Below are 1,094,351 nucleotides of genomic sequence, written 5' to 3' on the forward strand. Positions count from 1 at the left end.
AAGTAAACAATTACCAGATAGTGAATATAGAGATGCTGTATATAGATATAGATATGGCCGCCATTAAATTATAGTAGGAAACTATTTTGAGTTTGATAAAGTTAAGAAAAGCACATGAAATCATATTTTGTGTATATCTTGTTTTATGGCCATTCATGGTTTTGTTTGTTTTGTTTTGTTTCATTAACATAGCAAAATACAATCTTCCTATTAAACAATAATTATCAGATGGCAGACAATTCTTTTTATTGGTTTACATTGGCAGGTCACAGTCTAAAAGCACAACCACATCAGGCAGAAATTGCACATAGACCATCCTGGATTTTGAAGACTTCAATCTTTATGCTTCTACCAGAAATGCTCCTTTTAAAACCGGGGATGATAAGCTATATTATATTAAATGTTAGTGGATATTTTTTATTAGTTTAGCTAAAGAAAATGACTGAAACTGTAGTGGTTTTTCTTGTTGTTTTGTTTTCAGTGTCACTTTTGAAGTCTGTATTTGATGTTCTTAAACACACTTTGAAGGGTAAGTTTCTAGTAAAATCATTTCATGAAAGTTTAATCACCCTCACAGTGTGAACTAGGTGAGTTTCATTTAATGGAATACTGCATATTTATCTGTTCCTTGACATTTCTAAATTTGATGTATGTATTTTTAATTCTTACTTCTGGCTGAAAAATTATGGCAAGTTAGTGGGTAGTGGTAATTAATGTAATACTGCGACATCATACATTCATAATGTCATGATTCTTATAAGGAACTGTTTTAGATAGGACTGGCCTATAAATATGCAGTTGTATTATCTGTAGAAGGCATATCCATGTCTTCAAAAACCAGACTAGTCTTAAGAAATGACTCTTTATTTGAGACAGTTACCATTACTTCATTAAAAAATGACAAAACAGCAATAAACATTTTAGCTCTTTAATGAGCAAAGATCAGATCTCTTAGCATTGGAATAATATTTGTTATCCAGATTATCTTTATTTCACTCAGTGACCAGTAATATGGCCAAGAAGTACAAAGTAATTTTCCATCAAGTAGTATACAATTTTTTTTGTGTGTGTAATAAGCTTTCATTCTTGAAAAAGAGTAACTGAAAAGAAATGTTTCTGTTACTGCAGTTAGTTTGTCAGAGAGAGTTCTTTGCATTATCTTACAAACTATCAAAATTGCTAGTAATTTGAAAAAATGTAAAAAAAAATCACATAACTTTAGTCTAATAGAAATATAGTACAGGTAAGAGAAAGTATTTATCAGGGATGTGCTCTTAAGTCCATCTCATTTTTTTATATAAATGTACATCTGATTACATATACAAACATTTTGAAAGGACTGTGATATACCGTTTCTGAAAAACAACAGGGGAATGAAGAGTTTCTTGTGATTTTAGAACATTCATTTAAAATCACACAAACAAATGTAAGATTCAGGTTTACAAATTTCCATTTGTTGGCTCTCTCCATCCTTATGGACCCTTTCTATCTACATTTGCACTCTATAGAGATCTCATCCAGTGAATTCACTTGAATGGCAAGGATAATGTATAGCAAAAAGGGAAACAACTTTACATTAAAATATTAGCAGTAAACTTTGTCACATGCACCATGAGTTAAAACAATAACAGAGCTGTAATCAGAGTGGTAATGTTGGGGCATCTTTATACTGCAAAATATCCTTGCAATGAAATCTTTGGACACACTTTATCTTACCAATATGAACTAAATATTTTGTAACTAAACCACAGCAAATTATAAATCCTTCATCAAAGAGGTTCCATTAAGGTTATAGTTCTATAAATTATTTAGGTGGAAACAAAAGAGAACATTAAAAACACAGAAAGATATTTTTCCCTCTGGGATTCACTGAGCGAGTGTTCACCACTATATACCTAGAATACCATCAAATACCTTTAAGAACTACTGTAATTCCTTCTATTACTGAAGCTACTGTGAATTATTTTACTGTAATTACTTTTGCCCCTTTAAAAAAATCTTCTTTAGGTTGTGCCAATTGATGGAGGAAGCTTCTATTAAAAACTCCAATGGGATGAGAAGAATTTTAATTACGGCTTAATCAGCAGCACAGCCACCAAGCATATAAATTATCATGCACATCGTGCTAAAAATATCCAGTTTCCTTTATTCCCACAACTTTTATACTGACAGCACTTATGTGATAATGTTGTACCTGCCAGGCTTTAAAACTTCTTTGTTTGACTGGCAGATTTCAGCATGAGCCCCTTACTAAGGCCTTAACAGCATTGGTGCTTTGTGTACTTATCCAAATATGTAAATATGGACTACACAATAAAACAGTTCAAAATAAAAATTGGTGAAAATTATCTGACATTCCATTAGTGTGTCCCTTGTGCATATTTATAGATTTTTTTTTTAATGTCAGTCAAAGTTCTTTTCTGTTTATGTTGCACATGCCTAATTCCATTTTCTAACTTAAATCTTCAAAAAATTAATAGTTGAATGTGAATGAAAAAGTATCATTCAGGACAATTGCTTCAAGCAATTGCAAAGGTTTTTTTTTAAGTTCATTTGTATATATGTACAATTCATTTTTTTTCAAAACCCCAAAAGTTCTTGATATGTATATTCACATAATATTCCTCCATATTTAAATAGTAAGATTCTTGTAGGTTGAAAGCCAAGTAATCTTCAGTAATGTCACCTACTGTAATCCATCGAAAAAAAATAAAGTTTGTTTCATCTTGTCTGGCTATACCCTGGTTGTTGAATGTGAATGGGGGTGGGGATGGGGGTGGGGCAGAGTATTATTCTGTCCTCCAGTAAAGGTATTGAATGTGTGTAGGGGCTGAATCCCTGGTATAGTGTTGGGAATCATTGTAATGGTGTTGGGTGTCATTAAGGGAATATCATCAGGAGACCTTCTCATAGCTAGTGTGTAGTCTGGGGGACAGGCGGTCCGAAGAACCACCTCATGTGGATGGATGGACTCACATTCATGATCCAAGTCAGTGTGCTTCATTTGGAGGGACATTATCTCCTCTTCTTGTGCATGGGCAAGATCATTGGTAGTAGTACGCTGTGGGCTACATCTCCTATGAACATCATGTCTCCTCTTGTCCTTTTTGTAGTACAATGCTGCAAAGGCCAGAATGTTTAGGAATAGCAAAGATGCTCCAACTGCAATAGTAACACTCAACTCTGTGGAATAGTCCCTTTGATCCACTGAAAATGGACTTGGTTGTTGTTTGGGATCATCTTGTTTGGCTGTAGGAAAGGCTGAAGTAACAGGTACAGAATTTTTCCTTGTTGGTCTGAAAGTAATATCAGTTGATGGCACTTTAGTTGTGGTCGAGGTATACTGTGAAATGTCGTTAAGATTGTGCAGATGAGGTACCAGTTCCAGCCACAGGTTCACTTTATTGGCCCTGTAATGTTCCTTCACTCGTGGTTTTAATCCAATGTGAAGATACAGTTGGTCTTTTTGAGAATATCTGGTCCATGCTACTTCCTCAAAACGATTGGGTTTAGTATGAATGAATTTTGTATCTTGTGGGACTGGTTGATTTGGGTCACTAGAATTAAAAAAAAAGCTGAGATGTAAAGTCTGCATTTCAAAAGCAATTATAAAATTAAGATTTGATACTGCATTTTAACATTTATTTGGGGGAAGGGCAGTGAATGGAATTGCAGGCCTAATAGCAGTTAGAGCCAACACAATGCAAGTGGACACTGCAAGCTTCCCCAGTGCCCTTCGTACCTGAACCCCCATCAGCATCTAGCAACCCAGTCCTTTTCTCTCAAGGAAAAATTGTCAACAGTATTATACTTTGGTACTAGCGATGTAGATTAATGCCTACTCGAGACTAGGATGAGGGGTCAGAAACCTTATTTTTATTTATAACTTAAATCTCAGCCTCTGAATTCAGGTCTGCAGAGGTGAAAGGGCAGTGTGTTAACTCAGTATAGCACACATCCACTGAAAGCCCATCGGAGTGCGGAGAAGTGATACAAGGTCAGTCCTTGGTATCTCTCAAGTGCTAGTCCATGTATCTTACTTTCATAAAAGCCTATTCATTTGAATAAGTGGACATCATTTTAAGACTCAACCTTCCATGTGCTGTGATGTTGGTGGCATTTTGCGTTCTTTATAATCAAAATACCACCACTACTGGAGTACAGTCAAATATTGTGGTTTGTTAAATGATGATCCGTTTTTAATGATGGGCACTTTATAACTGCTATACGTGATCTCAGTATGTTCCTTATTCACTGTAATACATGTTACAATTTCTTACACAGTGGTCAGATTAAAAAAATTGAGAGTTCCAACAGATTTCCCTATTTTAAATACAGAGAATCTCACTCAAAGCATCAGAATCTTACAAAGCAGAATGAACTTTTTAAGGCCAACTACAGTACTATGAGAAAGCTAAATATTAGATTGAAAAAGATAAAAATATCAGGGAAGCTGCCTTTTGCAGCCCTTTTTTATGTACGAAGTATTTATCACACTGTTATGTATAAAATAGTCACATGGACAGTTTCCCCATGTGTTAACAGAATGTACAATTTTTAATTGAACTGAGAGATATTAAAAACATATAACTCTCAACCTAATCCTGCAACCCTTATTCATGTAAATACTCCTTCCTGGCCCAAGTATTTCCTACAGAAGTCCATAGGAAAGGATTGCTGGATCAAGTCCTTAATTTATATATGAGATTACTCTCTATCTAGTACTCACCCAGTTTTTGCAAAGTTTGTCCAATATGTCATCACTACTGCGCTTAACATGACATCATTTTTGGAGAAATTACAGGGAAATAATTCAGTAGGACCAATCATAGGGATTCCCAGAACATAAGGAACCTCATCTCCATGGGCTGCATCTGCCCAAGCAGGTACCTGATCTGTTTGGCAATGATGGTAGAAGGCATAGAAGTATGTAGGCGATCCAAAATTCGAGTGAAGATCTGCTGTAGCCACTGCTGGTGCAACCCACTGGTGATCAGTAAACAAAGCTAGCAGTGTTTTCCTTCTTGTCTCTGGATTGTGTCGGTCTGCCCAGTCAGTATACATAAATTTAATAGTTTCTCTCAATATATCTTTGCCTTCAGGGTATCCATATAAGTTATCGACAAAATTGGAAACAGCAAAGTCAAAATCACTAGCTGATATGCCATCTTCGCTATCAACTATATTTTCAACAAATTTTAAACCTTCTCCTTGGTTAACTCCCAACATTATGTCATAGTTGAGGAATTCTCCTTGTTCCATCAATATCTGAGGATCATCTGGTATCACATCACCATCAATTACTGGTCCAAAGGCTATGTGGTATCGTGCTGGTTGAATGTCCTGGTCCACAAGTTCTCTATAAGGCTTCTTCTGTAGACACTCTACCAATTCTACAGTGTCTGACATGTTACAACCAACTTTTGTAGCCAACATCCTGGCATATTTTGCAGGTTGGAAACTAACTGCCCAGCTGGAGAGAGCTGTTCCACTTTGAGCTATTGCTCTTTGAAAAAGTCCTGTGGGGGAAAAATATTTAGAAAGTACTGAGGTGACCTTTATAAGCATGTGGTTGTTTAATGTTTAGATTAGGTATGTGGGAAAATAGGAAATCTTTTACCATTATTAAAAAAATTACTAATAAATAAATGCAGTACAGAAGGTAAAATCTGCTTGTTGCTGTATCCACATCTAACGTGTACAAGAAAATGCACATGTATATATAAATCCTAGACCAATAGATAAATAAAACTCATGCAAATGCCAATTTATAGCAACTGAGGATCTGGCCCTATGTAACTCAGGAAGCTGAAAGAGTGGGAGAAATTGTCTGATGCCATATCTTGTTCAAGATAACACTGTTTGCTTTGAAAAACTCATAATACTAAAATTATTTTATTAGGTTGGAGGAAAAGCCAGTCATGCCCTGCAATTGACTGATTTCTTAGATATTGTTCTAGTCATCAGCACTTGCATGTGTACGACCATGTTTTAAATGGAAAACTGAATAGGACCTAATATACTGTTTTTATAGACTCTGTTTAGGATTGAACTTGGCTTGAGATGTACAGGGCTTCTCAATTGGGTATTATAACAAATTGTATATTCTGAAGCCATACAAAATACTGGGCAGCATTCCTAACTCATTTATCTAAGAGTCAAGATCCTTTCTTGTAAAAGATCCTATTTTAATTAAGGTTTATGGTGATCACATTTAAATAAAAAAAGGAAAATGATAAAATTCAGGTACACTGAATATCCTAAGTTTCAGAGTAGCAGCCGTGTTAGTCTGTACCCGCAAAAAGAACAGGCGTACTTGTGGCACCTTAGAGACTAACAAATTTATTAGAGCATAAGCTTTCGTGGACTACAGCCCACTTCTTCGGATGTCCACGAAAGCTTATGCTCGAATAAATTTGTTAGTCTCTAAGGTGCCACAAGTACTCCTGTTCTTTTTGTGAATATCCTAAAATATTGCTTTGTGACTTAGACATTTAAACATAAACTCAGGTATTCATTTATGAGAGATGGGGTGGATGGGGGAGATTCTGCTGTCACTTATACTTGTGTACACCTGAAGTAACTCCACCGACATCAGTGCAATTTCTCTGGATTACTCTGGTGTTACTGAGAGTAGAATCTGGACCAAAAGCTCTGCTCACAAATATACGAAGCCGGCGGCTTAAGATCAGCATTTTAATTTAATTTTAAATGCAGCTTCTTAAACATTTTGAAAACCTTGTTTACTTTACATACAACAGTAGTTTAGTTAGATTATATATAGACTTGTAGAGAGAGACCTTCTAAAAAATGTTAAAAAATGTATTACTGGTACGCGAAACCTTAAATTAAAGTGAATAAATGAAGACTCGGCACACCACTTCTGAAAGGTTGCCGACCCCTGCTCTACTCCATACTCCTAGCAAATCATAATTTAGTCCATATTAGGCAATATATTTTACCCTTCTTGCTAATGAGTTTTAAAGTATTAAAACTTTTTTCTGCATCACCACAGAAGTCCTGCAACTGAAGGACAACAAAACAATTTGTAATTATGCAGTCTCTTTGTACAGTCTATTGGAAAATATTTTGTAATCTGACCTATATTTATTTCATAGCTAACTATAAGTTATGCAAAATGCCCTTTGACATATACACATTACACTAACATAAAGCATATTTGGCCAAAATTTGCTTTTATTTACACCAGTACAAATCTGGAGTAATTCTAGTGACATCAGTAGATTTGCAACAGGGTAACTGAAGGTAACTTCTGAAGGCAACATCTGACCCTCTATCATTGATTTACGCAAATAAAATACCTTTGGGGCACACCCTGCTGATCAGCCAGTACCAGGGCCAGCTCTAGGATTTTTGCCACCCAAAGCAAAAACAATTTTGGCCACCCCCCTCCCCGTTTTTTAATTACCCCACCCCCAGCCCCGCCTCAACTCCGCCCCTTCCCCAAATCTAGGGTTACCATATTTTGAGTGTCCAAAAAGAAGACACTCCACGGGGCCCCGGCCCCGCCCACGCCCCCCCACCCCAACTCCACCCCTTCCCCAAAGTCCCCACCCCAACTCCGCCCCCTCCCCTGCTTCCCACGAACATTTGATTTGCGGGAAGCCTGAAGCAGGTAAGGGGGGTGGGCGAGGAGGCGCGGCCCAGTCTGTCCCCGCCGGCGTCTCCAACCTGGGTCAGCTCGGGCCCTGGGGTGCCGGCCCTGGGCCAGCCCACGGCCCAGCACCGCCAGCCCGGCCCCCGGCCCAGCACCGCCGGCCCCTGGCTCAGCACCGCCGGCCCGGCCCCGGCCCAGCACCGCCGGCCCCGGCCCCCGGCTCAGCTAGGGTTACTATACGTCCTCTTTTTCCCGGACATGTCTGGCTTTTCGGCACTCAAACCCCCATCCGGGGGGAATTGCCAAAAAGCCGAACATGTCCGGGAAAATGCCGGCCAGGCACTTCCCCTCTCGCGGCGGCTCTGCTCCTCCCGACTCTTCGGCTCTGTTTAAGAGCCGAGCTGCCCGAGCGCTATGTTCTTCAGGCAGTCCCCTTGCCTCCGGACCCCAGCCGCCGGCCGGGCACTTCCCCGCCCGGGCTCCGGCGGCGCAGGGTCCGGAGGCACGGGGGCTGCCCAAAGCCGGTAGTGCTGGGGCAGCTCGGCTCTTAAACAGAGTCAGGGGAGGAGCAGAGCCTCCGGCCGCGGCGGCTCTGCTCCTCCCCGACTTCAGCTCTGTTTAAGAGCCGAGCGCTACGGGCTTTGGGCAGCCCCCGTGCCTCCGGACCCTGCGCCGCCGGAGCCCGGGAGGGGAAGTGCCCGGCCGGGGGCGCAGGGTCCGGAGGCAAGGGGGCTGCCCGAAGCCCAAGCGCTACAGGCTTCACGGTTTGCCGGGCAGCCTCCAGACCCTGCGCCCCCGGCTGGGCGCTTCCCCTCCCGGGCTCCAGCTGCGCTGGGGAAGCGCCGGCCGGGGGTGCAGGGTCTGGGGGCTGGCCGGCAAACCGTGAAGCCGGTAGCGCTCGGGTAGCCCTTTCCGCGTGGCTGGGAGTGGGAGGGAGGAGGGGGCAGAGTTAGGGCGGGAAAGGGGCAGAGTTGGGGCGGGGTTGGGGGTGGGGAAATGGGCGGGGCCAGGGCCCGTGGAGGGTCCTCTTTTTTAATTTGTTAGATATGGTAACCCTGGCCCCGGCCCCGGCCCCCGGCCCAGCACCGCTGGCCTTTGGCCCCGCACCCCCGGCTCAGCACGCCGGCCCCTGGCCCCGCACCCCCGGCTCAGCACCGCCGGCCCCTGGCCCCGCACCCCCGGCTCAGCACCGCCGGCCCGGCCCCGGCCCCTGGCCCAGCACTGCCGGCCCGGCCCCGGCCCAGCACTGCCGGCCCGGCCCAGCACCGCTGGCCCCGCATGTCCCGATTTTCCCGGACATGTCCGGCTTTTGGGGATTTCCCCCCAGACCGGGATTTGAAGCCCCAAAAGCCGGACATGTCCGGGAAAATCCGGACGTATGGTAACCCTACCCAAATCCCCAGCTCTGCCTCCTCCCCCCAGGCTCTCAAGCCTAGGAGGGAGGGAGGGGGAGAAGCGGCGCGGGAAACGGCTGTTTCCCGCGCCACGGCTGCTCGGGATCTCCCCCTCCCTCCCAGGTTTGAGAGCCTGGGAGGGAGGGGGAGACCCCGAGCGGCCGCGGCGCGCGAAACAGCTGATTCACGCGCCGATGCTCCCCCTCCCTCCCAGGCTTGAGAGCCTGGGAGGGAGGGCTTGTCGCGGTGCGCAAATCAGCTGTTTCGCGCACCGTGGCGAGCTAGGGTGGCCGGGGCACATTTTTACGGGCGGCATTCTGGCGCTGGCCATGCCGCCCCTAAAAATGTGCCGCCCCAAGCACCAGCTTGTTTTGCTGGTGCCTAGAGCCGGCCCTGGCCAGTACCTCCAGGGAACAGGAGTTGCACCTGCTTGACTCATCTCAGAATTTGGCTCTTTAAAAATACAAATTATGGCCTTCAACTTGCAACATAATATGCGGATGGACTCAGGCACTGCACAGAGCCTGAGTCAGGGCCTACCTGAATCACACTGCAGGATCAGGACCATAATCAAATGCTAGTTAAAATTAATTGCTTCATGAAAACATTTTTTAAAAAGATCTTGTTGGAGTTTTAAAATCCTTGAAGATAATAACAGGACCAATTCCTGAGGTCCTTACTCAGTCTCTACTCTGCCCTTACTCAGGCAAAACTTTCATTGTAGTAGAATCTGGACGTGGACTGAAATATGTGGCTGAAGAGCATCTCTAGATCCACGAGATGAGTCATAACTGAGTTTTGCCTGAGTAAGAGCTGAGTAAGAACAAAGCAGAACCTCAGAATTAAAGGCATAGAATATATAACATTTATAGGGCCCAGGTATTCAGTTGATGTAAATCAGCTTGAAGTCAATGGATCTACAGCGATTTATACTAGCTGAGGATCTGGCCAGTAGAATATATACAGCATAATACCAAATTGGAATTTTCACTTGGATGTAATTCTTAATGCAACGTAGCTTTACTTTATGTGCATACTGTGTAAATATCTTTTTTTAATGGTTTAGAATTATTTTCTATATCAATGAAAGAAAGAGTCAGTTACATGGTAAGAAAATGCTGATATAAACACGATAGCTTGTTAAATGGCACATAAAAGGCCAGATTACGTTAAAAGTCGTCATGTCGTCTAGCCATAAAGTACAATTCAGTTACTTTAAAGAAATACTTCTGTTGAACCATGTTAGTGAATAATGGATGACAGCGAGAAAAGTAATTTTCATACTGTAACTGATTTCTGCCAGCAACAATGTACAGTAAAGGAAGTGAACTAGATTTCTATCAGGAAATATTCACACTCATGGCTCAAGGGGCTGTAGGCTGATATTAAAATGACATTAATGCATAATGGGCCATATTTTGCTATCGTTTGTATGTCAAGGTCCTACTGAGGTAAATAATAATTTGCATTTATTTGTCCACAGATTTCAAAGTACTTTACGAGATGGATAAGCACTACGGTTCCCATTTTGCATATGGGGTAGCCGAAGCAAATTATTTAAGATCTCCATCTTTCAATGTGCTGAGTGTCTCCTGACCCCTGCAGAATGCTCTGTTCAGTGGGGGATGAGAGCACTCAAGTACGCACTCAGCATATAGTAAATGGGCTTGTGCTTTTGACAAAATTTTATAGTGTTACAACATGACTGTGTAGAGTTAGCTGACAAGATGCAGATCATGACTAACTGGTCATTGCAGATAAAAGCATATAGTGTTCAGCATTACATCAGCTACTTGTAATTAAACCAAAGGTTCAGACATTGGCAGAGAATGGAAACCAGGTTTCCTGACTCTTAGCCCCATCCTCAATCCACTATGCCACAGATGACCCACACTGTGAATACTGCAGAAAAACCGATGGCATGATATGACCCAGAGATTACACATGGTTATGGGCACTATGCTTAGGCTAAGTTCTGACTAGTAAATCACTGGCTTAATATGCCATTTTACAAAACATGTCACAGGTTAACATGCAAAAGATCTATATAATTGAGAGTGTCAAATTTATACATGGATTCTACACTTCTATTTCAAGGTATTTCAAGTATTAAAGTGGTCTTTGGCTGGAAATGGTTAAACATTTTTTTTAAATAAGAATAAATAAAAATAATAATGATTTTAAATCATTTTAAAAATAATTTTTAAAATTAAGCCCACCAGCCTAGGAATCTATTTTCCATGATAATATTGTTTACATAATAAAGAATTGGCCTGATTCTTCTCCCATTTAGAATCATAGAATACCAGGGTTGGCAAGGACCTCAGGAGGTCATCTAGTCCAACCCTCTGCTCCAACCAGGACCAATCCCCAGACAGATTTTTGCCCCACATCCCTAAATGGCCCCCTTAAGGACTGAACTCACAACCCTGGATTTAGCAGGCCAATGCTCAAACCACTGAGCTATCCCTCCCCCCTTCCTCCCAGCACAGTAAGGCCAGATCCAAAAGCTCACTGAGATTTAGTGGGATTCTTTCCATTGACTTCAATAGGCTTTGGATCAGGTGCTCAATCAGAAGTAAATTCTACTGATGTCAGTGGAGTTACTCCAGTATGAGTGTACAATCAGGCCCTACAGGGAGTTCACCAATGTAAATCAGAGGAAAATCAGGCCTTATGTGTCTCTCCAGACTCCATCAACAAGGGTTTTCTGTCATCTGCCTGCTAAGTCTAAACAATATAGCATACATATATGTGAAACGGATACTGACAGGATGGAGGAAGAAAAACAATGTGATCAAAAAGCAATGGCGGTGCAAATGAGAAAAAAAGTGTGTGGAATTCTGATGCCAAAATGGAAGGAAAAAAGGTTTTTTGGCCTCAAACAACATGTTTGTAATTTCCTGCTGTCTGCCTTAACTTAACTAGAGAAAAGGTGTTAAGTTATGCAATAGAAAAAACATATAGGGGCAAAAAAAAAAATTAATTTGTGACCTGGATGCTTTGACAATTTTGGTTCATGCATGCAAAACATTCAAACATTCTTTTCTCAGAAGACAGCAAGTGAAATTCATGCAGTTTCAGACAAAAGATTTCTGAACTAGGCACTTTTTTCCTTCCCACTAGATAATACTGTTAAGCATTTCAGCCATTAGCTTGAAAACAGGAACCATGTCGTTTTATTTTTCTTTAAATCCTGCTCCTCATGAGAAACTAAACATGCCTTTGATGACTGATTGAATATAGTCGACCTCATCGACTGTGAGCATCTCTGACTGGTTTTCCAAAGAGGACACCCTTAGGTAAGAAAGAAAAGAGACAAAAATGATGTGCTGTGCATGTGCTGTTCAGAAGTCTGTTGCAAAAGTGTTTCTACAAAGCTCCACAGGAAACAGAAAGAAAGCCACCCCAAATTTAAACGTGCACAGAAGAGTTGAGGGGAAGGCAGCTATTACAGCCTTTAAAAAGCCAGATTATTATTGAGTTGAACTCAGCAGTCCATAGAAACAGAGAGAGAAATACAGAGCATCACAGAGTACTAATGGTGGTGGCATGCAGACACCAAAATTGTCAATATTTGCAACCTGCATAATACCTTTGGTTGAATTGCTCCAACGGTTACCTTCAGAATAATGGGATAAAGTCAACAGATTGACGCATGAACCGCCTGCACCGGATCCAAAAACAGTTATTCTTAATGGGTCACCACCAAAGAACCCAATATTTTCACTAGTCCATCGCAAAGCCTGGATTAGATCAAGGAGGCCATAGTTTCCTTTTGCTGCTTGATCCCCAGTACTCAAGAAACCTGCAAATGTAAAGGAAAAAGAGAAAAGGTTTAGCATGGGCTCCTCAGATTATGCTTGTTGCACTGTTATCTTTTCAGTAATGCTTCAAATGTAAATGGAGCTAAGTACTATGGAAATACATACTTTTTAATATCCACTTGGCAATAATTTACAAGTAACTCATCCTTGCTACAGTAAATCCTTTGCTGTTCATTGTAATATTAACCATGATAAATGAATGTGAGAATTGTGTAGGTACAATACAGGATAATATGCTCATTGCAGTACAAGACTGGGAATAAGTCAGTAAGGACCTATGGCTTTTAAATATAATAAATTGAGAATAAAATCTTTGGGGAAGGGACCATGTTTTCGGTATGTGAGCAGTGCCTTTCTAATTGTGGGCACTATTGGAATGCAACTAATGAAAAATAATAACACATGTGTGTGAACAGAACACCACAAAATTTGTAAGGCCAAATGTTCAGCTTGCAAACGTGTGTGTTAAAAGGATTGTGTCTGCAAAACTCGGCACATGCCTTTTTATGTAAGCATAGGAGTCAGCTGGGCACCCAGCTACCCAATTTGCATATGCAGATGTGGGGTTGGTGCATGCCAGAGGGGTGGCTGCTCAATTTTGCAATCCATTGATTGTGGTGTAGGTACTCCCTGTATTACCACATTGCCTCCTTTCCCCCTCTTTTCTCTCCCATTCGCTTTACTCCCCAAAAGATTCAATTTATGTCACAGGACAGGCTGAGCTGTACAACCTGAGTGATTCTCCTACTCCCTGAGCTCCAACCCACATCCATTAACCTGGGTTAACTGAGTCTGCATTAAAGGATACACGAGGCAATTTGAGCTGCTCTAGTAACCCCTTAGCATTAAATAGATAGGAGCTTAGATGTAAACCAGGGAGCACATAACTTGTTTCCTCATAGTCAGATTGGGAATTGTATCAGGTGGAGAAATGAGTGCTTTTCCTGTAGTCAGTACAGGAACTTTGTTTTTTTGTTTATTAAAGACTTGTTATCATTAGGCAGCTGACTCTCAAAGCTGAACAATAAACACATCAGAGAAAAGCCCCTCTTGGTTTTTATCTTGGACCCCATGGGTCCCGTTGGCCTCCTGTATAAAGTCTTTTGAGCAAAGGTTTAAATAATATCAGCATTTTAAGGAAAACCAAAAGCCTCCACTTGTGTATGAAACTGATTTCACGCACACAAAATGGACACCGTAACAGCCTTTCAATGAGTGCCCTGTAGAGAAGTACCACCATTAAAACAATTATCTCCACAGGAACTAAATATTAGCAGTTCCTCTGTTCTACTTAAAGTTACACTAATTTAACTCTCCTTTGATGCAGAGATCACCACGCTAAACAAAAAAGTTTACAGTAGTTTTCCAGAAGAAAGCATACAACAATTCTCTTACAAACCTATTCACTCACACTATCACATCAACCGCAATACTTGCAGCTCTTAAGACTTAAATTCAGAATAATAACTGTGTATGATATTGATGGGGAAGGAAGAAAAAAGATTCCTTATTTATAACAGCTAGTTACTATGTCCTTTAAAAAAAAATATCCCTTTTGCTACCCAAAATACCAGGGCATAAACAGGGAGAAGCTGAATTTACAGACTCAATTGCATAGAGAGAGAGAGAGATGACCATTTACTCTAGAAGTCAACAGGACAGCGACTGCAGAAATACAGAACACAACATGTAGTAAGAGCTAACAGAGGAGCTTTATTGTAATTGATGCACCTTTCCAGTGAGAAATGGATACAAATTCAAGAGAAGGAAGGCTTCAGAATATTTCTTCTCTTAATGCATAGCAACATTAAGGCCATGATTTCAAGCTTTGTGATAAAGGACTTGATTCCACCCCCACTGAAGTCAATTAAAAGACTCCAACTGACTTCAATGGCAGTGGAACAGGTCCAGAGTTAGGCACCTAAATACAGGTGTTCTGATGTACAGAGGGGCTGAGCACATTGAAGTAAATTTGAGCTGGTATGTCCAGCCTCTCTGAAAAACAGGTCACTTTTTTTTTATAATGTGCCAAATTTTAGGCACCCAGGTGTGAACTCTTAATCCTGAAGGGTGTGACAAGATATCTGATTCAGAGTTGTACAATCACTTGGCTTCTACTGAACAAGAACTCAGATACATTTTGACCAAAATATTGATATTCATCTGCAGCCAAATAACATTTGCCCAGCATGGGTTGGGGGAGGAGATGACAAGATAAGAAGGCCCCATTCTACCTTTTGGACATTCAGCTACTGCTCCTCTTCTCTTTATGCTCAATGCCCTATTGGCAGCCTTTCCCTTTCAACAGGCCCTTCCCCCCCCTCCATTCTTTCACTTCTATTCCTCTCTCACTCACCTTCCCAATATCAAATCCCCTCCTTCTCAGGAGGAAAGTCATAAACTGTAGCTCTTGCAATCTGCATGTGAATAACACACTGGCCAGTAGTCCTCTGTGCACTCTATCCACAGAAGATGTGAATCTGTTACAGCCCCCAGCTACAGAATACGCTTCTTGACTCAAGCTGGCAAGCTTCATGCTTTTAGCTCTACTGCTCCCCATTTCAATCCCCTGTGTTGGCTCGGGGCGGCTACAGAATTTGTATCATCCCTTACTCTGCTCTTTAAAAGTTTCATTTTGATACTATCAACAAACTTTGTTTAAGAGAGACAGATATGACTCTGAGCTTGCAGATGTAGATCTTCACCCGCTAGACCAATAGTAAAAGCAGAAGCACAATCAGATTAAATTATATAATCTTTCGAGAGGACAGCAGTCCATTATTTTTTATTACTATTATTTTTAGACTGCAAAACAAGCAAAACTTTTATTTAAAACAAGTAACACTGTTCAGACTAGATTTCATTACACAAAATGGGAAACAACATTTAATTCTTATTGGAGTGGGTGAAATTTTCAGACGGCTCTTGATGATCAAATGGAGATGTGCTATTTGCTCCGCCTTTTTCATATCGTGGGATGACAACAGCAAGTTACGTATAATAGGAAAAGAAGTACTAGACTAAATTCTGCACACAGTTACGCCACAGTAAATCTGGAGTCACTCCAATGACTTAAAGACTGGTGACTGAAGGCAGACTTTGGTTCACTGTACCTAACTGATATGTTCTGTTTTGTCAGATTATGCCTAATCACTGTTACTAGTTTGTATTACTAAAATTCTGCAGTAACAAACAAATATTTGTAATACACATGACTATTGTTTATTGCTCTAGTCTTTAGTGTTCAGTCAAATGCTCTCACATTCATTCTAACAGACCTTCCCAAACTGTAAACTGCATGGAAAGCTAATTGGCCTTGCTGCAGAGAGATCTGAGCTATGCTACATTTGTTTGTTTTAGGTCAGTGCTGAGCTTTATTGCCCAGGGAGGGAACAGGCTAGTGGTATAAAGTGCAAAGCCAGCAGTTCTCCAGTGTTAAGACCTAATATACCACATCTAATTGGCATATTTTGTTCAGTGTAGTTATATCCGTGTAGATTCCTATTCTCAGATTTTTTTTTTTTTATTAAAGCTAATGTTAAAAAAGTATATAATACATAGGTTGAGAAAAGAGTGTCTGTACATCGGGGCATAGTGCTTAGATTATCCATAAATACAAAGTTTGTTTTTAATAGTCATATATCTTCTGTCTGTGTGTTCCACTCTATGCATCTGAAGAAGTGGGCTGTAGTCCACGAAAGCTTATGCTGAAATAAATTTGTTAGTCTCTAAGGTGCCACAAGTACTCCTGTTCTTTTTGCGGATACAGACTAACACGGCTGCTACTTTGAAACATGATACAGGTAGTACATAATCAGCAATAACCCAAATTTAGGTGAATAAATTTAACAATACAGTTTAGATATTAGAATCTGAATACTTGGGTACATCAGTCATGAAAAGTTGTACAAAGATTTGGTTGTGGAAAGCAAAATATATCAATGAGTGGAGATTGTCCCTCAGTAATGTGCATTTAGGGTAGGTTGTCCATTTAGAAGACACAATCCATGAGGAAAGTATTTCAATTACATTCCTGACTGCGCTTCTCATCAGCACTCCAGCTCATCCCTCCTGGTATTGCCAATGTCCGGTGATGTGTTCTATGTAGATGAACCTTGACCACCTGATGGTGTCTGACACCATGAGTTGCTGCATCAGCCAAGCATAGCGTTGACCAATTCCGCATTCTCTCAACACTCGCTCGTTACTGGGGTCCCATGCACCCAAGGCTCCGACAATCGGCGCATGTGTCTGAATCTGGTATCCCTTAGCTCTCAAGGTTTCAGCCAGAGGGGCGTATTTCTCCTCCTTTCGAGCTCGGTCATTGTGGAGGGCTGGGGTCCTGTTCTCGAAGGGCACTGTGACGTCTACCATGATGAACTTCTTCCGGTCCTTGTTGGCGATGACGATGTCCAGTCCCAGTTGCCTGTTGGTTCCCGGGATGGTGGAGTTCAAGGACATGTTACAGATGGGTGTAATCTGCCCCTCTGAGAGTGCACGGGCCTCTCCAGTGGTTCTGGTTCACTTTTGTGTGGACTACCATAAGCTAAATGGTGTAACTCACCCAGAAAACTATCCAATGCCACGCACAGATGAGCTATTGGAGAAACTGGGACGTGCCCAGTTCATCTCCACCTTAGACTTAACTAAGGGGTACTGGCAAGTGCCCCTAGGTGACCCAGCCAAGGAAAGGTCAGCCTTCATCACCCATGTAGGGCTATATGAATTTAATATGCTCCCTTTTGGACTGTGAAATGCTCCTGCCACCTTTTAGAGACTGGTAGATAACCTTCTGGCTGGATTTAGGGAATTTGCAGTTGCCTACCTCGACAATGTGGCTATATTCTCAGATTCATGGGCAGAATACCTGGAACACTTCCAAGCTATCTTCCAGTGCATAAGGGAGGCAGGATTAACAGTTAAGGCCAAAAAGGGTAATGTACCTTGGACACCAGGTGGGTCAAGGTACTATCAACCCCCTACAGGCTAAGGTAAATGCTATCAAAATTGGCCTATCCATAAGTCAAAGAAACAGGTCCAATCCTTGGGTTTGGCCAGGTATTACTGACGATTTGTACCACACTACAGCCAAATTGCCACCCCACTGACAGACCTAACCAGGAAAAAACCGCCAAATGCAGTTCAATGGACTGAGAAAGCCTTTCTGAAACCTTCCCTATGGGTGGCAGGATGGCTCTGACCAGGCAATCTTGGATGGAGTTGTTTCGCAGCTGCCAGGCTCTGGAATGGGGCTTCCGGCTACACCGGACGTGGGGCAGTGTCTCGTTGGTATAGCTGCACTTCCTACATCGCTTGTCCTGATTCCCGGGGCAGACGGCTCCATTCAGCGGAAAGCAGTTGAGCTGGGCCTTGTGGATGAACCTCCTGTCAGCAAATGGGGTGAAGCTGCCCCTGGGAGGAAGTGGTTGCTGGCGTCACCTTGAACACTACCCTCCCTCCCACTGGCCCTTGTCTGGCTTCCGCTTCAGGTTTTCTACATGCTGGCAGTGGAAGACATCCTTCAGGGTCCGCTCCAGCATGGCTCTAGCTTTACACTTTAAATCAACCGGCATTCCATATTATGAAAACCATCATGCTTAGAACATTCAGCTGCATAACTCAGCAGAACACTGCCAGGTGCCAAGAAAGGGCAAAAATAATCTAGGATACTTTAGATGCTCATGGAGAGGCCCCGGGAGGGAGAAATAATTAATATTAATTTATTATTGTTTTGTGTTATAACTCATTACAATTCTGTGCATGTGTGCAGGAAGGAATGGGTGCTGGTGTCATGACCTGACATCTTTCCACCTCCCCAATAGCATAGGAGCCAAACTGAACTGGCGACTGAGACTACATGCAAAGTCCCCACACACCAGAGAAGTTTTGGTCCCTGCAAATAATTTTCTTTAGGAATACTGAGGCATGGTGTAAATGAAGATGGTAGAAAAGAAAGGCTCATAAAGGTTTGAAACTAGCTGTGCTTTCTTTGTAACCTGTGTGGAGCCTAAACACAGGAAGATATGGGAGATACCAGTGGCTTTAAGGAAATATAATTCCCGTGTTTAAGGAAATTATAGAGTTCTGTGGCTGAGCATGCCAGGAAGTTGCGCCCAGCCCCTCTTTTGACTGGATTATAGACAGTTAATGAGCTGTCAGTCTAGAACAGGCAACACATGGAGTATAAGAATGACTGGCATAGGCTATGGGGATCAAAGGCAAACTGGCTGAAGGCCTTTCTTGAACGCCAGAAACTTTGGGATAAGAAAACAGTTATGGTCAGTGTCTACGCTGGATTCCAATGAATGAGTTTTCCCTCTCTTTTCCTGAACATGCTTCACTCTTTGTGGTCCCATACAGGTTCTGATGTTGAACAGACCAGCAGTAGTGGTTCAGAAAGATTTTGCTGTGCCCAAGTGATCCCAGACCATTTGCCAGCAAAATGGAGGGTTGGTTCACATTGGAGGTAGGATGATTCTGATGGGGGAGGCAGGGTGGTTTGAGGGGCTAAACCACCAGCTTGTGGAACCCCATATCCTCTTCTGTATTTCCTGTGCAGCAAAATGGGAGGCAGCTAAATCACTGTCCGTAAGAGCAAGTGATGAGCTGCAGAAGACCAATATGGTGGTTAAGAGCAGAGGCAAACCTCTGGTGCTATGAGAATTCACACCAAGCCCTGAACCTCATTCTAAAATACAAAAATCCTGGAAAAAATAAAGCAGAACTCATTTCCTAGAGTTAAAGAATCCTTTGCAAAAAGACTCTCACACAGAGAGCAGAAGAGGAAATATCTATTGTCCTCTACAAGGGCAGAGATTTGGAGAATGCATGTTTGGTTCAGCTAGAGAGGAGAGCTTTCCATTTAAAAAAAGAAAAAGAAAAATGGAAGAATCAGTATTATACTAATAATTTTGCCTCCATTCAATTAGATTCGACAAATTATGACTTATGTCCCAAGCACTAGATCCAATGGAGAAGAAATATCTTGTACCTCCTCAGTAAGAATCACATTGGCTGACTTCCACGTCTACACAAGACGGATAGATATTGATGTTGACTTTCATGACATGAAACATTTCTACCTCATTTTTCAGAACCATAAGATGCCTGTTAATATCACCAGCTGTTCATGCATTTTTGTTTGTGTGCACCATTAGTAGCATGGCTCAGAAGCATGCAAACTGTGAGGAAGTCAGAGAAATGACTGATAAGACAGAGGGGGGCATTTTTTAATTTTAGTGAAGAATGGCTCAAAGTGATTAAACCCATCTCTTTCTATGGCTCCACACACAGCACCTGCTCTCTAGAAACACTTTAAAACAACACAGAATGGGGCAAATTCAGTCCTGTGGTGTGAGTGGATGAAATTCATATTTGCATCAATTTACGATGTATACCAAGGAAGAGTCTGTCTTAATACGTTTTTATTTAAAGTTTTTCATCCTCTGTATCCCAGAAAGCAATAAGATAGATACCATTAGTTCAGTGCCTTTCCCAGGTTTTTGCCCTAGGGAGAACTTGAACTGTCACTAGCTGGGTGAGTTCAGGACAAAAGGCTTACTGTTTAATCTCCTTGAACTATCCACCATTAGCACAGTGCCTGTGCAGGCAAATATCTAATCTATCAATCTGTCCGTGGTATTTCTACGATGCTGATCTCTACAATATCTAAGTATCAAGTACAGAAATGTAGAGTCCTAGGGTTCTCCATAGTGAACTCTGCTTTTCATCTCCTATACTTGTCAGCTTTTGTAGACTTTGAAAATAAAGAATCCATTCAATAACACACTTTAAAAAAAAACAGTGGAAGGCTTCTGCAGAAAGGTGAGTTTTGCTTTATACTCTGAAAGTGGTCAGCTTTGGGCGCATTCTGAATCCCTTAGGTACACTGTTCCATAAATAGTACCTCCCACTAAGAACGCCCCTGCCTTCAGCATCAAGAGCCCTGTGCAATATCAGCCGGAGCAATCACTGTGGTGGATTCTGGAGGGAGTATCTATGCTCGGATCTGTTGACTCCAATGGAGTTACCACCAAGGGCCTTTTGTGCTTAGGAGGGAGGTTCATTAAACTTGGGCAGCCTCCTCCGAGTTGCAGAGCAGCTAGACAAATGGGCACAGCTAAGCACCAAGCCCTGGGATTTGCATAACACACTTTTCCCCATAGATTGATGGTGACTTAGACCTACTGCTCAAACACATAGTTTTACATAGGGGATGGGCAGATTCTAGGGATCACCATACTGCTCTGCCACTGGGCTTCCCCCCCTCCCCACCACTTTCATTGGTTGGCTGATGATAGTGTTGATTTGTTTTGGTTTTGGTTTGTGTTTGTTTATTTGTTAAATGCTGCAATGATTGGCCAGCTTTTTTCCCTCACCCACTGGGGGGGAGAGGGGGGGAGGTTGCTTAAAATGTGTTTTGCCCTTTCTGCTCTTGTTTTTACAAGAGATTTTTAACGTGGTTGGGGAGGAGGAGTAAGATAATAAAAGAGTCACAGAAGTTGAAAGGTGCTGTATAAGTGCAAAGAATTAGAGTGCATTATTCTAAACTTTGACTTGTTTTGAACATTCCCATTAACACTATGGGGTGGGGAGTGACAAGCCTTCCAAGAATCTGGGCGAGAAGATGCAGGTCCCTTCTGACCTTAAAGTCTATGAGTCTATGAGTCTATGTCCCATTTCATTTTCTACTTGCACGCCTCTTGGCAGGGAATCAAGATTGGCAAGACTCTCCCCTCTGAAGATTTCCAAGCACACATTATAAATCCAATATACCTGAACAACCGATCTAACAATGACAATGAATGGTTAAAAAAAGTCTTACTTGACAGCAGTAAGAGGTATACAAGGTAGACATAGTGCTACAAAAATATAACAGAAGACACTTTATAAAAACAGTTGCCCACCCTGCTTAGGTTGTTTAAAGGAATTACACTTTGGCCTTGTGACTTTCAATTCACCCCAGCCATTTGTGTATGTGTTATAATCAGATGTGCCTTGTCATGTTATTGCTTATATAGCTCCATAAAGTTAAATGTTATGCTTTTATTTACTGAAAGTAAATATTAACTGCAGATGTGCAGAAACATCATATGTGGGGGGGAGGGGAAAGGTAGATCTGCACCTCAAATTACCTTCTGCACACCCTGCAGGTATCAAGTTGTTCAGTGAAAAGATTTTTGGCTTTGATACCTCTTATCAGTATTTAATACTAATTACAAACTACAAATATGTGTGTGTTGCCCTTTAAAGTGTAGTTATCGAGTTGGAAGTATGTGTGAAATAACTAAAATGTATGTACTGTGATTAAATTTAAATAACACATTTGTTTTTATTGTGGGCATCTATCTTGAATTCACACCAACTAACCCTCTGCATTTATTAGGTGAGCTGCAGTGCTGTGAACATTACCATATATGTGATATTCATGAAATAGAGAATATGGTACCTCACTTTGCTGACACCGCCACATATTTTAGAACAGGCAGAATATCCTTAATATTAGTAGCATATTTTACTAATGGAGAAGGGATAAAGCAGCTAGAAAACTAGGAATCACAATATTGAAAAAGTAGAAAGAGGGCATAAAACATAAAATGAATTTAAAAAGTCTTCCTCCACAATCAGGTGTCTGCAACACATATCAGGTTCCAGATCTTATAAACAAGGCTTCTGAAAATGTTGCTCCAACTTATGTCTTGCATCAAATGCACAAAAGACAGTGTGATTGTAATACAAGTGTAGAGTCTTCCTAGTTCTGTAGATTCATGCTAAATACGTACAGATTACAAGCAGGTGAATGATTTAAGAACTGCAGGATTTTATTTTAGTTCTGTGAGATGTGCCAAAAACAGACTAAATCATTATATGTTTTAGTATTAATAAGCAGATTCATTCTTTATTGACTGTCAAAGATGGAATGGACACTGACAGTGCTTACACTTACATAGCAGGCTGCATCTTGAAGGATCACATAAGCAGCTCTAGAGATACATTTTGGATTTGTAAGTTAGGGTTACCATACGTCCGGTTTTTCCCGGACATGTCCGGCTTTTTGGTAATCAAACCCCCGTCCGGGGGGAATTGCCAAAAAGCCGAACATGTCCGGGAAAATGCCGGCCGGGCACTTCCCCTCCCGCAGCTGCTCTGCTCCTCCCCTGACTCTTCAGCTCTGTTTAAGAGCCGAGCTGCCCGAGCGCTATGGGCTTCAGACAGCCCCCTTGCCTCCGGACCCCAGCCGCCAGCCGGGCACTTCTCCTTCTGGGCTCCGGCGGCGCAGGGTCCGGAGGCATGGGGGCTGCCCGAAGCCGGTAGCGCTCGGGCAGCTCGGCTCTTAAACAGAGCCGAAGAGTCAGGGGAGGAGCAGAGCCTCCGGCCGCAGCGGCTGTGCTCCTCCCCTGATTCTTCGGCTCTGTTTAAGAGCCGAGCGCTACGGGCTTCGGGCAGCCCCCATGCCTCCGGACCCTGTGCCGCCGGAGCCCGGGAGGGGAAGTGCCCGGCCGGGGGCGCAGGGTCTGGGGGCTGCCCGGCAAACCGTGAAGCCGGTAGTGCTCAGGCAGCCCTTTTCGCGTGGCTGGGAGTGGGAGGGAGGAGGGGGCGGGGTTGGGGCGGGGAAGGGGCGGGGTTGGGGCGGGGCTGGGGGTGGGGAAATGGGCGGGGCCAGGGCCCCGTGGAGGGTCCTCTTTTTTTATTTGTTAAATATGGTAACCCTATGTAATTAGAAAATGAGATTAATAAATCAGTATGGAGACCTGGATCGCCATTGTACCTGGGCAAACTGCAGGACACATGACAATTCTATTACATTTCTTGCTGTTTGCAAAATATCAATGAACAGATATGGCTTCTATGTAGCTGTTCAGCAAACCATGTATGTGAACATATTTCAATCTCTGAATTGTACGCAAACATTCACCTTGAATATGTATTTTAATTATTCATTGTGTGTCAGTTAAGTCATATGGTATTGTTTATGCTCTGCAATTTAATGACTGAAATGTTATAAACTGGGGGCAAGCATCTTTCAGACAAATAGGCTATGACCTTGTTTGTAGCTGATTAGAAGATTTGGCACAAAGGTCAGCCATTACCCAACAGTCATTGTAATAAAAATCTCTCCCTATAAAAGTTCATGGAAAGGTGAATAGAAAGGGGTGTGAACATGGCTGACTTGAAAAATGTTTTGGACTCCAAAAAGATATCCTAGTATTCACACAGAGCTTTACTCAACCTGTAAATACACCTGTACCTCGATATAACGCTGTCCTCGGGAGCCAAAAAATCTTACCAAGTTATAGGTGAAACCATGTTATATCGAACTTGATTTGATCCGCCGGAGCGCGCAGCTTTCCCCCCCCCCCGGAGCGCTGCTTTACCACGTTATATCTGAATTTGTGTTATATCGGGTGGCGTTATATCAGGGTAGAGGTGTACTAGGAAACAGTTCAGCTATTTTATCTACATCATTTCAGTTTTGCTTTTGGAAGAACAGTATTGAAAAGTTAAGCTTATGAACAATAAGCCATATTGTGAGCAATGCAAAGCAACTGCACTAACTCATTAACTTACTGGACCCTAACGTACTGCAGCTGGGAGGTACGATTTCTTAACAAGTCCAATAGTCAGCACGACTGCACCAGTAGTTGGCCTCAGGAAATCCCCATTCCTGCTGCCAAAACAACAATTTGCAGAATGTAATCAGCTAATTGCAAAAGGTCCACATTCTAAATATAGGCAGTGACAAGAAAACCTTACCCTTTCGGCTCAGCCTAGCATTCTGAAAGTACTCATGGAGAAAAGCATGGCATTGAATTAATTCTCATCTGTGTTTTTACAAATTATAAGATGAGTAACGTTGGTGGGATAGGCCGGGGTCACAAAAATGCTACAGCTGTGGGGGTCTTTGAAACAACAAAAAGAAATTCCGCCTCCTTTGGGTTTTATTCCTCATTTTCTTTTAGTGTCACAAAGCCCAAGCTACTGGAGTCCTTTAAAACAAAGAAACTATCCCTCTTTTGGATCTTAGGCTTGGTCTACACTGAAAAGTTATATTGGCATATCTACCTTGGTCAGGGTTATGAATAAAACCCTACTCCTGACTGAAACAGCTACGCCAACAAAACCCCCAGTGTAGATGCAGCTATGTCAATGGAAGAGTGCTCTACAGTAAATAAAACAATAACAACGCTCTCATAACCCAATGTCTCTGAAAACCTTAATAAAACCAATAGTTTCTATGAGACAACATGGCCCAAAGCAAATCCTAATAGCAGGGTAATGTATACAATACAAAAAAAATCAATCATATAGCAATCCTTTGGAACACAGACCATCCCTAAACTAAACACAGCCCCAACCAAGTCCCTAAAGATAAACCACTAACTCACAAACATAATGGGTGAGATTTGTAGTGCTAGCCTAACTCTTCTCCCATAAAGTTAATGGGGAGTTTTACTTTCAGTGGGAGCAGAGTTAAGCCAATGCTCTTAGGACATTTGAAAATCCCACCTGAAATATTTTCAGGGTGCTATATTTTGTCCCTTGTCTATTTAGTGGGAGAAAACAGTTTCCTTGAAGGAGGCTTTGCCTCTTTTTCTTTCATAATTATATCATGGTTGCCCCACTATTCCAATCCTATCAATCTCAAATACCAAGATGTGGTGTTAAGCAGTACACAGAACATCGAATCAAATGCCTACCCCTTGCAGCATCAGAATCAATTTTCAATGGCAAAAATGGAATTATGGCATATTATGTATTGACAGAATTATACATGAAGGACTGGAACCTTCAGACCTTACTGGATATTATTGGGCAGCACAACTATGAGCCATGATAGCTTGGTGTAATGGAGAATATCAGTAAACAATGGATAGACATGGAGTCAAAAGCCTTCTCAACTCTATAAGGTCAAGAATCTTTATAATAAGAGAGCCAAGATCTGCTGAAAAAGTCTCCCTTCCCATCCAGCTGTTTCTTTTACCTTAAAAATCAGTGACAAAATGAGGTTCATATTCTATAATCTGATCCATGTGGAAAGACCCCTTAAAAATATTGGGAATTTAAATCAGTTTTGAGAAGAGACCAGAAAATAACGCAAATTTTTGCACTTGCCAAGAATTTTTATTTTTATGAAATTTCAGCTTTTGCAGAGAAAATTTTCCCAAATGAAAAATGGTAGGTTGACAGAGCTCTATGGTTAGAAGATGCTGTGGATGATGGGATTTTAGGCCGAATTTTTCAGCGTAAGGTGCCTAAAGAGAGGCACTTAAATTCGTATTTAGGCAGCCTTATTCAACCCCAGCTCCCACTGACTGTAAATTGAAAATGTTAACTTTATTTTATTGTGAAATGGGACAGTTAATTACACATGCGACTGTTTAGAATGTGCATTGATCCAGTTTAGATTTGCTTAGTAATGTCTTTAAATTGAAAACTTCTGCTGATCTCTGCAGGGCTGCAGAACAGTTTCTTCCCACGTTAAGCCATGAAATAATCTTGGATTTGTAGTGGCTGATCTGGCTGTGTGTTAATATGGATTTTGGTTAGTATTAATACTTCCGGAAACTTTTGAAAATGCATATGGATCGATAAGATGGTGAAATGGAGATTGACACTTTTGATGGTCATTCTTATAACAATGGTTTAAAAATATGATGAACAAGCCACTTTCAGGTTCTTTGATACAATAGTAACTCAACACTGGGGGGCTCTGTGATGAGGATCCAATGTTAGTATATAACCTTATAAGTCAGATTTGAAAAAAAGGGAGGTCAGGAATCTGCCTGCAAAAATGTGTGTGCAATTACTGTAATAGCATGCACAAATGTATTTAGATACCTAAATAGCCATTGGAATGTGCAATCATCCAATGGAGGTCAGAAATTCAGTTGCTAATGTGAACCTCAGAGTTTGCTTTTTGAAAACGTTGACATACTCATACTGTATTACCATGAGTTAAATAATCAAGTTAAAAATAAAGACATAAGCATCTCTTTTTAAAAATTAGGTCAGGTTAAATTATCCTATATGTGACGTTGCATCCCAAAATGCTTCATAGAAATATAATTATGAGTGTAAATATGACATAACTGTAATATGTTTTATGCTAGATATGCCATGTAACATATCTTTGCAAAGGTCATGATCTACTGAATATATTTGTATGCATTTATAATTTTTATATTTGAAGTTATGAATATTGGCTATGTATTTGTTTGATTCTAAGTAGCCTCAGTAAAACATTTGGTCAGCTTCTTGAGAAAGGACTATTTTCAGTAAGTGCCCAATCAAGAAACACTTAACTGACAATGGACTTTGGGAGACGCCAATCCACATCTGAGCTTTCCTGGGAATGTTCAAACTAACGTGTAAACAATAGCGTTGGCCTGCAAAAAGCTGAATCATTCATAGACATGTGACTTGCCCAGGTGGCTACTGACTCCATCTTGTTGCTGTGATTTTGCACAGGAGAACAAAGGGGTTTCTGCCCACAAGAGAAAGAATATAAAAGGCCCTGGAAACCTCTCCATTTTGACTTCAGCTGGCTCAGAAGATAGCCTCTCCACCGCAAAGAGATGCCTGAAAGAAACTGGAACAAAGGACAGTAACTACAGGGGTGTGCGAGTGACTGCTGGACCCAGATTAGGAAGGAGTCTAGTCTGTGAAAGATGCTTATTGGAACATCTCTGAGGGTGAGATTTACCTGCATTTAGTTTCCTACTGTATAAGGCTTTGACTTGCGTGTTTTTGTTTTATTTTGCTTGGTAATTTACTTTGTTCTGTCTGTTATTACTTGGAACCACTTAAATCCTACTTTTTAGATTTAATAAAATCACTTTTTACTTATTAATTAACCCAGAGCAAGTAATTAATACCTGGGGGAGCAAACAGCTGTGCATATCTCTCTATCTGTGTTATAGAGGGCGAACAATTTATGAGTTTACCCTGTATAAGCTGTATACAGAGTAAAACGGATTTATTTGGCATTTGGATCCCATTGGGAACTGGGTGTCTGGGTGCTGGAGACAGGAACACTTAAGCCATTTTCAGTTAAGTCTGCAGCTTGTGGGGTACATGGTTCAGACCTGGGTCTGTGTTTGTAGCAGGCTAGTGTGTCTGGCTCAACAAGACAGGGTACTGAAGTCCCAAGCTGCCAGGGAGAACGGGCTCAGAGGTAGTCTCAGCATATCAGGTGGCTGTCCCAAGGGGGTTTCTGTGACCCAACCTGTCACACTATATCTTATTCTTTGAGATCAGTCATTCATTCTGAGACATACTTGTTGAAACACACTTGAGTAAACACTCTTTTTTTTTTTGTTTTTTTTGCTTAACATCCCTACAGAACGCATAGCAATTATTTTACTGCTATGGCAACAATTTACCTCACTCCTTAGAGGGACTGCATAGTTGACCGACCTTATGACCTTCCTGTGGTCTGGCTAATGTGCTATGGTACCAAGACATAGCAAAATGAGAGAGAAAGAGAGATGGCAAGAAAGCACTCTGTCACTTTAAAACAACTCAACAGCAAATTTGTCTTTTATCAAAAATATTGCCAGTTGGCAACAGATCAATTTATAGTTATTTTAGCTTTCTTTTAAGAAGAACGGGCATCAATTTTCATAAAGTAGGTGAGTAGATAAAGCATCAATTCAATTTCAGCCCTGAATTTTAAAGAAAAAATGAGGCTAGCTGACGCAGATACCAGCCCTTATCACACAAATCCACCACAAAGAAAGCAGGTTAGCACTATTGGCCTTTGTGTTCATGAGGACAGAGCTACTATATCTATTCTTATTCAAACAAAGGGATATATCCCCCTGGTCAGGAAACTATCTAATCTATGGACCTACCTACTTATCTAGATTGTTATACTGCATCCATCACTATACTAACTGTGCACCAGGAATGGTCACAAGGACTGACAATTTACCAATACTTGAGGCATCATCTCGAACTCTTTGGTCTTCAGTTTTCAGTTAGGGTTACCATATTTAAGGTTTTAAAAAAGAGGACACTCCACGGGGGCCTGGCCCCGCCCCTTCCCCACCCCAACTCCGCCCCTTCCCCCCAAATTCCCGGCCCAACTCCGCCCTTTCTCCACCCCGGCCCAGCCCCTTCCCCAAAGCTCCGCCCCAACTCCGCCCCATCCCCTAAGCCCCCCGCATTCCCCCTCCTCCCTCCCAGCCATGCGAAACAGCTGCCCGAGCGCAACTGGCTTCACGGTTTGCCGGGCAGCCCCCAGACCTCCAGACCTGCTGCGCCCCCGCCCGGGCGCTTCCCCAGCGCAGCCGGAGCCCGGGAGGGGAAGCGTCCGGCTGGGGGCGCAGCGGGTCTGGAGGTCTGGGGGCTGCCCAGCAAACCGTGAAGCTGGTAGCGCTCGGGCAGCTCGGCTCTTCAGCTACACAGAGCTGAGGTATCTGGGGGGAGCAGCAGCAGCCGCAGCGGGGAATCCGCCTGCAGCTCGCAGCCTGCCGGAGCCGCTCAGGTAAGCAGGGGACTGGGGCAGGGATGCCGGCATTTTCCCGGACATGTTCGGCTTTTTGGCAATTCCCCCCGGACGGGGATTTGAGGACCAAAAAGCTGGACATGTCTGGGAAAATCCAGACGTATGGTAACCCTACTTTTCAGTACTTTAGTTGTGATCATTGGTAGCCAAAAATATCAAGTAATTAAGAAGTTACTGCGCCACATCACATTCTTGCTTTTTCCTACCAAACATCCTGGTCTGTCATGACTGAAGCTTTACTGTCTGCAGCTTCTGTATTTACCATTGGCTAATGTAAGATGTAATAGCTATTCAAAATGATTTCCCCCCACTGCAATCCACATTTTATGAATTAAAGGCTGGAAGTTGTATAGTAAAATTTGAAAGGGGTTGGTCCTGAATGCAGCTTTTTGTAATAAAAATAACAGAGGCTGTAAATGCCACTTTAGAAAAAAATGACTGCTATTAAACTATTCTTCACAAACAGAATCCCAAGAGATTAAGCTACCGCTGTCTGCACATCTGTTAAGCAAAACAGTAGCATGAAAAGGTTATACATTAAAATACAAGTAGTATGTATAAACCCCGCATTTTGCTCAAGAACATAATTATAAAACACCTGATCACACACAGATCTTCTCTCTAATTTTGGAGCAACAATTTAAATAAATACAAGATGTCAAACATTAGTCCCCAGTTTGGGGGAGGGGAAGGCTTCATTCAGTTCCACACAAGTTAATCGAGGCTAGAATCATTCCAGCAACATCTATGGTAATTTCACATTGATGCACTTCAATTAAGGAATAATAAGAGTGCAAGTAATTTATACTCATAGATTAGATGTCGTTCGTGAAAAAATTACCGATCGACTCAAAGAAGGCCTCTGGAATACTAGCAGAGCAAAGTAGTGGGAGTCTCAATTTTGGGGCCCCCTCTCTGACTGAACCCAGCATCTTGATCCTATTCAAAAACATGGTCATAACAGCCACACTGACATTTTAAATCATAAGAAATGCTTATTTTACAAACCACCTGTCGATTTTCTGACTTCATTCAAATGGCACTAACAGAGCTTTATTAACCAGTGACAGCAAAGAACCTTGAGCTCATTTTTCTAGTTTCTTAAAGGTTTCAAACATTTATTAATTTCATTCAATTGCTGACACAAGGATGTCTTTTTGCCATTATTATTTTTCAATTAAAGTATTCTGTGAAAAAGTTTAAAGTATATCCTGCTGATGAGACCCTGGTGTCACCTAAGTGCATATAGGTAACTAACGTCCCATTTTGCTAATGGATAAAACCATACACTACTGAGTGGAGACTAGAGCCCTAATAAATGTTTTCTAAAACAATGAGATAATTTCCCTTAACATCAGGAGAAGTCTTTTATTTTTATACTGTTTCTGACACTTCCACTGCCCAGGTGAGTCCTGGGGTAGATTTATTGATTTGTAGCCATCTTCCCTTGTGTATTTCACTCTTCCTATTAGTGTCAAGGGCACTGCCAATCCTGCTATGTTTTGATACCACTTGGCTGTTTGGTGGATGGGTCAGAGTCTCAGCTGGTGTGAATCAAAGTACCTTTAGTGGAGTAATGAAGTCACACCAATTTACACCAGAAGAGGAACTCCATATGTTTCTGACCTCTGTGAACAGCTAAAGTTCATGTGTGCTGCAGTTGCAAGTGATGTTCATAATCATTGTAGCAACTGTAGTTGTGGTGACAATTCATAAAATAAATTATATTTAATGAGTGGCAGAGCAAAATTGATGCTTAAAGACAACTGTTAGTCCATGTGATGACCAGAGGCTGCAGTACATGCTGGATGCAGACTTTCGAAAAGAAATGCATGTATATACTTGAACTAACACACAAGTACTGAAACTGTCCTTTTTTTCTGGACAGATCTGTCCACATAAAAGTTTTATGCTCCTGTGACACATAAAATGAAAGTGACGGAGGGAAGTGTTCAGTGTTGTGTTGTAAAGCTGAAATGTGGATTTTGCCTTCAGTGCCAGTATATTAGTTCAGAAGTTGCTCTGTTTTGTAAACTCAGATTGCTCAGTGCTGACTGATCAGAGAGCACTATTGATTCGGAAAAGCATCAGATAATATGCCTAGCCTGCCCCTCCCTCTTTCCACCAGAAGAACAAAGAGGCAGATAAAGCACTAAAGGGAGGAAATTCAAAATGTAATAAACAAAAAATATAATTTTTTTTTGTAAGTCAATGGTTCATGGATTCTTCAGGTATTTTAGAAACCAACACTACATATAAAACCTACCCTGCGATTATATTTGAGATAACACTTATGGCAAAAACATAATTGCCTGATCTTTGAGTAGGAAGACTAAGTTTTTTACATTCTTCCGTTGTTCACAACCAAACTAAATGAGACATCTTAAAGCTAAAAAACACCCATCATCAGCAGAAGCTACATTGTAACCATTCTACTGACACCAAAAAGAATAAGAAAGGGAGGTCACGGGAAGAAAATTCTCAGCACAGAACAAACACTGAATTTACATAAAATTGCCAACTATAACAAAAAGCTGTCAGACGAGGACAAGAATGTCAATTTATTTTGTTAAGTTACTGAGAAATCTTATGGCAAAGAGTAACCTCTCTCCTCCCCACTCCCCACTAGATCCCGGCCTTTGATCTAGAAGTATTCTAGTGAAACTCTTGTATCTTGTGCCTTTGGGAGGACATATCTAGTAGGCTCCACAGGGGTCAGCCTGTGTCTGGTACTATTCCACATTTTAATTAATGACTTGGATAATGGAATGGAGAGTACACTTATAAAATTTGCAGATGATACTAAGCTGGGTGGGACTGCAAGCACTTTAGTGGACAGGATGAGAATTCACAAGGACCTTGACAAATTGGAGAATTGGTCTGAAATCAATAAGATGAAATACAATAAAGTCAAGTGCAAAGTACTACACATAGGAAGGAAAAATTAAATACACAACTACAAAATGAGGGGTGGTAGTACTGCTGAAAAAGATCCCGGGGTTACAGTGGATCACCAATGGAATGTGAGTCAACAATGCGATGCTAATATCATTCTGGCATATATGAACAGGAGTGTCATATGTAGGATAGGAGTACTTGTGGCACCTTAGAGACTAACAAAGAGACTGTTCTTCTTTTTGCGGATACAGACTAACACGGCTGCTACTCTGAAATATGTAGGATATGGCAGGTCATTTTCCTGCTCTCCTCATCCCTAATTAGGCCTCAGCTGGAGCCAAGTGTCTAGTTCTGGGTGCCACACTTCAGGAATAATGGGAGAAATTGGAGAGAGTCCAGAGAACTACAAAAACCTCACCTATGAGGAAAAAATTGGGCATGTTTAGTCCTGAGAAAAGAAGACTGAGGGGGGGACCACATATATTAAGGGCTGTTATAAAGAGGATGGTGATCAACTGTTCCCCATATCCACTGAAGGCAGGACAAGAAGTAATTGGCTTAATCTGTAGCAAGCAAGATTTAGGTCAGATATTCAGTAAAACTTTCTATCAGTTAGGATAGTTAAGCACTGGATTAAGCTTTCAAAGGAAGTTATGGAATCGCCATAATTGGAGATTTTTAAGAACTGGTTAGACAAAAACTCTCAGCAATGGTCTAAGCAGGATGGTCCTGTGTCAACACAGGAGGCTGGATTAGATGACCTCTCAAGGTCCCTTCCAGCCCTTCATTTTTATTATTCTGTTTTACTCTAAAATGGATTCGGATTGACAATAGTCACACAGCACATAAAATAGTGCCAATATATTTTTAACACTGTTAACCAAACACCACAGACTCTAGTGGAACTTTCCCAGCCTCAGGTGAGTTAGTCTGAAATTTAATCTGTGCTAATTTCCCTAAACAGATGGTACATTAATTAAACAGTACAGAACCATTTTACACTCTCTTTCTGAATTTGGTCCCATTAGAAATTACTTATGTTAGTTACTTAGGACCTAATTCTGCCACACTTACTCATGATGAATAACTTGAAATTAAATGACACTATGTGTTTAGTAAAATCCTATGAGTAAAGGTGGCAGAATTAGGTCCCTAGGTAGAAATCTTATCCATAATGTATTACAATAAATGTCATAATTTACCCAAAGAGACGACACAATGGTATCTGTTTATTTCGGTTATTTATCATTTTAAAATGTGTTTATATAGTAGCCATTAAAAAGTCAGTAAGTACAGTTACCGTGAGGTGGAGTTTAAGGCCAGTACACACATGAATGATCCTCATTCATGCATATAATTTAACTGAAGTCAGTGGGTGTATATGTGGGAATAAGGAACACTCAGATGAGAGCAAGGGATGCCCACACCGAAGCCCTGGAAACGATAACAGATTAGTATTGTTGTTATTTTCACTTTGGAAGTACCTAGGAACCCCAATCATGGATCAGGGCCTTGTTTTGCTAAGTGTGGTACAGACAAGTAGCCCCAGAGAGCTTCAATCTGCAATGTAGATAGGATGCAACTGGCAGACAAAATGGATAAATGGGTGAGTTGTGAGGATGAAATGACAATAAAACAAACAGCTTAGCAGTAAAGCAGAAGTCATAGCTTGTCACTTGCCTAATAAATGAGACCAACATTGCGTCTCCTTTGGTACAACGGCCAGTACCGGATGCTTCAGAGCAAGATGTGAGAAACCCTGCAGTAGGCAGTTAGAGGATAACCTGTTCTTATGGGGTTACTGTACCTCCCTGTGCATAGTTTCTCACCTCCCCCTCTTGCAGCGTGTTGTCCAATGTCTCTTCCTAGTGGATAGGCAATCTTCAGTTAAAGTCTGTTCCTTTTCGACATTAAGCAGTCTCCCTGCCCTGTTTACCTGTGGTGCTTAGCTGGTCTCCATCATGATAGTTTCTCAGCACCTTACAATCTTTAATGTATTTATCCTCACAACACCCCTTGTGAAGTACGGCAGTGCTATTTCCCCCATTTTACACATGGGGACTGAATCACAGAAAAACAAGTGACTTGCCCAAGGTCACACAGAAAGTCTGTGGTGGAGCAGAGAATTGAACCTTGATCTCCCTACCAATGGACCATCTTTCATCCCCAGGCTCAGAAGTCTTTTTCCTCCTGGCACAGGCATCAGATTGTCCCTCCGAGTGACACAGCATTGGTGTTGGGGAGTCCAGTCCTTCTCTCAACTCCAGAGTCTGACATGGCCTTTTAAGCAGTAAAGATGTGCTAGCAAATCCCTCTGAGTCTCAGCTACTGGGCATTCATCTTTGAAATTCTAGTTTGGACACTTTTTCAACGTACTGTACAAAGTAAGTACTGTGCCAACTGATGAGACAAATTGAGTGTAAATATACCTGGCTCAGTGGCACCCTCAAAATGACATTTTTTCTCATCAGTAATTACCATCAGGCTTCAAGCAGCATTCTGAAAAAAATACCAATTGTACAAACAAAAGAACATCTGCTATATTGCAATGATATTCACTGGGGTAAGCTTTCTGTCCCTGACCCCTTCTGCCGACTTCAAGGATCGCTTCAGCTTACAAAGGCATCTCTAACACTGCAGTATGGAATCATATCCCACGTCTGGCAAGGTAGCACATGCAGGGAAATCCCAGCTCTTTTCATAAGAGGATCAATGTGATACAATGGTTTGATTAATCTTTGTATGATAACTCAGCCTCTAATGGAAGAAAGATGTGCCTGGCTTTATATTTGCACTCCACAGTATAGAACATCATTTGACACTTAAAAGTTACTTATTTTTAACTCATGAGAGAGCTGGTGAACAAAGAGAAATGCACAGTTCACCTCTTTTAGCTTTTTAGATTTCAGAACCTCTGAAACCAGTAACGGGGAGGCAGTACATAGACAATCAAAAGGGGAACAGATAGTCAGTGATTAACAACATAATGAGGTCTGCATTTATATACTGTAGCATCTTTCAATTAGAAAGAAAATAAATATATGATGTGCCCTGCACCGCATGCTCAACTCCAACCAACCAAGTTCAAAAACTCAATATGAATGGTGAAAAGCTGCCTCAAATTTTAAGTAACAATATTTTGCTGATCCTTATGCAAAAGTTATATAGAATTTCACAGACAATTTTAATATTCCTGTAGGTTTTCAGAGTCATTCTCAAGACTGATTAGAGAATGATATATTTTTCTCTAGAAGAGATAACTTATGCACCCCAAAATTACAGTTCATAGACCTTAGAGTTCAAAAGGTGGCAAATTCTGGGGCTTAATTACAGATGTTTGTGGAAACTTAATGCTGAAGATTCTGACTTTCGAAAGTTTAGGTCTTTCAAACAATAACAATGTAATGAATTACTCTTTCTTTAATGAGAATAGACCATATTTCTGCTCTCAGTTACTGTAGCAATCCTTAAATAAGTTTATCCAACATGCATATAGACATTTCTATGGTTTGGGCTTGATTTGTCTCTCCTTTGCAACTTAGATATATATTTTACCTTTCCCGAAGTTGGTGTAAAATGCTGTCAAACCAGCATGGTAACATTTAGAAATTCACTTTCACACAGGTAAATGGCAAAACAAGATGCATGGCAGTGGAGAATCAAGTGATATATATTTTTTTTGGTGGTGTCTTCTATGCTTGGTGAGAACTCAATTATCTTAAATCTGGCACTGTGTGCACTGACCGACAAATCTGTACTTTCATCTACTCTAAAACATACAATATTCATGAATACAGTGAATCTACAAAATCGGTTTCCTAACGAAATGTTCACTCCCTCTCTGCATGAAACAAATGGAAAAGTTGTCACTTATATAAAACATATTATTTCCTGAACTGTAGCTTTTGACTGGATACCTATATCTTACATGACAGTTCTCTGATATGAAGATGAATATTCATTAAACTGTGCCCCCTATAATCCAATTTTTGCATTTTTATTTTGGCTTTAATTTAGTGGATGGTAAAATAGTCCTTTTAATTAAACAACTGGCACACAACACCTGGCCTTTATGTTGCATGGTACTTAAAAGCAGAGAGTAGGTTATAAAAAACATGACGCATCAGAGTGTTCTCATTGCTGAACTCAACAAAGGTTTCCCAAAGTGCTTGGCATATAATTTTCATAACAGCACCCCAGAGCGGTAATGTTAGGGCAAGATTTATACACGATATAAACATTACATCCACGACCAATATTATTTCTGTGATATCTTAAATAAATACCTACTGTAAGTCACTTATTGGTAACTTTCAGGAATCAGTCTTAAAAATTGTAATATCTGATGACCTGATTTTCTCTTTCCTTGTTCCTCTCCCCAATTCTTTGTCAAGGGTATATATAAGATGAAATATGCAAACAAGGTAAATAATATCAATATCATATACCAAAAGGTCTATGGTAAAAGAATGTTAGGGATGTGCAGTCAAGCACTCAAAAGTTAGGAAATGCCAGAATTATGGTTGCCAGTGAAACTTCAGTTTGGCCCCTTTGTGAGTATCATTATGATACAGTCTTTATTCTCATGATCACAAAATATTTTTTCAGCAGAACCCCTCTATGTAAAGCGGTCAGCTTGACATCAGCACTGGGTATAATGACTGGCGACATAAACCATAACAAGGTCTGTACCTCGGTTTCTTTCATGCAGCCAGGTATATTGGCCAATTTACTGAAACCTCTTCAAGTACTAATCACTCACTGCCCATTATTTGCAGTATCACTTTGAGCTCTACATTGCTTGGCAGTTTCAGGATTTGAGACTCTTATCCTTACATTTTCAAATTATGTGGAATTTTAGTCATGCAGCTTCTACTGACTTTAATGGGAGTCCTAGAACAAAAGCACTGTTTAGTGCTTGGAAAATAAAGGGATCAGTTTAATTAATTTTACATTTAGTTGAACAAATGTATTTTCAATGCTGGCAAAGACTGGGCAGGTTTTCTGGATTTCAGAATCTTAGTCTTGGCAGCTGCTGCCTGGTATATATAAAAGTTTCAGTGAAGATACGCCAGTATTAAAACTGGAGTAAGACAATGGTGAATCAGACCCCATAATGATTATTACATCAAACTCTTACTATAACACATTAGAAAATAAAAACATAGGAACGGCCATACTGGGTCAGACCAAAAGTCCATCTAACCCAGTATCCTGTTTTCCAACAGTGCCCAATGCCAGGTGCCTCAGAGGGAATGAATAGAACAGATGATCATCAAGTGATCCATCCCTTGTCACCCATTCCCAGTTTCTGGCAAATAGAGGCTAGGGACACCATCCCTGCCCATCCTGGCTAATAGCCATTGATGGACCTGTCCTCCATGAACTTATCTAGTTCTTTTTTGAACCCTGTTATAGTCTTGGCTTTCACAACATCCTCTGGCAAAGAGTTCCACAGACTGACTGTGCATTGTGTGAAAAAATACTTCCTTTTGTTTGGATTAAACCTGCTGCCTATTAATTTTATTTGATGACCCAGAGTTCTTGCATTATGAGAAGGAGTAAATAACACTTCCTTATTAAATTTCTCCACACCAGTCATGATTTTACAGACAATCATATCCCCTCTTGGTTGTCTCTTTTCCAAGCTGAAAAGTCCCAGTCTTATTAATCTCTCCTCAAATGGCAACCGTTACATACCCCTAATCATTTTTGTTGCCCTTTTCTGAACCTTTTTCAATTCCAATTCCAATATTATTTTTTCTGTCTTATTACCTTTATTAGGGTTACCATATTAAAACATTTAAAAAAGAGGACACTCCATGGGGCCCGCCCCGGCCCCGCCCCTTCCCCGGCCCCGCCCCAACTCCGCCCCCATTCCAACCTCTTCCCCAAAGTCCCTGCCCCAACTCCGCCCCCTCCCCTGAGCGCCCCCACATTCCCCCTCCTCCTCCCTCCCAGCCACGCGAAACAGCTGCCCGAGCGCTACCGGCTTCACGGTTTGCCGGGCAGCACCCAGACCTCCAGACCCTGCGCCCCCGGCCGGGCACTTCCCCTCCAGGGCTCTGGTTGCGCTGGGGAAGCGCCCGGCCGGGGGCGCAGGGCCTGGAGGTCTGGGGTCTGCCCGGCAAACCATGAAGCCGGTAGCGCTCGGCAGCTCGGCTCTTTAGCTACACAGAGCTGAGGTGTCTGGGGGGGAGCAGCAGCAGCCGCTGCCACCGGAGCTGCTCTAAGGTAAGCAGGGGACAGGGATGCCGGCAAAGTATTTTCCCGGACATGTTCGGCTTTTTGGCAATTCCCCCTGGACGGGGATTTGAGGACCAAAAAGCCGGACATGTCCGGGAAAATCTGGACGTATGGTAACCCTATATTACCTATCCCTTTCTTAATGATTCCCAGCATTCTGTTCGATTTTTGACTTCTGCACATTGAGTGGATGTTTTCAGAGAACTATCCACAATGACTCCAAGATCACTTTCTTGAGTGGTAATAGGTAATTTAGATCCCATCATTTTATATCTATAGTTGAGATTATGTTTTCCAATATGCTTTACTTTGCATTTATCAACATTGAATTTAATCTGCCATTTTGTTGCCCAGTCACCCAGTTTTGAGAGATCCCTTCGTAGGTCTTTGCAGTTTGCCTGGGACTTAACTATCTTGAGAAGCTTTGTATCATCTGCAAATTTTGCCACCTCACTGTTTACTCCTTGAATAGGACTGGTCCCCAGTACAGACTCCTGGGGGACATCACTATTTACCTCTCTCCAGTCTAAAAACTGACCATTTATTCCTACCCTTTGTTTCCAATCTTTTAATGAGACTCCAGTCTATGAGAGGACTTTCCCTCTTATTTCATGACAGCTTACTTTGCTTAAGAGCCTTGGGTAAGGGACCTTGTCAAAGGCTTTCTGAAAATCTAAGTACACTATATCCACTATATTCCACCTTGTCCACATGCTTGTTGATCCCCTCAAAGAATTCTCGTGGATTAGTGAGGCATGATTTCCCTTTATAAAAACCATGATGACTCTTCCCCAATAAATTATGTTCATCTATGTGACTGACAATTTTGATCTTTACTATAGTTTCAACCAGTTTGCCTGGTATGAAGTCAGGTTTACCGCCCTGTAATTGCCAGGGTCTCCTCTGGAGCTCTATTTAAAAATTGACATCACATTAGCTACCTCTGGTCATTTGATACAGAAACTGATCTAAACGATAGCTTACAGACTACAGTTCTGCAATTTCACATTTGAGTTCCTTCAGAACTCTTGCGTGAATAGCATCTGGTCCTTGTGACTTATTACTGTTTAGTTTATCAATTTGTTCCAAAACCTCCTCTAATGACACCTTAATCTGGGACAGTTCCTCAGATTTGTCACCTAAAAAGAATGGCTCAGGTTTGGGAATCTCCCTCACATCCTCAGCTGTGAAGACCGATGCAAAGAATTGATTTAGTTTCTCTGCAATGGCCTTATTGTCCTTGAGTACTCCTTTAGCATCTCGATTGTCCAGGGGCCCCATTAGTTGTTTAGCAGGCTTCCTGCTTCTGATGTACTTAAATTTTTTTTTGCTATTACTTTGAGTCTTTGCCTAGCTCTTCAAATTATTTTTTGGCTTTCATAATTATATTTTTACACTTCATTTGCCAGAGTTTATGCTCATTTCTATTTTCCTCACTAGGATTTAACTTCCACTTTTTAAAGGATGCCTTTTTGCCTCCCACTGCTTCTTTTTCTTTGTTGTTTAGACACGGTGGCACTTTTTTTGTTCTCTTACTATGTTTTTTAATTTGGGGTATACAAAAATATTGTATGTCTACATTATGTATGTATACGCACATCTGAAAGAATGGATAATCAAGTACGATAGTAAACTTACTATTCCCAAGAGCTATATAGCGTAGAAGAGTTCCTCTATTAGGAATGAAGCATACAGTATATTTAAAAGGTGGCCAAGACTTCAAGTCTAAGCCTCATCAGTCACTCATTCATATTAGTTTACTGATACAGGCTTTGCAATGCTCTCCAAGGGCAGACAGTTGCCCTCAAAGGGACTAATCCCGAGTCCACTGCCTTCAACGAAGAGACTCACATTGACTTCAGTAGGCCCTCATGTCCAAAAGATTTGCTATGCAGTACACTATGTGTCATATTAACTCATAATCTTGAAATTCAGTATCTATAAAACAACACTGACTTGGGAAGAAACTAGAGAGTGGACATTTTTATAAAGAATGGTGAGCTCAGAAGCCCGGAGCATCTGAAGAAGTGGTTTTTTACCCACAGAAGCTTATGCCCAAATAAATCTGTTAGTCTTTAAGGTGCCACCGCACTCCTCGTTGTTTTTACATATACATATACATATACATACAGTATTTTTGTGAGATGTATGTGTGTACTTCATAATTATAGAATTGCATAGAAAAATGTTGAAACACTTGTTGGATATACTTTTTAGCAATGGAAGTGTTTGTAACCACAAGAGGACACGCCCCTCCAGAACCTAGAATAAAATTCAGATGTGACATGTTGGATTACAGAAACCCCCTTGGGAACGGCCAACTGATGTGCCGAGACTATTTCTGCACCTGCTTTCCTGCCCGAGCAGCTTGGGACTCCAGCACCCTGTTTTGTTGAGTCAGACACGCCAGTCTGCCCCAACACAGACCCAGGGTCTGAACCACGTGCCCCAAAGCTTCAGACTTAACTGAAAGCAGCTTAAGAAGTGTTTTTGTCTTTAACACTCAGATGCTCAACTCCCAATGGGGTCCAAGCCCCAAATAAATCCGTTTTACCCTGTATAAGCTTTATAAATTGTTCGCCCTCTATAACACTGATAGAGAGATATGCACAGCTGTTTGCCCTCCCCCCCCCCCCGGTATTAAAACATACTCTGGGTTAATTAATAAGTAAAACATGATTTTATTAAACACAAAAAGTAGGATTTAAGTGGTTCCACGTAATGACAGACAGAACAAAGTGAATTACTAAGTAAAATAAAATAAAACACGCAAGTCTAAGCCTAATACAGTAATAAAATGGAATACAGATAAAACCTCACCCTTAGAGATGTTTCAATAAGTTTCTTTCACAGACTGGATGCCTTCCTTTCCCCGCTACAGCCCTTGGTCTAGCTCAGGGGATAGCTAGGAGATTTCTCATGACTGCAGCCTTCTTTGTTCTGTTCCACCCCCTTATATGGCTTTGGCAGAAGGCAGGAATCTTTTGTCCCCCCCACAAATGGAAAAGCACCAGGTTTAAGATGGATTTCAGTACCAGGTGACATGGTCACATTTCCTGTGAGACTCCAAGCCTTCATTCCTCCCAGCCTGACTCACAGGAAGGCCTGCCTGCAAACAGAGCCATCCACAGTCAATTGTCCTGGCTGATGGGAACCATCAAGATTCCAAACCACCATTAATGGCCCACACTTTGCATAATTACAATAGGCCCTCATAATTACAATAGGCCCTTTATATTTCTAGTTTCAGATACAAGAGTAATTCATTTATACAAATAGGATGACCACACTCAGTAGATTATAAGCTTTGTAATAATACCTTACAAGAGACCTTTTGCATGAAGCATATTTTAGTTACGTTATATTTACACTCATCAATCATATAGAGTACAACATCACACTAGGATTCCTGAGCCCCAGTACTCCTCTGCTCGAAAGAAACAGCAGTGAAACCAACTGGTAAAGTGTGTGTCTCATTCCTCTTCTAATGGCTGGTCCACACAGAGGATAACAACCTACAACTGCTACTAGTTACCCTGCTAATTCAATGTGCTATGGGTCTAAAGATTCTTGGACTAATGGCCCATGTGGGGGTCAGTATGATGGCCAAAGTAGTATGTGATCATGTAACTGAAGAATATCATAATATATGCTCTGATGGGAGTCATATTTACAAGCAACCTTAATTCTGGCATTTTCTACCTCTGAGTGCTTCACCTTGCAAAATGAATGTTCTTCTAACATAATTTTTGTATGTAATATACATACATCGCTCATATTTATAATCTAATAATATACCTTAATCTTTTGTACACACACACACACAATTAAGGTTGAAGCCGTGCAAAAAGATGTGCTGGCATGGACTCCTGTATCTGTTAGCGGTTAATACAGGATTGGGACTTTAATTTTTATTTTACTGCATGATGCTGAAAAATAATACTTTTAAGTCAGAAAAAGAAAACCAGGAAACTGAACACTAGAGCATCTCATGCTGTTTACTGCTGCAGCAGCAAAAGCTTCCATATATATTTTAAAACAAAACCCTGAAGTTATTTATTGCAAAGGGATTGATTGCTTGAGGAAAATGTTCATTATAAAATAATAAACAAATCGGTTTATAGCCCACCTATTGCATTTGTTTACTTCATTAAATAGTACAAAGGGGGAGAGGGAGAAGTGATTAATTCATCAATATAGTGGTCAACTTCATGCATTATCAAATTACTAATGGGGTGTGTGTGCAAACTTCTCACCTCTAGAATATTTTGTATTCAAAACATTTTGTTTCCCAGAAGCTAAAGTAAAAATGAAAACTATACAGTCTTTGTACCCACTGCAGGTATCTACCAGGTTTTAAATATAATAAATGCACTCTGGCAAAGTTAATGTACCATAATATCAAGCAGACCCCTGTATCACTTTGATACATATATCTGGTAAAGCTTAATTGAAAATAAGAGTAATTTATGCTAAAGGAATAATCATGCATAGCAAACCCACCCTCTTTTCAGGAAGGTATTTTAAGATGCAAAAACATGACTCCCATTTCCCATTTGTTTTCATTGCCTGTATTATTTATCCAGGATGGCCTGGTTTTAGGCCCTGCTGTTAGTCAATTTTATTGCTTGAGTGAGATACAAAAAAATCAAGTGACTCATGCAAGGTCATACAGTGAATCTGTGCCTTGGTCCAAACCAGAGCTCAAAAGCATCCTGACACCTTGTCCTCTGCCTTAACTACTTGATCATCCTGCCTCCCATTTTATGCCGATCAGCTGTGAGAAAAAATCAGTCTTGTAAATTTTGTTTGTAGTCATTAAGAACTGGTGAAGAGCTACTGAGAGGGATCAGATGGCTCTTGTGATTGGAATGCAGGGCAAACAGCACTTCACTCTGGCTTGTAAAACAAACTTAAGGGGTTGCCTGCCGTCCCCATCATTTTCACAATAGTACTTCTCTTTCAAGTGACAAAACAGTGCAGATGCCAAGATTGTAAAAAGTATTATATGGTTCTGCCTGCTGTCTTTTCAAGGTAAGTTGGCAAGGCAAAGGGCTACAGACAGAAAAATGGAGTAATAAAGTTTAAGTAGTGGGCAATAATATTCATCTGCAGTGCTGCAATGCCAATTAAGATTTTGAACAAATTCCCTGCAGTTCTAATTTGATTTTCTTGTGTTGTGTACAACCTTTAAGGGCCCTAGACTGATAAATCCTAGTTTTGCTTCCCATTTATTCTACATGAGTGACTGTATATAATGGACTGATCTTTAAAAGCATACAAATATGTATAGCGCTGTGGAGCAGTTGCAGTATTCTTTAGAGACCACTGGTATATTACTTTGGGGAAAAAAAAGCCAATAAATGAATACGCCACAGCACAGCACTAATTGCTAAGTATAATAAGATGTACATAAAAATAGTAGGAATACAGAAGGCTAACTGTGGCCTTAAACGTAGTTTATATGAAATATTCCTAGACCTCACATAGCTCTAAACTTAAAAAAAACAAAACACAAAGAAAAAAGTGCACAAAAACACCATAAAGCAGAATTTGAAAAACTGACTTTCCAGGTGAGTAGAAAACTTTAGTATGTGAATGCCATCAGCTTCTGCAGGAGCTAAGCTTTCTTTTGATTTTCTAATCCTTATGACTGTGAAGAAAACTGTCCAAAACCAAACCAAGGTACCCTACTTTGTTCCTGAGTCTGCAGGCAGACAACTTAAGTGCTTCTGCTGCTGCTTACAGAAAAGAGACAGTAAATGGATTCAGAAAGATAGAGGGGGAAGTACAAGAAAATAATGAAACAGTATTTTTCAGCATAATAGGCAGTAGTCTCAGTGCACCAGCTGCCTAACCATTAACATGTTTTTGTAGGTATCACAGGAGTAGTTTTGCAGATGTTTACAAGGAGCCTTTGCTAAGTGCAAGGGGCAACATGGGAGAAAGCATGCAAGTGCTTGTTTGAAAATGTAACAAGTGGGTGATGGAGGATGGCACCAGAAGCTGATCAAAGGGAGGAGCTGACATCTCAATAATGAATGAGATGCTAGGCTGTGAAGGTCCTTGAAAGAGAAGACATGCAGCTTATGTTAGATATGACAGAGAAGGGGAACCAGTGGAGGGATGCAAAGAGAGGGTCAAAATGACAGGCTATGAGGATGATCTTTACAGCAGCATTCTGAATGGATATGAGTGGGGCAAGATTGTGTTTGTCAAGGCCAGAGAAAAGGATGTTGCAGTAATTGAGACACAACATGCTGAGAGCCTGGACAAGAGTTTTAGCTGTGTGAATGGAAAGGAAAGGCCATATCTTACAGTTGTTATGTAGAAAGACTTAGACGTAACTTGGATGAGAGGACCTAGAGAGATGCCCAGTACAAGATCACGTCCAGGAAACAAGCCTGAATGACAGACAGGTTAGTGGTGTTGTCCACAGTGATCAAGAAAGGAGGTAGCAGGGAGGGCTATGGGTGTCGGGGAGAGTAAAAGCTGCATTTTAGTTACATGGAGTTTGAACTGATGGCTAGATATCTGCAAGATCTCAGACAGGCTGAGATTTGATTTGGAAGAAAGGAGACAGATGAGGCGCAGACATACTAAACCCGTGAAAAAATGCAGAAACGGGGCTTGGCTTAATTGGCTTGTGAGTTGCTTGTTGGCTAGTTTTTGGCTTGTAGTTTGTAGGTTGTTTGGCTTGTAGCTTGCTTTAGCTTGGTTTTTTTTTTATCAGTTCTTGGCAAGCAGGGGCTGGGGGCAAGCAGGGGGAAGGGGGGAGAGAGTCAGGGGTGCACAGTGGGCCTACCACAGTCCCAAACTGCACACCAGGGGGATCTAGTCACATAGAGTGTTGGGGTTCTTAGGGATTGGTTTGTTTTGGCCTTGTTTTGAAATGGGATTAGCTTGATTTTTGGTTTATTGTGAAAGTCGGGGAGCTTATTTACCACGTGAAAGTTGGGAATGGTGGTGAGGAGTAGAGAGGTAGATCTGTAAATTGTCAGCATAGAGATGATAGAAGAATTTCTGTTTGCATGTGAGATTACCCAGAGATAAAGTACCGTAGAGGGAGAAGAAAACAGGACCCAGGGTAGAGCCCTGAGTAGCCTCCACAGAAAGTCCAAGGGAGAATGAGGAGGACTCTCCGAAGGACACCCTGAAAATATGTTTAGAGAAGAAGGAACAGAACCAGGAGAGGACAGAGTCACAGAAGATATGTGATAGTGATGATACTTTTTATTTATATAGCATCTCTTATTGGAAGACTTCTAAGTATTTTACAAACATTCATTCTTAAAGCTTCATATACCAAGTGAAACAGACAGAGTAATGTTATTCTCATTTTACAGAGGAAAACATTGAGGCACAGGGCACTTAAGTGATTTGTTCAAGATAACACTAATAGTGGATGATGCCAGGAATGGAACCCAGTTCCTTGATCTAACCACTAAAGTACACTCCCTTCTCTGCAACAGAGTTAAATTATTTAATTTCCTGGGGCAATATTTCTTTCATGTTTTTCATCTTCACAAGTCCTTTTATTAACTCTCCATTAGAACTCTGTTTCCAACGGCACCTGCTATATTAGTGGGTATATTGCATGTCTACCAGTGGAGATTGTGGGTATACTGATCAACGGGAGTAATATTTTGTGTGTAGAAATTTCAAATTGATAGTTGCATTGTGCTCATACTTCACAAGAACGGCCATACTGGGTCAGACCAATGGTCCACCTAGCCCAGTGTCCTGTCTCTGACAGTTACCAGTATCAGAGCTTCAGGGGAAGTGTACAGAACAAGACAGTTGGAGTGATCCACCACTGGCTTCCTCTCCTGGCTTCTGGCAATCAGAGGTTTAGGGTCACCCCACACATGGGGTTATACCCCTGACCATCTTGGCTAATAGCCATTGATGGACTTATCCTCCATGTTCTCATCTAGTTCTTTTTTGAACCCAATTATACTTTTCACCATCACAACATCCCATGGCAATGAGTTCCACAGATTAATCGTGCATTGTGTGACAAAGTACTTCCTCTTGTACTTCCTGCTGCCTATTAATTTCCTTCCATCTTCACTGGTTAGGGTGACCAGATGTCCCAATTTTATAGGGACAGTCTTGATATTCGGGGATTTGTCTTATACAGGTGCTATTACCCTCCCCTCATCCCGATTTTTCACACTTGCTATCTGGTCACCCTATCTATGAATGATTGGGAAGAAGGGTTATATAGCATGTTAATTAAATTAACTGATAATACTGAACAGGGAGGTGTTGTGAACACCAGTGACAACACAGGAGCAATAAATATGGAAGCAGAGAGATCAGAAACATGGGCAGAAAAAGATTTAGCTTTGAAAAATGCAAGCTGTTAAATGTTGGGAGGGGGAGGGAAGAATTTAAAAAATTAATATCCCAGATATTCAATGTGTAAGAGAAGCCTGTAATAGTAAAGGTAAAAGACACTTTTGAGTAATTGTGGACAGGACGTCCAGCATGAGTTTGCAAAGTAGTAAGGCAGCCAAAAAAATGTTGGGCCTCATTTGCACAGGCATAAAATTCTGGAGCAGAAAAGTGAGAGCTCTCATTATACAACTCCAGACTGACAGCACCTGAAACGCTGGGTGCCTCATTACCAGAAATATAATGAGTAGACAAACTGAAGGAAGTTCACAAAAAGAAGGGAAAACGGTCAGGCAGGCTGGAGGTGAGTGACTTTGGAAAAGATTAAAATAGTATATAAAGTAAGGTAAGTACAGAATGGTCCAAAAAAATGTCCCCTCCATTCCCTAAGACATCATTACAGTCTATGAATTATTTAGGTGCTACGCAGGGTTATCACTACAATGAAAATAAGAAAAGGAAAGGAAAGGAAAAAGTCAGATTGAATACCAAGAAACACATTTCTTGGCAGCAAGATCTGTTAAGAGTGTGCAAAAGTCTCTCAAGGGATGTGGTGGAAGCCCCATTGCTTGGTACTTTTAAAATTAGCATGGAGAAAGCACTAGAAAATTCTTCATTGGCAAGGGAATGAACAAATAGATCTTTTCCATGTCTAATTTTTATAGCTATATGGTGCTATAGCCATGCTGATACCATGATTGATAAATGATCCTTACAGAATTTTACCATTACTGTGTTCTTGCTTTCCAGTAATGAGAAGACTTCCCTTAGAAGGGCAGCATATGAGAGACACTGTCTGCTTTATAAATTCTATCCTTGAAGCAGGCCAGCTGCCAATTATTACTGAAGGTTAGAGAACCTGAATGTTAGTACACTGTGTGCTTCTGATCCTGTCTCTCTCTTTCTCTCTCTCTCTCTCTCTCTCTCTCTCTCTCTCTCTGAAACAAGGCATTCTTAAAAAGAATGTTGATACAATCTAAATTAGGGCTTAAAAATCAGGGCCTGTCCTCATTGGAGGATTTTGCATTTTATGCTTGTGACCTGCCACCTAGAAAAAGACCCATTCCAACTTACTTCTCTTTATATTCAGAGGCAGTGAAAAAGACTTAACCAATTGTGTGACAGAATCAATTTGCCAAATTTTATTCTGATGACTAGCTCTAGTTTTTCCCTATAGACTTTTGAAATGAGTATGAGAGAAGCTCTAAAGCTTTCCTGTAGTTACAAAATCATTAGAGAAGGGACCAGTCAGGGGTAAGATGGCCTCTGTCCTTTTAGAAAGCAAACAAATATGACAAAGAGCATCAGTTTAAAAGTCACTGTTTGAACTGACTGATTTCCCTTTTCCTTAAGCTTTGATGCATTATGTATCATGGCAGCATTTTTTGGAGACAGGGGAAGCATCTGTGCTGTTTACCGATTAAAATTTGGCACACGTTCCCATATGTAGGCATTTGGAATTAAAAAGAAATCAGCAGAGAATGTCTCTAACACTTTTTTTAATGGTGAGATCCAATCAGACAAAGATGAAAACTCCAATCTATTTTGATTTTCATGTTTCTGATGCTTAGGAAAAATACATGTAATTCTAAGACAATTAACTAATTTTAATGTCAATTAAAGTACTTTAAAAAGAATGCTATTCAGGCCCCAGTCTCCATATTCATCCATCTTTTGCAGCCACAAGCACACTGCTGATGCACCTACATGCATGCAAGTATTTGTATGTGAGCCTGCAAAGTTCTATGCAGGCTTGCAAGTTCAAATTCTAGCAACGGTGTGCACATAGTTGTTAGTACTTCTAAAAAAGTGCAAGTCTGCTTGTAATTTTCCACACGAACAAGGGGAAGATGGGAAAGAAGCATGGCTGAAAGTTCAGTCCTCCATGTACAAAAGTTAAAAATGCCATAACCATAACAAATGTAGGTTGAGTTTTTATTACATAGGGCAAGCAGGGTAGTGAAATGGTTTAATGCACTAGCTGTTCATCTCTGGACTCCTGGATTCACCTCTGTGAAATAAGTTTGGCAGGCTGCACCTACTTTGAAAAGCCCTTTGACTCCACACCTACAGACCTGCACAATTCAGAGCAGATGGCAGCTGTTTTTCCTGGCAAATCCCAAGTCAGTAAGGACATGGAGTTTCAGATCAGAAGTTAGGTGCATTTTGGAGTTGCCTCCAGTTCTCAATGAAGTCGCTGGGAATTGGATTGGGCCCTCATATGGTGAGTTGGCAAAGCTCTATATGTGCCTCTAGATAAAGGCTATCACTCTCTTTTGCATGCATATAAGATGATCATAGATTTAAAGCAAAAAATAAGAGCATTTTAAAAGAATTTAAGCCCAAATCTTTAAGTCCTTTATTTTAAATTAACAAGAGTTTAGCCTGTGTGAGGACAGAGTAAAGCTGAAGGCCAGCTTGTGCCATTTAGGTGCAGTCCTGCGTTTAGAGTGGCATGGAGCTGCATGACCCCAGGAGAAGCATGAGCTGGCATTCAGAATGCCTCCTGCGGCTCCCAGACATGCAGAAACAACATGGCTGCTATTGCACCCTTTCAAGGGCTGCACTTCATTGCCAGCTCTGCCAACTGGTACAAGGGGGACAGCCCTGTGGCCCAGAACCTTCTCTGACCCTTCTGAACAGCAGGCACCGCAAGGGTAGTAAGGAAAGAGCAAGCGATGTGCACCCCAGAAAGCAGTGGCTGCAATTCTGACTTATGTAACAGTAGGGTTACCAGATAGCAACTGTGAAAAAACGGGACGGGGGTGAGAGGTAATAGGTGCCTATGTAAGAAAATGTCCCAAAAAACGGGACTGTCCCTTTAAAAATGGGACGGATGGTCACCTTATGTAACAGTCAGGCATAACCTAGCCCTCAGTATTTGTTCCATAGGCCCCAATTCAACAAGGCACTTGAGCATTGAACTTAACGGGACTACTGAGGTGCTCAAAAGTTAGACATGTGTTTAAGTGCTTTCCAGAATGAGGGTCTTTAGGCTGAATGTGATTAAATAATTTTCAGTCTGAGGCAAAGTTCATTTTGTTTTCCTTACATAAAGTTTGATTAAATACATCTCCAAATGTGATTTTTAGGAGTGGCAGAGCTAATTTATGAAACGGGGTAGCACAATTCAAGTCATTCTAAACATCTCCGTTTTCATTTTGAAAAATTATAATCAAATAAGCCTGAGATCCAACTAATGGATTTGATGATAGACACAAAGCAAATTGCTCAAGTGCTATGTTTTGAATCTCAAGGCTCTTCTCAAAGGAAAATGCAGAGAGTTTCTACTGCTAAGATTTTAAGGAAGTATCTCTTGGGGCTATTTTAATTTTTTTGCACTCTGATCATAGGCCACTTCCTTACCAAAAATAACTCAAAAGGCTACCAATGGCTCTGGCATTTAAACAAAACCATGATACATAAATCATGCTGGAGTGTGATTTCTGAACAGTAAGACATTTTAGCAGAATCAGGCATGGTAATATGAATAATTTTCAAAATACTATTCCTGCCGGCCCTTTCCAAGCTAGCACATTTAAATTCTTCCTTAATGAACCTCTGCAGGCTAGGAAATGATGTCCGAAGGCAGATAATCCAAATGGATTTGCAGGAACCATCTGAAATAAATCTGTTTGAAGTTTAGTTAATCTGTTTTAATAGTTCACCAGCCAGCAAATTCAAGACTTGGGAAGCTGGAGACAGACAAAACACTGAGCTCTATTACAGATGAAATGCGGTAAACATTAGAAACTAAGGCCTCTTATTAACCAGAAATAGGCTTTCCATGGGTTTCAGGTGTGGAAATGCCATACAGCTTCTACAACTCAGCATCCGGAGAGCTGAATCTTGATTTGAGAGATTAAATTATCCTCTTACCAGAGGCACAGTGTACTGTTTTGGGGCCTTCTGCCTCAATTTGCATGACAATCAGCTTCCCTTTGTTGGCCTTATATATTAATCAACAACTCAGTTGAACTCCACTGACTACATAAGGGAGTCATCTGACATCCAGGCTGAAGGAGAGTTTTTTGTGGCTGGTTGGCAGCAAGCCAGCTGCCAAGCAGTCAGATAGTTCCATAAAGGTGTCTCCCAGTGGGGTTAGAGACAGTTAATCCAGTCTCTGGGTAGATTAATTGCTAGCCTTTAAAAAATTGTTTTGTGGATGCCCTGGACTGCTCTTTGTCCTTTTCCCCCCCATTTTGAAGCATCTAAAAATCAAAGTTTATCCATTCTGTCTTACAAATTATATTGCACGTCTGTAAAGCTCCAAGCACACCTGTGGCATCAGGCAAATAAGTAATAATAATAGCATCTGAACATTCCAAGGATCCAAATTGATGTAAATGGAAGTTTTCATTTTTGTCAAGAGAAGTTCCTTTTATCCCTTCATTTTCTTGTCTCAATAAGACTTTAGTGAGAACACTTAGAAATCTCTGGTGAGGGATTCCAAGTACAGACTTTAGAGTGGATGCACCCAATTATTGGAAGGTCAAAGATATCACCTGACATAATTCAAGGTTGTGTTCTAATTAGACATTTCTCTCTGTGTCACAACCCAGCTGCTCCTGTCTGGACCTCAATCCAGGGTGAGACAAGTTATTTACATTAAGTGCCAATGTTGACACAAGAACAAATGGATATAAACTGGCCACCATGTTTCAAATTAGACGAAAGTTTCTAACCATCAGAGGAGCGAAGTTCTGGAACACCGTTCTCAGGGGAGCCATGGGGGCAGAAAACCTAACTGGCTTGGTGAGTTTATGGAGAGGATGGTATGATGAGATTGCCTACATGGCATGTGGCCCATCTGCAACTGCTAGTAGCCAATATCCTCAATGCCAAGAGATGAGATACTAGATGGGGAGGGCTCTGAGTTACTACCATAGGCACTGACTCTGTGGGTGCTCCAGAGCTGGGGGAGGGGGAGGAGTGGGGATGGGGCACGCTGAGGGCTGGAGCACCCACAGAAAAGAATTAGCAGATGCTTAGCACCCTCTGGCAGCCAGCTCCCCCTCCCCCCCCAGCACCTCCTGCCCACGGGTGGCCCTGCTGATTAACTCCTCCCCTTCCCTCCTAGTGCCTCCTGCCCACTGCAATCAACTGTTTTGCGGCATGCAGGAGGCTGTGAGAGGAAGGGGGAGGAGCAGGGATGGGGCACTTTGAGGGGAGGGGGCGAAACTGGGTAGGAAGAGGCAGGGCGGGGACGGAGCGGGAGTGGGAAGAGGTGGGATGGGGTGGGGGCTTGGGAGAACGGGTAGGGTGGGGGCAGGGCCTGGGGCAGAGCAGGGGGTTGAGCACCTGGGTTATCACAGCAAATTCTTTCCCAGGTATCTGGCTGGTGGGTCTTGCCCACATGCTCAGGGTCCAACTGATCGCCATATTTGGGGTTGGGAAGGAATTTTCCTCCAGGTTAGATTGGCAGAGACCCTGGGCTTTTTTCGCCTTCCTCTGCAGCGTGGGGCTTGAGTCACTTGCAAGTTTAGACTAGTGTAAATGGTGGATTATCTGTAACTTGAGGTTTTTAAATCTTGATTTGAGGACTTCAGTAACTCACCCAGAGGTTGTGGGTCTATTACAGGAGTGGGTGGGTGAAGTTCAGTGGCCTACAATGTACAGGAGGTCAGACTACATGATCACGTTGGTCCCTTTTGGCCTCAAAGCCTCTGAGTCTATAAGAACATAAGAATGGCCATACTGGGACAGCTCAATGGTTCCCCTAGCCCAGTATTCTGTCTTCCGACAGTGGCCAATGCCAGATGCTTCAGGTGAAATGAACAGAACAGGGTACTTATCATGGGATCTATCCCCTGGTGTCCAGTCCCAGAATTTGTCAATCAGAGACTTAAGGACATCCAGATCATGGGGTTGCATGTCTGACCTTCTTGGTTAGTAGTCATCGATGAATCTATCCTCCATCAGGAGGGAGGAGGCAAATTGGTGTCTAAATTTATTAAAGAGTTTAAGAGAGATTAGCCAGTAGGATGAAGGACCTCACCAAGGCTGGAGCCAGGGAGACTAGACAGTGGGAGAGAGGAGATGGAGAAACTCTGGAAAAAAGTTGAACTGCTCAACATATTTTACTGGAAAATTTTCCCAGCAAAAAATGCAATTTCATCAAAAATGAAATGTTTTACAGGAAAATGTCACTTGACATTTTTTTTTTCAAATTTGACTGGAAATTTTGAAACTAAACAGAAATTTTCATTTCATTAAGGGTTTTGAACTTTCCCTCTTCTTGCACCAGGGAGTGAAAAAGAATGAATAATCTCCAAGTTTTTTCCCCACTTTTTTCTTTTCCCACTCTAACTTTTCAAAATATCTACAACTTTGTTAAAAGTTACAGAGTGGCAAAAGGAAAATGAAACACTAACAAGGAGGGAAAAGTGGGTGGAAAAAAGCCTACTATTATTTATTCTTTCACACTTTGCCACAGATGCCGATTTTCATTTTTCTGGGTGGGTGCTTCATCCCCTCTGTGCACTGAGGCCCTGCCCCTCCTCGGCCTCCTCCCCCAGTGCCCCGCCCTCACTCTACCTTTCTGCCCCCTTCCCCCAGCACCTCCCACTCGCCGCTGAACAGCTGTGGCTGGTGGGTGCTGAGAAGTCACTATTTTTTTTCCGTGGGTGCCTATGCACTTTGCGACAAAAAAGATAAAAGGGAGAGAGAAGAGGGGGGGAGACTCAAAATGTAAAAAATTCATAAACAAAATCTGTTTTCCAGAACTGAATTGAAAATTTCAATTAGAATCAAATCAAAAAGAAAACTTGGAATCAAAACAAAATGAAAATTTCACTTTGTCTTTTCTGAATGTTTCTAGCAAAAATGTCAAAACATTTCAAACAAAAAATTTCAAACGGAAATTTCTCATTCCATTTTTTTTTCTGGAATAAAATAGTTTATTTTTTTTTACCATTTCTAGCTATGGACATATGTCAGGAGGGAGTGGCTGATGGAGCAGAGTGGGGCTTGGTTGTAGATTGACAGAGACTGGGCAGCAGCCACAGTAATAGGGAATGAGTGGAGAACATGATTCTGGGTTAAGGATGAATGCCTAGAAGAAGCAACAAATGGGGTCAGTAACGGTGGTAGAAGGGAGGTATCTAAGGAAAAGAGAGAGATGGATGGCTTCTGTTAGTATTTGTAGTTGCAATTCATTAATTAGGCAGTGTTGAACAGGGAATGGGATTGGAGACCAGGGCCGGCTCCAGGCACCAGCTGAGCAAGCTGGTGCTTGGGGCGGCAGATTGTTGGAGGCGGCATTCTGCCCAATCCTAGGGCGGCACGGCCGCACTTTTTTTTTTTTGGTTCTTGTTCCGCTCCGGCCGCCCTGTAGGGGGCGGCGGCGTGGAGAACCAGAGCGCCCTGCAGGGCAGTCCTCTTCCTTCCCTCCCCGCCGACCGGAGCGGAGCCCTCGCAGCAGGAGGCGGCACAGCAGGAGGGGCCACGTGGCAGCGCCCCTGCTGTAGCCCTGGCCGCCCCCTTCTCTCTCTCTCCCGCCTGCTCCCTCCCCCTCTCCCGCCCCCCGCCAGCCGGTCCCCCTGCACCCGCGCTCCAGCCGCGCCGCAGGTGTTTTTTTGTTTTTTTTTTGCTTGGGGCGGCCAAAAGCCAGAGCTGGCCCTGTTGGAGACTTGAATTTTATTCCTGGCTCTGCCACTGTCCTATTGGGTCAGCTTGGGCAAGTCATTTTGTGGCTCTGTGCCTCAGTTTCCCTATCTGTAAAATGAGGATAATGATACCCTCTGTTGTGAAGTGTTTTGACGTCTATAGGTGAACAATGCGATAAGTGCTAAATGTTATTTATTTCTTTTATTGTCTGTAAAGCACTTTGAGATGCTTACACGAAAGGTGCTGCATAAGCAGCACAGAGTTTTAGTTTGGGATTTTTTGAGGGAAAGAGAAGATGGCTTTGAAAATGACGGTGAGAGGTGAGAATATGAACAGCAAGTCAACTTGCACAGCTATCAATTTACACATTATTTTGTTATATATAAAACCCCTGTCTATTGCCAGGGCTGCAAACGAAGGCCTACAGTAATAAAACACCTGATAGCTATATAATCATTCATTACTGCACTCCTCACAAATGACTCATTACTTCTCAAACTTATTTATCTGAGGCTGGATTTTCATTTTTCATCACTGTGCTAACCAAAACATAAAAACGGCTTCTGTTTCACTGTTACCTTCTCTGCCTGTAAATCAGCGGCACTCATACAACATACAACTCTACAACATTCCTTCGCTACTCAGAAGAAGACACACAGCCACCTCTGACAGCACATAGATGATGTTTTGAAAAGAATTACTACATAATAATAGTTCTGAAGCATCTGGCATACTATTGTTAGGGTATGTGCAATATTTAATAACGTCCCAATCTGTCAATTATTACTTGTATTAAACAAAACAAATACATTAATTAAAAATCACAGCCTTTTAAATGTGTTTTGGAGATTAACAGGATGCAAACGGCCACCTTTTTCATCATGACAACTGAAGTCACAGCAGGGAAAAGTTTGAAAACTTCAGCAGTAGAGACTAACCTTTTAGGCATAGGTTGATACCTATTGATTCTTATTAAAAGGAGCACAAACCCCTTTTAAAAGGCACATTCTGTGCATACAATGAGTGTGACAGGGAGGTAGCTGTAGTAAAAAACAAGGTTGATTTTGCCATGTTTTGAGTTTGGTTTGCTTTTGCAAAACCAAGTATGAAAGAAGAGGCAGTTCAGATCTGGGATTCATTTTAAGTGAAACACTTATATTTAGGATGGGTAAGGAAGAAAAAAGATCAGATCTGGGCCCGTGCTGATGTCCCATTGAACTGCTAGAGTGGCACAAAGGGACCTGAAAGCTTCCACAAAGGGGACCTAAGGATGACCCTGTGGTTGATGAAATGCCACTGTAGCCAGAAGTATATTAGCCCACCTCAGTCCATCCCCCTAGCGGTAGGAGACATGCTGAAACCACGGTTGGAGCACACTGCACTCTGAGGATCCTTGTCATCATAATGTAGGGTTACCATTCGTCCGGATTTACCCGGACATGTCCTCCTTTTTGTGTTAAAAATAGTGTCGGGGGGGGGAATTTGTAAATCACTCAAAATGTCCGGGATTTCCCCCCCAGGCAGAGCAGAGCCAGCGGCTGGGAGGGCTGCAGGAAAGTCAGACGCTCACATGGGCAGAGCCCTTCCCCCTGCAGCTTGCCGGGACTCCGGAGCAGCTGTAGAGCTCCTCCTCCCCGCCCCCCCTCCCTGCATTCTGAGCCGGCCGGGCCGTTTGCATTGCCTCGGCAGCTCCTCCTCCCCTGCAGCCCAGCGCCCCGCTCCTGCAGCACTGTGCAGGGGCAGGGACCGGGTTGTGTGTTGCGCTGGGGAGCGCAGCCACGTGTCCGGCTCCGCACAGAGCCCAACACCCTGTTCTGAGCGGCAGGGTAAGGGGGCCAGGGGGCAGGAGAAGGGGCAGGGAGATTTTGGAGGGGGCAGTCAAGAGACGGGGGGGGCTTTTGGGGGGGGAATGGAGAAGGTTTTGGGCAGTCAGGATACAGGTAGGGGGTAGGGTCCTGGGGGGCAGTTTGGGGGGGGTCTTAGGAGGGGGCAGTCAGGGGACAAGGAACAGGGAGGCTTAGGTAGGGGGTGGGGTTCTGGAGGGCAGTTAGGAGCAGGGGTCCCAGGAGGGGGCAGTCAGGGGACAAGGAGCGGGGGGGGGTGTTTGGGAGTTCTGGGGGGGGGCTGTCAGGGGGCAGGGGTGGGGAGAGGGATCGGAGCAGTCAGGGGACAGGGAGCAGAGGGGTTTAGATGGGTCGGTAGTTCTGGGGGGGGCTGTCAGGGGACAAGGAGTGGGGGAGAGGGTTGGGAGTCCCAGGGGTCTGTCTGGGGGTGGGGGTGTGGATAAGGGTTGGGGCAATCAGGGTACAGGTAGGAGTAGGCTCCTAGGGGGCCAGTTAGGATGTGGGGAGGGTCTCAGGAGGGGGCAGTCAGGGGACAAGAGGCAGGGAGGCTTAGGTAGGAGGTGGTGTCCTGGGAGGCAGTTAGGGGCAGGGGTCCCAGGAGGGGGCAGTCAGGGGACAAGGAATGGGGGAGGGTTGGGGATTCTCAGGGGGGCGGGAAGTGGGAGGGGCAGGGGCGGGGCTAGGGCAGTACGGGGGCGGGGCTCCTCCCATCCTCTTTTTTGCTTGCTGAAATATGGTAACCCTATCATAATGTCCCTTAGGAGAGCGGTTAACTTATGACTCAGGTTTTGATTTTGCACCAAAGTTGGGCTTGGGTTAGAAGTTTCACACAAGTTCCTGGTTCATATACAGTGGTGACCATTAAAAAGTCAGTATTTGCCAACAATTAACAGCAGCATTTGAAGGTAATTCACAAGAGTTGGACACAGAATAACTTTCTTCAAGTTTTCTTGAAGAAAAAAAACCCAGACAAAAAACCCAAAGCCAATCTAGTGTCTCATTAAAGAAATGTAAATAGGCTATGTGGATAATTTTGTTCATCTGAGTTAGTTCAGACCTTGCTGTAATCTAAATAACCTGATTTAGCTGTGAAAGATGGAAATGAGGGAGCAGAATATAAAAGAGAAAGCATTATAAGAAGGTTTTATTCTAATTCTGATTCAACAGCAACTGTGGCAGCTCTTGGTATTTTTGGAAAAGCTGTGGATAGCTAATCTTAGAATTGAAGAATGGCAGTTACGCTTCTTTTAGGAAGAAAATAACAGGAGAATGGAATATTGAATCAAGTGAACAGGCACATCTTCATGAATAAACCTGGCAAGACAAAGACATCTAGATCAAGGATCTGGGAAAATTTAACTTCTTCTCAATACTGGGCACCTATTTTGTCCATTTATTCAAAAAGTCAATTAAAAATATACTGTACAAGAATTGCTTGCCAAAAGGGCTATATTGACCGCACTAGAGAATGAATCCCCCCTTTCATAGAATGGTTACTACATGGGCCAGGGGCGCCATCACTGTTTCTCTTTGACCTGAGATGAGCAATATTTAAAGAAATGCACAGATTCACAAAGTCTGCAGTTGACATTTTTCAGGTGACATATGAGTCAGGAAAGAAAGTGCATCTTTACTTAGCAGGATATTTAAAGGCCATACCCATTGTCCTTCAAACTCTTCACACAAAAGAGATCCATGTACAAACAACTTCTACTACAGTGCTGGGGGAGAGGGACTTTCAAACTTCTTGGGAAAATGCCATGTAAAAGCCTCTGCAGACTGTGTCAGCCAAGATTCAAAATTGTGGTGTTGGGGATGATGCAGACTGGTATATGACAAGAATATGTATATGCGAAAAGCAGAAGAAATGGTGTGAGCAGGGACAAAATTGAGTGCAACTGCACAAGAAAGATCAGGCAGGTCCCACTTATGGTATGTGGCAGATAGTCAAAAGCTAAAATGTTTCAAATTTAGATGCCTAAGTTAGGTGACTAAATCTGTAATTAGATCCCAAAATAAAAACGGCCTGATTTTCAGAGATGATGAGAATTCACAAATTTCACAGATTTGAGCGCGCTCAGATACCTTGGGGATGGGCGAGGCACAAGAACCAGAACAGAATTAAAAAAAAAAAAAAGATACAAGCAGTCGGTGTTCAGATCCTTTTAAAATCAGGCCACTTAGTTAGATGTTTAAATATGGATTGAGCGGTCTAACTTGAGACACCCCCATTTGACAATAATGGCCCCCCCCCCCCCCCCGACTCACCTCAGCAGGCGGTCTGCAAAGCAGGCAGCAGCGCTGGGAGTCCTGGAATTCCAGCAGCAGGGAAGGAGAAGCAGTAGCTGTAGGGTGGGGGGAGAAGGAGCTCAGCTGGCAGCCTGCCATCCTGCTACTTCTTCCCTCCCCGGGCTGCAGGGATACGGAGGGTGCCTCTGCCTCCTCACTGCTGGGCATCCCCGCTAGAGGTGTCCCAAGAAATCTGTGTGTGGAGGGTTGCCGTGCGAACCTTTCATTTGAGTGTGTTTAATGTACCCCTCCAAAAACGGTTAAATTTAAATGCCTTTGCACGCCTCTGGGTCTTGTCCACATGGCAAGTTTAAGTCACATCGTAGAGCTATTTCCCCCCTTTTTGAAAAACAATACAATTCAGTTTTTTTTTAATAAGCAAGTTTCTTGGTATTTAAACAATTAGAGGTCTACGTCCTTCAGTAATTTAACGGTAAAATTGAGTTAAAATACCATTATCGGCGGTGTCACACCTTTTTTTTTTCCACCCAGACTCTATTCCAAATATTATGTTCTCATTTACTGAACCCCCTGGATTATTAAAGTCACCTAGTTGCAAATTGGCTTGCCTCCCAAACTAATAGCGTGGAGACTCTCTTTCTAAAACAAATGTAATATTAAAATGCAGACAAGTGACCTAAAAATGGCCCTCGAGGGCAGGCCTGCAATTTCCTGAATCACATTTTCCTTATTCCCTCATTTGTTAAGTTTCGCAACATCAATTTTTATATTGTTGCTATTTTATTCTGTCCAAATGGTTACTGAATACTAATGAACTGTCTCTCTTTGACAAATGAGTTATTGTTTGATATATTACATTAGGGATGTAGAGAATAAACTACTTACGGACACTAGATATTTGTATAAAATAAATGTACATAATACTACACTATTAGTGTAATAAGCTCCCTTATCTAGAAATAAATAGGGGTTGTAATAAATATAGGTTTTGGCACTTTTACTACTGTATTATGAACCTTCGGAAATAAGCTTTCTGGAAGTTAAAAGGAAAATGGTTACCTTGCCTTACACATACCTTTGAATGTTGATGTTTTAGCCAACACTAGTTATTTCAGACAACCTTATCTATATTGCAACTACAATAGTGTTGGGGAACCCAATTACATCAAGGTACCCTCCACGGTGGCTACAAAATGGTCTCACTCTGTAGTGCAAAGCTGAATGAATTTTTTCAGCTGAATAGTAAATTCACCAAAAAATGCAGCTTAGGGATGACCAAAATTATTCAGAAATTTGGGTAGGATGTGGGGAAAAGATTTGGCCAAATAAAAATGAGGACTTTTTTTTCGAAAATGTTGAAACTAACTGTTTCTAAACGAAATTTCAATTCATTTAAAAATGTTACTTCAAAACAGTTTCATTTTGAAAAATGTTTCCAAATGATGTTTGACACATTTCATTCCACACAACAAAATTTATTTTTTTCATTTCAGTGACAAACACCCCGCCCTCCAAAATTCAATTTTGATTCAATGCAAAACTATTTAAAAACAATCAGTTTGACCACCAACCCGAAAACATCAATTATTCACTCAGCTCCAATGTAGAGACATTAACCATGGGCGGGATCATCTCATTCCCACATGACTGTTCTACACAGCCGTGAATAGTCCTATTGACTCACATAAGTAAGGGTTTTGCAAGCTTGGTCTCTCTTATGCTAGAGACTTGACCACAGAGTGACTATTTTGTTGATCAGTGCCTGAGTTCCATGAAGAAGAAAGATCTTTATAAAAGAATAAATAAAAAGTGGAACTAATGTATTCCAAAGCATGCATTAACAAGCAGAGCTTACTGGCAAATGACAGGCATGTAATAAATGATAAATTGGATACAACGGTCAGCATGATAGCTCTTCGTAGAATCATTAGGCAAGAATCTTGCAATCTATTCTGATTAGTTTTCAATTACATTTTTACACTTGCACACAGTGAACTACCTCCCATGAGAAAATATGGGAAACTCCATATTCAACTCTAGAGTAGACTAGCTGCTGGCATTATAAACCCTGTGTCATGTAATGCTGCTGAGAGCCACTGTGGCTAATGTGCTGGTGGCCACTCTATACTAGCACTCTCTCCGTTGCTACCACTGATGCTAGTGCCAACTCTGGGACATTTCAAAAGGAAAAGAGTCAAAGGTAGATACCCCACCCCTTTGCGCATCTACTCAGGCCCAAAGTATGTAAAGAAATTCATTGGTAGACACCATTTTCAGACAATTGCTTTCACAGACTTTAATCATGCAGGCCTCACTAAGCTTTGACTACATGATCATTTTACCAAGTACAGTGTTTTATCTATTTCTGGAAGTTATTCTTTTTACTTGGAACTCCAATAGCACTTCATATTTATCTCCGTTAATTAGAGCTGAAAAAGTTTCAATTGCAGGATCTTCCCCATTCATAATCTATCTTTTCTAGGATGTATTCTTCCCATAAACATTTATTTCTCATCTTCTAATCCTTCACTGTGCGGTGAATTTTCTATTGACTATTTGGGGGTGTCCGTTTTGGACTACGAGCATGGTAGAAGAGAAAAGCAGGGACAGAGAAAAAATAGTGCAAATATTTTGAAAAGAATGGCTTAAAAAGACTGCAGTTTTCAACACTGGTGGTCCAAAGCACTACACTTTAAAATAGTGCTATTACAGCAGTGTTTTGGCTCATTATGTTTATAAAGCTGGTACTGAATAAAACAGAATAAAATATAACAGCAACAAATAAATAAAATCAACATGCCAAGCATGATGAAATGCAATATCTTGAAGTAAAATGAGCTGGAACTGGAATTCTTCTTTAGCATTAATAATGATTTTAGAGATATACAGAATACTCAGAATATGAAATATTGAGAGTTTTCCATCATCTGCCTACCATTGAACAACTCTATCATTTTAATATCAATTACCAAGCAGGCATGCCTGAAGCACATTGTTTCTTGTCAGCCATTGTTCTGATGATGTAATACATCAACTGAGCAAAGGGTCTCTGATGATGTATTATTACAGTATATCATCAGACTGACACTGTGCTTTGTAACACATGATTATTATGACACGTAAGAGGACAGCCTGGCTGTGTGAGTCCTGGAGACAAACCTATTTTGTAAGCTTAGTAATAAATATTTTGCCAAGGGGCATAGGCTGGGTAAGTCCAACATTTCAAGGGATACCATGACTCCAGGAAGTGTTTCACTGCAGAAAGAAATTGTCCATTCAGAAGACCATTACATTTAAATACTCGATCACGCAGAGTGTGGGCTACAGGAAGGGGTGAAAGTAACTTAAAGGAATATCAGTATGCCGGAGTCCTGAGGGGGGGCGTGGCCGCATCTGGAAGAGGCGTGGCCTCAATCGGAAGAGGCGGGGCCTTTCAAGATTTAAAGGCCCTGGAGTTCCAGCTGTGGCTGGGAGCCCCAGGGCCTTTAAATCACCCCGGAGTTACCAGCTGCAGAGGCGGCTGGAAGCCCTGGGGCTCAGGGGCAAATTAAAGGGCCCGGGGCTCCGGCCGCTGCGGAGCTCTGGGCCCTTTAAATCACTGCGGGAGTCCTGCCGCCGTTACCCCGGGGTGGCAGGGCTCAGGCCAGGGTTCTTCTACCATGCTTGTAGTCCGTACCAGACCAGCTTACTTTCACCTCTGGCTACAGGGGAAAACAAATAAGAAGAGGCTGTGCTCTGGGACTGCTTCCCAGGGAGTGTAGGCTGTACAAGGTGGTTGGCCAGACAGAAAGCAACTGGAAAGAAAGGTTGGGAAGGAAAAAAAAAAAGGAGTAAAATCTAGGGAAGTGGGAGCCAAAGTTGTTGGTGGTGGTGGTGGTGGCGGGCGGGGGGGGGGGGGGGGGGGGGGGCTGGGAAAGGCATAGATGGGGTGCCACTCTGTAGACATGGAAGGAAAACATTGTCAAAGTTTTTATGTGACCCCATCACTATTGCTTCTCAGCAATACACTTGGGGCTGCCACCACAAGGCAGGCTAGTTCACAAGGCGGAAAAAACAGAGTAATATAGACTATGCAGAAATGTTAAAAATATTGGTGATAACGAAAATGTTCAAACATAGAATACTATTGGTGATTTTGAAAATTACCATATTGTGATGACACAGAATGAGGACTGCAACTTCATGTGAGAGGAAAAAAAGCAGGAGCACATAAACTCTTAAAAAGCAAAATTCCTGTCCACACATAATCATTCTTTAGTAATTAGACCTGAGGGAGCTGACATGCACAAAACATGAGGTAAGTGGAATATTTTCTAAATAGTTTTGGAGGTGGGCCTGAGCCAAAACCGCAGATCTGAACTCCCCAGACTTGGAAACAGGTCTGAATTTGATCCAAAGTAGCAGATACTAACTCTCTGAAAGTTTTCTGAGTCCCTCTAGTTTGCCTTTCACAAAGGACAACAGGGAAGTTTGGTATAGCCCAAAAGATTTGAGAGATACAGAAAGATTTGGATGGCAATGGAATTCTTTGTCAACAAAAATATTCCTAGCTTTGTGACCTTTGTTATGCTTGCAAAATTTTGAGCAGCATGTAGTCCCCTTACTCCTGTATATGGGAGTTCTGAGTTGTCCTGAAAGATCCTTTGACACTTGGATATTAAGCTTCCCTGCACCTGGGAATGCAAAGCAGATCAAAGGAACTCACTGAAAACTTTTAAAGCCAGAACTTCAGAGTTGAAGAGAGGGTGCCTGAATTCCAGTCTCTCTCAACCAGGCCTTCACATATCTTGGCTCCTCTCTTCTGCATGTGGGGCCCAATGAGCTATTCATCCGATTCAGCTGTTATTTCAGAGCTTTCAACCTCAACCCTACACAGCCTCAGAATCTAGATTTGGACCTTTATTTGTAGCTATTATTCACCACAAATATTTTTTTAAAGCAAATATTAATGAGAACAGGTTCAAGTTCTTCTTAGCAAACTATTCACAAGAGCAGGGCTAACAAAGCACCTGTCAGATTTTTATGAGTGCAAGGCTTTGTAGAAAATGAAACTTATTTCATAATGCAATTGGACAGTCTGCTAGAGAGTAGAGTTGCCAGGTGTCTGGTTTTCAACCGGAACACCTGGTCAAAAAGGGACCCTGGTAGTGGTGCTGACCGGGCCATTAAAAGGCCGGTCAGCAGCGCAGTGGGGCTAAGGCAGACTGCCTGCCTGCCGTGGCTCTGCGCAGCTCCCAGAAGCAGCGGCATGTCCCAGCCAGGGGGCTCCACATGCTGCCCCCACCTGAAGCACTGGCTCTGCATCTCCCATTGGCTGGGAACCATGGCCAATGGGAGTTGCGGGGTCGGCCCCTGTGGACGGGGCAGCGCATGCCATGCAGAGCTGCCTTGCCGCACCTCTGCATAGGAGCCGGAGCGGGGACATGCCACTGCTTCTGGGAGCTGCTTGAGGTAAGCGCCACCCAGAGCCTGCACCCCACACCCCCTTCCCCACCGCTGAGCCCCCTCCCACCCTCTGAACACCTCGATCCCACCTGGAGCCACCTCCTGCAACCCAAACCCCTCAGCCCCAGTCCAGAGCCCGTAACCCCTCCCACACCCTAATCCCCTGCCTCAGACCAGAGCCCCCTCCCATACTCCGAACCCCTTGGTTCCACCCTCCAGCCCAGAGCCCCCTCCTGTACCCGAAAGAAACTCCTCATCCCTGACCCCACCTCAGAGCCTTTTTTTTTTTTGCATGGTTCAGGTATGGCCACTATTTTCAGAATTTTGCACTACATTGTTCTTAATTTGCATAATTAGCACAATTCATATCCCCCCAGATTACCATCCATCATCTGTACAACCACAAGAATTGTATCCAGTCTCTTACGTAATCTACTGGTGAACAAAAATGTCTGTAACCCACACACCTTCTGGGTGTGGTGCTCTGTCTCATCTAGTGGCACCGAGACCACTTAGAGAGAGAGAACTAAAGCTGTAGAGCAGACTCATTAATCTAAGGGTACGTCTTCACTACCCGCCGGATCGGCGGGTAGCAATCCATCTATCGGGGATCGATTTATCGCGTCTCGTCTAGACGCGATAAATCGATCCCCAAACGCGCTCCCTGTCGACTCCGGAACTCCACCAGAGTGAGAGGCGGAAGCGGAGTCAACGGGGGAGCTGCAGCCATTGATCCTGCGCTGTGAGGATGGGAGGTAAGTCGATCTAAGATATGTTGACTTCAGCGATGCTATTCTCGTAGCTGAAGTTGCATATCTTAGATTGATCCCACCCCCCCCAGTGTAGACCAGCCCTAAGAGCCATATGGCTTTTAGCTCATGCAATAAAGAGAGGCTCATACATTTAGTTCCAGAGGTCCCAGGTTCAATCCCGCCTGCTGACAACCGGGGTCTGTCGGCATTACAAGTGAGGGCTCATCTGGGATTTCAAGTGGGAAATGTCTGAAGCTCAGGACACGCTTCCTCAGCTAGGGGAAGTATGTAATCCACACACTTTCTGGGTGTGGTGTTCTGTCCCATCTAGACCACTTAGAGAGAGAGATTAATGAGTCTTCTCTACAGCTTTAACTAAGAGCCAACTGGCTTTTAGCTCATGCAGTAGAGACTCTTGCATTTAGCTCCAGAGATCCCAGGTTTGATCCTGGCCGCCGATAACCGGGGTCTGTCGGCATTACACATCATTACAGCATAAATCTGATATTGTGATTGTCTATGTTATCACTGCAAAGCGTCTACATGGTACACAGTGTTAAACCTGCAGATGAGTCTGTGCTTATTAGGCAACCATCAAACCTGAGACCACCCAAAGTATCCCAAATGTAATGAGCACAGTTCTACTCTACCTTTATGACCCTATATGCAATTCCAATAAGCAGATGAGATAAAAGGTCGGTATCGAGTGGTGGGTTAAGATAGGTTTCTTTGTAGAATAAATACTTTGCATACAATCAACTTTGAGTCATATTCTGCCATCCTTACTCATGTTCTGCTGTACTTTAGTCCACAAAATTTACCTTAGTTGGGCTACTTGCAGAGTAAGATAACTCTCAACCAGAAGAAGGGTAGCAGAATATGGACTTTATGTTAGGAAAACTGTACGGTGACATGATTAAACACTAAAAAGCCAGGAAATGCCACAGCTACAATTGCAAGTGTTTTAGAATGGAAACATTTATGCAGCCCTAATTTTAAAGGTGGTTTTTAGCTTCCCTTAAAATTTACAAATATGGATAACAGAAGGTTTTAAATAACTTTTCTTAATCAAACTGGGATTTTTTTGTTTGTTTTTGATTTTTTGCCCAGGTTGATCTGAATTTGAGGCCTACGTTTAAAAAGTGGCTTTATACTCGCCTGGTGGTTATTTGTGCTAATTTTAAGTACTACAGTAGAACCTCAGAGTTACAGACACCAGAGTTATGAACTGACCAGTCAATCACACACCCCATTTGGAAACCAAAGTACACAATCAGGCAGCTACACACACACACACATACACACACAAAGCAAATACAGTATAATGCTGGGTTAAATGTAAACTACTAAAAAAAAAAAAGGAAAGTTTAAAAAAAGATTTGACAAGGTAAAGATACTGTTTCTGTTCTTGTTTCATTTAAATTAAGATGGTTAAAAGCAGCATTTTTCTTCTGCCTAGTAAAGTCTCAAAGCTGTATTAAGTCAAAGTTCAGCTGTAAACTTTTGAAAGAACAACCATAATGTTTTGTTCAGAGTTACGAACATTTCAGCATTACCAACAACCTCCATTCCCGAAGGGTTCATAACTCTGATGGTCTACTGTATGTAAATCACACAGATGTAACAGTGAATCTTCCTTATATTGCCTTATGAAAAGTTTGCAAGCATACTTGCATTATATATTGCTTACAAATGCCTCGATGTCCTCCTGACAAACGATCTGTGGCAAATCGCTGTAATCATCTCTAGCAGCAGTGCAGCTTAAGATTCAGACCATCAAATACTCTACCTCAAAGGCTAACATCTAGCCTCAAAATTCCAAATATTGCAGCCTAATAAAAATTTAAACAGTCTGAGATCCTCTCCTGGGATCAGCTGTCAAACATCTCTTGAAAGGAAGAGGCAAACAGCCTCCACCCTAGAGTATGAATGCCTTTGTCTTTGAAAAAAAAGAAAAAGACACAGCAAGGGGTGTTTTTTTCACTGAAAAATATATTCAAGATATCCTTTTTGATATTAAAATGATAGATTTTTGATCTTTTCTCAAAAACTATGGCAGGGATAGTCATTCCAAACATTAGGATCCTGTTTATAAAGAAAAAAACAACAACCCATCGTTATTTTTTTCTACTGTTTTTTTTAATATCCACTGTTTTTGTTGATCTTTCCATTTGTGTTGCACAGAAAACCTTCCATTGATGTCTGCTCTAAACCTAATCTGTCCTGCTAAGTAGCCATGTTTCGCAAAGCCCTGCCTGCCCCCAAGAAAGAACAAAGTTCATTTTAGTTCAGTGGCATTTCAGATTTTTGTTTTCTTCTAATCAAACCTCATCACAGATATTTCATTCATGTTTTGGGTAAATCTTCTTGTCAGAGGATGCTTGGGAGGCTAAATCCCCAACAATCTCCTGTGGGAGGAGAACATTTATAGAATTAGAATATGCACAGTTTAGGCATCATTTGGTCCTTCTAAACCATGAATGAAGGACTCCTCCCCCACACCTATCACTCCCCCAAATTCTACAACTTTAATTATGATTTTCTGTGTTATTTCCACATCAGCACTCTCTTTTAAAGAATATTTTAACATAATGCTAATAATGTAGGTCCAAGTAATGCCAAATAAATCTACCTACTTTATTAAGCCTGTTAAAATTATTTTGAAAGTGAAATAAATTAAATGCAGTGTTGCTCTTTTAGTATCTGGAAGAGACATACAGCTGGACTGGGTTTAATGAGAATTTATGAGAAACATACTAAAACCTCAGCTCTAAGCATTCCCAAATCTCAAAGAGGTGCACTAAAACTTTCAAATGCCAACATATTGATCAATTAAGATCACATTTAGTGGTAAAATTATTGACTAATGCTCATCTGAAGTTTCAAACCAAAGGGAAAGATACAGGGTTTCAAATGCACTAGAAAGAGTCCATGACCCAGATAGAAAGTAATATCTAGGAATAATCAATAATTTTTACCAAAGTTTGCAAACATTATTTCTTTTCAGTATTAGGGGTAAAAGACAGTCATGTTGCTGCACTTTCAGATCCTTTCATTACACAGTCATGCAGTCAGTGAATTCCTTCAATTCCCTCCCACAATGATGAGATTAGAAGGGACATTAAAAACTAAAGTCTACTCTACACAAACATTAAAGATCTCAGAGTATGTTCATAACAGTAGGGTTTACACTGTATTTGAAGCCAAAACTGTACATTTTTGCAGCATGTTGTGTACCAGAGCTCTGGCCCAATGCACACTGAAATTAGGGGAAATACTCACATAAATTCCAAGGCAATTGGATCAGGACCCAGGTAGTTCCTGTCCTCCACCCCAAACTTGGCAGTTACATTTAAGTGTTGCTGTATGTGTAGATCAGGGATTGGCAACCTTTGGCACGTGGCTCGCCAGGGTAAGCACTCTGGCGGGCCGGGCCAGTTTGTTTACCTGCTGCGTCTGCATATTTGGCCGATCGCGGCTCACACTGGCTGAGGTTTGCCGCTCCAGGCCAATGGGAGTGGCGGGAAGTGGCGGCCAGCACATCCCTCGGCCCACGCCACTTCCCACAGTCCCCATTGGCCTGGGACGGCGAACCACGGCCACCGGGAGCTGCGATTGGCCAAACCTGCAGATGCGGCAGGTAAACAAACGGCCCGGCCCACCAGGGTGCTTACCCTGGCGAGCCGCGTGCAAAAGGTTGCTGATCCCTGGTGTAGATGGTTGAAAATTAATGTAGGATCCTTTGGAATGAAATGTCCTATTGTGACAAAGTTCCTCCTCTATCTTGGTGGGTCCTGCGCTTATTGGGGGATTTTCTTGCCTCAGAGATTCACCATGTGGGTTGGGGAACAGCCCAGAGACCTTCCCCTCTGGAAGAACCCACAGTCCAGGTCAATTGGGAGGTTTAGGGGGAACCTGGGCCCGCCCTCTACTCCGGGTTCCAGCCCAGGGCCCTGTGGACTGCAGCTGTCTATAGTGTCTCCTGTAACTGCTGCATGACAGCTACAACTCCCTGGGCTACTTTCCCATGGCCTCCTCCAAACACCTTCCTTATTCTCACCACAGGACCTTCCTCCTGGTGTCTGATAACGTTTGTGCTCCTCAGTCCTCCAGCAGCACACCCTCTCACTCTCAGCTCCTTGCGCCTCTTGCTCCCAGCTCCTCACACTCGCACCACAAACTGAAGTGAGCTCCTTTTAAAACCCAGGTGCCCTGATTAGCCTGCCTTAATTGATTCTAGCAGCTTCTTCTTAATTGGATCCAGGTGTCCTAATTAGCCTGCCTGCCTTAACTGGTTCTAGCAGGTTCCTGATTACTCTAGTGCTTTGGTCACTCAGGGAACAGAAAACTACTCATCCAGTGACCATTTGCCCTCTACCAGACTCCTGTACCCCACTAGTCTGGGTCTGTCACATATCCCGCCCCCCTGCTCAACGCCAAGGGGTTGGGCAGCTTGGGACGCCAGACAATGCACACGTGACCAGCCATCAGCGTTGCCATGACGGCTCCCTGTTCTGTGTTGCACACGGAACTGAAAAGGTTGGAGGGATAAGAACCATCTGGTCACTCTTGTGTTCTTCTCCTTGTTCCGCTGCACCCATTGAAGAGGGGCATGGTCGGTCACGAGGACAAATCTGCGCCTGAGCAGGTAGTAGCACAATGTTTCCATGGCCCATTTTACAGCGAGGCATTCTCTCTCCACCACTGCAGATTTTTGTTCCCTTGGAAGGAGTTTCCGACTGAGGTATAGAATTGGGTGTTCCTCCTCCCCGACCATCTGTGATAGAACGGCCCCCAATCCTACTTCCGATGCATCCGTCTGCAGGATAAACTCCTTGGTGAAATCAGGGGCTATCAGTACGGGGTTACTGCAGAGGGCAGTCCGTAGGTCTGTGAATGCTTCCTCTGCTGCATCAGACCATCTCACCAGATCAGGTCCACGGGCTTTCACTAGGTCTGTCAAGGGGCTTGCCCTTGTGGCAAAGTGGGAGATAAATCATCAGTAATACCCCACCACACCTAGGAACGCCCGGACTTGTTTCTTGCGACTTGGTCGGGGCCAATTTTGGATGGCCTCTAACTTGTTCACTTGGGGTTTTACCAGACCTTTTCCCACAATGTAGCCAAGATATTTGGCCTCTGTAAACCCTACAGTGCACTTGGCAGGCTTTGCTGTAAGGCCAGCTCGCCAGAAGGTATCGAGGACTGCCTCCACCTTTTCCAGGTGGGTTTCCCAGTCTGGGGTATGAATGACCACATCGTCCAAGTAGGCAGCAGTATAACTGTTATGCAAGTGTAATAGCTTGTCCATGAGGCGCTGGAAGGTAGCTGGGGCCCCATGTAGTCCAAAAGGGAGGACAGTATATTGAAAAAGACCCTCTGGTGTTGAGAACGCAGTCTTTTCCTTTGCGTCTTCTGCAAGGGGAATCTGCCAGTACCCCTTTGTCAAGTCTAGGGTAGTCAAGTACCAAGCATTACACAGACGGTCCACTAGCTCATCTATGCGAGGTATTGGGTACGCGTCGAACTGGGATACTTCGTTTAGTCGCCGGAAGTCGTTGCAAAATCTTGTGGTGCCATCAGGTTTGGGCACCAGCACAATTGGGCTGGACCACTGACTGTGGGATTCTTCGATGATCCCCAACTCCAGCATTTTTTTTACTTCTGCTTTTATTTCCTCCCTTTTTGCCGCTGGCACCTGATAGGGCCTCATTGTTACTCTGGCCCCAGGGTTCGTGACGATGTGGTGATATGTCTCGGTTGTTCGACCCGGTTTTGTTGAGAACACATCTTGGTTCCGGAAGATCATCTCAGACACCTCATTCTTCTGGTCTGGTATTAAATTGGGAGACACTCTCACCTGTTTGGAAGGCTTGTTTTCCTGGGTTAGGTCTTTTTGGACCGTTGTGCATGCCTCTTGTGCATGCCAGGGTTTCAGAAGGTTAACGTGATAAATCTGTTCTTGTTTAATGCGTCCTGGCTGCCGCACCTTGTAGGTTACTTTCCCCACATGTTCAACCACCTCATAGGGCCCCTGCCATTGGGCCAGAAGCTTGCTTTCTGCCGTGGGTACCAACACCATAACCCGATCCCCTGGTTGGAACTGTCGCACTTTTGCCTGGCGATTGTAATGGGTTCACTGGGCCTCCTGTGCCTTCTCCAAATGTTCCCATACAATAGGGGTAACCCGGGCTATCCGGTCTCGCATCTGCATTACATACATTATATTTCTCCCTTCATTGGGTTCCTCTTCCCAGATCTCTTTGGTGATATCTAGTATGCCACAGGGGTGACGCCCGTATAATAACTCGAAGGGGGAAAACCCAGTTAAGGCCTGAGGTACCTCCCGGATAGCGAACATAAGGTAGGGTAGTAGGGTGTCCCAATCCTTCCCATCCCGACTTACCACCTTCCTTATCATAGCCTTGAGGGTTCGGTTAAACCTTTCTACCAACCCATCAGTCTGCAGATGGTAGACCGAAGTTCTCAGGGTATGTATATGGAGCAGCGTACAGAGGTCCTTCATTAGCTTCGACATAAATGGGGTTCCTTGGTCGGTTAATATCTCCTTCAGTAGCCCCATTTGGGCAAAGATCCCCATCAGCTCTTTGGCTATAGTTTTAGAGACCGTGTTCCACAGGGGAACGGCTTCTGGGTAGTGAGTAGCATAGTCCAAAACAACAAGTATATATTGGTGGTCCTGAGCCGTCTTCTCCAGGGGTCCCACTAGGTCCATGGCTATTCGCTCGAAAGGGACCTCTATGATGGGAAGGGGTACTAAAGGTGCCCTCAAGTGGGGACGGGGACTGTGCAGCTGACACTCCGGGCAGGAGGCACAGTACCTCCGCACTTCATGTACTCCGGGCAAGAAGAACTGTCGTAGGACTCGTGCCAGGGTCTTCTCTACCCCCAAATGCCCCCCAAAAAGATGACTATGAGCAAGACTTAATACAGCGTTCTGGTGTTTTTGAGGTACTAGGATCTGCTGTACCTTCTGCCCCTGTACTGGTGCAACCCGGTATAAGAGATCCTTCTTCATTATGAAGTAGGGTCCTGGTCCCTGGGTTTTTCCTTCCACGGGGACCCCATCTATTTCAGTCACCTCTTGAAGACGACACCCTGTACAATAATCTTAAGTGGCATCTGTGTGGAAATCTATTTTCTGACTCAGGCACAGTGTTGAGGCAGTTGGGCTTCCAACAGCTAAAGAGTCATCCAGAGTCCAGTTGCTGGTTTAAAAAGAAAAATATCCAAAATTTGTAATCATGGGTGTGCTATTGACAGTGATCCACATGCGCCAACAGTCACTGCCTCTAATGCATGGAGATGCAGAAGACAAGGTAGGAAAATTATATCATCATGAGCTCAGATGACAGCAGTAATATCTCCTGTAGCTAAAATGTAATATTTGGGTGACTTTATCTAAAGAATTGTTATTAGCGACACGGTGTGCATAGCACTTTATAGACACAGATCTGCTGGCACTAGCAATAATTGCTGTCATGACACAGAAAAATGTGGTCAAAGAAAGACCATCTCAAGAGATATAGTGTACTGTGTCCTTTACATATTAAAGCATTCTGGATGTTAATCTGACAAAAAAAATTATTTTGAGGATCATAAAAAGATTAAATATGTGTCTGGAAAAATGAACACAATGTACTTTTTTAGAGCCAAAGAAGAAAGACTTTCTCCAAAACTTACCATCCCCACTAGAAGTTCCCCCTCCTCCCCCGCCCCGATATAACAAATATTTGAAGAAAAGAGATGGGCCGTGTGCTGTCCCTTAAAGGTTAGGCTTTTCCAGTGGAAGTGAATCCTAGAGTCTAAGGCCTCCAATAAAAATGAATGGGCATCAGCCCCTTGAAGTTTCTAACTAGGGTTTGTTAGGACAAACACTGCACATGATCTCAACTGCTGAGGTGGCATATGGAAAGGAAGATGGTCTCTCAAACAGGATTCCAGCAGTGCAATTGCATGTAGCATAGCAACAGAACAGTTTAGGTTTACTTGTTGATTCCCTGTTCTGTTCATTCCCTCTGGGGCACCTGGCATTGGCTGCTGTCGGAAGACAGGATACTGGGCTAGATGGACCTTTGGTCTGACCCAGTATGGCCGTTCTTATGTTCTTAGGTTGTAAGTGACTTAAAGGCATAGCCCTGCATCACAGATGTGTAGGACAAACTCTGGCTGATCAGACAGAATTCCTCCTGGGCTCCCAAGGAGGAGTGCCTGCTGCAGTGGAGTTCCCCCACACTCCCTCGATGCAGCATGCACTCCCTACTGTGCCCAGCTCACTCCATGGGCAGTGAGCCCTTACTCCAACCTCTGCCCCCTTGAATAGCCTTGCATGGAGCAATTGCTCCTCATCCCAGCCATGTGACAGCCCCTTGTACAGGGGTGTGATGGGGGAAGCTGAAAGGCTTCTTGTGCCCTGTCCTTCTACTGATCTACTCATGCAGCCAACCCCAGCCACAGTCTGTCCCTACATGTTGCCCACAGCTCTGCAGCACTGCAGTATGTCAACACTATTTAACTTTTGCCTCAATTACGAATGGGCAATTTGATACAAACTTGTTTTATTTTTCAGTTGAGGTTACTCACAGCAAGGCCTAATTTCATATGCATTTAGGATGTAAATTGCAGTAATAATCTGTGATATATAAAGTTTTCTAGGATAATTGTGTATATATTTGCCAGAGGGAGGTAAGGAATGCACCAGAGGACAGACTAATTCTGTGGTTCCAAAGCTAGCCACTACTAAATTGACTGATGTATACAGGGGAAACTTTTGCTAAAGGTTTGAAATTAGCGTCTATAAAAATCATATTGGATTTCTTTTATACATTGAAAGCTGAAATGATTACTGCCAAATACTAACTCTCTCTGAGTAGTGGAGGCCTGCCATTTATGGGTTATTACTCACTTTCACCCATTTCTGAAGGTAGTGGCAGAAGATGAGACACAAATTGTGCAGCCTTTCATTACATAAGGACGCTGTGTCTTTTTTTTTTTTTAATATAACCTGCCACAATCTAAAAGAATATATCATACTAATGAATGATACTTTTCCAAAAGCACTTTGCATTTTTGTAGAACAGAGGACAATTGCTAGAAAGGGAAAAAAATCCCTTCTCTACTAGCTGGATTGATAAATAGTGTGGTTTTCTTCCACCAAACCTGTGTTATCGCCACTCCATTAAATAATAAAGTATTTGTTCTTCTTAGTAATTTGAGGTATATCATTCAAAAATCCTCAAGGGAATGTCACATTTTTTGGATACAATCATTCTACTGCTAAATCTCTCATGAGCTGTGGTTGACTGGAGTATGACTATTTATTATGCTACTGTGATACAAAGGAAGGGTTGGGAAGAATTCCAATGCTATAACGCTTGCCTCAATATCTAGTATGTGACTTATGGCATATCTCAGTGCTAGATTAATGAAAAACAGAAAAATTGTAGTTATCTTTAAGTTAAAGTCACAAGTTACCTTTGAAGTTGCAACATATACTTCGCACTGAATATATCAGATTGTTAAAAATCTGCAATTAAGGTACCGTATTTTCCGGCGTATAAGACGACTGGGCGTATAAGACGACCCCCAACTTTTCCAGTTAAAATATAGAGTTTGGGATATACTCGCCGTATAAGACTACCCCTCTTCCAACGCACACCAAATAAAAATTAAAAAAACATCAGATTTGATTTCAATATGGTAATTTTAATTCAAATGCTTATGACATGCAGGTACTTAGCAGGAAAACTGTCACTTATAAACATAAGGCTGTTTGTCATCAAACATGTAAACATAAAACAGTGCAAGTGGATTAAACTTTTCCTAATTCACTCTAAAGCTGAAAGGAAGGATAAGACAATAAACCCATGGGAGCTGCCATGCTGTTTGTTTTCTAAGCTGTCAACCAAACTGGAACTGATGATGATAGGAGGAAGATAAAAAACAATAGAGAGAGAGCAAGTGCCGGGCAAGTCCCTGGCGAGTTAGCAACGCCCATCATAACTGCAAGCTACGGTATTTTTACAGGTTTTGCTGGCGTGACAGTTTCCCTTTAAAAGCCTTCAAAATCCTCCTGTTCGTCATCTGATATCATAAGTACATCAATGACATCTTGTGATACATTTGTAAGGCAGTCATCGTATGGATCGAATTCCGTATCAGATGGTGTGGTCTCAGCTTCGGCTTCCTCTTCATCTTGCCACAAGTAGTCGTCCTCCATACCATCTAATGAATTTGATATGCCACACTTCTTGAAAGACTTGATTACTGTTTCTGCATCAATATCATTCCAGGCTTTTATGACAAACTTGCACAAAACATCCAACTGTGGAGCACGCATGTTTCCTCCTTTTGTGAATGACTTTTCGCCGCTAACCATCCATTCACTCCACTGTTCTCGAATGCGATCTTTAAATGGCTTGTTTAGGCACACATCCAGTGGCTGTACCAACGATGTCAATCCTGCAGGAATAACTGCCACATCTGTGTTTAGTCTTGCAAGCCTTTGCTTGGTGCTGGGAGTTAAATGAGCCCTGAACATATCCCACACCAGTAAACTACATTTTTGAATAAGTCCACCTGGTCGCCTGCTCCATACATTATCAAGCCATAGCTTTACCCCTTCTTCATCCATCCAGCCTTTTTCATTCACATGTACAAAACAACCAACAGGGAACTTGAGTTTCGGCATTGTTTTTCTTTTAAAAATAATCATTGGTCTCAGTTTGGCGCCATCAGCTGTGCATCCTAGTACCACTGTAAAACTGGACTTCTCATGTCCTGTTGTTTTAATTAAAATTGTTTTTTCACCTTTTTGATGAACAGTTTTATTTCCAACCATATCAAAATTAATTGGAGTTTCATCCATATTTCCAATACTACTTAACGCATAGCCATGTTTAGTGCGCTGTTGTATTACGTATCGATGGAAACTATTTACTTTGCTATCAAGATCTTCAGGTAATTTTTGGGCAATTTTCGTCTTTTGCCTCAGTACCATATTATGCCTTCCCATGAATCTAGTACACCAGGATACAGTGGCCTTAAATCTGTTGCTGTGATCTGGGTTAGATTTGGCCCACTGAAGTGCAAACAAACGTATTTTATTTCGTGTCACTACATAACCGTTTTGGCGATGCTCATTCACCATGTCTGCTACATGTTTTTCGAGTTCTGGCCAATGTGGGGTGCCTCTTCTTAATGCACACTTACCCCTTGGCATACTCTTTAATGCTTTTTCATTTGCTTTCCAGTCCCGAACCATCTTTTCTGTTACTCCATATTGTCTTGCAGCAGCGCAGTTATTATGTTCCATGGCAAAGTTTACAACTTTAAGTTTGAAACTGGCTTCATATTTCTTTCTTCTTGCTGGTGGAGCCATGATGGGGTTTTGACAGTTGGAAATTTGTATACTGTACTGTATGTACTGGTGCTATACTGTATGAACAGGTACAGATACTGGTGCTGTACTGTATGTGGTACCCAGTATACAACAGCGATGTACCTTACCGGCGATTGGCTGGTTGTTGTATACAAAGCCTGCTTGGATTGGTCAGCTCTCCCTGCCTGCCCAGCCCTCCCTGTCTCCAAGACTATCAGAGCGGTAGCGCAAACACGCCTCTTTCACCCGTCTAGCCCGCCCTTGTATCCTATTACCTCCTTCTCTGCCTCTCAGATCTCGCACATGCGTGCCTGTGCCACTTCACTGCAGTCCTCAGGAGCGAGATCTGAGAGGCAGAGAAGGAGGTAATAGGATACAAGGGCGACGGGTGAAAGAGGCGTGTTTGCGCTACCGCGTGTTTTTCTGGGCACAGCGCCGCTCTCTCTCTTTTTTCCATACCCCGGGCGTCCTGGACGCCTGCAGCTTGCTCCGCCCTTGCTGCTTTCATACGGTCGCCGCATACGGCGGGGATGCGGCCGCGGCCGTTTTTGAGCTCCCCCCACCATATGCGGTGACCGTAGATTCTCCAGTCCGGCTTGGAAGTTTCAGCACCCGCCCTATAAGACGACACCCGGTGTATAAGACGACCCCCGACTTTTGAGAAGATTTTCCTGGGTTACAAGGTAGTCTTATATGCCAGAAAATACAGTATGTTTAGCACGATATCTTACATGGAAACATTTATTTAACAGTTTGTAGGAACTATGAAGATTTGAACACATGGAAAATATTTATAACATAATCTACCTTTATATCATTTCTCACTTGTATATTTAAGGCCCCAATCCTGAAAAGCACTTAAATGTCTTTCATTTCAAGTTCAGAGCTTTGCTAGCCCAGAGCCTAAATATTTAGTATTATTTTAGTTGCATCATTCCTTGTTATACATAAGTGTCATCTTTAGATTAGCTAAAAAAACCTTAATTTGAGAATAACCGGATTTTTCTATTAATTTTTTTTTAACATGGGGTCAAAGCAAAGTTTAGGAGTTCATGTCCATAACTCCACACCTCTGTCTGCCTCATTGTTCATTGAAACTGTATAAGTTTTCTCTTTCTTCATCTCCATAATTAATCAAATTCATTGGCATCACTATAGGCAAATTCTTCCCCACCTTACTCCAGCTAAACTACCTTCCAAGTCAACTGGCGTTATATCTTAGTAGGTTAAATTCCAAAGCTGCTATGAATACCAGTTAAATAATGTTATTAGCTTAATCTCATTATTTTTATTTATTTACAGCGTAGGTAACATTTAGAGCCCAAATCAGCAAACTAAAGCCCATGTTCTTCTGGGACCCCCTCAGTGGGGCTCTCAAAGGATGTGCGGAGCTGCCGGCATAGAGAAGTTTGCAGGATTGAAGTTTATGGTTTTCAATGAGTTCTAAATCATTATGAAAGCATAGGAAAAAATGTACCTATACTTCTCTCTCGTCTTGTACCTCAGGTTAGGAAAACTCGTTTATTTTCACTTGCGAATGTCTTGAAGAATGTAACAAGGCCACCTATAAATGGCCTGAAAAATAATCTGATGTGTCAAGTGATTTCCCCCATCCCACCCATAATTTTCTTAATAGCAAAATCATTGTAGCATTGCTTCAATGGAAAAAGTAAAGCATTTTGTTAGGAGCACTAGAAAAAACAAACAAGTGATGCATAACCCATCACATAAAAACGAACAAACAAAACGCTTCAGTAATGTTGACTATTTTCTCCCCTCACTCACGTCAATGATATAAGTAGGTCTGCATGAACATAACTGAGGCCAGAATTTGACCTATTAAGGTTAAGCCTCTCACTTCCAGATGCTGGGACTGGACAACAAGAGGTGGAGCACTAGATGCTTGCCCAGTTCTAATCATTTCCTTTCAAGTATCTGGCATCAGCCATTGTCAGAAGACAGGATACTGGGCTAGATAGACCATTGGTCTGACCCAGTATGGCCGTTCTTATGGTTAACTTATCTTGTCTGGATATTTTTGCACAAATTTCAACATCATAGATAATTAATTCTAGTTTCTGAATGCTGGATAACACCACATTTCAGAAATTAGGAGGGGAAAAAGTGAACCTCTTGTCAATATCATACTGAGTAATTCAATAGTACTGGAAAATCCCTAGGGTAGTGAGGAATAAACAATTCATGAAGAGCTGATAAATTACATTTCAGCTTCTGTTTATTGCAAAACTAGATAATGATCAAATATTTACCTCTATTGAATAAAGATGGTCTATTGGTCTTAGAATGCAGAGCAATCCCTAAGAGCTTTTATTCCATATTTATTCCTTACGAATAAGGTTAGGGTTTTTAAGTAATCACAGACACAACAAACAGATGAGAGGATACCAGACAAGGTCAAAGAGGAAATCTGGTGGCTTGAAGCAAAATGGGTTTGTCCTTAATTCTTTCACAGTTTTGATAAAAAGAGAACTTGACTGATAGCCAGGGAATGGAAAGTTTTTTAAAGACCCATTTTTTAGATTTCGATTACACTACAAAAGCACAATTCAAAATATCTTCAGGGAAGGAGAGGACTATTTAGAAGTATTCTTACACTAGATGGCTACTGAGTGAAGCAGTGTAGTAGTCTAGGAGACTTCTAAGACCACAGTTCAATCGAAAGCCCTTAACTAAAAGGGTTTAACTTGCTGGAGTCAGTCCCTAGAACAAAGCAGTTCTGATAGCAAAGCCACCAAACATAATTCAGCATGACACTCCTGGTACTAATATACAAGGCCCTAATGACTTGGCTGTTTCAGAGACCATCTCACTACCCACAACAGCTGCACCCCCAAGAATGATAGTGCCAGGTGCTGCAGGCTTTTGGCTGTGAAAAATTCCTTCTAGGGAAGAAAGGACTGAGCCCAACCCCGCAGCACTCAAATAAAAATGCAAAATCCACCTATTTGCTAAAGCATTCCTGTCAGTCATATCTTCTTCCAGAATGCCACAACTTGTTAGGGATGAGAAAACATAAAAAAGGGAGAAAAAATTAAGGAGAAAGGTGAGATGGAGAAAAAAATAATTTTGGCCCCTTTGAGAATTGCAGAGATAAGATCAGCCTAATTATTTCTGTTGTAATTCACAGGTTTTAAGGCCAGAAGGGAGTATTATAAGGGCGGGCAAACTTTTTGGCCTGAGGGCCACATCGGGTTTTGTAAATTGTATGGAGGGCCGGTTAGGGGGTGGTCTAGCAGTGCAATTGCATGTCGCATAGCAACAAAACAGTTTAGGTTTACTTGTTGATTGTCTGTTCTGTTCATTCCCTCTGGGGCACCTGGCATTGGCCACTGTTGGAAGACAGGATACTGGGCTAGATGGACCTTTGGGCGGAGTGGAGCTGGGGGTGGGACCGGAGCTGGGCAGGGGGGTGGAGCAGTGGGTGGAGTGGAGCTGTGTCTGAGGCTGGGCAGGAGGGGGGAGGGGCAGAGCAGGGCTGCCGCACGTTCCTCCCTGAGCCCCTAGGGGAACATGCCCCACAGTTTGGGGACCACTGCCTTGGGGGTTAAAGACTTGTACTGTGAAAAGGTGGGGACTCAAATGTTTTCTGAATCAGAACTAGTGGTCAGAAATACCTGTATTGGTGAAAGAAGAGTTGGGAAGACAGCGCTAGAATCGGATACCCTTGTTTATGCTGAGCAGAACCTTCTTCCATGAATGATCTCACTGCAATGCTTTATCAACCCAACTCTCTAGTAATCCTGACTAGTAATTCTGATTTAGAAAACATTTAAGAATGCACAACTCCCACACCACTGCTTTACCACTAGATCTCCTTCCACAGCCAAAGCAAGCACAGACAAGGGATTTCCTTCTTAACCCAATAGAATCCTCCAGGCTAGAATATTAATATATATATATAAATATATATATATATGGAAAGAAAGGTCATCATTCTTAATGACCCCATTGATGAACATACTATGCCCCGATGAAGCTTTGGAAATAGACAAATTGCTTTTAAAGGGCACAGCTATTAAGAGATCACATCAGTTCACTGAATGAGTTTTGAAATACTTTTTAAAGATTAATTTTGAATGTATTTATTTTTTATTAATAGGCACTAGCATTCCATTTTGGCAGGACAGGCTTTTCAGATCTGTAAAGGTTTTCAAACATGAAAATCACCTGCTGTGTTTATATTACTTACTAATTTCTTTTCATCTCACATACTTGACTATGATGGGACCTACTAACCCCACACTGGGCTTCAATGGGTTAATGAGAGCCTGGGGGTGCAATCAGCCTCACAGCACTACACCTGCAGACAGAGTCAAACCTGGAGGGAGGAGTTAAAAGGGATGCTGAACCTGCCTCAGTGAGGCTCTGCCCAGGCAGGAGAGCAGATCTCTGGCTCTCATGCAGTGAAAAAAGCCTGGCTGGAGTCAGGGAGCTGTGGTGGACTGCTGGCAGATGTACCTTCCTTCGGGAGGCTGTCTATAACAGGGATCCCAAGGCAGATGGGAAGGAGTGACGGGGGGAGTCCATCCAGGATTCTGAGCACTGGCAGGGCCTGCAGGGGGCAGGAAGATTCCAGCAGAGTCAGGAACTGCCCTGCTGGAGGAGTAGAGAAAACTCTCCTGCAGCAGAATCAGCTGGGTGGCTGAAAGTGCTGAGACACCCTGCAGCGAGCCTGGGGAAGAAAGCAGGGCTAATAAACTGGGAGCCCATGACAGGGAAAGGTATGAAGTGGTTCAGGGATGCAGCAAGGGGTCTGAAGTCAGGTCTGGAGTATGTATTCACGGGTTCTTGGGCCAGACTCCACTGGAAACGGAGGGCCTGGGTTCCCCCACCAGCTCACCGAAAGGGTGGAGCAGAACCACCCCCCCACCCCAAGAAGGAAAAGAACTATTGACTTCCCCAATACCAGGAATAAGGACTAGTGAGTCTGGACTCATACCTAAGGTCCAATGTGAAATTGATGGGCTATTATTTGTTGGACAATTGGTACCCCAGAAGTGATGGGACTACATGTGATCTGACAGAAGACGGAGTTGCGAAAAGCAGCAGACCCGCTACAGGGTCAGACTGGCTGTCAGTGGGGTGCGCTAAGGGAGAAGAGCCTGCTATGCCACACCCAGCCACTAGGGGGGCATGCAGCTGATGAATCACATCCTTACATTGACAACTGTACCTGATAAGAGTTTCACAAATCAGATGCCTGTCATCATCACCTACCATAGTTAAATTGCACTGTGAACTATGAAGCAAACTGTTCTGTAAACTGCAAAGAATTAAAAGTAACCCGGCCATCTTGCAAAACATGCCAATTTTGCCTTGGATAGATTCCAACAGGTCCCTTGTTATTTATTTAATTAACTTCCTTTTACTTACTATACCCCAGGAATACCTGGAATACTGCAGATATTGAGGTAAAGTTATTTAAGGACTTGTCAAAGGTATTGGTTTCCAATTGCTTTATGAATTACTGGTATTTCACACAACTCTTGTAGACTATCAGCAGACAGTTGCATCATCACAGTGTGCTGTTTCCAGCAGCTGCTTCAGGCATCCAGGCTCCGTAGAATCAGGTGGAAACAAGAAGGTGCCAGCCCAGCTGTCTACGCACAGCGCTGCTGCTGCTGTTGAAAGAGGAGAGGAAAGGGAACCTGCCCTTTAGGGATACAGCCACAAGGGGGAGAGAAATATGTAGTGGAGCAGGAAAGAATGAAAGGCATCTGGGCAGCATGTCCAAATAAAATGACATCTGGGCATTACATCCAGGGAAACAAAAGAGAAGGGAATCGTGCAGAGGGAGACTGCAACTAGACAGCAGTGAAGCATCTGAACATGTGCAGTGGAAGAGGACAAGAAATGGGCCATAAGCCAGACAAAACATTTGCAGAACAACCTAGGGGAGGGAGAGGAACAGAACAGATGGGAGAGAGAGAGAGAGAGAGAGAGATGAGATGAGATGAAGAGCAAAAGCTGAAGTGTGGTTAACTGTTTTCAAAAAGGCCAAAACACTTATTACATTAAAGTACATAGACAATAACAACTAGTTCTTATATGGTGCTTTTCACCTGTAGATCTTATAGTGCATTACAACGGAGGCAGGTATTATCTCCATTTTACAGATGGGGAACCAGGGGATTTACAGGGGGAAATGACTTGTCTAAGGTAGCAGAGTTGGGATTAGAACACAGGTTTTCTGAAGATGAATCAATGTTATATCCACTGGGTGACACCACTTCCCAGGTACTGGCCTAATATGACCCTTTCCAGGTCAGCAATTGCTGTACGTGCTACAAAGATGCTATGTGGCTGGAAATGGGAGGGGATATGGCTTGTATGATCACATATAGCAAGGCAGAGGATCAGAAGATCATATTGGTTTTAAACATGTGGAGCACAATCCACACTATGAAAATGTCTGAGACGCCCAAAGTAAGTCAATTAGCAAGTTTTTCAAGGGTGACCATTCTCAAATGAGACTTACTTCCAGACAAATTTAATGGCCTTGACTATTTAATTAATTCTCTCTTTCATCCCAAAAGCATCTTGGCAGACATGGGCAGCGGTACAGCATTGTCACTCATACCTTTGTTCCTCCATTGAGCCCAGCCTGGTCCTACCCCCACATATGATGTCCTGCCATCTAGTCAGTGACCGGCCTCTAGGTGGACTGCATTATTTTCTTTGGCATCCTATCAACTGTGTATCTGCGGCAGTGTCCCCACCATCATAATTTTTTTTAATTACAGCCAATCCTGTACCCTGATTTCATATCCTACTCTCCTTCTAACTTCATTTGTCTTAAAATCATTCCACTTTACATCTGTCCTCTTTCAAAGAACTCTCATCCCTACCGGCTTCAGGCTTCTGAAGTCTTTTACTTCATGCAGCTTCCAGACAATAGAGTAATACTATTTGTACACTGGTTTGCTACATTTTCACTTTGACGGCACATGTAATGCCAAGCCAAATAATTAGAGAATAAAAATTATGATGAAAGTAATTGTCAACAGATTAAGTCCAGTTTTAGAGGCTATAGTACACGAGAAAGAATGTGGCTTCAGACCAGGCCGAAGTTGCATTGATCAGATATTCATGATCACAGAGGTGATGGGGATTAAAGATATTTACTGTTTTCATAGACTTTACAAAGGCATTTGATTCAGTTTGGTGGGAAGAATTATGGAAAGCAGCAACAATCAAAGGAAATTCCAGCTAACATAACTGCAATTATAAAAGCTACGTATGAAGACTCCTGCCATTAAGAATTGGTGGAAAATTAAGCAACTGGTTCAAGTCAAATTTGGTTTAAGACAAGGGGGCATGGAATCACTTTAGCTTATCATGTTCTTAAAACTCTACATTAAGACCATTAGATGAGTTGGAAGGCATGATATTGGATGATATATAGTTAAGCTCATTAGTTTAGGCAGATGCTGTCGTATAACTGGCAGACATGTTTGAATTAATGATATTTTTCTTTACCTTGGAAAATTTGTGTAGTTGACTTGGACTTACAATAAATGCTAAGAAGACAAAGTGATTGTACTTTAGAAAAGGGACAATAAATAAAGTTTTGAAATGCAGCAGTGGTGAAGTTGTAGAACAAGTAGAATCTACGTGTACCTATTAAATTTGATCAAGGATGAGATTAAAAGATATGCCTAAACCACAAGTGCTGCACAGAAAATTACAGACAGATAAAAAAAACACATTAACTAGCATTTAATAATAGCCAAAAGAATCAGACACACATTTTCCAAAAGTACAAGCATCTTCACTTAGCACCAAGTTTCGGACCTTGAAGAAGACAATTAGTGTTTCACCAGACTCATGTTAGCGAAAGTGTAAGTAATCATGGCTTTGCATTGAACGAAGTAGAGAACTTTTCAGACAGAATGTCTCGTATTGCTAAAATAAGTGTTAGGGACATTAAGAAACCTCAGTTATGTGGGATGATAAGAACTGGAACTGATATAATGACATTTAGGGAAATTATGTGGACTGTCTTAGAATTTGAATAGAACATTAAATTGCCCTTTCATAATGAAAATGAATAACCAAATATTTAAGACACATTAAGCTGTGTAAAACTATTTAAAGCAGCAACAGTGTATCCAGAAGTGACTCAGGTTGTGCTGACCATTATTCAAAGAATTGTTTGCGGATCACATCTCTCCCTGAGATATCCCCGGGTTACTTATTTCCTTGCTCTATTAAAGACTGCTAAAAATGAAAAAGTTAAGGTCAGAGACTGATGAGCGGAGGAGTTGGTGTGCTGCTCAGAGGTGAAGAGAAATTTTCTTTGATTTTTATTCTGTGCTTCCAGTTTTAATTTGATTTGATAGCCTGCTGCCCTATGACTTGCAGTGAGTGTTTTCTCCATGAAGAAGTCACATCTGAAAATTAAAGGAAAAATCAAAGTTTCTGTATATTGAGCTTCACAGCCTCCCTGACTATGCAGCATTGCCATCTTGCCCAGCTGCTGAGGCGCAGACTCCTGCAGCAATCTTTATCCAGGAGAGCTTTTCTAGGAGCTTTTTTCAATATCTCTATTCAAATACCAACCAAGTACAAGCATCAGCGATCACAGGAAGAACAAATAAGAGACCGTGGGCACGGAACTATCAAACATGTTGTGTGGACGTAAACCGAAAACCGCTTGAATTCCACTGAAGTTAAAATGCAGATGTTCACACGCAAAAACATAAGAGAATATTTCATAAACACTATGTAGTTGCAGACTATTACTAAGAGATGCATCAAGACACCCCAACACGCATAACATTTACAGGGTGGAAGGCCTTAGTGTGTGTTAAATCATATGACTAAACTACCTCTCTAATCTGCTGTAAGGGCTCACCGACCAACAACCCTTCTAAACAAACAAGCGAACATCCCCTACCCTCTGTGCCAGGAATTAAAGTACAGCACTGGCACCTCAGAAACGCTGAGCATAACCTATAGCATAACCTATAGCCTCCGCATCCTCTTATTCTACTGCCCAGTGTATGTAGCAACCTGCCATTAAACTGCAACGATCACCTGCCACACTACTAATTCTGTTACAGATAGAAAACAGCAGGTAAGCCATATATACTGAATTATCCCACCTCCAAATCTACTCCCATGACAAAAACTGTATGTCCATGCTTGGATTCCCCATTTTTACCAATGCAGGATGGTCAATGACCTTATCAGCCAGGCAGGCGGGTGCTGAAATATTTTTACCATGTCCATGTACTCTTTATAAACTCTTCTTTTGTCACCACAGTTAATCCCCACTTTAGCTTATCAAGTTCCCACACTTAGCAGCTAATGGCCATTAGGAATTGTAGGAGATCCCACAGGCTATCCTCCAATCTGAACCCTAGGCTGCTCCTAAAAAAGGCTCCCTAGGTGGAAGGCTGCATTGCATTCTTGATAAACAAGTCATGGAAATCTCCAGCTCCTGGAATCTGGAGGAGCAGAGAAGATCCTGTTGTGGACAAAGCCATTACACTCCAACTTCATTTAAAGGTTTATTGCTTGTTATGAAATTGAATGAGAGTTGAATGTAGTTATAACAGTGTTAGAGGATCTCTCCCCCTAAATTTACATAGGGATGGAAAAGGCATTGTGTTTGTTGATCTTTAGGGGTCTATTTCTGCCAGTCTTACAATAGAACTAATTGCAGAATAAGTCCCTATGTTACCAGATGGTCAAAACAGGGATAGGACTCTGAATGTGAAGAGGAAACCTTTTGTTCTGCTAAAAACCTGAGGCTGATTCCAGTGTGGGGAAAGGAAGGAAACTGAGTGCTGTAAAATACCAATGGAGACCAATTCTGCTGTCATACCAATTTGATCTTGGTGTAACTCCATGATGTAACTCAGTGGTGCTCATGAGGTCCAACACTAGTCAGATGTATGTGTGACAGTTTCCGGGGTGCCCAGGACAGGGAGTCAGCTTGTTACCCGTTGCCTGTAGTGGCTGGCTGTTAGCACCCAAACCCTAACACCAGGTCAGGCACTAAGGCACTCTCTGCCATGCCATCTCATGCCATGTCAGCCCTGTCTTTGCCTTGCAGGTTAACAAGAAGTGCACCCCAGTCCATTAGTCCTCTTGAAGCATTCCCCTGTGACATCCAGCTCCTAATTCACCAAAATCCTAGATCCTCTGTTGCCAAAGAAACAGTTTACCCCAATTTATCAGTGTTAACTTAAATCACTGCTCCTGTATAACACACAGCACTTGTGAGCACTTATAATAAAACAGAAAGTTTATTTAAGACTAGAGATTCCACTAGATCTAAGAGAGATGGAAACAAATGATTACAATATAAAACAAAAATCACAACATTTGAACTAGGCCCCATGTGTATTTTCCTATCTAATAAAGTAGGTTGTCCCCCAAAGTTCAGTCTGTTGCAGAGCTGGCTGGCCTCCCAGGAACAAGGTCTTTCTCCACCCTCTCATATACTGAATCAGTCTTTTGTCTTGATTCACAGACAGGGATATCCCCTGTCTGTTAGGCTTTGTCTACACTAGCACTTTTGTTGGCAAAACATTTGTCGATCGGGTGTGAAAAAAACACCCTGACTGACATAAGTTTCACAGACAAAAGCACAAGTGTGGATAGCACTATGTTGCAGGGAGAGCATCTCCCGCCAACATAGCTACCACTGCTTGTTAGGGGTGGTTTAATTATGCTGCTGGTAGCGCTCTCTCCTGCCGGCATAGAGCGGCTGTGCTGCTGTAAGGTCCATAGTGTAGACATAGCCTTAATGTTCCTTTTTACCTCCAAGTGGTTTCGATTGATTGCAGTTATCTTTGATGGCTTTCCTGAAGAAGAGCTCTGTGTAGCTTGAAAGCTTGTCTCTTTCCCAAACAGAAGTTGATCCAATAAAAGATATTTCCTCACCCACGTTGTCTCTCTAATATCCCGGGACCAACATAGCTACAACACTACGAACAATAGGATTGTCCATTGACTGTTCTGGGGTCAGGCAAATATAGACAATTGAAGAATACATTGCATAATTGGCTAGCAAGGGAGGGTGACAACTCCCTCCCACTTGAATGGGTAATCACTGAGACATAGGATTCTCTGGTGAATAAGGCCATGTCTACACTACCACTTATGTGGGCAAAACTTATATCATTCAGGGGTGTGAAAAAACACCCTCCTCGGCAACGTAAGTTTAACCGGCATAAGTGGTAGTGTGCATGGTGCTACCTCAGCGGGAGAGCTCTCTCCCGTCGGCCTAGAGCAGCTACATAAGAGATCTGTAAGATTTGAATCAGTACAGCTATGCCACTGTAAGTTCTCTAGTGTAGACATAATCTAACTTTTACTCCAAGACCATAAGTGCATAATTTTCAATATAGTTACATTATTCCTAAAATATTACCCATACACGCACCTTGTAATGATTATGAGTATTGATAAGTTACAAGCTTTCCACAGAGACCTCCAATCATGGACCAATATCATGAAAGTGGTGTACTGGGTGTGGAGAGTTTGTCAGGTCTGAGACAAGAATTGTTGGTTAAGAACAGTGAACCCTTTTGCCATTTGGCACCAATGTGCCTCTGTTCCACAGTACAGCAATCTATAAATGATATCAAATATAATAAGCCTTCTTTCATTTCTCTATGTGTTAAATTAGAGAGGATTCAGAGAATAGCCATGAGAACCATTAAAAGCTTAGAAAAACATGTCTTATAATAATAGATTCAGGGAGCTCAATCTGTTTACCTTACCAAAGAAGGTTAAGGGGTGGCTTGATTACAGTCTATAAGTATTTACATGGGGAACTGATATTTTAGAATGGGCAGAGAAAGGTATAACATGACTCAAGTTAGGCAAATTTAGACTGGAAATAAGGGATATATTTTTAAATAGCGAGGGTATTAACCAATGGAACAATTTACCAAGGGCTGCAGTGGATTTTCCATTATTGACAATTTTTAAACCAAGATTTGATGTTTTTACCAAAGATCTGCTCCAGGAATTATTTGAGGGAAGTGTATGGCCTTTGTAATACAGACTAGTCTTTCTGGTCTTGGAATCTATGAAAATGTTGATGTAACCAAACTATATAAGCTTTTCTCACTAAAATTGAATACTATACCATGTGTAGATTGTAAGGTTCGTAATGTCACACCTAGTAGTTCCCTTCAGTGTGTATGTGCTTAATTTTGTTATTTATGTTGTAGCCCATCGGGCTGGCCTGCTTGCTTGCTTTATTATATCCTTTCTTATGGGTTACTTGTTTGTTTTATTATAACAGATAATAGATGTATAGATTTCTACTAAAGCATTCTGGCAGTAACGCAAGGAACCTACAGGCCACATCCTATATGATGAGCTAAAGCAAGTTAGCCTATTTATGTTTGTGACCTTTAACACAGATAGGTAATGATGAGCTGAGGCAGATTAGCACACACATGTTTGTGTCCTTTGGCATAGATAAGTGGCTGACCAACTGCCCTCTATAAACGTAAATTTATAAACTTAACAGGTACACCACAAAGAACCTGAAAATAACAACCACCGAACTGGTTCAGGCCAGAAATAATACATGTGAGAATGAGCTAATTGTCATTAATACGTATGAATGTGCCAGCCTATAGAGTAAGCATACCCTGATATTATGTGGGTGACAAAATTAAGTTTAGATGTGGAGGGTGGGCGCATAGTGCTCAGGCGCCATAAAAGGGGGGAAACCACCATGTTTGTTTAGTTAATTTTAGGCAGATTTTAAGTTTTAGGCAGGTTTTAAGTTAGTTTCCCTTAGGTCTATCTACAGCTTTCTAGCTCTTTAGCTTAAGTTCTCCATCTTCCACTCAAGGATTGAGGAAACTGGATCATTGGACTCTTTTGGCATGCCAGAGGCGAGGCTGGTCCTTTGTCTCTTACCCCGAGGCTATCAAGGAAGGGTGTGAGTATATTAATCTAGGAAGTTTTAGAGTAAATAATATCACATATACCTCTAGAACAATATTATTTCCTTTTTAATTCTGCTTGATTACTTTTTCATTCGATTACTGTTCCATTTATCTCAACAAAAGTATTCAAGGCTGTATTTTTTTTTTTGCTCTCAGCATGGGTGTTCTTGTCATATGTCCTGAGAGTCCTTGCAAAACTCAGTGTAGTCTGATTCTGGGACAAGAACCTTATCTTATCAGATTAATTGGCGAGCCTCTAACCCAGAGGTGGGCAAACTACGGCCCGTGGGCCACATCCAGCCCGCGGGACCCTCCTGCCCGAGGCTACCCCCCGTCCCCTCCCTGGCTGTTTCCCCTCCCCCGAAGCCTCTGCTTGCCCCGCCGCCGGCACAGTGCTCTGGGAGGTGGGGCTGTGAGCTCCTGGGGCAGCGCAGCTGCAAAGCCACGGCCTGACCCGGTGCTCTGTGCTGCGCGGTGGCGTGGCTGGCTCCAGCCGGGCGACGCGGTTGCCTGTCCTTGGAAACCCGATGCGGCCCTCAGGCCAAAAAGTTTGCCCACCTCTGTTCTAAGCCACATTATGTAAACAGTAATATGAATCCCCTAAAATCAGGCAACACTGTGACTGTATATATAAACCATTTACTATACACCGTTGTTTTCCCTATATGGAATTTTGATTTATCTGTTGTAATACACATCTGCACCTGCACTTTTGCTGAAAACAGGGTAAATGTGTACACACAAGCGAGATAAGCTACTGGAGAATAAAATCAATGACATCTTCCACTGCTGTCCTTCAAAGCAATACATACAATAGGCTGTATTAAGTAAACTGCCAAATGCAAGTATTGCTTAATTGATTCTCATCATATCATGAAACACGGTTTTGATTACCTCTGCCCCAGTGCATTTAGATTCCTTTCTATGCAAAAATTTCTGCAGGCCATTTCTGTGTGAATGGGCAGTTTTTCATGTGGAAAGAAAGCTGAGCCTCTGTCTTATTGAATAAAATGGGCTCATTTCATGATTCATTATGCTTCTTTTTGTCCTCATGTATAAGCCAAGTCCTCTGTTCCACAGCAGGAACGGATGCACAATGGGGGTGGTGCACAGCCATAAAATGAATGCTGCAAATTCTTACACACTAAAAGGTACTTAAAAAAAAAAAAAGAACATTTTGCAAAAGGTGCTGTCTTCATTTTAGATCTAATTTTTCGTTCTACACAGACGTATTTTTCTTTGTACTTAAACAAAATGACAGATGTTCATAAAAATGACATTAAGGATTGCTTTTGGCACGTCTGTCCTATGTTCTCATTTATTACTGTTCTGTAATAGAGTGATGTTATTCTTATGAAATAGGGATTCTAAAAATTGCCAGGTGTTTGATGTGTGATTATTCCCTCTATATGCAAAACAGTGCGTTTCCATATGCATTAGTGACTTCCATATTTAGTGGAAGTGCCAAGTATTCTGGCTCTACTCAATAAAGCATGTAAGTTTGAGGTTAAACACATGCTTATGTGCTTTGCTGGATGGGAAAAGAGTGTTCAGCTTGTAGAACTGAGACTTTAAGGAAAAGGGAACTGGGATTTGAAGGTCCTGTTCTTGACTCTTTCACTGAATAGCTTTGCATCCTTGGGCAAATTACTTAGGCCAAAATTTGGGTTGAGAAAAGTTAACGATCTAAAGCCATATTTAGTAAAGGTGGTCGGAAAACAGATTTTTTGTTCTGCAGGAAATTCTGATATTTTCAAATTTATTTTGATTCTGAATCAGAATGAAAAGTCACAACTTCTATATTTCTGACAGATTCAAAATGTCAAATTCTTTTCAGAAACATCAAAAATTTTCATTTTGATAATACATTATATAACAAAATATGTAAATATAATAAATATTTCAATATGTCTATACAAAATGGCTCAAACCTGAGTGAAGTCTAGGTATGTGCACTGAACATCACTAGTAACCAGGCTGTGGGAGGCATTCGTCGAAGAAATCTTCATAAACCTAACTTAACCTTTTAAAAAATGATTTTTCCCCTCCCATCTGTGAAATTCTGTCAGTACTTCCTGTTTCACCAAAGGCATCCCACAATGCATCATTCTTTCCCCATACTAACACCATGGATTGCGGATGAAGGAAAAAAGTAATTATAAGAAGTAGGTTAAAAATGTATTTCTGAAGGCCCTCTACAGACTGGTTACATAAGGACATTCAGAAGTAAAATCTGGGCTTAACTGAGCTTTCAGTTTTTGTGTCAGTTCACCTTTCACATCAAGGAGGAAATTATTAGCAACTGAAGTAGCTGGCTGCCAAGAAAGAAGAACTCATATACAACCACCCCCAAGCAGCATGATATAATAAACTCTGATGCACAACCACAAGTGTCTGTCAGTTGCCGATTTTCTGCTCTTCAAGAAAGGGTTAACAAAATATCAGGAAGATAGCTTTTAAGCAATACATTAATTAAATTGCAGTAGGCAGCATTGCTGAGTCTGCCCCATGTAAAATATTTCTAAAATAGTATATCTTGGCAATGTATGAACATAGGACGAATGATCCAGATTGGATTACAAAAAGCTTGATCAGAAAGCCCTAATCCACAGTATTTTTAGTCACACGAAACCTGGAAAACCACAAACCTATAATTCAGCAGAAAGAAGCCCCAAACATATCTGTGGTGCAGGTGAGAACTGCAGTAGCCCCAAAGGTACATAACTGGTCCACATGTGTCCCCTCACCCCTGTGTTGCATTCCTCCAACAAATCAGGACCTACAGACCACAGCTGTCAGCCATGTAATTATATCTGGGCCTTTGCTCTTTTCCCTTAGTCTTAGTGATGGGTCTCAGCTGCAAAAATTGGAATCCACAGTTTAACTTACCCGAAGTTCAGGAGTGTTTTGTGACAGGGATTTATCTCAGGCCAAATTTCTACTCAATATAATTTAGGGTCCAGTGCTGCTCTCATTGAGGTCAATGGAAGTTTTGTCATTTAATTAAATAGCACTGGGCCATTAGGAATGGTTTCTACATTTTCTCTGGCATCTTTTATTTTATCCTCCATACCATATGGTACCTTTTCTGAAGATGCCAGTTCAGTTAAATCGTTGAACTACTCCTTCTCCACCATCTAAAGATTTCTGTTGTTGCTATTAAGCTAAGCAACACGCATTTGGCTTTTGTTCATTAATGCCTGGTAATACTGAGTAATCTGACAGGTTACATAGAGTTGAAGAAACGAAAGCATTCTCTTATAATTTTAGGGTTGTCAACCTGTCAAGGGTAACTATTGAAATGTTGTCCTTGTCTCTATTTTATGAGCATTAATGATCATCCATATCAAGAAAGACACAGTACAGCTGAGTTACATTGCTTTGGGAGGTCTATCCCTATACGATTTAAGAACAGTCACTGTGAAAATTGAAGGGCAAATTTAGCACACAATGGTCATGGGGATACTACAAATTGTGTTTCCTCTGTTCTCTGAAGAGGTTATTATGGAATGAGATTGAGGAAATGTCATCAGAGAGGTTAAAAAAAAGAATCTTCTCCCTCTAGATTGAAAACAATTTAAGATCAAAGGAACCTATTAGCTTTTCGTTATTCCATCACAAAGAGTTTTTTTTTCCCTTCCACTTTTTTACATCCTTTAGAGCACATGCTCATCACAATTTCAGAACTGTGGGCACCAACTTTTGAGGGAAAAAATATATTTTTCATTAATGCAGTCACTAATGTTGGGTGAAACAGTGGTATTGATTCTTGAACCAGCTCAAACGTATGGTTCAAGGATTTATATGATTTTATACATTTGGATGCAAGCAGTTCTTGCAGCTGGGAAATTAGCAAAACACAGTGGAACACTCTCTTCTTGGCCTCTCACTGTTCCACCAACTCACCATTGCTATCTGTGGGAGAGAGGGTTGGTAACCATATCCAACCTGCTGCTTCTTGGGTCCCTTCCAGTCCTACGATTCTATGATTCATAGGTCTTCAATGAACACACCCCTATTTTGTGGGCCACTGTCCCTCCCCCAAACCTCCAATGTCTTTTGGGCACATCAGGACCCTCCATCTCTTGCTACAGCAACTCTGATCTAAGCCAAAGCAGCTGACAGTGTCACATCTCACATCCTCAGAGATTCCCGAGCAATTACACAATAGCATTCTCCCCCTGCCCCAGGAATAACTTTTGTATCATGTGATAGCTGAACACCTGACCTTTCCCTAACTAATATGCTACCATGGTTCTCCAAGGGGCATTACTTGCCCTTGAAGCCTGTGGGAGAGGCAGAGTTTCCTGTTTTAGGTGCCTTATGGGGGTGTCAGGCCACCTTCTGACTCTCAGAACATCTCAGGGATTTGCAGGGAAAACGGATGCTGACCTTACTTTGCACCTCCCTTTACTCCACACACAGAAATTGCAAAGGGAAGCCAGCTGGAGTCTGCCTGAAGATGAAGGCAGTAGGAGGTAAGAAGAAGCCACTGGATCCCTCTGAAGACTGCAGTTTACTGGGCTTGCTGGGGTGCGGGATGTTGACTTGAGGTATGAATGTATTAAACCTGAACCATCCATCTAACTAGCAGTGATTGGCTCTCTGACAACCTCTTGGTCACAAAACTGCAGAGTTCATTGCACAAATACCATGACATGCTTTGCATGGATCTGTCTTCCACCCAGGTGCCAGCCTGCCCTTTCTGAGACCAATTAGAAAAGGTATATAAGAACTTGCAAGCAAGACCTTGAGCAAGAAAAAATAAGAAATGGGGCACATACGCCCACTACACCTTCCAAAATGTCCTGAACCTGATTCTGTACTGTGATCCTCAGTGGGTGCAGCACAGTAGACGCAGCCCAGGAGGCTGGCATGGGACAAAGGTGGTTTTATACCAGTTATGCACCTCCAACACTCAAGGCTGCTTCGGAAACTGGTGCTGCCCCTGGAGGCTGCTCTTATTCACAGCAACCTTACTCATGTTGTTTATCAAATACAGAATACTCAGAGTGCTCTGTGCTACAGCCACTTCCCCTCCTGCCCCCAACATGCCACTATCCTGGCTTATAGAGAGGGCTACATACTCCAGCCAATGCTCCTATTCAGCAAAGGAATTCCCTAAGGGGGATACATCAGGATGATGAATTCTGGCCGTGTTTCTCCCCTAAGATCAGCATCATCAAGAAAAACTCGACGGAATTGCTGCACCCCAGAGACTCTTTCCCCCCAGCAATGTCATTATGTCATCCATTCCCAACCCCTGTTCCTTAGTCCTACTATCTCACTTCATCCAATTCCGCAGCCTCTGACCAGCTGACATGTCAAATAACTCTAGGAGAGACTTCAACTGTTATTTCAGAAGGAAAAATGCTGGATTTATGTTCTCATAGCTTCTCCAGAAATATCCTCATTTAAGTTCCTTTTCATCTAGTTCCCCTATTAATCATTGAAAAGCGTTCAGGGTCAATCAAGTTATTTTACAAGTTGATTGATGCTGGAGTCTGCTCTAGTGACTAACTAGGGAGCTATAGTTTAACCATATCCTAGTATTGAGGTAGGAATCCAAGTTGTGAGTCCTCAAAGGGTTGCAAAGCTCATGTAACATATATTATGTGACATATATGTTATATATATAGGGGACACCTTAGCAGAGAACTTCAGGATAGTCTATAAAGGTCAGACAAAACCCTGGTGGGCTGGGCGGTTCTTCATAGAAGTGTGTTTATACGGCTAGATTCTGCCCTCTCTGAGACCTTTTCCAGATCTTACTAGGAGGTTTTGTTATTACAAGGTGTGCCTACGAGAATGTCAACTTGTCATATTATTGATGATTTCTTAGGGCTAAATTGTGCCTGTAGACTCAGCATTGGTGCATATGCTGCACCATCCCATCTTAGGCATTGTGCCTAAGATACACATGTCTGGAGCATATTTCCCTCCCTGCGTCCCCCTGAGCCTTGTGGTCAGGAGTCAGTAATTTGCTGCTGGTCTATACCATTAGCAAACCACACACACACACACACACACACACACCCCACCGCTCACCATCAGTGTGCTGGTTCATCTGTGTTGATCGACACACTGGGTGTGGAGACCAGGCTCCATCCATTCATCATGCCTCCTCAACAACCTGCTCCCTGGGAGAGCAAGCAGGTGGGTAACTCCTGCAGGAATGTAAAAGCAACTTATTCCCCTGTGCAGTCATACCATCCAGTCACAATCTAGCCCTTACTCAACGGTTACACTGATTTCTATGTGCTACTGCATTCTACAGTGAATGAAACAGAGAAAACTAGACAGGCATACTGAAGTGGGTCACATTTTACAGAGAGTAGGTAGCCCACTGCATTTTTGCACATAATTTCCAGTTACAGTGTCTGAGGGCAATCTGTGTCCATTTGAAAATTTCAGAGTAAATTGTTTTCTGGACAAAGCGGTGACAGCCACGCATTTTACTTCGGACATCAGGACAAAGGCTTAGAACTTTGGGCAGAGGAGAAGGTCATTTAGCCCTCAGCCTGAATTCCTATGTACACCTCTACCCCGATATAACGCGACCCGATATAACATGAATTTGGATATAATGCGGTAAAGCAGCGCTCCAGGCGGGGCGGGGCTGCGTGCTCCGGTGGATCAAAGCAAGTTTGATATAATGCAGTTTCACCTATAATGCGGTAAGATTTTTTGGCTCCCAAGGACAGTGTTATATCGGGGTAGAGGTGTATGTTCAATCTCCCAAACATTGTGACTATACCATATTAGGAAAGTATACAAATTGTAAGAGAACCTACTGGTGTGTTGACCTTGATTCTCTCAATTTTACTTGCTATGCAACACATTGGTAGGGGAAAGCTAATGCAATTGACATCAAAGAAATCCTTCGCAGTACAATGGATTGGCATATATCCAAACTTTTAATCTACCATGTGACTGACAGGACTTTAGTCCCCCAGAAGAAAGAGATTATAACACAGCTTTCTGTTTCTCCAAAGTTATCAGTGGTCTCATTCAGACTGTACCAATCTAATTCCTAATTCAAAGTGAGTCCTTTGGGACGTAGTGCTTGTCCACCTCCCACTTGGTAGAGAAAAATATATCCCTGTGCTCTCTTATGCTGAAACTGTTGGCACATGGTAGTGCCAGATGATACTGATTTCATAAAAATAATTAGTCTGATTTAATATTCATTCACATGCACAAAGCTAAGTGAAAAGTTTAGAGCCAAGAACAATGTCCTGTCCAGAGCTCACCTATGCAGAACTAGCCTGTGCTCTGTAACTGCAGCTGAAAATGTTAGGAATACCATTACAGTTGCATCTATGTGGTACACCTACTAAGAGCTCGACTGCATGCTCGGGCCTTGATTTAGCAAAGTATTTAAGCATGTGCTTACTTCATGTGAGTAGTTCCACTGAAATCAAAACTTTAAACCACCTTATAGGATGAAGCCCCTAATGTACTTACACATTTTCCTAGTGCAGACTGCCGTAATGTTTCACTGAAACACGCACAGCACAATCTTCCAAAATATGCCCGTTATGGTCCAGATCCTGCAAAGACTGCTCATGTTTAACTCCATGACTTTGAGTAGTCCCATTCACTTAAAAAGGATTACTTATACATCGCAAGTGAAGCACATGCATAAGTCTTTGCAAGATTGAGGCTTCAAAGTTTTATTCTATATGGAAACCTCAGCAGCTATTAATTTTTCAGGTGGGCTTTTACTCTGTTTATCCAGAAAAATAACCTTAGACAATCGATAAGAGCATTGAAGGTGTGAACACACCATACACCTCATGGAAATATGAATTGTAAAACCAAGTAGGGACTGTTTTCACTATTACACACAGGTAGCATGTGTCCTTTTTTCATTTGTATTCTGGTAGTGCCTCAGGACCCATAAAGAGGCACTCACCTCTTGAGCACCTCCAAACAGCAGGGTGTGGTACCACAGTCCTTTTCTCACCCCTAGCACCTCCTGCACGTTGACAGCTGACCATGGCAGGTCTTCAATGGTTTGACCTTCCAGCCAAGTCCCAAAATCCCACCAAACCCCTTCCAGGTTATTAAAGAGTCCAATAAATAAAGTCCGTTTGCCCTATCCTAGGTCTTCAGCCCTGGCTCTGGGCCCTTTAAATTTGGGAGCCTTTGTTTGGGTTCCCAAATAAGGCCTGTCCCTTTCTTGGGGTTTATGATGCTTTACCAGTGGCCAGTAGGGAAACCTGGGCCTATGCTGTATTCTTGGTTCCAACCAAGGGACCCTATACACAACGAAAACATACTGCAGTCCTTCTCTGCTACTTCCCTGAGCATCTTCCTACCAGGGCCTCTCTCTCCAGCCCTATCTCAGGGCCAACATCCTCAGGTTCTTCTCCTTTGCAACCCCACCTATGTAAGTTCAGCCAGCCATAAACTCTGCCTAATTGTCAGACTCCTTTGGCCGGAGAGGAGCACTCTTCTTCATTCCTCTGGAGCCAGCCAGGAACTGAACATAAGGCCAGGGCCCTGTTTGGCTGTTGCTAGCCCCTCTAGCTCTTGAAGGACGAGGTCTCTGTGGTTCCCAAAATGGCTGCTCTGGAGAGTCTTCTCTAGGCAAGCTTGAACAAACTACCTTTGCTGCTCTCTTCCTCTCAGCTCTTTGCTTCTTGGGTTTGGATGTGGTAGAACCCTGGGGCACCCAGCAGGGAGCTGCAAAAGCTGAATAGTCCCAATCGCAGACCCCCACTGAAATCGGAGCCACATTATGCTAGGCAAACCCTGTCTCAAAAAATCTTACAATCTAAACAGATAAAGGGTGAGAAGGGAGGTACAGAGAGGTGAAGTGACTTATCAAGGTCACAATGCAGATTAGTGAGAGCGCTTAGAACCCAAGTCTCCAGTCTGGTCTCTTAACCATTAGACCAATGAAAATAACAACATTAAATGAAACAAATCCCTTAAAAACCTACATTAATATCGTGTTCTGAATACACAGTGGAACATAAACAATTCAGGGAAAAACAGATTAAAATTCTCACAGTGACTTCGGGTACGTGTGTGTGTTTTAATACATAACCTTAATGTGTCATCAATTTATTTTGGGAATGTAATATAGTTTCTAATTCTGTAAAGCACTCCAAAGCTTGCAAAAGGTGATATACAAATCAATACATGATCATGTTTATTCTATTCATATTTCAAGCAGGAAAAAAGAGTGGCCTTAAATCTACTTGTGCATGCAAGAAAATACTGTGTCTTTAAAAATTGATTGGAAATAAATAAAAATTGTAGTACCAGATGCACGTCTTATATTCCCAGAGCAGGCTTTGAATTGTAATAAATTATTGGAAATAGAGGCTTCACATCTAGCAAATTAACTCAAAACCCCCTCAAAGGCCAATACCATTTATGCTGTGCACCGCAGTGCCAAAGATAAACCATTCATTAAGGCTACATGCTTAAGGGAACATTAGCACGTGCAATAATAAAGCAGGCTGGGTCTATTGGAAAGAAAAGAAAAGGTCCTTTTTAGTGGTCCTTAGCCTGTTAGTGGTATACTGCTTTTGTATATTGTTTTGACTACAGATAGGATACAATATTTTCAATTAAAATGTAGTCTGCATGACACAGTTTAAAAGACTGGGGAAAATGTTTTATTTGAATTCAAATCCAAGGTCAGCAAATCTCAACAGAATGGTGATGGAAACTTGCCAATCCCCATGAATGCTTCATATGTATCACAGCACTAATAACATTGCCTTGCAATGGACATTACCTAAAGAGAATGTTAATTTTTCCATACATAATGCATCCAGTCAAGATTTTCTCCCAGTATGCTGCATCATATCTGATGTTCTGTACAATATATTCTGTACGGTACAATATGTATTCTAATAAGTCTAGTAGGGTGTGATTTATGATGTCGTATGCAAATTGGTCAACATCCCCAAGATGCTTCTTTTCAAATCCTGGTAAACTTTTTAAAAGCATTTCTCTTAGATCAAGATAAAACTTAACTGAATAAGTCCTCCAAGGAAAATGTGTAAAACTCTATATCTGAAAAGCATAGAACTTGAACTTGGACATTTACTTAATTTAAAATTCAAGGGGAAACCAATGCAATATGTAAGTCTCACAATTTACAGAGAACAAGAACAAGGGTTTAAATTTTCCTTTTTTGTGACAGATTGTAATTGTTTCTGTGACACAGCCCTAGTTTAAATTTAGGGCTAGAATGCATGCAGCATCAGATAAACAAGCACGAAGCAACCACAGTTAAATATTTATAGTATTACCAGGATTCCTGGACTTGTTTGTATTCTGCTATAAAACTGGGGATTATATGCAAATGAAAAAGAGAAAAAAAATTACAAGCATTTTACTCCAGTTAGTGAGAGTTTTTAAGTTGCCATTCATCGCTGGATATTTTTAATTACTTAGAATCTTTCACCCTAAATGGGTAGAACATATGCTTGGTGTTATTTACAAGCAATGCTTCCCAGAACTCATCAGTAGTTCTGAGAATTTGAAAGCGGGGCTTGCTAATGAATACTGGACTTAATGATATAACATTTTAAAGAAACCAAAGTGGAAAGGGAAACACAGAGTATTAGCATGTACAAGATACTCAGGTTCCAAGAACTTTCATAAACAAAAAAAACAGCACTATAGCCTTGATCCAAAAGGCACTCAGATCAGTGAAAAAATTCCCTATGATTTCCATGGGCTTTGGATCAGACGCTATATTTTCAGCTTCCTTTTTACACACTGCTGGAGTATACAGGTTGGTATTTATAGCAGCTCATCTAAAAATAAAAAAGAGAGGTAGGAGAGCCTCTGGCAACTAGAAGAAGTACCTCTATTAAAACAGCACCCACTACAGGTAATGTTCTGCTGGTATTTCTATTACAAACTCCAATTTCCAATCACTTGGCTATCGAACCAGCTCTTGACTAACATGTGGCCACAGCGGTTCTCAACCGGGGGTCCGCGGCCAAGCCCTTTCAGGGGATCCGCAGGGTCCCCCGGCTGAAGCCGGGTGCACCAACGCCCCCTCCGGGCAACAGCAACAGAGCTGAAGCACTGAGCCCCAGTGCCATGGCGGGACAGCAGCCAGGAGTTGTGAGCCCCAGTGGGACAGCAGCTGGGAACTGCGAGCCCGGAGCCTTGGCGGGGCTGCAGCCGGGAGCTGTGGGGTTGCAACCCCGAGACCTGTTCTAAATCCCCCAACCCCGGTGCTGAAGCCTCATGCCCTGGTGCCGCTGTGGGGCTGAAGTCTCAAGCCCTGGTACTGCGGGGTGGGGGTGGAGGGTGTAGCCGCTGGGAGACGCTGCCAGAGGTCCTGAGCCCCGATGCTGCTACGGGGCTGAAGCCGCGGTGCCACGGGCTGAAGCTGGGAGCTGTGGCTGAAACCCAGAGCCCACTCGCCCCTGCAGGGCTAAAGCTAGCCAGGGACTGAAGCCCCGCCCACCAGTGGGCTGAAGCTCAAGCCCCAGCTTCCTGTGAAGAAGGTGGGGGCTTGGACTTCCGGGTCAGCCCCTGGGGTGGGGGTTACCCAGCCTACCAGGTGAGCCTTAAGGCCTTCTGGCCCAGCTCTGGCTCTGCCCCCAGAGACTTTGCATGCGAGGGCTCACTCCTTGGTTTCTGCCCTTGGCCCAGTGAGTTTGACGCCAGCCTTGCAAGTTAGCTAGCTCCTTTTACTGGTTGTAGAGGAGCTAGTTCAAAAGGAGCAGGACATGTTCCACAGCACAGGGAGAAAAACTGTAAGCGTAAACAATAAATATCAGATATGGATAAATTTTTAATTCGACCATCAGCTTCAATACAACAAAATCCAGACAGAGACGATACCAAACAAATTAACCACATGTTGTGTTTGGATCAGATCAGCCCAATGATCACTGACACAGTTATGTTAACCAAAGGCTTTGGGCCTACTAACTTTTCTTCCACACTTCCTTCAACAAGTTCAACCACCATAATGGCTGAAGAACATCAAGGAGGTGATGCGAGTAAGAAACATAAAGCCACAATTAACCTCACAAAATTTAAGAAATATGAAGACAGCTATTTGAATTTTTGTTTTATTTGTTCTAGAAGTTGAGATATATCTCAACCGCAGTGTGTAATTTCTGCACAAGTATTGTCCAATGAATGTTTGAAACCCTCCAAATTACAGAGGCATTTAATTATAAAACATGACATCTAATAGGGTTACCATATTTTGTGCCTCCAAATGGAGGACACTCCACGGGCCCCGGCCCCGCCCCCCAGCCCCGCCCACGCCCCAACTCCGCCCCTTCCCCAAAGTCTCCGCCCCCTCCCCTGCTTCCCGCGAATATTTAATTCGCGGGAAGCCTGTAGCAGGTAAGGGGGAGGGGTGTGGGGGGGAGGAGGAGGTGCGGCCCAGGCTGGCCCCCCCGGCGGCTCCAGCCTGGGTCGGCTCGGGCCCTAGGGTGCCGGCCCCGGCCCCCGGCCGACCACCCCCGGCCCGCCCAGCACTGCCGGCCCCCGGCGGCCCGGCGCACCCCCCGGCTCCCGGCCCCGCGGACCCCCCGGCCCCCGGCCCAGCGGACCCCCCCGGCTCCCGGCCCAGCGGACCCCGCCGCCCAGCGGACCTCCCGGCCCCGCGGACCCCGCCGCCCGGCCCCGCGGGCCCGGCCCGGCTCCCGGCCCCGCGGGCCCAGCGGACCTCCCGGCCCAGCGGACCCCCCGGCTCCCGGCCCAGCGGACCTCCCGGCCCCGCGGGCCCGGACCGGCTCCCGGCCCCGCGGACCCCCCGGCCCCGCGGACCCCCCGGCCCCGCGGCCCAGCGGACCCCCCGGCTCCCGGCCCCGCGGGCCCGGACTGGCTCCTGGCCCCGCGGCCCAGCGGACCCTCCGGCCCAGCGGACCCCCCGGCTCCCGGCCCAGCGGACCCCCCGGCTCCCGGCTCCTGGTGCCCAGCGGACCCCCCGGCCCGGCACCGGCTCCCGGCCCCGCGGCCCAGCGGACCCCCCCGGCCCCGCGGACCCCCCCGGCTTCCGGCCCAGCGGACCCCCCAGCCCCGCGGCCCCCCCGGCTCCCGGCCCCGCGGCCCAGCGGACCCCCTGGTTCCCGGCCCCGCGACCCCGCCCGGCCCCGCACCGGCCCCGGCCAAAGAGGCCCCGGCCGAGCCCTCCCGATTTTCCCGGACATGCCCGGCTTTTGGGGATTTCCCCCCGGACGGGGATTTGAGCCCCCAAAAGCCGGACATGTCCGGGAAAATCCGGACGTATGGTAACCCTAACATCTAACAGAATAAGCACCGTTCATTTTTTGAGCAAAAGGCCAAGGAACAACTTGGTACTAAAGCAGCAATGAAATCTACAACTACAGCAGACAAAAAGCTTTTAAGGTCATCCTACAGAGTGGCGCAGAAAATTGCAAAAACAAAAAAATCAGATATGATTGCTGAGATTCTGATAATGCCATGTGTTATTGAAATAACAGAGGAAGTTTTTGGAAAGGAGAAGGCCAAGGTACTGACAAAAATACTGATGTCAAATGACACTGTCAGATGACGGATCATTTCTATGTCAGAAGACATAGTTTCTCAGTGATCAGCTGCGTGACAATGATTTTCCTATACAACTAGATGAATCCACAGACATTTCAAAAATGTCCCATTTACTTGCCTATGTTCGGTATGTGTGAAATAAGGAAATAAAGGAAGACTTTTTGTTTTGCAAAGAGCTCAAGACAGCAACAAAGTCTGACGACATTTTCAAACTGTTAGATGATTTTATGACTTCAGCAGAAATCAGCTGGACTAATTGCACTGGGGTCTGCACTGATGGAGCCACAGCAATGACCGGAAAACATTCTGGTGTTGTGCAAAAAATAAAAGCCGCTGCACCTTGCGCTATTTGGACACCCTGCTTTTTACACCGAGAAGCGCTTGCTGCAAAAGAGATTGAACCAGGTCCTCACAGTGTTTTGAATACCACAGTAATGCCTGTTAATTTTATTAAATCCAGAGCAACAAACTCCAGGTGTTTTGCTGCACTTTGTGAGGAAGTAGGTGCAGAGCACCTTTCCTTGCTCATGCATACAGAGGTGAGATGGCTATCTTGAGGCAGAATGCATGCCCATATATTTAATCTCAAGGAAGAATTATGTACTTTCTTGGTTGATAAGAAAACTGAATTTGCCAAAGTGCTGAAAGATGTGTGGCTGGAAAAACTGGGTTACTTTGCAGACATATTCTGTGAAATGAATAAGCTGAATAAAGCTATGCAAGGTGGGAACACTAATTTTATTGCCCAGTGTGAAAGACTTGAGGCGTTCAAAAGAAAACCACAACTCTGGAAAGTTTGTGTCTGGGGGGGCACTACTGATATGTTTGAGCTCTTACATTCTTTCATTCAGGAACAAAACATAGACTTTGACATAATTAAACCTCAGCTAGCAGCGGATCTGTCTGGTCTGCTTAACAAATTTAATGCCTATTTCCCCAAACTCACAACAGAACAAGCTGCTACACACATGTGGACTACAAACCCCGTCAGTGAGAACATTGACGCTAAACTTCCATCCGATGTTCCATCAAAACTGTTAGAAGAGCTCATTGACATTTTGTCAGACAGCTCCCTCAGAACCAGGTTCAAAGAAATGCCGCTGGAGACATTTTGGTGTGAGTGTTCCAATGAATACAACACTGCTTCTTCTGCAGAGCTGAAAATTTTGATCCCCTTTAGTACCGTCTACTTGTGTGAAGCTGGATTTTCAGCCATCACATCAATGAAAACAAATTATTGAACCAAGATGACCATGACATGTGACATCTCTTCAGCGATATCCCCACGTCTTGACAGAATTGTTGATCAGCACCAACAACAAGTTTCATACTGAGTAAATAAAAAATAATATTCAGTTTATTTTTGTGCCTATATTGACCTTTTATATATATTTTATGTGTGTGTGTGTTTCACTGTATAACAATCCATTTAATACAGCTTTTAATCTCTGGGACATGCAGAAAAAAAATCGTTGTTGCACAGGTGGGCCTTGGAGTTTTTGTAGCATTGTCAGGGTGGCCTGAGAACCCCTGGCCTACAAGATTTCAGCCCAGGTGTTTAAACTGGCTTAGCTATTTTAAGTCATGGGAGTGCACAAAAAAATAATTTTGTTAGGTAAGGAAGCTATTGTATATTTTAGTAATGGTTTCACATTTCACATTATTAAGTAAGCTGAGTTACTGTGCATGCACAGCAGTTACAGTGTCTCCTTGCATGGAGCAGTCTCATATGGATATATTCCATGAATTAAAGTACTGCAGATTACGTCTTCTGCCAATGCATTATAACAATTTAAAAGAAGCCATTCTAGTCCATTGTGTCAGCAAACCACATTCTGAATCATTACCAAGTAGGTGTAGACATCATTGAACAGAACCACTCCGAAAAGGTCTTGTACCTAGTCCATCACAAGTAATCTAGGGGATTTGCAAGCAGTTTGGGACCATTTTTGAATTCTTTCATACAATAATGGGTACCAATCTGATTCCGACCCAGAAACTCAGAGTTAAAGGTAAGGTGAAAATCCATCCCTAATCAGTGTGGACAGCTGATTCAATTCAGATGATTGTGGATGACTGTAGATAAAGTACCATATCTGGCAAAATAATGGGCCAGATCTTGAGCTGGTGTAAATAAGTGTAGCTCTACTGATTTCCATGGAGCAATGCCAATCTACACCAGCTGAAAATTTGGCTCAATGTATCTAGGCATCATGGGATAACTTAAGGATGACATGTTGGTCTTGACACTAACACTTAAGTATTCAAAATGTTTCACGGGCATTTACCTGTGTGATTCCCATTGACTTCAGTGACTAATGGGAACTGTGTTGCTAAATCCTTATACGATGCTTTGAAACAAACATCTGGCTCTTTCACGGCCTTCAATCCAATCCAAAGGATGGGATTTTCAATAACAGTCAGGATTGGCCTAACTGCTCCTACTGAAGTCAAATGTTACTCGAACGTGATTTTGGCACTATATTAGTAAAAATGTTTGACCCTAAATTCATTCTGAGCTAGTAGAAAAGCGGACTATAATACAGAGCCTTTGGGTATGATTCTTCTTTAGCATACCCTTGTTTGACAGCAGTGGAATGTTATTAACTTCATTTAGCTACTTCTGTTTTATACCAATGTAAATGTGAACAGAATCAGGTTCTCTAGGTAGAAATATACCAGCAAATGTTATTGTTAGAATTTTCTTTATTCTAAATTTGACATATTTTATATCCATGTAATAAATCAATGGTACATTAAAGCCTAAAATGAAAAGCAAACTTTTAGTCTATTTCTGTTCTGGCCTTAATCTCATTGATAGTCCATGGAACATAGGTTGCTAAATCGCTTTTGAAAATGAGATTTACGGCATGTCTATACTGCCCTGCAGTTTGGATTATGGGGGTGTGAATAGCAGTGTGCACGAAAGTGCTGTGCTGTAACTTCCATGTGTGGACACTGCAGGCATGAACTAAAAAGTTCCATGTTTGAATTATGCAAACTAGGAACCTTTTAGTTCACGCCCACAGCCTCCACATGGGGGAGTTACAGCACAGGACTTTGATGAACATAAAAACGGCCATACTGGGTCAGACCAAAGGTCCATCTAGCCCAGTATCCTGTCTTCCAACAGTGGCCAATGCAAGGTGCCCCATAGTGAATGAACAGAACAGGTAATCATCAAGTGATCCATCCCCTGTCACCCTTCCTTGGATGTCTTTTTTCCAAGCTGAAAAGTCCCAATCTTATTAATCTCTCCTCATACGGAAGCTGTTCTATACCCCTAATCATTTTTGTTGCCCTTTTCTGGACCTTTTCCAATTCCAATATATCTTTTTTGAGACAGGATGACCACATCTTCACACAGTATTCAAGATGTGGGCCTACCATGGATTTATATAGAGGAAATATGATATTTTCTGTCTTATTATCTGTCCCTTTCTTAATGATTCCCAACATTCTGTTTGCTTTTTTGATTGCCGCTGCACATTGAATGGATGTTTTCAGAGAACTATTCACAATGATGCCAAGATCTCTCTCTTGAGTAGTAACAGCTAGTTTAGACCCCATCATTTTCTATGTATAGTTGGGGTTATGTTTTCCAATGTGCATTACTTTGCATTTACCAACATTAAATTTCATCTGCCATTTTATTGCCCAGTCACCCAGTTTTGTGAGATCCCTTTGAAGCTCTTGGCAGTTTGCTTTGGACTTAACTACCTTGAGTAGTTTTGAAAACTGACCATTTATTCCTACCCTTTTATCTCCTATCTTTTAATCACTTACCGATCCACGAGAGGATCTTCCCTCTTATCCTGTGACAGCTTACTTTGCTTAAGAGCCTTGGTGAGGAACCTTATCAAAAACTTTCTGAAAATCTAAGTACACTATATCAATTGGATCCCCCTTCTGCACATGCTTGTTGATCTCAAAGAATTCTAGTAGATTGGTGAGGCATGATTTCCCTTTACAAAAACGATGTTGACTCTTTCCCAACAAATTATGTTCATCTATGTGTCTGACAATTCCGTTCTTTACTATAGTTTCAATCAATTTGCCCGATATGAAGTCAGGATTACTGGCCTCTAATTGCTGGAATCACCTCTGGAGCCCCTTTTAAAAATTGGCATCACATTAGCTATCCTCCAATCATTTGGTACAGAAGCTGATTTAAATGATAGGTCACAAACTACAGTTAGTAGTTCTGCAATTTCACATTTGAGTTCCTTCAGAACTCTTGGGTGAATACCATCTGGTTCTGGTGACTTATTATTGCTTAATTTATTAATTTGTTCCAAAACCTCCTCTAATGACACCTCAATCTGCAACAGTTGCTCAGATTTATCACCTAAAAAGAATGGCTCAGGTTTGGGAATCTCCCTCACATCCTCAGCTGTGAAGACTGCTGCAAAGAATTGATTTAATTTCTCTGCAATGGCCTTACTGTCCTTGAGTCTCCTTTAGTACCTCGATCATCCAGTGGTCCCACTAGTTGGATAGCAGGCTTCCTGCTTCTGATGTACTTAAAATTTTTTTTGCTATTGCTTTTGGAGTCTTTGGTGCGCATTGCTATTCACACCCCCATTAGTCCAAACTTAGACTCCAAAGTCACTTAGGTGCTTTTGAAAATGTTTGCCCAGACTTTATATATTTATATAAGTGATCTAAATAAAAGATGAGAGCATTGGCTATATTTAAATACCTAAAGTAATCTAGTGATTTAGTATGCATTTCTTGCAAAGCACTGGTGCAGTTCCTCTGACACAGCAATCAACTCTCCTGACCAGCATGCTGAGTAGACCGCGATGCTAAGAAATGTCACTGAAATGCCAACGTGTACAGAAGGATATATAAAGCTATATGTGCACAAACCTACAATGATTTCTACATTTTAATGTGTCAGATTTCAGACAGACTGTCAAAATCAGTGTTCCACTTGAAAGAGATTTATATAGCCTCATCAACACCACCACATTGGAGCACCTATCCAAGAGACCACTCTCCCTCCGTGCTTTAGTGCCAAAGCTGAGAACAGCAAAGATACTCAAACTGCAGCCTGATTGGTACAAATGAGAGAGGGCTACTGTCACGGTGTTCTCCATGACTTCAGAATTCACTCACCTGCTGGTCTGAAAGAGCTGAATCTGATATCTTCGGGTCATCTTGCAAAGCCTTCTTTTTTTTTTTTTAAGTTTTTAAGATACCTGTTCCACTTTATTTTAAATCATACTGCTGCATTTAAGGTATTACTTACACAATATTATAAGTTATGTCAAAGATGCCTATTGCATATACATGGGTGTATTTTATTTATTTTTGTTTGCATTTTTATATATCTACATTCAGAAAGCTGTATGGAACTTCAGACTCGTGGCGCCCACTAGGAGTAAGATGCATCACATTTTGAAAATATCCTGTATTATTTGTTCATACCATTGTGAATCATAAATAAATATAGAAATAACACCTACCTGTTCTATAGTGTTTTTATCAGTAGATCTCAAAGTGCTTTATGATGGAGGTTGGTATAATTATCCCCACTTCACAGTGAGCGACAGGGAGGTGAAGTGATTTGCTCAAGGTCATCCAGCAAGCCAGTGGCAAAGCCAAAAATAGAATCCAGGTCTCTCCTGAGTCCCAGTGCAATGCTCTATCCAGTAAGTGACACAGTTTTACTAGATTGAGTAAATGCCACTGAAAGTGCAAAATACAGGCCCTCAGAGAATATATCAGATCTCAGATTAATGCTGAACCTAATGTTTGTGTAAAAAAAAAAAAAACAAACAACCCAGACTTCCACCTATGATTTTGCCTTACGTGAGTCAATTGCAATTTGTAACAAAATTGCAGGCAAAAGAAGCAGGGTAAGTAGAGGAGACGAAAAGACTGTCTTGAAGGAACGATGACCTATATTTCCATCCTCATAGCTAACCTTTGAACCTAAAGAATGTTTATACAGGAGCAAATAGTCCAGCCTGAAGGGAACTCACACTATGAACTTTAACCTCTTTGAATGCAGTCTGGTAAAACTAGAGCCATAATGGAAGGTAACTGAAAAGAATACATATGGTCAGAGCAGCAGGGATTTTGAGATGAGGAACAGCTAGTGCAGAGGTGGGCAACTATGGCCCAAGGGCCACATTGCCAGCCACCGGTGCTCCAGGCAGCACGGTAAGGGGGCAGGGAGAAGGGGGGTTGGATAGAGGGCAGGGGAGTTCGGGGTGGTGGTCAGGGGGTGGGGGGGTGGATAGGAGTCGGGGTGGTCGGGGGGAAACAGGGGGTTGAATGGGGCCAGGGGTCCCGGGGGGGCAGTCAAGAAGGAAGGGGGGTTGGATGGGATGGCAGGGGGCAGGAAGAAGGGGTGGTTGGATGGGGCAGGGGTCCCGGGGGGCGTCAGGAATGAGAGGAGGGGTTGGATGGGGGTGGCAGGAGTCCAGGGGCGGTCAGGGGACAGGGAAGAGGTGGGTTGGATGGGACAGGAATCCTGGGGGGGGCAGATAGGAGGTGGGGGCCGGGCCACGACTCTCTCCCCTAACCGGCCCTCCATACAATTTATGAAACCCGATGCATCCCTCACGCCAAAAAGTTTGCCCGCCCCTGAGCTAGTGGAACCCTAGATGCACCAAGTAAGATACAGCATCCAGTGGAAATGAATTTAATTACAAATCAAGGAGAACCCATAGTAAAAGAAAGCCAATCAAGTAAACATAATATCTGAAGCTGCTAAAAATACAGTATTAACATGTTTCCACAGATTTACCTGGCCTACATTTTATAGCCAAAAAATTACGATCTAATAGTAGGAATCCTATAAGCCATTGAAAGCCTAGGAATGGAAGGAATTAACAGAAAACAAGCAGTTGATTCATATGTGTAGCAACACCAAGGACATAACCACTTACTATATATTTATATTAAAGAGCTCTAATATCTTCTGTATATCACATCTATATTGATTGCACAGAACATTATACAATATTTTGCATTTCATTTGTAACAGGCCTGAAATCAAGCAAGTCAATAGAGGGCATTCAGGATACTGTATGCACAAAACTTGGTGGCTACCACATATCTATTTCCATAAGGAGACACAAGCTGAACCCAAAGGATTTTCCCTTTGATCTTACAATATCATGGGGATCTGGGATTGATAACCACTGAGGGTGAGCAGCCCCAAAAGCAATCAACATGGGGTGTACTGAAACCACTCAATGCTCCATGATCAGAGAAGCTTTGCAGCGAATCCAGTCTGCTCTTGTGAAAGTCAATGTCAAAACTCCAAGTCACTTCAATGAGAGTAGGCTTGGGCTCAGACAAGAGAGGGACTTCTGTGTCTAGAATTACACCTCTCCTGAAAAGACAAACCATGCAATGTGAAGGGGCTTCTAAACATTTACATCATTACCAGGAGAGAACGAGCAAAACATATGGGGGTCTCACTGCAAAAGCTGTCATTGCTAGTGTAACCCACACATCTCCTGGGTGTGATGTTCTGTCCCATCTAGTGGCACTGAGACCACTTAGAGCGAGATTAATGAGTCTGCTCTACAGCCTGAACTAACAGCCAGTTGACTTTTAGCTCATGCAGTAGAGCAGGGGTTCCCAACGCGGTGCCCGCAGGCACCATGGCACCTGCCGGGGCGTCTAAGTGCGCCCGCGTACTGGCCGGTGGACGAACATCTGCCGAAATGCCGCCGAATTTCGGTGGCAACACCTCTGGATGACACCACTTGTCAGCGGCATTTCGGCGGATGCTTGTCCACCGCCACGGTCCTCCGTGGCTCGTCGTCTGGCATCCGCCAGACGAAAAAGGTTGGGGACCACTGCAGTAGAGGCTCACGCACTAAGCTCCCAAGGTGCTAGGTTTGATCCCGCTTACACCAGGTTTAGTACAAAAATGCTTTAATGTCAAGCAGAAATCTTGAGCCCAGGAACCCTTCTCTCACGCAGCCTCAATACTGTAATTAGAAACTAGTTAGTAGTAAATTGAGCTTTATTGTAAACATTTGCTATATCTATATCAATCTATTTATACACATATAGGAAACTGTCAAATCTCCAGAGATGAAAACTTAACATCTGAGCCAATGGAATGATTTTGTATACTGCTGAACTCCAGAGACTGTGGGTTGATTCTTAGTGTTACATCAGAAGCATTAAAATTACCATCAGGTCTGGATGAGATCACCACATGTTCACTAAATTAGGCAGATTAGTTGCCCCCTGAGGGCAGGAAGGAAAAAATCAGAAGAAGAATTGGAGCGACCTTGTGCCACTAAATGAACTGGCACTCACCCAGGACTCTAGTGCTATTAGGAAACATGAAGTGTCATAGATACCAGTGGTTAATGTACTGGGCAATAGTGAAAGATTAGCTCAGATCAGACATGAAGAAGGATGGCGGAAGTATGTGGGTGAGTTAAAAAAGTGTACAGTCACTAAGCATCACACTAAGCAAGCAGTAAGATATACATTTGTTTTCTATCAACAGTGGGACATTTATTGAAAATATACTCTGCGATATGAAGCTAGCAAGCAAGCAAGCCAGTCTATTTTATTTATCTGAATAAATGAAATGATCTGATAAGGAATATTGGTAGGTGAAGAGATCAGTAAGTGAAACGCTTATTCTAATCAACGTTTTAAGAATATTTGCATTTGCAAAGCCTAATGTAAGAAATTCATTAAAATTCATCTGTTCAAGTGTTGTAAGCAATCCATACATATGTGTTTGAAAATAGTCATACTAAGGGCCCAGCTCTTACAAACGCCTACTCACGTGAGTAGTCTGTACTCACACAAGTAGTTCCATTACCATTTATGGGACTTCTCACATGAGTAAAGATTGTTCATGCTAGTAAGTGTCTTATGGACAAGACCTAAAAAATGTATTTGATTCAAACTGCATTTCTCCTTGTCTTTTTAAACAGCGGATACATTGGGGGAAGGAATCATGCTAGACAGAAGCACCCTTTTATCAGGATATTGGTTCACAGGCAGATATTAAAAATAATCTTTCAAAGATGTAGGAGTAATTGCTTTTTCAGTGCTCTTTACTGTCAATCAAAGCTCTTATGCAAGAGGACTGTTTCCATGTCCAATCCTAGCAATAAAATAGGGCTTTTTGTTTTTCCAAAGAAGAAAACCTTAATTGTGAGCAGAAACTTTTCTTCAGAAAGCTCAACATTACTCATTGCACCTAAACTTCTAATGCAAATAACCCCAAATGTAAAAAAATGAGCAATAATACAAACAACTACAAATGGCGGTAAAATTTACAGACATCCAAGGTCCAGGTTTATTTTATAACTGCCATATCAGATTTTATTTCTGGAGAGAAGCTTCATTGATAAAGAGGTTTAATTGTCTACCAACATGCCTTATGGTGCAATTGCTTCATTTACTTCAAGCCTGAATCTTATTACTACTTCAATTCTCCAGGCTCCCCTCCATCTTGTGGCTGGTGCTTAATTAGTTCAGCCCTGGCAATGCAAGCAAATACAGAGCATTTTCTTTCTATCTCTGTCTATCCCTCTCCTCCTGACAAATCTAATAGACTATTGATTTTCCATCCTCAAAGAGATCAGGCTCCACTTTCACTGTTCAATCATGATATTAGCTGTCCATTAACTTGAATTCCCTGGCCTGACAGCTTGTTGACACCTCCAAGGCTTTCCAATCAGCCAATCAACACCCAGATAACAACTGCAATTATGTATCTCTTTGAGAACCTCAGACAAGGTTTTATTCTTATCCCTCCCCTCTTTTCCTCCTTCAGAAGTTTCTATTCTGATCTTCATTTTTCTTATTTAGCATTTGAATAAGGCTTTCATTTCTTAACTACTGTACTTGAAAGGAGATTATATGTGTGATTGAAAGGATGATTGTGTTATCCACAGGCAAAGCCATAATTTTATGAAAAGCTATTTCTACACCTTTTCTGCACCTGTACTGTTTTGAAAATAAGCTGACACTAAAAACATTTGGGACTTGTCAAAGCAAATAAATTCATCACATTTTGGAAAGTTCCTCATTAATTTCAGCTGTGCAATTTTTCTGCCATGTCAAAAATCACAGGGTTGATTATTCCATTTTTTTTGTATGTAATTGAGATAATTGCAGAAGGAAAAGAACAGTGATAACTTTAGTTTTTTTTCCTTTCACTTCTTAGTCAATCCACTGCAAATAAAGGACAAGCACTGACTTTATGGGTGTCATTCTCCAAAATAAGAATAGGTTAATTTGCATTAATTGGATTACCTATGAGGATATATGTTCTGTATGTTTTTAAATAGATAAGAAAGTCCCTTTTTTGGCCGACAAAAGTCACAGGGCTGTAGTAATAATCATCACCACTCTGCAGGAGTCTTCAAGTATTTCTGTTCTGCTTTTAAGTAACATGTAATGACCACTGTATGAACGGATTTAGTTGTTATGCATGGCCATACAATTTGTAGCACCTCATTTATGTGAACACTTAAAAAAACCCCATAAGCTCTGAAACAAAAGGCGTATGAAAAAGTCACTGCATTCTCCCAGGCAATCTGTGGACATGCAGTTAAAAAGTTAATTTTTTTTTAGCTATAGGAGTTCACATAAACAATAAGCTTTCTTTCGTTTTCTCTCCTTGTTTCACAATGAAACAAGACTCATCATATTGTATTATTCTAAGCCGTCTGCTTGTGAGATTTTTTGAAGGGAATGGGGGCACTTTAGTGCCACACTACATTTGGCTCAGATGTTCTTCAAATGAAATTATAGCAGATATCTAATTCCAAATAAATGTAGCCTTTCATTACCTGATAGATTCCATGACATGACATTCTTTCTGCATGCACTGTGCCATGTAGTGATGCAACTGATATTTTAAGTGATATCGTCCCTCAATGTTAAAATACATATTTTTATGCAGATACAAACTGCGATTCTTCATAGGAAAAAATTCCACTTGTATTATGTTTTAGTTTCTATGAATTGGTAGTATTAGAGGTATCATTTTTTTGGTAGACTGATCTTATTTTGTGTAAATTCCATTTTAAACTAAGGACACTGTAGGTTTGTTGTTTGTTACAGCTACTAATATTGTAAATTAGAATATTAAAAGTCTTCTTAACATGTACAGTTTTTTCTCCATATCAGCAGACCAGTTTTAAGTAGGACTAAGGGAGCCTGATTAGTGCAAGTTTTCCTTACGCTGGGCCTTAGAATCTGCCCGGTGTTTGCAAATTAGTGCCCAATCCGCATCCCCTGCAAAAGCGAGAATGAATGCAGAAGTGGTCTCACTGTGCTCAATTCAGCTATGGAATAAAGGGAAACAACTTCCACTGACTTCAATATGAGTTATGCTGGTTTATTCATGGGAAGAATTTAGCCCTTTAAACTTATAGAGCATATCCTTATAACTAATTATATTGAAATGGACTTGTATAATATATTAAACATTGCATGTAGCTGTCACTTTTCCAAGGGTAACTGCATTTGTATTTTCCCCTTTGTGGCTCCTCAAAGGCTTCCAGCTCCCAGCCATCTCCTCTCCTGGGTAGAGACTCGTGTCTCACTCCCTTCTGACTGGCAGTCTCCCTGAACTTTACTCTGTTATCCCCAGCAAGCCAGTTTGCCTATTTAGGTGCTTTGCTTTCTCTCCAGGGGCTACGACCAACATATTGCCAGCAGTTAAAAGTTACGCCACAGCCCCTTCTAAGCAAGCACATTTATTCTTAAGGTAAAAGCAAAGCATAGAAACACAATACAAAACTTACATGCATGCTAAAAAGATTACTAGTGGTCACTCCCAATTCCAAGACCGGGCTATGTTAGGTGTCAGTCCTTCAAACCGCATAACTAGGTTTTCCCTGCAGTTACAAGTTCACATCAGTCTTTAGATCAATAACCAAAATGAAGGCCCCAAGTCAGTTTAAGATCATGCTATTTAGCCCAATGTTTCTTTGTCTGCTGGTCTCTGGAGAATCCAGCTTGAACCAGAATATGCAAGCCTCCCGACCAGGTGTATCTCTCTAAAGTTATAACCTGAGTGATTTGCCTTAATCATCCCCTAATGTTTTCATCACTTCCTGGAGGAGCTTTGGTAACCCTCCCCCCTGGGAGTGCATACAATCCCCGTCCTACATTGATACATAAACCACTCAGACATTTAATACAATATGGTGTCCCAAAGATATTGTAGGAAGTTGCCCTAATCATCACAGTAGTATTGTTGGAATTCTACAACAAAGAAAATGTTTGATCATTTCCTATATAGGTGCTGCTTCATTTGGAAGGGAACTAGAGTTTTAGAGCACTTTCATTCATTAATGATAGTGCTGACAGGTATGAAATATGGTATCTTCCCCCACTGAACATGTTCAAAAAACTTCTTTCAGAGAGCTGTTGAGGGAGGTTTCTGTACTGAATGTCTCATGCAATTCTTATGTAACTTTTCTACAGATGCATTAGGTCAGCCAACCCAACAGCCTCCATACTGGCTGATTATTCCCCTTAGTGCAGAAAATGTGTTTGATCAATCCATATGTAATTCTTTGTTGCATGAAGGGGGCAGCCAGCCAGCACATAGCGCATCCACGTAAGAGGTTTCATGCTTCGGTTGAAGAACTGCAGAGGAATTACAACTCAGCTAATAAGGTGGACTATGGCTCTAAGGAAGAAATCAGATGAAAATGCTAGTGATCAGTCATGGACGGAAAGGAGAGAGCTATGTGCCCACAAGATACAGCATTAATCACCAACGTCAATCCCGAACTAAAGATGCATATTATTATTTTATCTGCAGCCACCATTTCAAAATAATGGTGTATTTTAAAACTCAAATAGGTTTTGATCTCAAAACCATTGGCAATTTAGGAGCTTATTTTGCAAACACTCACCCCTATGTGTAACCTTCCTCATTCCTTCCTTCCCCTGCCAGCCCAGCTGCCTCTTTCTAACTGAACTCCCTTTCCTCCCTAGACATCTCCCCACACCAAGATGTCTCTGTCTGTCTGTCTCTCTCTTTCTTCTAGGAACTCTAAAGTGTCACTGTTACTTACAAGGCTGAATTGGGAGCTATAAACCAACGATCAGATAGATCTAGTTCAATCAGAAGAATCCCAATGGTTTATTAGGCAGTGCTGAGGGCTGCATTTGGGCTGCTTCGAACTGAACTTCTCTGAACTGGGAGCTGGTTAAGACTCTAAATTCATCCTGTTAAAATAGATGTATTAGTTTCAAGTTTCCAACCACCTGCAAGAAGAGAGGGAGTAGTGGAGAAGCTTGGAGAAATGGGCCGACAGGGGGAGTGTTATATCAGGCTTTGGCTTCCCTTCTTGCTTAAGATTTACTAATTTAAAAATAATAATACTTGGCTCTTATATAGCATTTTTCATAAGCAGATCTCAAAATGCTTTACAAAGGTTGTCACTAGCATTATCCCCATTTGACAGATGGGGAAACAGACACAGAGAAGGGAAGTGACTTGCCCCAGGTCACCCAGCAAGCCTGTGATAGAGACCCAGGTCCCCTGAGTCTCAGTTCAGTGTTCTATATACTAGAAAATAGGTAGAGAGATAACTACGATTATGACAAAATCTTCTTCCATCCCCCATCAGGTTACTTCCCAAATCCTTAAATATAACAGGCTCAGGGAATTGTATTTCTTTTCTGGTGAGGAGGTCCTAATTTTGCATGGCTGTGACATCTAGAAGGCCCAACTAGTCAATTAAATTGTGGCTTTTGATCATCAGTGTCTAATCCTTTCTTGGTAAGCCGCTGAGCTGGTACTCTGGTCCGAGGGCACCATATGATCTGTTGGGTTTTGTTTCACTTTTTGACATTTCTCAGAAGGTTTTTTGGGGTGGGGGGTGGGGAGGAGGTACATAAAGGATAGTTAGAGGAGTTATTTTGCAATAATGATCTGAGTATGCAACTGAAAACCAGGTATACCTGCATTCTTAGCCCAACACTGCCATTTAGTCATTGTCTGACTTGGACAAATCAAATAAGGACACATTTTGCTCTCACTTTTATTTACATCCTTCCAACTCCATTGAAACAGTAGGGATATGTGTGTGTGAGTAGAGTTTGCCCTTTAATCACAGTGCATCATAGTTTCTTCATCTGATTAGAAGTAGGTAATTTTACTTACTTCACAGGAGTCTTGCAGAGACTGGCTCATGAATATACGTAAATGTCAAGTATTGTTGGTATTATTTTGCCCACAAACATATCTAACATACTGTAGTTTTACATTCATCCACATAAGTAAAAAAGCCATGATATTGATATCCTAGTACTGTGCAAAAATTTGGCCCCAGTGTCCATTGTTACAGGAGTAAAGAATATATTTATGCAGATCCTGATTCTACAACCTTTATTCAGGTTGAGTAGGGCTTACTTACTCAAGTAGGCCCATCCCAGTCAACAAGACCACTTGAATGAGTAAATACCATCACATGAGTAAAGATTTAAGAACTGAGCCCAAGGAGAAGTCTTTACTAAAAGAAGCAAAAGTGTAGTTAATGTTCTGTTCTCATTAAGCCATTCAAAAATACAGGGAGGGACCTTTCTGCATAATACATTCCATTTCTAAATACTTTGCACATGGCTCTTTTTCATCTGCTGAATTTACCCGTGGGGAAAAATTGCTGGATATCTTCTAATAAAAATTGCATCTCTTATCTGCAGTCTCTCTATCTCTTTCAACTGCAAGCTTTTTCCATCTACTCCCTTTGGAACTACTTCTTTAGACCTCTAATTAGTTGGTATAGCCTTGACCACTCATGGCCAGACTTAGTTTATTATTCTTAACTCTAAGACATCCACATATGCACTTGATCCATTACCTACAAAACACCTTCATAACTTTTCCTGAGAATATGCTTCAGTAATTTCAAGATTAATTTGTCTTTTGTGTCATGCTCTGTTCCAGCTGCTCTTAAACCTGCTATCATTGTATCTTTGCTAAAGAAGCCAATGTCATCCCTTGATGAACCTGCAAATTATTGTCCTATAACTCACCTTCCCTTCTTTTCAAAAGTATTAGGAAAATATGGAACCTAGAAACTAGCTGGCTAACTCTCATTTATTTGTAACAGGCTATTTCCCACATCTCAATGCACATTTCTGAATTAACATCGCTACAGGTTACAATCAGAACTTGGTGATGTGACTTACCTACTGAATATTTCATGTGCTTTTGACACTATTTATCATGATATTTTAATGAATTGCTTTCAGTATTATGGCATTAGCTCTAAGACTAGCCAATAGGTCTATCCTTACTTACTGAATGTATTCAGATAGGTGTTTTTTTATATTAAAAAAGGTAGAAAATATCCTTTGAATTCTAGTATAGTCCAAGGCTGAGAGCTTGGGACCACTTCTTAATGTCTACTTGCTACCCTTGGGCAGCATTACTGTGTAGAGCACTTAGATATGAATTTTCATCTCTATGCAGATAAGTCTGATTTATGGCAGTAGTAATGATATCGCTCAGTGATTCCTATTTTTCAAAATTGCTTTCAGGCTATGTAAAATTGGATAAGCAATAATTTTCTTTGAGTCCCAATGACAGCAAAATTCAGTCTAGTATTCTAACATCACCTATTCTTTTACAAAAAGACAGTCAGGGTCAGATTTACTAAAGAACTCAGCTCCTCTTGAGGCACAAAAATAAATGGGCAGATTTTGCAAAAAGAGCTCAATACGTTGAAAATCTTCCCATGAGTGTCACAATGGGATATACAGGGTGCTGATCATTCTTGCCAGTCTCACTGTTATATGGATGTCAAAAAGGAAACTGAGCTCTTTTGAAAATCTTTTCCTCTCTATTTCGCTCAGTACTTGAGAATTTGGCTCTGATAATGTAATGAGCTTGTAGCCACAGACAAGCACACACCATGGGTCTTTGGGTGATGAAGGTGGGACCATCATCACCAAAATCCACAAGCTCCTTCTACTAATACTATCTGAGCTAAAGGAGTAAATGTTAGTTAGGAGTAAAACAATAGATTGTCATCCTTGATGCATGCCAGCTTCTGGAAGGAGACAATCACACAAATCATGTCCCAAATTTGGTTTTTCAATAGGCCCTTATTTCCCAAAAATTCACTTATTTTTAATTAGTGAATTCAATCTTGGATTGATTGTTTTTCATGTATGTGTTTATTTATTTTAATAAAGAATTACATGATTGAGGTTGTATACGTTGCACAAACTGTATCTCCTATACACTACAATCTTGTTTTATGCAATCCTCAGTTACCCAAAGCCCCATTTTCTATAACAGGATCACATTCCCCACCTGCACCTCTATTAATTACACTGAAAGTGCCTTAATGGTTTCAAATTTTCTCTTATACTCAGATAAATAATGTACTAGACTAGACTACACAATTCTCCTAAGGTTCAGATCACCTTTCCTGTGGCAAAACCAATGGCAGATGACTTAGGCAGCAAGGAGAGGACAACAACATGAGGTTCCCTTCATGGAATTTTCCTTGTATAGTCCCTTCTTGTGGGAGCAGCTGAAAGGGGGATTCCCAACTCCATAGGTTTCACATACATATAGGAATAGAGACGGGAGCCCACTTTGGTGCAGCTGCAAGGGGTGGCTGTCGCTGTTCCACTGGTCTTCCTCTCATTTGACATTCTGGATTCTGCAAGACAAGTGTTGTCACTGGGTCACCCTGTTCAGCAGCCGCCAGAAAGAGGAAGGGAGTGTAGCTCAGAGCTCTATTACCTCTGGCCTGGATTTCTGCACAAAAATGTGGGAGCAGGGGATGGTGCTGCAGTCAGCAGCTCCTCTTTTCTACTGCCACTGGCCCCCAGAATCCATGAAGCAGCCACACGGGGAGGGGGTGGGAGAATTGGTACTGCAAAGGTGTCACTTCCAAACTTTCATGCCGAAAGTGAGAGATCTGTATGTGGGCCCCTCCATGTGCAGCTCTTCTGATGTAGTCCTATTTCATTCACTCCTTTGCTTATTACCCAGTGTTCACCATGTCCATTCCAGCGTGATATGCATTTCAGGGGCTTTCAGTCCCTTGCTCCAGAGAAACATCAGTCACTCTAGCATAGGTGCTGGAACTAAGGATGCTGCCACACCCCCTGGCTTGAAGTGGTTTCCATGATATAGAGGGTTTACAGTTTGGTTCAATGGCTTTCAGCACTGTCCCCTCCTCCCCCCAATGCAAATTGTTTCAGCACCCCTGCACTCCAGTTAATCCTTTTCTTGTGAGCTCTACTTATACAGAGCATGGGTTTTTAGAATATACATTTTATTGGCGATAATATAGTTGAATATACATCTCTGTATTTTTTCTTTGATTTCATGTTGTAACTGATGTACCCTCTTCTGAATACAAGACTTACCATTGTTGGCAGTATGCTGTTCCACTAATGAAAATTCAGTACTGTAGAAAATCTTTTCATTCAGAACCTCTAGTGTGACAACCAGGTTATCATGCTTCTCACAGGAAAATGTAAATCGTCCCTCATATTGGAGAAGGGTTTTCTTGGACAAGAGGAAGGAATTATTGCAACTGCCTGGATCATTCCCAGGACTGATAACTGTTACAAATTTTGCAGTTATTTGATGGCTTAATTTAGGTACTTATATGACCCCTATTACTGTAGTGTCTGAGCATCTCACTATATTTAACATATTTATCTTCACAAAACACTTGTGTGATAAGGAAGTACCCTACTAACCTACTATCCCCATTATACAGATAGGAAAATGAGGCACAGAGAGGCTAAATGACTTGCTTTATATCACACAGGAAGTCTGTGATGTAACAAGGACTTGAATGCAGGTCTCCCAAGTCGTGTGCTAGTGCCTTAATCACTGGACCATCCTTCATCTCTGGCCACTGGGAAATTAATCAGTGGTTTTATTCTAGTTCCTGCTAAGCAGGAAATAAATCACCAACATTATCACCTTTATTGGCAGTCTCAGTAGGAAAGCCTAATAAGTGAAATGTTATGGAGATAACTCATGCCCAGAACTGGCCCCTTCAGCTCAAGATTAAAAAAACATTCTTAGGAAAATGTAGGGAAGCTTGTAGTATTGCTAAGCATGATGCCTTATTTCACTGTTAAACGGGGCACGTTTTTTTCCTAGTACTAAATTCTCTTTGAGGAAGTTAAGTAAGGGATGTAGAATGTTTTGTGATTGTTTTCATGGAAGATGCTATCAAAATTAATGGATCAAATTCATTTTAACAGAATGAGCGGATTTGCAATAGAGCATTAAATATTTTTTCAAGGACTAACAAAGGTATAAAACAATTGATAAAATTAGTTGCTTTATAAAAGAGCCAGATGAGGTATGAGGAAAAAAAAATTAAAATAACATTTCATTGAAATAGAAAATGTAAGAGTGATTTAAGATAATGTTTACCAGCCAGCATTTTGGTTGGGTAATAGGACGAGTTTATGTATTACAATAACACTGGTCTACAATTTTTGAGAAGTCGTCTGCTTCAGAGATAAAACGTGCTATTTATTATGTATTTTGATGTGCTGAATTCAAATATGACAATTAAAACAACTGATTGGCTACTGTTTCTAAGATATTTAAGTTTTTACATTTTATGTCTATGTATATTGTGTAGATAGTAGAGTTTTAATCATAAATTCTAAACCTAGGTCTTTTCATGTGTTTATGGTTGCTTTACATGATAATATTTCACCTGTCCTGTTTATGTAACACTTTAAAAATCAGCAAAAGGGTTATATAAATAAAATTTATTATGAAACAAAAGGCAAAAAACTATTATGTACATAGTTTAGTCCTATTCAGTGTCTACTCGGCGCTTCTTGGCTTGTCTCTTGTATTCATTAAATGGAGCATCTCTTGTCACTGTCTAGACATAGTCTGCAAGCATTGATGGGCTCCATTTGCCCTGATAGCGTTTCTCCATTGTTGCAATGTCCTGATGAAATCGCTCGCCTTGCTCCTCGCTCACTGCTCCGCAGTTCGGTGGAAAAAATCTAGATGAGAGTGCAAAAAATGTATCTTTAGCGACATGTTGCAACCAAAGCTTTCGTATGCCTTGAGGAGGTTTTCCACCAACAACCTGTAGTTGTCTGCCTTGTTGTTTCCGAGAAAATTTATTGCCACTAACTGGAAGGCTTTCCATGCTGTCTTTTCCTTGCCACACAGTGCATGGTCAAATGCATCATCTCGAAGAAGTTCACGAATCTGAGGACCAACAAAGACACCTTCCTTTATCTTAGCTTCACTTAACCTTGGAAATTTTCCACGGAGGTACTTGAAAGCTGCTTGTGTTTTGTCAATGGCCTTGACAAAGTTCTTCATCAGACCCAGCTTGATGTGTAAGGGTGGTAACAAAATCTTCCTTGATTCAACAAGTGGTGGATGCTGAACACTTTTCCTCCCAGGCTCCAATGACTGTCGGAGTAGCCAATCTTTCTTGATGTAGTGGGAATCTCTTGCACGACTATCCCATTCACAGAGAAAACAGCAGTACTTTGTGTATCCAGTCTGCAGACCAAGCAAGAGAGCAACAACCTTCAAATCGCCACAAAGCTGCCACTGATGTTGGTCATAGTTTATGCACCTCAAAAGTTGTTTCATGTTGTTATAGGTTTCCTTCATATGGACTGCATGACCAACTGGAATTGATGGCAAAACATTGCCATTATGCAGTAAAACAGCTTTAAGACTCGTCTTCGATGAATCAATGAACAGTCTCCATTCATCTGGACCGTGAATGATGTTCAGGGCTGCCATCACACCATTGATGTTGTTGCAGGCTACAAGATCACCTTCCATGAAGAAGAATGGGACAAGATCCTTTTGACGGTCACGGAACATGGAAACCCTAACATCACCAGGCGATTCCACTGCTGTAGTCTGGAGCCCAAAAGCTCTGCCTTACTCTTGGGTAGTTCCAAATCCCTGACAAGGTCATTCAGTTCACCTTGTGTTATGAGGTGTGGTTCAGAGGAGGAGGATGGGAGAAAATGTGGGTCCTGTGACATTGATGGTTCAGGACCAGAAGTTTCATCCTCTTCCTCTTCCCTGTCTGACTCAAGTGAGAATGATTCTGGTGCATCAGGAACCGGCAGTCCTTCTCCGTGGGGTACTGGGCGTATAGCTGATGGAATGTTTGGATAAAGCACAGTCCACTTTTTCTTCTTTGACACACCTTTCCCAACTGGAGGCACCATGCAGAAGTAACAATTGCTGGTATGATCTGTTGGCTCTCTCCAAATCATTGGCACTGCAAAAGGCATAGATTTCCTTTTCCTGTTCAACCACTGGCGAAGATTTGTTGCACAAGTGTTGCAGCATATGTGTGGGGCCCACCTCTTGTCCTGATCTCCAATTTTGCAGCCAAAATAAAGGTGATAGGCTTTCTTAACCATAGTGGTTATACTGCGCTTTTGTGATGCAAAAGTCACTTCACCACAAACATAGCAGAAGTTATCTGCACTGTTCACACAAGTACAAGGCATCTCTGCTCACTTTGGCTAAACAGAAATGTGTCCCTTTGCAAAATCAAACACTGACAAATAAGAGAGCACGACACTGTATGATTTCTAGAGCTGATATAGGGCAATTTGTTCAGCAGAGTGATGTAAGCTTCGTTATGATTGCATCATCCATGACTTCTAGGAATAACATGATGCAATTCATATCATGTATGACGCAATACCAGCTTCAGATTGCATCATTCATTGTTTTGCCTAAAAAGCAAGTACTGTCCAAACCCAGTCGTAGATTTATTCATAGATCCAGTCAAAGATGTATTTTAGTCATTTCTGGTTTAAATTGAGATCCCTTCCCTTTATAACTCACTTATCTCCGCCATTCCCAAGTCAAGGGTCGTATATACTGATCCAATAGCATATCTTGAAAACTAGAGCCAATCAACAATTTTAAGCATCATTTTTGTTCTCAGTGACCCGGAATTAGTAAAGTTTGACTACATTTTTTTTGAAGCATTTTGGCTGTAGAGCAGTGTAATTGGTGTGATTAGTCCTGATAAATAGATTAGGTAGGTGATCTGAAATCCTAGTCAAAGGTAGCTATCTGATGCGTGTTTGGGCTGCATCAGAGGGCTAGAAAATGGTGAAAATCACATTTTCCATAAAGTTTCTATATTAGGCTTTTCAATATGAACTGAAGGAAAAGCTCCAGAAAACTTTGTATGAAATCTTCATATTAGTGGACTGGAAAATGGGTTTTCTTTACTGGGAATACTGAAAGATCTATCTCTAGCCTAAGATCAGCATCAACCATTTGAGTAGGAAATCCCTCAAGAGAATGATTTTGCAAGTTGTAAACCAGCTATAATGTGCGTATAGAATTGTATTAGAAATGGTTAAGAAATATTATGTCTTCATATCCACCTCTTTGCCACGGCAGGATTGTTCCCAATAGTATAGCTTGAAAGGTTTGTCCAGTTTAGTTGTAAATAATTCAATCAATGAAGCTTCTACCACTAACCAGGTTATGCCATAGCATAAAAGAAACATACAAATGTAAGCTGGAAGGGACCTTCAGGGCTTATTTAGTCTATCCCCCCACACTGAGGAAGGATTAAGTAGATCTAGAACATCCCTGACAGCCGTTTGTCTACCCTGTTCTTAAAAATCTCCAGTGACAGGGATTCCACCATCTCCCTATGGAATCGGTTCCAGTGTTTAATTAGCCTTGTAGTTAGAAAGTTTTTCCTAATATCGAAACTAAATCTCCAAAGCTGCAAACTAAGCAAATTACTTCTTGTCCTATCCTTGCTGGACATGGTGAACAATTGATCACCATCCTCTTTATAAGCACATTTTACATATTTGAAGACATGTCCTTGCCTCTCTCCCACTCCCAGTCTTCTCTTCTCAAGATTAAACATGCTCAAATCTTTCAACCTTTCCTCAAAGGTCCCAATATTCAGCCTAAATTTCCTTTGCTAAGTTACAGCCTATTATGGCTAGCTATACACACTTGGGTCACTCTAAATCCTCTCTCTATTTGGTGCTTGCAGTCTTTTAGTAGTTTAAGACAGGTATGTTATCCCCTTACATATATTTAGGGCCTAATTCTTCTTTCCCTCAGAATAGTATCACTCAGAGGTAACTGCAATGAGGTCAACAGAGTTATGCTGTTGTAAAACAGGTATAAGTGAGAGAAATATCAGGCCCATCGTTTGGATTATGTTAATAGAAAAGCCTATTTATTCTCAGATGGGAGTCAAACTACATAGTCTCCTTCCAAACAATTCCCCTCAGTGAAGGAGCACCTCAATGATTACTGTATGTCTCACTTTTATGTTCCTACAAGCTGTACATTCAGTATCAGAAAATCACTTTCCTTTACTATGATTCTAACCAAACCTGAAAGGTTTTGTGCACACAGAATGTATTTGCCAAGTTAGACATGGAAACGGATGCAGAAAGCAAGTGATCTACAGAAACATGAATCCTACTATTGAATTCCTTCTAGATCTAATTCTATAAATAAATAAAATTTAATTCTATTCATTAAATAAAATCTAATTCAGACCATTTACACGTTAAGAGGCAGATCATCAGCTGATATAAACTGACATAGCTGAAATAATCTGAGGATCTGACCACATACATTTATAAAGAGAAGGTCATTTCTTCAATACTTTCCTTTAAAAGTCAGAGAAACCCCCTGAAGAAATTAAATGCACATAAAATGATGTGGATGCAATTTGAGGGTTGGACAAATTAAATTAAAATAATTCAGAAAAGGCCAAAGTTAAGATTCATAAAGCAACAATTAGTTGTCTATTCTGTACAGTGTATATTGCTTATACTTTGCATTTAATAGCATAAAACTTATGGCTTGATTGTTTCTTTAATGCACAGTCCTGTGCTGATTGCAGAGCAGTGGTGCACTGCCCCAATCATTCTGTAAGAGTGGCCTTTGAAAATGCTACTTGCCCAAGGTAAGAAATATTTGAATGATAGATGAGTAAAATATAATTCATCTTTTCATTATCGTCAAACATCATGGTAGATTTTTCGCTGGAAAATTTATGTGTCACTTGAAAAAGAATCACATGCCTTAAACTATATTTTAACATTTCATCACATTAAACTACACTGGTCCGACATAAAATAAGGCTGACATTATAATCGGCACAATTCCTCACAACGGAGGAAGACAAAGATTTCATTATATTCTGCTTAAAATACAGAAATAGCATTTTGTTTAAATGACAGAGAATGTCTTGGAGACAAAAACCTTAGAAGTACCTCTGAAGAAGCATTTGGAAAAAACATTCCAAGTAAATGTTTTTAAAGACAGGTTATTTATTTATTACACGAGATTCAACTTTTTGCATTATTGCCTAATGAATGATTGTCATGCTCCTCTTTTTGAAACTGAACGCATTTATATTAAAAATATAGAAAGCCCCGTATACACTGAGGTTCGATCTATTGATTTTGTCAGTAATAGCAGCTTTTTCATTTCCCCCCTTGTAATAGAAGGCATTACTTGCATTCAGAATGGATTCTCAGCCTTTATTAATCTCAGTGCAAAGCCTGTCCTGGGCTTTCAAAGCTACTGATTTTTTTTTTTTTTAAAGAGACAGTATTCCTTTTCTATGGCCTGTTCAAATCTCTCATAAAAGGAAGCTTCAAATTACAGGACAATTTAACCAACACTTAGTGATCAGTGATGTGTTTAAAGTTCCTGCATTAAAAGTCTTAAAAGGCTTGAGAATGAATTATATTTTTTTCAGTACACAAAGAGGTGTTTCTTTGCAGTCTTACATTCATCCCATTAACATCAAAATAAAGCTGTGTGATAGATATTTAGGGTGAGATTCTCACCACTCTTGCCTGGATGAGCTAGACAGAGAGGGCACAAGGAACAGGCTCCCTATACTCCTATACTTCCACAGGGAACAGTCATCTTGGTAGCTGTATTCCAGGGTGGAGATAATAATAAATAATAATAATAATTAATGGAGATATCCCATCTCCTAAAACTGGAAGGGACCTTGAAAGGTCATCGAGTCCAGCCCCCTGCCTTCACTAGCAGGACCATGTACTGATTTTGCCCCAGATTCCCCAAGTGGCCCCCTCAAGGATTGAACTCACAACTCTGGGTTTAGCAGGCCAATGCTCAAACCACTGAGCTATCCCTCCCTCCTCCCCGTCACCTAGGCCTGTCCTAGATCAAATAGGTGAGGAGCGTCTTTGGCCCCCCCCCCACATATATACCCGCGAGTGCATGGCTGACAACATTCTAGGAGGTTTGAGGAAAATGTAGTTCTCAAAGTCTGGAGGTCCCACAAGATTCTACAATGGTCCAGAACATGATAAATGAATCCACATATAGAATACCTGAAACATTTTACTTCAAACATTCTATTTTCCCTTTTGTCCCTAACAACAGAACCAGCACCCTGAGCCTGACACCTCCCAAGCCTGGCACTCTAGGTGGTTGTCTGGGTCGCCTGTCCCTAAATCCGGCCCTGCCTGGCCCTACTGAAGTCAATAGGCATTTTACCATTAATTTAAATGGAGTCTGCTTTTCACCCCATGAGTGCAAGGTAGGGAGTGTCTATGCCATGAGAAGTGTTAGACATCCCAAAGAGCTCCATTCCATTCCCAGGGGCTGGCACTGGGGGAAGTGCAGGTGGACCTTTTTAAGGTACAGTAGTTGGTTGTATTTTGTGTGCATGTATTCTCTGAAAACAGAATGCCAGGGGTGTGGTATCCCTTTGCACCTCACCTTGACAGAGCTGAGATTTCAATAACTGCAATCTGGTCCTTTGGATGAAAGAGTATTTTATTATAAGCACACATAGTAGTAACCTTTTTTACTCATTCATATTTTGCACTAATAATTCCCCATACTCCGATATTAATTGGTGGTAATCATTTATAGCATTGTCCAGTGGTTACAGCTGGGAACTGGGAATCAGGCGATCAGGGTTCAACCACCACCTCAGGCACTGATTCACTGTTATTTAGCCTCCCTGTGTGAAACCTCTGTAAAGCGCTTTGCATGAAAGACGCTGTGAAGATATTAACAAGGGGTAGAAATGATAATATTTTATCAAAATACAACATTTTTATATAACATGTGATTCTTAGATTCAAAGCCCTTAATTATCATACAGAATGGCAAGAACACTGAAAACTAAAGCATGTGTTTCATTGCTTTTGTGGCAATTTTTGATAGTTCGAGTTACTTAAATTTGGCAGATCTAAACGTTTTTATTTCCTGCTGTCTTCGGAGCACAAGAAATGATAAAAGCATTTTGTACCCTCTTGTAAGACAGCAAAATTTATCGAGAAACTCAACAGCTTTGTAGCTTTAAATTCTGATAGCTCTGCTAGGGTTATCATCTTGTTCTTACTGTTCTGGATATAAAACCACTCTACGGAAACAAGGACTTATTGCTGAAACTCCCCGAATCCTTGTAAAACCTTAATAGTGTGTTGACTGAAAGTTAACACCAACACTCAACAAGATTTTACTTGGCATTTTTAGATTAATTACGTTTTACCGGAAACAAAACTTTAGCACCAATGCTAGAGGAGATTCAAACCTTTTAAGAAATACACATCAAGTAAAGTAAAAAAAAATGATATTAAATCAAGAACAGCTCTGGCTCTTGATTTACAAGTAGAACTTAAACTGATAAGCATTTATAAGAAGATTTGTATTTTCTCAGGGTTGATTGGGAAGTTTCTAACTATGAAGGTAATTTCAAAATGAAATCACAAGGATCTGCATTTAAAGCAGGTACATGGAAAGTTGCTATTGTGTCTTGATGGAAAGCTGGCTAATGCAAAGGACTCCGTAGGACAAATTGACAAGGCCTCATTACACTTTGCCAATCATTTAAAACCTCTCTTATACAAGCTAGCAATATAATATTAAGCAGGGAACTTCCACATCACTGAGTTTAGTTGCCATTATTTTGGATGTGTATAATGCTGACAGAGCCAGTATATATATATAGGAATACATTTTAGTTAGTTCTCATCTCTTTACTGCATAGAAATTGCACTGCTTTCTTTATCTACCTTTAATGCTGATGTGCAGCAGATCATTATACACAATTTATTACAGGCATGGTATTTTTATAGATTTTATCTAGAATGCTATATAAATATCTAAAACATTGCTGCAGTTCATGGCCTAGTGTCATGTTTGCACATTTTGCAAGTATTAGGAGATAACACCAAATAGGCTAAAAAATATATGAATGTCAAAATGCCAGTAAAAAGAAATGCACAAGACTGTAGACTTCCTTAAGTGCTACTGACAATTCAGACCCCAGGAAAGAATAGTCCTGCAGGCTGGAATTTTGAAAGGATCAAGAGGAAGCTAGATGCTGTTTGAAAGAAAATGTACTTTTTGCCTGATTAACGATCTGTGAAGATAAATGGAGTTTTGTTTGCATGTGAACTGCAAGGAGCAGACTTTAAACAAAGTTGTTCAGTGGACTTTAAGGATATTGTATCTTTCTGTTAAAAGAGGGTTATAAATGAAAAAGGAGCCCTTACAGCTCTGTAGCATATAGATTAAGGGCCTAATCATTTATGATCTTTGGTCATTTAACATGCAGAACTGCTACTGAAGTCAATGAGAAGTTTATGTGCAAAAGGATTTCAAGACTGGATAAATTCTGGATAGATTTGACAATCCAAGTGGTTGAAGTATAGTACAATGCATTAAAATCCATGCATGACTGAATTACAGGAGGAGGCTAGTTCAACTGCATTCTAAGATGTTAGAAAGAGTAAGATTAGGGGGGAAATTTAGTGCCTTGTCACCAGTAGCATATGTCAGCAGATACTGATGGGATGACATTCTAATATTTTTATTTAGGCCATGATAATTCTTTTAATGCTATTTGATGACTTTGACTAGTGAAGAGAAATAAGAGTTTTCTGTCTTTTATGCTGTAGTTTTCATATATCTTTTGCTTCCAATAGCATAATTACTGAGAAAATTGTACTTGTGTTGTCATTGTATTGACAGTGTCAGGGATGCTGGAACAATTTGTATAGTGGCGGTGCTCAGAGCCATTGAACCAAACTATAAATCCTGTAAATGATGGAAACCACTTCAAGCCGGGGGTCCTGCTGCACCCCCAGGACCACTAGTTCCAGCTCCTATGGACAGTGCTCAACAACTACATAATACGCACGATTTGGAATTGCAACGTTTTGTAGTTCAGTACTTGTTTTGTAACTTCATGAACTCCCACACTGCAGCTTTACATTTCTGTGGCTCATGGTGCAAAGTAGAGGAAGCAATGAATCAGTTCTAATAAAAATGCATAATCCTAGCATTAATGTGCTCTTTATACATGTTGATAAAGAACTCAGTAAAAAATCATTTCTCCACTTATCTTCCTGAATCTTGTTATCTCTGTGTGATTAACTGCATAACAAACATAAGGGAAGACATTTCATAAATTCAAAGCACACTGGGTCAGCTTGTCTGAGCAAGCTCTTCACAAGATTCCAGTGAAAGTTGGTAGCTTTATGAAAATAAAGCTTGACTGCAATGCCTTCTATAAACATTAATGCCCAGTTGTTGGTATTGCATCATGTTAGAGCATTGTTCTTTATACTATGTTTAAGATGATGACCATTTCTCATTACAGTCTCACAATTCCCACAAACTTCAAGGTTGTTTCTTGAGTGTATCAATGGGGGAGAGCTGGGTATAAAAGAACATTTAATACATTAACTAATAGTATTTATATGCATAGTGCAATGGAAGCACATAGTGTTTTACTACATACATGGATTCCATGACCCTAGAAACTTCAAATCTAAGTTGAAATGAGAGCAAACCGAAGAAGAGAGCTACCATAGAAAGTTTAGGAGAAGGGATGGACGAGGAAGAGGACAACATAATGATAGGCTCATCTGAGAGGTTAATGCTTTCTAGGCACACACAACAAAGGTGTTTCCCCTCCCCTCATCTATTATTTTATTCCTTTTAAAATTTATAATTTTGTATACAGCATAAGCCATGATGGCTTTGCTATATTAAAATTGTTCTGAAATTGCCTACAATGTGCCTTTGACTACGACACACACTCTTGTGTTATATCTATATACGGTAGAAAATTAAAGACACAGTAATTTATTTCAGTATATCACAATTTATTACAACGCATTGCAATGCCTAGACAACATATATAGAGCCAGATCCTCGGCTGGTGTAAAATAGAATAGATCTATTATAGTCAATGCGGTTAGGCCGAGCTGCTAGACCACTGCAGCTAGACCAGGTGAGATTCTGGACCATAAACGCTTGTGTGCTTAACCGGCATATAAAGTGCGGCTAAAAAGGTCCTTATAGCACCTTCTTTAGATGGCATTTTCTGCTTTATTCATTAAGGAAAATTACATATTGGTAATTGTGCTTGCCCTAGATGATTTATAATTCCACTTACCAGAATCCTTCATGTACCAAGCAGGATCCAGCACTTGTCACCTACCAGGATTTAAATCACAGGAGATATACAAAAAATCAGGTTCCACCCCCTTTCTCTAATTATTTTAAAAGCAAACAAACAACAAAGGAGATTTGTAAGTTTTTACGGCACAGCAAGAATTATGTAAGAAAGGAAGAAAGTTGGTTGGAGGAAGAGGAAGCATTGTGACACACAATTACCAGAGTGTACTATCCCCTCATTTATAGTCCTCCTTTTCTCCCATTCTAGAAATTCTATATAGCAATTGGACATGGTGAGCAGTGTGAACAAAACCAAGGTGGCTTTACTTAAAGTGGTAACTTGTAGAAATATGTGACCAAGGTCAACATTGGAGGAGGATAGATTTAGCCAATAAGGAGTAATAAAGAGGGAGGAAGGGCCAGCAGAACAACCTTACATATATATAACTGTCATCAGCTACCTAAAAAGGATGGCAATAACTCTAGCAGAGAATCTGAGAATAGACATGAAGAAGGATGTCTGTTTTGACGGTGTAGCGTATTAATACAGTCATTCTATCTAGCAATCCCATCTTTAGAAACTCTTCTGCTGTTGTTTTGACCTTGGAAATACATGACAAAAATAGATTCTTAGACTTCCACAAAGGCTTTGTCTACGCTAAATAAAATTTGATAGCTCTCTTTACTGCTAAACTATCAAGTTCCTGAGTCACAGAAAACACAGGATGATTTATATGAAACTTCAAATTTTAGGGATAAAAATCCAGAGATAAGCTGAGAAAACAACTTTGTCTGTAAACAGGCAGATAAGGAGAATGAGCAGATAACAACTGAACTTAACTCCTCCCTTGCTCCTAGCAGAGGGATAATCAGCTAAAAAACAGGACTTTTCAAAAGCAAATAAGAAATACTGATCTCCGAGTGGCTCAAATGGAGATCCACACAGCACTTAAAATACACATCAGTGGTGGAGACAAAAGCCATTTTTTTCTACTGGATTCTGTGTAGAAGAAATTGTATCTGTTTGCTAAGATTGCTGAGCCCAAGACCCTTATTGAGCTCAAGAAAGACATGGGTGAAATCTTTTTGAGAGCAACTAGCAAGAAAAAGTGCTGCAAACAGAGAGTAAGTGACCTAGATGGAAGGTGAAGAAAACCTCCCTCACACTCGTTTACTCTCCAAAACATCAGAGTGATGCAGAAAGGGTTGCTAAACACAACGGGACAGTATGAGGTGATCTAAACACAGCAGAAGACTCCAATATGTGCTTAACAGGAGGGTCTGTCAGATCCAGAAAATAAGGACCTACGGTTGATAGGGATGGTTTCAGACTGATCCAAACAGATCTTTTGTAATATTCCTGAAAACTCCTAAATACATGTATGCACAGAATTTACCCAAACTCCTTCTCATAGAACTATAGGAATGTTCTTAGGGCTCATAGTCTAGGCCAGTGGTTCTCAAACTTTTTTTTTTGCGGACCACTTGAAAATTGCAGAGGGTCTCGGCGGACCACTTAATGATCTTTCCAAATGTTGTTTGTATCGTTAGCTAACTATTGTAAAGTGCTTTGGATAAAAGCGCTATATTCTACAAATATGTTCTACAAATAAAAGCACACAACTCATATTTTAATATCAGTAGGCTTACCTTTGTAATGCAATGGATGTGCCCTCTCCCCCGTGCTGTGGCAGCCTCCGAGCTTGGGCTGGAAAGGCGAGGAGTCTCTCCCCGGCAGCCACAGCCCTGGAGCTGGGGAAAGTCGCCTCCTTCTCTGACTGCCGCAGCCCTGCACATCCCAAATTCCTCCCACCCCACCTTCTCTCCCCACTGCCCCTTCCCACCTACCCCCTATTCCCCCCAAGGCCACCACCTCACCTTACATGTGCGCCTTCTCCAGGGTCCAGTCACCTAATTAGTGGAGCCATGTCTGCATGGCTCCACTAATTAGGTGGGTGGCCATTCATTCTCTTGTGTGTGGCCACCCGGGCGCAAACTTTAGAGGTAACTATCCGCGGACCACCTGAATGGAGCTCGCGGACCACCGCTGGTCCACGGACCACAGTTTGAGAACCTCTGGTTTAGGCAGTTAATACAAATACCTTAATACAAAACTGAAGTGACTTTGCCACGGTTTAGAAGCAAACCATTCTGCTGTGGGTGTCCCATAGCTGTGGTAAATCTGAAGGTACACCTCCTCCGACCTAGGGACTAGAGACTGCCAACTGAGCAAGTTTACCTGATTATTGTATTCACTCCTGAAATCCTTTGAAGGAAATGAGCTGGGCTTCTACCCAAGGAGTATTGTCTGGAAGTTACTAACTATTCTGCAACCATCTGGCCCGAACTTCAGCGGTGGTGAGCATCCTATTTTTCAAAAGAAGTCACTGGCTTCTCATACCATTGAGAATCAGATCTGTTGCTATAAGTACAAAAATACTGGATAGAGCCAAATTCTCTAGAACAGTACTCTGCTGTGCTTTGCAGGTGTTGACAGTAGATCTAGAAGGGAAGGTAGCAAGAGAGGAGTGTAAAATGTACCGCTTAATGATTGTTGAGAGTAAGCAGTGCCGCTGAACTGAAGGTCAAAGACAAGAAATGCTTTTACAAACTATGCCCTTTTCCCAGAAAGCTAGTAACCCTTGTGGGAGAAGCATGTTCATTAATGTTCCTTTTCTTCTAGAAAACCAAGCTCGGGATTGTGTTTCTCTCTCTTTTTCCTCTACTGGGGAAAAAAATGTTAGCAGGAAAATGCAGAGCTCAAAACAGGAATGGGGCTGCCGCCATTTTTCTAGGATGAAGGTTGGTGGGATTCTGTCAAGGCTGTCCACTGAGGTCAATGGAACTATACTAATTTATACCAAGTCAGGGTCTGGCCCAGCATCTGAATGGTGAGCCAGGTCTCAGAGCATAGGCCTCTAGCAAATCCAGTGTGAGTAGTTAAGCAACTCTATTGACCACTATGACATAAGCCAGTTAAAATGGATGTAAAGAAATTTGACACTGTTTAAGTGGCACAAAGCAGCCATGGTGAACCAGTGAATCTGGCCAAGAAGCAGGAGAGGACAGAGTAGTATCTTTATGGGCCTGATTCTGATCTCACTTACACTGGGCACGCCATTGAAGTCAATGGAGTTTATCCTGGTATAATAAGACCTCATATATCCAGGAGAAGAGGCTAAAAAGATGGTGAGAAAAAGAATGCAGCTTATACATAGGTGTGTGTGTATTCATATACAGTGGCACCTACTCAGGTACGCACTCTATTCCCCTCCCCCACCCCTAAGCTGGTATTACATATAATGTATGGAAGGTGGGATGGTAAACATTATGCATTTACAGTTAACACAAAAGGGAATATAAATCCACTATCATTCAGCGCTAACCATTACAGCTCAGTTATACCTCTATCTGTAACTCAGCCATGTGGGGAAGCAGAGTGTGCACTGCATGGCAGGCCTTGCTGCAGTTCTAAAGGATGCTGTAATAAATGAAAGGGTGGGGGGTAGCTCCCTTTTATGGATAGACAGCCAGCCAGCTAGTTATAAATCCTTCTTGGTAGTTGTTCTCTACTTGCTTTACCTGTAAAGGGTTAAAAAGTCTCCCTGCATAGGTAAAAGGAAGGGAGTGGGCACCTGACCAAAAGGGCCAATGGGAAGGCTAGAACTTTTTTAAATGGGGGGGGCGGGGGGGAGAGAACTTGCTTTTTGTCTGTCTGTTTGTTCTCCCGGAGCTCAGGGACAGGGCTGGAACTATGCTGTAAAAAGTCTAAGCCAGGTGTGAAAATAATCAGATCATACCTAGAAACTACGCATTTGAAACCCCAGATATGTAAGTAGATCAGGAAATGTCTAGGAAGACACAATTAGGTTTATCTCATTTCTTTATGGCTTGTGAACTCCTCTGTACTAACCCCAGGTGCTTTTGTTTTGCTTGTAACCGTTAAGCTGGACCTCAAAAGAGCTATCCTGATGCTTAATCCTTGTAATGTTTTTTTTTTTTAAACCTAGCAAAAAGCCTAAGTTACAAATATATTTTCTTTCTTTTTGTTTTTAGTAAAATTTACCTTTTTTTAATAACAGGATTGGATTTTTATGTCCTAAGAGGTTTGTGCACACGTTTAATTAGCTGGCGGCAACAGCTAATTTCCTTTGTTTTCTTTCTCAGCTCTTCCCGGAGGGTAAGGATGTGTGTGAAAGGGCTTGAGTGTACCCCCAAAGGAAGGAATTCCCAAGTGTGCCTTCCTGGGTTCCAAAAGGGTTTTTTGCACTTGGGTGGTGGCAGCAAGGTCAGAGAAAAGCTGTAACCTTGGGAGCTTAATACAAGCCTGGAGGGACCAGTATTAATTTTTAGAATCCTTGCGGGCCCCCACTTTCTGCACTCGAAGTGCCAGAGTGGGGAATCAGCCTTGACAGATGCAGCAAGCACTTTCTCCAGTGCAGACACCCTGGGGCCTTTGCGCCACTCATATCTCAGTTCCAGACACAACTTCCCTGGAATGATGCTTGCTTGCCCCAAACTCTTGCTCCACACCAGAGTGGAGGGAGGCAGATTACACCTGCACCTCCATCACTGGATTGGGGACAAAGAAGCATGTAGTACAGGTGCAGGCGTAATTTAGATCTATACCTGAATGGGAGAACTTATCCTATCCATACTGGGCCCAGTCCAACTCCCACTGAGATTGTATCAGGCCTCGTATGATGTGAAAATGCTCTCAGTTTTCTCATTATCTTATATAAAGAAGTCCTTTCCCTCCTTCCCCCATGAAAGAGACTAACTGTTTTCTTGTAAAAGAACAAGGTATTGAAGACAAATACAATGGCAGTTTCCTTCCTACATTATTTTCAGCCATAAAAAGCTGGCAGCCTAGTTTTAGAGTATCCTTCCCTCAGCATTACCAAAATGAGAAAAAAATTCAAGGAGATCACTCTCAGTGGAGAGAAACTTTCTACAAAAGACCTAGTCTCCCTAGTGATGAGAATGTCTGCAAAGGAATTCTCTCAATAATGCAAACCTACAAACCCTCCAATGATTCACAATTTCAAGGAAGCGAAAAAGCAAAAGGTGCACAGAGCACAGTATGTTTTCCTTTCGGGCCATTTAGAAAATAAGTTTGGCTGATTAATGGGAGTGGTTAATAGCATAAAAAACATAACTAACTTTGTAAAAGTTTATTTGTAGTAATCACAGGTGTTTATTAAAATCATAAATTCCGTTAGTGAGAAGCAAGTTCTGAGAATAAGGCCCCAAAAAGCCTTTACATACAATAAAAGATCAAAGAGAAAGATCCCTCTAAACCAGCAGGTCTGACCTTAAGCTATATTTTAGTCTTTCATCAAGTGACACGTTTTGAAATGGCTGTTTTTGACAAGTGCTGAAGTATCTGAATCACTCCATTTCCACCATTTAAAATAATAGTGGGGTTTGAGAGAACATTAGGAGATGGAAGGCTCAGGGGAAAAAAAGCTGTCTGAATCATAGGTACAAACAAGGTAATCATAGGTGACAGGTACAAGCAATTTATTGTCTGTTTGCTTTGCCACAACTATGAGCAAAATTCATTCCTGAAAATAAAGTCACTGGAGTTGCATGAGGAATGAATTTCGGTGCAACATGTCAAAATATTAAATGTTGACTTCCTCCCATCATCTAGCATTTACAAACCTGGTATTTCTGAGTTACTTGTTTTGAAGACTGCATGTAATATTGCTAATTGCAGTACAAAAACTCCTGACTGAGCAATGCCTGGTTAAGAGACATTTAGTAGATCTACCTTGATATTTTTCAAATACTACAAATGTTTATTATAGCTCACAGAGTGTAAATCTGGAGCACCTGCATAAACCAGGTAGGCCAATGTGTTGACAGTAGAACTAGAAAGGAAGGTAGCAAGATAGGAGTGAATGAATGAATTGGCAGAGATAGGAGCCTTAGAATGGGATTCACAAAAGCCAGCATATTAGCGGCTCTCCGCTTAAACAAGCGGATGGGAGATGCCAAGCTGACGGATGTGTGCTAAGCCCCACCCCTCTCTTGGAGATCGGCGACTAAACCAGGCTTCAGGGAGGCACCTCCCTCTGCTTGGGTTTCTCAGCTGCAAATCCTCTCATTGTTAAGCGCCTACACTGTTTTAGAAAGAAGCTGGTGGGCGAAAGGAGGAAGACGATGAAAACTTCCTTCATAACTTTTACCCAGTGATCAGGGTTCTTACCTGGGATGTGGGAGATCCCCAGGTGAGGCCCCCCCTCAACCTGAGGGGGAGAAGGGATATGAACTGGGATCTGCCACCTCAGGTGAGTGTCCTAACCACCAGTTGGTTGTGCTATGTATTAAATAATGAAAGAATCATTGGGCCAAAGAGAGAGTACTCAACCATGAGAATGACTCTATAGTTGGTACTTAGAAAACTCACCTGGGAGGTGGAAGACCCCTTTTAACTATCTCAGGTGGAGGAGAGACTTGAACCAGGGGCCTCCCACATCCCAGGGGAGTACTCTAACCACTGCGCTAAAAGATATTACAGAGGTGGGCTTCCACACTCACCTCTCTACCTTCTCCATTTGTTTTGTGTATAGGAGGCCAGTCCAGTTGGTGATGCGGGAGCACATGTACTAGATTGGGTCCCACAGTGAGTTAGGTGGACAAAAGCTTATCTTCATTGTGGGGTTAGGCATCCGGATGCCTGGTGTAGGGCTATGCACATGCGCAGAGGCAGAAACACAGGTGCCCAGGGGCACTTATAGTGCAAGAACTGAGGTGCTGAGCAAGTTTAGGCATCTACAGAGTTTGGTGGGAGCAGAGTGGGGGTTTTGTGAATCCCAGTGGGGCCTGACTCTGGGATTTAGGGCACCTAGAGTGGCAGTTAGGCACCTATGTCCTTTTGTGAATCTAGCTTCTGGCAAATAAGGCATAGGACTGGGAACAGTGAGCTGCTGGTTTTATTCCTGGTTTTGCCATAAACTTTACATGATGTTGGGCTAGTTGCTTAGCATAAATTTTTACAATCTGGATGCCTTAAAGCTAGATACTGTGATAAAGTTCCTCCTCTACCTTGGTGGGTCCTGTGCTTATTGGCAGATTTGTTCACTTCACAGATTCACCCTGTGGGTCAGGAAACAGTCCAGAGACCTTCCTCTCTGGTAGAAGCTATAGTCCAGGTCAATTCTTCCTGTGTTTGATCAGGAGTTGGGAGGTATGGGGGGAACCCGGGCCCACCCTCTACTCCGGGTTCGAGTCCAGGGCCCTGTGGACTGCAGCTGTTTAGAGTGCCTCCTGGCACAGTTGCATGACACCTACAACTCCCTGGGCTACTTCCCCATGGCCTCCTCCCAACACCTTCTTTGTCCTCACCACCGGACCTTCCTCCTGATGTCTGATAACGCTTGTACTTCTCAGTCCTCCAGCAGTATGCCTACTCATTCTCAGCTTCTTGCACACCTCTTGCTCCCAGTTCCTCACACACACTTCCTCTCCTCTGGCTCTTCCTGACTTGACTGGAGTGAGCCCTTTTATAGCCTCAGAGGGGCCTTAATTAGAGTCAGGTGTTTAACTGCCTCACCTGACTCTTAGCAGGTTAATTGGAGTCAGGTGGTCTATTAGCCTGGAGCAGCCCCTGCTCTGGGTCACTCAGGGAACAGAAAACTACTTATCCAGTCGCCAGTATATCTCCTTTCTGCTACTCTGCTGTTCCCAACTGGTCTGGGTCTATCACAATACTTAAATCCATATTCTGGCAAGTAAATCCAATTCACATTTGCTTCAACGGGAATTGTGTTTTCAGCACTTTTGAAAATTAGCTACTTATTTATTTGCCTAAATATATATTTAAGGATGGAATCCTAACTCCATTGAAGTTAGTGGCAAAACTCCCATTGACTTTAATGGGGCTAGGATTTCACTCTAAATGTCTACACAATAGGCACTCAAGTGTTAAAAATGTTGTTCCTCAACCCTGGGCTTCAGTTCCTCCATCTGCATAATAAGGATATTAATAATTACCTACCTACTGGAGTGTCAGGAGGCTTAATTCATTCATATTCATAAAGTTCTTTGAGATCTGCAGAGTTAAAGCTCAATAGAAGAATTAAATGGTATTATTTTCCAGCAACCATCTTTGATCCCTGTTTGTACCTGCTTAGGAAGTTTCATTTTTTGTTTGTTTTTTAAAGTGACTGTATTCCTTTGAATGGTACCAGACTGATAACTCTGAAGACTTATATTTCTAGAGAAGAGGTGTAGCACTGGAAGCTTAACTGGAAGTTTCTTCTTACCACCTATGTGCCTCAAGCATAAAGTGGTGAGACCACCAGACTTGTTCAGCCCTTGATCTCTCTGAGACAACCAATAAAGGAATCAACTGTGCAGATGTGGACAACTGTTTTGGGACCACCACAACATTTCATGAAGCTCTCAGAATTACTTTGGTCTCTACCAAATTGGGCTGTATTTGCATCAGTGATTTAGAGTTGAAAAGCTCTATCTCCCAGCTGAAATCAACCATCATCACCCACTTGCTCAGTTAAAGGAAATGCATGTTTTAATCAGGATGCCAGTTTTTCTCTCTGATCTCCTGGTGTCTAGACTGATTAATGGTCTGTTTTCTAGGCAATTTGCTACTTAAAAGTTTCATCTGCTTATTCAGAGTTTTCTGAAGGCTGCTGTTGTCAATTCCAGCAGGGTTTCTTACAGTTGGAGGTCATTGTGCCAACATATTTGCACGCCTTGCATGACATTTTGTCATATACTGTTGAATAATTGGTTATATGTATGTGAACAGCTGTATACGCCTTTGTTTATAAGACTTCAAAAAAAGCCTGTGTTGCCTTCTTGAGATCTGCCAGTCAAGGGAAGATGAGAGTAAAATTTATATGAATGTGCCTCAAGCACTGAAAATTAGCTTCTTTTATTTCTGAGCAGATTCTCTGATATCTTGAGGCATGGCTCCTTTGTGTGGTTATTGTAGAAGTTTGAGTGACAAAGATAGATGTACTGCTGCTGGACCAGCATCTGGGTTGCATTTTTATTTTCTAAAGTAATTTTAATATTGCATCACTTTGCACATAAACTTATTTCTTCAGATTAATTGGCTGTTTCCCTGAACATTTGAAATATTTTAATTTTGACTTTAGGGGCTCAATCCTTCATGTGCTCAGCACTCCTATCCCAATCATGCAAAGCACTTAAGAACATTTTACGCATTAAAGCACTTAAGCTTAATTTTACGCATTAAAAATTAGTGGGACTACTCGCTCAAAGTTCAGCACATACATGCTTTCTTGGTTTGGGACCAGAGTGCTAAACAGCCTGTAAGATTGGGGGGATTGGGCTGCTAGTCTTTTCCATGTAATAAATACGTAGCAATGTACAGAGCCTGTTCCTTTTCTACTGCCAACACTCACCCTCATGCATGTGCACATACACACTATGATAAAAGCACTAATGAAAATGAATGGAACACTCTTCTCTGAAAGCATACTTTATGGATTTCAATTTTCCTTTGTTACAGAGATCCTACAAAATAGTCTTCAATTTCTGTATGTTTAGTTTCCTACACAGATTATATATCCCGCATAGTCGTACGCCATTTGTTATTATTATAGTATGAATTATTTGTATTACAGTATCACTTAGAGGCCCCCGTCAGAGTCTAATATACCAGGCACTATTCAGACAGACAGTAAAGAGACGGCCATTTCCCCAAACGGCTTGCAACCTTGGTTACTATCAAGACACGAGGGGTGGATGAAACAAACAGATGGGTGAGGAAGGGACAAAAATGTAATGACAAAGTAACAAAAATGTTAGCAATCTTTTCCATAGACTAGATGTGTGCATAAAGTAGCTTTAAGATCTGATCTGATCCTGCAAACTGTAGGCAAAAGTCTTACTTGAGACAAAGATTTCGCTGCTTAAGGACTGCAGAATCAGTCCTTACAGGGCACCGGCAGGTAATTTGAATAAACAAATATTATTGTTATTTATTTATATTATAATAGTGCCTAATAGTGCCTAAGAGCCCTAAGCATGAAGCAGGGCCCCACTGTGCTAGGTGCTGTACAAACACAAAGCAAAAAAGATATTCCCTCCCCATAAGGGCTTACAGTTTAAGTCTAATAAAACAAGAGATAATAGATAGAAACAGACAGATAGGAGAATGCAAGGAAACAGTGTGACAATATTGGTCAATATGATAAGCAGTGGTTTTTCCACCAGCGGCTTAACTTTTGTCAGGTTTTTGTAGGAATTACAACAATGGTTTGTTTTAAGAAGGGTGACATGTTCAAAGCCATGAACTAGGAGAATCATAGAATATCAGGGCTGGAAGGGACCTCAGGAGGTCATCTAGTCCAACCCCCTGCTCAAAGCAGGACCAATCCCCATACAGATTTTTGTCCCAGATCCCTAAATGGCCCCCTCAAGGATTGAACTCACAACCCTGGGTTTAGCAGGCCAATGCGCAAACCACTGAGCTATCCCTCCCCCCCCTTGATCTTTGTAGTTGTGTTCTGAATGAACTGGATCTGAGTAGGACAAGATTGTATTTGCCAAGGTCAGAGAACAGGATGTTGCAATAATCAAGATGTGAGATGATGACAGCAGAGTTTTAGCTGTATGGATGGAAAGGAAAAGCTATATCTTAGAGATGTTATAGGTAAAGAATCTGCAAGATTTAGATGGCCGGATGTGATAACCTAGATAGAGGACATCAAGGTTATGGGCCTGACAGGAAAAATAGTGGTGTTGTCCACCATGATCATGAAAGGATATGGAGAAGTGCTTTTGGGGAAAATTAAGAGCTCTACTTTAGCCACAATGAAGTTGAGCTGACAGCTAGACATCCACATGGAGTTGTCAGAGAGACAGGTCAAGAGTTTAGTTTGGACACAAGGAGACAAATCCAGAATAGAGAGGTAGATCTGTAAGTCACCAGCATAGAGATGGTAACTCAATCTGTATTTGTGGATATGATTACCCAAAGATAAACAGTAGAGGAATAAGAGAAAGGACCAAGGAAGGAGCCCTGTGGAACCCCCACTGCAAGTTAGAGGTGGGAGGAAGTGGATCTGCCAAATGACATGCTGAAGGAGTGATTAGACAGCTAGGAGGAGAACCAGTAGAGGTCAGAGTCACAGAAGCCAAAGGAGGACAAGATTTCCGCAAGAAGAGCATGACTGACTGTATCAAAGGTGTCTGACAGGTCCAGGAAGATGAGGATGGGGAGATACAGGTGAGCAACCGTTTTCATGTTCTCTCCACAGGTACTAATGCGGAGAGTGGACTAGATGATACATCTGATAGAAGGGAGCAGAAGGAGACTCCACTGATTGGAAGGCATGAGATGCACTGTCCTAGGGATGGGGGCTCCATGACCACCACTCCCAAGAGAAGGAGGCAGGTGGTGGTGGTCAGGGACTCCCTCCTCAGGGGGACTGAGTCGTCTATCTGCCGCCCCAACCGAGAAAACCGAGAGGTCTGCTGCTTGCCAGGAGCTAGGATTCACGATGTGACAGAGAGACTTCCGAGACTCATCAAACCCTCGGATCGCTACCCCTTCCTGCTTCTCCATGTGGGCACCAATGATACTGCCAAGAATGACCTTGAGTGGATCTCTGCAGACTACGTGGCTCTGGGAAGGATAAAGGAGTTTGAGGCGCAAGTGGTGTTCTCGTCCATCCTCCCTGTGCAGGGAAAAGGCCTGGGTCGAGACCGTCGAATTATGGACGTCAACGAATGGCTACGCAGGTGGTGTCGGAGAGAAGGCTTTGGATTCTTCGACCATGGGATGGTGTTCCAAGAAGGAGGAGTGCTAGGCAGAGATGGGCTCCACCTAACGAAGAGAGGGAAGAGCATCTTTTGCAAGCAGGCTGGCTAACCTAGTGAGGAGGGCTTTAAACTAGGTTCACTGGGGGAAGGAGATGAAAGCCCTGAGGTAAGTGGGGAAATGGGATACCGGGAGGAAGCATGAGCAGGAGAGTGCGAGGGGGAGGACTTCTGTCTCAGACTGAGAAAGCGAGACGATCAGCGAGTTATCTTAAGTGCCTATACACAAATGCAAGAAGTCTGGGAAACAAGCAGGGAGAACTGAAAGCCCTGGCACAGTCAAGGAACTATGATGTGATTGGAGTAACAGAGACTTGGTGGGATAACTCACATGACTGGAGTACTGTCATGGATGGATATAAACTGTTCAGGAAGGACAGGCAGGGCAGAAAAGGTGGGGGAGTTGCGTTGTATGTAAGAGAGGAGTATGACTGCTCAGAGCTCCGGTATGAAACTGCAGAAAAACCTGAGAGTCTCTGGATTAAGTTTAGAAGTGTGAGCAACAAGGGTGATGTCATGGTGGGAGTCTGCTATAGACCACCAGACGAGGGGGATGAGGTGGACGAGGCTTTCTTCCGGCAACTAGCAGAAGTTACTAGATCGCAGGCCCTGGTTCTCATGGGAGACGTTAATCACCCTGATATCTGCTGGAAGAGCAATACAGCGGTGCACAGACAATCCAGGAAGTTTTTTGAAAGTGTAGGGGACAATTTCCTGGTGCAAGTGCTGGAGGAACCAACTAGGGGCAGAGCTCTTCCAGACCTGCTGCTCACAAACTGGGAAGAATTAGTAGGGGAAGCAAAAGTGGATGGGAACCTGGGAGGCAGTGACCATGAGATGATCGAGTTCAGGATCCTGACCTGAACTCCAAGGAAGAAAGGAGAGCAGCAGAATACGGACCCTGGATTTCAGGAAAGCAGACTTTGACTCCCTCAGGGAACTGATGGACAGGATCCCCTGGGAGAACAACATGAGGGGGAAAGGAGTCCAGGAGAGCTGGCTGTATTTTAAAGAATTCTTATTGAGGTTGCAGGAAAAAAACATCCCGATGTGTAGAAAGAATAGTAAATATTGCAGGAGACCAGCTTGGCTTAACAGTGAAATCCTTGCTGATCTTAAACGCAAAAAAGAAGCTTACAGGAAGTGGAAGATTGGACAAATTACCAGGGAGGAGTATAAAAATATTGCTCAGGCATGCAGGAGTGAAATCAGGCAGGCCAAATCACACTTGGAGTTGCAGCTAGCAAGAGATGTTAAGAGTAACAAGAAGGGTTTCTTCAGGTATGTTAGCAACAAGAAGAAAGTCAAAGAAAGTGTGGGCCCCTTACTGAATGTGGGAGGCAACCTAGTGACAGAGGATGTGGAAAAAGCTAATGTACTCAATGCTTTTTTTCCCTCTGTCTTCACGAACAAGGTCAGCTCCCAGACTGCTGCACTGGGCTGCACAGTATGGGGAGGAGGTGACCAGCTCTATGTGGAGAAAGAAGTGGTTCAGGACTATTTAGAAAAGCTAGATGAGCACAAATCCATGGGGCCGGATGCGCTGCATCCGAGGGTGTTAAAGGAGTTGGCGGATGTGACTGCAGAGCCATTGGCCGTTATCTTTGAAAACTCATGGGGATTGGGGGAGGTCCCGGATGACTGGAAAAAGGCTAATGTAGTGCCCATCTTTAAAAAAGGGAAGAAGGAGGATCTGGGGAACTACAGGCCAGTCAGCCTCACCTCAGTCCCTGGAAAAATCATGGAGCAGGTCCTCAAGGAATCAATTCTGAAGCACTTAGAGGAGAAGAAAGTGATCAGAAACAGTCAGCATGGATTCACCAAGGGCAAGTCATGCCTGACTAACCTAATTGCCTTCTATGATGAGATAACTGGGTCTGTAGATGAGGGGAAAGCAGTGGACGTGTTATTCCTTGACCTTAGCAAAGCTTTTGATACAGTCTCCCACAGTATTCTTGCCGGCAAGTTAAAGAAGTATGGGCTGGATGAATGGACTGCAAGGTGGATAGAAAGCTGGCTAGATCGTCGGGCTCGATGGGTAGTGATCAATGGCTCCATGTCTAGTTGGCAGCCGATTTCAAGCAGAGTGCCCTAAGGGTCGGTCCTGGGGCTGGTTTTGTTCAATATCTTCATTAATGATCTGGAGGATGGCGTAGACTGCACTCTCAGCAAGCTTCCAGATGACACTAAACTGGGAGGAGTGGTAGATACGCTGGAGGGTAGGAATAGGATACAGAGGGACCTAGACAAATTAGAGGATTGGGCCAAAAGAAACCTGATGAGGTTCAACAAGGACAAGTGCAGAGTCCTGCACTTAGGATGGAAGAATCCCATTCACTGTTACAGACTAGGGACCGAATGGCTAGGAAGCAGTTCTGCAGAAAAGGACCTAGGGGTTACAGTGGACGAGAAGCTGGATATGAGTCAACAGTGTGCCCTTGTTGCCAAGAAGGCTAACAGCATTTTGGGCTGTATAAGTAGGGGCACTGCCAGCAGACTGAGGGACGTGATCGTTCCCCTTTATTCGACATTGGTGAGGCCTCATCTGGAGTACTGTGTCCAGTTTGGGGCCCCACACTACAAGAAGGATGTGTAAAAATTGGAAAGACTCCAGCGGAGGGCAACAAAAATGATTAGGGGGCTGGAACACCTGTTTTATGAGGAGAGGCTGAGGGAACTGGGTTTGTTTAGTCTGCAGAAGAGAAGAATAGGGGGGATTTGATAGCTGCTTTCAACTACCTTAAAGACGATTCCAAAGAGGATGGATCTAGACTGTTCTCAGTGGTACCAGATGACAGAACAAGGAGTAATGGTCTCAAGTTGCAGTGGGGGAGGTTTAGGTTGGATATAAGGAGAGCTTTTTCACTAGGAGGATGGTGAAGCACTGGAATGGGTTACCTAGGGAGGTGGTGGAATCTCCTTCCTTAGAGGTTTTTAAGGTCAGGCTTGACAAAGCCCTGGCTGGGATGATTTAGTTGGGAATTGGTCCTGCTTTGAGCAGGGGGTTGGACTAGATGACCTCCTGAGGTCCCTTCCAACCCTGATATTCTATGATTCTATGATTCTGAGCGTTGGCTAAGAAGAGATTATTAGCGACTTTGGTGAGAGCGATTTCAGTGGAGAGCAAGGTGTTGAAACCGGATTGGAGAGAGTCTAGCATGGAATTGGAGACCAGAAACTCCAGACAAGGATTGTAAACAGTGCGTTCAATGATTTTAGAGAAGAGACAGTAGTTGGAGAGACAAATGAAGTCCATGGTGAGTATTTTTAAGATGGGAGAGATTAAAGCATGCTAGTATTGTAAGGGAAAAAGCCAGATGAGAGTGTTGCTTGCATTGAGATAGTACAAGAATGAAAATAAAATCTCCTTCCCATCCTCTTCCATTTGAAAAACACCAGTTCTCTCCCCGCGGCGTTTTAAGCCTCCGAAACACAACCTAGCTCTGGTGTGTTTATTTGTTTGCACACCTCCATCAATCAACCAGGACGACAGCAGTAATGTGCTTAGCTCTGGGAATCGTGTTTTGTTAGTTAACTGCTGCTGCACAGCCAGCAAGGGAAATAAGTACAAAAATGATTTTTCTATGTAGGTACTACTAAAATAATGTGGTTTCTCACCAGTGGAACTGACGATTGTTTCAGAAAATTATGTTTAAAATCTGTAAGACACTTCCTCTCCATAATAGATTCAGAGATTTCAAGGCCAGAAGGGACCATTGGGATCACCTAGCCTGACCTCCTGTATAACACAGGCCATAGAACTTCCCTAAATTAACTCCTAGAGTATATCTTTTAGAAAAACAGCCAATCTTGATTTTAAAATTGTCAGTGATGGAGAATCCACCACGATCCTTGGTAAACGGTTCCAATGGTTAATTACTCTCACGATTAAAAATTCATGTTTTATTTCTAGTCTGAATTTGTCTAGCTTCAACTTCCAGTCATTGGATCCTGTTGGACCTTTCTCTGCTAGACTGAGAACCCATTATTAAATATTTGTTCCCCAGGTAGATACCTACAGACTGTAATCAAGTCACCCCATAACAGGAACTTGAAGGAAGGCCACACTTTGGGCCTAAACTCCTTGACACAGTACGCTTTTGAAATGCATTTACACTACCTAACTTGCTTAACATCATTTCACTGTTTTTAGACCTAATTCCTTTTCTAGCATCTACAAAACAAAACAAGTGTTGCATCAAATATCCTGGCTCAATGTTGATAAATTACAAAACATCAAAATAAATTGGATAGCTAATAAAAAATAAAAAAATCCAGTTTTAATTGGTCTAGTAATCACGAGCTAATTGAGTAGTGCAGAGTGGGCAGAGGTATGAAGAATGGCATGTTGGCATTTGGTGCCATTAGTACTTTAGATGCCAGTGCACCCACAGTATTTATAATACAACAATGTGACTGTATGTTGCAGAAAATTATAATTCCACCTAGTTTAAGTTAATTTAATAATACAGATAATGTAGGAATCTGGCAGAATTTGGCATTCTACGTACAACATGAATGTGATAAAAATGATAAGCACCTAAGAAATATTATAGATTGAGTCTCTCATCATATTAAAACCAGCAGGAGTTATACTTGGTTCGGAAAGAGGAAATAGGATGAGGCCCAAATGAATGTTTCTGGTCTGACCAATCTGATAAGTGGCCTGATGGTCCCACTGAATGGGACCATTGGACTTCTATAGCAATGGGAGAATACATTAAAAACCCACTTCCTTCCCACAAATAGAGGGATACATATTAAATAATAGACTGGTTAGGTACTTTTCTAATCATGGTACCAACTGCTATGGACCCAATCTGGCTGCCACTATGGAAAAATTCCCATAGGCTGAAATTGGAGTAGGATCAAGCCACATTAGCAACAGCCTGGTCCTTGTTATTTCTGAAAGTAGAGGTTTGGAAGTATAATACTTAGATACTGTTAAAGTGCCGACAATGCTAAATCACTGGGACTTTGACACCATTCCCATTAGATGTCCCTGGCAAAGGTGCTGGTACATTAGGAATAATAGTAATAAAATTCAATATTTTGGGTTGACATTCCCAAGGTAGTGGATTTTGGAGGAGTGGGTTGGATGGAGGCCATAATGAGCAAGCACAAGCGCTGCTGTCTTGTTAGCCCAGGCTTGCAGGAAATGGTCTCCTGTCAAACAACAGAAACAGCAAAAGTGTAAACTCTGAGCTTCCTCAAAAGGCCCCTGAATTCATTTCATTTTAGATTGGGTCCCCTGACTCCTCCCCTCCCCTATTAACTTGTGAACGTCAAAACCAAAAAAGGACCATTGAAATGCAAATATTGTTAAGCAACCAAAGAAACTGGATTATTAAAAGCTACATTAACACAATGGTAACATTGCAGAGGATGCCAAAGTTAAGATCCCAACAGCAACCCAGCCATTTTGTAATACAGATGTAATCTTTAGTTCATCGGTCATCATAAAAAGAATACTAAAATACAGATTTTAAAAGAAAAACGGGATTAGAAAATAATATTTATATTATTCCAGCACCTGGGATCCCCAGTCATGGATTAGAATCCCATTGTGTCAGGCGCTGTGAAAACATAGAACCAAAAAGACTGTTCCTATTTGGCATAACCAAATAAACATTGGCTTTAATGGCCTTATGCCAATTTAAAGCCACTGTGAGTTAGGCCCCTTAACTTTGTTTTTTAATGTCAGAAAAAGGTCATGTAAATGTTAATAGTATTTTCTCCATTTAATGGAAACAAAAATGAAACTTCTTTCTCACATGGTTGTATGTAACCAAAGATTTCTAAATGAAAGTCAGTGGGATTCATGTGGATTTACATCAGTGCAACTCAGAACAGAATCTGCCCAGTAATTTTCTGTATTAATCAGTAAGAGTGTGATTTAAACAGGAACCCCTTATTATGGTAAAGAATAATTATTATTTGATCGTCTGTTCTATTGTTTTTGGAGTCTATCTATTCCCATGTAGTAAGGGAAGTTAAAGACTATAAAGGTACTGTTTCTTTGTTCTGCAAACAATAAAAGTACATCTGATTTCACAATAGGGAAAAGTGTGGATTTATATGCCACATTTTGTAAAACAAAGCTACTGTAAATCTCTTCTCTAACTCAAAATGCAAGGAAATCAATGCTGGATGCTCTAATTACTGAACCAAAGCCTGCTAAATATTGAACAGAATCAAAAGTTTCTGCTTTCTAACCATTTGTATAATCACTTATTATGAAGCCCTAAAATATCTGTTGCTAAGTGTTTTTTATCTGCACTGATATTCATGAGTTAGATGGAAGATGAAACAGTCACTGCTACCATTTTAATTTTTCAATTTTGGGGTGATGGGGTGAGGGATAACCAACTACAGACAGATTTTATCCGTTCTAAACCACTCCCAGCATGATCTAATTATTTACACATTTTTATTGTGGAAGGGCTATTTGTGGCAACCCACCTTATTTTTCATACCATCCTGCCACCTCCAGCAATGAAACAATTACATACTTAATAATACAGATGGCATACCGAATGCTGCAGCAACAGAACTTATGATTTAATGCCACAAATACTGTAACTGATTTTCATTAGCACGAAATGCATAACATAAAAGTTAGTTTAAAAGGTAGCTTGTAAGTGTAAGTGAATGTAACCTACAACCTATATGGATCAGGGGTGTGCAGGTCATATTTTCCAATATGAACAAGTTATTGGGCTGTGATGTCAGGACAAATACACCTTGCCCCCAGCAAAGACCAATGTAAAGTGTGATTCCACTCTGAAAAATATTTATATGCCTTCTTACTCAACGGATCTGCTCCTTGTGAATATTCAGAGTCATATCCGCTGACTTTAGTGATAAAAATAAGCAGGGCTGGCCTTAGGGAAAATGGCACCCTGGACCAACTTGTATTTTGATACCTCTGTCTCCCCATCCATCCCCTCATCGCCCCTGGACCCCACTGCCTCCCCTGGCCCCCTACCCATCCCCTCAGGATACCCATCCATCCCACTAGGCTTCCCACCTTTCCCCACTGCCCCCAGGCCTCACTGCCTCCCCCTCCCTCCATTGCCCTGAGCTTCCTTCCGTGGCCTCGCACCCCATTCCTTGCCTCTTGACCACGGCGCCCCCTGACCACAGTGCCCTGGGTGGTCACCCATATCGCCCACCCATAAGGTCAGCCATGAAAATAAGTTTACACTGTTTTTTGTTTCCGTTAGTCCTGCTGAGCTAAGACAGAAGGAGCTGAATTGTGCTCCTTCTTGTGTATCATCAACAGAATTATTTACCCGTTTCCAATCAGTTACATGCACCTATGCATTGGTGGCCCAGTCATCACTGAGGGCCTTAATTTGGCCTACACAACTATTATTACTGGTAATGGTTTGTGAGAAAGACAAGACCAGGGTGAGTTTGCAAGCCTTGCAATTAGAAATAAGACTCCATATTTTTACTTATAAACTGAGTTCATTTGTTATGGAAATGATAGGGAAACAATGAACATAAAGCCATATCAAGCCTATTTTACAGTCCCTTTCCAGAACATATCTTTGGCCTTCATCCAAAGCCCAACGTTGAAATTATGTGAGTCTTTCCATTGAACTTCAATTGCCTATGGTCATGTAAGAATAGCAATGTAGTGGAACTAGTATTATAAAGACGCTGCAGTACACTTTAGGTAATTTGATCCTACAGCATACCCAGGGAACATGTAAAAGTGGGCCCAAGATTCAAAGTTAGGCTCTAAACTTCCCTAAAACATGAGAGGAAGGTTATATGGCTGTTCAGAGCTGGGGTTTGGATTCAGCAGATTATAGAATCAAGAATTATGGATCCAGATGGATCTAAATTCCCCAAAATTGGGTGGGTTTGGATTTGGGGAGGTGTTGGGTGTTTCCGGCCTTCAGCATTTCTAGTAAATATCACATTCACTATGCTGCCAATGAAAGTAAAGGTCCAGAATCTTCCTGCAATCCTTTCTTGAGTCATGTCTTTTCTATTAAAATGCTACTCACAGACTAAGGCTGGGTCTACACTACCCGCCTGAATCGGCGGGTAGAAATCGACCTCTCGGGGATCGATTTATCGCGTCCCGTTGGGACGCGACAATCGATCCACGAATCGACGCTCTTACTCCACCAGTGGAGGTGGGAGTAAGCGCCGTCGACGGGAAGCCACAGAGGTCGATTTTGCCGCCGTCCCTACAGCGGGGTAAGTCGGCTGCGATACGTCGAATTCAGCTACGCTACTCGCGTAGCTGAATTTGCGTATCTTAAATCGACCCCCCCCCTGTAGTGTAGATGTAGCCTAAGCAACTACTCGGTGTTAAGGGTGGTAGAATCTGGCCCCAAATAGTTATTGAAGCTTTCTCTGAAAATCATATTAGTTTTTTTTATCACAAATTGTACAGATGCTTTATTTTCTAGAACAAAACTGACCTGCTGCTCAAGTTTGAAAATGTAACTGGGGGGCAGGGGGGAGGGAAGAGAAAAGAAAATGAGAAAACATGTAACTGCTTAGCTGAGAATGTTGAAACAAAGCATGGTCAGAAATGAAATAATGTGACAGGTAATTTGCAGGGATCTGATGTAAGTTGACTGGATGCCAAATAACTTGTTTTAGTCATGGTAAATTTTTTCCCAGATACTTTTAGTACCTTTTTTTCAAACTGCCTTTAATTGCCACATTGTATTAGCTACCCAGATCGCTGGATTTACATTAAAAAGGGATAAAGACAGAAACTTGCTTTTTCATGTTTGAAGGGTAGTTCATTTAGGAATAATATGCCTGATCCAGTATCTCTGAAATGCACAGTAGGATTGGGTCCGATGTGCTTAGCAGTGAAGTTGGTATCAGCTCTTGGGCTTTACCCTTTATTCAATATAATAGTAATTCTGCCACTGGATATTTAATTAATAGGAGATTTTAGGAAATACCAACACTCACTGAAGACAATGGAAAGACTCCAATGGACTTCAAAGGATGATGGATTATGATTAGAGGCTATTGGCTTTTAGTTCTCAAATATACAGGTGCTGAATTCTACGTTTAACACAACAAATATATCCAGAATGACCACACCAAGTCTCAGTTTTAACTCTATGTGTGAACTGTGACTGAAACATAATTTAGCAAGTCTCAGAGAAGTGGGAGGTACAACTTTTCATATATTTTACCTAACCCTAATGTTTCTAAAGGCATGACAATTGTTGGAACTTCGAATTACTCTTTTATTTTATTTGATAATGTAAAATAGATTAAATTTAAATTGAAAGTAGATTAGCGTGGAAGAAAGTCATTTGGTTTGCTAAATGTTGCTGTATCTAAGGCCCATTTTATACTCTTACAACTGCAGGAGCCAGGGATATGGAAAAGGGGCTGGTGAGGTCCTCTGTGGGCGCTGAAGGCTACTTTCCCCATTCATATGTGAAACTGGGAGGTCACACCCACTGTCTCTTCTGTGAAGACTTTACCCTTGAAACAAAGGGTAAAATTTCAAGGAAATCACCTGGCTCCACCATCCCTTTCCTGTGGGTATCTTCATAAAAGTGTATAATTTGGTTCTTAAATTTCTGCCCAAGTACAATATAATCTGTTCACCTAAATCTACCAACCCATAACTGTGTACTTTAGCAACCCCAATTATTTACTCAAACAGCTTTAATTAGAGACCATTATTTTCATGCGAGTTAACTTCCCACATTGTCTGAGCGACTGCTCAGGAGTTACTGATGAGCCATATACCTCTTCCCTACAATTCTGTTTGTCTTGTGCCTTTCTATCTACAATGCATTAACTAGTTCCAGTGGCTTTACTAAGAGTGTAATGACTTTTCCTGTACTCTAGTAAAAATATATCCCCACAAATCAAGAAGAAGCAGACTCCGACTAAGTGGCTCAGAAGATTTACATTCTACTGCTAACCCAGTTATTACTCTGCTGAAAACCCCATAGCATCAATATAATGAATCCCTCAACCTTTGCCGCTAGCACAATTTTTCTTTCCAACCTCATTGGCTCCCAACTTTCTGCTTGACCTTTTACAATCTGTGTGCGGCAGAACTTCATTACAACCTTTTAATGATGCACAAATGGCACACAACACCAAGGTCACAGCAGATCCCAAGTGAGAACTTCTCAAATACCACAGACTAGATAGTGAGACTTCAGTTAAAGAGATAGAGTAACCCAGTGGAGAAATAAAACCTTAGGATTTAGTTAGGATCCCAAGGGTTGGTAGCACAAAAAAGTGACAATGTCATAAACTGAATATCTGCTTCTGAGAAAATGTTTTAAGGGAAAAAATGCATTTGTCATGCTATCAGCAGCTAAATGAATGATATGGGTCATTTGGGGAACTATCTGAATGTCAAAAGGATAACAGTTTTTAGCTTAGAAAGATTCAGATCAAAGTCCATATGAATGGGCGTGGAGAGGGTGTTAGCAGTAAAATCATTTGCAACATCTGCATAAGCATCTCAGAGTCCTTTTTACTAGTAGGCAAATGGGAATCAAGTGACCTGGGTTCTATTCCTGATTACCACCGGCTTTTTTTTTTTTTACCTTGGGCAAAAAGTAAAACCTATGTGTCACAGTTTCTCCGGCTGTACAATGGCGATAATTATAATTAACTATTTGCATAAAGTGTGGTCAGAGAGTGCTATACTAACACAAAGCTTCTCTGTCTATACACATATACACACTCTGCACAGACACTAGTGAGTAGTACACTATTCTGTTTTGATGAATATGAGACAGTGCTGATAGAATATCTCAAGTTAGTGATACCCTCCATAGAGTATGATGCCACAAATAAATAGCTCATGCTCACAGTATGTAGTACAATGTAATTAGTGCCACACTAATGATTGTAGTCATTTACAAATATAGCAGATAACAGGTAACAATTCTAAAATAATAGTTTGTTTCAGATGCAGCATTTGATTTCTCTGATTCATTATGACCTATGGCATTTCCTTTCCATATGTATTGAATGTATGTACCGTGCATATATGCAAAGCGATGATAAATGTACATTATGTCCTGATTCTCCTTTTACTTACACTGGGGAAATCAGGAATAACTCTACTGAAGCCAATGCAGTTAGACAAGTACATAACCAATCTCAGAGAGAATTAGGCACAAACACACGCATACATTTTTCTTATAACACTGGAGATACAGTGAGCTACTATTTAAATTGAGTGCCAGGACTGCGTTCTAGCGCCCCTACATCTACTCCCAGAGCGCCTACTGATTCATCTCATTGTGACCTTGACCAAATCATTTAATACCACAGTGCTTCCATTTATCCATTTCTAAAGCCGACATCAAAACACTTACCTACTTCCCAAGGGGTAGTGTGAAGATTGATAAATACTTATACAGAACGCTGAAATTGTTGGATATACAGTGCAAAGTATTATATATTGTTATTTTCCCCTAAAACATTATTATGAAAAAAGGAAACAATTTGAGGCAAACACCATGTCTCACATTTCCACAATTTTGTTGTCAGCAGGCAGTGCTTAGAGTTCAGCAACTGCAAAATAAGAGAAGATCTTTATTAATGACAACTGAAAGCTGCTGCCTCTGGAACAAAGATTATGGGGGGCCAAAATTTACCCTCAGTTACACTGATGTAACAGTCAATGGAGTCGCTGCAATTGAGTCACTCTGGATTTACACCAATGTAAACAAGAGCAGAATTTGGCCCTATTACATAAAACAGTTTGTACAAATACATGAGCCCAGAATTGTGCCTATTGTAAATTCATTAAAAATGGGTAGATGATGCCCTAAGCCAGGGATGGGAGGTACATAAGCTGCACCACCTGCAAAGTAGTCCCAAGAAGCATTGTGTCTCAGAGACATCCCACTGAAACACAATGCCTTCCCTGATCCCCCTTTTCCTCCAGAATGAAGTAGAATCTAGTTAACTTTGTGTTTCATTATTTTACAAAGCTGATCTATTGTGTGGTAAATAGAAATTGATGTAGGAGTGTGAATTATTAACAAGGAAACAACTGAGTCAATAAATCTCTGACATCACTAGATTTGCTATTGGCAGTTCAGGGCCTTTGTTCTGATCTCACAGTTCTGCAAATCAGGAGTAACCCCACTGAAGTCGCTGGAGTGACACTAGCGTAGCTGAGCCAGTGTGATGTGGAGAAGTAAACTGCATCCAATAAAGGACTGCAGTAACTTACTTCCTCCCTGAAACAAATGGGATGCAGTAAAGGAAATGCGGCTCTGAGTCTCCGGTCCATCCTAGGGCTCCTGCTGGAGTGGGCTTCAGTCCTTGCTCTGGCAGAACTACTATTTCAATGGGTGTTTTGATGGCAGACTGCAGGATCAGGGCCAATGCCTGTTAAGTGCTTTGGGTTGGAAGACATTATATCAATCTGAGATACTACTGTTTTTTAGTCCTCACATGAGGGAGAGCTACTTTACCCTCACTTCCAAGTATAGGGCACTGGTGAAGTTTCAGGTCACTTCTGCCATCAGTTAGAGTCCTGAACATAGACTAACAGTTTGCAAGAATGTTCTCACGGTTTGGGACAAAAAATCTTTAGTACGAATGGTATGCAATTATTAGGGAATAAATAGAAGGCTAAAACTTCAGTTGTAACATGCATATACTCAAGGCCGGCTCCAGGCACCAGCTTACCAAGCAGGTGCTTGGGGCGGCCACTTTGGAGAGGGGCGGCATGTCCAGCTGTTCGGTGGCAATTCGGCGGACGGTCCCTCACTCCTGCTCGGAGCGAAGGACCTCCCGCCGAATTGCCGCCGCAGCTCACGATTGCGGCTTTTTTGTTTGTTTGTTTGTTTGGCTGCTTGGGGTGGCCAAAACCCTGGAGCCGGCCCTGCATATACTGGGATGGAAATCTAACCCATATGAATATGCTCTGCTACTGGACCTTTCATTACTAGTCACTACAATCAACCCATACTACTACCTTTATAGGGCTGCAACACAATGGTGTGGAAAGCCAGAGAATGGAAGCATTAATTTGTAATATCTGCATTATGTCTTTATGCCTGATTGCAAAATACTTGCCTTCAGCATGTATGTCTTCTTGTTTCAAACCGTTTCTATTTTTCTTGCATTGATAGTAACCAATAAAAGATAAATCTCTCTCACCATTTATATTTCAGTTCTTCTATGTCCCTTTTCAAATAGCTCAATTAATACAGGACAGCATTGTATTCCAAAATCTTTCCTCTTTTTGGGTGGTTCTCCATTCAACATTTCATTCATAGTTTATATTAAAATTACATTTTTAAATAGTTGAGACAGCTTTAACAAATGATGAATAGATGTTATAAATGTGAGTTGTATGCATTATAGATGGTTGTAAGCACATCAGTAGAAGCTTTTATAGTTATAAGCCATAGTTTTAAGTGACCTATTGAGTTGCTGAATTCCATAATAATCTAGAACAATGGATTAACCATGTATTATAACATCTATTAATAATTTATTAACTTTTTTATAAATGTAACCTAGATACAGCAGATGATCAAGAGTTCAGTGCCTATTGACAAGCAGAAATGTTTAGTAACCTGATACACCAGTAGTTCAGTTTGGGGAGCAGCAGGAAGAGAAGAGGCAGGGGAAAATCAAGATCAATTTCACCAGCTGGTTAAAATACCTTTATTCCTGGGCCAAATTCTGAAGCTCTCACTAAATTCTTACTCCGGCAAAACTCTCTCTGATGCTTCAATTGTAGTTTCACCTGAGCAAGGAATGAGCAGAGCATTAGCATGGACCTTGGCATTTGGTCTGATTGTATTTGGAAATTGTGAAAGGGCCAAACATCATCCCCAGTGTGTGGCACCAGCAGTACATGAATTATGTTCTAGGTAGCAGCAACAGGAGTGGATTTTACTAGTTAGTTTTCAGAGGCTGTATTAGGAAATCAATACACATCACTAGAGAAACCTGGGATACTTCTTTGGAAGTCTTTACCAGCCTCCCTGACATCACATATCCAGGGCTTCCTCAAGATTTCCTGTTAGAGAATCATTACAGCTATAGCTGCTGAAGAGTATCAGGGTTCTGTTTTCACTTGGGGGATTACAGCCATAATCTGCATACTTTAGGTTAGGCTAGTTCTCAAGCTGTCACTTGCCACCGAATGCATTATATCCCTCCATGATGCTCTGCCCCGAGCCAAATCTGGTGAATTATGGAGCAGGACACTTGTGAGGGACAGATGTCTGTTGACACCATCTGTCCATCATGTCTTCTGGGGGGTCTTTTCCATACTGCTGTCATGGATGATTTTCAGGATGATTCACACAGGGAAGTTGGTAGGCATTTGGAACAGATGACCGTATGACCTTGGAGAACGTTGGGCAACCATCTGAGAGAGGACCTGGTTAGTTAGAAAATCAATCTCTTTGTTCATCTTGAATTGTACCACTTGTACAATAGTTGGGAGATGCTTCATCAGAATGGTATCCGACTTCCTTTCGGTCTTGATAGTGAGGGGCCACGTTTCATCCCATAGGTCAGAATACTGACCACCAAAGTATTATATATCCTCAGGTTGGTCTCTCTAATTATCAGTGTGTTTGGTTTGCACAAGACATTCTCTTGATGAGGCACCCCATTACTGATGACACTTTTGCAGTGTCGGCTTCAAATTCTTTCTTGATGCTGCCCGTGTGATCGTCAACAGAACTGAGGTAGGTGAAACCACCGGCAATCTCGATTGGCTGGTCACCCACTAAGATGTTAGAGCCTGCAGCACATTCAAAATAGTCAATTAGAAGAATTTTAGTTTTATCTCAATCAATTTTCAGGCTGACATTTGCCACAGAGCTTTCCAGGACTTTAAGTGCCATAACTAGCTCACCCATTGATTCAACAAATAGTGCTGTATTGTCAGCAAAATCGATGTCAGTGAGGTTCTTATCAAGACATATACCTAAAATGCATTTACTTAGTGTCTGGTCAAGCATGTAGTCTACGACAGCATTAAAGAGTTTTTGGGAGGCAAGGTATCCTTGTTGAATGTCCAACCTAATTTGGAATAAGGTTGTTCTTTTCTCATTTACAAGACTGCATCTTGAGGAATCATAGAACTTTAGGAATAGAAGGGACTGCAAAGGTCATCTAGTCTAACCTCCTGCCATGATGCAGGATTTGTTGTGTCTAAACCATCCAAGACAGATGACTATTCAGCCTCTTCCTGAAAACCTTCAGTGAAGGAAATTCCACGACTTCCCTAGGCAGTTTGTTATATGGTCCTACTGTTTTTACAGTTAGGAAGCTTTTCCTGAGATTTAATCTAAATCTGCTCTGCTGTAGTTTGAACCCATTGCCTGCCTTCTATAACAAGAGAGAAAAAAATTCTCCATCTTTTTTATGGCAGCCTTTCAAGTATTTGAAGACTGCTATCATGTCTCCCCTTAATCTCATCTTTTCCAAACTAAACATCCTTCAGTCTTTGCTCATATTGCTTGTTTCCATCCCCTTGGTAATCTTTGTCACTTGCTTCTGGATCCTTTCCAGTGTCTTTACATCTTTTCTATTCAGCGGTAACCAAAATGGGATACAGCACTCCAGTTGAGGCCTAAACAACACTGAGTAGATCAGTACTATCACCTCCTATGACTTGCATGCTATGCCTCTGCTAATGTCACCCAAAATTTTATTTGCTTTTTTTGCAACAGCATTGCGTTGCTAACTCATGTTGAGGTTGTGATCCACCACAACTCCCAGATCCTTCTCAGCAGTACTGCTGCCAAGCCAGTTATCCCCCATTGTGTATTTGTGCATTAGTTTTTTCTTTCCTAAGTGTATCACCTTACATTTGTCTTTGTTGAATTTCTTTTTGTTGTCGATAGCCCAGTTCTTCAGTTATCAAGATACCTTTAAATTTTAGCTCTATCCTCCAAAGTGTTTGCAATCCCCCTTTTATGTGTGTCATCTACAAATTTGATCAGTATGCTCTCTATTCCTACATCCAGGTCATTAATAAAGATGTTAAACAACATCAGACCCAGAACAGTTCCCTGTGGAACCCACTTGAGACCTCCTTCCACTCTAACATCATTCCTTTAATAGTTAGTCTTAGTTTGTGGTTTAAGCAATTATATATCCACTTAATGGTAGTTCTATCAAGCCTGCATTTCTCCAGCTTCCTTATGAGAATGTCATGTGGGACAGTGTCAAAAGCCTTGCTAAAATTCAGGTATATTATGTCCATTGCATTGTCCCCATCCACCAATCCAGTTACCTTGTCAAAGAAGGAAATCCAGCTGCTTTAGCATGATTTGTCCTTAGTAAATCCATGCTGGCTGCTAGCGATCACCCCTTCATCCTCCAGGTATTTGCAAATTCAATGTTTTATATGTTGTTCTAGTAGCTTCCCAGGTATATGGTCTATAGTTTCCTGGCTCCTCCTTTCCTCCCTTTTTAAAGACGGGAACTATGTTAGCCCTTCTCCATTCTTTCAGGACCTCTCCTGCCATCCACGAGTTTGCAAATATTATTGCCAGTGGCTCTGAGATTACTTCAGCACCCTAGGGTGAACAGTATCAGGCCCTGCTGATTTTCATTCACTCACATTAGTCAGAAGATCTCTGACGTATTCTGTACTTATCCCGATCTGCCTCCCTTCCCCTTTATTATCTATGATAACTTTGTTGGTCATCCAGTCACGTTATATTTTGTTTGAAGACTGAAGCGAAGTAGGCATTGAGCAGCTCCGCCTTCTTATCTTCCAGCTCACCTTCTCCATTGAGCAGCAGACCCACACCATCCTTGATATTTCTTCTTTGTCTAACTTATTTGTAGAACCCTTCTTGTTATCTCTAACATTTCTTGTAACTCATTCCTTGCCTTGTCTTGTCTTTCCTGGTTTTGTCCCTGCATGCTTGTGCTATTCCTATGTATACTTTCTTAGTAACATGCCCCTCCTTCCATTTCCTGTATGTATCCCTTTTGGTTTTAAGATAACTAAAAAGCTCCTTGTGCAGCCACATTAGTCTCCTGTAGCTCGTCTTATCTTTCCTCTGCATTGGAATAGCTTGATGTTGAGTTTCTACTATTACATCTTTTAGGAACTGCCAGCCCCTTTTCTTCCTAGTTAGTCTCTCCATGGGACCTTGCCTACTATTTCTCTGAGTTGGCTGAAGTTTACCTTTTTGAAATCCAGTGTCCTTGTTTTGCTGTTCTCATCATATTGCAGTCATCATATAGGAGATGGAACATTCTATAGAGCTTGTCATGAAGTCATGCAAGTTTCAAGATCAACCAAAGCGATTTCTTGTCAACATAGTCAAACATGTCTTTGATATCCACAAATGCAATGGGAATGGGGTGCTAGAATTCTTGTGCCTTCTCAATGAGCTGGGGCACTGTGAAGATTTCCTCAGTCGTGCCTCAGGTCAACAAGACAGAAAGCAAAAACTTTCTCCAGGATGGATAGAAAAGAAATGCCACGACAGTTACAACAGTGTCAGTTGCTGCCTTTATGTTTTACATTTATTATGTAAAATAATGCCTTTTTGCCAGTCAGATTGGACTGACTCTGTTCTCTGCATATGTGACCTAAAATAGTAGGAGGTTTTCCATGCTCTGCATACAGCACTGACAGCCAGCTGCCTCTTTACTGCTAAATTATTTAAACTTTTTCATTTTCTTTTCCTTATCAGAAAAGGGGAATTTCTCTTCCCATGCCTGGTGTTTAAAATATGCTTATTAGACCCCACATCTGTGCAACCCTGCTTGACAAACCAGTTTGATACTCCTTTTACAGAATATAGCACAGGCAGTGCGTGCATAGCTCAGAAGAGAGCCTGAACCAATCAACCCTTCTAAATTTTGCTGTGATAAAAAATACCTAAGTTATGACTTACTTCTCTTCTGCTCTAATTACTATTTAAGACCAATTTAAATCCAATTAAGTTCTTGGAGGCTCTCTTTTAGTCATTAATAGGCTCTAAATTACAAAAATATAAGATGCCATGGAACATCAATCTACAGTCACAATACTTTCGGTACAGTTGTCATGAAATTATAGAAGGATAACAAAATGATTGGACATAATTATGCAGGAGGAAAATAGGACCCATCTCAAAATGTCAATCAGCAAGTAATTAATCTTAATATATGAAAATGGAAAAAACGTGTGGTCTAAAAGTCTTGTTATAAAAAACAAACCACGCACTTCCTAGAGGAACTGAAGGATTCCAAGATAAACTGGAAGCCCCTTTATTATTAATTTGATCAATTTCATGTTTACCATAGTATATAACAAGGTTGCTAGATTTATTAAAAAGGAGAACAGCTTTCTTAAATCTACAGTATAGCATTTGTATTTGCCAATGGTGCACTCACAAATAATTTAGCTGATTGGGAAAGGTACAATAAGGATCTCCTAACTTATCTTCAAACAGCGTCTATAATATTTAGATGCATTTGTAAAGCACTTATCAGAGTAACTAAGTGTTACAATCTATCCTGAAGGATGATCCCTCACTCTCACAGACCTTGGGAGACAGGCCAGCCCTCGCTTACGGACAGCCCCCCAACCTGAGGCAAATACTCACCAGCAACTACACACCACACAACAAAAACACTAACCCAGGAACCAATCCCTGCAATAAACCCCGTTGTCAACTCTGTCCACATATCTATTCAAGGGACACCATCATAGGATCTAACCACATTAGCCACAACATCAGGGGCTCGTTCACCTGCACATCTACCAATGTGATATATGCCATCATGTGCCAGCAATACCCCTCTGACATGTACATTGGCCAAACTGGACAGTCTCTACGCCAGGGGTCGGCAACGTTCGGCACGCGGCTCGCCAGGGTAAGCACCCTGGCAGGCCGGGCCAGTTTATTTACCTCCTGACGCGGCGGGTTCGGCCGATTGCGGCCCCCACTGGCCGCGGTTCGCCGTCCCGGGCCAATGGGGGCGGCGAAAAGCGGTGCGGGCGAGCTATGTGCTGGCTGCGGCTTCCTGCCACCCCCATTGGCCCGGGACGGCGAACCGCAGCGAGTGGGGGCCGCAATCGGCCGAACCTGCCGCGTCAGCAGGTAAATAAACTGGCCCGGCCCACCAGGGTGCTTACCCTGACGAGCCGCGTGCCAAACGTTGCCAACCCCTGCTCTACACAAAAGAATAAATGGACACATCAAGAATTATAACGTTCAAAAACCAATCTTCCTGGATACTCAATAACAGACTTAAAAGTGGCAATTCTTCAACAAAAAATTCTTCAAAAACAGACTCCAATGAGAAACTGCAGAACTAGAATTAATTTGCAAACTGGACACCATCAAATTAGGCCTGAATAAAGACTGGGAGTGGATGGGTCACTACAAAAAATTTCCCTGTGGTGATACTCACAGCTTCTTGGCAACTGTTTGAAATGGGCCACCTTGATTGCATTGGCCTCATTAGCACTACAAAAGTGATTTTCCCTCCCTTGGTATTCACCCCTCCTTGTCAACTGTTGAGAATAGGCCACTTCCACCTTAATTGAATTGGCTCATTAGCACTGACTCCCCACTTGGTAAGGCAACTTCCATCTTTTCATGTGCTGTGTATTTATACCTGCCTACTGTATTTTCCACTCCATGCATCTGATGAAGTGGGTTTTAGCCCATGAAAGCTTACGCCCAAATAAATTTGTTAGTCTCTAAGGTCAGGGCCGGCTCTAGGATTTTTGCCGCCCAAAGCAAAAACAATTTTGGCCGCCCCTCCGCCCCCGTTCTTTAATTACCCCACCCCGGCCCCGCCTCAACTCCGCCCCTTCCCCAAATCCCCAGCCCTGCCTCCTCCCCCCAGGCTCTCAAGCCTAGGAGGGAGGGAGGGACGGGGAGGGAGAGGGAGCAGCGCCGCCCACGCTGCGGCCGCTCGGGATCTCCCCCTCCCTCCCAGGTTTGAGAGCCTGGGAGGGAAGGGGAGACTCCGAGTGGCCGCGGCGCGCGAAACAGCTGATTCGCGCGCCGCTGCTCCCCCTCCCTCCCAAACTTGAGAGCCTGGGAGGGAGGGCGAGTAGCGGCGCGTGAATCAGCTGTTTCGCGCGCCCTGGGAGCAGCAGCGGAGGTGAGCTAGGGCGGCCGGGGCACATTTTTAGGGGCCACATTCTGGCGCCGGCCATGCCGCCCCTAAAAATGTGCCACCCCAAGCACCAGCTTGTTTTGCTGGTGCCTAGAACCGGCCCTGTCTAAGGTGGCACAAGGACTCCTCGTTATTTTTGCTGATACAGACTAACATGGCTACCACTCTGATAAGTGTTAGATGCAGATTAAAACTCAGTGAAAGCTGCTATGTGGCATCCAGTGCTCAATACTGCTCTTGGTATAATAGGGACCCCTATTTTTAGCACAATGTCAGTCCACTACTCCACTCTAGATTTACTTTTGGTTTAATACTTCTGGGTGTGACCAGTTCTGATTGTGATTCCCTGAGGGATACTATGACAAAGAGGTGCAATTTACAGATTGACCTGAAGATAAGAACGTTCCTCCTGATCTTCTTTAAGGTGGTTTTCTGGGACCTTAGTTCTGCTGCTGAGAAGATAATACTTGCCACTATGAGTCTGTGCCTGGATTCAGATAATAAACATAGCTAAGGGTAATCCTGCAAGGTGCTGTGCACCCTCAAATCCCATAGTAAGCAGTGGGACTTGAGGGTAAGCAGCATTGCACAGGAAGTGCTCTGCATTTTGCAGGTTTCAGCTCTACAGGCCTGATTTTACTCTTACTGAATTCAATAGCAAACTTCCTCTTCAACTGAATGGGAACAACTTAGGATCCTATGACAGGAAAGTCACCCCCTAAAATTGGTGGTAAGATTTCTACACTTATATAATTCAAAATTCAGATAATCTATTTGGACTTATTATATAGAAATTTTCCTGTCAAGGGTAGCTAGCATAGGTTGCACTTCAGCAGAGTACTTAAGCATATGTAAATCAGAGCCCTATATACTAATGCACAAACTAGCAGCTTGCACTGTGTATGATACAAAGTAGAAAACGAATAATACTTTTGCTCTCTACATTGTACATCAATTAACAGTGACTATCATTACTGTTCAAACCCGATACAATCATATTATGGGCAAATACAATTTAATTGGCCTTAACAGTTTGATTTTCTGAAATTATTGTATCTAACATGCAACATAACCCTTCAACAGCTTCATTATATTAAAGACTGGTGGCTCAGTCCTATAAGCTCTCATCATGCCTAATTCACATTGAAGTCAGTAGAAGTCCCACACAAAGAGGATTTGATCCCAAGGATACAGTCATTGATTTTTTTAAACCAGAATTCTCCTTAATTACTACATGCTGACAGAATTTCAATCCTCTTGCTGAACATGGTGTAAGTATTTGTAGGTCTGTATCTATACCAGCTAATATGAACAAACAGTTTCTCAAATGTGTCTCATTTCTACAAGGCTCCTGTTTGAAAATTCACTACAGCAATATGCTTTAGAAGATTCATCATATCATATTTACAACAGGAAGAAATTGCTTTGAAAAGTCTTAGACAAGCAGCATGTATTTCTTATCAAGGTGATAAGAGCGACAATAACCTTCTGTCTCTTAGTTTCTGTTTTAGTCCCTTCTAGACAGGGCAATGAGAAGTTGGTTGTAAGCATCCTATTACTATATCTACTTAGCTAACATTATTTTCGTTTGTGCTGGACAGGCTTCTGCTGGGGCAAAGCCGTTCGGAACTGTATAGATAATATATACTGATGCAGCCAAAATTGAGACTTTAATTAGAAGACCACAGAGTCTGAATTTCACTGTCAAATATGCAGAAATAAAAAAAAAGTCAGTACATTGTTTGTTATTACTCTTACATTGGCTTAGTGTCGAAAATGTATTACCTGCTTTCCAAACACAGAAAAAAACCATAACCCCATCCCAAAAAGCACACAAACTCAAAGACAAAGACAGCTAAAAGGTGGCAGAAAGGGTGCAAAAAGTGATGGGGTGATGTCGGGCAAAGATGTTTTAATTACAATGTTCGGGTTTTTTGAGTTGAATAAACAAACTTTACTTCCTGCAACATCCCACCACATATTCAGAAATCTCCTCTTTCTCCCACACCAATCTCCAGTTTAAATTCCAGTATTCTTACTTCTATCCCTCCCAATAATCCCACTCCTTCCATTCATACAGGTTACAAAACTCACTTACAATTTAACAGATTAGATGTAGAATTATCAGTGCAAGCTATCCATAGATAGCCACTCACCATTCTCCAGCAGTGACGCATATTATAGTGCCCTGTGTTCTTTAATAAAATCACTAGAAAATGTTGGCAAAACGAACAACAGAGAGATTGACTCTGCAATCGTTACTCACATTGAGTAGCATCTTATTTCTCAACCAGTGCTGTTGATTTCACTAGGACTACCCCTTGTATAAGGCATTGTTCATCATGTGTAAGGGAGACAGAATTTAGATCACAGTACATATTTGATTCCACAATCCCCAACTGGTAATTAATTTAGTGTCATTTCTTTTTCCATATAGTAATATTTCAGCCCTGATTTTTGTGTTAACATCAATACCACAAGTACAACACTGAGCCGTGTTTTTCAATATTCATTCCTCTGTTTTGAAGATGCTTGTTATCACATTGATCTTCAATTCATTGTTTTCCAAACTTTCTGCTTACTTATTCTACATTATAAATTCCTATTGAGATCCAGTTAGCTGAAGAACTCACAGAAAGGATTCTGTTAACCCTCTAATGAAGTCCTCAGACAGGGATGCTAATATTGCGAGGAACAAAAGTAAACATTGCTTTATGCTTCAAAAGTGACCCTGTATACTGAAAAATCTGTACCTTACCTTGTTATAAATTCATGTGTTGGGTAAATTAGCACAATGCCCAAAAGACAAGAAGAAAAAAGGCTTAAATGACATTCGTACTTCACATTTCCCACCAGTTGTTTTATAGGAAGAATAGTAACATCTCAATAAGCGAATGCTGCTGCAAGTAAAAGAAGAAATTAAAATCTCACGGTAGATCTGCTTAGGATCCTTCAAGCCGCAAGCACAGATTATACTAAAAGAATAAGACATTCCAGTGACAGGAAGAGACTACTTCTCAGACATAGGGGAGATGGAAAGCTCTAAGTGTCTACAGCTACTTCTGCATAGCACCTCTTCCTGTCATGTTGTTCTCTGCTCAAACGCCACGTTGACAGGTTCTCTTCCTTAACTGTAAATTTCAATTGCTTTGTGTATTCGCTTTTCAAGAATGCATATAAATCTTATTAATGCTCATGGGAGTTCTGCACATACCATAAAAGGATAAATTCCTTTTCTCCCACATGTTATTGTTCTACTTCATAGTTCCATATAATCTCAGACCACTTCTTATTCCTAGTTTCATAGCACCCTTTCCCATTTTTCTAGTGTAGTAGATTCAAACATCTCTGCCACTTTGCTGACTTGAAATATTGGTGTTCCTCTTTCCCTTAATCATTTAATGTAATCGGAGTTCTTAACTTTCAAAGCATATCTACCTCCTTAGCTCCATAATGCGTCCTCCCACCCCTCACTCCATTTAGTGCCCTTGATTTCATCCATTGTTTCTGCCTGACCCTTTAAGCAATGTATTACCCTTCCAGCCATTCTCCTTTAATATTATTGTGCCATTACTCCAGTATTGTGATGCCTATCTCATTTTATACTATACTTTGCTTTCATTTCTCTGTGTAATGTGACCCATTACAATATATGACCTATAATCAATAGCTGTATTAAGCAGTAAAGCAAGGGACTAAGAGATGGACTACTGGACACTGTTCCTGGCTCTTCGACTAATAGGGTGACCAGATAGCAAATGTAAAAAATCATGACGGGGTTGGGGAGTAATAGGTGCCTATATAGTAAACCCCCCAAATATTGGGACTGTCCCTGTAAAATCGAGACATCTGGTCACCCTATCCACTGACTTGCTCTGTGACCAGAGGCAAGTCATCTTTGACTCACTTTACTCACCTGTAATACAGTGATAATGACACATACCTTACAGTAGAGCTGTGAGGCTTTTTACAATGATTCTAAATAAGAGCAAATTATTATTGTTATGATTATTCTTAAATAATTAGAGTGTTTATATTGCACAATGTTTAAAAGAGATACCTCAAAACGGATACATTTTTAGATTAAAAAACCCCAAACCCTGTACCTAGTAGATGGGTACGTTGTTATGCTCATCAAAACACATTAGATTTGATAGTAAACTGTATTGTAATAAAATGCAAAATGGTATAGATTATTTCTACTTTTAACACCTTTCAGTACTTTAATACCAAAAGCATAAAAAGAGTGCTGTATGTATTGGCCAGAAGGGACTCTTAATACAATTGTGTAAAGTATCAGAGGAGTAGCCGTGTTAGTCTGGATCTGTAAAAAGCGACAAAGAGTCCTGTGGCACCTTATAGACTAACAGAAGTATTGGAGCATAAGCTTTCGTGGGTGAATACCCACTTCGTCAGACGCATGTGGTGGAAATTCCCAGAGGCAGCCTCTGGAAATTTCTGCTGTCTCTGGAAATTTCCACCACATGCGTCTGACGAAGTGGGTATTCACCCACAAAAGCTTATGCTCCACTACTTCTGTTAGTCTATAAGGTGCCACAGGACTCTTTGTCGCTTCATACAATTGGTTAGCATGAATTTAATCTAAAATGATCCTGAATACAGAATACACCCATGATAAATCTGATTGATAATGTTTTTTTTTTTTAGTTTTTATTCTTTAATTTATTTATACCATGCTATTAGTTGAATAACAAACATTTAGGGCCTAATTTTCAGAGGTGCTGAGCCTCGAGAACACCATCTGCAATGAATGGGAGTATCTAGTGCTCAACAAATGTACATATTAGCCTTTTCGACCACCTACAGGCACCATGAAAACCACTCAACACATTTTTATTACTACTTAAGCAGATATTGCCTCTTTTCTCTAAATATTGAATTCCAGTTTTCAAAGTGTCTGCTTCTAAAAGGGTTTTTGTTTGTTGGTTTGTTTTTGTTAATCAATTGGAGATCGGGATTTTATATTGTGAGAGCAAGCCAATCTTATAATACTGTCACAGCACAACGACAACCGTTGAAAGTTTTCTATTACAATTCCCTTACTTCTAGTAATTAGTAACTAGTGTTTTGCATTATACTATTATTTAAATTCAGTTGCTCAACAGACTCCTGCATTATTAAACCTTTTGCTCTCGGGGACTCTGTTTCAATTTCTGGTGCTGCTGGTAGAATCAGCACAATGTTGTCTAATGTCAAGTGGCAATTTTCTCAAGTTCAGTCACGCTGGCAACGATCAGTCTCTTTATTGATAGCAAGTTCAGTTGCTGTAAGGAAGGGAGAAAAATGGTTAGGAATAAATTCCTCCTGGCCTTCATCACAGGAAGATATAGTGGGTGCTAGTTTGCTTAGTTCCATACTTAAATATTTATGTTTCATGGCAAAAGGAAAAGAACATAAAAAGAGGATGACTGCCTATATCACTATAGAACACACTGGAATTTAGGCCACCTTTGGGCATAGGGAGACTACCTAGAGAGTCCCATTCAAAAGTTCCAATAGTGTTTGGGCGCACCATACTCATTCACTGCCAGGCAAGCAAGGGACAATAAATCTTGCAGTCAGTTGGGAAATTCCTGACACAACCATGCAAAGGATTCTGGGACATGCTTAGGACAACAGGTGGCCAAATCCCATATTCACCTACACCAGAGTTTACCAAAGGTATTTAGAATTGAGAGGTCATAAATAAGGGTTCTATAAAATGAACAGCTTTAAACGTTGATCCACCTACCTACCCTCAATTGAATAGCTTGTGAAATGAGTCAGTATTATTTCATTCTATGGTCTATAGTCATGGACACAGATGTACCAGACAGAAGAATTAACATGACAATGGGTTGGGAGGGCTCCTCTATTCTTCACATATGTCACTGTGATGCTAATAATAGAACAATGGTGAGCCTACTGCTGCTCCACAAGTGAGGCACTGAACGCACAAGGAAAACAAATATTGTTATTGCCAAGGGTTAATTTACTTCTCTAAGAGCAGACATTGAATGGAAAGGAAGCCGACTCTACAAAACTAGAGTATTATACTCATGTTATATTATTTATATAATTATAAATTATTGTATCTCATTTTCCCACTATAGAAGCCAGCAAGGTGAGGAGTTGATTTCTTATTTTCAGTTGAAATAAGTACTGGCCCAAATTCATCATGTTATGTCTCACATATATAACATATATGTAACATACATATCATATGTTATATATATGAAATCATATAGATTATATATGATATATATATATATCATATGTTATATATGTGTATCATATAACATATATATCATATGTTACATCATGTTATTTCTCATTATTTAATCTAATCTCGTTTAGAAAAATTATTTAATAATATCATATGTCTGTCATCAGAGTAGTTCAGTTATGGGGGAAGATTTGAGCACCACATAAAACTTGTGCCAGGTTTTCAAAAGCTCATCAAACGATGACAGGTATCTCCTGACATTTGTGTGCACAGATCAGGTATAAAAACCTGAACAGAAGAGACTGTTACAAGAACCTAAATAGAAGTTATAAGTGTGTAAGCCAGGGTCATTCAAAAATGCACACATCCTTTTTCACCTGTCCTTTTGAAAATGTGTCCCTAATGTCTTACCTGAAATGAAGTACAAACATGAATAGATCTGGTATTATTTTACAATAAAAGAAAAACAAAGGGACTGCTTAGATACTTTCTTCATAAGGGTCTGAACTTAAGATGCTTATTGGAGTGAGCAACTGCAAGTGTACAGCATAACTAATTACAGGGAATTACAGGGAAGTGCAGGGAAGATAAACTATAGATAGTTATGAAAATAATAGTGGACCACCATCAAACATCTCCAGAGGCTACCAAGATATTAGTACCAGCTCTCAAGCTACCACTAATTTTCATATCCCGTTCACGTACTAAATGAAGGGAAAATGGTAGCAAAGGTTCGCCTTGTTTCCATATATAAAGGTGGCTCGAGGCCTTTGTCTTCATTTTAAGAATCACTTGCACAACAATTGCTAAGAAAATTTTGTCCACATCACAAGATTACCACTAGAACTGGCATCCTTGAACAGGTCAAGGATTAAATTTCACAGAAACTGAGCCACTCTCGCCAAAGAGGTGATTCTTCCAGGCCAAGGCAATGGATGATGCTTGCCCTGGGACTGTTGTCCTTCTTCTGTAGATACGGAAAAGATTTCCGTTTCCAAGGCTGTCAGTCCGACTTCTTTCATAAGCACTAAATTCACCCACAGAACATATAGAACCAAAACCAAATCAAGAAAATTTCAAAGAGGTAGAACAGTAAAATTAAACTAGACCATGACTTTCCCCTTCTCCCTTAAGCTCTGGCTTCAGGCAATATATTTTTCATTCTGAAATGCAAAAAAGTAAATGGGTCTGAAATGCTGGAGTGTTATTCTCAATCTGTTTCTGTTTGACGAGATGCATGTGGCTATTTCAAATGCGTCTCTCTATGACTTAACATTTTGTTCTTATTGGTTAAAGCCATGAAAATCAGACTGAATTATGCTGACTGGGGCAGACACAGGCATGACTGAAAAAAATCACAGGGGAAAGTTGGAAGAGTTAAACTGTAAATCCAGCACTCTCAGTGAATAAAATTAAATGCAATATGTTGGAAGTGACTTCCTTAGAAGGTCAAGTGTCTACATGAAGTCTCAGGGATCATCATTTAGATGTTATCGTTATAACTGCTACAGTATTGTTATAGCAGATGGTATAATGACTCTTAAAATGATTACTTACCCCAAAGGTAGCTGTACTAAAGTGATGGGTGAAGTAATCCCTATACATATAAATTCACTAATTCTGCATTGCGCCATGATTATTATCACTTTATATAAGTTCCTTGTGCAAAGAAATTGATGGCAATAGTATTAGTTGAATTTTGTGAGGGCTGTGAGAGATGATTCTATTTGTATCGGGAATTGATAGAACATGATTAGGACAAGGTCTACAGGGGGATAGCATGTTTTCTTTCTCAGCCTCAAATCTAACAGACAAGGAGACGATGCTCTCAGCAGAATGTAACAACACAACTCGTATAACAAGAGCCATAAAGTTAAAGTATTCCCTGACCTGGGACCTTCTGCACAACTTAAAAGAAAATTTGTTTTACCCAGTGAAAAAGCCTTTCTGCAGACAAAAAGGTAATAACATTGATGCTCTTTCCCTGTCAAACTAAAGATTTGTGATGGTAAAATGGAATAAGCTTTCTGAGATGAGTATGCGTATGCCACAAAGGAAGGATTAGAGCATACCTAGGTGGAGGAGACCTGGAACAGAATAAAGCAGAGCTCTGATTCCAGCACTGTGTCATGGTAAACTTAAATCTGCTTGGCTTAATTCTGCTCTTACGTATATGCATGCAGTTTCCACGAAAGTCAGAGTGACTGAGGTAGCATTATTTTTTTGTTGTGGCCTCTTACACTTCAGCAGCCAGATTCTCAGCTATTGTAAATCAGTGTAGCTCCATTTGATTTCATAGAGCTTCAACAATTCATATCATCTTGACCGGTATAGCTGGCCCATAATCTACTTTTGGACATTTTCTTAAGATTTATTAATTACATACTTTATGAATACAATGTTTTCTATTGTTATTATACGTTTATAGCAAGATGCTCAGATATTTTGGTAATGGGCATGACTATAAATCCTGAAGACAAGTATCACAAAAGACTGACCAGCAGGCAATTGCAATGCATTGAACATTTATTTAGCTTTATTTTTCAATTGCAGGCATGGAGACAGGCAGCTATCGTAGTGGTTAAGGGTCCCCATGCAACTGAAAGATAGTTGTGTTCCCAGCTTCACGGTTATATGTTAAGGGAGAGATCCTCTGGTGTGTCCCACATGCACTAAAGAAGAACTGGAATGGAGCAAAGGTGGACACTTCTATGCTCCCTTGAGTCTGGGGCCAATGGAGAAAGGTCTGGCCCCTGGCATAAATTACAAGAGCTGTTAATGTAACTTATTCCCAGATGCCCACAGCTCCAAAGGGCCTTTTTGATACCTGAGAATCACCCAGAATTAAAACACTGCAGCCATATATTCTATCCCTTCAGCCTGGCTCATTGAATTGGGAGCTGGGATGGTATAGGAGATGCTATGACAGCTCTACGCCATCGGAGGAGTCCATCCACACATAGAGCTGGTTTGCTGGGTTTCTGACTGCTTTGCTCTACTGGCACGGAGCCAGGATCTGGCCTTAAGCTTTCAAAGCCTATGGAGTTACTCCTGATTTTCACTGGTGTCGGTCAAGGCAGTTGGCAGGCTCAGATTCTCTAGAGCCCTAAGAAAATTATGTGGCATTTACCCTAAACTAAAATTATTTGTTTCATTGGGAAAATACATCTTCCTGTCTGTATGATCTGTGAAGTAGATCTTATTGGCAAGGATGTCAATGGAAATGTGAACAGGTTCAGTTAGTTGTTAGCAGCAGACAAACTTAGCATTGTTATCCTTGCTTGGAACCTTACAGCAAAATCTAAAAATGCAGCAGCTGTCATTTACCAGCATCTCCAATACCCTTCTATCTTAGAGAAGATGAATACAGAAATCTCTGGGGGTCAATACATAAACTGCAGTATCAACAGGAAAAAGTGAAGCAGAACTCATAAAACACATTAGTAGGTCTACTACAGACTTAGAGTGAGATTGATTCAGGAAAAAATCCTGTCCAGAACTTACTGGACTGCTGCTGGCAAGGAGCAGAAACTGTTAATATAACTTATTCCCAGATGCCCACAGCTCCAAAGGGCCTTTTTGATACCTGAGAATCACCCAGAATTGAAACACTGCAGCCGTATATTCTATCCCTTCAGCCTGGCTCATTGACTTGGGAGCTGGGATGGTATAGGAGATGTGCAAGAGTGATAACTTGGTGGAATTGTGGATGAGCTTTTGGTGATTTAAAAGTATATATGTTCTGGCACTGTACCACCATCGTATGCTGCAAAAAGGATGGAGTAAGTAGAAGCCCCAGTCTAATCTGCCGCATGCAGCTTTCACCATTTTATTTCATTATTTTCTAAAGCAAACTTGTGTGAACAGGGATGTGACACATGTAAAAAATAATTAAATAAACTTTACCCTATTTTTTTCTAATAAGTAGGCTCTGCGGTTTCCTCTTCCTTTAGCTCCTGCCCAGCACATAGGCTAAGGGTATGTCTGTACTACAATGTCTACACTCACTTGGCCTCAGAGCCCAGGCTTCAGCCTGAGCTTGAACGTCTACACTGTCATTTTATAGCCCCCGCAGCCTGAGCCTGACGCGCCTGAGTTAGCTGACCCAGGCCAGCTGCGACCACTCTGCAAGTCTTTTATTGCAGTGTAGACGTACCCTAAGGGTAAATCTACAGTGTTTGCTAAACCTGGGCTCTGACTCAGGTTTGAGCTCCCATCCACACACTAATCAGTCTGACTCAGGTCAGCAAGCACTCAGGACCAAGGTCCTAGGACCCTGCTAGAGGGGTGGGTCCTGCTGTGACTTGGGTCCAAGCCCTGTCATTTTGCAGTGTGGACGCAGCTGAAGCTATGGTCCCAAGTCAGAAGGTCGCGTAGTGCAGCATGCAGCTGTGAGACCTGGGTCCAGCAACTGTAAATGAAGATTTACAATGCAGTGTGGATGCCCAAACATGGGCATGGAAACACTGGGTCCACAAGCCCAGGTCTGATGGCCCCAGGTAGACATACCCCAAGGGTGGTAGCAGCTGGGCTGGGTCTGCTTAGGCTTTCCTTGGACAGATGGCAGAGCCTCCTTAGTTTTCCCAATCAATCATAGCTCAGCTTTGTGTCAGGCTATACCAAATGTTTCTCTAGGATTAAGGAACCCTTTTATTGGCCAAGAGGGAGGGCGCAGTCCATTCTTACACTGAGCGCGCTCTACTCTTGCTGCAGCAAGGTTTTCCCTTGTGCTGGGTTTAGAACAAGCTGTCAATCCTTATCCTCAGGAGCTTGTATTAGCATTGGCTTTGTATTATTATTCTGACTAACCCTTGTGTTCTCTCTTCTGTTCAAGTCAAACCACAGTTGCATGTTTCCACATGTTGCAGTATGTTATGGTGGCAACTTGGCAGGGGATGTAGTTGTGGCAGAGGAATAAACTTATTTGGCTGATTGGTCAAGGATAGTAAAATAGGGAGTGGAACATATCTTTCAGAATTGCAGGATTCACTGTGTAACTGGGAGAGAGAGATCCACTGGCAGAGACTACCTCTGGTCTGTCACAGTGGCAGTCCACGGAGGAGGAGCGCAGCTGCTACATTCCCCTGCACTATGCACTGTGCATTCGCCCTGAAGCTGGACCAGCTCCACTGTCCATGGCACACTAGAGCCTGCTAATGTCAACATTGGTGCTGGCATACACTTGGCCTCCTGTAAGTTCAAAGAGTACCATCATACCCAGCACCTGTATACAACAGACTACTCATTAAGCCATTCCTATATGTTCATTCTCATGCATTATAAGGCACAATTAAACCTTAAGTTATTTGTCCAGGGTTGCTCAATGAATTAGTGGCACAGACAGAAATAGTGCTCAGAGTCCTGAGTCACTGCCTCCTACTCTATGTTAGAAACTTTTCCTGGTATAGCAATGTCAGATATGGGTGTGATTGTTTTGGTGACATTTTTATACCATCAAAAGCCCAAATGTAGACGCAGCCATACCAGCATAAAAGTACTTTGTCGACACAGTGTATTTTGTTTGCCAAACGACCCCATCAAAACCACTTTTTAGTACATTAGAGAAAACAGAAAAGAGGGTTTTGCTGGTATAGCTAAACTAGCACAGCTTTTAAGTTTAGACTAGGCCCGCATGCTAGGCCATGCTCCCTCCTTCAAAAAAAAGGTTAATTTTGGATAATGTAAGAACAGACTGAAATTATCTCCAAAACCCCAGCCAAACTAGCTTGCCCATATTTCGTTTTAACCCCTCCTCTCAGACCCTTTTTTTCCCTCTCTCTCTCTCAAAACGTGCCTATTCCAAACTCTAGGTGCCCTGCAGCAGTCAATTCCACTCAGCATATAACAGCCAATCTTTAAGGACAATTTGGGTCACTTGTAGCCTGAGGGAGCTCTTAAGTTGCAGTGGCCACATCTAATATTTGGAGGTGTTTTTTTGTTTTTGTTTTTAAAAATGTGGGTGCACATTTCTATGTATTTGGCAGCCTTCCCTCCCACCATCCCCTTACATTTAAATGGGCACTTTGTGAAACCCCACCATTCAGAGAAGTGGGATGGGGTAAGTGGGAAAACGTTACCATAATTAACAAGGTTTTCTTGTTTTTACTTATGCAACCAAAAGCACATGGCCTACTCAATATATTAAGTATACAGAAAATAAGTCATTTGTATGGGTAGCAGTTAGGGTAGGTTGTATTGTATTGAGAGAGAGAGAGAGAGAGAGAGAGAGAGAGAGTCCCTTTCCTAGAAGAACAAAACATACATGATACAGAGTTGAACCGAAAGGAATCAAAGTTCTACCTCACTGAAGTATGGTTTGAGACAACACATTTTAAACTTCCATTTGTCATGGCCCTAGCTTTGCATGATGGGTGTGGCAGTAAAATGCTTGTATGGTTTGGTGTACACCAGCTCACCATGCTGTCATTTCATTCGCAGAAGTCCCGTCTTCCAGAAACAGTGCTTCTGGAAATGACATTGTACAGCCAATTAGCATTACCAGTCATGTAACACTGTTCCCAGAAACAGCAACCTTCAACAGTAATACTTCCAGGAATGATACATGGCAATGTTTACATAGGCAGGTACAAAAATAGCAATAAGAATTTACTATATGTGATGTTAGAGATATCTACCTTAAAAAATTTGGGTACTTTCTCCAGGCCTACCATTGATTATATGGATACAGTCTTTGAAGGACTGGGCCATTATACAACATGAATCACACTTAATTTTCTCTTTTCTCCTCTAATGTACTAAATAAAAATAGGGCCAAGCAAGCTCTGTGATTGATCTGACAGTTTTCTTTGATCTATTGGCATGGATTTGCAGCTGCAGTATTTAAGAGTGGAGCCCTGCAATCCTTAAGTGTAAGGATTGCTGGGTTGGGCCCTAAGGAACAGATTTTCAAAAGGATTTAGTTCTTACTGAGATTTTCAAATGCACCTAACCAGGGTTAGTGCCTAACTCCCAATGACTTCAATGGGAGTAAGATGCCTAACCTGCTTAGGTGCTTTTGAAAATGCTGTTAAGCGCTTATCTCTGGCTCCAATTTTTAAAGGTATTTAGGTGTTGCCTTAGGAGTCTAAGTCTCATTTTCAAAAGTGACTTAGGCAAATTAATGGGAGTCAGGCACCTAAATACTTTTAAAAATCTGGGCCTAGGAGGCTGTCAATGGGACTTAAGCTCCTAAATTACTAAGGATGGGATCCACAGAGGGACTTAGTCATTGCAATGCTGAGAGCAACAGCACGTAACCTTTAGGCACCTAGAATATCATAGAAACAACACTGTGATCCACAAAGTGAAGTTGGAGGTCTAGGTCTATGATGAATAGGGAGATATAGGTGCCTAAGAACATGATCCACAAAAGCCAGCATGCTAGGCAGGGAGTAGCCTAACTTAGCCAATGGGAGAGTTCAACTAAAGGGATGTATGCTAAGCCCCATCCCCCTCATGGAGATAGGTGCCTAAGTCTTCTAAATGCTTAGAGGCCGCCTACCGGATTGGGCCCCACACATGACTTAGAAGGCTGAATGATTCGTGGCTTAGGCGGGAGATAAGCCTGCAGAAGCCTAGAGGGAAGCAGCAGTGTGCATGCTTAGACGCAGAAATACAGGTGCCTAGAGAACTTTTACTGCAAAATCTTAAGTGCACCTGCAGGTTTGGTGGGGGTTTAGTGCATTGCAGTGGAACCAACACAGGGAATTAGGCCGCTAAGTACTTTTGTGGATCCCATCCTAAGGGTATGTCTACACTGCAATCAGACACTGGCAGCTGGCCTGGGTCAGCTGACTCGGGCTCGTGGGCTAAGGGGCTATTTAATTGCAGTGCAGACATTTGGGCTCAGGCTGGAGCCCCAGTTTTGGGACCCTACATCCAGCCCAAACTCAAATGTCTACACTGCAATTAAACAGCCCCTTAGCCTGAGCCCAGCAAGCACGAGTCAGCTGACCCAGGCCAGCTGCAGGTGTTTAACCTCAGCGAAAAACATACACTAAGTTGCTTTTCAGAATGAAACTTTAGGCTCTTAAGTCAGTTAGACGTTGCCATGTTGAGTGGAGCAATGCCAAAATATCTTTAAGAATATGGGCCTGAATCTTTAGATGCCTAAATACCTTTGAAAATCTGGCCCTACGTTTTCAATTATTAAAATTCTTGCATGGTCTTCCAATGATTTTTCATCATTTTAATTGACTATTACTTCAGAATGGCATGAAATTATATTCCATTTCCAACTAGCCACTTACAAACCCATTTTATTAATTAGGTTGTCGCAATAGTTTTTTCTCCTTTACCTACCCTATGTTCAAGATATATTCATCTAACTGGAATGGAATATTTAAACAGCAATGGATTTGATTTGACCACTGAAGATTAAGGTGAAAGCTAGTATATGATAGCACATTCACAGTCCCTTAAAACCATCAGAAGCATTCAAATTAGCATTTGCATTAGAGCACAGCATGGATATTAATATAAAATTAATCCTTTACAAATTTATATGGACTCCCTCAAACTGATACAGAAATAGATTCCCTTACAAAAGAACATTTAATTACATCCTTTGAAAGAACAATACTCCTTGAACTAGACAGCCACATTGAAATAATTAATTGGAATTACAGTATTGCCAATGCGGTTTTGAAGAGTTGTTAAAAATCACATTTTATAAAACAGCCACAATAAAGGGACACCACATGGACTTTTTATAATTTATCAACTCTAAATGAGAACACAAAGTTTGTTTACTGTACATCAGTGAATGTCTTTTATAGCAATTACTGTTAATACCTTCTCCAAAATCAAATCAAGTTTTGTGGCAATCTTGCTATTAAAATACTCTTTTTTTGGTATAAATATAAAACTATCTAATTTTTGTTTCCTCCAGCATTTCTTGCACTGGGAATCAATTAACAATGAAGTTAATTGCAAGTTATAAAATTGCTACTTGAATCAAATTACACGTAATGGCTTTGTAATTTGGATAAATGATTGACTGAAATGAGTAACCTCAAATTTACATTACATAGGATCTGAAATTAAATTTGAATCGGGTTCCTAAAAATGAAAGGAGATGTCATTAACTCTTTTGATACCTGTGATAATTTAAATGGCTATGGGCCAGAGGAATGTCATGACGGCCACTTGTAAAGTGCACATTCTAGTTTTCCTGAGGGGAAAGAGAAGTAATTTAGGAAGATTTGCTTATTTTGAGCCACCTTTTGCTATCTGTCCAATGCTACCATTCAGAACTCAAAGGGCATCGGTGCCTTGCTTATTAACCATATTCAGAAGAAAAAAATAAAGTAGGCTATAAGGCTTTTATTTTTCCATCCAGCAAACAACTGACGAGGTTACCTGATTAGACCTCTGTTGATTTTTAACATTAATGATTACAAAGACTAAAAAGCTTTTGGAATTCAAGATTATATTGGGGAGAAATTATTACATCCAAAAGTCCTATCTAATGTTGGAGTTAATGAAATGTCTCTTTAATGCAGGATGGAGTTTTTATTTTTATTTGGGGTATTTTTATTTTTATTTTTAATCAATATGGTTTATAGATTGCTGGGAATAGAGTCTGGATGACATAAGAAATGCTAGTGATTTCTATTGGCTGAAGCAGAGAACTTGGAACTAGTGTTTCTGTGTTTTATTCCTGCCTCTGCTACTGGCTGGCTGACTTTAAGAAAGTAACTCATCTTTTGCTGCCTCAGTTTACTCATTTGTTGAATGGGAATTATCACACTTATCTCATAGAAATGTTGTAATCAATTGATCAATCTTCTGTCAAAGGCACCATGGCTCTAATTCGGCAAATCACTGAAGAAAGTGCTTAATTTTAAGAATGTGCTTAAATCGCACTGATGTCAATCAGAAGTAAGCACATGCTTACATGCTTTACTAAAGAGAGATGGACTTCATGATAGATGTATGTATTTTGCTGAACTGGGGCTTGTAAGTGTGAAGGATTGGTATTGCTAAATAGCCATTAGGGAAGTTTGATGTCTGTGTTTACAGTTATGTGATTTTTCCCATCAGAGTCTATTTATTTCCTTTCAACCCTCTAAAGCTATATGCAGATATTTAATTCAGAGAAATAACATGTATTGTGATTTGCTGTTTTCTTGTTAGGACTTGTTCGTTAGAATTATTCTTATTAATACTGCTCTCTTTTTCTTCCTTTGTAAGCTGTCTCCCAAGGGTGTTTTGAGGATTAATGTTTGCAGAGAACTTTGAAAATGTAAAGGGCTGAATAAATGCTAAGTAGTATTTAACAGCATTTTAAAATACTGTTTTTTGAGTCAAATTCTATCTTCTATTCAAGATGACCTACACGATTTAGATATTGAGATGTGGAAGGTACTGCATTAGAAAACTAATGAAACACCAGACAACTATGGAGAAACTATCTGAAGGACTAATTATAAAGGTGAAATTGCTCTCTGATTTTTAAGCTTATTTTGAATAAGTTGAGTAATATTCTCAAAACTGACTCAAATAATTGACTACCCCTTCAAAACTGAAAATTAATGTAGTATTTCCCCATTATAAGGCTGTCTATCAAAATGATATTGCACAGTGACAACCCCAGCTCCCCCTGAGATGTTAAAGACACATTGCTGTTACATGTCAGGTTAGGGCAATACATCTGTCAGACAGAAGAATGATAACGGTCTCACAGAATGGTAGATTTGGACCTGCATCAGGTACAATGGCACATAGAGGCAATTCAGCAAAACCAGAGGGTGGACAGACAAGCAGTTTTTGTCTTGAGCTTGTCACAACGTTGATCAGCAAAATCAGAGTGAAAAGAATGCATAATAAGGTGGTTCTAGTCCCTACATATGTGGCCATTGTTTGGGGGAAGTTGGCACAGTGTCAGTCTGCACCTGTTCTCAATGCCTGGGATATTGTACTGTAAAATCAGCCAATTACAATATCCAGAACATAGAATTAGTTTAATAACTGGTGATGATTGTGTGTAATATCCTTTGTTTGTACATTACCCATAAGATGGTGAATACTAACTACTGCTAGCACACTGCAAATTATGAGTGTTGGGCGCATCTTTACAATAGCGTTTATTAGATTACAGTACATTTGCATGGTTTGTCCTAGGGAATTAAAGCACAGTATTTTCATACTATGGTTCAGAAATGACAATGGCAATAGAATGAGGTTAATAACTAATGGAAACAATTTGCCAAAGAGATGATCACACAGTTAAAACCAGAAAGAACATTTGGGCCTACCCTTCAAAAGAAGTAATCCCTGAGGCGTATTTGTATTTACTCTGCTTGAATATATTTAGCAGGAATTATGGGCCAAATTCAGAGGTGATGAATGGAGGTGTAAATTACACACCAGCAAATGGGTAACAGGCGGGGTAAATTGGCATAAGGAGGAAAAAAAACCAACTTACACCCTCTTATTTCTGAAATGGGCATTGGCATGGAATGTAAAACCATGATGACCTTCTCGCATACAATTAAGACTATGTTAAACTTATACTTTAAATCATACTTTATGCACCTCTCTATTTGGAAAATAACTGGTATATCAGTGATTTTTCAGCATAGACCATAGTTTCATGGGCATACTGACCAAAGACTTTCATTATATATATATGTTATTTACACCAAGATTTAAATTACAAAAGTGTTGCCGCTCAGTTGAAGGCAAGCCATAAAGGGAAAACAACAAAAAATCAAATGCTAAAAGAGAAGTACTGCCATAATAAACTGTATAGGGGTAAATATATAAGAATAACCTCAGTTTTTAAGGCAATGGATTTTTGACATTCTTAAACTAAATCTATGGACATTTTTGATCAAAAACTTGTATTCATTCTAATCAGAGAGTGATAATGTGAAACTCTTACATTTATTTAATCCTGCAAATGATGGAACCAATGTGCCTATCAAGTGGGCTATTCACACATAAATTGCATTTAATGGTTTCCTGTTAATATGCTCTATTTGTACAATGAAAATCCAGCAATGTTATAGCATTGTTCCTCTCCTGCCATCAAGCTGAGCAATAATTGAGTCAGTCAAGAAAGTATGTTTTGACCTTGAAGTTTTACATTTACATTATTCTACCACATAATCAAAACATACTATAGAATCTCCTGTAATTGTCTTTTTAAAAATGTGGAAATCAATTATGATTCTAACATTTTAATATTTTGGACCTGATCCTGTTTCCACTGGAATCAACGGTGATTTGCATAATGGGCTATTGATACAAAATGAAATGTGTTACTGAGAAGAAAGTACAATAAATCATCAATACACTCATCAGTAGAAAACGACATATTTATGAAACTCAAGCTTAGTTCACATATTTGATTTTTTTAATTGCATGTTTCACCAATCATAAACCATTTAACTAAAACAATTCAGAAGTTATTTAAAATCTGTCAGAAGAGAATTTTTAACTATATTTTAGTACACAGAGCATATCAGTTCAGAAGAGAAATGTACTGTACAGTAATAGGCAGTATTACTGATATATGCCATAACACATTTTTTCCTGCAGTCTTTCAATAAGTTGATTCTATTTAAAATGGGTTTATGCTCTTGCATTTGTATGCTCTAAATACCAGAAGAACAACTATTTAGTACCCTGTAAAAATAAGTCCTATTCGTTTTCAAAGCTTTTGAGCTTTATGCTATATATAGTATATGCTGCAGATATATCATATATTATTGATTATAATATAGCACCAGCGTACGACGCACTGCATAGACCACCATAAAGTCAAGGTCGAGCCAAGATTTTCAGATGCTATGAATGATTGATTCCCTGAAGTTTTGAATTCTCAACTTTAGACATTTTAAAGAGGCCTGCATTTCAGAAAACACTGAGCACCAATCCTCCAAATGTCAGGCACCTAAAGTTGTTGCGTGTCAAAAACTGAGATGTATAAAATCACCCGTCAGCTAGTTACTTTAGAAAAATCTAGGCCAATGTCCCTACCACAACTATATTACCATGGAAAGAGCCAAGTAACATTTGAAATTAGATGATACTAAATATTACTGAGGCAAGTACTTCCTAATAGTCTCTATCTAGTGTTTCTTACTCAGGGAAAACTCCCACTGAGTAAGTGAACCATTACCTTTTACTGCTACTGTAGAAATAACATCCTACACAACAGTTATGTCAGATATAAGGTTTTAGTAGGCCTGAGAAAAGAAAGTCATAACTTCACCAACTACGTCATAACCTCCCTGGAATTCAGCATATATAGTACTACTGTCCTTCAATTCAAGGGAAAAAAAAGTCTGCTCACTTTAGCCATGGGTGACACTAGGCAAAACATTCATTAGAAATGCAAGGAATTTGAATTTTAGTAGATCCTAATTGAGGTGTTTAATTTTTAATTGCTAAACTGACATGCTAGTTCTTGATTTCATGTTTGAGATTAGCATAAGAGTCTTTTCATGTAATTTAAGATTTAATCAAGCAGCATGTACTTAACAACCGACTTTCCACTGCAATCTCCAGTATTTCAAGCAACCTCAGTCTACTCTCAGTTTTGCCAGTGTTAATACCTAGAAACTTTATGGACTTCAAAAGGAAATAATCTGGATTTATTTTGGTGCAACCGAAAGCAGAATTTGGCACCACATATAAAGCTAAAATAATTTCCAATTTGATTTATCATTAGAAAAATGATTCTCCAAAAAAGTGCAATACATGTATTATAGAGTCTGATCAGTTCATTCAATTTGCTTTATAAAAATAAATTGCTTAAAAGTGAATAAATATTCACCTACCTAAATTTGCTTTTGATTTTATGAATTCAGTATTAGGGGCCCAATTCTGCCACCCTCGCTCATGTGACTACTCATTGACTCAAAAGGGACAACACATGTATATAAAGCCTGCAGGATCTGGCCCTAAGTCATTAACAGAAAAATTGTGACTGGTGCATGTCTAAACTAAAACTTGACATTACTGAACTGAATAAGGGTCAACAAAGTGATGTCACATGGGAAAACTGACAAGTTTGTGACTCCATCTACTGACCAAATGCTACAATAGCAATCCTAGAAAAATAAAACAAACTCCACAAAACGCAGTTAAAAGCAACATTTAACTTACAGGGTACTAAACTAATGTCTCTACAATGCAGGTCAGGTCATGAACCATGTAACCAGAGTTAATTTGGACTTCATGCTAGAGATCTAAGGATTAACTGGGATGGAATTATAATTTCCACAGCACATACACATACATTATGTTACTATAAAATATAGAGGGTAATTAGAACATTGTTTTATTTCGTTTTTTTTTAGATCTGGTTGAATATCATCAAAAGGGTGACTGTAATAATTTTGTTTGACCAATATGAATTTGATCTTTAAGGCAGTATTATACTGCTGTAACAGCTCACACAAAAATCCCATCCATGATTAATAAAATGCTATTTTTACTCTGTATACAGGTCGCTCATTATAACAATGTTAACATATTCCCAAGGACACCAAAAACTAATGAAAATGGCTGCAGGGTGTCCTCTGCTTATTTACATATTTTAAACAAGAACCAGGAGAAAAAAAATAAATTACATTGAAGAATCATTTATCTATGGGGATTGGACAGCCTCTTGTCCTATTGAATTATATAATCATTAATTTAATTGCTTCACTTTTGTAACATCCACATAAAAAATTAAGACCCCGTCCAGTGAAGGAAAGTAAGATAAATAACTAAGCACAAATTTGTCTATACCAAATATACTGTAATTTAATAAGTATGCTGCCTCTTTACAAATCATCTTAAGAAAAAGGAAATGACAGTCCCTCTTTATGAAGCACTGGTGTAATTGCATCTAGAATAATACATTCAGTTCCAGCTACCTCACTACCAGGAAGAGGTTGATAGATTGGAAAGAAACAGAGAAGAGTAAGAGAAGTAATTATGAATTTGGAGAGAATGACTTATGAAGAAAGATTAGAAGAAATTCTATGTATAGCTTGGCCAAATGATGACTAAGTGGGGACATGACTGCCATGTACAAGAGTATGAAGAATATAAACACCAATGAGGTGTAAGGGAACATTACCAAGATTAATGGGTTGAATAAAGCAAAGGAAAGTTTAATAGTAAAACATAATAATACTTTGCACTTATATACAATCCTGAAGTCTTAACATTCCACTTCTTGTGCACGGGACTCCTTGGGCATACCTATTGAATTCTATTGAACACCACCAATCTTCCTGTTAAAAAGAAAACACACAGTTCCTTCCAGGACAAAGATTTTTAAGATTCCAGCAGCATAGCACTTTTTGAAGGATCTCAAAACAATTTACAAACTTTATGTTATTTTTTTTTATAAGTGGGAAAATAATAGGCACAGAAAAGTGAAGTAATTTGCCTCTGTGGTAATACAATGAGTCATTGAGAGAGACTAAAACAGAACTTTGGCTTCCAGTTTTTTGGCCTAACCACAAGTTCGCTATTCTTCCTTGAACAGGATGAGCAGCAGCAAAAGTTTCCTCAGACTCTGGGAAGTATGTACACCCTTATCCAGAGTCATCATAAAGCATCGTGTACGTATACAGCACTATACAAAAGGTTCAGTACACTAAATTAATCAGACCTTGCTCCAAGGTGCTTATTCACTAAAGGCAAAACAGGTACAGAATAGTTGACGAATAGTGGCTGTGGATGCTTGAGGCATCACTAACAATTGTACTGTAGGAAATAGCTTTATAGTGACAGAAAGACTTCAGCTAACACATTTTTTCCTCTCTAATTTCTACCAGCAAAACCCTGTCTTTACTATTTGGAACTGAAGACAGAGGTCAGGGTCACCCAAGGAAAAAGCCATTTTGCTGGTAGAGGGCAGGATATTTCAGAGGGGGGGAAAAAAGAGTAGTGTGTGCACCAGCTAGCAACTACTGCACATTACAACATACATGGGGGGCAGGAGGGCTCCATGTACATGGAAGGTTGACCCTGTCCTCAAGCAAAACAAAACCACCACCAAGGTGCACTGCCTAGGCTAGCAGCCAATGCCGTAATCTAGCCCTCTCTCCAGCTCAAATTATACTTTATTTTATACTCAAACATTAGGGGTATGTCTACATTACCCGCCGGATCGATTTATCGCATGTAGTGTAGACGGGATAAATCGATCCCCGATCACTCTCCCGTCAACTGCTGAACTCCAGCGCGGCGAGAGGCAGAAGCAAAGTCGACGGGGGAGCGGCGGCCGTCGATCCCGCGCCACCAGGACGCAAAGTAAGTGATTATTAATCGATCTAAGATACGTCAACTTCAGCTATGCTATTCTCGTAGCTGAAGTTGCGTATCTTAGATTGATTTCCCCTCCCCACCCTCCCAGTGTAGACCAGGCTTCAGTTGCAATCCTGATCTGCTACTGTATATATGAGAGATTCCTTCCTCCCACATGGGCACAGAAATATACCAGATGGCAGAGTTTAACCCTATGATTTTCAACTGTATGAAATATATTTGTAGTCTCTGGGCCAAATTCTCCCTCAGCTATACCCATAACTGTCTTCAGTGGGATGTCACAGATGTAACTGAAGGCAAAAATTGGCCTATGATTTGATTTCTAAATAAAAGAAGAATTTGGGAAGGGATGGGTTTAGCAGTGCTAGATTAATGAATGCAAATATTCTCTCCCTGTTAGTTATTTTTCCTCAGAACTTTTATGCCAATCCAGATTCTTGATATGTAGTTCCTACTAGGAGATTGTGACAATATTTTGAGACATTTTGGTGATGTCATCCCTTGTATATAAGGGATTGGTCAGTAAAACAGAGCACACAACTTTGAGACATTGAATTTAGCATGAAACTTAGCATGATTTAGTTGGGGTTCGTCCTGCTTTGAGCAGGAAGTTGGACTAGATGCCCTCCTGAGGTCTCTTCCAACTCTAATCTTCTATGAGTCTATGAAACTTGCTATTTGTAAAAGTCTGGAACTCTTTAGAAGACAATGAATATCTTGAAGGGTGGGGTCAGAATGGTCTTGAAGAAAGAAAATTAACAGGAAAGGAAGATTTTATCTTCTCTCTCTTGAATCTTCTCTAGGCCAGCCCAGATGCTTGGGGTCTCTCAAAGCAATGTACTGTTACACAGTGGAGTGGGATTAGGATCCCATGGCTGCCTGAAATACCCTTTTACCAAATGAAACATCAGCTGATGTCTAACCAGTTATGGAAGTTCCTCAGCTGGAGAAATTTACACAGGCTGAGGATCTGGCCTGCAGTGTTTAGGCAACATGAACAATAGAGAACAGGCAATCCAGGTGGCTGCCTCACATATCTACAGTAGGAATGCATATACTTTCCCAGTTTGTGACACAGCTAACTTCTAATGTAGCATTTAAGACATTCTTGCTTTCACTCAAGCATTTTTGAACACTCCATGGCATTTTACTTCTCTTTTGTCTCCCCTTTCTAGGGCTTTTGTGCAGGATAAATAGCCTACGTGAGGCCTTCACCTTGTAGGTCTTTTTAAGAGATTCAACAGAGCTTTTGCAAGTCTTAGACAGTAACACCTAGTTCTCTAATGGCTTTACTGGGCAGAAGGACAGCAGTGTAATAACCCTGATTCAGATGAAAGCATGTTGTTACCTTCAACCTGAAGTATAGTATTATTCTCAGCATGATTTATTTTGGTGAAAGAATTCAGTTTGGTTCTTTACAGGACAGCATTCACAGCTCTTCTAGTTGAGCAGAGCACAAAAAGGAACCAGATGCTGAGCAACACCAGCTTAAGGAATAGCCTCTTCCTCCTTAAAGTTCAATGGAGGATAACTAAATGAAATTAGTACAAGAGTTAAGACCCGAGGAAGCATGATTGGTCCAACAGCTTCTGCTTATTAACCTCTCTACCAAATCTAGGTATATCTGAGTTAAGTCCCCTGGTGAAGTATTCCTGTGTCCCCTGAAGGCTGATTGACAATGAATTTACATTACAGGTGTTAGTGCTTATTCTGATGTCCAGGTCATTTGGAAGGAATTTTAGTACATCAGCTATGGCACTATATGTTAGATCAATAGTTCATCTATTACATCAGTATGAAAAAAATGTTCTGCAACTCCTAACTTCCTGGATTCTCTCTCTTGTACAAAAGGCGAAGAGCCTACAGATTATCAGTGCCTTATGTGGTGCAGAGACAAGGTGGGTGAGGTAGTATCTCTTAGTGGACCAACTTCTGTTGGTGACAGAGACAAGCGTTCAAGCCACATAGAGCTCTTCTTCAGGTCTGAGAAAGGTACTCCCAGCATCACAGCAGGCACAGCAACATATAGCTAGAAATTTTCCTAGGACCCCTAGGCTTCCTAGGACTCAGAAGCCTACTGCATTTTCTTTACTCAGACCCTTCCGATCAACTGATGTTACACCCACTCGAGTCAAAAATAACTAAGCTACGGGCACCACTAAGCCTCTCTGCAGAGGATGACATCACCACTAAGTCTTGTAATGTCTCCATCTGCTGGCAGGGAGGAACTATAATCAAACATCTGGACTGGCACAGAAATTAACAAGAGAAATAACGTTTTCCTGGCACTAAGGGTACCTCACAACCCATGAAATAATAATAGGGCAGCTATTTAAATAATTATAGAATATACATTAATATACACTCTAACTTGGTAATGTAATGCTTTCTCAGAGCTCAGTGTGCATTAAATAGTCCTCATAGTAAGTATTACATAATTATGAAAATCGTTGTATTCTTACAGCCCTAGATAAATATTATTAGTCCCTACAAATAAAATAATATGTTCTAGCAGGAAATAGTATGGTCTATAGTACACTTTAGAATATACAAATCACAATATATTCAAATGCTTCTGCAAACAACTACTGATATCACAGGATACTATGGGGAATCAATCCTTCAACCCTTTAGACTTTTTTCTCATTTATGCAGTCTCAGGTAATTCACTTCATTGACCTGTTTCCAGGTGGGGGCTACTGGAAACAAAACATGATAAATAATAATGATATAATAGATTTATTTAAAAACTGGATTCTGAATTATCCTTAAACACCATGAAATGATTATGTAATCTTATGGCAAAACTTAAAGAAGGACTAAATGCTATTGAAGTCACCAAGGTTCCACGGATATGACAGAGAACAGAATTTGGGTTAAAGACTGGAAATATATTTCAGATAGATCAGGACAATGGAACTACTCACATGTGTATGGGTCATATGCAGAAACAAGCAAATGCTATTAAAGAATTCACAATGCATTATGAGCCTAACACTGTATTCATTTTGCACCTAAAAACACTCTGGAAGAAAGTATACCTTAACAGTACATAGGGCTTCTTTAAAGAAATTATTTGTAATGATACTCAATGAGAAAATACACTTACAAGGATTCAGACATAAATAACACCAGCAGACAAAAGCAAACTACATTATTTGCCAAACATCAATATACAAAATATCATTGACTTGTTTCTTTGCTAAACAAAATTAATAAAATTGGTATAGTATGAAATATTCATGAATATGCATTACTATACAAACACATTTTGCACCACCACAGCTATGAGATGTTTACTAATTCCATTTTAAATCAAAATGACATTACCTCAAGAAGGCGCATATTGCTATAACTACCATTAAGTGAGGATTAATTAAGTTGCCAATACTGTAAACAGCTACCATGATACCAGTGGCATCATCTAATCTTGAAACCAGATAAAATGTTAGAAATGTAATTTCTTTAAGAGCAGAAATGTTTTATCTTCGTATTATTTTTGTGTAAAAGTGTTGCAGATGAAAACAAAATTAACTTGATTAAGTTGTCAAATGTCTCAGTCAATGGGTTTTTTCCCAGATACATTTCACTGTAAGCTCTCAGTGTAAAGAGGACCATGATGAAGAATGAACAGAGCAACAAGATTGAGCTAGAAACATGGAAGTGAGAGACTAGAACTATCTGATTTTGTCATCCCATTCATATTGCTGCTGTTAAAACTAAACAGTCTATGCATTCTGGACCAGACGGGCGCCCTTCATTGGGGCACAAGTGGGGCATTAACTTCAGCTGGCTGGGCCCCTGCAAAGGCAACAGGGATAATGACACTCCTTGAGTTCGGGGGGCCAAATGCTGGGGTGTCTTCGTGAATCGAAGCGAGTTTAAATGGAGGTAACTTGCACTGTCTTCTGGTCTATACGGGGGACAAATTCTGTTCTCAGTTATATTGGAGTAACTCAGTTAACTTTGATGACACTATTTATGTAAGAGAGGATTACTTAAATGAGAGAGGCTGCAGGATCACACTCTAAAGTTGGTCAAAGCTAATTTTGATAAATAAAATTAGGTTTCAGTCCTACAAACCCTTTCTCTTGTGAGTAATCCATTCCCAAACAGTCCTTTTGACTTCAATTGGGCACCTTGAATGAATGAGGAGTTGCAGGAATGGACTTTATCTATTCCCCTTCAACTTTAAGTATGCTTTTTATATATGCAATGATCTATATCTTTTTTCAGCCAATTTCCAGCAGAGTTTTCAGCCATAATAATGGTAAATATGTAGTGATAATGTCCTCCCTTTTCATTTCTTATTTTATTTTTAAGATCCCGTCTCTGACATCAATTTTAATTCTCTCTTTTTCCTCCAAACTAGAGCTGGTCGGGAATTTTTCTAGAAAACTTTCCTCGGGTCCAGGATGGAATTTCTGGTCAAAACACAGGAACAACACACCCCAGAATAGCAAATTCTCCAGCTGTTAGGGTAGTCCAATTTTTGCTCCAAATCAGGCAGAGCAAGGACTTGAACCTAGGTTTCTCACATCCCAGGTAAGTGCCTTAACTAATGCACTAGTGGGTATTCTGGGGTGGGAGTTGTGACAGATATGGCAATTGGCTGCATATCCTCGAAAAACCTTCTTGAATTAAGTTTAAGTATCTTTGGGGTCAATTGTATTAAATGCAAAGTGTATGTATTATTGTTGGCTGGGATTCCATGTAACGGGTAGATATAATGTGAAGCCTGGGAGTCGAAAGGACTATATTGAAAATGTGCCATTCAAGAATGGATTTTTGGGGCAATAAATAAATGAAGTTAAGTGGATTTCCTGGGGAAAACCTTGGGAAAGGTTAATGCAAATTCCCCACCTCTGGTAATGCAAAATCCCAGCCTTTTGAAGCTACGTTCTGAAAAGAGGGCGATTACCTGCTGATTATCTTTGCCTGGAGACTGGAGATCAAAGGCCCAAGCTGTATAAAGAAACAGTTGAACTGTCCAGCCTGGGTTCTGAATCTGAGATAGTTATGAACTTGTAACCATAGAGAAAACCCAGTTGTGGGTTTGGAAGGACTGATATCTACCAGAGCCCAAGGTTGAGGCTGGGCTTCACTTCTGGTAAGCATTTTAGCATGCTTGTAGGTTCTTTTATTGTTTTTAATATGTTTTCTCTGCAACACTGTTACCTTATGAATACATGTGCTTGCTTAGAAAGAGCTGTGTGGTAACTTAAAACTGCGGAAAATATACTGGGTATACGCTTTGGAGAGAATGCAAAGAGCAGACACTGGCCTATTTAGGCAGTCTGGATTGCTGGGGATATCAGAAAAAAACTTAGTCAGGAGGGAGAGGGGTGCGAGCCTCTACCCAAGAGAGGTGATGGCAGGGAGCCAGAGTCTAAAAGTGGGTGCACTTGATGGACTACAGAGGGGGAACACAGGTGCAGTTGTCCCTGAAAAATTTAGAGAGGTCTGAATTTAGTCCCAAAGAGGAATGTGAAAAATTATCGAAATCTCAAAAATTTCCCTGCAACAGGAACATTTGCCAGACAAATTCCACTCCAAACATTTTTAAGATAGGATACTTTATTATTTTGGAGATACTGTACTAAAGATTCTGAGCATGTCTGGTACCCCTGGACTGGTGTGGGATGGGGGGAGGGTTTCTGGGGGGAAAAGGTATGTCCCTCCCCAAAGCTGAGTCTGCAAGGCTACCTGCCCTCAGACATTAGCTGTTAGTTGTATATCTTAATAAAGTTGTAGTGGATTTTTTCCACTCTCCCCTAAATTAGTATCTATGATTTTATTCTGTTGTGTCTAAGGTAAAGTAGTTTTTTTTTTGTAGCCAGGGGACTGCAAGCTCATCCCCAATATAATTATTCTTGATAAGAATTTGCATTGATAATGTACACACATTAGGACAATTTATTAATGTAATGTAATAAGCCATATAAAATTAATGTTTTATAGACTAAGTGAAAAAGCACACATAAATTTTGATCTTCTGACATAAAATAACTTCCTAAGGAATAGTTTATTTTATTTGTTAATCACCAATGTGTTTAACGTGTCATCCTAATCTAGCTGAGACAAAAAAAATACCCTGCAATAAATCTTTCATTTAAAATACATCCATAATTTCACATTTGTACCCTTCTGAGATTTTGTTAATCCTCTACGCACAATAAGATTTTTATTAACTCTAATCATTCCTTGATAACACTTTTGATTATTACCCTAAGGCGACATTATAGATTCTAAGTTGTTTTTCCACAGTTGTAATTACCATATGTTTTCATTAATCTGATTCAGTTAGCTCACTGTTTGCTTAGTGATCTTAGTGTCAATCAATTATTCTGCTCGCCCATGCATCAATCCCATTAGGATGGGTGTAGGACTCGGAAAGCGTAGTTTTTAATTTTGAGGATTAGTCATAAAATAAACTGATTGAGACACCATCAGTAGATGAATGACTTCTTTTTCAAATATTACACAATACCATTTCTATATTTTCAAAGTGCTGCTCCGCATATCATTTAGTCACTCAAAACCCATTAAAGTCACTGGGAATTGTGTGGTTAAATCCCTAGCAATTCTTTCAAAATGTACATCAAAGCAAATGGACAAGTGCTTAAAAAAATCAATGCAAACTGACATTTCCTTTTAAACATGTTTTGAACTTGTCACTGTGGTTAAGGGAGAAATTGACCTCAAGCAGCTACCATACTTGATGCTGTTTCCTAGCAACAGTTTCTCAAGAGAACTTTGTAAAGAATTTCAAATGCACTTTATAGCTTAATAATTCAGTACCTTGCACCCAATTAAAATTGATCTGCATCTATTTTCTATATTTTGAAATCATCATTATATTTAATCCAAAGATTTATCAGCACTTCTACATTTAATACTTCTACATTTAATAAAAATATGCTTCAAATTTTTACAGTAAAAAATTCTGCTTCACTCAATATAATAAAAATATAGCAAAAACGATTATACTTTATACGAACCTCTTTCAGACTTTGTATTTAAAAAACAATTCTAATATCTTTGATGGTCTTTAAGGAAAAGGGGGAAAACCTGTATTTAACATATGATTGTACAAACTAAATTGTAGCTGTCATGGTATAACAAACAAACTCTTTATATCTAACTCACTTTAAAGAATGTCTATATCTCATTTTGATATAAATATATTTTAGCAGCAGTACAAAAACTGGGAAATATTAATCCCTGTGTTGACAACAAATTGAAGCATAGTCCAATGACAAATCTTTACCTTATCTTTGTTAACAGTATTCAGCTGAAAACGGAGTGATGCAAAAAAAAAAAAAAAAGATTTTTTAGTTATTGTGCAGTGTCAGATATATGGTTGTGGAGTATGACTGCATAATTCATGTCTCCTGCTGTAATAATTTACCCATAGTGCCTATTTTTGTACACAGAATGCAAAGTGCACCATCTGGCTGTAAAATAGATCCTACACGTTATTCACTTAACAAATTTCATTACAGCTCATCTACTGCAAGAGCATCAAATACATTAAAGCAGGTACTGGTACATTTTTAAAGGAGTCTGGGAATCATGCCTACTCTAACTGCTTGCATGATAAACATATTCAAATGTCACTTGCCCAAACAGTGATGTTGGGAAATAAATTAAAGTAACCAAATATTAGAAAAGAAAAGAAAAGAAAAGAAAAGAAAAGAAAAGAAAAGAAACTTGAAACTGTATATTCCTTATCTTTGGCAGTTCAGCTCGAACGGAAAGGTTCTGGAATTATGAACTTTTCATGGGATAACCACTCATTCAGATATCAAAAAGCTATTCTAGTGATAGGAACTTTCTTTTGCTCAATAGTATGCCACTCATGAGGCAACTGACTGCAACACCTGAGAGATAACTTATATCCATTGCAAGCTCCTTGGAGACTGCTTTTTTGTTCTGCGTTTGTACAATTCACAGTGGGGTTCTGGACCTTGACTGGGCCTCCTAGACACTACCATAATACAAATAGATAACAAGCTGCACCTTCATTCTATATCTAACTCAACCAGGAAAAATGAAAAGGGCAGATTGGTAGTCCTTGCCAAAGGCAATCCAACTTTATTGGCCTCAGGGCGGTGCAAAGGCCACTGGACTAGAAATAGGCTGCTTCAGACCACTGAATCCACTGAACAAAAAGTAATGCCACAGTGTCTATTTTACACTTCTACACCTCCATGTGAGAAGACACCATTATGTATGAGGTTGTCAAGGGCTAGTCATAGGGGCAATGGAACCACTACGCCTAGGCAGAGGGCTATTTTAGTGTTCAAATTAAGACAGCAGAGAGCTCCCTGCTTCCCAGCCCTGTGATTGTTACTCTTCGTACAGCCTCCCAGGTGTATGTGCACTTTTGGCAGCTGATATGAATTTAAATATTGCTACTCTGGATGAACATGAGGCTATCTTTAGGTGCCACTAAAATTACATTGACTTCCTAGGATACTGTTTTGCAAGCTATCCAAGTACTTATGGCAAAAAATAAGTTTTATTCACCCTGGATAGCTCAACTAGAAACTAAAGATCATGACCTGAATACATACTCAAAAGCGTACCAAGAAATGACCCAGGCCCTACAAACTGAGTTTGCTAGCACCAAACCACCTCCAGCAATTTTCATTTAAAAAAAATAACAAGATTTCTCACGAGAATGACAAACGCACTAACATTTTGTGTGAGAGTTTGGCCAAGGCCACCAAGGGAATGTCTCCCTCAGAAACACTGAGGGATATTTTGGAAATTGTATTATAAACTAAATGTACATTTTTCTGGCATTCTACATATGCACTCTTAACTCCTTCTAGGCACCCAGCTGTCAGGGAAGCTCCTGATTTGCGTTTAGTGGATGAACAACTATTTTCTTTTACAGTCTTAAGCCTATCCTCCTCCAGTGCTTCTAATTCAGAAATTTAGGAACAGGGCTGTATCACCGTAATGAAGTATATCAAATATTGTTGGCCATTGTGAACACATATATTCTTACTACTACAAAAATTGGCATAAACTCTGAATTCTGTTTAAGACAGATTTTAAGGAGAGAGAAAGGGCAAGAGAAACACCAAGAGAAAGAGAGACCTCTGTTTTTCATTCTTCAAAAATCATGGATTCATTTCTAGCCTCCTTCCAAAATGGCAAAAGTTTTGTGATACTATATTTTAGGCAGCTCTTTAAAAAGAATTTAAAATATTGTAGGTCAGACTGCTGAATAAAAAACACATTATGTTTTCCTTTTTGCAGGTTCAGTGGGAATCCTTATGCTAGCCAGAGATTCCAAAATTAGTGGTAAGAATCTGTGACTATATGTAAAGTATTGTATCCTGTTCATTTAAATGTTGAGCCTTTATTTTACATACACTGTATGCAATAAACTCTATAACCCTTACAGATATCTCTACATTATCTATATAGATATCTCTACATCTAACAGAGATATGATGAAAGTTTCTTGGAAATTAATAATCCTGAATTGAGAGCAGATATTGCGAAGACCAAGGGCCAGATTCCAATCTTACACTAGCATAAATCCAGAGTGATGGCTTGAAATCTGTAAAGTTATTTGGATTTACACTGCTGAAACTGAGATCAGAATCTGGCCCATCTATATCTGAAAAACAATGTTACATTAATTGCTTCCTAATTTATCACTGATGTTGGTGTATACCACGGGTCGGCACCGTTTGGCACGCGGCTCGCCAGGGTAAGTACCCTGGCGGGCCAGGCCAGTTTATTTACCTGCTGACACGGCAGGTTCGGCCGATCGCGGCCCCCACTCGCCGTGGTTCACTGTCCCGGGCCAATGGGGGTGGCAGGAAGCGGCGCGGGAGAGGGATGTGCTGGCCACGGCTTCCCACCGCCCCCATTGGCCCGGGACGGCAAACCGCGGCCAGTGGGAGCCGTGATCAGCCGAACCTGCCGCAGCAGCAGGTAAATAAACTGGCCCGGCCCGCCAGGGTGCTTACCCTGGCGAGCCGCATGCCAAACGTTGCCGACCCCTGGTGTATACTTTTCTAAAGCATCCTTTCACCATAGCATCCAAATATAAAACATGGTTGGAAGAGTTCTGCCTCAGATGACTTATCCACAGATACCTTTGTTACGCATAGATGCAGTGTCACATTCATGTATAACAGACTTTCCTATCATTCAAATATGTTATCTATTGATGTGTCATCATACTTGTTCATAACATTTTTGATTGGCAGCTTAGAATATGGACTTTAAGCAGAAAATATTTGAAACAGAGCTGATTTAATGTTAGACTACATATCAAATAAATAATGTGCACTAATGTAACCCAAACTAAGTTTAACTTGGTGAAAAAGCACTCAGGCTCCATTATCAAGGCCAAGTCTCTCCCCATGATTCAGGATGGTGGGTCCTAAACCTAGCAGAGTGACTGCGGTTCTACTGCTTGGAAAGCAGGCTACAGAGAGACCAGACTAGGGTGACCAGACAGCAAGTGTGAAAAATCGGGACAGGTGGTGTGTGTGTGTGTGGGGGTAATAGAAACCTATATAAGAAAAAGACCCAAAAATCGGGACTGTCCCTATAAAATCGGGACATCTGGTCACCCTAGACCAGACAAGGACGATTCCTCATACGTCACTGAGCTACACCTTGTAGAGTCTCTGCAGCAGTGTGGAGAGAGGTTAAAGGGCACGGACATTAGTCTATCAACAAGCCAAAACCCTTGCATGTGGCAGCAGCAACTTTACAGCAGATAATTTCAGCCCACTGGGAAAATTATCTGCTGTGAAGTTGCTTTGCTGCTCTGGAGGAAGATATCTATTCCCTTAACCCAGGTCCCTGTGCAAGAAAAGACCTATTGCTAGAGATTTGTGTAGGAACCAGAATTAGGCCCTTGATAGAATTATCTCTTCGTATTACACAGTTATTTATTATTCTTACTGCTTGGCATAAGGTACTGAACCAATACTATTTCAGATGTCAATAACATTTATTTCCAACTTTACCAGTATTGGTGAAAATTGATGTTTTCCAAGACAAACTACAGCTTGGACAATAAAAAATGCACCTGTTAATAATTAGTAACTAAGTTACTTCTTCCTGTATGTCTTACTTCCCCTCTACAGGATGATTACCATTGTAACACCATACCACTGACAAGAAGTTTGGAAATGCCTTGGGTCTAAGTAAAATACTACCAACAACCCATAGGTTAATTAATGAGTGAAATACAATGCTTTGCACTTGCAACTACAGTCTGGTCTGGGAGGCTGTTATGACTTCTTAAACTAAATGAATCTTTCCTATAGTGTTAGCCTTCATCATCCGTTAAGCCTTAAATTTGCAAAGCCTACTCTCACGCTTGTTTCTCTCATTTGATAAATGAATGCATAGTTATTGCCAAGCTTGTTTATACGATTAACAATTTAATTGCAACACAGTGGAAAATATTAAAATCCAGGTTCTTGTTAGTATTATTTTAAAACCAAAATGTATTTCAAATGATCTGAAATACAATTTACATTGCAAAGAATAAACATTTCTATAGCAGTTTTTCATAGTTCTGCATTAGCCAGCCTCCCTCTTTACATTCCTGACTTCTACATAGGGCATAAGTACACTTATAATTACAATTTCTATACATGCAAATGACAGTTATGCCTCAATATTTGTCAATGGAAACACTAGAGAATCCTAAGTGGAGCATGGCAAATCCAAAATCATTAGTAAACCTCTCTATCAACATCTGACATACAGTATCATATTGAATAGGTTAAATGTTTGTCTTTAGTGATTTTGTGCATTAGCTTAAAAAGTCTCTGATAAAGCCAGAATATTAGTGATGGATTTGACTGTGGTTTGCTCTTGCCTGTTTATCTGAGATGAATTTTTGGTAATAATCTGACTGTGAAACAAAATTCCCCAATATAAAACAAGCTTAATTAGAAATTAAATCCAAACAAGCCATTTACTAAATCAAAGAGTAAAACAATCTCCTTTGACTTTAAGACAAATCCTACTGGCTTGTCGTCTACAGAACTGAACCCATTTATATGTTGGGATATGCAGGTTACATTTGTTAACCTTACATGTGTTCGTCATCACAAACATTAGCACAGAACGGAAGTATATGCTAGCAACCTTTGCACTTATAACCGTAGTTTAAAACCATGTGAAACATGACAGAAAACAGAGGTAAAAATCAAAGTTCACGGTGGCTATTGTATTTTTTTTAGACAGCTAAAGCTTTCTTGCATTGGGCTATGCTTGGGGAAAGATTCAGCCTAATAAATTCCTTAAGATATGCCTATAACATAATTCATACCAGGTGTCATCTACTGTTTCAAGCTACCATATATAACTGTATAGAATGGTTTACCAGAAATTCAGACTCCGCTTAAACAGTCCCCTTCTAAGTTCCCCAGACTTTGAGATCCTTATGTAAAATGTGTGTCAGGAGTTATGTGATTTAGCATGGGATAATGCAAGGTAAAAGTTCTCTGATAGCTACACAGACATACCCACTGGGCCCAAAAATGTGTCATGCCTTATATTAATTTTTTAACCACTTTGAAATCTTAAATTAAACAATAATTTGTTCTCTCCTCCTCCTTCAGGTCTGGCATCTTACTAGCTAAACAACTCCACTTTTCCAAGTTAATTGAATCCCACACCCACGATCTGAGATGTCTTTTCAACGTCTTTGATTCAGTCTCTCTGCACAGGATCTTACTGATTTCTTCCAAGAGAAAACTGACAAAATCAACTTGACCTTTGCCCTCCTCTCAGTTTGCCTTCCCTTCCTATCTATAACAAACACTCTTCTCCTTCTCCCCATCACAAACACAGAAGTTTATTTACTCTTCTTCTCTAATACTTACACTTATCCCATCCCAATCCATCTCCTGATCTCCCTCATGCCAAATGTCTTCCCCTTCCTTACTCTTCTTCGTGTGGATGTCTCCCGGTCAACTCAAGTTTAACATCGCTAAAACAGAGATCTTTCCTCCAAAGCCTCCACACCATCTTCTTTCTCAAAATATGTGGAGAGCATTACCATCATGCCTGTCACTCAGGACCATAACCTGAGCATCATCTTTGTCTCAGACCTCTCTCTCACACTCAGAATACATCTAATCTTTTCCAATAGCATCCATAACATTTTCCGTAACATCTCTAAAATACAGCCTTTTCCATCCATCCACACAGCTAAATCTCTCATCATCATCTCAGTACCAGGTGCTTCAGAGGGAATGAACAGAACAGGCAATTATCAAGTGATCCATCCCCTGTTGTCCACTTACAGCTTCTGGCAGGGCTTCAGTGGCTAAGGACACCCACAGTCTGGGGCTGCATCCCTAACCATCTTGGCTAATAGCCACTGTTAGGTAAATTCACGGAAGATAGGTCTAATTCTTTTTTGAACCCAGTTATACTTTTGGTCTTCACAACATCCTCTGGCAATGAGTTCCACAGGTTGAATGTATGTTATATGAAGAAGTACCTCCTTTTGTTTCTTTTAAATATGCTGCCTATTAATTTCATTGGATGACCCCTCTACCAAATCTCCCATTAGTTGTCTCTTTTCCAAGCTGAAAAGTCTGTCTTTTTAATCTCTTCTCATATGGAAGCTGTTCTAAATCCTTAAACATTTGTATTGCCCTTCTCTGTATCTTTTCCAATTTGAATATATATTTTTTAAGATGGGGCGCTCAGAACAGTATTCAAGGTGTGGGCATACCTTGAATTAATATTGTGGCATTATATTTTCTGTCTTAGTATCTATCCCTTTCCTAACGGTTCCAACATTGTTAGCTTTTTTGACTGCCACTGCACATTGAGTGGATGTTTTCAGAGCACATTCCACAATGCCTCCAAGATCTCTTTCTTGAGTGGTAACAACTAATTTAGACTCCATCATTTTATAGGTATAGTTGGAATTATGTTTTCCCAATGTGCATTACCTTGTATTTATCCACATTGAATTTCATCTGCCATTTTGTTGCCCAGTCACCCAGTTTTGTGATATCCCTTTGTAACTCCTCACAAGTCACTTTGCATCCCTCCATTGGCTTCCCCTTCTCTATCACATTAATCACTTGTCTTCACTTTCAACACCTTTCATACCCTATCCCCATGCTACCAATCACCTCTCATTCACAATCAAAATGTCAACCCCCACCTTCAATTGGTCCATGATGCCAGCCTCCATTGCCCGCCCATTTGTTAAATTTGCAAACAAGCAACTTTGTGCTTTCTCCTAGGCTGCCCCTCAAGCTTGGAAGGAATTCCCCATAAGCATCCACACAGTTAATCCATTATCCTCCTTCAAAACCCTCCTCAAAACTCTTCTTTGCCATGATGCCTACAAAACACTTGTCAATGGTTAAGCTGCTGGTATGCACAGACCATTGCATATCATGCTGACCAATATTGTCTCATTTTTAACTTGTACTGCCCAGTTTGTCTTTATCCATCTATTTTCTCCTGTTTTTTAATATTTAGACTGTAAGCTCTTTGGGGCAGGGACTGTCTTTTCAGTCTGCTTGTACAGCATCTAGCACAATGAAGGCCTGGTCCTTGACTAGAGCTCCCAGGTGCTATGTTAATACAAAACATAATATAAATAAATAATTATAAGAACAACTTTTCAGTTTAATAAAAATGTTATTTTCTATCACTTCTGTTTCTATCATTTGTTCAGGGTAAGAGATCTTTATTGTACCTCATAATCTACGGATATCATACATGATCTTTGTGAAATCATGGAATCACAGAAATGCAGGGATGGAAGGGACCTCAAGAGGATATCCATTCCAGCCCCTGCACTGAGGCAGGGCCAAGTAAATCAAGACCATCCATGAACATTTTCCTTAAACATTTTAAGTTGTAGTTAAAAGGATATATAATATTTTCCCCTCATCAACATGCTTTTTAGCAATTTTAGTGATGAAAAGTGGGCTTTCTTGGAAAAAGGTTTTCCTAGGGAGAGCTCACTCTCTCCAGCTACAGCAGAGAGGTCTTTTTACAAGTCCAAGATATCTCTGAGGAATATGAGTGTTTTGTTAAATGAAAGGAGGAATAGTTTCTTGACAGTGCAAATGGAAGGAAATCTGTGACTTCAACCTGATATTGCAAGAGCAGAGAATATCAGTACCTCCAAGGCAAAGATGAATACATCTGTAATCACCAGAGATAACTAAGCTTATTAAATAAACAGAAGACAACTAGCTGGGCCAGTGGTTTTCTGCATCTACAATTCCTAAGGGCCAAATTCAGAAGTGAGAGACTAACATATAATACTTAAAGTTAATAAGACAAACTAATACTTGGGTTTGAAGTCTCAACACCCAAGAAACTGTACATCTATGACAGCACTGTAAATACACATACATTAGGAACTAGAATCCTCAAAATTGACTTTTATTTAATGTATTACACATCTCTGTATATATCTACAAAATGATAGATACAGAGAAAAGTGCTACATATATTAGTTTATTTATTATTATGTAGATTCATACATTAAATTAACGCTGTGTTCTTTTGATGCTCCCATTTGAGAAAGTTATGTTTTGGCATTTCTCCCATTAAAAATTATATGGTTCAAATATGTTCATTTACTAAATTGTATCCAGGGAGTGACTTCTTCAGCCAGACCAATTATCATAATCTCCTCAAAAGTCATCTATATTCTTATTTTTACAAATGATAATTAGTGGCAGAACTAGAAGTGATGAAGCCTAAAGCTTCCTTAGTGCTCCACTCAGTAAAGATGTGAATTCAGCAAGTCTTACTGCTGCCACCTTACCAACAAGCAGTGTGTAACTTTATGCAAAATGCCTCTAACTTTCTGTAAAGAACGGGAAGGAGTTCTGCACTCGTTTACAGCACAGAGTAGAATTTGTATCAGTGATATTAATCTACGGGCATCAATCCAGCCACAGAGCCTTCTCAGCCAACATAACTGGGGCAGTTCCAAAGAACAAGGTGAGAGCTGGGTGTCAGGGGGGTGCTATGCTGAAGGTACTCACTTCCAGCACAATGCAGAACTCAGCTTTTCAGGATCACCTTTTGCTGCAGCACATAGAGGTGGATTACAGATCGAGTGGAAGTGGCCTGCTTGAGGGGAAGGCCCAGTGGATCTGCTCCTGCTGCAGAAATGTGTCCTCCTTTCCACAAGGGGCTGTGTGTGCACTTGAAAATACTAGTGTAGCATCACCTAGTTGTTCGTCTCAAGCAAAACTGAAAAGCTTTTCAGGTTGGTCACCATGAATGGAATCTTAGGCTAGGATTTTCAAAAGCAAGGGCAATTCAGGTACCCAACTCACATGGACTTTCAATGGCAGCTGGTTGCCAAGCTATCTTGGGCCCCTCTGAAAGGCACAATCTTATTTGTCCATTTATATTATGCCATCTTCTATTTTAATCAAATTAGCTGGGGGCTAATTCTTAGAACAGACTGGAGTTTGGAAAACTATGCTAGAAATATTTACAGTTTCTATTAGAAAGACACTATCTTTAGCCCTTGCTCATGTGAAAAGTCCCATTAACGTTAATGTAAGGACTACTTGCATGAGTAAGGCTGTAGGAGTACACTCTGTAACAGGATGCATTCCACTGCTGCCTTCTATCCACACAGAAACTGCTCAGATTCCACCCGTTAAACTGCACAGCTTGGATACCTATTTCAGATCCCTCCACCAACATCTTTACAGTTCCCTGAAACAATAGTATTTATGGTGTCTCTTGTACTTCCAGTGCTCAAGAGGAGAAGAGATCTCTCTTCCTTGAGATCTCTCCAAGTTTGGGCTCAGTCAGCCCTGCTCCTCTTCTCTTCACTTCCTTCCTCTGCCCATATTATCAGTCTTGAACTGTTGGGCTAATTGGCTCTTTAGCTCACCTATCCTGTCAGCCTGATTAGCTAATAACATTTCATTCCCCAATCAGACCTCAAAGGGGAAACTAATAAGTGCCAGAGTGAGCAGAGTGCTGGCTCAGTGTTGACTCCCAGCATGCTGTCACAGACCCATATATATTAATAATATAATTATAATTATATTATTTGCATTGCAGTAGCACTCAAAAGTCCTAATAAGGATCAGTGCCTTCTGGTGGTAGTCATTGTGCAAACACATTAGAAGATATGGACTCTTCCTCTCCCAACCTACATTTTGCTCTTAGATATGCATCTGCAACTCCCAAAGACCTCGATGAGAGCATGCATGTCTGTTTCAAACACAGTTTGGCCCTTAGTTCATAAATGTTTGCAAACAATGGGGTATTAGTTTATAAGGAAAGTAAATTTTCTGCCCATGAAAAGTTTGAACTTTGCTCTTTTATGAAGGCCTCTCTATCTATGCAGCATTTTGAACCAAGAACTTTATTTGCTTGTCACTTTTTGCAAAATGATATGTATTAATGTTTTAAAGCACACAGTAATCATGCCTCAACTTGAATACAAGTGGCATAGAAATAGGGGAAATATTATGTGCTTCTAATGGTTTTCTGTTTCACTTTTAGGACATGACGGTGTATCTTCTCATATCATGTGAATCGGCATGTATGCAAAAACAAAATCAAAATACAGAAGTCAAATTGTTTCACTTTTTTCCCCCTCATGTAAGGCAAACCAAAATTACAGAATTATTTGTACCTTTCATTAGCTCATATTTAATAGCCACTTGGGTCAAACATCATTTCACATCTCTGTAAATGAAAATCTCCCCATAAATGGATGGCTAACATCCTTCAACAGCAGGAGGTAGGATTTTTTAGAGCCTTTTCTTCAATGGCATACTGAACCAGGTAACTGATGCAGCAACGCAAGATATTATTAATGCTATTGCCTCCACTAATTCCAGATTTATTATGCACTCCTTTAAAATCCAATGTGGAAATTTCAGATATTTTGTGTCCCATTACCCCAGTGTTGTGCTTCACTTTTCTGGTGTGGAAATGTGTGGCCATTTAAATGACACTTCTGAAATAGTTTTACCAACATTTAAAAAAATCATGACATGTCTGAAACATGCCATGAAAGGATCAATTTTCAACAATGGAGCATACTAAATTTAGAATGTTAACCAAGGAGCAGTATTTGAACAGAATGGATTTGTTCCTTTTTAAGATTAGGGCCAAGTGAAGGGGCTTACTATTGTTTTAAAATATCTCAAACATTGTCATCAGTGGAGTAAGACTCAGATACATCAAGGTGTATAAGGCCCCCTCGAAGTCGATGGCAATACTCATGTGCTTAACGTTAAACATTTCTATGAATGTTTCACATGTTCAAATCCAAGCATGTGATAACAACAACAAAAAATTCCGTATGAGTATTTCTCCCATCTCTGGTTAAGCAGATATTTATGTGCACTGTTTAGAGAGTACTTCTAACATCAGACAGTTGCTGTGCTATGAGAAACAAAAGTGCCGGCAACAAAAACTGCCAGTAGCAATTTAAGATTAATCTTTCAAAATTATATTCAATTCACAATTTGGATTGTTGATTCTTTCCTGCCCTAAGAACTTGCAAGGGTTGTCCTTACACTTTTGAAATCAAAGATTTATAATGGAAAAGGCTAAGATTGGAGTCACTTTGAGCTTGCTTCAAGCCAGTTTTTCTTTGGGGTAAAATCATTATAAAAATACGAATGCAGGGAATATGTATTTTTTGATGGATTATCTAAATGAGTCAGAACACTAACTGCATGTACAAATTAAAAATAGATATTTACTATGATATGGAATATCACTGAATAGTGCATTACCACTGGACAAATATTTTACGCATTTGTTTCTGAATAGTAAAAGCAACAACAAATCCTTATTATGAAAAGTATAGATATTATACCATCAAGTGTAAAGGTATTGTACTAAACTCTATATTACTGGAAAATTTCAGTCAGAACTGTTCAGCTGAGGATTGTTTTGTTAAACAATTTTGGTGACCTTTCCCTTGAACAGCTCTCACACCCCTATGTTTTGGAGCAGGGACTTGAAATTTGGCAGAGAAGTGGCCTTTGTATTGGTGATGTGCCTTTTGCTGTCCCTGTGAAAACACACCCAAATTTGGTCAAGTTATATGCCTTTGAAAAAAATCACAGTTTGTACAGGCTTGATAGCAACTTCTTAGATTTTAGCCGCTGCATTCCACAAAGATTCCATCCATACTGAGCAGAATTTTCCTTGCAATTACAGGCCTGGACTATTGAGGGCCATGCAGGTATGGGCATTGTGACTGGCTGCACAAGGAGACTGGGACTGAGAACCAGTGGAACTAAGGGAGAGAGGAGAGGGGGAGAAGAGACAGATTTGAGAAGGAACCAGTCTGTGATACTGAGATTGCATGAAGAACCCAGGGTTGAGAATAGGGCCTTGGAGCTAGTGGGGGAGAACATAGGATGTGGAGTCCAGGGAGGAGAGAACAGGGACTGGAAAGTGACACATGAGATTTAGAAAAATAATTAGAAGGGCCAAATCTCACAACTCTTTCCCTCAAGAAAATAAGGCCCCCACTCCTGTAAAGATTTGTACTCATGCTCAACTTCATGCAGTTAGTAGTCATTGGGACTACTCACAATGTGCAATGTCAAGCAGATAGATGAGTCTCTTCTAGGATTGAGGGATAAGAGTTTGCAGAATGGGGCCTTTTGTACTTTTTTGTCAAGTTTTGTCTAATTAGTTGCATTTCTTGTCATTCCATTTAAAAACAAAACAACATACTCATTACTAACAACTACAAGAGTTAATAATTTTGTTTCTGTTGGTAGGTACATAAATACCTTCAGCAGCTATTAAATACTAAATATTAAGTAAGTTGAAATGAAAAGTTTATCCTCAACCCTAAAGTGGTTCTTGGACATGTAACACCTCCAGCTATATGCTTAATAAAAGCTTTGTCTTGCTCTGTAATGGTATTTCAGAAATGTGACTTTTAAAGGACAGGACCTGGGAATGATGAAATATAGAACAGCAGTGACAACTGAGTTTACAGTTGAGGGCTTACCTCCACTACAGGAGTAAGTCGACCTAAGTTACTCTACTCCAGATACGTGAATAACGTAGCTGGAGTTGACGTAGCTTAGGTAGACTTACCCCGATGTCTTCACAGCACTGAGTTGACGGGTGACGCTCTCTGGTTGACTTCCCTTACTCTTCTCGTCGAACTAGAGTACCGGGGTCAACCGGAGAGGGCTGGGTCTTCACTAGATCTGCTAAATCGATCCCTGCTGCATCGATTGCAGCGGTGTCAATCTCTCCGTAGTAGAGACCAGCCCTAAGTCAAGAGAGGTCTAGGGAGGAAATAACCATCCTTACCGCTGGCATAAAAATACTCTTCTAGTAGGAACTAATCAAATTCCTTGAAACAGGTTAAGCTCATCGCTAGTTTACAGGGGCTTCATCTTGGAGAGCAAAAGCATTCACAACCTAAAAGGTAACTCATATCAAATGCCTTCCAAAGATGAAAGATAAAAATGTAAGTGAGTTCAGCAGGATTATTGACTAGGCATTTAACTGAGATAAGCAAATATTGCATTAAGGCTGACACTCTTTAACTTACTATAATGTGTCTTAAATTTTTGGGCCCAGATGCTGTGCTGATTCATCCTCTGACCAACCATTATCTTTAATGGCATTGCAAAGAGTTTAAATGAACTCAGAATTTGCCCATACACACACTTTCCCCCAAGAATGTGCAAAACCTGGACAATTTTAAAGATGCTTTTGCAATTTAGTTTTTTTTTTTAATTGTCCAATGGGCCAAATAATGCTCTCAGTTGCACCTGTGCAAATCAGGAATTGCTCCACCTTTATTTCTGTGAAGTGAAATAAGAATCAGGCTGTTTGTAGTCCCCTCTTGAAAATGTTATTACTCTTCCATTTGGCAAATACTATCACTACATTTTGAACAAAGCTTGAAACTAATCGTTTTGCTTAAATCGTTATTTGTGCACCAGCATCACCAATTATCAGCACATTTCTGGGATGAGGTTAAGTTATTTAGGGCTTAGCCTTGAGATGCCAAGCAGAGCCGGCCTTAGGGAAAAGGTACCTTGGGTGAACCTGTATTTTGGCACCACTGGCCCCCTCTGCCTCGCTAGGTTCCCCATCCATCTCCCCGGCCCCTGCTGCCTCCCCGGGCTCCCCACCCATCCCCCCCAGCCTCTGCTGCCTCCCCGGGCTTCCCATCATCCCTGAGCCCTGTTGCCTCGCCCACCCCTGCATTGCCCCAAGGTCCCTTCTGTGGCCTCGCACCCCAGGACCGCCCCTTGCCTCTTGACCATGGCACCCCCGACCACAGCACCCTGGGCAATCACCCACATCGCCCACCCGTAAGGCCTGCCCTTGTGCAGTGCCCTGATATCAGGGGCATCTTGTGTCTTGCAGGAGGCAATGAGCTGTTGTAGAAAGAGTCCTTAGTTTGTACTTTCTCCATGGACTCTCTAGGATCTGTCTAGGACCCAATCATTAGCTACTCTTTTTTTTTTATTTCCAAAGTGTTAAATGTCAAAATAACATATTTAAATTCAAATCAGACCAGAATACAACACTCTAAGCATTAAATAGCTTGACAGTAACCATTGTCATTTTGTTTATCTTTGACTTTCATGGCTTTTGTCTGTTTGTTCTTCATCTACATCAGCAATTCAGTTTTTGTGAGTTTAATTTGGCATAAGGGTGCGAAAGTCGAATTTAGTCTGCCTCCCTCAGCTAAATTATTATGTTCTAGACTGCAATTCATGGAGGGGGCACTGAATGATCTAACCTGTCAATCAGAGACATTTAGAGATGCTTGATACTAATTAAGCATATCAGCTATGATGCCAGACTTCAGTAAGACAAAGGACTCCATCAATTTGATAAGACTCTGCTAAGCAAGGTTTAAAATTAATTCATAATTTCTTTTTATGTTTGTCATGTTTTGTGAAAATGAACTGCCATTCAATATTTCATAAGCTGTGTGCAAGCAGCAGAGGCTTAATTTCAGGCAGTGTTCTGACAGGCCTGGGTAGTTTTGAGAACAAATGATTACCCACAGCGATCAAGCTTCAGATAATTGGAGCAGCACACTGAACTATCCAGCATGCAAATATTAATGGACAGCCACAAAGTCTCTTTGAATCTGCATAATCTAAGGATTTCTAACTCCGCTTTACTGTTTGACATTTGGGATACGTCATTATTTTCAGTACAAACAACTTAGAAATTCTGTCCAAAGGAGCCACCATTAAAGTCCTTTCCCTCTTTCTATAATTAATTAAATCTCATGCAATTGTGGAGCAGTGAACTTAAAAGGCAACATTTTTGCAATTTATATTTCTCAAAACATTTTCCATAATAATATATATATATATTTTTGTCTTTTAGGAAACCATAGTGCAAGAAACAGGAATGACAGCTGTGTAATCCTCAGAGCACGTGACATGAGAGGTATGATTCCCAGTTTCCATTTCTCACTCCAACACTGGGTAAGTTACCATGGCCAAAATTCTTAAAGCTTCTATTCAATTTATTTTCAGAGGTGCTAATCACCACCAATTTCAAATGAAGAGAATAGATGCTGTGCATGCACAACACTTCTGGAAATCAGGCCATTGGGTTTTAAGCAGACACTCAGAAATTGAGGCTCCCTAAATTAGTGGGCACTTGAATATTTATACCAACATATCTAATTCTGTTTACATACCCCAGACGGGTGATGTGAGGCATGATTAATTATTGTTTGTAAAGCATCGTTGAGATCCTAGGATGAATGGATCAGTCCCACTCCAAAGCATTACTATTACTACCAATAATAATCCAAAACCTGCTGTGAAGATTTACAGTTAGCTTCCATGCCTATTATACTTCTAAGTAACCAATCTGTAAGGGTAGGTTAATTAATCACACTGAAAACCTGTAGGAGAACTGTCTTTAATATTAAAATCTAAAATTAAAATTTAGATTTCAGTTGAAGCAACCAAGTTCGTTGCTTTAAACATCTCTCTCTCTCTCTCTCTCACATACACACACACGCATACACACAGCATTAATAATGTCAAGGTGACAATGGACATATTTTATTATTTTTAGGCAGAAAATTGAAGGTATGGAAATCTTTCACTTTCCTTTGTAATATCTTGTTTAATAAAGGGGGATTGGAATAATCTTTTTTCAACTTTAACATCATAATAGAGAAAGAAAAGTGGTTTCTGGGATCTAATGTTGAAAAATATTTTCCTGCTGGCTGAAAACAATTATGTCTCTTGACAACCCTAGCACTGTACCACACAAAGGAAAAAGCTTTCAGTATCCTCTCGTTAAGATCATCATGAACCCTGGTTATTGATTACTTCCTGCAGTACCTACAAACATCAATGTGTTTTCATGCTATTCAGAAAAAAAATTGTTTGTAAGCAACCATAAGTGATTAGTAATCAATGAATGATATTAGCCAACAAGATAAATGCAATAGGACATCACATAAACATTCATGCTAAGGGCTGCCTCTGTTTCATTCCCCATCCAATTCAAAGTTGATTCTTTTCAGTTTAAGACAGGTAGGGAAAAAAAACAAACCCCTGTAGAAAACCAATGCATCTTGTTGAGTTGAGCACAATTCATTTCTGATCACTAATATTAGATTCAGATTAGACTTTCCTACTGAAATCTTTATATGTTTCTTTGACCAAATTTTTGTTCAATATGAACAAAATTCAACACTACATAGCTTCCTCTTACCCCGGCTTCTGCTTTATATGTAAACTGCTGTTACTTATATGCTGTTTTTCAAATGTACCAAATAATTTCACAGCCGTGGTGTGTAACTACACACTTTTGAATTACTTTGAAAAATGGCAACGATGGAATTAAAAGGGAGCTACTGTTACACTCAATACAATATGCTGTCCTTTCTGTTCTTCAGAATGCTGATGTTGCCCTATTTGGCAATATCAAAATGCCACCCACCTGCCTCAATGGGTGGCGGAACTTGATAGGGCAGTAAATAAGTGGGACAGCTCTAGCACCAAGGGAGGGAGACATTCGCTGAGGGTCACCAGGTAGCTCTTCGCCACTCCCTTGGAGTCTCTGGTACCCATTGGCCAGTTGGAGTGGGGAGAGAGGAGGGGAGGGATACTGAATGGTCCACATCCCCCAGCTCTAGGATTTAACCTGGAATATGGACCATGTGGATCCTCTTTCAGCTCTGTTTCAACATCTGGTATAAACAGCTAGTATAAAAATCATAGAAGATTAGGGTTGGAAGAGACCTCAGGAGGTCATCTAGTCCAACTCCTTGCTCAAAGCAGGACCAACCCCAACTAAACCATCCCAGCCAGGGCTTTGTCAAGCCGGGCCTTAAAAACTTCTAAGGATGGGGATTTTACCACCTCCCTTGGTAACCCATTCCAATGCTTCACCAGCCTCCTAGTGAAATAGTGTTTCCTAATATCCAACCTAAACCTCCCCCACTGCAACTTGAAACCACTGCTTCTTGTTCTGTTATCTGCCACCACTGAGAGCAGCCGAGCCCTATCCTCTTTGGAACACCCCCTTCAGGTAGTTGAGGCTGCTATCAAATCCCCCCTCACTCTTCTCTTCTGCAGACTAAATAAGCCCAGTTTTCTCAGCATCTCCTCCTGCCCCAGCCCCCTAGTCATTTTCGTTGCCCTCCGCTGGACTCTCTCCAATTTTTCCACATCCTTTCTGTAGTGGATTTACAGATTTGATGGCATTGTGATATTGATTTTGGAAGAATAAATATTCTCTGGCAGTACGTCTAGAAATTAGTGCAGTGGGGACAGCCTGGCCCAAAGCCCATTCTCAAAGCAAACCAGTTCTCTCTCTCTCTCTCTGTCAGACCTCCCCACACACCTTTTTTAAAAACCTCAATCCCTTCTCTTTAGTATGTCTGTTTCTCACTTGGTTTTTCCTCACTTTAATATAAATTGGCCATCACCAGTCAGACTGAGTCAGAAGAGACTATACAATAATTTATTTCAAATCTAAGTAAAACTTTAATATCTAAATAATATTATGGACGGCATCCATCTGGTTTGAAATCAAGACCAGAAGCTATAGAAGAACACTAGTCTGACTTTCCATAGTGTTACCTGCCGTTACTGCGGAGTTCTCACTGTGATGGATGCACAGATATGTTTTATTCCTGGTCCCTGACCATCTGACTGCAGCTTACATCTTGCAAACCTTATTTCTCTCAAACTCAATCCAGATCCTGCAGTAGCAAAGTTGCCAAGTGGTTAAGGTGAGGGTTTTACAGTTATATCTGTGGACAAAAATACTGCTTTGAAATCAGAGACCAGGTTGAGGCCCTTTTACAAATCACGCCCCCAAGCTGTATGTCACATAGGTACGGGGTTATGGTATCAGTGCTTCTTAAGCTCTATCTTGTATTTGTTAAGGCACTCAAGTGGTCCATTATTATTGATTATGATTTAGGCCCAGACTGTGGCAATTAGCCACTGGCCTATATTGGGGTGGTGTGGATGTGTCCTGCACCATAGGTGGCTCCATGAGGTGATAAACAAGGTATAAAATCCTAGTTGGCAGAGAAACCATACTCACTCCAACTCCCCAGTATGCAGGGCAGGAGTGAGCAGGCAGTATCATTTCTAAGGATGGTGTACCAGGCTTGCCTTTCCTCACTCAGAAAACTGTGAAGATGGTGCAGGGGACATGAGAGAGCAAGGCCATGGCGTGACCTCCTAAAAATGGATTACCGTCCTCCCACAATCACAGGGAGTGAAATTTTCCTATTTCTTGCCTAGGAAGCACAGAAATAATGGGCGTCCTTGCTGTGCACTCACTCATGGTATGTCTACACCACAAAGAAAAACTCGCAGCAGGCCAGTACCAGCTGATGCGGGCTCTCAGGGCTCAGGCTGCGGGGCTGTTTCATTGCTGTGTAGACTTCCGGGCTCAGACTAGAACCGGAGCTCTGGGATCCTCCCATTCCACAGGGTCCTAGAACCTGGGCTCCAGCCTGAGCCCCATAGTCTACACAGTAATGAAATATCCCTGCAACCCAAGCCCTATGAGCCACAGTTGGCTAGCAAGGGCCAACCCTGGGTTTTTCTTTGCTGTGTAGACTTACCCTCAAAGGCCAGGGGCATTCTGGCCCTTACGAAGCATGACTCCATTACTTTGTATGGTCATTGTTAAATCAACTGAAAATGTACTATTTTGGTGGTAGTCACTGGTGGCCTTTGGACAACAGCCATTTCAATATAGTATTCCCCATCTCTTCCTAAGTCTAAACCTGTACTAAGGGCTGCCACAAGGACCAGTTTATACCCCCTCCCAGGTCCCCTGTGTACCTTGATTGATTTTAATAGAGGAAAACCTGACCTTTCCCTAAAGGTCAATAAAAGCATCCTTCACATGACAAGCCTAAATCCCATTTACTTGGGACTTAGGATCCTGTCACTTAGGTGCTTTTGAATATTCTGCCCTGCATTGTTATCTGTATTATTGTATACATATTAAATAGGGCAAATAAAATCCTTTTCTTACATTAACTACTATTTGGTTACGTAAATTCCTTTTTATGAGTTCCTGACTTTAAAGTTTTGCAAGTGCATTACTAGAAGAAACTAATAGTTCTTTGAGCTGGGCACAATATATTTCTCCTTTTAATAGACAGTTTAGTGTAGAGGATCTGGTTAATAACTTCAAATAATAAAATATCCCAGGAAATAGAAGTCTATCTCATTGTATTTGTTTGTGCGAGACCTCAGCTTAAATCCTCATACTTCTAACTTTTCCAACTAGCATGACTTACTCCAACTAACTATATAACCTTATTCCGAGTTACCAAGCACTGCAGCTAAGTAGTTTGGGCTAAAGCAATAGCCTTAGTGATACAATCTGGTAATATCAGATCAATAAAACTACAGCACTTCAAAATCCATTTCATTATTCTACTGACTGCATAACAGATGATGGTGGTAATATAATGCTGAAACAAGAGTACCAATTTCACTGATATAATGGCATTGAGAAGAGGGAAGTGTCTCTCTCAAGGCTGTAACATTATTACAGGAATGGCACAACAGAACTCAGCACCTACCTTGAAGGCCTGCAAGAATGATAGATGCAATACACTAATTCCTGATGGCTAAAGAATGTTATTGCACCGTAAAGGTCATTTCTTCAGTTCTGTGGTATATCTTCAGCTGAGAATTGCAATTTAGAAACTTTAGTAACCATGCTTCAACATGCTACAAGGAAAAATATCATCGAGTTGATAACTTAAGTCTATTTATCTGCTTACATGTACTATTCCATTTTACTATGGTGCTTCTTTGCATACAAAAATTGATAACTTTAAATCTTCAAATCAGTCTTTCTTTAAAAAAAGGGGGGGGACTGGTTAGTATCTGAACTGGTTTATTCTACAGATCCAAGTGTTATGATTTTTCAACAAAGGACTTAGTAATGCAACCCCCCATTTTGAAGCATAAACAGGTAGGTAAGCACTCATTTACTGGAGCTGTGCATCCGAATGCTCTAATGTGCACAAATATGCATAGCTCTGTGTGCATGTGTGTTGTGTTTGTAATTTCATGGGTCCGTCAACTGTGCTCTCCTTTTAAAATCTGGCATATAGTGTACAGCCCTAAGAGGCTACATGCATTGGTTAGGAAAGGGTGAAGTAAGTCTTCTGTGCATGTTCACTAGTATCAGTCACGTCCACAGAACAGTAGGGTCAGACATCAAAGGCAGTTAGAGAAACATTTTAAACAGCAGGTGAAACAGAAATTAAAAATCCAATTTAATTACTGTTTAGATAAGGTTCTCTAATAATTACTCTAAACCCTTGTGCAAAAAGTTGCTCTGTTCCACTCAGAAGTGACTGCATTATGGCAATAGGTGAAATAATCATATATATACACACACAGAGTCTAATTATCTTCTCAGTAACACTACCATAATTCCACTAAATTCAATGGAGCTACTCCGGATTTATACAGGTGTCAGAAAAGTACCAGGCCCACAGTGTAAAAAGCTCATTGGCATCCCTTCTGGATGAGAGATGCTGTGTGAATATGAAGTATTTATTTCTAATTTTAAACACAAGCCTTCAAATTCCCTTACTGTTCTGGCAATTATCGTAAAAAATGACATAGGAGCAGATGTTTTAAGTTAATTGTTTTAAGTACATAAGTCCTTTTTGCAATGTATTTTATTAAAAATAAAATTGTTTTGCCTCATAACATTAATTAAATGTACCTTAAAGCTTTTTAGCCAATACTACTCTAAATAATTCAGAAAAATTCTATTTTATACACAAATATTTATTTACTGAGTTATTCACATATCCTGTTTGCTTCAGAACATAAGCAGTATTGATACATGCCATATATATATATATGTTGTCAGGATCATGTCTTACATTTTATATATATATATATATATTTATAAATATTTATATATATATATAAAATGTAAGACATGATCCTGACAACAGAGGTTGATGGACTCCATTTCATTGGTCCTTTCCATCCACACTTTCTATGATCTATGATCCTAACATGGCATTACTGATCTTCATGCACAGGTATGGCACTCTGTACCTCAAAGCAGGACCCTGGAACCCCCATATTTTTCATATATGGTTATGATATTTCATACAAAACATGCCATGTAAGATATCATAGGAAAGGTCACTATTTGCTGAAACCCATTGTTCTGTCAAAATATATATATTGTTAATGTGTATGAAGTTATGAAATTTTGCTGTGTGGTTGTTACTGAATATGTTGTAAGTTTGAGGGTCGTCTGCTGCCAGTGACACCAAAGGAGGTGACCCACTCCCAGGAGGGTGTTAAATGACCATTAATCAGCAGGGGAGTTGTAAAAAACGGGATTTACAATGCTGTAAGAGAGCAGCGAAAGCATCACACAATGGGGAATTGCTCAACCCAGTGACTCAGCAAAGCCCACCAGGACATGTCTGGGCTAGTGTTTTCCAGGGACATGGACTGAGGATATAAAATAGGAGACGGTGGCATTGTGCTTTTACCTTTCTCTTCCCGCACCTATGCTGGAAGCAACAAGAATGCTGGGAAAACAAAGATTTGAACTGAGGAGACTGGTCCCAGGCTTAACGGGGAAGCCTGTGGATTAAGAACTGTAACCTACCTGCAACATCCATTGGAGAGAGGAAAAACTGCTTAATCCAAATACTGTCTAGTCCAGGGATCAGCAACCTTTGGCACACAGCTCATCAGGGAAATCCGCTGGTGGGCCGTGACGGTTTGTTTACCTGCAGCATCCGCGGGTTCAGCCGATCGCTGCTCCCACTGGCCGTGGTTCACCATCCCAGGCCAATGCGGGAAGAGGTGGCCCAGCCCGCACCACTTCCCGCAGCCCCCATTGGCCTGGGACGGCGAATTGCAGCCAGTGGGAGCTGCGATCGGCCGAACCTGTGGACACTGCAGGTAAACAAATCATCCCGGCCTACCAGTAGCTTTCCCTGACGGGCTGCGTGCCAAAGATTGCCGATCCCTGGTCTAGTCCAATAAGGTTCAGGACTTAGACTGGATGCTTATCGTTTATTTTCTTTGGTAACTATCTGACCTTATATGCCTACCACTTAAAAAAAAATCTATCTTTCTGTAGTTAATAAATCTATTTTATATTTTACGTAAAACAATATGTTTGGTTGAAGTGCTTTAGAAATCTCAGCTCAGGTTATAAAGGCTAGCGTGTGTCCTCTCTACACCGAGGGAGGGGCGGACTGGGTAATGAACTTATGCTAGTCAGACTTCTGACCAGGGCAAGATGGTACAGTTCTGGGGTGCAAGGCTGGGGGCCTGGAGGGAATTGGCTGGTGCCTTTCTCTGTGTGATTTGTGAGTGGCTCAGGGAGCATTCACGCAATTTAGCTGGGCATGGGGCTCCACATGCTGTTGCACTAAGTGATAACAGCGCTTGGAGGGGTTTGTTGCTTGTCACTAGCAAAGCATTGTGAGAGACAGCCCAGGTTGGAGAGTTAAGGGGGCACAGTGGTACCCAGTTCCAGGTTGTACCCCAGGGATCCCATCACAACATAAAATTGGACAAATTGGAGAAAGTCCAGGGAAGAGCAATAAAAATGATTAAAGGTCTAGAAAACATGATCTATGAGGGAAGGTTGAAAAAAATTGGTTTGTTTAGTCTGGAGAAGACTGGGGGATATGATAACAGTTTTCAAGTACATACAAAGTTGTTACAAGGAGGAGGGAGACAAATTGTTCTCCTTACCCTCTGAAGATAGGACAAGAAGCAATGGGCTTAAATTGCAGCAAGAGTAGTTTAGGTTGGACATTAGGAAAAACTTCCTAACTGTTAGGATATTTAAGCACTGGAATAAATTGCCTAGGGAGGTTGTGGAATCTCCATCATTGCAGATTTTTAAGAGCAGGTTAGATAAACACCTGTCAGGGATGGTCTAGATAATATTTTTCCTACCATGAGTGCTGGGGACTGGACTAGATGACCTCTCAAGGTCCCTTCCCTTCCAGTCCTACAATTCTATGAGTCTATGAAATATGATACAGACAAAAAAGGATAGGTTTAATGTGGCAAGCAGCAATTTTAGTCAAGTAATCTCAAAAGAGTGGTGGGAGGGGTGCGAAACAGCCTGTCCACACACGCCTTCCTTTACCTTGTGTGGGTGAGAAAGTTACGGGCAAGAGTTATTCAGTCTATGTGAAACTTAAGAGACCGCCCCCACTCCAAACCAATCTGGGGTGGTGCCAGTAGCTTTTTATGCCCCATGTGCAGGTTTATCCAGGAGCTGCTCAGCCACTTACTACATTTATCTGCAGTAGACTCTGCCTACGAGTTGTGACAAAGATGGGGTAGGGTTTTTTCTCTTAGAATTTGTTTTTAATTTTTCCTAACTAACTAGCCTGAACTCTAGGCTCACATGGAGAAGGTAAGAAATCCAACACCCATGAGCTAATCTCTGGTAAGAAAATCCCTTCCTGGCCTCTAAAAAGGCAATTGGCTAGGCCCTGAGTGTACTCAGAGACACAGCCAGACAACTACATGCAGTAAGTACTGCATAGATGGGTGGAGCTCTCTGGGGGACAAATGGTTGCTTGCTCACAAGAAAGGCCTTTTATCCCCAGAGGTCAACCAGCTCCCATGACCCCCACTTCATACTGGCCAATCTTGGCCTTACTGAGAGAGGCATGGCCTCCCTACTCCTCTCCATGAATGCATCCCACACTCTTCATGTTAACGAAGAGGACAGGAAAAGGGGGAGTCACCCTCCTGACTAGCTGGGGGAAGGGAAAAAGTGCACGCATCTCTCCCCACCACCACTCAACCCCAAGTAGCCTCTTCTGATTTGATATGTTTAGTGCACACTGTGGAGATAGAAGGGGTATATTAAGCAAATGATATTTGAACAATCTGGCTTATAACACACTGCCTGTGGCTGCAGAGTTTTAGTCAATATTATATACAACAAGTCGTTCAGCAAATCTACTTTTCATTTGAATGAGTGGCAATCACCCTTTTTATGTACTGTGACCTCCTATTCAGTCACCAATATTGCCATCCCCAAGCATTCAAAGCAAAACAAATCAAAATAAGGCCCCAAAAAGTCATGAGATAGAGTTTAAAAATCATGCAATTAAAAAAAAGGGTACTTTTAATTGCCTTCCAGTTTCTGAGCCTTTAGGTTGTACTCAGATGTCATTTTCAAACTTTTGTCCACCATCATGAGATCTAGAAACTTACTTTATTTTTAAAAAATGGAAGCTGAGATCGCTCCAGGAGCCAGGGCTTTAAGAATACCACCAAATATCATGAGACTCTCAGTAAAATCATGACAGTTGGCATCAGGCTCACAACAGGTTCTCCTCAGATGCAGTTTGTTTCTTTGCATTGGGTTTCAAAGCTCTTTAAGGGAACCACCACGTGATTTGGCACAAATAGGTTTGAAGATGCTTCCAGCATCTGAAGAGAAAATGGTTTTCAGGGTCTGAGCTAATCTGCTGCAGGAGGAAACTACAAAAAGGGAATCAGTGGAGGTTTGCAACCCCACCAACAACTGCTGGCAACACCTCTGAGGACCATATTACAGTAGGTGGCATTAGCTATTCTGTATGAAGAGCCTATGTCTAAAAGTCAGTGTTAAAGATTATAAAATGGAATTATTGGTTCTCTTGCAACAATGTCATTGATCAGAGGTGTTCACTAATTTCTTTGGGCTGAGAACAGTACAATCTCAGTACATGCTCTACCTCACCAGCTACCTACAATTGTAGTTATATTTTGTTTTCTCTTTGCTGCACCTTAATTGTAAGGTATCTGTTTGCCAGTCTCCTGAAGGTCAGGGCTCTGAGGCAATTAAAAGAGGTTACTCATCTGTACAGTATCTGGAGTTCTTTAAGATGGGTCCATTCTTGATTAGAGATTTTCATCAGTAGTGTCCATGGGTGCATGCCTGTGCCCTATAAATCCTTGTGCTCCAATGTGAGGGGATATAGGGAGGGGCAGACATGCTGCCATTTCAGTTCCTTGTCAACCATAAAGCCCAGAAGCAAGACTCTGCAGCAGAGCGGACAGAGGGTGGGTGGTGGAGCACCCACAGGGACAAAATGTCTCAAAGAATTCCAGTTACTGTACAGGTAAGTAACTGCTCCTTCTTCTAGTTACTGTCCCCATGATGCTCCACCTCAGGAGACTTCCAAGCAGAACCTCAATGTGGAGGGGATGCTCATAGGATCGGAATCTGGTCAGTACCAGAGATCCTGGGCAGTGATGAACAGGAATATTGAGTGGTACCGAGACACAGTATGTAGGTACAGTCCGTGTGTTCTTTGTGACCGAGGTCTGAGGAGGATGTTACTGGAGCATGGGTTGAAGATAGCTTCTTAGAGGACACCGTGTTTTTGGAGTTCTCCAGTTCTGATGCAGATGATTATGTCATTTGAGGCAGCTTGCCAAAAGGCTTCTCAATGCAGGGTATGCCAGAAATCTTTTCAATGGGTATCAGCATCTTGGAACTGGGGCTAGCAGAAACCTTGCAGTATCCATATTAGGACACGAGGTCTCCTGGTTCTTTGGCCTCAGAACTGACTTTCCCATTCTGTTGGAATCTCTCTCCAAGGAGTAGGGTGTCCTCCTTTTTGAACACTTCAAGACTTCCAAAGTTGCCCCATGGTCTCTGGTTACTGAATCATAGAATCATAGAATATCAGGGTTGGAAGGGACCTCAAGAGGTCATCTAGTCCAACCCCCTGCTCAAAGCAGGACCAATTCCCAACTAAATCATCCCAGCCAGGGCTTTGTCAAGCCAGGCCTTAAAAACCTCCAAGGAAGAAGACTCCACCACCTCCCTAGGTAACGCATTCCAGTGTTTCACCACCCTCCTAGTGAAATAGTTTTTCCTAATATCCAACCTGGACCTCCCCCACTGCAACTTGAGACCATTGCTCCTTGTTCTGTCATCTGCCACCACTGAGAACAGCCGAGCTCCATCCTCTTTGGAACCCCCCTTCAGGTAGTTGAAGGCTGCTATCAAATCCCCCCTCATTCTTCTCTTCTGGAGACTAAACAATCCCAGTTCCCTCAGCCTCTCCTCATAAGTCATGTGCTCCAGACCTGAGTCTGAGATCACTGGAGAATTCTGAGCAGCTGAGATGGATATACAGTGGGGATAAATCGGACCCCACGGGTCTCAAGTACATTTCCTCAGGAGGAGCTTCAGTCTGTCTTCCCTCATCTTCTGAGATCGCACAGCAGACCTTGCACTTAGATGGGAATTGGGACTCTCCAAGGCAACAAAGGTAGCTGGAATGCCTGTTGCTGAGCAAGAAAGATCTGTGGCAGGTCTGGCAGGGTTTGAAAACCTTGGGTCTTTGGCATAACCTGAGTATGGAGGCTGCAGATAACAGAAGCTGAAGGTGAAGGAGGCCCTGGCCACAAAGAAAGAGATTGAGGGAACCACTGGAAAAGCATAAGCCTGTGCTAAACAAAGAAATAAAGAAGTCAAAGAATAAAGAAATTCAGCCGTGTAGCTAACAGCAGACATAGCAATGCCCAGTCTCTAGCCGCAGGCGGTTGAGAAGGAACTGGAGAAGCTGTGTAGAGCGCAGGAGCAGACCAGCAAACACTGCTAATGAAAATCTCCTATCAAGAGTTCCTGCGTGAATATCATGAGGTGTAGCACCATTAGGGATAATAATTAGAAGAAAATCATTAAAGATCTTATGGGTGAGACGTTCAAATTTCTCATTCTGATGGAGACTGTGGGCAAGATCCTCAGCTCATGAAAATCAGCATAGCTCCATTGGAATCAATTATATTTATGTTTAATACACCCATATTATTTATTCTACCCTTGTTCTCTTGAATCTAGACTATAAATCATTTAGGTTGAAAGTACATGTTTTGCTCCTTGTGTGGGAGAACCTATCAGTCTCTGACTGACCAGGGATATTTTAAGAATAAGTAGAGAATAATATGAAAATTGACAAAAAAAATTAAGCAACACAAAATGTTTGACAACATAATATAGCAATGAATGATACAAGAGGATGTGACTGGACATAAATGTCCAAATAGCCCAAAATTCTGTTAAATCTCATCTTGAAATAATCTGGCTTCACTAACCATGGGATAAAGCATTTCAAACTTATTAACCCTACAATCCCCTTATTTCATATTTTAGGATAAAAGTCAAGCTATCACTTTATCTCCTTTATTTTGTTTCTCTCTTACAATCCTGTTTTCTTCACTCATAGGAAACAGCTTTTCACCTGCTTTTATTCCATTACTTAAGTACTTAAATTTCATTTTTGGTGAAGCCGTGTTAATGAATATTTATGAGTAAGCCCTGTAGTGTTCATTGAATGTGTAAACTTCCCTTCACAGCAGGCTGCAGATTTACATTTTGCTTTTTATTACTAAAATATTAGCCATACAAATAGATGTCACTTAGAAAATAAGAAAATAACAGTTCTTCCTGTAACTTTTAGCACATTTATCTGAGTAAATTCATGCACCATATTAGTCCCTGCCCTGGGAGGAATATCCAGTTTACATTTTTGATATGTGATACACCTCTACCCCGATATAACGCCGTCCTCGGGAGACAAAAACTCTCACCGTGTTATAGGTGAGACCGCGTTATATCGAATTTGCTTTGGCCCTCCCTGTTCCTTGTTCCCTTACTGCCCCCTTCAGAGACCCCCGTCCCTAATCACCCCCAGGAGCTCACCCCCTACCCAAACCCCCTGCTCCCTGTCCCCTATCGACACCCCCTGACCCGTGACAGGCACTCACCAGCAGCGGCGGGAAGTGGAGCAACCCAGCCCCAGCCCACTCCACTCTGCCACCTCCCAGCCGCAGCACTCTGCTTCCCGCCGCCGGTGAGTGCGGGGAGGTTGGGAAAAGGACCCCCCTCCTGCACTCACCTGCAGTGGGAAGTGGAGAGATGCGGCCCCAGCCCGCTCCACTCTGCCAGCTCCCAGCCGCGGTGCTCCGTTTCCCACCGCAGGTGAGTGTGGGGAGGTTGGGGAAAGGACCCCCCTCCTGCACTCACCTGCAGTGGGAAGTGGAGAGATGCAGCCCCAGCCCGCTCCACTCTGCCAGCTCCCAGCCGCGGTGCTCCGCTTCCCACCGCAGGTGAGTGCGGGGAGGTTGGGGAAAGGATGGCCCCTGTACTCACCTGAGGCAGGAAGCAGAGTGCCGCAGCTGGGAGGTGGCAGAGTGGAGCGGGCTGGGGCCGGGCTGCTTCGCTTCTGCTGCTGCCGGTGAGTGCGGGGGAGGGGGGAATCCCTTCCCCCAAACCCCCTCCCCCAAGCGACATGGCTGGGGGTGGGGTGAGGGAAGCGGAACGGGCTGCTCCCGGCCCCCCGCTAATCCCCAGGGCCACTCTGCGACTGCGGGGCCCCCAAAAGTGTCCCCCCACAGCTCCTGCCTCCCAGACCCGGGGGGGGGGGGAAAGGGGGAGCCCCTGACCGCCCCCGGGACCCTCTGCTCCTTATCCAACCCCTTGGCCCCGACCTGGCCCGGCATCCTTAACATGCTGCTCAGAGCAGCGTGTCAGAGCTTTACCGCCTTGTATGCAAACCCATGTTATATCGGGTCACGTTATATCGGGGTAGAGGTGTATTTAATTGTAAGTCTCTCAGTAGCCAGGGTTTGAAACATGTGCAGCCTCTGAACTGGATCCCACAAACACGTACTTGTGTGAGTAGTCTCACTGAAGGCAATGGGTCCATTCAGGTGAATAAAATTACTCACATGCATAAGCATTTGTAGGATCAAGTCCTTTGCCACTACTATAAACAATCTATTAAACAATGACATTAATTTAGGGACTGATTCTATCTTCAAACAAACACTCATTAGGACTGTTAATCATAATGATGGTTACACATGTGCATCAAGGAAAGAATAAGCCGTACAAAGTCAATTCGTAGATTCCTTCCCCAACAAATATCTGGGGAGCCCCAAACTGTTCTCAGTTGACCATTCATTACATTATTCCACTGTAGTCATTAAAAAAAATAAAATTAGATACTATATTCACACTAATCTAAAGATAATTCCAATTACAAATGTGTAGACAAAGCTGACAACTCTTTATTTTCTTTAAGGATTTTAGGCAATACTGTGCAGTAATTTATAGAGGGGAAACAGCTATCCATTAATGCAAAAAAAAAAAAATACCCCAAGCATTTAGCACAAGCTTCTATGTGCCAAATTTTTTAAAGTATGTAGACATTGTTCCTCTCAGCACTGTAGCACCTAACTGACTTAGGAGCCCCAGTTTCATTTTTAAAAGTGACTTAGGCGCCTAAGCCCCACTGACTTTCAATAAGACTTAGGTTCCTAAGGTCCATATCCTCAAAGGTACTCAGGCATCTAACTCCCATACTGATTTCAGAGTTGCAGTGCCTAAATACCTTTACAAATCTGGGCCTTACTTCCTTGTAATCAATTACAATTAAAGATGGGCCTGAACCAGCACTATAGATAACTCGTTAAAAAGAGCTTCTCAAAAAATGGGGATTTTTTCCCCCACATTTTTCTGTGATTCCCACCCCCTCTCCAATTTTTTGCAGAACTGTCATTGCATTGGAAATTTTCTGACCAGCTCTACCCTTGAGCTTTAGGAAAATTCAAATCTGGGTCTGCACTTCTGAGGTTACAAATTTGCTTTCTGCTGAGATGCTTTCCAATCCACTAAATTACACTATTACTCTTTTCTAGATGGATTTATATAATTCTTATGGACAAGGCAAGAGTAAATTTTAACAAGGGCTAATTCTGTACTGAGTTTAATCCTCCCTCTAGTCTGATTTCCATTTATTTGTAAATTGTGCAAATGTGAACATAGTTAATCAGAAAACTGAAAAGTTCAACCCTCCTCCCCCGGTTTGACTTCTTCAAACAACTTGAAGGTGCCAAAGAAGGCTTTATCTTCTGCATCTGGCAAGTTCCTTATGTAATTAGAAAAACTGTCATTATTCATCACTGAAAAGGAACTCATTTATGTAACATTAAGCATGTCTAACTTCTTTAGCTATTTTACCTCAATGAACAGTCATTGTAGAAAATTCAAGTATAATCCACCTATGCCTTCGTGTGTGAGTTCCTCTGTGTCCCTTGTCCCATCTCAGAAGAGAATGTTTTGACACCACCAGTAAACGGCTCAGAGAAAATACTGAAACTAATGATATCAAAAAGTGCATCAAGTACAAACGCATTGATAGTCTGTGTTGATGATAGTTTTATCATCTGTTTCCTTTGAGTAAAAGCAGTTCTCAGGCCCTGTCAACTGCTTTAGGTAGTCCTTTTATATAGGAATGCTGTGGAAGATGTTGCATATATTAAATTATTTTAAAAAGCCCATGTGTGTTAAACCATATCATTAAGCAATCGCTTTGTAAGGAATTGGTTGCATTACTGCCTATTTGTCATACTCTTGGGGTGCAGCACAATAGATGCAGCAGTTAACACACATGATGTGTTAAGTAGAAGGTTCAAAAATAAAGGAAAAAATGCATGGATAGATTCAAAACCAATTGAACATTTCCATTATGGCAGTTTTAAAAGCATTTCTGATTCAGACATTACCACATAATCTGACTTTTAAATTGCAATCAAGGTGCAATTTGGATGGATTCATAGTCTGAAAGAGCTTTGCTTAACTCTTGTTAACTCAGACTTTTTTTGTTCCCTTCCCAGGATCAGCAGGAAAGAACAAAAAAGTTACTCTCCATTTTGAACAAAGCAGTTAGCAAAAATGCTGTTTTGTACTATTCAGAAGAAATTGTGTGACTACTAGCACAAGGCTGCTTGCTAAAGCCAACATTTGGAGATTGCTAGCCAAGTAATTTCCCTAAAAACTGTTCTTCAAAAAGCACCCTCAAGTTTGTTATACATATTTTATTGAGCAGCTGTATATTTTAATTGTGACAGCAATAACTATAAAACTATAAACCTAAAACACAGACTGCTTCCCTATCCCTAGCTCCTATATGGTGCTGGGAACTTCTATGTTGATTTACTCTCCTCAACCAAGAGATCACACTGTGCTAGGTCCATGTGCCACCCTGAATCCTACTTTGTCCTTTCAGAGACACCAGATGTCTGCGCTTGGCATACCTGTCACAAGCTTCATACCTCTGGGGAAATGTGTCAGTGGGTGAGAGAGCTAATAAATCACAGAACCTTCCACCTGTAGCTCACCAGCTTAAATCCAGAGTAGCTCAGTAGGAATTAAAAGTTGTGCCTATCTAATGGACGTTTGGAGGCTCCTATATAAGATAACTGTGGTAGATCTTCACACCACAACACACCACATACTTGTCACATGATTTACCCTCAAACTCAGAGAGGCCTAGAACTGTTTGGGCCATGCAGACTGAATTATCCTTGACACTCCTGCAGTACACACTGCCTGCACATCAAGGCTGAGGCATGACAGCAGGTTAAAGTGTATTAGAAGCTTGCCTTGCCAATAAACAAGGACTTCATTCAGCAGGGTTTTCGGGCCAATGCCCTTAATCTACCCAATGATTTTAAACCAAAGTTCATGGTTATATGCAAATTATATGTAAATTAACTAAATAATTGGCATAAACATCCCACATGGCACGGAAGTTGTCAGGTGTGTCATTTATTATGGGTTCCTTAGAACCAGAATCAGATTGAATATATAACTGTCCTGTTATGACTAAATAACACTGTGTCTATCTTAGAATATGAGTGGGATAGACAATTGTAAATGGGTAAACAAACAGTTAATATGCTTTGAAAATTTAAAGCAATACATAAAAAACCCACCTTCTCACCCTTTTACGTGGACCACCTATGCGTGCTTGTCTATATTATTAACGTAACCATAGTTATGTATCACCCCATTTTCTTCCTGCTATTTTTTATACTCTTGCATCTAATCTAAAGTGAGGCCCTGATATATTTTAAAACACTTACTAACGTGATTAACTTTAAGCACGTGAGTAGTTTCATGGAAGTCAACAGAATACTCACATGAATAAAATTAAGCACGTGAATAAGTGTGTGCAGGATTGAGATCTTAGATTGTAAACTTTTAAAAGCAGAGATCTAGTTTTCCTATTTTCACTATAATGTGCCCAGCATACTAATGCATGCTGTAAGCAATAATAAGTACTAAGAATTATTATAAAACCACGTTGCTCCTGACATGGGCCCTGACTCAGCAAGGTGCTTAAGCATGTGTCTAGCTTTTGAGTTCAATGAGATTGCTCCTGTGCTGAAATTACAGCACGTGCTTAAACAGCTTGCTGAATCAAGGCCATGATGCAGCATACCAGGTCCACAGGGACAAAGCTATATAAAAATCAGTCAGAGGTTTAGCTGGATTCTAAGGTAGATTCTCTAGACATTATAATTAGAAAGAGATATAATTAAATCCCCCAATGATAAAAAAGCACCCCCAGAGATTAATATAATTTTACCACATTGTCATCAGGCAGATGATGTTATTGTTATGTTAGTGTTTCTTTTAAACTTATGCTAGAACAAAGTGTGCAATGCTAAAAGATTTTCAATGGACCATTATATCAAAGGGTCTTCATAGGAATTCTGGAGACAAATACATAAGGAGGACTTGAACATATAGTACCTTCCCTGTCCTGTTTCTCATCTTTGAAATTCAGACAACTGATTCATGTGCTTTGAACAAAGCCTTTTTTTTTTTTTTAACAAATCTACTCCACCTGGAGATATATAGCTGACACCATTTCAACAACCTACTTGGGACAGATGTGCAAAATATTCAACTCCATATTACAACCTAAATTGCACTTTGTCTTGTATCAAATTTGTAATGTTTTTAGTTTGTGAATCTTCTGCAAACATGGCCAGTTTCATGTCCGCTGTTCACCTCCACTGAAAATACATCAAAGTTCGGTGGGGGTTTTCCCCTTCATCTGTTTGTCAGAAAAAAAAATTGATTCATGTATGTTTATTAGATATGTAAATAAGTTTTTTTATACCATCTCTCCCTCCCTCTTTCTAAACCACAAAAGGAACACTTCAATGATGACCACCTTTGAACTTCTGCTTCAAATTTCACATGCACAGGCTTTCATGCAAAAGTGGCTTTTTGTGAAAAATGGTCATGCCCCCAAAAATTTGTGCAAAAGCTAAATTTCAAAAATGAAAAATTGTCTGAAATTAGATAAAGATTTTTTCCCCATAAAATGCCATCAAAAAGTACCCTTTTCAAACAGATCTACTTTTTTGAAATTAACATTTGGTAGGGAAATCATGTAGGTCTTGCAATGAACATATATACAATATTGCAGAACCACAAGCTTGCTCCTATGGCTAAGAAGCTGAAATATTGAGCAGGTTGGTTCAGTACTCCAGATTCATAAGTTTCCCCTATATGACCCATAAAAACTTCCTGTATCTTCATTAGTTTAAAAAAAATTCATTCAGAGAGAAAAAAAATTTAAAAAGAGTTTCATGGAAAAGGGTATCACCATTAAAAACACTAACAGTCATTAGAGGAAACTTTTGGACAAACAGATACAGGGCACATTGTGTCTTGAATCCACATACGTGGATATACCTAGGCAATGATTATTATTTAACACTTGTTTATGGTGCCATACTTGTGAATGCCAATGGTTCAAAAGTGAGGGAATTAAGGCAAATCATTTTGGGTTTGAGAAGGGGTACAGCAGATTGATAATGAAGCCAAAAGTCAAACAATTTATTGTAAATGAAAAATATGGGGGCCAGATGGGACATTTACTCATGTCAACAGGATTAGAATTCAGAATGATCTTGATAAACTGGAGAATTGGTCTGAAATCAACAAGATTAAATTGAATAAAGACAAGTGAAAAGTACTACACTTCATAAAATCAAATACATAACTACAACACAGGGAATAAATGGCTAGGCAGTAATACTGCTGAAAAGGATCTAGATATTATAGTGGCTCAAACTGAATACGAGTCAATAATGTGAAGCAGTTGCGAAAAAAGCAAATATCATTCTGCATGCATTAGAGGAGTGTTCTATGTAAAACACAAAATTGTTCCACTCTACTCATCACTGGTGAGGCCAACTGGCATACTGGGCACCATGCTTTAAGAAAGATGTGGAAAAATTGGAGAGAATCTAGAAGAAAGCAACAAAAATGGGTATGTTTAGTCTTGAGAAAAGAAGACTGAGGGGGAAACTTTGCCATTTTCAAATATGTTAAGGGCTGTTAAATAGAGGACAGTGGTCAACTGTTCTCCATGACCACTGAAGTTAGGATAAGTAATCGGCTTAATCTGCAGCATGGAAGATTTAGGTTAGATATTATGAAAAACGTTGTAACTATAAGGATAGTTAAGCATGAAATAGGCTTTTAAGGAAGGTTGTGGAATCCCCATCATTGGAGGTTTTTAAGAACAGGTTAGACAAGTATTTGTCAGAGATGGTTTAGGTATACTTGGTCCTGCCTTAGTATGAGGGATGGACTAGCTGACCTCTCAAGAATCCTTCCAGCCCCTACTTTTCTATGATTTTATGCTGAGTAGCTCATTACTCCACACGTAATCCCACTGTAGTCAATAGGGCTATGTAATACAATAAGGTGATAGTCAATGTAAGCATGGTAGAATCCAGCACATGACAAGTGAAGCTGAATATTTGCATCAAGCAATGGTTTTTGGTATTGTAGGAAAACAACTTTATATAAATTTGGAAGTATAAGGGAAAATGCAGCGAAGGCTAATAATATCATTTTCATTGCTTAATCAGGATCATTGTAACACATGTTAAACCTAATCCAAGAGAGAGAAAAGTTAATTTTAAACACTTGCTGTCAGCAAGTCTGTAATAAGCATCTTGTTGAGATAACGCAAAAATCCTTCTTCAGAACACCACCCTCTAGACACTTGATTTAATGGATTATGCTATTAAGCCCAGTTACTAAACATCTATCTTCCAGCCTACAATTTCTCTCTCACAATATGCATACACTATTTGTGTTGTACAAAGGCGTATTCCCTCTTGTGACAGCTCCCCCTTAAATACCTTGAAGTCCTCTTCTTGTGAAATTCACTATACCTCTTAGATGAAAATGTGTCCGAGGAGCTGTATACAATGCGAACAACTCTGCTGGTGTTCCTCGTTCCTTGTTAAAAACTGGAGCAGAATTGTGTTTCCCCTTTAGGCAATGCCTTAAAAAACTTTAGGCCATACGTTCCTGAATTATTTATCATACATTACTATGCAAACAAGGATTAAATAATTCTCTTTGAGCTTCTTATGGTAAACACAGCAGCTAGAGGCATATTTCCTGGGTGATATCTACATTTTCCCCATCCTTCCTGGCAAACAAGTTGTGTTTTGCTGGAGATGCAGGGCCTGATTTTCCCTTCACCCATAATTGTCTGAATAAGAAGTAACTCCACAGAAGTTGATGGAGCAACATCAGTGTAAAACTGGGGTCAGTGACTGGCGAATCAGGCTTCCTATTTGTATTTCAAATGCATTTGATTAACGAGAATTGGCCAAAAATAGTACAGACTTATTTTATCTCCCACGCCCCAAATCATCTGGTATTGCTTTTTAAATAGCTAGTTGGTTTGTCAAGACTGAAAATTAAATAAAAATTCTAACAATTTCATCACGATTCTGCCTTCATCTTTTAAAAAAAGCAAACTATGCAATCAAATGTAGCCAAAACGGGGGGAGGGAGGGAGGGAAATCTTACAAGTTTTCATAAAGATAGGAATCCCTTATGGATGTATATTTTTAACCAATGTTCTTTATCTATATAATTAAACTGATGTTGTGCAGGCATTATCTCAATTTTAAAAAGAAATCCAACTGCAGAAAATGTGGATTTGCATTGTAATTAAACAAAAGAAGAAGAAAAAAGTAGTATCTGAATAGGTTGCTGAGCATGAAACAATACCTGGACACAGAAGAGCTAAAAACATTCACTGATGATGAACAATACTTAGTTTAGTCTACCTTTATCACTTTACCCTACTAGTAAAGCTGACTGTAAAATTGGAATCACAAATTGCTGAAGTGAACTCCCTGAAAGGACAGAAATTGCTCTTTTGGATTCCTCAAGCTTAAACATATTTGGACATTCTCAATTTTTACAGCTTCTTAGCATGACAAAGCAAAATTGGCCTCCATGATGGCTGACTACTATGCAAGAGCAGCTTAGTAGAAGGACGTAAATACGTTTTCTATGGAAAATACTGAACATGGATAATCTTTGTAATCGTGATCTATTGTATACTGTATACTGACTGAGAGGTCTGGATAATAAGGTAATATATATTAACTTGGCCTATTTAGGGACTGATAATTGATCTCTATGGGAGCTTTGTCAACTGTCACAGGATCAAGTCTTAAATAATATGAGAAGCTAACATTGAGGGGTCGGGTGCCATATAAAGATGGATGATGTAGATGGACATTTTGAGGTATTAGTTCCAAGCTTTTCAAAACATATGTAAATTGCAACAGCCTCAACATGATTCAAACATTGTTGTTAAAAGAGGTATTCCAAAATTCCAGAGGGGAAAGATGAATACCTGGGACAGTACTCAAAGAAAAAATAGAACAATCTCTTGGTTTACTATGTCTAAAAACCCAAACCTTTTACCAGAAACAGCTATTTCTGTGGGAGTTTCTCTCAGGTAAGGGCTGCAAGATTTTACCATTTAAGTAGCAACAGGGGGAGAAACAATCAAAGATTTTTAAAATCCAAGTCCAGACTCCAGACTCTACCCTTTGATATCTATGTTCAATTCCATTGAAGTCAGTGACTAAATTCAGCCCTGGAGTAACCAGATGCAATTCCATTAACTTCCTAGAGCTATGACCACTTAGAGTTTGGGCCTGGGTACCAGAGTATACATAAATGAAAGATTAACTTTACTTTTTTTTTTGTTTTTTTTGCTGTAACATTAAAAGAACTTTAGAAGCAACATTTGTTTTCTCTCTCTCGGAAAGTGAGAATTTCTAAAAATCTTTGTTTTTTCCCATTGATCTCTAAGCTAAGCACCTCTCAGGGACGAGCTAGAAATCAAAATACAAACATACAATGAAACAATGTTCATGCAAATTATTTTCTTTAGCCATATTTTAATTACTAGACAGAAGCACAGTCCTTAAGGCTTGCTTATTCCCTGTGCTTTCCACACTTCATACCTTTTTATTACACCTGTCAGCCTTGACTAAGAAGCTGCTTAAGAAGATGAACACTGTTGTTGACCCTTTTCTCTTAACCTCATCCCCTTCCCCCACAAAAAACAAACACACAAACAAAAAAAGAAAGTAGTACATTTTTAGGTGCTGGGCCAATGATGACAAAAATGTGGTTTGGTACCAAGTATGTAGAATCAGTGACCTCATCAATGTAGTTGACATTCCTACTGAGTAAACAGTGAAACACATTTTTAAAGTGTGAATAACTAAGAGGGCTTTGTAGGAAAAAAATAGAGGGGTTCCTTTTACTAGAATAGAAATAAATGCTGACAAGACAAAGAGATGCTTTCATGGCTTCTGATACACTATTATTATGCCTTTTCAACAAGTATCAATGCTCAGCCTTCCCTTTCACTGGTAAACAGTGGAACCTTTGCTGAACTGATAGTCAGAACCAGTCAACAGAAACTGCCTCGGGTCACATGATCTCCAAGCACTGTTGTTGCCATAGCAACTGCACTATGATAAATTAGCCTGTCTCTGCTAAGCATTCTGTTTGCCTAGATGTCTTAGAAGGTGCACTTTTTTTTTTAATTTAAGCTCTATTTTCCAATTGCAAACTAATACCTGATTGAACTCCTTTGGTGGGCTTTCTGACATTCAGCGTCTTGCAGCACAAAGTCATCAGCAGATTATTCCTGACTTTTGGGATGGGATAAATACTCTCAGCTATTTAATTAAGAATTGCCAACATGTCTGGAGGGCTGTTCTATATTTTAACGGATTTTGTGCATTCTGATGAGGCTTGGTTCCTTGTTTTAGAAGCTATTCCAGCAGAGGTTAATATGGGTTTATTTCAGGTCTACTTACTTTCATATTGGTTGATAATTGAGATAAACTGCTAGACTTAACAAACCTAGACGAAAAAAAAGCTGGCTATAAAAGCAGTGGAGCTTGTAATGGCCTAAACATTTATTTATTGTAAATTAATACATTTTATTATACTTTTTAAAGATAACGGTCATACTATTGCTACAATTTGCTTGACTTCCATCTTTTGTTTTCAGAGATGTAACCCAAATTGTGGAAATTTAGGAATTCCTTATTTTCCGATGCTATGATGAGGTAATAAGATGCAATGGGGCATGTGGCTATTATTATGCACTAAACCATAGACACAATGGATTCTCCCTTTGTGATTTTAATTGCAATATATTAAGTTACTACATAGGGCTATGACTTCCGACATAAAAGAAACCCCTGTTGAATGTATTCCATCCATAATGTAATTTGTATTGTACATGACAATGCTCATTAGGGACCTGATCCTGCAATGTGCTGAATGCCCTCAACTCCCACTGACTTCACTGAGATTCTAGGGCATTCAGCACTTTCCATAACCAGGGCCGGTAAGCCAAGCATCAAGGGATCCACCTGGAGATTGCTAAGGATTTAATGAAGCTGTAAGTAAAGGTGTAGGAAAGCAAGCAATATTTTTATAGCCATGAATGCGCACAATAAACATAAGTTCTATCTAGCTTCCCATCTGTTAAAACTATAGGAAGACAGTAACCAGATTCAGTAACCTAATCCAGACACCCAAAGTAGGGTTTGTTTGCAGAAATCCACGTAAACCACAAAAAAAATCCACAATGTTAATATCCAGCAAACTTTGGACGGAATCCAGTCCTCGATCCTGGTGGTGATTAGCAGAGAGACTGAAGTTTTATTATACTTATCTATTTGCCAATACACAAATGCTATAAGTCACCCTCATTGGGACGTCCTGTAGTATGTAACAGAAAATTATATCCCAGCTATACGATGGTAAATTCTCTATAAATTCTTTAATTTTTAAAGTAAATTCTATAGAACCCTACTAAATACAGGGTATGGAGCTATTGTGTAAGGGCGTGCTGAATTTTGAGCAAAAAAAAAAAAAATCCTAAAGGATCTCTCTCATCCTTTCTATAGCTCAGACCTCCCATGGGTGCTAACAGGAACTAGACATGCATCAAAGAGGGAATAGAGCTAAATGTTGAGCGTCTCTTTTGATTAGAATATGTTAATAAAATGTAACTTGACATTTATGCAATGGTGGCTAAGAACAGTATTCTATCTATTGAGACATTTCTAGGAACAGATCCTGCCAGGCATCCTTACTTAAGTAATCCTTTCTGATGTGAGCAGTCTCATTGCAGTAAACAGGACTACTTGTGGGTCAAATTCACTCCTGTGCTGCAGGCCACCAAAAGGCCTGTGCATCATTTATATCCTATTTTGAAGGCTTAAGCAGAGCTTTAGGGCACAGGCAAAAGGGTGACTTTCACTGTGTGTTTGTAAGAATTACAGAACAGGGTTCATAAACTGCCCATCACCATGGTCTTGAGGTGCCATGAGCATTCAAGGATATAGTACAAGAGACTGTAAAGTAAAGTAAAGAAATAATCGTATAGTATTTAGGAGTTATGTTCCAAATATAACAAATATTAAATGTGCAATGTTTAATAGAAGACTGGCTAATATAAATAAGTTAGTTGTTACAATACATTCTGATTTAAATTATATGTAGAAGTATTTTTACATTATGTTAATCAGGCACAAAGTGTGTGTTTGAATGCAATGAGATTCTTATTGATTCTGTAATCAATACATATTTTGATTTTGAGACTGATTATCCACCACAACCCCCAAATCTTTTTCAGGAGTCACTGCTTCCTGGGATAAAGTTGCCCATCTTGGCAACTTTATTCCTAAGTGTATATATTTACAGTTAGTCAACTTAAAACACCTATTATTTGCTTGCAGACAGCTTACAAAGCTATCCAGATTGCTCTGATTCAGTGACGTATCCTCTTCATTTGTTGCCACTCCCTCATTTATTGTGTCATTTGCAAACTTTATTAGTGATGATTTTATGTTTTCTTTCAGATCTTTAATAAAAATATTAAATAGCATAGGGCTAAGAACAGATCCCTGTGGGACCATTAGAAACACACGCTGTTTACAATTACATAGTTAATTATATAATTTTAGTTTTTTTAATCAAAATATCTTGCGAAAGCAGTCAAATTAGGGTGGCTGGGTGCCCAGTTTTCAAACAGAAAGTCTGGTTGAAAAGGGGACCTGACAGTGTCCAGAAAGTCTGGTTACTGTGAGTGGGGGAGGTGGGGATATGCTGGGTCATCACCACGTCAGCCCCTACTCAGCCAGGACCACCTCTTACCTTCATCGGGTGGTTGCAGATCCCAGCCCCAGCTCCTGACCCAGGTGGGGGGCAGGAGGGGGAAAGTAGTGAGTGACGGAGGGCAGAGGAGTGGACGGGGGTGGGGCCTCAAGGGAAGAGGCGGGGCAGCGGAGGTTCCGGCACTCCTGCTGGAGTGTCCGGTTTTTAAATATTACCAAGTTGGCAACCCTAAGTCAAATGCCTTACAGAAGTCTAATATTACATCAACACTATTACCTTTATCAACCAAACTTGTACAGACACTCCCGACTTACGCAAGCGTTCCGTTCCGGAACGCCTTGCGTAACTCTTTGCGTAAGTCAGAAACGTATACCAACCATTACACACACACACACAAAAAAAAACCCATCTATTTCTAGCTTATGGAACTTTTTCTGTAAGTGGGGATTTTTCTGCAAGTTGGGTTTGCGTAACCCGGAGGAGGGGGGCATCTGTAATAATAAAAAATATCAAGTTATTTGGCAGGATCTATTTTCTATAACCTCCCATTGATTGGCATTAGTTACATTACTTTACTTTAATTGTTTATTAACCCTTCTATTATGTTGCCCAGGGTCGATGTCAGATTGCCATCCCTATAATTACAGGGTCATCCCATTTATCCTTTTTAAATATTGGCACAACATTCGTTTTCTTCCAGTCTTCTGGAACTTCCCCAGTGCTCCAAGATTTTTTGAAAATCAACTTTAATGGTCCAGCAAGTTCCTCAGCCAGCTGTTTTAAAACTCTTGGATACGAGTTATCAGGACCTACTGATTTAAAATAGTCTAACTTTAGTAGCTGTTGATACACTACTGAAATGAAAAGAGTGCTATAACATATGACTGCATCGTCTGTCTCACCAAAATTGAAGTCACTGCCAAGTTTCATTTCCAGAATGAAATGATCAAACTAACTTGTTTTGAATACAAAGTTCTCAGAAATCCTCCCATAGGCGCTTGAGCTTTGTACATCACAAGAGGACTCCTGTATGGTTGTATTTCTTTGCAGAGAACTCTGCACAAAAAGATTATCATGAGAATATCTTGTACCTTGAGCATGCATGCACGGGTTTTTTTTTTTAACCAGCTATGACAGTGAAAGGAAGAGTTCAAATCAAATGGGTTAAAAAAAATCCCATCCCTTACTTAGATCAAATATGCAACATTAAAATGTACATATATGTCAGGAAACAGGAATAAATAGCTTTAACCAGTCACAGAAACAAGAATCTTAAACAGCAGAGGACTATAATTCTAGACTCTGAGTACAAATTGTATTCACCCTCAACCATACTATTTACACAAATATGTATGCATGTATGTGTATACACACACAGATACACACTCAGGGGCAGGGGTTCTTTCCTGCTTAATTGCCCGTAAAGTATCACACACATCTATGACACTATATAAATAATACATACCCACAGTAGGCTGTACAAAAGCTAGAAGCGCACATGCTGGCTGACAAGGGAAGGATTGGGTTGATGCTTCTGTGGGTGAACTAGTCTCTTGGAACTGGAGTAGCCTCCTTTACTGTGAAGGACAGGATGCTTGTGGAACCTACACACGCCAGCAGCTGCAAAGGCTGTTTTGGGCTAGATAGAATCCCACGAGAGCAAGACATTAGAAAAAGTACTCCACACATTTTTTTTTTTGCCAGAAAATCTGTTGCTTTTGCACAATCACCACTCAATAATCAGGTTTAAACGTCATATAACTGACAAGCTGTTGAGTAAAAATTCCAGCCAGGCAATTCAGCGGTATCTAACTTTACTTAAAAAAAAAAAACCCACACAACATAGAGTGATTCTGGAGAAAAACTAGTGTCTACATCACTCAACTTTATTTTCAAATGAAGGTTTTGTCTACACTGGTGCTTGTAGCCACTGGTGTAGACACACTGATGTAGCTCCACCCGTGAAAATCTCAAGTCTAGACATGGTGTAAACTGGCACTGGAACTGTGCATCTATCCCATTTTGTAACATGGTTTGAAGGTTCTACACTAGGGAGTGCAGAATAAAAGGCACTAAGAAAGATCTCTTAGGAGACCTTTGTGTTTTGAATTGGGTGTTCCAAATTGCAGAAATAATTATAAATTACTACAGAATTACAACTGTATAATCAAGGCTTGTTTTACTGCAACTCCTGAAGAATAAGGTACTACTTGGTGCAAGTATGGGTGGCAGAATCAGACTCTTGGAGACATAGGCTGGTTTCATTTAAACTTCATCTAATCGACAAGCTTAATTTTAATGGACATTTAAATGGCTCAATTTTAAAGGATTTGGATACCCAATTTCCATTAAGTGGCTTGATAGTGCTGAATTCTTTCAGGCCTTAAATCTTCAAATCAGGAACAATTTCTACAGTTTAAGAAGAGTCATTATTGAAAGCAGCACCCATTGTTGTCAGAACAAGGTGAAAGAGGCTTTTTTAAAGTTTTAGAGGTTGTGAAGTTCTTTGTTTTTACAAAAAGGAGTACTTGTGGCACCTTAGAGACTAACAAATTTATTAGAGCATAAGCTTTCGTGGACTACAGCCCACTTAACTTTAGACAGCACATTAAGGTGCTGAACAAGGGGCTTTTATAAATGTAAATCCGATTGCTTGGAGCGACTTAGTCAAATAGATGCAAGGATATCATGCCATTCTACTTGTATCAATTCAAAATTTAAGTGGTATTTATGCCATAGACATAAATCTATTGCCACACCTGTGATATGAAGTCCCTGAAGCTTATACAGGTCAGTAAACATCAATGCCCTGGTGGGAAATATTCATTATATATCATTCATCGCGATACTGATTTCCACCTTTTTCATTCACTAGTGGGTATTAATGTGATAATATGATTACTCTATTAAATAATGTTAGCCAATTCCCTTCCTAGGTAACAATGGTCTAAAAAAGCTAAACTCATCTCTCTCTCTTACACAGAGCATAGTGAGAGCAACATTCATATTATATATAGTACACATATTCCAGGAAGCCGGAGGAATCATTTGGGATGGCCCAAAGAGGTGTAGAATGAGAAGAATTTAAAGGAACACTGTCAACTCAATTTTTTATACAATGCATAATTAACATTCTTGTCTCATGAAAAGGATGCCTGTATTTGCTTTCTTAAATTTTGCTCTAAAATTATTTTTTTTTGGCAGATCAGCCTCTCCGTTTGATGATGATACAAAGACCAGCCTACAAATACAAATGTGCATGTAGCCCAAGTAGGTGTTTATGTCTGGGTGCTGCTTACTGCAAAAGCAAATGCAGCTGCTTCTGCGAAAACCATGGAGGTTACGCCACTCAAAAATCCTGTGTGAGAGAGGCCTCATGGAAGATCCTGAGTCTGGAGAGAGATTTAAAAAAAAAAAAATTCCTTGTGCCTGGGGTTTCCTCAGAAATATCCTGTGTATCATACCCTCCATGTATGGTTTAACACGAAGGAGAATGTAGAGACATGAACCCTCATCTAACTAGATTTGTGTACAGAGGGGAAATTCCCATAAGGCTCATTATTCCTTGCGAAGAATCCCTCATTGCTGACTGGGGCAGCATTATGATATCTTACACTGGTTTTCTGGACCATTTAATTGAAATCTTGTTAAAGGTACAGCCAATTTTTTTAACTTGTGAGTGAAAGTTGCTATCTAAGCTTTACTGTAGAGTGGCGGCGGCTGGGAGCCTGTTGCAGCTCCTTAATCCCCAGGACTCTGGCAGAAGTTAGGGAAGCAGGAGGCCTGCTCTAACTTCTGCCACTGGCATAAGATCTACAATGCCATTTATGCCATTGGAGAATCAGATGTAGTGGAGCTCTGCTCCACCAAGCTATGCCACCTTGCTGCCAGATACAAACTCTCTCTCCTCTTATGCTGGGGTGGGAGGGGCAAAGGACACAGATGTTAGGGAACTCTATGTGCTAATTAGGGTGACCAGATGTCCCGATTTTATAGGGACAGTCCCAATTTTGGGTCTTTTTTTTTAATATAGGCTCCTATTAACCCCCACCCCCTGTCCCAATTTTTCACATTTGCTGTCTGGTCACCCTAGTGCTAATTCCAGCTGTTTTAAAGCTACTTAATGACACTTAGGCAGTGCAAACTGACCTTAGCACAATGGAGACTCTGCCCATAGTGACTTCAAAAAGGTTGCATGGGAAGACTTTGGCCCACGTGTGAGACTTAGGGTAACTAAGAGCATTTCAACAAACACCAGTTTCGATAATGTTATATAATATCCCGAGTGTCTATTGTTCAAACTAGATTGCCCTGCCTAATGCAAATGTCTGCAATGGTGTCCTCGGCATCACACTGCTGTGGGAACTTTCATGTACTTGGTGTGGTTTTGTCTCCAAGTCAGATCATTTTGGAAAATGGCAGTAAGCATTGGAACACTGCCCCACTTCCAACTCTGCCCTCATTTCCCTCCCTGACCCTCTCATTCTTCTGGCTCCTCCCTTCTTCTCACCTTAGTGCTCTTTTCATTGCCTTCTCCCACTCTCAGCGCTGAACCTTTACTGTTGAGGCCCCATATGCTTGGAAAAGCTTCCCTATACACTTACCCACCATGCCCCTACTCGCCTCTCAGTCAAATCCCTTGTTATAACCCAGGTCTTCCAGAAATCTTTTCCAGCATCTCGAAAACATATAATCAATCTTACCTGAATTATTGCTCTGATTCTTGTCTTCTCTAACGCAGGACTGATCTGTGACCTCTACTGTGCACCCAGACTATAGAGTAAGAACTAACCTTATGTCCTTTAGTGGGCTATCCATACTTTGGGTCCAGGTATATGGGGCACACAGGGCAATGCACCCTTCCTGAACCAGGTGGGCAGCAAGTGAGTAAGGATCAGAAACGGGTGGAGCTCTGCTCACCGCCAGCATAATCAACAGGATTATTTGCAAACCAGAGAACTATCCAAGATGAGTCATGATGACAGAATCTGGCCTGTTGTGAATAAGCAGCCATGATATACGCTCAGCAGGTGAATATTAGGGAAAAAGCTAGTTGTTTGAGCAGGGGACTGGATTATAAGCACAGCTCTGTCATTCGTCTCCTGTGTTACTTTGGGCAAGTTACACAGGTCAGTTTTTAAAAGTGTACACACTCTTACATAAAACATCCAATACACTTAAGCAAAATAGAGTTGTGCACATACAAAGGCATGTGTGCACATATCATTTGTGGGTGAAATTCACCCCTGAGCAGAAGATCCACTCAAAGCCTCTATAGTACTTAAGTCCTACTTAAACCCTCAAAATAGTAACTTGTGCACTTGACTTTTAGTCCTCTCTGTGCTTCACTTTATCCATGTGAACACTGGAAATAATAATGTCACATGACTCCACAAGATGGTGGTGGTTTGTTTGTTAAGGAAACTTCTTGTGGCCCTTGGATGAAAGGAGATCAATAAGTACATAGTACTGTCATCTTATCACTAATGACTGCTACAAAGCCTAAAATGAAATTTACACTGAAAAACCATGAACAGTTCTATCCAAGTTAAAAAGGAAGGTAATTCACTCATCACAAAGAAATCACATCATCGCATTATCAAAATTTTCTTGCTGCCCTTTCTCTTTGTGCTGCTTGTTACCTCTGGAATTTTTTCCAGTGAAGAGGAAAAATCCCAAACCAAGAACATCCAAAATCAAGCACCGCTACTTTGCTTGCCAAACAATGCACACACACACACACACATACACACACACACACACACACGCGCACCCTGTAAATCTAACCAAAAAGAAGTTTAATTATATTAGACATATCTGAATCAAACAGCTTTCTCAGCTGTTACAAGTGCCTCCTATAACTGCTACTTTTGGCAGCACCACTACTACCCAGGTCTCTGCCAGATGTTGTTTATCTTTTTTTTTTAAATCATCTCATCTGCCAGTACCTATGGTAGTAGCCTCTGAGACTCAAGAGAAGCTCCCATTGTAAGATATACAGCCTAGTGTTAAAATGGACTGTATTTAAAAATAAAATTAAAAAGGAAAATGTGACAGTACCCTTTAATTTTTGGCAGGCAGAAGGAAAAAAATCTCTAAAGAAATTGGTTGAAAGTGGCTAGTTACAATTCATACTCATACCATTGGGTTTTATAATGCAAAGCAACAATCTCTGGGGATGCATGAGCTGACCTCCAAAGCCTCTTTTCTCCTCTCTTTGTCAACAGCTCCTACAAAGAGGCTGGCTACACCTGGCTGGAGACTGCAGTTATGCAGAAAGCAAGGTCAGAAAGGCAACATGGCTGCTAAAATAGGTTGACACCCCTGCCAGCAGCATGCCATGCGTTGCTTCCAATTACCACCTTGTCATACGGCATGCAGGCAAAGCACTTGCTGATATGCTGCCTGTTAAATTATACACTCTTATTACTGCCATTGTCTTGGAAAGGGAGAGGGATATTTTAATTCTTTATTCCATTAACTCTGAACAGTTGTGGCTTTAGCTCAGTAATAACTTTCTGTTGCATAAATGAAATTATCAGACAACTACAGACATAAGTAATTTGGGCTTCAGAGGGTGTTTTCCCCTTTCCCTTTTTATCACAACATTAATTTTAAATTAAAACATATGCATAGGAGGTATAGATATCTAAATGTGATGTACACACACACACACACACACACACACAGAGAGAGAATTTAGTCCTTTTAGAACCTTCTGTGAAATAAAACAAAGACATTTCACCATTCATCACTTTGTAAAATATAAACCACTAATATTACTGTAATAGCAACAGTAATATTTATATAGTACTTTATTACAGACCAGCCAAGAATGGAGTCCCATTGGGCTAGGCACTGTACAAACACAGATGGTCTCTGCTCTGAAGAGCTTTCAATCTCATCAGTCAAGACAGGGGGAGGAAGGTGGTATAACACACAAGCAGAGGATCAGAAGACTTCAATCATTTTACAAAAGTGTTATCATTGGAACTGGAGAGGTAAAGTGATATGCTCAAGATCACACTGCAAGTTAGTGTTAGAGCTAGGAATTGCAGTCCAGAGCTCTATTTACTGGACCATGCTGCCTGCTAGATGTAGTAATCGATTCATCTTAAATGGTTGCCCGATAATATAGTCTTTGTGAAAAAGTTACCCCATTTTTAAGCCTTGATAATGGACTGTATGCTTTATTGTTTGTTCTTTAAATGCAGTTTAAACCAGTATATTTTTACATTGCGCTGGTCATCAGAAAGTTGCCCTATAAAATCTCTGGAATGGGTTTTTTAAATGGCCTCACTGTGCAGCCTAGTTCTTAGGGTGCCAGCCTGGCACTTGAGACACCCAAGCTCAATTCCCTGTTCTGCCACAGACTTCCAGCATGAAGTCTTCGTCTGTTTGTGCCTCAGCGCTCATCTGTTAAGTGGAGGTAAAGTAATTCCCTACCTCACAGAGGTATTCTAAGGGTATATATATGAAACGACTGTGAGGTGCTCATATACTAAGTTAACATGGGCCATGTATGTCCCTTAGATAGATAGCTCTCATTGTTCTCTACAGGAGCCGCAGATGCCAAACTCTTCTGAAGGTCTGGCCTCAGTTATGGGCATCCTCCTGCCCATTGCTCAAAATAATGCTTCTGGAAGACAGGACTCCTGTGACTGCTGTTAAAGTGTTGCCTAACATCAGTCTACATCTTTGAAAAGAACACTTTCAGCGATGGTACTTCCGGGAAAGACATGCAACAGGTAAAACCCTGAGATTGGAGGCATCACCCTAAACCACCTGCAGAGTGGGAGGATGTGATTCAACTCATCTTTACAAACAACGACAAATTGTCTAGCTCGCAAAACCCAGAAACCTTTGCTTTGTGCACATGGACATGCATGCAGGGTACACCTGATTCAGCAAAGCACTTGCGCACAAGTTTAACTTGAATTCAAGGGTAATTCAAGACAGTATCATCATTGTTAACATTCATTTCCTGAATCCTTTTATTCACACTCCAATAAATGGTGAATACAGAGGGAAATGTAGATATACCTACACACACAGTGCCATGCCACACTCACAGTGATGGTCCCCTTCCGTTCGGTGTCCTCTCCAATGCGAGGCATTACAAAGCCACTATTTTACAGAGAAGATCTTTTGATTCATTCCTCCAATCTAGTGTTGCTACGAATGAGGCTATTCAAATAAATAAAATATAAAGTAATTTAAGAACCATTCTGCGGAGGGAAGGCTATATCTATTTCTGAGATTTTATATGTAGTATAAAAAAAATCACTATCTTAACATTTTTATTTTTTAAATTAAAAAAATCTCCTACCCACTGCTCCTGCTCCCACTGTGTGTCAATGTTACTGTTCAGAGTGCAAGTCCAGATTGCAGGAGGGAAAATGCTGTATAGCATATGGAGGGGAGCGAGAATTTTGGTTTTAGAATAAAAATTCTGTTATCATCTGGGAGCTTGATCTTTAGCCGAATGTTTTAACTTTCAGAGAACAAAACCTGCTTGCAACTCATAGAATCATAGAATCAGACTTTAAGGTCAGAAGGGACCATTATGATCATCTAGTCTGACCTCCTGCACAATGCAGGCCACAGAATCTCACCCACCCACTCCTGTATCAAACCTGTGTCTGAGCCATTGAAGTCCTCAAATCATGGTTTAAAGACTTCAAGATGCAGAGAATCTTCCAGCAAATGACCCATGCCCCACGCTGCAGAGGAAGGCGAAAAACCCCAGGGCCTCTGCCAATCTGCCCTGGAGGAGAATTCCTTCCCGACCCCAAATATGGCGATCAGCTAAACCCTGAGCATGTGGGCAAGACTCACCAGCCAGGCACCCAGGAAAGAATTCTCTGTAGTAACTCAGATCCCACCCCATCTAACATCCCATCACAGGCCATTGGGCATATTTACTGCTAATAGTCAAAGATCAATTAATTGCCAGAATTAGGCTATCACATCATATCATCCCCTCCATAGACTTATCAAGCTTAGTCTTGAAGCCAGATATGTCTTTTGCCCCCATTACTCCCCTTGGAAGGCTGTTCCAGAACTTCACTCCTCTGATAGTTAGAAACCTTCGTCTAATTTCAAGTCTAAACTTCCTGATGGTCAGTTTATATCCATTTGTTCTTGTGTCCAACTCATCTACTTCCCTTATACTGTGAAATCCTGGTTTATCTGAAGTCAATGTGAAAACACCCTTGACTTGAGTGGGGCCAAATTTTATCCATAGTGTTTGTCAATGGTGTGAATATTACAAAGTAGTTGTGTCAGACTGATTTTTTTAAACAAGTAAGGTGTGTACATTTGATAACCATATGTACAAATAAACGGCTGCATAGGCAGAATACCCCTAATGGTACATTCAACTATGGCAACTGCACGAGCAAATTACAAACCAATCTGCATAGGTGTTTTGCTCATGCTATTGTATGCCTGACTTATTTAAGTGCCAGGCTCTTTCAGATGAAATTTTAAACTATTTGCCCTTTCCTTTAATCATTTAAAAGATACAACTATTTTTATATTGTTATTTAGTTTCTTCCTCCCTCATTTTTACCTCACACTAATTAAAAGATTCTTTGAAGCAAAGGCTTGCCTCCTTGAAGTCTGTCATTAAACTAGCTGAAATTGCTGCTTTCATTATGACACTTAATTGTGATGTTGTATGTCAAGATCAATTAGAGTTTTCCTGCTGGCTCAGTTGGTAAGGCCATGTTATGCCATATGGAAGGCTGAAGTTTGGAAGCAATTTTGGGGCATTAGATCTTTGTGCCAATGAAGGCTAGGACAGCTGCAAACGGAGTCTCAGCTCCAGAGACTGCACAGTGCAGACTGTATCATTCCTTGACGTCCCCTTGTGGATGATATCATGAATGGTATTAAGAACCTCTCTGCTTGTGCCTCTCCTCTTAGACACAAGGTTAATTACATAACCGGAAGATGCTTTCTGTTAATGAACTAATAACTGTACCCAGAGGACAAGCGTAAATTATTGCATTTATTCCCGGGAACCTCTATGTCAGAATTATGTAGACAAACTGGAAGGGGCTCAGAAAAGTCAATCAAATGATCAGGGGAGGGAAAGAAAGATAAAAAACAAAACATTTACAGCTTGACTGTGCAACAACCCAGGGTGAGAACTCTCTACACACATCAGAACGATGTGAATAGGTACTATCCATTTATTAGTAGTAGTGGTAATACAAACATATAATAAAGAGGAGAGAAATTATTTCACATGGTAAAAGAGGATGCAAGGAAGAATTATGGGGTGAAATTAAAAAAAAAGGGTTGTTGCAGAGAGCAGTATCATGCTGGAATAGCCCTACAAAATGTACTTAAAGGGAATAATCCTGCATTGGCCCCCAGGGAAGTATCTAGATAGCCATTTATCACTAACTAATATGAATCTATGACCAAAGAATAGAAATAACATTGAATAGAACAGTTTCATTGCAAGGACTACAGACTGGTATTCTTAAAATCTTAATACACCTCTACCCTGATATAACGCGACCCGATATAACACGAATTCAGATATAACCCGGTAAAGCAGCGCTCCGGGGGGAGCGGGGGCTGCGCGCTCCAGCGGATCAAAGCAAGTTCGATATAATGCTGTTTCACCTATAATGCGGTAAGATTTTTTGGCTCCCGAGGACAGTGTTATATCGGGGTAGAGGTGTACTACAGTTTAAGATATGCAAGAGATCTTTGTAATTCACTGGGCCCAGCATGTTTTCCAGTATACGAGTGAAATCTTGCCTTTAAGTGATAGACACACATGGGCAAAAAGTAGAGCAGAGTAGTGGTAAGTGTGTGTTTATAGGCATCAACCCTTTCAGCTGGGCAGAATGTCTCAGCGCAGGCTGGAGAGGCAAGAGAGAATGGGCTTTCAGGGCACTTTGCTGCTCCTGTGAAAAGAAACAGGACACCTGACCAGAATGGGCTGCAGCATAATTATGATTATGATATGATAGGGTCTGACATGTATAGTTTTTTGCAAAGGAAAATCATCTCTCACTAATCTCTTAGAATTCTTTGAATGTGTCAATAAAGTAGAGGATTAAGGAAAACCAGTTGACAATTTATTTAGTCCTCCAAAAGACCTTGGATAAGGTCTCTCACAAGAGATTACTTGGTCTTTTATTTATATGGAGATATCTACCTATTGCATAAAACTGGAAGGGAACTTGAAAGGCCATTGAGTCCAGTCCCCGGCCTTCACAGCAGGACCAAGTATGGTCCCTGACAGATTTTTGCCCCAGATCCCTAAATGGCTCCCCTCAAGGATTGAACTCACAACCCTGGGTTTAGTAAGCCAATGCTCAAACCACTGAGCTATCCCCCCCCAAGAAGCTAAGTGGTCATGGGTGAGAAGCCAAGTATCTTCATGGATTAAAAAAACCCACTAAACCCCTCTTTTTGTCCTATGACTGCAGAGGTGTTAACAGACCATTTTACTTCAAGTCATGAATGCAGCAGCAGCAGCAGCAAGTTGTTATGAGTAACCAAGATCAAATTTGTGGGTTAAAGTGTAAATCCAGGTCTGGATTGTCTATCTTGAATCTTAATTTGACGTATATGCTGCACAGTGCCTCTTTAAAAGCCCCCTGTCATTTTGGCTGCTAATAGAGCAGACAAGAGGTATTTCCCAGGAGACAGGGATTTGGGGAGCCCATGGAATTTTGGCATTTGGCCAGGAGGCAACTAGGGAGCAAAACTTGAAAACAAAGAAGTTGGGTGGCAAATACCAGCATGTTATTCTCTTCCCATTAACCCTCTCCTTCAAATAACTTTTCAAAGTTGTAAAGGATTTTGCCTTACCTCTGCTACAACAGCCCAGTGGTATGTCTGTCAGTCACAGTGTGGCTGTGTCCTCCTCTCCAGAGGCAGCAAGTCCTGCGGGTTAACTGGGAGGCACTGCTTGGAGAAATGTCGGATTCAGCACTATGAAAGACAGGCAGCCTGACAGGCCAAAGCTTCAGGGGAAATGGCATTAGAAAAAAGCTAATAGCAACGGGTCTGTTGTAAACCAACTGTTGTATTGAAGTTTTCTGCAGGGTGGTAAGGCACATAGTGTATGAGAGGAGGCATATACCTTCATGTGCCTCTCACAGTAAGTACCACGGAGGGGTAGCTTTAATCTGGAGGGAAGGTAAACAACTCAGAAGTGAACGCTGCCTAACATCAGATTGATGCATGCTCTAATTTGCTGGATCTTCACATGTCGTGATATAAAAATGCCTGCCTGATTAAAGCTATGCTAAGAAAAGGTTCTTTAATAATACCAGAAAAAACATAGGAATAATTTGAAAACAATACGTTGTGAAGTGGAAACTGAAAATTAACTGCTCAACAATACTTAATCAAAGGGTATTCATCAGGTACCCAGACCTCCCTGCAACAACCATGAGCTTTAACTGTCAACCGTATGAGCAGTCTCAATACGGAGTCCAAGAACTGAAGCCATAATCCAGCTAAGGGAACTACTCACAAGCTTAAATTAGGTATAGACTGAAATGCCTTGCTGGACTGGGGCCACAGGATGTCATCTTCCAAAGTCAAGTCCATCTAATTTAGGAGTGAGTTCAAAGCACCATGAAAATGACAAGAAAAGATCTGGAGTGAAATCCTGACCCCACTGAAGTCAAATCCCATTGACTTCAATGGATTTCACCCCAATGAATAGCTCAAAGTGCATTTGTAGTACAGTACATAGCTTCACAATACAAATGTATATGCATGTGGCGACAAGATAAACAGGTGAATTGGTAGAGTGGTCATGTAAAATAGAAGAAAAGCACTCTGGTTCTCTTTTAAGGAATAAAGCCATACTTAAACTGACATTTCAAAGCAGTGGAGATCATTGTGTTTCAAAGGATAAGCTCAATAACTCGCAGCATGCTCGCTTCAGTCTGGCGCATTATGAGGTCATACTTTGAAATGGAGCAATCCCCTCTACTTTTTGTGCATCAGTTCTAACGCTGTGTTATGTATTTCCACTTTGAAAGTGAACAGTCCTGGCAGTGGTGACTTTTAGTAGCCAGCACTTCAAAATAAACGCAACAAAAATTTAACATTTGTAGAAGCCTTGAAATGTCCAAAGAGTGCTCAATTTCAAGCCCTGCACATGTCAAACAAAAATAGAATACAAGAAATCAAAGACTATTGGAGGCTGAGCAGGAAACAACAACAGGGGTACAAGAAGCCAGAGGCAAGAAACATTGATGGCACGAGCAAGGAGAATGCACAAGCATGGCCCAGAGCTGTTGCACTGAGCAGCAGCAAGTTAAGGGAGAACACAACAAAAGACAGATACAATACTGTTTCTTTAATGAGCATGCAATCCTGCATGGAGCCTTTCTGCTCTGGGCAGTTTGGAGACAGCTATGGCTAAGGCTTTCCTACACTGGGTTGAAAAGGAAGAGAATCCGCTGCCAGGTGCTGGCAGTCTCACTGCAGTCAGGGAAAACCAAAGTAAGTGAGAAAATAAGCACTCAATTTAGGATGGTAATTTTTGCCAGATACTCTTTGAGTTAAAATAATGAGGAGTCCTTGTGGCACCTTAGAGACTAACAAATTTATTTGGGCATAAGCTTTCGTGAGCTAAAACCCACTTCATCAGATGCATGGAGTGGAAAATACAGTAGGAAGATATATATCATACACACAGTACATGAAAAGATGGGAGTTGCCTTACCAAGTGGGGGGCCAGTTCTAATGAGACAATTCAATTAAAGTGGACTATTATCAACAGGAGGAAAAATCACTTTTGTAGTGGTAATCAGGGTGGCCCATTTCAAACAGTTGACAAGAAGGTGTGAGTAACAGTAGGGGGGAATTAGCATGGGGAAATTAGTTTTTAGTTTTTGTAGTTACCAATCCACTCCCAGTCTTTATTCAGGCCTAATTTGATGGTGTCCAGTTTGCAAATTAATCCCAGTTCTGCAGTTTCTCATTGGAGTCTGATTTTGAAGTTTTTGTTGTTGAAGAATTGCCACTTTTAAGTCTGTTATTGAGCATCCAGGGAGGTTGAAGTGTTCTCCGACTGGTTTTTGAATGTTATAATTCTTGACGTCTGATTTGTGTTCATTTATTCTTTTGCGTAGAGACTGTCCGGTTTGGCCAATGTACATGGCAGAGGGGCATTGCTGGCACATAATGGCATATACACATTGGTAGATGTGCAGGTGAACAAGCCCCTGATGGTGTAGCTGACATGGTTAGGTCCTATGACGGTGTCCCTTGAATAGATATGTGGACAGAGTTGGCAACGGGGTTTGTTGCAGGGAGAGGTTCCTGGGTTAGTGTTTTTATTGTGTGGTGTGTAGTTGCTGGTGAGTATTTGCTTCAGGTTGGAGGGGCTGTCTGTAAGTGAGGACTGGCCTGTCTCCCAAGGTCTGTGAGAGTGAGGAATCATCCTTCAGGATAGGTTGTAGATCCTTGATGATGCGCTGGAGAGGTTTTAGTTGGAGGCTGAAGGTGAAGGTGAGTGGCATTCTGTTACTTTCTTTGTTGGGCCTGTCCTGTAGTGCGTGACTTATGGGGACCCTTCTGGCTCTGTCAATCTGTTTCTTCACTGTAGTTTTAAGAACACGTGATAGAGATCCTGTAGGTATTTGTCTCTGTCTGAGGGATTGGAGCAATCCCTCTTAACTCTTTGGGTTAGAGTTTCTTAGGTTTTCCATGCCCATTGGCTGGGGCTTGGTCTGGGAGTCTCCTAGCTCCATTACCTCCCTGGACCACGAAGATGTGGAGATGCATGTGTGATTAAGCTAGTCAGTTTCCTAGGGATCCCTTCCGGATCTAATACCTATCTGTCCTGAGAGATAGGAAAGAAGCTTTCCCCTCAGAAACTCTAATCCACTATCTTTCTTTTTAATATATTAGCCCTTTTGAGCACAGATGGGAATCCCCTCCTTCTAGCTAGCTGGCTGAAGAGCTTCCCTGTTTCCCCTTGAAGGAAGTTATTGCCTCACTTATTGTGGGATGTGTACACCTCATAGCCCTGCACATGTCAAACATAATTGAGGGGTCCAGGGTGACAGGCAATGGGGGGTGGAGAGACAATGGGAAAAAGAAAGAGATGGGCAACCAGATTAAAGATGGGAAGAACTGGCAGAATGAAGTAAAGAGGAAGGGAGCAAGGGAAGAAAAGAAAGAATCTGCTGGAAGCAAAAGAATTGTCCAAGACATCAGGAAATACAGAAGTGAAAGGAGGAAGCCACAAACTTGAAACAAATTTAAAAAACAAAGAGGAAGTAAAAGGAAAACCAGAGGAAAGAATGCCTTATTTCTCAGTACAAAAATGATACTTGCTTGAATCTATATTTAAGTAATATGAGATCAGGAGACCATATCTGTTTGAAATTTAAACTCCAACCTCTTTCCTTAGCATTCCTGCATCTCAAACACCTGTGCAATCCAGAAGGAATTCCTTAATCTGATCTTGTTTTACAAAATAATCACTTTGATTTCTCAACACTTTCCCCTCTTTACTAATATTATCACGTCCATCAGCTGTTATCTCAATCTCTAAATCCACAGTTTCTCACATCTCATGCCTTGAATCTAACCTTTCAAAACGCCTTATCCTCTACAGAGCCAATTGTGCAGAACTGCTTTTTAGTAATATCCACTGAGTTCTTCCTAAGCAGTACTAGCATTATTTGCACAGAGACATCCATGCCTTCTGAATGTATGAAAACAAAGGCAGACAGGATCTCTCTGATCAGCGCAAGCTTGGGAGTGACATGCTGTCAATTTAGCACGCACAGAGGGTTTTCTTTTGGCATTATAGTATTTCTCTGTTATCCTAAAAGAGTAACTAGAGACATCAAATTGCAAAAAGTAGGAGCCGCAGCAGCATGACACTAACAGCTGCCATCTTCACCTGCTCAAGTGACCCTGACACTAATTCATTTAGTTAATTAGTTTTTAAAGACCCCCATGTGTTCCCTTTTGTTAAAAAGAAAGTTGGTCCTTTGTTTGACTCTCTTCACATTAAATCAGAACCTTCTGGAGGACCTGCTAAGCTAATAAAAGAACAGAGTATTTTCATTTTTCCATAATGGACAGCCTATTTAAATTAAGCACTCAATTAAGAAAAATATTTCCTTTCATTTTACTGTGGACTTGGGGAGGTGAAAAATTGATGGCAATTGACTCTACTCAGTCACCACAGAACTAAATAGACACACAGCTGCAGACATAATGCTAATGGGAAGGGGGTAGGTTTAGCAGATAAAATAAAAAAAGAACAAGTTAAAAATCACTTAGAAAAGTTAGATGCCTGCAAGTCACCAGGGCCTGATGAAATGCATCCTAGAATACTCAAGGAGCTAATAGAGGAGGTATCTGAGCCTCTAGCTATTATCTTTGGAAAATCATGGGAGACAGGAGAGATTCCAGAAGACTGGAAAAGGGCAAATATAGTGCCCATCTATAAAAAGGGAAATAAAAACAACCCAGGAAACTACAGACCAGTTAGTTTAACTTCTGTGCCAGGGAAGATAATGGAGCAAGTAATTAAGGAAATCATCTGTGAACACTTGGAAGGTGGTAAGGTGATAGGGAACAGCCAGCATGGATTTGTGAAGAACAAATCATGTCAAACCAATCTGATAGCTTTCTTTGATAGGATAACGAGCCTTGTGGATAAGGGTGAAGCTGTGGATGTGGTATACCTAGACTTTAGTAAGGCATTTGATACAGTCTCGCATGATATTCTTATTGATAAACTAGGCAAATACAATTTAGATGGGGCTACTATAAGGTGGGTGCATAACTGGCTGGATAACCGTACTCAGAGAGTTGTTATTAATGGTTCCCAATCCTGCTGGAAAGGCATAATGAGTGGGGTACCGCAGGGGTCTGTTTTGGGACCGGTGCTGTTCAATATCTTCATCAGCGACTTAGATATTGGCATAGAAAGTACGCTTATTAAGTTTGCGGATGATACCAAACTGGGAGGGATTGCAACTGCTTTGGAGGACAGGGTCATAATTCAAAATGATCTGGACAAATTGGAGAAATGGGCTGAGGTAAACAGGATGAAGTTTAACAAAGACAAATGCAAAGTGCTCCACTTAGGAAGGAAAAATCAGTTTCACACATACAGAATGGGAAGAGACTGTCTAGGAAGGAGTACGGTAGAAAGGGATCTAGGGGTTATAGTGGACCACAAGCTAAATATGAGTCAATAGTGTGATGCTGTTGCAAAAAAAGCAAACATGATTCTGGGATGTATTAACAGGTATGTTGTGAGCAAGACACGAGAAGTCATTCTTCCGCTCTACTCTGCTCTGGTTAGGCCTCAGCTGGAGTATTGTGTCCAGTTCTGGGCACCGCATTTTAAAAAAGATGTGGAGAAATTGGAAAGGGTCCAGAGAAGAGCAACAAGAATGATTAAAGGTCTTGAGAACATGACCTATGAAGGAAGGCTGAAAAAATTGGGTTTGTTTAGTTTGGAAAAGAGAAGACTGAGAGGGGACATGATAGCAGTTTTCAGGTATTTAAAAGGGTGTCATAAGGAGGAGGGAGAAAACTTGTTCACCTTAGCCTCTAAGGATAGAACCAGAAGCAATGGGTTTAAACTGCAGCAAGGGAGGTCTAGGTTGGACATTAGGAAAAAGTTCCTAACTGTCAGGGTGGTTAAACACTGGAATAAATTGCCTAGGGAGGTTGTGGAATCTCCATCTCTTGAGATATTTAAGAGTAGGTTAGATAAATGTCTATCAGGGATGGTCTAGATGGTATTTGGTCCTGCCATGCGGGCAGGGGACTGGACTCGATGACCTCTCGAGGTCCCTTCCAGTCCTAGAATCTATGAATCTATGAATCTATAATGATGGTCTAACACTTGCTTTGGTCCTATAGCTTTGATCAGGAATCTGACCGGCAAGAAATAAATAAAAAAAACCCAAAATCATCCCCCAAGGAATGGTTACACTCTTTATCTGGAAGTCTCCATTTCTGAATGTGAAAGAATGCTACGGGGAGGACCTTGAATCTTGTAGTGCTTTCCACATATGTCAGAAATCACTGTAGAGGTATTCCACAAAGTTAATTCCTTTCCCATACAAACTCCTTCCATTAGCAAAATGTGATTTCCATAATCATTGGATTAATAATGTGGTGTCCTCCTAAATCTTTCCAGACATTTGGAGCAGTACACATATACACACCAATGTACAGAAGCATAATACAAAAATATATGTTTTGTGGTTTCAGAATCTGAGAGCAAAATCCTGCCCTAACACTTTGAATTAGAAAAATTTTAACACCACCTGAAACTTCAAAACATATGTCTCCATTATACTTCTGTACATATAGATACGTAAAGATATTGTATATGGTATTTAAAAACCACAGATATGCCTGGATTATGGCACAAGGAGTGAATTAACCCTGGTACTGGAAATAATTTGGAAAAAAAAATTAAGGAAATATCTTATATAATACACATGGGCATGTGAAGCCATGATAATTTTTTCATATACTTTATGTATCATTTTGACAGCTGATACACGGTTTGTTAAATATGGGAGTTATTCCTGTTTAAACATGTAAAACATAACAAAATATTTATTTGAAACAACAGAGTGAATTGGAATCACTGATATCATCTTCAACTATGAGGGTAGAAATTATATTGTGATAATGTATACAGAAAGTAAAGACAAAATTATAAAAAGGGAATAGTGCTGGAATTCACATTATGGGCCAGCTCCTCAGCTGGGGTGTGACAGCATAGCACCTATTGACCTCCCCAGGGTCTAGCCTTATTTTTGTAAGATATTGTTATATATTGTATGATGTAATATTGCTAAGAATAGTACTAAATGTATGATAAAAGTATTCTTTAAATATTAACACAGAAAGCAGGTAGAAGACCTTCTATTTGTTTGCTACAATTCAACATATACTGCATTAAAAGATCAAAGCCCTTGAAGGAAGCTGCAGGGCTTTCAGTGGGACAAGAATGTCTTGGCATATGCCTGCAGCTACATCAGATAACCCCAAATGTTTGGGAGTACAACACAGAGGGTCATCTCTGGTTGGCCTCAGGAAACTTTGCGGCCATAGAAATAATTTATTCAAGGTCAAAGAATACTTCCCCCCGCATCAGGAATGGAACAGATAGAATAGAGAAGGCTATCAAAGCATTCTAAATCCATGTGTTTTTATAGTCACCCAGTGTTTTATCAAGCAATAGTAGGACTTTCCTTTAGACCGGGGTTCGGCAACCTTTCAGAAGTGGTGTGCTGAGTCTTCATTTATTCACTCTCATTTAAGGTTTCAAGTGCCAGTAATTCATTTTAACGTTTTTAGAAGGTATTTTTCTATGTCTATAATATATAACTAAACTATTGTTGTATGTAAAGTAAATAAGGTTTTTAAAATGTTTAAGAAGCTTTATTTAAAATTCAATTAAAATGCAGAGCCCCCCGGACCGGTGGCCAGGACCCAGGCAGCATGAGTGCCACTGAAAATCAGCTCCCATGCTGCCTTTGGCACAAGTGCCGTGGGTTGCCTACCCCTGCTTTAGAGGAAGCCTATCATATACAAATGGCTTTACAGCCTGTGTAAGGACTAGACGAACCACATACTTTTTATCTAAACACATTTGTCTATGTAAATTATTCCAAAAGCTCCATGCAAATCCAAATGTGGCGCTCTATAAAAGGATCTATCCTGCAAAATATAGGTTGACTTCTTAGATCCCAAAACAGGGATTTGAATGTGTCAGATTTCTGGAAATACTTACAACAAAGTGCAAACATTCAAAAATCCCTGGATACTTTTTCCTAAGAAGGTTTCCCAGTTGCAAATTGACAGATTTAAGAGAAAATCAGATGTAAACATCATCACACATCTAATCTGTATAAATTTTTATTGCAAATCAACTAAGCCTAGTTGAAGCCCCTAGCCTTCCAGGTGCAGCATGCCAGGAAAGAACATGTTCACATTCAGTTGAGAAAGCCTAAATCCCTTTACAAGCTTCAGTGAATATTGTGCCAAATTGCAATTACTAAACATTGAAGCAATCCAATGAATGCACTGGACACTATTTCAGCTACATCAGCTGATTCTAACTTATGCTGAAAGGTGCAAATGTGCAGCTGGAAAATGGAAGTTTCGAGTGGCAATTTATAAATTTTGGGATACAATAAGTGTTGTAAAACAGACAATAGGACTGGATTTATAGCTTACTCTGGACCTCTGCATATCAAATTACCCCAAGTAGTACCTGGTGCTTCCTCTGAAAATGTGGATTTACATATAATTAATAAACGCTAAAAGTCATATTCAGATACTGGAAGAATTACACAAATCATTGTCTTTCCAAATGGACATTATCTTTATCCAGCTCAGCAGCATGTGGGTAGCTATCTCACTAGCTTCACGACAAGGTGATCTGTTTTAAGGAAATATGAGTTCCTTATATCGCTTATTCAGGTAGAGATTGAGTACAGCCATAAATAAATACAAAAACAAAGTTTACTTATTAAAGGAATTTTGGGAAGAAAATTATAAATCTAATGTGTGTCAGTTTTATGTTCTTTGGTTTGTTCTTTTTTCGTTTCCTACATGTTTAACTTTATAGATATAGAAAATAAACACACACACACACACTCATGTATGCACAAGATATTGACTGGAAGGAATTAGCTAAGTGAATTTAAAATGATGCTTTTGTTACAAATATTAAGTAATAAATATGTACTGTATAAGGGAAAAGGAAGAACTCGATGGGCAATCATTTTAAAAGCAAAAATACATTAAGTAAGAACATACCCCAGTGAAAAAAGATTTAAAAAAATGTATTTGTTAACTAATGTAAATTAATCCAAAGATTAGTCTCCTAGAATAAGTCTGATTTTTAAGAAGTCTTGCAATATGAACTGAAGCGCATCAGATTTGTGCTTTGATGAACTGTCATGGGGAGTGAATTCCAAATTGTGTGCGTTATAGGAATCCAGCCTGGAAGTAATGGAACTATTGGTGACTGCAATAAGGACTGATTACATTCCTTTTGTACAATGGGCAAAGACATCACTGTGCTGCTGTCGTAGTAAGGGATCCAATAGGATCCTTGAGACAGCCTGTCATATTGGAAAGGGACAGTACCAACTGCCTGATACTAACAACAATGATGCAGTCACTGGACTCCACCATTCCTCTAGATGAACACACTGAGCAACCAATATTATATCATGTCTGGATTCAATCCAAACAGTTCACTCCCAGCCATGTCCGAATCTTGTTTAGGGCACTCAGAAAGCATAAATGTGGGTTTGATGAAGAGATGGAGCTGAGCATCGGATGCATACAGGTGACATTGGAGCATGCTTCACCGAAGGGGAAAAAGGGGAAAATCCATTAAAATATTAGCATTAAAATGACATGGATCACTGAGTAGTTTTATGATGTTGGTTGATTAACAGTGGATAGGTTATTATATTATTTGTATTGCAATGGTACTTAGAGGCCCCACTGTGCTAGGCACGCCACAAACCCTCTTGTTCTGAGGGGCTTACAGTATAAATAGGCAAGGGATGGAAAACAGAGGCATGGAGGGGGAGGGGACGTAAGGGACTTGCCTAAAGTAAGTTAGTACATAGCTGGGATGAGAACAAAACAGCTCCTTGGTAGAGCTGCGATTAGAACCCAAAGCTTCCTGCATGCCAATCCAGTTCTGTAGGCACTGGACCCCACCTTCATGCTGTCTCTGTGAAAATACATTTCTTATTAGTCTGATAAATAAACTTTAGAAGCAGGTTATCTGAAAGGTCCTGACCCAACACCCACTGAAGTCAGTGCGAGTCTTTCAGACTTGCCTGGGCTGTGGGAAACAAAGGTTCAGTTCCCCGCTCCACTGAGTTAACAGTTTGTTTGAGTACTTTGAGCTAGTCCCATTTCAAAGAGGACTAGGTCAAAGTGCTCTAACGAACTGTTCTCGTGTGGCAATAGGGTGCTCATGCACAGTTAATCCACAGCAGGTTAGTGCAGGGTAGATTCACACCCCAGCTTGCTGCAAACGAGGCAAGTCCTTAGTTTCTCAGTTTCCAGTCTACAGAAAAAAAAAAGGTGGATAGTACTTTTATCCTTTCCTCACGGGGTGATTTGGGGATAAACAGATTAAAGGTGATTGGGGACATACAAGTACCTTAGATAACCCAGGCCCAAAGTGCTGTTCCACTCTGAAAAGAAGCTGTGTAAAAACATCACCCTCTGACATGAGGGTTGTTCCCTATATCTAATGAGATTAACAGCCGCTTACTCTAGTCACAAGAGCAAATATTTTGTTACATTTTATTCCTGATGACATGGCAGAGACAACACAGCTCTGGGACAGAGAGCTGGATTCTATTTTGCTCACACACGACAGGATTGCCTACTAAGTTCTGACTACAAAATCTCTATTGTTGCATACTGAACTGCATGACCCATACATAAACCACAAAGAAGCCACCTCAGTTTAGAGACTGCAGGCTGAATTTACAGGACTGACAATTGGAAAACCAGAGTAGATTTGATATGGAGTCACTGAGGCAAAAACAAGTTGGAACCCCATAATGCTATTTTTACACACACAGTGTCTACACAGACACTGCGTCACCCTACCTACATCAACCTAAGTGCTACGTCTCTCGCGGAGGTGGAGTTATTAGGTTGGGGTAGTGGGTGACTTACATCAGCGGGAGCACCATTGTAGTAGAGTATCAGAGGGGTAGCCATGTTAGACTAGATCTGTAAAAAAGCAACAAAGAGTCCTGTGGCACCTTATAGACTAACAAATGTATTGGAGCCTAAGCTTTCGTGGGATGTGTATTCACTCATGAAAGCTTATGCTCCAATACATTTGTTAGTCTATAAGGTGCCACAGGACTCTTTGTTGCTCATTGTAGTATAGAAACTTACAGATAGGTCGACTTAAACTGCCTTACAACGACCTAACTCTGTAGTGTAAACCAAGTAGGGTGACCAGACAGCAAGTGTGAAAAATCGGGACAGGGGGTGGGGGTAATAGGATCCTATATAAGAAAAAGACCCCAAAATCGGGACTGTCCCTATAAAATCGGGACATCTGGTCACCCTAAAACCAAGCCACAGTCACGTTTCAAAACTAGAACAACTTAAAGTAGAAATAGAACCAATGCAGATTCATGCCATGGGTACTAGAATTTATAGATTTTTTAAGCAAACTTTTTATACTTTTCTACTTAATTTTAAAAGATGAAATTCCTAGTCCATTTTCATCAGGCAGTTATAGCTTTCTCTAAAACTATAAATAACCGTTCCATGGGTTGCAAGGACAATACTGTGGTATGTGGGATACTCTAGAAGTTCAATGGAGGAGGAACTTCTTTTGTGTCTTGTACAACACTGAGCACAAAAGTGATACTTAAAACAATAATACAAATTATGGACCTGATCCTGCAAATGGTTACACATTAGTGAGTCAATGAGACTGCTCATGTGAAAGTTATGCACATGTTTAAGTGTATAATAATAACCAACACACAATGGCAACAACATCTGGGAAAAACCATGGGCACAATTACTGAGAGTTACACTTCTGTATTTGAGGGTAGAGATTGGTGTTGATATGTGAGATAGCTCTGCAATTCTGCATGACATATGGCAGAATTATCAACATTTCTCTCCACAATTTAGCAGAAGTCCCTGCCTTAAGTTTTAACTTCACTTGCAGCTAGTTTCTGACACTAATTCAATTACAGTGGTTAAATGCCTTCATAATGTTGGTCTAATTAAATCAGGCAAAATTATGAAAACATAGTATTACTCATCAAATGAGAGCTTGGGTTTGTTTGCTCCATGCCGCCATAGCTCAGTTCATGTTGTCACAAGTGATTGATAACTGCTCTTTGTATTCACTTTATTTTCTTTATCGTTTCTCATCAGTTATCAGCAGGTTTAATTGCTGTAGAGTTATACAAAATAAATGAACTGCAACTAAAAAGAAAACAAATTCTACAATGTAGTGTTACATATTTGAAATTCATCACTATGTGTGTTAAAAGTTGAAATCTCCACTCAATAAAAAATATTATAGGGGTATGAAAAATGACATTAGAGCACAGAGCAAATAATGTCTCAGTTCATGTTCTCTAATCCTGCAATGTGCCTGTAATGGCTACAGCTACATTCCGCAATTCAGCAAGCCAAGCTGTAACTTTCTTTTTTTATATGAACTAATTGTAGAACATACATTGTTAAACTGTTGCCCACAGAAGCTATACATTTCCAGAAACAGTTAAAGAATGATTTTTGTAAGGGCAATGGCTTTGCATGGAGATTTTATATATATATATATATACACACACACACACGCACGTACACAAACAAATGTATACACAAATGTATACACATACATGTGTGATCTATTGAACATTTGCAATTCTTTTTAGGTAAAGAACAGGAAATAGTCCAATATTTAGATTCAGGTGATAATCATAATCCTACAATTTGGCTGTTATTTAGACTAATGATTAATAAGTAACATTCATTCAACCTCTGCATTCTTGCCCAGATACTTCTTCTATCAAGCAGTGCTCACAGCTGACCTCATCTAAAAGAAAGGGGACAACCAAAGATGTTGTCCAATGAAACTTCTATCTTATTTCATCTTTATTATTATTTGTATTACAATAGTTACTGTTGGTTCCAGTTTAGATAGAGCCCCATTATGCTAGACATTGCACAAATACATAGTAATACCTCATGATTTCCCCCTCAAAAATGCTTGCCTATTGCCCTGGTGGCAAGCTTGAGGTACTGCAGATATTTGTCAGACTGCTGAATCCTTGTAGTCTGTTTACAGACTGAAAGGCCTTGGGTACTAGAAAAGGACAATTTTATTTTTACCTGCAAATTTGTGTTTTCATAGCACAAAGGGAAGCCATCAGCCTGGAGAATCAATTCCTTTGTTAATTATGTTGTTACTATGCTGTAGGATGTCCTAGGCTTTGGAAGATACCGTGTTTAGCATTTTATGCACTTTTATGGGTTGTACAGGGAAATCAGCTAGGTCCCAGAAAGTATCTAGTCAGCTACCTCTATGTACATTAGGGAGAGTGACTACCTGGTAGTCTTATCCCAGACTACAACGGGAAGACAAAGGTATAGGTAAGAACAAAACTGTCGTATTTTTAGAGAAACTAAACACCCACAGTTCCCATTGACACCTGAAAACTGGGCCTAAGATTAGGGTTACCATACGTCCGGATTTTCCCGGACATGTCCGGCTTTTGGGGGCTCAAATCCCCGTCCGGGGGGAAATCCCCAAAAGCCGGGCATGTCCGGGAAAATCGGGAGGGAGGGAGGGCTCGGCCGGGGCCTCTTTGTCTGGGGTCGGCGGTGCGGGCCGGGGCCGGTGCGGGGGCATGGTGCCGGGCCGGGAGCCGGGCCGGGCGCGCGGTGCCGGGCCGGGGGCCAGGCCGGGCCAGGGACGCAGTGCCGGGCCGGGCTGGGCGCGGGGCCGGGCGGGGAGCCGGGGGCACGGTGCCGGGGCCCGGGCCCGCGGGGCTGGGAGCCGGGCCGGGGTCGGGGAGACGGGCCCACAGGGCCGGGAGCCGGGGTCGGAGAGCCGGGCCGGGGTCGGGGAGCCGAGCCCGCGGGGCCGGGAGCCGGGGTCGGGGAGCCGGGCCGGGGTTGGGGTCGGGGAGCCGGGAGCTGGGCCGGGGAGCCGGGCCGGGGTCGGGGAGCCGGGAGCCGGGCCCACGGGGCCGGGAGCCGGTCCGGGGTCGCGGGGTCGCCGGGCCGGGAGCCGGGGCCGGCACCCCAGGGCCCGAGCCGACCCAGGCTGTAGCCGCCGGGGGGCCAGCCTGGGCCGCGCCTCCTCCCCCCACATCCCCCTTACCTGCTTCAGGCTTCCCGCGAATCAAATGTTCGCGGGAAGCAGGGGAGGGGGCGGAGACTTTGGGGAGGGGGCGGAGTTGGGGCAGGGGCGTGGGCGGGGCTGGGGGCGGGGCCGGGGCCCCGTGGAGTGTCCTCCATTTGGAGGCACAAAATATGGTAACCCTACCTAAGATGTTTCAAGCTGGGCACCCAAAATCAGAGGACACTTTTGAAAATTTTGGTCTAAGTGATTTGCCCAACGTTGCAGAGCAAGTGCATGGCAAAGCTGGAAACAAAGCTTAGAAATCTTGACTCACAGCCTCCTTCTCTAATCTAGAACAGTTTGCTCTATCCGTCAGTAATACTGCTCTGACTGTAGTAAACAGATAGATCCAAGACCGCTCAGCTAGACATCTGAAGAGTCAGAACAGTTACTGTATACTGGATATGTTCTGTAACTGGTGCAAAAGGTGCTATTAGATGAAGTGGTGAACTGACAGCCCTGATAAATCAATCACTACAAGTGTGCTATCACTCTAAGAGCTTCCAAACGTTCAGAAGTTAAATGCTTAGAGTCATGGGTTTTCTCCTCTTAGACTTAGCGTAACAGTTTGAGTAAAAATTGTCTTATGATAGGAAAGGATTACGCCTAAGGAAAAGAAATTTATCATCCATGATGCAAATAGATTAAAGACAATGGACGATCACATTCTAATTATAAAAGTGACAGTAAATGAAAATCTACTAAGTAAATTGCCAATATATACATCTATTTGCTGTCATAGCAATGAACTGCAACAAATTTATAACACATTGCTTATATCTCATTTCCACAATTGACACAAATGTGATTTTTTTCCTGTCACTTTACCCTACTAAGAGCAAAGGACATGTAATTCTTTACCAATACTGAAGTGCAAGATGACTACATGAACATGGAACGTAGCAGTCTATCATAGTTCTCCAACATCTCTCATTACAAGGGACATCAAATTGACCTCTGCCCTATACTAACCTACCATTCTTATTTCTATTACTGTCAATTATTTACATCAGAAATATGGCATAATAGAACTGAGTTGTAGGCAACACTGTTTATGCTGAAGACTAATCTCACATGGCTTAAAGCTTCATGCATGATCTTTTTCCCATGTTTTTCCTTTTGGGTCTTTTCCATTACACTGTGTCCCATATTTAGCCTGATGGTGTGCAATCTACAGATTATCATACAGACAACACGACTACTTTATTTAAACAAAACACAAGGCCGCAGGCTTTCTAGTTTCAAACAAATCACAATTAAGAAAGAAGTTTGGGGTTAGGGTGAGCCTTCCATGAGTCCTCTCAATTCCCTTCCAAAACCAGCTGAACATATCATAAAATCTAGGAGAGTGGAAAATGGCTTTGTGCTCCAAAGAAAGCTATTTCCAAAGTCAGCTGACGGGTGCATTGAGTCATTCAGCTCTGAAGTAGAGTACTCTCTTACTCAAATGTTAGAGCCCCTTGTCTCTGTGGTTATGACTATCTCAGTCCCAAAACTCAGATCCACTGCAGGGCAGTGTATTGTGCTGCCCGTAGACCCTTCTGAACTTAATGTGAAAACTGTAGAGCACAATATTTTGAAATGCAGTGGATTAAAGATTTGCCTAACTTTCACATAACTCTTGAGTTATTGGCCACCTCTTGAGTAGTGCAGTGAGCACGACACAATATTAGAGGACACATTTTATATAAATCATACCCTTGGTTAAAAAAACCAACAACTTTGTTTCTCACCAAATGCAGAAAAATTCTACCTTCAATGGCACCAAATTGTAATGCTTCCTAGAGAAAAATGATCAGAAACAAATGTACAAAAAGAAAGTTCATAGTTTATTGGTGGTTGTATGAAATACTGCTGATCTCAATACTTTTCCCATTGTCCAAGTGTCCATCATAACTAGCATTTTTGTTGGCAACCTCAGTGGAGAAGCCAAAGACTGAGTACGCTGGAGAGACTGAATGTTATTCTACGCATGGAGAAGGTCCCTCAAAATACCCTCTTAATGCTTTTAGCAGAGGAGGACTTTAACACGACAGCAGAGGAATGAGAGAAGCCCAGCCACGCCTGGAACAGGAGAGTCCGTAGGCAATGCTGGAAGAGAACCAGCACACAGATTCTTTTGGGTTCTCAGCTCCAGGATGCCAGGACAGGGAAGAAATGAGGCAGATTCTGAGCCCAGGCTATGCAGCACCCGGAGGGAAGGTAGGAGCTCTGTGGGGGGTGCACAGTGGCAGACGGGGTCTCTGTCCCGCAGTGGAGTTTGCAACCCGGTTCCCCAACCTGTAAGTGCATCCTTCTGGAGGAGCAGGAGCTGTGCTGGGGAATGGGGAAAAGGCAGTGGGGGTGGGGTTGTTGATGCAGCTTGCTTGCTGCAGGGGATTCAAGCCAGGGAGGCTGAGAAGACTAAGTAGAGTGCTGTTCCCTTCCCCTGCTCCCTGCTTGCAGGACATGGGGCTGAGGAACAAGGGAGGCTTCTGCTGCTACTGCTGCAGAAGCATCCTGTTCTCTGGGACCCATTGCCAGGCCCAGCCAAGTTACTGCTGCCCTCCCTCATCATCCTACTTGTGGAGGGGGGGGGCAAGGGACACATCTGACTGCTGCTACTGATGATAGGGTAGGGGGCTCATACAGTACCTGCTCCTGGAGCCATTCAGCTGGAACCCATCAAGATACTGGGTTCCCTCCATCACCACTCTCGGCTCATAGGGGAGGGTACCAGGGCCCATACGTTGGTAGAGTCACTGCAGGGACAGAATTAGGCTTTTCTTCCCCCCTTGCTTGGGATGGGGCAGGGGGGTAAGACCATGGCTGCCAGAGTACAGCATCTGGGGGTCTGGGACAGCTGTGACTTTACAACTGCCCTCCCTCTGCAGTACACAGGGGTTAGTGCTGCTGGGAGGAAGGAGGGGCACAGCATAGGAGTGGCCAGAGGCTGTAGAAAGGATGTCCCCACTTCTGCCCTTGAGGGTCCCAATACAGCCCTCGTGGATGTAGTAAGAGTGGTGGCCTCAGAGTTTGGAGCAGATGGAAGGCAATGATGCTGAGGAGGGGAGCTGGAGGGGAGACCCTCTCCCATCCTGGATTGAGGAGCAGACTAGAACTGGGAGATCTTGGCAGCCAGGCAGAAGAAGCTGAGACCATTCACCTTATGGCTGGCAGAGAGATTCTGTGAGCTCACCCCATTTGCCAACAGAGACACAAAGTGATGCCCAGTCAGCTGTGGAATATTAGCTTCTGATAGCTGTAAGACTAGTCGAGAATGCAGGTGCCCCAAGGAGGTTGAGGGACTAAAAGCCCCGCCTTACTGAGTTCACAGAATTTAGAGCTTGGGAAAGGATTCGAGTGTCTGTGGCCCATCCCTCAGTATTAGATGGTAAGACATGCAGTGTTGATTGTGCACCAGGAGTTAGCTCCCTCCAATATATTGGGTTGACTAGCTGGCTTGTCCTTTTGGTGGAAGTAGCAAATTTTCTACACCCATGTAGGGATTTCATAGTGCAGAAGCTCTTGGAGGTGACAGGCACAGGAAATATGACAGGAACCCCATAGCCACAGAAATGATTATGGAATTATTAAATGCTCTGCCCAGGATATGCACTTGTGGGATGGAGGCCATTTTATTTAAGGAAGCATTCATTGTAGCCTTCTGTAGTGCTTTCAGGATAAGTGAACTGATGCCTCTAAGGAGCCAGGAACAAGTCTATGTAGGCAGTTGAATTATGGGGTGCACTGTTGTCACCCAGTGCAGTGTAAGGTACTCTAAAGCAGACCAGATTTGGAAAGGGGCCTCAGTGGTGTTAAGTGAATATGCAGAGGAATGCCCGTGCCCCATAGGGGGATTCAAAGCTCTCCTAGCCATAGGGAACCAGGAGCTGGGACCACTCTTTATACCCAGGGATAGCAGTTTCCTGACAAGATACCAGTTCTCTGCAGTATTGAAAAAAGCTTTGGCATACTACAGTCAGAAACCCAGTTAACTTTGGTACACATTAGTTCAGGATTGGGGCAGCAGCATTGGCAGCATCAGAGGGTTTTCACTCACACACGGTCCAGGCAATTGGCCACTAGAAATGGACAGGTTGCTGGGACTGGCAATAAGTGTGATTAACCCTGTCTGTTTCTGATTGCAGGAAATATTCAAAGCTTACTATATGTTTGGATTTGTGGGCAACCTACAGGGCACTGGGCCTACAAAGAGGTGGCCAGGTCAGCAGCTAGATCACTGCTGGGCTTCAAGGGTGAAGTTGTATGCATTCAGAGGTTCAGCAGGAGTTCAGCAGAAGAGGCATGCTATGAGTATCTCTTCCCCATACAGCTGTTAACTCAACAGAAGTAAATTCACATGCACAAATATCAGAGATAAAGAAAACATTCTCTCTAACAATGAATACATATTAGAGGACATACTTGTCTATTTCCGCAATACAATCTAAAGTTTAGATTAGTCACAAGAAGCCATTTTAAATCATACATAAACTATTCCTAAGATAGTGTTAGGGTAAGAATCAAGCCAAGCAGAGGGTAAAATTTTTCAGAGATAGTGTCCTAGCTAAGATATCTACAATTACACGCGTGACCTATTCTATACAATTTACTCCTCATGATGAATAAAGAGCCTCATATAAAAATTTCATTTGGACTCAATACTTAAAGGTTTAAAATTGACATTCAAAAGGAAATGAAATCCAATAATGTGTGGGTTGAGGATTACTGTGGGACTCAAGCAGGAAGACACCTTTGGAAATTAAAGTTGTGTGTTTATGGTAGGATAACCAGTGATAAAAACCACAACCCATTTTAATAAACAGCGGTGGTGAGCAAGAAAGCCTAATACATTGAATACCTATCTAAATGACACTATTTGAACAAAATTAATCAAATCTAAGGAATGATAGAGGCGCAGTTTTTTGTAACAACTAATTATTAAATAGAGGGCTGCTGTCCAGTTAAAGGACCCAGATTAGAAAGTGACAAATCCTTCTCCCCTTATGATTTGTGGATGGATTCTGGGAAAAAAGAGAAGTACCAAAGAGCTAATCTTACTCTACTTATGCAGCTTTAAGATTACAATTCTAAAATATAAACCAATCCACAATGTAACATCTTTCTATTTTAGAACAGAGAAAAAAAAATATATAGGCCCTTCAAATGTAGGGAATGTGCAATCGAACAAAATAAATATTAAGAATCATAGTTATAATTAATGGCAATACTTTTGTTTTTCTGTAATGATTTTCATCTTATACTTACTGTGTTGTAGCTCTTCTATCTGGTGATCTCAAAGCATGTTACAAAAATTAATGAATGTAATTTCTCAATGTGTGCGTGTGATAGGTAAATAAGTAATATTACCCCATTCTACAGAGCAATCAAGATATCACAACCAGCCTGTAGAGAAGTTCAGCAATGGAAGCCTAGTCTTATTCCCAGTGCTTATTATAGCGATTATTCTTCCTCCCATGCTGTGATGGTAAGTAGGGGTCATATCCTGGAAGGTACTGAGCATCTTGGAGGTATGTGCATCTTTGAACATACTCTCTAGGGGGGCACTTACCACACTTCAGAAATATACCTCTAGAAAAATCAAAGGAAGAGGATGAGATCTCAGAGACTAAATTTTTTACAAGGGGAAGTACTAACTTTCTACATAGGAAAAAATCTCTATATTCAAGAAGAGTTTCATTGAATATACAGTTGAATTGCATTTTAGTAATTGTTACTTTAATGAAGGGAAGATGAAAAAATGAAAAATCTTGGGGACTCAAAGGGATTACCAAATTTTAGTATGCTCCAGTAAAACACACTACATTAAAGGCACATTAAAAATAATGAAATGTTCTCTATTTACAAGTCACCTTCACACACATTTATTTTGCATTTTTACTGCATTCTAAAATGCTACACTTCTGTGCATCCTTTCTGCTTTCAAAAGTGGCTGATTCCTACTGATAACCAAGAAAGGAGAACACCACCACTTTCCACAGCGATCAATATATTAAATAAACTTGCCACAGTTCTTCAGTTTGTTCCTATGATGAGTACTATGTATTCATATTATAGCACAATATACAGAGTGATGGAAGGGATGGTGGTGGAGATTAATAAAGTCCACCAGTAATTTCCCCTAGAAATGTGTTTGGTGCAATTTTTATCATTATAAAGTCAAAAAAATGTGGTCTTCAGAAGTATTTGTATGAGCCAACAAAAAAAAGTTATATATCGCATGCACCGCTCAGCGCTGTCTTCAGGGGGTAAACAATGCCAGAGGCAAAATAAAATCCACGAAGTTCATTCTCTCTCTCTCTCTCACATGCATTATATATTATATATATACACACACACACACGGTTTTGATTTTTTTTAAAGCAAAGAGCCAGCACACAAACATTCACATACAAGGCATATCTGATGCTGGGTCTCAAGAAAGTGAAGATGCCTCCCATGCATTCCATGTTATGTCTATTCCAAACATCCAGACAAAGAGGATGGGAGAGTGGAAAGGCATCCACTGAGGAGAAAATGAGTGATTTTACACCAGCCAACTCTTCAAAACACACCTTCCAAGGTCCTACTCTACATGCTTAACTCTCACTGAATCAATGAGCGTTTTGCTTGAGGAACAATTGGAGACCCAGCTCCTGATACATAACTGTGCATGCATCAATTTATATGCATGACAGCTGCAATTATCCCTTGAAAGACTCTGATCTATAAAGCTCTGTATGACTTGGGTCTTCTCTGCCTTATGCTCCATATCTTGCGAGGAGCTCAACACAGGCTTTAGAGGGTGCAGAGCTCTGATTGTGCAGAACTCATTGTGGGACTGGGGCCTTAGACTAATCTTTTTGTTGCAGAGACTTTGGGTGAAATTCTGGTCCCATTGACTTCAATGGGGCCAGAACACCACCCCACGTTGATTTTTTTAAATGTATAAAGCACAAAGTCATATTGCTATAAATATTTTTAATGTGATAAAATTGTAATAATACCTATCTGGCTTCCTCTCCTTTGCCTCACACTGGAAAGTATCATCAAGTGCGGCCACTTGCTAAAAGTGTCTATATAGTCTAGGTTTGCACACTGGTGACTGTATGTTAATTTGTAATTTTTTTTACATTTGGCATGTAGGTACCTAATGTCAACATAGGAACTTTTTACAAATTAAAAATAAGTTTCTCTATGAGATGAGACAATTAGACAGACTACAATACAACATCTCTTCTTCCCTGTTAAAAGACTACTGAGTTCTATCTTCAACCTGTGACGAACTACAGCTCATCTTCATCTTTATATTTAATTTGAACCATCTATGGATTATATTGAGAGTACATGCTCAGTATGACTTACTGAAGTTTGGCTTTAATTTCCACATTTTAATTCCTCCCCCCAACCAAAAAATAAACCACTGATTGTCCAAAACTAGAAGTCTTCTTTTCTGATAGGCAAGCAACATTTGCAGAAAATCTGAAGGTATATAGACTGTCTTATAGTAAATAATGCAAAAATACTCCTGACCCAGTTACATTTATATAAGAGTCTAATTAACATCCATACAGGAGCCTTGTTGAAAGTAGAAATAGCAGTGGATAAATAACCTATTAACTATCTCTTTTTAATTCAAAATACTCCCCTCCCCCAAGAGGCTGTCTACTTTTATTTTATTTTTTCTTTCCATTTTTATTTAATTTTCAGAATTTAAAAGGAAACAATTTATAGATCTCAAAAATCCTGTGTGGCATGCAGAATGCTGGAAAGAGGAAAGAAGAACCAGAAATACTTAATGAAAATTACGGGCCAAATCTTGATCCCACTTAAGTCGATGGCAAAACTTTCATTTAATTCAATGGGACAAGGATTTGGACATATTTTAAGAAGAAAAAATTCAAGGACTTTCTAGCAACCATTCTAACTTGTGTTCACACAAATTCACTTATTCCACCGTGCTCTTCCCCAAAGTTTAGCACTGCTTCTGATTTCCATTTCCTTTATACACATCCTTTTAGCAACTTTGACAGCTCTCATTATCACTTGCACTTGATTTAGCCAGACTCATTGATTACTAGATTTTAAGGCCAGAAGAGACCATAATGATCATCTAGTCTGACCTTCCGAAGAACAAAGTCCTCACCAGTTTAAATTTCTCAGCACTATCCCATTAATGTGCACTAATTATGATCTGAAGGAACATATCTATAGCTGATAAATGCACGACCAGTATCTAAACCACAGATCAGTGACTTGCCAATTGAGAGTGCAAACAGAGGTGCTAGATACAATATTGATCTTTGTACTGTTGACACCTCTCCACTGGCAACTGGTATGAAATAAATGTCCCATGTCTCACAAATGACTGGAATCTCAGACTTTTGGTTACTTTTTACCTAGGGCCAAATTCTGAGGTCTCTACTCTAACCCAATTCCCATATATTTCTAATGGAATTTTCACATGAGTGAAGACCAAGGAAGACACTGTAACCCACACCTTCATAGCCCATGGACATGCAGCAGTATTCCAAAACTAAAATAAAGAAGTCCCAGCCACTTCTCCCCTATGTCAGAGCCAAGAATTTGTGAAAAACTGTTCTAACTTTTATTAACAGAAGCAGCTGTCTCAAAGAATCCCCAATTTGTCAAGTACAAATCAGTAGTATTAAAAGAAAGAGGGCACATCAAGCATTCAGCTCTCTTGAGAAAACTGGGTTGACGTAGCTGGTATCCTGACATTTGGATTCTGCTGGAACCTACACATCTATTTTAGATTAAAACTAAACATAAATTACACTCTAAAAAAAGCAGGGAAATATCTTTAAGACTTCCCCACCACCACCATCACCACTTCATTTGTATCCTTTCATGGACGTCAGGATCTTAGATACCTGCATTGCTGTAAACACTCATCATCCCACCAGATCACTATTTTATGCTAGTGCTTTGTAGTGGTTAGAGCAGCAGATTGGTACTCAGCAGTCCTGAATCTGATTTCCAGTGATTGACTGTGGGACATTTGGAAAGTCCTTTATCCTTTGTAACCCACCTAAAATATCAATCTACTACCTGCTTAACAGGGAAATTGTGAGGCTTAAATTATGGTTATATAAAGGGATATGATCCTTAAATCAAAGGTACAATATGAGTGCCAAGTGTTATTGTATATATGCTTGAAATAATTGTTATGTATTTATTAATTTTTAAATACTAAAAGAGATCATGAAGGAAAGTGAGACTAGATCTTCCAGATGTGCACTACTTAGTCATTCACATGTGCCCAATAGTAAAATGATTCGCTTTCACTAAGGATGGTCACATGACATAATTGCACATTTGTATTTATAAATAGTATTTTTGCAACAAAGGCACGATTGTAACATTGTAGCATCACTGAATGGATGTTGTATTTAAGGCTGAGAAAAGCATTTCATACACATTAATCACTACATAGAAAATCCATTTCCATGTTTAGAGAAATCACCATATTCTTCTTTTACCCACCATTGAATGAAAAAAAGCTGATCTGAAATCAGTTCTGTTATTCCATTTACAGAAACCTGCTCTAGACACACGTTACATGAAGGAAAAACAAACACCTAATTTTTTGTGCGTTTAAGATAGAATCTCCATTGACAAAATCATCAGTGCTTGCAGAAATTCACCCATTTTGGACTTGTTAGTGTTCTCAACATCTGTAATTCTGCGTAACGGTCAGCTGGTTCACTTAAGGGCTTGATCCTGTATTCACTACACACCCCAAACTCCCGTTGAGCAGGTTGGTTTGGAGAGAGTATGAGATGCAGAATTGGGCCATGAGTCCATCATTGTGTATCAATAAAACTCTCTTCTGAATCTCTATTCAAAACTAAGTTGTTTAGTATTTGAGTCTCTTATACACTTAGGCCCTGATGCTGCAAACAGTTGGGCACATGCTTACCTTTACGCTTGTGAGCATTTCAGTTGAAGCCCCCAGGATGACTATTATGAAAAAAGTTATGCACACACATTGTTTTCAAGATAAAGGCCTTAACCATTACCTTACGTTAAATGAGAATTACTTCAACTTCGAGGCATTTAGGAGATCATTTTGAAACGCAATGTTTCAGTGCCAAACTATATCCAAATACAGCGATTTGTGCTTGAGGAAATATTTGATAAGTCTGAATTTTTCCTCCCAGTTTGTTGACTCTGTTCATCAGGGGATTTAAAGCCAAACATGGTATTGCAGCTTCAGAGTCTCATACATTAAAGGAAAATACACAGTTGATCAGTTTGTAAACAAATATTGAGCAATTATCACATTTTTTTTGAAGCTGTGGTTTTTATTACTTTCCCACGCAGCTTGAAATCAAGAATGGCTTCTTCAAAACAAAACAAAAAAAGTTACTTCAATTTAAAAAAAATAACTCTCCATAAAGAGGGAAACACTGCATTTGTTTCTTTATATAGTTAGATGAAGAGTATTTTGTTTAGGAAATTAAACTTTCATCACCACAAGATACAGAAAAGGAAATTGACAGACTAGCTACAGATTTGTTGCAAGCCTAATCCAAAGTCCATTGAAACCAGTGTCTTTCCAATCTTAAAGAAGCAGATAAGCAAGTCAGATAGCAATGTAAAAAAAAAAAAAAATAGAAAGCTAAAACAAAATACACCAACCAAGGGAAATAGAAACTGCAGATGGTTTCATAGTGGAGATTATAATAGACCATTTTCTGATGAAAGGATCTGTGATGGGGCCTTCACCCCACACTGACAGAGAAGGGGTTAATAGAGCCCTAGGGAGACTGTGCAGGAAGCAGCCAATAGGAGAGGGGCTGCAAGGAGCAGCCAATCAGGGCCGAGCAAACCCATATAAAGAGCTGCAGGGCAGTGTAGATTAGATCACTGCCTGGAGCTCAAGGAGTGAAGACAGTGTCTCTAGCAGGCTGAGACCTGCAGCACCTTGGACAGAGAAACTGCTGGTAGGGACTGCGGGAGCAAGAGGGTTCCGAGCTGGCTGCTGAGACTGGGTAGTTGCATGCCTGAGGAAGGGCAAAGAAGGTGCTGGGGCCAGGGGGAAATGCCCCAGGGAAACATAGCAGCGAGCGGAATTTGAGGCACAGCAAGAGGCTGCAATCCGGAGTAGTCGGTGGGCCTGGGACCCCCTGCCCACTGGAGAAGTGGCTAGACTATAGATGGAGATACTTACCCCCAGAAAGGGGAAAACATGGATGGTGACATGGCCAGAGGGCCAAGACATGAAGAGGACGCTGCAGGTCCTGAACTGAGGCGGGTCAGCAGGTGAAGAAGATGATGAGCAAGCCAATGCAAAGAGAGGGTGTGCCGGCCAAAAGAGCTAATCCCCGAGGTGGCCAGCAGGAGGTGCCACTCTGGTGAGTGAACCCCATGACGGGCTCAACAAGTGGCATGTATTACAGGTTATTACATGTATCATCTCCAAGTAGCAAAGGAAGCCCTTGCATTGATGACATCAGCAGTAACCTCCTGTAGGGGGGTGGTTACCCGCTCCTGGCCTGAAAGGGGTTAAAAGCTAGCCCTTGGAGAGGGCTGGGGCTGAGAGCCTTAGACTGGGCTGCTTGAGAGGCAGGCTCAGCTGGGGCCACGCCCCAATCAGGGCCCAGCTGGCCCTATAAAGGCTTGAGCCAGGAGGTCAAGCAGACAGTCTCTCTCTGCGTTCAGAGAGAGAAGGTCCTGGCTGCAGGGAGCTTAACTAAGTGCCTAGAGTGGAGCAGGACTGGGGAAAGGCCAAGGGAGCCAGGGAGCTCAGGCCTAGGAAAGCCCCAGGCTGCAGCCTGGTAAGGCCTATTCGGTACTGGGTTCAGGGGGCAGCCCATGGGTAGGCAGAGGCAGCAGGTCCGAACCCCTTTGCCTGTGATGAGTGGCTGATACTGCAGTCTGCCCCAGTGAACGGGGGCTAGATGGAGACTGGGCAGTAGCCAAGACTGAGGCGAAGTGGGGATAGTGGGTGGGGGTTCCCCTGGGAGGGGGAAACCCAGAACTGTGGGGGTACTGCCAGGGGGCAGCACCCAGGGAAAGGGGCACCGGGATCTTGGGAGGGACACGGGGGCCAGCAGTGGCGGCAAGAAGAGGCCTGAAGAGGGCACTCCACGGCTGACGAAGCTAATTCCCGAGGACAACCAGCAGGAGGCGCTGCAGGGGTGAGTCCGCACTGTTACACCACCATATTACTTTCTAGGCATGTTGGGATGGGTGTACAAGTTGTGATGGAGCAGTAAAATAAGACAGAAAAAGGCTGTAAAAGTACCCCAAGGCTTGTGTGATGGGGCATATTAACCCTGCACTGACAGGGGCAGGGCTTGGGAGGCTGTGTATGCTAGAATAGCCTCACCCCACTGCCCCATCAATCATGCATGGCAGGGAGGGGGGCTTTAAAAGGAGGAAGCTGCAGTACACAAGGGGGGGAGCCCTGAAAAGGGAGTGACTAGAGTAGGAGGAACCTAGAAACGTTCCAGCTCTGTGAAGAGTCCAGCAAACCCCAGGGATAAGCTCAATAGAGAAGGTCTGACGTGGCTACCCAGTCATAAGGACTCCAGCAAAGCTGCTACTCAGGCACACATGAAATCAGGTGGTAACTCAGATCTTTCCCCCCTTGTTATTGACCCCAGAAGGGGCTTGGTTTGTGTTGGCCTGAACTTTTCCTTTTCCTTCACCCAGAAGTACCATAAGCAGGCCCTCTGAGTCACAGCCACTACCAGGACTAAGAGGCTGTGGCCTGTACCAAGTCAACCCCATGATGGAAACTGGATGTGGCAAGGAGTCCCAGAGACTCTTTTTACAGTTTAAAATAGGAAATTTTGGAGAATTTATGAAATTTGGTGTAAGATAAGTTACTTGATTTGAAGCCAGCTGTAACTGGAAACGTGGACATGGACACTACTGCTGGGTGAGCCACAGCTACCAAATAAGAACAATTTCTGCATTAGACTGCATGGTAAAAAAGGTATAGCTATTTATCAGAAATTTATTAGGCAATATCCTGAATTAAGAGATTGCCCCAAAGAAATTCCAAATGTATTCAATACATTCAGCTCTGCCTTTACTGGAAGCCCATCCATTTTGTCAGCACCTCGAGAGGTGGCTTAAGATTAGCTTTATTGTATTTGTATGGTAATAAAACGAGCTCACCTTTCATATTCGGTTTAAAGCCAGAATATCGCCTTTGTATTTGAATCCTATGAGAACTCTTATTTTGCAATGACTGTGTTATCAAAAAGTGACTACCAAGAAAAACGGCTTCCTCTTTAAAGTATTTCTAGAAGGAACCTTTCTTCCACTGCACTTATACTGCCAGCGACAGTGACTCCACTTTTTAACTCCGCTTTGCCGAGGTTTGTGTCCCATAGGGAACTATTTTCTTCTTCAATATATTTGACATGTTCAGCTGTTAGTGCTCATTATGGTCATTATGAGCTATTACTGCTCATTATGCTGTTAGGCAGATGACACCCAGATTTACTGTGCTAATAGCGATGGGGGGGAGGGGGGGGGAACACTTTTTTTTTCTTTTTTTAAACACAGATACCTGAGTCATCAGAAAGTGAAGCAGCAACAGCTAAGAGATGGGAGGAAGAAAAACTTATTGAAAGGAATACTACGCCCTGGTCTACACTACAGGGTTAGGTCAAATTTAGCTGTGTTAGGTCAATTTTATAATGAATGCGTCTACACAAGCAACCCCGTTCCGTCGACTTAAAGGGCTCTCAAAATCAACTTCTGTACTCCTTCCCAGCAAAGGGAGTAGCGCTAAAATCGACTTTGCTGGGTTGAATTTGGGACAGTGCGGACGCAAATTGACATTATTGGCCTCTGGGAGCTATCCCAGAGTGCTCCAATGTGACTGCTCTGGACAGCACTTTCAACTCCGATGCACTAGCCAGGTACACAGGAAAAGCCCCGGGAACTTTTGATTTTCATTTCCTGTTTGGTCAGCGTGGCGAGCTCAGCAGCACAGGTGACCATGCAGTCCCCCCCGAATTGCAAACATGCGCCATCATGAGTGAACGGGAGACACTGGATCTGATTGGTGTATGGGGAGAAGAATCTGTGCAGGCAGAACTCTGATCAAAAAGAAGAAATGCTAATATATATGCCAAAATTGCACAGGGCATGATGGACAGAGGCTACAACAGGGACACACAGCAGTGCCGCGTGAAAGTCAAGGAGCTCAGGCAAGCCTACCAAAAGACAAAGGAGGCAAACGGTCGCTCTGGGTCAGAGCCCCATACATGCCGCTTCTATGATCAGATGCATGGCATTCTAGGAGGGGAGTCTTCTGCATGAGGGGAGTCTCACGCAACACGGAGAAGGATTTTGTGGAGGAGGAGGAGGAGGAGGAGAATGTGCAGCAGGCAAGCGGTGAATCTGTTCTCCCCAGCAGCCAGGACCTTTTCATCACCTTGGAGCCAATACCCTCCCACAGCAGGATCCCTGACCCTGAGGGGGAGAAGGCCCCTCTGGTGAGTGCACATTTGTAATTACAGTACAAGGTTTAAAAGCAATAGTGTTTTACGTTTGATTTGCCTTGAAAACTTGGGATGCATTTGCGGCCAGTACAGCTACTGGAAAAGTCTGTTAATGTGTCTGGGGATGGAGCAGAAATCCTCCAAGGACATCTCCATGAAGCTCTCCTGGAGGTACTCTGAAAGCCTTTGCAGAAGGTTTCTGGGGAGGGCTGCCTTATTTCGTCCTCCACAGTAGGACACTTTACCACACCAAGCCAGTAGCAAGTAGTCTGGAATCATTGCAGCACAAAGCATGGGAGCGAATGGTCCTGGGTTTTGGTCGCATTCAAGCAACATTCATCTATATCTTTCTGTGTTAGCCTCAGAAGAGTGATATCATTCATGGTCACCTGGTTGAAATAGGGGAATTTTTGTAAGGTAACAGTAAAAAGACAACGTTTATGCTGGGCTGTTTGCGCTTGGCTAAAAGGGATCATCCCTGAAAATAGCCACACAGTGGGGGGGAAGGGTGAAGGGATCATCCCAAATAGCCACGTGGAGGGGTGGGGAAGGTGTGTATTGCACATCCACCCAAAAACCACAGCCCCTCCTTTTAAATGGCAAACACAACCAGCATTGCTTGCCATGGGAAAGGAGGGTGTTGCAGTTTGAAAACATTCCCACATGTTATCAAGGTGTTAAAAGCCAAACCCGGGTACCCTTTGGCTTACCATGGCTGCCTGGAAACCGAATTCTGTTGCCCAGCTGTGTGTGATGTGTCCCCATACTGGCAGGCGCTCAATATAAAAGGCAAAATGCAACCTAAAGCATATGTGCTGTCTGCTGTGAATTGCTTGATTCATTGTGAAAGAGTCTCTCCTTTGTTCTCAGAAATGTATCATCCTAAATTTTACTCTCCCTTTTTATCCCCCCATAGGTGAAAATGTTTCTATGCTCCCCCTAACCTTTCCATCCCTGAGGTTATCGCAGATTAGAAGGTGAAAAAAAACGCACTAGCGATGACACATTTTCCGAGCTCATGCAGTCCTCCCGTACTGATAGGGCACAGATGAATTCATGGAGGCATTCAGTGGCAGAGTCCAGGAAAGCATTAAGTGAGTGCGATGAGAAGAGGCAGGATGCAATGCTGAGGCTAATGGGGGAGCAAACGGACATGCTCAGGCGTCGGGTGGAGCTGCAGGAAAGCCAACAAGAGCACAGACCGCCGCTGCATCCACTGTACAACTGCCTGCCCTCCTCCCCAAGTTCCATATCCTCCTCATCCAGACACCCAAGAATGTGGGGGAGGGGAGGCTCCGGGCACCCAGCCACTGCACTCCAGAGGATGGCCCAAGCAACAGAAGGCTGTCATTTGAACACTTTTGATATGTAGTGTGGCTACAATAAGTAATGTGGCCTTGTCCTTCCCTCCTCCCCCACCCCACCCTGCCCCACCCGGGATACCTTATCAGTTATCTCCTTTTTTAATTAAGAAAGAATGCATGGTTTCAAAACAATAGTGACTTTATTTCCTTTGCCAGCTGTGATCAAAGTGGGAAGAGTGGTTGGCTTACAGGGAGTTAAAATCAACAAAGGGGGCGGGTTTGCATCAAAGAGAAACACACACAACTGTCACACCGTAGCCTGGCCAGTGATGAAACTGGTTTTCAAAGCCTCTCTGATGCACAGCGTGCCTACCTGTGCTCTTCTAATCGCCCTGGTCTCTGCCTGTTCAAAACTGACAGCCAGACGATTTGCCTCAGCCTCCCACCCCACCATAAACGTCTCCCCCTTACTCTTACAGATATTATGGAGCACACCGCAAGCAGTAAAAACAATGGGAATATTGGTTGTGTTGAGGTCTAACCTAGTCAGCAAACAGCGCAAGCGAGCTTTTAAACGTCCAAAGGCACATTCTACCACCATTCTGCACTTGCTCAGCCTATAGTTGAACTGCTCCTTACTATTGTCCAGGCTGCCTGTGTATGGCTTCATGAGCCATGGGAGCAAGGGGTAGGCTGGGTCTCCAAGGATAACTATTGGCATTTCAACATCCCCAACAGTAATTTTGTGGTATGGGAAGTAAGTCCCTTCTTGCAGCTGCTCAAACAGCCCGGAGTTCCTAAAGATGCGAGCGTCATGCACCTTTCCTGGCCATCCCACATTGATGTCAGTGAAACATCCCTTGTGATCCAGCAGTGCTTTCAGCACTATTTGAGAAGTACCCCTTGTTGTTTATGTACTGGTTGGCAAGGTGATCCGGTGCCAAGATAGGGATATGTGTTCCATCTATTGTCCCACCACAGTTAGGGAAACCCATTGCAGCAAAGAAGTGAGGTTTTTACTCACGAAAGCTTATGCCCAAATAAATCTGTTAGTCTTTAAGGTGCCACCAGACTCCTTGTTGTTTTTGTAGATACAGACTAACACGGCTACCCCCGATACTTGACACCATTGCAGCAAAGCACATTTCCCAGAGTCACTACCCTTGACAGCAGAACGACAGTGATTGTATTGGCTACTTGAATCACAGTAGTCCCCACAGTAGATTTGCCCACTCCAAATTGATTCCCGACTGACCGGTAGCAGTCAGGTGTTGCAAGTTTCCACAGGCCTATCGCCACTCGCTTCTCAACAGTCAGGGCAGCTCTCATCTTGGTATTCCCATGCTTCAGGGTGGGGGAAAGCAACTCACAGAGTTCCAGGAACGTGGCCTTACGCATGCAAAAGTTTCGCAGCCACTGGGAATCATCCCATACCTGCAACACTATGTGGTCCCACCAGTCTGTGCTTGTTTGCCGGGCCCAGAATCGGCATTCCACTGTATCAACCAGCCCCACTGCTGCCATGATGTCCCAACTGCCACAGCCCGTGCTTTCAGGAACATCTGTGTCCATGTCCTCATCACAATTGTCCTTGTGCTGCCGTCTCTTAGCCAGGTTCTGCACATACTTCAGTATAATGCGCGAGGTGTTTACAATGCTCGCAACAGCAGCGGTGAGCTGAGTGGGCTCCATGCTTGCTGTGCTATGGCATCTGCACGGGTAACTCAGGCAAAAAGGCACGATATGATTGTCTGTAGTTGCTTTCACAGAGGAAGGGATGGAGGGGAGACTGACGACGTACCCAAAACCACCCGCGACAATGTTTTTTCCCCATCAGGCATTGGGAGCTTAACCCATAATTCAATGGGCAGCGGAGACTGCAGAAACTGTGGGATAGCTTCCCACAGCACACCGCTCCGTGAGTCGATGCTAGCCACGGTAGTGAGGACACACTCCGCTGACTTAATGCACTTAGTGGGGAAATACACAATCGATTGTATAAAATCGATTTCTAAAAATCGACTTCTATAAAATCAACCTAATTTTGTAATGTAGACATACCCTACCTTTGTAAATCCAAAGCAGTATTATTAAATCTGATTGATAGGAAACTAGAAACAGCACATCATCACAGTACATAGCACTGCTATGTTTCTCTCCTTTTTTTCTATCAAATACTAACTTTATAAACTATAGCAACTAACTACCAGGAAAATAATTAAGTCTGAGTGGAACAGAAGATGAGCTCAGATATTCCCATTTTTCTATTTTCCTCAATCCCGTCCCTTGTGTGATGACATATTTCACTTTGGCAGCTTGGCTTAATGGTACAATTTCAGATCGCCTAGGGCACTACAATTTAAGTACTACCCAAACCAAATATTGAAATATTATTGGCATAGGCAATTTCTGAAACAACATGGAGAACTATATAGCTACAAGCCTGTCTGGTAATTATACCAGTTACAATCTTGCTTTGCACCCTTTTTCTGCCACTGTATAAAAAAAAACAGAAACAAACTCATTTACCAACTTGTCCAGGGATAATTTAGACAGGTATTGTTGGGTTTAGTTTTCTTTTTGCATTTGATTTCTATTTTAAAACCATTTACCAGCCAGAAACAGCAAAGAACATCTATCACATATAAATCTGAACCATAGTGACTAACGTATTTAAGGGTATAGCTACACAGCAAGGAAAAACCCGTGGCTCGCCCGTGTCAGTCGACTTTGATTCACGGGGCTTGGGCTGCCGGGTTGCTATTTCTGGGCTCAGATCTGCAGAGTGAGAGGGTCCCAGAGCTTGGGCTTCAGCCCAAGCATGGAAGTCTACACAGCAATGAAACAGTTACACAGCCCAAGCCTGAGTTGACTGGAATGGGCCAGCCAGAGGCCTTCTTTGCTGTAGACATACCCTTAGTTGGTTAAATAACCCAAGCCAACTTAATTATTTTTTCTAACACACTTCACTGATTTTTTAACTAGTTAGATAAGTCATCAAGTAGGGGAAAAAAAGACTATGATACAGATAGATATTTGATTTGGTTTCACTGGGAATTAAGTTTTCTAGTCTATGACAGCAGATTAAAAATAACATCTTGAAAAAACGATGAATTATAATATTACCTCTTGAAAGAGCTCTCTCTTAGAAGACTACATTCAATGTAAAGATACAGCACATTCTGGCTTTCAGTTCAACAGAAGTCTTTTACTAACTTTCTGCATGTCACACAACTCAACACAGCACTCAAGTTCCTTGACACAAAATCCTAGAATAGAATCTCTGGGGGTGCACTGTACTGCAATTGCTTTAAGTATTATGCACTCACTAGTGTAAAATGGCTAGTATAAGCCAAAGAGAATCAGGGGAAAGAGAACACCACTGCTGCCTGCCACTTCAGTGTAGAACAAGAAAGAAGCAAGTAATATCTTTTCCCCTCATGGTTTCTTACAGTAATAGCTGTTCACAGGAGTGAAGCAGGACCAAGTGTTCATATTCACTGGCTGAGAGACAGAAAAATGCAATCAAGATGAAAATACACAAAAACACTTTATATTTACCCTCTTCTTGCACTCTAAATAACCACACATTTGGACTGCCTATGCATGCAGTATATGGATTCTCAGAGTCCCAAAATATGTGTTTTGCCTTCACCTCTGCAAAAACCAAACAGTAAATCAGTAATGAGTTGGAAGAATGAGCAAACAGATGGATTGCACCTTCCCACCAAAGCACAACCAAAGGCTCAAATATCTGCCCACACTGATCTGACTGCAGGATTAGGGTGGTGGTCCTTACTCATGACTCCCATTGAAGCCATTAGAAATTTTGACTGAGTAAAAGCAACAAGACTGGATCATCCATCACGCACTAACTTGATTATTGTCAATCTAAATATAGAGTTTAAAATGAAACCACCATATGGAGAGACTGGGCCAGAAAAGGGATTCAAGGAGAAAATTAATGAATGTGCAATGACATTTGTCCATGCTAAGAGTTTTAACTGATACAACCCATTTTCATATTTCTAGGATTGTCTCAGATTCGATGAGACACCAGTTTTAAAGGATACTGCAGATTTCTTTTCAGTCAAATAAAACCAGTACAGTTTATCATAATGTTATGGTGCAATGTGCCAACTCAACCTCATGACTTATCAAATTTGTCCTACTAGCCAAATGTTCAAAAGGTGGCAACACATTTTCTAGAGAAAAAAAATCAGGGAAATGAAGATACAGATCCTTCAACTCCTGGCAGACAAACGATAGAATTCTGATAGAAACGTGAGCTGGTTTAAACCCAAGGTTGATATCATAATGATGGGAGCAATGTACAATTTTATATAAATATAAATAATATATCTTCTGACTCTTCACTTCAGGAATCCTTTTAAGATTTCTCTTGCTGCTGATCAAACACTCCTTGATAGCTAACTGTATAGGAAAAATTAGATTAATAGATTCTAAGACTAGAAAGGGTCATTGTGATCATCTAGCCTGACTTCCTGTATAAACACAGGCCACAGGATTTCTATGAATTAACTTAACTTCTATTTGAACAAGAGCACCTCTTTCAGAAAATGATCCAATACTTATTTAGAAATTTCCAGTGATGGTGAATCCCTACAACATTTGGTAAGTTATTCCAATGGTTGTAAACTCCCACTGTAAAAAACTTGGCTCATTATTTCTAGTCTGAATTTGTCTGTCTTCAACTTTCAGCCATTTTTTTTATAGATAGACTGAAGAGCCCTTTATCAAAGTTTTGTTCCCCATGTAGGTACTTACAGATTGTAATCAAGTCATCCCTTAACCTTCTCTTTGTTAAGATAAACAGACTAAACTCCATTTCTACAAACATATTTTCTAGTTTTTAATCCATTTAAGAGGTGCCATATTGATTTTATATTGTTCCAGCTTCTTAATCAAAATTTAATGTGATAGCAAGTCAAATGCCTTACCGAAATCTAAGTATATTATGTTAACACTATTACCTTTATCAACCATTCAAAAAAAAGATACTAAGTTAGTTTGACAGTTTCTATTTTCCATAAATCCATGCTGATTGGCATTAATTGTATTACCCTCCTTTAACCCTTGATTAATTGAGTCCCATATCAGCCATTCATTATTTTGCCCAGGATCAATATCAGGCTGGCAGGTCTCTAATTACTTCAGTTGTCCCTTTTACCCTTTTAAAATACTGACAGTTTTCTTCCAGTCTTCTGGGACTTTATCAGCATCCCAAGAGGTACTGAAAATCATCATTAACGGGCTCTTGCTCCTCGGCCAGTTCTTTTAAAACTTTGGGATGCAATTTATCCAGACCTTCTGATTTAAAAATGTCTAACTGTAGTAGCTGGTGTTTAACATCCTCCTGAGTTACTATTGGAATGGCAGGTGTTTTGTCATCATCATATGATATGACTACAGAATTTGTCTTTTTCTCAAATACAGAAAGAATAAATATTTATTGAAGACTTCTTCCTTTTCTGCATTAATTCTGTGACCAATTCTGCTTTATCTGTCAATATGATATAGAAATATACATGTTTCCGCTCAATGCCTTCATCAAGGTCAAAATCTTTTTTTCCCCATTAAATATATTGCCAGACTCCATGAAATATAGTGACATGTTACATCATAATAAGAATTTAGGGCTTAATTCTACAACATTAAAGTTAATGGGTATTTTTCCATTTACTTGGATAAGTATAGAATCAAGCTCATAATTAGAAGACACTGGCAAATTTTAAAAAGTGACTTACATATTAACAGCTGTATGCACTATGTGATATTCCTAGAAGTATATAAAACCATAATATATTCAGGGGTAGATCTGGTGCAAATAGTTTTTTAATTAAGGAATAATATTTTGTTCCAATTGATTTACACAGTGGGTAAAGATGAATTAAATAAATTTAAAATTCAATTTTTCTTATAAAAATAAACCTATTAAAAATAAAATGTGAAATGATAAGCTATTTTAAGGCATAAACTTACATAAATCAATCAAAATCCTTTTACATTAACTAAAAGTAATATTCAATCAATACATGTTTTCTATAAAAGTTTTTAAAGAAAGCGAAACTACTGAACTAGTGGAAGTTACCGATTAAGCACTTATAACCAAAGAGTTTGTTGAAGAGCTAAACCAGCTTTTGACAGCAGTAGCTTCCTCCGCAGATGCAGAGAGAATATTTTCTTCATTTCATTTCTGTTCAATGATTAATTCATTCAAAACTGAGAAACTGATTGGGAATTGAAAAAACAGAAACTTATTTTCCTCTTCCAATCTATGAATTAAAGTGAGGTGTGAGAGGATGATATCTACTAGTTCTACAATCTTGAATGTCATGGTGACCAGTAACAAACAGTTCAATCCATTAATTATAGATAACACTGCCTTTGTTTAATAAATCAGATAGTTTTAAATGCAAAACATGTGTTGATAAACTTATGTTTTTTTCTTATATTTTCTGCACATTTAAAATGGTATTTATTAGTTAAATAGAACTATTATAAAAATCTGTTTTATGTATTTTTAATTGACTTCCAATTTCCATCCAAATGCAGCTTGGCACAAATTACAAATACAAAATTTAATAATCTAATAAATAAGAAATGTGGCAATAACAATAACTAATCGAATAATGGGAAAATTAAGAATTTGAATAAATGTATATTAAGCCATATAATTGCTTAAATAAGTGTGTATAGATGTAGTGTATCTGCCTCGCTAGCAAAAAGTAGTACCAAATTCAGTGTAAAGACCATATTTAGTTGCAAATGAACATTTTAATGTTACCAAACTACAAGAACCAACCTTTCTTTAGCTTCATTAACTACAAAGTAAAAATGCAAAATGAGATTAAAATTGATTATTTTAAACCAAGGTTTCCTGCTTGCTGATTTAAATCATGATTAAAATCAGTTATTTAAATTATTTGGGTTTAAATCCATCCCCTCATTTCCCACCTGTCTCGGGGGGGGGGGGGGGGGAGGGAGTTAACAGGTGTCTTCTTACTCCTAAGTACCCGGACCCAAAGTCTGCATAGCCCATGTAGGGGCGCAAGAGGGTTTTTTACTCACTTGTGTGGGTACAAAGTCTTAACATGGCCAATAGTGAAGTTAATTATGGTTGAGAAGAATCACTGAAATTAATCAATTTAATCAGAACAAGAAATTTCTTCAGGACAAGGGATGGGAAATAAGGGAGGGGAGGACAAGAAAAAGAAAGTTATGACAAAGGAATTTATTGGAACACGATGAGTGTAATTTTAGCAATGGGAATTAATATGGACTTTTATAATCATGTAGTCTGCAAATTAATTCTAGTTACAAAAATATTTTCATGATCAGAAAATCTTTTTTGCTGTCATCTTGTTGTATAGTATTTTATATCAATTCACATCTTAGATTTGTATGCTTTTAATGATTGAAGAGGCTTGAACAAAATACTGAAATAAACATTATGCAAAGTACTGTCTCTTTAAATTAGGCACAGTAATCAAACTTGAGATTTTTCTGAACCTGTACTTTGACTTTGATGAAGGCTTTGATCTGAAAGATGTATGTTCTCCTTTTCTTCCCACCGGTATTTTGCTACCAACCAGTGCTTTTTTTAATGGCACAAAATAATGAATTTAGAATTTTATAGTGCACTGAACCACTGATTGTCTCCTGACTACCAGTGCTGACCCAGGTGGACTCTTAATGGTCTAAAGATCAAAGTGCAGTATACCCATCAATTCATATTACAGCCTTAGTTTATTACTCTCTTAACCTTTCATTTGTACCTGGTGTACTTTAAACGGCATCAAAAATATATAACAAAAATGGTACAGAAAATCCTATTTCAATCAGAAATTTTTATTGCTGTACTTACAATAGTATTAACAGCATCTTGCCTGTCTTAAAGCTTCCTTCCACTATTAAAACTACTAATGCATTCTTTTTGCAAAATGAGCAGTTTAATAGACTGAACAAATTTGGGGAAAAGACCACTTCAGTTTGTTCATTTGATCCTTCTTGTCAACATCTCACTTAAAGCAAGTGTATAATCACTGGTGGAAACACTTTACAGAATAATGCAGAGTTTATTACCAAAGTGGTTTTCCCCCTCTCTATTCTTTTTAATCTTGTATTATTTTATAGAGAACAAAAGACAGATTTATGAAGAAAAAGCAATGAAAGGTCCCAGACGCATGTAAACAGTCTCTCTTGGGGGAAAACAAAACAAAGCTATTTATCAGTTGTCATCTCAGAGAGCAATACCCAAAGATGTCTTTAAAACAACCTTCTAGACTCTGCAAGTTGTTACGCATGAGACATTTAACCTGCTTTTTGTGGCTACATTATCTCAAAATGTTGTACTATTTACACTTACTTAGAAGGAACTATTAAAAGGACCTTCAATCCACTTTACACCCGTCAATTGCAGAATGCTATTAACGGTAATTGGCAATTTACATTTTTTCCTCAAATGCTGCATTAAGTTCCATGTTCAACTTGCACCAGGTATGTTGGCAAGGTTTTAGAATTTCACTAATGTATTAAAGTGATGTATGCATCCATAGCATAGGTAGCTTTTAGTTAAGAAGCTTGTGTTCACCAAAATTAATTTTTGTAGTATGTGCCAGGAGATATGAAAAATGCATGGTCAGGAGAGGCACGGCGTTGTGCAAAAGGAAAGTTCAGGTGAGTGGGAGGAAGTGGAAGCTGCGCATGATGAAAACAAGGAAAAAAACTGAGATGCAATATCAGTCTGTATTGGTAGGTTTAACATAGGCAATTGGCAAATAACTCAAGCAGACCCAGATTTCACTGGCACAAGTGCAGATTGTGACTTGTCCTTCTGAGGGTGTGGACATGAGGGAGAAAGGAGAATGCAAATTGCCTCCAGCCCCCTGGAACTCTCCTGAATTCAGCAGTCTGTGGACATAAGCCACTCCCCAGAGCTGGCAGGGGAGGGGACAGACCAATTCTGTCTCCTCCCCTACACCAACTAGCAGAGCAGGTTGACTCCCAAGTGATGGTGGAGTGGGGATGTTCCCTTTCCATACCTGGAAGCTTGGGGAAGGATGGTGCCTCTTTTCATTCATGAGATTTCATTTCTATGGGAATCACCACGATAGTATCTCTCATACCTTAATGAATTTTATCCTTACTACACCGCTGTCAGGTAGAAAAATATTATCCCCAATTCATGGAGGTGAAAGCTTAGGTCCACACAGATTTATCTACTAAAGTAAAAAAAAAAAAAAACACCACAGGAAGTGTGCGGCATCCTATTAACTAAACTTCCCCCTTGAAAAAAGTGCAGCAGTCTACTCCAATTTCCATTCTACAATCTGTCTTTGCCATATTACAGCCTCCCAATGCTATTGGTTGTGGATATTTGGTGGCAGTTCGTTTGGTGCGCTAGTTATGAATAATGGCAATAACGGATGATTAACCTTAAAACATTTCCCCAAAACGACTCGTTGTACCAGATCTTCTCAGAATTCACCTCTGCCAGTTTTTGTGTAGAGAGACTTAAAAAAAAAAAAAAAAGCTGTGAACAGAAGAAGTCTGGCTGACATGGATGAATGTCAGACAGAGATCAAACACTTCCTATTAAACATTTATGAAAAGAAACCAAACAAAAAACTATATGGAAGTTTCTGTAGACCTCTGAAGTTAACACTGTAATTTTATACAGAAAGACTGACTATGCAGAGGGGGGAAAGGCAGGAATTTATAACCCATTTTAAACCCATTTCAGAATGCCGACTTAAATACAGAATCATGACCAACACCTCCATAATATTTTTTTTTTGTAAATAATACTACAAATGTTGAATCTAGGGAATACTGCGAATAGTGAGTAACTTTATCAGTCTTGGGAACCCTGGATATAAACAAGTAACATCTTGTTACTGAAACTGAACTTTTAAAGCATAACTGCTCTCCACACAGTGGGTGAAATACTAGAGCAAAGGGTGGATTGCTAGCACAGTCCTTATCTTTCTTTTTCCATTAAAAAGACAAATTATGGAATAGTAAACAGTTTCCAGTTGAAGTTTTTATCACAAACCTAATAAGAAGCTAATGAGTAAGACATCAACCTGTGTGAGAGCCACTATGAACAATGACAGCTAGGCAGACGGCAGGTAAAATGGGTACACAACTCCAAAGGGGGTACAAGCTCAAGAAACATTCTAAGAAGTGGTTTAAAATACAAATAAACGTGGAGAGGAAAGTCCATAGTCTTTTTTTCTATATAACTTTCCTTTTTTCATCCACCATAAAGTCTTCATAGTTAAGGGTTATAGAAAGTAAAAGAGGGTGTTTTTGTAAAGGCATATAATAAAGTTCCTTATTATAATAGCATTAAGACACTCCTGGGTGTAATTTACAGGATCATTAGTATGGTTTTTTAGTAGTTGAAAGTACACAGCCTTTGGCCTCATGCCTCACAACACACATGAGGCACACATTCATGGCTCCATAAAGGATGCCCTATTGTGTCCTATTGCCTTAATAAAGCTTCAATGCTGAGCTGTTTTCAATTGTGCTGTGATATTTCAGTTTATTAGTACCAACGCCAGAGGATTTTAGGCCTGCTCCATGCTGATCACTGGCAATGGGTGGAAGCCATGGATGCAGATTGTCAGGAATCAGGGCCTACAGCGGAGCAGACTCCGGGCAACATAACAAGCGCAGATGGCCTGTCACAGGTTGCCTGATTGGTTGAAAGAGTCAGCATCTGAATCTTAACTTACACAAGGTTTGTTGATAAGCAGTTCAATGGCTGCTCAAAGCATTTGCCCATGGCTGCAATAGTTTCTGAGCCAGCTTGTTCTCAGCCCTGCTCCTGCCTTGGCTCACTCTAGGTAACCTGAGTCCTGCCCTTGGCTCCAATTCCTAACTTCAGATTTTGGCTCTGACCCTTGGCTCCGATTCCAGACTACCCTGACTCCTGCTCCAACCACAAGGACCAACTGCCCACACCCTGGTCACTGACCCAGATAAACCATTTGTCTGCAAGTACTGTCCGAAACAAGCATTTCAGAAACGGAGGTTAAAACCTGTCCACTGTCCATGGCTAAAGACAATGGGATGATTTGTATAAGTGCTCACCAGTGTGTGCAAGGGGAGCACAATCTAAATAAGGAGAATAGTAAATTGCTTAGGAATGTGTCTGGCTTTCATTTTTTATTGAAAGGATTGGACTGTACATGGCATTCTGCCTATCCAAGTATTTCCCACCTCTAGCACTTTCACAGCTGCACTTCAACTTAGGACCCTTCTCCTGTATATTTGCAGAAATGCAAAATCTCTTCCTGTAAATACTTGTGAAAGGTGTGTGAAAAGATTGAAGAAATTCTGTCTAATGAATATGGAAAGACTTCAGAAAGTCAAACTTCCCATAGATGAAACATACAGCAGGAAAAACGATTTTCAGTATGAGTGGAACTTCTGCATATGAAGTGAATCATTCAGAACAAGACTGCTTGCTCACCAATTTTTTTTTAATTTTCTCTCTCAGATCCCTGACACATAGACAATCAAAAACTACTTCAGTCTGCAAGTACAAATTCCAGTGACTCAGCAAGCATGCTTGCTTCTCATTCTGAGCAATACTAAACTCTTGGGAAAAGTCTGAAACATGAGGAAGACCTACCAAATTCATTTGCATGAGAAATTATTGTTAATATACATTGCACTTGCCATAATGCCTTGCAGCAAAGGCAACCGTTTAATCAAACCTCACAATACCGCTGTAAGGTAGCAATTATTTTCCTCCACATCCTTGAAGGAGAATGCAGCATCCTAGCATGGTACTGTATGTTGGTCTTATTGGTGCACTCAGACCAACACCAAACAGCAGAATCCTGTGTTTTACTGCTGAGCTTTAAAATGCAGTGTTGGGCCCAATAGCTACTTGTTCCCACAGTGTTGTGCCCACAGCCTTTGCCTTCTGGTTTGCCCTTTAAAGAGCACTGAGCACATAGTGGGCACTATCATAAATAATAATAAGTGGGGTAAGTTAGGACTAAAGTTAACTGGGAATTATGAATTAAGGTTTCTTTTTTATGCTTAGCTTTAAAGAAAGAAAAGAAAAAGAGTTCCTATATGATCTTGTCTAAAAATGTATTTAGTTTGCTAATATGTACAGCACAAGAGATGTTTACGATGCTCCAAAGGCGGTGATATATTTACATAATAAGCACTGCTTTAAAGACAATTTTCATAACACATTACGGGGATTTTTTAAAAATGCATATCATTTACCCTTTAGGCTACAATAGCTCCTTTGGTGCTCTAACATGTCTATCATGTAATTATGCATTCAGGGACATTTTTCACCAAAAAGTATTATTTACATGACAGGATTTTGAAGGGTGCAAGTTAAGAAACTGCCATCTCAGAATCTGCAGTCTTCTGTTTATTCTCAGTTGGAGTGTAATGCAAATTGCTACATTATACTGTACAACTTTCTATGCTGGCCCACTAAAACATATATTTACACAGGGACCACGCATCAAATCAGAGAAATAATTTAGGGCCCTCTTTTGCCCATATTGCTGTCAAGAGAGTTTTGCATCCTGAAATCTTGTAAATCTACTGTGCATAGGGCTCTTTGGAGGCATTAAAGGTATTGCTACAAGCTATAATATAGAGCTGCTGTTAGATACAGAAATATATTATGAAGTATTGTGGCAAGGAAGTATCATCAGTCTGTAGGACGGAGCTGCTACTTATATATACTAGCAGCTCTACATGTGCAAAACATAGAATTTAGTCATTTTTATACAGTTAGAAATTATCATGCACAATGGCAGCAGAGTTTAGAATGGTAATGCCCACAGACCATCAATTATCATGTTGTTACTGAATGCAACTATAGTATGTAGGAGTAATTTCAATTAAGCCTTAGAAAACCAGACACTCCATTTCTATACTGTATAATTATATATTGGGCCTTATTCTCATCCCACACTGGTGTAAATCAGAAGTCAGTCGAGATAAACCAGTGAAAGAACAGTGTAAGTGGAGAGCCAGGCCCACTTAGACTGCAAAGGCAGCTCACAGGTACTGGCCTAGATCTTGGGCTGTACTGCACTTACATAATGCCATTCTGCAATGACCACACAGCCAGCATAGCCAGACGCTGGAAGATTATGCCAATGTAGAGAGGTCCTATAGTGGTGTACAGACAGCATAAGAGATCTTAATTTACCTCCATCCCTCTGCCTAGGGAAAGTGGATGTGACTGTGGTTGTATAGGTTACTTGGGAACATTGGCAACGAACATAAGTTAGAAGGGTTTAGGCTGCAGTCCCTTGTAGACTTGGGGACCAGCCTGGCCTCATTGAACCCACCTTTACATCACAGCTGCCTCCCCCACCCCCAACAATGCCACCATGGATCTGGGTCATGATGGTTGCCTGATTTAGTTGGTGTTGGTCCTGCTTTGAGCAGGGGGTTGGGACTAGATGACCGCCTGAGGTCTCTTCCAACCCAAATCTTCTATGATAATACAATTTATTCTCCACAAAAGATCAAACAATGGTGAAAAAAGTAGTTTTCTCTGACACTGTATTGATGAGCATGATTGTTACTAGATGCAGCTAGATGAGTATTGCAAGTTAACTAAATGTGCAGAGGTTGGGCAAAAGTTACGGTTTCAGGAGTCAAAGACCTTGTTTTGTGTCTGCTCTGTGGCAAGCAGAATGCCTGTTTATTTTTACCCTCAGTGCACGCTTCCTCCTGCATATTTTGCAGACAAAATTATCAAGCTGAACTTTAATAAACTCCCAAAGATACATTTGGTTTCTGGCAAAACTGAGATACATTTATTTCATGATTAAATATTGATCAAGAGAATTTCTTACCAAAAAGTAATTTCTCTCTACAGGAGTGACAAAAACTGCTTTCGTGCCCAAATGAGTAACTTTAAAGGTATGTTGTTTTTCCAGTTTTAACAAAAGAGAGAGTCCAATGACAAATGTTGTGGAAAAGATACTATTTAAAATGTCCTTGTACTAGGCTAGAGCTCTAGTGTCACCATGCCCTAAAAACAGAAAAGCAAGAGTTATCATCTATCTAAACAGATGGATAATGTCAATTTGGTGTGCCAGAAAAAGCACAGATAGAAAAGAAACGGTTCATTTTATATGTGCACTGTATATTCAGGGTGCCCATTTCATAAATATCTTGCATGCTGTGCGCTGCAGTTGACCCATTAAACATACCAAGTCAATAACCTATTGTTTACTATATGTCCATTTTGTCATTTTGATGGTACAGATTGAAGCATGGCAATCTTCTCTTCTCTCTCCGCTTCACTGCATACATGATTCTTTTGAGCTAATACCACCTCACAAAAAGCCACTTAAATGTCATGAATTACAGCAGGTCTGAGATCAGAATGCTAATCCTATTAACTGACCTAGGAAATTAGGACATTGTAAATCTAGGTGAGTAGTGGTTGAGCTTCATATGATCTGGGTTATCCTAAGGTCACTTGTTACATTAAAAAAAGAGGTGACTCAAATGCTTGCAGAATTGTAAGCAAGTCTAATCAGGGTATGATAAATGCATTGATATAGGAAATAGATGAATGCTGTCAGAAGTCCTTGATATTTTTCTAAACATTTACCACTACTATCTAGGAGAATTAAACGACTTTGCATGCTTCAGGTGATCCTGACAGCACTGATGCTCCAAGGGTGAGGGGATCAAGTAGGGCAACCTGGACTTATTACATAATGTGTAGCATAATGTAACCCCACAAAGCTGTTAAAGTGCCACAAAGTAACTACTAGGTATTGGGAAAAATTTAGAAGCCTCAATATGCAGTTGTTAAGGCCCCCAAAAGGGGTTGTGAGTTGCATTTCCTCTATGTTTTCTTACATTCAGGAAGATTAAATGAATGATCTTCTACTGCAGCATTTTGATTTTGCTATTAATTTCCCCTCTTTACTTTCACTTTAATGTACTTTTAATTAGGCAATAATATATAATCTTCAATTCATTTATCATCTTTACTCAAATGGGGAGTGTGGGGGAAGCACAGAAGGCAGCTCACCAGAGAGCCAGTGGTGGCACAGCAGAAAGAGACTAAATAAAATGCCATCTCTTGACAGTACCTTTAAAGGTTCATAAAAAGATAATGGATGTGCCTGTCACTCTGATGCTAATGATTAACATTTTCTGAAGTTTTACTAGATATTAAACTATGAACTATAAAAGAATTCCACTGTATGACAAATAGAGGAAAAAACTCTGATTATAAAAAAAACCAAAGTTATGTCTGTTTGATGTCTAACTATTGAGTCTGCTTATGCAACTCTCACTCATACTAAGTAGCACTTGTTGCCATGAGAAGTTCCACTGATTATTCATAGACTCAGAGTATAAGGCCAGAAGGGACAATTAGATCATCTAGTCTGACCTCCTGTACGTCACAGGCCATTAATTTTCACCCAGTTACTGCTGTATTGAGCCACTAACTTGTATTTGACCAAAGCCTAACTTGTATTTTGACTCAGGTTCAAGGGATTATTTGCATGAGTAAGAAGATAAAAACCAGGGTTAACATCATTCTGAAGAACTTGTGGCACCTTAGAGACTAACGAATTTAACACGGCTGCCACTCTGAAACCTATCATTCCAGAGCTCACTGGCACATCCTGGGGATGTGATGCACGCACACTTCAAACGTCAGTACAAGCCCTGGTTTTGTCAACAGTGGAGTATCGTGCACCAGTTTGGTGCAACGGCACCCACACTCATCTTTGTTGACGCTGAAATCAATGCCACATTCAGGACTGTTAGTGGCTCTCTCAAATCAATGCCAATACTGTGCCTCCCAGTTTGGTGGGCATCATGCCAGACAACATCAGACACGACACTGCTGTGGTCTGGGAATACAATAAGATCCTGGCCACTCCGAACCTGCTGATACACCAAGATCTCAACTCACTGCTACTCTCCTGACTCAAATCCAGGAAGCTTCTCTGGATCCATGTATCAATACTACAGGCTAATGGACAGGACTCCAGAACTCGCTCTGGCTTGAATCGTGGGCTGCTTGCGACGTCCCAAACAAAGACCTGATTAAAGAGCCAATGAAAGAAGTCCCAGGATTCTGCCTTCCCTGTAGGTAGTGGACTACACTCAACCGCATTCGGACAATGCACAGAAGGTGTGGATATTTCCTACACAAACTGGAGTGGGGGAGGTCAAAGACTCACCAGGTTGTGACTGTGGTGAGGTACAAACCATGTGACATCACAGACAACTGCTGCATTCAGGAGGGGGAACCACCTAGCTAGCCCAGAAGCATTAGAATGGCTTTCAAGTTTTAAGATTCAGTTATAATCCCAACCCAATGCTTTTTGAATGCCATACAAAAGAAGAAGCTTATGGGTTGCAAGAGTGCACTATTGCTACAATATTTGCTACATTTTTATAAATGATTAAGTGACTTAAGAGCCAGATTTTCAAAAGGCATCAAGCAGGATTTTCTAAGCAGGTTAGGCAATCACTTGGACTTAGGCACCTACCATGCTTAAATGTTTTTTAAAACCCCATTACCTGACGATTGTTATCTTTAGGCATCTAAATACCTTGAGGATCTGGTCCTTAGGCACTTAATTCCTATTGAGAATTAGGTGCTTAAATATTATGGAAGATGTGGACCTAAGTCACTTTTTCAAAAACAGCACTACGTTAAAGCACACTAGAGAATATTTAGTGTTCACCAACAGGGCTACACAGATCAGTTAACATGGAACACCTTAGCGCATTTTACAGATTTACACCCGCATAGTGTGCATTATCCCACACTGTACACAGGTCCTAAATCAGTTACATGCTTTTGAAAATGCTACCTAGTATGTTCTACTTTGTATATGTTTTTGAAGAAAAAAATTCAGTACAGAAGAAATTATTCTAACCACTATATCCAAATACAAAGGAGAGTAGGTCACACCTACAAAAATTAGTAATTACCCAAACAAATTGTCATCGACAGCTTTGTGAGTTAGATTAACATTGAGAAAATTCAGGTCCTATTTGAAAATATTGAGAAAAACCAGGTATCTGTGAAATCAAATTCTATTTAGAGGGGAAAACACTTTCAGTTAATTAAACGGATGGTGATACTGAATCTGGAAGTTATTTTAAAGCTGTTCAAAATACATTTTAAATATTATATATTGTAAGCTTAGTGATCAACATTGTAACCCTTAATTCAAATGGATAGCCCTTAATTATGCAAGTCATTTCTCTGGGGAAATTCTGGGTCTATTGAAGCCAATGGGCATGTACTCATGTGGGCCACAGTGAGGAAATAGCACATAGCTCTCTAAACAATAAACTACTGCCGTTTTTCTTTAAAACATACACCATTTGGTGTAGAAGCAATAATGATTTGGCAAAGCTAATACATTTTCCAAATGAGAATAAGAATGCAATTTACACCCATTTTATTAGAACATTTGCCACAAAAGTAGGCCTAAAGGCTTTCATTTTCATCAATGGAAGTAGCTTTTTGCTCAAAAACATTGTATTTTGGTTATTGCTGCATATTCCTACTTGAACAGACTGCTGAAAAGTCAAGGGCTAGATTGCAAACTTTTTACTTACACTGCTAAGTAGTTACTCATGCAAATAGACCCACTGAACCCTATGGGACAACTTGCACAAGTAACTCCTCACCAATAGGAGTAAGAGGTTTACAGTCTGGTGCTCAATCATTGTTTCAAATGAATAAGAACCAGACTCTGCCACGTGCGCACACACACACACACACACACACACACACACACACACACACACACACACCCCGACTAGCACCTTCTTAAATAGTCCCACTGATTTTAATGGGACTATTTGGGGAATAAAATGCTAAACAACATGAGTTAGGATGTCAGAATCTGAACCTAAATCTTTTAAAAAGTGAATTCTAATAGCATGAAGCACTTTCAACATGCGTCTGTATAGACAGTGCTCTATTTTGCCATCTCGAGTGCAGGAAACATGACTCACATTCTTATCTATTCGGTACTGATAAAGACCAAAATGGTGGGATCTACTGTGTAACCATTGTATTTAGCAGGTTGCATTTATTTCATACTTTTTAAGTTGCTGGATGCTCATCTACCATACAGAAACAGATTGGAAACTCAAAGCATAACCAATCTGCAAAGCCAGGCGGAACATTACATCTTCACAATATAGTCTTAGCCACGCAGTATAACTCCTTGAGTATAGCTGAAGGGGTACGAATTTTAAAAGATCACCTATTCAGTGCTAAAATATATTTTCAAACACAAGGAACCATGACAAGATGGGAAAAAAACACAGCACCGTACAGTCAACAAGAACTTTATAAAGAAACAATGGGCCATTCAGAGATTAAATAAAAATAAAGTGCTCCTTGGAATTGAAATACTCAGTCAAACCTTATTAACACCCTAACATTCTATATTTGCTGAGTAACCATACAGAAAATTAAGATTTCTAAGAGTTGCTTCTCATTTTAGCAAGCGTAAAAAGACTGGGAAAGGGAATTATAGACTGACTTTCACTGCGAGTGTAAAAATGAAGATTCTCTGCTTGCCTTCTTATCAATATTTGTTTTATATTATTAATTATTAATATACAAGCCTTTTCAAGGTTCCATATGGAAACAATAATACAGTTCAAGCATATACAATTAAGAACTATTAACAAAAACCTTTACTATTAACAGCAGTTCAATTTACCAAAGTATTTGGCAGTATTGTAGTCCCAGTTCTAATTATAGGGAATACCAGAAATAACAGTATGGTAGATGTTGATTCTTTAAGGACACTCACTGGAAAAAAGAAGCCTTTTAAACAAACCTCCAAAACAGAATTGCTACATTCGTCCACCAGCTAGGATTACAAAGTCCTAAAGTGAAATCCCAGCCTCAGAGGTCAATGGCAAAATTCACATTGACATCAACATGACCAGGATTTCACCTCTGGTATATAGAATCTGGACTGGGTCCAATAATACTGCTAACTGTATGTCAGAGGTAAAATGGGAACAAAACACAATATTGGGACGAGAGTGTGAAATACTTTAACAGCAAATACCCAGCTTTAAAACTATTTATCAAGGATACATAGCATTACCATGACATATAGGATAGAAACACGTGACATTTCTCTCTCTCTCTCTCTCTCTCTCTCTAAATTATAGCTATCCAGCAAAATGAGAGAATTCTGTAAACCATTCTGGGATACAGTTTGTTTCAAAGACACTGTACAGTACAAAATAAAGATGTATTGTATTTTATCATTCCCACGTTACCATGCATGAAAAAACATGCCACACAGATTAAGAAATACTTTGGTAACTACAAAGACAGATGAGAGATTGGATTGGAGACCTGCAGAGAGAATAAGTATTTCTCAACTAATGCAAACCGTGACTCACCTGAAGTGTCACCTATTAAGAATGTACATATAGGAATGAAATTGCAGAAAGAGGAAAACTGGTTTAACTAATTAGTTGGCATTTCCATTATAACACGGAATGTCCTAGCTAGTTGACTGACACAATAAAACAATTCCCAGAAATATGAACTTCTGGAAATTGGAATATGAGGAAATGAAAGAATATGCAGGTAATTCAAGCTAGACAGACACCAAGAGATAGTGGATATTTAAATTCAGCCCATCTACATACTATAGCGAAGGGGACCATATAAGTATATAAATAGGTACCACAACCACACTGACAGTAAAACACATCCTAAATGTTCATTGCTTCTGCTAACAATGAGTGGATTTTTCTTAATTACTTGTAACTTATTTGCAGGCATTTACAATTTCTGTCTAAATAGCTACCATGAAAAATATTTTAAACAGTCCACAATACATTTAATATCAGAGATGCCATGGATACAGTGTTGAAGATTTGGATTCCACTGAACACAAGGGGGTAAGGTTAACCCATAGGCATTTCACCACACTCTACCCCACACACAGAAACTGTAGCAGAAAACAGAAAGGGTGATTGGAGTACCTGTGATTAAAGGTTTAACCATTTTAATGTAAAATTAGCTGAATATACCACAGAGGAAGGTAAGTGTTTTTAACCTGATTATCAAAGTCAATATCTTGCTAAATATTTAAAAGATTACTGTACAATTACAGAATTTAAGCATACCTACATCTGCTTTCTCAGCAGGGAAAACTGCTATTAGTTATTGCAATATAACCAGGAGGATCTCATTTATCAGCGTATTTCTCTCTGTGTGGGTGTATATACATTGTAGTCTCTCACTCTTAGGAGATCTGATATTTGTTTGTAGTGCCAGTGCAGCAAGATGGAATATTCAAAACTAGAAATCAGAAGTTTCCTGTTCTTACTTTGATCATTACAAATATTTGCTTCAGGCCATTAGAAGAACTGTTTAGCTGTTTCGATGGCAAACTTCTCATTGGCTTGTATAGGAAGAACAAAATGGGAAATTTAAATGAGGCCCATCACTAGCTCCAGAGAAAGGTTCTCATGAATCATCCTTACATCCCCCAAGGCAGTTTAGAGATGAGGTGGAATAAAGACTGTCTGAACTATTTTTCCTTTGAATCCCATTAGGATCCTGGGAGGTAAAAAGAGTCCAAGAGCTGTAAAAATAAACTAATGCCGCAGAAGAAAGATGATCGTGCAATAGGCATAGGCAAACTCTCTCTCTTTTGCTGGCACTGCCAAGGAAGACAGATGGTAAAGCAACCTGATGCAAATCACAAAGTATTGGCCCTTTCTAAATATTTCTTTTCAAACAGAAGGACATGAAAAATAACACTGCAAGTATTTAAGTCATTTCAATGTGTTTTTGTAAGAGCCAAGGAGGACTTTTTAACCCATTCTAATCACAAAAAACAGAGGCTCTTTATTTTCATGTTTCTTTTTTTAAATGAAGAAAAAATAAATAACATGCCACTAGTTCACTTATTATATGAAGGTATTTGAGATATACAGCTAAAGTTTTAAATTAACTGACCTCAAAATTTAACTTGTCTGCATTTTGCCCTTTTGCAAGTTGTATTTATTATAAAGAAGACATAAAACCTTCCTAGCACTTACCACTGGGCTCTCCCTTGAGAGTCTCAGAAGTTCAAGGATATCAGACTTTTCACTTACCATCCCTCACTGGAAGAGGCAGATTGCACAGGACATGCATTTAAACAGAATATAAAGGCCAGAAAAGATATAAATGATCTATTTCCATTCAATGGTCCCCAAGCTTCCAAAGCAAACAGCTCTTCTTTCCCTCTTGTCATTAAAGAAAAATTGTAATGGGCTTTTATTCTGGAGACAGGTTCCAGACAAAGGTAAAACTGGGCCAGGAACTTCATCAGGTTTCTGGTTTGTTTTAAATCTCCCTCTTCATTTTCATCATCTTCTCTTTACTCAATACATTTCAAGTTCAACTGACTACTAACATTTGAGTCAGGCCAGTGACAGTGTAAGCAGCTTTATTGTCTCAAGCTACGTTCAGTGCAGCTTCACAAATTCTCAGAACACATGGGATTCCCTACCCCACTGCAGACCTGCAAATTCCTTCCCCATTAGAAGAGATGATGGCTAGAACTCCATGTAGTTTCACCATCCTCCCATGAAAAAGCTATGGGAGAGCAATGTGGCCTCTAGTAAGTTCATCTGCAGCGGTCTATTATTGTTGGCTCCATAGTAATCCACACCCAGATCTGAACAGCAACATTCCCCTACCACTAGTGCAGAGTGAGCACTGGAAAGAGACCACCAAATTATTAGAAACTGTTACAAGGTCATAATGCCTAAAACTAATCTACAGCATCTATCAGAAAAGTTTACAATACATTTGTGACTTCTTCTGATACACAATTGCAGAAAGTCGTATGTAGGAGGTATAGTATGATCCTGAGAGTAATGTAGTGCTGTTTCCTCAAAGCTTGCTGAACAATCAAAAATAGATTGCTCGGTATAAACTTCAATCAGTTAGGAATGAGAAATAAGATTTAAGTTAGATGTGTATTCAAGAACTAGCAATTACCGGAATATCAGATGTGCATTATCCCTGCCATGTGTTTCACAAAAAGCAGTAATTCAAAAGAGCTGGACTTGACCAAGAGCGCGACACTCAGAGAAGGTACTGAATAAATAATAAACTGAAAAAGTAAAATTAAGCTGCTTGAGTTTACTATTGTTAAGAAAAGAAATAAGCTATTTAAATAAGTTAAAGGGATCAACAGCAATATTACCAACTCACAAACAATTCAAAAACCATCTTTAGATTGCCCTAAAATGCAGGTGGCTCAACCTGGGGATTGCAAAACGGTGTTGCGGGTTATAACACCTTTGCCCTTCCCATATTGCTAAATAGGAGGAGACCCTAGCTCAATCCTGGATAGATAGGAGGGTGTCTCAGTATGGAAAAATGTCGAGAACCACTGCCCACAAAACTTTATGTCATGTACTTGTAAAAACATACCAGTGGATCAAATTCTGCCCTGAGACTTCCCTCTCTTTCCTTCCTTCCTTCCTTCCTCCCTCCCTCTCCCACACCCCACCAACATAGCTTAATATGTTTATCAGTTTTTAAGTGTTTACATAGCTAAGCTCTGTCAGTGAGGGAGACAGTGAAAATGAGAAACAAGGAGTGAAATCCTGTGGACGGCAAAGACTAATATTTTGCAGGACAATTGTTTAATGCTGAATAATATTCTTAAACAGCATCAATCGAAGTTGATATCTATTGCATTTATACCAAAAGACCTGTGTTGGGGAATTAAACACTTATTGTATAATAGTACCTGCAGCGATGTTAAAGGAAGAAAAAAGTAATGATGCAAGGCAGAGGAGAAAACTGCATACTGTATAAGTTCTTTTTAATTGCTGACTTGTTGCTGTAGTGGATACATAGTGAAGTATTACAGTCATTTTATATGCAAGCAAATGGTATGTTTATTGTATTAAGGGAAGACTGTCAACCTGAAATTTAGTCAGTTTTTGAAAGCTGACTTGAAAGGAGAGCCATTTTAAGTATTACTGCAGTCAGTTCTCTTTTCAGTTTTAGTGGTTTTACCGATACAGTTTACAATTAAAAAGAAAGAAGTACTTCTTTCTTCATTGTTGTTGTCCGAAAGACCACACAAACCAGAGGGAGAACCAAGGAATATGCAAGTTTAGTAAGATGTTACTAGCCCAGCTACTAGAGGGATCAATGTTGAAATCTCAGGCTAAAATAGAATCATGCAAAGTAGTTCATTTTTTGGTACAAAAAATAAGATTTCCAGCATTGCTGTTACAAGTACAGTTTGGAACTAGTAAATAAGTAACAATGCAATCAGACAAGGAGCATTTATATCACTTGATAGCCTAGCCCAGTGGACTGGTACTGCAGATACATCAGCGATAACTGCACTAAAATAAATTAGAAAAAGGAAAGTCCATTAAGTGAAAGCTGATACAATATATTGACAATGAACGTGAATCCCAAATTATTGTACCAACAAGTCAGTGTGTGACTACATTGAAATAAAAGCAAACAAGATAACATGTCGCATTGCCAAAAGAATTGCGGACAAATTAAAGCCAGGATTGGACACTAAATAAAGAGCTAGATAAGCTTTAAATAGTAATGTTCACTTTACATGTGAAAGTGACTGGGTGCAATGTAAAACAGTTAAAATTATGCCAAGTTTCAAGAATCGAAGTTAGACAACATCAAAACCAAAGGCAGGCAAGAATAGCGAGAAAGTCAAATTCATTGTCTTCCAATTCCCCAGTTTTTAACAAAAAAGGTAATCGACAGATGGCAGTTACCCAGGACAGCCGGTAAGAATTAATGAATTCATGAAAAGACTAGATGCATACTAAACACAAATGAAATGGGGACTGAGTAAATAATATGACCCTGGAATGGAAAACAAAAGCAACATGCTCAATAACTCCCATTAGCCTTTTCCTACTGCTAACATACTAAGAATAAAGTTCACTGGCCTTGTTAACTAAACAACAGATTATTTATCACATTATTTAGCTGCTGTTTATCAAACCATTTGGGATATTATATATAGTGTCATGATTCTTTCTTAAAATGTCTGGTACACTATTGCAATATCAGTCTATATAATATCCTAGAATCCAATTCACATCATGGGTTTCAAAACACAAAATATCAGCAGAAAAGAATGGAAAAAACAAGTTATTTTGTTGTCTCAAGGTGGCAGCTCTGTCACAAGCTTGCCTATACTGAATGGGTGGCAAAATGTTACTTTAAGAAATACTTATGAATAGATAGTTTGGAGTCAACCTCACAACTCTTTCTTATTTAAACCACCAATGTAAGCATACATCATTCATTTAAGTCAAAACAGTAGGAGTCTACTCTCCATTCTGACTTTCTTATTCTGTCTAGAAAATGTTGGATGTACTTAACTAGACCGACACTTCCCACTTTAAAACCAAAGGAATCCAGCTACATCAAGAAAGCACAATGTCATTATAAAAATGCCAGTTTAGTATCCCAAAATCTCTTGCTTCTTCAGAGGACAAAAAGCCATGGTGATCAACGGAACATAAGCATTATTTCTAATCTTTTCCCTTCACAAACAAAAAGTCCCCATTTCTGAATTAGCACTTGAATACTATAAATTCATTTTCCCTATGCAGTATGTACATCTAATCAACATAATGTTCATAAATGACAGAAAGAGGCAACATGAACTCAGCAAATCTGAACATCTGCATTATATTTTTATATCATTAAATTGGAAGCAGAATTCCAGGTTATCCAGCATATAAAGGCAGAAATTTTGTTTTGGAACTACAGAATAACAAGTCTTGTTTTGGAAAAAGGCTTTTAAAAACAAAGACAAAAGCAGTTTTCTGAAAATATTCTCATGAATAATATGAAGTGCAATGCAGATAGCAGGGATTAATTGAAATCCAAAAGCTTCTTACCAAGTACCCCAAGGCGATAGTTGACTGTGATGACTATCACATTGCCATAACTTGCCAGAACACTGCCATCATATAAATTTCCAGTGCCTTCCATGTAGGACCCTCCATGAATATACACCATCACTGGCTTAGGTCCCCCACTGTCCCGAATGTCTGGAAAAAAATATTGAGAAACATTTTATCCCAAGAAAGTGGCAAAAAAGATACATGCAATAATGTTTCTTAGTGAGGTTATTTTTCTTTTTCAGCATGTGTCTCTCAAGCAACATATATTAATTACTGGGCTGGGAGAGGGCACAAGTGTTTGTTTCCACACTTCATGCTTTGAACAGACTAATAAGCCAAGAAATGTATGAACACATATAATTTGGTCATTGAGTTTGTTTAAACAGGTGGAATTTTCAACACCACTCATTTGGCCTAATTCTGCCCCCATGGAAGTTGATGGTAAACTGACATAAGTAGGAGCAGAGTTAAGCCAAGAATGAACTATTCTGAAAATCCCATCTACAGGTTTGGGCATATACTAACACACGTATTGTGTTATTAAGATGAATTGGATCTGGCCCCATGTCTAAGTAGGCGAAGTCATATATTCTTTGCTGGCTTCTAACAAGGTAAGAGAACTAACTTGTAAAAGGAGTTGCGAACATGCCTGAAGTTTAGAGTGTCAGAATTATTCTGCTGCTGCTGGGGAAAACAGTTTGCGTGCTTTAGACCTCAAATCAATACTACGTTGTGCCAGATGGATAAGGATAAGAGGATATTTACTTTTTTACATAATTGAGAAAAAGTATAGATTGGCCAAGATTTTCAAACAGAGTTGTATGAAATTAGTTTCCTAAATCCATACCTGAGTATCTGAATAAGTGGCCTAATTTTCAAAAGTACTGAATTGGCATGGAACTTCAGGCATCTCTTTTTGAAAATCTTAGCTTTTTTGTTTCAGAAGACACTTTTCAAATCTTGCCAATTTCCAAATGGTAATTTCTTTGGTTTTATAATCAAATTTTCCTTTGAAAAGGAAGGAGGTGAGAAGAGAAAGAAAGAAAATAAAAAGCTTTCCTCTTATTTGCTTTCGTAGGTGATGATGGGGAAAGTCACTGCCTACACACAACTATTAGAGAGACATGGTGAGGTATCTTGTACTGGACCAACTTCTGTTGGTGAGAGATGAGTTTTCAAGCCACACAGAACTCTCTCACCAACAGAAGTCAGTCCAATAGAAGATATTACCTCATCCACCTCCTCTCTCTAATATTCTGGGACCTACACAGCCACAACTATACTGCATATACACCACTATGACCGTGTGGGGGAAATACTGAAATTGACTATATAGAACATGCTGCATATGCACAAAGTAAATAAATTGGGGAAACGGGGAAAATTTTGTAACTCCCCGAACTTTCATTTACTAATATTAGATGGAACCTATAACAATAACAAGCCAAAATCAGAATGAAGTGTGATTTGTAAATTGATGTGTCCACTTAAGTAAAAATGTGGATCTCTGAAGTAGTCTCATTTTTTTTTCCTCCATGGTCCATTGTGGGGGAAGTCCATCTGACAAATTCAGCATTAAACATTCATTATGAAGTCACACTACTGGCTATTGTACTAATAGCTATTGGCTATTATGAAGCCATACTACTTCAGCTACTTGTTGAATTACAAATTTCATTTTAAAGATTCTTCTTAGTGGGTCCAATAGTTATGCTGGGCTTCTGTGGAGGATTTTTTAATAAATGCCAAATTTGCCCCTTAACTGTTTAAACTTGATTAACTATCATTTTCTCAGAAATGGAAGATATAAAGTGATGGAAAGGTTTAAAATTAAATTGTTATTGATACATGTTTGGATTAATGATATTTTGATTTCATCTGCTACCAGTTCAACATTTTCCATTGCCAAAGACAGCACACAATGCTGCATTCTAACATGTCTCCAAAGAGATTATGAAAATTAGCAGACTGAAGAGGATGTTTAAAATACCAGAGTAAGGAAGAGGGAGTTCTCTCAACATCCTGGCGTAAAATTTGCTTTCACTATGAAAGATAGCCATGTTCATTACAACAATATTCACGTTTTCTCCCGTCCATGCTCCGTTTAATATCAGTGTGGAAAAGGCTATCTTAGATTTATGAGTTATTCCTTTTATTTTGGGCACACTCAATGAAGCAGTCTTCAATAAAACTCTTCATACTTCTATCTTGAATCATATCCCAAGTATGGCAAGGACAATGATGAGATCAGGCTGTTCAAACACAGGAGCTCCTTCATCTGACAAAGGCCAACACAGATGTTTTTGTTTTTATAAGGACAGCTACTGTATAATTTTTGTGTTGTTTTGAAAAAAAGAGTCAGAGTGCTCAAACTCCAGCGATGGGCTCTTCTATACTGCAAGTTCTAGAATAATCACTTATTTCAAAACCATTATGATGCTTAGAGGTGGCCTGCCCTTCATGAAATAACCTGCCCTTCACTCAAGCACACAATAAATACTTTCCAATGTGCCACTCTCAGAGTTTAAAGTGAAGAGAGCACATATCTTTTTCTGTCCAATGGAATTACATGCTCAGGTTTCAAATTCAAGTAGAGCAAAGTCCTTTCAAATTCATTAAAGCATTTATTTCCAATAGCTGTTTACACACAGCTCTTGCTTCCAATTTTTCTAGCATGGATACAACTAAGAAAGCAATGATTAATTATTAATCTGAAATCACTAAATGACTGTTCACAGCAGAAACTGTACACTGTTAATTTTATACTTGGAAGTAACACAGGGGGAGATTGTTTCAAGTTCTTCTTTAATTAAAATTACATGGAATTAGAAGGCACCAACTGTGAACAGTAATGAAATCTTGGTAGTACTGTTCTGTTTATGTGAAAAATAATATTGGGGTATTTAGAGAAGAATGGGTGGATTTTATCGGAAACACATGATGAACTATACATTCATGTGCAAAGCAAAGTTCAAGGTATAAAGAAAGGATTCTTTGATAAATTCAGCCTACATTATGCCTTTCTCTGATTTCCCTGTAAATATTATGCTTGAAAAGGTTAAGAACAGGCAAGCACTGCAAATTATTCTCCATTTATCTATATGCCACATCATATAAGACTAGATGCAATATAAATTTTCTACATGCTGCTTTGTCAAAGATCTCAACCTTGACTTAAGGGTAACCACTTCTAGAAACTAAAGGTGGTGGTTCTGTGAGTCTCACTCTCGGAAAGGGAAGTTTAACAGTGAACAAGACCGATCCACACTTTTATCAAGCTCACCTGAGAGCAAACTCAAGATCCTCAGATGAAATACATACCAAGGCTCTAATCCTATATCAGGAGACAAATAAGTTAATGGGACTCTGCACATGTGCGCTAGCAGATTCTAATGCAGGATCAGGTCCTTACTATGAAATGTAATTTAAAACAGACTAGAGATTGTTCAATTTTGAGATCCAATATTGCATTTCATGTGAAGTCAGTGGGAATTTTGCCTGAACAGGATTGCAGTACTTTATCCACATCTGGGTGTATTTGATAGGTGTAAACATTCGGGATAGAGAGGAGTTGTTTATTAACTAGAAGTTAATAATTTAACTGGTATGAAATTCAGAAAGCAGAAATGTAGGCTGTAGGAAGAATCACTATCTAACGAATTACATTAGACCTTGAAATATGTGGCCAAGGAACTGGTGTAAGCTCCATTGTTTGACACCTTTAAAAATTAGAGTGGACAAAGTAGTAAAAATATTGTGCAAGAATAAGTCTGTATTGGTATGAAAAAGGATTAAAGGTGGGATTTTCAAAAGTTTTGGATTGGAGTTAGGTGCCCAACTCCCACTGAAATCAAATAGGACTTGGGCACTTAACTCCCTTAGCTACTTTTGAAAATCCCATCTAAATGACCTGACAGGTGTTTTCCATCTCTAACCTCTGAGCCAATATCAGCCCATTGTGCCAGAGTATTGCAGTGTGCTCAGTAAACTGCATGACATTAGAATATCTTCAATTTAATACATTGCAATGTCTAGACAGCGGTCCAAATTCTACATTCAGGTATACCTTTGCAGATTTCGTGAAATCAGAATTTAATTCTGAGTGAATCAGGGAACAGGTTTATCCATAGCGTATTCTGTTGAAGTCACCCGTGGTGGACTTGGCCACTAAGGGCCTGTTCCTAATCCTTTCTCATGCTGAGTAGTAGTTACTCATGCAAGTAGTCTCAGTGTGAATAAGGCCTGCAGAATCAGGTCACAAGTTTAGTATTTCTACCAAGAGTTTGGAGTTTCTGACAAGAAGTGTGGAAATTTTCAAAAGAAATGTATATGGGACATCTCTATTCAAAATCCTCCCTGACTCCAGGCATCTCACTCCCTTCATTTATTCATACCTGTGTTTTGCCTTGATACCGTGATTTATTTGGTCTTAAATTGCCAACTGATAATGTCTAAGTAGATGCGTAGTGGGTACATCTGATATTTATCTTATTTATATGGCCTATGTAAATACATGCTCTTATTATTTCTTCTTAATGTTTGTTACAACCACTTGTTATCTCTGCTGTTAATTAGATTAAATCATTCAGGGAAGAGGCTGTCTTATTCTGTGTTCCTAGAGTGCACAATGGAGCATCAATCCTGAATGGGGATTTTGGGCACAACAGTAATGCATAAAGAATAAATAACTAATTTCAGAAATAAATGTCATAAAGTTTCATTTGTTCCAGGGTCCTTTTAAAAGTCTCACTTTGACATTATAGAGATATGTGACATTTTTATTTACCATCTCAGGTCCATTTGGGTTTGAACATGTTATTGTTGAAAACTGTTAAGAAGATTTTACAAACAAACTAGCTGTTCAGGAATCCATGTACTTCGTACTTAGCAAGATTCTACATATGTACTGTTTTAGCTATTCCAAAATAATTTTCTAACAAATTTTGCATAACGAGAACATGGCACCAGTCAATGAAACTATTTTCACAGTTTAAAACCTCCTTTGAAGCCATTTTACTTTGAGTTCAAATCCATGAGACACTAAATACATCTATAGTTATTTTAATAGTGTAAGCCAGTGTCACTGAAAATCTTATTATGCAAACTTCCATTAAAAATCATCACATCTTTTAGACGTGTTGTCAAATTGAATGCCTGACAGCTTGTGATCATTAAAGAATCTATTGCACTTTTCTTAAGAATGCGAATGTTTAATCCTAACCTTCTGACAAAATTCCAACCCTCTAATTACATTCAGCCTATCTAAATACCCCCTCAAATTTCAGTTGAATGTAGTATTCTTCTTCAGCTCCTATCTTAAGCTTTTGGGTCATTTTGCTGTATACTCTTGTTAAGCCACTGGCTACATTTCACCTGAGAGGTAGCTGTATTTAAGTGATGGACGAAGTGATCCCTATATAGTAATTGCTGAATTTGCAAAGTGCTTTGAGATCCTTTTTGTATGAAAGGCACTGTATAAATGTAAGAGATGCAAAGTAGTATGAAATGCAAGAGTTGTAATTCTGATAGGCCTTTAATATGTAAGCAGCAATATAAGGTTCTAATTAGAGAAGGACTCCGCACCCAAGTCAGTAGTAACTTATAAACTACTGAAAGATGAAAGTTAGTACTGCAAAAACTGACAGACCCTTCACCATACTACCAATGGTTGGTAGGGATATAATTATAATGGAACCCAATAGAGCTGCTTACATTAAGAGTCTGTCAGAATTTTTACTACCTATATTTTGAAGTGTTAGCAACACCATTGTAAAAATTCAATGTAGATTGAACAGAAGCTCTCAGTCAGAGGGGGGAAATATTAACTGAAAAATTTAACATGCAAATAATTTTTTTACTCTCAAATGTTGATGCTCATGGAATGAGAAACTAATATGCCTAGGTGACAGTGTGAGCAGGCACTGTGCTGTCTGTGTATATCAGTCAAAGACTCTCCATCCTAAATTGCAACATTTATGCTTTTCCAGCCTGGCTGGGACTGTAATTATGCTGAAGCATGTGGTTGTTTTGTGATATAAACAAATGTATACTACTATATACTGTTCTCTAAAGTCAAATGGTTTGAGATAAAGCTACCCAAGAGAACGCCTTTCTTCTTGTGCTACCATGGCAATAGAGATCTGCTGAGAGGGTTGAGTTAGCTGTCCCTAGCTTACTTTTAAAACATTGAGGCTGGTAGAGGGCTCTTCACCAGAAAAAATACACAGTCCTGGAATTCACTTCCCTTCTTGGTACAATAGAGCTTCAGTCTGTTGACTTTCAGAACATGATGCAATGTCTATCTCTTCCCCCAGACTTTGGAGAAAGTGGTGGAGAAGGGCTAGCCTTAGAGTCCTGGATTCCATTCCCTGCTCTCCCATAAACTTCCTGTGTCACCTCGGGCAAATCACTTAGCTTCTCCGTGCCTCAGTTCCCCATCTGTAAAATGGGTGAGACCCTTTCCTACCAGGAAGTTTGTGAGGATAAACACATTAAAGATTTTGAGCTGCTCTGATACCATGGTGATGAAGTGAGACAGAAAGATAGGGGAGCTACACAGTGCATAGGATTTCTGATGGACGAGGGGAGTCCATTGGTGACTGAGTTTTCATATGTTTGTACAGCCTAGTACTCTGAGCCACAATTCTAGCTGAGGATTTTACTAATAATTATTTTAATGTATATGTACCAAAAGTGCCTAATGGATAGGTACTTTTTAATATAAATCCAGATTAAACTAAATTAATTTTATGAACTAAACAAAAAATAGTAGGCAACTAGGATGAAAATATTCAAATCCTTTACTTTTTTAACCCAAACCAGGTTTCCAGATCTGGGAAGCTAGTTTATTCACTGCCTGAGCAACTCTTAGTTTAATGTTGTGTCTACACTAGATATTTCTTACCCATTTGTCAGTAAAGGTGCGGATTCACTAATGCTACATGCATCACAGGTGTTTTTACCACAGCTCAGTGGTAACACAAGTGTAGCTACCTTGTTCAAAAACAGGCAAGAAAACGTCCAAGTGTAGACAAGGCAAAACGTTTAGTACAGCTCTTGTGAGACAGATGCTGGCCTGTTAAGACATATAAAGATTATACAGTTGCAAGAATGCAAACAAAATGGGAAAGCAAAGAAGTTTACATAACTTCTGACTTTGCACACATTTTACACTCATAGGACTTGAAAACACCTTCATTTTTTAAACAGCAAATTTGCAGATCATTAGCCTGTAATGTGCACTAGTGCCTTTGGGTCTTCTGAAAACAAAAATGAAAAATGATCTCATTAAGGCTGGCCTAATGGTTGTAGCACATACAGAAGACCCAAGTTTGATTACTGATCCCAGTCTCCTTTGTCCCTGGGCTGGCAACGATTGAGAATGCTGATGCTGTAGTAGTAACACGTAGTACATGGGACTGGGGATTATTTAATACTGTTTTATATTGAAATCTGCTGCTAATTAAAGTGAGAGACTGACTCCATAGGGAGTACTGTGTGGTCCCTTAAGCCAGGTGGCTATGATCCAGGCTCTTGGTAAGGGCTCATTGAGCCTCTAAAGAAACATAGGCAAGGTCCTGTGCTCTTTGCAACACATTATTCTTAAATTATGTGACAGGGACCATACAATTATGCAACACAGCCCTCCTTGCCATGGCCAGCCCAATCTGAATAGGGTTTTTTGTGTGTAACTTATTTATTTTTATATTTGTTTTTGCTACCCCTAAATGTTCAGTCCTCTGCAGATGTTTGCACTGACCACAAGTAACTGTATTGCAGAATTTGTCAAGGGAAACCTGAGGATAAGGTTGGCACATGGTTTGATATATTGACATCTTGGGTGGCTTTTTTGGAGGGTGTGGGGAAGAGGAGGCAGTTCTTTTGTTTTATTTGCTTACCCACCCTGCCCCAAGTAAATTTAATTTGAGGTTTGCGGGGGGGGGGGGGGTCAATCCTGCCTGTGCAACTTAGACCACAGGACCCTGGAGCTGGAAAGTCCAGCCTGAGGAGATGAGGTCACAGCAGTGCAAGTTGTCTGCTACCTCAGAGTTATCTGGCTGTGGAAGCCCAGTACCAAAGCATGTAGGAAATGCACCAATTCAGCACTTCTCCTGTGTATTCTCCATAGTGACTGTGGCTCACCAATGGAATATATAGTTGACCTGTCCCTTTTGAAATCTTTGAGGAAGGTGGAGGGGTAAACAGTGTCTGTCCTTACCTCAGGATGAATCCCCCAGATCCATCTGCTCCCACTAGCACAGAACAGGGGAGTACAATTTTCATCCCTGATGCCAGAGGGACTGAAATCCCAGTCCCATAAACTAAAATAATTAGTTATAGTTGTAATTAATTTTCCCCTTTCAGTTCAACTTTACACCCTTACAATCTTTGGCTCCTCTCCTCAGACTGCCAATACTGGTGGTTGTATGGACAACATGTCCTCCAAAAATGGATGAGACCATGAAATTCATTTAACATAAGCTACTGAACTTCCATTTGATAGTCACTGCTCTGTCACTACCACTCTGAGCTGAATTTAACCACCTGTCTGAATATTCTGCTTTTAAATGTATCTCACTAGAGATTTAACTGTAAATTCTAAAATTCAAGCAACTATTGGAAAAGGATACACCACTCACATATTGACCATCTTGGGGTCAAAAAACTCTCAGTCCTGAATGGGAGTTGGGTAACAGAACACGCCAATGGCACACAGACCGGAATGGGGATGGGCAACAACTTTATCATTAAATGTATAGAAGGGTGTTGGAATAGGAGCTGCCAGTCGAATACTAGTGGCAAAATCTTGCAATACAGGTAAATGTGTGCCAGTAGTCAGAACTACTGGGATTTAGTTGCAATCTTTGCCCCTGCTAATATTTTTAATATCAAAATGTATTGTTACAGGATTAACATAAGTGAATAAAATCAGATCACGTGAATCTAAGCAAGTCAGGTGATACAATACTCATTTTTCACATCTCTACACAGAAGCTATTTGAAGAAAAATATGAGCATCCGTTAATAGATGGTACTCCTTTTTCTTTAGTGTTAATGAAAAGGAAAGTGGTAGAGCTCTGTAGTTACAGTTATTCTATCTTTCATGCAATGGTACTTGACCAAAAAGCAGATAAGAGAGGGATGAGGCAACAACATTGGCAATTTCTAAACAGCACCTCAATTTTCTCTTTGAAAATAAACAAAATAGATGAGATCTGGAACTATAAAACTTAACAGAAATGGGCTACATTGCTTGAGAGAAATAGGCCTAGTTACCAGTGCTTGCATGTTGTTAGTTTCTAATATGAAAAAAAGTCTTAGACTTATATGATTAATGTTTATAATTCATAAACAAAAGTAATGTGTTCAACATGTTCATACTATCTATTTGTAATAGTGTTTGTTAATGTGTTCAATAACATCAGCCCAGACAACTGTAGATCTTCGTAATAGTAAAAACATAATGGACCGCATCAAATTGGTGAAGATCTGCTCAACTCCACTGAATTCAATGGAATGAGGCCAATATACAGTAGCTGAAAATCTGGCTACAATTTAAGTGCCAGGCGTCTTGTCCGAGTGAGATTAGGTATCTGAGCTTACATTTCTTGACATGATAATGCAGAAGGGAAGGGTTTTTGTGCTTTTGTACTGAAAATTCAGTTGCTTGAGAGACACTTTGTAAGAGCTTTCTAACATTTTCTCTTTATAAACACAATATTTTCTATGTTTATCAAACTGAGATCAGTTGGTGAAAGAAATATCTTTGTATTTGGTGAAATATATAAATACAGAGGGTTAGAAAACATGCAAAAAGGTGTACAGAGAGACTTAAAAAAAGTGTTAGTTCAAATAGTATGGACAAAATTCAGTCAAAAGGTGGGATGAAACATATCAAAAGTCCATTTCAAAAAAACAAAAACACTCATCTTTAAATATTGTTACTCGTTTGCATAAAAATGTAAAACTTAACAACATTCTTTCTTTTAAAAGAATTAAAAAAATATAAATATATATATATAAACAACAAGCAAGAAGACAAAACACATCAAAAATGGGAATAAAAAAAAATCTTCAAAAGACAAGAAGTTAAAAAAAGAGGGGAGAAAAAGATTTTCAGGGATCCTTGTCATGCAAATCAGTTTGGCGGCAAAAAAAAAAATACCTTCATCTTCAGCACCGTCATTATCACCTAAATCATCTGTCTGTTTCTTTGTAAGGGGACCTAGGATTGAGAATGGAGAAAATGGAGGGAAAAAAAAAGACAATTCAAGAATATACAAGACTGAGGAAAAAAATAGTCAATATTAAATTCCCAAGGATGTTTCAAGAAAAACATTTGGGGGGGAAGTTCAACTAACACATTTTTGTTCTGTTTTTTAAACTTTATAGCAAAATCTCTCCTCTAGGGTATGGCTATTAGAAACATCTAGCATGAGAGGCAAATAGTGCCTGATACTTTACATAAAAAAAAAAAATCAAGAATTAAAGGAAATGTTTACTAAAAGCATACCCACCACAAACATATATTTATCGCCTTCGTTTCTAAATTTGAAGAAGAAATGGTGACCATAACAACCTAAAACCAAATTAGCTCTCATATTTAATGAAATAATGTTGCTGATAAATATCTTGACAATTGGTGAAGAGAAAATTTTCTGTGAAAAGTAAAATCAAAGTTCTGAGTCCAACCATCTTAGCTCCTCCTTAAAAACGACAAGCATGGGTTTGGCTTTTTTTTTTGGACTCATTTATTATATTCCAATTTAAATACAGCTGTGGACTGAAAATTCCCTATAACCTTTCTTTGACCACCTGCTGATATATTTATTAAAAAATATGAAAGTCCCAAAGTGGGCTTTAGAAACAACGGGTGAAATCTTGGCCTTACTTAAGTCAATGGGAGCTACGTTTTCCATTGACTTCAGTGGGACTAAGATGTCACACAATCTATACAAAAGTAACATTTAAAACACAGGCTATTCAAGTCTCAGCATAGGCAGGGCAACTAACATCTTACAATCAAAACTAAGAATAATGGAATTAAGGTTTAATAATTCCCTTCCATATTCCATGCCAACACAAGTACCATTAACATGTAAGGAGATTCATCATTTTTTGCAACAGAAAAAAAATTGCCCTTCTCTCTTAGCAAGTAATAAAAAATACAGCAGAAGAAGAGTCAAAGGCCATAATGAAAATATTTCCATATATCATGTATTCCACATAGTTATGCACAAACACAAGACAGTTGGAACTCAGTATTATCTTTCCTTTTTTCAGAGCTATCCAATTTCCATGACATTCTGTAATTTGCATGCAAAAAAAGCAATCAGTACAAACACAGGACTCAAGTTAAAAAACGCAGCCATGCACATAGTAGAAAACAAGAACTTTCTCATGCATAAAACAGACAAAAAAGAAGAACAAAGATGAAAGGTGTGTGTCGATATCTATAGTACATGTAGGCAAGAGGCACGCATTAACTTTAAGCACATTGAACAATGAAGTAGTGTTAAAACATTTGTATTTTTAAAAGCTCCCATCTACTTCTGTTATGTTATAGGATATTAGTAATCCAACATTAAGCCTGCAATCTGTGCAAAGAACGCTATAATTCTGATTAGTGCACTTAAAAACAAAAAATCTGAAAATGTTGTTTGTATTGCACCAGGTGCATGTGTTTGACAAACATAAATAATCCATGATGTACCATGAAATTTTAGTTGTGAATTTAGAAACCAGACCATATACACCTCTACCCCGATATAACGCTGTCCTCGGGAGCCAAAAAAATCTTACTGCATTATAGGTGAAACTGCATTATATCGAACTTGCTTTGATCCACTGGAGTGTTCCGCCCCCTCCCCTCCCGGCACGCTGCTTTACCACGTTATATCCGAATTCACGTTATATCGGGTCGCGTTATATCGGGGTAGAGGTGTAGTTGAAAACCACAGTTGAATACCTTAATTACTGCATCGGTCAGGAGAATAGTTTCAAGCTCATTCTAAATACAGAACACTGGAATTATACATCATAAATTCAACAAGAGAATTTTACAATTACACCTGCAAACAATCATTCTGTTTAATTCAGAACCTTGGTGAATGCAATAGCTTCTGCTAATGGAAATCCTCAATATAATCGCTACAAATTATGATATCTACATAATGTGACCCTATCTAAATGCAGGTAGCACCCTACTGATTTGCTGCTATCATTCTCACACCATAGCTACTATACTCCCCAAAAAGGACAAAACCACTAAGTATAGCAAGGAAACTAGAAAATCATTCACTTAAAGGTATATTTTCATTACAGCATACAGGGAAGAATCAACTATTACCAATTCTAAGAGATATGCATATAGTAACCAGTAATGGCATGTTACAGTTAAAAATATGTATTCTTTTTAAGGGTTTCTTGACAACTATTATGTTAAAAGGAGTGATCCACAGGCAAACCTAGAGACATCTGAAAAGACAAATGTCTCATGTATTTCTGTAAATAAATTGTGTAGAGGGAAAGTTCTCTTTCTCGGACTGAAAACATTTAATTGCAAATAGAAAGATGACTAGTCCCTTATTATAAGGGATGTCCCTCATATGGCACATTGTGTTTCATATCTGTCTAAAAATCAATATAATCCCATATCTTAACAGCAGTCATACAGAGAATCAAACACTGTTATATAAAGGTATGATCTTGTGCTGCAAAATGATTCACAGTACAAGTGAAACATGCCCCTTACAAATAAGCTTAGCCTCTATTTTTCATCAAATTGCCTTTTTGTTTCTTTGAAACATAGGTGGTCACTTTGCTGGTCAGCTTCCTACATGGCCATATTCAATACACACAGTTCCCAGTAACAGCGGGAAACACACTGTTAATGGAATCAAATGATCCGGAACATACTTCAGGCTAGCATAGTTTAACATGGTTTGTCTTCTCAGTGTAGTCTGGAATCCCAGATTTACATTTAGGTTCTATCAAGTCTAAAATAAGAGGCTCAACTAATCTCCTCTCCTGGTGGGGAGAATTCATTCCTGATGAAGGCAGGTAGCAATACCATTGCCCTCCCTCCCCTAGATAGTCTTCCAAGATAAATAGTAGGTGTGATTTCTAGCATAACCTGGCCCATTCCTGCAAACCTTATTGGCTGCAGCATCCACTTTGGCAATGGCCACCTCAGAGCAACAAATGCCTACCTCTTTCAATATACTTTCTGCCACGGGAGATCTACTCCTGAAGCCACTGATGTGGTTGAAACCTAGGTCATCGTATCACAGTGTAGAGAGGCCTCTGTAACTATCAGTAATTACCTACTTCTCAGATGTATTCATGTTTGTAAATGCTCTGTAGTCCTTGGATGAAAGGTCTGTTTAAGTACTATTGCTCATGTGGCTGTCTGAACCATTAAACTCCAAAAGAAAGGCATTGTAACCTTGAGATCTTAAAGAAACGGTGGCAATTTTTTGTTTGGCTATTTATGTTAGGTACTTATATGGCCCCCTTAACCATAGTACCTGAGGCTAGACAATAGGAAGCCAAACTTCTGAAACTACCAGAGCAATGGTAGAGGTTTTAGACTTGGCTTTCCTTTGCTTCAGCAGTGCTTCTCAGTTCCAATATAGTAAATAATGCCGACTGTTTCCTTATTCTCAGGAATAATAGACTCCACTGATTAATACTGTTCCTGTGTCTGCCTACTAGGTTAAGTTAATAAGAAAAGGGCTCAAACCTGCAGCCCTTACACAGGAAAAACTCCCACTGAAGTCAATGTGAGTTCAACTCAGGCAGTAAGAAAATAAATCCTTATGGGAAAATCCTACAGAATGTAACAGACAAGAATATCCCTTCAATAAAAAATGTAAACAAGCTCTGGAAATGTATAGCAGGGACAGAATTCTCAGTTAGGTTCAAATAAATATTTATAGAAAGTTTATGTTTATGCATCTATACTTTGCCTACAATAATTTCTATGGCCATTTATTCACTATTAGATTCTATAGGTTTTTTCCGTTGGGGAAACAATTGGTTTGGATTTTATATTTTGTGCAGGTGCTAAAAGCTAATTAAACAGAATTCACTAAATGGTAGCAAGACAGGGAAGACAGAGCAGCATAAAATAAAGCTTGTTAACTTTCCAGAATTACTTCTTATGGCACCAGACTACTACATTTATAAGTGGCTTTAGATCTACTTTTTCATTCCGTTGTTCCACTTTTGCCTCTTAGTATCCTTGATGAATACTCACTAGTTCCGCTTATTTTTTCACTCATTCCATCTAACACTTGTGCATCTATTAAGAAAAAAAATCCTTTTATTATGTTTATAAACTAGCCTTCAAACAGAAAGAGCAGCTCACTGGTCTGGACCAAGTTGTAACTATCATTTCTGCTTCTTTTTAATGCCATAAATATCAACTATTGGCACACTAAGCAGGTATCTTAAATTATGAAAAAAGAGAGACTGAAACCTCTAAAATGCTGATGCAGGGTGATTTATTTGATCACGAAACTCTATAGGGTTTGAGTCTCCCATTGTAGCATACACAACTCATTAATATTAATGGAAAAGTAGACCCTATGTCAATTGAAAAGGGAGAGAAAGTGATTATTGCATTTTATGTGTCATCAAGACAATGAACAGTCTTATTGCAAAAACATAAGGAACGCTGTGTGTAAGGAGAACTCCTAATGAACTCTGAACTCATTTAATTCCAGAATAGTGGTTTTTACATTACTGAAAACTCAGTAATTCAGATTCTTCACTCTGACTAATCCAACTGATGCTAAAGAAGGATACAATGCATTTTTAACATCTCTATAACTGACCACTCTATGCTTACAGTGGAGTGTCCTTTTTAAATAGAATAAAAAAATCAGCATTTCTGTGCGGATAACTGAAGAATAATTATGTGCTTCAAAATAATTAAAATCCAACCATATTAACACTACCTTTTACCATTCCCTTTGATGCAGAACTAATGTACTCTCAAATATATTAAAGATGATTCTAAATTCTCTTTATGGTCTTGTTTCAGGAGAAATTATCCATGGCCTTTTGTGTCATGCATGCATTTGAAAGGCATGAAAGTTGTGGATGTTATTAGCTTTTGACCTGGCAACCCTAATCATCAAAAATTCATAATACACATAATCACCCCTTCATTAAAAAAAAAGAAGCACCAACTCCTCACCAGGACTCAATGTAGCTACAAGCTGTGGATCTAGTCAAAATGTTCTATTGTCACAATAATAAGGAGGGGAAAGAAGGGTCTTTTACCCTGGACTTAAGTAGCGTCCAGGGATCAGGTAATCACTACTGATGATTCTTTGAGTGCCTGCATTTAGATGAATGTCGTTCCTGGCTTAGATTGTCTGTCCCATAACTGGAAACTGGTGAAGGTGGTTTTAACAATGGAACAACATGGGTACTGCCAAGATTCATTAAATGGGTTGCTACATTTTGGAATTCTGGTTCAACATTAATTGTTCCATACCTGTTATAATATTATTATATATTTACCTTTAATTTAGGTGAGCTTCTATCCATCTACCACTATGCCTTCATCATTAGTATAGAAGTTTTGGTTGGACATTTAAAGATCTGCGAAATAAAATTTTATTTGTTCATTTTAGACGTTTGGGGCTATAAAATAATATCTGAGGTTTTGCTAGATCAGATGTCATTTTCAAACATTAGGTGACATGGACTCCAACTAGAGTAAATTCAGATTATTTTTTCAAAATAACATTGGTACTTTTCCAGTGTATAATGATTTTTTTAAATTTAATTTTGGGATAGTCTCAACCTCCTAAGACCTTTACGCTCCATTATACTCATTGCTTGCAATTCTAAAAATCAGACATCTGACATATTGTTTCAGGTGTATATGTTTACATATTGATACAAGTCTTTATGACAGTTGCCTGTATAAATGTTATGACAAATTGGAAAGTTCCAGTATGATGGTCATTTACTGAATGGTGGTATAACATAATTTTAGTCATTAAAAAAAAACAGCTAGGGGGAGAAACAGAACCAGAATTTCTTTGGGAGGAGATTTTCAGAGGCCCAAATGACCCTAACTTGGAGCTAGGCTCCTAACTGCTGCCCACACTGTAACTGGAGAGTCTGACTGCAGCATGCATAGGCATACCCAAGCTAGCGTGGGTGCTAACAGCAGTGAAGCTCTGGCAGCATGGGCTTCAGTGTGGGCTGTACAAACCCACCCAAGACCTCAGCTACTTATTATTGGTACCACTGCTATTAGTACCTGCACTTGTACGGCTTGGTTTTGCCAGCTGGTGACCTCTTTCTTCATTCTGACTTGTACAATTATAGGTTATTGTAATTACTTTAAGAAAAAACAACAACATTATATGGCACTTATTACTGCCTTCAAAACCCAGCATGACTCTCCCTACTTGTCAACTCTTGTCTCATTCTAGGTCCCCCGCCCCATATTCACTCCTACTCCAACGATGTGAGCTTCAAATGCCCATTCATCAGCTTCTTGTACAATCATTTCTGTGCGGTCTTCCATGCTGCCCCTTGAAAAAGATGAAGAAGCTTCCTGAACTTATCCATAAAGTTCCCACCCGCTACACACACAAATAACTGCTGAAGACTCACCTCTGAGAAACTTACTGACCTCGGTGCACTTGAGGAGTAAACAGATTATATTTTACATGTCCTATTTATTCATATTTGCTAACTTAACTGTATAAGTGTTGCTCCTCCAGTCTGTTTTCTTTTCTCTTTAGACTGCAGGCACTTTTCTGTACGTACCACAGAAATAAAATAAATAATAAAACACAAATCGACAAAACTGTTAAGATCCACACTTCCTGCTTTCTTCAAGCCCTTCACCTCTCTTTTCATCGATACAACCTGACCCTGCTTAAAAGCCTATTTCCAAATGTACTGTCCAGAAGAGGGCTTCAGATATAAATGAGGCATGATAAGGAACTGGGTTCCATTTCTGACCACCACAATTGCTATTGGTCCATATGATTGTGTGCACTTCAACTGTTCATTAAAAAAAATGAAACAGAAAAGATTATTGCATCATTAGTCTCTATAGGGGCTAAGTTTCTTTGTCTTTGTTTCCACAGAACCTAATTCTCCCCTAATGAACCTTACAGAACCTATTTTCAGCTAGGCTAAGGCTTTTGTGATGACTTTGTGAGCAATTACTGTAGTTACACCTGCCAGTGAACTACAGGTACAAAAAAAAAAATAGGCATAAAATTGATTTACCAATTGCACCCACAACAAGGAAGCCACTTTCTGTGAAAGCTTCCCTGTTTAATTGCATACTCTTCAATCACCAAGCAGGTGATCATGGCACTGCTTACCTATCCCCCACTATATTTCTTCACACCAACATGCTGCTGAGTAGTTAGGACAGGATACCTAATCCTGCAACCTTGACTTTCATGAATAGTCACGCTTGAGTCAATGGGTTAGATCCTGATCTCTGTTTTACCAGTATAAGTAAATTCTAGATGGGTGTAAACGACATCAGAAATGGGTACAGTGGTGCTACTCATCTGAATACATTTTGCAAGAGCAGGTGCACTGACAGTATGCAATTTTATTTTATTTTGCTTATGACATTGCCGTGAATATTTTGTATGGAGCCAACTATAAATCCTTATATGATCGTAATGAAAGTATATATCAGGCATTGTGGCCATCTAAGACTTTCCTTTACATAGCAGGCAGCCATTTAAAAAAAACACTTTTATCCTAGCAAATAATTAAGCTTATGCAGAATAGCTTAGCAAGCAATCTCCTCATTAGTGAGACATACAGAAGACCATTCTATTTAGGGGTGGCAAATATTCTATTCCCAGCACAGTGCAGCAGCCAAATGTGTCACTTGGGGTGCTGTGGCTGGAACACATTGGTGTTCTCTCACAACAGCCAACAAGTCTAGTACTTTTAGAACACAAGGTTTAAATTAATGGGCCATGCACTGCATTTAAATAAAGGCCCAAACACTTGGGCATGCGAGTCCCATGGATTTTGCTGGGACTATTTATGCCATTAAAGTTCCTCATGTGTTTAAGCACCTGCAGGATCAGTCTCTATCATCAGAAACACCTAATAAAAATTCCAGGGATTGTGATAGCACTTACAAAATGTGTCAAAAGATCCAATTATATCTTATCTTTGTAGTCATGATCACTGCTTTCTGGTAATAAGTTAGAAAACTATCAATCCTTTTTATATTCTAGATACTAATGTTCATAAAATGGACCGGAGGGATGAAGAAAAAAATCTGATAGTCTGGCAATCAATCTTTCTGGCTCACTTGAGTACTGGAAATCACACATACCTATTGTAGCTTCTTAGCCACATTGGCTTCCATCACATATACCAGATGCCAATGCAAAAGGAAAAAATAGCAAGGTAATAAAAACCATTAGGGCTAGAGTCTATGAGCTTGGTTCACTCCCAGTGGCATAGGGGGATGGAATAGGCACTTCGGATAAGGCAGCAGTATAAATAGAGCTGTCCCTCCCATATGCAGGGGCGGCTCCAGGCACCAGTACACCATGCGCATGTCTGGGGCGGGCAAGCCACGGGGGGGTGGCCTGCCGGTCGCCGTGAGGGTGGCAGTCAGGGTGCCTTCGACTGCATGCCTGCAGGAGGTCCTCCGGTCCCACAGTTTCGGCAGCGGGTACGCCGAAGGCGCAGGACCAGCGAACCTCCCGCATGCATGCCGCTGAAAGCCGCCTGACTGCCGTGCTTGGGGCAGCAAAATACCCTATGGTATTCCATTGGGAGGAAGGGAGAGCAGCTTTAAATTACATCGGGGTTACAAAGGAAATTATGGAGAAAAAAAAATGATGGCTGGATAAGGCTAAAACACAAAACCTCAATGCCAGAAAATCTAAGGTTGAGGATGGAATGCCAGTCTCTGAACTAGAATTTTTATTTCATAGATTTCCCATCACAACCAAATGACCATTATTTATACTATTTTTAGACATTCTATAAAGTAAATGTCAGTGATACAATAAGATATAGTCATTGTTTCGACAATAGTTGGCTTTACAGCATTTACCAATCACAATCCCACTCCACTTGGTTATATCTTTAATCCATGCAGCTTTTAACATTTAACTTGCATTAATAATTCACTTTGTTTTACAAATATTCATATTCCAGCTATGACACACATTCTTCCACAGCTGCTCTGCCAGCTGAATTGAAAGTGCATGAAACAATTTTCTGTGTTCATGAGTAATGACTAGGGCCTAGATCCTGCAAAGATTTATACACATATGTAACTTGAAGCATCTTAATAGAATCAATGAAGTCAACAGGCTAAATCTTCAGTTAATATAAAATTGGTGTAGCTCCACTGATTTTGATGGAGCTGTACCAATTTGCATTCTGAAGATTTGGATCAACAAGTCAACTCATGTGCTTAAAGTTTAGCACACACACAAGTGTTGGCACGATTGGGCCTTGAATTGAAGGGTCAAATTTATGCCAGACAAAACCCCCTGGAGTTACACCAGGGATGAATATGGTCCATTACTAGACTTTTAATCAGTGGCAAATAGTATTGAAGGTGCCCAACTAGCACATACTAGATGTGAAATAACTCAAAATTGTCTACAGTACAAATATATTCTTCTTTATTCTATTTGGAATCTAGATGGAATCCTAAACTCTTGTTATAAATCTCAGTGAAGTTGCTCAAGAATTATAAGAAGGATATGAACTCTCTTTATTCTATAAGCTTCCAAAAGATCTTATTCAGCTCATGTGGTCAAATTGCAAGTTTGGAGTTCAAAGGTCCACAATTCAAATCCCAGCAGAAGAAATTGGCCACACTGTCATCTATCAATATTAAAATACTTTCACTTTTTTCAGAGGTCTCCAACATTAATGCTGCAATGGCTGATTTAAGTGTGTGAAGCTTTCACAGCATAAGAATGTACAAAGGGATACTGTTGCTACTGAGGAAGCTACACTTCTGACACCAGGTCATGAAGTCACCACCAATCTTAAACTATGTTGCCAGATGATACCCACCGCTACCATCTGCCCAGAATACCTAAATAAATGTAGTACAACCAGTTTAAAAATTGACATGCAAGGCCTAATTTTTACTATACTGGGGAAAATCATGAAGTGCAATCAAGCCTGGAAGGCCCAGGATTTAGCACAAAACTACGAGTTTGTCAAGTCAGTGTGACATTACTAATCATGGACCCAACTATACTTCCTTCAAAAGAATCAACTTTAGTTAAGGCAGTACACCAGTCCTATAGGCCTGGACTATGAAGAGAGATCCATATGCACAACGATAATCTCTTGGGACCAGATTCTGGTGCCCTTCTTCATGTTGGATACCACTATAGTCCACAAGTAGCTCCATTAATTATAGTGGTTGTTACAGTGGCTATGTAGTTGATCTGTGGCACAGCTGGGAATAGAACCAGGCCCTAGATACTGGAGTTAACCGCTGCCAATGAAAAGTAGCCATGTAGAAGTAACTGTGCATTACAGAACAAATCAAATTAATCTATAATATTTTCACAAAGTAACCATGAATTATAATTAAGCATGAAACATTATTAGGCATAAATTAAGTTCTGCCCAGATCCACCACTTAGACCACATCCTTCCAGACTTGTGTTGTCCACTATAACCTGTGTACTATTTATAATGCATGACCTCTGAGAATTTAAGGGCTGATGTAATCAAATAATGACAGCCAAACCCTCATTATCTAACTAACTATCTCTGGGGGCATCCAAAATCATTGAATAACCAGGGCTTTTGCAGTAGCTGTAAAGGAAGGCTGAGGGTGTTGCTTGGGTGGCTTCTTTGCCTGGCCCACCACAGGAACATACAATAGATGGGTGGGCCAGGAGTTTAAAGGGAACCATCTGCTAACCAGGTTTCCCATTCCCTCGCATCAACCCCAGTTGAACAGCTTTCCTGCAGTGGCATGCGTAGCTCAAAGAGCATGGGAGCTGCCTTGCCCTCTGCTACTCTGTCCCATTCCTCTCTCATGCAGGCTCTGTCGCACAGACAAAAAGTAGGGAACAACAGCCCTGGAAAGCTTTGTTGATATTTTAACTATTGCCACATAGCACTGGCAGACAGAATCCAAATACATCTTTAAAATTCACCCAGCACAGCACTTCAAAAGCCAGTGCTGTACTGGGAATATATCGATATTGTTGGAGGGCACGCAGCTTGTTGTTAAGGGAGGAAAGCTCTAACCTTTAGGGAGAAAGGCACTCCTTCACTTCTCTCCTCAGCTAGTGGCTCTCAACCTTTCTAGATGACTGTACCCCTTTCGGGAGTCTGATTTGTCTTGTATACCCCGAAGTTTCACCTCATTTAAAAACTACCTGATTACAAAAGCAGACATAAAAACACAAACGTGTCACAGCACACTGAAAAACTGCTTACTTTCTCATTTTTACCATATAATTAATTGGAATTGGAATATAAATATTTCAGCGTATACTATATAAAGCAGTATAAACAAGCCATTGTCTGTATGAAATTTTAATTTGTACTCACTTCACCAGTGCTTTTTAGGTAGTCTTGTAAAACTAGGCAAATATCTAGATGAGTTGCTGTACCCCCGGAAGACCGCTGCATACCCCGCAGTTGACAACCACTGCCCCCCAGTTGACAACCCCCAGTTGACAAACCCATGTACCCTCCCAGTTGACAACCACTGCTCTAAACCTCTCCCAGGACAGCAGATTTGGGAATTATTGGGTGCAAAGAAACTTGTGTGGAACCCCTGTGCCAGAGTGAATTTCACCTTGAATGACTCTAGTTTGTTTCGGTTAGGCACCATACACCATGGTGTGTGCATATATTTATGCACCTGTACACACATGGACATACAACCACACCTTACATATTGATTGTTTTCCTAAATAGTGAGCTTTTCAAGGTAGAAGCTGTGTTTACCTGTCCATGTGGATAGTATCTAGCACACCGCGAGTGCTACCAAAAGAGAAATGACAAATGCTGAAAATAAAATAAAAACTCATACTAACAACCTCTTGTTCAGTGCTGCACCATTCACACAGTTTGTTGCATTATAAAATAATAAAACTTCAACATAAACGTTTCTCCATAGTTCAAAGGATTTAAGGGCATCCTTACAATACTCTTTAATTGGGACTTTATCTACTAGCTAAATTAAACATAATTATAATTGCCCTCATTTCCACATCTTTTGACAGATTCAAAGTGCATAGCTCTCAAGAACAGTGGTGGGAAAGTTCAGAGGGCAACACATATTTCAAAGGCTATCTAAAGAAGTATGAGACATGGGGAGTTGTACCAATCTTCTTATACGTATATATAGACTTTTTAGAAGAGCAAAGTTTTTAGGCAGAAAAATTCAAAACATCTTGGCACTGGAGTGACATTGAACAAGAATAGTACAAGCAGTGTTTGAAGATTAGAAGGATCAAATACATGTCATAAAAGAGTCATTTGCATTCTGACATGTTTTCAACATTAGCGTAGCTCTTGTTTTGAAACTACCATTCACTTGTTCTGCATGTTATATTAAGCATTCCCATATGGATACATAAAGCTCTTATACTGAATGAAGCATGAAAAGAAATCAGCACAGCATTTCTAATGCAGCGGAACTAAAAGACAAGTACAGAGTCTGAGGCCATGCATTTAGACAGCTGCAGTGGACTCCTACACAGGAACAGAAGGTTCAAAACAGATGTAAACGGAAGCCTTCTTCACCCACTTACTATTTAATAGCTGACTATTACAATACTGAAGTTAGCGAATAGGAAATGGCCAATAAAAATAGATAGACTCACAAAATGTCACGTCTGGGTATACAGAATAGTTTTTGAAAAGTACATCAAGTTTAAGAGCAAAATGTCAACATGGCACTTGCTTCCACTCTCACAGTACTCATTAAGGAGAGAGTTGACAGGTTGGGGACAACATAACATGTCTAATTCTTATCTAGTGACAATGCCAACACTCTGTGGAGAAAGGCAGACACAATGCGTGCCAGATACAAATGTAAGGTTTCCCAGCATTTGACAGAATGTTTTCTCATTTCAAGATTTCCACCCCCCAGAACATCTACTTATTTTTAGTATACTGTATGGACATAATTAGCAAAATTACTACACTGGGATTTTTAAAAACAGGTAATAGATTTTATATTGAGTGTTTTACAGTAAAAAAAAGTATTTTGTTCATAAGGCACGTGTGTAGAGCTCTTACATAAAGGTTTAAGAACCACCTTGACAGATACTGAAAACAGCAGCTGTGTTTTGATGCAGAAAAAAAATTTGATCCCAAACTGAATTTCTTAAAACTCTGGGCCTCAAAAGGTAAAAAGTTAAAAATATTAACTGTGAAAAAATATTAAATCATTTGATCTTCTGAAAAGGAGAAGGATCTAAGGTAAGGCAATTCTTTCAATAATTTTTAGTCTGTTTACTGGATCACTAGAGTCAATACAGGATAAGAGGCTGTGAGCCGTCAAAAGGTCTATTGCTTTCATACTGCATTGACCTCCCCTCTACCCTATTGGTTCTCCTCCTCCCTCTATTGTAATAAAATACAAAAATATTTTTTACAAGAGTTTTTCTCTTCTTTGCCTACATTGTATAATTTTTAAAAGAATTTAAGCAGTTCAAAACGCTAGACATTGGCATTTCATTATTTTGTGAATATCAGAGCACAAAACCTTCTTAAATGACAGAATCCCTTTGATATCAGATCTGTCACATTTTTTCCAATTCAACTCTATGGGGCACACTTTCCTTTCATCCCCACGGAAAGAAGACAGGGGAACTATCATGAAATCAACAACTGTATTTCATATTTGGATAAAGAACATTGGACTGAATGTTAGTGTCTAATCTGGATTTAATTTTAAGGGTGGGAGGAATTGTAGAGCCACTGAAATAATCTGGGCACGCTTTCTCGTTCATGTGTTTGCTAATTTCTTTTTTTATTTTGCAGTGAACTCAATGCTAGTGAAATATGCTCAAGAAAACCCTCCTGCAGATTGAAGTATTTTTTGTTTATGGACAGCATGGACAGCAGTACTGTAAACTGTTCATTTACATATTAGAGAAGAATAATTCCTTTCATTGGAGGAACTACTGAGTGAAAATCTATGGCTTGTCTTAAGATCATGGTCAGGCTAGATGATCACAATGGTCCCTTCTGACCTTAAAAACAAGTCTATACGTGTCCTTGAAAATCTCTCTCATCCCTGAACAGCAGGAACCACTGAAGGGGTGAGGGCAGAGCAGTCAACCTGCTGATTCAGTCCTCAACCCAAGTGGTGAGACTGCTAACAAAGAAGCAGGGCTTTGGAGCGGAGCCCGGAGCTGAAGCTGGAGCGCGGAGCAGTGGAGCTGCAGATTTTTGCCTGGAGCTGTAGCGGAGCCAGAGCACAGCTCCAAAGCCCTGCAAAGAAGCCAGTTAAGACGATAATGGTCAGTCAACTACTAACTGGGCCAAAAACTACTCATTTCACACAAGCCACTAACAGCTTGTTTGAATCTACTGAGCTGTGCTGGATTTGAACTGATGACCTTGAGATGACAGGTTCCATAGCCCACCATTAATCCTTGTACCATCCAGTCACCCTGGAGATGGTTTCAATATACTAGATAAATATCCTATGGATTCACTTCTAGATCAAAATTCTGCCTTGGCACAAGCACTGATATCAATGGGAACTGCACCCATTTGAATGGGAATTGCAGCACTGCGATTTGTTCCCAACCTCCTGATCTGAACAAAACCCTTGTGATCTCATGCACTCCTAGTAAGGTGCATTCTATCCTCTTAATATGGCAAACAAAGCTTATAAAACCTCTGGGAATTATAGTGCTTTACATTGTGAAAAAAACAAAACAAAAAAAGACAAGCATCACTATGTAAATTGACTCCTGAACAACTTAAAACAGGACAAGGTGTTTTGGAAATGATCTTTGCTAAAATATATACTTTTGCACAGTCAGTTTCACAAGTACTACATCCACTGTAAAAGACAAAAAATGCTTATAATCAAGCACGCAACAATGATGCACTAGCAATGATGCACTACAATTTGAACTGACGAGACTTCCTCCCAGCTGCAGTTGCATTACATTTTGGCATTTACAGACTACTCTGCAAATTAAGCATATGCTAATCAAATACCAACTATCTACAAACAGAACAGGAAAAAATAATCTTCTACTTGAGACAATAGTCTGTAAAGGATATTTTTCAACTTCTCTGTTGGGACTTTATTTTGAAGCTGGTCCCACTGGGACAAATCAGATCTTTTTCTGACACATAAAGGCAATGTAAGCAAACACTGAGCTGTCTTGTTTACGAATTGGCCAAAGGTTTCTTCCATGTATCTTCTTGATAAGGAAAACAATATTAACACAACATGAGGTAAAAGAATTACATTTTTGTAATAATGATACACATAAAATTATTAAGCACATCATTAATAATCATCTGTCTTGGCAAACAGTCCCTGGGGTAACACCGGAATATCTTCTGTTTAGTACATAAACCTACAGCCAAGCCTCTAAAAAACATGCAGCATGTATTCCCTATTTCCCTGCTCCAGAGCCCACTAAAGTCAATGGGAAGACTGACCTTGACTTTAATGGGCTTTGGATCAGACCCTAAAATCTTAAAAGGTATAATTAATAATCCAATTCTATCTTATTGGACAGAGCAAACTCCTTTGGCAAACACCGTAATTATGGATATTTGTACATGTAACTGGCCTTCATGGCTCAGGCATCTTTTATATATTACTGATAGTAAACAATATTTTAAATCTTAAAATACCAAATTGTAGCTTAAAGTAGGGAAAGTGTGAGTTATTCACACTACCTAGTCCCTGTGTGGATGCAAAGGATTGGGGAGGTCAAACTGGATCCTTCCAGCTCACAAACCCATAGGCTGAGTACAATTTCAATACTTGCTTTCCCTTAAATAAAGGAGTGAGCAAGGCTAACACCCTAATCGTACTAGTCATCCCCAAAGTAGATGGGAAAGACTGAGTAGGAGGAGAGGCCATGATCCTTTCATTTCTCTGAAGTTCAATGCCTTTTGGATCTCATACTTCGTATGAATCTACGTGACCCAGTTTAAGTACTTTCTAGTTGTTATGGAACAAAGATTTTGGAAAGGAATTTTGACTTGGCAAGAGAGAAAATAAAACTTTTGGGCAGAAGATATTTACTAAGCTTCAAGATCTGTCTAAAACTGACTTGGGTCCAGTTATTAATAAAATAAATGATGACTGTGGTGGATGGGATCAGCTACATTTCTCACTTGGGGCAAAATAAATATCATCAAGCAGAATACTTTCCCACGACTATTTTAGGCTGTTAGGGTTGTGCCAGCAGAGATTTCACTTTACTACATTAAGAAGATTAATGCAATTCTTCAGGAGTACTTGTGAAGTAATAATAAAAAAAATCAAGAACAGAACTACAGGAATGACTCTCCTCTCACACGGTTTATTCACCCTTCCAAGTCCACTGACGTGAACGAAGTTACTTCTGATTTACATCAGCATGAGAAAAGCAACAGAGGGTCCTGTGGCACCTTTAAGACTAACAGAAGTATTGGTACATAAGCTTCATCTATATTGTGAGTGCATTAAATACCATACCTGCTCCTGTACTAACTAAATTAAAACGAATTTTTTTAATCATTAGCCCTGCAGAGCCAGCACTGTGATGAGGTGGATTCTATTCTTGCTCTTGCATTAACAAGATGATTAACTAAATTCTAAATGTAGAATCTCTTATTTTTCCCCAGGGTGGAAAAGCCCCTGTTGACTTCAGTTGGTGCTGGCCCTTAGTTATTTAGCTGAAGCTATAAAGGCTCAATGCTATTAAATCTAAAAATTGTAAATTTAATCCCCAGTGATGATCAGAATAACAATCTTCATGTTAGTTCTGTAATGTAAATGGAGGGGGGAGGTTTTAGAAATGTGAATAAAGGTGGCTTCTCTATTATTGGCTAAACTAAGAGTTACAAGTTAGAAGAATTCACCCTTCTTTTGGAAGCTAAGATTTGCTATCCATTTGTTCAACACGTTCAACATAGAAAGACTGCCTGGGAAGAAAAAATGGTCATTTGGAAGCAAAAAGATGAAGAGGTCCCATTATTGATGATGACCCTATCACTGTGGAGTTAGGGCTCAGTGAATTAAATCAATGAGACAAATATTTCAAAAGAATGTTGTTGTTGTTTGTTTGTTTTTGTTTTCTGGTGAAATTTAGTTTTGTATAAGCCATGATGGTGTCAGGGTCACTTTGCTGAGAGAGAACAAAGACATCTAATTCATCTGCTGATTATAACATGTTGATAGATTTGAGTTATTGTAGAAGTTATTGGGAAGTTGTTGTAGAAAGGGAATTGTTATTTTAGATTTCAAAATATTATAGAAACAATCAGGCTTCCACTCACACAAGGGGCAGATGGACTGCTTCATTATTAGAAGACATTTATTGCTCTATGTTCCAGTGCATTTAATCAGAGCCAGTTACAGTAGTACCCTTGATTGATGCTTTGATTATATTAGTGGGAAAATGGAGCAAGCAGAATTTTCTTAATGAGTATAATCTACATAAGTCTTTAAAATACAGAAAAATGGAGGTTAGCCATGGTTTGGATAAACATCCAAAAATTTACATGCTAATCTGGAGTCCATCCTGTGTTTATGATTCCCTCTCTATAATCCTATAGGAGTCCTCTGGATTGCCTTTCCTTCCTGAAAACTTTCCAATAGGTCCCCAGGCTCTTTCTTCCCTAGTCATAGTATACCAGATAGCGCAATAGCAACTTTTCAGCCCAACAAACATCAGATACAGAACTAGGGCCTATTTGATAACCTCTGACCCTCCAATAGAATAGACACTCACATCTCACAAGATGGTTTTAAGGGCCAGCAGTTCTCGCAGTCCTTCTGTGGGGCCCCAATTGCTACTGAATTGCAGTGCTTTTGCCCAGAGTGCATTGAGCATCACCGATGGCCAAGGCCAACCAGAGAGATTATGGGGGCACCTGGTTTCCACAGAAGGATTTTCAAAGTTAGGGATAAGGAGCTGTGACTGGAAGATCATGGGTTCATGAATAGGGGAGAAGGACTGTTGAAAAACTGTAGAGAAGAATGGAACTGCAGCTTTTGGAAGTCGGGGCGAGGAGGACAGGAGGAAAAAAAATGTGTGGTCCCAATCTGAACCTGAAAAAAGTTTCAGTTTTATCTGAATACGCTCATATGTTCAGGCTGATTTTTATTTCTTCCAAAACAGCTCATCCCATCCCCAGTAATTGCTCATACCACACAGTCTACTCCAGTAATTCACCACCATGCTGACTTTGACACTATCTCAACTCATTTTGGCTACTTTGAAACTTCACTGGTTGAAGTCTTTTAATCGTAGATCAAAAAGTGCAAGTGAAGAGTGCAATGGAGACTATCCCACAGTTTGCAGCTATTCTTTAGAATACAATCCTCTCTTGGGCTCCATTTCCCTTTCCAAGCCTAAAAGCAAAATCTAACTCAGACTCTAAGTAAATGGATGCATTTACCTGGGATGTGAGTTATTACTAAGACCACAGGCTAAATAAAATAAAATGTAACCTTCTTGAGAGTGAGTGGAGTTAAAAGCCACATTCATACACTTAGAGTTTGCAGACGATACCAAGCTGGGAGGGGTTGCAAGTACTTTGGAGGATAGGCTTAAAATTCAAAATGATCTGGACAAACTGGAGAAATGACCCAAAGTAAATAGGATGAAATTCACCAAGGACAAATGCAAAGTACTCCATTTAGGAAGGAACAATCAGTTGCACACATACAAAATGGGAAATGACTGCCTAGGAAGGAGTACTGCAGAAAGGGATCTGGGGGTCATAATGGACCACAAGCTAAATATGAGTCAACAGTGTAACGCTGTTGCAAAAAAAGCAAACATCCTTCTGGGATGTATTAGCAGGAGTGTTGTAAGCAAGACACGAGAAATACATTTTCTGCTCTACTCTACGCTGATTAGGCCTCAACTGGCGTATTCTGTCCAGTTCTGGGTGCCACATTTCAGGAAGGATGTGGACAAATTGGAGAGAGTTCAGAGAAAAGCGACAAAAATGATTAAAGGCCTAGAAAACATGACCTATGAGGAAAGATTGAAAAAAATGGGTTTGTTTAGTCTGGAAAAGAGAAGGCAGAGGGGACATGATAACAGTTTTCCAGTATGTAAAAGGTTGTTACAAGGAGGAGGAAGAAAAATTGTTTTTCTTAACCTCTGAGATTAGGAAAAGAAGCAATAGGCTTAAATTGCAGCAACGAAGGTTCAGGTTGGACATTAGGGAAAAACTTCCTAACTGTCAGGGTAGTTAAGTACTGGAATAAATTGCCTAGGGAGGTTGTGGAATCTCCATCATTGGAGATTTTTAAGAACAGGTTAGACAAACACCTGTCAGGAATGGTCTAGATAATCCTTTGTCCTACCACAAGTGCAGGGTTCTGGATTAGATGGCCTTTCGAGGTCCCTTCCTGTTCTATGATTTCTATGATTGCAGATAGGCAAGTAGGCAGTGAGTTAAGTGTCAGAACCTCTATATTATTTCACTGGAAGCAGAAGTTTGGGAAGCAAATGGGGTAGTTAGTTGTCAGTTCATTCTTAATTCTTGTATGGAGTTCAACTTCCATACTGACACGATGCACTAGTTTTATATCCCATCCTTAAAGAGAACATACAGTATGGCATTATGGCTGCACAATCAAGCTAATACTTTGTATCCAAAATTAGTGCATGTGTTACTGAGAGCAGAGATGGGGGTTTCAAAAATGTACGCTATATGCAAACTTCACTGAACTTTCAAAGTCTTCAAGCTGGTTTCACTTGCCATATTAACTGAAACTGCAGAGCCTGATTTGGGTTTCAAGCTTCAAAGGCCCATAAGATCTTTTCCCCATATTCAGAGACATGCGTACACACTAACACAAAGTGTATCTATTATAGGATATCATTATTTGTATGCTGTACGATACATATAGATCTGACACAAATTACCTCATAATTGTGAAGGGGAGATGGCACTATACCATGAACTAAGAACAAACAGCCAAATTTATAATAGCCAGTCTCTCTTTTGTGCCCACAATTTCCACTGAGATTTTGTGTGTTACAATGACTTGCTCATCATGATAGCTTTTTACTTCAAAACCACTACCAAGACCTGGTGTTGTCAATAAAGCCCTGCGTGGATTAAAAAATGTATATCCACAAATGTGGATATCCGCGGATATCCACAGAGCTGCAGGGCTCTACCGGGAACTGCAGCGGTGAAAGTCGCTACTGTGTGCAAACAGCTCACACGCTCCCAGACAGGAGTCCCTTCCACGCAGCGGTCTGCGTCTCATTGGCATTTCCCACCATTTTGTTTCTTGGTAGTCTTCCAGAGTAGTATTTGGGTTGAGAAATTTTTAGAGGCAAAGTTCTAAGTTGCTGATGCCCATAATTTTAGTTCAACATGCAATTGCTAAGATTTATTGCCTGAAAAATAAGGAGCCCAGGTCCCGGGCTAGTTAAAAAAATTATCCAAATGTGTCATTTTAACTTTGAATTTTAATTTTCTTTTAAAGAAAAGTATATATTCCATGGACCGCAGCTGTTTGGTAAGTACAGATTTCATATGCATATAGTACTAATTTGGAAAATGAATACTATTTGCTTGATGAGTCACAATGAATGCCTGCTGGTAAACATATATTAAAGTTCATTTCTAGAGCTCAGTCCTGCAAAGCCTTTTTTCATGGGACTCATTCTTATTCATGTCAATAGTCCCACTAAAGAACTATTCCCATCATTACAGGCCCTTACACTAATCTAACACTGAACTCCTGTGAATAAGACCGCTGTGCATGGAACAAGAGTATAATGCAGCTCAGAGTATAAATTAATAGAGATATCCCATCTCCTAGAACTGGGAGGTCATCGAGTCCAGCCCCCTGCCTTCACTAGCAGGACCAAGTACTGAATTTGCCCCAGATCCCTAAGTGGCCCCCTCAAGAATTGAACTCACAACCCTGGGTTTAGCAGGCCAATGCTCAAGGAACTGAGCTATCCCTATGGTGAGGCATAACTTAAGACATACCTGGCCAGACTGTGACTACATAGTTGGTTGAAAATCCAGGATATGAGAGAGAGAGAGAGATGATAGGATTGTCATACTGGGTCAACCAATTTGCACCTCCAATTTGATATTCAAGCACACATTTCTCATTGTGGCAGAGGACTTGTTTTGATGATCCACTCTCTGAGCCAAATGGAGTCAGACTGCTTTTGGAAGACTCCAAAGAAGATATGTAGAAGTGACAGACTACTCCACCGATGGTGTGGCACGGCATTATAATAGTCTTTTCCTCTTGGCTATCAAATATGTGGCCCATAACTGCTTCCCCCTCTGCTTAACACTGTTAGAACACCATGATATACTTCAAGCTTGTGACATATGAAAGAGGAGGGAAGAGTGATAGTGCCCGTGGCAGAAGTCTCACGCTGAGTCTGACTGCCTGCAGTATAAAGACTTTAAAATTACTCCCTGTGGGTATGCATGAGCTCAAAAAAGGTTTCTTTGACTTTCACCATAGCCCCTCCCACTCAGTGAAACTATGCCAGGGAGCGAACTTCCATTTAATCCACACTTTCTCCATTTGGTTACATACTATAGTACTTCCCATTGTAAGGAGTTTTCATGCTGATTTGGGAATAAGATTGTCAGATTCAGATTCAACTATATCTGCCTCCCTGGAAGCAGAGCTGTAACTGAGGTGGATAAACCCAGCATTCCCTGCTTGAGTTACTGCCAGTGTTGATCAGTGAGTTTCTGGAAGGACTGGGTGAGCTTTTAACCTCCTGCAACCTGAAATCCAGAGGCAAGATACTGGGTCTGCTATTAGAGGAGAACATCAATGCTTCCTTTAGGGTGGACAAGGTACCTTAAAGTAGTGAACCTAAAGTTAGGCCTTTGCTCAGGACAAAAAAAATTGCTTTTGATAGGGCAAATCTTGCCTGAACTCTCACATAGGAAAATCTTATCAAGAGATTGTAGAGAACCAATCCCAGTAGTATCTAGACTCTTCAGATTTCCTAGTCCACAGTGTGATGAGAGTAAACAAAAGGAAACTTTGTGGGCCAACAACCTCTCTATCTGAAGCAGTTCTCCCCAACAATTATCACTGTGCAATGCCAGAAACACAACATTCTAAGCTCAAATGTGCAAACAGGCCAATTGAAAACATTAACTTATACTAATCAGATGAAATCTCATTGGGTGACTAATATTGTTAGAGAATGGAAAAAGAAAGCAGCTGAGATTTTAATTACAGACTAGCCTCAGTTCCTAGAAATGCATTACACAGAACACTCCATACTAAGCATTAACAATTACCTTGTATTTTTCTTGTCATGCATGTTTAGCTGAAAGGCTCCCCATAGTCAGTTAATATGGCTTGAAGTTCTCCCTCTTACAAAAAGAAGGAGGTGGTAATCAATTATAAAATTCCAGGCAATATCCTTGCCTAATGCCACATCATACTATATCAATGAGTTTTATAATATGCTACATGATGTTACCTTGCCTAAGGAATATATTAGGCTACCATTAAAAAATGTCAAGACCCATAGAAGAGTGATTGAAGAATTTAAACCCTTGTCTGAACAAGTTTTCTGCTCTCTTATAACCATAAATTGGGGAAATGTTTAAAATAGAAAATTAAAAATGTTAAACATTTTTCTTATGATAGATCAGCCATCTGTGAGATATTTAAAAATCTGTTTAGCCTTCTCAATGTTTTAGTTTTATTAATCTGTAAACATTAAGAAGATAAATAAGAGTTATCAAAACTGGATGATTCTATCACAGATGAGAAAAATGGCTTCTATAAGCTTCTCTCATGGCAAAGATATGAATTGTAATTAAATGGAAATCATCCCTTGTTCTACAAATTTAGGATTGAATTCAGTACTAAGGCCGCAATCCAGCAAAGCACTTACGCATCTGTATAACTTTAAGCATATGAGTAGTCACTGAGTGTAATAGAACTCTCTGCATGTGACATTAGTGACCTGGATGTACTGCAAAAGGCATCTGTTTTATAAGGTTTGGGGATAAGAATGAGGAGCGTGCTTCCTAGAATGAAAGGGTTGGAAAGAATTTTTTGTAGGCAGCTAGCTGAGTTCTTGTTTGAAATTCTTACTTTAATGCTGCTGGGATTTTGCTGTATTGCTAGTTGTGTTTGGGCACTTTGAGCCATGCATAGGTGTCTTTTTTTTTTAAACTCTAAATAAATTAAGTAAATAAATAAATGCTCATGTCCTTAAAGTTAGGTATGTACTTAAGTACTTTGCTGGATCAGACACTAAGAAAAATTGTAGCAGTAAAATGCTAGACAACTTAGAAACTTTCCATAACAGCTAGCTGAACTTCTTGTGCTATATGAATACTTGTGAACCGCTAATTCATCACACCTTCCTTTTTTAATGGTATTAAAAGTATATAATTTTTTTCAATACTTAAAACTAACAAATTTGAAAAATGTACATGTTAATATTTTCCTTGTTGTATGAGAAGAAAAACACCATTGCAATTCATATGAAAAAAACCCAAGCCTCCAAATCTTAATGGTTAAGGAGTAAGTAAATTAGTCAAAAGCTTAATTAGTATCTGTGTAAGGGAAACTGGAGTCATGCCAATAACATTTGAAATCTGTTCTCTTCTACTTTTAATGACTGAAGAGAACATTAAGATGACTAATAAAAATGTGCTATTGATTTTGTTTCCTTACAGGTCAATAGTAATGATTGATATATTCATCGAGGAGAAATATAGAACTGTATGAGGTTACACTTATACGTTGTGTAGTCAAATTTAAAAACAAGTGAAACACAGTTATTGGAATAGAGCCTCTAAATTTAGGGCTACCATATGTCCGGATTTCCCCGGACATGTCCAGCTTTTTGATCTATAAATAGCCGCCGGGGGGAGGGGGGGATTTCTAAAAATCTAAAAATGTCTGGGATTTCCCCCCAGTTGGCTATTTATAGATCGAAAAGCGGCGCCGCTCAGCAGCCAAAGCCCCTTCTCGGCTCCCCCAATTCCCTGCAGCCTTAGCACACCCCCGGCCCCGCAGCTGTCTTCCCCCTCCTCCCCTCCCCTGAACACACCGCCCACCTGCTCCTCCCCCTCCCCTGCTTCCCGCCAACCAGATCTTCGCGGGAAGTCTGAAAAGAAGCAGGGGCAGGCGGGCAGCAGCAGGTAAGCTGGGGCGGGGGGGACACGAGGAGGAGGGCTCTGGGGATGTGCGGCGCGGCCTAGTCCAGCCCTGGCTGAGCAGCTCTGGCCCGATCCGGGCCCGACCCGGCTCGGGCCCCGGGGCACCGGCCCCAGTTCTGGCTGAGCGCGCCGGCCCGGCCCAGGCCCCAGTTCTGGCCGAGCGCGCCGGCCCGGCCCCAGTGGCTCCGGTTCCGGCCGAGCATGCTGGCCCTGACCCCAGCGGCTCCGGCCCGGCTCGGGCCCCAGGGCGGCCGGCCCGGCCCCAAGCCCCACGACTCCGGCCGGAGCGCAGCCCGATTCCTGGGCTCTTCTTAAAGCCGGCCCTGGTCAGGGGACCGGGCGGGGGGTTGGATGGATCGGGAGTTGGGGGGGGCTGTCAGGGGGCAGAGGTGTGGAGAGTGGTTGAGACAGTCAGGGACAGGGAGTGGGGGGGTAGATGGGTCAGGGGTTCTGGGGGGCTGTCAAGGGGGCAGAGATGTGGAGAGGGGTCAAGGCAAGCAGGGAGCAGAGGGGGTTGGATGGGTCGGGAGTTCTGGGGGTCCTGTCAGTGGACGGGGGTGTGAATATGGGGTGGGGATGTGGATAAGGGTCGGGGCAGTCAGGGGACGTTTAGGGTTCTAGGGGGGCAGTTAGGGTGGGGGGTTCTCAGGAGGGGGCAGTCAGGGGACAAAGAGCGGGGGGGGTTGGGGGTTCTGAGGGGGGCAGTCAGGGGGTGGGAAGTGGGAGGGAGTGGATGGGGTGGGGCAGGGCAGGAGCGGGGCTAGAGCGGGGCTCCTCCCCCCCATGTCCTCTTTTTTGATTGTGCAAATATGGTAACCCTACTAAATTATAATATGGCTTCTACATTACAGCCTCACTATTCATTCTGTCTTGTTTTTTAAAGCTAAAGACCTGAATTAACTAATTGTAATAAGCCAGTTATATGTAGTCCCCGAATATAATTGCCTGCAAATATGGTGTCAAGTATCAGAGGGGTAGCTGTGTTAGTCTGGATCTGTAAAAGCAGCAAAGAGTCCTGTGGCACCTTATAGACTAACAGACGCATTGGAGCATGAGCTTTCGTGGGTGAATACCCACTTGGTCGGATGCATGTCATGCATATATGGCATTCACTAACAATGAAATTCACCCCTCTACAGAAGGCCACTATAAGACCTATGCACCAAAGTTCCACTACACCCTACTTTGTCAGTTTATTATGGGTAAGAATGCATAGGGGTACATTTCAGTTTTTCTGTAAACAGAAGCTTTTATCAAGACAGGACACATACTCAGCCCAATGGCCAAATTCTGCCATTAAAATATTCAGTGCACAGAAAATTATATGGATTTTTGAGTTATTTTTAAAAGATACAATGACTTTGGGGAATTGTGTGTGTCTTGTTTTTGAAAGAATAAGGGGATGGGAAGAATTTTAGATTTTGTTTTCATTTTGCTTTTGGTGATGAAGGGCAGGAGAAAGGATTAAGGGATGGTTCAGTGGGGTGGTATTCTTGGGGAGTGGGCAGAGAAGCAGATGGTTTAGGAGGCCTGTAGGACTGAGTGTGTTGGTTTATCATTTACCTAGGCCGAGGTTAGAGATCTGCATTATAAATAATGAATTGTGGATTGACTTCTCATTGATTGGTCTCACTGACAGGAGGCTGTGTATGGTTAACATTAGACCATCCCTGTCTCTGTTGAAAGTAAGGGGAAGGTGATTATGTCCCTTTGGAGAAGTTGTTTTAGGGTGTGAGGAAGACCCCCGCCGCGGGGCTGATACACCCTGTCACAACCCCACCAAGGTGAGAGAGAAACGGGAGAGAATAACCCATTCCTTATCTTAATAGGGGATTTGGAAAAAGCCTGAGAGCCTAACTTGCAGGTGGGTTGTTATTCTCTGCTCCCCTTTTCTCTTACGGGATTGGTAGAAGAATATTGATATAGATAAATATTGCAGACTGCCATGGAAGTTCTTTTTCTTGCATCCTCTTTTGGGTGTATCCCAATGGAAATTTGTTATTGAGAAAATAAGTACAGTACTATGTCAAGTACATAGAATGATAAGACCTTTCCTATTCAGGTACATGTTGACTCCATGCTGTTCACAGTTAAGAAATTGCTTTGGAATCCTTTTTGTACTTGAAAGCTAGAACAAAGCACATTGTTTTCAGGGACATCACAACATATGTAAGGTTTAAAGCATGGGTTAAATCATGACCATTTGTCTTTTTGTTCATGCAAATCTATGGGACTTGAAACCTTATCACACATTGGCCAATGTAGATTTTTGTAAAAGGTCAGGGCAGCAAATCATGTAAATTATAGTGCTCTTCTGCCACACAGGCAACAACAAAAATTCTACATTTACATGAGCAGATCCCATTAACACATAAATATTGTGTTAACACATGATAAACGTTGCCACTTTTCCTTGCACCTGTTATTGCAAAGAATACGGATTTTTTTTAAAAAAAGATCTTCATTCAAACTCTCATTTATAAAGAAAACCTCTTAAAAAAACAAATGCACTTCACTAATCATGCTTCAGTAGGTTATAAATTGAAACTAACACTGCAGATAAAATCAAGTTATTCTCAAGAAGCCTGTATTTAAAGGCCAAAACCATCTTCTTCCTGAGCAAATTTGAAAATGTGATACATACAGTGATTTGATTTATAGAGATATCAGTCTCTCAAGTAACATTTGTTAGGCTAAGGAGTGTAACATTAGTGGGCACTCTTCTGGCCCTTTTAAGCCACTACTGAGATAAAATCTAGAGTACTGTGTGCATCTCTGGTTGTCACGTTATAGCAAGCATATTACAGACACTGAAAATATGCAACAGATGGCAACTAAAATGAGTCAGGGTTTGTGGGTATAAGTTATGATGCAAATGTGCTAAAATTAATTTCTATGCTTTAGAAAACAGGAGACTCGAGAGATATTTGATAAAGACTGGAAAATAAATAGATTTATGTCCATGAACTGTTTGAGAAAGAAACTAATTCAAAACTACGCAAACATGGACTGAAGTTAGCAAGGAAAATGAAGGACCTAATCCATAAATAATTCATAAATGTAACCACTATCCCTAGGAGCTGATTAAAAATAATACCTTGTCATGGTTACAAACAAAAGTTTTGTACATGTTAACGGCTGAGCTGTAGAAAAGGGAACATACACGCTTCAGACACTGCCTAGATTTTGAGGTTGTGATTAGTCATTCTTCATAGGGTTATATGTACTTGAGGTCTTCTCAGATTTACACTGGAGCCAATTAATGAGAGTTTCAAAAGCACAAAGAGGAGTAAAGCACCCAACTCCCATCAGTTTTAGACTTTCAAATTTCTTACAGTCTTAAGCTTTATTAGCTCTTTCTACAATATTCATAACCAAAGTACCTGAGAACTTCACATCGACTAATGCAGTGTTTCCCAAACTTGGGACGCAGCTTGTTTAGGGAAAGCCCCTGGCGAGCCGGGCCGGTTTGTTCACCTGTTGCATCCGCAGGTCTGGCTGATTGCGGCTCCCACTGGCCGCGGTTCACTGCTCCAGGCCAATGGGAGCTGCTGGAAGCGGCGGCCAGTACATCCCTCAACCCGCGCCACTTCCAGCAGCTCCCATTGGCCTGGAGCAGCAAACCGCGGCCAGTGGGAGCTGCGATCGGCCACAGGGCCCGCGCTGCTTCCAGCAGCTCCCATTGGTCTGGAGCAGCAAACCGCGGCCAGTGGGAGCCACGATCGGCCAGACCTGCGGACGCGGCAGGTAAACAAACCGGCACGGCCCGCCAGGGGCTTTCCCTAAACAAGTGGCATCCCAGGTTTGGGAAACACTGAACTAATGGATTTATGCTCACAACACACCTGAGAAGTATGACCATTCTCAATTTGCAGAGGCAGAAACTGAGGTTAAGTGGCTTGCACAAGGTCACACAAGAAGTCTGTGGCAGAATCATTTCCTTTAACCACATGTCCATCTTGCCTTTCATGGTCATCTCCCTTTCTTCCCCCGCCCCCCCCCCCAAAGTCTACACAAACTTTGAGCGCAGAAGCAAGTGGGATAAATCTTCTGCACCAATGGGTTGATTTGTTAACGGGGGTTTCAGAGCCTTAAACAAGAACCAGTTTGTGGTGTTTATTTCTAAGCTATTTTGCTAGTAGCTAGGGAGACCAGAGCTTTTAATGAGCACTTATTTCCAGTAAAAACTGCTCTCTCTTCCTTATCTCCTCAGCAACTGGATACCATTCAATTATTTGACAATATATTGTTCCTTAATCCTCTAGTTGCTAAGCCATTTCCCCCTACACCAAGCGTGGAACTTATTCTGCTTTGTTTACCATTTGCACTGAACTTGGACACTTTAGAGTAAAATACTTCCCTCTATATTTGTTGGTTACCGTGGTAAAACCTTAACATGGAAATGCAATTTGTGCCTTCAAAAGCAATGACATTTCTTGCCTCCATGGTTCGATTTCAGATCTCAGTCTCAGACTCTGAGACCCCCAGTACAAAAGGAGTGCAACATAATGTGACCATTATTACTAATGGAGGTGGAGATCCCTTATCTTTTTTCCTGCTGTTAATTCCTTTCTTGATGTGCTTGGCTCTGTTTCTGCTATTCCTTTCACAACAGCAGAAATACTGAAGAGCTGCTTTTTTTGGTAAGAACTGGAAATTGTTAAAACTCTCGGAAAATGCGTACATCCAAAACGCTACTCATGCTGTTTCATCTCCCTTCATAATCCACTATTATCTTCTCCCACTTGGTTTAGTCATATCTATTCATCACTAGGCTACAGTAATCTTGCTCCTTATGAATAAAATAATGATTCCATGGTGAACTTATATACGCTATAGATGAAATACACTGGTGGGCAATGGGCCAGGACAAAGACTGTAAACTGGCACTCAACTTTTTCTCATCCCTGGTGCCCCCTGCAGCCTTCTGGCTGACCTTGGTGGGTCTTCAGAGGTTTGGCCCTCTAGCCAAGTCACAAAGTCCAAATGAACCCTTTCTGGGGTATTAAAGAGTCCAACAAACAGTCTATTTGCTTGTACTGGCTCTGGGCCCTTTAAATTCAGCCCGTCATTTGGGCTTCCAAACAAACCTTGTCTTCTCCTTAGGGCTAAGGCTAGGTTTGTCCCTCCTTCTCAGGGTTTATGCCACTTTTACCTGTGACTGGAAGGAGAACCTGGGCCTGCCCGCTATTGCATATTCCAACCCAGAGACTATATATATAGTAGCCAGGTACCGCTTACTCCAATCTGTCACTGTTATTTCCCTGGGCCTCTTCCAACCAGGCCCGTTATCTCCAGCCCTATCTCAGGCCCAACATCCTCAGGTTATTCTCTCTCTGCAACCCCAGCTATCCAAGTTCGGCCAGCCATAAACACTAATTTTCAGGCTCCTTTGGCCAGAGAGGAACTCCCATCCTCATTCCTCTGGTCCCAGGCAGGAACTGAACTGTTAAGGCCATGCAGCCCCTTTTATCTGGGGCAACCAGGCCCAGATTGGCTGTTGGTAGCCTCTCTAGCCCTTTGAGGATCAGATCTCTGTGGTTTCCAAAATGACTGCTCTAAGAGTCTTCTCTAGGCAAGCCTGGAGGACCCAGCATCACTGTTCTTTTCTTCTCAGATTGCTGCTTCTTGGGGTGGGGTGTAGTTGTACTGTGGAGTCCCCCCACAGAGAGCCGCAAAGGCTGCATACACACCATCACAGTATCCCTAATATCTTTCTTAAGCCTTATTCTGAGGGCGTAAGTGGAACGTAAGGTGGGCACAGGCCTAGTGCTCCTTACCTGCACAAGGGTGAATTAAACTGCATGTGAATCTTCTGTCTTCTCATTTTTGCCCTTGACATGGCAGCTATATTTTAATGTATTTTTATTATGTTTTAGATCTTTTAACTAATGACATAATACATCACTGTCCTTATGTCTCGGCTTGCAGTTTCTTGGTCTTTTGATTAAGATCAAGGGTAGAATGAGTTTAAAATCTGTTATGTCTTCCATTGGGGACAATATCCTCTACATGCGGCAGACTTGTACATGTGGCAAACTCTGTCTCATTGGTCTTTTCCATCTCTCATTTTTAAGAGCCTACAGAGACATAGTTCTGCTAGAAACTATATCTTAAGCTTAATATGTCAGATACACTGAGGCTAAAGTACATTTGTAGAAAACAAAACTCAAGCCAACAGGGTTAAGCCTGCTCTCTTGGATGACAAAGAACATTCAGAATACTTAAGTGTTGCTAGTGATCTAGTAGCTAGGACTTATGTCTTGCATTCAGATCTTGCCTTCTGTCACCTGTTTCAGCCTTGTCAGATTCCTGTGTTAGTGTTCTCACTCTTTTTGGCAAGGCCTGACAGATGAAAGCTTTAGCTCCTCCTAACAAGAGGCGGAAGATAAGACTACGTATGCTTTACATAGCTTGCTAATCAATAGATGGGGCAGTATCCTGAGAGTCACCATGTGCTGGCACAGTGCGGGGAAACAACAAGGTGATACCTTCAGCTCCCCATGGCACCTAGATAGAGTGTACGAGGTGAAAATGAGTTTATCCCCATTCTTACCATTAGACATTTTAAGGATGAGGACTTTGATTTCACTGCTATTACAGGGCCAATCAAGTGTCCACTGGAGCCAATTAAAAGATACTCATTGACTTCAAATGACAGCCAGGGTGAAGCAAAATCTAGTACATGATGGATGTACTGGACTGAAGTTCATTTTTAAAGTACTCCATCTGGCAGGAGCTTGGAGAAAATGCTATTCTCCAAGATCCTATCATTCCCAGTTCCGCTCCATTCCCTCTGCCACCTTCCAACCCCAGCTAGTCATCCTTTTATTTCCACTGAAATTTTTTCCAGAGTCTTTCCTCTGCTGTCCTTGTAAAAATCTTTGATTCTTATAGTCTTTTTTCAACATTTCAACCTCATTTCCTTTCTATGGTAAGTAAGTTTGTTTCCTCTGAGCTGCCTAACCATCCTTCCAATACAACTCTCCTCACTTGTTCGCAATCTGAATACTGTGCTGGCCACAGCAGAATCTGCTCTTCTCTGTGATCAATTATCTTTTATTGCCAAGCCAGTCATCGTTTCTCTCTCATTTTTTTAGATCTTGATACCACATTGATCCAAATACACCTCCTCACCAAATTAGACAGTTTCCTCATGCTTTTGGTTCTGTTTTATCCTAGTGGGCTTCGTTTGTTGTCCATGTCCCTTTCAGAGTCCTCAGGGAACCGCTTCAGTTCCTCCACGCATCCTATTTTATTCCTTCAAGGCCCTTCCAAACACTGTAATTCTGGCATAGCAAGAGTGGATGGGAGGCAACACTATTGGCATCATTCCCAGCAAGGCAAAGTACAGAGAGATAAGCACAGGAATCAAAATATTGGGAATTAAATCCAGGTCTTTATTATAGCACTCCAGAGCAATAATACTTTATCCTGATTATTGAACCTTACGTTTCCATTCTTTGTTATGGTTAGTGAACCATCTTCAAACACAGGATCCCTATGGGAATCCTGAAGTTGAATGCCCAGTTCCCATTTTTCTAAACTTCTCCTTGATTTTTTAAGCTCCGATTTTGAAGGTGACCTGCAATGTATTTTTGAAAAACTTGGGCATTTGTTCTTTTTTGGATCTTTATGATGATGTATAAAGACAGACTGAAGTATTGTATGTGTGTGTGGGGAGGAGATGGGGGGGCTGTTTCCTTTTGTTTAAGAGACAAGTGGGGCCCATCTTGTTTTTAACCTTAGAAATATCACAAATGTCACCTCTGTTGTTCTGGGGGGGTCTCAGAGCTTTATTGTGTGTTTTAACACCTTTATTGAAGGGGAGGTGGCTTTGAGTCTTTAACAAAATGTCCGCAATATTCATTAATTACTCACTGAATTAAATGTATCTTATCTAAATAAAACAGGCTAACTAAAAATCCCTTCCCCTCTCAACTGCTCAACTACCACTCTGTTTGGCCAGATCCTCAGTTGGTGTAAATCAGTTTCAAGGGAGCTATGCTGACTTACACCAGCTGAAGAACAGGCCCTCCTGACTTGTTATTTCATCATTTCTTTAGTTACCCAGTCAGCACAAGGCTTGTCTTCACGGCAAAGTTAACTCAGACTCTTATTTAAGTGGTGCCCCGTCACACATAAAAAACTTTACCCGAGTGTGGTGGCAAGAATTCAATGGCAATGAGAACTTCCCATCTGCACTGGGAAGTTTAGATGACACATATACAAGGGAACAGAAGAGAGACATTGCAACTTTTATATAATGAGAAAATACCTATGCATTTAATATTTTGGCTCACAGGGATATAAACTTTGTATTGTTGACAATAGTGGCATGATATCCAGGGTCAAGCCATTAATCTAATTTAGGAAACGTTTTCTCTCTCCTTCTGGTATTAAATAACTGAGCACGTTGACTTTTATAAACGACAACAGTACACAGTTCTAAGTAAGGTGCCAAGGAAAAGGAAGCAAAAGTAAATAAAATATATATTTGTATGAAATGTCTAACGTATTTAAAATACAAAACATCCCCATCTAACACACTTCCAGTGTCAAAAAACAAACTGAGTGATAAGCTAAAACAACAATTAAGTTAGGGTTACCATACGTCCGGATTTCCCCGGACATGTCCTCCTTTTGTGTGCTAAAAATAGCGTCCGGGGGGAATTTGTAAAGCACTCACAATGTCCGGGATTAGCAGAGAGTGGCTGGGAGGGCTGCAGGGAAGTCCCGGGCTGGACTCAGGAGCAGCTGTAGAGGAGCCAGATCCGCCCTGCATTCTGAGCCAGCAGCTCCCTTGCAGCCCAGTCCAGCAGCACTGTGCAGGGCCAGACCGGGTTTTGTTGTGCAGGGCCAGACCGGGTTTTGTTGTGCAGGGGAGCTCAGCCACGTGTCCGGCTCGGCTGCACAGAGCCCAACACTCTGTTCTGAGCAGCAGGGTAAGGAGGTCAGGGGGCAGGAAGGTTCTGGAGGTGGAGGTCAAGAAACGGGGGGGGCTTTTTGGGGGGAGTGGAGAAAGTTTTGGGCAGTCAGGGTACAGGTAGGGGGTAGGGTCCTGGGGGGCAGTTGGGGGGGGGTCTTAGGAGGGGGCAGTTAGGGGACAAGGAGCGGGGGGGGGTAGGGGGCTGGGAGTTCTGGGGGGGAGCTGTCAGGGGGCAGGAGTGGAGAGAGGGATCGGAGCAGTCAGGGGACAGGGAGCAGAGGGGTTTAGATGGGTTGGGAGTTCTGGGGGGGGCTGTCAGGGGGCAGGAGTGCGGAGAGGGATCGGAGCAGTCAGGGGACAGGGAGCAGAGGGGTTTAGATGGGTTGGGAGTTCTGGGGGGGGCTGTCAGGGGGCAGGAGTGCGGAGAGGGATCGGAGCAGTCAGGGGACAGGGAGCAGAGGGGTTTAGATGGGTTGGGAGTTCTGGGGGGGAGCTGTCAGTGGGTGGGGAGTGGTTGGATGGGGCGTGGGAGTCCCAGGGGTCTGTCTGGGGGTGGGGGTGGGGATAAAGGTTGGGGCAGTCAGGGGACAAGAGGCAGGGAGGCTTAGATAGTCCTGGGGGGCAGTTAGGGGCAGGGGTCCCAGGAGGGGGTAGTCAGGGGACAAGGAACGGGGGGAGGGTTGGGAGGTCAGGGGGGGCGGGAAGTGGGAGGGGCAGGGGCGGGGCTAGGGCGGGGCTCCTCCCGTCCTCTTTTTTGCTCGCTGAAATATGGTAACCCTAATTAAGTCAAAAACCAGAAGTTGCTTAAAATCATACGCTACCAGAAACCTTAACTGCACCAAAGGACTAAGAAACTCTCAAGACTAAGAAAAACATTAACGCAACACCATACATATTAAAGGAACCCTTGAGACAATGTGTACACACTGAGCAAGGCTCAAGGAAATTTACATTTCAAAATTGCCATCACGAAGGAAAGTAAACATGTTTTAATTCCACCATAGGCATGCGTGGTGCTGTACCAACACATATGAAGACTGGGTCCCTGCCTAAGGGAATTGTGAGACTCATGCCTATGACTTGGTAACAATTATTCAAGCCTTTGTGATACCTTGGCTGGACTATGCAACTCTCGGGACCTGGGTTTAAACACTTCTAACATTTAAAAAGCTTCAGTTAGTCCAGAATACAGCAGCTTTGCTTCCTTAGTAATATTACCCTTCTGCTCTGCTCACTAGACTGGCTCCCACAGACGACAGGGTCAAATTTAAGGTTGCGGTTACTCTGCAAGGCCCTCCATGGAATTGGCCCAAGATATCTCCAAGAGTGCCTCTCTTCACAATAACAACTTCCCATGAGAGTTCCCTAGGAACTCTGAAACTGTCAACCTCAAGGATGGAACTAATGATAGTAAGAGAGAGGGCTGGGCTCCCTCAGCAGAGGACCTGGGCTTTGGAATTTGCCACTTAAGATGATTAGAATGACTGCAAATCTCACAGCTTTCTGAAGGAAGAGTCAACCTCGCTTCTTTGATTTAGATTTCACAAAGCTGCAGCTAATGGAATGGGAAAAAGAACACAGAGGAGGGAAAAGAAATAAAGGAAAGAAGAAAGAGAGGAGGAAGGGAAAAGAAAAGAAGGAAATACAGTTAAAAATAAAAACCACATAATCCCACCTGCCTCGGGGGAAGTAAATTAGATAACGGGGTCTATTGTAGTTGTTGTTATCTCTTAGAAGGCACTCAGATTCTACTGTGTGGGGTACTGTTATAAGAACCGAACTAAACAGAAATATAAAGAATATGACAGAAGGTTACATGCATTTGAATACAAATCAAATCTATCAATTTCTAATACAAATTAGTAGAGCTGGCTGGAAAATGTTCGTTGAAGCAAAGCTCTGACAAAAAAAGTGAACGTTTTATGGAAGGGTTGAGGGTTGCACCCCATACAGGTTCTGCAGTTCATAGAATGGAACTCCATCTCCCTCTCTTTGGCAGTGGGACCAGAGGAGAGGCAAGCAGCTTGGAAACTTAAAGCTAGCCTTGTGTATAGATTAAAGAGCTATACAGGGAGAGGTTTATGTATCAGTGATATACAATAGATAAAATAATAAAAAGGAACCATTAAGGGGTTCTGACCGAAGCCCACAAAAACAGGTCAGTTTAGAGTGAGCATTTCACTCCATCTTTACGGGCCATTAGTAAGGCCTGCAGGATTTTCTCCAGGTCCATTTCCAATTAATAAAGATCTATTAGTGGATAAAACACAGGTCTGGGATTCTGGAAACCTGGTTCTAGTCTTGTCTGTCACTGGCCAGCTGGGTGACCTTGGGCAAGTCACTTCCCCTCTGTGTGCCTCAGTTTCCCCATCAATAAAATTGGGATAATTTTACTGACCTTCTTTGTAAAGAATTTTGAGATCTATAGACAAAAAGTGCTATTTAATGGCTAGGTATTATTATTAGTTATAAAACCAAAAGCTATTATCCATATTATGGCCAAACGGTTTGCAAACTTTCATTCTTAATATGAAACAGTGAAGCACCAAGCTAAACCAACACCAACCAAAATTGATGTTTTGCTCATGCCTTAAACAACAAAAACCACACTCCAATGGACTTCAATCGCTCCAGGGATCAGAACTTGCATGTCAGCATTGCGCCTGAAGCACTTTTCATGAGTTGCACACCATTGGAAATGTGGGCATTACGTAAATGCAGAAAAAAAAATTAACCAAGATATAACCCTTCCCCCCCACCACCATAATATCAGTATGGTACTTGCAAATTCAACAGGTAAAGCAAGGCAGAAAGTGCCTCAACTCATAATTGGCAAAGGGACAAATGAGTTATGACAGTCATCCCTTTATGTGTGTAGGATAAACATATAAGCTGATATTATTCTTTTCCTATCCTATTTCTAATAAATCCATGTGGAAATGTTTAGTGTCAGGAACATATTTAGTCAGATTACAGTCAACTGTTTCATTTTGAAAGGAGATGAGCCATACTGGTTTAAAAAATAATAATCTAGGTATAAATATAAATGGGGCAACCTACCTCCATGAGAGATGAGTTGGCAGTTTAATGCCTGTGCACCACCCCAGCCAGCTGGCATATGTGGTCTCCACATCTCAACTGACCCTTCAGCAACAACTTCTCCTTGCCCCTGGGACCTCTGACTTTTGACTCTGCCAGCAGTTTATTTCTGACTGTACAACAGGAACATGATCAGGATATTTCAGTATGTAGTGTTGTTGTAGCTTTGTTGGTCCCAGGATATTAGAGACACAACATGAGTGAGCTAGTATCTTTTACCGGACCAACTTCTGTCGGTGAGAAAGACAAGCTTTCAAGTTTACACAAAGCTCTTGTTCAGGTCAAGAAGAGCTCTGTGTAAGCTTCAAACCATGATATTTCACCTCATTTTCCCAGTATCTTTAAAAACAATGTTTAAAAGAACATTGTAAACTTAAACGTCACACTTCTGCCTGATTTTTATTAACCAATTGTTACAAGTAACACCTAAGGGTTAATATAATTAAAAGAGATTAAAATAATCTCCTTTTTTCATCCATTTTATGTATGATAAGCACAGCACTCTGTTTATAGTCAGTTTCACTCTTTCCTTTGTATAGTCAGATTCTCCTACTGTTTGTGTGGGATTTTCACACAGGAATGGATGAAAGAAAGACATTTAGAGTCAGATTCTGCCACCCTGACTTGCCCCCTGCATTATTCTGCAGTTTGTCCCATGGAAACCAATGAAACAATGTATACAGAAAGGTACAACTCAATCAGAGTGAGGTTGGCTGAATCTGGCCATGACAAAAAATAGAGAGGGGAATCAACTGACAGAATAAAAGAGGCAAAGTATTCAAGTAATAATTCATTGTACTTTTTGGGTGTGGAATATCTGGGGTTGGTCATGTCTATTTGGTTTTAGTTTTAGGATAAGTACTGAATGCAATGAGCAGCTAACTTTTTATCATTTTAGTAAAATAAAATCTTGAACCTTAGCCCTTAAAATTAAACTTTATCTAAATCTGATAAAGGGGAAAAAAGAGTTTCAAATCTTGAGGCCACCACCTCCACGCTACGTTTCTGCATACTCTGGGGCTTGATCTGCCCCAGACTTTATTGTGTGTCATCTGCACTGCAACTGAAAGCAGAAATGAGATGAAGTCCACAAAGCAATTGATAGTATTTTAACATTCAACTTTCGACCTGCATTTGGATTAATAGCTTTGTATTCCATGCACAATGTTACTTCATACACAGTACACTGTAAAATGTACTTAACATGGAATGAACTTATAAAACACTCTCTTGCTAAACAATTAGTATCACCTAGTTTATTCTGATAAATTTGAATGACATCATCATTATATAACAAGCATGAAGAGTGTCCTTGTTACATAAGCAGGACATTGTTACTTCATCCCAGATCCATTTTTAAAAATCATAGCAGCATGAAAATACATTGGTTTTCTTTTACTGTATAATGTTTTAATTCCGTACAAGGGTATGTTTGCATACTGTATATTTCCTTTCCTTGCTATTTAAATAATGAGACTATATGCTACCTTTTATTCTTCATGTATTTTTAGCCACCCTTTTTCTCGAGAAAGGCAAAATTTTCAGAAGTTTATGTTTGGTGAAAAAACAACAAAACAAAATCAAAGGAATAATCACTTCTGATTGAACAAAATGTTTACTTTGACCCTAAATGATTTTTTTTTGGCCACCAAGCCAAAAGAATTAGTTATTCACTCAGCTCTACTAAGGACCATCACAAAACTCACCACCTTCCACTCCAAGGGAAAGATGCATGCCTTCAGCCTGCCTTTCCTAACATAGGGCATGTCTACACTTAACTCTGGAGCGATCGATCCGGCAGGGGTCGATTTATCGCATCTAGTGAAGACGCGATAAATCGACCGCTGAGCGCTCTCCCGTCGATTCTGCTACTCCACTGGAGCAAGAGACGCAGGCAGAGTCGACGGGGAGTGTCAGCTGTTGACTTACCGCAGTGAAGACACCACGGTGAGTAGAAATAAGTACATCAACTTCAGCTACGTTATTCATGTAGCTGAAGTTGCGTAACTTAGATCGATCCCCCCCTCCCCCAGTGTAAACCAGGACATAGTCATAGAAATGTAAGGCTGGAAGGGAGCTCGATAGGTCACCTAGTCCAGTCCCCTGCACTGAGGCAGGAGTAAGTATTATCTAGAAAATAACACATAGAAAATGTATAAGTTAAAAAACCCACCAAGGAACCCCTTACTTAAGCAAAACACTACACACACAATTCTCCCCCTGGGGAGAAGATCCGAGAAAAAACAAACCACATGTGACTGACTTTAGTCAGATCACTTAATGCAGTCCTGGAAGGCAAATACTACTGTGAAGAGAGTGGTATAAGAATCTATATTGAATAGAATAGACTGAGTGGCACTTCGAAAAAGTGGCTTTAAGCACATACGTGACTACAAGTTAGGAACAATCCACTTAAAATTCGGACTTACATATACCACTGATTTTACCATTGTTTCTGTAAAGATGGCAGAGTTCACTGCTTCCTTTTCAGCTGAACCCATTACCTTAGGGGATTCTGTGTTGAGCTGCTGAATACAGCGGTAATGTTACATGAACTCTCCTGCACAGCCTGAATTATCACAGAGGCAAGCGGAATCCTAAACACACGCGGAGGTGTTCCTGAACAGACACAACTCTGATACAGTAGGTGACTCCACAAAACAAGTGCAGATAGTGAGATGGAGTGAGCTTATCAATCCAGTGGTGGGAAACCAGAGTCTGAGAAGTCTGTTAAAGCACTTGATAATGTCTTCCCAACTCTCCTGTATATTCTGAATTATTAGGGGTCTCATAACTGCACAAGAGAAAAAACATTTGGAGTCAGGCGGTCACTCCAGCCTTAAGTCACTCTGTTTTGCCTAGGTGTTGCAACACATCTAATCTCAATTACCCGCCTGCCTCAGAACTCTGAGTGTTCTTCGATATCGTGACAGAAGCAGTACCAATATAGCTGGCTGCATTGATCATGGAGTGGCACCTTCAACACCACAAACTTCAACCTTTCCACAAACTAAATATAGCAGAACCTCCGAGTTACAAACAGGGCTGCCCAGAGGATTCAGGGGGCCTGGGGCAAAGCGGGGGAGCAGACATAAAAAAAAGGTGCCACCCGCTGCGGCACTTGTACTCACTGGGCCGGCGCTCCGAGTCTGAGGAGGCGGCGGGTCCTTCACTCACTCCGCATCTTCGGCAGCACTGAAGGACCCGCCGCCGAAATGCCACCGAAGACCCGGAGTGACTGAAGCCCGCTGCCAAAGTAATTTAAATGACACAAGCACAGAAACAGTTTCCTTACCTTGTCAAAAAAAAATTTAAACTTTCCCCTTTTTTTTAGTAGTTTACATTTAACACAATACACTCTAATTGCTTTTTACTTGTTGTTTTTTGGTTTCTATTGCTGCCTGATTGTGGACTTCCGGTTCCAAATGAACTGTTAGCAAAAGTTGACTTTTTAGTGGTTACTACTCTATATACATGTTGCTAAACGTAGGATAGCATAAGATACTGGCATAGTCATTCAAACAAGTGTCCTGTAGATTGTGCATGTGCACCAATACCTCAGATAAATACAACTCTAAATAACTTGCCTGATGGGAAGGGTCCTTTAAATATCCCTGTACCACCTATCTCCAAGCAATAAATCTCTCTGCCTCAATTCAGTGCATTGGGGGACAGGTAGCTTTGAGACAGCTATAGGAGCATTTGTGGTGAAGATGGGAGCATGGAGAGATTTATAGAGCCTTCACTGCTGGGACAAGCAGCCTAGAGAGATTTATAGGAGGCTTCCCAGTGACGACAGGCAACATGGAGAGATTTATCAACACCGCCCCAATAGATGAGGTACAGCCACTACAACTGCACTTAGTCAATCTGCTAAGGGGTGACATGCCCTAGTCTACATTGCTAATTCATGATGACAAGCTTTTGAATAAATAGGATACTGCTGCTGCTAACTGCAACCTGGATATTTGCAGGTAATGGTGAAGTTGGATTTAAGGTACCTGTAAAAGGAACTGGGTTACTGGTATGAACCATTCTTTCTATGTTAAAATAAAACAATGATTCCTGAGAAGAATTTCCCAGGAGTTCAGCGCTAAAGTGAAGTGCCCTTGAAGCATGTCTGAAGTGAATAATGTGCAGGGGGACAGACACTGGTAAAAAGAACTTTAAAGAGGAAGAGGAGAAAGAGGAACATTTATTGAAACTATATGCAAAATCCAGAATCTTGCAGAGTCAAAAATATTTTCCGTTCCAGAGGTAAGTCTCTGAGCCAGAGATAACAGTTATTCCTGGAAGGGATGGTTAAAAGTAATCAGAGAAGGGTCTAACAATACTAAAGAAAAGGAAACTTCAATCATCACTTCTTCCACTCAAACCCTGCCTTGCAGCGGTTAGATTGGTTTACTTGGTTTTTTACATGAAAGTTTGCAATAATCAAAGGTCGTAAGTTTAAATCCATACTGCTCTTAGCTCATGGCTAAACCAAGATGAAGGTAAATGAGCACTAATGCTTGACTGTTTATGTCAATCATTATTCCAGTTGAAATGAAAGAACCTATAACACGGGTTAACTGAGAAACTGGAACTACGGCTTTCCTCAATACAAACGTGGAGGGATACAAATAGGACGGTGCTGCTCTCAGGATGTCTGTGCACCAATACCAGGGTGTTTTCCTGTCTCTGAAATATGCATTTCTCTTTGCCAGCCACAGACAGGATTTGTCAACCCTTTAGATATATGGCAAAGCCCATTTTTACTCGCAAACATAGGGCCTGATGAAAAGCCCATTGAAGTCAATGAGAGTCTTTCCATCAACTTCAAATGGACTTAGGATCATGCTTTTAGAGACGTTGGATGTCATTACTGGAGGGGCTGGAGACTGAAGAATGATCTGGTAGGACCTCATAAAATGGTTGGGTAGAGGGTCTTTTGGTTTTCTTTTGTGGGAATGTCTGTATAGTGACATTTTTGTCATGGGAAATTTAAATGAAAATATTATATAGATACAATTTTAATCATGAGTTTCAACTTTGACAGATATTTAGAGCTGTGCATATGTGCCTATAAAGTAAAACAAAAGTCAAACAGGATTTCTGCTTCCAGTGTACAAATATACTGACACTTGTGTAAATATTCTTAGCTACATGCAGTATGCTTCGTTGTCATTGAACATATAGTGGGAGAGCTAACTATTTAATCAAGGTCAGGTATATATAATTAACTGATGAATATATTTAATTGAAGTCCACATATGAAAACTAAAACAAATTTAACAAGACTACTACTAATCCACTAGGACATCATGACAAACAGTAACAGTTCTACAAAAGAAACATAACATGACAAGAAAAACTGTAACATTTGTCACGAGTGGTTAAACAAGTCAGTTCATATTTTGTTTGTTTGACCTATCCATGTTAGGTATTGTGATTTAAAATATTAATAAGGCTATAAAACATTAATGAGAAAAATAAAATAAATTTATACCTCAGAAGATAACAGTCAGCTTTCTAATGCTGAAGTAAGAGTTTATTATTTGCAAAGGGGTCATTTTGCTAAAGCTTTGCATGAGAAAAGCACTCTCAAAATTCACTAACTATACAGATACACTTAAACCAATCCTTCATGAGGTATAATGGGACAGCTGACGTGCCAGAGGATGCAATCTAACTGCTTTGATCCTGCAATTGGCTGTGTGAAAGGACCTTTGTGCGTACATACAACCCCATTGTAAGAATAGGGCCTACAGCTTTAGTATTGGTGTATAAAGCCTTTCCTAATCTTGGTTTAAGTACTTGAGCATTTGCCTCTCATCCTGTGTACCTTCTTGGGAGTGAAAGTAGGGACTGCTCCAAGTCCGTAGGTTCCATCAGAATCAGGTGTGTCTTTCTCTGTCAAAGGTCCTTGATTATAGAACCTCCTTCCTAGAGAAGGTCCATCAGAATCCTTTACTGATTACTTTAGGAATGCTGAAAACCCCTTGTATTTCATTTGTTCCTAATAACCGAGACTGATATTTCCAAACCAGTGTAGGGAATTTAGCAACACAGCTTCCATTAATTTTATAATAGTATCAGTTTTAAAATTAATGGAAGATATTGTTAGTAAATTTTAATCTTTTATTATTCTTTTTATATCAAACTCTCGATTTCTTGACCAGACATCACAGAATCTTTTCTTTTGTAGCCAAAGGTGCTGGCTAAACTCTACTGCTAAAGATGGTTTTGTTTTGGAAAAATGAATGCCTTTGTCTTAGAAGTCCTGTACTTCATTATACACTCTGAACTTTAGCTGACCCTATTGTGTTATCATTAAGCTGAATTTTAGCTGCACCTTAGCATGCTATTAAATAATGGATTGTGCATCCTTTGTACGCTGAAATCCAAACATGCAACAATTGTGGCTAAATCCCCTGTTTAAAAAACTCAATCGGAATTATTTGGAATTCCTCCCTTTGTTTCTGACTCTCCCAGTCCTTTGCTTGCCCCAGTCCCTTATCCAGTTGGGAGCTAATCTCCTTGGACAGGGTGGGTTTTTAGAAGCTGCCTGTTTCTGTTCTGTATTGTGACCGGACGTATTATCTTTAGTAATTATTTGAAATCTATCTTTTGCAGTCTGGTGCTTTGATGTTCACAATACGTGCTCTATTAAATTAAATAATTATACACAGTGAATAAATATGTGGGGACCTTGTCTCACGAAACATACTGCAGGGAACAATCTTGTATTGGCAGACTAGGTAACTTTGTAGGTCTTTTTCATTTCTAACCTCTCTGATTCTACAGTATTTGTACTAGTATTTGAATATAAAGGTTAGCTGGACATTGACTTCTTCTGAAGTCAATATTCGGGGCCATACAATGCCCTTGGCTCACATTTACACATCACATTGACATCAAAAGGGATCCCCCATACAGGGTGAGGGCAGAACACATATAGCCCTTGGAATGCAGAAGGTGGCCACTTGCATAGGGAAGTGAATGTCCTTTGGAAAGCTGCAGTAACACCTCAACAGAATTATAACTAGGTGAAATTAAAGGCTTAGCCAATGCCATGTGGCTCTAGGATGGACTCTGGAAGCATCATTTACTGAGCACTAATTTTTCCTATTTGTTTTCCCTTCTTTCTACCTCTTTTTTTCCCCTCAGCCTTCTCTTTTTTTCCTTTTCCTTTTCTATTTTGTATTAATACCTTTTTCCCTTCCTTTTCTCTCTCTCTTTCCTCTCCCACTATATTTTCCTTTTCCCACGTCTCCTTTTCTGTCTCTCCCTTTACCCCCATGCTTTTTTGCTACTTTCACTCCACCTGTGCGCCTTCCATTTTCTTTCTTCTCCTCTCTCCTGTTTTCTTCTTCATCCCTCCTTTCTTCCTAAATCATTATTTTTATTTCCTGTGGTTCTCAGTCAATTTAATCTGACTAATCAGTTTTAAGGTATGCAGCAGTACACAAGTTGCACAGTGCTAAGTTGGCAGTCTGAAAACAAACTCACTCCAGCTCCTCTCAGCATCTGCAGTCAGTGACAAGGAATTGGCAGCACAGCTATGTTAAGAGTCTGACCACATCAACCTTCTGACTTGTGTGGACAGCTTGAAGGATTGAGCCCCCTATTTTGTGCTACAGAAGAGCAGGGGTTTAGCGACCTCTGGTTTTGCTTCAGCGCACTCTGAAACAAAAGGCAATGAAAACTTCAGCCCAATCCTAAAGTCTCAGACTCCACATTATTTTCATTGGCCTTAGCAGTCGTTATGAGGCTACTGTGTTATCAATCTATTTCACTCAGTTTCCACAGCAGTCCTCACACTCAGTTTCTTAGACCACTCTTGCGGAGAAGGTACTCCATAGCCCCCTGCTTTGTCATATGTTGGCTGCCCCCCCCCCACCTTTATTTGAGACAGATGGCTTATTCTGGAGTCACTAACTTCTTCACTAATAGAGAAGACAGCATTTCCTCATGCCAGACCTCTGAACGTCAAGCCACAGTTTTCAAATTGAGCCTACATTATCGGGATGGGAGAAAAAGAGTAACTCCGTTGTTTTCCTTGACATCATGGGCTATTAACACTTCTCTAGGTCAACAATTTTCTATATTCATCTGCTATCAGCCATAAAATATATGAAATCCTCAATCCATGTCTGTTTACTGGTACAAGTCAGGAACAATTGAACTTACGGGGTGCCAAGAAGCCAAAATGCAGTAACAAATATGATTCTCTGTATTAATCAATCAATTGGAAAGCCCTGTTGAGATCCTTGGATGAAAAGTGTTAGATTAGTGCTAACAGTTACTGTAAGAAAAAGTTGTTTGCTGAGTGCTAGTTTTGCAACACATAGTCTTTTGCTGACAGGCCAAGGTTTCTTCAGTGATCTATAAAAATCACTTCTTGCCAAAAAGCCTCATTTCTTTCTATATTATCGAAAGGTTTCTGATTTATTTTTCCTATAGCTCTGCCCACTCTAGGCCATGACATTTAATTATGGATTCTCAGGAAACCTTTCCCTCCGTGTCAGAAATACCTTTTCCACAAGGACTCTGACAAAATGACAGCAGGTCCCCATGGGTCTGACTGTCTACTATTAAATCCTGAATTAACGTAAGCAAACCCTGTCAGCTGTCAGGATAAACAATTCCACCTCCCTTTTCTTCCCCTCCTTCCCTATAGGAAAGCTACTACCCTGGCATCTCACAAAGGGCTGGGTCTCTTGGTAGCCTTCTGTCATCAAGTTGATCTGGATCAACAATTTTCTATGCATTCTTTTGATGTTCTGCAAAATAATATAGTTTCCACTTGACAAGCTAGTTACTGCCTGATGTTCTGCAGCAGCACTAAGAAAGCTACTTAAAGCCAGTCATAATTAAAAACACGAAAGAAAATGGTTTGACTTCAGCCATAAGTGAGGTCACCAAGGAAAACCTCATAAGTGACTCATCCTACTATATATAGCTTCTACAGCACTTTTAAAACCAGTTGATTGGGTTTACCTTGTTGACCCCTTCAATACATAAACACAGCAAGATGCATTAGACACATCAGCATGTCAAAAAACAACTGAATTCCTTGCCTTGATCATACTCAATGACTCTAAAAAAAAAAAAAAAAAAAGTACTGTAAATACACACAACTCTCTGGAAACTTACACCGAGATTCTTTCATAGAAAACATTCTGCCTCAAAACAGCTTCTTTGAATGTACACTTGGTATTTTTTGTGCATGTTGTGGCATTGGCACAATAATCTGAGAGCCCCATTGTATGTAGTGACAGTGTCATCCTGCTCCTGTCTCTTTTCTAGTCCCAAACGGCTTGGAAACCGTACTCTGGTGCAATTTACAATCTTCTCCCCACCTCCCTTATAAACTTGTGCAGCTCTGTATTTACAATAGCATACACTCCTTAGCTCACTCAGCCAAGGAGGGGGGAAGATACCTCCTGTGTCCCTCCAGAAGCTCTCTCCTGGCTCCAACTCTCAAAAACCTACCAGTCAGTCAGTGTCTGTCGCTCTCTTCCCCTCTGAACACGTCCTGCCGGTGCCTTTCTACTTTCTGGGCTAATGGGTTAATTAGCATTGTCGTGCCCCCCAGCCTGTCCCCATTCTATCAATTAGACCCAGCTTTGGCCCTCAGGTTTACTCCAGGGCACTTTAATTGGTGACCCATTGATCAGAGTACTGGTACAGATGCTGTTGCCAATACTCTATCACAGATGTCTATATGAAATTCCAAATGTTAAGTTGGCATTAGGAGGAGCCATACAATTTCTCCCTCATTTGGGTAGGACTAATTTTGATTAGGAGTGTTTTTGCCTTCCTATGATAACATTAATAAAACAAGTTAAATATATTTGTAAATGTTTTTGAAAAGTTAAAAATGCAAAGAAGGGTTTTTTTATGTAGAATAATGAGAACATCAATTCATGACAGATGTGAAGGATCCATGGTAATTGTCTATTCTTACACTGCTCAGTAAATGCAGGGCCAAGTAAATTAAAGGGACCCAGTAACTAGGGAAATAAGTGATTTAAGTGCTCATTGTTGCAACTATAAAGATATATATTCTGTCTGTTCTTTGATATATCTAATCTCTTTCTGTTTTAGGTATTTGAAAAGCATCCATCCCCATAGTATCGAAATGCTAGTTTTGACAATTTTATTTTCCAGATTTGGTTCAAAATCACTGAACCCATACAGCAAAGCCAACATTTAAAACAAAATTGGCATAGCCTCACTGTTTGTGAGATTTCATGGGAACTAGAAGACCTAGCACATGAGAAACTGTCAGAAACAGCTTGTTATAAAACAAAAACAAAGCCACAAAGCTCAGTTTTGAAAAATTCATGCCTATCTAGGGACACCAATATTTTTATTCCAAGGTCTCCGGAAACAGATGCCTGCCCCTCAAAGCAGTTTTGGATTAAATCTGTAAGTTTGCCCTTGTTCAAACTGAAACTAGCCACTTTTCAGTTGGTTTTGTGTTTTACTGTAAAACTGATTTATTCACAAGCACTAATACTAATCTACTGCTAGTATTCTAGTTGATTAGCTGATGAGATTTTTAATTGTTAAACAAGCCACAAAATTTTAATGTTACATAATTATCTCTGTTGACTTTTCTGTTATTGTTTGTCTTGTCAACAAAGCTGGAGAATGTTAATAAGAATATTTGTGAATCGAAAACGCCTCCGAAACCTAATTCACTTCTAAGTTTGAATAATTTATCTTACTTGTATTTATTTCATTTATACACACACAAGCTTTGAAATGTGACTACACAGAAACTCTGCTGCAACCGTAACTACTGGACAACACATATAAATAGCCTGGCAAATTAAATGCAGCTGATTTTTTAAAATCATCAATAAAACATGCTGTGGCACTTCTGTATCATGTACTCAAATTTTATAGCACACTCCAATTTACATGTTGTCATCATTAGTGTTAATATTTACATGCTCCAATCACACTAAACTAGCAGGTCCTTAATTTCTGTGGTGTTTCAGGAGTTGCTCTAATTTCTGCCTCTCCATTTGTAGCTGGCATTGGTTCCCTTTTAGCTACTGAACACTGCACCTGGAATTCCAGGGGAGGGGGCAAAATCTGCACCTCTCACGTGCTGTTGATATTTATTAAATACTGTAGCTTCACTAAACTCTCCTTTCTACTTAGAGGAATATAACATTCAATTAGCAAGAAAATGTGTGCATGCTTGTAACAATCTAGCAAAACTAAACAGACAGATGGCAAAATGAAAGCAATACATTGTTGAAATGGAAGTATAAGAAAATTAAGCGTCTGTATGGATCATCCATTTGGACTAATATAATCTTGTAAGGCATTCAGATACTATGGTGATGAGTGTGGTACAAGTAGCTAAAAAAGAAAGATTTTATTTATTTCAATTTATTTCTAGTGTAACTATCCTATGCACTGCATCCTACAGCTATTACAAAGCTTCTTCGGTGGTACTCAAGAATGTTACCATATATACTCATTCATTAGCCCGTTCGTTGATAAGACGACCCCCCCCAAAATGGATAGGTAAAAATAGCAAAAACTGTATGACCCTTTCATAAGCCAACCCTATACTTCAGGGGTTGGCAAACTTTGGCTCCTGGCCCGTCAGGGTAAGCCGCTGGCGGGTCGGGACAGTTTATTTACTTGGAGCATCTGCAGGCATGGAGCTCCTCAGCTCGCCACTTCCGCAGCTCCCATTGGCTGGGAAGAGCGAACTGTGGCCACAGAGAGCTGAGGGGCTCCATGTCTGCAGATGCTCCAGGTAAACAAAATGACAATGTATTAGATATTCAATTCAATGGTTCCACAGAGTTTAAAATCATCAAATTTTGGTGTAGACCTGATTATAAGCCGACCCCCGGTCTTCGATGCTTCACTTTTTTACCAAAAATATTTGGCTTATGAACAAGTATATATAGTAGTTTATTTTTATAGTACAATGCCACTAAAACCTTTATATACTATCACCAATACCCACCCCTACCTCAGGATTTCCCAATCCACCTTTTTTAATTTCCACAGATTCCAGGTCCAGAAAGGACCATTGTGGTCATCTAATCTATCTGTATAACACAGGCCGTAGAAGCTCCCCTACATGACTCCTAGATCATATCTTGTACAAAGATAGCCAATCTTGATTTTAAAATTGCCAGCGATGGAGCATCCACTGTAATCTTTGGTAAATTGTTCCAATGGTTAGTTACTCTCACTGTTAAAAATGTATGTCTTATATCCAGTCTGAATTTGTCTAGCTTCAACTTCCAGCCATTGGATCATGTTATACCTTTCTGCTAGACTGAAGAGCCCATTATTAAACATTTGTTCCCCATGTAAGTACTTATAGACTGTGATCAAGTAACCTCTTAACCGTCTCTTGGTTAAACTAAGTGTACAGCTCTTTGAGTATCACTATCAGGCATGTTTTCTAATCCCTTAATCATTCTCGTGGCTCACCTCTGAACCCTCTCCAATTTACCATGATCCTTGAATTGTGGACAGCAGATCTGGACACATTATTCCAGCAATGGTCACACTAGTGCCAAACACAGAGGTAAAATATTCTCTCTATTCCAACTCAAGATTCCCATTTATGCATCCAAGGATCACATTAGCACTCTTGGCCACAGAGGCACACTTGGAGCTCATGTTCAGCTGATTATCCACCATGATTGCCAATCTTCTTCAGAGTCACGGCTTCCCAAGGTAAAGTTCCCCATCCTTTAAGCATGACCTAAATTCTTTGTTCCTACAGGTATATATTTACAATTAGCCATATTTGCCCTTTTAAGTCTGGCTTTTAGGCCCCTATGGAGCACTTTGATCCACAGAGGTAGATCCTTCTGCCCATGCATCGTCCAATTGAAATGAATGGGGGTCAGCACATGGGGATCTGATTGCAGGATTAGGGGTATGGTTGGAATGCTCTTTGTGATATGGACTGTCTTTATCTCTTGTAGTGTGCAATGCAAAGCACATTGCTGGTGCTAAACAAGTAACGACAACAAAATTAATAATAGCAATTATAGTAAATTAATTTAGACAGTAGAACAGAACAGATAATGTGAGAAATAAAGATTTATGGTAGAAGGAAATGCGAGCTATCATTCTGTTTGCCACTGTGCAGGCAACACGATTGATCTCCAGGGTGAAGCTGCCACTGTCAAAAAGCAGCTTCTGTCAACCAGCTTATCTAGGGGCTTTGTTGCCTGCCAGCCAACCCAGGCACAGGCTTTGCAGAAATCCATTCAGTTATTTTACCAACAGCAAGTGCCAAAGTAGGAAAGGAGAATCCAGAACAAAATGAGGGGTTCTGAACCAGAAAGTAAGGAACCAACAACAGACTTTGATGCCTAGAGATTGCTAACCAAAGATTACAACAGAAAGACCCTAAATAATTTTGTAAGCAACTGAGGGGAGTTCTGTTTCACATACATTTACAGTTTATGCACCAATTGCTGCCTCAATTCTGAATCTCCAGATTCAGTCTACACTGAAACTGTCACAATGGGACTTCTGTATTCTAGATAAGTTTAAGCAGATGGGATTGTATCATTTGTTTAAACTAGAAAGTTAGAACAGGATTCACTGAAACCTGCTTTTGAGCTTATTGTACTATGGATTTTGATTTTTAATTGATTGAAAATACTAAGAACATACTGAAAATGGGATAACTGTAGTGCATCTTCTCCCCCATAGAGTAGGAATTTGTAACATCTTATTTTGATAAGATAATAAAAATTGTTAAATATTAAAAAAACAGTTCAAGATTTCTACAACATGGAAGTAAGGCACATAGTGAGGCATCAAATACTTTCCATCGGTTTCAGTGATGGATTTTGATTCAGTAGCATTCTAAATTGCACAAGTGTGAATGACTACATTAGGTGTAGGGCAGGAGAGAATCAGACCCAAGGTCATTCAGCCCTACCCCATCTCCAACTGGAGAGTTAGCAAGTGCCATGAAAGGAGGCAGAGTTACTATAATGAAGTTGTCAGCCAGGGTAGGGATGGGTCCTCATCTAAGGCCTGGTCTACACTCCGGAGGTAAGTGTAGACATGCCCAAACTGAAGAACCCTCTTCCCCCTCGAATGATCTGAGTGAGGAGAGGCAGAGATGCAAAGGGAAATACCACAGGAACCCAGTTTGTCTCCACAACTACAAAATTTTAGTAGACTACAAGGATTCTAAGGACACCATGCCATGGAAATGTCATGGGATAGGGTTTGGGTCATTGTTCTTAGAACTTAGTATGTTAACTAATGCAGTTACAGAATACTTAGGCCTGGAAGGATTAGATTTTTATTAGTAAATGTCAGTTAATGTTGATTTCACTGTACACACAAGAACTAACAAAAATATTTCCATCAATAATAATTGAAAGTTACAGATAGGCAAAGTAAGAAAAAATGCTGCTTGAGAACATATTAAAGGCTCACCTTAACGTGGACAAAACATGCTGTGATGCCAGCATTAGTGGAGGTGGTTTAAGGATAATTACTTTGTATAATTTGACATGTGTTGTTGACAATTTGTGTTTCAATGGTTTATAAAGCTTTAATTTTTTTAATCTAAGTTATTGTCTGAACCCCCCTATAATTTATTACAACTTGGAAAATGTAAATAAATAAAAATCTAAAAAAAGCTTAAAAATAAAAATCTAACTCTGTCAAGCCTAAGAATACTCCAGCCTAGAGAGGTCTGTGTGTATCCATCCCTAGCTGAGCAGTTACCATTTAGCAGCCACAGGGAAAATATACACATTTGCTTAAAGAGTTAATTCATTCTCTTCATGACTGAAAATCATCTCTAAGGCTGCTCTTCATTTAGAAACAAAACTGCCAGTAACACTCAGAATTAAACAAAAACTAAGAATTCCATGTTACTGTACCTTGAAATGAGTTTATGCCCTGTGCCTTGCCAAGAAGTGGCAAACTTCAGAAAATATATATATACCCATCCTTTGCCATTCCCAAGAATCCTCCATAAGAAATTTTAAGAAGTTACATAAGAGTCAGCGCTTAATAATTCGTAAAAGGAGCTTAATGCATCAGAGCTGCCCATCTGATTCAAAGCAACATTTTCTTTCTTTTCCCTTTCCCTCCCATTTTTTTTTAGGGAAAAGAGATAGAAAGAGTCATAAAGAGAGAGAGAGAGAGAGAGAGAGAGAGAGAGAGAGTAAAAGCCAGCTTTTTTCTTCAGCTCAGAGGTCTTGTACGTTCGACAACTGGTCACACCACCATTTAGTTAGGTAAAATAAAACCAAACAAACCACAATTTGCCTCACAATGCTACTACTTTTAAAATTCTGTCACCCATTTCCTCTTATAAATCTATATTAAAAATCATCTATCCACAGCACTTATAGGCATGGCCTCAAAGAATAACTGCAAGAAGCATCTTAGGCCTACATTGACTGTGTATCCTAGGCAACCAAGTAATGGCTAAAGCACTGCAGTGTTTGTTTAAAACGTGATGTGGAAAGTAATCAGAGGGGCTTCATTTCTGAGGAAATTCCTTTTCAATGTAAGTGTCTCACTGTATTATAAGTGGCGCTGTTTCCCCCACGACAGTTTAGTTGTCTTGCCATTTCTATTATGAATCCCTATTTTCCTAGGTTTGTAACTTGGCTGTAAAAATTTGTTCCTGGCAAAAAATGTGGCATGCAAAGGTCTGGCTCCATCAACTTTGTTGTTGTTGTTGACAAACTAACTAAATAAAATGTCTTGCGCTTTTTAAGTAAAAAAAAAAGTGCAAAAATAAATAAATAGATGTCTGCCCACAAAAAAAAAAAAAAAGAAAAAGAAATTAGATCACAAAAATGTAGTTTGACAAACTGCTAGTCCACTGTTTGACTTCTTTTTCAATTCTGAAGGATATGAAAGTATAATGAATGATTAATGCTCTGGTAAAGCAGTAGTCCCTTTTCTAATAAATTTAATCAGTATTTTTTTAGGCTGCGCTCTAAAGGGATCACCAAAATAATATGGGCCAAATTCTACTCTTAGTTATGCCAGAGAGAATTTGGCTCTGTATGTTTAGAAAACATTATATGTACTTAAAGAGCATTTGGTCTGTTTATGGTGTCTCTGTGAGGACTCTGGTTCCAGATTTACAGAGCTATGTGCCTAATGGGATTTACAAATGCTCCAATGCAAGTTAGGTGCCTAATTCCCATTGAAAGTCAATAGACGTTAGGTGCCTAACTCACTAACCCACATTTGAGCTGGGAGGTGCAATTCACAGCTTGCTAAACATACCCATGTGTCAAGATTCTGACTAGGGGAGTCGGAACCAAGGATCAGAGCAGGGTCAAACCTGAAGCTGAGTAGCACAGGAGTTCATAATCAAGTTCCAGGCCAGGATCAATAACAAGAATCAGAGTCCGAGTCAGCCAAGGTCAAAGCCAGGAGTTCAAGAACTGAGAACAGGCATGGTCATGGAAGCTACTGCAGAAAATCCACAGTGTTACCTAGGTTCTTTCTGGGATGCCCCTGGGGTTTATATAGAACAGGGATTCAATCAGGAGCCACGAGGCAGTTCCAAAAAGGACTTATGGGTCATGGCTGTTAACCAACTGACCGTGAGCTGCAATGCTGTAAAAGGTGAGACCTATTAACTTAAATTCTTTGAAGAACAAGGTGACCAAAACCAGTTTAACTAAATACTGATAATATTTCCTTTGTTTAATAAATCAGTTATTTTTAAATGCAAAATATGAGTTGATAAGAAAAAAAGTAAATGTATGTATCCAGCCCATTTAAGATAATGTTACTTAACCAACTAAAAACAATTTTGAAATGCTGTTTTTGTGCATTTTACTTGCATTCCAATGTCTATCCAAATGCAGCTTGGCATAAATCACAAATAAAAAAAATCTAATAAATAAAAAGTATCATTTATTATTTTCTAACATAATAAAAAAGTAAAAATTAAGAATATGAACCAGTGTATAGTAAGCCACGTAACTGCTAAAATAAATGTGTATAGATATAATGTATCTGCCTGGTTAGCAAAAAGTACTACCAAATTATACCAATCAATAAGAATCAACCTTTCTCTAGGAAAAATAACTAAACATACAAATGCAAAACAAGAAAAAAATGGATTATTTAAATTAAGGTTTCCTGCCTGCTGATTAAAATTGGTGATTTAAAATCTATCCACCCTGCTGCCAGGCCACTACCATCTTGTCATTCAAATCTCTCCGTAATATTATTTATCTCAATTTCTAATATTTATTTTAAATAATACTTTGCCAAGGATCTAGACACCTTTGCCGTCAATTAAACATAGAATCACAATTCAAAGACCTCAACCAGGAACTGCTTCTCACACAAAAAAAAACCCCAAAAAAGTACTGGTTTAGAGACGGAATCAATACATAGTCAATATCCACTTACCACAATATCAGCCCTTATTATGCCTTTCCTCTTAAAACCATGGTAAATACACAGGCTTTACAGCATGCCACGGAGGTCAGTGAAGAAAAAAATTAATGGAGATATCTTATTTCCTAGAACTGAAAGGGACCTTGAAAGGTCATTGAGTCCAGCCCCCTGCCTTCACTAGCAGGACCAAGTACTGATTTTGCCCCAGATCCCCAAGTGGCCCCCTCAAGGATTGAACTCACAACCCTGGGTTTAGCAGGCCAATGCTCAAACCACTGAGCTATCCCTCCCCCGGGGGATGAGGAGGAGCAATTTGCAAAAGTTAAGGACCCCTCCTAGAAAATGCCCTGTTAGTAACTTTAGTAACCTGTTATCCCTTTTGATAATACTGAGTAGCTCTAGCTTGAGCATCTCTGCCTAGTCAAAGAGACCTTAGGCATTTAAGGGTGGTCTTGACACAACCTTCTCTATACTCCTATTCAAGAATGAAAAATTGGATAACTGTTGTCTGATATCTTAACTGTCAGCATCAAATGGTGATTTCATACGCAAAAGCTATAAAACAGGATCTTCAGGTAATATGGTCAATTTTATCTGCAAAACAAATAGACATTTCTCTATGGTTGATTTCCCCCACCCTCCCAAAATGCCCAAACACCATATTTCCAGATCTAGGCAATGTTCCAGCCTGCTCGGCCATCATAAAGTCATTATAAAATAGACATCAAAGAATCACAGCTGTAGCCACCTGGATATTAGAATAAGGGGTTTTGATACTGACAACAAAAGTCATCTAAGCAGCTTTTTGATCCAGCACAACACACTGCAATCTCTCTCTCTCTCTCTCTCTCTCTCTCAAACACACATGCACATACAAATCAAGACTAAGTTCTTCTGCAATGCTCACAAGAAGTCGGTCAACGTTCACAACTGCTATATTAAAAATAAAAACGGAGGCCAGTTTCTCTGCTTCTCCAAGATTATGATAAGCACAGCAGAGAAAGGGGGCTGTCAGGGAGCTGGTTAAATCTCTGAAATTCTCAAGGCAGACCTGGGCAGCCTTAGGGTTGCTCTAATTTGTACCACCTGGCTTGCATCCCTACAGGGCAGTAGCTTGCTGAGAACAAATGGAATGCAACATGTTCTGGCCGTGGCCCCTCCCTGTCCCACCACACTCCAACATGCCCCCTGTGCTGGGGCCAAAGAGAGCAGTACAAGTGCTAACTATGTTGGCTATGCACCGGATGAGATCTCCTCCACAACAGGGAAATTCTCAACTGGTCAGATCTGGATGCTTTGCAGTGAGTGTCACAAAGAGGCTGAAACATAATCAAGAATTTGGGCTCAAAACATTTTACTGAACCATTAAGATGTGCACTTCCCTAAACTGAATCTCAACAAGGTCATATTGCTCTAATCCTTGTCCTTCTTTGGCAGCTTTTGTTTCTTCATTTGGCGTGTAACATCTAAAATTTGGGATGTCGACCTATTGGGGTAGAGACCATATATGTGTTTCTGCAAAGCAGTTTTTGTGCACCTAAAAAAAAATTATAAAAGGAAGCTCATAATTTTTTAAATATTAGCCATCACCCTTCATTTAGATAAACACTAAAACTGAAACACTAAATGACAAAAGCAAGAAAATTCAGAGATAAAGCTAACTTACTCCATCATTGTGCATTTATCTTTTGACAAACTGGCTTGAATTAAGAAATACTCTTTATTTAATCCCTTCTTGTCTCAGTTTGTGTCACAACAGTAATGTTGTTTCAGAATTGTTTTTTATTTAATTAGGAAAAGATGTAAAAAACCACAACGCCACAGAATACAGAACAAGGAAAAGAGCTTTAAAATTGTTATTCCTTTAAGAAGGCAGTCTAGTAATAAAGCTGTTTAAATTATGCATGGAGTGCTATATTCTCCCAAAGACACACATTTATTATCTCCTGAGACTCTGTGTATTAGATATTAGATTGGCCATGTGAAGATTCTGTTATAAGATTTCAGTGTAAAAAATGCTTCGGGAGATGGTAACAGCTCTATACAGTAACAGTTAGCAGTGGATATTAGTCATCTACATAACCTCAGTGTTAACATTTAAATTAGGTTCATAAAAGTTGTTTTTTAAAATCTATCCCATGGAAAGCAATTACCCTGACCACCTCAAAGAATGGAACAGTCCCTGCACTTTTTGGACAATGTGCTGAGTGCCCTCAATTTCCACTGGCTGCAATGGACATAGAGAGAGAAAGTTAAACACTGCGCGATCTGGTCCTTATTTTCCAACAAACTCTACTGCAACCAGTTCTTTTCCTGAATTATTTTCACTACCTTTAATTATTGCATAGAATCAAACAAGCAATGTATGCTATTGGGTCATACTGCAACCCATGCTTAGTGCATGGAACTCCCATTCATGCTAACTGGAGTACTGAGCCAAGGCTGCAGTTAGAATGCGGTCCATAGCTTTCCATTTCTAAATCTCCTCTTCACCGGGGGCATATATTCAGACTATTTTAATTTGTTTTGTTTTCCTGTAATTCTTCAAGAAGATAGGAGGCAACTCTGAAAATGAAAAGCCAGACTCTGACAGGCCCTTAGGGTAGTGTGGAAGTGGGGACAAAGAGACAGTCAGAACCGCAGGGGTTCATATCACTCCAAAGGCAGCAGGAAGGAGTGAAGACCGTCATACACGGGAGTATGCTACAAGGAGATGTAGCAGGGCATAATGCTCCCACTAGGGCAAGGCAGTACCCATATAAGTGGCTAACACAGCCTGAAATAATGAATATACCATGAAGACATGATATGGGAACCCTCTTTTCATTAGGGCATTTTGTATCTTAAGAATACTATATAATACATAACAATGGGGAAACCAGTTGGAAAAATTAAGAATCATAAGGACACACTGAAGCAAAGAAACCCTAAATCTCCTGGAGGTTCACATAAGTACATCTCTATGCATCTGATCTGAGGACTCTTCTACCCCAGCCCTTCCACCTCCCAAAAGAGCTCAAACCTTTGGTGATATCTCAGGAAGTCCATACTGAGGTCTAAATCCATGTAGCGGTCTGTGCTTTATTTGTGGCAGCCTTCCAATCCTGTGTGCTGTGGTATTTCTCCAGAGTCACAGGCATATAATGTAAACTGGGCACTACGGAGCCAGAGGAAGCCCAGCTCTTGCAAGTTGTGAAGGCAAACCTGCTCCACCTGAGACCATCAGAGCTGCAGAGACCCTGATATGGATTTGTCAAAGCTGAAGCTGAGCAAAGCTAAGGGGGCTTTTGGACAGGGAGAGGTAAGATGCAAGGATGGAGAAGAAAAAGGTATGTTGAGAGAAGAGGATTTACTGAGCCCATGCTGGGGTTGAGCCAGAATGCTGATTTTATTAAAGAGAGTGAGAAAAGGAGAGGCAGAACTCTCATTGACTGCAATGGGGTCAGCATTCCATCCAAGAAGTGCAAGGCCAGGGATCGGAGCAGGGAGATTTCTGCTTAGACAAAATTCACATCTGTGTCACAGCGCTCAAAACAGTAGAAAAATACTCTTGTTCTTCATGTGGAGGAAGCCTGAATTAATTATATTAATAGCATTTTACTTACATTGTACATGTGAAATGTTAAGAATAAAGGATTCACAGCACAAGCATATGAAAGCTGTTACAATATCTAAACTGGAAAGATTCACAGCAAATAATGGAAGCCAAAAGATCATTATGAGGAATACAAATTTGGAGAGAAAAAAAAAACCATAGTTGTTACTGGAACAAGATAGATTCAAACTGAAAAGACTATAAGCTGGCAAGTGTTAGTTGGACAATACTGATGTGACTAAGGTACATATTAAAAAGATGAGGGTAAGAGTGTCATTACAGATAGATTACAGTACATATAAAGGAAAACCTGAAATGGTATTCCTTGAAATCCATGAGTTTTGAGCACGCAAGGAATCCAGCATCAGGTAATAAGGCTAGCAAGACGGGCAGGGAAGATATGTGATATTGAGGGGGAGAGCTTATTTTAATTTATAATGTAACTGGAATAGATAAAGTTTGTACCATACAAATGATATGCAAGTGCACAGTTCATTTGTTCAAGAGCACAAGGAAAACTAACCAAGTATCTCTGATACTTATAAGAAAGGAAAATCAACTTCTTTTAATAAAAGAGACAAGGTGGATGAGGTAATATCTTTTGTTATTGAAAGAAACAAGTTTCTGAGCATATACAGAGCTTTTCTTCAACCAGAGCCAGTTCTAGCCCACTGGGGGCCCTAAGCAGGAATATTCCTCCCCCTGACATACAACACATAATAAAAAGCAAATGGGTGGCCCCTTGAGCTGCTTGGGGCCCTCAGCAACTGCATAGTCTGATTAAGCTCTGTCTCCAGCTATACTATTTTAAAACACATTGAATCCCAATATAAATGGCAAGATTTTGAAACTATCCTGAAGTTGCCCACATAAATTATGCACATTTACAGTTTTGCTGAGGCTATTTTTGAACATTTAGTCCTCATAAAAAAGTCACTGCTAACAAACCCCTGCAAATATTTTAGTTCCTCCTGACTTTAATGTAGTCGGACATTTTTCCTACTTTTATGATCTCAGAATGAATGGATTATACAGAGTATGCAGGTATAAAATATGTTTTTTTAAGAAACAACAAGGTAATTAAAACATTCATTCAATTTTAATTAGCCCACTTATAGCTGTAAGAAATCTGGTTTGTCCATGTGTGCATTTAAAAAATGTTTTTATATTAATGTACATCTGTCATAAACAGTATAAATCAGGATTGTAGAACATATTTGCATTTTTTCCCCACTACCACAGTAAAAAACGGGAAGGACAGAATTATTAGTGCATTTCAAACAGTGTGCATATTGCTTTAGAATTTAGCCTGGTTGCCTGTTTTCACACCTACACAACTTATGTTCCTAGCTAGTGCAATTTAAAGATTAAATATGGACCCTGGATGTCAGCTTCCAAAAAAAAAATCTTATTAAGAAATTGTGTACAGATTTGCACTTGTTATTTCAGAATACAATAGTAAATGTAAGGTTTTAGCTTCCTCAGAAACTGAAACAAAATGAGGGTATTTTTCTCATAAATTCAAATCTCAAGTCCCAATCCTGCTACTGCTAGTGTAAATTTTTATTCCCACAAGGACTCCCGTGAAGGAGTTGAGAGTCTTTATACGGCTATACTGACACAGGAGATGTCACTACAATTCTAAATTCACACCTACAGATGCAAAAGGCTATCCACAAAAACTGGAGCCATGATGACCATTGCATATAAACAAACCAAGAGAACCTGACACAATCAGGCAGCATCCTGAATGGTGAGAGCAGTAGCCTATTTCATTTGCTTATGCCTTCTTACTATGTTCATTGCCTAGATACTATGCTAACTGGCTGGCACTGAATGAGCTGGGGCTCTAAAAGGGGTTCAAGATCCACCTCCTATTTCTGCCTGGTTGTCCTCCAGATCAAGGGACTTGTAGTCCAGGGAACGTCGAGTTGTAAGTCTCAGAGCAAGGACTCCTGGGAGAAGTAGCAGCATAAAGCCAAGGCATTTTTCTCAGTGTGGAGTGAGAACTAAAGAAAATAACAGCCTGATGGATAGCTTCTCCACTGAGGGTGTTATTGGGATCTAGATAAAGGCTGCGGTGAAGGGAGGGAGGAGTGAGAGGGAGCCAAAAATAAAGTCTGAGGAAGGGCCAGAAAAGGATGCCTAGAAGGAAGGCAGGCAAGAAAACCAGCCAGTCCAACAGTTCAGGAAGAAGCCCAAGTGAGAGCCAGGGTCTAAGAGACTGATCAACAGGGAAAAGGGGGCATGGCCATGATTTGGTCATGAGAGGTAAGCAATCCCCTTACACTGGCAAGTTACCCAAGATAAAATAGAGAGATTATAATTTTGCAGGGTTGCTGTAGTCATGTTGGTCCCAAGATATGAGAGAGACAATGTGGGTGAGGTAATATCTTTGATTGGAGCAACTTCTGTTGGTGGAAGAGACAAGGTTTCAAGCTACACAGCGTGACTGAAGAAGAGCTCTATGTAGCTCGAAAGCTTGTCTCATCCACCAACTGAAACTGGTCCAATAAAAGATATCACCTCATCCATCTTGTCTCTCAGATGTATTGTGTTAAATCTATTCACAGCCAAATTTGGGCCTAGGCAAGCAAGTTGGTGCTGAATGACATCCATTGCTGGAACAGCCAACTAGAACTGTGGGCCCTTAGCACTTCAAACGATCTGGCCATGTATAGGAAGGCTCAGTGGTACAGGCTATTCAAGAGGAACTTGGCCACACAAGTGCAGTCTGATATTTGCTGTGACTGTCGTTGGAAAATAGTGTTGCCTAATGTGTTATTCCAAGTGAATAGAGAGGCTGAGTTGCTTATATGTGACTGCTGTAGACTGTGGACTCTATTTTTTAAATGAGATGCATATCTCCCTGAGTAAATGGAGCATAGACAGTACTTATGCTCCTCTGATTTGACTGTGTTTTGCAACAGCTTCTGAGCAGCGTGCTTATGAATTAAGCACCAGCCTTCCCCAAATGGGAGAAGAAAGATTCTTAAATGAGGCGGACTCACTTTACAGTCAGCTTATGCTGACTAGTCATAGAATCAGATAGCATGGCCAAAAAAAAGACCATGTGCTTGGCTGGGATCTGCTCATGGCAGGACAACAGATGGTTGAAGCTAAACCTGAGCAAGAGGGAGGTTGTGCTGGTTAGCAGAGGGAAACACTGTGAGGAGTTTGCAGCCATCCAGTGCAGTCCCCTTTGGTTGAAGATATACACCTACTGTGGATCAATTCACTCTGCAGTTTAGAAATGTGCCTGGATTCTTTGCTGATGCTTATGAGATCTGCTTTCAGAGCAAAGCTAACATATTCAGTCATTCCAGTTGTCAAGACCCCATCCCATCTACAATCTAGTCTCAGTCATACATGCCTTCATCTCTTTCCAACAGGGCTACAGCAATACAACATCCCTACGCATGAAGTCATAAGCCTTTGGACACTCCAATTAGTATATAATATAGCACCATGTCTTCTCAGCAACACCACCTGTCCTCCACTCTCTAGATTGGCTTCCCATAGAATAATGAGTCAAATCCAAGGTCTTTTTCTCATTTTCAAGGCACTCAATGATACGGGTCCAGGATATCTAAAAGATCATCAGGAGGGCCAAAATAAGGGCAGTTGTTAACAATTCCATTCCTCAGGCACAATCAAGGCCGGTGCAAGGAAGTTTCACACCCTAGGCAAAACTTCCACCTTGCGCCCCCCCCCCCAGCTAACCCCGCCCTCCCGCGGCAGCTAACCCAGCCCCCCATCTGGGGAGCCCGCCGCCACCTCCCCGCAGCAGCTACCCCCCCTGCAGCTAATCCCGCCCGGGGAGACCCCCCCCCCCGCAGAAGCTAACCCCGCCTCGGGAGCCCGCCCCAGCTCACCTTGGCTCCGCTTCCTCCGCTGAGCACACCGGCGCCACTCTAATTCTCCTCCCCTCGCAGGCTTGTGGCACCTATTGGAGGAGACTTAGAGCAGGGGCTGTGTATTCAGCAGAGGAGGCAGAGTGGAGGTGATCTGGGGCGGGGAGCGGTTCCCGTGTGCCCCCCCCCCCTCCGCCCCCCCGTCCCAGCTCACCTCACCTCCACTCCACCTCCTCGCCTGAGCGGGTTTTTAGGTGCCCCCAACCATTAGGCACCCTAGGCGGCCGCCTAGTTTGCCTAAATGGTTGCACCGGCCCTGCGCACAATGGAGCTATCTGTGGAAGGATAACACTTATCTGTCCGGGAGACAGAGCTTTCTCTGGGGCTGATGCAAAGCTGTGAATTCTCACAGGGTCTAAGAAGTCCCTCCAACATCATTACTTTTAGTTCCAAGTGCAAGGTGAACTTGTTTGAGCATCCCATCAGTAACAAATACAGCACAGCAGACCAAATTAATTTATTTTTCGTTATTTTAAAAAACTCCCAACCCTCACATAATTTTCCATTGGGGAGAATAGGGACAAAGAATCACACATGACAAATGCTAGTCGCATTGCTTAATGTGCTCCTGGAAGCCATTCAGAGACTATTGTGCTGAGGGAAGCATAAAAAACCTGAATGGACGAGAATAGAATTGGGACATCTAATTTGAACCCCAGAATTTTGCTGTTATAGTTCATGACATAAATTCCTAAGAACATTATCTAACGGAAATGTGCACTTGCACAGAACAAACAGTATTTCAATAATGTTAACTATTTTAAAAGTTTGTATCCGTTTTCCTGCTGTACTTCTGCAGTACACGCATTCTTACAGATCTATGATTAAAAAGAAAAATTCCTGGTGTTTGCAAAAACACACACCATCTTTTTTTTTTCCTACTGCTAAAGCAAACAGAAAGCTTGTTTGTTTCTACGGAAAGGAGGTAAGGGGACTACAGCTGTTCTAGGCAATAAATATATTTTTTATTTCCTGTTCTCTGTTACCATTTACAGTGGTTGATATTAATTTTAAACTCTCCTTGCATTTTGTAGGCAATAAAAAGGGCAATAAAACTTTTTTGCAAAATATGCAGTTCTAATTCTTGGTTTTTAAACCACAGCTACGTGCTTTCTCTCCTTTCATGTAAAAATAGGAGCACTCAAATTTCCATAAATGCAGAACTAGTGTGATTGGAGAATACTGCTCCTTTCAGTTATGCTCCTAAAATGGTTAGAAAGCAGACAGCAAGAGAAAGTGCAAGAAATGTAGTAGGACAAGACCATTGCACATAGCCTAGGGGTATTTGAGCCTATATCTATGCAAATAGTGCATCAAATAAACAGAGAGCCAACACAGTGGAGTGGAAAACAAAGACCTTTACTGGCTTCCATTTTTCCACAGGTGACAAATACAGGCAAATTCAATGAAAAATTATTTTCATAAATACTCATCTTTATAGGCAATCTGTCATTGATATAGAGGAGAAACATCAACAGGCATTATCACTCTGCGTTTTATAAAAAAGAAAGGCAAGTTTGTGTAGAGGAAAGGAAAGAAACACAAGGGAGAAATAGGGAAATGGAAAGGGGGACATGCAAATGGGAGAAGGGAAGATGAAGAGCGGCGGAGCCACAGGGAATGAAGGATCAGATGAAAAAGAACAAGATGGGGATGAAAGAATAATAAATGGAGTGAAAGAAAGGAGATTATGATAAATATCTGAGGTTTCCTTGAAACCAGATTGAATCTGGAACCTGTCCCAGGAATGGGAAGAAGCAAGAAACCTTTAACTTTGCCTTCTGACCTCATGCCAACCGCAATTACAGCCCATGAGTTCCCGCAAGCACACTCCACCACTGAGTTCTTGGTTACTAGCTACTTTTTTAAGTATGCTGGCACATCCCCATATTCACCACTGTGATATGATTATGGTATGTTTTGTACAAAGTATGGCTTGTGAGGTATCATTTTAAAAGTCTTGATCTGTTGAACATTAATATCCTATTGGATTGTATGGGCTATCATTGTATGTGAAGTTATGAAGGGTTGTTATATGTGTTGCTGAAATATGTTATGAGGTTGGGAACACCCACAACCAGCCTTTCAGTTACAACAAAGGAGTAGCCAGCAATAGTCAGATGGCAATAATGGCTCAACACACAATCCACTATCCCAGACACTTCTCGAAGAAGTCATGTACACCAAGAGGGGGGCAGAGTAACCTACGTCACAGCAAAGATCTTTCGAGCAAGCTGGAAGAAAGTATAAAAAAAGAGACAATGACATCATCACTTGTCCTTGCTCCTCTCGCTCCCCCTCCATCCCCCCGCAAAAAAAACTCAACACAAGGAAGAACATCTGGAGGACTGTAGCGGGGTGGTCACCCGCTCCTGGCCTGAAAGGGGGAAGCAGCCTCACCTGGGGGCCACGCCCCAATCAGGGTCCAGCTGGCCCTGTAAAGGCCAGGGAAGCCAGGAGCTGAGACAGTCTCTCTCTGGCTGTAGAGGGAGACGGGCCTGGCTGCAGGAAGCTTGAGACAGGGTACCTGAGTGGTGCAGGGCTGGGGAAAGACACAGGAGCTGAGGAGCTCCAGCCTGGAAAGCCCCAGGCTGCGGCCTAGCAAAAGGCAAATAGGTACTGGGGGTTGCAGAGGGCAGCCCAGGGGTAGGCAAAGGCAGCAGGTCCAAACCCAACCTTGCCGATGATGAGTGGCTTATACTGCAGTCTGCCCTAGGGAGCGGGGGCTAGTTGGTGACTGACAGTGGCCTTATTCTGAGGCGAGGTGGGGTTAGTGGGTGGGGGTTCCCCTGGGTGGGGAGACCCAGAGTGTGGGGATACTGCCAGGGGGGCAGCAACCTGGAGAAAGGGGCACCGGGGTCCTGGGAGGGACCCGGGGGCAAGTGGTAAGGCGGATCACCGGCCTGCAGAGGACGCTCCAGAGCTGGGATGGGCTAATTCCCATGGACGACCAGCAGGAGGTGCTGTGGGGTGAGTCTGCACCCTTACAAGGACAAAGACTTTGAACTGGGGAAGTTTGGTCCCTGGCTGGAAGGTAATCCCAGCCTGTGTATTAAGGAACTGTAACCTGCTTGTGCCATCTGTCAGAATAAGAAAAGCTCTTTGATTCAACACTTGCTCATACAACGTTTAGGATTTAGAATGTGTGTTTCTATTTTTATTTCTTAAGGTAACTATCGCTGACCTTTATGCCTACCACTTATAATCACTTAAAGTCTATCTTTCTGTACTTAATAACTTATTTTAATGTTTTATCCTTACCAGTGAGTTTTCTAAAGTGTTTGGGAAATCTCAGCTTAGGTTCCAAAGGCTGGTGCATGTACAAAAAGTGGCAAACTAAGTAATGAACCTATATTGGTCAGGCTTCTGACCAGTGCAATTCTGGGATGCAAGACTGGTGTTCTGGGAGGAAATGGCTGGCGCCTCTCTATTTATGGTTCATGAGTGGCTGGGAGATCTTTCATGTAACACAGTTGGGTGTGTCGCTGCCTGTGGATGTCTGTGTAAGTGCAGTGCATCAGAGTATGAGAGGCAACCCAGGTTGGTGGGTTTGGAGGGTTCAGTAGGCCCTCAGTCCAAGGTTCACCATGGGGACCCCGACACAATGTCTATTTGACAAATGCTCTTTTTTCCTCATTCTTCTGTGCATAATTTCATTCTGAAATGCACCATGTAAAATAAGCTTCTGGGAAACCCTTAGCACCACAGAGCTTTCAAAAACCTACACTTCTCCCTGGTTTTTATTCCTCATTTTCTTACAAATCACTTTACATGGGGGTTGTGGAAGCCTTGTCTTTCCCATAGTTATACTGCTTACTGCCTCCTTTGCTTACAAATTGGTTTCCCCCAGTTGATTTTTCCCATGGCCTCAGACAAGTGGTAATACTGACTCTGGCAAAGACTGCACATTCAGTCTCAAACTATCCATTTCCTACTGGCTTTCAATGCACAGCATCAGCTGTGTCAGGCAGCAATGTGTTTGCCATCCCATTGGTGTACAAAGTGCTTTGTTTACAGCTGATCTAGTGAAAGGATTAGAGGAACCAACTCAGCATGATCCACTTGGGTGCTCAGTCATATAGACTCAGCTGTCTGAACTGTATCTCTGCTAGTCCATGCCTCCCTGGACCATACTGAGCAGAAGATACAACTCCTCTGGGCATGGAAATAAATTAGAGAAAATTAGGGATTATAAAAGTGCTTCCTCTAGTGCTAGCCCCTCTGCTGGAAATGGTAAAAAAAAAAAATTGATTTCATGTCTTTTTTGTTGCTGCTGACATTTTCCTTTTTATTAGAAGTCTTTTATCAGCCTATACAAAAATCAAATTAGCACTTCAGCCTAGATTATGTTAAATTCGGTTAATGAGTAAAATTCACCAAAGGTGTTTTGTAACGGTAAGAATTACTGCGGCATCACAAAACAGAATGATGTTGCTTAAATTTACTTCAGTTGGGATAAAAAGCAACAGAGGGTCCTGTAGCACCTTTAAGACTAACAGAAGTATTGGGAGCATAAGCTTCGTGGGTAAGAACCTCACTTCTTCAGATGCAAGTGAGGTTCTTACCACGAAAGCTTATGCTCCCAATACTTCTGTTAGTCTTAAAGGTGCCACAGGACCCTCTGTTGCTTTTTACAGATTCAGACTAACACGGCTACTCCTCTGATACTTCAGTTGGGGTAGTTTTTGTTTAATCACCTTCACTTCACAAGAATGTAGTGGAGGAATGGGACTGAGGAGTGGTTAAAGCCATCTGCTCATCAGAAGTTATTTAATAAAAAGTAACTTGCAGAGGTAGCTGGAGGGGAAATCAAACATTAGAGATGAATTCAGGCTCTGCAATCGAAGCTGCAGTTTCATTGATTAACGTCTGTAAAAATAAATTGCTGGACTGTGGACTTTTTCATTTACTGCCTTCACCATATTTCAGTTGCTATGATATCCTCCTAAAGACATGTGGCAATGACTCATCTTGGAGTTGCAGCCAGTCACAGGACTATAGAAGTGAAAAATCCTAATTAAAAAGTACGATTAACAAATAACCTAAACTGAATTATTCTGCCCCTTTATTGCAAGCTTCTCTCTTGGATAATGATATACCTTGGCTCCTAGCAACACTAGAATTCTTACTCTCGCTCACTAAAATAACAGTTCTCCTGTCCCCTGGGCCAGCCAGGGCTGGATACTCTGCAATATATATGGGAAAAAGGAAAAAAAGACACAGGGGAGAGGAAGCATCCTGCATCCCACCTCTGTTTTAGAAGTGGCATTGATGGCCTCCAACCAAAGTGGTGGAAGGCTCAGGGCTGAGACATGAGGATATTAGGGGAGGGAGATTTAAAGCAGGGCTGCCATCTAAAAAGTTATTATTAAGTAAGAAGGGCATTGATTCACTCATCAGATCTACTACTCCATCTGTGTATTCAGCGTCCTACATGCTGACTTTACAGACAAAAAAGGGCCAGATTTTTCAACAGTAATTGTTTGTGCTTGGTTTTTCCAGGTGCTGAAGACCCCCAGATTCCTCTGACTTTAGACTGGACACAGTAAACTTCAGTAGAAGCTATGAGTAAAGCTAAGATTTTGTCATGGATATTTCGAGTAAAAGTCACGGACAGATCACGGGCAAAAAAGAAAAATTCATGGAAGTTGTGACCTGTCCGTGACTTTTACTAAAAATATCTGTGATAAAATGGGGATCTGCAGGTACCCATAACACCTGAAGCTGGCAGCTGTGCAGGGGCTAGGTGCCTGCAGAAGCTGAGGGCTGCGGGGTACCCTGCCACCTGGAGCTCCAGGCATCCCCTGCTGCACCTGGGGGTATCCCTGCTGCCCTCAGCTCTGGGGGCCTGCAGTGGCCGGGAGTTCAGGGTTTCCCTGCCGCCTGCAGTGGCCAGGAGCTGTGGGGGTTCCCCCACCACCCATGGCGGCCGGAAGCTCGAGGGTTCCCAGTGACCTGCAGTGGCCGGGAGCTCCGGGGGCCACCAGAGGCAGTGGGGGTACCCCACAGCTCCTTGCCCCTGCTGGCGGTAGAGACCCCTGCAGCTCCCAACCACTGCAGGCTGAAGTCACGGAGGTTACTAGTTACAGATTCCATGACTTCCGCAACCTCCATGACTAAACTGTAGCCTTAACTATGAGTCCTCAGCACATCTGAAAACAAGGCCCGAAGTGCCTTAAGTCAGACACCCAAAAACAGAGAGAGACTAAATTGGTGAATACTTACTGAAAACGTGGCTGCATATTTCTACTGCTTTTTACTTCCCCAGGTAGTGAGAATCTATGCCCAGGTAGTGAGAATCTATGTCATCTTGTACAAATCAACATATTTGTTTACTAAACTCTAATTGGTTATACCTGTGTTAGTACACCAAAGGCAATGGGCTGATCAGCTGTCACCATGGGCATAATTTGAAGATAACAGAGAAGCTCAGGTCTGAGTCATGGCATAGTTTAGCCTCCCGGAAGGTTGTTTGTGGTGATGATGTGAGACAAGGAAGGGGCCCAGTTTGCCTCAGATCCATCACTAGTTTTGAAAGGCATTTAGAAAAAAACTTCTTTACTTGTGAACTGAGTACTGGAAATCATTGTAAGCACTAAACTCGAAACCCCACAAAGCCACTTTTATGGAGTCACTTTCCCGTTCAAACCACACTTTCTAGTAAGGAGAGCAGGTGTATCTGGAGAACATACATGCATACACAAAATCCTTTCCTACATAGGAACGCCAAGATTGCAAAAAGAAGTACGAGTGGTTCTTGGCTGTAATTTTGGCCCCAATTCACAAGGTCCTTAAGCACATGCCTAACTTTCAGCCCCTGGCTGATGTTTATTTAATTGCATCTACTCTCAACCCAAACTCTTTATAGTAAAATATTTTCTAATTATCTTAGGTATTCATAATGTAACCAGAACAATAGTATCTAGGAACTGCTGGTAATATACAATTTACTTTTTAAAACCTAAATGTCATTCATAGTAAGAATTTACCATGTTCAGGCATCAGTATTCCAAAGGGAACCATATCCTATGCCATCTCAAAAAAATGTTTTTAAGGGAAATTTACTATAAAACATAATTTAACACAGTAAATTATTTACACCATATTTCCCTTATATTTGTACATGTTACTTTCAGCTGTTCTGTATAAAAAGTTGCTTAGCAGATTGCTGTAGAATCAGCTGCTATTTAAAAGAAACATCAAAACCAATGTGGTTTTGGCAATTAAATAAAATATAGCTGCTTAGTCACAGCACAGATACTTCCAGGTTTCAAATTAGAAGCTGTAAATGTTGCACGTGGAGAACAGTGCATGAGCATATATTTATACCCCAATTATTCTTTTATGGCCCTCTCCCCTCTATTTCTTTTCAAATCACACACATAGACATGCCTCCGAAAAATATGAACCATTTAAAGCATTTGAAATTTTGTTTAATGTTAATCTAGTGTAATATTTACTAACTAAAATTCTAGGAAGCTGTTGCGGAAAATCAAACACAAATTGGATACATTGCTGTTACTTGGTACTATGTGAAGGCACAAAGAATCAAACTGGGGACAGTGAAAGGAAGTGAAACAAGGTACTTCCAGACGGGGTGGATTAAGGCAGCGGTTAAGAACATAAGAACAGCCATACTGGGTCAGACCAAAGGTCCATATAGCCCAGTATCCTGTCTTCCGACAGTGGCCAATGCCAGGTGCCCCAGAGGGAATGAACAGAACAGGTAATCATCAAGTGATCCATCCCCTGTCGCCCATTCCCAGCTTCTGGCAAACAGAGGCTAGGGACACCTTCCCTGCCCATCCTGGCTAATAGCCATTGATTCTCAAACTTAAGCAATCCAAGGACCCATTTTGATTTAAAATATTTCAGTTACCCCCAACCTTCCCTGCTCAGCCCTTGCCCAGTCCCATTTCCCAAGGCCCTGCCTCTGCCCCTTCTCCGAAGCCCCGCCCCCCACTCACTCCATCCTCCTTCCCTCCATCGCTCGCTTTCCCCCACCGTCACTCACTTTCACCAGGTTGGGGCAGGGGGTTGGGGTGTAGGAGGGGGTGCAGGCTCTGGGAGGGAATTTGCGTGGGGGGTGCAAGCTCTACATTGGGTCAGGAGGTTGGAGTGCAGGAGGGGGTGAGATGTGAGGGCTCTGATAGGGAGTTTGGGTGTGGGTTCAGACTCTGGGCTGGGGGAGGGGGTTGGGGCGTGGACTCTGGCCGGGTGGCACTTACCTCGGGCGACTCCCAAAAGTGACCGCCATATCTCTCTAGTAGTGGCTCCAAGGCAGAAAGGCCAGGGGGTCTCCGCACGCTGCCTCTGCACGCAGGTACCGCCCCACAGCTCCCATTGGCCACAGTTCCCAGCCAATGGGAGCTGTGGAGTCGGCACTTGAGGTGGGGGCAGCACACAGAGACCTCCTGGGCCCCCCCCAGGGGCTGCAGGGACATGCCGGTGGCTTTCAGTAGTGGCACGGAGGTAGAGCAGACAGGGAGCCTGCCTTAGCCCCTCTGTGCCACCACACTTTTAGCACCTAAAATCTCTGGTTTGGCTTCAGTAGCCTCCCAGAGATAGAGGGAGGGGGAAGAGTTGAGGGACTGCAGACCCCAATTTGAGAAACGCTGGATTAATGCATAGGCCCTTTAGACACATGCTTAGAGCCTTGGTTACAGGACTTTGGTGCTGAGATCAGAATCTGAGCTCTAAAAAAATCAAAATAAACAAACAAAAACACGGTTTCCAACCTTCTGTAACGGTTGTTCTATGAGATGCGTTGCACATGTCTATTCTAAAGTAGGTTATGTGCTCGCCCTGAGCACCACCGCCAGAAAGTTTTTCCCTCAGTGGTAGCCATTGAGTCAGCTCTGGTGCCCCCTGGAGTCACGCCCTCATAATGCTGGTATATAGGATCCCACTGCCCCCTCAGTTCCTTCTTGCCAGATAACTCCGACAGAGGGATGGGCGGAGGGAGGGGTTGGAAATGGACATGAGCAACACATCTCAAGGAATAGTTACAGAAGGTCAGTAACCATTTTTCTTCTTTGAGTACTTGCTTTCCATTCCAATGTAGGTGATGCAGGTGGAGGGTTCCAAGTTCATTGGCACGCTGACTGTAACACCACTTTGACCGAAACCTGTATCATCTCTCGATTGCTGGGTGATGGCATAATGAGATGCAGAAGTGTGGACTGATGTTGCCACATGTTGACGCTCCTGAATCGGAATTTGTGTCACAAATGCTGCCAATGATGCTTGAGCTCTTGTAGAATGGACTGTCAGTGGAGGAGCCGGGACCTTCGCTAGGCCATAGCATGTGCGGATACAGGAAGTGATCCATGATAAAATTCTCTGGGCCAAGACTGGATGGCTCTTCATTCTGTCTGGAATGACTACAAAAAGCTGAGTGGATTTCGAAAGGGTTTAGTGGTTACTATGGAATTGCGAGACCACCTTTGACAGGAAGGCCGGGTGTGGCCTTAGCTGAACCTTGTGTATGAAGAAGACTGTATGGTGGTTCTGAAATATGAGTTCAGATCTCCGAGACCCTTCTGGCATGACAGATAGAGTAGAGATTACATTGCCAGTGGTTCAAATGGGGGTCTTGCTAGCCTTGCCAGCACCAAGCTGAGGTCTCAGGGAGTGAGTGGCTGGCATACTGGGAGGCATAGCTGCTCCAACCCTTAAGAAAACAACCACAGATTGAGTGTGAGAAGACTGACCAGCCATTCACCGGGTGAAAAGCTGAGATTGCAGTTAGATGGACCCTAATGGATGATACTGTTAGGCCTTGCTGTTTCAAGCGGAGTATCCATCCGAAGAAGTGGGCTGTAGTCCACGAAAGCTTATGCTCTAATAAATTTGTTAGTCTCTAAGGTGCCACAAGTACTCCTGTTCTTCTTCAAGCGGAGTAGGTAATCTAGGATAAAAGGAAGTGTTGACTAAGTAGGCAAAACACCTTTTTGTGCTGACCAGATCAAGAATATCTTCCACTTTGCCAGGTACGTGGCTCTAGAGGATGATTTCCTGCTCCCTAAAAGCACCTTACAAACAGGCCCAGAGCATGCCAGTTCTGTGGGGTTCAGCCATGGAGTTTCCACTCCATGAGCTGAAGAGACTTGAGGTTCGGATGACATAGATGGCTGTGGTCCTGAGAGATCAGGTCTGAAAATGGGGGTAGGCTGATTGGTGAGGCCAAGACTGGAGAGGTCTGAGACGTAGCCTCGCGTGTTGCACCACACAGGTGCATGATGCCATATGCCCCAGGCACTTTAAGCTGTGGTGATGGGGTGATTCCTCAGGCTCTCCTAGGAATATCAGAAGGAGGTTGAGCTAACAGACATCTGGAACTGTTCCCAATCCCAAGTAGGCAACTACATGTAGGAAAGGCCTTGTTGGGGTAAAGGACTATGTGGGAAGAGAGAACACTAGCTCAGATAAGTATACTTTTGTACACTTAACCTGAACTGCAAATATTTTCAGGTTCTCCCATCACTAGCTTTTATACTGAGTCTCAAAGAGGGAGCGTGGGTGAAAATACAGTCTCCCAAAATGTGCCTTGAGCTCTATCATTAAGACAGACCAGGCAGACCTTTGGTTCTTAAGGTTCTATCAAAAATGCCTCTAACTAAGAAACTGCTTGGAATTCAATTTACCTACAGAAGGAGGAAGAGGGTCTGAATTGATCTTCCTGGAATTTGAACCTGAACTTCTAGGGTGCGTAAGTTCTCACAACAGAAAGCTTAGACCTGTAAGATATTCCTTATGACAATGTTTGTGAACAGCAATCAAAAATTAACTACAATTTTCTACTAAGGTTATTTAGAAATCTTTTCTTAGGACTAGATGTGCCACTAATATAAATTCTCAGAACTCCAGTGAAGTCAATACAGTGACACCAATTTACAGCATCTCAAAATGTGAGCATTAGTATTTAACTCAATGGGTGAAATCCTGATCTCAGTAAAGTTTTGTCAATGGGTGTGATTTTGTTTTCACTCACCCCATTATAAATCAGAAGAAACACCATTTGATTGACACTGATGTAAAAAGTGGTGTAAGAGAGAATCAAGCCCAAAGACACTTCAGAACATCTTTTGTAATAAGAAATGCTATATTGTTATGAACAGCTTTAACTATCTATGTATAACGTTCATTATAACAGTTTGTTATAGCAGCATCTGTTAAGAATTTATTAATACAATTTTAACGTGCTTTTCAATAAGCTGAAGAACAGAGCTGCATCTATTAATCATGAATCACATATTAATGAATAATTTATAAATGGAACCTTTATTTAAAGCATTACCAATTAACTCAACAATCGCTGCATTCACAATTAAACCGGTCACCTCAAAACTCTCAAACCCAAAGGAACAATGCTGTACCTTTATGAAGATTTCAAATATTAATACAGGGAAGAAGGAAACAAAAGTGAAATCTTCACACTGACTTCGATATTCATTAGAACCACTGACAGATTCTTCAGAAAAAGCCATTTTGAATTATTTAACATAAAACATATGTGCTTCTATTTCACAGACCACAGCTTTTTAGAGACAATTATAAATGAATACTGCAAAATAAAAACAGGTACTATGTATCCTTAAAATATCAGAACTGAAGAGTGGTTGAGTTGTACCTTAATCACCATGGAGATCATATCCTTCAGCTCAGCATTTCTGCAACTATCTCATTCTGCAGGTCAGTTAGTTAGGAATAGTTTTTTTTCATAAGACATGTCCTCTCCCAACCTCTCATTTTTATAACAAACAATTCACTATTCTTCAAAGCATTTCAGAATCCTGTCCCCCCTACTCACCTAAGTGAGGTGTTAACTTAGAAACCTATGTGGGACCATTTAAACGTCAACAATGATAAACACAAGTAACTGCATTTATTTCTATTTTTTAATAAAAAGAGAAAAAATAAAATTACTATATTAACGCAAGATTAAAGTTGCACAGTTAATATCATACAGGGTTAAATATAATGGTGACATAAGTAGTGGTGTAAGTTTTGGTAACCTGGCAAAATTGACAGAAGGGTAGCCGTGTTAGTCTGTATCCACAAAAACAACAAGGAGTCCAGTGGCACCTGTAAATTATGTCACTGTATTGACTTCACTGGAGTTATGAGAATCTACATTAGTGGAACATCTAGTCCTAAGAAAAGATTTCTTAATAACCTTAGTAGTATCTATTAGTCTTTAAGGTGCCACCGGACTCCTCGTTTTTTTTTGTTTTTTTTTTTTTGGCAAAATTGAGTGCAACTTTCAGGAAGGCAGAAAAAGCAATCAACACATCCCCCCTTAAAGCCTCATGTGGTTCCTTTTCCTTCTACAACCCTGGCCTTCCAGCATCTCAGCATGGAAGCTAAGCTAACACAGACTTCCTGATGTGTAAGATGCAGTTGTGATATTTAGCTAATTGAAAAGCATGCTTTAAAATGCATTGGTATATTCTGAATAAATTGGTTTATAACAAGACATTATTCACATCATCCCTAAATTTGGCCCCAAACAGAAGGCAATCATTAATATTCCAATAGCAGCATTAACTTGGCCAGATTGCACATAGAGCACTATTTTCCATTTCTGTTTTTCTAAATTAAAATGTTTAATATATTGCTGTGAATATCATAAAAGCTATACCAGATATGTAATGCAGCTGGTTAGCATTGATGTTGCAAGCTCATATTTTGCAATTTCTGACTTCTTATGATTTCAACTTGCACTGATGTACAGTAGTTTTTTGCATTATGTATTTACACACATGTGAATAGTGTTATGTATCTATATAGATAGATATCACACATAAATTTGGACAAAGATGGCGGGATGCCAGAGGAAAAGAGGAATGTATTAGTGGCATATATTATTGTTCATGCAGCAGTGAACTGAAATTTTAAAAGCTAGCTGGAATGCCCACGGCAATAGCACTGAAAAGAAAAATAAACTTCTTCTTGAGAGCTATAGAAGATACAGAAGACAGAGTAAAGAATGCACCTACATCATATTATAATATCAGTTCACTTTAAAAGAAAGATATAAACAAAATGTCAGTGAAGGTACAGGTTACTAATAGAAAAATCTCAATATCTGTCCTAGTGGATCAATGACCTTCCACCACTATGGGGACTGTACTTAGAGCTATAGAGTTTAAGGCGAAAGGGGACTGCTACATCATATAGTCTGATCTCCGGTATATCATAGGCCACCACCACCACCTAGCACCCGCGCACTAAAACCAACAACAGAAATGAGACCAAAGTGAATGAGACCCACAGCAGACTAGGCTATTATGTGCCACAAGCAGACAAAAGGAGGGAGTATAAACCACCAGTGCTTGAAGCCCCTGCAATTGCAGGGAAGTGATTAAGTGAAACATTACCAAATAATCCTGGCAAGTGACCTACACCCACACCCTACAGAAGGTGGCAATAAAAACTCCCACAGTCACTACCAATCTGATCTGGGGAAAATTCCTTCCTGATTTGGCAATCAGTTAGACCCTGAGCATGTGAGCAAGAATCAGCCAGCTAAGCACCTGAGAGGGAGAATGAGTTGTGTCCCATCTCCAGTCATGGTCATCCCTGATACTTCAGAAGGAGAAACAAATCTTCCAGAATATTTTGGGGACAGGGCTCACTTTCTGACCCCTGGCTGTCTGAAACCCTGAAGCATGAGCTTTAGAAACATAAGATATAAACAGGACATGAGCCCCACAACTTATTGAGCTCTGTTCCTCCCATATCATAAGTAACCCCATCATAAAATTGCATGCAAATTGGTCCAGCTCTCTTAAAACTAATTAAGTTGTTTGCCCCCATACCATCTATTGGGAGGCTGTTCCGGAACCTCACCCTTCTGATGGTTAGAAACCTTCTTCTAATTTCCAGTCTGAATTTGTTCATGGGCAGTTTATGCCCATTTGTTCTTGTGCCAACATTGTCCTTTAGATTAAATAGCTCTTCTCCCTCCCTGGTAATTACCCGCAATGTATTTACAGAACGCAATCATATCCCCTCTCCGCTGTCTTTTTGCAAGACTAACCAAGCCAATCTCTTCCCTTCTCCTCTCATAAGATAGGCCTTCCATTACCCTAATCATCCTAGTAGTTCTTCTCTGTTCAAGAAAGATGAATTCAAACTAGAACATGGGTGATTAGAATTGTACACAGTATTCCAAATGAGGTCTTAGCAGTTCCTTGTACAATGCTATTAATACTACTTTATTGCCACTGAAAATGCCTCACCGAATACATCCTAGGATCACATTTGCCTTTTTCAAGCCACAACACATTGGTGGCTCACAGTCATCCTGTGATCGACCCAGACACCAATGTCTCTCTCCTCGTCTGTCGCTTCCAACTGATAAGCCCCCAGCTTGTAGCAGAAATTCATAATATTAGACCCTAAGTGCATGACACTGCACTTCCTACTATTTAATTTCATTCCATTTCTGTCACTCAAGTCTTTAAGTCTTCCAGATCTTCCTGTATAATATTCTGTTCCTTCTTCTGTATTGACCTTACCTCCCAGCTTTGTATCATCAGCAAATTTCATTAGCACAGTTGTACTTTTTGTACCAAGGTCATTAACAAAAATTTTGAATAAGATTGATCACAAGACCAATCTTTGAGGAACCCCACTAGTAACCACTCTCCAGTCCAATAATTCACCTTCAACACAACCCATTGCCTTCTCCCCTTTAGCCAATTCCTTATCCACCTTACAAAGCTTGTACTGATCTGTCTCCCCTGATTTAATTAATAATTTCCCATATGGCACTGTGTCAAATACTTTACTGAAGTCCAAACATATTAAATCTACTACACTTTCCTTGTGTAAAAAAATGAGTTATTTTCTCAGAGAAGGAAATCAGGTTGGTCTGGTGTGAACTGCCTTTGGTAAATGCCGCATTACATTCCCTTTATCATTTGCCTCCATGCATTTAATTATTCTTTCATTCAAAATTTGCTCAAAAACATTTCCTACTACGGAGGTCAGACTAACAGATCTGTAACTGCCTGGGTCACTTTTTTCCTCCTTTCTTAAATACAGACACAACATAAGCTATCCATTCATACATATGGTACTACCCCCGAATAGATAGATTTATTAACAATCCTTGCTAGTGGATTAGTGATCTCATGTGCCAGTTCTTTCAGTATTCTGGGATGGAAAATATCTGGTTCTCCTGATCTGAGTGCATTAAACTCTTTATGTTTTTCTTCCATCTGAGATTTGGTAAATTCTATTTCTAAACACTCATTTCCTTATGCACACGTTCCATATGATCATCATTACTGAAAACTGAGGCAAAGTATACATTCAATTTTTGGACCATACCTAGATTATTTTTAACCTCCTTCCCATCCACACAGCATAATAGCCCAACCTCATTCTTCCTTATTCTCTTTTATTTATATAACTAAAACACCTCTTATTATGTATTTTAATTTCTTTGTTAAGAGTTAAAATCAACCTGACTTTTAGCAGGTCTCACTTTTTTCTTACACTTTCTAACCTCCACGATGTACCTTTCTTCGCTGATTAACCCTTTTTGGATTCCAGTAGACTCTCTGCTTACTCCTAATAGCCCTTCAGAGGTGGCTCCAGACCCAGCTGGATGAATAACCTTTCTCTACATTTTTTCCCCAGTGTGTTGGGATGCAAATTTCCGATAGTTTTTGTATCATTGATTTGAAGAAATTTCAAGCCTCAGCCACGTTTAAGTCCTTGAGCTCTTCAGTCTAGCTGACTTTTTTAATTAATTCCCTAAAATGTCCCCAAATCTGCCCTTTTGAAATCAAAAACTGTAGGCATCATTTTTATAAACCAAACAAAAAGTTACAGTGAACTGTTAGGAGACACTTTAAGATAAAATTTTAAAATGAGAGGTAAGAACCTGGAAGATTACTTATATCCTCCCCCCCAAAAAATACCATTAACACTGCTTCAATGAAGTTTCCTTCAGTGGCTAGCCAACAGCAGAGCTGAGCACTGCAGTGGACATTTCAGTTCCCTGCGGTGTAACAACTATTTTAAGCAGCCTTAAGCCTTCATCTACATGAGACAATGCCTCAGTGGTACCTCATGGGCATTCCAAAACTCTCCATGAAATGTTGGCACTGCAAGCACATTTGTGTAACTTTATTGCCAGTGCTGCAAATCATAACTCATAACTGATACGCCGATTATCCATCTGAATTTTTAAAATTATTTTTCACAGTAAAACACCTAGGAAAAATCTCTAATAAAAAGTTAAAAACTCCTCGTCTGATTCATTAAACCAACAAGTAAATTATCAGATGCTGGGACCTTAAATAAAAACTTTTTTCCTTGTCTCTTTAGTCACACAACACATGATAGGAGCCAAACAAATGAACTAAGCTGAACCCTTACCAAACAAACTAAAGTTAGTAACATGCTGGAGGCTAACATCATGTCCTCTGTCTACATCAACATGCAGCTGATAGATGTGCTAAACTGATGACAGATGAAAACACAAAATCTCACTCTCATTCTTGATTCCGTTTACCAAACAAACTAGGTATTCAGTTCACATCAGTGTAATTTGCACTGGCAGCAGCGGTGCTACATTTAGTTCACACAGGAGGACGCAAGAGATCATGATGGAGGAGCCCTTCAGCAAAGGGCTTTGTTTCTAGTGTCTCATTTGGGTGCTAAGCGGGGATGCTGACATTTTTTAAATGGCACTGGACACAGCAATAGAAAATACATAGAGAAGAATCCTGTATTAAGAAGTGGAATAAGAGTTAGGGGGGTGAAGTACAAAATGGCCTAACAGGTCTTTTCCATTGCTAACGTCTATGACACAGAATTCCCCAGGGAGTACTATTACCAGGTATTACAATATGGTATATGAGATCCTGGGGCTAGCATGCCTTATTTATTTCACTGAATGTCATGGGTAAATAAACTGATTAAAACACAATAAAAACTATGAGCTTCCACTAGAAAATAATTATTTGCAAACTCACTTTAGCCAAAATATGCATAAGAATTGAAGTTACACTGATATAAATAGGCAGTCTCTCCATAACAAATATATAAATCAAGCCATTAATTGATTAGTGTTATGGCAGTCTAATGTTTCAGAAATACATCCTACAAACATTGCAGTATCAGGCCTGAAATCCAAGCAACTGCCATGCAAAGATGAATATATATGGTAGCAGATCTAGATGACAGTTGCACAAGTGAGTCCTTAGGATGCTAAAAAATTTCATTTCTCAGGTAATTTTTAATATAAACAGCTTCTGAATGCAAGTAGGTTTATCTGTCGCTGTTAATTAAACCTGTACTTTGTCAACATATGATAATCCATTTATTATAGTAAAAGCCATTACATTTCAAACCACTCACAAATTACAAACCATAATTGCTAGGATTATTTTATTTCCAAGTGCAGGCAGCAAAGCCATCTTAAGATTCAACAATGGTGAGATAATTCTGGAATGTAACCATAGCTCTATCTCACAGTCCATTGGCTTTAGTGTTGGCAGCAGACAAGCTGTAATTTTGCAGTTCCTAATTAGGTTTAGCCATTAATTTAACTATTCTATCATATTGGTGAGACAGTATAACACTATTTTTTTGTTTGTTTGCTTGTTTTCACTCCCTTCTTAATGATAAATGCTATAAAGCACAGGAAACACAGCAGGTTACTAGAACTTCTCACCTATAGCCCTGGTGCTTTAAAGTTCCTCATCACCCTAGTGCCTAAACGAGGCTAGTGGAGCCAGCTGCCAAGGTCTGGATTATCCCTAAATGCATCCATCAGCAAACGGTAATTTTCACAGGGAAATATTTCCTTCAGGTAATCAAACAAAAAATCCTGCATAGTTCTTGCTAAATACGTCTCTCCTTTCCTTGAGAAGAAAATGCATTTAAAATAAGATTAATTCTTAATTGGGATGTTGAGTTCTATGCATTTTAAAATCAATAACATCACCCGGTAATATAGAGTTTAAGCTTAAAAATTCTCAAAGGATTTGTCTACCCATGAGACAGGAAAAAAAATACAGTGTCAAGTAATTTCCTGTTTTTAAAACATTCCAGCAACAGAGGGCACTGGCAGTTAATGGAGTGTGTGCAGACATAGCAGTACTGTTCCAGACATCTTGGCAACCAGCAGGGACTCAAAAAAATTATCCACTTCCATTCCAGTACAAAGAAAAATGCTGCTCATGCTAACTTTTCTGTCATTGCGTTGTTTTTCTTTAATGGACCTAAATATCTCATTCTAAACACATGTCAAGGTACGTCAATCAACAAGTGAGACTTGGAACCTATACAAAACAAAGCTGAGATCTCCACCTTTGAATCTACAGGCAACAGATCTGTTAAATGTCGCTGACACACAGTCCCTTGCTGTTGTATAAACACTACACTTACACTAATTCTTGAATGCACGGTACTTACAGAAGTGTGATGAGCGTTTCTCTAGAGACTTCAAGACAAAACAAATGACCCTTGTTATAGAAAAACAAATCTTTCATCCATGTAAGCAGCTAGCAGAAGATTACTCAATGCCTACTTATAGTAACCTTCCATTAAACTGAGTGAAATATCAAGGGCAAAAGATGACATAGTCACTGAAAATTATGTAGGGTTGTGTTTTGTATCTCTCCTTAGCACTTTTCATTTTCTATTTTCAACAACACAAAGTTTCCTGCCAAACATTAAAACACATGCACCAACAAAACATCTTCTATTTTAGAACCTAAGTCCTGCAAACTCACCTTTTGCACTAGATAATTATTGAAATTTACTCTTAAGGAACTACAGTTCCTACATCTGCTACTGCTGTTCAAAGAAAAAAAGGAAAAGGAAAAAAGGAATAAGACAATAACACAATGTGTGTGATTTTAGGAAAAGCACCATTCACTGCTGCTAATTGCTTTCAGGATCTGAATTGGTAAAACCACAAGATGTTCAACAAAAGACTCTATGCAGGTAGGACCATAAAACCTAATTATTTCTCTCAAAGCAGACCATTCCATGTAAAATAAAAGAAAGCTATGAGCAATAAAGACCATGCCATTAACAATTAGTCTTCTGCACACACGATTAGACTCTCAGAGATAAAGAAGACTCTAAATTTAATGACGTATCCTGGCTGGGTTCAATATTCTCTGCTAATTATGCTGAAAGACCTTGTGCTACTTAAAAGTACTTAGACTGCAAAATATGACACCATCTCCATAGATTCACTGTTAGCACTTAACATTTAACATTGGGCATTAAAATACATGTGAATTAATATTGGCATTTAGGGTTTTTTCCTATATTTATAAAAAAGTATAATTCTGAGAGGTTTCAGGATAGCATTTTGTCAGCTGTTTCCTAATGAGAATCCTCGCAAACATGGGCTGTGTACATATGCTGCCCTAAATTAAACTTTAGCAAAGCATGCGACCAAGTGAACTTTGGAAGACAGAATCAGATGAAATAAGGGGATGAATTGGCTATTTGACAAAGACAAGCTCTTAGCAGTAAACAAAGAAAACAAACGGAATTGAAGAGAGAAAAATATATCTGCAGACATACTTCTTTCTGATCTAACCTTCTGTTGCAACATACATTTAACTCCTGTTACCACTATGGGAGTAACAACTGTACAATGGCTATAGAACAGACTCTTTAGTTCCAAAAAGATGTACATATAACTCATTTAAAAATGCTCACCTAATGAACAGCACAGAAAAACTCAGAAAAATCTGTCCTGTCCAACTTACAATAATAAAAATGTTTAGCACATATACAGCATTTAGAGTTGTGCAGACAAAAAGAGTATATACTGGGTACTATAAATTTTTCTGACATAAAAATATGTTTTATACTGCTAAATATCTGAATATTTTTAATTTATTCAGTTGTAGTCACATATCTTTGGAACAATGTTTACAGTTTGGGGTATATATATGCACACACACATCTGGCGTCTTTCCTATTAGAAAAATGGAAGTGAGGAAGGTCGGGCAGTTCATATGTCTATAGATGTAAAGCAATGTAAAGAAATTGCTTTGGAGATAAATAAATATTTTAAATGTTGGTTATCTAAAATAAAATTACAAAGAACATCTGATTGCATACTTCAGGGCATAAATTATTCAAGGTCAGTTTGACAGCTCTCAATGGTACAGTACTGCCATGTTAGGTACATTAAGGAGAGTTATGCCATTATATGAAGCATCCGGCATTGGCCACCGCTGAAGATGGGAGAATGTACTAGAGAGGTCCTTGGTCTGTTTTCAAAAACTGAGCACCCTGAGTTCTGTGCTTTTTTGAAAAATCTGGCTATAAAAGTGTCACGATGTTGGGTGCTGAGTGGTTTTTAAAATCTGGCTCTTCATGCATAGATCATTGTCCATGAACATGTCTCATGTAACTGCTTTTGAGTGCCTTTGAGTCTAATCTACTTTATATTTCCATGGAGACCAATATTTCTGATTGTGCTTTTTTCTGAAAAGTAGGATTAAAAATGGTTTATTTCGTAAACCACATGCAATGATAGTATATTTCAATGTCCAGGTTGTACTAAATTTCACACAACACAGACATTCTAAAATGCACTGAACTTTTGCATAAAGCAAGGCAGTAATAGTAGATAGTTTGGAATGACAGACATGAGCCTCAGAATTCCATTCTCAGTCATTCCAGTGAGGACAATGAGAAAAATTCTGGTCCCATTTACGCTGGTGTAAATCTAGAATAACACAATTAATCCGATGTATGCCAATAGGCATATATGGGTTTAAAAGCATATAGAAATTTGGCCCGACATCCTGATCCTGATCTTACTTAAATAGGTACACTGGTGTAATTCCAATGACTTGTTAAGCGTCTCTCCTGATTTACATTGGTATGAGATAACAATCAGGCCTCCAGTTTCTAGTGTACAACAAATTTAAGATTACATTGACTATATTTAATGTTAGTCTGATTCTTCAGGCTCAGTAAGCTTGGTCTTCTGTGACCTACATTTCTGAGCCAATACTTTTATTTCCAGGTGTCAATAGGGACCAAATGTCCTGTTTTTTCAGGTGTTACTCTGAAAGGACTCCCCTACTTTTCCAGGGATGATTTTCAGCACACAGTTACAAAATGCACGAGTGCTCAAATAAGGTGATGAAAAACTCCCTTCAAACATTATGGTCCAGATGATCAGCTGGTATAAATCAATTTAGCTCCATTTTAGTTAATGAAGCTATGCTTTCTATATTCTGAGTGGACACCACAGAAAGCAAACACTTTATGTGAATATCCTCTCCTGGTGAAGAAAACCTTTGACTTGCAGATCTTATTGTAGACTGCAGCTCAGAATGCCATGTCATCAGTTCTGTTTTTAAAAAAATTACATGATGAAAAGCAAGATGAGAAAGATAAATGAATCTTCATTCCAAAGATAACAAATACCATTAATTACTAGTAACACATCCACTCTGTGCACCTTTTTAAAGGCTCATATTTGTGTTCTGTTGCTACATGGACAAGCTGGCACTGCTAACGTACTAACAATAACTTACTGATTCATCCTTCCCTTACAACCATGTAAATCAGGAGTAGCCCCAGTGTAGTCAATTGAGTCACACTCGTGTAAATGGGAGAAAAATCAGGTCCAATGTCTTCAAGGGTTCATTTACTATGAAAGCTGGAGGAAATGCTTACTAAATACTCCTAGATAAGTAACTTTCTTGTATTCGTTTTTCTTTCTTTTTCTTGGGCCTTTGGATTTTGTTCCAGGACATTTGGACTTTTTCCATGTCTTCCTTTGTTTTATTTAAACATAAGAAAACTCTTCATAGCTGTATGTAGCAAAAGCAGCCTTCATTATTGCTTTGATAGTTATATGACAGTGTGCATTTAATTTAGAATTTGTTTAGTATTCCATGTAAGTGGTTACTGTTAGGACGTGGAACAACAGTAAAGAAGTACAACCTGGGTACAAAACCTGGTCTCATGACATTAACCATTACAAGTTGGGTAGACACCATTAATCAGTAAAACATGGGTAAAAGATATGGGTGCACCATTACCCACTACAAGACAAGACCTATATTGAACATGATTTCATCACTATTTATGAAATATCAGAGGGGTAGCCGTGTTAGTCTGAATCTGTAAAAAGCAACAGAGGGTCCTGTGGCACCTTTAAGACTAACAGAAGTATTGGGAGCATACTGAAGAAGTGAGGTTCTTACCCACGAAAGCTTATGCTCCCAATACTTCTGTTAGTCTTAAAGGTGCCACAGGACCCTCTGTTGCATTTATGAAATAGTCATTAGCTAACTTTTACCTTCTCCACCAAAGAGATTTAAACCCACCAGAATATTAAGCTCTACATGTTAGTGCCATGTAAAATCCTGACATTTCATATCACAAGGTCTCATGATGACATTTTCTTTGGTTATAAAAATGCATGGATCATATGTCCACTGGTTTCGCTGGGAATGAATCCAAAATCTCAAAGTGAAACTCAGATTAGACCTATCACATATTACCTTGTTTTACACTGAACTCACAGAGAATGCTGAATTTTATAGGTTTGCTATATGAAACTATAAACCAGGCTGGATTCGCTAAAAAACAACCCTGGTTTATTGAGAAAAAAGGAACATGAACTGAATTTCTAGTTTTATTGCTAAGAATACTTTATTAGTTCTGATTGTTAGACAACTTTACCAACAAACTGAACCAAATTTTACCCTCATTTACACCGTGCAATACCCCAAACTCAGTGGGGTTGAAGGGACATAACTGAAAGCAGAATTCGGGCCACTGTAGACAAACAGCTTTGATTGCTAAGTGGAACGTCCTTGTTGAAGTTTGAATTAGATACATTTAGATTAAAATATCTAGCACAGAAATGTCTGAAACAGCAGGAGTTGTACACCAACGCCTTCACGCAATTCCAAAAATGAACTATTTGGTCACAACACATTGTACCATATGGGACAATATGGCACAGTGCTATTCAATAAGTCATTTCTACCAATACAGTGATTAAATGTAGCACTCTTCCTTCCGTCACATCTCATACTGACACACTGAAACATTTTTTTTAAATTCTAAGAGGAAAGGTTGTCATGGTTCACAAGCTTCTCTGCACCCTTCCTGGACCCTGGTGTCCAAATTGTTTTCATTCAGTTCAGCACATCTCTAGTGTATAATTTGTTTTATTCAGTGGAATTTCATGTCAGGTCTTGTCACATCAGTACCGGAATGGCTCACTGCTTTAAAGAGATACAGAACGGTATACAGTGAGGGGGAGAAATGTCAGAACACCAGTCAACTCAAGCTCAACGTAAAGAGAAACATTCATATGGAAAAACTACCTGTGAGCATCACAAGAATTCATACTTCAATAAATATATAAATTATTTTTATATCTGAACCATGAAAACATCCAGCAAGAATTCTTTACATAAAAAAGGCTTATGTATTATACACACACCTTATATGGCTGCAGCGTAGAAACATACGGTCTCAACCATTCTCACTCATATTTAATGCACAATGATGTGCATGGTGTGGTTTCATGTTGAGATTTTCCCTTGCTTTCAGTACTGCATGAGAAAGACTGAAGATGATATGATAAAATGTATGACGTGGCTATGGAATTTATCTTTGACCATTTCATTTGCATTCTGCCCACTCAGACTTCTAACATTCCACAACTTGGAGGAGTATTTAAATTACCACCATTTGAAAAATAAAACAATCCACTAAAGAAGTACTTTCTGATTCTCCCAAAATTACAGTGGCTCAATTCCTATATAGTGGACAATTTTAAGTCTTGAAACAATGACAGCAAACCAGTCCAATATCTTACAGACCATCAAGGCTACAAATAGGAGTTTTATACCACTGGATAGACACTAATCCACTTTTCATAAGGTTTTTGTTTCTAGCCCAGTCACAGAGGTTACCACTGGAAAGTCATCACTGACAAACAGTTACCACACACCGCTATCTGAAATTGCCACATTTTCTCCCAATACTTAGGAGATACTGTGATAACTTTATGTGATAACTATGCAGTAATGTCTTCCAAATGTTGATTTTCTCAATGGCCTTTACTTTAGATCATAAAGATATCTGACTTTATTATATGTGGCATTTTAGGTAATTTTAGATATGTCTAAAATGTGTTCATGGTAGTTCTACCAAAGGGATATAAAATGCAGTGTCAAATTTTTAAAAACACTATAAAACACTCCTAAAATAAAACATGTGGCACATTCTGAACGCAGGATGATGTGGTGTGGTATGAAGTTTTACCAACACTTGTTTGGGATGAACCGAGTAACTCACATGACTTCGTCACTCATGAGTAATGCGTTCATCTTAATCTCATGAGCATAAAACCTTTATTGTATAAGACTACAACTGTCACACACACACACACACACACCCCCGAAGGGTGAAGTGTTTTTTGTGACCCTGAAGTTCATAAAACTGCAGGAAACAATGAACTATATCGCAGATCTTCCTTCCTGTAATGCAGAATTTCAAAGTGAATATCAGTACTTCACACAGGGTCTGCAGCAGGTTGTATTTATTAACTGTCTCCAAAATGTGTTTATGTGACAGGACGATGTAAATTGTTTACAATTATCAAGAGTTAATGTGTAGCAGTAATACGAGTTACCATGAACTTAGGCCAGCATTGTTTCCAATGTATTTACACAGTAATTATTGGCTATATGTTATTACTGGCTGCAGCACAGGAGGGGATATGCAAAGATGGCTGTGTGTGACCTTTTGCCCCCAACCCCAGGAATGCCAGGAACCAGGAAGGTTGCTCTGCTAGCTGTACATAGCCCCAATGGACCATTCTGCCCCCTGGGAATTGCCTCAGCCATATCCACTTTTCCAAAGCCATGCCTCTTGTACTTGGGATCAGGAGATGGGGTAGTGTAGCAGCTGCCAGGGGATTCTCTTAGGCTGGGGTAATCCTCAAGGTTTTTTTTAACCCAGTGTTATGCCTACTTTACAACACTTTAGCAGTGCAAACAGCTGCACTAGGGCCAAGGATCTGGCTCTATTGATTTGGTTCAGTCTCTGAAATACCCTAATAGTCTCTAAATCTTTTTTCAGAAGAATCTGGATGTATAGGGAGTATATAATGGGGGGGAGGGACCTATAGACACCATCATACCTGTTTTTGTGAGTTTTCATACAAATGCATGGACACGCTGGAGTAATCCAACCAAAATTAAAGTGTTCCTCACTGGTTCATAAGAATGATTTAACTTGCTTATGTGTTTTTATTTAGATTCAGATCCACTGAGGAAGTGGTTTGCTATTGCAAAACTAGTGCATTGAGCAACTAAAAATACACAGCTCACAACCCATGAATCATGTAAACTATATACTAATAACTCTTCCCCTGAGGTGTACTGTCAGTCATAAGGTCAAAAGATAAATGTCCAGCAATGAAGTAAAGCAATTATTACAATGTAACATACATGCCCCCAAAATACTGTTTGAGGTTTTTAATAAAGTAAGTTTCACAAACTGTTCTCACTGGAGGGGATCTGAGATGGTCTCAACAACTCCATATTCTTTTAACAAAGCACATATGGAAGACAATCAAATCACTGATTTTCTCTAGCTCATCTTATTCCATTTTATTAACAACACTGTCCAAAAAGGTTGAGGTGACTTGACCGTGTTTTGTGAGTACCTATACAGCAAGGTATCCGATATTAGTGGGCTCTTTATTACAGCAGACTAAGACCTAACAAAATCCAATGCCTGGAAATTAAAGCTATAAAAACTCAAGCAGGAAATAAGGTGCAAAGTGCAGGTAAATAGCCAATGGAATGTATTACTAAGGGATGTGGTGGAGTCTCTGTCACTTAGTCTTCAAATCAAGGTTGTGTGTATTTTTAAAAGATGTGCTCTAGTTCAATCACAGATCATTGGACTCAAAATTGGATTTCGTTATGTAGGAGGTCAGACGAGAGTGTGATAATACTTCCTTTGGGTCTTAAAAATTGTGAATCTAGTTTAGATTTAAATCCATAGTTCAGACCTTGTGTTTTGGCTGAGGCCCATTTACAGTCTTGAACCTCACTCTACTTTTATACTCTCACTTCTTGTTTGTGCAGTTCCCTTAGCTGCACTTCTAAAAGTGCAGAATAAATAAGTAATACTTGGTTTGAAAAATATATATATATTACACACACACACACACTGGAAAAAGACTTTTGAAAAGTACTATGCCATGCTGTAAGTTAAATATATCTGTACAGCTACATCATGGTCAATTAGATAAAAAGCATGTTCTCAATAATTTAGCAGTGAAAAAGTTAATGGGATATGTGAATTCAAGCACAGACTATGAGTTTATGATAAATCTTAGCTATCATTTAAGAGACAGAATACGACACTGTCAGCAGTGTTCAAGGAGCACACTGTGTACCTTGGGATGGGGTAGGGTACAAAGATGGCTTGATGCTGGCCCTGCTATGCAACGCAAGAGGGTGGCCCCTTGAAGAACATTAGAACAGCCTTAAGTCTGCTATAGTAAGCATTGTCTGTCATTACAACAACTGTGGACCACCCAGGGCATAGGAGCCCACAGCCACACCCTCTACGCCAGCTCCACAAGTAGGGGTGAGTTAGTAGTCAATACACCAGCACTATGTTTCTGAGGGAACTGTCTATGATGAGGTGATCTTCCCATAGCTCTAGGGACTCTGTGTCCCTGGAATAGCAGGAAGTGACTGAAACACAGCCGAGGATCAGAGTTCTAGTACAAAATATGACCAAAGAAATATTATATGCTGAGGCAATTAGTGAATTTTTTTTCCGATTGAAAATGTGAATTTAGAGTTTTCCACTAGATATTGTTCACAATCAAAGATCAGATTGCAGGAAATTACATCATCTGTCGAATGGATACTAATAGGGCAGAATGGAATGTGATGCATGGTCAGATTTTAGAGGTGTTGTAAAGGCAGAAACAGCAGGACTTGGCAAGTCTGGCTGTGGGAAAGGAGAGAGAGGAGACAAAAATGACACTGCGCTTGAAATTAGCATGCGATAAATGTGCAGTTCATGATGGAAGGCAGTGGCCGTGGTGTTGTGATATAACCTTCCACTGGCTGATACAGTCAATGACCTTGAAAAAGTCACCAGTACTAGAAGTCTGGAGCTGCAAATACAGCATGCTAATAATGGGGGGTAGAGAGCAGAGTTGATGGTAACAAATTCTGTCTTATAAGTGATATTCCTTTTTTAAAATATTCAGGAATGTTCTGGCAAATTAGAGGATATTATATCCTGTGCTTTTAATGCAGGAATCGATTTTAAAACGGTCATACTCTCTTTTAAAGTTTTGTTCGGATCAATCTTGTGCTGCACAAATTGAGCCACGTGTGGGCATACAAATTTCTGAATGAAATGAATACCACTTCATCCAAAATATGACAAAATCATTTGGCACCTGTTAGAAATCAAAAGAAAAGGCTTGTTCTCTCCCTCCATTCCCAGGCATCTGAATATGTTCTGTTCTTGGCCACTATCCCAACTAAGGGCATACGCCAAGGGAACTTTAAGCTCTGCGACTCAGTAACAACAGGGCAGAATTGTCCCAGATTTACATTTCCCTAACTCCCGCTGCAGCTGTGTGATGCAGCAATCCCACTGTGGACAAAGTGGCTGGGAAATGGGATGGAATCCTGCATCCTCTCTCTTAGAAGAATGAGAGCATTACCACGCTGACAGCCCCAGGTTAAAAAGCATCCTACTGGCAGTCTCTTTTGAACTCAGGTAGCAACACAGACCCCTGCAGCTCCCCCACTGAGACAGCTTCCTCTTTCCATTTTACTGTTATAATTGTTAAAAATCATATTTTGCTCTCCGTTTTCATAAAATGTAAGTAAGCTGAACTTATAAGGTTTACCAGAACTGGGAATATGCCACAGTCACGCATTTAAAATGACAGCCAGTGTGTCAACACAGTTTACTAATTTAGCCACGTTCTATCCTTGTATCTCCATAGGGTTCCTTTGGCTGCCTGCTATAATTTGTAATAGTCAAGTGTGCTTCACTTTGTCTACATCTATGGTCACATTAACTGCTACTTATTTTAATTGATTTTCAATTGAGATCATCGGATACCCGATAATTATCTGTTATTGTGCGCATACTCTAAGCTATTAAACTACCCCGTGCTAAGAAGATGGCCCCTTTGATAATGTAATAATGATGGCGTACATGACTGTTAAATCTGTTGGCACGACATCGTATGATATATTATTCAGACACCAACACAATTTGGTATGTGACATTAAGCCTCCATTGATATGTATTATTCTACAGTTTCTCACCATTTAATATAAAACTTATCTTCATAAAATAAAATCCTGTCTATAGTATGGTAGGGTGATAGACCTAATGGAAAAAGACTGCTTTTACTGTATACTGTTAATATATTGTTTCATTATTCATTTTTATAGGTACCTCATGATAATTAGACAACAGCGACAGAAAGTTTTATGAAGCTTTTTCTTTATATTCCAAGTTAGCCTCTCATTTTCCTGTGCCAAAAAAATACTGAAACAGCACAGAACTCTGTTTGTCACAGCTGACTGCAATAAATCCACTTTACATTTCAAATTCAAATCACTGCACTTTAGTTAAGTAATGAAAAATCACTAAATATTTAGTGCAAAAGAACAAGATCCATTATCACAATTTCTAAGATCTACCCTTTAGTGTATGTCATGTGACCAACAGGGGGTTAAACATTAAGGAAATGAAGAAATGTTGAATCCTTTGGACATCTTAAGCATATTTTCTTTCTGTCTAAGTCTTTAAAGCCTAGCTTCTGGAGAGAGCTAATGGCCTGTGAGCAAATTAGTGCACTGAACATTTTTTACATCATATTACCCTAGGGAGACCTTAGGCCTACTCAATTCAGCAAATGAAAGCTATATTAAATGTATTCTGACCACTGGCTGTCAAATTTATACTTGTCAAAGTTGCCTTAAATATTTAAAATTATAGGCAATATTTTGCACCTGATGATACTGATACAAAACTTGCCTCTACCTAATGTTGTCTGTTTTAGTGAAATACAAGACATGGCAAGAATATCCATCAATTATCTCTGAGGTCAGGAAAACAAATGAGTCTTTTTAATGCTTTTGATTAAACAAACTTGATTTTGTTATGGAAAAATAAAGCCTTTGTTCTCAGTGCACAAGTTATCGTACCCCCAGTGCTCTGCCACCTGATTATCCCAGGTTCTCAGCCCAACTCCAGTTCCCATCAGGTGGGCTAGCTGGTGAAGAATTAGTGGGATCTGGTCACCCTATTGTGTTGCTTTTGATTGAGAGAGTCAGGGAGCCGAGCCCCGGCTGACACAGTCAGTGCTCCCTCACGCTAAAGGCAGGTGGTATCAAGTTGTCTCACAATCCTGGGTACGCTTTGGGAAATGTCAGAATGGGTTTGTTCAATCTCCTTGGCCATTCAATGCTTGGCCTTTCCACAGAGGCTACCAACAAAGATGTCATGGTGATGGCAGCTTTTGCACTAATGCGGATCACTGCCCATTCCAATGAGAACAGGACAGGGTCAACCAAGTTTGTTTCACAGCCTATCAAACAGCCATGAAATGGTAACTAACTTTTGGCCGCTCCTGACCTGGGCTGGATTCAACATGTGAACATGGAGCATCAGGTGAGATATTTCCACTAGAGACAGGGAAGTGTTAGTACCATTATACAAGTCACTGGTGAGACCTTATCTGGAATACTGGGTGCAATTCATGTTTAAGAAAGATTAGTTCAACTGGAACAGGTGTAGAGAATGGCTACTAAGATGATCCGAGGAATAGAAAACCTACCTTACATGAGGAGACTCAAAAAAACTGGCTTGTTTATCGTACCCAAAAGAAGGCTGAAGGGAGATATGATTGCTCTCTATAAATACATCAGAGGGATAAATACCAGGGAGGGAGAGGAGTTATTTAAGGTAAGCGCCAATGTGCACACAAGAACAAATGGACATAAACTGGCCATCAACAAGTTTAGGCTTGAAATTAGGCGAAGGATTCTAATGTTCAAAGGAGTGGAACAGCCTTCCAAGGGGAGCAATGGGGGCAAAAATCCTAACTGGCTTCAAGACTGAGCTTGATAAATGTATGGAGGGGATAGTATGATGAGACTGCCTACAATGGCATGTAGCTGATCTGAGACTTTTAGCAGCAAATATCTCCAACAGCTGGTGATGGGACACTAGGTAGGGATGGCTCTGAGTTACTACAGAGCATTCTTTCCCTGGTGTCTGGCTGGTGGATCTTGCCTACATGCTCAGGCTCTAACTGACCTCCATATTTGGTGTCGAGAGGGGATTTCCCCCAGAGTCACACTGGCAGAGACGCTGGGTTGTTGTTGTTTTTTTGCCTTCCTCTGCAGCATGGAGCACAGGTCACTTGCAGGTTTAAATTAGTGTAAATGGTTGATGGTCTGTAACTTTAAGTCTTTAAGCCATGATTTGAGGACTTCAGTAACTAAGGATGAGGTTAGGGGTCTACTAAGGAGTGGGTGGGTGAGGTACAGTGGCCTGGAATGTGCAGGAGGTCAGATTAGATCATGATGGTCCGTTCTGACCTTAAAGTCTATGAGTCTATGAGCTGATATTCAGATATGACTCAAATAATGATGAATTAAAGGAGGGTAACATAATGCCAACCTGGGTTTATGGAAAATAGATCCTGTTAAACTAACTTGATACAAACTTGTCATGTCATCAAAAAAGATACAGGTAATAATGTTGATTTAATACACTTGGATTTCTGTAAGGTGTTTGACTTGGTATCATGTGACATTTTGATTAAAAATCTAGAACAATATACATTTAACATTACAGACATTAAATGGATTAAAAGCTGTCTAACTGAGGGGTTTCAAAATGTAATTATAAACAGGGAATCGTCATCAAATGGCTGTGTTTCTAGGGGGTTCCCGCAGGGATCAGTTCTTAGCCCTACACTAGTTAACGTTTGTATTAAAGACCTGGAAGAAAACACAAATTCATCACTGATAAAGTACACAGATGACACAAAAATTAGAGGAGTGTCAAGCACTGAAGAGGGCAGGTCACTGATACAGAATGATCTGGATTGCTTGAAAAGCTGGGCGCAAGCAAACACTATGCATTTTAAGATGGCTAAATGTAAATGTCTATATCCATGTGGAAGCAGAATGTAGGCCATATCTACACAATGGGGGGCTGTATCCTGAGAAGTGACTCTGAAAAAGATTTGGGCATCACGGTGACTAATCAGCTGAACATGAGCTCCCAGTATAATGTTGGGGCCAAAAGGACTAATGCAATCCTTGACACATAAACGGGAATCTTTAGGAATAGAGAGGTCACTTTACCTCTGTATTTGACACTGCTGTGACCACTACTGGAATACTATGTCCATTCTGGTGTCCCAATTTAAGAATAATGTTGGTAAATTGGAGAGAGCTCAGAGAAGAGCCAAGAATGATTAAAGGATCTTATACCTTACAGTAATAAACTCAAGGAGCTCAATTTATTTACCTTAACACAGAGAAGGTTAAGAGGTGACTTGGTAACAGTCTATAAGTAACCAAGTGGGGAACAAATATTTGATAATGGGCTCTTCAATGAAGCAGAGAAAGGTTTAACATGATCCAAAGGCTGGAAGTTGAAGCTAGATAAACTCGGACTGGAAATAAGACATACATTTTTAATGCTGAAAGTAATTAACCACTGGAACAATTTAGCATTTTTAAAAGCAAGATTGGATGTTTCTCTAAAAGATCTGCTCTAGGTATGGGCGGTGCCTGAACCGCCGGTTGCAGGAGGCTAGCCCCCAGACCCACCCATTCTGCTCGAGGCCCTGTGCCTTCCATGCCCACTGCCAGAGCCCAGAGCCCGTCCCCCACACTCACTGCAGCTATTGGCCCTCGCCCAGCCCTGGAGCAATGGGAGGGTGGGCAGCGCAGCTGCAGCCTCACAGCCCCAGAGCGCCAGGAGGGCAGGCAGTGCAGCCCCAGCCTCCTCAGCCCTGGAGCACCGGGAGAGCAAGTGGCATGGCTGCAGCCCCCGCCCCCAGCTCCAGAGCGATGACAGAGTGGGTGGTGTGGCCACAGCCCTCTCCCCCCCACACACACACACAGCCCCTGAGCTATGGAGAGCATGTGGCATGGCCACAGGCCCCCCAGACATGGAGCACTGGAAGGGCAGGTGGCACAGCCCAAGCTGGGGCCACCCCAAAGGGGGACTGGACACTGGAGCCACGCCAAACAGGAAGAAGGAGGGGCTATGGGGGCAGAGCATGGGCGGGGCTGTGCCTGGCTGTTTGGGGAGGCACAGACTCCCCCAGCCTATGATACCCGCCACCCATGGCTCTAGGAATTATTTTGGGGAAGTTCTTTGGCCTGTAATATACAGGAGGTCAGATTAGATGATCACAATGGTCCCTTCTGGCCTTGGACCCTATGAACCCAGATGCAAAAATCCGTAGCCCACTGCCAAATCCCCCGAGTGATTCATTCTTCCTGGAAAAAAAGTATTTACTTAAAATGATGGATAAAGGCTGAGGCATAGAACTGTATTATTTAGAATGACACCAAGGTAACAGCACCACAAATGCATTCCTGCTTTTAGAAAATAGTTTGTTGTATAGGAAAGTGAGGACAGCTAAGTGTCAATTATTATCCATCAAGACATCAATCTTTTCCCATTCTCTTTTCAAATCTTGAATACCAACCATAAAGACTCTGTGTTACCTTGCCAGTAGCAAAAATCTTGTGTTTTCATCTAGTTTCCTAGCATATTAAAAATGGTCTTCACCATATAATATATCTTTTGCTGATCTCTGTTATCTTTAAAAAGTGCTATGCTTCAACTGCCAAGCTAAGCACTTTGGAAGGGCATATGGCAAAGAGGATTGCTCATCATTACTGAACTTGAAAATAAAGATTAGAATTTAAATTGATATTTCGAGCTTTCCTTGGGCAGATAGTAGTTTGTTGTGCAATGGCAACAATTTGGGACACTGGCAGAACTTCACTACTTCATAGTTCAACAAAATGTGTGAGCTTTACAATGCACAGTTAAGCCATCTCTATACATAAAAGTTGTACCGCTTTAATTGGACCAACACAGTTAAAGCAGTACAACCCACTAGTGGAGATGCAGTTATATCAGTATAGGGACTGCTTCTTGGGGTACGTCTACACTACCCACCGGATTGGCGGGTAGTGATAAATCTATTGGGGATCGATTTATCACGTCTTGTCTAGACGCAATAAATCAATCCCCAAATGCACTCCCCGTCGACTCCGGAACTCCACCGCTGCAAGAGCCGGAAGCAGAGTCGACTTTGGAGCGGCGGCCGTCGATCCTGCGCCGCGAGGACGCGAAATAAGTCAATCTAAGTCGATCTAAGATACGTCGACTTCAGCTACGCTATTCTCGCAGCTGAAGTTGCGTATCTTAGATTGATCCCCCCCAGTGTAGACCAGGCCTTGTAGGCCGTATACAGATATAGCTTTATCCAAACTAGGGGTTATACAGATTTAACTATTTCAGGAGAAAAATCACATCCCTAGTTTAAATAGTTGAGTCAGTATACAAATTTTGTGTAGACCAGTCCTAATTCTACTGCTTTCTAAAAAAGGATTATGCAACCATAACACTTAGCAATTATGGGACATTTTCATCTTCCTAGTGCTTTACAAATCCTCCTAATGTCCCATACAGTAGTCAAGTAACTATTAGCACCTTATTTTATGGTATCAACATTGCAGCAGAAGAAGTCAGTGTCAGAGCTGAGATTAGAACTCAGGAATTATAGGTTTCCACTCCTAGGCTCAGGTCACTAGACCATACGTTATGCATCCGAAGAAGTGGGCTGTAGTCCACGAAAGCTTATGCTCTAATAAATTTGTTAGTCTCTAAGGTGCCACAAGTACTCCTGTTCTTTTTGCGGATACAGACTAACACGGCTGCTACTCTGAAAATAGACCATACGTTGTAATTCCTTTATGGAATTACAGAGAGATTAGATGACCTCCCCCCCACACCAATTTTAGGCCTTCCCTTAGCAAGTAAATTGAAGTCAATGCAAGTAGAAGCAGAAGTAAAATGATTCTGCAATTATGCTGATCCAATGAATACACAGAAAATCCAGAGCAGCAACCACTGTTCTAGACTAGAAGGGAGCTTGTGGCAGGAGAAGTGAATTTCCCCCATTTCCCGGCAGGATCAGGAACAGAAGTCAAGAATCCATGTCCCCTATTCTAACTTCTCTTTCCTATCAATACTTTTGAGTGCAGTGCATCACACTGATGAGCATATTATGAGAACCTGACGAGAAGAACCATTGAGAAAGAGAGCTCCACACCAAGAGCAACAGCTAAACCACCCACTTCACAGCCCTACACTCTACTGGTTTGCTGCTTGTGATGCCATTTGAGCTATTATAATTTCACTGTGTTTAAAAAAATGGAACATGCTCCTTTCTCCCTCCTGTTATATTACAAAATGCCACACAGCAGAGGCTCACCTTAAATCCTTTATCTTCATGCTAAGGTCTTCTGACATTTTAAATATCAACCATAATGATTAACATCTCTCCTTTATGCCAGAAGCTAAAAACTGCCAGGCTGCCAGACACGGCGACACCTTTAAACACTCACACACTTCAGCAGTTACTAATTTTCCAACCCAGTACCTGGATATGACATTTTGACAAGTTTGCAAAGGATTTACTGAACTGTTTATTAGCTCAATATATAAAAAGTACACCTTTTGCAATGGCTTTTTATTCAAAAATAACTTTTTAAATATATTTTATTTGTGACACTTGACTCCTTCCATTTCCATGTTCCAAAGGACTTAGGCAGTAAGGCAAATCTTACTAATATCTTCTAATTAATTACACTCACACTATTTTGGACAGAAAATGCTAGTGTCTATCCAGAGTCCATTACTGTACCTTAAAGTAACATACCAGTCTCAGGGAATGGGAAAGTTTAATAATAGAGACAGGTTTCAGAGTGGTAGCCGTGTTAGTCTGTATCAGCAAAAGCTCCTCTTTGTTTTTTAATAATGGAATGATTATTGGAGTGATCCAAAGCAGTTGTATTGGATGTCATTCAATGACCTTTGTGAAATAGGAGGGTGGTCTTTGGCCACTTCTTAATTGATGGGGGTCCACATCACAAAAGCCACCCCCACAATTAGCCATCTTGTTGGCAATCTTAGTAAATATGTCAAGAAATGGAGATGGAATAGACACTAGATTTGGAATACACTGAGGAACACTGCGAGGGCACTGTGGAACGTTCACATTACCTCTGCAGATCTGTGTTTAAAGGAATGGGAAGTTGTCAGATCAGCACCATTCATCAGCACAAAACTTAACTTTTAAAAACACCCTCTGATTCAGTTACCTTACTGCCTAGATGAGAAAAAAATATTATTACTCAAGCTTTTTGAGGCTCAGTTTGGAATTGACATAAACACAGTAACAACCTATTGCAATAGGCCTGGCACAAACACATAGGGAGAGACAGTCTGAAGAGCTTACAATATAAATATAAAAAGAGTAGGAGAAACTGAGCCAAACTTACTTGCTCACGGTCACACAGCAGATCAGTAGCATAGCAAGGAACAGAATCCAGGATTGCAAACTCTCAGTCCAGTAGCCTAGCCATTGGATCATACTGCCTCATTCTGAGCAGCAATTCTAACCTGCATACTCTATGACACATTTTGTAATAGTATAAAGCTCCAAGGGCCAAATTCTGTCTTGGATGTGTCCAGGTGTATCCCATTGACTTCACAGGTAGCCAGTTGCATGCACCTCACAACAGAATTAGGCCCTCACACTTTCAAAAAGGTGAGATTGAATCTAATCCATCTGCATATGGCTAACCCAATACTGTAGGTGTTACATCTTGTTATTTTCAGGAGATAATGCAATGCTATTCATATAATGCCACAGATCAAAGAAGATGGATATTACAAGCTTTCCTCATTGGAAAAAGAAAATCAGTCCTCATAAAGTAGAAATAGTCATTTACATCTGAATCACAGAGAGTAGGTCTTGGAAAATCAGTCATAATGAAAAGATGCTGATCAAAGTAGACATTTTTAGATGGTATATTGCCTACCTTTTCTGAACTTTATGAAAAGAAGTGAATTATTATGCAGTGTATAATTCATATATATTATGCCTTTTATCAGTGATCTTTTTGTACTATAATTTTTTTTTTATTTTTAGAGATGAATAAAGCTGGAATGGTTTGTATCCAGTTCCCATTTTATCTGAACTCTCAAAATCTGGGCAAGAGTGGAGTTTGACAGATAAACTGCTGTGGTTTTAGCCCATTTCAAATTTATACCAAATATATTCATTTATTGCAGTTTGTATCTTCAGTTTATTAAAATTTTTAAAAATCCTAAACTGGAAAAAATTCTCTTATTTTGCCTGATATCCCGTAAGCTGTATACTAGTCAGTTTTTGGCATTCTAGTAAAAGTTATTAATATGTAGAGATGATGCATGTGTCATATATATGATTTGAAACCCAACGCTTTTAGAAATTGTGCTGCAGTTATGCACATAATGATCTATATATTATGTAATGACAACTTTGCACATTGACTTATGTTTTATGTTTTGCTTAAGAATTGTTTAAAAAGCTGTAATTTTTATTTTTTAAACAGCAGATCTGACCTCTAAATGCAACTGCAATTTTACTTAGGATACGTTTACCTCACGTAAATGCAGCGTTTATTTTAAATATGTTGCAGAAGCACTGGTGGGTTTAAATCCTTGGGATACCTATGAAACAACTATTCATCCAAGGAGAACTGGTATAATTTTTAAAGTGCAAGGCTATCATCAGGAGAATCCCTTTTATGCCATGACTGATCTGTTAAGAATGTTCCTGATGTTAGACAGAAGATCCATTGTGGACTAAAACTATCAAACTCTGATTAAATGGAAACATTCCGTTCCTAACCTGAATCCATTTCCTTAAAAAAAAAAAAAAAAAAGAATACTGTGTGTTGTGCTAATGAAGTTCTTTAGTCTGTACCTGTTCTCTTTCACTTTGTACCCTGGCATTTTTAATCCAATGTATTGATTTTTATATGAAGGTAACTATACACATCAAAGATATGTGGTGTTTTTATCATAACAGATCCACTTACTTTTCAAAAATACATAAGGCAGTTTTAGAGGTCTGTTACTATTGCAAACAACAGAAGAAAACTGAGGGGTACATCATTACCTCAGTGCACAGGATTTTAAACATGTTATGTGTTAAAAAAGAAGAAATTGTTGCTTTAGTTGTCCCAAACCCTTCTCCAACACCATTATCACTGTAGAGTTGGATTATATCATTTTGAGTTATGCTCCAGAGTACCATCTGCTGTTTTATCTTTACACTGCAACTCTTGTCAGTGGGAGCCAACCATTTCAAGAAGCCTTAAAATGATGGGTTTTCTGCTTATCATTGTATTGAGCCAGATAGGAAAGAAATCACTGAACATTACTTTTAAACGGTTGCCTTAATCTAGATAAGATGACACTTGGAATCTTTCCAGTCCATTTTTTGGACATAGTGAATACATGCATAGAGCATGTTGTACCTCATGGTGTACAGAACAAGAGATGACTTCATTCAATCTGGTCCCAATTTTACCTTTTTTAAAATGTACATTATTTAAACATCTCAAAAGATGAATAATGAAACCAAGATCCTCAAAAACACCTGTCCCAGACATCTAACCCATGTAACTTCAAGCTAGTTTTTGCAGTGTCTCTTACTCAGTTCAGATCTTTGCTGCCTATTTTGAAGGTCTGTCCACACAGTCAGGCTCTGGCAGGCTGAATGGCACACAGTAATGTCCTGGTGCTGACAGAGAGGAGAAACAGCTGTTCTGCTTTTTCCCCAAATGAGCAGGTAAATGCTTTGGCTCTACTCATCCTGTAGTAAGCAGCAACAGAGGGTCCTGTGGCACCTTTGAGACTAACAGAAGTACTGGGAGCATAAGCTTTCGTGGGTAAGAACCTCACTTCTTGCATCTGAAGAAGTGAGGTTCTTACCCACGAAAGCTTATACTCCCAGTACTTCTGTTAGTCTCAAAGGTGCCACAGGACCCTCTGTTGCTTTTTACAGATTCAGACTAACACGGCTACCCCTCTGATACTGATCCTGTAGTGTTACTATTGCTTTCAAATTGAAATTGTTCTGACAATGAGGATCAACTATGAAGTAATTACTTCATTTTGACAAATCAGAATTACATTTAGACAAATGGCATTGGGCCCGAGCCTCCTCTCTTTCCTCCTCACACACCAAGTCAGTGGGAATTTTTCCAGTTTGAAGGAAGCAGGATCACGTCCTTTCTGGGCCAGATTGTGACCTTCTTACATTGGTGAGGAGTTACTTACCGGAGCAGTCTTGTTGACTCTAATTACTGACAGGAGTAACTTCCTCATCAATGTGAGTAAAGGGTTCAGAATTTGGCACTAAGGAAGCAAGAGAGTCAGGACAGAAAGTTTCAAAGGGGGCCTGATTGCCCCTCCCATAGGAAGCACACAAGAAGCAGCTGCGGTGAGGGAAGACATCTCCTTGAAGTTTCACTTGTGATTTTCCCCAGATGGTTGCACTGGGGGCAGCACCTGCCCTGCACAGAATGAACATCAGGGTTTGTCCCCAGATTTTACATCTCAGCAGACCCTTGGGAGGCCTTGTCCATCTACACTGTAGATTCTACAGGGCGGTTCAGTATCCCAGTATCAGCTCCAAAAACTTCCCCATCCCTGGCATCATGATTCTGTGGGTTACAGGATGAGGGGTATATTTTTCAAAAGCACCTATATGATTTACATTCTCAAGTCCCATTTTCAAAAGCAACTTAGATACTTGGGAGCTTAAGTCTCATCAAAAGTCTCCTAAGTGCCTAAGTCACTTTTGAAAATGGAATTTGGACTCCTAAGTCAGTTAGGTGTCGCAATGCTGACTGTAGCAACATCTAAATATCTTTTCAGATCTGGACCTAAATGCCTAATGATGCAGACAGGCACCTAGAAGGATATTCAAAAGCAAAGAAGTTAGGTGCCTAGGTGACTTTCAAAATCACACTAGGCACCTAAATGCCTTTGAAAATCTGACCCCAAGTCACTTTTGAAAATGGGACTTAGGTGGTTTTGAACATTTTGTCAATACTCTTTGGGCTGTTGGGTTTTCTTTTTCTTTTTGGGGGGTGGTTGGTGGGGGGGAACTAGTGCATAACGATCACCTTTCAGGGTACAAGCCACCCTGCTGCCTCACGGGACACTGTGAGAGACAATGAATACAAGCTTTCTTAAGTTACATTAAACAACAGTGTAGGGCCCTTAAAAGGAAACCCCAGTTATCCATTAGGGTAGATATTGCGTGCGTGCGTGTATGAGAGCGAGCGCACACACATGTTCTCCCCATATAACAGAGCTCCTTCGGTTTTATTCACATTTTTGTGTGCTTTGAACTTAATGTGGCTTCACAGTCTCATCACATTTATGTCTAAAGTGAAAGACAGTTCAGTTTCCCAGTGATAGATTATTATATACTTGTAATCTAAAGAGCAGAGAAGGGGAATGATTGTTGAATTTAACACACAGAAAGCCCGGGGAAAAATAGTGCAAGAACTCAGTTAAATACTGACAGCCTTGTGCCTTCAGCAATCAACCTTCAGTAATTCTAATTAACAGGAAGCTGCTCACACTTGATTAGCAGGGACCCAACAATCATTATATATTTACGGCATTTATTGTGCCCCTTTTCCCCAAAAACTTGGCTGTACAGAAATTATGCATTAAGTTAGTCTTATAACTAAACACTGGCACCATACTATAGGGAGAGGGCTATAATATGGGTATAGTTTCATTCACTATACATTTTCCAATTTTCCAACTCATACAGATATGTAATTATTGTGATAAAATGTCTCATCAGAGGCACATTCAAATGAAAACGAATTTTCTAAGAAAGGTTACATATAAATGAATCTCCAAGAATGGCCAATGAAATACGTACTAGGAAAGTGATTATTTCAAGAAGTAAAGAATTACATGGAGTGGTTGATAAGTGTTTGAGTTAAATTTGTATTTTCCAAATCCAGCTGGAATGTGAATGTACATCTGGTTATTTCTACTTTATTTTTTCATATCTTACAGCAGCTTTCAAGGGGAAATGGGAAGAAGTCCTTGCCTAAAGTCTCACGTACACAATGCCAGATGTTTTCATATTTGTTCAACACACCTATCGTAAGACAGACGTGTGCTGTTCAGACACTGCTCTGGAGAGTTCGCCTTGGGCAACAGCATTTCAAGATATAGTTTAGATCGGAGTCCCCAACGTGGTGTCCGTGGGCATCCTGGCACCCACCGGGGCGTCTAAGTGCACCCGTGTATTGGCCGGCGGACGAGCATCCGCTGAAATGCTGCCAACAAGCAGCAGCATCCAGCGGCGTCACCACCAAAATGCCGCAGATTTTCGGCAGCATTACCTCTGGATGACGCTGCTTGTCAGCAGCATTTTGGCAGCGACGCCTATTGACATTGCCGCTTGTCGGCAGCATTTTGGCGGATGCTCATCCGCCGCCACAGTCCTCCGTGGCTCGTCGTCTGGCGCCCGCCAGACGAAAAAGGTTGGGGACCACTGGTTTAGATGGCTGGTCCTGAGAGCTGTAATAACAGTGATGACAGCTATATTAATGCATGCCACCACACTATATCAACCACGTGGCATCTTTAGTAAACACTCTTCAATATCATAGTAAAGGGACAATTTTGAGTCTTATTTAGCCCAAAATCCTTTTGGTCCTGTTTCACAAATGCAGATTCCTTTAATTCATATTTATATATCTAGGTACATCTACAGCTTCCAATAACAGTGAATCTGAGCACCTAATGGAAAGTCCATTTCATACAAGTGCCTCCTATAGGCTCTTTGGTTTGAGAGAGAGTAACCTCCCATTTCTTAGTATTTTCCTGTCTGGTTTTGACAAGCTTGTGAACAATATACCCCCTGCCATCTGTGAAGTACATAAGGTCTACCTCAACTGCTCTCAAAATATACTCTAGCATTACAACTAAAAAAGTAATATTTTTCTAACCTTTGTAATTCTATTTACAGAGTTATATGGCTTTTCCACAGGTTTAAAAGCAAAAGCAGAACAGTGCTTTTTCTGTAGAGAGTCACCCACCCCAAGTATTTCTGCTCTGTAAGGTCACAATGTGACTGAGACGGACACAGTCTGATAAGTGGCTTCTTATACATGTATAATATCTGGGACAAGTGTTTTGTGAGTGTCAGTTGGCCTTACTGAGTGACACACTATATACTGAAAAACCGCTTTGCATTTTTCTAGGTGCCTTTGCAGTAAAGAAAGGAGAAAGGCCCATTTACCTGGGTGCCTGATGTAGTGGTACATTATTCACCTGCTATAGCTGTCACAGTATTGTACAGGCGTCTCAAAAATGGTTAAAATTTTCCTTTTATTTTATAAAAACACATACTTCATTTTCTACCTCTCTCTCCTGGGGACAGAAGCTCTGTGCAGACGGACTGAATGTAGGAAAATAAGAGTCCATTTTTTTATAATTAAAGAAAATAAGTTACCACAATGTTCCATTAACCATCACAAGAAGCTTAAGGCACTATGAGCCTGTCTCGGAGTCAATAATATATACTTTATTCTGTTTTTTTTTTAAGTGGTAGAAAGCAAGGAAACAACATAAAAAGAAGCCACTCACTCTCCTCTATCACCTATGATTTAGTGCTTATGTGACATTGAAAACAACACCCCCACTGAGAACTGAGTCATTTTGAATCCATTTGACACGTGTGTGGGTAATAGCCATCAAACTATTGTGGTCTCCCTTATCTGCTCAAAAACACATATATCAGCCATCAAACAGACTGAAGTCCATAGCTGTTTATTGCTGCACTGTACCCTTCTAACTGCTGAGTGATGTTGGTTGTACTTAGTTGCTCATTAAATGACATATACATGATTATTAGAGTGACAAGGTGGGTGAGGTAATATCTTTTATTGGACCAACTTTGGGTCATGTAGTGGTGGGTACTGGTGTCATGGTTCGTCCCAGAGGTGGTATTCTGTGGGTTGTGGAGTAGTTGCATGTGATTTCTTTTTGAGGTAGTCCCTTCTGGAGTATGTCAGGCGCAGTAAGTAGTCCCTCTGTTTCTCCGAAGTCTGCCTGCAGAGCTGCTCAACATATTTGGAGTTGTATGTAGTGGTCTCTACGTTGATCTCTACATAAAGATCAACGCAGTGCTGAAAGCTCTTGCAGAGCAGGGCATTGACACAAACTACATTAAACTACTAAAGAAGCAATCTCTGACTGCACTATGAATATAACTCAGTTCAACACTGCCCTTTGCATCCCAGTCAAAAAGGATGTGAAGTAAGGTGACACGCTTTCACCGAAACTCTTACAGCCTAATGGTGATGAGACAGATGAACTAGAACGGTGGAATCAGTGTCAACGGTGAGCAGTTAGACCACCTCATATTTGTGGACGATATTGTGTTGATTGCTGAAAACTCTATCAAACTACAGAAAATGCTGCAAGAACGCGACAAAAAGCAGCCAAGTCGGACTGAAAATGAACCACTCTAAAACGAAATTTATGTGGTCTGATGCCTTGCCAAAAGCCCAAATAATAGTCAAGGAAGAACAAATAGAAGTTGAGCAATACATCTATTTGGGCCAAGAAATTAAAATGCAACACAATCAGGAAGGCGAATTCTCGCGAAGAAAGAAAGCTGGTTGGCACGCATTTAGTTCTATCAAGGATTTCCTTCAAGGAAAAAAAATCACGGCAACACACACCAACCTCTTCAACTCAACAGTACTGCCAGCAATGTTGTATGGCAGCAAAACATGGGTGCTGATGACAACAGAGGAGCAACAACTGTCTGTCAAGTGATGGGAAGATTTTAACGTGAAAAGGGACTGCTTCACATGGAGAAGGAAGGCCAGGACAAGAGAAGAATGGAAGGTATGTTGTGATCAGCACAATCTATGTGAGAGCTGAAGGACCGATTGATCAAGGTGATGTAGTGGTCAGAAAGTTATAGATGCTGAGACCTTGTTTCTTTCATTTGCTCAGGAAGTAGATATCACAGTTAAGTTTTGCTTCCCTTTTCTTCGTGTTGTGGAGTTTCCACTTCAGATGGCAAAACTGAATATTTTCCATTGTTCTATGCAGTGTTGTTGTATCTGTGTCAGTTCCAGGATATTAGAGAGACAAGGCTACAACAAGATTGCATACAACAATGGAAGATATCAAACTTTGCCAAATAGAAGTTGGCCCAATATCCCACTAATATCCCTGGGACTGACAAAGCTACAACAACACTGCATGCACATGGTTAACTGTTTTGACATGTCACTGGTATATCTAAAGGAGATTTAGTTAGATATTAGGAAAAGATTCTTAACTATAATGTTAGTTAAATACTAGCATAGGTTTCGAAGGGAGGTTGCAGAATCCTCATCACTGGAGTCTTTTAAGAACAGGTTAGACAAACTCCTGTCAGGGATGGTCTAGGTGTACTTGGCCCAGCCTCAGTGCAGGGGGCTGAACTAGATGACCTCTCAAGGTCCCTTCCAGCCCCACATTTCTATGGTATACAAAGTTGATGGGGCAAAGTCAAGGAGGTTGTCATTTTGCCATTATGAAGAGCAGACATGTCAGTAGCAGGAGAAATGACTGAAGGCCATAGCCCTACTGAACTAGAAAAAAATTAAACCTAGCTGGGTCTGTCTGAAAACCTCATAAGAAACACATCAAAGGCCAGTTTTTTTAGGGAAAAAATCCAGATCTTGAACCTGTTTCTTCCAATAAACAATAACTTTCCCAATTTGTTTTGGGATAAATACATTTTCCATGCCATACCAAAACAAAAGTGCCAGCTCCTAAAGTGCTACATATAACAATTGGGCTTTTCCCCATACTAGATAGATAAAGCTCATTTTGCTTACAGCAGTAATAATTCAATTAAACAGAGATGGCCTTAAGAGTTTTCCTCTCGAGTGTGTATCCCTGTAATACACAGCTGCACATGGATATCATCAGTACCCTTGCTCAGGCTTTTCACAGAGAAAGGTTTCTACCTCAGAAGGGAAATAAACAATATCAGCAGGGTCTAGAGTGGCCCTGTAAATGGCACCTGCATTTAATTTCTGCATAGTCTCTAAAGCATTTTTTGGTTCCTCTCTCTAACTTGTTACAGTCAGTTACAGAAACTTGAAGAGTATATTTGGTTCCCTTGTTACTTTCACCTACTGCATGCTTGAAATGCCAAATTATAAGAAGGTATTTGGAAAGCCAATGTATTGACAAACATACTATATCCCTATACAGACTGACACCTAGTACTAAAACCCACTCTGGTTTTGTTTCTTTCTTACGCGGTTCTACACATGAAGACTCCCTGCTGCCTTTTGTAATGTATATGAAGGGAGTGCTTTCTGCTTGAGGCTGGCGTATTACTGACAAAAGGGGATGTTGTACTGATAAGGGATTGGCTCAGACCCACTAAGGTGTGGAGTTATTCATTCCGCTCAAGTGGTAGAAGTCTATGCTGCATGACTCCATCTGGGCCTATTTCTAGGACTCCCCCTGAGGGCAGGAATTCCACAGCATGGATGGAGGGCCATGAAAACATGAACGCAGCTTCAGGATCTATAAAAATGGAAATGAGGACAACCCAGGGAATTACAGACCAGTCACCTTAACTTCTGTACCCGGAAAGATAATCGAGCAAATAATTAAGCAATCAATTTGCAAATATCTAGAAGATAATAAGGTGATAAGTAACAGCATAGATTTGTCAAAAAAAAAATATCATGTAAAACCAGCCTGATAGCTTTCTTTGACAGCTTGTGGCTGGGGGGAAGTGGTAGACGTGGTATATTTTGACTTCAGTAAAGCTTTTCATACTGTCTAACATGACCTCATAAACAAATTAGGGAAATGTAACCTAGATGGAGCTACTATAAGGTGGGTGCAAAATTGGTTGGAAAACCATTCCCAGAGAGTAGTTATCAGTGGTTCACAGTCATGCTGGAAGGGCATAACGAGTGGGGTCCCACAGGGATCAGTTCTGGGTCTGGTTCTGTTCAGTATCTTCATCAATGATTTACATAATAGCATAGAGCAGAGGTGGGAAAACTACAGCCCATGGGCCACATCTGCCCCGCGGGACCATCCTGCTCGGCCCCTGAGCTCCCGGCCAGGAGGCTAGCCCCTCCCCTGCTGTCCCCCCTCCCCCGCAGCCTCAGCACTCGGGCAGCTCAGCACCGGTGCACCGCCCTGCGGGGGGGAGGGGCTTCACTGCAGGGGCAGGGGAGCAGGCGGGAGGTGCAGGAGCGCTGTAAACGTGGCCGGAGGACTCAGGAGGAGCACCAGGCCGCCGCGCAGCCAGCCGGAGAGAAGCGGCACTTTGAAGGGGAAACTGCCGCTTCTCTCCGGCTGCGTGGCTGCCCCTGCTCCTGAGCCCTCCACCCATGTTCGCAGGGCCACATTCTGAAAGGTGTTTGGGGGATGGTGGTGTTGGATGGGGGGAGGTTTCAGGGGGGCGGTTAGGGACAGGGGGTCGGGTCCTGGGTGGAGGTTAGGGGTGGGGATCCCGACAGGGGGCTGTCAGGGGACAAGGAGCGGGGAGGGTGGAGTTGGATGGGTCGGGGATTCTGAGGGGGGCAGTCGGGGGGCTGGAAGTGGGAGGGGGTGGATAGGGGGCGGGGGCCAGGCTGTTTGGGGAGGCACAGCCTTCCCTACCCGGCCCTCCATACCATTTTGCAACCCCCCATGTGGCCCTCGGGCCAAAAAGTTTGCCCACCCCTGGCATAGAGCGTACACTTATCAAGTTTTTGGATAATACGAAGCTGGGAGGGGTTGCAAGTGCTTTGGAGGATATGATTAAAATTCAAAATGATCTGACAAACTGGAGAACTGGTCTGAAGTAAATAGGATGAAATTCAACAAGGACAAATGCAAAGTACTCCATTTACGAAGGAACAATCAGTTGCACACATACAAAATGGGATATGACTGCCTAGGAAGAAGTAGTGCAGAAATGGGTCTGGGGGCATAGTGGACCACAAGCTAGATCTGTGTCAACAGTGTGATACTGTTGCAAAAAAAGCAAACACTCTTCTGAGATGTATTAGCAGGAATCTTGTAAGCAAGATACGAGAAGTAATTCTTCCGCTCTACTCTGCGCTGATTACTCCTCAGCTGAAGTATGGTGTCCAGTTCTGGGCCCCACATATCAGGAAGGATGTGAACAAATTGGAGAAAATCCAGAGAAGAGCAACAAAAATGATTAAAGGTCTAAAAAACATGACCTATGAGGGAAGATTGAAAAAATTGGGTTTGTTTAGTCTGGAAAAGAGAAGACTGAGAGGACATGATAACAGTTTTCAAGTATGTAAAAGGTTGTTACAAGGAGGAGGGAGAAAAATGGTTTTGCTTAACCTCTGAGGATAGGACAAGAAGCAATGGGGTTAAACTGCAACAAGGGAGGTTTAGGTTGGACATTAGGAAAAACTTCCTAACTGTCAGGGTGGTTAAACACTGGAATAAATTGCCTAGTGAGGTTGTGGAATCTCCATAATTGGAGATTTTTAGGAGCAGGTTAGACAAAAACCTGTCAGGAATGGTCTAGATAATACTTAGTACTGCCATGAGTGGAGGGGACTAGACTAGATGACATCTCAAGGTCCCTTCCAGTTCTATGATACATTAATTATTTTTTTGAGATTCTCTGTGTGTCTCGATGGGGATAATGCACATTCCCCTTTTCCCTCCCACTCCATCCCGAATGGCAGTTCCCTGGATCCACTGAGGCCCATTTATGCATTCCGGGATGGTGGGCATTGTGCTGCTGAAATGACCGAGTCTACCTTTCATGCAGAAGGAAAGATGTAATACTGCCATCGCCTGTGATTTTAGCATAAATCTCACAATATTTGGTGTTTTCCTTAAAAACCCACCTCCTGGAGTCAAGTGATTACATGAGAATCTCAGCTTTCCTTTGTGATTGTAATGAATTACAAGAACCCAATTATTATTTTTTAAAACCTCATGAATTTGAGGGCCTAACTAAATTTTTTTTACCTCGTGTAATTGGGAATAGTGGATATCTGTTTCGATTTAATAAACAATAAAAGCCACTTACATTAAGCTCTCTGTACCCTGACACATAATATTATAACAAAACCCCAGCAGCATTCAAATAATATGTGCAGAAGACCCCACTATGTTCTCTGGCATTTCTATTGAACATAAACACCAACTTACTGTATTAGCTATGATGCTAGATAGAGTTTGCTACTTTTATTTTGAGGGAACTATAATGCTTTAAACCAGACTAAAGCTTACTGTGGAAGATAAAGAAAATAATAATTATATTGTTACTTTCCTTAATCCAGTGCTAATGCAGTCTTTAAGGAAAAGTAAATGTGAATTTTCCAGTTTGAAATTACAGAATCAAAATTAACACAATGTACTATTCAGCAGCTAACCTGCATAAATTGAAAAGGATTTCATTCACCAGAAGGAAAGTTGGTCTAAGTTTTAGCATTGGATTATACCTTTTGAAGGAAGATAGTGACGAAATGATTTCTAAGGTCAACATAGGACTATTCCTCAAAAGGAGAGAAAATTAAATGAGATGTTACTAATACATACCCACAAGCATGATCATGGAATAAATGACTATTTCTAATATAATGTTGAGATCTAGTCAATAAACCCTAGAATACACGCACTTATTTAGCAACAGTGAACTTCTTACCAACACTCTGCTAACTCTCCTAGCTCTGCCAAGACTACTTCTAAGATACAGTCCTGTCACTTCTTTCCCCACTATCATTAAAAAAAAAAAAAAATCCCCACTGAATTATTTTAATTTCTGCCTCCCCACCAAATCGAGATCAGATAAAAGCACAAATTGAAAATTACACATGCTGAATTCAATCACGCCATCGGGGTTTAGAAAGGAATCAGGTATCCCACTGGAGAGCAGATATTCCCCTCCTTTCTAATGTTATAACTCTAATTTCTAGCCCTAGGAATTGACAAAATATCAGCTCATAAAACTGCAACATTTGATATATAGAATCTCTGCTTAGGAAAATGTGTACTGTTTTAGGAATGAACTGGTTGACATCTACTGCAGCCCTGAGATTTCAAAGACACATGTGAAATCAGGCATTGAAAGGAGTCTATGAAATGTCTTCTGAACAGGATAAGGGCTCTGATTAAACTCTATTAAATCAACAATTATCTTCCTTCTGTTCCCAGGGGGAATATTATATATGGACACATATAACATGTAACCCACACTCCATAGGTGTTTCTGGGAATTTCTGACTATGGTTTCTATGTGGTTCATCATTTCATAATATAATATTAATATACAAAAAACTTCTTTGTGAAATAGTTATGGTTTTCAATCCCAGCTTTTACCTGGTCCAGATTTAGGGGGGGAAGAAACAAAATAGCAAACAAACAGTACTTTATCTGTAGGATACTTTGAGTTATTTAGAACTTTATCAGTAAGTAATGGAGCACTGGTGGGGAAAAAAGTCAGCTTCTCCTCAGCGTATTCCCAAAACACTCCTCTAGTTTTCTAGGCAGCCATGTAATGTTTCAAAGTGATGTATGAAAACACTTTTTCCTCACACAATGGTCCTAGCAGAAAGAGCACACACCTGCTTCTCACATAAATACCCTTCTCAGGGGGAAAAGAGTGTGAGATGGCCTCTTACAAAATGAGACTAGGGCTTTTTACATAGATTTTTTGCACATCCGTTTAAAACAAAATGTAGAATCTAGATCAGAAAATTGTATTTACATTCAGATGATTTTGGTCTCGATTCACACAGGATGTGCAGGGGCATGCAATTTATACCTCCCTGTGCCAACTAATCCCCTTACATTCCCAGGGGCTGTCTTATGGGTGGTGATACTGCCACTTTCCCGCCCTTGGCACTTTTGCTGTGGAAGGGCAAATGTGATATCCACTGGGGACCCATAGGAATTCCACCAGTGGGGCTTCTGCATGGATGAATCCTTGGTTAATTACTGTCACCCACTTTTTGGCCTATGTTGCACCCTAAAAATCCTCTCATGGGCAGCTGTGATCACTTTCTAGTACTGCAACATCCCCCTCTCAGTGGACTTTCCACCTCAAGGCCCCTGTGCATGAGTCTCTACTGATGGAAGTCAAGAGAAACTGGAGCTGAAGCCACACCAGACCTTTGTGTTGCAATTATTTCCCTGTAAAAGAGCTGCCTGTTCTCTTATGGGTCCGTCCTGTCGAATTTAACAGGGATAAAAACAAATTGCTTGTTCCCTTATGAAAGGGCCCTACAGATATTTAATAGTATCTTCCAGAATCTATTGTGAAAACTCCACAGGATTTAATAGTAAATGGAAGTCCTTCTGAAAGTTTTGTTTTAAATTATTCTACTTCTGATTCTATTGCAGCAATATAATTCTCTATTAAATTCTATGGTGAAATCCTGACTCCCTTGAAGGCAAAGGAAGTTTTGCCACTGACTTCACTGGAACCAAGATTTCAACCTATGGGTTTTATGAATTCTCATATTCTATATGACTTTTCCCTAACATACAGGAGACATTTTCTGATTCTATGTGAATGCACAGTCTCTAGTTCATTCTCACAATGTCTTCCTGTTAGATTTTTCCACCTGGTCATCAGATTTATGGGACCTATAGGGACTATATGCCTATATTACATATGCGAAATTATATTAAAAGACTGTAAAGTTAAAAAGTGAAAGACTTAGAAGTTAGGAAGCACCAGAATTAAGTTTGCCTGTGCAACCTTAATTCATCCCCCTTGTGCATATGCCTTATGATACAGTGCTTAATTACATGATCATATATTATCACAGACCTGCTCAAAGTAGAGCGTCTCAACAAAATGGTCATAAGAATTTTCCCTAATCTTATTCTTAAAAATGGTTGAACTGTTTTTGCTGAAATTTTCTAAACAAAGTTTTGTTTGAAACAGATATCCATCACAGAAAACTTCAGCCTGAAGGTTGGCAAAAGTATAAGCAGCTGAAAACAGGGTCTTATAATGGAAAATGTTAAGCAACCTTAACTATCAACATCATTATCTGCATCGCTCATAATAGTCCTATGAGGAAATCCATGTAACCTGACAAGAATATGAGCAAATCTTAAAGCACGTAGTGCTGAGATCCCATCAAATGTCACCATGTAGGGAGAGTCAGGCCAGGTCAGTATTTAGATAGGAATTTTCCAAAAGAAAACATAGATGCTGCAGAAAGAGATACCAGTGAATCAGTAGATGGCATTCTAACCTCTGAGCCAGTTCTGAACAAATGCCACAGCAACAGAAGGCCCTGTGGTTCTCATTGTTCGGATGAGATATAAACCAAAACCCTTGCCCACTTGTGCTTATTAAACAACCCACAGAACTCTTCACAAGCTGTAAGCCCCAATTTCCAAGCCAATTACACTGCCCACCTAAATTCCTATTGCAGTTTGAAATTGATATGGTATGTGTCATCTCTCCACGCTCTAAAATTCCATAATGTTTGCTGGGCCTTATTAAGCATCTGTCACAATTCATTCCAGAGAAAGCCGCTTTTCAGCGGTAGGTGAAGCGATCCCTGTATATCTGTTTGCAAAGCACTTTGGGATTAAAGGTGTTGCCTAAAAACGAGTTATTTTTAAAGAGCCACATGCAGCATATGTTACACACAATACATTTGCATTTGTTATGTACCATGAATTATTCATCATTTATTCTGAAGTGTAAATATTTATAGTTACTGTTCAAAGAAGCACACTGCCTTCTGTTGTAGCCTTTAACTTGACATTATAGCATTTTGCTACCTATAGTTGAGCTTCTGTCAAGTTTTCCCTTTTAAAATTATACTTTTCTGTGGTATTTAACTTTTGGCAAAATTTCTCTGCCATGATTTCAAGTAGACATTCTCAGCCAAAAGGAATCCCCCAAAGGCTGCATCATTTTAATGATAACCTGCAGACAATACATATAAAAGGTGTGTGTCCTTTTCTGATTCTTTATTATATATTAAAAAGAGCTGAAAAGATCTTTTAAAAATATTTTACTTTCTTTTACAAAACAAAGGGTTTCACTTCCTAGCTTTTTGCATTAGAAATTTGGACTTGAAGAAGTCTATGAAAAAATGGAGAATTAGAATGTTTATGATATCCAGAGATACCAAGGAAGTCAAGTCTGATTATTGAGAGGGGAAGTGATTTTTAGACCATCTAAAACTCCTCTTTGTTTACAACTATTTAACATTTGGAAGAAAAGTTATCTTTCATAAGGGCTGATTACCACTGTCCCTTTAATTAAAGAAAATGTCCCAAAACACATAGTTGATGCAACCAAGAAATCCCCTTCCCCCAGAGAAAGCAAACAAAACAAAACAAAACACCACAGATTTGACAATCCAGCTATTTCTAAGGCAAAAAACTAGCAGAAAAATATTTTAAAAAAAACCTTTCAGGCCCTCTTTATATATCATAAAGAAACAGAAAGGTCATCTTTATTAGCAGTAGTATTACTGTCTTTAAACAACATATATGAAATTATAAAAATAAAGTGATAGCAGCAATGACTGATACTGTTTCACATTTTCAATACACAGAAGTGTGTTTATAGCAACATATACATTTGTCTGATAGGAACTGTGGGTAGCAACTGTTACAGTTAATGGTGGAATTCTAGCTTCCATTTTCCCCATCTTATACTCACACCCATCAGCTGCTCATAGTTTTCTCTAAATGAACTGCATTGGAGCTCACTTTTTCTATGTTTAGTCTCACATACTCCCTATCTCTCTTTGCCTTCCTCTCTTAAACCTCAATCCTACCAGCTCCTTCACCTGGGAGAAGCCTTACAATCACATAAAGCCGCATTAAAATTCATGAGGCCCAACCATAGCAAAGGTCTGCATACATGGTGAAGCTTTCAGGCTCTGACCCTTACATGATCCGCTCACTCATGGCAGGCAGAAAGGGAAGTGCTGGAGCCTGTTGCAGAACTGGTCTCCTCCCCAGTCCTTTCAGTGGAATCTGGGATTCCATCTCCCAAGTCCAAGGGGATGAGAGGGCACCTGCAGGTTTAGCAAGCCCTGGCTCAATGAGATTGGTCACCTCCACTCTCTTGCTAGCAGGAGCATGGGGCTGACCCTGTGAAGAACCTGGGAAAGAGAGACATTTGCAGAGCCACTTGCTACTGCAGGCAAAAATCTGTTTGGTGCCCTCTGCCCATGTCTGTACAAATTACATGCAGCAGAAACTACCTGCTCTCCATTTGGCTAGGGTCTACTGTCCCCTTACCTGGTCTGAAACAACATTCCCATCTGCCCTCTCCCTTGCCCAGCTCAGACATGTTACACTTATGCAGTACAGCTGGGAGAAGTTTTTCAGATTAATAACTTATTCGCAAAAAAAATGCCATTTTGGCTGACCCACAACTATTTATGAATTGAAACAAATTTTCTGAATAGTTTCATCCAAAAAAAATTTTTGGAAGGACTTAGATGCTATTCATAAAAGAGTTAGAGGAAGTGGTACATGTTTGCTTTTTAACCCAACAGTTAGAGCACTTGCCTGGAACATGGGAAATCCAGGTTCAATTTCCCTTCCCTGCCTCTTATGGAGAAGAGATATGAACTTGGGTCTTTCTCCTTTGACGGGAGCACCCTAACCACTGGGCGGTGGGATATTCTGGAGTGGGAAGGGTGCAAGTGTCTTTTAATCTCGCCTGTTGAAGCGGTTCCCCTTTTTATAAATAATTAAATTGCCACTGGAGCAAAGACTGAATCTGGGTCTTCCACATCCTTGGTTACATCCACAAGGGTGCAGAGTCATATCTCACTCTCATTTCATGGCCTGATGACTATTCATTGTCATTCAGAGACACAATTTATGGTCATTCAGAAGACTTAAATCTACAGTATAACGTATTGCTTTACATGTTATGACTGACAAACATGTTAGTAGAAGTTTGAATCTGTAGAAATAAGTTCCTCACTTTTGAATGCCTGAATTCTCCTCCTCGGTGTTGCATTGGCACCCTTTGTGCATTGCTATTTATTTACATAGGTCTTCTGAATTTAAATATTTAAAAAAAAATTAGGGCTGTCGATTAGTCGCAGTTAACTCATGCGATTAACTCAAAAAAATTAATTGCTGCTTTAATTGCACTGCTAAATAGAATGCCAATTGAAATTTATTAAATATTTTGGAGGCTTTTCTACATTTTCAAATATATCGATTTCAATTACAACACTGAATACAAAGTGTACAGTGCTCACTTCATATTATTGTTTTTGTTACAAATATTTTCACTGTGAAAATGATAACGAAAAGAAATTGTATTTTTCAATTCACCTCATAAAATACTATAATACAATCTCTTTATCGTGAAAGTGCAACTTACAAATATATATACACGTTTTTGTTATGTAATTTCACTCAAAAACAAAACAATGTAAAACTTTAGAGCCTACAAGTCCACTCTGTTCTACTCCTTGTTCACCCAATCACTAAGGGCAGGTCTTCACTACGGGGGGGGGGGGGTTGATTTAAGATACGCAAATTCAGCTATGCGAATAGCGTAGCTGAATTCGATGTATCAGAGCCGACTTACCCCGCTGTGAGGACGGCGGCAAAATTGACCTCCACGGCTCCCCGTTGACAGCGCTTACTCCTACCTCCGCTGGTGGAGTAAGCGCATCGATTCGGGGATTGATTGTCGTGTCCCGACGAGACGCGATAATTCGATTCCCGAGAGATCGATTTCTACCCGCCGATTCAGGCGGGTAGTGTAGACCTAGCCTCAGACAAACAAGTTTGTTTACATTTATGGGAGATAATGCTGCCGGCTTCTTATTTACAATGTCACCTGAAAGTGAGAACAGGCATTCGTATGGCACTTTTGTAGCTGGCATTGCAAGGTATTTACCTGTCAGATATGCTAAAGTCGTATGCCTCTTCATGCTTTGACTACCACTCTAGAGGACATGCTTCCATGCTGATGACATTCGTTAAAAATTAATGCGTTAATTACATATGTGACTGAACTCCTTGCGGGAGAATAGTATGTCTCCTGCTCTGTTTTACCCGCATTCTGCCATATATTTCACATTATAGCAGTCTCGGATGATGACTCAGCACATGTTCATTTTAAGAACACTTTCGCTGCAGATTTTACAAAACGCAAAGAAGGTACCAATGTGAGATTTCTAAAGATAGCTACAGCACTCGACCAAAAGTTTAAGAATCTGAAGTACCTTCCAAAATTGAGAGGGACGAGGTGTGGAGCATGCTTTCAGAAGTCTTCAAAGAGCAACAGTTCGATGTGGAATCTGTAGTTTCCACCTACTACAGAACCCGAACCACCAAAAAAGCAAATTTCTGCTGGTGGCATCTAACTCAGATGATGAAAGTAAACATGTGTCAATCTGCACTGCTTTGGATCGTTATCGAACAGAACCCCTCATTAGCATGGACACGTCCTCTGGAATGGTGGTTGAAGCATGAAGGGACATATGAATCTTTAACGCACCTGGTACATAAATATCTTGCAACGCCAGCTACAACAGTGCCATGTGAATACCTGTTCTCACTTTCAGGTGACATTGTAAACAAGAAGTGGGCAGCATTATCTCCTGCAAATGTAAACAAACTTCTTTGTTTTACATTGTTTGTTTTTGAGTGCAGTTATTTTTGTACATAATTCTACATTTAAAAATTCAACTTTCATGATAAAGGGATTGTATTACAGTACTTATAGGAGGTGAATTGAAAAATACTATTTCTTTTGCTTTTATAGCACAAATATTTGTAATAAAAAATAAATAGAAAGTGAGCACTGTACACTTTGTGCTCTATGTTGTCATTTAAATCAATATATTTGAAAATTTAGCAATCATCCAAAATATTTAAATAAATGGTATGCTATTATTGTTTAACAGTGCAAATAATTGCACAATTAATCACAATTAATTTTTTTAAATCACTTGGCAGCCCCTATATACTGAATATCACCCATACTGCTAGAAGTGAGAGGACTTTTAACATCTGATTTAATTTTCATAGTTTATCCTGTCTTTTTACTTTATGCATTTCTCTCAGGTTGGATATTGAAAACAGACAAAATCAGTTCACTTTGCTTATTCTATTCAATTTCAACCTAGGTACAAAGTAATTCATGGGATCGCAAACTTTTTTAGGTTTAAATTACCTAATTTCTGTGAGTCTGTCTCACACAATCATTTAAAATTTAGTACTTTTCACCTGAATACAATTTAACTAACACCATTTAACATGACCTATTTCTTCCTGCTAAAAGAAAAATCACACTGAAATTCATAAACCCACTGAGGCACTCAGACTGGAGAGCAGAATTTGGCCCTTTCTGTGTAAGTTTCGTAGTGATGGTGATGAATCTCTGTAAAGTAAAAACCAACACCAACTCTAGTTCAAAAAAAAAAAATCACAAAAAAAAAAAAAAAAAACACTGATTGAAAAATCCTTACCAACAGGAGAAAGAAATGGAGAAATTCTGCCCACTGATGCAGTTAGAGTATTTACTGGAGGTTCTTAACCATTCTAAGCCCTGACTGGCTTTCAGTGCATAAACCAAGTTTTCTCACAGGAAATAAGTATATTTTCACTCTTCCCTGGGAAGAAGGGTGAGATCACATCAGCAATCTGGGTTACATCAGACTGACAGCATGATAAGGTCAGTTAGGGATCCGGTTTTGGTAATTCAGATCCAGGCTTTCTTTATAATAAAAAGGGAGCAATATTATGAGTCACTAAAATATAGCTGGATAACAGAGCAATATATGTTGTTGCTTACCATGATTGTAAATGTGGATATAATCATCTATGCTTGTGGAAACACAGATGGAATTAGGGCAGCTTTTGCTGTATTCTACACAAAATGTTCCTATTTAAAAAGATTTTTGCGTCTATAAGCCTGAAAAATAAATCATAATAGTGTTGTTTCATTTGTAGCCAGAACTGAAATAATGGCTCCAAAGAAGGCATAAAATTCATCTTAATGGCTCTTCTTTGAAGGAAGGATGGACCCAAGTCACAAAGTTTGGATCCAGTTTGGCCGGAAACCTCAGCAGGAGCTGCGGGGGCAGTGCCTGCGGGCATGGGCAGCACACACTGTGCAGAGCCATCTGGCCACGCCTCCACCTAGGGGTCGGACATGTCTCTGAGACCAGCGCAGAGCCAGGGCAGGCAGGGAGCCTGCCTTAGCCCTGCTGCGCTGCCAGCCGGGAGCCGCCAGAGGTAAGCGCTGCCCAGCTGTAGTCTGCACCCCGAACCCGCTATCCCAGGTCGCAACCCCCTCCCATACCATAATTACCTCACAGAGCCCGCACCCCAACCCCCTGCCCTAAGTCAGAACCCCCTCCTGCACCCAAACTCCTGCCCCAGTCCTTAGCTCCCTCCTGCACTCCAAACCCCTCAGCCCCAGTCCGGAGTCCCCTCCTGTACCCTGAACCCCTCATTTCTAGCCCCACCCCAGAGCCCACACCCGCAGCTGGAGCCCTCACCCCCTCCCACCTTGCAACCTCCTGTCCCGGCCCAGTAAAACTGAGTGAGGGTGGGAGAGAGCGAGTGACAGAGGGAGTGGGGCTGGAGGGAGTGAGGGGCAATGTCTCAGAGAAAGGGCGGAGCAGGGGGCAGGCCTCAGGGCAGGGGTTGGGGCAAAGGTGTTTGGTTTTGGTGCAATTAGAAAGTTGCCAACCCTAGACACACATCTAAATTCCAACAAAGTTCAAGGAGATCCAGATCTGCTGTTTGGGCCCATCTATCATTTGAAAGTTAGGTACCAGGAACAGTAGTTCTCCATAGTCATGGAAATAAACTCTGCTATGTAGCTAAAAATTGCTTTTCCAGTCAGCACTTAGACTAAATCGAGGAAGCTTCAAACCCAGAGGCAGCAAACAAACAATGAACATTTGCCACATAGGCAGGGCCGGCTCTGGCTTTTTTGCCGCCCAAGGCAAAAAAGCCTCCCGCCGCCCCCCCGGCCAGAGTGCCAGGAGGAGGGCGGAGAGCCCGTCCCGGGCTCCGCTCTCCCCGGCGGCCAGAGCGCCACCGGGGAGGGCGGCCAGAGCACTGGGGGGAGGGCGGAGTGCCCGACGCGGCTCCGCTCTCCCCAGCGGCCAGAGCCGGAGCGCCGCACCGCCCCCCTCCAGGTGCCGCCCCAAGCACAAGCTTGGTGGGCTGGTGCCTGGAGCCGGCCCTGCACATAGGACTGTCTTCCATCACTCCAGTCCGAGCTGCAAAAATACACAATAAAAAGGAGGCGAATTCAAGTGCTCTGCACATGCTGATTTTATATCATAACAATCTTCTGTAGTGTGACCATGATACAGACAATGCAGTTTGCTTCCTAGCATTGGTATAGTTAAGGCAGTGAACACGCTTCAAATGTGAATCTCTTTGTCTAGTGTGTGTGTGTGTGTGAGAGAGAGAGAGAGAGGAATTTCACTGATTTAAAAAAAATATTTTAACAGTGCAACACTCTACAGGTGAAACATGAAAAGCATAACCAAGCTAATGCTGTCATAAAAGCAATTAGCAATCTTGCAGCTGTAATAAATGACAGAATCCCTGGGGCACAGTTTCTGTGGCAGGGGAATTCCCCACTCTAGTCTAATGTTATGTTGTTTAAAGCTATTTTGTTAGAAGTGAAAGCATGGTTTATTCCCACAAGAACAGTGATTATGTATTTGTTCATTTCTGTATATTTTGCATGATCTTTTTGTACACAGATTAGCCATCATGCTTCATGCATGTATATTAAAACAATCCCTTTTAAAGTTAATAAAATTAGACTAAATTAACAGGACTACAATAATATAGTGCCAACAATATTTTGGGCAATGCCTCTAGCCATCTCCATTCAATAGTGGAACATAAAGGAGCAAACAAAAAAATTGTGTTACTCAGATAAGGGGCCATAAAGTGGGTATATTTACATTATACATTAGTACACTCATTTTAAGGTCCCTTTATACTACCGAAGTGTTGTAAAGGTGACTTAGGGTATGTCCACACCAACACAAGGAGTTTTTCTGTTGATGTAGGAACACCACCAGCTCAATGAACGTTAGGTACAGAAGCACTTTTTCGTCAACATAGCTCCATGTAGACTAGGGTTTTGTTGGCATGGCTATGTCAATCAAGAGTGTGGGTTTTTCATATGCCAGACTGATGCCGTTATGCCAACATAACTTTTAAGTGTAGACCAGGCCTTAGGGTATGTCTATACTTACCTCCGGGTTCGGCGGTAAACAATCGATCTTCTGATCGCGTCTTGTCTAGATGCGATAAATCGATCCCGGAAGTGCTTGCCGTCGACACCGGTACTCCTGCGCCGTGAAAGGAGTACGCGGAGTCGACGGGGGAGCCTGCCTGCCGCGTGTGGACCCGCGGTAAGTACCTTGTAGTTCGAACTAAGATACTTCGACTTCAGCTACGTTATTCACGTAGCTGAAGTTGCGTATCTTAGTTCAAAATGGGGGGTTCGTGTGGACCAGCCCTTAGTGTCAATGAGAATCAGCTCTGTAAAATCTACTGTATGTGGGCCTATCCTGATCCAGGAAAGCGTATAAGCACATGTATAATTTTAAGCATGTGTGTAATCCCACACTGAAGACAAAGGGCCTACTCAACTGCTTTAAGTTAGGCACAAGCTTAAGTGCTTTTCTAGATGGGGGGCTAAAGTGGGAGTAGGAAGCCCTCTAGGTGTGTAGCCATAGTACTTTATTTCTAACATAATTACCTGAATTTCGCTACAGAAGAAACAATGTAAAAACACCTGGCCAGAAATAAGTTAGAGAAGCTATTTGTCCTGAGCTGAATAAACGTGAAACATTATCTGACTTAGACACATTGGGCTCTCTTGGCAGAAATGTATTCTGTTTTATGTATTGTCTCAATTTACTTTTTCATTTGGCTAATTATTCTATCATACATTCAATATTCATTTAATTTGAGCGATTCCCATAGTAACCACTGTATATCCTGGTATATGTATAGTACCATACGATGCACAGAATAGCATTGGAAAAAAATCACTGGCAAGTATTGTCAGCGTTTGTAGATTTTTGTAGTGCTTTATGCAAAGTCCAGCATATTTCCCTCTGGGTACTCCATGCTATTTATAAAAAAATTTCTCGCTCGCCCTTGTCCTTTCATGCTTCTAAAATTAAGATCATATAGATAGGATAAATGGTTTTTTTTAAAATGTGTATGGGTGCGTGCAAAGGACAGCCTACTCAGTAGTGTATCTGAGCTAGCATTTTGCTTTGCACCATCATCATATTGACTGTGGGAATGAAGGAAAAATAGCAGTTACTATAACTGCACTGAAGAACGCCCCGTGCTAGAGGCTAAACATGTTATCAATCCTTGCAAATGGGCCATTTTCAATAGCTACATTTGACCTCTGAAAATATGTATCAACCAGCAAATCACATGCTGGGAATCCATGGGATAGAGTGGCCCCTCCTGGAGGGCAATACCTTGCTGGCTCCAAAGTAAAACCAGCATTTCTCTCTGTCCCCCGTTGAGCTAAATGTTTATGCTTGGTGAGCCGAAAGTGCACTACTAGGAGCAGGCCCTTGAGTGGTAAACACACAAATCAGGTCATGCCTTTTGCTTTTCTTGCAATCTCGCTGCATTATTTGTTATTCGTCTCTACTGATGCCTCTGCCTTCTCTTGCTCATCTCTCTCTTGTGCGACCATCTATGGCTGGAATACCTTCCTTCTTTCGTCTGCCAAGCATGCTCCCTCTCCCCTCCTTCCAACCCTGTCTTCAAACAATTGTTGTTCTCCCTATCAAAAATTGCCACCTCCTTTTCCAGAACTAGAGGTTCTATATATTCATTTCTGTTTCTCTGTTCATCTTTTTTATGTTACAGGTTCTCCAGGGCAGGGAACAGGTCTAGGTTTGCACAAAGCCATGTACATTTGCAGCACTCTGTGAATGTTGGATAATAATACCTGCATACATAACTGCAGCTACCCTTTCATTTCCTGTGTTTGGGGTAGGGCACTGGCTAGCACTCAATAAAAATTGGGGCAGAAAATACTCTAAGCAATTGAGGAGTATCTGAGTCTCTCTCCTATATGGGGTAACCAGTACTGCCAACTCTTATGATTTTTGAGTGACGGGATTTCAGAGGGTACTGGAGCTCATCTAGCAATGATGAAAGAAGCTCCAGCCCCCTTACAAAGCTCAGCCCTACTGGAAGCTGGCAGAGTCTCTCCTCACAGCAGGGGAAAGGGAGGCAGGAGCAATGGACCCAGCATGGCTTTGATCCCTTCTCCCCTCCTGAGAGAAATACATACAGGTATCTGCTTCTCCCCCTGCAGCACCCAGTCTGGGAACAGGCATGGGCCCCTGGAGCTGCTATCCCAGCACAGGAAGGGGGACAGGGAACCCCGCTGCAGCCTGGGTAAGGGGGGGGGGAATGCCCCTGGAGGAGAAAATGTGAGGCTGGGGGGAGGGAGTGGCTGAAATTGGGGGGACCGCTAGGATCAGGGAAGGGGAGAAGCCCTGAGGGCTGCAGGAGAGAAAATTAGTTAAAATAAATCAATTGTTTTTTGGTTTTAGGACACTTAATTATGAGATTTTTTTAAAAATAATTTATTGTAATTCCTGGACAATATACCCATTTATGTAGTTATCAGACTTATACAAAGAAAGAAGAATGATTTAAAATTATTTTTGAAATACTTTGAAAGTGACTGAATTTATTTATTTCAAAATAGTATTTGGGGATTATAAATATAATTACTGCACAGAAATACAGAAAGCTCTGAAAGGTGGTTGATATTGTAAAGATATTTTTGCAGGTAAGTATCTTTGCAGCTCACATAAATCTGTATTGCAAAATAATTGGAAAACTTGATACATGTGAGCGCTTTGTGTTTCTTGGATGTTCATTTTCCAGCTCCATTTTATAGGACTTGTACAGTATATTTCTAAATGTGTGAATTAGCCTGTTCCATCATATTTTAACTTTATCACACTATAGAGCTCTCCACTGAGTACTTAGTTATAGTTGTGTACAAGAACTTAACATAAATACTCCCTCTTTTCCCCACCAGCTTGGATACCTTCCCTCCACCTCATCTCTCCAGTTTCAAAAGGATTCTTTTGAGGGGACATCCATTCTAACAATGAGATATCCTGAACAGAAGCATTACAAGTATATTGAAATGAGTCTCTTGCTACCTTTTAGGACTAGCCCAAATAAATCAAAGACTTAATCATTGTGCATCTTCTCCTTTCTAATTCTCCTTAAATACATGTGTGTACTTCCAGCATATGCCACGTCTCAAGTTGAGCAGCTAGGGGAAAGCATGTGTGCATTAAAGGTTGATTTTTAAACCTGAAAGTATCACACACACACACACACACACACACACACAGAGCCAGGAAAGTAGAGTGGAATTAAAAAGTCAAAAGACAGACTAAAAACATGGTTTTGTGATGTTTCCCAAGTCTCAGGATCCGTGGGGCCAATCTAACGATTTTTGAGGATCTGACTCATCATCTACTGAGGTTGGCAATACTGGGTAACTGACTGACCAATACCTCCATTTAGGAAGCAGCACTAAACAACCTAGGAATTTAAAACAAGCAGCGTTTCGTCAACTACACAAGCCAGAAAGGCAGCTTAACAGCATCAGAAGCAGCATGGTCCAATGGACTGAACGTGGGACACAGAACAAGGACAGTTTGCATGCTGATCCCAGTTTTGGCAGTGATACTACTCCTCCTCTACCCATGCTTTTGGAGAAGTCAGCCATTCTCAGTTGGTTTCCCCATCTTCAATACAAAGATGGTAATTTCCCAGGGTGGTGGTGGTGATAATGCTGCAGAAGCAGTAACCATTTGTAGAAAGAGAGAGAACTGGGAAGTATCACCTGGAAAAAAAAAGGAATAGGGTTGACAGCAAGTGGATGAAAGTATGGGACCAAAAGGAACAGAGATTACATAAGAAAGGGAGAAAGGCGAAAGAGACTAGGTATTATGAGCACAGGCGTGGAGGACAGTGCAATGTTATGAACATGAAAGAGAATGAATTAGAGGACACAAGAATATAATAAAGGAGAAATAACTGATAGAAATGAGAAAAGCAAAGGAAAATATTTTGTAGATGGACAGATGGGAGAGGAAGGATGGTCCAGTGACTAGGGTACTAGCCCCTAACATGGAGTTCAATTTTCTGCTCTGCCATACACTTCCTGCGTGACCTTGGGCAGTGACTTTACTTAACCACTCCCTGCCTTGGTTTCCCCATCTGTAAACTGGGCATAACAGCACTTCCCTACCTTATAAGGGCAATGTAAGTTGCTCAGAAACTATAGCGATAGATAGATACATGGAAACAGAAAAATGCAATAAATAAATAAAAGGAGGAAGAAGCAGGAAAAGAGAGAAAACATGTACAGTAAGTAAGTTATTTATGGACTTTTTTATTGTACTTTCCTGGCAGACATCCTGGATGTCTGTATATTTAGAGGAAGGGGTTGGATGGCTATTTTAAGCACTCATATTATACTACTGTTATATATTGGCTACTCTGGATTCCATAGTTAAACAACTGGAGCCAAAACAGAGAGTAAATAGCTTATACACACACACACACGCAGCACCTGGAGGCCTACCAGTCCACAGACCAGCAGCTCACTGAAGAATGGCCTCTTGAAATAAATGCTTATATATTGGGAACTGTCCACAGATCCATGCACAAGCAGGTGAGCTCCTAGTCTCCTGCAATACAGCAGACTGGGGATAGCCCAAAGATTCCCCTCCCCCTTTAATATAAAGTGAGTCAGTTAAATTTAAAAGAGAAGGGCACAAACTCATATCACTTGAGATACTGGAAACCCTGAAGCTAGTCGTGGGTTTAGTGGTATGATTAGGGCTGATAGGAGTCCACTGAGTTTGTGAGCCCCAAAATACTACAACAAGCTTACTCCATAGGGATATCACAGTGAGATACCAATGCTTGTGGACTAATTCTTTTCCTCTCACCTCCATGTGGATCACTGCATTCATACGAAGTATTGGCAATGTGAACCACGAGAATCTTGCTTTCTGGGGCAATTTTCAAAAGCTTCTGCAAAATTTAATAAGTTACCGATCCCCTACCCAGCCCTAAATGTGTATCCATTACTTGATTTGGGTATGGAGTTGTGGGATTCAGTGGGTGAAATCCTGGACCTACTCACGTCAATAGGAGTTTTGTCATTAGGTTCAAGGGACCCAGGAGTTCATCCAGTATTTGTAAATGGGTATAGATACATCTTAGGGCCAAATTTTCAGCCCAACTTTAACAAGGCCTCCATTTTTGTACCTTTAAAATAAATGTGGTTGCAGTTCTGACACTCAGGTCACGTAAATAGCTTTGAACCATAGAATCACAGAATATTAGGGTTGGTAGAGACCTCAGGAGGTCATCTAGTCTAATCCCCTGCTCAAAGCAGGACCAACACCAACTAAATCATCCCAGCCAAGGCTTTGTCAAGCTGGGCCTTAAAAACCTCTAAGGATGGAGATTCCACCACCTCCCTAGGTAACCCATTCCAGTGCTTCACCACACTCCTAGTGAAATTGGATATTAGGAAAAACTAACTAGACCTCCCTCACTGCAACTTGAGACCATTGCTTCTTGTTCTGTCATCTGCCACCACTGAGAACAGCCGAGCTCCATCCTCTTTGGAACCCCCCTTCAGGTAGTTGAAGGCTGCTATCAAATCCCCCCTCACTCTTTGTACCCTATTTAGGAATGCAATCCAGTACCTAGACATCTAAATGATAGTAACTGCACCCACAATTATTTGCACAAAATTGAGGCCTGTGTCTAGTCCTGAACATTTAATCAGACAAAATATCATAAGAGCAAAGTAAAAAAATCATACGTAAGGGCAGTAATGTACTTGATTTTACTTCAATAAAGACTCTGGAAACTAGATCTTTTTTCATAATAAAGACCCAATGACTGGCTTCTGAACAGGACACAGCAGGACACTCAGAGACACTGATTAGCTTTTATATGCCTAGGACTATTTAGTTAGATATTTGTTCCCTTTCAATGTTTTTTGTTGTTGACTTTTGCTTTTCCCTTTTTGAATCTTATTGGGCAAAATCTGAACTATTCTTCTAGTATTTTAAAACTAAATAATTTTATTTGTGAATTGTTGAAACATTAAGAGCCTTAATACGTCACTTGCTGATTATGTTAAAGTGGCTCTCGAGGCTTGGTTCTGATCTCACTTACACCTGTTTAAATCAAAAGTAAATGCACCAAAGTCTCAGAGTGACACTGACGAAAAGCTGGTCAGTGAGGGGAGAATGAGCCCCAGACACTACAATTATTCCACAGCTATTTCTGTTACCATCCTTGTATTCAACATTAATATTACTGGACCATGCCTTTGCAAGTTTTTTGCATTAACTTGCAAGATTAGTGATAATGTTGCAGCTTTTTCTGCTCTAAATATTAACAAAAAACGGCTAGGGAAAATACTTTGCGATATCCTATAGCTCCAACTGCTATCACAATATTGTTAGAGTGACTCTCTCCACTGATTGATTTACATTTATAACTCCTCATCCAAGAGCTTCCTTCCTACATTAAACATGCTAATGATTTTCTATGCAAAATTTAACAACCTAATGGGCTGAACAAGTCAAACGAAAATACGTTAATTGTTACCTTTGATGTATATTATTCTGCCCACTTCCCTCATGCAAACAGTGTATAAGCATTAACTCTAGCACCTAATAAAACACATATAAAGAAAAGCTACTCAGGTTGTCACTTGGAATAACGTTGTACTCTGTAGAAAACATTACTTTAAGGCAAAATACTGGCACATGAACAGCTACCGTATATACAACCATTTTCAAGGGAAAACTGTAAAAGAACAAACAGTGGAATCAGCTCAGATTTGTTTACCTGAAGAAGCTATAGTAGGTTGATAATACCATACTTTGCTTGTTTTTATTACATAAGAAAGAATCATGCAACATAATACTGGAGGTATATTACCTAGAGATGAAATGGATGTTTGGAAAGTAGAAGGCTTTTTCCTCTAAATATCCAAAAAAAGAGTTGGAATCAGATTTGCCCAAAGACAGTACTGAGATAACATAACATAAAAACTGCCATATTGGGTAAAACCCAATAGTTCGTCTAGCCCATTATCCAGTCTCTGATAGTGACCAGTTCCAGAGCTTCCGGGGGGAGTGTACAGAGCAAGGCAGTTGTAGTGATCCACCCCTTTCATCCCCTCCCAGCTTCCAGCAGGCTTATGGTCAACCGAGCATGGGGTTGCATCCCTGACCGTCCTAGCTAATAGCTATAGGGGGACCTATCCTCCATGAACTTATCTAGCTCTTGTTTGAACACAGTTACAATTTTGGACATCACAACATCCCATGGCAATGAATTCCACAGGATAATTATGCATTGTGTGAAAAAATACTTCCTCTTGTTTGTATTAAACCTGGTGCCTATTAATGTCACTAGGTGATCCCTGGTTTTTGTATTGTAGGAAGGGTTAAATCAGTAATAGGTAAATATAATTGAGAACTGGCCTTGAGAGGATTGGAATTATCATTGCCTGGCTGGCTGGCTGGCTCTTTTTGGTCATGTTGCCCACTTTGAAGACAAAGTCTTTGTGCATCAAGGTCTGAAGATCAGACTGTAGGTCAACAGGGGATACTGCCTAGCCATGGACTGGCGGTGGTCACACAGTCAGATAAATCAACCTGGCTGCACCAGATCAGCAATAATCCTGTGGAGTTTGTAAACACCTGGAATAAAGCCATAGAGTGTGGTCATGGACACTTGGTGCTACAGACCTCTGCTGTCTAAGCGAATTCTTGTCATGAATGACGCTTCTTTATTCACTTTCTCCACATCACTCATGATTTTATAGACCTCTGTCATATTGCCCTTTAGTCTAATCTTTTCAGGCTCTCCTCATATGGAAGCTATTCCATACCCTTGCTCATCTTTGTTGCTTTTCTCTGAACCTTTTCCAGTTCCACTATATCCTTCTGGACATAACATTCAAGATGTGGTTGCATCAGGAATTTATACAATGGCATTATGATATTTTCTGTCTCTTTCCTAATAGTTCCTAACATTGTGTTAGCCTTTTTGACTGCTTCTGCACACGGAGCTGAAGTTTTCAGAGAACCATACATGGTGACTTTCTTGAATGGTAACAGCTAATTTAGAGAGTGTGTGTGTGTGTGTTTCTTCCAATGTGCATTATTTTGAATTTATCAATGCTGAATTTCCTTTGTCATTTTGTTGCCCACTCACACACTTTTGTGAGATCCCTGTAACTCTTTGCTGTCAGCTTTGGACTATGGACTTAATACAAAATTATTCAAGATAGTTATCTGCAAACGTTGCCACTACACTGTTCACTCCTTTTTCCTGGTCATCAATGAATATGCTGAACAGCACATGTCCCAGTACAGATCCTTGGGGGAATCCTGCTGTTTCTCTCTCTTCCCTTAACAAAAGCTTTGTTGACTTCCTCCAATAAATTGTGTTTATCTGTGTGTCTGATAATTCTGTTCTTTACTAGAGTTTCTACCAATTTGCCTGGTAATTAAGTTAGGCTCACCCACATATAATTGCCAGAATTGTCTCAGGAGCCCTTTTTGAAAAATCAGCATTACGTTAGCTACCTTCCAGTCATCTTGTACAGAGGTTAGTTTCAGTGATAGTTACATACGACAGTTAGTAGTTCTGCAGTTTCATATTTGAGTTCCTTCAGAACTCTTGGGTGAATACCTTCTGATTATCGTGAGTTATTATTGTTTAATTTAGCAATTTGCTCTAAAACCTATTCTGTTGACACATTAGTATGGGGCAATACTTCAAATGTGTTGCCCGGAAAGGATAGCTCTGATGTGAATCTCTCTCCCACATCCTCTGCACTGAAGACTGACACAAAGAATTCATTTAGCTTCTCTGCAATAGCCTTGGTTTCCTTGAGCACCTTCAACACACTGGTCATCTAGTGTTCCATTGTTTTAATCAACTCTTCATTCCATGTGCACGTTCATTTTGAGTACATAGAATTGTGTTCTATCCTGTGATCAATATCATACAGAGTAATTTTACTAAAGAAATTAGTATAAATGGTCTCGGTCCTCCAGGACAACTCTGAAATTGAGGCACACTGTCACTACAATTTTAGCCCAGTTAACAAAAATCAATAAAGTATGAATAATTATTTTAAAATAAATACTTGTGATTTGGGGCTATTTTCTATTGCTTAGTCTTTCTAAAGGCTGTGCTTATTATTCTTCGAATAATCTAATCTAATCGATCCATTCCTGCATTTATACAGTGCTAACCACTGTATTATTTGATTAGCAGAACAGATCTATACCTTATCCACAAATGTAATAACTGGATCTATACTTGAAATCTAGTCATGCGAGTTTACTGAAAGCAAAGAACCAGATGCTGCTTAACCGTATGGTGCAAAGTGTAGCAAAGGAGAGGAAAAAAGGCAGGAAAGGCTAATAATAATCGGAAAGGGAGCATTGGCTTTGTGTCAAACTTCTCCTTCCATTTAAAGGCCATATAGAAGGACTACACGAGATTAGAAAAGATGTGCCATGCCTGATGGGGGCAGAGCTAAGAATCAGTTGTTGTCTGTGGTATGTTCCCCTTCAAACTCATTTCTTTGCAAGTGTAAAGTGCTATTGAGTTGCTAAATGTAATTATTAGTATAGTTTTTTGTGTATTTTTTATTCTACACAACCTGAAAACTACGAAATTTCTTGAGTATATGTCAATTGCTCCATCACCTTTTAGTTCCTAAAAGCCACCATAGTGGCAAACTTCGCATTGGCTACAAAGAATTCAAGAACTAAGGGGTTAACACCTAAACCTGGCTCTTAAAAACAGACTTCAATGAACCAGGCAATCAATCAGCCAAACTTTAAATCAAAGCCACTTTAAAAACTCAAAAGAAACTATCATTTATACTGTGCCACCTCTAAGGAAGGTGCAGCATTTAGCAGTTTATTCATAGTTCAAATGATGGAATCAGCCAAAACCCCACATGCTTATGAGTTTATCTATATTCATCCACAATGAACATTTTAAGGGATATTAAAGGCCAGATTCTCCCCTGCATAGCTATTTACACGGAACCTTTCATCCCACAGAATCACACAGTGCTGAGTGGACTGTGGAACAACTTCTGCCCTCAAAACATTGAGCAGAATCCTCATACAATTTCACGGTCCACTCTGCCTAAACACAGATTGTAAGAAACTCACTCCAACCGCCACCCACCTTAGCCTACCTAATATACTGGCACTAAATTCAGGAAAAAGGTAAATCTTCGCCTACACGAAGAACACATTGAACACAATGTCCAGTCATTATTAATAGTAGTATTAGCATAGCACCCAGGAGCCCTAATCATAGACCACAATCCGATTGTGCAAGGTACTGTACAAACAGAAGAAAAAGAGTGTCCCTGCCTCAGCAAATGGTCAGAGTACTCTCCACTAGGTACAATCAAAGACACAAAAAAGGCAAATCAGAAATGGAACTATTTCTACTAAAACATCTGGGTACTCCTTGCTCTCTCCCTTCACTGCTGCATGTTGCCCCTGGCCTTGGTCCAGCCAGCCCATAGTTCAATCCATTCCAGCTGTGGGCTGGAAAATGACAGCCAACATGTGCCAGAGACAACACAAGGGTTTTAGGAGGGCAGTGAAGAATGGCTTCTCCCATTGAAATTGCAGAGGGGAATTTTAGGTAGGCAGATAGGTGCCTCATTCTCTTAGAGCAGTGATTCTCAACTGGGGGTCCGGGGTCCCCTGGGGGGCAACAAGCAGGTTTCACAGGGACTGCCAAGCAGGGCTGGCATTAGACTTGCTGGGACCCAGGGCAGAAAGCCAAAGCCCCAGGGCATGGGTTTGAAGTATAGAGCCCAATGCCCCGCCACCCGGCGCTGAAGCTGAAGCCTGAGCAACTTAGCTTCAGGGGGCCCCCTGTGGCATGGGGCCTGGGCAATTGCTCAGCTTGCTACCCCCTAATGCTAGTCATGGCTTTTATGTGCAGAAAAATAGTTGTTGTAGAACAGGTGAGCCATGGAATTTTTATAGCATGTTGCGGGGGCCTCAGAAAGAAAAAGGTTGAGAATCCCTGCCTTAGAGGATCCGGGCCTACCTCCACTGCTTTTAATGGGAGTTAGGTGTCTAAATACCTTTAAGGACCTGGGCCACACGAATTTCTTACATTAAAATACATTGTTAACACGAATCCCACCATCTCACACCCTATGTGCTGCCCTCGGTTCTATGCCTCCTTTCTTCTACTAGATGAAAACCTTTTTCACTTCTGTGCCTATTTTCACATTGCCTCCTATGCCTCGACTCCACATGCATGTCAAGAGCCTTCCCTGTCCTTCAAATCTCTGCTCTGTTTCTTTCAGCTTGTCTTCCATAACTAATCTCAGCTCATCAGGTAAATACCCTCTCTCAGGCCTAACCATATTTCAGTAATCATCTTTCAAAATAATTCTGTAACAAACAAACAAAACAACCCAAGCAAAACGTGTCAGTGCAACCACATTCATGGGTCCACATTCTGTACTGTGACTGAGAAAACAACACAGAAGACATAGCCCCGGAGCAGCGAAAGCAAAGAATCAGAACTAGTAGATTCAGCTTCAGAATTAGGCTCTTTATTGTAAACTGTTCAGGAATCAGACCACATCTCTATAGTTGTCTGTAAAACACCGTGTAAAGTCTCTGTGCCCACACACCTGTCATCCCCCATCCAGCTCTGGGATAGCTCAGTGGTTTGAGCATTGGCCTGCTAAACCCAGGGTTGTGAGCTCAATCCTTGAGGGGGCCACTTAGGTATCTAGGGCAAAAAATCAGTACTTGGTCCTGCTAGTGAAGGCAGGGGGCTGGACTTGATGACCTTTCAGGGTCCTTTCCAGCTCTATGAGAGAGGTATATCTCCATATATAAATAATGGAGCTGTGCTGCTGGGATCTCTTCCAGCTTAAAGGGGGTTCCGTGGCACAGAGGGACCACTAAAAACTGTGGGCTTAATCCAAAATCTGATAATGAAAGCCTTTCCATGGCTTTGGATCAGGCCATTAATGCATCCTTAGGTTTTTTTCTTTCTTCCTCCCTCTCTCTGGGAAGGTATAGAGCTGTGCGTGGAGAATCTCTCTCTATGTAGAGCCTGGAAGGACTATCCCCCACTGGGCTGAACCTCCCATGGAGAGTAAGACAGTAATTTTCTGCTCTTTGTAAAACATGCTTTTCCATCAGGGGGTTGCAGCCATTTTGCAGGCATAAGAAGAGCAAGAGAGAAAGAAATAGAGGCAAGGCTTTTAGGATGCTTTCTGTACATCCTTTTCTCAAAAGAACATTGGAGGGGGTTTGTGCTTTTCATGTACATTTTACAGCCAGTTCATAATGTGGGCTAATCACATCTGATATTGCCAATAAAACAATATTTAAAACTTCAGAATCACCCCCAGCTCTTTTGTGCCACAGTTTAATGAAGACATTTGCAACATCCTGCAAGTACGTCATTATCTCCTATAATTATATAATTACCATTTTTAATGAAATGATTGCATGTGCAGCAGATGCATAGATATAATTATGGTAATTGCATAAATACCTGTTTCTTAGCTAACAGTTACTTTAAAGAAGACCTTTGCAAAAAGGGTAAAATATGAGAAACTGAATCTTGCCAGGGAATGAATACAAATATTAAACTGGTTTGTATTTTCTATAGGATTTCAGCCTCCTAGATCTGCTGTGTATATTCTTTTCCCCATACTGTATAATGAAAGGTTCAAAGATATATTTTAGTGAATATTATATCATGCTAAAAGACTGATACTGTTTCTGATCCCAAACCCCACTAAGTCAGTGGAGCCCACAGTGATTTTATGTGGCTACTCGGTACCTTAACAAGAGATTGGACCCTGAACTGCCATCTTTATACTGAAAAAGAAAAGGTCTGAATAGCCGTTATAGCAGAAAAATCAGTGTTTTCATTCATCTCTAGAAAGCAAGGACCAAATTCCGGATCGCTGCACGAATCCTGAGAAAATGGGCCCTTGAAGGTGTTTTCTATAGCAGCTGGGTATGGGAGAAAAAGCTATTGTTCAATTGCTCAGCACAGCTGCTACTACAGCTTGCCTTATCAGCTGCAGTAGTGGCTTTGGCCCGGACTCCACGTGCCGTTTTTGGCCAGTAGATATCCAGATGGAGCAAACTCCTGCCCACCACAGATAAAATCCACCATAGAACACGCCCAATCCCCACCTAGCCTCTTCCCGCTGCAAACTGGAATTGAGGCTATCCTAGTCCAGTAAGGATGCCCCGCTGCTAAAGGTGTGGAAGGTAAGGTAAAAATGCAGCACTGAGGCAATTTCCCATCCTTTAGCACATTATTAATAAGCAGGCCAAAGATTGAAATTACAATATGTTTATTGTATTGGTAGTGGTTTTGATTCTCTGAAAAGACAAGTACCTGTTCCTAACAGGTAAAATGGGAACTGCTGTTCACTTAGAGACTGGCCCTGCGTCGCTTACACATGAATACTCTTTGCTCAAGTGAGCAGTCTACCTCAGTGGGCTACCCAGCAGAGTAAGGAATTACTCCGTAGCGTAAGGGGGAGGGGGGGGGACAAGATCAGCCCTTAATTTCATAGCTGTATTTCTGAAGAGAAATAATGAGCTATAGCCAGAGGCAGATTTTGGCTGCTGCTTCGGTGGAACACAGGAACCACTGCAAAATTCTCGCAGCATAGAGAAGGGTCACCCTACTCTACTCTACTCCCCTTCCCCTTCACACGCACTGACAGTACAGACATAGCGGGGAGGAGAGAATAGCCAGAGCACTTGGCTCTATGGAGATTCTGGACTGTGCTACTGTTAATAAGCAACCTAGGAAAGGCTGTCGTAAGTTGGACCAACCCTGGAAGCTGCTCTAATTTATGTCTGGGGCCCCCGCAGCAGCCCAGAAGCCAGGTAGTGTAAAGATGGCCTAAAGGCAGCTTTGCCCCACTTCCCCTTGTGTTGTACATTCGGTGCTACCTGTCTCAGGAGATGCAGCAGGGAATCTGGTCTCAAGAGTTTATTATTGTGAGCATGCAGAAATACTGAGCAAAATAAAAAAAAAATATTAATAAGTGGAAGGAAAATACTTGATATCCCCCAAACAAATCTCATTGATGTTAAGCTCATTAGAGTAGTGAGGTTCTGAATGCAGAGTATAATTAACAATACTACAGATATCAAAGGAAAAAAAAATCAGTGAAAGGAAGGGTAAGGCATGGAAATCTGACAAAATAAAGTGAGTGAAAATTAAAAGGGCAAAAGAATTATATGTGTAAAGAATCTGAAAAAACAAGAAAGATATTTGTAATAATAATCAAGTTATAAGCGGATTATTAATGTTATAACTGAGACAATCTTTAAGAATGGCTTGACAGAACATGTAGGCATATTTGCAGCTTCAAAACATATTTAAAGAATTGCTAAGAATGGTACTTGTATCCATGTATACTACAGAGAATAGGGGAATTAAGAGAATGAACTCAGAGGAATAATAATACAATAAGATTTGACAAAAAGGAAAGCACAAGAATCAAAGCTATTGAAAAGCTGAAAAAGTCATCCAATCCTTCCCCCTACCAACACAGGAATGCACCCCACCAGCTATTTTTTACAGCTTAGTCCAGCATAGCTTTAAGTACAAAATTCAGAAAGAACAGTTAAAACATTAGCTCATTGGCTTATAGGGTGAGTAGATAGCAAGTGTAAAAAATCGGGAAGGGGGTGAGGGGTAATAGGTGCCTATATAAGAAAAAGCCCCCCAAAATCGGGACTGTCCCTATAAAAATCGGGACATCTGGTCACCCTATTGGCTTATTGCATTCAACTAGTCCAAAACAAGAAAGGGGGAGGGGAGAGCATCAGAACAGCTGTATGCTATTTAGAACAGTTTTATCAGGATAATGATATTTCAGAGCCCTGCATATCTGTGTGTGGGAGGAAGCAGAAACTGAAAGGTAAGCAGTAAAATTGGGGACGTTGGAATGAAACAAGTTTTAAACTGAACAGAATTAGAATAGGATTCCAGTCTGATAAAGTTACATCTATAATCAAGGTATATGCCTCAAGGTTCTTTACAAAATACAGTCATGACAGCGTATTGGCTGCATTGCAGGAGCTCACAGGTTGCCTAAATAGCTGTACATTTAAACATGGCTTCCCTCAGTACAGATGGCATTAGAGGTAGTTGGTGTTTTAAAATTCAGAGTCTGAAAAACCTTCTACCCCGAGCATTACCTCTCTCCGGAAAACGACTGTAGAAAGTGTGCTAGAATTCAAGCATTTTACGTTATTTCAAATGTGTCATTAAACTACCTCACGTCTTTGAAAACTGCTACCACCTGACCTTAACAGCTTTAGATTGTGAAGGGATGAAAGGGTCTGTACAAGACAGTGTTTGGATCATTATCTTCCTCCGTATATTACTAGTAGAGAGGTGCAACAGGAAATGCCTGTGTGGTGGCTAAAGAATGAAAAACAGGAACAAACAACACTTCAAACACCAACAAAAAAATGGAACATTCTTGTTTAATGTAGTGCACTAGTGCTGGGGACCATGGTGCTAAATTAATGCCAGCTGGTACCGCAAGGATGAATCTGGCCTCATGAGTCCAGAGTCAGACTGATTGCCTTTCAGTCAGGAGACATCAGAGGTAAATCCTCCCAGTAAGAGCTTAAGGCCAGACTTTTAAAGGTATTAGGTGCCTAAAGCCAGCCTGTAAGTGAGGTATAAAAACAAGAGGTTCCTTGTGCTCTCCCCACCCTCTCCTTTCCCAGGGAAAGCCACAATCTGATCCTTAGTTCCTGGGAAATACTAGCTGAAGTAGATTTGTGTTTCTTACAAAAGGCGGCATGGTATGTCCTCAACTCCCACTGAAACTAAAAATGAGGATTCTTGCAGGAGGTGGTCAGCATTTCGCAAGATCTGGTCCAAGATGACCAAAAGTGAGTATTACTGAAATATGCAAAATTCTGACAGAAACACAGAAGACACTACAGGATACAAGGCTATCTGAGCTAACAGTCATCTTTATTTGAAGACGACTGCTCGATGAATTTACACAAATCTGAGTGTCCATCCCTTTCTTAGGCTACGTTCACTCCTCTTTATTCTAACACTTGACACCAGGACAACCAGCATTGCCAAATTCTTTTAGGCAGTTTTGGAACAAACTAGCATGAAAAACAAGGCAGAACAAGTTAAGAGAGTCTACCTTCATTCCTTCCCAAATCCCTAAAATGTCTTATATTGCTAATGGTGCAGTGTTGTAAAGTTATTGATGCCATTCATAAAAAGCAACTGGTTGTGATGGATTTTCCATCATTAAAAAAAGTTTTAAATCGAGATTGGATGTTTTTCCAAAAGATCTGTTCTAGTTCAAACAGCAATTACTTCAGGGACGTCCTGCGACCTGTGTTACCCAGGAGCCTGTCAATCTATAATGCCCATTACTATTTATAACATAACTTTTAGATACAGTTGCCTTTCATTACCATGACCACCTTCCTGGGGCTTCTTTCTATCTCATTCAAAATGTTGAATTTTCTTACTAATTAACTGGCAACTTTATATAGTTAGTGATTGATTTATCCAGTAACTGCCACCCACCGTTCTATGAACCTGAGTTAGGGTGATTCCTTTCAGTGCTTGGACCTAGAATCTAAAAGTGTGGATGAGTAGCAGCTAGATTTACTCTGGGTATGTCCCTCAGGGTATATATACCCTGTACCCTGAGTACTGAAACTAACTACTACAGTCATAACCCAGAGACATGGATCTGAGTTTGTCAAAGCAAAAAAGGTAAGCTTCTGCTGTTCTTCGCTGCACCATGCAGTGGATTATGGATTCAGTTGGAAGAGTAGCTACAACATTTCAAATAATTATTTCTTTGTTCTTTCAAGTTTATCTGCAAATAAATATGACCTTCTCACCTACAAGTCTCTCCCTTTTTTCCCTATTTCTTGATTTTTTAAAAAATATTCTCCAATAGAAATGTGTGTAATCTTCAGAAAATAAGGGGGCCCTGTATCTTTATTTATGACTGTGTGAATCGACGTCTGAGTGATAGCAGGCAAAAGTTGCTCAATTAATTACACATGCTTGGTGATCTGCATAACAACCACCACTGCAGCATTCCACATTAGTTGAAGGCCTGCAAATTACTGCAGTTATGAGAATTTGGAGATGGGAATAAGGGGTAATGTTCCCCAGAACACCCCTATTCTCTCTCTTTCCACCTTTGCTCGGTGTACTGCACCCCTAGCAGACAGTCAGAGCAGCTTTAAAGCAGTAAGAAAAGTATATAAGGATTCCCCCCAAATAAGATTGACATGGAAATGTACATAAAGACATTGTCTTCTGTGTAAAGTCCAGAAAATTGCACACAGAAATAGGCCTAAATCATTGATAAAAGACAGTATTGTCAGACCAGATGCTTAGGCTGCTGCTCTACATCTAGGTATCTAAGGGCTTGTCTACACTGGCACTTTACAGCGCTGCAACTTTCTCACTCAGGAGGTGAAAAAACACCCCCCTGAGCGCTGCAAGTTTCAGCGCTGTAAAGTAGCAGTGTAGACAGTGCACCAGCGCTGGGAGCCACGCCCCTCGTGGAGGTGGTTTTTTAGAGCACTGGGAGAGCTCTCTCCCAGCACTATGCCACGACTACACAAGCCATGTTAAAGAGCTGCTGCGGCAGCACTAACATTGCCAGGGAAGACGTGCCCTAAATAACAGCAGCTGATTTTTCAGAGGTGCTGAGCATCCCACACTACTGTTGAAATCCAATAGGAGTTGTAGTTGCCCAGAAACTTTGAAAACTAGGCCACATTTATTTTGATGCATAAATATGAAGTTAGGAGCCTAAACATTTTGGCCTAAGTATTTAAAATGATGTCTTGACATGGCCCTTTATGCTTAATTACGCAGGAGATTTACAGGTGGTTCTGGGCAAATTATATTAAAAATATTATGTCAGAACAATCGAGTTTCTGAATTTATATGCTGGTATGACTATAATGTTAATATGACGTTTCTACTGTGGATTTAAGAGTAAAAGCAGCTTCTAAGTAATACATCGTTTCACATGTTTTAAATTGTGTTCATTAGCATAAATGTACAAATTTTATACTGTAACTCAATAGCTTTGGGAATCTGCAAATGTTCACAAAAGAAATTTGCAAGTTCTCCCTTACTAAGGGGGGAAAAAAACTAATACTGGAAGACAAAAATCAGCCAGGAGTTCTAGTTTCCAAGTTATTGGGTCAAAATATTTTAACATTTCACTACACCCCTATTAAGAGATTTCTGGCCTTACAGATGCAGCAAAGGCAAACCCACCCTCAATTCTTAAAAAGTATAAGTTTACTAAATGAGTTCTGCTTTGGGGAGCTTTACAACTGCTGCTAGGGCTTAATCACTACAACACTGAAATCAGTGGGTGTGGGTTTTTTGCCATTGATATCAGTGGCAGTAGGGTAATCCTTAATGCATATGCACCACCCACTGTGCATACATATACCGTAGTTATACTTGAATGACACTTCTCTAGACTAAAAGGTCAAAGTACAGATGGAACTTGTCAATACAGTCAGCACAAGACAGTACAAGAGATATAATCAGGTGTAACTGAGTTCAGGCTTTACAAACGTTATCCTCTCATCTACTTTAACTAGGTCTCTATTTAATTATCTTTCTGGCGTCATTAAATACAAGATATTCCCTAACCTTTCACTTCACCGTATCAGCAATTAGCCTTTTTAAGATTTGTTACTTGTTCTTCCTCTGCAAAGTTTTCTTTTTCCCCCATTTTTTTTTTTGGTCCACTTTTATACATACCTCCTTTTCTACAAATTTTCTTGCCGGGTTTTCTGGCACATTCCTTGGATATTCTTTTGACTGAAAAATGAATAGAAGACTAGAAAATAAAATGGAGCTCCATCACAGACAGTAGGAGCATGCAACACCACTATCTAACTTAAATATGGCCTGCTTTTATTAGGTGCGGAGGATTCCCAATTTGTTGTGCCTGCACATGCAATGGATAAATGTTGATGCATCTTCCCAGAAGTCAGTGGGTGGGAATGAGAATTAGGTACCAACTTCAACCTAAAGTACACGTGCTGTGGGAGAAAGAAAATGAGCGTAGACAGGAAAAAAATTGATATCGGAACAGATGCATACACAGAAAAAGCAGCATGCATACATGTAAAATGCTGGCATGCAAACAAGGAAAGCCATGCATGCTACCAGTACACATGAATTAATACTGTTAAACCTTAGAATAGGAAAATAAAAAGGTCTCCTTGTTTTGTCTGCTATTAACTCACCATCCTCAGTTGGGACATATATATTTAAATAGAGGCAGTCTTCATTCTGATCTTGTACATAGGTAGAAACTACATCCAAGTTATTAGTAAACCACACAGGAAGCATGACTTCAGGCAATCTGCCTTCTATAATGTTCTGTGGACACACTGGAGCAAACTGAGTAGCATTTTTGATATCTGACCAGGGAGATGGAGGTTCAGGAGGTTGAAAGCGATGCTCTCCTACTGGTGGGGCAGCATAAGGAACCCCAAGAAACTGAATAACAGGCCCCAAAATTTCATTATTAAGTTCCTTCTTAATCCCTCTTATCTTGCCAAAGTTGGTGGTCACGAGTGGGTCAATATCATCCAATTTTTGTGAGGACACAGCTGCAGCATGAAGCAAAAATCCAAGTATACAAAGAACAAAAGTGGCATCCAATCCCATGTGTAATAGACGGACCATCATCGCTCTCCATACGCAGTTCAGCCACACGGATCTTGGAAGGGCCATGGTCCCACATTAGTTGTATAGCTACAACGAAGCAATCTTATTTGTATCCACTTGTGTAAAAACAGGGCAACCGCAGAAAATGGATCAAATTTCCTAAATATGAGCCTGTCAGAAAAATCTCAAAAGGCTTTTCACACGACAAGTATCTTCCATTGATTTCACACTTATTGAAGCAGCATCTTCACACAGCACTATTTATCAGACTACATCCTATTGACAATTCTGTTTTCCATAGTGGCAATATGCAGAGAGCGGCCATTTACTGCAGATTCCCCTCTTATAAATCAAATCCAATTAGCTGCAGGTCTATATCCTGGAGAAAATGAAAATAAATCATTAGTATGAAAGAACTAATATGGGCAGAGTAATAACTAGTTGTTTTACAACTTATTGCACACATATATTTGCTAGAGTCATGTAAGTAAAATTCTACAGTAGGTAGTTTATGGGTTCCATGAAATGATGGGTGAACTACTGATTATTGGATTATTTACAGTGTCACCTCCTTAGTTTACAGAGTTTTTCAGAAGAAACAGGCCTTATAAAAAGAGTTTTAAAATGCACATTCCTAAAAATAAACAAATTCCTGACAGCTCAGATTAAATATGTTTTACCATTACATTTTTATATGACTTAACTGTCCCAAATTCCATTTTCAACTTGTTAGCAGAGGTTGGTTTATCAAGACAACAGAAACCATAGATCAATTATTTTATTAAATCTCAATACTCAGTAAAACCACGTCATATCGGGATGCTGAATGCTAAAACAAAGTAACTTATTTCATTAAAAATAGATTACATGTGTACATATAAGAAACACTTATTTGCCCATTTTAAAATGTAATTTATAATTCGAACACCGAAGCAACTGGAGGGAAAAAAGCCCAATCTTGTAGAATATTTTATAGGGTACAACATGAAATACTTTATATGATGACCTCTTAACCATGTATCTCTCTCCGATAGCTAATGGAAAATCAGGATGTGAGGATTTTGGCACTCATTGTCGACCGAGAAACAATCTTTGCAATAATTAACTTGATTTCCAAATATTCACAATACAGGACCAGATTCTGGTCCTTCTGAAGTCAAAGCAAAATGCCCACTGACTTCCAAGAAACAGGATTGGACCTCAAAGGCTGCTTCTTTTGGAAATTATTTAAAGAGAGGAATGGACACACAAATCAAAGCGAGTTGTCTGTGTATCACAATTCTCTTTTACAGCACGATTCCTTGCACACTATTGACTGCAGTGAAAGATGTGTGTGTGTGCAAGGAATGCAGAATCAGTTCCCTCTACTCTTAATTTGCAATACACCCATTTAAATGCTCCCACAAGTCCTGATTTTTTCAAACACCAGTATGTCTACTGCACAATACCCTAGAAAAATAATCTGTTAGGATCAGAGACTATATAATCTGGAATCCCAGATTCTATTTTCAACTCTATTTTATCACAAAGGTTGTGATACAGGGACTGTAATGCAGTAGTTTTGAAGATTGCCTAGAGCATACCATAACATCTTTCCTTTTCATGTTAATCACATTGCCAACACAATTTACAATATACTTTAATTTTAAATGCAGTATAATGTACAAAGTAACAGGGTAATCTTATACTCATTGTAAAACAGTGTGTAATGTACAGGAAATGAGTTTTACTTAGTATACGCCACATTTTGAAACACCTTTTGAGACAGCATTGGCAGCTTTAATGAAAATTGTTTTTATCACATCTATACACATGGAAGAGGGAATTCAAAAGAAGAGCTTGTCTAACAGACAGACTGCCCTGCAGTTTGGCTTATTAAAAAGGAGATTGTAAAAGCTATATAGGACAGCAGGAGATTTGGTTCATGTCTAATATTCCTTTAGCTCTGAAAAAAATCTATCTCAGAAGGCAATAAGGAGATAGATGTTGCTTTTTGACAATTTCATCACTCTCTGCTAATTCTAATACCTTTTGCTGTGAAACTATATTAACATACAGAAGACAGGCTTATGCCCATCATTCTTCTGTTTCAAATTTTCAGTATTTGTTGGAAACACACAGATTTACTTGCACAAACCATTTCTGAAGGTTAATGTATGCACTTCTATTTAGCTTAATAAACATGTGCAGAATGGCACCCAGACAATTGCATCTTGGGAGATTTTTGTTTTGTCACCTTTCAGATTTTGAATTTTCTTGACCACGAGTAAGAACATGACATTTCAGAGACTGAGGAGCAGTGGTCAGTACAACCTTCAAAGTCTAAATGAGGAGAAAGTTGGTTACTCGCCCAATTTTGGTGGACAGTGATAGGTCAGTAAAATATGCCAAACTGCTTGTATTAAATCCATCTAGTTAAGTCTCAAAATCTTTTTTTCCCCTCAATGGTAAAGGAATGTGCTCTGCCCCTCTCCCCCCAAAATTCTGATGTTCTCTATTTAATAATAAGTACTTCATTGGAGTAGCTGTCCCACTAACTATATGGTTTGGGGAATGTCTAAGGAGAAATCAAATTTAACAAAGCAGCACCAAATAATTCCTTCCTTTCTTTTTCATTTTGAGTTGCTGAGTCAGTTCAAGGTGGAAAATTACCAAGATACGCTTTAAATAACAGTTCATTTAGCAGAATCCCTTCTCAAAGTGTCAAAGCTATTTTTCAGTTACTAGACAAGCACTTTTTTGGTATACTCCAGTATTAAAAAAGATAAATCTAGGAACCAAATGCAGTTGTCTTAAAAATAACATAAAATTAAATAGTCAGCAGTAGTCCCCTTAATCGTTCAGATGTCAGAGGGTTTCCCCCTAGTTATTAAACTATTTCCATAAGTGTAGAGCTGTGGTTTTAAACCATTCCATTGGATGTCATTCTCAGCAGCTAAACAGCTATGGTGTCATTCTGCCATGCATGGATAAAGTTTTGTTCTCTGATATCATAAGGAGGCTGCAGTGATAAGAACATAAATCAATAATATGTTTGGCTATTTTCATTAATTAGCCCTTACTGGACAGCGGGAGCCAGCAGAGTCAAAGGGTATATAATCCAGTCAGTGGGAAAGGGCTTCCAGCAGCGATGTCCACACATTCTAGTATCTGCATTTATGTTTCTTTTATAATAGGGTTTTTTTAAATAGTTAAGGGAGTTGTTTATGGAGAAGTAATAAGAGACCTGACCTCCCCTGGAAAGTCCACTTCTTGGATGGTGGAAATAGTGCATTATTTCTTCCCTATGAGAGCTACCCTGAGGCAATAAGACTAAAAACATGAAGTCAGTCAAATACAGAGATTGTTTAGTTTATTCAAGTTCTTGTGGAACTCTAACACAAAAATCTACTTGTTAGCAGTGAGGGGACCTCAGGACAGGCTGAGACTCTTGCCTGGAGCACATCTACCTGTTCTACTTAGTTGTGGCCAGAAACATTTTTTAGACCTCAGCATGTGTTCCCTGTATAGCTTTCCCCTGGTGCCTGTATTGGAGCTGACTGGACAGGAACCAGTAGGGGGAAAATAAGTCTTGTGTGGGTGCACTACAGTCAGAAGCAGCAATGAGCAAGTGTGGGAATGAGCAGGACGGTGGGCTGGAAAGTCAGTTACCCAGTAGTGGTGAGCAATTTGAAGTACATGGCAGAGTATAAAGCCAATCATTCATGGCTGTAGCATCAGAAAATACTGAGGTCTAGACTTAAATTATTGTCAGATATTATCTTTGTCTAGGGCTGAGGATCATCGTCAGTTACCACTGAGTAAATCACCTATAACATATAAAATTTATTCAATAAATTATTTCATGGGTTTGGGAATTTTTTGAACGTATTGAGATTTTCTATATTTTGTTATTCAAAATTATTTGATTTTTTTTCTGAATCTCATTTACTTTATCGCCCCGATCCTGAGTGACAGCGGACAAGCATTCCCCACAGCTGAGGAGCCAGCATGCAAAGATGGCTTTAGGTCACATTGATGTTCCTCATGACCTGGACAATTCTGGAACAGACCAGTCCCCCAGCATAATTTAAAGCAGCCTAACCACTCCTCACAACTTAATTTCATGCCTGAGGGATGCTCTAAATTGCACCAACTGCCAATAGCCTTAGTGGACTATTACAGCAACTGAGGCTAGGTCTACACTAAGGGGGGGGTTGATTTAAGATATGCAAATTCAGCTACGCGAATAGCATAGCTGAATTCGGCGGATCCTATTCGACTTACCCCGCTGTGAGGACGGCGGCAAATCAACCGCCGCGGCTCCCCCGTTGACGGCGCTTACGCCTCCTGACGAGGAGGGCGTAAGCGCGTCAATTTGGGGATCGATTTATCTGTCTAGATGAGACGCAATAAATCGATCCCCAAGAGATCGATTTCTACCCACCAATCCGGGTGTAGACTAGCCCTGAGTGAAACAATAGAAGGACCTGACTAAGTCTCCTTTCCCTTGGCCACACCCTCTGAGCCAGTTATTGGAAGTGGGGTGGCAGAGAAGTTGCTATGGCAGCTCTACACAACCTGAGGTAAGTTATTCCATCTTTGGGGCAGACTTGAGCTAGAGAACTAGCACATAGCTGCCCTAATGTAGCCCATAAAGTACCCCATAACTTGATCCCTTTCCACAAGCATTTGTGAAACTATTGCACAAATGTTCATGGAAAGTGAATACAAAAGGAACCTGAACACTTCCAAAGTGATTTCCTTTCAAAGCACAAACAAGTTTGCAGAGCATTGCAGCATTCATCCTGCTTCTACTGACATCCACCTCAAATTATAATTAAAACACAAAAACTTACTTCATGTCGACACCAAAAAAAAGAAAGTCTAAACTAATGTTAGAGCAAAACAAGAATGTTATAGGCAGGACAATGCATGGCACTAAAAAAAGATTATACTGCACCAGAGGAATATGTTGATTGCAAACATTATCAGGTAGGCTGAAAAGATATAGTCTATTCTGGGGTTTGCTTTCTCTTCTCTAACATTTTTCATTGCTTGAAGAGAAGTTTTGTAACAAGCATTTCACATTTTCTTTCTATCTGATATTAGAGACTGAGACAAAATTCTGCTCTTGTGTACACAAGTGTAGTCAGTCGGTTTGTACGGATTTAACTCAGAAAAGGAATTGTTCCTATATCTTTTTAAAGAAAATTACTTTCCTTCTATCTACATGAATTTAATGCATTGAAGTCTGTCAAACTGACAGCACTAGAGACTGAAGTCCTGTATATATACACCCAAGAGATGTACCACACAGGCTACAACAATGCACGCTTCCCCACACTGTCTTGCCAATGTGGCTCACTCTTAGGCTACGTCTTCACTACCCGCCTGAATCGGTGGGTAGAAATCGATCTCTCGGGGATCGAATTATCGCGTCTCGTCGGGACGCGACCATCGATCCCTGAATCAACACTTGTACTCCACCAGCTCAGGTAGGAGTAAGCGCTGTCAACTGGGGAGCCACGGAGTGAGGACGTAGCCTTAGAGTACACCTGCTTTAGAAAGAAATTCAGTATCCAAACCCACTTAAATCTTTGATCTCTACTGAAACAGCCAACAATGGTGCCAAATGTTATGTTAGCTATTTTGATGTGGTCACCTGCCCACCAGGAACTGATCTGAGACCACAAAGGTTATTCCACAAAAGTCATCTCATAACTATCTGATGATAAGTCCTTTCAGACAGGACTAGCTGTGATCAGATAGAACCCACTATTCAGAGGTGATTGGCTCCATCCCCTAGATACCCATTCCCTGATCCATCCACTCCCCTTTATTTAACATTAGTTCTAGATATGTAAACAATGCCATATGTTTTATTTTAGATGCATAACAAATTAGTAAGAAATATAAATATCATACATACATACATATATGTAATATACATTCTATATACATAATTATTTTAGAAGCACAGTGTTAATAAATAGCTACGTTAAAACAAATGGATGATATGAGACTAAAAAGGGGCACAGATATTAAACTTGTTTTACATTTTTCAGCCCCATTATATATTTGTTTTTCATATTAGTGGGAACATTTGCTAATTACATTATCAAATGGTCTCTTTAAATACTTTTCTGCAACTTAGATTTACCAAGATAGCAAAACTTCTGATCATAATTTCCTAATAAACTGTTTCTGAATGAGACATGCTTTAAGTCTCATGGCATAGAGTCATTTACTTCTTAACTTCCATTTTCTGATATTAATAACTATTTTTTAAAATATCCCTACTCCTTAGCTAAAGTAATTGTTTATATTACCATAAGTTGGCTATTATGTTTAACATGTAGACTAGAATTGTCTGAAATTTTGCACAGTAAGTAGGCAATGAAAATGGTGATTTTACTCAGAACAGAAAGAATAGATAACTCTGTCACTTGTGTGTAAAGTTTAGACAGTTAAGTAATACAGATTTAAATTTAAAATGACAGATGCACTGGCTTGGAATATAATGGGTAGTGAAGTGAACCTTTATTCCTTTTAGCAGCTTATGGTTAACTCTTAAATGGACCAAGTATTATATTCAATTTGAATTATATAACTATTCTGCAAAATACAATGTCCAGTTGGTTACCATGTTCCTACCAACAGTGTGCTTCTGGACTCGAGAATTCTTTGGCTTGGTCTAGAAATTTAGATGATCTTGTTTTAATGATAGATCATGTGGGTGGGAAAATGCCCCAGATATTTCTCATGTGAGTTCTTTGATACAGAAGACTTCCTGTATATTGAAGACTACAATTAATGTAATTCTCCGCTGATGAACATTTTATGAAACATTCACATGCTCCACTATCTTAAATCAGTCTTACATTTCATTGTAGAATTCACAACTAGAGAGCCCCAATCCTGCTCCCATTGAAATGACCCAAAGTTTTGTCATTGACTTCAATGGGTGAAAGATTAAGCACTAAAATTCATACTAAATTTAGATGAATAATACATACTTATTGCCAAATCTTGATTCAACAGGATGAATCCTGAGTAGATGAGCAGAATTTGACCCTTTATCATTGCCCTTTAATATACGTTCATCAAATAACCCATGCTTTCACATCAAACATGTAGGAAACATGCCAATTTCTGCATTTTTCTTATCTTTCAACATTAAGCATTTGAGATACACAAAGTCAAATACAATTGTCTGCTAAATCCTGTAGCTTGCTGGAGAACTCTGAAGGCAAAAAGGCTGGTATATGCAGAGAGACTCTGGCTACGGATTGTTCTTCCATCACAGCACCACACCGGTATCACTACCCAAGCATTCCAAATCCATGTTTGTAGAGCTAGATCAATAACTGTTTCAATTCAGTACACAAATAAATACAGTGTATATATCTGTGCTACACCAAAAAAGGAAGCATTGATATCATTAGCCCAGAATCAGATCTCAATTCCATCAATGTAACTGAGATCAGAATCAAGCTGATTTTGATTCCGTCTTTCTTCTTAAGATAAACATAAATATAACTTTGCTGAGCACAAAGCTGTCACCTCTAACTATAGTTCAGAATCTAGAGCAGGGGTAGGCAACCTATGGCCCGCGTGCCAAAGGCGGCACGCGAGCTGATTTTCAATGGCACTCACACAGCCCAGGTCCTGGCCACTGGTCCGGGGGGGCTCTGCATTTTAATTTAATTTTAAATGAAGCTTCTTAAACATTTTAAAAACCTTATTTACTTTACATACAACAATAGTTTAGTTATATATTATAGACTTATAGAAAAAGACCTTCTAAAATATTAAAATGTATCACTAGCACGCGAAACCTTAAATCCGAGTGAATAAATGAAGACTCGGCACACCACTTCTGAAAGGTTGACGACCCCTGATCTAGAGCAAGGGGGTTTTGTGTGCTATTGCCACACTGTAGAATACACACTACATTTAGTATTAGTATTAAATGGACCTATCATCTAGTTTAGGATTCCATTTACTGTGATGTATCATTCTGGTTTTTGATTCTACATCTGTAGCTGTAACTTCACTTGTATTTGCTCTAAAATGAATTTCATGCTTAGCTTGTTTTTCTTAATTAAGCTTTCTTTAGCAGTCTCTAATATGTATATTATTAAAACTCATTAAGTCCTATTCATGCTTGCCTGTCACTTTTGACTTCACGTTCGTAAACTGAAGTGCTCTGTTGCTTTATAAAGGAAGAAAACTAAATAATAAATATGAGAACTTGAACGTTTTATGAGTGTCAATATGAGAAAGTGGCTGCAAGGCCCATAAGGTTTCACACAAAAAAACATTACAGCTAAAGCTAACTCACTGACACATCTCTGATCTATAAAGTCTGCAGTAATGGCAGCAGTAAAGTCTGTTGTGCCACAGACTGGAGATTTTTCTCCCACATGAAATAGACATAGCAGAGACTATCTTTGCTGTTGTAAAAAAAATTAAAATAAAATGTCTCAAAAGCTTAGTGTATAATACTGTTAAATGTCTGCAGTGATTTACTCTTTCCATCTGACTTCATGTTTAGCTCCTGTTATTCAGCCGGCTGTCCTGTTTTCCTTGTCCTTTGCTACCTGGGAGAAGAAAGATACCTAATTAGGTTACAGCAACCTAGTCTCAGGTCTCCTTATGATCATGTTGGCCATGATTCCTACAATAAGAAATACTTTGAAACCAGGATGCATCAGTTCTCTTGATACAACAATTTCAGGACCTTATTCTCCTCTCACACCAGGCGTAAAACAGGAGTAACTCCACTGACTTCAGTGAAGTTACATTGCTGGGATCAAGAACTAAAAACATTTGTTTTGTTTTATATTGTACTATTCCTCTTAAATGTGATTGTTATGGAGTTACACACTATTACTAATATGTGGATTAATCCTATGGGAAAATGACATTTTCTTCTTTCAATTAAACAAATAAGTTTAAAAAAAAGCGCATCTATCATTAAAAAATGACTGAAATTCAACTCCTGCAGCTTTCCGTATAACCAAGCATGTAGATATTGAGCAATTCTTTTCTAAATCACTTAAACGGACAATTCAAGTACAAAATGCAATGCTAACCTGTTTCCCTCATTAACTCATTACAACCAGTTCAACAAGTATGCTAATGCCATCTTTACAGAGGTCCATTTTGAAACATTTTTAGGAAATACTAAAAACAAACAAAAAAACAAACAAACAAAAAAACTTCTGCCCTTTACATTCATTGTTCAATTAAAAAAAAAACCACAAAACAAAAACACACAGTTAACTTGAATCTTGCCTCTGCCAACAAACTGTGTCCCCCTGCACCACTTTTGTGGTTTTAAATCACACATTACCAATTTTAAAGATGGCTTTTCTTCCCTCTTTCTGTGAGAAACACCCAAGCAAACACTAATGGAAACTAACTAACAGATTCAGTAGCTACAGTGAAACTGACTATACAAAAAGCATTATATACACACACAAAGTAAAGAAACTTTAAAAGCGGGTAGGGTAATTCTCTAAACACTTTCATTCATAGTAACCTAACCTTTTACTTGTAACAACAGTGGCAAAAAATGTTTAGACATAAGTATGAGGCCAGATCCCCAACCAGTGTGAATTGTTCTGGGTCCATTTTCATGGAGAATCCACCCCATGGTTTTTATGTAGTCAGTGTCCCTTTAACATTCTTTACATAAAAACTGATTTATTATAGAAGGTGCACAGAAAAACAAAGCAAACCTAAGCAAATACGCCCATTACATGTCTGCATGAAACGTGACACACAGCATAGCCATTAATCAACTGATAATTATGAAAAGCAAAGTCTGTTGGAAAACATGTGGGTTTTCAGAAGCAGGTGTAAATACAAAGCTGAGTCACTAAGAAGTCAGCAGGATTCGCACCTGTAATACCAATAGTGATTGTGGAGAATGTAATGCCATCGCTTGTCACTAAAATTACAGGATGTGCTTTCAACGTGCAATGCTTCCTAAAGTTTTCCCAACTAGCTCCCTCTTTCACCATCCACTAACTTTCTCCCTCCTTTTGATACAAGCTCTTCTGCAACAAATACCAATGCATCACAGTTAAAATGCATGTTCCCTTATATGTTTCGCATTTCTTCACAATATACATAAATGTAATATATTGATGTAAAAATACAAAAACATTTAATCTTCAATCAACATCTGAAGCTTAAACATTTTTGTCTTTTGACTATCTTCTACCCCTACAATTATAGGGATTTTTAGGATACTAGTAAGTAATGGACATAGAACTATATACCAGAACAGATTGTATTGCAATTATTCCTGCACGTACATTTAAAAAATATCTTCTGCAACACTTTCTAATGAGCATCTGGCAATGTGTGGCCTTTTCATTACCCACTTTCAGAGAATGACTGTATTATGTTCATCATCCTTTTTCAGTATTTAATTTTTAAATAGTTTCCTTCCGTGTGATTAAAAAAACCACAAATACAGCAACAAACAAGTGATTCAAAGCAGGCCGGAGATCTACAATACAGATCTACATATCTATTAGTAGAGAATCTCTCTATTAATAAAGAAAGGGATGTCTACAAACTAAATTCATCTCTCAGCTGCTGCTGCTTCCCTCTTCCCCCCACTTCACTCTAACAATAGTCTAGTGTGTGCTTATGTATGAGTCAGTGGTTATGAAATATGCAAATTGATAAAAATAAAATTAGCACCATCCCCAAGTCTTCCATCCACTTTCAAATGAATTTATCAAGTTCCTACTCTATCCTGCTCTTTAAGTCACCCTCCTCAACAGACTGCTCCACCTCCAGCCATATAATCCTGAGCATGCCCACTTGGTTAAGAGTGTTAACAGCCAGAATATTCTCTTTTTTGCAAGGATGGGTAAAAATGTCCCAAATCAGTTTCAGCCCAAGCTTCTTGTTCATTTCCACGTAACAGTATTGTCATAAGCAGCCTGTATTGCCTTCGCTAGCTTCCTTATGTCACCCAAAAGGGAGGTGTTCCACCAAACGCTGCTTCTCAGCACACTTAGCATGATTATGTTCAGCATGATCCTTCCTTCCAGTCACATTCTGCATGACATATCAGAGAATAAGAGAATGCCTTTTTCCCTTCAAATGTATCTACATTTCCCTCATCCTTTACTGCAAAAAAAGCCATTAATTTAGAACATTACTTCAGTCTATTGCTTTCCTCTAAGAAAGCTGGTGACATTCATCGAAGGTAGCTAAGGTGAGAAAAGAGTAAACTTTATATCAGGGGAATACTCTGGAGGAAAAAAAAAGTTACAAGGCCAACATTTTCAAAGGTGACTAACTCTAGGCTCCTAAATCCACATATAAAAATAAAAAAGAAATGGATTGATTTTTCAGAGGTGCTGAACCCACACAAATTTCACAAAAGCAGCCCACTTTAAATATGAATCTAGGAGCTTAGCTTTAGCTACCCAGATGTTAATATTATGGCCCATGTTTTTAGGTGTACATGTGCTTCATGCATGTGAATAAGGTAAAAGGCCATCTTGCACCATTTAGAAGGCTTGTGCTATTTCATGAGTAACCTTTATTTGAATTAAGCACCAAGAAAAGAGGAAAAGGAAGTCTGAAGCGCTCAGTGTTCCTTGTTAACCAATAATCAATGTCTAAATACACTGAAATGCTCCTACTGTAAAACAAAACAAAAAAATAACAAGCAACCAGCAGTTTAGAGTTCCCTGGAAATTTATTTTCAGTATGTTCACAACTAAATGCTCTCTAATGTGAATCACCTGTCCATACTTACTGGTACAGGCAGGTACCTCAAATTCATCTGTATAAATGCAAATATCTTCAGTGCAAGGCACTGCCTGAAAAATGTTTGCTGAAATAACTTGCTTGAGTTCACACGACAGGGAGCAGTTTAATTTCAAATTCATGAGACATTTAAGTGTGCTAAAAACATGGTATTTGCTATTTATTGCAAGGTGTGTCTATTTTATGTGAATGCGTGTTAATGCCACAGTTCTTAAAAACTAAAAAACAAACCAATTTAAAAAAAAAATCAAACTAAAAATATAACCCCTAAAAAAGGTCACTAGATTGAGAAGGGGGAAATGGTTTCTTCTGATCATGGTACCTGCTGGAAGAATGCCACAGTTTACTCAACCTGTGTTTTGTTTAAATACAACAATGATTCTAATTTAATTGCTTTGGAACCATATGCACCCTCACAATGATTTGAGATAAACACCCTGTCTCCTGATTCCAAGGTAACTTCTAGCTTTACTGAGAAGACCATTAATATTAAGTAATCTGACTGATTAATTTTCATTAAACCTGCTGAAAATTGATTTTTCTTCAGCAAATCAAGATAAGGCTCTAGTGCATTGTCCAGGGGAAGAGAAAGAGGAAGAAGGAGTCCTGAACACCCAGGATTCAGATGCAAGAAGATGTCTGAAGGGGAAAAAAAAATCATCCTTCCATCAGGCACGGCAGCCTAGCAGGAGGCACTGTATTGTCCTGATGCATCCGAAATGCAACTCGGGGCTGCACGATGCACACAACAGTTCAGTGCATGGGCAAAAATCAAGCTGGAACATCTACTTATTTAAAGAGGGAGGGGGCAATAAAGTTAGCGCTGGCTGCATTAGGGAGAGCAATGCGTGCGATTGCAAAGGAGAGGATCCAAATATAGCGAGTACCCTATTTCTAGGTGATACGGCGCTGCCTTCTGTGCGTCTCTCTCTCTCTGTACGCGGCCAAATCCCCCTGCAAAGATTTCCCCAAGCAGCAGCAGGGCAACCACTGGGGCGATCCCTGCATCCGGCTCCCTTCCAGGCATCGAGGCTTGCTCTTGTAAGTTACACAGGCAAGAAATCTACCAGATAGGAATCAACCCCAAGCCCTGTCTTCCAGGCGAAGTTGCAGAAGCTAAAATGCTATTCTCTTTGCACACACGCACGAATGTTTTGTAAGTCGGGGGAGAGGCAAACACTGACCGTTTGGCAGCTGTGCAAAATGCCTATGAACTCACTATCCCTGCACCCCAAGCAAAGAAGCCCCTGATTGCATCCCCTTCTTATTGTAGCAGTAACAGATCCGCCCTCGCCCACCCCAATAACAGAAACAGAGATTTAACCCCTCATCAAACACTCACACAGACAGACAAGGGCACCACATTGATTCCCCCGCCCGCCCCCCCAAAATCCAAGGGGTCAGTTTCTATCACACCGCACTGCAAACACCACAACGTTGAAAAGCAGCAAAGTATTTACCAGTTCACAGTGGCTTTTTGCAATCACAGCTAAACCTGTAATTCACTGGATTCGAGTCGTTATCCCTTTTTAAAGCCGCTGTAACCCCCAGGTTTTTAAATCATCCCCCGGACACTTCCACATTGTATCGATTTATATATATTTTTTCCCCTCGCCCAAGATTGGGGCGAAAAAATTCCCATCCGGAATTCATCATCCTATGTAGCAAGCCACCTCCATTTAAATCCGACCATCAGGCAAGAAATAGAAATGATCAAACGTTACTTCTTTTCAGCTGCAATCAGATAATCCTACTAATCCAATAGATTTATCTCGATCTGAAATTGCCCTCCAGATGAATCCCCTTTGCTTGATGTCCAGTTGTGTGATTTCAGAGCACTGTTGGGTGACTGAAGGAGGTTGTGTGTGTGTTTCTTTTCTTTTCTTTTTTTTTAAAAAAAATCTTTTTTGGATCCTGGATGCACTGCTCGCTAAAAAAAATGCCGAGAACCTTGGTTTTCCCCTATTATAGGTTTCAACTCCAAATTGCTGTTGGATGAAAAATAGTACAAAGATACCCCTAGTGGTCAACAGCTGAATGGCACGAGATCTTACTCTAAAAGACAGCCATCTGCTTACATAAGTTCAATTTTAGGAGGCTGTTCAGCCTTCTTAATTAACCATGTCTCTGGACAGTGAATAGCTTTAATAGTGCAAAGGCTACACAATAAACGACTTGATTTTTAAACTTTTTTAAGTTTAAAAAGCTGTATTGGATTTTTACAAAGTATTCATTCAAAGGAAAAAAATTCTGCACATGCTTGTAATATATAGATATATATATATCTTTTGCATATATATAAGAATATTATTTCATGCAAACAAATTTAGGTATACATCACTTAATTTCACGTGTGTATACATTCACACACAAATGTATGAATTTATGCAGATATAAGTTACATCTAAAAGAAAAAGTCTGCACAATATACATATTGTGTATATACAAAAATATTATTTCATATAAACATACATTGGTATGAAATAATAGCTATTCATACCCATTTTACTTGAAAAAATCACTACCTGGACTTCATATATTTGTGACTATTTCCCTTCCATTGTTTTTGAAACCTATTTTTTAACTTTTTGTTACTTTTTAAAATTGATTTTTGCCTACTTTGCATATTTAAATTCAGACATATGCTTCCCTCCTATTGAAATATCATTTTTGCTACTGAGGTCACAGCAGGAGAATGAAAGGTGGCAATTCAGGATGGATGAGTAGGACCAATGGGGGAAGTGACCCTTTGAATTCTGAAATGCCAACATATTAAAACATTAACCAGAAACACATGCTCAGGAGCTCGCAAGCATCCTGAGTTAAGCCTGTTTCAGAGAAGTCATTAACATCTCATGTTCTGTTAGCAGAGGCTCTCCCTTCTCTCTAACACTAAAAATTATAGATTTTTAACAAATGTCTCATTTTAAAATATTGACATTAATCAAGCACAGCCTACACGTTCAAGATTCCAGTGTGCCTATAGCTTCAGGCAAGGTCTAAAGGTGCCCATAAATTTGATAAGCTTTTATTCTCCTTACCTGCACACAGCCCCCCCAGAATTCAGTGGCGGATCTAATCTATATGTCTATGGCAAGGATGAGAGCATATGGTGGCAGTGCACTGTGAATTCTGTGGTATTTCTGCAGCACTGGAACCATTTTAACCTGTATGGATTTAACCTAGTATGCACCAATAACACAGAATTCAGTTTCAAAGTCCCATGGCCCTAGAAGCACTCACAAACTGTGTAATTTAACTCTTTCACTACAGTTGAAAACACAGGTGTTGCAGAATTGGCGGAGAAAAGCACATCACATATCGCCCTGATTGTGCAACAAGATTTCTGTTATATTCTTCTCAATGAGGCACTGGGAAAAAAAAGTTTAAAACCCAGAAATAGATTCTGTAAACAAAGTTACGATAATTTATGAATATCAGCCAATCACATGCCACCAATTTGACCAAGGCCTGGATTTTTACAGGTATTTAGGAGTTGCTCTGTTCAATCCTGCGACAGCTGATTTAGAAGCCTAAATCACATTTTCAAAAATGACCCAGGCACTTTGGTGACTTTCAATGAGACTTAGGCCTTTTGAAAATGAAATGTAGGCCCCTAAATCAGTTAGGCATTGCAACTTTAAAATGTGGGCCTAAAACACCAAACAACCAAGAGCCAAAACACTATTATTATGGAAGGTGAAAAAAAAAAAAAGAAGCCAGTCTCTAGTTGTTACTTTTAATATTTCTAGATTTTAACAAAATTGTTTAAAAATAGATATAGGAAAAACTGAAGATACCCAACTGGGTTCCCATAGGTACCCACCAAACACCAGCCTATTTACTCTGGTCTCCCCCATGACATCTGTATAGTATTGAGTAAAAGTAGACAAAAGACCAGATATCATGGGGGATACCAGCTTTCACAGTCCTTGCCGTGTTTTTCATGGCCATGAATTTGATAGGACCCTACCCATACACCTTGAACTCCCTCTCCGATCCACTTGGACATGTCTTCACCCTCTCTTCCTTCAAGTCTTTCCTCCTTCAAGGAGGCCTATAAATCCTAAATTACTTGAACCCTTCTCAAGATGAGGCATTAACTAGCTTAATTTATTGACCAAAAATGTCCAGAAAAAATAATCTCCATTCAAAACCTGCAGAATTACAAGTCACATATTTAACCATTCACCACTGCAGAGATCAAAAGCTTTCCACTGCTTCCCTTCTCTCTCCATGGGCTGCATATGATCTAAATTAATGTGTACTTCTGGGGAGTTATATTCTCTGTAAAGTATTACTAGCAGATTACACAAGATCATGTTTTTGCAGCAGCAAATCTAAGGAATTAAAAACTTCACAGCACACACAAAGTCCTGGGAAAGATGGCAATATAGCAGTTACTTTTAACTTTACACTTAGGTGTGTGCAGAAACCACTGACAGTCTTTTATTCATTCAAATCTTGTTTTGTCTCTTTTATTTTAGGTACTATCTTTTAGCCCTCCAACCCATATTCAGTTTTTTGATTGATTTTTCAGAACTTTTGCCTGCATTGGTAGTAACAACAAAATGTAACACCAAAATATTATTGAAGGGCAATTTTAAAATCCATATGAATGATGTATATGATCAATTCTTGTGACTATTGAACTTTGTATATATTAGTACATGTACATTGGTAAGAGTAAGAGATCATTGACATAATGTAATTAATTCACTTGCTTTGTGTTTATCTGAAATTACTTAGTATCATTACTTTTTTTTCCCTTTCTTTTTCACCTCTAATATCTTTTACACCTCAGATTTTTCCTTCTACTGATCAGTCTCACAGATGGATGTTCAGTCTAACTGGAAGTTTGATTTCCATTAATTCCAGTGGGGTTTGCATCAGTTACTAAATTAAGGGCTTGTCTACATATGATAATTAATCTGGAATCTCCCACAGTATTCTTGCCTCCAAGTTAAAGAAGTATGGGCTGGATGAATGGACTGTAAGGTGGATAGAAAGCTGGCTAGATCGTCGGGCTCAACGGGTAGTGATCAATGGCTCCATGTCCAGTTGGCAGCCGGTTTCAAGCGGAGTGCCCCAAGGGTCGGTCCTGGGGCCGGTTTTGTTTAATATCTTTATTAATGATCTGGAGGATGGTGTGGACTGCACTCTCAGCAAGTTTGCAGATGACACTAAACTAGGAGACGTGGTAGATACACTAGAGGGTAGGGATCGGATACAGAGGGACCTAGACAAATTAGAAGATTGGGCCGAAAAAAACCTGATGAGGTTCAACAAGGACAAGTGCAGAGTCCTGCACTTAGGACGGAAGAATCCCATGCACTGCTACAGACTAGGGACCGAATGGCTAGGTAGCAGTTCTGCAGAAAAGGACCTAGGGGTCACAGTGGACGAGAAGCTGGATATGAGTCAACAGTGTGCTCTTGTTGCCAAGAAGGCTAACGGCATTTTGGGCTGTATAAGTAGGGGCATTGCCAGCAGATCGAGGGACGTGATTGTTCCCCTTTATTCGACATTGGTGAGGCCTCATCTGGAATACTGTGTCCAGTTTTGGGCCCCACACTACAAGAAGGATGTGGAAAAATTGGAAAGAGTCCAGCGGAGGGCAACAAAAATGATTAGGGGTCTGGAGCACATGACTTATGAGGAGAGGCTGAGGGAACTGGGATTGTTTAGTCTCCAGAAGAGAAGAATGAGGGGGGATTTGATAGCAGCCTTCAACTACCTGAAGGGGGGTTCCAAAGAGGATGGAGCTCGGCTGTTCTCAGTGGTGGCAGACGACAGAACAAGGAGCAATGGTCTCAAGTTGCAGTGGGGGAGGTCCAGGTTGGATATCAGGAAAAACTATTTCACTAGGAGGGTGGTGAAACACTGGAATGCGTTACCTAGGGAGGTGGTGGAGTCTCCTTCCTTGGAGGTTTTTAAGGCCCGGCTTGACAAAGCCCTGGCTGGGATGATTTAGCTGGGAATTGGTCCTGCTTTGAGCAGGGGGTTGGACTAGATGACCTCTTGAGGTCCCTTCCAACTCTGATATTCTATGATTCTATGATTCTATGGAATAAGGTAGGGTATAAATTTAAAGCAGATTAACTCTTCCTGATTAACTCCATGTGTGGATGCTTTTTTTTCTGAATAAGGATGCATTATTCTGAATTAGCTTAATCCATGAAGCACTTTTATTCCAGAATAGGAACATTCACACATGGAGCTAATCAGCCTGGTCTACACTAGGAGGTTATGTCGAATTTAGCAGCGTTAACTCGAATTAACCCTGCACCCATCCACACAACAAAGCTATTTATTTCGACATAGAGGTCTCTTTAAATCGATTTCTGTACTCCTCCCCGACGAGGGGAGTAGTGCTAAATTCGACATGGCCATGTCGAATTAGGGTAGGTGTGGATGTAATTCGACGCTAATAGCTCCGGGAGCTATCCCACAGTGCACCACTCCGTTGACGCTCTGGACAGCAGTCCGAGCTCGGATGTTCTGACCAGCCACACAGGAAAAGCCCCGGAAAAATTTGAATTCCTTTTCCTGTCTGGCCAGTTTGAATCTCATTTCCTGTTTGGACATCGTGGCGAGCTCAGCAGCACTGGCAACGATGCAGAGCTCTCCAGCAGAGATGACCATGCAATCGCAGAATAGAAAGAGGGCCCCAGCATGGACCGATCGGGAAGTCTTGGATCTGATCGCTGTGTGGGGCGATGAGTCCGTGCTTTTGGAGCTGCGATCGAAAAAATGGAATGCGAAGATCTACGAGAAGATCTCCAAAGCCATGACGGAGAGAGGATACAGCTGGGATGCAACGAAGTGCTGTGTGAAAATTAAGGAGCTGAGACAAGGGTACCAGAAGACCAAAGAGTCAAACAGACACTCCAGATCCCAGCCCCAGACATGCCATTTCTACGAGGCACTGCATTCCATTCTAGGTGCGGCCGCCACCACTACCCCACCACTGTCCGTGGACTCTGGCGATGGGGTATTGTCGACGGCTGCTTCCTCGGAGATGTTCGCGGACGGGGAAGATGAGGAAGGAGATGAGGAGAACGAGGCAGTCGACAGCGCTTTCAACGCTGATTTCCCTGACAGCCAGGATTTCTTCATCACCCTCACGGAGATCCCCTACCAACCCTCCCAAGGCGGTAACCCAGACTGTGAATCAGGGGAAACATCAGTAGGTAAGTGTTTTAAACATTTATTTTGAACAGAATAGGAATGGTATCTTAACAATGGGTTTTTCATGATTAGTTTGCCCTAGGCGCTTTAGTTTCTAGTCCTTGCCAGTACAGCTACTGGAAAAGTTTGTCAACGTGTCCGGTTTTTCATGATTAGTTTGACCTAGGCGCTTTAGTTTTTAGTCCTTTCCAGTGCAGCTACTGGAAAATTCTGTCAATATGTCCGGGGATAGAGCAGAAATCCTCCTGGGACATCTCCACGAAGGTCTCCTGGAGGTATTGTGAAAGCCTTTGCATCAGGTTCCTGGGGAGAGTGGCCTTATTGCATCCTCCATGGTAGGAAACTTTTCCACGCCAGGCTAGCAGCAAGTACTCCAGGATCATTGCCTCGCAAAGCATGGCAGCATATGGCCCTGGTGCTTGCTGGCATTCACGCAGCATGCGTTCTTTCTCTGTCTCCGAAATCCTCATCAGAGTGATATCACTCATGGTGACTTGCTTTGAATTAGGGGAATGTTAGTATTGGGACTGATTGCCTGTTCCTTTACATAACTGTAACCGGCCATTTACAGCCACGTGGTGGAGGCGTGACAGGGGCAGCATGCAGGGATCTTTCCCGGGGACAGCCGCGAGGGAGGTGGGACAGGAGCAGAGTTCATGCTGGCCGGATTGCCGGCAGCAGGAACTGGCCAACGCACGGAGCATTGCGTGGAATGTGAAAGGAGGGCACTGCTGTAAATTAAGCTTTAAGCAGCCAAAAGTCTACGGCTTACCATGTCCGGCTGCTAGCTGAATTCCATTGCCCAGCCCCGCTTGTGTGATCTGTACAGCAAGACCCCAGGCACTCAATGGGAAGGCCGAAAATTCGACCTTGTACTGAGTGCGCATGTGATAGGTGCTGTGCGTGGTCTTGTTCACAGAGAAAGAATATATTCATTGTTCGCAAAACTATCTTTCTGAGGAATTCACTCCCTTTTTCCCATCCCACAGCTGCGAGTGTCTCCCGAGCTACCCCGGCATCCCCCTCCCAGACGCTGGCGCAGATCAGGCGACGAAAGAGAAGGACACGGGACGAGATGTTCTCAGAACTTATGGGCTGCTCCCGAGCCGAGGCGGCACAGCAGACCCAGTGGAGGGAGAACATGTCGCAATACCAGCAATCACACAGCAAACGGGAGGACAGGTGGCGGCAGGAAGACCAGCAGGCGACTCAAATGCTGCTTGGACTAATGAGGGAGCAAATGGACACGCTGTGGCGCCTTGTAGATGTTCTGCAGGACCAGAGGCAGGAGGACAGAGCCCTGCTGCATTCTCTCTCTAACCGCCCTCCCCCACCACAAAGTCCCATCCCCCCCCTCACCCAAAGTCCCAAGAAGGAGGGGCGGCAGGGGCCGTGAAAACAGTCACTCCACCGCTGCAGACTGCTCAAGTAACAGAAGGCTCTCATTCCCAAAGATTTGATAAGTCCTTTCCTTCACTCCAAAAGCACCTCACCCAAGCCCCCGTCCCAGTTTCATCCCCTAACTGTGTAGTTGTTAATAAAAAATATGTTTCTGTTAATTACTGTTTCCGTCATGTTCTTTTAGAGGAGAGTGTGTTTGAAGGAGGGAAAAGGGGTTGGTAATTGGAGAGGACAGTCACCTTTACCAGGGTACAGACACGGGGGCAGGTTCAGCAGAAGGTCACACACACACATTGCAGTCACTAGACACCCTGGTCAGTCTGGGAGGTGGTTTTCATGTTCTGTGCGGGGGGACTATGTGAGTTTGTGGTGGGGGAGGGCGGTTACAGATCTTATGCAGCGGTCCTTAGCCTGGATGACAGAGCCACGCAGCAGGGGATCTGTAACCGCCCTCCCCCGCCACAAAGTCACATAGCCCCCCCCCACAGAGTCCCGAAAAGGAGGGGTGTCAGGCTCCGTTGAAACAACCAGTCCACCACTGCGGACCGCTCTAGGAGCAGGAGCCTGTCATTTCTCGAGTTTAGAAGCGTCCTTTCCATCACTACACCCGCTCCCCACCACAGTCTGCGTGCCAGTTTCAACACTTTACCACGAAATCTTTAATAAAGAAAACAGTGTAACAAAGTTTCATTTATTTTATTTTTAAAGGTGTGTTGGAAGGGGGGGAAGGGGGTTGGTAACTGGAGAGCATAGTCAACATTAACTGGGTAAAGAAACGGGGGCAGGTTCAGCTTCTGTTTAAACAAACTTAATAGTCACAGGTTACCCTGCTCACTCTGGAACCTAGCTTTCAAAGCTTCCCGGATGCACAGCACGTCCCGTTGGGCTCTTCTAATTGCCTAGCTGCCAGGCGATTTGCCTCAACCTCCCACCCCGCCATAAACATCTCCCCCTTGCTCTCACAGAGATTGTGGAGCACACAGCAAGCTGCAATAACAATGGGGATATTGGTTTCGCTGAGATCACAGCGAGTCAGTAAGCTTCTCCATCTCCTCTTCAGACGTCCAAAAGCACACTTCACCACCATTCTGCACTTGCTCAGCCAGTAGTTGAAGAGTTCTTTTTCACTGACCAGGGCACCTGTATAGGGCTTCATGAGCCAGGGCATTAGCAGGCAGGCTGGGTCCCCGAGGATGACTATAGGCATCTCCACATCCCCAACAGTTATTTTGTGGTCCAGGAAGTAAATACCTTCCTGCAGCCATCTAAACAGACCAGAGTTCCTGAAAACGCGAGCATCGTGAACCTTGCCCGGCCATCCGACGTTGATGTTGGTAAAACGGCCCCTATGGTCCACCAGTGCTTGCAGCACCATTGAAAAGTAGCCCTTTCGGTTAATGTACTGGCTGGCCTGGTGTGCCGGTCCCAGGATAGGGATGTGAGTTCCATCTATAGCCCCACTGCAGTTTGGGAATCCCATCGCAGCGAAGCCATCTATGATCACCTGCACCTTTCCCAGGGTCACTACCTTTGAGAGCAGTAGCTCAACGATTGCGTTGGCTACTTGAATCACAGCAACCCCCACGGTAGATTTGCCCACTCCAAAGTGATTCGTGACTGATCGGTAGCTGTCTGGCGTTGCAAGCTTCCAGAGGGCTATGGCCACTCACTTCTGGACAGTTAGGGCTGCTCGCATCCGGGTGTCCTGGTGCTTCAGGGCAGGGGACAGCAACTCACAAAGTTCCAGGAAAGTTCCCTTACGCATCCAAAAGTTTCTCAGCCACTGTGATTCATCCCAGACCTGCAGCACTATGTGGTCCCACCAGTCCGTGCTTGTTTCCCGGGCCCAGAATCGCCGTTCCACAGCATCAACATGACCCATTGCCACCATGATGTCCAAGGCGCGGGGTCCCGTGCTTTGTGAGAGGTCTGTGCTCCTCTCAGACTTCATGTCCTCACCGCGCTGCCGTAGCCTCCTCGCCCGATTTCTCAGCATCTGCCTCTGAAAAAGGTGGATGATAAGGTGCGAGGTGTTGACAACGGCCATAACTGCAGCGATGATCGCAGCAGGCTCCATGCTCGCAGTGCTGTGGCGTCCGCACTGTCAATCACCAGAAAAGTGCGCGAACTGATTGCCCACCGGCGCTTTCACGGAGGGAGGGAGGGAGTGACGGTTGAATGACGACAGTTACTCAAAACCACCCTCGACACATTTTTTGCCCCAGCAGGCATTGGGAGCTCGACCCAGAATTCCAATGGGCAGCGGGGACTGCGGGATAGCTGCCCACAGTGCACCGCTTCCAATGTCGACGCTTGCCCCATTAGTGTGGACTCACAAAGTCGAATTACTGTCCTTAGTGTGGATACACACGTTCGACTTTGTAATATTGGTTCCACAAATTCGCTTTAAGTAAAATTGAACTACTCTCGTAGTGTAGACATACCCTTAATCAGGCATAGCTATTCTGGAACAAATCTCTGTGCAGACAAACTCTAAACTATTTTGTCCCTATTTCTGATCTGACTGGTGTTTGAAGAAATAGATACAACTGCAAATGTTTATAATAGAAATTCATGTATTAATCAGGAGAAAATAGCTCCCTTGATTAGGAGCATTCCAAGTTATCAGCTTTGTTACATTCCTACTGTAAGGCATGGAGTTTAAAATAGAAGTTGAGAGCACTGGTTTATAGGTCTTCTTGGCATCTTGGAACTTCAAGATAATAAGGCATTCGTATATCCAAAGATTCTGGCTGCTTCAAAGGCAATTTATTACTCAGATTATTTTTACAGGAGAGAAACATCCCATGCAACATCAATAAGCTTCTTAATCAGGAAAGACCAGTTAAGCACTTGGCTTGTACTGACTTCCAGGTAGAATGCACACATTGTTCTGTTAAGCTGCCTAGATATGTCCTAAGATTCCATTGCTTCTGGATGATAATAGGTGATGGCAGCACAATGGACAACTTGGAGGAACATCAGTGAAAATATAAAGATTATTTTTATGCCATCTGTAGCAGTGTTTAATGTTTTGAAGGTATTTTTGAATAAAGAGATGTTTTAGTTTTCTGATTTCTTGTTGCATCCAGTGGGGCTCTTTGCATTTTTCATTGCAGACATAAAATATGTCCTCTTCAGTTATCCTTCTCAGGCTAAAGCCCTACACTTAGCTCAGTTACATCTTCTCATGACCTAGTTCCAATCTGGTGGGTAAAAGAATGCCTGCCTATTTTTGATCCAATTCTCCTGTAAATTATGAAGCTCTCTTTTTCATTCTGAAATTTATTAAAAAAAAAACGACCACATTAATTCTTTAGAAAAAGCATCTCTTTCCACTTGCAGGTAATTTGTCTAGCTATCCAGTTTGGGGTTTTTGAACATAGAGGGTCAAACTTAGCCCTAATGTAAGTGAATCCAACTTCTAATGAATATGGTCCATAGTTTTTAACTAAACTGCTGGAAAAACATGATTATAGAAATCAAAAAAAACGTTGGGCTAGGAGGGACCTCAAGAGGTCATTGATCCCATCTCCTTACACTGAGTCAGGAGCAACTAAACTCGACTGTCCCTGACGGGTGTTTATCTAACCTGTTCTTAAAAATCTCCAGAGACGAGGATTCCACAACCTTCCTCTGAAGCCTATTCCAGTGCTTAACTATCCTTATAGTTAGAAAGTTTTTCCTAACATGTAACCTAAATCTCCCTTGATTCAGATTAAGCCAATTACTTCTTGTCCTATCTTCAGTGGACACGGACAACAGTTATAACCCGTCCTATTTACAACAGCCCTTAACATATCTGGAGACTTATTAGCCTTCTACTTCAAGACTAAACATACCCAGTTTTTTCAATCATTCCTCATAGGTCAGTTTTTCTAAACCTTTTATCATTTTGAAGCTCTCCTCTGGACTGTCTCTGGTTTGTCCACATCTTTCCTAAAGTGTGGTGCCTAGAACTGGACCCACTACTCCAGCTGAGGCCTCCCCAAAGCCAATTAGCATGAGACTATTACCTCCCATGTCTTACATATGATGTTTCTGTTAATACACCCAACTTTTTTAGCAAGTGCATCATATTTTTGATTCATATTCAATTTGTGATCCACTATAATCTCCAGATCTTTTTCTGCAGTACTAATGCCTAGCCAGTTATTCCCCATTTTGTAGATTTGCATTTGATTTTTTTTTCTTTCCTAAGTGTAGTACTTTCCACTTATCTCTATTGAATTTCGTCTTGTTGATTTCAGACTAATTCTCCAATTTGTCAAGGTCATTTTGAATTCTAATCCTGTCCTCCAAAGTGCTTGCAACCTGTCCCAGCTAGGGGTGATCTGCAAATTTTATAAGCATACTCTCCACTCCATTATCCATGTAATTAATGAAAATATTGACTAGTACTGGACCCAGGACAGACCCCTGCAGGACACCACTTGACACATCCCCCCAGTTTGACAGCAAACCATTGATAACTCTTTGAATATGGTCTTTCAACCACTGTTGCACCACTTCATAGTAATTTCATCTAGACCACACTTCCCAAATTTATATATGAGAATGTCATGTGTCAAAAGCCTAACTAATTTTAAGATATATCACATCTATCACATTATATTAATTGCATGCTTATCTGAAGGTATATACAGAAGTGATGTAGCTGATGATCTGGCCAAAGTTGGAAGATTGGAACACCACTTGGAATGACAATAGTTGAGGATGTTAATGACTTATCAAGGGACCGTTAGCATAGATAAATGGTTGAAAGACAAAAGATTCTCTGATTGACATGAAAGCACCTCAGAAAATAACATCCACTACCACGACAGTGCGGACAGGGCACACTACAAAAATGAAAATCAATAGAGATGGGACCAAGATATATCCACTGTGTCAAGAGCAGGCTTTAACACTTGCTTATGGAATGTATCATTGTAAGAAAAGTGGGGCTCTTTGTATTTGACAGCTTGGATTGTGCTCTTACAAAGGACCCTGTAAGAATGGCCAAATTCATTCTCCAATATCCTGGTTTGATATGGTTATCATGGGACAAAATAACAACGTTTTGTAGACATAACTATATTGAGACTGCCTAGCAAAAACATTTATATTGATTGCCTAATTGCAAAGATTTTGATCATCTATCTTCAGTAATTCGTTTAGACTTTTTGCAGCTTCCTACACTGTTAATCATAATATTCTTTTTTCTCAGCTGCAATTTAGTATAGGACTATCTGAATAGGATAGAAATAGGAAAGGATACTGCACAATCAGGTGGGGTTTAACCCTTTTGTTACCTGCTTTACCGTTAAACATAAAAATGAATTGAAAGAATGTCGGGGTCAAATACAACAAGGCATCTCTGTGCCAAAATCCAAAAGCGAAGATTTAAAGTATGGCTCTCTTCAGCTAAGCTCCAGAGAGGAAGAGAAAACTCTCTGGTTCGTCTTTTAGCTGTTTCCAGTTTCCTAGAGATCTTTCCTCCCTGCCTAACAATCAGCCTCATCTGCTATTCTTCACAGCATATCTCTCTGATAGTGAACCAGAAGGGAACAACTCAATCCCACAGCTGATCCAGCCCTGCTGGTCTAAAAATACTTGTTCTCCAGCCAGAAGGTGAGGGTTAACCTCTTTCCTGGCAACCTGTGGTTGGGATTCATACATACCATCACTTGGTGGGATTTATGCTCTACCATCACACACAGTTCTCTTCTGGGACACTGGCTTCTTAGCATGCACACCTTGCCATTGGGGTAATATTAGTCATCAGTATGATCTAGGTATCATTTTGATGTAAATATATTTAGCATTTCCATTTGATTAACAGTTATGGCCAATGGTTTGCATAAAGTTCAGGGTCAAATGGCAAAGACTTTTGTGAAGCTGAATCCAGTAAGAATCCAGTCAGAGTACTGCTTTATTGACCAGTCTAAAAGTGCCTGCAGGACATGACTTTCTATTTGGTGAATTTATTTAGGATAAAAGGATTTCAAACCGGTACCACCTCCAAGTTGTTACATTGTCTTGACAGGGACCTCAGTTCAACAAGACAGACATAGAAATGTTAACCACTTTAGTCATTTCTAGGATTCATCTACTGTAAATTGTTATTTTCAGCCCCTTTTTGGGTACTGTTAAGACACTGCAATTGATAAAGTAAGCTACTCCCAGTGTTCTTACTGGATCTTGATTATTAGATCATAACACACTAGTTTAGAGATCTCTACATTGTTTGCCAGTGACATTTTGCATTAATGTTAAAGTCCATGTCCATACTTATAGGGTTGCAAATACAGTTAGTTTAGAATAACTTTATAACTTGCTTTCTTCTTATGTTCCTATTCAAAGTTCCCAGTTGTTCTCTGAAGTCAGAGCCCACAAATTTCTTGGTTTGCTCTCATTATAATCTGGAAACATGGGGGGCTAGAGCTTTTAGTATTTATTATGCTTATGAAATCAGCTTCTTCTTTACACTGTGAAAGCCTAAGTGGTTCTAGTTTCTAAATCAAAATTAAAAACATACATGCCGGACGCTGGTTTTAACTGGATCTGAATTATAAAGCACACAGGGACTATCAGGGAAGAAGGCTGAACAAATGCACTAAGTTATTAAATTTAGTTCATATTCTTTCATTGCCTAGCCTAATAATGACATGGCAGCATGGACCAACTTCATCTCCGGTGTAAGTCTATGGAAGTCAATATAGTCTCAGCAGAGATTAATTTAGCCCCATGTGTTTGGTTGCTTTCTGATGTCTACATCAGTGATCTCCAAAGTGGGGTGCGTGCAACCCAGTGGGTGCACAAGAGGATCCTTGGGGGTGTGCGGCAGGGAGTGCACGGCAGGGGGTGTGTTTGGGTTTTTTTTGCTTCGTCCGAGCGGCTTTTTATTTTTATTTTTATTTTTATTTTTTTTGCTTTGGCAAAAATGGTAGAGCCGACGCGGTGCGTGATCAAAAAAGTTTGGAGACCACTGGTCTACATCATCAGTGACCTCTGCTGAAAAATCAAAATATAGGCAAGATTGACAATTTAGCACTTGAAAGCAAAAGAAGTCTTTTGCAGCTTTCTGCATGCTTCCATCAAAGGATGTTTTTCTCCTTTTTCTGAGCCTGTTCCCATAAGCCAGGAAGGCTTGAAATTTTGTGCATTGGGACTTGTGGAAATCTTGAGGATTGCATTGCACTGAAGAGGTATCTCAGATCCCTACTTCAATCAGTTAGTAATAATCTGATTTGGCAAATACAGTATTATTTTCCTTCCAACTTCTCTGGCCTTGATTGGCATCTGTTCGCCTCTAATTAGGATTACACCAATAACTCAATGACCCATGTCATTAGCCTGGCTGACATTATGGATACTGTCCAAAATGAATCAAACACTGCACAAATATTTTAAAATGTTAAAATACAGCAACAGATGTGTTCCCATTAACTAACAGCTAATGCAATTCATGTGAATTTATAATAACTTTAAAAAATCCACAAAGAATGTACTGAATGCATAAAAAATCATTTTAAATGGTAATAAATCACTTCAGTCTATTTATTTGATCTGCATTTATGTCTGGAATTCAATTCTTCAAGTGCAGCACAATTGGAAGCATCTAGGGCACTAAACTAGGAGTTAAGGGACCTGTATTCTATTCCTAGCTTTGCCACTGACCTGCTGCGTGATCTTGGGCGTGTCATTTCACCTCCCTTACCTCCTGTCTGGTCTACTGAGATTGCAAACTCTTCAGGGCAGGAACTGTCTCTCATTACGGGGCGAAATCTTGACCCAACTGAAATCACTGAGAGTTTTGCCATTGACTTCAGTGGGACCAGAATTTCAGGCTATAAGTTTGTACAGTGCCTAGCGCAATGGGGCCTTTGAGTGCTACTGTCATAATAATGAACTATAGGAAAAGGCTATATACAAGAAATATTTTCTGTGTTCTTGAAACATGAATCTGCCCGGCCTTGTTGATGTGAGGATTAAGTAGTAATATCCTTAGTGTGTTTTGAAGTCTGGAAGGTTTTGTAGCAGTGCAAAGTGCTATTATACTAGTGATCACCCCAAATAACATTCATTCATTTGTCAGTATAAGGGCTTACATTTTCTGTAAACTACAGCCACTACAGGGTGACAAATCCCACCTACTTAAGCAGATCTGGCATGCAGCCCTGTAGAGGGCAGCAGTACACAGACGCTGCAGGACACTGGATAAGAATTTCAGATTATGGTCCTAACCAAAGACACCTTACAGGGACCTGATTTTCAAGGGTGAGTGCTCAAGATTTTTGAAAAACAAGTTCCTTTTAAGGTGTTTCAAGTTAGTCACCAAATTGAAGCAGCCCAAATCACTCGTCACTTCTGAAAATCTCAACCATAGTGTACTTAATTATGATATACATTATTAAGTGAGTACTTAAATTAGTAATAGTATTACAATTTAATAATCCTAATGCTTTAATATCAGAGCCTCATGTACGGGGATGGGCAAATAATAAATAACAACTTTAATGATCTCACATTTAGGTTACTCCTTCTATCCAGAAATATGCTGAAGTGCTTTACAAATGTAACAAACTCCACGTGTAGATCACATCACTCAGCCATGAAATGTATCCAGTGGGGTGCAAGGTAGTAACAGTTTTTATAGGGCTCAGCATGTTGCACAAAAGATTACCACAGAAAGTGAAGAAAATGTTTTTTCCCATTCAACACTACAGGAGATGTAAGATCGATAGAATGGAATGTTCTAAATTGGAAGTTAACCACATATTGGAATTAAAACTTCTCCTCTTGCGACATGCTCTTGAGTGAGATCTGTATATGGCTATAAATGGTTGGGATGTCAATTTTCTATATCACCTGAAAGATGGGGCTGGCAGCAGCACAGTGGCTGCCTTACCATCATCCTAGGGCATTAGATTAACATTGCCTCAAAGAGAAGAATAGTACCCATTGTCACTTCCTCCAGCATGAGCATTTTGCAAGAGGAATTACCATGGCAACTCAGAAGCCTATAATTCACTTGATGTCATAACCAACAGAAATGTATTCTCCTATATGTAATATGATCATATTGCAATATGTGTATTACATGTACTTCAAAATTGGTAATTGCTCTTTACAATCAATCAATCGATCGGCTAGCGCAGTCCTAAAGTGAAATCAGTACAAATACATTAGAATATGTATCTGCAACTAAATTGACTCCCACTTCCAGCAAGGCATGACAAATACCTTGAATTTTAATTTACAAATCTCTAGAAGGTGTTTGCTAAAGAATAGCCATTTTTTTCTGAAAGACATTTTTTTTTCCATGTCTGGTATTTACAAACCCTAAGAACAAAATTGTTGACAGTCTCAATAAGCATGGCACAGCTATAATTTCTTTTTTGGTGGCAAAATTTTGGAATTCCGTAACTGCAGAAACCGCAACGTGCTGTTGCTTCAATACATTGTTTTAAGGTAGCTAACAAATAATTTCCCCAGAAGAATTAGAGTGTTCATCACTTTGCTATGATGGTCTATTGCAGGGGTGGCCTGCATGTGGCTCTTTTACCATTAAAGTGCAGCTCACGGAGCCCCCCATGCCCCTCCATTCTCCACCTACCAGACTGGGGAGGAAGCTCAGGACCTCTGCTTTGCAGCGGGGTGGTGAGGTAAGGGCTTCTGCCCAGCGGGGAAGCAGGTCTTGGGGCTTCTATCCAGCAGGGAGGGGGGTCTCGGGACTTCAGCTGAAGCCCCAAGCCTTGTCAAGTGCTTCCTGTGGGGCTGAAGCCCCAACCCCCGGTTCCCAGCAGGTGTGCCCTGGCTCTTGAACTTCTGAAGATGTTATTAATGTAGAATCTCCCAGGTGGCCATGACGAAAACACAAGATAATTGTTTTCATGTTAAAATCATAGATGGCCTCCTCCTCAGCCAGTAGAGGGTGTAGTGTGAGTGAACCTGGGTCTCCTCCATGGTAGTGTGGGGCGTGCGGTTTCTTTACTTGTTTGTGTAGGTCAACAAATGTGAACAAGGCATCCAAAATGCACACTGTATTTTTAATTCACTATTGAATGCAATATCTGAACTGTTCTGTATACACTCTGTTCAGCTCTGATTTTAGTTCATTCTCAAACATTCTCAGTATTTTATAAACATACAGGACCTTTACGACACATGCATACCTAGTAGATTTACCCTGCAAGGAAGGCTTGCAGTGTCAAATGCCATATACTTGCAAGCTTGAGCGATAGTATAAAGATATTTTCATAAACATTAAGGATAAAAAGCTACATTTGCCTAGCAATGAAAAATTTATTTCTGTCAGATCAAATCTTGAGGTCTTTAATCAGTCTTTATTCAAGCAAGCTCCCATTGAAGTTAAAAAAAAAAGTCTATTAAGGTTTTTGGAATATCAGCTATCCAACTGCCAAGATGATCCAAATTAAAAGTGGGTTTTTATACGGGGGGAGCTTAGCAGGCTTAAAGTACAAATTGCTTTTAAGGTGCAAATCAAAAAAGGCTCAACTATGCCTGTCAGAGAAAGACCAGAATAAGGAGAAGCTCCAGGAGGGGTGCAAAACCTCCTACCACTCTAAGATGTGTGTGGGAGAGTTCTTCTTATAGAGGAGCAATAGGCCCCCTTCTTGTCTGAACTGCCAGCTCCTGTCATTGACAGGAAAGATGGGATGGAGCCACAATTCCCCCACTCTTGCCCTCCTTTGGGGTAGCCCCGTACAGAGAAGCTCAGGGATTGCAAACATGCCCAGCTATTGCTTGGGAGGTGCAAAGTGGAGACTTCTTGTGTCCCTGACCGTAAACCTGCAACACGCCTTTAAGTAGGCATAATTTCTTGCCTGTTATTTGATACTTCAAGTACCAGTATCACCTTAGGAGCTCTGAAGACCACACAGGAAGAGGATAAAGCTAAAAAGACACAATCTCAAGCCTTGAAATGATGTTCGTGATTTTTTTTCTTTCCTTTGTTCAAACGAATCTGGAAGAAGTTTCAACATTTAGCAACTTATTAATCTTAGGGGCAGAGTAAATGTTTCAAATAATTAAAAATGTTTCCCGTACATTTTGCTTTTTAGCACAGAAACACTTACAAATATTAATACAACTTTGTAAGTGCTAAATGTAATCTCTGTGTTAAGACAATCGAGACATATTGGACTGCTACTGCTGAGCAATAGTGGGTTAAAACATTGTTTTGTGAAAAGTACAATGTTAAAACTGTTCCAATACATCCTTATTAATACAGAATAGCAACATCATTGTGTCCTGACGCAAGATTTGCTTAATTTATGGGAGTACAGAATGTGCCTGTTATTCATAAGTTACTATTTAAGGTAATTAATCAGCCTCTTTTTTTCCTAATAGAGAAAGTGACTCATTGATGAAAAATTGGGACAGAAGCATGCAACTCATACAATGGGAGGAGTCAGACAAAAAAAAAAGATGGAAATTGCTAGAATCGAAGATAACAGAATGCAGTGATTAAAAAACATATTCCCCAGTGTTTTCTAAGTCAAAATTTCAAGTTTCATGCAATCACCATTTGCACACAACAGCTGTTATCAACTTATTGTGTTTCGCCAAGGTATAAAGTCCACTGCAAATATTACTCTGTCATCCTATATCATTAGTAATTGCTTATAGAGCGCCATTAAAGTACATAGTGATGTACAGAGGACAATGAACATTTGCCAGCAGTTACCAAGGTAACTGCTAGGCTCTGCACATAGCTGCCAACAGTTAGAAAAGTTTTGGAATAGACTATTCTCCTAATAACCTGGAGTCCGGGACTACTATTCCCCTACCTCTGTCAGAAATTGAATATGCATCTTGAAACATTTTAGCACTTACAGGGCCATAATCATCTGCTTCCTTGGGTTTGCTTTGGATAGCTCCAGTAACACAAAACTGCCCTGAAACCAGCTAATTGACCACTGAAGGATTCCCCTTATCTAGGTTAGAGGGAGCATCCAGAACCATAAACCTGCAGAAGCTGCTTCTACACCACTCCCCATTGGGATGCTTAGTCAGCTGAATGGGGGCAGAGGGAGAGAGGTTAATGATAGAGAATGTGGAAAGCAATGGAGCTACTGGATAGGCTGAACAAATGGAGGGGGGTGCTGAGTGGGGAGTGGGAGAGATACCCAGGATAGTCAACTACAAGCATTTAAGATTCATGAGTTTAAAAAAAATATGCCTTGGGGGTATGTTGAGAAGGAGTGTCACATTTTCCCGCCTTGCTCTGCAACCATGAGGGTTGCAAACTTACTTTAAAAAAAAGTAAGCTGAGATTCTCATGTATTCACATGACTCCAGGACCTGGGGCTTTAAGAAAAATGTCAACTATTGTGAGATTAGCAATGAAATTGTGAGAACTGGGGGCAACACTGGGCAGCTTGAGGTTGTTCTGGGCAAAGCGAGGGTGGTTCTGGGGGTGCTCGTGCAGGGGAGTATTCTCTCACTTTTTGTCTTGTCCCCGCTTCCTCATTGTCCCCAGCTGCTGCTCCAGAGTGGCTGCAATCTGGCAGGGTGAGCAGCAAGAGCGAAAGCAGAGAGACTGCCTGGCTGCTTGCAAACCAGGTGGCCCAATGGCCTTGAATAAAAAGGGAGGAGTCATTGCAAGGGAATCTGTGTTCCCTTCCCACAGACTGAGCTGCAGGAACCTGCGACGGGGTCTGCAGGTGTGAGTGTCATGTGACACTCAGCAGGCTGCCTTTGGCTTCACAAATGTGATAATGTTGGGTTAATATGGCAGTGAATATGGCTGTAATGAAAGATGATACCACGTTTGTGTGGGCTGGAGACAAACTTTGAGTCTAAAAATGAAAGATTTCTTTGCTTTTGACAAGCTATTTATTTAAAGACGTGCAATGGCACTGTCTATTTGGCACCCACTGTATCACCAACACCACTTCCTGCACCACCTCGGTTTCCTTGAGGGTTCCCATCAAAGGGTTGACTCAGATTATCCCTGCTTAGCGTACAAGATCTGACTAAATCACATCCCAAGGTGGCATGGTAAAATTATTATGGTAAAATTTAGAAGTGAACAACCTTTGCCTATTAAGAACAGCATGGACCTTGTCAATTCATTTCACACGTATACAGACAGCCATCAAATAGTAACAATTTCAGGTCAATATCAAACTGGACCAGACACAGAAACAACTAACAATCTATCAAATGAAATGCCTTGAATACCACTACCAATCCCCTCAGGCATCTTGTCCATCAAAGTATGAAACAAGCAGAGGAGAACTTATGATCAATGATGCTCTGATGAATTATGAGGGCCTGTTGCCAGTACTGAAACTTAGATGTTGTTGTTTGATGATTTGGGGTGATATTTCTGGAAATGATATTGGGTGAACTGAGAAAATTGAAGCAATCATGGAACAGGAAGTATAACGCAATATACTTCTACATTGCAGGGTCCCTTTTGGGAAACACCTGCTTGGTGGCGAGTACATTTATCAAGAAGATAATGACCAAAATAGTCATCTTGACTTTATAGAATTGTTTTTTAAAAAAATAAGAGGTGTCTGGGGAGCTAATTAGGATGAAGTAGCTCCCTCAATGTTGGGATTGTAATCCCATTGAACAAATAAACAATTTACTGACTAACACAAGTGGAGCTAGAAATCAAGTAACAGTCAAAGGATGGCCCTTTCTGTGGCATGTGTTTCAGCAATTGTGGAGCTCAGAAAAACACGCTGAAGCAATGTTTGATGATAAAAGAGTAAAACTGTTTTATCATCTCATTTATTTTCAGACATGCATGTTTGCTGTGATTAATTCTGGTTAGTGCTCATGAATCATGAACGTTTGTTAAAATTAAATCTAATATATCTGTATCTCACTGTATTTCACAAAGGGCAATAAATACAGTATATTGGAAAAACATGAATGGTGGAGGCTGCTTATTTCCATCATTATAGTTCCTTAATGAATCTTCTTGCTCTGGTATGCTACATTCTTAGCTGAGGAGCTTTTTATCCTCTCATATTTGAGGATTTTGAGGATCTCGGAGGCAAGTAAATGTTGGACTAATGTGCCTAAAGTGATAGCTGGGTATCTAAGTTCTTTAGTGGATGTAGCCCAGAAAGGCTGCTCAGAAATCCTATACCAGTTGTGGTCGTTGACTACTTGCCCAAGGTGTTGTGTTCTCACTGCTTATCTTAAACATAAGACCAAAGTGGGCTAAAGACAGAGTGATTCTGACTTTCTTACTGGTCTCCTGCAAAACCCTTGATAACAAGGTTAGGCCTTGTCTACATTAGCTGAGGAAGCCTTGTTAGTACCTTGCTAGCTAGAAACATTATTTAACATGATTCTAGCTAACATGGTTACCACACTAGTGTGGACAATGTCATTGTTTTTGTTTTTTTTTTTGAAAAAAAAGTATAACAATGTTTTTAATAGACTAATGGAATACAACAAGCAAAGGGAAGAGCAGAGAGCAGCACTGCATGCATGAGAAATCCGGGATACTCTAGCACAGATACTCTAGGTCACATTTCTTAAACAATTTGATTTTGAGGTCATTGCAGACTTTGTTTCAGAGAGTGGAGAATCTCTTCAATATTAGGAGCGTATTTGTGTGGTTAAAGTGTCATAAATTGGAGAAGAGGATTATATCTGAGGCTGATCAATACTGACAGTGCTTTATTAGCATAGTTAAAGTAACTTGATCATAAATTTACAGCATACAAAGCATTGATGTATTGGGATGATGCAAAATTGGTACAAACGATGCTAAGGCTATTTGTCCTTGTTTGTTGGGTCCAGTTGGGGGAACCTTTAAATGCTTTTTCTGTGAAATTGGTTAGATGTTAAAATGAGATGTAGTTTATCACTCCCATGTTAGCATAAAGTGCATGTGATTTATAACAGAATTTAGCTTGCGGGAATATTTAGAAGGTTCATGATGTTCAGATATTATCCAAGAGAAGATTTATGTACTTTAAGGGTTAGGTCAGTTTCAACTGAAGAGACGTGATTGTATACAAAGATCTACTTCCCTTAAACATAGGTTTTGTTTACTAATCATTTCCCTCTCTGGACTGTTATCAGGAGAAGACACCCAAAACAATATTTTTTAATCTTTGATTCAATCTCTTAATTAAAAGGCCTGCTGAATATAGACAAAATTACTAAACACATTGTAAAAGGCACTATGTTCGATGGGTTTACTTATAATGACATTTCGTGTTCACTGTTGTTTTGGCTTTTAGGAATATAATTTCAGAGACAGTTCATGTGCTGGATGACTGAGGAAGTCTTAGGGCTGGTCTTCACTATGGGGCGATTGACGCTGCTGCAATCAATGCAGCAGGGGTTGATTTAGTGGGTCTAATGAAGACCCGCTAAATCAACAGCAGAGTGCTCTCCGGTTCACCCTGGTACTCCACCTCTCCGAGAAGAGCAAGGGAAGTTGCAGCGCAATGAAGACCGGGGTAAGTCAACCTAAGCTACGTCGACTCCAGCTATGTTATTCAAGTAGATGGAGTGGCGTAACTTAGGCCAACTTACCTCAGGAGTGAAGACAAGCCCTTAGGGTATGTCACGTACACAGCTTGGCTCTGTTGAAGCTAGCATATTAAAAGTAGCACTATGGTCACAATGGCACAGGTGGCAGCTTGGGCCGCCCACCAGGGTACGTGTCTAGGATCTGGGACATACGCGGGCTGCTAGCCCCTGTGGCCACACTGCTATTTTAGCGCACTAGCTTGAGCACTGCTAGTGCATGTATATCTACCTCTTAGATGCAGTGTAGACATAGACTCTGTGATAACTGTCGTGGATCAAAGATCAGTAGTTTACAAGGTGTTGTATTTATAGGTTCTTAAGCTCTGACCCTTCAAGTACTTTGTGGGCAGTCCTTCATGGAGTGCTTTCAGTATTGGACCCTTAATTTGTCAGATGCCCTGTTTCTTATTTACTTCCACAGTGCCATAACTTGAAGAGAGGCTATTGCACTTTTACTCTCAGATCTACCAGAGACCATTATAAATTCCCTCCACAGAACACTGATGTCATTATAACACTATGGAAAAATCTCTATAAAAATATAACCAAAATAATTAGGCCCTGTAGACAAAGAAGGTTTATTAAAATAAATAAAAATAATAATAAACACATATAACTTTCACCATAATACTGATTTACAGAGAAGTGATATAGCTCTGCTATTGCATACATTATGCATGAAAGGAAAAAATATATAAGCACCGTTGATAACTGGAAGGGGGCCATCTGATATATTAATCAGAAAAGTCATCCAATCAAGAACAAAACATCTTTAATATTGAACAGTATAGTCATACTTGCATTATTCTCAAATGCACTTCTAGACCTTAAAATGTCCCTAAAGATACAAAGAGTTTGAAACATTTAAAACAAATTTTATTACAAATGATAGAGAATATGGCTCTTTCAGATTATGCCTCAATGTCTTTACTGATTGCTTTTAGCCAGCCACAACATAAGTCTTTAAAGATGGTACTTGATGGGAACAGGATAGAAAATGAGAATTTGAAAGCAACCATAATACATGATATATATATATATATATCTTTTATCTTTCTTCAATCTACCTTCCTACCATTTTGGAAGGCCTTGATGACTTATGATGTAGGATGAAGATAGAATGGTGGTAACCTCAGAGAAAGAAATTCAACTCCGGAACGGGATTTTGCTGCACCCCACTTGTACAGGGAGATTTTGGCAAACCAGTAAAGTGCCTGAAACCACTATGGCTTATTATTAAAGACAGCCTAGTCAGCAAGCTGTTAAAAGCAAGTCTCAGCTTGACCAAGGTAGGAGGGGAGGGGGTTTTGGGGTGCCACAGAAAGGGCAGCTTGACCCCGCATCCTTCCTGATAAGAACTGTGTTGAAGTTGCTGATACATGCGTTTTAAAAGAGTAGGATATGCCCCAGGAATGTCTATTGAGATCTCAAGGATGCAGGCTCTGGAAAAACCCACACCTGGAAGGAACCTCTTGCTCGATCATTAAAACTGCTTACTTAACAAGGTTTCTGTAAGGGACATGTCATTGTATTACTAATGTAATGTAAGGGAGAAAAGCTTGAGATGGGGGGACTCGTTTGGGGACTGGACTCTCCCCCTGGATACATCTTGTGTTCCACAGCAGCAGACAGGCTGCCACTGTGTCACTCGAGAGTCACACTCTGCTTTGGTAATTATCAAGGGTTGGGGGTTTTTTACTAACCTTGTTGCGGACGTGTGTCAGTGCTTGAGACTAGTAAAGTTTAGTTTTAAGTGAAAGCACTCTTGTGTTGTCCAGTTTGTGCCAGCATCTATCTGTTGGACGGCCGTGTTTCCCCTGATTTATTTCCTGACACCTCCTCACACAGAGTAAAAGTTACCAAGAGCTTTGGGTTGAAAGAACCCCGGGTAACACACTCTTACAGGAAATACAAATATGACAGTTTATGTATGAGAGAGATGTCCTAATTTCTCCTTGAAAAAATGTTTTGAATTGGCAAAGCATAGCAGGAGAATTTTAGTACATACAGTTGTGATACAAATTTGTTTCACCTCCTACAACAGATTCTCAAATGCAATTAAACTCTGCAAACCATAAAACATACGAAAATAATGAGCCGGGGCTTCATGTTACTTTGGGAGGCCTGAACACTTCTCTCTGCTGTAGATTGAAACTGACACATACAGTGACACTATATCTGCTAAATGGATAGTTTCAGCCAAGCAAACCAGAACAAACCAATCTTCCACAATCTTACGACATTCTATACCAGTGGTTCTCAACCAGGGGTACGTGTACCCCTGGGGGTATGCAGAGGTCTTCCAGGGGGGTACATCAACTCATCTAGATATATGCCAAGTTTTACAACAGGCATCATAAAAAGCACAAGTGAAGTCATTACAAACTAAAACTTCATACAGACAATGACCTGTTTATACTGCACTACATACTATACACTGAACTGTAAGTACAATATTTATATTCCAGTTGATTTATTTTACAATTAAATGGTAAAAATGAGAGAGTCAGCAATTTTTCAGTAATAGTGTGCTGTGACACTTTTGTATTTTTATGTGTGATTTTGTAAGCAAGTAGTTTTTAAGTGAGATGTAATGTGGGGGTATGTAAGACAGATCAGACTTCTGAAAGGGGTACAGTATTCTGGAAGGATTGAGAACCACTGCTTATACCAATTCTGAACATACCCAGATATAAACATTTCAAACTTCTTCCCACAAGAAACCAGGTAAATTCTGGACAGTCCCATAACCAGTCACAAAATTAAAGGTAATATATTTAGGTAGTGTGGCCTAGTGAATCCAGCAATGGGCTACAACTCAGGAGGACTGGGTTCTATTCCCTGTTCTGCCACCAGCCTTGGTGACCTTGTGCAAGTCACTTGATTTCTCCGTGTTTCCATTTCCCCATCTACATAATGGGAGATCTATGGATGAAAAGTGCTAAATATAAGGGCTAGGTATTAGTATTTCAAAAATAACAGTCAACAAAGCATTTGAGTCTGACACTAGAATTATAAAAATAATTATTTGAACCTTAATTACACCAACTGCTATGAGCATATAATGAATCCAAAAGGAGGAACTTCTGCTGCCAACAATAAGGAGAAAAGACTCAGTGGCAGTCATGCCTTAGAAATGCAAAGTTATCTCCCGCTTTGTGTCAGAACTGTTGCATCTCATCCATATTAAACACTGAGTTACTACCAGATTCTTCCAAATATATTTGGCCAGTGCTTAGAGCAGAAGTGGGCAAACTATGGCCCGCAGGCCACATCTGGCCCATGGGACCATCCTGCCTGGCCCCTGAGCTCCCGGCTGGGGAGCCTAGTCCCTCCCCAGCTGTTCCCCCTCCCCCCGCAGCCATGCCGCCGCGCGGGCCGCACTCTGGCCCGCCGCTCCCGCTGGGCAGCATGGGGAGCGCACTTGGCTCTGGCCAGGTGTCGCGGCTGTGAGCTCCTGCGGCTGGTAAGGGGGCAGGGAGCGGGGCGGGGGGTGGTTGGGTAAGGGAGCAGGAGGTTCTGGGGGGCAGTCAGGGAGGAGGGGTGGTTGGATGGAGCGGAGGTTCTGTGGGGGCGGTCAGGAGATGGGGAACAGGGAGGGTTGGGAGTAGGAGTCCTGGGGGGCCTGCCAGGGGGAAGGGATGTGGATAGGGGTCGGGAGGGCAGTCAGGGGACAGGGAGCAGGGGGGTTGGATAGGGGTTGGGGATTCAGAGGGGGGCAGGAAGTGGGAGGGGGTGGATAGGGGGCGGAGGCCAGGCTGTTTGGGGGAGGCACAGCCTTCCCTACCCGGCCCTCCATACATTTTCACAACCCCGATATGGCCCTCAGGCCAAAAAGTTTGCCCACCCCTGGCTTAGAGTCATGCTTATCTCCACTAATATACTCAGGCTGACATGAATCTGCTGCTGTGGCAAATGGGGCACTGCCCACTCACACTAAAAAATGAAATCAGAGTAAAATAAATATACCTTTACTTTAGTTCTGGCTGTTGTTCACAGCCATTAATTTAGCAGAATATTTCTTCAGATAGTATATCGTTGTAAGGGCGACACGAGTAGAATATATGCATATGCATGTTCCAGGACAGTGTTCCAAGCAACATCAGGAGGACTTCATTGAGCAGCCAAGCAACTTCGGCACAGACTGATATTCACTTTCAGTAGTTGCCATACGCATATGTTCAGCTAACGTGAATGACACAGCCCCATCCAAAAGGCTAACCCACATCAGCCACTGCTTACAGATCAAGACTACGTTCCTCAAATAAAACAAGCAAACAAACAATCCCCCATACTGTCTGCAGAAGGGTAGCATCAGGCAATGTTCAAATATTACTCAGCAAGTTGGGACTGTAGACTTCCATTGAGACCTTCTTGATGGTTAAAGAGAAGACCTTCAGAAGAAATAGATCAGTGGTACATTTCTCATGACCTAATATATCTCCTTAGTACATCATTTCTACCCTTCAGCATCATTCATCACTAGTGGCCTAATCACTAATGATAAGAGTTTTCCCATCAATCACAGGATATTCATCAGAGCTGGTGCCTGACAACATTTTTGTTCCTTTTTGACCATGGAAGCATTGGCCATCCAAATTCATTATAATCATCAAGCCATGATAGCTACAGTGCTAGCTGTAAAAAAATAAAGGGCTCCTAAAAGACTGGAACAAGAACTCTGGAATTTCAATGGGGAACATGTTTGTTGCTTTACCATACTGGTGGGAGGGCTTCAACCTTTGGTGAATGCTTCTGGAATAATAGGTGGCTGTTCGGGAACAGAGTCGGTCCATTCTCATTTTGACTGGCCTTCTCTTTCAAACCAGAGTGCAAGAAACCTTCCTGTTATTGTGACCCTGCATATGGACCAGGCATAATATCCCTAGGGAGTAGAGGCATAGAACATCGCTTACACTACCAGCAGCACTGGCCTCCCCAGAGGGGCCTGTAGGGGCTAGGTGAGGTCTCACCCTCTTCCTGTCATGGCATAGAGATGAATGTGCTCTTGCTGCAGTATGGGTTTCTTTTGGAGCACTCAGGAGAAATTCTGGCATGGCCCCTCCACACCTTCCTCCATTGTGGACTGGAGCTCTAAGTCACAATCTCCCTCAGACTGTCTAGGGTACCCAGCAATGGATGGGAGGACATTCCTAACCCTCATGTTCATCTTGCTTGTATCTACAGAAGAATGCCATAGCCATTATTCAGCTTTGTTTCTCTGTATTGCCATATCCACCCTGACTTTTGTCAAAATAAAGGAAAGAGTGACACCCCCCACTCCAGGGCACAATGGAGGGCACTAGGGCCTCATAAATCACAATGCCTAATGAAGGTCAAAGGGGGGGGAGCATTTATATCTCTGTTGCAAAGGAAATAAATAATGTGCTAAATATAGTTGGGTGCACATTATTATTGACATTTTAAAAAAACTTCAGTTGGATCTGGGCAGGGCATGAGAAAAAGGAGAAATGAAATAAAGGACTATATGAGATACACAAAGGATTCTTTTTTCAAGAGTGCAGAGAGATTTCTGGAAACCTGTCAAAGATAACTGATACCAAAGTTTAGGCTGAAAATATTAATTTTTCCTCCCTCCCCTCTCTGACTTGATATCTTTCTATACATCATTTCTAAACTATACATCATGTCTAAATGAACTTGTAACCTCCTCAGGCCTTCTGTTGTTATATATAGCATCATGCACACTGGTTGCAAATGTTATGCATCAAGCACAGATTTAACCATTGTAGTTGCTGCTGACATAAAATGCACTAGCAAAAGAAGTGGTTACAGTCCTGGAGCTGTAACTTTATATATATATAATGCAGGGAATGGAGCTCTTTTTTAAAAAAAAAAGAGGAACTCACTGTTACTCAATGGCATTTACTCAGCAGGGCAGGAAATTGCCCCCCAGGACAGGTGGAATTCTAGGGCTGCAGAAGAATATATTTTTAATGTAACCAATTTTTTGCTTTTTTCTCCATGACATTTTCAAAGGCTTTCAGTGTTATTATGGTCACTAATACTGCATATCCATACCAATCATCAAAACTCTAAATCCTAATTTTACGAAGTGCTGCAAGGGCATTTACTTATGCAACTTACATTGACTTTACATTTACATGTACATTACATTTACAACTGATATTTAGGAGACAAGATTTAAACTAAATATGAAAATAATATTGTGCTTCTCAGACAATGATCAATATGACAAAGGCAATTAAATATACAGTATGATTCTCCCCCAAAGCAAAGGTTGTACCATGGTATCTTTCTTTTGGAAGGAAATTTAGAAGCAGACATGACTGACCCTGCTGTTAACACAACCTCTGGTCATCTAAAGAATTCTATAATTTTGCTGCTAAAGGTGAAAGCAAACACGCCCATCTTGTCAAATGCACACATGACACTAGTCCTGCTGCCTGACTGTTATATTTTTTATTATTTTTTCCAAATACAACAAATAAACCAAAATACCAGATTCATCATAATACACAAAGTAAATCAAGAGGGTAGGTGTGACACTGCACCCCATATTCTTCACGGTGATATTATTATGATATCACTATGGCATAATTATGATGCATTTTGTACAAGATGGGTCATGTGAGGTGTCATTGGAAAAGTTATGATTTCCTGAATATGATTATACTATTTGTATGCATGTATCATTTTTGTATCTAAAGTTATGAATATTGACTATGTATCTGTATTTCAAATGTGCTTACTCTGGGTGACACCCACAACTAGCCTTTCAGATACAACAGTGAAGAAGCCAAACAGAGCTGATGGCCCATCAGCAAAGATAATGGACCCTGGAATAACTTAACCTTCCTGTAAATGTTCCAGACAGCCAGTAAGTAACGGTTGCTGTAACTCAGCAAGGTATGCAAGGGCATGTGACCAGGCCATATGACTCTGGACTCCATCTTGGGATGTCTGTACTTTTCCACAATCTGCTCTGGGAACCCAAGTTTTGAAACAAAGGGTTCCCGCCATATGCTAAGAAAGCTATATAAGGCAGGGAGTTACATCATCTGTTGTTCTTCACTCCCCACACAAGAGGACTCCTGGAAACACCTGAGGAAAAAGACTGAACTGGGGGAAGTGCTGGAGCCAGGCTAAAGGGATTTCTAGCCTGTGTATCAAACATCTGGGGATACCAAGCTGTAAAGCAAGTGCAGCTTGTGCCTTAAGAATCTGCAAGGCTGCTTGTACCATCACTCAGGGTGAGAAACTGCTAATTCATATTCAATCTATCTAGAATGTTAAGCTTAGATTTTTTTTGTTTATTTGTAGGATTGCCAACTTTCTAATTGCACAGAACTGAACACCCCTGCCCGACCCCTCCCCCAAGGCCCTGCCCCTTCTCCAAGGCCCTGCCACCCACTCTCTCCATCCCCACTCCCTCCGTCACTTGCTCTCCCCCACTCTCAGTCACTTTCACTGGGCTGGGGCAGGGGTTGCGGTGCGGGAGGGCGGTGAGCGTTCCAGCTGGGGTTGAGGGCTCTGGGTTGGGGTTAGGGATGAGGGGTTTGGGGTGTGGGAGAGGGCTCTAGGCTGGAGTAGGGGGTTGCAGTGCAGGGGGGTGAGGGCTCTGGCTGGGGGTGCAGGCTCTGGGGTGGGCTGGGGATGAGGGGGTTGGGGTGTGGTAGGGGACTCCGGGTTGGGCAGTGGTTTGGGTTGTGGGGTCTCAGCAGCGCTTACTTTGGCTCCCAGGAAGCAGCCACCAGGTCCCTGCAGCCCCTAGGTACATGCGTGGCCACAGAGGCTCTGTGCGCTGCCCTCGTGCCCACAGGTGCGACTCCCACTGCTCCCATTGGTTGCGGTTCCCAGGCAATGGGAGTTGCAGAGCCGGCTGTCGGAGTGGGCACGCGGCACCTCTATGGCTGCCCATGCACCTAGAGGCTGCAGGGACCTGGCGGCCACTTCCAGGAGCCACACAGAGCTAGGGCAGGTTAGCCCCAGGCCCCCTCTGCACTGCTGACTGGACTTTTAACGGCCTGGTCAGCAGTGCCGACCAGAGCCACCAGGGTCCCTTTTTGACCAGGCGTTCCAGTCGAAAACTGGATGCCTGGTCACCCTATTTATTTGCTAGGTAATCTGCTTTGATCTGTTTGCTATCATCTATAATCACTTAAAATCTATCTTTTTGTAGTTAATAAACTTGTTTTATGTTTTAATTTAACCCAAGTGTGTTTTTAAGTGAAGTGTCGGGGGGCGGAGGGGGGGGAGAATCTCAGCTTGGTTTAACACAAGCTTGTTGCATTTCCTCTCCACAGTGAGGGGTAGGCAAACTGGATAATAAATTCATACCGGTTGGGGTTTGGACCAGGGCAGGATGGTACAGCTCTGGGGTCCTAGATTGGGAAGCTGGTGGTTATTTTGGCTGTAGCCTCTCTATTATTGGTTTATGCAGTGGCTGGTCAGGAGCCTGCATGTAACTGCAGCTGGGTGTGTCCCACCCTGTGTGAATGCTGGAGGCAGTGCAGGACTGCGAGCAGGTCTGCAGCTTGTCACAGCAGCACAGTGTGAGAGGGAGCTCAGGCTGGTAGGTCAGAGGGCTCAGTGATAGGGACAAAGGGAAGTGACATATCTATCTATCTAAGTTAATCATAGACCTCTAAAAAAATCAGACCAAACTGCTTTGAATTTTTCTGTGGAATGCCAGACATTCATTAGCTGCAGAGTCAGCCGTATCATTGAGCCAGGCATCAATATTTGCTGGGGACCAATTTTTCCATTTTTGCAAGATTAATTTTTTTAGCAATCAAAGCTGCACATTGGAACCATGCTGCCATGTTACTATGTAATCTCCAGGGATCAGGAATATATCTAAGAATGCAATTTAACAGGAAGAGCTTCAGTTTAGCATCAAATATCAAACTGGTCCTTTGACCCACCTCATACTAGAAATTCTCAATACAGGGGCACTTCCAAAACATATAAGGCTATGTAGTACCAAGGGAGCTACATTTCCAACAGTGGTTAGCATTTATGAGATGCATAGGAGCATGGTCAGGTATAACAGTAGAACCAATGCCACAATCAGTGACAGAATTGATTCAGTCTTGTGGCCATAGGATTACCCAGTCTCCACACATGTTGTAAACCAAAATCAGCCATGTCTGTATGAAGTAACTGACAAGTACTCGTGTTTTTTATATGGAGATGGAGAAGATTTATCAAGGACAAGGTCTAGGTTTCATTAAAGTCTCCAGCTGGAAAAATAGAATAGTAGCCTATGCCATTTATACTAAAAAAAAAAAAAAAAAAAAAAATTGATCATCCTGGTTTAGCCTGTAAGGACTGGCAAAAATGATTATAGAATTGCCAATTCCAGCCTTGAGGACAGTAAATCTGCCCTCACTGTCAGACCTTGGGCTCAGAATATTAACACTCGGCTGTTTATGTATTATGCCCCTCGCTTTGGAATTAAAACAACTAGAAATTGAGAAGCCTACTCAATCTCTATTCAGTTTACAAGCTTCAAGTTCTGTCAGATGTGTCTCCTGGAGCATGGCAATGTTATTCCCTTTTTTAAGCACTGAGTATATATATTTTTTCTTTTAATGTGCTTTTTAAAACCCTTTATATTCCAGGAGACACACTTAATTATTGGAGCCATCATTGTTAAAATATACTGGATAAAACAAAGTCACTTTAGGAATAAATGAGAAATTGGAAATTTTCCTAGGCAGCATACAGTCCTTGTATAGCTAAGCAAAAAAGGTATCTAAACCAGGGGTAGGGAGTCGCTTCCCAGTACATATTCTACAGGAGCGAGAAGGAAATTCCCAGCATGGTGGGGTAACAGGAGCGGGGGGGTGAGGGGGGGGCAGAAAGAAGAATTAAATAAATGAAAAAACAAAATGGAAAAGATAATGGAGGGAGAAATACACATTAGTACCATACAATCAAAGAGAAGAATCTGTTTAAACAGTCTAAAATACAGACTTGACACCCAGAGGGGGTGGTGAGATCAGGTGAAACTTAGAGATCCTCACAGCCCATGGGGCCACAGACATTACAACTATGGTAATTACCTATTACCAACAGTATCCTGATACCATAGTCCATCAGGAAGCACCATCTAATAAATCAATTACATTGGTTTATACATATATCTATATAAACAAACCAATTTACTTCCTATTATCTTAGCTCACAGGAAAGGATCATCAGTATAAAATCTATCATTTGATTAGTAATTTTATTTATATATATATTATTACCAATTTACTTGATATATATATAATCCTTTAGCCCTTCAACCCAAATAAGAGAGAGAAAAAAGAAAAAGAACTAAGGTATCAATGTCAACTTGTTTAGAGCAGCCATATAAGATCTCAGAGAGCAGTACATAAATTCCATACAGTCATAATATTCTATAGATATCTCCTCTTGTGAGAGAGGAGTTTGTGGATGTTTTAGGTATTTTTCTGCTTCCTGAGGGAAACTGAAAATTACTTCTTACCATTTTTAATATGGAGCATTGCCAGGTATTTAATAAAATACTTCAAGTCCATCTTCCTGGACAATTGTTCTGTTTGGTTGCCCTCATTGCAACCACATCATGGGCATAATCTACAAAGTGCAGTATTTTACCTGCTGATTCTCCCCATAACAGCTCTTTTTTTCCCCTCTGGATTTCTGCAATATAAACTCCTTAGTGGTAAACTTCACAAATTTCACAATCAGTGCTCTAGACCAATGGTGGGCAACGTGCGGCCCATCAGGGTAATCCGCTGGTGGGCCGTGAGACAGTTTGCTTACATTGACCGTCCACAGGCACGGCCGTGCACAGTTCCCAGTGGCCGCAATTTGCTGTTCCCGGCCAATGGAAGTTGCAGGAAGCGTCAACCAGCTTGCGCCATTTCCCGCAGCTCCCATTGGCTGGGAACGGCGAATTGTGGCCACTGGGAGCTGCGGGGGCCATGCCTGGGGACAGTCAATGTAAACAAACTGTCTCGCGGCCCACCAATGGATTACCCTAACGGGCCACATGCAGCCCATGGGCCGCAGATTGCCCACCACTCTCTAGACTGACCTTCTGGAGTTGGCTTGGGGGCAAGGGCCTGGTATGTTCTTGGGGTTGGATGGTGAGGTTTAGGGAACAATGTTTGGGGATCCCCTGTGGGCCACTTCAGAGCTCAATGAACCTCCATCCATCTTGGTCTCAGTGCCCTCTAGTGTCCTTCAGATTTTGAAAAGTTAGTGAAACTCTACCTCTGTTATCAGAGCCAGACAACAGTACCAGATATCACTTAATGCTCCTAAAGGTTTTACTTTTTTCACTGCTAGGATAAAGGAAATGTTCACATGTACTGCTGTTGAAAGATGGGCAGGTTAAGGACAGGACAATAAAATAAGACTCTCTGTTCAAAGCCAGAGTAACAGTGGCAGTAAGTACTGGTATCTTCTAAAAGCTCAAATAACACTGCCAAAATGGTTACTTATGTAGCCTCAGTTGAATGTAAATCCAAGTCTATTGTTCTAAAGAGTAAATGTAATCACTAGTTCATCTCCATTTAAGTGATATATTGGGATAGGAGGAACACCACAGCATTAGTAGCTGCACAAAAAGATATTTAAGACTGGTAGCATTTTATTCAAACTACCTATTAAGGTACTAGGAAAGTATCAAAAATGTAGTAAAAGTAATTAAATAATGGACAAACCCCAGATTGCATAATAAGTCTTCCAAAGCACAAAAACAACGCCAACAGGTAGTACAGATTCAGTAGTATTTGAAAATCTTGGGCATTATGGGTTCTTCAAGTTCTATACTCTGATCTTCTCTTTATTACCCACCTGCAAAACATCTAACCATTTGTATTTCAAGAACCATCCATTATGATATGAAACTTGAATTCAACGTACACAGCAAGGTATGTTCATCTCATTGGTAAAGATGTGTGCATAATACAGGCTGCTTTGTTTAGATCTTAGATCTCCTGACCTACTAAAAATTTAGACTTTTTTAAAAGGCTATTTGCATGTTCTGAAGAGCAGAACTGGCTGTGGAGAGAACTGCTTTACCTGACCTCTCCAAATAGTTTATTTCATGCCACCTTTGAGTTTTGCAGGTGTTCTGCTGTCAAAGCAGAATGTAGCCTTTTGGATCAAATGATGAACACAAGCAAATATAGTGGGATAAGCAAGGAGTGTGAGATCATAGTTTCAGAGTAGCAGCCGTGTTAGTCTGTATCCGCAAAAAGAAGAACAGGAGGACTTGTGGCACCTTAGAGACTAACAAATTTATTAGAGCATAAGCTTTCGTGGACTACAGCCCACTTCTTCGGATGCATATAGAATGGAATTCCATTCTATATGCATCCGAAGAAGTGGGCTGTAGTCCACGAAAGCTTATGCTCTAATAAATTTGTTAGTCTCTAAGGTGCCACAAGTCCTCCTGTTCTTCTTTTTGTGAGATCATAGAATATCAGGGTTGGAAGGGACCTCAGGAGGTCATCTAGTCCAACCCTCTGCTCAAAGCAAGACCAATCCACAGACATATTTTTACCCCTCAAGAATTGAACTCACAACATTGGGTTTAGCAAGCCAATGTTCAAACCACTGAGCTATCACTGCCGCCTAAAGATACCTGAAGCTAACTACACTGACTTAATAATCCTTGGAATCATGTGAATTTTACCCAGTATTTGCCAACTTGAGTCCTTAGACCAAGTGCCATAGACCTTTACTATTGTACCAGTAAATATATCTTTATCACAACTCACTTTTTACAAGATAAATCACCATATCCTGAGCTGAATAAATGCCAAGGATGAAGGCCAAAGTGACGTAGCTCAAGATATGATTAATACTGAGTTAGCAGGAAGGGACCTTACATTATTATTACATGTAAATACTTCATTAAGTATTCACAGTGAAAAGTAAAGAAAGAAAAACTACAAGAAATGGGGCTGTCAAAATGCTGAAAGATACATTATTTTAAGAAAAATACTTGAACCCTTTTGGCTCTTCCTTCTCATCTTTCCCCCTTCTCATTTTCCTTCTTCCGACCTTATTCTTTCCTGTTCCCTGCCCCTGAAGGGCAGCAATCTCTTCACCCCAGAAAAGCTGCAATACCTTTTCATGTTTATATTGTGTTTCTGGAGCCAGGGGCTGGGATTCTGCCAATAAAAAACAAACAATATAAGCACAAACATATGACAGTTATTCTGGGGACAAGAACCTTGTTAGCCTAAGAGGAGGGAAGAAGAATGAGAGAATAAGGAAGGAAATGAGTCAAAGGCTTTTACAAGTTATTATTGAGCCCCATTCTCTATTTTCTGGGGCAGACGTTTCATTCTCTTTCTCATAAATGCTGATGTTTCATTCTTCTTCAGATGAAAGGACTGAGGAAGAGAGAGATTGGGCACTTCTTTGATGCTGCCAAATCCTGAAAGGATGCGCCAACCAGTAGTGAGGGATTATAGCCACCAGACAGAGTAGAAAGATCTGCATATTCCCTATTTATGGTTCTTGAGAAATAACCAGTCGGTGATTGTGGAGTTCAAACACCCACAACCAATCAGAGGGCCGGAAAATGCACAACAGAGACAAAGCTGTATGTTTATGGCTCAGTAGCCAAACAGCACCCGCTGGTACTCTGACTCGCCGAGACAATTCTACTTCAGTATAATGAACCAAGAGTGTGAAGGAAATGCTGGGTGCTGAAGGACAGAAATATATACCAATGTAAGATGATGTCATATAGTCATACGCGCTGATATATTTGTTTAATAGAACCTAATCCTTAGTTTTTACTCAGTCTTTTCTCAGTCAAAATTCCCTCTGACCTCACTGTGGGGGTGCCACCTTAATACTTTATGTTTCCTTCCACATCTGCATAAGGAGGTGAGTCTGCTACCACTCCAAGAAGGTGGGAAGGTTCCACCTATATGGCATGCCTCCAAACCCTGTGTTGTGGATTCACAAATTTAGAGTGGGGTAACAAGCAGGCTGGGCTACTCCAAATTCTCCTGCTCCAAAACTCATGGAAGGGAAGTCAGGGGTACCTTACTAGAGCTTCCAGCTGTATTAACTTGCACCAGCTCCCCTCTCTGCTCTGTGACGCCCTGCTTTGAGATAGCTGCAGACAGGAGAATTCCTGGAAAATCTCCTGCAGGAGCTGTGCTCATGAGGGGCTAGCAGGAGCTAGAGTCCCCAGGTGACAAAGCCGATACCCCTTGTCTTCTATGGCCCTAAGGACATCTGTGGATTCTGCATGCAAAACCCCAAAACATTTTCAAGGAGAGACAGTTCTGAGTAAGAAATGGGGTCCTAATTCTGATCCCATTTATAGTGATGTACATCAGAACTAATTCCATTGCACTAATTGGAGTTATACTGGTGTCAAACTGATAAAAGTGAGATCAAAATTAGTTTCGAGTAAGTACATTGAGATTTGGCCATCACAATTATTATGAAAATAATAGTAAAGGCCACTCCATGAATTAAAGTAGTAAGTGCATGATAAAGGAGGATGGAAGGTACAATTTATAAATAAAAGCTAAAGAAAGGATTTTTCAATCGCTTGGAGAATTAGACATGCAACTCCCATTGTGATGTATGGGAGATGTGCCAAAAGGGTTGTACCTGAAGAAGAAAGACAGTTTGGAACAGATAAATGTAAATATTTCTTTACACAATGTATAATTAATTGGTGGAATTCACTTCCACAATACAGTACTGAGTCAAGTAATTTAGGAGGATGTAAAAAGATTCTAGGTACCTTAGAAACATGAATAAATGCAATGTATCATAGATAGTTACCCTAAAATACCACATTAGTCCACACTAATCACAAAGGAAAATGAATCTCATTGTTGAGGACGTAGGATGATCACCCACGGGTGTGGAAAAGGAATTTCCCCCCAAAATAAATGTTCACAATTTGGCTAAGCAAAAAACTGGATGATGGGATAGTTTCACCTTTCCCCAGAGCACTGGATAATGGGTTGGCATTGATCTTGATGTGCTATTTTGAGTGTTACGTCCCTATAGAAGAGAGATGTGTTTTCCAAGGTAACATTAAGGAAATTGAGCAGAAGATATATTAAGTTAATTCATAGTTCATAGATGGAACCTTTGATCTGTCAAGGATAAAATGAATAACTAATGAGCTACTGAAGCCACTCATGAGGGAAAGCATGGGATTTGTAGATGGTTGAGAGTTAAGCTGGCATCAGAGAAGTGAGCAGTTGGACAGGCTAACACCGAATAGTCTTTTTATATGACAGGACTTGGTGAGTCGGGATACAAAATAAATCATCAATAATTCATGACAAAGAATTAATTTGACAGTGAAAGTGACAGAATCAGAAAGAAATACAAAAGTGGGGGGGACGGGGATAGAAAGTTTATTCCACCTTCACAGAAAGAAAAACATGAGCGAAGGCAAGTTTGTGCGTCTATCAGTATAGTAGTAGCACTAAGAAGAAAGACTGTAGAGCCGTAAGCATTAGAGCAATTGCATAGGTGGGAAAGTAGGTTCCATTACAATCCTTTGTTTCCATATGCTTATAATATTTGGTAACATTCAGCTTTGGGGCTAAAATTTCCCTTGATTGGTCTCTGGCAGTCACCATGTTTTGGGGACTGAGCACATTTTAGATTATGTGTTTGAGTCTTCAGATATAAGTCTTTTCTGAGCATCTTCAATGGGACCTGCTAAGAGTTTAGCAAATCTTACTGAAGCCCTGAGCCTCTGGTGACATCAGTGCCCATTTTGTCTACCTGTGCTCACAGGCACAATGTTGACTGCAAATGTTTCACTGAAATCCCCCATCACCTGAATGCCAGGCACAAAAGAAAAACCACAGGTGTGAAAACCTCTGCAGATCCTGCAGTTTTGTGGTTTGGGTTATTCCATTTGCATGTTTTCTGAATTTAATATGTATTTCAAGATAAATATCCCACAACTAAACTGGGATGCTAGGGCCTGATCCTTAGGGACAGATTCACTATTACCCTGTATTTTGTGTACTCAGTAATAGTGCAAAGAGAACAAAAAGGGGTTTAATGCTTCTATATCTTAATGGTAGCAGTTTACATGCATTGCATTAGTATAAATGACTAAACAAGTCAATGGCAACTGAGTGTATGCTTCCTGTCATGAGAACACCCTGATTTCAATAGGGAGGAAATCTATATTTTATACCATACTTGTTACCAGGGTATTTTAAAATTATCATGCTTAAAACCTTTCAAATTTTGCCTTAGATTACTTTACCTCAGTTTTTGCAGCAACCCCCATGTAGCTAATGTTATTTAATGATTTAAGGCACTGGGAAAGTTTAATGCATAATGACTATACTTTCCCCCACTAGAATAAGAATGAATTACTACTAAGAAGAGGTAGTGTTTCCTTATAGGCTATTGTGGATTTAGAAAACAAGCCATGTATAATATACCCAAGATATTCATCAGAACATTTTCAAAGGAAACAAGCACAAAAATAATGGACGTTTAAAAAGGTAGATTCTGAAGGAGTGATCTTAAGAAAATTGATGTGACTTAAATAGAATCCAAAAAATCCAGAGTAGCAAAGAAAGGATATTACAATTTATGCTTGTATCTATGGTACATGTCACAAATGAGAACAGAAGCCAAGGTGAGGCAGCAAAGTAGGAGGAAAACACCTACCAAGGATAAAATGACAGCATTAAAAGCTAAGGAGGACCTGGAAAACAGGAGGATTATGTAAATTATAACAAGAGCCTGAGGCAATCAAAAATACTTGAGGAAGCCAAATTGAAAAATGAGCATCAAATAGTGCAGAGCATCTCAACTAATACCAAAAGATATTTTAAGCATAATTATACACTTAGCAACTGACAGGAGAAAAAGGTGATGGAGTGTAAAGGAATAGGCAGGCTATACAGCAATTATTCCTGTACCTATCTTTAAAATTGAAGAGAGCAGACATTTGCCTAAGACTCAACATGCAGGAACGAAAGTGAGGAATTAAGGAACAGGCAGATAATACCTAAACTGGCAATTAACTGGATTGTTCTTCTTAAAACTGATAAGAGACCAGAACGAGACAATATTCACCTGCAAGTGCTAAATGAAGTAAGCATAGTCACTGAAGAAAGTGTAATGAAAATTTATATTTAGTTCACTCATTTCAAGAGACTGAAGTGGAGCCCACCAGACATGCAGCAAGGAATTACCAGTCAGTTCATTTTCCATTAGTTGTAGAGGAAGTCTTAGAAGACTATTATAAGGGATCATGTGGTGGGTGAATGGGTAGATGAAATCTGGAAATGCAGAGTTTCATCAAGGACAGCTAATATTGTTTCAGGTCATGCCTCAGTAACTCAGACTTTATTGAGGCTATTACTGTCTGGCCTGGCAAAGAGGATGTAGTAAATGTCAAAGATGTTGGTTATTTAGACTGTCAGAAAACATTTGACAAAGCTCCACAACCAGGAGGAACTTATAAATGTTATAAACTAACAAGCAATACACTCTCGTGCATTTTAACAAGATCTAAAATTTGCTTATTAAACCAGAATTATGGCATCCTGTAGTTGACTACCATGGTTAATATAATACACTGTGAAGCTCAAGGCACTTAGGCTCAGATCCTCACAGGTATTTAGGCACTTAACTCCCGCTGATTTCAATGCGAGTTAGGTGCCTAAATACCTTTGAGGATTTGGGCTTTAGAAATCAAGGTGACAGAAACCTAAGAAATACCTATGCTTGGTCTCTTAGGAAGGGACTAAGAAGGTTTGCAGATTCAAATTCTGTATAGGGGTGAAGTGTTCTTTGTTCTGAGTCACTCTAAAGTCAAATGATAAAACCCTGCATTTAGAGACTGTAATTACTGCTGAGTCATGCTGGCAGGTAGATTCAGCTAGCTCAGGGATTGGCAACTTTTGGCACGCGGCCTGTCAGGGTAAGCCCTGGCGAGCCAGAACAGTTTGTTTACCTGCAGCATCCGCATTTTCAGCTGATCGCGGCTCCCACTGTCCGCGGTTCGCAGTCCCGGGCCAATGGGGGCTGCGGGAAGCGGCGCGGGCCGAGGAATGTGCTGGCCGCTGTTTCCTACCGTCCCCATTGGCCTGGGACGGTGAACTGCGGCCAGTGGGAGCTGCGATCGGCCGAACCTGCAGATGCTGCAGGTAAGCAAACTGTCCTGGCCCGCCAGGGGCTTACCCTGATGGGCCGTGTGCCAAAGGTTGCCAATCCCTGAGCTAGCTCCAAGCAAGATACAAAAGGTATGAGAAGGGCACTTTGGGGACAGAAGATATCCTGGAGGGAAACCCTAGGAGCAGCCAAGCAAAGGGGGGAAGTTGAGGCTGAGTTTTGTTATTGTGTTTCCAATAAAGCTAGATACCAGCAAGGGGGTATCTGGATAGTAACCCTGTATGTGTGTGTGCGCACTTTGCTGGGGAGTCTGGATGCTAACTCTGGGTGGGTGTGCCTTTTTGGGCAAGAGATAAGGGTTTCATCCATTCACAAGGAAAACAAACACTTTGTAGAAACTAGCAAGTGAAGACCATCTATGCTTTCATACTTGTATGGTTGCTGATATTTGTTGGCTTTATAGCCTCTTGACCTGATTGGTATAGTGTCAGTCACCCAAAGTTGCCCAATTGCTAAGGTGGTATTTATTTTTATGGATTACAAAATGCCTCCAAATCCAGAATCGTAGTAGAGTTGTCAATAGAACGAGGATCTTGAGGAATGCATGAGAAACAGGTCACTGTGTGTTCTCTGTCCAATAATGTTATAAAATTTATTAGCAAAACAAACAAGATCACAAACACTAATGTAGCAAAGGAGATACAGCCAATACAAAATGGCTAGAACTTGCATACTCACACTGTCCCTTGTAAGGGACCCCAGAATATGTTAGGCCAGCAGTTCTCAAACTGTGGGTTGGGACCCCAAAGTGGGTCATGAACCTTTTAATGGGATCACCAAGGCTGGCGTTAGATGTGCTGGGACCCAGGGCCAAAGTCCAAGCCCAAGCCCCACCGCCTGGGGTCGAAGCCCAAGCCCGAGGGATTCAGCCCTGGGTGGCACAGCTCAGGTTACAAACCCCTGGCTGGGGCAGAAGCCCTTGGGCTTTGGCCCCTCTCCTGGGGCAATGGGGCTCAGGCTTTGCCCCTCCCCACTCAGGGTGGCGGGGCTTGGGTGGGCTCAGGCTTCGGTCCTCCCTCCAGGGGTCGTGTAGTAATTTTTGTTGCTAGAAGGGGTTCCGCAGGGGTCTGTTTTGGGACCAGCTCTGTTCAATATCTTCATCAACGACTTAGATATTGGCATAGAAAGTACGCTTATTAAGTTTGCAGATGATACCAAACTGGGAGGGATTGCAACTGCTTTGGAGGATAGGGTCATAATTCAATATGATCTCGACAAATTGGAGAAATGGTCTGAGGTAAACAGGATGAAGTTTAACAAAGACAAATGCAAAGTGCTCCGCTTAGGAAGGAACAATCAGTTTCACACATACAGAATGGGAAGAGCCTGTCTAGGAAGGAATGCGGCAGAAAGGGATCTAGGGGTTATAATGGACCACAAGCTAAATATGATTCAACAGTGTGGTGCTGTTGCAAAAAAAGCAAACGTGATTCTGGGATGCATTAACAGGTGTGTTGAGAGCAAGACACGAGAAGTCATACTTCTGCTCTACTCAACTGGAGTATTGTGTCCAGTTCTGGGCATCACATTTCAAGAAAGATGTGGAGAAATTGGAAAGAGTCCAGAGAAGAGCAACAAGAATGATTAAAGGTCTTGAGAACATGACCTATGAAGGAAGGCTGAAAGAATTGGGTTTGTTTAGTTTGGAAAAGAGAAAACTGAGAGGGGACATGATAGCAGTTTTCAGGTATCTAAAAGGGTGTCATGAGGAGGAGGGAGAAAACTTGCTCACCTTAGCCTCTAAGGATAGAACAAGAAGCAATGGGCTTAAACTGCAGCAAGGGAGGTTTAGGTTGGACATTAGGAAAAAGTTCCTAACTGTCCGGGTGGTTAAACACTGGAATAAACTGCCTAGGGAGGTTGTGGAATCTCCATCTCTGGAGATATTTAAGAGTACGTTAGATAAATGTCTATCCGGGATGGTCCAGACATTATTGGGTCCTGCCCTGAGGGCAGGGGACTGAACTCAATGACCTCTTGAGGTAAGGGGGTCACAGTGCAATGATGTTCGAGAACCTCTGTGTTAGGCGATCCGCATGTAGTCATCGAACCAACATCTCCAACATATCCTACTGCACTCAGGGAGGCTCCTAATTTTTATAGGATGTTGTGCTACATGCCCACCATATTTTATACATATTCAATAATGGTTTCAATCTTTCTTCCTTATATGTACTGCCACCCCTCAATAATATTGGGGTCCCTATCTTCAACAGGTCAATTAGTCCTTTACGGCATGCTCATTAGCATTTATGTTAATTAGTTGCCATGGTACTACTTGCAGTTAGTACATGCAAGTTTCAGTTAAGCTCAACATTCTTTTAAATTTTCCCTAAAATTCCAAAAGTACACTTTTGTGGTACCTCACTTTGCCTATTCTCATCATTTACTACTCCCGTTTACTGTAACACTTATCTTGTGACTTAAGGTCAAACTACTGGTTAAATACAACTTATCTAGTAACTACCTACATTGTCATTTTATGCCTTAGTTATGCTAAGCTAATAGTCATACAGGCTTGAGGCCTGTAGGCCTATGTGTTACAGCCTTATGATTTATAAATGGCTCTTACTACTAGGGCTGGCTAAAAGAAGGATTTCAGCCAGTTGCAGCCCAGAAAACCCACTTACACCTTCACGGAGGGCCCTTATTCATTGCTATAAATTCAGGGCATGATCCCAGAGATTAGGGACATTTAAATCCTTCTCTACAGTTTACCAAAGCCTCAGGAGGGAGACTCCGGTAGGGTGGGGAAGTGGAGGTACCCAAGAGCTCTTCTCTCATGTGCAGAATACTAGCAGATCACATGACTACATGTGGGGATGGCAGTATGCTGAGTGAGATCTTTCAGATCTGCCCATGTCCCCTTCAGAAGAAGTTTGGAAGGCCGTGTGCTTTTTTCATTCCTCTCCCACACACTTTCCATAAGTGCAGCCATGAAGTTGTGGGAAGGGGGACCCCAACTGCCAGTGTATGAGTCTGCTGCTATGTGAAAGGACCATAAAAAGCCATGTGCTCTCCCCCCCACAACCGCCCACCCCTCCCCCCCACATCCTGTCCCCTTCTATGGGGAGGGTGTTAGCTCTTGTGTCCTACAGGTCCTTTGACATGCTTGTGTACTTGCTCCCTTGTTCTCTCTGCCTTCCTGCCCAAATGCTACACAACATGACTCTTGTCAGCTCAGCTGCCAGACATTCTCAACGAGCCAGCCAGTAGTGCTATGGAAACGAGAGAGAGAGACATGCGGGTAATAACCAGGTGGGAAGGCCGAGGGAGAACATTAGCCTTGCAGGGAAAGGAACTCAAAGAACAGGGGAATTAATCAAAGGAGATGACGGGGAATGGAGCCCCGGGAGATAAGGATGAATGGAGTGGAGGAAGTTGAACAGGAAAATAAAGGAGAGCGACTTGGCATCCACAGGACTATTGTGTGCTTAAAGTTATGCGTGTGCTTAAGTGCTTTACAAGATCTGAGCCAAAGTGCTCAACGCTTTACAGGACTGAGTGCTAGAATCAACTGATTTGAGCACCACAGTAAGTTCATTGCTCACTTTTATTTCTTCCCATTCATTCAGGTAGTTGAGGCATTAAATAATCATTAATCCTTCAATCTCTTCCACCCAACTTTTTCTATGAAACTCTCATTTAGGCTGTAATCCTGCTTGTCACAGGGGAGTCCTTTATTGTACAAGATTTTACAGTACTTACAAATATCATTTATGGCTGTGTGCATAGGTGTTGATATGCCCTCTACATTGTCCCACTTATGGATATTCATTAATCATGGTCACCCAACCACTCTGGGACATTAATATTGAAAAGTACAAGGTTTCAGGGAGATATTTTAAGGAATTAGACTAGAACCAGTGAAACGGGGTTTCCAGGACTGTAATGTCAAAACCAGGCCAGTGCTCCAGACTCCAGTTCATGGCCATTTGCAAGAGGGATTTGAAAATTTTCAACATCAACACTGGAAATGGGGAAGAGGCAGCCAGTAATAGGCTATACGGGAGGGTTGTGCTGCACCAAGAAATCAAAGAAGCCGAAGACAGACGATTGAGAAAGAGAAGAGTGCAGCAGGCCTCAAGCACTAGTGGTACGCTCAGGGCCGGCTCTGGCTTTTTTGCCGCCCCAGGCAAAAAAGCCTCCCGCCGCCCCCCCCGCCCTCTGGTGGGGAGCACGGCAGGGGAGGGTGCCGAGCCCAGCCGCGGCCCCACTCTCCCCGGCCGGAGCGCCGCGGGGAGGGTGGCGAGCCCGGCCAGGGCCCCGCTCTCCCCGACTGGCCGGAGCGCCGGGAGGAGGGTAGAGAGCCCGGCCGGGGCCCCGCTCTCCCTGACTGGCCGGAGTGCCGGGAGGAGGGCGGAGAGCCTGGCCGCGGGCCCGCTCTCCCCGACTGGCCGGAGCGCCGGGAGGAGGGTAGAGAGCCCGGCCAGGGCCCCGCTCTCCCTGACTGGCCGGAGTGCTGGGAGGAGGGCGGAGAGCCTGGCCGCGGCCCCGCTCTCTCCGACCAGCCGGAGCGCCGGGAGGAGGGCGGCGAGCCCGGCCGCGGCCCCGCTCTCCCCGACCGGCCGGAGCGCCAGGGGGCAGGCGGCGAGCCCGGTCGCGGCCCCACTCTCCCCGAGCGCCGCCCCCCTCCAGGTGCCGCCCCAAGCACATGCGTGGCAGGCTGGTGCCTGGAGCCGGCCCTGGGTACGCTGGTTTAATCTTCTGACTCTGCACCTTACTCCTGCACCCCAACCATGGCCAGGGCTGCCCCTGAGAACTGGACTTCTTAGCCACTCGTGATGCTGCAGCACAATACATAGTAACTAAACTTCTTTGGCACTTACACCATCATCTTTTGAGAGGGGCAGTTGCCATGTCTAAGGTTATTACCAGCGTTCTCATCTTCTGGGGATGGTTCTTACAGTAATGATGGCAAAACACATTCCGAAAGGTTAAAAGGGAAAAAAAGCCAACTTTATAAGGAAATTTCAAATATCTTGTTAATCAACAATGATGGGAAATTAAATGTAAAAGTATAGAACATCTTAATGGTGTTTAGGTAAACTATTAGGGGCCAAATGCTCAACTCTTATAAATGAGTATATCTCCATTGACTTCAATGAAGTTATGTCAATTTACTCACCTGAGGATCTGGCCTCTTATCTTTTAAAGTTTAGCTGAGAATGACAAGGCGCTTTCTCAAATTATGCCAGAGCTTTTGAGAACAGGGATGTGTAACTTGTAATGAATCAGGCCTACAATCTGCACTGAGGTCTTCTGGCTTAAAAAAAAGGGAGGGGATAAGTGAATAATTTAACCTCGTGACAGAAAGAAACTGGAAGAGAACTACATGAGTATATTTGAGACATCTCGTTGGCTGAATTAAACAGAGAGAAAGAGCATGTTGATTTATACATGTGCAGGTTTGTTTTACTCATTTTTATTTAGACTAAACCCAAGCAAAGTAGGAGAATGAATCAAACTATTTTTAAAAATTCCTGCACCATTTCCAAGATTTACTGTTGCTTTGGATGTACTCTTTCATCACCAAAACTCAGTACAATATAATGATAATTATTCCAGTGGAATACATAAGAATGATGGGGATAAAGAAGATACAACACAGAGCTGGGGGAGGGGATCAAATCAGTATCTTAGATGTCCGTATACTAATACAAGAAGTATGGGGAATAAGCAGGAAGAACTCGAAATACTATTAAATAAACACAATTACGACATAGTTGGCATCACAGAGACCTGGTGGGATAATACGCATGACTGGAATGTTGGTATAGAAGGGTACAGCTTGCTCAGGAAGGACAGGCAGGGAAAAAAGGGAGGAGGTGTTGCCTTATATATTAAAAATGTATACACTTAGACTGAGGTTGATATGGAAATAGGAGACAGACTTGTTAAAAGTCTGTGGGTAAGGATATTGGTAAAAAAAAGGGGTGATGTCATGGTAGGGATCTACTACAGACCACCTAACCAGGAAGAAGCACAGGACTTGGTGATCATGGGGGACTTCAACTACCCAGACATCTGTTATAAAATAATACAGCAGGGCACAGATTATCCAATAAGTTCTTGGAATGTATTGGAAACAATTTTTTTTATTTCAGAAGGTAGAGACAGCTACTAGGGGAAAGGCTGTTCTAGATTTGATTTTGACAAATAGGGAGGAACTGGTTGAGAATTTGAAAGTGGAAGGCAGCTTGGGTGAAAATGATAATGAAATGATAGAGTTCATGATTCTAAGGAATGGTAGGAGGGAGAACAGCAAAATAAAGACAATGGATTTCAAGAAGGCAGACTTTGGCAAACTCAGGGAGTTGGCAGATAAGAACCCATGGTAAGCAAGTCTAAGAGGAAAACAATAGAAGACAGTTGCAGTTTTTTAAACAGACATTATTAAGGGCACAAAAGCAAACTATCCCACTGCGTAGGAAAGATAGGAAGTATGGCAAGAGACCACCCTGCCTTAACGAGGAGAGCTTCAATGATCTAAAAATCAAAAAAGTCCTACAAAAAGTGGAAACTAGGTCAAATTACAAAGGATGAATATAAACAAATAACAGACGTATGTAGGGACAAAATTACAAAGGCCAAGGCACAAAATGAGATCAAACTAGCTAGAGACATAAAGGGCAACAAGAAAACATTCTACAAATACAATAGTAGCAAGAAGAAGACCAAGGACAGGGTAGGCCTGTTACTCAATGAAGGGGGAAATATAATATCAGAAAATGTGGACATGGCAGTGGTGCTTAATGACTTCTTTATTTCGGTTTTCACCAAGAAGATTGGTGGTGATTGGACGTCTAACATAGTGAATGCCAATGAAAATGAGGTAGGATCAGAAGAGGCTAAAATAGGGAAAAAACAAGTTAAAAATTACTTGGACAAATTAGATGTCTTCAAGTCACCAGGGCCTGATGAAATGCATCCTAGAATACTCAAGGAACTGACTGAGGAGATATCTGACCCATGAGCAATTATCTTTGGAAAGTCATGGAAGACAGGAGAGATTCCAGAAAACTGGAAAAGCATAACTATAGTGCCAATCTATAAAAAGGGAAATAAGGACAACCCAGGGAATTACAGACCAGTCAGCTTAACTTCTGTACCCGGAAAGATAATGGAGCAAATAATTAAGCAATCAATTTGCAAACATCCAGAAGATAATAAGGTGATAAGTTACAGTCAGCATGGAATTGTAAAAAAAAAAAACCATGTCAAACCAACCTGATAACTTTCGTGTGGATAACGGGAAAGCGGTAGACGTGGTATATCTTGACTTTAGTAAACCTTCTGATACTGTCTCGCATGACCTTCTCATAAACAAACTAGGTAAATGCAACCTAGATGGAGCAAGGTGGGTACAAAACTGGTTGGAAAACTGTTCCCTGAGAGTAGTTACACTGGTCTACAATTTTTGAGAAGTCGTCTGCTTCAGAGAGAAAATGTGCTATTTATTATGTATTTTGATGTGCTGAATTCAAATATGACAATTAAAACAACTGATTGGCTACTGTGTCTAAGATATTTAAGTTTTTACATTTTATGTCTATGTATATTGTGTAGATAGTAGAGTTTTAATCATAAATTGTAAACCTAGGTCTTTTCATGTGTTTATGGTTGCTTTACATGATAATATTTCACCTGTCCTGTTTATGTAACACTTTAAAAATCAGCAAAAGGGTTATAAAAATAAAATTTATTATGAAACAAAAGGCAAAAAACTATTATGTACATAGTTTAGTCCTATTCAGTGTCTACTCGGCGCTTCTTGGCTTGTCTCTTGTATTCATTAAATGGAGCATCTCTTGTCACTGTCCAGCAATAGTCTGCAAGCATTGATAGGCTCCATTTGCCCCGATAGTGTTTCTCCATTGTTGCAATGTCCTGGTGAAATCGCTCACCGTGCTCGTCGCTCCCTGCTCCGGAGTTCGGTGGAAAAAAATCTAGATGAGAGTGCAAAAAATGTATCTTTAGTGACATGTTGCAACCAAGGCTTTTGTATGCCTTGAGGAGGTTTTCCACCAACAACCTGTAGTTGTCTGCATTGTTGTTTCCGAGAAAATGTATTGCCACTAACTGGAAGGCTTTCCATGCTGTCTTTTCCTTGCCACGCAGTGCATGGTCAAATGCATCATCTCGAAGAAGTTCACGAATCTGAGGACCAACAAAGACACCTTCCTTTATCTTAGCTTCACTCAACCTTGGAAATTTTCCACGGAGATACTTGAAAGCTGCTTGTTTTTTGTCGATGGCCTTGACAAAGTTCTTCATCAGACCCAGCTTGATGTGTAAGGGTGGTAACAAAATCTTCCTTGATTCAACAAGTGGTGGATGCTGAACACTTTTCCTCCCAGGCTCCAATGACTGTCGGAGTGGCCAATCTTTCTTGATGTAGTGGGAATCTCTTGCACCACTATCCCATTCACAGAGAAAACAGCAATACTTTGTGTATCCAGTCTGCAGACCAAGCAAGAGAGCAACAACCTTCAAATCGCCACAAAGCTGCCACTGATATTGGTCATAGTTTATGCACCTCAAAAGTTGTTTCATGTTGTCATAGGTTTCCTGCATATGGACTGCATGACCAACTGGAATTGATGGCAAAACATTGCCATTATGCAGGAAAACAGCTTTAAGACTTGTCTTCGATGAATCAATGAACTATCTCCACTCATCTGGATCGTGAACGATGTTGAGGGCTGCAATCACACCATCGATGTTGTTGCAGGCTACAAGATCACCTTCCATGAAGAAGAATGGGACAAGATCCTTTTGACGGTCACAGAACATGGAAACCCTAACATCACCTGCCAGGAGATTCCACTGCTGTAGTCTGGAGCCCAACAGCTCTGCCTTATTCTTGGGTAGTTCCAAATCCCTGACAAGGTCATTCAGTTCACCTTGTGTTATGAGGTGTGGTTCAGAGGAGGAGGATGGGAGAAAATGTGGGTCCTGTGGCATTGATGGTTCAGGACCAGAAGTTTCATCCTCTTCCTCTTCCTCGTCTGACTCAAGTGAGAATGATTCTGGTGCATCAGGAACCGGCAGTCCTTCTTCGTGGGGTACTGGGCGTATAGCTGATGGAATGTTTGGATAATGCACAGTCCACTTTTTCTTTTTTGACACACCTTTCCCAACTGGAGGCACCATGCAGAAGTAACAATTGCTGGTATGATCTGTTGGCTGTCTCCAAATCATTGGCACTGCAAAAGGTATAGATTTCCTTTTCCTGTTCAACCACTGGCAAAGATTTGTTGCACAAGTGTTGCAGCATATGTGTGGGGCCCACCTCTTGATCTCCAATTTTGCAGCCAAAATAAAGGTGATAGGCTTTCTTAACCATAGTGGTTATACTGCGCTTTTGTGATGCAAAAGTCACTTCACCACAAACATAGCAGAAGTTATCTGCACTGTTCACACAAGTACGAGGCATCTCTGCTCACTTTGGCTAAACAGAAATGTGTCCCTTTGCAAAATCAAACACTGACAAATAAGAGAGCACGACACTGTATGATTTCTAGAGCTGATATAGGGCAATTTGTTCAGCAGAGTGATGTAAGCTTCGTTATGATTGCATCATCCATGACTTCTAGGAATAACATGATGCAATTCATATCATGTATGATGCAATACCAGCTTCAGATTGCATCATTCATTGTTTTGCCTAAAAAGCAAGTACTGTCCAAACCCAGTCATAGATTTATTCATAGATCCAGTCAAAGATGTATTTTACTCATTTCTGGTTTAAATTGAAGATCCCTTCCCTTTATAACTCACTTATCCTCCGCCATTCCCAAGTCAAGGGTCGTATATACTAACCCAATAGCATATCTTGAAAACTAGAGCCAATCAACCATTTTAAGCATCATTTTCGTTCTCAGTGACCCAGAATTAGTAAAGTTTGACTACATTTATTTCAGAAGCATTTTGGCTGTAGAGCAGTGTTACAGAAGTTTTAAAGAAACTTCAACTTCCAAGCCTACTCTTAATTAGTGATGCAGCAACAAGAAGTCTTAGCTGTTCTGTTTGAAACAGATATTTCAGACAACCACTGCAAGTCGACCCAGCCTTAGATCTTCTAACTGAAATAAGCAGCTGTATTACTTTATAGTTGCTGGTTTCACTACTTCGACGCATTTTGACTTGTATAATATGTATATTCTACAATCTCTTTGCTTAGCAGAGCTATTTATGAAACGTTTGAAGAAAATAAATAGCTTTTAAAAGGCTAATATATAATTTTTATTAGTTGTTGCAATCATTCTAAAATATGCAGTGAAATCATATTTGAATGACCATGCTGTGTGACTTGTGGCAAGCTGTTTCCTGTATGAAGTGTCCACCAAGATTTAAATTTTGGCCATTAATCTTTTCATAGTAGTGGTCAAATTGCCAACAAATTCTAGTCTGATTATTAATCTATTACCATTGCAAGAAAGGAGGAGCCATGACAGCGTGGCATTTTCCTTATTACAAATGACATGATATTCTACAGCAATGTTCAAACACTACATTTTACAGCAGTGGTACTGCATTTATTAGGCCATTATTGTACTGTTGTATTTGTATTCGTTATCAATTAAAATTGTCTTTTTTAATTCTGACCTAAGTCTATGTTGTCTGTCGTGGAGTGTGTATCTCATACTTTCACACAAATAGAATGAAAAATAGATGGTACGGTATATGCCTATGTTTTTCAAACTATGATACCCTTATATTATGAGCCTTTGTATTCCTAGAAGTTGATATGCATCTGGGAAAGCTTACCATCTGCTGTAAGAGGCTGGAGGTTGTGTATGTTGAAAAGGGGAGGAGATACAGTAATTTAAAAATGGACATGTCTTGCCAAAAAAAAAGAGCAGAACTGAAGTGTGTGTATGTGTACTGGTTAATAGTGACTCATGTAAGGAAACTTACAAGAAGTGGAAACTTGGACAGATGACTAGGGAGAGGTATAAAAATATTGCTAAGCATGCAATCAGGAAGGCCAAAGCACAATTGGAGTTGCAGCTAGCAAGGGACGTGAAGGGCAACAAGAAGGGTTTCTACAGGTATGTTAGCAACAAGAAGGTCAGGGAAAGTGTGGGACCCTTACTGAATGGGGGAGGCAACCTAGTGACAGATGATATGGAAAAAGCTGAAGTACGCAATGCTTTTTTTGCCTTGGTCTTCACAGACAAGGTCAGCTCCCGGACTGCTGCACTGGGCAGCACAGTATGGGGAGGAGGTGAGCAGCCCTCAGTGGTGAAAGAACACGTTAAGAACTATTTAGAAAGGCTGGACATACACAAGTCCATGGGTCCAGATCTAATGCATCCGAGGGTGCTGAGGGAATTGGCTGATGTGATTGCAGAGCCATTGACCATTATCTTTGAAAACTTGTGGCAATCGGGGGAGGTCCCGGATGATTGGAAAAAGGCAAATATAGTGCCCATCTTTAAAAAAGGGAAGAAGGAAAATCCGGGAAACCACAGACCAGTCAGCCTCACCTCAGTCCCTAGAAAAATTGTGGAGTAGATCCTCAAGGAATCCATTTTGAAGCACTTGGAGGAGCGGAAGGTGATCAGGAATAGTCAACGTAGATTCACCAAGGGCAAGTTATGCCTGACCAACCTGATTGCCTTCTATGATGAGATAACTGGCTCTGTGGATATGGGGAAGGCAGTGGATGTGATATAGCTTGACTTTAGCAAAGCTTTAGATATGGTCCCCCACAGTATTCTTGCCAGCAAGTTAAAAAAGTATGGATTGGATGAATGGACTCTAAGGTGGATAGAAAGCTGGCTAGATCATCGGGCTCAATGGATAGTTATCAACGGCGCGATGTCTAGTTGGCAGCCGGTATCAAGCGGGTCGGTCCTGGGGCTGGTTTTGCTCAACATCTTCATTAATTATCTGGATGATGGGATGGATTGCACCCTCACCAAGTTCGCGGATGACATTAAAGTGGGGGGAGAGGTAGAATCATAGAATCATAGAACTGGAAGGGACCTTGAGAGGTTGTCTAGACCAGTCCCCTGCACTCATGGCAGGACTAAATATTATCTATACCATCCCTGACAGGTGTTTGTCTAACCTGCTCTTAAAAATTCCCAATGATGGAGATTCCACAACTTCCCTAGGCAATTTATTTCCGTGCTTAACCACTCTGACAGTTAAGAAATTTTCCTAATTTTCAACCTAAACCTCCCTTGCTGCAATTTAAGCCCATTGCTTCTTGTCCTATCCTCAGAGGTTAAGCAAAACAATTTTTCTCCCTCTTCCTTGTAACAACCTTTTATGTACTTGAAAACTGTTATAATGTCCCTTCTCAGTCCGCTCTTCTCCAGACTAAACAAACCCAATTTTTTCAATCTTCCCTCACAGGTCATGTTTTCTAGACCTTTAATAATTTTTGTTGCTCTTCTCTGGACTTTTTCCAATTTCTCCACATCCTTTCCTGAAATGTGGCGCCCAGAACTGGACACAATACTCCAGCTGAGACCTAATCAGTGCGGAGTAGAGCGGAAGAATTACTTCTCGTGTCTTGCTTACAATACTCCAGCCAATACATCCTAGAATTATGTTTGCTCTTTTTGCAACAGCATTACACTGCTGACTCATATTTATCTTGTGATCCACTATGACCCCCAGACCCATTTCTGCAGTACTCCTTCATAGGCAGTCATTTCCCGTTTTGTATGTGTGCAACTGATTGTTCCTTCCTAAGTGGAGTACTTTGCATTTGTCCTTATTGAATTTCATCCTATTTACTTCAGACCAGTTCTCCAGTTTGTCCAGATCATTTTGAATTTTAATCCTATCTTCCAAAGCATTTGCAATCCCTCCCAGCTTGGTATCGTCCGCAAACTTTATAAGTGTACTCTCTATGCCATTATCTAAATCATTGATGAACATATTGAACAGAACCAGACCCAGAACCGATCCCTGCGGGACCCCGCTCATTATGCCCTTCCAACATGACTGTGAACCACTGATAACTACTCTCTAGGAACGATTTTCCAACCATTATGCACCCACCTTATAGTAGCTCCATCTAGGTGGTATTTCCCTAGTTTGTTTAGGAGAAGGTCATGGGAGACAGTAACAAAAGCCTTACTAAAGTCAAGATATACCACATCTGCCACTTCCACCCTATCCACAAGGCTTGTTACCCTGTCAAAGAAAGCTATCAGGTTGGTTTGACACAATTTGTTCTTGACAAAACCATGCTGACTGTTACTTATTATCTTATTATCTTCTAGATGTTTGCAAATTGATTGCTTAATTATTTGCTCCATTATCTTTCAGGTACAGAAGTTAAGCTGACTGGTCTGTAATTCCATGGGTTGTCCTTATTTCCCTTTTTATAGATGGGCACTATACTTGCCCTTTTCCAGTCTTCTGGAATGTCGCCCATCTTCCATGACTTTTCAAAGATAATTGCTAATGGCTCAAATATCTCCTCAGTCAGCTCCTTGAGTATTCTAGGATGAATTTCATCAGGCTCTGGTGACTTGAAGACAGCTAATTTGTCTAAGTAATTTTTGACTTGTTCTTTTCCTATTTTAGACTCTGATCCTACCTCATTTTCACTGGCATTCACTATGTTAGACGTCCAATCGCCACCAACCTTCTTGATGAAAACTGAAATAAAGAAGTCATTAAGCACCTCTGCCATTTCCACATTTTCTGTTATTGTCTTTCCCCCCTCATTGAGTAATGGGCCTACCCTGTCCTTCGTCTTCCTCTTGCTTCTAATGTATTTGTAGAATGTTTTCTTGTTTCCTTTTATGTCTTGTTTCCTAGTTTGATCTTGTTTTATGTCTTGGCTTTTCTAATTTTGTCCCTACTTACTTGTGTTATTTGCTTATATTCATCTTTTTTAATTTGACCGAATTTCCACTTTTTGTAGGACTCTTTTTTTGAGTTTTAGATCATTGAAGATTTCCTGATTAAGCCAGGGCGGTCTCTTTCCATACTTTCTATCTTTCCTACACAGTGGGATAGTTTGCTCTTGTGCCCTAAATAATGTCTCTTTGAAAAACTGCCAGCTGTCTTCAGATGATATGCTGGAGTGTAGAAATAGCGTCCAGAGTGACCTAGACAAGTTGGAGGATTGGGCCAAAAGATATCTGATTAGGTTCAACAAGGACAAGTGCAGAGTCCTGCACTTAGGATGGAAGAATCCCATGCACTGCTACAGGCTGGGGATGGACTGGTTAAATTGTAGTTCTTCAGAAAAGGACCTGGGGATTACAGTGGATGAGAAGCTGGATATGAGTCAACAGTTGCCAAGGAGGGTAATGGCATATTGGGCTGCATTAGTAGGAGCATTGCCAGCAGATCGAGGGAAGTGATTATTCCCCTCTATTTGGCACTGGTGAGGCCACATATGGAGTATTGCAGTACAGAAAGGATGTGGACAAATTGGAGAGAGGCCAGCAGCAGGCAATGAAAATGATTAGGGGCCAGGGGCACATGATTTACGAGGAAAGGCTGAGGAAACTGGGCTTATTTAGTCTGCAGAAGAGAAGAGTGAGGGGGGATTTGATAGCAACTTTCAACTACCTGAAGGGGGGTTCCAAAGAGGATGGAGCTAGGCAGTGGTGGTGGCAGATGTCAGAACGAGGAGCAGTGGTCTCAAGTTGCAGTGGGGGATGTCTAGATTGGATATTAGGAAAAACTATTTCACTAGGAGGTTGGTGAAGCACTGGAATGGGTTACCTTGGGAGGTAGTGGAATCTCCATCCTTAGAGGTTTTTAAGGTCTGGCTTGACAAAACCCTGGCTGGGATGATTTATTTGGGGTTGGTCCTGCTTTGAGCAGGGGGTTGGACTAGATGACCTCCTGAGGGTCTCCTCCAACCCTAATCTTCTATGATTCTATTATTCTATCTTAAGATTTAAAAGTGATCTGAAAATAAAATGAAAAAAAATCTTTGCAAATTTAGAACTATATGCTGAATGCCCAATAGAGCAAGAGTAAAAGAGGACATTCAGCCTAGAGCAGATATACCACCTACCTTTCTTTATTCCTTCATTAGCAGGGCCAGATGCCGCAGTCACCAGCTCTTGCTCTATGTCTCGTCTTTATATGCACCATGCTAGTGAATCATGCATGTCACAGAAACCTGATGCAAACTTGATTTGGGCTATAGAGCTTTGGACTTTTTCTTGTCTTTTCATGTTGCACGGATAAGCCAAGTTTTTATTCTGAAATATTCTAAATTACTGAAATAAGATTATTATAGGGACATTGTCAGGGTACAAATCACTGCCCCTAATTCTGCAAAGAGTTCCATTCATGTAGACCCCTGTGCTAAAGCAGATCTTACTAAGATCCACATATTAAAGGAAAACGATCCTTACCTCTGTCACCTCAAATTATTGAAAAATAAAAGATGATTTTCAGTATTTATGTCCTTTGTTTACTCTTTCTGCATTCCTCTTCGCTTGGACAATTAAAATATAGTAGTTGGTTTCATTTTTCTTTCTGTTTAGTTTCTATTTAATGTCACTCTTGGGTTCTCCCGCATTGGCTCAAAGCTGCAATGTGCAGATTTATTTTAAAAAAGGCAAAAACCCAACCATGTTTCCAACTAAATTAAAATATTTAATGGCAATGTTTCTAGCAGTTTGAGAGCTTCGTTAAAGTTTTATTTATTGTTTTACAAAATATAAATTTGGAGCCGAATTTTGTCCCAATACTGCTGCTATTAAAATATAAAAGTAATAAGTTAGTTCAAGTCAGCAATGGAATTATTTTCTGGCTTGCCTTCACACCAGGGCACACAGAAAATTAAGAAAAATTTCCCTGTGTAAGTGAATTATTATTAGTCATGTTTATTACAGTAATACCAAAGGAACTACTACGATCAGGACCCCATTGTGCTAGGCACTGTGCAAACACAGAGGTATAAATAGTCCTTCCCTGAAGAGTTTACAATTTAAATAGACAAAACAGACAAATGTAGTGAATACTCTTCCTCTTGCAAGAATTTTCAGCACATACAGTATTTCTATGGGGTGGCGTGAGCAAAGCTATAACAGTTTGCACCAGCTGAGGATAAGTCCCTATATATGCTGGAGATTTCTATTTAAAATGTTGGAGGTTGTATTGATGTTTACAAGATCATGTTGCCATGATTTCAAGAAAATTTCAAGCATAATAGAATGTTACAACTAGATTCAAACAACAATGTTAACCTTCAGAAATATAATATGGACCTACTTATTGATAAATTTGAATGTTTAAGGATAGCTCCTCCCAAAGGAACAGAATATACTCCCCACTCTCCCCAAACTATTGTTACCTTCTCATTTTTATGTAATCTTCACCCACCATAGCAACCCATGACATCTCCTTTTTTGTATAATTATTTGCTGGAATATAAAAATGCTTGTTTGTTTGTGAATTTTAAGTTTCCCCCAGTTCAGCGGAGTTCTTAAGCATATGTGTCACTTTTATTTATGTGAGTAATCCTATTGATTTCATGTGATTAAAGTTAGTGATGTGCTTAAGTACTCTTTTGAATTGGGACCTCAGTAGACTTTGAGACTCAGAGTCCAGTCCTTGTGTACATTAAGCTCCCATTGATTTTTAGAGTGTAACTTCAACTGGACTTTGAGGAACTCAAAGATTGAAGGATCACATTCCACATCCTGACTTGACATTTATGCTCAAATGTCCCTGTGTATCACATAGTTCAAAGGGGAAGGGCCAAGTTCTGCTTTCAGTTATGCAGGTGTAAATCTGGAGTACTGCCATTCAAGTCAGTGGAATTACAAAAGATTTAAATGGTGTAGTTAGGAACAAAACTTAGTCCTACAAGAGAACACTTCTGTCTTTTCATTGTCAAAAATACAATATGTGGGTTCATATAGAATATGTAGTTGCATATAGATTTGAGGCTTTATTCTGGGTGACACAAATCATTGAATCTAGAGAGGAAGACCTAATCATTCATCTGGTCCATTTCTTTGCCTGTTCAGTACTGTCCCCTACTGTACATTCATTCTTGCTTTATTCAGTCTCATTTTAGTTGTGCCAAGGGATAGAGTTTCCACTATTTTCCCTAGGAAATTTTCACAGCCTAATAGCTCTCACTATCAAGTAGCTTTTCCTGATATTCAGCCTTTCTTAAAACATCCAAAATGTCAAACATACAGGGCATAGTAACTCCGGTTTGTGTTTTGACCATGTAAAACACTCAGTTGTAGTGTAGCACAAAATCCCAGATAAAACCACAACTGTAGAGTAAATGTGTCTATTAGAGCTGGAAATCTCAAAGAGCATAAATGAAATAGATTTTAGACTGAGAACAACATACACATTATTAATGTGAGAGGAGAGAGCTACAAGCCACCTCAAGCCCCAGAGCCACCATTTTTCTGTTTCTAGCTCATTTTTATCTTGCTCATCCCACTTTGCCTTCCCATGCTGCACTGCAGAAATCAAAGGAACTCAGAGCTCTTTGGTTCTGTTTCAGTGACCTATTGAGATCAGCTGAGATATGGAGGGGATGCAGATATTTGTTTTACTCTCAAGTTTATTACATAAATTACGATGGTTGGGGGACCAATACTGCTTCTGTGGAAGTCAATGAAAAAACTCTCATTCACTTCTGAAGTGTGTGTGTTTGTGTGTGTGTGCATGCGCTTGGTTATTTTTTTTTTTTAACATTCTTTGTTATTTTATGTCTTGTCTTCCAGGACCTAGATAGGTGGAATAGGGATGAGGCAGAGAAAATGCCCTGAATTAGGGATAATATGACAGGATTTCTTTTCTTTTAACCAACTAAAATATGGATATGCCAAGGTAATTTATCAGTAGTCAACTCCTGTGGTGAACAAAGAGAACAGAAAATCTGTTGATTAAAGCACATTTTCAGAAAAGTAAGACCCAAAATGTATGAATAAAACTATTTTCTTTAAATATTTATGTACTTTGGCTTTTGGAAGTGATATTTCCTTTCTAGTAAAAGTATCAGACTGACATTTGCTATATACCTATGGGATTATTCCATTAGATGTAAGTGAATTGTTTGGTAATTACCAGTAAGTGAGACAAGGTGGATGAGGTAATATCTTTGATTGGACCAACTTCTGTTGGGGAGAGAGATGAGCTTTTGAGCTCTGTGTAAGCTCGAAAGCTTGCCTCTCTCACCATCAGAAGTTGGTCCAACAAAAGATGTTACATTGCCCACTTTGTCTGTCTAATATCCTGAGACCGACATGGCTACAACAACTCTGCATATTCCAGAAAGGGAGGCATTCCTCCAGCATTATCAGTGGCTACATGCAGGCAAATGGTTGTCATTAACTTACTCCACAGGTTTGTTTTGCAGCTTCCATTTTTGGAAGACAAGGACATTAAGGGAGTGAGTTTGGCAGAGGTGGCAGAGGTGGCAGAGAAGTCCAAAAGACACAGAGATTTGGAAAGCAGGAAAACCAAATTCCATGCCACAGCACATCATGAATTCCATAATGAAGTGGCACACATCACAAGTTTAATGACGCATGTAACACAACTTGGAAAATGCCTTGAAAACCTATTTTGGAACAACAAATCCACCTCATGAAAACTGGAGGATGGTTCTTATTTCACGTGTTTGGATCCTCTCTCTGAGTCAACTAAGCCATCGGATTTCTAAGGGACACTGTTAGGGACACCCAAATGTCCCTTCTCACAAGAACGTTAAAGTCCATACAACAGCTCTAAGAATGCAAGAAGTAACTACAGAAGCTCACAGCGGTGTGGATTGATTTTAAATTATCATTTAAATCAGCAATCAGGAAACTTTGATTTAAATAGTTGATTTTAATCTTGTCTTGCATTAGTATTCTTTAGTTATTTTCCTAAAAAAAGGTTCAGTTCATTCTCGTTGGTTTGCATAACCATTAAACCATGTTGATTTGCAATCACATAGCCTTTGCACCTAATATGCTGCTACTTTTTTTTTGCTAACCAATAGGATACACTATATCTATGCACAATTATTTAAGCAATTATATAACTTAATTTACTAATTTTCACATTTTATTATGTTAGACAGTGATGCATGATACATTTCTTATGTATTAGGTGATTTTTTTTCTTTACTCAGGATTTGTGTCGAGCAGCATTTGGATAAAAACTGGAATTCAGTTAAAATATATAAAACCAGCATTTTTTAAATTGTTGTATGTTAGTTAAGTAAAACTACCTTCACTGTGCTTGATATGTTAAAGAGAAAAAGTAAGTTTATCAAAACATATTTTGTATTGAAAACTATCTGATTACCGTAATTAAACAAGGGAAGTATTAACTTTAGTCAATCAATTGATGAATTGTTTCTGGTCATGATGGGCCAGATGTTTATACATTTAGGTGTCAAATTGCAGATAGGTGGCCTAGTGGGATTTTCAAAAGTAGTTCCTAAGAAGCTTATGTAAGGTACCTAACTCCCATTGAAATCACTTGTTTTTTATTCATTGATTGGAAAAGAAAACAAGCTTTCCTGCTTTTTTCAACTCTCAGTAGGTTTTTTCAAGCATGAACTAGGCCAAATGAAGAAAATATTCTCTGCAGCTACTATTTAAACTGAAATCAACACTAATTAAGGCAAAAGCTTTTCTATGCAACAGAAACTGAAAGTCTTGATATTTGGAAAAATGTGATACCAATATTTGCTCCATTGTAAAGATTGCAAATAACATAGATGCTTGACATTGTGACATATTTATAAAGCTTGCATTGACCTCAAAAGGTGTCTTCCCCCTGGTTCTGTATATAATTAAAAGAGCAATACTCATTAAAACATGGAGATCTTGATGTAGCACTTTATTTATTTAAATTATTTTAATAAATTATCGTAAGATTAGAGTGAACATACATTTGTCATACTTTCAAATGTAATTTTAAACATGTTTGTTTTAAGAAAGAAAAATGTATTTAAATAAAATAAAATATATATGTTGGGTTTTTTAAATCTGAATGTTTAATTTTTTTTATAAGCAATTTTACCCACCCGGCTCACAGTAGCAAAATACGGGGAAATTGGAAAACAAAGAAAATAAATCCCAATGCTCTGCATCAATCCCAACACCATCCTCAGAACATACAAATGCATTAACCACTAAACACTAACTCCATGTGGTGCAACACAAATTCAGTAATATGCATATTATCTCATTATAATGTTACACATGACAACGTCACATTACATGTTACAATGCTATTGGTTCCAGGGGCATGAGACTCATTTTGAAATCTCATACTACAGCACCTCCGCAGTTTGAAAACCATACAGGCATGAAAGGGCTGTGGTGTTTCCCCAACCCCTCCTCCATACAATAAACTAGGTTTGATATTATGTGATTATAAGGGAGGGGCAAGGAATTTGTTCTCACACAAGGCATATTCATGTTAGTGTGTTTGAATTCTATATTTGAGTCACTGAAGACCCAAACCATATATATAAGATGTATTTGTGCATACACCAAGTAGGTGTTGCCACCTGGCTATCAAACAGAGGTAGGTGGTGGTAAAATGCATGAGTTAATCTCCTAGAAGTGCAGGTAAGCAATCTCATAATTTCTATGTGTTAGGATGATTCGTCTGAGAAACTTATCCAGGAGCACAAAAGATCCCTGATGATAAGGGGATAACAACATATGTAAGTACAATCCTAGAATACAGCCTTTAGTGTTAATAGAATATTTTGTAAGAATCTCATTAAACTGTAACTAGAATTTACATATTGAACAATACTAAGCTGAATCTTTCCTTAAGGGACAAAAATGAAATGTAAACCTGGCTCCTGCCAGACTTAATATAGTCACTTGAAATAATTCTCTTTTTGATATTCGATATGAGCCACCATGCTCCCTATTTTTTCTCACCACCCAACTGCATGGGTTATGTGAAGCAAAATAGGCATTAAATACCTCAGCCTTCTTGATGTTATCTGCTATCAGCTCTCCTTCCCTTCCCTCTTTCCGTGGTCTTTCTCTTGCTTCTAATGTATTTGAAGAACCTCTGCTTATAACTTGAATGTCCCTTGCTAGATGTAACTCATTTTGTGCCATAGCCTTTCTGATTTTGTCCCTACATGCTTGTGCTATTCTTTTGTACTCACCCATAGCAATTTGTCCATGTTTCCCCTTTTTATAGGCATCCTTTTTGATTTTCAGTTCAATGAAGAGCTCCTGATGGAGCTATATTGGCCTCTTACTATTATTACTCTCTCTCCTTTGCATTGGGTAGCTCAGGGGTTCTCAACCTTTTTCTTTTTGAGACCCCCCCCACATAGGGTTGCCAACTTTCTAATCGGTCAAAACCGAACACCCTAGCCCTGCTACTTCCTCAAAGCCCCGCGCCCGCTCACTACATTCCCCCTCCGTCGGTGGCTCGCTTTCCACCACCCTCACTCACTTTCACTGGGCTGCAGCAGGGGGCTCCCGGCTGGGACAGAGAGTTGGGGTGAAGGAGGTGAGGGTTCTGGCTAGGGGTGCGGGTTCTGGGGTGGGGCTTGAGATGAGGGGTCTGGGGTACAGGAGGGGGCTGCAGGCTGGGGAGTGGGGAGGAGGGATTCGGAATGTGGGAGGTGGCTGCAGGTTGAGGCAGGGTGTTGGGATGTGGGAGGGGGTATGGGCTCTGGACTGGGGGTGCTGGCTCTGGGGTGAGGCCGGGGATGGGGGTTCAGGGTGTGATAGGGGGTTGGGTGCAGGGGGGTGAGGGCTCGGGGCTGGGGATCCTGGCTCTGGGGTGGGGCCGGTGATGAGGAGCTTGGGGTGCAGGAGGGGGATCTGGGTTTGCATGGGGGGGCTCAGGGCTGGGGGTAGGAGTTTGGGTTTGGTGTGCGGCTCCCTGCCTGTCCTGGCGCCACGCTGCACCCCCGAAGTGGCCAGCAGGTCCGGGTCCTGGGCAGGGGGCCAGGAGGCTCTGAATGCTGCTCTTGCCTGCAGGCACCGCCCACCCAGCTCCCATTGGGATTGAGGAGCTGGTGCTCAGGGTGGGGGCAGCGTGTGGAGCCCCGTGGCCCCCCTGCCTAGGAGCTGGACCTGCTGGCTGCTTCTGGGGTGAAGCACAGTGCCAGCCAGGACAGGTAGGGACTAGCCTGCCTTAGCCCTGCAGCACCACTGACTGGATTTCTAATAGCTCGGTTGGCAGTGCTGATGAGAGCCGCCAGGGTCCCTTTTTGACTGGGTGTTTCGGTTGAAAACCGGACACCTGGTCACCCTACCTCCACAACATGCTATAAAAACTCCAGGGGCCAGCGGGGGGGGGGGGTGTGACTCGGGACTCTGGGCGGGGAAGGGCTTAGGCATAGGTGTAGTTTGACTTCTGTTTTGGGTGGGCAGGGGCCAGCGGGGCTCGAATCAGCTCCGCACGGCAGGGTCTGGGGAGGGAGTGCCACCTCCACCCCCGACTCATCTCAGAAGGCCACCCAGCCTGTCTGGATTGTGGGAGAGGGGCACAACCAAAAATTATAACTCAAAGGTGGGGGGCTCAGCTCAAAACGTTTGAAAACAGCTCAAGGTGCAGGGAGGAGGTACCTAGGGGCTGTGTCCAGGCAGGGGGGTAGCTCAGGGTGCAGGTGGGGGCTAGCTAGGGGCTATGTGTGGGCAAGGGGGTACCTCAGGGGGCAAGGAGGGGGCTGTGTGCTGGGAGGGCTCCCCTGTGGTCCCTGTTCCCCAAGGGCTTTGCCAGCCACAGAGCCGGGTCCCCTGCCCAGGTGGCTCTTACTGGCTGCGTGAGCAAAGGAGGCTGGGAGCTGAGAAGCAGCTTCAATCCCCTGCACGAGCTGTCTGCTCCATGGCACCAGCCAGAGCAGCATTGTCCCGCATTGCCCGGCTCTGTCTTCCCTCCTCCGACCTGGCAGGGGGAGAGAAGAGAAGGAGGTGTGTGTGTGTGGCGGGGGAGGAATATGGAGCTGCCCCAGGACTGCCCTGCTCTTGCACTGTAGTTTCCGGGGGGGGCAACACCCCCGTGTCCTCCCATCTCTGCCCATGGGCTCAGGACTTCAGCCCCATGGGGAGCACCAGGGCTCAAGGCTCCGGAATTCAGCCCTGCTGCTCCTGGCTTCAGCCACATGGGGGGCGCCGGGGACTGGGGTTTCAAACCCACGGCTCCTGGCTCCAGCCCCAGGAAAATGCAGGGGCTCGGGCTCTGGGTTTCAGCTGCGGGGCCCCGTGGACCCCATGAAAGAGTTTGCGGACCTCCAGGGGGCCACGGACCCCCTGTTGAGAACCGCTGGGATAGGTGACAGTTTGCCTTTAATATTGTCTCCTTGAGAAACTGCCAGTTCTCCTGCACTCCTTTACCCCTCAGATTTTCTTCCCAGAGGACCTTACCTACCAGGTCTCTGAGTGTGGTGAAGACTGGTCGTTTTGAGTCCATTGTTCTTATTCTGATGCTCTCACTCCTTCCTTTCCTTAGAATAAGGAAAACTATCATTTCATGATCACTTTCACCCAAACTGCTTTTTGTCTTCCTCCTTGTTGGTCAGAATCAAAGTCTAAAATGGCTGTCCCCCGGGTTACTTGTTCCACTTCCTGCAACAAGAAGTTGTCCCCAATACCTTCCAAGAACCTACTGGGTATTTTTTGTGTTTTGCCATGTTACTTTACCAACAGATGTCTGGATAGTTAAAGTCCTCCAGATCTTGTATTTTAGATATTTCCATTATTTGTTATAGAAATGCCTCATCCACCTCCTACTCCCGATTTGGCAATCTACGGTAGACCACCTACCATGATTTTGCCCTGTTTTTTCCCTTTTACCTTAATCAAGAGACTTTCAGCTGGTCTACCTCTCACCTCCTTCTGTACGTCAGAGCAAGTATATATATTCTTGATGTATAATGCAACACGTCCTGCCTTTTTTCTCTGCCTGGCCTTCCTGAACAAGCTGTTTCCCATTATACTAATATTAGGTCCCAACAAGTCTCTGTGTAACCAATTAAGTCATAATTTAGTTTATGTACTAATATCTCCAGTTCTTCCTGTTTATTCTCTACACTCTTTGCATTTGTGTATAGACATCTCAGATGTTGAGCAGATTCCCCCACTGATTTCCCTGTTGTTGATCCTAATACCCTGTTGTAATTTTCCATTTCCCCCGACCATTTAGCTCTGTGATAAGGTCACCTTTTTATATACATTGCTGTGGCTTTTGTCCTCTGCCTCCTTTGAACCTTGTTTAAAGCCATCCTTGCTGGGTTGGTGTCTGGAGATGCCCTTCTCCTTCTTTATCAGGTGGTCCCCATCTCATCCCAGCAGTCCTCATTCCCAGAACAGCATCCTGTGCTTAAGGGAGGCAAAGCCCTCCTGTCAACACCATCTGTGCAGCCAGGCATTCATCTCCAAGATGCATGTCCCACTCCTTGGGTCCTTACCCTCAGTTGGGAGGATGAATGAGAATACCACCTGTGCACCTGACTCCTTCACCTTTGCTCCCAGAACCCTGTAGTCCCTAGTGATCTTCTCAAGATCATAGGGCAGTATCAATAGTGTCCAAGTGGGTGAACCTCAGCAATCTTTCCATATCATCTTGAATGCAGACTCCAGATAGGCCACACACCTCCCAGGACATCAGGTCAGGTTAACCGATGGATGCCCTCATCACCTTCAGAAGGGAGTCCCCAACCATCACCACCACCATGCTATATCTCCTTCTCTTGAGTGTGGTGGCCATGAGCCTCCTAGCCTTGGCAGCGAGTATCTCCTTTTCTTCAGCCATCGTGGGCTGCTTCTCCTGTTGCTAATACAGCTTGCTGGTTCTTATCCTTGATGGATGGGGGATCTGGGTGGGGGATGGAGCACTGTCTGCTGCCTGAGCTGGCCAGCAGCCCATCTCCTCCCTGAAGAGCAGCTGGTTCTCCTTTCTTGTTTGCCACTGCTGTAGTCTTCTCTATTTGCCTAGCATCCTCCATCCTGGACATCTCCATGTGCATCCTGTCGATGAAGTCCTCATGCTCCCAGATGCTAAGCAGATGAACCATCTCCTCCTGCAGCTCTCTTACCTGCTTCCAAAAGACACCTCTCACACGGGTGGTTCCCCCAATATGGCTTTCTTTGGCAGTGACATGCAAGCCCCCACAAGGTGCAGGTAGAGGAAGAGCTAGTAGTGGTAGGGGCAGTGTGCTGTTTTCTTCCCATTGCGGGTTATTCCATATAGAGTACCTGCAAGTAAAAGAGGGAAAAAACCCAACCCTACCTCCCCTCTTTCCTCCATTGGTGAACTCAACTGACTAACTCCCTTAATCTTCCAGCTGCCTAAACAGCTGAATCAGAAGACTAAAAATTAGGATTTAAAATACCAATTATAATAAGAGGTTTAGTGTCTAAGAAGCATAATTGAGGTTGGGAAATTTATACATACTGAGTATGAGTTTTAGTGAAGAGGAAATCGATTTCACAGTTACATTTCAAGGGTGTGAAGTCTTCCTGTGAATTAGGCCCACAGTGTGCTCCATCTATTTCAACTATCAAGGTTACTGAACTTCAGATACACGTTTCCTACTGCGTTTACAAATCAATTAAGTAAGAAGAACAAAGCTTTTTTACATGCTGCCGAAGTAATACTCATTAAATTTTGGATTAAGGTACAAAGACAATTGCTTCTAAAAATGGATTAAATTAATTGCTGTCTTGGTTTCTTTTGATCTTCTTTACATTACATTATTCTTGTTGGGTTTTTCTCCCTCTCTCATGAATTTATTGCTGTTCCAGAGACTACCATGCATTACTGATTAAAACAATATTTTTATGAATAAATTTGCCTGCACTCTGCCATCTCCAAAAACAACGAGCTTGCATGAAGAAAACAGATATTTAAGATAGGCAACGTCTTCATTTACTAAATGCCTTTATTAAGGCTGCTTTTAAGAGGTAACGTTGCCCAGTTGGTAGAATATAGTATTGGGATCCACTCTGGACTCAAAGAACATACTCTTCAGATATGATTCTACATGTTTTGTGCACCCAAAACCTCCAATGATTTTGGGTGCATAAAAATGCAGCACTGGACTATGCATCTCAGTTTCTCAGTCTGTAAAACTGGGATTGTATAGCTATTTTACAGGGCGAGCAGTGAAGAGTAATTAATGCTTGTACTTTGAAGATATAAGATAGGCTATGCAGTATAAATGGTAAGTAATAATTACTGTTGAAGATATAATAAAGTTGCCTTAAGCATTCAAATTACAAAATTTTATAGAGAAGCAATGTCTTAAAGTACAAAGAGCTGTTTGTTTTAAAGCTCAATTGACTCTCAATAGACAACTAATGCTTGGAAATGAATATTATTCTAATATTGGAAATTATGGAGAGCAAATTTGTATATTTAGATTTCAAATTACCTTGTATTCAGTGCAAATTCCAGAATAAGCACTTTGTCCCCACTTTTAACTTTTTCTTTTCCTGAGTATAAGTGGACACCTCTCAGTTCAGCACATAAGTGCGCATTCAACACTGAGAAGAGTCATTTTAAGAGATGCTTCTGAGAATATATTATTCAGAAGTTACAACCTCTCACAACAAAAGTGTTTTAAGTTACAGTATTCCTGAGGTACAATCTGACACTGCAGTCTTCAATCAAGCAAATCACTCACTGATATCAGTGTGATTTTTTTACCTGAGCAGTGATGACAGGATTGGGCTCTTAGTGCAAAAGTAGTTTATATGTCACAAAGAGAGCACATAGATTTCTGTGCACACTGCTGTTTAATTTAAAAATACATGTAGCCTAGTAAACCTTGCATAGTATAGGTCTTGGTTCTATATGGTACTCTGCTCACTGGTGTAGATAATTGATTGGTCCAGCAAGGATTAGATTCCCTGCAGGTCTTTCTCATGCATCAGATAGAAGAAGAGAATTGCCATGGGGAGGGGGAAGTTAGGGGGCAAAGCCAAGCTCATGAAGCATCTTGGTCCTTCTCCCTTGAATGCCCTATATGGGGCTCCAGTTGGGGAGTGGTGAGAGTCTTTCCCATTTTGACAGGGGGACGGAGGAATTGGGGGCAGAGCAGTGATCCAATGAGGTGGTTTTGTTGTCGGGGACAATACTGATAACCTCAAACCCAAAGACAAGGATGGATGAGGTAAGACTGAGTCCTGCTCAGGATTTGGGTGGAAGTGGAATCTAAATGTGTGGGCAAAGGTGAGGTGCTCCTTTGCTAGGCTCTCAGATGCAAGTCAGTTTAGGGGATTTTGGTTAAGGGTAGCCAACCGTCCCCTTAGTCTGGTGTCTTATTGTAAGGAATTTACTGCAATGAAGCAGGTGTTGCTGGGAGGTCTATTCGCTATTTAGAGTAATAGCATTATTGCCATTATTGAGCCGTATTAATTTTTCTCCATGTCTGCTTGTCTGTCATGCCCATATCAATCAGAGTAGGAATATGGCCAATGTAGGTTAACAGCCTTTGATTTTTTTTTCTTGGAAATATTTGATAAACTCACTATTGAAATAGGAAATATTTAACTAGACGCTTTTGGTGATATTTGAATTCTCTGGATATTTTTCTAGAATGGGATTGGGATTCTTATGTTATATTTCAAATGCGGTCACTCATGAAATTATCCAACAATTCCAAATCAGCAGAAGTATCGCTGCACATCAGACACATTTTAGCTCATGTGGAATATAAGCCCCTATAAATACCTGTTCTTGACTGAAACTATTTGTTCTTGATAAGATGTGTGAAACAAAAAGATTGTGGCAATATTTGGATGTGCAGTAATATATTTAGATTTACAATAATGTAAGATAGAATTTGGGGCATAATTTCATTTGTACAACTGAAAATAATGTATATTTGACTTTAGTCATATTACACTACTGCATATTTAAATAACTGCACATACTATAAAATATCAAAATAATAAAAATATGACCCAAAGTAATTCATGTTCAGATACATGAGAGATAACATTGTTTTTTTTTCTTTCATTGGATTATTAATAACAATAATGAGTCATACAATTGAATTGCAGAACAGTTAGTAATTACTGTAGGCTTTTAAGACTGAAGTCAATGAGAGACTTTCCATTGGTTTCTCTGGACATTGGATCAGGTCATTAATCTTCAAAATGTGTTACAAACATTGATCTTAACAAACCCAGGAAAGATAGACACATATTATTATTCTCGTTTTACAGATGAGGGGAGACTTAAACAGAAGTGACTTTCTCAAAGGCTAGAGGAAGTAGCTACTGATAACTAAAACTAAAATATCAGAACCACAGGAAGCTTTGGAACTGAATCCAAACTTTATGGTTCCTACCTGTGATCTGGGTCCATTAGTACTTCATACAGAAAATACTGATTCCCCCGGTTCTGGCTGATCATCCAGTAAGATACTAAGACTACAGATGACTTTTGTTTCTTCCCCCATGGTCTCTATGAACAAATGTACTAAGTGATTATATGGGAAATGGGTGATGGTTAGTGGCAAGACTCAGCAGTCTCTTTATATCTTGATCTCCTAATTCTCCTGCTGTTAATATGATTGATAAAACTCATCTGTCATTATGCTTAGTACCAGGAATCTGGCAAAGCGAGAATATCCATTTATCCGAGTAATGTCATCCGATCCAAGATGATTCATTAACACTTACCATTATGCGTTTTATCATATCTTTACAGTGCATCACAGTTTTTCTTTTAATATCTGAAAAGCAGTCAACTCAACTTTGCCTAATTTTTGGGTGCTCCTGGAAGCATTTTTAGAAGGATTTGCTTTTTGTTTGGCTCTGTGATTGCTTAACATTCTGCATCAATGATTTTATTGCAAAGACGTTGGCATTTTATTCATTATCACTTTGGTTCTCATGCCAGATTGTTGCAAGAACAGTATTTGATGCAAGGTGCCAAACAACCTTTGTCATTCCTCTGAATGAAGCATTGCTTGTGTTCTACAGTCAAGATTACATCCAGTCCTTGTGTCCATTTAAAAAAACAACAACCTCAGTCATCTCGTGGCCACACATAATTTGGCAAGGACCGAGAGTACTTCTGAGACTGTACCTGCTCTCAGTATGAGAGGAGTAATGCTTCACATTGCTCAACAACATCATCTCTGGCCAATTCATGGGTTCTGAAAGCAGAGGTATCCAATACTCCTTGGCTGGAAGCATGGTGGCTGTGGTGTGGAGACAAAATATGGTAGGACGTAAGGCTCCACAAAGATACAAAGGTGTCCTCAAAGTTTAAAATTTTGCTTATAAATATCTATGTGCAATACCCCCACCCATATGTTTACCTGAATTGTATTGTCTGTTACAGCAGGAGGTGGGCGCTTTTTCGCTCCTTTGTCTAGCTTCTTTGTTCGAACCCGGCTCGGTGTAGGGTGCTCTGCCCAGGTATGCAAGACCTAAAGTGGCCACATAGCTGAGCATATGAGTCATACCTGTGACTCAGAACTTGCCCAGACATTTCCTGTGCCTACCTGCAGTTTCCCTGCCTTCTCTCCTCCCCTAGATTAAGGGGAACCAATCAAAGTTACTGGCAGGAAACTGCCTGAATTTGCCCTTAAAACCAGACATTTTCTGATCAGACCCCCGGAGAAGGTCCTTGCTTTGCCACCTGGTCTGATCAGCTAGGGGTCTTGGGGGGGCCCTCTCCCCGCTCTCGTTTGTTTTTGAGCATACCCCCGTTTTTAAACTCCCCTCCCACGAACAACGAATTTGTGCCTGGAAATCTCCTGATTATTGTAAGCGAATCGAGTCCTCTCTGCGTCCTCTGATGCTGAAACTGCTGTTCCTGCTGCTGCTTTGGGGATTGGTAAGGAAAAACCTCTTGCACACTCCCCTTGTTCTGGCTGCTGGCTTTCTCAGGCAGACCCAAGCTAACTCCTTGGTCTGTATCTGTAATCTGCTTCTAGCTCCGCAGTGCCTTTGCTGCTAGAAATAAGCCTGGTTGCAGCCACCACTAGTTAAACACCCCCCCCCCCTTGAAGCTGTATCCTGGGCACACACCACTCTGCCCTCTGGAACTACCCCTAGTATAAGGTACACCCATTAGGTTAGATTTAGCCTTTAGTCTAGATAAATTGTAATTTCATTTTGCATAGTTGTGGTTAAGTTAGGTTTAGGATGTAAGCAGAGTCAGGATGAGCTCTACCCTGACATCTGGTGGTGAATTATGGCGAGGGTGGAAAAGAACTCCAGGGGCTGATCTTGTTTGCATAGGCACACCCACTCGCCTGGCATGAAACCACAGCAACTCAAAGTGGTTACTTTGGCTGGTGTGGGATCCCCAGTTTCTCTGTTATTGGGGCAGGAAGAATAAAGTTTTGTTACCCTGATTCTGTGAATCAAGGCTAGTGGAACTGTTGTATGACAGAAGGACTGAGTGAGTCATTCACCATTACCTAAGTAGCATTTGCTTGTCAAGGGGCATGGGTTACAAAACCCAGTGAATTGAGAGAGGATGGGGACAGGTATTTGTACCTGATGGTGTGGCCCCCTCCCCAAGGGGGTTGAAACACCAATTGCACTACCTCCTCTCTCCACTGTTGAATGTCAGAGCTAACTTTGATTCCCTTAGGAGTCTAGTTACAGACTGCTGAGCTGAGTTCACTTTGGGCCAATAGTGCACCAGCACTGGGGCTCCCCTACTACTAGCTGAAATCACAAAAGAGCTAAAGCTATTTAAGAGCTGAGATCACTGAGGCTGTGTTAACTAGTGGGGGAGCCTGAAGCTATATTGCTAAGCTAACTTAGCTTAGCGGGGGGGTGAGCGGAGCGGCTCACAGGTCGGTGAGCGGAGCGGCTGGAGGAGCAGCTAGCAGAGCAGAGCAGAGCAGAGCCTTGTGGGAGCGGCCCAAGGGACGGCTGGAGCGGAGCGGAGCGGCTCACAGGTCGGTGAGCGGAGCGGTGCAGCTCACAGGTCGGTGAGCGGAGCGGAGCAGCGCGGCTCACAGGTCGGTGAGCGGAGCGGAGCGGAGCAGCTGCCAGAGCAGTTCGTGGGACTGCGGGTGGAGTGGAGCAGTTCGTGGTGAAGGCTGCAGTGGAACCCCACGGAGAAGCAGACGGTTGGCCTCGGATCATGTAAGGTGCCCCTTAACACCCTGCTCACCCCCCCCCTTTTGAACTCTGGTGCTGCACTGATCATGGACAGAGACCTTGGGGGGTTGTCGGACTTTTGGGACTTTTGTGATTCTTGGGTTGCTGGACCCAAGAGACTTTGGGATTGGTGGACTTTTGGGACTTTGGTGATTCTTGGGTCGCTGGTTTCAAGAACCAACGGGAGAGGACACGGCCCAATTTGCTGGGGTGGGTCTTCGCTCATGGTTTGGTCTAAAAACTCTAGTTGTGGTGTTTTTTCCATTTAATGCTGATGTTGTTTACCTCATGTTATTAAACATTTTCTGTTACACTCAGACTCCGTGCTTGTGAGAGGGGAAGTATTGCCTCTTAGAGGTGCCCAGGGGGTGGTATGTAATTGTCCCAGGTCACTGGGTGGGGGCTCGAGCCGGTTTTGCATTGCGTTATTGAAACGGAACCCCTAGATACAGAACCCGGCCCTTGTTGCTGCCAACTTAGATGGGCAGAAGGGTTACAAGAAAATTGCTTGCATTATACTCTGTAAGTTAGGCTTAAAGAATTGCTGCATTGTGTTTTGTTACTTGTACTTGCTAATTTGTGTAGTTTTGGTTAAGTTAAATCATAGATAAGCTTTTGCTGTGTTCTGTATAATTGTCTCTCTGCTGTTTAAACTTGCAGCCTGTCTGCTCTGTGTGTGTGTGTGTGTCTCTCTCTCTGTCTCTCTCTTAATCCCTTCCCCCACGTGCTCACCCTGCTCCTACTGCTGCCAGACCGCAATTGTATTACTGAAGTGTAGCATAAAACCCCATTGGTTACCCTTTTTCTCTCTAACACCCCTCACATTTTACATTTACACCACTGTGACACATTTTTACCTAGAGTTGTTGGTTATTTAACACATTTTACCCATAACTGTTAGTTGGTTATATGCTGCTGTGACACACTCTTTACATAGAAACTGTTAGCTACCTGTTACATTTATACTTCAGTGTTAATTGGTTACCAACTGTATTGTACCCCACTGTATTGTACCTCACTATTGAAACCCCCTATCCTATTTACTAAAAGAAAGCCCTCCCCAATTGTCTACCTTAACGAACCCCATACCCCTCACTATTAAATTTTCCCTGTTTTTGCATTTTCTTAATAAAGTTTATTTTACACCCCACCAGTGCAGTAGTTGTCCCGCAAGATCCCCTACCTGCTGGCAGGGTCATGTATGTAGCATGATCACTCTGAGTCATGCTTTCAAAGATCCAGTGAAAAGAACATGACACAGACCTGTAAATCCTAATTAATTAAAGAATGATTTATGTTAAATTATTATACATTTGCAGGATAAATCATCTGCAATTCGTGATGCACTAAATTATTTTAAACTTAGCAAAGAATTCTTAATTTGCTTTCAGAAAGAAAAATAAAGCTTAATCATAGAATCATAGCACTGGAAGGGACCTCAAGAGGCCATCTAGTCCAGTCCCCTGCACTTGTGGCAGGACTAAGTATTATCTAGACCAGTGCTTCTCAAAGCCGGTCCGCCGCTTGTTCAGGGAAAGCCCCTGGCGGTCCGGGCCAGTTTGTTTACCTGTCGCGTCTGCAGGTTTGGCTGATCACGTCTCCCATTGGCCGCGGTTCACCGTCCCAGGCCAATGCAGGCTGCAGGAAGCGGCGCAGGCCGAGGGATGTGCTGGGCGCCCTTCCCGCAGCCCCCATTGGCCTGGAGCGGTGAACCGTGGCCAGTGGGAGCTGTGATCGGCCAAACCTGTGAATGTGGCAGGTAAACAAATAGGCCCAGAGCATCAGGGGCTTTCCCTGAACAAGCGGCGGCCCAACATTGAGAAGCACTGATCTAGACCATTCCTGACAGATGTTTGTCTAACCTGTTCTTAAAAATCTCCAGTGATGGAGAGTCCACAACCTCCCTAGGCAATTTATTCCAGTGCTTAACCACTCTGACAGTTAGGAAGTTTTTCCTAATGTCCAACTTAAACCTCCCTTGCTGCAATATAACCCAATTGCTTCTTGTCCTATCCTCAGAGGTTAAGCAAAACAATTTTTTTTCTCCTCCTTGTAACAACATTTTTCATACTTGAAAACTGTTATCATGTTCCCTCTCCGTCTTTGGTTTTTCAGACTAAACAAACCCAAATTTTTTCAATCTTCCCTCATAGGTCATGTTTGCTAGACCTTTAACCATTTTTGTCGCTCTTCTCTGGAGTCTCTCCAATTTGTCCACATTCTTCCTGAAATGTGCACCCAGAACTGGACACAATACTCCAGTTGAGGCCTAATCAGTACAGAGTAGAGTGGAAGAATTACTTCTCGTGTCTTGCTTATGACACTCCTGCTAATGCATCCCAGAAGGATGTTGGCTTTTTTTGCAACAGCGTTACACTGTTGACTCTTATTTAGCTTGTGGTCCACTATGACTCCAGACCCATTTCTGCACTACTTCTTCCTAGGCAGTCTTTTCCCATTTTATATGTGTGCAACTGATTGGTCCTTCCTAAATGGAGTACTTTGCATTTGTCCTTATTGAATTTCATCCTATTTACTTCAGAACATTTCTCCAGTTTGTCCAGATCATTTTGAATTTTAATCCTATCCTCCAAAGCACTTGCAACCCCTCCCAGTTTGGTATCATCCGCAAACTTTATAAGTGTACTCTCTATGCCATTATCTAAATCATAGATGAAGATATTGAATAGAACCGGACCCTAAACTGATCCCTGCAGGACCCCACTTTTTATGCCCTTCCAGCATGACTGTAAACTACTGATAACACTGCTCTACAGCCAAAATGCTTCTGAAATAAATGTAGTCAAACTTTACTAATTCTGGGTCACTGAGAACGAAAATGATGCTTAAAATTGTTGATTGGCTCTAGTTTTCAAGATATGCTATTGGGTCAGTATATACGACCCTTGACTTGGGAATGGCGGAGGATAAGTGAGTTATAAAGGGAAGGGATCTCAATTTAAACCAGAAATGACTAAAATACATCTTTGACTGGATCTATGAATAAATCTATGACTGGGTTGGGACAGTACTTGCTTTTTAGGCAAAACAATGAATGATGCAATCTGAAGCTAGTATTGCGTCATACATGATATGAATTGCATCATGTTATTCCTAGAAGTCATGGATGATGCAATCATAACGAAGCTTACATCACTCTGCTGAACAAATTGCCCTATATAAGCTCTAGAAATCATACAGTGTCGTGCTCTCTTATTTGTCAGTGTTTGATTTTGCAAAGGGACACATTTCTGTTTAGCCAAAGTGAGCAGAGATGCCTCGTACTTGTGTGAACAGTGCAGATAACTTCTGCTATGTTTGTGGTGAAGTGACTTTTGCGTCACAAAAGAGCAGTATAACCACTATGGTTAAGAAAGCCTATCACCTTTATTTTGGCTGCAAAATTGGAGATCAGGACAAGAGGTGGGTCCCACACATATGCTGCAACCATCAATGTCACAGGACCCACATTTTCTCCCGTCCTCCTCCTCTGAACCACACCTCATAACACAAGGTGAACTGAATGACCTTGTCAGGGATTTGGAACTACCCAAGAGTAAGGCAGAGCTGTTGGGCTCCAGACTACAGCAGTGGAATCTCCTGGCAGGTGATGTTAGGGTTTCCATGTTCCGTGACCGTCAAAAGGATCTTGTCTCATTCTTCTTCATGGAAGGTGATCTTGTAGCCTGCAACAACATCGATGGTGTGATGGCAGCCCTCAACATCGTTCACGATCCAGATGGGTGGAGACTGTTCATTGATTCATCAAAGACGAGTCTTAAAGCTGTTTTACTGCATAATGGCAATGTTTTGCCATCAATTCCAGTTGGTCATGCAGTCCATATGAAGGAAACCTATGAAAACATGAAATAACTTTTGAGGTGCATAAACTATGACCAACATCAGTGGCAGCTTTGTGGCGATTTGAAGGTTGTTGCTCTCTTGCTTGGTCTGCAGACTGGATACACAAAGTACTGCTGTTTTCTCTGTGAATGGGATAGTGGTGCAAGAGATTCCCACTACATCAAGAAAGATTGGCCACTCCGACAGTCATTGGAGCCTGGGAGGAAAAGTGTTCAGCATCCACCACTTGTTGAATCAAGGAAGATTTTGTTACCACCCTTACACGTCAAGCTGGGTCTGATGAAGAACTTTGTCAAGGCCATTGACAAAACACAAGCAGCTTTCAAGTATCTCCGTGGAAAATTTCCAAGATTGAGTGAAGCTAAGATAAAGGAAGGTGTCTTTGTTGGTCCTCAGATTCGTGAACTTCTTCGAGATGATGCATTTGACCTTGCACTGCGTGGCAAGGAAAAGATGGCATGGAAAGCCTTCCAGTTAGTGGCAATAAATTTTCTCGGAAACAACAAGGCAGACAACTACAGGTTGTTGGTGGAAAACCTCCTCAAGGCATACAAAAGCCTTGGTTGCAACATGTCACTAAAGATACATTTTTTGCACTCTCATCTAGATTTTTTTCCACCGAACTCCGGAGCAGGGAGCGACGAGCACAGCGAGCAATTTCACCAGGACATTGCAACAATGGAGAAACGTTATCAGGGCAAATGGAGCCCATCAATGCTTGCAGACTATTGCTGGACAGTGACAAGAGATGCTCCATTTAATGAATACAAGAGACAAGCCAAGAAGCGCCGAGTACACAATGAATAGGACTAAACTATGTACATAATAGTTTTTTGCCTTTTGTTTCATAATAAATTTTATTTATATAACCCTTTTGCTGATTTTTAAAGTGTTACATAAACAGGAGAGGTGAAATATTATCATGTAAAGCAACCATAAACACATGAAAAGACCTACGTTTACAATTTAAGATTAAAACTCTACTATCTACACAATATACATAGACATAAAATGTAAAAACTTAAATATCTTAGAAACAGTAGCCAATCAGTTGTTTTAATTGTCATATTTGAATTCAGCACATCAAAATACATAATAAATAGCACATTTTATCTCTGAAGCAGACGACTTCTCAAAAATTGTAGACCAGTGTAATATTAGCAACATACTGAATGTTCAAGTTAGTTAGCTAGATTCAAGCTCCACTTCAGTTTCTCTTATATACAGCATATAAAACCTGGAATAAATCAGTAACTGTGACAGGTATTTGAACTGCATCAGCAGAATGGAATTCTGCTTTTAAATGAATTGAAAGCTGCCACTGAAACCGTTTTAAAGTCACCAAACATATTTTCAAATTATAGAAAAACCAAGTGCTGTACACTAATTAACCTAAAACACTCCGGTAATACTATTGTAAACTGCAGAGATTTGGGCCATTATTAAGGAAAAAGCAATCTTCTTAGCATCACAGATTATTAAATATGTAATGGAATACTTCATTTTAAATCAACTGATGTGCAGGAAATGCTATCATTAACACAATGTACTGAACAATTTCATATGAGAATATATGCACTGATTATGTTCAGTGAAAATGGGTGTTCTGTAGCTGTATGTATTGAATATATTAAGACAACACATCATAATACAAAGCTGACTCAGACATTTTTCTAAATAAAGCACTCAATGTACCCTGCTACACAAAATGTAACTTAATTTATATCTACACGCCACATAGTTGGACCAGTTGGCTGTATCTACCCAGAATTGCTTCACTTTGCAGAAAATCACTATTTAGTTTAAAAACATGCTTTTGTAAATCATTTGAGATAAAACTGGTTCTGTATAAATTGTCTTTATGGAAAACTTGGCTACCATAAATGATTATATTATTAAAAAGGTCTTGAATAAAACCAAATTATAATATCTCATGCTGTTCATCCTTTGGCTTCCCTCGCAGTACAGGATCACGGCACTGTTCTGAAAACACAGCAGGACAATAAAACAGCCTGGAGAAATGGCTGATGTACAGCAAAGAACTAAATGACTCTCTCCCTAATACAACTGCTATGTCTTGACAAAGATTCTAGGGATGAGATTCGCAGCTGGAGTAGTCACTGGAGTGACAGATGCCAATGGAGTCATACCAATTTACACTAGCAGAGAATCTGCCCTAGATGGTTAAGGCTGCTATGATTGTTGACAACAACAAAATGGACTGACTACCATAACATGTTTAAGTCAACAAAATTTACATGGGCTAGGATGAAGAATTTAAGCGGGGTTCATTAACAAAATAGTTTGGATCACAGGTACTAGGAATGAGGCAATCTTGCAGCCACAAGAAATGTGGATTTTTGTAGAAAATGGAGAAGGTTATGGGAGCATTCTTTTAAGAATAATAAAGGGTAAACAAATATTAAATGTTTTTAGTATAGAGTATGTGCAGTACATTATTCTGATATAGTAAAAGAGACAGAATTAGAAACCATAGTGAAGAAATACAGTGCAAGCAATTATGTGCTGGGGCTCACGCAATTTTTTTACTTTCATAACTCATGTGGCAAGCCCAGAGTTGCTGGGGCTATGAACTGCCAAGCCTAGAAATGCCGGGGGTCAGCCCTGGCACAAATTAAGTACTGAAGAAATCTTTTGGCAGATACATAAGATATATCAGAAGCGATAACAAACTGCAGACCTGGACTTTACTTAGATGAAGTTTTTACTGGTGGTCACCTCTGGGTGCCTGATGGAAACTAACTAAAACCATAACTTTCAACAAGGGAATCCTGCCCAAACAAATGAGCACCTGCAAAAACCCAAACCAAACCTAAGTCATGTTACTGGAAACATAAAAGTAAAGATCTGATGTACAAAAGCTAAACAAATAGGGATACATATCGTTGCCAACCAGTAGTATTACACACTGTCAAAACATGAAGGTAAGTATCCCCCAGAGCATAAATAAAATGGGACAGATCCTCATCTAGAATATCAACATTCAACAAGAGACATTCCCTGTAAACTGCAAGGAGGTGCACACATACAGCTGTATGCTGAACACTGAACTCAAAAAAGAGTTTATGATATCAGAAAACTACACCATTCTCCCACTGCATCTGGAGCTCCCAGGCTTGTTGGGCCACCAGTCACTATCCAGATGTTTAGCCCATTCAGCTATAAAAGACAATTCACTGCCCTCTTAGGGTCCTGCCTCGACTTTGATAGACTTCAATGGCATTTGAAGGTGTCCACGGAATACCAAGGAGGTGCTCACAGGTCAGGCCCTTAGTGTCTGAACAGGATAAAAACATGCATTCATAAAGATGAGTAAAAGGGCTGCTATGTTTCCATAATGAGGGAAGAGATCTTTGTACACAGGGCCTGTTTTTCTAGTCCTTACTCAAGACAGGAATGCTTCCCACAACCTGGCCCATGGTATAATTCTGTAAGGCACTTGAAGATAGATGAAAGCGATCTATGTAAATGTATCCTTTGTGTTGAAGCAACTCTATTATGGTTAAGCATACTCACTAATAATGGTTTTGTTTGTTTGTTTTGGGGTTTTTTGATGGGTGTGTTTGGTGTGGGACAGAAATAGTCGGCAGACTATTCCCATCCCTGTGGAAATCTCTGGAGCAACTTCCCATCCCTGCAGAAATCTCCAGCGCAGCCACCTTACTACTAATATTTCTTTCATTTTCTGTTTTTTTTTTGTGAGCAGAAATGTAATTTTAAGTGCAGCTTCTCTTGAAGTTCCACTGCCGTAGTAATGGCATCATGTTGATAAGTAGCACCATAAAATGCTCTCAGAGTAATTAACTAGTGTGTATGTTAGCACCACACTGCTAGACAGAGACACAAGGTCAACATTTTCAGGGGGTTTTCTTCATGAATGCATATTCCCTCTGTTGACTAACTTGCCCTTCCTCATCTGCCTTTGATCTCAGGAAGCTAGCTGCATGTAACTGCCCATCCATTAACATGGGGTCCAAACACAAAGTAAGTGTCATCTCATAAATTTCATAAGATTGGAAATTTATGCAAAGTAGATTCATCCTCTCGCTTCCTCCACACCAATTTCATCAAAGCAGTGCATGTTAGTTGTGTTATGTGCTATGAGCTTACTTAACTGATTTGTTTGTTACTGTGCATTTTTATTAGCTACAGGGCCGGCTCCAGGCACCAGCTTCTCAAGCAGATGCTTGGGGTGGCCGCTACGGAGAGGGGCGGCACGTCCAGGTATTCGGCGGCAATTCGGTGGACGGTCCCTCACTCTGCCTGGGACTGAAAGACCTCCCGCCGAATTGCCGCCGCAGATCGCGATTGCGATCCTGGCTTTTTGTTTGTTTGTTTGTTTGTTTGTTTGTTTTGGCTGCTTGGGGCGGCCAAAACCCTGGAGCCGGCCCTGATTAGATAGGGACTCATGTTGCAAAGTCAGGGTCAGGTTTCAGATTTTTAAATATCCCTAATGTCAGTGTGTGTTTAAATGCAGGGGATGGATTCTGCCTGTGGAGGGGGAGCTCTCCCTACACCAACCCAAAGGAGAGGGAACTCTTGTAGGAAGAGGAGTTCTCTCTCAGCTTTTAGCAGAGGAAGAGAAGTTGTGATCCTCACTGACATCCTCTCCACATTACTCCTGAAATCAGATCATTATAGGCCAGATTATGAAGACCTTACTGGCACATGTGAGCAAGTACTCACACAAATAGTCCCATTGCCATTTACTACATTCAAATAAGGATCCTGCTTTGGATTTCAAACACCTCCAAAATGTAAGAGGATGTTCAGATCCTTTTTGATATTTTTAATAGACTAGGCTATTTTTTAAAATGCCCTATATTGCTATTACACACACACAGCTGAAATGCTTTGCCCAAGAAAGGCACTTGCTTAACATGGCATTTTAGGGGGCCTTTCTAGTTACTGACATTTAACATTTGCTTCTTACTGGCAGCTGTAATAATTAAACAAGACTGGAAGGTCAAGTAACTTGTCTAAATGATATCAGACGGGACCGTCTGAATTCTACATTCATAGGAGGAGTCCAGCTGTAGGCGTTCATTTGTCAGGATGTAAAGAATTAATTAACTGTGACCCATTAACATTTCATCATTAAAGTTATATTTTTTTTAAAAAGTCAAAATAATGTGACCCTGCGTGCTCCAGTTCCAAACCTGAGGAAAAGATTTGTTCTTGGGTTGGCAGGTGATGTTCTCGTGCTCTGGAGGGATGGTGCATGGCTTAGTGTGGACTGTCTTTTGAAAGCTGTAAATGCATCTGAGGGTAGGAGAGAATTAGGATTAGGATTTTAATAGGGGATAAGTGTGGCCAAGAACGAAAGGGTGAATGAAAACCCAATGATGTGACTTGGGCCATTTCCTTAGAGAGGGGAGAACATTCCTTTGCCATAATAACTAATAATATAATACTTTGCAATAGAGGATATAGTTTGCTTCCAAGGATCTCAAAGCACTTTAAGAACATTAATCAAGTCTCCTCATGAAATGTGAGGTAGCTAAGGAATGCATACACATGGCTATGCTCATCCTCAAAACGGCTCCCACCTCAGAACACAGCTGCTGAAACACTAACCAACAGTTAGGAGCAGAAGTTCAAGGAAGAATGAGAATGGACAGTGTGAGGTGATTTAGGTAGGCAGAGTGAAATTACATAAACTGCAGTTCGGTCATAACTTGAAAGTTAATACTGTTTTACAAAAAAGGCATTGTGGTATATTTAAATGGGCAGGGACTCTGTTTCATACCACACTTGAACAAGAGCACCTTTGCAAACATAGCATCTCCTATCAATATGAAGGGTCATGAGTACCATACTGGTCCAATGGGAACAGTGCCATCTGCTGAGTCAACAATATCAACTTCAGGCAGTACCCTGGATTTTGACTTGTGATGTCTCAGACAAGTAGGTTCTGTCCCTACTTGGATCAGAGCACAAGAGGCTAACTCTGAAGGAGACCATGGCTGTACTGCTTTAACAAGAACCGACCAACCCAAGGACAAGCTAGCCACGGCACAAAAGGAGGATTTTTCAAAAAAATGTTAACTAGTAACATGAGAAAAGAGTGTTCTTTTGGGATTTCAAGTAGGACAGCACAATGGCTCCCTGATCTAGTTTGGGTCTTCTAGATGCTACTGGAATATAAATATGTAATATTAATTTAAATGTAAGATATGGATTAAAAATCATTGTTAAATCATTTGTGTACAAAGTGGTATTTGTCCTAAAACATTGTGTAAATGTTGTTCATTTTAAAAAGTAAACACGGTTAAAAGAAAATAATTCATAAATTTTGGGCCATGCATATCCAGTATTATGGAACAACTTTCCACATACACCTTATATATAATATTACAATATATCATTCAACACAATGCAAACATTAAACTGAAAAATAGAAAATAAAATAAATTATATATTAATTTCTCTCTATTAATGCCCTGGACATGTCACTAGAAGCCATATCTTGTGTGTTCAGTCACAGAAATATAGGTTTGGCAGTAATTTAATGTTACATATAAATAATGAAGGGTAATTATAACTCTAACAATAAAGCCTGCTTATCTGATCACATATAATATTAAAGATAGCTTATCTGGTACTGTTTACTAGTTCACTGAATCTATAGCTTACATTTTCTGGCATTGATCTTTACATATATAGTTTCTTCTATCATAGCAGCTTTGTAAATATAGTTTACTGTTGTAAAATGGAACTGAATGGTTGCCATCAATGATTTTATTAAAGCTTGGTATGTTTATGAAGACAACCATTTACCTTCCATAAAATGTAATCGTTACAAATTATTACCACTGAGGACTAGTTTGTTATGTTTAGTTCCTTAGATATTCACTCTGTTGTAAAGTCAATTCCAATCTCTTACTGCAATTGAAGTCAGACAAAGGAAAAGTTGGTCAGAGCAGTAAAAATTATTTACTTCAAACTGACCTTCAAAAATATGAAAGATATTTAAAGTATAATAAAATACAGTACACCCAGGAACTTTGATCCAATGAGAATTCTTCACTGGTTGATTAGTCTGATGAGTCTTTTAGAAGAAGCAACATCTGCTGTAATGCAACAGCTAATGGACCATTCTAATAGACCACTCAATTGCCCACAGAGTAATAAATAACTTTGCATGTCCCTATAATTTCTTATCTGAAGATCTCAAAGAACTTTGCCAACATTAATGAATTAACCTCAAAACATTCCAGTGCAGGACCTAGACAAACACTCCTAGAATTTGGTATTAAATAGCACATTGCCTACTCAAGGTATCTTAAAATGCTTTATATGAATATATTATTTTAGTTAGGTGCTTGTTAGTATAGTGGTTGAGTAAGCAAACAGCAGCCATTATGCATTCAGTAATATTTCACCCATTGCCTTGGATAAAGAACACACTTTTTTAATGAGAGAGGGAATTCTGGCTAGGACATTGAGGTCAGGTAAGTTAACCCTCTCCTCTTTTCAAAAGAGTCTATGTGGATTTTAATTTCCACCTGTACAGTCACAAGAGTCATTGGAGATTTTTAAGAGCAGGTTAGATAAACACCTGTCAGGAATGGTCTAGATAATATTCAGTTCTCCCATGAGTGCAGGGGACTGGACTAGATGACCTCTCGAGGTCCCTTCATAGAATCATAGAATCATAGAATATCAGAGTTGGAAGGGACCTCAAGAGGTCATCTAGTCCAACCCCCTGCTCAAAGCAGGACCAATTCCCAGCTAAATCATCCCAGCCAGGGCTTTGTCAAGCCGGGCCTTAAAAACCTCCAAGGAAGGAGACTCCACCACCTCCCTAGGTAACGCATTCCAGTGTTTCACCACCCTCCTAGTGAAATAGTTTTTCCTGATATCCAACCTGGACCTCCCCCACTGCAACTTGAGACCATTGCTCCTTGTTCTGTCGTCTGCCACCACTGAGAACAGCCGAGCTCCATCCTCTTTGGAACCCCCCTTCAGGTAGTTGAAGGCTGCTATCAAATCCCCCCTCATTCTTCTCTTCTGGAGACTAAACAATCCCAGTTCCCTCAGCCTCTCCTCATAAGTCATGTGCTCCAGACCCCTAATCATTTTTGTTGCCCTCCGCTGGACTCTTTCCAATTTTTCCACATCCTTCTTGTAGTGTGGGGCCCAAAACTGGACACAGTATTCCAGATGAGGCCTCACCAATGTCGAATAAAGGGGAACGATCACGTCCCTCGATCTGCTGGCAATGCCCCTACTTATATAGCCCAAAATGCCGTTAGCCTTCTTGGCAACAAGAGCACACTGTTGACTCATATCCAGCTTCTCGTCCACTGTGACCCCTAGGTCCTTTTCTGCAGAACTGCTACCTAGCCATTCGGTCCCTAGTCTGTAGCAGTGCATGGGATTCTTCCGTCCTAAGTGCAGGACTCTGCACTTGTCCTTGTTGAACCTCATCAGGTTTTTTTTGGCCCAATCTTCTAATTTGTCTAGGTCCCTCTGTATCCGATCCCTACCCTCTAGTGTATCTACCACGCCTCCTAGTTTAGTGTCATCTGCAAACTTGCTGAGAGTGCAGTCCACACCATCCTCCAGATCATTAATAAAGATATTAAACAAAACCGGCCCCAGGACCGACCCTTGGGGCACTCCGCTTGAAACCGGCTGCCAACTAGACATGGAGCCATTGATCACTACCCGTTGAGCCCGACGATCTAGCCAGCTTTCTATCCACCTTACAGTCCATTCATCCAGCCCATACGTCTTTAACTTGGCGGCAAGAATACTGTGGGAGACCGTATCAAAAGCTTTGCTAAAGTCAAGGAATAACACATCCACTGCTTTCCCCTCATCCACAGAGCCAGTTATCTCATCATAGAAGGCAATTAGGTTAGTTAGGCACGACTTCCCCTTCGTGAATCCATGCTGACTGTTCCTGATCACTTTCCTCTCCTCTAAATGTTTCATAATTGATTCCTTGAGGACCTGCTCCATGATTTTTCCAGGGACTGAGGTGAGGCTGACTGGCCTGTAGTTCCCCGGATCCTCCTTCTTCCCTTTTTTAAAGATGGGCACTACATTAGCCTTTTTCCAGTCATCTGGGACCTCCCCCGATCGCCATGAGTTTTCAAAAATAATGGCTAATGGCTCTGCAATCTCACCCGCCAACTCCTTTAGCACCCTCGGATGCAGCGCATCCGGTCCCATGGACTTGTGCACGTCCAGTTTTTCTAAATAGTCCCGAACCACTTCTTTCTCCACAGAGGGTTGGTCCCCTTCTCCCCATGCTGTACTGCCCAGTGCAGCAGTCTGGGAGCTGACCTTGTTCGTGAAGACAGAGGCAAAAAAATCATTGAGTACATTAGCTTTTTCCACATCCTCGGTCACTAGGTTGCCTCCCTCATTCAGTAAGGGGCCCACACTTTCCTTGATTTTCTTCTTGTTGCTAACATACCTGAAGAAACCCTTCTTGTTACTCTTAACATCTCTTGCTAACTGCAACTCCAAGTGTGATTTGGCCTTCCTGATTTCACTCCTGCACGCCTGAGCAATATTTTTATACTCCTCCCTGGTCAGTTGTCCAATCTTCCACTTCTTGTAAGCTTCTTTTTTGCGTTTAAGATCAGCAAGGATTTCACTGTTTAGCCAAGCTGGTCGCCTGCCATATTTACTATTCTTTCTACACATCGGGATGGTTTGTTCCTGCAACCTCAATAAGGATTCTTTAAAATACAGCCAGCTCTCCTGGACCCCTTTGCCCTTCATGTTATTCTCCCAGGGGATCCTGCCCATCTGTTCCCTGAGGGAGTCAAAGTCTGCTTTTCTGAAGTCCAGGGTCCGTATTCTGCTGCTCTCCTTTCTTCCTTGTGTCAGGATCCTGAACTCGACCATCTCATGGTCACTGCCTCCCAGGTTCCCATCCACTTTTGCTTCCCCTACTAGTTCTTCTCTGTTTGTGAGTAGCAGGCCAAGAAAAGCTTTGCCCCTAGTTGGTTCCTCCAGCACTTGCATCAGGAAATTGTCCCCTACACTATCCAAAAATTTCCTGGATTGCCTGTGCACCGCTGTATTGCTCTCCCAGCAGATATCAGGGTGATTAAAGTCTCCCATGAGAACCAGGGCCTGCGATCTAGCAACTTCTGCTAATTGCCAGAAGAAAGCCTCGTCCACCTCATCCCCCTGGTCTGGTGGTCTATAGCAGACTCCAACCACGACATCACCCTTGTTGCTCACACTTCTCAACTTTATCCAGAGACTCTCAGGTTTTTCTGCAGTTTCATACCGGAGCTCTGAGCAGTCATACTCCTCTCTTACATACAACGCAACTCCCCCACCTTTTCTGCCCTGCCTGTCCTTCCTGAACAGTTTATATCCATCCATGACAGTACTCCAGTCATGTGAGTACTTCCAGTACTTCCAGTCCTATGATTCTATGATATACATACATTATTGTAATAATGTATGCCTATTACAGCAGTACTTGGGAATTCCAGTCAAGTATCATGGCCCATGGTGCTAGGCTCTCTACAGACAAATAAAAAAGAAGAGAATCTACACCCTCGAGAATTTACAATCCACATGTGTAGGGATGAACAGATGGACAAAGGGGACAAAGTGGATGAAGGTGAGTTAGGAGGATGAAGTTGTAATCAAACAGAGTTTAGTAGAAAGGGCTTCAGTTTATAGAGCTAGGGCATTCTCCAACTAACTGGTATCTTTGGGGGTTAGCACAGAGAGGTCACACACGCAGTCCTCTCTCACACAAACACCCTTAAATGCTCCCCCATCTATTGACATCCATGAGAAATCATTTACCTTAGTAGTCCTCAAAATAGTTAAATGCAGATGACATACTCCATTATACTCACACAGACTTTATTCTTCTGCCACCTCCCAAATTCAAAACAGAAGATAACGTTCAGTACCAATGCCGACTAGCAATTACAACACATTAACCTATGTATTTCTTTTCAAATATTGTTTACATGGATTATCGTTACCATATTAATCTATCGCTATACCTTCAGTGTATTGGATTCAGATTGGCACACTGGTCAGTGTTTATGTGAGGGGTTTTTTACAATTTTAAGATCACATCAACACTCTAAATGTCTACACCACAAGTGTTTTATACTTTATTAGCCTCATTTGTCTTCTCACCATAACTCTGCTCTGTTGACCAATAAGGTATATTGGTGTATATGTGCCAGTGAGGCTACCCAGGGTCCTGTTCATTAGTGTGTTATGCACCATTTACAACCATGTACACATAAAAAGTTCAGTACCCACCCAACGGTCTACATGCCCCAGCTTTACAATACACACAAGGCTTCTTACCTTGTATGTCAATCAATAACTCTTCCTTTAACTAGATGGGTTGTAATCAAAATAAAGAAGGGAGTTACCACTTGCAATAGGTGCATGTCTAGCTGGAAAAAAAGCACGAGAAATCCCGTTTATCAAAAAATAAAATTAAATGGGCCAAATTAATCCCTGTTGAGACAATTTGGCTCTGTTTACCTTTCAAAGTGACGGTACCATAGTTGCCAATTAAAAAAAAAAAACAAAAACGAAACATACTCTATTGTCTACCATGGTATTTCCTATATTTATAGAGCCAAATTCTGCTCTCACTTACACCTGTTTAAATCCACTGAAGGCAACTGAGATGCATTTTACCACTGCCTGCTGGACCATAACACTTGTGCTACTTTTTAGGTAAAGAGCACTTTCTCAAAAGCCCAGATACAGTATATCAGTGCCTGATATAAGCTTGTTCAGGTTTCAATTTTTAATGCAATTAACATTAATTAAGGAATATATTTATTGCCTTTTTATGTCTTTTTATAAAATTAGTATGAATAGTAATGCTCATGAAACTGCCAAACTGAAAGCACCGGCTCCACACTCCAGTTGGCTGGGAACCACTGCCAATGGGAGCTGGAGGGGGTGATGCCTGCGGGCGAGCGCAGCACGTGGAGCCTGCTGGCCTCCCTGCCTAGGAACTGGACCTGCTGGCTGCTTCCAGGCCGCAGCGTGGAGCCAGGACAGGCAGGGAGCCTGCCTTAGCCCAGCCATGCTGCTGACCAGAGCCACCCGAGGTAAGCCCGCACCCCAACCCCGAGCCTCAACCCCCCCTACCCCAGCCCTGAGCACCCCACAAACCCAGAGTCACCTCCTGTACCCCAAACCCCTCATCCCTGGCCCCACCCCAGAGCCCGCACCCCCAGCCACAGCCCATTCCTACTCCTGCACCCCAACTCCCTGCCTCAACCCACAGCCCCCTCCCGCACTCCAAATCCCTCGGTCCTGGCCCCCAGACTGGAGTCCCCTCCTGTACCCCAAAACCCTCATCCCCAGCCCTACCCCAGCCCACACCCCCAGCCGGAGCCCTTACCCCCTCCCACACCCCAACACCCTGCCCCAGCCCAAAGACCTCTCCTGCACCCTGAACCCCTCATTTCTGGCCCGACCCCAGAGTCCACACTTCCAGTTAGAGCACTCATCCCCTTCCGCACCCCAACCCCCTGCTCCAGCCCAGTAAATCTGAATGAGGGTGGGGGAGAGTAGGTCATGGAGGGAGGGGGAATGTAGTGAATGGAGGGTGGGGCCTCGGGAAAAGGATGGGGCTGGGGTGTTCGGTTTTGTGCAATTAGAAAGTTGAGAACCCTACATTCATCTATATCCACTGTAATTTTCATCCGCTGAAGTGAATGGAGTAAGAAGGATGTAAGAGAAGTAGATTTTGTCCCAGCAGTGGAAGGTGAGTTGCAGGTTTCCCCATTACTTTGTGTGCCCTTTTGGCAATGAACCTCAATCCTGATATGCAACACCTCAATTATTCAAGCATTCTGGGGACTACTGTTAGAAAAGTTTGCTAACCATTCTAAGTTTTGTTTGTTCTGTGATGTAAGCAAAACCAGACTGGGGTGAGACCACTTATGAAACCCCGGGCATCAAAGCAATGAACCATCAACTCCTTCTGGAATCTAACATTTAAATAATACAATTCTTTATATAAGACGAGAGCTCCATTTTCCCCTCTAAATGAAAACAAAAAAGCAAAAAATATAAGTTGAAGCAGAAAACCATTTTGGCATCCATCACCGGATGGACACAATGGACCAGAACTCTTTTATTTTGAGAAAGTTGGATGCTTCACCCAAGAGGGTTGAAGTCTCTGGAAACTGATTATAGGTGAGAAACCTGCTTAGACCAAGATAGTAACTTGCTGAAGTTAAGTTTTAGTCACTAGGAAACATGTTCTGTTTCACTTGTAAACATCTGTGTGTCTCCTATTCTTATTAACACTTAAATCTCTGTGCTTTGTTAATAAACTTAGCTCTTGTCTTATTACAAAACCATCTCAGGGGTGTGTAATAAACTGAAGGGTAAAATCCTCAGCCAAGCTAACAGGCTGATGAGTGCTCTGTCTCTGGATGCAGTGAACTTGAATACTTCTATGGGGGTCCGGTGAGAGGGCTGGACATTGCGGAGAGATGTCTCTGGGGAACTTGGGAATTGGGGTTCATTGATTGTTACCTGCAAGTCGAGGTTTGGGCAGGCGGAGTCCTGAGGAGTTTGCTAGCAAGGCAAACAAGCTGGGAGCTCACGCATAGCTTAGCAGCAGCAAAGCTCACTCTTGCCAGGGCAGAGCGGTAACACACTGGCTCACAGTTCTGGGTAAGCGGAGCAAGGTGTCACAGCATCACATCACAAAGGAGAGATGTTAACAATAGGGCCAAGAGACAGTTCTACCGTACATCACATGCTAATGGCAAAGTTCTGCCTGTGCCAGAGGCTTCAGGGCAGGAAAGCCTGGAGTCCTCATTTCACCTTTTCTACAGAGGATTTCCTGCCTGGGAGGTTGAATTCCACTGACTAAAACCCTGCAGGAAAAACAAGACCCCCCCCCCACCCCTCACCCCCATGTAGGCAAGTAATGTTAAGGCTCTAGACTGTAGTAAGGAATGCAAAGTTGGTAAGCAAGTCGTTTATGCCTTGTGATGAAAGTAAAAATAGGACTACACCTCTGTGTTAAATAGATGTGGCTAAAGCAAAAGACAGTGGGAAATGGGCCAAAGGAGTACGATCATCTATGAAACTAGAGTGTGTGTATTTATCCATTCTAAGCATAAGCAAGAAGCCAGCTATAAAATGCTTCTCAGAGGAGTTGCAGCCACAAGCAGCCTATAGTAAATTGGCCTGGTTCTGCATGACACTGATATGAAGTGGTATGATTTCCATTAGACTGGGTACATTGGACGCCATCTCTGGGTAAGAGCAGCTTCCCACGCTGCACTGATTTTTGGTATACTTTATAGGTACCATTTCTTCAACCTTTACTAATGCTCTGGTGCATTTTTTCAGGGGTAAGTGCTACTCCATGTAAGGGTTACAGAATTGGGTAAGACTAGGTCAAGATTTATTTCTAAAAGTGGAAACTACACTACAGTGTCTATTGGTACATAAGTGGATTAAGGCCATTTTATAAGAAACCCATAAGGTGTGTGTCTGTCTATCATGAACACTGCTTATGAGTTCTGTGTGTCAGCATTTCTAGTCTTTCCGTATTAATTATGTTTTAATATGGAAAACGGGAGCGATTAATATAGTTAAATACACTATAATTTTTTTTGCAAGACAGCTTGTTTTCTCTTTAGCCTTGTCTAGATGTTTAATGAAGTGACTGCCACATCACACAACAAGATGGGTTAAATAAATCAAACAACATATTGCTTAATGAGAAGAGTCTACAAAAGGTGTTTTGTAAATTATTAGGATTTTTTTTAACACAGATCTATAACTTCAAGACTTCACAAGGTTTGTGTTCTTCAGAAAGTCAGAAATCATTGTGAAAAAATAATGCTAAAAATGCCATACAGAGGAAGTGTAGGTAATGAGAAGAAACTTTGATCTTGCTTGTAAATTATTTGTTACATTGCAGAGCATAACAATCTATGGTGTTTATTTTACCACTTTATACCAACAAAATTGCAATTAAAGGAAATCTGAAATGGCTGCCAGAAATCTTTAAAGAGGTACATGTAATACTGAAAAGATTTCCCACCCTGCCAACAAATAGCATTTCAAATTCTCCATTCTACTATCAGTGTCACTGCTTTGCACAACTAGTATTTATCACAGAACAAGATTCTGTTCCCTGTAATGTACATTTTGTGCAAGCCAATGGGGCCAACTCTGGCTTTACATCAGCTTACTTGAGAACAACATTTGATTCCCTAACAGCATTTTTCATATTATCATCATTTCACTGTTCCAACTTTTGTGACTTTTATCACAAGTTTAATATTTATGTGTTTTCTTAATCCTGGAGTCCTGTAATTAGGTGACAATTTCAGCTTTCATTTTACAAAAGAAAGTTTTGAGCCATTATGGTTACAGAGAAGCACTTGAAAACAAGGCCCAAGTGCTCTCTATGGCCTCAGAGACCAGAAGGGAAATAAAAACACCATCCATTTATTGTTTTAAAACCTCATTATTTTTAACCCACTCATGATTTTATGGGCCCTGAAAGTAGTAGAACAACTTCTTACTAGTTAATTTGCTTTCTTATAGTTCCTTGGAGCTAGACCAGACTATAGGAAATGTTAGAGATCCTCCTACCAGCTGATAGACACAGGGAGCTCACTTCTGCATAAAATGGACTAAGTGGCTGGCCTCTCTTAATAGGGCACCTACCAAGCAGCAAAAAAATCAATTACTTCTTAAAAACACAATTAAAAATTTCAGAAAAAAAAATCAACTCTGTCTACACAATACCTTACATGGCTGTGAGAAACCCTGGCTGAAATTTTCAAATGCTGGTTCAAAGCTGAGTGTCTACTCATTAATATAGATGGACAGAACTGGGTGCCCAGCTTTTCACAGATTTTTTCAGACTTCAGTCAGAATACTTCATGTCCCTATGTTTTTAGAAAATCTGGCCAAAACTGTGTGAGCTACTGGCCTGGGCATATGGGTGCCAAAAGGAATATTCACTGAGTGCTATGAGACAGGATTTTCAAGACTACATCAGTGTGAAACAATCTTAACCATCTCAGATCACAAGCATAACATTGTACAGCCTTTGACATGCCTCTAAAATGAGTGGGAGGAAGGAGTTGGGTGGGAACAAGGGACAGCTTACCGGTACTTTCTTTTTGTTAATCAGCAGCGCTTTCAATTAATCCACATATAGCTTTCCACAGAAACAATATTCCACAATAAAGAAAACATAACGTAGGTGATTAATTACAAGGAAAGTACAATCAATTCTGAGAAACAGCATGCATTAGATAAGTATACCCTGTAAACAGTAACAGTCTAGAACAATCAGATGAATGGAAGAGATTGCCTGTAATTGTAACGTGACACCAAAAGTATTGGCCTCAAGATCAAATTTTGTGATCATATAAATTTCCCCTGCTATTCTTTTGCTTAATCTGTTTTATGAATTGCATAATGAGGATCACCAGATTACCATGTAAATAGAATGGGATAAATTTATAGCATTTTTCAATCTCATTACAATATCTGTCATGAGGCTATGCTGTGCCGTTTTCCCCCCCACATCCCTGTCACAGTCTTGATCATAGGAATAAAAGTATCACCACTTCAATTCCTGACATATTCATGGACAGCAGCGCTGCCCTTCGACTGTTCCAGGGGTCCGTATTGCTGATTTGCTTCCATTCCTACTTCACAGGTCACATGCTGTTACAAAGTGACTGATTAAAAATGGCTGGTGCACACAGAAGCCCATACTACCACTTCATGCGTCGTGGCTGGAGAGTTGGCCTAATTATGAAATAATGTGCTGTTTTTTCCCTTCAAGCTCCATATGTACCTCTAGGCTGTATCAGTCTGAAGCAAAACAGCAACTTACACTAGGGCAGACAGGTGTAACTTGCTGTGAGCTCCCTCACAGACAGACAGTTACTCCCAAGGAGCTGCTCACTGACTAGCAAATAATAAACTGTATTTAAAATTGGGCTTATAACAGTCTCCTCTTTACAATACCCATGTGCACTATGGTGATTTACAAGCAGTGGGGAAGAGCAACATTGGTCAGCAAAGTATCCCATTTTATTTTCTTCTTCACTGTTACATGTCATGTGCATGTAAGGCTCGTTATGTTGGAAAAGGTCAGTGCCTGAAAGGTTTACTGTTAGATTTAATTTCTGAATATGCTGTCAAGTAGAAGAAAAGGACCTGATTCTGACCTCTGTTGTAATGGAGGGTATTGCAGATAGCAAGATTCTGTATTCTGGCTTTCTGCTCTGTTGAGGTGTATTGTAACGCCTTTCCAGAAAGCACAATGGTAAAAAGAATTACTTGGTTCCTAAGAACAAGCTTATATAGACGGTGGGCTACGCTGAACAGAGAGTTTATTGTTGTGCCCTTTAGGATTGTCTTTAAATCTTGGTTCTGATTCTGACTGATTATACACTGGTATCAATCAGGAGTGCCTTCACTGAAGTCATGGAGTTACACCCATTTAAACTGAGTGTACAATCAGAATCAGAACCAGGGCCGGCTCCAGGCACCAGGCAACCAAGCACATGCTTGGGGCGGCACCTGGTAAGGGTGGCGGGGGGAGCGCAGCGCGGCATTCCACGGGGAGGGGGGGCGCTCCGGCGGCGCGGTGCTCGGCGGGAGGGCGGCGCTGGGGGGGGTTCCGGCGGCGCTCGGTGGGGGGGCGGCACGGGGCTCAGCGCTCGGGGGGGGGTTCCAGCGGCACTCGGCGGGGGGGGGGCCTCTGGCAGCGCTTGGGGGGGTCCAGCGGCGCTCGGTGGGGAGGGGGGCGGGCTCCAGCGGCGCGGCACTCGGCGGGGGGGCGGCGCGGGGCGCGGCACTGCAGGGGGCGCGGCGCTCAGCGGGGGCGGCGCTTTTTTTTGCTGCTTGGGGCAGCTTGGGGCAGCAAAAAAGTTAGAGCCGGCCCTGATCAGAACCAAGCTTTAAAGACACTTCTAATGGGCACAACAGTAAACTTTGTTCAGTTTAGTCCATAGTCTATATAAGCTTGTTCTTAGGAACCAAGTAATTTTTTTTACCATTGTGTTCTCTGGAAAGGAATTAAAATACACCTCAACAGAGCAGAATGCCAGAATACAGTATCTTTATATCTGCAGTACCCTCCATTACAGCAATCTTGCAGCAATAGCCCAAAGCAGTAATTACTTAATATCCAACTGATCTTGTTTTACCTATTCATAAGCAGAACATGAATGAACTAAACTGCATGGATTCTGGCAGGATGATAGACTTTATCAAAAACACTGTAGTTACTAAACAATCAAGTAACATCTATCCAAAGAGCTCAGGGCACCAGATAAGAGAGGGAATAATTAAACAGAAAATTGTTGCTATGCAAAAATCTATCAGCTTGCTAGATCGTCACAATATTTCCTATAGAGAAATTAGAAAGATTGCTATATTCGCCACCATGTTACAAGGCTAAAACCTCTTGTGTACTTTGATTGTGTATTATGTTACGTGATACTGCAACAGGCAAAACAGCACCTTCATGAAATAAATGCTTCTTGACAAGTTAACTTCATTTAACCACAAATCAGAATGAGCATCACTGTAATTAAGGTGTGACTATAGGCCGTATTGTCTCTGAAGGTGAGGTTAAAATTAGGCATTTAAATGATCTACATATTGTGAGGCACTGTCTAGTGGGTATGTGTCCCACTGCCCTAAAGAAATCAGAACTGTTTAGTCGAGTTTCAAGCTGCTATACTGTTGCTAACAGCTAAAAAGATGCTCCTTCAACTCCCCTGTTAGAAGCAGCTGGTTCCATGTTCTACTCCAGTTGCTACCTTGACATTCCAATAGTATGGCATGTGCAACACAGCAACAACTGACCACATTTGTTACAACTAAAGGCTCAATCCTTTAAAGTGCCGATCAGGTGGTAAAAGTTGCTAAACCTCTTCAGCTCCCACTTAAGTCAGGCAGAGCTAAGCACCTCACAGATACGGCTCTGTAATACAGAATGGATTGAGCCACTGCTGCCATTTCAACTTCCGTGTGCTTCCAGGGAATTTGGGGGTAGTTGGTTGCTAAAAAAATTAAAAATGTAAAAGAAAAGGGTCAAATCAGGGAGGCCGCTTCTCTCCCCACCCCCAACACACCCCTGGACTCAGACCTGTGCAGGCATGCTCCTTCCCTTCCACCATGTGGGCTTTAGAAAAGAAACTATAAGGAGGAACCAGCCAAAGACTGAAGCCATCAAAGCAGCTGCCGAAGCAATTCAAGCAGATACTGCTGCACTGGAGTCCAGCTGGGCCATCCTTCATTTTAGCACCCCCAGCCCCTAGCTCAGAGCTGTGCAGGAGAACTCCACCTTTTGGGGGCACTAGGGTCCATGAGTTGCCTTCCCTCTCCCACCCCCACCCCCCATCCATGTGGTACTTGGGAAAGAAACTGCAGGAAGAAGCACCAGAGACTGAAGCTGGCAGAGCAACTCCAGAAGCAGCTAAAGCAGGGACCAACAGTTACTGATAATTGGCTGATTGCCTGTTTGCTCCAATGTCACCCTCGATGTCACCTTACTGTCTCTTCACCTGAGCCTTACTCTACACCTGGTCTTCATACCTTCCTCCCATCCCTCTTCTCACCTGCACTGTTCCTCTCATCCCTCCCTTGTCTTTCCATTTAGCTTATCTTCTCCCACCCCCCTTCCTCCAAAAAATTGGAGCTGTTTGCCACCATTATGTTGACTGCTTTGCTTGTGGGTTATATCCCTTTCCTCCCCCTTTGTCTTTTCCATTTAGTTTGTAAGCTCTTTAGGGCAGGGACAGTCTACTACAGGGGTAGGCAATCTATGGCACGTGTGCCAAAGGTGGCACGCGAGCTGATTTTCAGTGGCACTCACACTGCCCAGGTCCTGGCCACCGGTCCGGGGGGCTCTGCATTTTAATTTAATTTTAAATGAAGCTTCTTAAACATTTTAAAAACCTTATTTACTTTACATACAACAATAGTTTAGTTATATATTATAGACTTCTAGAAAGAGACCTTCTAAAAACGTTAAAATGTATTACTGGCATGCCAAACCTTAAATTAAAGTGAATAAATGAAGACTCGGCACACCACTTCTGAAAGGTTGCCGACCCCTGGTCTACTACTTTGTGTCTGTATGGAGCCTATCACAAAAGAGTCCTAATCTCAGTTGACCCACCGGCACTTTCGTAATAAACACGATGAATAACTTAGTGCATGTAACCATTGTTCCATTTGCCTATACAGTTCTGCTAATGCATATGAAGTCTTACATGAAACACCTGTATAGGTGAAAATACCTGAAAAGCCCTGACCCCATTAAGCCATTTAACCATTTCATCTAACTGAATTTTGTCATGTTATACTAATTTACCCTTATGCTGAATAGTACCACATTCCACTAGTGGTCTCACTGAAGTCAATGGGACCACTTGTGGAGTAAGGTACCACTGAATATGAGTAAGGGTATGACAGATTACTGCTGCAGAGCAAGATGATCTAGCATAAGACTATGTTTTTTATGTAAAACCTGCATAAATAGGCTGAAACGACAACCATAACACTGTGTTGTGCACCACCTAGACAGTGCAGGGATCTCCATCCAGTGTATGACTTTACATGCAAACTTACTGATCTTACACTTCCGTTTTTGTAGTCAAGTCTATTGAGTTTGACCTGAGTAAGGAATGCACAGTGACTCACTAATTCCTGCATTAGCTACTCGGAGTATATTGAGGTGAGTTCAAGTTCGGATATGTCTTCACTACCCGCCGGATCGGCGGGCAGCGATCAATCCAGCGGGGATCGATTTATCGCGTCTAGTCTAGACACGATAAATCGACCCCCGAGCACTCTCTCATCAACTCCTGTACTCCAGCTCGGCGAGAGGAACAGGCAGAGTCGACGGGGGAGCGGCAGCAGTCAACTCACCAAGGTGAAGACACCACGGTAAGTCGATCTAAGTACGTCGACTTCAGCTACGTTATTCACATAGCTGAAGTTGTGTAACTTAGATTGATCCCCCTAGTGTAGACCAGGGCTTAGAAAGCCAATTTCTGCCTTCAGTTATATCCCCAGTTGACTTCACTGGGGCTGGATATGTGTAACTCATACAAGAATTCATCCAGAGTTTCAATCAGAGCTCTGAATTCTTTCGTTTTCTTATTATTAACAAAAATTGTTTATATACCACTAATGCTGTAGTTAGACCTCAATATAAATAGAACACTTTTCCTTATTTTAAAAAAATTGTTTATTAAATATACTTAGCTACTCAGAATATCCTCCGGATTTTCAATATAAGCAGGATCTAAAGAACACTATAAATATTATTACAAAAAACTAAGGCTGCACATGTACCCTTAATGTGGCCCCCTTGTGTATATGCATTATCATACAGTCTTTATATAATCACATAATATTTGTTCCACAGGACCCCTGCCTTATTCAGTGGGCACCAGCAGTGATGCATTGAGAGCACAAGACAATCTTCCTGATCTCATTTCCTGTGCACAGCACCACAGCAGCCAGAAGCAGCAATTGCAGGAAAAGTCCTGCTCAGCCTCTGCAACCCTGGGACGGAGCACACTCATTACAAGTGGAATTTTTGATTAATTTAGCAGCCAAACTCTAACAAATCTCTACTGAGCATTTGCTGAGATTTTTCAGAGAACTTTCTAACTGGACCAATTTGGGCCATTTTTCAAGGGAACATCAAAAGGCATATCCCTGATACCAGTAGAACCCCATGCCAAATTTTACGTCTCTGCTCCAAAACAAGAAAGACTGAGAGCTTCTCAACTAAAAGGTTGTATGGATTTTTTTAATATGGGCAAAACAACGTCTTTTTCTCTAATCTCATTATGACAAACAGCTGAATTGGTTTAGCTGGGGAAAAAGCCCCAGGCAGGCACCCCGCACAGAAAATTTCAGCCCAAATGCTTAAAGTTTAGCAAAGATATAAGCAACTGAAAACAAGGTCTTATAATGAGAAATGTTGGGCAACCTTAACTAAAGGCATTGTTAGCTGAACCACTGATGATAATGCCATTATATAATTCATACGCCCTCACCTGGAATATAGTATTCAGTTCTAATGACCCTGGTTAAAAATTTTCAAAATAGATTAGGATATTTAGATACACATCTCCTGCCGAAATTGATTACATTACAATTAATGGGAGTTGTGTGTCTAAATACCCTAACTGGTTCTGAAAATCTCAATCCCTATCTGAAAAGAATATGGCAAAAATAGAGGGGGACAAGCAACAAAAATTAGAGACATGGAAAGACTTCCATATGAAAAGAGAGTGAAAGGAATGTAATTGTTGAGTAAAGAAAGGTAATGAATAAGAGGAAACAAAATATTCATGGCATAGAGAAGTAGATTGGGCTGGTTGTTTACTCATTCTCAATATACAAGGATAAGGGGACAGTCAATTAAATTAAAAAGCAGAAGATTTAAAAACTGATAAAAGAATAGCTATGAGTATCTATATAGATATACACATTTACATAATCCAAATTAACCTGTGGAACTTGTTTCCACTATACACAATTGAGGGAAAGAGCTTAGTAGTGTTCAAACAAGCCCTACACATTTACAAGAGCATGGGTGAGAGCTCTCATATATGGATGAGAGCATTCACATTTATTAGCTAGAGTTGTTTGTTGTTGTTTTTTAAAGAAGAGATATAATCCTCATGTTTTATGCCATAAACCAATCACTGACTAAGGGCAGGTCTACACATAAAACATTGCAGTGCTGCTGCAGCTCTTCAATGAAGAGGCTCCTAGGCCGACGGGAGGGCTTCTCCCATCAGCATAGTTAATCCATGAGAGGTGGTAGCTATGTTGATGGGAGAAGCCCTCCAATCAACATAGTGCTGTCTACACTGAAGGTTAGGCTGGTATAACTACGTCACTCAGGGGTGTGGATTTTTCACACCCCTGAGCAATGTCGTTATACTGATGTAAGTTTATAGTGTAGACCTGGCCTCTATGGGGTTAAACTTCCCCTATGGGCAGATTACTCCATAATTGTCTATCATGGAGTTTCTTGCACCTACCTGTGATGCATATGGTATAAGCCACTGTTGGATACAGGACATTGTACATTGGATAGGACATGGCCCACTGGTCTGATTGAATATTGCAACTCCAGTGCCTATTCTACGCATCTTGCTCAATCAGAAATTCCACTGCCTTCCAAGCTTTGCATGATTCAAGTGTATAGGATCCATGACCACTGTATATCACTCTATAACTGGCCCCTTTTTATGTAGATCTTACAGAAAAACAACATCTTGTGCTACACCAACTTGTTCTGCAGCAACAGCAACTTGTCATACCCTGTTCCCAGAGCAGAGCTAATATTACCTCTGAAGCTGATCCACAAGCAAGGAAGTTTGCAAAAAGGCATGTTAATGTCAAACTCTATCAAAAGTACAGGTTGAAAAACACCTGACAAATAGAAAAAGGACGAGTCATAAGAAAGCTCGAAAGCTTTGCTCTCCAGCTTCTAAGAGGACATTACACACACAAGAGGATAAAATAGAATTCAACATTATATAAGTATGACAGTGTCCATTTAATTTCAATACACTTATTTGCTTTACAATAATGCACTATGAAAAAAAGGCCTTACCTTGCTTTGACTATCACGTGTATATTTCTAAGGCCAAATAACAGGCTGGAGGTTATATATATATAGAGAGAGAGAGAGACAGGCAAAACAGCTCTTAAAACATTACTGAGGAAGTGCCCAACACACAATGTGCTCTCTAACAGTCTGGACACTGTAAAGTAGAACTATGACTTGATGTGTAGAATATCTACAACTGGCACATGATTTGTTGATTACACGCTGACAAATCATGGATCCTCTGCTACTACGTAACACTAACTTCTAGCTCTTACATGTCTCCAGACCACTTATTTAGCAGCCTTGTGTTGGCTAATTACCCTTCGGATCATAAAATATGCTCATATGAGGGCCTCCAATGCCAACCAAACTAATATAACAATTCCATAGCATAAACTACATTTGCAATTTCAAGACATATTAATACATGCCAAACCAAACTCACGCCCATAGAATTTAAAGCCATTTGTTCAGTACTATTATTACTACAAATAATCAAGTTTAGACGTTTATACATTTACATGGTGTTTATAAATATAAACTAAACAGAACTGCCGTCTTACAGTCTAAGGAAGACATACAAACAGACACAAGACAAAACATGTCAGAGCTTGGTGAGCAAGGATTATTGGAATGGACAAGTAAGAAGGAAATAATAATGGATTTTAGGGAAGAATTTTAAGGAGGACATAGAAGGGGCATGATGGACAAAAGTAGGAGCTATTCCAAGCATTGGGGCAATCAACTTGTGAATATGGGAAAAAGATCAAACAGCAAAAAGGAGAAAGAGATGATTTTGCCTTGCATAGGAAATTCCCTGGGTATTCTCCAATTGCATGGCAGTGGAATTTTCTGTGGAATTCACCTTTTGCCTTACAACTGTGTTTGACAGTCAAAGCTTTCGTTTTGTGTGTGTATGTGTATATATGTATATATCATTCATAACTGAGAAGAGAACCATGGAAACATCAAATGAGCATAATCAAACATAATGTTGTCTCCCTGAGACTACAGACAGCAGGAACAATAGCTCTGTGAAGTGCAAGCTACCAACCTCATTGAGATGAATGTTTGACTCTGGAACCTAACAACTGCAGTCTAAATGTGAATATTACTGTTTCAATAGTGATCATTTTAGCAGAAACATCTGTGTATCCATCTGTCTAGATTATTATTACACTTCTCATTGCCGCAGTATTTGAGTATCTGCTCAGCTACATCCAGCTAATATGTTTATCCCTCAATCCCAAACTACCTCCAATGCCTCCTCTGGAGCCAAAAGCCCCATATGGCCTCTACCAGGTTGCCAGAACTTCCAGATTCCCTCAACTGCTCCCATGATGCAGTTATGTGAGGTCAGTACCAATTTCTGTGATGTCACTAAACTGTACATGTGTGGACAGTATTAAATGTAATATTGGATAAAAACACAGCAGCTACTGTTCTGGCTGAAAACTATTCATTCATATTGGATTCATTAAAAACCTCCAATTAAATTTAACTGGAACTGCCACCTCATTTCCCATATGCCACACGAGAGTGCTGCAGACTCTGGGAATCTTGGCACAGAATTTAGATTCAGTTTGCTGGGGAGTACGTATTTCCTTGAGTTCAGAAAGTCACTGACAGAGTGGCAGAGACTCAGAACATCAATGTATGCAGGGTGTAGGTGAGATTCTGTAAGGCCTTTAGGGTGATGGTGTGGAGCTTGAGTTGGTGGGGTAAGAGAAACCCAGTGAAGGGATCTGAGAAGAGTGATGTGGTGGAAGAGGACTTTAATAATGGCACGTTGGACAGGCTGGTAGAGGGAAGAAGGACAGAGAGGAGAATGGTCTAGTAAATGAAGCAAGATATGACCCAAGGTGAGCACAAGATTTTCTAGTAAATTTATTTCAAATACCAGTGGAGATTTAAAATAATATTTTCTGTTAAATATATTATGAATGATTAATATCAAGTTAAAGAATGAAAACGTTAAAAATAGTGTATCTGATGCAATTCCCATCTATTTTTCACATTAATGGCATAATTTGTATAAGTCAATATGAAAATCAATGCAGAGTTTTTGGCAAGGTACAGTGCTACATGACAGAATCCACCGAGGGCAATTACATTAAAACAATTTAAAACCTGCAAAGAAATAAACACAAATTAAATGTAAGTATATTACATAAAGGTTTACTGTTTGTGATGAAAAATGGCATCATTTGTTTAAAAAAAGAATTACAGTAGTCCTTAATAGGACAGGAAATTGCCTTAATGTTAAACATTCAGAGTACAGAAAATTTTAAAAGTGAATATTTAATAAAAGTGCATATTCCATCATAAGTCCATTTTCCTTCTCTGTGCAAATGTTTCTTGTTTCATTTGCTAATGCTTAAAAGATAGGCATTCAGGCCCCAATCCTGCAAAGACCTCTGCACGTGCTTAACTTTACACACAGAGACCTTCAAATATTTCCCATCATACCCATCAGCATCCAAACAAACAAACAATGAGGGCTGGGCTATCAAGAGAGTCAGGAGGCTGGAGACAATCAAAAGTACCATCTGAGCCTAAAGTGTCACCAGTTCTCAACTACAGTCCCTCCACCATCACTACTTCCTTGTTGCTTCTTTTTTCTTTACTTCTTGGCCTCTTTGTTCTACACAAAATCCTCCCTTCTTCCTTCTCCAGCTCCCAGCTTGCAAAGAACTTTAAAATGAATACAAATGTTTTTGCCAGTATTAACTAGCATTCATTAATACTAGGAGGGATAGCTCAGTGGTTTGAGCATTGGCCTGCTAACACAGCGTTGTGAGTTCAGTCCTTGAGGGGGCCACTTAGGGATCTGGGGCAAAATCAGTACTTGGTCCTGCTAGTGAAGGCAGGGGGCTGGACTTGATGACCTTTCAAGGTCCCTTCCAGTTCTAGGAGATGGGATATCTCCATTAATTTAATTATGTTTTTGCTTTCTGTGAACATTCTGGTGAATAAAAGCTAGCTTACCCAAATGTGTACCAATAAAACGGGGTTCAAATACCATTGAAACAACAGGCTTTATTAGCAAGAAAATCCACAAGTTATGTACTCACCCACCTTTATATGGGAGTCAAAGATTATACAGGTTTCAGAGTCCACGAAAGCTTATGCTCAAATAAATTTGTTAGTCTCTAAGGTGCCACAAGTACTCCTGTTCTTTTTTTTTAAGATTATACAGGGATTTCCAGTAAAGGTACTCATAAATTTGCTTAGCAGATGATCTTGCCTACCTCCTGTGTGTATGAAGTGCTTTTGTTTGTTTCCTTAACTGAAAAAAAATAAATGGATTCAGAGTCTCTACTCAATTTTCTCCACCTCTGGTGCACTCAGTCACTAATTTCAACTGCCCCTTATTACAAAACCAAAACATTGGCAAATCTTCAGATTGGGACGTTATAAACAATGCAGATCAACTGTAAGAAGATGTCAGCTAGAAATGAGGTGATTCTTATTGAAACATGAATCTCTTCATTTGGAAACTGGCCCTGTCAATGCCCATGGTGTACCTGGTTTTATGGATGAACAAAAAATGTCCATAGAATATCTGGGTTGGAAGGGACCTCAAGAGGTCATATAGAGCAACTCCCTGCTCAAAGCAAGACTGATCCCTGGACAGATTTTTGTCCCAGATCCCTAAATGCCCCCCCAGGGACTGAACTCACAACTCTAGGTTTAGCAGACCAATGCTCAAACCACTGAGCTATCCATCCTCCCCACCCTTCCACAATAAGGAGGAACTAAACTCATGTTAAAATGCACTTACGTCTGAGAACTGAATCTATATAAATGGCATCACTAAGTTCAACATATATTGCCTCTGTGACTCCTGATCAAATTTACTCAGCTTGTAAGTCAAAGGATGGTTTTCTAACAGCCAGCACCACAAATTTCAGCTTGGGATCTGAACATCAAATTGTGTTGTTTACGGATTATGCACCACAATTCTTAATAAAGCTCTGCTTTTGGAACTTAACGATTCTCTTGGCAATGTAGAGCCAAGCCAGAATCCAGTTCACAGTCTCCCAGCAGTGGCCCCGCAATGCTAAATAATTAAAGAATAGTACATACTTATTTTTCTACAAAAATCAACAGATGAGAGTCTGAATGTAAACAAAAACAACAAGGAGTGCGGTGGCACCTTAAAGACTAACATATATTTGGGCATAAGCTTTCGTGAGTAAAAAAACCTCACTTCTTCAGATGCTCTTTAAGGTGCCACCAGACTCCTTGTTGTTTTTGTGGATACAGACTAACATGGCTACCCCCGATACTTGAATGTACGAAGGGAATAGATCTGCTGAACAATAAGATGTCATTGTTGCAGTCACTTTTCTGACCATTTTAAAAAAAACAGTCAAATTTTCATTCACTGCCAAATCCTGCAGTCTTTACTCAATGGCAGTTTTGCCAGAGAAAGGACTTGAGGTTATATAGAAAATTATTGGCATAGTATTACATTGCATTTTGCATGGATTTTGCCCCTTCTGATGTTTGCTGTTTTAAGTAAACAATCTTTAAAGTTAATAACGGATTTGATTAATTTCTTTATTTTCAAAAGGCAAGGTTAGGGTTGCCACCTTTCTAATGGCTGGTAACCAGTCCTCTAAGGCCCCACCTCCTTGCCCCATGGTCCTGCCTTGCCTCTTCCCCAGGGCCACCCAGAGGATTCAGGGGGCCTGGGGCAAAGCGGGGGAGCAGACATAAAAAAAGGCGCCACCCGCTGCGGCGCTCGTACTCACCTGGCGGAGCTCCGAGTCGTCGTCATCGGTGTGCCCTTCACTCGCTCCGCGTCTTCGGCAGCACTGAAGGACCCGCCGCTGAAATGCTGCCGAAGACCCAGAGCGACTGAAGGACCCGCTGCCGAAGTGCCGCCGAAGACCCAGACCGCCGCCGGGTGAGTAAAAATTAAAAAGGCGCCACTAGCCAGGGAAGGGATTCTTGGCCAGGGATCGTGGGGCCCCTGCGGGGCCCGGGGCAAATTGCCCTACTTGCCCCCCCCTCTGGGCGGCCCTGCTATTCCCCCTTCCCCCCCCCCAAGGCCCTGCCCCTGCATGCCACACACCACAGAGAGCCACACAAGCAGCCTGGCCCCAGAGGCAGCAACTGCTGCTGCTCCTCCGCTGCCTCCTTCCTTCCACCTAGGGTTGCCACCTTTTCCACAGATTGTAAAAACTGGACATCAGGGCTTGTCAAATGGCACTTGGACACACAAGTTAGGTGAAAACTGGATGGGTGGCAACCCGAGCACAGTCCTACCATTTTGTTCTGTCAGTAACCTCTGCACTATTCAAACATCTAAACATTGGGAATGGGCGATTGACTTTTTATTTCTTGTTTTGTCCTTGCCTTCCCCTATCCTGAGCAAAATCTGCCAACTGTACAATATTGGGAAGAATTACCTGTGATGAGGCCTTTCTGAGGTATACAGCAGGAATGCTGATTAGGGAATGAGCTAAAGATATATTATATATAGGATTTAAGATTTGATCTGGGCTCATGGTTAATAGCAGTACTTTGTTCTCAGTGCTACTGGAAGACAGGGATATGGGCAGAGCTACCCTATGCCAAATTGCTGCAGACTGACATTCTTAATTTTCTGAGGTAGGAAAACTGCCACCTCATTAAAGAGAGCACTGTATTATTACTAGTCTGCTGGCACCAGCTGTGGAAAATGCAGCACGCATGTCTTCTTGACTAGAGGAAGGAATCTGAGAAGATTATTTCTTTAGAGCGGAAGCAGGGAAAGGAGGTTTTAACAGACCTGAAACAATAGCTTAAATCAAAATCTCAACCATTGTGACCATTTTAAAATCCTCAAGAATTCAAGACAAGTGGTTGACATCCTAACACTGAAAACTTTACAACCCAACAAAGAGAAACAATATCACAAAGAGGCCGAAGGGTGCTGCTATCATAATCCAGATTACTTTCCTTTTTCCCCTTCTATACACGGGGCAGTAAATACTAATGGGAAGAAAAAGCAGCTTTCATTCTAAGAAGTCTTTCTGCAAATCAGCATTTTCAGCATTTCAGTACTTATCTTCCACAGCAGGGAGTTAGATTTTTTTTTTTAAAGGATTAACAGCCAACTATCCAACTGAACTGAGGGAATAATGTTCCCTTTGAAGTTCTCTTTCACCACACTGGGAAAGTTCAGATGCTCTTGCTGGGACAGTTCATACGTTCCAGACCTGCACTAATTACAATATTAGGTTCTCTGCATTCACTTTCAGTGTTAATTGTGAGAATCTGTAGTTAAGGTAGTTTTACAATGAGTCTGTTGTTGATTCTTACATAGGTATTAGATCCTAACTTAGATCAAACTCCTTTTCAAGGAGCTAGTTTAAGAAAATGCTCTACATTTCCTACCATGCTTTAATTGACATGTAAACTATCATACATCTTGCTTTCCTTTCACTTGCAAATAGAATGTATCTAGAATGAATGGCTTTGCTTCATAAGTGCACACTTCCCTTTGCAGAAGAAACAACTAATTTCAAAGATGCATTGTTTCTATTGGGATTTACAGCCTAGCATTGTCTAATTATTCATGATATGTTATCCATCATATTCCAAACTTCTTCCCAGGAAAACAACTTGCCTCCATTAGTGAAAATCAGACTAAAAATGAGCCATATTCAGCCCTGGTGCAAGTGGGTGAAACTCCCCATTGACTTAATTGGGTGTTGCACCTGCTGTATTTGGCTGTGTAGTTTTTTGGGTAACTGAAGTTCTCAGAATAACAGAAGAAAGGGCACCACATAATGAGCTGAATCAAGTAGTCATGGCAACTGAAACTTTACAAAATTCATTACGTCTCTCTGCTAGAAAGATTTTTATTTTCTTTGTCTTCATACGCAAAACATCCTACACTGTTTTAATGGACCATTAATAGTTATAGCAACAGTTGTGAACTATTTTGTTAATTAGTCAAAAATATCAATTAAAAATTGAAAATTACAAGTGTAGAAATACCAGCTGGGACAGGATGGTTCAAGGGGTTGCTGTTGAGTCACAGAACATTTTACCTCTAGATCACTGATTCAAATCCAGCCCAAATTTTGCCTGAAAGTTGTTACCATCCGATGGCTGTTTGGTGTTTTATGTGAAGCATGTTCATAGATTTCTGACCATTTCCCAGTATAATGGTGTCTACATTTCATCCATCACAACCCAATCAGAAATAGTGGGCTTTCTTGTTTGCAGTCTCAGCACAGCACAGCAAAGAAGTCAATGATTGGGAATGCAAACTGAAGTCGGCCCACCTCACTTTCTTCTGGTGGAACCCAGGTGGATCTCCTCAATGGAGGAGAGAGCAAAATGGCAGAAATCATCCACAAGCCCCTTTATCTATAAAGTGAGTGGTGTTGTTTAGGGACAGCACAGTCTTACGGCACCAGTAGATGCACAGAATCAGTGTATGTTCCAGACAACCTCCTGTCCAGGATTTCTATGGAGCCCCAGCTGGAATTTAAAGCTCCCATGACAGTGTTGCCACTACCTGGCCTTCTTAGAGGGTAATTTCCCTAATAGGCACCAGCGCTCTCTTGAATATAGGAGATTGCAAAGTTGAGCAGGTATGAACCAAAGCTTCTGTATACTGGGCATCCTTTGAGACAGTTTAGATTTTAGAACTATTTATCTGCAAGTTAAAGGGAGCATAGGCTTCCCTTTAACTTGCAAAACAATTTGCATTTAAACTGAATCCAAACTCACGTCTCTGTTCAATACGAACAATCGGGAAGATTAGCCCAGTGATTAGCCCATGAGACTTCTCACAATTTCCATGTATTTTATATGAGACCCTGAAGTCTCTAAATCCATTTTCTTTCTTCTTATTTCTATAATCTTCATACCTCATATGCTTTCTTATTTATTGCAGCACAGTGTTGGACCACACAAAAACAGTCTCAAATATCCCCTTAATAACCTTCATCTTTTTTTAAAAATCTGAATTCTGACTCAATCAGTTTACGCATACATTTATCACTCCTACCCAAGGGTACTGCCATTTCTCTGGAATACGTGCCTGCAAAAGCTTCAACCCGACTATCAGAATATGAGGGTCTGAGTGAGAAGTACCACAATGAATCTAGCATCAGACAATCCCATCTCATATCTCTCTTGCCAGATTCCTGCATCTTGGCATCCTCAAGTCGAAAGGACCAGCTGTTCATTGCAGTTTTTGGAGAGTGCCCAAACACATCTGAATGTCCCAATATCTTTTTCCTTCTGATATTTGATAAACACAAATGAGAATGATCTTTTCTCATCCATCACACCCTTTATTTGCAGCCTCAAATGACACATAAGCCACTGCATTAAGATTGTGAGAGCTTGCCTCGCTCACATGGTGTCCAGATAATAAAGGAAAATGTACTAGGCCATCAAATGCTGGTTGCGAACATCTTGCAAATATCAATTCAAATCATATTTCTGTGAAGACTGCTTCCAAACTCTGTACAGGTTAATGGCATAAGAATCTCAGGCATGTAAAGTCACTTTGAAGCAGCACAATGATTAAGAGTTCAACAGACTTGACTAGCCGAGTCATCCCAGCAAGGTGAGTTTTGTAATAATGCATGTATGATTCCACAGCAAACCACAGGGTAAAGAGTATTGTGTCATTGGGGTAGCCAGGCAGTTCTAACAGGGAGTTCTAACAGTCCAAGACATATTTTTACATTTTAATGGAACTAGATTACAGCAGTGGTAGACAGTGTCCTACTTGAAGTAACATCTATAGAGGAGAAGCCTGTTGATTATTTCAAGGGGTAGGGCATGCCAAGGAAGAAGCGAAGTGTATGCTAACAAAGCAGATCAGCATAAAATACATAGGAAAATTGGTAAAATCTGTAAAAATATGTTCAGCTCAGGATTTAGTACTCAGTTTCCTGAAGCGGCTGATGTTATGACCCCTCCCTGAAGCACTTGTATGAGCCTGAGTGGATAGTAACTACTCATGATTTGCCAGGAACAAGGCAAGACCTTGGTACCCTGTTTTATGAAGAATTTGGTATTGGTAAGATCTTAGGCCGAGATCCTCAATTGATTTCAATCGGCGTTAGATGCCTAAATAACTCTGAGAATCTGGGTCTTAATAACTAATAAATTATCTGCCTATCAGAAAATGGGAGAGTGATGCAGGGCACCAGTGAAGTGACTCATTACTTGCAATATGGTTACTGGGATTTTCACCTAATGTACAGTATCTTTTGTTTAATAACAGTGTATCCATTAAAGCATGTGCCAGTCCCATGTGTTAGTTCTCTTTTCCACTTTCATTAGTCTCATTTCAGTTTATCATTTCCAGAGATAAAGTCCAGTCTTTTAGAATTCTGAAATTCACCTGAAGTTTGCTTTAATGGCAGGGTGAAGGATCAGTCTCCCACTACCATATGAGTATATTTGAAGCATCTTTTAATATGTATTGCCATTTATAATTGATTTAGGGCCATAGAATTTAATGGGGTTCCCCCTATCCCAATAGAACATGTATACCCTGTTTGTGTCAATTATATCATGCCTATATAAGGACTTATTCATCAGGCTCATTATATACTCATTCATATTGTTCTAGGCAAGGAAATAGGCACCGTCCAGGAAATATAGTGCATAGATGGACATTCAGTTGGATTATGCCAAGCTGTACTGAATAAGAGAATAATTCACAGGGTGGGCATAACTAATATCATCATCCCTTTAAGCATGGCTGTGCCTGCCCATGGTTGGCTCTGCAGGTGGCGCATTTCAGTTGAGAAGAACATCTGGGATCAAAAATTAAATTATGGATATTAAAATCCAAATGAAAAATTCTGCATATTTGCATACTTTGCTTAGCAAAAGAAGACTAGTTTGCCAAAAATGTTAGTGGCAATTATTGTTCCCTTTTTAAGGCAATGCACCAGGGTTTATGTTCACTGATTGTACCCGGGGACAGGTCAAGGTAAAATTACTGTTTAAAGAATTCCTACTGGATCCGATTTTGATAACTGCCAGGGGAAGTTAAGCGACCAGCTCCCATTTGAAATAGTAATTCAAAATGTTTGGAGAAGTAACTGTTACATACCTATTTATTTTATGGGAAAAAATTGATGTGAACATTAGCTCCCGAGCTGGATTTTACCCTGTTCTTTTTTATGTGTACATTCAACATTACTGTATGAATTGTCTAGTTCCAGTATAAAAATTGATTTTAAGTGCAAAATATTTAATTGCATTGCTACTAATGTGAAATAATATGAGTAATATTTTAATTTTCTGCAAGATCCACTCATTAGCTAAAGCTTTTCTATCATAATCGAAGGTCTTGATCCTGCAGACATGCACGTATTTAACTTTCAGGTCAATTGGGCTAATTGCAGGAGTAAATTTAAGCATGTGCGTATGTAGGATCAGGTTCTCAGAACACAGTATTTATTAAATAAAAGAAAAAAGCAGAATAACTTTTCATGAACCAGGGAGAAGCACAGGGGGTTTTTCTTTGGGATCTACTATAGACATGCGCATCAGATCTACTTTAGCTGTTCAGTGATTAGACTCTGATCCAGCAAAAACACATATGCATATGCTTACCTTTGAGCACACAAATAGATCTATTGACTTCAATGGGACTACTCACATCTTTAAACATGTGTTTAAGTGTTTTGATGAATCAGGGCCTTAGATATTTTTTAGAGAAATTAGCACTACAAACAACCTTAGATAGATAGTGTAGGCCAGTCCGGCAAAGACCTAAGAGCCTCATGCAAGGTGCTAAGTACCTTCAACTCCTGCTGAAGTTATTAGTTGTTGGGGGTCTAAGGACACCTTGAAGGATCAGGCCCTAACAGAATTTCTCATAACGGACTTACCACTTTTATCAAGTCTTCCTACTTGATAAAAAAAAAAGATCTGCTCCATATTTGATCAATAAAAGATTTTGCATAATAATAGAAGTTTTAGTGATTCACATTATTAGTACTATTGTGGATGTACCTCTTGCACAAGCCTATGAGGTATGTCAAAATCTCTTTGGGAGTACTCAACTGAAAATTCTTCAAAGTAGTAAGAATATTTATCTTCAGCTTTCTAGCAAATCTCAACCTCTCACGTTGTCAGTCCTATATTTTATAAAGAAATTCCTGTGTGAATAAAAGATTTTCCTGTCTTCTCTGCAGAAGTCAAAATATTAAACAGCGATTTCTTCAGACTTCACTGTTAATTTATCAAGAAGGAAAAGACAAGACAATCTCATATGTAGACTCAGAACTTTTATAGTGAGATAGCATGTCCTAGTGCAGGGGTCGGCAACCTTTCAGAAGTGGTGTGCCGAGCCTTCATTTATTCACTCTAATTTAAGGTTTTGCGTGCCAATAATACATTTTAATGTTTTTAGAAGGTCTCTTTCTAGAAGTCTATAATATATAACTAAACTATTGTTGTATGTAAAGTAAATAAGGTTTTTAAAATGTTTAAGAAGCTTCATTTAAAATTAAATTAAAATGCAAAGCCCCCCGGACCAGTGGCCAGGACCCAGGCAGTGTGAGTGCCACTGAAAATCAGCTTGCGTGCCGCCTTCGGCACGCGTGCCATAGGTTGCCTACCCCTGTCCTTGTGGATCAAGAATCAAAGTAGGAGGAAGGAGACTTTGGGCCTGATTCTCCTGTCATTTGCACCAGTTTAACATTATTGTAACATCATTAAACACTAGCACTTGATTTACAACTATTCAAGTGAGAAGAGAAGCAGGCCTTTGGGTTCTATTCCAAGCAGTTATTGATACTCTTTGTGAGCTTGGGATCTTAACCTCTCTGTGTTTCCATTTTCCCCATCTATAAAATGTGAATAATAATACTTATGAAGCTTTGTAAAGCACTTTGAGATTTAAAGATGAGAAGTACTAAGTGTTAGTATTATAAATGTGAATCGTCAGATCAGCAGAGTAAAGACACATGATCTCCTTTGATATTCCAAAAGCTGCCAAAACATTGCATAAAGAAACTAATAGGGCTGAATGTTGCCTTCAGTTATACCCATACAATGTCATTTACTTCAGTGGTGCTACACAGATGTAAAAGGTGTTAGAATCTGATCCACTATTTATACAGATTTTTTTTTAAATGTGATTTTTTGTGAAAAAAAGTTATAAAATAACAGAGATGCATAATTATTTCCCTTCCCTTATGGTGAAGTAACACCATAAGTAATTCCATTTATATCAAAGATCTCTATTTTTATTGTCGCAGGTGTTCTACGGCAACTTGGATTATGGAAAATTGAAGCTGCAGGTATCAAACTATGTATACGTTTATATGTGAATTGGTTGCTACTGTCCAAATTGACAATCTAATGAAATGTAAAATTCTACTTCTACATTGAGTCCACCTTGACCACAATATGTGCCAGATTCTCCAAAATAAGATAAATTCATGTGTTTCTCCAATCTTCATTCAGTAGCTAGCATGTGAGAAATTATCAACTTTAAGATCACGTGTGGAGGCGCAGAGAGTTATTCTGCTGACTCATTCTAGAAGCCTCAAGACAATCTTATTAGGTCCCACTCAAGTATATAAAAAAACTAAGCATCTCTCGAGGCCAGGGAGAGCTAAAAGGGGCAAGACACGAGGTCCTGTAGGGAGAAACTCTACGAACAGCCAACTCAAGAACGTTTAGTTCTGGGGTTTATAGGACTGATCCTCCCGCCATTACAATGAATGAAAGCTTGCTGTTGACTCCAAGAGTGGCAGGACTGTGCACTTTGGGCCAGATTTTTAAAGATATTTAGGTGGCTGAAGATACAGATTGGTGCCTACTGGGGTTGACTTCAATGGGACTTAGGCACCTAAATGCTTTTGAAAATCCCACTAGGTGCCTATCTGTATCTTCTTTAAAATCTAGCCCTTTTTGCCAGATCTTACACCACAGAATTCAGTTCCAGCTTTATCGTTGACTTCAATGGGCACAAAAAACAAGCCTTAAATTTGTGAGTATAGCCCCCTTTTAGGCTTTTGTCACTTGAATAAAGACAAACCCAAAGAAGAGAATGGGTTTGGATAATAACCAGCATGTGTATGTATGGGTGCATACATGGGTGTACATACATGCATCCACTGTGTTGAGTGAGGATGCTACCCAGTTAACAGATTGCTGGTACATGTTCCATCAATTACTTTTTTTTCCTCAAATGCTGAGCTGTTGGGTCAGGTTCTGCAAGACTGAAGCTCCCGTTCTTCAATCCCATTCTCCTGAGTCATTCAAGCCTACACTTTGCCAACACAGCACTAGGCCAACTAATTGTATAAATCCTAATTATACATATAACTCTGAAAAGCCTTAATTCCTTCTGGAGAGATATAAATAAATAATCAGGAAATGGAATTACTAAATGTTTCCAGATCAAATTAGACTACAAATTTCTTAATATCTTCCACCATAAACCTTGCCAGTGTACTTTGAAGTGGAAATTCAGGAAATTTATTAAATTCTGCAAAACTTGTGTTATGCATGGAATGCGTTTCCACCCGGTTATCAGAATTGAACAGCAACAGTGTGAGCAGTAATAGGTACAGATAAAGGAAAGCAATAAAATGATTACCACTGTGTGGAAATTATGAAAATGCTTTATTAAATGTATTCAGCAGAAAAAAAAACGCTACATATATTTCAGCTGTTGGCTTTCTGACCAGTGCTTGCAATGTGCAGAGTTGTGAGTTTCCTCAAGCCCCCATTTGATAGTAGTTACATAAAGGACAAGTCTGCTGAAGTTTGCATACAGAAAAGTGACATTTATTTCTCAGTCACTTGCAGAGCAGACATCTTGACTTGCTTATAAAAACAAAACATGTCAAGAGAGAATTCAACACAGGCGTAAGAATGTTTGCTTCAATTGTAGGGCTTCTGGGCCCAATCAGCCAGCACCAGGGGCATGCACAAGGGGGGCGGGAAGGAGCTCCCCCCCCCGCAATGATCGTTGAGGGCACAGAACTTCTCTGACCCCAGGGCCGCAGAGGCAGAGAAGAGCAAGGTCCACCTGAGGGTAAGCCGGGGTGGGGGTGAAAAGGAGGAAGACCGAGCTCCTCCTGGGGCCAGGCCAGAGCAGGAGAGGGAAGACCAAGCTTCTCATGGGGCCAGGCCGGGGAGGGGGAAAGAGAAGAGTGAGCTCCTGCCAGGGCAGGGTTGGGGGAGGGAAGAGGAAGCTCCTGGGCGGGGGCACAGAATGTGCCCCTCCAAAAAGGGGTCATATTTAAATTCCTGTGCACACCCCTGCCCAGCATGAGATAAAATTAACTCCAAGTGAAGTCCGTTGACTTTGATGGGAGTTAGACTGGTATGGTTCTTGAACCCCCAACAGTACTGTCTCTTAAAACACGGTTACATTCCTTTGAGCAAACCATGTGCAAAGGAAACATAAACTCCTTAATTTACAAGTTTGTTTCAATGTAAACTAGTAACAAAGTTTCAGGAGCCGCTTGCTTCTACCAAGGCCTCAAGGAGAAACCACTTGTGGCCAAATTTTAAAAAAGAGTTCAGCACCCAACTGCTCCCATTGTTCTCCATGGAAGCAGTTAGATGCTGAACACTTTGGAAAATCTGGCCAGTGAATATAGGGTCTGATTTAGGAAGGCATTTGAGCAAATTGCTAAATCCCACTGACTTCTCTGGGACTTCTGCACATAGTTAATGTGCTTAAGTGCTTTCCTGAATTGGAGAGTTAAACGGGACCTGTGATCTTTTGAAAATCTGGCCCTAGTTGTGATGCAAAGAACTGTGGTGATGTGGCACATTCTGACTGGGAATTCTTGTCTCTCAGCAGCTGGAGAAGATTTCTAGTGCCATGCTGAATGCTTTATTTCTGAGCCTTCAGAAGGGGACTATCTTGGTGGGCTAGACCAGAGGTGGGCAAACTACGACCCAGGGGCCACATCCAGCCCTCCAGACATTTTAATCCGGCCCTCGAGCTCCCACTGGGAAGCAGCGTCTGGGGCTTGCCTTTCTCCGGCGCTCCAGGCTGGGAACAGGGTCGGGGTCTTGCTTCAAGGAGTCGGGGTCTGCTCCCGGAAGCAGCAGCACATCCCCCCCCTCCAGCTCCTACGCATAGGGGCAGCCAGGGGGCTCCGCACACTGCCCCCACCCCAAGTGCTGCCCCCGCAGCTCCCGTTGGCCGGGAACGGCCAAGTTAGTTACATTAAAACAAAAAACACTAGGAAGGGTTTTCTTGTGGCTGTTTCAGATGACTTGGTCCTTTTACGAAGACCTTTCAGATTTTGAATTTGCAAGCACTGTGGAAGAATTTCTTTCAGAGACATAACTGCAAAATTTGCAAATTTCAAGCAGCAACTCGCTAGACTGTCAAAGATAATGCTTTCCTATCACTTCAGGACAAGAAAGTGTCTTCAGCCTTCAAGATTTGGATAAATGGCTGAAAAAGAAAGGAAAGTTGCAGTTCCCCCCATGACTGATCTTTAAGGATAAAATTTTATCCAGAAGCAAGGAGGGCTGCTCAAAGGATTCAGGGGGCCTGGGGCAAAGCAATTTTGGGGGCCCCTTCCATAAAAAAAAGTTGCAATACTATAGAATACTATATTCTCGTGGGGGCCCCTGTGGGGCCCGGGGCCTGAGCGAAATTGCCCCACTTGCCTCTCCCCCCGCCCCCCCCGGGAGGCCCTGGAAGCAAGGAGAAGCAGAGTGACTTGCAAATAACCTTTTCTATAGATCCTGGAAAGAAGAGGAAAGTGGTCCAGTGATAAGGATACTAGCTTGGGAGCCAGGTTCAGATTTCTGCTCTATCTCATACTTGCTGTGTGACCTTGGGCAAGTTGTTTAGTCTCTCTGTGCCTCAACTGCCCACCTGTAAATGGGGCTAACAGTACTCCCTAACTTGCAGGGGTGTTACAAAGATAAATACATGAAAGATTGTGAGCCACTCAGATACTGTGGTAATGGGATCAGATAAGTACCTAAAACAGATAGAAGAAGAATTGCACCTCTAAGATTTGCTTGAATCTGCAAATATTGCAAGCAACGCCCTCTCCCCCCAAGTCTGGATATAAATCATCGGCCTTCATTTGCTTCAATACATCTACCCATTTCTTCACGATCCTCTAACTCTGTGGAGGTGTCTGCCTTCTCTCTAGAATTTCATCTCTCTATCTTAGGGCTTGTCTATACTTATGCGCTGGTTCGGCGGCAGGCAATCGAACTTCTGGGTTCGATTTATCACGTCTTGTCTGGACGCGATAAATCGAACCCAGAAGTGCTCCCCGTCGACTCCGGTAATCCTGCTCGGCACAAGGAGTACGCGGAGTCGACGGGGGAGCCTGCCTGCCACGTCTGGACCGCGGTAAGTTCGAACTAAGGCACGTCGACTTCAGCTACGTTATTCACATAGCTGAAGTTGCGTACCTTAGTTCGAATTGGGGGGTTAGTGTAGACCAGGCCTTAGGCATCTCTAATGCGTCCATTACTATAGCATATAGGATTTCATAGGAGCTATGATGATTTGAAGGAGACATTTGAGCAGTTCATTACCAAATTCTGCGCTGAGCTGATTGAAGGCAACTTGTTTAAAATCCCTGAGCTTGTCATTTGAGAAACAGAGCCGCTAAATCAATACATTTCAAAAAAAAAAAAATCACCAGTCCTTGGTTATGTCTGGCTGATTAACCCATGTGCTACATTCCCCTAGTCACTCAAAGTCCCACTGCCAAAGGCAGAAAAAAATTCAAAGCTCAGAGGACCACTCAGTGCTCTAGTTGCTTACCAATCAGTCTGAAATGGCCCTAATACTTTTTTCTCTTCCTGCTCTTTCACAAAATGAGGCCATATGAATTTGGAGTGAAACTTTAATGTTAATATTTTATAGCAAGTTTTTGTTTCAAGTTCTGATTTTTCTGCAAAAACACTATAGAAGCTTATGAGTGTTTCAAGTTAAAGGGGCAGCAGCTCTTGAGAGTGGAGGTAGGAAATATATAGGGTGGTAGAGCTAAACAGATTACAAAAGGATTGAAGGAACAGAAAGGCTAAGAGACAGGGAGAATTAAAGAGGAATTAAAGGATCCAGATAAAAGCAGGGAAGAAATCATATTTTATATTTATTAGAAGTGTGATTTTTTAACGTGAAGCCCCCAGAGTACTTTACCAGAGAAGCCAGGGCACAGCGACATTAAGCGACTTGCCCAAAGTCTCCACAGGAGTTAGTAGCACTGTTAGGCCTAGTCTACACTGGGGGGGGAGAGGGGGAAAATCGATCTAAGTTACACAACTTCAGCTACGTGAATAACGTAGCTGAAGTCGACATACGTAGATCTACTTACCGCGGTGTCTTCACTATGGTGAGTCGACTGCTGCCGCTCCCCCGTCGACTCTGCCTGTGCCTCTCGCCAAGCTGGAGTACAGGAGTCAACGGGAGAGCGCTTGGGGATCAATTTATTGTGTCTAGACTAGACACGATAAATCGATCCCCGCTGAATCGATCGCTGTCCGCCAATCCGGCTGGTAGTGAAGACATACCCTTAGAATCTAGATTGCCTGACTCTTGGTCTCTGAACTCAGTCCACTAAACTACTGCTGCCCGCCAGCCAAACAAAAGGACGGGTAAGGTAGGAATGTCAGGAGAATTTCTGGATTTAATGAATTAAAAATGTTAAAAGTGGAAAAATCTGTTGTAGAAACACCGTCACTTTTTGTTCTCTTCACTCTCAGAGAAGGAATTCATTTAAATCTGGCAGCACAACTTGTAAAGTATAGAAGAATTTCATACTTGATTTAGTCCAAACATGTAAAATTGGCAAGCATGTCCATTCATTTCCAAACTCTGTGCAGCGAACAAATGAGGCAATTCTGATCTTTCTTATCAAAAAGAACAAAGCTAGCACCCTGCATGTGTGCTGAAGTTGCTCAGTAGATGTAAGTTAATGAAATCTAGCACTTTGGGGCAAGTTTACAAAATCTCTTATTTTCCACACATGTATAATATATATTTGTGTTATACATACATATATATATATGTTTGAATGTTATACATGTATATTTTTAAATGCTCTGTTCAAGCAGACATTAATTTGTAGTTATATAATATTTTATGTTAAATTACTCTTCAGCTCTCCATGAATTTGCATGACATTTTCAGTATTGTTACATTGTTACATGGAGCATCCTGTCCCAGAGGAAAGGATATATTTGTGTGTAAATAAGTAACTGATTTCTACTACCTGAGTTTATTCTTGAAAATACTAATCTATTTTAAAAAAAAACTTACTGTTGTTTGCCTCTGTATTCACAGTATGGCGATCAGTTCTTATGGCATTAAAGTTAGGAGAGCAAGGATGATCTTGTGGATAAAGTACTGTACTGGGATTTAAGAGATTTAGATTTGATTCCTAGCTCTGCCATAGACTTACTTTTGTGAACTTGACAAGTCAGACAAGCCCCGTTTCAGACAAACTTTTCAGCCCACTGCTATTCAGGGGATAATACTTCCTTTCTCCAATCATTTGTCTGTCTTGTCTATTTAGATTGTAAACACTTCAGAGAATGAGCTGTCTCTTATTACTGGTAAATACAGTGCCTTGCACAACTGAGCCCTGATCTAAGTTGGGACTTCTAGACACTACTGTAATACAAATAAATAATACCTAATTAGCTATGCCTAAAATACAAGATCTTAGATGCAAATCTAAGAGAAATGCCTCTCCCATGGTATGCTGCACAAATTTCACAGTCTAGTAGTCTGAGGGACATGTCAAAATATGGGCCAGATCCTTAATTCCTGTGCACCCAACAAGCTTACTGAAGACAAGGAACGTAGGATCTGGGGCACAAAAAATGCAGAATTGGCCATATCTATCTACCTACCAGATATTACATGATGTGATGTAGAACCAGAAATGTTAGGGCCCAGTATGTAATTACTGAACTTATTTACCTTAAAGTTAATTGGCAAATGCATGTATTTAACTGCATAACATATTAAATGTATATCAGTCAGACTGCAACACATATTATTGTAGTATATACGGAATCTAGATAATACTCATGATTTAAATTCATAATTCAGTTTTAGAATAATGTTCTATCACCCCACTAGCTTTAATGACAACACTCTAAATGCAAAGTTGTATGTGTACATTCAGATCTAAATATAAAAAAATTAAAAAATGCCTGAATCAGTCAACTGCTCCAAGTAAGGACTTATGTTTTAAAATATAATTTACAGTGTCTGAACTATGTCCAACTGATTACCAATTTTTTCTGCCATTTTGTCCCTTATTGTTTGAACATTACCATCATTATAGTTCTTATCCGGTCAAGAGATGGGCAAATGGCTCCCTCTGGTGCCAACATCAATACTGCTCTCTAGATTTCATAGATCTTACTGACTGTATTTCACAGTCTAACCGTCAGCAGGATCAGGTCCATGTATTTATACAGTAGTCTCCTTTTTTTGTCATGGCTTCAGCCAGAAAATGCAGTTATGAACTTTTGATTCTTTAGTTTAACAGCATGAAAAGCAACATACAGAAATTAAGGTATCGTATATGCAGCATACTACAGGATTCGGCTCTTTTCTGGTATTTATGAATTTCCCTGTATTTTGAATAAAAAAACAACTTAAAGTTCAAAAATATTTAATACTTTCTGAATAGACAACTTTGTAAAATAGTGCAAGAGATAAAATTACCATTTGAGCCTCAACTGCTTGCTATAATAATAAGTTCGACATATTGGCTTATTTAGTTTAGATTAATTCATACATTTCTGGTGTTTGCATGTGTTAGAACTATGTTAGAAATCGCTTTTCCCAATTTTCTGAAAGCCGTGCACTCTGATGCCACAGTTATCAAGACTAAAGTCACAATAGGTTGCCAGGCCCTATTCTAAAATATTAGAGTAGAAAAAGGTTTATGACAAGGAAGATTAAAACAACACATAACACAGCTCTGTGATAGTAAAGGGCCTGTCAACATTTCCATTACCATTCCTTATTATCATTCTGGATTGGTTTTTTTGTTTGTTTGTTATTATATTCTAAAGAATCCTACTTGCCAGCTGAGAGGCTCCATATTTCATGGAAATGTGCTTACATCTAAGTAGGACATAAGTATGTTGGATGTTTCTGTTTGTATGTCATAGCTAGATATGAGCCTAGATCACATTGAATCCAACCCTCTCACCCCAAATTTTGGGTAAATTGAGATTTGTATCGCAAGAACCTTGGGACTTGAACCTCCCTTTAGTTATAACTACATCTTTTCTTTTCTTAATTTATTTAATGTTTCAACATTTTGCAAGCAGCTACTCCTTCATACATAATAGTTTGGAAAGAAACATGCTTGGAAACGGATGAAATACTTTTATTTGAAAATAACATCTATCATCTAGCAAGTCACAATCCTGGAAGCCCTCCATGTGCAATTCCCATGGTCTTAAAAAGGCAGCCCATGGTAGCAGCACCACCTAGCAGCACAGGAGTGGAGGAACCCAGGCCCCCTCACTCCACTGGGTTCCAACCCAGGGGCCCTCTTGGGCAAGATAAGGCCCCCACCATCAGGGCATGTCATGGCTGGTAGTTGTCCCTGGCAATCTGATCTATGGGTCTCAGAGGCTAGAGAGTCCCAGCTCCATGTAGTAGACCTCCCTTTGGGGATGTCTTCCTGGCATAGTCCTTCTGCAGCTGCGACTGCAGATCCTCCTCTCTCTGCCTGCTACCCTGCTGGTCTGAAGAGACTCCCTTTTATGTCCCTCACTCCTCCAACTGGAGAATGCCCAACAGGCCTGTTGGGGTGGGGCTTCCCAGGCCCAGAGTTGTTCCTGCCCCCTTGACTCTCTCCAGGGTGGAGTTTATCCATCCCATCACAAACAGTACGTCAACACTTATTTATTTTAAATGACACAAGATTTATGCATAATAATTTTAAGAATAATTAACATTGCACTTTTCATCTTCAAAAGAACTTTACTGAGACTAATTACATCCAGAACCTCTGTAAGGTAGTCCTTTCACTGATGGGAAATTAACAAAGAGAGATTGAGTCTTGGCCTACACAGCCATGAAGGAGTGTAAGGGGTAAAAGACCACCCTCTCTTCGCCCTTAGGCCCATGTCAGGTTAAGACCTTGGGGACAGGCATACAGGAGGACGCAGGTGCAATGCACTTGTTACTCCCCTACCCAGAGCAGGTGGATGAGGAATGGGTGGGGAAAGGACAGGGAATGGGCCAAGCTTTTCTCTGCCTACCCAAGTCAGTGCCAACCAGTCCACCTGAGTCAATGTGGGTTTGTTATAATTTGATATTGGTATAAGCTTGCAAGAAGTTACATCACCCTGTAGCAGGAAGGAAACAAAGAAGGAACTGTGCCGCTCAGACGACTTGAGGCAAAAGCAATAATTGAAAGGATTGAAAGAGTTCCTGACTCTCAGTTCTGGAGACTGTGTCTCTTTCTGGTAATATTTTTATCCTTCATTTTACACAATATTTTAGGGTGTGAAAAGAATGTCATCTACCAACGAGTGAAGGTGAACTCAAGCCACAAAGTTTGGATCCAGACCTGAACTTCATCTTAAAAGATTTTTGGGGGGGGGCGGGGAGAGAGGGGAAAGTAATATGGAACCAGGAGCTTTTGGTTCAATCAGCCTCTTTTATAAAGCACTCAACCCTCACAGGAAATTCATGGTAGTTTATACAATACTGAGAGGATTGCAGGATTCTTTGTAGAATTTTCTCCACTGTTTACAAGTAGAATCCAGATAAGACTGCCATTATTTTTATGGAAGTGTCACATAAAACTTGTGGGGAAAATAAAAAGAATGACATGAAATTTACAATAATGTTGTTGAACTTATCTATACTCGAAAACAATAAAACTTGAAGGATAGAGTGTTTTTTCTCTCCTAATAATCATACATACAAAAGCATAAGAGTCGCAAGACTAAAGCAGAGTAGGTGTGAGCCAAGAACAATGAAATCAACTGCTTTTGACTCTTCTGGAAACCACTCCTTACTTAAGTGTTAGTTGCAGTAAAGGCCCCCATTCAGTCGGCAGTCTCTTGTCTTAAACAACCACTTTAAACTAAGGTTTCCCGTACAATTTGTTCAATCTGTAATTAAAAACCACCTTTACTTGGCAACTAAATATCACTTGTCTCTTGAATGGTTGCTCAAGGCAGGTTGCACTTAGACGTTACTGTAATTTTTTATATTCAGCTTGCTGTGTCTGAAGAATCAAACAACTGAAACACAGAAAGTTAGAGTTAGATATACGTGTTTTCATATCAGATTACAGGTACATATATATAACAAAGTTGCACTCTAAAAAGAACGGCTCTCGTTCTAATCCCACAAACTGTATTAACACCAGTTTAACTCCATTGACTTAACTGAAGTTACTCCTTATTTACACTGGTGTAACTGATATCAGAATCAGGCCCACTGTGTATATAATATTTGATACAGTACAGTATCATATAATATAACAGTGGTTCTCAAACTAGGGCCACCGCTTGTTCAGGGAAAGCCCCTGGCGGGTTGGGCTGGTTTGTTTACCTGCCGCATCCGCCGGTTTGGCCGATCGCAGCTCCCACTGACTGCGGTTCGCTGCTCCAGGCCAATGGGGGCTGCAGGAAGTGACGCAGGCCGAGGGACGTGCTGGCTACCCTTCCTGCAGCCCCCATTGGCCTGGAATGGCGAACCGTAGCCAGTGGGAGCCGCGATCGGCTGAACCTGTGGACGCAGCAGGTAAACAAACCGGCCTGGCCCACCAGGGGCTTTCCCTGAGCAAGCGGCAGCCCTAGTTTGAGACCCACTGGTATAGAATATACATTTACAGAGGAGTATATCAAAGCTATTAGGTTGTCCAGGGCGTCTCTGATTGCGTGATTCAAAAAAATTGCCCCCACATGCTCAGATTCCTTTGCATGCCAAGGAGATTTGCCACCCATTGTCTTGATCACTCTACTAGTATGTTTGCAGCCTATTTCTCCCCCCTTTACCTTATTTATTTAGGCCATGAGCCTGCAATGATCTCCGTGTCAGTGCAGAGTCCGCTTGCCCCAGAGCTCACTGCAGGAACAGGTCCTTAGAATGAAAGCGCCTCAGGGTACAGATTGTCTTTTATTGTGGGTTCGTACAGCACCTCACACAATGAGGTGCTGATTCAGACTGAGGCCTCTGAGTGCTCTGGACTACAAATAGTAAATAATAATAAGTCCAGTGAATAGCTTTTCTTCCATAACTGAGAAACTTCAATTTTCACTGTACTGCCATTTTAACAATAAAATTGCCAGCTGGCTACGGCTTTCATCTGCTGTTCAGCCACTTTTAACTTTAGTTTTCTAATAAACATGCTTAATTGGAGGCATTCGGGGTTTTTTTTCCTAGTTCAGATTTTTTTCTTAATGGAATATAAAAATTAAATATATCAGCTGGAGGTGAGGCTTTACTAAAATAAAAGATAAGTTAATTCTGCAGTAGGAATGCTGAACAAAAAGAAGAGAAAGAAATAGTCAAAATAAAATACCGCCAGCTCATGCAGGGCCTTTAAGATTTAGCATACACTTGCTTTTGTTTCTCTTAACTTTACCTTTACTGAGTTTTGGTAATTAACAATATGAAATATTAAGAAACAGATCATGCACACACACGCATCATACTTCATTTGAACACTTATTATGTCTACTTTAGGATGAGGTACAACGTGGAGCTGTCAAGTGGTGCCATTACCATAGAAACAGGAATAAACAATGACACCCTCAACACATTAAAATGACCACTTTGAAATATCTGCATTCATTTCTGTTAGTTTAGTGTCTCTATCTATTATTTCAAGACATAACATTGGATTTCTTTGTGACCTCAAAGCATCACAACAGCAATCTAAAGGGTAAAACAAAAATCTAACAATAAATGAGTGCAGGTATCACTGATGACACTTCTAGGCAATATCATCATCATCATCTTATTCACCATTAGTTCACCATGTATATTTTACCACCCATGTTGCAATGGTGATCCTATATCTGGTTCACCTATGTACAAAGGCATCCAAATCTTTGTTTGCCAAGATGCTCTTTTGCCATACTCTCCAAAACTGTCCTCACGCGATCGGAGTTTGGCCAGTGACTTGTCCTTTTTGATGACAAGACAGAGGTGCAAGCAATTCAGATCTTTGTAGGTTTCCTTTTCTTTCTTGCTCTGGTCATACAGCATTGTGTGCCAACTTCCTTGCTGCAGAGATTGAGGCTTGTCTGTCTCTCCCAATTTGGCAAGATCTTGATGGTGAACGTCACAGTGCCCTTCAAGAACAAGCCCCCCACCTTCCACGGTGCCCAAGCTCGAAAAGTGGAGAAATACGCCCCTCTAGCTGAAACCTTGAGAGCTGGGGTTACGAGGTTCAGACACACATGCTGATGGTCGGAGCTCTAGGTGCATGGGACACCAGTAATGAGCGAATGTTGAGAGAATGCAGAATCGGTCAGCACTATGCTCGGCTGATGCGACAACTCATGGTGTCGGACACCATCAGGTGGTCAAAGGACATCTACAGACATCGGCAATACCAGGAGGGATGAGCTGGAGTTCCAATGAGACATCAGGAAAGTAACTGAAATACTTCCTTTATGGATTGTATTTTCTAAATGGACAATCTACCCTAAATACTCAATTACTGAGGGACAATCTTCACTCATTGCTGTATTTGCTTTCCACAACCAACTCTCCGTATAACTTTTCATGAGTGATGTACCCAAATACTTGGATGCTAATATCTAAACTGTATTGTTAAATGTATTCACCTAAATTTGGGTTATTGCTGATTATGCACTATATGTATCTTATGACTTTTAAAACAAACTTCGTATTTGTCTATAATCTAAGCTATATCTAGATGCACAGACACTCTTTTCTTAACCTGTGTACTATATAATTTTTTTAACATTAGCTTTAATAAAAATTTTAGCTCTGTTTGTTTTGACAATGGGGGGCATGGATCAGCATTCACTGTTGTATTCCCCATCAGTACTCAGCCAGGGCCGGGGAAGCCAATGATACAACCAGCAGACCAAAATTTGGTGATGAATCCTGGTCACGTGCCATCTAAGGTACACTGTGCATACCCTAAGAAGTTTTGACAACAATAAACACAGATTTCCTGCCCCCAACTATGAAATGGGGATGGCACCGTCACATTCTGTTAATGTGTGTGCAGCAGGATGTATGTTGCAGATGTCAGGAGTGAATGTGTCACAAATGGTATGCCCAGGTCTGAAGTGATGCTTGTCAGTTGTGCTGGGGGTGCTGCCTGTTTCAATCCACATGTAATCTATGTGTTCCATTTTTGGAAATTAGTGAACAGCAAGGATCAAAACATTTGTATTAGGTAACCTAATTACTATGGGTCCTTTGACACCAAAAGCCACAAAAGCCACAATGGCATATGCAGCATGCAGAAGCGGCCTTCTGTCCACTTCCTCTTGAGTGTTGCAGAAGTCTTGGGCTTCTTCACACCTCTACTGGTGATGAACTTTGCACCACTGGAAAAGTCTCCAGCAAGAAGGAGTGTTTGTGTTGGGTGTGCTCCCATGCGCCCAGGTGCAATCTGAATCATATATTCACAGAGGAATTTTACAAGTGACTGTTTCTTGGATGCCATGTTTAGAAACTTTTTCCATGGAGGCAGGGGTCATCCATCAACTACCTGGTATTTCTTGCATTCAACCTTAGATCTTGCCCTGCACTGTCTTTCTGCATTTTTCCACAGTTACTGTTGTGATATCTGTCAAGGTCTTTGATTACAGAATTAATTTTGTCAAATCCTTGTAGGACCTGCCTCAAGTACACAGCAGCCAATTCAACAAATGTGTGGAATTTGTGTCTAGCCATCATTTGTATGGCAGCCATGGCATCTCTGGCGTTCCCTGTGGTTTCTTTGTTGAATGCTTTTAGCTCATGGATTCTTTCAGCTTCAGCTTCCAGCTGATGCCCTAATTAAGCCTTGTCTGCTCTTCTCCTTGTTTCATCAGCATGGAAGAGGGCCATAGGCACAGATCCTAATGGGTGACTAGGAACAGTTGCCATTGAAACATCATCTCTGCATCTTGCTAAGGGCAGGGCTCTGTGGGAAACAATTTCTGAACTGATAGCTGCTGTGACTGTCCCTCTCTTGCCAGACTTAATTTGCTCAGCAAATATTTTGATGCCAGATTTCTTAACTGGCCTGGAGAAGCTACGTGTCCCATCAGAATCAAGTGAACCTCTCACAAATCTCACCATTTGTTTTTCACCAACATCTGCTATTTTCATCCGAGACTATTGTACATCTGATGTTACATAAAGTCCAGTAGATATGTTGTTAAGCATCTTTGGCTGTAATTCTGGATCAAATGGGTTTTTCATATTGTTGATGACATGGCTGATAAGAGCTAGAACATGCTCTTCATCCCTCTTTAATGCAGAGGCAAGGACTTGTATGTGGACTTTGTCTTCATCACTACTTCTTGTTAGGCCACTTCTTTCTCTGACAGCTTTTGCATATTCATAATAGGAATATGTGTATTATCATCTCTAACACATACTGACCTGTGCATAAGTGTCACTGAATTGAAAAGCTAGCTTCTAGAATATTTCAAAGGCTGCATAGACATGCATAGGCAATTACAAATTAAAACCTTCTAAATGCTACCTTGTATATACAAAAGCTTATATGGAGAAGCATTACAATGGAGAAGCATTACAATAGGAATTCACATACATTTATATCTTCCCACTATGCAGTACAAACCGTGGGCATGCCATCTACTGTTACTGGTGCACAACCTTCACTATGTGTGCACTCTGGTCAGTAAATTTCAACTGAAAATATAAAAATCACTTGTGAGATACTTTAACAATTAACAATGAAATATGAAAACATTTCATGTTGGTATATTGCAAAATGTTCATAGTCACCATTTTTGCCAGTGCTAAAAAGCTTCATTTCTGGGGGGAGGAAAGCTTGCCCATGCAAAACCAATACAAATCTTTTACTACATTGTTGTTTGTAGCAACATTGTTCTTGTTTGACCAATAAACACCACATTAAGGTGTTGAAATTAATATAAACGGTAACACGGGTAGTCATAGTCACGTTGTAGTGTTCCTGGAACTGTGCAAAAAAATGACACTTTTATTTTGGATACCATTGTTTCACCTTACCTACAGGCTTATGGTACCATTTGACAGCTCCACATCATACCTCATCTAACAGACATAAAATAAGCTTTCAATGGTATATGATGGGGTATGTGTAAAGTGGGTACATTAAACTCCAAAAATATGGCCCTTTTTGGAGAACTGCTGCACGCCTATATAGGTCCCTGCAAAATGATATAGTAGTTCCATTGGATAACCAGGCAGTGCTGTGGGTAGTTTGACTCTTTTCCTCTCATCCTGTGACCATGCTTCCACCATGTGGGTTGGGGAGGAGGAGGCAACATACATTTAACTTGTAACCTAATAAGGACCTGTTCCAGCTCCCACAGAATTCAACACAAAGACTCCCATTGACTTCAATGGGAAGAGGATCAGACCCTAACTAAATAAAAATTGCTGGTATTTAAGAGTATTCAGTTATTTTAAGTTAAAAATAATGGCAGTTCCATTATGAAAATATAAAAACCCTCTAAAAAGCATCCTTCAGATGGCTTAATTTTTCTTACACTGTGTAAACATAGGTGCTACTATTGGTATTCCTGCTATTTATCCCTTTTTCATATAATGAGTTTATAGATATGAGAAACTGTCTAACACGTCTAACTAGTTCTGACTAGTTCAATACTGTATATTATAAAACGGCACTGGGAAACCTCGTGTTCTCACTGGCCAACAGTAGTGAAGATATTTAGCAGCTATGGTCCTGATTCTCCATAGCTTCACTCCTGCTTTATGCTAAAAATCAATGAAGCCACAGGACATAAAACAGTGTAATACAATGTTGACTCAGGTTTTACATTTGAGTTGGAATTAGTTTTGTTTCAAGCCACTTCACAAATATCAGTGTGCCTCCAACAAATAATGGATATTGACCAGGAAGAATTTTCTAATTATATTCAATTAGTAGCTATTATATTCAATTAGTAGCAATCTGATCACCACTAAATGCTGGCTATGTAATCTTCTCTCCAGTCAGGTATCTTCTTTCCAGCTTCCTCCCTGTTTCCTGTTCTCCCTTCTTTCTACTTTCATCTTCCCTGCTTGACTCTTCATGCTCTCCACCACCTTCCTTCCCCTAGCTCTGTCTCCTTCCTCCCACCTGCAGATGCATGAGCTTGCCTACCCTCCATGGGTTCTCTGATAGCAGTCCCATTATCTGTTCAGGAAAGGTCTCTACTCCATAGGGACAAGACCTCTGACTCCTCTGCCAGCATACACACCAACCACGTAATTCCTCCCTTCCTTTGTTTGCTTGTTTTTTCGGGTGAGGACATACTCCGAGGCTTTCATTTTGGAACTACATTTTAAGGTGGAAACATACTTGAAGAAGAAATAAAACCATTTCTCTTCATTTTTTCCTCAATTTTTACAAAGGGTCTTCAGTGTGTGCATGTGTACATCATGCTCGGGTGTCGCCATTTCTCAGGGGGTTGCACAATATGATTTTGGGCATAATTGTCCTCAGGGAACATGGACAGTCTTAAAACAATTTGGTCTCTCCCTACTTCCAAGCTATTTTATAATCAAAAGCAGAATCTTATTCCCTTCATCAGCACTTACAAAATCCTAAATCTGTTGTTTGACAAAATGTATGACCCCACTTAAATTGCCCTTCTTAGAATGAATGTCAGCATTTTGGCCCTCTGTGGCGTATGTTATGGAAGACACTGGTAGGCCAGCTTGTTTAGTCATACAGCAAACTACGGTAAGGACCCCACCATGGGCCATCGGCAGAGTCTGAACCCCGGACTTTCAGCTTGCAAAGCCCAGACCTGTAATACATGAGTTAAAAGGAGTAATTCCATTAGCTGGCAGCAGCAATAGGCTGTTATCCTCTGTGCAGACAAGCCACTAGAGGATGAGCTAGGGCAAAGAATAAAATTCCACAGCAAAAAGTAAGATTAGTGCTGCCAGATTAGTATTCACTCATAACACCACAATGGCATAAAGACCCCATATGCAGAGTTGGAACTGCCCCACCGCAATGGGGATACCACTGCCAGTATAGTATGCAAACCATCAGTATTACCCAGATAGGTGGGGGAATATGAATGTCTGAAAGGTTTCTGTTGTCCCATATGGTGGAGGCCACATTATCTATGGCTTCCATATCACGCACTATCTCTTGCTCAAACCAGGTTTATCCGCCCCTTGCACTTCCCTGGCCTATTGATGGAATGGTGAGGCCAATTTGGGATCTTGTAACCTTAGTGGGAGTTTTGCAAGATGTCTGCAAGGGGGGGTGTTCTGGCTCCATGTTTCCCATCTCCATGTTTCTTTCAAATAAGTCTATTTTGGAGAAGGTACCATTTCATTGTCCTGTATCATTCACTGCTTTCCTTCTCCAGATCTGTCCTATATATTGCAATATTTGCAATTTTTCCAAATGTTTAACTTCCACCTAGTGGGTTGTGCATGGAACCAGAAGTCAAGAAACTTGAGTTCTATTTACAGTTGCCACTGAATTGCTGTCTGACCTTCCATAAATCACTTACTTTTGGGGGGGCCTATTTTCCCATCAACAAAAGTGGGGATACTGATACTTACCCACAACTGTAAAGCACTTGGAGATTTTCAGATAAAAGGTATTATGTAAGTGCAAAGTATTATTAGTAACCATTTGAACATAGGTACAACAAATCAATGTATTTGATAATGAAAAACCTGGGGCCCAGAACTCACACTGCAGGGTATAAATAACTCCATCCTGTGATGTTACTCATATCAGGTCCCTGTAATATTGTTCTTCCTCTAAAAGATGTTCCCAGTGCTAACTTAACAACAAGAACAAAACGGGAAACTATATTTTACCTCTACCAGAAATTATGCCTAGAGATTTAATTTAGCATGCACTAGATCAGCAATGTTCTCTATCCAGTAATGAAGTACTATGTTGACCTATGAACTTGAGCAGTTGCCTGGAACTGACTTTCACTTTAGGAATGGTTATCATCACAGCATATGTACCACTGAAATCTAGTCTTGTTGCAGCAGATAGAGTGATTGTCTGAATGTTCAAGGAATGTTCAAGTTAAAATGATCAACAAAGTTCTGCAAACACTGACTTCATGATTCCATAATTAAATCACAGGCAAATGTAGAACAAAGAACTCCACAGCAAGCTTAACAATGTGAAGCTCAGATGGATATGCCCATTACAAGTAACCAGTTAATATTGCTAAATATTACTGAAGTTAAAAAGAAGGAAATTAAAAGAGTAGAATTAAAAATAAACCTGCCCTCACTGCAGGATAGGGGTGAGGTTTTGTTGTTGTTGTTGTTTTTTAAACCAGTGAGGTTAAAAGAGGGTGGCTAGCTTTTTTTGGAGTTCAATGGGTTGCATAGTAACTCATTTTGAAAAAAACTCTTTGGTCCCTTCCAGTCCTAAGTAAGGACAATAGGTTTGGGCCCAATGTTTCTGAGAGCATTCAGGTTAATACAAGTTCTAAAACTTTGATCCAAGAAGTGTCAGAGAAAATGTGGTAAGCCAAAAAAAGGTTGCCACCATATAAATCATGAAATGGATTCTGAAATCCTTATTCTTCCTTAGAAGCACCTTTACTCTGCCAGAAGTCCCATTGAAGACAATGTTATCAGAATCTGCACATACACATTTTACAGAAAAAATACAAGGTAATGTTTTGATTAAAAAATCCGTTTCTTTGACTAATTATATTACGTTCAATAGTAGCCCAGAGAACCATATGATGAATTGAACCTACTTTTGGAATCGTGTTTTTCCACAATGATTTGTCAATAACATGAAATGGAATTCCAATTGAACACTGTGTAAGATATACTTAAAATAAATAATCAAAGTTGCCTTATTTACAAGTGTTGTCTCTACCACCAGCTACAGATTGTTTTAAAGATTACTAAAGAGAACTGAAGGGAAACGTAGGTAAATTCAAGTCTTGTGCTTGAGCAATCTTTTAAAACAGCCAGGCTTCATTCTTCTACAATAGTGAGTTCCCAACCGTCAAAAGAGTGGCTTTAATTTTTTATTTCAATTTTGGATACATCCTAAATGCAAATGATGGATAAAAAAAACCCCAATCAATGAATAAAGAAAAAGGTGAAAATAAAGTCAAGGGAAAGGGATAACATGAAAAAGGAGCTTTCCCCTCAGCACTGCAGGAGCATTAATATATTCTGCTGGAAGACTGAACACCACAGCGCCTGCTTATATTTAAGAGGATTGGAAAAGCTAACGACAGAATCAGCAAGCTTACAAAAAACATTTACTACTTCTTTTAATCAAAACATGTAATCAGAAGGCCTAAGTGATGATTACCTTCTTCTTTCAATGTAAGTCACTGAAACAGGCTGTTAGGTGGACTTCAGCTCCTGTCTATGCCAAGGACAATGTAAATATTACAACGCTGAAAAGGTATGGTCAGGCATTACCCTTATTTCCAAATAAACTCTTCTCTGTAGGCTGGCCTGTTGCTAGATTACAATGGTTGTCTAAAATCAAGATCTATTCACTGAACTCCGTACAATGTGAGACCCACAGAAAGAAACATCCACCTTTTGTTAAGGACACCTTTATTACCAAGAACCTTTTAGTAATTGTTGAGTGTAATTAGTTATTCAGGGGATGCTGCAAAAGGCTAAAGTTACCCTTACTAGAACACAATTTATTTAGATTATTTATAGACTGCTGTATTGTTAGCATTCATATATTTCTTTGTTTTAAAAGTACAAAAACATTAAATCCCATAAAAAGCCGAATATTTCTACAGTTGGCTGCTAACTGAAATTCTTACTCCTCAAGGGCCATGTGTATCATTAAATAGGACCTGGAGAAACAAAAATAATTAGAACAAGTTGATCGAGACCGAGAGAAATCTCTAGTGTTTGAGAATGAAGAGCGGGCCAGTATTCTGAGTCCCACCCCATCCCCAGGTATAATGATGCCCTGATAGCACAGCTCTGTCCAGAATGAATGTCCAGTCGGTGCAAAGTCACAACCCAATTTCATTTAACATGCAAGGCAGGTGCTTTTCCATCACTCCCACCACACATGCTGCTGAGCCCGTACAGAACATTTTACATGTTTGGATTACATTCCTGGGGGAGAAGGAAGGTAACTGCCTAATAATGCAGCGTGCCTGAGAACTACCCGAGCCGGGAGGGCTGGGGGAGGGGGGGGGACTCTTGTCCTTACAGGGGCTTCAAAAGGAAATGCAGAAACTTTAGGGGGGGGGGGGTGCATGCCGGATTAGTGTAAAGGGGGGAGGGACGGGGCTACCCAACAGGAGAGCGTGGAGACTAGGCAGGGGCAGAATGCGGTTTCTCCGCGTGTGTGCTGGAGCTGGAGCGATCTCGCCTTCCCTTTGTGGCCAGATCTCTTCCCTCGCCTCCTCCCTGTGGGTATCCCCCCTCCCGAGTACGGCCTTTCCTGGCCCTCCTTTATCTCCGCTGCCCATTGGCTCTGTCTCCGGCTCCTTCTCCGCGCTGCAAAGCTGCAACTCACTAGCGAGCGCGCCGCACTGAGGCTGCGGCGGCCCCAGCACTCGCCTTGCGTCGGTCTCTCGCCCACCGAGGCTTTTCCTGACTCTCTTGATGAATCCCTCCTCGCCCGCACACACACACACACACACACCTCGGCTAGCTCTCCCCTGTACACACATGCACAGACGCACTCAGCAGCCACTGGACATTCAGGGGTCAAGCGATCATACGAGAGAAAGAGGGGGAGCCGCAGAAATCTCAGCGATGAACAAACAACGGAGGAAGGGGGATTTAGAGGAGATGAGATTTAGGGAGCCACCGGAGGGGAAGCCAAGAATTCCCAAATCGCCAAGGCAGCGGGCAGCAGGGCGGATTGACACTGGTAAAAGAAAGTCCCTCAGACTGAAATGACATACCAGAGTCTGGGCTGGAGCAGGAAACGTGTTGGTTACTCATGGAGATTGAGCACACACCGCAGAAAGATTCCCCTTATCCTCCCATCTGAACCCTAACATCCGCGATGCAGTCTCCTCTTGGTAACTCTTGCTAAAATGAACCTCCCAGTTCAATTAATTTGCTTTTAGTGGAGGGAGAACCTGCATTTTTCTTTTTCTTTTTTTTTGTTCCACTGTCGAGTTCTCCCCTGGGGAATTTTAACTACTTATCTTTCCTTTTTAAATGCAAATAAAGGCTTTTGTGGGCAATTTTCCACAGGGCTTTTCAGAAATACTGCCCTGCTCCAGAAAGTGCTATCAGGAGATTTATTTTAAAACAGAAGGTGGGTGTTTTAAAACAGTTACCAAATATATTCCAAACATGTGCACAACCAACAAACTCTTAGATATAGCGATGCAAGTAGCTGCGAATATCAATATTCACGGAAGAAAGCAACCATATGCATTATAAAAACTCAAAAGGACGAGGGGATTGCACAGAAAAAGCAAAGAGATCAGCCCAGCTGCTCTGAAAAAGAAGTTATTGGTAACCCATAGCAAATGCTGTGGCCTCAAATAGCTCACCCTTACCTTATCACTACTGCTCGTTTGCACCTGATCTGCAACCATAAGTACTTAGACGTACTCAATGTGAAGCTGAATTTAAGCAATTTCTTCATGCGCCTCTTTTATAGGCTCAAAAGAAGAATGTTATGACTGTCCTCTTCGGTATCCATTCGCTCCCCAAAGAATTCCCATTTTCTTGAAAGAGGCAAAATCATATATATGTCTACATACAAACGGGTACTGTAATATATCCAAAAAGGGGGGGAGGGGGAATCAGAGAGGTGTCACTACAAACTTGGCAAGCAAGACGTATCCACGGATTTCCTAGCAGGAATGCAAAAAAACTGATGCAAAATACAAAATTCCCAGGGAGATTTAGAAGCCAAAACGCCACACTGGAGAAATGCGTGAAAAGAGCACAAACGGGATGGTTGGATAAATCTTTCCTAGCTATATATCCGTCAGCAAAGTGAGCAATCGCCTCCCAAATCCGAGCCAGTGCAGCTGCTGCAGTTGAGTTGCTTTCTCTCTCCCGATGCTGCTGCTGCTGCTGCTACCTGTAGACACACAGACACACACAGACACACACACACAGGGACCCACAGCTGTGCAACATGCACGCTGCTGCTGCCTGTGCAAAAACGAGGAGCAGGTTAACCAATCAGCAACGTGCCTCCCTTTCCCTTCCTCCTCTGCTCCCTCACAGTGGGGCCTGGATTCTGGGGGGATCCCGCGCGCGCGCGTGTGTGTGTGTATGCGTGTGCGTCCTGCTCGCGCTCTCTCTCCCTCTCTCGTGTCTCTCTCACACTCCCTCTCTCCTGGCTCTAGACTTGGCCAGCAGCGGAGTGGTGGCAGCACTGAGGGTGAAGGGCCCAGACGTCAGATGTGACGTGCACCAAAGACACTGAGATGCACGTGAGTGAGGAGAAGCAGCAGCAACAGCGGCTGAAAGCCTCTGCCACTGAAAGTTTCCCCAGACCCGTTGGTCTATCTGACCACTTTCCCCAGCTTCCGCCCCCTTTATTTTTCCAGGCTTTTAACGCAGGAAACAGGACCACCAGGACAGGGAATCCATACAGCATGATGGGAGGCTGGGGGGGGAGTGTCTGCTTCAATTTGTCCCCATCTCTAGCCCTTTCTCCCCTTCTAAGTTCAGGAACAGAGGTTGTCCAACAGGAAAACACATCATCCAGCCAGTCAGTTTGTCCAATATGGTGTATTCAGAAAGAAAAAAACAGCTCTACTGATCACCACCTCCCTTCCCTTTTTCCAATTCTCTAGCTGCAGGAGCGCGTTAAACAGGCAAGAAAGCCCATCACTCACTATGACATATTCCAACATCAGGCTCTTCCCCTGCAATGCCCATTGCTAATGGTGGTATGTGTGTATTACATGTACACCCAATGCCCCACCTTATAATGACCATAATCAGTTCAGTTCCACACATGAGTGCCCGAAACATCCGGCCTCATCTTTCCTACCTCTTTTTCCAGTCGCCGTTGTACATTTGTCTGAGATTCATAGATTCATAGATTATAGGACTGGAAGGGACCTCGAGAGGTCATCGAGTCCAGTCCCCTGCCCGCATGGCAGGACCAAATACTGTCTAGACCATCCCTGATAGACATTATCTAACCTACTCTTAAATATCTCCAGAGACGGAGATTCCACAACCTCCCTAGGCAATTTGTTCCAGTGTTTAACCACCCTGACAGTTAGGAACTTTTTCCTAATGTCCAACCTAGACCTCCCTTGCTGCAGTTTAAACCCATTGTTTCTGGTTCTATCCTTAGAGGCTAAGGTGAACAAGTTCTCTCCCTCCTCCTTATGACACCCTTTTAGATACCTGTAAACTACTATCATGTCCCCTCTCAGTCTTCTCTTTTCCAAACTAAACAAACCCAATTCTTTCAGCCTTCCTTCATAGGTCATGTTCTCAAGACCTTTAATCATTCTTGTTGCTCTTCTTTGGACCCTTTCCAATTTCTCCACATCTTTTTTAAAATGCGGCGCCCAGAACTGGACACAATACTCCAGCTGAGGCCTAACCAGAGCAGAGTAGAGCGGAAGAATGACTTCTCGTGTCTTGCTCACAACACACCTGTTAATACATCCCAGAATCATGTTTGCTTTTTTTGCAACAGCATCACACTGTTGACTCATATTTAGCTTGTGGTCCACTATAACCCCTAGATCCCTTTCTGACATACTCCTACCTAGACAGTCTTTTCCCATTCTGTATGTGTGAAATTGATTTTTTCTTCCTAAGTGGAGCACTTTGCATTTGTCTTTGTTAAACTTCATCCTGTTTAACTCAGACCATTTCTCCAATTTGTCCAGATCATTTTGAATTATGACCCTGTCCTCCAAAGTAGTTGCAATCCCTCCCAGTTTGGTATCATCCGCAAACTTAATAAGCGTACTTTCTATGCCAATATCTAAGTCGTTGATGAAGATATTGAACAGAGCCGGTCCCAAAACAGACCCCTGCGGTACCCCACTCGTTACGCCTTTCCAGCAGGATTGGGAACCATTAATAACAACTCTCTGAGTACGGTTATCCAGCCAGTTATGCACCCACCTTATAGTAGCCCCATCTAAATTGTATTTGCCTAGTTTATCGATAAGAATATCATGCGAGACCGTATCAAATGCCTTACTAAAGTCTAGGTATACCACATCCACCGCTTCACCCTTATCCACAAGGCTCGTTATCCTATCAAAGAAAGCTATCAGATTGGTTTGACACGATTTGTTCTTCACAAATCCATGCTGGCTGTTCCCTATCACCTTACCACCTTCCAAGTGTTCGCAGATGATTTCCTTAATTACTTGCTCCATTATCTTCCCTGGCACAGAAGTTAAACTAACTGGTCTGTAGTTTCCTGGGTTGTTTTTATTTCCCTTTTTATAGATGGGCACTATATTTGCCCTTTTCCAGTCTTCTGGAATCTCTCCCGTCTCCCATGACTTTCCAAAGATAATAGCTAGAGGCTCAGATACCTCCTCTATTAGCTCCTTGAGTATTCTAGGATGCATTTCATCAGGCCCGGGTGACTTGCAGGCATCTAACTTTTCTAAGTGATTTTTAACTTGTTCTTTTTTTATTTTATCCGCTAAACCTACCCCCTTCCCATTAGTATTCACTATGTTAGGCATTCCTTCAGACTTCTCGGTGAAGACCGAAACAAAGAAGTCATTAAGCATCTCTGCCATTTCCAAGTTTCCTGTTACTGTTTCTCCCTCTTCACTAAGCAGTGGGCCTACCCTGTCTTTGGTCTTCCTCTTGCTTCTAATGTATTGATAAAAAGTCTTCTTGTTTCCTTTTATTCCCGTAGCTAGTTTGAGCTCATTTTGTGCCTTTGCCTTTCTAATCTTGCCCCTGCATTCCTGTGTTGTTTGCCTATATTCATCCTTTGTAATCTGTCCTAGTTTCCATTTTTTATATGACTCCTTTTTATTTTTTAGATCGTGCAAGATCTCGTGGTTAAGCCAAGGTGGTCTTTTGCCACATTTTCTATCTTTCCTAACCAGCGGAATAGCTTGCTTTTGGGCCCTTAATAGTGTCCCTTTGAAAAACTGCCAACTCTCCTCAGTTGTTTTTCCCCTCAGTCTTGATTCCCATGGGACCTTACCTATCAGCTCTCGGAGCTTCCCAAAATCTGCCTTCCTGAAATCCATTGTCTCTATTTTGCTGTTCTCCCTTCTACCCTTCCTTAGAATTGCAAACTCTATGATTTCATGATCACTTTCACCCAGGCTGCCTTCTACTTTCACATTCTCAACGAGTTCCTCCCTATTTGTTAAAATCAAGTCTAGAACAGCTTCCCCCCTAGTAGCTTTTTCAACCTTCTGAAATAAAAAGTTGTCTCCAATGCAGTCCAAGAATTTGTTGGATAGTCTGTGCCCCGCTGTGTTATTTTCCCAACATATATCCGGATAGTTGAAGTCCCCCATCACCACCAAATCTTGGGCTTTGGATGATTTTGTTAGTTGCTTGAAAAAAGCCTCATCCACCTCTTCCACCTGGTTAGGTGGCCTGTAGTAGACTCCTAGCATGACATCTCCCTTGTTATTTGCCCCTTTTAGCCTAACCCAGAGACTCTCAACACTTCCGTCTCCTATGTCCATCTCTACCTCAGTCCAAGTGTGTACATTTTTAATATATAAGGCAACACCTCCTCCCTTTTTCCCCTGTCTATCCTTCCTGAGCAAGCTGTACCCATCCACACCAACATTCCAATCATGTGTATTATCCCACCAAGTTTCAGTGATGCCAACAATGTCATAGTTGTGTTTATTTATTAGCACTTCCAGTTCTTCCTGCTTATTCCCCATACTTCTCGCATTTGTATATAGGCATCTAAGATACTGGTTTGAGACTTTCCAAGAGCTTTATCCATTTTAATTAATGGGGATCCACAGATCCTCTGGTATAGTATTATCATTGCCCATAAACCAAATTTTACAGGTGGGCCGATGGAGACCGAGAGGCTAGCTAGCAGGTCACACAGAGGCAGTGGCAGAGCTGTGAATGGCATCTAAGAGTCCTATCTTCCAGTCTTGTCTAATGCAGGCAGCTGCATCAGAGCAAAATGGGCCCTGGTGCCACTTGAGCCAGTAAATTACCTTGGTATCAGTGCAAGCTCATTTTATACCAGTACAGTACTTCCATAGTGGAAGGATTGTACCACTGGTGATACATTGGTGTTATGACCCCAATGCAAAAAAATCCCAGGATAGACAAGGGACAAAGTCTCTTGCTTTAACTACTATTATTGTTATAACTTCATAAACATGCATGATGCTGAACGAACAGATACAAGAGAGTCCCTGGTCTTGAGAGTTTACAATTTAAGTTAGGACATGACTTCAGTGAATAAGACATTAGGGATGTCAGGGCAAAGGGGAAAATAATGAATGCAAATCAAGAACAACAGCAGTATCATATAGTACCACTTGATGAGCCCGTAAGACCTCTACATATCCCTGTTTGAGAACTACTGGCTTAAGATATGTCTACACTGCAGTGTAAGCCCAGCAGGCTTTGAACACAGAATCAAGCCACCCACCCCTTTCCATTTACACACAAATTATGCTAACCCAGCCTGAGCCCAGACATCTACACTGCAATTTGATAGCCCTGGCCGCAGCTGGAGTCAGCTGAGATAGACCAGCTTCCAGTGCTTTATTGCAGTGTAGACATACCTGAACAGGGAAGCAGAGACTAAATCCTGCAGGCCCTCGAAAACCACTCAACACTTTCTTGTGAAAGAAAATGTGACACAGCGTTTCTTATTGAGAGAGACAGGTAAACCCAACATCACAGCCCAGCAATTCGTTATATTGCTGGATTTTGTGTGTAAGTGTGGTCTGTCTCAAGAGTGTGATTTCAAACAAAGTAAAGTAGGGGAGGAGGGACATAAGGCTGAGCCCAGCAAAGATTCCTCACAGTTCCTGTGTGAGACAAGCATGCACAAAAGCTATTTATAGAAAGGGCAAAATATCACTGCTGAGAAATCGGTGCAATTGGATGAACAGATGGAGTGAAATGTTTTATTCTTTAATAGTAGTGCTGGATGCAGAGCAGCCTGGAAATCCTGCAGATATTCCAAAAGGTATCACACATGGATGTGTTCAAGTATGGGATTTTTTAGCGCTGGAGTCCATGTAACATATGGGGTTCTAAAGCAGAAATCTGTCCAGCAATCCCAAAAGTTTGGGGCATGGAAATGCCTTTTTAACAGCCATACAAAACCTTGATTTATCACCAGGAGAAATGTACATGACTTTTGAATATATGAGCACTCTCTCTTTAGTGCCTGTTTCCAATGGCTGCGAAAGCAGGTCCAGATTCTCCCATCTGCTGTATGGCATTGAGGGAGGCAAAATGAGCCTGTAGAGCCCCAAATACATGGGCTAGTGGAAGTAGTACCTCTGCTATACTTCCCCAGTCTCAGAGAAATGGAGTCCCCCAGCCACTACCCTGCCCCACTCATAAACACACATAAGGCACCTGCAGCTTTGTGGTGAGAGGACCTACATGTGTGGAGGAGAGAAGCTATTCTACATGGCATGCTCCCCCCCATGCTGTGTGAATTTCTCCTGGAAATCTGCATAGTTGTTACTGCTGATGGAAGCAGCAGTATCTCTCCTTCACCTTCAGACCCATTTGAGAAAGTAGTAAGTTGCAGATACCAGAGAATCCAAGGCAGTGTTGCTTCTCTAAGGGAGCTGTGAGACGGATGTGGCAACATCCTGCCACATCCTTGGAAGACTTTATTGAATTATCTTTAAGTGTCTTTGGGGTCCATTGGATTAAATGAGCAGTTTATGTATTACTATGGACTGGGATTGTATGTAACCTTTGTACAAAAACCCAGCCTTTTGAAGCCAAGCCCTCAGGAGAGGGTGATTAACTGCTCCCAGAGACTGGAAATCAAAGGGCAGAGCTGTATAAAGAAACAGGCTGATGTGTCCAGGCTCAGTTCTGGTTCTGAATTTGTAATCACAGGGGGTGGGGGACCCACAGTTGTGGGTTTTGAAGGACTGACACCTACCAGAGCCCAAGTCTGGGGTTAGGGTTGATCTTTGATAAGCTTGTTAGTATGCGTGTAGGTTCTTTTACGCTTTTTAATATGTTGTCTCTGTAATGCTTTCATATTAGGAATAAATGTGCTTATAAAAAGCTGCATGGTAACTTATAACTGCGGACAATTATGCTATACATTTGCCTTTCAAGAGAAAGCAAATGGCAGATGCTGTCTGGTTAGGAATACTATACTGTAGGCAAAGAATGGTACTGCCTGGGAAAACTCCAGTCAAGAGGGACACAGCAGGGCCGGCCTTAGGATTTATGGGGCCCTATGCAGTATTATTTAACTGGTGCCCCTCTGCCCAATGGCAGGCTGGGCTCGCATGTGAATTTTAGATAAGGGTGGGCTTTTGAAGGATTTATTTAAAAAATTATATGGCTAAAGATCCAAGCATTTAAGGCTAAAGATGAATACTCAGATTGTGCATCTAAAAATCTATGCAAGGATTTTTTGAGATGTGATTTTATCATCTTCAGCAACACACTAATGAAATGTTTTTAAAGCAAATTTTAAACTAAAGGTCCTGTAGACTAATATGTTCTGAGTAAATATTACAGTAATGCACAACTGTTTTTGTCAGTAAATTCAGGAAGTGACAGTATATACCTGGGGGTTGGCAAATGCCCGTTAAATGGCTTCATTACCACGTGAGTGGCTCTTTAACAGTTTCAATGTTGTGCTAATAGGTCTGCAGTCTCTCTCACTTTTAAGTACTAACTAGGTCCCCTCCAGAGGAAGACTCACCACCAGGCGGGAGCCTACAGGAAGGGTCAGAACAGGGATAGGACGAGGCGGAAGGGTGGACAGTAGGACCCAGAGGTACCCCAAATTTTTGGGTGCCCTACGCAGCCATGTATGCTGCATAGGGTGACCAGATGTCCCCATTTTATAGGGACAGTCCCGATATTTGGGACTTTTTCTTATATAGGCACCTATTACCCCTCACCCTCTGTCCCGATTTTTCACATTTGCTATCTGGTCACCCTAATACTGCATATGCCTAAGGACGGCCTTGAGGGACACAGATCTCTGCCAAAGATGGCTGGGAACTGCAAGCCTTTCAATGGGCGTCCTTGGTAGACCATGGAAAGGAAAGATGGGTGCAGTTGCCCTGAACTGTGACACGCCATGCTGCCCAAAGGAAGAAGGGCATTATGAGAGTTGCAAAGGGGTCGAGGCGATACAAAGGCTACATTTTCTGAAGCAGTCACTTGTTCGGGGTGCCCATCATGAGACATCCATCCATTCAGGTACTTACATGATCCTAATAAATCACTGTAGTATCTGCATGCATAGGTGTTTCAAATGGGGCATCTAGACACAAACACCCAAAAAAGTGTGGCTCTGGCTGGTTTCAAGAGCTCATCCCACATGCCCACAGCTCCTTCTTCATGATCGCTTAAGCCCTTCCACTTTGAGTTTCCCCAGCATGTTCTCTTCAGTGGGGAGAACTTTCTGGAGATTTCTATGTGGTTTCTCCACTCCATCCATCTCCTGCAGGTTTTTCTGTGGGTGGAAGATTGAATGCAAGGCAGTTGCACATATCAGTTCCTCCTTTCATCATGAGGGTGATTCGTCAGGTTTAGCCTCAGGGGTATTTCTCATACCTTCTCTTTACTTGTGATGACGAAACAGGATTGTAGACATTTTCAAGTCCTTCCCGGCTCCTACACCTCTTCCTGTAGATTTATATAGAGAGTAAGAGGCTGTAATTCAGCCAGTAGCTAAACAGCTCACAAGGACAACATAAAGTCACTTTATTAACACAAATTTAGCCCTCCTCAGGCTGTAATCACAGTTCTCTGTGCTAGCCTGTGGGTCTTGCCAGGTTCTTTAACACTCAGAGAAACCTCGCTAGAATTTATACAGAATAATGGGAAATAATTGCCTGTTTTAATGTCTGAAAGAGAAAGAGAGAGAGAGACTTCTAAACCTAATGTAATCAGCCCTGCTTTATGAGACTGAGAAAATGAAGGTGCCCAAAACATGACAAAGAAAATGATATGCACATAAGTAGAGGGAAGAAAGCTGCATAATAAAGCTGTCTTTTGTAACTGTCCAAAAGAGACTGAGAAGGCTGAAAATGAATTACTGGAGAAACAGACTTACAAAGAAAACTGTCAACTTGTTTAGTTCCCCAAATTCGCATCCTTGTGCAAAATGATTATATAAGGGGCAGTGTGGTCCAGTGTTATGGTGGGAAAGGAGGGCGAACGGAAGGTCAGGAGACCTGAGTTTCGTTCCTGTCTTTGTCACCGACTCAGTGTGTGACCTTAACTTTTCTGCCTCTATAAAAATAGGGATGATAATACTCACCCATCCTTGTAAAGAAGAATTTTAAGATTCTTGGTTAAAGGAGCTATATAAATGCACATGGAAATATTATGCATATGGTATGGTAAAAATTTCAATCGGAGTGCAAAGCTAGACTCTTAAGTTAGTATAAGCACTAAAATAAAAATGGTTCGACTTTCAGAGGTGTGGAGCATCTGCAGCTCACATTAACTTCTGTGGGATTTGTGGGTGCTCAGCACTTCTGAAAATAAAGTAAAAAAGTTAATTTAAGTGCCTGAATATGGATTTAAGAGTAAATTTAACAATTCAAGTTTTATCATTTTTGTCTAGCTCTCTAGATCTCATTCTCTGTGCATCTTCCTGGAGTCATTACTCAGCCAAAACTTTCACTGGCTCTACCAGGAGCTGGCTTGGTCGCAAAGACAATGGGCATTGAGATCTAAGAATTCTAGAAGTGTGTAACAAAATGTTTGGATTGTTAAAGACTGAATTTTCAAGCAAGATGGTTTGTTTTTAAACAATACGGTTTCCCCCTCCCCCACCCCCGTTTAAAAAAATATAAACAGATGCCCTCAAGGATTAAATTCAAAGCCTAAAAAAGCTGACACAGTACCTTTCAATAAAAATTATGTATAATATGGTACTAAAGGTGCTATATAAATATAATAGAATATATGGGGCATACTGCTTACTATAACATTCCTGCATTTAGTGCCTACTGCTTTAAAAGGGTAAAGATACTTTACTCCCTTCTGTTATTAACATGGACATAGCAGTGTTAAAGGGCTCTTATTGAGTAACCAGAAACCATTACGTAAAGAGGAAACAAATGCTGATGTGTTGGGATTCTGGTGTGATTTGAGGTGGCTGCGCTTTTCGCCTCACTGCAGTTGTCTCACCATCACTCTTACTTTTAACCTTTATATGGAGAGCATAAGAAACACTCATGAGCATTTGGTGTATGTTAACTCTCCTTAAATTCATGCATCTCCCCATAACATTAAATAATAGAGTTGCATTTACACCAGTAGCATCACCGAGCCAAATGTTAAGCAATGGATATGGGTGTTAGAAGAAACTTCTGTTCAAGGAAGATTTCATGCTGATGTAAATCAGGAGTAGTCCCACTGAAGCCAAATGAGCTACATGGATGATAAACTGAATTAAGTGCCAGGGGCCAGATTTTTAAAAGGTATTTAGTGATGACTAAAGTATATTCTCATCCTTCACATTTCCACGCTTAGGGCCCAGGCCTTTGAGGTTCTAAGTGCTCTCGCTGAATTATTTCAGTGGGAGTTATGGGTGTTCATCACTTCACAGGACTGGGCCAAATGTGTGGTGACTTATGTGTACAATTACTCACACAGAGCCAGTTGCTGCTAATGAAATTTTGCCACTGATTCCGATGAAAGCAGGATCGGGCATGCAATGAGATCATTTGGGGCCAAATGCAGGAAAAAGATACCATTGACTTCCAGATCCAGCTCATGCCCCTGGTACTTCAAGCTAGCCAATGTGAGGGGAAGAGGCCATGGCCACACTTCTTCCCCTCCTCCACATAGGTGGCTAGCAGCACTAGCCTTGTAATTAGGTGAATTTGACACACCAAAGATGCTCCGACACAGATGCAGGAGCTCAAGGATAGGAGGCATCTGGAACCTTCATACCTCTTACGCACTCACAGCAGTCTGGCACAATCTAGCCTGAGCATCTTGTGGCTCATTTAAAATGAACACAATTTATCACGGTGTTTCATAACTACTGTTATGTTTATGATATGGACAATCAGATTAAATGATTGAATAGCTGAGTTTATTTATAATTAAGCTTAAAAGGCAATTTAATAGAGTAGGACAATAAGATGTGGTAGAATAATTCATATATTTCAGTTTAATGTTAACTGAAAAGCAGAGTCGCTCTCATAAACACCTCAGAGGCAGAATTATGGACTAACGCATGTAGAGGGTGCTTTACAGGTCAAAGCTGAGCTTCATTAAAGGTACAGTACAGCATAGTCATCATGGCACTTGTCTGATTGTAGCTGGCTTGTGGCAAACAGAGGGTTTCATTCTGAAGTGCCAACATTACATTAAATAAATGTATTGCTTATCAGCCCAAAGAATTACTGTCAGTTATTATACGAACATCCTCCACAAGCATTGCAGCTCACAATCAACATTTGTAAAGCTATTGTTCGATGTTAAAATGCTATATAACAGTATAAGCAGGCAAACAAAAATGTACCAGCATCCAATAGTTTTTGCAAAACATACATTTAAGTCAAGCTAATATTAATGTATCTTCAACCATAACATTAATACGATACGTTCAAAATTCTATTTTGCACCAAATCAGATATCTTTTTAACTCAGATGAATAAAAAGGGACCAATCCAGCACTCCTTATTTAGGCAAAACTTCCATTGATATTAATGGGAGCAAACAGCACTCTAGATTTGTAGGTGTATTGTAGGAACTTTAAATTACTTTATATTGTTCTTGAATAAAGAAGCATTGTTTAAGCAGCAGCATTTGAAAACCCACACATCAGATAACAGAGGGAAGAAATCAGATTTGTGATCATGAAAATTAATGGATTTTTAAACTACAATCATGGAAACAAAACTGACATACATATAGTTTGGACTAGAATATTCAACACAGAAGTGAAACAGCTTACCTAGGTTTAAAATATTATACATTATTATTTTTTAGGCATTTGCTACTTTCTCAAATATTTTAGTTGTCAAGAGTCTCATTTCTATATTTGAGACGACTAGTTCCACTAGATGGAAAGATTTATGATCGTCTTTAAAATGTATCTGACATTGCCATTAACACTTTAAACTGGCCACTAATGCACTTGCAGTTTCATCCTTTTAGAAGACCTGACACATGAAGAAACTCTGCACATTCAGAGTATTACTCTCTAAAAGCACATGTGGAGAGATTACTGAACCAATAGGGGTGTGTTTTTTAAAATTTCTATTCAAGTTGGCTCAGTAACTGTACATTATTATTATTAAAATTTTGGGGGTTGGGAGTGTTTGTTTTAACACCTTTTCTGAAATCCATACATAATTTAAAATTAAATTAAAATTACATACTCATGAATACCTACAATTTTTAAGTAGCATGTTAATCTGTATCCACAAAAACAACAAGGAGTCCAGTGGCACCTTAAAGACTAACAGATTTATTTGGGCATAAGCTTTCATGGGTAAAAAGCCTCCCTTCTTCAGATGCAGATGAAGTGAGGTTTTTTACCCATGAAAGCTTATGCCCAAATAAATCTGTTAGTCTTTAAGGTGCCACCGGACTCCTTGTTGTTTTTGTACAATTTTTAAGTCATCCTCTTCTAAGGCTATAAAAAGTGTTAGTATTTGAAAACGTAGGACCCAGTTCTGTTCTCGGCGATGCACTGTAAATATAGAGTAACTCCACTGATTTCAAGGAACACCCTGCCATGACTGAACCAATTTTCTCTCTTATTGCTACATTATTTCTTTCAAATATTTCACTTCTGTAGCTTGCTTTCGTTAATTATACTTCTTATTCAACCATACTTTGTGGGCCTCTCCAGAGTCTGTTGCAACAATAGTGGTTTTGTGTATCCTATAGAGGCAAAATCTGATAGAAAGGAGAAGAAAAAGAAAGAAAAAAAACACATGAAACAAAGCCAGATAATCAACATTATGGACCAAAATCCTCAAATCCTTACACTGACCAAGATCATCCCAACCTATAGTAAAAGGAGGAGGAAGCTCAAATAAAGGAACTCTCCATGACAAACCACTCAGAGAATTCCTTCCTTGTTGTTCGATGGAGATGGTAAGAGTTATACCCAGCCTCACAGAAACAGGGGCAGGGTCCCATCCCTTGTTTCAGCATGCCTCCAGGAATTCAGAGTAGGTCAGGCCAAGAATCCCTGTTAGAAGGCTCTGCAGAAAAGTCAACATGTTATTTTCCCACAGAATTTCTGTAGGGCCAGAGAGGAGCCTAGTCTCCACCCACTCCCCACACATGGACACTGGTCCCAATTAGAGGCATCTGTGGTGAGGTCATGAAGGTGGATGACCACACCATTCTACCCAGGTGGTGGGAGATCCACACAAAGAAGGTCCTTCCCATGTGCATCTCCAAAGTACTATTTGGGTCCCCATTTTCATTTAGTCCTTATGGGGGCAAAATTCCTATTAACTTAAGTAGGAGTCTTGCTTGAGTAAAGACTGATTTAAAATTGCTTTAGGACCTCAGGATTTGGTTCCAAGTGAGTGTGTACATAGCTGAACACATTTACCACCTTGTTTTTCAGGTCAGACCTAATGACAGTAGCTAACAGTACGGTTGGGTTTCACTTGTAGGAATTTTCATTTATAGCTAACGACCAATTTTACCAGGTGGTCATTGATGATTAAGGTGAAGAAATGTTCATATCAAGGGCCAAATCCTGCTTGCACTGTGCACGTGAGTAGTTCCCTTGATTTCAGTGGCACCACTCACATGAGTGAGGCAAACAGGATTTGGCCCCACAAGCATCAGCTCACTGCTTAGATGAAGAATGGACATATCTGCTATTTCAATACATTCTTTACCACATGTAGTGGCAGTTAAGCACTACTGAGTTTACTAGGCTATATCGAATTATAAGAAGAAATGCCAGGCTAGATTCACAAAAAGGATTGACAGATTTCAGAGTAGCAGCCGTGTTAGTCTGTATCCGCAAAAAGAACAGGAGTACTTGTGGCACCTTGGAGACTAACAAATTTATTAGAGCATAAGCTTTCGTGGGCTATAGCCCATCCGAAGAAGTGGGCTGTAGCCCACGAAAGCTTATGCTCTAATAAATTTGTTAGTCTCCAAGGTGTAAAAAGGATTGAGGTGCCTAATGCCACTTGGCACCTGAATCCCACTGAGATTAACAAAATGCCCTCTCAGCTGCCACTGAACCCTATAGGTGCCTAAACTTGCTCAGCATCTAAGTTTTTGCAGTAAATGTTCTCTAGCCACCTATGTTTCTACCTCTGAGCATGCACACTGCAGCTCTGGGCCTAAGCCCCAGAGCAATGCACAGACCCCTGGTCTGTCCCCCAAACTTGCCTGTGGGGCCCGATCCTGTAAGTGATCTCAGGGCTCACCTCCTGGATCGGACCCTTTTAGGTGAGCTTGCACAAAATGGCTGGGTGACAGAGGGTAGGAACCTCATCCCTTTAGCTTAGTGGCGAAGGTACTCTATGGGATATGAGAGACCCCCTATTCAAGTTCTCCCCCTCCCTCTTCATCTGAGGTGGAGAAGAGATTTGAACAGGTGTCTACTACCTCTCAGAGGAGTGCTTGTCTAACCACTAGGCTATGAGATATTCTAACATGGGCCTCCCCCGTCTCTCCACTAAAGCTGCTCCAGTTTGGATAAATAATTAACAAGTCACTGCAGCAGGGGTACTGGATCCTGGGTCTCCCATGTGCGTGCCCAAAGCACCAGGATATGGACTTATATATTCTCTTTCTCGGGGACTTCAGTGGGAGCAGAATTAGGTCAATGCTGAGCATTTGAAAATCCCACCTCTTAGCTTTTAAGAATTCAAAAGTTAACCCAAGAAAAATCTCTTACCAGGGCAAAAGTAAAGACTAAAACTAAAGTGTGTTTATTGTAGGGTGATCTTTTGGGCAAAATAGATGTATGTTCTCTTTGGGGATGGGATGTTGATTTTCTTCTGATCCTTGACTCTAACAGGCAAGTTGCCCCTTTATAATTAATTAGGATTTGTTATCTTTTGCTAAGGTGCCTAGAGATCTTCCAGCACAAGTGCCAAAAAAACCTGGTCATGATTGGTTTCCCTCTCCCCTTCAGCTCCCACCCAACAATAACCTTATTTCCTTTGTGCACATCAGAAAAACAAAAACGCTGTACCATGAAATTAACTTGTTGTGATTCCCTAGCCATCGAGGACAGGACAAGAAGCAATGAGCTTAAATTGCAGCAAGGGAGATTTAGGTTAGACATTAGGAAAAACTGTTTAACTGTAAGGGTAGGTAAACACAGGAACAAATTCCCTAGGGAGGTTGTAGAATCTCTGTCATTGGCGGTTTAAGAACAGGTTTGACAAATGCCTGTCAGGAATGGTCTAGAGCAGTCTTTTTCCAATGACTGAAACATGGACCGGTGCAGGTCCCTGAGATCTCTCTGACACAGGCAACAAGCCGGTCTGTGGTATCAAAAAGGTTGATAAACACTGGTCTAGAGAAAACTTAGTCCTGCCTCAGTGCAGGGGACTGGACTGGATGACCTATCAAGGTCCCTTGCAGGCCTACGTGTCAATGAAAAGAGAAACACAAGACATTTCACAAGGGTTTTGAAGTAGCAGAAAAGCTGTAATTGTGAACAGTAACTTAAATGAGAGCAAAGGGAGCCTTGTGCTTTCAGGCAGGGGAAGCTTCATTGCAAATTAAGTTTTGTTTCCTTTACTTGCTGCAGCAAAATGACAGCCTTGACAGACATATGGGTTGTTTACAATCCTAAAGGCTTTTTAGTTTTAAGTGCTTCCAGAATTTATCTAGCTGCATTATATGACGTCGACACTGATTATGGCCTTATTCTGCTAAATATAGCTTGTAATTGGAACACCTTCCTGAATCCACACAGTAAAATATGCTTTTGTTCTACTTCTGCATTGTTGGACTAGCTATGGAGATGACCCAGTCAATCCAATGGAATGTTTGTCATTTATTCCAATGGGAACAGGATCAGACCCTATGGGTGAAATTCATCCCTTAGTAGACAGCCAACATCAAGGCCTATGCAACACTTAAGTCCTGTTTAAACCCCATCTCCAAAAAAACCACCACCCCATTTTTTCCCTCCGTGGTTCAAAGAGTGTGATCTTAGACAGACTCCAATGAAGTCTTGCTTTAATTTAAAATGTGAGTTTACTCTGAAAACTGACTTTAAAGTGTCATAGTGGGGTTTCATGTGCCTTGTGGCTCAATTATATCCAAATCAAATCGGCTCAGTGTACAAGTTTTTTTTTTTTAAATGTCTTTTCTAAATACTAGCCTTGTAAATTTAGGGTCAGATACTGGTTTCAATTCACACCATGGTAAAGCTGGATTCAATCCATTCACTTTGGTAGATTTACACCAGATTGACATGGGTGTGTGTCTGAGATTAGATTCTGGGTCTTTACCTGGTCTATGTAAATCAGATTGTGCCCTTTCTGGCTCATGCATTATCACCAATAAGAAGATTCTGCCTCATTTATATTTGTACCACTCCATTTTCTTCACTGCTGTTTGGAATCTTGTGCTAAATTCTGCCCTTACTTACGCTCCATATAAAAATGACAAAAAGCAATGGATTTGCTCAGGTGTATGTCTTGCTAATAGTTAACAATGCTTAATGTTTTACGAGCTAGTGCAGAACTCAGATTGCTTTCCCAGAGCTTTATTAGCTCTGCTAGCAGAAGAAAAATATTAAAAACTTATTTTCGTCATTGAAGTCAGCTGGTAAGACCCTGAATACACAGAGAGAAGATCTCTGAGCAGGCAGGTGCCATTCCCCCCCCCCTCCTGAATGCACAATTGGTTGGAAGATTCTTCCTTTCCTGGCTGCATTTGCAGTTGCACAGTCTTATAATACACCCATTCCTTCATCACTGTAGAATTCCCACCCTTCCCTGTGGAACCCAGTCCAGGTTCCTTTCCCCCTTCTTGCCCAGTAGATGCCTTAGACATTGCTGTAGCCCTACAGCTGCTGTAACCTCTTTGGCCGCAGTGGGAGACAGGAAACATTGGGACAATGGCAGCTCCATGTCAATATCTCAGAAGGGCACCACCTCTGCATATGCTCATAACTTGGCCACTATAGGTGCTCTGATACTACAGTGACAGGTATGGTATTAGAACCCAGATAGAACAGAATTTAAGGACCCCCTGGAAAGTAACTCTGAGTGCTGTTATGGTGGCCATGCTGTTCCATTTTTCCTGGCTGGTTTGGAACCCCCTAGTGGGATTTGTACTACTTGGTCTGGAGCACAAGAACAGATGCACCATATGAGGTCACCTGGGGTGTAGAAGATACAGCTGGAAGGATTCTGCATCCAAAAGAGAGAGGAGACTAGATTCAAAGAGAACTGCGAGAATGACACAGAAATTACACTTTTCTACTTTCCTTTTTAAATTTGAAAATTATCTTCTGCATGCACAAGAGTCTCCTGGGTGCCAGCTTCAGAAGTCACTTAAGGAAGAAAATTCTCTTGTCATTTGGGGCTGATGTAATGCAAGAATTCTCTCTCGCACAATCGCACAGTCTTTCAGAGAGACAGGACAGAAAACCAGACTCCCACTCACACGCAGAATTTTTCCCTCTGAACATTTGTCAAAAGAGTCTGTTTTCTTCCCTTGGAATAATGAGAATGTATCCATGGAAATTCAGCAGGCAGAGCATAGAATTTCTGTGACTCAGTTTCACCATCAGTAAAACAGGGATGTTGCAAATATTAACTTAATGATAATTAAGCAAATGATGATTAAGTGCTTTGAAGATTAAGAGTCATGTGTAAACACTATAGTAATTCTGTATTATTGAGAAGTATCCTAAGGATCAGGATTTACTGTGTGTTTTTCCAGACCAAGTTTGCAATCTTGATCTTGTACTTTATCCCATTAAAAGATGGAACACGCCGACTTTGTGAAATAGATAATTCTGGGTTTACTGTCAAATCCACATTCAAAGGCTAAATGTCTGATCCATCAAGGTGCTGAGTAACTGCCTCAGTTCTTCACAGGATCAGGCTATCCGAGCAGAAAAAAACCCTCCCATGATTATTGCTTCTCAATACTGGGTGAGGTCATTTTCAGGTCAAACCTTACACTCTTCCCCCCCCCCCCCCATTTCATGGCTATATGATAGCAGAAATGATGTCTCCACTTTGGTAACAGAGCGCACAATCCTGCTATTCTTACTCAGGCACAAGTTCTGTGCCTGAAAAAAATCATCATGCTTTTGTCACTGCTCGCAAAATCTGTAATGTTAATTTTTGAACAGGCTCATTTTTCAGAAGATGGTTCAAAGCCACATCTGGCACCTATATTATATCGCTTTTATACTAGAACAATTCTTATGCCCATATAAACAGTGGCTTTTCACCTGTGCAGAGTTTTTCAGTTGCACGGGGGAATTCTATTAAAGAGATCAGGGTTGTAAAACAGGGAACCAGATTCTCCAGCAGAAGGTAAAGTCACCCTGTACCTGTGTGTACCACTGTATGTGTTGGGATGGTTGGCAGCTGGTAGCATCAAGTAACAGATGGAAGCAGACCGACAGAGAAGAAAGAATTTTCCTGCATTAAAAACATGTTTGTGCGGGTTGTTTGTTTTGCTTCTACACTTGATTTGGCAAAAGATGTCGTCTGTTTCAGCCACCTGAACCGTGACGTGAATGAGGATTGTTCAAATAGGTTGTATGTTGTAGTATATACACACACATATCCCATTAATCACGTCATAACAGTTTGACTTGGCAACTACTCCACACACTGGCTTTGTATTCAAAATAAATATGTTGAAATATATTATATTATAATCTAATGTCACCATATAAGACTATTACTGAATTCTAAATGTCTTTAGAGGATGGTAATATCCTGGTATAGCTTCCGTTTTGAGCAGAAGTCGTTGTTACCCCTTGAACACATGTCTTTTTGTTGCTAAGCAGGTGCAGATCAGAGATCAGAATAGAGCACTTGAGAGGAAAAGAAAGCAATTCCACCTCCTCAGATTTAAAGACAATATTGCCTTGGTAACAGGTAACACATGGTAAGTACAATAGTTAATTAAGGCCTCTAGTTATAAAAGCAACAAAACAGAAATGAAAATGAGAGGCACTGTAGCAAAATATAGACAATCCTTAATAGTCATGTAGCTTAAAACAGATTAGTATACTTGGGGAACATCATTAAATAAGTGAAAAAGAACTATGCAGGTCAGATGGAAACGTAATGAACAAAAATGCAAAAGGCAACTAGGTGGATTGAAGTGCACTCAACAAGATAAAGAGACATTATGAAGAACAAATTCCCACTTGAGGAAGAGAAAGTAAATTTCCCTGAAGTTAGTTTAGTGATGGGGAATATAGCTGCACCTATCTTGAGCTCATTATGTGACTTTGGTAATGCACATAATACACACTTTAAAATGAAAAAAAAATATATCAAGGTAGGACACCCATACAGGAAATACACCCATGTATGTGAAAAGGGAAAAAGACCTCCTACAGCATCCATCTGACCACAACACATCCTTCCATCAACCTCCTTACTGAAAATCTTGCCCCCAAAAGGGAGAAATAGATTATATAAAGAAATACAAAAGGGGAGAGAGCACAATGAGAAGTATGATGGAATATTATGAGAGATACATTCTAAGCATTCAAGAAAAAGCAAAAAAATCTAAATAAATATGTAAGGAAATGGCAGCGGATGAAAAACTGGACCTTATTTAGAGCTGCTGATGAGCTGGCACACTAAATTGAAAGGAAAAATGGGGGGAGGGTCAATCATAGTTTTGCAATAAATGTCAAAACTTGGACAGCATTTCAGCAAAGTAGAAGAAAGATCCAGGGGCAGGGCTCACCCAGTCTAGGAAAGAGCAGGTCAGACTTGGGGAATATTTATCTTGCAGTAGAATTGCAGGACATCACAAAAACCACAATGCTGATGATGGATCTGGAACTACTGAACTGCAAAGGTCCAGGAAGAAAATCATAATTCATGGTTTTTGACAAGAGTAACAATTTTTTTTTTAAAGAAAGGCTAAAACAAATAACATGGGATGACTTGGAACAGAAATAGAAATGAACATATTGCCATGTTTCCTAATACATTATTTCTACTCAGAATGGATGAAGGTAAACTGTTCTATTCTTTTAAGTTCTATACTGGACAAAAAAATAGAAGATGTATAATTCAATTTCTATAACTCATTCATTTAATGAGAAATATTCCATGATAACCTTCTGAATTCTTAAATGTCAGACAATACAATAAGAAAAACTGAGCTAGGCTCAGTTAAAGTAGGGTATCATCCACCTATAGTGAAGAATTGTTGCTTGCATTCCACCAGTTGGTATATCCAAAATTGATAGATGATCCCAAATTAATTAGACAAAAAGTCTAACAAGATGACAGAATATAAGGTGGAAATGGGGAAAGCCTTACCTGATCCCGCTTACCTGAAAACAGGGGATACATTTCTGTTGGTACTATTGTAGATGTAAACACCTGGCCTCCTCCTGGGTGACCCCTCCTGGCCTCAGGGCAGCCCTGCAGGTGGTCCCTCACTTCAGTTTTCCTTTTGGGTTCTGTCACAATGTGTTCCCCTGAGCCATTCCAAACCATGCTATTTGAGGTCTCCTTCAACACCATCCTGTTTCATTTCAGTGTTTCATCAGATTTCCACCTGTAGTGCTATGTACATATATTTTTGAGCCCCAGCCAGCTCCCCAATGTGCTTTTGGAAAAGGGAACAGAGCTCACAGCCTACCTTCTGGCTCTTAGCTTCCCCCTTCTGGGGCTTCTTTTCCCTCCATTTATGTGCTCCCAGCTGCTGTTGCTTCCACCTCTAATTAGCCCCTCAGCTGTAGCTCTGCTCAGTTGACAGGCCTTCTAATGAGGTCTCAGCCAACACTGGTGGGAATTTGAATGACAAAATGCCAGGTTAGCTCATGACTCAGCACACCCTGTCACAGGTCCCCAGGCAAGCTTGACCTCTACTCCAGCCACATGGTTTACTAACAAAAGTCCCAAAACATGGCCCATATCACCGCCTCCCGCCCATGCATATACTCCTTAAAACTAAGTTTCTTTCTCACCAGACTCCAGTGTAATTTGCCGCACCTCCAACCTTCTACCAAGATAGTCACCTCAGCCCTTCCTTCTGGGGGTGCAACCCCACTCTTCCTCAAGGGAACTCCCATAACCTCTCTGATGGGAGCATTCTTGACAGGCAGCTTACCTCACTCCTCCCCCTTTCACTGTTCCATTGTTCCTCCAATTCTCCAGCAAAAACTTGTCAGCAGGTAAGCCCCTCTGCTGCTCCCTCTTTTTTCAGCCTCTGGTCCTTAGCTCCAGCTCTCTGGCTTAGAGCCAGCAGGCATCTACTTGTTCTGGTGCTGCTGCTTCTGCCATCAGCCTTCCAGCACTGGCTCTCTGGCTTGTGGACACCAGCCAGCAAACTCCTCTTGTTTTTCATCGGTCTCTGACAGCTCTCCTCTCCTGCTTTTCTCCTGACTGATCTTTCAGAGCACCCAGATGCTGCTCCACCCTCTTAATTGGCCCAACTCACAGTGCCTGAGCTGGAACAGGGGCGCTTAGTCCAGTTTCATATAATGGGCCAGCTACCCCGTTACAGAAGACAAATATTTTTATATATTCATTCAAGAAAAGTGTGTAATTTTTAAAACCAAACATAGGGCTCAATTCTGCAAACCTTATTCAGATGAGATAATATATACTTACATGAATCACTGAACTTAAATAGTCCCATTATCAATGGGGAGTCCTATTCAATTTCAGGTGTGAGCATTGGGTTCTCAATAGTTTCATCATCCTGAGATAATGTATCTGAAATCCTGGCACTTGGACAAGAAACTTGTTCCCTCTAACAAATATAAACTATAAATGGGCTCAAATCAAAACCCCATATCCCAATACTCAGAAACACAAGGTGCGGTCAAAATCTGAACCCAGCTTTCCAAGGCTGAACCCCACTCTGCATTGTGCCAAAGTGAAGATCTGGTTCCAAACACCCTTGAGTTTTTTGATGTTCAAAATCTGGATTAGAATCAGAATTCTGCAGGTTGCTCTCATCTCTATGACAAACTGATATGAATAGCTCAAAACAGCCTGAGCATGTTTCTATGTGGATTAAACAAAAAGTCCCACTCACATCCATCTGAAGGGATCATTGAGATTTTCTGAGCCTTCTTTTAATCAACTTCTTCTGTTGAATAAGTACATGTTTTAAAAAATATATTAATGACTATTTGCTATTACAGGTCACTACCATTGGAGGTTATCCAGGAATTTTCTAATGGATTTCAAATGTCTCTAGTATAATCTTTGCCATAAACTATATACATTGAAGTTAAAGCATAAAAATCAGTGAAAAGAATAGAATTCGAAGGCAGGGGGAGGAGGTTTGGATGCCTTAGAAACATACTGCAGTATATTTCCTGCTGGAAAGCTCTTCCTTCACAGACATGAAAGAAAAAGTAGAAGAAAATGTCATTCAGATCTCTCTTTTACTATTTTATATTTTGTGGGCCTGAATCCTGGCTTCCTTGCACACCAGAAATAGCCACTAAAGCAGTGGTCCCCACGCTATGGGGGCACTCCCCTAGAGGGGCATGGAGGAACATGCGGTGGGGGCCGGGCCAGCCCCCACAGCGGGCAGGGAGGGTGCACCACCCAACCACGCTCTTTCCCCAGCCCAGCTCCAACCCCAACCCCAGTCCCAGCTCCACTCCACCCCCTGTTCCATCCCCAGCCCAGGCCCCAGCCCCAGCTCTACTCTGCCCTCAGCCACAGCTCTAGTCCACCCCCAGCCCAGCTCTGTCCTTATTCCCTCTCCGCCCCCAAGCCATCTCCACCTCTAGCCCCAGCTCCGCCTTCAGCCCAAGCTCCTCTGCTGAGGAAGTCTTGGCTGTGCAATAATGGAGTGGGGGCGGGGCGCAGACAGATTCCATTACTGGCAAAGGGGGCGGGGGGCTGACAGAAAAAGTTTGGGCACCACTGCACTAAAGCCAGTAAAACTTTCAGGAGTGAAACTCATCCCTGTGTGGAAGGCCAGCAGAAGGCATAAGCACCGCATACGTCTCACTAAGTGTGCACTTGTGCAGGCCCTCTGCACATAGGTGAATCTTACCCCATGTGAATGACGAATGCAGGATATGGCCCCATGTTAATACTGGGAAGCAAATTATGCTCATGAGATTTGTGCATTTTAAAACGATGTGCAGAATTAAGGCCTGATTCACCAATGCATCACATCATGGTATGACCGTGTGACGCCACTGAAATCAGCAGAGTTACACAGGCCTAAAGCTGGTGCAATACCAAGGAGAATTTAGGCTCTGAGTTAGGCTAATCAGAGAAAACAGGTTAATTTTCATTTTGCAGAATTTTAATGAGCAAGTGGCACGTTTGTTCCCTGTTCATGTATTTGCAGTTTTAGCTATTTTATCAGTACCTATGAATGGTGCTTTACTGACAGCCATGGGGACGGGAAGCCTTTGTTTATGAACAGAGCAGGTATCTCGCAGGCAGCAGCAGTGCAAACTTCCCTTAAGTGTCCCTCTAATGTGCCTTAATCCAGGGAAGGACCATTCCACTGAAGTCAATGGGAGCTGTGAGGACTCAGAGCCTTTAAATTCAAGCAACTTACTTAGGTGCCTAAAAGTTTACAAATTTTGGCTTTATCTCCATGCCTCAGTTGCCTTCTCTGTAAAATGGGGCTAGTAACAATTATACACTAGTCTCCCAGGGATATCGCAAATTAATATTTGTAAAGTGCTTTGATAATGTGGAATGTTACAGAGATGGTAAATATTATTCATAACTTCAGGCGTAGGCCAGATTTGAAGAAGTAACCTAGAGCTGAAAGAAAGGATCACTGTCCCACTACAAATCCCCTGAGATTTCCCACTATTTTCAAAGACTGTCAGATAGTTGCAGTGCCACAATGGTAACCAAACTTCCTTATTTAGTATAGTTTATATAATTCCACAACACTGGTTTTCAAGACAGACAAAAACCCAGTTATTAATCATTAGCACTGTTTTGATTCAATTGCACAGGCAAAGGGGACTAGCCTGCCATTTACATTTCATTAAAAGATTATTTAGTCATTTTGCATGAGATGAACCCTTTAGCCTGGAGATCGTGTGTTTGTTTTCAGAGTAGTATGATGAATTGTCTTATGGGCAGATTTGCCACTAGCCTATCCTGGAAATGTGGGTGAGGTCCTGCAAGAAAGCTTCATGCATGGTCCTTCCTAATGTAATTCACAGCTTAGATGTAGATTTTGCAGAGGCATGTAAAAAATCAGAGGTAAAGGCTCCCAGACATGCCTTGATAACTCAGATATGCGGGTCAGGAAGAGCAGGGGAGAAGATGTGGGGAACAGTGGGTCTGGGGAATACAGAATTTTTACTTCCTCCAAGGGCTTGGGGAGAAGGAACAAGCACTTAGTAATTCTAAAGTATTGAAGTGACACTAGATCAGGGGTCATCAATAGGCAGACCACAGGCCAAATCCGGACTCCCAGCACAGGTGCCAACTTTCGTTGGCGCCGATGGGTGCTCACATGTCTCTGGCCCCGCGCTCAGCCCCGCTCCGACTCTGCCCCCTCCCTGCCCCTATTGGACCCCTCCCAAATCCCCGCCCTGGCCCTGCCTCTTCCCCGAGCGTGCTGCATTCCTCCTTCTCCCCCCTCCCTGGCTTGCCATGCGAAATAGCAAGCGCTGGGGGGAGAAGCAGGACACGGTGGTGCATTCAGGGGAGGAGGTGGAGGCAGAGTAGAGGTGGAGGTGAGCTGGAGTGGGGAGCTGCCAGTGGGTGCAGAGCACCCATCAATTTTTCCCCATGGGTGCTCCAGCCCCGGAGCACCCACAGAGTTGTTGCCTATGACTCCCAGACGCGTTTGAATGGGTCATGAAATCTTTTTATTTACTTATTATCGTCATTATTGTTCTTGTGGTGTGAAAAAATGTTTCTCTGGAGTCTGGATGTTGACTATACCTTAACCAAGGAATTTGGACCTTCACAAAAAAATAAATTGACTACCCTTGCTCTAGATGTTTCAAAACAGTGGAGAGAGGGAAATTTTGGCCAAGTAGGCAGGCATACCTTAGGTGTTATCTGATACTCATGTGAGCAAGGTTTGGCAGGACTGTGGCCTCAGGCCCTGATCCAGCAAAACAAATTAAATGTTTGTAAACTGAAGCCAGTGGGACAACACATAAAGTTATGTACATGCTTCAGTTCATTGCTGGATTGGAGCCTTGGCTGGCATAAAATAAATGTACAGTTATACAAAACTCAGATGATTTGCACAAACATTTGCTTTTGTTTCAGTGTGCTTGGCTATGCACCATTTAGGTTTTGCATTTGAGATTTGTGCAATCATTTAGGATGAGTTGTCTTCTAATTATTAGTTCCAATATACAGAGATTGTTAATCCTTAATAAATTTGCTTTAAGATTTAGCCCATATTCACTTAACAGGCAATAAATGACAATATTTGTTTTATGACCAAAACATTTGAAAACTTAATTAGAACGTGGTGTAAGATCTGGCCCTGACCTGCACAACAGAGATCCAAATGCTTTGCTGGGGCTTCTACTTTGTAGCTGTATTGTCTTTTTCTCTTTAATGGCTCAGCTGTAAAGTGCCCTGGGATTTTCATGAAAAACACTATAAAATTTCCTGTTAAAAGCATTACTGGTTATTGTAAAATTTATTTAAATTGCTGATTATCTTAAGTTAAAATGACTCTTGTTCCCAGTTCAGCAGTGACTGAGGTATGTCTATAAAGCAATGAAAGCCCAGGGTTAGTGGGACTTGAGTTGGCTGACCTTGGGTTAGCAAACCTAGGGCTTGAGGATCTACACCAGTGGTGGACAACCTGCGGCCCGTCAGGGTAATCCACGTCCCTGCAGCCCACGCCGCTTCCTTCAGCTCCCATTGGCTGGGAACGGTGAACCGCAGGCACTGGGAGCTGTGGGAGGCCATGCAAATGTAAACAGTCTGTCTGGTGGCCTGCCAGTGGATTACCCTGACGGGCCGCAGGTTGCCCACCACTGATCTACACTGATTATTAACCCTATGTTACAAATTTTCTAACTGGGGCTTGAACCTGGGTCTCTGGCGTCCACACTGCAGCATACATGCGAAGTCAAAACAATCATATTCCAAATTTTCTAGTGCCCTTCCGAAATATAGCCACTCTAGCCCTTTGACCTTGGTGCACTAAACTTGACTGTCCATTCTGCATTTTACAGGAAGTTTGAACAGCGTGCCCACACATCCTGCCACGCAGTCATTTTGTGCTCCCAGTATTCCAGCTACCGGAGCCAGCAACATGGAGGAGGCACCTTTTGAAGAACGTTTCTTGCTTGCATTTTCATTCCTGTGTCAGGAAACAGGCAGAACTTTCTTGAGATGTGGGTGTACATTTTGGCAGCATTTTCTATAACCCACCACAGGCACCTGACAGAGCTTGTGATAGAACAAGAGGAGACATGACAGACTAATTGGCTCATGCTGCTCATGACACTCAGTATAGTCACTGATGCCCTCTATGAAGACTGGCCCTTCTGGAGCAGGGCCACAAGCAGAGATTAGTGGGACCACTTCATCATGCAGACCTGGGATGACCAGCAGTGTGTCCAGAACTTTTGCATGAAGAAAGCCACAATTCTGGACCCTTGTGAGCAGCCAGCCTGGCCCTCCCATGTAAAGGCACAAACCTGAGCACGGGCATCCCAGTCCAGAAGTAGGTTGCTAAAACTGTCTGGAAGGTCCAGACTGCTACAGGTCCATTGCCAACCAGTTTGGTGTTGGAAAGTCAGGGGTGGGTAAAGTGGTGGCAAAGGTTTCTGAGACAATCAGGTGTGTGGTTTACCCGAAGATGGCAGCCATAAAAGATATTCCTGAAGTACCTGCTCGCTTTGAGAGGATAGGTTTCCAAACCATGCCAGGGCGAATGATGGGACTCATGTGCCCATAGTCTGCCCTCCTCAAGGAGCACATGAGTATATAAACCACAAAGGGTACTACTCCATTGTAATGCAGGCCCATAGAGGGCAGTTTATGAATGTCAGTGTGGGTTGCCAGCGTCAGGAGTCTATATTGATGGACAGGCTTCAACACTATTCCTACGAAATGATATTGTGATAAACTGAGGGCTTGTCTCCACTTACCGTGGATTGATGCTGTGGCGATCGATCTACTGGGGGTCGATTTAGCAGATCTAGTGAAGACCTCCTAAAGCGACTACCAATTGCTCTCCCATCGACTCCGGTACTCCACCAGCACGAGAAGCACCAGCCCAGTGCAGACACTGCAATAAGTTGACCTAAGGTACGTCGACTCCAGCTACTTTATTCACGTTGCTGGAGTTGCGTGACTTAACTAGACTTAGCCCCATAGTGTAGACCTGCCCACAGTTACTGTCCCCACTGTTATTCTGGGAGAGCCCATGTAACCACTTTTCCCTTGGCTTATGAACGTGTATCCTGATTTCAGAGGCCTTGGCAAAAGACAGTTTAATCACACTCTCAGCAGGTGTAGAATGGTCATTGAATGTGCTTTTGGCATATTGAAATCCTGTTGGAGATGTCTATAGACCCATTTGGATCCCACTATCATCCATGATCTTTTCATTACTTGCTGTGCTTGTCACAATCTCTGTGAAGCAAGGGGCGAGCCAATTCCTTCTGAATGGAAAAAAGTCAGCAAAGGGCTGTTGAATTGGTCCCCTCACCCACAAAGTGCACGAATCACAGTGGGAGCTGGATGCACCTAGGCAACAGAAGTCAGGGATGCTTTGTACTCCCCCATTATGGACTTGCATGGCTCAACGGTGGCAGGAGAATAGTACATTTATGAATGTGCTTGTGGGCAGAGGGATGGAGTTCATTGATTGGCGGGGGGTGGAGGGAGGAGGGAGCGTTTCAGTGTTTGGGGATGGGGTTGATTGCCATGCAGTGTACTTATGAATGACGTGACCGCTTATTGGATGAGTGGGTGGGTTGATTCACAGTATGGATTGATTAAGGAATTGATTGAAGTAGACCACTGGCTCTCAACTGGGAGTCTGTGGTCCCCTAGGGGTCTGCCACAATAAACCAGTCTCCAGCCCCGTGGTGCTGGGGCTTGGGAAGGGAGTGCCACCTCCATCCCCTGACTCCCCTCAGCAGGCAGAGAGATCTCCCCAGACCCTCAGAAGGGGTTGCCTCACAGCCATTGACTCCACCAGCAGGCAGCAGTTAGCCAAGGAGTCACGCCACTGCTCTGCTACATCAGTAGAGATGATATGGGGCATCCGTTCCCCATTCTTTATACTTTATCCTCTTCTTTGAGAATCGTCTCTAGCTGGAGTTCAGGAGACAGTCTGTGGGGACAGGAACCTCTAGCTGTTTCTTTGCCAAGATGTAAATTTCTCACTCACGCCCTTTTAAGCAGCCATTCTTTGGCAGGAAAAACAGGTGATCGTCCACTTGATTTGTGTCTATCCTTTTCTATTATGAAAATGGCATGAGCTTGTGTTATCCAGGAAAGGAGTGGGCAGTACAAGATGCACTTTTCTGGGGGAAAGTCTGGGACTGGGCATTTACTGGTGTTGCTCTGCAGTTTAATTCAAGAGTGGCTGGCCATAGCACTCATATGTCTAGCTGGGAGTGATTTACATGCTGCAGGCTGTGTGTGAGCAGATCAGGAATGGTTGCTCTCACAGCAAAGCCGTTTAAAAGGCACCCCAGACTGGAGAATTGAGGTGACAGCTGTTCACTAGTCCAGATTGTACCCTGGGGAATGTCACAGTCACCTAGGGACCGCGTGGACTATCTTTAACTGAAATGGACTAGATTTGTAAATGGAACACATTTCCCTCCACACAGTTCACTGTCTCCAGGTGACTTGTTACACAATTGAGAGGTCAGAGTGGCATACTTACAGGCATGGCAATATAAGGTTATTATTTATAAGAAACAGGAATGCCCTAGCAAAAGTCTGTGCCTTCCCAATAAAAATTCCTGGTGATTTTTAACGTTTGCATTTACCAGTCTCCGTTTTGAACTCCATGTGGTGGGGGCATCAAGCTAATCTGCCATTAGCGAATGCATGGTGCTAGCTGGGTCTTCTAACAGAATGAAAAGCCTTCCTGTTCCTATAGTAATAAACATTAAAATGGAGACAGAAAGTTACTGGGCTATGGGGCAACTTCTGTCCCTTCCTTGTCTGCTGCAGGCTCTGTGGTGGGCTTGTCCCCCGAAGGGGCATCGGACAGCTCCTTAGAGTATAGCTCCTCCTGTTGCGAAGCCTCCTCTGGGATCAGTTTTAGGAACAAAGTCACTTCACTGTCCTCACTTGGTGCCTGCTTGCAGCTCTTATCAGTCCCCATGGTAGAATCTTGGGCCAGTAGGTCACCATTCCAGCTGACCAGGTCATTATGCACCACTGTTGGCTCTGTGCTCTGCACAGTGCCCAGTGCCCAGTCAAACTCCTCATAAAAACAGGCCTGATGTTGGCAAGTTGCCTGAGGTACAATTCCGGTCCCAAATTTTCCTGTACTCAGTCTTGAGCCACTTAATCCACTCCCTGTGTTGGTCACTAGTCTGGTAAATTTGCAATGTTGCCAGCTTCTTCACTAGTTGCCAGTGTGCATGGTCTTTCCTGGTCCTTTTACTCAAGTCCATTGTTTTCCTGGCCTCGCACCAAAATCTGGCTTTGTTCCCATAGCCATGGAGCAGTATGTTTTGCAAAAGACTTTTTCTGTTCAGTCTCCATTGCAAACACAGAAGGCTTTCTGACGGTGTGCTTGCAGCTCGGTGTTCAGAAGACAATGGAAAAGTTACACGGACTCACCAAGATGCTGCACTATGCCAAAGGGGTTGACCGGAAATTCCTGAGAGAGAGAGGACAAAGGAAGTTAGCCATGGGATTGCAGGATACATTTGGTGGACTCCCAGGACCGGAGCAGGGTGGGCTGTGTCTACAGTGCAAAGCAATAGGGCTTGAATCCTGGGTCCCAGCTTGACTTGGGTTCAGACCCTCCACCTCTCAGGTTCCTAGATCCAAGCTTGAGTCTGAAAGATTTCCATATAGACGAACCTAAACCCTGCTTCCAAGCCTGAGTCTGAGCCCAGGCTTCCAGGGTATGTCTACACTGCAATGTTCATTTTTGAACTAGCTAATGGCTCTTTGGTGCCCTATGTTAATCAGCGAATTCTCCTCTTAACATCAAATCTGAGCAGCTAGGTTAGATGAGGGGACTATCCACACTAGTGCAATTAATCCTTATCTTCCCACCTCTGCCTCAAGGCCACAAAGCAGCTGCAAGGCACTATCTGCCTATTTGCAAAGGATGGACAGGCAATGGCTGGTGGATCCACCATCTTCCCCCTTACACCCACTTTTTATTTTAACCTTTGACCATTTGCCCCCTTTTCCATTTGATACATTTTTTATTCTCATTAATACAAAACATCAGATCTATTTCCAAATTGATAGGGTGAAATCTGCTCTCTGCCACGCACGGGGCTAATATAAGGCCTATGAACCTCAAAACAGGGCTTAAATATTACTTCAGGGGTGCTCAGACCTCATGCCAGCCCTTTGCACAGGAATGAATTTCATCCATAAAAAAATAAGCACAGAGGGTCTCTTACAACACTGAAAAACAATGGAAAGGCTGCTTACGGGTTATAGACATGAGAGAAAAAACAAGAATCTAACATTAATATTGTACATCCAACAGACCTCACAAGTGCATAGGGACTCGGGAGGCAAACTGCCAACAACAAGTTCATAATACAAAAATAAACACATTTCATGAAAAGAAAAAAAGATCACAGGAATAAATAAATAAATCTCCATAACTTATAATTTTACCTTTAGCTTCTTTTCACACTCAGCAACCAACCATTCAACGTTCTTTATAAACACAAGGAACTAAAGAGGTTACTAAAAAAAAATTCATAATTTACAACTATATAAAAGTAGAAAGAATTATTCCCTTGCATGAAAAAAAAAAGGTTCACATTAGTTACCTAGTATTTATGACCAAAGTTCATTTGAGGACTAATCAGTCTTTCCTAGTAGGAAATACCTAGTCATTGAGCAAGATCATTCTAGGCTTACTATGGCAGCAAGAAGGATAGAATAGTTTAAAGTTAGCTTCAATCCGTTTGCTATCTGGAACCAGAAAAATAAAAGATGGCCTATGAGTCATGGTTGTTTGTGCCAGATGAGGAAGAGCTGTATTTTGCCATTTGTGGAAGGTTTAGCTGACAAGCTTTAAAATCTGTTTCCGCTCAAAAGCTCAATCCCGCCCCCACTGACTTCAGTGGGGGCAGCACCAGGCCTGTAGCTTTAAATGAATATATTCTTTCCCACCCCCCTCGCTCCCATCTTTTCCTCGTGAATGGAGGCAGAGTGAGGGCAATATCCAAAGTAGGAAAATCAGAATTTAAATCGTGCACAGATTTCTGATGGAAAGTTTAGAAAATGATCTTCCGAAAGGGAGACATTTATTTTTTCCCCAATACATCTGTACTGAATTTAACCATATACAACATCATCATTTGGTAAGTTTGCAGATCTTCAGCTGTGGTATTTTTGTTGATTTTTCTAAAGTTTTCTATGTTTCTCCTATGTAGGAAATAATCTCACATTAAAAACTATATCCAGAGAGGCATAGTGACCTTCTTTACATACGACTTCTAAGTAAACCTTTGCCAGTTACAAATAAACCGACTTGTCCTTTATCTGTTCTTTGATCCATACATGCAAGAGCTATCAATAAAGATTTCAGCAACTGAAGAAGCTGGCAACATACACAAGTTTGTATTCTACATTTGGTTAATAAAGAAATAAAAGAGAACAATGTAACTAATGCAAATGAATAGATCTATAGATCCTGTCAAACTACCTTGACCTTTTTTGATGAGATTACAAGGGTAATAGTAGATAAAGGCAATAGGGTTGATATTATTCTTCTATAAGGTATTTGACTTGGTACCACACAACATTTTGATTAAAAAACTAGATTATAAAATTAGCATGGTACACATTAAATGGATTAAAAACTGGCTAACTGATAGTATCAAAATATGTCAATGGGGAATTGTTATCAAGCAGGTGTATTTCCAGTGAGGTCCTGCAGAGTTTGGTTCTTAGCCCTATGCTATTTAACAATTTTACCAATGATAGGGAAGAAAAACAAAATCATCACTGATCAAGTTTGCAGATGATGCAAAAATTGGGGGAGTTGTAAATAATGAAGAGGACAGGTCACTGATGCAGCATAATCTGGATCACTTGGTCAACTGGGTGCAACAAACAATGTGTGTTTTAATATGGCTAAATGTAGATGTATGTATCTAGGAACAAAGAATTCAGGCCATACATAAGTATGGGCATAAGATAGGCAAGTATACATAAGATAGGCAACTATTTTGGGAAGCCGTGATTCCTGCAAAAAGATTTGGGGGCTGTGTGGATAATCAGCTGAACATGAGCTTCCAGTGCAACTCTGTGGCCAAAAGGGCTAATGTGATCCTTGCATGCATAAACAGGGGGATCTTGAATAGAAATAGAGATGTTATTTTACCTCTGTGTTTGGCAATGATGCAACCACTGTTGGCATACTGTGTCTCATTCTGGTGCCCACAATTCAAGAAGGATAAATTGATAAATTTGAGAGCGCTCATCTTTGAGTATCCACATGGGGAACAAATATTTAATAGTGGGTTATTCAATACAGGATTTTGTGAAGGCCAAAAGTACAACTGGGTTAAAAAAAAAAGATAAATTCACGGAGGATAGGTCCAATAATGGCCATTAGCCAAGATAGTCAGGGATGCAACTCCATGCTCTGGGTGTCCCTAATCTCCAACTGCCAGAAGTGGAGACTGGATCACTCAATAATTGCTCTTTTCTGTTCATTCCCTCTGAAACATCTGGCAATGGCCACTGTCCGAACACTGAATACTGGCCTAGATGCAGCGCCGGCTCCAGGCACCAGCTCGGCAAGCAGGTGCTTGGGGCGGCCACTCCGGAGAGGGGCGGCAGGTCCAGCTATTCGGCGGCAATTCGGCAGACGGTCCCTCACTCCCGCTCGGAGCGAAGGACCTTCTGCCGAATTGCCGCCACAGATCGCGATCGCGGCTTTTTTTTTTTTTTTTTTGGCTGCTTGGGGCGGCCAAAACCCTGGAGCCGGCCCTGCCTAGATGGACCCTTGGTCTGACCCGTATGGCCATTTTTTATGTTCTTATGTAGATGAGTGACAATGTTCCTTTTTGGACTTGGAATCTATGAATCTGTTTCCTCTGCATTAGTGCTGTAGATCTCTGGAACACACCTGAGTAGCCCCTCCTCCTGGCTGACAGCCAAAGTAACTGAAAGAGCTAAAAATTGCTTCTGGGGACATCACTTGCATTCTCTGGATTGCATTTGAGCCAGTGTAGAGGTGGTAAAGCTCCAACTTTGCCTTCATTATGCTTATTTTCCCCATTACTCACCAGCATGCAATTTGATAGAGCCAAAGATTTGCTCACATTTCTCTGCACTGTACTGAGTCTCTGCACAGGTGCAGAGAAACCCCTAGAACTTTGACTCACCACATCTCTTTCAACAACTGGTAGTATTGAGTCCTGGTTTTGTTTTGTTTTTTTAAATGGGAAATAGAAATGTGGACATTGCAAGCTATTTGCTGATATAAACTGAAAGAAAAGGCATCATAATATGCAAAATAAGGGAATACACCCGTGGAGACAGATAGATTATGGGCCACAATGTTTATACATACTGTTACAGGTTGACCATAATTTGTATTTAAGTAGTGCATCCCACTTCATTAATATTTCATTAAATAGTTCTGTTGTTAACCTAAAAAGGAGTAAAATATTCCATTTCTCTTAATTATATCCCTTGCCTATTGTTTGTTTGTGGGAGAGAGGGTCTTTGCAAGAAAACTTGCATTTTCACCATATATGTCAGACCCATTCTGTGGAGAAGTGACTACAATTCCACTCAATAAGTCTCTTAAACAGCAGCTTTCATAAGCATTTAGTTTTTTTTAATATTTTATAATACCTATTAGATGTTTTCTTTCATTTACTGATGTAAAACAAAAGTGAGAAAAGATGGGCTGAGATGCCTTTTCTGATCTTTGTATGTACAGGTAAGCAGTCAGAAAATGGTTTTCGCCCAGGAAAGGTCTTGTCAGAGATTATTAACAAGGACAGCAGATGCAATGTAATTTATATGAAAATTTCAGGAAGTCCTTGATAAAGTTCCAGAAGGCAGGTCATACATAAATTAACAAGTCAGGGATTTACGGTAACACTTGGAAGTAGATGAAGAACTAATTTAAAAATCTACATGTGCCTCTACAAGTATATCTAATGAAAGGGCTGGGTGCTCCCTTCTGCTCACAGTAACAAAAGGCAGAAGAGGCAGGCAGGCACTGAATGGGGATTCAGAACAGAGGGCTGGTCCACACTAGCCCCCCAGTTCGAACTAAGATACGCAACTTCAGCTACGTGAATAACGTAGCTGAAGTCGAAGTACCTTAGTTCGAACTTAAAGGTACTTACCAACGGTCCACAGGTGGCAGGCAGGCTCCCCCGTCGACTCCGCCTGCTCCTCTCGCGGAGCAGGAGTACCGGCGTCGACGGCGAGCACTTCCGGGATCGATCCGGGATCGATTTATCGCGTCTAGACAAGACGCAATAAATCGATCCCAGAAGATCAATTGCTTACCGCCGAACCCGGAGGTAAGTATAGATGTACCCAGAGAGGGGGAGCAGAAGGCAAAGCATCTTCATGGAATTCTCCCTTTCCAACTGCAGAAACCCCTCCACATGTCCTGGGCTTGACTTTGCTACTATTACTCACCCTGGTGAGCACTCACACTAGCAAGTAGTCCCCATTGAAACTAGTAGGACAACTCACATGAGTAAGCCCTATCAACATGAGCTGGGCCTCCACTGTGGCTGAGGTTTGCCTCTTGTCTATGTGTGAGTAGGCCAAAGAGCAGCTGCAGTAACCTACATGAAGGTCTTCTCTCAAATCAGCAGAAATGCTGCCAGGAAAGACAACTGGGATTAAAGCCGCTAGGAGCACAAACTATACACCTTGGAAGCAGCATTAAATTTCATTCTGCATTGTCCGTTTCCCCACAGAAGTGGGTGCCAATGGCAGGTTTCGGGGGTTGGTCAATGGTGGTACAGACCTCATGGAGAAGTGAGGCTAGTATAAGGGGAACCCGAGAAGAGTGGACATCTCAAAATCACTGGCAATGTGAAAAAGCATTTAAACAGCTAAATGCTATGGTAGTTAAAAGTATAACTTGTAAACCCATTGGAATTTATAGGGAAGTTATATTGTTTTTGAAGAAGCCCTATTTAGGGACAAGTTATGAAGTACATTAAGTATGTTCTATACGAAAATAAATAAATAATAATATAAATACGTTGTAGCCTTCAGTGCGGTTCACTTTAACCAATTTTTACTTATTTACTTTCCATACCCTATTCATGGTAGAAGACAGGTTCTACTTTGCCAGCATGAAAGGACTATTTCACAAGCCATTTCAATCTCTCCTTTTTTTCTGTGTTTGCTGCCAGTGCATTCTTGCTGTCATTTCTTCAGTGATTGCTGTGATGAAAGAGCATGTCTCTTTTTGGTCCACGATGATAACAGTAAATAAGACAGCACAAAGAAGCAGAGTTGTTCAAAATAATTGTCCATCAGGGTGAAATGCAGGTAAACTGCATAAGGCAGAGCAACAGGTCTTTATCTAGGTGTACTATGTGGGAGTTAGTTTGGGGAAGGGAGAGACACACAATCCATTTCTCCAGCTAGTGGGGAAGGACTGTTCCCTCAGCTGAAGGATTTACTGAATGAAGTTCTATGGCCTGTGTGACACAAGATGTCAGAATAGATGATCATAATGGTCTCTTCTAATCTTAAAACCTAGAAACTGATGAACACAAGAATAGCCGTGGAGCTACAGCACAGCCCCTTCGGGGTCACTGACTCTCCTGGCCCATGTAACACCCACAGACCCCGGTTGTCGGTGGGCGGGATTGAATTTGGGACCTCTGGAGCTAAATGCATGAACCTCTACTGCATGAGCTAAAAGCCACGTGCCCCTTAACTAAAGCTGTGGCAGACTCATTAATCTCAGTGCCACTAGAGGGGACAGAGCATCATACCCAGAAGGTGTATGGGTTACATACTTCTCCTAGCTGAGGAAGCACGTCCCAAAGACTTCCCAGTTGAAATCCCGGACAAGCCCCCATTTGTAATACCGACAGACCCCAGTCGGCGGCGGGCAGGCTTGAACCTGGTACCTCAATGCATGAGCCTCTACTGCATGAGTTAAAAGCCACCTGGCTTTTAACTAAGACTGTAGCAGACTCATTAATCTCTAAGTGGCCTCAGTGCCACTAGAGGGGACAGAGCATCATACCCAGAAGGTGTGTGGGGTTACACCAGCACCCTGGCCACTGATTTTCCTCCACCCTTGTAACCTGGGTTCCCTACCACTGGATCCACATAGAAGTGGGCCCCCCTCCTTGATGCACTCTAAGCTCCCTTCCATGCCAGCCTACTCATATTGAGAGTAGAGCTCCTTACCCTAGCACTTGGCAACCCCTCCCATGCCTGGCTGCTCTCCTCAAACTCATACACCCAACTTATGGCTATCATGAAGTTTTCACAATTGTGGGGAAGCCCTCTCTGGTTGCTTTTGGGAGTGGTGGGTTTCCTATTGTGGATGCTTCTTTTTTAAAACACGAAATTTAAGACATGATGGTGCTTGAGCTTATCTGTGCCCATGAACCAAGCAACTGCTAATCAGCTGTTGACTCAACAGTTCAATAAAAAATTAATTTAGAACATGTTTTGCCATGAAATTATTGATATATATACTGTATGTCAAGCATAGCGGAGAAAAAAATACAGGTATAGAACATATTACAAAGATTAAATCATACACCCAAGTGAATAAATGATAAATATTACGACATGCATATTTTGCTTTTAACCTCTCCAACACACATTTTAAAAATGTTTAAACTTGTGGCATTTTCTCACATCAAAGGCAAACTATCACAATTGTGTGATGAAAGAGCAGGAGGAAGAGATGCAGCTTTTCTACAATTCATAACAACTCTGGGTATTACAAAACCAGATTCATTAGAGGATCTCAGAGAAAAAACAGATATAGAATGAAAGAATGAATCTTTTCTAATAAGCAGGTGCCTAAACAGACAGGCAGTTGAATAAAAATATGAACCAGGGGAGTTGTTACATATTCTGAAAAGAAATCCATGACAGTTGCATATATATTTCACAATGATGGACAGAAAAATTGCAAGAAAGGACAAGCCTACAAATTAAGTTAAGTATTATTGAATTAGTTGGTGAGCTTGTGGGAAGAAATTAAAAGAAACTCACACCGCTACCATAACCTAGATAGGACAACAAAAGATAAAATCTTAATTTGTCTGACTTTTTGCTTAAACCAATAGAACTCGAACGTTTATGATTAATTGCCATCTACAAATCTCAGGTGTGAAATTAAGTCCAATATTCTGGTACCTGAAATTCTGACACTGTCAGCAGCCCAGGTCATAGGTGGTCATGGCTAGTGGTTGGCGCCTGAATGCAAGAGCCAATGGGCAAGACAGAGTCAAAGTCAGGAATCAGAGCTGAAGGTCAGGACTGAAGTCAGAGTCCAAATGCCAAAGCCAAGTATTGAGGCAGAGGCAGAGCTGAGAGTCAGAGCCAGATTACCAGGAGTTAGGAACAGGCTAGAGCAGGATGGGAACAAGGCTGGGTGCAGGACAGGCTCTGGGCTGTGGAGGACCAGAGCAAGAACAGGACTCGGAGAGACAAGCACATGGAAGCAAAGTCCACAGGCATGTACACTGAGCAGCCAGCAAGCCAGTTGCTAGGTTTAAGAACCACTCTGCTGGCTCCCTCAGCCAATCCCTGCCTGGTTTGTTAGGGTGTCAGGAGTACTGAGTGGGTGCAGCTGAGGGCCTTGCTCCTGACAGACACCCTCCTTGTGTACCAATCAGGCTCGCTGATGGGGGGGAGGTAATTGCCCAGGGGCCCAGGTGATTTAAAAGGGCCTGGGGGCCCCGAGTCGCTGCCACCGGCAGCGCAGCTGGGCTAAGGCAGGCTTCCTGCCTGCCCTCGCTACACGCCACTCCCAGAAGTGGCCAGCACATCCCTGCAGCACTTGGGAAGGGTATCTCCATGCGCTGGCCCCGCCCCAAGCGCCGACTCCACAGCTCGCATTGGCCGGGAACTGTGGCCAATGGAGCTGTGTGGGCGGTGCTATGGGCAGCGGCACACAGGGACCCCCTGAACCCGACCTAGAAGCGGCTGCCAGAGAAATGTGCCAGTTACTTTCGGGAGCTGCCCGAGGTAAGCTCCGAGCCCCTGACCCCATCCTGCACCGCAACCCCCCGCCCTGGACTAGAGCCTGCACCACACACCCAAACTCCTTCCCAGAGCCCGACCCTTCACCCCCTCCTGCACCCAAACTCCCTCCCAGAGCCTGACTCCTCAGTCCCTCCCACACCCCAACCCCCTGCCCCAGCCTGAGTGAGGGGAGAGTGAACAATGGAGGGAGGATGGATGGAGTGATCAGAGGTGGGGCCTTAGAGAAGGGGTGGGACAGGGACGTGGCCTCAGGGAAGGGGAAGGGCAGGGGCAGGGCAAGGCTCTTTGGGTTTGCGCGATTAGACAGTTGGCAACCCTACCGGGCAGGCATGTGGAAGCCCTGGCCATGCCGGAAGAGCGCGCCCAGCAGCACAACCAGCAGCTCGCTGGGCACCAGCCAGCACAGGCACACCACTGCCCAAATGTCAGGCATGTCCGTGCAGGTGCGTCCGTGCAGGTGCAGCTTGTGTATGCGTGGGAGCCCATTGCATGTTCTGCCCTGGGGCCCGGAATTGCTGTCGGCAGGCCTGGCACCAATCATCTGACTGGTACAAAATCCCTGTTTTTTATCTGGATCAAAGCACTGATATCAAGAAGAAAGAGTATTTTGCTGTGTCTGGACCTCATGCTTCATTTAATCTTGTTCTAAGAAGGCAATCCCATTCCCAAATATTTAAACACATCAGACCTGATCCTGTGGATTCTGTTCAGACAAAACTCTCCCTAACTTCAGTGTGAAGTCAGGTTTTCAGTGAAAGTTTTGTCTGTTTATGGCTAGATTCTGAATTTGGGCACAGCCCTAAGCAAGGAGTGGTGGATAAATTGCTTCATCTACATAAAGACATACATAAGAATGGCCCTAGTGGGTCAGACCAAAGGTCCATCTAGACCAGTATCCAGTCTTCTGACAGTGGCCAGTGCCAGGTGCCCCAGAGGAAATAAACAGAACAGGTTATCATCAAGTGATCGATATCCTGTCGCTCATTCCCAGTTTCTGGCAAACAGAGGCTAGGGACACCATTTCTGCCCATCCTTGGCTTATAGCCATTGATGGACCTATTCTCCATGAAGTCATCTAGTTCTTTTTTGAACCCTTGTATGGTCTTGGCCTTCATAACATCCTCTGGCAAGGAGTTCCACAGGTTGACTGTGCGTTGTGTGAAGAAATACTTCCTTTTATTTGTTTTAAACCTGCTGCCTATAAATTTCATTTGGTGACCCCTCGTTCTTGTGTTATGAGAAGTAGTAAACAACATTTCCTTATCTACTTTCGCTACACCAGTCATGAGTTTATAGACCTCAATCATATCTCCCTTTAGCCATCTCTTTTCCAAGCTGAAAAGTCCCAGTCTTATTAATCTCTCCTCATACGCATATCTCAGAAGCAATCCTTGTAATTACTGTGCATAAGAGATCCACTTCTGAATCCCTCCTTCTCCCTTGTTTCCTCACAGTTCTGGAAGTGGAACTAGTAATTTACTGCTGACATACGTCAGTAGTAAATCACTACATTTCTTGTACAGACTCAGCTATTCTGGCCATAACTAGGGGAGGAGAACTAAGGTTCCTCCCAAATCCTCTGAGGAGGGAGTAATCCGCAGATAACCGGGTTTATTCCTATACACCTGAACCCAAGGGAGTAAGTTGAAGTAAGAACACAGGACCCAGGAAGCATGTGTAAGATAGAATGGTTCTTACACCCTCTTCCTCTTTTCTATGGGTGTGTAATCTGAGTCACAATCTAGCCTTTAAGGCCTGGGACCAAGTATGTATGAATGAAGCCTAAAACTTCACCTCTTGTGGGATACATATGAACCATTACTCCTATTTTACTGATACAGACACAGAGGGATTACTGTATGTACCCTTTAAAAGTCAGTGTCTTCACTTTATAGAAGAATTTATAGCTTCAAATGGATCCATATGCGGGGTATTATAATTTAATGTAGGGAGCTTCAGTAATGCTGACTTTTTGAGTCAGCAACCACACATAAACTTGACCAACATCACAGAGGAAGTGGCAAAGACAGGAGTATAACCCAGATCCCTTGACCTCCTGTATTTTGCCTTGAATATTAGACATGGCATCTCACCCTGACCATACCTCAGTTTAATTTTCCTCTCTCCTTACCCATTCTAGACTTTACTTTTTTAAAGTCAGGTCACATGGTAATCACATTTTTCATTCAAAGATGGTTAGCTTCTAGAATTCGGCTGTTTTACAAAGCACATTTGAGGAAAATTGGGAATGGTATCAATGCTACAGATTTTTGCTTCAGAGAAGATTGAGCCTGAGAATCAAATTATCTTGGCTTTTTGTTCTTGCCCTTTCAGTTGGCTATTTTTGATCAAATGAGAAGAACTTCATCTTTCTGTCTAATGACAGGAACCAACTGAAGATCTCTACCATTTCTTGTGTCTCGGATTTAAAAATATAAATGAAACCAAAATAAAGAACATAAAGGTAGACGTTCGGCCCATGATTCATCAACTCAACACAGAGAACCCTTCCATCCCTAGTAGGAGTGCTTCCATCCCTCTCCAAATGGATTTTATTTTTTAAGATATGGGGTTGATTTGTTGTCTCTCACCATTTTGACAATAATGGAGTTGCTCCTGATTTATATCAGTGTTCATGACAGGAGAATCAGGTGTTATGTCTGCAAGAGATCAAGCTCCAATTGCATATTTACTTTCTATTTTAGTGAAGACTTGGTTCTGGTACCTCCAACAGTTTCAGCCATATGGAGGTACACTCTTCTATTATCAAGGGCCGCACCATTTTACAAACATACAGTAGTCAATTTGGGGCCCAATACAGAGCATTGTGAAACAGGACAATATGCAGTGGACATGACAATTCATCACTAATACTGCCCATCTGGTATCTAGAGGAAGAACATGATTGAAACCAATCATCTGCTTTTTGATTTAAATTGATTTCAGATTAATTTCTCTATGTGAGAATGACTAGCAGTATCAAAAGGGCCTTGTACAGGGTAATAAGTATTGCACCTCTAAATAAACTTTGATCCAAGAGCAGAGAAAATGTCTCCAACAATCTTAATGCAATGACAGTGAAATAATGAGAATGAAATCCAGACTGAACATCATTCAGTATGTTGTTTAACTCCAAATACTTAAACAGTTGTTTGTGAACTAATTTATTCATTATTTATTATGGATAGGGTTGGAAGCAGTGAGATGGGTCTATAAGTAATAAGCCCAGTGGTGAGTGTGTGTCTCTCTCTCATATAGTGGGATAATATTTGCTTTCTTCCACACAAGTGGAACAACTCCAAGACACGGTGATAAATTGAGCATATAGATGATAGGGCCCTGGTATTAAAGGAGCAGCCAGTTTTAAAATTTTTGGAGACAGTTCAGTAACACTTCCCAGCAGAGTCTGCTGCTGCTATTTCCGCATTTGCATAGGCCAGTCTCTCTCACAAACTGCTGCTCATGTTCCTACAGCTTCCCCATGCCATATTCCTTCAGTCTGTTGCAGGTGTGCAGGCCAAAATCCTTCAATCTGTTGATGGTATTTCCTGTAGCGTCTGAGGCTGAGTGCTGCTCCTGCTCTTGCTCCTGCAGCTGCCCAGTCCAAGCTATGGGACATATCTTTTTGCTATTTGTTCTGCATTTGCTCAACAAAGCCCTCTAGGGCAGGGATTGTCTCTTTTCTCTGTTTTAACTGCACACAACACCGGGGGGCCCCAAGGAAGCCTTTGGGAGTTATAATTAGGGCTCCGTGTTTGTCACAGCGGTCGCAGAAGTCACAGATTCCGTGACTTCCTGCGACCTCCATGACTTCAGCAGCTACCAGTGTGGCTGACCCCAGGGGCCCCTGGCTCCGGGCCCGGCCAGCTGCTCAGGCTGCCCTCGGTCAGGGGTGAAAGTAACTTACAGGATTTACCGGTACTGCCAGAGTCCTGAGGAGGCGTGGCCTCATCCGGAAGAGGCGTGGCCTCAACTGGAAGAGGCGGGGCCTTTCAAGATTTAAAGCTGCAGAGGTGGCTGTGAGCCTTAGAGGCAAATTAAAGGGCTCGGGGCTCCGGCCACAGCGGAGATCTTGTCCCTTTAAATCCCCATTGCAGCTCTGGCAGCCGGAGCTGCGGGTGGGATTTAAAGGGCCTGGAGCTCCCGCGGCTGCAGGGAATCCCGAGCCTTGCCGGACTGGGGCCAGGATTTAAAGGGCCCGGAGCTCCTGCCACTGTGGGGAGCCCTGAGCCCTTTAAATCCCAGCCCCAGCCCGGCCGTCGGAATTGCGGGCAGGATTTAAAGGGCTCTGGGCTGCCTGCAGCCGTGGGGAGCTCTGAGCCCTTTAAATCCCGGCCCCAGCTCAGCCGCTGGAGCTGCGGGTGGGATTTAAAGGGCTCTGGGCTGCCCGCAGTGGCAGGAGCTCCGGGCCCTTTAAATCCCCGCCGCGGAAGCCGGTGCAGTCCAGCACGCCGTACTGGCTCTTGCCGGTACGCCATACCGGACCGGACCGGCTTACTTTCACCTCTGCCCTCGGTACAACCACACCGGCTGCTGCTGGAGAGGCTCTGCAGCCAACCGCCGCAGCCAGCTGCAACGGTCGCTGCTCTGGCGGCCCCGGGCAGCTGGCCCCGGGGACCGCCTGAGCAGCGGCTGATGCTGCTGGCCCTGAGGACTGCCTGAGCAGCGGTCCCGGGGCAGCCAGAGCTGCTGCAGCTCGGCAGCTCCCGGCGGTGGTCCTAGGGCAGCCAGACCAGAGGCTGGCCCCGGGTTTCCCTCCCTCCCCTGGTGGTGGCCGGAGCAGCCACTGGCCCCCCTGGGCTTCTCCTCCAGCGGCAGGACCCCCGGGGCTCTGCGCCACAGCTGGTGCTGTGGGCCCCAGGGCTTCACCCCCTGGAAGCTGGTGCCATTGGCTCCCCCGCCCCCGGCAGTGCCCCCCCTATGATTCAATCAGGGGTATTTATGGTATAAGTCAAGGACATGTCACGGGCTATGATTTTTTAAAAATTTTATGATTGATTTCTTTCCCCTGACCTGTCCATGACTTTTACTAAAAATACCAGTGATTAAATCATAGCCTTAATCATCATACAAATATTGACAATGGAAAATAATCCCCTAATTAAATTATTTTTATTCTCTTTATCTATGTAGGCACAAAGGATCATGAAGTAGACTCACACTACAGCAAGCTCTCCATAAAGGTTTGATTAAGTAAATGATAAGGGCAACATCCTATTTCTTATTCAGGCAAAACTCTTATTGATTCCCATAAATAACAGGTTTGGGTCCACTGTTACTGATAATAATAATACTGCATCCACAGAGAGCCACTATGCAATATCATGGGACAATATGGACTTCCTAGAAAGATAATGTCACTGGCTAAGATAATGTATGAAGGTTCAAAATGCTATACAAGGACAGAAAGTGGAGAGACCGATCGGTTTTATATTATCACTGAAGTGTGACGGGGATGCGTCTTATTACTTCCCCTTCTGCACTGTGATAGATCACGTGATGTGAAAAGCAACATCAAAGGAAGATACAGAGATTATGTGGAGTAGAGGAAAACTTCAAGATCTCAACTTTGCATCTGACATTGTTCTGTGGGATACAGACGATGCTGCTATGAAAAAGACCACTACCAATGTCAAACATGAGCCCACCAAAGCAAGATTAAGAATCATCCAAAAGAAAACAAAAGTCATGTTTGTTGAAAGAGGAATCTGCAGTGTTGGTGCATATATGATCAGTAGTGAAGACTATGGCATGGTTAATAAGCTTGTATATCTGGAAGCACAATTAGTGCCAATGGCCAGCTCCATGAGGAGGCGAAAGCAAGAATTGGGAAGACAAGTTTTCAACTGTGGCAAATATCTGGAAAAATAAGGAGATTCAGACAAGAACTAAGACAAAATTATACAATGCCATTGTGATACCCACATTGTTATATGCTTCTGAAACTTGGCAAATGCTAGAAACCCATAACAGGAAACTTGAATGAATTCCATCAGAGATGCTTGTGAAGAATACCTGGTATTTGCTGATGTGTTACAAAGGACTGGCTAGCAGACTGTTCAGCCTTCTTTCTCAAATCATTGTCTCAAGTGGTTTGAACTGATATGGATGTCAAACAATTCCTACACAAGACGTTGACTGAATACCACCTGGCAAAGATGGAAAAGAGGAGGACAACAGATGACACATAAGAAAACCATTGAGAAAGATGTCGCTGTCATGGTAACAAGCTATAACAGAGCAAGAAATGTGGCATTAGGTAGCGGTGGAAAGATTAGGTTGCCTCATATTACGAGAGCAAGGCATGACAGCATCTAATAATAATCAATATTACTGATAATTCAGACTTGACAATATGGAAAGAGCCTAATTCTTCCTGTGTATTTGTAAAGCACAATGATGCCACAGTCTTCATTGGCTTAGGATGTTACTTCAATAAATAAGCAAACAGAAAAATAGAAAACAAAATCAATGCCCAAAGGGCAACATAAGGATAAAACTCCAGCATCTCTTACTCAGACAAAATTGAAGGGTTAAGCCTTTACTGCTTTTGAATAATCCATACCCTACTAGAATTCGTACCCAGATCCTGCCCTGGACTCACATTAGACAGGTGGCATTTGAACAATTTTGGCTTCATGGTGATGGGGGTCATGGGAGAAAGAAGACAATCTCTTTCTATATCTAGGGCCAGATGGGTATAAGATGGCCACTCTATTTCCCTTGCCAGCTCTGGATTCATGGAATCTGATTCTCAACTGGTGTAAACTGGCATAGCTCCCGTGACATCAATGTAGCTACGCCAATTTACAACAGGTTAGGATCTGGCCTATTGTGGGTTGAGTATCTTGCTGATATCAGCTGTACCAGAAGGAGGCTGGCAAGGTCACTCAGCTATGGTTATCTTCTACTATTCCACATATGCCAGACATATGCACAACAGCAACCAGACAGAACTAATTGCCTCTGCCCACTTCAGCTCCATCTAATGCTTGAGAGGAAGACATTTTGGCTAGCTACATAGGATGAGAACAATGGTATCAAGAGATGTGTATTCATTTAAGATTTTTTTTCTTTATCTGCATTTATGGGATTCTCTATGCAGAATTACTTTATGCTGTTCTTTGATAGCCATATATTATACACTTAAGCAAAGAATTACAGATGGTCACATATTCTTCCCCGACCTATTTCCATTTCTGTCTGCATAATATCCTTGACAAGTGTGTATATTATAGTTCTGTGTTTCTCGCTCCCGATAAGCAATTTGGCGACATCTCTTATCAACTGCTGTATCTTAATGAGGCCAGATGCTACACCACCAATGTAAACATTTTGAAATTTAACGGGGCTAATACTTAAACAGGGAAGACATCAAGATTCCTGAAGATATATTATAATATTGACCACGTAGATGAAAATAATTAGGTGAATTGGTCAGTAACACCAAGCAAAGATATTTAAATGGAAGCACAGCTGAAAATCCATGGGTCTCAAGTACCATTGGCTTTAATGAAAGAAAAATCAACCCCTATTTTTCCTCTTATTGTACTTCCCTTTAGTCCAAAATGTGGGTGAGTGTCTAAACACATAATCTAGCAGAGAAAAGCTTAAGCCTTAAACTGAACTATTCCTATCAATTACAAAATCCATAATAGTGTTATAAATATTGTTGTAGGTGTGAGAGAACTGTACAGTCATATTCATATAAATGGTTATTCATCTTTTTGGTCAAATAATAATACCTGGTGCTTTCCATCTTCAGAGCACTTTACAAATTCTGCTCCATAATGAACAATAATGATTGTGCAGCTCCTAAATACTACAGAGACCAAATAGCTCCTCCTCCGCTTTTATTTTATCTATACCTGGTAATATAACCACCAGGTACACTATTGTGGTTGCCCAGTATTCTAGGATTATCAGTCTCATGACCAAGATCGTTTGATAAACTTGGCGTGCATCCTTCTGGCTTAAATATCTCTCATCTGATGAAAAAGGTGACCCTTCTGAAAGCAATGTCTCTTATGCTACTTTATTCCAGTATATATCTGTAGTATTTTAGACACCCAGGTCTTAAAACAATAAGTAGTAGCCAAACACATGCTTTCTGCTGGGCAAAAAGAAGTGCTTTTCTCAGTTCTGTTCATGTCCTTGTATGTAGCTTAAGTATATATATTGCATTTGCTGTATGAATAAGCACATCCCAACACAATATTTAATAAATATTCATTCTCATCTGGATCATCAAGAACAGACACATTTAATCCTCTGAAGACTAAGTGCACTACATAAGTGGGAAACCATAGCTGATCTTAAAGTATGCAGAATGTTAACCTCTACTAATACTCTGAATGGTTAATCCTCAGAAAAGCGGCAAGTGTTCCTGAACACTGGGAAGGACTTTGATGCAAATGCAAAATGCATATGTAAAAACACTGCTAGTATAACAGCAAATTAATTTATGCTAAGATTGGTTCAGAATGTTAAATACTTTTATTGGCGACAAATGATGTTTTTTTCCATTCTCTCAGGGAATAGTTTACATCTGTTGTCAAGTTGTTGCTGAGATACCGTGTTATCCTCGTGCTCATATTGTGATTTATAAAAAGAGGAAAAATTCTTCATGCATTATCCTGGATTGTCTACCTACTCTCTTGTGCTCTTGCACCTATTGTTTACAACAATCAGCCATGGAAAGCTAATGTTTCCATGATTGTATTTACTTATGGGTAGCAATTGAAATAATTATAATTGCTTAATTTAGTGCTGCATAAGGATTGAGTAACTTCACTAAGTGTAAATTGTATTTATTTATTTAGACAAATAATAGTTTTAAAAACACCACTGCAAAAAGCTGTAGGCACCCTGACAATTAATTAGTATTACAACTATATAACAATGACCACCCAGCAGCAATAAAGAAACATACATGGAAAATAAATAAATTCAGCCCACTAGCACCAACAAACAGTCATGGAAGGTAACAAATGAACTCAGACAGCTAGTAAGCCAAAGTAACAGAAAAACAACTCTTCGCCCCACACTATCTCTGAGAATATCACTCAGATGTCCCACAAATCCTATAAAAATGATTTTTGTACCATGCCCAGAAAGTCAAATTCAGACTATTTGCAGGAACTAGGGGGAAATTCACATTTTTAGTATACAGATGTGTATCCATTACTGCTTTGATTTAATGATAAAATCAAAATTTGTATATGTAAGAATCATTAGCTGTATATATGATACACTAATTCTTTTTGGCATATATTTACAGTTCCTCAGAAAAACTAGTCATATATATATTTCTGCACAATCATTTGTATTGCACTTGAAATATATACCTGCTAAAAGTAAGCAGAGAGGTAGTTTGTTTTTTTTTAGGAATATATTACTACAAAAATTACATCTAGGCATACTATAAAATTAGAAAGAAATGCGGTAGTTCTGAAAGCAGTGATTTTGCTTGATATTTTGGAATTGCAACCGTCTCACACACTCACATTGTGGTATTCATTATACTTAGTACATGCTCTTAAATCTTGTTCATAGATTGTCCACACCAAACAATTAACGTCATGACTATCGACAATGCCAGTCATATGAGCCATTTACCCAATAGAAAATGGCTCAACTGGCACCAAATCCTGCAACAGACATCTGCCTTATGTAAGGATAGCAGGATTTGGCCTCAAATAAGGGACTAGATTCTGGCACTAAGCGAGGAGTTAGTGTGTAAACTGCACCACCCGAGGAATAGCTCCAAGAGCTGCTGTGATTCACAGACACACCTCTGAGTCTCAGTTCTTCTCCTGCTTCCTCCTTGCTCCTGGGAGACTGCAATTTCAAGTTGGTAGAGGCCTTTGCTACACTAGCTACCCAGTAGGGGGTGTCCATTCCCTGCCCCTACCAAACCACCTTCTTTGGAACAGGAGCAAGTGGATGGGTAGCCTTGCCTACATAAGTGCACCCAGACCCAAGGTCCAAATACCTGTACATAGGGATGTAACAGAGGGGTGGTTTGCTCCTTCTTACTCCCTTGCCCAGACATGTAGTCCAACTATTTGGTGGCACTAGCTTCCCATCAAACAGTTGTTACAAACTCCAGAACAAACAAACTATCAATGACAGATACCTGACTAGAGCTATCAGGACAATATTCAATAGATTAATAGATTCAAAGGCCAGAAGGAACTACTGAGATCATCTAGTGTGACCTCCTGTATAACACAGACCACAGAACTTCCACAAAATAATTCCTGGAGGATATCTTTTAGAAAAAATTCGATCTTGATTTAAAAATGGTCAGTGATGGAGAATCTACCACAACCCTTGGTAAACTGTTCCAATGGTTAATTACTCTCACTGTTAAAAATTTATACTTATTTCCTATCTGAACTTGTCTAGCTTCAACTTCCAGCCATTGGATTATGTTATACCTTTCTCTGCTTAGACTGAAGAGCGCATTATTAAATATTTGTTCCTGAATAGATACTTATAGATTATAATCAAGTGACCCCATAACCTTCTCTTTATTAAGCTACATAGATTGAGCTCTTTGAGGCTATCATTATAAGACATGTTTCTAATCCTTTAATCATTCACATGGCTCTTCTCTGAACCCCCTCTAATTTATCAACTTCTTTCTGAACTGGACATAGTATTCCAGAAGCAGTTGAACCAATGCCAAATACGGGGATGCAATAACCTCTATACTCCTACTCAAGATCCCCCGGTTTATTCATCCAAGGATCACATTAGCTCTAATGGCCATAGCATCAGACTGGGAACTCACATTCAGCTGATTATCCACCATGAACCCCAAATCTTTTTCAGAGTCACTGCTTCCCAAGATAGCATTTCCTGTAAGTATGGCCTACATTCTTTGTTCCTAGATGCATACATTTAGCTGTATAAAATACCTATTGGGTGTTTTCACCCAGTTTACCAAGCAATCCAGATTGCTCTGTCCTCTTCATTATTTTCCACTCCCCCAATTTTTGTGTCATCTGCAAACTTGATCAGTGATGATTTTGTTTTCTTCCAGGTCACTGATAAAAATGTTGAATAGTATAGGATCACTGGAAACAGGGCCGGCTTTAGGGCGATTTACCCGATTCCCCCGAATCGGGCCCCACAACGTCCCTAAGGACCCTCTGCTGACAACCGGCAGCCAATAGAGCTGCCGCCGAAGTCCCGCCGATGTCTTTGGCGGCAGTTCGATCGCTGCCGCGGAAGAAAGACCCTCCCCCGACGTGCTGCCGAAGGCACCAGCAGCCAATTGAGCTGCCGCCGAAGTCTCGCCGCTGTCTTCGGCGGCAGCTCTTTCTAATCGGGCCCTGCAGTGCCTAAAGCCGGCCCTGCCTGGAATCACACCTGCTCCATGACAGTTCTCTGATTGCAATTGCATTTTGAGACCAATCAATTAGACTGGTTTTTCATCCATTTAATGTATGCCAAGTTCATTTTATATTGTTTTGTTTTTTTAATCAAAATGTTGTGTGGTACCAAGTGAAACACCTAACAGAAGGTTAAGTATACAACATCATCACTATTACCTCTATCAACCAAATTTGTAATCTTATAAAAAAAAGGTATCAGGTTAGTTTGACAGGATCTGTTTTCCAGAAATCCATGTTGATTTGCATTAGTTACATTACATTACCCTTCTTTTATTCTTTATTAACTGAGTCCCATATCAGCTGCTTCATTAACTTGCCCTTGATCAAGGTCAGGCTGACAGGCCTATAATTACCAGGGTCACCCTGTTTACCCTTTTAAAAATTGGCACAACATTAGCTTTCTTGTCTTCTGGATCTTCCCCAGTGCGCCAAAATTAACTGAAAATCAATATTAATGATTCAGCAAGTTCCTAGCCAGCTCTTTTTAAATTCTTGGATGCAAGTTATCTGGATCTGCTGATTTAGAAAGTCTAACATCAGTAGCTGCTCTTTAACATCCTCCAGAGATACTAGTGGAATGGAAAGAGTGTTACCACCACCAAACATGATTTTTTCCCCAAATAAAACAGGAATATTTATTGAACACTTCTGCCTTTTCTGCATTATTACTGATAATTCTACCATTTCCATCTAGTAATGGGTCACTACCCATTGTCAAAAAAAAAGAAGATGAGAGTAAACCATGATGGAATAAATCATACTTGCAATAAAGGATTTTTTAAAATAATTGTGCATTGTTACAGTTCAGTTTCACAGAACTACCTCATGAAACAAAATGATAATCCACATATGTCTAATACTAAAATGGACAAGTGATCACATAATATATTTGGATTGTCCGCATCAGCTCATACAATTTAGATTTTATTTTTATATGCAAAGATCTATAACACTTATTAAAATAGGCTAAAGAAAATCTGAAAATATTCCTGAATTGCCCAATTAATTGTTATGGTGGATGTGAATTATTTTCTTGTAACACTTCACTAGTTTATTCTCTATAAACTATTTGTCAGGCATTTCAAACATCTCAAACAATTTCCTTTTCAATAAAATGGGAATACTAATTCCATAACAGAAGGTTCCATGATATGGGAGAGCTATGATATCTCTAACTCAGTTCAACTGGTTAGACCTGGGACCAGTACTGTTCAACATATTCATAAATGATATGGAAAAAGGGGTAAACAGTGAGGTGGAAAAATTTGCAGATGATACAAAATTACTCAAGATAGTTAAGTCCAAAGCAGACTTTGAAGAGATACAAAGGGAGCTCACAAAACTGGGACACTGGGCAACAAAACGGCAGATGAAATTCAATGTTGATAAATGCAAAGTAATGCACGTTGGAAAACATCATCCCAACTATACATATAAAATGATGGGGTCTAAATTAGCTTTTACCACTCAAGAAAGAGATTGTGGAGTCGTTGTGGCTAGTTCTCTGGAAACATCCACTCAATGTGCAGCAGCCAGCGGCCACTCCGGAGTGGGGCGGCACATCCAGCTATTTGGCGGCAATTCGGCGGACGGTCCCTCACTCCCACTCGGAGCAAAGGACCTCCTGCCAAATTGCCACTGCAGATCGTGATCGCGGCTTGGGGGGGGGGGGGCGCTGCTTGGGGCGGCCAAAACCCTGGAGCCGGCCCTGGCAGCAGCGGTCAAAAAAGCTAACAGAATGTTGGGAATCATTAGGAAAGGGATAGATAATAAGACAGAAAATATTACCTCTCTATAAATTCATTTATATAGATTCTAATGGTTTGCCCACATGGTACGCCCACATCTTGAAAACTGTGTTCAGCTGTGATCACCCCATCTCAAAAATATATATATATATATATCAGAATTAGAAAAGGTTCAGAAAAGGGTATGGAACAGCTTCCATATGAGGAGAGATTAATAAAACTGGGACTTTTCAGGTTGGAAAAGAGACAACTAAGGGGGGATATGATAGAAGTCTATAAAATCATGACTGTTGTGGAGAAAGTAAAGAAGGAAGTGTTATTTACTCCTTCTCATAACACAGGAACTAGGGGTCACCAAATGAAATTAATAGGCAGCAGATTTAAAACAAAAGGAATTATTTCTTCACACAGTGCACAGTCAGCCTGTGGAACTCTTTGCCATAGGATGTTGTGAAAGCCAAAACTATAACCGGGTTCAAAAAAGAACTAGATAAATTCATGGAGGACAGGTCCATCAATGGCTATTAGCTAGGATGGGCAGGGAATGTGTCCCTAGCCTCAGTTTGCCAGAAGCTGGGAATGGGCAACAGGGGATGGATTACTTGATGATCACCTGTTCTGCTTATTCCCTGTGAATCACCTGGCATTGGCCTCTGTTGGAAGAATGGATACTGGGCTAGATGGACCTTTGGTCTGACCCAGGATGGCCATTCTTATGTTCTTACATTGAATGGGATTAAGCATGCTTAAAATTAGGCATGTGGTTAAGTAATTTCCTGAATTGAGGTACTACAATGGCAAAATGACACTTGGGCCCAATGTCTTTAATGGGCACACACGTACAAATTTTACAGCCACAGGAGAAAAATGTATTGTTTTTTAATTTGCAAAGACTTCTCTGAATCCAAAATTGCTAAATTTGGTCTTGAAACCAAATTTATCAGAAATTTGATTCAGTTCTAACATATACTATATAGGACCTGAACCAAAGGCTACTGAAGTCAGTTGAAAGAATTTAATTAGCTTCAGTGGCCTTTGTATCAGGCACGTAGAGATTCTGGTGTTTTAATAATTAAACTTGCAATAGTTAGTTATAAGATAACTCTGTCATTGAACAAACCATTAGAACCTATGTACAATCCATAAATGTTACTAAATTCACTGGGCTGGCTTTACTTTTACTGCTTTGGGTTTGAACAAACATGCAACTTAACGTGAAACACATGCCCCAAAACTGGCAAGTTTAGCAAATTTCTGGTGCAAATCACTCAAATTAAAGCTGCCCATAGATTGTTTTCCTTCTTATTAGCAGTCCAACTTTTACAAGTTTTTACAATATTTAAAGTAAGGCAAATAGGTAACATGCTAGTTTACAATCTCCTTTTCCTATTTCCCCCCCCCCCCCAATTTCTTATTAAAATTAATATGCAGTAAATCCAAGCCGAGGAGACCAAACTTCATAGGTATTCTTTCATACCTTACAGATTTTTATTGCTCAAATAATTTTTGTTTCTCTATAATGGAAAAAATAGAATATAAATACTGGTGCAATTTACATTTCACTTTCATTGCTTCATTAAACATAACTGCAACTGTGTGAAATATGAACTAAATAATATGCCATACAAAAGAAGATATTTAATGTAGAGAAATTAATCTGCACTTGTCTTCCATTTGTCTGCTCAGACTGCACATATTCTGATCAGTCTGACCCCTGGGTAACAGTTCTGCAGAAAAAACTCCTTCATTTATTGCAACAATATTAACCATTATGAATTCATTTGGCTTAATGTGAATTTAATATGTATATTTCCATATGAATTCAATGATACTCTAAGATTTATTATTACCCACTTATTGTAAAAATTATTCTATTCCTATATAACCAAGATCATAACAAAGAAGACATTTATATTTTAAAGCTTCACATTTTTTATATCACCATTTAATTAAGTGGTGACAATACTTTCTTAATAACCCATTGTTGTCAGAGACTTAATAGTCGGGCATACACTTGGGGATGAAAACTAGCATGAAATCGCTAATATGGGAGCAAATTTCTTTGATAATTAAAAATAAACTAATTCAGATTTGTATTTGTGGTAGTCCCTCTGCATATTTATACTGCTCCTAAAGCCACTGTCAGTATCTGAGTGCCTCCCAAATGTTTATGGGTTTATTCTCTCAATACCCCTATCAAGTAAGGTAGACCTGAGGCACAAAGACATTGAAAGAAATCAGGCTCAACCCAGACGAGTCAGAAGGAGTTTCTCATAATACATGCTTCCTTCTCTTGTCTCCCCCTCCTCTTTGTGGGGGGTGGGAGGGTATGTTACTTCACCCTGTCTAGGCCAGGTCTACAATACAGAGTTAGGTCAACATAAGGCAGCTTACACTGACCTAACTCTGTAAGTCTCTACACTACAGTGTTGCTCCCGCCGATGTAAGTGTCCCACTAGATCGACCTAATAACTCCACCTCCACAAGAGGCGTAGCACTTAGATCGATGTAGATAGGATGACACAGTGTCTATGTAGACATCGCATTACTTACATCCCTGTCAGCACCACGCTGAGCTCTCAGTGCCAGGCAGCCAGGCTCCTAGCTGGGAGCTCTACACTGAGCGGAGAACCCAGGATCTCAACCCGCCCCCCTCCCCCACCACTATCCCCCTTAAGTTGGTACAAGCGCTCCTGGTGAGAACTCGCACCACCGGCAGAAGGAGAATAATGTTCTGCTCCTATTGAATTACACTGAAAGTATGCCTAAAGAAAATATCTCATGTTTTGTCTCATTGTATATATACCTAGCAACAAGCTTTCCATTACTTCTTATTGGAGCCTATTGTACAGCATAATAGTAGATCTCACAGATGGGATGCTCTTTGTGATATGCAGCCTAAATTTTCCCTTTCTCAACTTCATCATATTCCTCTCTTCTGCTCTAAATAATTCCTGTCCCTCTTCCGTGTCTGATATTTATAGACCTCTGTCTCCCTGCCGTCCCAACAAAGGCTTTGCAGAGCTAGATAGATCTTTCTGGTGAGAGCCTCCAGCCCCCCCACTGGTTCTCTTCTATGAATTCTCACTTGCTTACCAGTATCTTTGTGAACTTAAAACCCAATTCTCAAATTTTACACCATTGGAGCCCCACTGATTTCAATGGAGTTACTACTGATTTCTCCCATGTAAAGGAGAATTAGGCCTTTCGTAGGTCCTGGCATTTCCCTTTTTCTTACAACTCTGATCACCACTGTAGGTTTCTGTATTTAATTCTTGAATAAGGTTGCGCTTCCAGTCACAGTCAGCACTAAACATTGTGCTTAAAGCTTGAGGACACCATAAAATCTCCTTGAACTCTGTGAAGCCATTAGAGTCTGCTTCCCTCCTCCTTTCCCCAGCACCGTGCCTCAGGCACTTAACAAAAATTAGCTCCAGCCCTGATCTTAAAGGTGATCGGCAAAGGACTTGCTGAAAATTAAAAACTTGCTTGAAATCCCAAAGGGACATAAAAGTACACAGCTGTTTTAAAATGGAATTAGCACCGTATTATAATAAAATTGTCAATTACTCCATTCCTGCGCTTGTGGCAGTGAGGGTAGGGAGGATGCAAAGGCGGCTTTAAGTCTCCTTTGTTCTCCCCACATTCTGGAACAGGCAGGGGCCTGCCAAATCCCCAGTAAAATTTACAGTAGCTTAAGGCTGCTCTAATTTACACTCTGCTTTCCATACCCCTACGAGTACTGGAGGTGTTTTGCTCAAAATGTTGAGGAGGCAGACATTTCCCTGCAGCAGCACAAGGCCACCACCCGTCAGTGCAGCCCCCAAAAGGTTCCAACCTAAGTTCCTTTCTTTCTACCCACTTAAAAACAAGTAAAAACCCCAGCACTTACTTTGTCCTCATCCCCTCTCTCTTCCGACGTGGCTGTATGTGACTGGCTCCCATCCTGCACTGAAGCAGCCTGCAGACTATGTGCTTAGATTCCACCATCCTGCTAGACTCCTAATCTCCCTGCTTTACCTCCTCCTCCCCCTGCCCCCTGCCCCACCGACTTCTCTCTGTGTGACATCTTCCTAACTCCCTTATTTCACACAAATTCCTCCAATGTATCCTCACTCTCCCACAAGCAACCTCTCTCCTTCTCCCAAATCACTGCTCAAATCACAGACTCTACCTTGCAGGAACCTCCATCCCCACAGACCCCCACAATCTCTGCCCTGCAGGAACCACTCTACTATCCCCCAGTCTCTGCCCTGCAGAAATCCCCTCCTCATTCTCTGTTCTCCCTTTCCCCAAGCTCTCCTCATTCTCTCTCCCTCTCGCCCTCAAGCCCCTGTCTCCGACCTAAACTGCTTCTCCCTCCAGTTTCATTTCCCACCCAACCCCTCCTGCTCAGCAGATCTCTAAAGCTAGCAGGGGAGGGAGCCCAGGCAAGGAAGGAGCTGAGAAATCTGCAGGCTGGAGCCACAGTTGTAAGCTCCTGTTTGCCCAGCAGGAGGCTGCAGTTGCAGCTTCTTGCTGTGAACCAGAGGCAGGCACAGAAGCTGTACAGGGGAAAGAGTGCTGAGCCCTGTTGCACAAAGGAAATTCACTCTCCTCACTCCCCTTCAAAGCCTGCCAAAAGTTAGGAAGGGGCAATATCCCCCCATTCCCCTCTTATAATTACACCCACCACAGCTCTCGGAAGCAGAGAAATGTCATAGGGCAGCAGGCTCTGGCCACGTCTCTTCCTGCCCCGGGCTCACACTGGGTAAGTCTGCACTGCAGTTAAATACCCAGGTCAGCGGATTCAGTCTCGCAGGGCTGGGGAGGCGGGGCTGTAATATTGCCGTGTAGACATTCGGACTCAGGCTGGAGCCTGGTCATCTACACAGCAATTTTACAGCCCCACAGTCCCGTGAGCCCAGGTCAGCTGCCACAGGCCAGCCGCGGGTGTTTAATTGCAGTGTAGGCAGGGCCGGCTCCAGGCACCAGCCCACCAAGCATGTGCTTGGGGCAGCACCTGGAGGGGGGCGGCGCGGCAGGGCGCTCCGGCCCAATAGCGGGGCCAGGACTGGGCTCGCCACCCTCCCCGCGGCACTCTGGCCGCCGGGGAGAGCAGAGAGCCCCGGCCGGGCTTGCCGCCCTGCTCCCGGCACTCTGGTTGCCGGGGAGAGCGGAGAGCCCCGGCCGGGCTCGCTGCCCTGCTCCCGGCGCTCTGGCCGCCGGGGAGAGCGGAGAGCCCCGGCCGGGCTCGCCGCCCTGCTCCCGGCGCTCTGGCCGGTCGGGGATTGCGGGCCCGCAGCTAGGCTCGGTGCCCTCCCCTGCCACGCTGGGGAGGGCCTAAGGCGGCAAAAAAGCCAGAGCCGGCCCTGAGTGTAGGAGTAACCCTTGACAGGCCTCTACTCCAGAGGCTGGGAGTGGGGCCAGCATAGAGATGTTATTTCAGCTCTACACTGGCTTAGAAGGCCCCTTGTGAAGGAGTATTTCCAGAGGACCATTTTTGCCCCAAGTGGTGTGATGTTGCCTTAGCAGAACTGAAAATTGGGCCTTGAGCTGCAGACTTCTGGTTTTCTCTGTGTAGCGGGGTGGTTACCCCATTCCTGCCCTGAAGGGCTTAAAATAGCCAGGGAGAGGGCTGTGGCAGGGAAAAGCTAGACTGATTGGGGAAGCAGCCACAGCTGGGCTATGCCCCAATCAGGCCCAGCTGGTCCCTATAAAAGGCTGTGAGCCAGAGGCCCAGAAAAAGTCTCTCTCTGCATTCAGAGAGAGAAGGGCCTGGCTGCAGGAAGCTAGAGACTGTGTACATGAGTGGAGCAGGGCTGGGGAAAGACAGAGGAGCTGGGGAGTTCCAGCCTGGAAAGCCCCAGGCTGCGGCCTAGCAGAAGGGCAGCCCAGGGTTAGGCCAAGGCAGCAGGTCCAAACCCACCCTTGCCAGTGATGAGTAGTCTGATACTGCAGTCTGCCCCAGGGCATGGGGATAGATGATGACTGGCAGTAGCCTTATACTGAAGTGAGAATAGTGGGTGGGGGTTCCCTGGGGATGGGAGACCCTAAGACTGAAGGGTTATGGCTAGGGTGCAGCACCCCAGGTACAAGGGCACTGGGGTCCAGGGAGGGGCATGGGGGCCAGAGGATCCCCGGCCTGCAGAGTGCATTCCGCAGCTGGAATGAGTTAATTCCCGGTAGTCACCAGCAGGAGGCGCCGCACGGGTGAGTCCGCTCCTCTACACTCTGCTACAGTGAGTGCCATCACAAGCATAGGTGTGTCTCAGTCAGTCTAAATCCTAACTCCTTCCCTCAGAAGTTCCTCAAGATTTTTCCTTTTGGACTGATTTTTCTGCTGCTTGCCCTCAGGAACTGTTCAAACATAACCTGGGCTCCTGGCAGACCTCTTCATTTGGGTCCTCCTCCTCCCATGACATCATTCCTTTATTCCCCTTTCCCAAGTACAGTAACTCCTCACTTAAAGTCGTCCCGGTTAACATTGTTTCATTGTTACGTTGCTGATCAATTAGGGAACATGCTCGTTTAAAGTTGTGCAATGCTCCCTTCTAACGTCGTTTGGCAGCCGCCTGCTTTGTCCACTGCTTGCAGGAAGAGCAGCCCATTGCAGCTGGCTGGTGGGGGCTTGGAACCAGGTTGGTCCGGCACCCCCCCGTCAGCTCCCCCTATCAACTTCCCTGTGCAGCAGCTGCCCAGCAAGCTATCAATTGCCGGCAGTTCAGCTATCCCTCCCCCCACTGCCATGAGCTGCTCCCCGAGACTCCTGCTTGCTGTGCGGAGGGAGGGGAGGAAGAGGGCGGCTGTCAGGGTGTATCCCTGCTCCTGCACCCCGCTTATCCCATCTTCCATAGAGCAGGGGGGACACACAATAGGGCTCAGGATGGAGGGAGCTTGCTGGCAGCAGCTGCGGTCTCAGCAAGCTGATCTAATTAACAAGGCTGTGTACTTAAGAGTAGGGTCAGCGTACTTAAAGGGGAAATGTGCATCTCTCTCTCTCACACACGGTGTGTGTCTCTGTCTCTGTCTGCGATGCTCTCTCCCCTCCCTCCATTCCTGCTGCCTTGCAGAGTGTGAGAGTTAACCCTTGAGGGCTCAGCCAATTGCTAGTTCATCATTTAGCAGTAAGGCATTCCCTGGGAAATATCCCACCCTCTGACTCCTTCACCTCAACCAAACTTCACAATCATTATCACTGTGTACCAGTACTAAATTGTTTGTTTAAAACTTACAGTGTGTGTGTGTATATATATATATAATCTTTTGTCTGGTGAAAAAAATTCCCTGGAACCTAACCCCCTCATTTACATTAATTCTTATGGGGAAATTGGATTCGCTTAACATCGTTTCACTTAAAGTCGCATTTTTCAGGAACTTAACTACAACATTAAGTGAGGAGTTACTGTATTATTAAAACTGAGTGACTCTTTTCAAATCTTAATCCAACTTAATTGTTTATAACATAACAGGCCTGATTCTCCACGGCCTTGCAACTTGTGTAGGTATTTACACCTGTGCAAGGTGGGTGTGAAGTCAGCATGGTAACGTGTTACACCCCAGGCTAACTGCTGCAATTTTTGGAACCTTAGCCGTCTTACAATAAATAAACACAAACCAAATGTGTTTATTTATTTGCCTGTGTTTATTACATAAAAATAATGGATTCCTCAATTTAATGGGATGAGATTGGTGGGGAGGGACATGGGGTTGGGGACAGTTACAAAATTATAAAACTCATCCATCATATAGCATCACAGGAACTGAGAGGAGGTGTTTGCACTGTGGCTACCATGGCCTTCATAGGCCCTGCAGCAACTAGGGAATGAGCTTGGAAACCAACCCAGTCACAACTCTTCCTGTTCTCAATGCATCCCAGTGGAGCTAGTGAACAGAAGCAGCAAACAGGAGTTTTTGCAAGAGTTCTCCAGGTGAAGGAGGAGCAACGATGTCACCCTTGTGGTGAGTTTATTGTCCGTTAGTTTGTTTGTTATTGTATGCTTCTTTGCTTGCCATGTGCCTGCTTGGTTGCAGTTTATAGTTAGGGTGACCATACATCCCGTTTTGGTCGGAACAGTGCCTTTTTAAAGCCGTGTCCCTGCCATCCTGACCTTTTTGGGCAAAATTAGGCATTTGTCCCATTTGCTTTTGCCAACTGATGGTCAATTTGCAAGAGCTAATGGGACAAATGCAGTTTTGCCTAAAGAGTGGGGTGCACCCCTAGCGGGGCACGGAGGAATCGGGGGTGAGCGGCAACGCCAGCCCTACATGGGAGAGAAGGCTCGGGAGAGCAGCTCAGGCTGGGCTGGCCCCATGCGGGTGTGCGGCAGGGTGGCTCGGGTCAACCCATGTGCAAGGGGTGGAGAGGGGGGTCTCAGTCTGGCCCTGCACGGGTGGGCAGCAAGGGGACTGGGGTCGGCCCCGGGTGCAGGAGAAGGGAGACCTCAGGCTGGCCCATGTGGGCGGGAGGCAAGGAGGGTTTGGGATGGCCCTGAGTGGGGGTGGAGTGGGGCCGGAGTGGGGCCTTGGGATGGCCCCATGGAGTGTCTCACTTTCCCTTTGGGAAAATATGGTCACCCTATTTATAGTGAAGTCGGTTTGGGGTTGTGGGCTGAGCCTAGCCTTGGCAAACCTGAGGGCACATCTACACCGCAATTAGACACCCACAGCTGTGCCAACTGACTCAGGCTTCCGGGGCTCAGGATAAGGACTGCTTAACTGTGATGTAGATGTTTGGGCTCAGGCTGCAGGCCGAGCTCTAGGACCCTCTCACCTTGTAGGGTCCTAGAGCCTGGGCTCCAGCCTGAGCCCAAACATCTACACTGCAATTAAGCTTTCCGGGGGGCAGTGTGGTGCCAGGACAGGTGTGCAGCTGACTGGGAACTGCCCCAGGTAAACCTGTGCCCCATCACTGAGCCCCAACCCCTTGCCCTGGCTTGGAGTCCCCCCCCAAACCCAGAGTCCCCTCCTGCACCCCAAGCCCCTCATGCCCAAAGCCCACACTCCCAGCCCAGAGCCCGTACCCCCTCCCGCACACCAACTCCCTGCCAGAGCCCCCTCCTGCACTCTGAACCCCTTATTTCTGGCCCCACCCTGGAGCCCACACCCCCAGTTAGAGCTCTCACCCCCTCCGGCACCCCAATCCCCTGCCCCAGTCCAGTGAAAGCGAGTGAGGGTGGGGAAGAGCAAGCCACCGAGGGAGGGGGAATGTAGTGAGTGGGGGCGGGGCCTCGGGGAAGGGGTAGGGCTAGGGTGTTCGGTTTTGTCCGATTAGAAAGTTGGCAACCCTATTTGTGTCCTAGAAAAATTAACCAACACAGCTCAAATTTCAAATATTAAATTGTGACAAAGAACTACTCACAAAGGACTAGATATTGTACTCACGTTACCCAGTACATTAATTCCTCAATGAATCCTGTTGACTTCATTGGGTGCTGCTTGTGGAGTAGAATCCTACTCATCATGAACAAGAGGAATACAATCTGACACAAACAACCTGCAGAATAAGCATTATGCTTAGCAATTGTTCAGCAGATAATTTTGAAAAGCAAATAAATTTGAGAGATTACTAAACTACTCTCCGACTAGTCACAAACAGAAAGTTATTGTCACTATATAGTGCCTGAAAGGCACTTAACAAGACACATAAAAAGTCCATGCACAAAAGAGTTCACAGTCTAAAGTTCCAGCCTGCAATCAGATCCACTAGCAAGAACCCACTAAGGTCAATTGGGCTCCATCTGGGTACAGGGGTCTCCCTGTGTGGATCTAATAGCATTATTAGACCTCATGTCAATGAGACTCTGCCTGGGAATTGGGGCTAAGAAAAATAGATTAATCAAATACACTATTCATTGAGTATTATTTACCCAGCTCTACGATGAAGTTGTACCTGTCTAAATGAGATTACATTTTGTTTATAAATGTTCTTTAACTCTAGTTGAGTTTACAGACGAGTCTCATCTTACGCTAGGGTTACGTTCCGCTGTCAGCACGTAAAGCGAAAATCGCATATAGTCAATATTACATTGAGTGTAATGGCGGGCGGAATCTCCCACACTACAGGTACAGTATTTAAATTGTTGTTGTTTTTTTCCGACCGCGCATGTTAAATGCGCATAAGATGAGACTCGCCTGTATATAATGTGTTTTTCATGTTAGTGGGAAACAGGTCAGCCCTCCTTTAATAGTTAATCCGCTGGGTTGAGTGTGGAAGTGAATTTTATACTTTTGCTCCTATACTTTTTACCTGGAGCAGAGAACGTTTTATCTATTTGCATATGCAGGAAAAGTTAATTATTCAGGGAAGGGGAATAGAAACTTTGGGCCAGACCTTCAGTGGATGTAAGTTAAATTAATGGAACTATTCCAGTTTATACCCCTGCAGATCTAGCCCTCTTTCTTTAAAATGAAAGAGTGGAATCTATTAAATGATCATGATAGTACAGAACCCGTATCTATTCTGAAAACTTCAATTTTCCCCTGAAATCAACTTGCTCATATTGTGAGAAGTCATTATAAAAATGAAGCCTCCAGTGGAATTACAGGTACATTTTTTCAGTGATCTTAAAAGGTGTTTCTAAAGCTGGTGGGTGTCACTTTGCAGAGAACTTTAGCACATTTAAGACACACTTAAATTAGCCTCCCACATCTAAGTTACAAGGTTCCCTAGGTAACCTTGGGGCAGAAGTTCCTCATTTCAGGGTGTTCATTTCCCTGAGATACTATAACAAAGATAATTGCCCCAAGAAATTGCTTGTGTTCAGATAGTACCTTCTCTTTGTGTTATACTCTCACAACTTCAGTTATATTAATGCATTCCTCCTCAAAGTACAAGGGATTGCTACAGATTTCAAGCAGTTCTACAGGACAATAGAGAGTTAAAAGAGCATATATAGCCAAAAAATATAATCAAAGCCTTCAGCATACTAAGGAGGAGAGAGCAGGGCAGGCAGATAAAAATCAATGATAAACCTCAGGACACTAGGAGAGCAATTAAAAATAAACAAACAGCAGTTAAAAATAGAATTCAAGCAAAATGTTTTCCCCCAAGGGTTATAAACTTGTGGCGCACCCTACCATGAGCAGCAATAGAAAAGCAAATGCCTTTCCTGTTTTAAGGAAAGTGAGATCTATTCTTTTGCTGGAAAGTAAGCTAACCAGCCAAATGAAGCAGATTAAACACAGCAAACAGGCTGATTTCCATTTTAGGGATTTGTAAGCACTAGACAATTGTTAAGGAAGGAGAATTTGGGAGATTTGGTTGCTGCATGCCTTGGATGTTGCAAAACATGTTAATTATTACACTGTGCCTGATTTATTGCAATTAGCTTTTGGCATCACTGAAAACCCTGGTGAGCCGTTTGCTCACTTCTTTTGGCTAACACAGAATGCAGGTTGAAGTGCCTTCTGATTAATTGGCAGTCCCTTCTAAACAAGGGATAACCTAGGCACTTCATCAAGTCACATCTCTTTAACGGATGGTGGAAATTTGTCTTTAATTTTGTCACTTCCCATCCCTGGAAAAGTGCAATGATCACACATGGGTGATTCAAGGATTAATGGGACTGTGGTAGGGTGTGTACTTCACAGAAGTTCCAAACGGGTTAATGTGGGCCTGAGAGGCCACTTGCGTTACCTGGATGCAGCTGGAGGGAGAGGCAGCATTAATTGAGCATGAATCCCAGTTGGGACAGGAGAAGGCTAGTTAGTATAAAGAGGAAGTTTGCTGCAGAAGGAGTCTAAAGGGAAAGAGTTTATGGTCATGGGGTTGGGAGAGGAGCTGGAGGGGTAATAGGATAGATGTAGGGGTAGAAATAAGCCATGGGATCCTAGCCCTGAAAGAAGGCTCAACGTTGAGAAGTCCTGGGGAATGAGACAGGCAGAGACGGAGCTCAGGGGAATAACAGCAAGGTGTGGGACTGCGTAGACCTTGGTTGCTGATTATAGGGCCCCTGGGCTGGAACCTGCTATGGTTGAACAGCCTGGGTTTTCCTACCAGCCACTGGTAATGATGTGAGCCTGGAGTTGAGGCCAAAGACCCACCTGTGAGGATATTAGTCAGACTTTCTGTTACTCCAGAAGGAGATAACTAAATTGTGATCTGGCTAGAGGGTGGAGTTCCAGGAAGAGTAACTACCAGAGTGACTGTTTTGAAGGGGTGCCAGGCTGGCAAGATAGTTGCTAAGCCATGCCTTGCCACAAGGAGGTGCTTGAGTGGTGTTATGACTTATTTGAGGAACGGCATATAATTCTGTGCTAAAAGCCAGCATCATACTACACATACAGAAAGGGACAGATTTAGGATTAGCACCTGGTTAATCACCATTAAGCTACTTGGCACTATCTAGGTTTATGCCAACATTGTCTCAGTTAACCAACAGTTATTATCATTCCCTCTCATTAGGCTAAATCAGCTTCCTGGGAGATGTTCCAGTTATCCAGCTGGCCTAATATAATGTGTCCCAGTGAGCTAGAATCCTCTGTAATTATATTTTCTAGGCATACAGCATCTCTTATCTCAAAGCACTTTCTGCACTTTATTCATTGAGCACTTTGGTACTTCACTAGGCTCTGAGGTGAAGGGTCAGCAGCAACCAACTGGAGCAGAAGATGCTGATAGGGCAAAGGGATGTTTTGTCCAACAACACCACTGCAAACCTCTGCTTTTACAAACTGCATGATGAGCTCTTCAATACCCATGAGTTTTCAGTCTATTTAAAAAAAGAAAGAGAAAAAAAATGTTTGGCCTATGCAGTTTATGATGTTTGAGAATGGGGGTCTGAGCCAACCATGCCTCTGTTTGAACTGGTGTTTAGATTGCTAAATGATCTCCTCCAACCTCACAACCACTACATAAGCGAAGTACAACGTCTTACAAAGATCCGTGAAGATGACAGAAGTGGCTCTGAGGCTAAGATCCAGGATATCCTATGTACATTCCTCTAGACTAAAGGACCATTTTCAGAAGTGTGTGTTTTGTACCAGACCCTGTATTTCCTTAGACATATGCCGATGGATCCTAGCGAGGTCAGAGTCATTCAGGGGATGAGAATAAAGGAGTAGATCCCCTGGCTAGCTTAGCTATGCACACAGGCTCAGTGTGACTTTCCACAGTTGCACATTTTATTGAAGTCAGTATGTTCTGGGTCAGGCCCTCAGTTGGGAGAACCCCAATTCAAAAGATACTCTGCATATACAGAGTGTTTTCTTCAATGTCTAATGGCTGATCCAATATTCCACAGGAGATATTTTTGAAAGATTTGATAAGGGCTACTTACATGTCAAATGTAAAATTTCTGCCACAACATATTTTGCCTGTAGAGTTGACCCAAGAAGTTGCATTGTTTTTAACATAATGGAAATGGTGTATTTTATTCACTCTCCTTGTATTCTCAAAGGTCAGAACCTTTATGGCCTAAACTTTCCCAAACAAAATTGCCTTAAGACAAGAGATCCAGTCTGGAAAACTTCAGCCTGAAAGGTGAACATTTCAGAAAGATCCAAGCAACTGAAAATTAGGGGTTAAAAATAAAAACTGAAATGCAGCCTTAGCTACAATGCCATGCCTTATCTTACTATACGGTCCTAGGATTCTGCAGTGCTTGGGACCACACCTTTCACTATTCAGGATATATTGAGTTTACTGTTGAGTCTTCCATCTTAACACCCTGAGTTTTTTTGGCCAGCCCCTAACATGGATCAGAATTTAAAATCTCTTATCTTTCTATAAAGGACCAAACCAGACATCCACATCAGAAGAACTGTAGGATGCATCTATCTGACTCGTCATCCATCAGTCCTTTCCATTTCAGTGACATAGGTAATTCTTAGCCATTATTTTAACAATAGAATACTTTAGGTGCTTATAATTGGCACTAATGTTCTCAATGTCCTCTAGAGTCAAGAAGGGATTTTTGATTGTTAAATGAGAATTGTTTAGTTCCAATCTAAACAAAAAACAAAACACCAGTGATCAAGCAAAAATTGTTAGACTGGACAAATGTAGCTTGGCATAATATTTCTCAAAGAATAAAATACAATGACCTGTACTATCGAGAGCAGGTCCTTGAACTCTATGGGTAGAATTTTCAAAAGCAATCAATGCACAGATTGGCCTAACTCTGTTCCCACTGAAGTCAATCCTATATTTTGAAATTGTGTTTAGTCAAACATAAATTGAGTGGATTCTCATTCTATTTGAAGGGCATTTTATTATGCTGGAACACAGCATATTATACTGGAACACAGAGGAAGTAAAAGGTAGAAATTTCTACCCCAATAGTATTAGTTCAGCACATATTAGGCACATTTTTTTTAAAAAAAAGGGAAGAAAAATAAGGATTCTCATTAGAGCTGGTTGAAAAGAGGTAATTATATTTGACCAAAAAGTTGGCAAAACAACAAACATTTTCATTTTTTTCCCACAATATATTTCACTTTCAAGCAAATTTAGCAATGGTGTTTTTTTCAACATTTTGAAAATTAATTTTAGGGGAGGGCAGCAGGAAATGTACTCTTTTTACTCCCCTTTCCCTCCCCTTTCTCTAGTGGAAAAGAGTTAAAATGTGAGAGAATGGCATATTTCCAACCAAAAAAAAAGATGAGAAATTGTACATAAACTTTTCATTTTTAACATGTCAAAAGATAGCAACTTTTGATTTAAAGCAAAGTATTTTTGAAAATTATTTTTGTTAAAACTGCCTTCTTGACAGAATTGTTTTGGTTAAAATATTTCCAATATCAAATTATAATACTCCAGAGGTCCCCTTCTTCTCCAGAACTTTTAATGCTGTTTCTGTTTATATATAATTTGTACAGCAATTGGAAACATCGCCAGGGATTTTTTTTATTCTTATACACCTCTACCCTGATATAACGCGACCCGATATAACATGAATTCGAATATAATGCAGTAAAGCAGTGCTCCGGGGGAGGGAAGGGGGGGGCGTGCGCACTCCGGCAGATCAAAGCAAGCTTTAGTGACTTGAGGCCAGATCCTGCATTAAGTGAAGTCAATGGCAAAACTCATTGATTTAAGAAATGGGCCCTCAATACTAATGTTAGCCAGATGTTGTTCTTCAGTTTCAAAAGCAGTTCTTAACCAGCCAGCATTAACCTTTTCTAAAAAATAACCAGCTACTGTATGAAGTTGCAATTCTGTTATAAAGAAATTGGAATTAGAAAACAAAGCAATACATACTCCAGTTTTGGAAGTGTAAAGGTATAGCCTACTATTAGAATATAGATATTCAGGCCTGCCTGTAAAGGCCTATACTTTAAGAACTTAGGTGTATTTTTATCACTTAGCTAGTTATAGAGGTATAAAACAAAGAATCAAAATCACAAGTCCACCTGTATTTGGGCCTTCTATCACTAGGATAGTCTGAGGCCTTGTTCTTAGACTAAGGCCGTTGGCTAAGCAGCAGGGGCAGCCATAAACTGGGAAGCGTAGGGTCACATCCCAAACCAGTCACATTGAAATAAGGTGGCATTGGGCTGTTAGGAAGACTATCCGGTCCTGATAGTGCCCATCACCGCCAGATAAAGAAACTGATCTTAAGATGGTTAAAGAAAACTTAGTTTGATAGCATCCTGTCTGGCAAGAAATCACTTCTCAATGGTTGTGGTTGTGAATTCTCATTTCTGTATTGTTTCATATTTATGGCCCCCACTTTTCTATTGTTAATCTGTCTGATTCTCTAATTGTTTCTGTCTGCTGTATAATAAATTTTGCTAGGTGTAAGTTAATTAGGGTAGTGGGATATAATTGGTTAGAGAATTATGCTACAATATGTTAGGATTGGTTAGTTAAATTTCAGTAAAATGATTGGTTAAGGTATAGCTGAGAATTACTATATAAACTGGGGTCAAACAGGAAGTGGAAGGGAAATTGGAATCATGCTTGCTAAGGGTGGGGGACGGGAACGGGGAACAGGGACACAGGCAAGGCTCTGCAGCGTCAGAGCTGGGAAGGGGAACACTGGGTAAACGCTCTGCTGCATCAAAGCTGGAAACACAGCGCTGGGGAACAGACTCTATCGGCACATAGAGATAAGCCCGACTGGTGTGAAGGGTTTCGGAATATGCTTGCTTGGAAACTAACCCCGATAAACATTGCATTGTCTGCACTTCGGACTTCTGGTCTTTTGCAGCTTGCTGTCTGCGTGACAAGAACCAGGGAAGTGGGAGGGTGAAGGGAAAGCCTTCTAATACCTACAGTACACAAAGACATAAGGGTTGTATACCTTCATGCTTCAGGACTTAAGCCAATCCTAAGTAGTGTGGGTTAGGAATAAATTATCCCTGGGACCAAGTTATCCCATAGTTACCTACTGCAGAATTTCTCACACTTCTTCTGAAACATAACATACTGGGCTAGTACTGGAGACAGGACAATAGTGATCTTATCCAATATGGCAACTGCAGTGTCATCAGAATATGTGGCAAAGTTACATCAGTCTCGTTGGAATGTTTTTTGAGCTACAAGAACTTACAAAAGAAATTACTTTGTACAATTTGTTCCATACTTATCAAAACAGGATATAAATTGAGTAAAACTAAATGAATAAAAAGATAACTTACTCTCACAAAGGGGAAACTTTTCTCATGGAGCTGGAAGAGTTGGCTGCTCAAATTCATTAGCAGGAAGGGGAGCTACGCACTTATTTCTTGTATCACACCGATCTGCACATTTTACCCCTGGATGGTTAGGTTATCAGAAAGTGTTCAAACAGAGCTTGAGGGAAATATCAGCATTGCCTACATCTATAAGTGTGCAGTTGATAGTGTCAAAGAAGTTATTTGAATCAACATCAGGGAACCAAAAAAGCCTGACTTTAAATCTTAGTATAATATTTTATGTAATCTTTATAACACACTTGTCAAAGTATGTAGAAACACATGTGGGAATTTGGCAACATAAAAAAACTCGAGTAACATTGGGCTATATTAAATTATGCATAGTACAAGAGCAACTGACAGATGGTATTGTAGAGTGTGCTGAGACTGGTATCTATACAATGATCATTAAAATAAATTTGTCTAGATAAATGAGGTTATTTGCAGGTCTGACGCACCTAACTGAAATAAATGTTTATTTTAGGGTTACGTGCAACACGCACAAGTTATTTTAGAGGTTGCATCTGTCAGAATGTGAGTGATGTTCTGCAGAAATAAAGACACTAGTAAAGGGAGCTCACAGTAGCATGTGTAGTGCAGGGAGATATGAGTGTGAAGAGGGAGCAGCTTCTGTAAAACAACAGCACTGCACACAAAGAAACTGTCTCGACAGTGGGAGGAAATGGAAGAGATGAGTAGATAGGTAAACAATATTAGAAATCATTGGAAAATGATTTCAGGAAGTTAAAAGGTCAGATCTGGGGAGCAAATAAATGGCTAAAAAGGAAGCAGCTATGTAGTGTGACAACTAGCTAGCAGGGGAATAATAGTCCCTTGCTATCTGTATCTCCCTTCTGCCCTCATGACTCTGCCCCCTCATTCTAAGAATGTTGGAAAACTGTAAAACTTCTAGGGCATAGGAAGATTGGAACTGCTATAAGAGAACAAACTAGTGTCCATCCACTCCACTATCCTATCATAGACATTTGCCAGAGGCTTTAAAAAAAGGTGAAAGATACGCTGAAACGTGTAATTACCCCTTGGGAAAATGTCTTCTAACCCTGAAGAGTTAGAGGTTGGCTTAAGTCCTGAAGTATGAGGGTTTAGATATCCTTTCCAAAACTCTTCTTTATCTGCTTAGCATTTACTGCTATAACTGGTCCTTTGATTTTGGAGAGAGAGTCAACTCTCTTTTCACTTATCTGTTGAGCTTGAAACTGTACCAACCAGAGCCAAATCCATGGTGGTGTAGGATGGCATCACTAAATCTAGTCTAAATAAAATAAAAGGCTACAGAGCAGAAGCTGGAGCTACTTGTTTCTTCATGCAGCCACCTCAGTGAGCTTCACATTATCCCTGCCAGGTCTAGTTCAGGCAGGCAGCTTCTTCAATTTCACATGAAGTTCCTAATTCACCTGCTATGTCTTACTTGTGTCCCATGGCTGCATCCATGATATCTCCAAGCCTGAGTGAGACCTGTGTAGGACAGTATGAAGCTCTGCTGGGATGAGGTGGACAGTGGTTCTCTCTTCTGCTTCCTGCACAACCTACCCCTGTGGATGTGCAAGAGGAAGGGTGGAGCTCTTCTTGCAGTCAGTCCACAGGTCTGGATTGGAGAGTGCTGGCATCTTTAAATAAAAAAAAGCAGGGGGAACCCACTGTATAGCCCTAAGGAATACAGTGAGTGATATTAATGCTCCCATACCAACTATCAGAAAACACCAGACCCAACTACATAAGACACTGCATTTACCAGGGTAGGGAATGCTGAAATTTTAGTGACACTCACTTTACAGTACTGGATACTCAAAATTCCATCTGTCCTGCAGAAGATTTCCTGCCCTGAAGGGTGAATTTAACTGAATAGTATTGAGTTCCTGTAAAATAAAGAACAGGAAATGCCATACTTGGTCAGACCAATGGTCTATCTAGTCCACTATCTTTTTTCAAACAAACAGTGTTTAATAAAAACCACTTTGGAGAGAGAAATCCTGAAGCAGGCATCTATACCCTCTTAGAAAATTACCTCTTAAATCCCAAATGATTATAGCCTGGCTTATACTCTGAGGTTGTCTTGAAGATTTATATCCTTTTCCAAAGCACTTTATAAAAACATATTTTCTATTATAACTCTGGATAGTCTTGTTTTCCTATAAACATTCAATCCTTGTTTAATCCTGCCAAACCTTTGGTTTCAAAGCTATCTTGTGGCAACGAGTTCCACAGGCTAATTTGGATGTGGTTTGAATGGTATTTTAATCAGTTTTTAATTTACCACCTTTCATTTCCTTGACTGTTCCCATATTCTTGTATTTTGTGTGTGTGAACAGAAATTCCCACTCTATCTTCTCTATGCCATACATTATTTTGTATATTTTTATCATATGCCCTCTTCCTGCAGGACTGAAGTTTTATTACAGCAACAGGTTTGTAGTTAACATATGTTACCAATTATTGCCAGGTGAAAGAACACACTGAAGTAATAATCTCAACCTCTGTGTCTGCCCTTTTTATGGGTACTCTTTTATAGCTTTAAACATTTGGCTATAAGGTAAGCATCCAAAATTTTCAAAACACATTCCTCTTACAGCCCAGCTCCATTTGGGTTTTCATAACCCATGTACCTTCCCAGAGTCTCAAAGAACAATGAAGGATGGGAACTCTTTTCTACTGTAGTTTACACCAGTCTTGTACTTTTTTTGCTCCTGCAAAGGAGCCTTTATTATTTGAAACAGGAAATCAAGTAAGATGGTTCCATCAGCTAAGTGAAGTATCTCATTCTGTCCCCTGTCTATATTTTAATTGTTAGGTAATTTATAACAATAATTTCAAAAACCCAAAGGAGAGACCCAATGGCCCAAAGGTCTACATGTTTCATGGTCAAAGACAAAACTGCAAAATCTAGGACCAGATCCACATTCCGACTCCAATCTCTTTGAACAACTAAACCGTTGAATCAGTTTCCATCTTACCAGCTCCTCCAGTTCTAAAACGGAGGTTCTCCATTGGATTGGCATCGCAGCATCTGCCATGGGCTATTTAAGATATCATCTTAGTATGACAACCAAGTTCGGGATTTATTTGAGCTGTATCCTTCCCATACTGTTGTACGGCTGTAAACATGGACACTATGCCGTGCAGACTGGACAAAGCTGGAGGCTTTCCACACAAAATATCAATGTTATATACTGGGTATAAAGTGGAATGACTTCATCTGTAATGCAGATGTTTATGGTCATTCAGGTCTACAGACTACAGGGGCCATTGTCCGCAAGCGGTGCTTTACAGTTTTCGGACATGTCGCAAGGATGCCATAACACGTTCCAGCGAACGCCGTTCTCTAGGTGGCTTGTAACATCTAGGATAAAATTCCAGCAACTGAGGGCTGGTCTACACTGGGGGTGGGGGGAGAGATCGATCTAAGATATGCAACTTCAGCTATGTGAATAACGTAGCTGAAGTCGAAGTATCTTAGATCGACTTACCTGGGGTCCGCATGGCACGGGATCGAAGGCCACGGCTCTCCTGTCGACTCTGCTACCGCCGCTTGCTCCGGTGGAGTTCCGGAGTCGACGGGGAGTGCGTTCAGGGATCGATATATCGCATCTTAACGAGACGCAATATATCGATCCCGGATAAATTGATTGCTACCCGCTGATACGGCTGGTAGTGAAGACGTACCCTGAGGGGTGAAGGCGGCCCAGAGGCAGACCCCCTATTACATTGGTTCATCAAGTCTGTTCTGATGTTGGACTCTCAGGCCAGCAAGCCTTTGCGGTTGCGCAGGAATGGACCAATGGCAAACGATCGCTACGGCCGAATGTCTGGCTGAGCATTGAAGAAGAAGAAGAAGAAGAGAAAGGAGAGAGAGCTTTAAAAAGACCTGTAGCTTGGTTGATTTGGAGAGGGTATTTGAGTTCCACCTGTTATGAAGATAGGAGCGAGAGGGAGAGAAGATGGCAAAATATCTGAAATCAAAGCTCAGAGAAGGTATAATGTACATTGGTATCAGGGTAATAATCCTATCTGCCCCAGTGAAAACCAATTAAGTGCTAAACTCCTGCCTCCCTCATGGCTGCCCTATCACATACGTATTTTAGAATTTCTTGTTGCACTTGTACATATTGTTGCTGGACCATTCTAATTTATAGTCTACTACTTTTGTAGGTCTTCTGCTGTTGCTACTCATTAATATGATAACATCACCTTTCTCCATCAGCCAAATTAAATTAAAAATCTCCAACAGAGGCTCCCACAGAAATCAATATCTTTGTGCCCTACAGAATTTCTTTTTACAAATTTAAGTAGGGGATTAAGTACAGGATTGATTATGTTGTTAAGATATGAACCATAAAAAGCATGTGTGATGTAGGAAGGATGTAAATGTGATACCCTTTAAATGGAAAGGGGAAATGCCAATGTATCCCTCCCACACAATAATTCTAGTGACTGATGTGTATTTGTGCAGTCCGTTGGTCTCTGGTCACTATGGATCAGTGCCAACAACACTGCTTAGCCTACCAGCCATACATCCAGGCTCTTCTCTGTCCCAAGTAAAGCAGTTAGTCTGTGCACATATATAGAGCTATTCATATAACAACCATAACAATAGCAGTTAACATGAATCTGAGCATTTAATTTTGTCTTTAGAAGCGCCTCACTGACATTATTCCAATTCTGTACAACAAAATAAATAGTGCAAAAAAAAATCTAGTGAAAGTATCTTCAGACAAGATGATTTCTCCCGATTTAAAGACTCGTACAGCATGTAATGCATTTATTTGCATGAAGAGGGCATTATGCCAGTCAACATCTGTTCTCTCTAGAGTTGGTAATTCTGCCTCCCATAACAAGTAATCAATTCTGCCTGAAAACACACAACTATCTCTTTGTTATAGATCCTACATACTGTCCAACTTCTGTGTGCAAGTTTAGTGAATTACTTCTATAGTTAAAATTTTATTTCAGCAGTGAGACGCCATTCAAATCTCATTTCACTCCCCTCCCTCTCCCCACCCCCGAGATGTGGATGTCATTCTAAGAACTTCACTCACATGTTTGATTACAAAATGTTTAAGGGTCAGATCCTCAGCTGAAATAAATTGGCATAGCTCCTTTGAAATCAGCAGATCTATGCTAATTTACACAAACTCAGGATCAGGCCTTAAAACTTGAGAGGCATTTAAAACAGATGTGGTTACAGTGTGCAAATGAACTTAAAGTCATATGAACTTTATAATGATGGATTGGACTACATCAGCTTACAATAAAAACCAAGCTATTTTCCCCATTGGAATACAGCAGGGGTCTCAAACTCAAATGACCATGAGGGCCACATGAGGACTAGTACATTGGCCTGGGGGCCGTATTACTGACACCTCCCCCCCGCCACTGCCCTTGGCCCCGCCCCCACTCCACCCCTTCCATGAGGCCCTGCCCCCAGGGGGTGCAGGAGGGGTGTGGGATGTGGTGGGGGCTCAGGGCAGGGAGTTGGGGTGTGGGGTGCAGGAGGGGTGAGGGATACAGCAAGGGGTCAGGGTGCAGGGTGCGGCAGGGGGCTCAGGGCAGGGGGTTGGGGTGCAAGAGGAGTGCGGGGTGCGGCAGAGGGTTCAGGGCAGGGGGTCGGGGTGCAGGGTGCGGCAGGGGGCTCAGGGAAGGGGTCAGGGTGCAGGAGGGGTGCAGGGTACGGCAGGGGGTCAGAGTACAGGAGGGGTGCAGCATAGGGCTCAGGGGAGTGGGTTGGAATGCAGGAGGGGTGAGGCAGGGGGTCGGGGTGCAGGAGGGGAGCAGGGTATGGCAGGGGGCTCAGGGCAGGGGGTTCAGCTGCAGGAGGGGTTTGGGGGGCAGGATCTGGCCCGGCGCGTACTGGGGGCAGGGCAGGCTCCCTGCCTGCCTGCCTGCCCTGCCCCCACAAGAGGCTGGAACATGGGGAAGGGGGGACGGAGGGGCTGTGTGTTTCCGTTGCTTGAGGCACCGCCTCCAGCAGCTCCCATTGGCCACAGTTCCCCGTTCCCGGCCAATGGGAGCTGCTGGGGGCGCTGCCTAAAGTAACAGCCACACACAGCCCATCCGCCCCCCTCTTCCCCACGTTCCAGCCTCTTCGTGGAGCTGTGCAGGGCAGGGCAGGCAGGCAGGGAGTATGACCTGCTCCCGGTGCTCGTCCGGCCGCTCTGGTAAATGCTGGGGAAGGGCAGGGGGGCTGTGAGGGGCTCACGGGCCGCAGAAAATCACCCCGCAGGCCGCGTGTTTGAGACCCCTGGAATACAGAGACATATAGATAATGGTTAAGAATGGATTTTTTTTCCAATTTAAAATGGCTGCAGGAAGAAGGTGCTAGATTTTTAAAGGTATCTAGGCCTCTAAAGATGCAGATAGGTGCCTAGTGGGATTTTCAGAAGTGTCTAGGTCCTTGAATCCCATTGATTTCAATGGGAGTTAGGTGTCTAGTGCCACAACTGCTGAGAGAGAAGAAGGGGTGTCTACTGGGAGTCCACTTGCCTCTTCTACTCTAAGGGTATGTCTACACTGAAATCAAAAACACCCATGGCTGACTGGAACTGTGGGGCTGTAAAATTGTGGTATAGACATTCAGGCTCCAGCCCAAGCTCTGGGACCCCTTGCGGGGGGAATGGTCCCAAATGTCTACTCCACAGTTTTACAACCCCGTTGCCCAAGCCCTGAAAACCCATGTCAGCTGATTCAGGCCAGTCATGGGTGTTTTTAAAGGCAAAGTAGTCATACCCTAATAGTTCTCTCTCCCCCAGGGTTCCCCTCCTCTTGGGGGACCAGGGGATAGTACCTTGACTCTGCATAAAAAAATTACTTTGAAATGTCTAAAAATGGAGAAAACTGCATTGGCTATTTCAACATTTTCTATGGAAGATACCTCTGTTTGTATTTACATCAATACAGATTTTCAAGAGCACTGGGATGTGCTGTCCCCCATTTCTGCAAATTATTCATGCAAATAATCTTTGGCTGGCTGCGGGCCTGCTTGGGGACGTGAACTGTTTTTAGATGCATTTCTTCTCTTGTCAGATTTCTCTTTTCCTTGCTGTATCTGGTGACCACAAGATGATACAGTGCTGCATCATCATGTGATATCAAGATCTGTGTTAACAGCCACCAAAATGTATGGGTTTCCCTGTCCTGACTTGATCTAATTTAGCCACTGGAAGAAAATAAAACAGCAATGATTCCAGCAAGAGGAATGATGCTAGAGTTGATCCCAAAAGCAGTATGCATTAGTAACCTGATTATTTTCCATCTGCTAAGAGGTTTATGCCAATACAGAGGAAGAAGCTAAGACAAATGACAATGGTCAGTTTTACAGTTCTTGTTTTGATGGACTTGCTTCTGATAAGTAACAATGTTGGGTAAAATTTTCAAAAGCACCTCAGTCATTTAGGAGGCTAAAAATCACTCACTTTAATGCCACTAAGTTATTTAATGCCTTCCCCTCTGTGCATTTTTACACCAGAAGAGAACATTAAGATTGAAGAGATTTGCTGATTAGCTGGCATCTAGAGACCCAAGGAAGCACTGAACCTTTGTTGTGATGTCATGTAATATTTTTGTACCATAGAATAGCTCTGTCCTTAAATAAGTCAGAGAGGCTAAGACAATCATTGGACTTCACTGGAAATATCCTGGAATATATAAATGTAGGGCTGGGAGGGGTCTCAAGAGATTATCAAGGCCAACCCCTAGTGCTAAAGCAGGACTAAGGCTATCTAAGTGTTTGTCTAACCTGTTCTAACCAATGATGGAGGGTACCCAACCTCCCTTGGAGTCCTATTCCAGAGCTTACCCATCCTTATAGTTAGATATTAGGTAAAACTTTCTAACTCAAATATCCCTTGCTGCAAAATAAGCCACTTACTACTAGTTCTACTAAACATCTTTATAACAGGCCTTAGTCTTCAGGTATGTTATCAGGTCTCACCCCAGTTGTCTTTTCTCAAGACAAAACATGCTCATTTTTTTAACCTTTCCTCATAGATCAGGTTTTCTAAACCTTTACTCATTTCTGTTGCTCTCATCTGGACTCTCTCCAATTTGTCCACATCTTTCCTAAAGTGTGGTGCCCAGAGCTGGACACAGTACTCCAGCTGAGGCCTCACCAGTACCAACAAGAGTGGGACAATTACCACTTTGTTTTACGTACCACCCTCCTGTTAACACACCCCAGAATGATATTCTCCTTTTTTGCAATTGCATCACACTGTTGATTCTCATCCAGTTTGAGATCCACTATGATCCCCAGATCCTTTTCTGCAGAATTACCACCTAGCTAATTATTCCCAGTTTTGTAGCTGTGAATTTGATTCCCCCCCACCCCCTTCCTAAGTAAAGTAATTTGCACAGTTTCTATAAAGAACTATATCGCAATGAGAAATTTCTCCAAGGTCTAACTGCCTATACAGTCCATAAACAGAGCTTGTAACTCTAATAGCACCATCTGTTGACTCTCAGTGTTATTTGGGCAACTATCATGTGCAATAAAACTGCAAATATTAGCAGAAGGACCACCTCTCTTTACTACTATGTTCAATATCTGCAGCATCCATTTTGTTTGAAATGGTTCCCCAGGACCCTTTATGAGTGAATGGTTGGGATCTCTGCTTTGGCTTCTGTGTAACTTCAGCCACTGAATGAAACAACCATATAACACTTCAGCAAACAGAACAAGAGCACTCAGTGGAAATGCCATGTGCTCTGAATATCCACACCAGTCAAAATGTCTTAGATTGGTGAGGTCAACAACATGCCCACTTCCTCATCAAGAAATTGCATAACACTGTTTACTGCTTCTTGAAAGGTTTGTGATCCAAATTATAGTTGCTATATTACTGTCAATTGCAGTACACTGTGCCTCACTTTTAGAGACAAACATCTTATTTCTTTGCTGAGGTTATTAGATTTTGTGCTTTAAATTCAAATCCCTCTTTGGTCTCCATGTTTTCTCTTGAAATCGTTTGCATTTTGGACAAGAAGATAGATTTCTTTCCCTTGATATGGTTTTGACTTCTCATATCAGAGGTAGAAGAGTGTGGCACAGTTTCAGGTTATTTGGAGGAGCCAATTTTCTAGGATTAATGTCTCAATCAAGTGGAAATACAGCTTCAATTTTTTTTCTTAAAAGATGCATCAAATCACATCTTTCTCTTCCCTGGCAAACATTTTACTTATTTTGCAGACTGCAAAAATTTTGAGTCATGTCTTCTCTCAGGCCACCACAGCAGGGGCAGATTTGATTGTCAAAACTGCATACAGATTTGTTCCAGAAAGACTTATTGACTGAAGCTGGGTGGCTATACCTTACTCAAAGAAACAAGAGTAAATTCACATCAGGTAAGGTTCTCCACTTGTTCACATTTTTAACTCAATATGTTCTTTTCTATTCAGAAGCTGACACCATTTTTTTACACCAGTTTTAAAAAAGGCTCCTCTAAGACTGATGTCGACAGGGGTGCTTTTAAAGACAAATTTCACCAACCCAGGAATCTGCAGTAACTGTGATACCTTCCTATACTTACAACAACAGGAGATAGTGTGGCAGTTGCCATGAAGTACCAAATATGGAGGTTTCTATGGTTCTCATTACATGATGCACAGATTGACAAGCAAGGGTTGATTAGGTGGGAAGTGCCTTGTGCATCCCCGTGCCTCTCAGAGACCAAACCTGGGTCAGTTAAAGGAAGCCATGTTCCTTTGTGAAAAATACTGTGTGTCAGTGCCTGATACAGCGTGAAAATGCTACTGAGGTGAAGGAGCAAACAACACACTAACTTCTTATGTGATCCCTCGGAACTCTCCCTCACTTGAGTCATTGTCAAGCTGATTAGGTAGGACCAAAGTGTTGTAAAAATCCTTTAAAAAACCACAAGATTTACTATGAATATAAATGGCAGTGTTGGGGATGTCAGTCCCCTCAGCCACGCGATTGTCACTTCTATTTGCATCTTTCCCTAGAGCAGCTGAACACAGCCTAGATGAGAACAATTTATACCTCCCCTTCAACTCCCACAAAGTGCTCTTTCTGTAGCATAAAGTAGTGGCCTCCTTCAGTCCAACACCATCGTCTCTCCATAAATCAGCTGGTGGCAGCTGCAGGCACTTGTTACTTTTCTCAGAGTCCTAGCACCTCAAATCCTTAATGCATTTGACTGCCACAGTCTCAGATCTGGATGCTCTAAGTTGTCCTTAAATATAGTACTCCTGCAGCCTTTCTGCCAGCCTAGTAAACCAGCTTGTCACTCATCTTTAACTAGACATTTCTACAGTTTAGCTTGTTTTAATTTTAAATATTTTCTGTTGTATTTTGCATGATACATTTAACTTTATGTTGACTAAACCAAAAAGTTCCTGGCTGCCATACTAAAAACAACTCAGTTCAGCAGATGTTGTACCTGTCATTCTAAGTTTTGTGTCTCTCTCTACAAGGATGGAAAATTGGTTTAGTGAGAGTCCCTATTGATCTGCACTTAGGCTTGTAACATCAATGCCTTCAAAGTTTGCACTGGCATGCATCAGCCCTACTCTACTATGCCAGATGGTAGGGCAAGACTAAGGTGTGTTTCTCTCAATTTTTGCTTTAACAGTATTCAGACTGCTGCCATACACAGAGGGTGACATTATGCCAACATAAACCACTTAGTCCTCAATGCTCATCTAAACAGCTGGAAAAAGCTGGCATCTGATTAATATCGTGGTGGTATACACGATAAGCCTATATGAAAAATAAAGGAAACTACTTGCGGATTTGTAAAAATCCACAACATGATAGCTGATAGTTAGAACTGGGAGAGTATAATACAACCTCAGTTGTCTAAAATATAGTTCTTGTAGTCTATCATTGAAAACTCCCTCAGGTATTTGATATAATTTTTTATCCACATTCAGTGTCCTGTATGATACTCATATCAGCAGGGATTTGCTGTATAGTGAATCTCATGTACAGTCCTTGGCAGACATCTATACTCACAGGGGAATGTAACAAGAGGAATGCTAGCTTTATTTTTGCACTTTCAACGTAATCAGTTGATAGGTCCCTAGGGAAATGTTGCTCCTTTCTTTTATGAATGGGGGATGTCGGAGAGCAACACCTAATAAAAATAATACCTAGAACTTACACTCCATGTTTTTTATCTTCAAAGTACCTTATAAACAAACATGAATCAAACCTCACCACACTAATGTGAGTTAAGATAGCTAATACAAGCATCTGTATTTTACAGATGGGAAATGGAGGCAGAAAGGTCAAGTGATTTGCCCAAGGCCCAGTCTCACCAGAGTTCCCACCTGCCAGCACTGTGCTCAGACCATTAACTGTGCCTCCTACAAACTGATCAAGCCATTGGCATTCCCAAAAAGAATGTACACCAACACAACAAGCTTCTTCTGACTATACATCGGCACCTTAGCTTGCTCTTTTGTCAATTAGACTTTCTACAGTGGCCCCAAGAAAACTATTTTCAGTGAGACACTTTTTGGAAAGTATGTCTTAAGTAATTTGCTGGCATGTAGGTTTGGGGTGGGGAATGGAGATCAATAGAGTCACCAACTCCTCTAATTCCAGAGAAGAATATTAGTGTATTCTAGAAAATTAACAATCTACATCAACAGGAGCTGGAGGTTTTTCACCTTTCTCCGCAGCATGGGGCAGGGGTCGCTTGCTGGAGGATTTTCTGCGACTTGAAGTCTTTAAATCATGATTTGGGGACTTCAACAGCTGAGTCAAGGGAGAGAATTATTCCAGGAGTAGGTGGGTCAGCTTTTGTGGCCTGCATCATGTGGGAGGTTAGACTAGATGATCATAATGGTCCCTTCTGACCTTAAAGTCTATGAGTCTATGAGGAGCTGGGGAATAGAAAGATACTGCCAGGGGCACAGAGATGGCATGGAACCACTACTCAAATTGCCTGGTCCTCCAATGCCTATAAGAAATCCGTAGGGGTTTGTGAGTAGTCCCTCAACATGTTCTGCAAGTGGTCAGACCCATTCCTACCATGAATATCAGGATAAGCCTCCATAAGGAAAATCTCACAAGGATTCACCCCTCCCTTTCTTTTGCAGGTTTTCCTGGGGGAAGAAGTAATGAGGCTCCCCATTATTTTATTATTATTTTCATTCCCAGTACAGCAAAGGAAAATCCAGTTCTAATAGTTTCATTCTGTTCCATGTCCCCCAGCCCATTCACTGTCTCTAGCCAATGCTTTTATTTTAGGCACTCCAAAAGTAAATGTAGTGTAGTACCTCAAACACCACTGCATTGCCAGCATTCATGTGAGTTTTCTTCCTAATTTTATGTAGCTTTTTCTGGACTGGGGTGTAAATCATTAACTAGGCAAGAACAAGTTAGTCTATATTTGGAGGAAATGGTCTTATTTCTCATGAGCAAGTACACTGCTCTACAGCCAAAATGCTTCTGAAATAAATGTAGTCAAACTTTACTAATTCTGGGTCACTGAGAACGAAAATGATGCTTAAAATTGTTGATTGGCTCTAGTTTTCAAGATATGCTATTGGGTCAGTATATACGACCCTTGACTTGGGAATGGCGGAGGATAAGTGAGTTATAAAGGGAAGGGATCTCAATTTAAACCAGAAATGACTAAAATACATCTTTGACTGGATCTATGAATAAATCTATGACTGGGTTTGGACAGTACTTGCTTTTTAGCAAAAAGCTTTTTAGGCAAAACAATGAATGATGCAATCTGAAGCTGGTATTGCATCATACATGATATGAATTGCATCATGTTATTCCTAGAAGTCATGGATGATGCAATCATAATGAAGCTTACATCACTCTGCTGAACAAATTGCCCTATATCAGCTCTAGAAATCATACAGTGTCGTGCTCTCTTATTTGTCAGAGTTTGATTTTGCAAAGGGACACATTTCTGTTTAGCCAAAGTGAGCAAAGATGTCTCATACTTGTGTGAACAGTGCAGATAACTTCTGCTATGTTTGTGGTGAAGTGACTTTTGCATCACAAAAGCGCAGTATAACCACTATGGTTAAGAAAGCCTATCACCTTTATTTTGGCTGCAAAATTGGAGATCAGGACAAGAGGTGGGCCCCACACATATGCTGCAACACTTGTGCAACAAATCTTCGCCAGTGGTTGAACAGGAAAAGGAAATCTATGCCTTTTGCAATGCCAATGATTTGGAGAGAGCCAACAGATCATACCAGCAATTGTTAGTTCTGCATGGTGCCTCCAGTTGGGAAAGGTGTGTCAAAGAAGAAAAAGTGGACTGTGCATTATCCAAACATTCCATCAGCTATACGCCCAGTACCCCACGGAGAAGGACTGCCGGTTCCTGATGCACCAGAATCATTCTCACTTGAGTCAGACGAGGAAGAGGATGAAACTTCTGGTCCTGAACCATCAATGTCACAGGACCCACATTTTTTCCCATCCTCCCCCTCTGAACCACACCTCGTAACACAAGATGGACTGAATGACCTTGTCAGGGATTTGGAACTACCCAAGAGTAAGGCAGAGCTGTTGGGCTCCAGACTACAGCAGTGGAATCTCCTGGCAGGTGATGTTAGGGTTTCCATGTTTCGTGACCGTCAAAAGGAACTTGTCCCATTCTTCTTCATGGAAGGTGATCTTATAGGCTGCAACAACATCGATGGTGTGATGGCAGCCCCCAACATCGTTCATGATCCAGATGAGTGGAGACGGTTCATTGATTCATTGAAGACGAATCTTAAAGCTGTTTTACTGCATAATGGCAATGTTTTGCCATCAATTCCAGTTGGTCATGCAGTCCATATGAAGGAAACCTATGACAACATGAAACAACTTTTGAGGTGCATAAACTATGACCAACATCAGTGGCAGCTTTGTGGCGATTTGAAGGTTGTTGCTCTCTTGCTTGGTCTGCAGACTGGATACACAAAGTACTGCTGTTTTCTCTGCGAATGGGATAGTCGTGCAAGAGATTCCCACTACATCAAGAAAGATTGGCCACTCCGACAGTCATTGGAGCCTGGGAGGAAAAGTGTTCAGCATCCACCACTGGTTGAATCAAGGACGATTTTGTTACCACCCTTACACATCAAGCTGGGTCTGATGAAGAACTTTGTCAAGGCCATTGACAAAACACAAGCAGCTTTCAAGTACCTCCGTGGAAAATTTCCAAGGTTAAGTGAAGCTAAGATAAAGGAAGGTGTCTTCGTTGGTCCTCAGATTCGTGAACTTCTTCGAGATGATGCATTTGACCATGCACTGTGTGGCAAGGAAAAGACGGCATGGAAAGCCTTCCAGTTAGTGGTAATAAATTTTCTCGGAAACAACAAGGCAGACAACTACAGGTTGTTGGTGGAAAACCTCCTCAAGGCATACAAAAGCCTTGGTTGCAACATGTCACTAAAGATACATTTTTTGCACTCTCATCTAGATTTTTTTCCACTGAACTGTGGAGCAGTGAGCGATGAGCATGGCGAGCGATTTTACCAGGACATTGCAACAATGGAGAAACGCTATCAGAGCAAATGGAGCCCATCAATGTTTGCAGACTATTGCTGGACAGTGACAAGAGATGCTCCATTTAATGAATACAAGAGACAAGCCAAGAAGCGCCGAGAAGACACTGACTAGGACTAAACTATACATAATAGTTTTTTTGCCTTTTGTTTCATAATAAATTTTATTTATATAATCCTTTTGCTGCTTTTTAAAGTGTTACATAAACAGGACAGGTGAAATATTATCATGTAAAGCAACCATAAACACATGAAAAGACCTAGGTTTACAATTTATGATTAAAACTCTACTATCTACACAATATACATAGACATAAAATGTAAAAACTTAAATATCTTAGAAACAGTAGCCAATCAGTTGTTTTAATTGTCATATTTGAATTCAGCACATCAAAATACATAATAAATAGTACATTTTATCTCTGAAGCAGACGACTTCTCAAAAATTGTAGACCAGTGCTATTACTCACTGTCAGAGATGGAGTGAGCTGGGCAAGTCCTTTCATCCCTTGGTTTCATTCTCCCCACTATGAAATGAGGATATTAAAATTACCCTGCCTGCTGAGGGTGCAATGAGGATGTATTAGTCTTCATGAGATGTGCAGGTACACTGCTACAGGAACTCATGTAAACAGTGTGTGGTGGGTAACACTGGTTGTTAGACAATTCTTGCAATTTCTTCGCACATCGCATGAATACAGCTCAGACAGGAGCCAGTCTCCCAATGACCCAAAAACTGCAGCCTGCTCCCAAATTTCAGCTCTGCCCATAAGGGGGACCCTCTCTGATTGGCTGCTCTTCCCCACACCCCCACCACCTGGGGAAGAGCAGGCCATTGGAGCTGCTGCAGGAAGCAGGCAGCTCTCCCCCTGCCTCCTATGAGGCGACATCATTGGCACAGAAGGAGGGAGCAGAAAGAGCCCTGCAGTTCAGGGCAGCTCTGCTCCTTCCTCCCCACCTGTGAACACTGGCATGGCTCCTCCATCCCTCCCCACTCTCTCCTTGCACCACCTGGCCTGGGTTAGGGGGGAGAAGAAGTGAAAAGCCTCTGGAGCAGCCCCCTCCCCCCCCAACCCTCAGGAGGGGTCTGAAAAGCTTGGGAGGAGCGGGTGCTAGAGGACTTGTGACAAGAAGGACTTGGGGGGCAGAACTAACTGCGTGCAGAATTAATTGTTCGCTGGAGTCGAGCAGATGTGGAAGGATGAAAGCTCCTGCAGTGGGAGCCAAAAAAAAAAAAATGGTGAGTGTTGCCAACACTAATTCTCTCTCTGACACACTCACACACACAATTGGCAGCAGGGGCCAGTCCAAAAAAAAAAAAAAAGACAGACCAAAAAGCATTGTCTCGTCAATGTCTGAGAAACGTTTACATCTTTGTTTTCAGGGTTCGTAATCCTTGTGTAAGAGCTGTGGCTGGCCTCACACTTGACATAATAAGACTTATCAGAGCCCCTATTCTAAGGCATGCCAATATATACATTTTGATTTTTAAAAATCTCCATTTGTTTTATGTTAATACAATGTGGAAACAAAATTCCTATTTTCAGATTTTTTATCTGTTCAAAAAAGCAAAATGTAACATGGTAAATAACCCTTGTTATTGATGTTTAAAATTGTTCTTGATGTTTAAAAATATCGGAGACATTTAACTTTGAAAGTGCCTAATGTATATTCAGAATATCCACATTTACTGTTAAAAATAAATTTCCAAGTTTTTTATAGCAAGTCACAAATACTTGTAATTAATACCAAAGAGCTGATCTATCTCTGTGTTACTCCAGTTCTGCACCCCTATAACTCCACTGGAATACCTCAATGCTACAAAAGTAATCAGCCAGGCCCTCTTTCACAATGCTGAGCTGGGTCTTAAAAGAGCTGCTGGTTGCTTAAGTCCTGACAGGGCAATCTGATTGAGCTGTTTTGCTAGAAACTGGGAGGTATGCCTCAGATGGAGAGTTAGGGTAGAATACCTATGTTGAGCTGCTGGGATCCATGAGATTTGTGGGTAGGTACCATTGCTTAACCTGCCAGAGAGCAAATCTCACCTCCCTCAGTGGAACAATTTGGGAGAAAGCTTCACAGATGTCCTCTCCTTAATATCCCCTTCTGCAGGTTTTCCCAGGGAAAGGTTGATTGGGAACATAGCCTCGACTGATATTAAGCATCAAGGAGACTACTACCTATTGTTGAAATTAGCTAGTGCTGTGAGGACAACAGAAGATCTCCAGGGCCTGAGGAATGGTTCATTTCCATTGCAGGAGGGAGGGGAAGTGGCTCCACCCAGGGGTTTGTTAGGGTTTTGTGCATGGTTACAAATTTCACACAAAGTGAGAAAGCAGAAGTCTTTGAACATAAACTTGTACATATTGAAGATGCATCAATATCCAGTGAGAAATGCCAAGAAAATAAACTTTCATTGATACTAAAACAAAACATTTTTTGATAAGACACTGAGCAATTTTCTCTCTCTCTGCTTTGTTTTCATAGGGAAAACTGTGGTGCTTTGCAATAACAAGGGGGGGAATCAGTGAGGGAATCTGCTCAATATCTTGAATGAATATACACACATGCAAGGAGTATGGGGAATAAACAGGAATATTAGCACACAAGGCTACATTATGACTTAATGGGCATCAGAGACTTTATGTGCTAAATCTCAAGACTGGAATATTAGCACAGAAGAGCTGTGACATTCTGCTCAGGACACCCAGAACCCTAAGCCACTGTGCTACCTCTTTGTCTCAGCAAAAGCCAGCTTCGCTGAAGATTAGACTGTGTATCAGCTCCCTGCCACATCTGTCTGTCTGCCCCACCAGCAAAATCCTTGAGACGCTGCCAGTCTAAACCTGTCCTGCCGGTAACTATCAGTGAACACTAGTTCCCCAGAGGCATATCTCTGCAGTGTTCACTCGCTCTCACTATGAAACTCACTGAAATTATTACGTTTGCTGCCTCCAAAGTGACAGTGTACACACCAGCTGTAGCCTCGCACATCACTTTAATACACAGCACTGATACAATTTTGTAATAAAAACAAGACTAAGTTTATTCATTAAGAACAGAGATTTAAGTGAAACTAACCAAGAGGGAAAAAAAAGACAAGTATGGCTGCAAACAAAACAAAAATAAAACATGCTTTCTAGTGTCTAAAGCTTAGCAGATTACAATCTTGGTCTCAGGCAATTTCTCACCTATAGTCAGTTGCCAGAGACTTCAACCCACATGGTTGAAGGATCCACTTTTCACCGATTGCAAGAGCTCTGACCGCCTTTGTCTCTTAAGTGATGGGTCCCTGAAATGTCTTTTTGCATGCCTTATATTACCCAAAGACTGTTATCTCTTTCTCAAGAGCCAGGGAGGCATCCTGGGATGCAGACTCTGTCCCCCGGCATGCTTACTAAAATGTCTCTGCTGCTGCTTGGTGGCTTTGTTTGCCTCCAAACAAACATGTTTACAGCACATGTCACTTTTAGGATCTGTGACAGACCCAGACCAGTGGGGTACAGGAGTTTGGTAGAGGGCAAATAGTTTTCTGTTCCCTGAGTGACCAGAGCAGGGGCTGCACTAGAGTAATCAGGAACCTGCTAGAACCAGTTAAGGCAGGCAGGCTAATTAGGACACCTGGAGCCAATTAAGAAGAAGCTGCTAGAATCAATTAAGGCAGGGTAATCAGGGCACCTGGGTTTTAAAAAGGTGCTCACTTCAGTTTGTGGTGTGAGTGTGAGGAGCAAGGAGCTGAGAGGGTGTGCTGCTGGAGGACTGAGGAACACTAGCGTTATCAGACACCAGGAGGAAGGTCCTGTGGTGAAAATAAGGAAGGTGTTTGGAGGAGGCCATGGGGAAGTAGCCCAGGGAGTTGTAGCTTCATGCAGCTGTTACAGGAGGCACTATAGACAGCTGCAGTCCACAGGGCCCTGGGCTGGAACCCGGAGTAGAGGGCGGGCCCGGGTTCCCCCCAAACCTCCCAATTGACCTGGACTGTGGGTTCTTCCAGAGGGGAAGGTCTCTGGGCCATTCCCCAGCCCACATGGTGAATCTCTGAGGCAAGAAAATCCACCAATAAGCGCAGGACCCACCAAGATAGAGGAGGAACTTTGTCACAGTACATATTAAAACAGTTGTCTGTTGGGAGTAGTGAGTGTGTCAGGCCTCATATGAGTTACAGTAGGGGGTTCCTCTGCCAGTTAGCATTTAGGGGTTCTTAGGGTCACAGGGCTTTCCTTGTTCCAAGAAAAAGAAAGAGAACAGCAGAATAAGAACAATGGGCTTAATTAAAAGTAGACTTTCCCAGACTCAGAGAACTGGTAGGTAAAGTCCCCTGGGAAGAAAATATAAGGGATAAAGGAGTGCAGGAGAGCTGGCAGTTTCTTAAGAAAACAGCATTAAAGGCACAAATTTTTCTCTACCAAATATCCGATGTGAAGGAAAGATAGGGAGAATAGTATGAGGCCAACATGGCTTCTCCGGGATCTCTTTAATGACCTGAAAATGACAAATGAGTCCTATAAAAAAGTGGAAACATGGGCAAATTGCTAGAGATGAGTACAAAAGAATAACACAAGCATGTAGGGACAAAATCAGAAAGACTAAGGGACAAAATACACCTAGCAAGGTATATAAGAAGGTTCTTTAAATATAGTAGGAACTTGAGAAACATGAAGGAAAGTGTAGGTCCCTTGCATAGTAGAAAAGGAGAGCTAATAACTGATTACATCAAGAAGGCTGAGGGGGTTAATGCCTATTTTGCTTTGTTCTTCACTAAAAAGGTTGATGATGACCAGATACTCAGCACAATTAAGATTAACAACAAGGGGGAAGAATGGAAGTCAAAATAGTGAAAGAACAGGTTAAAGAATATTTAGATATGTTGGATGTATTCAAGTCAGCGGAACCTGATGAAATTTATCCTAAGTCCTTAAGGAACTAGCTGAAACAACCTTGGAACCATTAACAATTATCTTTGAGAACTCATGGTTGGACAAATGAAGTCCCAGAGGACTGGAGAAGGGCAGAAATAACACCTCTCATTAAAAGGGGGAACACAGAGGACATGGAGAATTATAGACCAGTCATCTTAACTTCCATGCCTGGAAAGACACTGGAGCAAATTATTAAACAATCAGTTTGTAAGCACCTAGAGCAGGGGTGGGTGAGCAGGGGCCGCATCCAGCCCTTCAGAAGTTTTAATCTGGCCCTCGAGCTCCTGCTGGGGAGCGGGGTCTGGGGCTTGTCCCACTCTGGCGCCCCAGCTGGGGAACGGGGTCGGGGGCTTGCCCTGCTCTGCGTGGCTCCCAGAAGCAGTGGTATGTCTCCTCTCCAGCTCCTACGCATAGGGGCAGCTGGGGGTCTCCGCATGCTGCCCTTACCCCAAGCGCCACCCCAGCAGCTCCCATTGGCTGGGAACCATGGCCAATGGGAGCTGCAGGGGCGGCACCTGTGGATGGGGCAGTGTGCAGAGGGGGGGTCATGCCACTGCTTCCGAGAGCTGCTTGAGGTAAGCGCTGACCGGAGCCTGTACCTCTGACCCCCTCCCATGCCCCAACCCCTTGCCCCAGCCCTGATCCCCCTCCCACCCTCTGAATCCATTGGTCCCAGCCTGAAGCACCCTCCTGCACCCCCAACGCCTCATCCCCAGCCCCACCCCAGAGCCCGCACCCCTACCTGGAGCCCTCACCCATCCCCCCACGCCCCAACTGCCTGCCCCAGCCTGGAGCCCCCTCCCATACCCTGAACTCCTCATTTCTGGGCCCATCCCAGAGCCCCCTCTCCAGCCAGAGCCCTCACCCCCTCCCACAATTTCATGAGCATTCATGGCCCGCCATACTACTTCCATACCCAGATGTGGCCCTCAGGCCAAAAAGTTTGCCCACTCCTGACCTAGAGGGTGAGAAGGTTATAAGGAATAGCCAGCATGAATTTGTTAAAAACAAAACATACCACCAACCTAATTTCCTTCTTTAACAGATTTACAGGTATAGTGGATTGGGGACAATCAGTAGACATTATATATATTATATATATATAAAATTTTGTTTTCAGTAAGGCCTTTGACACAGTCCCGTATGACATTTTCATAGCAAACTAGAGAATTGTAGTCTAGATGAAGCTACTATAAGGTAGGTGCATAACTGGTTGAAAGGCTGTATTCAAAGAGTAGTTATTCATTGTTTTACTGTCAGACTGGGAGAGTTTATCTAGTGGAATCTTGAAGTGGGCACCACACTTTAAGAAAGATGTGGATAACTAAGAGAGTCTAGAGGAGACAAAAATGAGAAAAGGTTTAGAAAACCTGACCTGTGAGGCAAAGTTTAAAAAGAAAATGGGTATGTTTAGTCTTGAGAAAACAAGACTGCAAAGTACCTGATAACAGTCTTGAAATATGTTAAGGACTGTTACAAAAAAGGTGGTGATCAATTGTTCTGCACATCTACTAACGGTAGGGCAAGAAGTAATGGGCTTAATCTGCAGCAAGTGGGATTTAGGTTAGATATTAGGGGAAATCTAATAGAGGGGTAGTTAAATTCTAAAATAGGCTTAAAAGGTTGTGGAATCCCCATCATTGGTGGTTTCTAAGAACAGGTTGGACAAACACCTATCAAGGATGGTCTTGGTGTACTTGGTCCTGCCTCAGTGCAGATGGCTGGACTTGATGATCTCTTGAGATCCCTTCTGGCCCTACATTTCTCTGAAATTGCTTTAGAATTTTATATTTGATTATATGGGACATAAAATAAGGTGATCAAAAAAGTCTCTATGGTGGTTCTTGCTTGATTTGCAATATAAAGTGGAGAAAGCCTGACTTTATAGACTCTAAAATATAAAAAGGACCTGAAATCCGATATATAGCCTTTTTGTTGTTGTTGGCTTCAATAAATCTTCATTTTATCTTCTCAGCAGTGCACATCTTTATCTTCCAAACAATGACCACTTCCGAGATATACTGCAGAGCTGCTGACTGTATTCCCCCCCTCTCTCCTCCCCTCTCCTTCCCACTCCTCCCCCACAAGAAGCCATGTGTGACGGGGTTGGGCTTACCAGTAGCACTGCCTAGTGGTTAGGTCACTGGGCTTCCACTTTGCCCCTACATCCAGTACCTACTGCTGGCAACCATTCCAACACTGTGACAGCTCACCCCTTGGTAGGTGGCCACTCACCCTCCCCCCTGGGTTTCCAATTCAGTTCACTCCCTTTCAGGGTAACAGAGTTCAAAGAAACATATAGACTTCCACATCCTCACAACAGGGAGGGCTTTAATCTACCCTCTGACCCTTGGACGTGGCTTGCCCTTGCCTTGGTGCTTTCAGCATCTCTTAATTGGATAGCCATACTTGAATCTTTAAGAAAAAGAAAAGAAACAATTTAGCACCATCCAGGTGTAGATTTCACGAGGTATACAGATGCATACAAGTATGCTGGATTCTAAAGCTATATACAGCTGGTAGCTGATAATGTATAGTTAGATTATCAGTGACTCTTCGCTTTGCATCCTTTTTTTAACTTTCTGGCATGAAAGAACCAGTTCATCACATTACATATTACCATTAGGACCCATTACCACAGCTTGATCTTTCATTAAAGTATCAATATTCCTCCCAACACCCTTTGCTCCAAAATTCCCAATTAAATTATGGCTTTAATTGTCTGCTGTCATTGATGGATAGGTAAAATACATGAACATAGTCTGCAGCAGCAATTGAAAGTACTTGCCTTGGTGCTGAATTACAGTGTGGATTTAAATGTTCTTTCTTTAATGCATGAGAAACTGTCATAAATCACTGCTTCAGCAAAGTCCTCTTTTAACAGTGTTTCCTGAACTGTGGTCCCAGAGGGCACTTACTGGTGGCCTGCGGAAAGCTGGCTGTTCATATGATGTTGGCCCCTCCTGATTTCCAGCCTCTGTAACTGAATTGTGTGACAGCTAAAATCACAATAAATATCTTCCTAATATCACTGTTCCAGGTCATCAACTGCTATAGTTGTCACAGGGATGTTATTTCTTTGCTATTAGGCAGGGAGGTAGATCCAGGAGACTATTTATTAAAAAGTGGTCCATGCTTTGAAAAAGCTTGAGAACCCTTTCTATAACTCAGCACTGATAAACACTAAAGATATACATTCAACTTAGTGATTTGATTGTTTTATACTAGATTACGAACTTAAAATTGTGCTGGAACGGATTTATGGTTCTGGTTAGGTTAAAATGAGGTCAGCATCTTAAAGGCACTTTTGTGGTATTTATATAGACAAATCATATGATTCTAACTGGGTGAGTTAAATGTAGGCCTGGGTATTTCAATATAAAACACCTGGGTTCAAGAAAAGCCTCAAGTCTCTTTCCCCTTTTGAACCACTAAAATGTAGGTAGACTGTGAAGTTGGCAGCTGTTTACTATAAGGTAACCTCCTGCCTGCCAAATAACAGGGCGGCTGTTGGCTCCCATCCACTTTCCTGATAGGAAAAGGAATACTGAGTTCATTACAATCAGAATAGAACTAAAAATGGTAAATTCACCAAATTGGAAGGATGTGAGCTTAAGTGGTACATGTATGTTGTGTTGGCATTCTGCACAGGGGTAAATTTCACCACAATATTTGATTGCAATATAGCTACCAAATTGTAAAAATGATACATATCTATTTCTGGTCTGGAAGCATTGCAGGAAATCGTGAGATCTACAGCACTAACTCTTAAAGTGCCTCCCAGAATACTTCTTTCTTGAGCTAGTCTCTGTGCTCAGGAAAGATGGCTGGATATCCTCTTTTGTTCCTCTCAGTTGAAAAATCCAATTTCATCTCACTTGTCGTCTTCTTTGGGTTTTTCCTCTCATACGGGAAAAAAATAGTGTTAATCATAAACACAGATGTATATTACATATCAAAACTAATGTCAACGCCATGTTAAAGTTGAGAAATCAAGGGCAGAAATGTCAATAAGAAATTCCTTCCTGCAACCATCCAGGCCCGTCTCATCCATCCAGCTTACTAATATTGGATTATTCGTAAACTCAGCAAAAGGCTGCAACAGCTGCAGAAAGTGGCTTCTCTCTTGCTGCATAGGAGGAGGACAAAGGATTTGGGCAAAATTTCCAAAGCACCTAAGTGTTTTAGGAGCTAAGTCCCACCTTCAACAGTGATTTAAGCACTTAGGCCCATATCTTCAAAGATATTTCGATGCCTAACTCCCGCTGATTTCACTGAGTTAGGGGCCTAAATACCTTTGAGGATCTGAGAGATAGGAACATAACTCCAATGAAAGTTAGGCTCCTAAATGCCTAAATCACTTTTAAAAATGGGACTAAGACTCCTAAGTCACTTAGGGTGCTTCTGAAAATTTTACCCAAATTCCATGATTAACACTGGATGCCAGCATGCCAAAGAATACAATAAAATTTCTCCGCATGAATATTAGGGCTGTCAAGCGATTAAAAAAATTAATCGTGATTAATCACACTGTTTATAGAATACTATTTATTTAAATATTTGGATATTTTCTACATTTTAAAATATATTGATTTCATTTATAACTCAGAAGACAAAGTGTACACTGCTCACTTTATATTTATTTCTGATTACAAATATTTGCACTGTAAAAAAACAAAAGAAATAGTAATTTTCAATTCACCTAATACAAGTACTGTAGTGCAATCTCTTTATCATGAAAGTTGAACTTACAAATGTAGAATTATGTACAAAAAATAACTGCCTTCAAAAATAAAACAATGTAAAACTTTAGAGCCTACAAGTCCACTCAGTCCTATTTCTTGTTCAGCCAGTCACTCAGACAAACAAGTTCGTTTACATTTGCAGGAGATAAAGCTGCCCATTTCTTGGTCACAATGTCACCTGAAAGTGAGAACAGGTATTCTCATGGCACTGTTGTAGTCAGCGTCGCAAGATATTTACATGCCAGATGCGCTAAAGATTCATATGTCCCTTCATGCGTCAACCATCATTCCAGAGGACATGAATCCATGCTGATGATTGGTTCTGCTCAATAACAATCCAAAGCAGTGCGGACTGATGCATGATCATTTTCATCATTTGAGTCAGATCCCACCAGTAGAAGGTTTGTTTTCTTTTTTGGTGGTTTGGGTTCTGTATTTTCCACATCGGACTGTTGCTCTTTTAAGACTTCTAAAAGCATACTCCACACCTCATCCCTCTCAGATTTTGGAAGGCACTTCAGATTCTTAAACCGAGTGCTATAGCTATGTTTAGAAATCTCACATTGGTACCTTCTTTGCATTTTGTCAAATTTGCAGCAAAAGTGTTCTTAAAATGAACATGTGCTGAGTCATCATCCGAGACTACTATAACATATGGCAGAATGTGGGTAAAATAGAGCTGGAGACATACAATTCCCCCCCCCCCCAAAGATTTCAGTTACAAATTTAATTAATGCATTATTTTTTTAATGAGCGTCATCAGCATGGAAGCATGTCCTCTGGAATGGTGGCCAAAGCATGAAGGGGCATACAAATGTTTATCATATCTGGCACATAAATACCTTGCAATGCCGGCTACAAAAGTCCATGTGAATGCCTGTTCTCACTTTCTGGTGACATTGTAAATAAGAAGTGAGCAGCATTATCTCCTGTAAATGTAAACAAACTTGTTTGTCTTAGCAAATGGCTGAATGAGAAGTAGGACTGTGTGGACTTGTAGGCTCTACATTTGTAAGTTGCACTTTCATGACAAAGAGATTGCACTACAGTACTTGTACAAGGTGAATTGAAAAATACTGTTTCTTTTGTTTATCATTTTACAGTGCAAATATTTATAATCAAAAATAATAATATAAAGTGAGCAGTGTACACTTTGTATTCTGTGTTGTAAATGAAATCAATATATTTGAACATGTAAATGTAAATTTCAATTGATATTCTATTGTTTAACCATGTGCTTAATGCTGCGATTAATTTTTTTAAAAAATTTGAGTTAATCACATGAGTTAACTGCAATTAATCAACAGCCCTAATGAATATACATAGCTCTTTGTAATATAGGTCATAAGTAATGAAGCAATCACCTATGTTGCCTAGCAATTTTGGTCAGTCTAGGCTGGTATGTTGATTCTCTAGATTCAACATTGATCAATGGTCCTTCGTTGTGGAATTCTGACCCCAAACGGGGCCACTGGAGTCCCCCACTTTTTAATATTGCCTTCAGGCTGAGCTGGATCATGGAAAATTTCAACATGAAAAAGTATATTTTGAGAATGTTATGGGTTGTTGAAAAAGCTGGGCTGCATCTTAACCTTAACTTCAGCACTTGATATCAAGAACACTATAATAACATCATAATTATGTATAATATCTGAGAATTTTCTGTTCTTCCTACTTAAAGATAATGCAGTGTGAGTCAGTAAAAATTATGAAACCAAATTGTCATTTTAATTCCAAGATATTATTATCTCAACTTGCACGACCCAGATATATCTCTCTAGGCAGTAAGTTTTCATATTTACACAGGGAAAATATATGCAGAATAATTGAACAGCCATTGGTTTAGAGCTGGTCTTCTGGGCATTATTATACTGGAGACAGTAAGATTCGGTCAGCCTGTGGTGCTTCACTTCTCCATCTGCTGTTTCTCTTACTGATTTTTGGCAGTTTCTCTAAATGACAAGACTATGGCGAAGGTCTGAATCCAGTGATCTGAGTGGGTGATATCTATCAATCTTGTGCCACACATATGCAATATTGCTAGGCAACAGGTAGCAGCATGACATCTGCATTCTACATTTTCCTCTTGGTGAGTTAAACTTCTCCTATAATGTATTAACTATGCTGAACTTCCTTTCAAATACTTTGGATGGTAACTTTGATCAATATTATTCTTTGAGCTTAGATTTCTTTCTGTTGGACATCAAATATTGATCCTAGTGAATTGGTACATCGTTATTGTAATGATTGCAAGAATTGGATGTGACGCACTGACACTCCTAATATTGCTGGTAGGGTTGAAGGTAACTATATGGCCAACAAGAAAGTTTCTTCAAGGCTGTCAAAATACAAAAGACCATGAAGAGACAACCAAGGGGGAAGCTGATGTACTTACCTGTTCCTGTTCTTGCTCCCTCTCGTCCATCTTCTCTGATCCAGGGGTTAGGATCTTGGGAGACTGAGGTTCAAATCCCTGCTCTGCCAGAGATGTCTTGTGTGAGCTTAGGCAAATCAGGGCATTCCAGAGTGAACTTGAGTTATCTCCACTCATGTTATTTCTATTGAGTTAGCCTAGCTTGAGTGAGAGCGGCCACACTGTGAAACAACACTTGAACCGCTGCGTCCCCATTGGTGCTGAACTCACTCACGCGTGACACTAGAACTTCTGGGGGCACATCCCATGATTCTTTGTGCTGCAGTAATCCGAGCCACTCTGTGAATTTTCCCATTGAATTGTGGGATAACTTGTCTGTCTGTGTCTTTTCAAGGCACACAGGAAGAACTGTGGGAAGGCATTGGAGGACTATTGGCATTCAAGTGGAGCTAGTCTGCATCCACACTGCAGAGGAGTCATGTTAGCAGCTGAGTTGTGCTAGCTCGAGCTTTAACCTAGACCCCTGACATGCCAGTAGGGTTGCCAACTCTGACTGAAGCTATTCCGGGAGATTTTTTTTTTTTTTTGCCAACATGACAATGTCATTTTCTTAAAATATCCCATTAAAATCTCCTGGATTGCTTTGAATAGTCACCAGGAGATCAATGCCAATTCCAGGAGACTCCAGGCCAGCCAGCTTGAGTTAAAAACACCACTACATTCGAGTTAAGAGTTGTCAGTCATGGAGGATAGGTCCATCAATGGCTATTAGCCAAAATAGCCAGGGATGCAACTCCATGCTCTGGGTGTCCCTAAACCTCTGAATTCCAGATCATGGGATGGATCAAGTGATAATTACCCTGTTCCTTTTATTCCCTCTGAAGCATCTGGCATTGGCCTCTGTCAGTAGACCATATACTGGGTTAGATGGATCATTGGTCTAACCCAATATGGCCATTCATTCTTCTCAAGGGGAGTAGGGGTGAAACACCTAACTGGCTTCAAGACTGGTCTTGATAAGTTTATGGAGGGGATGGTGTGATGAGGTTGCCTACAATGGCATATAGCTGGTCTATGACTGCTAATAGAATTATAGGAGTGGAAGGGACTTTAAGAGGTCATCTAATCCAGTCTCCTGCACTCATGGCAGGACTAAGTATTATCTAGTCTAGACCATCCCTGAGAGGTGTTTGTCTAACCTGCTCCTAAAAACCTCCAATGATGGAAAAGTATCAGAGGGGTGGCCACGTTTACGTGGATCTATAAAAAGTGAGAAAGAGTCCTGTGGCACCTTATAGACTAACGAAGTGGGTATTCACCCACGAAAGCTTATGCTCCAATACGTCTGTTAGTCTATAAGATGCCACAGGACTCTTTCTTGCTTTTTCCAATGATGGAGATTCCCTCCCTGGGCAATTTATTCCAGTGCTTAACCACTCTGACAGTTAGGAAGCTTTTCCGAATGTCCAACCTTAAATCGCCTTTGCTGCAATTTATGTCCATTGCTTCTTGTCCTATCGTCAGAGGTTAAAGAGAATAATTTTTCTCTCTCCTACCTTTTATGTACTTGAAAACTGTTATGACCCCCTCCTACCCCCCAGTCTTCTCTTCTCCAGACTAAATAAACCCATTTTTTTCAATCTTCTCTCATAGGTTCTCTCATAGATATTTCCTAGACCTTTAATCATTTTTGATTGCTCTTCTCTGGACTTTCTTCAATTTGGCCACATCTTTCCTGAAATGTGGCACCCAGAACTGAACACAATACTCCAGTTGAGGCCTAATCAGTGTGGAGTAGAGCCGAATTCCTTCAGGTGTCTTGCTTGCAATACTCCTGCTAATACATCTCAGAATGATGTTTGCTTTCTTTACAACAATGTTATACTGTTCACTCATATTTAACTTGTTATCCACTATGACCCCCAGATCCCTTTCTGCAGTGCAAATATCTCCAACCACTGGTATTGGGACACTACATGAGGAGAGCTCTCAGTTACTACAGAGAATTCTCTCCCAGGTATCTGGCTGATAGGTCTTGCCCACATGCTCAGGGGCTAACTAATTGATCACAATATTTGCGGTCAGGAAGGAATCTTCTCCTAGGCCAGATTGGCAGAGAACCTAGGGGAGGGTTTGCCTTCCTCTGCAGCATGGAGCCCAGGTCACCTGCAGGTTTAAACTAGTGTAAATGGTGGATTCTCTGTAACTTTAAGTCTTTAAATCATAATTTGAGGATTTCAGTAATTCAGACAGACGTTATGGGTCTATCACAAGACTGGGAGGGCGAGCTTCTGTGTGTGGCCTGCAAAGTGCAGGAAGTCAGATTAGATGCTCATGATGGGCCCTTCTGGCCTTAAAGTCCATGAGTCTATGACAAGACTTGAGTTAGGGACAACATTCAAATTATAACTCAAGTTAATTTTTCAGTAAAGACAAGCCTCTTTTAGTCTCTCTGTGCCTCAGTTCCCTTTCTGTAAATGGGGATAATAGCACTTCCCTAACTCACATACATGAGGATACATACATTGAAGATTGTGAGATGCTCAGATACTATGGTAATGGGAACCATATAAAAATCATAGAACTTTTCTTTTCTTCCAGCTTAAATGTTGTTATATTAAAGAATTTGACTGATGTATTTTCTTTGGAAAAAGAAAAAAAATACTTTAGTTTTTATATCCATTTTATTCAAGAAAACAAAAACACATATTATACTTTATAATTAACTTGTTTTTATAAACATGACATACTATTTTACCGCAATAATACAATTTAAAAAATAAAAACCGAGTTCATTTAATGATCAATAACTAATTGGTTGTAGGCATCAGTTGTTCAGGTGTCTAGTATTCCATAGCTGAGTTGGTTTATACAAATGGGCATATTTTTAAAACATCAATGGCTGTCTCTTAAATGTCAGTGAACATTGATGCAACTCTGCAGTTTTAATTCACAAGCATCTGTGCCCAGGTTCTGAATATCACACAATACTGTTAATTCATCATAGGGCCAGATTCTGCTTCACACTGGTGTAGATTTGGAGTAACTACATTGGCGTCAAATAAATTACTTTGGATTTATATTGGTGTAACTGAGATGAGACTCTAGTCAGTATTGTGTACATATTGAGGCCTCTTTCCCATGATCTGCAACACATGGGCACCCACACGGAGGCCTGTAGGCTTCAGTGGAGCTCAGCGCTGGCAGATGTGCCTGTGTGAATTACAATAAAGGATCAGATCTTTAGTATGTAAATTGGATATTTCTTTAGGAACTACATTTCAAAATCATAGCCCAGGCTGGAAGGTACTTTGCTATTCATTGTCTTTGACACCATCTCCCTTCTACTCCATTTAGGTTTTATACTCTGTACATCACCATGCTGTCCAAGTGCCTTCCAATGGCACATTAAGTGAAGTGACTAGTATCTGTTACAAGTGGTTGCTTCTTCATTCTTCTCCCCCAGGGGAAAATAGCATGTGGATATTTGTGGGGCTGGAGGGTTGTTGTTGTGCATATGTAGAAAGCTTATTTATTTTAGTCTGGATTTCATTGATCATATATGAATATCCAGTTAAATCATTCTTAATCACATTATTTTTCATGCAATGGATATGAAAGTGCCATATTTACCCACTGATTTTTAGGCAGTGTCAGAGTTCATCACCACAGTGGCACCTCTTGCTGGCCATCCTGGGGATTAGCTTTGCCAGTTGGTGAGCCCTCTTCCAGTGGTGCCTCTTCTGTCATCGTCTCTGCCTGCAGATCTACGTCACTCCAGGAACCACACACAATCTTCTTTGTGACTCGGCCCCCCAGACAGGTCAACATCTTGGTTTCCCCCTCCGGGGTGTGTATCATGGTCCATAAACAGCTGCAGCGGCACAGGAGCCAGCAAACAGAGCTGTAAACAGAGGAGTTTGAGTGGGACTTCTGTTGGAGGAGAAGAGGCTGGTAGGGGCAGTGTGCTGGGAGAGAAGCTGAGCCCTGATTAGCCCCTCTAACTAGGGGTCCTATAAAGGTAGCCAGCCAGTCAGGCACTGGCATAGACAGCTGCAGCGGCACAAGAATCAGCAAACAGAGCTGTAAATGGGAGTTTGAGGGGAAGACTAAGAGAGCCAGGCAGAGGAACAGACAGGTTAGTGAAGCGAGTGTGTGGCGGTCGGGCAGTGTTTTGGTGCTCGTTGGGGGTTTGTGTTGCTGAGAGTGGTGGTGTTTTGATTTGGTTTGTGTTTCCCAGACTAACAGGACGTAGGTGGGAAGGCTATGACAGATACAGAGGCCGCAGTGGTAGTGACCCAAGCAGTGGAAGACACAATGAAGATGACTGGATGTGGAAACTGCGGCATGTACATGATCCAGGAGGGGTTACCTGAAAAGAGTGTTAGCTGCATGAAGTGCCGCCTGATAGAGCTGATGAAAGAAAAGATCCGAGGATTAGAGATTCAGGTGGAAACTCTGGTTTAGTTTAGAAGGGGGTTCGAGCAGATGATGGAGCAAAGATATGAGGAGGCTGAAGAGAAAAAACTCAGACTTGCAGATGGAAGCAGGACCAAAGAACTCTGAGGGGAGACTGCTGGGTAAGGAAAGTGGACAATGGAAGCATGTGACTAAGAGAACCAGGCAGAGGAAAAGACGGGCTAGTGAAGGAGAAATAGAGCTCAGGAACAGGTTTGCGGAGATGGAAAATGAAGAAGGGGCACAGCAGATGGTCGCTGAAGGTCAGAGGGCCAGGAAGAAGAGAAGAGCAGCTAGTCCTATAGGAAGAGGGAAAGAGTCAATGGAGATAACACCAAATATGAGCCCCAGGAGGATACAGGATGTGTTACGGAGGATTGCAAGGGACAATAGGAATTGAGAGGACTTGCACCCATAGGGAGCAGGGAATAGACCAGAGAATCGCACCATCACCAGGAAAAGGCAGGTCTACGTGATTAGGGACTCCTTACTGAGAAGAATAGACAGGCCTGTAACTAGAGCTGATCCAGAGAACAGAAGGGTGTGCTGTCTGCCTGGTGCTAAGATACGGGATGTGGATCTGAGTCTGAAGAGGATCCTAACAGGAGTGAGAAAGAATCCACTGATTGTTCTTCATGTGGGAACAAATGATACAGCTAGATTCTCGCTGCAACATATCAAGAGAGACTATGCCAGACTGGGGAAGACGCTTAAGGAAATCGAGGCTCAGGTGATCTTCAACGGGATTCTGCCTGTTCCTAGAGAAGGGTAACAAAAGTGTGACAAGATTATGATGATCAACCGATGGCTCAGGCAGTGGTGCTATAAGGAGGGCTTTGGGATGTATGGCCACTGGGAAGCACTCATGGACAGAGGACTGTTCTCTCAGGATGGACTTCACCTGAGTAGGGAGGGAAATAGACTTCTAGGATGGAGGCTGGCACAACTGATTAAGAGAGCTTTAAACTAGGAATTTGGGGAAGATGGATGGGAGATATCCAGGTAATCTCCACACCGGATTTTAAAATTGAGAGGGAAGAAAACAAAGTAAGAAAGGATATAGCCGTGTGTAGGAGAATGGACATACGGAGGAAGGGTAGTAGTGTAGATACCGGTCTAATAGGTGATACTGGCAGTAGAATGTCTGTGCCTAATCAGGTAAAGAATGTGAGAGAAGCTAAACAGCAAAAATTAAGATGTTTGTACACTAATGCGAGGAGCCTAGGTAACAAAATGGAGGAACTAGAGCTATTGGTACAGGAAGTGAAACTAGATATAATACGGATAACAGAAACATGGTGGAATAGTAATCATGAGTGGAGTACAAGTATTGAAGGGTATGTGCTGTTTAGGAAAAATAGAAATAAAGGCAAAGGTGGTGGAGTAGCAAAGCATTGTATATCAATGATGAGGTAGACTGTAAAGAAATAAGTGATGGAACAGAGTCTATCTGGGCAAAAATCACATTGGGGAAGAAAGCTTCTAGAGCCTCCCCTGGAATAGTGCTTGGGGGTGTGCTACAGACCACCGGCATCCGATTTGGATATGGATAGAGACCTCTTTAATGTTTTTAATGAAGTAAATACTAATGGGAATTGTGTAATAATAGAGCTCGGATTTTCCTGGATGCAATAGCTGATGGATTCCTTCACCAAGTAGCTGCCGAACCAACAAGAGGGGATGCCATTTTAGATTTGGTTTTGGTGAGTAGTGAGGACCTCATAGAAGAAATGGTTGTAGGGGACAACCTTGGTTCGAGCGATCATGAGCTAATTCAGTTCAAACTAAATGGAAGGATAAACAAAAATAGATCTGTGACTAAGGTTTTTGATTTCAAAAGGGCTAACTTTAAAAAAATTAAGGAAATTAGTTAGGGAAGTGGACTGGTCTGAAGAACTTGTGGATCTAAAGGCACAGGAGGCCTGGATTTACTTCAAGTCAAGGTTGCAGAAACTATCAGAAGCCTGCATCCCAAGAAAGGGGAAAAAACACATAGGCAGGAGTTGTAGATGAAGCTGGATGAGCAAGCATCTTAGAGAGGTGATCAGGAGTTGTAGATGAAGCTGGATGAGCAAGCATTTCAGAGAGGTGATTAAGAAAAAGCAGAAAGCCTACAAGGAGTGGAAGATGGGAGGGATCAGCAAGGAAAGCTACCTTATTGAGGTCAGAACATGTAGGGATAAAGTGAGAAAGGCCAAAAGCCATGTAGAGTTGGACCTTGCAAAGGGAATTAAAACCAATAATAAAAGGTTCTATAGTCATATAAATAAGAAGAAAACAAAGAAATAAGAAGTGGGACTGCTAAACACTGAGGATGGAATGGAGGTTAAGGATAATTTAGGCATGGCCCAATATTTGAACAAATACTTTGCCTCAGTCTTTAATGAGGAGCTTAGGGATAATGGTAGGATGACAAATGGGAACGAGGATATGGAGGTAGATATTACCACATCCGAAGTAGAAGCCAAACTCAAACAGCTTAATGGGACTAAATCGGGGGGCCCAGATAATCTTCATCCAAGAATATTAAAGGAACTGGCACATGAAATTGCAAGCCCATTAGCAAGAATCTTTAATTTTTAATAAACTCAGGGGTTGAACCGTATGACTGGAGAATTGCTAACATAGTTTCTATTTTTAAGAAAGGGAAAAAAGGTGATCCGGGTAACTACAGGCCTGTTAGTCTGACATCTGTAGTATGCAAGGTCTTGGAAAAAGTAGTTAAGGACATTGAGGTCAATGGTAATTGGGACAAAATACAACATGGTTTTACAAAAGGTAGATCGTGCCAAACCAACCTGATCTCCTTCTTTGAGAAAGTAACAGATTTTTTAGACAAAGGAAACACAGTGGATCTAATTTACTTTGATTTCAGTAAGGCATTTGATACAGTTCCACATGGGGAATTATTAGCTAAATTGGAAAAGATGGGGATCAATATGAAAATTGAAAGGTGGATAAAGAACTGATTAAAGGGGAGACTACAATGGTTCGTACTGAAAGGTGAACTATCAGGTTGGAAGAAGGTTACTAGTGGAGTTCCTCAGGGATCGGTTTGGGGACGAATCTTATTTAATCTTTTTATTACTGAACTTGGCACAAAAAGTGGGAATGTGCTAATAAAGTTTGCAGATAACACGAAGCTGGGAGGTATTGCCAATACAGAGAGGGACTGGGATATCCTACAGGAAGATCTGGATGACCTTGTAAACAGGAGTAATAGTAATAGGATGAAATTTAATAGTGAAAAGTGCAAGGTCATGCATTTAGGGATTAATAACAAGAATTTTTGTTATAAACTGGGGATGCATCACTTGGAAGTAAGAGAGGAGGAGAAAGACCTCAGAGTATTGGTTGATCACAGGATGACTATGAGCCGCCAATGTGATATGGCTGTGAAAAAAGCTAATGCGGTCTTGGGATGCATCAGGTGAGGTATTTCCAGTAGAGATAAGGAGGTGTTAGTACCGTTATACAACGCACTGGTGAGACCTCATCTGGAATATTGTGTGCAGTTCTGGTCTCCCATGTTTAAGAAGGATGAATTCAAACTGGAACAGGTACAGAGAAGGGCTACTAGGATGATCCGAGGAATGGAAAACCTGTCTTATGAAAGGAGACTCAAAGAGCTTGGCTTGTTTTGCCTAACCAAAGGAAGGCTGATGGGAGATATGATTGCTCTCTATATATCAGAGGGATAAATACCAGGGAGGAAGAGGAATTATTTAAACTCAGTACCAATGTGGACACAAGAACAAATGGATATAAACTGGCCATCAGGAAGTTTAGATTTGAAATTAGATGAAAGTTTCTAACCATCAGAGGAGTGAAGTTCTGGAACAGCCTTCCAAGGGGAACAGTGGAGGCAAAAGACATATCTGGCTTCAAGACTAAGCTTGATACGTTTGTGAAGGGGATGATATGATGGGATAGCCTAATTCTGGCAATTAATTAATCTTTGACTATTAGCAGTAAATATGCCAAATGGCCTGTGATGGAACACTAGACAGGATGGGATCTGAGTTACTACAGAGAATTCTTTCCTGGGTGTCTGGCTGGTGAGTCTTGCCCACATGCTCAGGGTTTAGCTGATCGCCATATTTGGGGTCGGGAAGGAATTTTCCTCCAGGGCAGCTTGGCAGAGGCTCTGGGTTTTTTTTGTCTTCCTCTGCAGCGTGGGGCATGGGTCACTTGCTGGAGGATTCTCTGCACCTTGAAGTCTTTAAACCACAAGTTGAGGACTTCAATAGCTCAGACATAGGTCAGGGGTTTGTTACAGGAGTGGGTGGGTGAGATTCTGTGGCCTGCGTTGTACAGGAGGTCAGACTAGAAGATCATAATGATCCCTTCTGACCTTGAAGTCTATGAGTCAGGCCACGCCCCCAGAGACTAATGGGAGGGACCCAGGCCTACCCATTACTCAGAGTCCTGACCCAGGGCCATGTAGATAGCAGCCTTCTGCTGTGTCTCTTTAACTTTATTCAGTGTTGCTTCAATTCTCTGGGCCATTTCCCCACAGCCCCAGCACTTAATCCTTCCTCAGGACATTCAGCCAGCAAGTTCCAGCAGCCAGCCAGAAGGAGCTTCCTCTTGCTCCCCCAGTCACTGCCAGCAACTGCTCTGTCCAAGGTGCTACCTTACTGCAGCCTGCTAAGAACACAGTCCTCACTCCTGGGGCTCGCTGCAGCAACCACCCCTGCTCTGCCCTGCAGCTACTAGCCTGCTTGGCCCTGACTGTTGCTTTGTGCAGCCTCTTTCCAATTGGCTGCTTCCTGCACACTCTCTCTAGGGAGTGTGAGTCCTCTTGGAGGACTCACCTCCACTGCTCCTTTCTGGAACAGGATATGGCAGGTCCATAAGGCTAGGGTGACCAGATGTCCCGATTTTATAGGGACAGTCCCGATTTTGGGGTCTTTTTCTTATATAGGTTCCTATTACCCCCCCAAACTCTTCCCCAATTTTTCACACTTGCTGTCTGGTCACCCTACATAAGGCCTCCATTAACCTCTTCCATTCGTGTGAGGTGAACACCCTATTACAGCCAGCGACATCTCAGAGTATAACTATGGTTGAAATGGGTTTCCCATGTTGAAGTTTTCCCATACACAAGAGTAACCTCTTCAGGAATTTGAGAAATGTGAGGAACTTCTTTCTCCTTACTTAGGCAATTATCCTCTCCCACCGTCTGCTGTGCAGTACATAGAGGAGCAAAATAGAAAGTGGGGCAGAGAGCAAAGGTGGCCAAATAGAATGTTCATCCCACCTCTGCATAGCTGCCCCGCTGCAAAAACTCTGCACAGCCTATGGGTTATTCAGGGGGGGAAATTGACAGTGGCAGGAGGGTTGGGACTGGGGAATAGGTGCTGTGAGTGGCACATTCTCCCTCCCACACATATTATAAAATCCAACTGACTCAGGCCCTTGGGACTCTTGCTGTCGGGCTAAAAATAGCAATGTAGACATTCAGGCTCGGAGTAGAGCCCAGGCTGTGAATCACAACAAGAGGAGAGGGTCTTGGAGCCCTAGCTCCAGCCCAAGCTTGGATGGCTACACTGCTATTTTTAATCCCATAGCACAAGCCCAACAAGCCTGAGTCAGTTGACCCACGCTCTGAGAGTCTGCCATGGGTGTGTTTTGTGCTGTGTAGATATACCCCCCCACACACACACACACATCTTTTCAGCATTGAATCCCATTGGTCCTGTAGAGCTGAGGGAAATACAGGCTGACAACTGCACATAAAAATCTGGATGGGTTTTGGATTAATTTGTTCCCTGTTGCTGCAAATTTTTATGTGGCATATGAGCCTCAATAAGACCTGGGAAAGCCTGCCATGCTTGCAAACTCCTGCTACCCATCAAAATGTGAAAATGACTTTGAGATCCACATAGGTCTTTACTGAAAAATGCTTTTGTTTAATCGAAAATAAAGTTAGGGTCTGCATTAAATGTCAGGATTTTCTAAATTTCTGTTAACAGTTTAGTGAAAAGCATCAAAAGGTCTAGGCTGGGGAATTCATACTCAGGCAGGGATTCAATTAATATAATTTTGGATGTATTTGCAGTAGGTGTGATATTGACTTTGGGGACTGATACGTTAATTAGATCCCAGTTTAAAAGCTTTGCATGCCTAATTTCATGAGCATTTTTTCCAAAAATAAATATCCTAATTTTACATAGGGTGTTGCTTTATTTTTGCTGAACAAGCAAACACTTGATTACTTTGACATCCTGGCCTTGACTGAGCCCTCAAAATTAGGATCTCATTGTAAATGAAGATTACTTACTTAATGGCTCTGCATAATCCCACGTATGGGGACTGTGCCAACTGGTGGCACCCAACAGTAGAACTTTCTCCAAGCAGTGCCTGCGCACCCCCCTCCTAAGGGGTTTTCGAACATTCTGAGGGCAAAGATATATAAGGGGGCACTACGCACTTTGCCGACTCAGTGTGAGGACTTGACGCTGGGTCTGTGGGGTTCCAGGCAGGCTGCACTTCCAGAGCACCTCGAGGTAGCCTTGGCAGAGCTACTGTCAACGCCTCATATATCCTGGGAGATCAGTCACTGCAGGAATTGCCACCCAGTGACTGGCAGCTCCTCCCATGACCTCTGATTGACTCTGATCTACTGTTTAAGCCTGGAGGGAGTATCAGGAAGTTGTCCATGCAACAAGGTAGATCTCTCACCTGTTGTTGAGATAGAGCCTTGTTCCTGGTCCCTGCCTCCTTGCCCAGCCGTCTGATTCCTGGCTACTGACTCCAGCTTGACCCCTGGCTCAACCCTTGGCTACAATTGCTGGCTACTAATTCTGGCTCGACCCTGAGCTCTAAACCCAGTCGTGGGCAGGTGACTGACTCTGGCTCAACCCCTCAGGCCTGACTATCTATGGCTCTAACTGCTGGACATGACTGCCTATGCCCTTGTTCCTGACACACTGTTCCTTCCAACCACTCCACCAGATGGAAGTGAACCATTCTGGTCTTTTGAATCCACAGTTTTCTCTAGTTATAGTGCTTTGCTATAGTTGTTGTGAGTATAGTTTGAGTATGCAGTAGTTTTTAAGTCTAGTAGAATATAGATAATTTAAAATACTTTTCTGAGGCAGTTCTGTATGTTTGAAAATACCAAAGGGAGCTTAGGAGGGGGTGCACATGCACGCTCACAGACACTGTTTGGAGAAGATTCTACTGTTGGGTGCTGCCAGAAGGCACAGTGGCCATAAGTGGGAATATGCAGAGCCACTCAAAGAAGAACTTTAATATTTGAACAGAACAATCTTAGAATATAGGCTAAACTTATCTAAAGAAATGAGGCACTTATATGAAAAAGGGTCAATTAAATTTAAAGTTTGTTTATTTCAAGAAGATTCAAATACAGGTATGTAGCAAACCACAGACTCACTGGTGCGGCTCCTTCAGCTGGTTGCCTCAGGAATTAGCTCGATTCCACTTTGGAGCACCCACTGCTGGCCAGCGTCTCTCCTGCCTCAGAGCCCCCATGTCCCTCCCAGACTCCCTTACCTTGGGGTTCTGCCCCCAGAAGTCCCCCCACACTCTGGGTCTCACCTCCCAGGGGACCCCCAACCCTCTAAGCCCAACTTGCCTCAGTGGCTACTGCCAGTCTTCATCTAGTCCCCTCTCACTGGAGCAAACTGCAGTCTGTAATGGTCACTCATCACTGGCAAGGGCGAAGGACCAGCTGCCTCTGCCTTCTCCCCGGGCTACACCTCTTCAGCCCCAGTACCTCTTTAGACCTTAAGGCCTCAGCCTGGAGAGTTGCCAGGCTGGAGCTCCCCAGCTCCGCTTGTCTTTCCCCAGCATTGCTCTAGGTCAGGTACCCTCTGTTCCCAGGCAGCTAGGCCATTCTCCCTCCAAGGCTAGAGAAAGACTCTGACCCAGTGCCTCCCTTAGCCCTTCTTATCAGGACCTGCTGTGGCCTGATTAGGTGTGGCCCCAGCTGTGGCCACTTCCCCAATCAGCCTACCTTTTCTCCCAGGAGCGGGGTAACTACCCCATGACAGGGTAACTTAAATAGAAATTAAAGCAAATGTTATATAAAGTATATATGGGGTAAATTTTCTAAAGCATTCAACTTTCAGTGTTACATAAAGATCTTTAGTGCAAGTGACAAGAGACAGTAAATAAAAGTTTACATGTCTCTGTAAACTGCACTGCAGTAACAACACAAGTGCTGGTTATATCCTTCTCTCACTTAACACAGGCATAAATCAGGTATAATTCAATTGACGTCAATCGAATTACACCAGTGAAAGTGAGAGGAGAATCAGGTTCACAATTTTTTAACATAACTTCACAGAATCTCACTTCATGTTCTGATAAAGCAGTCTGTTGTGCAGTCAGTAGCAACTGCTTCTTGGATTGATTGCATAATTTAAAATATATACATACCATATAGTTATAAAACATGCAAAACAAGTTGGCTGTATTTGTGGACACAATGAAGGTCAAATATGTTTTATGGACATTTTTTATTCAAACAGTGATTCAGTGGTCAAACTTTTCACATATAACAACCCTGTAGCAATCTGTAACTAAGCAAAATAATTAAATGTTATAATAACACAATGGCAGAGAATCATAAATACAAGGAAGAGATAATTTATTTGCATTATTTTTGAGAAGATATAAAACAATTCATTTGGCAGAAAAGGAGGAATTTGTATAGAAAATCCTTTGTGTTGTTCCTCTCCCCAAATCTGTGTCTACCTGTCTGTCCATCATTAGTCTTTGGGGCAGAAACCATCCCCCTTCTTGTCCATCTGGACTGCACATAGCACATTGTGGCTGCGACCTACCACAAACTAATAACAATAATAATAATCTCTCAGGGTCAAATTCTATACCGGTTTACATACCATGCGACCCCATTGTTTGACTTATGAGTCAGGGCAGAACTTCATCCCTCTGTGGGAATTTATATGACCTAGGGTCTTCAGTGGTGCTCACAGTGGCAGATTTTGAGTTAGTGGGGCCCTGTGCGCAGCTTCATTTTTGGGGGGCCCCCGCTCAGGCCCCAGCGAAGAAAAAGAACATTCTCTCTTATCTCCCTCCCTCCCCCTGCCGGTTTTTCATTCTTTTTTTCTTCATCCTCCTCCTATATTATTATAAGTCAGTGGTTCCCAAACTTGTTCCACCGCTTGTGCAGGGAAAGCCCCTGACGGGCTGGGCCAGTTTGTTTACCTGCCACGTCCACAGGTTTGGCCGATCGCGGCTCCCAGTGGCCGTGGTTCGCTGCTCCAGGCCAATGGGAGCTGCTGGAAGCGGCGCGGGCTGAGGGACGTACTGGCCGCCACTTCCAGCAGCTCCCACTGGCCTGGAACAGCGAACCGCGGCCACTGGGAGCCGTGATCAGCTGAACTTGCAGATGTGATAGGTACACAAACTGGCCCGGCCCGCCAGGGGCTTTCCCTGCACAAGCGGCAGAACAAGTTTGGGAACCACTGCTATAAGTAATGGAAAGTAAATAAAAATAAAGTGAGGTACCTTGATAAGGACAGGGCTCTGGGAGGAAGTTTGGGTGCTGGCTACAGGCTCAGGGCTGGGGCAGGGGCTTGGGGTGTGGGAGGTGATGCAGGGGGCGGGCTTTGGGAGGAAGTTGGAGTGCTGGGTGCAGGTTCTGGGCTTGGGCAGGGTGTTGGGGTGTAGGAGGGGGGCAGCGCTTGCCTCAGGTGGCGTGGCTTCCAAAGCGATTAGCACACACACCCCTCTGGCAGGGTGGGAGCAAGGGGGCCTCCACATGCCGTTGCCCACAGGCGCCGCCCCCGCAGCTCCCATTGGCCACAGTTCCTGGCCAATGGGAGCTGTGGAGTCGGCACTCGGGGCGGGGGCAGTGCGTGGAGACAACGTCCCCCTCCCGGCCCCCAGGGGTGGCAGGACAATGGCCGGAAGTGAAGCGGCTCAGAGGGAGGGAGGCAGAGAGGGTGGGGAGTAGGGTAACCAGATAGCAAATGTGAAAAATTGGGTCTGGGGTGGGGGGTAATAGGAGCCTATATAAGAAAATATAACAAAAATTGGGATAGTCCCTATAAAATCGGGACATCTGGTCACCCTAGCAGGGATCCACCTTAGCCCTTCTGCTGGTATGTCTCTGCAAGCCCCTTGGGGGAGCGGGGGCAGCGGTTCCTCTCCCCACCTCTCCCCCCACCAGGGGCATGCAGAGAAGTGCCAGCAGCTGGGGGCCCCGAGCCACGGCATGCAGGCAGCTTGCCTGCCTGATCCCTGATGCACAATCAGCAGAGACTCGGGTGCAGGTTGTCAGATATTTGTCCTGCATTTTGGGGGGCCCCCTGTCGTTGGGGGCTGTGTGCCACCGCACAGTTTGTTTCATGGTAAATCCGTTCCTGGGTTTTCAAATGGTGAGTTGAGACCCCAAAATAGGTCACACTCCTATTTTAATGGGGTCTCCAGGGCAGGTGTTAGACTTTCTGGGGCCAGGGCTGAAGCCAAAGTCCAAGCCCCACTGCCCAGGGCTAAAGCCAAAGCCGGAGGGCTTTGGCCCTGGGCAGTGGCGCTCAGGTTACAGCCCCCCATCCCTGGGCTGAAGCCCTGAAGCTTCAGCTTCGGTCCCCCCACCCTGGGCAGCAGGGCTTGGGCTACGGTCTCCCCTCCTGGGGTCATGTAGTAATTTTTGTTGTCAGAAGGGGGTCGCGGTGCAATGAAGTTTGAGAAGTGCTCCTAGATGGTCAAAATAATTTATATAATCCTGCAATTGGCTTCTCTTGTGTGGAGACCTATTGAAACCAAGTGGGGCTCTACACAGGCCCAAGAGTCTGCACAAGTGGCTCCAACTGCAGGAGTGGGATTGTACAAATAACTAATAAAAATAATATCATAGATTTCTCATGCCTCAAGAAGAGAACAGACCTCAGATACTCCCTGAGTGGGTCAATTTCAGGCAGAATTCCACCCCCTATAGTGCCTAGTTCAACTGCTAATAAGATCTTTTGAAGTCATGAGAGTGTTGATGCTGGGGGGAGAAGCAGATGCAGGGGTGGGTTAGTGCTGCACAGAAGTAGCAGTATAATGAGGCTGTCCGTTCTCTTTGGGGAGCCCAGGTCAAATGAATACATTTCTTGAAGCAGATTCTCTGTGTTTTTGATGTCATCACAAATCCTCAGTGGAATACAGCAGTGTGAGGTTACACAATTCCTCTGCTTCTCTTACTCAGGTTCAGTTCCAAAAAGCAATTTGTTCCTCAAATTTTAACAAACGCTTCTCTCAGCCCAGACTTATTTTGGTCTTTTGAAGATACTAAAACATAAAGGAGCCTGATTCGCCATTGCTTTGTACTTTGCCTCTCATTCACCCCCGTGCAAAGTGGGTATAGAATGCTGCCAAGTAACAGTGAGGGCACTTTACACCCACTCTTGCACAGGTGCAGATGACTACACAAAGTGCAAGATGATGGGGAATCAAGCACATGGTTTTGTCAGCGGCTTCAAGTGTTTGATTGCTCAGCTATGGCCGATTTTTTTTTTTTTAAAGCAAAAATTGTCTGGTTTTTAGTGGTTAATCTCACCTAGCTATTATGGCAGGGGTGGGCAAACTTTTTGGGCTAAGAGCCACATCTGGGTGCGGAAATTGTATGCAGGGCCATGGCAGGGGGGTGGGGTGCGGGAGGGAGTGCTGGGTGTCAGAGGGGGTGCGGTGTGCAGGAAGGGGCTCAGGGCAAGGGGTTGGGGCAGAGGAGGGGTATGGAGTGTATGAGGGGGCTCAGGGCAGGGGGTTGGGGTGCTGGAGGGATGCATGGTGCAGGCAGGGAGTTGGGGAGCAGGGTGCAGCAGGGGTTCGGGCTCCGGCCTGGCGCCGCTTACCTAAAGTGGCTCCGGGGTGACAGCAGCACGCATGGGAATCAGGGCAGGCTCCCTGCATGGAGGGCGGGGCCTGGAGGCAAGGGCAACACACCGAGCCCTCTGCCCCCCCCACCCGGGGGGCCACAGGGAAGTGGTGCCAGCCACTTCTGAGAGCGGTGCGGGGCCCATGGCACCATAGGGGGCAATTCCATGGGTCGGATCCAAAGCCCTGAGGGGCCGGATCCAGCCCGCAGGCCATAGTTTGCTCACCCCTACATTATGGATATGTCTACCCTGCGAGGGGGAGGGTCTCAGATCCCAGGCTCCAGCTCAAGCCTGAATATCTACACTGCAGTTTGTAGCCCTGTAGCCTGAGCCCTGCGAGCCCAAGTCAATTGATCCAGGCTCTGAGACTCGATACTGCACTGCAGGATTTTTCACTGCACTGTAGACATACCCCGTATTTCCTCTATACCTATATGTGCACCCAGAAAATCTAACAAAAAAAGTGATGAAAAGAATGGTGCAGCTTGATTTTTTATTCAGATTATTGAATCATTTCAAGTTTCCTGCTTGGAGTAAGATTTTTATTATAGAGTCAGCTGGAATATACATAGCTAGTGGGGTATATTACTAACATACAAACCAGATTTCTTATTACAAGGGGGTTTAGATAGTAAACATTTAATGAATCCACAAGTCATTTCTCACTAAAAGCAAAAGATGCCAGGGTCTTTGACCAAATTGTCTTTTTTTCCCCTCAAGATGTCCAAAACCATAGCAAGCACATAAATTGAAGGCTATAATGGCTATATCAATATGTCCCTAGTTCTATTCTGAATCATGAACGTGATCTACGATAAGACCAGCCAAGGTTATCACCAGATGTTTCTTGTCCCATATACCACAGATTGATTCTGGTGTAATTTATTCAGCAGAAAAGTTTGTCTGTAAGAACTGTGTCTTCAGCACAAATTCAAGCTTGATTTCATATACTAGAAAGCCTGTTAGATTTCTTAAAGTGTCCTGGAGAATTTGAAACTCTGCAAACAGTGTCTGAAAGAAAGTATTTACGAAAACTGCATTTAAACAGCATCAAAGAGACATTGTCAAAGTTGTTGTGCTAAAAACCAGACCTGTTTAGTTCGGAGGCCTATACATGTGTGTTACACATAGTGTGTACAACAATATCTCCCTCTAGAGGCTGGCTCCCTAGAGACTAAGAGCCCACTACTTACATCTCCATGTATTTATTTATAATTTTTGTTAAAAAAAAAAATCTTAGACAACTATTCTCGTGCAGTGTAGTGGACTCCATGTTGTGCTAGTGCATGATAATCCAAAAAGTTAAATTATTTATAAATGCATCAAGTTGGCCAGTCTAATTCCATTGCGTAAATGTGTGAAATACACAGAGTGAACAAACAGCATCAATGGTAAAAAAATTATTATTCAGTGGGAGTTGGATGCTTCCTCAATCCAATTTAGGCCCCTAACTCCCATTGAGGGGCTGTTCCTAGGCGCCTTATGGGATTTTTCAAAAACACCTATCTGCATCTTTAGGCACCAAAACACCTTTGAAAATCTGGTCCAAAGTGGCTTGCCTTAGGTCATACAGCAAATTGGAGTCAGGGCAGAGGTTCAAACTCAGAACTCTGGCTTCTGCATTTAGTCCGTGCTTTTTCTCATATAATATTTATCCTATTTAGCCATCCCTAGTATAAGCAAGCAAGATAATCAGAATTCTTTCTTCATGATACGTTGCAGCCATTCCTCTAGTTCCTTATGGGATGCCAGACCAAGGGCCTAACACAGTTCTTTGTTGTGGAGAAATGATGAATATCAATTATCATTTACTTTGAAGGTTTGAAGTCCAGTTTCTTAAAAATGGGAAGTAAACCACACAGTCTGATACCAAAACACGTGGAACTATGATGAAAATTTAAAAAAACCCCAATGTATTCTGTATTTTTTAAAATGTGTAATAGTAATATCATTTATTACTTTATTGTGTGGGGGTTATTGCAGTAAGTTTATACACAAACCTGCTGCACAGTTTATTCCAAAACCAGCCTGTAGAATATTAGCCTCAGCGCTAAATTAAAGGTTAAGGGCCCAATTTTCAAAGGTACTGAACACCCATTACTCCCATTTACTTCAGGCGGAGTTGTGTGTGCCCAACACCTCTGAAATTTAGGTCCTAATTAAAGATAAATATGATTTTTATCTTGGTGGTATCCCCTTAAGTATCACCCAGGAATTACGTGCTCTAGCACTTCCCATATGAAAAGTAATTGTCCTTTGGGGTTATTTTAAGATAAAAGCATGGACCAATGTTAGTCCTCTTAGTGGCTACATACTAATACAACTGGAGAAAAGAAGGATTTATTTGGAGTTTTCTAATTGACCTCAGTGGAGTTCAGGCTTGGAACCATTAAAACATTTATGAAAACATGAAGAGTACGCACTCTAAAACATTAATATTTAGGCAATATTAAAAGTAATTTGTTTAAAATGAGGCCCAGGGAGAGCCTGTCTGTATTAAAGCCGAAAGCCTAAATGTCTATCAAGTTCTGTTGGTCTTTTTAAGTCACTGAGACAACTTCTCCTTAGGGGTCTCTTTCCAAACTGCATCTGGGTGCAGATAGGATCCAATATCTCTCATTTTTACTTCAGTCTGGTGCTATCTCGATTTTAGGTGAATGGCCTAACATGCCACTGTTCTTCTGAACAGACAAGTTCTACCTCTTCTTCCTCCTCCTCAGCAGGTACCTATGGCCCTAAAGGCAACAGAACTGACTGAAGTGGTTGAGAGGGGAAGTCAAAACGCAAAGGGCATGTGCTGAGTGGGGGACCATAGCCCCTGTGCACCACAGAGCATTTCTGCATTCTCCATCACTCCAGGTTGGCAGAAACTCTTCGATAACACAGTGAAGGTACTTTAGAAATGCCATATTGAGGCAGGGGTAGGGGCATGGTTACTAGATATGGGACTATGAAACTCCCCCGGTAACACTATCCCACTCTATAAAGGGTACTGCTGCCCCAAAAGTAACCGAGCCCATGAGGATGCAATAGTGGCTGCCCTGTGTCTCTGCTGGTGCTCCACAGTCTTGAATGAGAGTAGAAGGATGGTGTTCTCCATGGACTGCACGTGCAGTAGGTCACTTAATGCAGGATTTGGTCTTAAAGCAGCCTCTCTGTTGTTTTGTAGTTCAAGTAGATGCTTTCTCTCAGCTAACCCAGTGTCTGAACGTACGGTAATAAGCACTGGATGAAGAGCAGTTGGATCAATCTTAACCCAGGTAGGAATGAGATGAGGCTGGTAGATAAAGAAAAGTGATTAGACAAATTGTTGGGGAACCTTGACTGCTCCCTCCACCAAGGACATCATCCCTCCAACCATCAGAACGTTGTGCAGTCTCAGACTCCCCCATGATTTCTCTCTAAAACATCCCAAATATCGACAGAGGTCAGACATGCTTTTTTCTTTCAACGTGTGGAATACTGTGCCCTATCCTGTCAGATACGGATCACAGCAGAGTGGTTCATGCTTTTGTTGCATCAGCCTATGACAATTGCAACATTGTCATCCATAAAAATTAGCTAGATACTCTTAAGGTGACACAGAGACCCATTGGTTCCAGTTGACAAAGTGTTCACTACTCTGTGAAATAACTTCCTTGGAGGCCTGACAAACTCACTACACCTAACACATTGCTGTCATAGTATTTATCTATAAAGAATGTTGTGTGGGGCAGAGGTGAAAGTAAGCCAGTACAGTGATTTAAAGGGACCAGGGCTTCAGCGCTGTGGGGATCCCTGGGCCCTTTAAAGTGCCACCGGAGTTCTGGCAGCCGGGCTCCCACGGTGATTTAAAGGGCTTGGAGCTCCGCGGCGCCTGGAGCCCCGGGCCCTTTAATTCGCCCCTGAGCCCGGGGCTCCCAGCCGCCTCTGCAGCTGGTAACTCTGGGGTGATTTAAAGGCCCTGAGGCTCCCAGCCACAGCTGGAGCCCCAGGGCCTTTAAATCTTGAAAGGCCCCCCCTTCCAGTTGAGGCCACACCCCCACTCAGGACTGTGGCGTACCGGTAAGTCCTTTAAGTTACTTTCAGCCCGGTGTGGGGTATCGCATGAAAGCCAATGAGACACTGGTCATCATAAGCATTGCAAGGTGTATATACAAATGGTGTGTAAGGAGTTATCTGAACCTACTAAAAACATACTTCAAACTACGTAACAAGGCAGAATTGACAAACAGGTTTTCTGCCAGACAAAGCATGTCTATTCACTTACCCTGTCTCTGATGTAAATTAAACAATGCAAGCCAAACCCAATGGGAGCTACATTAGCGTTCCAAGTCAACATGAGACACACCAGAGAACAAACAACAGGAGAGCACTGTGAAGGTTTTCTGGACTATAAACTGATAGTCACAAAAGCTTGGATCCTGCTTATGACTGAAAACCAGCAGCTCTGGGAGAAAATCTACTTTATTAAATAGGAAAATTAACCATTAGTAAGTATAGACCTAGGATTCCATTTTTAATTTAGTTTTCTATGAGTAACCATTTCTGTTTCCACTTATCCTTATTATAGCTTTAGACTTAACCTTGACTATTAAGCTTAGGATTGTTTCACTATAAATATATTTCAGTGCTGTAATGTAATAAAGTTGCCGGATCTTGAGCTGTGCCAATCAAGCTGTCTCTTGACGGACAGCTTACCTGGTAATTTCTGTGAGTGTCCAGTGACTGGGGCCGGACACTGCAGGGAGTACTCCAAGGACTCGGGGATTGGTACGTGTCTATCACTAGCCAGCATGGAGAGGGTGAGGTCTGCAGAGACATGGAAGTCAGTGTTTATGTGGCCAGTGGCTGTTGGTTTAGGGAACTGAGCTAGAGGAGGCATTAGACAAAACTGCTTCGTGCTAAGGGCAGGTGGAGTGAGGCGCCTCACAGCCCTGGGAACACCTGGGGAGTGTCCCACTTAAGTTGTCCAATACATGGCAGCCCATCTTTTCACTGGAACTGGTCTGAGAAAGTATATCACTCTTGTGGTCCATATGCTATTCTGGCTCCCCACCCAGGTACAGAATCCAGCTCAAAGACCTAAACCTAATTCACAAAGTACTCCCTGGGCTAGGGCCTGATTTAGTGACCACGGGCCTGATTTAGTGACCACCACTCTTTTCACATGCTATCTGGAATTCTTTGATCCGCAAAAGGACTACAGCTGACAGAGTCCAGGATGACCTTTCAGGTCTCTGAGAGCAGTCTTTGTCAGAGAATGACCTTGGGCTGCAGAACCCCCTGCCGCCATAGATTAGGTTTAGTCCACGCCCTCCTCCTTTCAGCATACAATACCAAACATTAGAGCTGGTCAGAAAATTTGGGGGCATGCAGGATACTGCACCGTGTATGGTACCTCCTCAAATCTTCCTTCTGTTTCAGGTGTTTTTGTTAACAGAGTCAGGAAAGCAGAGAAACATAGGGAAATAGCTTGTTATAAGCATGGCTTAGATTCCCTGCAAGCAATTATAGGATGTATAGCATATCACTCCCAACAAACAATTTTTATTGGACTTCAGCTCTCAGTACCCCAACACAGGTCCAGTATTATGAACAAGCAATGTAAATCATTGCTTATGCCTTGTAATGTGGTCTGAGGGAGAATGCACTAGTTTAGATCTGTATTGATCTGGCAACTTGTTTCCCAGTCATGGGGCCATAACTAGGACTTGGAGGACCTCTGTCAACACGGTGATAGGGCTATAGGTTGTAGAAGGAAGCCTTATGGGTTTCCACTCCACAGAAACCTCTAGCCACCCTGGTCTTCCACTCCCTTCTTGCGGCTTCAGATGCTGCTGCTAGCTGTTTTCCTCTCCAACTGCTCTGTGCTCTGGAGCCCTACCCCCCACAGTGGAGCAGGAGGAATGGATGGAATGTAATGTTTCAAACCCCTCTGGGTTCCACCTGCCACTTAGGGGCCATACCCAGGTTGCAGCTGGGGGAGCTGCAGCTACTGCAAAGTAAGTGTCCATCCTAGGTGATAATTCATTCTGCGGCATGGAGAGGTTGTTTATATGAGGTTGGGGCAAGCTAACCTCTGACCTTTTCCCTTATGAAGGTTCATTTTACTTTGATTTAGCTGGGAAAGGTGACCTGTAGCTCTCCCCTTACCGCACAGAGACCCTAAAGGAGAACTAGAGAAGGCTCATAGCAGTAGTATAGCAAGCCACACCCTCTTTCTCCCTCCCCACTCACCCAACAGAAGAAAAGGCTTGGGAATGGGAAGCTTCTCTCTCTTTCCAAATCACCTAAATTTGCAACCAAGCCTCAACAATAAAAAGAAACTAAAACTTTCTTCCAAGCTGCCTCCTCTCCTCCCCCATCAAGTTCCCAGCCATTCCCTTGTTCCCTTCATTGCCTAAAAATCAGGCTCCACCCAGTGCTGCCATCTCCCTGGGCACATCAAGAGGGTTCCCCAAACTCTCTCCTGCACCTGCTCCCATCAGGGTCACTTAAGTAAAAATTACATTCACTAACTTTGAAGGGGTAGGGAGGAATGGGCAGAAGCCTCCTTTCTTTGTCCCCCTTTTTGTTTCTCTATTGCCTTCTCTTTCCATCTCTCCTTCCCCTTCCATCTCCAGTCAATTCTCTCTTTCTTTTCTCTGATTATTGCATTCTGTCTCCCAGGATTTCTCACCCTCATCCCTCCACACTTGCCCGGGTCACCCACTACCTCTCTATTCCTCCCTTGAGCCATCCACATTCCTTCTCACTGTCAACCCAACTGTACCTGTGGCTACCTGCATTTCTCTTCCTCACCCTTCTTGCTGCCTTAGATCCCCTTGCCAGTCCAGTCTCACTGTTCCCAGTACCACTGCTCCATATGCTGAAGCCCAGCAGAGCCGGAGATTTGGATAGAAAGTCCTGTTTCAAACCTCTCTGGGTTCTGCCTGTCCCAGCAGCCACATAGCTGGCGCATGTGCTGCTCAGGGGCCACACCCAGCTGGAGGAGCTGCTCAGAGGTAGCACCAAAAGCAAGTTTCCTGGTAGGTGGAGTTAATCATTCAGCTGCCTGGTTTGTAACAATCTAGTGCATTTATTGTTCTGTTTGAGACTTTAGGTCTTATTTGTTCTTGTTTGTTGTATCTTCTTTGTGCTGCCTCATCTACCTTTTTACCTCTGACAATAAGGCTTTTTAGTAATGAGGATGTCAGGGGATGGATTCAAACAGGCCTAAAACGGATGTTTGTGAGTTTGATTTCTCCGTGTAACCTATTCTGAAATGTTATTTTTAACAAATGTGCAGTACCGAGGCATTGGATCAAATATCCACATGATGAGCCTTTCTCTACTGCTGCTTTTTAATCTGTTGTCTCATGAGTCCTGTTCATTTGAGTTAGAAGAGGCAGGGACTTTGTCTCTTTATGTGTTCTCTAAATGCTGTATATGCTTATGGCACTCTATAAAGATTAATGTTAACGTTACTAATTGTAGTTCACCCACACAGATTTAAATATGTGCAGCATTTAGCATTTCATCAAGGGAATGAGCGATAAACATGCTATTGTAAAAAACGTTTAACACTTACATTTGGGGGAGGTCAGGTGGGAAGGGAGTGAAGATGTCATGCGGTCCTATTGATCTGCAAATCTCTCTGCCTGGGCCCACGGGATGGGTAATTCAAGGTGAGTAAATGCTCCTGCTCTGTGCTGAGACCAGCTGTGAGTGAAGCGATAGGATACCGGGGTAAACAAACTTCCCCTGAGGAGGGTGTGCTAATAGGGTCTGTTCCATCAGGTCTGGCATGTTCCAATTGCAAAACATTGTCTCCTCAAGGACAAAGTTATTGAGGTAGGAAGGGTCCCCACCCCGCGACTGGGTTGGGCTGGTTCACCAGCCTTTGGGGAGGAAGTGTTCCTTAGAGAGAAAGAGTATGAGTAAGTAGTTGGATGAGGATGCAGGAGAGATGAATTCAATTCCCATCTCTGCTACTGACTTCCTCTGTGACCACGAGCAAGACACTTCCATCTCATTGGGTTTCAGTTCCCCTTCAGTAAAATGAGGATAATAATACTCTTTCTCTGTTTTATATATTTGGATTGTAAACTTTTGAGGGTAGAATCTTACTATGTGTATGTACTAGCGCAATGTAGCCCTGATCTCAGTTGGGGCCTCATTGCGCTACTGGGATGATAATAAATATATTAAGCACACACAATTGCTCTGCACACAAGTGGATTTAATGATGTTGGCCCCTGATCCCACCAGTGGTTCTGCATGGATGTATCCTTGTGCCTGTGCCGATCCAAATACAGGAACAGGGCCTCAGCTGGAATTTAGGGAGCTGGGAGAATTCCTGCCAACATTTCACTGCTATAGAGAAGAAAAGAACATGAGACTCCAGGCCAGTGAAAAGAATATATTTTTCAGACATTTTGATTTTTATCTCATTGGGCTTCCTTTTTCTCGGTAAATTTAATAACATGTTCTAAATCTAATATCCAAACCCATAGTTCACCAGTCTGTTTTATAGTTGGGGGGAAATATAATCTGCAAATGAAATGGAACTTTTTTCCAGTAAAGTTTAAAGAATGCATGACAACTAATCTTAAAATATTGCCACTTAATGTCAGCTTGTTTACTGAAAAAATACATGATAAAGCCTTTTCGGTAATCACAGCTTGAAACAAAGCAGAGCTTTCTTGGGCTAATGAGTGAAGATACATTTATTCATTTATCGGCTTTTCAATGGCACTCATTATCCTAATACCTTAGTGTTTCACAAGAATTAATAAGTTTATTCTTACAGCACTCTGGTGAAGAAGGGAAACATTATTATCTCTCTGAGGGACAAAGAGATCACGTGAGTTATCCAAAACTACACAGGATAATCTGCAGCAGAGCTAGGCTAACACGGATTTCCTGGTTCTTACTCCAGTCCACAGCCTGAACCACAAAACCATCCTTCCTCGTCCAGTATTGCTACTCCTAAGCAATACAAATCATTACTCAGGCTCCAAAAAATCATGAGATTTTAAAAAAATAATACATTGGCAGGCTTTTTCTTTGCCTTCTGGTTTCTGAGCCTTTACATTGCACTTGGGTCACGTTTGCAAGCTTTTCTTTGCAACCTTGAGGGGTGTTTTTTTCTCTTTTTTAATGAAAGCTGAGCTTCTCATATAATCACTGGGGCCTCATGAAGCTCTCAAAATATGGCTAGACTTGCCATAAAATCATCCTGGTTATATCATATACATTTTGTGTAAACCATTACATTGCCAAATCTAATTCCTCCTTTATTCTGTCCATACTGTGCCTTACTTTTTCTAATGCTTTCAAACTTCTTTTGATTTCATGTGAATTTGGCGTGCTTGGGATGCAGGATGGGACACACATTATAACTAAGGAATATGCACATACTGTATAACCTTTATGCGGATAATTCTGTGACCACAGACCATGGAGTTTTATTCAAGTTATCAAATATTACTTATAAAAAGCATGTTTCTAAAAAGGCAATTGAAAAATGTTTATGGACAATCACCAGTTACACAGAGAGTGGATTTTTAACAGCATTAACTCTGCTCCCATTGAAGTCTATAAGAATTTTACTGTTGATTTCAATGAAAGCAGAGTTAAACCAATGAGAAAATCCCACCCATATACACGATTTTAAAAGAGTGTGCAGTGGGGACAGTTAAAAAGGTTTTACTGGTTCCAACAGTATTGCTCCACTGTAGAAATAGGCCCTGATCCTGCAAACGCTCATGCACATGCTTAACTTTATGGAAGTCAATGGGCCTACTCACAGGTGGAAAATTCAGCCTGTGTCCGGGTGTTAGTTCTTAGCACCATAGGGAATACATGCTTGATGTAGTAAAATCTTATCTAACACTTTAACAAAAAATAAAGACTAACTGTGCCCACTCTAATTCAAATATTTATTACAAATCTTTCAAAATGTGCAGTACATAAAAACCCTGCAAGCCTTAGGATCTTGTAGGCTCCTTAATTCTTCTGTAACTAGGCTACAGAGTAGCACTTAAGCTGCTGTGCCTTTGTTGCCGCTTTGAAAATAATGTAGCTGCAGTTGCAGCAGGAATTTAAAGAGAAGCCAGTGTTTGAAGCGAGCGCCACTAAGAATCTCCTGTCTTTGTGCTTAGTTTCCCCCCTTTTTTTAAATTTAATTCCAGCATCTGCTCATATTGTGCTTGTTTCATGGTGGAAATGGCTAAGGGTTGAATTCACAGTGGTTTTAGTTTGGCCTTGTTACTGAAAACCTTTGCATTTACTGTACCTCTGTAGACACAGCCATTTGGAGGACAGCAAATGATATCTCATTGTAAAAAAATTCTCCCTGACCATCACTAAACCAATTTCTTTAAATGCAACAGTATCAGGAAAAGGAAAAAAAAATATGGGCTACATTCTCAGTTCCACTAAGACCCCTTCAGACTTTCTGCAGCATAAGGGGCACCAATATCCACTGTGCAGGGGCTGACCTTGACTGGTGTCGAGCTGGCCGATGCTGTGCCTCGATCGTAGCATGTGAGGATGAGAGTACGTCAGGGGCAGGGAGGAAGGTGTGGTCAGTGCACTGCATTAGTTGTTCTCTGCTTTACAAGGCCCACAGGGGACCAGAGGAAGCAGAATGTAAAATCTAGCAGTAGGGCTCCGAATAGTCCCAGAACAGAGGCAGCACAAAGGAAACTGCCACCATCCTCGCCCTGTTCCTGCTCCTATTGTGACAGATTTTTGTTACCAATCTGCCTGGAGCATCAGTTGATCAGGCTGACACTACAGGATTGTTGGGGGAGGAGAAGACGAAACGCATCAAGTGTCTAGATTTTAAAAATCTTTATTGATAAAAATAATAAAATAACAGCAGAGAGTGCTGAGAACGCTCCCACATCACTCAGGGGAAGAAAGAAAGCATTAGAGCCCCAAGCCACTTTTTACAAAACTTAATGGAGATATCTTATCTCCTAGAGCTGGAAGGGACCTTGAAAGGTCATTGAGTCCAGCCCCCTGCCTTCACTAGCAGGACCAAGTACTGATTTTGCCCTAGCTCCCTATGGGGCCCCCTCAAGGATTGAACTCACAACCCTTGGTTTAGCAGGCCAATGCTCAAACCACTGAGGTATCCCCCCCGTTTCATACTCACACATGCACTACCCAAAACTGGCCAGGCCTCGGTGTAATGTAAGAAGAAGAGAGGGGAAGGGTGGACGGGTGTGCTGTCCTGCGCCCAGGTCGTCTGGGGAATCTGCTGTTATCTCTGAGTTGCTCCAGCTTTCAGGAGGGTTTAAGTCCTGGGCTCCTGGCGGGGGGTGGGGAGAGGGCGGCAGGGTATTCCACTCAGGATCCTCTGCTTCTGGTGCTCTTTGTGCCAGTCCAAACGGGCTTGCTGTGGCCTTCTCAGCTGCCCAAAACACACTGGCCCCGGAGAATTTGTTTTCCCTTCTGTTGGCCTTCACCGTCGCTGCCTCATTCACTCTGTTTTCGCTGCTATCTTTGCAGCTCTGCTCCACTTAGTTCTCCTCTTCTCACACACCTTTGACCCTCCCCAAAATGCTTTGCAATGCTTGCAACAGCGTTAGCCACATACAATGCTGATCTGCCTTCCCCGGGGACTCCCTGAGGGAGGGGGCCATTGGGGTGTGACACTATTGCAAGGACGGAGTAACTGAGAATCAGGTCTGATAACTTTCCCTCTTTTCGGGGCATGTTGATATGACAGTGGGGGAGATAACTAAATAATTTTGAACTATGCAATTGAATAAACCTGCATAGGTGACTAGGAACTGACATCAGCTAATCATACCACTCCATCATTCATATCCATCTTATAAAATAAAGCCCTTAGAAGAACACTCATTTTACAGAGCTTTCCAATAAGACTTGATACAAAAAAGCAAAACATCTTCTTAAAAAAGAATAATCCAAGATCAAATTTAACTTGAAAATGGTCTCTTAATTCAGCAGTTTGAGTTTCTGATCAGAAATGACCTGTATTTGTAATTCAGGACACACAGCAATGAAAGCACCGGCTCCTTTTTTAACCTGGATTTTGCAGTAGCCAATAGAACAGCTTGGAAAATCTACAGCAATAAAAGTCATGCTTTGGCAACAACTGTGATACCATGGTCCCAAATATAACATTACTGTACACTATCAGGTTCTCCTGGCAGTTTTAAAATCATTTGGATACTGAACAATGGAAGCAATGTAATTCCCTCTCAGCTGGTGTAATATTTTGAATCACCTTATTGCAAGTTAATATTCAGGTTGCAACATCTTGCACCCATTGGAGCCTTGCAGAATTTTCTCAGGAAGGTCGTAAAATAAAACATTACAGTAGTCTAACTTAAAGGTTACGAAAGCATGGACTACAGCATCAGCATTAGTCTGTGACAGCATTGGCTTTGTTCCAGCAGTAGTCTGTAGAAGATAAAAGCAAGGGCTAACCATATATTTAATATGATAAACACAGGCACGAGAGTCCATTGCAACCCCTAGGTTTATTTATTTTTTAATGGAAGTAGAAGGAACATTTAAATCAGCAGTAATGCATACATATAGAAAGTGTGTACTTGGTAGGAAGGTTTCCAGTATAAATAGGAAACCTACAATGCCGTTTTATGTCAGCCCCTTCTTTAGATGTGTATGACCAAACCAAGATGACTGCAGTATTCCGTAAAAAGAAAGAAAAGAATTAATGTTCTTGTAACATTGTAATCTTAAAATAATGCATTGACGGTAATAGATACTGCTAAAGCAAGAACATGGAGATCAAATAGAGATCACCATGAAAGCCAGCTGTTGAGAGATGAAGAAACTGAATTAAGGTCAGAAATTAGGACCAACCCACTGGTAAAATACCAAATAAGTTTCAAAAGTAAGAGATCTATCTCAGAGACCAATCTGAAGATTGTGGTTGTTCTAGGAGGACACTATAATCCAGCGTCAAAAGTTGCAGGCTAATGAAAAAGAATAAAAAGAAATACTGAACTAAAGTTTGCAAAAAGGGTATAGATCTTCTTAGTATTTTACCAAAGTGACCTCAGTCCTTAAGCAAGATAAATAAAATGTATAAGGAATCTTTGGGGAGATTCTACCTGCTCCAAAGTTAAGGCTGAGTTTTGCACTTAAAGAAGGGATTCAAATTCCTTATTATGTATGGGAAATATAGTGTACCTTCCCCCAAATTACAGCATTTATTTTATGAGAACAGAATGAATTTTCTGATCATTTACAAGTAAATCTGTGTTAAAATTAAATTTTAAATTGGAAGTTTAAGAAATTTAACAGCCTGTGTTACATATTGTTTTTATCCCAAATGATATATGTAACTAAATTTGTTAGTCTCTAAGGTGCCACAAGTACTCCTGTTCTTCTTTTTGCAGATACAGACTAACACGGCTGCTACTCTGAAATACGTAACAGAATGTCACATACTCTTCAAAAATTTCAGGCAGTTAAAACTCATTGAAATCTCATACATAAGGTACTTTTGAAGATAGTACGTTGTAATTAAGCTAAGTTATTATTATAGACGAATATACAGGGCCAAGTCAATAACTCAGGTCACTGTTCAGTGGAGCTACTGTGACTTAAAGAGCAGCTTAACTAATCATCATATTTCTCTCCAGCTAATTAGTATACTGCTATTCTGTTGGTTGAGATAAGTCATTGTGGTCAGGGAGAGGAGTCTACACAAATTAATAATTCTCATTGATAGATTTCTTGGCCCTCAACTGTCATTGCTCTTAAAAATTCTATGGTTGCATGTAAGCAAATGAAGGGCCAGTACATGCTGGATGGTTTGTGTTGTTTCAATTGATGCAAAATAGCCATAAAGCTGGTGCTCAGAGACTATGGCAATGAGAGCCACAAAAATCCATGGAAAGAGAGAGAAAGAGAGAGAATGCTCCAGCTGTTTTGCATTGCTCCAAAGTGATGCAAAGCAGCCAGAGGAATCCGGCCTTAAAAATTAAAATATAAAAAGTAATTTAAAAGGTTGATATCATCTGTGATAAACTCATTAAATATCTGAGGGGTAGCTGTGTTAGTCTGTATCCACAAAAACAATGAGGAGTCTGGTGGCAGTTTAAAGACTAACAGATTTTGTGGGTAAAAAACCCACTTCATCAGATGCCTGGAGTGAAAATTGCAGCTACAGGCATAAATATATATTGGTACATGAAGAGAAGGCGGTTATCTTACAAGTGGAGAACCAATGTTAGGGTGGATGTGGTACACGCCTAATAATTGATGAGGTGTCAATACCAAGAGAGGGAAAATTGCTTTTGTAGTGAGCCAACCACTCCCAATTCAAGCCCAAATTGATGGTGTTAAGTTTGCAAATGAATTGTAAATCAGCACTTTCTCTTTGAAGTCTGTTTTTGAAGTTTTTGTTGTTGAAGTATGGCTACTTTTAAACCTGTTAGTTAAACTCATTTAAAGATATCACAACTCTTTAGGCCTCCCATTTTGCATTCACATGTGGCATTTTTAATAATAATAAAATAGGAAATTCCTGTGGAAAAACTATTTTATAATGGAGTTAAGGTTGAGAGTACATTATGGTATTTTAAGGGTAAAAAAATTACATCATAAACACAAGCCTAATAACCCCAAGATATTCAGAGTTAAAGTTACTTTTAAATGACATCCAAATATGTTATGCTAAGGAAATGCACAGCTAAAGCACGCAGGCAACTTTAATGATGTCATGTGAGGGGAAATTAAAATCTAATTTCTCATTAAAAGTCAGGTTAATCTAATTTGAGATAACAAACACTAAAATTGTAATTATGATTATTGCATGCTGTTATTACAGGACGTACCTAAAGTTGTTTCCTTTAAATTACTGATGTCCACTGTCAAGCTTATCTCCAGTGTAATGTAGGTTTTCATTTCTTTTCTTTTTTTGTCAAGGACTATTAAACAAAGTCGACGTTATTCCACACTGCATAAAATGGAATAAGCATATCTTGTGTATTTGCTAGAGGAGCTAGTGCAAGTCAGGACTTGGGACCTCCTAAGGTCTGGGGAGCTATCTAAATGCTTCATCATTTATCCAAACTTTTGAGGTTTGCCTAGCTATAGATCCTATCACTACAAAAATATTGTAGCTAAGATGAAGAGCAAGTAGCGCTTTACCATAAAGATAACAAGGCAAAAGGCAGTGGTGGCCTAAAGAAGGAGCATGAATCTGTAGGACTGACCATAGGACTAATTGCCAGGAACTCCTGTATTCTAGTTCCTCCATGGGCATTGACTTACTGTGTGGCTTTGGGTAAATCGCTTAATTTATCTGCCTCAATTTCCCCACTGGTAAAATGGAAACACTAATATTTAATTTCATACCTAATGGGGAACTCAGCCTGACTGAGGTACTGTGCCACCTCAGTTCCCCTGGTTTTCAACAGGATTGGTGGGAGCACAGCCCCTTGCAGTATTGGTTGGGGCTGCACTGGGGATTAATTAGCTTATATTAGAATAGGGCTTTGAAAATACAGAGCGCTCTATCTGTTCTGAGTAAGACAATACTATATTTGCTACTGGGATGTATTATTGATGTCCCCTTATTATTCTGTGTTATTTTCATCAAGTAGTACTCAGAGGCCTCCATGGAGATCAGGCACCATTGTGTTTACTGCTGCTGCTTTTAAATCTAATTGCTCTTTGCCACCACTAAATTTAAAGTGAAGTGTATTTATTGCTGCAGGAAGGAGCAATCATCTTTTTCCATCATCAGGATGACTCCTCCCTGCCCCCCTTCAAGCACTTGCAGTCCTCCCTAGTGTATAGCTCATTTAATAAAGCAGTGCATCGGGTCTCGGATTTAGACCTTGCTCTTAAATTGCTATAACAAAAATGAATTATTAGCACAGACGGTTGCACGTGAATAAATGTCTGCGGTTTTTGAGAATAAACGTCTCCACTTTACCTTGATGTTTATTTTTGATAAATGTCTTGTCATCTCAATGAGGAACCTGAGTCATTTACCCATCACTCATTGGAATGACACCTGAGCCTAGAGATTGTCTTGAAAGTTTCAGCGATTTAAGTCCCTGTCGCACTGCATTCCTTTTCTTTTCGTGGCATCAGGAAATTCCAGGTTGTGGGTGTGCATTTGATTACACATGCATGAATGCTTCAGTGCCCTCCCACCACTTATCACTTTGATTCTTATTAGCCAGCCTAACTCAAGCAGAAGAATTCCAATACTGTCTTTAAGGATCACCTGAGCAGAAGCTTCTGGATAAATTGTATTGTTCAGTGAATGCACCCAAAGTTCTGTGCAGCTAACTTGTCAGAAAACAACATAATTCTGTAGACTGAAGTACAAGGATTATGGTTATGACATAGTTTGCTCATTCTTTTCTATGAGGAATGAAATTCTGATACATAGGAATTGATTAGCTCCCAGGAGTCAACAGCTTCCCTCTTTCCAGATATGTGTACAGGAAACTCCAGGCCAGATCCAAAAAAATGGTTAAAAGATGTATTGTTGCCAATTTACACCAGTTGAGGATCTGGCCTGGCTCTTTAAGATTTTCTAATTCTCATATAGGGACTGGGGCCTGCATGGACCCTTCCTGCAACATTTTCTCAATTGTGGAACAGATTATGCTTTTCAACATCTGTTGTCTGCTGCTCTGTGTTCCAACCCTTGATTTTGCTCTGCTGTTTTTACTGTTCTTCTTTCCACTTCACTACCTCTGCATGGGACATCAGATACAGTAGTTACAAAGCAATCAAAACAAAACAAAAACCCAACCAGTGAAACAGATCAAAAATTAACTTTAGAGTTAACTAAATGTAGTCAGGGAGACCTATGCAGTGAATGAAGATAATATGGGAGGACATTTTGGAAAGAAGAAAGCCCATCAGATAGCTGAAACTGGCTTATGTATTCATAGGTGAGGGCAGTTCTGGGGTGGCTTACATTTTCTTCTCTTTCTCAGACCCCTCCTTCTGATTTCCTTTGCATCTTTTCTTCTCCCTTCTTCTTTTCTTCTTTCCATGATCGCTCTTCTTGTCTTCTGTCTTCCCTTCTCTCTTCTTTTGCTTGTCTGATTTTGTGATATATACAGCTCATTCTTTAAGCCATAAGCCTTTCCCTGTGTCTCAGTGGAAAACTTTCCCCCCAGTTTCTCCATAATTTTGTTATTGATCTTTCAAGTAAACTTATAACCTCCACACAAATATTGTAACTTGGTTTTGTGCCATTCATTATTGGAAGTTCTTTAGCTAACGCTAGAGTAGCACAATATATTTTGTAAAGATTGGACATAATTATTTGAACTGAGCCTATTATTAATCAGACATGTTAGTTCTCAGTGGTCCTTCTACATCTTGTTTGGCTTTTTAATCTTTGATAAAGGGCTGGATTAAAACTTTAGGCATAACCCAGATCAAAAGGTGGTCCATATAATGCATCAACTCAGGAGTAACCCAGAAGACATTATGACTCAGACACTCCTCTGAGCCACAATTCTTAACTTGCTCCTTCCTTGCTCTGTGGAGTAGTAATTAATTGCTAACCAATACCAACTGGTTCTCTTTATAATCCCTTTTTATATTGTTTTCCTGGCCTCCTAACATAATTAGAAAATAGCACAGTACCCACATTCCCAGCACCAGGGGGGAAAACAAAACAGGATCTCTGGAGCTCTTAGTCCCACCTTCCCAGCTCCTAGCCATGGGAAAACTCTTCATGATTTAGGGATTTCCCTGAGCTTATTTCCCTGTTTGTAACCTACACATGCACCCTTGTTTCTCACACAAAGAACTGATCTTTTTATGGACTCCTCCTGGTTTCTCTTCTTTTCTTCCCATATTGGCTGTTAAATCTCTTTTTTATATATTTTTTTTATTTCTATTTTCTCTCCCCCTTCCATCCTGATTTTCCCCCTGTGTATATCTAGGGTCATGAAATTGTATGGCTCTGCTCCTGCTTTGTTGAACTGCTGGTCCCTTGTGGAAAGGCAAACCAGGCCTCAGATCCTACTCAGGTACAATACTGGACCTCACAATGTTGGGCTGATAAGAAGACATCACCATGAAATGCTGAGATGCTCTTCTTGCTGTCTCTTTTCTTTCTCCCGTGGTTAGGCAGTATTTACTCCCTTTCTTTTTGATGAAAGTCTTTTACTAGCAGATAGAGAGAGGAATTCACTTCCACAATCCCTACAATCTTGAATAGAGGAGCTGAAATTGTCACTTATTCCCTTTACCTTTAGCTGGGGAGAGTTTTTAGGTGGTATTAAAATGGTATTAACTGTCCCTTTTTTGCAAAAAGAGAAGAAGTTATCTGCTCCGGACAATCTTAATGTTGTTACTTTTGTTGTGATTGGGTTCGATCCTGTTTTCTTGAAGACAAAACAGGACAAACACATCAAAGGACACAGAAAAAAATTGCAAAGATAGAAAATGCAGCTTTTGTCACTGCCGCTAACTTGCAACCTTGCTGCTGGAGAAACATAGGCACAGCACATGGTCTGATTGGCCACTCCAATGGCAAATTTGTACCAGCACTGGGCTGGTTAGAGTGGTTCTTTTAGCTGCCTCACTGACCACTGGTTCACAGCAGTGTTGCAAAACATGCAGTTTTGGCCAGCTACACCAAACAAAAGGCAAAAAGTGAAAGATAGGAAATAAGGCGCAGAAGGAGAAGAACTCATGAGGAGAGAGTGGAACCAGGAAACCACATTTCACATTCCAGGAGCTGTTCAGAATTTAGACAAAGCCAATGGAGGTGGTGATGTCATCATTTCCCTCTCTGTGGCCTGGTCGGGTCAGGATGCCTTTCCTGGTAAGGATGATGATGGCCCAACAGTGATATGGTGAATTTGTGGACAATGGGAGAGAGCCCAAAGGACTGGAAATGGGCAAATATAATACCGATCTATAAAAAGGGGAATAAGGGCAACCCAGGGAATTACAGACCAGTCAGCTTAATTTCTATACCCAGAAAGATAAAGAAGCAAATAATCAAACAATCAATTTGTAAGCACCAAGAAGATATGCTGATAAGTAACAGTTAATATGGATTTGTCAAAAACACATCATATCAAACCAAGCTAATATCCTTCTTTGACAGGATAAGAAGTCTTGTGGATAGGAGGGAAACAGTAGATGTGATATACCCCGACATTAGTAAGACTTTTGATACTGTTTCAGATGAATTTCTCATAAACAAACTAGATAAAAATAGCCTAGATGAACCTACTGTAAGATGGGTACACAACCGGTTGGAAAAGCATACTCAGAGAGAGTTATCAATGGTTCATAATCAAGCTGGAAGGGCATATAGACTGGGGTCCCACAGGTATCGGTCCTGGATCTGGTTCTAGTCAATATCTTCATAAATGATTTGGATAATGGCATAGAGCAGGGATCAGCAGCCTTTGGCACGTGGCCCGTCAGGGGAAATCTGCTTGCGGGTCGGGACGGATTGTTTACCTGCAACCTCCACAAGTTCAGACGATCGCGGCTCCCGCTGGCCGCAGTTCACCAGCACATCCCTCAGCCCACACTCCTTCCCGCAGCCCCCACTGGCCTGGAACGGTGAACAGCGGCCAGTGGAGCTGCGATCGGCCAAACCCGCAGATGCTGCAGGTAAACAAACCGTCCCGGCCCACCAGTGGATTTCCCTGATGGGCCGCATGCCAAAGGTTGCCGATCCTTGCGCTATACAAACATATAATAAATGATACTCCTTGCCTCGAAGGGCTATGGAAGACATATGGCTAACTCTCTGCAAACTACCCTGAAAAATTACCAGTCCTCATGCCAAGGTTTAGTCGAGAGCACAGTTTTTTGTTTTGTTTTGTTTTGTTTACAACCAAGTTAAACATAGTGAGTGAAAATAGTGGTTTATAGAGGAAGTGCTGACAAAACTTTACTGCAGCAGCCTGGACAATGCAGCTATAATAATGGCAAGTATGCCCTTATCCCAGCAAGAAAAATGTAAGGAATTTTGATTTTATACAGAATGAGCTATTACTTATGTCTACCACCAAGAAATAGAGTACCTGGAAAAAAATACATTAAAGTTTTTTTCCAAAAGAAAACTAAAAATAAAAAAGATGAGATGTGACTCAGGCTTTCAAACAATAAAAATAGCAAGATGAAAGAACTAGGTTGCTTCATTGCCTAGAGAAATGGCTATGATCAATTAATTATAAATTCCACTGCAATGGCTAGAATCTTTAAAAAGTCTGAAACCTGATTGTGAAAGATTCACTTGTATGGGCTGCTAAGAAGGTGTTGACCTTCGTCATCAATAGACAGCCTAAGCTTTTGTGGTTTTCAGCAGTAAAGGAAGTGATTAAGAAGTCATCCTATTGAAATGTCAACTGGAAAAATCTCTAGTTCGAATCTCAGTGTAGCTGTTGTCTACACATACACACACACACACACACACAAACTATCTGTAAATTTGACACCGATATATCTTGTTTTATATTTAAGTGACAAACTTGGTATGGCTTTACTTTTTGGACTGATGAGGATATCTGGAATCTGGTACAAATGCAGTTATGATAGTTGATGTTTAGCTAATAGCCTTTTTGGTGGGGGTGGGGACTTTGGATGTGTTTTGCAATAGTACTATATATTTGCACCCACTCTGGAGAACTGAACTGTAGGGATAACAATGGTGTAATGGGTCCCTGAAAAATGGGATTGCTTGCATGCTGTTTATGACGACTTCTGTTCCTGCATTGGTATAAATGTGTAAATAAACAAGTTGCAGTTAGAATATACCCAGATGTCATGTCACTGAAGTTTCCTCCACTAGGAAGCTTCTCTGAAAAGCGCCAGAAATGTGTTACTGCTCAGCAGAAGGGCAAAAATATGATAAATCCTTAGAAACAGATGTCATTTCCAAATACAGCTGAGTGACTAATTTTTTTTTTCAGTTTAAAGGCCTAACTGAAAAATTAAAACAAAACCAAAAAAAAACAAAAAACACCCCAGTTCAATTTGAACTAATAACTGAACTTTTCTGTTTTTCTCAAACAAAAAAATGAAAACATTTAATTTCAAGTTGAATGAAATGTTTCATAATTTTCATTTAGCTTTGGGTCATTTAGGATGTTTATTTCACTTTCTTTTTATTTCGCTAATTTTCAGAATAAAAATGCTGTTTTGAAGTGAAAAGTTGAAACACTTCATTTTGGAAAAGCCAAAATGAAATGTTTCAACATTAAATAAAAGCCAAAACTATTTGCAAATTCAACCTGAATTCATTAATAACTTCAATGCCCTGAAAAATGCACTTTTGTGTTAATTTACTATTCGCCCCCCCAAAAAATTAGTCCAGCTCTATTTCTACATTCTACAGAGGTCAGAATGAATTCTCAGCTGGGGTGCCTTGCTCAGTAAGACTGATTTGGGGGGGGGGGAGCTTTTGAAAAGCAGTTCTGAGGTGTCTGAGAAAGATGGCAGTGACATTATGGAGGGTGCTGTGGAACTACCAGATCCATGCAGTGGCTGAAGATGCTGTTCACTGGGTGGTATGCTGCTTTTGGGCCCTGGGATGGGGCACACAAACCTCACCTTGGACAGGAAAGGCTCAGCCCTGCCCTGCTACGTCTGCAATAGGTGCCAGGCTTGGAAGGTGGGCTTAAAAGGGGTGAGCACAGCTCGTTGGGGAGCTATGGGAAGGAGAGCATCTCTTCATCAGTCCTCACTCTGTGAGAGAAGCCTGGGTAGGGCCAGGAACTGGCTAGAGACGGCTGCCTGACAGAGCCTCTCTGAAGGAAAGTAGGCCTGATGCCTGATGCGGGACTATGACCGTGATTTGCTACCAATGATTTGTGATTTGCTTGTCATTGCTGGGTAAGACTGCTGCAGGTGATGCCCTGCTTGAAGGAGGCTATAGCAAAATAAAGATCTTTTGTTTTGTGCACCTGACTGAGGCCCCAGCAGTGGTTTTTCATGACCCCCGTAGTGACCCTGTCAGAGGCCCAGTTCCTGGGACAGATACTCTCCTTTGCCAGGCCTAAGGGAGGTGTCAAGGTGTTGGTTTTGGCCCTCTGACCACACCCCACCTTGATCTACCCTCTATGCTGGAAGGGCCCAGAAATTGCATAGACGTGCCAGCAGGGGCTTCTTCTCTGTAAAGGGAAATATCTGCTGATGATTTGCAGTTAGATTATGGCCTCTTTGCCCCAACTCACTGGGACAAAAGGGGCTTTGACCAGACTTCAGTTTATGGCCCCATGACTACAAAATGGTGGGACTGAGTTATTCCTGACATCTGGGATTAGTATCAATGTCTATGTAATTTCAGAATGAGGAAGGAGGCTGTTCTATACCCCCATGAAAAACCAGCTGTGACATTGCAGAACCAGACCACGAGCACTTCAATCGCTGCGGAAAAGAGAGCAATAAAATACTGTAGTGGCCCACTTAGATAACAAAATCCATCTGTGAACTGGATACCCTCAGTGTAAGCAGCATACAAAATATTTCCAACTGTGAGCATAGAAAAGTACTGAGATAACCTTAACTGTCTGGGGAATTAATCCACAGCCACTAAAGAAACTCCACTGGGTGCCTGCCGGTCATACCCAGGAGACTGGGATTACATCACTCTGGTGTTCAGGTCACTGCACTAGCTGCCTATTCGTAACCATATTGGATTACAGTCAAAATCTGAGGGCAGGTCTTCACTACGGGGGGGGGGGGGGGGGGGTCGATTTAAGATACGCAAATTCAGCTACGCGAATAGTGTAGCTGAATTTGACCTATCGGAGCCGACTTACCCCGCTGTGAGGACGGCGGCAAAATCAACCTCCGCGGCTCCCCGTCGAAGGCGCTTACTCCCACCTCCGCTGGTGGAGTAAGAGCGTCAATTCGGGGATCGATTGTCGCGTCCCGACGAGACGCGATAATTCGATCCCCGAGAGATCGATTTCTACCCGCCGATTCAGGCGGGTAGTGTAGACCTAGCCTGAGGCTCAGGAGTTGGGATAGGACATGGCTGGTTTGGGCCACTTTTGATGGGGAGCTGACTCAAACAGCTCTGGAGGATAACCCAGTGTATGAGGGTCCTCCAGCATAATGGCCTCTATGCCATTCTGAGACTGAGAGTAGAAAACACAGCTCGGGGAGAAGGGTGTGGTAGCCACAGCATTTCTACACCCTGCTACTCCCCAGCTGTTGACAGGCCTATTGGAGCTGTTGGCTTCTGACAGGACTGCCTGATGGCGACTCCAAATTATGCCAGGGTGCCAAACAAATACACAGTCAGTCAAAGACTGGATGAGCACAAACATCACCTTTGTACCTCACCCCAAACTGAGCTCTGTGCTCCTCCATAGGTATGGCTCTGTGCTCTAGTCTTGGGTTTTGGAGCTTTCAAAGGGCTGGAAGTATTTTTTTCTCAAAATCGCCTCTCCCTGCAGAGCCACTACCTCTCAAGATTGCGGAGCTCCTCAGGGGTGATAACTTTTGCTGTGGGTTAAAAGTTTTTCATGGATGCAGGAAAAGGATCCTTGTCAGTAGCCAGCACAGGAGCATGGAACTCACTGTCAGAAAAGCGAAGGACCTGACACGACTCAGACGTCGATAGGCTTCGCGTCACACACACGTACATCCACACCCACGTGTGCCCACAACTTCTCCTCCACTAAAATTCACTACTCTGCCTGCTCTCGAACGAGGGAAAGAATATCAAAACAACAAGAAAAGAAGTGAATGTTCTAACCCATCCAATTTTCCTCTGGCCAAATGGAGAGAAGCATAAAATCAGGTTTCTGAGTTGACTACTCCGATTATTTACATTTTGTTGGTCACATAAATACCATGGACAGGTGCATGAAATAAAAATCTTAATCTATTTGTTATGTACCATTGGCTCATTTTAATGTCACTGGTGTGGTTAATAGTGACACTTAAATACTGTCCTCTTTAGGAGCTTGATCCTGCAAGATGCTGGGCTTAAGGCCCTGATCCTGGAAAACATATAAGTATGGTCTTACCTGTAGGTACGTGAATAGTTTCAGTCTTTAATGGGACTACTCACGTGCTTAAAGTTAACCACATGCTTAACTGCTTTGCCAGATTGGGGCCAAACTTCTTACCTGCTTGCAGGATCAGGGCCTGGATGACAAAGTGCAATTCACGTCTCTGTCAGAGCAGCTGGGCCAAATTCATCTTTGGTGTAATTCTGTTTGAGTCAATGCTGAATTTAGCCCGCTGTTTCTGTCTGCAGCTGCAGAAAGCTAGCACTGTATCATTTCATGTTTGGAAAGCGTTCTTTGTAATTATAAGTGCTAAAAACTTTTTTGTTTAAATTCTGAAGAAACTAATGGGGTCACCTGAGAAGTGACTGAAGAACTTAACAACAGGTGGCATCTAAAATGCCAGTATGATTTAGCTGTACATGCTGCTTTTATGTGATGACAGATGATAAGAGGGAGTTGAAGGTAGAACCTAACTAGTTACAGAATAAAAAGGCATGAGGAGCAGAACTGGTGCATTGAATGAAGGATGCTAGGTAGGCTACTTTCCCTTAGGAGGGCCTTCTTAACCATTATAAGAGCAGAACAATCAATGAGCTAAAATTAGAAGATTTTAAAGATAACTTACGTGACATAAGACTTCTTCAGTAAAAATAACACATTTTAAAATTGAAACCTTTCCATGTGAACGCAGCTGATTCTATTACAAAGAAAAACCAACAAAAGCTTTGTTGGGATACCTGGCAGATCTGTGAATTATAGTATATGTGCAAGAAAGAAGTACACCTCTACCCTGATAGAACGCGACCCGATATAACACGAATTTGGATATAACGCGGTAAAGCAGTGCTCCGGGGGGCTGTGCACTCCAGTGGATCAAAGCAGGTTTGATATAACGCGGTTTCACCTATAACGCGGTAAGATTTTTTGGCTCCCGAGGACAGCGTTATACCGAGGTAGAGGTGTAACTCCAAAATACATGGAAAGCTATTCTTGGTTGTGTACCACAAATAAGCTTGAGAATCCACTAAGTAAATTTAGAAGAGCTGCCCTCTGGAAATGATGATGAGTTGCCCCTCCATGTTCACATTGATTCATGATCAGCATTTTAGATTATTTTTGTTTTTAATACAAATCCTTTCTTTCGACAGTTGCCAAATGTGCTAGATTGCTTGCTACTGTAAGGAACCTAGTTTTGCAGTAAACTGTTCCAAAATAAAGAATGGGCATTTGAACAAAAGTCTTTCAGGAAAATACTTATCTGACAAAGATAATGATTTTCTAATTGCTTTTTCCTAAAAGTGTCCTTTATTGAGGCAGTGATTAAAGTGTATCCCCGCTGAGTTATAACGTGCTTCCATAGTACAACTTAACGTCATATTAATCAACTTGAACACATAAAAATACAGTAGGAGGGGAGGCTGGTGGTGTAGATCTATCTGATACATCGGGGTCATTTCAGACACCATTCAGAGTGGAAAAATCTCCCACCAGTGATTGCAAAAATTTGAGTCTACATTTTAACAAGAAAGGGTCGTGGCCTGATTTTTTTTTTTTTTGTGCCTAGTTATTTTAAACTTTGCTCATAAGGATGGTTCCTGATGGCACCTGTGGCCTGATCCAGCTCCCATCACAGCCACTATGAAAACTCCTATTGAATTTGTTTTTTTGAGTTTTTGGGGGATACAGTGGAGTAATTCAGTCATGCTCCATCATATCTCAGTACCGTACATACAGTAAAATGCTGGACACTTAAGGCAACATTTTCAAGTACATTTGAGTGACTTAAGAGTCCTAAGTCCCATTTTCAAAAGTGACTTAGATGTCATTGAAAGTCAGAGCATGCACAGGAATAAAAATTTGAGACTTTTGGAAGGGCACCTTTTGTGCTCCCTCACTCCCCCGGGGCCGGAGGAGCTCATTGTCCTTCCTCAGCCCCTGGGCCGGAGGAGCTCTGGGACACCCACAGCCCCGGGGCCGGAGGAGCTCACTCTCCTGCCTCTGTGGCCCCTGGGCCGGAGGAGCTCGACACCCCACAGCCCCAGGGAGCTCACTCTCCTGCCTCTGTGGCCCCAGAGCCGGAGAAGCTTGCCCCCCCTTGTGCATGCCCCTGTGAAAATCAATGGGACTCAAGCTCCTAAATCACTTAGAAGCTTTTGAGAATTTCACCCTTAATCTAAAACTGCAGTCAGGGCCAGCTCCAGGTTTTCGGCCGCCCCAAGCGGTGGCGGGGGGGGGGGGGTGAAAGCCACTTGGTGGCACTTCAGCGGCAGCTCAATCGCGCCGCTCCATTCTTTGGTGGCAGTTCAGCGGTGGGTCCTTCACTCCCTCTCTTCCTCTTCGGCGGCACTTCAGTGGCAGCTCGAAGAGGAAGAGAGGGACTGAGTGACCCGCCGCTGAATTCCCACCGAAGACCCAGACGTACCGCCCCAATAGTAGATAGAGTGCCACCCCTTTGTATTGGCCGCCCCGAGCACCTGCTTCCTTAGTTGGTGCCTAGAGCCGGCCCTGACTGCAGGCAGCATTGAGCAATCACAACTCCAGGTCATTATGCAGGTTTCTTTAAAAAAAATGGTGCATGTTATAAAACAGGTACAATTGACACCTATTTCAAGGGTAGCTTCCTTCAACTGCTTGGGGCTGCCATTCCAAAAGCTTGCTATAAATATGGTCACTTTGGCATCCAGCCGGGATTGTGCTGAGTGTTTTCAGCTCCAAATCAAGTCAATGGGTGTTGTGGTTGCTCGGTGCATCACAGCAGAGGGCTTTTGAAATCCCCTTAAATCAGGCTCTAGCATATTGCTTCCCCGTCTATACAGGACCGGCTCCAGGATTTTTGCCGCCCCAAGTGGCGGGGGGAAAAAAAAAAAAGCCGCGATCACAATTACGATCAGCGGCACTCCGGCGGCAGTTCCACCACGCCGCTTTCTTCTTCAGTGGGAATTCGGCGGCAGGTGCTTCCCTCTGAGAGGGACCCGCCACCAAACAGCCTGATGTGCCGCCCCTTCCCCTTGGCCGCCCCAAGCACCTGCTTGCTGGGCTGGTGCCTGGAGCCGGCCCTGCGTCTATAGTATTTGTAGAGGCCTGAAAATGCTTTTCTGGAGGCAGTTCTTCTAAAGCCAATTTCTCAACCTAGAGGTTGGGAACCGATGTCTGCAGGTTGTGACTACCTTGCTATTCCAATACTGTGAAATGGGAGAGGGGGTCCCAGTTAGATCCCATCTAGATGAGAGGAGGCCTAGGGTGATCAGGTGGGTTGCAACATGACAAAGGTTTGGAACCCCTGTTTTACGCTGTGACTGACAAAAAACATGGTCTCATGTGGCCTACAATGCCGCCACCTGTTTTCTCCGCTCTCTTTTCTCTTTTTCTTTTTCAAATGCACATTGCCCTAAACAGTGAATCTGATGGATCACTGTGCGATGGTGTCCACAGGCATATTTCCTGCAATAAGCCCCACCGTACTCAATGGAGACCTTTACCAAGGGTGAAAAAGTTTGCTAGGTGTAATATTTTAAAATCTGTTTTTGCTCAAACAAATCATTGCATCTGTTTTGTATCTATCATTCATACAATCTGTCCTTGTATTTAAGCACTTTAAATGTGTAGGAGATTGTTTAACTGTAATGCGAGGTTAGAGGCCAAACCTTTCTGCTTAACAAGCCATTCTGAAAGACAGTCGCCATTAAACCTACCACAATTAATCATAATAAATTGAAAAATGAAAAAAAGTCCTTCTGCCTCCCACACTTCTAGACTGAGTTCAGAAGAGGCAGCTGTGAATGGGGGGGGGGGGAAGTGAATCTGAAGTCTATTATGCAAGCTAGCAGTCAGCTTTGTAATATGGTTCAGGCCACCTCTCTCTTTCTGAGAAAAGTAATGCAGAGATGAAGACTGAGCCTGATTCTGCATTCTATTACACTGGTTTGATGCCTCTGTACCTCCATCAAAATGGAGTACAGAATTGGACCTTTTGGCTTTTATGTTTTTTAATAGCAATGGTAACCTGTGGAGTCTCTATACATGAGATGAGCCTGAACCATCAGCCCAGATGTGAATGATCTCAGACTTGGCTCAGATTAGGATCCATCTTGGAAATGTGCAGTTATGACCCCCCCTCTAATGCCTTCCGCAGTCTGATTTTTGTCAAACATCCCACAGCTCCTATTACCTCAATGCCTGAAAATCAGGCAATGGTTTTCTCTTGAGATGACTTTGGGCAGTCCATGAAAGTGTGCATTGTGGGTCAATCAACCACAGATGATTCCTTCTGAGATGAAGGGCCTGACTCTACCATTCCTGTTGTACCAGTAGCTCCCACTGAAGGGGCTGAGGGTTAAGCCCTAGGACTCTGAATTAACTAATAACAATTTAGGACTAGATTTTGTCACAAAGATACAGTCCAAACTGCAATCTAGTCCTTAGTATTTTTGTTTCCGTGAGCCCTAAATAAGAATCTACGAAAGCTGCAGTTTTTTGCATGTCATCTATGTAAGATACAGAGACCCTGATGTCACCATTAAAAAGATACCCTTTGCCAACAGCTACCAAACAGTATCTGACACCTTATTTATTGCCATATGCACAGAATAACTATGCAGTCTCTGATAAGCTGTGTGCTAACTGCTGGTGAATATTGACTGGTAATGGTGCTAGCAGTAGATGTGCTAAATAAAATACTTACATGCATTGTTTACTTTGCAGCAGTTTAGAATTCTAAACCTTTCCACATTTTCTCATAGGACGTTCTGCTTTCTTCAATGAGTCATGGAGTCAGCAAGCAACACAGGTTTTGGGAACATCATAAACAAGGTGTGCCAAAATGAAACCTCCCCAAAAGCAAATGCTAGTAGGGAGCCAACCATAGCAGCCAACAAACTGAATGATATTCCGGAAGCATTGCAAGAGGTGAAAAAACACCCCGGGGAAACAGCAGTAGAAAATGTATTGGAGAGAATAAAAATGGCAAAGAATGGCAAGGAAAAACAAAGTAATGATTTAGACAGAGCAGGATTTAAACGGAAATTAGAAAGTGAAGAAAAGCCAGCTGTGAAAAAAGAGGCAAGAATGTTAGAGGTTGATAATCAGTTAGCCACAATGCCTTTGCCTCATATTCCTCTGAAAAGTCTAATGGATGTGGAAATAAAGTTGGTCTACATTGATGAGGAGGATATTACATATGAGTTTGTTGGGTCCATGGCGTCTACCAGCGCACAATCAACGTGTCGAGATGTTGAAATAGTAGACTCTCTGAGTGCACCTAATTTCAGCTTTCTGCCACAGATTGACAAATGGCTTCAGGTAGCCTTAAAAGATGCCAGCACTTGCTATAGACAAAAGAAGTATGCTGTAGCAGCAGGGCAGTTCAGAACAGCACTTGAGGTATGAGATTAAAGTAGTATAGATTAATGGCCGAAAACTATGAAATGCAAGGCTATGATTGCACTGAGTGGTTCTGACAACATCATAATGAGCAATGGTCACAATCTTGCAATGTGATTTCAGGCCAAATCTGCAAACTAAGGGATATACATAAATCCTGGGGTTTGTGAGGCATTATAATAAACACAACAAAGCTCAAGTGATTTGTGGTGTTAACTGAACCCTAATGTACTGTAATATACTGTATGAGGGGGAAAATGTGACCGCTAGGATAAATGCATTGTTGCTCTATCACTTTATTTACTCCTGTATTCTACAGAAAGCAAGGATGGATCAGTGGTTAGGGCATGAGCCACTCCAAAGACTTGGGTTCAAGTCCCTACTTTGCCACAATGTGGCCTTGAGTAAGTCATTCTCTCTCTCTGTGTTTCCATTCCCCATCTGTACAATGGGGATAAATAGTACTTCCATACTTCATTGGGGGTGTTTGTGAGGATAAACACATTAAACCTCATAAGGTACTCAGATACTGCAGTAATAGGGATCCTATGAGTACCAAGGATCAATGTTTCTCCTTGTTCAATGCCATTACTATCCATCTTTAACCCCAACTTTTTCCTGTCGCCTTATGAACAGATCTGTGTTGGGCTTATTATTATTATTATTAGAGCTATGCAAACAATAGTTATTTTGATTCAGTGGCCAAACCAAAGAAAAAAATAATTATGGGTCAAACTAAACACTTTTTCATTTTTGAGTTTTTTAACTTAAAATTGAAGCAAATTTCAAAACAAAAAGTCCTTTAGAATCAAAACACTTTCTTTTGAGAATGTCGACACAAAATGTTTTGATTTTGGGGGAGGAGGAGGGAATTTTTTTTTTAAGCAAAGCAATTCAGTGAATTTGACACAAATCTGTGAAATGTTTCTGTTGACCTGAATCTGCATGTAAAACTTTAGCTGAAAAAATTCACCCAGCTCTAACTGTTATGTCCGTCTTGTAAGGGAATATGACATCAGAGGTAAATAAACCAATTATCATTTTCTACTTTCTCCCTTAATGCATTTGCATCTTATTAGTTAAAAATGTATCATAATATTTTTAATGAAAAATCAAATCTTTGGATGCATATCAGAAAAAAAGATATTTTGATTCATATTCTATTCACTGTAACTGGATCAGAACTACAGAAGCAAAGTGAACCTGGATGATCTGAACCCTCCCACCTCTTATGCTCCCATTTACTGTATACTAAAATTCTCATATTCATCTGAATCCCTGTTTATCTAAATTACTTTAATGTATCCCATTGTGATATTAGATGATTCACTGCCATTTGTTGCAAATAGAAATGTATACAGACAGACAACTGGGGGCTGATAGACCACAGTGAGTGAGAAGAAAATAATTCTATGTTCCCTTATACCATCCAGGACAATTGGTTCAGGTCTGCCTACCAGGAGATGGAGACAGGAGTAAAGCAACATTTTTGTCACTTGTCCAATAAAAGGAAAGGATCCTACCCTGTTGTTTTCCTCTTCCAGCAGATATGCCTGTAAATAGTTCTTTCAGTGGCCAGGCAACAGTAGACTTTAGCTATTTATTACTTTTAATTTGATGATTTCCACCCTATTCCTCCAGTCACTTATCTTCTGCTGGGTTAGACAGGCTGTAGAGTGCTTTGCAGGGAAGACTTTGAGTTTGTGTGAAGTTGTGTTTTGCTCTCATATGCCTTAGAGCACTCTATGGGGAGGCAACCCCTGGCTGCTATGTTTGGTTCTTTTTCTCCTAATTATCAGGGATCAATCTGCTAGACAGCAGCTCTCTGTGGATACAGCCCAATTTTTCTCACCAACGAAGAGACCAGAGCTTCAGCTTCAGTGATGATTGCAAAGTCTCAGCTGCTCCAGACACAAAATAAGTAAGATCTTGGCGAAGATTTCCAAAACCAAGAGATGATGTTGAGTGACTATTCTTAGTGGCCCAAGCACCTTAAAGGAATCTAATCTTCAGAGGGCAGATGCTCTGCACTTTCTGAAAAATCAGGCTCCCAAAATTAAAGTTCCCAAAATCCCTAGTCACTTTTGAAAATCTTGGCCAAGTTTGTGAGTGAGGTACCATAGTTTCACCAGTGCTATAATAACTTCCTAGATGAATGGAATAAAAGGAGGAATTCCCATGGCTTTAATAAGAATACAGTGAATTCTATTGGAAGAGAAGGAAGAGAAAAATTGTGAAATCTTTAGGAAGCCACAGCTTTGCAAAGTTATGCCCAGATTTCTTTGGTGCTGCCAGTCTCAGTTAATTATATTGGAAATCCCTTGTATTATAACCGTGTAATTCAAACTGTGCCAGTAGAAGTCATGGTTCATAATAATCACATAATGGGCAAGGAATTAGACGTAATCAGATTTTAGTTTCCCTGTCGTGTTTCCATAATGCTGCTATAAAACCGACATAATCGCAAAAAAGCACCAGTTTTTTTACATCTTTATCAGATTGATGTACTGTCTCTCTCTCTCTTGCTCTCTCCTCTTTTAAACAATGAAAGATAACAGAAATTGGATTACAATTGCCGGGAACAGACTATGATAAACTGTTTGCTTGTGTGCAGAATCAACCTTAATGATGTCATCAGTCTCTCTTAATCATTAGTGATTAGCCTGTTACACTTGTATCATGCTGCAGCCAAAGGCTGCATCAAAAGAACTGATATTACAGCATTTTGAAGGTAGTGTCTCTAGAAGTTCATATAGGTGCCCTATAAAGCTTGAGTGATGGCCACTATCCTCATAGATAAGGCAACAGCCCAAGTTAGTCTTGCCTTTTTTTCCAATAAGTGTTGCAAAATCTCACCCATAAAGGGCTATTAAGAATTTGGAAGCTAGAAGTTTTACCTACCCTGATGTTAGGCTCCTAAGTCATATTTAGACTCTAAAACAAGTGGCCTGATTTTTAAAAGTGCCAAGCATATAGCAGCCACTACCTCTCCTCCACCATCCCCCTTAACTTCACTGAGCCATCATCTTGGCCATTATCTTTATCAAAAAGTACATAGATTTCTATTTTGGCTTTATGAAGGAGGACAGGAAAATGTTGACTCTACACAGAAGTCATTATAAAAGCAAATTATTTTGAGGGTGATGCTTATTGACATCTGGCCTAGTTTTCCGGTTTCTAAGGACTAATCTCAGAGGGACTGATATTTAGACCCTTATTTTAGACACTCTATTGAGCAAATCAAGGTGACTGGAAGTTGTAGTTATTTAACTCATCTCTTCCTGCAAATGTCCACAAAATTTCTCCATGCTTTATAATTATGTGCAAAAACATAAGTGTATCAGAATAGCCATACAGGGTCAGACCAATGGTCCATCTAGCCCAGTATCCTGTCTTCAACAGTGACCAATGCCAGATGCTTCTGAGGGAATGAACAGAACAGGTTATCATCAAGTGATTCATCCCGTTGCCCATTCCCAGCTTCTGGCAACAGAAGCTAGGGACACTTCAGAGCATGATTTTGCATCCCTGCCCATCCTGGCTAATAGCCATTAATGGACCTATCGTCCATGAACTTATCCAGTTCTTTTTTGAACCCTGTTTTAATCTTGGCCTTAACAGCATCCTCTGGCAAGGAGTTCTACAGGTTGACTATGTGTTGTGTGAAGAAATACTTCCTTTTGTTTGTTTTAAACCTGCTGTCTATTAATTTCATCTGGTGACCCCTAGTTCTTATGTTATGAGAAGGAATAAATAACACTTCCTTATTTACTTTCTCCATTATTTTATTATATCTCCCCTTAGTTGTCTCTTTTACAATCTGAAAAGTCCTAGTCCTAATAATCTCTCCTCATATGGAAGCTGTTCCATACCCCTAATAATTTTTGTTGCGCTTTGAATTCCATCTGCCATTTTTTCATCAGTCACCCAGTTATGCAAGATCCCTTTGTAACTCTTCACAGTCTGCTTTGGAGTTATCTTACATAATTTTGTATTGTCTATAAATTTGCCATCTCACTGTTTACCCCTTTTTCCAGATCATTTATCAATATGTTGAACAGCATTGATCCCAGTACAGATCCCTGGGGGACTCCACTACTTGCCTCTCTCCATTCTGAAAACTGACCATACATTCCTACCCTTTGTTTCCTGTCTTTAAACCAGTTACCAATCCATGAGAGGACCTTCCCTCTTATCCCATGACAGCTTATTTTGATTAAGAGCCTTTGGTGAGGGACCTTGTCAAGGGCTTTCTGAAAGTCCAAGTACACTATATCCACTTATTGCCCTTGTTCACAAGTTTGTTGACCCCCCCTTAAAAAATTCTAATAGAGTGGTGAGGCATGATTTCCCTTTACAAAAGCCAGGTGGACTCTTCCACAACAAATTGTGTTCATCTATATGTCTGGTTATTCTGTTCTTCACTATAGTTTCAACCAGTTTGCCTCGTACCAAAGGTAGACTTACTGGCCTGTAATTGCCAGAATCATATCTGGAGCCTTTTAAAAAAAATTGATGTCACATTAGCTATCCTCCAGTCATCTGGTACAAAAGCTGATTTAAGTGATAGGTTACATACCACAGTTAGTAGTTCTGCAATTTCATGTTGGAGTTCCTTCAGAACTCTTGGGTGAATACCATCTGGTCCCGGTGACTTATTACTATTTAATTTATCAATTTGTTCCAAAACCACCTCTATTGACACCTGAATCCAGGACACTTCCTCAGATTTATCATCTAAAAAACTGACTCAGGTGTGGGAATCTCCCTCCCATCCTCTGCAGTGAAGAATGCAAAGAATTCATTTAGCTTCTCTGCAATGGCCTTGTTTTCCTTGAGTGCTGCTTTAGCACCTCGATTGTCCAGTGGCCCCACTGATTGTTTAGCAGGCTTCCTGCTTCTGATGTACTTTAAAAAAAAAATGCTGTTAGTTTTTGTGTCTTTTGCTCGTTACTCTTCAGATTCTTTTTTGGCCTGCCTAATTATAGTTTTATACTTGACTGCCAATAAGTTAATGAACATTATGGTTAAGAGTTTTCATGCACGTGGGCCAGGAAATTCAAACTTATGGTTCCCAAAGCAATTGTCAGTAAGACACTTGGCACCTCAACTGAGTCTCCAACTGCAAAACAATCACAGATACCATTCAGATTTAAGGAAAGAAATTATTGTTTTATCTTGACATATTATTTGTTTATTTTGAGTCTGAGGCACCAATCCAGAAAAAGCATACGCCAAGCTTTAAGTGCATGAGCAGTTCCACTGGAGTCAAGTGCTACCATAACACAAACAATCAATAACAATAATAGCAGTTATTTTCTTAAAATATCCTTTGCACACCTACCTATAGGTTTGTACAGCATCAACACTCTTCTGTCCTTGCTTTAGAGGTGCCGCCCTGCACTAGTGACACTATCCTTGTATTTCTCAGAAAAAAGAAGAACAGGAGGACTTGTGGCACCTTAGAGACTAACAAATTTATTAGAGCATAAGCTTTCGTGGACTACAGCCCACTTCTTCGGATGTAGTCCACGAAAGCTTATGCTCTAATAAATTTGTTAGTCTCTAAGGTGCCACAAGTCCTCCTGTTCTTCTTTTTGCGGATACAGACTAACACGGCTGCTACTCTGAAACTTTGTATTTCTCAGAGTATTGCCTATGTACTAACCTGATAATATATGTGCACATGTAAATGTTGATTTTGAAAATCTAACTCTAAAGATGTCACATTTCATTAATCAAGGGAAAATATTTGGAGAAGAGGAAAATTGAATTTCTTGTCTCATTCAGAGACTCTTGTATATTAGAAAGCATGCTATTGATAACAGCACTTCTATTGCGTCTGTGGTGATCAAGAGAAGAATAAGTTGCTTTTCACCATTTCTATACTATTTATCAGCCATTAAAATAATCAGACAGGATTTTTTGCTGCATTACACTTGATCTGGGGTAGGACAAAATAATGCTTCCTCGGAGAACTCTCATCAATGGAGCTTAAGAATTAAGTGGTTTCTGCCACTAGCAAGGAGAACACCTGAAGAAATTGGTGTACTGTCCCTGTATCTTGGCAATATGGTATGTGGAGAGGAAAGCTCTGTAAATTCACCTTAGTTTTTGGCCTCCATCTGTTGGAACAGAAGGAAACATCTGGATTGCTATGAGGGGATATGAGAAATAACTCTTCCGCTTAATCAGGTGTAACACCGCCAGACCCCGGTTGTTGGCGGGCGGGATTGAACCTGGGACCTCTGGAGTTTAGTGCGTGAGCCTCTACCACATGAGCTAAAATCTCACGCTCTCACTTGCTCTCTCTCTCATTGCCACTAGATGGTACAGAACACTACACCCAGGAGGTGGGTGGGTAACAAAAGCTCTACAAAACCCAGACTTACATATGTCAAAAAATATTGTTGTGGCCATTTGTTAATAACTTAGCTAGCAAGAAACATGATGCCGGGGTGTGGGAGGGGGTCAAAAGAGCTGATCTTAAATCTGATCTTAAATTAATCTTCCCAGCATCAGAAAGTGTAAAAATACTTCATAAACATCATGCTATGTCATACATCTTTTAAAACTTTAAATTTTGCACTCTGTTGTCCTGAAAATATTTTTCTCCTGGTCATTAAACCAAGAAATGAAAGAAGCTAACAACTACTCTGTTACTTAAGAGCATAGAAAGAATCCCACAGTATTGCAGTACATACTATATCCAGAGTGGCGTGTGTCTCTGGGATATGAAATTCATCCCACGAGTGAGGTGAAGACCTCAAATAAAGTGTGATTAATTCACAAGAGTGCTATTGTGGTCTTTTTCATGAGCTGGATTATTTCCATATTCCACAGATGGCTATTATGGGCTCTGTGTCTGTGACACTGAAACAAGCATTAGTGTCTTTATTTATTTTTTTTAAGTGCACTTTCTGATTTTAAATTAACCCTCTGTGTGACTTGCTGTTGCCTTGTGAAACAAGCTTTTGGCAGGGACACTCTCTCCACCGTCTCAACAATACCATCCTTGAAGGCCAGACATTTGGGGAGAGAAAATTAAGGTGGTAGGGTACGGTGGGCATAATTACAATTAGGCAATAAGATCCAACATAGCCTTCCATCATGTGGCTTATTACACACCTTCTGTGCAAATGAGGCAGGAAGCAAAGATGAGTATTTCCCAAGCAGCTGCAACACCTACACAAAACAGAAGGTTAATCTGAAATAGCATGGTCAGATAGTGCCTTCTAGGCACATCTGGCCTGCATGGAGTCAATGTAGACCCCTCTGCTGCAGTGGGCACTTTGGGAGGCATTGAGCACAGTGTCTGCTAGCTAGAGCTCTTAGGGCGTGCAGCCACTGCACCATGCTTGGAGATATATGGGATATATTCTTTTCTGCAGCCAGTAAACTCTTACTAGCTGCTCTGAGGGATTGGGGGCAGCCATTTACTGCCTTCTCCATGTTCCTTCCGGTGCCTTTTGGCATGTCTTGTGTCCTAGGGAGTACACAGGGGACTGAAATTATAGCTGATTCATGCACAGGCATGAAAGAGAAGAGAGGGCATCTCCATGTTATTTCCCCCAACCCCTCCTCATTGTGCCCCTGAACAAGCCAGCCACAGTCTGACCCCTATGAACTGAAAAATCCCATGGGCTGAAGTTGGAAATTCAGTCTCTGTACTGTATTGCTTTTCAGAGCTGAATCAGACCCTTAAGTTATTTTATTATTATCATCATCATTAAGGCAGCCAGTAGGAACCCCCTCCCAGGATCAAGGCCCCACTGTGCTAAGCACTGCAGAGACAAAGATAGTCCTTGCCCCCAGAGTGCTTAGAATCAAGATGCTGAGCTTACACTCCAGTAGTAAAGTTTTATCCTCTAGTAACAAACCTGCTCCTTAAATGTATACGTTGAATTTAACTTTCTTGAAGAAAGGCCTCATAATCAGCAGTTTCTCTCCCTATAGTACAACCATTATATTTTTAGGCCTCAAAGCCAAGACATTGATTTTTTTTTTCCACTGCTACTTATTGTCTTTTATTGCTCTAGAAGATTTTAGATCAGGGATGTGAAACTTACAGATGGATCAAATCTGGTTTGTGGAATGGAGTGGGATTCTGTTATAATGATCCATTTGGGCATAAACCTCACCTTTTCATCACTGAATTTGAATCTCTCTGTCTTCCAGGCATTTCTAGAGTGCCTATCACCATGGTAAAGCTAAAATCTGCACCGCTATTTGTCAACAAGGGATCTCACTCTGCCCTACTCCTTGTTTGAGTTGATGTTACTTATTTGGCTTACATCATGCTTTTTCTCAAAGAATGCTATGTATGAATCCATAAAAGAATGTATTTCCCCGATCAGACTTGTACAGAAGCAAAATCCCTATTACAGAAGGGACAGAGCATATTTTGATATCCTTTCAGGGCCAGAGCAGATCAGTCAATTTATAATTAGTTCTAATTGGCACCTTTACATGCTATTAAATTATTTACCTGGAGGTGACAGGCTTTCAAAAGCACAAAATATTTTCCTATTTCCTTGGAAACATTAATAAACAAAATAATAATAATTGTAAAAAAAAAAGTCACCCTTACCTGTTACTTACAGCTGAAACTCCCACTGCTCTGTATGAGTGACAGGTAAATGTTTCACTACCAGTGAGAAACTAAGATGTGGTCCATATAGTGGACCCTCAGTAGGCATCATACAGAGAAGGAAGGATGGTCCAGTAGTTAGGGTACTTGCCAGAGAGATGGGTTCAATTCCTTGTTGACACAAGCTTCCTGTTTGACCTTGGGCAAGTCGCTTAAAGTTTCTGGGCCTCCTGGAAATCAAAATGGGGTACTCATTCTTCCCTGCCTCACAGGAGTGTTGTGAGGATGAATATATTAAAGCTTCTGGGGTGCTCAGATACTACAGTAATGGCAGACAGAGAAGTACCATAGCCAATATGATAGCAGGTGGTTGTGTTTGAATAGACAGCTTAGAGATCTTGCACGCTGGGGAGCTTCTTTCCTACTTAGTAGGCTGGAACCATCTCTAAACTTTCCTGAATATTGCACAGAAATGAAGTGGGTGGATCCAACAATAAGGAGGCCCCAGATATGGCTTGTGACTAATGTAGTTTAACTAATATTCTATTACCTGTATTTATGAGCCATGCAACCCACTTCTGAGCGTGTTTTCGATATGTTCAAAAACACCAGTTAGTAGTGATTCACCAACAATTATGAACTGGCAGGCAATTGCTAGATTAGTCACTGTCACCTCATTAATGTGAAAGGAACCCCAAACCACCAACCCCACCCAATTCTATAGGCCAGAGTTACCTTCTGCCTAAGCCACTGCACTATGAGCCTTGCACTATGTTAGGTACTTTTATGGCCCTATCAACATAGTGTCTGAGCAGCTCACAGACACTAAAGCAAGTACTTTCACTATATCCCCGTGAGGCAGGGAAGCGTAATTGTCCCTACAGTTACAGATGGGGACGTGAAGAGCGAGACTAAGTGACTTACCCAGGTTCACACAGGAAGTCGTTGACACAGCCAGGAGATGAAGCCAGCTCTGCTTTGGCTCAGTTCAGTACTTTAAGCATGAGTCCATGCTTCTTCCTAGAATCAAGGTGCTTCCATAGAAAAGCTCCCCGTCACCAGTGTCTGGGAATTTACATGCTGGGACAATTAATTAGAGCACCTGGGCTGGTGGCCACTGTCTGGAAGGTGCATAATAGGATTCCACAGGGCACGAGGATTATTATTTAATTTGTGACTGTGGCATTTCATGACTGGAAGCAACATTGATTGAAAACATGGTGACGTTCAGCTTAATTTGTAGGGAGAACTCCTATCTGGGCAAGTACGGCGAAAGTCCAAACATCAACAGTGGAGATTAAATAGCACAGGCAGGTGGTGGTAATGGTGGGGGTGTTATGTTATAGTATTTTTTACCTGAAGAGTCTTTAAATCAAATTGCTGCCCACTTATACAGACTCCTCTGAGAAGAGAGCTGAAGATGCAGGCTGAAGTGGGCACTCTGCGTTGGTAAGTGTTCATGGACTGATTGGAAGTTAACTTTATCTATGAGGACAGTTTGGAGAAAATGTGTTATTAAAGTACTTTATTTCCATTTAGAGATTCACACCAGCACACACAGACAGCAGACAGTGACAGCTCTTACCAGACCCATTTGTTATTTTACACTCTCAAAGGCTGAACAGGAGTAGGATGAATATAAGTGCTAGAAAGCTGTATACCTGTGAAGCAGACAATGAAAGGCGTAGGTGGGTGTAGTCAGGTTCTGGATGCTTTTGGGGAGCGCTTTGGTTTTGCTTGTTGATAATGCAAGTGAGATTGCCAGGTTTCTAATACCTCGTGCTGACAGCACCATTCAGAGCCATTTGGAGTTTACCCCATCACACACATTACTGGAATTGTGGAAGCAAGGGAGGCTATGCTGATACTGCTTGAAAATAAGTTCTGCAAACGGTTGCTTTTCACCAGTTCTGGTGAGTTGGCCATCCAAGTGAAACAATTACTTCTGTTTCTCACCGATGTTGCCTTAAGACTTGGTTTGGTGCACTGAGATGTGTGCAAATTTGTATATAGTGGTAGAGTTAAATGCCATTGTGTCTTTGGGTGGGATTTGAATGAAGAGAAGGTGGGGATTGGTGTACTGAGAGTGGGAGTTGGCTGGGGGCAAGATGGTCAGATTAACAGGAAAGGAACGTAAATTGAGTGGCTGCATTTGGGTGGACTGAATGTATCCAAAGACCAGAAGAAAGGAGGCTGCAGGAATCAAGAGAGGAGAGAGAGAAGCTGAAGAGGACCCCTTGGTTACAAGCCTGGTTGACAGGATAATGGTATAGCCAACAGTAACAGAGAATGGGTGCAGAAATTTGCATGGCCTTGCACTAGTAGGGTGAATCTGTCCCTTATCTGGACTAACATATTAACATCTCATGCTGTGGATGTGTGATACTAGATATGGTAGATCAGAAAGTGCCACGAGACATTTGCAAGACAAGATGCTCTATACATGATTGTATTGCTCAGACCACAATAGCTCCTCTGGAACCATCATGGTATATTGATTCAATAATATATGTTTAATTGCAGAGTTGTGGGTTTTTGCTTCCCTGACCACACCTTTCATCTTGGCAATATTCACATCTGGAGCATATTGTGAAATAATGATTCCTAATGAGGGTCACAGTTTTATAGTACTGCACACGGGTTAATATGATGGTGGATTCATTTATGTAAAATGGATGGCATTTTCTGAAAATTTAGTGTCCTGATTTAACACTTCTGTTGTAAATAATTTATGATAACAGCACCAGCTGCGGGTTACAAGTAGGGTAGAACCTTGGACTGAAATTAGGAGAATAGACGGGCATGACTAAGGGGTGGGACTGCTCCAGGGACTGTATGCTTAGCTATTGTAGATGAGAATACTTCATGTCAAGTTTATATATATATATATCTATAATATAGTGTAGCAAACGACCACTGTCTTTTAACAGCCAACTAGAAATGAACACAAACTGAAATGCGATATCTAAGCATGCCCTGAGTTTTGTGGGCATTTGATGTCTGAATTTTGCAAATGGCCCCCATCTTCATTGGGGCTGAACAAAAGACCCACATCCTCATACCCTCAAATTTTGGGGAGCTGGAAATCTGGAGCTGGATTTGAATTTTTTACTTTCAGGCCCACCCTGCAACCAATCCATTCACATACTCTTAATTGTTGAAGAGAGACACACTAAAAGTTGTTTTAGACTCTGGCTGAGAAAAGCACTTACACATGTGAGTCAGGGCCCTTCCTGAATACTGATGATTTTCTGAATGGGGGCCTTAAGTATAAGAGAGAATCTTCCAGAGTTTTGCATGTCACAGATGCACCTAGCTCACTGCCAGCACTATCTAAATAATAGACAATTATATCCCCATCTATACGCTATACAAAACATTCATGGCAGAACAGCTTGTGAAAAGCCTGGTGAATTTAGCTCTTCTTGTGTGACAGCTGCATACAGTTTTAATAATGAATTAAAATGATATGACCCTTTCATTGTGCAGAAAGTTATTTACACAAATATCATTAACAATAAAGGCAGAGTTTTTGCATAGATTTCCTGCTCAGTTGACTGAAGCTATAACCCAAGATGTCGATATAATGTTGAACTGAAGAAGAAAAGTTGGGCTTTGACCAATGATATCACTAAGAGCCAATCCTTTGCTCTTTTTTTTTTTTCCATCCACACTGATTGTTATGGGTTATACTATGCCACTGTTAACTAGTTCTTTATTATACTGATGTCCTATAATTTTGCTTGGAAAGTGAGGCTGAACAGAATATACTCAGGTTTCAGAGACTGTATTTGTTTATTTATTTGGAAAAAGATATTTAGTTTATATGAAGGTTGTGGTGGTCAAGCCATAAACAGCAGTGGGTGCTGCCAAGTCTTGAAAGCTATTCCTGGAAGTAGCCTTCTGTAAGAGGCAGTTCCTGGGACGAAATTGCAGTGTTAGAACTGTTGGCTGATGGACATGCAGTATGATTCGGTGTTGTTGTAGGCCCGTTGGTCCAGGATATCAGAGAGACAAGGTGGGTAAAGTAATATCTTTTATTGAACCAACTTCTGTTGGGGAGAAAGGCAATGTGTCAAGCTTACACAGAGCTCTTCTCCAACCAGCGGACAAAATTTGGTGATGAATCCTGGTCACGAGCCATGAGGCATGTTGCACATACACTAAGAGGAAGTAATTCTCATCCTCAAAGGAAACCTGCACAACACTTTCGAAAGATGAGCCTGGGAACTTAAATTCATAACCTTGCTGGACACTAAAAATCATGGACTAGTGGTTTTATTATGTCGGTATAGCAGGAGAGTTAAATCAGCTGGAAGAGCATTGCAGTGTGCACACTCCACTGTTTTGTCAACGAAAGCTGCCCTTTGTCAACAAAACTGTGTAGTGTAGACGTGTCCTTAGTTTCCCAGACCTGAAGAAGAGCTCTGTGTAAGCTTGACAGCTTGTCTCGCTCACCAACAGAAGTTGGTCCAATAAAGATATTTACCTCACCCACCTTATCTCTTCTGCAATATGGTGGCACTCCTGACCATAGTACTTAGTGATGATAGTCTTGTGGTTAAGGCGTTGGATTAGGATTTAGGAGATCTGAGTTCAATTTCTTCCTGTCACAAACTTCTTCTGTGACCTTGGCCAAATCTCTTTATTTGTATTCCTATAGCACCTAGGGGCCTCAGTCAATATGTGCTAGCCTCTATACATCCAATACATACAGTAAGAGACAGTCTTTGCACTGAAGAGTATATAATATAATTAATCTCTGTCTGTTTTCCAGCTCTAAAATAGACATATTTCCTTTCTCCTAATCTTTGTCTTCTCCATTTACATAGTAAACTCTTTGGCACACAGTGCAGGGCTGTCTAGAGGGGGGGGCAAGTGGGGCAATTTGTCCTGGGCCCCTCAGGGGCCCCGCAGGGGTCCCGCAAGCCCTAGCCAGGTGGCGGTCTGGGTCTTTGGCGGCATTTCGGCGGTGGGGGGCCCTTCAGTGCTGCCGAAGATGTGGAGTGACTGAAGGGCCCGCCGCCGCCGAAATGCCGCCGAAGACCCGGACCGCCGCTGGGTGAGTACAAGCGCTGCAGCTTCCCCGCTTTGCCCCAAGCCCCCTGAATCCTCTGGGCGGCTCTGGTGGCACACACACGGTCTCTTATTATGTGTATGGACAGTGAGCCCACAATTGTAGATGATACCTCTAGAAGCTGCCATACTATAAATTAAAAAAAATATTGTTCTGCAGCTATTCAGACACTGAGCACTATTGCTGGAAGTACTCTCCCTTCAGTGTACCCTGGGTAAGTATTCTTAGGTAATCTGAGACTATCTCAGTTTAAAAGTAAACCTTCTGAAAGTAAAAATACTGTCTGTCATATGTGCAGGACGTAAAATGATAAATTTAAGCTTTTTATTTTTTAATCCCAGAATGGTTGTAAAACTTCAACTGTTTAAATTGTTTTCTTCAATTTTATAGCACCTATAAAAATTCTAGACACACAAAGATTTCCACAGACCCAAAATGGCACAAAAATCTTTCGTAAAAAGTACCCCAAAATTTCCCAGTTTGGCATTAAAAACAAATTGTGCTCTGTAACATAACTGGAAAACACCACCACCTATGTAAAAGCTAGGAACCTTTCCAAAACTTCCTCCATCTTTTGAATGGTTTTCAAAAGGCCACATGCTTGCTGCAATGATTTGGGGTGGATGACCCAACACTGGTTTCTTCCAACCTTGTTCATATTAACACGAAAAAGTCTTCCTTACAATGATGGTAATAGCTATTAGTTTATTTAATTTTCTGTTCATCTCACTAATATCAGGTACTCTAAACATTTCATATATTCAAACCATTCTGTTGTGCATAGACTTTTACTTTTGAAAATAGAGAATGTTCTAATTGCAACACTGTACTTGGGACATTACAGTAGCATGTAGAGGCCCAAATCAAGATCAGGACCCCATTGCGTTAGCCACTATATAAAAACTTAGGAGACAGTTCCTGCCCTGAAGAACTTACTACAGTACATGAATAGACAAGACAGATGAAGTACTGTTACTCCCATTTTGCAAATGGGGAACTGAGGACCAAATTGATTAAAGGAGAGATTGTCATTTATGTCTTTGAAAAATCTCCCCCTAAGCATATATGGCAAGTATATGGTACAAGTAGGAATTGACCCCTTGTGTCCTAGCCCAGTGCCTTAATGACAAAGCCATCCTTCTTGTCTATATCAAAGCTCGTCTGGCAAATCCTTATCTCTTTTAAAGTAGGTTGACCAGGCTCATGCTCAAGGCTGGCTCCAGCATTTCTGCCGCCCCCAAGCAAAAAAAAAAAAAAAAAAAAGCCGCGATCGGCGGCGGCAGGTCCCTAGAGGGAGTGAAGGACCTGCCGCCCCTGAATTGCCGCAGGTGCCGCCCCTCTCCCTTGGCCACCACAAGCACCTGCTTGTTAAGCTGGTGCCTGGAGCCGGCCCTGCTCATGCTCCCTTCAGAGACTTTAGTAGGATTATAGCATTGAACATGGTTTTTCAAATCAGCAATAAAATGAAACCTTGAGAAAGACAATTGAAGAATTTCAGTGTTTGGATCCTGAATGATTCCCTCCTTCTCACTATCCTTCAAGAACTTGCAGTCTAGGGAGTAGCCTCAATTCTCCAATTCCCATAAATTTAACAGAGGTCACAGCATGACCTATTCAGCTGAGAAGCCTTACCACTGAGACACCCAATGATACCTTTACACTCATTGATGTGTGAACATAATTCTCTGAGTTTTTTAGCCACACATAATGTGTCTTACTTCAGCAGATGTATACGGCACCATGAGTAAAGTTACAAGTGATGAATTCTCTGATTTATAACTCTTCCTGGTAACAAGATAATAGGAAATTGTAAGCTTATGGGTGTTGCAGAGTGCACAACTTCTTCCAGCAGAGGCGAGAAGGGAAAGAGAAGATATTCATCACCCCTAAACTAAAGGGACGCTTGGTTGTATGACCCCTGTTGTCTGTTTTGAGACCAGCTCCATATTTTACAATCACACAAAATGAATTTTAAAGACCGGTAGCCTTGTAAGTGTTAAATGTCAGTGACGGTACAAAATAAGATGAGACTATGGAGACACTTGCTTACCGTGCCACCTTTGTTATTTAAAGAGATGTGTTGGTCTGTCAATGTAGCTTAGCACATTTTAAAAACAATTGAGTATTGCATCTAAAACAGATATTAGCAGGTCACAAATTTTGGCGGGAAGGAAATGGACAGAGAAGAAACCGACATATGCCCAGTCCTCCATTCCAAGGTTCTTGATCACATTAATGTGCACAGTAGGCAGTCCAGAATTGTCAAACCTGAACTCTGGTGGGCAAGACCTTGGTGTACCATGATCCAGGCAGAAGTTACTCTTCTGAGACAGAACTTGCTTGGGGGTTAGTGCTCTCTTGGGGTCCTAGAGATCATTTTCAGTAAGATCTTAGAGTTTAAAGGCACATCTTTGGCAAATAATAACTCAGTATTGCCAACCTCACGAAATCAAAAATCGAGAGTCGGACCTTCAAAAATCATGAGATTGGCCCAAAATATCATGGGAATTTTTGGCATAAATATTAGACTGGATTTTTTCAGTCTGCCTTTTGATTTTTTTGATCTCCCCCTGCCCATCCCATGTGCGTCTCTCTCACACACACACTGTTGCCCACTCTCCCAAATCTATTGGGCAAGGTGTTTTGGGCCTCTGCTGCAGGAGCTGCCCATCCCCTGTCCCCCAGCGCCCAGTCAGTTCAACCTCCACTCCTCCTGTTCTGTTCCCCCAGCCTCACTTCTGCTTTTTTTAGGGCCCGTCACCACCCTCCCCCAGGCCTGAGGGGCTGCAGTGGGTCCTCTAACCCTGCTCAAGGCTGTTGGGGGACAACTCCAAGGGCTCTTCACGCCCACTACCCCTGCCCAGACCAGATGCTGTAGGGGTAAGAGGGAGGAGCAGAGGTGTCATCCTGCTCCTATTTCTCACAGGAAGGGAGCAGGGATTAAGAAGCAGAGCTGGACTGTTGGGCTCTTAGGGCACATCTACACTGCAATTAAAAACCGGTGGAACTGAGTCTCCGAGCCTGGGATAGCTGACTTGGGATCACGGGGCTTGGGCTGCGGGGCTGGAAATTGCTGGGGGAGGGGCGGGTCTCAGAGGCCATGCTCCAGCCTGCCTCTAAACATCTACACTGTAATTTTCAGCCCGGCAGCCCAAGCCCTTTGAGCCTGAGTCAACTGACCCAGGCCAGCCACAGCCATGCTCCAGGTCTTTTATCACCCTGTAGATGTACCCTTTGTTCCCTCCTCTCCCTGTGAGAAGGATGAGCAGAGGGGAGAGACTGTCAGCTCAACTTCATGAGGGAGTGGAGCTTCTCACATCATCGCCAGATGAGTTCCAGTTCCCTCTGAAATCCCGTCACTCATGAAAACATCACGAGAGTTTAAAGCTCGGTTGCAATGATGTTGCTCAGCTACCACTAAAGCCATCATTTGTTGTCCTCCCCGCAATTGCTTGGCACATGGGCCCGGAAGCTCCTCCCCTTAGGCTGAGGAGAGGGGCCTTTAGCAGTGGGCGGGCTTGCACCCACCCATCCCCAATAGGTACCACTAAAGCCATCCTCTTAAAGAGATCTGCTCTGATCAAGAGGAATGACATATTACAATTACTCTTCTGTTAAATTATTTTCTCTAAAAACATTGTTTTTCTACTGGATCCACAGTGTGTTTGTGATTTAATTCAGTGCCCCTCTCCTAGGAATGGTCAACTAATTTATCCTCATTTCAATTTCCCTTTTTATGTGACACTAGAAAGTTATTCCATTGTCATGGTAACACCCTGTTAAATAGAAGGACCTGATGACTATACTCCCATAGATTGTCTCTGTAAACAAGAGCTAACTCTTGTAATGATTGTTTTGTTTCTGATATTTATTCTTGCCGCCACGTTAAAGAAGTATGGGCTGGATGAATGGACTGCAAGGTGGATAGAAAGCTGGCTAGATCGTCGGGCTCAACGGGTAGTGATCAATGGCTCCATGTCTAGTTGGCAGCCAGTTTCAAGCGGAGTGCCCCAAGGGTCGGTCCTGGGGCCGGTTTTGTTTAATATCTTTATTAATGATCTGAAGGATGGAATGGACTGCACTCTCAGCAAGTTTGCAGATGACACTAAACTAGGAGGCATGGTAGATACACTAGAGGGTAGGGATCGGATACAGAGGGACCTAGACAAATTAGAGGATTGGGCCGAAAAAAAACCTGATGAGGTTCAACAAGGACAAGTGCAGAGTCCTGCACTTAGGACGGAAGAATCCTATGCACTGCTACAGACTAGGGATCAAATGGCTAGGTAGCAGTTCTGCAGAAAAGGACCTAGGGGTCACAGTGGATGAGAAGCTGGATATGAGTCAACAGTGTGCTCTTGTTGCCAAGAAGGCTAACGGCATTTTGGGCTGTATAAGTAGGGGCATTGCCAGCAGATCGAGGAACGTGATCATTCCCCTTTATTCGACATTGGTGAGGCCTCATCTGGAGTACTGTGTCCAGTTTTGGGCCCCACACTACAAGAAGGATGTTGAAAAATTGGAAAGAGTCCAGCGGAGGGCAACAAAAATGATTAGGGGTCTGGAGCACATGACTTATGAGGAGAGGCTGAGGGAACCGGGACTGTTTAGTCTCCAGAAGAGAAGAATGACGGGGGGATTTGATAGCTGCTTTCAACTACCTGAAGTGGGGGTTCTAAAGAGGATGGAGCTCGGCTGTTCTCAGTGGTGGCAGATGACAGAATAAGGAGCAATGGTCTCAAGTTGCAGTGGGGGAGGTCTAGGTTGGATATTAGGAAACACTATTTCACTAGGAGGGTGGTGAAGCACTGGAATGCGTTACCTAGGGAGGTGGTGGAATCTCCTTCCTTGGAGGTTTTTAAGGCCTGGCTTGACAAAGCCCTGGCTGGGATGATTTAGTTGGGAATTGGTCCTGCTTTGAGCAGGGGGGTTGGACTAGATGACCTCCTGAGGTCCCTTCCAACCCTGATATTCTATGATTCAATGATTCTATGATTTGTAAACTTGTTAATTTTTCCTAATTAAATAAAAAAGAGAGTTTATTACATTGTCTGTAGCTGAGGCAGTTTAGTACCAGCCCATCAGAGAGCTTGAAACGCAGTTATATCCAAACCAACTTTTTGTTCTTAAATTCTACCCATGAGTCTCTGAGCACCCTTGCACTGTTCAGTCTTAGGGTACATCTATACTGCAAGCAGAAACTGGCAGCAGTAAGTCTAAGAGCACATGCCTATGTCCCTAACCATAGCTGGGTAGATGTTCAGGGTTAGGCTCCAGAGCCCAAGGTCCAGCCTAGGAAGAATGGTGGGCTTCAGACACAGGCTCTGAGACTCGCTACCATAGGTTTCCACGTGCGGCGCAGATGTGCCCTTAGCGAGCCGGTAGGCAGACCTACACCTCAGCGGCAGCCTATAGTTGGAAAGGCTCAGGAACTCAATGCGACTTTGTGGTTAACAAGCAGAATTCACTAGTTCAGTAATGGTCAGATTCAAATCTTACCCTTCCCTCTCAGGAGCGGCGCCAGGGTTTTTGGCGCCCTAGGCAGGGGTCTTTCCGCACTCCCAGTCGTTGTCGGCAATTCTGCGGCGGGGGGGTCCTTCCGCGCTCCCGGTCTTCAGGGCACTTCGGCAGCGGGTCCCGGAGCGAGTGAAGGACCCGCCGCAGAATTGCCGCCGAAGACCCGGAGCACGGAAGGATTCCCCGCCGCTGAATTGCCGCCCCCCAAATCCTGGTGCCCTAGGCAACTGCCTAGGTCGCCTAAATGGAAGCACTGATCCTGTTCCATCCCCCCTCCCAGGCACCCTGAATCTAACCATATTAGCTATACTATTATTATTATTTGTGTTACCATAGTGCCTAGGAACCCTAGCCAGAGACCAGAACTCCACTGTGCTAGGCGCTGTACAAACACAGAACAAAATGATGATCCCTGCTTACAATCTAAATATAGGACAAGGGACAACAGATGGATGCAGACAGATTGGGCAATACAAGGAAACAATGAGACAATATTGGTCAATATGATAGTCTGTGGTCTCAGCACACCAGCAGCCTGTCAAGTTTTTGTAGGCATCGTGGAGAAGGATTCTGAGGGAGGATAATGAGTTAGTTTTGTGGATGTTTATGAGGAATTCCTCCCAAGTGTGAGGGGCAGCCTAGGAGAAAGCATGATGGTGTTTGTTTGAAAATATAACAAGTGGATGATGGAGGCTGGCATCATGGACTGACCAGAGGCGGGAATCAACATCTTGATAGTGAGTGAGAAATGATAGGAAAAACTGTAGCTTTCAAGGCCTCTCTCTTCCCTTTCTCATGCTATTTTCTGTAAGGCTACCCCTGATATAAGGCTCTTGCTCTTTAGGGCAATTCCCCTGAAATCAATATTAAACTCCTTCATTCTGTAGAGCACTCACTATAAATGTTAATGCTTCTACAAACAACCTTACAGAAAAGGACCATTTATACACCATGTATAAACTGCTAAAGGATGAACTAGTCTGGCAGAAAATCTAGATCCCTCAAATTAGTCAGTCAGCTAGGCCTTGGGGTTCCAAAGCATTAGAGACCTTGTCTGAGGATTCTTGGAGGATATGACAAGATAAATGGATTATCTCCAATAGGCTGGAGACGTATGAGCTTCAAGGCCAGGTGAAGAGCTATGAAATATCAACTGTAAATCTTAACAGTTGGCAAAGAAAGCTCCCTCAATGGAAAAATATGTATAACCTGCAATGGGGGATGGAGCAGGATAGCAGGAAACAGATCATAAAGGAAGAGCAGGTTATTCTCATCCCCTAAAAGCATAAGGATCTTTATAAAACATATTTGCTTGCAAGTAGGTATTGAGGTTATCGGTTAACAAGGGAAAGTTAGTGTTAGTATGATATATTCCCACTTCTCTGCTATTCCTGGCTGTAAGCCATATGACCTGTGTATCCTCAAGTATAGTAAACAGTTGCAGGTATATTTCAACTTGAGGACTGTAACTTTCTGTGGTGAACTATACCATTATTTTCCTAACACGTCTGAGGATGGCAGCTCTTTTTAGTGGTCTATTTGCATGTCTGGTGACATGTGAGGCCCTTACTGACAAGTTATTTTACCAGTCTTATGGTCACCACCTATCTAGCACTCTGGATTTTCATTAACAGATTCTGCTGTTACCACAGCCTATCTATTTAACACAGCTGGACTCATCTCCCATAGGACCAGATTCTAACATCCTTATTAATGTTCAATCGCACCTTAATCCATATATAATCCCATTAAAACGAATGCCCAAGTTGAGCACGGGATCATAATCAAGTATAGAGAGATTTCCTTGGCACACAAAGAAGTCATTGTCTTCATCTCTGTTGGTTCAATAATCCTTCTGCGCTTCCCCTGAAGATCTTGAAGTGCTTTGGAAACATTCATTAATTAACCCTCACAGACCCCAGAGAGGTAGGTACATATCATTGTTGCCATTTTACAGACAGGGAAAGTGAAGCACAGTGTGTCCATGACTCAGTTGCCCAAGGTCAGAAAGTGAGTGTGCTGGAAGCAGAACCAAGAACTGCAAATCCCAGTCCTAGAGCCTAACCACTGCCCTTATAGAAAGGCCCTGTAGAACTTTATTATAAAATGATTCCCTTTCATAGGCCTTTAAAAAAGCTCATATAATTGAATAGAGAAATATATTTGTGCTTCAGAATTTTGCATGAGTCTTAAAAACACACCTATGCATAGGAGATTGCTCACTATTAAATTCTATACAATTTTAGAGTAATAGAATAAAACCAAGGATATTGGCTTCATCCCTATTATATTTTATGGGACTTTTCCATAAAAGCAAATAATCTTGCCCATTACCTGGGAACTGGGAAAGATAATTGCCTCCTTATTTCCCTTTGGTTTCCTTCTATTATGTCCTGGGATTTCTTAACTGTAAGTCTGACTAAGACAGCCTAGTCCAAGGTCTCCTCTCTTTTGGTATGTAGACATTCATAAATGCTTTCTGACACTGCCCTTGCTTAGGTGCCTGATCCAGAGACCCCCAGTGAATTCAATGCGCTTGGGAGCAGGTTCTTACTTGGTGAATGGGGGAAACATGGTTATCTTTTTTTATTTGTGCTCGTTTAGCTTTTTAATTTATTATATGTTGTCTGGAATATCCCTTATATGGAGTATTGCACAATGAAAGGTGACAGTATATTTTATACTACATTCATAGATAAAGTGGGTATTGGTTGTTCTTATATTAATATGAATATTTAAAGTCAGAGTATGTTTCACTCAAAAGTCAACTTTATTCATTCATCAGCTAAGAAATGCATTTAAGAGAAGTATATTGCAAATTAGTAAACAATGTTTTTGTTTCTTCTATAGCTCTGCAGTAAAGGTGCAGCATTAGGGAAACCCTTCGATGCATCCCCCCAAGATATTTCAAGTATTGCCAGTTTTATTGAAACGAAGCTTGTAACCTGCTACCTAAGGATGAGGAAGCCTGACCTGGCTCTGAATCATTCTCACAGGTAAAAATGAATATTGATTAATGTGTTACTAGGGCTTGAAGCAGGGAAGAGAAAAGCAAGTATACATTTTGGACTGGAAGGATTTGCAGCAGTTAATTACCCAATCCTATGACAAGAAAAGGGGAATCAATAACCCACCTTAAAAAAAATCCCACTTGGGATAGACTAAGAGGAATGCTGGGAATTTGGTCATTAAGGCACAGCGATGCTAGAAGGCTCAAATAATTGGAAATGAAATATAATCCCTTTCTACTCGTTATCAGTTCAATGTCAGGCCAGAGGGGACTTCAAATTCTTTCCATCAGATGGTTCTTTGGTGGTCTCAGTCATTGTCCATATCTCAAAGACCAGCACCACAGCTGCAGTCTCGGCAGAGAAGCCAGAAATCAAAAAGGCATGAAAATCAAATGCTCCCTTTGACTCTTTGGAGTCAAGATTTTGCCTGGACTCTCCAATCAATGTTCAGGCACATTAGCATAAGCTTGCACTGCCACTATCCATCCTGTACCTGTTCTGTAAACAAAGGATTTCACTCCGTGGCCTGCCAGTCCACCACTTTTCAATATCATTAAGTATACCTGAATAAACACTGCAGTTAACGCAGGTTGAGCTTTTCTTACAATTGTCTTAAGTTAATGTAAATGAAGGGAAACTACTGTGAAAGAGACAACTTGATTATATCTAAGAAGAAAGGTATGTTTGTGCCTAATACACTAGAGAAATTGGTGATGGACAATTCATCAGTATAAAAATATGATCCCTGTCATGGTGCTAAGCTAGTAATCTGCTACCTTAAGGCCAAGTGATGTCAGGGAGAGTTCTGGATGCAGATTTACAGTGATTTATGGCTCTAGGTGTTGGTGCCCCCTGAACAACTCTGCTCTGTAAATGACGCACCACATTTCCTAAAAGATTGTGCAAAGAAAAATACCTAAAGTTTGCTTATTTGCCTACTTTTGGAAACATGATAATGGAGATCCCTGCCTCATTCTAAGCACAATCCCCAAGATGCACACCGCAATAAAATGGGAGGCTAACAAATGTGTATAATAAAAATTGGCAAACCTTCTTTTGCATGTTGGGGAGGGAGGGATAGCTCAGTCATTTGAGCATTGGCCTGCTAAACCCAGCATTATGAATTCAGTCCTTGAGGGGGCCACTTAGGCTCTGGGGCAAACTCAGTACTTGGTCCTGCTAATGAAGGTAGGGGGCTGGACTTGATGACCTTTCAGGGTCCCTTCCAGTTCTATGAGATAAAAAATAAATATATGGAGATTTACCTATGTTTTAAAAATACTAGGATTGCAAAATATGGCCCTGATTCTGTAGTGAGCCTCATGCTGGGGAACCCCAGTGTCTGTTGCACAGCCAGATGGTGGGGCATTTTTGAAGTCCATGGGAGTCTACCCACGTAGAGTCATAGCAGGAGATAGGGGCCATAAACAGAGTAAATGAAGTTGGATTAGGATCTCTGGGTTACTGAAGGAATAGAAGGTCTGGTGTCGGGTTGGGGTGTTTTCTATTCTTTTTTTTTCTTGCATCTGATTTTAACAGACATTCTAACTTGCTTTCCTTTTAGTTAATAAAAAGGAGAAATGCAAATCAATAATGACTGAATCCTCAATTTAATTCAATTAATAATGCAGATTATGAAATAAATCTACACACTGTGCTTGTCAGACTGTGGAGCTGCAGGAGCAGATACAGACAGTACTCGAATATGAAAATATTCTGAGATACTATTAACATAAATACAGAAAATGAAGCATAATCAATATCTGTTTCTCAAAAAGAATAAATAAATAAATTACTCTGAGTGCTCATACTATAAATAGCTCTTAGCCATCAGTTATCCAGTGCATGCAGAATTTTGCTTCCTATTGAGTTTTTATATCATTACTGCGTTGCAATGGTTAGGTAGTAATCATGAATCAAAATTAAAATATTAATTTCTGCATTTATTTGCATTTGCTAGACTATCTTTATTTAATTCATGTAAATCTCACTGTTCCTACATACACTTTAGAAGCCTTATTAACTAAAAATCCTCACGCATCTTTATGTGCGTACACTTGCACTGTGACCCAAAGATGCAAAGCTGTTCTTCAAATGGCTGATCCTGCATGCTCTTCTTAACTGGGGTCTGGTCTACACTACAGACATACACCTCTATCCCGATATAACACGAATTCGGATATAACGCAGTAAAGCAGTGCTCCGGGGGCGGGGGGTGGAGGGGGGAAGAAGGGCTGCGCACTCCGGCAGATCAAAGCAAGTTCGATATAACGCGGTTTCACCTATAACAAGGTAAGATTTTTTGGCTCCTGAGGACAGCGTGATATCGGGGTAGAGGTGTATATTGGTATCACTGTGTTGCTAAGGTTGCTTATGCCGACCTTAACCCCCTGTGTATGTCAGTAAGAGCTTCTCCTGCCAACATAGCTAATGCCTCTCAGGGAGGTCGATATGCCAGCAGGAGAGCTCTCTCCTGTCAGGTTAGAGTGTCTTCATTAAAGTGCTACAGCAGTGCAGCTACATCGATGCAGTGTTTTAAGTGTAGACGTGCCCCTAAATATAGCAGTTTTGTCAGTTGTGACGCTTCCTTCCAAGCATATGATATAATACGCTTAAAAGAAGCTTGTACAATGTTACAAGTGACCAAACTCCAAGGTCTACGTTAAGAGGAGTGTGCTGGTTCAGAGAACAGCTTTCTCACTAACTGAGTGAAGGAGAGACATTTACATTGTCCTTAGCTTTTGAGCGTGTGTTGGAGGTACAGATGAGCTTTTCCTTACAACTGTAAATAAATCTGCTGGTTATTGTTCTCAGGACTTGAGGCTGCCTTTTTGTGCTGTTGATAACATGAGAGGAGAGGACATCCATTGGATTTTGACCATTTGGCCGGCTGACATAAAAGATGCTCACTGGGTGATAAAAGGCTATTAGAAACACTCCTAATTCATCACCAGTGTGAATAAATGCATCTGAGTTGACCTAGCCAAACAGCCACCACAGTAGCTTATTTGACCATTAGCTGTCATCATTAAGTAGCCATCAAGCCAATACCTAACATCCAGTCTAAACTGATAAAAAGTACAATCCTCCAATAAAAAGTGAATCATAAAACATTTCTATTCCCTGCAGTCCGCTTGGCCCAGGTGTTATGGCATATACCAGGGTTTAATGATCCTAATAACCCCATATGGCTTACGGAGAAATTAGATTTTTCCCTTTTGTTGCAGAAGGCAATTTTCAATTACACCAGATGGCAAAACAGTGAAGGTCTAAACTTTACGTCAAAAAACTGACTGGAACCTCAGAATCGTGTTGAGGCCTTATGTTGCTCAACCTGATCTCCAAGATTGATTTTTATTTTATTTATTTATTTAGGCTCCAACTGAAACACAATGTTTCAGTTCATCAGTCTCCTCTTTTGAGCCTGTCCTTTAGAGGGTCTGGCCCAACAGAGAAATACAGGAATCTGCAATCATGTGAGGAAACACAAGCGGCAGTGCAATGGCATGCATGACCATGTAACCAAGAGGCGCTATTATGATTTGATTTTCTCTGTCCACCTTTAACATTGAAGAGGGTGGAGACGAGCTGTGATTCAAGGTGGAGGATCTGGCAAAGCGAGACAGACATTCTGCTTTTTCAAGGAGACTTCAGATTTGTGCCTTGCTTTGCTGGTATTCTCCCCCCTCCCCCCAACGAAAACTAATCTACACTGACCCCACGTGCTTCACAGCTGGTGTGTGGGGAAAATAGCACAGTATCTTTGTATTTTCAGGAAGGAACGTCCTCCACACCCACATGTTTTCTTAGAGATGATGGTTCATGGGAATTCTCATCAATCTGGAAAATTGCAGGAGGGCAGAATGAGAAATTCCAGGGCAGATATGTTGTTGGAATTCTTGTAAATTGAATTTTCCTCAAGTGCTGGAGGGGTGAATGTGTTAGGGAACAGAAAGGAGTTTTGGCCTCACTCTCACAACTCAGATAACTACACAAAGGCCAACAGGAAGTTGTTTTGTTCCCTGCACTGTTTTATCTTATGACTGTAATCTATCCAGCAACACTATGGTTGTGGAGTCCATAAAAGTGCAGATTATAAATCCGGGACATTGCCTGACTCCTTCAGAATTTCAAGTAGGATAGTTTAGCAATAAAATGTAACTATCCAACATGGTCAACTAGCAGGACTTCACACCCATTGTTACTTCAATTAAATTATCGTAAGTCTTCTGATGTTGTAACACAGAGGTACAGAGATGGCCAATCCGTAGGCAAGCAGTGGCCATATGCTCCCCTCTGTTGCGCATTGGAAAATAAAAATCACAGAAATTCTGGGTGGAAAAATGAGGTATGTTTTGGAGGACCATCTGGAATGAAAAGTTTACTATGCTCTTCTTACCAAAAAGCCACTGGCATCCCCTCAACATATGTCCTTCAAGAAAAGGAATGTGTCAAGCAGGAGACAGTGAGGAGTCAGAGGAAAACCACCCTTTGTGGCATGTTTCCCTCTCTGAATGGTGTAAATGATGCCTGACAAAGCCAAAATTACTTCTGCCTTGATGAGGGTTGCTGTGGACGGTCTGAGAACTGTGGGGTTTAACCCAGGTTTCCCTTCAGACCCCACACTTTCTGCAGGTATTGCCACCTGCTAATTCTGCATCTCCCTTCTGAAAATGGAATGGAAGGAGGACTTCGCCCGCAGCAAACCCATGTCCCTTTTTTACTAAGGTTGCTTCTTCTGTGCCTTTTTATGTGTTCAGTGGAGGATATGGCCCTTTGTAACACCACTTGCACAATTTATGGAGAGGCATATTGATTATGTAATTGTTATGTGATAACTAATTGATAATAAATAGCATGGTGACAGCTTAAGGTAATACAGTTAGTGGGAATCAAAGGGAGGAAAAAATAACTATAAATGGGAAGAGAGGTTTGCTGATAAAACTGAAAAAGGGAGAGGAATTGAGACCAATGCTGATGATTTGTGGAAGGGAAAGGCCCTAAGATATCATATATACCCCTCCAACCCCGTACCCTCACTAACACCCACCTCCCAAAAGAAAAAGAATATGCAAACTTTCTGGAGAATCCAAATGAGTAGCTTCTAATAACCTTTAGCAAATATAAGGGGTACGTTGCAATATACATAATTGATAAGCAATTATTTAATACAAGGCTATTCACTTGAGATGTTCTGAGACATCATAAGCTAGATGCACTTTAAAAAACACCTAGCATCCTACAATAAAATTCCCTTCTCTTATGCTGCATTTTGAATATTTCTTTATAATACAACTGCTTTATGAAAAATATTTTCAGTTAACTTCCCCACCTTTGAACTATATTTTATTTTCAGGGCAGTAGGCCAATTACATATTTGGTATCCAATAGGGTTGATTCTGCCCCACACACTCCCATTGACTTTGAGGGTGACTAATACCCATAGTGTGTATTATTTTGTAGGATTCATTCAAAAAGAAGCTCCTAAAACAGCTTTTCTTCCTTCTTAGGAGAAACACAGTTCATGATTGCTTTAATCTTTTCAAAGTCCAACAGGTTTTATGCAGGCTGAGTTAAATATCCTCATCCTAGAATTGACAGCAGTTGTAAAGATGTTAGTGAAATTTGGTAGTCAAGAAATTAGTACTTGTACAGTTGGGAAATCAGTCAGCAGTGGATTACATGAATAAGACAGGGAAAGCAGAATCTGTCCACCCATATTAGGAATAGCTCAGGCCCCTGAACTGGATGCTTTGAAACAAGACCTTTCTAAATATCCTTTCATTTAGCAAGGAAGGAGAATGTTCTCCTTGTTCTTCTCCTTTATAGCTAATGAATTGAGAGCTGGCGGGCAGATTTATCTCTTGGTTTGCAATTCAAAGTGATTCACCACTGAATCCTATGTGTAAGAAGAAAAATGTTTAGCATGGAAGATGCATTCCCCTTTCCTGTCAGAAAAAAAAGATACTATGTGTATGAGAAAGCCTTGGTGTAAAAACCCCTTCATTATGTTTAGACATGAAAGCAGCTTCATGATATTTTTTGGTCTGTGTGCTAAAAGTGTCCTCCGCTGTCGCAGACACTATATTCACAGCTAATTCTGTTAGGCTGTACTACAAAAATCTGATTACACAAAACCAAGTTGTGTCTCAGACAGGGGGAGGGAGAAACAGTTGTCTCACCAACAATGCTGTGATCCAAACCCCATCAAAGTCAGAGGGAGTCCTTCCATTGATATCAGCAGTCATTGGATCAGCTGTAGTGAAGATTAAATTAAAAAGGATTTCAAACTAATTTTCAGGTTACCATAGAGGACATCTTAGGTTGTCTTCTGGGCAGGCATTCTCCAGCATTTACATAGCACCATTCACAGATGCAGCCAGTGGGGAGGTAATAGGGTATATGTCCTCCAGCTTTCTAGCTCCAGCTTTTTATTGTCCTGTTGATATGCCTCTCAGAGGGGCTGTGGGTGTCATAAATTTCGTTACAATATTCCCTACAATATTTTTTTTTTGTGGTGACACTTATACCGCCACATTCTTGCCATCATGGAGAGATTGCCAATAAAAAGTAAGTATCGGAGGGGTAGCCGTGTTAGTCTGGATCTGTAAAAAGCAACAGAGAGTCCTGTGGCACCTTTAAGACTAACGGATGTACTGGAAAGCTTATGCTCCAATGAAAAGTAAGTTCACATTCCTTCTACCCTCCAGAAGATACCAGCAAAATTAACGCAGCCTCTGCTGAAGAAGGTATGTGCAAACAGATCATTACTAGGACAGTGTGAAACAAAAGGTTGGATTGCTTGCAGCAGTTTTCATACATTTTATTACGAACTCAATCTGGGGCCCATTTTTTCCCTGTGCTGTTCCTCCCACATTGCATGGAAAAAATGTTGCCAGTTTTGCCCAGCCCTAGTCATTTTATGGGCCTACCCAAACATTCTGGGTAGCTTAATCGCTGGCTGTATATGAAAGCTTTCAAAAACCATTGACACACATTTTGAGAACTTCAAGTTTTGTATGCTGGGAGACACTCCTCCCTATCTTCAAAACAGCATCAATAAGGAAACTTGTTCAGAACATTAAGATGGGTGTGAGGAAATGCACCCTGTAGAGGAGCGGACTCACCCCTGCGGCGCCTCCTGCTGGTCGTCCAGGGAATTAGCTCACCAGCCTCTGGAGCGCCCTCTGCAGGCCAATGATCTGACTCGTTCTCTCCTTCTCGGCTCCCGTGTCCGTCCTAGGACCCGGTGCCCCTATTACTGGGATGCTGCCCCCTGGCAGTACACCACAGATCTGGGTCTCCCCTCCCTGGGGAACCCCCACCCACTATCCCCACCTTGCCTCAGCACTAGGCCACTGCCAGTCACCAACTAGCCCCCGCTCCCTGGGGCAGACTGCAGTATCGGCCACTCATCACTGGCAAGGAGGGTTTGGACCTGCTGCCTTGGACTAGCCTTGGGCTGCCCTCTGCAACCCCCAGTACTCCTTGGCCTACTCCTAGGCCGCAGCCTGGGGTTTCCAGACTGGAGCTCCCCAGCTCCTCAGCCTTTCCCCAGCCCTGCTGCACCCAGGTACTCTGTGTCTAGCTCCCTGCAGCCAGGCCCTTCTCTCTCTGAAGACATAGAGAGAGAGACTCTTGAGCGCCTGGCTCCCAGCCTTCTTATACAGGCCAGCTGGGGCCTGATTGGGGCGTGGCCCAGCTGTGGCTACTTCCCCAATCAGCCCAGTAGCTTTTCCCTTTGCCCCAGCCCTCTGCCAGGGCTGTTTTAAACCCCTCTGCAGGAGCGGGGTAACCACCCCGCTACACACCCCCATACTGTTTCCCCCAAAATGAAATCGTTAGAATCACCATGTAGCTAAACATACAAAATTCCAGACACTCTGATGGGGTCAAGTCCTCAGCTGGTGTAAAGTTGAGTAGCTTCATTGATTTCAATAGATATGCTGATTTACACCAGCTGAGGATCCAGCCAATGGGACTGTTATTTTGTGGGGCAGGAACTGTCTTTTTGTTCTGTACACCTCTACCCCGATATAACACGACCTGATATAACACGAATTTGGATATAACACAGTAAAGCAACGCTCCGGGGGGAGCTGCGCGCTCCGGCGGATCAAAGCAAGTTTGATATAACGCAGTTTCACCTATAACGCGGTAAGAATTTTTTGGCTCCCGAGGACAGCGTTATATCGGGGTAGAGGTGTATTTGCATAGCACCTACCAGAATGAGGTCTACAGAGAGACAAATAATAATTATAATTATTGTAAGAGAGACTGTATCGTGGTGGACTCAAACAGTTCTAAGACTAGTTTGATGAGTACTGGACTTTAGATAGTGAGCTACCTGGAATATACAGGAAAGAAAGAAAAACAGCCGCAAGTTAAAACTAAATTGTATAATAATCAGAATTTGTCAGTCTCATCTATATAGTGATTGTATAACTACTGAAAACAATGATGCCATGACATTTTACGTCAGCTGAGGATCTGGTCCACTCTGTCTAATATTTTCTGGTACATTACTGCACATAAATTGTGTATAACAATGTTACATATAACGTCCAGTGACTATATTTGAATAATTATTGTGTATCAGTGATGTATGTTCCTACTAGTGTATAACATTGCTGTATCTTACACCTATCTATACATCTCCTTGTGTAGGTGATGTCAAACCAGCCATACCTCAATGTATAAATCATCATTGCATCCAACATTTACTTCTGTATACCTGGGCAATTACCTGTAAATACCTCTATCCATTAAAAATGTTAAAGCAAATGTTTGTGCAATAAGCTAGGAGTGCATTACCTGCAGGATTTCTCCCAGCTGACAAATGTGGTGTCTGCATCTGCAACTTCAATCCCAAAAGCACAAGCCCATGCCACTTCAGTTAAAGAGCTCACTATGTTCTCTTCTAGGAAGTAGCCAGCTTTAAGCTTTACTGTGCCTAGCCACCAGAGAGGGACATGATCACAAGCACTAAGCCAGTGAAATACATTTGTTTGCTTGTATCTTTCATCTATAGAGACAGTCCCTTGACTTTTTTTTTCTACAAAGACTAACTACACACAATGTACTGGTAGATAGCTAAGATGTTCCTCTTAATGTTAATCAGATGCTTAGAACTAAATCCCCATTGCAGTTGGGAAGAGCTGCAATAAAAAAGATGTGCATTTCCGGAGAAAAGAGAGAGTGAGGCTGATGTTTTCCAGAGATCAATTTTTATACAGCAACTTGTCTTTCTTGCTGCATCTGGTGTTTTTGGAGTTGGGAAGTCAGGTCGAAGGGAAACTAAAGGTAGAAAACTATGGTCAAATACGCATACCTTTAATTCATGTGCCCTGATAGCTCTGGTGGGAGAAAACTGATGTCTCGGTTTTTTTTTCCCCCCATAGAACTTGAAGAAGTGATAATAGGACAAACCCTGTATTATTTTTAAGGGAAGATGTCAAGATGAAAAAATGAAAATGTCAAAAAACAGGTTGATATACTGTATTACTTAAAAACTGTTTTGTTGAGAAAAACTGACCAAATGATTTAGGGAAGGCATTTACTGGACAGTCTTTGGATTACACTGCAGATGAAAAATAAATGAAAATCCATTTCATGTTTACTTTAGTCTAGTCATTTTAATGGTGGGGTGGGAGAGGTCAGGGGAAAGTCTGGCAAGAACACAAGTTTTAATCTTCAGACATAGGGTTTTTATTTGCAATGTTTCCAATGAGAACTTCTTTTGCATCTGGATCAAGAAATAGTTGTTTCAAAAAAATGTATTAAAATTCCTTTGTCTTTATGATGTCCCCCCCCCCAAAAGCACATCAGTAAAAAATTAATGGAAGCTTTGTACCTAGTGGTGAGTGATACTTCTCCACACGATACACACACAGCTCTTCATGACCCTGTAGTACATCCATTAGGCCCATCTCCTTCACTGCTGGATCTTCCCCACCTCATTTTTCTTTCAGCGCCTGTCATTGTATGGAGTCCTCCATGGCTGGAGATGGATATTGGAGCAGGACTTGTTCTCAGTGTTCACAGCCTTGCAGATTCCCACATAGTTGGATGGACCTCCAGTCTGCTCTCATTTCAGGGATGGGCTTCCTGGATTGTTGCTTTTCTTCTCGACCTCTGTTTGTATCATTCATTTTCCTTTATATGATCCCCCCGCTCACTCCTGTCTTTGTTTTTTTTACCAAAAGTGGCTTCTCAGATCTGGAGATAGTATTATCCAGGTCATGGGCCAGCTTTACCCACTTTTAAGTTCATCACATGACACGAATAATAATTATTCTACAAAAAAGCTGCTAAACTGTAGTGGTATTGCTGTGTCAAACAGCTATTCTATGTAAATCCACAGAACTTGGCATGCCTGGGAGTGTACACATCTCTGAAGAAATAACAGCATTCAGCTGAACGATCAAATAATCAAAGGCATTTTTAGGTCTCCGCTTATAGCAAGGGAGTGAGATATTTGTTGTAGGTTTTAGAGAACGCTATCATATTTTTTCAGTATAGAGTTTATAGATAGAAAGAAGGAGTTGATCTTTTTAAGATTAGGAATGAATCAGGATGAAAAAGGAGAGGTGAAATCTAATTCTTTGAGATTCTGCTACAATTCTGTATTTATTATGAACCCATCAGAGTACATCCTGCTCTAAGTCTTGTAGAAAATGCGTTGCTAACTACCAGGAAATTATTGATTTTTTACATTGCTGTTGCTTAGCTCTGGTAGAGCCGATAACTTGAAAAAAAATCGATGTTGCTATTATCAAGTGTTGACTACAGTTTATAACAGCAATAATCTCCTTTAAAATCTCTTCCTGCAGCACCAGTTATCATTCAGTTTGTTAAAGTGTTAATGCCTTGGGCATTCTGATCATTAAATGTCAATAATATTTGAAGTCCTTTGGGATTGCTTTCTGGCTAAACTCAGAGTTTGCCTCAGAGTCTTTTGAACTTCCAAGTTCTCCAGCACCGGTTGAAAAAATGTAGTATCTGACGCAATATCTGTCTATCGTTGGTAACAGTGATCAACCTTTTAAAAAGATGGTCACTCACCACAGCTAAATTATAACTAATATTTCAAATTACTGAGGGGGGTTGGGTACTGTATCCTAGATAAATCCTTGTACCGTCCTTGTGACTGTAGTATCTGAGCCCTTTCTAGTAGTGAAATTGTAATGTCAGCAAAGAAGTAGGATCCAGATTCATTCTGAATCTCTGTCCCCTGCTTACACCAAAAGACATACTGCCTGTCTATTCTAATAGTATAGTGTATACTAGTTTTCCTTATACCTCCTAGTGATATAGACCCCGCTTCTGCAATTGGATCCATGTGTGAGGAAGTGAAGTCAGTGAGGCTGAGAAAGGTACAAGGATTCACCCACATAAATCCAACCTGAGTGGGACTAATCCTTTGTTACAATTTTGGAAACACTCTCACTGGCTTTTAGGATTTTTTAATTAGTTATGTGTGAATAATTCCTTTAAGATAATAATGTAAGATTATCATCAAACCCAGAAATATAGATGACAGATAACAAAGGAAGTTCTACAATAATATGTGGTATCTTTGCTGATGTTATATGCTAGCTAAATGCAGTATAACATGCGCTCACCGGGACTTTAATAGCTGTTTCTGTAACAATAGGCAAAGCTATAAATGAAATTGCATTTATGATACAAATTTAATAGACATTTTAATAATGCCTGTTCATCCATCTTAGCTGTCAAGGGAGAAAAAGTGATAATTCATTATTGGGTTTTGGGAGATAGATTCTGAAGTGTGTATAGAAAGTGTGTACAGCATGTGCCTTATTCAGAGTTTGATATTAACGATCTTTTAATAGTGTAACAATTTGAGGTTTAACTTGATCATCTCTTTTACATTTCAAAGGAGCATTATTTTGAACCCAGCCTATTTCCTGAACCATCTTCGTCAAGCTGCTGTATTTAGATGGTTGGAACGATATTCTGAAGCTGCAAGGTATGGCTGGCATTTGTGGATTTTCTACCTCTAATGTTTTCCCTACAGCTCCTTCGTTCCATCTCTCAGTACTACAGACAATTGGGGAAATAATTTCCTACAGCTCATCAGTACTAGGGACATCATCATGTGTCCATGCTTCATTCTAGTGGTCCATGACTTTGTCAGAACCCCTTGATAGATTCAAATTTATGTAATATATAGCGATTGCTCCTCCTTTCTATATTAAAGTGCTACTAGAGACCCTGATACTGCACCATGAAAGTCCATGGCAACTTTGGTTTCAGTGAGCATAGGATCAAACCTATAGGAGAGATCTGATCCTGCTGCCCTTATTCACATGAGTAGTCTCACTAAAGTCAATGGGACTGTTCACGTGAATAAGAACTGCTTGCAGGGGTAAGTTCTTGCAAGATTGAGCTTTACTTGTGTGTTTATACTGGAAAAATGTGTAGACGTTGTGCAGTAGTGGTGCAGCTGCACTGGCACTACCAAATGGTGGAAACTGAAGTGTTGGCAGGGAGCAAATATTGTTACCACCTGACAGGTTTATATGAAAGAAGTTACCTTCCAGGAGGTGAGTAAGGTTGCCTAGTGTAATGCAAGAAGTAACTATGGCTGGTCCACACTAACCCCCCATTTCGAACTAAGGTATGCAAATTCACGTAGCTGAATTCAAAGTACCTTAGTTTGAACTTACCGCGGGTCCAGACGCGGCAGGCAGGCTCCCCCGTCGATGCCGTGTACTCCTCTCACCGAGCTGGAGTACCGGTGTCGACGGCAAGCACTTCCGGGATCAATCTGGGATCGATTTATCACGTCTAGACAAGATGCGATAAATTGATCCCAGAAGATCGATTGCTTACCGCCGGACCCGGAGGTAAGTGTAGACCTACCCTTATATACCTATGTTACTGCTTCTACTCAGCACTTATATAGAACCTTTCATTTGAAGAGCATAAAGTGTTTTACAAACCATTAGTGAATGAAGACAGAACAGGCGTGAATTAGGTAAGAGATATAGAACAGTCACTTCACTCACTGCTGAAATCAATCACCTGTGGCATAGAACATGGTAGCTGTTTAACAATGAATGGCAACCCTTAGACAATAGTTTAGTATGGGAAGGGAAGAATACTTTATCCAACCAAAACTTCAGAAAGAATTTAGGGAGTCCGCTTGTAATTATCTCTAATGAACTTTGCCCAGGAGCTGTGATTAACACCCTGTAAAAGTTGTCACGGGATCTTGGACCACAAGTGATCTGAATCTTGGTTTTACATCTCTTTCTAAAGAAAGTACCTCCAACAACCCAATCTCCCTAGCATCTTGCTGGGGTATTAGGTCAGTATTGATTCAGAGAAAATTGCCACCTATTGAATCACCAACACTCAAGGTTCAGAGTAGCAGCCATGTTAGTCTGTATCCGCAAAAAGAAAAGGAGTCCTTGTGGCACCTTAGGGACTAACATCTTGCACAGTTTTAAAGGTTGTAGCAGGAGACAACATTATTCCATGACTGGCAAGGAAGCCTGACTAAAGCGTCTATTTTCAGATCCATTAATTCTCTGTTATCCAACAGGCAAGAGGGTTTTACTTGAAACCAGGTAGAAGAATGTATTTTTCACTTCCAGGAGTTGATCTTTCCTAGAAAGTAATGCATAGAAAATGAAAGTATCTGAGAGCATAATGTGATCCAAGAAGAAAATGAGGTGCTCAGATAACTAGTAACAAAAAAAAAGGTGGTTGGTGTTGCTGCAGATAAGTAATCATTCAACAGGAGTACTGCATCAGCAAGCAGGAAGGAACCGGGTCAGCTTTTTTTATGTCAGGAAGCCTTCATGGAACTAGTTGTTTTTAAATGAGATTATGATGTATTTTGCAAAGGAGGAGAAATTTCTGACAGATGGAGACCAAGTGGATCCAAATAAGTGACAGTAGCATTGTGAGTTTAGCTTAGTTTACCATAGTATTGTAATAACTGTGTGGAGTTTTTGTTCCAGCCTTGTGTTAAACTAAGCTAAGCAGAAGCATCTCTTTGGAGTCAGTGGCATCAGTCCGACCCTGTTAACAATGTAGAATGCAATCTGTCTGTTACAGATAGACTGCAGTATGCAGGTGTTCAGCTGCAGTTTCTAAAAGTCTAAATATGCTTTTGTTAGCATGAGCTGTCATTTATCTTTGCTTGCTCTATGTATGTGAATGAGGTTAGTGTGTTTCCTTGTGTTATTTTTTTTCCATCTTAGTTATTATTATACATATCCAGAACATTGTTATAGGCTGTGAACAATTGTTTATGGTTGAGATAGCATACATGTATACAGCAAATGGGCAGGAATAACTCAGCCCACCTGGTGCCCAAGATAGAGAACTATTGATCTCTTTGAGGATATAGCAGTCTAAATTCCCTGGAGCAAATTCTGTTCTCTGTTCCAAATTCAGAGATGATGTGTCAACTGATGTATGTTAGACCCCACTGTGTTCAGTTAGACTCCTTCATACTTACTTACACCTATTCTCTCCATATGTAAGAAGACTGAACTGGTATAAGTTACACACCGAATAGCCATAAGGTACAAGTTAAAGTAGGATGAGGGGTATTGTAATTTTTACTACCTTCTGGCTCCTCAGTGTAACTGACACCAACTCAGGCTGCCTCAGACATTGGTAGAATGGATGTAAGTATGTATTAGGCAACCTGGATGCCAGGGAGTCTAAATCAGTGTGAGCAGTTGAACATGTATCACTGCCTGCCTCATCTCTGAATTTGGCTCCAGGTGTCTAAATGGCTCCTGTATGGGACTCTAATAGGCTTGCCAATTTTGGTTTGATGCATTCCTGGAGGCATCATCACATGACGTAATCTTTACTTAAAGATTAATCTTTAATTCCTGGAGACACCAGGACAATCCAGGAGGGTTGGCAACCCAAGGGCTTGTCTATACTTACGCGCTGGTTCGGCGGCAGGCAATCGAACTTCTGGGTTCGATTTATCGCGTTTTGTCTGGACGCGATAAATCGAACTCAGAAGTGCTCCTCGTCGACTCCGGTAATCCTGCTCGCCGCGAGGAGTACGCGGAGTCGACGGGGGAGCCTGCCTGCCGCGTCTGGACCGCGGTAAGTTTGAACTAAGGTACGTCGACTTCAGCTACGTTATTCTCGTAGCTGAAGTTGCGTACCTTAGTTCGATTTGGGGGTTTAGTGTAGACCAAGCCCAAGACTCTAACAGGCTGCACTTCATGCAGTGTACAGTGTTGTGCAGTAATCCCAAAGGCACTGCTTGACGGATCAGAGCTTTGAAAAATGAGCAATTCTAGAAGGTGGTAGCCACTGCCTCTAAGACATACTAAATATTTCAGTAAAAATGTTTCTCCTCCAGAGGTATCTCTGAAATATGGAGAAATTGATTAGAGGGTGGGGAGAAACTTGAAGTCTGACAAGAAGCATGCTGGATTGCCTGTAAGTGAGAGAGCATCTAGGGAAGTTAATGAGGGCAGTGCAAGAAGAGTTGTCACTAAACACTGCCATTGAGGGATGGGGTAAGGCAGTAGTCATAGAGAATGCATTGCCTGCAGAAATAACTGGGCAAACCAGGGGGCATAGATATGAAAGCTATCATTCTTCCCTGCCTTGCTAATATATGTTACATGTGATCTAACCTCTTTAACTGCAGCAGGGTTGAGCCTGAGTAATACAAAGTGAAAATTTGCAATGCATAGAAACAGTCAGGCTCCATATTGGGTTTGAAACCTGAAGTTCAAAGTCCAGAAGCTTATTTTTGCTTCTTACAATAAAACCATTTCGCTGTCATCTTTTTGCTGCTCAGAATGCTGTACTGCCTGGTTTAATTGCATCATGTTCTGTGAGGCACTTACCGATAGTACTTTTTGAAACCAGCTAGAACACTAGCGACTTGGAACTAGCTGTATAAAAGCAAAAGAAAGTGGATCAAAGCACAGACTCATTCTCCTTATGCCAGAACACCTCATATTCACCCATGACTCCCTACAGGATAGTGCTAAGCGTGCTGAAGAAGGAAGAAGGTTTAGGATCTTAATAGCCTCAGTATCGATGACTCAGCTGTTTACTGCTTCTATTTAAAATGGCACTAGATAGTCCCATCTGCTCTATAGCAAACCAGACTTGGTAGTTCTGAAACTCAGCATTTTGTCGATTACAGGATCTCTCTCTCTTTCTCTGCATGAATCTAGTTCCTGGTCCCATTTTATCCAAACCCTCCAAATTTGTACTGTGGGGAAAGGGGTGGATAAATGGTTCTGATTTATCACTTAAAAGACATATGTTTGAACAGTTTAGTGTTCCTAAGAAGTTTAGTCATTCTGTTCTTAGGAACAGTATAACTTTAAATTTCATTATGGTGCTATCACATAAATATTGATCCTATATTCTTCTCCCAAAGCCATTAATTGACTTCCCTCTACACTTACCTGTTTCACGGGCTACTTCCTGTTAAAAAAAATAAATCCTACAAGCTGTTTTTTGCTTTTCAAGAAATTGAGGATGGTCTATTTATCTCTCTACTGATTTTCTTTCAGTTTACCAAAAACAAAGCAAAAACCATTTCAATAAAAATCTGTTGTCATGGAAACCAACTTTGTTCTGGTTACACTAATGAAAGTCCCGTTGGGGCCGCATGGTTTGCGCAATGTTAACAGATCTTGTAGCGAAGGTTATTTTTATACTAGTATCTCAGGCCCTGTGAATTTCTTGGGGTCAAGACAGAGAGAATGAACTTAAGGTAGTATCCTGTGCAGTGCTTCTTCAGTATGCCAGAAAATCATTGCAGCAGAGGAAGATGTAGCCAGTGAAAGAATCTTGATATCAGGTACCCAGATACATCCAGTAAAGCAAGAATCCTTATGTTGGGCTGGCTCAACACTGAAGTCTTTTGGGGTGCCATTTATTACTTCTGCTTTCAGGAATGAAGTGCTCAGAGATAAGAGAACTATTTTGCATTTGCTATTCATGGTGGCATAAACGTCAGTACCAACTCTACTGTAAACATCATGCATGTGTGATGGCTGCCTCTTGGATGACACACCGGGGATTGAATCTGGGACTTCCAGAACTATAACCACAAACTGTTACAGCTTGAGCTAAAAAGCCAAGGCTGTGTAACTAAGGGCTGTTTCAATTCCTGTCCTCTGTAGATTGGCACGGAGAAGGGACCTTAACCCACATTCACCAGTGGGTTACATAAGGATGGTGCACAAGGCATGCAAGTATCATTTAGAAGTTTTAATGTATAGACTAGGCACAGAACACACCTAGTGAAGGACACTCATGAATATGCTATGCATACATTATCTTTGCATTTCTGTCAGTGGAAGTGCTTGCCATATTTTGGACCAGCCACATCCCTTTTGACTGAAATCACATACTCTGCTGCCTTAATAATGTCTTGTTGTCTTAGGCTAGGTCCACACTACCCGCCCGATTCGGCGGGTAGAGATCGATCTTCTGGGATCGATTAATCGCATCTCATCTGGACGCGATAAATCGATCCCAGAAGCGCTCCCCCGTCAACTGCAGAACTCCTGCTCGCCGAAAGGAGGAAGCGCTGTTGACGGGGGAGCTTGCCTGCGCCGCGTGGACCCGCAGTAAGTAAACTTAGTTCGATCTAGGAAACGTCGACTTCAGCTACGCTATTCTAGTAGCTGAAGTTGCATTTCCTAGATCGATCCCCCGCCCCAGTGTGGACCAGCCCTCAGAAACTCATACCTAATAGCATGCTCTTGTGCACAGGTAGGATCTCATTTGAATGTCCATATTGCATGCCAACTTTGCCCTCCTTGGTACATCCTGGCATAGATAAAATAAAGGAAGAGTCAAACCCACCTTATCCCACGTTATTTTGCTCATTTTCCTTCCACCTTGTTTTTTACTGTAGTGCAGCCTGATGAAAGCATTTCTTGTTAGTTACAGTCACTGACTTCCTTCCCAGAGCCAGGGGGCAGGGAGACCTCTGCTGGCGAGAATGACAATTTGTGATGTCAGATTTTTCAGTATTGAAGGAAGAAAATGAATCTGGGGGTTTTCTGCAAGCAAGGAACGGAGAGTTTCCACTAGGTGTGTGCTATTTCCCCAGAGAAATATTACAAAGGAGCACTTCATAAATTGCAGCTAAGAAAGAAGCTTTGACATTTATCAGGATCAGTCAAAGCCCAACGGAAAGTCCATGCAGCTTATTATTTAATTTGACACCAGTATGTGTTGTCAATCTGTAGCCAAAAAAACCTAGCTGTTATTTCTATGCTCTACGCATTATTCTTTTATTACTCTCAAATGTGTGAGTGTCAAACAATAGTCCATTCAGCTGAAGCAGTGTCAAAAACAGTGGGCAGCTTTAGTTACTAATATTTTTCATTAAAAGTAAACAGCATTGTTGATAGTATGGGTTTTGTCTTTATAGAGGGGGCATTGGGTGTATCAGAAAAGGGAATACAACCAAACTGAGGAAGAATCAGTTCTGACTTACAGGGAGTATAGATACTATTATTCTAAAAGTTACATCAGCTACCTGTTTTTAAGCCATTCATCCCAATTACTCCGTCTTTTCTCAAACAGTTCAGCTGTTAACCTAAACAGGCAGCATGGCTTTCCATGCCTCTTGAGATTTGCATGACATGCATCTATGCAAACTACTATTTGTTTGATATTGTGTCACAGAGCATCTGAGATCTCGCTGTGCTTAATGACCTGTTTTCCTAAGTGCCTCCTGTCATTTCTTTCCTTAAAATTTTGTCCTTTCCAAGTACATCATCTCTGCTTTTTACTCCACATTTGCAAGGTCTTTGTTTCCTTACATAGTAGTTGCCATTTAAAAGGGGTAGCCTTTTTGTAACAAATTATATTAATCTCAATACAACATAGGAAAATATTACTACTGACTACCAAAAGACAGGTTCCTTTAAAAAGGCAACCACTGCACAATAAGAACTACTGACCTGGTGGTTAGTACTCTTTATTGCCCCGCTGGAGACTTATTTTTGTTTCCTAGTAATGGTCTCTCACTGCCTAAGCCACCTGGGACTCGGAGTACAACAGAACAGCATGCTCAGCCCTTGAGTGCTTTGTGTTGCTTCTCCATATGATAAAGGTTCACTGTTGGCAGGTTCCCTGGGAGTTCTATCCACTCCTCTGCAGCCAATAAGATGTTAGCAACGTCATGAGCCACAGGGCTCCTTTTGCTGCATTTGGTAGCTATTTCCATATCCGTGTACACGCAATCATCCAACCCTGATTGTGCTAATTTCACACCTCTCTCCTTTATTCAAAATTCCAAAACCAAATTTTGTTTATCTGAAACTCTGATTACACTGCTCTACAGCCAAAATGCTTCTGAAATAAATGTAGTCAAACTTTACTAATTCTGGGTCACTGAGAACGAAAATGATGCTTAAAATTGTTGATTGGCTCTAGTTTTCAAGATATGCTATTGGGTCAGTATATACAGAGTTAAGGGAAAGGGGTTGGGTCAGCTTTTGTGGCCTGCATCATGCAGGGGGTCAGACTAGATGATCATAATGGTCCCTTCTGACCTGAAAGTCTATGAGTCTATGAGTCTATACAACCCTTGACTTGGGAATGGCGGAGGATAAGTGAGTTATAAAGGGAAGGGATCTCAATTTAAACCAGAAATGGCTAAAACACATCTTTGACTGGATCTATGAATAAATCTATGACTGGGTTTGGACAGTACTTGCTTTTTAGGCAAAACAATGAATGATGCAATCTGAAGCTGGTATTGCGTCATACATGATATGAATTGCATCATGTTATTCCTAGAAGTCATGGATGATGCAATCATAACGAAGCTTACATCACTCTGCTGAACAAATTGCCCTATATCAGCTCTAGAAATCATACAGTGTCGTGCTCTCTTATTTGTCAGAGTTTGATTTTGCAAAGGGACACATTTCTGTTTAGCCAAAGTGAGCAGAGATGTCTTGTACTTGTGTGAACCGTGCAGATAACTTCTGCTATGTTTGTGGTGAAGTGACTTTTGCATCACAAAAGCGCAGTATAACCACTATGGTTAAGAAAGCCTATCACCTTTATTTTGGCTGCAAAATTGGAGATCAGGACAAGAGGTGGTCCCCACACATATGCTGCAACACTTGTGCAACAAATCTTCGCCAGTGGTTGAACAGGGAAAGGAAATCTATGCCTTTTGCAGTGCCAGTGATTTGGAGAGAGCCAACAGATCATACCAGCAATTGTTACTTCTGCATGGTGCCTCCAGTTGGGAAAGGTGTGTCAAAGAAGAAAAAGTGGATTGTGCATTATCCAAACATTCCATCAGCTATACGCCCAGTACCCCTCAGAGAAGGACTGCCGGTTCCTGATTCACCAGAATCATTCTCACTTGAGTCAGACGAGGAAGAGGAAGAGGATGAAACTTCTGGTCCTGAGCCATCAATGTCACAGGACCCACATTTTCTCCCATCCTCCTCCTCTGAACCACACCTCATAACACAAGGTGAACTGAATGACCTTGTCAGGGATTTGGAACTACCCAAGAGTAAGGCAGAGCTGTTGGGCTCCAGACTACAGCAGTGGAATCTCCTGGCAGGTGATGTTAGGGTTTCCATGTTCCGTGACCGTCAAAAGGATCTTGTCCCATTCTTCTTCATGGAAGGTGATCTTGTAGCCTGCAACAACATCGATGGTGTGATGGCAGCCCTCAACATCGTTCACGATCCAGATGAGTGGAGACTGTTCATTGATTCATCAAAGACGAGTCTTAAAGCTGTTTTACTGCATAATGGCAGTGTTTTGCCATCAATTCCAGTTGGTCATGCAGTCCATATGAAGGAAACCTATGACAACATGAAACAACTTTTGAGGTGCATAAACTATGACCAACGTCAGTGGCAGCTTTGTGGCGATTTGAAGGTTGTTGCTCTCTTGCTTGGTCTGCAGACTGGATACACAAAGTACTGCTGTTTTCTCTGCGAATGGGATAGTCGTGCAAGAGATTCCCACTACATCAAGAAAGATTGGCCACTCCGACAGTCATTGGAGCCTGGGAGGAAAAGTGTTCAGCATCCACTACTTGTTGAATCAAGGAAGATTTTGTTACCACCCTTACACATCAAGCTGGGTCTGATGAAGAACTTTGTCAAGGCCATTGACAAAACACAAGCAGCTTTCAAGTACCTCCGTGGAAAATTTCCAAGGTTAAGTGAAGCTAAGATAAAGGAAGGTGTCTTTGTTGGTCCTCAGATTCGTGAACTTCTTCGAGATGATGCATTTGACCATGCACTGCGTGGCAAGGAAAAGACGGCATGGAAAGCCTTCCAGTTAGTGGCAATAAATTTTCTCAGAAACAACAAGGCAGACAACTACAGGTTGGTGGTGGAAAACCTCCTCAAGGCATACAAAAGCCTTGGTTGCAACATGTCACAAAAGATACATTTTTTGCACTCTCATCTAGATTTTTTTCCACCGAACTGCGCAGCAGTGAGCGACGAGCACGGCGAGCGATTTCACCAGGACATTGCAACAATGGAGAAATGCTATCAGGGCAAATGGAGCCCATCAATGCTTGCAGACTATTGCTGGACATGACAAGAGATGCTCCATTTAATGAATACAAGAGACAAGCCAAGAAGCGCCGAGTAGACATTGAATAGGACTAAACTATGTACATAATAGTTTTTTGCCTTTTGTTTCATAATAAATTTTATTTATATAACCTTTTTGCTGATTTTTAAAGTGTTACATAAACAGGACAGGTGAAATATTATCATGTAAAGCAACCATAAACACATGAAAAGACCTAGGTTTACAATTTATGATTAAAACTCTACTATCTACACAATATACATAGACATAAAATGTAAAAACTTAAATATCTTAGAAACAGTAGCCAATCAGTTGTTTTAATTGTCATATTTGAATTCAGCACATCAAAATACATAATAAATAGCACATTTTATCTCTGAAGCAGACGACTTCTCAAAAATTGTAGACCAGTGTTATCTGGTGGTTTCAGATATCTCCAGAGACCTTAAAATAATCAGAGTTTCCCTTTATTCATGACCTGGGGCAGATGTTTAAAGTTGAACTATTATTTCTTTGTTCACTCTCTGAGTTAGGTAAAAAAGGAACTGCCTCCAACCGTATTCCAATTTTTTTAACCTCCAGAAAATGTAAGCTGTACCATATCAGAAGAGGATAGTGGTTCGCCTAGTCTGATACCTTGCCTCTGAGGGGCAGATTCAGGATATTGGAAAGGAAGGTTATGAAATTAGAGTAACATTAACACCACAAACACATGGGTTTGTGCATTAGAGAGCTTGTAGAGCTATTAAAATTGCAAAAGAAGTATAACTATATTTACCATTTGAAGATTGAGAGCCAGCTAACCAACAGTACAATGGGGCCCTGATTTGGCCCTTTAGACACTATTATAGAATCATTAAAACCATAGAAATATAGGACTGGAAGGGACCTTGATAGGTCATTTAGTCCAGTCCCCTGCACTGAGGCAGGACTCAGTATTGTCTAGACCGGGGGTAGGCAACCTATGGCACATGTACCAAAGGCGGCATGCGAGCTGATTTTCAGTGGCACTCACACTGCCCACGTCCTGGCCACCGGTCCGGGGGGCTCTGCATTTTAATTTAATTTTAAATGAAGCTTCTTAAACATTTTTAAAACTTTATTTACTTTACATACAACAATAGTTTAGTTATATATTATAGACTTATAGAAAGAGACGTTCTAAAAACGTTCAAATGTATTACTGGCACGCAAAACCTTAAATTAGAGTGAATAAATGACGACTCGGCACTCCACTTCTGAAAGATTGCCCACCCCTGATCTAGACCATCCGTGACAAGTGTTTGTCTAACCTGTTCTTAAAAATCTCCAATGATGGAGATTCCACAACCTCCCTAGGTAATTTGTTCCAGTGTTTAACTACCCTTACAATTAAGAAGTTTTTCCTAATGTCTAACTTAAATCTCTCTTGCCTCAATTTAAGTCCATTACTTCTTGTCCTGTCCTCAGTGGTTACGGAGAACAATTTATCACCCTTCTCTTTATAACAACTTTTTACATTCTTAAAGACTATTCTCATGTTTCCCCTCAATCTTCTCTTCTCCCCACTAAACACATTTTTTTCAATCTTTCGTTGTAGGTCATGTTTTGTAGACCTTAAAAAAAATTTTGTTGCTCTCCTCTGTACTTTGTTCAATTGGTCCACATCTTTCCCAAAGTGTGGTGCCTAGACCTGCACACAACAATATTCCAGTTGAGACCTTATCAGTGTTGAGGAGAGTGGAAGAATTACTTCTTGTGTCTCGCTTATAACACTCTTGCTAATACACCCCAGAATGATGTTTACCTTTTTGACTCATATTTAGTTTGTGATCCACTATAACCCCCAGATCTTTTTCTGCAGCAATAATTTCCCATTTTGTATTTGTGCAATTAATCATTCCTTCTTAAGTGGAGTACTTTGCATTTGTCCTTGTTGAATTTCATCCTATTTATTTCAGACAGTTTGTCAAGATGATTTTGAATTTTAATCCTATTCTCCAAAGCTCTTGAAACCCCTCCTAGCTTGGTATCATCCACAAACTTTATAAGATATTGAATCGAACCAGATCTAGGACACATACTTGCCGGGCCTCACTCGATATAGTATTCCAGCTTGATTGTGAATCATTTATAACTACTCTTTGAATATGCTTTACCAACCAGTTGGGCACCCACCTTATAGTAGGTTCCTCAAAGCTATATTTCCCTAGTTTGTTTATGAGAAGGTCATGTGAGACAGTATCAAAAGCCTTACTAATGTCAAGATATATCAAATCTTCTGCTTCCTCCCTATCCACAAGGTTTGCTACCCTGTCAAAGAAGGATAGTAGGTTGGTTTGACATGATTTGTTCTTGACTGTTACGTATTACCTATGTTAATCATCCAATCACTGGTAACTTTTCTGATGAAAATTGAAACAAAAAAGGCATTGCTGCATTTTCTGTTATTGTCTTTCCCTCCTCGATGAGTAGTGGACTTACCCTATCCTGGGTCTTCCTCTTGCTTCTCATGGACTTGTAAAATGTTTTCTTGTCACCTTTAATGTCCGTAACTAGTTTAATCTTGCTTTTTGCCTTGGTCTTTCTAATTTGGTCCCTATGTGCTTGTGTTATTTTTTGTATGTATTCATCCTTTGTAATTTGACCTAGTTGTCGTTTTTTGTATGACTCTTTTTTTGAGTTTCAGGTTGTCAAAGATCTTCTGGTTAAGGCCAGGTTGTCTCTTACCATACTTCTTATCTTTCATATGTATTGCGATAGTTTGCTCTTGTGCCCTTATTAATGTTTTTTTTTAAACTGCAAACTTTCCTGAACTCTTGTTTTCCCTTAGACTTGCTTCCCATGGGATCTTGCCTACCAGTTCTCTGAGTTTGTTAAAGTCTGCCTTCTTGAAGTCCATTGTCTTTATTCTGCTGTTTTCCCTCCTACCATTCCTTAGAAGTATGAACTTTATAATTTCATGATCTCTTTCACCCAAGCTGCCTTACACTCTCAAATTTTCAACCAGTTCCTCCCTGTTTGTCAGAAACAAATCTAGCACCGCATCTCCCCTAGTTGCTTTCTCCACCTTCTGTAATAAAATGTTGTCTATGATGCATTCTAAGAACTTTTGTTGGCTAATCTGTGCCCTGCTGTGTTATTTTCCCAATGGATGTCTGGGCAGTTGAAATACCCCATCACCACCAAGTCCTATGATTTGGATGGTTTTGTTAATTGTTCAAAAAAATTATCATCCACCTCTTCTTCTTGGTTAGATGGTCTATCAGAGACACCTACCATGATATTACTCTTGGTTTTTTACCCCTTTTATCCATATCCAGAGACTTTCAACTGGTCTGCCTCCCACTTCTATCTCAACCTCAGTGCAAGTGTATACATCTTTGATATACAAAGCAACACCTCCTACCGTTTTTCCCTGCCTGTCCTTCCTTAGCAAGCTGTACCTTCTATGCCAATAATCCAGTCGTGTGAATTATCCCACCAAGTTTTTTTTATGCCAATTATGTTGTAATTGTTTTTATGCACTAGTATTTCTAGTTCTTCCTGCTAATTCCTCATACTTCTTGCATCAGTATAGAGACATCTAAGATGTTCATTAGATTGCCCCTCTATATTCCCTCTTGTCTCTCCTTTGTCCCTGATGTGATTGCCCATGTTCCCCACAGATTCTGACCTGTCATCTAGCTCTCCATGTTTTGGATTTACCTTTGAGTTTTATCTCTTGCCTCTGTTGAACCTCATTTAAAGCCCACCTCACTGGGTTAGTCCATCTGTATCTGAAGATACTCTGCACCTTCCTTGATAGGTGGACCCCATCTCTGCTCAGCAGTTCTTCTTCTTGGAGCAGCATCCCATGGTGGAGGAAGCTAAAGCCCTTCTGGTGACATCATCCGCATAGCCATGCATTCACCTCCAAGATGTGTCTGTCTCTGCTTGGGCCAACCCTTGACCAGAAGGATCATGAGAACACAACCTGAGCCCCCAACTCCTTCCTCTTCACTCCCAGGGCACTGTAATCACTTCTGATCTGCTTGCAGTATCATTAGTCCCCACATGGGTGAGCAGCACAGAGAGTCAGATGATCCTCAGCAATCTTTCTGTAATCTATCATATATGGGCCCCTAGCAGGCAACACACCTCCTGGGATGCCACGTCAGTCCAGCAGATGGATGCCTCCTTCTCCCTTAGAAGGGAGTTGCCAACTACCAGCCCCATAGTTTCCTCTTGGGAGTGGTGGGTGCAATCCTTCCAGCCTTGGGGGTCAGGAGCAGTGAAAGCTTCCTAAAAGTGGGGGGCCACTTCCCCTGAGGCCACTTCCTGCTCCCCCCATGCCACTCCTTCCCCCTGAACTTCTGCTCTCGCACCACCCCTTCTCCCTGAGCCCCCACCCTCACCCCACCCCTTTTCCCTGAGGCCCTGCCCCCCTACTGCCCCTTTCCCCAAGTCCCCCACCCCTAACTCTCTCTTCTATGCCCCCTCCTCCCTGTTACTTGCCCTTACAGCCAGGAAAAAGTGGTGAAGCCATGACCCCCTGGCTCCCCCTGTTCCAGCACAACTGTTGGGGGTACATGGCTTCTCCTTCTCCACCTTTGGGGGAGATTCTTCATCCTATTTCTCATGCTATTGTACTAGTAATAATAGATGTTCAGGGCCAGTGGAGATCATAATTACCACTTCCAGTTCTCATCACAGACCCCTCATGCTGTTCTGCCTGGTCTGGCCATATGCTTTCTGTTGGAATCAGCAGTACTCATGCGTCTAAAACTTTCTTTGATTCTTTTAATATGTATCCTTTAAGATTAAGACAGACTTCAGGGTCTGTTGTGGTGTCTTCAGTTCTATATAAATATCTTATTGTTTTACACCACCAAGTGGCCAGATTGAGCAGATATAGCAAGAATTTTTGAATCTAGCCTTACTACCTTAACACATGCTGGGTTTGGGTTTGTTGCGGTAGCCCTTACAGGGCACAGGTGCTTTCTAGTGACTGCTAGCGACTGCTTTCCAAACTTCATTTGGATATAACAAAAGACCTCTCATTTTGGAAGAGATCTTTAAATGTCAAGCTAATTCTTGAACAATTGCCTCTGCAACCTTCCGCTCTTGGATGCATTTGCCGTTACCACCGTAGTCATCCTGAAAGCAGTGACCATTGGGGCGGTGTGCATGCCCCCTTGTGGCAGTGCTCAGAGTGCAAGTACATGAGAAGCTGCAACCTCAATAGCTCTCATGTCCTTTACTGTTCATGTGAGGGGCTTCAGAGGCAGCAACTCCTCTCCCTATTCTTTGTCCGGCTTTAGGTGAGTTGTCAGGGGTTTGTGGAGTTGGTTGTAGGTTTTGGTAAGTTCAGTCCAAGCTTGACACCAGTACAGGCTTCAGACTGGATGGCAAAGGGTAGCACTACGTCAGAGCAGATCGCGGCAAGGACAGGAAAAAGCTATGTGCCCCCATGCCACTCCACTCTGCCTCCTATTTGTTCCTTTCTTCATGGGTAAGTAGCTGAAGGAAGAAGTTGCTACGCATTTCTCATTAGGGTCAACAACAGAAATTCTCAAGAGAGAGTGAGGGAAAAGACTAATTTCTAATGGGTAAAGAAGGGTAGTCTTTGTGGTGCATTGCTAAAAATAGAGGGTAAGAATGGAAACTGCCCAGCAACATTTTAGTGGTCATTGCTGGACTTGCTATTAAACTTAGTACCTTCCATCTGAGTTCTCAAACATTTTGGCTATTAATGAATTAAGCCCCCAATACCCCTATAATGCAAGAAGTGTTATTTAATTTACAGATGAAGACGCAAAAACAGAGATTAAGGCCAACGTTTTCAAATGCAGCCACTAACTTTGGGTTTGTCAGGTTTGGGAATGATATTTCAGAGGTGCTGAGCCCCGGGTACTGCCTCTGACTTCAGCGGGAGTTGTTGATGTGCAGTTCCTCTGAAATTCAGGCCGTATTTTAGGTGTCTCAAGCGGGACACCACGCTTTTGAAATTTGGGTCTGACTTAGTCAGTGTCATCCAAGGAAACGATGACAGAGCTGGGAATGGAACCCAGGTGCTAATTCCCAGTCCCATTGCTTTAACCAGAAGTCCTAAAAAAAGAAACTGTGAAGAGAAGAGGTCGCTTTCCCTGCAAGACTATTCATTGGAAAAGCCTGATTATTTGAACTGACTCTAATAAACTGCCGGCAACTGCTTGTTCTCTTTCAGTCCAGATTATCCATGTGCATTTTCTGCCACCTGAGCAATATGAGTAATTAGGAGTGTATTGATAGCCTTAGAAATTACACGTTTGTACAGGTCTGTATTTTATACTGTGATGCCATGTCACTGGAGGTGTCAGAAACAGGGAGATGATGCCATGAACTGGAGTCATATTACATAGCAGTGTCTTGAAAATGCTGTTTATCTGACCATAGGTATAAAGCTATAATTTGTCCTGCCCCTGCATAGCTGCTTTAGGGGAGGAAGTGTACAAATAGGAGCTTTCTCCCCTTCTTGTGTCTCTCTGCCTTCCTCCTCCCCCATCCCCATGTAGGGACAGAGGACAAGTACATTCCTTGCGCTCAGGGGAGTGCAGGGACAGGTTAGGCACCTAATTCCCATTGAAATCCAGGGGAGTTAGGCACTTAACTCACTTAGACACTTTTGAAAATCTATCAGCATCTTTAGGCTCCTAAATGTACTTGTACTTGAAAATGTAGCGCTTGGAAGCCTAAGTCCCACTGGCTTTAAATAACAGCTAGGCTTCTAAGAACCAAGGGCTTTTTTGAAAATGGGACTTAGGCACTTTTGAAAATGTTACTTCAGATCCTCTGCTGGTGACCCATATTCACTTCCTTCTCTCTTATCGGCTCCTTCATTAGAGCTATAACTTTATTTCTGCAGATGACTCATTATTCCATATCCTTTGCTCTGATTTCTGTCTTCATTGCTTTATGTTTGAAAGGATTTCAGCAAAGGGGATAATGCTGTCTTCAAATCTAAGGCAATTTGGGTCCTGGGAAGCTTTCTGTCAATCTGGTGGCCTTCTTCTTCCTTTTATAATAAACAAATAAATTGCTGATAATACTTTACAGAGTTATGAAGGGCTTTCCTTCTGAAAATCTCAGAGAGCATTGCAAACATTAATGAATTAATATAACACCTTTGGGAAGAAGGTATCCTCATTTTGGAAACAGAGATACTAAAACAATGAGGAGTCCGGTGGCACCTTAAAGACTAACAGATTTATTTGGGCATAAGCTTTCGTGGGTAAAAAAACCCACTTCTTCAGATGCATAGAGTGAAAATTTCTATGCATCTAAAGAAGAGGGTTTTTTACCCACAAAAGCTTATGCCCAAATAAATCTGTTAGTCTTTAAGGTGCCACTGGACTCCTCGTTATTTTTATGGATACAGACTAACATGGCTACCCCGATACTTGACAGGGAGATTAAAGTGATTTTCACAAGGTCATAAAGGAATTTCTTGATGTCCTGGGGAACAGAACCCGGATTTCCTAATTGTGAGGCTTTTGGTTTAACCACGAGATTGTCCTACCTCTCATTTATGATTTCTGAAGACCCTCCAGGGAACAGTTAAAGCATTTAGATGAAATAGTGGCTCTTACGAGTAATCCCATGTGTCAGCTTGATCTTCTAATTTTCCATAGTCAGTTCTTGTAGAATGTGTGTCTACTATCACCTCTTCTTCTAGTGCTTCCAATATTCCATCCTTTTCTACCTTTGCAAAATCTACAATGTGCATTAGGCCATTAAAAAAATAACCCAAGTTATTAACATTTAGAAATTAGCTACAGTACAAGCAGAGTATCTTTTATAAATGTATATTGAATGGGATGGACCAAATAGCAGGTTGATATAATACTAAATATGGATTAATACCAGAGACTGTAAAGACTCTAAGGGAGCCATCCATTGTGAGTTAGTCAATTTTACACTTAAAATTAGAGAGAGAATAAAATTTACACAACTCTACATTATACTGAAAGATTGTATTTTTATTAAGGGTTTATGATGAGAATACATATCACAAGAGTGAAGCTCAATGGCTTTATAAATGTCACCTGAACTCCCATGATAAACAGAGTGCTATAATACGCACACCAGATTAAGGGGTATCATTTATTTCCCATTTCCATCTGTGTTTTGGGAAGAGCAGAAAGTACAGGTCCCTTGAAACAGAGGTCCCTTGTGTATAGTAATTGACATTCATTTAAAACAGAGTGAGACACCATCTTCTGTATTGCTATTGTGATTTGTATTATAGTAACACCAGAACTGAGATTGGGCTGCTGTAAAAACACAGAGTAAGAGAAAGTCCCTTCTACAAAGAGCTTACATGCTAGAGTTAGGATAGGTAACAGGTAGGAGAAAGGAAGGATTATTATCCCCATTTTGCTGATGGGGAACTGAGGCAGAGAGAGACTAAGGGCCAGACTTGTAAAGGTATTTTGGTGCTGAAAGGTGTAGATACGTCCTAGTGGGATTTACGGAAGTGCCTAAGAAGGGGCAGAAATTTAGCAAGAACTGGAGCAGATGCTGTAAACTAAACATGGAGGCATGAAATTTGTACATGGTTAGAATCCTGTTCATAGAAATGAGAACAAAATAATGGGGAAGAATAATAGGGAAATGGTATCATCTGAAGTACAATGGTGCCTCGAGGCCCTACCATTGGGCTAAGCACTGTACAAAGATGTAGTAAGAAATGGCCCTTGCTGTCTTACAAACTAAATAGGCAAGATAGTCAAGTATTATTGTTCCTACTTTACAGACAGGAAGCTGGGTCACAGAGACATGAGGTGGCTTTAATGTTTGTACTGAATCCACATCTGAGTCCCAGTCCAGTGCTTGAACTACAAAACTACCCCTGAAAACTGTTTGAAGCTGAGGAGGAACAGGCCGTCCATATCATAGAAATGACAGGTGGATTTGGGGCTACATTTTCAACAGAATGGAGTCACCTGGATGATCGGCTCAGCGAGTGTTGCCTGGAGTGAGAATGGGGAAACAAACTGCTGGCATATGCCAGCCGACCCACCTGGTCATATTTGGCCCACGGCAGAGTGGCTTGGCATCCCCACAGTGACACATTCATACTGCAGTGGACAGAATGAGGCCGTGATGAGCATGACATTTTGGACTAAGGATTTGCAAAATTGAATCTTTAAAATTGCAGCAGTTGTTGAGTAATAGGTCCAGATGCAATCCCAACCAGCAAATGTCCGCTTATTTCTGCATTCTCCTAACATAAAGCCAGCTGAATGGACTATAGATCCTACCCATGCACCTTCCCATCTCAGCAAAGCTTAGAAAATGGACATATGTCAAACCTGGATAGATAACATTTCTTGGTCTTGGAAAGAATCCATAGCTGCAGATAGCGGGCGCAGTTATTAAATAAATCTCTCCTCATCACACATGCGCCTGGTGAGCTGGAACTAGAACAAAGACTTTCAGCTTTTCTGGCCTTCTTCAGGCCTCGCCACTCGACTTGAAGAAGAACTGCTTTAGTTCATAATAAAAGTCTCTTGTCTTTCTTTTGAGCTAGACACTAGAGGGCAGCATCACTCACATACACACACAGTACATTGTAATACTAACTATTGCATTTACCAGAGCAGGGGGAAATATTACAGACCACCCTGCATATAAATTATGAACAACAATACAGAATCGTTCTACAAATGTAGGCAAAAACCTTCCAGACCTCTTGCATGGTTCTTATGTAGCTTCTCCCTTCCTCCTCAGTTACATGCTGGGAGTGAAATCCTGGCCCCGTTAAAGTTAATGAGAGTTTTGCCATTAACTTCACGGTGGCTGTGATTTCACCCTTTGTGTCTACTGTATCAGGGTACAAGAATACTAACTGTGCTCAGTTAGATGCTGTTCTTTTCAACAGGATGGAGTCACATGCACGATAGGCTCACGTGTGTTGCCTGGAGTGATGATGGGGAAACAAACTGCTGGCATATGCCAACCAACCCATCTGGTCATATTTGTCCCATGTGCTCAGTTAGGTGCTGTTCTTTGTCCTACTGAAGTCAATGGGACTTAGAATCATAGCATCTCAGGGTTGGAAGGAACCTGAGGAGATCATCTAGTCCAACCCACTGCTCAAAGGGGGACCAATCCCCAGACAGATTTTTACCCCAGTTCCCTAAATGGCCCCCTCAAGGATTAAACTCACAACGCTGGGTTTAGCAGGCCAATGCTCAAACCACTGAGCTATCCCTCCCTCCCACAAGTCCCACTGACTTGTGCCAGTGACTTGAATGAGGGCTAGATAGAGAGCCTTAGAGCTAAATCTAGCCCTCAGATGCAAATCCATGGCTTCCACTGAAGTCATCTCTCCCATTGAAGTCAATGGAAGCTGCATGCATACAACTGAGAGCAGATTTCATTCCTAAGTCTATAATACAGTATCACAATATGCAGCCTCCTAATACCAGGCCTGCTTTGAAATGTTTATTATTAAATCCTTGTAATTTTTGGTCAGATCTTGTTAAGAACATAATACTGGCTTGGAAAACAATCGGAAAGGGTATTAGAACAGGACTGGGATTACTCGTTGCAATACACTTAACTGGGGGGAGATTTCAAATTCAATTTACAGTAATGTCAAAGTACAATTAATATATAGGCAGTGATAAGGGAAACATGCAGATGTACACATTGATAGCACTACATCAACAAATAAACTTTTGGTGCTAGTAATTAGGTACACAAGATTATTATATGTTTAATTGACTAAAGTGACAATTTGGAATTACATCTAGTCACATTTAATTGGATTTGGGATCTCCAGAGGATAGGAAATGGAGAGCAGTTTGGAGAAGCAACCATAAAAGCAAACTGATTTTCTAAAGTCAATGAAAGCAATGCATTAATATCTGCTTTACAATAGTTTTTAATATCCCCTCAGTCTAATGAGAGTAATGCAATGGTTATAACAAACTGTCTGGATACTAAAGCGTATTCAATTAGATACAAAGATTGCTGATTGGTTTGGGGGTTTTTTTATAGCATAATTTAATCAAAGGTGAACTATGTTTGACTTTGCTGTAGACTGAGGTATTCTCAGACTCGCAGTACATCTCAGTGCTGTTCTGGAAGAAATTTAGACTATATTATAGTATTTTAGTCCATAAATGCTTTAAAGCATAATAAGCAGCAGCCAGAATAAAATATTTTTGAGCAGCCATTAAACATCTGAGCACAATATAAATAGAAAAACCATAAAAGGAAAAAATGTAAGGTTGTTTTCTCGCATATAGTTTAGCTACCTAATAAAAATGCTTGCTGTAGTCCCAAAATGTGTTTTACTGTTGAGCAAGGACTGATAGTTATGTATAACTGTGTGCCCTTTTTATATAAACTTCATATTATATTCATTTTATATTATCTGCTTTAAAAACTTGGTACTTTTATCTCCCTCCCCTCCCCAACATTCACGTCTTTATTCTGCTCTTGTCATTAGGAGTGCCATGACTGCTGACTACATATACTGGCTGTCAGGAGGCAGTGAGCAGCATATAAGCAAGCTCATCAAACTGTATTGGCAGGTAAAAATTGATGGTCTAACTAGAAAGGAGGAGCCCATCTCACTATTAGGACCAAAATGAAGGATTAGTGCTTAAAAGACTGCCGACAAAGATAGCTCTGGGGCATATCAATCAGCAGGACACTGTATAGCGCTAACGTATTTATAATTAAGTAGATTTTCTGTGACTAATTTTAAGGGCAAAATTCAAGGTTGTTGTTAACCCTTGGCTCATACTTCAATTTTATGGAGTGCTATAACATTTAATTCCAGATACTGACCCTTTTTAAAAAAAATTTTGGCTGAGACTGTTTTTCTGATAAATTTTCATACTCTTTGAAATGGAAGGGAAAAAGACCTAACCAGTGGTCTCAGGGAAACAGAGTACAATAAGGGCTTGTCTATACTTACGCGCTGGTTCGGCGGCAGGCAATCGAAATTCTGGGTTCGATTTATCGCGTCTAATCTGGACGCGATAAATCGAACTCAGAAGTGCTCCCCGTCGACTCCGGTAATCCTGCTTGCCGCGAGGAGTACGCGGAGTTGACGGGGGAGCCTGCCTGCCGGGTCTGGACCGCGGTAAGTTCGAACTAAGGTACGTCGACTTCAGCTACGTTATTCACGTAGCTGAAGTTGCGTACCTTAGTTCGATTTGGGGGTTTAGTGTAGACCAAGCCTAAGAAAGACAACTAGTAAGACCCCAATTCTGCAAAGATTAATCACTGCATGTAGTCCTATCAGCTTCGATGAGCCTCATCACTCAAGCAATGATTACTCCCTTGAGTAAGGTTTTGTAGGATCAGGGCCCTGATCTAACAAAGCACTCAAGCACATGTTTAACTTTAAGCACATGTGTAGCCCCACTGACTGTAATGGGAGTACCGGTATTCTTGGAAGTAATCAAGTAAGTGTTTGCTGGATTGGGGCTTAGTGCTAGCTCACTGGTACTGGTTACATTTCTAGCCTCTGTCTCAAACACACCCACGTGTACACATACACACACATCTATGCTCCGGAAACTCTACTCACTCCAGTAACTGCTTGAGAGTCTCTCCTCCTTCCTGTCTCTTTATTTTTAGGATTGGGTTAAGGGGCTAATAGCAGGATCTCCTTATTTTTCAGTTGCTTCTTCCCATTCACTCTCTGGGCATTAGTTCCCTACTTCTCTCCTTCCTGTTTGTGCCTTCCCTCCTGATTGCCCAAGCTGGCCCTAAGCACAACCAAAGCATGGTGCCAAGACTGTGTAACAGCTGGGGTTCCACCCTTTGGGGGACCCACCTCCTGTGCAACCTCTGCAATTTGAGATGGGGCCCAGTCCACTCATCTGGCAGTGAAACCCAACAGGAACGAAACGGTTCATCCCCTACCATCAGAGGGTAATTCATGGGCTCTCCCTCCACATGCCAGCACTTAGAGAGCTCACCTTTGCTTTTGGCCCTATCAGTCATAAAGCCAATCCTTTCCACTCCCTGATTGATATTTGCCCCAGCTGTACCTCCCTATCTGCATGCCCTGTTGTCCATAAATACATGCTTCATGGCCTGGCTCCCAGGATGAGATGAAAGAGGTTTTATGTCAAGCTACTTTGTCACTGGTTAAATGGTTAATAAAAATCCATACAATTTACAAAGGTTTCATACATTATGCATAAACTTTACCTTATGATAAAATATCGGGGTCTGACTCTGATCCCGCTTACAGTGGCATACACCACATCACAGATACTCTTTGTTGTATGAAGAGCAAAAGAAAAAACATTTCTAATTTACTTCAGTGTAATGAAGATCAGAATCAGGCCCTTTATGTTCCAGTGTCACTCCTGGAGGTCTGCAGGATGAATCTTCACTTTCCTAAATTGTTAGCTGCATCCTCTGACTTCTTATTTATACACACGAATACATCTCACTCTAGGAGCCACCGTCTTTCAGAACTGTTGTGAGTGCAAAGCATGTCTAGTTCAGAGTATTACCCATTGGGCTAGCATTTGCTGTGCCTGTGAACTTTCAAATGTGAATAGATCAAAGGACCTGTGTATTAACCTCTACCTCAGCCCAGGTTCCAGCTCCACTCCCATTCTGTGGACTTGATTCATGGGCTGGGCACTGGGAAGAGTATTTGTCCCCTAGGTGCTTACTGCATATGCATCAGGAGATCCAGTAAAGTCCAACTCCCCAAGACGTCACTGGTGGGAACATGCAGTCTTTGCCCTCTCTGTTCCTGCTTCTTTTCTGCCTGTCCTTGGAGCTGGAATTTCTTGTCTCCTTTGTTTGCAGAAGCTGTGAAGTGTCAATGAAGATCTTCCCATTTGTTTGATCCAGGGCCGGCTCTGGCTTTTTTGCTGCCCCAAGCAAAAAAAAAAAAAATCGGGGAGGCCAGAACGGTAAAGCAAAAAAAAAACAAACCAGCAGCGCGGCTGGAGCCAGGGTGCAGGGGGACTCCCTGCACTGCAGACGTGCCCCGGCTAGTGGGGGGGAAGGGGGAAGGGGAAGGGAGCGGGGGGGAGAGAGAGAAGGCTGCCAGGAGGGCTCCGCGCCGCTCCGGTCGGTGGGGAGGGAAGGACGTGGGCTGCCCTGCCGGGCTTGCTACAGACCTGGCACCGGCTGGGACAGATGGAGTGAGCAGCCCGCTCCCAGCCGAGCGCTCCCCTCTTCCGCGCCGCCGCCCCCTACAGGGCGGCCGGACAGCAAACAAAACAAAACAAAAAAAGTGGCTGTGCCGCCCTAGGATTGGGCAAAATGCCGCCCCGTAGAATCTGCCGCCCCACGCACGAGCTTGCTCGGCTGGTGCCTGGAGCCAGCCCTGGTTTGATCTCTCCAGGTGCTTGATTTTCACTGTGGGGCAGACATTGCTTCACTGAGCAAAGTCACTGGCTTTCAATTTAGTGTCTTTAGCATGGGCTAAGGACTCAATAACATCTAGGAGTATTCACATACAGGCAGCTAGGGGCCCAATATTGTGCCCATTGAAATCAATAGAAGTACTGGGGCCTGAGAAAGCACTGTATGTTGAAGATGCACGAACAACAACCTCACCTTTTTGAGTTGCTGAATTCTGTGCATTCAGCATTAAGTGTCCCTTCAGTGTTAATAGTGCCCATAGCAATGATTACCCAGTATTTTGTGGGGCATGACACCATATTGAGACCTATCACCAGAGGGTGACCGGGTAGCATTAACAAGTACTAATCTTTATGTTAATGTTCTCTCTTTATCTCTGGATAAAGCTGAAAATAACTTGTCACGACTGTACATGCTTATGTGCCTTTGTAACCAAAGCAACAGCTATTGATGCATACTCCTTTTCTTGTTAACCATTCTCCTCCTCCGGAATTCTGCAAGGCTGTCTCACGATTTTGAGGGAAAGTAGAGAAGAGGACATACCGAGGGCAGGGTATCTTGGTGGAGATCATTGAGGCTCTTTACTTTGGTAAAGATTGATTTTTATGCGCGGGGAAACTATCACACTTTAATTCAGATCAAATGGCCAGACAGAAGGTTTTCAGGATTCTACTGGCTATCTTTGTTTCTTCACTTGGTGATTTTGCTTTGGAATAAGACTCACAGCCCATCTTCTGCCTCCTCCATGGCTTTGAATGTGTTATCACCCTTCTTGAATCTTTCCACTGCTAGCTTCCTCTTACTGCGTAAAATTGAGGCTCTTTATCCATATAGACACAGCTCTTTATTATCATCTTGCCTCCATCAAAATCTCAGCATTTTTTTCTTCCTCTGTTCCTTATGATCACATTGATCCTTTCACCTTATTTCTCCCTTCGTCTCCCTCTCTAGTTTTTGGTTGCCCCTATCCCTGGCAACGTCTGCCAAAAATCCTCTTTCTCCTTCAAATCCCTCCTTAAAACATGCCGGTTCAAACAGCCCTTTCTCATTATAGTAACCCTTAGACTTTTTTTTTCTCCACTGATGACCTATGTCTTCTCTTGTGTTTGTTTGCCTTTATATATATATTGTATACACATTGTAAACTCTTACCGATCTTAAAGCCACCCAGGATTATTGTGATGATCTAATCTAACCTCCTGCATAAAACAGGAGACCTGGCTGCAACTCCTGACTCTGCCATAGACTTCCTGTGTCATCTTGAGCAAGTCACTTAAGATCTGATCTACAGCCAAAGTTATTTCTTCTCTGTCATACTTATTTGGATTATAAGCAATTTAGGGCAGGAACTGTCCTATTAGTATGTGCTTCCATCATTAGAGTATTTGAGCACCTCCCAACCTTTAATATATTTTTCTTCCCAGTACACCTATGAGGTATGGAATTTCTATTATTGCCATTTTGCAGATGGGGAAACTGAGTCAGAGAGAGACCAAGTGACTTGTGCAAGATCACACAGGGTAGTTGTGGCAAAGCAGGAATTGAAACTAGGTCTGCATCAGCCTAGGCTACTGCACTAACCACTTGACCATCCTTCCTCACTGAGGAAGTGTTTGTACAACTCCATTGCCATCAGAATCCTAATCACAGTTGGAGTTTCTGTAATATTTTGTCCCTTTGCTTATGAGATTGCACCAATCACTTGTACTTGAATTTTTCACTGCTCCATAAAATAGCAGTGAGTTAATATCATGTCTGATGCTATTTTAAAGACGTTTTGTTGCTGTAGTTGTTATTAGTATCTTCATCCAGGCAGCCTTCTGTATGTATCTAGCCAGGTTATTTTTAAATTATTTTTTCCACACAGTCGTTTCCCTTTATTAATTTTCCTCCCTTCCACATGATTTCTACTTAGTAATATTTTTTTAATATCAGATAATTAATGGCAGGGTCATTGCTGGTTGAATCATACCAATTTTTTCATCCATTGAGAAGTTAACACTTTGAATGTCGCTCTTATTAAAACAAATGGTTTAATTATCTCTAATTTCAGAAGGGATGGATTTATTTAACCAATATTTCAGTTTAAAGTAATAGACAATACATATCTTGGTCATAGTCAGTAGCTATTGAAATCCCAATATAAAGCACAATACAAAACCCAGTAAAAATTTTAACCATTAATGAAGACCCATAAATCATGTTGTAAAAATGAGGTGTAAAAAGAGAGCAATCTGGTTGGGTAACAGAAGGTCCATATCATTTTAAAAAATGCAGGAGGGAACAAAAATAATATGAAAATGCCAGGAGTGGAATCCTGTACTCATACTCTGCTTAGGGGATGGGTTTACTAGACTGCAGAGGGAAAAGAGCTTGAAGATTCACGGGGGAATCTAGACCCATCCAGGAGGCTGCCAAGGAAACATCAGGAAAACCCAGCCTCACCTCCCTCCCAGGCTGCAGGTCTTCTTCAGGAGTTTTGCATCCATTATCCTGTTTACCCCCATCACTGCATACCACCTCCTCTCTGAAAGGAGATGAAGCAATGCCTGTGCAGTTCCTAGAAGTATTAACTGCCACATGACTTTCCACTTGGACATCTGCTCTTATTCTAGGTGGGGATACCACACAGAGCTTTAGATGAAGTCTCTTAGAAGGGAGTAAACAGTCGGTAGTTTTCAAAAACATGCCTTAATTCTACATATAGTCAAGTTGCGCGGCCACTAGATCAGCAGCTCTTCACTTACATAAAATGCGATCTGCCATTGCACTGGCCCAGTCATGTTAGTTGATGCGTCTCTGAAACCCAATAACGTCATCCTGTTCGTAGGCAGACCATGTCTGTCTCAGTCTGTCACTGACTGATTAAGCGTCTCATGTTTGGATCTGGCTCCCAAAGGGCATGGAACTGTGTGCTGGGAAGTAGGACTGATGTCTCCTTCAGTGAGCGTTAGCTTTTTGCATTGCTTTCATGTCAGCTTCTATTTTTCCTGTTAAGGCCACTGGAAAATTCCAGAAATAAGCATTCCATGTCCCCTTCAAGGGGTATTTCCGCTGTGTCACTTCACATTCCCCCATATTTTGAGACTGGAGGACAAGTGCTACAAATAATACTAGGGTCCAGATTTTCCTGGATGTGATAGCTGACAGATTTCTTCACCGAATACTCTCCAAATCTACAAGAGGTGATGCCATTTTAGATTTCGTACTGGTGAGGAGCTCATCAAAGAACTAGTTGTAAGGGGACAACCTTGGTTTGCGTGATCATGAGCTAATTTAGTTTAAACTAAATGGAAGGATAAACAAAAATAGATCTGCAACTAGGATTCTTGATTTCAAAGGGGAAGTGGACTGGACTGAAGAACTCCAGGATCTGAATGTGGAAGAAGCTTGGAATTACTTTAAGCCAAAATTGCAGAAACTATCTGAAGCCTGCATCCCAAGTAAGGGGGAAATTTCATAGGTAAGGGTTCCAGACCAAGCTGGATGAGCAAGCATCTCAAACATGTGATTATGAGAAAGCAGAAAGCCTACAAGAAATGGAAGATGGCATGGATCAGCAAGGAAAGCTACCTCTTGGAGATCAGAAAGTTTAGGAAAAAGGGGAGAACTGCCAAAAGCCAAGCAGAGTTGGACCTTGCAAGAGAAATTAAAACCAATAGTAAAAGGTTCTATAGCCATATAAATAAAAAGAAAACAAGGAAAGAAGAAATGGGACTGCTAAACACTGAGGATGAGGTGGAGATAAAAGATAATCTAGGCATGGCCCAACACCTAAACAAATAGTTTGCCTCGGTTTTTAATTAGAGTAATTAGGAGTTTGGGAGTATATGGAAGTAGAAATTACCACATCTGAGGTGGAAGTCAAACTCTAACAGTTTAATGGGACTAAATCAAAGGGCCTGGATAATCTCCATTCAAGAATATTAAAGGAACTGGCACATGAAATTGCAAGTTCAATAGCAAGGATTTTTAATGAACCTGTAAACTCAGGAGTAGATCTATGACTGGAGGATTGCCAATATAGTACCTATTTTTAAGAAAAGGGGGGAAAAGTGATTTGGGAAACCACAGGCCTGTAAGTTTAACCTCAATTGTACAATTGAACAAATTTTGAAAGAGAATGTAGTTAAGGACATAGAAGTAAACAGTAATTGGGATAAAATACAACATTGTTTTAAAAAGATAGATCATGCCAGACCAGCCTCTTCTCTTTCTTTGAAAAGATAACTGATTGTTTAGACAAAGGAAATGCAAATATAAACTAACTGGATTTCAGTAAGGCATTTGATAGAGTTCCACATGGAAAATTATTAGTTAAATTTGAGAATATGGGGACTAAGATGAAAACTGAAAGAAACTGGTTAGGTTAGGAGACCAGGTCATACTGAAAGGTGAACTGTCAGGCTGGAGGGAGATTACTTGTGAAGTTCCTCAGGGATCAGCCTTGGGACCAATCTTATTTAACATTTTTATTAATGACCTTGACACACAAAGTGTGTGTGCACTAATAAAATTTGCAGCTGACACAAAGATGGGAGGTATTGCCACTACAAAGGAGGACCGGAATATCATATAAGAAGATCTGGATGACCTTGAAATTGGAGTAATAGAAATGGGATGAAATTGAATAGTGCAAGGTCATGGTCTTAGGGACTAACAAGGAGAATTTTTGTTATAAGCTAGGGACGTATCAGTTGGAAGTGACAGTGGAGGGAAAAGATCTGGATGTATTGGTTGATCACAGGATGAGCCGCCAATGTGATGAGGTTGTGAAAAAGGCTAATGCAATCCTAAAATGCATCAGGAGAGGTATTTCCAGTAGAGATAGGGAAGTGTTAGTGCCATTATACAAGGCACTTGTAAGACCTCATCTGGAATACTGTGTCCCATTTTTAAGGCTGGGTCTACACTACCTGCCTGAATCGGCGGGTAGAAATCGACCTCTCAGGGATCGATTTATCGCGTCCCATCGGGACGCGACAATCGATCCCCGAATCGACGCTCTTACTCCACCAGCGGAGGTGGGAGTAAGCGCCGTTGACGGGAAGCCGCAGAGGTCGATTTTGCCGCCGTCCCTACAGCGGGGTAAGTCAGCTGCGATACGTCGAATTCAGCTACGCTATTCGCGTAGCTGAATTTGCGTATCTTAAATCGACCCCCCCCCCCCGTAGTGTAGATGTAGCCTAAGAAAGATTAATTCAAACTGGAACAAGTACAGAGAAGGGCTACTAGGATGATCAGAGGAATGGAAAACCTCTGGGAATGGGAGGAGACTCAAAGAACTTGGCTTATGTAGCCGAACCAGACAAAGGGTGACAGGTGATAAGATTGCTCTCGTAAATAAATCAGAGGGATAAATACCAGGGCGGGAGAGGAGCTAATTAAGTTAAGCACCAATGTTGACACAAGAACAAATGAATATAGACTAGCCATCAACAAGTTTAGGCTTGAAATTAGACAAAGGTTTCTAACCATAGGGGGAGTGAAGTTCTGGAACAGCCTTCCAAGGGGAGCAGTGGAGGTTAAAAACTTAATTGGCTTCAAGACGGAGCTCGATAAATTTATGGAGAAGATGATAAGATGAGACTGCCTACAACGGCATGTAGCTGATCTGCGACTGCTAGCAGCAAATATCTCCAATATCCGATAATGGGACACTAGATGGGGAGGGCTCTCAGTTATTACAGAGAATTATTTTCCTGGTGTCTGGCTGTTGGGTTTTGCAGAAATGGTCAGGGTCCAACTGGGGTCAGGAATGAATTTTCCCTCAGGTCAGATTGGCAGAGACCCTGGGGCTTTTTTGCCTTCTCTGCAGCATGGGCACAGGTCGCTTGCAGGTTTAAACTAGTGTAAATTGTGGATTCTTTGTAACTTGAAGTCCTTAAATCATGATTTGAGGATAACTCATCCATAGGTTGGGGTCTATTACAGGAGGGGGTGGATGAGGTTCTGTGGCCTGCGATGTGCAGGAGGTCAGACTAGATCAATGGTTCCCAAACTTGTTCTGCCGCTTGTGCAGGGAAAGCCCCTGGCGGGCGGGCCGGTTTGTTTACCTGCCGCGTCCGCAGGTTCGCCCGATCACGGCTCCCAGTGGCCACGGTTCACTGCTCCAGGCTAATGGAAGCTGCTGGAAGCAGCGGCCAGTAAGTCCCTCAGCCTGTGCCGCTTCCAGCAGCTCCCATTGGCCTGGAACAGCAACCATGGCCACCGGGAGCCACGATCGTCCAAACCTGCGGACGCGGCAGGTAAACCGGCCCGGCCTGCCAGGGGCTTTCCCTGCACAAATGGCGGAACAAGTTTGAGAACCACTGGACTAGATGATCATGATGGTCACGTCTGACCTTAAAATCTATGAGTCAATGAACACATTGAGGAGTCAGTTGGTGGCTTCAGACTCCTTTGTGTAGATTTTAGCCTCTAGGTGTGATTGTACACGTACTGAATGATGCTGAGCCTTTGGTTCCACCCATGTGGTGTGAGACTGTCCTCTCTTTCTGAGACCAAGCTATTTAAAACTTCTGCAGTTTATAATTCCTTGCCTATATCACTGGAGAAACCTAACAATGGGCAGAGCATTCAAATATCAGCCACCTTCCCAAGGCACTGACGGCAACAGAGGTCCACAACTGTAGGACTTTTGAGCGGGTGCTAGAAGGAAAGCTCGGTTGTACAGGGACAAAGTCACGTTAAATTCTCCTTTTCAGCTGCTGGAATTCTACTCCTGCTCACTATCAAAACAATCTCTTTGTTTATAAAGAAAGGGTAAACATTTAGCAATGTTGGTTAAAAGCTTTTTTGGCCAACTTCATTATTCCCCACAAATATGTGGGGGCACCAATTCAGTGGACTACCCTATTTTGCATTGGTGTTGCGCTGAATTTCCAAGTGAGTTGGTCTTTGAATTATAGATTTTAGCAACTACTTTCCCCCCTTTAGCCCATTACAAATTTAGCTATGCCTCATTCATTATGCCAGATAATTCTGTCTCATTGGCTTGATTCTCCCCCCAACCCACAACTAAGAGAAATTCTGAATAAAATTCATCACTGGGACTCCTATCCTGGGGCACAAAGGACAGATTCAGTCTCTCATCCACAGTTGACGTCACTCATGATTTGCTTGTAAACGTGTTACATACTATATGAGCACTTCCAATGCCATCATTCCTGCATGTTTTGTGGGATTTGGGGGTGAGCTTTTGTAGACGTGTGTAGATAACTTGCTGATTGCTTTCCCTAACTGGTAGCAATGTATTCAGGAAATTTCAGTAACAGCCTAGACTTCTCCCTTTCCCTGCCACCCACTTTTTTTAATGAGTAGGGATCTCTACAGAAGGATGTAAAGCCTAGATCCTCTTCCCCAAAACATAAAATGACAGTTATGGAAATATCTAATACATCTTGAACCATAAATTAACCATCTTAAGCATTTCTGCTTTCACCTTTTAGAACTCAGCAGAATACACAGATGTATTTTTATGCTGCTCTGCAAAGCTGATTTTAAAAATATACCGCACATAAAAAAACTGGTAGCGACTTAAATACATTAATAACTTAAGAACCTAAATAAGCTGACATTTGATGTAACATACATTAACGAGGTTAATGAGGAGGTATTACATGGCAGATAAGCAGAAAGTTCTCATCTACGGTACAATATATGATTTTTCATCGCATAAACAAATTGGGGAAAAGAACATGCTACCTATTTTCCCCCCAGAAAAATGAAAATAACGTAAGAAGAACACAACAATAAGAAGATAGTCATATTGCAGCACTGACAGACTTAGTGCAGAGCTACCAAATATTCCCTCATATTAGGAAAAATCTAGAGGACAGTGTGTAGGTTCCATTGTAGTGTTCCCATATTTCTAAGAAGTGTAACATTCCGGCATCCGAGCAGTAACCATTTGTAGAGGAGGCTCTCAGCTTTGCCCTGCCTGATATCATTACATTCATAAAAATCATCAATAAAAACATCAATGTATATGTGACAGTGGCTGAGCTTGCATTGCAGCCCTGCGATAAGGCTCTAGGAAGATATCTAAATTTTTAGCTACTCTAGATGTCAAGATAATTGGATTTTCCAAATTAAACCTTTATGCACTTTAAGGTTAGGGAGGGTAGCCACAAAAGTTTCTGTCACCATTATGAAGAATTTGCAGCCGTGCTGTAATTTTTCTTCTCCCGTGTCTGTTAGGGGAGAGGCAAAATGGCAAAAGCTTCATTAAAGAAAAGTGGTTATATCAGCTGTCATGAAAAGTTGGCATAGGAAAGCTTTGTTTCTTGTAAATCTACCTGGTCATTTTATGAGTTCTTGCCAAAATTTTAGAGGTTATTAAAGAGGCAATGTAAGATTGTTTTGGCTAAAATTTAAGTTTCATTAAAAGGTCTATGAAACCGCTTATTCGTAGACATGATATAGGATGTCTCCGATATATTTCCACAGAAGTTGGGTGGTCAGAAATAAACAGGATATGTGGTGTTCCTTCTGTTTAAGGAATATGTATTTAAATCCTTGACTTTGTCTAGACAGAGCTTTTTATTTGGGAATGTTTTTAGTTTAATTTTTTTTTAATTGTCATGATAGCAATGTAATCTTAAACATTCCTTTGATAAACCATGGAAACGTTGAACATAAGAACAGCCATACGGGTCAGACCAAAGGTCCATCTAGCCCAGTATCCTGTCTTCTGACAGTTGCCAATGCCAGATGCCCCAGAGGGAATAAACAGAAATAATCATCAAGTGATCCATTCCCTGTCGCTCATTCCCAGTTTCTGGCAAACAGAGGCTAAGAACACCATCCCTGCCCATCCTGGCTAATAGCCATTGATGGACCTATCCTCCATGAATTTATCTAGTTCTTTTTTGAACCCTGTTATAGTCTTGGCCTTCACAACATCCTCTGGCAAAGAGTTCCACAGGTTGACTGTGAATTGTGTGAAGAAATGCTTCCTTTTGGTTGTTTTGAATCTGCTGCCTATTAATTTCATTTGGTGACCCCTAGTTCATGTGTTATGAGAAGGAGTAAATAACACTTCCTTATTTACTTTCTCCACACCAGTCATGATTTTATAGACCTCTACCATATTCCCCCTTAGTTGTCTCTTTTCCAAGCTGAAAAGTGCCAATCTTATTAATCTCTCCTCATACGGCAGCCGTTCCATACCCCTATGGGTATTTTTATTTCAGATTAAAATGAATCAGTGATTCAATATCTGAGGTTGAAAATTTAAATACTCTGCTGCCTAATAATTATTCTACAGACTGTGATTTCACACAGTTCCAAAACAAGAGTTTTGGAAAAGATATAAACCCTCATTCTTCAGGGCATGTCAACCATGGATTATAGGAGGAAAATGTTCCTGTGGGCGAGTTATTTCATATCTTCCTATTAAAGATATGAAATGTACCTGCTCTGAAGCAATGGGTACTGGCCACTGTTGGAGACATGATACCAGATTGGAGGGACTGGTCTGATCCAGTATAGCAATTCCTATGTTTCAATGTGCTGCCGAAGAGGGTACTTTGGTTCTTTGCAATGATCAACAAGGGCCTGATTCAATGCCAGCTGAGTGGGAGTCTTTCCATTAACGTCAATGAGCACTACATCAAGCCCTGAATGAGAGAGAATGGAGGCTCTATTAGCTTGACTTGCCCCAAATCTGGGAGGTCTGGCAAGGAGAATGTTTGAAATGTTTGAAAATCTTTCAAATTTTTATAAAGAAAAAAAATTGCATTCAGATTCATTGTGACTATATTCTAACTCTAGGTATAACCTGGCCATTTTATATATGTTTATACATAAATATAGCAAGCCTGGACCAAAGGACAAGAGATCCCACACTCCTTCCTCTCTCCTTTTTAAAGGAAGTGGGATCCCACCTGTCTGTGTGGGGACACCGTGCTATGCATTGTACATGGTAGAACAACATTAGTCCCAAAAGACTGGAATCCAGTGTGACCTGTTTATCGTGGTCTTCACAGAAGTCCCAGAATTTTCCATCTTTTTCTCTGAGTTCCTTGGTGTTGTTTCCCCTCACCCACTTTTCTAATAGGGTCAAAGAAGTGCCAATGCTATCGTTGAGATGTCATCACAAATCGCTTGTGTCAGGCATGTGTGAAAATTCAGCCACAGCCTTATATAGTGCATAGGGAGATGTCTCTGCCTACCTAGAGGGTGTCCACCTCCATCCTTATGCAGGAGTGTGAAGATTCTGCGATTAGCACCATCCTCTCCCTGCTGCCTCTCTGCAGAGCCCATCAAAAGTCATGAAGGCAGGAAACAGAATGACTTTCCCAATCCTGTTCTCCGGGATCCCAATCCAAAGTCCAGTGACGTCTTTCCACTAACTTGAATGGGTACTGAATGGGCTCTGGGTGCACACGGGAAGGGGAATAACAGTTGCTAGCATCTCATTCTCAGTGCCTAGACATGCCTGTAGATTTCTGTGCTGAAGTCTCCCTGAGCATATGGACTTCAGTGCATAAAGACTTCAGCCGAGAAATCTTTAGGGACCCCACTGCATAAAGTTTTCTGTTCCAAAGTTTTTATGCGCTGAAGTTTTTATGGCCTTAAAGATTTTAGCCCATAAAAATCCAAGGGGCTAATAAAACAAATAGCAGCTACATGCAGGCTCTGGAGCTGGAGAAAAAAAATTGCTCTTGGATTATAATAGGACCTTCAGTAGTAGTGTGAACCAAAATCTAAGGAACTGTTTTTTTCCCCATTGAGTGATATTTTACCGTCTTGCACTCTGACCCAGTCCCTATTTGCATACTGCACAGACTGTTTATGGGTACATGGTGGTGTAAAGGTTTTATTGCCATGATTTTGAATTGTTCTCAAGGCTGGTGAAGCCAAAAGTGAATTATGCAAGTAGTTCCAATAAAACCTCTACACCGCAGCATGCCCCCATGCATTCCATTTAGACTACATATTAGAAAATTGCTTTCTATAGCTTTATGGTTAAATGCTAATAATGGGTGCCCAATATCGGCACACAAATGCCAACCCCATTGAGTGCTTGTATTAGAACTGTAAGTTGTGTTCCTTGTGTGTGTGCAAATAGTTGGGCCTTTGCTTTTTAAAAAATGTGTCTCTTGAAGACTTTATTGGTGCGATTTTTCATATTTCTTCATCTCTAAAGCCAGGTTTTGCAAGTCCTAGAGTGATAGACAAATTAGAGTTCATAAAACTAACGTACAACATCTGAAAGAGCTTTCCTATAAATCATGGTGTTGCTATTTTAAGGTCTACTACTTTTCAGCTTGCCAGAGCTAGCCATGGCTACTGTAGATATATATCATGTGAATGTTATTATCCCATCTCATGAGAAGGAAACAGTCAGGGTACATCTATGCTGCAAAAAAAACCCAACTTCTTAGCAGCGCGTCTCAGAGCCCTGTCTTGGGCTCGCACTGTGGAGCTAAAAATAGCAGTGTAGACATTCAGGCTCAGGCTGGAGCCTTAGCTCCAAGACCCTCCCCACCAACCCTGCTGAATTTCAGAGTCCGGGCTCTCGGCCAAACATGAATATATACCTGCTTTGTTTTTAGCCCCATTGTGCAAGCCCCTCGAGCCCAAGTCATTTGACCCAGGCTCTGAGACTCGCCGCCATGGGTCTTTTTTTGCCTTGTAGACATATCCTTAGTGTCCCTACATCTGGTGGCTCATGGTATAACAGATATTTTAAACCTGTTACTGGCCAAGACTGAATATTGTCCATTCTGGACTGCAGAGCAGGGTAATTTTCAATCCCAGCTTTTCCCTATTCCATAGTTAGGGTGAAAGAAGGCAGGGTTTTGTTTTGTTTTCCATGTCTCAGAGGTTTGGAGTGTTAGAAGTCATCCCAGCAGAGATGGATGAGTGGGCAGAAGGCAGGTGAGTAGGCTAACAGGACTTAGTGAGCTCCAAATGCTACCCTAAATACCCAGCCTGCGTACTGTGGCAGGGCCCTGGAGAACTCCAGGGCAAAAGGGGGAGGAGTAGTCTATATGGCCCTTACACCTACAAACTGGGAGAAACAGACCAGAAGGTCCACTGCACTCCTTTAAGGGTACGTCTTCACTTACCGGAGGGTCCGGCGGCAGGCAATCGATGTTCTGGGATCGATCCCGGAAGTGCTCGCCGTCGATGCCGGTACTCCAGCTCGCCGAGAGGAGTACGCGGCATCAACGGGGGAGCCTTCCTGCCGCGTCTGGACCCGCGGTAAGTTCGGACTAAGGTACTTCGAATTCAGCTACGTTATTAACGTAGCTGAATTTGCATACCTTAGTCCGAAGTGGGGGCTTAGTGGGGACCAGGCCTAAGACTGTGCCCAGAGGTGAAAGAGCCGGTACGCCGTGCCGGACTGGACCGGCTTCTCCAGCGGTGATTTAAAGGCCCAGGGCTCCAGACCCTTTAAATCACCACCGGAGCTCCAGCAGCCGGGCTGAGGCAGGGATTCAAAGGGCCTGGAGCTCCGGTCCCTGCGGGGAGCTCCAGGCCCTTTAAAGCACTACCCGAGCCCGGCTGCCGGAGCGCCAGCGGCGCTTTAAAGGGCCCGGGGCTCCCCGCAGCAGCCAGAGCCTCTGGCCCTTTAAATCACTGCCAGAGCCCCGGGGCTCCTGCAGCCGGGCTCGGGCGGAGATTTAAAGGGCCCAGTGCTCCTGCAACTGCAGCCCTGCCACCGCTACCCCACAGTAGCAGGAGCACCGGGCCCTTTAAATCCCCGCCCAAACCCTGCCACCCTGGGGTAGCGATGGCAGGGCTCCCGCAGTGATTTAAACAGCCTGGAGCTCTGCGGCGGCTGGAGCCCCAGGCCCTTTAATTCGCCCCTGAGCCCCGGGGGTCCCAGCCGCCTCTGCAGCTGGTAGCTCCAGGGTGATTTAAAGGCCCTGGGGCTCCCAGCCACAGCCAGAGCCCCAGGGCCTTTAAATCTTGAAAGGCCCCGCCTCTTCCCGTTGAGGCCACACCCCTTCTGGTTGAGGCCATGCCCCTGCTCAGGACTCGGGCGTACCGGTAAGTCCTTTCAGTTACTTTCACCCCTGACTGTGCCTTACCTACCAAGAGTTGTAAGCATGATTGCATAGGCTGGTTCTATGGCTTTGGGCCTACATTGCATAGGGGTTACAATTCCTTGCATGTATTCCTGGCATCCTGGTTGACTCCCTGCAGAGTGAAACTGCTCCATTTCTGCTGCTGTGAGGGCTGTCCATGCCAGCAAAGGAAATGGACAGATTTGGGACTGAATGCAGTTAATTTCCTGGGTCCACAATATATTCCGTGGTGGTATCAATTTATTTATGCAGTGGGTATCATTACAATATATATGGTATTGTCTTGCTATTGAGAGCATGTGTTTTCTCTATATAAAGTAGCCTATTTCTGAATTTTGCCTCCTTTTGAAAATGTTTATGAAGGGCAGGCTCTCTGACTCTTAACCACATCCACAAACAAGTCATTTGAGAGACACATTCTACAAAGAGAATAGATCTTTCCACTGGATCCAGTATTCTGCTACTAGAAGTAAATTGGTACAATGCATATAAAAGGACCTGCTTACGGCCATTATAGAAAAGGACACAGATACTTAGCTCGTGTCCTATTGCAGTTGTGACGAAGTGGGACTGTTCTTAATGTTTCCTCTGAATACTGTGTGGTGCCTCAGTTTCCTCTATGCATTTCTTAAGTCTCTAGGTGGAGGGATAAAGGCCAGTGTGCATAAATCACTGATACTCTGTCTCCCTGGCAACAAATGGCCAGGGCCCTTTCCCCCCTGCAAGGGAATAGCTGAAGGTGAACAAAGAGATCAGGTGACCTCCTGGCCCTGGAAAGAGACAAAGCCCAGAGAAGGAGGGGCTGGAGGGGGTTCCAGTTGGGTGCTCGCTGGGAATGGGGAAGGGAGTGCAGCTGGGGTGTCTGGCTCTCTGAACCCCATAATAGACCCAGCCGAGGGGTCCCGTTCACTGCTGTACCTACAAGCTCTATTTTAGACCGTGTTCCTGTCATCTAATAAACCTCTGTTTTACTGGCTGGCTAAGAGTCAAGTCTGACTGCAAAGTGGGGGTGCGTGCAGGACTTCTGGCTTCCCCAGGACCCCGCCTGGGCGGAAACACTGTGGGAAGCGCACGGAGGGGCATATGCTGTATGCTCCAAGGTCAGACCCAGGAGGTGAAGACGTGTGAGCTTCTTGCCCTGAAGACGGTCTGCTCCGAGGGAGAGGAGGCTCCCCAAAGTCCTGACTGGCTTGGTGGGGAGCAGTTCCAGAGCATCGCCCGGGGACTCCGTGACAGCAGTCTTCCATTCCAGGCTAGCAGAAACAATTGTCTGTTGAGCACATCGCTCAGATATGCTCATTATTTCCTGGGCAATTTTATATCACTGAGGAATGACTTCAACAACTGAAGTAAGATCCATTTGGTCGGTCAGTAAAAGAGCTCAGTTCAAAGCTCAGTTCAAAAACTGAGATTTTCAGTGATTCACTTCAATATAGGGTGTGATGCGAGGGCTATTCCCTGTTGGAATATGGAGATCTGTCTCTCTATGCTTTTTTCTTTGTGATTGTCTCCACTTACCTTGTGTTGGGTGAATGATTACACATAAACAATGTTACACTGAAGAAATGTTTCAGCGTTCTCAATTTTATGGAAGCTTTGTCGACATTAGGGAAAATGCAACGTATGTCTGTAATGGACGCAGCTGAATCAGTGCTGAACATGATTTAACAGGACGTGCAAATCAGAATGAGCTGTCTGTGTTCAATGCTGTTTCAGAAACTGGTTCAATCCTGCCCTATGCAGGGGCAGTAATCATGCTGAGCAAGATTAGTTATTATCTATGTTGGCAGTTAACTCCAGTTCAGCTGTGGGGTGGGGTGATCTCATTTTATTCTGGTAGTCCATTTAGGGTGAAATTCACCTCTGTTCAGGAGGCCAACATAATGTATCATTTAGCCCTATTTTAAGGGTTTACATGATGCATACACCTTGTGCTGGCCCTCTGCACAAGCATGAATTTCACTCTTTATGCAAACTATGTATAGAATTAATATTTAAGGCCAACATTCCATTCAGCCTGAGTACTTGATTCATGCCAACCCAAGGGGTAACGTAAATGTAAAGTATTGTTTAACCAGCTCCCAAATAATGAACAAAACTTCAGGTGAAGGATGTGACCTTCAGAGAACATAGAATCAATTTGGTCTTTTTAACTTGCAGATAGTTTACCTCATACTTTTTTCCCCATTGAAGACATAGGCTCACTGCACTGAAAACTGTTTACAAATGTTTTTTTTTTTACATTAAATTAATTTTCTGAGCATGAGATAGGCAATGTTTTCTGGAACTAATTTGAATTTCTCCCTAATTAATATTCAAGAACAAAATATGTTATCTTTGCATGACTGTGCAATTATTAAAGGGAAAAATATCAGCTGTGACGGCAATTATTTTTCTTTCCCTCCCCTATTTTTTTTTTTAATGGCAGTTCACTTTTTACCAGCACAGTATGTATCATTTCTTTCCCTTTTTTTTTAGGCTATGATTGAAGAAGCCATCACAAGGGAGGAATCTTTTTCAGTTATGTACACACCATTTGCAACAAAAGCAAAGGCTGACAAAATAGACAAGATGAAGGAAGCTTTTTCTAAAAAGCACCCCGATTATGTGGAGTACATATACACCGGTAAGAGTGGATTTCACATCTTCAAGTGGCATTGGACCTTATTGGATTGTGTGGATTGCGTGTTTGTAGCTGACATTGAGTTTGATTTGTGGGTGGTTGGGGCCTGATCCTGCAAATTCTTACTCTTACCTGGGGTGAAATTCACCCCTGAGCAGAGGGCCAACATATGACCTATGTAGCACTAAAGTCCTCAAACACAATTTAAGGAAAAGCTTTGTACTGACAACCTGCACAAGGGTGAATTTTACCCATGATGCCTCAAAGCGTCATTCTTTGACTTCCATTATTGCAGCAAAGCTTTTGTTGTACGTTGGGCTTTGCAATGTGCTCTGAAGATTGTCAGGCTTGGGCTCACCCTAATCTCTGGTAGGAGTTCTATAGTCAAAAGCCCCCCACTGATGATGCTCTGCCTCTGCCTCTTACTGGTCTCACCCACCCTGGGCACTAATGATCGATCGTTCCCAGCAGTCATGAATGGGTAGCCTGGCCTCATTCAGAACCAGGACCTTGAGTAGGACCCAGAAGTGAATGGGGATCCAGTGGAGGGCATCGAGTTTTGGTGTGAACAGGGGAATCTTTTGTGTGACCCTCATTGTCCCCTGCTGGTTGAGCGAGTTAAAGTAGCCTTTTCCTGAGTTGATAAGCTCTTAGATCACAGTGAGAAGGGCCTCAGTCCAGAAGGAAAGTAGATGATGGGCTACGGTATGTCTTGTCATCATTGCTAACTGAGTTACTTGGCGCAGTAGTGACTATGAGAAGACCCTAAGGTGTCACTCTGTGTTGATGACTGGGGATCAGACAGAGGGAGAGGTATGTCGAATTGCTGGAGGACATTTGCTCCCATCACAAGAACCCACACTATAGCTGGCACTTTGTGGGCAGTTCTAGCAGAATGCTCCAGAAGACTGAAATGCTCTTTAATTCCTAGAGGTATTGCCCTGGGTCAGAGCTGAGACTTATTGATTGGGCTATATGGCTATACCACTTGCTATGACATACCAGCTCTGTGAATAACGACTTCATCCTTCAGGGCAATCAATATGGAACCTTTCAGGAGCACTAAAAACTTCCTTAATAAAAAAACAAACAGAGACTAGTAAGTCCAAGCACTAACAACAAAGTCATGCAAGTATTGTACACAACTAAGCACATTTATTTTGTTCATTTTATGTTTTGTTTTAAAAACGTCACTGTAAAGACAGATCACCTTGATTTTACAAGTTGAAGAACATCCTTATGTGTGGTGGTGTTTTTTTAAATAGAGAAAATAGGGACTTGTTATTTGTCACGGAGGTTATAAAGTAGCTGTCTTCTGTTTACTTGCTGATGTGAATTTGTGGAGAACTTCCAGGGAACAAAAGTATTGGCATTAAGAGGAGTATAATATAAAACTCCCTGAACCTGACTGAAAAGGAGACAAACTCATACCTCACAGAATCCCATCTCCACAATATAGAGAGAGGGTGGGATTTTCAAAAGACCTTACGTGACCTAGGAGGACAAGTTGCTTGGAAAGTCAATAGGACTTGTGTGCCTAAATCACATAGGCATTCTGAAAATGTCACTCTTAATTTTTAATTTCTTTTACTACTATATCCAAGGAAAGAAAAAAAAGATAAAGGGGAGGGGAAAGGGAGAGGACCTGGTTATAGACCATTTTAATCAATTATTTTGCTTATAAATAAAGCTAATGGACCCAGTTCTGGCCTCAGATGCATGGTTATAACACCCATTAGACTTCAGTGAAGTTACTTCTGTTTGACACTGGTGTAACCGAGAGCAGAATTTGGCTCATTGATTTCTCTGGGAATTGTCCTGTGTATCTGAGATCATAATTGGGTTCGTCATGTGCAACTTTTTGTGTAATACAGGTTAAAAAAAAACAATAAAAAATTTAGCATGGCTTGTTTTATTTTGTTTCCTTTTGTGACTGCAATGATGCTGAAGGATGCTGAAGTCACAGCTCTGGAGTTTGTAGCCCTTATATGTTCACAGAACAGGTAAAGCATAGGCGGTGCTGCAGTCCAAGCTTCTCCACCAATATGCCCCATTTCTGACCTGCAGGGAGCACCCTCTAAGGCTGAGAACTTAGGACCAGGATGGAAAAATTAACTGTCACTAGATGCTCTGCTGAGGTAGCTGACAAGGGTAACAGCTAGCGCCAACTGTGGCGGTGTTGTTCGTGACTTGTCTATTCAGAACTGGACTGAGACCCCCAAGCCATTTCACTTAGTTCATCAAAGAGCTTTCAGCTAGTGACTGTCATAGTTCAAGGCAATTGCACCTCGTGGACCAGCAAGGACACCCACTCTAGGCTCCTGGCTCTTCAGCCGTCACCTCTCTGAGGTGGAGACTGGCATCTCTCTCTCTCCTGACCAGCATAGGCCCCTGTCTACATTGTGAGTTCCCCAGCAAGCAAGATGGCCTATACAGCCAGTATCTGCAGGGAAATTGCCCACTGTTGTAAGTTTCCACACAGCCTTTCTAAGTAGCAGTTATTCTTAAGGTGAAAGCATGACAGAGACAACATATTAAAAAACGATGGAAGAACCTACACACATGCTAATCTTACCAGAGATCACCCCCAACTGCAACAAAATCTCTGGTGGGTGATCAAACCCCATCCAGGGGGTTTTCTGTGATTACAAGTTCTTAACAGCTTTTCCTCAGAACAAGAACATAAGTTAGCCTTTCCTTTATACAGCTTGGAACTTAGATATTCAGGGAGTGGGGATAGGTAGTCAGTCAGAGACAATGGTTCTCTCCTCAGAGTGTAGCTTCGAAAGATTGCGTCCAAAAGTGAGACTATGCATTTCCCTCCTGCCAGGTATTTCCTAGGAGACCCATTTAACTTTGTTTGTCCCGAATGTTCCTTCTTGTCTGGCACATTGTTTAAAATAGTCTGTTGAATCAAATAAAATTTCCCAGGGTTTGGATTGTCCATGTCTCTCCCCTAAAGAAGTTACATACAATCCCACAATAATACATAAACTTTGCATTTGTAATACAATTGACTGCAAACTTAAACTTAATTCAATAAGATCTCCCACAGATATTGCAGGACATTGCCATATCTGTCACAGTGATGATTTTCCATCACTGCCAGATTGGCACAGGTCTGAATTTATGACCTACAGGTGAGAGGTTCCATACCCCTCATCTCTGGGATTTTAAATGTGAACTAAACCACTTCTTTGAAAATACAGTTTGAAATACCAGATTTCTCATTAACTTGTTAGTTAAAATAACCTTAAACATGAATTTCAGTAACATTCATTCATCCAAATCTTGGTTCAAGTTTTGACTTATTGTAAGGATGTATCATACTGAATTTCTCCACAAGTTTTCCTTTGATCCACGGGAAGAAAAGGAGGTATATTTTTAAATTCAAATGCACAATGCAGTCTATTTTAAACTTTTGAATCCATCAGAGGCAGAAAGCTTTTAGACTATAGGTACGGCTTTTAAAACCAACAATTCCAAGCCCCTAGCATCGTATTAAAAGCTACATAGAACTTCAGCAGGTAGGGATTTATAATTTCTGGCTGTTAACCACCTGCTAAGTAAACTCTGTATATACAAATGAGATAAAAAGAATGGAATGGTACAGCACAAAATTAGCTCATTTAAAATATTTGCACACATCCAGAACATGCATACATTCAGAGTACAGCGTATGAGTAAAACAAGGACTCTACCAAATAGAACACATTCTGAGATCACATCAGTGGAACTTTGTAGTTTCTCTAGCAAAGTTAATAGAGAGCAAATGGCATAATACTGGGGAAGAGGAATATCTAGCTCACTGTATTTTATTTATGTGCTAGTAAGCCGGTGAGCAGTAAATGAGATTCTCTGTTTGTCATTCTCTGACTATATTACTAGGCATCTTAAAAGTAGAGCTGGTTGAAAACAGGATAAAATTTTTGTGAACATTGTCACTAAAATGTCATCCTGCTTTTTGTGCAGGATGGTGGTGTTTGAGGTTTTTGGTTTTGTTTTGTTAAAATTAAAAATTTCAACAACAAATATTTAGGAATTTTTTGATGAGCTAGTCAAAAAATGAGACAAAATTTTCATGAACATTTTTACCCTTTTTGCAGTGAAATTTTAAATTTCAATGAAAAAAATTCATCAACATTCAGAATTTCAAAAACTACTTACACCTATGCCTTGGCACCGAACATGTTTAAGGGGTTTCTCTGGCCACTTGTTTTGGTGGGTGTTTTATGTTAAATTCGCTTGACTGTAGTACTCTTTTAGCACTTTTCTTTTTCAAGTGAGGAGGCTAAGATTTTTCAAGAGAGGAGCTAACGTAAGCCCTCAAGAAAAAGCAAGGGTGCAAAATGCTATCACTGTCTTGTTCCAGATTCTCATGGACTTCACATCTTACCACAGACAGCAGATTGGGCTTCTTTGCCTCCTCAACAATATTTGTTGACCCTGGGTTTCAAAAACAAAGATGTTGGGAAATTCTTGGAAAAGATATCAAGTAAAAAGCTGCCATCCTTTTCAGGTATGCATTGCTGATTTGCCTAGTAGTTTGAATGCAATGTAGTTTGTCACCAGTAGAGGCAGAGGACTGGTTGGGGCACAGATCAAGGGACTATGCTAAAGTGCAGGCCACAGTGGATATGTCTACGCCATTATGCAACCAGACAACCATTCACTTCATCCCCATCCTGAATACGTAGGGCAATTGTCACTCCTCCCCACTTTCCACCACGCCCCACTCTCCTCCTCCCCACCCTGTCTATGTAGACATTTGTCACTGTGTTTGTCAAATGCCAGTGCAGGCAGATATTCACTTTAAATTATTCACTTGGCTGTAGCGAGGAAGGAGGTCTCCTCCTAGTTATGGTGCTACCCTGGGATTTAGGAGATGTGAGTTCAATTCCCTCCTCCCCCAAACTTCCTTAGACAAGTTGCTTAATTTCTGTGTGCTGCAGTTCCCCATGTGTTATTAGCACTGCTCTACCTCACAGAGGTGTAGCGAGGATAAATATAGTAAAGATTGTGGGGTGCTCAGATACTCTTAGAAAACTTTAGTTGTCCAAAAAGCACTTGTGTTACAGTAATCTTTGGAGACCAGTCATCTCATCTAGCAGTGCCTCATTTTCACCATATGGAATGTGAGGCTAAAAATCACTCACCTCACAGAGGTGTTGTGAGGCCTAATTAATTAATATTTCCAATGGAGAACACGGTAGGAGTGCAAAGTAATATTAAATTTAATTATTTATTTGATTATGGTGGTACCTAGAGACTCCAGCCAAGAATGGGGCCCCCATCCTGGTAGCACTGTACAAACATAGAGTAAGAAACAGTCCCTGCCTCAAAGAGTTTAACAATCTAATTAGATAAGACAGACAAAAGGGTGGGAGGAACAACGTGATGGTTGGCAAAGGTCACGTCAGTGCCATGATTTTTCGTGGTTGGTTGATTTATTTCTATCTTTTAATTTTTTTGGAAGGAAGGTTTTGTTGGAAGGGGATTAGCTAACCAGAAACAAAGGATGGTAGAGAGAACATTGAAGGGAGGATATAGTGTATAGCAGGTGTGGCCAGACTGTGGCTTGTGAGTATATGCAGTTCTTTTACAGTTAAAGTGCGGCTCGCGCCGATTCTCCACCTACCAGACTGGATGTGGGGGAGTTTCTGCCCTGCAGTGGGTGGTGGGACTAGAGGCTTCTAACCTGCATGGAGGGGGGCCTAAGGGCTTTAGCCCCTCACCCCAGCGGGCGCCGCCCCACAGGATAGGTTGTGCATGTCTTGCAGCTCTCAAACTTCTTAGGATTATTGTATGCGGCTCAGCAGGTCAGTAAATTTGGCCACTCCAGGTGTCTAAGAATAGGGTAATTTTCCTTTAAATAGTTTGTAATCCCTGAGTGGTGCTCACATATTTTTAGAAGCACGAGAAACCAGCCAGAGCAGCAGTGTGTATGTAGGTAGGCCTTGCATGTTTGTATTTATTGAGCAAATGCAGTTATTTGGGACCCAACCGTGCCCCAGTGGTTCTGTCATATTATTGTTGTGCAAAGATCAAAAGATTCAACAGTGGAGGGGAGTAAGGAAAAAGGAGGGAAGAAAGGGAGCATGAAAGGCAGGGGGAGTGAGGCTGAAGTATAGACACTGTGAAGGAAAGGGGTTGGATTGAACATCCAACCAGCACAGGGGAGAGAATGACCAGATTAAAAACTGGAATAAAATAAAGCAACCAGGCCCTGGCGACATCATCAGCTTCCAGAGGTCCCTCCTGCAGCTGACTTTCTCTGCTCCTGCCAGCTGAGTGTCTGGGTGGCTTTTCCCAGCAATTTCTCACTTCCCCGAGCCCACATGGCTTGCTAAATCCTCTGTAGAATACCTTGTATGAAAGGTGCACTGGTATGATCAAAAACAATATCAAGGTTTACTATTTCATTTCTTAGAACACCGAGCTCCTTTTAGTCCTCTTACAAGAGAAGAATCAGTAAGACACTTGGAGACCGTAGGGAAAAAGATCTTGCCAATAATGGATTTTATCAGAGGCACCAAATTAACTGTGGGTATAGAATCTACTTTATAGAATGCAGTGAATGCAGTATTAGAGGTTTGTGTATATGTGATTATTAAGATGTGTTTTGTTGATGTCTTTTATTCTGTTGTTTCAGACAGATATTTAAGTGAATCTGTAATTTGATAAACAAGAAAATATTTGTAGTTAGTGGTTCTTTGTTGTGTGGCAAACTATCCATGTATGTTTGCAAAGCACTCAGCTGACTTCAACAGAAGCCTGAGCCGGGATGTCTACACTGCAATTTTATAGCCCCGCAGCCCAAGTCCTGCAAGTCTGAGTCAGCTGATATGGGCCAGCCATGAGTGTTTTATTGTAGTGTAGACACACCCTTAGATTAAATTCCAGCCTAGCCTCTACATCGGGGTGGGCAAACTATGGCCTGCGGGCCGGATCCGGTCCCTCAGGGCTTTGGATCCAGCCTGTGAGATTGCCTCCCGTGGCACCGTGGGCCCCGTGGCGCTCTCAGAAGTAGCCAGCACCACTTCCCTGCGGCCCCCGGGTGGGGGGGGCAGAGGGCTCCGTGCATTGCCCTTGCCTCCAGGCACCGCCCCCCGCAGCTCCCATTGGCCGGGAATGGGGAACCGCGGCCAATGGGAGCTTCGTGGGAGAAACCTGGAGGCGCGGCAAGGGCAGCACATGCGGAGCCCTCCACCTCCCCTCCTCCCCAGGGGCCATAGCACTTCCTTGAGCGGCGCAGGGCCGGGGACAGGGCAGGCAGGGAGCCTGCCCTGGCCCCAGTGCGCGCCGCTGCCACCCTGGAGCCACTTTAGGTAAGCGGCGCCAGGCTGGAGCCCGAACCCCTCCTGCACTCCTCCCCCCAACTCCCTGCCCTAAGCCCCCTGCCTGCACCTCGCACCCCTCCTGCACCCCAGCTCCCTGCCCTGGGCCCCCTCGTACGCCCCGCACCCCTCAACCCTAACCCCCTGCCCTGAACCCCCTCCTGCAGTCCGCACCCCTCCTGCACCCCAGCTCCCTGCCCTGGGCCCCCTCATACAGCCCACACCCCTCCTCTGCCCCTATCCCTTGCCCTGAGCCCCTTCCTGCACACTGCACCCTCTCCCACACCCCGCACTCCCTCCCACACCCCAACCCCCTGCCCCGGCCCTGCATACAATTTCCCTACCCAGATGTGGCCCTTGGCCCAAAAAGTTTGCCCACCCTTGCTCTACATAGTGAAGTATGTGAAATTACTTTCAAATCTGATACAGACATATTGTAGATATATTAGCATATTCCACACCATACTTTTTACTATAATGTACACAGCTTTTTATCACTATGGCTTTTGATTAGCACAAAAGGTCAAAAATGAAATTTGCCTGTAGACTAGACTATTTTAAAGCAATTCTTAAATTGTTCTCCAGAATATAAGTGGAAGAAACCTCTCCTCAACAGACTGCAAATGCTAATGTTAACATTTTTTCCCTAGCAGTAACAGTTTTCTAGTTATCTGTGTCGTGGAAAAATCAGAGGCATTTCCTCATCAGGTGTTTTAGCAAATGACAGAATTAATATTCTTACTCTCTGACAGTAGGTAGGAGGTTGACAAAAACTGCTACTTAGCAACCTCTATCAAGTGAAAAACATTAGCTAAAATCTTGGATAAACTATATCTTCTTCACTCTGATGGTAATAAGTAAACAGACAAGAATGGACTGATCTCACAAACTCAGTGGGAGGTGAAGTGCTCAGCACCTTGCAGAAATGGACCCTAATAAAACATTTGCTTATTAGCCCAGTATGAGGAAGGGGAAGGAGTCTCATGGCACAGATCCCAAAGGAAATGTATCTTTTTTTTTTCAGTGTTAGCATGCCTCTTTGAATTCATCTGTCCTTGACCATTCTCTGACTGACCCAAATCCCCTTCTAACTGGTGTGCAGGCTGATTTGAAATGGCACCACTTTGAGAAAGTACATTATGTGTTACTGATGTGCTTGTGCATCTTTAGCATAAAAAAATCCTGAAGTCTATTTAGACTCTCCAACTTTGATGTTTCCAAGGATGGAATCCTGGCCCCTTTGAAGTTAATGGCAAAATTCCTATTGACTTCAGTGGGAGCAGGATTTCACCCCAAGTTTTAGAACATAAAAATGGCCACACTGGGTCAGACCAATGGTCCATCTAGTCCAATATCCTGTCTTCCAACAGTGGTCAATGCCAGATATTTCCAAGGGAACAGAACAGGGCAATCAAGTGATCCATCCTCTGTTGTAGAGTCCCAGTTTCTGGCAGTCAGAGGCTTAGGACACCCAAAGTATGGGGTTGCATCCCTGACCACCTTGGCTAATAGCTATTGATGGTCCTATCCTCCATTAATTTATCTAATTCTTTTTTCAACCCAGTTATACTTTTGCCCTTCACAGCATTCCCTGGTAATGAGTTCCACAGGTTGACTGTACATCATGTGAAGTACTTCCTTATGTTTGTTTTAAATGTGCTGCCTATTAATTTCATTGGATAACCCCTGGTTTCAATTCTAATATATCTTTTTTGAGATGGGGTGACGAGAACTGCATGCAGTATTAAAGGTCTGGGTGTACCATGGATTTATGCAGTGGCGTTATATTTGCTGTTTTATTATCTAGCCCTTTTGTAATGGTTCCTAATATTCTGTTAGCTTTTTTGACTGCCGCTGCACATTGAGGGGATGTTTTCAGAGAACTTGCTCTGAAGTATGTAATGTGACCACCTTTTCTCTAAGACCTTCATATAAAACCTTAAGGAAATATACCTGCGTCCAAAACGAGCCATTCTTTTTAGGTAACAAATCTTAGGAACTGTCCTAGAATAAATTGTCAATAGAGGAGGTTTTGGAACAAATTGATAAATCAAACAATAATAAGCCCCTAGGACCAGATGGTATTCACCCAAGAGTTCTGGTGGAACTCAGATATGAAATTGCAGAACTACTAACTGTGGTATGTAACCTATTGTTTAAATCAGCCTCTGTACCAGATGACTGGAGGATAGCTAATGGTAAGCCAATTTTTAAAAAAGGCTCCAGATGTGATCCTGGCAATTACAGGCCAGTAATCCTAACTTCAGTATCAGGCAAATGTGTTTCTCCATTTCTAGTCTATCCCGGAAATTAATTTGCAGAAACAAGGCTAGATGGTCTAAATAGAAAAGTTTCACATTTGAGATCTTGGTATATGGGATGCAAGAGAAAAGATGCAATCAGCCAACATAAGAGACAAGATCAGTGGAATATGTGGTAGGGTTATTTGAGCTTATGAACCAGAAGCCCCACTGGTGTGAACTGGCAAAGCTCCGTAGACTTCAATAGAAGAATGCCAATTTACAATAGCTATGGATCTAGCCCTTGCTGAGATTATTGTTCTTGCTGAGATGGATACCTGCTGAGGAACCACAAAATAGATGTGGTGATCTCCTGCCCCTATTGAAATCTGGGGCAAAACTTCAATTCACTTCATCAAGACCAGGATTTCACCCATGAAGTTTTGATACGACCTCCCTGAATGCAACTTAACTTTACAAGAAGCAGAATTTTAAGTGGACTGAGTAAAATGTATTCATATAGATTCTAAACCAGCAGCCACTTTACCAGGAGGTCATAAGTAGGGGCTTTGCTAGAGGAGAGAAAAACCTGACACAAAACTAATTATCATTGATTTAGAACCAGCAGCTGTCAATCTTGCACGAAAGTATAAAGATTCAGGCATATGTTATTGGCAGAGGGGTGGAAAAACTGTTTTTCTTCCCTTCAGTCTTCTTAGTGCAGAATGATCCTGACAACATAGCATTCCTGACCAAAAAAATCAGATTACAAAGCAAGCTAGACCTAATGTACAGAGCAAGGTCTATTCTGCTAGCCCTGATTAAAGCTTCATTCAAGGCAATGCAAAAACTGGACACTTCAGTTTGCTTGAAATTATTCCAAGTTTTTATTGAAGCCAGAATTTAATTTTCACCTGTTATTTATTTCTCAAAAGCTACATACAATGTAGTCCCAAGAAGAATATGCTTTGTAGACCACTCCACTTCAATTACTGATGTTAGTTGCAAAAGCTTCTTGTGCGTTAAAAGAAAACAAGGTCATTTATGAGGGGAAACAAAAACAAAAAAGCTATGCTTAAATTGAAAAGCCAGAGCTACCCAAAATGCGACCCAAAATTCTTCTGCAACCCAAAATTCTTCTCCTAGTCATTTTAATGATATTCCTTGGTGGAAACATCTTAGTGCTAAAGCAGAACTAATTAAACAATAGCAGCTGTCCTAAATATAAATCAATTCCACCACTTCAGACGTGCAGCACAGTAACCTGGAGTTAATTATACAATTAATTCAAGCTTTGCTGTTCGTAAGTCATGGAGTTAATGATAAATATTCGCCGAACATACATTGTGCTCTCAGCTGTGATACTCCTACTTTCATTGAACAGTAGTACCTTGCTATCCACAGAGCCCTACTAAAATCACTGGGACCGTTTGCATAGTCAAGTAAGACTGAGAATGAATAAGGGTACCACACCCTAGTAGCAACTTCATCTGATGGTAAAAATTCTTTAAATCTAATCTTCCAGACATTTAAAGCAGGCTCACCTCTCTGGTATCTAAGTGTCTTCCACTTCCTGCTCCCATGGAAGTCTTTCTTGTTGAGCCAATGGGAGCAGAAGCAGATTTTTACTCTAGGGCCAGATTATGAACCCCTTGGTAAGCAGGTACTCAAACAAATAGTCCCATTGGGTCAGACTCTGCCATTCTTGTCTGTGTTGAATAGAACCTTGCTCCTGGAGTCATCCCATATGTATGGGACAGGGTGCTACATAACATGACCAAAGGGGGCCCTTAGGTATATACTCCCCTCAATGGGTTCCACAGCAAGACATACAGAAATAAAACACACTTAGGGAACAAATTGCTTTGCTGTCTGTTTTCAGTTCTGTAACAGTGTTTATTATAAGCAGATTCCAGGGTATGTTATCTGGAGAATCCTGAGGGCTTTGAAGAACTGTGATGACAGATTTCCAGATTGTTCCAACTCATTACTGGGCTTGTTCGCAAGGCACAGCATCATTCATATGCTAAGCTGATAAAATGGAGATACCATAAAAATGAAGGACAACAGCTGTGGGGGACTGGATTGCAGAAGTTTGCAAAATTGTGTTCCTCAAGGCTGGATGGCTAGACATGCCACTTGCATTTGATGTCAGAGTGCCAGCTTTAAATCTAAGCTGAACAACCACTTTGTTTCTCTTATTCTCTAGGACTCAGCAAGCAAACTTTAATAATTACTTCTTAAATAGAATCTAGAAAAACAAGAGGGGGAATACCATCTCTCTGATATATCTCAATGTCATGTGGGACCAATAATATGCAACCTGAAGTTCTTAAGGACACTTAAGGTTGCCCTGTATTCAGGGCCGGCTCCAGGCACCAGCTGAGCAAGCTGGTGCTTGGGGCGGCAGATTGTTCGAGGCGGCATTCTGCCCAATCCTAGGGCGGCACGGCCGCTTTTTTTTTTTTTTTTTTTTGTTCCGCTCCGGCTGCCCTGCAGGGCAGTCCTCTTCCTTCCCTCCCCACCGACCGGAGCGGAGCCTTCGCGGCAGGCGGCAGGAGGCGGCGCAGCGGGAGGGGCCACATGGCAGCACCCCTACTGTAGCCCTGGCCGCCCGCTTCTCTCTCTCTCCCGCCCGCTCCCTCCCCCCCTCCCCCCAGCCGGTCCCCCTGTACCCGTGCTCCGGCCGTGCCGCAGGGTTTTTTTTGTTTTTGTTTTTGCTTTGCCGTTCTGGCCACCCCGATTTTTTTGTTTTTGTTTTTTTTTTTGCTTGGGGCGGCCAAAAAGCCAGAGCCGGCCCTGCCTGTACGTTACAGGCTTTCCAGCTTCTTTTGCAATAAGACAACAGTCTTGCTTTGCTTTAGGTTTTGTGCTTCAGAGGCCCCTCTCACTGCCCAACTAATGGTGTCAAGCAAGCTCCACCTGGAGTAGGCTGGTTTGCTGTTGGGTTGGTCCTCTCCATTGGTGATGACCTTTCAAGGACTTACAGAGAGATCCCAGAGCTGGATTCGGGAACCACATCTTTAGATGTTCCTGTGCTTCCAGCAGATCCCCCAAGATTCCACTACTTTTTCTGTGGACAGGCAAACCCCACCTGTCTAACTAAATTCAGGGGGAACTCTTGTGAGATTTCTCTTTTAGCTGTGGGTTTTCTCTGGGGAGGGGCAATCTGGCCCAGAGTAACTTTGGCCCTTGACTTTAATGAGACGATACATGTGAGTGAGGGCTGCAGGACAAGGCCCAACAATTGTTAATTTTACTTTTCATTTATTCTGTGTGAGACCTGGATGATGTATGTCTGTGCGCATCTGGAAGGGAAAAGCCTTGTGATTTGTCTACCAATTAATGTTTTAGTCCCTTATGGCATTCCTATCGAAGATGCATTTTCAACCCTTCTGATGAATTTGTTGGTTACATCACAGTCCTATTTCTTAGACATTAAACTCTTCCCTCTATTAAATAGGCCAATTCTTTCCCCCTAAAGCCTCCATTTAAGATTGCTATTTACTTAACCTTCACTGTACCTGTAGAGGCAGTTTCAGCTTCATCCATGGCCACTTTATTATATTTTTACTGCAGCTTAGTAGCCTCTTGAACTCCACTGTAGTTCATGTAATTCTCATCATGTGGTTCATATCCCTGTGAACTCTTTTTCGTGCCAGAAGCGGTTATTTACACTCTCTTTCTTCATTTTTCATTGTCACTGAAACACAACCCCTGACAATGTTCAACCTGTTATAATGCCTTTAAAAATATCCTGCTGTCAGTTATTTATTTATTTACCTCTGGCCTACTGTACACGTCAATAACATTGCTATGGCCATAAAGCACGAGCTGGCTCAGGCACCAAATCTGGGTTTTTAGCTCCATGATGCGTTCCCAAATCAAGATGACAAAGAGCAGTTTCCTTTCCCTTTTTTCCCCCTCTTTACTTTTATAAAAATTGGAGAAGCACGCTTCCCCCTTCCCCCGCCCCAAGACAGCATGATTCAGCCAGATGAAGAAGCATTTTTAACCTCTTCCTCAGTTGATGAGTCAATACACTAATTTCTTATCATTTATATGGGGGTGGGAGCTCAGGAGTCCAGGAAACAACGTTCTGCTGCAACTAAAAATGTGATTTGATTTGTTTTCAATTGCTACACGTTAATAAATTCCCTCTCAAGCTCTCATTAATTAATTGTTCTTCTTTATTTGAATGAATATATATCTCTATTGCTGCAATGATAAAAACCTTTTCCTTGACTTTTCATTCTAATTATTCTAATTCATATCTTGGGGACATAGAAAGCCTGTAGAATAGGGCTTTTCTCACTACAAAAATGATGACGGGGCTGAGGGATGGAATCTCCTCTACCCCCCCTAAGAATCTAATCTAAAGTTCATTGAAGCCAATGGGCCTTAAGTACCTTCCTGAAGTTAAGCAGATGCTTAAGTGGTTTGCTGAATAGGGATGGACTTCAATACATGCTTAAATGTTTTGCTAAGCTGTATCCTAAATGACCATACTATCTGTGCATGGGGAGGAGTAACAAACATGGCTTGCTACACCACCTATACAGGGATTTGGTTCAGTGAGCCCACATAGTGGATGTACCTACTGGTGACTCTCTGTGGCAGTCCTCCTATCTACCAGGGGCTGTGTTGACCTGCTGGGGTTACCTTCTTTGTGATGCACAGAGGACAGCATTGTTTCTCTTGCATGGGATCTCCGGTGGTTTCTTCTGTAGCGCTGTAGTTTTATAAGTAGGAGTTAAGGAAATGACTTCCCTGGAGAGATGAAGGGATTATTCACTTGTACTTAGATAACTGCCCATCTTTCCTTTATGGTTAGGCTTGAAGACCCCGATTTCTAACTGGGACTCCATTCCTTCCCCCATAGCAGAGGTCAAAAATTATGAGCAAAATTAATTACATTCACAGTTGCTCACTTTTAGGAGCCTAGTTATTAGAACTGGTCAAAAATGGGGGGGAAAAAAACATTTAAAATGTCAAAGTTGTTTCCATTTCACAGATTTTGATAGGGACCTTTTTTTATTTTTTTCCAAAAAAAAATTGTGAAATTTTGTAAGAACACTTTTATCAAAAACTGTATCGAAACCGTTAGCAGGATTCTTATCGAAATCTTCCATTTACTGAAAATCCAAGTTTTTGATAACAATTGCAATAACCATTTGATGATTTTTTTAATTAAAATGTCAATTAAAAATATCTCAAACTTTTGTGAAAAACCAAGAGTTAAAAGTCAAGATTTTTGCCAAAAAAAACTAATTTCATTCAAAAAATTTCTACCAGCCCATTAACTGATTGGACCCATAAATCATATAGCTAGGTATCTAGCTGGATGCAACCACACCTGAAGTTTTGCAACTACAGTATCTGTGATTGTGGGGGAAAAGATCTGCCAAAACTATTAGAAGCTGTCTTGAAAATCTTGTCCAACATTTTGAATTTCAGGCTCTTAAATAAGTGGGCTGATTTTCAGAGATGCTGAGCGCACACAGCTCCCGCTGAACTTGTATATCCTTCTAATCACTGATAGTTTGCTTTCATAAAACCTGTTGAGGAGTTTTCAGTGAGAGAGCTGTGTACCCTTCAAAAAGAGGGTAATGAAGATATTAGCTCCCCTTTACAAACCCCTTGTCCCACCTTCCTCAAGAAAATACTTGAATATGCTCTACAGATCTGATTTTCAAACAAATATTAGGCACGTAGGGTGATTTTCAAAAGTACTGAAGTAGATTAGGTGCCATGGGAGTTAGGCACCAAGGCACTTTTGAAAATCCCACTAGGCATCTATGTAGATCATTAGGCACTTTTTAAAATCTAATTTAGGCCCTAATCCTGCAACCACTTGGGCATGTGCTTAAATATAAGCACATGACTAGGCTACTCATGTGCTGAAAGTTAGCCCTTGCCTGAGTGCCTACAGAATCAGACTCCAACTCTGCAGCTTTCTGGTGTTTAAGATCAGGTTTGAAAGCTGTGGATTTTCTTTGCCTGCGAACAGGCGGTAGATTTATGCGTTACATGGTTTCCTCAACCTCGTCGCTGAAACATGAAAAGCACAAAAGCCAAACAATATTTTAACAAATAGGATTATGGAAAAGCCTTTTCTAAGTGATGACAATAAAAATTACATTAATATCGGATATCTGCAGTCTCCCCCTTCCTATCTGTTTTCAGCTATGTATTTATTTTTCTAGTACTACTAGAGAGATTGTGTAAAGGATGTCTTTTTTCTATATAAGATTTTAGAAAGCATTATCTTAAAGGTGCTGTATGCCTCTTTGGTTACAGTATTGCCAGCCTGAATATATATGATGATAAACCCTGACATAAGTCTCAAGAGAGAAGTAGATTTTCTGTGGCTCTCTTCTAACCCATTTGCTTTTGCTGAGAGGATAGGAGAGTTTCTCTGCATGTTCAGGTGTGATAGAGAAGTTGCAGTATGCCAGCCTCCTCAGTCGGTTGCAGCGAGTCAAGGAACAGTCTCAAGTGATTAATCAAGCGATGGCTGAGCTAGCAACCATTCCCTATCTACAGGACATCAGTCAGCAGGATGCTGAATTGGTAAGTATTTATTTTTAATCCTTGTTTTGGCTTTTGTAGGCAGTGCGCCAAGAGGGGAAAAAAACATTGCAGTGCTATTTGTAGTGGAAGTCCATTTTTAATGTGCAGAGAACTTGGAATAGTTTTGAAATCCTCGCTGCAGCATTTTGTCAGAGGAGGGGCTAAGCACCTGGAAGAATCACTTTTATGCAACCCGTCTGAATCATTTACACTTGCATTTTTAAAATGTGTTCCCTTCCTCTCACCCTCAGAAAATAATCCTAGAAAATGATTGCAGTTATTTCGATTGTGATGAATTTAAAACATCTAGCACTGTAGCTGGATGAAACAAAAGAGGCAGAATGGTCCAGTGGTTAGAGCACCAGGGTGGGACTCAGAAGTTTTCTATTCCCGGCTCTGTCACAGAATTGCTGTGTGACTTTGGGCAAATCACTTTGCCCTTCTGAGCTTCAGTTTCTTTGTGTGGAAAATGAGGATATTAACACTCACAGGGGTGTTGTGAAGCTGAATTCATTAATGTTTTTAACCGACTTCGATATCCACAAATGGAAAGTGTTATAGAAATGCAAGTATTGTCAATACTGTATAGGATAAAGGTTGTTTTATTAAACCACCTGCATGTTTTAAACATTTAATTCCTCTAATTCTGGCAAAACAAATCTCTCATGATTTGACTGAATGAGGATTACATGATCCTCACTCCCTCCATTTATTTTTTATCAGACTTTGATGATCCAAATCCTGGTTTACCGAAGCTCTTGGATTTCCTAAAGCCAATCCCCAAGGTTTGACTGCAGTCCTGCAAAGCTCCTAAGCTCTGCAGTATTGAAGCTTCTCAGAGTAGCTTGCCGTAGAGAAGCTGACCAAGTGCCTATGGCTGAGGGAAGTAGTCACCAGATTTTGAAGTCTGTGCTCAAGATAAGGGGAAACCACATTACAGAGCAAATGGTTTATTAAAAGTCACCATCCTTTTGGCAAAGGTTTTCTGGTATGAGAACCCTATGTCCCCATGTTTTAAGGCTGACTAGAGGAATATCTTGAGTTACTGATACATTTATCAGCACAGACTTTCTCCAGAGTACTATATTTTTATTATATCACAGCTAAGAAACATAGTATTAAAATGTTGCCTAAATCTACTTACAACAGCTTTTCTCCAGCTGTGAGCTTGACCTTCCTTGGGAACTTTTTTTGAAGCTAGGTTCCAGGAAACCTCAGGAAAACAAGGACAGGGAAAAACTATTCTTTTCTTTTTTGCATAGGACTTTGCAGAACCAGAGCCCATTACTGAATATTCAATCATGAATATTAAACATTCAGTAGGAAATTCCTTGTTTGCCAAGCTCAAAGTACAGATGATTTAAAAGGAGAGAAAAATTAACAAGCTGTCCTGTCCATAGTATTAAAATGTACTTATGATTTTCTTCATTTCCCAGTGGTTCTTTGCCCTCTCATCTTCTCCAGGACTCTGTCTGACTGCATTTTTTAAACTGTTTACATTAAAGGACACTAAAATTCCTTAGGGCTTGAATGTTATAGCAAAGTTTGGGTATCTCTCAGTTTGGGCACAATTCTGCAGTTACTCCTGCCCAGTGTCCCAGTTATTTCAATGGGAAGCTACCTGGGAGACATGCAGGAGTAACTGTTTGTAGGATTGGGCTCTCAGAGCCTGATACAGTATCCATTCAAGTTAATAGAAAAATTCCCACCGATTTCAATGGGCACTGGATGGCATCCTTAATGAGTGTGCACTCTGTGGTGGTTTTGGTTAGTCCTTAATTCCCTTTTATAGCTGTATGACTAGATTTTTGATATCTTTCCATCAAGAATATAATAGGCCAAATCCTGTTCTCATTTGCACCTATGTAAGTCAGTGGAGATACTCTAGATTTACACTGGTGCCATTGAAATTAGACTTTAGCCCATTTAAGGCTAGTTTCAGATTTACTGGTAGGAAAATGCTAAATCTGCCATAGGTTTGTTATTATGTACAGTACAAGCAGTATAAAGGGGAAAAAAACAGCAGTGTGCCATTTCCACTGATACAGTGAAGGGCTCGGAGGCATTTCAGATATAAACTCCTTTCTGTAACTACTAAACCATATAAATTCACAGAGTCCTAAAATATGACAGAGAGAACCTCAGCTCGGGATTTTTTAAATTATTGTTAATTCATAAAATCTGTGGGGGAAGGAGAGACTTCAGTTAATTTGAGCTGTCAATGCAAACAACAATCAATAAAGACCTTCCAGAGGTTTTGTGGTTTCACATTTGCGTTCCTATCAGTCAAAGACCAAAGCTGTCTGAAAAATGGAACTCCATTCTCATGAAAATCTTTGCTTTTTTGAAAAACTGTCCATTTTAAATGGGATAAAATATCAAAAATATGAAATTTTTCATGAGAAGAAATTTCCAGAAAACTTTTGTTTCTGGAGAACCAAAACAGAATTTTTCAGCTTGCTGGCTGCCTTCCTGGCTAATGTGAGGTTTCTTGCACCTTCCTCTGAAGCATCTGGTGCTGGCTACTGCTGGAGACAGAAAACAGGACTAGATGAAGTATGGGTCTGATCCAGTCTGGCAATTCCTATATTATAATCTTATTTAAATGCAGTTGAAAATGTATTTTTGAAAATGTTTGAGAGGCGGACCCCAAAAGAGGCAATGCCATAACCACACTGAATTTTGGGCCTAGCCTCTAGCACTGAATACTCGTTATCACGCATTTATCAATACATACTTTTTATGGTTTACAGTAGAAATAGTCTGCCTTGTTCTTTATGCTCTGTTATGCTGAATGATGGGAAGGCTCTGTCAAAGAAAAGGATAGTAAAAAAGGTAAATGAGCTACATGCTTTGAGATACAATAAAAACATCTCAGCTTTAGAATTGTCCTCTAGTGAGGTTTTACGTGCTGTCTTAAATTATGATACATTAGCCTTGGAAGAAAACACACACACAAATTCTTGTAATACATAGAATATCTTGGAGAATTAAATAATAAAATATGAAACCTTTATTCTTTACAAAAGTGGCTTTAAAAATATAAACATTTACTACATTAAAACCAATAGGTGTAAGTACAAATTTTCCAGCGGAATTTTCCCCATTGTTAAGTATTTTATATCCACAATAATACAGAGTAATGGCTGAAGCGAAGATGAGGTGGTGATGCTCATTGTGTGAAAGATGAGTAATAAAATCATCAGTGTACAAATGAATTTTTAATTGGGTTTTAATCTGTGTATTTAGGGAAGTTATTTCTGTGTGAATTCCACACTGATAATTTTTATCTTGGTGCCACAGCTGCAGTCGCTAATGGCAGATGCCATGGACACCCTTGAAGGAAGAAGTGATAAAGAACGTGTGTGGAATAAAATTCAGAAGGTAAAACTTGCAGCTGAAGACAGCAGAGTGCTCTGCTTCTCAGGGAGTGAATGTCCATCTTGGGGCACATTTGTTCCGATGGTGAAAATGAAAGTTGGTGCTATTGTGGGCCCAACCTTTTGTCTTGGCACTTGTTAGTGCACGGACAGTTAGCCCCAAATAAGTGTTTGTTTTTGCCTTAATACTCTCATATGTTCAGCCTTTGACAGCGTTAACAGTTTCACGTGGTCATCATCTGGGGAAACAGTTTGAATCGCTTTGTTTTGATGATTATTATACTTACCTTCATTCTCCCCCTTTTGGGGATATTGTTTTAACTGTTTTTCATTTCGGGTAAAATTCAGCCCAGATCAGAGAACACACACAAGACTCTGTGCGCTATTTACACCTCACTTAAACCCCACTGAAAAGCTTAAGTGAGGCTTAGGTGGTGTGAGGCTTACAGGGTGTGTAGTGCCTTTCTAGGGACTTCTGCATTTGGTCAATATCACCCTTAAGGGACGTAAGAAGGGTTAAATGGTACCTAGGGTCTTGTGCTGACTGTCAGCACTGGGATGAATTTGACCCTAAATAATAAATAATGGCCTGCCTGTGAAGAAATAAGGATATCTTATATTGACACAAAGCCTTTCACCCCAAAGCACTTTACAATTGTACACATGCAGCACTGGTTAAATAAAGCCACCGCTGAGAAAGGGGATGACAGCACAGGCAAGGGGAAATTTTGCTCGAGGTTCAAAGCATTGCTCTGTTACAGATTGTCATGGGATCTTCAGTGTCCCAGCCGGACAGATGGGACTTCAGTTTTAAAGAGCCCATCTAAATACCCATGCATAGCAAATTGCATCTCTCTTGGAAAAATGAAGGGCAGATGACTTGAATTTGAATACTGCCAGGACCTGAATTTGTGGTTCCAGGGAGTTGAGAAACTAGATTCTGGTCTCAGTCACATCAGTGCAAACTCTAACCCTAAATTCATTGACTCAATGTAACTTAGTAGTGTGTACTCCAGAGTTACACAGGTGTAACTGAGACAAGAACATGTCCCTAGTTATTTCAGAATTCTAACATGCTTCTACATCTGTGCAAAGAATGCAGAGGAATTCGGGCATTGATAGTTCCATGCTCTATCAACCCAGCAGAGCTATAGTGGTTTGATAGCCACCATTCCATGCCATTAAATACAGTTTGTTTATTTCCTTATATTCCAGTGATCTAAATGCTACCAGAGCAATGTAGAGGGATTTAGTCACTTTCAGAATCAGTGATTACAACTGAAGCCAACTGGGTTAAAATTCCCAGAATATGTTGTGTCTGAATGCAGTTCAAAAGGCGATCATTGGGGTTTTTTCAAATGTTTTTCAAAAATACCTAGAGTAATAAAGAGATGTCTTTTTGTCATATTTTATTAGAAACATGAAGAGATTAAATAAATGCTATAATATTCACAAACTTTCAGCTCTGCAATTGGTATATCTTAAGATTATCTCACATCTGCCCACAGATCCCTCCCATGAGATGATATTTTTAATGCTTATACTAATGTTTCCTTTCATAAATAATAACTAAACATTGATATAAATTTTTTAAAAAATACAAACCACTAGTTGAATGTCCACAAAGATCTGACCTTATGCCTCATTTACAATTACCCCTCCCCCTTAGTTAAAAGGGCCAATATCTAGCCTCAGATACATCTTCCATGGATAGCAGTGGGAAAGGTGTGCTCATATCTGCTAGCAGAATTTAGTGCTTTGAGATTATCTCTTTGTATAATTAGGTGTCTCCGAAAGAGTTCCAATTTGAGCCACAGGATGTGGAATTGTTCTGACTTAGGTATACAGTACTCCAAATCTGTGTTAAACAAATATTACATTTGTATCATCAAGCACTCAAAGGTAGGAAATACCAAAATTAAGGTTGATTGGGCATCTTTATTATTGGTATTATGACACTGTCTTTAATTACATGATCACACAGACTGGCACCCAGTCCCAGTCTTTCCCCCAGGCTCTTCATCCCAATCTACTCCCTCTGACCCCTCTCCCTTCCACCCTCACTCCCTCCCTGCCCCATGGGTCCCGCTCTTCTCTGTGCAGTTATTTGGCTTTCTCTTCTTCTTCCATGCTGCCAGCATGCCACCAGAGGGACCACTGAGAGCACAGGAGAAACAGTCTCCCCCCGGCTCTTGATTCTGGTGCCCAGTGTAACCATCTCAGTGATCTGTAGCAACCAGGAGCAGCAATTGCAAACAATTGCGTTATATGACCATCCAATCAACATTAAGCAGTATGTCTTTTCAGACAATATGCAAGTGCAAGCTTCAGTTTACATAATTTTTGCTGTCCATTCTATTTCCATGTTGTTATATCTCTCTTCTAACTGGTTTATTATCCCTGATCACACACTGATCATGCATGCTGCCCAGGTCTTTCACCCCTGTTTTTTCACAATGTGGGAACTTTTTGGTAGTACATTTTGTGTGCTCATTGTGCTGATAACTTCCTCTTATCTATGTAATATCCTCCAAGTCAGTACATTCTGTGAACAAAACATCACCTTTGTCCTGTACAACACTATTAACTAAGTTCACATAAGGACATATTAGCAAGGCAAACACCCATGTCAAAGACTAGGCTCGGGGTGGACAACCTGAGCCTGAGAAGGAGCCAGAATTTACCAATGTACATTGCCAAAGAGCCACAGTAATACGTCAGCAGCCCCCCATGAGCTTCCCCTCTCCCCCGCTCCCAGCGTCTCCTGCCCACCGGCAGCCCCGCTGATCAGCGCCTCCTCCTCCCTCCCCACACCTCCCAATCAGCTGTTTTGTTGCATGCAGGAGGCTCTGAGGGGGAGTGGGAGGAGCGAGGGCATAGCAGGGTCGGGGAAGAGGCGGAAAGGGGTGGAGTGGGGGCAGGGCCTGTGGTAGAACCAGGGGTTGAGGAGTGAGCAACCCCCGGCACATTGGAAAGTTGACACCTGTAGCTCCAACCAGAGTTGGTGCCTATACAAGGAGCCACATATTAACTTCTGAAGAGCCACACGTGGCTCTGGAGCCACAGGTTGGCCACCCCTGGACTAGGCCATAGCCAGCAAGCTTAGTGTAAGTATTACCCTGGCCTGTTCAACCTCATGCACTATACGTATCCCATGCTTATGACATTTCCAACAAGCTATGAGAGGATGGCGCATGCTCAGTGCAGGTGAGCTCTTTGGAGAATTTAGCTGCCAAAGTCTTAACAAGTCTCTACTGAGCATGTTAGAACTGAGATTTTTCAAAGGCTTATAACAGCCAAATATTCATGAGGGTGGCAAAGGTATATCCCTGACACAAAGGGCATCTCCTGACAAATTTCAAGTCCCTGCTCCAAAACATGGGCGCAGTAGAGCTTCTCAATGAAACAATTATATTAATTTTGTTAACATGGGCAAACCTACATATTTTTCCCTAATCTGATTCTTGGAAACAGCTAAATTATTTTCACTAAAACTTTCCAGATAAATTCAGTCAAGAGCAGCCACCCAGCATAGAAAACTTCTGCCTGAATGGTTAAAGTTTGGCTAAGTTATAAGCAACTGAAAAAAAGTCTTATAGTGAAGTGTTGGGCAAACACATATAGACAGCACTATTTGCTCTGCCTATAATACAGAGGCACTATATAAATGTATTCTAGAACAGTGAAATTTGAAAAAACTAAATGTAGGAGACAGTTTTTTTTAGAAATGGACACCTAAAGTAAGGAGTCTAATCTGTATTTGGGCACCTGGTTAAATAAATTGATTATCAGAAGTGTGGAGCAACCCCACATCTCACAATGACTTCAGTAGAAGCTGCTGGGTTCTCAGCATTGTTGAAAATCAGGCCACTTATCTAGGCACCTGTCCTAAATATTGACTTAAGGCCTAATCGAATGCCCACTGAAATTAATGGAAGGATTCCCAGACACTTCAACAAGTGCTGGATCATGCTTTATGTATCCTAACTTTAGACATTCAATTTTGAAAATCTTGGCCAGGGTATTTTTCTCCCTTGTATTGTAACCTTAACATGAACCGGTTCAACCGTTAAAACTGAACAGCATATTCTATGGTTGGGAATAGAGCCGTGCAAAATTCAGAATTTCCATTCTGTGGGAAATTCCAACATTTCAAAATTTATTTTTGTTCTGAACTGTAACAAAAACAAACAAAATTAGAAATTTCCCATGAAACAGAATTTTTGAAAACACTTCTGTTCCAGTCAATCAAAATGTTTCATTTTTATATGATTGAAACATTTTGTTCTGATTTTGACTTGTATTTTATAGAAGATTATAATTTAATAGAAAATTGAATACGTTTCTAAACAAAAGATCAAAATGTTCCATTCATATAAGGTTGAAATGTTCTGTTTTGACTTTATCAAAACACATTTTATTTGTTGTTTTTTTCCTAAATCAAATTTAATTAAAATCAACATGTTCATGTGGAAAGTTTCAATTTCAATGAAACAACATTTTCTGACAGAAAAATCATCCTGTTGGAAACTTTTTGACCAGCTCTAGTTAGGAATGTTAAACAGCCCTAATACATAGCTGAGGAGAAGGATTACATCAGATGATGAAGGGCTGGTGGATGGAGGTTGTACATAGAATACAGTTTGTAATCCATATGTGCTAAGACTTTTTGGAGAGGTTCAAATTTCTCAAAGGGCTATAAATTGCTCAGCTATCCCATGACTGATTATGTGGCTGTATGCATACAGCTGTACGTGGCTTTATGCAGTTACAAGTTATTTAGTTGCCTTTATTGCCAGTGAATTAATGTACATGTTCTGAAATAAGCAGGAGACTACAGTAGAGCTTGTGTAATCAGTTATAAATGCAAAGCTCTTAAAAATCTGATATCCAGATTGCCACCACTTAAGTTTGGCTTTTCATAGAATCATAGAACTGGAAGGGACCTCAAAAGGTCATTTAATCCAGTCCTCTGCACTCAAGGCAGGACTAAGTATTATGTAGGCCATCCCTGACAGGTGTTTGTCCAACCTGCTCTTAAAAATCCCCAATGATGGAGATTCCACCACCTCCCTAGGCAATTTATTCCAGTTCTTAACCACCCTGACAGTTAGGAAGTTTTTCCTAATGTCCAATCTAAACCTCCCTTGCTGCAATTTAAGCCCATTGCTTCTTGTCCTATCCTCAAAGGTTAAGAAGAACAATTTTTCTCCCTCCTCCTTGTAACAACCTTTTATGTACTTGAAAACTGTTATCATGTCCCCTCTCAATCTTCTCTTCTCCAGACTAAACAAACCCATTTTTTTCAATCTTCCCTCATAGGTCATGTTTTCTAGACCTTTAATCATTTTTGTTGCTCTTCTCTGGACTTTCTCCAATTTGTCCACATCTTTCCTGAAATGCAATAGAAGCAGCAGTTGTACCTACCCAAAACACTCAAAATTTTCTTCTGAAGCAGCGGAATTATAGCTGTGCTTATTTTCCAAATGGTTAAAGGGTCTGTCAGAATTCCCTTTGCAAACCGCTATTTTCAGGATATTATACTTTAAGTCAACCATAAAAATTCATTCAGGCTGAAACTTGATATACAAGGACCCTCCGAACACATTTCTTTTCTTCCTGCAATAGTAGAGAGGGCTTATCAAATTAGTTTCAAATTATTCTGGCCATTTTTAAACTGTCAGACTGACAAAAACATTAGACTTTGGTGGAGGCAGATGTTTTATGGGATTCTGCTCTCATCCCGTTCATTGATGGCTTTGCCTTTTTTCATTAAATGTTCTGACTGAATTTAGCATTCGGGTTAATTGTTATTTTAAAGTATTAAAAATGAAGCAAAAATGGCTGAGTAATTTTACTGATAAAAGCAAATGGCTATGTAAAGAGTCTGTCTTTCTCACTATTAATGGGACATGGAGACTTTCACCTGTAGGTCCCTGCATAAAATTTGGCCAACGGCCCAAGTTGTTGAAATTATTGCTACCTGACAGCTGTTTGAGTTGGAGGCAATCTCAGTCCATTTCCTGGTGAACAGGTGTCTGACCACAGAATGCTCACTAATCACTGACACTGGTATTCTCAGCAGACAGGCCAAGAAATTAGGTACACAGGAGCTGAAATTCACCTCCCTTCACCCTCAACCCAAAGCCCAAGTACCTGTGATTTGTGCAGGGAAGCTAATGTTGCAGGTACCAGGTATAAAATCTCTTCCATGTCCATCTGTCTCCACACCTGCCCCCAAGCTAGAATAGAGGCTGAGACCTCTGCAGATCCCCTCCAGTGCAGGTTGTGGCCACAGGATCCATGTAATCAAGGACCCACTGGACATGCTTCTGTCCAGTCCCATGTAGGCAAGTTTCCATGTTCCCATGTGGGGCTGAAATAGACCCTAGGTCCACCATGTGTAGAAGGTATAGAGTTCTCCTGCATCCGTATTATGCTGTTCTCCTGCATCCCTGCTGTTCACCCTCCATGCAGTGAATCCATGGCACTGGCAGTTCCGCAGTGAGGACTTTCTGTGCCATATATTGCTAGATACATTTAACCCACAGAGACCTACCCTTCCTCTCACCCATCAGGGTAATCTCTCCAAGTCAGCATTCAAGTACATTTACTGAGCAGTGTTGAAGAACTTGCATTGTCACTGTCTGGTCTGCACCTATATTTAAAAATGATCTTCTATCTACCTGCCAGGACCTTGTGTCAGGGTACTGTGTATCTGATGCAGTCCCTACACTGCTGTAGATGTTAGTGATGTCATTAAATATTGCAAGGAAACAGACTCGTGGACTCAGGACCTTTCAGGTAATTGAGGGAGGAACTGATTTTCAGTCATTTCAATATAAGACCAAGTACATTAATAAAATATCTTTGACTTCCATCTCTCTTTTCTAGTTTTAAGAAACTCCCATCTTAAACTTGCCAGAGCCTACAAATCATAACTTTTGGGGTTACAACAGAAAAGTTTTGTCTTGTGTTCAAGGCACTGGGCCAGGACTGTAGCCTGATCTATAGATTATGCATTCATTATATTGATTGCTTAATATCCAGTTATCACTTTGAGGTTTGACATGTTCTTATCCCAAGATCAGGCCCAGTATTATCAAAATTACTGTTCAGTTGGGAACGCCAATGTGCATGGTTGCAGCACTCACAATTTAGGAACCTTTCTATATTTACAATAGTTTATTAATACATTTAGCAAAATCCCAAACACTCTAACCCGGCAAGGTACATAGAGATAAAACAGACTGTACATTTGAACATTCATATATTCACACCATGCCTTGAAGAACAACCTGAAATGTTAGACATTATCTTCCTCATCATCATCATCCTGGCATCTCCCAAGGGCGACATCTCTCTCTCCTCCTGCTCAGAGACTGGGAATCCAGCTTTTATAATATGTTACACTGACACCACTATGCCTAATGCATATTCAATAGGGGTGTCTCTCCTCTTCCTTATTTGGTTTTCCTCACCCTACTAATGCTGGGGTGACCTTCTCCTCTAGCAGTCTTCTTCGAGAGATGTCCCTGTGGGTGCTCCACTCCATGTGTTGGTGCGTCCCTGCCGGGGACGGCTCCAGGGTTTTGGCCACCCCACGCAGCCAAACAAAACAAAACAAACAAACAAAAAAAGCCACGATCTTGATTGCGATCTGCGGCGGCAATTCGGCGGGAGGTCCTTCGCTCCGAGCAGGAGTGAGGGACCGTCCGCTGAATTGCCGCCAAACAGCTGGACGTGCCACCCCTCTCCGAAGTGACCGCTCCAAGCACCTGCTTGGTAAGCTGGTGCCTGGAGCTGGCCCTGGTCCCTGCGCCTTTGCTCGGAGATTTTTGTAGCAGTACTCGTACCGGCCACGCGTGCGCAGAACCTGCCCCCCGCTCTGAGTCTAGCTTAATAGTACACATGCGTGGCCGGTCTCCACAGTTCCTTCTCTACCGTCTCCGGCCTGAGACGGAGCTCAGCAGACTCGTTAAGCAATTCTTTCCTCTGGTTACAATTGCCCTTCTAGTTAGTTAGTTTGTTATTAGTTCGTTGTTAGTTATAGTTAGTTACTATTTCTATCTTAAAAAAAAAAAAATTCATTCCTGTCAGCCGCAGCCGCTTCAGACATGCCTGGCTCCACAGGCTTTAAGCGCTGCTCTACCTGCAAGGAGGCTATCCCCCTGTCAGATGGCCACTCACAATGTATAAAATGTTTGGGGGAGACCCACATCCCCCAAAGATGTGCCCACTGAAGTAAACTTAGCTCCAGGGCACAGAAGGACAGGGAGCTTAGACTGAAACTGGTCCCCCTTCAGAAATCTCTAGGGTCAGCTTCAGACCCAGGCGCTGATTCCGGCTGCGTTGCCCGCCACAGCCCCCCCGCCTCAAAGAAGCACAAAAAAACTGCAAAAAAAAGGGCAACTTCTGTCACCAAAGAAAGCCAGGCGACATAAGATTTCTCCAGGCAGGTCTACAGCTTCCCTGCCTGTGCTCCCCCGCTTGAGCACATTTGACGAGCCGGGCTCCTCTGGCACCGCGCGATACCCGCCTGAGGCTGCGGCGGCGGCACGAAGCTCCGGTGCCGAGGCTTCAGGCTTCCAGCTGCCTGCCTCTCTTCTGGCACCGTTCGGCACCGCGAGGGACGCGGTGCCAACATCCCACAACCTGCCTGACCCCCTGCAGGCTGATACTGCTCTCCCAGCACCGGCCACGGCACCGACACCCGCTGGGCTGACTGGCAGCGAGCCCAGGCTCAAAACACCGGTGCAGAGGAATTTTTCCTCACAGCAACTTCCTCCTACACAGCCTTCACCTCACACAGGCGCCTCAGCACAACAATTTACTCAGGCAAGAGATCTGTTTGTGTCACCCATCCTGCAGTCACCCCTGCTGAATGACTGCTTCTCTCCAATGGCTGAGTCAGGATCTGAACAGCCTTCCTCCAGTGAGGAGGAAGCTGAACCACAGGGGGATTTTTCACCGTATCAAGACTCCCATCCCCAGACCCCAGTCAATAGAGGTCATAGAAAAATTACCTCATCCTATTCTCAGGATCCTGCCCACTGGGGTGTGAACCCCTGGATGGCACCACGATGGCAATATTGGGCCCCATGGGCATCGTACCCTCGAGAACACACGCGCTACTCCACCTCAACCAGGCGCAACACCTGCCAAGCACCACCACCTGACAAACCTGCCAATGACACAAGACACCAGGCAGCACCGTCACACTTGCAGGATCAATCAAATCCTGCTCCTATTCCAGTAGAGCTGGAGGTAACGCCTGAAGAAGCCTTACTTCCACCTCTTCCAACATTGTCGGATGACTTCTCAAAATTCCAAGACCTTTTTAAAAGAGCTGCCAGTGACTTGAGAATTAACTTGGAGGAAGTCCCTGAACAACAGCATGAGTTAACGGACATCCTACACCTTCTTCCTCTAGGGTAGCATTACCAATCAACGTAGCCCTTTTAGAACCTGCTAAGTCCATCTGGCAGACTCCAGCTACAAGCCTACCTACCTGTAAACAAGCGGACTGCAAGTACTTCATCCCTTCTAAGGGTTCTGAATTCCTTTTTACCCATCCAGCGCCAAACTCATTGGTAGTAGATGCAGCGAACCAAAGGACCAAACAACAGTATTCCCGCTCCACCCCGGCCAACGAGGAAAGTAAACGCTTGGACCTCTTTGGTCATAAAGTGTGTGCATCCTCAACACTACAATTTCGTATTGCTAATTATACTGCAGTTCTTGCAAAATATGACCACAGAAACTATCATAAATTCATGGACTTTATTGATGACATTCCAGAACAGAAGAAACAACAATTCACAGCTCTGGTTTCCGAGGGACAAATCATATCACGTACCGCTCTTCGAGCGGCCCTCGATGTAGCCAATACTGCAGCAAGATCAACCACCACAGCAGTGGTCATGCGCTGAGGTTCATGGCTCTCCTCCTCTTTCTTTCCTCGAGAGATCCAGAGTACCATTGAAGATCTTCCCTTTGACGGTGACAAACTCTTTGCTTCCACCACGAACGACGTACTTCATTCAATGAAAGACTCAAGGGCAATCCTCCGGTCCTTAGGAATCCAAACCCCTATGACCAGAAGGCGACAATATAGATATCAACCTTACCACCGTCCACGCTACCCCGCATATACACAACACTTCCATCGATCACAGGAACAACAACAACAACAGCAATGCCAGAGACCGAGATTCCAGCATCATCGTCCCAATTATTCGGGGGCACCTCAACCCCCTCCAAATAATAAGCAGATCTGAAGCCTTGGTCGAGGGTTTAGAAAACAACGTTCCCACTTCAGCAAGTACACCTATTTTTGGACACCGCCTACGACCATTTTCCCATCAATGGCAGAACATTACCGCCGACAAGTGGGTTATAGAGGTCGTTACAATTGGCTACTCCATCCCCTTCCTCTCCTTGCCTCCCACCCACCCACCCACCCTCCCCGTCCCTCTTCAGGGACCCTTCTGATGAGCAACTGCTCCTCCAAGAAGTGCAACATCTCCTTCAACTGGGAGCAATAGAAATTGTGCCTGAACGGCACAAAGGGAAGGGTTTTTACTCCCATTATTTCTTAACAGAAAAGAAAACTGGAGGATGGCGACCGATCCTCAACCTCAGGCAGCTCAACAAATTTGTCAAAAAGCAAAAGTTCAAGATGGTTACTCTCACCTCCATAATCCCAGTGCTGGAGCAGGGCGATTGGTTTTCAGCCCTCGACCTACAAGACGCCTATTTTCATGTGACTATACACCCGGCCCACAGACGCTTCCTTCGTTTTACCCTTGGCTCAACACATTTTCAATACAGGGTTCTACCCTTCGGACTGTCCATGGCCCCCTGTGTTTTTTCCAAGCTCCTAGCCGTAGTCACTGCCTACCTCAGGAAACAAGGGGTCATAATATTTCCTTACCTCAACGATTGCCTCCTTAAAGCCTCAACGTTCGACGAAGCTCTCCGATTCACGCGGCTTACCGTCGATTGTTTCCTATCTCTAGGCCTACGAATAAACAAAAACAAATCCACATTATGCCCCACCCAACATCTGGAGTTCATAGGCGCAGACGTCGACTCCCGGACGGGGTTGGCATCTCTCCCACCCGACTGCTTCAACTCCATAAGCCTACTGGCCACAAAACTTCGCAACAGTACCTAGGTCACTGCCCGAGACTGTCTACAACTATGAGGTCACATGGCCTCGTGCACTTTCATGGTCCAAAATGCACGACTCTACATGAGGTGCTTCCAAGCGTGGTTGGGCACGGTTTACAGACTGAATGTGCACTCTCTAAACAAGCCTCTCTCGATACCGTTCGGAGTCAAAGATTCTCTACTGTGGTGGACAGTTCACTCCAACCTCTGTTCTGGAGTCCCCTTTCTCCAGGAGGCTCCATCCCTCATACTGACTACCGATGCATCCCTGACAGGATGGGGTGCACACATGTCTCACCACACAGTCCAGGGGCTATGGTCTTCAACCGAAACCTCCCTGCACATAAATGTCCTAGAACTTCGAGCCATACGCAATGCGTGCCGTCACTTCCTCCCACTAATCAGGAATCAACATGTATGCATAATGACAGACAACATTGCCTGCATGTTCTATGTAAACAGGCAGGGAGGGGCTCACTCCCACTCGCTTTGCACAGAGGCTATGAAGCTCTGGAATTGATGCCTTGCCAACAACATCCGGATATCAGCTGCCTATCTTCCCAGAGTGATGAACACCACAGCGAATGAACTAAGCAGATGCTTTCCCTTGGATCACGAATGGGAGATAGATGAGAGAACCATTCACAACATATTCCGTATTTGGGGTCACCCAACCATAGATCTTTTTGCAACTGCAAAAAACATGAAATGTCCCGACTTTTGCTCCAGAGCGGGACTGGGCAAACATTCCCTGGGAGACGCATTCATGATCCCATGGCACCAGAACTTACTCTATGCTTTTCCCCCGATACCGGTTCTCAACAGGGTCCTGATAAAAATACGAACAGACCATGCCACGGTGATCCTGATTGCCCCGTCGTGACCCAGACAACCGTGGTTTCCATTCCTCAACAGAATGTCGATTCGACCACCAATTTTGTTGCCCCTCATCCCGAACCTCCTGTCACAGCAACACGGCCGATTTCTTCACCCCAACTTGTCCATGCTTCACCTCAAAGCCTGGTTCCTACATGGTTCTCCCAAAGCGAACTGGATTGCTCTGACCAAGTTCAAAGAATGCTCCTACATAGCAGAACACAATCTACTCACACCACCTATCTACGAAAGTGGAAGCGATTCACACAATGGTGTTCAGCTAAACAACTTTCTCCCATATCGGTACCTCTCCCGATCATACTTGACTACCTACTGGATCTTAAGCAATCTGGCCTTTCTTTCAGCTCCATAAGAGTCCATTTAGCTGCTATTACAACCTTCCATGACAGAACCGACGATACTTCTGTTTTTGCTCATTCAATCACCAAGTGTTTCCTCAAGGGACTCCAAGCCCTATACCCAGACATTAAACCGCCTACCCTTCCGTGGGACCTTCATTTAGTACTATCCTGCCTAACTCAACAACCATTTGAGCCCCTAGCCACTTGCCCCCTTTTACACCTTTCGATGAAAACAGCATTTTCAGTGGCAATTACCTCCGCCAGACGGGCAGGAGAAATAGCAGCTCTTATGGCAGATCCACCATATATGCTATTTTTCAAGGACAAGGTTACTCTTAGATTACATCCCAAATTCCTTCCAAAGGTGCATTCCTCATTCCACATTAATGAGCCGATACACCTACCGACCTTCTTTCTGAAACCACATGTGAACTCTTTTGAAGCCACAAGGCATACGTTAGATGTACGCAGGGCCTTGTCCTTCTATTTGGATAGAACCAAACCTTTTAGAAATTCTTCTAGACTTTTTGTCTCCATTGCGGACCGTTCCAAAGGGACACCTATTTCTACCCAGAGACTTTCAAACTGGATTTCTGAGTGCAGCCAATTGTGCTATCACATAAAGAAAGTTACACCTCCAGCCGGCATCAGAACTCACTCCACTAGATCTCTGGCTGCCTCTGTGGCTTTCTTACGCAAAGTTCCCTGGCTGACATCCGTAAAGCAGCCACTTGGTCCTCTGAACACACATTTGTTAAACACTATGCCCTGACGCAAGGCCCTCTCTCTGATACACGTGTGGGCAGAGCTGTACTATCTACTGCATTCCTATCAGGTCCGAAGTCCCTACCTCCTTGAGACACATTGCTTTTAAGTCACCTGGAGTGGAGCACCCATAGGGACATCTCTCTCTCGAAGAGGAGGTTACTCACCCTGTGCAGTAACTGACGTTCTTCGAGATGAGTGTCCCTGTGGGTGCTCCACTACCCACCCTCCTCCCCTCTACTTCGGAGTTGGGGTAGCCTCCGTTGTAGAGAAGGAACTGAGGAGACCAGCCGCGCATGCGTACTATTAAGCTAGACTCAGAGCAGGGGGCAGGCTCTGCGAATGCGTGGCCGGTAAGAGTACTGCTACAAAAATCTCCGAGCAAAGGCGCAGGGACGCACCAACACCTGGAGCGGAGCCCCCGTAGGGACACTCACATCAAAGAACGTCAGTTACTGCACAGGGTGAGTAACCTCCTCTTCTCAAACTTTTGTACTGGTGACCCCTTTCACACAGCAAGCCTCTGAGTGCGACCCCCCTAATAAATTAAAAACACTTTTAAAATATATTTAACACCATTATAAATGCTGGAGGCAAAGCGGGGTTTGGAGGTGAAGGCTGACAGCTGGCAGCCCCCCAGGTAATAACCTCACAACCCCTTGAGGGGTCCTGACCCCCAGTTTGAGAACCCCTGTCCCATAGGTTATTATATTAATGAGCTCAACTTATTATCATATACCTCACCTTGTTGCCATGGCACTCTTGTGGTCGGACATCTGCAGATGTTCCTATCCTAAAATATCCAAAAGCTGGTATTAGCTCATATTCCTGTGGTTGCCTGGTGTCAGTAAGTACAAACTTCCCCATTAAACACTCTATTCCCAGTTCCCCAAAACTTAGGGGTGACCGTTGGGCCATTTATCTGGGCCAAACTTCATAGGCCTCAAGCCTTATACTAACTGCTGAATCCAATGTCGTACAGGAGACAGGCCTGTAGGTTCCTTGTGTTACTGCTAAATAAAATAAATGCTAAAGCTAGCTCTACAAGACTATCCTGTGCAATATTGGTCGAGTCACTTAATTGCTCTGTGCCTTAGTTCCCCACGCTGTACAATAAATAAATAAATGACATAGCAATACTTCCCTCCCTTGTGAGAATAAATTCATTCATATTTGTGAGGTACCCAGATACTAGAGTAACTGGGGGGCCTGTAAGTGGATAAACATACATATTAGAACCTACCAACTGGTAACTTCCACATCAGAAGAATAATACAGCAGGGCCGAATACAGATCTTTTTAATCTTCATATGTAATAATGCAAATCTTTCCGTCTCCTCCTTTCAGTTCCCTCGGAATTCAGACAGCTTGTGGTTTAATAGGGTCCTTTTAACATCGTCTGAACAACTGAACAATAGACACAAGTTGACAAATAGACTTCTCTGAACTGCCACATGTGAGACACTTCATAAAACCTTAACATCTGAGTTTACCTCAAGGGCATCACGTATTTTGCAATGTAGCTAAGTTATGGCCGCCGTTTGCTGAGCTCAGGGGAATGACTATTTCATAAATCTGACAGCAGAGCAAACACGTAAGAATGAATAAAAGAACAGATGTAACTAACATAAGGATAAATGTATGGGAAAAGCAGTACTAATGTATGTGAATATGAAACAGAGTAAAATTAGGCTATATTTTTGCCAGGCAAACAGACTGCTGGGTAGCTGATCTTTGCTTCTAATGCCTATGCCTTTTTCAGCAGCAACAGGCCACTGTTTGATGAACCACTCTATTTCACTGACATTCCCTCTTAATTGAAAATTAAACCATGGCAAGGCGGAATAGACTAGACAGTCTTCAGGTCAAGAGTAGGAAACAACAAAGGACACTCTTGGTATCTTGATGGGGAAAAGGACATGTTAAATAGTACTGGATTCTGGATACTACTATACTTACTTGGTATAGATGATGTTGGAAGGTAGAGGTGGAAAAAAAATGTATGGTAATCTAATCCACTGCCCATTGTATTATACTGTTCACTTGCAATCTGCTCTGCAATGCTGTATTCTTTTAAAGTCCCTGTTCCTAGGTTATCAGGCTTTCAGTGCATTGTAGCAGGAGTTTGCTCAGGTTTTTATAAGCTAGTAGAACAGGGGTAGGCAATCTATGGCACGTGTGCAAAAGGTGGCACGCAAGCTGATTTTCAGTGGCACTCACACTGCCTGGGTCCTGGCCACCGGTCCGCGGGGCTCTGCATTTTAATTTAATTTTAAATGAAGCTTCTTTAACATTTTAAAAACCTTATTTACTTTACATACAACAACAGTTTAATTATGTATTATAGACTTATAGAAAGAGACCTTCTAAAAACGTTAAAATGTATTACTGGCACGCGAAACCTTAAATCAGAGTGAATAAATGAAGACTCGGCAACCCACTTCTGAAAGGTTGCCGACCCCTGTAGTAAAAGATAAATGGGTCCTCCTGTTCCACCCCATTTCTGGATGTGTCCTGTTTCAAATGGAACCTCCACAGAAACGCCATTCTACTCTGAACAGTGACTGAGTAAAGAAGACAAGGATGGTTACAAAAAGACGTGTGAATTTGACAGGAAAAACAATGGGAATCTAATGGAGAGATTCTCAAAGAGAAAAGGGATGTGGACAGCACCAAAAAAGGAAGATGGTTTTAGTAGCATCAGTTTGGCTGGACTGAGCATGAATGAGATGATTAGCAGAGCATCTAGGGAGCAGAAGGCTGGTGATGATCAAACATGGGCTTAATGAAAAGGGAGGAAGAGGCAGCATTTAAACACACTGTAGCTGATGGGGTTTGTGACAGCCTGGTGAGAGAAGGGCAGGGGGAGGGAGGTCTGACTATGACAAGGAAGTTTTGAACCTGGTGCCAGGGAGCACAGTGGAATTTTCAAAGGGGTTGCAGAAGTAGAAAATGAGACTCTGTACTGCTGAGTCTCTGCTGATGCAGGATGGGAGGGTTGGAAAGACAAGCAAAGAATTAAACCAGTAAATTCAACAGCATTGTTGTGACAGTAAAAACATGTCGCACTCTTCACTTGTATACCTGTATAACCAGCGATGGTTATAGAATTTTTGGAGTTTTCAAAACTTCCTGCCTGTAAATCAATCACTGCCTTCGAAATGTAATCCCTTTGGTTCTCTCTCATATACAGAATAGGCAGAAGTGAGGAAATGGCAAGAATGCAGTGCTCGCAATGTTATCTGAGTATTTTTATTAATTTGCTGCTCATTTGCCTCATAAAGACATTAAAAGGGTTAAATTCACCCCACCAGCTATGCAGAAAAAGAGGCAAAGCATCTAACATCATGTTAGACTGAGGAATAACATCAACCACTGACCTTTTATGTGCCTCCAAGTTTCTGATAGGCCAATAATAAAAACCAAACACATCGGCTGTTACTACTGGGGAGCAGAGGGGGTGACTGCCCTGTTGCTACAAGTGACTTTTAATATCACTAGTTCCTAATTAATAGAAATTTGACCTGTTCCACTATGCATGATGCAGGAAGAGACTGTTCAGGGGAAGAATTTTAAATAATGGTGAAAAATATAGCAATATAATAGTCTTTGAAACCTTAAAAAACTCCACTGATTGTGGTCACCAATTCAGTTCCTTTTCCAGTAGGTCACAGGGCACAAGGCATTAAATATTGGAACTAGGCAAAATATTTTGACCAAAATGTTTTTCAGTGAAAATTGCCAATTCAAGTTCAGTTGCACATTTTGTAAATTCATGCTGAGTTCACCAAATTGTTTTGGTTGGAAAAAAAATACCCCCCAGAAATCTGAAAAGAATCAAAACCTTTCATTCTGACATTTTCAAAACATGTTTCATTTCTTCTATTTGAAACAACTTTTCATTTTGAAATTTCCTTCAATTATTTAAAAAAAAGTTAAAAAAAAAAACCCAAATCAAAATGAAACATTTCATTCAACCCAAAATATTTTCCCCGACTTCTCAGTTCAATGAAAATTTATTTTTTTTTGTTTGTTCATGTCAAGTCTATTAGAAATTAGTTTTCTTTTCCAGTTTTTCAGAACAGTCAGTGAACAGTCAAATCAGTTATTTTCACAGCTCTGTTGAAAATCCCACTGCACTTTCCCTATAACTAGGGATTGGCTCTGGTATTTTCCTTAGCGCTTGCTGTCATGAAGAGTCCTGTGCATAAATTCCATGCTTAGCTGCTGCCCTGCACAACAGAGGTGGCATCCTTTGCCCATTCAGATATGCATATGGAACCCAATCCTGCAAACTCTTACTACCAAGCATTATGCTTACTACTATGAGAAATACCATGAGTCATCAAGACTACTTGTAATAGTAAGCACTATGCTTGATAGAGAGTGTTTGCAGGATAGTTTGTGAAGTGAAATTGGATTGTTCAAGCTGTCAGGCACTTAGTAAATGTAATCTATCATTATTATTATTCACTCTCTCATTGCGAAACACTCCTCTTCCCCTACCTACTTTTAGCACCAAATTAATGCTAACATGACAACTGTCCTGTTTCCTATCGATGCATACTGAACGGTTTTTCAGTGATTCACTAATTCAGTCCTTTAAGAAGGAAATGTGTGACAGAGCTGTCTGTCACTTAACATGCCTGTTTCATTAAAGAATGGCAACGCAGATGAACCAGATGTGTGCAAAATACGAAAGAGAAACATTGTATTTATCTTCTGCATCAGCATCCAAAATTGTGGGCTCTTCTGGAAGTAGGTCCAAGGCACGGATTGCACAATCTTTTAGACGAAGTTGTCAAACAATTGTAGGCAAGTGCTTTGGATCTGGACACAGTAGTTATGTAAGCAGAGTCAGGATGAGCTCTACCCTGACATCTGGTGGTGAATTATGGCGAGTGTGGAAAAGAACTCCAGGGGCTGATCTTGTTTGCATAGGCACACCCACTCGCCTGGCAGGAAACAACAGCAACTCAAAGTGGTTACTTTGGCTGGTGTGGGATCCCCAGTTTCTCTGTTATTGGGGCAGGAAGAATAAAGTTTTGTTACCCTGATTCTGTGAATCAAGGCCAGTGGAACTGGTGTATGACAGAAGGACTGAGTGAGTCATTCACCATTACCTAAGTAGCATTTGCTTGTCAAGGGGCATGGGTTACAAAACCCAGTGAATTGAGAGAGGTTGGGGGCAGGTATTAGTACCTGGTGGTGTGGGTCCCTTTTGTGGGCCTGAAACACCAATTGCACCTCCTCCTCTCTCCACTGTTGAATGTCAGAGCTAACTTTGATTCCCTTAGGAGTCTAGTTACGGACTGCTGAGCTGAATTCACTCTGGGCCGATAGTGCACCAGCACTGGGGCTCCCCTACTAAGAGCTGAAATCACTGAGAGCTGAAATCACAAAAGAGCTAAAGCTATTTAAGAGCTGAGATCACTGAGGCTGTGTTAACTAGTGGGGGAGCCTGAAGCTATATTGCTAAGCTAACTTAGCTTAGCGGGGGCGAGCGGAGCGGCTGGAGGAGCAGCGAGCAGAGCAGAGCCTTGTGGGAGCGGCCCAAGGGACGGGCGGAGCGGAGCAGTGCGGCTCACAGGTCGGTGAGCGGAGCGGAGCGGCCTGGCTCACAGGTCGGTGAGCGGAGCGGAGCGGCTCACAGGTCGGTGAGCGGAGCGGAGCGGAGCGGCCTGGCTCACAGGTCGGTGAGCGGAGCGGAGCGGAGCGGCGCGGCTCACAGGTCGGTGAGCGGAGCGGAGCAGCTGCCAGAGCAGTTCGTGGGACGGCAGGAGTGGGACTGCGGGTGGAGTGGAGCAGTTCGTGGTACGGCTGCGGTGGAACCCCACGGAGAAGCAGCCGGGTTGGCCTCGGATCACGTAAGGTGCCCCTTAACACCCTGCTCACCCCCCCCCTTTTTGAACTCTGGGGCTGCACTGATCAGGGACAGAGACTTTGGGGGGTTGTCGGACTTTTGGGACTTTTGTGATTCTTGGGTTGCTGGACCCAAGAGACTTTGGGATCGGTGGACTTTTGGGACTTTGGTGATTCTTGGGTCGCTGGTTTCAAGAACCAACGGGAGAGGACACGGCCCAATTTGCTGGGGTGGGTCTTCGCTCATGGTTTGGTCTATGAACTCTAGTTGTGGTGTTTTCCCAATTTAATGCTATGTCGTTTACCTCATGTTATTAAACATTTTCTGCTACACCGAGGCTCTGTGCTTGCGAGAGGGGAAATATTGCCTCTCCGAGGCGCCTAGGGGTTTGTGTAAGATTTTCCCAGGTCACTGGGTGGGGGCTTGAGCTGGTTCTGTGTCACGCTGTTGGGAAGGGACCCCTATGTACTGAACCCGGCCCTTGCTGCTATCAACTTGGCCTGGCAGAAGGGTTACAGTTATATGGTGTACGTCACAGTTCAGGGCAACCGCACCTGTATTCCCCCTAAGCGGTCAGCAAGGCACCTACATTTAGGCTCCTGGCTCTTCAGCCATCACCGCTCCTAGGTTTTTCCAAGCTGCACAGTTTCCTCTCTGCACTGTGAGTTCCTCAGCAAGTCAGACTGCCTAAGCAGGCCTGCTTTGCTTTCTTCTCATAAGAACATAACACAAGAACATGAGAACAGCCACACGGGGTCAGACCAAAGGTCCCTCTAGCCCAGTATCCTGTCTTCTGACAGTGGCCAGTGCCAGGTGCCCCAGAGGGAATGAACAGAACAGATAATCATCAAGTGATCCATCCTCTGTCACCCATTCCCATCTTCTGGCATTGATGGACCTATCCTCCATTAATTTATCTAGTTTTTTTTTTAACCCTGTTATAGTGTTGGCCTTCACAACATCCTCTGAAAAGGCAGCCCCTCAGAAGCTATAAATAAACTACCATACAGCTTTTTCCTAAGCAAGCACATTAATTGTTAAGGTGAAAGCATTACAGAGAAAACATATCTAAAACACACATGCTAATAAGCTCACCAGAGATCATCCCAACTCCAACAAGGACTTTTATAGGAGTCAGTCCTAATTGCGGGTTTTTCTGTGATTTTTCTGTGGTTACAGGTTCATAACACCTTTTGCCCAGAACAAGAACACCATGAATCTATAACTCACTCTTTTATACAGTTTGGACCTCTGATCTTGTCCTCGCATAACAGGTGATCAGCAGACACAGGTCCCCTCCTCAGGATGAATCTTCAAAAAACTGAGTTCTTGCATAACCGGAGAAGTACATTTGCATTCGCTTCCCTTCAGAGATTTCCTGGGAAACCCACTTAACTTTAAAAGTTAATTCTTGTCTGGCACATTGTTTCAAATAGTTTTTTTGAAGCTCATAGAACTCCCAGGGTTTACATTAGTCATGTCACCCCACTTAGAGTCATTGCATACAATCCAACAGTGATACATAAACATTTGCATTTTTAATACAATGAACTCCTAAGATACTTAAATTTAATTCAGTAAGGTAACTTAATTCAGTAAGGTTTAATTTAATTCAGTAAGGTTTATTGTAATTCAATAAGGTTTGTCCAGGACATCGCAGCAAATGGTCATATCTGTCACAGTGTGTTACTGTGCATGCCCCCAAAAAGAGCATTCTTGTAGCAGCTGTGCTTCTCAAACATGCACAGCCAGATGTACTAACAGCAAGGAAAATCATGCATTTCTATGGCCAGAGTTTCCCCAGGTAATGAGCACCCTTTGCTCCCAGAACCTGTGCAAACCAGATCACTTACTTTTTAAATAAAATCTGCAAAGATTTCTGCTCATCATTTTTACTGGATAATCCTCTCAGCTCTTATTCTTGTGCTTCATATATAAACCTCACTAGCCTCTCTCTAAGATCCCTTTCTATAGAGTTTTACTGTCTATCTTCATTACACTGAGGTGCTGTAGAAGCTGGATAAGCCTGAATGTAAAATAAAGGTATGAAGAAGGAAGATGTTGAGATGATGTTTAAAGGCAGCATATTGCCTCCTAATACCAATAGTTCCTAACCGAATAGGAATAAATACAAATGTTTTAAGATTTATTTTGCCAGTACGTGTAATTTATGGCTCTTAGATAAGATTTTCAAGAGTAGCTGCACCACTTAGGGCTAGATTTCTAAAGGCATTTAAGCACCTAGAGATGCAGATAGATGCCGCGGCACTTTTGAAAATCGCACTAGATACCTAAGTCCCATTGATATCAACGAGAGCGAGGCCCTGTGAGGTACTTTGAAAATGCCAATAGGCACCTAGATATCTTTAAAGATCTGGCCCAACCAGGGGCCTAATTCCCATTGCTTTGTTCAATGGCATTTAGGGAAACTGGGACATAGGCCCCTGAGTGAGTTAGGTGCTTTTGAAAACTTTACCATGTGTCATATCTTCCAGAGATGAAAATTAATTGGTTTGTTACATATTTATCTATTTTTTCTCCAAATAAAGTGAATACTTTTCCTCTATTGGTTTGCCCCCATGGAATATTGCCTCCTGCATCTTCTGCTTTTGCAAAGCCTTTGATCTGTTTTAGCAGCTAGCATGGTGGATGGTAGGTAGGCCTGCTCAGATCTGTGGAATTGTCATGCTGCCCTTTTAAAAGATACATGTGCATTCTGGCAATGTTGTGACCAAAACTGCTTTCCTGAGTACTGGCTAAATCAACATCTGCCTGATGATTGTTTGGAAATCATAGAACCATAGGGTTAGAAGGGACCACAAGGGCCATCTAGTCTAACCCCCTGCCAAGATGAAGGATTTGTTGGGTCTAAACCATCCAAGCCAGATGGCTCCAGCCTCCTTTTGTAAACCTCCAGTGAAGGAACTTCCACAACCTCCTTAGGCAGTCTGCTCCATTGGCCTCCTGGTCTTACAATGAAGAAGTTTTTCCTGATATTTAATCTAATTCTGCTGTGATGTAGTTTGAACCCATTGCCTCTTGTCCTGCCCTTTCTGGCAAGAGAGAACAACTTTTCTCTATCTTTTTTTATGGCAGCCTTTCAATATCTGAAGACAACTATCATGTTCCCCCTTAATCTCCTCTTTTCCAAACTAAACATACCCAGTTCCTTCAACCTTTGCTCCTATGGCTTGCATTCCATCCATTCGAACTTCGTCACTCACCTGTGGAGCCTTTCCAGTTTTGCTGCATCCTTTCTATACATTGGTGACCAGAACTGGACACAGCTGAGGCCTAACCAGCGCTGAGTAGAGCAGTACTATCAGCTCCTGTGAATTACATGCTATGCCTCTGGAATGCAACCTAAAATTGCATTTGCTTTTTTTGCAGTAGCATCACATGTTGAGGTTGTGTTCCACCACAACTCCCAGATCCTTCTCAGCAGTGCTGCTGCCAAGCCAGTTAGCCCCCATTCTGTATTTGTGCATTTGGTTTTTCTTCGCTATCTGTAGCACCTTACATTTGTCTTTGTTGAATTTCCTTGTGTTGTCTATTGCCCAGTTCTCCAATTTAGCAAGATCCCATTCTCCAAAGTGTTTGCAACCCCACCCCTAGCTGTATGTCATCTGCAGATTTCATCAGTATGCTCTCTATTCCTACATCCAGTCATTAATAAAGATGTTAAATAACACGAGACCCAGAAGAGATCACTATGGAACCCCCACTTGAGACCGCCTTCCAATCTAACATCATTCCATTAATAGCTACTCTTTGCTTGTGGTTGTTTAACTAATTATGTATTCATTTAATGGTAGTTCCACCAAGCCCGTATTTCTCCAGCTTACTTATCAGACTCTCATGTGGGACTGTCTCAAAAGCTTTGCTAAAGTCCAGGTATATTATGTCTAGCGCATTCCCCCATCCACCAAACCCGTTACCCTGTCAAAGAAGAAAATCTCTGATCATCGATGTCTGTTCCTCAGGGCAAGCCCTCTGCAGCAATTATATGTAACAGTGACAAGTTTAGTGACATCTGTGACTCATCGGGACTTGGATGAAAACAGCCTGTGTGCTTATGGGTCTGTGGAGTTAAAAGGATGGGTGGGTACTGAGTGTAGGCAGCCACATGAGACACCAGGAGAGTCTGGCAGTAGTAATAAGGACACCATGGCCAAACAGATGCAACATCATTCTTATCCCTCTTATGGTCCCCCAGATAAGGCAGCATAATAACTGGAACGTTCACGATCCACCTGCTAATGGTATTCAAGACACAGGGAGTGACTGTAACAGGGACTATACAGGTCTCTCACATACATGAGGGAGACCTATATAGTGACACTTGGTGGCTAGGTATAGATATCCAAAACTAACCATCTGGCCATTACAAGGTACAAGTAAGGTGGGCACAGCTGGCCCATATGCTGCCAATTATATCCCCCTTCTCTCTAAGCAAACAGGCTGTCCCTCAGAGAATAGACTTGAACCAGGGAACAGCAGAGTGATGTGCCTAGGATCCGTGACAACTCCCTACGGAGGGCACTTTTCCAGCTGATGAGCAACATCGTCAGTTGTCGCCTGCGTTTCCATTCACTATCACTGACCCACCTTACCCTCCCTGCTGGCGAGCCTCAAGCTATTTGCAGGATATTATTGGTAAAATAGCTAGGGTCAGGACTGAAAATACCTTTATTCACTTCAAACAAGCATATATTGTTCCTTATCTTTGTATGGAGTTCTATTTAATGTCACTTTCAAGAATGCAATAAAATGTTTCTGAATCAAACTCCCAGCTAAAGTAAAAACCATATATTCTTCTTGACTGACAAGAAATTCTGCAGTTCAGTCTTCAAATAAATCATGTTCTGTTATCAAAGCACCCCATATTGGTATTGCAGCCTGGCATTAACTATATTAAATAAATGTGCTGAAAGTATTTAACCATTTACAATTTCTGCACACTTTTGTACAATAATGTAACAGCATTTTAGTTAAATATGAGCTGTTTGCCTTTGTAGTTAAATGAACCACAGACCATCGCCTTTTCTATTGTGAATTCAGAATGAACATATAGTGCAGAGTAATTGACTTGTAGCCCATCCAGTCATTTCGAGTACATTAATGATACCTTTCATCTTTTTCAAGATGTGTGAGAATGGAAGTGCCTTTATGTGTGGCCCTGAAATAAGACAGGCATGGACCTTCCATCATTCCATTTATGTTCACTTTAAAAAAAAAAGGGGAAAAAAAGAAGTGGGAAAGTGAAAAAAGGGAACTCCTTCAGGTACATGGTTGTGTTTCAGCAAAAGTGAGAAGAGAAGGGACTTTCTGATCAGTGGAATGCCAGGCCTGTGGATTATTGGTTTGATGACACACCCTGTCCTGTACTCAGCTTTGAAGTGTCCCCATCCTTTTCACTGTCAGTGCCATTTAGGTGCCACCTGCCTGGTTGTTAACAGCCCCGTCCAGTTTTTGTGCTGCTCGGTTTTGTCATGTGGGACATTGTTCACTGTAAGCTGTGTGCACAGTGATATTGTAACTACCGTGCAGGTCACCTGGCTGGGAATGTGGCCGGCATCCAGGTCCCGCTCTGTGGGCCAGGTCCTCCACCTACCAAAACCAGGGTGGCTCCTCTCTGCACTGGAGACTGGGAAGCAGGACAGACCCGACGCTTGCCATCAGGGAGAGGGTAAGAAGTAGGGTGAGGACTGCGGGTGGCCAGTGGGTGGTTATTCTGCATCTCAAAGGTGGCAACTATAATCAACTCAAAATGTCCAAAATATGAAGTTCTTCTTCGAGTGCTTGCTCATATCCATTCCATTAGGTGTGCGCGCGCCGCGTGCACGATCGTCGGAAAATTTTCTACCCTAGCAACACCGGCGGGTCGGCTGTGGAGCCCCCTAAAGTGGCGCCTTCATGGCGCTGAATATATACCCCAGCCGACCCGGCGCCCCCTCAGTTCCTTCTTACCGCCCCTGGCGGTCGTTGGAACTGTGGAGCGCGGCATAGCTGTTCTCCACTCTCCCTAGCTTATTTAGTCATTCACAGTTATAGTTATAGTTCTAGTTGTTTATAGTTAAATAGTTGGTTTTTTCACTTGTTACTAGTTGTTATATAGTTCAAGGGGATTAAGGGGGTTATCTCCCCCTTTTTCCCCCGGCCGCGTGGCCGGGCTCATGCCCAAGGCTCCCGGCTTCAAGCAGTGCGCCTCCTGCGCTAAGCCTATGCCAACGAGCGACCCGCACGACTCCTGTCTGAAGTGCCTGGGAGAGTCCCATCAAACAGATAAGTGCAAGATCTGTAAGGCCTTCAGACCAAGGACCAAGAAGGAGCGGGACTTTCGGCTCCGGCAACTCCTCATGGAGGCGGCACTTAGCCCGGACGCTCCATCAGCGCGTCAGGCCCCGGCACCTGGCACCTCGGTGCGCAGTGCCCCGGCGGCACCGACTATTCCGACCATGCGAGTGGCGTCGGACAAGCCTCCACGGCACCGGACCTCGTCGGCACCGCAAGCACAGCAAGTGCCTCGGCGCCGTTCATTATCCCCGGGACATAAAAAAGCCCATAAGACGGGGACCTCCGTGCCGAAGACGCCGGCTCCCCCAGTGCCGGGGGTAGAGCCGCGTCCGCCTGTGGAGCACCGGAAACAGGTGCCTCCAGCACCGTCGACTCCGGCTCCGAGGCCGTTGAGTCCGGTGCAGACAGGGTCTCCACCGAGACCGGCGGTGATACAGTGCCTCCCGTCGACCCCAGAGACCTTCGCGACGGCGAGAGACTTGATCGCTCTCACGGAGCCGGCACCGCCCCAACCACCGACACCGCCGGCACCGTTGACTCGTCCGGTCCAGTCTAGGGGGAAACCTGCCTTGATGTGCCCTCCATCGCAGGGGCTGGAACCACGGCACCGGTCCAGGTCCCGAAGCAGGTCCCCACGCCGCTCGCAGTCCCGGCGCCGGATATCACCTCAGCACCGGTCGTACTCGCGGCCAAGATCTTCGTCGCGGCACCGCTCTACGTCTCGGCACCGTTATGATCGTCGGCACCGATCAACATCGAGACGTAGTTCTCGGCACCGCTATGATCGACGCTCGACGTCGAGAGGCCGCTCCCGGCACCGGGCCTACTCCAGGTCATCGTCGAGGTCCAGATCCGACTCCCGGCACCGGCGAGGTCATCGGCACCGATCGCGATCCCGGCACCGATCGCCGGCACCGCGTGGAGATAGAACATCTCCGGACCGGCACCACGCGGCACCGCAGCCCACGGGATTCGTCTCGGCGCACTCGGCACCGCCATGGCCATCGAGATCGGTGTCTCGCTCCTCTGAGGACTTATCGAGATCGGCATACCCCCCTCAGGGGCAAGCCGAGGAGCAGGACATAGGCCATTGGCAGGAGGTAGCAGAGGACCCTGCTCATGGCCCATCTCACTGGTCGTTCTGGACCCCGTGGGCGTACCATCAGGCGCAAGGGGCTCCAATATCTTCGACCTCTCGCTCGGGCCACTCCGTTAGAAGGGCCCCGGAGTCCACCATCTCTCGGCCTCCGCCAGGGGGCATGGAGGCTTCCGTGTCCGCACCACCTGACGTCCTGGACCCAAGCGCAGGTGATGCTCCGGCCCAGGAGCAGGGAGACCAGGACCCTCCCTTGGATCCTTTACCACCGGAGGCATCTTCCTCTTCCTCTCCGGATGAGGCAGTGGCGGGCACATCGTGCACAGGTCCACCCCCAATAGATCTTCGGGCTCACCAGGACCTCCTACGTAGGGTGGCCCGTAACATGGACCTGCAGGCAGAGGAGATAGTGGAGGTGCAGGACCCCATCGTAAATATCCTCGCGGCGGATGCCCCATCGAGAGTGGCGTTACCCCTGATCCGCACGATCCAGGCGAATGCAAGTATGATATGGCAAACTCCTTCCTCTATCCCACCCACAGTGAGAGGGGTGGAAAGGAAGTACTTTGTCCCCTCCAAAGACTACGAGTACTTGTATACCCACCCCCAGCCGTGTTCACTGGTGGTGGCATCAGTGAATGCAAGGGAGCGCCACGGTCAACAGGCCGCAGCGCCCAAATCGAAGGAGGCTAAGCGCCTCGATTTGTTTGGCCGTAAAGTTTATTCAGCCGGAGGGCTGCAACTTAGAGCGGCTAACCAGCAGGCGCTCTTGAGCCGCTACAACTTTAACTCCTGGAACTCTATGGGGAAGTTCAAGGAATTGGTTCCCCAAGAGTCCAGGGAGGAGTTTGGGGCCCTGGTAGAGGAGGGTAAGAAGGTGGCTCGGACCTCCTTACAGGCCTCCTTGGACATAGCGGACTCTGCTGCGAGAACCCTGGCCTCAGGTATCGCTATGCGGAGGATCTCCTGGCTCCAGGTTTCAGGTTTGCCTCAGGAACTGCAGCAAACCCTGCAGGATCTGCCCTTCGAAGGACAGGGGTTGTTCTCGGAGAAGACGGACTCTCGCCTGCAGAGCCTCAAGGACTCCAGGACAATCATGCGTTCCCTGGGGATGCATGTTGCGGGCCCTCAGCGCAGGCCATTTAGGCCTCAGCCTCAGCGCTTCTACCCCCCCCCACCTCGTCAGAGACAGGACTCGGCCCGGAGGCGTGGGCGAGGTGGTAGACGAAGGTGGACCGGCCCTCAACCCGGTCAGAACCAAGGGCCACCAAGGCCACCCGCAGGCCCCAGGCAGAACTTTTGAAGGTGCGGTCGAGGACGGCGCCCCAGTCATCCCCCAGGATCCAGCCCCCTCCTTTCGGGATCGCCTCTCCCACTTCCACCATGTTTGGTCCCTTATAACTTCGGACCGTTGGGTCCTTCGCACGGTGGAGAGGGGATACGCTATCCAGTTTTCTTCAACCCCCCCCTCCCACCCCCCTTCCCCGTCCCTCTTCAGGGACCCTTCTCACAAGCAACTTCTTATACAGGAGGTTTCCACGCTCCTTGCTATGGGGGCCATAGAGGAGGTTCCAGTAGAGTTAAGGGGCAAGGGATTTTATTCCCGTTACTTCCTCATTCCCAAGTCCAAAGGAGGTCTGCGACCCATCTTGGACTTGCGCGGACTCAACAAATTCGTAGTAAAGTTGAAGTTCCGCATGGTCTCTTTGGGGGCCATTATCCCTTCCCTCGATCCTGGAGACTGGTTCGCCGCCCTCGACATGAAAGACGCATACTTTCATATTGCAATTTACCCGCCTCACAGACGCTTCCTGCGATTCGTGGTAAGCAAGGTGCACTACCAATTTGCAGTCCTTCCCTTCGGCCTATCCTCGGCCCCAAGAGTGTTCACGAAATGTATGGCTGTAGTGGCAGCGTACCTTCGTCGGCAAGGGATACAGGTGTTCCCGTACCTAGACGACTGGCTGGTCGCACCAAAGAGCAAGTTCGAGCTCACGTCCACATAATAGTGCACACATTCAACGAGTTGGGCATCCTACTCAACAAGGACAAATCCACTCTAGAACCTACCCAGATAATAGAATTCATCGGTGCAGTCCTAGACTCCAGACGTGCACAAGCCATCCTGCCAGACAACCGCTTTTGTATCATCACGGGCCTCATTCAAGGGCTCAAGGCCTTCCCAACTACCACGGTGAGGTCGTGCCTCACCCTGCTGGGTCACATGGCTTCCTGCACGTACGTAACCAGGCAGGCCAGACTTCGGCTTCGCCCACTCCAGACCTGGGTGTCATCGATATACCGCCCACATCGGGACAGCCTGAACATGGTGGTCACGGTCCCGAGCTCGGTCCTGACCTCCCTCACATGGTGGCTAGATCACAATGTGGTTTGCGAGGGGATGCCGTTTCACGCCCCACAACCCTCTCTGCACCTGGTCACAGACGCTTCATCTCTGGGTTGGGGCGCCCATCTCAACGAGCACCATACCCAGGGCCTATGGACTGCACCTCAGCTAGCCCTGCACATCAATGTTCGGGAACTGATGGCGGTGCGCCTGGCGTGCCAGGCATTTCTCAATCTCCTACGTGGCCGCTGTGTGTTAGTTCTCATCGACAACACCACGGCCATGTTTTACATCAACAAGCAAGGAGGAGCACGTTCGTCAATTCTATGCCAAGAGGCCATTCGCCTGTGGGACTTCTGCATCGCCCACTCAATCCATCTCACGGCATCGTTCCTCCCTGGAGTCCAGAACACTTTAGCGGACCGACTCAGCAGGTCTTTTCAGACGCACGAGTGGTCTATCCGGCCGGACATCATACATTCCATCTTCCAGAAGTGGGGGTTTCCCCAGGTAGATCTGTTTGCATCTCGAGACAACAGGAAGTGCCACGTGTTCTGCTCCCTGCAAGGTCGAGCTCCGGGCTCCCTCTCGGATGCGTTTCTCCTTCCCTGGAAAGACCACCTGTTTTATGCCTTCCCTCCGTTTCCTCTGGTCCACAAGGTACTGCTCAAATTGCGCAGAGACCAGGCACAGGTAATTCTGGTCGCTCCAGCGTGGCCGAGACAACATTGGTACACCACACTGTTGGAACTCTCGGTTCAGACACCGATCCCGCTTCCATTATGTCCGGATCTCATCTCTCAGGACCACGGCCGGATGCGTCACCCCGACCTGCAATCTCTTCACCTCACGGCGTGGCTGCTCCATGGTTCACCCAGGCAGAGCAACAATGCTCACTCTCGGTCCAACAGATTCTGTTGAGGAGTAGGAAGCCTTCAACACGGACCACATACTTGGCCAAGTGGAAACGGTTCTCCTGTTGGTGCGACCAACGAGCCACGTCCCCGTTACAGGCAACTATCCCTCTCATTTTGGAATATCTCCTCTCCCTAAAACAGCAGGGGTTGGCGATATCTTCAATTAGAGTTCACCTGGCCGCTATATCGGCTTTTCACCCAGGGGAACTCGCGTCCTCGGTATTCTCTAACCCGATGGTCGTTAGATTCCTCAAGGGCTTAGACCGGATGTACCCACAACAACGTCAGCCCGTTCCGACGTGGGACCTCAACCTGGTTCTCTCCAAGCTCACAGGTCCTCCATTCGAGCCACTGGCCACCTGTTCACTTTTGTACCTATCCTGGAAGACAGCCTTCCTCGTAGCCATCACCTCAGCAAGGCGCGTTTCTGAACTCAGGGCGCTTACATCCGAGCCCCCTTACACAGTTTTCCATAAGGATAAAGTGCAGCTTCGTCCACATCCTGCCTTTCTCCCTAAGGTGGTTTCTCCTTTTCATATCAACCAGGATATATTTCTCCCGGTCTTTCATCCTAAACCGCATGCTACTCGCCAGGATCAACGTTTGCATTCTCTGGACGTACGCAGGGCTCTGGCTTTCTATATTGACCGCACAAGGCACTTTAGAAAGACGACGCAACTCTTCGTTGCAGTGGCCGACCGAATGAAAGGCTCACCGGTCTCCTCACAACGCCTATCCTCCTGGATTACGTCTTGCATCCGGACTTGCTATGACCTGGCAGGTGTCTCAGCACCGCACCTCACCGCCCACTCCATGAGGGCCCAAGCTTCCTCGACTGCTTTCCTGGCGCAAGTTCCGATCCAGGACATTTGTAGAGCGGCGGTTTGGTCATCAGTCCACACGTTTACAGCTCACTATGCACTAGTGCAGCAGTCCAGGGACGATGCTGCCTTCGGATCAGCGGTTTTGCACACAGCAATGTCTCACTCCGACCCCACCACCTAAGTTGGGCTTGGGAGTCACCTAATGAAATGGATATGAGCAAGCACTCGAAGAAGAAAAGACGGTTACTCACCGTTGTAACTGTTGTTCTTCGAGATGTGTTGCTCATATCCATTCCAAACCCGCCCCCCTTCCCCACTGTCGGAGTAGCCGGCAAGAAGGAACTGAGGGGGCGCCGGGTTGGCTGGGGTATATATTCAGCGCCATGAAGGCGCCACTCTAGGGGGCTCCACAGCCGACCCGCCGGTGTTGCTAGGGTAGAAAATTTTCCGACGATCGTGCACGCGGCGCGTGCACACCTAATGGAATGGATATGAGCAACACATCTCGAAGAACAACAGTTACAACGGTGAGTAACCGTCTTTTCACAGCGTTACAGGTGGGCAAGTTAGCCTTTAACTCCCCATGTCGCATTTACTGTTTTCTGTTCATAATGAGACATGGACTTGCAGTATATCATTTGGTCACTAGCTGTCTCAGTATGAAGTACAAAGTTCCATATAGGGTGTGGGCTCTGGTAAACAAGGGAAACAAAACTCAAACTCAAGTTCGGTGGAAGCCTCTTTGCAACCTTTTTCTTTAATAAAGGCCTCCTCCTGAAGGACTCTGATTCCCTATATCCTGGCACTTGCAGTCTTAGTCCCTTTGCAGTATAATTTTGCCACATTCTCACAGTCCTACTCCCCATTTTTAAAAACCTCCCTGACTCTGGATCCATTCTTTATTTCTTCTGTATCTCTTTCATCCTCTCTTCTTCGCCCAGATTATCAGTCCATCTCAATTTTCTATCTCTTTGTCTTTTCTTTTTCTCTTTTCCTCAGTTTGGCTTCTGTTGCTTTTCTCTATATCAGTAAATTCCCCCTTATATATTGTTGCCATTATATTCCTTCATGCAGAATTATAGACCAGTATCTGAGGGTACATCTACAAAGCAACTAGACCCCGGTGGCTGGCCCATAACATCCAACTCAGGCTGCAGGGCTATTTCATTGCTGTGGTGACGTCCGGGCTCTGCCTGGAGCCGTGTTCTGGGCTCCAATGAGGTGAGAGGGTCCCAGAGCTTGGTTCCAGCCCAAGCCCGGAAGTCTACATAGCAATGAAACAGCCTCACAGCCCGAGCCCGACTCAGCAGGCACAGCCAGCCACAGGTTTTTCTTGGCTGTGTAGAAATACCCTAAGAAGAGAATTACATGTAAAACCAGCAGAACTCCATTGACTTCCTCAGTAGAAACTCCTTATGGCAACAAAGAAAAGCTTATACGTGTGAATCCCTCAGAAACTGATGCGGTTGTCTTCCTTAGGCTGCAAACAACGTAAGTTAAACTAGTTGTGAGATGGGCATAGACTTCCTTATGCATCTCAATCAGGGCCGGCTCTACTGTTTTTGCCGCCCCAAGCAGTGCGCTGAATTGCCGCCGCAGACGGCGGGGACAGTCCGTGTGCCGTTAGGGCGGCATGCGCATTTCCACAGCGGCAGCAATTCGGCTGCAGCGTCTGTCTTCAGCCGGAAGACAGAAGCCACCGAATTGCCCCTGCGGGCAGCTGAACATAGAAGTTGCCGCCGCTGCGGAAACGCACGTGCCGCCCTAACGGCACACGGACTGCCCCCGCCATCCGCGGCAGCAATTCGGCGCACTGCTTGGAGCGGCAAAAACACACGGACTGACGCCCCTTGCAGATTGCCATCCCAAGCACCTGCTTGGAAATCTGGTGCCTGGAGCCGGCCCTGATCTCAATAAGGTATTAGCTATGAAACTTAATTAGGACAACTTACATGCATCATTGTTAAGCATTTCACCCCACTCATTGTAGTAGCTAACATGTGTACCCCAGGATCCCAAACTGTCTCTCGTGCCTTTCTCAGTATCAAATGCCCCAGCTTTCCACTATCCAGCTACCAAGACCTCCAACTTCTACACCTGACAACTTCTCCGGTGTGTTGTCAATATAAGACTCTGAAGCACAAGAGAAAATTTACGGGCGACATAAAATAAATTGAATTTAATATCAAGTTAAATAACACAAGAAATACACTGCACTGATATTAGTTACATATTTCATTCCATAAAAACCTCAATTTTTATATTTAACCAGAGCTGCCACAGCACTTGCAGTCTGCCATGCAGCTGTACTGCAAAATGGAGGGAATTTTACTGCAGCATTGAGGTCTAGCTTGCTGCAAAGTATATATGCCCCTGTTTCTTCCATCTCTCCCCTCTTTCTCTTTGTTTTCCCTTCTGCAATGTCTTTCCACATCTCCCCTGTTTCCTCTGTCTATTGGGACCTGTCTGTAGTGACCCAGTGAGAAGAAACAGCCAAGTACAACCTGCGATTAGGACCTGAAGGGGAAGAGCTGCGAGCCACCTCAGTGAAAGGGCTATTCCTGTCACGGATCCAAAGAATATCGTATAGGCTGCATTCAGCTGCTTCTCTGCTGGAAGCTTATCGAGAGTAGAAATGGTTTCTGCTGCCACTGTATGGCTGAGAGGCAGGTATGGTGGGAACACCTGCCTGCAGAGTGTGGGGAGGTGCAGTTCATGGAAGCAACACAGCAAAGCACAGGTAGCAATACAAGTTGTCTGGTCAATCAATGAAAATGGGCCTCCTGGACTCTCAGGTCACCAAGCACGTCAGAATGTGCATCCTAGCACAGGGCCATCCAAGACACTGTACATCTGGATGCATAGGTTAAGTACATCTCTTGCAAATAGGGAAGGCATTAAGGGACATCACTGTTGGGGCTCCCATGATGTCAAAGGCTTCTTGTATAGGATAACCCTAATGGGCCCAGTCCAGGCATTGACCTCCCAGTGGAACGTGCTGCATCTCTGTAAAGTGGATAGTGTTTTTTTCCCCCACTATGGAAGCTGAAAGGCTGATCCAATGGGCATAGGACCAGGCCTGAAATGAGTCACACAAGAATCACTAACATAATTGACTAGTGTCAGGTCTATGACCAAATCCTGCAGGTCTTGACTTCAGTGGTAATGTTGCCTAAGTAAGGACTGAAGGACTTAGTGCTATCGCTGCAGGATTTGCCCTTGTCAGTAGTAGGCTATCAGCGATTGTCACGGTTTGGCTATAATTATTTCTAACATTTTCTCTACAGCAGCCATGAAACGCCCGCTCTGTGACAGTAACCTCTTTCGTGCCACCTTCTGACTATATCCCTTCAACGTGACAGCCATATGCTCCATTTACAATGCCTCCAATTTACCTTTTGAAATGACATGTGCAAGCTAAGAACCATGAATAAGCACTCCTGAAAAGTGCTGCCACCTAACAGCCATTCTAAACTAGCCCCCACCACCTGTCATGTTGTCAAAGGACAAGTATTTTCTTTGTGTTCGTATGCTAATTTAAATCTTGCTCCGGCTCACGGACGTACATTTTAATTGCAAGTCAGCTATGGTTTGAATGCCATCGCTGCTGTGCAAATAACATCATCAGCTCATCAACTGTGGCGGTAGCACAGCCGTTATGTAAGCAACTATTAGCCCTCCACCCCTTGCTATGCCATTTTGGGGGGGGATTCTTGCTTTGAGAAGTGTGTTATGAATATAAAATGCATACAATAACAGACGCGTTGTGATTTGATCTATGAAAATAATCCAGGGATTTCTGGGGCCATTATAAACCATAGTATCAGTGCTGCACTGGTTTATTATGTCTCAAGAACCAAGCTGAGAAAACCCACATCACCACCACTCCCCATAGCCTGTTTTGAACAAGGTTTAGGAACTGCTGGCATGAGGGGGAAACAATGGGAGCCACACCCCCAAGGTGTTTGCTTGGCTGAAATAAAAGAGTGATTTTGTTAACTTCAAGGAAAAGAACAAAGTTGCCTTTTACTCTAACCTTGGGTGGGAGGATGGTCTTGCAGATAAAGCACTGGACTGTGGAAGTCAATTCCCATCTCTGCCTCACCTTCCTATGGGACATTGGGTAGGTCATTTCATATCTAGGAGCCATTGGTGGGGGGGGGGACCGAACATGAACCACGTTTCCTAGGATAGCTGGGAAAATATACCCGTGCAGGAGTTTCACGTGGCTGTCTAGCAAGGTGCTGAGTATAGGTGCCCCACTGAAAATCTGTACACTGCAGGGGTGGTGGTGCCCCAGAAGTCATAGAGAGGCTGTACTGAGGGCCTTCTACAGCAAGAGCCTCCGAGGGGCATTCTAGGAAAAACCCTGAGTCACTGTGCATGACCTGCATGAGCTTTACATGCCCCCCATCCCACCCCCCCACACACACATGCATACACACCACACATAACCGGGGTGGAGTGGAGCTGCTTAGAGCTGGGGATCAGAAGCCCAGTAGCAGCCGCTGCCTCACCGATATTGGAGGCATGTGCAAGCAGAACCTGGCCCCAATCTGAGAGTGTAGTAGTAAGCCATGCTCGGCTTAGTTCGGAGCTGTCTGTTCTGTTGTGACAAAAGCAATGCTCCACTGAATGTGTGTCAGGATGATAGATTAAGCTTTTTTTTTTTTTTTTTTTTTAAAGTATGCCTCTTAGAATGCAATTGGAAGATTGCTTCTTTAGATGCTTCTAGAAATAGGGCACTATGAAATGAGTTTGTATGTAATTAAGTGCAAACTCATCAAAATCATGTTCCCCTTATGAGAATGCTGCTCATTTCAGAGTGTGGCAATGGCTCTGAATAAACCTAAACTATGGGTATGGAGAACCATATAAATATGTATGCGTCAGTATTTACCGAACACCTGTACACAGCCGCATTTTGTATATGCTGTTTTAGATTGTTTTAAAGCTGGTGTTGACAGGAAAAAAGTGCATCTATCTGAATGTGCCATTTATTAGACTAATTTTGATTTTATTCTAGCAGGAGCCTGATGGTATCGTCAGGAATTATTGTTTTGCATCCTTTAGTCTTTTACTATCCTCCGGTGAATGATATTTCATGGGAAAATGTATTTATTCAGAACTTCATTTAGATTTAATAGAAAAATGACTCTTGCCAGGGCAATGTGGACTATTCATTTTTCTCCCTGTGCTGACTTTCAGCATATAAATGCCAGACGCCTCTGTTCTCTTTCGTCATTCTTTCCGTATCAGAAAAATTTGCTTGAGATTAATTTCCTCATCATGCCTTCTTTTAGAGGGACTGTTTTTCAATGCCATTAAAAAACAGGGCTGTGATAAATTCCTAGTTCCAATGTGCAGAACCCAGTGAAAGAGTTGATTCCACATCCGTAAAGGAATGCAAGCCCCATGGATAGGAACAAAACAATATTTAGATACAGTTACACCAACCAGTTCTTTGGGAGCACTGTTCATTCCATAAACCAATTTTTTTATTTAAAAAAAAAATTTTTTTTTTGCGAGACCAAACCTATTTGCTAAGAAGCTTTTTGTGTTTATTTGCAGGGGGAACCAGAGCTTTGACATTTATTTATTTCTATTTGCAGGTTGGAATAATTGAAGACTTCTTATATCACTTAGAAGACAGCTTCTTAAAGACCAAAAAGCTCAGAACGGCCAGAAGGCAGAAAATGAAAATGAAGAGGCTTCAAAGTGTACAGCAGCACTAGTCCCTGGGGAAATATGATACTCCCCCCTCAGCCCTCCAAGACATGTCGAGGACGGCAGCAAGGACATTAATACCGTGGAAGTTTTGACAGTTGGGACAACAAAGGCCTGTCTTCAAATTAATGAGGTGTTCCCTCACGATGGCTCATCCTTAGCAAGGAGCTCCGGCACTTCATTAGTCTCAACTGGCAGGAATAAATGTTTGCAGGAAGCTTGGCTTGAGAGTCTTATTCAAAATTGTCTTGTTTATTTAAACAGGGTGGAGAAATAGCCATTGCTGCATCTTTCCCACTTTCTCCTTTTAGTAGAGAATAAAGGGACACACACACACACACACACACACACACACACACACACACACACACACACGCACACACACACTCACTCACTCTGTGACTATCTGTGGACTACAACTTGAGCCCGAGCCTGCTCACCTTGCCCCCGCATGAAGTCCACTTGACTTACTAAGGCCAGCAAGCTTTACACTTACAGGTCCACGTGCTACAAAAGTGGCCTAGAAATAGGGGGACCACTTTTTTCAGGTGCCCAGTGTTAGGGTCCTGACTCACAGAAATGCTAAGCATCCAATTGAAAATCCATTTGAAATTAATGGATGCCATGAGCCTCAGAAAACAGACTCTAGGGTGCAGATTTTTAAAGGTATGTAGGTGTTGCTCTGCTCAGCATTACAAGACCAGAGGCCCAGGTCCTCCTGGATTCCAGCAGGGCAGGAGTTAGGCACCTAAATACCTTTGAGAAGCTGGGCCTAAGTACCTAAGTCACTTTTGAAAATGGGACTTAGCCATCTAATGCCATGTCTACATTAGGTATGATTTACTGGCATAGCCCAGCATTCCTAGAGCAGCCACTGCCACACCAGCAAAGCTGCGCTTTTACCAGCATAGCTTATTTTATTTCACTCCTCTCTGAAGGAAACAAGCTATAATGGTACGATCACAGTTTTGCCAGTATAACTGGCTACATTAGTGACTTTTGCTGGCAGAGCTATATTGGTCAGGGCTCACACCTCTTCGCATGCCTGTCCGACATTTGCTGGAGGCTGTAGTGTAGACACAGCGTAAGTCACTTAAGGCTATACCCATGAAGCGCTTTAGGTACCTAATTGCCACTTTAGCTCCCTAAATCCCAAATGTAGATCTTTGAAACCCTGCTTAGCTGCCACCTAGCCACGTAGGTGCCTACATTTCCTAAGTGCCAATGTGGGCGCTGGTAAAGTTCCCTAGGTGCCAAAATGTCTGCCAGTGCACATTCGCAAAGCCACGTGACGCTGCTAAGCTGCTACGCGCCTAAGCCCCACTCACAACTAGGTGGTCCCCTGCCTAATTGCTCGGGGGCCCGATCCAACAGGCGTTCTCACAGCACGCCAAACTCATAAAACACAGAGCTGTGGAAGAGGTGGCACTGCCCTCCCTTTGTACTGAATAGCCCAATGGTTAGACCGCTCACCCCCACACACACTCTGTCTGAGCTGTCTCAGGTCACTGTCTAGATGAGTGCCCTCACCCCTGGGTTGTGGGGTATTCTGGGGTGGTCGCGCGCTCGCTCAATCTCTCCCGTTAAAACTGTTCCACTTTCTATAAAATTCTTAAATATTGATTAGGCTGGAGAGAAGACAGCACACTCACTTAGGAGGTCTGGGTTCCGGAGTCCCCATGCATTGTATAGAGAGTGGGTGCCTACGTTTTGGCTGAGGCTTCCATGAGGGTGGCAGGGCACCATAAAAATTATGTGAGAGCTGCGACACCTCAGTCCCTTTGTGAATGCTCAGGGGCCTACATACCTTTGAGGAGCTGAGCCTAAGACCCTTAGATGCTTTTGAAAATTTTATCCCAAGGCTTTTCAGATGAAATCCTGGCTCCATGGACGTCAATGGCAAAACTCCTATTGCCTTCCATGGGAGTCAATACTTCACCATTGGGGTTTGCTCCCTTACTGCTTTTCCATTCCCTTCAGATGCTTGTGACAGTCTTGCCAGGCCCTTGTAGAAAGCACAGAGAGTAGTGAGATTTACACAAACTGAAGAACCTTACATCAAAATGCTAGTAAAACCATGATATTCACAGCAGGATAAATGCTTGATATATAAAACCATGATTCAAAGAAACGGTAGAGCAGAATGAAAATGTGATCAACTGCTTGCTACATAATCTGCGCTACCTAGACCTATTTTAGACTCATGGGACACAGCTATAAAGGCTTATTGTACTATGGCGGCAGGGTTACTGTACAACAGGATAGATTTTGTCAGCTGGAATTTTATGACACGTGATGGCAATCATCCATTTTTGATGAGCAGTTGCAGGGTAAAATGGAAAGCTAGCTCTCCAAGGACCAGAAAGTTACAAGCTAATCACATCCTATTTTGGTAAACTGTCAGGATGACAGGAATTTTGGTGTAAATTGGCATAACTGTTTATTCTGCAGTATGGAAAACAAACACAAATATTTCTACCTAGGATGGTGTAAAGGACAACGTGCAATGAAAACAGATGATTACACAAAATCTAAAGCTTGGGGCAAGGGAGACATGTTACTGATGCTGTAGAAAACAGTTTCCTGTCCAGTATTAGAAATCTGATTGCTCTGGTACAGTTCCGACCACAGACCCGCTGTGAGAGACCTCGTGTGGGGTGTGCAGCGGTGTGGGGGAGAGGCAAGATGTGGCAGCTCACATTCAGGAGCAGATGTTTGATGTCCAGATGGGGAAGAAGGACAGCTCTACATTTTGCACTCAGGTTGATCTGTAGAGAATCATTGCTAGAGGCCATGTGTTGTGCCCTGCAGGATTCCTTGTGCTATAACAATTATCACTCAGGGAAAGAAGTCTGTGGCACAATGCAAATAAAACGTGAAAAACGACAACTTGGCCATGGAGAAAGAGGCGGGGTGGCCCATAAAAACGTTCTCACGTACCCCAATAGTGTGTCCAAGGCTGTATGTGAGTTATTGTTACGTGTAATTACTGTTGTCTTTACCCTACACAGTGAAGTCTCTGCAGCACCAGTATTTTGCTCATTACTTTCCCAGGTGCTTTGAAACTCCTTGAGTATAAGAGGCTCTCTACAAAACATAGTCCATTCTGGGAATGCAGGATTTGCCCTAACAAATCAGACCTGTGGCCCAGTCAGTGTGGTAGCCTGCCTGTCCGGTCACAACACCCAATCATTGATATCAGAAAACAGTGGAAAGAATCATCGAATGCACCTGATCAATTACTCAGTGGCATACACTGGGAAAATCACTTATGCCTGCAGCAGCCAACGTAGATGTTAAAGGATGAGATTCAACTGCACCTGCCTCACCATGCATAACTACAAATGTAAATCGGTAGTCAATTATCCAGCCCTTTACAAAAAATTCTAGCCACACCACTTGATGCTATCATCGCCTGTGCTGCAGCACTGCGGCTGGTGATTACCTACTTGGTGTTTTTCATTATTTTCAAACTTATCTGCTATGACAAACTTCTTGTCCTCCTGTTTGGAGCCAGCATTAAAAACGCTCCGGTCTGTGGTTGCAATGGGAGTTTCGGCCATGTAAGTGAGGGCACATTTGGGACTTTTCTCACAGGCTTCCAATTTTAGGTTATTTGTGTTGGAAGTGCTATTTCCTGAATAAATAATGGTTATTTTCCTACCGTATTGCTTTCTCCTGTGTCATGAAAATGACTGACCTATTGACAACTGGGTTCACTGGCCTCAAGCAGCTGATGTCAGTTAAAACTGCTCAATGAAAAACACAAAAAATTGCACCAATTTCAAAAATTGATATAAAGATCCAAGCCCTCTAACAGTGCCTGTTGTCTTTTTTCTTGCTGCTGAAGTTAGAGCCTGTATATGAAGACCAATGTGTCTGCTCTAAACACTGGGCACGTTTTTTTATCCCTTTCAGATACTAGGTAAATTACTATTAACCTTAATCATGAACCAAAACTATCGCTAGCAATGCAATCTGCCTATCAGTTCAACTTTAACAAAGCATTTGCCACAGTAAACTTTTTCACATTGATAATTTATAAAGTCTTTCCATTTGGCAAGCTGCTGGGGTATTGCACAAACACTTTAAAATACAGGACAGGATCACTGCAAACAGCAGAAGAATGACAATCCAGTGGTTAACGTACAGCCCTGGGACTCAAGAAGGCTGGGATACATTCCTGGCTCTGCTACTGACTGACTTTGGGCAAATCACTTAATCTCTATGCCTCAGTTTCCAATCTGTAAAATGGGCATAATAAATCCTTCATTTCGCCCATCTTTAATCTGTGCTGTCTACTTAGACTGTAAACTCTTCAGGACAAGGACAGTCCCCTACCATGTATTTGCACAGTGGCTGGCCCTGTAGCCACAATCTCAGTTGGGACTTCTAGGTCTTATTATACAACCATATTAACACCGTAAAATAAACAGCATTTTAAAGGGTTAAAAACATCAAAAAATCCACACCAATCATGAGCTTCTAAAATGCTATAGAGAAATAAAGTGACTTTCCTACAGCAAGTCAGTGGCAGAGACTGGAAAAGAGCCCAGCAGTATACAATGATTACAAACCAATGTAACCCATAGGTGCTGCTATATTAAGAATAGGATCTTGTGGGCCACCTAAAGCTGATCACATAACGGTAGGTTACAGTCTTACACAGTCCCATTTTAACGACAGTCATTGTCAGGAGCACACATCACATTGGGCCATTTTTTGTTCTTATTGCCATCCATCATGATGAGATCTGAGATTCAGTTTCAGAATAGTCCATGAAAGATAATAATACACTGTATTACTTTGACCTTTTCAGTTTGCTTTGTAATGTGATTGGCCAGCCAGTCCTATTCTCCCCTGTTAACCACTTCATTAACCTGGGAGAAAAAGGTGGAATGGACAGACAATTAGCCTGCAGAATATTAAAAAGGTTAACATTGAATTTCACAGTCTTGGCTTTCCTCAGTTGCAGTGGATATTAACATCCTGATGTCTTGTTCCTCTTTCAGAGTCTGCCATAAAAATAAGAAATGACACAAGATGAACCTAACCTTATTCTCATTCTAGCTGTGATCATGTAATTCTCCTCAGATATCACATCTAGCTGATGTTAGTTTATGCAAGAATAAACGTGGTGTGATGTTCACTACTCTCCCCTCCCCCTGCTCTGATTGAACGTTCTGTATATTAAAGCAGTCAATTTGTCTGTCCCGCACTTGAAGTTGGTCCTTCCTGAGTAAATGGAATATTGAAGAAGATAAAAAGCTTTTTCTATAGAGATAGCTTTTTATCTTCTCCTTCTTCAATGTTCCCGCTACTCAATAATATTGCAGTCAGCAGCGAAAGGTCATTTGCCACACAGCTGTACCTGAGTCATTGCAGTTATGTCCAACTCACTGTGTGCTGTCAAGTGCTGATTTTTTTCACTTCAATTTTCAGCATTACTGTGAGGTTGATGAATACTATTATCCCCATTTTTACAGGTGGAGAAACTGAGGCACAGAGAGATTGTCACAAGTCACTAGTGCCTAACTCCCATTTGTGCTTTTAAAAAGCTCAATGTACAGGCATGTCTACACTGCGGCAAGCAGCAACCCTCCCAGCTCAGGTAGACAGACTCATGCTATCAGGACTCACACTGGAACACTAAGAATACCAGCATGGATGTGGAGGACCAGCAGAGGTTCAGGCTAGCCACCCCAACTCAAGTCCACCTAACCCCACGCGTTCAGGCTCATGTGGCTAACCCAACCATCTGCCAATGTCGCAACATGCACAGAGCTCTTTTATCACACTAATTTGAGCCCCACAAGTGAAAATCTGTCAACCCGAGCTGGAAGGCTCACTCCCAGCTGCAATTTAGGTGCACCCTATGTTTCTCAACCAAGGTCACTCAGTGCATGAGGAACAGAACAGAATAATCACCTGCTCTGACCACCAGACAATGCTTGGAAAGCCTGATTGAGGGTTAGAGCAGATGACTTGACTATTTTAGAGAGAGAGAGAGTTGATATGAACATCACTGTGCATAAAGATTTTATATGCACCACATAGGCACACATTCCACCTGGCTAAAGTCTATTATGATGATGTTCTTCCTTTTCTTTGTGCACATACATTGTCTTTGGCAGGTAGCTTCAGGGTGGTTTTGGTATTAAATTTTAAAAGGGCTCAGAGAAAGTGAGAATTAGGCTGAATTTTGTGAATAGTGGCTAATCTTTACATTAATGTATTGTGAGGAGCAGAAAACCGTATTAAACGAATGAAAGGAATACTCATGCTCTTTTTGCAGTGTTTTTTCTTCTAAAGTACTAATGGTTCAAATATTACAATGTAATCAATTGATAATGACTAGAGACAAATGCATCATAGACCTCACCGTGTCCTGTATAAATAACAAGACAGAGACAACCATTACTGGTAAGGGAGCATCAATGTCATAATCTCATTTATATTATTCTTGAAGGTTATTACATATCTAGTTAACAAATTGAATAATAATTAGGGTGAAAATGAAATGGCCGAGTTATGTAAATATGCAGTTCTCCACTTGGAATAAAGGGTGAAATCCTGGCCCCATTGAAGTCAATGGGCATCTGTGGGACTAAAATTTCATTCAAAGCCTGAACGAATGGAATTAACAAATATACTGCACGGCAGAAGTAGTGCTTGTATTAATTAAGAAACAACACAAAGAAGGAACATAAAGATTCCAGATACTCCTTATTCTGGGTACTTGACTTTAACGACCTCTGGCCACAATCCTGCTATACAATTTAGATATAGAATATCAGGGTTGGAAGGGACCTCAGGAGGTCATTTAGTCCAACCCCCTGCTCAAAGCAGGACCAATCCCCAGACAGATTTTTGTCCCAGATCCCTAAATGGCCCCCTCAAGGATTGAACTCATAACCCTAGGTTTAGTTTAGTAGGCCAATGCTCAAACCACAATTTGATCTGCAGAGTACTAGGTCTGTGTAAACCCCATGCAATAAAATGTGATTCTGGTTGGGCTAAGAAAGTCCACCACCATGGATCAGGGCCCAGGCACTGCACTGATCATTTACTGTACCTGATGCATAAAAGAAGACGTGGTTCTTGCCCATACAGCGCACACACTAAGAAGGGCAAACATAAAGCAGCGCTATAAGGTGGGATTTTTTGATGTGGCCAGGGTTGGCCTACATCTGGCAGTTTGACATAAGCATCTGCTTTTCTGATTATTATTTTTTAATTAATTGAGAGTAAGCTGCGGCTGAACAATGCATTGCTGCAAACATGCAGTCATAGCTGGAATTTTGTAATGTATTAATTAAACTGTTCTGCCATGAATTTTCTTTATAGAGAAGACATAGCCCAGAGTGATTTATTTTTAATTATTTTTTTACACGAAAGCTACTTAAGGAAACAATGTGGGGTCTATTTTAAGAAAGTGATTTTTTGAAATGTTTTTATCTGAAAACTTTTTCCAAGTTCACTCACTGCTGAGTTGAAGGAATCACTGTGATACCATTGGGGTCCATCTCGCCAGCCATTTTATTTGTGTTCCATGGCAGGTAGCCTCTCCGCACAGAAGGAAAGATACTGAACAATGTTCAGTATCTCAATTGCATTGTGTGTCTGAACTGGCTAACTTAGGCCCTGATCCTAATGACACTGAAATCAAGTCAAAACACCCATTAACTTCAATAGGAAAAGTACTGAGTCCTTAGACTGTAAGGACCAAATTGTACCATCTTTGAGCAAAACTCCTGTTGTAGTCAATGGGAGTTTTGCTTAATTTGGCTGTGAGCACTTTGGGGTATGGATTGTGTCATCTTTTGTATTAAATACAGGACCAAATATATTGATAACACCCACAAATAATAATAAAAGTGAGTGAGAGAGAGAACATGCCCAGGACTAAATGTGTGTGAGAGATCATATCTCCCTCTAGTGATTGCAGCATACAAATTATACAAGGCCTAATATTAATAAATAAGCATGAAGGTTTCATAGCTTGCCACTCATAGGCATCATTTACTAATGTGTGTCTCTTATTTTTCCATATCAAATGAAGATGCAAAGGATCTTTTCTTAAAAAATCCAGTGTCAGGAAATTCACTGCCAGAGGCTCACTCTTGTTCTTTGAGTAGTGTCCTATGAGTGCTCTGTTTCAGGTAGACATGCACCACTAGAGACCTCGATCAGAGATTTTCAGTTAACCATGTCCCCTGCATGCACCTTATACCTTCTTCTGCCAGATAGCGAAGTTATGTAGGGGGGGCACAGGTAAATCACCTCAGTTCCTTCTCAACCATCTTGGCCAGAGATGGAGCCCTAGCGTGTCGTCCTTGTGTGTGCCTCAGCTTTTCTAATATTTCTATAGTGGTTAAGATAGTTGCTATGATGCTGTCTAATTAAAATATAATCATTCACATCAACATTGCTACCACTGCTATATAACTGTGTTAGGTAAAAAAGCAAGTCCTCACTCACCTCTCCAGCACCCGAGTTCGTGCGGAGTTGGTATGGGCTCACAATCTGTCAGAGACCAGACACCAATTCGTTGATCAACGGGCTCACACTATCCTTAGCTTGAAAGGCTTCAGAGTAAGTGTGGCAAGTTTATTAGGGGTGAGCATCAATATTTATACACAGAAGTAAACAAAGTGATTAACAGATCATAATGGTCATGCATAATCAAACAAGATTTTACAGGATAGAACAGGTTAAAATGTACATTCAGAAAGAGATAAGGGGAGATGGCTACTTAAGGGGAGGGGGGTGTGTCATGAGTAGTTCGCAGGTCAGAGCTTTGATTAAAAGTTCAGACAGAGACATCAAGTCTGGGTTAAGTTTAAGCTCATCAAAAGTTCAGACTCAACATTCCTCCATTTGTAGCTTTGGGATAACTATTTACCAAAAGCTACACCCCATTTTAAGGAGCCAAGGGCCGCTTGGCAATTTCAGCCTGGGCCAACTCGAAGAGAGTAAGGCCCTTGGCTGAAGTAGGAAAAGAATAAACTGACCCACATGAGTCTATGAGGGAGGGGACACACTGAATACAGCAACACAGTATTATAAGGATTACTATGGCCCCAACAATACCCACCAAGAGTTTTTTAACCCACCCAAATCCAGGCAGCCAATTCCATAAGGCTCCCCACCAATCATAAGGTGGCTGGCCAGAAGAGTAGTTCTTAGCTATTTCCCTTAGATGTTTGGTACGTTGAAAAGTGTCAGAGTAGGTGTCATTTACAAAAACACAGCATTCTTCATTTATGAGGGCGCAAGTTCCTCCCTGGGCTGCTAACATTATGTCTAAAGCCATTCGGTTTTGCAAAGCTAACTGGCGCAGCTGGGACATTTCCCCAGCCTGATTCTCAAATAGGGTCGCAGTTTCATTGGTTAAAGATTCTAGTAGTCCCTAGACGGATGACACCACCCCTCAAGCTAATGAGACCAGCCCACCGCTGCCACGACAAACCAACACGGATATTAATATCTCTGAAGGTTTCACGGATGTTACGAACGTGGGGAAAATGAGGGGGAGTGAGGGAGATGCGAGAAGGCGGTGTTAGCCACTCTAAATAACATGACCCTGCCCAATCAGGGGAGAGAAAGTAATAAGCTTTGGGCCCGCACACCCAGTATGTTCCATACAATGCGTTTCGGGTATTCCATTTCTCAAAGTAGGAGGTAACCCACCACCCGTTGGACCACTGTTCCCCTGGTAACGCAGAGGGGTCGTTGTGCGAACTGCAGAGGCACAATTTGGTAGTGGTGTTTTCAAAGGGCAGTGTAGTACTGCTTGAGCAGCTGTAGAAGGCAATCGTATGTCCCTTAGCAATTAGTTGGACACCCTTGTGATCTGAGCAGGGCTTCTTAAAAGCTGACTCTGAAGGCCTGCCCACCCATGGAAAAGTTGGATTGGGGTGAGGGATCCACATGTGGGATAAGTGGGATGCGCAAGGCTTGAAGCCAAGATTTTTACTAAAGGCGGTGCCATTAAAATACATGTTGCATTTACTTGTTCCCACAAAAGTTGACCCCTTTTCTTTAACAAAACACAGTGATCCTGTCTGATTGGTTACCCTGAGATATCTGTTAATTGGCACTCCTGTTTTGTCCCATGTAAGATTGTGTTGGACTGGATCTTTTACTCTAGCCAGTGGCATCCAAGTCATATTAGCAGTGGTCAGGGGAATGGGTGTGAAGGGGAGTCCCTGTTCTGCATTTACTGGAAATTGAGTACATACCCAGCAATTACTTCTATTTCCTAAAATACGAGTTTTAACCTCGTGAGAATATCTAATAAAAGCATTATCTTCATAAGCAGAAAATAAACTAAAAAGGCATAATAAAAAACATACAGTTGTCAGAATAAAAGGTCCTCTCATTTTTTCCGAGTCAACTTAAGTCTGATGTCTGAAAGAGGTAAGCTGGTCCACTGGTCGGAGGCAGTGTCCTTAGTGGTGGCAAGAGCTGCTGGTCCGTCACTGTGGTCCACTACGGCTGGCTTGACGTGGGAGTGGTGGATCCAGGATTTGCGTCCTTCCAGGAACACTGCAGTCTGGGTTGTTAAAAGAACCTGGTGGGGTCCAGTAAACCTCGGCTGGAGGGTGTCGCCACGAATGAACTTTTTGGCCCAGACGAAGTCCCCTGGTTGGAACGGGTGGATCTGTTCTTCCAGCGGCACGGTCTGGGAAAACTGCGAGGCTTTCCAAAGGGTACGGAGGCGAGCCTGTAGGGAGAGAAACGCTTTCCAAAGGGTACGGAGGCGAGCCTGTAGGGAGAGAAACTGGCACGCGGTCATATGATCCCCTCCCAATAGTGAAACATCAGCACGTGGTAGCGCCCCGCCTTTGAAAGGGGGGTGTCCATAGAGCAGTTCAAAGGGGGATAATCCCAATACACGGGTTGGGCGAGTAGGAAGGTGAAACAGGACCAAGGGAAGTACCTGAGGCCACTTTAACCCTGTTTCCTGACAGTATTTAGCCAATGTAAACTTAAGCTCCCTATTCATACGCTCAACTTTCCCGCTAGACTGGGGGTGGTAGGGTGTATGAAAGGAGTGTGAAATGCCCAGTCCTTGTTCTAAATGGCCAAGGACATGACCAGTAAAGTGAGGTCCGCGATCTGAGTCAAGCACGAGAGGGATGCCAAAACGGGGTACAATGTTTCTAAGGAGAATCTTCGCCACTGTGGCAGCAGTACAATTAGCAGTAGGAAAAGCTTCGACCCAGGAAGTCAGAGGGCAAACCAAAACAAGGAGGTGCTTTTTCCCAAAAGCCTTTGGCATATCTGCAAAGTCAATTTGAAGATGTTGAAATGGAGCAGCAGGCGGAGGTCTTCCACCCTTAATTTTTTTAAGAGGCGGAGCAGGTCCATTACACTGACATGTGCTGCATGCTTTCACTATTGACAGGCAGTAGGGTTGAATGCCTGGAGCATACCAAAAGCGAGCGATGGTGTCCACAAGGGCGTGCGTGCCGTAGTGACCCCCCTTATCATGGTGCCAGCGAACTGCCACGGGGTATGTGGAGCGAGGGAGGCAGGCTTGGCCATCTGGTATAAGCCAGGTCCCTTTGACCAGAGTGGCTCCGAGGCTCTCCCACGACTGTAGTTCAGCAGTGGGTACTGGTACGGGGTGCGGTGGAGTAAAGGAGGAGGCTGCAATAGCCAACGTGGGCATGGCTAAGGGTAAGACGGCAGCCGTCTTGGCGGAGGCGTCAGCCAGGGCATTCCCACGGGTGATGGGGCTATCATCTTTAGTATGGGCCCGGCAGTGAATTACAGCCAGGACCAAGGGTTCTTGGAGGGCGTTCAAAAGCTTGTGGATGAGGGGGAGGTGCTGAATGGGTTTACCGGCAGCTGTCTGGAAACCTTGAAACTTTTAGAGGTGGATGTGACAATGCACAACTCCAAAAGCATACTTGCTATCAGTAAAAATGGTAACGGTCTTACCAGCGGCCAACTGGCAAGCTCGGGCCAGGGCATAGAGTTCGGCGGCTTGGGCTCCCCAGTTGCCTGGCAGTGAGGCGGCCTCTTGAATGTCCCATTCAGAGGTGACTGCATAACCGGTGAAACGCTTGCCATCAACATAGAAGGAGCTTCCGTCCGAGAAGAGGATGCAATCAGGGTTGTCCAGTGGCACGTCAAACAGGTTGTCCCTTATCTGTAAGATGCTATAAACTACTTCCACACAGTCGTGCTGATCCTGGAAGACTGGCAGGTCAGGAAGCAAGGTAGCTGGATTAAGGGGCCCACACCTTTTAAAAATTAGGTTAGTGTCTTCTAAGAGTTCGGCTTCTAGCTGTTGCTGACGAGGGGCCAAAAAGACTTGGGTTGTGCCCCTACGCAGAAGGGCTGACAAGGCATGAGAGGTCCAAACCATGGTAAAATGACCCAGGGTCAGGCTCTTTGCCTTTGTGATCAGCAGGGCAGCTGCTGCCAGAGTCCGGGTGCAGGATGGGGTTCCCTGAGTGACAGGGTCGATCTGCTGAGAGTAAAAAGCAAGCGGGAAATGGTGGGGCCCGCTCAGCTGGGTAAGGACGCCACTAGCAATTCCGCCCCTCTCGTGGACAAAAAGGTGAAAGGGTTTGCTGTAATTGGGGGGGTGGAGAGACATGGAGGAGGCCACACTGTCCTTGAGTAACTGAAAGGCTTGGATTGTGTCCGGGGACCACTGCAAAGGGTCAGGAGCAAGGTTATCAGTGAGTCGGTGGAGCGGCTTGCTTAACTCCCCGCAGGACGGTAACCAGGGGCGACAGAAGCCAATTAATCCTAAGAAACCTCGAAGTTGTTTCTTGGTGTTTGGCAGAGGGCAGTTTTGGATAGTCTTTATGCGGACTGGGTCCATTTGTCTTCCCTCTGGGGTTAACAGGAAGCCCAGATATCGGACCTTCTGTGAGACCCACTGAATTTTGTTAGGGTTTACCTTGTGGCCTCTGGTGTGTAGGTATAATAAAAGTGCCTTACCATCGATGCGGAGGGCAGCTTCTTCGCGATTACCTAATAGGATGTCATCTACGTATAGGACTAACGTGGATCCCTGCGGACTGGTGAAGCCTTCCAAGTCGTGGCGGAGGCATTGGCTGAAAATCGTGGGGCTGTCTCTGTAGCCTTGAGGAAGTCGTTGCCAGACATAACTTTGTCCCTCCCAGGTGAAACCAAAGAGATACTGAGGGTCTGGGTGCACAGGAATGCTGAAAAAAGCTGATTTTAAGTCAATAACAGTGAACCACTCAGCATCCCAGGGGATTTGGCTGATGATAGTAGCTGGATCAGGAACTACTGCATGAAGAGGGACCACATACTGATTAACAACCCGTAGATCCTGTACAAAGCGCCAACGAATAGGGTCTCCGTCCTTTTTAGGAGGCTTTTTGACAGACAGTATAGGGGTGTTACAGGGGGTGCGCTGAGGGCAGACTAGCTTTTGTGCAATGAATCCCTCGATAATGGGGCGGATGCCCTCCCGGGCTTCCAACGACAGGGGGTATTGAGGGACTGACGGGGGGGTTAAGGAGGGCTTCACTTGAATCCTTACTGGCTCTGCTGAAAGGAGCAGGCCAACATCAGTGTCAGAAATTCCCCAGAGGGTTAAAGGCAAGTCAGTGAGGTCAGGGGAGAGAGAGGGGGGGTTTCCCAATTACCCTGAGTTGGGGCCGAATCTCCTAACACTGTCATCAATAATCCTACCCCTTCAGGAGTGCAGGTTAAAGTAGCCTCAAGCTTACAGAGTAAATCCCGGCCCATCAAAGGGATCGGACAAGCTGGGGAAAAGAGAAAACGGTGAGAAAAACATTTATCAGCATAAATAACATTTAGAGGCAAAGTGAGTCCCAGAGACTGTGGGTTGCCCTCCACCCCAGTTGCAGTTTTAACCTCAGAGGATAGCCAGGGAGAGGGGGCATGATTTAAAAGAGAGAAAGTAGCTCCAGTATCAATGAGGAAGGAGACAGGCAGTCCCTGGACTGAAAGGGTTAGACGAGGCTCTTTGCTGGGAGGGGAGAAAGTGAGGAAGGAGCCGGCTAAAGACATTAAGGAAATAAGACCATCACATTGTTTGCCTTCGCCCCCGGGGTACCGTCATTGAGGAGGCTGAGTTTGCTGCAGCTGCTGCTGTTGCCCGTAGTTGATCCAGGCCTGGGGAACGGGCTGAGCTGGTGGTGCAGGGGTGTATTCGTCCCTGGTGTAAGTATCTGCGGATGCGACCGGACCCTCTGGGCGTCCCCAGGGGAGGGGTATGCAACCTGCTGCATCTGCTTGATCTTTTGCCTAGTAATTACTCCTCCCGAGGTGTGCCCTTCCATTTCCCCCTTATCCCTCTGCAGAGATTCCGATCTGGAGTCCTGCAGATTCCCCTCTGCGCCCTGGAGAGAGTCCCCCTGCGGAGGAATAGGGGCAGGTGCAGTGGGGACCAACTGACGAGTCAAAACACGCCGTGGTTTACACCCTTCATCGAAATAACATGGAGGGGGTTCACTCTCGGGAGAATACCTGACTGCCATAATTTTTAAAGATTTCCACAGCTCTGCTGCTGTGTCCCAACAAAACCAGTAACATAACTGTCCCGGATGGTCTTTTTCAATCTGGCTCCTTACTCCTCTTAAGGCAGCCTGTTCGAAAGAGCCATACGAAGGCCACCTCATCTCCGGGTCGGCCAATACCGCGGTATACCCAGTCCAATTCCTTACACACAGTGTGTACAACTTTCTCCTAGACATTCCTGTCTGTACTGGGAGTTTCCCTTCGTTCCATAACTTATTTACAATCCCCAACGGACTCTCAAGAGGCACGCTAGTCCCTTGACCCATGGTGTCTGACAGGAGCCCTCCAACTGGCGTTTACCCTGCTGTCCAGTACACGACCCCTCAATATTGAATTGGCTGGGAGAAATCTCCCGTGGCGCCTGCCAATTCGTATATGAGTGGTCTGACCACTGGACAGAGGCACCACACCAGAAGGATATCCCGGACGAGCCCCCAAATTGTTAGGTAAAAAAGCAAGTCCTCACTCACCTCTCCAGCACCCGAGTTCGTGCGGAGTTGGTATGGGCTCACAATCTGTCAGAGACCAGACACCAATTCGTTGATCAACGGGCTCACACTATCCTTAGCTTGAAAGGCTTCAGAGTAAGTGTGGCAAGTTTATTAGGGGTGAGCATCAATATTTATACACAGAAGTAAACAAAGTGATTAACAGATCATAATGGTCATGCATAATCAAACAAGATTTTACAGGATAGAACAGGTTAAAATGTACATTCAGAAAGAGATAAGGGGAGATGGCTACTTAAGGGGAGGGGGGTGTGTCATGAGTAGTTCGCAGGTCAGAGCTTTGATTAAAAGTTCAGACAGAGACATCAAGTCTGGGTTAAGTTTAAGCTCATCAAAAGTTCAGACTCAACAACTGCAATGAATCTTATAAAGGGTGCAATGCATGGCCAGAAAGGGTTACTCCTCCTACAAAATAATTAACCCAGAGTCAACCTGTAGAGACATGTTTAAAATGGTAATTAAGGCCATTCAATGCTAAATAGGCTAGAACTTTGAAATGCAAACCTATGTGTTAGAAGTGATACTAATTGCATATGTGTACTCATAAATGTCAGCCATGTAAACAGGCAGTTCCTGTCTGACACTATAGCTATGGATTCAAAGATCAAAAGGGAATTAATTTAGATGAATCTTGGGTGAAATAATGTCATTGTCTATATGTCTGTTTGAAGTTTGTGATAGACTGCCTAATGAATAAATTGCCCTGTGTTAATTTGTATAACTAATTCTGGTAGTGTTTAGGAAGCAGAAGGTTACTTCAAAAGCCTATTGTTTACTCAGGACTATATGGTCAAGTGGCTGATAGAAAACCATATAAAAGACCGGTGGGTCCTGATTCTGTTATCTCAGCTCTGCTTAAGCTGCATCAGGTTTGAGTCGCAAGATGAAATCCCAGTTAAACTGGTACACCCTGGATGTGATATTGGACATTGGACTATAACCTATGGACTAAACTCTAAAAGAACTCTTTGCAACTACAGAGTTTACCATCTCTGTTATAACTCTGAACCTCAAGAATTGAACTCATGTCTGTATGTATATTGATTTTTTAACCATACTGTCTCTCTTTTATTTTTAAATAAATTTTAGTTTAGTTAAGAATTGGCTATAATATTTATATATATTTGGGTAAGATCTGGAATATTAATTAACCTGGGTGGCCGATCCTTTGGGATTGATAGAACCTTTTCTTTTATATGATGAATAAGATTTTCATTAATCTTCATCAGATCTAACTTGAATAACAAGGTGGAGGCCTGAGGCTGGGTTACTTTTAAGGGAACTGTGTTTTGGACTTCTGAGTAACCAGTAAGGTATAACAAAAGCTGTTCAGTGCTGGCTTGGTAAATCTAAGTATTGAAATATCCACCAGCTTTGAGGATTGACTCTCATTCTTTGCAGTTCACCCTAATTGAGTGACCTCAGCTGGCTCTCCCCGGGACCCCAGTCACAGTTGCAATTGTTAGTGTAGTTACAGTTAGTTAGATAAGAAGTTAGAGGATTGTTTTACTCTTCTCTTTCCTCTTGGGAAAACTTATTTTTTCCTGGCTTGCCAGGTTTCAAACACTCTCTCTTCTGCCTAAAGGCTATACCGGTGAGTGATGGCCTCTTTAACTGTGTCTATCACATGTGGGAGTCCCACATCTCCAAGTAGTGAAACTTCTGCCTGGTCCTCAAGTCGGGGCAAGGAAAAACAGGAAGATTAAATGAAGACTGCTAACAATGGAATGTTTCCTTCAGCCAACTTGAGACAGGTCAGGAGACCCTATCCCCTCCGCACCTCTGTCTCCAGACAGATCCAAGGCAACTTCCCCTAAGAAAGGGAAGGCTTCCAAAAAGAAGAGAGTGGACTCTCACCTTAAAGTGCCAGCTATGAAAAAGTACAGGAAACCTACTGTCCTTCAAGCCTCAACTTCTTGCTTCTTGCCGTATCTTTAGAGATTCAGGAGAACAATTTTTCTCCCTCCTCCGTGTAATAACCTTTTATGTACTTGAAAACTTATGTCCCCATTCAGTCTTCTCTTCTCCAGATTAAACAAACCCGTTTTTTCAATCTTCCCTCATAGATCATGTTTTCTAGACCTTTAATCATTTTTGTTGCTCTTCTCTGGACTTTCCCCAATTTGTCACATCTTTCCTGAAATGTGGTGCGCAGAACTGGACACAATATGCCATTTGAGACCTAATCAGCATGGAGTAGAGTTTAAGAATTACTTCTTTTGTGTGTTGCCTACAACACTTCTGCCAATACATCCCACAATGCTGTTCACTTTTTTTGCAATAGTGTTACACTGTTGACTCATATTTACTGTGATCCACTATGACCCCCAGCTCCCTTTCCGCAATACCCCTTCCTAAGCAGTCATTTCCCATTTTGTATGCGTGCAACTGATTGTTCCTTCCTAAGTGGAGTACTTTGCATTTGTCCTTATTGAATTTCATCCTATTTATTTCAGGCCATTTCTCCAGTTTGTTCAGATCATTTTGACTTTTAATCCTGTCCTCCAAAGCATTTGCAACCCTTCCCAGTTTGGTATTGTCTGCAAACTTTATAAGTATACTCTCTGTGCCATTATCTAAATCACTGAAGATATTGAACAGAACCGGACCCAGAACTAATCCTTGTGGGACCTCACTTAATGTGCCCTTCCACTTTGACAGTAAACCACTGATAGCTACTCTCTGCCATGGTTTTCCAACCAGTTATGCACCCACTTTTAGTACCTCCATCTAAATTGTATTTCCCTAGTTTGTTTATGAGAAGATCACATTGTTGGGTCTGAACTTTTGATGAGCTTAAACTTAACCCAGACTTGATGTCTCTGTCTGAACTTTTAATCAAAGCTCTGACCTGCGAACTACTCATGACACCCCCCCTCCCCTTAAGTAGCCATCTCCCCTTATCTCTTTTTGAATTTACATTTTAACCTGTTTTATCCTGTAGAATCTTGTTTGATTATGCATGACCATTATGATCTGTTAATCACTTTGTTTACTTCTGTGTATAAATATTGAGGCTCACCCCTAATAAACTTGCCACATTTACTCTGAAGCCTTTCAAGCTAAGGATAGTGTGAGCCCGTTGATCAACGAATTGTTGTCTGGTCTCTGACAGATTGTGAGCCCCATACCAACTCCGCACGAACTCGGGTGCTGGAGAGGTGAGTGAGGACTTGCTTTTTTACCTAACAACATGAGACTGTATCAAAAGCTTTACTAAAGTCAAGATATACCACATCTTCTACTTCTCCCCTATCCACAAAGCTTGTTCCCCCAGTCAAAAAAAACCAAAAGAATTATTAGGTTGGTTTGACACGATTTGTTCTTGACAAATCCATGCTGACTGTTACTTATCACCTTATTATCTTCTGTGTGTCTGCAAATTGACTGTTTAAATTATTTGCTCCCTTATCTTTCCAGGTCCTGAAGGTAAGCTGACTTCTCCTCCAGTACTGGCGGAGCTGTTAATTCCCTGAGCATGAAGGAGAGCAACAGCTCCATAGAGCCTCAGTATCTTCTACCAGCAAGGATGGCATTTGAGACTCGCACCATTGAGTTAGCCCAGCTGTCAGTACCCAGGCATTCGGTACCCTAAACACTGAGCAAGCAATGGTGCAAGACACCATAAGTGTATACTTTAGTACGCCCAACACCGGCAGTGCTGTCACCTTCCAGGATCACGGCCTTGGCTTTGGTACCAACCCCATTTCAGTACCACAGGAGTTCAGATATACCAAGGACCTGCCAATAACAGATGAATGGGAGTCCACACTCATCGTGGGCAGAGTATCTCTCAGTACCAAGACCCAGATCTCTGGACTACATCCTCTGGTACTGCAGGACTCTTTCTGTGGGTGCTTCACCTTTGGCTGAGATGGAGGAGGATGAAGGAGACTTCCAATCGGTCTCCTCTATTTGTGTTCAGATTTCTCCCACATATCCCTTCAGGAACCCATTCTCTGAATCATAGAGAAGACAGGATACTGCACTGTAGACCAGGATCTTAGTTTCCATTTGCCGTTCTCTGTCAATAAAGCCATGACAGAGCAATTTTCCAAAGGATGCGCTGGTGCAACAGATGCTATGTTCTATCTCCACATCAAGATTGGCAGCTACCAAGGTAAGGGAAATGCTCAATGTTTTCCAGGGGTTCACCACTGATAATTTGTAGGATATGGGGGGCAACTTGTGCTTAGGCAGGCTGATGAAGCCCCTTAGTCTTCCCAATGCTGAGGGAAGGCTATGATTGGTGCCTGAGGAAAGATCTAGGGTGGATTGCAAGTCAGCCTCGCTGTGTGTGAGGATAGTACAGTCATCAGCACACTGAAGTCCTAGTAACCTTAGTTTTAGAATAAAGACACCACAGGTTGAAGAGCTGGTTGTCCATGTGAGACTCAATCCCAATTCCAAAGGAAAGGTGGTTACAAATAAGAATCAAAATCACGGCAAGATAGATGGAAAAAAGGGTTCAGGCAATAACACAGCTCTGCTTCACGCCAGTATAGATGGTGAGCAGGTCCATCTCCAATTCATTACAGAGGATGGTGTCGGTCACCCCATCATGAAGTAGCCTGAGAACACGAATGAACTTCAATGGACAACCGAACCTGGACAGTACCTTCCATAACACTTCACGATTGATGGAATCAAAGGCCTTAGTTATATCAATAAATGACAAACAATGGCTGGTGTTCTCTACACTTATCTTGAATCTCTTGTGTAACAAACATCATGTCAGTGGTGCCTCGAGACGGTCTGAAACCACATCAGGAGGGGTTCCAGACCATTATTCACATGACGTGCTCAATCGATTGGATACTCCACTCACTGCCATTAGGATTGGTTTATTCAGAACAATGAAGAAATCCTAGCTCTTATTCATCTGAAGAGAAGTGCATTTTGTACTTGCAAAATGAACCTTCTAACCAGCAAAAATGAGAGACTTATCATCAGCTTAAAGGTGTAGTTCAAAGGAGGTTGTGTGACATCAAGAATCACTGGTGGCAAGCAAAAGCTATAGAAATCCAGAGCTTCACTGATCAACATGACGGGAAGTTTTTTTCAAGCAACAAAAGCCATCTATGGGCCAAGTTCAAATGGCACAACTCCTCTGCAATCCCAGGATAGCTTCACTCTTCTTAAGGACAAAGTAGCCCACAAGCAACATTGGAAGGAGCATTTTGAGACTGTTAAATGGAGAATCTGAAGTCTCAGCTGCCACCATCAAGTCCATTCTTCAGCATTCAATAACAGAACATCTTGATGACCCCTCATCTTCTGAAGAAGTTTGGTTTGCCATCATTCAACCTAGAAACAAGGGGCCAGGCCCAGACGGCATCTCCCTGGAGGTCTTCAAAGCTGGTGGCATAGCACTTATGCAAAAACTTCATCAACTTCTTGTTAGAATTTGGATTAATGAGGAAATTCCACCCTACCTAAAGAATGCCAATATTGTGATTATTTTTAAGACAGGGGACAAGTCAGTGTGCAGGAATTATTGAGGATTGCCCTCCTCTCCATTGCCAAGATCCTTGCTCGCATTCTTTTGAACCATCTCCTCCCTCTTGCTGAAGATGTTCTTTACACCCCGTGGACCTCAGTGGAGTTGCACAGCTGTAAATGAGGCCTGAATTTGGACAACTGACCAAAGACTATGTTTCACTTTTTTTTTTTAAGTGATGGAGAGAGGCTGACATAAAATGATATGGATTATTATGAAACATTTTAATATGCTTTTATGTGTTATATCAGAAATATTTTGCATACAGATATAACCCACTATATTAATAAAATTTGAAATCTGAACCACAGGTAAAGAAATTACTTAGATGTTGCTTGGGACAAATGCAACAGCTTTATTTTTACAGCACCTTTAAAAAAAAAACTGTTGCATTTAACTTCAGTTGAGGATGACCTTATGTAAATCAGATCAACCTATTCATATTTGGCACAAGAGGCTGAACCCCATTTTATTCCATTTCATGTGTTAAGAGACCCGCAAGTACCTTTTTGGATTAATGAAACAAATCTCTAAACTATGTAATCTGAGTCTATCTACGTCATCTACTATGTTTCTCTGTAGCACTCATCATTCTCATGTTTAAACACTAAATCAGCAGTATAATTTAATTTTTACTTTGGGTGACGGATGTCTCCTCTACATACCACTGCTTAGAATTTTACATTTGTAATTGGCATTGACTAAGTCCTTTTATTGTCTCAGATTAATACAGATGCCCCCCAGGTTACGCAAACCTGATTTACGCAAATCCACACTTATGGAAAAAGTTCCGTAAGGTAGAAATAGTTTTTTGTTTTGGTTTGGTTTTTGTGCATAATGGTCGGGTATACGTTTCCGACTTATGCAAAATTTGAGTTACGCAAAGTGTTCTGGAATGGAATGCTTGCGTAAGTCGGGGAGCATCTGTAATAAAAATGGTCCCTGTTTTTTTAAAAGGTGAAGAACTAGATTCGGATGGGGATATTCCTGATATTCAGGAAGTAATGATGTGTCTTATCATGCTTTATCTTTTTCTTCTAATACACCTTGCTTGGGTTTTTTCCCTTCTTTAGATTAACACCAAAAGGGACAATTATGATTATCTGAATGCCAAGAACTCTAACACTATACTTTTTGATAAATGCGAGCTGAAATAATGTCTTGTTCTCCTTTACCTTGGCTTTATGGCAATATCTCTTGTGGACTTCTGTGAGCATAGGTTGAGCTATTCACTACTTTGTTGACACACTCACAGAAGCGTAACAGATTAGGAAAGCAAAATTTTCCTTTAGAGATGCTGTGCCAATTTTCCCCTTTAATGAACGTTTGTCTAAGTTGTTTGCAATTCTATTTTAATTACAGTTTCAATTAGTAAAACTGCCACTACTGAAGTACGGCTTTCTGGTCTGTAACTCCCTGGATTACCTTTAGCACCCTTTTTAAAGGTAAATCCTGTAAGATTTGCTTCCCTCCAATCCTGCAGCATAATGGCCAATTTTAATGAGACCGGGTTGTGAATTTAATTCTGGAGTAATATTTTTAATATTACCAGACATTTTTTGAGAAGTGTTATAGCTATTAGTCCCCCAACTCTCCATGATGCGGTCTGTTCCCATCTAACGCTTGATGACAACCACCTCAAAAAGCTGCCACCTTCTACCTCATTCTTTGTCTAGATTGCTATCATTAAAGTATGCCCCTCTGGCAGGGATCAAATTAAATTCCGAAAGCGTGTTGAATAAAACAGACAAACGGAGGGGTAAAAAAGTCCATTCCTGCATTTGTTCTGGTGTCTGGGGGCAACCTAGTGGGTGCCTGGGGTGGTGAATGAACTGTCCCATTTTACAGATAAAAGCTGAAGATCTCATTGTTCTTCATATTCAGTGAATGATGGGTAAGGTGATCCATAAGAGACTGAGTGTGCCGGGAACCACGCTGAGTCATTATCCTGCCTTTAACCGTCTCCCTCCAAAGTCTCCTGTATAAGTGAGATGATAGATTTAGAAAATAGAATTACTATTTATCTGCCACTTACGTTAAAACTACCTTGAGAAATTTCATTTCACACAGGGATAAGAGCGTCAAATTTTACATAACCAACAAATGAGCACAGAGAAAGCTTTTTGCTAAGATCCAGAGTGTCACTTTTCAAGGGGTATAAACTGGAGGTGCAGAAAACTGAATTCTACCATTTAATTAGCAATCAGCAATGATCTGTCAGTCATAGCTACTGTAATTCATGAACTGCTAAGTCAAAGCAAAATGGCAAGTAATTAGACTGTATCCATTAGAGCTTTGCTAGCACTCACTCATACAGCTAGAGTTTTAATCTGAGGAAGAAATGGATGTGTGAAACTCCTTAATATATTCAGCTTTTTAATTAGCAATCAGTGCTGATTTGTCAGCCATACCAACTGTAATGCACAAACCATTGAAACACAGAGAAAAGACACATTTTGGAAATCAATTATGCTTATATTTACATTCCCTCCAGGCTGAGACATTGCAGAAACTACCAAAATGCTATCTTTGCCATCACAGAGTAGCAGAAAGCATGTAGGAACTTGCAATCCAATATAGGCAATAAATCACTTACTGTTTAGGTAAAGATAGGGAATCTGAATATTCATGAAGGCAGTGATGCTGAGGTGGTTGGTATCTCCCAACAGTGGGACATACACACCACCATTTTTAACTGTACACAAAACAAATCCTCCAAGAGCACAGGTAACAGGATTTAGATTCTAGTCAATCCCAATTTAGAAGAATCTCTCAACAGATCAATACTGTGCTCAGCAAACTGTGCTTTTATGGGAGGAAAGGACGGAAATGAGCACCCACAAACCACCTTCCAAGGCCTCAGATAGAAACAAGCTTTCCTCCAGCCCACAAAAGTAGACGGCAACCTCGCCCCTGAGCCCACTAATTCCATCTTGAGCCCTTGCCAGGGATTGTGAATTGGGGAAAGTGTATGAATTACTAAAAGACTGACACATGATATTACTTTCCCAAAAGGGGGACACATGTTGCATCCTCAGTGCTCCCAGCCCTAGCCCCCCTCCCCCGAACAAAGGATTCACATATGACTGGCATTAGGTCAAAAGGCAGACCCTGCCCTAGCCCAGCTGGCAAAATACTTTTTTACATTATTAGCCATCCAGTGATTCTGAAAGACTAGAAATTTCATGTTCATGTTGCATCTGAAGAAGTGAGGTTCTTACCCACGAAAGCTTATGCTCCCAGTACTTCTGTTAGTCTCAAAGGTGCCACAGGACCCTCTGTTGCTTTTTACAGATTCAGACTAACACGGCTACCCCTCTGATACTAGAAATTTCAGTTCTGGCTTCAACACCACCACCAACTCTGTCTCTGTATCACAACCATTGTTCCTCTTACCCACTTACATTTCTACTCCAGTTCACATAGCCTTACTTATCGCTATTGATCACTTTGTTGAGTGAGAGAAGACAAGTGAAAAATGGTGAATTTTTTCACAAAAATAAATCAATGAACATGAAAATATTTTTAAAAATTTCAAAACAGATCTAATGATCAACTAGACCATTCAAATCCAGCATCTATAGGCCACTGGTCTTGTCTCTTCACTCCTACTGGTTAGCACACTCTGCAGAAACCCATATCTTATCTCTTAGTTCACATATGTATTCCACATATATAAAGCCTCCCATACGTCCTATCTATGCTCAAAATATGAGAATACCTCACATCTTATACCCTTCACAAATGTATTATCAGCCTCCTCTTTCTTCACCATCGGTCCTGTTCTCCTCTTTATACAATAATAAAAAAAACCAACCCACCTCTCAGTCATTATTCCTACATTATTAGAGATGACTGCATCAGTTGTGGTTATACATAACCCTTATCTGAACATTACCAAGCTTAATTAATTACTGCTATGATCAGACAATTAAAGGCACTAAAAGAGCACAAAACTAACAGGCTTTTGCACACACAGTGGATAATTGTGTGCCTAACTAATTTGCACAAACAAATGTTCAGTTGTAAATGTATTCTGTGGCAACTGAAAATCCAGCCCTTAATCGCGCTAATGTTCCTATCTAAAAACAACTTGTTTGCCTAATGTTTGACATGTAATTTGTTTTTGTGGCATTCTGATTGCCCTTTTGGCTTCTATCAGTGGTAGAGGAGAGCAGTTTTCTGACTCTGAGCTTAAAACCAGTCTCAAGGCAAAGAACTTGACATCAATTTACTTCACCACTCCAACAGCTGTTGTGTAGAGTTGGCCAACATATCTAGCTCTGAACAGCTTTTCTTGTCTGTTTAAAAAAAAAAAAATCACTTGAGCGGGCCCTTATTTTGTCCTCAGCTGATGTCTGGCTTCTAGATGTAAACATCAGTTTCAAAAATAGTAACAAGAAAACAGTGTGAAATAGCTGCTATTTTATTGTAAAATACAGGTCAAGCAGTCTTCTCTGCACCAGACTCAAAAACAGGTACACTCAGGCGGTTCCAATCTCTCCACTTTTTCTCTTCAAACAAAGCATTGTGAAAGATGAATCATCTTAGTCCATAAATGCTTTAATAGCTTGCAGTGAAAGTATGTTTATTTCAAACGATGAGGTATGAATTCTAAATAGGGATAGGTTTATGGCTGGCTGAGACCTTGGAGCTCTCCGATCTGATGTAAGGAAGCGTTCTCTTGCAATTCAGGCACTGGACAGGGACTCAGGAGGAAAGGGTTCAAGTCGAGCTGCCGCCCAGACTTCCCGGATGACCTTGACCATGTCACTTCCTTTTCCTGTGCTTTAGTTTCCCCATCTGTAAAACAGGAGCAATAATCTTCCATGTTTTGTCAGTCTTGGGTATTGACAATGGAAGCTTTTGAGGGCACTGATCACTGGGCACTACTGTAACTTTTATTATAATAAATCTCTTTAGCTTAAGCATGGCCGTGGCATTCTGTTATGTATTAACTATGATCTATAGTAATGATCTCTCTAAACCAGGGCAAGGCAGTTAGCAAAAGGGACTTGAAAGAGATGTACATATGCACTGGGAGGGAAACATGAGGCTGATACCCAAAATTGTTGAAGGTGTGGAGAACATTCACCTTGATAGTAGCTATGTAACTATTTAGTAGTGCAGATTGTAAGGGCATGGCTACACTTGTGAGTTACAGTGCATTAAAGCAGCCCCGTGCGCTCTAACTCACAACGCGTCCACACTTGCAAGGCATGTAGCGTGCACTGACTCTGCGGCTGGAGTGCTCTTGGTACTCCACCTCCGTGAGAGGCATAATGCTTGGTGCGCCATGGCTGGAGCGCTGCGGCGCCAGTGTGGATGCCCTGGCCTGTTAATGCGCTCTGATTGGCCTCCAGAAGTGTCCCACAATGCCTGTTCTAGCCACTCTGGTCATCACTTTGAACTCTACTGCCCTGCCCTCAGGTGACCAACCATCGGACCCGCCCTTTCAATTCTCTGGGAATTTTGAAAATCCCTTTCCTGTTTGCTCAGCCAGGTGTGGAGTGCTCTCAGTGCATCTTTCCAGGTGACCATGCCTCCACACACCAGGCAATCCCCAGTATGGAGCAATGGCAAGTTGCTGGAACTCATCAGTGTTTGGGGGGAGGAAGTTGTCCAGTCCCAGCTAAGCTCCAGCCATAGGAATTACGATACCTTCGGGCAGATATCAAGGGACGTGATGGAAAGGGGCTATGACCAGGACGCATTGCAGTGCAGGGTTAAAGTGAAGGAGCTGCAGCATGCCTACCGCAAAGCCCGCGAGGCAAACTGCCACTCCAGTGCTGCCCCCGCGACCTGCCATTTCTACAAAGAGCTGGACGCAATACTGAGGGGCGACTCCACCTCCACTCCGGGGACCACCATGGACACTTCAGAGCCCAGTTCAACAAGGCAGGCAGGGGAGGAGGAGGAAAGTGGGAGCGAGGGTACTGAGGAGAAGGAAGACACCCCGGCATCCCTAGATGCATGCAGACAGGAGCTGTTCTCAAGCCAGGAGGAAGGTAGCCAGTCACAACAGCCGATGCTTGGGGAAGGACAAACACCAGAGAAGGTGCCCGGTAAGCAGCTTTTATTTTGGGAAGGAAGTTATTCGGTGCGGGCTCCTGGGGCAAGGAGGGTTAGGGTTGAATGCCTGCCTAGATGCAGAATAGGGAGTTGATGTGCTCTCTCACATCGCAGTAATCGGCCTCAGTAGTTTCTTCAACGGTCTCAGCCAGAAGCTGTGCAATGCGCTTGCGCAGGTTCCTTGGGAGCGCTACTGTACTCCTTGTCCCAGTCAGGCTAACGTGCTGTGAGGGGCGGAGGGAACCATTGCTGCACACAGGCAAGCTGCATATGAGCCAGGGTGGAAGCCGCATTGCAGTAGAAGACCCTCCCTTGCTTCCCAGGTCACCCTCAGCAGCGAGATATCTTCCAGGACGAACTCCTGTGGAAAATGTGGGGACAATGTTCAATATAGGGGCCCCCTGCAGCTGTTGGCTCTCCCCAAGGCACAGAACTCCAGAGGAGTACGGCCATGAAACAATCAGTCCCCCTCGACCCTGTGCTTACTCACTATTTTGGGGCTCCTCTGGGTTATGTGCGCTTACTTTGGGACAGGCAAATTCTGCTATTGTTAGACTGTGCTTATCTTTAAGAACTGGCGAATCATTGCTCTGACTGGTGTGAACAATGCTGCCTCTGTTAAGTGTTGCATTTTGCTTTTACAGATGCAACCTTGAGATCTCAGCCGTCCGTGTTATCACCGGCCAAAAGACTCCAAAGAATTAGGAAGAGGCCACTTAAAAGCAAAGAAGTCATGCAGTAGTCCCGTAATGAAAATCAAAAAGCGCAGGAGTGGAGGGAGAGTGAAAGGAGGATCCGCCAGCAGAACGCGGAGTGCCGGCAACAAAGCGCGGAGCGGCTGATAAGCATTATGGAGCGCCAAGCGGACTCGATCCAGGCGCTCGTAGCCATGCAGGCAGAGCACTACCACGCCCGCACCCGCCCACTGCAGCCGTTGTCCCCAAACTCTTTCCCTTGTGCCTCCATGTCACCTCCAACCCACTTTCCCCAACATCTGGGTTCTTATCGCCACAAGCTGCCAACAACACCTGTAGCTTCACCACCCAGCCCTGAAAACTACGACCCTTACCCACTGCACGCAACCCCCATCACCATGCAGTATAGCCATCCTGAAGTGCAGCACTGATTGCACAGCACTCCAGACAGGAAGCTGAGTATGAGAACAGGACATACGCAAATCTGTGATTGAACCGTTTCCCACCCCACCCTCTTGCCCTTTCTGTTTCCCAAGCAATTGTGTTTCTTTTCAATAAATGAATTTTATTTTAAATAAATGGCTTTTTTGGCTTTGAAAACATTCATTATTATTGCATTAAGTAAAAGATACCGTAGCCCAGGAAAGCAACAGGCACTGCAAGTCAGTGTAGCAAACACAGATTCCTACTAACATTGGAACCACTGCACATCACTCCTGTGCAGGGCACCAAACATTACTGGTGGCTTTCAGCCTCAAATTGCTCCCTCAAGGCATCCCTAATCCTTGCAGCCCTGCACTGGGCCCCTCTAATAGCCCTGCTCTCTGGCTGTTCAAAATCAGCCTCCAGGTGTTGAACCTCCGAAGTCCATGCCTGAGTGAAGCTTTCACCCTTCCCTTCACAAATGTTATGGAGGGTACAGCACGGGGATATAACCACGGGGATGTTGTCATTGGCCAGGTCCACCTTCCCATACAGACAGCGCTAGTGGCCCTTTAAACGGCCAAAAGCACACTCCACAGTTATTCTGCACCAACTCAGCCTGTTGTTGAACCGCTCCTTGCTGCCGTTGAGGCTCCCTGTGTAGGGTTTCATGAGCCACAGCATTAAATGGTAAGCGAGGTCTCCAAGGATCACAACGGGCATTTCGATTTCCCCTACGGTGATCTTCTGGTCTGGGAAAAAAGTCCCTACTTGCAGCTTCCTGAACAGGCCTGTGTTCCAAAAGATGCGTGCGTCATGCACCTTTCCGGGCCAGCCTGCGTTAATGTCAATGAAACGCCCACGGTGATCCACAAGCACCTAGAGAACCATAGAGAAATACCCCTTCCGATTAATGTACTCTGAGGCTAGATGAACTGGTGCCAGAATTGGAATGTGCATCCCATCTATCGTGCCTCCGCAGTTAGGGAAACCCATTTGTGCAAAGCCAGCCACAACGTCATGCATGTTACCCAGAGTCACGGTTCTTCTGAGCAGGATGCAATTAATGGCCCTGCAAACTTGATTCCAACAGTCGACTTTCCCACTGCAAACTGGTTAGCGACCGATCAGTAGCTGTCTGGAGTTGCCAGCTTCCAGATTGCAATAGCCACACACTTCTCCACTGGCAGGGCAGCTCTCAATCTCGTGTCCTTGTGCCGCAGGATGGGGGCGAGCTCCTCACACAGTCCCATGAAAGTGGCTTTTCTTATCCATAAGTTCTGCAGCCACTGCTCGTCATCTCAGACTTGCAGGACGAAGTGATCCCACCACTCAGTGCTTGTTTCCCAAGCCCAAAAGCGGCGTTCCACAGTGGTGAGCATGTCTTTGAATGCCACAAGCAATCTCATGTCATATGCGTTAAGCGAGTCGATATCATGGTCAGACTCATCACTGTCAGTTTGTAGCTTAAGGAGTAACTCGACTGCAAAACGTGACATGCTGGCGAGACCCATCAGCATATTCCTCAGCACTTCAGGATCCACTCCCGCAGACGGAAAGGGAAGACAGAGCACGCAGCACAAAAAACGTTGAAAGATGGCACCAAATGTGGACGGAAGCACAAGGATTGCTAGGATGCGAAGCGATGCATCACGGGGCTTTGGGACAGGACCCAGAATGCCCTGCACTCCCCGCCCCCTTCCCACAAGCCACAGCGCCAGAATGGGAAGAAGTGCTCTGTGGGATAGCTGCCCATAATGCACCGCTCCCAATGCCGCTGCAAGTGCCACAAATGTGGCCACGCCGGTGCGCTTGCAGCTGACAGTGTGGACACACTGCTGCGCTTTCCGAGGCTGGTTTAACTCACAGCGCTCTACATCTGCGCGTGTAGCCATGCCCTAAGTGTGGGATGGACAGCAGTGCAGGGTTCCAAGGAACGTTATGTCCCCACCTAAACTAGTCTGAGTAGGAATCCTTTCCTGGGGAGATTGTTATTGCCTTTTCATTTCCTGGTTTGAGACAACAGGTGAAGGTCGATGCTCCTCTACACGGTCACAGAAATCCAAATCCTAGCCCCCTTGAATCAGTGGCAAAATGACTGCAGGCTGCAGCAGGAGCAGGAATTACCCCAAAGAGATCAGATTTCTTCTAGTTACAGTTATTTTCCAATAACTGACAGTACAAGTCATCGTAATCTCCTATTCTTTAAGAGCTTCTAATTTTGTACATCCACTGACAAGATGGATTGCTGAGTTTATGGAACAAGTTCTTTGTTTTCTATAAGTCATCTTCAGATTGCTTTCACTTAGGGAGCGCTGAACCCTCCCTTGCCTGCTGAATATTCACTGGGCTGCTCTTTTGCCAAGGCACAAGTGAAAGTGAAGCAGGCTTTAAAGAAGTGCCTGCTGCAACTGTTCTTTCCACACTGACCCCTGGTCCCCCGAAAAGTTGGAGAGGGCATTCCTATATACTACTGTGGCTGAAACCTGGGGAGTTTTTTAAACCACATTTGAAGAGAAAAAAAAGCTTACAAATTACCAGGGGACAGCCAGATTTGTAATATGGGGGTGCACCTAAGAATCCCAGGCCTGGACCCCTTTGTACCAGGGACTGAACACAAATAGGTTGTAAGCTCTTTGAGACAGGAACAAAAGTAATATAAAGATAAAGAACTATTAAATATCCTGTGTTCTACAGCAGTGGTTTTCAACCATTTTTCATTTGCGGACCTCTGAAAAATTTCAAATAGAGATGCCGACCCCTTTGGAAATCTTCGTCTGCAGACCCCCAGGCCATCCACGGCCCACCGGTTGAAAACCACCATTTTACAGGATACCTTACATCTAAGAGGCTAAACTATTATTTATTTATGGAGAGAAGGTAGCAGCAGTGACTCTACAAGCCCTAAGATGTTAGTCTACACTTACAACGCTATAGTGCAGTCACTACGCCTGCCAGAGAGTGGGATTCTCCCAGGAGCAGAGTCTACTTCCCCTAGAGGCAGTAGCAACCCAGTGCTATCTACACGGGGACTCTGTTTAACTGTGCAGCTCAAGGGTGTGGATTTTTCACACCTCTGACAGAGTTAAACTGACCAGGTCATTGCTACAGCAGTTTAAGGTTCTTTCCAGTGGGAGCTACCCCTTTCATCCATTCTTTCATTCCTCCAACCAGTCAGCGAACAAAGCAGACCTCCATCTGGAGTGGAGGTGAAGTGGTTGTGAAGGGTTGCTGGTTCTGTGAACTATGGCTTTTTCCAGTCCTGCCCATTCTGCTATGAGCAAATGGGTGTTGATAGTAGTTCTTTGGTGCATGCAATTTTGGTCCCCTCCCACTATTTCCCAAATGGTTTCCCCTTGCTCAAGTAGTCACACACAAGGTGTACTTTGATCAAACTGCACGATTTACTGGATGTTAGGACTGTTTGACCTGTTCCCTTTCAGGAGCAGGAACAGGGCTGACAGTTGATTGACTGAAAAGCTATATAGTATCATTTATTGATGACTATTGCTTCTATTATGTTAGTCCCTTTGAATGTCCTCCTAACACTCCCTGTTCATTATCTGACGGTACTGCACTGTTTGTTACACCCACTTGTTACATCCAGCCTTGGATTATAAAAATCTTTGGTCAGCAAACATTTTTTTCATGTGGTTGTATGATGCTTAACACAATGGAATTTGGATCTCAAACTATTACCTGACACAAATAGTCACCCATTTGTGCGGTTGGTGAAACCGCAGAGCCATAATAACCTACAAGACTAATGCAGTTTGCCAGTTATACTATTCACCTGTTATGGAACTGCATAAGTCTCTAGTATTTTAACCCCCCTCCCCCCCCTTTTTTTTTTTTTAATAATAAACAGGAGTTCCCTCCTCTTAGTTCCCCATTCTGGCTCTCTTAGGGGCAATACTAAAATAAGGGCTTTTGACACTAGCCTGAGATTTATAATGGCAGGTGCTCTTAGCAATTCAGGGAACAAACATGCCCTGAATTAACTGCTGCTCAAGTCTGTCACTACAATGCAGCCACAAAGCAGCACACAAGGCCACACAGTACAGTCTCTGCACTTTAGCACCTCATTTGAATAGGGAGGTCTCAGCCCTTGTGCAGACCTACTGTAAAACCTCTAATTGCTAAGTTCAGCCCCGCCATCTATGGCAGATTTGTCTAGTTACACAGAAAGGCATCCCCCCCAAAAAAGTGGGGGGAGGACTGGGGATGTTATCCCCACTCTCACCCTTCCTCTTAATAGAAACTTTGGCCTGTTGATGTGAACAGAACTAGAGCCTCCATTTGAAAACATTGAAGAGATTTAAATTTGTAATTAAAAGTCAAGGAAAAAGTCTTTTTTGGGAATGGGTATGTCAGTCACAGGACTTCCCCCCCCCCCCCTTCCCCTCCCAGCAACAACATGATTGTCTGCACCTGGTCTACTCTAGCACTTATATCATTGGTAGCAGTAAAGCACTGAAAGTGAGGAATTAAGCATGTGCCCATTTCCCAAGCTACCTGAGGGCAGATGATATTGGTTCCAGCCCTTTGCCACCCAGAGTGCACAATTTAGCTCTATGCAGGAGCTAAGAGGTATCCATTTGACCTTTTACAACACAATTTATAAAATCCAGTGATGGCTGCCCCATCCAGGTGCACTGACCATTAAGTAAGAGTGCATTGTTTCTTGAGAGCACACCAGTGAAGCCTTGCCTCTCTGATGAAGAAAGATTAAGTGGCAAAATAGAATGAAATGAACCAGTGTGCTAAAGTCCAAAAATGTGATATTATCTTCATGAGTGAAGTGTAGGTAAACAAGATGAGTATCTAGCCTGTAATTCTAATTTTGTACTCATAGTTCAACTTTCCCTTCTTGCCAGCTTTTCCATGTTGGTGCATAAGTAGTACAGAAGGTGACTGGACAGTATTAAGTAGAATTGGCAAGCCCTTATTTACAACTATAGTTTAGTGTTAAACTAGGTCTTGGGTAAAACTAACCAGCAGCCTCATTTGGACAATGGTACTGTTTAATTCTTAGTTCTTAAATTTGGAGTTTTCAGAAACAAGCTTCCCTCCCACACTTGACAGAAAGTCTGTTGAAGAATTTTATCTTCAGTTAAGGACTTACAACATCAAGTGTTCACTGCACAAAATGGTTGATTACAGCTACCTTTTACACACACCTGCTCTGTGCTCTCTATAGAATGCCCCATTTAAAAACAAGAAAGTAGGCACCTTCTGCTCCAATTCAAACCTCCAAAGCAATTTAAAATGCAACCTCTTAGGTAGAATGCATAGCAGTAGTCTAACCCTGAAGAAAAAGGTATGGACAAAACTAGCAAGATCTGTATCTGAAAGATAAGGCTCTACACGGTCTGGCCAGGAAAGATATTAAAATGTCTCTGTTCAATTGCTGGATTTGATGTTATTGTTGCAGCCCAAAACTAGTGTTGAAAATAGTCTAAAAGAACCTCTCTTAAGCATTAATTTCTAAGCCATGGTAGTCATATTTGAAGAGGAGTACATGAACTGCAAGGTACATCAGCTTTGTTCCTTAACCTTTTTTGAATGATGGACTCAAACATTACAAGCAGAATGTTCTCAAATTCCCCTCCCCTCTCCCACCACACAAAGTTTGCAACTTGTAAGCTCTTCCCCAGCCAAATTCAGACAGGCAAGCAAAGAAGTCAAGACCAGGCAGAAGGAAAAAGAAAGTGTCCTGTTTATGATCTATTAGTACACTAGGTGTCCATTATCAGCTACAGATACTGCCTAAAGCACTTTCCTGAAGTATCAGCGAGTCTGCTTCACAGCAGAAGCTAGACAGGAGAATCCAACTGGTTGGGGGAGAGAGGAAATCTTCAGTATTAGGAATTAGCAGACAGAGCATGAAATGAACAAGGAGAGATCCACTGCAGACTAGTCATGCTAAAGCCTGAGAAACATGGCCTGAGGTGCAATAGGCTTGCTACCCATTTGTGCCAAATTATGGAGTAGAAAACTAAAGGAAAGAAAAGAGCAAACAAGACAAGCCACCAATAAAGGAAAGCTGAGCCTCTACTCCTAGGTTTTACACTTCAGACCACAAAAACCCCACTTAGGCTGTTTACAGCAGTCCTTTCAGTTTCCTAGCAGCTTTTTACCTTCACTTCAACCCTTGGGCCAGCTCTAAACAGTTATGTAACCAAAAAAAATACTAAAAATCTATATTTGTAAGTTGCACTGTTATGACAAAGATTGTACTACAGAACTTATATAAGAAGAATTGATAAATACTTTTTATTTTTACAGTGCAAATATTTAATCAAAAATGTAATTGAAATGAAAGTATATAACACAGAATACAATATATATGAAAATGTAGAAAACATCAAATAATATTTAATAAATTTCAATTGGTATTTTATTCTTTAGAAGTGCAATTAAAACAGCAATTCATTTTTTTAAATCTCAATTAATTTTGTTTTTAAATTGGGTGAGTTAACTGCAATTAATTGACAGCCCTACTCTTATCCAGACACTGCTAGAGTGAGGTTTTATAAAAAAAAAAAGTAAGTCTGCACTCTATGGTAGGGAGTAATTCTACAGGCAGTGGGGTAGATTCCATGGCCAAATTACAGAATAATGGACCATGCTGATCCAGAAGGATAGGTCTTGACAGACTGCAGTTACAAGAGGGCCAAGTAGAGTGTACAAAGAGTGGCAGAGTTTTGGTTTGTTCTGGTGGAAGATTAGTTAAGCCTTGAAAGGGGGGGGGGGGGGGGGGGGGGGGGGGGAGAGCTTTAATCCAGCTCCATTTGAGGTTTGAACCTAGAGTATCCAATTTATTTTACTTTGACTCTTGCCTTCACAAAATGTAAAAGACTTGCTAAAGAAAACCAGGCCCGGGGGGGGGGGGGGGGGGGGGGGTTTCCTGAACATTATACGTATATTTTGGTTGTGGGAATGGCAGAACTAACTGAGCTAGTCAGCATGCCTTTGCTTTATTTCCATTGGTACACTGGAACCCTATTGGATTACAGTCAGTTTGGGGCTTCTCACATAAAAGTCTAAGACTCATGTCAGCATAGCTGAGAAATATAGTTGACAATGTTGATAGCAGCATTTATTATAACCACATACAGAATAGATCTACAACTATACAATAGAAAGCTGTAATTCCATCAAGGCATTCTTGTGACATTGTATTAGAACACAGCTAGTAAACTCTCACCCAGAAAGATCTATACATAAATATCGTGTGACCTTGTCTCTTGGTTGGCCTTTGTGATGATGGTAGACCAGGTGCCAGCTCTCACCAGGGCTTTAGGCACCAGATGAGCACTGACAAATTCATAGCTGGAAACCAGACCAGCTCACCTGTACATTAGTCTTACTCAAGAGAGACGTTAGATGCATCGTAAGGATGCATTTAGTCTCTATAAAAAGTGATTGTATGCATTAATCTTATTTAGAATGTCTGAATCTCATGCTATAAAGGTAATACTTAAGTTTTGTTCTATAGCTGTGAAAATGCCTGCTCTGAATTTATGAACCCAGGCAGGAGGAATGGTTCCCCACTCATCAAGGGCTATCAAGACTCAATGGGCCATCATGCAACGTCATGATACAAAGACTGGGCTGATGGTCCTCTTACAGCCGTGAAGGTGCTACGTGCAAGAAAGCTCATCCTATCACCTTGAATTTTGGAAGAAGAAAATAAAAATAGCCGAATTAGAATTTCTCTCTCCCTTTGCTGTTTGGACTTTCACAGGGCTGGAGTGAGGAAACAAAAGCAGAGAGATTCCCCAGTTAACCTGGTTTAGCCTTAAAAGGCATTCAATGCTGACAGTTACATCTGTCACTTTTTGGAAGCATAGACTAACTCATTTGTTTAAATATGTTGCCTGCTTTAAACCGGAAAAAGCTCTTATTTTTCTTAGTGAATAAATCCTTAGTTAGTTTACTATAGGATTGGCTACAAGCATTGCCTTCGGTGAGACATCTACGGTACAAATTAACATGGGGTAAGTGACTGGTCTCTTGGGATTGGGATCAACCTGAATATTTTGAGATCTTTGGGGTAAGATTAGTTTATCACTAAGTCCTGCTTGTCTGGGAGGTAAGACAGACTGGAGTGCCCAAGGGGACTGTCTAGGACTCCATGGTAAGATAATTATAGTGCTTCAGGAGTTCACATTTGTTACTGGTTTGGTGAAATCTAATTTTAGAACATGCAACCAGTTTGGGGTATCTATCGTGTTTTTTTGACAGTCTGCCCTGAGGTTGGCACTCATGGTGATGAACCATTCCGGACAGCATGACACCCTTATACTGCTTTGTCCTGTGTGTTAGTTTTAAGTGAAAACAAGGGCCCAATACAACAAGGGACTCAAGTGAATCGGATAAAAGTGCTCAGGACCTAGCAAGAGAAAGCTCATTGTTCGGAACTTTGCAGTTTACTGGAAAGTTAAAGTATTATATTTCTGATATCAGTAATGTAATGTAAGCAGCAGTTAGCTAATGATGAAATATACTGAAAGTTAATATTATTACAGTCTAAGGAAGAATCAATCTCCATCCATCCATCCTACAGCTAGTTTTCAGAGCATGTTTCTGTACTTTAGGGATTTTCCTCTTGGAAGACATAGCTACTTTTTCTTCAAACACAGGAACCCAAAGATAGTCCTATTGTCAGAAAATATGCACCACACTGATAGAACAGTATCCACAGTAGTAAATCCTCACAAGGAATTTCACAGGAACCTTGTTGGGTATACGTATATTATTTAGTGGGCTGCCACTATATTACTATGATTCACTAAACAAGCTTCTAGACTAGCTCCTGATGCAGTAATGCTCTTGACAGACTCATTGGACTTTTCTGAAAAGTCTGTTTAGTACAACAGTAAGCAATGTTGTTTTAAACAGTTTATTTACATGATTTATATTGGCAAAAAACCTATCTTAAAAATACAGAAGTAACAGGCTGACATCTTCAAAAGCAGCACTAATTACATAGAACAGAAAAAGTAGCATTTTGCGGTTAAACGGAATCTTAGAGCTGGAAATGCCACACATGACACACAGGCAATTAGTTCAAAGTTATTAAGTGCAGAAATATACACACTTGGACAATTCCTGAGACGGCGTTGGATAATACAGAATGAAAACGTGATTATTTTAAAATGTACAGCTTGCAAAGAAAAAAAATACAAAAAAAGACTAAATATAGCAAAGATGTAGAAAAAGGTTTTGGAAATTCTACACCAAAAACCTGCAAGTAAAAATATTAGTGTTAGAAATTGAAACCAGGTCCACAATTTCAGCTTTGCACTGGGAGGAGCCTGTGCACGAATAAACTATATATAAAAAGTAGTTAAACAAGGTTCTAGAGACAGTTTTAAAAATAGTCTCAACTCAAAGGCTATAAATACAATTTAAGTACAGTGATGTTTTTCCTTGGACTGCCACATCCAAAAAGTGTTAGTTTTAATTCACTATCAGATCAAGTGACTTTTGGTGGCTAAGCCAGTTATAGGATTTGGATATATTGGATTAGAAAAGGATGCACAGAAAATATGAAGGACCATATGCAGTAGACCACTCCAAGTACATAAATGCACAAACACGCTAGATCTTTTAGAATACCCAGAAAAAGCAGCTGTATAACAGGCCAACTGTCATACTTTAAAGGGCATATCAAACTATTTCAGTTTAGTCAATGGTCCATGCATTAGCTTTTAAGAGTACAGAGCCAATTGATGAAGTTAAGCAACCTCTTCTAGATGAACTGAAGAACATCATCCAGTGGATGACTCAAGAAAGAGACTTCTTAATTTCAGCATTTGACACCAAAACAGTTTATTGCATAAAGGAGACAATTTGTTGAAAGAAAGTGTTTACATTACACCAGTGAGGAAATGGATTGTTCAAAAGAATACATTATTTCTAAGCCTAGATCAAGTTTTTCCACTTGTTTGCTTGACCAGGTCATCTGCTTCAGTACTAGTCAAAGAGTCCCTACAAGTTAGCAATCTGTTAGGTAACTAAGCGACAATGACTAAAGTACCATTAATGTCAGTAATAGGTCATCTGAACAGCCAGTTGCTTGTCAGTCATTACAGTATAGTAGTTCATTTTAAGCCTACTTCATATCAAATGGGTTGTTGATCGACTTAAGGTATGACTCCTCTTTGCAAACATTGAAGGAAGGTTGACCAAGGAAGGAGAAGGGATACCCTGGTAGGGGAGGAAAAAAAAATTGTTAATATGATCAAGGTATCAGTCTCAGTGTTGTAGTCATACCTCTCAACATTTCAAGACCCAAAATAAGGGGGACACAGTGGGTCCAGTTTCTTCAATAGAAGTAGTCTGCTAACCCCTAATTTTAAGGATTGGCATTTTCAAGTTTTGGATAACAAACTTGGTGGGTAAGACACATGGATAAGTTCATTATAGAAAATGAAGATTTCCCCCATAACAAAACTGTTGAGAGGTATGCACAGAACTAGGAGACCTTCTGAAGAATTCTTAATAAAGCAAACATATCTAACCCACATCCTTGTGCAGTTCATGCTTTTACAACAGCATAGTATCTCCTTCCAAGTTTTCAAATGCAGAACATGTTATAAACACAGTTTGCTATATTAGCAAACCTTGAAAGATTGAGATGAACTTCCTCTAGCTACATAGCCACTTGAAAATATGGTAAGAGCAGAACCAGTTTAAGATTCCTCAAAAACTACTGATTTGACCCTTACAGACGACACTTTGGTATAAAAAAGCCACAAAAAGTGTAACTTAAATTTTGATAGTTTATTACTGAATAGTTTTAGCCTATATATGTCTGTATATGATTGAAAACTAGACAAAAGGCTTGCTATTCTGATGTTGTGAACAAGTCTCAGCAACACTGATCATCACTGGATTTTAAGGTGATCTGCAGGCTTAGTTTGTTGCTAAGCAAAAGTTGAAACTAAAATTAATATAAGAATAGTTGTAAGAGCTGCTTTAAGAGCTAAAAAAATTTCTTTACAACCTCAGAAGTTTAATTTCACTTGAAGTGATAACAAGTGATAGTACTATAGTTGTGCTTTAGTTGTTGACCTAGAAGAGAAACATGTTCTTATGAAGGTTTTTAGCAGAAGATGATAATTGCAAAACTCACTGTTTAAGACTCATGAAAGTCTCAACAGTTGTACTCTAGAATTCTTCCATATTTGCAATCAGAGGCAATAGACTCCATGCTGAATCCAGAATTTCATGCGTCAAAATTTTGACTTCAGTATGAAGACTCGCCCATATTTACATTAAATGTGTAAATATAAAGAGGCACTTCAATGCCATCGTAGGGCAAACATGGTTAAAAAACTTGGAAAGAAATCCAAAAACCCTTGAGACCAGTGATGTCAATTCCATTTCCAAAGAATTTAAATTCACCATTTAAAACCCAACTAGTTAACAACAGAAGAAATATTAAGTAGCCTAATGGGAGCGGAGATGTGCACCAAGACAGACCAAGGAAAACCCAGCACCCGTTAGAAACATTTGACGGATTCTTTAATCTTTTAGTAGTTGTGCTACATAGGAGAATCTTTAGGAAGCTCACTTTATACAACGTGGCCATTAAAGATCAGGGTTTGACGATGGAACTGTTCTCAACACCACTCCGGTCATCTCCTACATCACAAGTGGTAGTAATGACAGGAATGGGACATGGTCTGGCCAACGAGTGGCCATTTAACCTTTCAGGGCTGGAAAGAGTTTTTCCTTCTCTGGCATGTGAAGGACGGCTAGTTGGAGAGTCAGGACAGAGCACAGGTCGAGACCTGGAACTTTGAGAGCTCCCATCAACAGAATTGGAGCGCTGAACACTAACGACATGTTTGACAGATCCATTTAGGCTGTATGTAGAAGAGGAACGAGCAATCTACAAATAGGAAGGGGGGGTGAAGAGTTAGTGCAGACACTGCATAAATTCACTGGCTACTCTTTTATTGTGCCTTATTTCCAATGCCATTTCTCAAAGTAATAAATAAATAAATAAATAAAAAAAATAAAATAAAAAGAATTGTACATACTGATGGCCAGGATATTATCTAGACAAAACACTTCACCTAAACAATTCCTTCGAACCTCTTTGTAAGAAGCTTAGTGGGCTCTTATGTTCTACGAATTTTAAAACTTACTCAATATCTTCAACAGATTAATTTTGCAGGAACAGCAGCGAGATCATGCCATAGCACTTTAAACAGGTTCAATAATGCATACAAGCAAGTTCAGTACTCTTTCTGCAATAGTTTGCTTCTAGTGGAGATTGTATTAATGGTCTTAAATTGAAGTAATGACAAATTCACAAGTCGTTTTCCCCATCCAAACGATGCTCTTGGGTACACATTATCAGTGCTATTGTGCGTTAGGCCATTGAAACGCCTACATGAAGCGCTGCTTTGACTGGGTATCCCAGGTGTCTATATCATCTGTCATAGCAGTATACAAAGCAAAATTTCAGACAATTGAATCAACTTTATAGAAGTATTATATGTAACTTTAAGAGCTAGGATCCAGAATACAATCCCATGGCGGAATTAGAGGGCTGCCTGCTGGAACAAAAAATCACTGGGGTAATTATTGCAAATCCCTAGGCAAGTAGCAAGTCTAGAGTAGCTTTACCTCCTGGGGGAAGTTGCATGTGCTAATTTAACTCTATACTGTTTTCTGTTTTATTAGTCAGGGTCTCAAAGTGATCACCCTAACATAGTGGGGGAAAGTCACTTTCACCTGATCAGTGACACTGACCAAGAGGGCCAAATACTGAAGGACTTGGAGAAATGAAATATGGGTGACTATTTGGTAAGTCAAGACTAGCATGTGAGGGGTTTTTAAGATATGTACTCTTTTGATCTGAACAAACTCTTTGCTTTGACACTGTCATTGCCCCAGAGAGCAAGCAGAACCGCAGGTGCTCAATGAAAAACTCAGGCATGATGAAATAATCTGTGAATTGAAAGAGGAATTACATTCTAGATCTAGATAAAGAGTTGCGGGACTCCAACCAAGAAAAGTCTCAGGGTCCTAGCAGTCACCTAGAGGGTGGGTGTCCTCAAGGAGGCCACAAAGAGGTGATAGATGTAGTTACCTTGAAAACTGTGAAAATTGCTATTTAGCCCCACGCAAATGCAACACTTGATTTCATAACGGATTTAGCTGCAGGTTGGATTATTTTTAACCACAGCTGCCCTTTTCCTAAGCACAGGATGGATGCCATGCTGTCAACTTGTAGGTTTGGTAGTTTACTATTTGGAAGAGCATCTAGAGATTTTGAATTCATCTTGATAATGCACAGAAAATAAAGGGATTCAACCAATCCCTGGTAGTTCTGCTGACATGTTTAAGGGTAATGCTCAACTATGTAAGGACATAGGAGGTAGAGAAAAGGCATGACTGGAATGCAGCTATTTTTATGAGATACAAACTGTACCAGAATGAGGATAGCCAGAGATACAATAGCAAGAGGGGAGGAGGAATAAAAATTCAATCTGTAAGTGATTTTTTCGGGAAGGGGGATGCTCACAGCATAAGTCCAACTTCTAATTAATGGGAGGTAGGCTGCAACTATCCCTGTGGCAATTTATTCCTTGGTTACCTTCTGTTGGGCTTTTACCTGTTTCCTCTGAAGCAGCTATTTCTGGCTACTGTTAGACACAGAATACTGCACTAGGTTGACCACTGATCGGATTCAGAATGTTAGTTCATATGCTACCATCCTTAACTCAAGCAGCAGAGTGAAGCAATACTTTGACTGGGTTGATTATCAGTGGGCTATTAGCATGCACATTATACTTTATTACCCCTATTCCACAGGGGATACCCTGAAAGGCAACTATAGGAGAACACCACAATGAGAGTTACAAGGGAAATTTTCAACAAGTTACAGAGCTAAGAGCAGGTATTATAACGTTAAATTCTGAGTAAATTGTGTTTAGTTTATTTTCAATCCTACCAAGTCCCATCTGTTATAGTCAATTGTGCTGGCAACTTGAGTGTCTATTGCTATAGTTCTTAAACTACAGCAGAGAAAAGAGTAGCAGTATGTTATTTTAGACACTGAAGACTAAGATCCTCTTCCCTCCCCAAATCTATGACACACTGAGTATCCTTTTGGGGGGGGGGGAGGGCGGAGGGGCAGGGGGGGGAGCTGTAGTTTCTTGGCTCCCCACCCCCATTTAGAGTCCATGAGTATAGAAGTTAATGAGGTAAGACAGCACAGGATGTCTGTTTTTATGGGAAATTTACCCATTCAAAGTTACACGAACCAGTTGTATACTTCATCCTAGGATAGCTTCAGAAATTATTTCATTTCAGGTTGTGCTAGGAGTTTCTCGTCTTGCCATGAGAGGGCACGATCACTCTTATAAGGTGGTCTCTTTTGGAATCTGCATAGTGCATTCTCGCTCCTTGTTTCCCATGATACAGCAGCGTTTTCTGCATTTTACAGACTAATGGGACATCTTAAGTGACTTTACTCAAACCAGAATATAAATGAAGGTTTTTTGGTTTTGTTTTTTTTAAAGTACAGACAAGTGTTGCATATGCATTGTGGACTTCGTTTAATAAGAGGTTGCCATGTAAGAATACGTTCTGTGCACCAAAATTAATACAGTCAGTTTTATCAAAATTAATGTTATGCCATTTAGACAGTACAGCCAAGTCACTTACTGCTAATGAGGATGTACTGGTCAGGCGGCTGCCCAAGTATCTTTCACTAGATGAGCAGGGACTCCTTCCTTCTACTGTATTGTGTGCCATTAAAGCCCTTCGAAGAGCTCTCTTTGGTGTTTTGGAGAAAGAGAATGCTCTTGTAACCTGCAGAGTTTGACAAGAGTTGTTACATACATTGTCTTAGCGTGAGATCATTAGCATCTAACATGCATTCACATTTTGATTTGCTGTGGAATTACATTAACAGTCTAGAGACCTTGCAATGAGAGACCATGTTCTACAGTGCTTTCTATACACCATCTTAAAGGTGTGTTTTAATAGTCAACCTGTGCATGCTCTCTTTTCAATCCCTGCCCCTTCAGCTGAATACTACATGTGGTCTGGACACCATGAGTTGAATTAGCACAGACTCTTCATTTTACGTAGCTCACAGAACAGTCACATTGAAACTCTGCAGCACAACTGATCTCATGGAATTTCCTTTAATGTATAAAAAGTAATTGCCTTTACAATCCTGCAATTACAAACAAAAACAAAAAACCCAATTCCATTTTCTCCTCCTAATCAGCTATATCTATCTCTCTAGATCTATATCTATCTCTCTAGATCTATATCTATCTCTCTAGATCTCTAGATCTATATCTATCTCTCTATAGATATAGAGAGAACGAACTTTGGCAGCACTGGCAGAAATACCAACGTAAATTTCTTGACTACACTGACCCTAGTACGTTTTGGTGTGACTAAGAAGGTTCACATATCAGGTAAATTACTTAGCAAGCAGGGAATTAAACACTTACCTTTTTTGATGTTTTCTTGATTGCCCTGGATGCCCTACTCAACGTACTGTCCACATCTTTCGTATTTATGTCAATTGAATCAGGATCAGTAGTGTAAATAAGGTTTTCCTACAGACAGGCAGAACTATAAGAACAGGTGCACAAATCCACCAGGATTTTTCCAACACATCTTTAAACTCAAATTTTTGAGTGTACTCAATCTTCTAAAATCTAATTATTTATCAATTCCTGTTTGAAGATCCCTAAATTTCACTGGAGAACGGATAGCGAATGTACCTTTTCTTAAACTTGCAGCTATTTGGATTTACTCGATTTACTGAAGCTAGCTACTAGAACAGTCTCTTGTAGGAGACCTTAGCCCCATTTTTAAAATCAGGGTGGACCAAAGCAAACCAAGTGGGTCAAATCTGAAATTGTTAAACAGCCAGGCCTAATGTGAAGGGGTACACACATTTGAACTGTAGATGTAGTGGAATCTTGGCAAGGCAAGACACTCCACTATTCTAAATGGACAGAATGGATAGTCTTCAAAAAGATACAGTCTTCTAGTTAAGATTGATACCTTTGGCCTATGTTTGGTAAGAAGTGCTTCAGAAGCTCCCAAGCCCCTCCAGAGAATAGAAATTAACATTACTGTAGTGATACAAAATGTAGAATACTCAGTTACGTAATTAAGAGCAGTACCCTAGTGCATGGGATAGGATGAAGCTTTACGTATTTTTATAGTTTTACTTGCCAGTTTTAAAAGAAGAGTCACTGACATCCCAATAATTTTTTCATATTCTGCGTTCTGAAACTCCAGTAGCATCACAGGAACCTTTAGATTAGACTATTTATGTGAGGGATAAGGAATTGATCTTTTGTGAAGTTTGAGGAAAGCTGCCCAGAGAAGACTGTACACACACAGTTAAGTTTCAATAACAGCTTATGACAACGTTGTTCACTGCAGTGCTACTAGGCAGAGCTGGAGTTAAAGCCTTTACTGCCACCATGTGGCAGACTTGTAAATACCTAGTTCATTTATGAGAAAATAGGCATACTTATCCAACATCACAGACTTTTCAGAAAGGGTGCGGCACCCAGGTACAGATGGAGAAGAAAATCAAGTTTTTGACCCCCTAAAGTACAAAAAGATTCCATTCTATTTGGTATTCAAATCCAGCTAAAGATGGGGGCACATTCAGGGTGGAAATGTGTTGCTTTAAAGTGTGGTGGGGCTGCTGCCTTTAAGTAGACACCAATGTATATTACCACTTTGAGGACTAGATGTAGTTAGGAATGGACAATCTTTCTATGCAGGCAAGGTGCGTTTCAGAATGTCATATTCCACATTGGAAATAGTGAGGGGTCAAGTGCTTTTCTATTGTACTGTAATGTGACAGAACATTAGTAACAGATTATGATACCCCATTTCTACTATTATACTTATTAGAATTGAGTGGCAACAAAGAGACAATTAAAGGAACTGACAGATGTGTGGCTGGCCCACATAGCAAAACTGTCATTTTATCCTGAGAGAAGTATCTATCTTTTACTGTGGGGGAGAGGGGGAGGAAGGAAGAAAGAGGGTTAAAATACCCCTGCTCCAGAAGTTCATCCATTCAAAGTGAGCCAGTGGATCAGAAATAGTACACACATTCTGAACTAGTGTCCTCATGGAAAGACAAGACTCATTTAAAGTTTTGGGGTTTTTTTAAGCCTTAAAGAAACAAATATTTAACAGATTGTATGGTGAAAATAAATAGCATGCTGAACACAGACAAACTCAAACCAGCTGTTTACTCCAGTGTGTGTGTACGTACTTGCGCGCAGAGAGAGAGAGAGAGAGAGAGAGAGAGAGATAATGAGAATGTTAGCTGGAAGGTCCCTGCCCTGTTACCATTTTTGTGCTGTATTTCAAAGTTAGTAATTTTTTTTATTTTTGGCTTCTGGTCTGAAAATACACACTGGAAATGCTTAAAGGGGTGCTGGCAGATGGCTGACACCTTAGAACATTCCAGTTTGTGATGAAAGATGCTTTAGGGCTCTATGCCTCACTGAGATAAAAGCATTTCATACCTCTGTTCTATCAGGCGGTCTATACAGACCAACGAACTACGGGATTATACACAGTCAATTTCTACATCTTAATGAAAATGCCTACTGTTAGAAATGCTACAACAGTGCAGAGAGAACTGCGCTGCCTGGCTTACGCTGGTGAAAGACCCAAAAGATAATTCCGTATAGATACAATAGGGCATGTCTATACTACAGACCTTGGACTGTTATCATAACCATAAAAAAATTAGTAGTTTTATTTAAAAAATGCTTAGGTTCTATAAAACCTAATGGTTAAGGAGTAGGCCTCAGCAGCCCTCTTAATCACCAGATAAGTTTTATTCTGTTAGCTTGTGGATATGCCAAGGCCTCGTTTCTTCCTGTTATCACAAGGAACTATCTAAAAGACATTTGCGATGAACTATTTTCACTGATAACCTAGTACTAGAGAACTTACAGCATCTGCTTTACAAATTGTGTTCGCTAGGTGCCGACACAGCATCTTCAGCCAATCCTCTTTAGGAGGCTCCTCAGTTGTCATCTGAAAACTGAACAACAAGTTGTTCTGTTCTGTTGGTGGCCGCACAACCAAGGCAAAAGCTTTGTGGCAGTCTACAATTGAAGACAAAAACATTCAGTTCACACTGTTCCAAACAGGACAGTCAACCTCCATACAATTCTGAAAAAATAAATAAATAAATAAATAAATAAATAAATAAATAAAACACACACACACACACACACACACAGAGATTTTAAGCAAGTAATCTTATGACTTACTTTTAAGTAGCAGTCTGGTTCAAGTTAAAGACTATTAGGGTATGTCTCTACACTGCAATTAGACACCTGTGGTTGGCCTGTGCCAGCTGATTCAGGCTAGTGGTGCTTGGATTAAGGGGCTATTTAATTGCCCTGTAGACATTCGGGCTCTGGCTGCGAGGTGGGAGGGTCCCAAAGCCTGAGCTCTAGCCCAAGCCTGAACATCTACACTGCAATTAAAACAGCCCCTTAGCTTGAGCCCCACTAGCTAGAGTCAGCTAGCACAAGCTAGCTGCGGATGTCTAATTGAAGTGTAGACATAGCCTTAGAGGCAGCATGGTCTAATGGATAGGGAAATGGCAGTAACAAAGCTTGGATTCTCTTCTCAGTTCTGCAACTTTGGGCAGGTCCAGTTTCTTCACCTGCAAAGCAGAGGGAAGTGATCCCTGCCCTATTTTGTAGAGCACTTTGAGAAGCAACATTGAAGCTTCTATTTATTCTATTATGGAGGAAGTTTGACCATTTGAGGTATACCAGTTTGACTAAACAGAATGGTTAGAATTACATCTTAAAGGATATTGACATTAAACCCAGTCTATGCTGGACAAATGACCTGTTGCTGACAACCAACAGGGGCAGCTGAACCAGTGCTAAACACAATTAAGTGGCAAGTGTAGACAGACAGTGCTCAGCACTGCTTCAGAAACGTGGGCTAGAACTTGGTTGGAAGAGTTCAGCTACCCTATTGTCACCGATGGATCATCTTTCTAGTGGGAAGAAGGCCAGAGGCTAAAATTCATTGTCAGTCTACTCTAGTGTCTCTTTCATCAAATAATTAGGCTACAGTAAAAACAAGCACCCTGTTAATACCAGTTTAACTGTAACTTTAGATTTAACTGCAGTCATTTTTCAGACTGTATGAGGCTGCCTGCTTACTAGATAGATGGCCTCTTCCTACTTCTTACTCAGAAGAGTTGTCTTAAACTCTGAAAAAACATACAAACCCAGTAAGATCTGCTGAAGAGCTCTAGAGAACACCGGCCAAAAAAAGTTTGATCGCTTGAAGTGAAACATTGTATTTTAATTTCTAACCAGAAAATGTTTACAACAATTACAAGCTTCTGAATACAGATTTATGATGGCATTGCTGCTACAACGTTGAATAATGTGGTATGAACTGTTGCTACTGTGAAACATTAATCTAACCGTGACCAAGTGGTAACACGAGTTAAGTTAAACCTTTGTCCTCAGGTAGCATGGATAGTTCCTTGAGTACCATCACCACATTTTAAATGAAGATTTGTATTTGTGGAAACAACAATGGGCCAAGCAACAAAAAAACCACACTCAGCAGAACAAGGGCTGTGTTTAAAAGATCTGTAGGCTTATTTTTTTATTGCAGGTTCACAGTGCCATTTGGCTGGCTCTTGTCAATATGGCCTTTAGTGGTTATTTCAAGATCATTGGCCAGCAGGTAAACAATCTTTAAATAAAAAACGTGTTGCTTTGGGATTTCAAGCCAGAACATTAGCATTTGTAGCTGTCAGTTGAAGTGTAATCACATAATTAGTTCTCAGAATAGATTATAAGAACACTTCAGTGTTCTATCTCCCCCTCCATTCCCCCACTGGGTTTATTAGCTATAACACCATTCCAAGCACAGACCTTCTGTCTCCCTGATGTCTAGCACTTTCTTGATCTGCGAGAGAGGCATGAGAACAATGTGCTTGAGAGATGCTGGGGGTCTGGTCTGGCCATGGGGGCTCTTGAAAGCACTGATAACTTTGTGCCGTTTCCTTGCAATCTGTAAGAAGAGTATGAGATAAGTTTAAATCTTACAATTAAAACAACCATTAAAAATCAAAGCTTAGCGAAAGAGAACAGATGAATTCATCTAGTAACCAGCTCCAACATATGGATTTATACTTCTACTTGAAGAGAAGCTATACGTCTTTCAGAAGAACTGGGATTCTTTTCTTTAAAAGAGGAGGCATGTTCCTTGAAAGGCTATATTTCCTCATCTAGTTCCCCTAGTTTTCCAGCACACTCTTGTATGCACCTAGCCATGGAACAAATTCTAAAAACAGCAGATCGGTCAATGTTCAAATAGAGATGCCACCTGTTAGTTGTAGCTCCGTCCAAGATTTGGATTTCCACAGCCCTTGGCCTAGCTTTGAAAATCCACTTCTCTGCAATCAGAGGGTGACTTAAAAGCAGTTTTATCTACAAATATGATATGGTTGAATTTACCTAAGTGAGACAAGCTACTGAAAAACATGGCAAGCTAAAAGCAATGAGGGACACAGCACTGGAAGGTGGATGGGCTAGGGGTTCCCAGGAGATCGTTTGGCAGCTGTTTGCTTTAGGTTAGTATTTTTTAAATGTCTAACTGCTCTTTTCCATGTAGCCTTGCACTATTTGCTGTGGAAAAGAAGGGGAATTTGGGGATAATTGTTCATAAGTAGTCCAAGGTAGGGAGAGAGTTTCAACATGGTCCATTGCAAGCCATCTTTTGACCTCACATGCCTCTCCAATACCACCTATGCTTAAAGTACTTCTCTTTTACCTTCACGCTTAGAGTGTGCGGTGTTTTTCTGACACCTCAGATACCTAATTCACCAGGAGTCAGTTCATGATTCTGTTCTTACACTCACAAAGCTAGAACAATCTTCTCTGTACTCTGTCTGCTGCATTTTGATAATTACTTCCTCTTCCATGTGCTTTCTTCAGGGATTAACTATTTTTCCCCCCTGCAGATTGTCACTGGATCCCTTATTCCCTTGGTTTACTTCCAGATCTCTCTCCCTTGAGTCACTCAGATTCCAAGGGAAAGAGTTCACACCCAGCAATTTTTTACTCTTTGAGGACTGGAGAGGCTTCTGCAATCCACCAAAACTACATAGGTTTTTATACTATATTTATTATAGCCTGTTCATTGCTCAGCAGCAGGAGATACTTTAGAAATGACATGAAATGTTCTTTCATCAGAAAGGCACAAGACTGCAGACCACCCGGAATTCCAGATTCCTACTTGTCTGGAGACTGAAAAACCAAAGCAAAGCCATGGAGCCTGGGACTGTTGCACAGGAAAGCAATCCACTGGTCAAGAAACAAGTGTGGTACTTCATCTTAATTATTTAAAATAAGATACTTGCTATGGTGTATGTACAATGAAGGCTACAAAATCATGATCTCCCAGTTTGCTTGCACTATTTCTATGAAGTTTGGTGCAGTACTAGTCCACTTTAGATTCCTCCTCTCCCCCAATGACAATGTATGTATTAGCAATACCCATTTTTAAAAAGGTAAAAATACTCCTCGCTTGAGCCAAAAGTTGAACTAGATTTCCTGATTAAATCCTGCAAGATTTTACAACGATGAAAAATTCCTTAGTTATTACTATTACTTCAATGTAAGATCACGTGAATTGGGGTAAGGAGGAGGTGGGGAACTTGGAAAGTTGATTTCTAGGCATCCTTAGAACAGGCAATTCTAGAAACTCCTCGGGGGTAGGAAATGTACCACCCACCAAAAATCACAACTCACGTTATCTGTGTATTTTGTGAAATTCCATTGAGACACAATATTGTAAAAACGTGTATTTTCATGGTCCGTCTACAATTCATGAACCTCCAAAGTAACCCTTTCTTGCTCCCCTCACAAACACATTGTATCCCATCCTGGGACTTAAAGAAGTTGAGATTCCTTTGGGGTCCATTCTGTTTCTGCAGTTTTATTTAGTTCATAACAATCTCTCATGACAGAGTTTTTTATATATGGGTTTAAGTGCATTATGTCACCGAGACCTCTAATAAAGCTATCTAGCACAGACTGCAGAAGTGATTTTCTGTCTACTATTTCACAAAATCAATAGCTGGCAAAACCCTGACCCCAACCCATAGGAAGTATTCTGTGTACTAGTCTGACAAATAAAGTTCCTCAAGCATTTTTTTTTGGGAGACCTATGTTGATGTTTGCCTTTATTAGTGCTGAAAGTGAACAGTTTTCCTCCATCAAGAGCTAGTGAAACAAGGCAGCAAGTTTCTTTCCCAAATACAAGATATATGAAAAGGTTAAAGACAACTGTATTTACTGGTACAGGGATTACTTGCAGCAGGTTGCCACAGCTCACAACACAGTGAGGATGAGGCAGAAAGGGACTGCAAACCCATCATTTCTCTGCTGAGTTAGGTAGCTGTGCAAAAGGAGCAGAAAAATCTATTTTCTGTGGCAGTCTGTTGGCATACATGACAATGCACAAAGTGATGTTCCATGAGGAATTCTTAGAACAGTCAATGGGTGCCAACATCTGGAAACTCTAGGGTTGTTTATTCAGAATCAGGGAAGAGGTTGAGTATAGGATAGGCATAGCACAGCTAAAGTTCAGAAAGCTGCCAAAGGCAGGGGTACTCATGGTACATGGTGCTACTCAAATTCCATGGCCACACCACCACTTTGAGGCACCCAATTATTCAGATGTCTTACAGAGCCATCCCAGTGTTGCTGCACATGGACAAGTGACTCTGGCTCACCAACTTAGCTCAAGCTATATTATAGACGCAACTTTTTAAAAGAAAGTGATGACAATTAAAGGGGTGACTTCCTCCTCTGACCTACCCTTCAGTTCCTCAAATGTCGTTTCCTGCTGTGAAAGGGTAGAGGGAGGATGGTGTAACCTCAGTTTCCCTAAGGGACAGTACCAGAAGTCTATTGAATTGTTGCCAATAGCCAGCCCATAGGTCCCAATAGGGCCATTGCAGGGGTCCATAATGGAGCAGGAGTGGCATACTGGGTTGGTTCCGCCATCCTAGAGGAGCTGCAAAGTTTTCCCTGAAGAGGAATGTTAGAGAACCCCCAATGGAGAGAAAGAGAGAGAGGGAATTGAGGAGACTAACTGGGAGTCTTCCTCCATGTTCTCCCATGGGAGAAGGGAAGGGAAAAGCAGACAAGGAGGATGGAGGAGAATCCTGTGGCACAGATTTGCCACTCAGAGCCCGAGGTCTCGGCATCGTGAGATACTCAGTACCTGACAGCAACTGGGACTCTGGTTCATCTGACACAGAGATCCTTTGAGTATCAGAACTCACGTGGTAATGGAAAGGACCCCCATACCAACACCACAGCCAAGGTCACGGTGGCTGGAGCTGATAACACCAGTAATGATGATCATGCCACAGGCTTTGTCAGATGCCGATGCCTGCTCAGTACCAGGGTACTGCTGGTAAAGGCACCCCCACCTGAGCTACTTGCATGGGTACCCATGGCTGGGTTAAGGCTTGTGATGACGCCACTGGGAGGCTTCAATACCAATGATGGGGCTGAGCTCAAGGGTACCCTCTGCTTACTCCCCTTACTAGTAGAGGGTATGGGCACCCTATTGGAGCCATGCTTCCTCTCCTTGGAGCTCCAGGGCATCAAGGTCCTGCTGGCACCAGAGGAAGAGTCTTTAGCTTCAGCAGCACTCGTGGTGATGAAGGTCTGGACAGGAACCTAGTCTTCTTTGCAGCTGGCTCCTTAGATACAGAGTCTGTGCTCCTCTTTTTGGGAGTATTCCGAGGGTGCTCCAAAGGCTCTCTTTTTCTTAGGAGAAGCATGACCTGAGGTCGATGGGGTGCTGGATCAGTCCAGGGACAAATGTTCAGGTGGAAGGAGTCCTGACCTGGATCAGGGGGTGGTTGCAGGGACTGTTCCATCACCAGCAGTTGGAGTTTTAGCTCCCTGTTTTGCCTAGCCCTGGACTTAAGGGCTACACAAAAAACAAAAACAAAAGAGCGCTTCTGGGAGATGTGGGACTCCACAAATGGATACACTTGGATCATCCATTGTCACTGGTATAATCTCCTGGAGGAGAGGCAGCATTTGAAACTTGGCAAACCTGGCATACCCCACCAGAAAAGAACAAGTCTCCAAGGGAAGAAAGAAGGAATGTTCGTTTAGGTGCGAGAATTGCTTTAACAACCACCCTAAATTAACTATGACAGAAAAAGGGGACAAAGAAAGGCCTTGTATGTGCTAGGCAGACAGGGTAGTGTTCCGTCTCAGGCCAAGGCAGAAGTGATGGAACTGAGGACAATTTGCCATACACTCCTATATAGCCTTGATGTTTGCCACAAGATTTCAAAGGGCACGTATGTGGGCTGAATGGACACTGCTACCTAGAAATCTTCAATCAAGGGCTCAAGAGTTGTATGTGTATTTGAAATGGAGCACCCACAGGTGCTCCACTACTCAAAGAACACTGCTTCCCCAAAAGGGGCAGTAGGTGCCAGATACTAGCAGAGATCACTCCTGAGTAGGATATATCAGTTTGGGGGAAGATTAGAGCCATCATTTAAGTGCCAAGTGTGCAGAAAACACATCACAATTTTTATGATTCCTATGTCTTTTTTGTTTTTTCTTTTCTTTCTTTTAAAATATGAGAGCAGTATCTTGGGAACCCCTAGCTCAAACAACCTCCAACGTGGACCACTAACCCTACCCCAGACACCGATGATACATAGCAGTTTAAAGACAATTCATGTACACATTTATTTTAAAGCCCTTGGAAAATATTAACTGTTAAACAGCAAGCTAGTCTTTGCCTTAATGAAAGAGGTGTTCCTGCCCCAATACAGTTACAATGCTGCAAGTGGGCATATTTACATATAGTCCCATATGGTAGCATAGACTAGAATGAATTGAAGTGGATCCTGATTACAAGGGCCCACTACCCCACCAAGATTGTTGTAGTTTTAGGAATTTACACTAGGCCCTGCGTCTATGTCGGTTAATGCTCAATCATTTTCAGTAACTTAAGCCTTCTAAAGGAAAAAAAAGAAAAAAAACAAAAAAAGTTTTGTCAAAGCCAATTTAACTTGCCCTTCTTTTGGCAGAGTGGTGCTTCTCTGGGCCAAAGTAGCTCAGCTTTGTTTTGTCATTAAGTGATACAATAAGCTATCTTGTCTGTAGTGGCATGACACTAGTCCAAGGTGTTAAACTGCCTTGTGGTCTCTCTTTGGGCAGACTTGCAGGTGAGTTTTAAATTCCTTAATGAAAGTCTCTGAACCAGTCAGTCACAGTAGTAGAGTGTTCTTTACAACCTCAATCTCTTCACTTAAGCTCCAAAGCCCAATTACTCTCCCAAGCCACCACATCTTCATTTTTCCCCCAACAGCAATTACTATTTATACTGTTTGTGTGGACACATTAGACTACACAAAAATGTGTACATAAGCAAATATCTACCTGATAGAGACCATTATTTACGGATATTAAATACCAATAAGCCCCAGAAGAACCAATGTGCTGCTAAGCCAGTATCTCCAGCACTTCCAGTAGCTGAAACAAGCACCAAAGGCCTGATTCACTACAAGCTGAAAGTTACACTCTCTCTCATTATATTATAACACACACACACACACACGTAACTACTGAAATCCAGGTTATCAATCCAATCCCAAGCATGCTGAGGTTTAACATCATCTACTTCTTAGAGGAAAATGTATGTTGACGTGTTAGGGACAAGTAAAATGCTCAAACTTGCTGTATTTTAAAAGCTTTGAGAGATGCAAGCAGCATTCATCCATTCAGGCGAACATTATCTTTATGTACGGCATTTACTTATGAAAAATTGAGTGATTTATCAGAAGGCATAAGCCAGAAGAAAATTATAACTAAGTTAAACTCATTTCATTTATGTCACTAGTTTAATTTTTGTTCCAGAGAACTATGTCCTGTGGAAGAGCAACAGATATTGGAAGCACCATCCTTCTACTTTAGTGGACAGTATTATTCCATATGCTGCTTCAACATAACAATGTCTTTCACTGCCAATACGTAGTCCGTTCATTAGAGATATAAGACATTACCAACTTGACAGTGCAGTCTCATCAATACTTCCAGTAATGCCAAGAAACAGGCAACAGTCTAAATGTTCAGCTTGCCCTTTCGGTTTAGTATTTCTTCATAGGGTTTCAGTATTTAGGATAACTTGCTTATTTATACTAAAGTTTGAGTTACAAAGCATTCTGCAATGCCTCAGTTCAGTAGGGATTTTTTTACAGCCTTACCTCTAGACAGTCGTTAAACAGAAAGAGTGTGACCTGTTCTCCTCTGTCACAGAGGTCATCGCCAAGTGCAACTGTTTCCAATCGCTGAACTAAGCTTCGGTGAGACGACAAGAGATTGGCCTAAATGGTAGAAATGAACAGCTCATTAGACATTAATTAAAAGAGCCGGACTACCACTCACTCAACTCAATACTGGAAATTGAGTTTTATAGTGAGTGACCTTTTAACCTTTGATGTTGTTGAATGTACATTCAACAACAGTTATACAGAGGTAATCGGGTTATGTGGAATTTTGACACAAAGGCTAAGTCAGTTGGTTAGTCATTCTACAGATCGATAGCTTGAGGGAAGTAACTTACTGGACATCCATCAACTTCATACACAACATCAAAGATCAGTCTTTGTGCTTCTGTTTTTCTTTTGTCTTCATTAATGTGTCTGAGGAAAGCATGTTTAATACTGATAAACCAACAATTAGAAAAGATCACTACTAAATTTAAAGGCACAAAAGTGAAGCTGGACATTCAGAGATATTGTTCCCACAGCCATACCAATATATACAGTAATTGACAGTTCAAATTTAAAAAACCACCACACACACACCAACCACCCCACACGGTCATTTAAGTGAACTGCTTTTCCATGTGTGATGCATTAACATGTACATCTAGATCTGGAACAATGCATTTACACATGTTAGCAGAAACCAGCAAACTGCTCAGCAGCTATGAACAGACAAGCAGAAACTGATTTTCAAACGTGTCAAGTACTTGCCATTTTTGTTTTGTCCTTAGAATTAAATGCAATGCTCACTTGAAGATTTGGGCACGTGTAAGTTGCTAGTTAGAGTTCATGAATAATTTTTTGTATTGGACAAATATAGCATTAGTCTATTGAATATCTTTTCTCACTAGGGTACATCCTATACCTGCAACAGGCTTATAACTTAAAACTTCAAGATTGAGAATACTTACATTACTACACAGTTACACAACACACACACACTCCCGAAAGGGACCCTCCACCAGTAGTTTACGTCCTTCCAATAGTGTTCATTTGAGTCAAGATAATGACTCAGTCAAGTGTGTGTGTGTGTGTGTGTGTGTGTGTGTGTGTGTGTGTGTGTGTGTGTGTGTGTGTGTGTGTGTGAGAGAGAGAGAGAGAGAGAGAGAAAAAAAAAAAAAAAGATCTCCTTTACATTGGCTAAGAGTGGCATAAGGGAGCTCTAAAAGCGCTAGACCCAACCTGGGCCAAGAGGGAGGAATTCCCCAGACAGGCATAGCAAAAAGATAGCTATGAGGCGGTTTTCGGAGGATTCCCTTGAAAGCTCTTGCATGGAGGTGGGAGGAATGTTGAGGAGGTTAGGGGTGCCACATCATTGCTGAGATTTGCAAGATATATCAGTAAGACCCAAGAGAATATTTCATATTAAAAGCATCACTTACGTCATCACTTCCTTTAACGATTCAATGGCTCTTTCTAGCATGCCTTTGTCTGGGTTGTCTTCTGCTGTATGTTTCTTAAGGTCTGCAGAAAGAAAATGTTAAACAAGTGTTGCAATAAATCATTTAACTTTTGCTTTATAATTCCCATGATAGGAAGACCTCTTACTTTTCATTGTTAAGTTAATGCAGCCTCATGCCCAACATGATAAAGCAACTTGTTAGCGAGTTTTCTGCTGAAATCAATCTCGCACACTCATGGGTGTTTTCAATCACCTTCATGCTAACTGACACTCATTCAAAAAGTATGAGTCACATGTGCCCAGTGCTGTTTCACGTCCGCATGTTCAATTTGCATATACAGTTACCACAATATCTAGCCATTTAACAAGCCATTTGTATGTATTTTTGTTCACCCATGTTTATATGTTCGGAAAAAGTAGTCATCTGCACTCCAATCCCAGCAACAAATATTGGATTCTCCCCGTAAGATACAGTGCTTGTGAAGGAACATAAAACTGAAATCTAGTCAATTAAGAAAGTTGAAAGCTTTCAAGAGTACTGCCCTGCCTTGAAGTCCACTGCCAGTTTTTGTGCTTTTACAATGAGTCTCTTGAGTTTCTTTTAACTTATCTTCTTTTTTGGAGGCAGGAGGTTGGTTTTATGGGTTGAAAGATCCATAAAGACAGGACAATCACACGATAGTCATATATAGAAGAAATTACAAAACTTGCTACACAAGCTTCTGTCACAGGCACAAAGTAAAATAAAACAATGTCTGTTTGAGAGGTCTTAGGTTCTACTTATAACACTGCTAGCTAGTAGATTTAATACAAGAGGGATGTTTAAACTAGAGTGCCTTTAAGGGCATCCCCCAATACATCACTCAGGAGTACATCATGACTGTTACGACAGGTAGCTGTTCACACACTAAGTGAGTCATCAGAACTGAAATGACTACAGAAAGTAGTTCATGCTATGACACTGAAGTGTTCCCAATAATTTTAGCGTACAGGTTGTGGCTTTGGGACCTAAAATATATTCAGATTTAGAACATATACCTCATTTCCACAGAATAGAGGCTTGCCTATACCTGTATGCTGAAGTCAAGCATATGACCAACTGAATCTACTGAAATACATACCACACAATCTGACTCTTGGCTTTACCTACTATGATTGGAACACTGAAATAAGATCATAATTCTTCATCTAAACAGCAACCACCACTTTTCATTTGCCACCCAATAAGCCAGGTGTCTGACCCAAAATACCTTGCCAAAAAAAAAAAAAAAAAAAAATTACCATTTAGAAGTAAAGCAACACTAGGTAACCGTTGAACTGGTCGAATGAGTAGTTCAGCCAAGCTTTGACGGCCACACTCTGGTTTGGCTTGGTTTATCTACAAAGGAGGAAATCATTGCATTTTACACCAGAGCAACATGCAGGCTTTTCTGCTTGAGAAATCTACCATGGAATTTAAGAGAAAAAAAAAGTTCTTAAGAATAGCAGATTCTCAGTTACATTCCTGAGATATGAAACTAATTCAAGTTAGTATGTTAAAGAGTACTTTCAATTCTCTTACCACTTGCATAGTTTATGCCAAAAATAATATTAAAGAGAATCTATAAATACAAGCTGACAGCATGTGTGAAAGTTCCAGACTACTGGGTGCTCATTCAACACCATTTACACAGCTTTTGTTAAAACTAGGTCTAAAGCCTATTTTTAAACAACGATTACCTAGATTTATGTGTAACCAAGTTATCATTCCACTACAAAGTCTAAAAGGAACCCTTCCCCCCACTCCTAACCCCTTTGCTTCTATATTAAAGATCCTCTAGTAATACCACCCCTCCTTCAGGGAGTCTGAAAGGTGGGGCACAGTAGTATCCAAGTGCAATCCTATTTCCCCCCTCTCCCAAAATCAGGTTGATAGTATGTGTTAAGTCTGTCAATTTTGCTATCCAATTCAATTCTTATCCATCACTCAATCAGCAACAGAAACCAGTTCTTAGTATTCCACATACAGGCCTGAAACATGACTGTCTAGGAATCAAGGAAATCCCAAGACTTTCAGATACCAGAATTTGACCACCTTCTGAATAACCACTTCCCAAGAAGGACAATTTAGAGGGCAGTAGCTGACAAAATCCTGACTGTTGTAACTACTGAACAGGCTCAAAAACATTTTGAGTGAATAATATTCACTCTCTGACCTCCCTTATCGAGGTATTAACATGGTCTACCAGTTGACCCCATGCCTTCCATCTTATTTTTAATAGCCATGAAGAGCCAAGTTGTAGTTAGAAAACCCAGCCTCCTACCACACTGGAAGTAGCCAAAACTCCACCAAGGAGAGTTAAATCTCTATTTTAATCCAGCAAAATAGGTTGCCCATCTAATAAGAAGCAAGATACCCTCCATTTGTTTTCAATAACTTAATCCCACAGTGATAGTAACACTTTCTGGAGGTGCTGATGATTGTCTGAAACCAAGCTGTTATATTTTAAATGTAACAGACTTACCCTGGAGACACTAATGTCACATGCTGGTTGCAAAATGCCACCTCTCTATAGAGGTTTGAAGAATTACTGAGGATTATAGTGCCTAAACCTCCTATCCTACCCCCATGTCCAAAGTTTACAGTTCTACAGTATTTTTCCTTCCCCTAACTGAAATCTGGAGATTTACTGAGTTAGTGAATTTTTTAGTGGTATTGAACTTGAATCTCAGTAATATATTCAAAAAAAGTTGCTGAAAATAAAGTTCAGTGCATAAATACCTTTAGAAAAGCATGAAACCGTGGCTTCTGTTTTTCACATTTCATAATAGTTTCTTTGCTCATTTCAAAGAAGTTCACAAAAGGAGGGTATGTTTTCAACAAGTCTTTTGACTGAAAAAAAAATATTTCAAAATGCTTTAAGTGTAGACCTTAGGTAAACAAGCAAGCAGTCTTTATGTACATTGTATTACAATAGTAAGAAAAACAAATTTAAGACTGTAATGGCTAGTTATGGCTTTAAGATGTATCCTGCATACTACCAAAGCAATTTAAGTTTGTATTAAGCCAGTTTTATGTGCCACAAAATAGACTGCAGACATCTTTTATGCTTAAAGATATCGTAATCTGCATTGGGGCACACAGCATATGGTTAGGGACTTGGGCCAAAAGTTAAGTGAGTTGCCCCATGTTAGGCTCCTAAACAAAGGAGGACCTGTTTTCAGGTGCAATGTTCCCCCAAAATACCACTACATCAATGGATTTTGTGGTGGGTGCTCAGCAACTCTAGAGCAGAAGCCTGATCATTTATTAATCTAATTTTGAACAGCCAGCTTTGAAAGCTTTAGCCATTTTCCACTCTGGACTTCTCAGGGTCTCACAGTTTAGACCACACCTTCCTTGAAGCTTGAAAACAGAACTCCTTTTCCTTCACGGATTTTCTTCCTCATCCTACAGAGGAAATCATAGGGTTGCCTGTAGTTTTATCTAGGGCTAAGATGTGTGAAAGTGACCGTTGAAAAATATGGCCACAGTAGGGCAAATTAAGCCTAGGATTGTCAATAGTCAGGGAGAGCACTGGACAACTATATTTCTATTATTGTTTCTCTAGAACTACATTCGTCTCTACCTTCTTGCATATTCATTACCGCGGGATAGGAAATCCTGGTCCGACTAAAATAACTAGCCTTCAGAGTTGGTTTAAATTTATTCCTTCAACCACCCTCTCCCCTCCCCCAGGCATCTTTTCACTAGGAATGAAGTGAAAGCAATAAAATACAACCACACAATTACAAAACTGACAGGCTGTTTTCTTGGTGCTCCCAGTTTATTCAAACAGCAGTGGAATACCAGAGGTTACAGGAAAATCTCTTTAAACATTTCAAACCTGGTTTCTAGAGTTTGGATAAATGTCCGTACAAAGCTTTTTGGAGCTCTGCCCAACATTACAATACAAGAAAAAGAAGTCTTTAGTTCGAAGTGAGTTACTGCATGAGCTTCCTTACTGTGTCATTATTTAAATTGACAACTGAGGATTTATCCTGGATACACTAATGAGAAATACGTACAGAGCAGTTTTCATCCAAAAGATTAGTGGTGTTCCTCAATGCATTTTAGATTACATTAGTAAAAACTAGCTTACAGCCACTGTAAAAATAACTTACATATTTAAGAATGACATCCCCAATACTTTTGCTTTCAGCCCAGTTTATCATAAGGTCTTCAAGGTCTTCCTGGAATATAAACAAACAAGTGTATTAGGAAGACAATAAGCAGCCTGATTTAAAAGAGCCATGTATCTAAGTTGTACAGCTTTGGAAGTCTGCAGTTAGTATTTATACATTTCTTTACTCAGGGCCTGACGTGTGGCAATTGCCATGGAATCCAACACTTGCTATAGAACTGTGCTCCAGATTCTAAGCTTACATACCGTACAAACATACATATGCCTCGTATTCATCATTGTGAAACAGCTTTCCAAACATCTAAATGTAAGTCAATACAAAATTCTCTTCCAGTTTGCAGATAGACAGACGTGAGAGTTCCTGCATTCTCAAATGGGATGTTAACTCCCAATGACAGTAGTTAGGGAAAGGGTGTGAGAGAGAATGAAAACCCTTTGTAAGACAAACTGTATATCACTTAGACATCCACTTTCCTCTTCTACCTCCTGATAGAGGTAACAGAACCTGTGACGTGTGTGTGACAATCCAGACCAGCAGGGGGCTGTGTCACCCTTGCCCTGCAATACCCTACTGTCCTAGCTCCCAACCTGGACCATTAACGAACAGCTTGCCAGCAAGCAGGTCACTCCCAGATGTGTTTGTGTAACTGAAGCCTATCAGTCACACACTGCGTTGGTTATACTACAGGGTGACCAACATATGCCCAGTCCTGGATTTCCCCCTAGAAGTGTACTGCCCAGCCCTCTCATGGACAATACAAATACACCTCTACCCTGATATAACGCGACCCGATATAACACAAATTCAGATATAACGTGGTAAAGCAATGCTCCAGGGGGGCAGGGCTGCGCACTCTGGTGGATCAAAGCAAGTTGGATATAACGCGGTTTCACCTATAACGCGGTAAGATTTTTTTGGCTCCCGAGGACAGCCTTATATCGAGGTAGAGGTGTATACAAGTCCATTACGGGAATAACGTACAACTACTTGCCAGCTTAAATGGAGTTACCCAGATACTTTGATTTAAAACACACTGGATTAGATAAAACCAATAAGATAAGTTTATTAACTATAAAAATGGATTTTAAGTGATTATAAGCAATGAGGCATAAGAGTGAGAAAAGTTTACAAGAAAAATAAAGATAAAATGCTTTCTAATGCCCAACTTAAACTATATTAGATTCAAACAAAGTTTCTCACCGTATGCTTCCAGCAGGATTACTGACCAACCTCTAGGTCAGGGCCCCTCCCCCAGAGTCCAACAGCTGCTCCTTATGTCTTCTCAAGTGCAAAGAGTGAAAGGGGCAGGAGAGAGAGAAGTCTCGTGGGGTGTTTGCCCTCCTTTTTATAGTTTCAGTCCCCCTTTGAAAAGCATTTCCAGCTGAGAACCAGGAGACACAAACCTGTGTGGAAGGATGTTCCCTGCTGGGTTCTCTCACCTGTCTGAGCTTCCTTTGTTTTCCTTCCTGTGACGTTGTCTAATTATATTTTAATTATGCAAGCCATTTTGCTACCACTGCTATATAATTACAGCAAAACATATACAAAAATATAACTCATGGCCAGAAAGGGTTAAGCACCTTACAGGTTGAATGACCCAGAGCCCACCTTTAAAGTCGTTAGAAAGGGGTCTGAATGGTAATTAGGGCCATTCGTGGTAGATGGGCTAGAACTTTGAAATGCAAACCTATATTATTAGAAGTGATACTAATTGTGTGTACTCATAAAAGTTAGCCATGTAAACAGCCAGCTCCTGTCTGTCACTATAAACTATTAATACAGAGATCAAAAGAGAATATTACATTTAAATGAATCTTGGATAAAGTAATGTCATTGTCTATATGTCTCTGAAGTTTGTGATAGACTGCCTAATGAATAAACTGCCCTACGTTAATTTGTGTAATTGATTACTGGTGGTGTTTAGAAAGCAGAAGGTTACATCAAAAGCCTATTGTTTACCCAGGACTGCGTGGTCAGATGGCTGTTAAACTATAAAACTGTTGGGTCTTGAGTCTATCATCTCAGATCTGCTTTAGGTTTCATGCAGGGGAAGTCTAAGCCACAAGGTCTGAGTCCCCAGTTCTGACCGGATTGCTCTGAAATACAAACATTGGACTATAACCGAAGGACACTTTGCATCTACAAAGCTCACCATGTCAGCTATGTATCTGAACCTCAAAAATTGAACTCGTGTCTGTATGCATATTGATCTTTTAGCCATATTCTTGCTCTTTTTTAATAAATTTTAGTTTAGTTAATAAAAATTGGCTACAAGTTTGTATTTGGGTAAGATCTGGAATATTCAATAACCTGGGAGGTAAAATGTCCAATCCTTTGGAATTGGTAGAACTTTTTTAATATGATAAAATAAGATTTTCAGAAATATGCATCATATTTGACTTGGATACCAGGATGGAGGTCTGAGCTGGGTTACTTCAAGGGAGCTATGTTGTTGGCTTCTGGGCAACCAGTGAGGTAATAAAGAAGCTGTTTTATGCTGGCTTGGTAAATCTAAGTATTGAAAATATCCACCAGCTTTGGGGATTATCTGCCCCATTCTTTGCAGTTCACCCTAATTGAGTGACCTCAGCTGGCCTGCACAGGAGATCCTGGTCACACTCCCCTTCCCCATTTCTGCTTAGTGACACTATTGCTTAAATACATATTAAGAGAAGCATACAGACCTGTATTGGACAAAGGAGCGTATGACCAGTTTGGTGCCAGATGCGTCTGAACATCTACTTTTAACATTGTACAGGTGGACGTTTATAACTTTACTTATAATGCTGCCACACACATTTTACCATGATATTACTGATAAGCAAGTTATGAGTTTTCAAATGATACCTCACAACGCATACCTTGTACAAAGATCACTACTGTGGTGTGTAGGGTGTGAATACAGGTGTGCATTCTGTCACAGTACGTCTAACACATTGCAATTCTTCCTCAGACAGTGGATATGACAAATGGAGAAGCTACTGGACCTGACATATGCAAAATGGAGAAGTGAGAAACAACTTTAATGGGAGAGTCCAAAGGTGCTTCACTTCTGTCACAAAACATCTATGGACAAATCAGTCCAACATAATCCTCCCTGGTGGGAGATCTGAGGATAAAAAAACTAGCAGTAGGTTTTATTTGTAACTCCTTAGGGGAAAGGAGGATTCTTGCCTCTTGCTGACCCAATGGCTGACTTGGCCCTGACTGCTGGCTCTGCAATGATCTTCATATCACTGATCTTCAGGGTAAAATCCCCGCCTAAGATCTCTGAACTAGAATCTGAGGCTGATTTAGGATTCTCTGATCCAAAGCCAAAGGGTTTCCTGCATGCAATTTGGCCCTACTAACAGGAACCTTATCTCTCAGTCTCTTGAACACAAGAGCATCTGAGATTTTTTCCTCATGCTTTGGCTCTTATTTCAGAAGAGAAGACTGACCAAGTCAGATCCAATGATTTGGGAACCAACTAACAGAAGTCCTATGGCAGAGATTGGAGTCTTCTGCCTAGTGTTCTTTCTAGTCCCTGAAGTGTCTGGGCCATCAATGCCCTATTCACCTTGGATATGGATCCTTCAGATGTGTTAGATCTGGGTAGCTTTGCACCCAGGATTTCTTGAAACAAATATGGCTTTCAGCCTGTTTTCACACTCCTCGTGTGCCCTTGGGGTAAGAGTGCTGCAGATTCAGAGAGTCCACTTTCCTTTAAGGGTGCTCTGAGGCACACCAAGCATGTTATGTGGACGTCCAACAAAGGAAAGACTGTTGGATGAGAGATGCACCTTTTGAAGCCAGGTCTCAACTTCTGGATCCACCACTGAAGAAAAAGTTACTTACTGTAACTGTGGTTCTTCGAGAGGTGATGCAGATGTGTATTCCACTTATGCGTGTGTGTGCCCAGCACACTGGGGCTGGAGAATTTTGCTTAGTAGTACCCATAGAGGGAGAGTGGTAGCCCCTTCCTGGACTGCATGAGGCAGTGCCGCCCCAACTTTCCCTCAGTTCTTTCGCACCTATGCCTGGAGATGAGACTTTGTTGCAGAGGGGACAAAGGGTGAGTAATGGAATACACATCTGCATCACATCTTGAAGAACACAGTTACAGTAAGTAACAGTTTCTTCTTCGACTCAATGCAGCCATGTATTCCACTTAGCAGATTCATAAGCAGTACCCCCTAGGAGGCAGGGTTTGGAGTCTACCTAAACAAAGACTGCAGGATGCTCCATCAGCATCCACATCCACCCTGGAAGATGCGATTATGGCATAATGGCTTGTGAACATAGGAAGAGACGACTGCATAGCAGCCCTGGAAATGAGAAATTCTACAAGAGCGCAAGCAACGTCGATAGCAAGAGCTCATATCCCACTGAGGGGGTGCAGCTGAAGTTACTTCATATACAGTCTTAATGCAGGATATTATCCCCTTGGAGATAATCTGGTAAGAGACTGCTTGACCCTTCATGTGATCTGCATACGAAATAAATGATGCAAAGTACAGAACAGTTTGCTCCTGTCCAGGTAGAAGGCTAAGCATTGCCGGATGTCTAATGTACGAAGACTGTGCCTCTGGAAAGGAATGCAGCTTTGGACCCAGGTAAATATACCACCTGGTTCAAGTGGAACTGAGAAGCCACTTTAAACAAGAATTTTGGGAGTGATCATAAAGTCACTTTATCCTTGGAGAATTTTATACAAGGAGGCTGTGCTATCAGAGCCTGCAACTCATTCTCCTTGCAGATGTAAAACTACCAAAGTTTTTGGACACCGGATCAGGAATGGACAGGATGTCAGGGGCTCAAAGGGAGGTCCCATTAAGGCTGGACTACATTAAGGTTCCACATTGGGAAAGGCTCTTGAATTGAAGGATGCAGACAAAAGGAGCCCTTTCACAAATCTTGCTACAACAGCTTTGGATATGACTGATCATCTCTGAATAGGGGGGATGAAATGCTGATATCTTGGCCAGATGTACTTTCAATGAGGTCATCACCAGCCCCAATTACCGAAGGTGCAGCAGGTACGCCAAAAAGCCCTGGCTAGAAGCTAGTATTGGTTGGACTCTGTGTGTAATGACCCCACCAAAGACCTTTTTACACTGCTGAATAAGCCACCTTCATGGAGGGCTTTCTACAGTTGAGGACGACTTGTTGGACAGTCGTCCGAACACCACTATTCCTCTTCATTCAGCCCTGCAGCAGCCATGCCCCGAGATGTGGGGAGCTGAGCTCAAGCTGCAAAGTATGGCCTTGGTTTTATGTAGATTGACCTAACCCTGAGCCAGACTGCTCTCCTATTGGTCCCTTTACCCATTCTGGGATAGTCCCACTGCCTCAAAGGAGGGAAAGGCTGAACAAAAGCATGCAACGGATAGTAATGCTGCTGAGAGAAATGTGTTATTAAACCACAAAGCTCCAACTCCAGCCACAGGTGCAAGAAGGAACTGAGGGAGGGTCAGGGTGGCGCTGCCTCAAATAGATAGGGGAGGGGCTACAGCCATGAGGTGCAAGCGCCGTCCCTCTACAGGTACTGCTCTGCAAAATTCTCTAGCAGCAGTGCACACGCACTTAAGTGCAATACATGTCTGCATCAACTCAAAGAAGAATCTAGACTTTACTACTGAATAAAAACTGTTCCTTAACTAATTAAACTTAAATTACCACAACTAACACTAACAGTAAAGCTAAAGCTACAGCTACAGCTAGATAAACCACTAAGTTCTTCTCAAGAGAAAGATCCAGGTTCAATGGATCCTGATGGTTCACATACATTTGCTGCTGCAGTTGGAGGGAACAGAGGTGGAAGAGGATGCCATATCCCCTTTCATAGTCTCATGCTCAGGAACACAGAGGGGAAGCATAGGACAAACACATGAGCAGTCTATCAGGCACTGTTGAGAAGGTTCCACCATTTGAATTGCACCCACACCAGTGCATCCCACAAGTAGGAATATGCAGAGGACACAAACTGAATTAATCTCAAAATAGCAAGGCCATAATAGTGATTCTATTTACTTTCATAGTTATTCCATTAAAACTTTTTTTTTTAAGTTTAAAACAAAAAGCTATCAACTGCACCAGAGCACCACAGAAACCTTGCCCAGGTTGCCAACTTCAGTTCTAGCAGGTCACGCACTACCCAGGTTTATATTCACTGGCTGATGTCAGAGCTAGGTGTGTGTTAGCACTCAGGTGCATCCTGAGCAGTGAAAAGGACCATACACACACTTCAAGCAGTGCTGTTTCTACAGTGCTCCATGTGGCAGCTAGGTTTGTTTGATCCTAGGCCTTTGCACTTCCAGCCTATGCCATGGGCAAGTCACTTGAGTGTCTTGTTCCTGTGCTGCTCTTTTCACCATGACTAAGAAAACAGAGGGAAGAGGCAAGTGTCCTTCACCTCCTCCACCTTAAGTTGAGTACCATCTACTTGCAGGTGTATGTTGTGGGCTACCCAGTTAATGTATTGATAACTATGCCCCAAATACAGTATCATTTCTAAGATTATTAAAGATTAATTTGAGAAGGAAGCAAGCAGTCTGAAATCCTCTATTCCAGACTATTCAAACATGAATCAGGACCGAAAATCCAAAGCAACCAAAAAAATAGCATTTTGCAATTGCATACTAAGTTTTTTCTAAAACTATAAGAGCAAAACTTTCTTCATTTGATTGAAATTTGTACCTCGTTTCATCAGGAAATTCAATGTTATGGCTCCTTGATATGCCATATTGCAGCAAATAGCTTATAGTCTAATTTAGACAGCAACCTGCATATCAAGTGTCCAAACTAAGAGTAGAGACTGAGTGATGCAGACTATATTTCACCCCAAACCACAGCTCATGCCTCAGTTCCAGGCTAAAGTCTTTAGAGATAGAAGTTTCACCAAGATTTTCAAAACAACTGATTGTGTGGGCCAACTCAAGGTACCTTTTAAAAGGGGATTGATTGTCACAAAGTGATGAATGCTCACCACCCTGAACAGTCAGGTCCCTTTAAAGAATCTGCTGTTGAACACCAAAAACCTAAGGAACCTTTTTAAAAATAAAAAGCCACACCACACCCCCCCACACCCCACACACACACACACACACACCCCTCTAGTTATTTTTCAGTGTCTTGGCTCTTTACTCCAATGGGAATTGCTGGGTGCTCACCACTTTGGAAAGTTAGCCTGTTTGACTTGGGCCCACATCCTCAAAAATAGTCTGTCAAAGTCTAAAAAACAAAAACAAAACAAAAAAAATCCACAGCTGCAGAGCTCCCTCTGTGGAAGCAGCTATTAAGATGGAAATGGAACAAGCCAGCCTGTGGAGTGGAGTGAACTGAGTGAAGAGTTTCTACAATATCTACTGTAGAATGGTCTGAAGTCTTCTACATTCAATCTACAAGTCCCACCTCCTTATATGTACAGGTCCTTTGATCCTTCAGGATCCTAAGATATTTTAGACTTGCACATCATTCACAGTCCTGAAATAGAGCCAACTCAAGACAAAATGTGGCAGCCAGTCATTCTGAACCAGACAGCATTATGCAACACAAGCAAGTTAAGAATACCCCCTCCAATTGAGGGCAACAGATGTCTATTGTTAAGGTGCACACAATAGATAGTAACTCAAGTTGGAAAATAAGTGATGGCCTGGAGGAAAAAAATAAGGGATAAGCATGACAAAACTAGCCTTTATTTTAGTGTGCACATCAAGGATGTCTGGAATGCTGCCAAATATGGTCTTAATTTCCTCCGGTGCAAGGATAGGTCCTCCAAGCTGCCCTTCTTTTTCCAATGGAACTTGAAATAACTGAAAGAGTAAACAAAGACATTTAATGGATTCAGCTTCCATCTTTGATGGAATGTACACACACACACACACACACACTAACCACTCTATTAAACTTGAAATATTGGTGTGAAGGAAAGATTTGAAATGTTTTGTTTCCTGGTCATGTTTTCTATAACCACAAACTTGACAAGAGGAACTCCTTATTCCCACACTTCACTGGAGTGTATTGTATTATGCCACATGTTAAGTACTGGGTATGAAGGTACAAGCATTAAATTCATCCATTACCAAGGCCATTCAATTCTGTAACCACATTAGAAAAGTAGGGTAAAGGCTTGTGCTACAGTAACATGTCTAATTGAATAATCATATTTGAGCTCATTCTTAAGTGTATGATCAGCCACTTCAAGGAAATTAATTCTATGGCATTCAGTATTTTAGTCAAGTCTGGCTTTGTGTAGGTTCTCTTTTAAAAGTCATGCTTTTCTTTTTTCTGGAGTCTTATACTTCTCTCCCCAGCTCTTCACTAGAGTAGGTTTTTGAATTAAGTCAAGAAATGGAGAGTTTAATAAATACTAAGTGTTTTGAGATCCTCTAAAGAGGAGGCTGTATCAAACTGCAAATCAGTGATGGGACTGAAAATTAAACAGTGACTCATCTAGATACAGTAACAAATCTACTAACTTACCTGAATAATTGTCGTCAGAATATTTACATAGTTACTTTCTGTCTGATATAGTTCCTTTGCAACCTGCCATCTTGCAGACTGCTTTGCAGGCAGAGGAGTTGAATTTTTGGAAGGCTTTGAACATGATTTTGGCGTTTCTGATGAAAGGGAAAGAGAGACTATTTAGAATTGTGCTAAAATCTTCTGGACGGATTCTTAAGATTATCAGAAAGATACCAGCTGCTTTTGTTAAAGATACCCCCTTTAATATCAAAAAGGGGTAGAAAGGTTATATTATCTTTTTTGATGCAAGGAGAACATTTGTTCCATTAGCAGGAGACGGCTTTTGGCTTTGTCTCCACTAGCACATTTGTTGGTAAAACTTTTGCCAGTCAGGAGTGTGGGGGGGAAAAAACCCCAACCTTGACCGACATAAGTTTCACCAACAAAAAAGTGCTGGTATGGACAGCGCTATGTAGGTGGGAGACGCTCTCCTACCAATATAGCCTCTGCCGCTAGTTAGGGGTGGTTTAATTATGCCGGCAGGAGACCTTACAGTGGTGCAGCTGCAGCAGTACAGCTGTGCCGCTGTAAGGTGTGTACCGTAGACATAGCCTTAGCCCAGAGATTGGCAACCTTTGGCACGCGGCTTGCCAGGTTAAGCCCCCTGGCGGGTTGGGCCGGTTTGTTTACCTGCCGCGTCCGCAGGTTCGGCCGATCACGGCTCCCACTGGCCGTGGTTTGCAGCTCCAGGCCAATGGGAGCTGCGGGAAGCAGTGCTGGCCGAGGGATGTGCTGGCCGTCGCTTCCCGCAGCCCCCATTGGCCTGAAGTGGCAAACCGCGGCCAGTGGGAGCCGCGATCGGCCGAACCTGCGGACGCGGCAGGTAAACAAACCAGCCCAACCCGCCAGGGGGCTTACCCTGGCAGGCCGCGTGCCAAAGGTTGCCGATCTCTGCCTTAGCCCAAACTCAAACTCCTACTATGACTGTCAAGTGCCCTAGGACAGTGACATTACACTATGGATAATATCCATAAAGCTACGGAGAATATGGTGATCAGTTTTTAAAAACTTACAATTTTATAGCCTATAGGATTAGTTCTCAAAATGGTGCACCACTCTAGTGGTTCAGAGAGCTACCTGTTCATATGAAGGTACCTCTCTTTCTACCTGCTGAATGCTATTAAAAAAAAAAAAAAAAAACATAGTAAGTGCAAGTATCTTCCTCATTGTTACTTTTCCGTGTAAGCATTTGTCATGAGATAAGCAACTGCCAATTAAAGGGTAAGTGGTGTATTAGACTAAAGATACAGTCCACATTATGCAAAGCCTGAAAACCTCTATCCTATAGGAGAGAATCCTGGGGAGCTAGTTGTGCAGCTAGTGGTGTTCTGAATACAGACTCAGATTGATCTGGGGTATTCTGTACATTCTGAAGGCCAACATGGTCACATCCCAAGTAGATTATGTACATTTAATAATAAACACTGCTTAGAAGGGAAGTTTATGCCTGATTTTTCTGAATTTGTACTGATCAACTTCAACATTACTGTGCCTGCAGCAAGTACTCTTACCTGTTATCAGAGCAGCACTGGTATCACTGTAACGGGCTTTTGATTTTGAATCAGAAGAAGGTTCAGAGTCTCCTACTAAAATATTAGTCTCCTCTATCAAAGATGTTTCATTTATAAAGCTACACTGGTCCTTACTGTCCTTTCCCTGATGACTATGCCCATAGGTTACTTGCTGGACATAATCACAGGTGTTCATACAAGTCAGGTCATTCATATTTACATCTGTAGCATTTCCAGATCTCGCTCTTGTACGTTGGAATTGGGATTTATTTTGGAGTCCAAGTTCTAGGAGTTGACTAATTGTGGATTCTGCAATTTGCTCTTTGCCACAAGAACCATATGTAGAGATATTAGTTTCTGTGTTAGTTAATTGGTCAACATAAGTTAAGCAAGTTGGTTCTTCACAATCTTGTGGCATGTTTGATATGTTATTTGTCCCTACAAGACGTTGACATGAGGCAAAAGTATCTTTCAAGGCTTCAAGATAAGTCGGCCTTACAGTGATCTCTTTGCTTTCCTTTGGAAAAAGGATCTTTTTTTGGAGATTTGATACTGTCCCTTTTCCAGGTTTGCTATTGCCTAGGTTTCCAGATGACTTAATGCTAGCTACCTGGTTTGTTTGCTGGAGACTTTCGACAGGATTCACACACTGCTTTGGAGTAACATTATCTGGAGGCTTATATTTGGTAAGTGTGTATTTTTTCCTCATTTTCCTCCATGTTTCACTACTTCTACTGACATGACAGCAGCTGGCCTGGCCTCTACCTGGGTCTGAGCACCTCACTCCTATTCTGCTCCCTGCATAATCTGAAAGGGAGAAAGCCTGTAGTTAACTTGTCAGAACTGTAGCATAGCTAATTTTTTTTCTACTTCTGTAATTTGCAAAGAAAGAACACTGCTTTAAGCACTGGTAAGCTTGGTTAATCCTTTCTTTCAACTATACCTCCATTGGTAATGCTGGACTCTGGTGTGTTAGAAATATCCAGTAAAGACCCCATAGAAAGGGAATGCTCAGCTGATGGGCGTTTCCGAGGAGGGAATGGTGACATGTCAGTTTCTCTGGTGAGCTGTGCAAGGGTCTCTCTCAAGCGACGTCTCTTGCGATTGCTATTTGGGGTATTCAGAGAAAGTTGTGACACTGACTTTTTGAGTTCAGGACTCTCTGGCTGTAATTAGATATGAAAATTCAGTCACTGCCTCCAACTTGATTCTGTATAGACTACAGAAAAGAAAGATTACACAAGACAGTTGCCCCCATTTTGTTGTATGGTCAAACAAAATAATTGAAAGTTTTATACAGCAAACATGTTAATAGTTTAAGACACTACAGTCCCTTAGGTTATTGAACAGGATTTTTATTGAAAAAGGCCAATATGTATTTGTTTTTCCAGCTTTAAAAAAAAACTGTAAAGCATAACTGCGAGATCACCATGAAGTGACCACTAAGCAAAGTCCAAGTAAATTACATGTTTAAGTTTTAGTCTGAATACTTCAAGACAATTTAGGAATTTTAGAAATATACTATCATGAGTCATCAGCATCCAAATTAAGCCCTAATCCTGCAAATACTTACACATATGCTTAACTTTATTACTGTGAGTAATCCCATCAGTTTCAGAGGACAATTCACATTAATCAAGTATTTGCAGGATGTGGGCTCGAATATGTTAGAGTCAACATATTACACTATTACTAAAGGTCAACATACCTTTTCAAATAAGTACATGGATTCTCCAGCTCTGGCATCCATCTGAATGCTTCCCCAGAACCACTATATGGGGAAAAGAAAGTCTTCTATAACTAGTTTCAAAAACTTGATACAAGCTTTTGACCTATGATATTCAATATCATTTACATGTCTGAAAAAATCCTCAAAGTCCAGTAGTAAGAATTTCTGTGTACACTAACCTCTTGCTTTACAACATAAAGTTTTTTTGGAGGCTCAAATGGGAGATCTTTTACTGTATTTTCTTCAACAACCAGATGTGTGCACCTGTCATCACTAACTGGCAAGTACTGCCCACCTAGAGTAAGAAAATAAATCAAATTAACTGAAGAACTAGGAATCTCGAGTTTTGGTAAGAGAGGATTTCATAGTAGTATCAAAGTTGGGGTAGAGTAATAAAGAAGGGGAGAAGATGCAAGATGAAGGGGGAGTTGGTCAGCAAGTTGAGACAGCTGCATCCTGGGCACTCCCAGCACAAAGATAGTACCAGCAGACATTCTATGGCAGTACAACTTCAAGGGACAGCTTCGATAAGCTAAGGTGTACTATTTATGTAGTGTGAATCTAGCCCTTCCAGAGTTCACAAATTGTGTTACGGTGACAGTTTTTAAAAAAAAAAAAAAAAAAAAAAAAAACACTAGGATAGAGAACTCCTACTCTCCTGGAGCTCAGGGCCACCAGGGATTATTTTTTAAAAATAGTTTGGAGAACATCTTTGAGAAGGTCTGAGAATGAGACTCCCATAAAGACATTGCTCCGAAAGAGCAAGCCAGAAATAGCTTGCCTAGACACAGCCATCACAAATTGGAAGTTGTGTACATTGTAAAGCTAGCTGTACCATATGGGCTACAAGGACATTGAAAGAGGGAGACTCCTTGCCTCTGTCTTGATAAAGGCTCAGTTACTTATATAATGTTTGCATGATAATAGCTAGTGCAGTTCTATAGAATATGAAACAAACTTTAGGCACAAGATGCTATATATACATAGCACTGTAAGAACAGACCTTAAACCAACTGAGTCAGCCAAGTATTCGCATTACATTGTATTACACTATTGAAGGGAAACAAATATTTGGCCATAAGTTCTATACAAGTGATTTATTTTCTTGCAAATCCATTATAATAAAATTTGAGTACTACATGCTTCAAGTAACACTTGAACAAATATTTGCGTAATGTAACTTTGAATCAGAAGAAGCTAAGCATACACATGGCACATTTTTCTAACCAACTTCCCAAAAAGTTAAATCTTGACCATTAGATGTGGAGGAGGGAAAGGGGGGGTGGTGTGTGTGTGGGGGGGGAATTGTAGTAAAAGCCACAGTTTTGACATCACAGCATGGCAGAAGAAAAAAAAATACCTTACTTTGGTATGAAAAGTTTGGTTTTGCTACATGCTTTATGCCCCATGAGATCTAAAGTTAAATGTAGCTTTTTAAATGGAAGACCCGTTCAAACCTCCCTGTGTGCAAAGAATCAGCATTTTAGTTTTAGACAGATTTAAGATAAAAATGCATTGCCTATAAATTCCATTGCAAATGCAATCATTAACAATAACCTTGCATTTTTGTCATTTCTTCCATGTTAATTCTCTCATCATCGGAAAATCCAAGGAAACTTAACATGCAGTCCTGGAATGGGGGAACCTTGAACTCATTTCGGAATTCCTCATCAGCCGCACAGAAGTCACTTAAAAATAAATATTCATTAAAACAAGTTGTATATTTACAGTTACTCTTTACTATATAGAAGCTTACTTTAGTATCATGGGAAAAAAAGTCTAAATTGAGTGGGGAGGTGTTTTTTGGGGGGTGGGGGGGGGGGGGAACACTTACATTTCATTCCGTCTCTCCCAAGCCTTGTAAATCCACTCAGCTTTCACAATAGGAGTTCCCAGACTCACAGCAAGCTAGAAGGAAAAGGAAGTCATTAGCTATGACAAGTGACCTCTCCATTTAAGTTCTTTCCAAACCTGGAGAAAGATTCCTGGCAACATTTCTGATTTGGAAAATAGGTATTGTAAAAAGGATGAAGTTACTCCTCTCAGAAACAGAATCACAGAAATGTAGGGCTGGAGGGACCTTGAGCGGTCATCTAGTCCATCCACACACACTGAGGCAGACCATCCCTGATAGATGTTTGTCTAAACTGTTCTTACAAAACCCCCAGTGACAGGGATTCCACAGCTTCCCTAGGTAACCTATTGCAGCCCTTAACTATCCTTACAGTTTGACAGTGTTCCCTAATATTTAGCCAAAGCCTCCCTTGATGTAAAGCAAGATATTATTTCTTGTCCTACTGTTAGACCTGGAGAACAATTGATCACCATCCTTTTTGGAGCAGTCCTTAACATATTTGGAGACTTATGAGGGTCCCTCACCACTTGTCAAGCCCCCCCACCCCCCCGATTTTTTAAGTCTTTCTTCAGAGGTCACGTTTCCTAAATTTTTGCTCACTGTTGTTGCTCTCCTCTGGACGGTGTCTGTCTCACGCACACACACATCGACATCTTTCTTAAAGTGTGGCAGCAAAACTGGACACAGTACTCCAGCTGAGGCGTCACCAGTGCCAAGTGAAGCAGAACAATTTACCTCCCAGGTCTTCATACAACACTACAGCTAATATACCCATAATACTGGCCTTTTCCCCCCACAAGTGCATCATCGAAATAACAGTGTAGACATTCAGGCTTGGACTAGAGACGAGGCTCTGTGACACAATCCTACAAAGGGGGTGGATCTCAACCCGAACCTCTACGCTGCAATTTTTAGCCCTGCCGCCCAGGTCAGCTGACCACAGCCAGCTGCAGCTGTGCCACTGGCCTTCTATGGGTATGCCTACATTACAATCAAAGCATAACAAGTGCTCTGAAACCCCAACTGCAGTGGTCTCAGTTAACTTAATGTTAAGTACTTCATAAGAGACAAAATGCTTATTTTCAGAGGTTGTATTGGTCTGTAACAAAAGCCTTTAGACAAAAGGTTCTTTTAAAAAAAAAAAAAAAGACTGATTCTTGATTCCAACAGCTAAACAATTACCACCCATTGTTTTTAAAAGCTTGACATCACAGAGGTAAAGATATGCTGAAATCTTTAATCCTTTGTACTTAACCCATTTTCTTCATTACAGAAGTGCATCTGCTTCAAGTTAAACTAGAAGGTCCGATTTGAAGGGGGTCAATCTACACTGAGAGACTTTTTGAAGTGCTTGAAGTGCAAATTCAAGTTCACGTACTCTGAATTTGTCTCCTTGCGTAGAATTAGCCACAAGATGTGTAATTTTTGAACTGAAGTCCCTTCGAATAATTCCACCCATATGATGAACCAAGGTCACCAGCTTAACCTGAAGAGCAAGAGTCAGGAAGTAAGAGAATCATACACTTTTTGAAACTTACAGCTGTTAAAGAAGGGACAAAGGCAAGAGAGTTATATACCATACAAGTTACAGCGGAACTAAACTTAAAGCAAAGCTTTTACATGTTCATTTAACCTGTACTAGTGGAGTCATTTTTAAAATGAGACATGGTTGGCAAGCCATAAATGTTACCTGCCTTCGAAGTATTTAACATATATCAAATGTATTTTAAGGAAAACATCCAAGCCACCATTGCTGTTTTCACAGCTATACAGTTAGCAGTTCACAATGCTTCACAATTATCTCACCCCCATCAAAGTCAAAATTTACCTAGCAGCCCATAAAGCCACCAAACAAGATGACTCCCAAAATATCACAGCCCATTGTCATGCTGCCACTTCCATCTTTGGATTCTGGGCTATTAAAACACAGAAATGAAGGCTAACATACTTGGCTGGGGGGAAACCCCCAGGAGTTTAGAACAAATTAATGGACTGCTCAATTTGAGTCTGGCAGGACATCAGAGTTAACTCTTAGCTGTTGGAAGATGGTCTTGGCTCTGTGCTTCATGCAGTTGCCAGCATCTCCAGCAGTACAGTTTGCCTTGATACCATGCCAGAACACTGATTCAGTAGTGGCTTATATGATAGCAAGACACCAAGTGAATTATCAGTTGCTTCTTGTAAATATCAAAGTTTCCCATTTGACTACTGATCAGGAATGATGCTGCTTAGCTGTAGTTCTGACAAGATTACAGTACATGGTAGTGACACTCCAAATGCTCTGAACAGGATATCCAAGTTTTACTTGAGTGCACCCAAGAGCATGTACATGCTCCAACACAAGTGACAGGTCAAATTCTTAGGTGATCAACTCAATGCTGCCTAAGGGTTCAATCCCTCTCCCATGCAAGTCAGAGTCCCACGGTCTTCAACAGGAGCAGGAGAGAGTCTTAAGTAGACCCTAGAATCCTAAATCTGTACTCAAGAATATAAGCTTTAGTCACTGTTAGTGACTACATTGTACATTAGGGGTGATGTAACAGAAGACTACCTTGAACATAGTTACATGTAGATTAATCAGTCCAAGAAAGGGGAGGGGACAAGGATGCAAGACAAAATAATCTTACTAGTTCTTCTTTCTTCCTGAATCCTGTAAAGCACAGCACCAGATTCAACATACTTGCACAGTACAACGGACGACATGAGAAAGGTAGAGGCTGAAATCAGATAATGATTTGTTACAGAAGTCAGAACCACAAGCTATTAAAAAAAAGTTAAAAAAAACTTAAACAGTAGCTCTACAGGATTTTAACTTTGTTAAAATGCACTGATACTGACTGGATACCAATTAACAAGGCTCATTGTTTTCTGGTATGTCTTGAAATAAGAACTGCCAGCATTTTGGTGAAATGATTGAAGTATGTCTGTATCCTCTGCTGAAACAGTGCTGTAAACTAGTTACAACTGTAACTTTATCATAGGTGTCCTTATGTTTCCTATAAGATCATATTATACACTATTGTCCTGCAACAGAGTATTACCTCCCCAGCAGTTAGTATCTTCTTCTGCACCATATAGCAACCACGCTGAACAGAAGTCCCTGGCACTAAAGCGGTCTTTACTCACTCACTGCAGTATTCCAATGCAGAGGAGCATTTCAGATAATTTATTAATTTCAAGTAAGTGTTAGTAATTAGCATCTGTATTTCCTTAAACCTCTTCCTGGTACAAAGTATTATTTGTGCACTTCTCCTGTCTGTCAAAAATTCTACTTTGAATATTCTTTTGTCAACATCAGACGTTTAGAGGTGATTAGAACACAGTTATAAAATGCTTTCCATCTATGCCGGATACCCATTCTTGGGTGGTTCAAATGGTACTTAACATAGGCATCACTACGAGCAGTTTCAATAACTTTTTTTTAAATATATAAAAAGAGTTAATTCAACTGGACTCCTCAGGACTTTAATTCCTAGTAGCTTTCCCTTTCTCAGAATAACCTGCAAATAGCAATATAAGAGGGAGGGGTTCGTGTTGTCGCCAAGACTCTTGAAAGTGTTAAGAAAAGGAAGCAACATATTTAAAAACCACCACACTATACATTACATTAATGCCTTGTCTACACTAGAAAGTTATACTGCTTTAACCATCCTAGGTGCTACAAGTAATAATGTACTGGTATAGTTAAAGCAGTACAATCCCTCTAGTGTGGATGCACTTATAAGCATCTCTCATGCCAGTGTAAGTATACCTATTACTGTACATGAAAAGGAATAAACTATATGGTATAAGGCACTTTTATACCAGCTTAACTGCATCTACACCAGGACTTTTACTGGGGTGACTATTTTCATTAAAAACTTCACACCACTAACCAAACCAAGTATAGACCAGGTCTAATATCTTCCCAGAGAAATGCTGGAAAGTGTATCCCATGCAGTGGGGAAGAGAAGTAATTTGTGAACATAACTGACAGGCTTGAGCTACTTCTGCACATTGGCTTGGCAGTTGTAGGCCACTCACACTGCAGAAGTGCTGAGCAACAACAAATCCCAAGTCAAGTTAGAGCCAGAGGTGCTTACTTAAAAAAAAAAAAAATAAAAATAAAAAAAAAAAAAGGCCATTTAAGTGTGTGGTGAAACACTGACATGTGAATGACCAGAATTCTGTACTGAGAGAGACTGATACAGCTTTCAGCAATTCCTCCAGTTCAGAAGAATTTAGAGATTCAGAATAGCTGTGTCATCACAATACAACAGTGGTTCTCAAACTTCCGTACTGGTGACCCCTTTCACGTAGCAAGCCCCTGAGTGTGACCCCCCCGCCCCCTTGTAAATTAAAAACACATTTTTGTATATTTAACACCATTATAAATGCTGGAGGTGATGTGGGGTTTGGGGTGGAGTCCCGGCCCCCAGTTTGAGAACCCCTGCAATACAAGATCTTCATCTATGTAAATGATAAAGAGAGCTATATTGCAATTTAAATGAAATGTCTACCACAGGAAGAATGTAGTCACACTCCTCGTGTTAGTATTATTGACAACACATGTAAATGTCCATCTAAAAATAAAAGTAAAAGAATAGGTCATTTGCTTTCACCTGAATACTTACCTCTCCTTTTTGAGCACAATGAAGTACTATTGGAGGTCCAAGAACACGACAGTCAAACTTGCACAAGTTCTCCAAGATGGAATCTTGAAAGTCTGCTACAACGAAGACTGTCTCAAATTCTGGAGACTCAGAATCCCCAAACTCTTCCACTGATTCCATCTTTATATAGGGCACTTTAATTTCCTTTATTTTAATATTGTGTGGAAAAAATTTAAGTGTCAATTCATGCTACATACGTAGTAAATGAATGTCATTCTTAGATGATTTTTATCTTGAAGTGTTAAGAAATTTAGTATCAAAGACAACTTTACAGCTTTCACCAGTGTTCCAAAAAGTTACATATCCTGTTTAAAGATCTACAAAGAGGTGATTTTTGTATTTCTAGCACTGAACTAGTGATGATCTAGGTTTCTAAAATGATTTCTGATTCCGAATTTAAGGAATTGTTTAAGAGTTCAAAGTATTTGTTTTAATATTGTTTTACCTCTCTTTAGGGTATTTCCTCAGTCTTTGGGGGTCACATTGACAATACAAGAAGAGTACAAGACCAAATAATTTTGTTACATTAACTCAATTGGATACAATTGTTCTTGTACAACAGAAAACTAATCTTTTCCTTCAGGGCATCTGAATTTAGTTATGTATTTCGGACTAATGCATTTGTCAATAAAAATAGCAATTTAAAGTTGTAACTGCAGACCGAGAGATTCCATAAAGAAATGTTTCATGCTGCATGAAATTAGACTTTATATTTCAGAAGGTTTAATTACAGACTACTCTGAATCTGGAGGCCTTAGGTCCAAACTCCATTTTCTAGAATCCTTCACATTAAGAAAACAACTTAATCCTTACAGAACTGTTCATGCACCAATCTTAAATTGCAGCTCTTTCACTGTTGAATCAGGAAAGCCATTTAACTGATTATGAAGCTAGTTCATAGCAGAAACTTACAAAAAAGTCTAAGTTGTGCATTTGGCACATGGCACAGAAGTGTGCATTTGGCATTACATATATCCTCTGAGAGTTCCATATGCAAGTATGGAACACATTAAGTACACCAAATAGGTTAGTTCAGGGATTCAGAACAGACATTTAAGCAAATTGCATGGTTTCAAATTTAATACAAGTTTCTACTCAACTAGCTTCAAACTACACCATAGGAAACATTGTTTATTGTGCCTTCATCACACCCGAATATCAGAAATCATGAAGGTTAAGTGTTTGTGCACTCCAGTCCCAGTGAAGTGCAACATGCTGCATGCAATCATATACGCATAGATGCCTGACATACCATATGAATTATACTTTTTATTAGTTTTTCTTCTGATTTACCAGGACTAGTTTCCTTTATCTTTATAACTGGGACTTCCATTATCTTAATGGTCTGTGGAAGAGGAGAACTTTGGTATGAGATTACATTACTTACATGAAGTTTGTCAAAACAATATCATTATGATGACTGCTTTATGTTCAAGCCACATACCTCCAAGGCTTTCAAGAGTTCCTCGCGTTTCCCAGCTTCCTGAACTAAAACCACTCTGGTTTCAATCTGAGGCATTTCCTCTGTTCAGGAGGGGAAAAAGTTGCAATATTCATATCCAATAGAAAAATCTAATCTTAATGTTAAACAAAGCCATAACGTAGAGAAACATGCTAATTACACTGGTATCTTGCCAAGATCCATAGTCCTCTCTCAAAAAAGTATTATTTACAAAGAATACTTCAACTCTGAAGACTGGATGCTGCCACAACAAGCTTCTTTAAGCCAAGCTTGCAGCTGATGGATTACACAGTGCATCAGTCACAGAAATGTAGGTTTGGAAGGGACCTCAAGAGGTCATCTAGTTCAGCCCCACATGCTGAGGCAGGATTAAGTAAACCTAGACCATCACTGACAAGTGTTTGTCTAACCTGTTCTTAAAACCCTCCAATGACAGGGATTCCACAACCTCTCCTGGACGCCTATTCTAGTGCTTAACTATCATCCCTACAGTTTAGATATTACCACACACCAAAAAATAAAAATCCTATCTAAATCTGCTTTGCTACAGATTAAACCTATTACTTCTTGTCTCTAGACAAAGTTGCAGCCAGGCCACAGAAATAACCCAATGAATTTCGGACATACAAATGCACACCTGTGAACAATTAATAGCATGTGCAACACTAGTTTACTTAACCTTTCCCCATCAAAGGTGACCATTGACAAACACCTGTCAGGGATGGTCTAGTCTAGATAATACTTAGTCCTGTCTCAATGCAGGGGACTGGATGAGATGACCTACTGAGCTCCTTTCTAGTCCTACATTTCTATGGTTCTATGATTGACACTTTTTAGCAATAGATGGGTACTGAACAGACAGGCCTGTAGTCAAAGGAAAAAAATACATCATTCCTTCGACTAATTAACAAAAGGATTGTTTTTTGGTTTTTTTTTTTTTAAACACACACCTATACTGTCTAGTTTAGGTCAACAGCCTCCGTAGTAAGAATTTTTACTATAGTTTGATGAATTCACAAAAAGTTAAAGTAGTGGCATGAATTTAACCAGGCATTTTGTGGATACATGTTCTCCAAGCTTTTCCAAAAAGCTCTGCTAGTGTTCTTCACAAACATTGATGTCTATGTCATGGCCTATTGAATGGAAACCATCAACTGTTATTTTGTCATGCGAAACAAGGAAGGGAGACTGGGATGGAATATTTACTTTGAACCTAGATCAAAAGAGGTATTAATACGGATACTGTACATTTAGAGCCACTGCAAGTGACAATCACCACAAGTCACTAACAATCTTGACTGAATTGCAAGAGCCTCATTAGCTTCCAAAATGAAGAATTACCCTGCTTTTAATTTTACAGATATCCTCTAAATTAGAGGTTTGGGGTGAATGAAGTATTCAGGTAGAGACATCCATGCTGGAAATACCAAGAGAAAGAGGATAAAATCAAATACAGAGGAAAACTACATTATTTTGTGGGAAATAGAATATACTTTAATTTCTAAAAAGTCTCTTGGGGGTGGTGGTGTCATAAACAGATAGTTAAGGGTTAAGAAGTTCACCTAGCCTAGCTGACACCTGACCAGAGGAACTAATGGGGGGACAAAATGTTTCAAAAGGAAGGAGGGAAGTTCCCTTTGTCTGGGTCAGCTTCAGTTTTGGCCGGAGTGGAAAAGATCAAGGAATCCGCTCTTATCAGAGTAGTGAGTATTAGAAAAGGAATAAATAGATTTCGTTTATTTTCTTTTTGTAACTTGTCTTGGCATTAGGTGAATAATCAAATTGGGTATTCTTTTATGTAACTAAGTTTTACCCAGGGGAATATCCTCTGTGTTTTGAATCTGTTGTCTGTGAGAGTAGCTGGTATGCTAGTCTTTCACCTTTCTTTTTAAGAACCTGATTGATTTTTCCTTGTTTTAAGATCCAAGGGGATTGGATCTGGACTCACCAGGAATTGGTGGGGGAAAGGAGGAGGGATGGTTAAATTCTCCTTGTGTTAAGATCCAAACCCTTGGATCAGTGTTCACCAGGAAATTGGTGAAGAAGTCTCTCAAGGCTACCCAGGGAAAGGAGTTAGAACTTGAGAGTGGTGGCAGCAAGACCAGATCTAAGTTGGTAATTGAGCTTAGGGGTTCACATGCAGGTCCCCATATCTGTACTCTAAAGTTCAGAGTGGGGGTGAAACCTATGACAGGGGGCTGAGGGGGGAAGACAGGGGGTAAGACTGGTTTGTATGATTCAGGAGATTAGTAATCAATGTAGATCTTTCCAGATGTAGATTACTAGTTCAAATCTATAGACATCAGTAGAGACCAAAAAGCCACCCATCTCATGGTTCTTCACAGGCCTATGAAGCAAGTTGGTGATCAATGCCTATTCTTAGTAAAAAAGTGTCCACATCATAAAACCACCACTATGACTGGATTGATTCTTGGTACTTTGTGCAATGAGCAAGCATGAAGAATCAACTACTTTCACCTGTACAGTTCTGTTCCTTTCTAACAGCTATGGAGAAGGCAGAAACACTACTGTTGGTTCAGTACCCACTTTGTGGCTGTACAAAGGACTTCAGGCTATTGACACCTTCCCATTTAAAAATAAAAACAAAATAAATATATCTTCCAAGAAACAATATTCAAACAAATGTGACAGTATTGAAAAAGGCTTTTCCTGTTACCTTCAACATCTGAAGCCAATCCAATAAATATATTCTCCTTGGAAGTTTCTATCATTTTTGAATCAAGAACCGAAGAATCTCCCAAAAGACTCCTTCCGGTGTCAGTCACTAGCATACTGCTGTCAGTCATGATCAAGTCAGTGTTTCTCTCTTCAGCAGCTGCAAAATAAGTACCCAAAATAAGTTTAACCTGAACAGTATATATTAAAAAAAGTCCATAAAAAGTCCTGTGGAAAGGTAGATAAGTTAGTTTTAGACTTCTAAATATTAAAACTACTAACAAATCCCACTTACATGCGTAGTATCCTCTGAGCCTAGAACTATTTTAAGAGTCAGAGAGTTTACACAAACAACTATCACAGAAATAGTTTCTACAGGTAATTCACAATAGTTTATTTTTGAAGAAAACTATATGAAGACAGGGCATTTTGATAGCTAGGGATATGGGAGTAAAAAGCCCAGTGTTCCCTTAAAAAAAAGGGAAAAAAAAGTCAGCTTTAAGTATTTATTTTGATCCAGGATCTCAAGAAATTGCTTGCTTACTCCAGATAGGAATTTTGTTAAACATGGTCTGAAAGAGGTTCAGGAAGCTGGATTAACCACGTTATTTGCATTTAATTTCAGAGACGTTCACACTAAAAAGAGATGGCTTTGCATACATTTTCCAAAGGTGAAAGTTTGAAGAAAGAAGATTGTGGTATACAGGCCAACCCACTAGACTTCAGATTTCCCACAAGCGTTGACCAGATTTGTCTAGCTTACTATTGGAGTTCCTCAGGCCTGTCTTGCTGGGCAATTTCACTGATGCAGTCCTTATCACAGACAGAAAGAAAGGGTTCCTTGCCATCACCGGAAAGAATCATGGAGGCACCAAGTGCATTATCTACATACAGAATTATAAAGTATTATAAAAAAGTACTAATAAAGAACTCAGTGCAGCATTTAAATACAAAATTCTCCAGTTATCTGACATGGGGGTGTGGAATCAGTGAATTTACAGGATGCCAACAGGCAAAGCAGCAACATAAATTTCCCAGTGCTAGACAGTAAACTTTCATCCTGTGGAACCAGTAAGAGTAGACTGTTGAACATTAGTACCCATTCACAGAGTTCACTGTCCCACACTAAGGGATCCTTTGACTCTTTGTCCGCACAATATGTTCCTCCATCTTCTGAGAAGCTGCTTGAACAATTGTGAACTTCAGAAAAGGAGCTATCCCTGTCTCACGTCCCTTCACACTCCCACCAGACTAAGGAATTGACTAGAGAGCCAGGTCCACTTACCTGAAGCATTAATTCAGTTGGCCAGGATTCTCCTGACTAGGAAGAACCATGTTTTTGTAAGTGGGTTTGGAAATATGCAATTCCTGTGATCCGTCATGCAACTTAAAGTATTCGAACAGTGGTATGAGGGAACGTGAAACAGTATGAAAAAAAAAAGTTTCAGATACCATGGTACGGGTACTATATAAAATCAAGGAGAAAGTGCTAAGTATCTTTTTGCAGATCTTCTCTCCTCCTTATGCTCCCAAATGTACTATGCTTTTATTATTTTAAGGAAAGACATCTGCAAAGTGTTACTCATGGATAACCCTACAATTCACTGTGCTCAAAAGGGATACATATTTTTGCTTACAACACAAACAAAACTTGTAAAATACAATGCCCTTTTAAAATAGTAGTCTTTAAAGTCACAAGTTAAAACACTGCATGAGAGAGGACACAGAAATTCCAGGAATTTGGCGAATGGGCAGGGAATGCAATGCCTAATCAATTAACAAAGACCAACATTATTTTACAGACAACAAGGTTGATCTTGCATTATATACTGACATAGGTCTAGTCTACCCTACAGACCTATAGTCTGTATAACTACATCACTCAAGGGAGTGAAAAATGCCACACCCTTGAGCAATGCACTTATACCGACCTAACTCCACATGTAGACAGCGCTAAGTCAATGGGGGAGCTTCTCTCACCAACATACCGGTGACCTCTCGGGGAGGTGGATTAACTACACTGATGGGAGAATTCTCTTATCAGTGTAGGAATGTCTTCACTAAACACAGTGCAGATGCACTGCTCTGGCACTGTATGTTCTTTACCCTAAAGGCTTGTCTGCACATAAGAATTGCCATACTGGGTCAGACCAATGGATCTAGCCCAGTATCCCATCTCTGATAGCAGCCAGTAACAGAGCTTCAGGGAGACGAGTACAGAACAGGACAGTTGGAGTGATCAACAGGTCTTCCCCTCCCAGCTTCTGGCAGTCAGAGGTTTAGGGCATGAGGTTGCATCTCTGACCATCTTGGTTAATAGTTATTGATGGCCCTATCCTCCAATAGCTCATCTAGTTCTTTTTTGAACTCAGTTATACTTTTGGTCACCACAACATCCCATGGCAATGAGTTCCAAACGTTAATTGTGCATTGTCTGAAAAATTATTTCCTTTTCTTTGTATTAAACCTGCTACCTATTAATGTTATTGGGTGACCCCTGGTTTTTGTATTGTGGGAAAGAGTAAATAACACTTCTCTATTCAGGTTTTCCCCCACCTGTCACAATTTTATAGCCCTATCATATCCCCACCCCCAGTCATCTCTTTTCCAAGATTCTTGCATCTGAAGAAGTGAGGTTCTTACCCACAAAAGCTTATGCTCCCAATACTTCTGTTAGTCTTAAAGGTGCCACAGGACCCTAGGTTACTTTTTCCAAGATTGACGCCCCTAACCCTTTTAATCTCTCCTCATATGGAAGCCATTCCATACCTGTGATCATCTTTGTTGCCCTTCTCTGAACCTTTTCCACTTCCATTATATCAATTTTGAGATGGGGTGACCAAAACAGGACACAGTATTCAAGGTGTGGGAGCAACATCGATTTATATAGTGGCATTATAATATTTGTCTCATTTTCTATCCCTTTCTTAATAGTGCCCAACATTCTCTTAGCCTTTTTGACAGCTACTGTGCACTGAGCAAAAGTTTTCAGAGAACTATCCACAATGACTCCAAGATCTCTTTCTTGAATGGTAACAGGTAATTTAGACCCCACCATTATATATATGGGTCACTGGGATTATTTTTTCCAATAGGCATTACTCTGAATGTATCAGTGTTGAATGTCATCTGCCATTTTGGTGTCCAGTCACCCAGTTTTGAGAGATGCCGCTGCAACTCTTCAGATTCAGCCTTGGATTTACTTATCTGCAACTTTACCAATGTACTGTTCATTCCCTTTTCCAGATCATTAGCAAATATATTGAATAGCACAGATCCCAGTACAGATCCCTGGAAAACCTCACTGTTTGCCACTCTTCATTGTGAAATCTGACCATTTATTCCTACCCTTTGTTTCCTATCTTTTAGGCAGTTACTGATCCATGAGAGGACCTTCCCTGTTAACCTATAGCTACTTAGTTTCCTTAAAACCTTTGATGAAGGACTCTGTCAAAAGCTTTCTGAAAATCCAAATACACTTTAAGAACGGACCACCCTTATCCACATGCTTGTGAACACCCACAAAGAATACAAATAGACTGAGGCTTGACTTCCCTTTACAAAAGCCCTGTTGACTTTTCCCCAACAAATCACTTTTACCTATGTGTCTGATAATTCTGCTCTTTACTATAGTTCTTGTAAATAGCCAGCAGTTCAGAAGGACCCTATTCTTGCACAAAGGTCTTAAATATTTTACAAACATTAAGTTCCCCAGACATACCACAGTATGGTAGGCAAGAATTACACAAGTTAAACAAAGTATCAAATAAAGAGGAGGATGTGACGCCCTTGAGTTAGAAATGCAGAACAAAAAAGTCTATTAAAGCAGTATTTAAAACAATTGGGCGGGGGGGGGGGTGTGGCAACCTGCCATTAATGGTCACATGGAGTCCTTGCCCTAGTAACATGCATACAAGTGTAAACATTCAAAAATGTACTACTAAGCAAGTAGCAGGGTCTTTGTCCGCTTAATAAAAGCTACACACTGTGCATCCTCATTTTAAATAGCTCGTTTTTCTGTATAATTTTTGCAGTCATTTATATAAAAAAATAAAAAGTCTCATTCTGTGTTTTGAAACAGCCCTGAAATACTGGGCAAAAGAGAACAGGAGTGTATAGCTAAGGTGACAAGAAAAATAAAGTTGCCAACATACAGAAGATATACACACACATTCCGCCCCCCCACCAATGACTATTGTTAAAAAGAACCCCATAAGCTGTTTGGGGGAAGCACCTTTGCTGATGTGGGGTATTTGGCAGCACTGTCAAGGGCGCTGGTCAGTTTCCCCGCTCACGGGGCGCTTTCAAGGAGCACTGGGGGGGCAGAGGCGATATTGTTCAGGGGGGCTGTGTAACGCCACCCGCCTGGCAGGGAGATCTCCCGGCAGGTGCAGGCCCAGCCGGGGCTGCGCTCAGGCCGAGGGGCGAAGCCGATCTCGTCCCTTTACGGCCCCTGGGAGTTATTCGCTTGACAGGACGGTAACGAGCGATAAAAACCCGCTCGCCAGGGCTAGCGTCGAGCCCGCTGGGAGACAGGGGCCGGCGGGAGCAGGCTGCGCACTGCGCGGCCCGGGGGTCGGCTGGTTTCCGGCTAAGCCCTCGCCCGGCCCCGCCGCGCCGTAGCCCACCCAGCCCCCTTCCTTCTCCTCTCGCCCGGCCCGGCCCGCTCCTCACCGTCAAAACCGCAACCGGCACACCCTCCCAGGTACCATGAGCGTCCGCCGCCGACCCCAATTCAAAAAGCGAGCCGCCGCTCTAAGCGAGTCGCCCATTGGCTGCCAGGCAGCGTCAGCGCAGGCGTCCCTATGAAAGCCGGTTTCCCATTAGCCCTTCGCGGGATTGGCATCACGAGGTCCCGCCCTCCCTCACTTCGCTCTTTGAAAAGGGCTTGTTGTCCTGCCTTCTGTCATTGGGCCTTGCCCGTGCAGCTCGTTGCAAAGCGATCTCCCATTGGCCGAGCGGGATTCCCTAATCCCTAGGTGTGTGCATGCCTTTCGCCCAGACATAGGTCACAGGGGCTGAGCTCACCTAGGCTCTGATTGGCTGCTGGCGGTTTTCAAATGAGTCCAATGGCAAGATGGAGAGAGAAAGAGAGACCCGGATGTAGCTGCAGTTGCCTGACCTAGCGCCTGAAGGGCCGCAAGGGGGACTCCGCAGCGGCACAGGGCTGCTCTCGAGGCCGGCGTCTTAGGAGCCCCTCCCTGCTACCCGGACCTCTGCCCGGCGCCGCTACCCCCCAAAACACACCGGCACCGCCCATCGCCCCCGCCCCTGCAGCTACCAGCCACTGTGCCCAGCTCTACCATGGGCCCATCGCCGCTGCCCCCTACGCAGCCGTGGCGCTGCGGCCCCTGCCGAGCCCCCCAGGTCATGGCAACCCCGTTAAGACATGAAGTTACATCGGGGTCAGAGGTGAAAGTGAGCGGGTACCGCGTACCAGCGAGAGCCGGTACACAGCCAACCCTGCCGGCAGGGGGCAGCTCCCCCACCCACCGATTTAAAGCAGCAGCCGGCGCCCAGGGCCCTTTAAATCGCCCCCAGAGCCCTGCTGCCGGAGCCCTGGGGTAGCAGCGGCAGCCCGGGGCTCTGGCGGTGATTTAAAGGGCCCGGGGCTCCGGCTACCGCAGCAGAGCCCTGGGCCATTTAAATCACCACCGGAGCCCCTGGGGTAGCGGCAGCGGCCGGGGGCTCCAGCGGTGATTAAAGGGTCCGGGGTTCCGCTGCGGTAGAGGTGGCCAGAGCCCGGGGCCCTTTAAATCGCCCCCAGAGCCCTGCTGCCAGAGCCCTGGGGTAACAGCAGCGGCCCAGGGCTCTGGCGGTGATTTAAATGCCATGGGGCTCCCGGCCGCCGCTACGTGGAGTTTTTACCCACAAAAGCTTATGCCCAAATAAATCTGTTAGTCTTTAAGGTGCCACTGGACTCCTCGCTCTTTATCCGCAAAAACAACAACACAGTTGCCCCTGTGATACTTTTTACCTGACTGTGTTTTGTAGCCATTAAGATTTATGGTAAAATATGTATTTTCCCAGATGTATCTAGCTCAGCCCAGCTAGAAGGAAAACAATTTCTGTTCATTAGGATTTGTAGTCTCAGTGAGTTCTCAGTTAAGCTTCCTGATCTGGCAAACCGGAGCCACCTTTCCTCATTTCTCCTGAGGTGGTACTTCTAATATGCTCCCTAGAAATGTCACCTTAATAATAATAACAAGAAAAGCAATGTGTCATTGACGGTGCAGTTGTGCACATTCTTAAATGGAGTCACACAATCTTACTGCTAGCTCGCCCTTCTCACCCCATTTCCTCCCTACTTTTTTGTTAGCACCTTAGACACATATTAAATTCTGTCTCTTTAAGATCATGTTTGTCTAATTGTTCAGCAAACTACCTACGCCACCTTTGGGCATGATAAAAAGAATTATAAATAATTACTTTGGGCACCAAAAATACTGACACATTAATAAATTTAAAAAGCTTTGCCTTAAGGATGTTAAAAGGTATTTTATGATTTTGATGAAGACGAACTTTTGAATAATCAAATTAAATAAAAAAGAAGGAAAGATGAGTTAATTAATGTGAATGGCTCAGGTGACAGTCAGCTGACTCAAGTGTATCAAAACTGATATAAAACTAACCAAATCTAATGCTTTTAATTTCCTCTAATTTTAAGTTGTCTCTAATATTAAAGCTTTGTGATCTGGAAAGGAATATTTTTGTATGTACTCATCATCTTATGAAAGGCCCAATTTAGTAAGTTCTGACTGTCAAATTAAAAAGAATTTGACTGATGCCCTTCTAACCTAATTATTATATGTCAAAATTAAACATTTTGATAGTATTCATCCTTTTTATATGAGGGATTCTTACTAGTCTAGGTATCTTGAGGACTAAGAACTTGATCCAAAGCCCACTGAAGTCAGTGTGAGTCTTTCCTTTGACTTCAATGGGCTTTAGGTCAGATCCTAAGGGCCAAAGGAAAGGGGAAACTGTGATAGTAGGGATTGCTCATGCAAGTAAGGGCAATGGCATATGTCCCATGTAAGTAGGGATTACTTAGATAGATGGTCTCAGTTTGGGCACTCAAAATAATCAGCAGCGGCGGCTCCAGGCACCAGCGCTCCAAGCGCGTGCCTGGGACAGCAAGCCATGGGGGGTGTCCTGCCGGTCCCTGCGAGGGTGGCAGTCAGGCAGCCTTCGGCGGCATGCCTGCGGGAGGTCCGCCGGTCCCGCGGATTTGGCAGCAATTCAGCGACGGGTACACTGAAGCCGCGGGACCAGCGGACCTCCCATAGGCATGCCGCCAAGAATCCGCGGGACCGGGGACCTCCCGCAGGCATGCCGCCGAAGGCAGCCTGCCTGCCGTGCTTGGGGTGGCAAAAAAGCTAGAGCCACCCCGATAATCAGTCATTTATTTCACACAGTAATTGCAACACTTGTGCTGGTGATTTCCTGCTGTTCATCAAAAATTAAAAGCATTGCAGTGCTTGTTACTGTTTATACTCTCAAAACCATCTTGGGACCTGATCCTGCAGTTCCGAATCAGGTAAACCCTCATTGATTCCCAATTCCTTTCAACAATATCCTGCAAGGTGCCAAACTCTTCCTGTTACATTTGTGTCCCTTGTTACTTCACATATCCAGCAAAGTTCCTCTGGGCGGCATCCAGTGGCTCTTTAGACACTTTCCCAGTGTCCAGGGTTCTCTGCTAATGTCCCCTTCTGGAATCCTGATTTTGAACCTTTGACTTGTACCCACCTCCTGGTCTAAAAATTGCTGCCTAATCTTTAGAACTTTAAAACAGCTGCACAGAATGCTCGGACAATTTGTAAAGAAAGCAGAGCTATAGTCATAATGGATCAAATTCACCCGTGTGCCTAAAGCTAGAGCAAGGCTTAGGCACCACTTAATCTCTATTTTAAAGGCATAAGCGGGTCATAAGCTCTCAGCACAGAGGTGAATTTTTCCCATTCTATGCATGTGAAAAGCAGGAAGTGCACCTGTATATTAGCCAAATATTATATTTGAAAAACAAGTGTTACAATATCAAAAACTGCAAGGCTGTATTGATAAACTACCATGGAACCTGAATTAAACCACCATTCATCGGACTGACAAAAAGTGGCCCATCTTTAGGTAATCATTTAAGAAAGGCGGCTAAGAATTTTGCTTGATAAACTGAATGGAATCATATAAAAGATTAGATCAGAATGATTTGATACCAACAATTATATTATTTTATTGTTTCTAAAACACTTTTCAGAGTAGCAGCCGTGTTAGTCTGTATCCGCAAAAAGAACAGGAGTACTTGTGGCACCTTAGAGACTAACAAACACTTGAAATCCAAAACTTAAATACTTCTATATTAATGAACCCATTGAAATACAAATACTTTTCAATGTGATTTTCAGCAAATAAAATGTCACTTGCAGCTGAAACTTTGCTCTGCCTACCTGTTACCCTCAACACTGGCAACATAAACGTGCAGTTTATTAGGCCAGATCATTTCCTCCCACAGAAAGAGAATGTCAGAAGATGAAATTGCTAAGAGAACTCTCCACATTGTCTCCTTGAGGGCATAAAGTTTGTTTGCCCACCTCCATTGGAAAAGGCTGTGGGGCTTCCCAAGCCTGGTGGAACCCACAGGGATTTGTGAGCAGTCTGAGCAATCCAAGCAAGGCCCCGTGCCTCCTCATTGTCTCTGGTTGCTGTGAGCTGTCAGGGTCTCTCCCTGTCTGAAGTTGCCCCTGGGATCTATTGGGGTGTTCCACAGAAAAGACAGCAAGTCTTGTAATGTATATTATCGTTTCTGGGTATGTTTTGCAGGGATAGAGTCCTGCTCCCATCCCACTTCTCTTTTCCTGGCCATCCAGACTTCACTTTGTCCCTCAGCACAGAACCCTGTATCCTCAGAAAGGTCTCCATGGGGTCTGGAGGATGGGGGAATCCTGCCACAAAGACAGCTGACTCCATTTCTGCCAATTAACTGGGAGATACCATCACAGAGGATCAGTTCTGGGCTTGGATCTCAGGGGAATAATATGGCCATTGTATCTGATATGGCCATTGTTTGGCATTTCAGCATAAAAACTAGAAGCAACAAATGGAAAAATGCAAAGTGCAGAATCTCTTGCTCATGAACTTTGCCCCAGATTCTGCACTTCCACATATGCATAACTTAATGTGTGTGTTTGCAGAGTCCAGCCCTTTGTGCATATATACGTGTACCTTATGGAGACTGAATTACATGATTCTTATTACTTTAAGATAATTTAAAATTGTAAAAACCTTGGCAATACCTTGGAGTGGTTGCTTAAAGGCTGGCTTTCACTCTTATTGCAGGAAAAATTCTCTGCTCCTGTAAATTGGTGCTACTCTATTGAAATCGGTAGAGCTGTGCGTGCCAGTTTGCACCAGTAGAGAATGTGTCCCATATATTTTGCATGTGTGCAACTTTAGAAATGACTGAAAATTTGCTAATTTGTAAAAAAAATCCCTCACAGACTGAGACCTTGCAGCTTGTTTTTCAATCCACAGCAATTTTTTTAAAACCCAGTTATGAACTTCTGGAAAAAAACAGATTCTCCATGGAACTGCTGATTCTCTTTAAACAAAGCAGTATTAATGTGCAGCTGTATCCCTGACTCATTTCCTAATACAGTAGCTCTTTAACATACAACTTGCTCAGTAAACTGTATGTGGAAACAGTTCTAGAAAACACATTCTGCGTTTGTGACGTAATATAAAATTATAAATATTGTCATGGTCCTTGAAACCCCATTTCCTCACAAAGTTCAGGGATTTTCTCCTGCTCCCACTGGAATTAATGGATTTTTTTTATCTTTGACTCCAATGACAACAGGATCAGCTGTCAGCTTTTCATTTCTTATAAACTAGTAATCTAATTTCTCATGTCCATTTCTTTTAGAAAGCTTCTCTTTTCAGGAGCTTTACATAAATTGTGTTAGTTTCCTATGTCTTTTCTTATCTGATGAATTAATCTTAAAATAAATATTAAAATTAAGGCTGTGCTCATCTTTTATGTGTATTTTAATCAGGGTGTATATGAAACAAGCCATTTAACAAAATATTTGAATTTGTTTAACATGGTCCCATAAACAAGCACAAATATAGAGTAACCATTGGTGATGTGGAGGTTAGTCAGATCCATGCTGAACATTGTCATGTCTGTTACTTGGCATGACACAATGAGGTGGCCTCCACTTTGAATTTATGAGGGAAGAAAAGGATAAGAGGAAGAAGAAACTTGTTTAGGAAGGTGTTTTTTTTTTTTTATTGTATGTGAGATAAATTCTGCTGAAGTAGAAAGCAAAATTTGTGCTGTAGCCATTTGGTAAACTCCTGGCCCCATTGAAGTCAAGGGAAGTTTTGCCATTGACTTCAAAGGGGACAGATTTTCATCCCAAATCTACAGTTCCTTCCCTGGGTTTTCAACATGCCCATTCCAAACTACAGTATGTGCAAATTTAACCCTAGCACACATTTTTTAAGAAATCATCTCCACTTGAGGCTTTTTTCTCTTCTTTTTCTTATAGTCATTTACTACCTTCATCAGGTCAAAACCACCCCTTCATAAAAGTCCCCCCTTACTGAGACCCAAAGTAATGGATTCCAACATACATCCTTCATTTCTCATTTACTGACTCAGTGGTAGTTGACAAAGACAGATCTAATGCTGCTCATGCTTCTCTCAGTGGATTCTGATCTCTCCATTCCTTTCACCTACATTCCTGCCACAACATAGGTGCTTTAGTATTACAGGCTCTGTAAAATTAAATACAAGTACACCTCTACCTCGCTATAACGCTGTCCTCGGGAGCCAAAAAATCTTACCGCGTTACAGGTGAAACCGCGTTATATCGAACTTGCTTTGATCCACCGGCTGCCCTCCTCCCCCCCGGAGTGCTGCTTTACCACATTATATCAGAATTCGTGTTATATTGGGTCGCGTTATATCAGGGTAGAGGTGTATATGGATACCTTCCCTGCCCTACTGTCAGTCAGTGAGTCCCTGGCCTGTAGCAGACCTTATTGTAACTGACAATGTGTCACTGCCCAACTTTAAGCTTCTAAATGTGGGGGAGGTGGGGCGAGGTGAAAAATACATACATTGTTCATGGTCCTTAAGTGTAGTGTTGTTTTGATTAGCTGCAATCATACTTTTTACATATGTACTGCAGTGTATTTTGTAAAAATATTGCTCCCAATCCTGCAAGCCCCTCCAGGGTGCTTTGCCCATCTGGGCAGTCCCATTGAAGCCATTGGGGCTGTTCATAGGCACAAAGTGTACTGCTCCTGCTGCGTGTACAGTTAGGTCCTGGAGACTTGAGTATTATCAGATGCAACCTTTGCAGCACTTTGCCATTAACCCTTTGCTGGGGGGCAGACTGATGATTTGCGGGTTGGATTTAGGGTGACCAGCTGTCCCGATTTTATAGGGACAGTCCCAATTTTTGGGTCTTTTTCTTATATAGGTTCCTATTACCCCCCCCCCCCACCACCACCACCACCCCTGTCCCGATTTTTCACACTTGCTGTCTGGTCACACTAGTTGGATTACATAAATGCAGACTGATCCTGGTGCGGGTGCACCTACCGGCTGTGCGGTATGTGCTGTGTGGCTATAGGATTGCGATTCGAGTGGTGCACCGCATCACACTGTCCCCTAGATGTCTCTGTGCTCAGATAAGGCCCGAAACATGATGAAACGAAAACAATTGCAAGGACACAGATTGTAGGGGGACGGAAAAGCCTAGACTTCCTCCTTACGCGTCCTCTGATTGGCTTGCGAAGGTTATGAAACCCCTGAATGGGAGCTACAACCTTGCTGCAAACTTGTAAGGAGGTGTGAAACTTGCTTCGGTGCCTGTGCTTGTCCACCGCAAAGGCGGCACCGGTCCAACATGAAATCAGCCTTTGTTTTGCTGACTGCGTTGGTAGCCTTGACAGCCTATTACGTGTACCTGCCCTTACCCAGCACAGTGTCGGATCCCTGGAAGCTCATGCTGCTGGATGCCACTTTCAGGGCAACCCAGCAAATGGTAAGCTTGATCCATGCAATTTTATTCTCTCTTCGCCTTCCCTCGCCGCCCCCACACGCCCCTTTTATTTCTCTCCGTTGTAATCAGCTGAGGAAATGTCATTTGTATCCAAGGGTTGGTGTTCAGAGAGGAGAGGCGCCTCAGTCTTTTGCAGAAGCTGCTGCCGCCAAGGCGCCTCCGGGCGCGTTGGCAGAAATTAGCTCTGCAAATGTATCTGATCTTGATTTCTTTAAAGTACAATGCGAATACGCTATAAATTCTGCTGTCTGACGGCTCTGCACCTCTTGGATAAATTGATTGGTTGATTTACAGCATCAAGCGCTCCCTCTTCCTCCCTTGCTGCCTTTGCATTCAATGAATGAGAAATGCCAAAGAAACCCCTTTGTGCCAGCTCCTTCCCTCCCTTGAATGTAGTTGCGGTGGCTGATGGACTCTCGGCAGGGAATCTAGAAATAGAATCGGATCTCTGTCTCTCTCGCTCACACACTTTGTATAGTACATCAGCTGGGAGGAAAATGCCCCACGAGTCAATCCATTTAAAAAGCAGGAGGTCGGTCCTTATCTTGTTGACTAGGCTGCGGCTGCCCTTGGGACATTGGGGAGCCAGCTCCCATTGCTCAACACAAAATCAACCCTTTTCAGTTTCTTGGGACCCCCACCCCCTGAATCATTTGACAGTGGGAAGTGATGGGCTGACTCCATTGCAGAATCTGAAAGTAATTTTGTAGTCAGTCCCTACTCCTGGCAGGTAGGAAGGACAGCTAACCTCAATGTCGTAGACATTTGCTGCATGCCATAACCGAGAAGGGGCTGTTGATCTCTGCTTTACTTAATCCCACTCTCAGATCCAGAAGCATAAGGCTTTGGGGATTTCAGATGCACTGTATTTCCTTCTCTCTAGATGATGGCAGCCGTTTGTATGCAGTTTATTACATGTTGCCTTCTGTGCATTTCCTAAGACTAGAAACAAATTGAGTGCTTTCATCCTAGCAAAAACAACAAGGAGTCTGGTGGCACCTTAAAGACTAACAGATTTATTTGGGCATAAGCTTTCGTGGGTAAAAACCTCACTTCTTCAGATGCATCCTAGCTCTTTCCCCATCATATTCCAGGAAGACTGTAGGGTGGAAGAGATTGAAAGCAGAGGGAAAGTCTTTCAAATTAGGATTTGGGTGTTCACGAATAAACAAGAGGAGTCTACCTTTGTACACTGTATTTATTACACTGTGTTTTCCAAATAACATTTCAGCTGCTCCCTAACCTTTTCCCCACTTTAAATTTTGTTCTGGTGGTTGCATGGTGACATCATGCAGACCAGAGGTTACAAAACGTTTCACAGAATGGTTTTACATAAATTTAATTCCTCTTCTGTTAGTACAGTCTGATCTTTTTATAGTGATTGATCAACAACCATGGTTTTACCCTGCAGTATACGCTGAGGCACTTTTTAAAAAACTATTTTTGCCTGTAGTGCTTCGTTTTATAAAACTGCATACATGAAAAACACTTTTTAAAACAGCAATTTATAGCAATTTAAAAAAAATTTAAAGGATGTGTCTCAGCTTTTCTGTGGAGACCAAGACTGACATTTTAATAAGTCTATGGGGAGGGTGAACTGGTTTTTCACACACATCCTTGTAATAGATGACATATTACATTGGCCAAATGACCCAAAAGTGCTCCAAAATAGCTCCATTCTTCAATAGAAGTTAAGGGTACACAGCACTTACATGTTTGGGCCCCTTCATTTGTTCCCTATGAGTGTCTGAAACAGTTGGATTGTAAGTATCCACCATAATCAGTGCATAGATTTTTAAGGCCAGAAGGGCCTGTGATGATAATCTACTTAAACCCCCTACATAACATAGGCTATAGAATTTCACCCTGTAATTCCTGCATCATACCCATAACCTCTAGTTGAATGACAGCATATCTTCCAGAAAGACATCTGCTCTTGATTTAATCAGTCTTTGTGTACATGTGACTATTAGTGTATACATGCCATATGTCTCCACTATATTATTTATTTATGTAACACCACAAGTACATGGTACTGCATCCTCGGTAAAACAACAAACAGTCCCCGCCCGCAGGCGTTTACTTTCTAAAGAAAGAAACAAGTGAGTACAATACAGAACAAATATGGAGTGGAGTGTAATCTTCATAGATGGAACACATCACAGTACAGCTGAGCCTTCAAGAGTTTGTTTTCAGGAGCAAAGAGAGAGAAGGTGCTTGGCAGATATTAATTAGGAGGCTTTCCAAAGCTGAGTGAAAGCATAAACTCAGGAATGAGGGACTGTCTTTAAAATGGGAGCCTGAAAGACCAAAAACTCAATGTGTGAGTAGCTGAAGTGGTAACTATAAAAGTCAAGCCATGGCAGTTATTTTCAACGTCAGTTTTTACAACAAAGGATACTTTCAGTAGGGCTAAATTTCCCTCTGCCTCCCACAATGATTGTTACAACACTGACTGGTTTTAGGTTTCTTTAAATGTGATCACTGAACTTTCACCTACTCTTGAATGTGTTTTCAGCTTGTGACTGTTTATCACAATAATATTCCATAAGGGTTTGATGGCAGACTGAAGTAATATTTTTCTGGCTAAATGTTCCGATTTTAAAATCTCTGGAGTTCTTGTAACTTTTTCTCCCAAGAGCATGAACTTGACTTCCAATCATATAATAACTAGCTGTCCTCTCGACTATTCTGAAGGCATGTTATTAAAACAACTTTATAAAGACAGTGTGACAGTTAAACATTACAGTTTCATGGTGGAAATTATATAAAAAGTTTGCTTTCTAACTATATTAATAAACTCTAGCAATGCATAATGCAAGTCCCTGTCGTTGGTTAAAAAATGTAATAATATCTTGCATTTCTATACAGCCTTTTAGCCCAGTAGATCCCAAAGTATTTTACAAGCCCAGGGCTGAGCACTCTGGCCCTGAACAAGCAACGTAAGCACACGACTAATAATAATGACACCTACCTCTTATCATCAGTAGATCTCAAAGTGCTTGACATAGGAGGCCAGTAGAATTATCCCCATTTTACAGATGGGGATACCGACACAAAGAGAGGTGAAGGGACTTGCCTACCATCACCCATTAGGCCAGTGTCAGAGTTGAGACTAGCACCCTTGTCTACTGAGTTGCAGTCCAGTGTTCCATTCACTATGCCACACTGCTCTGAGGAGAAACCACCGTCTTATTGAAATCAATGGATTAGGGCTAGAGTGTTTTAGAGTACCTTACAGGATCAAGTCCATATATATTGATTGCTTCGTTCATTACTCAAGTGCAACCCTCTCTCACATGAGAAATAGCAACTGCTTTACAGTTCACAGCAGCACTCCACAGGACAGGAAATTAAGAAGAATATGAATTCATTTTAGATGAAGCTTAGGTAGGCTGAAGTCTTTATCTAGCTTGAATGTGGCCAAACCAAAACACAGATTAATACTTCCATGTGTTATGACTGAGCTAAAGGCTGAAATAGAAGTGCTATTGTTGTCTTTCTGCTGCAGAATGCCCCAGTGAATACTCACTAATGAATGTGATGAGATTTGGGGTTGTCCTGATCTCTTCAGGGAAGAAGTTCCATAGTTGTGGATGTGCAGCCAGGAAGGCGCTTAGTCCCCCACTTTCCCAAGTTTCACTCATGTGGAGCCTAATCCAAAGCTTGGCTTCAGCAAGCTTTGAATCAGCCCATAGTGGAGAGCTCCATGGTTCCAAATGAGCAGTGTAGTCAGGTGCATGTACGGTCCCTGAGACAGTCATGCCCCATCTCACTGGGGCTTTGACAATCATTAAAGGACCTTAGATTTGACCGCATAGCAGCTGGAGAGGCAGCGAAGGGAGCAGGGCACTGAGCTGATATGTTTCAGCTGGCCTGCACTGCTCAGCAGACATGCTGCCAGGGGGTACATTCAGGATACAGTATGTTGCAAAACTGTTGAGCTCAGAGGGCATGAATGTGTGTATCAGTAGAGTCAACATAGTGCTTAAAACGGTGGCAGCTGTGGAAAAAAAAGTCACAGGCAAGCTGTGACTGACCTGACCTTTGCCTGAGTCTGTGATTTCACTGCCCTCACTGTGTCAGAGCACAGGATTGTGATAGGTCAGCGTATGTGTGTGTTTCTGTATCTCTCTCCCTTTCAATTGGCAACATATTCCTGGCATGCGGGGAGACAACACCAGGATGGGATAGTGAGAAGGAATAGGAGTGTGGCAGAGAACGGGAGAAGAAAGGGGGAGCAGATTGAAGGTGAGGGAGATCAGAGGAGAAAGTGAGAAAGAAACCAAGAGAGAAGAGACAGTCAAAGTACATACGAGAACTAAAAGCCTGGGAGAAAGAAGAGAAAATATAAAGACTAAAGCCTTGTCCACACTACAACCAAGATTCTGCTGCATGTTACGGGCATGGTGGGTGTAACCAGTTACAAAAAAATGGGTCAGTTTATGTCCACACAGCAACTTTTCTGCCATCATGAATGTATGTACACCTGTCAGTCTAATTAACCATGAGGTTTTTTTAAGACGTGGATTCTAGGGAAATATGGGCAGCTATCCTAATCTGCCTTGCCAGGTGAGAGTGCCTGGAGGATATGTCATCAGCTGCACATGTGGCAGTCTGCTTTAGGGTGCTATCACAAACAGCTCTGGGGAAGGAGGACCAGTCAAACTGGTTACACAAACATTGGCAAGTTCTCGTGCCAACACAGCAAAGTAACTGTGCTGAACCCACTATAGGAAGACAAACATGCCTGCAGGCTGTGACCCCGATGCTAAGCTACACCTTTTGATTCCTGGGCTGGTGTTTGGTTCAGTCCTTGGTGTAAACTACAAGGGTGCTCTAGTTTATGACTGAGCTGCAATGCTCCCCACCTATCCGTAGCTCAGAACAGCTGAAGTACAATTGTTCTTGCCACTACCCCTTCCTCCTCCAACTCATCCCAGCAAGAGCCTAATATAGGGGCTTTGAAGCAGGGAGCAGTGTAGAACCATTATGCCAGTCTAATGCTCCCCTCCGTATTGGCAAACTTCCTGGTGGTGAAATCCAGATACCAATCAAGTTTTAAACACACGGGATGTGAGCACAACTCATGTTTAGAGCCAACAATGCCCCTAACTGGTTACAAACTCAGGGCATGGCTACACTGGAAACTTCAAAGTGCTGTCGCTTTGAAGTGCGAGAGAGGTCTCCCAGCGCTCCTGGTAATCCACCTCCACAAGCCTGTTTACACTAGCGCTTTAAAGCGCTCAGACTTGCTGCGCTCGGGGGGGGTGATTTTTCACCCCTCCTGAGCCAGCAAGTTAGAGCGCTATAAAATGTAAGTGTAGACAAGCCCTCAGTTAAACTGTAGCCTGTGCAGGGCTATGGAATAAAGAAGAGGGCATGTAGATGCAATGCAGAAATACAAGAAAGACATTGGGAGTGTCATTTAAAAAAAAGGGAGGAAGAGAGCAAAAGTGACATGATTTGAGGAAGTGCCTAGCACATTTCTCCACAATCAATCAAGGATGTCTGTCCTCAGATGATTAAACTCATATATAGCCTCAGGGATACTCACGGAGACACAAATGCTCACCACTCCTATTTCTGCTGGGTGCTTGCCAGGAAGCTGCGCCCCACCCTGTCAAACACAAACCAAGCCTCTGTGGCCCTGCCTCCACTAATGAAGTTTTCTAAGGGTACGTCTATACTTACCTCCGGGTCCGGCGGTAAGCAATCGATCTTCTGGGATCGATCCCAGAAGTGCTCGCCGTCAACGCCGGTACTCCTGCTCGGCGAGAGGAGTACGCGGAGTCGACAGGGGAGCCTGCCTCCTGCGTGTGGACCCGTGGTCAGTTCGAACTAAGATAGTTCGACTTCAGCTATGTGAATAACGTAGCTGAAGTTGCGTATCTTAGTTCAAAGTGGGGGGTTAGTGTGGACCAGCCCTAAGGGTATGTTTACACTGCAATTAGACACCCGGGGCTGGCTCATGTCAGTTGACATGGGCTCGCAGGGCTCGGGCTAAAGGGCTGTTTAATTGTGCTGTAGATGTTAGGGCTCGGGCAGCCCGAGCTTTGGGACCCTCACAGGACCCTAGAGCCTGGGCTCCAGCCCAAACCTGAACGTCTACACTGCAATTAAGCAGCTCGTTAGCCCGAGCCTTGCGAGCCCAAGTTGGCTGGCATGAGCCAGCCGTGGATTTTTAATTGCAGGGTACACATACCCTAAGTGCCCAGCCATTGCTTGCATTAGTTAACCTCCAAAAGTGCTAGCAACATTGGGAGTTCTTGTGCAGACACTGAGTTGCCAGTAGCTTTGCAACAAGCAGAAGTGCCCAGAGTCAGAGCCAGAGTATCTCCATATACTGTAGATTTTGATTGTAAATTCCTTCGGACAAGACTTTCTCGGTTAGTAACCAGCACATTCTCAGTCCCTACAAATGATAACCAATAATAACATGATAACCAATCTTTGCATATATCAAAGATATTTCTAATGCACCTGTCACTTCGGTAGCTAAGCACTAAGCACAATTAAAGAGTGTCTGGGTCTAACAGAAATTGTTCATTCTCTCTATACCCCGATGGACAGGAATGTGTGAACTTGGTAGGCTTTTTCCCTTTGATTGGTTTTTGACAATAGTAAGTTTAACTCAGTAAGTGGGAGTGGGCTGGCTCCATCACTCATGTAATGGGTGGGGCTTGCAAGGGAGCAGGGTAGGGTGACAGCATGTGATAGACTTGCAGGTAGCCAGCAAAACAATTTTCAGTGAAACAAAACAGGGATATGCCAAGGGACATGTGGGCTCCCTATCCAGAGAGAATGTGAGCTAAAATGAACAATTGGGCAAGACCTGTCCGCTCCTCCTGAAAGTGCTGGTTGTTGCACTAGCAGATCAGGCAGAAAAACTGTTTCACAAAATTTCCTTGGCTAAAGAATAACCTCTCAGAACCACCAGAAGACCCACAAAGGGCCAGATCACAGCTGGTGTAAATCAGCACAACTCCACAGAAGTCAATGCAGCTAGATGTCAAAGCATTACATAACTTTACTGAACTTCTTTGAACCTCAAAGGAAGCTTGGGGTAGTTCTTTGATCCACATGGACTTACTTTTCCCCTAATACAACGTGTGTGAGAGAAACCCTCCTGCATTCAACCTTGAATTGGATTTTCCTATGGGAGGAACAGATGGAGAACAGCATGATCTGAAATTCAAAGATACAAATTGTCTTGTGCATTCAGCATTTCCAGGGTTTGGGTTGATACTTTTTGTATTCTTTTTAATGGGAGGGCTTTCTTAAACACAGAGAGCTGGTGTTCAGTCAATAAAACCATAAACATTCTGGAACCTGGCTTCCTGAGAAGCCACCTCTTTCACAGCGTGATACTGCCGCAGTTTAAACAGGCTGCTGGGAGGGCATCCTTTGTCAGTGCCTCTCAGCTTTGGAAGTGGATTGCCCCCCTTAGTCCATTGAAGCTGAGATTTATAAAATTAGGCATACTTCAAAGCCTGCCTCTTTCCAAAGGCACATGTAGTGAAGGTGGCTTAGGGGCTTTTTATACACCAGATGGTTTAATGTTAATGCCTCGTATTTGTACTGAATATTGATCTTCATTTTGTAAAGTACCATAGGTGGGAGATTAGATTTATGGCCCCAAAGAAATAAAACCTCCACGACAAGGAATCTGCAGTCATGCTACAAATCCTTCTTTCAGTGGAGTTCCTCTGAAATATTATTTATATTACCATAGCGCCAAAGAGTCCTGGTCATGGACGAGGCCCCCATTGTGCTAGGTGCTGTACATATACAGAACAAAAAGATGGGCTTTACCTCTCTGTGTTTATGGGAATAGTGTGCTTCTGTTAAACTATCCATGCTCCAAAAGCTTTGACACTGTAGCCTGCAGTAACAGGCTCCCAGGCTTACCACTGGAAAGTGACCAGGGAAAATAACAGTGCAGAGATGTAGTAAATAAAAATGACTGTTTTTTATTAACCATCAGTGAAATACACATCCTTAAAATGAATTGGGAAAGCAGCAAAAGATTAACACTTAGTAGTATTAAAACCCATTTCCAGATGGCACTTTGGAGCCTAAATGACCTTTGATTTTTTTTCCCCCCTCCAATGAGACATGGTCTCCACCCAGTTTTTATTCTGGTATAACTATTTTGATTGGGGGCAAGGGGGAGTGATTATTTTAGTGATTTTTTTAAAGTTATACCAGTACAACCCCTAGTGTGGATGTAGTCTTACTGGTATAAAGATGCCTTATACCAGCATAACTTACCCCCCTTCCCATACAGGATTAGCTATACCAGATAAAAGACCTTTATACCAGTATAATGGCATCCACACTGGGGATATGTGTTTACTGCTGCAACTGCACCAGTATAGTTAGAGGTAAAACTTTTGTGAGCAGACAAGCCCTTAGACTCGTGAGTCACTTAGGTGTTTTTGAAAATTTTATCCATGATCTAGTCACAAAGTAAAATATCACTTCTGACACTTTCTCTAATGTTACTGGGTATCAGGCTCCCATGGATTTTGGTAACCATTCCCCTTACCTCCCAGCTCCACACTCTGAATTGCTGGGAATAATTATAAAAGGGCGCAGACTCCTCCCTGGTTTATAATATGCCTTAGCCAGGACAGGCGGTCAGCTTTCCAAAATAGTGAAAGACCTCACCTCCAACCCATCTATTTTTTTTTAAATGCCCACTAGTAGCTTCATTATCATAGTGTACTTGGTGGTTTGACCTGATATGTCCCTTCCGCATCCCCTCTTGGATCTTCCACAGCAGAGGTGGGCAAACTACGGCCCGCGGGCCACATCCAGCCCGCAGGACCGTCCTGCCCTGCCCCTGAGCTCCCGGCCGGGGAGGCTAGCCCCCGGCCCCTCCCCCGCTGTCCCATTCCCCCCCCCCCCCCCCCCCCCCCCGCAGCTACGCTGCCGCACAGCAGCGCTCTGGGCGGCGGACCTGCGTGCTCCTGCCGAGCAGAGCGGCAGCGTGTCTAGCTCCGGCCGGGCGGTGTGGCAGCTAGACATGCTGCTCTCAGTGGCATGGTAAGTGGGCCGGGGGGTTAGATAAGAGGCGGGGGTCCCTGGGGGCAGTCAGGGGACAGGGAGCGGTTGGATGGGGCGGAGGGCGGTCAGGGGATGGGGAACAGGGGGGTTGGATAGGAGGTGAGGTCCCAGGGGGCGGTTAGGGGTGGGGGGTCCCGAGAGGCGGCAGTCAGGGGACAAGGAGCAGGGAGGGTTGGATGGGTCGGAGGTTTTGAGGGGGGCAGTTGGGGGCGGGAAGTGGGAGGGGGCGGATAGGGGATGGGGGCCAGGCTGTTTGAGGAAGCACAGCCTTCCCTACCCGGCCCTCCATACAGTTTTGCAACCGTAATGTGGCCCTGGGGCCAAAAAGTTTGCCCAACCCTGTTTCACAGCATGCATGGAAAAAATATTATACTCTGCAAGCACAATTACTATATAAATCATACGTACACTGGGAAACAATTCTCTACCTTTTCGGCTGAAGGGGATCTCCCTTAGCTGGTAGTAGTAGGTCCTTTATCTTCTCTGGGCAAGATGCATAAACAAAGTGCAAGAGGTCAAATACCAGAATTGCATCCTGAGGGTATGTCTGCGCTGCAGCTGGGAACGTGCTTCCCAGTCCCGGTAAACAGACATGCTCTAGCTCTAGTCAAGCTAGTGCACTAAAAGTAGCAGGGTGGCCATGGACAGGAGCTCAGGCTGGGCACCTGACTATGTGCCCAGTCAGTTGGGTGGGTTTGCCCGAGCTTCTGCCTGTGCTGCCACAGCCACACTGCTATTTTTAGCTCGTTAGCTCAAGCAGAGCTAGTGTATGGCAGTCTACCCGCACTTGGGAGCACCCTCCCAACTGCAGCATAGACGTCCCTGAAGCCCATATGTAGGTAAAAAGTTAGGCCAGTGCTAGTTTTCTTGTTGAATCACAACAAAGGGCTCTGTGGGTGGAAATAAATTCCCAGCCCACTCTGCTTCTAGTGCTCTGATCTCATCCTAGGAGGCTAAACACTCAGTCAGAAAACACAGATGGGTTGATTAGCAAGCATCACCATGTTCCCTTGAGACCAATTCCTGCCTCTCAGTCACAAACTCCCTGCTCTCAGTCTTGTTTTCAGTAATTGAGATTTTTCCTTGAAGAAACGTACTGAAAGTGAAAAGATTTGTACTTCAGGATGAATCATTTATACAGGAGAAGAAGAATACACTTATGGCACCTTTTCTCCAGGGATTTCACAGCTTTTTAAACATGAATCAAGCCTTACAATCACTGTCCCTACAGGCAGGTATTGCAGTCAGTTTGGGGAAGAGTAAACTGAGGCACAGGCCCCAATTGAGTGAGCTACTCACACTCTTTCAGCTTGTAGAAAGGAAGGCAGGCTTTACTAGGTGATGCAATTCAGACTAGTAGTCAGTAGAAGAAAATCTGGATCTTTAGGATTCATATTTTCACTGGAAGTGTACAAAAGTTTGTGGTTATGGGATTTTATTAACACCTAAACTTTCCCAATACACTATGAGAAATGCAGAAATTAACTGTAATAATATAACAAAATAACTACTGTATATGTGCATTACTGCCCTCTACTGGAAGAAATTGAGACACTGTTCTAAGAGTCCTATGGTGCAGTGGTTCTCAATCAGGGGTATACATACGTCTGGGGGTATGCAGAGGGCTTTCAGGTGGTCCATCAACTCATCTAGATATTTGCCTAATTTTACAACAGGCTAAATAAAAAGACTTAGCGAAGTCAGTACAAACTAAAATTTCATACAGACAATGACTTGTTTATACGACTCTATATACTATAAACTGAAATGTAAGTATAATATTTATATTCCAATTAATTTATTTTATAATTATATGGTAAAAAATGAGAAAGTCGGCAATTGTTCAGTAATGGTGTGCTGTGACACTTTTGTATTTTTATGTCTGATTTTGTAAGCAAGTAGTTTTTAAGTGAGGTGAAACTTGGGGGTATACAAGACAAATCAGGCTCCTGAAAGGGGTACAATAGTCTGGAAAGGTTAAGAACCACTGCTATGGTGCTACCCACTCCCGAGGATTTTTTTTCAATCTAACTGTGCTTTTCAAATAAGTGTGTCGCAGTTCTAACCCACTGCCATCTTGATCTTCCAAGTGCTCACGGTGCTTTATTTTTTCAAAATATATATTAAGACAACTAAGGGTATGTGTACACTGCCAGAAAGACCTGGGACAGCAAGTCTCAGATCCCAGGTCAACTGACTTGGGGTCATGCAGCATAGATGTTCGGGTTGGAGCCTAGCCTCTGAGACCCACCTCCTTCGCTGAGTTTCAGGGCTCAGCCTTCAGCCCAAGCCCAAACAACTTACACTGCTATCTGTAGCCCCGCAGTGCAAGCCCCAGGAGCACAATTCAGTTGACCCAGCTTTTGAGATTCACTTCCATGGGTCTCTTTCTGTAGTGTGGACATGCGCTGAGAATTTCTAGGGGGCACAGTTTTGTCACAATATAACTTTGGAAGGCTTTGATATCATTCCCTCATGCGTGTTAAGTGCTGTTGCCTGTCTAGTTACAGATACTGTCTTCTGAAGAAAATTGCAAGGATATTTAATGCAACATAGTAGGATAAGCCTGTGAGTAACAAATTATTTTTCCCCCCACTCCTCAATTTCTCCCTAGTGCAACCTGGTTCACTGTCTAAGACTCAGCCATCATTTGAGAGTTCTGAATTATGTGATTGGTACTTTTGACAAGCTGGAGCCCTCGTCCTCTGAACACATTAAGATAACAGACGCCCTTTTTGATGGAGTGGAAGTCAGAGTGTTTGAACCGTCTCCAAAGCAAGACAAAACACTAAAGCGCAGTGTCGTTTACATCCATGGAGGAGGATGGGCTTTGGCAAGTGCAAGTATGTGTCTGTCATTAATTAGAGTGGATTATGATATGTTCTCATCACAACAGGTTCAGTGTAACTAAAAGCTCTTCTCCCACCCGGAAGCTGAGAGTTTTGCTCTCTGAGACATGTCTGAACCTAATGAGAGTTGGAATCCTGGGGCTATAGTAACTGTTCCAACTCTCGCCATAAGGGGGGGAGGGGGAAGTAATCCTGAAACAGAAAACAAGCACATATTTTATCAGCACATGGCTGCAAAAGAATCAGAAGCTTATTTTAAACACATACTGAAAAGAGAAGAGAGTTATTTATGGGGACTCCTTCATGACCAAGTTGGTGGTCAGTGGTTTTCAAAAAAATTTTCTGGCAATCCAGTTGAAGAAAATTGTTGATGCCCGCAACCCAACAGAGATGGGGATGAGGGGTTTGGGGTGCGGGAGGGGTTCAGGGCTGGGGCAGAGGGTTGGGGTGCAGGGGTGAAGGCTGCAGGGTGGGGCCAGGAATGAGAGGTTCAAGGTGCGGGAGGGCGTCAGAACTCTTGGCTGGGAGTGCAGGGTCTGGGGATGAGGGGCTTGGGGTGAAGGAAGAGACTCTGGATTTGCGGGGGGCTCAGGGCAGGGGATTGGGGCATGGGGTTGGGACGCGGACTTACCTTGGGCGGCTCCCGGTCAGTAGCGCAGCGGGGGTGCTAAGGCAGGCTTCCTGCCTGTCCTGGGACTGCGCTGTGCCCCGGAAGCGGCCAGCAGCAGGTCCAGCTCCTAGGCAGAGGTGCACAAGTGGCTCTGCGTGGCTCTTGCCCGCAGGCACCTCTTCCCCGCCCCAACTCCCATTGGCCAGGAACCAGTGCTCGGGGTGGAAGCAGTACGCGGAGTCCCGTGGCCCCCCTGCCTAGGAACCAGACCTGCTTCTGGGGCACAGCGCAGTGTCAGAACAGGTAGGGACTAGCCTGCCTTAGCTGGGTAGCACAGCCGACAGGACTTTAAACGCCCTGGTCGGCGGTGCTGACCACAGCTGCCGCGACACAGTGCCTTACATCCCCCGACCCAGTACTGGGTTGTGACCTGCAGTTTGAAAACCACTGGTGTAGATCACCGTGATCTCTGTGTTGCATGCCATGGAGGAAAGTAAACACTGACCAGATGATTACGGACCGATGGCTACATGATATATTTTGCCTAAGGCCAAGACAGCAGGTTCACCTTATAGCTTGTTGAAAATGTTGAAGCTTTTCATGGAAATGTTCCCATTTTTTTTGACTAGCTCTAAATTACATGTATTTGGAGTGATGTGCGACTGCAGGGGATAGAGGCAGCTACAGGGAGGCAGAGACCAAGCACTTTGGTCCTTTCTGCGTTTTTTAGCAAAAAACTGCCTTGGACGTCAAAGTTGCCTAAAACCATGTTAAGTTAACATGCTATGAATGTGGAAGGCAGTGCACAGCTGTAAAGCGTGATAGCCTGGCCACTAATCCAGCCATGCTATTGTCAGGGAGTAGAATCTTCAGTGTGGGGCTCTGAGTGCAAACACTCCCTGTGGGTGTCCTAAAGATCTGCATGGTTGGGGTGAAAATTGAAGGCCATGCCCTCTTCATCTTCTGTGCTGCCACGAACACTCCAAGAGGATAATAAAGCATACTGTATGTTGAAAGGTGCAGATTTAATTACTGCTTAGCCCTATGACAGTTTTAGTGTGAAGAGCCATTATGGGTGGGATTGTCAGAGGTGCCTTTGACTTTCAGTTGGAAGTGTGTGCCTAAGTCACTTAGGCACTTTTGGAAATGCCAGCATATTTGGCCCATAATTAGTAACTGTACCCATTCAAAATTCCTCTGCATTTCTGTTCTCACAAAATTCTCCCAATTAGCCCTGTGATGGCGCGGCCTTGTTGGTCAAGCTGGGGTGCCACCATCAGTCCAGTATGGGGGTAGTCCACTCCGCCACTCGGTCGTGGGCGTTCCCGTTACGTGGGTGATTTCGGCCATCTGTGGATTCTGAGCAGCAAAACAATCCAACAGTCTGTGGAATTAGCTCCCTAGTCAGGGCGAAGCAGCAAGCAAGCTGCAGCCCCTGCGTGGAGCAAAGTAAACAATTAGTCTATAGCCCGGCAGCTTCGTGGCTGGGGCAGTAAACAATCAAACAGACTAGGGAACTGGCCCCATTGGCCGGGCGAAGCAGCAAACAGGCTGCAGCCCCGGGGTGGGGCAAGGCAAGCAAACAATCAGGCTATAGGTCTCACGTCTCTCTGGGGGGCGTAGTTTAGGCAGCTTGCCTTCCACAGTGATTTCCGCAGCCGGCGGGTCGTCTGGCAGGTAGTCCCTCCCAGTCCCTGGGCTTTACCGCCAGGGGCACTGCAGGTACGTCTACAGGAGCCAGCCCCACCCCCATGACTGGCCTGCCTCCTTTTATCTGAATTCTCCACTTGGAGCATGAACGGCAGGGAAGAGGGGACGTGGCCTCCTGAGTCACAATGATTGGTCCGCCCCCGGTGGCCCAGTGCAGGGCTGGTCACAAGACCCTTCAGGAAGACCTGTCATAGGCAGCTGTTAGTGATGCTTTATAGAACGTGGTCAGCTGCACTTGTTCTGTAGTAACTTGCATAGCACTCCCACGGGGCAGAATGTGTGCTTCACAATTACTGTGCTTCACTCAGATCACTGGAACTCTAAACACATTATTGCAGTTTAAGATGTAAACGTTAGTGGCAGAAATATTACTGCTAAATATTAAATCTCAAGACTGTGTACTTTAAAGAGATGCTTAATACATTGTTATATTCTCCACCACCATGAAATACCTATTCAGTAACTGAAGAGGCATAGAATTAGAGAAAATGAGTACCCTGAGAAATAAGACGGCTTTGAACCTACTGCCTTGACTCAGGTGAGCAGTCCCATTGACTTTAATAGGACTACTACCTTGAGTAGAAACTGCAAGTTTAGAGTCCAGCATGCATAATATAATGAACACATGTACAATGACTAGCAAAAAAATAGCATTTTTCAGACACTAATGCGGTTAGGTAGTGGTAAGTGAAACTGAGGCAGAGAGGTGAAGTGACTTGCCCGAAGTCAACACAATAAGTTGATGGCAAAGCCAGGAAGAAAGTGCACAAACTGCTAAGACACAAACTGTGTTCATTCCACTAGATCATGGTACCTGCTGTTATACACTGACTGCATTCCATTTATTTACATTTGCATATTTACTGATAATGATGAGTGTCTATTATAATGTCAGGGGTTTGTTTGTTTTTTACAGGATTGAATATAAGTGCTTGCTGTTTTTCTTATGAATCTAAAGATATGTAGAGCTGTGTGCAATATGCATATTAACAAAATTTACTGTCTTTCACTAACATTTGGTCCTCTTATTCCCAGGAACAAGCTTCTATAACAATCTCTGCAGGATCATGGCAGAATCTCTGAATGCTGTAATTGTCTCAATTGAGTGAGTAATCAACAAAATCTTAAAGTATGTAGAAATATAGATCATTATGAATGAGTTAATTGCTTTTTTCTTTGTCGTGACTTGTTTAAAAGGTTTTCATTTGAAAAAAATCTCTTTAGCAGGACTTGATATTTTGTGTCCTTCTCAATGACAGTGGATTAGAATGGTATCTGAATATTTTTCTAATTATAAGAGATAATGGCACCCTCAATTGTACCGGACATTTAAAAGTACATAGTAAAACGGGAGCGAGGGGGAGCCACTTTAACTGGAACTAAAAAGCCACAATCTTGCTAACATATTCATACGAGTAGTCCTATTAAAAACTGTGGGTTTACTCAGATGAGTCGGTAACTCGTGCATCAGTGCTTGCAGGATTGAGATCACAATACAAACACAGACACACTTTCTATATACACACACAAACCCCCTCACCTTTTGAAGGAAGAGAGAAATACCTATCCCTCAATCTCTCCAGTCAGTGGGTGGAACTGTTGTCTCTCTCAGTGGTCACTGTGATTGTGCTTCCCAGCAGGAGGTTGAGATTTGTGAGGCAGATTTGAACTAAGGATACTTCTGGTCCTTTTAGAAACCAGCGTTTAAGTTGTATTAAAGTATGGTATAGAACTTCAAGTGGCAGCTGATTTTTACCACTGTTGCTTAACTAAAACATGCAGTTTGTGCCCCCTCCTCCACAAACAGACACTTGATACATTGAGCTAACCTCACCCCGAACACTTAAAGTAAGTACATCCATTTATTCGTGTCTGAATACTGGTGACATCAGAACAGAATTTTTGGAAGTCTTCACAATCCATCGCTAACTTCATGCTGACCTTACAGTGATCTGCTGCACACCATCCATTTCCTCACTTGTCATCCCCTGCTACAATGCCCTTCCACCATTCCTTCCATAATAACTTTCTCAAGGTTATTGCTATCTCTACGCCTAATGTAAGCAAAGTACAGAAGTTTGCATGTATAGATTTCTGACATCAGAATCTGCTGCTCTCAAATAATATTTCTAACGTAGGCATTAGTCTTTTTCTGTCCACACATGAAGGTTACCTGACGGTATCACAAAGAACCAAATCAACTATGTAATGATACAGCTATACCGGAGATCAAGTACACCATGAACACAGACTTTCCTGAGTGCAGACTGGGTTAGACCATCAGCTGTTAGCCTGAACCAAAATTAAAACTTAAACATAAGACAGTCAACATTTGGACTTATCCGAAATCAACGACCATTATATAACTTCAGTCCAGAATGGGTTTGAGTCATTGGCACAGGTGAAGGAGAACAATAGAACAATCCCAACAAACGGAGGTAAAATGAAAACTGTTATGCTCAAAACCACCAAAGCACACTTTCTGAAATGTCACTGTCGGACTGCTCCATGGGGCAGGTGCTTGAGCTAGTGGAAAAATGGTGCAGAGTGAAAGAGAATAGCTTGGAGATAGAAGAATGTAGGAGAGAATATAAGGAACTGAGCAGATAGATTGAAAGGCAGACTAGATCAGTCAAGGGTAAATATCTAAGGGCAAAATGTATGTAACTTGAGAATTATAAAGAGTAATAGCACAAAAGGTATGTTCACAGTGGTCAGGTTTCTTACCAACAGGTTTTTCTGTGATCAATAAAATATCATGATGGCAGAGCCCTCACTGAGGGTGATGGTATTAAACACAAGTGTAGAGATTACTGTGCCAGTATGTGTGCCTCACCTGATAACTGACCCACACTTTGCACGAGTACAAAATCACTACACAAGCTGGAAGTCAGTGGCGAATTCAGGCCTTCTCTTTACTTTATGGAGTCTCCTCAGTTAGTTTAACAACCCTCTAAGTTGCTAAGTACATTATGGGCCACTGTAATAAACCAGAAGAGGGAAATTTGAGTGGTTGCATTAAGCACTTTTCTTTTGTAAATGAAAATATTAAAGTTGACAGAAGAGGGGGGCCAGTGACTGAATTAATGAGATTATTTGCCAATTTTCGTGATCAAATTACAGCCTCATTATGCAGAATTGATTTTACTGGTATAATATTCATTCCAATATAATTTAAGTGTAGTTGTTTCCAGCTCCTTTTAATTGTCTCCTCTAATAAACACAAAAATAAATGAGCAAGATGTTAGCCATTGCAGACAAGTGGCTATCACTATATTGAAATGTCCCTTATTATTCCTTTTCTTGTTTATGATGCTGTAATTCTGCCTGTTTTGGCAAGCTGTTTGTCTTCTCTACCCAACCCATTATCTCTGTCAATCAAGCCTTTTGTACTCAGTGCAGTCTAATTTGATTTCTCATTAGTTTAATTGCACATTTTTTCACTTGAATGTTGCATACCCAATCTGTTATCCAGTTGCACAGGGGATTCCCAAAGGCCTATCATATCTTACTTTATCTGATGTAATACACAGATTGCTTTCTAAAGCCTAAATAGTTTTAAGAATTTGAAAAACTTCTTATTAATCTCAATATTATGCCTGAAATTTATTTTGCGCATATCATTTCTGTTGGATGCAAAACAGTCAGTCAGTAGAATATAGAAGTATACTCTAGTATGGCACATGTTGGTTTTATGCAAAGGCGTGTGCTTCACGGTGAATCAATTCTTATACTGGATACAGGAGATAGCATTTAAGAGTGTTAGTCAATCCACCACATTATATTCAATAAACCCCACAAGGCAACATTAGTGAGATCAAATCAGTGAGCAGATACAACAGTTGCATCCTAAGCAGGCTGAAAGTTAAGGCCGTGTCTAGACTAGAATTTAAAAGGGTGTTGTTAGCTAGTGTAGACAAGACACACTGCCTCTAACGTATGCTAAGCTGGTAGAGTTGAGGCCTTCATTTTGGTTAGCACATGTTAGCTAACATTCTAACAACACATACTAAATTATACAAGGTTTAAGAGAATAAGAACTGCAAAAACAGCCTACTGAGGTAGTGTGGCCTAGTGGATAGAGCAGCAGACTGGAACTCAGGAGACCTGGATTCTATGTTTGGCTGTGCCACTGGCCGGCTGGGTGACCATAGGTAAGTTATCTCACCTATTTGTGCCTCAGTTTCCCTATCTGTAAGATGGGGATAATGGTACTGATCTTTGTAAAGCACTTTGAGATCCACTGATGAAAAGCACTATATAAGAGCTAGTTATTATTATTATTAGACATAAGGGCACATGTTGCTGTTGCCAGGCTGGCATGATAAAGAAGGGAGCAAGTTTTGAAGGTGCTTTTTAATCAGCTGCCCATGTGACAGTAGGGGGACTTTCCAGCATGGTCAAAAGACTCAGCCTGATTTGCAAGCCTCAAATTAATCCCACAACAGAGAAAGGGTCATCACAACCCCACGTCTACCCATCAGCCAGACTCCTGGTACCCCAGTGTTGAGGATGGTGTAGCTTCCAAGCAGCATCCTGCTTGCAGTATCAGCCGAAGACTACTCCAGGAACAAAACCAAGTTTGCAGGGCCTGTGAGATTTTTAAATACAATAGATCACTTTGGGGAGAGAGAACAAAAGGCTGACTGATTAAGAGTAACTTTCTGAGGGTGTTTTCTGTAAAAGCCACAACGTTAGGAAACAATGTCCAAGGCTATCCTGTTAGCTTCCTGAGTGGAGGAGTTGACAGTTTTTTTCTGCGGGTCTAAAATGTCCGGAAACACTACATTTCCAACCGGTGCAGTTAGACACATTTATATTACAGCCCCACCTACTGGCACCAGTACCACCACAAGTTGCACATAATACCACCATTCTGATTTGGTTCACAAGTTGGGACACAACAAATACTGACTTCTGCCTCGGTTGCAAACTGATCAGAAAAGACTGCTCGGAATGGCCAGTTGCTCACAACAATCCTAACAGGGAAAATAAAAGAAACCAGACTCTTCTCCTGCTGTGAACACTGAAGAAAAGAGTAGCTTTTCTATTGCCGCTGATGGCAAGGGAAGTTGTGGAATTCCCATCATTGGAGGTTTTTAAGAACAGGTTGGACAAACACCTGTCAGGGATGGTATACTTAATCTGTCTCAGCGCAGAGGGATGGACTTGATGACATCTCAACGTCCCTGCCAGCCCTGCATCTCTATTATTCTAATAAATTAAGCTGAACATTTCAGGTATATGGCGAACAGTTTTTTCCTGTCCTGAAGAAGTTTTCAAGATACTGAAAAACTTTTAACTTTTCATCCTGATTCATCAAAAAACCCCTCCCCCAATTTCAGTTTGGGTCAATGGTATTTACACAGCTCTAGAGAAACCCTGAAACCCCCAAGGGTTTAAGTAATGACTGAAGAATCATTCATCTCCCACTGTTTTTTGAAGAGCAAGGAGGGCTAACAGATACAACATTGCACTGGGAGTCAGGAGATCTGCATTCTATTCTCGGCTCAGCCATTGGCCTGCTGGATGCTCTTGGGCCAGTCATTTCACTCGTGCCTCAATTTCCCCCACTGTAAAGACTTCCTTTGTAAAGCACTTTGAGATCTTTTGATGAAAAACACTAGATATGAGCTAGGTGTTATTATTATTCCTGGTCCACATTCATTTCACGTTGCATATGCTGTAGCTGTGTTAAATGTTTCCACTAACTAGAATTATAAATGCAGGGGACAGGGAACTCCATAACTTTGATTTTGTATCCTTATTCTATTGGGGACACCTGGCTTACCCTTACCGAGGTGGGCTAAGCAGGGTATTCAGCCTCCACACCAAGCAGATATTACCACCTGCTTTTTATCGATGTAGTGATAAAAACATGAATGAATGAATGAATCCTCACATTTTGAGATCCTCTATTGGGAGATAACATAAAAGTTCCACTTAACAATTTCCTAATTTATTCATATTCAGTGAGTTAGCATCACTCTTTCAGAATTAGAGTTGTAATAACAACATGTAGGTAGTTAAATACTGTTTAAGTGTTAAATGTTTCATATTTCAACCATAATATTTAAACTAAGTTATTTCTGCATTTTACTATGCACCTTATAGCACATAATAGTCCTGCTAGAAAGGTACATTTTCTGTGTATAATGATTATCCTATGTAAGCCTCTTTCTTCTTTTGTAGGTACAGGCTGGTACCAGAGGTTCATTTCCCTGAGCAATTCCACGATACTTTACGTGCAACGAAGTATTTTCTGCGGTCTGACATCCTAGCTAAATACTCAGTTGACCCAGGTCGAATTGCAATTTCTGGTGATAGCGCAGGAGGAAATTTGGCTGCTGCTGTGTGCCAGCAGGTAACATCCACTGCCTGTATCTATCACAATAACAATCCATATTCCAGCAGTGCACATGTGTAGACAGATTATTTGTGCTGCATCATCGCAAAGTGACAGACTAGCTTTCGAGATAGAATGGTAGTGGTTCACTGTCAAAGCCAGCTGCTAGATATTTTACATAAGTTAAGACCTGTCAGTTATTTCTGAATCAAGCAGTGCTAGAAAGTCTTACTGCTTTTATAAGTTGTTATGGGCCAGATTTTAAAAGTGCAATTTAGGTACCAACCTTTACCCACTGTGCTCATGAATCCTTTATTTGCCTGCATAAGTTGCTAAGTGGGCATATAAATGCATAATTCATAAATTCAGTTCCCTATTTTGTGAATAAGCAATTTTTGCAACTGCCCGTCTTTGAAAATGACCTTATTTCTTTTAATACAAATGAAGGGGAAATAATTTTTTTTAATGAAATGGCATTTTTTTCCTCACAGGAAGACAATTTAACAGAAAAGTTAGAATTCAATTGTAGGAAAAATCTATTTTCCCTGCTGTTCATACCATATGTATTTCTAATCTAAATTAGTGTGAATTTGATCTGGTTGGAATTTTTAAGGCAGCCTTAATAAGGGGTAATTACCATTAATCAAGCAATAAGGGGCAATTACCAAAGCAAGTCAGTTCTTTAGGACTAGTACCCAGGAGAGCATCCCTTTTTTGGAAATGGCATGTCTTACACCATGTCTACACTACCACTTATGCTGGCAAAACATGTTGCTCGGGGGCATGAAAAACACATACCCCTGAGCGATATAAGTTTTGCCGGCATAAGTGGTAGTGTGCATAGCGCTATGTCGGCGGGAGAGCTTCTCCTGCTAACATAGCTACCACCACTCGTTGAGGTGGTTTTATTATGTCAACGGAAGAGCTCTCTCCCATCTGCATAGAACTGCATCAGTAAAACTGTGCCGCTGTAAGCTTGCTAGTGTAGACATGGCCTTATTCTCACGTATACTGGTGTGAATCAGCTCTGACTCCATTGAAATCACTGGTGTAAAAGCAGTGCAGGTGAGAACAGAATCAGATCTAGACTGTTAATACTCCAGACTAAGAGCAAAATTCTCTGCAGCGGAGTTACAGCAGCAGAGCATTTGTCCATAAAACACCAAATGGTGGTTTCTCTCCTCTTGGGGGAATGAATTGTGGAATCAGTGATGTAGGATCAGACACAGCATAAGCAACGACCGCTTTTTTACAGTCTGGATTCTGTCCTGTGTTTTTCCTACAGCTTAGTCTAGATGACAGTGTGACCAACAAACTGAAGCTGCAGGCTTTAATCTATCCAGTCCTTCAGGCATTGGACTTTAACACTCCTTCATACCAGCAGAACACTGACATGCCTGTTCTTCCTCGCTTCGTCATGGTGAAGTTTTGGATAGACTATTTCAATGGTAACTATGACTTTGCCCCCTCAATGCTGATCAACAACCACACTTCCCTGGACGTAAGCCAGGCTGTTTATTTCAGGGGACGTCTGAACTGGACTTCTCTCCTGCCTTCGACGTTCAAAAAGAATTACAAACCTGTGATACAACCCACAGGGAAGGCCGAAATCATCCAGGAAATACCTGCACTACTTGACATACGTGCAGCTCCATTGCTAGCAGAAAAAGAAATTTTCCAGCTTCAGCCAAAGACCTACATCCTGACTTGCGAGAATGATGTCCTGAGAGATGATGGAATAATGTATGCCAAACGGTTGGAGAGCACAGGTGTGGAGGTCACACTTGATCACTTTGATGACTGCTTTCATGGCTGCATGATCTTTACTATTTGGCCTACCAATTTCTCTTCAGGACATCGGACCAGGGACAGTTACATAAAGTGGCTTGCTGAAAACCTGTGAAGAAAGTGAGTCCTCTCTAGAAGGCACATAACAGTCGACCTAAAGCTCACTGCTTCAAAAACAAAAAAGTTGTGCACTTTTAGGCTATCTAATTTCATTTGTTCAAGATTATGTCATAGAGCTTCTGTTGCAAGAAGTAGCGTGTCACTAACTACTTGGTTAATAGCTGATTAGCCTTGTCCAGCATAGCAATTTGCTAAATACTTATTAAACACTGTTGTATGCAGTGTAGTTGTAGCCATGTCGGTCCCAGGATATTAGACACACAAGGTGGGTAAGGTAATGTCTTTCATTGGACCAACTTCTGTGGGTGAGGGAGACAAGCTATTGAGCCACAGGGCTGGTCCCCACTTAGTCCGGACTTCGGACTAAGGTACGCAAATTCAGCTACTCGAAGTACCTTAGTCCGGACTTACCGGGGTCCAGACGCGGCCGGAAGTCTCCCCCCGTCGACGCTGCGTACTCCTCTCGGAGAGCTGGAGTACCGGCGCCAATTGTGGGCACTTCCGGGATCGATCCGGGATCGATTTATCGCCTCTTAACCAGACGCGATAAATCGATCACAGAACATCGATTGCGTGCCTCCGGACCAGCCGGTAAGTGAAGACTAGCCCACACAGAGCTCTTCTTCAGCTCTGGTGGGAAAGGTACTCCCAGCATCACAGCAAAATGCAAGGTGGAACAGATTGTTTTTCATAAATAGTTAGCACATATGCTAAGGGACCATTTAAGGCAGAATGGCCCATTAACACCTCCTCAGTCATAGGACAAAAAGGGGGGGTTAGTGGGTTACAGATTGTTGTAATAAGCCATAAATCCAGTGTCTCTGTTCAGTCCATGATTTTTAGTGTCTAGCTGAGTAATGAATTTAAATTTTTGATGCTCAGAGTACCTTTCCCAGACCTGAAGAGCAGCTCTATGTGATTCAAAAACTTGACTCTCTCACCAGCAGAAGTTGGTCCAATAAAAGATATTATCTCATCCACCTTGTCGCGCCATTAAAAACTAATCAGTTGTAGATTCAGATGTGACATCAATTGCAGCCATGCTGAATGAACACTGAGCAGTTCTCAACAAGAAAATCAGTGTTCCTCAAACTTATGCTTATTGGTCACATTTTTCAAGTTTGGGTGCATAACATTAGGTACCAACGCCACAATTTTTAGTTAACGGTTTTTTGGTTTTAGGCACTTAAATAAGGGTAGCCTGATTTTCAGAGGTGCTGAGCATTTAAAAATTCCACTGATGTCAAGGGAAGCTGTGGTGCTCACCAACTTTGAAAATCAAGCCACTTATTTAGGTGCTTAAACATGGATTTAGGTGCTGGCCTTTAAGCACACAGATTTATAGGTTTTTTAAAAAAACAGTTCCAACTTCAAGGCATTTTAAAGCATGCTAAGCAAGCCTTTTACCCAAAAATGTAACAACTTTGGAATCTGGTCCTTTTTTGAAACAAGCACAGTGCTGAAAAAAATATTGTAAAAAAGAATGAAGCATCTGTTGACTTTAACGGACATTGATCCTATACACAGACAAAGCAGTCTGCACGCTTATATGTAGGACCAATGGAAACTCCACCAAATGCAGATTCCATATGTGAATTTACATCTTTAAATTTGATTACATTTTTGCCAAAGGTTGTGACTATGCCTGCCTTTAAAATTTCAGCTTTATGACCACTTTAGAGAAAATATGAAAATACTAACAAATAAAAAAGCCCTCTGTGTGGTTTGCACTGATGTTTGTATTTAACATTAACAATTGTTCTTCACTGAGGGCATGGCTACACTTGCAGGTGTAGAGTGCTTTGAGTTAAACCAGCCTTCGTAGAGCGCAGTAGGGAAAGCGCTGCAATCTGTCCACACTGACAGCTGCAAGCGCAGTGGCGTGGCCACATTTGTGGCACTTGCAGCGGCATTGGGAGCGGTGCATTATGGGCAGCTATCCCAGCATGCAAGTGACTGCAACGTGCTTTTCAAATGGGAGAGGTGGGGTGGAGTGTGACAGGGAGTGTGTTGTGTGTATGTGGGGGGAGAGAGAGTGGGGTTTTGGGGGGCTGAGAGCATGTCAGCATGTTGTCTTGTAAGTTCAGACAGCAGTAGACCTGCCCCTCCCTCTGCCTCTCTCGCTCACACACAGGATTCCACAGTAACGGCTTGCATGTGGGCTGTCAGAAACAGAGCTTTGAAAGGGCATTTCCGCATTCCTACAGTGATTCAAAACAATGACAAGAGTGGCCACTTGACTTAAGGGGATTATGGGACATTTCTGGAGGCCAGTCAGAGCGCAGTAATGCAACACCTTGTTCACACTAATGACCGGGCATTGTAGCCAAGGCGCAGCAAACGTTATTCCTCTCGCCGAGGTGGAGTACCAGCAGCACTGTAGCCGCGGAGTCAGAGCGCTCTACATGCCTTGCCAGTGTGGACGGGGAGTGAGCTAGGGCGCCCGAGGCTCATTTATTGCACTGTAACTCGCAAGCCAAGCCCTGAGTCTCTTCTGTGCTTGTAACTTCCATTCATTGTCTTCCTTGCTTTTTGGAGGAAGTTTCCCCGTGTAGCAAGTAAAATCACTAGAGATGAGCTTGACCCTAAAGTCCAGATTCAAATGGAACTAGACAGCTGGATCTTCTCTCTCATGGATGGAACCAAAATCCCAGATATGAATAGCCTATGCTACTGGGGAATCAAGCTCTGCAACTTGAGCTCCTCTCTAAAATAGCCAGACAACCACAACTGAAGTTTTAAGACAAGGATATGGAAACTACTTACAACAGTGTGTATTTTGCATAATGTTTGTTGTTTTTGTTGTTGTTGTTGTTATTGAATGTAAGCTGTGACAAACTGACAAAAGCCAGGAACTTGTAAGCTAAGACAGAAAGAGTGATGGTCTTGCAATCTAAGTCCAGTGCTTTAACTTGCGATAGCTGATTTCAGTTCTGAGCTCTGCCACTCTGTGTGTGACTTTGAGCAACTTGCTTCATCTTTGTGCCTCAGTTCTTTCTTCTGTAAGAGAGGGAGTAATATTTCTGTATTTCACAAGGGTGTTGAAGATAAATGCGTAAACGTTAATGAGGCACTGTGATACTACAGGGGACTCTGTTAAAGGTTCCCATTCTTCAGTCTGTATTGTATTGTTCTGTACTTTGCCAGCTTGGCCCATTGCAGTGCATGCCCTCTGATGAAGACAACTTATTTCTTTGGCTCAGCTTTCCAGTACTCTGCAAATTTACAGCACTAAAGTAAGCACCTTCCTGGCTTTTATCAATTTATTATGGACCATCTTAAAATAGAGCCTTGTTTGTACTTGATTTCTATGGGAAGATTCTAGAAAGTCCTAAAACACATGTACTGGGTGGACCAGATTGACTTCCACATTTTTAAAATGGATATTTAGAGGTCCATTTTCATTGGTATGTGCACATATGTACTGGGAGCTAATGGCAGAATGACCTTGTTGTCTCATATGAGTTCATAGCAAGAAACAGCAGGATGTTGATATAATTGTGTGTATTAAGAAAGGTTAACAAGAGAGGGCCCCAATCCATGCTGAACCACGAGAGCTTGAAACTAATCTCTGGCTTAGGTTCACACAGAGGGCACAACCCAAGCCAATTCTAATAATTGGCCAAGTAAAAACACTGACACATATTCTTCTCTCAGTTGCATTGGTTTCAATTAATTGCCTTCAGTGGTGATACTTCAGATTTGTATATATGTAAATTGGAGCAAAATTTGGCCAGTGTATCCAAATATCCCAAAATGTAGGTAGGTTCCGCTCAGATCTGGATTTCAAATCTCCCCCATCAGGAGTGTTATGGATCCAGGGTTTTAGTTCCAAAGCTACTGGAAATACTCAAAAACCACCTTGCAAATCTTAACATAGGGACTACACCAAACTCCACTGAAGTCAATGAAAACATTTCCAGTGAGTTTAGTTGGCTCTATTTCGGGCCTTTGTGGCTATGGGCCTGATCCAAACTCTACTGAAGTCAATGGCAGTCTTTCCATTGACGTCAGTGGGCTCTGGATCAGACCTTGTATTTCAAAAAATAAATCTCAGTACCAAAAATAGCTTAAGGTACACTTGGCTACAGGTTTATAAAATGCATTTTAGAAAACTCAAGTTGCTATAGTACTACAAAATAGCATCCAAGTGGTTAATAGTCCTGTACATTTGGGGTTGTATTCTATAATAGAAAAATTGGCCCGAAGACCTGTCTGCAAAAGTTTTAGCCCTGCATATGTTTATGGCAGTTATAAATCCCTAATATGAAGTTATAATGGAACTACTGATCTATTTTAACTGTAGTGACGTGGTTAGCACAGCTAGAATATATGTTCAGGGAGCTGGTTGTAAAGTTCCTTCATGCACTGAAGCATATTAAATTCTTGGCACAGAAGATGGTAGCAAGTAGATAGCTGGATTGAATTTATTCACTGTCATCGCCATCTTGATGTGAAATCCACAATGGCTGCATTATATGAAGGTGAAGCAACAGCAGCAACTTGTTATATCAAAGTATCTGAACAAGTTTTACCCTGCAGCTAAGTAACAAGTATATGGTACTTAGCTGTAAAGCTGCATAATATGTCCTCTAACGGGTTACAAGAAATCAGGGTTCCAGCTCTGAAAATACTTATTGAGTATAGCAGCACAAGACACTTTCCAGAAATTCCACATCAGCCTAAAGTAAGCCATAGCTTGTTCTCCTCTGTATTTCTACTTCTCGCCTCCTTGCTCTAGTTTTTCCCACGATCGAAGTTTACAGGATATATTCTCTTCTGAGTTAAACTGGAGTAACTGCACTGACACCAGTCTAACTCAGCTGAGAGTACAACTTGGCCCAATATGTACTGTGAGGCAAATCTGATTCTTGCCAGGAAGAGATTAAGGTAAATCAGTGTTACAATACATTGATTTACTCCAGTGACTCAACATTTTTTGAAGAGCCGCATTTGGATAGGCCTAAATCCTGGGAGGTACTGAGCTCTTTCAACCCTTATTCATTTCAATGGGAGTTGGGGCTTTTAGCACATTGTTACCTTGTACAGATATTGGATTTACTCCTATATATTTCAAATGTTTATATTTATCTGAAAACATTTCAACTTCTTTTAGAAGTCATACTAAGTAACCTACTGAATTTTTGGTAAAAATAGACCAATACTATTAATTATTTTTTGAAGCTAGCTTTTTTCCGCTACACAAATTAGGTCTCCTCATCCATAGTGAGAGCAGAATGTTTCTGGTGACCATAAAAGCACCAATTTTGGACTTAACGGTCACTGAGAAACCAAAGAGAAGTTCACCCAATAGAACCATTAGTAGTTAGGTCCTGTTTTCACTAACCAGGCAATGGCGACTCGTGGGAGAGGCACAAAAGGTCAAGTGATCCTCCAGTAGGATCAGGTGCCCCCAGCAGCCAGCCTGGGATGGAGAGAGGAAGGGGCAGTGTCAGAGCCAGAAGGGAAGAGGTGGGGCCAGAGCCTCTCCTCTTCCAAGCACCCTGCCCAGTGCAGCATAGCAGCTAACTGGGAGAGTGCCTGGCTGCGACAGCAGCAGACTGCCCCCCACCCAGGCTCAGTTTCTGGGGAGAGTGGCCAAGCAAGCCAGAGCCACCTCCCAGCATGCTCAGAGTCAGGTCCTGTCCCCAGGAGCTGAGCAGCGACTAGTGATTTTGGGTGTCCAAGTACAAACATGTTAAAGGGCCCTGATTTCCAGAGCTACTTCCTGAATTATAGATTATTAGGGTTGGAAGGGACCTCAGGAGGTCATCTAGTCCAACCCCCTGCTCAAAGGACCAATCCCCAAATGGCCCCCTCAAGGATTGAACTCACAACCCTGGGTTTTGCAGGCCAATGCTCAAACCACTGAGCTATCCCTCCCTCCTAGTGTCCTTAGGTGTTTCAAGTTGAGCACTCAAAAATCACTAGTTGCTTAAAAGTCCTGAACTTAGTTTTGCTGCCTACTTAGACCATTTCCCTAACAAGGGCAGAAGGGGCCACTGTGGCTTTTAAATTATTAGGGTTTTTCCTTTAATTTCCCAGATATTGTTCTAGACTTTGTTTTTGAAGTTAGTGTTTGGACATTTTTTGTATCCCCACGCATCTTTTACTAAAAAAAGTCACCAAGATTGTGTGGAAGCAGAGAAAGAACTGACAGGAAGGGGATTGCAATGCTTCCACAATTGTCTGACTTGCTTCGCTAAAAAAAAAAAAAAAAAAAAAAAAAGCTAATGACAAAATAGTGGGTTAACTTGATTAAAATCCTTTAAGCTGCTAAATTCGGCAAGTAACAAAATATAGTTAAAGCCCAGTTGGGTTTGCATTCTTGTATTTGTGAAGATGTTCAAGAACCAAAAGAACAACATACTTGGTGTGAGAGCATGTAATATCTTATGCATGACCAGTTTCTGCTTCTTTCCCACTGCAGGGGAAAAGAAGTCATAAGATTTAATTTGCAGGCGTGCTGCAAGTGTGATACACAAACAATCAATAAATAGATCAAAATGTATTTGTTGTACATCTTTTTTCATGACCATATTGTGTATGCAAAAACCATTCCTAGTGACAAGAGGACAATACAATGTGACCCAGAGCCTTAAGGTACTGTATTTAAAAGGTGCCTAAGTCTTCCAGACACCATTCTTTCAAAAAACACTTCACAGTGCCACCTAACCCCGTAAACACCTAAGTCCCCTAGGCACATAAGTTTTTGCTGGTCAGTAGTCACAAAACTTTTTAAGCGCTGATACTGTCCTACAACTACCAAGCTACTCAGAGGCATACCTCAAGCTGAAGCCCTGGGGGCCACTGATGCAGAATTCTCAAACTAGGCAGGGTAATACCTATCTTCCCAGCAAGGCCAGATCTTGTAGGCATGCTCTGAGTATTCTTAACACCTGGTACCTATCACTCCCTGCAGCTGAAGGGCTGAATGTGAGAAGGAGGACAGCACAGTACCTGCACAGGAGACAGCTAAGTGCGTGGGGAAATGAAGAGTAAGCATGAGAGGTATCAGCCATGGGCTACCTAAGCACCTAAACCAGGTCAACAGCTTAATTCCAGAATAGAGTTTCATATCTGAGGATCCTGAGTGGAGGGAGGACAAGAGATGGGTGCCATCAGCCAGGTGCATCAGGAGAGCGGCTTAGGCTCCTCTCTTCTCCCCACTCCCTCCCCAGCATTTCACTGATAGCTATTTTACATAGCTCCCAGCTCAGCTTTTTCTTAGGCATCTAATTCTCCCTGTGCATGGGGAGCCTGGGTGCCACACTCAAGACTGAGGATTCACTAAATGCAGGCAGGCCATTTGTCTGGTTTTAAACCACAGTCCAGTTTTTAAATGGTTTGTCCCCTGTCCAGTACCGAGACAAAACTGGATGTGGTTCTGAACGTATCACAGGCGCGGGGACGCTATTTTGAAGAGCACACTGCTCCACCCCAGTTGGCATGCCCTCATAGGTGTGGGAGGTCATGCCAGCAAAGGTGGGCCCAGGCCATTCCCAGAAGTACCGGAATGTCTGGTATTCTGGGTATACATGAGTGGCCACCCTAACTAGGCAATAGGCGACCTAAGGATTAGGTGTTGCAATGCTCAGCCTTTCAACGCCTAAAATAACTTTGAGGATTGGTCCTGTGTGTTTAGGGAGTTTTCCCTCACCCGTGCCCTAAGGGTGAAAAAATGTTGTTTTTCAGAGGTGTGACATGCTACTTTGAATTTGTGTCGTGTTTTCACTTAGAAGAAGTCAATAAAATGAGACTGTTTTGGAGGCCACAAGGTTGCTTCAGAAATACTGAGTCACAGCCAGAATATTGTTTTCAAAGCAGGAAACCTTGATCCTGTGAAAATGTTCTGCTACAATGACCTTGTCTTCCTTGATTTCTGTTCTATCAAATGATAAATGTCAATTTCATCTGTTCTGGTTGAGCAATAGTTGACCCCTGCACCATTGTCGTCATGCTGCATTCTGAAGATAGACACCAGACCTGCTGCGTTCTTCACTCAAAGAGATTTTTTCACTAACATACAGGGATTTTCTTTATGGCAAGTATTTTATATATATAATTATTATTATTTACTAAGCTGGCTTCTAGATGGTTGAACTTTTAGATCCTTCTCCATCCACATTCTTTCTACCTTCTACTTCTTTTTTTATTCCTGAATTCCTGTCCTCTCTTTCCCTTTTTACTCTGATTTTTTTTTTAATGGTGTTGATGGCATTACTTTGAAAGTGTCCTGCTGTGCTATTTTGTCACTTTTTCCAGCTGGGGCCTCCCATCACAGAACTCCATTCTTGTGGGGCTTATAAAGAAGAAAGGGTGCAGAGAGACTTAAAATAAAAATAAATCCACAAGTTTTTAAAGCAGCAGGAGCCAAATATGGCTTGAAGAGTCTGACTTAGGCTATGTCTACATTGTCCCGGGGATCTACGGAACACTGATCCAAATTCTGTGGATCTTTGGCCATGTAGGTAAGAGGACTTGCCTTTATGCTCTCCGCTGTGAACAGCCATTGTCAGCCCTTAAAAGCATCCTCAATATTTGAGCCATCTCAGAGGGGGAACATGTCTCAGCAGCTCCAAATTCTCACGCTGGCTATTCCCATTATTTCTGAGCTGCCATGTGGAACTTCTGTGGAGGGAACAGTGACAACTATGGTTGCAGTTCATCCCTCCATCAGTGTAGAGCCCAAATCAGGGACTAACGAAGGAAGTAGAGGGCTGATTGAACCAGCTCCTGTATGTTGGAATTGCCATGGATCCTTCAGGCCCTTATGGGCCTTATTTATATTGTGGTAGCACCTAGAGGCCCAGTCAGGCCCGTATTGGGTTAGGTGCTATACAAAACAAAAAGATGGTCCTTGCCCCAAAGAGCTTGCAGTTGAAGTGTAAGACAAGATACAACAGGTGGATCCAGACAGGAGGAAGACAGGCTGACAGCAGGACTTATGTAAAGTACAGCATGATAAGAGTGGTCACAGCTGCCATTCAGCCATGCCATGCCCATGGCAGCAGACCGTTGTAGCCCTATGTTCCCCTGCCAGGAAACACCCTCATGGTAGAGACTCTTATGGAGCCAGCTCTGCACTCTGCAGGGAAAGTGAAATACATCTACAATCCCAGCTGTAACAGCATGTGTCCAGAGCAAATAACTCTGCAAACTGAGCTTTGCCTATAAAACATCATGATACCCCCCAAACTTTCACACAACTCTCTGGCACAAATATCTGATGGTTTAAAATCTCATATTTTCTCTGGCACAAGTCCCGTTGCATTTGTTTCGTTTCATTAATATTGTTTAAATAGTGATGGCAGTAGCATCATTAACATCTTTTAGTCGCAAGTTTCATGACAAATGCAAATTTAATCATTCCCTCAGAGTATCTTAAAACGTTTTCCAACATTCTGCTTTAGATAAACTAGTCTAAAAAAAATCCCCACCATATCTCCTTCTGAGCTACTTTATTCTGCAGAAGTTGACCTCCTTGTGTAGCTCATTTTGAAATTGTATCAAACAAGGGACATTTAAAAAAAATCCACAACATAAAGACCAATTCTTTCAGCAAGCAGCAAGTCTACAATGATCCAACTACAATGCTTCCATTGTGTCAAGACATTTGAAGGTATCACGACTTCTGTATGATACTTAGTGCAGTTTAGTTGTGGGATTCACAGTTTATTGGAGAGGAAAAAAGATATTTTACTCTAAATCTGTTGTTCTGTTGCAATTGGTGATCCCAGGCTTTTAATTTAAAAAAAAAAAAGTTTAATTTATTGCCAGCAGAGGGCACACTGGCAAGCAAGTGATGAATTAAAGCTCCCGATTGGGTGTTTTTGCCTTGAATGAAGAAAAGATGTTTTTAAAAAGAAAATAGTACAAATATGAAAGTGTGTGTACAGGAACTGAATTATTTATATGCAGATCAGTTCAAAGTAGGTCTGCTTCCTGACTCTCAAATGCTTCAATGGAATCCATGCTAATCCAGTGTCTTTGTGGTGTGAGAGACTCACAGCCCTCTCCTCTCCCAATCACAGCCGGACACACCTGCTGTGTTTTGCATACCGCAAGATTCTTTTTCAAGGAGAGCTTGTTGTGGTCGGTTTGGATTCTGACCTTTCTGACCAATTGGTGGGGGAGGTGCATGTGTTTGAGTCTCACTTTTGCTTGCTGCAGGCATCCTTGCATGATTCCCTTTCTTTTTTTTCTCTCCTTTATTAATAATGGAGATATCCCATCTCCTAGAACTGGAAGGGACCTTGAAAGATCATCCAATCCAATCCAGTCCAGTCCAGTCCAGCCCCCTGCCTTCACTAGCAGGACCAAGTACTGATTTTGCCCCAGATTCCTAAGTGTCCCCCTCAAGGATTGAACTCACAACCCTGGGTTTAGCAGGGCAATGCTCAAACCACTGAGCTATCCTGCCCCCCATTCTTTATTGCACAGGGGGCGTATTTCCCAGGACCAAAACAGGAATGAGCAAATTTAGGGCTAGATCCTCCAAATGAATAATAATACCTAGCTCTTAGATAGCACTTTTCATCAGTGGATCGGAGGTCAGGAATATTATCTCTATTTTACAGATGGGGGAACTAAGGCACAGAAAGGGGAAGTGACTTGCCCAAGGTCACCCAGAAGCAGAGCCAGGACTAGAACCCAAATTGTCTCAATCCTAGTCCAGTGCTCTAGCCAGTAAACAGGTGGGCTGTGTAGGGGCAGAGGTGTATCTAGATGGTTCCATTTGCAGAATCTAGCTTTAATGGTCCTCTGTGTCTGTCTCTAACAATGATGCCTAAGTGGGTGGAGTGTACAATAGCAATCCCCGTGCTCTAGGAAATGCTTCTTCCTAGTGTTTGCAAATCATCCCAGATGAGTTGCAGTGGGAGCGGCATGGCCATTGACCCACCCATACAGTGCACCAGCCAACCAGATAGCACCATCCAAAGGAATGTGGTACCCTATACATACTCCGCTGGTCGCTGGGAGGAGATACTGGGTTTGTCTACACAGTAAAACAGTAAACAAACAATAACCACAGCAGCGAGTCTCAGAGCCAGGGTCTAAAGACCTGGTCTCCGCTATGGTGCTAAAAATAGTCCAGCTCAGGCTGGAGCTTGGGCTCTGAAGCCAGGGAGGGGATGCGTTTCACAGCCCATGCCAGAATGTTTACACAGCTATTTCTAGCACTGTAGCTAGGGTTACCATATTTAAAAAAATAAAAAAGAGGACGCTCCACCGGGCCCTGGCCCCGCCCCTTTCCCCACCCCCAGCCCCACCCCAACTCCGCCCCTTCCCCGCCCCAACTCCGCCCCTTCCCCAAAGTCCCCGCCCTAACTCCCCCTCCTCCCTCCCAGGCACGCGAAAAGGGCTGCCCAAGCACTACCAGCTTCACGGTTTGCTGGGCAGCCCCCAGACCCTGCGCCCCCGGCCGGCGTTTCCCCAGCGCAGCTGGAGCCCGGGAGGGGAAGCGCCCAGCTGGGGGCGCAGGGTCTGGAGGCTGCCCAGCAAACCGTGAAGCCGGTAGCGCTCGAGCTTCGGGCAGCCCCCATGCCTCCGGACCCTGCGCCCCCGGCCGGGCACTTCCCTTCCCGGGCTCCGGCTGCTGTGCTCCTCCCCTGACTCTTCGGCTCTGTTTAAGAGCTGAGCTGCTGGAGCACTACCAGCTTCGGGCAGCCCCCCCTTGCCTCCGGACCCTGCGCCGCTGGAGCAGAGCAGCTGGAACCCAGCAGGGGAAGTGCCCGGCCGGCGGCTAGGGTCCGGAGGCACGGGGCTGCCCGAAGCCAGTAGCGCTCGGGCAGCTTGGCTCTTAAACAGAGCCGAAGAGTCAGGGGAGGAGCAGAGCAGCCATGGGAGGGGAAGTGCCCGGCCGGTATTTTCCCGGACATGTTTGGCTTTTTGGCAATTCCCCCCGGACGGGGGTTTGATTACCAAAAAGCCGGACATGTCCGGGAAAAACCGGACGTATGGTAACCCTACTGTAGCATGAGCCTGAGTCTGCAGGCACAGTCTCTGAGACTTGCTGCCACGGGTTTGTTCTTGCTGTGCGGGCATATCCATTGTGGCTGCTGAGACAGAATTCCCCCTAGAGCTCCCTCTGGGGGAATGCAGCTCCCTAAAAGGGCCAGTCTGTAAATTACAATGAATGAGAATGATGATATCTACCCTCCTTTGTGAAACGCTTTGAGGCCGATGGATGGAACGTGGTAAATAAGAGCCAAGTGTTATTATTCTTTACTTTTTATTGGCCCAATAGTCAAGGTTTCTCACTACAGAGAAGGGACTAGAGGCCACTGTGTTTTTACCACCCACGTCATGGAGACTTGCTCTGAGTTGCATTTAGAAGACACTGTGCTGTCTATACTAGCACTGCCATCGTTGATATTGCTGAGAGAGCTGCAATGGGTATAGTGAGATACAGGGACATCTTAAGAAAAACCACAAAGTAAAGACAGCTTAGGGGTACCATGTATCATGATGGTTTAAAAATATCCCTGTCCATAATAGTACCACTATGCTGGAGAAAGGTCATCAAGCACAGATTCATGGCCAACAATCATGAGCCTGGCTGAAACATGTTTCAAGCCAAAGTAAGAACAGGACCAATGGTACAGCCATGCCCAGCCTTTGGCCCTGGTCTACACTAAACTATGTTTACATTATATAATCCATCTTATAACATGTTTTGTGCACATAAGGAAGGGAAAAAACTCCATGGCAGGGGTATAAATGTGTTTTCCTAGTGTTTTTTATATACACACAGGAAAACACATTTGTACTGCCATGGAGTTTTTTCCCCTGCTTATGAGAATAACACGTATTATAAGATAATAATTTGGTCTGTATTGTAGGCAGGAGGGACCTAGAATTGGTTGCAAGAGCAAGAGTCTAATTTGGCAGCTCAGCCCTTTGTACTATATATTTGGCCTGCAAGACAGTCCTACGTACAACATGTGATGCTGTATTTTTAGAGTTAAATCAGACAGTAGCTAAGAATGAATCCTGGGGTATTTAAAATGTTTGTTGACTGCAAGCCAAAGTGACATTGCCTCCTCATGCATCTGCTGTCCGGAATGATTATGCTCTTTACACAGAGAAGAGACTAATTAAGGAGTTCATTAAGCAGAAATAATAACCAGACTTCTGCTGCAGCCAGTCAAAATCAGTCAGTTCATCGCTGCAGAAAGCCATTGGAGCCTTCTGAAGAAATCTGCATGGATTTGATGGCTTCATTATATGCTTCTTCCTACCTCCCACTGCACTCTTATGTCTCATCTATGTTCTAGAGATACCGTGTTGCAGGATCTGATTACCTCATGGTACCAACATGTTTAAAATACGGTTTGGTCATCTTGTGTGGACAGGAGCAAGTCATGCTCCTGGATCATGCTGAAGTCTTGAAGGCTTCCACATGCGCTTGCATACTTTCCTGATCTCCTTTCAGGAAGAATGACAAGTAGATCTATATAATGGCACAACACACCCGAGACCACACTATACCCATGTTGGGTCACCTAGCTCAGCTTCTCTAGTCACAGAAGCAGGGCAAGAGTGTTCCACACATTTCTGTGGATTTATCCCCAATATACCTGGAGTAGGCAAGATCAAAGACAGGACCCACAATATGAAAGTGACCAGTTTAGTTATACTGTCCAAGGGAAGGAGGTGAAATGCACGACGCAGGAAACCAATAGCCTATGTGGGGAAGAATACTTTAAAAAAATTAAGTTACTAGTTATCTAACATTAACAACAATAACCACAAAAGGAATAAAATTTATATAGAGCCAAGTCTTACTGTTATAGTAGTACAGATCTGGAGTAACTTCATTAAGATTAACAGAGGGCTTGTCTACTTGATGCATTAGTCCGCACTAGCGAGATGTGAATTCTAGTGTGCACTAGCATGTTGCACACTAGCTGTTCTGCATGGACCCTGCTGGTGTATTAATGTAGTCCTGTTTCAAACAGTACTACATTAAACATGCACTAGGGAACTTTTAATGTGCACCAGCAGGGTCCATATGAACCAATTAGTGTGCAACATGCTAATGCACATTAGAATTCACACCCCTCTGGTGTGGATTAATGCACTATATTCCACACCAGATGACTCAAACTCACGGACTTTAAGGTCAGAAGGAACCATCAGACTCAGGGCTTCTGTTCTAGTGTCACTCTCTGGTTCTCATGCGCTAGAACAATTCTCCTAGGGCAGGGGCGGGCAAACTTTTTGGCCTGAGGGCCGCATTGGGTTTCATAAATTGTATGGAGGCTGGTTAGGGGAGGGGGTGGTGGCCCGGCCCTGCCCCCACCTCCTATCTGCCCCCCCCCCCCCGTGGACTCCTGCCCCTTCCAACCCCCCTGTTCCCTGACGGCCCCTCTGGGACCCCTGCCCCATCCACACACCCCCGCTCCCTGTCCCCTGACTGCCCCCGGACCCCTACCCCCACCCCATCCAACCCCTCCTCTCATTCCTGATGCCCCCCCCACGACCCCAGCCCCATCCAACCACCCCTTCTCCCTGTCCCCTGACTGCCCCCAAAACCCCTGCTGCCCCATCCAACCCCCTCTCCTTCCTGACTGCCCCCCGGGACTCCTGCCCCCATTCAACCCCCTGTTTCCTCCCCGACCACCATCCACACCCCCACCTCCTGACCACCACCTGGAACTCCCCTGCCCTCTATGCAAACCCCCCTGCTCCCTGCCCCCTGGAGCACCAATGGCTGGCAGCACTACAGCCGCGCTGCCCAGCTGCTGCCGGGCCACGCTGCTGCCACTGCCACCACACAGCACAGAGACCGGGTCAGGCCGGGCTCTGCAGCTGCACTGCCCCAGGAGCTCACAGCCCCGCCGCCCAGAGCATTGTGCCGGTGGCAGAGCGAGTGAGCTGAGGCTGCGGGGGAGGGGGAACAGCAGGAGAGGGGCTGGGGGCTAGCCTCCCGGGCCAGGAGCTCGGGGGCCAGGCAGGATGGTCCCGCAGGCCAGATATGGCCCGTGGGCCATAGTTTGCCCACTCCTATCCTAGGGACTATTTAAATCTACATGAAAGAAAACATTTGTTTGCATTAGGCATTGTAACAGACACACATGACCCACCCCCATCCCTTCTCCTTTTGGTCTTTTTTTTAACACCAACGTTTTGGTTCAAAACTACTTTTTGGTGTCACTTTACTGTGATTCTACCCTAAGAGGCTGGGAATGGGCGACGGGATGGATCACTTGATGATTACCTGTTCTGTTCATTCCTTCTGGGGCACCTGGCATTGGCCACTGTTGGAAGAAGGATACTGGGCTAGATGGACCTTTGGTCTGACCCAGTATGGCTGTTCTTATGTTCTTAAGACAAGACTATGGGAACATGGCACCTTCTTGCTAGTCAGACTTGTGCCCCCTGTGTATCTGCTGACTTTAGTGAGGAAAATAAATGTTTACTGATTTTTTAAATCTGTTAGCCACACAGAGCCAACATCATTGGATTCTCTTCCTTCTTATGTATCACCAACACAATTGTTTACTAAATGTCAGTCAGCTGAAGACAATGGGATTACACAGGTGTCACTTTATCATTGGTGATGATGAATGAGATGGAAGGAATCCAGCTTGATTCAAACACCCAAACATGAGTTTGCAGAGCTGCAAGTTGGAAAGAACTTTTTGTGTGTAAATGAAGCACATTTGATACAGAAATCATTGAGAGCTATTAGCTAAAAGGATCTGCAAATATATTTTTACAGTCACTTTTCAGACTAGAAACATTTTAAGCTAAAATAAATTGTATTCTTCCTATTAATAGCTAATCATCCCCCTTCAAAGTGTCTGTATCAAGTTTCAATAGCCTTGAGACCTTTGCTATGCAGGAAGATAAACATCTGATGGAGGAAAAAGAGCTTATAAATGCAACAGTTACTATAATGCAAAATCTTTGGACCAGGTCCTTAGCTGATATAAACCAGCACAGATCCACTAACTTTAATAATAAATAATATCTAACTCTTTTATAGAACTTTTCATCAGTAAATATTAAAGAGCTTTACAGAGGAGGGCAGTAACATTTTCCCCATTTTACAGCTGGGGAAACTGAGGCACAGAGAAGTGAAGTGGCCTGCCCAGGATCACCTAGCAGGCCAGAGCCACAAATAGAACCCACATCTCCACAATTCCAGTCCAGTAATCCTACCGACTAGGCCATGCTACCTCTAGGACCTAGAGCTACCCTATCTACACCAGCAGAGGTGGTGTTCACTTTTGTATTGATGAACTCTGACTGTTGTTCCTTCAGCTACTGGGATGGGGAATTCCACAGTCTCAGGTAGCATCTGGTTTCTTGATAACTGTTCCCTGAACTGGTGCCAAATTTTGTAGCACTCACCAGGAAAAAACTCCCTCAGAAAACAATGGGAGTGTAGACTTCATTAGGGCTCTGAAAGATTGTGCAGGACTGCGCCTACTAGCCTCACAGACATACAACCACACTCATTCAGTTGAAAATATATGGTTTATACTGGCTGCGCAGAAAGTTACAGTTCACATTAGGGCCAATATTTCTTGTTCAGGCAAGTATTTTGGTAGTTATGTGTTAAGTTTGCCACCATGAGGTGGCTTTGTAGTTAGTTGGTGATTGGTCCTGCTTTGAGCCAGGGGTTTGACTAGATGACCTCCTGAGGTCCCTTCCAACCCTGATATTCTATGATTAGCATGCCATGCCAGCAAGAGAGAGAGAGACAGGATCAGTTCCCAGAGAGTCTTTTACAACCTTTAAGGTAGGTAAACAAACACAGAGAGGTTAAGGCCAAAACTTCAGACCTTGACTCATATAGGGATCTTTGGTAAGCCATCCATTATAGAGATGGGAAAAAAACCCAGAAGCTCTGACTCCTAGCTGCATGCCCAAACTATTAGTCTTGCTTTAACACTCCCAACCACATTATTACACATGCTGTGTGAATTTAAATAGAAATGAGCCATCTTAGTTCAGTGAACTTTGGATATTAATGTGCTTGACAATGTTCACAGATCTGTAATTAGGACAATAGGTAAGAGAAATCTACTGACTTCTTTCTAACCTGTGATAACCCATGATCTTTGGTGTTGCCAGAACCAAAAAATTGCTCTGAAAGTTGATCAGGAAATGACATGGCAGCATCTCATTAATCAAAAAAAGTTTAAAAGTCTTGGGTCAGATTCTCAGCTGGAGTAAATCAGCATAGACTTACTGCAATCAGGGGAGCTAGGCTTATTTACACCAGCTGAGGACCTGGACTCTTTTCTGTTAAGGAAAAGAATATTTGTTAATATAGTGTTAAGTTTCAGTTCCCCAAGTCTAAGTTAGTTTCACTCATGTTTCCTCAGTGACAGCATGAGTAATCAGGATTAATAAACAAACCACTGGGGGAGTTACAGCCAACTCCATGTCAAGTCTCTGCATTCTGGCAAAGATTATTGATAAAACATCTCAATTGTTGCCAGTATTGCAGAAAACAAGTTGTTTTCAAGTAACAATCAAAAATAAAAGAAAATACTACAGATAAAGAACAATGTGGAGCTCTTCTTTCCATGTTGAATGCAAGCCTATAAAAGTACACCTCTACCTAGGGTTACCATATTTCCACAATCAAAAAAGAGGACACTGGGGGGGGGAGCCCTGCCCTAGCCCCGCCCCTGCCCCACCCCCATCCACTCCCTCCCACTTCCCACCCCCTGACTGCCCCCCTCAGAACCCCCAATCCCCCCCCCGCTTCTTGTCCCCTGACTGCCCCCTGCTGAGAACCCCCCACCCTAACTGCCCCCTAGGATCCTACCTGTCCCCTGACTGCCCCGACCCTTATCCACTTGCATGGGTGGCAGGGTTGTAGAAATTTTGGTGGTGTCCAGAACCCGCCCCCGCCACCTGCCTAAGGCTCTGGGAGGGGGGATGGGTAGGGGGAGGAGGCCTGGGGTGCAGGTCCTGGGCTGGGGATTAGGGTGCAGGACGGGTGCAGGGTAGGATTACCATACGTCCGGATTTTCCCGGACATGTCCAGCTTTTTGGTCCTCAAATCCCCGTCCGGGGGGAATTGCCAAAAAGTCAGACATGTCCGGGAAAATAGGGAGGGAGGGGTCGTGGGGCTTGGGTCCGGGCTGGAGCCGCTGGGGCCGGCGGGTGCTCGGCTGCCGGCCAGTGCTGCTTGCTCTGCCAGGGCCGGGGCCAGGGCCAGGCCGGAGCCGCTCGGCTGGAACTGGGGCCCGAGCCGAGCTGGCCGGAGCCGCTGGGACCGGGGCTGCTCGGCCACCGGCCGGCGCCGCTCGCCCAGGGCCGGGGCCGGGGCTGGCGCGCTCAGCCAGAACCGGGGCCAGTGCCCCCGGGCCCGAGCTGAGCCGGGCCGGAGACGCTGGGGCCAGAGCCTATTGGCCGGGGCTGGCCGCCAGAGGGAGCCGCTCAGCTGGGGGGCCGGACTGGGCCGCGCCTCCTTGCGCTCCCCCACCCAGCTCCAGCCCCAGCCCACCTGCTGCCTGCCTGCTCCAGACAGCAGGGGAGGGGGAGGAGCAGGGGGGGCGAAGCGTTCAGGGGAGGGGGCGGAGTTGGGGAGGGGACTTTGGGGAAGGAGCAGAGTTGGGGCGGGGCCGGGACGGGGCTCCGTGGAGTGTCCTCTTTTTGGACACTTAAAATAGGATAAGCCTAGTGCGGGGTGCAGGCTCCGGGCTGGGGCAGGGGGTGGGTGTGCAGGAGGGGGTGAAGGGTGCAGACTCTGGGATGGAATTTGGGGGTGGGAGGCAGTGCAAAGGGAGGGGGTGCAGGCTTTGGGAGGGAGTTTGAGGGCAGGAGGGTGTATGTGGGAAGGGGAGGGAGTTTGCGGATAGGAGGGGATGCAAGGGTGAGGGCTGAGGATGAAGAAGAACAGGAGTACTTGTGGCACCTTAGAGACTAACAAATTTATTAGAGCATAAGCTTTCGTGGACTACAGCCCACTTCTTCGGATGCATATAGAATGGAACATATATTGAGGAGATATATATACACACATACAGAGAGCATAAACAGGTGGGAGTTGTCTTACCAACTCTGAGAGGCCAATTAATTAAGAGAAAAAAAAAACTTTTGAAGTGATAATCAAGCTAGCCGAGTACAGACAGTTTGATAATAAGTGTGAGAGTACTTACAAGGGGAGATAGAGTCAATGTTTGTAATGGCTCAGCCATTCCCAGTCCTTATTCAAACCGGAGTTGATTGTGTCTAGTTTGCATATCAATTCTAGCTCACCAGTCTCTCTTTGGAGTCTGTTTTTGAAGTTTTTCTGTTGTAATATAGCCACCCGCAGGTCTGTCACTGAATGACCAGACAGGCTGAGGATGAGGGGTTCATGATACAGGAGGGGGCTCCGGGCTGGGGCAGAGGATTAGGGTGTGGGGGGATGAGGGCTCAGGGCTGGGGCAGAGGATTCGGGTGTGGGAGGATGAGGGCTCAGGGATGGAGCAGAGGATTAGGGTGCAGGGGGATGAGGGCTGGGGCTGGGGATGAGGGGTTTGGGGCATTGGAGAGGCTCGGGGCTAGGGTGGAATGGCAGGTTAAGGGCAGCCTGTCTTGCCATTAGTGGATGGGGGGCACTAGGACCTGGGGGCAGCAGACAGCAGTTGCTGCTGGCTCTGGCAGTACAAGCAGGCAAGGGAGAGGCAGGCGAGGGGGGAGACCCACTAAAATTAAAAGGTTAGAAATACAGGAAATGTGTTACAGTTGCACTTGTAGTTGGCATATCTGGTTCTAGTTTACATTTTGCCCCATGGAGATGCCAGCCTGTCACATTCCTTTCTTCACACATCTGAATCCAAATCCTTCCTGCATTATTGGATGTCACTTAGGGCCTGAACAAAACTTGGCCATCCCCATCTATCCTGCGTCACTCTTTGTGCATAAGGTATTGAAAATGAGCACCACAGAACCTTGGTTCTATAGTTCGTTACATTCATATGTCATATATGGAATGACAGACTTCACTAGATTATTTGTTTAATCTTTATCTATTTCTTTGTAAGAATCTTTACTGTTTACTCTGATGATAAAGGACAATAGGCACTGTGCTATTAAGATTAAGGCATTCTAGTTTTTTAGGGTCACTGATAAAAGTCAAAAGAATGAGGAGTACTGTGGCATCTTACAGACTAACAAATTTATTTAGGCATCAGCTTTCGTGGGCTAAAACCCACTTCATCAGATGCCTGGGCTAGAAAATACAGTAGGAAGATACATAGATATATATACACACCTCTACCCCGATATAACGCTGTCCTCGGGAGCCAAAAAATCTTACCGCGTTATAGGTGAAACTGCATTATATCGAACATCCATAGTGGCCAGGATGGTGTTTTCTGGAAGATCACTAATCATCTCAGGCATTGGCACCCTGACAGCAGGATTGTCTGGCTATGTAGACTCTCTCCTCAGGCCCTACACTCCCAGCACTCCCAGCTATCTTCGAGACACCACTGACTTCCTGAGGAAACTACAATCCATTGGTGACCTTCCCTATCTAGGGTGACCAGACGTCCCGATTTTATCGGGACTGTCCCGATATTTGCTTGTTTGTCCCGCGTCCCGACCGATGTGCGGTCGGGACACTGGACAAACAAGCAATTATGCCCTCCTGGAAGGGCTCTCACCCCACCCCTGCCCCGCCCCCTCCTCCCCCCATTGGCTCCCTCCCCAAATCCCAGTCCTGGCCCCGCCTCTTCCCCAAGCATGTGGCATTCCTCCTCCCTCCCAGGCTTGCCGCTGTAATGGCGGCAAGCCTGGGAGGGAGGGGGTGGTGGCCAGCTTCCAGTTCCTGGAGTTGGTGAGTACGGGCACTGGACGGGCAAGGGGACTGCTCCTCCAGGAGGGAGACGGTGGGGACTCCGGAGCTCCAGACCCCGGCAGCGGCGGGGGAGAGCGGCTCGGGGCCACACGAGTAGCCATGTAAAGTTTATCGGCTAGGGGTGGACCCCGGCTGGTCCTCGCCCCTGTAGGAGGGTTCCCCCCATCCCCCTAGCTCCTCAGCTGAGCCCCCCCCCCGTCTCCCTCCTGGGGGAGCAGCCCCCTTGCCTGCCTGCCTGGTGCTTCCAGCTCCAGGAACTGGAAGCCGGCCACCACCCCCTCCCTCCAGGCTTGCACCAGCATTACAGCTGCAAGCCTGGGAGGGAGGAGGAATGACGCTCAGCTGAGGAGCCAGGATGAGGGGGGAGGAGGGAACTCGGCTCCTTACCTGGCCTGCGGCGGCCGGCGAGACATGCTGGTGTGGGGCGGGGACGCTACCCCCTACAGGGCAGGGCGAGGAGCCGGCCGGGGTACCCCCCACCCCCAGCCGATAAACTTTACGTGGCCACTCGCGCAGCCCTGAGCCGCTCTCCCCTGCCGCTGCCGGGGTCCGGAGCCCTGCACCTCTTCCGCTCGGCTGCGCTCCAGCGGCTCCTTACCCGCGGGGTGGCGGGACGGGCCGCATGTGCCCAGGGCCTGCTAATTCCCCCGGCACCTGCAAAACGGCTTTTTTTTTTTTTTACTTTTTTTTTGGTGTTTTGTTTTGTTTTTTGCTCCCCCCCGCGTCCCGATATTTCATGTCAGTGATCTGGTCACCCTATCCCTATCTGATTTCCTGAGGTTTGCAGGAGGGGACTTTCACTAATGCTACTGTCCCTCTGAACTTTGAAGATGCATAGAAAGAGGCTCCAACTGGCACAATGCATCAACCACTTAGGGAACCTTAAATAAAAGGAATCAAGGGACAGCCAGTCTGGTTAGGGATATGTAAATACTTCAGTTCTGACCTTGAATGCACTCAGTCAGCCTTGCTTTGAGTTTGACCCACAAATCAGCAGTAATTCTAATTTCATGAACTTTTCATCACAGATGCTTGCAACCTTATTTATAGGCATTTCTATAGCCCTCTACACTGTAGTTTCCAAGTCAGGATAGCCAGACATATTATGAAGCTTCTTTTTGCTGCTGTATTTTAGGTTGAAACTGCGTCCATTTAGAAAAAAAAAAATCTCACGTTATTTTCCTATCTGGCCACATCTCCCCTTTTCCTCCTTCTGTAGCGGGGCATATGATTTACTCGTTCCAATTAATTTGATGTCTTGAGAAAGAAACATGCATCTATCAAATCTAATAGCACGGATAGATCTGCAGAGGATTAGCAATATGAAGAATACTACTGTCAGCATAGAATGATATTTTTCTTTGTAAGTTTGCTACAGATATTCTCTTAATTGTGTTTTCCAATTTAATTCTAGTAGCCAAAGGCTCAATGCACAAGAAGGCAAATAAAAGAGGGGATAATTGGCCTGCCCTAGTGTCGCTTTTCGATATAAATCAAAATGAGAGTGGATTTTAAACATGATTTGAGCCAATAGAACACTTGTGGAGCCATTTAATTCACTAGAGGTTTTGCCAAAATTAATTTCACACAGGAGGGTAGAAAGGCAAGTCTAGGAAATGAAGTCAAATGGTGTCAGAATAAGGCTGTAGCCACAACAGCCTCTTTCATATTAACATCTGACAAAGTACAGGAAGACTTGTCAGCAGGCAGGTCTAGGAGGAATAAGATCAGGCTGATCCAAGGTGTCAAGTTCTCCTTACATTTCCTGCTCTTATCCCTGCTTTTAAATTTGCATAATAAGAGTTTCTTCTGTGAGAAGAGGAGCAGGCCTAAAGGCTTTTTAAAAGCTAATTACTGGCACAGGTAAGAGTAAAGTTACATGTTGATTAGTCATGTGTATGTGTTTGTCACTTTTAGGCATCAGTCCTGGAGCTTCTTGCAGGTGTGATCTGCTGCACCATTGCAGACCCTTATTGACTTCAATGGGGTTCATACAGGCACAGCAGTCTACCTGCACATAAGGGGTTACAAGCTCCTGGCCTTAGACTGTAAGCCCTCCCGGCACATAGTGGGGCTCCAGTCCTGAATGGGGCATGTGGATGCTACCACAATAATGCACATACACTGTACAGTGAAGTCACCAACTAGAATCAAAGCTTCTTAAATTGTGTGATGATCAAAGAAAAAAAGAGCACACTGCTGTGTATACTACGTCTCCTCCTTGTAGATATTCAAGGTTCTATTTTTGTTAGAAAACACAGTGAGTATTTACTACTTTTTACTTTTGCTAGTATTACAGAACCGATACAGCTACTGGAGAGGGACCTTGATTCCTTCCAGGCTTACACATCAGCAGCGGAATGATGGAAGGTAGCACTGATATCAGAACCAAAACACAGTCCCATACATACTTAAAGCAAAAAGCATCAGCTGCAAACTATAATCATTTGTGAATATTTCAGATAAGGGAGGCCTTTACAGGCTAAAGCCATGTCTACACTATAGGGACTATAGAAACATAGTTACAGCACCATAGCTAGGCCAGCATAACCTCAAATCGTAGATACAGCCTACAGTGACTGAAAGATTTTTTCCCATCTCTGTAGAACACCTTCCAGAGCAACAATAGCTAGGTCAACAGAAGTATCCTTCTGTCAACGTAGTTGCATCTACACCAGAGGTTAGGTTGGCACAGCTACAGGGCTCAGGAGTGGGATTTTTCATACCCCTGAGCACTGTAGTGATGTCAATCTAAGATTTAAGTGTAGACTAGGCCTAAGAGCTTGTCTACATGGAGAAATTAAACAGCATAGCTATCGATAGCTATGCTGGTATAACTCCCCTGTGGGGATACTATTCTGGAATAAAAATTACTTTATTCCAGAATACCTACTCTGGAGCAAAGTCATTTTTATTCCAGAATAAAGTATCCACATGGAAAAAAGCAACAGAGGGTCCTGTGGCACCTTTGAGACTAACAGGACCCTCTGTTGCTTTTTACAGATTCAGACTAACACGGCTACCCCTCTGATACTATCCACATGGAGGAGTTCTACTAGCTGTGCTGTAGTCAGTTTTCCTGTGTAGGCAAACCCTAAGTCAGAGCAAAAAGAAACAAACCATTAATGCTTTACAGAGACAAGGTGGGTGCGGTAATATCTTGTATTGGGCCAAGTTCTGCTTGCAAGAGAGACAAGCTTTTGAGCTTATACAGAGCTCTTCCTCAGGTCTGGACAGATATTAAAAGATATTAACTCATCCACCTTGTCTCTCTAGTATCCTGGGGCCAACATGGCTACATCACCGCATACAATTAACACTTTACAGCAGCCCAGACTTAAATAGCAATAAGATAACAGTGTTTGCTTCAGGCAAATCCTCTCAAGGTCTATGGCAGTCAAGAACTCCTCTCCTTCACAGACAGAAAGAGCTAACGGCCATCTTATTATTAAGGGAAGATCCTCTAAGGACAAAACTTACCTCAGTACCCAGGGGTAAGCTTCACCCTTACAGAGAACATCCTTCCCTCAGTCAACTCTCTGCCTTCTGTAAGGCTACTCTTTCTAGCATCACCTGGGTCACATGGTCCTTCCTATTCTCTGCATTAGCCTCTAATTCTCAGGCGCTCGTAGGCAAACATCATCACACCACTGTACAGTAAATTTAGTTTTTCGGTAGAGATCAATGCCTCCCCTCCACTCCATACATGCATGCCTTTCTTATGGGTCAGAAGTGGTTGTGTAAACCATTAAATCCAAATGTTCCATATTTATTTGGTATCAGTGATTTTATAAGACTCCCTCAGTTGGCAAGTCAAGACAAGATTTTTTCTACCTGCCAGCACTACAAGCTGAGTCTGGTATCTGAAAATCAGGCTGAGTTCCTTGTGCACTGTGCATCATCGATATTGAACTGAAGTGGAGGAACCGGTAGGGCTAAAGCAGCATGACCAAGAATGAGTTGGTTTATTCCAGTCTCTTAATACTTTTAACTTTTTTTTTTTTTTGCATTTGAAAAGAACCAGATTTCACCCACAGCATACCACAAGTGTCCATCTAAGACCAGTACCTCTCCTCCAACCTCCTATAGCATCCAGCCTTCTACAAATTACTCTATCTGAGTCTTGCTGGTGACCAGAGATTCTAGAATTAGAACGCAGCTGACAATTCTGTTGATATTGCCGGAGTCAGAGTACAATGCAGCTCTCTCTTCTGCGGCTATACAAATTTGGCACTATATTCAGAAGGCACCTCAAGCTGGACAGGAACGGAGGCACCCAAAGAAGAGTTGTTAGGTGGGGAGAGGACAGATCGTCTCATGGAGAAGATAGGAAAGATCTAGGCTGGGAACAAAGTCTCAGTTTCCCTAACACCAAAACACTGACCTCATTCCCCCTACCGTTACAGGAGCTCTGCAGGGCTGCAATAATGTTCCTGGCCCTAGCAAAGAGCAGAAACAATGTAAGAATCCACGAGGGCTGTTTGGAGAGGATGCTGTCTGCATACATAGATGTGCGAGTGAGAGGGGGAGAATATTACAGTTTTATTAGGAGTACAGCTCAGTAAGAGTCCCTGTTAAATTTAAACCCAAAGAGGCAAAGACAACATAAAATCTCGTCTCTCATGGGCTTTTGAAATTGTACTATACGTTGTTTGGATTTCACGGAAGTCTGAATAAGCTCCTTATACAAGTTTTCAGCTTGCTTGCACTGAATTGAAAAACTTTTACATTTGTTTGTTATTAAAATTACTTAAGACAGACAATCTTATATATGTAAGGAAGAAGTTTGCAAAGGAGATTTGCAGGCCAAATTCATGCCAGGTGAAACTACACTGGAATTGCAACAGGGATGAATTTGATCATGTACGTTTAAACTGAGCCCTGGTCTACACTGGCAGGGCAGGGGGAGGGGCAAATCGATCTAAGTTACACAACTTCAGCTATGTGAATAATGTAGCTGAAGTCTACATACTTAGATCGACTTACCGTGGTGCCTTTACCGCGGTGAGTCAACTCCTGCCGCTCCCCCGTCGACTCTTCCTGTGCCTCTCGCAGTGCTGGAATACAGGAGTCGATGGGAGAACACTCAGGGATCGATGTCTAGACTAGACGCGATAAATCGATCCCCGCTGGATCCATTGCTGCCCATCCGGCAGGTAGTGTAGACATACCCTAAGTCAAAGAAATGGTTGGCTGATGCAGCAGTCACCATGATGACATTCCAGATGTGGCATCCTGCCAAGCAAGGCTCAAGATTGCTATTTTAGTTTATGTTGATATGAGCAATATTGGTACATAGATATTTATACATGTAAATCTCTGTATATACAGAAGTGTGTGGAAAAAAATAAGATGCAGTTTAACTCTTTAAAAGCAGACACATCAAGGAATCATTAAGTAGGTAGAAAGTGCTAAGTTAATTGTAGTGCTTTGCAGACATTAATTCTTCACAATCCTACTGTGAGTGAGGTTAGTAAGAGTCCTTTCTCTCACCTCCCCCCTCAGAGAGGGGGAAACTGGTAAAGAAACGTTAAGTTACTATCCCAAAGTGTCTACATTAGAATTTGGAAGTTCCTGGCTGTTAGCCCAGTTCTTGGACCACACCCCTCAGTAAGCCACTTATTAACTCTCTGATGTGAAAGGCAGGATTTTGCTGTAAATCTGATCCTCAAACCCAAAAGAAGAAAGTGGAGAGACCACCTACTACTAATTTATTAAGGGCTTGATGGTGACTTGAACTGTCCCCAGTACAAGGGAATAAGATCCCTATGTGGGCTACCCAGAGCATGAGTTGGGTAGTGAGCAGTCTGAAATGGGGATTTGTTTGTTTTAAATGTCAAGCCTTTAAAAGATTCAGGCTGGAGAAAGCCTAGTTTGTCCAAAGTACATGAGAATCTCATTGCAAATTTTCTTGGTTGCAATAAGGTGCAGCTATTGATCATGGTTCACGTTGTTGCTGTGCTGGAAAGGTAAGTTTGGCAGTACACGAGCACCCCCGGCCCGCCCAGCACTGCCGGTCCCCGACCCGACCCCCGGGCCCCTGGCTGAGCACCCCCGGCCCGCCCAGCACTGCCGGTCCCCGGCCCCGGCCCCCGGCTCGGCACCGCCGGCCCCCGGCTCGGCACCGCACCGCCGGCCCAGCCCCCGGCTCGGCACCGCCAGCCTGGCCCCGCCAGCCCCCGGCCCCGGGCTCAGCACCGCCGACCGCCGGCCCGGCCCCCGGCCCAGCACCGCCGGCCCCACATGTCCCGATTTTCCCGGACATGTCCGGCTTTTGGGGATTTCCCCCCGGACAGGGATTTGGAGCCCAAAAAGCCGGACATGTCCGGGAAAATCCGGACGTATGGTAACCCTAGTAAAAGCCCAAAGACAACAGGATGAATCCTAATCCCATACGCTCAGACTGCTGCATTTGCTCTTCATGAAAAACTCCTGTTGATGCCAATGCGAGTTACGGATATGCATCAAGAAAAGCAAAGGGCATGCTGAACATTACTAATTGGAGATGAACCCCTTCTTAATATGTACCATGGCTGGAATCACAGTTGATACCATATGTCAAAAAACCCTATAAAAATACAGGCCATCATTAATAACATCATGGGTCAGTGGTGGTGTCAGGCAAAAGTCTGTGTCATAGAGTGGTGGTATCAGGAATGCCTTTGGAGGAGAGGAAGGGCAATCTGGTGTCACAATTCAAGACAGTCTATAACTCTAATCCATGCTACAAGTCCAGGTGCACACCCTCTAGGTCTCTTGCCTTCGCCTCCCTGGGGCGGAATGTCATGATTCTCACCCTCAGACCAGGATACTAGGCTACAGTCCCCTGCGTGAGGCCTCACAGGCCCAACTGGGTTTGAGTCCTCCAATTCTTCTCTCTGGGAGCTGTGACCAGTGTCAACATGGTGACATAAACCAGCTTTTTTCAAAGCAAAGTATGATTTAATCTCAACAATTGGTGTCAAAGCCTAACAAGAAAAAAGTTTTTAAACACAACAGCCCACATGCATCTGTCTTAGCTTATCCAAACTCCCCCTCTTCCGGAACTGGAATTCAGTCCGCTTCCCCTTGTCCCTGTGTGTCCTCCTCCTAAAATCAGATTTTATTTACTCCAAAGTTCTTTGTTTTCCTTTTCCTGCCTGAATTTCCTCCTCCCCTGCACCAGCTGGGCAGCGGCGGCAAGGGGCATTTTAATCCGGCCCTCAAGCTCCTGCCAGGAAGTGGGGTCCGGGGCTTGCCCCTCTCTGGCACTCCAGCTGGGGAGCGGGGTCAGGGGCTTGCCCCGTTCCACATGGCTCCCAGAGGCAATGGCATGTCCCCCTCCAGCTCCTACATGTAGGGGCAGCAAAGGGGCTCCACACACTGCCCCCACTCCAAGCACTGCCCCCGCAGTTCCCATTGTCCAGGAACCGTGGCCAATGGGAGCTACAGGGGCAGTGCCTGCAGACAGGGCAGCGTGCAGTCGCCTGGCTGTGCCTCTGCATAGGAGCTGGAGGGGTGACATGCTGCTGCTTCTGGGAGCTGCTTGAGGTAAGCGCCGCCCAGAGTCTGCACCCCTGACCCCATCCTGCACCCCAACCCCCTTCCCCAGCCCTGATCCCCATCTTGCCCTCCAAATCCCTCGGTCCCACCCTCAAGCACCCTCCTGCACCCCCAACCCCTCATCCCCAACCTCACCCTGGAGCCCTCACCTCCAACACCCTCCCCAACCCCCTGCCCCGGCCCAGAGCCCCCTCCTGCACCCTGAATTCATTTCTGGCCCCACCCCAGAGCTCATTTGCTTCTGTTACTTCTGTAATTTAAGGGAAACTTATACATCCATCAGCTATGAAGCAGAACACGCACCCTTGGGAACACAATGGGCCAGACAGGGAACCCCTTGCTCACAGGAGTTGTTCCACTGATTTCAGCTAATGAAAATGAGAGGAGAATCAGGTCCAAAGATTCCACTTGTACCTTATTTTAAGAGAGTAAATTATACTTTACAATGACTTCATTTAATTAGAAGTTTTATGGCACTTTCTCAGTCTCCTCATCATCTTCATATTAGGACACAAAGGATGTTTTCCCTTCCCCTACTTACCAGCCATCTTTCAGAAGTGGGGGAGTGTCAAGTTTTTACATCTGCTGAGGAGCTGGCCCAGTGTTTCCAAAGTGTTTTGAGGTCCTAAAATAAGAGAGAAGATGTTCAGAAATGACTCTTCAATTTTGGTATTGTCAGCCAGGCTTTTCCTTATTTTATTGGACCAACTTCTGTTCATGAAGGAGACAAGCTTTTGAGCTACACAGAGCTCTTCTTCAGGTCTGGTTCTTTACAATTACCCCATTTAATTTGAGAGTGCACCACAAAACTTCTATCTCCTCATGATTTTATCCCAGACTTAAAGAAGATATCAGTGTTGCTTGAAAGCATGTCTCTTTGACCAACACAAGTTGGTCCAATAAAAGATATTACCTCACCCACCTTATCTCACAGTTGATAAGTGACATGGAACAACTGAGGCACTGAATCCGCGATTTCTCCTTTTATTCCCCTAAGGACAGAACGTTGCAGGTCCAGTCAGAGTTCCTCAGAACCACAAAATAAATCTCCAAAAATCTGTATCCTCCAAATTCTATAAGAAGGTTAAAACAAATAGAGCAGTTATACTTTTCTTTCAATTCTATAGGACTTGTCCATAAGGTGCCCGAGGCATGATTAGTAACAAGGGCAAAGAAGGATTTTTAATTGCAGTTTGTAAGGACAGTTTCCATTTGAGAGAAATATTCCTACGTTTGAAACTCTTTTTGCTAGCAGCATGAAAACCCTTCTAGAAACAAGAGAGATACTTCTTTCTTTCAAGGCTCTTTCACCAGACTCTCAGTTACTGTTCCCTGCCTTAGTGGAGACAAGGCCTTGTAGTTTCACCATGAAATAAACTAGGCAAGGTCAGCCCTGGGTGGGGGGAATATAATGCTGACTTCAGCTAGCTATCTTGTTAAATTTACAGCTGCCTTGTCTCCACTAGGATTTGACAGCAAGATAACTGTGGCACTGTTAGTTATCTTGTAAAAACAAAGATACACACCTTTGTGTCAGTGGAGACAGACAACTTCTCACTGGGGTCAAATAGAGTGGATACCTACATTTAAATATCATGGGATAAAGACCACATATTGCTACATTCCCAGTACATTTCACAGTTGACACAGACTGCAGATTAATGATCACCCTATGTGGTCACCCTGGCCCCAATACACTGAGGTACTTAGGTGCATTATCATACACCTAAGTACCTCAGTGTATTAGGACCACAAGACTTAGCCACTTAAGTCCTAGTTTAGGCTCCAGTGCAATACACAAAATTCCCAGCAAACCCTTTATGCACCTAAACTCACTTGGCAATTAAGATTTCATGTTTCAGAGTAGCAGCCATGTTAGTCTGTATCCGCAAAAAGAACAGGAGTACTTGTGGCATCTTGGAGACTAACAAATTTATTAGCACATAAGCTTTCGTGGGCTACAGCCCACTTCTTCGGATGCATATAGAATGGAACATATATTGAGGAGATATATACACAAATACAGAGAGCATGAACAGGTGGGAGTTGTCTTACAAACTCTGAGAGGCCAATTAAGTAAGAGAAAAAAAACTTTTGAAGTGATAATCAAGATAGCCCAGTACAGACAGTTTGATAAGAAGTGTGAGAATACTTACAAGGGGAGATAGATTCAATGTTTGTAATGGCTCAGCCATTCCCAGTCCTTATTCAATGCTAAATTGATTGTATCTAGTTTGCATATCAATTCCAGCTCAGCAGTCTCTCGTTGGAGTCTGTTTTTGAAGTTTTTCTGTTGTAAAATAGCCACCCGCAGGTCTGTCATTGAATGACCAGACAGGTTAAAGTGTTCTCCCACTGGTTTTTGAGTATTATGATTCCTGATGTCAGATTTGTGTCCATTCATTCTTTTGCGTAGAGACTGTCCGGTTTGGCCAATGTACATGGCAGAGGGGCATTGCTGGCACACGATGGCATATATCACATTGGTAGATGTGCAGGTGAACGAGCCCCTGATGGTATGGCTGATGTGATTAGGTCCTCTGATGATGTCACTTGAATAGATATGTGGACAGAGTTGGCATCGGGCTTTAAGATTTCATGGTAGAAGTTCCCCCAGTGCTTAAATTTCTGCCTCTGGGCATGCACATTGCTGCCTCCTTCTAAGTGTCCGATCCTCTATCTTCCATATAAACCCGGTCAAGAGCAATTCACAGACAGACAGATGAATGTCTATCTTGCATGCAGGGCCCAATTTGGTAGGCATGCTCAGAGGCTGCTTACTAAATTGGGTCCCATTCATAATCTGGCCAGAGGAAGAAGCAGTGCTCATGTTATAGCTTTTAGCCCAGTGGTTAGAGCAGGCCTGCACAACTCGTAAAGCGGCGAGGGCCATATTACTCCAAAGAAAACAGCTGAGGGCCGAAACCCCCCAGGCCTGCCGAACCCCACCCCAGCGCCACCCAGCCCCCCTGAAACACAACACCCCCCCCCAGCGCCGCCCGCCCCGCGGAAACAACCCCCCCAGCGCTGCCGAAACACCCCCCCCAGCGCTGCCCAGCCCCCCGAAACAACACCCCCCCCCAGCGCCACCCGCCCCGCGGAAACAAACCCTCCTTCCCTAGCGCTGCCCCACCGAAACAGCGGTATTGAACCTTGGTAATATGTTATAGCGGGCTCCTAAGGTAGTATAATTAAGGTAAAAGAAAACTGTCTTTTTGCTAGAAGTAGAATAAGATCTTCCCCCCACCCCTCGCCCCCCGCCCCGCACTTTGTAATCAATTGCCCTGTTGAATGAATGAGGTGTGAATGAGGAAGGTGTGGAAGGCAGGCACCTCCAGACAGCTGCAACCCTTGGAGAGGGGATGGGAGCCAGACCAGATCAGTAGAACAGGTCAGCCACCAAGTCGCCACTCGCCTCTTCAGCCCCCACCCCTGCTGCCAGCTCACCTGCCCCCCCGCCATTGCCCACCCGCTTGCCTCCCCCACCGCTGGCTCACCTGCCCTCCCCCCCACTGCCTGCCCACTCGCCTCCTCAGCTCCCCTCCCCCGCTGCCGGCTCACCTGCCACTGCGTGCCTGCTCGCCTCCTCAGCCCCCCGCCCCGGCAGCTCGCCTACCCTCCGCCACTGCCTGCCTGCTCGCCTCCTCAGCCCCCCGCCCCGGCAGCTCGCCTACTCACCCCCCGCCACTGTCCGCCTGCTTGCCTCCTCAGCCCCCCCGCCGCCGGCTCACCTGTCCCCCTGTCACTGCCCACCTGCCTAGTCACCCCCTGCCATTGCCCGCCCGCTCGCCTCCTCAGCCCCCCCCTCACCCGCTGCTTGCCTATTCACCCCCCACGGGCCACACAGTGAGCCCACACTGGCCGAATGTTGTGCAGGCCTGGGTTAGAGCATTCCTCTAGGATGTGGGAGACCCAGGTTCATTTTCCCCCTCTGCCTGATGGGGAGATGCAGATGATACTAAACTGCTCAAGATAGTTAAGACCAAAGCAGACTGTGATGAACTTCAAAAAGATCTCACAAAACTAAGTGATTGGGCAACAAAATGGCAAATGAAATTTAATGTGGATAAATGTAAAGTAATGCACATTGGAAAAAATAACCCCAACTATACATACAATATGATGGGGGCTAATTTAGCTACAAGAAGTCAGGAAAAAGATCTTGGAGTCATCGTGGATAGTTCTCTGAAGATGTCCACACAGTGTGCAGAGGCGGTCAAAAAAGCAAACAGGATGTTAGGGATCATTAAAAAGGGGATAGAAAGTAAGACTGAGAATATATTATTTCCCTTATATAAATCGATGGTACGCCCACATCTCAAATACGGCGTACAGATGTGGTCTCCTCATCTCAAAAAAGATATACTGGCACTAGAAAAGGTTCAGAAAAGGGCAACTAAAATGATTAGGAGTTTGGAACGGGTCCCATATGAGGAGAGATTAAAGAGGCTAGGACTCTTCAGCTTGGAAAAGAGGAGACTAAGGGGGATATGATAGAGGTATATAAAATCATGAGTGATGTGGAGAAAGTGGATAAGGAAAAGTTATTTACTTATTCCCATAATACAAGAACTAGGGGTCAGCAAATGAAATTTATAGGCAGCAGGTTTAAAACAAATACAAGGAAGTTCTTCTTCACGCAGCGCACAGTCAACTTGTGGAACTCCTTACCAGAGGAGGTTGTGAAGGCTAGGACTATAACAGCGTTTAAAAGAGAACTGGATACATTCATGGTAGTTAAGTCCATTAATGGCTATTAGCCAGGATGGGTAAGGAATGGTGTCCCTAGCATCTGTTTGTCAGAGGATGGAGATGGATGGCAGGAGAGAGATCACTTGATCATTGCCTGTTGGTCCACTCGCTCTGGGGCACCTGGCATTGGCCACTGTCGGTAGACAGGATACTGGGCTAGATGGACCTTTGGTCTGACCCGGTACGGCCGTTCTTATGCTCTTATGAGAAAGAATTTGAACAGTGGTCTCCCATGTTTCAGGAGAGTGCTCAAACCACTGAGCTATGGGATATTCTAATATGGGGCTCTCTAAGTCTCTCTCCTTGAAGCTGTTCCACTGTGGATCAATAACGAAAAAGTGGCTAGAGCAGGGGGACTGGGCCCTGCTGTCTCCCACCTCAGTGCCCTAAACAACAATCTACAGCGTCAGTCTCTCACCCAAAGACTGTTCTACTGTGGATAAATACTTACATAGCTATTGGGGGTGAGAGAGAGTGATTCTACAGGCTGGTGTTTAGGGCACCCAGCTGGGAAATAGGATTTGTATAGGGGTCTTCCTTCTCCCCTTGTGCTAGTGAAGGGGAACTGAATCTGAGTCTCCCATATTCCAGGTGAGTACTTTAACCACTGAGCTGACAGTTATGAGGCAGGCACCACCTTCTCCAGCCAAAGCAGGTACCCAACTCATTCCCTCACAAAGTTTATTAGGCATCTAAGGGGCCTGACTTTAGGAGACAGCTTCCTGTTGGTGGATCACAAGCTCAGATTGGTACATACCTCCAAGGGAGGGGAGGGGGCTTAGGACACATCCTTCTTGGCAGTATCTTTCATTGGCTAGCTTAGGTAGCCCCCCACCTAGCATGCTGGCTTTTGTGGATTGCATTCTAAGGCACTTCTCTCTCCCTATGTGTTGTGTAGAGAGCAAAAGCACCTAAGTAGGCTTTGTGAATCACAGTGTTGTTCCTGGGATTTGCTAGGTGCCTAAAAGTTAGGCATTGCCACACTCAGCGTTGCAATGCTTCAGTCCCTTTGTGAATCTGGACCACTGTATTTCCATAGGATCTCCAGCTATCACAGGAACTTTGAGTGATAGAGTGAATATCAAATCTCCCTCCCTATACTAAACCCAGCTGTGTGCTGGAGAGTCCCACCTTGATGTTGGAGTATAAATTCTCTACCAAGGCTGTGAATTGGCTAGGCAGACACTATTGCATTGGGGAGCCCTAAGAGGCAATGAGGAGTGGATCTGTAGAGTGACCTCACCCAGCAGACCTCACAACACAGAGATACGGTGGAAACCATAGAGTTGGCCTCTGAAAGGTGCAAGAAATGCAGACCCCCCAACTCCTGTCACCTTGCCTGTTATTCAGCAGAACCACATTAATTCTATTAGCTTGAAGGGCTTCCTGAAGCCACAGTGGTGGGCAGAGCAGAATGAATAACTTAGTGAATAACAGCAAGGTGCTCTAGCATCACAGGATCACAGAAAAGAAACCCAACTGCTAAATCATTCCCATTTAGCCCAGCTCCATCCTATGTGGCATGCAGGGAAGGTGGAATTGAATAGACTGTAGCACAAGTGCACTGCAGTTGTGAGAACATGCAACTTTAGGTTTTCCAAGTGCAACAGAGTCCTACCTATCTGTGGGTGTGATTGTGCCTCAGTTTGCCCAGTTCAGGTGTCTCCATTTCTCCTCAGGTTTGCAATCTCCCTTCTGTGGGAGGGTCAGTTAGGTAGGTTGCTTTTTAGTGATTTGGCCCTCCAGAGCAACCAAAAGAGTCCAAAACAAAACACTTCAACCTTTTTTTTATTTTTATTTTTTTGGCACCTTAAAGACTAACAGATTTATTTGGGCATTAGCTTTCATGGGGACAAAAACCACTTCTTCAGGTGCATGGGGTGAAAATTACAGATGCAGGCATTATATAATGACACATGAAGATAAGGGAGTTACCTCACAATTGGAGAACCAGCGTTGACAGGGCCAATACAGTCAGGTCAGTGGCATTCCTAGGCCTTGGCTACACTGGCGCTGTACAGCGCTGCAACTTGCTGCGCTCAGGGGAGTGAAAACGCCCCCACCTGAGCGCAGCGAGTACAGCGCTGTAAAGCGCCAGTGAAATCAGAGCCTGCAGCGCTCGCAGCGCTGCAAGCTATTCCCCTCGGAGAGGTGGAGTACTTACAGCGCTGTGAGAGAGCTCTCGCAGCGCTGGCGGCACGACTACACTCGCGCTTCACAGCGCTGCCACGGCAGCGCTGGGAAGTCCTGAGTGTAGCCAAGGTCCTAGTCTTAGCAAGACTTTGGTGGGGTTGTTCCACCCCCTCCCCCACCCAATCTGCTTCTGTGCACCTCATTTTCACAGCAATGATGAGGTTTCATCAGACACAGCCCCAGTCTGGGCTCAACGGTCTACTGCCTCATTGACCCTGGACTAAAGATACTCTTGGCCCGCCTCAGGCTAAACAATTCCTTCTTTGGTTTTCCACAGGCCACAACTTTCACCTCTGTCCATAGAAGGGATCAAGAGGGGACTTCCTGACACACTCACTGGAAATTTCAGCAGAAGGCCACTAAACAACTGTGGCAGCTGCCATCTTGGCCAACACACCAGGGATTGAGTGGGAACCTCCAGAGCTGGAGGAGGGGACAGGGGACGTCTACAACAGAATCTTCTTTTCCATGGATTAGACGCTGAGGGGAATCTGTAACACACGCTCACCAGTGGATTGCTCAGCACACATGCCAACACCAGATCTCAAGTCCACACTCATGTGTGTTATCCCAGGCATTTTCTTTCACATTCTTTACCCCTCCTTAGAGTTCTTTGTTCTTTTCTTGCCTGTCTTTAGGCCTCCTCCGAGACCTTTCCCCGCTACTCTAAGTCTGGCCTCTCCCTGCTCTTTCTAAAACTAACCAAACATCTGTATTATAGAATCTTGCAATCACCTGCTGTTCATCACATGTCTGCACTACATCTCACATCAGCCTCTCTGGACTACATCCCCCAGAATTCCCTCATTCCATGCTGAACCAGGCATGGGCAGTACTTAACCTATAGCCTCATTTCATGGGCCAGCACACAGCCTGTTACAATGAGAATCTGTGTTCTGTTTTCTTAAAACTATAGCAGGAAATTCGGCAGGCAAAAAATTAGAAATGCTATATAGTGAAACAGAAAGCAATTCTTTTTGTGATGCTTTATCATTGTTGCACAAGTTTTGCTTTTTCAAAATTGCATGTACAACATTAAGAGTCCACTTTTTAAAATTAGGCCTTTGCATATCTTTTTTTTTTTTGTCTCTCTCTCCTTTAGATGGTGTTTGTGTACTTGAGTATGTGTCGATATTTGCTTTCTAAACATATTCTCTGCTATAGATGGCTCTGCTGAGAGGTCTATCTTCACATAATAATTTTCCTCCTCTAGGTAATTAAAAGCCTGTTTGTCCCAAATATACATTTGATTTTTGTCTTATGGTAGCTGAGAAAAATCAAATTAAGCAGCTCTGCCACAAATCATAGAGGGCTGTCTATTATCTTCAGCTAAGTCAAATACTGAGTTATTGTTTTAACTGAGTTGGTCATGGAGGTAGTTTTGCAACTTAACTGTCCCGAAGAGCTAGTTTTACTAGCTGATTGCAGCCTGCAGCCATTGGTTATCTTTCTGAGATTACTATCCCCAAGCATTATGCAACAATTTCTATCTTGAATTTCCCTCCTAAAGATTAAACTGCAACATTTTCAGCTTTGCAATTCCCACCCCTAAAGTTTCTTAACCAGGTGATACAGTATAAGTCCACAATCCAAGAGGAGATGGCAAAACAATGTGGCTTTGCAAAGAAAAAGTTAGAACAGCTCAGGCAGAAATATTCACAGCATTAAATGATTCCATATTCTTAGACCTTGTTTGCACAGATTTGCCATGATCACAGCCATTGGTGGCCAGATGCCTCTGCAGCTGTGCCAATGCAAACCCCTGCTGTAGACTGGCAAAGGCACTATAAGTCATGATTTTCACCTATACTACTTATCCTAGTTCACTTGCACTAGTGCAGACAGTAGCTTTATGTGTCTACACTAGTTAGCATTTGGGCAGCTACACGGGTAGTTAATATAGCTGAAAAACCCATTGACTGCAAGGCCTCTCCCTATGTTTTGCCATACAGCCTTAGGCAAACCTCAAGCTCTTGGTGTCTCAGTTTCCTTATCTATAAAATGGGAGTACCAAAACATATCTGGCTTAAGAAGTAATACAAGCAATGTGAGTAAATCATTGTTTGCCCCTGGCCTTGAAGTGCTAACCATTATTATTGCAGTGTTGTTGTAGGCGTGTTGATTCCAGGATAGGAGGGAGACAAGGTAGGTAAGGAGTAACTTTTATTGGACCAACTGCTGTTGGTGGAAGGGACAAGCTTTCGAACTACACTAGTCTAACCCAGTGCCAAGACGCAGGGTTTGTTAATCGCTATCCAGCCTCTTTTTGAAAACCTCGAGTGAAGGAGCTTCCACAACTTCCCTAGGTAGCTTATTCCATTGTCCTACTGTTCTTACAGTTAGGAAGTTTTTCCTGAGAAAAGTTTTTTCTGATTACCTCACCCACCTTGTTTCTTATGCTGGGACCTACACGGCTACAACAATCATTTTGAGACTTGGTTACACCGAAATATTGATTGAAAAAACCCAAAACTTCACTGTTCAGTTTTATGCTTGATGTTTTGCACTAGATACTGATTGTCCCTGTTATGATTTAGCGTCCAATGTCCTTCCCAAGTGCAGCTTGTCAAATAAGGAAATCCTGCCTGGAAAATGCTGGGAAGTGCTTGCTTTATTCCTTTTCCCCAGGCACTGAAATCCTATCTTGTTTTGCAAGATGAAGGCATATCAACTTGAATTTGTCTTTAAACTCTAGATACAGGAGAACAGAAAAGGCACCGCTAAACCATATACTGTGTGGCTTTAGTTAAAAAAAAATGCAGCAACTTGCTTTCAAGTCAGCCCTATGGACTTTGATCAAATATTGCCACAGTTATAGAGTACCTGGCTACTTTTTAAACCAAATGTTTTTAAATCCAATCTTTAGTTAAATATCTAAAAAACATGTTTGGAACGGGTATGATGTATGTTGAAAGTGCATCAACCTGAGAGACTGTTTTCATTTCCTCCTTCTGCCTATGTTGTTAACTAGATTGTACTGTGGCAGGGCTAGGGGTTGTTCAGGCAATGGAAAATATCCTGAAACTGGCAAACTTTACCTTCCATGAACAGCAGTTCTTGGGAATGCCAATACAAGCCCAGTCCCCTTTGGCTTCACTCCCTTTGATTATCAGGACACAGAACATTTTTTAAACTCCTGGCTTTGTTATTGGCTAAAAGGAAGTACTACTCCCTATTATACTATAATCTCTAATCTTTGGGCTGAGAAGTTGACAGACAGCCTTGCAGTTTCAAAATGATTAAAAACAAAACTTTCCATAGGAACTGCCAATGCAGAGACCATCGGTTTTTCCAATGGCCTTATAATATTTGTAGTAAACAATTTTATACCCTATTTGTTATGCAACCGAACCTTTTTTTTTTTTAACCACTGCTGCACTTTCAGAAGAGGTTTTAATACAATATCCACAATGAGACCCAGGTTTTTTTCTTGAGTAGTTGCAGTTAATTTAGAAATCAGTGATATGTATGAATCATTCAGATTATTCCTCCTAATTTGCATTATTTTGCATTTTCAACAATTAATTTAATCTACCACCATGCTGCCTACTCACCTAACTTTGTAAAGTTCTCTCTAAAGTTCTCCCCAATCTTCTTTAGCATCAACTGACCTAAATAATTCCACCACTAAAAAGTTTTCAGTGTTCTCTGTTCAAATTTAGCCCCTTTGTGCCACTCACATAACGCAAATGTGCTGAACAAAAGGCAGGTCTCTCTATCTGAAGATCCCCCTGTCATGGAGTCCCCAGTGGGCATAGAACTGGCATAAGAGATCTTAGATGGGATTCACAAAGATTAGGCACCTAACTCTAATTACCTGGGTGAAACCACCTCTTGGTGTTTTGGGGTGGGAGAGGTCTAGAGCTCCAGATAGTGACTCTGCTGCGCAAGCTGGTAATGCAGTGGGGTGCAACGACTCACCAGTAGCTAATCCAATCACTGTGTGCTGCTAATCAAATCACTCTGTGTAACCCCAGTGTTGTTCTGAAGTGTGGTCGTTCTCAGTCAAGCTAGGGACTTGTCTTCACATACAAGGCTACAGAGGCACAGCTGCACTGCTGTAGCACTTTAGTGAAGATGCTGCTATGCCTACGGGAGAGCTTCTCCTGCCAGCGTAGCTAATCCACCTCCTCGAGAGGCAGTAGCTATGTTGAGAGGAGAAGCTCTCCTGTCTACATAGAGAGCTAGGTCAGTATAACTGTGTCATTCAGGGGTGTAGTTATACCGATATAAATTTGAAATGTAGACCTGGCCTAACTGCTGTGAAGACAATCTGTTTGCCAAGTAATTGTGCTTCCCTTCTTACTTATGGGAATGAGAAAGTTTACCCCATTTAAAAGGGTAAATAAGTAGCCCCCTGTTCTTCGGTCTTGCTCTCTGCACCCACACAAGTCTTGAACATAGGGCTTGACACAACCTAAGGGAGGGCATTTTTGTAGGTGCACCATGTTACAATATTGTCAGGAGTCTCAGGACATCAGTGTGTGAATGGCAGTTTCTCTCACTGGGAAAGGAGAAATCTCATTAAAATCACTCCCTAAGCATCAGTGTGTGTATTGCTTTTAAACTGTCTCAGGTAGAAACTACATCCCAAGCAAAGGCAGTCAGACACACAGCAGACACTTTACAGAAAGGAAGCAACTGAAAGGAACTTAGTTTTCTCTGCTTGCATTTTGGCACCCTATGGAGTGGTATTTATCTGTTCCATTTTCATGGAGGGCAAAGTCTCTCATCAAAGATAAGGGTAATAACATGTCATGCTTCAGGGCACAAGCAGATTGCTGTTTGTCAGGAATGATTTTTCCTCTCTCAAAAATGCTACAGACAGCTAGGTGAATTATGGATTTCCCTTCCACTTTCCTCTGAATTATTAAAACTAAGATTCGCAACTGCCTTGCACCTTGAGTACTTGCTTTCACCTGTGCAAAGTGGGTGTAAGACGCCACCATTCAGGTGTGGTGATAGTCACCCACTTGGCACAGGTCTGGAGGACTCCACAAGGTGCAATGCTGCAGAGGATCAGGATCCAATTTTTAATAGCCAGATGCAAACATGACTACATTGGCCCCTGCTGGATACTAGACTTGATGGATCAATGGTCTGCTTCAGTATGAGGAATCCTAGTAGGAGGTCTGAGGCCTTGCCTACGCATAAAATTAGATCAACCTAGCTACATCGCTTAGGGCTGTGAAAAATGTCCATGTCCCAAAGATATGTCTACACAACAGGTGCTACAATGGCAAAGTTATAGTCTACAGTGGCAAAGTTATAGTCTACACTTCTATATCGACAGAAGAGGTTTTTCTGTCAATGTAGTTAATCCAACTCTCTGAGGGATAGCAGATAGGTTGATGGAAGAATTCTTCTGTCAACCTAGCTGTGTCTGCACCAGGGGCTAGTTCGACCTAATCATGACGTTTAGGGTGCAACATTTTTCACAGCCCTGAGCAACACAGCTACACCCTAAGAGGATCGTGATTTCTGTTTACAATGGGCTAAATTCTGAAGTTCTTATCTGAACAGAAGTTTTATCTAAGTAAGAACTAAATACAAAGGGTGAAATTCTGGGTCCATTGAAGTCAATGGCAAAAGTCCATTTGACTTCAATAGGACCAGGATTTCACTCATATTGAATGAGGACTTCACATTTGGGCCCATAGATCAGTGGTTCCCAAACTTGTTCCGCAGCTTGTGCAGGGAAAGCCCCTGGCGGGCCAGGCCGGTTTGTATACCTGCCGTGTCCGCAGGTTCGGCCAATCGCAGTTCCCAGTGGCCGCGGTTCGCTGCTTCAGGCCAATGGGATTTGCTGGAAGCGGCAGCCAGTACATCCCTCGGCCCGCGCCGCTTCCAGCAGCTCCCATTGGCCTGGAGCAGCGAACCGCAGCTACTGGGAGCTGCGATCGGCCGAACCTGCAGACGCGGCAGGTACACAAACCGGCCCGGCCCGCCAGGGGCTTTCCCTGCACAAGCAGCAGAACAAGTTTGGGAACCACTGCCATAGATCGTTGCACCCATGTTTACTTATTCTAGGATTTCTGCTCACTAAGTAAGTTATTAGTGAAAGTTGATAGATTGGTTGAAAATTTTCTGACAGGACAGTTTTTCATCTGAAAATATTAAATATGTATTTGATTAAATTTAAATGTTTCTAGGGAACATATTGATTTTGTCAAAATATTGAAATGTTTCATATTTCATTTTGATAAGGTCAAAGCATTCAATCTTTATCATTTTAAGTAATACAACATAATAAAATAATTGAAACAATAAAAACAAAACGAGGTGTTTTGATGCTATCGAAACAACATTTTGATGAGGTCATTTTGATATTTCTGAAATAAATCTTATCCTGGGGGCATTTCAAATAAAGCCGTGCCCAGCCTGAAAAGATTGACTCATCCATCCTACATGGAGGCAGGCCAAGCTTAAATTATTAATTATATTATTATTAATATAACAGGTGAGCAGGGCATTTTACAGGCAAATAGAGCTCAGTTCTGATCTCACTTACACCAGAGTAAATCAGGAATAATTCTAATGAAGTTGCAATGGTTAAAAAACAGTGAAAAGTGAGCTCAGAATCTGGTTCATTGACCTTCCTCTAAGGAACCTACAGTCTACATTAAATGCTAAGTAGGGGCCAGGTTGGGATGTGTCACTGGACAGATACACAAAGACAGGGAGGGTGCATGTAAGTAGCCTTCGATAGCACCCTGCACTCACCATACGAAGGCTGGTCCAAATCACAATTTTTGTGTATACCTGAACACAAAACTGCACAAGGTTCAGGGAGGGCAGGAAGATGGCTCCAATGGCCATCAGAGCTGCCTGGCCATGGAGGAAAGCACACACTGCTACCTCCATCAGGGGTGTAGCAATGGCTGTGCTTCCCATGTGTAGATGTGCTACCCCAAGGGCCTGATTCGCCTCTCACACCAGCATAAAACAAACCAGGAATAGCGCCGTTTAATGCAGTTATATGCATAAGTGAGGGAAGAATCAGGCCTCCAAACTGGGGCAATGCCTTAAAAATAGAGCCCTAGGTGCACATTCGCCTTGTCACTGAAATAAGCCTTGGGCCATTTGTGACAGTTGGTATCAAGAGTTCACATGCCACTAAAACAACATGAGGTCGGTTCTGGTTACACACCCATTTCTCTTTGCTTTTGTGTGAATTTCATTGTGTCACCTCTCAATAGAGAGACCCAGTTGTACCCAGAACTAATCCTGGAGGAGGAGTAAGCAACTGGCCACTTTACTCCTGAATGAGAGACTCCACAGGCAGGCTTAATTCACTTTAACTTGGGCGCATTAACGCCACACCTTTAGTTGTATGCTTTCCCTGTATAAACAAGCCCTGAGGCACCAAATGGAGATGATTCATTCCACTTGTGATCAAAGAGCTAGGGATACCATTTGGACTATGGTCTCCAGAGGTGAAAAGCTAGAGTATGACAACACAGCACAGTGCTCTTTCCTTTTCCAGATCAGCTGGGTTCCTCTGCCCCAGCTATAGCACCAACACTCCATATGGTAATGTCAATGGAGAAACCAGGACATCCCTTGTCGCTAAGAAGAGGTGTCAATGTAGAGAGCCCCTATATGCAAGAACATCTACTATAGTCTGCCTCATTTGCATACGGCTCATATTGTCCAGTTAGGCATTTGGAGATATGTAGATTATAAGTGCTTCAGGTCAGAGACCATCTTTTGTTCAGCAGCTGCAAAATGGAACCATGGTCCACGACTCCTCTGTGCGACTGCACTGCAAATAATAAATCAAATAATATATTATATATATGAATAATGATGTTCATCTTCATGAATGCAGCATTAAACATTACCCATTTTTTCATGTTCTCTGTGTATATATATCTTCCTAGGGTATTTTCCACTGCATGCAGCTGATGAAGTGGGTTTTAGACCACGAAAGCTTATGCCCAAATAAATGTGTTAGTCTCCAAGGGCAGGTTTCAGAGTAGCAGCCGTGTTAGTGTGTATCCGCAAAAAGAACAGGAGTACTTGTGGCACCTTAGAGACTAACAAATTTATTTGAGCATAAGCTTTCGTGGGCTACAGCCCACTTCATCTTGCCCACGAAAGCTTATGCTCAAATAAATTTATTAGTCTCTAAGGTGCCACAAGTACGCCTGTTCTTTTAGTCTCTAAGGTGCCACAAGTACTCCTCGATCTTTTTGCATTAAACATGAACCTCCATGCCTCTCATGATGTTGAAAATGTGCCTGAAAGGACAATTCTGCCATCTCTACAGTGGGGAAACAGAAGTAAAGAGTTTTTAAAGGGACACTTCAGCATGTTTTACAGAGATTTGCATAGGTATTGAAAATTCCTACTGATCAGACATCTAGGGAAGAGCTATTGGAGGTGCAGAGCCAGGATGTTTTCTTGGTATAGTGAGTAATACAGATCTTATGTACCTGGGTTTCTTCCATTATCCTGGCATGGGACAAAGAGTGAGGTTATCCCTTATTAAAGTCCTGTGCATGAGTCAATGAATAAGCTTTAATGGGGCGACAGAGGGATTGCTTGGCAGCTAGGCAGAGGCTGATCAGATACATTACTTTTGCTAGTGAGCTATTTCAGCTCCTGCAGTGTGCCAAAGCGCAGAACATTTTTTTAGATAAATGGAATATGAAAACTTGCATAATTGCTTCGAGGTGATGTTGTGACCCAGAAGTTTCAGCGTGTGTGCAATTCCCACAGAATGGTCATTTTCACCTTCAGAACCTGCAAAATTGTACATTTCACCTGTGCAATCTACAGTCAGAAAGATATTTTAATTTCAGAATGGGAAACTAAAATGTGTGCAATTTTCCCTCTTAAATATGTCTATTTTATAGTGAAAATGGGCTGATTTTGCTATCAAATCATCCTACCTTAGTGTGAAAACCCATACAATTTTATGGGGTCTTTTTTGTTAGTGAAATTTGGAAATTCAAAATGAAATGTAACACCATCTTTTTTTGGGAAGGGCCTTAGAATGTTATTTACCTTTTTTCACACCCTTCTTTTTCAATGTGAACTTTATTAATTTGGTTTTAAATGAGGACACTGGGGGTACCATTTATTCCTGTTATTATTTATCACTTATTCAGCATCATAAATGTGCATGGAGCTTTATAAGGAACAACAATAGGAGGACATGGTCCCTACCCTGGGAGGGCAGGGGGGAGGGTGGCTTACAGTCCAAGGGCCTTGTTCCAACAGACACTTACATGCATGACTAGCTCTACTCACATGATTAGTCCTATTAACTTTGCAGATTTGGGGGAAGTCTGTTGGCAGGCCAGAGAAGGGTCCAAAATGCAAGATGAAGAATGAATCCCTATCCCAGGGCACCTTCTAACTTTCCGTGAAATCTATTTTACTTTCACTTTTGATTCCACTCTATTTTGACAGTAAACTAGGGTTACCATATTTCAGCAAGCAAAAAAGAGGACGGGAGGAGCCCCCGCCCTAGCCCCGCCCCTGTCCTGCCCTAGCCCCCTCCCTCCCCCCCCCCCACTTCACCCCCTCAAAACCCCCAACCTTCCCCCCGCTCCTTGTCCCCTGACTGCCCCCTCCTGGGACCCCTGCCCCTAACTGCCCCCCAGGACTCCACCCCCTACCTAAGCCTCCCTGCCTCTTGTCCCCTGACTGCCCCCTCCTGAAACCCTCCCCCCATCCTAACTGGCCCCCTAGGACTCTACCCCCTACCTGTACCCTGACTGCCCCAACCCTTATCCACACCCCCACCCCCAGACAGACCCCTGGGACTTCCACGCCCCATCCAACCACTCCCCACCCCCTGACAGCCCCGCCCCCAGAACTCCCGACCCATCTAAACCCCTCTGCTCCCTGCCCCCTGACAGTCCCCCCCAGAACTCCCAAACACCCCCCCCCCCGCTCCTTGTCCCCTGACTGCCCCCTCCTGGGACCCCTGCTCCTAACTGCCCTCCAGAACCCCACCCCCTACCTAAGCCTCCCTGTTCCTTGTCCCCTAACTGCCCCCTCCTAAGACCCCCCAAATGCCCCCCAGCACCCTACCCCCTACCTGTACCGACTGCCCAAAACCTTATCCACACCCCCACCCCCAGAAAGCCCCCCCCAAACTCCCAACCCCCCCCCTCTCTTGACTGCCCCCTCCAGAACCTCCCTGCCCCTTCTCCGACCCCCTGGCTCCCTTGTTGTTGGCCTTCGCCTAATGTCTCTGTGAGCTTGCTCAGGAACGGCCTGAGCCGTTCGTCCTGGCATGCTGAGGAGGAGCTCCAGACTGCCGGAGGCGATCTGTGAATGCAGGGAGGGAGGGAGTGATCTCTGCTGCAGGGGAGAGGAGGATGGGCTCTCTCTGGCTGTCGGAGCCCCATGTAAGTGGCACCATCCGGCAGGTGTAGCGGCGTTAAACTGTTTCACAAAGTGTCACGTTGCATGGCAGAAACCGTACCCAGTTGCAAAACGGGAGGGTTGCGTTTCGTGTCGTTACAGATACAATAAAAATCTGAATGCTACAGCATTTAGCACACAGACTTTTTGATTCCAATCACCTATTGGCAAGTTCATGCTAACACAATTTTCTCAGCTGTTTTGACCTGCCCCACTACTGAAATTTCTCTGGTACAGCTTCACTGGCTAAATCTGTCAGGAAGACTGTGTTGTAAGGCTCTTATGTGTTGAACAAATAAGAGGGTGTCATTGGGGTACCTGTCTGACAGGGCAGTCTCTAACCCTAATATAGTCCTAAAATGTCAACATCAAGTGAATTCAGGTCTTGCTGTGGATTTCAATCCACAACCATTTGCATTGTCAATGGATCGATACTGGCACTCTCTATCACAGACAAGACCTCCTCAAAGCTACAGTACCTTTGAGGCCTGATCTACCGAGTTTTTATACTATGTCAGTTAGGGATGCGAATTTATTTTTAACCGTATACTGCTACAGTCCCTAGTGCAGATGCAGTTATTCTGGTATGAAGATGTTATAAAGAACTACCCTTATGGGAAGGCACCTTCGTACCAGAATAACTGCATTTGCACTAAGAGAGATTGTACTGCTTTAACTATACAGGTACAACTTGCTAGTGTGAACAAAGTCTGAGTAGAAGAGACACAGTTTTCAGAGTTTAAATAGGAAAGTTGGAGGGGAAAGAGAAGACATGACCCCCCACCCACCCACACACAGACTATGGTAGCTCCATCCTCTATGAGAGAACTAGTAGTAGCAGATGCTTTGGTACACGCATATAAACAAAAGCACTTGGAAATCTATGTTTTGTTTTACATTTTTGAAATGAATTTAGTGCTTGTGAGGGACAGCCCTGGAGACTAGTGTGCAAACAGGCACAATAGCCATATCAGCTTACCCACAGAACTCAGCCAAAGTACCAAAACCCTGACCCGAAGGAACCAACTTTAGTGGTACACGGGGAGTCTTCTCTACTGAGCCTGCTAGCAAGGCAGGGATGGAGGGGTGGGGGAAGTGAAGAAGGGAGGCAGTGCTGCCAACTCTTTTGGAGTTTGGGAGTTCTGGGGGGGACTGTCAGGGGGCAGGGAGCAGAGGGGTTTCAGAAACTGCTTCTGTAGTTGGCTAGCCATTCACAGTCTTTGTTTAATCCTGATCTGATGGTGTCAAATTTGCAAATGAACTGGAGCTCAGCAGTTTCTCTTTGGAGTCTGGTCCTGAAGTTTTTTTGCTGTAAGATGGCTACCTTTACATCTGCTATTGTGTGGCCAGGGAGGTTGAAGTGTTCTCCTACAGGTTTTTGTATATTGCCATTCCTGATATCTGACTTGTGTCCATTTATCCTCTTGCGTAGTGACTGTCCAGTTTGGCCAATGTATAGCCAGTGAGGTGGTCTCAATCCACCAGCAAGTTGACTGGAATCACCAACTCTACAGGTAAAGGCTGTCTTACAGGAGAACCTCAGTAAGGCCCAGGAATCTCGATGAATGTCAGTTCCACCTGTCAATTCCTCCAGACTGTTCTTTCAAGAGGTCTTCACCTTCTTGAAGCTCCAAGAAATCTTGTGGCCCTCAGAGCTTAGGGCTGGGGCATTTGCACAGAGGCCCAGTTTCTTAGGAGTCATGTTCCAATGGCTCTCTAAGGGCAGCTGCCCAAAAATGCTCCTCAAAGGATAGTCCAATGTGAGGAGAGGAAACCCAGGGTAAATTCAGGAGGGCAAAGTCAGCAATATCTTACACTGCACACTCTCCGCAGGTTGAAGGTGGAATGATGCTGTGAAGGGCCCCTATCCTCTCCCACATCCTTTTCTCCTCAGCCCTGTTCCCAGATCAAACTGCCAGCAGAGGCTGCCAGGCAGCTGAGAACCACTGCTGCTCCCATTCCATGAAGGGCCTTTTTTCAGTTCCTTCTTTTCCCCACCTACCCTGGGCTGGTTGTTTGGGGGTTTTTTTTCGTTTTTTTTTTTTTAAAGGGCGGGGGGGGTTGGGGATTTGGCCTTGCAGAATGGAGGAGAATAGCATCTTGGTGTTGCTTTTTTATTGCATTTTCAACACACATGAAGAGTCTGATTCTGACCCCACTCCCTCTGATGTAAATCTGGAATAACTCCATTGACTTCAATGGAGTTAGGTAGGTGTAAAACTGGTGAGACAAGCGAATCAGGATCTGTATTAGCATGTGGCAGAAATTGCAGCTTTACAAGGAACAAAGAAAGGGTTGCTAAAAGGCTAGCCATTCAAAAGCTATTCAAAGGAAGAAGTGTGAATACCATTTAAATGAGGCCCTCTCCCACCCCCAGTCTATTTTCCAGCAGCATTGCCTATACAGCAAAGAAATCAGAGCTCAAGGACACACCGGTTTTGCAAACACGAAAGCTGGATTTTTGTGGCTGTACTTTTTTCATGTGCAGACTTTAGGATTATTGTTGTTGTGCCTTCTCCCCTCCCGCCCATCCCCATTTCCTGGAGATCAGCCAGCAGGGAAATCCTCTAAGGGGGTGGATGAGAGACAAAGTCTGCAGCCCTGCTCAACCAGGAAGAGCTCCACCTCAAACAAAGCAAACAATAACAACCTCCCTTGCCTCGCTCGCTCTCCCAGTCTTGTGTCTCTTCTCTTTGTGTACGCACCAACCATGAGGCTGCCTACGGCTGGCCCCAGCACTGGCCAGACCTGTGGGCTTGTGCTGATCTCCGCTGTGCTGCTGCAATCCATTTGCGTGGCGATTACTTTCCTTTACTTCACTAATGAGCTGAAACAGGTAAGTACCAGAGCGGTGATCTAGGCACTGCTCAATCTGCAGGCTGATTTGGCCAGCCTACAGGCAGTTCCTCATTCTCTCTCTCTAAATCTAGTCAAGAAAAACAAACGCATCGTGTGTGCCCTTGTCCTGTTCAAAGGAAGGTTGTATGGGTTCCTGCACGAGTGATCCTGTTCCCGCTGACGGTAGTGGCAAAACTCCCAGTGTTTGCAGGGAGCAGGATTGGGCCCTAGGTGAACTGTAGTTTGGCAATGTTTATTGTAGCAGGAAAGCCTTGGAGATCCAGCGCTTTTGCTTTCATTGTAGGAGAAGTGGGTTAGGCTGGCTTTGTTTGTTTTGCTGGTTGGCTGGGTTTGTTTGCTTTTATGCAGAACACGAAGGTCACGAAAGGAGAAGTTTTTAAAACTCACCTTAGACTTCTATTTTTTTCCCCCGAAACAGAAACGCGCATTTCATTGATGTTCCAAAGTTGCTCTTTCTTCACTCCAATTTGTGCCTTGTCAGCACTGCTGGGACATTCGTAGTGCTAGGGGCTAGAAGGAGAGTCAGCTTTCTCACCCGAATAGTCACACACGCTTAAAAAAAAACCCAACGACAATACTTTGTTTTCAGACAGTGACTAATCCTGATAGAATTTCAGGCAGACACAAGCTAATCATTGCCCCCCACGCAGAGAGCTGGGGAATGTCTGTGGGGCTGTGCCTTCCACTCCCTGCAACCAAAGGTTCATATCCTGGAAGCATCGGCTCAGCCATTTATCTTTTCTTAAGTAAGTAACTGAAGTTCCATGCAACGTTTGGCTGGGTGACTTTTGCACAAGACTTTAAAACCCATGGTCCTATATGGACATTCATGACCCATGGCAGTTCTGTAGGGGTAGTGGGTTTGTCTAGGTGTCCATCCACGTTTCCTATCCTACCATCCCTACTATAGTGTGCTGTCCATCTGGGTGCTCTCCCTAGCTCCAGAGGTGGCTGCACACAAGCAGCATTGTAGGTATATCGTTTCTGTAGGGTTTTGAGATCCTTGCATTTGCAAGGTGCTGTATAAATATAAAATACTATTGCAACCCTTGAATTTACCACCTGCAAAATTGAGTAGTACTCTACTCACAGTTTCTTTTGAGATGGCTAAATCAGATGGTTTGGGAAATTCTTATCAGATGATTCGCACCACTCTACAATCAATACCAGACTTCTTGAGTGTATAAAACTGGGGACCTGTCTGCTGAGTTTGTTGCTCTGATAGCTTCATACCTGGTGAGATTAGGAATCTACAGAAACATCACATTTGTCTTAAGAAAATAGGTTACACTGTACTGGCGATAAGAAAGAAATGTACGCAAAATTGTTTCAACTCTCAGATACTTGGTTCAAAGTTCTTTGTTATCAAACTTTTGAACATGAGCAATTAGTAACCACAGCACCTTCTCCTAGTTGCTTTTCCTCCAAATATGTATGGTTTGAACTTTTGAAAGAGTACTCTACTATTCTGAATAAACCACATCCAACAATTCTTACCTCAGATATAGCTCTTATTATTGCAGGAGAATAACCCTTTTGTGGTGTGAAGGCTAACTCCAGTACTTTGAAGGGAATTTCTGTTGGATTGAAAATAGCCCAGGTATCTGCATAATATTATATGGTGTCTCTACTACACATGTCCTTTTTGTTCTCCTGCACACAGATGTTAGGACTGCAAATACAGTTTGTTACCTTAATTGTACATGTGGTTTATGGTTAGTGATATTTATCTGTGAGCCTGGTCCCTCTTTTCCCTTCTTTTTGCTGTTTCATAGTATCTGTATTTCGAGACTTCTGTCAAATAATCATCACTGGCCAGGTGTCAGATCCTTTCAGCTGTCAGTACAAATAAAAAATCTTATTTAATGCTAGGTAATTTTTCTCAATCTACATGGATAGTCATCTGATTAGCTAAATGTAACCATCTGATGATCATAAGATGGATAAAGCTTTTTGAACAGCCTAGTTTGGCTTATGGGAGGGGAGTGCTGAAAAGCAGTGACTTAGCCCTAGGATGCACTGTAGAGTTAATTACACATCCAGGATATAGGACAGTGAAGAAAACAGACTTCATTGACTTTAAAAGCATAATCCAAATGTTGCCCTTAGATGATGGGTGAAGTTGAAGAAATATTTCACTAATAATACTCCACTTAACATTTCTGTGGCACCTTCCCTCCCTGGATCTCAAAGTGCTGTACAAATATCATTTGATTAAGCCTCATAATGCCCTGCGCCTCCATTTCCTTAACCTCTAAAATGGGGATAATACTACTTCCCTGCCACACTCACGTTTGCAGAGTGCATTAAACGCTGCGGATGCAAGATGCTGCAGCAATACCAGGTACTAGTACAGTAAAGTTATCTCAGGGGCTAGGCGTGTGACAAGTAAGCAAAAAGCAGAAATGGCAGTACTGTTTGCTTTCAGATTGAAGAGAAAAGTTTTGAAGTGCCCTCTCCTTTCCTGGTCCCTAGATCTGGTAGAAGAGTGGCCTGGTAAGGGCTGGTCTACATACAGGTTTGGTACCAATTTAATTATATTGGTTTAAAAACCAACCCCTTAGCATGGATGCAGTTACACTAGTATAAAGGTGCTTATATCTATATAGCTTATTTCCACCGATTTAAGTGAAGTTCCCAAAGTAAGAAGCCTTATATTAAAAATACTACCCTATTCTGCAGTAATGGTCCAAAAGCCTGTGGGGATACTCCTGTCAGTCAGAGCATTTTGCATCAATGATTATAGAATATGGTAGTATTTTTAAACATAAGAGAATTCTCTGTAAATGTTTCTGCACGAAGGTCTGGAGCTTGAGGTTAAGTGAGGTAAGATTTGCAGGGTCAGATGGGTGAATTCTCTCCATCCTGCTCCAGCGGGAAATCTATGGCTTGCCTCCTTTGTTTTCAAGCAGACAGAAAAGGATGGGAATGGTGGGGGGAGGGGTAGAGAACAGTCCCCCTGTTCTCTGATGCTGAATGTTCCAAGCTTGAAGGATAGTTGAAACTGTGACATGTTAAGTAAATTAACTTCCAGAGGCAGCAGATTAACAAACAAACCAAAAAAAAATATCCTTTACGATAGGAATGGTTGAATTTAAACTATTAAATCAAGAAGAAGAAGCCGGTCTGAATGCTTTGGATGTTCACTGGTTTCTTTCCTTTCCAAACTTTACTGGCATACAGGTCTTAACAGGGGTTTTGGATGATGATGAACCATTGAACTCAATGGGATCAGGAGTTCTCTCTAGGCTGCCTAGGTTACTGTGTTCTTACATTAAGCAACAAGTGCCAGCTTCAGTTTTGATAATGGGTTATCCCCTGCAGAAGTAGCAGAGCTCGAGGAAGGGTTTTGTTGTTCACTATATTCTTTACTATTTGAAACTATTTAACTACTATTTTTAAACTATAACTAGGAAAATTATTCCTGACCACAGTGAAGACATTGGGACTTTTGCCATTGACGTCAGTGGGTCCCTGATTTCACTCTTTCTCTTTACACATCAGAAGGAGGAATTCTCTCTTTAGATATATGAATGGTTTAGAGATGGGCTCCAAGTCACAAGACTCAGATGTGGAATCAGATCTGAATGCCAGCTTCCTCAAAATTCATAGGGAAGGGGTTTGAATGTGGTCTTCTGGCCCCCTTCCATTGCAGAAAATGCCCTAAGCTGCAAGGTTTGAATCTGGAGTAGAATTTGCCCAAAGTGCAGACATAGGGAGTGGGTTAGTGGCTGATGTTCAGGCTCAGTGTAGGAAGATCCCTTGTGGAAAGGAACTAAATTCTAACAATGTTAGAGCTGATAAAATAATTCTCAGCATTAGTGACGTCGGTATTGCAAGTGCATAAACTTATTCAGCTGAGTCCTGGATGTCCAGTTTATGAACATATAGAGATAAAAATGTAAGTGTATTCTTGCATATCAAGTATCTGGTTGTAGCTAAATAAGTATGTAAGGTCAGGATTAACTCTCCTTTATAAAATCATTACTTGCTGTAGCATATTGGTGTTACTTAGAACAGAAAGGGTTTCCCTAAACCCCAAGAGTTTTAGAAATGCATCATATATCTGTACATTAAGTGAATTAACTAGCTTATTGCCTTCTACCACAGCTCCAGGACACGTATTCCAAGAGCGGCATTGCTTGTCTCATGGGGGAAGATCTCGGAACTTTCATAAGACATGTGGATCTAAATGAAAATGAAGAAAGAGAGAGTGACCCCTGCTGGCAAGTGAAGTGGCAACTAGGAGAGTTAATTAAAAAGGTACTTTGGAACTTTCACACAGACTAAACAATGGAGCTTGGTTATAACAATCCAGATGGTTCAGAGAGTTAAGCTCCAACTAGTGAAATAAAATGCAAATCCCAAATTGTTTCCTTGCATTTTAGTGGTCAAATCGCAATTCCAGATATAAAGGAATTCTGTTTGCAGTGAAGTTCTTCTGAGAACAAAAATTGTCATTTCACTACAAGAGTTTCACTGTATTTAGGACACAGAAAATACAGGTGACCAATTATTACTAAGTTCATCCCAAAGAGGGGTTCATCCACTGTTTGTCTAATATGCCTACTATATAGAATGTCCTTCTCATTTGTGACAGAGCATGGAGATGTAGGGCCTGATTTTCTTTCACTCACACTAGCAAATCAGGAGTGATTCCCACTCAAGCCACAGGAAATGTAACAGGTGTGAGATCAGAATCTTGCTCACCGTCCCTGTTACCGTCCCTGTTATCGTAAAGAAAACCACTATTCACCTCCTGCCTCACAACTGTACAAAGAACAGGTATGTCATGAAGCATTGACAATTTTATTATAATCTAACCTGGAAATCTCACTCCCCCATTCCCCACACAGCCTTACCCTTCAAGGTCAGGTATTCTGTGTCAACCTTTCAAAATACACACACCTACACACTAATAAATGATATAGGCATATCATTGAAACTTTTTTTTAACTCTCACTTTTATCGCAAATGTAATTTTGAAGAAGTTTTACTTTGAATAAAGGGTTTCCAAATTGAAAAGGATGAGAAACACTGATCTAGTAAATTAATAGTGATTTAGTTATTATACACTGATGCACTGGAGGTCTGTTTTAAATAAAATATTGGCCCAAACTGAAGTCCACGGAGTTACTCCAAATTTAACTGGTATAACTGAGGGCAGAATTTGGCTCACTATATTAACTTAGTAGGTTTCTACAATGGGAAAATTCATAAATATTTTTTTGCACCAGTGCTGTCCTGCAATTATACAACATAGTTGGAGAAAGGCCCTTCACCCTGTCTGCACTACAACTTCTAACATTGCTACCATTGGAAAGACACCTAGATTCAGAATTTCCTAGAGAAGCAACTGCTGCCTATGCATATAGTAGCTGTTTCCCAAATACATATAAACAGTATGCTAGAAAGAAAGCTGTTCGGTCAATGAAATGCAGATTAAGGTATCCCAGAGCCATTACATTCTATAATCTCAGTATTCCTTGGATAATGGCAGTGTCTCTTACATTTCCATGGAGATGACAATGCTTTTGTTGTTCTCATGGAGCTATTACAATTGAGGAGCCATTATTGCTTACTGGAAACTATTGTTATTTCAATGTATACCCTTCCCATGAGACTGGAACCATGAGTTACAGTGGAGAAATAGTAATGGCTTCAAGTGACAGAATATTTTTGCTTAATAAAGAACTAACATCAAAATTACATGAAAATAAGGTGGGATCTGATTAAAACCTCAAGAAAGCCAGGACATTTATGAGTGAGAACTTTTCACATGAATCTTAGTTCAAGATGTTGAATGTAAGTTTGGTGATAGACTGCCTGAGAACAGGGTATGAGATTTACTACTGTAACTAAGAGTATGTCTACACTGCCCACTTTACAGCGTGGCTGCGGCAGCGTTGTGACATGGGCAGCCTAGTCACCCTGTATCGCCGGGGGAGAGCTCTCCAGGTGAGGGGTGGTAGCTTTATCGCCGGGAGCTACAATGCGCTGTCTATATTGGTGCTTTTCAGTGCTAAAACTTCTGTCGCTCAGGGGGGCATTTTTTCACACCCCTGAACGACTAAAGTTTTAGCACTGAAAGTGGCAGTGTAGACACAGACTAAGCCAGATATATTCCTGCCGTTATTTATATATCAATAGTTTTGCCATTGTGAAAACCGCTGGATCTAATTCTCCTCTGTTGTACCAGGGTTAATCTGGAGTAACTCCGGTGAATTATTCCACAATCAAATGTCTGCAGATCTACACTGGAGTAATTGCAAACAGAAGCTGATGCCCTGAACCCTATATTTCCTCTTATTGAGGGCCAGATTTTCCAAAGAACTTTAACACTCAATTGGATGAGCTCCATTGCAATTTGGCCCCAGATATTTAAAATTATTGCAAAACAGTTTGTTGTGAGAAATAAATGATACAGTTTCCTTTTGATGTCCGCTTTTATTTACAAATAGAAATAAAATTTGTTTGATGGTCAAATGCTGGAGTTTGTTCAGTTATGTGGTATATAAGAGTATATGGAATAGTTGTGTTTCTGGCATCTTTGTCACTGCTCTACTGATTTCCCAGAAAGAAAACAGTTTTCTTTACGTGTGTTTGCAGATGATATCAAGAAACTATGAGGAAAACATTTCATCTGCAGTGAAAGGTATTTTTAATGTATCACATTTATTTAGCACATAAAGAAACTGCGATGGTAGCAGATGTGCAGTGGTTCCATACATGTTTTCCAGTTGTCGAGAATAGTTCCTAATTTCTTACTCAGTTGTACAGTTCTTCTGCAGCAAAGCATGGGAAATGAGTAACAATTAGTATTAGTTGATATTCTTTTAAGAGACATATTAAGCAGTCAGAAAATGTGGTCAAGTTATTAGAGCATGGAACCAGGATTCAGGAAAAGTGCCTGGCTTCGGTTCTTGTCTCTGTCTGATTCAGTGATTTTATGCAATTCATTTAACCTCTCCATGCTTCAGAGAACAAATAGTACTTTGTTGTTGTGCAGCTACATTAATTAAGGATTGGGCACAGCTCTCCTCTGAAACTAATGCAGAGCCTTACACCCCAGGAGGACTATCAGGAAGCATTCTGGCTCAAGAAGTCAGAGGAAATTTTTCTAGAGTAAAGACCACAGAATTTGGCCTTAAAAGATATTTACCCTTTCCACGAGCACATACTTATTTTTAGTATTGGGTGTTTGGGCATTGGTTTTGGGGGGGAACATACAGAAGGCTTAAAAAAGGCATTTCAAAGAGAGTATGGGAAGTTCTGAGAAATTTTGACCATATCAACCATTACACTTCAATCTCTCATTGATTTGGTCAAATAAAATATTTTGACAAACACATAAATCCTCAAATACTGTCAATTTAGTAATTAGTCACATATTTCCATGGAGATGACAATGGCTTTGTTGTTTCTCTAATTCTAATTTGAGATTTAAAATGGTTATTTCTCATCTTCATGTAACTGAACTGTCTCTAACTCTTCCAGGAACTGAAGAACAGGGATCTCAGAACCATGGACACAGAATAGCAGCTCACTTAACTGGAAGCCGCAATAAGAAGAGCTCTCTATCCACATCAAGTAAGATATTTTGCTATATTGATAAGGGAAGAAGATGGATACAAAATAGGGAAAGATCACTGAATATATATGCTTTGCGATTTTCCAGAAATGAATATTGACTGTTGATTATTCTAGGCACACTTTTCTGCTTGTTTCTCATGGACTCAATGCAATTTTTTGGCCAGAAAACAGGGAAAGCTTTAAAAAAAAATCAAAGATTTTCTAGTTTTGGTGAAAATAATTCTTCAGCGCACTCGAATAGTAGTATCAACCCCATTCAACTTGGGTATCTATGGTGCACCTTCCTTCTATGTCATTAGTTGTTTTTTTAATGAAAATTCCGTCTTCGTAACTCTGTCTATCCCCTTTGCAGTATTTTTTTGGAGAAAGATATGTGTATGAGGGCCTAGAAGCTATCGTGATAGGCACATCAAAAAAAAAAAAGACAGAACAGACTTGAAATTCACTCCAGATTTAATGAAGGACTTGCTAAAGTTCTCAAATCTTCTGGGGGAACCAGGGGCGAGTTAGGATTCTCACATTGTTTTGCTCATTAGCCATGTGGCAACTTGGATTCATTTTCATTCTGTATTTCAGGCAGCAGTGGGGAAGGATTCAAAGATCAAAACTAAAATGAGTCCCCACAAAGTGATGTGCCAAATTGCTACTTATGAAACTTGAAATCTATGGGCTGGACTACGCTACCATGGTAAATCGATCTAACTTAAGAAACTTCAGTTTCGTGAATAATGTAACTGAAGTCAACATTGTTAGATCCACTTACCGCGGTGGCTACACTGCGCTGTGTCGATGGGAGGGCATCTCCCATCGACTTTCTTACGCTTCTTGGGGTGGTGGAGTACTCAAGTGCTCTCCCATTGCATTGACTGCAGCAGTGCCGATCTACCAGCAAGTGGAAACATACCCTTTAAGAGAGATTGGGCCCGATCCTGTACCATCTGAAGCCAATGGATGCAGGATCTGGCCCATTGCTCTTATTTAGTTTTTGAAAAACAGTCTCATCAGCTACGAGAAGTGGACTTTGTTGCACACAGCATTATTTAGCTCTGTATTCTTCTCTATTTTTTTCTCCTCAAATAGATTCCTCATCCAGAAGAGGTGTTGGGCAGAAAATAAATACCTGGGAACCCTCAAGGAAAGACCATTCATTCCTCTATAATGTGGAGTTGAAAAATGGGGAGTTAATCATACCTAGAACCGGGTTTTATTACATCTACTCTCAAACTTACTTTCGATTCCGCGAACCTGAAAACGAGGATTCAGAATCAGATCCATTAGCACTAAGCAGAAACCCTAAGCAAATGGTCCAGTATGTTTACAAACTGACGACATATCCAGAGCCTATCCTGCTCATGAAAAGTGCAAGAACTAGCTGCTGGTCTAAAAAGGCAGAATATGGACTTTACTCCATATATCAAGGTGGAGTATTTCAGCTAAAAAGGGATGATAGAATTTTTGTCTCTGTCAGTAACGAGGACATGGTTGACATGGACAAAGAAGCAAGTTTTTTTGGAGCCTTTTTGATCAGCTAAGTGATTAACAGAAAAACAGACCCCCAAAGAAATCATTTTTTAAATTCTATAATCTAAGGTGGCAGAGGAGGGAGGAAGCCACTGTGACAATACAGTGACTTCAAAGCAATAGTGACAATGCAAGAATCCCCACTGTCAATTCATCCTGTGAAAGGATCATTTCTCGGAGCAATCAAACCTAACAGTCAATACGGAAGTGCAGCAGGTGGCTGACTGTGCCGTGTATAACAGCACAGCAGATCCCCAAACATGCCAGTGTTCTAGGACTTGCCAGGATTTTAACGTGTCAAAGTATTGAATAGCTTTGGCTAGGATCAGATCAAGTGGAGGCAGGCACTGTCTGCGGTTCCCCATACCAGTCTACCAAAGCATCTCAAAACCTCATTTGTGGCAGTCCCTCTGCAGGAAAGGTGGATTTGCACAGGGACTAGATCAGGGGTTGGCAACCTTTCAGAAGTGGTGTGCCGAGTCTTCATTTATTCACTAATTTAAGGTTTCACGTGCCAGTCATACATTTTAACGTTTTTAGAAGGTCTCTTTCTATAAGTCTATAATATATAACTAAACTATTGTTGTATGTAAAGTAAATAAGGTTTTTAAAATATTTAAGAAGCTTCATTTAAAATTAAATTAAAATGCAGAGCCCCCCGGTCCAGTGGCCAGGACCCGGGCAGTGTGAGTGCCACTGAAAATCAGTTCGTGTGCCACCATCGGCATGCGTGCCATAGGTTGCCTACCCCTGGACTAGATGGAGACTATAGACTTGCATAGGGGATGAGATTGAGGTTGGAAAATGGATTTTATCATGAACGACACTATGGACCCTATCCTGCTGACTCTTTCTCCTGTGAGTAATCTTTACATGAGCAGAAGTCCCTCTGATGCCAGTTGGACTACTCTCGAGTAATAAGGTTTGCAGGATCAGGCCCTATTTTGAATCTTAGATTTCCAAAATGAAAGGCTAGCAAACAATTAAACTACAGTAGCATTTAAACACATACTTAACTTTGACGTGCAAGTACTCCATTTGAAATCAATGGGATATTCATGTCCTTAAAGTTAAACATGTGCTTAAATGCTGCGTGGGATCACAGCCTGGTTATTTTTGTCTTCATTTGGATATTGTATAGATGACAGAAAAATGAAGTGGCACAGCAGAGCCATTGAAATCAATAAGTCAATATTATGAGTTCCCAGTACATTTTGATAATCCCATATCTACTTAGTTGATTAATATTGTACTGCAGAGATTTCACCACACTTACAACATGTTCAAATATGGAATCGCTCTATACTTACTGAAAATGAGTATTTGATCCAGAACCCAAGTCTTTTCCTTTAAATGTTGCATTCAGAGGACTACATTATTTGTTTCATATCAAGCATGACATGATGTGGTTCTTTCATGTTGATTGGCATGATGCCATGGGACATGATATGATGCAGAATAATTAGCTTGGATTTGAAGGAGAACATTCTCATTCCTGGAGAGGCTACATGACTATCTCTGCTTCAGCATGGGCTGATTTTAGTTAATACTGTTTAGATTTTTGTTTTATTTGCAGGGCTGTGTGGGGACTACATAGCATTTGTTTTTCTACCTGAACTAAATATTAGATTTGTTAGCTGTAAGATTAGAACTGTTTTTTCAAAAGTTAAAGTTTTGTTAAGAATAAACAATATAGCCGGATCTTCAGGTAGCGTACAACAGTCAGCACCACTCCAGTGACTTTAGTGGAGCTACACCAATTTACACCAGCTACAGATCTAGCCCAGGTTCAGGGGAAAAACCATATATTTCTGAAAGAAAGAGGGAGTGAAAGGCAAGTGGGGCAAGGAAGTCGTATGGACCAAATTCTCTGCAGATGTAAATCAAAGCACATAGAATTAAGCCAGTAGAGAATGTGGCCCTATATTTTTGATATAATAAGGTTGCCTCGGGAGTCATAAAATGATGAAAGTCAGCAAACAGCCTTACTTACTTTGTCCATGGCCTACAGGAAAAGCAGGTGTACCATTCACCCTACTACCTTCTTTGTGGCCAACAGGAAATGAACGTGCATCAGTTGCCTCACTTGCCTTGTCTGTATAAATCAGAAAAGTAGGCATGCTAGTCATTCTATTTACCTTACCTATGAACAGCAAGAAGAGAATTTACAGCAATCACTTTGCTTTGACTTGTTAGAAGAAAGAAGCACATGCAGGTTGATATTCAAAACCATTATTCCAGTCTGTGTTTGCTGTTTCTATGTGGAGGAAAATATGTTAATTTCAATGGTAACCATTCTGTGAATTGCTCCACTGCTTACTGGAGAAGCTTGCTTTGCAGTGCAGTCATGTCTCAGATACATTATATATTTTTCTCAACTAGTCCTTTGAAGCATTATCTCAGAATTCTCCGACTGCACACGACAGAGTTTTTAGCTTTATTTGGTGGCTTCCTAATCTTGAATACAGTATGAATTTGCACTAGTTTCACACTGGTCCTCACTGACTTTGATTGAACTGCTCCTGATTTACAGTGGTGTAGATACTTCGGGGCTATCTAGCTAAGCAAGGCCCAGATTTTGCTGCCCTTACTTATATTACATAATACTTTAGGTCCCAGTCTTGTAATGGGAGTACTCTTAGTGCACAAAGTTAAGCCTGAGTGTAGGTGTTTGCAGGATAAAGGCCTTACTTTGCAAGTTGTTCCATTGGTTTTCAATTGAATTGTTTGTGGAGTAAGGGCTTGACCCTGCTCCCATTCAGATCAGTGCAAAAACCTTAATGGGGCAGGACCAACCCCTTAGATATTATTCAATGAGAGGACGGCCAGCACAATCTGATCCAATCCGATTAGGATATATACTGTTTATTTTTCACAAAACTGACTAATTTTCAAACTGTATAGTTCAGTTTTTAGCTTAATACATTTTCAAAAGAAAATAATTTGCAGAGAACTTTTATCTAAATTTTCTTCCCAATTCTAATTTTTGATTCAGCTAACACAGTGCTCCTACTTAACACGGGAGGACTACAAGGCTGCATTAAAGAGCTCCCTCCAGATCTCGATTCTGTCCCTGATCCTTCAAAGTCTTATATATGTGCTTCACTTTACAAACTGAGTAGTCCCATAGATTTCATTTCCTGGATTAGGCTCATATTATTTAACTCCTCAGCAACATACTCAACTACAAGCAATTAAATAAAATAATGGATTTTTTTTTTAAAGTCCAGTTATTTTAGGCGCTTATTTTTTTAAAAAAATTCTTAACTGAAAGAGAATTTCAGATATATTATTTGCAGCCTAAAAGTGGAAACCATACGTATGATTAAGAAAAAGTTTATATGACATAAAGTTCTCAGGGAGACACAGATGGAAAAGGATTTGGAAGAAGCCGTAGGGGCTGTGCACAAATTCATAGCTGACAGTAACTTAAGACAGATACTACTATCTACTACACACAGATGTTTTTCATCATTTTGTCTCTGCAACTTGATATATAATAATGGGCCCAATTTTATTTAGGAAGTGCTCCCAGGCATTTCCAACCTTTTTTCTCTCCATATGTACACATTTTTATGTCACTCCATTCTGAGAGAATATATGTAGCACAACAGGGAGCAGACTGAATAATCATATTTTATTTCCCAGCAATCCAAAGACACGCTTAGCCTGGTGAAAAACTAACAAGCAAAATCTGACAAGGACTCATTTGAAGACAAATAGAGGTATCTACCATTTCCGTTTGTGGATTCATTCTCTCATTCCCCCAGCCTCGTTACCCTCTTGACTTTCAACAGTAAATGTAGCAAATAGTTCTTTGTGTTCATTGTGCGTGTGCAGCTGCAAGAACACTAACTTTTCTATAAAAAATTGTAATTTTTGTACATACTTTTTATATAAAATGTTTTTAGTAAATACTTATTTTGTCTTTTAATTATTACGCTTGTTCTTTTAAGGCTGCCGTAACAACATCTCACTTACTCTGATATCTTGACAGTGATAGGTGTACGGGCCTGATCCAATTCTCAGTGAAGTCAGAGAGAGAGAGTTTCTCTGTTGACTTCAGTGCAAGGCCCATAATGCATGTAATTTTGCAATACCATGACATAAGGAAGTTGCTTCCTGATCCCAGCTGGTAACTGGTTTCTGCCCTGAAGCACTGGATTGAAGAAAATTGAAAATCCTTGTATACCCAGAGACTGCTCGGTATTGAGAGCCTTTCTGGAGTGTCTCATTACCTTCCTGAAATAGGCTCATAATTTTAGCTATAGTTCTGGTAAACAGAGAATCTCTTCTTAGGCATATAAACATCTAACCCTTTCTATTATCAAACTGCAGCAGGGGACCCACTGAACTCATAGGACAGATTCTCTGGTCCTTGCACAGCATGTTGAGAGGGAGAAGGCAGACGGGAGCTCTTCAAAAGGGCAATAACAATTGTAACCCCAAATTAAAGGGGAGCACAGAGGACTGCTCAGCCCATGTGCCCCATGAGCAGACATTGCCCTAAATTGTGAAATGGTGTGGAGGAGACTGGGCTTACTTCCCTCCTACCCCCACAACGTAGAATAGCGCACTTGGGGAACAAAATGTGCATTTGTACTCTGCGCTGGGAAGTCTGAGTAAGGATGGTACCTCCTGGAGATGCCATCCCACAACAGTTTCCCCTAGGCAGGTAAGGTCCACACCAGCCCTACCAGGGCAGTGCCTACATAGTACAACTTTTTTATTGCACTGGGTCCTAGAGACCTCAGCCCTATGTGCCAGGCACTGTACAAACATAACAAAGAGCTGGTCCCTGCCCCAATGAGTTTACAATCTAAGTAAATTCACCACAATGTTTGTTTTATTCCCTGTTCGAGTAAAGGACACCCCTCAAACAGTGGTAATAAGCAAGGTCACAATCCTGCAAATTGATCCATGTGCTTGGAGCTCAGCACCCATGCAGACCCCCATTAAAGCAAAAAGCAGGAATCTGCCAGAACGGCTCATCTTGTAGCATTGGTGCCCAAGATGGTAATGACACCCACAGAACATGCCTTCAAAATATTTTATGTGTGTTGCCTTTTATTTAATTAAGGGTTCCTTCTTCTTGGTATTGTTATGGGAAAGGATACATAGGATCAGCTAATTGACCCTCACTATATACTTCACTTGACATTCGCCATATTAAATTACATTATTATTTATATTGCTGTAGCATCCAGAAGTCCCAAACAGGCCCCACTGTGCTAGGTGCTGTACAAACATGTAAAAAAGCATAGTCCCCACCCGGAAGTTTTAAATCTCATGTGTGCTTTTAGATTTAAACCAATCTCTAAATATTAGGGATGAAGAGGAGACCTAATGTGAGGAGCAGATTATTCCACATTGCTTTCAGGTGAGATTTGTGCATCTTCCTCTAAAACATCTGATACCTGCCACTCTCAGAGAGAGGATACTGTACTGGTGGGGCCATGGTTCTAATCCAGTATGGCAATTCCTATACTCCAGAAGAGCATACAGCTGAAGAGGTTACTGTCTAATTTGTCCTACTCTCAGATCTGTAATATAGAAGCCTCTAATCATTTTCATTGCCCTTCTCTAGAATTTTTCTGCTTCTCTTCTGCTGTTCTGAAGATGAAATCACCAAAATTGAATGCCATATTCAGGGTTAAAAAATGTACCATTAGTTTACATAGTAGCACTATAAATTATCTGTTTTGTTCACTCTCTCCTGATTAACACAGTCTAATACCTCCGTTGATTACTGCTGCACAGTGAACTCAACTGTCTAAACCAGTGGTTCTTAACTTATTTATGCGGCCCACAATGGGCAGAGGCCAGGTGGCAGGGCAGCAGCAGTCCAGACCCTGACCCTGGAGGCCTACTACCCGCCCCAGACCTCTGACTTCGCAGGTCCAGTCAGGAGCCCTGGAGCCAGCTGGCTGCCTGCCCCCGACCCCTGCCACGTGGCTGTCCCGGACTTCTGCTGTGTGGGGCTGGGCAGCAGCCCTGGATCCCCAACCCCTCGGGGCCAGCTGGCAGCCTCGACCCCGGATCCTGCCACATGGGACAGGCCCACAACCCTGGCCCCACCACGTTGGGTGGCAGGCAGCCTGAACCCCACCATGCGGGCCAGCCTTTAGCACACAGCTGAGCTGGGCAGCAGCTGTGTGCTAATTGGGCACCAGGCGGGCCGTGGGTTGAGAACTGCTGGTTCTATACCAATTCCAAGATTCGTTTCCTGAGTGATTTCTAATTCAGAATCTCTCCGGGTATTTCTTTCCATTAATCTCTTCTCAAATTCATATGGACAACATGAAATTTTATCAGGAACATGACAGTAATGTTGTCTTATTGGTTATGGTCAGTGCATTGATTTCTGGTATTAGGGCTGTAAATTACAGTGTGCATCTGCTTTTTATGCAGCGTCTCATTTTTATGGGCTGTTCCTATCACATTTAGCATAATTTATATTCCTTCTCTATGATGCACATATCCCCGTTCCACTGGGCAGGGGAGTCCTAAAACGTATGATATATATAGCACCAACAGCCTTAGCAACTGTTAGGGAACCATCATTTTTCACATTCTTACATGTGGATGTAGTCACTAATGATTTTATCAGACCAGAGGCCACGTCACCTATTTCTCTCGAATGTACTTTTGGTTTTGTCTGGTTAGAACTCTTTCAGATCACATTGTTCTCTTTTTTCTATTAAACCATCTGTACTTATTCCCTATAATCACAGGGTGATGACAAAGCAGATTAACTGCAGATTTCCATTTCTGGTGAACTCAGTCAGCAAGCGACTGCTCTCAATCCAATATGAGAAACAGACGTACCAACAAGTAAGTATGGCTGGGCATAATTTATTTTCCAATCTGAGCCTTTCGGCACTAACGCAATACAAATAAAATTTAATAATAAAATACACAAAGTCAGGTGAAGACCTCTAGCCCTTGTCAGTGCCACCTTCAATGTTGCAAAGTTTGTTGTATTGTGACTGCAAAGCTTTGTGGAAAGATGCTGTGCATCCTAACAGTAGTCACAACTTTCTATCTGGAACACCAAGGGAAGGAAGTATTATTGGGTCAAATCCTGAAGCCCTTACTCTGGCAAAACTCTCATTGACTTCCGTAAGAAATACAATAAAATCTCCCATTACTCTTTTGCGCCGTAAGTCATTTAATATAATCTCTAGATTTTTATTTAACTGAGAGTAAAAATCAATGTTGATAAATTGGAGAGGGTTCAGAGAAGAGCCACAAAAATTATTAAAAGATTAGAAAACATGCCTTATAGTGATAGACTCAAAGAACATAGTCTATTTAGCTTAAAGGGGTGAATTGATTACTGTCTATAAGTATCTACATGGAGAAAAACTATTTAATAATGGTCTCTTTAGCAGAGAAAGGTATAACACGATCCAATGGCTGGAAGTTGAAGCTAACCAAATTCAGACTGGGAATAAGGCATGAATTTTTAACAGTGTAATAGACCACTGGAACAGTTTACCAAGCATCATGGTGGATTCTCCATCGTGGACAATTTTTAAATCAAGATAGGATTTTTTTTTTTAAATGATGTGCTCTAGGAATTATTTTGGGGAAGTTCTATGGCCTGTGTTATATAGGCGGTCAGACTAGATAAATGCAGTGCTCCCTTACGGCCTTGGAATCGATGAATCTATGCAGTACAGCGCTGACCAAAGAACCACAGCCTCCCTCTCCAGCTTAGTGAGTAGGAAGATAAGTGATGGAAGCATTAGTATGACATGGCCTATTAGCGTAATGGATTAAAGCACTGCAAAGAGGTAAAGTTAAATTAACGGTGCTACAGTAGAGCATCACTGCCTAAATAACACCATTTCTAAGTCTCTTTGCCGATGTTTACCTCCATGTAAACAACTGTGGAGTGACTCAAGGATATTCTGTTTTTTTCGTCATTATGTTAAAGTACAAAGATTTTGTTTGTTGTTAGTTATGAAATGGTTTATTAGTACTTTAAAAGCATATGTCAGATTCTACCTGATTGTCCTTAAAAGAGCCCTTCCACTTGATAAAATATATAATACAAGTCAAAACATATTCTGCCCTTTGATATAATCAAATATCTGCCTTTTGCTTTTCTGTGAATTGTTGTAGATATGTCATTTTTCAAAAGGAGATTTCTCCCTTCCTGTCTGTTTTTCCACTTTCTTCATCTTCCTGCAATAAAGCCACAATCATGCCATGTTCAGAACTTTCAACGATTCCAATAACAACGAACTGTGATGTAAGAAGCAGGAATTAATACTTTAGTGGATGAAAAGAAAATGGAGAAAACATCAGGGAGAAATAAATGGAAACTCTCTTGCAACCTTAACTCTAGTGCTTGCACAAAAGTAGCACAGATATTTTGAGAGTAAACATATTGTATGTAAATGTACATTGCTGTGGTTTTTTTAAATGTTGTGTCTCGTGCATCCAGTTAATGGATGGAACAGTGAAAAAACAGTGCTTGAAATAAACAAAAATTAAAAATCCATGAAATTTTCAACAGTGATGAATTAACGTTTTCCCTTTCCCTGGAGCAGCACTAAAAATGTTGCTCCCTGCTGCTGCAGATAAAAGCAAGTAAATAAATATTTGGGATCTAAATCAGCTTCCATCAAAGTCAATGGCAAAGCTCTTTGCCACTGCCCTACACAAGTCCCAAAGTATATGCATGAATGCACGAGTCAACAGAGTTGTACCTGTTTACACCAAGCCTGAATTTGGCCCACAATCGCCAAGTGCTCAGAAGATAGCAAGGAGGTCACAGCAAACACATGACCAAACCAAACAGAAACAAAAATTGTTATAAAGAATCATCTGTGCATCCTCTTTTCTCAGTCTCATCTTACTGCTGCCCTGCGTCTAGTCCTGACTAGGTAAAGCAATTTGAAAACCTCTTGAGTCATGATATTGTTTAAGCAACAAAGGCTGGAATGCTGTTAAATCCAATGAAATTTGGTATTTATGACCCAGTCATGCCATTATTCTACACACCAAAAATCAGTAAGAGTTCTGTGGAATGATTTCAGGATCAGGCCCATATTCAAGATCCACCTATATAAATGCATCCAAGAGGGGCTACTGCCTGGGCACCCTCTTGTGGCCTCAGAGCAGCCTTGCCCCTCCTCGCAAACCCATTTATCCAGTCTCATCCCTCCTCAGGTTCTGCTTTATGATATTAACAAACATTCAAAATAAAGTTTTCAAGTCCATTCATTCTCCCAGGCCTTTCTTACCCTGTTGTATCACTTCCCAAGTTTCTGTACTGGAGTCTACTCAGTCCTAGCAGCCTCTGTATTCCCCACCCCGCCTGGTCTCCCTGAGAACTCGGCAAGGCCAGCAGTCCAGTTTCTTTCTGCTGCTCTTACGATTCCTGCTCAGGTGTGCCTCCTTAGTAAGCAGGGTTGGCTGGGCCCAGGCCTCTAGCTCTTAAGGTGCAAACCACCCTGGTACAAAGTGGCATAGACTTGTACGCAATAAGTCCCTAAAACACAGAGAATTTCCCTGAGCTGTGTAGTATGTCATAAGGTGCTGTATAACATCTGAAAAAAAATACAGATTTTTATCTATTCTATTGAATTATAATTGTATGCAACATTTTCAAAAATCAGGTATGTGCCCATCTTTCATTCCCTTTGTGCCTAAAAGAAAAGGGGATGATTTATCTATATTTATATATACGCTATTACATACAAATGAACAAAGCTAAAAGAGCAGTATTTAGGTTTCAGAGTCAAGCACTCAACAATTAGGACGTACCAATTCGCAGTTGCCTCCACAATCTTAATTCTGCCCCCTTTCTAGCTCCATCTTGTTTTCTGAAAGAGGCTGCAGTCCTGTGGAAATAATAGCATGTGATTATGTATTTAAAGACTCTTATCATATACACAAGAGGGCTGAATTAAGGTTGCACAGGCAATCATAAATTTGACATTTCCTAACTTTTGAGTGCTTGACTTTGCAAACTAAATAATGTTTTTAACATAGTTGTTTTTGTTTTGTGTGTCTGTGTACACGTGTTTGAGTGTGGGGGGGGGGCTTCTTTAGCCTTCCTTCCCCTGCCTCCACCACTGGGACGTGGGGAGTTCCAATCCTATGTAGTGCCCGTGGGAACAGGAGGAATATGTGCGGGGGGGCTAAGTACTCAATGAGGTGGGGGTTGAGATATGTGTTTGGGGTGGGAGTCTGGCCTATTTCCTTCCCCATATGGTGCACCCAAGGGTGACATAGGTTACTAGGGCCACATGATATATCAGGGGAGTGGGGAATTCAGCACACATTCACCCGCCACCTGCCATACACACAACTGCTGTGACAGCTCCCACCTATTTCCAGTACAGTGTCTGTCTGATGCTGAGGTTTTGGCAGCAGCATGTGCCCAGCTTTAGAATGTTCATGTGTTTGATTATTATTTAGGCAAGCTGTCACAATTATCCTGAGGAACAAAAGTAAGAGATCGGACATGGCAATTTTTGGCAAAAGCTGAACAGAATTTCATGAGACAAAGAAAAGGCACATTAGTAGCTGAGGGCATTCTTCCTGCCAAGCATCAAAGGTCTGCTAAAAACAACGAAGGTGCAAGAACTTCTCAAAGAAAATGTTGCAAGAATTCTTTGTATTCATGTAATGTGTTAGGCAACCTAAATGTAGGGATCACTACCAGTTCCCCTATTATATAGAGCTATATGATTTAAATTAGATTGGACACACAACAATAATATGAACAGTAGGGAACAATCCTGCATTAGCAGTATGTAGACTGGATGATCTACTATATCTTCTCCATCACTAATGTCTATGATATAGAGTGCTTCAATCTACCTAAGGGATAACAAGAACTGATGGCAGGAAGTGGAAGCTAGACAAATTTATACTAGAAATAAGGCATAAATTTTTAACAGGGGAGGAATTAATTATTGGAACAATTTACCAAGCGTTGTGGCAGATTCCCTATCACTGGAAATTTTAAAAACAAGATTGAATGTTTTTCTAAAAGATATGTTCTAGTTTTACCACAGCTATTGGATCTGAAGCAGGAATTAATACAGGGAAGTTATATGGGCTGTGTTATGCAGGAGGTCAGACTAGACAATTACAATGGTCCCTTCTGGCCTTAAAATCTATGAATCTATGATGCTTAATAGGGTTGTCAGGTGTCCGGTTTTCAAGTGGAACACCTGGTCGAAAAGGGACCAGGCCGGTGGTGCTGACCAGGCCATTAAAAGTCCAGTTGGCAGTGAAGCGGGGCTGGCAGACTCTCTGCCTGGTTCTGGGTGGTTTCCAGGAAGCAGATGGCATGCCTAGCTCCTAGGTGAAGGGGCAGTCAGGGGGGCTCCACGCGCTGCCCCGACCCCCAGGTGCTGCCCCGAGTGCTGGCTCTACAGCTCCCATTGGCTGGGAATCACAGCCAATGGGAGCTGCAGGAGCAACGCCTGAAGATGGGGGCAGCACGTGGAGCCACCTGGCAGCCCCTCTGCCTAGGAGTCAGAAGGATATGTCACCACTTCCCAGGAGCTGCCTGAGGTCAGTGCCACCCAGAGCCCGCACTCCAAACCCTCTCCCGTGCCTCACCCCCCTGCCCCAGCTCGGAACCCCCTCCCACACTCCAAACCCCTTAGCTAAGCCCCACCCCAGAGCCTGCACCTCCAGCCGGAGCCCTCACCCCCTTCCTGCACCCAATCCACTGCCCCAGCCTGGAGCCTCCACCCACACCCTGAACTCCTCCTTTCTGGCCTCACCCTGAAACCCACACCCCCAGCCCAGAGTCCGTACCCCCTCCCACACCCCAATCCCCTGCCCCAGCCCAAAGCCCCCTCCCACACTCCAAACCCCTCATCCCCAGCCTGGAGGCCTCTCCTGCACCCCAAACCCCTCATCTCCAGCCCCACCCCAGAACCCGTACCTCCAGCTGAAGCCCTCACCCCTCTCCTGCACCCAACCTGCTGCCCCAGCCCAGAGTCTCCTCCCACACTTCGAACCACTCAGCCCCAGCCTGGAGCCCCCCTCCTGTCCCCCAAATCCCTCAGACCCAGACCCACCCTGAAGCCCACACCCCCAGCTGGAGCCCTCACTCCCTTCCATGCCTCAACTCCCTGCCCCATCCTGGTGAAAATGAGCGAGTGAGCGAGGGTGCGGGAGAGCGATGGACGGAGGAGGATGGAGTGAGCTGGGGCAGGGTCTGGGGGAAGGGAAAGGAAGGAGCAAGGGTGTTTGGTTTTCTGCAGTTAGAAAGTTGGCAACCATAATTAGAAAGGCAGATGAATAGAGAGGCAGCTAGATGCATGGAAAGATATTTCTTCAAATCAACCACCACAGATTTGCAGCTGCTTCTGGGGTGAAATCCAGCAATTGTTGAATAGCTCAGAGGAACATTATGCTACAGTCAGAACTGAATGATACTGACTCCAACTGAAAGTCCAAGAAGAGTTTAGGTAGGTAAAACAAACTTAAGCAAACTGGAATATGGCCAGGATGCCATAACACCCCTATGATTACAAAAAGTACTATGGAATCTTCAGTGACTATAAGTGGTCAGGGCTCTGGTATTATGTGTCATCTGAAAGAAGTCACTTTCAGAGGTATAATGCCCCAGTAGTGTGTGTGCTTAGGCCCAATTCCTAGCCCAAGATCTGTAGATATTGGATAGTGATACTAACAAATGCTGCAGAGTTAGCAATCTAGCTTTTTATCAACTGATAGTAGGAAATCACAAATGCTAGGGAACTGTGAATTCTGTGATGTTGGGGTTTTTCTGTTTCCTCCAGCATGTAGGTTTCTTTCCAAAAAAATGCCTCTAGGTTGTTTGATTATGGAGATACTTATTATTATATAATAACTAACACAATGCTGGCCTGTTAACTAATGATGGGAAAATACCTCATTACTCAAAACCAGGTGATTGTCACCGTTTGGGGATCCTACTGTTCAAATTCTCCTTCCCCTAATACAAATGTCACCTGCATCTCAGAACTTCCACTCCAGTTGCCCGAGACCCTCTCCTTCATCACTGCACAAACTTACTTTAGTCTGGCATTTGGTGACCCCATGGTGTCTTTGAGACAGCCAGTTGTCCCACTTCTCCATTCAGTCCCTTCAGAAAGTCTGATAAGTGGACCTATTCTCTCCCAGTCCACCAGGAATCCTCAAAAGGTGAGGGTCTGCCCCGCATCTTGCAGTGAGACCCGTAAACGTTCACCACAGTCCTGCTGTTACAGGTTCTCCATGTTGTGGGGCTAACGTGCCTCAGAATGTACAGGGAAAAGAAGCTCTGTGGACACTGTCACAGTATCATTAGTAGGTACAATTTACCAGGTTCTACAACATTACAGAAGGGAGCAGAATGCATTTGGTTTTGGGTATCACCCTTCATACAGAAGGGGCAAAATCTTGTTCCCATTGAAGCCAATGGGAGTTTTGTCATAGACTTCAGTGGGGCCAGGATTTCACCTATGGTACCCTTAAGCACTTTACTAAGTGGTTGCCTGATGGTAGAGGAAGGGGATGGGGGAAACCAGTGGCCACAAAATAATGCAAAAGGGAACAGGGTATGCTTAAAAGGTAAACTTAAAAGAAAGTGAGACAACTGGGATATTATTATAGGGAAAATCTATTTCTTTCAGTGCATGTGTAAAGCAACTACATTAGAACCTCAATTTTATAAACAGACCAGTTATATGAACAATTTTTCCTGACTGAAAAAAAAAATCACATAACAAGTGTCATGCTGATGAAGAACAAGTTGACCTCCCTTCACATTCTGATGCCTTCAATGCACTGGAAATGGCTTTGCAGTGGTTTGAAGGACACAAAGAAAGTGATGCTGTTAGGCAGCATACCTACAGTGATTTTGTGATGTTAAATTGTATGTACTCCTCAATCCCAATTAGTTTGTAGAAAGGGGTTCTACTGTCTGTTAAAAAGTCAAGTGTTTTATGAGGTAAGGTAATTTTCCAAGCATTATGCACTACATCATTCCCTCCCTCAGAAGCACTTATATTCATACAAATGAGGACATTATATAGACAGTGTATGTATTCACAGGGGATATATTGTTGAGTTCAAATGACTTTAGAGATTCTTCTGGGTAAACATTTGGATTAGGGGAAACAAATCCTGAGAGTTCAGATTCAAGTTTGCCTGGTGTCTGCATGAGTCTAAAGCTGGTTTCAATCAAGGGTAGATCCACTGACTTCATGGAGCTGCACCAATTTACACCAGCTGAGGAACTGGCCAACAAGGTTTGTTTAATTAACATGAACCTCGGTTTTTGTATTCACTATTCCTAACATGAACTATTTGGTGATACGTTGACACCTAGGGCCAGTTGTTATTTTGCAGCACACACAATGGTCACTTGGAATTTCATGGTAGCAGATCACTCTACTCTGAGGCCCACACACAATTCACTCTAGCTGATGGCAATAAAGAGCTTGTGACACACATTTGAGAAGTTTGATTCCACCCTTCTAACACGCACTAGTTGTGTGTTAGAGAGCAGTGATTCTCTCACTCTCTAACACACAACTAGTTTATCATGATACATTTCTATCAGGTTTGTCTTGAACAGAGGGCAATATGCATCTAAAAGGAGGGTTTGTTTTAAAACCAGAGTTTGTTCCTGGGTAAACACAATCTCGCTTCATCAACAAGGAGCAGAGAATCCCCCCGTATAGTGGGGGAAAAAACTTCCAGATCAACAGTAGTTCCTTCCTTCCTTGTATGATGTGTTTTTTTAAAAATTGATTTCACAAGTTCACTGCTAAATATCATTGAACTACAGATCTGAATTAAGAGAAGAAAACATCAGCCTGCCTTGTTCCTTTACCAGGAGTCACACAATCCACCTACAAATTTAGTCATCATGTCATTTGCACCCTAATGTGTATCCTCCTCTTCCTCTTGGGAACCCTCTTGTAACAAGCTTAGCAGCAAAAACAGCAATACACATTCACTGTGGCCCCTGCACCAGGTTTTTACTGCACACATTGAGGAAACAAACTAACCTAAACCAATACCTAAGGAAATATCAGAAAGTTAGAAATCAATTGCAAGAACTGTCAGCTCCTTACTGCACAGTTTTACATGTGCAGATTTGATTTGCTGAACAAAGTAATGTAGCCCATGTGGTTCTTTTCTTCTCTCTGGCCTCCTTCCAGAGGCTGCGGATCAGTTGTACTGCAGCTCTTCAGACATTGACACATGGGGCTTCTTTCACTGACCTCTAGATTTCTTTCCCTGAGAGCTTGAGTGCTCTTCCTATCCAGGCCATTGCTAAACCAGCACACAGCATACGCTGTCTGCTCCTCTCCTCACACACCCATTTCCCCCTAGAAAATCCCAAACTTCTGTTTCTCTCCCAACACCTTTTACACACTCTCTCGTCACAGATACTAAACACTTTGCACTGAACCACACTCACCCCTCTGTTTGGCATCCCCCATATGCCCACCTTCCTGCCTAGCACTCATGTACTGTTTGCATGTACACACACACACACCCCTCTTTTCAACCACACTGACACCTCATACACATCCACGCATTTTTTTCTGACACATCCATGCTCTGTCTACAAAACCCCTCACACATAGCTGTCTCTTTTCTGGCACTTTTGCACACTCTACACTGACTTTGTCATGGACAATCTACCTTTATACTCACACTCAGCTCTTGGTTTGGCTGAAAGCCATTGAACAAATCTGTAAACCCGGTATATGATGGAAACCTCTTCAAGCCAGGGGGTACTACCCCTAGTTCCAGCATACCTGCCCTCTCCTCTGACACCAACACACTCAGTACACCCCCTGCACTCTGACACTGACATACACACAATACAGCCCCTCCTCTGACAGGACACATATGCACGATACACCCCTCTCCTCTGACACAGACACACACACAATACACTCCTTCTTCTGACACTGACACATACCCTTCTCTGATGGTACACACACAGTACAGCCTTCTCCTCTGACAGGGACACAACCCCCCATACGTATACCTCTTCCTCTGACACACACACACACACACACAGTACAGCCCTCTCCTCTCTCTCACACACACACACCCTGTACACCCCCTTCTCTGACACACACACACACACACACAGTACAGCTCTCCTCTCTCTCTCTCTCTCTCTCTCTCTCTCTCTCACACACACACACACACACACTACATCTCTCTCGCTCTCTCTCACACACACCCTCCTCTGACACACACAGGCACACACACACAGAGTACAGCCCTCTCCTCTGACAGGGACACAACCCCCCATACGTATTCCTCTTCCTCTTCCTCTGACACACACACACACACACACACACACACACACACACACACACACTACAGCTCTCTCTCTCTCTCTCTCTCTCTCTCTCTCTCTCACACACACCCTGTACACCCCCTCCTCTGACACACACAGGCACACACACACACACAGAGTACAGCCCTCTCCTCTGACAGGGACACACCTTTTCCTGACACAATCACACGCTCTCTCCTCACACACTGGCTCCCTCCCCTCCCCTGGTCCCAGCGCTGCCGGGATCTCCGCAGAGCGCGGGGAAGCGGGCTCGCCGCCAGGGCCAGTGGCCCAGGGGCAAGAGGGCGGCGCGGGGCTGCTCCAGCTGTTCCCTCCGGCCGCACCTGCGAGCGCGGCAGCCCCCCGGTCGGAGCCTGGCGGCCGCGGAGCAGAGCGGCTCCAGCGGCGGCCTCGTCCCGGATGGCTGTGCCGGCGGGGATGGAGCTCGGAGGGAAGGTGAGCCTGGGAGGCAGAGACAGGAGCAGTTGCAGGTACAACAGAGAACGGGACTGGGGCTAAAGCTGCTGCTGCTGAGGGGGCAGCCGCCGATGGGGCGCCGGGCCCCTGGTGCCTTGGCCAAGCGAGCTGAAGCCAAGGACTGGGGGTGCAGCCGCCTGTGGCGAGGGGTGGCTGGTGGGGCTGGCTCGGTTGCTAAGGGCTCCATGTCCCCGTCTCTAACCCTGTGCCGCCCGCCTTTGCTTCCTTCCAGCACCTCGGCGCCGCGGGGCTGCCCCGGACTCGCTGAGCCGCGGGGCTGCGCGCTGAGCCGCGGAACCCGCGGGCCCCCGGCCCGGGCGGAGTAGGCGGCAGGATGTGGAACCAGAGCGGCTCGCCGAACTCCAGCGCGCGCGCCCCGGGCTACGAGAACGACACCTGGCCCGAGTACCCCGTGCACCTGTTCCCAGCCCCGGTGCTGACGGGCATCACGGTCACCTGCATCCTCCTCTTTGTCGTTGGGATTCTAGGCAACCTCATGACCATGCTGGTGGTGTCCAGGTTCCGAGACATGCGGACTACGACCAACCTCTACCTGTCCAGCATGGCTTTCTCCGACCTGCTGATCTTTCTCTGCATGCCCCTGGACCTCTTCAGGCTCTGGCAGTACCGACCCTGGAACTTCGGAGACCTCCTCTGCAAGCTCTTCCAGTTCGTCAGCGAAAGTTGCACTTACTCCACCATCCTCAACATCACAGCCCTGAGCGTGGAGAGGTACTTCGCCGTCTGTTTCCCCCTCAAAGCAAAAGTAGTGATCACCAAAGGGAAAGTCAAGCTGGTCATCCTGGTCCTCTGGGCTGTGTCCTTTGCAAGCGCGGGACCTATTTTTGTCTTGGTTGGGGTTGAGCACGAGAATGGAACGAACCCCTTGGACACCAACGAGTGCAGAGCTACGGAGTATGCGATCAAATCAGGGCTGCTCACCATCATGGTCTGGACCTCCAGCGTCTTCTTTTTCCTGCCTGTGTTTTGCCTGACTGTGCTTTACAGCCTTATTGGGAGGAAAATCTGGAGGAGGAAGAGAAAGAACATGGGACCAAATACCTCTATTAGGGACAAGAACAACAAACAAACTGTGAAAATGTTAGGTAGGACTTTATATTAATTCCATTTTACTGTTGGGCGTGTGTGTCAGAGAGAGAGAGAGAGACATTGATGGTGCTTTAAAATGGTCACTAAAAGTGAAGTATTTATCGACCATTTTTACTATATGGCTAAAGTTTATAGTAGTAATATAACAAAACGCTTCACTCTCTGTGATTTATACCGGCGTCTTATGCAAAATACTTGGGCAGATATTAATATATCAACCTCTAATATTGAAAAGAATAATTAATAATGACAAATATGAATATTACACTCACTATTGCACTGAAATTCCTGAACCTTTTTGTAAATAAGTTAAAGGTACCAAATGCCAGCTCGAGGAGGATTTGTATTCACAAAACTAAACCCTTCTAAAAGCATGACATTTGGCTGCAGGGGATCTAAACAGAATGGATAGATGCATGTAGAGAATTATGGGAATGTCAATTTCTTTAAGCCTGTTGAAGAAAACTAACAAATATAGTTAATGAATGTAATGAAAACTAAAGTACTTACTAAGGAATATTCTCTTTTAGAGTCTGTGATTCTTCTCCCATTGAAGTCAACAGGAAAACTCCCAGAACAAGACCAAGTCATTAGCCCCTGTCATTTTTAATTTAGTATGTTTAAATATTTTCAGTAAAATAATATTATTTGCTTGTAAAATATTAACCTTAACATACAAATGGACACGTCTTAACCCTAAAGAATCTGTCCCCATAAGCACTCAATGTCAGTGCAGTTAACAGGCATCCCATGTATGGACTAAATCCACTAGCACAGAAAAAGGTAACACTTTCTGGCACTATCAGTTTGAAAAAAATTACCATCAGTTTATTGGTAGAAAATTACAAATTCTCTTATTATTTTAGCAGCATTGTTCCTGTCCAAGTAGTCCTTTCACATATGAGTAATCCCATTGATTTCAGTAGGTCTATTCATGTAGATAACTTTTTTCTCACATGAATAAGGTTTTGCAGGAGACAGCCCGACTTTACTAAATTCAACTACATCGGAGTTATTGGCCAAAGAGCTGCACAGTGTGGCTGCAATAGGTCCCGTGTATCTAAATTATTAACTGTATCTAACTGATTGTTTTATTCATTTTTTTAATTTACTAGGCAACAACAACATGTGTGTTAAAAGCTGTGAGATACTTTGTGTACCTTCAATTACATTTTAGGATCGATAGAATACTCCAGAGGGTTAGACGTTACTTTGGAAGTAACTCACTACTTACATTTTTGTTTCCTGATCTAAATTTTCACAACAGTGAATTTTTGCTTATTACAGGAAGAAAACCCTCCATACCTCATTTCCATATTTATATTTCTAAAAGTTTAAATACTGTATACCAATTTCCAATCCTAAATTACCTCAATCCTAAAGCACTGCCACAAACATTAATAATATTTCAAACACCTTGCTTCACACCACATCAGAGAATGAAAGCACTTTGTCTAGAATCTTTTATTGGACCCACTTCTGTTGGGGAGACAAGCTTTCGAGCCACACAGCACTCTTCTTCAGGTTCAAACTCTTGTCCCTCTCACCAACAGAAGTTGGCCCAATAAAAGATATTACCTCCCATATCTTGTCTCTCTAATCTCCTGGGACCGACACAGCTACAACTACACTGCCTGTGGCTAGAATGTCCTTTAACAGAAAGACAACATTCTCTACCTGATGAAAATCTAATGAAGGATATAATGAAGAAACTCAATAGAGGCTCAATAATACAAGGTGTGTAGTGCCCTCAGCTTCCATTGATTTGAATTTTCTGTTTAGAATTTCAAATGGACAGCTTTAAATCCTTACCAGTTCTGGAGCTGCAAAGGCCAACAATTCAAAATTATCAAAAGGCAAAGTTAGGTTTCTATATCCATATTCAAGGACCTAAAAAAGTTGTCTGGTTTTCAGACGTGCCTAGCACCCACTGATCCCAGTAAAATCAATAGGACTGAGCACCTTTGAAGATCATGCCATTTGTTTTTAGAAGCTAAATATGGATCAGCATACCTAAATTCAGTCCAGTCAAGCTGATTTTTCATATGTATCTTATTTTTGAAAATGTTGGCCTTAGTTTATAATAGTAACTCTGATTCCTTAAAACTCAGTGAGGGAAATATTACTGTCCCATTTTACAAATGGGGACTCCGAGGCAGAAGCCGGTTAAATGGTTTCCCCAAAATCAAGCGCTGTCAGCAGAGTTGGGAGACTATGATTTCTCGCTGTATGTTCATTTAAACATAGGAATCTCTTTTGAATGTTTTGTGAAAAGCTGCTGATAATTATCTCCTTTCCATTGCTTTTCAATCACGCTTTATAAATATTATTTCAGCCATGGCACGACACACCAAGTAAAATCCTGGCCTCATTGATGTCAGTGGCAAAACTCCCATTAAATTCAGCGGGGTTAGGATCTTATCCAGATAGGATAATAAACAAAATGAGTTTTCTGGTAAAATCAAATAAGTTAACTACTGTACCCAATGAAAAGGCGGTTAAAAACTCTATCCTGAAATCCTTGTGTCTTTTTTGTGTGTGAATGGGGCTATTCAAAACATTTTAAAAAGTACTATTGAACCAATAATGAGTAATGAACCAATAGAAAATATTCCCCACTTCCTAGGAAGTGTAGAAAGCAAAATGGGCAAGAGCTCAAGTTTTCAGATACATATTTTTAGCTTTGCTTTTCTTAGGGTAACTCATTCTCAAGAGCAATATATAAGCCAGAAGGTTCATAGGATGGATTGTGCTTGCCTCGGTGGCTTTTTTTTATTGTCTTTCATTCTCTTGCGGATAAATCTTCCACAGCTCCAGATTCATTTTCCCTTACTTTGAGTCCTTTTCCCAAATTCAATATAGCTCTATGTCCTTATACTTTTAATGATAAATTGCAGTTCTAAAGCCATCCGTTATATTTATGAGCTTTGTTAAACACTGTGTATGTTACTCTTAATTATTCTTAATGTCAGTGTTTTCTTCATTATATTGTTCCTGTAATCCTGTTTTAGCAAAAACTCAAAGTGATGTAGTTGAAAACTATTTGGACACTAAACTCAGCTGTGATTTATATATTAAAATATAGCTATATATTTTACTATATTATTATTATTGTTTTGAGATATATAATCTATTAATAATATTGATATTAATTTAGGAAAAACAAATAAAAAAAACCCCAAATAAATTATGATCAGCTTTTTACTTTATGCAAGTCACATTCTTTAAATTTCACTAGTATTAAAGAAGTATAAGTACATTTAATTTTAAATGACCTATTGTTTTAATATCCTTCTGCTGTTTCCATTTCAGCTGTGGTGGTGTTTGCTTTCATACTCTGCTGGTTGCCTTTTCATGTAGGACGATATTTGTTTTCCAAATCCTTTGAAGCCGGATCCTTGGAGATAGCTGTGATCAGCCAGTACTGCAACTTGGTGTCCTTCGTCCTCTTCTACCTTAGTGCTGCCATCAACCCTATCCTGTACAACATTATGTCTAAGAAGTATCGAGTCGCGGCTTGCAGGTTGTTTGGACTCAAAGCACTCCCAAAGAACAGATTCTCTGTTACAAAGCAGGAACATTCTTGTGCTTGGACAGAATCTAATGTGATTACATGACAACCTATATCAAGTGCTAAAGCATCACTTACCAATATTACACAGAAAGCCATAACGAAAGAGAAAGATATTCAAAGCAAAATGTAAAGCAGTATTCCTGTTCATCATTGGGGCTTGCTAAAAGATATGATGTAGACAGTTAAAGATAAGAAAAATGAGTGGAGCACTGAGCAGATAACGGGTGATCCATGCTGACAGAACTCTAGTATTATTTTCCTGCAGCTTTTGGTGCCTATGATTTTATATGAAAGACACTGGCAAGGGAGCTGGACTTTACCATTAAAAAGCAGGATGCAACCCTGTCCATCTTACTTATGTGACTTCATTGGGAGCTAAGGTGAGCAGGATTTGTCCCGTGATAATCTTAACATGTCAATGGAATCAGGATAGCAATCAGATCAACTTCATTGAGAGTTTTGCCTAAGTAAAGATGAGGCCCTAGAAGAAGTTTAATTCAGCTGCCTTTTGCAGGTAAACATTGAATTTGTTGTGCTATGCCATAATCATGATCAAAAGCATTCAAGGGGAAATGATTTATGAAAGAGAAAGGAATAAAAGTGGAAAAGTTTTAAACATGCTAAAAATCAGTGGCCTTCAGATCATGTCAGAACAGAAGGGAAATAAAAACAATACCTTTAGGCAGAACTGCCTTACAAAGCAATTAGAGCAGTACTGATTTTTTTTTTAATGTATCAGTGTGGCAAGTATCCGAGGGGTAGCCGTGTTAGTCTGGATCCGTAAAAAGCAACAGAGTCCTGTGGCACCTTGAAGACTAACAGACGTATTGGAGCATAAGCTTTCGTGGGTGAATACCCACTTTGTCAGATGCTCCAATACATCTGTTAGTCTTAAAGGTGCCACAGTGTGGCAAGGACAGTATTGACATCAGAATCACAATGATGTAGTAAGGAAAACTATTGAATGCAATCCCCACCAAAATGATCTTTTAAAGAGGAAATATTCCTTAGCATGGTATTTTTTCCACTAAAAACATTAAATCGCAAATCTCACCCAAATGCAATTGAAAAGATAGCTATATCATCCACACAGTTTCTTTGGCTAGATTGTAAGTATCTTGATGTCTTTGAACTTGCAAGCTTTATTGTTTTAATATTGTAACAAATCTGTGACTAGCTAGGAACTGTCCATTTGTTACTGTGCTGAATACCATGGCCACTCAGAACTTGGTTACAGGGAGGGTAATTAACCATTGGAATGAACAGTTTACTAAAGGTCATGGTGGACTCTCCATCACTGGCAATATTTAAATCAAGATTGGATGCTTTTCTTAGAAATATGTTCTTGGACTTATTTTGGGGCAGTTCTATAGCCTGCTATATACAGGAGGCCAGATCAGATGGTCAGATCAGATCACAAAGGTCCCTTCTGTAAATCTATGAAACTCCTGTCCCAAAAGCACAGCTCCCTTTCATCTAAAGAATATCAGTTTGCTGTTACCAGTATAGTGCCTATGACACACAGCTGAGCAGTTCTGATTCCATCCAGTAGAGCGCAGTGATAAACATATACACTGAGTTGCTGATCTTTAAAACCCTTGAATTCCATTGATTTTTGTAACTCAGGTCTCTTTTTCCAGTACTGTCCATCTTTTATGCTGTATGCATGTTCTGTACTGCCTCTGCCGTTATGTAGGCTTATACAATCTAATAGCATGCATGTGGAATAGTAGATTTATACTTATTTTGTTTCTTGTATTTATTACTGGTTGGCCCATAGCTTGCTCCACTTAATGAATTATCTGTCTTGTCCAAAATTCCTTTAAGGATAATGAGCCATATTCTGCTCTTTTACACCTCCAGTTAATGGAACAACTCGGGTGTAACTAAGAGCAGTATTTGGCCTATTCTGTATCTACTGTATGTTTTGCATATAGATTGTTTGTTTGAAAAGCATTAAAGTTAAGACTGCTTCTTTTGGGATGTGACACCTGAGTCCATTTTGTGGCCTGATCCTGCACTTGCTGAAGCCAGTGAACATCTTTACTGTGAAGTAATTGGGTGCAAATGTATAGGTGAAGAGACAAAAGCAGCTTAGGGTTTATAACCATCAAAGATGCAAAAGGCTAACGAATTAAAAACTCAGGGGTGAGGCAAGCCTCTGACTGTTTGACACCAGTTCATGTTCCATTAGTATGAGACAGAAGCAGGTAATTGACAGACTAGACCAGAAATGGGCAAACTACAGCCCGCGGGACCGTCTTGCTCGGCCCCTGAGCTCCCAGCCGGGGAGGCTAGCCCCTGGCCCCTCCCCCATTGTTCCCCTTCTTCCACAGCTACGCCGCCGCACAGGCAGTGCTCTGAGCAGCGGAGCTGTGCGCTCCTGCCGAGCAGAGCGGCAGCATGTCTGGCTCCGGCTGGCGTGGCAGTCAGACATGCTGCTCTGCATGCTCTGCTCGGCATGGTAAGTGGTAAGTGGGCTGGGGGGTTATATAAGGGCCAGGGGGGGTTGGGAGGGCAGTCAGGGGACAGGGAGCAGGGGGCGGTTGAATGGGGCAGAGGTTCTGCAGGGGGTGGTGGTCAAGGGATGGGAGGATTGGATAGGCGTGTGGTTTCGGGGGGCCGGTCCGGGGGCAGGGGTGTGGATGGGGTCGGGGCAGTCAGGGGACTGGGAGCAGGGAGGTTGGCTAGGGGGTGGGGTCCCAGAGGGCAGTTAGGGGACAAGGAGCGGGGGGGGGGTTGGATGGTCGGGCGTTCTGAAGGGGGGCAGTCAGGGGGTGGGAGGAGGCGGATAGGAGGTGGGGGACAGGCTGTTTGGGGAGGCAAAGCCTTCCCTACCGGGCCCTCCATCCAGTTTTGCAACCCCAATGTGGCCCTCGGGCCAAAAAGTTTGCCCACCCCTGGAGTAGACTATAGAATTGTCTTTGAGCAGGTCTCTAGCAGCATCTCTGCTTTGTTGATTTTTTTCATTTTTCTGTTGAGAGACAAACAGGGTTCTGGTTAGACGCGTCATACAACTCAGGGAAACGAGAAACTTGGGGATCTTGAAAAGACTGTAAAGATATTATCTGCTCACAAACTATTTGACTCTGTATATGAATGGAACATACCCATAAACATTTCTAAAATTAACTGTGTCTGATAGTATTATGTGTGGACAGAAAATGTAATAAATTTATGAGAAAATTTCCAATACTACTGTTTACACTATTTGGGGAGGGATGGGAATTAGAAACATTTCTAATGTGTTGCTTTTATTCCCAAGGTAAAATATAACTATTGCTCATATTCATTACTTAGCATAAATAACTTCTTGCAAGTAAAGTTTGAGCCTAAGGGCACGTCTTCACTACCTGCCGGATCGGCGGGTAGCAATCGATCTATTGGGGATCGACTTATCGCGTCTTCACTAGACGCGATAAAATCGATCCCCGATGGCTCTGCCGTCGACTCCGGAAATCCACCGTAGCAAGAGGCGGAAGTGGAGTTGACGGCGGTGTGGCAGCGGTCAACTCGCTGCCGTCCTCACAGCCAGGTAAGTCGACCTAAAATACGCAACTTCAGCTACGCTATTCACATAGCTGAAGTTGCGTATCTTAGGTCGACCCCCTCTCCCCCGTAGTGTAGACCTAGCCTCAGTCTCATTACACTAAAACCACTTTACATTGCCAGAATGTGGTAAAGTGGCCTCAGCGCAAATAAGAATAAGGCCTGGTCTACGCATAATTTTTATCCCATTATAACTATTTCAGTTAGGATGTGATTCTTTTCAGTGAAATTGTTATACTGGTAAACCCCTTAGTGTGGACACAGTTATAATAAAGGTTCTTTTTACTGGCATGGCTATTTCCATTCCTTTACAGAAATAGCTCTACCAATAGAAAGCATATTTATACCAATATCACTGAATCCGCATGAGGGGTGGGTGGAATTGTATTGCTTCAACTGTACCTATATAGTTACATTTTTGTGTGTAGACAAGGCCCTGCGACCCTTACTTTTGAATCCCAGATGTCAGGAATGATGGTTGTAATGAAAAAGAAGTACATTTCCTTCTCTCTATTATACAGTTCATGGCCTTGCGCCAGCCAGGTGCTGAGCACGCTGGCCCTGATCAGCAAAACACAGGCACCTGCACTTTTATTAACTACAAGAGCAGCCAGCGCAGTCTGAGTCTGGTCAGACTTTTGGAACGATTTAAGTTCTCTCTGGGCATGTTCAGATGTTTAACATGTACAATAGCACAGTCACTCCCCCGCTAACATTATACCATCTCATTTGCTTAGTTGCTCCCACACTAGTAGCTTTTGATACCTATCCTTACAAAAACTCCATCAAAGTCAAAGAAGCGACACTGATTGACACTAGGTGACAGTCTGGCATTAATAATAGGGTTGTGTCCTTTCAGTAGATACTGGAACACCATTGTTTCAAGGGAAATAGGAACTGCCAGGCTGGATGAGACCAATGGTTCCTGAGGTAGTCCAAGTATCCTGTAACCAAACGCAGCCAGGTCCAGATGCTTCAGAAAAGGTGCAACTCACCCCCCACCCCGCCCCTGATGTGGATGACTAAGAAATATTTTGCCCATTGGGAGAGTTACTGCCTAGACCAGGACAGGTAGGCTTCTACATTGATACAGCATTCCCTGGGTAAAATCTAGTGGAGAGAAGGCACAGGTAGTTTTTACTTCAGTGTAGCTCATTGAGGCCAGTCCTAGGAGCACAGTATAAGCTTAATGAGTTAATAAGTACCTGTGCCATGTCTAGGATTTTACATCAGGATAATTATCTCAAACTAACTCTCAATGTAAAAAAGCCACCATCTTTTACAGTGAAGACAAAGCCTTAGTTGCTGGCTTATGTCCTGAAGCATGAGATAAGAAAACTGAACAGAATTTTAAAGAAGAACTTATTTCAGATACCATTAGAAAGGAAAGTAGCTTAAAATTCTTTAAAAAACCAAAGCAACATCACTTAATAATTTTCCAAACAGCAAATGCAGCTGTATCTCCAAAAGCCTTCCTAGCCATGGAGTTAGTGAAAAAGAAGTGTATTGTTGAGTGGCAGAGTATAGTATACAGAGGTTTGGGGGGAGGAATAGCTCAGTGGTTTGAGCATTGGCCTACTAAATCCAGGGTTGTGAGTTCAATCCTTGAGGGGGCCATTTAGGGAACTGGGGTAAAAATCTGACCGGGGAATTGGCCCTGCTTTCAGCAGGGGGTTGGACTAGATAATCTCCTGAGGTCCCTTCCAACCCTGATAGTCTATGAGACAGCAATCTCAGGCTTGGTCTACACACCCTAATTGACATAGGTATACCAGCAAAACATTAGTATTAGTAAAGCTCCTTGCCTATAGTTAATCCACAGGCAGAGTAGGAGGATCCCAGTGGGAAGCAAACTTTGCCACTCCAAATGGAAACATTTCTAGGAAATGCAATGAGTTGAAATTTACTGCATTTTAACTCCCCTATCTGAGAAGAACCCACATAGGGAGCAATTTGCCCATTAGACTGAAGGTTCATTCATTAAATGATACAGCATTTAAATGCTTTTCTAGCTCTACAGTGTCTATCATAGTTTCACATATAATGAGGAAAAATTTGCCTGCATTTTATTCCTCAGTCACAGGTTAAATTGGTGATGAAATAGGTCCCAAGCACTTTACTGGAAAGCTTCATTGATTTTATGCATGTACCTTTCATGAATTCAAGCACGGGACAGAAAAACATGTCCTAGTGTATTGTGGCCAAAAGTATTCCATAAGAATAGTACTTAAATATCAAATTGCATAAATAGGCATTCAGAAATAATATGACAGTGGTTTGTGTGTCAAATGGACTTGGGAGTGTAGTTGCTTTCCAACATACCGTGACTGTAAACACAATCAAAAGAAGCAAAACCTAAACAGTAAAGTTGATGCTGTGGAGTTTACACCAGGATTTGGCTGCAATATAGCTTTGCAACACAAAGTAGTTAATGCTCGAATAAAAATGAACATTTTCATTTTAACAAATTTCTGTTCGTTAATTATATTTATTACAATAGTGCCTAAAGGCTAACCAGGAATGCAGCCCCATTGTTCTAGGAACTGTGCAGACAGTCCCTGCCCTGATGAGCTTACAATCTAAATAGACAAGACAGACAGGGTGAGGCAACGGGTGTAACACACAAGCATAGTGAACAATATGGTGGTAGCAAATATCATGGTAGTGCCACAATTTTTGGGGGCGGGGGATTGTTAGGAGGGGTTGAGGGAGGCAGGGCAGGGGAAAAGAGAATGAATCTGAGGTGAAGATACTGTCGGGGCGGGAGGGCTGGAGCAAACAGCCAATCAGCACAGGGCACAGAAAGTCCAGTCAAAACTGAAGAAAGTTCTAAGTGTCCAAATGTCCCTACTCTGACTGCTTCTGCACCTACCTGCTGTAGTCTCTGGCTGGTTTCCATCTGTTGTTTTCCCCCAAGTCAGGTTGCGGGGGTGTGGGGGTGGGCAGACACCACCTGGGATCCTAATACACTCAGAGGGTGGTTGCTTCTGTACAGTCCTGGGTCTACCAGGAGGGGTGGCTCTGGCTGGTCCCCATTAGTATAATTCTTTTTTTCCTATTAGAGGAACAGAATCACAAATAGAACCTTACGAGTTAAGAGCTTTATTTACTTCCAAATTATCTATCTTAGGTATCTCTATGGCTACATTACTAGAGTGTCTGAGCCCCTCACAATCTTCAGTGTATTTATCCTCACTGCCATGGGAGGTAGGGCAGTGCTATTAGCCCCATTTTACAGATCATAGAATCATAGACGATTAGGGTTAGAAGAGACTTCAGGAGGTCATCTAGTCCAACCCTCTGCTCAAAGCAGGACTAACCCCAACTAAATCATCCCAGCCAGGGCTTTGTCAAGCTGGGCCTTAAAAACCTCTAAGGATGGCGATTCCACCACCTCTCTAGTTAACCCATTCCAGTGCTTCACCACCCTCTTAGTGAAATAGTTTTTCCTAATATCCACCCTAGACCTTTTCCACTGCAACTTGAGACTATTGCTCCTTTTCTGTCATCTGCTACCACTTAGAACAGCCGAGCTCCATCCTCTTTGGAACCCCCCTTCAGGTAGTTGAAGGCTGCTATCAATGGGGAACTGAGCCACAGAGAAAACAAGTGATTTGCCCAAGGTCATGGGGAAAGTCTGTGGCAGAGCTGAGAACTGAACCTGGATCTTGCAAGTGCCAGGCTAGTGGCCTAACCACTGGACCAGCCTTTCTTTTTACTAAGGCTGCTGAGACGTATTCAAAAACAAAACAGAGTGCTGATAAACATTAAACCCTTGACTGTTTCCATGTGTGGGGCCAGATATTCAAGAGAGATCAAAGTCAGATTTCCAAATACTCACAACCCACACCCTCAGTCAGATTTTCTCCCATTTAGGCACCTGAATAAGGGTCAGATTTTCACAAGTGCTTAGCACCCAACATGCTGTGCTGCTTTGAAACCTGGCCACTTATTTAGGAGTCAAAACAGGAACAGAGCGCTGCTGGGAGCCTGGTGCTAAGTCCTTAAGGGCTATCCTGCTTCTGCTGGAATGTTCTTGCCTCTGGTCATACCATCTCAGGCTACAATGGTGCCAGCTTTTAAAAAGTTGGGCATTTCTGACCTTACCTCTAAGCCACAATTCTCCCTCTGCTTCCTTCTAAGGAGTAATATGTTAATTCTGGCTTATACCAAGCATATATTTCCATACATTTCCCCTTGCTCATCCAGGCTGACGCAGCTACTCTGCATTGAATTTGGGAAGGTGATGTGGAGCCCCGCTCTCCCCATTCTGACCACCTGTTCTAGTGAGGAAGTAAGTGGGTCTGTTCACTCAAGCATATCTGGACCCAAGGTAGTGTGCAAGGGAGGTTCTTATTCCCTTTTATTCAACTGTGCAGGCGTACAGCCCAAGTCACAGTGTAGCCCTATGTAAAGGCTGAAGTACACCAATAAAAGATTTTATTCAATAATTTGATACAGGCAATTTATTTCCTTTATTATGGAAGAACTTCTCTGTGCTGCCATGCTCCATTAAGATCATCACAGTGAACATCACATTAGCATATCAGGTTCTAAGTAGGTGTAAACAAAGGAGAATTTTTTCATTCTATGGCGAGAGAGACTGGATGAAGCAGCTGTTGAGAACAGTCCTTTATTTGCAAAGATGAAAGCAGCTAGTTTTACTGAACTACTAACTCCTTGTTTAATGAAGAAGCCCAGACAGCATAGGTTATTCTGATTAAGCAATCTATTTCTTTAAAGGGATTTTATCAGTCTCTGTGGGCCCTTGCCCTGACAGTGTGTTCTCTGGGATTCCATCCAGCTCCCAATGAAGTCAATGAGAGTTTTGTGGGATCTGGTCATTGCTGGGAGGTAGAGTGTTGTACATTCTAGGCCAATGGCTTTCCCACAGGGGTCCATGGACCTCTGGAGAGCCACAACCTAGGTCCAAGATTTTCAAAGGGGTTCGCACCTCCATTTGAAATTTTTTAGGGTCCACAAATGAAAAAAGGTTAAAAATCACTGTTCTAGGGGGAGAGTCTGCCCTTTGGCTGCAAAGTAAAACCAGATAATTAAAACAAGTTCATAAAAACAATGAGGAGTCTGGTGGCACCTTAAAGACTAACAGATTTATTTGGGCATAAGCTTTCATGGATAAAAAACCCACTTCTTCAGCTGCATGGAGTGAAAATTATAGATACAGGCATAAATATATATTGGCACATGAAGAGAAGTTACCTTACAAGTGGAGAACCAAGGTTGAAGGCTAGTTCAGTCAGGCTGGATGTGGTCCACTCCCAATAATTGATGAGAAGGTGTCAATACCAAGAGAACAAGTTCATGTATTTCTGCATGCACTCAGGACAGCATAACTTATCACTTACATATCTACTGATGTCTTGATAGGTACTTATATATCTGAAGGCCTCATAATCATTAATAGATTTTATTCTCACACCACCTTTGTGAGGTAAGGAAGTATTAACCCATTTTTATGAGAGGTAATCTAAGGCATTGGCAGATTGAGTGGCTTGCCCTGGAAATCTGTGGCTGAGGCAGGGATTGAACCTAGGTCTCTTGACTCCCAAAGATGTGCTCTTGCATTTACTGCATGTATCACTGGCAGCTCCCATTGTATATATATAAATGAAGTGACACGTGCAGTCAGTATTTGTGTGGTCATACAAATGCTTATGCATCTATGTACCCAAGCAAGGGCACACTAGGTGTCCTAGGTATCCAAACATACATTAGGCAGGTGCAATTGCAGGAGCTCATACTTCTTTGGAACATCTGGCCTGACATATATTATTTTCCCTCATTTCTCATATCGTAAACATGCTGTTGCAATCAGAGATTACACAGTAATAGCCCAGCAGTAGTATAAACAGTACCTAATATGTATTGGAACATTCTGAAGTTAAGGTTACATCTTTCATAGGATGTAGCATCATTCTTTCAGTGAAGTTAGGCATTTTTTGGATGTGTCATTTCACTTAGATGTGTCCAACATACAATGATCTATTAGAGGGCAGTGGTGTACACATACCACTTCACCCACCTACTCACACTTGGCCTGTACCAGAGTTAAGTCAAACCCCACACAGAAAATATAGAGTTCACGGAAATGTAATTATCTCTTTGGCCAGCTGCTCTACACACCGGAAAACAACTCATGAGAGCTGAGGAGAAACCAAGGATGGTCTGGATCCAGGTCCCATCTGATCTCAACTCCCAGTACTTGCATGACAAGTGTTTGTTGTATGAATGGTTATGGCTTGGCCATCTCTGTCTCAAAATCAAGTGGTAGTTTACATTTTTCAGACCCTTGTTGGTCACTTGTTCTGGTTAGAAAAAACAAACTAAAGGGTGTCGTGGATCCAGATCACCCTTCTATTTCAACCTTCAAAGTTTAGTGTGTGTGAATGAGATGAGAGCGGATAATTGGTTTCTGTTTTAGCCCATCACAACATATTTAACCTTCCACTCCAAATAAATCAAAAACGGGCTTCTATTATTTGAGCTATGGGGAATCTATGTTAGCTGGCATCATGGCTTCTTTGTGTAGGCCAACAATTACAGGGTGAGAAAATGACCAAGATCTTTGGGCAAGTCTGTTTCACTGCAGTAGGGAGCAGGGGACATATACACCCCAACCAGTAACACAGCATTTCTTTGAACTATTATAGCTCTTTCTGGCTGAGACTCACAACAAATTCAGCAGAGTTCAGTTCAACAGATGGGTGCTGCAGACACACAGGAAAGATATTGCCAGGAGAGGTATAAAGTTTCATCATTGCGTCCATTCTATCCTATGAGGCATCAGCTACATTGCTATCCTACATATAGCAGAAAAGGAACACTGCACTTAAGAGCATTCAGTCTCTCAAGACTTTTTAAAGAAGCTTCCAGAAGCCATATTTTATACCATATGTTTCCTTTTATTATCTGGCTCTTTTTCTTCGTGTGACCAAAACAGAGAAAGTGAATCTGAAGTCTCACAACCCCCAAATGAAGAAAATGCTTTAAATAAAGTTGGCTTAGTACGAAGAGCGAATGACATTTGGACGTGTATTTTCTGAACTACCCATCTCCCAGTACAGAATCTGAGCTGCTGACCATAAGCCAGATGGTGCAAATCAGTGCAGTTCCATCAAAGTCAATGGAACCATGACAATTAACACCAGCTGAGGATCCGGCCCTATATGCTCATATATCTTGGGATTTCACTTACATCCAAATTGGAAGAGAGGCTCATTCCAGGCTTTGGAACTGATTTAGCACCAAAACAATAATTGCACTTTTGAGCTGAGGATTTGAAATCAAAACTCACCCATGCAAAATTCAGGGCGGGGGGGGGGAGGTTCAGATTCCAGGTTCCATATTGGTCTCTCTTTAGGTTCCAGAATATCCAAAGCAATTGCTAGTCACATAGTTCTTTTTAAAAGAACCATTTTATTTTTACTAACTCCCCACCCCTAAGCCCTTTTGAGGCCTCAAGTATGGTTCGATTCCCATACCCTCAAAGGACTCAGTGTCCTAAGAGACCCTTCCACTGATTGTGTCACTGATCTAGCTAGCAGTTACAGATGAAGAACTAAGGACTGAATGGGCCATGTGGGCTGAATTCCTCCCCTGCCCTATAGCTGATCCCTCTAGGCTAGTTTGCAAGCACAACACCTACAAGCAACTTGCCTTCCTTCTCTCATTTGTGACTGAGATAGAGGACTTCAGTCTCTGGCATTTTTCATCAGATTAAACCAGCATTTGTCTTTGAATAATTCCTCCCCTGGAAGATAAAAAAAAAAACAACCCATCCTCCTAGTGATTTTTCTATCATATCGCCCTGTATATCAAACTGCTCACCTAATGAGATTGATTAACACGTATTCTGAGAATACATTGATTTGTTTTTTGCAGAAGTCCAGATAACATAGTTTTATGAAGAAATCCCAGCAAGCTTAGTATGGGGTATGTTGCCAGGCCCCATTTGTTTATTGGGGGTCCAACTTCCCCATCTGGCATTTTTTAGTTTTTATTAACTAAAAACTAGGTTGGGTTAAACCTTGTTGAAGTTGGCGGGTGTAGCAGCTGCCTTTCATTCAGGACAATATCAAAAGCAATCGAGCGCCTTTATAATAGAGAGCTGAAACAAAAGCAGACTCCACCCAAAACACAAGGCACATACAAGGCATCTATGGGCAGAGGGGTTTTTCTAGGTGGTGGAGGTATGTTTGTCTATATGTATGCGAGAAGTGGAAGAAAGCTGAGAGAGAAACAGTAGAAAGCCAAGGACACAAGCAGAACGTGGCCCTGAGACAAAGTCTAGAGAGAAGGCTTTTTGGGCTGTGTGCTGGCTGAAAGGGGTTCAGAACAGTGAGCAAAGACAATGTCTCTTGCTGACTGATTCCTGCTGTATGCATGGAAACATAACTTTATACATTGTTTGTAAATAAACAGAATTGCATTAAAGGAACACCTGGCTCCATCATAAATGTCTCCTCTTAAGTGAAACAACCCACCAGATTCCAAAGTTTGGCTAAGGAGTAACATTAATATAGTGCCACTGAGATACATTTCACAGTGCAGCACAAAGGATACACATTTCTAGAAGAAATCAGAAATCACCTATTTGACCTAGCAGCCCCATAAGTGCTAACTGGGGAAGGGAGAAGCACGGAACATTGTTAACCTTAATACATTTCTAAGACACTCACATGATACCGTGATGAGAGTAGTATAAATACCTAGCTAGCCAGATAGATTTATTCAGAGGACAAGTACAGCATAGGCAACAGCAGTGTAAGCTTCACTACAGTATCCTGCCAAGTGCCTCAGTCCTACCTTCGTAGGGCCACCTGAAGGGAGAGAGAACTTAGCTTGGGGAAGTGAGGAAACAGATTGACAGAGCGAGATGGGTACCCAGAAGTCACCTGCTACAGGACAGGCTCAACAAGGAAAATAACAGAACACCATTGGCCATCATGTACAGCCCCCAGCTAAAACCTCTCCAGAACATCATCAACGATCTACAACCTATCCTGGAAAATGATCCCTCACTCTCACAGACCTTGGGAGGCAGGCCAGTCCTCGCTTACAGACAGCCCCCCAACCTGAAGCAAATACTCACCAGCAACTACACACCACACCACAGAAACACTAATCCAGGAACCAATCTCTGCAACAAACCCCGTTGCCAACTCTGTCCGCATATCTATTCAAGGGACACCATCATAAGACCTAACCACATCAGCCACACCATCAATGGCTTGTTTACTTGCACATCTACCAATATGATATATGCCATCATGTGCCAGCAATGCCTCTCTGCCATGTATATTGGCCAAACCGGACAGTCATTACACAGAAGAATAAATGGACACAAATCAGACGTCAAGAATTATAACATTCAAAAACCAGTAGGAGAACACTTCAATCTCCTTGGACACTCAATAACAGACTTAAAAGTGGCAATTCTTCAACAGCAAAACTTCAAAAACAGACTTCAACGAAAAACTGCAGAACTGGAATTAATTTGCAAACTGGACACCATTAGGGTTACCATATTTTGAGTGTCCAAAAAGAGGACACTCCACAGGGCCCCGGCCCTGCCCCCAGCCCCGCCCCAACTCCACCCCTTCCCCAAAGTCCCCGCCCCAACTCCGCCCCCTCCCCTGCTTCCCGCGAACATTTGATTCGCGGGAAGCCTGAAGCAGGCAGCAGGTGGGTGGGGGGAGTAGGCGCGGCCCAGTCTGCCACCCCCAAGAGCGGCTCCCTCCGGCCCCAGCCCCCGGCCCAGCACCCCCGGCCCAGCCCCAGCCCCCGTCCCCACATCCCCGGCCCCCGGCCCAGCACCCCCGGCCCCGGCCTGGCCCCCGGCCCAGCACCCCCGGCCCCGCACCCCCGGCCCGGCCCCCGGCCCAGCACTGCCGGCCCCGGCCCCTGGCCCAGCACCCCCGGCCCAGCACTGCCGGCCCTGGCCCAGCACCCCCGGCCCCGCACCTCCGGGCCCGGCCTGGCCCCGCACCCCTGGCCCTGGCCCGGCCCCGGCCCCCAGCCCAGCACTGCCAGCACTGCCGGCCCCGCACCCCCAGGCCCGGCCCGGCCCCGCACCCCCGGGCCCCGGGCCAGCCCTCGGCCGAGCGCCCCCGGCCCAGCACCGCCGGCCCCCGGCCCAGCACCTCCCTATTTTCCCGGACATGTTCGGCTTTTGGGGATTTCCCCCCGGCCGGGGATTTGAGTCCCAAAAAGCTGGACATGTCCGGGAAAATCCGGACGTATGGTAACCCTAGACACCATCAAATTAGGCCTGAATAAAGACTGGGAGTGGCTGGGTCACTACAAAAAGTAATTTTCCCTCTGCTGATACTCACAACTTCTTGTCAACAGTTGGAAATGGGCAATGTCCACTTGGATTGAATTGACCTCGTTAACACTACAAAAGTAATTTTCCCTGTCTTGATATTCACTCCTTCTTGTCCACTCTTGAGAATAGGCCACTTCCATCTTAATTGAATTGGCCTTGTTAGCACTGACCCCGCACTTGGTAAGACAACTCCCATCTTTTCATGTGCTGTAATATTTATACTGCTTACTGTATTTTTCACTCCATGCATCTGATGAAGTGGGTTTTAGCCCATGAAAGCTTATGCCCAAATAAATTTGTTATTCTCTAAGGTGCCACAAGAACTCCTTGTTGTTTTTGCTGATACAGACTAACGCGGCTACCTCTCTGAAACCTATTATTTAGACTGTGAGCTCTTTGCAGGAGGGTCTGTCTTTCATTGTGTGTGTGTGTACAGCACCTAGCACAATGCGGCCCCAATTTCAGGTGGGGTCTTTAGGCACTGCCATAACACAAATAATAATAAATAATGTACAGTACTGACAGGCTGGGAGTCAAATGATCAGGTGACCTGGCCTGTCTGATTTTAAAAAGAAAAATTGGTACTGGGGATAAATTAGCCCAAACCTAACTTCCTAGGTATGGCTTGAATGCTGCCTCATTAGCATTCACCACCATTGCAAGTGTAAAAGAAAAAAAAAAACCCTCAGCAATGGGAAGAGGAGAAAACACAAAGAGAAGAGAGAGGACAAGATGTCACTCCTGTTTCTTTTTCTCACATGTATATTGATTTTCACATTGTTAGAATGTTGTACATCAAAATGAAAGTGTTACACAGGCTCAGAGGAGTCCAACGCAATCAATCATTCATGCTGCTTTTTGCTATACAGACTCATTCACACAAGCTATCTAGTCCTCTGAATTATCCCTCACTCAGGAGGAGGGGAACAGAATCTAATACAGTACTTTAACCATTTGCTGCAGCTAGTACACAATACCAAAATCCCTAAAGCACATAACGAAAGTAAAATTAACACCTTGACCTTAATATGGAGAACTACAAAAGAGAGCAAAAGGCATCCTGCAAAATCCAAATTCTCTATGAAAATTAATTAAGCCAGTATTCAAGTCAGCCACTGGTTCAAATCCATCTCAAACTGGTAGCAGCTGAATATTGTTACCATTCAGTGATTGTAGGGTCACCTATGTGAAATTAGCTGTGTTATGGCAGGTGTCACCAGGTGGCACTGCTACATGTAGTCTAATTATTTTTTTTACTTAGTGTGTTAACAAATTTCAGCCTTGGGAAGACATGCTGTGTGGTGCTAGTTTTGTTTACACAAAGTTCTGGGTAGAGGGAACTGTGTGAACAGAAGGGGAGTTTGGTCTTTGTCATGACCTCAGATTGGAGTCAGTTCTTGAGGCACAGTTGCTTGGCAAAATCAATAGAAAGGCCGTAGATTTGAAAACATGCATATCTGACTTCTACCTTCTCACCCTAGAATGTGTGGGCTTGATTCTGATCTCAATCAGACCAGTGTAAATCAGGAGTAACTTTGTTAGCGTTAATGGATTTACACTGGTGTAAGTGAGATCAGAATCAAGTCCAGTCTCTCCAGTCCAGGGTTGGGGCATGCTGGAGAAGCAGTATGAAGGCATTTGCACTGTCACTGCCCATGCTGTACTTACTCTGGAGGTCTCCAATGTGATCAAACCCATTTTTGCTTTCAAAAGGACTAAATTCATTTACTTCTTACTTCAAGGGTTGGGAGGAGGGGAACAAAGAACTCAAAACTACATGGTGATCTATGTATAACTAACCCCCAATAAAAACTATATATTGATAGTAGATAGATAGCCACTGAAGGCAGTGCAAACTACACGCTGAGCCAGAGCCCACAGTTTGAAGCACAGATCTTTAGCACCACAGATGAAGCATTGTAGTATATGTACAACCAACTGGTGATCTCAGACATGGTTCAGCTCACAAATCCAGGTTTGCTTCCTGTCTCCCTCTCTCTTTGTGTTAGCCTCAATGCACTCTGGTAACCATTTAGCATGCATTGTACCCCAGAGAGTATCTATCTTTTGTAAAGTGTAAACACAACTTTGAATTCAACAGCACTAGCTTTAATTTAGTGGCACGCTGCCAGCAGAGGGTATTATCCACCACTAATATTGGAATATGCAATGTTGGTTAGTCATTTAATTTGCGAATTTAGTGATTGGCTCTCAACCATTCTGTGGACAGAAAATGGAGCTAAATTTAACATGTAAATCGTTCATTCTGAATGATTTGCTCAGCTCTATTCACATATTAATCCCCACAACACCCTTGTGAGGTATTTTGTTGTTAGTCCAATTTTACCAGTGGAGAATAACAGCTCCCATATGAAAGAAAGTGAGGAAGAAATGCTAGTGAAATTGCCAGGAAGCCGCATTCACAAAGTACTCTGAACAGACTGGACTGGGTATTAACTTTATAGTAATGCTAATATGCACTGTAAATAAAGGCATTGATTGTCCCGAGTGTCAAGACATCAATGTTAATACCAAGTCTAATAATCAATATAAATACACAAACTAACAAATAGCACCTTCGCCTAAATAACAGTAGATCGCAAGCTATAGCTACAGCTTTGCATTTGAAAGTAACTAGTGGAACTTCGGATTTTTTTCTATCTTACCCAGCCAAGAATCTGTAGATTGTCAGAGGATGGGTGCCAAGAGTAGGGACTTAAGGGATCATTTCAACTTATCGTATAGCTCTGAAGAGCTGGGCTTTTCAAGGGGTCTCTGATGAGATTGTGCTCATCCCTATGAGTATTCAGGGAAAATGTCCAGGCCTTCCTTTCTCTATTTACATCTGGTTCATATCTACAGGGAGCACAGTGAATGGTATCTGCACCAGCTCTCTAAATGTAGGTGAGTATTAAAGTATCTGGAGTCCACACAAAATTTCAAAACCAGATTTGTTTGTAGAACAGATCCAGAAAAAACTGCCAGATTCAAGTAGGAATCAATGACACTGTGCAGATTCATCACATCCACGGAATGAAGAAAGCTATCCAAGCTTTGCTCAGACCTCAGGAAAAGACCTCCATTTGAGTTCTGGGAGGGGATGTTTGAGTTGGGGGCCTTTTTTTTAAATCTGAGATGGTTTACCCTCAGACCACATGCCTATGCCCAAATATGAACATGGACATTCAGTCGACCAAGAAACAGTTTATGGGTCTGATCCTGCCAGGTGCTAAGTACCCTCAGCTTCTGTTGAGTTCCCAATTCCGGCCTCTTCTCCGCTTAGGGTGCTCAGCACCTCTCCGTAGACACTCAGCACCTTGCAGTATTAAGACCCGTTTTACCAGAGAATAGCAATTTCAGAATTAACTCCCATACATGTATTAGCTGCACTTTTAAACCCTAGCTCTGACAAAGGGATCAGGCAGAGCTATGAAAGTGGTGAGAGGGAAATGACCTGCACCGAGCCCAATGTACAAAAAGGAAAGAAAAATACTGGGGGGATAGAGGTGTTGTGCTTGGATTAAAGATTCCAAAACACTCATGTGTGGTTTGTGTCTGCACAACGTTCAAAGCGAAAGTTGAGCGTTTGGAAAATCTGCCATATTTCCCCATTTTTCCAATCTCAGTCCTCAATGAGATGCAATTCCCTACTGGAAAGAAACATCTCTGTCCCCTTTGTAGCAGCATCACTGTTGATGTAACATAAGGGTTGTTAATTAATTTACCTTCTCCCTTTGTAGGCTGAGTACCTGGGGCAGCTAGGAGGGATGTGTGTGTATTCTAGGTCTGGCATAGCACTTTACAAACATCAACTTCCTGATTGTGCCACAGCCCCTTAAATTGTTGTTATATGTGACTATCCCCACTTCACCAAGGAAACAGTCACAGAATGGTTAGGGCCTACATTTTCAGATGTGAGTTGTATAAAGGTAAGTACCTAAATCCATGCCTCTGAATTAGGTGCCTAGCTCTGGGCGCCCAAGTTTGAAAATTTTGGCCTATGTGACTTGACCATGGCCACAAAGGAAGACCATGTCAGAGCTGGGAACGGTCTCTCAGGCTACTAAATTGTGCTGACTCTCACAAAAGGAGCTTCCTCGTCTTGTGACCAGAGATCATGGAGCACACTGGCTGAAAGACAGAGATAGTGGCTGAGTGCAGTCAGACTGCTGGTAGAAAGTTTGTAGCAGACTCAGGCCTTGTCTACTCTACAGGGGAAAACTGATCTAAGCTATACAGTTTGTGTTACATGAATAGCGTAACTCAAGGTGACGTAGCTTAGATCTACTTACCGCGGGGTCCACACTACACTATGTCGACAGGAAACGCTCTCCCATTGATTTCCCTTACTCTTCTTATTCTGGTGGAGTACAGGAGTCAACGGGAGAGTGATTTGCAGTCGATTTAGCGGGTCTTACTAGACTAGACCCGTTAAATCGACCGCTGATGCATCCATCGCCACATGTTGATCCCCTCGTAAGTGTAGACAAGGCTTCAATGTCTACAGCAGTAGCTGCCCCTACTGCTCTGAACTTTATTTTGTGTCCTGTCAAAAATCAAGTGATTTAAGACTATTAAATATATATGATTATTCCCGAGTCACACAAGAAAAAAGGCCCAGGGAAAAGCCCACTGGAGAGGCCTGGTAAAACAGCATTGGTTGAAATAGCCTATTAGAGATGGAACTGGATCGAAACACCTCCCTGGCCTTTGTCAGAGGTTCAAAAGCCAGATCTGAATTTTCCTTCTCAGGGCTATTTCCATGGCCCTTACACAGTGGCATGTTAATGTACTTTGTAGTCTGGATATTGTTTCAATTTTACAAGTGCAACTGTCTCTATTCACAGAGTATTTATGACTTCGGCGGATAGTGCTGATGAAATGCCAGCCCTTCCGTTCCAGTTACATGATGATGTATTAGAAATATGCTGACAGCTGCACTTTTGTGATTGATCTGTTTGGAAACCATCCTTTCTTCCCTCAATTCAGAGGAGAATGAGAGTATTTACAAGGAAATATTTTCTTGTGTTCGATCCAGATTCTGTAGCAAAAAAGAGAATTGTAAAGTAATTGAACTCAGGCCTCTCCTCGCTTAAAAGAATCACATGTTAAAATATTGATCCAGAACTGATGGGTAATTTAGGTGATGCTGGCTCACGTTCACTCCCCACGACCTGTCTTAGCTAGGACTGTCCAAAATCATGTACTTAATTTCTGGATGCACTACGCTACTGTATAGTCTATGGAATAGATGACTTTCAATTTGGAAGCAAATAGGATCTGCCTCAACGGGTCTCACAGAAGAGAGTTCTGTGGTCTGCCTTTGATTAACTGCTCTGTCCAAGCCGTCTCTGGCCCCTGGAATCTGCTTTAATCTCTCCCTGGTGTGTTGAGTGGGTTTCTTTGTGAACAGTCTATCAGGCAGACACCATGCTGTTTTGTAGAGAAGTTAGTGATTTTAGATGGAGTTTATCAATGCAACTGTAACTTATCATGGAGGGCAGGCGTTCTCTGAAACAATTGCCCTTTAAAATTTCCCCGGTTTGGAGTATACATTTCACAGAAACTCAGTGGCATTCACCGTGTTTTGAAGGCCAAGATGATTTAAAAGGGGTTCTTACTAGAGCTGGTTGGGTATTTGCCAGTAAAATGATTTTTGATTAGTAAATGCAGATTCATCTAAAACTAAATGTTTCGCTGAAACTTTTTGGTTTCAATGAACTTTTGCCCTGGCTTTCTGATAGGTCACCTGGTGGGTGGCTGGACTGCCCAGGATTCCAGGGGCTGCAGCTGTGGGGCAGCCCCACCATGTGGATTGTCCTAGGGATGGAGATCCCAGGGTTTCCAGGCTCCCTGCTGCAGAAGCCCAGACTCTAGGCTCTTAGCTTTTCAGCAGGAAGCAGGGGTGCTGGAACAATTTTTATAGTGGGGGGAGCTGACAGCCATTGCACCAAGCTGTAAACCGGGTATATAATGGAATCCACTTCAAGCCAGGAGGTGCTGCAGCACCCCCAGTACCCATAGTTCCAGCACCTATGGGCAGGGAGTCTGGCAGATCTGGTAGCCCTGTCTGGAAATGGGGATCTTAGGACCTCCAGGCCCCCCGTCATAGAGCAGGGAGCTTGGCAGCCATGGAAACCCCAGGGCTCCCCTGACTCCTCGAGACTCCCCAGGCTGCCCAACTCCCTGGGAGCAGCCCAGAGAGTCTCCCAGAGTTGGGAGCAGCCTGGGGAGTCCCTGGAAGGCGGGGCAGCCAGCTGCTCCATTTAGTTTAGAAAAAATCTATTCCTATATGAAGAAGAGTTAACAAGCATGAAATTCAAGTGCCGTTCCATGGCAAAGCGCTCTTAACACAAAGGCTAAATGTGGCATGGCAGCAGACTTCTAAAATGCAATATTCTGCATGAATCTAGCAGGAAAAGCTTACACACTGGAAGTGAGTGACATTGTGCTAGTCAGTGGGTGGTATTATTCTCCTTGTCCAGATTGCTTTCTTAGGCTACATCTACACTATGGGGGGGAATCGATTTCAGATACCCAAATTCATCTACGGAAATAGCGTAGCTGAATTCGATGTATCTGATCTGAATTACCCTGCTGTGAGGACGGCAGCAAATCGACCGCCGCAGCTCCCCTGTCGACGGCGCTTACTCCTACCTGGGCTGGGATTATTGCATCCCGACGAGACGCGCTACCTGGGATCGATTATTGCATCCCGACGAGATGCGATAAATCGATCCCTGAGAGATCGATTTCTACCCACCGATCCAGGCGGGTAGTGAAGACAAGCCCTAACTTGTCACATTGCAAATGCACTGTCTCCTGCCGCAGTGCCACCTGCTTCTGTAAAGTGAGAGTTTGGTGGGGGTGAATAAACCCTTTTGTAATTAGGGTCTCACATCTTTTCGGAACTTTCAGTTTATCCCCATAGCGGCGACTGTCCAAAATAAAACATAAATAGTGAATGGTTCATTTTTAAAAGGAAGAGATGGAATTGGTGCTACTATAGAAACAGCAGTCTCTAGTCACTGTGACCAGACTTCACTACAAGGAAACATAGATTTGCTGCACAATGCTTGGTTCGCTGTCTTTGTTCTCCTATTGTGTAAGTCTAGAGCTCATTCTTAGGGCCAGAAATAGCTCTTGTTCTTGCTATGCTCTTGCCAAAACATTCAGAAGCAGGCAGTGGTTCCTCTCTTCTCCCAATCTCTGGGAGTCCAAAGATCTGAAAGAGGAGGATACTTACCGGTAACTGGAGGCTCTTCGAGATGTGTGGGCCCTATCTGTATTCCACTGAGCATTATACCATGTGTCATGCATTCGGAGCTGGAGCTTTTGAAAGTAGTAGTGTCCATCGGTTTACGGACATGCCGCCCTTGCTCCGCCTCATGGTTTTGTTAGAGGCGATAAAGGGCGGAGTGGACCAATCGCGCCCTCAGTGCCTTCTCCATCGGAAACCAGAAATCCACAGCAGAGGGGAAGGAAGGCAGGTGGAATACACATCTGAAAGAACCTCCAGTTCCAGGTAAGTAACCTCCTCCTCTTCTTCAAGTGATGGTCCCTATTGTATTCCACTGAAGGTGACTAACAAGCAGTACCTACATAGGAGGAGGATGCAAGGAAGAGTAACTGTTAATGGAATGATACTGGATTGGAGGGAGGTCTCAAGTGGGGTTCCACAGAGATCTTGTTCTGGGTCCAGTATTGTTTAACATCTTTATTAATGACCTGTATGTAGGATAGAGAGCATACTGATCAAGTCTGCAGGTGACACACAGCTTGGTGAGGGGGTTGCCAATACTTTGGAGGGTAGAGCTAAAATTCAGAGGGACCTTGATAAAAGGAGAACTGGGCTACAGACAACAAAAAGAAATTCAAGAAAGACAAATGTAAGGTGCTACACTTAGGGAAGAAAACCCAAATGCACAAATACAGAATGGGGGGAAACTGGCTTGGCAACAGCACTGCTGAGAAGGATCTGGGAGTTGTGGTGGATCACAACCTCAACATCAGTTAGCAATGCTGTTGCAAAAAAAGCACATGCACTTTTAGGTGCATTAACAGAGGCCTAGCATTCAAGTCATGTGAGGCGATAGTACTGCTTTTCTCAGTGCTGGTTAGGCCTCAGCTGGAGTACTGTGTCCAGTTTTGGGCATCAAGGTATAGAAAGGATGCAGAGAGATTGGAAAGGATCCAGAGGCAAGCGACAATGATGATCAAAGGGACGGAATGCAACCATATGAGAAAAGGCTGAAGGAACTGAGTATATTTAAGTTTGGAAAAGAGGAGATTAAAGGGGGACATGATAACAGTTTTCAGATACTTGAAAGACTGCCATAAAAAAGATGGAGAAAAGTTGTTCTCTTTTGCCACAGAGGGCAGGAGAAGACGCAATGGGTTCAAACTACAGCATAGCAGATTTAGGTTAGATCTCAGGGAAAAAAAAGTTCTTAATTGTCAGAACAGTAGGACAATGGAACAGACTGCCTCGGGAGCTTCTTCACTGAAGGTTTTCAAAAGGAGGCTTGATAGCCATCTGTCTTGGATGGTTTAGACATAACAAATCCTGCATCTTGGCAACCCTTGCGGTCCCTTCAACCTCTATGATTCTATGATGTTCTCTGATTCTAAGATGATGGGATCATGGAACGGAGAACAGCTGCTCTGAATGAGGGATATAAAGCCTTACGTATCAGAGAATAACTGATCAGTAACTCCTGGAAGCTTTAGGAAGAAACTATCCTTGTGGGCAACTTATTCAATAAATGCCTACCATAGGGTTTCTTTCATTGCCTCTAAAGCATTTGGTACTGGCCAGTGTCAGACAGGCTACTAAATTAGATGGCATAATGGGAAGAGAGGGTATTACTGAGCCCCACGTGGCCACCTTACATATATCTGTAAGAGGCGTGTTGTGAAGCGCAGCCATAGTTGATGCTTGTGCTCTCATGGAGTGGGCCCTTATCCCACGGGGCAGAGACAGCCCTGATAACTGGTAGCAACGTGTAATACACCCTGACACCCATTTAGAAATCCTCTGAGTGGAAATAGCTTTCCCCTTAACAAGTTCAGCTATAGCAACAAATAGTCTAGGGGACTTTCTGAAGGGATTCATCCTCTGCAGGTAGAAGGCCAAGGCCTTGCGAACATCAAGGGAATGGAAGCACCTTTCCTCTGTCGAGGCATGAGGCTTCAGAAAGAAAGAAGGTAAGTATATTGGTAGGTTGAGATGAAAATGAGAGACAACTTTAGGGAGGAACTTGGCGTGTAAGCACAGGGAAACTTTGTCTTTATTAAATGTTATAAAGGGGCGGTCCACCATCATGGCCCTCAGCTCACTAATCCTTCTTGCAGAAATCATAGCAACCAGGAAGGCGACCTTTATGGAGAGGAGAGAGCACGAGGCCAGAGGTTCAAAGGATGACATCATCAACATCACGAAGACAAGGTTGAGGTCCCATTTGGGAGCGATGGGCTGAACAGGAGGGAAAATGCGAAGAAGGGCCTTCCAAAACCTAGAATTCAATGGGAGAGTAAACACAGAGTGCCCCTCCAGAGCGAGGCCAGACGTTTTTAGGGAGAGGCAATAGTCTAGAAGAAGAGAAAAATCTATATCCTCAGGGGCAAGACCTGTCTGCTGGGCCCCAAGAGGTAAAATGCTTCCACTTGGCCTTATAGGATCGCCTCACGGACTCCTTTCTGCTACTCAAGAGCACATTCTGAACTGCTTATGAGCATTCCCACTCTAACAAAGATGCCTATCCAAAAACCAAGCCTGAAGGTCAGGAGTTTGGGGATCGGGATGCCAGATCTGTCTGCCCCATTGCGTGAGTAGTTCCAGGAGAAGTGGCAGCGGAAGTGGGGAGCACGCTGACATGCTGAGAAGGGGAAGCCAGAAATGGCGAGGCCAGAATGGGTCTATCAGAATGACCGTCGCTGTCTCCAACCTGGCCTTGTGCAGGTCTTGTGACAGAAAAGGCAGAGGGAGAAATGTGTAATTGAACTGATCAGACCAGTGGAAGACGAGGGCATCACCCTGGGAAAGGGTGCAAAGCCCTTCTCTGGAGCAGTACTGGTTATATTTGCAATTGGTCTGGGAGGTGAAGAGGTCCCTGGTTGGAGTCCCCCAGCGGTTGAAGATGCTGATGACCAGTGTCGTAAAACTCCCTCTCATGGTCAGTCACGAACTTCCTGCTGAGAGAGTCATGTTCTGAGTTCCGGGAAGGTATGCTGCTGACAACAGGATCTTGTGGGCAATGCACCAATCCAAAGGCGAATTGCTTCCGCACGCAGGAGACCTCGTACCCCCTTGCTTGTTGATGTAGTAGACAGTGGTGGTGTTGTCTGACATGACGACGATGTGACCAGGAGGGAATGGTCGAGAGAAATGCATGACAAGCTCTCTGCACAGCCAACATCCAGGATGTTGATGTGCATCCAGGAATCTCGAGCAGTCCAAGTCCCCTGAGTCATACAGTCACCCAGGAGTGACGTGTTTGTGATAATTGTTGTTGAGGGGGAAAACAGAAGGAATGATATTCTGCTACAGACCTGTCTCGGAGCTGTCCACCACTGGAGGGAAGAGAGAAGTTTGCAGGAAACAGTGAGTGGAAAGTCCATTGAGTGTCGCATGGGAAAGTAGACCCTCTGGTGTTACCCGCTCAATTTAGGGCACCCCGCCTATACCCTACCGAGGGTTCAAGGCATGACCTATTCCAATTTAGGCACTCCCACCCTTTCCCTGCTGAGGGCTCTGGGTGTATGGCACCTATTCTTACCCACGGGGGTCAGGAAGAAACCTGGTCAATTTAAGTACCTGCTCTTTCCCTTGGGGCTCAGGGCAATATGGATCTGCAGAACCTTTTCCCAGTGAAAGAGCCTTACACAGCTGTGCTCCAAACATCTATTTATTGGCAACACACACAGAATACATATACCAAGCAAATCTCTTATGCTCACCACTCCCAATATACAGACAAATTTCACTCGATAGCAAGTCAGGATTCATTCATCTGGGGGTTCCCGGTGATGCCGCTGCAGGTCATGGTCATGCAGAGGGGTCAGAGTTCCAGCAGCTTGATGTTGAACTGCAGTCAGGAAATGGTTCCCAAAGGGCATTGTTTTTTGTTTACATTATATAGGTAAAACTAGCTACCTCCTTTAAATTTACTAAACCTATCACATTATCCAGTTCCTAAATAACAAACATTTAACCAATTACTCACTGGCACCTATGTAGCCTCCTTCCTTCCCAAGTTTTTTACATTTTATCTTTCATGCCAAAATTGTAACTTAGTTGTGACCTTCTCTGCTTATGCAGATGGTCAGCATTAAAATGTTGGTCAGAGCTTATCTTACCATATATTGAGTTTCTTTCTGTATCCTCCCTAATTTCCCAGCACCTGGCTGTCTCTGCTTTACAACCTTCGTGGTTATAACTCTCGTTAGGGACATTCCTGAGATAGGGGTGCTTTATCAACTGCAGAACATTCTTTTTTTCAATGTTAGGGTTTCACCAAGGCTGGTTTAATATGGAGTTTGGGGGGGAGGTGTTGATCAGGTCTCAGGCCTACACTGGAGCCACAGTTGTAGGAAGCAAAAGCATAGACGAGTGAAGGCAGTCACGTAAGTGCAAGCTGCCATGCGACCGAGAAAGGGAGGCCCTGGCCAGGACAGAAGGACTGAATATCACCCTGGAAATTAGCTCATGCAGGAGCTGGAACCCATCTTCTGGTAAGTAAGCGTGCATCGACATCGCATCAATATATGCCCCAATGAATTCTACAGACTGAGTGGGGTCCAAAGTCAATTTTTCAACATTTACGCTTACCCGCAGGGAGAAGAGGAGTGTGAGCGGCATAGAGATTGAGGCTTGAGTTTCCTTTCTCAATCAGGCTGCCAGCAACCACTCATCTCGATAAGAGAACACAAGGACCCCTTGACACCAGAGGTGGGCCGCCACTACCGAGAAAACTCTGGTGAAAATTCATAAGGGAGTGGTGAGTCCGAACGAAAAAACCCTGTATTGGAAGTGACGATGACCTGCCGTGAATCTCAGGAAACATCTGTGGGTAGGATGGATATCCACATGAAAGTAAGCATCCTGCATATCGAGAGTCGTGAACTACATGCCTTTTTCTGAGGAAGGAATGATGGCTGCCACAGTGATCATACAAATTTTGGTTTCCTTATGAAGCAGTTGAGATGGCGCCCTTTTTCAGCAAGGACTCCACTTCTAGGATACTGTTGTGAGAGCAATCCCTGAAGTGGGCTTCGGGCGCAGGATGTGGACGAGGCAGCGTTTGGAACTTGATTATATAGCCATGTCGAATGACATCCAGGACCCACTTGTCTGTTGTTGTCGCACTCCACGTTGGTAAGACGAGTGCTAGGCACCCTCCAAAAGGGGTGCATCAGGGGTACAGTTTAAGGCATGGTGGTTGGCAGCTCTCTAAGTGTACTCAGAAATAACATTTTTGAGAGGTTTGGGTGTGCGATGCAGAAGGTTGTGACAATGATGAACTCGAGGAACGGTGTCACTGGGTCCTCTGCTATTTGCGAAGAGGCTCATAGGACCGCTGTTGAAAGAATTGGGGAGTTCTGAATCACTGAGACAGAGGTGGGTAGTAGAACTTGTGCTTGGGTGATGGTGTGTAGATGCCCAGTGATCACAGAGTGGCTCTAGAGCAGTGGTTCTCAAATTTATTTGATCAGCCCCCCCCCCGCCCAAGTACATATACCGCCACCCAGCTCTGAAGGCAGGGTGGAGAGCAGCGGCTGCTGGCTGGGCACCCAGCTCTGAAGGCAGCATTGCGCCAGCAGCAGCACAGAAGTAAGGGAGGCAATGTGAAAAGTGACATTTGTCATCACTTTTCAGAGCAGACTTAGTGCCCCATTGCCACTCTTATTTCTACACTGCTGCTGCTGCCCTGGGGCTGACAGCTGGAGCCCCGCCACCTCCAGGTGAGGGATTGAAGGGGAGGGGAAGGAGGTCCCAAGCCAGGGCTGCACCATAGTGAGAGATTGAGGGGTGGGAGGAAGGAGAGCCAAGCCCGGGCAGTGGGGCTCTGGCTGTCCCCTTTATCCCTGCCTCTTGGGTGGGCACAGCCCTTCTGCATGAGCCCCAGCAACCTGGGGCTGACAGCCGGAGCTCTTAAAAAAATAACCCTAAAAACACAAAGCTTGTGCCTCCCTAGACATTCATGCCTCCCTTGGGAGGCCCACACCATAGTTTGAGAATTGCTGCTCTAGTCTTTGTGGGAGTGAAAGGAGTCATCAGTCTTCTGATTGAAGAGATGAGACTCATTGAAAGGAAAGTCCTTTATGGTGATTTGGTCCTCCCTTGGGTAACCTTATGAATGTAGCCATGACTATCTTTGCAGCCATTGTGCACAAAGAAGTGTCTGCTGTATCCACCGTAGTCTGCAGTGTTGTCCTCACAATCAGCTTCCCTTCGTCTAGGATAGTCTTGATCCTGCTGGGGCAATTTGTCTGTGAAACCCAGTAACTTGCTATAGGTAAGGAAGTTGTATTTTGTGAACAGAGCCAAATAATTGGAAATACAAAACTGGAGACTGGCAGAGGAAAAGACCTTGTGGCCCAGCAGGTTCAGGTGTTTGCCCTCCTTATCTGCCAGGATGTAACATGGGTGTCATGGGCCCGTTCCATTGCTGCCTGGATGATGAGGGAGTTGAGTGGAGAGTGTGACAAGAGAAACTCAGACCCCTTTAGAGGCACATAGTACCTCTTCTCTACCCCTTTCAGGGGTGGGTGTGCAGGTGGCTGGAATGTGTCTGATAGTCTGGGCTGGTTGAAGGATGACCCATAATTGATTGGTAGGGTCACTCGGGCTGGTACTGAGGTGTGCAAGATACAGATAGTTGTGTTGCTTATCTTACATTTCCTCCAATGGGATGTTGAGGCCACCAGCCACTCTACGAAGCCGTTCCTGGAATTGTTGGTAGTCATCTGGGGGTGAGGAGGGAGTTGAAGACACTGTGGCATCCAGGGACAATGAAGGGAAACACTCCGGTTCTGGCAGCACTGCCGGAGTTGGACTTAGCGGCCGCATGGTCTAACGGTGGTTCAGAAAGCCTGCTGGATGACGGCCGAGGTGGGAGATGGGAGACTCTTTACGAGCAGAGTGCAAAGGTTCTGACAGTGGATACTGCGTCCACAACTTCCAGTACGGCCATCCCAGTGGTTCCGTTGGCTGCTGAGGAGGGCCCCATAGAGTAGGGTATCAAAGACCTTTGTGCTGTATAAAGAGAGGTGTAACCCCTTTGGGGTTTAGAGAGCATGGCCCCTTTAAATCTTTTTCCTGAGGGGGGAAGTGCTGATTGTTCCAGAAGGAGCAAGTGCTGTTGGGGGGAGGGGGAGCAGAGACAGAGGGGAGAGTGAGTGTGTGTGTCTGTCTGTCTGGACCGCCAGACAGAAGGGCTGCAGCAAGCAGGCCCTCACAGAGTGAAACAGCCAAGAACCTGCCTGAAGCCTGGGAGGGACAGAGCGGCTGATTGGGGACACCCCAGGACAGGAGCCAGGAGAAGCATTGTGCCAGGGAGGAATTGCCCGAGAAGGACAGGCCGGAGCTGGACCCAGTATCACGGCTGCCCAGAGCTGCATAGGGCTGTGAGTACTGGGGCTTGTGACTCTGCATTGGGAATAAGGAGAGAGGCTGTCAGCTAGTTAAGTGGGGAGGTTGTGGCTCTGTGTGGCTTTGCATAGAGCGGCAGAAGAGGGCACTGGAGGGGTTGGTTGGGGGAAGTTTACGGGCGCTGAAGACGACCAGGAGCACCCAAGATGCACCACTGGACTGGAACTTTGCCCAGGACTCCAGAACTCTGTGTGCAGACACATTGCTTGGTGTCTGCCCTTTCAGACTGATACCTCTGGGCCAGTGGGGCCTTGTGTTGAATGCATCCCTGTTTTATCGCTCTCTCTATATATCCTCCTGTTGTATTTCTCCTTTTATCCCTCTGTAAATAAATATTTCCCTTTCCGATATTAATTATACTTTGTGTGTGTGTGTGTGTGTGTGTGTGTGTGTGTGTGTGTGTGTGTGTTCTCTCTTGGGGGTTTGGAACAGGTGCCCCTGGGATGGAAGGAACTTTCCTTGCTGCATTCCTGCACATGCCTTCTCTTGGCCAGAGCTGCCTGCAGAGTAGGCTCCATCTTGGCCACAAGGGCGCTAAAGTTACAGAGGATATTGCCATTGAGCTGGCGGGGCCCTTGGGGGTAGTCACACCGGTGGTATGGGAGGGGCAGACCCTGAGCCCTGTCTGAATCCTCCAATCCTGATAAATTAGAGTCCAGTTCAAATGGTGGTGCCAGTGGAACTGCAGGAGCCTTAGGGGAGCGGGTGGGAACATGGCCTGAAGGAAGCAGGTCTAGCATGGGGGAATGCACCCTCAAAGGAGGCGACGTTACATGAGGGTGTGGAGACCGCTCCTCAGGTCAGGTAAACAGTTCATGAGGCTTGGGGGCTGACCCGAGTCTCCCCGGCATCAGCAGATTGTGCTCCTCACTAGAAACTGGAGCCGGAAGGGAGATCTGTCTTGAACTGGCAACTCCCTTGACCATGGCGGTGCCGACCTGAAAGAAGTATGAGCAGGGCTGGCTCCAGGCACCAGTGCAGCAAGCAGGTGCTTGGGGCGGCCAAGGGGAAGGGGCGGCATGTCCGGCTCTTTAGCGGCAATTCAGCAGCGGATCCCTCGGTCCCTCTCAGAGGGAAGGACCTGCCGCTGAAGTGCCGCCGATCGCGATCGCGGCTTTCCCCCCCCCCGCTTGGGGCGGCAAAAACCCTGGAGCTGGCCCTGAGTATGAGGCTCGGTGGATGGAACCGACAGATCCGATGGTCTGTGCGGCTTCTTGTCATGCTTGAACACCTTGGAATTTGCCGCTTCTCCATGGCCAGAACCTGTGGATGGAGGAGTATCCTTCTTGGGACTGGAGGAAGACTTATTGCCATGCTTATGTGCGTGCTTCCTTGCCTCACGGCTAGGCCCGGATGCAGGGTCCATAGGAATGGTACCAGCAGAACAGGACTGGGTCTCTGTGTTAGGAGCTGAACTCCTCAATTGCTCAGGCTGATAAGGTTCTTTGGCCTGGATCTGACTATGGCCTCTTCGCAACCTCCATGAGGTGTTTCTTGAGGTGGCAGCCCGGCTTTCCTGGGTATGGACAAGGAAGGGGAGGCAGATACTGCATTGGATGTGACATGGGACAAGCAGTAAAGGTAGTGATGGTGCTCGTTGCTGATTGAGAACAAGTGAGGGCAGAAAGTGCAGATTTTGAACCCTAGAATCTTCCGCATAATTCAGCACCCAGGAAAGTTGCTGGGGGGCAAGAGGGGTGACTGGTGAAAAGGCATCCCAAAGTCCTTAAAATCCTAAAAACTACTACTAACACTAAAACTATGACAAAAAAAACAACAAAAATATTAACTATGTACAGAAATAAAAGAAAGTCTATTTTCTCAGTATATAGAAGTGCATCACAAGAGACAAAAGAACAGAAGTGGCTCCCACTCGGATCATGCTGTGCTGAGAAGGAACTGAGGTTGCGGTTGGTCCGCCCTGCCCTTTATCACCTTGGACAAAACCATGTGGCAGAGCAAGGACCATGTGGACACTACTACTTTCAAAAGCTCCAGCTCCGGACTCATGGCACCAGCATTTAACCCTCGGGGTATACAATAGGGACCATCACTCAAAGCAGAGCTGGAGAGTTGCTGCTTTACATGGCACAATGTAAGAATGATTACAGTGTGGTTTGCATTTCCTGAAGTAAAATCGAACTCTGGCATCTACCTCTACTTATCGCACAAGCTCTCTACTCTCTGACTTAGGTGAGAGGGGCCTACAGACACCATTAGCAGAGTAACACATTATACTATACCATATTACCAACGGGGGAGCCAGCAAGTGGTATCCATAAATCCTATTTTACCCAGTGGGCTGATTGGAGACAATAGCCTTAGATGCTTTCCATCATCTCTGCTCTCTCTCGTGATAATAAACTGGTGTGTGTGTGTTTACAGAGGAGAATGTTTCATCATTTTCATTCCTAGAAAATACAGTGAAGATTATTATTCTATAGGTATTTTTAAAGGATGTGAGTAGATACATACGGTTTTGTTAAGTGCAGTCTAATGAGCAAATGTTGAGAGGCCAAATGAAAATAGTTACTTTTCCTTGAAGAAGGTGCATGCAAAATGTAAATTGCACTAATGTACAAAATAAATAGCAATAAAACTTAGTATTTACTTAGTGCTTTATATCTTCACTGGACTGTAAAAAGATGACCAAAATTATATCAAGACAAAGCACAGTAACGTAATATTTACAGGGAATTATTTATGACAAATAAAAATTGTTTACATTTACAGAAATATTAGCTGAATTTTCTCCCTCTATTTAAAATGTTTTGTTTTAAAGTAACAAATAACAGGATTTTTAGTTTACTAAAATATATCACCCATTCTTAAGAGATTCAGAAGAGTGTTAAAGTAATGTAAAAGTTTAAAATAAATGATTAGACATTTGATTTTAAAATTTATTTCTTACCAACTTTTCACTGTTTTACTTTAAAACATAATGGCCAATGGAATTCATTGCCACATGATATTATTGATGCCAAGAGTTTAGCAGGATTCAAACAAGGACTGGACTCTGGATGTTTTTGTTATCTATATCAGAGTTGGCCAGAATTTGGAAGGGATATAAAGCCTATTATCAGAGAATAAACCAGCCTTAACTCCTGGAAGGTAGGAAGAAACTATCTTTGTGGGCAACTTATTCCATAAAACTTACCATTGGGTTTCTTGCATTTACGCTGAAGCATTTGGTACTGGCCAATGTCAGACAAACTGCTGAACTATATTGAGTCACTGGTCTGAACAAGTATGGTAATGAGTGTTTTCTTATGGCACAAAAGCCAATGTTCTTTTGTTTACTTCTTTGTTTATGTAGCAGCATCACTGATGCTGAAATATTGGCTCAACTTTAAGAATCGGGTGTGTTTATTAATTTGTCCTTCTCCCTTTGTAGGCTGAATACTTGGGGCAGGTAGGAGGGATTTGTGTGTTTTCTGGTGTATTCTAGGACTGACATGGCACTTTACAAACAACAAATTCCTGATTTTGCCACAGCCCTCTGAATTGTTATGTGATTATCCTCACTGCACCGAAGGAAAAAGTCGTAGAATGGTTAGAGCCTACATTTTCAAATGTGCGTTGTATAAAGTTAAGTACCTAAATCCATGCCTTTGAATGAGATGCCTAATTCTGGGTGCCCAAGTTTTAAATGTTTCTCCTATGTGACTTGACCATGGCCAAAAAGGGAGATGGTGTCAGAGCTGGGAATGGTCCCTCACTCAGTCTACTAGAGTGACTCTCACAAAAGTAGCTTCCTCTTCTTGAGACCAGAGATCACAGAACACGCTGGCTGAAGGACAGGGGAAGTGGCTCAGTGCAGCCAGACAGCTGGTAGGGAGTTTGTAGCAGACTTAGTGCCCACAGTAGTAGCTTCCCCTACAACACTACAACTCGTTTTACATCCTGTCAAAAATCAAGTTATTTAAGACTATATTTTTCTGGATCCCAAAGGCCAGTCCCTGGGTGGCTGTGTGGAAACTGTCAATAACCTGTGTATACAGGCAAGTGGGAATTGGTTGAAAAATCTATTTTTCTCTATGAAAAATTGTGAATGGAAAAATCTATATTTGAAATTTGTTAAATTTTTCAGAATTACAAAAAATGAATTTTTCATCTAGATTCAGATTGAAATTTTCATTTCAATTTGGTTCTTGAAAATGTTTTCCAAATTTCACTTTTTTTTTTGTCGTCTACCCTTCCCCCTCTCCCGTTTTTGCCGCTAAATGCAGTGGAAATGGATAATGTTTAGGGTATCCCTCTGCCTCCATTTTTTCCTGTTTCCCTTTCCTTTTCTTTCCCCACTCTCTGACTGTTCTAAACTTTGCCAGCTTTGCAACTTTAAAAGTTGAAGAAAACTTTGAAAAGCTAGAGTGACATTTTTCCTTTTGCCATTCTGTAACTTTTCCAAAGATGGAGAAGTTTTGAAAAAATTAGAGTGGAAAAAAGAAAAGAAAGAGGAAAAAGTGAAAAAATCCAACTTCCATTGGATATTATTCATTTTATTGCAGCCAGAGGCAAAAAAGAAAGGAAAAAAGGCAGAGAAGGGGGAAATA

General features: G+C 42.1%; 6 protein-coding genes and 3 long non-coding RNA genes across 30 annotated transcripts; 4 read left to right on the forward strand and 5 right to left on the reverse strand.

The window, feature by feature from the left end:
* Positions 1-224: 224 nt before the first annotated feature.
* NLGN1 (neuroligin 1) lies at positions 225-596,599 on the reverse strand. 12 transcript variants are annotated; one of them, XM_005309651.5, is made up of 8 exons: positions 595,798-596,599; positions 449,076-449,881; positions 448,585-448,644; positions 310,255-310,314; positions 300,084-300,236; positions 12,608-12,820; positions 4,730-5,519; positions 225-3,557 (listed from the first exon to the last, which is right to left on the reverse strand). In XM_005309651.5, the coding sequence occupies exons 2-8, from the start codon at positions 449,566-449,568 to the stop codon at positions 2,735-2,737; spliced, it is 2,592 nt and encodes an 863-aa protein (XP_005309708.2). In that variant the 5' UTR covers positions 449,569-449,881; positions 595,798-596,599; the 3' UTR covers positions 225-2,734. The 12 variants fall into 12 exon arrangements, with proteins under 12 accessions (XP_005309708.2, XP_008172799.2, XP_005309709.2 ...); XM_008174577.4 differs by lacking the exon at positions 595,798-596,599 and adding an exon at positions 462,750-463,283 and having other exon boundaries at positions 12,635-12,820; XM_005309652.5 differs by lacking the exon at positions 595,798-596,599 and adding an exon at positions 462,750-463,283.
* LOC135973559 (uncharacterized) lies at positions 468,484-469,430 on the reverse strand. Its single transcript, XR_010590464.1, has 2 exons — positions 468,643-469,430; positions 468,484-468,558 (listed from the first exon to the last, which is right to left on the reverse strand). It is a non-coding gene; the product is annotated as an uncharacterized LOC135973559 (long non-coding RNA).
* A 138,614-nt stretch (positions 596,600-735,213) lies between the features above and the next one.
* On the forward strand, positions 735,214-865,607 carry SPATA16 (spermatogenesis associated 16). The gene is made up of 10 exons (XM_005309661.4): positions 735,214-735,847; positions 757,882-758,027; positions 769,945-770,034; positions 791,086-791,170; positions 809,510-809,657; positions 814,027-814,173; positions 816,085-816,197; positions 825,640-825,804; positions 829,108-829,188; positions 865,319-865,607. The coding sequence occupies exons 1-10, from the start codon at positions 735,233-735,235 to the stop codon at positions 865,439-865,441; spliced, it is 1,713 nt and encodes a 570-aa protein (XP_005309718.2). The 5' UTR covers positions 735,214-735,232; the 3' UTR covers positions 865,442-865,607.
* An 8,377-nt stretch (positions 865,608-873,984) lies between these two features.
* On the reverse strand, positions 873,985-880,832 carry LOC135973638 (uncharacterized). The gene is made up of 2 exons (XR_010590573.1): positions 880,445-880,832; positions 873,985-876,162 (listed from the first exon to the last, which is right to left on the reverse strand). It is a non-coding gene; the product is annotated as an uncharacterized LOC135973638 (long non-coding RNA).
* Positions 880,833-902,067: 21,235 nt separating this feature from the next.
* ECT2 (epithelial cell transforming 2) lies at positions 902,068-952,351 on the reverse strand. 7 transcript variants are annotated; one of them, XM_024111063.3, is made up of 27 exons: positions 952,211-952,351; positions 948,300-948,420; positions 947,538-947,696; positions 944,843-944,922; positions 944,651-944,743; positions 943,360-943,542; positions 941,374-941,463; positions 940,125-940,232; positions 938,726-938,799; positions 938,449-938,579; positions 937,071-937,186; positions 936,871-936,933; positions 936,106-936,328; positions 933,610-933,746; positions 932,820-932,939; positions 925,126-925,194; positions 923,744-923,854; positions 922,264-922,360; positions 920,963-921,044; positions 919,877-919,955; positions 919,518-919,637; positions 913,135-913,273; positions 911,168-911,322; positions 908,674-908,781; positions 907,871-908,017; positions 904,761-905,081; positions 902,068-903,391 (listed from the first exon to the last, which is right to left on the reverse strand). In XM_024111063.3, the coding sequence occupies exons 2-26, from the start codon at positions 948,382-948,384 to the stop codon at positions 904,785-904,787; spliced, it is 3,066 nt and encodes a 1,021-aa protein (XP_023966831.2). In that variant the 5' UTR covers positions 948,385-948,420; positions 952,211-952,351; the 3' UTR covers positions 902,068-903,391; positions 904,761-904,784. The 7 variants fall into 7 exon arrangements, with proteins under 7 accessions (XP_023966831.2, XP_023966832.2, XP_008172807.2 ...); XM_024111064.3 differs by lacking the exon at positions 944,651-944,743; XM_008174585.4 differs by lacking the exon at positions 904,761-905,081.
* A 6,899-nt stretch (positions 952,352-959,250) lies between these two features.
* Positions 959,251-988,616, forward strand: NCEH1 (neutral cholesterol ester hydrolase 1). 4 transcript variants are annotated; one of them, XR_010590575.1, is made up of 6 exons: positions 959,251-959,592; positions 971,297-971,525; positions 974,887-974,956; positions 980,044-980,215; positions 981,483-982,443; positions 982,721-988,616. XR_010590575.1 is itself a non-coding variant. In XM_065557750.1 (5 exons), the coding sequence occupies exons 1-5, from the start codon at positions 959,455-959,457 to the stop codon at positions 982,098-982,100; spliced, it is 1,227 nt and encodes a 408-aa protein (XP_065413822.1). In that variant the 5' UTR covers positions 959,251-959,454; the 3' UTR covers positions 982,101-988,616. The 4 variants fall into 4 exon arrangements, 1 of the variants encoding a protein (XP_065413822.1); XR_010590576.1 differs by having other exon boundaries at positions 981,483-982,439; XR_010590574.1 differs by having other exon boundaries at positions 981,483-982,431; positions 982,712-988,616.
* A 34,994-nt stretch (positions 988,617-1,023,610) lies between these two features.
* Positions 1,023,611-1,031,299, reverse strand: LOC135973640 (uncharacterized). Its single transcript, XR_010590579.1, has 2 exons — positions 1,031,043-1,031,299; positions 1,023,611-1,025,178 (listed from the first exon to the last, which is right to left on the reverse strand). It is a non-coding gene; the product is annotated as an uncharacterized LOC135973640 (long non-coding RNA).
* On the forward strand, positions 1,030,301-1,043,686 carry TNFSF10 (TNF superfamily member 10). 2 transcript variants are annotated; one of them, XR_010590578.1, is made up of 6 exons: positions 1,030,301-1,030,632; positions 1,034,766-1,034,918; positions 1,035,298-1,035,440; positions 1,037,265-1,037,310; positions 1,038,153-1,038,245; positions 1,039,329-1,039,667. XR_010590578.1 is itself a non-coding variant. In XM_005315636.5 (5 exons), the coding sequence occupies exons 1-5, from the start codon at positions 1,030,507-1,030,509 to the stop codon at positions 1,039,778-1,039,780; spliced, it is 870 nt and encodes a 289-aa protein (XP_005315693.3). In that variant the 5' UTR covers positions 1,030,353-1,030,506; the 3' UTR covers positions 1,039,781-1,043,686. The 2 variants fall into 2 exon arrangements, 1 of the variants encoding a protein (XP_005315693.3); XM_005315636.5 differs by lacking the exon at positions 1,035,298-1,035,440 and having other exon boundaries at positions 1,030,353-1,030,632; positions 1,039,329-1,043,686.
* A 13,121-nt stretch (positions 1,043,687-1,056,807) lies between these two features.
* Positions 1,056,808-1,063,229, forward strand: GHSR (growth hormone secretagogue receptor). The gene is made up of 2 exons (XM_005299270.4): positions 1,056,808-1,057,670; positions 1,060,987-1,063,229. The coding sequence occupies exons 1-2, from the start codon at positions 1,056,899-1,056,901 to the stop codon at positions 1,061,289-1,061,291; spliced, it is 1,077 nt and encodes a 358-aa protein (XP_005299327.1). The 5' UTR covers positions 1,056,808-1,056,898; the 3' UTR covers positions 1,061,292-1,063,229.
* The last annotated feature ends 31,122 nt before the right edge of the window (positions 1,063,230-1,094,351 follow it).

This window comes from Chrysemys picta, chromosome 9 (assembly GCF_011386835.1).
Source record: "Chrysemys picta bellii isolate R12L10 chromosome 9, ASM1138683v2, whole genome shotgun sequence".
Taxonomy (NCBI): Eukaryota; Metazoa; Chordata; order Testudines; family Emydidae; genus Chrysemys; species Chrysemys picta.

Excerpts from the sequence above, each read along its gene's own strand:
- SPATA16 (XM_005309661.4), top strand. The coding sequence starts at position 735,233 with ATGGAGTCAGCAAGCAACACAGGTTTTGGGAACATCATAAACAAGGTG. Across the intron at positions 735,848-757,881 it reads AGTTCAGAACAGCACTTGAG|CTCTGCAGTAAAGGTGCAGC; the intron begins GTATGAGATTAA and ends TTTCTTCTATAG. Across the intron at positions 809,658-814,026 it reads TGTGGAGTACATATACACCG|ATTCTCATGGACTTCACATC; the intron begins GTAAGAGTGGAT and ends GTCTTGTTCCAG.
- NLGN1 (XM_005309651.5), bottom strand. The coding sequence starts at position 449,568 with ATGGCCCTTCCAAGATCCGTGTGGCTGAACTGCGTATGGAGAGCGATG. Across the intron at positions 310,315-448,584 it reads GAAAATTTGTAGAAAAGGAG|GTCCCCTTACAAAGAAACAG; the intron begins GTATGTATAAAA and ends TCTCAATCCTAG. Across the intron at positions 3,558-4,729 it reads ACAAACTTTGCAAAAACTGG|TGACCCAAATCAACCAGTCC; the intron begins GTGAGTACTAGA and ends TTTTAATTCTAG.
- ECT2 (XM_024111063.3), bottom strand. The coding sequence starts at position 948,384 with ATGGCAAGGAACCCTTTCTTTCTGTCTGTGATAAGGACTGCATCAGTG. Across the intron at positions 936,934-937,070 it reads TTTATGTTGTAAAGCAAGAG|TGGTTCTGGGGAAGCATTCA; the intron begins GTTAGTGTACAC and ends TTCCCCATATAG. Across the intron at positions 936,329-936,870 it reads CCATGTACTTATTTGAAAAG|CCAGAGAGTCCTGAACTCAA; the intron begins GTATGTTGACCT and ends ATCTAATTACAG.
- NCEH1 (XM_065557750.1), top strand. The coding sequence starts at position 959,455 with ATGAAATCAGCCTTTGTTTTGCTGACTGCGTTGGTAGCCTTGACAGCC. Across the intron at positions 959,593-971,296 it reads TCAGGGCAACCCAGCAAATG|TGCAACCTGGTTCACTGTCT; the intron begins GTAAGCTTGATC and ends ATTTCTCCCTAG. Across the intron at positions 971,526-974,886 it reads ATGGGCTTTGGCAAGTGCAA|GAACAAGCTTCTATAACAAT; the intron begins GTATGTGTCTGT and ends TCTTATTCCCAG.
- TNFSF10 (XM_005315636.5), top strand. The coding sequence starts at position 1,030,507 with ATGAGGCTGCCTACGGCTGGCCCCAGCACTGGCCAGACCTGTGGGCTT. Across the intron at positions 1,030,633-1,034,765 it reads TCACTAATGAGCTGAAACAG|CTCCAGGACACGTATTCCAA; the intron begins GTAAGTACCAGA and ends CTTCTACCACAG. Across the intron at positions 1,037,311-1,038,152 it reads CATTTCATCTGCAGTGAAAG|GAACTGAAGAACAGGGATCT; the intron begins GTATTTTTAATG and ends TAACTCTTCCAG.
- GHSR (XM_005299270.4), top strand. The coding sequence starts at position 1,056,899 with ATGTGGAACCAGAGCGGCTCGCCGAACTCCAGCGCGCGCGCCCCGGGC. Across the intron at positions 1,057,671-1,060,986 it reads ACAAACTGTGAAAATGTTAG|CTGTGGTGGTGTTTGCTTTC; the intron begins GTAGGACTTTAT and ends TTTCCATTTCAG.